This window comes from Symphalangus syndactylus, chromosome 2, assembly GCF_028878055.3.
Source record: "Symphalangus syndactylus isolate Jambi chromosome 2, NHGRI_mSymSyn1-v2.1_pri, whole genome shotgun sequence".
NCBI lineage: Eukaryota > Metazoa > Chordata > Mammalia > Primates > Hylobatidae > Symphalangus > Symphalangus syndactylus.
Genome location: NC_072424.2, coordinates 132,494,881 through 133,648,313, shown reverse-complemented (window position 1 = coordinate 133,648,313; position 1,153,433 = coordinate 132,494,881). Strand labels below are relative to the sequence as shown.

General features: G+C 40.4%; 4 protein-coding genes, 1 long non-coding RNA gene, 2 other non-coding genes and 3 pseudogenes across 14 annotated transcripts; 5 read left to right on the top strand and 5 right to left on the bottom strand.

Annotated features, from left to right (window-relative positions):
* Window positions 1-172,362: 172,362 nt before the first annotated feature.
* On the top strand, window positions 172,363-172,426 carry LOC129478075 (U7 small nuclear RNA). The gene has a single exon (XR_008656241.1). It is a non-coding gene; the product is annotated as a U7 small nuclear RNA (small nuclear RNA).
* A 202,630-nt stretch (window positions 172,427-375,056) lies between these two features.
* Window positions 375,057-435,930, top strand: NOX3 (NADPH oxidase 3). Its single transcript, XM_055267840.2, has 14 exons — window positions 375,057-375,143; window positions 375,765-375,860; window positions 375,973-376,083; window positions 377,414-377,498; window positions 387,176-387,321; window positions 390,476-390,657; window positions 394,054-394,183; window positions 399,893-399,985; window positions 401,777-402,030; window positions 407,927-408,089; window positions 419,402-419,548; window positions 423,562-423,686; window positions 433,848-434,001; window positions 435,235-435,930. The coding sequence occupies exons 1-13, from the start codon at window positions 375,096-375,098 to the stop codon at window positions 433,972-433,974; spliced, it is 1,707 nt and encodes a 568-aa protein (XP_055123815.2). The 5' UTR covers window positions 375,057-375,095; the 3' UTR covers window positions 433,975-434,001; window positions 435,235-435,930.
* Window positions 435,931-531,448: 95,518 nt separating this feature from the next.
* On the top strand, window positions 531,449-594,419 carry TFB1M (transcription factor B1, mitochondrial). 8 transcript variants are annotated; one of them, XR_010119191.1, is made up of 9 exons: window positions 531,481-531,692; window positions 534,651-534,802; window positions 547,386-547,494; window positions 548,864-549,015; window positions 561,717-561,836; window positions 587,177-587,304; window positions 589,477-589,783; window positions 589,864-589,895; window positions 593,795-594,419. XR_010119191.1 is itself a non-coding variant. In XM_055267852.2 (7 exons), exons 1-7 carry the CDS (start codon window positions 531,560-531,562, stop codon window positions 589,721-589,723), a joined length of 1,041 nt encoding a protein of 346 aa, XP_055123827.1. In that variant the 5' UTR covers window positions 531,449-531,559; the 3' UTR covers window positions 589,724-594,419. The 8 variants fall into 8 exon arrangements, 4 of the variants coding, with proteins under 4 accessions (XP_055123827.1, XP_055123853.1, XP_055123842.1 ...); XR_010119189.1 differs by having other exon boundaries at window positions 589,864-593,294; XR_008654836.2 differs by lacking the exon at window positions 589,864-589,895.
* On the bottom strand, window positions 571,644-576,206 carry CLDN20 (claudin 20). Its single transcript, XM_055267899.2, has 2 exons — window positions 576,119-576,206; window positions 571,644-572,698 (listed from the first exon to the last, which is right to left on the bottom strand). The coding sequence occupies exon 2, from the start codon at window positions 572,592-572,594 to the stop codon at window positions 571,938-571,940; it is 657 nt and encodes a 218-aa protein (XP_055123874.2). The 5' UTR covers window positions 572,595-572,698; window positions 576,119-576,206; the 3' UTR covers window positions 571,644-571,937.
* Window positions 589,897-1,120,119, bottom strand: TIAM2 (TIAM Rac1 associated GEF 2). Its single transcript, XM_055267826.2, is given in 46 exon segments — window positions 589,897-591,066; window positions 592,978-593,132; window positions 593,499-593,586; window positions 594,505-594,610; window positions 595,554-595,612; window positions 596,835-596,943; window positions 597,877-597,995; window positions 599,941-600,120; window positions 602,396-602,504; window positions 603,322-603,447; window positions 604,028-604,096; window positions 607,376-607,555; window positions 637,402-637,505; window positions 665,581-665,844; window positions 666,754-666,846; window positions 669,549-669,627; window positions 669,865-669,969; window positions 672,056-672,217; window positions 683,948-684,094; window positions 684,772-684,957; window positions 701,235-701,459; window positions 704,741-704,913; window positions 712,151-712,586; window positions 719,274-720,473; window positions 722,100-722,143; window positions 1,018,469-1,019,935; window positions 1,020,713-1,020,931; window positions 1,024,926-1,024,994; window positions 1,027,785-1,027,929; window positions 1,029,753-1,029,886; window positions 1,031,807-1,031,963; window positions 1,033,605-1,033,718; window positions 1,036,416-1,036,516; window positions 1,042,023-1,042,216; window positions 1,043,427-1,043,539; window positions 1,044,032-1,044,163; window positions 1,046,735-1,046,852; window positions 1,048,590-1,048,669; window positions 1,050,071-1,050,247; window positions 1,056,992-1,057,122; window positions 1,058,993-1,059,146; window positions 1,063,929-1,064,090; window positions 1,074,190-1,074,234; window positions 1,078,127-1,078,210; window positions 1,111,279-1,111,341; window positions 1,119,573-1,120,119. Coding segments are annotated over 46 exon segments (9,045 nt in total). The 5' UTR covers window positions 1,119,603-1,120,119; the 3' UTR covers window positions 589,897-590,428.
* LOC129475667 (ribosomal RNA small subunit methyltransferase NEP1-like) lies at window positions 845,586-847,248 on the bottom strand (annotated as a pseudogene).
* On the top strand, window positions 939,577-939,719 carry LOC129478119 (uncharacterized; annotated as a pseudogene).
* LOC129477712 (U6 spliceosomal RNA) lies at window positions 1,026,884-1,026,987 on the top strand. The gene has a single exon (XR_008655904.1). It is a non-coding gene; the product is annotated as a U6 spliceosomal RNA (small nuclear RNA).
* On the bottom strand, window positions 1,085,381-1,111,266 carry LOC134735764 (uncharacterized). The gene is made up of 2 exons (XR_010119206.1): window positions 1,105,796-1,111,266; window positions 1,085,381-1,089,354 (listed from the first exon to the last, which is right to left on the bottom strand). It is a non-coding gene; the product is annotated as an uncharacterized lncRNA (long non-coding RNA).
* Window positions 1,120,120-1,140,554: 20,435 nt separating the features above from the next.
* On the bottom strand, window positions 1,140,555-1,141,958 carry LOC129462446 (stathmin-2-like; annotated as a pseudogene).
* Window positions 1,141,959-1,153,433: the final 11,475 nt, after the last annotated feature.

Below are 1,153,433 nucleotides of genomic sequence, written 5' to 3'. Positions count from 1 at the left end.
TAAGCGTGTATGGAGCCTGTTCATCTCACCTGCAGTCAGCAACAGGGTTGGCCAAGAGGATGGAGGTAGGGCCCTGACGTCTCTACTACATGAAGCTGTTACATGTTTAAAGTTGCAAGACAATGATAAATTGTCTTCTTAAGTGGTTGGCTTTGTTTAAATTTTCATCAATAGAGAATAAAAGGTCCCTTTGCCCAGCATCGTCATTAAATTGTGAAAGTTTTAAACTTTTGCCAATCTATTACATGGTATTTTTAAACATTTATTGTATTTCTCCAATTGCTAATGAGACAGAAAGCATGTTTATATAAACTTGTTAACCATTTGCATTTTCCCTCCTCCTTAGGTCCATCTATTTTAAACGATTATTTTATTTTGGACACTAAATTTGAGATATCTGTGTGTCAAAAAGTTCTTAATTCAACAAAGTTCTTAATTCAACAAAGCTGAATTTACCAATTTTTTATGGATACCGCTTTTCAAATTAAATCTCTACCATGGGAATATAAAGATATGTTTCTATACTATACTTACAACTTTGAATATTTTGCTCTTCACATATAGATATATAATTTTTCTGGAATTTAGCTTCATGCATGTTGCAAAGAAGGATCCAATTTTGTTTGTTTACTTAGGAATAAGCACCATTTATGAGATGATCCATCTTTAGCCACTTATCTCCAATGCCATGTCTGTATTATGTTGTCACCTTATACCCATATATGTGACTCTGTTTTTCCTACATAAATACCTCATTGCCTTATATATCACTGCCTTATATATAGTTTTGATATCTTCTAAGCCAAATTCCCTTACCTTTTTCTTCCCAAGAGTATTTTTTACTATTATTGGTCCTTTTGCCCTTCCCCGTGTATGTTAGAATCTGCTTTTGAAGCATGAAAAACTTTGTTGGGGTTTTCACTGCAATTACATTGAATCCAGATACCAATTGAGGGCAACGGACACATTAACAAAACTGAGTCCCACTGTGTGAACAAAGATGATCTCTCTCTTTATGTTTTATTGACTGTCTTTAAATAAAGCTTTATATATGCTACACTTTATTTTTCTTCTAGGTAAACTATATCAGCTTAAGAAGATTCCTTTCTATCCTACTTTGATAGAAGTCTTTTATCATGAATGGATGTTAAATTGTACCTAATGTTCTTTATGCATCTAAAGCAATAATCATATGGTTTTTCTCTTTTATACATTAATGTGGTGAATTAATTACATTAATACACTTTCCAATGTGAAACAACTATTAAGCTCTTGTGATGAACATAACTTGTTCATGATATTCTGCTTTTCTGGGCAATAAGTTTATACAGTGAATTAAACAAACAGTCAATGTCTGTACTCATAAAGTTACATTCCAGTGTGGGGTAGGGAGAGAAAATGATAAACAGATAAATAGCTTAATGTATTATGTAATATCCGGCACTGATATTCGGGGAAAGACCTATATTTTAACCATTCCCCTTGCCACAAAACCAAAAAGATATCTGCTAATCAACTGAAATTGCAAAAACATATCATCTTCCACATGTACCTGAATATGACATTGTGCAAGAAATCATTGTATATGACATGCTGACCCCAGGGACCAACACAAATGCGGATAGGCCAAAAAAACAGAGAAACAACACTGCAAAAGTACATCAGTTAAAGAAATAATAAGAGTAGAAAGGGTTGCACATGTATGTACTATAAAATGGTAGCCAAACTGAATTAGAATTCCTTAAGTTGCTTTTTGGCTTCATGCTTCTTAAAGGTGTTCTTTGGACATTTTTCTTTCTAGTTTACAGTATGAGCATAATCATTATTAAAGGGAATGTGTTGCATTAATTTCCTGATATCACTATAAAATAAAAAAATCTAGAGGGTGGTGATGCAGTCTTTTTTAGAGTACCCAGTAATAGGACATCAGTATCCATCCATATTTATAAACAAGTTTATCCTCCTAGCATTAGCTATGAAATAAATACGCCCCAGGCTCCTCTGGCTGTGGTAGATATCTTTCTGTGCTATGGCCTGGGATTCTGGGACTGCATACAGAGTGAAAGAAAGAGCGGAAGTCCGCAGTAGAATACAGCCAAGCAGTCCCACTGAAGATCACATAACACACGCATGGCAGAAAGGAGAGAGAATTTCCAGCCAGCAGTTGTAAAAGTGGGAGGAAATAAGGAACAACTACAGTGTATCTAGCTGGTAAATGAATACAAGAATTATGGGGACCAAAAATTAATTCCATTCACACCTGCCTGTCTCATCAAAAGGAAGTGAATTGCAGAGTAACTCAAAGGAGGGGCTCCTGCCTCAGAAAGCATTAAAATGACTCCAAAGACCTACACAGAGGCTCTGTGAAAGGTGTTGCCGAAGGCTGGTTTGGAGGTATGTTGAAACTTCTAAGACAGAGAGGTTGCTCTGGGAGAAGGGACAAAGGTGCAGCATTGAGTGCCCTATTAGTCAGGGTTCTGTGGTGAAACAGAACCAAGATAGATAGATAGATTGATGATAGATATAGATAGATAGATAGATGATAGATAGATAGATAGATAGATGATAGATAGATAGGATAAGTGATACATAGGTAGATAGAAATGCAGATAGATAGATGATAGATAGATTAGATAGATAGATGATAGATACAGATACATACATACATATGATAGGTGACAGGTAGAAGATAGACAAATGATAAAGAGAGATGATAGATATAGATAGATAGATGATTGATAGATAGACAGATAGGATAAGTGATACATAGGTAGATAGAAATGCAGATAGATGAGATAGATTGATAGATATAGATACACACATATGATAGGTGATAGGTAGAAGAAAGACAGATAAATGATAAAGAGAAAGAGATGATAGATGCTAGATATAGATAGATAGATAGATAGATAGATAGATAGATAGATGATAGATAGATGATAGATAGGTAATAGAAATGATAGATAAGTTTATTATGGGAATTTACTCATGCAATTATGGAGGCCGAGAAGTCATCATATGCTGCCTTTGAGACGGAGAACCAGGAAAGCTGACAGTGTAATTCAGCCTGAGAACCAGGAGCTCCCACACTCAAGGGCAGGAGAAGATGAATGTCTCAGTTTAAACAGAGAGAAGGAAAACATTCACCCTTCCTCTGCCTTTTTGTTGTATTAGTGCCCTCAATGGATTGGACTGGATGGTGCCCAACCACAGTGATGAGGGTGGATCTTCTTTATTGTCTACTGATTCAAATGCTAACCTCTTCTGGAAACACCCTTACAGGCACCCCCAGAAATTGTGTTTCACCATCTATCTGGGCACCCCTTGGCCCAGTAAAGTGGACACATAAAGTTGACCATGAACTCTATCACTAGCCCATGAGCCTGAGCTTCAAGTGCCTCTCAGAGAGACTATGATTTGGACAACTGTGGATACTTCTGGTGGCTGGGGATTAGAAGGAACACATTTGTCGGGGACACTTGGAGTCCACTGAGGACAGGGGCAAGAAGGGTGGCAATGTAGCAAGAAGGAGAATCAGGGGCTGGGACAGAGGGGAGGCCAGAAAGGGATCTGGATGGAGTAGAGAAGCAGGCAGAGACGTAGTCTCTGAAAATGTTGTTGCCCATGAAAATCCTGACATTTCATCAGCCACTGTGCCATATTATTATATACTTTACTTCTTTGAAGTCAGACTTACCTGAGTTTAAATTTTGCCTTTGCTGGTACTAGTTGTGTGGCCTTAGGCACATTATTGAACTTTTATTAGCCTTGGTTTTCTGAATGTTTCAATCCTAACTTTTCGGGTTGTTTTGGGAATATGAGGTGAAGCAATTCTCATCAAGTATTTACCATAATGCTTAGCCAAAAAATAATCATTCAGAAATTGTTTAATAAATGGCAGCTCATGTTTATCTCAGATGGTGGAAGAAGGAAGAGAAGTATTCTTCACAGGTGCATAGCCAGATGAATAGGAGTAAATGAAAGGGGTAAGAGATGGCATGGTGCCTTGGGAAGAGGTTTTTGAGTCTGGATTCCAAGGGTAAGCAATGTGGAACATCAAGCCAAACAAAGCATTCATCTACACACTTTACCTTCCCCTAGCCCTTGATTTCTTAGCAGCAGATGAGACCTAAGAGAAATAAGGTACATTTATACTTGGGAAAATGGTCAAAGGTTACCTAGTGCAACTTCTAACTCATTGGTGACATCCACATGCAATGCTGTTTTCTATCTTCAGCTTAGGTGTCCTTCATGAAAGGGAGTTTAGTCACCTCCTATTGATGCCCATCTTTAATGATTAGAAAGTTCTTCCTTAGCTGAGCTGAATTCACTTTCTTGTTACTTAGCTCAGCTACCCTGGGGCAACACAAAACAAATATCTTTCTGCTTCTACACATACGCCCCTATCGTACTAGTCTCTTCTCCTCTAGTGTCAGGAATCGTGAGTAATTGGCTTACAATACAAAGGAAAAAAGAAAACCTTGGGGGGATACTCTTATTACTAGAACTGTTTAAATGGATTTATAGGGGACATTTAATGAGAGCAGAAATTGAAATTGCACCTGACTGAATTTCAGGGCAGCAGATTTTTATTTAGCAGCCAGAAGGGGTGCAAGATACGTTAAAGAATAACGAAAAAATGTAAACCTGCCCGTAGGGAGCTTAAAATCTGATTAATTTAGCCACGCTAATGATAGAGCAAGAAAAGCTAGCTGAGCAAAGAACACTGTTTAGATGCCACCGGGAAAAATATAAGACTATCAAAAAGTCTACATTTGTTACAGCTAAAAGGTAAATGTTTAAATTAAAATGATTATTTCATTATAAATGCAATGTATGGCCATTGTAGAAAAAAATGATAAAATTAACAAAAAGGAAAAAAACGTACAGAAGTATATAACTCCACTACCCAGATATAACCAGATATAATTTGTCATCTGTATGCTATGGAAATCTTTTATTTAGCTGTAGATGAATTTCTATATGGCCTTATACTATACATGCTATCTCATAAACTGCCTTTTTAGGACATTCATCATATTTTTAAAAATAAATATTCATGTGTAATGTCTTTAATAGCTAGTTAGCATTTCATTCAAAGACTATATCATCCTTTGTTACCAAATTTGCCCCTAGTTGGACCTTTTGGTTGTTTCCAAATTTCACTACTATGAACAGAATTCTTATAGCTAAATCTTTGCATATTAATTCTTTCCTTAAAATACGTTTCCGGGTGTGGAATTTCTGGGTCAAAGCATGTGCATATTTCTAAGCCTTTTGATAAGTAATGTCACACTGAATTCCAGGAAGATTGTTCTGTAACAGGGTACAAGTGATAATTTCTCCATCATTTACTGATAATGTGAGTATTGTTATTTCGTTAACATCTGCCAATTTAACAGTTGACAAATCATATGTCATCATTTCTTTGATTACTAAAATAAAAATAGTCTTTGAAAATAATGATTTGCAGTCACTTTCCTCCTGCATGAAATGCTTATTTTTATACAAGGTATTAATATGTTTCATTCAGCAAATACTTCTTGAACATACTATGTGCCACACACTGTTTGAAGTGTCGGGAATACATTAATGAACAAAACAAACAGAAATCTCTTCTCTCCTGGAGCTTATGTTCTAGTATGAGTCTATATTCTAACAGTTTTTAATTTAATTTAATTTAATTAAGTTCCGGGATACATGTGCATGATGTGCAGGTTTGTTACATAGGTAAATGTGTGCCATGGTGGTTTGCTGAACCTATCAACCCATCACCTAGGTATTAAGCCCAGCAGGCATTAGCTGTTTTCCCTGATGCTCTTCCCCCTCCGCCTGCCAATAGGCCCTGGTACGTGTGTTGTTCCCCCACTGGGTCCACACGTGCTCATTGTTCAGCTCCCACTTGTAAGTGAGAACATGCAGTTTTGGTTTTTGGTTCTTGCATTAATTTGCTAAGGATAATGACTTCTAGCTCCATCCATGTCCCTGCAAAGGACATGATCTCCTTTTTATGGCTGCATAGTGTTCCATGGTGTATATGGACCACATTTTCTTTACCCAGCCTATCATTGATGTGCATTTAGGTTGATTCTATGTCTTTGCTCTAGTATATCATGCTGCAGTAAATATACAGGAGCATGTATCTTTGTAATTATTCTCACAGTTTTAACACAGAAAGGTTGCCGACACTTTCATCATATTATGCAACTTTGCTGTCCTCAGTTTGCCATTTGGAAGCAATGTATATCTTTAGGAGAGGAATAAGTGGGATCAGAGTGTGGTAGAATGTTAAAGGTGGACTAGGCCTTATAAACCATACAGCGTAACCCCTTCATTTTATAGATGAAGCACCAGAGGAGACCTATAGAGAAAAAAATAACATTTGTTCAGGCTCACACTGAGTTGGTGACCCAGAAGGATTCCACATCCAAGGGCCGTATTTCATTTGGAAAATGAGAAAAAAAAAGTGCTCCTTCATGAACTGTATTTATTTTGCTTTTTGATTCCTGCATTATGCAAATAACAGTGAACATTTGCAGGGTCTTTCTATGTGCTAAGCACTCTATGGGCATAAGTTCCTCCAACTTCCCCCATAAGACAGACCCAAGCATGAAACAAACAGATGGGCAAACGGGGGTTGGAGTGCTTAAGTACAGTGGCAACTAATCATTTTCAAAGACTTTTTACATCTTAGTAATCAAAGAACTCCAGTTAAAACAGTGACATATGATTTGTCACCTGTTAAATTGGCATCTGTTTAAAAAATAACAGTACTCATATCATAACTAGTAATTGACAAAGCTTTTACTCAAGTCTAGGTCTGTCAGTCTCCAAAGGCCACCACTGTTCTACCCCCATCCCTAGTGTACTGTTGAGCATCTGTCAATGTGAGAAGTGTGTAGAAAAAGGAGAGATTTAAGGACAAGGAAAAGCAAGGCCGCCCCAGTCTGGAATGCCGCAGGGGGTGGCTGCTGGTGCGGCATGGGCAGTGCTGGTGAGGAGGAGGTGTGGATGTTGAGGGGATGATGCTGAGCCCTGGCAGGGGAAATAAGGAGGGGACTCTTTGGGTGACCTCGTCCTGCCCATTTCATTCTGTTCCTCCTCTGCTCACCGTTCCACTTTCCAGTGACCCCAATTCTTTCTCCGTCCTCTACAAAAACTGTCTTTCTGATTCCTCTGCCGTAGTAAAGTGCAAATGACGTGACAACAAAGTGAAGAGTTATTCAACCAACCAGCAGGTGCCATTTTCATTCTTAAACAAGTCAGGGTCTCATACGCAAGGGATATCACACTAATTGCAGTTCCAGACATCCACTTACTTTCATAATAAGAGAATTTTCTCTTCCTTATTTCTTTGTCTCTTCCATCTCCTTCTCCTTCTCTCTTCCTCCTCCTCCTTCCTCTTGCTTTCTCTGGTTTTAGAGTGGAGCCTGTAACTGAGACCCAGTATCCCACCACCTCAACAGCCTTACTCTTAGGACTAGTCCTTTTGCCAGAATTTTGACATTATATCAAAGTGCATGTCCAAATGTGGACAAGGCTAAGACCAGAAGAGGAGTCTCTGGGCATTGGAGGCTCCAGGGATTCATCTTTTCCTCCTCAAGGGATGGATGAGCCCTTCTATTGGCCTTTCCCACCAATGTCTTCTCATGCCAGGCCCAGAGAACAGGAGTGCCGTCAGCTCTCTTAGCCACCCAGCCTTTGACCTATGCGGGTGTCTCCTCAAATGGTAGAACCCAGAGCGGTGGGAGGTGGTCAGTGACATGCAGGCAGAGTGGCCCATCCCAGCTGTGTGTCAGCTGAAGTCTACAGTCAGAATGTTTCCCCAGTGAGACCCAGACATCACAAAGGCCTCAACGCAGAGATATGGGGCTGCAGTTAACATTGACTTTGTTTGTAGCCGAAGGGACGAATGAACTGTAAGGTAACAGAAATGCAGATTGGGAGAGAGCAAGCAAATAGATTTGTTAGGTTTTACCCCAGTCTAATAGGAAGCTATTATTTATTTAACCTAATTATTGGTTTTATTTTTATCATCGTTCATAAAGAACTTTCTGAGCCTATGAAAGCCTAAAGCTGATTAATATTTTAGTATATATTCATCACTATCAACAAGCATTTATTAAGTGCTTAACTACCTGTGATGCTTTTCTCAGTTCTTGCATGTGAGGTGAGTTAAACTGATAACAATTCAGCCACTCAAAAAGAGAAGATTTTGAAATGAACTAACACAAAGGACATTCAAGCAGCTGAGTATGGACAGAAGCGAGGGCGAATGATCGTAAGCACAGACGTAACGTGCGTGCAGTGAGGCAGGAGGGAGCCACCTGTGGTGGAAATGCTGAGAAGCACATGATTTTGCCTGGGAAGGCAGCAGTTTTATGTCTGAGGCAGCTTTTGCTTATGGAGTTCAACCATTTTGTTCCTTGAAAGAAAGACAGTTTTATATAATTTTAAGGGTCATCATGAGAAAAACTTACAGAAAAAAAAATTGCCTCTTTGTTCTTGGAGGACAGTATTCCAGAGAGTAATTATTGTAGAAATTATTCTTCCTACTCAAAAACCTTGAAGCAGTCCTCTACCCTCTCTCGTAGATGTTGGGCAACTTTCTCAATGCATCCTAAGAGCCAGGACAAATCAGAGCCAGTGGCTGGGCTGTCTGAGACCACAAGAGTTAGCTTAGCTCATGGGATAGGAAGATCCAAAGAAAGCTGTGACCAGAGAGAAGTCCACCACACAAATTGACATGAAGGCAGTGGTATGATTCCTAGAACAGGAGGGAGACTGAAACCGGTCCCTGCTGATCAGGTAGCTAATGAAAAAATGGTCTTGAGATTCAAAATCAAGAGAAAAGCAACTGGTATGAGCCAGAAGTCTCAATGAGCACAGGGAAAATAAGTCCAGTGAAACTGAACATGGTGCAACTATAAGGACAGGCATGTGGGACAAGCCACCTGCAGGAGAAGAGTCTCCAGCACAAGTATTCAAGAATTTTGAGGGCTCAGAGGAAGAAAAGAGCTGTAGGGAAAGTCTGAGCTTCTTAGAGAGTATTGATGTGCTCCTGATCAGAATGGTGGTAGAAATATGAGTGCTAAAGCCCGTCCTGACAAGGTCTCAGATGAAAATGCAGAACAAGGAATTGGAAACAAGAGTAAAAGCCATCCTTGTTATGGAGTGGCAGAGAACTTGGCTGAATTGTGTCCCTGCCTGAGATCTTTGTGAAAGGCAGAATTTAGGAGTGATCAATTAGACTATCTGGCAGGAGAAATATCTGTAGGAACTGCATGGCTTCTTTTAACTGCATACAATAAAATGAGAGAAAATAAAAATAATTTAAACACAGAATTTATAATTAAAAGGGACTCAGAATGTAAAAATTTGGAACATCCCTAGCCTGATCATGTGAAGATAAAAAGACATGTTGGGGAGAGTATATCAAGGGGGTAGCCAGGCAACCATTTGATAAGGAGATGAATATGGATAGAAGGGAGGCAGATACTATCCATTAAGACAATGAGAGAATGAGAGCAAAGGCATTTTGGAGAACTTAGATTCTGTCCCCCTTGCCAGAGTCCTAGGAAGGCAGAATGGTGTTGTAGGAAAGGCCTGGGGTACCCTCCACAGGCTTGCTGCCTGGGGCTCCTGGCATTCTCATGCAGTGCTCCTTGGCCACCCCAGCTGTGGCTCAAGTGGCCCTAGATACAGCTCAAGTTGCTGCTGTGGGGGGCACAAGTAGTAAACCTTGACAATGTCCATATAGAATTTAGTTTGCAGTCATGCAGAATGCAAGAGCTGTGGAGGCACGGCTACCTCCACCTAGACTTCAAAAGATGGCACAGACAGCCGGGGGACCCTGGCAGAAATGTGGCATATGGGTGGAGCCGCTGCAGAGAGTCCACACTAGGGCAATGCCCAGTAAAGCCATGGGAGTGGAGCCATCCCCAAGACCCCAGAACTGTAAAGCCACCAGTGTGCAATGCCAGCCTGAGAGAGATGCAGGCATGAGACTCCGGTCTGTGAGAGCTTCTGAGTGGGCTGAGCAAAATCATAAAGGTGGGGCTACTTGAGGCCTTAGGTGCCCAGTGTCCAATGCAGTGTGTCCAAAAGGTGGCACATGGACACGGAAAGATTATTCTGGAGTCTTAAGATGTGATGTTGTTTGCCCTGTTGGCTTTTGGACTTACTTGGGACTAGTTACCCCTTACTTCTTGCCCATTTCTCCCTTTTGGAATGGGAATTCCAATCCTATGCCTGTCCCACCATCTTATTTTGAAAGCACATGACGTGTCTGATTTCACAGGCTTACAGCTGAAGGAGTATTTATCTCCAGATGACTGCCTTGAGTCTCATCCGTATCTGATTTAGGTGAGACTTTGGATTTTTTTTAGTTGATTAAGGAATGAGTTAAGACTTTGAGGTTATTGGGATAGAATGATTATATTTTGAATGGAGAAGAGCACATGTTTTGGGTGCCAGGATTAAAAGTGTCTCGCAAAAAGCATATGTTGAAATTTAATTGCCATTGTAACAGTATTAACAGATGAAAACTTTAAGAGGTAACTAGGCCATGAAGGCTCACCTTTCGTGAATGAATTGATGCCGTAAACTCAGAGGTGGGTCCATTACTGCAGGAATGAGTTCTTTATAAAAGGACAAGTTCAGTCCTCTTTTGCCTCTCTCTCCTACCCTCTCTTGCCCTTCTGTCTTCTCCCATAGTATCACACAGCAAGAAGGCCTTGTAAGATGCCAGCCCCTTGATCTTGGACATCCCAGCCTTTAGAACTATGAGTCAATAAATTTCTGTTCATTATAGATTACCCAGTCTTGGGTATTCTGTTATAGTAGCACAAAGTGGTCTAAGAAGACAATAGCATTATATAACATATAATATAAAAACATAACACAGTATTTAAACTTGTTTAGGCATTAAGCTTATTAAAAAGCATGTTGCTTATTTTGACATCATTATCACGACAAAGAAAATGACTAATTTGGTAATGTCATCCAAGGAGAGGAGAAAGACCAGTAACAGGACAGAGACCTTGCTGCTAAATTGAGCGTACTTAACAATTCTCTCATGGAGTGGTGCCTATTATCAAATTGAGCCATACCCGAATATACATAATGTAATGATAGATGTAAGTTTACTGGGTGGAAAACCCCAAAATATTTTTCCTGTAGTATTATCTTCGTTCTCAATTTTTGTTTACAGGCCCCAAGTTAAAGAACTCCATTCAGCCGGGCGCGGTAGCTCACGCCTGTAATCCCAGCACTTTGGGAGGCCGAGTCGGGTGGATCACCTGAGGTCGGGAGTTCGAGACCAGCCTGACCAACACGGAGAAACCCTGTCTCTACTAAAAATACAAAATTAGCCTGACGTGGTGACACATGCCTGTAACTCCAGCTACTCAGGAAGGCTGAGGTAGGAGAATTGCCTGAATCCGGGAGGCGGAGGTTGCAGTGAGCCAAGATCGCGCCATTGCACTCCAGCCTGGGCAACAAGAGCGAAACTCCACCTCAAAAAACAAAAACAAAAACAAAACTCCATTCAAAAGTAAAGTAGAAACACTATCTTGATGCACCAAAAGACCAACTGCTCACAACTTTTGTACCAAGGCCTGGAGAATTTGCTGAGTCTGTGAGGCTTGGAGTTTCACAGCCAGTATCCAAACAGGGACTATTTCTGATTTATGTGTTGCTAGGTAACTCATAATTATACAAGCAAAGAAGCAAGTTCAATATAATATAACTCACATTGATTTTTTTGGCTATGCTGTAAGAGCTTGATGTTAATATATAGGAAAGAAATTTCCAATATTCCCCAAGTATTTTGTTCCAATAAATACTTCTTAATATTTTGAAATCACCCGGTTGTTCTTATAGATCTAAAAGTATTTGAAACACATTTTTATTAGGAATCATGATTTAGGCTCCTGATAGACAGTTTTGTGAGCATACTGACTTCTCTATAAATATTACCAGCTCATTGAAACGAAGTGGAGCAAGTGAATAGATCTGCGGTCTTTTCTGTACAGACTTAGAAACTTCCTGGTTTTATTTTGGTCTAATTATGGGTTTTGACTTTTTCAAGGTACATAATCAAAGTCTGACCCCTAAAAAAATCCAATAAAGCTATGCTTTAAAGGCCAAATAAATAAACAGATTATTTTAACTGTCATGGAGTTAGTGCAAATCCATGTAGCTTTGCAGGCCAGGGGGTGTTTTCTACCAGATGAGGGCCTAAGGCAATGAGGCAACACAGACATAATAAAAGTCTGATGCAGAGAGGATTTGAATACCAGCTAGAGTAGTGAAAACATGTTGTCAATAAATGTCTCAGGTAAAGAAACACAAAAAAAGGAAGAAATCGTAGCAACCACCTTGCAGTGACAAAAAAAAAAACAATAATTGTCGGCATAATTCTGAGAATAAAGCAGTACTATGATGCTAAAAAGATAGTCTTCCTAAATTGCAGTATGAATGACTGCACATTAGAAAAGCATGTATTTTGGACCAACATTGTGAAACTGAGCTGTCTTGGGACACCAGGCGTGAAGGCAATGGGGCACGTTGGTTATGAGTTCTGGGTTTGGTCAGGGTGCGAATTCCAACTCTCATTGACCTTGAGGATGTTATTTCAATTCTTTGTGGTTTAGTTTTCTCATCTATATCTCACAAGGTTATCAGAAAGATTATATATAATCATGTATAAAGCTTGGCATCTGGCCCATCAAATGCTAAAAAAAAATAAAAAATAAAATAAAAAACCCAACCCAGTAGTGTTATAATTAAAGAAACAGAGTGTTCAGCTTAACAAGACACACTTTCCTTATGCCCTTTCCTTCCTCAAAAGTAGGAGTCATTCACCTCCTTCAGGCCAGTTGCAGGTTGCTTTGAGGCCTTGTGTTTCAGAGGAGTAGTAGCTATTTTATTACCACATCTCTTATTTTCAGTCTTTTGTTCCCCTTTAGTAAGTTTGGCTAGATCTTCCTTTGTTTTTCTCCCACAGGATTGAAATCAGCTACCAGAAGTCACTGTGCCCATCACCCAGATTCTGTAGTTTTGGCCAATTGCTTGCCATCTTCTTCTGTATTTTGATATTAAGCACCTGGTCGAGAATCGCATCTCCCAGGGCTTGTCAGCATTACTGACACTTTCCTGCAGGCACCTTTGGAAATGGGCCAACAGTGTTGTTCTGGACTATCATTTATCTAGCATTTGCCCTCAAAGATACAAACCTAAGTTTAATCTTATGATGTTAACCACGACAGATTGCAATCTCAATAATTTTTATTCTAACAATTAGATCTGCTATTCTTTGGACAGAATGGCTTTCTTCTGGACGATCTTTTGGGCAGTCTTTTAGGTGATAAAGAAGTAAACAAAGTTGTCAGGAAAATTAGAAGACATATACTCAAAACTCTATGGGGGAAGAAAAAAGACACTAGGAAGAGCTCTCTGTCTTCGATCGCAGTAAAGAAAGTAAAGCTACATATTTCTAACAGACATCTTCTGAATCATCGCTTGTTTTACATAATTCATAGACTTGCTCTTTAGCATAGAATTTGTGGCCATGTACAAAGGTCACAGCTAGAAGACTGCAAAAGGTGTACATCTGAGGGCAGAAACTCTTTCTCTCCATTACTTATTTATCAAACAGGTTGATGTCAGATAGAAAGCTTTGGGTGTTTTTTGCCTTTCTTCCTCCCATGCAAATAATCATCTCTGTGTCCTACCTTGTTAACCTTTTCTGTTTATTTCTATTTCCCTGCAACTCCTTATTATAGTTGCCAGTTAATCACAAATATATTAAAAGATTTCTTTTTAATCTAGCAGTCTTCATCGCTTCGTGGTATCTATGTGAACAGTTGTGTCCTCGCTAAGAGAGTGTCCAATTACACGCACGGCAGGGAAAAGCAAGAGATCAGCAGTTGACTATGCTTTTGTCTAAGGTATCAAATGTGAAAGCAAATTAGGTATCTAAAAATAAAAACTAAAATTAAGACTAATAAAATGGAGCTTTGACTTTTCTCATCACAGACTCATTTATACTTAATGACACAGACTGACTGCATAGGTAATTGTTATAATCTCTCTTGAAATGGATTTTAAAAAACGGCTGATCTATTCTTCTTTTCAGGACAGGTAAATGGATGCCAAGACAACAGAGAAATAAGAACCTTTTTGTGTAGTTATGTATTAATTTGTTTGCAATATTAGCTTGCAAATAGAAGGCCAGAGAGAGGAGAGTTAGCCTGTGTTACTTATACATGTAAGCATGTAAATTCAATCAATCATACGTTATTTTCCTCACTGAGCTCAACATGCCAGATCAAATACATGAAACATCAGAAAAACACCACCAGGAATTTCTTTCCAAAAACTCAACCCCTTATGCTTTAAACAAACATAAGAAACACTACTGCAGTAATAGAATTTGTAGAACTCCTCTCTTTAGATGTTTTACGTTTCCTCTGTTTGCCAATATTCTAAGTTTCAGACATACACTTTATTAATATCTCCTACCAGATGAATACTTCCTACCTTTTCCCTCCCCTAATTACACCTGTTCCTTTTTTACCCTTGCACCCTCTGGGCTGGAGGAGTTCCACCAGGTGGATAGGAACTTAGCTCTTAAGGGATAATAGCACCACCTGAAAGCTGGCACAGGAAATGATCTTATCCATTGTCTTCCCCACCATATTCTTCCTAAAAAATTATTTTTGTTCACATTTGCTAGCATATTTTCTAAGCCCTCTCTAATTTACAGTTGTAGTCCTTCCCACTCCTAACTCAGAACCAGGGATACACTTTAACAATCACAAGAAATAACACAATTGTACTCATGGAGTATTTCTTTTTCTTGAGGAAACTCTAAGTGGTTTAAATTGTTCCCTTTTGAGTAATAATAATATGACTTTATTCCCCTTATTAAGTGCTACATCTTCTTGTACTTTACATATATTAATTTAACTCATTTCAGTGGAATGAGTTAAATGAGCAACTTATTTAATTCACATAATCGTCTCGTAAAATTATATAGAGAGACCTGTATTCAATTTGAATCTATTACAAACTGTTGGGGGAAACCAAAGATAGCTAAAATAATTTACAAAAGTGTAAACCAAAAATAAAATTCTAAGCCCCCCACCTAACTGAATGGTCCCCTTTTCTTGGCCTAGGGAATTTCAAAGAAACCTAAAATAAAACTGGTTCAGGCAATGATGGGAAGGGCTGTGGGTGGGACATGCTTCATTGTACTCATACCTTTGGAATTCAGGTACAACTGACCAGTATTAATATTAAAACAGAGATCTTAAAAATAACAAAACAGACTATTTGTAGCAATAAGATACCAAATTCCAACCTGACTCTAGTAGGGGATCACATGACAGATAGAAGGCCCTGAAAACAAATCAAAATGTTTTACCCCAAAATATATTTCTTTGACATATTCTTTAATGGCCCTGCAAAGCTGTCTCTTGTGGAGGAAATTTACATTCTGCAGAGAATCCCCTTCCCTTTCCAGATCTTTTTCTGTTCCTGAAGAGATTAGCTGAGAGTCTAGAGCACCTTTTAAAGGTCTGAATAGAAAACATTTGCCATATATTGTTATTAAAGGTGATCACATATGAGACTCCATCTACATAATAAGAACCTTGTCCTCTACAACCCCTTATCTTAACCCAGACACTCCTTTCTACCGATTGCAGGTCTTTAGATAATAACTTAACTCTCAACCAACTGCCAATCAGAAAATCTTGGAATCTACCTATGACCTGTAAGCCTGCCCCCAATTCCAGTTGTTCTGTCTTTCTAGACCAAACCAAAGGATACCTCACATGTATTGATTGATGTCTTTTGTCTCCTTAAAATGTATAAAACCAAGCTGCAAACCAACCACCTTGGCCACATGTGCTCATGGTATCTTGAGACTGTGCCTCAGGCACAGTTATGGTTACTTATATTTGTCTCAGAATAAACTTCTCTAAATATTTTACGTAGTTTGACTCTTATCGACAAAAGAAAACTAATTCATGCAACAATTCATACACACATACATACACGCACAGAGAAATGGCTACTGTAGTGACACAATTTGAAAGACAACTGTCTTCTGATGCCTAGTCTTACACTAAATAGGTTAACTTGCTGCTGCTTCTCATGAGTGAATCAGTTCTACTAATTTGTCCTTTTATATTCCTCAGATCCAGCACCACGGGGATTCAAATCTCCGTTGACAAGTGTTTATAAATGAATCGCAACCAGAACATATATGTGGAATCAGCACACGAAACTGGCAAGAGCACTGGTTCCACTGCAGAAATGACACACAAGAGGAGCTCTTTCTGTGTACTTTCATGCATCAGTCTAGAGCCAGTTCTTCCTCATTCACATTGAAACGCCAGGTTCGGCCTGAATAATGTTTCCATGTGGGCCTAAAAACTTCTGCAAAAATTCGATGGAAGTAAAAATCACACAAGACCTCATCACACTCCTCCATGTGATCTCAATATTTTTAAAGAAAATATTTATATATGTTTTATTTATAAACCACTATTCTAAGAGTTATAAGTCTATAAAGCTTCCATTTGGGCAAAAATGTAATCTCCCAAGAAATAGCAGCTCTCTAAGCTAAAAATAAGAGAGAATATTTTTGAAGAGAGAGGAGTCTCAGGTTCCTTGTGAGGGAACTCAAAATATTTCACCCCAAAATATGGCAATCTGAGTATTTTAAGTTAAAACTTCATAGAGATCAATAAGCGCTGGAGGAGAGTTTTCCCCTATCAACATAAAGACAGGACTGACTCACCCAGGGGAACAATTGTTCTTGTTCCCCTCCCTGGTATCTCATTATTCACTACAGGAAAGAAGACCAAAAATGTACGCATACTTGAACATACCCTTTTTCAAGATAATGACTGTCTCATTAGTTAAATTCCAGAGAGAACTATTTACAAGTTAATTTCTGTTCCAGTTATTTTTCTTAGTAATCATTTATTGCACATCAATAGAATTCCTCTTCCCGCCCTCCCATAGCCTGTTCTGCCAGGATCCAAGCCTTCATTCTTTCTGTAACCTCAAGATGGTATGTCAACTTTTGTACCTCGTTGGGAAGCTAGGTCTTCATTTTGAAGGCTCCCATATATACACATTAAATAAATTTGTATGTCTTTTCTCCTATTAGTCAATCTTCTTCTTGTCAGTGATTTTCAGTGAACCTTTAAGGGGTCAAGTTTTGGCCCCCACACCTGCCTTCAGTAGCATGTTTCTTTGAAGGTGGATCAACCCAAATCATTCATTATTATTTTTTTCACAGTGTGGGGATTTATCAGGACTAGGGGAAAAGCAGATACATGGGGGAGTCAGGAACATCTTTGGTGTAGAGGAATTTTTACTATTAATTACTATTGACAGCTGTGATATCCAAAATAATCCCTTGGCAGAAAGTATCCTCAAATCAATCCATATATTTTCTGTAGGAATAGGAGGAAAAGGAATTGGTCATGTCAGGATATGTGCCCTTGATTCCAGCAACAGGAGACACTGACTTGAAGGAAGAAGTGATGGAATCTGCTTAGAGGAGTAAAAGCTTGTTTTTTCACATGAAGGCCAACCCTTAGGAGAAGCATCTTACGGGGATTCCTCTCTGACCAATGCCCTACTGGGAAAAGCCACTCATAATTTAATGAATATTCAGTTTTGTTCTTGGGACTTCATCCTTCTTATAATGTGGGTAATCAGTTCATCTAGTTCTGACATTTAGATTTCTTCTGTCCATTCTTTTTTTCTCTAGAATCTACTCCCTGTGAAGAGCACAGTTGGATCTGGTGAGCTGTTCATTGGTGGCCTCCACCCTCACTGCCTGCTGACTCTTTAAACATCTGGCATTTTCTAAAGATGATTTTAAAACACCAGATATCTTTTAACATGGCTAAACCTTTAAAGAACTATGTATTTTCCTTCCATTTAGTCAAACTTGTGTCAAGCTTTTTTCCTCCTTACTCTCTCCATACAGTTGATTTTAACTGAATGAAACTTCTGTTCCAGAAAAGAAAGAGCTCAATACAATTTCCAGTATTTGTTACCCATGCCATCATTAACCAAGAAAATGCACAGATACTAGGACTGGTACTCATGATTTCAGGCCATGTAGCCACAACTTGTATAGCGTTTTTGAAGAATACTGAGCATAATTCTGAGGTAGTTCATGGTTCCCGATGGCCCTGAAATCCACCACAAAGCTGCCTTGGCTTAGGCTCCTATTGCCCGCTGCACTTCCTCAAACCGCAACGATCCTCCAGGAAACAAACCTGCACGTTCATGTTTTCCTTATGTTTTTTTTTTCAGAATTGATACGTAATAATCGTACACATTTATGGGGTACAATATGATGACTATGCTAATTAATTTATTACACAATAAACTTGTATGCTCTGCTTTGTGAAGTATCTATCCAAGTCTTTTCCCCATTTTTCCCCTCGACTTTTAATTTTTTTTTATAATTTCAAGCTTATAAAAAAGTTGCAAGAATAGTACATGGAATTTCCATAGGACCTTTACCCAGATTCAATAATTGTGTACCTGTTGACCCACTTTCCTCTTCCTTTGCTCCCTCCTCTCTTCTTCTTCCCCTTCCTTCACATTCTGGTTCTCTCCTTTTGAAACAGGAAATATCAGGATCTTTTACCACCCCCACCTATACTTTACTTCCTAAGGAAAATGAGATCTCTTCAATAAGGAAAGTACAATTACCAAAATCAGAAAATATAATTTAACGCTGATACAATACATTTTCTAATCCACAGTGCATTTTTAAATTTGTCAATCTTCCCAATAGTGTATTTTGTAGAGTGACATGAATATACATATACATACATATTTATACAATAGATATTATGTATACACATTTCCCAGTCCAGGATCTAACTGAAGAGCATGCATTACATCTACAGTTCCTCAGCCTCTGTCATGACCTTAATCTTTTGAAGTATATCCTACAGATATTGTATAGAATACGTCTCAATCTAGGTTTATTTGATATTTCCTCACTATTACATTATGATTATATCTTTTTCTCAGGACTGCCACTGAAATGTTATGTTCTTCTTATTCAATAATATCAGGGGCCATGTGATGTCTATTTGTCCCCAGATTGTTGACAATAACTTTTATTGGCTGGTTCAAGTGGTAACTGACAAGTTTCTCCTCTATAAAGGTACTGTTTTCCCTTGTTAAGTAGTAAACTATTTATGGGAGATACTTTGAAACTACATAAATATCCCATACTTCATAAACTTCTCACTTAATCGTTTTAGCATTAATTGATCCCCTCACCACTTTGATATTGTATGCTTTCTGTATTAGTCCACTCCCACACTGCTATGAAGAAATATCCAAGACTGTGTAATTTATAAAAGACAGAGGTTTAACTGACTCAGTTCCACATTGTTGAGGAGGCCTTAGGAAACTTACAATCATGGCAGAAGGCAAAGGAGAAGCAGGCACCTTCTTCACAGGGCAGCGAAATGAAGTGAGTGCAAGCAGGGGAAATGCCACACACTTATAAAACCATCAGATCTCATGAGACTCACTCACTATCACAAGAACAGCATGGGGGAAACTGCCCCCATGATCCAATTACCTCCACCTGGTTCTGTCCTTGACATGTGAGGATTATGAGGATTATAATTCAAGATGAGACTTTGGGTGGGGAAACAGCCAAACCATGCCTTTGTGAAATATCTTTCCACATATGGATAGATATTTCACAAAGGAAAGCTATGACTTATGAATCTCTGAACCTATTACCCCTTTGATACTCATAAGTCAGCATTCTACTGTAAGGAGGTTTCCCTGTGCCCTGTTTGTTTGCTTGTCTATTTGTTCATTTATTATTTATATCAGAATGGATTTATACTTTTTTTGTCAATGGATTATAATCCATTACTATCATTATTTACTTAGATTCTTAATTTGTCCTAGGGTAAAGGAGAGCCCCTTTTAAACGGTTCCTAGGTGCTTTTGGTATGGTCTTCATCATTCTTTAAGCCTTTCTTAACTTTGTGGCACAAAAGAAGCTCCAAAAATATTATGTGCTTTCCCTGCTCCATGCCTGGAATTATCCTTTCATTCAAGCAGCTCTGGTACCTTCTAGAACAGAATGGTAGTTTGAAACCAAGATCTCAGCACTGGGTATACTCATTGCCATGTGTGACTCATGAAATTTATGCACACACACACACACACACACACACACACATACACACACACACACACAGCCCTATATTTATCTCTACAAAACTATGAGTTCATAAAGATACCTCCAATTCCAGTTCAACACTACTGGGCACATTCTATATTTTCATGTCATAATTCTACACTCCAGTGAGAAACCTGCCTCTCATTAATATTATTTTTATTTATTTATTTTTTGAGACGGCGTCTCTAGCTCTGTCTCCAGGCTGGAGTGCAATGGTGTGATCTCGACTCACTGCAACTTCTGCCTCCCAGGTTCAAGCAATTCCCCTGCCTCAGCCTCCTGAGTAGCGGGGACTACAGGCATGCAACACCACGCCCAGCTAATTTTTTGTATTTTAGTAGAGACAGGGTTTCCCCATGTTGGCCATGATGGTCTCAATCAATCTCCTGACCTCATGATCCGCCTGCCTTGGCCTCCCAAAGTGCTGGGATTACAGGCATCAGCCACGGCACCCGGCCATTATTTTTAATATGTGCCCTCATTTGTTCAAGTCTAGAAAATACAAAAAAATGTAGTTTCAGAATTGCTAACCCATGATGCAAGGAAAAGTAAATCTACTAACGAGAGTTCAATTTTTCAGTTTGACAGTTTTTAACATAACTTTTACACACATATAATTCAATTTCTTTTTCTATATGGACATACCTCTGTAAACAATACAGGAAATATCCATTTCATAAAATTAACACAAGCTTCCCGGTTAATTCTTTCCACCCAGAAGTAACCACTTTTCTGATTTGTTATAATTAAGGATTCATTTTGCCTAATTTGAACGACTACAAATGGAAAGATACAAAATATACTCTTTTGTGTCTGATTACTTTTGCTCAGCATATTTTTGAGAATCATTCACTTTATTGTCTGTATCAATGGTCAGTCCCTTTTATTAATAATTAGCATTCCATTCTATGAATATACTGCAAATTACTTATCCTTCCATTGATAGACTTTGCGTTTTTGACTACTGTGAATAAAGTATCTATAAATGTTCTTCTGAGAAAAATGCCAGAGTAGAATGCTGAGTCCTAGATATGTGTATTTTTCTCTTTGTAGGAAATTATCAAAATGTTTTTGAAAATAGTTGTACCTTTGCACTCTCCTACCATCTATATGAGAGAGTTCCAATTCCACATCACTGCCATCATTTCATGTTTCCAGTGTTTTTAATTCTAGTAATTCTAAAGAGTTTGTAGTGGTATCTGGTGGTTTCAATTTGCATTTCTCTGAGGGGTAATTTTGATCATTTTCATGTACTTATTGATCATCTGTGTATCTTTTTTTGAGGTGATCGTTTAAAGCTTTTGCTCACTTTAATGATAATTTTGGCTTTTTAATTAAAGTTAAAATTAAAATTAAATTAAAATTGAAGATATTGAAGTTTTATATTTTCTGGATATAAAATAGATGCTTTGCAAATTTAGTTGAGGTCAAATATTTAGTTGTCATCTTGCCTATTCATTTTCCTTAACAGTTTCTTGTGATGAGCAAAGGTTTTAAGTGTGATGAGCTCTAATTTATCATGTTTTTCTTTTAGGTGTATTGCTTTTTTCTATTCTCTCTATGAAGTTATCATCTACTTAAGTTTGAAAACAAATTCTCAAATGTGTTTTTTTAAAAGCATTTACGTTCTTGATTTTATCTAAAATTAATTTTTGTGTATGAAATGAGATAATAATTGAGGTCCATTTATTTCCACGCTGATTCCTTGTTTGTCCAGCACCATTTGTTGAACAGACTGTCCTTTCTCCATTAATTTACCTTTGCATCTTTGTAAAAAATTAATGGCTCCCTTATATGAGGAAAAATTAACAGATCTTCTATGTTTATGTCTGAACCCTATTCTGATCCAGTAATCAATTGGTTATCAATTCACCAAAATCACACTGTCTAAATTACAGTTACTGTACAGTAAGTCTTGAAATGGGATAGTGTAAACTGTACAATTTTGTTATTCTTTCTCAGCATAGTTTTGACTATTCTTGATTGTTTCTGCATATAAATTTTAGAATCAACTTTTCAGCTTCTACCAAAAGACCTGGTGAAAGTATAACTGGCATTATACTTCAATTAGCAAAGAATTCACATCTTATTGAGTCTTCCAGTTCATGAACATGGAAGAACTCTTCATCAACTTACATCTTTTAAAATTTCAGCATTAATTGTAGATTTAGTATAACAGTATTGCATACACACATTGAATATATTTTTAATTATTTTATATTTTTTACACTATTGTAAATGATATTTTAAATTTCATTTTGCAATACTCATTAACTGCTCTGTAGAAATACATTAAAATTTGCCTTTAGGTTTTCTATCCTGTGACCTTGTTAAATTCATATATTTATTAGGATTTTCTTCTCACAAAACAAGTCTGTGAACAAAGACAGTTTTGCTTTTTCCTTTTTGATATACGTGCCTTTTATTTATTTTGTTTCTGCTACATTGCTCAGGTTAGAATCACCAGTTTAATGTTGGATATATCATAATCGGTGGAAATGTACATCCTTGCATTGCTCCTACTCCTGGGGAAAGCTTTCATTGTTTGACCATTATGTTAATGTCAGCTGTAGGCTTTTCACATTTTTAAAATTAAATCGAGGAAGTCACCTTCTATTCTGGTTTGCCGAGGGGTGTTTTTGGCAAGAAAACATCAGATTACTGAGAATTTAATCATGATTTCCAAATGTTCTGGAACTATATGAATGTAGCAAATGCCCCTTAATGCATTGCGTTTAGATACATCTAACCTCTTTCTGTTTAATATGGAAATCTGCATATTTTGTAAGTCCTCACAGATTTAAGAGTAGGGTAACATTTTAATTAATTTCCAGATAAACTTTCTCAAATCCAAAAAAACAAAAGAAGAGAAATCAAAATAGAGAGGGTTTTTTTTAAACATGAAGGGGTATTAAATATTATCAAATACTTCTTTGTCATCTGAGATGATTTTATGACTTTTTAAAATTCTGATAATGTAGCAAATTATATTAATTGATTTTTGAATATTAAATTAACCTTGCTGTCCCTGGATAAATATCAATTTATCATAATATATTATTCTTTTTATTAGAACTACATTTGATTTACTCATGTTTTGTTAAGGACTTTTATATTTGTTTTTATGATGGATGTTGGTCTTGTACTATGTTTATCCTGTTTTATTATCAGGTTTATGCTTATCTCATCCTTTATTTTCTGACTGAGTTTGTGTACGATTGTGATTATTTCTCCCTTAAATGTTTGGCTTGGAATATTCTATGTAGGAAGGTTTTTAATTATGAACTCAACATTTTAACAAATATAGGTGTGTTCAAAGTTTCTCTTTCTTCTTGTGTCAGTTTTGGTAATTTGTTACTCTCAAGGTATTTACCAATTTTTACTAAGTTGTCAATTTATTGGTATAAACTTGTTCACATTCACCTAAATATTCTTTAATCTCTGTGGGCTCCATAGAGACATACCTGTTCGTTCTGATATTGTAATCTTTGGTTCTCCCATTCTCTGTACCCACTCTCTCTTTCTTTCAACCTCTCCCCTCCATTTTCCTCTCCTTCTTTCTCTTTTTCTTGACCGGTTTTGCTATGGGCTTATCATTTGAAAAAATATTTTCCAAGCACTAACTTTTGTTTTTGTTGCTTTTCTCTATTATTTGTCCATTTTCTCGTTCACTGATTTTTGCTAAGAGCAAAATCTTAATTACACCATTCCTTTGCTTCCTTTGTTTCTAATTTGCATTCCTTTTTCTAATTTATCATGTTGATAACTTAGATTGTTAACTTTAAGGTTTTATTCTTTTAGAATGCAAGTCTTTAAAGCTATCAAGGCTCAACTAATCGTTGCTTTAGCTGTATCCCACAAATTTCACTATAATTTAGTATAAAATATTTTCTAAATTATATTGGGATTTACTCCTAGTCCCCTGTGTTATTTAAAATGTGTTTCTTAATCTCCAAATATCTAGGATTTTCCTGATGTATTTTTGTGATTGATTTCTAATTAAATTCTGGTCAAAATAGAAAACATATTGAGGAATATTGAAATCCTTTGGTGTTATTATTTGTATTAGTTTAGTGAATGTTCTATTCGCATTATACTTGGAAAGAATGTGCCTTCTGTAGTTCTTGGGTACAGTGTTCAAAATATGTAAATTATGTTAATTGGTTTATAGTGCTGTTCAAGCCTTTTACGTTGTTTCTAAATGTTATCCATTTGTTCTGTCATTGCCTGGAACAGGAGTATTAACTTCAACTGTAATTGTAGATTTGTTCATTCCTACCTTTTTAATCTCAGTTTTTCTTCCTTTTTGAATCTCTGTTGTTAAGTGCATGTTTTAAGATTGTGATGTCATTATGATAAATTTATTATTTTATTATTTTAAAATTCCTCCTTATCACTGACATTTATGGAATATTTCCCTATTTTTTAAATTCCTGAACATTATAAAATATCTATTTCTGTCACCTATGAAATATTTATGTTTGTCTATAACATTTTTTGATGTGTAATTTATCTGATATTAATATAGGCACTTTAACATTTTTATTATTGGTGTTCTTTTTCTACCCATTTACTTTGTTTGTTTGTTTGTTTTTTGAGACGGCGTCTCGCTCTGTCTCCCAGGCTGAAGTGCAGTGCAAGCTCCGCTTCCTGGGTTCATGCCATTCTCCTGCCTCAGCCTCCCAAGTAGCTGGGACTACAGGCGCCCTCCACCACGCCTGGCTAATTTTTTATATTTTTAGTAGAGACGGGGTTTCACTGTGTTAGCCAGGATGGTCTCTATCTCCTGACCTCGTGATCCACCCACCTCAGCCTCCCAAAGTGCTGGGATTACAGGCGTGAGCCACCGCACCCAGCCTCTATCCATTTACTTTAAGCCATCTTAGTATTAAACGATTCCTCTTATAAATAGCATACAGCTGGATTTTGATTTTTTTAATCCATGCTATCTGTGCCTTTATATCAGTTTATTTATTACATTTACATATAATGTTTGACAGGTTTAAGTCTTCCGTCTTGCTATTTGTTTTCAACTTACCCCTCTGTCTTTAGTTCTTTTGTTACTCTTTTCCTGCCTTCTTTGGGATAATTCATTTATTTTTATTATTTCGTTTAATCTATTATTGACTTTTTAGTTATATATTTTTTCTTTTTTCAAATTTATTTGAATGTTCCTTCAAAATTACAATATATATTTTTAACTTATCATGGTCTATTTTCAAATAATATCATATTCTTTCATAAACTATGTAAAAGAGTTCCTTTATTCCTGTGTAAAAACCTTGCAATTGTGTAATTTTATTGACCCCTCTGCTCTCTGGTATGCTCCTATTGTCATATATATTAATGTTTTACTTCTACATTTGTGGAAAATCCTAAATTCATTATTGTTGTTTATATATTAACAATCAATCATCTTTTAAAGATACGATCAAAATTAAAATAATTATTTTATATTTACCCCAAAATTTGCCATTTCTTGATGCTTTTTATTTAATCTTGCAGTTCTCGGCTTCTATTTAGTATCCTTTCCTTTCAGTCTAAAATTTTTTGTTTACATTTTACATAGTGCAGATCTACCTGTGACATTCACTCAACTTTTGTCTCTCTGAAAGTATCTTTATTTCATTCTCAGTTCTTGAAAAATAGTATTGCTTCATATAGAATTCACAATGACTATTTTTTCCTACCCCTTACCCATTGTCTTCAGGCCTCACTTGTGTGTCGTATACTACTGGCCATTTTTCTGATTGCTGTTCCCCTATATGCTCATTATGGCTTTTTCTCAGACTGCCTTTAAGCGTTTCTCTTTATCTTTGGTTTTAAAAATTTTATTATGATGTGCTTCAGTGCTATTTCCTTTGTGTATTTCCTGCTAAAGATACATTGACTTTCTTAGATTATGGGATTTTGAGGTTTCCTTTAAATTTGGACAAACTTTTATCATTATTTCTTCAAATATTTTTTCCATTCCAATTGCACTTTCTTGTCTTTTAGAATTTTAGTTTCATACAAGTTAGACCACTTTATAATATACTACAGGCCACTAGGTTTCTGTCTATTATGTAAAGTCTTTTTTTTCTCTCTCTCTGAATAATTTGTGTAATTTCAAATTTGTAAAACCTCAACTTGTATAATTTCTATTGCCCTGTTGTTACAGTTATCAATGTATTGGTTCCCAGATTTAAATTTACCTGTTAATACCTGCTTTGTAAAAATAGATGGAAGTCTTGTAAGCATTTCTCACTTAGGATTATATTAAGCTTCTCAGTAGATGGTGCTTAAAGAGCATTGAGAAGTAAGGGGCTGTATTAGTCTGTTTTCACGCTGCTGATAAAGACATACCCGAGCTGGGAAGAAAAAGAGGTTTAACTGGACTTACAGTTCCACATGGCTGGGGAGGTCTCAGAATCATGGTGGGAGGCAAAAGGCTCTTCTTACATGGTGGCACCAAGAAAATATGAGGAAGAAGCAAAAGGGGAATCCCCTGTAAACCCATCAGATTTCATAAGACTTATTCACTATCACAAGAATAGCACCGGGAAGACTGGCCCCCATGATTCAATTACTTCTACTTGGGTCCCTCCCACAACATGTGGGAATTCTGGGAGATACAATTCAAGTTGAGATTTGGGTGGAGACAGAGCCAAACCATATCATGGCCTTCTCTTGTTGGTCTGATTGCTGCATGATTGGTCAGTGGTGCAAATATTGTGCTCTGCCCTAGCCATGTACTCAAAATATGCAATCTGTCAGTAATTTTGCAATCCCAGCTCAGCATGGTTATCACCCTCCCATAGCCTTTCCACTATGCTCCAAACTTTCAACTGCATCAGAACTTGACTCCTTCTGTGTGCCTGCCCCTGTATCCTTCCACAACTTCAGAAGTTTATTTTCTGTGAACTGCTCAATGCAGATACTGCATACTCAAGGCCATCCACCTGCAGCAGCATCCCAACTTCCTCTGTGCACTAGCTCACTGCTACAGCTCACTTATCCTCTAGAGATGCATTTCCCATAGCCCTCCAGATGAAGATGCCAGATTTACTGTTAGCACCTTCTCACCAGCTGTGGGTTGCCTGCATCCCAGATGGTTGCTTCCCAGTTGCTTGGTGACTGTGGACCAGCTTTGGCCTAGGAAACCCAGAAAACTGATCTGCTATCCAGTGGGCTGCACCTCTACCTTTTCCAACAAGGTCTAAACCTCAGCTTCCAGGAAGGCTCTGCCTTTCAAATTTGTCCTTTTTTTCTCTACCTTCCCTCAGTCCTAGGTGACCTTTTAGAATTATTTTACGCTTTATAGTCTTCTATTGATTTCTGTCTTTTCACTAGACTGACTGATACACCTGTTTTCAAGTTCATTAATCTTTCTTCACTGGTATTCAATCTGGTGTTAAATCCACCCAGTACAATTTTTATTTCATATTTTGTATTTTGAAATGCTAAAATTTAAATTGTCATGATTTTTATTTCTTGCTTGAGATTTCCTTCCTATTTACGTCCTATTTTCTTTTACTTATTTCTGCTTCTTTATAAACAACCAGAGATTTTAAGAATGTGGAATATGTGGAATATTGTTGGTGCTATGTATTTAAAGTTCTGCATTATATTGTTTTTCTTAAAGAATGTAGTCTTTTTATGGCATGCTTTATTCTGTTGAATTTTACTTGGAGCCTTTAGTATACTGTATGTAGGGCTAACATAGTCCTACTCTTAAGTTATAACTTTTTGTTGATCTCATTCTCCACTCTGGCTACCCTTTCGGAAGCATTTCTCCGTCAGCATTATCCAAACTCTTTATGGCTTTTTTTCAGTTCATAGCTCCAAATACTTGTTCCCTACTAGACATCGGCATTCCACAACATGCTCAACTTAGTATCTGGCCAAAGACTCAAAAAATTTCATGACATTTTCTTCGGTTCCTTTCTACACAACATCCTTCTCTCTGGGAACTTGCCTTCAACAGCCACCTCATCTGCCTCAATACCACTCTCTACTTCCTCTGTCCAGAGAGACCATTGTTCTCGATTTAGGTTCAATTTCCTGTGCTGGGTTTGCAAAGAGCCCCCAGAAGAAAATCCGTAGTCGATATTGAGCACATCTTTCGCATTTCCGTGTTTTCAAAGATCACAACCAGACTGCCTGAAAATGATTGTTTCATACGTGTTGTTCAGTTTTGTAGAATTTTTAAAATGTAGGTAAGTCCTATTCCAGTGTTTAAATATAGCCAGAACTTGAAGTTATTATCTTCTTTAAAAATGAATTTGTGTTTATGTTTTAGATTTCATACTGCAAAATAAACTGTACATAGTAAAACATTTGGAAAAACAAACAGAGAAGAGGAAATCATTTGTAATTCCAATATTCATAGGTAACTACTGTTAACATTTTTATTTCTGTCTCCTCTCTCTCTCTCTCTCTATATATATAGAAGTATATATACGTAAAACTGGATTTGTATGATATTACATAATACCTACTGTTTTTATAATCTCTTTTCCCACTCCAACCTTATTATGAACACTCCCATGTCGCAAAATAATTTTCCACAACCAATAAGACAACATAATTTTTAGACAACGAAATCTTTCCTGAAATGTGAAAACCACCAATAGAATTATAAATGGCTCCATATCTGACAAAACTCTGAAGTTTTTCTCCAAATTTTAAAGAAATAATTTCAGGTGAATCAATCTATTATTTACATATACCTGTTTTATTTGTTTTTCTTCCCATTAGATCCAGTATTTCCTGTAAGCTTTGCACTCTAATTGCATTTAGAAAATTAAGCTAAAAACATTGTAACTGAGTAATTCCTGATGTCAGATTGATAAAACTGTAAAGGCTTATGGTACACACTTCTACACATCCAACGGCCTGATTGGGTTCATTGCCTGAGTTACCGTAGTTTCTTCCAAAATCATTAAAAAAACCCAGCAACCCTGCAATATAACTGAAGCCTTAAAGAGAGGAAGCTGTCCTCAATTCAGAAGCAATAAAAGGTCAGTCTGCTTCATAGCTGTCTGCTTTACAATTTTTTTAGTGACTGAAAAATATTGGCTTTCTCTCTTTTCATCTTCCTTTTTCTTGCATACATACATACATAGCCTTAGATGTCACAATCTCAGCAAATGGGTTTTTATCTAAATCCACATTTTTTCAGTATTTATAGGAAGACAGAAATGAAAGAGTTCTGATGCTTCACTGTGCAGAAGCCACCTCTGAGCTAATTTCACAGGCAAGACCACAGCTGCTGTTCACCCACCTTTGAATTGGCTCAATATATCCTGTCTATTTGGGTGGATGTTATTGACTTGCCTCATTTGTCTGTGCTAACAGGATCTTCTTGGAGAAAGAAATAGAAGAAGAGAAGTGGGGATGGAAAAAATAAGCAAAATAATAATAATAACTTGAAATTGCTACACAGATCCAGCAGGCTATTCCCCGCTGGGGACTCTGTTTTGATTCTATTATTTTGTTACCATGAATCTGTGTGGCTTTCCTACTTCATAAGTTACTGATTACCTTGAAGAAGAAATTCGGCTTTGCTCATGTGGACACACCCAATACCCCAGTCACCCTATTCTCCCCCACTTCAGTTGAAGTAATCTAACTTCTTTTCAAGAACTTTCTACTCATTCCATTTTTATTAATGGTATTTTTGCTCCTGAGCACATTCTTTCATATAAGGCCTGCATATTTCATCGTTTAATTTTGCTTTGCACAAAGAAAATATTAACCCAAATTAATGAAAATGACATAATGCATCATTCACGTTTAAGGAAGTCTCCATTGACTCAGGCAAAAGACTCATATTTTTGCGGTGAAGATTAAGTTTGTCAGAGATTACTGCCTGCTCAACCATAAATCAGACTATGACAGGCACAGGCTATCAAATCCATGACATCATACTAATTCCCATTTTAAGCTGTGACTGAAACCCAGTATTTTAAAACACATTCTATAGGCTCTGATTAATTCTTGACATAGAATCAAAATTCAATCATTTTACTTATACTGTCTTTTTAAAAAATTTGATATGATTTTTTATTTAATATATTACACACACACACACATATGTTACAAACACAAACACAATAATGACCACATTTGTGTCACCTAGATGTTAGCTAGAATGACCTGCCCTTTAGGATATACATGATATTGATTACAGCGCATATAGAAGAGATTGATTACATGTTACCTTTCATAGGTTATAAGAAAGGTCTGTGTATTTCCTAAGAACTCTGCAAACTCCTAGAAAACTTAGGATTTGGTGGCCACCTCTGTTTTGGCAAATTTGTTCTATTTGACCATTTTCCTGCTCTACACATACAGTGCTGCACATGCAGAAGCCATTTGTGGACAGCTCGGGTCCTCCTTTCCCATTCCTAAGTGTCGGAGACCCAGAGCTCTCCTTCTGACACCTTCCCTCCTCCACCTTCATTTAATCCCTTGGTGACCTTATCTAGTACATGTCTTTAAATATCATCCATGGGCTAATGCATTGGTTTTGTATGCTGCTGTCACAAATTGCCACAAACTTGGTGGCTTAAACCAACAGAAACGTATCCCCTTACAGTTCTGGAGCCCGGAAGTCCAAAGTCAGTATCAACTGGGCTGAAATCGAGGTGTCAGTAGGGCTGCCCTCTCTAAGGAGGCACTAGGGAAGAAGCTGTTTTTCATTCAGCTTCTGGGGTCATCAGCATTCCTTGGCTTATGGCTGCATCACTGCAAGCTCTGCCTCTGGGGTCACGTTGCCTTCTCCTCTTCCGTGAGTGAGAACCTTCCTCTGCCTCTTATAAGAACACTGGTGATGGATTTAATGTCTCCCCAAAATAATCCCAGATAATCTCTTCATCTCCAGATGCTTAATTTATTCACATCTGCAGAAACACTTTTTTTTCCTAGAAAGTAATATTTACTGGCTCCAGGGTTTAAGACCTGCTAGTTCTAGGGAGAAGGCATGTATCTTACTAGAGCTGAGAACTCAGAAATACATACCTACAACCTCATGTCTCAACAGTCAAATTAAACAAAGCCATAGTCCCTCTGGTCTCTTGTGACACTTCTCTGATCTCATTCCCCACCATCCACCCACATGTTCCCATGTCTAGGCAGGCTGAATTCTCTGCTGCTCTATTCTCAGGGACTTAGAATTTGCTTCCTTATTCAGTTCTATGCTCGAATGTCACTCTCACTGAGAAGTTGTCCTAATGACCTCATCTCCCTCTCTGTCTCCCTCCCCATCTCTGTCTTTTCCTCCTCTTCTTCTCCCTCGTCCCCTCACTTTTCCCATCATTAGTCCCCATTCCTTATGTACCTCCTCTTCGTACAAAATCACTTCCCTCTCTAAGAAGAAACAAAACACAATATATGCAAGAGGCATGTGACCGTGATCAGGACAATAGAATATAGTTATTTCTGTCTTATTAATAATCCAATCATCATATAACATTTTATGCAGCCATAAAGGTAAAATATGTATTACAAAAACAAGCCACAGGTAATCATTATGAGAAGTAATATAGTTTTTTCTAGTCTCTTTTTAAATATTTCTGCACTAAAAGAGTTAGCCCTAGACACAACTGAAGTAGATAAAAAAAAAAAAAAAAAGTGTGCTTTAGGTACCTAGTCTCACCCTTTTATGAGCTCTTTCTTCATCCCTTCTCCCACACTTCAAGCCTCCTTCTAAAAAACCTTCTTAATTAAATACTCCTTTATTTTAAAATAAATAAATAAACACAAGAAACTTAATAGCAGTTCCAGCTACATAATTTGTGGGGTCTGGTGCAAAATGCATATGTGGGGTCCCTTGTTAAAAGTCTCAAGAATTTCAAGATGGTGGCAGCGGAGCATTAAACCAACTGCCAAAGCCTTCTAAGCAAGGCCCTATGGGACTGTGCAGGTCACAGGGCCATGAAGTCAGGCCTAGACAACAGGCTGTTTCATGAATATTCCTTAAGTATTCCCTTTTTGTGTTACTTTGTGTTTATTAACTTTTTATTTTGAAATAATTATAGATTCATAAAAACTTAGAAAATGAGCGCAGAGAGGTCTCCCTCTAATCTTTACCTTATTTGTTTTTTCACTAGGATTTGTTTTTAGAGCCATAAGCTCGGGGAATAATTATTCTTCCTGTTGAGTTTCAGGCACCTGAAATCTGGTGAACTGATTCTAGTTCCCATGACACATTCGGCTCTAGAGGCCTTCCTTGACCAACACATAGTGAGTGGTGCTCTTTCCTTATGCTTCTAGAATATCTTGATCTTACTTTTTCAAAGCATATGTCAGACAGCACCCCAATTGCCTACAGGCTTCTCTCTCATCACCCATAAATCACCTGTAAGAGGAGAGAGACCATGTCTGTTCTAAGACAATTCCAAGACTCTGGCAAGTGCTTGGCACATAACAGATGCTCAATAAACATGTGCAGCCACGAACCAGCAAATAACCCAACTAGCTGGCTATTTTGAGAGGCCAAGTGATGACCAAATTCATAGTGTTTACTAAGATTCTTGTTTTATTGCAGCCCAGATTTGTAGGCATTCTTTATATGCAGTCTGTAAATGTTAGATTGAATTTATGTTATTAGCTTGTAATTCACAAATGAAAAGTAGGATGATGTGGCAGCTGTTTAGGAATTTGGATGGTGCAGGGGGCTTTATTGCAAATATCAAGTTGGGCCTTAGTTGCAAAGCTTGTATGGCCTCTTCCCTCAGAAGTTTGCAGTAATGATTTTTAGCACAGACGGAGGCAGATTTAATAATAATATAAAAAGATTGGTGATTTTTTGAGGTTTATCAGTCATCCTAATGCCTGAACAGGAAAGAAGATTGCATCATATAAAGTAGGTTAACTTTCTCTAATTGTAAGAGATAAATAAATAAAGGTTCAGATGAGCTATTTTTATTGTTTCTCAAGGTGAATTTATAACCCTTATCTACTTATCCAAAATAGACCCCTGTCATCTCACTTTTGAACAAGGCCCAGATCAAGAGCACCTGGAACAGGTATTCCCTGACTGATTGGGCACCACTCAAAGCAAAGAGAAAAATCACAATTCCCATTGCTATAGGGAGTCACCGAGGTCTTTTGTCTCTAGGTCAGTGCTGTTTTGGATAATCATGCGGCTATCCTTATATTACTCCAAGCAGGGCAAATCTGGGTTTTAAAGAATTGATTGTTGCTTTGACTTTTTAGAGCTATTCATTTTTAAAACCCAGAGCAAGACCCTGTAGTTACAAACTTAAGTGAATCAGACAGTTGGATAAATATACACACAAAGAACAAGACCCACTGGGAATGAAAACGGCTGCATTTTCTAACACTGTAATTTATAACTTGCGTAGCTACGAAAAGGGCAGTGGATCCTAAATTATCCTTTTAAAAAAAAATAATAGTGCATAAAGTCATCTTTTACACAGAGAAGCCAGTGAGTGGCTGATGTTATTTCTTCCTAGATAAGGAATGGTTTCTGAAGATTGCCCATGACCTGCCACCCCTCATACTGATTTGGGTATTGTTGGTTGTTTGGTTAAGGGCTGTTGCCACTCCCAGTCACTGTGGCTCTTCATTCTTGCTGCATGATCAGCGTGATGCTGTTGTGGGTACTGAGCCACCCTATGGGTGATTGCTGGGCACCAGCACTGCCTGTCCGCTTGGGTTGCCTCCCAGTTAATGACAGCTACTCTGCACTTCTCAGACTGCCTCAAAGTGTCCTTGAAGAACTCTGTTTCCTGCTTCATTTCCCAGTCACAGTGCTCATGCAGGTAGGTGGCCACCTCACAGAAGCACACGACTCACCAGTGGAATATTTTCTCATTTTGAATATTGGGTCATATATTTGCCTCATGTTCTTTGTATAGTTTGGGGTTGGTGAGTACAGAGAGTTTCTAGTTTACGATGGGGCTGTGTTTCAAAGTTAATTTGGAAATCTGTCAGAACTTGGGCAAAATGTTCTTTTAGAAACAAGGCAAAAAATACTGGTTAAGTCCTTAAGTCAGCATATCAAAAACTCAGGTAGTAGAACTATAATATGACAGGTGTACAATGAAAAAATATATGCTGACACAGATACAGATGTCTTTCTAGCTACATGTGATAAATTCTGGGTCTCAGCCTACATAACCCTATTAATGACAGCCAGAGGAGAGAGTCTGGAAGGGTGGAGCCAAAATTCCAATCCACAGGCCCATGAGCCCATGGAGGCTGTAGGCAAAAATCTAGTGATTTTGAGACAATCGAAATCATTTGGGGAAATAAGATCCACAAGGCAGCACCCCAGCTGCTTGTTGAAATCACCACAACCAGGCAGGAAATTCAAGTTGGCATCAACAGCACTAAGTCATGTTGATAGAATGTATCCTCAGTTCACTCTGATAGCACTATGTCTTTGGTCTTCCAAACCCATAGCCCAATCTAATCATGAGAACATCAGACAAATCCAAATTGACGAACATTCTACAAAATAGCTGACCAGTACTCTCAAAACCTTGACAGGTCGCCCAAAGAAAATAAAGTATCATGTGGAACCGAAAAAGAGCCCACATTGCCAAGACAATCCTAAGCCAAAAGAACAAAGCTGGAGGCATCACACTACCTAACATCAAACTATACTACAAGGCTATAGTAACCAAAACAGCATGGTACTGGTACCACAACAGAGATATAGACCAATGGAACAGAACAGAGCCCTCAGAAATAATACCACCCATCTACAACCATCTAATCTTTGACAAACCTGACAAAAACAAGAAATGGGGAAAGGATTCCCTATTTAATAAATGGTGCTGGGAAAACTAGCTAGCCATATGTAGAAAGCTGAAACTGGATGCCTCCCTTACACCTTATACAAAAATTAATTCAAGATGGATTAAAGACTTAAATATTAGACCTAAAGCCATAAAAACACTAGAAGAAAACCTAGGCAATACCATTCAGGACAAAAGCATGGGCAAGGACTTCATGTCTAAAACACCAAAAGGAATGGCAACAAAAGCCAAAATTGACAAATGGGATCTATTTAAACTAAAGAGCTTCTGCACAGCAAAAGAAACTACCGTCAGAGTGAACAGGCAACCTACAGAATGGGAGAAAATTTTTGCAATCTACTCATCTGACAAAGGGCTAATATCCAGAATCTACAATGAGCTCAAACAAATTTACAAGAAAAAAACAAACAACCCCATCAAAAAGTGAGCGAAGGATATGAGGAGACACTTCTCAAAAGATGACATTTATGCAGCCAAAAGACACATGAAAAAATGCTCATCATCACTGGCCATCAGAGAAATGCAAATCAAAACCACAATGAGATACAATCTCACACCAGTTACAATGGCGATCATTAAAAAGTCAGGAAACAACAGATGCTGGAGAGGATGTGGAGAAATAGGAACACTTTTACACTGTTGGTGGGACTGTAAACTAGTTCAACCATTGTGGAAGACAGTGTGGCGATTCCTCAGGGATCTAGAACTAGAAATACCATTTGACCCAGCCATCCTATTACTGGGTATACACCCAAAGAATTATAAATCATGCTGCTATAAAGACACATGCACACGTATGTTTACTGTGGCACTATTCACAATAGCAAAGACTTGGAACCAACCCAAATGTCCATCAATGATAGACTGGATTAAGAAAATGCGGCACATATACACCATGGAATACTGTGCAGCCATAAAAAAGGATGAGTTCATGTCCTTTGTAGGGACATGGATGAAGCTAGAAACCATCATTCTCAGCAAACTATCACAAGGACAAAAAACCAAACACCACATGTTCTCACTCATAGGTGGGAACTGCACAATGAGAACACTTGGACACAGGAAGGGGAACATCACACACTGGGGCCTGTTGTGGGGTTGGGGGAGCAGGGAGGGAAAGCATTAGGAGATATACCTAATGTAAATGATGAGTTAATGGGTGCAGCACACCAACACGGCACATGTATACATATATAACAAACCTGCACGCTGTGCACATGTACCCTAGAACTTAAAGTATAATAATAATAAAAAAAAAAAAAGAAGAAAAGAAAGTCTGAGAAACATGTTTCTTGTAGACAAAATATAGTGGGGTCTTTTTATTCTTTTTATATACTCAAACAATGTCTCTCTTTGTTTTGGTATGTTAAACCATTCACATTTCAAACAATTATTGATATGGATAAATTAATATCTATCATGTTCATAATTTTTCTGTTCATTTATTCTTTTTTCCTTTTTTATTTACTTTCTCTAATTTTCATCAGGCATTTTATGATTCCATTTTGTTTCCTCTGTAGCATATCAGTTACACTTTTAAAAATTTTATTGAGTAGTTGCCCTAGAGTTTACAATACATATTTTTTAACTAATCCAAGTTGACTTCCAAACAACACTATACCACATTCTGGGCAATGCCGGGACCTTATAATAGTATTCCCAATTCCTCCCTCCCATCTTTTGTGACACTTTAGCCATTCATTTCCCTTATATCTATGCTATAATCATCCAATACATTGTTAACTATTACTACTTTAAACAGTTATCTTTTAAATCAATTAAGAATAAGAAAAATTTTTAGAAATTATTCTACCTTCATGTATTCCTTCTCCAACATTCTTCCTTTCTTTATAGTTCTTCCTGAATACCTAACTTCTTTTAACATTTCTGCTAAGCAGTTCTGCTGGTAATGAATTCTCTCAGTTTTCATTTGTCTGGCAAAGTCTTTTTTTTTTTCTCTTTCACTTTGAAAGAATATTTTCACTGGATATAGACCTCTAAATTGATGTTTTGTTTCTCTCAATAGTTTGATTATTTTACTCCACTTTCTTCATTCTTTGACGGTTTCTGACTAGAAATCCGCTGTAATTCATATTTTTTTCCACTATAGGTAAGGTATTTTTTCCTTCTGGCAAAATTCTCTTTGTTGCTTGTTTTTTGCAGATTGAATGTTATATACCTAGATGTAGGTTTGGTGAGGGTTGATTGGTTGTTTGCTTTTTAGGGGAGGCTATTTACCCTGCTTTGTGTTCTCTTAACTTACTGAATCTGTGGTTTGGTGTCTGTCATTAATTTTGCAAAATTATTGACCATTATTATTTAAAATATTTTTCCCTGTTTTCTCTTTGTTTTCCTTCTAGATTCCAATTATGCATCTGATATACCTTTTGAAATTGTCTTGCAGTTCTTGGATGCCTGTTCTGATTTTTTACTCTTTTCTTCTCTTTAAATTTCATTTTTGGAAGTTTATATTAGCCTGTGTCAGATCCTGGGGTTCAGGTCCAGCTCATGCTAAAGTGTGAGAGGAGTGGGTGGATGGGCAGAAAGAACACTTGGGAGACCATAGGCAGGTGAATATGGTTTCAATCAGCATCAGCTCTCTTACACAGCTTTCTCTAATTAGCTTTCTCATGAGCAGCTTTTCTTACACTGTCTACCTTTATCTCGGCTATTGGCTCCTGCCATCCCCATACCTGCAGCGGCATGGCTGACTCTCCCCTGCCTCCAGGGCCAGCAGCTTAGCTATTTCTCTGGGCATGACCAAGTTGAGCTTGTCCTGCCTCCCTCCTGTCCATCTGCAAAATGGACAGCTTTGGCTCTCTATCTTTCTCTGGGCGCCAAAATGCCTGTCATGTCAAGCCATGTTGAGTCGAGCCAAGCCAAGCCCCATGCACAGCATCAGCAGGACAGTTACACATTTTACAGACAACAGTGGCTCCAGGCCAAGGGATGGCCTTCTCATGTTATGGCTACATGGCTGTGATAACAGGTGGAGTTATACACTTGCGCTCTAAACTCGCTGAGTCATGCAGGCCTGGATATCCACCTCAGCCTATTCCTTGACTAAAGCACATCCACGTACCTTACACCCTGTCATCAAGCTCACTGATTCTTTCACTGGGCTGTCCACTGTCTATTCATTAAAATGCACCATTAGGTGCATTTTTTATTTCTGTTAGTTTTTTTTCCCCTATAATTTCATTTTGATTTTTTCTTACAGTTTCCATCTCTCTGCTTGTATTATCCATCTGTTCTTGCATGCTGTTTACTTTTTCCATTAGAGCTCGTATTAATTATACTTATTTTTAATTCCCTATCTGATAATTCAAATATCTGTGTAATATCTGAGTTTAGTTCTGATTATCTGCCTTATCTCTTCAGCCTTTTAGCTTCCTTGTAATTTCTGTTGAAAACCATAAACAATTTGTTGAGTAATAGAAATGGGGGTAAATAGGCCTTTAGTGTGAGATTTTATGTTAACTGGCTCGGAGCTAGGGCTGTGTTGTTTGCTGTAGTTATAGATGCCATGGCTTCAAATTAGTGTCCTTGTTTTTTTGTCTAACCTGTTGCCTTTGGGCTAACCTAAGTATTCCTCTTCAGAGAAAATCTGCACCTTTGACCCTTTTCAGCCATAATCCACTGGGATTATAGAACGGTTCTATTGATGTGGTGGGGAAAGGGAGGTGCTCTATAATCTTCTGACTAAGTCTCAATCTTTTAGTGGGCCTGTTTCCCTGGGCTGTGACCGTCACAAGTGTTCTCCACCCACTCTATCCCTTTTAGATAAAATAGGAAGGCTAAGTGGGGCTGGAGTGGAAGAAATGCTCTTCCTCCAAGTAGTATAAGGCTCTGATAAAACCCTCCTCCAGTAGGTTTTCGATACAGAGAATGCCCCAGGTGCATTTCAGGATCATTACTCTTCCCTTCCTTTGCAAGAACAAGGAGGAAATCTTTGTCTGCTCCTCACCTGGTGGAGCTTGTGAAGAATTTGTGAAAGTCTCTCACCCAAAACCGCAGCCCCGGGAGTGTCTCACTTTCACGCCAGCAATTCATCAAAATTACTATTGAAGCATTTGTCTCAGTCCATTTGTGCTACTATAATAGAATAACTAAGTCTGGGTAACTTACAAGAAACAGATGTATTTCTTACAGTTCTGGAGGCTGGAAAGTTCAAGGTCAAGGGGGTCCACATCTCGTGGAGGCCTTCTTGTTGCATTATTTCAAAGTGGAAGGCATATGGGCAGGACAGTGTGCAAGACAGAGAGAAAGACAAGAGAGGGCTGAACTCACTTTTATAATAAACCCACTCTCATGATAATGAACCCATTCCCAAGATGTTGATATTAATTCATTCTTGAGGGCAGAGCCCTCATGACTTAATCACCTTTTAAAGGTCCTGCCTCTTAACACTGTGGCATTGGGTAGTGAGTTTTCAACACATAAACTGTGGGGACACATTCAAACCATAGCAGCATTCCTGCCAGTTTATGGGCTCCAAGTGCTTCTGCTTCAGGTAAGTGGATCTTAGCTGCAACTCACTGGATTTGCCTGTCTCTCCAGATTTCAGGGTGGTGGTTTGCCCTGTAACCTCGAGCAAGTCATTGACTTTTGGTTTATTCAGATTTTTCTTGCTGTTAAGATTGGAGTGGTTTATCCAAGCTCTTTCCATGTTGGAGCTGAAACCATAAGTTTGCATCAGTTGCTTTTAAAATCTCTCCAGATGATTCTAATATGCAGCCAGAGTTCAAAACCACTAGAGGAAAGTGAAGAAGTTTTGAACTCACCTTGTTTTGAATCCCTGCTCTGACCTTTAGAACCTGTGACAGTGAGCAACTATGAACAAATTATTATTCTTTCTGAAACTCAGTTTCTTCATCTGTCAAATTGGATACTTCCTACTTTACAGCATCCTTGTAAGAATTAGAAACAATGTAATAGGCATAATATTGCCATATACTAGCTTCTCATTCCTTTTGTTACAACTAGCATTTATTGAACAGTTATTTAACATTGAGTATGTTCAAACAGTAAATCTATACTGGCTCATTTTCTCTACATAAATCTCATTGAGAAAAGTAATTCTTTGAAGGTTAAGAAACTGAGGCATAGAGAAATTCAGTAACTTGCCCTGGGTCACACAGGAAGTAAATGGTAGAACTGGCATTTGAATTCCGGTAATGTGGCTCCATAACCTCTACCCATCTTCTACACTCTGCTCCCTGGAAAAGATATCCACAGTGTGTTTAGAAGGCAGTGGCTAAGTTAATTTGTGTTGAGTAAAGATGGAGAAAAACTGACACATATTCACAATAAATTAAATCAAATAATACTGAACATATTCCTAGAAGTAATATCTGTATCTATATAAAAGTATAGTCATTTAAAAACCTGTGCAGATAAGAATTTTAGCCACTAAAATGAATTGACCTTCGAGTGGAAAACTTGTTTGTGCTTGGGTCTTTCCCAGTAAATTCAAGTTGAGATCCAGCGTTCTGTGCAGTTTTTATTATATAATAGTATTTGTTTATTAGAATAAATTATAAATGTTAAATTTGCTTAAAATATTCTGAATTTGATAAAATTCCTTTATATAACACCATTTAATCTGCATACCTGGTTTGCATACATTAATTAAGGAAAAATATTTTAATCCAATCAGCCATTTTTCCCATATGAAAGCAATAAATCATTCTGAATTACCTTCTTAAATGCTTGAACCATGAAGCTATATAGCAAAAGAAAAATGTTGTAACTTAATAAGGCTAATGAGTAATTCTTTTTTTAACTATATATTTTAAAAATCTACTACATCAGATAACTAGTTATATCTATAATTTCAATATTAGCATATGGCAACACATTATTTGCTGCTTATATAACAGAATCATAATCAATTCATTTTTATAACAGTTTTATTGAGATAACTCATCATTATTAGAGTACTCCCTAACAGAATTTGAAACTCAAGACTAAAAGTTCAAGAACTATCTTAAATGCAAAAATTGATTTTTTAAAATATTCTGAACTGAAAGCTATCTGGCAGTACAGCCAATTCCGAAAACTAAAATCCCCTTTCAGTAGCCATTTGTTTTATTCGCCATTCTGCTGCAAATCATGTTAAAGCAGATGCCTAATTAGATGGCAAGGTTTCTATATATTTGGATTATGACAAATATATAAAACTCACATAGATTTCAAAAGCACTCTGAATAATTACTTAAAATCAAAATGCTCTGTGTGCATAATGGAATAATATTCTACTAATAGAATCTTTTGTTGCTTCCTGCTTAGGGAATTCCAAAAAGCTTTCCTATATCCCAAACATTATCAAGTTCTTTCAATGAGACCTAAGATACAATCTGTTCAGATGCCTTCATTGTATGAAACAGTCATCACTGTAAAATGTATGGCTCCATCATAACCTAATACAACACAGTGATTTGCAGTATGGTGATTACCACTGTGATTTGATTCATTAATTCTCAGTAACAGTTGTTAATCAGCTCATTAAGCAAGTATTGTACAGAAGATTTCAACCAGGGGAACCTCTTAAAAACCACTAAATATCTCCTTTTGCAGGGGGGAGGGAAAACGAAATAGGTTTAATGCCAGAGGAGTAGCCTATAAATATGGTTGTTTATCAACTATGGCAAAGTTTTAAATCATTAAGCTTTTATAAAACTATATAAATTCTGAGCATTTTGTGCCTTTTCCAAAAAAGGTGCTCATAGTGAGATAACTCCTCTCCTCGGGACTTCCTGGATTTAGCAACTATTTTGTTAAGCTGTAGAAAGAAACTCTAGGCCGGGCGCAGTGGCTCACGCCTGTAATCCCAGCACTCTGAAAGACTAAGGCAGGGGGATCACCTGAGGTCAGGAGTTCAAGACCAGCCTGACCAATATGGTCAAGCCCCATCTCTACTAAAAATACAAAAATTAACTGAGCATCATGGCGTGTGCCTGTAATCCCAGCTACTCAGGAGGCTGAAACAGGAGAGCTGCTTGAACCCAGGAGGCAGAGGTTGCAGTGAGCCAAGATCATGCCACCGTACTTCAGCCCGGATGACACAGTGAGACTCCATCTCAAAAAAAAAAAAAAAAAGAGAAATGAACTCTAACCCTGCATCTCACATTTCACCAATATGTTGATTCTTTTTCTTGCTTCTATAACATATAATTCAATAATGTGTTCAAGTATTTGAAATATTGAGGGTTACGTTTAAATTTAATTTGGGTATTACATTAGTTGACTTTAAGCAACTTATTTTATCCTGAAGTATGTGATAGGTAAATGTCCATGAGTGATAAGCAAGTTAAAGTGCTTTAACTAACAGTAACAAAAATGTATGACTTACTTCCCAGTTTACAAAAAAAAAAAAAACTTACTTCCCAGTTTACATAAAAAAATTTTATATACATGACTTTAATCCTTACAAAACCTGGAAGAATGTTACCATTAGCCCAAATTTACGCACAAGAAACCTGAAGCTCTAGTTAAGTGACTTGCCTAATTGAAAAGTTTGTATGTTCAGTTCTTACAACCACAAACTTTATGTTCTTTCTACTAAAACACACTGATTTTCTCAGTAACTAATCAGAAGCTGGCAGCCTCACCATGGAAATATGACTTGTTTTTGTTAAAGGAAAAATTATTGGTGACACTTATTAAAGATGGTAAGGAAGACTTTACCCAAGAAGGACTACCACAATGGGGCTTTGTATTATAGTAGGAGAGAGAGAGACTGGGCTCAGCTCCAAAAACTATAAGGAAAAGTGGGGATTTATAGCCAAGGAGCAGGGTAGGGTATCAGAGGATGGAAAATTATTAAGAGGAAGGGCAATTGCTAAAGTGACCTCACAGGATTTTTGCTGAAGGCAGGCCTGGGTGATTCAGTATCAAGGGTGGTCAGACTGAGGGTAGGGGATTTTTGCTAAACTGACTCGGCAGGATTCTTGCTAAAACTGGAATAACTGGACCGAGGGCAGAGCCCAAGATTAGAGCCTTGTCAGAAAGAGGACTGAGAGGGGCCCAGTCTGAGTTAAGTCAAAGAGAAAGAAACTCCATGCTCCTTCTACTAAAACATCAATTTTCTTAGTAACTGATCAGAAGCTAGCAGGCCTCCCATCGTGATGTGTCTTATCATCCATAACCCAGAAGAAGCAGGCTTTAAGCATAAGGGTAAGAGAGATCTAGTTAATGCTTAGGAATGAAGTAGTATAAAATCAAACTGCAAGAAAAGCTTCCATGCAGTGTTATTTACGTTTGGAAGCACAACCATGACCAAAACCTTCCGACACACCATAAGTCATTTATCTCAACTCCAAGGAAACTAAATGATAGATCAGACTCATTGAATTAGAGCCAATCAAGTATGTGACTTGAAATTTTTCCAATGAAATTCTAATACCAGCATCTTCTACCATTCTAGGTGCAATGTCTCATGAAGCATGACAAGCATTTGATGTGCTTTGCTTCTACAATGAAACAGTTTCTCCTAATCGCTTGCCCATGCATACACTCAATGCATGCTTCGCGATTCACATGGCCACTTCCATCTCTTCAGTGGCCTAAGGACAGACACTATAAATAAGCGCATGATTTGTGAGAAAAACATATTGATGAATTCCAAATAACCTTACCCAACTTATATAAACCAGCTCAAGTAGGCATTTTACTAATTTAATTTTAGTCTCTGAGGTATTAATTGATCAGTATTCATTCAGATTTGTCACTGGTTGTGCCTGCTGCGTATTGGTTCTGCTTTTTGTCAGCCTATTAATTTTCAATAAATAATGTCTCGGAAATTGCAGATGAGTAAATTAAAGTGTTAATTGGTAATGTTGTAATGTGTAATATTTCTTTAATGTTTTTTTAAAACAAAATAGACCACTATCACATTTATGAAATTTATTTATACTCAATTTTTTAAAAGAATTTCAGACTGCTTATACAAGGTCAAACTTTTTATGTTTATAAAATGGAAATAGGGACAACACTGTTGGAAAAGTTAGCTTATTAATCTTGATAAGAATTGCGTTTCTATGATCTCTGCTTTTGAAATTATGCTGTGTCTAACACTGTCCTAAAATACAACTTGCAAGGAATAATAAAGCCAAGGCTAAATTTGTGTATTGTCAAATTTCTCAAAGGAAGAAAAGTTATTGTTAAAATTTCTTAAGTGGCTCCTGAGTACCTCCTTTTGTATTTCCTTAGTCCATCTGCTCTGCCGTCCTTCTTTTATTACAAGTTATACTTTGTCCTCTATTTTTTTTTATTTTTTTATTTTTTATGTATCATTCTTCCCTTTCACTCTTGACCAGACCAAAAGCTAATATAACATACAGTGTACTTTGTAAATTTCTGCCTTCGCGGAATAGCCCACCAAGTGTAAAGAAAAATATACTTTACTCTGGGTATGGTGGCTCATGTCTGTAATCCCAGCACTTTGAGAGGCTGAGGTGGGCAGATTGCTTGAGGCCAGGAGTTCAAGGCCAGCCTGGGCACATAGAAAAACCCTGTCTCTACAAAACATTCAAAAAAATTAGCCAGACATGGTGGTGAGCACCTGTAGTCCCAGCCACTAGGGAGGTGGAGGCAGGAGGATCATCTGAGCCCGTGAGGTCAAGGCTACAGTGAGCCACAATCACACCACTGGACTCCAGCCTGGGTGACAGAGTGAGACCCTGTCTCAGAAAAATATACTTTGCATTGAGACCCTCTCCTGGCACATTCCAGAATCTGTGTTTCTTTAGCAAGCAAAGAAACAGTTGATAGTTACCAGGAAGTGCAGTCCCACCTGTTTATCATGTCTAGAAAGATGCTATCCTGTGACCTATCCAGCTAGTATTATAGACTTAGATCATGTAATTATGCATTTATTCCAGTTATTTAAATAATACAATTAAAACTTGCAGGGAAGTTTCACTTGAGATGACAAAGAGCACAACTCACCATTATTTATTATTGAAAAATTTCTAGACCAATCTGCCTGCAAAAGACCAGCCCAGGCTTCAGTGGACAAATGGTATGTTGGCGTTAGAGATACTGCGTTAGAACTTGGGAGATATAGCCTGAGGGTCTCAGCCTTCAGCAAGGAGACAGAAAAACTCACACCACAAATGAGGTTAAAAATACCATCAACTACTCAGATGGAAATTTGGTAGAGTTGCCAGGGGGAACTCATACAGAAGGACCCTCAAAATGGGATGCATACAATTAATGGTTAATCAAAATGCTAGGAAGTTAGGGTTACTGAGCGGATCTAGTTTAATGTAGAATACTTGGGGAGCTCAGAATCAGAGACTTCTCCTGTGTAAACCCTTTATCAAGTGGACTCTCTTTCAGGCTTTGGTGAAACCTGACTTATGTGGGATCATGTAACAATACTTTTCCTAATTTAAGAGAAACGAATAAATATGACTTAAACTTATCTAGGTTATTTGGTCATTTACTGAGACAGTTATACACAGTAAAACTTCTGTCAACTAAAATCAAACCTAAACAAAACCTTTCATCTTAATTCATTGTGCTTCCACTTTTAGGAAAAAATAGGTCAGTTGTAAGAAAACAAGCTGAGATCAAAGATTGAGTTAAAAAACAACTTTTAGGATTCACACTACATTTTTCTAAATCATCAAAAAGGACTTGACTTCATACCTAATTATATTCATTCTCAGCCAACAAAGTTTCCTAACACATATTGAATGATTTTTAGTAAGCAATGAAACAGTATTATATTAGTGAGGACTCTCTTGGAAGCAAGTCACAGAAAACCCAACCAAAATTGGCTCATGTAACTGAATTCCACATGAATCAAAACCAGTTGGATTGAACTCATCAGGACCCGCCCTCCATCTTTTCGTTCAGCGCTTGTCCATTTGACTTGACCCTCAGTCTTTGGGTTGGGACACAATCACTGTCAGCAGCCCCTTAGCCAGCTTCTCCCAGGTTCAAATACAGAGGAAAAAGTGTGTACCTCTTTATCAGCCGTGACAACAACAGCCCCAGTTACATCTGATTGACTTTGAGTCTCTGCGTGCAAGACACTATGACTGTCTGATTGGCCGGAACTGGGACATCAAAACACTAAATGTCCATTGTATTAGTCTGTTCTTGCATTGCAAAAAAGAAATACTTGGGACTGGGTAATTTATAAAGAAAAGAGGTTTAATTCACTCATGGTTCTGAAGGCTGTACAGGAAACATTATTCTGGTATCTGCTAAGCTTCTAGGGAGGCCTCAGGAAACTTAGAATCATCCTGGAAGGTGACAGGGGAGCTGGCACTTCACATGGCTGGGAGCAGAGAAAGAGAAAGAGTGGGAAGGTGCTACACACTTTTAAACAACCAGATCTCATGAGAACTCTATCACAAGAATAGCACTAGGGGGATGGTGCTAAACCACCCTCATGATCCAATCACCTCCCACCAGGCCCCACCTCCAGCACTGGAGATTACATTTCAACATGAGATATGGGTGGGGACACAGATCCAAACCTACCATCCACTAAAGTTCTTAAGGAATCATTAGGCTCCACTAGGAGCTCCTCTATTATATAAATTTAGTTTCTTATGAATAATTTTTATCTCCACTACTTTAGACAATACATGGCAAAAAGTAGATACCCAATAAATGCATCTTTAACTGAAGTGAACTTTTTTCATTATTGAGTAATTTAAAAAATGATAAATCTATTGGAAAAAAAGTTTGAACTTGAGTTGGCATCAGGACACCCAAACAGAAGGAATATAAACAAGGATGACATGGGATCAAAATACTATTTCTAAAATTGTTTTCCATGGAACATTAAGTCCTTGACATGTTCTGTGAGGAAATGGATTTGGGAAATGATGATTGCCGTATGTCCCTCTTGTTGACTCACAGGGATTATCTTAAAAACCCCAAGAATCCCATGAGTAATTAAGACTGCTTTACTTTGTTATTAGTGTTTCCCAAATTTACATGTTGAAGGATTTGTCATAGAAATCATTTTGGTAGGAAATGGGCTGGAGTCTCACAAAGCAGGACTAGAAAAATGGCTGGCTGTGTGGTTGGCTTAGGTGGGGATCCAAGAGTAGTTTCATACACACGATAAGGAAAAGTTTTCAAATGATATAAATGTTCATACAAATGAAATTGTTTAATTACTGATGAATGAAATATAACAAAAATGTAAAAATTATAAATATCTATATTTACTGGCATGAAGCCTGTGGCATATAGTATAATTAACACAGGTTTGAATCAAATATCCATTGTCTCATTGCATTTTTTAATAAAAAATGAATAAGTAGATATTTTTACACAAAGAAAAACTCTCAAATTGTACAGCAAAAACCTAAAGAATGGGAAGATGTTTGTGGTTCATTTTTATTTTCTTCTTTGATCCTCTGTATTTTGGATTCGGGGAACGTGTATTTGTGTGTTTTCTGGCCATGAGCATGTATTGCTTTCATAAAGTTTTTTTAAGTTATTTTAATTTTTCCAAAAATTACATAGTATTAAGTATTATTAATATCTTCCCTTTCTAATTTGAACATAAGTTGATGCACTTTTAACATCATGTACAATTTCAAACTCATATGCATTTATTCTTTTCTCAAAAATAAAACTACTTCTAGGTGCTACAGAAGTCAAAAAGAAAGGCTTGTAGCTAGAGCACTTCAAAAAGTCTTCAACCAATTCATATTTCAGCTACCTCAGTACCAGATTTCAATGAAGCACATGAATCAGAACAACTTGACGTTAACATCAGTCCAATAGAGATGTCAAAAGTATAGGGTGCAATTAGGAGCTGAAAAATAACAAAGTGAAGAGATATCATCGAATCACAGCAGAGATTATAATGGCCCTTGACACTAGCCAACTAATGAAGCTGATTGAACTATTCAATGGCTTTTATTTCAGGAATGAAGAGGTGGGGGTGGAGTAGGACCTTCCTGGGTAGTGGAAAGATGGAATCATTGATAGAATAACCTCAAAGGAAGCTCTTCTCAGACTGCTGAGTTGGAATAATACTGCCACACTCTGGGGTCAGCATAAGCTTATGCCGGGCATGGTGGGGTCACAGATGCAGCAGGCAGAAAGAGTGCATGTTTACATCCAGATCTGAGAAATAAGGTCAGTTCACGATTTGCTCTTATGGAAGGCCTCAGAGACAATGGAAACTTCTTTACCCTGTTCTCAATTTTTTTTCTTTTGTCCAATGTTATACCTGAATAAAGAAAGAATTACTTCTCAGGTATGAGTGATACAGACACATACTGGCCTAGAAATTGTCTTGCATTCTTTCCAAGAGAAAATAAATGACAAAGCCCTGGTAGGAGACAGAATAGCAAAAGTGCATTGGGATCAGTTCTTACCCAGAACCCTGCGAGCTGTTGGATGGGCAAATGCTGAAAGAGATTTTTTCGTTGATATTTTATTACGAAAATTTTCAAACATATAGTAAAATTGAAATAATACGACGAGCATGTATCTACTGATCACCTAGATTCAGCATGTGTTATCATTATCACATATGATTTATTTATGTAGATATCTAATCTCTGTCTGTTTTCCTGAACCAAAAACTCGAAAGTGGATTATAGGAATCATGACATTTCACTTCCAGATTCTTCAGTCTGCATCTCCTTAAAAAAAGCACATTTCTCTATAAAAAATGAACATTATAATACTTGATAACATTTTTAAAAACTCTAACATAATGTAATCTTTTCTATGCAAATTTCATGTTATTGATTGTTTTGCTTTCAAAATTTATTTTAGGAGGAGGGGATAGCTAAAGTTTGGTTAATGGAGACAAAAGCACAGCTAGATAAAAGGAATAAGTTGTAGTGCCCTATAGAGCTATAGAGTGATTATAATTAACAACAATTTATTGTATATTTTAAAATAGCTAAAAGACTAGACACAAAGAAATGATCAATGTTTGGGATGGTGGATATACGAATTACCAGATTTGATCATTAGACATTGTATACATGTACCAAAATATCACATCTTATTCCATCAATATGTATAGCTATTACATGTCAAATAATAATAATAACACCAAAAAAGTTTTTTAAAGCCAGTCTTTTTAGACCAGGATCCAATTAAAGTTCTCAATCTTCATTTGGTTATATCTCTCTGTTTTAATCTAGAAAACTCCCCCGTATTTTTTTAACCTAATGTAATTAACTTTCTGCTGCATCCTGCCCAGTTGTTTTATAGATTGTTCCACATTTTTCATTTATCTTATTGTCTCTTTCCTGGTGTTTTAATTTGCTTCTTTCCTTTATATTTTCTGTTATCTAGCTAAAGATTTGATTAATATCTTTATGAATGTAAATATTCATATTAAATATGTTCACAGAATATTTTAGAAACAAAGTTTTATGCTTGATATCATAGCCAGAATCATAGAATGGAACATTGCTCCTTACCGTTAGTGACACTAGTTTGATCACTTGAGGTATGGGTTAAGATTATTTCACTGTTAAGTACATTTTTCACTTTATAACTAGCAAGTAATTTGTGGGCCTGTATCTGGGACCCATGCAACTATCCAGTTTCAATTGACATATCATTCATTGGTGACTGGCACCTAAATCAATTACTTATGAGGAGTTTTAAGAGGTGATTATCTAATTTTATCATTATTTCTCCACTAATTGCATGATAATCTTTGAAACTGAACAATAACAGAATCCAGAGTTTCTACAATATAGCATGCACAATGTCCAGACTATAGTTCAAAATTAGCTAACATACAAAGAAATAGAAAATGGGACTCATACACAAGAGAAAAGGAAATCATGGAGACCAACATGGAGATGCTGGAATTAGCAGACAAGAGTTTTAAGGCAGTAATATAATTATGCTCAAGAACATAAAGAAAAATACAATCGTGATAAACAAATAGGAAATACCAGGAGAGGAATAGAAGCTATTTTTTGAAAGAATCAAAAAAGAACAAATTTGGAGGACTTTAAGTCCATTCCTGATTATTTTACTAAAAAGTTAAAATAATCAAGAGAGTGGAGTACTTACATGGGAATGAACATCTATGCCAGTGGTATAGAATTGAGCATTCAGGAATAAACCTTTACTTTTATGGTCGATTGACTTTCAACAAATACATGAAAGCAATTCAATGTAGAAAGGATAGTCTATTCAACAAATGATACTGAGACAATTGGATATCTATATGCATGCAAACAAGAAAATATTTTAGAGCCTTACCTAATGCATTACACACAAATTAACTTAAATGGATCATATAACTAAATATGAGAGCTTATACTCTTAGGAAAAAAGAGAGCATAATTCTTCACGACCTAGAGTTAGGAAAAATATCTTAGATATGACACCCTAATTGTAACCAATAAAAGAAAACTATTGCTAAATCACACATTAAAACTTTTGCACTTTATCACAAGCATTCCTATATAACAATAAGACACGCAGAGAGCCAAATCGTGAATGGAATCCCATTCACAATTGCTACAAAGAGAGTAAAATACCTAGGAATACAGCTAACAAGTGATGTGAAGGACCTCTTCAAGGAGAACTACAAACCACTGCTCAAGGAAATAAGAGAGGACACAAACAAATGGAAAAACATTCCATCCTCATGGATAGCAAGAATTGACATCGTGAAAATGGCAATCCTGTTCAAAGTAATTTGTAGATTCAGTGCTATTCCCATCAAACTACCATTGACATTCTTCATAGAATTAGAAAAAAATACTTTCAATTTCATATGGAACCAAAAAAGAGCCTGTATAGCCAAGACAATGCTAAGCAAAAAGAACAAAGCTGGAGGCACCACACTACCTGACTTCAAACTATATTACAAGGCCACAGTAAGCAAAACAGCATGCTATTAGTACCAAAACAGACACATAGACCAATGGAACAGAACAGAGACCTCAGAAATAACACCACACATCTACAACCATCTGATCTTCGGCAAACCTGAAAAAAACAAGCAATGGGGAAAGGATTCCCTTTTTAATAAATGGTGCTGGGAAAACTGGCGAGCCATATGTAGAAAACAGAGACTGGACCCCTTCCTTAGACCTTATACAACAATTAACACAAGATGGATTAAAGACTTAAATATAAAATCCAAAACCATCAAAACCCTGGAATAAAACCTAGGCAATACCATTCAGGACACAGGCATGGGCAAAGACTTCATGACGAAAATGCCAAAAGCAATTGCAACAAAACCAAAATTGACAAATGGGATCTAATTAAACTAAAGAGCTTCTGCACAGCAAAAAAATAACTATCATCAGAGAGCAGGCAGCACACAGAATGGGAGAAAAATTTTTGCAATCTACCCATCTGACAAAGGTCTAATATCCAGAATCCACAAGGAACTTAAACAAATTTACAAGAAAAAAACAAACAATGCCATCAAAAAGTGGGCAAAGGATATGAACAGATACTTTTCAAAGGAAGACATTTATGCAGCCAACAAACATAAAAAAAGCTCAACATCACTGATCATTAGATAAATGCAAATCAAAAGCATATTGAGATACCATCTCATGCCAGTCAGTATGGTGATTATTAAAAAGTCAAGAAACAACAGATGCTGGTGAGGCTGTGGAGAAATAGGAAGACTTTTACACTATTTGTGGGAATGTAAATTAGTGGAAGACAGTGTGATGATTCCTCAAAGATCTAGAATCAGAAATACCATTTGACCCAGCAATCCCATTACTGGGTATGTACCCAAAGGAATATAAATCATTCTACTATAAAGACACATGCACACATATCTTTATTGCAGTGCTATTTACAATAGCAAAGACTTGGAACAAACCCAAATGCCCATCAATGATAGACTGGATAAAGAAAATTTGGTACATATACACCATGGAATACTATGCAGCCATAAAAAGGAATCAGATCATGTCCTTTGCAGGGACATGGATGAAGCTGGAAGCCATCATCCTTGGCAAACTAACATAGGAACAGAAAACCAAATACTGCATGTTCTCACTCATAAGTGGGAGTTGAACAATGAGAACACATGGACACAGGGAGGGGAACAACACACAGCGGGGCCAGTCAGGAGTGGGGGGCAAGGGGAAGGAGAGCATTAGGAGAAATAGCCAATGCATGCGGGGCTTAAAACCTAGATGATGGGTTGATAGGTGCAGCAAACCACCATGGCACAGGTATACCTATGTAACAAATCTACCCATTCTGTCTGGAACTTAAAGTAAAATAAAAATAAAAAAACTTTTGCACTGTAAAAAGTACCATTAAGAAAGAAAAGAAAGCCACAGACTGGGAGAAATATTTGCAAATTATATATCTGAGAAGAGACTTGTATCCAGAATATATAAATAACTCTTACACTTCAATAATAAGACAAATAACCCAACTTAAAATTGGTTAAAAATAAAACATTTAGAATAGAAATTTAACAAAAAAGATTATATGGATGACCAAAAGCACACCAAAAGATGCTCAATATCATTTGTTATTAGGAAAATGCAATCTAAAGCCACAAATAAATACCACTTTACATCCACAATGCTGGGGCAAGTAGAGGAGAGGCTGTCAACCCAAAATAGTAAGCCCCAAAAAGTCCTTTACGAATGAAAGAAAAATAAAGACACTTTAAGATAAATTAGGATTAGGAGAACTCATCAGTGACAGCCTGAACTACAAACAAATGGAAAATAAGTTACTCAGGCTGAAGTGAAAGGAAGGAAAGTTACATTTTGGGGGAAAAAAAAAGAGTGCTAGAAATGATAAACCTATGCGTAAATATTAATTACAATTTTCCTCTTAATCTCTTTAAAATATAGATGACTTATTTAAAAACTTTATCACTGAATTATGATATTCATGCATAAATGTAATAAATGTGAAACAATCTAACAAAAAGGATAGTGACGGGATAAATGAATTTATGCATTTCCAAGTTTCACACATCTGGCATGAAGTACTGCAATACTGACTCTAAAGGTCTGTGAAAAGTTAAGAATGTTTATTATAATCTCTACAGCAAAAACTAAAAGTAATCTAAAGAGGTATAGCCTTTTTAAAAGCTAATTGACAAATTAAAATTCTAAAAAGCACTTATTTAATCCCAAAGATATCAAGAAAGGAACAAAAGAATAACAAAAAGTATATAGGAAAGCAAAAACAAATAGTAAGACGGTAGCCATAAATTCAAGCACATCATCTATTATATGTAATGTTAAATGACAGATTAGTTTGGAAAGAATAGCCATTATAGTTGAATTTCTTTCATGCTTCTTTCTGAAGTTTGACTTGTGCTTCCTTCGCTTTTTTTCTGCTTATCCACTGCATGAAAGCTGACCAGGTGTGCTGGTTGGCCAAGCAGCTGTGTAATTGCATGCAGGCCTGAGAAGCAGCCCTGTGGGAAACCCCCAGCAGACACACAGACATGCTAGTGAAGAAGCCGTGTAGCCGGGTCCCAGGCCTGAGTAATAGCCCTGCCACTTCCCTGGCACCACTACCCAGCAGACATGCCCCCAGATCAGCTGAGAAGTTGTATGCTGGAATTCTGGGTCCAAGAAACAGCCCAGAGCAGGCTGCTCCTGGCAAGCACAGCCCCAGGATGGCCAATTAACCGCATGTTCATGCTCCTGGCCATAGTAATAGACCTATCTTCTTAACCCTAACCTCAAGTTGGCAGACTCATGATGTGCATGCACATGGCCCCAACCTTTGAAATTGCCTAGAAAGCCCAACTACAGCAAAGCTGCAGAAAACTGCCTCAGCCTACGCCACTGGATCACTCATAAACATCGCTAACATGAATTATAGCTAAAGAAACTACACAGAGACTACACTATTGCATTCACCTAGAGCCAAATCCAGCATAGCCCATCAAACTGACATCCAAGATCTATTCATACAAGTAAATCTTTTCCTAGGAAATCTACTTTATAAAATTGAAAGAGGTGATTTTTCCACCTGATGTATAGAAATCATCATAGAGACACATCAAGCATACAAAAGCAAGAAAACATGACACTTCCAAAGGAACACAATTCTAGAACAGACCCTAATCATAAGAAAATATGTGAAATTCCAGAAAAAGAATTCAAAATAATAATCTTAAGTAAACTTGGTAAAATACAAGATAATACAGATAGACAATTAAATGAAATCAGGAAAATAATTCACTATTTAAATGAGAAATTCAGCAAGGAGATAAATATAATTTAAAAGAACCTACCAGAAATCATATAGCTGAGTCAATGAATGAAATAAAAAATATATAATAGAGAGCTTTGATAACAGACTAGACTAAGCAGAAGAAAGAATTTCTGAACTTGAAGACAGGTGATTTGTAATACAGGAAAAGGAAGGGAAGGGAAGGGGAATGGTAAGGGGAGTGGGGAGGGGGGAGAGGGGAGGGGGGAGAGGGAAGGGGAGGGAGGGGGAGGGAAGGGAAGGGGGAGAGAGAAAGGGAATGAGAGAGAGACAGGCAGAAAGGAAAAGAAAAGAAAGAAAAAAGAAAGAAACAAAGAAAGGAAGAAAGAAAGAAAGAAAAAGAGAGAGAGAAAGGAAGAAAGAAAGAAAGAAAAAGAGAGAGAGAAAGAAAGGAAGAAAGAAAGAAAGAAGAAAAAGAAAGGAAAAGAAAGAAAGAAAGAAAGAAAGAAAGAAAGAAAGAAAGAAAGAAAGAAAGAAGAAAATGAAGAGAATCTACAGGATTATGGGACACCATTAAGCAAGTATTTGCTGTATGGACATTCCAGAAGGAGAAGAGAAGAAAAAATGCAGAAAACATGTTGAATAAAATAATAGCTGAAAACTTCAAGTCATGGGAGAGAGATGAACATCCAGGTCCAGTAAGCTCAAAGAACTGCAGGTAGATTCAACCCAAACAAATCTTCTACCAAGCACATTATATTCAAATTGTCAAAAGTCAAAGACATAGAAAGGGATCTCAAAGCAGCAAGAGAAAAGTGTCAAGTCACAAAGAAGGGAATCTTCATAAGACTAACAACAGATTTAGTAGCAGAAACCTTACTGGCCAGAAGAGAAAGGGATGATATATTCAAGAACTGAAAGAAAAAAACTGCCAGCCAGGTATACTACACCTAGCAAAGGTATTCTTCAGAAGTGGAAGAGAAATAACATCTTTTTCCAGCAAACAAAAACTAATAGAATTCATCACCACTAGAATGGTCTTACAAGAAAACTTCAAGGGAGTCTTACATCTGGAAATGAAAAGACAACAACAACCATCGCAAAACCATATGAAACTATAAAACTCACTGGTAGTCTCAGACACAAAGGAGAAAGAAAGGAATCAAATTTTGTCACTACAGAAAACAACCAACCACAAAAATAAACAAGAAAGAAAGTAAGAAACAAAAGATATATAACACAACCAGAAAAAAATCAATGTGACAGGAGTAAGTCCTCACCTATCAATAATAACCCTAGATATAAATAAATTAAATTCCCCATTTAGAAGATATAGACTGGCTGAATGGATTCAAAAAAGATGACCCAACTATATGCTGCCTAAAAGAAACTCACCTAACCTGTAAAGACACACATAGGTAGGTTGAACATGAAGGGATAGAAAAAGATGTTCCATGAAAACTAAAGGAAAAGTGAGCAGGAACAGCTATACTTATATTAGACAAAACAGAATTCAAATCAAAAGCTATAAAAGGAGACAAAGAAGGACATTGTATAATAACAAATGTACTAATTCAGCAAGATAATATAACAACTATTATATATGCACCCAACACCAGAACACACAGATATAAACAGGAAATGTTATTAGATTTAAGGGGAATTTACAGCACATGTAACATTCTCCAGGACTGACCATATGTTAAGGGCACAAAACAAGCCTCAAAACATCTTTTTAAAAACCAGAATCCTAACAAGGGTCTTACCTGATCACAACAGAATAAAACTAGAAATCAATAACAATAGGAATATTCAATAGTATACAAATATATAGAAATTATGCAGTAAACAACATGCTCCTGAATGATGAATGGATAAAGAAATAAATTAAGAATAAAATGTAAATTTTTTGAAAGAAATAAAAACGAAACACAACATATCAAAGCCTATGGGACACAGCAAAAGCAGTATCTAGAGGCAAGTTTACAGCAATAAATGTCTATATTAAAAAAACTAAAAAGATTTTAAATAAATAATGTAACAATGCAACTTAAGAAACTAGAAAAGTAAGAACACGCCAAATCCCAAATTAGTAGAAGAAAAGAAACAATAAATATCAAAACACAAATAAATGAAATTGAGTCTAGTAAAACACAAAAATCAATAAAAAGTTGATTTTTTGAAAAGATAAACAAAATTGATGAACAATTAGCTAGACTAAGAAAAAACAAAGGCCCAAATAAATAAAATGAGAAATAATAAAGCAGATGTCACAACAGATACCACAGAAATACAAAAGATTATTAGAGACTATTATGAACAACTGTACAACAATAACTTCGAAAAACCTAGAGAAAATGTATGAATTTCTGGAGAAATAAAACCCACTAAGATTGATTCCAAAAGAAACATAAAACCTAACCAGACTAATAACAAGTCACTAGATTAAATCATTAATAAAATGTCTCCCAACAAAGGAAAATTCAAGACCAATGGCTTCACTACCGAATTCTATCAAACCTTCAAAAAAGAATTAATACCAATTCTTCTCAGAATATCCCAAAAATTGACATGAAGGAAATTACAGGGCCAGGGTAACACTGATACCAAAATCAGACAAGGACACAACACAAAAAGAAAACTATAAGCAAATATTCCTGATGAACATAGACACACAAATCCTCAACAAATACTAGCAAACCAAATTCAATAGCAATCGAAAAGTTAATATACCAGGATTGAATGGGATTTATCCCAGGAATACCAGAATGATTTGGCACAGGCATATCAACAGACATAATACATTACATCAACAGAATGAAGGACAAAAACCAAATCATCATATCAATAGGTGCAGAAAAAGCATTTGACAAAATTTAATATTCCTTTATAACAACTCTTAATAAATTGGATATAGAAGGAAAGTGCCCCCAGCGCAATAAAGGCTGTTTTTGGGAATGTAAACTAGTAGAGCCACTGTGGACAACAGTATGGAGGTTCCACAAAAATCCGCAAGTAGAACTACCATATGATCCAGCAATTCCACTACTAGGAATTTTTCCAAAAAAAAAGGACATCAATACGTTGAAGAGTCATCTGCACCCCACGTTTGTTGTGGCACTGTTCACAATAGCCAAGATACAGAATCAATTTAGGTGTCTGACAACAAATGAGTGGAAAAAGAAAATTTGGTATATACACAGAATGAAATGCTATTCAGCCATAACAAAAGAATACAGTCCTTTCATTTGCAGCTAAAGAACTTTAAATATAAAGACAGAAAGAGGTTGATGGTAAAATGGTGAAAAACATACACTATGGAATCATTGTGAAGAGGATGCCACGGACATATTAATATGAGATAAAGTATACTTCATGACAAAGACTGTTATCAAAGATAAGAGAAATATTTTAAAACAGATAAAAGACATTTCAAAATGATTCATAAGGAAGGTAAAACAATCATAAGTATGTGTTTAATAACAGAGCTTCAAAGTATATGAAGTAAAAGTTGACAGAATTAAAGAAACAAATAGAAACATTAACAGTCATGCAGGGAGATTTTAAACACCACCTCTCTAGGTAATTGACAACTGAGAAAAAAATTCAGAAGATCTGAAAGTCACTATGAACCACAATGACATAATTGACTTTTACAGCACAATACACCCAATAACTTCATGCTACACTTTATCTACAGATGAACATGTACTTTCACCAAGATAGACCATATGCTGGACTATAAACAAGTTTTAATACATTTCAAGATCTCTAATCATAATAGAATTAAATTAGAAATTGATAATAGAAAATATCTTCAGAAACTTCACATATTTGGAAAATAAACAACACAATTGTATCCCATCAAAATTTTCCTTGAAATTCTTTAAACCAACTTTTGAAATCTATTTACTTATTGACTAGTCTAACTCAAATGTGACTCTCTCCTTAAAGACTTTTCTGACATGCCACTAAGCTCTTGGCATTTATTCTCAAAAACATGAATTCCTTAACCTGTTGTTCTCTTAGAGAAAGTTTATTTCTCTCTTTTGCTGCTTATCACTCGGTGTTTTATTCATTCATGTAATTTTGCTCCCACTGCAGTGTCTTTCATTTCTTTTTGTAATTTTTTTGATACATAATATTTTACATATTTACAGGGTACATGTGATATTTTGTTACATGCATAGAATATGTAACGATCAAGTCCTTGTTTTTGTTTTGTTTTGCTTTGTTTTGAGACAGAGTCTTGCTCTATCACCCAGGCTGGAGTGCAGTGGCGCGATCTTGGCCCACTGCAAATTCCGCCTCCTGGGTTCATGCCATTCTCCTGCCTCAGCCTCCCGAGTAGCTGGGACTACAGGCACCCGCCACCACACCCGGCTAATTTTTTGTATTTTTAGTAGAGACGGGGTTTCACCATGCTAGCCAGGATGGTCTCGATCTCCTGACCTCGTGATCCGCCCGTTTCAGCCTCCCAAAGTGCTGGGATTACAGGCTTGAGCCACCACGCCCGGCCCCTTGTTTGTTTTTATATTCCCAGTTCCTGGTGCAGAGTAGAACCTTGATAAATAGTTGTTTAAAAGAAAGATAATAAGGCCAGGCGCAGTGGCTCACACCTGTAATCCCAATGCTTTGGGAGGCCAAGGAGGGCGGATCACTTGAGGTCAGGAGGTGGAGACTAGCCTGGCCAACATAGTTCTACCAAAATACAAAAATTAGCCATGCGTGGTGCAGCACGCCTCTCATCCCAGCTACTTGGGAGGCTGAGGCACGAGAATCGCTTTAACCTGGGAGGTGAAGGTTGCAGTGAGCCAAGATCATAACACTGCACTCCAGCCTGGGAGACAGAGCCAGACTCCATCTCAAAAAAAAAAAAAAAAAAACTACATATAGATATAGATAGATATATAGATATATATAGATATAGATAGATAGATATATAGATATATATAGATATAGATAGATATATAGATATATATATAGATAGATAGATATATAGATATAGATAGATATAGATATATACACATATGTATATAATTAAAATAAAAGATAATAAAAAATAAATAATTATAAGATAATAAGGAAGAAAAGAGGAGAGGAAGAGAGGATAGGGAAAGGCAGCAAGAAAGGGAGAGAGGGAGGGACAGAGAAAGGAAGGAAAGGGGAGAGGAAGGAAAGAAGAGAGGGAAGGAGGTGGACAGGAAGAGACTGAAGGAGGAAGGGAAGACAACCATGTTTTAACTCAAAGAAGTCAGGCCTTTTTAGCTATAATCACATGATTCTAAGCCCCAAAAGACAAATGTTTTATTTATTGTATCTTCTTTACCTAGAAAGTTATTTGGAATATTTTTCAATAGCTAAAAAATTATCTCTGGTGTGAAGAGAGTAGGGCCTGAAGATACTGTTTATGACACATCCGGGTTTGTAAAAACATTTTTTCCTGTATATCTCATGCATAGAGCTACATAGTTTTACAGCCAACATTTGAGCAAAGTAATTTTGAGGGCATCTAAGTGTCAGCTACCCACACTGGTTTCAGTTATTAAAGGATTAGCTGGTACATATAATGAAAATTTATTCCTCCAAATCCGGATACAGCTTATTGGAAAAAATTGCAGTCTAAATCAAGAGTATATGGAGCCCATAGAGGTTTAGGACGAGGTAATATATTTCTGAACACATTTCACTCTAAATATGATCTCATTGACTTAAAATGCTAAGAGGCATTGGTTTTGCTGAGATTTTATCCTACAAAATTTGGACTGGGAAGATTGCATCATTGTGAGTCATTTCCCCAATTCTAGCTCTCTGAATTTTAAAGGTATATATCTGTTTATATGCAACTATTGCTACAATTATTTGAAAACAATATGTGGGATTATTCTAGGAGGAATGATACTTAAATCTTGAATCAAGATGATAGTATTGTTGATTATTAAATACTTAGCCTTGATTTACTTGCATCCCCAAGAGGGCACTTTTAGACTTCACTGAAAATAATCCTGTATGCTTTAAAATAGGTATCACTCTGTTGACACATAATCTCTCCATACATGCACAACAATTCATTTAACAATTAAATATATGTGGAGAACATTGTGCCAGGCACTGGGTTTCTAACTCCAAACCCAAACTCTGTCGTAGGAAGTGATAAGAAAGAACACAGAGGCAAATAAACATCCATGACAACACGATGTGTAAGAGCTCAGATAGGGGACGTTCTGACTATTAGGGCAGCTAAGAGATTTCTTAGGAAAATAGCACCTAAACTGACGTCAGTCATGGCAGGAATGATCCAGCCAACAGCAACGTGCTGTGGTAAATTAAGTGACTGTTTCACAACTTCTTCTCTTATCCAATCTCCAACATCTCCTACACCTCTCATTTTCGGCTGATGGCTGTATTTCATACTCATGGAAAAAAAGAAACAAACATTTATGATCCCCAATTCCACCAACAGACTTGCATCTTCTGCCAGATCCCCTGCCCTAAATGTGTGCCTGGAATCCATTTCCTTGCACCTCCCCCATGACCTTGCTTCTTGTTTCTCCTGCAACATCAATCAAATCATCTTTACTAGATCCTTCCCCAGGACGCTCAGCCACATCTTCATACTAACCATTTTTTAAAGCAACACTCACCCTGCCCCACATCTCCCTCTAGATTTTTGGATATCATCCCACTTTTCTTTTATGCTCATATAAAATTCCCCAAAAGGACTCACTACACTCACTCCTTTCTCTTCGCTACCTCCCATTCTCTTCAAAAATCTATTTTAATTGGTCCTTTGTCCCCACCACGAAACTGAAACAGCTCTTATCAAGATTGCCAAAAACTGTTTCTCACCAGAGTCAGAGTTTGCTTGACTTCTCAGCATCAGGTGACACGGATGACCACTCCTCGCTTCTCAGGGTTCTCCTGACACCGCATTTCCACCTGTCTTCCTCCTCTTCACCAACCACTCCATCTTCATCTCCTCTGCTGGCTCCTTGTTTCTATACCATATCCATACGTGTAGGAATATCTAAGGTTTGGCCTTTGCATCATCTACCCATCTACACTCTAAGTGATCTCATTAGGTCTTGTGACTTTAACTGTCACCTATAGGTTGGTGACCCTCTAACTTATACCCAGACATCTCCACTGTATGCCAGGCTCTTGTATCCAGCCTCCTGCCTAAATTGTCCACTTGGCCATTTATTCACCCCCTTGATGGACAAACAGATTGTCTGCAGTCCTATTACTGTGTGTAACAATAGGATGAACATCCTTGTATATGCATGTATTTTCGGGACCATTGTGAGAATTCCTGTGGGATGTATCTTCAGGATCAAGATTGTTGGATCATGTGGTATACGTAAATATAATTGAAGTACAGCCAGTTGTTCTCAAGAATGGCTACAAGGGCACTGGTAACCATGACAGCTTTTCTATCTTGGTGGTGCTAAAGCCTGGCTGCATGTTAGGCTCACTTGGGGAGATTTTAAAACTCCAGTCACCTAGGCTATAAGCCAGGCTCATTAAGCCAGACCTTCTGGGAGCAGAATAGACACAGCAGTATTATTTAAAGTTCCCTGGGCGATTCTAATATGCAAATAAGGCTGAGAACCACTGCTCTATTTCCACATGCTTACCAACACTTGGCTTTTTCCAGCTTTCTAATATTGCCAATAGAATAGCTGTTAAGTGTTGTATCATTATTATTTTAATCTGCATTTCTATAGGTATTTTTATTATTCTCAATACAATGAATCAGCTTTCTCAATACTGTCTTCTAAACAATTTGACCTTTTCCCATTATTATGGTCCTGTAGATTGTCAAGCTCTTTGTAGCTAGAATCCAATAAATCCACTTACTTCACAATATCTCATCAAACACAGCTCTGAAAAAGATTTCAGACAAGATGTGTTTGTCATAATTGTTAACATATTGGGCACAGAGTATCTATTGTGTGTGTGTGTGTGTGTGTGTGTGTGTGTGTATTGTGTATATACAGTTTACCCTTGAGCAATATGGGTTTGAACTGCAGAGGTCCACTTATACATGGATTTTCTTCCACCTCTGCCACCCCTGAGACAGCAAGACGAACCCCTTCTCTCACCCCTTCTCTCCTGATTCAACGTGAAGATGACGAGGATGAAGACCTTTATGATGATCCGCTTCCACTTAACCAATGGTAAATATATTTTCTCTTCCTTACAATTTGCTTAATAACATATTCTTTTCTCTAGCTTACTTTCTTATGGGAATACAGAATGTAATACATATAACATACAAAATATGTGTTAATCGACTGTTTTATGGTATGGGTAAGATTTCCGGTCAATATTAGGCAAATAGTAGTTAAGTTTATGGGGAAGTCAAAAGTTATACTGGCGTTTTTCACTGTGTTGAGGAGCAGTGTCCCTAAGCCTCACATTATTCAAGGGTCAACAGTAGATGAGTGTATGCATATGTACACGTATAGTTTGTTTGTGTGCAGTGTAGTTTTGTGTTGAGACCTTTGATTTCAGAAATGGAATAGTCCAGTAATTGAGAACTCAGATTGTGGTGTCAGACAGACCTAGATTTGAATTCCAGCTTTGCCCGTTTACCAGTTTGGAAACCTCAGGCAAGTTCCAAAATCTCTGCCTGAGCCTCAGGTTCTTTGCTGGTCAAGTGACAGTAATAACTTAGGCCACATATGTTTATTGTGGAGATTAAATAAGAAAATGTAGATAAAGCATGAAATGCAATGCCTGATGCACTATATATGCTCCGTAAATGGTGGTTTTTGTCATTACTACACTTTATGTAACTTGCCATGCCAGGTGTTGCATAACTCTGGAATCTGAAGTACTTGTTCATTTATTAAGATTGGTGCAAAAGTAATTGCGGGTTTGCCATTGAAAGGAATGGCAAAAACCGCAATTACTTTTGCACCAACGTAATAGTTGTTGGAATAGATTGATCCTCTTCTCTTCAGAGAAAAATAATGCGTGCATATTTTTCAGGTACCCCTCAACTCACTTTGGTTGACAGTAGCTTAGCATTACACTCAGGTAACAATAAAAGCCTAGTCTTACATTTTTGCAACAGAATGATAACCATGCAACTTGAATGTCTCCGATCTATAAACATAAGTTACTTTTGGAAAACAAGAGTGTTAACACTTGGAGCTCATAGAGAACATATCAATTATGTGAACCCACTCCACAAACACACCACGAATCAACTGGTTATTGTGGGAGACCATCCAGGGTAGTGCTTTCCCAAACCTAGATGACCAAATCATGAAGCAGATTGTTGCTATATGGTTCAGATTTTCCTATTTCCAAAGAAGCCATAAATGTAATTTTAAACAATTAATTGCAGCTCTATTTACAATAGCCAAGTTATGGATTCAACCTAAGTGGCCATCAATAGATGAAGGATAAAGAAAATGTGGTACATATATACATGGGAATATTATTCAGCCATAAAAATGAAGGCAATCTGTAATTGATGACAACACAGAAGGAACTGGAGAACATTATGCTAGTGAAATAAATTAAGCACAGAAAGAAAAATAATACATGTTCTCACTCATATGTGGGATCTAAAATAATCAAACTCATAGAAGCAGGGAGCAGAATGGTGGTTATAGAGGCTGGGGGATGGAAAAATGAGGAGATGATGGGCACATCAGGAAAGGACACAAAATCTCAGATGCAAGGAGTATATATATTTTTTTGAGTTCTATTGCACAGCATGGTGAATATAGTTAATAATAGACTATTGTACACTTCACAATTGCCAAGAGAGTAAATTTCAAATGTTCTCACCACAAAATCATTACGTATTGAAGTTGGTGGATATGTCAACTATCTCTCTTTAATGGTTCCACTTTGTACCCATTATGATGACGTCACTTTCTACCCCATACATTTATACCATAATAAGTTGTTAACTGACAACACAAAAATATTTTTAATGTTCAAACGTGCCAAAAACTATTATATGATTGTGTGAACATAAAAAAGCCACTCTACTGGAGATTGGGCCGACGGATCATAAATTTTTAAGCTCTGCTTTTTTCTCTCGATTTATAATAGTCCTGCCAGCTACTGGGACAAAATGCAACTGGACTGTGTAATTTTATCTCCCATTGAATCTTACCTTAAATAACATCCTAGCACTATGTTCTGAGCTAGGTTCTGTGTTTCTCAATGCCTTGTTCATTTTTTTTGTTATTGTAATTCCACGTTTCAGTACAATGTCTATCTTATGAACTGTGTTTTCACCAATCAAAAAGTTTGTTGAGGACAGGGATTGCACCTAGATCTTAACACCTTACACCTCACACATTTTAGGTACTTAAAAATTTTTGTGGGATAAATAAATGACTAAATCCATAAACATCCTCTATGTCTTTTCAGGAGTTACTTAAGACATGTCCATTTGCAAAATGCATCAAAGTCTTCTGACAAATTACTTGTCAAAGAAACTAACAATTTAGTTTCTTGACTATACATTGTTTCCATAAAAATTTACTTTAAGACTTTACATACCAATTTTTATAGGTTTTATGAGAAATAGAAAATTCATCTTTTCAGGTGAAGTTAAATGTTTTCCCTTTGATTCAAAATCAACCATAAAAACATTTTTTCCTTGGCTGCCAGTAAGCTCAGAGGTACAGTTAGCGCTCAATTGTAATAACTATGGCGTTGCTGAAACTACATCTTTTCTGATCCTTCTTTTTTCCCCCAACATTTTCCATTTTAATTGTCCTGTCTTATGCTTGTTAGTTGTGTCACTCAAGTAAAATATTTTATGGAAGCAGGCAACATAGAAATCATTAGAAAACAATTACGAAGTAAAACATACAGCAATTTGCTTTAGGACAAATCCACTCCAGAGGTTTCATCCATTTAGCAATTAGCATCCAGCAGGTTTTAGCACCCATTTGCCACCTGTTCAGCAGTCTTAACTTTGTACTCCAGAAGACTGCATGGCATTAGTGGTTACAATGAAGGGCTTGGTATCTATTGTAACAGTGAACTAGATGCTTCAGAGAAGCAGCATACAGTATATGGACGCTGCCTTCATGGAGGTTGCCACCTCATTGTGGAAAACAAGATTTTTTACACCAGACTATTAATAATGAATCATGGTTGGTACATTCATTTGCTGTGCTGCTGTAACAAAGTACTGCAAACTGGTGGCTTAAAACAATAGAAATGTCTTGTCTGGCTATTCTGGAGGCTGGAAGATATCTGAAATCAAGGTGTGGGCACAGCCACGCTCTCTCTGAATGAAGTCTCTAGGGAAAAATCTGTTTCATACCTTTCTCTTCGTTTCTTCTGTAGTCCTGGCAATGCTTGATTTCTAGCCACATCAATCTCTGCTTTTATCGACACACGGCGTTCTCCCTGTGTCTCTTCTCTTCTGATAAGAATCCCGCTCAGATTGGATTAAAGGCCTGCACCACTCCAATATGATCCCAGCTTAACAAAGTCTCTATTTCCAAATAAAGTCACATTCACAGGTACTGCGTGTTCAAACCTCAACATATCTTTTAGGGGGACAAGATGAGATCCATACAGTTGGCATATGAAAAAGTGCCAAGAAGTGCTGAACAGACGATTGGGAAGGTTCTTGAATAGAAACGTTGGGGTCCTGCTTAGAGAGGAGGCCCGCCAACGGGCATCTCAGTACTGTTCTAGGAGCGGGCCCCATCACCGACACTGAGATATCTGTTGTCACTGTGTCTTTTTTTCACTAAGGGTATTTCCCTGTTATTCTGCTCACTCACCCCACCTCATCCTTTGTTACAAACTGGCTCTACCCGATATTGTTCTATTTGCAGAGCAATCTCATTTTAGACCTTGGCATTCTTAGTGTGCTCTGCATGTCGAGTTTTTATCAGTTTGGTGTGATGAGAAATTTCTAAGGCACTTTTTTACAGGAAGGCCTTCCTTTACTTGTCTTCTTATCTCTTATTGCTATCACAAGCTCGTGTGATAGATTTTTCCAGCCTTAAACTCATAGAGTTCTCTGAAATAAAGAGAAAACATACACACCTGATTTTTTTTCTTTTTTTTTTTTTTTTGCTGCCAACAGTATGTGTGCAAGTATACAGAGGCAATCAAATTATACTCCCAACTATGAGCCTGACTGCAGTTTATATAGATTTGAAACAAGACTTTGCTTATCTTCCTTTCCTAATGGAATTTTTTAAAGGTTGTCTTGCTGGTTTTCTTTTAGGGATAAAATATTCACTTTCTTTTTATCAGGATTTATCATTATCATCTCCATTCTCTTGGCTGATCAGGCAAAAGTGAACGTTGAAATGTACTTCCTCTCTTCCTATGCAAGGCCTGATGAGCAACATAGATTTGAAACATCTCTCACTTTCCTCCCTCAAATGAAAATTTAAAAATTAGAGTGTTATTAACTTACTACTATTAAGGGGGGTATTTTAGCTCATTTTAATGGTAAGAACCTTATTCGAATGTTTATTTTTGTTAGAGGTAATCACAGTTGTTATCAATTAGCATTTTGTTGAGTGTTAGTTGTGTGGTATTTCGCTAGGCGATAATTGAGCAAATTATAACAAATGGCATTTACATAACATACCAACTGATGAAAAGTCACAAGTTTATGACCTGAAGTATATTTTGAGACTAATAAAGCAGGAAAGATGTTTACCTCATTAGATGAAAACCAGAAGTGAGAATACAGCAGGACCCAATAATTCCAATTTCTATATTTAAGATCTCAGTTTCATCCTGAGTCATTAATAAATGTGGTCCTGGTCCTCATCTGCTTGCACATGAATGCTTTGAACAACCTCCTCACAACCTTTATTTCTGTCAAGACTACTGGCAGCATCATATGAAAACACGAGCATCTTATATGTGAGTACCGATTTCTAGTTCTTCAAATGCAACTGCATTTTTTTTTCACATTGCCCAATGTGGAAGGGTTATGTGGCTGGTCCCGTGGAATCCTGGTCATGAGATGCAGACACTGAGCTCTACCTGGACTCTGGGGATTGAGGGATAAGTTGGGCTGGTTCCCCTATGCTACCCAGCCTCCTCTACCCACTGCAATCCCATTTCCTCCTTGCTCAATATGTCCCAAAGTTGTCTGTTACTTCTCACATTGGATTGGATGGAGGCACTTAGGGCCTTCATCACATTTCTTCTCTAACCTATTAATAGCTCCCCCTGTTCTTCTGCATCAACAAGTCCCACCCCATCACTGCCATTCCAAAAAGCTGTCTAGAAAAGTGCTTTTTTTCCTCATCCTCATCAATTCCAATTTTCCATGCTCCAGGTCCTGAAGAACCTTATCTACATTACATGGTCCATGACAACTGTAGCCCATGCAGACACATCACTTCTTAGCTTTTATGTCCCCCTAGCATTAAACTGTATGCCTATTTCATTATCATTTAGATGTTGGCTATATGTATTCATTTTATTCTCCTAACCAGATTATAATAGCTTTGAAGTAAGAACCTTGTCATCTATTTCTTTACTATTTTGCACAATTACATGCACATTTGATGATTGATATTTGATATTTCTTAATTTCTTAGCTTTTTAGCTCCAAAATGTAGGTGGAGGCCATACAAAACATCTAGCTACAAATCACAATGGTTTTAAGTTAATTAAAATTAACCAAACTTATCATGGTTTTAAAATAATATTTCATCATGCATGCCAAAATTCTGATTGAGGTAAACCTTTAAAAACATGAAATGTTCACATGGTTTTTACTCCATTTTTAAATACCTCTTAAGAAGAGAACATTATAGACTTATGTACAATGTTGTATGAAAGAGAATTGTCATCCTTGAGCTTCCTGCTTTATCTGACTGAACATTTTCCATAATCATTCGTCTTTATGAGACTGTAGTTACAGTTGCTTCAGGAGACTCAAAGTTCTGCTATTTTCTATGTGCTCTTCATGCGTTGTTTATCCAGTGCTCCCATTTGGGACTGGACCATCCTATTGAGGCAAGAAGTTGAGACTTCTATTTTGTTGATTCATTTGAGTAACGAGAAAAAATGCTTTTAAGTGGAGTGACCTTAACTAGATAGTTCTTTGGGCATCAAAAGGAAAAAAAAAAGTTAATTCCTACCAAAGCTTCATTAAACGGACACTTTGTAAGAAAGGCTAATAAGGTACAATGATCCCATTAGTTTCAGGGGAACTCGATGCTGCAACGCCTCAGATAGAGTTGTTGGTCCTGCTTTATCAGTAAAGCATCTTAGATGCCCAGTTAAATGGGACTCCTTTCTCCCACTCTAACTGGTGCTTTAGGGATTTTAGAATATTAGCCAATGGCTGACTAGGTTTATGGGACTTATGCACCACTGCAGCCACAGAATCAAGTTTTATCCTCTGAATGTGTGAAAGGTCCATGATAAATTAAAGTTTCCTCCTTTCCTTGTTCCTAAAGTTTTGAGAATTTGGTCTTTAGATACCAGCATTTGAAAAACCACATTGCACCGATTCACTTGCAAAGAAACAAAGCCACATCTGGGTATTGTAGTGTGGTTTCAGAAAGTTCCCTATAACATTTATTTGACTTGATTTCTTTATTTTCCAGGTGAGATCCGGTTTACATACAGTGCAATCCATAATTCAGGTAGTCTCATGAATGTCCAGCCTCCATCAAGATCTAGAACTTGAAAAGTTTCCTTTTGACATTTCCCAGTTCATGCCACTGCTCTCCCACTTCATGTTGCATAGGTGCATAGCATGGAGTTTCTGGCTTCAGAGAAGCATCTGCAGGCTCAGTTAATTTATATAGTCATCCACAACAACATGTGGATGTCAGAATGTCTCAGCAAATGAGCTTACCGGGAAAACTTCCCAGACATGCACCATAAGTTTATTTTCATCTTTGGGAAAAACATACTACATGTCTGACACCCACCTACCTGTCTTCTCTCTACTAAATGATAGATTGAATTCGCTAAGTACTGCTTCATATTCATCACAATATCTTGAAGCAGTTGAACATATGATGGTTCAGCTTCAGATTTGTATTTCTAACATCTGTATGCCACATGAACTAATTTTAAATAAGTCAACAGACTATGGCATACGAGGTTCTAATTTTTAAACTTCACTCTAATCAGTGTGCTAATTTCATACATGGTATCATCAAGATGATCCTTTGTTTAAAAATCCAAATGCTTATGTGCCTAATGACCAGAAATTTTAAACATCAAAATACATATGCACTTTGATATAAAATATCACATATATTGAAGGGCTAAAGTAAGCATGGTACTTAATTTAGCTAAGAGCCTATACAAAGGCAATGCAAGAGTAGCCTTTTTAAAGGACACCTTTATTGTGATTTAAAAAGAAAAAGGAGAAAGAAGTTAACCCCATTCCTAGATCCCTGCCGTGTGCAGGAAATCAAAGGAAAGAAAATTAACACCACTGGACCAAACGCTGGTAATGGTAGGTATCATCAAATATTTGAAAGACTGTCGGCCGGGTGCTGTGGCTCACGCTTGTAATCCCAGCACTTTGGGAGGCCGAGGCGGGTGGATCCCGAGGTCAGGAGATCGAGACCACAGTGAAACCCCGTCTCTACTAAAAATACAAAAAATTAGCCGGGTGTGGTGGCGGGCGCCTGTAGTCCCAGCTACTCGGAGAGGCTGAGGCAGGAGAATGGCATGAACCCGGGAAGCGGAGCTTGCAGTGAGCCGAGATTGTGCCACTGCACTCCAGCCTGGGTGACAGAGCGAGACTCCGTCTCAAAAAAAAAAAAAACAAAAACAAATATTTGAAAGACTGTCATGTGAAACAGGAGTTAATTAGATGTACTCGGTTAATTCCACAGGACAGCACAAAGAACAATAAAAAGAAGTTCCAGAGGAAGCTAATTTTTTGCCTCAATATAAGGAACTTTCTTAACATTTAGAGTGTTTTGGAAATGGGATGGGCCAGACTGCATTGCTAAATAGTAAATTCCCAATCTCTAGAAGTGGTGAGAGTCAGGGCGACCTCTATTCAAAATAATACAGATGGAATTGGAGCACTAGTGAAAAAAATTGCCTATGTGACCTCATAAACTTATCCCAACTCCAAGATTAAGTTGCTCCTTGTACTTGGTCGATGAGAAGATATCATCTCCCCCAAATCAGCTTGTTTGTTTATTTTGCAAATTCTCCGATGATTAAGAAAGAATTTTACTCTTACTTCCAGCTGTCCTCTGTATTTCCTCCAACAGGAAAAAAATATGAATTTTAGAAGAGCTCTTCAGTATTTTCTGTGATATGATTACCTCGGGCAGTGTTACAAATGTAATTAAAATTCTGTTTGCATTCCTTGAAATACAGATAAGCATGGCAGACTGATTATTCTGAAATATTAGATTTGGGTAGTTATCTAATCGAGGCTGGTAACAGTTAAGATTATCCTGGATCCATATATTTTGAGACTAAGACTGATTCCCTGTCATCATTGTTATACTCTGGGCTATTAGGTTACACATGTTCCAGGACAAGTTTGTGGTCTCTCAGGAGCGGCGAAGCTGAGGAGGCTGTGGCAAGACTTCAGCTATTTACTGTGTATAGATGCTTGTTCTAACAAAGCAATCTGGATTTTATTTTAAAATAAACATTACAAATGTGAGTTCCAAAGCCAGGCAGAGACCCACTTCCATATCAATTGAGTAAAACAGAGCTGCAAAAAAAAAAAAAAAAAAAAATAGAAGCCTACTGCTGCCTTCCAAGATTCAGTAAGAATAATAACTCACATTATCAGAAAGGGCAGTACAAAATTACTCATGCAAAGAACAAGGAAAGACTTCTTGCTTTTCCTTTTTGGCGTTCTTGCTACCAATTTAAGATCAAGATCTTAGAAGGAATTACATTCTATCTTAGGTAGAACTGGCAGAAACACATTTTCAATTACCAGCAGGTGACAATAGAACAACAATGTCAGTGGTTTTTTAAACAAGGTTATTTCTTGCTTTACAAAGGTGACTATTTATAAATGACTGAACAAGATCTCTAACAAATAATATTACTCTTTTCAAAAAATATAAATACTATAGCTTTGGATACTGGTACTTTAATTTACACATTTCTGGTTTTTTAGTGGAGGGGAAAAAAGGCCATGGCAACAGAATTATTTGACTTTAAAAATATTAAATACTAAGTGCAACTCAAGGGGACCTATTATAATAAACATGGTTATTACTTACTTCCATTAAAAGAAAACACAGTTCATAACTTTATTTTTGTTATTGTAGTTTTTGCAATGGTCATACTTCTCAGGACACATTGAAACACTTGCAAACGAATGAATTAATTAATGAATATAAGTCAAAGGATGGATGAAATTAATAACTGTAATTGATGCAAGTGCTATGAGGCAGCCTCATGGCCAAACCCTATAGTTTCATTTCTATATCATTTCCCTCCGTTACTCCAAGGAGCCCCAAATAATATCCAGAGATACATTTCAGTAACTCATATCAAAAACTCACTTTTTTCTCAAGTGATTCTACAAATTATACTTGCAGTCATCTTAACATTAACTGCCATTTTCTTTTTGTAAACTTGAGTTTTCAGTCAAGTTATTTCTAAGTGAAAAGCAGTTTCACCAGAAAAGAATCTCAATGGGCTTCCCATTATCCTTCTAAAAGGAAAATACAATAATCACCTTGGGTCCTTCTTTTTCTTGGAGTATATTCCCTAACAGTCCCCAGTTGTTTGGAGCATTTTGTTGTTGTTGTTGTTTTAATGGAGGAAAGAGGTTTAATTGACTCACAGTTTCACATGCCTGAGGAACCTCAGGAAACTTACAATCATGGCAGAAGCGGAAGCAAACACCTGCTTCTTCACAAGGGGGCAGGAGAGAGAAGAGTGAGGAGAGAACAGGGAAGAGCCCCTTATAAAACCATCAGATCTTGTGAGAACTCACAATCACAAGAACAGCATGAGGGAAACCACCCCCATGATCCAATCACCTCCCACTGGGTTCCTTTCTCTACATGTGTGGATTATGGTGATTACAATTTGAGATGAGATTTGAGTGGGGACATTGCCAAAGTATATCAGTAGGTACACCATGATTTCTTCCTTGAAAAGGTGTTTTACTCTTTAGTAACATGGAGAAATCCTCAAAACATGATAAGTAAAAAGGAAAAAAGATGCCAAGTGAAATCTACTTGTTCACTTATTCATACATTCAACAAATATATTCTAAGATCCCTCTGTATGTTGGCACTGTTCTATGTGCTGCAGATTTAGCAGTGAACAAGTCCAAAGTTCTTCATTTTATGGAACTTGTATCCCAGTGAAGCAAAGACAACAGTAAGCAAATAAACAAGTATATATGTATGTGATATACTGATTGTGAGAAATAATGGTAAATAATAAAACAGGGTTTAAAGTATTGATTCCAAATTATTTTTAAAAACAACCAAGCTCCCTAAAACACAGATGTGGTACACATTTAGCTATTACTTTGTGAAATTTCTCTACTTACACAAGTTGCATTTTTCTTTTGTTTTTTTTTTTAAATTATACTTTAAGTTCTGGGATACATATGCAGAATGTGCAGGTTTGTTACATAGGTATATACGTGCCATGGTAGTTTGCTGCATCCATCAACCCATCACCTACATTAGGTATTTCTTCTAATGCTAACCCTCCCCTGGCCCCCCACCCCACAACAGGCCCCAGTGTGTGGTGTTCTCCTCCCTGTGTCCATGTGTTCAACTCCCACTTATGAATGAGAACATGTGGTGTTTGGTTTTCTGTCCCTGTGTTAGTTTGCTGAGAATGATGATTTCCAGCTTCATCCATGTCCCTGCAAAGGACACGAACTCATCTTTTTTATGGCTGCATAGTATTCCATGGCATATATGTGCCACATTTTCTTTTTCCAGTCTATCACTGATGGACATTTGGGTTGGTTCCAAGTCTTTGCTATTGTGAATAGTGCTGCCATAAACTTGCATGTGCATGTGTCTTTATAGTACAGTGATATATAATACTTTGGGTATATACCCAGTAATAGGATTGCTGTTTCAAATGGTATTTCTGGTCCTAGATCCTTGAGGAATTGCCACACTGTCTTCCACAATGGTTGAACTAATTTACACTCCCACCAACAGTGTAAAAGCATTCCTATTTCTCCACATCCTCTCCAGCATCTGTTGTTTCCTGACTTTTTGATGATCGCCATTCTAACTGGCATGAGATGGTATCTCATTGTGGTTTTGATTTGCATTTCTCTAATGACCAGTAATGATGAGCTTTTTCTCATGTGTTTGTTGGCTGCATAAATATCTTCTTTTGAGAAGTGTCTGTTCATATTCTTTGCCCACTTTGTGATGGGTTTTTTTTTCTTGTAAATTTAAGTTCCTTCTAGATTCTGGATATTAGCCCTTTGTCAGATGGATAGATTGCAAACATTTTCTCCCATTCTGTAGGTTGCCTCTTCACTCTGATGATAGTTTGTTTTGCTGTGCAGAAGCTCTTTAGTTTAATTAGATCCCATTTGTCAATTTTGGCTTTTGTTGCCATTATTTTTGGTGTTTTAGTCATGAAGTCTTTGCCCATGCCTATGTCTTGAATGGTATTGCTTAGGTTTTCTTCAAGAGTTTTTATGGATTTAGGTCTTATGTTTAAGTCTTTAATCCATCTTGAGTTAATTTTTTTACAAAGTTTAAGGAAGGGGTCCAGTTTCAGTTTTCTTCATATGGCTAGCAATTTTTCCCAACACCACTTATTAAATAGGGAACCCTTTCCCTACTGCTTGTTTTTGTCAGGTTTGTCAAAAATCAGATGGTTGTGGATGTGTGGTGTTATTTCTGAGGCCTGTGTTCTGTTCCATTGGTCTATATATCTGTTTTGGTACCAGTACCATGCTGTTTTGGTTACTGTACCCTTGTAGTATAGTTTGAAGTCAAGTGGCGTGGTGCCTCCAGCTTTGTTCTTTTTCCTTAAGATTGTCTTGGCTATATGGGCTTTTTTTGGTTCCATGTGAAATTTCAAGTGTTTTTTTCTAATTCTGTGAAGAAAGTCAATGGTAGCTTGATGAGGACAGCACTGAATCTAGAAATTACTTTGGGCAGTATGGCCATTTTCACAATATTGAGTCTTCTTATCCATGAGCGCGGAGTGTTTTTCCATTTGTTTGTGTCCTCTCTTATTTCCTTGAGCAGTGGTTTGTAGTTCTCCTTGAAGAGGTCCTTCACATCCCGTGTAAGTTGTGTTCCTAGTAATTTTATTTTCTTTGTAGCAATTGTGAATGAAAGTTCACTTATGATTTGGCTTTCTATTTGTCTATTATTGGTGTATAGGAATGCTCGTTATTTTTGCACATTGATTTTGTATCCTGGGACTTTGCTGAAGTTGCTTATTTGCTTAAGGGGTTTTTGGGCTGAGACGATGGGGTTTTCTTTTTTTCTTACTGTTCTACATGTATTTCAGTTTCATTACATATTCATATGCACATAACACATAAACTTAAAAGATATAAGCTCCTACTGTATTTAAATTAAATTTTGTACTTAATGTAAGTACTATATATAACACATTATAGAAAATTATGTTTATATGCTATATATTCTTTATTCTTAATTATAATTAATCAAAAATAAATTATATATTTACATAAATATAAACTAACGTTTATATATATGTATATACATTAAAATTTATACTGTGTATAGTGTGTATAAATTAAAATGTACAAAATTAACATCAAACCCTTTATATAATGATGATGTAACTTGCCTTTTATCCAACACAATACATTTTTATTTCTATTTGTTTCAGTACATCTTGTTTCCCTTCATTCATTCAAACTGCAGTGGAGTTTTCCATTATTGGAATATGTCACAAATAATTTATTATTGTCCTATGATTTGCAAAGTACACTTTTGAAATTTCCTATGACTATAAACAATGCTGCCACACATTCTGTGGCTGTCTTCTTGTGCACACATGCAAGTGATTTTAGGTCTATTAGGTCCACTTGGTCCAGAGCTGAGTTCAAGTCCTGAATATCCTTGTTAATTTTCTGTCTCATTGACCTGTCTAATATTGACAGTGAGGTGTTAAAGTCTCCCACTATTATTGTGGGAGTCTAAGTGTCTTCGTAGGTCTCTAAGAACTTGCCTTATGAATCTGGGTGCTCCTGTTTGGGTGCATTTATATTTAGGATAGTTAGCTCATTAGCTCTTCTTGTTGCGTTGGTTCCTTTACCATTATTTAATGCCCTTCTTTGTCTTGATCTTTGTTGGTTTAAAGTCTGTTTTATCAGAGACTAGGATTGCAACCCCTGCTTTTTTTTTTTTTGCTTTCCATTTGCTTGGTAAATATTCCTCCATCCCTTTATTTTGAGCCTATGTGTGTCTCTGCACATGAGATGGGTCTCCTGAATACACCACACTGATGGGTCTTGACTCTTTATCCAATTTGCCAGTCTGTGTCTTTTAATTGGGACATTTAGCCCATTTACATTTAAGGTTAATATTCTATGTATGAATTTCATCCTATCATTATGATGCTAGCTGGTTATGTTGCCCATTAGTTGATGCAGTTTCTTCATAGTGTCGATGGGCTTTACAATTTGCTATGTTTTTGTAGTGGCTGGTACCAGTTTTTCCTTTCCATATTTAGTGCTTCCTTCAGGAGCTTTTGTAAGTCAGGCCTGGTGGTGACAAAATCTCTCAGCATTTGCTTGTCTGTAAAGGATTTTATTTCTCCTTCGCTTGTGGCTGGATATGATTCACTTAGTTTGTCTGGATATGAAATTCTGGGTTGAAAATTCTTTTCTTTAAGAATGTTGAATATTGGCCCTCTCTCTCTTCTGGCTTGTAGGGTTTCTGCAGAGAGATCCACTGTTAGTCTGATGGGCTTCCCTTTGTGGGTAACCCGACCTTTCTCTCTGGCTGCCCTCACCATTTTTTCCTTCATTTCAACCTTGGTGAATCTGACAATTATGTATCTTGGGGTTGCTCTTCTGGAGGAATATCTTTGTGGTGTTCTCTGCATTTCCCGAATTTGAATGTTAACCTGTCTTGCTAGGTTGGGGAAGCTCTCCTGGATAATATCCTGAAGAGTGTTTTCCAACATAGTCCCATATTTCTTGGAGTCTTTATCATTTCTTTTCATTCTTTTTCTCTAATCTTGCCTTCATGCTTTATTTCATTAAGTTGATCTTCAATCTCTGATATCCTTTCTTCCACGTGATTGATTCATCTATTGATATTTGTGTATGCTTCGTGAAGTTCTCATGCTGTGTTTTTCAGCTCCATCAGGTCATTTATGTTCTTCTCTAAACTGGTTATTCTAGTTAGCAATTCCTCTAACCTTTTTTCAAGGTTCTTAAAGCTTCCTTGCACTGGGTTAGAACATGTTCCTTTAGCTCAGAGGAGTTTGTTATTACTCACCTTCTGAAGCCTACTTCTGTCAATTTGTCAAACTCATTCTCCATCCAGTTTTGTTCCCTTGCTGACAAAGAGTTGTGATCCTTTGGAGGAGAAGAGGTATTCTGGAATTTTGGAATTTTCAGCCTTTTTGCAGTGGTTTTTCCTCATCTTCGTGGATTTATCTACCTTTGGTCTTTGATGTTGGTGACCTTCAGAAGGGGTTTCTGTGTGGACGTCCTTTTGGTTGATGTTGATGCTATTCCTTTCTGTTTGTTAGTTTTCCTTCTAACAGTCAGGCCCCTCTGCTGCAGGTCTGCTGGAGTTTACTGGAGGTCCACTCCAAACCCTATTTGCCTGGGTATAACCAGCAGGGGCTGTAGAACAGCAAAGATTGCTGCCTGTTCCTTCCTCTGGAAGCTTTGTTCCAGAGGGGGACCATGAGATGCCAGCCCGAACTCTCCTGTATGAGGTGTCTGTCGACCCCTGCTGGGAGGTGTCTCTTAGTCAGGAGGCACAGGGGTCAGGGACCCACTTGAGGAGGCAGTCTGTCCCTAAGCAGACCTCGAGTGTGTGCTGGGAGATCGGCTGCTCCCTTCTGAGTTGGTAGGCAGGAACATTTAAGTCTGCTGAAGCTGTGCCCACAGCCGCCCCTTCCCCCAGGTGCTCTGTCCCAGGAAGATGGGAGTTTTATCTATAAGCCCCTGACTGGGGCTGCTGCCTTTCAGAGATGCCCTGCCCAGAGAGGAGGAATCTAGAGAGATAGTCCGGCTACAGCATCTTTGCTGATCTCTGGTGGGCTCTGCCCATTTCAAACTTCCCAGTAGCTTTGTTTACACTGTGAGGGGAAAACCCACCTACTCAAGCTTCAGTAATGGTGGATGCCCCTCCCCCCACCAAGTTCAAGCATCACAGGTGGACTTCAGACTGCTGTGCTGGCAGCGATAATTTCAAGCCAGTGGATCTTAGTTTGCTGGGCTCCGTGGGGGTGGGATCCACTGAGCTAGAACACTTGGCTCCTTGGCTTCAGCCCCCTTTCCAGGAGAATGAACGGTTCTGTCTCACTGGTGTTTCAATCACCACTGGGACATGAAAAAAAAAAAGAAACTCCTGCAGCTAGCTCAGTGTCTGCCCAAACGGCCACCCAGTTTTGTGCTTGAAACCCACGGCCCTGGTGGTGTAGGCACCTGAGGGAATCTCCTGCTCTGTAGGCTGTGAAGACCATGGATAAAGCATAGTATCTGGGCTTGAATGAACCATTCCTTAGGGTACAGTCCCTCATGGCTTCCCTTGGCTAGGGGAGGGAGTTTCTCAACCCCTAGTGCTTCCTGAGTGAGGTGACACCCCACCCTGCTTTGGCTTACCCTCCTTGGGCTGCACCCACTGTCTAACCAGTCCCAGTGAAATGAGCCAGGGAGCCAGGTACCTCATTCGGAAATCCAGAAATCACCCGCCTTCTCCATTGATCTCACTGGGAGCTGCAGACCAGAGCTGCTCCTGTTTGGCCATCTTGCCAGCCCCCACTCTGTTTGGAGCATTTTAAGACATGAGTTAATGTTCACATAGTTAACTTAGATTATCTCCCATCTAAGTTGAAGGTTTTAACCATCCCAAATTATCTCACCACCTTTTTCTTCCCTTGATTCCATTAACCTTAGTATTTCAAAGCAATCTAATTTTGGATAAATTGCTTTCCTGTGTTTTGGCTGCTAGCTTTTGACAAACGTGTTTTAAGTTTCACTCAAAGGCTAATTTTTCTTACTTTAACCACTGAATGCTTTACAAATTATGCTAGCAAGATGTCTTTTATTTCTCAAGTTTTTAGTTACTCAGAAATTATAATTTTCCAAAGCTAAAAAAAGCTTGAAAACTTGATGCTGAGCTAAATATCATTTTCTAGATTAAATCCTTAAGAATTTATTATTAGGAAAATTTGTTTCTAGTTATCTCCTAGCTGATAAGGCTCTGAATTCAAATATAAATGTAATTTACTGGCACATTTAATTACATTCTGCGTATTGATGAGAATTACCAATTTTTAGAAGCATTCTTTTTTTTTTTTTTTCCCACCACAGGAATACAACGTTAGCTGGCACCCCACTCCAGAGATGTTTGCCAGCTAAGCCTATGAGAGTGTACACATACTTTTCCCCCCCTCCCCTGCACATGCACACACGCAAGCTCACAAGTTGGGTGAGAAAAGAGAATGATTGGATATGTTTTTTCTTTTTTCAGTGAATAATCCATTCAAGGTACTCACAGAAGAAACCGTTAATTAAGAATTATTAAGTGCCATGACATTGTATTAGATACTGTGATGGATGAAAGCAAAGAGACATAGATATTTTCTTATCATTATGATCTATCAATAGTTAGGAAAGTACACCTGTACTCTCCCAACTAAAGTAGATGGTTTGCCATGGATGAAATGTGGGTAGTAGTAGAATTATAGCAGTGGCTACAAATCCTGAGCCCTTTCTATGGAACTAACACTGGACCAACCAAGAGTTTTCCCTAAATTATCTCATTTGTTTCTCCCCACAGTTATATGGGCATGTGCCTCCTATATCACAGACAAAAGTCATAAAGTCTGAGAGGTCAGTTTGCACAAGGATATGTAGCCAGTGCTCAGTTATCATTTAAAGCCAGGTCTCACTCTAAACACTGCTTTTCAGAGTATTCTAAATGTGTGCTTCAAAGATGGGAGAGATCTCTTTAGGGAAAACTTCGACAGCGAATCTGGTATTTGTATTGAGAAATGAAAGGCCGGCAGAACAATGTTAGGCATAGATACTGGGGAATAGATTTTAGGCAAAAGGAAAGATTTACCTCAAGAAAAGCCTGAGATTGGGAGTATAGAGATGTTTGAGGACCAACTGCTAGTCCAATTTGGCTGCAGTACAGCGGATTTAAAAAGCTGGATGAGACAAAAGGAAAGACAATGGGTAGTTTTAAATATATAATGTGTGCTCATTTATTAAAAATTTGAGAAACTAGAAGTAGGACATGAGAAATCATTAATAAAAATTTAGTTCTACATAACTGGAGTTCAGAGAAATCTCAAATTATCATCTGAGGCCAATTGTGTTTGTAATGTTCTTTGTTTTTCTTCTCAAGTAAACAGTCATTATTGTAAGGAGAGATCTCCAAAGTAATTTGTATTTCTTTGGAAAGAGAATATAAAAGTTTTAAATGCTTTAGTAAATCAATTAATCCTTTTGTGCTATTTTAGAATACTGAAAAATATAAGTTTAACATACCTAGAAATAGCACACCAAATGAAAGATGGATTGTTTACTCACACAATCTCATTACTTATAATTCTTTAGAGAGAATGTCAACTTTTACTTAATACCATGCTTTGTTATCTGTTACAAAGGTCTTCATAAACACTAGGAGATAGTATTTTATTCAAGGCAAGATTGAGGTCAATTCTTATTAATGGCATGGACCTCTTAAATATCCAAATCCATTTGGAACCATTTGATTGTTTTGTTTTGCCCTTACAAAGACATAGATTTTTTTAAGTGTCAACATAGCTATCCTCAGTACAAGAATCAAAAATATACAAATGGCTGTGTTTATACTTTCTTCATTGGGTTGTTGGTGTTTATTTCAAAATGCTTAATTAAACAGTTTTCAATTCTAGGATTTCAGTTGCTTATAAAAAAGAAAAAAGAAGTCTGCATTTGAAGACGCTTTTTTCTTCCCCTTTTTTTCCCATTTTCAATTACTTAGAAATTATTTTGCAAGAATAAAACTTGTTTGCCATACCACTGAGTCAGAGACAGACCTTAGATTTCAGTCGTTTGATTAGAAAGGAAGAACGTAAACAAGCTCAATCACCCGTGAAAGCTTCTAATGAAATTCAAATATAAATGTAATTTACTAGTGCCAGAAGTGCAACATTTGTATAATTTGCATGGCAAGTGCAGGGTTAATAGACACGAAGGAAAAGGCAAAGAAGCAGCTTTCAGAGACTAGAGATGTAAGCACAAAGCATTTCCCTGAGCTTCTCTGAAATGGGAGCTGATCAAGCAATTAATATAGTTAAAAACACAAAAGCACACTTGGATCTTAATCTACCTTAGGAAAGTGATCCAAACCGAATACGCAAAACTGATTGACCAAGGCGACTTTCCAGTGAGGTGGAAAAGTCTCATAAAAATCCAGAAGTGGAATACAAGGAACAAGGTCATGGTGCCCATCCTGTCTGTCAGCACTGAATTATTTCATAGTGATTAAACTCAGTTCAGTTAACCAGGGAGGTAGTTCATTTTTACTAACGAGTCTACGTTGAAACTCTGTTTGGAGCAATCAACTTCCTAATTTTCATTTTCTTTCCATCCCACTCCCCCTACCACATCCAGGCTAACTTTTTTTTTTTTTTTTTTTTACTGTAAGAGTCAGTATTGAAGATTGGAAAGACCTACTGGACAAGTGGTTTCAGAAAACCCATGTTCTTGCATTTTATGAACTTCTGTTATTAAAAATGCTAAATATATTATGTGATTCCAATGAAATAACAGTAGACTTATCTCAGTCCTTCAAACTGGCCGATACTAGATTATAAGTTTTGAGAGTCTGGGGAGAGTGTCCATATTCACTTGCCCTCATATCCTAAGTTCCCCACAAGTTGCCTGTACATAGTGAGTGCTCAGTCAATATTGGTTGGAAAACATCAAAAATTGAGTGCATCATTTGCATCTAGACTTCACAGATTGCATGAGCATGTCACGTAAAGACACAGGATAAATATCTTCTTTGAGGATCAACTCTTCTGAAAAGTTTGAGAGGCCAGTTAAGTAATTTAACAGAGTTAAAGTAGATCATATTAAAACAAATTTGGATAATTTATGGGTAGAATGCAAAATTTACCGTGAAGTTATAAGATTAAAATTTGAGACTTCAAAGCCAGGCAGCTGCCTCCAGCATTGCCCTCAGACCTGTTCCCCCACTGTTTGAGATTTCGGGAGGAAAGGCTGTGAAACACAGAGGAGATGAACAGTGTATAAATAAGACCTAAGGTATGAGACTCAAAGAAGACACACATCATCATCGGTATAGGCATTTGATAATTCAGCCAGCATTTCAGAGTACCAACACTGACTTGCTCATTTGTGCTCTGGCACTGGCAAATATTTAGTGCAGGAGTGTATTGAAAGGCACTAGGTTAGGTGATTTGGACCAGAGAGAAATGACGATGTGGATAAATTGTTCACACACTTATAGCCCAAGGGAGAGATGTTATAAGAGGTTCCGATGAGCTTAGAGGCCTGTGATATTATGCAATATACAAAATACACCAAATGTCTCCATGTGGGACACTCAAGGACAAGGCTACCCACTCTAACTATTCCACTCTAGGGTGACAGATGACAGAGACCATGAACCTGGTTGGGAAGTGTCCAGATCCACAGGCTTTTTCATCCATGTCAGAGCCTGTGCCTGATCGTGCTGTGTTTACAAAAGCAGCACCACATCCTGTCCTGGACAGGCAAAATGTGGTGAGGTTCTGCAATGCTCAGCTGTGAGGGAGGTGCAGGCTTGCTTCTCTTTGGAGGAGGCAAGTGTAGGGTTACTTGAGGAGTGTTCTTTTTCCTCTTCCCATGGCACCCTCCCTGGCAGGTACTTCCAAAGACAAAAAACCTTAGTTGATTCTTGACAGCTGGATGCTTATAATGCCCACTCTCACTCACATCAGAGCCACTTGAGCAGGATGTAAGTATGTTTAGGAAGGTCTGTTAGGTGACTCTGAGAGCTGCTAGGATTGAGCAGAGAGCCCTGGAAGGCTTCTGTACTAGCAGGGCAGCAGCAGCATCTGCAGAAGGTGCACACCGAGCTCAGAGCTTACAACTGATCTGAAGTCCATGTGTGCTCAGCTCCTGGCACTGCTGGCAGATCCTAGAGATGATGGATGCTGGCTGGCATGAGCAGGCTTCTCTTTGAAACCTGCAAGCCCAGGAGGCTTCATGGGACATGCAACCTCTGCAGTTGCGCAGGGCCAGGGCTCAGTGGATTAATGCTTTGCTGTTGCTGTACTGAAATTAACAATTTTATCTTTGAACTTGTGTGTTGTAAGAGAAGCCCTATGGGATACCACAGCAGTGCATAAGCAGGGGAGACAGGGTGCAGTGTGCGCGCCTGCCATTCCTTGCTGCCACTGACATGTCCTGTGAGCACAGAATTCCAGTGGACCCATGATAGGCAGGTGTTCCACGGGGCTCAATGTAAGTATAAAGTGTGTAATATCTACGACTGAGGAAGTGGAGGTGCTGACAGTCCTGAGCGGCTAGGCTTTCCATTTGAACCAGAGCAGCTTCAAAGGCAGAAGTGTGATGGCGGTCTCTAAGAAACATGAGTGACCAAGATCTCTACCATCTTCTTTCTTCCTCATGTTACTTCTCTACATTACTTATGCATGTATGAGCATGTATGATTTTTGTCATTTCAGTGATTCTGCATCTAGTTAAATGCTTTTATATTTGGATTTTAATCTGGCAACGCACAATATAAAGTTAAAGAATATATGGTAATGACTTGAAATTTTAATTTTTCTTTACTTAGAACAACATTACATAACAAATAAAAAACATCATGACGAGTTGAGAGAAAGACTACGGAAGAAAGGAAAAAGCCGTATATTTTAGTACCTTTAACGGCACTTCTTCCTGCTTTTTGATCAAAGGGCTCCACGTTTTTATTTTGCAAATTCTGCAGCCACCTTGTCCAGAAGAGATCGTAAGAAACCATCTACTTATTCCTTTATGGTTTGATAAATAATATGCCTACGTAAAATATTCTCAGTAGAATGAATTCATTAGTATTCTTTCTTCCCAAACAATAAGCGCCAGCTTCTAAAAGCAGATACGCAGAGCAGATGTAGAAAAACAGGGACTAAAGTTCAAGGCCAGCTCATTCAGTTCCCTTTAATTTTCTTGAGTCTTTACCAGATGATAAATTATTTTGTTCCTATTAAATTTACACATACTTGCACCAAATACTTTTAGATATTAATATTTTAAATAGGACATTTTGGCTATTTCAGCAATGTTCTGCAAAACTTACAGTGTCTGCTAATGGCACCCATGGTATTTATTGGTAACTAATTGTCAGATGCATCACTGCGATCCCAGGGCCTTGGTGGAGAAGATGGCCAGAAGAAGCTCCTGTCACTTAGCTCGTTCTCTGGTCCAGGCTTATATATATATATATATATATATGTCCATAGTCCACAGTTTTTCTGACACCTGGTCTAAAGACATCGATAAATTCCAGAAGAATTTTACGTCTTGGAAAATTTCTTCTCAATCTTTCTTTCTTTCTTTTTTTTTTTTTTTTTTTTTTGAGACAGAGTCTCGCTCTGTCGCCCAGGCTGGAGTGCAGTGGCGCGATCTCGGCTCACTGCAAGCTCCGCCTCCCGGGTTTACGCCATTCTCCTGCCTCAGCTTCCTGAGTAGCTGGGACTACAGGCGCCCGCCACCACGCCCGGCTAATTTTTTGTTTTTTAGTACAGACGGGGTTTCACCATGTTAGCCAGGATGGTCTCGATCTCCTGACCTTATGATCCACCCGCCTCGGCCTCCCAAAGTGCTGGGATTACAGTCGTGAGCCACCATGCCCAGCCTCTTCTCAATCTTTCTTACTCCATCTCTCTTCTTCTTTCTCTATTCACTTTACATGCATTTGTAAAGTGATACAGATAAATGTACAGTATACATACTCCCAGCATTTCCATTCTCAGCTCTGTGGCCTTTGTATTCCAAACACCCTCCCTGGTTGATCTCACCCAAATCTATGGCTTCCATGACCTCCCACTTATCTTCCAAAGGCCAGAGCCATATCTTAAATCTACTTCACATTTATTCCTGGAAGCACCCCAAACTCATTTATTTGGGGATATTTAAAATATAAGCCATTGTCTTTCTCCACATTGAGTAACCTCTAGTTGGCAATTGTGTCATTCAGTTTTTCAATGAGATTTTCCACTCATTACTAAGCCCCAATGACTAAAACATGCCTTCCTTTGTGCTTCTTTCCCTGGCTGGGGTCCTTACTATCTTTAATTTAGTCCTCTGCCTCTTAGATCACCCCCCACCCTGTCACTCCCCACAATCTAGTCTAAATACACCTGCCTAAATGGTCTTTTAGAAATGCTCTTCTGAATATGTGGCTTAAAACCCTTCAGTGGTCACCTATATAACCCCACTCCCACCACACCTTAGAATGGCATATAAGTCTCCTTTATGACACTGGCCTTGCAATGTACAGAGAGAGAGAGACAGACAGACAGACAGACAGACAGGCAGGCATTGTTTTGATTAGGAAACTCGGGAACATTCAAGTTCTGAAATCACAGCAACCACATTCTGAGAGCTTTCCAGGGAGAAATATCTGAACAGACACTCATATAAGGCAAAGGCACATTTTACTACTAGTAGGAACTCTGGCCCCAGTGCATGGAAATTGGTGACCGGGCTAGATTATAGGGAGTCAGGAAGATTCCTTTATTCTGGTTAGGTGGGTCCAAGTCCTTTTCCAAGTCTCCTCTTCTGTTTGCCTTTCCACAAAGCTGAAAGGGGTGTTGAGAGAAGAGGGATGGGGTGGGTAAGGAATGGGTGCATTTCTTTACCAGGGAAATGGAGCCCTGGGTCCATCAAGACCTCTGATCCTGTGAGAAGGGAGCAGTGGAGATGCAGCTAAGCCTCCTGCCAAGGAGAAGCAGTCCCAAGAGCTTGTGCACTGGCCACATGTAGAGAAAGTATCTGCCAAGTGCCAGAATGGGAGAGAAGAATGGAGGAGCCTAAGGAAGAGCAAGGTGGCCCGGCCTTTTGTCTTCTCTGGCCCATAAGAGCCAGAACAGGAGCAACTGCAGCATCTGGAACAGAAACGGTCAAACTTTTCTGCAAACCTTGGCAATTCATTTTCTTCTTCTGGGATGGGGTGAAGAGGAATGAGAATGGGAGCTATGAGCATTCTGTAACCAACTGGTCTCTCTGGCATTATTTGATTTTGTTTGTTTTTGTTTTTTTGTTTTGTTTTGTTTTGTTTTGTTTTGTTTTGAGACAGAGTCTCACTCTGTCAACAGGCTGCAGTGCAAACTCCGCCTCCCGGGTTCAAGCGATTCTCCAACCTCAGCCTCCAGAGTAGCTGGGATTACAGGTGCTCGCCACCACACCCAGCTAATTTTTGTATTTACAGTAGAGATGGGGTTTCACTATGTTGACCAGGATGGTCTCAATCTCTTGACCTCTTGATCCATCCACCTCGGCCTCCCGAAGTGCTGGGGTTACAGGTGTGAGCCACCACACCTGGCTCTGGCATTATTTCTAAACCCCCTTCTAAAAGTAGCTCTTGCCCAGGTCATAAGGAACACCATCTAGTCCTCCCTGCATAGTTCTCCCTCAGGGCTGGACACGATGCTCCAGAGCTTGGGGATCTCTCACCCCTCGTCCACCCAGTGACTAATGCGTCATTTCCTTCCAGCCCAGTGGCCTCCTTCTCTGCAGACCCTTCCTTGGTGCATCCAAACAGAATTTCCTTTTTGCTATAGCCAGGCCCACTGCAACATCTTTAATTACAGTGGTTTTTTTTAAAAAAAAGATTATACTTTAATTATACTATTCAAATTACTTTATAATATGTCTATTTTCCGTAGTAAACCTTAGACTCCTGGACATCAGGAACTTTGTCTTATGAGACTTCCTATCCCCCAAATAAACAGGAATCTGGAACAGTGTTTCCTTAATAGAAATGTTTTAAATAACTGGTGAAGGAGGGAAGGAAGGAAGGAAGGAAAGAAGGAAGGAAGGAAGGAAGGAAGGAAGGAAGGAAGGAAGGAAGGAAGGAAGGAAAGAAGGAAGGAAGGAAGGAAAGAAGGAAGGAAGGAAGGAAGGAAGGAAGGAAGGAAGGAAGGAAGGAAAGAAGGAACAGAGAGGATGGAAAGGAGAGGAAGAGAGGGAAGGAAGGAAAGGACTGTTATTGATTATAAAGGCTTAGGTTAAGAACTCTTAAATTTCAATTTACAATTAAACTAATTTATTTATAAAGAATTAAAAGACTGGTAATTTATATATGAGGACCTACTTATTCTTTTAAAGAATTACTGCAAACACGTTTCACTGCATAAATTTCGGGAGATGTGGAAAGCACAAAGAAGAATCTGGCCAAGATTTTAATAGCATGACAATGGCTTCTGACGCATTGTATATCTTTCTTTCCAGGTAACAGCTTTAAAGTCCTGCGATTTCTTCAATGGTCTGTATGTTGAGAAAAAGGTATTTTCCAAAATGCTGATATGGAAAAGCACTTTGCTTATGCCCTGCTGCCAGGACTCAGCCAGGGTGCTGTGACCTTTAACCTGCCTTCTCTTTCTTAATAATCCGAGAGTGGTGTCACTAACTGGTCACCATCCTGTTGAGATTGTCTGTCTTTATTTATTATGATGTTTTCAACTTTTAATGTTTCACCTGTATTTGTATCTCTGTGTCCCATGTCATCTGCCATTGTAGGGAGCCTTATATTTCTGCAGATTGACTTACACTTGATTTATTTACCTGAGATACAGAAATTCCTGATGTTCTTAAACTCAGACAAATAATAAATAATGGAATAATGACTCCTCATTTCATTTTTTTAGTTTTCTACACTAAATTTTACAATGCGAAATTGATAATCTTTCTAAATATTTGGATATAGGAGATTGCAGTGAAATTATATTGTCATAATGTCATATTCTTTTATTTGAAAGTTTTAAGATTATGTGAACAGAGGTAACTCTTCTTCAATATTTACCTGTGGAATCCATCAATTATTTGTTTATGTATTAGTTTATATTTTTTGCAAACAGAACCTGAAAAATTATGTAGGCAGATACATATTTCTTTAAGATTTTTACTCTTCTACTTTTTGATTGTTTGTTCCCATTACATTTGAATGTTATAGATAATCAATTTTCATGAATATTTTTAAGTCATATTTCTCTTAAGCATCTTTTACTTTTAATGTGTGCATAAATGTAATATGAGAAAACCCAATAAAAATTATCAACTGTCTTGAGAAGCTGAATTTCATTGGTCATTTATTGTGGTAGTTTCAGTCTCTCTCCTGTCATGTATATTTTCATTGTCTATATTTAAAAATCTGTACATAGGCAGATCAAATTAAATTATTTTCTTTATAATTGTTGGTATTAAAATACGAGAGTAATACATGGCCTTTTCTGGTAGTTGATACTCTGTGTTTATTCACACTATCAGCCAAAGATGTATTTTTACTTTGTAACATTGTTGAAGTAGACTTTATAGGTTACACTAAATAAATAAATCTTCTTATGGTAATTATAATTTTGTTTGCTCTTAAATATTTATAGGTAATGTTATTTTACATACTTCCCCAATAATTAACTTACTCATTCTATTAGTCAAAATCTTACTAAATAGGTACTATACCTAACTCAAATAGGCAATACAGGGTTTAAGTGCCTAGGCTCTGGAATCAGATTGAAATCCCTGGTTCTCCACTTTCTAGGTGGATATCTATTAAATGAAGATAAATTGTTCCAGGTGATAATACTTTCATAATTCCATATGATTATTGTGAAGGTTGAATTGGAAATGACGTGTAAAATGTGTACTGCACACTCATAGTGAGTTCTCAGAGCATGTTAGCCATTATCAACATCGCTGGATGCCGGCTGGATGTAATGCATATTAATTTCTTTTTCATCTTCTATGTGTAATCATTCCAGAAATCATCAACTTTTTCCTGTTTAGGTTCAACAGCAAAGCTATTATTTAAAGGCCTTAAAATTGCCACTGTTTAGAAAACAATCAATGAGGCAACATGAGTCCATTCCTATATGACTGGTTTGTAGCCAATATTCTGGCTGCATTAAGCAGCATTTGACATAAAGATCATCTCTACTGCAGCTGCTTCATGGGTTGATGCATTGCTGGCTTGTTATCTGGAGACTTCCTTTAGCTGTCTATATCAGTGTGTGACTTTAAGACTTGGCCTTCGGAAAAAATGATAGGAACATTAACAAAGCCAAGGTTCTTGTTCTTTCAGGGCAGTCATTTCTGCTGTTCACACCCAAGGGATTCAAGAACATGGTTCTGACCCTCATGAGGATTCAGCCAAAATGTGCCAAGCCTGGGTGGCCATTTCAACATGACTTTGTTTCTGTATGATATATTCAGTGCTACAAAAACCTGTTGAGCAGATGCAGCATAGTGATACTTTACACAGTTATTGCCACACTGAGAAGCCTGGTTGCTTTCTAAGTTCTAATCATGCTTTATAAAAATCCTAGAAATAGTGGTTAACCTTTGGAACAAAATGTCTATGCGAGACTCTGTCTCAAAAAAAAAAAAAAAGAATAGGTATCATAATACATTTCAGATGAATTAATGAACTAAACATAAAAAAAGAGAGAAAACATTTAAGCAATCTTAAGTGATCAAAGAGCAAGAAAAAATTATTTGTAAATTGTTTTTTTCATCTGTTGATAGGAAAAGGTTTTCTAAATTCAGATATAATGGAATAAATCCCAAAGGAAAACACGGCCCGATATGACTAACTATAATATGCTTTCTTTAAACTGTAATACTTCGAAAACTTTAAAAATTAGAAGAAAAATTCTAAAAGCTTTTGCCCAAAAATGACAGAGAGCTATGATCATTGTTTTATAAAGTGTCTTTACAAACCAATAATAAAAATATATTTTTCTAATTTATAGATTGCTTGAAACAGATGTGTATGTTTAAGTAGATGTGTGCTTTTGTTTTTTTTTTTTTTTTTTTTTGAGACCGAGCCTCACTCTGTTGCCTAGGGTGGAGTGCAATGGTACAATCTCGTCTCACTATAACCTCCACCTCCCAGGTTCAAGTGATTCTCCTCCCTCAGCCTCCCAAGTAACTGGAACTTCAGGAGCACACCACTGCACCTGGCTAATTTTTTATATTTAGTACAGATGGCGTTTCACCATATTGGCCAGTCTGGTCTTGAACTGCTGACCTCGTGATCCACCTGCCTTGGCCTCCCAAAGTGCTGGGATTACAGGTATGAGCCACCGTACCTGGCCGATGTGTGCTATTTTTAGATATATTGTTATTACCTATTTATTTCACAGAGTTTTCATGAGGAATGAATTTTAAAATACAGGTAAAATATATAGCACTGGGCTGGGTGCAGTGGCTCATGCCTGTAATCCCAGCACTTTGGGAGGCCAAGGTGGGCGGATCATGAGGTCAGGAGATTGAGACCATCCTGGCTAACACAGTGAAACCCTGCCTCTACTATAAATACAAAAAAAATTTAGCCAGGTGTGATGGTGCACACCTGTAGTCCCAACTATTCAGGAGGCTAAGGCAGGAGAATCGCTTGAACCTGGGAGGCAGAGGTTGCAGTGAGCCAAGGTCGCGCCACACCACTATAGCCTGGGTGACAGAGTGAGACTCTGTCTCGAAAAAAAAAAAAGATATATGTATGTGTGTGTGTGTGTGTGTGTGTGTGTGTGTGTGTGTGTGTGTATGTCTAGAGCACTGTGCTAGCACATGACAATACTAGTATTAGATATTATTTTTACATGTTGGAACAAGAGTTGTGGTCACCCTACTAGTAAGAAGAAGGTTGAAAGAAAAGTTGTCTGATGCCTGTGACTCGAGAGTATGCATAAATTTCAGACTTCTAAACTTGAAGGGGTCTGGACTAAGCCATCTGTACCCTACATATAAGCAGCCACTGCAATTTGGAATAAAAAACCACATATAAATAATGTATGAATATATTCTACCTGAAATTCACTCAGGTCTTCACTAACTGAAACACAAATGATTCAGCATCCCAAGAAGCAAACTCTAGCTTTATCAGCCAGTCAAGGCAGGAAACGAACAGCAAGGCAAGCCCGCTTCCCATCTGTAGAGCAATGATAGTGACTTGTCAGTTGTCCCAGCAAGAAGTGGTATAAAAAGAAATCCCCAAGCTTGATTGAAAGCATCCAAGAATATCTCTAATTATATCAAAGAATGACATGCGATTTTCCTTGAAATTTTTAATTTTCATTCAATTTCCTTGAAAATGTAAATATGTTTCATTCAGTACCAGTTAAGAGGGTCTAATGAGGCAAAAGTGGACAAACAAATCCTGGAACCACTATCAGAAGAAGAAATGGAATCACCGGCTCAGTTATAAAGCAAACCTCAGTGGTTCTAACACAAAATTTCTGCCTAATATATTCATTATATTTCTCTACATTTCCATTTTAATTATCGTGAAGAAAAGACAGCCACCCTTTTGCCATGTGCCGTAATTTATATTTGCTCTAGCAAGATAAGTAATACCACTCTAAATACATCATAAACAAAATATTTATTAGGAAAGCCTCATTAGCATGCATTTCATTCTGATAATAAGGTTTAGGAATTTAAATTAATATCAGTGTTATTCGAGAACATGGCTATTAACATTTAATAATATTTAGCATTTATATAGTCCTTTGTGTTTCCAAGATACTTTAGTCATTAATTAATTAAACCTCAAATTATCATGGTGAGAAGGTTCAGCTCATGGTTTCTTCAGTTACAAAATCATATTCATAAGTATTTCAACTTTTTCAACTAGGAATTCTCACAGTCATTTTCTTAGACGTTCTCTCATAGAGTGAGGTTGCTTGTATATACAGGCAAGAATCCCTAAACTGCAATCCGTTAATGGTATTCTCCTTGCTAGTTGTGAGGATCAGAGATGGGCAACCGGCAGGAGAAGGAGAACAGAGCTCTTTAGTTGTTTTGAAATGTCTTTTTTTTTTTTTTTTTTTTTTTGAGACAGAGTCTCACTCTGTTGACTGGCTAGAGTTACAGTGGTGAGATCTCGGCTCACTGCAACCTCTGCCTCCCAGGTTCAGGCGATTCTCCTGCCTCAGCCCCCCAAGTAGCTGGGATTACAGGCGCCTGCCACCACGCCTGGCTAATTTTTGTATTTTTAGTAGAGATGGTGTTTCGCCATGTTGGTCAGGCTGGTCTCAAACTCCTGACCTCAGGTGATCCGCCTGCCTCGGCCTCCCAAAATGCTGGGATTACAGGTGTGAGCCACCATGCCCAGCTGAAATGTCTTGATTCTTACTCTGTCACTGTTGCTTCTGGTCCCCCCAGCCCCTGATATGACCCCCTCAAAAGCTTAAAATAGGCTCCAGACTTAATATCTATCCATTTAAGCTATGTCACAAAAACACTCTTCAAAACAAAATAGTTTCCAGCCAGGAAACATCCACACATAGGGGGTAAAAATACACAATTGAGAACTAAATCCACAATTGAGGCTAAAGTGAAATTTAGACTGAAATCATCACAGTTTGCCTGGTTAGGCCCATCTGGACAGGGTTTAACAGTGCCGACTTGAGGGGTATCCTGACCCTTGGAGAGATTGCTGCCCAGGAAGATTTCTCAGTGGGTGTTGGTTCCCTCCTGGAAACAAGGCCAAGGCAAGCCTCTTTGCTTAAACTCACGTGGGCCATTAGGCTGCAGTGCCCTTGTCTTCCTGGTCCACCCCAGTTCCTTCTCATGCAAGGAATATTGCCATCTGCTTACATTTGGGGTCCTTTACTGTGGCCCGGGGCTATTTGCCTGATACATGAAATGTTCAGCTTTATTAAGAGAGTCACAAGGCTGGTTCTTTGCCTTATACTGTGGGTCCTGCAGAAGCCAGTCCCCAAGGGTCCATTCCTAAGAGGCTAGGACGGAAAGTTCCATCACCTTCCTCTGAAGGATAATTTTATCAAGGCTAAGCTGAGAAAAACTCTGGAAACAGTCACATACTGATAGAAGAAAGCATAAATTTATTATCAGCAGGGAAAAAGAAAATTATTATCATCCATCAGAGTGGCGAAAGAGACAAGAAAAGAGTCTTAATGCAGTCACCCTGTGGGTCTTAGCCCTGCCTTCTCTTGCTGTGTACTGGATTCACAAATGCCTGCTTTTAAAATACAAGCACATTCACTGGAGTTGTCAGGATAAAGGTCTCCATCTTCAGTGGCCCAGAACTACCAGGTAGGAGTCACTGTTTATACCAGATCAAAACAAATAGAACAAAATTCTTTTTAGAAATAAAATGTGCCCAGCATTATATGGCTACATAAATCCTAAACATGCTACAAAATTATCATCCTTGGGGACAGAATTTTCTGGGTTGTAGAGACGGCTCATTTTCTGTGGGTCTTCACTACCCTGTTATGAACTTGAAACTACCCTTGAGATCATCAGTAAACATCTGTTTTATTTACAGAAAGAGAGCCAGAGAGAGAGAGACCAAAACTTACCTTAACCTTAAGATTCTATGCATACATGCTGAAACGATACCCTGACACAAAGCAGATAACCAAATATTCATTTCCAATGAATGAGAGAACCCTCACTCTACAATATTTAATGGCTCCCTGTTACCCATATGTAATAAAAATTCAGACTCCTCAGACGTGATAAATCTTTTATGATGTCATATTTAACTCCACACCCCTTCCCAACCCTCAGCTTCACATGTCCTCTCCAACCCCAGCATATGAACTGTGTTTCAGGTGGCCCACACTACATTTGACTACTCTATGAATATGCTGGCTAATGTACCAATCTCTGGGCTTTTCTTTGATTTTCTTCCAGTACCTGAAATGCTCTTATATTTTTCAGTTGCTGCCAGTACATCGTGAGATCCTTGACGAAATGGACTAGGTATTACTATGTCTTTATTCTCCACAATGCATATAGAGCTTTTTGAACATGCTAGGCATTCACAAAATGCTTTTGTAAAAAGAATTGGATTGAAAAATATAAGCCAGTTTTTTTTTTTTTTTCATGCTTGCTTCTGAGAAGCAGCATTGAACTCCAACACATTTTATCTAAGGAAAGATTTGCAGCATGAAGTTTTTTTTCAAGATTTGTTTTGATGTAGACCCAACGAAAATACGATGGCCTCCGGTCAGAAATAGGATAGATTATAGTCAGAGAGTCAGCAAAGGGTAGGAAAACTAGCTAGAAATAAATGTTATGATTTTAATGAAAAAACTTGCCTACGTTTAGGAAACTTTCTGGGCAAGAAGCTCGCAATTAGAAAAGTTTTGATTAATGTTCATATGTGTTAAGCTCTTTTGTGCTCATGGATAGAAGGAATAATCACATATGTGTGAGGGGGAAGAAGTATCATATTAATTCAGCAACTGTTTGACACACCATAATGAATATACACCTTCCAAATGTGGGAAATCAGATTGGGAACCTTCCCACCTACAAGCTAGATGATCTTTCTGTTTCAATGATGCCACATGTGAGTCCAGCAATTATTGCATCTAAATCAGCATCAAGGTAGTTGAGATACACACACACACACACACACACAAATTTGAATTGCAGATACAGAATAAAGGACTTATGTTTTAAGAATCACTTTAGTTTGACACGTAAGAAACATATCATAGGGCTCTGCCTTGCATAGGGCACTAAGCTAGATGCTGAGGACTTAAGGACAAAAAATGTCTGTCACCGTTTACTAGCAGGAGGGCCAGATACGCAAACAACTAATGATGTGACATGCTCCCTAATAACCGTAGTTATAAAATGCTGCAGGAATGCAGATCAGAGAGCAATGTATTCTGCTTAAAGAGATTTTGAAAATACAAAGCATCACTAAAGAGCTAACTATTGAGCTAGGTAAGGAGAGAATGGAAGAGCTCTTTGCAAGAATAAAAGCAAAACAAGAGAAGTTTGTGGTATTTGGAAAGGCAGACAAGCATTTGTCCTAGGATGGAGGGTAGATTGAGTGGCAGGGATGAAACATTCAAAGGCCAAACAAACAGCATCAATAAGTAAAGCAAGCCTGTGGGGACTCAAGGAAACTGAAGAATGTGTGTCTGTCTGGAGAGGCTGTTAACTGCACAGGTCTGACAAATGCATGCTGATGGTCAAAATGCTGGCCCAGACTCACCAGAATTTGGGAGTTTTTAAAAAGACAGAAATCTAGGTTTATTATGTGAAATCTACTGCTTTTTAACTTTTGAAAACTGATTTAGAAGTTGTAATCCTATATAACAAACAAAACACATGTGTGGGTTGAGTACAACCTGCAGATGGATGTATGAATCCTGTCACGTGGGTGACAAGGATAAGAAGGGGTTGGAGACAGGTTGTAAGGAGGAAAAATGAAATCATAAGTGTGTTTGGCTTTTGGAGTGATGGAGATGCTTATCTTGATTGTGGTGTTGATTTCCTCACCTATACATATGTCCAACTTTACTGTACGATTTGAATATGTACACTTGATTGTAGGTCAATAATACCTTGAAAAAGCTATTTCTAAAAGTTTTTTTTTTAAAAAAAAAAAAAAAAGCTTATGCCTTCCAACATTAAACAACCATAAAATTAAAATAAATGTGTTTTCTACTTACAAAGACTTTCCAGCATCCCTTTTCTCATGTACCTGATTCAAGGTAGCTCAGGACAGGAAGAAGGCATTGTAAGGGACCAAGGCTTTTTGCCAGCAGTCGCGGGAACCTTGAGAGCAATTTGGAACGAAAGGAACAGGGAGGGTGAAAGACATGAAGCCTATTCTTCCATCTCTGAGTTCTGAGTTTCTTTAGCCTCTTATTTCTTAGAAATTAAGAACTAATAGAATCATAAGAGATAGAAGAAAGACAAAACATAGGTAAGGAAAATAACGAGAGGTAGGGACAAAAAAAGGGTACAATTCGATCTGGCTGGTTTTCTGTGCCATCCTTCCGCTGTTCCTATGGTCTTTTCCTGGCAGGAGGCCCTTCTACAGGCCTCTTGAAATCCTTATTTTGGACCCATCATAAAAAGTGTAAGTCATGATGTAAGTAAAAAAAGTGTTGCTGTAAAGCTGAACAGCTTATTGTTAATCAGTTCACCCTCCAGGCTATTATGAATTCAGCAGCAAGATGGCCCACTTAAGATAGGAAGAGGGTCCAGGGCTGATTTGTGGTGGTGAAATTTTCTGATGAGCCTATTTCCCTCCATTTCATATGCTTAATTAATTAATTAATTAATTAGCATACTCTTTTTTCATTTGATGATAGATAATACTATATGCTCTCTCTTGAGAAATATATGCAAGCAAAAGACAGAGAAGCTTATAACTGATATCTCCTAGGAGAGGGATCTTCAGGGATTTCTATCATCTCTTCTTTCAAGTAAAGTTAAATTCCATAAGAGAAGAAATTACACATTATCTTATACACAATGAATTTTTTTCTTCCACTTTTCTTCTTGAGTGAAAAGGCAATGATGGAAAATAAAAAGTAAGATTCAAAATTATGTTAAATCCCTGTAATTTGTGAGCTGTTCTGTTAGTGATGAAATTGTGTCTAGTATAGATTCTCAGCACAATGGATACAGTTCTGCTCCATGACTCACATTAACATTAATAAGAGCTCTGCCATCAAATTCCACAAATCACATAAAGAATTATCTATGCTGGATGTTAAACCATGGGAAAAGATAGCAAATGTTAGGGGACGAGATAGGTCAAGTGGTAGGTCATAGACCATATCAAAGCTAAACTGCTAGGAGGGTTACTAGGGGGTGAGCACTGGTCAAACAATTGTGTTAGTAGAGGCACAGAAGACTGGCTCGAAGCACAGGCTCTAGGGTTAGGTAGAACTGTTTGACCCTGGATCTTCTAGTTAATCACTTCATGATCTTGGAAAAGTCATTGATTTCTCTAAGTCACATCCCATGACGTAAAGTGAGTACAGTGCTTAGTATGTATCAAACACACAATAAAAGACAGCTGCTGCTATTACAGATTCATAGAAAATATCCTTAAAAATCATCTCATCCTATCAGCTCTTTCTATTTCAAGGAGTACATTGAGACTAGAAATATAATGTTACTTGCATAAGTTCACACAACTAGTTAGAACAAATCTGGGAGAATAGAGCAGACAGTCATGAACTTTTATCACCCTATGTTTGTGTCTTACTTTATGGATAATATCTGTCTTTTATTACAGCATTATTGAAGTACAATTGTCATACAATCAACTACAATCACTTAAAGTATACAATTTGATTAGCTTTAACATATAAATATGCCCATGAAACAATCACCACAATCAAGATAAGGACCAGATCCTTCACTCCTAAAAGTTTTTCTCCTCCTGTGTAATCCATTCCTACCTTCTACTACCTCTAGACAACAGCTAATCTGCCTTCTGTCATTAAGATTAGTCTGATATTTCTAGGGTTTTGCATAAATGGAATCATATATGTATATAGTATATAATCTCTTTTTTGGTCTGGCTTCTTTTACTCAGAAAAATTATTTGGGATTTATCTATATTGTTGCAATTTTCCACATTTCATTCCATCATATTTTTCAGTGATATTCCACACCACAATTTCTCCATCCATTAACCTATTGATAGACATATCAGTTGTTTCCAGTTTGGGGCTATGATAAATAAATCTGCTGTGAATATTAGTGTACAAGTCCTTGTTCACAACAAACAAAATAAGTTAGTGTACTATTTATTTAAGATAAATAAGTACATTTTATTTGTGATAAATAAGTACACTAACTTATTTTGTTTGTTGTAAACAAAGACTTGTACACTAACGTTCATAGCAGATTTATTTACCATAGCCCCAAACTGACATGTGGTTTTCACTTCTCTTGGGTAAATATCAAGGAGTAGGTTATCTGTGTCTTATGTTGGGGGTGGGGGGTATTTAGCTTTTTTAAATAAACTGCTAGACTGTTTTTCAAAGTGATAGTGTCATTCGTCATCCCTACGATCAGCGTATGAGAGTTCCAGTTGCTCCACATCTCCAACATTGGATTTTGTCAAAGGCTTTTTCTATATCTATTGTATCATATGATTTTTCTTCCTTTGGCTTGTAATGTGGTAAATTATATTGTTTTAGCCTATTAATGTGATGAATTACATATTAAACCAAACTTGTAATCATGGGATAACCGCTAATTGATCATATGTATTATCTTTTTTATATATTGTTGGAATTGATTCATTAAAATCTGAAGAAATTATGTATTTATATTCATGGGGGATATCAGGCTTTAGTTTTCCTTTTGTATGTTTGTCTGATTTTGTTACAAGAGTAATTATGCCCTCACAAATTGAGATTGAAAGTGTTCTCTTCTCTCCCAGTTTCTGGAAGAGTTTGCATAATTCTTTTCTTCCTAATGTACTTGGTAGGAAAAAATGGAAAAGTTACCTGTACCTGGAGTTTTGCCTTTTGTAAGTTCTTCAAATATAAATTCTTCCTTTAATAAATAAAGAGATGCTCAGGTTGTCTATTTCTTCTTAAAGGTGCTACGGAAGTTTGTGCCTAGAAAGGAACTTCTCAGTTTCATCTAAGTTTTTGATTATTGTCATAAACTTTTTCACACTATTATTATCCTTATGGTTTCTGAAAGATATGTAGAGATATGCCCTGTCTCATTTCTGATATTGGTAATTTGTATTTTTCTGTTTTTATTCTGATCTAATTTGCTTAAATGTCTATCAGTTTTGACACTTTTTTAAAGATCTTGCTTTTCTTCTACTGATTTTGTCATTACTTTTGTAATGTTTATTTATTCGATTTCTGCTCTTCTCTTTATTATTTCCTCCTTTCTGCTTTCTTTGGATTTCATTTACTATTTTTTTAGTTTCCTAAAGTAGAAGGTAAGATAACAGATTTAAGGTATTTATTTTTAATATAAACATTGAATATTATAAAATCGCTCTGGAATCTGAATAGCTAAGTCTCTCACAATTTTTGTGTAACATTTCAATTTTCACTCAATTCAAAATGCTTTCTAATATTCTTTCACTTGTGGGTTATTTGGGAGTGTGTTACATTTTTCATATGCTTGAGAAATTTCGAGATATCTTCCTGTTACTATTTTCTAATTTAATCCTATTATGGTCAGAAAACATACTTTTTATAACTTCAATACTTTACAATTTATTGAGAGATTTTTGTGACTCAGAATATAGCCTATCTTGGTACAATACTTTGCAATTTATTTAGAGTTTTTTGTGACTCAGAATACAGCCTATCTTGGTAAATATTGTCTATACTTGATAATTTTGCTGCTGGTGGTTACAGGGTTCTATAAATATCAATTAGGTGGAGCTGTTGCCAATATTGTTCAAGTCTTTTATATCCTTGGATTTTCTGTTCACTGGCCGATCAATTATTGAGGGAAAAAAATGCTGAAATCTTTGGCTATAACTGTAGATTCATTTATTTTTTCAGTCCTATCAGTTTTGCTTCATGTATTAATATTTTAAAGCTCTGTTACCTGGTACATAAAACATGTACCTCTTAATTAATAAACTCTTGTCATCATGAAATGATCATCAGCAATATTATTTGCTCTGAAATTTACATTGCATGATATGAATAAAGCTACTTCAATTTTCTTTCAATGTTAGCATAGTATATCAGTGTTCATACATTTGCTTTTAACCGATTTTTTTTAAGAATACAATGGGTGTCTTTCAGATATGTCTTTTTAAATCCAATCTGGTCATCTCTACCTTTTAATCTAAGTGTTTAAAGCATACGCCTTGACTGTGAATATTGATTTCTTTATGTATTAATCTACCATTCTGCCATTACTTTCTATTTATTCTTTCTGTTCTTTATACCCTTCCTCTTCTTTACTCCCTTCTTTAGAATGACTTGTGTACTTTTAATGATTCCATTTTAACACCATTATTAGCTACTGTATTTGTTTGTTCTCACACTGCTATAAAGATACTACACAAGACAAGGTAAGTTATAAAGGAAAGAAGTTTCACTGACTTACAGTTCCACATGGCTGAGGAGGCCTCAGGAAACATAATCATGGCAGAAAGGGAAGCAGGCACCTTCTTCACAAGGCAGCGGGAGAGAGTGTCAGCATGCAAAGGAGGAACTTGCCAAACACTTAGAAAACCATCAGATCTCATGAGAACTCTCTCATTATCACAAGAACAGCATGGGAGAAACCACCTCCATGATCCAATCACCTCCTTCCCTGGACACATAAGTATTAAATGTCCCTCCCTCAACACATGGGATTACAGTTCGGGATGAGATTTGGGTGGGGATACAGAGCCAAACCATATCAGCTACTAATCTCAACCAGTACATTTTTTTATTTGAACATGATATTTTTCAAATCTAGTAGTTTAATTTGGGCCTCTTTTTAGCTTCCATATTTCTCCTTAACATACCTCTGCTTTACTCTACCTCTGTGAACATATAGGGTATATTTACAGTTTTTAAAAATGTCTTTGTCTTCTAATCCTATTATATTTTCCATTTCTGTGTCTTTTGTAATGGTTGAGTTTTACCCTTATAGATTTGTTTTTCCTTCCTCCTTGCATGCCTTGTAATTTCCGTATAGATGTCAGACATTATGAATTTATGCTGTTGGAGGCTGAAACTTTTAAATATTTTTGAGCTTTGTTTTTGGATACAGTTAAGGTACAGTACCTAGAAACAGATCAGTCCTTCTGAGGCACTTTGATACACAGGATGAGAGAAATCTTTTATCTAGGGTTAATCTGGTCCCCTTACTGAGGCAATATCCTTCTAAGTACTGATATTGTTACCTATACATTATGAACTTTCCACTCTGGTTACTGAAACAAGAGTAATTCTGTCCTGGTGGGACTCTATTGCTTTCTTGATTCTTTTCCTAACTTTAAGTTTCCTCACAGTGTCAGCTGAGAAGTGCTGAGCTGAGGACTCCAGAGAACTCCTCTGCAGGTCTCTGGGGCTCACTCTCTTGCCACTCTTTTCTCTCTGGTATCCTGCCCTGCTACTTCTAGCCACCTTGTACTCCCCAAATTCTGAGCTCTGTCTCCTCAACCTAGGAATACTCCAAGCTCAATTTGGGCTTCCCTTTTGATACGGTTTAGCTGTGTCCCCACCCAAATCTCATCTTGAATTTTAGCTCCCGTAATTCCCACATGTTGTGGGAGGGACGAAGTGGGAGATAATTGAATCATGGGGGCGGTTCCCCATGCTGTTCTCATGGTAGTGAAGAAGTCTCACAAGATCTGATGATTTTGTAAGGGGTTTTCCCTTTTGCCTGCCTCTCATTTTCCTTTTTGTCTGCCACCGTGTAAGACATGCCTTTTGTCTTCCACCATGGTTGTGAGACCTCCCCAGCTATGTGGAACTGTGAGTCCATTAAACCTCTTTTTCTTTACAAATTACCCAGTCTCGGGTGTGTCTTTATTAACAGTGTGAGAACGGAGTAATACACCTTTCTTATGCTGCTGCCTGGAAACTCACCCTAGACAATAAGCTGAGATCTTGTGAAGCCCATCTCACATTTTTCTTCTCTCAAGGATAACCGTCCTGCACTGCCTGTGGTCCCATATCAGAAAACCATTGGTTCATGTATTTTACCTAGTTTTTCAGTTGTTTAAAGTGGAAAGGGAAATCTGGTCTTTGTTTCTCTATTGTGGCTAGAAGTAGATGTGTTCATTTTTAATAAAAATACAAATCAATAATATAGAAAAGTAAAATAAAAAATAAGGTTGCCTGAAATTTTCTAACCTAGATATAACCTCTGTTAGTAATCTTCCCTAATTTCTTGTATGCACATATATATGGGAAATAAATTATATTATAACCTGCCTTTCAAGTCAATAAAAATGTTTTATCATTAGTTTTAATGATCACATAGCATTCCACTGAATGCATGCAATATAATCTATTTAACTCATCTCCTACTACTGAATAGTTGTGTTTCTAACTTACTGATATTTTTTAAAGTATTCTGATGAACCACAGTAACTCATATCTATATTCTGTTGCTTTTTGCCCTGACACTGAGCTGACTTTAAAACTCTAAAACTTTCCAGGCTACCAAGTTTGTTCTGTGGCTTCACCTCATACATATTCTGCTTGAATTTTTAATAAGGAGAAAAGTGAGAAAAAAGACAATTGATTTTGACAGAGGATATTCTGACCTGAGACTGATAAAATGTGAAAATTTTTTGTCTTCAGCTCAGTGTGAACTCTCTTTGGGGAAATTGAGGCTTGTAAAGCCTCATTTAGACAACAATATATAGGAGGAGACTTAGGCTGCCAGTTTATTGCCTAAGTAACTAAAAATGCACAGTACTTTGGCAAGTTAATTCAGGTTGGTGCTAGAGGCAATCTGAACTGAATACAAAAATTTTTAATCATGAATTGTGGTTAGAATGAGCACTGGTAGGAAACGCACACTACAATTGAGTGGCAGTTGGTTTAGCATGCTGAAATAACTTGATGATCTAATCCGTGTCCGAACAGATGAATATCCCTGAGTTTGGACCTAATAGTTGTGTTTTACAGAGCCTCAGCCAAGAGCTCTGGATTATGGGATAATGAAAAATGAATAATACAGGTAGAAGTGCCATTGAGTTAGAGTTGAGATATGTTAATAGACAGTGAGGTGAATTTGTAAAAGACTAAAGTAAACCACATTACTGTATTTTACATTTGCAAAGCTTAAAAAGACAAATAGCTTGGCATATCTCCTGCAGCAATATAAGAAAAGTAGCCTAATGTTTACACACCAATAAGGAGTATTAATTTTCTATTTGTTTTACTAAAAGGTTATACCTTGATGTCTGGACAGTATAAAGTGTGAAAAAGCTTTCCATTTTTGTAAGTAAGACTGGATTTCACAGTCTTAAGAAAATAAACAAAATTGATATCCTTTTTTTTCTAGTTCTTAGATTTTATGTTCTGAGAAATTATTAACTCGTTTTCCTTTGGGTATTTAAAGCTTTAATGACAGATAAGGAGGAAAAGACAAGCTCTTCAAAAAGAAAAATAAAATTTTAATGAAGGTGTATTACTAGATTAGTATAGTAGTGTCAGGCAATTGAGGAATCATGTTAAGAGAACTTATAGAGAAAGGAGAGGCTGTGGAAAGAGATGTCTGAAAGAAGAAAAGCTGGAACACATCGTCAGACAAAACAAGGTAGCCACTTTGGTGGCAAGTAGTTAAGATTTGGTTTTTAAACGTGTCGTGTTCAAGATTTAGACGAGGAAATTAAAGGAATTCAAAAATAAAATTGGGAACAAAAGTCCATGTTCCACTTAATGACATTAGAATTGTTTTTGTATTTTTGTTGTTGTTGTTTGGAAAACATTCACCTTTCATTTTTTATGGCTTAAAATCAAGATTCTAAAGTTAGTGCAGACAGACATTCATTTTATTTATTTATTCATTGGCTCCAACCTTTATTGAGCACAATGAATTCAATAACACACTAACCTGGGGATACAGTGAAGAGATACAGTAGGTAGAAAACATTTTGAAAAACTATACAAATAGTTAATAGTTATAAATGAGGTAAGAGTTATCAAAAAAATAAAGTTGCCATTTTGTAACTTGTTATTTTGTTTTCATTGTTTCCCATGACTATTCTGAAAGAAGATAGGGCTACCATTCTTTTTTCAGGCCCAAACAACTTATTCGTTGCCTGGCCCAGTAGTGGCCTGGCATACTACTGCATGAGGTAAAGAGAAAGAAATATTCTCTTCTCCATGGGCTGAAATAACAAGACAAAGTTGCATAGCTGACAAAATATGATATATTCCACATCATTTTTTCAGACCTTGAAAATACATTCCCAAACACTATTAATAATAATTAATTATTTTGTGCCAAAATCAGGAAGCATTACTTAAATATTAAGCCTTGGTAATGGAAACTTTCAAATGGTACAGTTAACCCATTTCTTAATTATTCATCTTTCACTTTCCATATTTGTTGGTGCTTAGGTTTTAACCTTGACATTCAGGATGCAGCCAGGGAGTTCCTACACACTCCAGTCATTTACAGTGTCTCCATATTTTTAAATGTTTCTAAAAATTCAATACTAGAAATTCAAAATTCTTAGCTGTTGGTACAGGGCTATGTATGAGCATTTGTTGAGGGTAGATGTTTACTTTTAAAGTAAAGATGAGGAGGGAGAAAAGATGATGATTGTGATCTGGCAAATACAGTCATGTGTCACATCTGATGTTTTGGTCAGCAACTGACTGCATATACTACAGAGATCTCATAAGATCATAATACCCATATTTTTACCGTATCTTTTCTGTGTTTAGATACGTTTCAATACACAAATACTTACCATTGTGTTACAGTTGCCTATAGTATTCAGTACAGTATCATGCTATACAGGCTTGTAGCTTAGGAGCAATAGGCTGTCCCATATAGCCTAGGTGTGGAGTAGGCTGTACCATCCAGGTTTGTGTAAGTGCCCTCTATGATGTTCCCACAATGATGAAATCACCTAACAATGCATTTTTCAGCCTGTATCCTTGTCGTTAAGTGATACACGACTGTAAGACTGGAAGCACATACAGAGCATCTCCTAAATATCAGAACTGTGCTAGAGGTATCTACCAGAAGACACAGTGCACAATGCAAGATCTAAATAAATCCTATATCACAATGTAACGTGTGCCACAATACAACCCAAGCATTATCCAAGTTCTAAAACAGCCCAGAAGAGAAGAGAGAAATAACAAGGGATTTATGTCTGAAGCAAGTATTTGAAAAAAATAAATAAGAATTCATCTGTTGAGGAAAGCTAGGAAATTCAAGTAATAGTGCAATGTGTAAGACCAGCACGTTGAGGAGACCCAAGTAGCTCCAGGGGGCTGAGGGGTGAGCTGTTGGAGGAAGGGCAGTCCCCTGCTCTCATCTATTTTCAATCTTTCTCTGGTTTTTGAAAAGAATGTAGTTGTCTGGTGCAGTACTTTTTTAGGTGCTTATTCTATCATTTACTGAAAGAAATGTGTTAAAAACCTTCTGCTATGATTGGGAATCTGTTTTTCCTTTTGGCTGTATTAATTTTTGCTTTATATATCATGTGGCTTTCCTATACATACAATGTATACATAGCCAGAATTAGGATTGTTTTATCTTCCTGGTGAATTACATTTAGTGTTATTAATAAACCTCCCTTAATCTCTACTAATAACCTTTGCCTTGATATATATGGTAGGTTGTTGCACTAATTACTAATTTTTATTCAGTTACATATTTTTCCTTTTCACTCCTTCCCTCATCCTTGAGTTTCCATCTGTAATCATTCATCGTCTGCCTGAAAAACATTGTTTGGTACTTACATTAGTGTAGATCTGGTGATGATAAATTCCTCTGCTTTTGTTATCTGAAATTTTTTATTCTTAACCTTCATTCTTCAAGGGTATTTTCATTGGTGGTGAAACTCAAGGTCTACTCTGAAGGTATCAGGATTCATTCCACAGTCTTTGGCTTTCATTGTTTCTGTTAAGATATCTCTCCATTGAATGGTTGTTCCTTTCAAGATAATATTTTCCCCCTCTACCTACCTTTTAAGATTTTTCTGTCTTTGGTTTTATTCTGATATTCCTAAATGTGGTAATCATTGCATTTGCCATATTCGGGATTCTTGAGTCTGTGACTTAATGTCGTATGTTAATTTTAGAAAATTCTCAAATATTGGTTTTAACCCATTCTCTCTTTTCTTCCTGAGATTCCAATGATATTAGTTTAAGGCTTCCTTATTTGTATCTTAGATATTTCTTGCCTCTCGTCTGTGGTTTTTTTCTATCCATGCTTTATTTTTCTCTCCATGCTTTGTTTTGGATATTTTCTTGTATCAATATTCTTCATTTTTTGGTGTATTTATGTGTACATCATAATTGTACATATTTATGGGGTACAGTGTGATTTTAAATGCATGTATACATTGTATAATGATAAAATCAGGGTAATTAGAATGTCCATCACCGTAAACATTTATCACTTCTTTTTTTTTTTTTTTTTGAGACGGAGTCTCGCTCTGTCACTCAGGCTGGAGTGCAGTGGCGCGATCTCGGCTCACTGCAAGCTCCACCTCCCGGGTTCACGCCATTCTCCTGCCTCAGCCTCTCCAAGTAGCTGGGACTACAGGCGCCCGCCACCACGCCCGGCTAATTTTTTGTATTTTTAGTAGAGACGGGGTTTCACCGTGGTCTCGATCTCCTGACCTCGTGATCCGCCCACCTAGGCCTCCCAAAGTGCTGGGATTACAAGCGTGAGCCACCGCGCCCGGCCTATCACTTCTTTATGATGATAATAGTCAAGCTATCTTGACTATTTAGAGTTATAATACATTAGAGCTACAATACATTTAGAGCCATAATACATTATTATTAGCTACAGTCACCCTACTGTGTAATGGAACACCAAAACTTATTCTTCCTGTTACTTTGTACTTGTTGTCTAATCTCTCTCCATTCTTCCTTTCCCCCTACTCTTCTCAGCCTCTGGTAACCACTATTCTAACTCTCTACTTCTGTAGAATCAACATATTTAGATTTCACATATGAGTGAGATCATACAGTGTTTATTTTTCTTGGCCTGGTTTATTTCACCTAACGTAATGTTCTCCAGGTTCATCCATGTTGCTACAAATGACAGGATTTCATTCTGTTTTACAGTTGAATAGTACTCCATTTTATATATATATATATATATTCATATATATACACATATATACATACATACATAATTGTATACATAAATGTATATGTGTATATAAATATATACACATATATTAGAGAGAGAAAGAGATGTGTGTGTGTATATACATAAATATACACACACACACACACACACACACACACATACCAAATGTTCTTTGTCCGTTTGTCTATAGATGGGCACTTAGGTTGAAACCATATATTGGCTATTGTGAATACTGCTGAAGTAAACATGGGAGTGCAATATCTCTTCAACATGCTGATTTCATTTCCTTTGACTATACACCTAGTAATGGGATTGCTGGATCATATGACCGTTATGGTTTTTTAGTTTTTTGAAGAACCTCCATACTGTTTTCCATAATAATTGTAGTAATTTACATTCCTACCAACAGTATATAAGAGTTCCTGTTTCTCCGCATCTTCAACAGCATTTGTTATTTTTTTGTCTTTTTTGTAATAGCCATTCTAACTGGGGTGAGATGATATCTCATTGTGATTTTTGATCTGCATTTCCTGGATAGTATGTGATGTTGAGCATTTTTTAATATACCTGTTAGCCATTTGTATGTCTTCTTTTGAGAACTATCTATACAAGTCTTTTGCCTACTTTAAGTCAGATTGTTTGGGGTTTTTTGTTTTGTTTTGGGGTTTTTTTGGCTATTAAGTTGTTTGAGTTTCTTTCATATTCTGGATAGTAACACCTTGTAAGATGCAGAATTTGCAAATACTCTTTCCTATTCTGTAGGCTGTCTCTTCACTCTTACTGTTTCCTTTGCTTTGCAGAAGCTTTTTAGTTTAATATAATCATGTTTTCTATTTTTGCTTTCGTTACCTGTGCTTTTGAGGTTTTATCCCAAAACCCTCACCCAGTTCAATTTTATAAAGCATTTCCCCAATGCTTTCTTCTAGTATTTTCATAGTTTCAGGTCTTACATTTCAGTGCTTAATTCATTTAAAGTTTATTTTTATATATAGTGAGAGATAGTTAACTAGTTTAATTGATCTGCATTTGGCTATTCGATTTTCCCAGTATCATTTATTCAAGAGGATATCCTTTCCCTGAAATCTGTTCTTGGCACCTTTGTTTAAAACCAAAAAAAAATGTAAATGCATGGATTAATTTCTGGATTTTTTATTGTCTATTGCTCTAAGTGCCTTTTTAAGGTCAATACCATGCTGATTTGGTTATTATAGCTTTTTAGTATATTTTGAAGTCAGGTAGTGTGATACCTTCAGCTTTGCTCTTTTTGCTCAAAATTACTTTGGTTATCTAAGGTCCTTTGTATCTCCATATGAATTTTAAGATTATTGTCTCTCTTTTTGTAAAGAAAGTCATTGATATTTTTATAGGAATTGCATTGACTCTCTAGATCTCTTTGGGTGATATTGACATTTTTACAATACACCTCCTTCAATCCACAAACATGAGGTATCTTTGTATATTTGTGTCTTCTTCAATTTTGTTTATCAATGTTTTATAGTTTTTATTGCAGAGATCTTTCACCTCCTTGTTTAAGTTTATTTCTAGTTTTATTTTTGTAGCTATTGTAAATGGTATTGTGTCCGTGATTTCTTCTAGAAGAAATAGATTCCTAGATACATACAGCTTACCAAGATTGAATCCTAAAGAAATAGAAATCCTGAACAGATCAATAATAAGTAATAAGATCAAAGCAATAATTAAAAGTCTCCTGTCAAATAAAAGCTCAGGACATAATGATTTCACTGTGGAATTCTACCAAACATTTAAAGAATAGCAATTCTACCTCCCCCCAAAAGAGGAGGGAATACTTGCAAACTCATTCTACGAGCCCAGCAATGCCCTAATACTTAAACCAAACAAAGATAAAAAAAAAAAGAAAGAAAACTGAAGGTCAATATACCTGATGAAGATAGTTGCAAAAATCTCCAACAAAATACTAGCAAACCTAACTCAACAACACGTTAAAAAGCTTTTTCACCATGATCAAGTGGGATTGCAGTGATGCAAGGATGGTTCAACATATACAAATCAATAACTGTGATACAGCACATCAACAGAATGAAGGACAGAAACCATATGACTATTTCAATAAATGCTGAAAAAGCATTTTATAGAATCCAATGTCACTTCATGATAAATAAAACTCTCCACAAATTGGGTGCAGAAGGAACATACCACAATACAATAAAGGGCATACGATGCAACCAACAACTAACATTGTACTAAATGGGGAAAAGTCAGAACCTTTTCATCTAAGATATGGAATAAGACAAAGATGCCCACTTTCACAATTTTAACACAGTATGAGAAGTTTTAGCCAGAACAATTAGGCAACAGAAAGAAATAAAGAACATTCATATTGAAAAAGGGGAAGTCAAGTTGTCCCTGTTTGCAAACATGATCATATATATAAAATCCTAAAGACTCCACCAAAAACTGTTAGAATCAATACATAAATGTAGTAAAGTTGCAGGATACAATATCAACATACAAAAATCAGGAGGTTTTATTTTTGTTTTTGTTTTGTTTTGTTTTTTGAGACAGAGTCTTGCTTTGTCACCCAGACTGGAGTGCAGTGGCACCATCTCAGCTCACTGCAACCTCTGCCTCCCGGGCTCAAGTGATTCTCCTGCCTCAGCCTCTTGATTACAGGTGTGCACCACCATGCCTGGCTAATTTTTGTATTTTTAGTAGAGATGGGGTTTTGCCATGTTGGTCAGGCTGGTCTGGAACTCCTGACCTCAAGTGATCCGCCTGCCTCGAAAAATCAATCGGTTTCTTTTATCTGTCTTCTGATTTATTAATTCTCTCTTCAGTTGTGTCTAAGATGCTATTGAATTCAATTCATTAACATCTTAACTGTGATTGTTGTATTTTTCAGTTCTAAAATTTCTATTTTTAATTTCTTATTCTCTGTCATAATTCTCAATTCTAATTCTCTTTCTTATTTGTTATGACCTTGAAAATTTAAAGAATATTTTAAAGTCTACCTTTGATTATTCTGTTACGTGATTTTCATGTAATCTCTTGCCCTTACCTGTTTCTTTTGAATTTTGGTCATGTTTTCGTGTCTCTTTGATCATTTATTTTTGACTGAATGCTTGAAATTTTATTTTATAAATAATTTTATGACCAGAATTGTGCTGCTCTTCCTCCAGGGAAAATACAAGTTTATTTCTGGCAGGTGGCTAACAGCATTAGCAATTTAGGATAACACCAGCCAATAAGGGATTTAGAACCAATAGAGATGAATCTAACCAAAAATCTCTTACTTCTAAGATGCTGTTCTTCTCATTCCCTACCCAAAGCCTCATTAATTGCCAGACACCTTGGACTTCTACAGTATTTGGGCTCTATTTCATATAAGCTTAGTTGTAATAGTCTAGCAAAAACTCTTCTCAGCTTCTCAGCCTCTTAATTATATCTCCTGAAATCAGTAGATATCCCTAGTGAAAAACCTGTGATGACTTCTGTAGGTTTCTGTCTTCCATGAGATCCTGGCCTCAGAATTCTTCCTTGCATTGTTAGATCTTTAGGCAGATTATTTCTGGTCTAAGTTTTCTAATTCTCATAAAATGTTAATCTAAATTACCTAACATCTATTACCAAAAGCTAAACTACCCTCTCCTAACTTCTGTACCATAGTCTAGACACATGTTGATAATCGCTCTAACATTAAAATTTTAAAGGAAAAAAAGTCACTCTCATTTTTGTGTCTCCTTAAAACCTGCTCTTTTTCTTAATTTCTCTTTGTAGCCAGGTTATGCAAAATAAAAGGCTATAACTGCTCCACTCACACCTTCATTCCCCATTCACTCTTTAACCCACTGGGGTCTTACATCCATCATAGCTCACAAACTGAAGGTATTGGGCCCACTCCCCATAAAGGATAATCTAACCAAACATCTCTTACTCCTACGAGTAACATTTTAATTTTTAAAACACCCTAAGCAGGAAACCAGTGTCATTTTAATTTTTATGTTTTCTTTTTGTTGAATTTGAGTCTCCTTTCATTTTTTAAGCAATATTTATATTCACTTTGCTTAAATTCCCTACCAGTCGTCCTAGGTTATAAACCCCTAAGGACTTCTAATGTCGCTCTCATTTAAAACCAGATATATGGAGGGGCTTCTATTAGGATTATGCCCCAATTTCATCCCCTAGGGGAACACAAGGGTTCTATTAGAATAATCCTGGAATTTAGTGTTAAATGCAGAGCTGTTTGAATCATGATAACTACTGTTCCACAGCTTGCCCTTGAAATGGTATCTAGCCTTACCTCAAAGGCAGTTCACCTTCAGCCTGTTATACCACCTTTGGCAACATGTGTCAGTGAGCTAAAGTGTGCCACAAAGAACCAGAAGCCAGGAGATTTGGAATCTATTTGTCCACAGAAGAAGGTGGTGCAATCTAAAGGGAAGACAATGACTGTCAAATTAGGAATTTTTCATTTTATGTCCATGTGTTGCCATTTGCTAGTTGTATGATATTAATTAAACTCACCTTTCTGAGTCCTTTTTAAATCACGTAATATGAGAATAATCATTTGGGCCCCAAATAAGTGGTTATAGATTTTTTTTTAACTGTAAACTCTAAAATTCCCTGCTCTCACTCCCATCACCCTGTTCACTTCATATTTGGCAAAACTGTTCATGCTTTCTTTCTGAATGCTGTTTAGGTATAGTATCTTATAAAGTAAAGACACTACATGTGTAAAACAGAATTAAAAATAAATTGATGTGGGAGATGCATGGATATAGTAATAAAACAGGTGAGAGGAATTGAATACCTCAAGTAAATCACAATGTACAAAGTTTGAAAGATATGAAGAAACAAAGAGACCCTGAATGTTTCTGAAATATAATTGAATCTGGGGAGTAGCAGGGTCATATGGGATTCATTTAACATGAGAAAGTTTGGGGTAAAATAAAACAGTAATTCTTTGAGTGCGGGAGTGGGGAGCAACAGAAGGAAAAATAAGGGATTAATGAAGGGTCAAGATAAGTGGAAGAAAGAAAATCACCAATAGGCTAATCCAAATGCTAGTTACTCCATAGCAAAACGTTAAGAAATTGCTACAACACAGGGAAGCTGGACATTAGGGGTCTTACTTGTAAAAAATGAGTAAATGAAAGCAACTTCTTAGACACTAAAGAATCTCTAACACATTAAGATAGTAACTTCTGGGATCATGAATGAAATGGTTAAAGCAAAGAAGAAAATCTTCAATAAAATAAATTTGTTAGAAAGTATAGAAGAGGCTAAGATGGAAATATTTATTATGGTATCTACTTCCTATCTAACTGAAATTTTATATTATAAAAATTAACTAAATATGTTTTAAAAGAAAAATAGTAGCCCAGTAATAATGAGAAAAATCAATTTTAATATGAATTTAAATGCTTTACAATGCCCCAACCTATTTTGTGATTTACGCACTTCTTTTTAATGTAATATGCCCTAGAATGTTATAACTTCTTTTTTTTTTCTTTTTTCTTTTTTGAGATGGAGTTTTGCTCTGTTTCCCAGGCTGGAGTGCAGTGGCGCAATCTCGGTTCACTGCAACCTCTGCCTCCCGGGTTCAAACAATTCTCCTGCCTCCTCGATGCCCAACTAATTTTTTGTATTTTTAGTAGAGAAGGAGTTTCACCATGTTGGCCAGGCTGGTCTTGAACTCCTGACCTCAAGTGATCTGCCTGCCTCGGCCTCCCAAAGTGCTGGAATTACAGGTGTGAGCCACCACACCCGGACGAATGTTATAAATTCTTGTATTTGTGTGGAGTTTCTTTAACAGGCAAGCTTAATATTTTATAATCTCTCTAAGATGTGTCTTTAAAAATATGTTTCTAGAAATCACTTCAATCCCTCTGAGCTGTGCTTTGAAATTCATCACGTGCAGATGCTTTCAATAATCGTAATGGAGAGGGGATAGTGGTGATGAGTAATTGTTTGATGTGCCATGTACATTTGCTTTAAATAGTATTTCAGTATTAATAGATCCTCTGGGATATTGAATATTACTGGCTGGGTGCAGTGGCTCACGCCTGTAATCTCAGCACTTTGGGAGGCCACGAAGGGCTAATCACTTGAGATCAGGAGTTTGAGACTAGCCTGGCCAACATGGTAAAACCCTGTCTCTACTAAAAATACAAAATATTAGCCAGGTGTGGTGGTGGGTGCCTGTAATCCCAGCTACTAGAGAGGCTGAGGCAGCTTGAACCTGGGAGGCAGAAGTTGCAGTGAGCCAAGATCACGCCACTGCAATCCAGCCTGGGTGATGGAGTAAAACTCAAAAAAAAAAAAAAAATGCTTTCAACAGAAAAATTTTAAGATATTTGATTTAGCAGGAAATATACTTAATTCATGGCAGTCAGTTCCCCTGTAGATCAGACACATCTGCTCCACAGGTTGGTCTTTCTGAATTTACAGTTCACATCTGATGTAACGCTCCCTTGCTAAATACATTCATGAATATCCCACAAATCCCCAAGTCCCCACTGGCAACTTCCCTTCTGGGAGGCCCCAGAAACTTGTATTGCTTTCTGGATTATGCCAGATATCATTGTCATTGAATATTTCAAAACCTTTTCTCTGCAAGTTAGTCCAACTTAATACCAACTGTCCTTTACCATCACGTGTATTCTATGATTTCCTTTTTTTTGCCTAGCAAAACAGATTTGCTAGGCAAATACTGTTCATTGTATCACCCTTTATCCATACATAAAAAGTGAATTGTCATAGTTCCAGCGTAATATAGGGAAGTTCTCCCTCTGACATTGTGAAACATTATCCCCAGGTGAAATTAAAGTCATTGGCTGTCCAAATTTCTTTAAACTATGATTAAATAGTTACCTTTAAGTAACCTAGTGTGTTTTGAAATATGAAAACCTGTTGTACTTTTTCTGTTAATAAGTAATTTAGGGTGAACTCAGAATTTCAATTGCCTCTGTAGTCAAGGGTTATAAATAAAATTCTGATTCATGATACAACATTATGCAGAAATAAAAGGTATTCAATTTGGTAATGTGCATCTAATCCAAATTGATTGTGTTCAGCCCCAGCATTTCAACCACTAAATTATCATTTATCTTTGCCTGTTAATAAACATTACAGGTTTTGTCATTGTGCTTTTAAACCTTTTGCGATTACTGTGTCAACCTTATGCGCCTTCAAATGATAACACTGTGTAAATAATAATATTACTTTTAATGCTAATATTGCCTCTCTGCTTTTACTATCCCAGGGATACCCTGTCATTCTGTCACATTGGGTGACAATGTATGTGGGAGGAAGTAATACAGCTAAATATTCAGGGCTCAGCGAATCCTATGAATATGTTGCAGGCCATCTGAAGCAAAGGTGGAGGAGACAACATAGAATAAAATGAATCTGCCCATGAAACATTATTATCCAGCTGTGAGTCACCCCATCAATTCATGGAGAATCCAAGAAAATTGCATTAGAAACAAAACATTTTGGCTGATACAAGCCAATCACCATAGCAGGGCTGCACAGAGAACTCATCAGACAGTAGAAATGAGAACATACATAATGTGCTATTCATGTGAAGTAAAAAAAAAAAAAGTCAAAAGATATAAACATTTGCACAAGAAATGGGCTAATAATCAATCGCCAAATGTCCCATATTGACTAGAGTTAGTTAACTAGACAGAGTTAGTTAAACAGACTAAGTTAAAAACTTGAAGCTTAGAAGGGAGTTGGTGTGAGACTTTTATCAGAAAAATCTGATAAAATATTTAAAAGGCTGAAATAAGTACCCACCAACAGGAGATATCAGAAATGAGATTTAATGAAGATGATGTTGAACTGTGAACGCAGAAGGAATAGCAAAGAAAGAATAAGGATCTGGAGACTTTTCACATAAGAGAAAACAATGTGTATGCTGCAGTTATTGAATTTAGAGAAACTAAGCATGGAGGTGCACATATTCTTTGATCCTTGCTTATGTGTCCAGCACTGCACTCCTAACTGATGTGGACACACACAAAAGCAGAAAACCTATCTCTTGCCAAAACATGCTCAGAAATCTAGAGAAAGAAAGAATACTAACAAGCACAAAGTAGAGAAAGAAACTCAGCAGTGAACAAGCACCAAACTGTGTGTTGCAAACTACAAATGCTATGAATACAACAGAAAATAGAGAATAAAATGGAGTGCATCATTCTTGAAAGATGGCTTCACAAAATTGACTCCATTAATTTTAGATAAAGACTAGATCCAGAGACATGGGCTGGAGAGCTTGGGAGCAGAGGACAGTTGGGTTATGGTACTATATCCCAAAGGAACTCTCTGCTAAATGCATAAATATTACTTTAAGGTCACTAAAAATATTCTTGGAATTATAGGTAAAGCAACAGAACTAGAAAAAAATAGAATTTGTTTTATGCAAAATAAATTGAAACAATAAGATTAAAAAGAACTATAAATATGAATAAAAATAGAATGAAAGATGGATCTACATGGAAAAAAAGAAAAAAGTATGAGAAACTCAGAAAAATAAACATATCAATATGGAAGGCCTCAAATCCCTCCCATCCTTTCATAGATTACCTATTCCAAAAAGGAGAAAGAAAAGTCCTATCTTCTGTATTCACGTGTCACATGAGAAATAGAGACAAAACTCTTTTCACAAAACAAGCAAGAGACAAGTATCCTGGTCTGGTGATGGGGGAACTTGGCTGTTAGGACAACTGTTAGAAAACTCATTCTGTCATTTTTCAGGACTTGTTGAACCAAGGCTGCAAAACACAACAGATGACAATTGGCCCTGTAGCTACCGTGATCATATAATTTATTATCCAAACCAAGACACTCTGGAGATGTGTAATAATTACACCACATAAGCAGGTGCAAACTGGGCTGTCCCCAGAAAACTGGAGTATGAAGTCAACTTTCCTGTGCTCAGCACCACCCATGTGAATCTCTTGGAGGGACTGGTGCTGCAGGAAGTCAAGCCACCTTCTGGGGCTGAGCTGAGAAGCCGAAGTGTGGGCTCCAAGAATATCAGCATTCTCCAGTCACAGTTCAGACAAAACTTTGGAACAGAAATTCACACAACCATGCATTTAAAAGACAAAGGAGAGAGAATGCAATATTAGAGATTATCCTTAGATAATCTAGATAATTAGATAATGTTAGAGATTATCCTTGAGAGCAGGGGTTGTAGCACTGGCCGAAAATTCAAGAAGTGACAAAATCATAAGAAGTCAGGGCTCCAGTGCCCTCAGTGGGGTGGGGTATACACATTTGGCTGAAAGAGAAACTCTGAATGGAAGTCAAAGCCTAACTCAGGAGTGCAAAATGGAGCATGAGATGCAAGGTACACGATTCAGAACACCAGGATAGCCAAGAGTGAGGGACGCGGAGGTTGGGGTTAGAGAGACAAGCTGCTTTAGGGATTGGAGACTGGACAGAGAGGATTTTGGCTTGGGGATGGAGGATGAGGGAGATGAAGGTAATACCCGAAATCATTAACTTCAAGCAGAAATTCAACATACTGGCAATTTCATTTCTTAGAATAATAATCTGCAACAGTGCCTATGTATTAGAGTCACTTGGCAAGTTTTTTAAAAAATTGCTAGGTGGCTGAGCTCCACTAATGCCACTTAATTAGGAAGTCTGAGGGTAAAATCCTGGCACTGATATTTATGATATTAAATACCCCAATGCTCCTGTATTGAAGCTAGAGTTGGAAGACAGCAAAATTCAGGAGAGGAAACATGCCTTTTGACTGATTCAGCTCCAGAAGGAAAAGACAGTTTTAATGCTGTGGGAGAAATAGAGGGAATGGCCACAAAATGACCAGTCCTTCTGTAGTATAGGAATCCAGGAAGAGAAAACAGAATCTGGTCCGACACCTACCCCAGCATTCTGAAAGTATGATTCCAGAAAAAGGAGGCTGTGATATTTTACTCAAAGACAAAGATGAAAGAGCTGTGAGAGAGCTGGACACTTCTGTCAAACTCACCAACCGAAGACCACCACAGACACACCTGGAGTCAAAGGCGGGCTTATATGCTAATACTATGGGGAATGGAGTGGCAGGGGATGAGGGGTCCTTAGAGATTTGGGCTTGTGTTAAGTCTCTTCAGGGCTTAAGGAAGCACAATTTTGCTCTGGAATTGGCACTGTCAGGAAGTAGGGGTAGTTTATTAGTTGGATATTTGAATAATTTTTATCTAGGAGGTAGCAAGAGTGGAGCAGGGCTAAATTTGCAGCAGACAGCCCTGTTAGCTGCGAGGGGGAAAGCTGGTCATTTCTGTTCTGTGTGCAGTGTTCTGATCTGCACTCAGCTTTCACTGCGGAAGATCTCCCTTTGGCCTCAGCTCCTTGGGTCACTGAACACACACATCTGGTTGTGGCGTCCCCTGGCGTGTTCAGCGCCCTGGCTGAGTAGCACGGGCCAGCTCTCAGCTGACGGCGGCCAGGGCTGCTTTTGTCCTTCTCACCTGATGAGACCACCGCCTGTGACCTCCCGAGGAGAATGCTGAGAGGCATGCAAGACCCCAGGGCACATTCACAGGGATTTCTCCCAAAAGCTCAAAGGTAAGAGTGCCATCGTCTCTCAAAGATGGAAATTCAGTGCCAGGGGACCCTCAAGATACAGTAGTCCAACAACACCCTTGTTTTACGAATGAAGACACTGCATCCTACAGGGATGTGGTGACGCGGATGAGGCGGCGCTGACTCGTTCTCAGGCCTCATTCTTTCCAACGTTGTCTCTGCTTTTCCCAAGCCTCACGTTCAAGCCCATGGTGGATGCAGGAAGCCTTAGCCCCAAATGAGCTGAGCCTTTGACGGGGTAAAAAGCGTTTTACAATAACATCTTTCAGAGCTGCTTCTAGCAAGCACGTCACTGATTTTCTCTACGGCTGAGGCAGAGATTCTAATATCAATACAGAGAAGGCAAATCCTTATTTACTGCTTTCATTCCCCTTTTTCCTCACTCATTCAATACTGATTGGTTTTACAGTTCATCAAGGATGGCCTTCATACAGAAAAGGCAAAGTAAGTCCATAGACCAGGAAGCTGTGCTCTACACAAGTAAGAGGGCCTTGGGTACAAGGTAAGGAGGGTGTGCCGCCACATCTGCCACCTGCTGGTTCCAGGGGCCGGGATGGGGAAGGATGCTCCCCTGGGGTCTCAGGGCGCCATTTCACCACTCCCCATGGTGGAATATTCAATCGGGGAGGCGGCCTTTTCCAGGGAGGTGAAGACCATTCCTCAGTCAAGACTAGGGAAACTCAAGGCTTCAGGCCTCTCAAATCACACTATATGCTACTGAAAGAAGTAGCAGCTGCAATCATGAAATCTTTGTGGAGAAACTTCTGTGGGGAACATTCTAAGGTGGACCTACGTAGCAGAACCTTCCAAGGGGAACCTTTGGGAATCACAGATAGTTAGCCATGGACAAACCGCTGGTGAAAGCATATGGTGGGCAGAGTGTGCGGGGTTTTCCTGCCCAGCATCCAATCCCCTCTTCTGAGGACAGCAACCTGATTTCCTTGGGAAACTGTTTCCTCCCACCTTTAATCCATGTGGTTCAGATGAAGCTGACTTGACTCCCTGGCTCTACAGGTGGGTACCTGACTCAGGCCTGACCATGTAGGCAATTCCATCCCCCTGGCTAGAGCAATTGTCTCAAGGGTAGGCAAGAGATCCCAGATATGCCAATTGAAAAGTTCCAGGATATATATATATATATTTTTTTTTTTTTTCAAATTTCTGGCATCAAAGCATTCTTTTGGCACTGTCCTTGACACTGGTAGAATGTTAACCTGGAACTGCTAAGGGTCACCACATGGAGGCAGCCAGTCTGGGCTTGAGGCCCATATGCGTAAAGTAAAGCTGAAAGATTAAATGAATAAATACCAAGTCCTCACATACCATAAACCTAGAGCCAACTATACCTGAAAAAAGTCCCTAGAATATTCAGCTATACAGATTTTTTACATAGCCTTTTTGTTTGTTTGCTTAAGCCGATTTGAGTTCTTTCTAGCTTAAAACAGAAAAATAAAAAAGAAATAAATTGAAAATACAAAGGCAAAAGCGGAAATTATCAAGGGCAAGCCTTCATCTATCCTCAATAAAAATGTACCATCCTATATTTAGACTGGGGCTATGAAACAATTTTTTTAATTTGCTGACAGAGAAAAATTGAAAGATGAGAAATTAACATTTATTAAATTTCTACTGAAGAAGGATTAAAGAAACCCATCTTATACTACATCCTGGTTGTGCAAAGATAAAAAGTTTATCTTATGTGTAGCTATTCTCTTTATGAGCCTCTATCTACTGATAAGTAGATAAAAATTTAACTATGAATGCACTTCTGTTTGAATTTACTCTATTATGTTAATATAAGTAGTCCCATTTAAAGGAAATCCTCTTCCAATTTTGAACCTAAGTTATCTCTAAGTGTAGGGAGAATGTATGGCTAAGACACTTCCATGGCAGCGGGATAATGTCAGTTGTTCTGGGGAGTGACTTCTGTTTCCTCTGGGCTAACACTAGGAGTTGAAACATGATGCTGAAGTGATGTCTGAGCTGGCCTCTCTCCGGTGGTGTCCCTGCTGGCACAAGACCATCTAGGCTTCCTCTTCCTTTGTTCCACATGGGTGTAGGAGAGTTTGTAAGTCAGTCTCCTCTCAACATCCCAGATGAGCAGAAGGAAAAGACCTTATGCCATGGGAGTCTCCCTTCTCTTATTTAAACTATCTTCTCTCTTCTGGGCCAAAGTACAAAGCGGGGAAATCAGGAAACATGTAACTCGCTATCTGATTGTTTCAGGACTGGAAAGAGGACAGGCTTTTTGTTTGTTTGAACTTTATCTATGCCATAATTTCCCTTCTAATTCCAGGTAAGCCCTAATGGTGGACAAGCTCTGTCTCTCCTGCACTATAGGAGAATGCTGTTTATTGAGAATTCCCATAGACTGTAGAAGGAGAAAAAAGCAATGTGGAAGAACAAATCATTTTCTCAGTGCAATAGTTGGCCTGGGAAAATGACTCTCTTGCTGCATAATCTTATTTTGATTGCCTTTTCTCTCTGCCTTTCAGCTGTAACAAATCCCAATATCACTTTAGGCAGACGGATGCTGAGGTGAGCCAGGGCAAAGGTCTGGCACTTGGTAAAACACAAAAGGAAAGCTCATTGGATGTTTAAAACCACACTTCCATTACACTACAGAGTGCCTATTGTGAAGGCATTCTCACATGTTATCTTAATTAATTTTCTCTATGCTCCAACGTTTTCTGAAAATAATGAACAATAGCCCTACGAGATAGATATTATTGCTTTTCTATTAATGAGAAAATTAATCTCAGTAAAGATAAGAAAGTTATACCAAGTCATACTGTGGCAGAGCCACATTTGAATTTAAGTTTACATTTAAATCAAAGTCTGCATTAATAAAGACTGTATACGACTCAAGGCCAGGAGAAAGGGCTAATACATTTTATGAATCAAATTTATACAGTTTCCAACAGGAATATGTCCAAGATTGGAATCAAATCAAATAAAATAGAACAGACATAAATGTACAGTGAGAATTTAGTTTTAAAATTAATTTGCGTATGAGAAGGATGGAGAAGGTGAGGTTTGATAGCAGCTCACATGGAATGGGTGTGGGCAGTGGCGGTTAGTGAACTACAGGCTCCATATGAACCATCAATCTGATAAGAATGCTAAAAAGAATAAGTTGGGGGAGCAGCATTGGAGAAATAAAGATGTCATGAGAGTTTTCTGAGTTTGGGATTTTTTAAAAGTAATTTCAACTTTTACTGTAGATTCAGACAGTACAAGTGCAGGTTTGCTACATGGGTGTCTGCATGACACTGAGGTTTGGGGCACAAATGATCCTGTCATGCAGGTAGTGAGCATAGCACCCAAAAGGTAGTTTTTCAACCCTTGCCCTGCTTCTTCTTTCCCTACTCTAGTAGTCCCCAGTGTCTGTTCCCAACTTTATGTCCATATGTACCCAATGCTTAGTTCCCAGTTATAAGTGAGAATAGGCAGTATTTGGTTTCCTGTTCCTGAATTAAATTGCTTAGGATAACAGTCTCCAGCTGCATCCATGTTGCTGCAGAGGATATGATTTTATTCTTTTTTATAATGGTGTAATATTCCATGGTGTAGATGTACCACGTTTACTTCATCCAATCCACCATTGATGGGCACCTGGGTTGATTCCATGTCTTTGCTATTGTGAATAGCACTGCAGTGAACATACAAATGCATGTGTCTTCTTGGTAGAACAATGTATTTTCCTTTGGGTATATACCTAGCAATGGAATTGTTGGTAGTTCTAAGTTCTTTGAGAAATCTCCAGACTGCTTTCCATAGTGGCTGAACTAATTTACATTCCTACCAGCAGTGCATAAGTGTTTCTTTTCTCCACAGCTTCACCAGCATCTGTTATTTTTTTTACTTTTCTTAATAGCCATTCTGATTGGTGTCAGATGGTATTTCATTGTTATTTTGATTTGCATTTCTCTGATAGCGACGTGGAGCATTTTTTTCATGTGTTTATTGGCTGCTTACACATCTTCTTTTAATAAGTGATTGTTCATGTCTTTGCCCATTTTTAATGGAGTTATTTATTTATTCATTTATTTGTTTTTTTGCTTGTTCAATTGTTTAAGCTTTTTATAGATTCTCTGGATATTAGACCTTTCTTGTATGGCTAGTTTTCAAATATCTTTTCCCATTCTATAGATTGTCTGAATACTCTTGCTAATTTCTTTTTCTTGAGACCTATTTTAATGGAGGAGCTTCATTTAAATAGGTCTCACTTGTCAATTTTTGTTTTTGTTGCAATTGTCTTTGAGGACTTAGTCATAAATTCTTGCCCAAGGCCAAAGTCCAAAATGGTATTTCCTAGGTTTTTTTCTATGATTCTTATACTTTGAGGTCTTATGTTTACATCTTTAGTCTATCTTAAGGTAAGGGTCCACTTTCATTCTTCTGCATATGGCTAACCAGATATCCCAGCACTCATTTATTGAGTTGGGAGTTCTTTCCCCTTGCTTATTTTTGTCAACTTTGTTGAAGATCAGGTGGTTGTAGGTGTGTGGCTTTATTTCTGAGTTCTCTATTCTGTTCCATTGGAACATTCAATTTTGGAATTTGATATTTGTCTGTTCAGTGTTTCAATTTCTTCCTAATTCAATCTTGGAAGGTTGTGTGTTTACATGAATTTATCCATTTCCTCTAGATTTTCTAGTTCGTGTGCATAGAGGTGTTCATAAAAATTTCTGAGGATCTTCTTTCTGTGGGATTGGTTGTAAGCTCACCTTTGTAATTTCTAAGTGTGCTTATAAATAACTCCATTAAAAATCGGCAAAGACATGAACAGAACCATGAAAGAACCAGAACTATGTGTCTGGTTTTGTATCAGTGACATGCTGTTTTGGTTAGTGTAACTTTATAGTACAGTTTTAAGTCAGGTAATGTGATGCCTGTGGCTTTGTTCTTTTTGCTATTTGGGCTCTTTTTTGGGTCCATATGAATTTACAATAGCTTTTTCTAATTCTGTGAAAAATTACATTAGAAGTGTGATAGGATTAGCATTGAACTATAGATTCTTTTGGGCAGTATGGCCATTTTAATGATATTAATTCTTCTAATCCATGAGTATGGAATGTTTTTCAATTTATTTATGTCACCTATGACTTCTTTCAGCAGTATTGTGTAGTTTTCCTTGTAGAGATCTTTTACCTCCTTGGTTACACAGCAAGAGAAAATAGAAAAACAAGAACAAACTAACCCCAAAGCTAGCAGAAAAAAATAAATAACTAAAATTGGAACAAAAATGAATGAAACTGAGAACCCGAAATCCATACAAAGAATCAACAAAACCAAAAATTGGCTCTTTGAAAGGAAAAACAAGATTGATAGACTGCTAGATAGATTAACAAAGAAAAAAGGAGAGAATATCCAAATAAGTACAATTTGAAATTACCAAGGTAACCTTACAACCAATCCCACAGAAAGAAGATTCTCAGACATTTTTATGAACACCTCTATGCACACAAACTAGAAAATCTAGAGGAAATGGATAAATTCATGTAAATACACAACCTTCCAAGATTGAATTACGAAGAAATTGAAACACTGAACAGACAAATATCAAATTCCAAAATTGAATCATTAACAAAAAGCTACCAACCAATATAAGCCCCAGACCAGATGGACTTATAGCTGAACTCCAGAAGTACAAAGAAGAGCCAATACCAATTCTATTAATCTATTCCAAAAAAGTTGAGGAGGAGGACCTCTACCCTAACTGATGGTATGAAACCAGCATCACCCTGATACCAAAATCTGGCAAAGAAACAACGAAAAAGGAAAACTGCCAGCCAATATCCCTGCTGAACATACCTGCAAAAATCCTCAACAAAATATTAGCAAGCCAAATGCAGCAGCACAACAAACAGTTAATTCACCAGGATCAAGTAGGCTTCATTCCTGGGAGGCAAGGTTGGTTCAACATATGCAAGTCAGTAAGTGTAATTCACCACATAAACAGAACTAAAAACAAAAACCATATGATCATCTCAACGACATGGAAAAAGTTTTAATAAAATGCAGTGTCCCTTCATGATAAAAACCTTTAACAAACAAGGCACTGACGAAACACACCTGAAAATAACAAGCCATCTAATTACAAACCACAGCCAACATCACACTGAACATGCAAAAGCTGGAAGCATTGCTTTAAGTGAAACAATACAAGGACACTTGCTCTACCATTTCTATTTAACATGATGCTGGAAGTCCTAGCCAAGAGCATTCAGTCAAGAGAGGGAAATAAAAGGCACCCAAATAGGAAAAGAGAAGTCAAACCATCTCTCTTCACTCGTGATAGGATTCTGTATCTACAAAACACCAAAGACTCTGCCTAAAGGCTCCTAGTACTGATAAATGACTTCAGTTTCAGGATACAAAATCAATGTACAAAATCAGTAGCATTTCTATACACCAATAACACTCAAACAGAATTAAACAAAAATGCAATCTCATTTACAATAGCCACACACACAAAAATACCTAGGAATATGTCTTCTGGATTATGAATGCCCATTTTTTAAAGGGAATTGGAACATGACTGATGACTGCATGTTTTAGGAAGGCAAATTGTAACTCAATGTAAAGAAACACTTAACGCCAAATAGCAAATGGGTACTTGGTAAAGGTGTGAGATTCTCACACAGAAATCAGCTGGGCAGAGGCTAAAGAAACATCTGTGCTTCTATAACACATACACATCACTAAGAGAAACTCAACCAATTCAGTAGAAAAGCAGCATATTGACTGGAAACTTTCATGTTGCCCCTCAGACCCATTCTCCTCCTTTCTCCACCCTGTTCTGGGCCTGTAAGGATCATAGCAGCCTGTTCCCTGGTCCCTGTGGCTCCTGGGGGCAGTCAAACAACGGAAACACTGGCAGGAGATGAGAGGGAAGACAGAGACTGATGTCAGAGAGTTATCTTTCCCATCCCCTTACACCTCTTTCCTGATGGGGCCACTTGAGGTTGACTGTATCCTCCACAGCTCCCATTACAACCTCTGATCCCCTCCCCAGGGATCGAATCAGGGCCGTTACCACTCTCTTCCTTCACACCTTCCAGCCTAAGAGTGTAACGAGGAGCAGCACTGTTACCTGCTTTGGGATCCTGCCTACAACTTTGTACATCATCTTTTTATTAAAATCTCCTCCAATTCCTCAGTGTGGGTGAGCCGCTTGTTTCCTTCTGGAACCCTAACTGATTCAATTCATGACTTTGAGGCCCCTCACATTAGAAGAAATGCAAACGGCATCTCAGCCATCTAGGAAGAGAAAACTCGACAGCATGATTAATCCTGAAAACGCCAAATAAAACCAAAGGGATATCATCTCACACTCGCCAGATTGGCAAAAGTTAAAAAACACTTGATAGTAACACATTTTGGCAAGAATGTAGAATAGTGGGAACTCTCACAAACCAATGGTGGGAGTGTAATTGGATACAAACACTTCAGAAAATAATTTGACATTTCCTAGAAAAGTTGAAAATGTGCATAACTTATGATCCAGCTATTTCACTGGCAGGCATAGACCAGAATGTACATCCTAGCAATTTTTATAACAGCAAAAATCCTGGAAATAAACAACCCAAATGTCCTTGGAGAGAGGAATACATAAATACATCATGGTATGCTCATAAGATGAAATACTCTCTGGAAATGAAAAATAAATAAATAAACTCACCTGTACTCCCAGCACCTTGAAAGGCTGAGGCAGAAGGATCACTTGAGGTCAGGAGCTCGAGACCAGCCTGGCCAACATTATGAAAGCCCGTCTTTACTGAGAAAAAAAAAAAAAAAAAAAAAAAAATTAGCCGGATGTAGTAGCACGTGGCTGTACTCCCAGCTACTTCAGAGGCTGAGACAGGAGAATCACTTGAACCCAAGAGGAGAAGGTTGCAGTGAGCCAATATTGCACCACTGCGCTCCAGCCTGGGCGACAGAGCAAGAATTTGTCAAAAAAAAAAAAAAAAAAAGAAAAATAAATAAATAAGCTAAAGCTACACACGTCAACATAGTTGATGTTCTAAACATAATGGTGAAAAAGAAAAGCAATTTGCAGAACATCTTCCGTATGACTCATTCATAAAATGGTCAAAGGTTTGCAGAGCAGAATGAGTCTGTTTAAAGGATACATACGTATGTGGTACATCTGCAAAACCAAGCATAGGAGTAATGCACACAAAAACATCCAAGATGTCATTTACTTCTGATACTCGGGGGTTTGCGGAGGTATATTCAGGGACTCTTTGAGGATTGGTAAACTCTATCTCATAAGTTGGAGGTATTTGAATTATTGTTTTACTTTATATTTGTGACATACATTTTAAATATTCTTTTTGCATGTATTCCAGTTTTAACAAACTATTAAAGAAGAAGTTAAAAAAGCCCATAACAAAAACTTAAGTATGATATTAACTAACAGATTATAAGAAAACTGTGACACTGTTTGTAGTAGTTTAATGCTGCTGCATGGTAAATTACCACAAACTTACTGGCTTAAAACCTCCCACATATATTATCTCCCATTTTCTGGGCACGTCTCAGCTGGATGTCCTCCCACAAGGCTAAAGCCTGAGAGATTTTCTCAATGTCCCCAATTTTTTCTGGGCTCTGTCTATTATTACCTGCCACTGACTATTTTCTTTACTGTACCTATCAGTGTTTGCAATTATTTGTTCACTTATTAATTATCTTTGCCTTCCCCACCTACCGACTAAAAGCTCCATGAGGACAGGGGTTATGAAAAGGATAGTTTGCTCACCCTAGTATTCCCCAGCACCCCCCGTCAGCCAGGTGGCGGCCATGTGGACTGTGAGCAGACGTGACTTGTGTCACTTCTGGACCAAATAATTAAGAGTCAAGGTGTCTTCTCCATTCCAATTTTCCCCTGCTGCCATGACTGTTTGGAAGCTACCTTTTTCAGATGGTACAACCCCAGGAGAAGGAGGGCTTCCAACCTGCACCAGATTTCCATGAATGAGAAGTACATTTTTTGTCATGTTATGCCAGGGAGATAAAAAGCTCAGTTTGATTCCTACAGTACTCCATATCCTAGTTTGACTTTTTTTTGTTGTTTTCTTCATCATTTTACCTTCAATATCTAGAAGAGTGTCTGGGACATTGTAAACGCTCACTGAGAGTTGTTGAAAGAAAGGAAAGATGGGAAGAATAAAGGAAGGGTGGGAGGGAGGGAAGGAGGAGGAGAGAGAGAGAGGGAAGGAAGGAGGGAGGGAAAAAAGAGAAAGAGAAAAAGAAGAAGGAAGGAAAGAAAAGGGGGGGACGGAGGAAGGGAGAAAGGAATGGAGGAAAGAAAGAAATTGCTAGTGAGGAAATTTAACATGAAAGTAGATACACATGCTTACACAGGGCCTTCTCCTTCCCCATGTGTACTGTGACATACTGCAATTTGTAGCCATTAGACCTGACTACTGGCTCTGCCACTGATTAGGCATGTGACCTTGGCCAAGTCACTCACCTCTCTGATTCTCCTCATCTGTAAAATAGGGATAACAGCACAGGAGTACTGAATTTTTCAAAATAATGCCCTCTTTTTATTTACCCCATTATTAAATGTATCCAGCATTTTAATGTGAGGTGCTATAGCATATTATATATGTATTTTAGTGTCTAGTGCCCATAATTCATTTTTAGGATCTTAAATTTTAAATTGACCTGACTCTGTAACTACTTTGCAAAGTTGTCGGGACAATAAATGTGTAAAAGTTCTCCAAATGCTTTACAAACTGTAATTTAATATATAAATAGGAAGCATCATTGCAGTTCAGCTTCCTTTGGCTTTGCTTTGGGCTAAATCTATTAAACAGAAAATTGTTATACACACTAATATTGGTTAGTAAAGAGATAAAAGAATGAGAAAAAGTCATAATGGGTGTATTTCTATATGGAAATATATATATATAGTCTAATCACAACTAAATCAAGACTATGCTTATGTGGTTATTAGTAATAAAATTATAGGTGTTGATCATCTAAAAATGGCTATAACATGGAAGAAACAATATTATACTTAAGAATAGCTTGTATTTTTTTTCAGGCCCTGTGTTGTCATTCTCGAGAAGGGACGGCAGAGATTGGAGCGATGAGGTGTAAGAGTATTGGCCTAAACAAAGTAATTAGCAGAGCCTGAGCTGGGAGCCCAGAGGGCTGGCACAAGTCCTATGCATGACATCTGATCTCTTCTCCTATTACTAAGGAAATTGGAATCTGAAGAAACCCAGGGACACATTCCATAAAGATTAAAGAACACTTTTCCAGTTGAAAAAAAAACAAAACAGAAGTTCCTCCCATAAATGTGTGGGGAAGCACATCAGAGACACTGTGTTTCAGAAAGAAAGTTTAGTTCTAAAGAGTAGTGCGAACTACACTTCTGAAATTAGTCAATCAGTTCACAAAAACACCTTCATATCTGTCCTGTGTCCAATATGGTAGCATAATAGAAGGGCTGAAACCTTCCTGAATTCCCAATAACACATCTTTTTTTTTTTTTTTCCAGACAATGTCTCACTCTGTCACCCAAGCTGATGTGCAGTGGCACTATCTCGGCTCACTGCAGCCTCAACCTACCTGGGCTTCGGAGATCCTCCTGCCTCAGCCTCCTGAGTAGCTGGGACTATAGGCATACAACACTAAGCCTAATTTGTTTATTTTTTCTATTTTTCATAGAGAGGGGGTCTTGCCATGTTGCCCAGGCTGCATCCTAAATTTTCAGGTTATCAGTGTCAAGGTGAGTAATGAAATGTGTTATATATTAGGTTCACATATTTAAAAATCTTGTTTCATATGTATTTATTCAGCACTCACCGATGAATAAATTAAACACAAATCACATAAATCGACAGAAATCATAGGTTTACACATATTCTGTAAGCTTGATTGTTCATGCAGTGGAGTAACTGGTCCTCTCAGCCATGAGGCACAAACAGTTATTTCTCACAAGGCAAGACAAGCTTTCTTTACACACCATCATCATACACAAACATATTTTGCATTTTTCAGTCAATTGGCCTCTGCTCTTCATTTTATAACTGCCTGATAGAATTCTGGTCCAGGCACAGGGGTACTTAATTTTTCAAAAAAATGCCCTCTTTTTATTTACCTCATTATTAAATGTATTTACCATTTTAATATGAAATGCTACAGCATATTACATATGTATTTTAGTGTCTAGTGCCCATAATTCATTTTTAGGATCTTAAATTTTAAATTGACCTGACCCTGTAACTAAGAACAGTAGAATCCAGTAGTTTTGGCATCTAAATTCATCCATTTTCTGGATGGAATCAAGAAGAGTAGTAAACTTAAAAACAAACAAACAAAAAAAAACTGAATCCACTTCAAAATTATCACATCTAATTTATTTGATGATAAAGCAGAATCTAAATTTGTGGCTCAAACTCAACTGGAGAATTAAGCTGCAAGAACAATAAGTACACTGTTTTTGATGCTTTGATAAAACTTCCTTTGCTGCTTACTAGTCTAAATTAATATCTAGTCTCACTTTTGAAAACACTTCGATAGCCTTGAGTTTGGAGCTATTGCTTCCCTGGGGGATGTAGACATTACCTTCCCATTTCCAATATCCACAAATAGCTCTTTATCTTTTCTTGAATGAAAGGTCACGTACTCTTTTGTGGCTGTCCACCAAAGTCCAGTTTTCTGCCTGTGAAAACAGCTCCAGCTTTCAGCTCATTTACAGATAGAGATGAAAAGTCAGAGATGAGCTCATTAAGCCCTTCTAAATTTGGATGAATTCCCCCACTTCTCTGGGTTCTCTTTGATAATTCAGCTCTTAGGTGCCCCATAAGGAAGTGGCCTTCCTGAATTCTATTACTGCATTTTCACAACATCAGAAAGTTTTTTTTTATATACAAGTAGAATTTGTATCAAGGGAAAATAAGCCATCAAATTGTGAGAAAATGTTATGGAGTTCCAGTTATTATAGCAATAATTTTCAGACACAATAGCCATTATGAACAGGTTTTTTTTGGTTACATTTACAGAGCTATCTTAGTAGTAGTAAAAATATGCTTTAAACTTTAGATTTCAGTAAATAAGTCCACATTTTGAGCTGAGATAAATTGTCCAACCAAGTCCGTGTTTAGGTATGTCCTATAATTTATCATTTACTTGTCAACTTTATTATCCCGCAGTGAATGCCTGCCTCGGGGTGGGGGCCTTTTACTGGGCTCACTGGAGTGTTGTTGGATGGGGAAGGGGAATAAGCACCTTACAATTAAACAACCATCTTCCAGCACTTTGAGGAACCTCTTTTAGATCTAAACTGACATAATGGAATGGTGGTGTTTTCTGTGAAAAGCATGGCTATCTCCAGTTTTCAAACTGGCAAATCTGAGTCTACCCAGCACAAGGTGGAGGAGCTCCTTGGTAATTGCCGGACAACATAGGCAGTAGAGACTATCAAACCAGATTATCATGACTTCAGATTGGAATACGATCAGGGTGTCCACATACTGGGTTTTATTTTTTTCTTTCCTTTCAGAGACAGGGCCTTGCTCCGTCTCCCAGGCTGGAGTGCAATGGCACAGTCACAGCTCACTGCTGCTTCAGCCTCCTGGGCTCAAGCAACCCTCTTATCTCAGCTTCTTAAGTAACTGTGGGTATGACAGTGGGTGATCTGGGTTATTAAAGATTCCACCCCCTGACCCCCGCCACTTACAAAACAAATGAAAACATGAAACTTATAAAGGATGCTACAGACAAAAGGCAATCATGTAGAATGCTGCAAACAGAAAGGCCTGTGGTATGATGCCTATTTTTTTTATTATTATTATTATACTTTAGGTTTTAGGGTACATGTGCACAATGTGCAGGTTTGTTACATATGTATCCATGTGCCATGTTATTTTGCTGCACCCCTTAACTCGTCATTTAGCATTAGGTATATCTCCCAATGCTGTCCCTCCCCCCTCCCCCCACCCCACAACAGTCCCGGGAGTGTGATGTTCCCCTTCCTGTGTCCATGAGTTCTCATTGTTCAGTTCCCACCTATCAGTGAGAATATGTGGTGTTTGGTTTTTTGTCCTTGCGATAGTTTACTGAGAATGATGGTTTCCAGCTTCATCCATGTCCCTACAAAGGACATGAACTCAGCATTTTTTATGGCTGCATAGTATTCCATGGTGTGTATGTGCCACATTTTCTTAATCCAGTCTATCGTTGTTGGACATTTGGGTTGGTTCCAACTCTTTGCTATTGTGAATAGTGCCGCAATAAACATATGTGTGCATGTGTCTTTATAGCAGCATGATTTATAGTCCTTTGGGTATATATCCAGTGATGGGATGGCTGGATCAAATGGTATTTCTAGTTCTAGATCCCTGAGGAATCGCCACACTGACTTCCACAATGGTTGAACTAGTTTACAGTCCCACCAACAGTGTAAAAGTGTTCCTATTTCTCCACATCCTCTCCAGCACCTGTTGTTTCCTGACTTTTTAATGATGGCCATTCTAACTGGTGTGAGATGTTATCTCACTGTGGTTTTGATTTGCATTTCTCTGATGGCCAGTGATGATGAGCATTTTTTCATGTGTTTTTTGGCTGCATAAATGTCTTCTTTTGAGAAGTGTCTGTTCATGTCCTTCGCCCACTTTTTGATGGGGTTGTTTGTTTTTTTCTTGTAAATTTGTTTGAGTTCATTGTCAATTCTGGATATTAGCCCTTTGTCAGATGAGTCAACCCAGAATTTCATATCCAGCCAAACTAAGCTTCATAAGTGAAGGAGAAATAAAATACTTTACAGACAAGCAAATGCTGAGTGATTTTGTCACCACCAGGCCTGCCCTAAAAGAGCTCCTGAAGGAAGCACTAAACATGGAAAGGAACAACCAGTACCAGCCACTGCAAAAACATGCCAAATTGTAAAGACCATCAAGGCTAGGAAGAAACTGCATCAACTAACGAGCAAAATAACCAACTAACATCATAATGACAGGATCAGATTCACACATAACAATATTAACTTTAAATGTAAATGGGCTAAATGCTCCAATTAAAAGACACAGACTGGCAAACTGGATAAGGAGTCAAGACCCATCAGTGTGCTGTATTCAGGAAACCCATCTCACGTGCAGAGACACACATAGACTCAAAATAAAGGGATGGAGGAAGATCTATCAAGCAAATGGAAAACAAAAAAAGGCAGGGGTTGCAATCCTAGTCTCTGATAAAATAGACTTTAAACCAACAAAGATCAAAAGAGACAAAGAAGGCCATTACATAATGGTAAAGGGATCAATTCAACAAGAAGAGCTAACTATCCTAAATATATATGCACCCAACACAGGAGCACCCAGATTCATAAAGCAAGTCCTGAGTGACCTACAAAGGGACTTAAACTCCCACACAATAATAATGGGAGATTTTAACACCCCACTGTCAACATTAGACAGATCAACGAGACAGAAAGTTAACAAGGATATCCAGGAATTGAACTCAGCTCTGCACAAAGTGGACCTAATAGACATCTACGGAATTCTCCACCCCAAATCAACAGAATATACATTTTTTTCAGCACCACACCACGCCTATTCCAAAATTGACCACATAGTTGGAAGTAAAGCTCTCCTCAGCAAATGTAAAAGAACAGAAATTATAACAAACTGTCTCTCAGACCACAGTGCAATCAAACTAGAACTCAGGATTAAGAAACTCACTCAAAACCACTCAACTACATGGAAACTGAACAACCTGCTCCTGAATGACTATTGGGTACATAATGAAATGAAGGCAGAAATAAAGATGTTCTTTGAAACCAATGAGAACAAAGACACAACATACCAGAATCTCTGGGACACATTCAAAGCAGTGTGTAGAGGATATGATGCCTTTTTTAACTTAGCTGTGGGTATGACCACAAGTGCGTGCCACCACACCTGGCTAGTTTTTGTTTTATGTAGAGAAGGGGGTCTTGCTATGTGGCAAAGCCTGGTCTGAAAATCTTGGTCTCAACAGATCCTCCCTCTTTGGCCTCCCAAAGTGCTGGAATTACAGGCATGAGCCACTATGCCTCAGCCTGTGCACACATCTGAAATTAACCAAATTGTCTGCTAGTCTCTACTTGACAGACTTCTGTACACAAAACATCCAAGACCAATTAACAAAGGGCAGCAACAAACCCTTAACATCTGTGACCTTAATTCTATCATCTTAAAACTGGGCTCATGCCAATCTCAAAAGATTTTTTTTTTTTTTGAGATGGAGTTTCACTCTGTCGCCAGGCTGGAGTGCAGTGGTGCAATCTCAGCTCACTGCAACCTCTGCCCCCCAGGTTCAAGTGATTCTCCTCCCTCAGCCTCCCAAGTAGCTGCGATTACAGGTGCATGCCACCACACCCAGCTAATTTTTACATTTTTAGTAGAGACAGGGTTTCACCATGTTGGCCAGTATGGTCTCAATCTCCTGACCTCATGATCCGCCATGTCGGCCTCCCAAAGTACTGGGATTACAGGCATGAGCCACCACGCCTGGCCTCAAAAGGTTATTAAGACAATATTTTGGTGTCACTTTTGCTTACAATAAACACTCAATAAATATATGCTAAATAGATGACCCCAAAGTGCTAGCTTAAAGTTCATTTTTCCAGCTACCAATGAAAACCGAAGTATTTGGGCTCAGAGAAGCCGACATATTAACACTTTGATACAGTCTAGTTCATTTAAATTAGATGACCCACTAAATTGTATTGGAAAGGCCCTGGATATCATGCTCAGGCTAAGAAATGTGAGGTTACTGAGAAGAGAAATTTGTTATAAGGAGCTCTTCAACCAGGGTAGGCAAAAAGCAGCATTATGGTGAAGAGCAAGTTTAAAAAAAAGAACCAAGAGCAAGGCCAAGCTTCTTCCAGATAATGTGGCCTATAGTCAGATTCAAACCATAAAACATTCTCATGGTGAGTGACTTAGTTACAAACATTACAGTTCAAGGGAAAATGCAGATCCTGTGCCCAACAGCAAGTCTTCTTTGTGTTTTTTTATTGTATCCTGCTGGAGAACTCTGCTATATAATTTATTCCATTCCTCCAGAGAGTTAATATGGCGGCTACCTTCTTTAGACTGCATTAAAATTGCCTTAAAGTATATTTTATCATTATAGACATTAGAAACTCCCATTGTTTCTAAATACTAAGTTTACTACTCATAATTTAGAACAAGGACAAAATGCCTTTGTTCATAGTTCCAGTCTGTCCTTCTGCCCTGGACTAACCAGTACCCAATTCCTGGAAAGGAAAGTCAGCCTGTTCTAGTTAATTATTTACTGTGAAGCATTTACATCACATGTCAGATAAAGGTTTATGCTGTCCACATAAATCTCTACAACATTCAGTGTCACATATCATAAAACACGAGACCAATTATTTTACACGCAGAAAGTTGTTCATTTTCCCTATTTCCTCAGTGCTTTGGGATGGGATGGGCAGTCTCTTTAACTCAAGGTTAAACGTGTTGGCACAACTTAGATAAAAATTGAACGTGTTGGCATAACTTAGATAAAAATTGGTGGTGGCCTGGCACATTTCCAGCATCAGAGGTAATCATACCACAGGCCTTTCTGTTTGCCACATTCTACATGATTGCCTTTTGTCTATAGCATCCTTATGTTTTCATTTGTTTTGTAAGTGACGGGGGTCAGGGGGTGGAATCTTTAATAACCTAGATCACCCGAGACTCCAGATGCCTTTTTAACCTTAGCTGTGGGTATGACATACCCACTTGAGCAATGAAAACCATGTAGAGTGTTGGAGACAGTGTCACCTGCAGTGACTGCTGAGAAGCATTGCAGACCCATAAACAGGCCTGGGCAAACCTTTGCCTTCGCACAGCATCTGGAGACAAGAGCACATGTAGGATAACAGAGCTAATGTGTGTCAACGTCAAGAGCAATAAGGTAGATAAAAATCTCATTCTCCCCACAGTGTGATCTTAGCACAATTGGGCTATATTTTACTCTCCAGAATTCAAAGTTTTGTTTTAAATTCTGCACATCACAGCCATACTAAATATCCCCTTAGACAAGACACAGAGCTGCTGAGTAAGACCCCTGCAAATCAGCAATGCTTTTTCATAAGACCAGCATCCATAATTTATATCTGCATACAATTAGCCTGTTTACATTTACACATTTTTTGCTTCCTTTTATGTGAAATATTCCACAGGATAGTTGGTAATGCATTCAGAATAACCTTTTTAAAATAAAGACCCCAGGACCAAACAGTTTATAAAATCCAATACCTAATAAATACTTTATATGAATAAAAAGTGTTTTCTTAGTCAGAAACAGTATATTTTATTTGAGCTAGTCTTTCTTGCCTCCCAGGCCAATGGCCTGGCATCATATGGATCTTTACTTTTTAAATGTATGCAGAAAAAAAATGCTACTGTTTTTCTTGGTGGTTGCTTGCACACAAATATCACAACATTTTTTTTGTTTGTTTGTTTGTTTTTGAGATGGAGTCTCGCTCTGTGGCCCAGGCTGGAGTGCAATGTCATGATCTAGGCTCACTGCAACCTCCATCTCCCGGGTTCAAGTGATTCTCCTGCCTGAGCCACCCAAGTAGCTTGGATTACAGGTGCTTGCCACCACACCCAGCTTATTTTTGTATTTTTAGTAGAGATGGGGTTTCACCATGTTGGCCAGGCTGGTGTTGAACTCCTGACCTCAAGTGAACCACCCGCCTCAGACTCTCAAAGTGCTGGGATTATAGGCATGAGCCACCACACCAGGCCACAACCTTTCTTTTGTCCATCAGGAGATCACTATAAGGATAAGTTTTATGACCATGCTAAGTTGGCCTTGGAAAAGCCAACCCCTTGTACTAATATGATACAGAGAGACCAACAAATTAGTCAGTAGTCCAGAAATTTAGTATTCATGCTACCAAGATTCCCTGAATATATTTAGCCTGGTAAGTGGATTTCACTATTGGGAATGTAGGCAGCAGAGAGGGCACTTCATAAATTCAATAAGTTAGGCATTTGCCTGCAGTGGTCTGGATGGCTAGAGGTTTGGCCAGGTTGGTGTCAGGGGCTGGGCCAATAAGCAAGCCCTTCCTGCTGTCACTTCCAGGATCCCCCCTGTTCTCCTCTTTCCACCAGCCAACTAGAGCAGCATGGACCTGAGTCACCTGAAGCAGGAACCAGGATTTACAGCAGCTTCCATGCCTTTGCAGGGTGAAGTGAGACCCTGGCCTTCCCCAGAGTTGAGCTTGGCCATGTCAAATCCTCCCTGAGCCTTGTGATCCTGGAAAACAGTGACCGTTCAGGGAATCCTGCACCCTATTGTGTTTTGAAAAAGGACTTACTGCAAATAACCACTCTACCTGTAGGACTGAGATTTATAGACACCTGCCCCCTGGTTTACCTAGGACAAGTTAAGACAAGGGAGACACAGACTCCACAAATTCCCTTTCTTGACTCATAAATGAGGAGCTGAACTGCTTTTCTCTGCTGATCAATTGACATAAATCTTGGTCAAGCTTCTCTTCTTCCCCCAGGTCCTTAAACTTTGGCCCTCCCTCAGCGTTAGCCAGCATGGAGCCTCTCCTGAGAACACACTGGCCTCAAAGTCAAACATTCTGTGATCTGCGATCTGACCCAGACCCTTTCATTCCACCACCTAACATCCAGTTCTTTCTAGCTTTGTCTATTTCTCTCTGTAAATGAAAACTCCTTTTTGCAGACCTAATTGTCCCAGCCTTCACTCTAGTGCAATACCCGTCGCCCTGCCCCGCTTAGTGCAATCGTCTCTCTCCCCTCATTCCTTTTACAAAACTCCTTTTGAATGAAAAGAATCCTTTTGGATTTTGAATAAAATCCTAAGTCTAGATTTATTTTTTCCTTGACAAGCTCCTACCTGAACACTAAGCCTGTGTGTGTGTGTGTGTGTGTGTGTGTGTGTGTGTGTGTGTGTGTGTGTGTGTGTTTGCTTGCGCCCACGCGTGCGCATCGTTGGGGGAACCTGAAAGGATATACAGTATTTGTGAGAAGTGTAACATTGGGCTGCAAATTCACACATTTGCACATTTCTCTTATTATTAACAATGATGCTTAGACCTTTGACTTACAAATGGATGAGAATTGTTGGAACAAAGACTTGGTGCTGATTTCCTGATGGACTGACTTTATCAGTCTGCCTCTCTCAAGCCTCACACCTATAGTACTCAGGAACCCTCATGTACAGATACACCCCTCCTGGTCTCTAAGTTATTCTAGAATAGAGTGGAAAGCAGATTAAACCCTCAACTCTTCCACATGGAGTTTGAAATTAGCCTTGCCATTTGGAATTTGGCCCAACATCATAGAGCTGGTGTAGGACAGATCTTAAATCTCCCCTTGGGCGTATTTGCTCCCACCTCCAGACTATGGCCTTCCTCAGATCATGTCATATTAATACAGGTCCAAATAGAGGCTCTAGGATTGATATTTCATCACAAGGCCAGCCTTTCTCTTGCAGCATCCCACGAGGCCTGAATCCAGAGATCACATCACCATCCCATGCTTAATTTTGAGCATCCCAGGCTGCTTCCATTCTTGCTGCAACCCCTATTCCTGCCCAGATTAAGCCTGAGCTCTCCAAGTGCCTTTGGACAAATGCATTGGCCTCCAATTGCTAGCCCCAGAACTTGGTAAATTTCCCCAGACCCTTGTCCCTTCCTGGTTCTGGATTCTTCAGCCACAGGATGTTATAAGAACCTCCAGAATAACGTACAGACTAAACACTGCTTACCAAAATTACCGCACATCAGGAATATTCAGCCAAAAAAAACTGTAACATTTCCCAGTCATTCCACATCTAAATAGAAATAAAATGTTGTAGAGATATTGCCCAAAAGCCTCAGTGCATTCCAGCTATTAACAAGAAGAGGAAAAAAATGGCTCTCGAATAAAAGAATCACTAGAGTACTTAAGTGAGTTTTGAGAACTTGCTATCAGGAAAATGTACATGTATAGAAACTAGTCACTGGAAGTCTTAACTAGTAACATCTCCTAGTACTGTATCTTCATTAATTAACTCATTTATTCAACCATTCATTTAGGTATGCATTCAAATAATTACTACTAAGGTCTCTATACATGCCAGGCACTGCATTAATATCGGGAACTCAACAGTGAACAGGATAGACCAAACACCTGCCCTCACAGAGTTTGAGCAAGGGAGCATATAAAGTGGGTTTTAAATATAAATCAACTTACAGAAATTTGATATGCACATAGATTATAGGGTAAGTTGTACTTGTCCATGCAATGAACTATAGTTACCAACACAATGAGCTAGAAAATACAATTAGTCAGCAGGCTTCCAGTTTGAGATCTTGAGACTTTTTCTTCCTTGTCACTAAAATCCACACATCTATGAGCTTTCTTTCTTAATCTAAAATCTGGAGCTCTCTTCTCTTTGATTTCAGGAAAGAGGAATCAATGCCAACACTCAATATCAGAAAAACAAATGAATGGGCATGCACGACACGTCAGTGAAGGAACGTAAATGTTTTTTCTTTGACACAGTGTTGGTTTCAGTGTACAATACGAGTCAGTAGGAAGGTACTTTAAATTCCTTGACATGTATTGGAGAGTTTTCTTTCTGGATGTTGGAAAACTCATTTTGAGGATGTCAATGGAGTATAAAATTCTGCATAAATAAATACAGTTACCATTGATTATATTTTCCACTGGGAAGAGTGAATTACAAGGAGATGGCTACATCTATTTTTCAGAATGACAAATAAGCACATAAAGGAATCAAAGAGTCTGCTGCACCACCCTGAAGACCTGGGCTACTTTCATCATTGTCATGTTTGCTGTTTGTTTGTTTGTTTGTTTGTTTATACTTACCCTGCCTATTCCAGTAAGATTTAAGGCAGCTGTCTCTCATTTTCCTAGCCTCCAATATACACACACTTTATTTATTTTGTGATCAGTGATTTAAATTATTATATTCCAGACCATAGCATATGATTGTGAAGCCATTTTTAGTCTTGCTTTTTAAATTCATCGGAACTGAGATATTGTGTGTGTGTGTGTGTGTGTGTGTATGTGTGAAAGAAAGAGAGAGATTCTTTATTTACAGGCACAACTACACAAGTAAACCCACTCTGCAAGAGCAGAAATGAAAATCTGCAGAGACTAGGAGATTAGAGAATCCAAAAACAGAGATAAGAGGCAGGATTTCAAGAGAAAACCAGAAGTAAATTTTACATAAAATTCCAAAATATTGCTTCAAACCTGAACTGACTCAAATATAACAGATAAATATGGATGCATCCTGATATTGTCAGGATGCCAACAGCTCCCAAATTCCCGTGACAAAGATTTCATAGACTGTTGGTGTGGGGGCATTGGAATTAAATCCAGTAGTTCTTGACTGTGAGTTTACAGATTTTTTTGAAACTTTAATGCAATCTTTAATTGCAAATGTAAAAAAAAAAAAAACCTCTATACACTACTTTAGGAGACCCCTCAAATCCTTTCATGGACCACAGATTCAGAGAAGATGACCTTATGCCCTTTCTTAACTGACAAGGAAACTAAGATGCACAGTATAAAACTGATGTGACCAGTGTCACCCAGCCATGATTCCATTACTTGAAGATGCTTCTAAAATTTGCCCTACTTTTCCTCTTGGAAGGGAATAAAGTTCCACTTTTTTCAATGGAAGAATAAGAATTTCAAAGATATTACAAAGCAGAAAATATAGTTTCCATACAGATAGATAATAATAGATGAAAAATAGATGCATAGACAATAGATTAGACAGAGATAGAGAGATAGATAGATAATAGATACATAGATACGTAGATATTCTCCTTTTTCTGTAAGTGTTAATTCACCCTGCTCATTTCCTTCATATCTAGTCTCTTTACTTTATATCTAATAATGATATAAAATAATTTTGCAATTTATTTTCTGTTTATTGTCTGTTCTTCTCCACCAAGATGCAAACTTCTTGTGAACGGAGACTTTTTCTGTCTTATTTACTGTCATGCCTAAAAGAGAGCCTAGAATAAACATTTTAATACATATTTATGGATTTAACCAGTAAGTCTATCTGAAGAAGTGACATTGACTGTCTCTGAAGAAATGGGTGGGTGGTAAATGACATCCTATTTGCTGTTTGCTTATTGAAAAAAATCTGATTTTTTTAGTAATGAACATGTGTTTCTTTTAAAAATAAGAATAGGCCGTGCGTGGTGGCTCATGCCTATAATCTCAGCACTTTGGGAGGCTGAGGCAGGCAGATCACCTGAGGTCAGGAGTTGGAGACCAGTCTGGCCAACATGGTGAAACCCCATTTCTACTAAAAATACACAAAAAAAATAATAATAATTAGCTGGGCATGGTGGCGGGTGCCTTTAATCCCAGCTACTCAGGAGGCTGAGGCAGGAGAATTGCTTGAACCCAGGAAGTTGCAGTGAGCCAAGATCCCACCACTGCACTCCAGCCCAGGTAACTAGAGAAAGACTCTGTCAAAGAAGAAAAAGAAAAAGAAAAAAAAAGAATAAAGAGTTATTTTTAAGTAAAAAATTCAGGTAACTTAGTATTCCAGAAATCATTCATCCTTAATTTCCCCTTCTTGGCACAATTGAAGGAATAGTCAACTAGTGACGCTCCCCGCACTTGGGTGGAGGAAATCAATCAACAAACAAAACAAACAAAAGCCTCCATCCATCCATTAAGTTTAAAAAGTCATGGGCTATTTTTTCAGTGTCCTTTTTCTCTCAATGGTCTTCAGTGGATGGATCGTGGAACAAACACAGGAAAGGGTGGAGTAATCACTGACAGAGCCGGAGAATCAGCCAAGGGAGTGACAAATTTCATCCTTTTAGTTCTACTTTTGTAACACAAATCTATACACAGCACTATTAAAGAAAGTTTTTTTATTATAACTTTAGGGAAAAAAACTCATAAGAACATACGCAAAAATGTTCATAGCTGTTAAGAAATACAGATGACTTCTCCCCTTCTCCCCTCTCCCAATACTTTTCAGTATTTTTTAGGTTTTCTGTTGTATAAAATGTTACTTTTTACGTAGAAAAAAATATAAAAATTTAAAAATTAAATGTTATACTTATAATATGAAATGCCAATTCAAAATTCTAGAAAAACTTTTTTAAAAAAGAGAAATATTAAAAAGTAATCAAAATGTCACAATTCACATTTTAATAGGAAATGCTAAGTAGGGAGATCAATTGTTTAACAGAAGAGAAAGATGAAATAGAAAATGTAACCTAAAATGTTAATTGAAACCCAGCAGATGGACTCACATGTCTAACAGAGATATGATGGTAGAGGACTTTAAGATGTTCAAAGAGCCTTAAGAAAAGTTTCTGAAAATCCTGATGCCTTTCTGGCTGTGTGGAATACATTTTATATCTATTTTGGAGACCTCTGGGGTTTAAATGTTTGTTGCTAGAGCTGGGGAAATTGAAAAAGATTTGTTTCTACCTGATGTTACAAAAGAGTAAGATCTGTGGTATGATAAACTATCAAAACCTAAGGCTGTTCAAATTGAGGGGCTGCCTTCTTCATAGAGTTTCAAATCAGCTAGATCAGGAAATGCATTGGTCTGGGAGACAAAATACATTGTTGTAATACATATATGTCCATTATTTATTTCTAGATCTTGCTGAGTAAAGCAGAGATACTTACTTATAGGCCTTGGAAAGAGAGAAGCAGCCACTGCAATTAACTAATCTAATCATGTAAAATATTAGGATTTCACATTGTCTTAAAATTACTTTCTCCCTGTCTCAGTTCATTTCATGCTGCTACAACCAAACAGTAATTTATGAGGACTAGAAATCTATTGGCTCACAGTTCTGGAGGCTGGAAAGTCCAAGATTAAGGGGTTGGCACCTGGTATGGGCCTTCTTGCTGTGTTGTTCCCTGATGGAAGGGTAAAAAGAGACAGTGAGAGAGAACAAGAGCTCAAACTCACAGCCTCAAGCTCTTCTACAATGGACACTAATCCATTAATGAGGGCTCCACTCTAATGACCTAAACACTTCCCAGTAGGCCCTACCTCCCAAAACTGTTGCATTGAGGATTAAGTTGTCAATACATGCTTTTGTAGGGACACATTCAAACCATGGCATATCTCTAGGATGCCATGAGAATTATGGGATGATATGTTCTATCAGCTATGAGTATGCAGTGAGGTCTAACTAGGTTCTTATTTTTGCCCTTGCAAATTAGAATGAATGGTACCTGGAAGTCAAGTGGCAACAATCTGCATCTAAGCAGCTATGACCAAGAAAAAGAAGCACCACTTAACCCCATGAAGTAGGAGATTCCAGACCAAATTGCTCCCCTAGAGCTGTCTCTGTGGAGCCCAGCTGGTCATTTTGATGAAGGCAAAGAGCCTTTCATCTCCCTTTTGATATATCCTTCCCTGTGTAGGAAAAGCCACTTGCTTAATGCTCCTGGCCAACCCATAAACTCCTCCTCAACCCATCTTCAAGGGAAGGAGCAGAGGAGGAGCAATAAGCTGGAAGGATTTAGGGCAATTTTTTCCCCATGAAAACAAAGGGAATGGGGAAGGAGGTCCTCCAAACACTTAACAATAACATTTCTCTCCATAGTTGTAGATTATGGACTTTAACCAAAAAAAAATCATTAATAAAACTCATTTTGTACACATTGAAAATAATTGATTATTGAAACAAATCCTGCAGTGATCATGGCTAGTATTTTCTCCAACCTAGTGTACATTATATTTTCCCCATAATCACAGTTGATTTGCCTGTCCTACCAAAGCCATGTATCAGATTCTTTTTATTACCACCATCTCTAACTCTTCATTTTATTATAGACTATGTTTTAATGGCTAGGTTCTGAAAGAAAATAGCCTTTTGTGAATATTTGAGATTATACAGACCTGTTAGTGCCTGTGCTATAAATTGATAACTGTTATGCCCAAAGCAGCCTATATTTTTCTCAATAATGCATTGTTTCTCCCACATAGGGATCAAGCCAAAAATGATCAAAGCCATTTTGAAAAAGTAGATATAGATACAGTTGATATTTTCACATATTTAAAAATGAAACAGATATTTTGATATTTAGAAAGAAAATGGTAGCTATTGCAAGATGTTTAACATTATGGCCACTGTCTTGTCTTTATATACCCTCCAATATAGCATATTGATTTGAAAATAATGTGTTTAATAAGTATCAATCAAATTTGTTTGTAGAAATATTAAGACAATTCAATGCAAGATGTTTTATAAAAACGCCATTTAGACATGGTAATGTGGAGCTGTGGCACAATATATTCTTTTAAATCACATTTACTGCGGTCTTCCTTTTCTAATAAAAAAGTAACAAATGCTTAATTTATAAAAGTAGGAAACCAGTGTTAAAGTGTAATTTTCAGAAAATGTAGAATCATAACTGTCATATAGATATAAAAGGAACACTTGTCAAATATTTTATTTAGCCTATTTATTATATGTGGGAACCAGAAAAGATGTTTTAAGTAGTTCAAAGTATAAGTCAAAGAAGCACAAATTTATGTGAAGTAGAAGAATATTCAAATGAATTTACAAATGGACATGAACCTGATTTTTCCCACAGAAAGGAGGGCTGACAATTCCACTGAACAGAATAAATTTGCATTTCCAAAGACAAAAAAAAAATTTTTACATTGCTCTCAGCTTTCTACAATTACAGAACTGTAAAGTAACTCAAAGGCAAGGGAAGGCTAAAATCAGATAACTCAGAAAGGTACGCTCAAAACAATACAGTTTTCCACTGAAGATACTCAGAAATATTTTTTGCTTATTTCAAATTTTCTTACAAGAAAGAAGAGTAGAAAGAACGAATGAAATAAAGAGAGAAAGGGAAGGAAAGAGGAGAGGAAGAGACAAAGAAATTTTTAAAAAGATAGAACGAGCTTGCCTGAAATCCACTACACGGATTAAACCACAGATAACATTTTAGTGTTTTTTTCCAGAAATAGATCTCAATAAAGTTGAACAGCATCACACTGAGCATACTGTTCCACAGACTCCCTTTTTTACTTAAAAACGCTCTATGAGAACAGTGAACATTTTCTCATGTCAGACGTTCTTGTACAACATTTTTTTTTACATAATCTATGTGTGCCACAATTTACTTAACTAATCCACTATTATTGAATATTTTTAAAAGCTTTCTTTCTATAGATAACTGCATAAGTAAAATCTCAGGACAAATATCTTTATACATATGTTTAATATTTTCCTTAGTAATTCCTAGGAAATGCTAGATACATTTTACTGTATTTTGACAGATGTTGCTAAATTGCTCTAGAGACATGCTGTACCAATTCTAAAATCCTGCCAGCTGTGTAAAATTATGCCCATTTCTCCACACCCTCGCCAACACAGAGCATTATCATACTTCTTAAGCTTTGCCAATTTGATGGGTTAAAACTGGTGTTTCTTTGTTGTTTTAAATCTGTCTTGTTCAAATTATTGAGGTTAAATTTTTGTGTTAGCTAAAATAAACATTTTTTGAAACTTCATAGGAATATGGATGGAAGGGATAAAAGATAAAATTATTTCTTTCCTCTCTTTGTTCCCAGTTTGGAATAGCCAAAGAACATTGACAACTAAAGCAAACATATACACTCATTTCAAAAAGACTGGACCAGGCTAAAATAGGACACTGAAATCCCATAGAAATTTGTCTTCTAGAAACTTGAAGGAAAAAAAGAAATCAAGCAAATTGAATGTATCCATGAAAAGAATTTCTAAATTGTGGAACTGAAAAGTAGCATCAGCATTTTATTGGGGAGAAATTTGCTTAATAATGAAGCTTTAGCTCTTCTGATTGAATTCTGATTTAGTGAGACAAAAAGCATCTGTGTACTGAATTATACATAAAGAGAACAGTTTGTAGATAATTCTTGCCTGTGTCTACTTGTGTGTACTGTATAATTTAGGCCTTAATATATTTGGAGCCCTTTTTCTTTTATTGTTCAGAGGCTGAGTGGTTACCTTTCGCCCGGTAGCATTTGGTTGATTTTATTTACGTGCGTCAACTAGAATGCAGAGGCTCCAGCTTTGTATCTATAAAAAAGACACAGACATGTTTTTCAGATTTGTCCTTGAAATCCTGAAAAATTTCCACCAAGATGAAGGAGAATGATATGAAAATACATTATTTTATTGTAAAGGGGTCAAGAAAATCTCTAGACCAGATCCAAAAGGAACATTGGCTTGGGTTGAACTGACTTTATTTTCATTACTTCTCCTACCTCTTATATTTTCCTTCCATTTGGCTAAGCAAGGGGTCACGACGAGGGAACAAAACTGTGGGGAGCCTCAGGTCCCTGGGTGACTGGCCGCAGGTGAGATTACAGGTCTGGATGCGCAGGGAAAGACTGTGTTCGCTCAAGGCTCATACTGACACCCAGAATCATTCGATTGATATTTATCGGTGACATTGCACAACTCATTTTACTAATCAGCACCAACCTTGTCTTCTCTGTAAAATGGAGGTCCTAACTTCCAGTTCCAGACTGCTGTGATAATGGAAAGCCAAGTCTTTAGTAAATTGTACACTAATAGAAATCTAAATTATTATGAGAAATCTGCTTGGCATCTCTAAATGAGTCAGGAATGAAGTGAGTCCTCATTTAATTTGCTGAAGACACTGTAATTTCTCTATTAAAATAAAAGAAAATGCAGGCTTAAATGTGTCCTTAATTTGAGAGGAAAAAGGCTAATATTTAAGAATTGATCAAAATGTGGGTTCTTAAACTACATAAAATGAAGATTATATGTTTGTTTCAAAGGGCAATATTAAAGTCTTATGCTGAAAATGAATTCCTAAGAAAAAGAAAAAAAAAATACGGCAATAGGCTCTTAGTTGAAGAAGGCTGAAATATCTCACACTATACTATTATCATTAATTTTATGTTAATAGGGTTTGTTAACTTAAGTTTCTACTATTACATGTGCTTTGTGGATTTTTTAGTTGAAGGATTAGCTCTGGCCTATGGCCCCTAATTGGATATTGTCTAATTATTAATATTCATTTTTCCAGAGGGATTTATTTCACAGAATTAAAAAACTTGATGAGTCGATAGAGTTACTATTCCCCTCTGACTTATGAGCATGAAAGAATATGTAATTCAAACATGACCCTCATAAACAACCCCAATATCCTTATTATAAAGCAGAGCTCAAAGTTCTGCTTCCAGTTCTTGCTTTTCAGAATATTGAGTAAAATAGGAATTACTGACTCAGTAAATCCCACAAATTCTTTTGGTAAATTTGTGACTTACTGTGGATTCAACTGTCGATCAATAGATCTATGTTAAAGCTTTTCTGTGTTAAAATTTGAGTAGGAAAGGAAGGAGCTATGTTTCCATCTCTTGATGGAGGAGACAATTCTACTGAAGAAAAATTATCCCTTTATCACCGAAATACAAATGGCTTATCCTCAGCATTTGAAGACAAAACAATCCCTCAAAAAACAACAGCTCTGTGGAAATTCACAGCCTTTTTTCAGAACTGATAATAAAAGAAGAAGAAAGAAAACATTGGTAGTCTGGGAAGAAACATTCATAAATGCAGTGAGGAAAATCCACCAGGAGAAAATCAAAATAGTCAAGATGAATGATGGACAAAATATTAGTGAGAATTTTAGCTGGGAAAGGCAAATGTGCATGTCTCCATACAACGATATATCTCATTGTCCATGATCAAACAGTGAAAGGAGAAGAAAGAAAGATGTCTCTCATGATAGAAATACTGTGCTTGGTTTTTATTTTCACATGATCTAAGTAAAGGTCTGTGAATTTCTTAGATCAGTCACTTAGAAGAAGAGGGAGCTCACTTCATAAATTCTATCCGGTAAGATGAAAAGATGACAGGTCTTTACAACTTTTTCACGATGGGTTTTAAAATGATTTTTTAAATGGCTTTTCAAAAGCTAGAAGCGATCTCATAATGATGGAAAAAGTCAATTTACATGCTATGCATAGAGAAAATATCAATGAGGCTTTCTATTAATATACGGGTTAAAAATTAACTATTTCTCCTAATTGCTTTAATTTCTGTACATCTTCATTTCTCTGTTGGAAGCCTTATAGAGGCCAAGTCCAAATATATCTGTATTCATTCCTCCAATGTGTACAAAGAACTACCTGTTTTCTGTGAAGGACCATGAACTAGTGACAACAAGCCTGGGATTCAGAGTCTGGGATCATGACTATTACATAACAAAGCGACCTAAGCTTCCCCCAAAGATCTTGGAGAGTTGTGAGAAGGCTTTCAAGAATAAGTCTTTAAACTGTATAGTAACCTATCTCCAGATTTAAGTATTTTAGGAGGCTGTAATGTGTACTGTGGGATCCCATACCTGCACTTGTATGTGTGTCTGTTCACTCAAATTATTGTCCTGGCTTCTTGTTTTGGAATCTGGACCCTTTAGCAACTGAATAATGGAAGTCTAGAAAATGAATCGTCACCCTAGTTAGAAATTTTACCACTGCAAATCTGAATTCGAATTTTATATCTATGGAGCCAAATTATTCTTTTTTTGCAGTTAGAGGAAACTGTCCTCTCTCTGCCTTTGGTGGCAACCAGTCCAGGATCCCAGAATTGCCTGCTGTCATGAATTCATTCTTATTTCATGTTTTACCTGATACATGTCTACTCCTCTGAGGAACAGAGCAGCTCAGAAATTCACTGCTTGATGCCTACTGTGTACTGAATAAATGGAGACAGTCTGCTCATGGTATTTGACAAATAGACCAGGACCAGGAGAGAGAAGTGCGTTTCCTGCACACATGTTGAGGCCATCTATAAAGAGATTTACATCAACCCAAGGTTCAGACCCTCAGAAAATGGGTTTTTCTATTGCATGGCTCCATTTGGCCTGACAGTAGGTATGAACCAGCTGATGGTAAGAGATTTAATTCAACAGATTATGAATGTTGAAGTCACTAAAAATGGAACTTCCTGTTCTTAGCTGGGTGAAGACCACTATCAGCTAATTGTGGTAAATTAGGGCCCATTAATCTCGTAGTAACATTTCATTTTTCTCACTTACACTGACCCCACTCACGTCATGTAGTGAGTGTCCTTTTGTGACAAGGGTGTACTCCATGACTATCAGTTCAAAAATGACAAATCAAACTTCAGCATTCTAGTACTTTCTTTTTAATATTTTTAAAAATGCTTATGAATCCAAAACAAAATAAAAACTAAAAAAAATCCAAAAAATGCATATGAATCTAATATTAGATTAAAATACATTAGAATAATATAATAATATTAGAAGAAAATATGTGTATTGTCTCTCGTTACTTGTTTTGAAATTGCAAATAGCAATTTGCAATTTTAAATACAAATATTAACTAATAAAAGTATTCCTGTTAATACTCTAAAATTGTAGGTAACACATTGTATTTCATTCTATAGAAAACCAAATGGCCATCATGCTTCTAACTAGTGCTTTTGATGAATGTGGTACTATAATGCCAATAAACCAATTTGTTTGCAAATATCTTGAGATATGCAAGTCAAATATTTCAAAAATCATTTTTTGGAGAATTGTTTTTAGTATTTCGCCAGATTCAGAGAAATTTGACTTTTAACCTTTGGATTAATTTGTGTATAAGTACTCAACAGGCTGGTCTACAGGGTAACATTTTTAATCCATGGTTGTGTTCCCAAGCTTCTCCTTCATCACCGATTACTGTTATTTGTGATAAGATTATGTACATATTTACAACAGGGAAACAAAATTGTTCCAGAACCACTTAATCCATCCTCTGGCAGGTCTCTTTAGCTGCACCCTTTGTCCCCTAGCAGACATCCAATGTCCTTTCATGGCATGGTTAAAAGGGTCCTGCACTTCTACCTCCTGCCTTCGTCCTGCAAGGCCAGGTAGCAAAGAGATCCAGAGTAACATCTCTGGAGGCAGTCTGTAATTTCACCACTGGTAAAATGGGGGTAATAATAGAACCTATCTCAAAGAATTGTTTGGAAAATTAAATGAATTAACATAATCAGAAGCTTTGAGTAGTGTCTGGAAAATAGAAAATACTTTGTAATTGTTTCCTAGTGGCAGAGGACCTAAAATTCAGATTGCATTTGCTAAGAAGGTTCAAGCGTCATGGTTAAGAACAAGAACTCTGGAGCTAGATGGTGTTGATTCAAACTCCCCACTTCCTTCCTTATGAGCTGTGTGATCTTAGGGAAGTTACTTAACCTCTCTTAATCCCAGTTTCCCCTTGTATAAAATGAACCTAAATATAATACCTACTTTAAAGAGTTGTTATGAGGGATTTACTCAATTATTACATTATCACATTATGAGAACGCCCATAATGTATAATTACAATGCTCATAACATATAATAAATGTTAAGTAAATGTTACCTGTTATCATTACATAGTACTATCATTAGTACTCTCATTATGAACAATTCATAATCCTTCAGCTCTCACCCAAACTCATCTTTCATAGGGGCAGCCGCAGCTGACCAGATCAACTCTTCTATCTGCTCCCTCTTTCTATCATGCTTGTAATTTTCAGTCTATGATATTTTATAAATGTCTCTCTCATGAAGCTCCATGAAGGCAGGCAGCTGGATCTGGTCTATGCTCACCATTTTTCCCCCGAGCTTTCAGGGTATGGTACATGGTGGGCACACAACAAGTCTTTGTTGAATGAATGAATAATGAATATATGGTATTAAAAGCTCTGATTTCAGTGATTAGTCTTGCTAATTTGAATATAGATTCTGTAAGATAAATGTGGTGGTGCTAGACAGGTCATGGAGTTTATGAAGTTAGAATTTGCCCTGACTCCAATCCAGCAACCATTCCTGCCCCTGCTCCACACCCTATACCCCTCCACAAGGTTGAATCTTTTCCCTCATGCCACAGATTCAGTCCCCTCCAGAATTCCTCTCATTTCTCACTCACACAGCTATGTGATCACTCATGACACCAGCATGCTGCTGTGTTTTAGGATTTCACTGCAGCCAGCAGATGAAGACCAGCAGGTTAGAAAATCCAGCTTAACTGAAATGTGAACCTTGCCAGATTCAAGTAACAGAGCTCAACAACAATGCTAGTCCCTCTCTACCCAGTAAAATAAACCAAGGTTAAATTATTAAGGTAAAAGATATTTTCACAAAACCACAATAGAGAGGAAGGAGAAGAAAATATTTATTGAAAGACTGTTCAGCAGAAAAGCAAGGAGAACAGGAGTCTCATTTTCATGAGCATCCAAAGTGCAGTAGGCATGAAATCATACAGTTAAATTACGGAATACCAACACTTTAAACCATGCATACATACATACAAACAAGATGTTTAAAAAAAATGTAACCTTATTTCAAATCATCAGTGCTTCCCTCCAGAATAAATTTAACAATTTAGTGTGAAATTATATCTCAAAACAGGCTATTGCGATCATGCTTGTGTTGGATTGGCCAGATTTAACATTTCTGATTTAACCATCTCACAAAACTAAGTTTTAAAAAATATTCAGAAAGCTTGAAATTATCTGCAACAACCTGGCCAATTGACACACAAACTAGCTTTTGCCTAATTCTTCCAAGTTATTGTTTAGAAGGTTTTGGATTTTTTTTTTTCATTTTATTGGCACACATTTTTATTCTTGCTTCACTCTGACACCCAATGTTTTGTGATCTTCCATTGCTCTAAGCTATTGGTAATAATCTATAACGTATCAGGATAAGTAACTGATTATAAGAATTGAATGATTAATAGCAGTTAAATATAAAGTTCAAACCGATTACAACTTTTCCTCTTAACAATAATCAATTGAAATAGTTTAAACAGACATTGACATAGAAGAGGAAATGAATTTTGGAGTATGTATTAAAAACATAGATTATTGACTCAGCAGACCATAATGAGCCTTTCATTATCTTCAGGGGCTATTGTATGAAAACACATTTGGAGAGTTTTTTAAATGAATATTATTGACCTGATAGACCACAATAGTTCCAAAGAGGGCATTAGTTTCCATCTTCAAGCAAGTATTTATATTGTTTAAAACCATTATTGGCATTTGTGCATAAAATCTCTTTCAACTTTAGTGCAGAGGTTGCAGAAGAAAGTAGTCTAGTTAATTTAGAAAAAAAGTTAAACTTACTCGTCATTATCTTTTCAAAGCAGTGAAACTATATACTATAATAGATTCATTTCTCATTAGATTGTATTGAACAGATTGGTTGCTTTTATTTAAACATGCTTTTAATGTAATCAAATGCCAAAAATAACGTAAAGTAGTCTTTTTGGTAAGAAAATTAAATTGATCTTCACATTAACTTGTTGAGTGTTTAGGTTGGTCTTTGTGGTAACAAATTATTTCTGCCATCAGTGACTCATAGTGAGAAGAAATCTAAAGTTATCTTTAATATCAGCCCTGACCATTGCTATGTGGATGCATTCATTCTTATTTCATGTTTTACCTGATATATGTCTACTCATCGAAGGAGCAGAGCAGCTCAGAAATTCACTGCTTGATGCCTACTGTGTATTGCATAAATGGAGATAGTCTGCTCCTGGTATTTGACAAATCTGCAATGCTGGTGGCTTGAAAAACAGATTACTGAAAGGAACATAATACCCATTATAATTCAAAAGTATTCTGATATGAAGATGTGTTATATGCTTACTAGACTTTAAGCCTTTTAAAGGCAGAAACTCTGCCTTTATAGTTTGGGTTCTTTGATTGCAAGCATCGGAAATGAATATGGTTAAATTAAGGAAAAGAGAAAAGTTTTTGGAAGAATAAGAAGGAACTCACAGAGTGGACAAAAGAGATGGCAGAAAGAGAAGGTTTGCAGTAGACAGGAATCAAGAAGCACTAACAGATCTCAGAGGCAGGAAATGCTCAAAGGTCCCCACCCCCCAACACTGGGATGAAGTTCTAGTCAATTGGCTGTGGGAATGTCACTCTCTTCAGTTTATCACTCCAAGAGGGAGTGTCTGATTGACCAAGTTCAGGTCTGATGCCTGCACTTTGGATGTGCCAGGGTGGTGATAGAAAAAATATGGAGAACTGAGCTTCTGTGGAGCCCTTTGACTTCTGTATAATAGGAGAGAACTTCTTTGATTTGCCACCCAAACAAGGTTTCAAACAGTGGAGGGAAGTTGATGGCCTAGAAGGAAATCAGGGTCTCCTAGAAGAATTAATATTAAGTGGCCAGAAATGTCCACACATAGTAGATACTCAAATACTTCTCCAGTGAATGAAAGACTAAATGAGTAGGAAAAAGTGAAGGAATGAACAATTGAACTGTTGCAAAGGAGACAGCAAAAAAACATATTTTATTTCCTTCCTTTCAAATGTAAATCATAGAATGGCAACTATAATCACAGTAAGAATTAAAATATTTCTTATCATTGACACAGAGGCATTGCAATAGTTTTCTGTAAAGTAAATTTATGCCAATCGAATCCTATGCTCTAATTTACCTTCTTTGTGAAATAAGGGAAAATGGACAGCTTATTATATTGATTCCTGAAAATCTTAAAAATGAAACAGATTTATAATAATAATATATTTAAAAGAAGGATTATGACTTTTGTTTAAAAGGTTAATAATACCACTCACCATGTTAAGAATTATGTTTTCCAACACATTCGAATAAAGTGAGCTAATATTCTCTCTTTTTTAATAGGGATGGGAATTTATTGGTAATGCTGTTATTAAAATTATGCTACAAAGAATCACATCTTTTAAAATCTTTATATTGCTTTATTGCTGAAATGTCTGAAGTCATTTTCCCATCCTGATGGTGACACCTGGGTATAAGAGTGATAGAAGAAGAAATGGTGCCTACATCACATAAGAAATTGGTAATTCTTTACAAATCACCACCCAACGAGAGAGGTATGCTATAAAATATTAGGACTGTACATTATCAGACAGAAAATTTGTGTCTTAATATGTGAGTTACTTAGGCTCCAATTTATTTTAATAGAATTTCTATTATGCACTAAGTCTTTGTTCCAGAAAACAAAATGTAAGTTAAAATACAAAAGAAGATTGATGGAGTGGGGAGGAAATTGGCCATATCCAGTGGGAAAGGAATAAATATAGAGAGAACAGCTGAATCTTACTGACCTCCAAAGATATCTATCTCCACCGAGGACACCACACCCCAAATAAATGGGGTATGATCCCCTATCCTCTAAGAATGTACTTTTCTGAGATTTTCTTTTATTTGCCTCCTTTTCAATGTGGTACAATTTGGCTTCTGCTGTAAATTTTTCATTCTGCTCCCAGACACAGATATTGTAAGTAGCCATCCATGCAGTTGCTCAAGTGATCCTTGCTTCCACTCTGTCCTCACTGCTAACAACTCCATTGCCAATAAGGTTTAGTTCTGCGATTTTTAAATTTTTCATTTTTCCTCTTTCATTCTTTCCTAGCCCATGCTCTCTGCATCCCTCTTAGCACTGTTCTTGTTTTCAGTCTTGCTCCCTCAAATTCATTCCCAAATACAAATTTGCTTATACCACTCTCCCATTTTAAATGCCTCTGTGCGTTTCCACTGCCCCTAGAATCAAGTCCAAGTTGCCCAGATGCCTGATGCATGGTGTCTCTCCACTGTCCCCACTGAACTCTTCACCAGAGCTCTCAGATATTCACTCCTGCCTGACACTGGTGCCTGTTAGAGCTTTCTTTATTGATTTTTATGGGACGAGGTATTGGTTCAAATAGATGCCATGGCAAGACAGGAAAAAGGAATTATGGAAATTCTTAGGACTCAAGGAATCCATGCACCAGACATTCCTCATTGCTTGGGCACTACCTTTAGCTCAGTCACCCATTTGGCATTACAATGTTTGAACTGATGTAAGGACTGCAAAGTCCCCATTACTTGGTGGTCAATGAGGTACTACTGATTTCCTTAAATCCTAGAACCTGAATCAATGAGTTAGCGGCACCAACGAGCCACTTACTTTTGACTTTTTTTAGATTATCTCAGTTTGTAAATCTTTTGATTCATCTATAAGCAAGCAGGTATGTAGAAAATAAAAGAATTAAAATATCCAGCAAAAGTTCTAAATAGTTTGGCAGGACAAGAAGTATTTCTGTATGTGGGATAAATGGTCATCTCTTTACTACACACCCATATGCAGGGGGGTTAAGAGTGAACTTTAAGAAAACAATTTAAAATCTGAAGATGTATTCCCTTGGTGGAGGATCTAGGTTCTCTTTACTTCATATCTATATCTATATCTATATCTATATCTATATATATATAAAAAATACTTTAAGTTTTAGGGTACATGTGCACAGCGTGCAGGTTAGTTACATATGTATACATGTGCCATGTTGGTGTGCTGCACCCAGTAACTCGTCATTTAACATTAGGTATATCTCCAAATGCTATCCCTCCCCGCTCCCCCTACCCCATAACAGGCCCCAGTATGTGATGTTCTCCTTCCTGTGTCCATGTGTTCTCATTGTTCAGTTCCCACCTATGAGTGAGAACATGTGGTGTTTGGTTTTTTGTCCTTGAGATAGTTTGCTGAGAATGATGGTTTCCAGCTTCTTCCATGTCCCTACAAAGGACATGAACTCATCATTTTTATGGCTGCATAGTATTCCATGGTGTATATGTGCCACATTTTCTTAATCCAGTCTATCATTGTTGGACATTGGGTTGGTTCTCTTTACTTCTAAACAAACAAGCTTTTCAAAAGTACACATAATGTAATTTCTGAGAAATATTACAGAACTTTCCGAACTATATGCAAAAAAAAAAAAAAAAGTAACTAAAAATTCCAACAAATCTATTTGGGTTTAAAAGGTAATAGCAGCTCTTGGCTCAGCTAAACTGTTAAAAGTCCTTATTGCTAGAACTCTTTTTCATGCTGAATAAGTGGATGCATTTTCACAGATTCTCAGGTTTCTCTCAATAAAACTGTTTGAGAACTCAAAAAAAGAGCTTCTTAGTTGTAGTTCAGAATTAATTGTTCACACTAGATTCGGGCTAATCTGCATGAATTTCTTTTTCTTGTGGCCCAGTATAGTTATTGTTTGTTTCCAAAAAAAAATATTCCCTTATCATGTAAAACACAAAGACAGGTTCAATCAGAAACTTCAATTTTTAGAACAATCACAATTTTCATTGATTTATCTCCCCAGAGCTGAGAAAAACAGTTCAGTGTTTTCTGTCAAGGCAGCAAAGCGTGGACTTTGATTGGACATAGAGGGAATAGTTCTGTTTCAAGATCTCATTAAAAGCCACCTGCTGCCTTAATAATGATAGCATAATTAAAATGCTATTTCCAAATTTGGTATTACTTAGACATTGTGGACAGAAAGAGAAAGCTGATTAAAACTATCTAATTTGAGACTAAGGTAGCAATTTGTGGAAAGGGTGTCTTGATTGTGTTTGACAAATGCAATAGGAAAATACTAAATATATATTTTTGATTTGGAAAGGAAATGATACTAGTTATCCAGCCATAAGCCCATGCCATGGTATCACCTACAAAACAGCCCTTTACTTCCCCTGTTTTATTCTTCCTTTGACAGGAAACTTTCCTTAATTTTTTATACTAAACCAACTAATGATTTTCTAGAAATGATTTTTTTTTGGAAGAACTGAATTGGCTGTATCCCAAGATAATTATTTCAATAACAAAGGCGTGGAGTTGTGACACAGGAATAAATTAGGAATTAAGTAGGGGAATCGTGGAAGAACTTGTTGTCCCAAATGAACAATTGCACTAAAACTTCAATGAAGCCAACATTGCTTTTGTATTGATGTGGCAGACCTTATAAATAACACAGAAGCAATAATCAATGGATTGTCAAATCAACTTATGCAATATTTATTAAGTGCAAGGCACTGTTTTAAATACTGTGAGTGGTGCAGAGATTACTCTTTCCATCTATCTCAAAGTTTTATTCCCTCCAAGGTGACATCCAAAGCCACTCAACACCACAGCCTCACATCTGTCTGACCTCCTCAGCCTGGTAAGTTGACCTCCTGTGCCAGCCATCACACAGCCCTCTCATTTCTTCATGATGTTTGTTCACTTCGGTTTTTGTGCAGGTCTGCACTTTTTTGGATTCCAGAAAGTTCCCTCCTGCCCCACCTCCTTCCACACACTATGACTTTCCATTCTTTGGTGACTTAGCACTCCTCGGAGCACACTTCTCCCTCTACCTCTTCCTCTGGATAACACCAATATAATCTTCAAGACCCAACTCAGAGGTCATCTTTTCCAGGGACTCCCTCCAGTTTAGAACAAGTGACTCTCCCCTGTGCTCCCACAGAAGCCTGCCCATAATCCTCTCATTATGGTATTATATTAATAATGACAGAGAATGTTTACTGAGAGCTTATTGTGCGTTAAACACTGCTCTAAGTGATTTACATAGGATAATACATTCAATTCTTACAATAAGCACATGAGTTAAAGAACTATTACTTGCATTTTAGAGAAGAGGAAACTGAGAAATAAGGAGGGTAAGTAATTTGCTCAAGGCCTGTACACAGGTAGCCTGACCCCAGAGCCCACTGTTAGTGACCAGGCTCCACAAAAACATCCATCTAGGCAGAGCAAACCTCTATGACTATGGGACCCTCCTGCTCACTCTCTCGGTCCATATTGCTACAATCTCCTTTAGGGCAGAGACTGTGTGTAATATATCTTTTTATCTCAAGCATCTATGGCACAGCGCTAGTTGGAGTATGTGCTTAATAAACATTTCTTGAAGTTTGAGTGAAAACAAAGCCCCTCAACTCAAGCAAAGGGCAAGGTACACCTATATGAAAAATAGAATACTTATCACATGTTTAATTCTTAGTACAGCTTTTCTTTATCTCCTTTACGACAGTCTCATAAACATGTTAACAAGACATGGTCCAAAATATATCCCAGTGAGGCAAGCACCAAATTGACTAGCCTTTGGTGTTCCTGGAAGCTGCACTTGGCTTTGATAATCTACAGTCATTTTTCAGGTAACTGATGTCAAGTGGGAATGTGTTGGGGTAGAGGTGGTCTTAGCCATTTCAATCACTGTCAGAAGTGAAATTCAGAGCAACTAACAGATATATATCCCTTGTCTTTCACTGGTGCTGTGAAAATTGATCTCTAAAATGCTTTGACTTGAGGTGAAAGTAGCTGTATATCATAAAAGCAGCCTTGCAAATATCCTTTCACCCAAAGTAAGTAACAATTTTCGATGGGCAAATAGGAAAGAAAAACTTATCTTTATTTTACGATCTTTGGCTATTGGAGTAGAAAGCAAGCTGGAGGAACTGTTGTATTTCTGTTTGTGATCGCTTGCTCATCTGGATTACTTCTTCATCTTGTACATTTTTTTTATGATTTCATGCATCATCAATTTACTCATCTTCTCCCCTTCCAGGCTTTAATAAGCTCCACAGAGCTTATATCAGAGATGATGCCCAGGGAAGCCCCTGGCACGCAGCAGGTTCTTAATGCCTACCTAAAAGAATATTGATGGATTTGACCTATTTCCCTAAATAGGTGTCAGTTACCCAGGATCAGCCTGAAGAGCAGACCTAGGGAGTCCATTTTCCTTTAGATAATAAACAGCATTCCCAACATCTGAGATGACAGTGAGAGCAGAAATTGGATTAGGAGTGCTGATAACGAGTCTACAACTTAGAGTAAAATTCACACATTCACATGCCCATGTTCTGGAACTCATTCTCAACTGAATCTAGTAAAGTAGCATTTGATAAGCACATATCAAAAGAAGGCCTTGTGCCAAATTTGAGAATAAGAGGTCGTCCCGGCACCACAGCCAGCTCTAGGGTAGGACAAGTGAAGCCTATCCTTGGGCACAGAATTTAGCAGGATTCCAATAAACCCTCCCTAATCAAGATAAGTAGTCATCTAATGCAAAATTAAAAAAAAAAAAAAAATTAATGCAAAAATCAATGATGAGCAATGTACCAACATTTTAAATAAAGACAGGATCAGAAATAGGACTGTGCCAAGCCATATTGGAGCCTGAAGCAAAAAGAAAATTCAGTAACACTGATCCTGTCTTTACTTAAAATACCGAGATGTTGATCATTACAGATTTTTTTGCATTAATTTTGATTTTTAAGATTTTACATTAAAAGATGACTTCCTTTGCCTAGGGAGGGTTTTTCTTGCCCCTTACATGCACCAGGATACTGCTGCAGCCATCTCACCCTCATCCTGGCCTTGCCCAGAACATGAGGCTCTCACAGGGAAGTCAGACACAGAGCAAATGGCGCTTATTAAAATTAATGATCTTATGGAGGAGTGCTGGGGATGCTGCAACAGCTCAGAGCACCTAGTCCATCAGGGGGAAATGGCAACCTGGGAGTTGCTACAGAGTGAGTTGGGGTTGAGCCAGGGCACCCATGAGACAGCAGCATGGTGGGTGGAAGGGAATGAGTAGAACATGATGAGGCAAGGGGCGCCATCACAGTGAGCTAAGAGAAGCCCTTCATCAGAAGGAAACCTGGCCGGGCAAGGTGGCTCATGCCTGTAATCCCAGCACTTTGGGAGGCCAAGGTGGGTGGATCACCTGAGGTCTGGGAGTTCGGGAACAGTGTGGCCAACATGGTGAAACCCCATCTTTACCAAAAATAGAAAAATTAGCTGGGCTGGTGGCGGGCGCCTGTAATTCCAGCTACTCGGGAGGCTGAAGCAGGAGAATCGCTTGAGCCCAGGAGGCAGAGGTTGCAGTGAGCCAAGATGGTGCCATTACACTCCAGCCTGGGAGACAGAGAAAGACTCTGTCTCAAAAAAATAAATAAATAAAAAAGAAAGAAAAGAAAAGGAAAGGAAAGAAAGAAGGAAAGGAAGGAAGGAAGGAAGAGAGATAGAGAAAGATAGAAAGATAAGAAAGAAAGAAAGAAAGAAAGAAAGAAAGAAAGAAAGAAAGAAAGAAAGAAAGAAAGCAAAAAAAGAAAGAAAGAAAGAAACCTGAACAACATGGCAGCAGGGAGTGGGGAGGCAGAGAAACGAAGGCAGCTTCCAGGTGGCTTAGCTTGCCCCATGGAGGTTTCAAACATCCTGCTCCCTGTTATCTCCTGGTGCCCTGGATTTCTCACTGCCCTTTTGTGGCTTGGGATTCTAGCTGCAAGACAAACCCCAGACCCATCAGAGTTCTGGGTTCTACACCCAGAGAGAGCCAATTCCCATGACAACTAGCTCCATGCTAAGGGAGCTTACATTTGGGCCAGTTACACCCTCTCCCTTTCGATTAGGGAATATATTTTCCCTGCGGTTTTCTAGAAACATCCTTAATCCAGAAATGTTCCAGATGTGGGAAATTTGCTCAATGTTGCAAACTTGAGGGCAGGCGGAGGCTTAGTGTATCCACCGCAAGACACCCAGAGGTCCTATGCAAACAGCCTGTGGCTGGATCCTGTGTTCTAGAGACAGTGGACACCTGAGAGTGAATTCTTTCAAACTATCACTGAATGAGGAGTAAGCACTCAACGCAATGCCACGAGTGAGATGAGAAGAGAAAAGAGATATGCAGGGCAGAACTTTCTCTTCATTTGGGGAGGTGTGAGACACACTAGTGGGATGAGACAGTTTGAGTGACAATATTACTGGTATAGATAATGAGGGCTGTAGCATTTGAGGGATGGTTTAAAAAAAATCAGTGATGATACTCAGTTTATGTTCCTAACACTCAGAGCAGATTATTAAAAGCCTTTCTCATCTGGTTCCCAAGCCCCATCACTAACCTCATTTCTTGATGCCCTACATCGCAGCCTTGCATCTGTCCCTCAGTCTGCTCAATACTCCCCAGTCCCCATGGGTCAGCCATGGCTTCACTCATGCTGTTCCTTCTGCCCCCTGAGCCCTCTGGGAAGCTCTCCAGGCTCCTGCCCTCCAAAGTGACAGAACTCATCCCAGTGCCCTCTAGGACTCTAGGACATGCCCTCAGCATGATTCTTCCTGTCAGGACCATCACACTCATTGATGCTGTTTCCATTTGTTGTTAATATAACTCACCAGTTTCTTACGCTTTTCATATATTGAATGCCTAGGATAGCACCAACTGAAACAAGGTGGTTTGGTTAAATTAATTAATAGACATTAGCAAAGAAAATTAAAATGATTGACATGTTACACTATTAAAAGGATGAAAGGGGTTAAATTTGTTGAATGTTTTCATCTGGAGAAGGCAAGCTAATTTACTAATAACGATTTTCTGAACGTTGAGTGGAAAAAGCTGGATTGGCCTTGAGTCACTTACAAAACCAGCAAACTCTTCACAAATAGTATTACTCTCAAAGCACAAGACAGGTTCGTGGGAGATGTGTCAATATATAGTGTACTACTCAGGGCTCTCTAGAGGGACAGGACTAATAGGATAGATGTATATATGAAGGGGAGTTTATTAAGGAGAACTGACTCACACAGTCACAAGGTGAAGTCCCACAATAGGCCATCTGCAAGCTGAGGAGCAAGGAAGCCAGTCAGAGTCCCAAAACCTCAAATGTAGGGAAGCCGACAGTGCAGTCTGTGGCTGAAAGCCCGAGGACTCCTGGCAAACCACTGGTATGGGTCCAAGAGTCCAAAAGCTGAAGAACTTGGAGTCAGATGTTCAAGGGCAGGAAGCATCCAGCATGGGAGGAAAATGGAGGCAAGAAGACTTAGCCAGTCTAGTCCTTCCACATTCCTCTACCTGCTTTTATCCCAGCTCCACTGGCAGCTGATTAGATGGTGCCCACACAGATTAAGGGTGGGCCTATCTTTCCCAGTCCACTAACTCAAATGTTAATCTCCTTTGGCAACACCCTCACAGACACACCCAGGGATAATACTTTGCATCCTTCAATCCAATCAAGTTGACATTCAATATTAACCATCACCTATAGCCTATTTTTTTTTTCCAAGCATCCACTCAAATCATGAGAAAGTTTAAGGTGGAAAACTAGGTTGTCAGGAATGTTACGATATGAACACCAAAGTCAGGAAACAAACCCAAAAAGAATTAACAGAATTTAAAAACCACATTTTAGGCTACATCTTCTCTTCCTTCTCCCAAATGTCACAAGCCAGGGGCAAAATGGGAGCCTTTACTTGAAATCTTCAGTCATTTGTCACTGCTTTATTACAATATTATCATTGTTTAAAACACTGATGTATTTTTTTTTGGCCGTGAAAATGGATGTGTAAGTGCAGAAAGACCATGCATATGATTAGCATAATAATGGGAAACATGCACAAAGCTCTGGCTCATCTTGACTTCTCTGACCTTCAGCACTTTAGCTGGAGTTAGAAATGGCTCTGGGTGTTTAGCCTTAGTATGCAAAGGTGGGTGGAGATGGCATAATTTCTTGAAATCATTGCCCTCAGAGAGTGACAAGGTGTAAATTTCCGAAATGTTTGAAATTTCCGTCCACTGGCTGAGTTCTGATGTGTTGCAATGCGGAGAGCAAAGCTTTAGTTAAGGATTTATCTCAGGCTCCAAAGCCGCAGGCCAATGAATGCCCAGCGCTGTGAAGGTGAAAGGCACAGTCTCCAAAGCTAAAAAGCCATCCACATCAATTTGCAGCCAGCTAAGTGGCATCAGCGGTGGGAGAGCTATTTACACTCCCTCCTCCGCTGAGAATGATGGGTCTGTAACCAGGAGGGAAGCCAGGGGAATTGACGGGGCTGTTGAGAATATAATGGTCATTTATGGCTAAAGTACCCCCATAACAGTGGGCCCCTCACTCTCATCTGCAGAATACTTGAGGAACTTGCAATAAAATACATGCTCACACCAAACACAGCCCCCTCTAGAGACTTTCTGCAAAATGCCCATTCACATTAAAGCACCTGATGACATTTGCTTTGCTTATCCAATGGGACAAAGCCAAGGGACCTTCCTAAATGTTGTCCTCCCCCCACAGATGCTGATAGGAAGGGTTCAACCCACCACTGACAAGTGGATTCTTATCATCTCACAAGGAAGAGGGAGAGAACTGGGAGGAAAATAATTAGACAACATTTATCATGCAATTCATGAAAGTACTGTATTTTGCAGCAATGTAAATTATAGTATTGCATTATCAAGATAATAATTTGTTTTTGTGACAAGAAATCACACCATTATGTGTTGCATCTGTATTATTTTTTAAATTAGGCTTTTTAATTACAGAGATAAATTATGTATGTAAGAATCCCACTTTGAAAATTTTATACAACATGTCATCTAAAAATCCCATTAACTGTTGGAATCTACTCCTCTCATCTCTAAATGCTCCCTAGTTGCAAGAATTAACTCTTTCCTAGGTGGCCAGGAGCCCTGTGGCACACTCCTGCAGCTTGAATCCACTTCACCTAGGGACAACCCTGTTTATTCAGTTACAGGAATAAGAACACCTCTGGGTCTCCCTGCAGCTCTGCCGCAGGCTCCACCCCAAGTGAAGCTGTTCAAACTTGAAAATGTCTCTGTAGGGTTACCCTTCTGCCTTCATTTTGTATGCCCTGAGAGAAAGCTGCTTTTCTCTCCCAGTTACAATTCCCTGAAGATTTTCAGATGTGACAGAGGTCCAAAAAGTGAAATTAGTATGAAGTAAAGGTTACCATTATAGGTGATTGTCTCAATCTAATATGTTTTGTGGCAGCATAGACTTGGGAACCCATTATACCTGGGTTCAAGTTCTGGTAAATAACCTCCCTGGGTCTCAATTTTTCCATCTGCAAAAGAAGCACAATAATAATAATTTATATAGAAAGTAGGAATTAGATAAAATAATGTCTATAAAGCACCAGGGCAAGGTCTGGCACATAAGTATTTGTTACATGAGAGTAGTTATTCATATTCCTTTGTTTCAAAGCAATGATTTGAGACCAAGTTCAATCCAAAGTTCATCTTTTGGTTTCTTTAATTTCCAAATGGTCCATATCAGTTTCATAACTGTACTTGATGCTCTTGATCAACAGAGGATGAGTTTAATATAGCCACCTTTTTTGAGCCAAAAAAGAGAAAAAGATAATTTGGAAAAGGTATAAGCTTAGCAGCCAATGAAGCACCTTCAGCCATCCTGACCATGATTAATCAGCTGTGGGCACAGATGATGTCAATTCCATCTTCATCTACCATCTTGTCACTGTTTGCCTCTACAGCTTGGGCATCAGTACCTTGCAGTCAGCAAAGAACAGAACAAAAAAAGAGATATCTCCAGAAGATGACTCAAGAGGGGAGAGTTTGTCTGAAAAGACACATTCTAGATCATCCAACTACATACTTGCCTAATTTTTCACATTGTTTTTGCCAATCCTGCTCTTAAAACCATTTCCTGTACTTTCCAAAATGCATGGCCCACTTTGAGGAATAGTGACAAACTGGATAGGCCAGGAGATAATACAATTTACTTCTACCCCTGCCACGTATTCTTCCAGTTAATCAAAATATCAGATTTCCTCCTCAATCCTCTCTTCTCTATGAAACACACTCTCCCCAGGAGTGAGATGAGAAAGGAAATTAGTAAAAGGTAAGTTCAAAATTAGTAAAGTTAAGTTCAATTGCATTGCTAGAAATACGAGCGGGGTGGGGAAGGGGATAAGACAGCACAGGAGAAAAAAAAAAAAAAACATAATCAAAGAAAAACATGCATTTTCAGACATAAAGAGCTGCTTTGGGTCTGAGGATGTATGTATAAAAGAGGGACTTAGAGCACAAGAATTGGCATTCAAACAAATAAAAATGTAATTACATGAAGAAGAGAACAGGCAGAGTGTACAAAAATTCTCATACTTCGTTTTCAAATAAGAAGAAAACCTGAAATGTAATTTTCAGTGAAGAATGGGAAGAGAATGATCTTTGTTTTGCTTCTTATGTTGGAGGTTCATTACTATGAGAGAAGGTAGATTGTCTCATCCTTAAGAAGCAGAATTATTTCAATACAAGAATCAGAGTTAAAATGGAACTGATGCACCCACAGAAAAGGCTTGAAGTATAGGTCAGCCTTAACCACAGATTACAAAACGGAGAGGAAAACATCTGAAGGAAATGAGAAAATGAGGTTGACCAAGTTATGCCTGAGGAGACCCCCTCCCCATTTCCAAGACGATTGCTAAGTTCTCCAAGCTCTAAGAAGTGAGTTTGCAATTAAACAGGTTTGTTCTTATAGGTTCAAGGATGTAAACAAGACAAAGATATTAAAATATAATCTGTGTCACTACAAATGATGAGATAAAGATTCAACCAACAATCATGATATGGACCTGAAAACTTTTTGTTTTTTTTTTTGAGACAGAGTCTCACTCTGTTGCCCAGGCTAAAGTGCAGTGGTGCGATCTCAGCTCACTGCAACCTCTGTCTCCCAGATCCAAGTGATTATCTTGCCTCAGCCTACCAAGTAGCTGGGATCACAGGCACACACTACCACGCCCGGCAGATTTTTGTATTTTTAGTAGAGACAGGGTTTCGCCATGTTGGCCACACTGGTCTCAAACTCCTGACCTCAAGTGTTCCACCAGCCTCAGCCTCCCAAAGTGCTGGGATTACAGGCGTGAGCCGCCATGCCCAGTCTGGACCTGTTAACTTCTGTGGTTTGATACATTTCTGACTTTTTGCCCACCTACCTCTTCTGATGTTTTGCAGCCCACAGGTCAAATCCAGCCTGCCATCTGTTTTTGCACTCCCTGCAAGCAACGGATGGCTTTTATATTTTTAAGTGGTTGGAAAAAGATCAAAACAAGGTAATACTTTGTGACTCAGGAAAATGATATCAAATCATATTTCAGTGAGCACAAATTTAGTTTTATTGGACTCAGCCACACCCATTTACTATGGTCTGGGAATCTTTTTCACCACAAAAGAAGAATTAAGTACGTGCAGCTAAGACCACACGGCTCTTAAAGCCTAAAATATTAATATTTACTATTGTGCCCGTTATAGAAAGTTTGACAATCGGCAACTCAGAAAAAAAAGCACAGGCTTCAGATTCAGAACATCAGATTCCAATTCTGGCTCCATCACTACCATACAGTTGTCAGATTTTGACAAGTTAACTTCTCTGAGCCTCGGTTTCCTGATCTGCAAACTGAGGTTCACACCTGGTTTGTAGGTTTGCTGCATTTATTAGACATAAGGCATTCAGCTCTGGCTCTGTTGCACAGAAGGTGCTCATGAATGGCATCATCGCTTCTCCCTTTCTTCCTGTCCTTCTCCACGTGACTTTATTTCTCCCACTCCCAAAGTTAAGCATTCCTTAAATTTATTCTTTAAACCTCTATCTTGATACTCTGCTCTAGACTTTCTCCCTGGGGCTTCTCATCATTCCTCTTGTCTGTAACTCTGCATTGAGGCAGGCGATTCCCATATCTGCCTCTCCAGTTCTACTTCTCCTCTAAGTTATTTATGGAATGTCTTCCCTGCTCTGGGATATCTCCGCTTGGACATCCCATGAGCACCCCAATTTCAACTTCTAACAAAACAAACATATCTTCTACCCCATGAATTAAACACACATAAAAGAAGATCAACATAATATAAATGTAAGATACTGTCCTACTGTAGTCACCATTCGCTGTCACCAAATTCTAATAGTCACTGAGATGCAAGAATGTTGAAGGCACATTTCACTCCTCACCTTCCCAGCTCTACTTTTTTGGTTCCTAACTGAGCTGGCCCCTCCTGTCCATCACAGCATTCCTGGATTAAGCTGCCTAAAACACAGCTGCAATCACGCCATTCTCCTACTTGAAAACTTTCTAGCGCTCTCCATTAAGTATAAATCCTGTAGACAGGTACAGAAGGCACCCAACAATGTCTCCTGCCCTATTTTTTTCATGCTCATCTCCTTCTACTTTTTTTCATATGCGCCCTACTCCCCACAAATTTGACTATTTGCTTTTCCCAGATGTGTCTTCCCCCTTTCCCCAATGCCTTTTCCTTGCCTAACCTACCCCATCCGCCAGGAGTGCCGTTTATTCCAACATGACCCAAACCTACCTGTCCTTCAAGATTCTGACTAAATGCCACCACTTTGATGAAACTTCCCTGATTATTTGGAGTTATAAATAATCTTCCCCTCCTCTGAAATGTCATGATAACTGATTTGCTGCTCTCTTATGGCATGAGTGACCTTCTTTCTTATATTATGAGAAAACCCTGTGTCTGCATGACTATGTGTAGACAGGAGCAATATGTGACAGCAAGTCAGAGTGACTTCAACCTCATTCCTGCCACTCCCCAGCTGTAAAGTCCTCAGCAAGTTAGTTTACCTTCCTCACCTCAGTTTTCATACCTGTAAAATGGATATAGTAATGCCTAACATATAAATTACTGGGAGAATTAAATAAGATAATGTATAGAAGGCATCTGGCACAGAATCTGCCATAGAAAAATCGAATTTTTATTCTACCTTCCTTAAAAGATAGTGTGTCTTCACTGAGTAGAGAATCAAGCAGCTGATGTATTTTTCATGAAGGAATCTTCTCTGAAAATGGCCTTAAAGTAGGTGGTCAAAAAACATTTGTTCTAATAAACTGAAATAATGATGAGGTTTTAATCAAATGCCAAATGGTATTTATATGAACTCTGGAGTATAGGTTGAAAATAAAATTGAATAACTGTGAATATATAACTTTGAAAATCACTTAGAATAAAGGTAAGGATATTAATTCTTTCTGATTTCTTGAGCTTACTAATTAACAAAGGAAGATACTAGGTAGTGAATTAATGAAATACAATATGACCTTGGCAAAAAAAAATTCATTATTAAATTGATTAAAACAGTTCTTCATCGATAGGACTCAAAAAAGGGTCCAAAGTAAATTGTTGCACTTCCAATGATTATGGTGCACTTTAAAGATCAATGTATTTATTTGATCCAGTGGGGAATCCGGATGGATACTGTCAGGTACAAGACTCCTTTGCCTTTCAGCCTGAAGGGTGTCTTCATAAAATACTGGGGTCACAGCTGGTACGTTTTCTTGGGTTTGTTCTACTCCTTGCCATAACAAAGTGAGGCTGATTCACGAACTTGACACAGACTTACGAAGAAACATTATTTTCTAAATTAAAAAGACAGAAGATGATTTATTTACTTAGGGTTACAGAAGAGCTTCTCATCCAACATTAGCCTGAAGGGCTGTCTAAAGACAGATACATTGGGCACTCAAAGGGCAAAGAATATAATCCAGAGTTCTGAGTATACACTGAGCTGTGCGATTGTACGTTTCTTGCAGTTGATCTTGTAAATTAAAATTTCACACATCCGGGATAGATTTTTCAGATATTTAGGTTCACATCGAATTTGCCACAGTTCAGGTCTTTAACTATTTGCCAACTGATATTCTGCTGCCAACTTACTGCAGATTAGTAAAGTCTAAGGAGGCTGAAGACGGTGTCATTACTACCTTTAGAGAAATATCAAATGGAATGAACTCCCAAAGGGAATCTGTGGTTGCATTTTAAACCTTCAATAATTGTTTAATGTCTAACTGTTAAAAATAAATCAATGTCTTTCAGTTTAGGAAAGGAGAAAAAGGGATGCCTTCTGCTCCTTTCCTAAGGAGAAGGGATGCTTTGGAAATAGCAAGCCTAGGAGTCAGGACACCTGGACTCTTGAGCCAACTCTCAGGCAGATGAATCAAATGACTCCAGGTAAGTTCCTCTTAAGTGCCTTGGAGACTGCTTGGATAGTGTGGGAGAAATGGCATTATTTCCTGAAATATTGAAAAGCAAAAGTGGATGTAATCAAGGAAAAAACAAAACGAAACAAGAATAACTGATCCGTTATGTCTTCTGGGAGGATTCACTAGTTCATTGCACCAAGGAGCCTACCGATATAGAAAACAAAGTCTACGAAATTTGGAATGATGAGAACAAGTGAAGTTAGTAAGGTTAGTAAGGATACACTAAGCCTGGATCCATGCTGAGTGTTTCATATGTAATTTTCAAAGCCTGTAAGGTAGCCCCATTTTACAGACGGAGAAAAAAGACTCCGAGGATTACGTGCTCAAGGTCACAGAGCTTCTAAGAGGCAAAGCGTAGATTCAGATCTAGATGTAATGCTCATACGATATTGCCTCCCTTGTAGCTGAATATGGAACATTTAATAAACACTGTTAGGGACAAACTGCCCCAAAAAGCTTCTTGGTACTACGGACACCCCCCTCCCAAACCTCTCCGTGTCACCTCTCCCCTTCCCCCAAGCCTTTTTACATTTCTAAGCCCTTATCTAGGCGCCACGGTGGAGCCAGCAGACTTACTTATCAGACCTTGCTGCCATGAGCAAACCCCAATTACAAACCATCCAAACCGCACAGGGGGAGGTCGTGGGAAGCATAAACAAACTTCACCTACACCCCCCGTGTACCATAAACGTCACAAAGTGATATGTGGCGAATTAACCAGCAAACAAGCCCAGGTTCTCTCTCCCCCATATAAACCCCTCATTCTGTAAGCTCAGGGCTGCCTCCTCTGTCTGTAGTGGAGCAGCCGCAGGTTCAATAAACTTACTTGCCCGACTTTGCGTCTATTCTTCCTTTCTCTCAGCTGACCTTACAAACACTAAGTTTTTATTTAATTATAAAATAGGAAGCTTTCCTTTCCAATCGCCGAAGCTGTCCACATCCTAGGATTTTACTAGGTGAAAGGTAACTGTGGTAAGAGAGAAGGTAGTTTATATCTGAAGTTCTTTCCTGAGAAATAAAGTCCCAAATGTGGAGAATTGTTAGCAGGTAAAGGAACAAAACATATTTTGGAGATTCGGCTTGTTTTTGTATAACTGAAGACATAATTTATTCAGTTGTATCAAAACATGAAATAGTGATACTAGAGCCAACTCTAGTATCAAAATCATACTCAACTCAAAGAAAAAAAGAAAAGGCAAGTTAAAGAGTAGTTTGAAGTGATTTAACCCAAGAATCATGGTGCTTAACAAACTCTGAAAGTCATCATGCACAGGACTGTCATCTTCACCATGCATCCTTCTGTCTAAAAATACTTGCTGATGGTTCTTAGGACTATTCAAGATGCCTCTTGAAAAAATACTAAGGATGCGTGTTACAAATTCACGTGTCTTAATCAATGCTTAGTCCATTAATACATGTGACTCCTGTTTATCAAAAATGGCCTTCTGAGGGTGTAGATTCTGTCCTTTTTCCTGTTAGAGGCTCTGAAATTATGAGCACTGTTTTCTTCTGTATTTAAAAAGCAGACAAGCAAATGTTTTAAATGCAGCTAAAGTGATCTCCCTTTCCACATTCTATGCAGATAACAATACCTTCATAATTAAAGTACTATTATTACTATTTAATTGTCTGTTTCATTGTTTAATGAATAGGAACTAGTTAATTATGGTGATAAGGAAAGACAAAGGACAGTTTTCCAATGGGGGATGCGAAGCTCTGGTTTTTACAACGTGGGCTGAAAATTGCTTTATTTCTACTTCTGAACATCAGAACCCAGATTCACACATCCTTGTCAAATTATAAATCTCTTTCAGCATGATTTGAAAATGTGCTTAAGGAAGACTTTTTTTCTAATTTTGCATATTTAAATGATAGCAAATTTATTTCTTGATAGGTTAGAACTGGCTATGCTGGATTCATTCATCGAACGATTCTGAGAGTGAAAAAGCCAGAGCATCTTTTTAACAACTCCCCAGCAAGGGCAGTTTTCAGGCACGTGAGGTCAAGAACTCACAAAATACACTGAAAAAATAGACCGATCTAGCACTGATAAAACTCATCCTGGCCAGCTGTCTGCACTAGGGCTTAAAACTCACTGTTGCTAGACAGGATCCGGACCTTGATCCAGAATTCTCATTGTTGCCTCAGGCCACCAATGGCAGAGTTATACTCATGTATTTCCATGTCTGTGGGTACCATGTTGAAAGACACTTTCATGTTTGCACAGGGCTTTGCAGTTTTAAAAACCACTTTTCTGACTATCGTTTTATTTGATCATTATAGCCCATGAAGCATGCAGGTCAGATATTATGTGCATGTTCCAAATTAGGAAACATGGCCAAAGAGGTTGAATGGCCTGTCTTGATCTTGTGGCTAGTAAGTAGTACAGATATCTCTTCAGACCTTCTAGAAAGATGGATAATTACATAAAGGAGTTTTCAACGTGACGTTGATGATTGATGTTGATGTTATGCCAGAGCAACAGAGCAGGGAACAATAGGTAATAGAGTGCCTGCTTCATGAGCCTAATCATCATCATGCAGAAAGATGATGGGAGTCACTCTACATAGTGATATACAAAACTTTGCTAAAATTTGGAAACATATCTCAATGCAAAATTGTTCTCTGATGGAGATTCAATCAGAAATATACATATCTGAGCTGACTTCATTATCTAACAAGGTTTGTGTTCGGACATACGAGGCTACATCTGGATAGGAGATAGGGAGACTAGGTAACACTTCTGAGGACATTAGGGGAAACTATTAATTTTATTATGCAGGGGAAAATAAATCCTATAGGGTGAAATTATGTTTCTCTTTTGTTTTCCTCAGTGGCACACTAGAAATGTTACCAATATATAGACATACTCAAGGCTGCCACCCTCCTTCTATCAAGGCTGCCACCACTGCAGACTTACCTTTTCCTGTTCCTACACCCAGGCTGGAGCTAACACATGTCATACTCGACAGATGTATCATAATCTCCTACATGAGTAAATGCCAAAAAAGGAGGGGAGAGGGTTGGAAAAAATCCAGTACTGGAACATGTACTTATTAAGCTGGAGTTTCTTTAATGAGAAAGTCTTGCACATTGTCAATGTCACTAATACAAATTTCTTTATTTAGCAGCAACATCATAGAGAAAATATGTGAAATTTTTGGTCCCTAATATTGATCTCCACAGGTTTTTCATCTGACATTTTCTTTGGCGCAATACATATTTGTGCACAATATTGATTTTAATACGTTTCTTTGCTGCTAAAAAGTTTGGTATTGTGTTTATATGTGTAAAAGTAAGTATTAAACTAGAGGTTTCATATTGATTGTTCTCCACTCCTGCCAAATACTATGTGTAGAAAATATATTTCTATCCATTTTTGTTTTCTCTGCACTGATTCCATTTTTTTAAACAGTAAGAATTCAGAGGTGATGGTTCCAGGATGGCTTTCTTTAGCAATCTGAGGATTAAAATATGGTTATAGTGATTTATTGGCCAATCTTTATCCTGTATGAAAACCAATTCTAGTGGCATTATTATAACTTTTATTATATGGTACAGCTTATTGTACCCCACAAACAATTTAGGCAAATAAACTAAACACCACAGAAGTATGGTAAGCTTATGGAGATGTTAGGGCATTATTTGATATTTGTTTAATGACACTATTATGTATCTAAAATATCTGTTCCCTAAAAGTTGATGTTTCTGATTCTAACCGTACCTGTAACACAGTCAGATCATCCATTGCCAGGTATGTTCATCTCTGCTGCCTAAAGCATAGGTATATTGACTCTGTCAACTCAAAGTTTAGAAGCAAAGTAGGTATCATTTGTCTGTATTTCCTTAACTAATTTAAAAGTGTTAGGAATCAGCTTGGGGATAAGTGGCCTTTAATAGGTAGCAGCCTATTTGAAATCTATGGGAGGCACAGTGACAAGTAAATTTAGAGAACAGACGTATATGCAGGTATGGAGCAAACTATCAACAGGGAGCCAAGCTCCCATCAAAAGGAGGAGACAAGGAAGATAGGCAACATCAGGGAGAATCAACAGCAAGCCTCCATATGGACAAGAACCACACTGAAAGAAATGAGAAGTACCAGGCCATCAATGAGCTAAATCTGGGACATAAGCATGAGAAAAAAAAGGACACTTTCATTTGCTAAAATCAGGATGCAAAGCAGCATGATACAACGCCAGTAGAGTACTGTTTAGAGCTCCATATATGCTTAGGACATATATGTGCCCTAGTCTCAGGGACAGGATAGATCCTTGAATTTGCCAAAGTGTAAAACATGCAGTTGAGAGTTCAGTGATATCACAAGGCTGCAGGAATATAAAGGCAAACAAGTTCCTGGCAATCCAGGTTGGTGCCTGGTTTTATGAAGGTCCTTTCTCTTTTCTTTTAATGATTTTGTGTAAAAAGGAAAGCATTGGTTCACCTGCTTGAATCTAAGGCACAAAGTCAAGATTAATGAAAGTCAGGCACTTGAAATAAAAGATAGTCTAATTTTAGGTTAAATCTCATGGATTTTTATGACTGAGATATATGCTGTCCAGAAGACCTTATTGTTCTGAAAAGGGTGAAGTCAAAGATAGTGTGAGTAGATTAGGGCTGGAACAGAGAAGAAGCAAAGACAGCCTGCAAGAAGAAAGATCAAATTAGCAAGACGAGCATATTATATTAGTCCATTTTCATGCTGCTAATAAAGACGTATCCGAGACTGGGAAGAAAAAGAGATTTTAATGGACTCACAGTTCAACATGGCTGTGGAGTTCTCACAATTATGGTGGAAGGCAAGGAGGAGCAAGTCATGTCTTACATGGATGGCAGTCAGCAAAGAGAGAGCTTATAAAACCATCAGATCTCATGAGACTTATTCACTATCACAAGAACAGCATGGGAAAGACCTGCCCCCATGAGTCAATTACCTCCCACTGGGTAGCTGCCACAACATGTGGAAATTCAAGATGACATTTGGGTGGGGACACAGCCAAACAATATCACCTATGAACCATGCAAAGTAATGTAAGTGTTAATGTAGATGCTCACAGAGTGATCCTAGGTTTGGCAGAGATGGACTACCAATTAATCAGCAAACTTTTCCTAAATGCCTGATTTATCTGGAATAGTGTATAAAATGATGAAGTATATACAACTACAGGGACATGATCATTGACTATTGGACATTATAGATTAGCTATAAAGAAAGAATATGCATATATATATATATATATATATATACACACGCACATAGCTACCTATATGATATGTATTAATCCAATAGTGCTGAAGGAAGGCATTATTAATAGTATGAGCAAGAAGCAGTATAAGCTTTGGAAGAGGAGAGAGTATGCTAACAATTTGGGATGATGAAGGAGATTTCCTAGAACTATGAGGAAAGTAGCCCTAAACATTTCACTAGATTATTTCCTACAATATTCTGATGTTATGTTCTCTTAGGGTGCAGTTTGATGTTGGGAATGGAAAGAAAGAAAAAGAAAAGAAGACAGAGCTTGAAAATTTCTGGATAACGTTACAAGTGTTGTGGTAAAAAATAAAATAAAATAAAATCCCCATGCTTTTGGCAAACGAGTTGAATATGACATAGCTAGGGTTTTGATATGGACCTAACAATCCCTCTTTCAATCCTCTTCATCTGCAAGTTGGTCCATTGACCTTCCATTAGCCAGCCTTCTCTAGCTAATGATATTTTTAAAATCTAGAGCCAAACAAGTAGTTAAAAATGATCCAGGGCTAGAGATGCCCCAGGGACCTTGCAAAAACAAATACAAAACCTATTAGAGGGAATGCATCCCCAAGGCAAGCCTCAAGTAATTCCCATGAATAAAGGTCTAATTAAAAAGGTTTATTTAAAACAAACAAAAAAAAGCTCTATAATACACATGAATGACACTGGCACATAAGCAAGAACCAGGAGAAATAACAGAAGAATCAAACCTGAAAAGATATTAGATAGTGAACTTAACAGGCACAGAACAAAAAAACACATATATAATGTTTTAAGAAGTATAAGATATGAGTGTTACGGCTCTTTTATAATTTGTCTAGCAGGTTTTCCACTTTTCACCAAAAACTGCCTCTCTCTCCTCTACACATAGAGAAATATAAGACATAATTTAAAATATAACAAAGAAGAGACTATCAATTTACCCAGTGAGTTTGAAAAATAACTTAATAAAATGTTTCAAAGTAAAAAAGATATATAAATGATAACATAGTGAAATGGAAACATAATATACATGAAAATACAACATAAAATATAATACAATGATATGTGTAATTTATGTTATATGAATACAAAAAATGAAATTAAAACATTAATTTTTAAACTATGTTAGATTTTGCTGAAGAGATAATTAGTGAACTGGAAGATAGAGCTGAAGGAATTACTGAGCATAGAGCAGCCCAGAGAAAGAATCAAAATGGAAAATGAAAAAGAAAGGTTAAAAGTCCTAGAGCAAAGAATGAGAGGGTCTAAAACATGCTTACTCAGAATTATAGAAAAAGAACAAAGAAATGGAGTAAAGGCAATATTTTAAAAATAGCTGAGAATTTTCTGTAATTGATGAGAGACATAACATGTATTATTCATTAAGCGCAATAGAAACCAAGTAGGATAAACAAAAGACAAACCCAACCTGGTCACATCATAATAAAATGGAAGACAAAACACAAAGAAAAGATCTTAAGAGCAGTCAAAGAGAAAAACAGATCCCATGTAAGATTATGACAATTACCCCATTTTTAAACAGAAATCGTGAAAGCCATAAGCCAATAGAATAATATTTTTTAAGTGTGAGAGAAAAAAAACTGTCAACTTAAGATTGTAAAATTTCCCCTAAAGACCAAGATGGAAATAAAAAGAAGTTTAGACAACAAAATAAAAATGTGTTCACTCTCAGAACTTCTAAAAGAAGTAGGAAAATGTTTCCAGAAGAAAGGGATGATACAAAAAAATGATGAGCAAATAGATTGGCAAACATATATGTACACTTAAATATATATTCAGTCTTATTTGTGGAGTTATTCAAAACAATATGCAGCTCTCCTGGACAAATATCCTTTTATTATCCTATATTAATAGTGAGGTGGCAGAAAAAGCATTTTGAGCTCCATGTATTGCTCTGCAGATTGGCAAAACTATCCTGATTAGATTTTGTTAGGCTGGGTATGGATTATAAAATTCTAACAATGTTTTTTTTTGTTGTCTAAACTTCTTTTTATTTCCATCTTGGTCTTTAGAGCAAGTTTTACAATCTAAGTTAACAGTTTTTTCTCTCACACTTTAAAAAATATGATTAACCACAAAATAGTAGAAATTGAAATAAGTGAAGAGTAATAATATGATTGAGTACATGAAGCCAATTAATCACAAAAAGTGAAGGAGAGAAAAGAAAGTAAATGACAGTTGTAAAACACAAAATAACGTCCTAGAAGTGAATGTAAATACAGTTCTAATAATCGATATAAAGAGGCATTGATTGTTAGACGCAAAAAGATAGAGAAATATACAGAGATACAAACATAGACATAGATCTCTAACTATATCCTGTTTATAAGGTGTACACTTAAAACATTAAGACACAGCAAAGGTGAAGGTATAAGGATGGAAAATTTTGCACCAGGTAAATACTAACAAAAGAAATCATGTTTATAATGTAATATTAAAAACAGACTTCAAAGAAGAAAGTATTACTAGAGATATAGAAAGATGATGATTTATTCACCAAAGATATATAACACTCAGACAAGATTATAAATTTTACAAACATTAACTATTTCAATCCTCTTAAAACTTGATGAAATACATTTTATCTCCATTTCACAGATGAGGACATAGAAACAGAGTTTTCAGTAAAAGTTGAATTCATCAAAGATATAATCATTTTAAACTTGTAGAAGCCTAATAGAAGAGTTTCAAATTATATAAAGCAGAAATTAACACAATTCGGAGAAATAGAAAAAGTCATCATCACTGTGAGTTTTTTTTTTTTTGAGACGAAGTCTTGCTCTTGTGCCCCAGGTTGGAGTGCAATGGCATGATCTCGGCTCACTGCAACTGCTGTTTCCTGGATTCAAGAGATTCTCCTGCTTCAGCCTCCCAAGTAGCTGAGATTACAGGTGCCTGCCACCACACCCAGCTAATTTTTGTATTTTTGGTAGAGACAGGGTTTCACCATGTTGGCCAGGCTGGTCTCGAACTCCTGACCTCAGGTGATCCACCAGCCTCAGCCTCCCAAAGTGCTGGGATTACAGGCGTGAGCCACTGCACCCGGCCCAGTATGAGGTTTTAATATGCCTCTCTCACTGTCATTAAGCTGAAACAAATATAAAAGATTTGAATGATATAAAAAACAAACTTGATGTAAAGGATATATGACAAACAGTATACTTAAACAAATGGAGAATACACATTCTTTTCAGGCATACTTTAGCCATTTACATCAATTGATCATAAAGTAAGTCTCCACAGATTTTAAGAAATTCATATTATTCAGATCATGTTTTCTGTTCACGATGCAATTAGATTTGAAATGAACAACAAAGCAGATAACTAAAAACAGCAACAAAATATGTTTGTAAATGTAAATATGTATGTTGTATAAATATATAAATATATACATGTATATACACACATACAAACAACTCATGTGTTTAAAAAATTCGAATGCACATTTAAAAACACTGAAATCTGAATTACACACATTTAAAACGCATTCGAATGCACATTTAAAAACACTGAAATCTGAATTACAATTAAAATACTATACGGCAAAGTTTGTGGGATGAATTTGTCCATTAAATGACATGTACAAGAGTTTATAACCAGCTTTATTCATGATAGACAAATAATCCTGGAAAGAACCAAATGTCCACTAACATTAGAATGGATAAAGTATGGTATACTGTGGTATACCGATACCAGTAAAAAAGAATGAATCTCTCACACACACAATAAGGATAAATATGACAAACATTGTTTGGGGCTAAAAAGACAGATACAAAAGACTATATACTATATTATCATATGTGAAGGAGACTCTGTGTATATATAAACAGCTGAATGTACCCAGATCAAAGTATACATGAAGGAGACTCTGTCTATATATAAACACCTGAATGTACCCAGATCAAGGTATGAAACATTTCAAGCACCCAGAAATCTCCTCCATATCCAAACCCAGTCAATAACATTCTACTCTGAGAGAACCCTTATACAGATTTCTATCACCATAGATTAGTTCTTGCTTTTTCTTTACTTTTTAATATTATCATACGGTATATAGTCTCTTGTATCTGTCTTTTTAGCCCCAAACAGGATTTGTGATATTTATTCTTATTGTGTGTGTAAAAGAATCATCTTTTTTACTGGTATCAGTATACTATACTTTATCCATTCTAATGTTAGTGGACATTTGGTTCTTTCCAGAATTATTTTTCTATCATGAATAAAGCTTGTGTGTGTGTGTGTGTGTGTGTGTGTGTGTGTATACATATATTCTTTGTGTGTGTGTGTATATATAGTGTGTATGTGTGTGTATATATATATAAGTATACATATATTCTTTGAACTGTTTGCTTAAGATCAGTGCACTTTATTCACTTTACCATGTGATTTTGTCCTAAATAAATTGGAAAAAATATGGCTGGCTGTAACTAATGAAGTTCTTAAAGGGAAACATGTATCCTCAAAAACATATATTTAGAAAAGACAAAAGCTAAAATTTAATGAGCTAAGCATATTATATAAGAAGATAGAAACATCAGGGATGAGAGAAGCAAAGAAGTATAAATGAAAACCTTTAAAAAATAAAAGCGAAAATTAATGAACTAGAAAAAGAAAAGAAAATGTAGTAGAAGAAATCAACAATTCCAAAATAAAAGTGGTTTTTTGAAAAGACTGATAAAAATCAAGAAAGCTCCAATAAGCTCAAACAAGGAAAGATGGGGCATATTAATATTAGGAATGGAGAATAGAATATAATTACAAATAGAGCAGAGATTTAAAAGGCAATAATATTGATAATAATGCATAACATTTATTGAATATTTGATAAGCCTTAGGCTTGTTCTAAGTCCTTTATATATTTATCACTTCATTTAATCCTCATGACATAAAATACCCTGAGGTGTGCATTTTATTATGCCCATCTTTTTTTACAGATTTATGCCAATATTTTTAAAAATTAATGAAACTTGGCAAATTCCTAGAAAAACATAATTTAGCAAAACTCTCAAGAGGAAATTTAAAAGTCTAAAAAGTTATATAATGAAGTTGAATAGTTAAAATTCTACTATATAGTCAAAAAACAACTCATTCCTTTTTTAAATAATCTGTTCCACATAATAGAAAAATGAAAAACTTCCCAATATATTTTATTAAATACTATGACACCGTAACAAACAAACAGATAAGAAAGAAAAACTAAAGGCTAGTTTCCTTCATAAATACAGTTGCAAAGACTCTAAACAAAATACAATCAAACTGAATCTACCAGTATATTAAAGAATAATGGAACATACCTAAACTGAATTTATACCGTGAAAGAAGGGTTAAAATTTGCAAATCTATTAATGTAATACACTATATTAACAGATTAAAGGTGAAGAAAACCATGTAATAATTTAAATAGATGCAGGAGAAGCATATTATATATATCACTAATCCTACTGAAACCACTGAGAGATAGATATTATCCTCATTTCACTAATAGGTAAATCAATAATAACTAATAATAAAAATAGCCAAATTTATAAAGTGCATGTTTTATACTAAGTACTATGCTAAGTAATTTGCAATAATTATTTTATACTTAATTACAGTCTTAAAAGCTCTGCACTATTATGATTCTTATTTCACAGCCTGATTATTTTTGTCTCAATTTTCACAAATTTGAGTGTGAAGCAATATTATTCTGCATATTCCCTGGCCAATAAGGGAAGATAACTTGAACCACTTAATTAAAATAGTGTGTTTTAGTTATATCTAATACAGAACAACCAACACCACAATTTTTTTTTCATTAGCTATAGGTCCAACTTAAAATTGTTTCTAATTATGAAGAAAAGTTGGACATGTGTATTTCTAATGTGTGTGTATACTATCTGACATTTGAAAGATGATAGATTTTTGCTATTGTTATACTTTAAGCATTTTGGCACACTCCATTGTTGATTTGCTTTTACAAAATAAAAAAGGAGATGCTTTGAATTATACACAGATATTTGTATAAATTTCATCCCCCTACATTTGTATCCCATTATAATTGTTCAATCCCTAAAGTGAATGCTTTCAAATGAATAATGTGAATATATTTTTATAGATTATTGCTTCAGTAATTATACATTAATATGAATTACAAAAAATCAGCTATAAAATATACATCCAGAAAGCTCAGGAAATATTATATCTCAAAGAATTTAGCATTTAGCAAGGTTTGAAATGTAAAACTTTATTTTAAAGCAAAACCGTAAGGATGACTCATATATAGCCAAGAATGTTTGAATTCTTGGTTCAAAAATTTATATGAACCAAGAAACAATGATTCCACCGTATCTTTAGAAATATAACTTAAATAGATATTTTCATATCTGATAACATTCCCAAGTTATACAGAAACCCGATATAAAAAACCTCTTTCAAGTGTTCTAGAGCTCACATATTTTTCTTATAAAAGCAAAGCTGAAACCTTTCTAAAATTGTTTCCTTTTTGTGTGCACATGTACGTGTGTGTGTGCATGCACATATATTCTTTTAAGTGGTGACTAATCTTAATGCATCTAGTCTACCTTCTGTGTCTGGTGAATGCTTTTATGCTTTTCTTGCTCCTGGGATGTTACCAAGCTTTCAAAATCTTACTCAGGTGATGTGAAGAATAAAAAAAAAAATGTTATATATGCCCTTTCATGGCTGCCCTCGTAATGTGCAACACAGAACATCACTTAGGATTTAAAGGCCCATAAAATAGAAAGCTTGCTTAACCCCTTGACTGCTCCATGCATGCAAGTTGCAGCACCCTGTGATATTGGAATTTTATGAGTGTTGAAAGCTGAGGTGTTTTAAGCCTCAGCAGCATATATTCGTTCTGTTATGGTAACCCAGGTCAAAAGCAGCACAGGATTTTTTAGCTCTATTTTCTTTGTCTTTGAAACTGTTCCTAGACATCCTAATTCTGCACAACAAAATGCCTGCAAGCATGTAATAATTCAGTTAATTACTAACAAGAAATGAAAAGTATATATTTTCTTTCATTGAACAAAATAAAAATGAATGTATTTCCAAAGAAGTCAGGAACAGCAAAAATAGTGGCATGTTTCCTCTTTAAAATGGCATAAACAGACTATAACAAGTTAGGAACTTAAAACAGGAACAGAAATCAACACTATCGTATGCCTAGTATTGTCTAATTTTAGAAAGGTATAATCTGCTGGAAGAGAACCCAGTTATGGACATACCAGGAATGTCAGCACTTTAGGACAATGTGGGATATTGTAAAAGAAATGAGGAAGCTAAAATTGGCTGAATGTGTAGACTGGAATCCTAAGGGAGGATGAATCCGGGAATATGAGCCACTCCTGTGACTGGGGCTCCAGGGGCTACCTCTTGGAATATTTTGGCCTTTCTCCCTGACCTTACAATTTGATAACACAAGGGCTTATGTGACCTGAAATCATTGTATTATTATTTCATATGGTTATTTCCATTTAAAAAATCATTGCTTCTACCCTGCACAAACCACTAAGAGAATAAGAGACAGTGATTACCCCAAGAAATTTTTATATTCTTACAGGAGGGATATGAAAACTATAAAAGCAATTATAAGGCAACATTCAAACATGAAAGAGAAATAGTTATAGCTGCATTTGGATAATTCTCATTGATGGTTAATGAAACACTCTAACATGTATCATTTTGTTGTGCTTCACAACATTCCTGAACAGTAGATACAGCAGCAGGGAAAACTGAAACTCATAGAGGTTGAGGGACCTATCTAAGGTCACATAGCTTGTAAGCTGCAGAGCTGGAACTAAACACCATTCTTCTTATTTCAAGACCAGTTTTCGTTCCCTTACAGACTTAGTACATAGTTGGCACTCCAATTTCCCCTAAGCAAAGCCATGCCAGGCAAAGGGAAGAAAGAAAGGGAGAGAGAGAGAGAAGAGGGGGTGGGAGAGGGAGAGAGGGAGAGAGCATGCAGGTGGAGAATGGAAGACCAGTGGGAAGGGTAAGATGCAACAGGAAATCGGAGTACAGGGCAGGAAATATGTTTCTCCCCATTATGCCCCACCCACCAATGTTTCTAGGGCCCCATCAGTTCTATAGCCTTTCTCATTCTGTTTAATTTAATGTTTATTTCCTCCTTCAACAATTCTCCCTCATGGCTGAGATTTCATAGTTTTGAAATGAAACATTCTTTGTCTAAAGTTGTTTGCCTTGGATGATCCTTTCGTCTTATCTCACTTTTCCTTTCCACACATTGAATTCTTTTTCTCCTCCTGAGTTTTATGTCCTGCCTTTAATTAAGTTACTGAGGGAGTTGTGTAAATTCTTTAGGCTTTAAGAATCCATATCCTTGTTCTGAAATTCTAGAGACTCAACTAACTGTCAATGTTTCACAGTCTCATTTCAATACTGAAAAAAATCAATTGTTAAAAAGTTATAATGCCCATAGCCTGTTTATAAGATCAGAAGACTTGGTCACATAATGTAATTGATGGTTATAAAAACTGAGTAATTTACTCATATAAGCCTTTTATTTAATAAATCCGTGACTAAAAGTAGAAACTATGCAATACAATATTAATGCTTGCAACTTTTAAAGATAATCATAAATAAAACACTAAAACCTCATTTTAATTCTTAAACATGTTAATGAAGGGAATATACATGCCCCAGTTTTTATGAAATAGATAACATGCTGTGAAGATGGGAATCCATCTTATAGAAAGTGAATTAAATTCTGGATGATGAGTTCTCTTTTTGGAAGGTTTTGTGTTGGTGTAGGTGTTGTTTTAATTATAGACTACCACAGAGTTAATGGAAGAGGTGGCGTCTGAATGATGACTTTGAGTGAGATATGTTTTGTCCTGATCTCAAATTTAAGGGCCATCTTTATGGGTGATGCGTCACTATTTAGAAGGCATTTTCAGCTTCTTTATCTTGAAGAACAGTACTGAACGGAAATGTCTTCAGTTTCTGGCTCACCTTTTAATAGGAAGTATAGCTAACTTCTGATTGGAATCAATATCTCAACCAGAAAGCTTGAGAAGAGATTAATTAACCTCCATGGTTCCACTTCATGATTTCATAGAGCAGTTCTTTGAAAGTCACGTCAGTGACTATCAGTTTACTGCCTCCGTCAGCATTTTGTGAATTCCGGATTACCATTTAGCAATGGCACATCCTATGCATGTGGCACTCAGGGCTACTGAGAAGACAGTGCTGCCAGAATAGCAGTGCAGACTCTGGTGGACAGACACATTCACACAAGGGATAGATAATATAAAATTGAAAGCCTCTAATTATGGTGTGATCTTGAGGATTGCATTGTTTCAGCTAAAACTTACTTTCTTTTGCAAATGGTGGGTCAACACACAGGCTCTAACTTGGACAGCTGAGATAGAATATGTGAGGACAGAGCTTTCTTCATTTGTTCTCGTGAACTAAAAAGCAGTAGAATTTTCCCCTGTATTTTCCTGTTATTCTTGTTCAGCTAATATGCATGCCAAGCCACTGTTGGAACACAAAGGAACATTGTTCCACTAGATTGAAAATTGAACTAAAAATTTATTTGAAATGATAATTTGTTTTCCTCATATCCAAGATGCGGGAAGCTTTACAACTAGTTTTGCATTTTTTAGGGTTTTGTTTTGTTTTGTTTTGTTTTGTTTTCAGGCAGTATGTCTGAATCCAGCACAAAATCTAAGGCAAGTCTGAACGTTGATGTTACTAGACCAAGAGTAGGTGTGTCCCTAAGTAAACAAAAGAAACTTGAAAACTCATCAATCAATACCAAGGAGAAAAAAGGGATGATTTAGAAATTAAGTTTCCTAATATGATTATATAAATTTGTCTAATAGTAAAATCCTACAAATCAGGATACATTATATCAACATAAGAGAAAGTTAAGTTTTAATTATTATTGTTAATTTGTGTGGCAAGTAAAAAGAAACCAGTCACTATATCTGAAAATTCTGCCAATGTAACTAATAAGCTAAACCTTTTGACAATATGTCAAAAACAAATAAAAAGGAAGCAGTTAAAGCATCTGAAGTTTCATCAGGCATGTTTAAAAAAATCTGAATAAATGGCTGCCCTTTGAATTGTATGAAATGTTTGACACCCTGTATTTGAAACCTTTGTTTCAAGCTTACTGTATTTGTTGTGTGCTCCTCTTCTAGTTGTATGGGTTATTTACTGGATGGATGACTCACAGAAGAAAATATACATGTAGTTTTACCTTCTAGTGTTTCACTTGATTACTAATCTTCCTGTGCTGAGGCAATGTTACAAATGTGAGAAATTTAAGTGCATCAGTTACACATGTAGGCTTGCTGAGCAGAGTGATACAGAACAAAGATCACCAGATGGGTCACAGGGCCACATTCTAAGGAATTGTATTAGGCTGAATCACACTGTTATTGTGCTCTTAGGCTGTTAATAGTCAGCTACTGTTTCAGTAATTTTAAAAAAGCATGAAAAAGAAAGAAAGCAGTTAATTAAAATATCAATATCATAGTCTTATGAATTTGTTATACATAACATAGAAGAATACATTAGACATATCAGACTCAACATCCAGGTATTTTGACAATACTGTTTGGAATGCTCGCTAAAGAATGGGGTGTTGATGGGTACAAAAACACAGTTTGATAGAAGAAATAAGACCTAGTGTTTGATAGAGAGCAGGGGGACCATAGTTTACAGTAATCTATTGTGTATTTCAAAACAGCTAGAAGAGAGGAGACAAATACTTAAGATGATGATATCCCAATTACACTGATTTGATTTTTACAAATTATGCGATTGTATTAAATTATCACATGACCCTGAAATTATGTGCATCTATTATGTATCAATAAAACTGATTAAAAATAAAATTTAATTTAAAAAATAAAAATAAGTCCTTCACAAAAATAAAAGAATGGAGTATTGTCTTAATGATTCATTTTTTTACTTGATTTATCCAGTATTTTCATTGGCCTGACAAGACTCCCAAATCAAAACTGTCCAGAGAGAACAACGGTATGACTATTGCCTCTACAGTTTAAAATCTTGAATTGTCAGATATCAAGAGTATGGGCACTGCCTGCTGTTCTATATGGCTCGTTTTCCCCTTCTGCTCACTCAGAGTGTCTAATTAGCAGCCACACTTATTTCTCATTGCCTTTAGCTCCTCAATCAAGGATTTCTGGTAAAGGAACCCTGCTGTGGGTGCTAGAATTTTTTTAAAAAAGAAAGAAAACATGAAACTCATCTTCATGTAATCAGCCTAAAAACACCACCCCTTCATCACCAAGGGAAAAGAGAACGATTTTCCATTTCCTATTCCAAAAACACTACTAAGACTATTTTTAGTTTACTTTATCTTTTTAGGTCTGATCTTGGTAATTCTTTTGTCAAGATGGACATAAGAAGAGAATAGAAGAAAGAAAAAAAATTGAAAATTCTTAGAATCAAGTGAATTGCTTATGAAACCTGGAAACATAGGCGGATGTCCATCTTGTTGTGAAGAACACCTTCAGTCTACAAATATATAAAATATGACCCAAATAACACAAAGACTTAAAACTTTGAATGAGGCAAGCAAAACTATATCTGTTAGGTATTTAATTGGTTATTTAAGCTAGAGCATTTAAAAAATATGTCAAAGGAATTCATTCATTCAACAATAGTTAGTAATGTCCAATGTCCCAGGCATTTTCTTAGGTACTGGGGATAAGAGTGAGCAGAACATGATCCCTGCATCTAGGAGTTTAGAGCACAGAGATAAGAAACAGGTAATTTAAAATGCAGTGTGTAAACTACAGGGCATTTTAGGAGATCTAGGAGAGACACAAATCTTAAGAGCATAGAAATGTCCTAGTATAATTGACATCTAACCTGTGTCCAAAATGATGAATAAAGCTTAGTAAGGCAAAATAAATAAATAAATAAATAAATAAATAAATATATATATATATATATATATATACTTCTAGAATGGCAGAATGGCAGAGTAAAAACCTCTGAAAATTCATTCTTCCATTAAAGCAAAAGAACACTTGCAAAAATGGTCGACTTTTTCAGAACGCTGAAAATTAACCAATGCCTTGCAACAATGTTAAGAGCATTATTCCAGAAAAACAACTGAATCTCAGTAAGAACAAGTGCTGTGGTGTTTTAATTTGGTTTATTTCCAAATTATGAAAACCAGCAGCCCAACAGCCCCTGGATAGGGCAGAATGGGGTTGAAGCTCTCCAAAAGCCTCATCCCCAGAGAACTGTCTCTATTTGACCTGTCTGCTATCTCCCTGAAAAGCCTTATTCTTAGCATTTATCTTTTTTTTGACCTGACTCAGAGCTCACTCTGTGCAAGCATTTGTAGAAAACAATTAGCAGTGGCCAAGTGCGGTGGCTCACGCCTGTAATCCCAGCACTTTGGGAGGCCAAGGCAGGCAGATCATGAGGTCAGGAGATCGAGACCACCCTGGCTAACACGGTGAAACCCCATCTCTACTAAAAAATACAAAAAATTAGTTGGGCATGGTAGTGGGTGCCTATAGTCCCAGCTACTCAGGAGGCTGAGGCAGGAGAATGGTGTGAACCCGGGAGGCGGAGCTTGCAGTGAGCTGAGATCGTGCCACTGCACTCCAGCCTGGGCAACAGAGCGAGACTCCGTCTCACTAAAAAAAAAAAAAAAAAAAAAAAAAAGAAGAAGAAGAAAAGAAAACAATTAGCAGTAACTGTTTAATAGTACAGCTGCCTGATGCAGTAATTCCAGCTGGAACTAACAAGAAGGTGATCAAAACACATAAAGTAAAAATCTGGGAAATGAAACATCCATAGAGTGCTTTTAAAGGCCCCATATCTGGAAATTTAGAGGGCCGGCCAGGTGCATGTGGAAGACTGTTTACGTACTCAGGAAAGATCTGAGAAGGTCCTTATTTCTCATCTCTGACTGACCATGAGGGCTGTGCAAGCAGGAAGTGAAAGCTAAGGCAGACCTGTGAGTTGCCTGCAAAAGCATTGAAGGCATGCCCCAAAACACACACACACACACACACACACACACACACACGGAGAAAGAGAGAGAGAGAGGAGAACTCCTCTGCAAAGCCTGGGAGACTTATTGATTGCATTCATTAGCTGACCAGTAAGCTAACTGAACACACCAAGCATCAGTGGATGCAAGTGATAAAGAATACAGAGTATACAGATTCAGTCCAGGAAATTCATGAAACAAAAAACAGTCACCAAACAAACACACAAACAAAAAACTCACAGAATGTGGTGCGGAGTGGGGAAATTGGATTTCCACACTTGCTATATTACTTAAAATGTTCAGTTTTAAACAAAAATTTATGAGATGTGCAAAAACAATGGGAAAGGATGATGCATATAAACAAAAAAAAAGAGAAGTCAATAAAAAAGGTACCTGAGGAAGTTCAGATTTTGGACTTACTAAACAAAGTCTAAAACAGCTATAAAAATATGGCTAAATTTTTTTTAATCCATGTGCTAAGAACAATGGAAAGAAGGTATGAGAATTCTATCTTACCAAATATAGAATATCATTAAAGAAATACAGATTAGGCTGCATGCAGTGGCTCACGCCTGTAATCCCAGCACTTTGGTAGGCTGAGGCAGGTGGATCACGAGGTCAGGAGTTTGAGACCAGCCTGGCCAACATAGTGAAACTCTGTCTCTACTAAAAATATAAAAACTAGCCAGGTGTGGTAGCATGTGCCTGCAGTTCTAGCTACCTGGGAGGCTGAGGTGGGAGAATCACTTGAACCCAGGAGGTGGAGGTTGCAGTGAGCTGAGATCACACCATTGCACTCGAGCCTGGGTGACAGAGTGAGACTCCATCTCAAAAAAAAAAAAAGGAAGAAAAAAGAAAGAAATACAAATTGTAAAAAATAAGTAGAAATTCTAGAATTGAAAATTATAATAATTACTGAAAACATTCGCTAGGGAAACTTAATAGCAAATATAAAATACCAGACTATTAGACTGTCAACCAAGAATTCTATGCCCAGCAAAGCTAAAATTAAGAAGGAAATACATTCCCAGGTAGGCAAAAACTGAATTAGTTACTAGCAGGCCTGCACTTTAAGAAACACTAAACAGAATCTTTCAGCCTGAAATTAAAGAACATTAGACAGTAACTAGAATACACACAAAGAAATAAAAATGGGTAAATGTAAAGTCAGTAAAAAATGCATTTTCATTTCTAATTCTTCTACCTCAACTAAAACTGTATAAAACAATAAGAACACTGTGGTGATGGATACAAATGTATAAAGATATAATTTGTATGATAATAAGAGCCCAACAGAGGAAAAAGAGAATGGAGCTATACAGCAAAACAGTTTCTATATACTATTAAAGCAAAGCTCATGTTACTCCAGAATAGATTGTTTTAAATTAAAAGGTTAATTTTGAACCCCAGGGTGACAACTAAGAAAGAAATTAAAGATAATATAGTAAGAGGAACAAAACTAGGCCGGGCGCGGTGGCTCACGCTTGTAATCCCAGCACTTTGGGAGGCCGAGGCGGGCAGATCACGAGGTCAGGAGATCGAGACCACGGTGAAACCCCGTCTCTACTAAAAATACAAAAAAATTAGCCAGCCGTGGTGGCGGGTGCCTGTAGTCCCAGCTACTCGGAGAAGCTGAGGCAGGAGAATGGCGTGAACCCGGGAGGCAGAGCTTGTGGAGAGCCAAGATCGCACCACTGCACTCCAGCCTGGGCGACAGAGCGAGACCGCGTCTCAAAAAAAAAAAAAAAAAAAAGAGAAACAAAAATAAAATAAAATGGAACACAAGAAAATATCTATGTAACACAAAGAAGGTAGTAACAGAGGAATATCTGTATGCATGTTATACAACCATTATGCAATGAAATTACAAAGAAATAACAAATGTAAATTTGGGAAATATACAAATATGAGGAAATTAACCAGCACACATATCCCTAAGGGGAAAATCAAGAACACAGAGGGTGGAGCTGTGATCCCAGAGTGCAGAGTTATGATTCTAGAGAGCAGAGGCATGAACCACAGAAGATTATTCTCAAGCCTTGAAACCTCATGCAGTGTTCCCAGGTACATTGCTAAATTGTTTGAGACTGATAACTCCTTTTTTCCTTCCATTTTTCTTTCATTTAACCTAGATGTCTATAACAGCTATCCTATACCTGTCCCATCATTGTATTTTGGGAGCCGATAATTTTTCACAGGTTCATATTGAAAGAAATTGTGCCTCAGAATGAACTGTACCCAGAACCTCACCTGGACTGAACTTAGAATATTTAGATAATGAGATTTGCAACTTCTGAGTTGATGATTTGTAGATGAGATTTTGGACTTAAGTTGATGCTATAATGGGTTGAGACTTCTAGAGACCTTTAGGTGAAGTGAATGTATTTTGCATGTTGTATGAATATTAATCTTTGGGGGCCAAAGGGAGGGACTGTGGTAGGCAAAATAATGACACCTGAAAGTTATCCATGCCCTAATCCTCCCAACTTGTAAATGTCATCTTACAAGACAAAAGGGACTTTGCAGATGTAATTAAGGATATAGTATATGCCATATTTGCATTTCCTCCTAAACTGCATTTCTATGGGGCTTAGAGAATAATTTTGCTAATAATTGCTAATAAATTGAAGTCCCTAAATTTTACATATTGGTTTTTATTTTGTAACAAATTTTTATAATTTATTTGGGGTTGAATTCTTGATCAAAAACAAAGCTAACAAACTTTTTTGTTTTAGGGGAGACAGAGGGTTATCCTTTTGGTAAATACAATATTCTATATGTTGACTCAATCATGAAAGAAACGTAGCTGAAGATTTAAGAGTTGTCAGTATTGTTACTTGTAAGTTTAAAAGTCTGTTTTAAGAACTTTTTAGAAGTTTAAAATATACATATATCTTTGTATACACACATATATATTTATATACACATATACATATATTAATATATGTACACATATAAATTTACATATGCTTATATATACACACATACATACACCTCTATACACACAAATATATATAAAGATGTATATATGTGTGTGTGTGCTTATATTTACCTATATATGTGTATATATACAATTATATGTGTATACATATACATGGTCGTGATGAAGAATATATACATGGTCTATACCATTTTATATATGTACACATAATTATATACATACACATATATATAAAGGTAAATATATATATACACACACATATGTGGGTGTATATATAGTAGTACATAAACAGATATCTATTATTAGATCACCAGGTCTCAGAGAATTCTGGGTAGTGTGAATAGGATGTACATTGTTTACCTACGGAGTCAAGAGAAAGAATTCTCAATTATAAATGAGAATGTGTGCCTCCACAATTGCTCTTCCTGAAGCCACACTATCAAAAACTTTGAAGAGTCTGGGATTGTATCCTATTTTCAAGCTAACAATTACCCTGCCATAGATGCATGGGTGCTGAAAGAAGCTGAAACACCCCTGGATCATAGAAAACTTTTTTACTCACAGCAAAAGTAGTAGCCAGAATGTCAGCCTCTGCACCAGTCCCCCAAGCCCTAATTCCCCTTTGCTATGTGGCAATTAATTTTAGGTGTCAACTGGATTAAGGAATACCTAGAGAAATGGTAAGGTATTACTTCTGGGTGTGTCCATGAGGGTGTGTTTCAGAGGAGATTGGGCTGTGAGTCAGTGGACTGAGTGGGGAAGATATGGCAGGCACCATCCAATCAGTTGGAGGCCCAGATAGAACAAAAAAAGGACAGAAAAGAATTTACTCTTTCTGTCTTCTGGAGCTAGGACACTCTCTTCTTTCTGCCTTTGGACATGAGAACTCTAGGCTTTCTGTCCTTGGGACTCCAGGGCACACACCAGGGACCCCCTGGCTTTTCAGGCCTTAGGCCTCAGACTGAGAATTACACCATCAACTTCCCTGGTTCTGAGGCTTCCAGACTTGAACTGAGCCAAACTACCAGCATCCCAGAGCGTCCAGCCTGCAAATGGCCAGTTGTACTTCTCAGCATCCATAATTGCATGAGCCAATTCCCCTAATAAATCATGTGTGTCTGTGTGTGTGTGAGTGTGTGTGTGTGTGCGCACAGTGGGGTACTATTGGTTTTGTCTCTCTGGAGAAACTGAATAACCCAGGGTGAAGTGGGGAGATCCAACTGATGCCTGCACACTGTAGGTTGCATTACAGAAGAAGCACCCAGAGATTAGGTAACACAAATCTTTTAAAACAGACAAGCATGCTCGCCTTTTATTTCAAGGTAAATACTCTCTCTACCATCCAAGGTAATAAACAAACCTCCCTGGATCTGAATGGAGACACTATTCTCTATTTTCTGAGACTGTTTTCTATATAAACGTCCTTGAAAAGATAGTTCAAAACCAAAGCAGTCAGGGCCTCTGCTCTCATGACATAGGAGACATGAGAGACCCATGGAGAATTGTTTCCCAGCTCACAATGAGTGAAACTTTGTCTCTGAATTTACATTTATTGTTTTCATCCTAATATTTTGGTATATACCTTTCTATGAAATTAATCATTGTATGGTTTAATAAAACATGTCATTACTTATAAAATTGTTTAATACCAGCAAGTTCTGGATGGCTTCTTCTGAGTCCTTCTTTAAATAAGTCAGTCCTGCTTTAAATAAACCATCATAGGTCAGAATGTTTTCAAGCATGAAGCAATGTTGGGGAGTTTTGGTGACTAGAGGCGACTCCTCCAGGGTTTCTTATAAATGTTGACTCATATGGAGATAATCAGATAAGGGTTAGCTCTTGTATTGATGTATTCCCTCAATTAGAACTTCAAGAGACCCCCTCAGCTATGTATCTCAGTGATGGTCATATAACAGTGTTAAGTTGCTGTTATAAATGTACTTAAGTATTATATAGTTTCCCTCCTTTGGGAAATATTTTCCCTAGAAATCTGGCCAGTCAGAAACTAATATTCCCAGACCTATTAGCTTCCTGTGGCTGCTGTAACAAATTACCACAAACGTGACAGTGTAAAACAACAGAAATTTATTTTCCCATTGTTCTAGAGGAGAGACATTTCAAATTAGCTTCACTAAGCCAAGATTAAGGTGTTCCCAGGGCCATGTTCTCTCTGGAGGCTCTAGGGGAAAATCAGTTCCAGTCTCTTCCAGCTTTTGGGTAGCTGCCAGGATCCCTTGGATTGTGGCCACATCTCCAGGAAAGGTCTTTCATCAGTAGGGCATAAAAGGGGCTTCAGTTCCTTGTTCTATACATGCTAACTGGTTATCAAGTTTGAATTAGAGAATTACATAAGAACATGTACCTTGACAATGGAATTGTCAACAAAATACACACATGATGATTTCCAGGAATGGGTTCCAACAATTAATTAATAAGTAAATAGAGGATATGTAAGATTTTCCATGTATAGTATCTTTTAACTGAATATAATAATCTTAATGACAATGACCCAACATAAAACCCTAGTAAACAAAGAGCTCCACAAAATATATCAGCAAGACATTTTGATGATGTAGACTGCATATCAACATCAATAGGAACAGCTGTGCAGTATTCTCAAAATTTCATGACTATAAAATCACTCAGACAGGAGAGTTTGTTAAAACATAGATTCCTAGGCTTCCCAACAGAAATTCTGGTCCAGCAGGTTAGGGGCAGCATCCATGAATCCATATTTTTAAAGGTCACCCTCCAGTTATTCTGATGCAGACGATCTCACCATGAGTTGAAAATGAATGATAAAGTGTGGACCAATCCTAAGTGAGACTTCCCACACACTGGAGATGATCATCCAGGTTCTAAGTACTCAAGCTATCATAATGCCAAGATTGCTTGGGCAACAGCAACCTACAAATCAAGCTCTTTCTTGCACTGCTATAAGACCTTGGCCACAGCTCTACTGCATTTCATAGATAATAGAAGCACAGGCAAAACATCAAGACTTCATCTTGTATTCATCAATCCTTCAGTATCATTTTTATATTTTCAGTAGTCTGGGCTCTTGAAGCTATTAAGCAAGGTTAGCTTCCCTGAGAAATTCAATAAAGCTGCTCTCTGATGGTAAGGCTGGTTAGGTCAGAGTTTTATGTAGCTCTACTTAAGGAAACAGCAAGAAATCTGATAGCTGGTGAGAAAGCTCTCTTGCACTCTAGGAAAATTCCAACTTCATAGGCTATGAACATCACTAAAAGCCACTAAGTTAACGATAAGGGCCAGCCACAAGTAAAACTGTGAAGTGTCAGGGTGTTGGCGGCGGGGGGGTGGCAGGGGTCAGCATTTCCTTCTCCAGATCTACGTGAACCCTGCCCTGTCCTCTTCAGGAGCCAGGAATGAGCAGCACAGCATTGGGATGGCTTCAAAGTCTTTCAAATGAGACTACAGGCAGAAGGTCTTGCCATTCCACCTCTCTGCTGCACCAGTAAACAGGGCTTTCCCTTGCTGAAAATCCTTCAGCTTTATTTCCATAATAATAAAGTCTAAACTCCTTGGCCTGGCAGACAAGACCCCATAATACCTGGTTCCTATTAACGTTACCAATTTGTTGGTAATCAATTTTTTCTCCTACTACAACTTCGCATTGCCCACCCCCAGCCCTCCATCTGTAGCCCACAGACACAATCCTCCTGGCATCATATTGAGCCTTTGGACATCTAGCTAACATCAACTTCTCCTGCAAACCCATCTCCCCTTATCCTTCTGCAGATTGAGTAGACTATGCCTTAAACATCTCCAGGAAGGGTCATTTACCTACCCTGCAGTGTGAATAGTGCCCCTGGAGGTGGATAGAGTGGCCCCACCTCAATCTGGCACTCTGATGTAGAGGTCTCTCTGTGAGGATTTCCATCTCCCTCAAGGAGCTGAGTTTTCTCCTTACACCTATGACACTGTTATTTTAGTCTTCATCTTATGGGTCTGCCTTCCTCTCTCAACTGTGAGCCTCTTGAACACAAGTCCTATGCATGGTTCTATGATACAGTAAGTATTCTGTAAACTTTTGATGAATGGATGGATGAATGAATGAGTGAATCAATCAATCAATGAATCAATCACAAGGCTTTTAAAGAGACGCTTTTCAAAAGAAACTATCATCAGAGTGAACAGGCAACCTACACAATGGGAGAAAATTTTTGCAACCTACTCATCTGACAAAGGGCTAATATCCAGAATCTACAATGAACTCAAACAAATTTACAAGAAAAAAACAAACAACCCCATCAAAAAGTGGGCAGAGGACATGAACAGACACTTCTCAAAAGAAGACATTTATGCAGCCAAAAAACACATGAAGAAATGCTCCTCATCACTGGCCATCAGAGAAATGCAAATCAAAACCACAGTGAGATACCATCTCACACCAGTTAGAATGGCCATCATTAAAAAATCAGGAAACAACAGGTGCTGGAGAGGATGTGGAGAAATAGGAACACTTTTACACTGTTGGTGGGACTGTAAACTAGTTCAACCATTGTGGAAGTCAGTGTGGCGATTCCTCAGGGATCTAGAACTAGAAATACCATTTGACCCAGCCATCCCATTACTGGGTATATACCCAAAGGACTATAAATCATGCTGCTATAAAGACACATGCACACGTATGTTTATTGCGGCACTATTCACAATAGCAAAGAGTTGGAACCAACCCAAATGTCCAACAATGATAGACTGGATTAAGAAAATGTGGCACATATACACCATGGAATACTATGCAGCCATAAAAAATGATGAGTTCGTGTCCTTTGTAGGGACATGGATGAAACTGGAAAACATCATTCTCAGTAAACTATCGCAAGGACAAAAAACCAAACACCGCATGTTCTCACTCATAGGTGGGAATTGAACAATGAGAACTCATGGACACAGGAAGGGGAACATCATGCTCCTGGGACTGTTGTGGGGTGGGGGGAGGGGGGAGGGACAGCATTAGGAGATACACCTAATGCTAAATGACGAGTTAATGGGTGCAGGAAATCAACATGGCACATGGATACATATGTAACAAACCTGCACATTGTGCACATGTACCCTAAAACCCTAAAGTATAATAAAAAAAAAAAAAAGAAACAGAAAAACAAAAACATAAATATTTAGTTTAATTGAAAACCCTATGGAAGTGTATGTCAAAAACTGCCAACAGCAATTTCTTCATGGAAATAGAGGGGATCCACGTTTGTATATGTGGAGAATGGCGATGTTTGAAGGGAATCTTTTTATTATGTTTCATGTATCCCCGTATGATTTGAAACAACAGTATATTCATGTAATATGATTATAATAAACTAATACAATATCAAAAAAAAATATGTTGAGACCTGAGCCCTCAAGACACTTGGAATGAGTCAAAAAATAGTACTGATAACACGCCTGAAGAAGACTTCCATCATCATGTAAATCTATGCCCCAGGAAAACTTTATACTGAGCCAACTATCTTCATTGGCAAGGAGAAAGGGAAAGCTGTCACTGGACTCCATTCTTGCCAATAATTAACAGAGTTGACTTTCCAGCAATTGGCAAGGTTGAGAACTAGACGAACAAGCCCACTGTGTCCTTCAGGGGTCTGGCAAAGAATGTGACCAAAAACATCAGGCTCAAGAAGATCCCCAGTCTGGCAATGATGTCCTCCTTCACTGTGGCATTGAAACATGGATTTGTCGAGCATGACATGCTTGACTTCACTGCCAGTGTCTTTAAGCTGCTTAACAGGAAGCCGCAGGCAAGGTCACAAGCCCTTTGTCCTTAGACATGCACCATCTAGCAGATTTGGAACTGAGTTTTTGTTGAGTACCTGATTGGATGGATGTCAAGACCACTGACAGCAAACCTAAGAGCTGCAGTATGGTTAGTGCCCACCACAATATCAGCAATTTGCTAAAGGCAGGCTGAGAACATCCCCTGCAAGAATTCCCTGATGGCAGGATACCTAGAAAAAGACCCTCTTTCTGAACAGAGGCCCGTGGGTTGTTCTGTACAACTCTTCACCCTCTGCTCATTCTTTGAAAAGGTGGTGAACTAGACACACGCTCTTCACCTCCCAGAACCTGTTACCGACAAATATTAGGAAATAATTTAATTAAAAAAAAATCTCCATTTTTTAGGCCCTATCTTTCTTCCATTTGACTTTAAAACATGCAAGAATATGCTCTGAAGTATTATATGTAAAAATAGAAGGCTTGAAAACAGCATCGAAATTCACAGTTCAAAGCAGAAGGAGCTAATTAATAAGCTGCCTTCCTTTCTCCTTTTCTGCGTTTTCTTCCCACTGAGCAGCTCTAAATACTTGATGTTGAGTTGGGTTTTTATTTTTATTTTTTTAAAAATAATCGCCTATGCATCACGCAGACCTCTCCCTGAGATATATTGGCCTGGTACATAAACAGCTGGTGTGCTCCAGGGGCAGTGTATATTTTATTCTGGATGGAACCCATGATAAGAAACTGAATTTAGAAAGCATTTTGTAGGAAACTAAAGTCAGCCACTGAATAAAATACAAAGCAAGGGCTTTAAAATGTGTTCTTATTCATTAGAATTTAATGCATCAGAAGTTATTTTATGTCTAAAGTGAGAAGGACAAGAGTAAAAGAATAGGCTGCACAAAACTAAATCCCCTAAAGACATTTATATTTTTCTTTCAGAATAAAGTAAATTCTAAGAGATAAATAATTTCCCATGAAGTAAATGTGCTGCGTGTTCAAAGAATAAACACGACGTGTTCCGTTCTTGCTCTGTCCAACCCACAGCAGTGTGTGTTTACCCTCCTCTTGGAAATAGAGGCCTGCGAAGTTTCACGTTGTGGAGGAAAATTGAACTTTAACTGATTGAAATCGCCGCTTTATTATAGCCATCACCCTGTGGCCCCCTAACAAAGAATACACAACCACACCAATATCTAAGGACATGCTACCCTTCCCTGCCATCAACTCCAGAGATCATGGTGCTTTCTGCCCTGCCCAGCATCCTGAGTCCAGGCTGATTTAATTCATGAAGGTTAAGAGGAGGTGAATCTATAGAGGATAATCCATTATAAAAATATCTGCAGGCTTTTGATTGTGAGGGAAATGTGAGTGAGAAAAGAGGATGCTTTTGACAAAGAAATCTAGCACGTTGCTACTCAAACTGAGGCTTGTGGCAGCAGCAGCGGCAGAAGCTTTACCTTGGAGTTTGTTAGAAATGCAGAATCCAGGGCTGCATCTCTGATTCAGCACTACAGAATCAGAATCTGCATTTCACAGGGTCCCCAGGGATGCATATACACACTAAATTTGAGAAGCAGTGATCTAGAGAGTGTCTTCTCTAAAGGAGCTCACAGACTCATTAAGATGGCGAGGTCAAAGCAGGAGGCAAGGCCCCAGGTGATCCAAAAAGGGTAGCAAGGATTTCAGGTATTTTTGAGATTCAGAGGAAAAAAAGACCACAGTCAAGGACAAGACATGACGAAGGCCTACAGAGGTGAGCCTTAATGCAGAAGTGTCAAGTGGAGAAGACTTGGCAAACCAAAGATACAGAGGGAAGGACATTGCCAGAGAAAAATGAGGCTAGTTTTACACATAAGACACAACAGAAGCAAAGGCATAGAGGGAAACAGGGAATTTCTGATCAGAGAGTTGAGTCTAACAGAAAGGAAGCATTTACTCCTCCTCTATCATTTTAGGGAGGCTCTAGTGTCTGTAAAGTGCTGGGCTTGCACAGAGCTTTCTCTCAACATGCTTAGAATCACATAAAGGGGTTTTGTGATGGACTAAATTGTGTCTCCCTTCTCACTGCCACATAGATATGTTAAAGTCTAATTCTCATTGTGACTGTGTTTGGAGATAGAACCTTCAAAGAGGCAGTTACGGTTAAATGATGTTTTCTTTTATTTGTTTATGTTGTTGTTGTTCATTTTGGGGTGTTTTTTTTGTTTTTAGACGAAGTTTAGGTCTTGTTGCCAAGGCTGGAGTGCAATGGCGCAATCTTGGCTCACTGCAACCTCCTCCTCTCAGGTTCAAGTGTTTCTCCTGCCTCAGCTTCTCAAGTAGCTGAGATTATAGGCATGCACACCACACCCAGCTAGTTTTGTATTTTTAGTACAGACGGGGTTTCACCATTCTGGCAAGGCTGGCTTTGAACTCCCGACCTCAGGTGATCCACCCACCTTGGCCTCCCAAAGTGCTGAGATTACAGGCCTGACCTACCATGCCCAGCAGGTTAAATGATGCTAAAAGGATGGGGATTTAATCCAATAGGACTGGTGTCCTCTTCAGAAGAGGAAGAGACACAAGGGAAGCCCATGCCCAGGGACAAGAGTGTGAGGTATGCCAGCAGGAAAGGTCTCAGGAGAAACCAACTCTGCCCACACCTCGATGTGAGATTGTTAGCTTCCATGACTAAAAGAAACACTAAATTTCTACTGTTTAAGACCCTCAGTCTGTGGGATTGTGTTATGGTGGCCCTAGCAGAACAACAGGGTAAACAATAAGGTTGTAAAGTAATGTTGATGTCTAAATAAAATTTGAACTTGAGCCTTTAGTTCACGAGCAGTGTTTGGAGATAATAATTGTATTAGTCTGTTTTCATGCTGCTGATAAAGACATACCTAAAACTGGATAATTTAAAATAAAAAGAGGTTTAATGGACTCACAGTTCCACATGGCTGGGGAAGCCTCATGATAATGGCAGAAGGAAAAAGGCACGTCTTACATGGCAGCAGACAAGACAGAAAATGACAGCCAAACAAAAGGGGAAACCCCTTATCAAGCCATAAGATCTTGTGAGACTACCATGAGAAAAGTATGGGGGAAACAGCTTCCATAATTCAATTATCTCCCACTGGGTCCCTCCCACAACACACAGGAATTAGGGGAGCTACAATTCAAGGTGAGATTTGGGTGGGGACACAGCTAAACCATATCAATAATCTAAGCAGGATGGACTGGAGAAAAATAAGAGATAGGTAAGAAAAAAAATTACCATCAAGTCTTTGGGTATTACTCCACCAGCAAGATGGAAGGAATAATGGAAGTGATTTAGGAGCTGTTGCAGAGAAAGAAGGCCTAGAATCACTGACAGCCTAGAATTACTGAAGGCCTAGAATCTCCAAAGGCCTAGAATCACTGAATTTTAGAGCACAACAGAATGTCTTAGCAATCACTTAAGTCAACCATCTTCATTTTTAACTGACAGGGATTCAGTGGCCCAGGAAGAGGAACAGAGACAGCTTTACAGGCTTGGGACCGTGAAGCCACACAGGGCACATGATGAGATGAGATGTCCTCACATTTGGTTTAATGCTCTGCCATCACCAACTTAAAATTCTTGATAATTTTTGAAAAAGGGGCTCCGTATTTTCATTTTGCATCAGATCCCGCAAATTATTTCGCTGTTACTGATCAGTAGTTTTGTCACAGTTTTATACAAAGCTTTAATTATTAGAACTCTCTCCAGTATCCTGCCTTCTAGGCCATGGCTTATTCTGCCTCTCATTCTGCCTCAGAAGCTGCTAGAAGGCAGAGGTAGAAGGAGGAGCCAAAAATAGCTCCACCACATTAAGCTAAGGAAACTGAAGGAATTATCAACCACAATACCAAAAATATGTTAACCCAAGGAAGGAGAATAAATTCCATGGAGTTTAGGGGGTTTGTTCTGTTTGCTTTCATTTTGCTCTGCCTTGCGTTTTCATTGGCTTTTTGTTGTTTGTGTTTGTTTGTCTTGCTATGTTTGGTTTTTTGTTGTTGTTTTGGTTTGGTTTTAGTTTTGGTTTGCTTCTTGGAGTAAAAATTGGCCCTTCAGTTAAAATAATTGAAGAAGAAGAAGCAAATTTGAATTGAAGGATGGGAGAGATTAGGGGAAAAAATAATATATGATATATTTCCAGAATAGTGGGTGAATTCCAAAAAGTGAAGCCTTGGTGATAAGGTTTGGCTGTGTTCCCACCCAGATCTCATCTTAAATTGTAGCTCCCATAGATCTCATGTGTCATGGGTGGAACCCAGTGGGAGGTAATTGAATCATGGCGGTAAGTCTTTCCCATGCTGTTCTCATGATAGTGAATAAGTTTCACGAGATCTGATGGTTTTATAAAAGAAAGTTCCCCTGCACAATCTCTTTCTCACCTGCTGCCATGTAAAATGTCCCTTGCTCTTCTGCCATGATTGTGAGGCCTCCCCTACCATGTGGAACTGTGAGTCTGTTAAACCACTTTCCTTTATAAATCACCCAGTCTCAGGTATGTCTTTATTAGCAGCATGAGAGCAGACAAATACACTTGGAAATGAGTGAAATATCTAGGGAAAGAATCTAAAGACACAAGAGCAGAAGGGAGAGGCATTAGTGTTAAGAAATCAAAGCATAAGGGGCCACAAATAAGGGAAGGAAAAATAGAAAGAAAATAAACAAAGCAAGAATTGAGATGAAAATCAATGTAAAGCAAGCCTGAACTCAGAGGTAGAGAGTTTACTTATAAACAGTCAGTAATTGCAAATGGTGAAAATATCAGAATTAGCCATTGAGGGTTACTGGTAAACTTGAATACATATTCAATATTATCATACAGGTTACACTAAGTCATATAGGATTAAAGTCAAAATTTAATTATTGAAAAAAATTAAAAGACATTATTTGGATCAGCTGGAGTAAGCAAAAGAGTCAGGTTAAAAAATATATTTTTTTCTAGATGGAAGCCAGTGTATATTTGAAGGAAGAGAAGAAACAGGCTGTTAAAAGAGAAAATGTAAAAAATGTTGGGAAGGAGAACAGATAAGAAAGAAAGAAAGGGCTCAGAGATACAACAGGCACCAGAAACACAGTCACAGCCAGCATTGTTGTCTTTGCAAAGAAAGAATATTGGCTCTTTCTCTCTGAAAAATAGAAAAGAAGAAAAACAAACAGAGTCATTTTGAAGGACAATGGGGATGTTCATGCCTCAAAGTCTTCACCTGAGAGCAAAACAGAAATGAAAGTCACTTTCTGAAGTGTTTTTGTTATAATCTACAAGTTAATAGTTTTCTACAAATATTGGGGGCTGAATGGACAGTATATGAGTGACACATTATGAAAATGGAATGTTTAATCATGCCACATAAACCTCTTTTCCAGAAACAATGTTATGCAGCACACTTGCCAAGAGAGAATAAACAAACTGCTTATTCAGCGGTATGAAATATAGCATCTTTTGAATATTTCATGGCAAGGCTTCAGGTATAAAATTTCAGGAGTTGAAATCTGTAGAGTAATAAGAAACTGAAAAAAAAAAAAAGAAAAGAAAATTATCAGCAAAAAATATTGTGGAGGGAAGCCAAACTACTGAACTGACCAAATTATGGAAAGAGAAGAGAATTATTTATTCTAAGCCTTGGAGTTAGAGGCTGCAAGGCCATACCCATACGCACCCGTATGCACAGACACACACAAATGCACAGACACACACACAAAGACACACATGCATATGCACAGACACACACACATACGCACAGACACACACAAATGCACAGACACACACACAAAGACACACATGCATATGCACAGACACACACACATACGCACAGACACACACACACAGACACACGCATATGCACAGACACACATCCATATGCACACACACACACACAGACACACACAAATGCACAGACACACACACACAGACACACGCATATGCACAAACACACAGACACACAGACACACATATACAAACACATACAGCTTGGTGTTTCCATTTCCACATAAAATACCTGCTATGGTTTGATTGTGTCCTCCAAAGTTCATGTGTTGGAAATGTACTCCCCAGTGCAATGGTGTTGAAAGGTGGGACCTTTAAGAGGACTCTCTTTTCATAAATAGATTAATGTCATTATTATGGGGGTAGATTCATTATCTTGAGAGTGGGTTTGTTGTAAAAAGAGAATTCAGCCCTCTCTTTTTCTCTTGCTCTAACACTCTCTTGCCTTCCACCTTCTGCCATGGGATGATTCAGCTCAATGTCCCTTAACAGATGCGGTCACTGTGATATGGGACTTCCCAGCTTCAAGAATTGTGAGAAATGAATTTATTTTCTTTATAAATAACCCAGTCTGTGGTATTCTAACAACACAAAGTAAACTAAGACAGTATCATATAAAGTATGTTTGCTTGAAATACACAGATAATCTAACATGACTTAAAAACAATCACTTGCTATTCTTACTGGATGCGAGTGAATTCAGTGTATCCTATCAGAAGTGTGCATTTGGTAAAGTATTATCCTAACTTTTTTTATTCATTTATTTGGTCATCTAAAATGTTTACTCTTTGGAGTAAAAAAGGCACCTGCTTAACAACTTTATTCTATATCACCCTAAAATAGCTACAAATCTACCGAAAAGTTCATGATCACAAAATACCACAGAACATCACGCTCAAAGGAAAACCTGTAGTCAGATTCTGGGAGAAATTCCCAATAATGATGACTAATAGAGCTGGATTCAGAAAATTAATCAATGACCTACATTTCACCACATAAAACCAAGCAGTCCACAAAGGAAGGACTATTCAAATACCCAGGGGCTGTGCTTTTATATGCAGGAAAGTAACATCACATTTAGGTAGAATTACAACCTTGTTATTGTCATTATTTGGAGATTAAGTATGGTTTAAAGAGATGCATATGGGTACCGAGTTGATAAGGGGTAGACTTGTGCTAGTACATTTTATGTGTCAACTTGACTGGGCTAAGACATGCCCAGAGAGCTGGTAAAACATCATTTCTGGATGTGACTGTGAAGGTGTTTCCAGAAGAGATTAGTGTTAGAATCAGGGAGCTGAGTGAAAAAGATTCACCCTCACTAACATGGGCAGGCCTCATCTAATTCACTGAGGGCCTGAAGAGAAAAGGGGAACTCTAAGCTGTCTCACTTCTCTGCCCCATTGCCACCCTGTTCTGTGACTAACCTCTTCAATTCCAAGAAAGGATAGGTCTGATGCACATCACTGGGATTTCAGGGAAACAAGGTGTGAGAACTTAGGGCTTTTAATGGAAGGAGTATAGGGCTTGAAACTGCTTTCCTGAGCATATCTCTTTTCTGTTTGTCTTCCTGTTCAATTGTTTCATGTGTTTTCTCTCCTCCCTTCCTCAATTCTAAAACGCTAAAACATGTGTGTTTGGGGAGCAGGGATGGGGTGTATGCGTAAGAAGCTTCCTAAAAGATCAATGGCAATTTGAGGAGAATTCAAGGGAGAGGAGACATGCAGCAAAGCATTTAAGTTGGCCTTAAATTATAGCCCATTCCTACAAAGGAAAAATGAGGCCAGCTCAAGACATCTCACGTCCGCACCCTTCCTTCCTTCCTTCCTTCTTTCCTTCCTTCCTTCCTTCCTTCCTCCCTCCCTCCCTCCTTCCTTCCTTCTCTTTCTTTGTTTCTAGATAGAGTCTTACTTTATTGCCCAGGCTGGAGTGCAGTGATCCGATCTCAGCTCACTGCAAACTCCACCTCCCGGGTTCAAGTGATTCTCCTGCCTCAGCCTCCTGAGTAGCTGGGATTACAGGCACACACCAACATGCCCAGCTGATTTTTTTTTAATTTTTGTAGAGATGAGGTTTCACCATGCTGGCCAGGCTGGTCTCAAACCCCTGACCTCATTATCCACTCGTCTCAGCCTCCCAAAGTGCTAGGATTACAGGCGTGAGCCACCGTGCCCTGCCCAGGTCTGCACTTTTATTTCTAAGACAGCTTATGAAATTCATTCTCCACTTCCCACACAGCCTCTCCATGAATCCTCTTAACTTCCATTAGATCTTACAATTGAAATTTGTTAGAGATTTGATGATTAACATTAAAAGCAAATGAATTAGTAGCTTTTAAATAAACAATAGCATATGTTCATATGATTATAAAACATATACACAAGTTAATTTCTAGGAGATAATTTTTTTATATTTAGGAATATTACACCAAACTGTACACCTTAACTGTCTTGTTCTCTCTTTTCTGATATCAAACACTGACAAATACACCATTTGTCATTACTTAGAAAAGATGAGTAGAAAGGGTCAGAGTGTCGATGCCTCAATAACCCGAAACCCAGGAAAATGTGAGATGGCTGTGTGGTTGAACTACCGTTTAGCAAAACAGTATGCCACATGAAGAATTGTCTTCTTAGCCTGTTCAGGCTGCTGTAACAAACTACCATGAACAGGATAGCTTATAAGACAACAGAAATTTATTTCTCACAGTTCTGGAGGCTGGAAAGTCCACAAACAAGGCAAAATTGGTGTCTGGGGGATGGCCTGCTTTGTGATTCATTGATGGTGACTTCTTGCTAAGTCTTTAAATCATGGAGGGGCAAGAAGTCTCTTCGCCCTCTTTTATAAGGGTACTAATCTCATTCATGAGGGTTTCGTCATCATGACCTAATCATCTCCCAAAGGTCCTACCTCCTAACACCTTCCCCTAGAGGGTCAATATTTTAGCCTATGAATTTTGGGGAGACACAGATATTCAGACTATAGCAATAATGCTGTATCAAATTCTTTTTTTTTTCCTTTCTACTATAGTCTCTCCATTTTGTTTTTAATGAATTCACTGTAGTCTAGATAAGAGGGAAGAAGTTATACAACTTAAGGTAGCTGTCTGAAGAAAATATCTCTTTTATTATACAGGCAGATGCAACATGCTCATAAACAAGATGTTTTATTTCATTTGAACATGAAAGCTCATATTTCATGGTATCCTCAACCAATATAATTACAAATGAGGTTCAGAAATGTCAGTCTAACTGTATAATGTTTTTTCTCTTTTTTTTTTTTGAGATGGAGTCTCACTCTGTCACCCAGGCTGGATTTCAGTGGCACAATCTTGGCTCACTGCAACCATTGTCTCCCAGGTTCAAGTGATTCTCCTTCCTCAACCTCTTGAGTAGCTTGGATTACAGGCGCCTGCCATCACACCCAGCTAGTTTTTGTATTTTTAGTAAAGATGGGGTTTCACCATGTTGGCCAGGCTGGTCTCAAACTTCTGACCTCAGGCGATCTGCCTGCCTCGGCCTCCCAAAGTGCTGGGATTACAGGCGTAAGCCACCGCACCTGAACTAACTGTATAAGAAATTTATTTTAACATGGTATCTAGATATATTATGCCACAAATGAGCCCCATCCCCAAAGATTAAAGAAGGCTGGAGATGGTCTTGGGCAGATTCAGGACAAGAATAAAATCGTAATCTTTAATGTCAAACAGACTTGGATTTGAGGCTTGGTTGTGCCATTCATGAGTTGTGTAATCTTGGAGAAATTATATATTTTTCCTAATCCTGTTTCCTAATGTGTCAAATGGTGCTAATAGCAATTCCCTCTTAGTGTGGATATGATAATTAAATAGAAAAATGAGTGCATAGCCAGTACCTGGTACAGAGTGGGTTCTTGGTAAATGTTGATCATGACCCGTTGGCTTCTTTTAGAAGGATGTGTTATACTTTAGCAGATGGAGGAGATAGAGGATTTATGAAGCAGACTCATTCACAAACCTCAGGTCAAACAGTAGCCACACTTGTCATGTGACCCACTTAGGAAGAGCAGAGCCCTGGGGAAAGGAGAGAAACTGGCCTCCACATGAAGAACATGCACATTCCAGAGATTCTGGAGAAATGGCATAGATTGGTTCTGAACCAGCATTCATGCAAAGGGGGAATCTGATTGCATCCTTTAATTTGCAAAAGCCACTGCTTCTTTTGAGGTCAGATTTCCAAAAGAAAGATACCATTGCCCTGCACTGCTGAATACACAGGTACTTGTAAACTGTGCTACAACCAGCACTGAAAATGTGGAATATTTGTGTGCTTCTCTTCAGGAAACTATTATAATGCTTTAATTGTGATCAGAAAATGTCACCAAAAAGGGCAGCTGTATATCAACAGCATAGTGCCACCTAGGTTTTTATTGAGGCCTCCTTCCCAATCCAATCACAACCATCTGTCTAGATATTTCAACCACTCCCAGAAACAATGCAGTAAATGGGGGTTGCGCAGGGGAGGTAATGACAAGTGATTGTGTCTTGGAATATATAGAGCTCAAATCATATGGGCTGGGTAACATGGAGCCAGCAATACATGGCTGGGGAGTATAGAGCTAGAAAGAGCCCTGTGACAGCTGGGCACCATGGATCACACCTGTAATCCTAGCACTTTGGGAGGCCAAGGCAGGCGGATCATGAGGTCAGGAGTTTGAGACCAGCCTGGCCAAAATGGAGAAACCCCTTCTCTACTAAAAATACAAAAATTAGCCAGCCATGGGGGTGGGCTCCTGTAATCCCAGCTACTCGGGAGGCTGAGGTAGGAGAATCACTTGAACCTGGGGGGCAGAGGTTGCAGTGAGCCAAGATCACGCCACTGCACTCCAGTCTGGATGAAAGAGCAAAACTCTGTCTGAAAAAGAAAAAAAAAAAGAAAAAAGAAAAAAAAAAGAGCCCTGTGAGAAGAATATGCAGGATGTTGTGGTATTGCATGAACTCTTTCAGTTCAGAAGGAGATTTTAAGGAAATGCTGAGATGTAAAAAGTTGTGGCTTTGGGGCACGGGGAGCAGGACACTATAAAGAAGATTATGATGAGAAAAGATGGAAAAAGATCAAGATGAAAAGGAAGGGTAGGCAAAAGAGGAAATTTATTGAAACTAATGATGAGTATGTGAAAGGAAAATAAAATCTTGGGACCCCAAACTCACTATGTCTAATGAATGAAATGTTCAAATGAAATGTTATGAATAACATTGGGAGAAAAATCTGTAGATTTTGCTATGTAAAAACTTTAAACTTTTGTATCTCGAAATATAATACCAGGGTCCTACTTCCAGCAAATAGCTAAACACATATGCAGAGATTCTGCTCTGAGTTCTGATCATTGCAAAGGTGATCAAAGCATAAGAAGGGAAAAGTTAAGCTTGGGAACTGAGTCATGCAAAAAAACTGCCTTTCTTTGTTCCCAAACAGATAACTGTAATTTCACATGCTTACATTATCTTATGTAAAATGTAGATTTACTGAGCATGTGAGGGAATAATTGACTTCCTCCCCATTCCTTTCTTTTCACATGTAAAATGTAGATTCATTGAGCTAATCAAAAGTTTACAAGTAACCATTTGCCTCATTGCCTACCCTCCCCGGCCTTTCTTTCCATTCTTTGTTCCCCTCCTGCTTGCTCTTTCTCCTTTCAATATTGAAGTGCTTAAAACCCTCTTTGGAAAAAGCACAGGCCACAGATCCTACTGTAACTTGTGTTTCTTTTTCCCAGGTGTATCTTCAACATTGGCAAAATAAACCTCTAAATCAATTGCAATCTGCCTGAGTCACTTTAGTACAGTAAAAGTCCCAAAATTCAACCACATAAAATACAGAGTTGTGTTATTACAAGCGATCACACTGCACCATCCAAATCTATGTTGCTCTTGGCCACTGTTTGGCACCACTAGGTAATGACTGTTTATGCCACTTCAATGTTGAGGGGCAATTCTAGGCCCTGTGGCTGCTGGGGGCTCCCAGGATCATGGCAGCAATTCCAGGAGTCTCCCAAGTGGATGATGCTTATTTATCAGCCCAAGTTGTCAAATTTGGACTGAAACCACGCTGAGAAGAGGGAACTATCCCTCTCCCTCTGTGCTTCCTAAAAAGGCTATTATTTCTTTGTTGGCTTCGCCTTCCCAGTCAAACCCTGTTCTCCAAGAGGATAAGAAATTTAACTTTCTCTGCTTTAGAATTTGGCTATGCAAAGGAAGGCAGTCAATTGTTATATGAGAATTAGCATTATTATAGAGCAAATTGTTGTGGGATTTACAGTGTTTCTATTCAAATTACAACAGTAAATAGAAGGATCAAACTACAGAAAACTGAATTAGTAATGTTGAATAAGTTCCAAAATTCCCCCAAGTTTGAAACAGAGGAAAAGAACGAAGCAACAAGACCAGGGAAATAAAAGACAATATAAAAATTAATATTATCGATAAAATTGCACAGAATAAAAAATTAAATCATAGAATTATAGTTGTTTATGAGGACTATGGAACAATTAGAACAGACAAGAAAGTCAGACATAATTCAGATAATTTTTGTTAGCCAAATAAACACCTTAGCACACAGATTGAAATAATTCACCATACTCAAGACAAAAATCAAATAATTCCAATGTTATAGGCAGAATGGAAAAAAATTAAATTAAATTGGTAGGAAAAATATCCTACCAATATTCAGCCAGTGAAAAAAATTTAGAAAGGTTCTACATTATGCACAAATTATCTAAAATTAGGCATGCTTCAATCATTTCTGCATTACTATATTTTAGAAAAATGGAAGAGTGATAGAGTTTTGAAAGAAAAATGTGAAGGCTCAAGAATGTTATACTTAATCAAGATTTTGATGTTTGGGTACATTTGTATGTGAAAACAATAGGACTCCATTTCAGATATGTATGGCTCATAGAGTATGCCAACCATTTATCCCTCCAGAAAAAAATTTAGAAGTGTTTTCCATCTGGCCACAATTCAATATACAAAAATGAGAAAGTCACTATATATAAAGACTGCCAGAAAAAAAGCTGATAACCAGCTAAATATAATTTCATGTCTAGAAAATTATAGCAACACTATTTTATATTCTCATTAAAAAGAGATAAAAGATATCTACTAGCATTATGATTATTTGTCATTGGTCTAGCCAATTCAATTGGATATAAGATATAGGAGATATCTCATCAGAAAAGAGTGGAGAGGGTTGTCATTGTTTGTACACTTTTTTTGTTTGTTTGTTTACCTAGAAAGTACAAGAGAATCAAATGAAAACCATTAGAACCAATATAAAATAAGTTAATTGGGCAGCTGAAAATGAAACAAATATATTTAAAAATCAATAACTGTCCTACATGCTAGCAATAGCATGTTAGAAAATATAATGTAAAATTAGAGCTCATTCATAATAAATACATAGTAAATTCACACCATAATGAAGTGTGTCAACATTACTGACAGACATAAAAGGATATTTGGAAAATAGAAAAATGAGCCATATTCTTTTATTGGCTGGCTATTTTAAATCTATTTAAATATATTTATAGAATTCATGTACTTCTACTTAATATTCTAATGGAATATTGGGGTGGGGTATAGCTCTAGTGTTCTAATTTTCACCTGTAAAAAAAATAAAACAAATGTTAGGAATAACTAAATAAATTTTCTAAAGAAATGCAGGGAATAATAAGGTGGGACTTGCCTTAACATATATTAAAAAGTACATAATATAAAGCCATGATAATCAAAATAGAAGAACAGACAGAGCAATGTACTGGTGCTTGAACAAACAATAAAGTGGAGAGAATGCTATAACCCAGAAATACCATATAAATAAACTATTCTGGAATAATCAATCAACTGAAAGTCACAGTACATGAACTAAACCAAAACAAACCTCAGAAAGTGTATTTACACTAAACCTAGAAAACATTATAGAGACACGGCTGTCTGATTTTCTTCAAATGAAATGGCAAGAATAACATTGGGAGAAAATCAGTAGATTTTGCTATGTAAAATTTAAAACTTTTGTATCTCAAAATATAATACCAGGGTTCTACTTCCAGCAAATAGCTAACCATGTATGCAGAGATTCTGTTCTGAGTTCTGATCATCAAAAAGGTGATCAAAGCATAAGAAAGAACTCTTTTGTCTTGTCTGTGGGCCATGTTTAAATGGAGTGCTGCAGTGTGCACTCTTACATGTGGCTGCCTTCACTCAATATGATGTCACTTAGATTAGTGATACTGTGGACGGTCGTTGTCACTTAAGCCCATTGCTCTGACCTATCCAGTCATGAGTGGGAAGAGGCACAAGAGCAGACTCTGAAAAGCTGGTAATAATCTCTCTCTTGATCGGGTGCTGACAAGGATATGTTCAGTTTGTAAAAAGGCATCATACTATGTACACTTACAACTTGTGCACTTGTTTGTATTTTATTTTTTAATTAAAAAATACACAAATAATTTTTAAAGTGACTATTTGAAAGCAAGGTTAAGCTAGTAATAAAGGAAAGTAGACCACTGGCAGCCATTAATGATGAGTAGGAATAATTCCACAGGGATAAGGTGACTCTGGAGATGCCATACGGCATTTGGCATTTGCCAATCTCTGATGGCCCAGTGCCTGGGTTTTAAAAGGTTGCACCAGCAAAAGGGACAAGAGACAAAGTCCTGGGCACTAATAGGGTGAGAGGTCTGGATCAGAAACTATATAAATCTAGCACTCTCTGAAAAGTAATACCTTCAATTAATGAACTCGGGAAAAACCAATCCACAGAAGTAGGCTTGCCTATTTCACCCTTAGCTCAGGATAAGGGTTGGGAAAGAATACATATCCCCTAAGAATTTCTGACTGTAAGCTTGTGTTTGTGGCTAGAATTTATACTACCTATGTGGCCTGAAAAATCCATATCAAAAATTTATCTTAAGCTGGTCTCTAGGCACCTGACAGAACACATGTAAATCATTTCTAGTGCAATACTCTTTAAATTCAGTTTTCCAAAAATTCTATGGAAAAGCACCAAGGGCCGTAATCAGCTCACAACCAAAAAGCATAAATAAATGAGGTACCATATTATCATTATTAAGAGTCAGTTTTTAAAAATCCTACAGAATCAGATCCACAAAGGCAGCAAATATGAGAATTATCAGAAACAGAAGGTGAGTGTATTAACATATTTAAAGAAATCAGAGAAGGGTTGGACAGTATAGTTAAGGAAGAAGAGACTAATCACCAAACTTTATAATACCAAGAGGTATTACAAAGACACAAACAGAAAACCTTGTGAAAAAAAAAATGCTTATTGAAATTAGAAATACAATGAATTTTTTTTTTGAGACATAGTCTTGCTCCGTCACCCAGGCTGGAGTGCAGTAGTGCAATCTCAGCTCACTACAACCTCTGCTCCTGGGTTCAAGCAGTTCTACTGCCTGAGCCTCCCGAGTAGCTGGGACTTAGAGGCATGCATCACCATGCCCAGCTAATTTTTGTATTTTTAGAAGAGACAGGGTTTCTCCATGTTGCCCAGGTTGGTCTCAAACTCCTGACCTCAAGTGATCCACCTGCCTTGGCCTCCCAAAGTGCTGGGATTACAGGCATGAGCCACCAGGCCTGACCACAATGAATAAATTAAATAGCACATTAAATTCAGCTGATAAAGCAATAAAGGTACTGGGAGAGAAAGAAACATCTATAATGCAGCACAGAGTCAAAGTGTTAAAAAAATATATAAAAGAGAGATCAATTTAATATGAATAGAACAAGACAGTCGAAAACACATTATTTCTTCCAAGAGGAAAACAATAAAGGAAATAATGGAAAGATGAAATTCAAAAATATAGTGGGCTAAGAATATTCCAGTAAAAAACAGCAACTCTTAAATTCAGAACTCCTGGTGAAACCTGAACAAAATAAATAAAAACAAAGTTGTACCTCGAAATATCTTCATGAAACTACAAAACTCCAAAGAAAAAGGAAAAAATATTAAACCATTATTTATGCCAAGGAAAATGCAGATTACAACTACTTTAAGATACTATTTCTCTTATATCAGACTAGCAAAATCCAAATGTTTGAAAAAATACTTTGTTGGGGAGGTTGTGTGGAGACAGGAATTCTCAGATACTGCTGGAGAGGATGAAAAGTTATATGGCCTTCCACATCAAACTAAATTATGAATGCACATGTTCGTTGATCTAACAATCTTATTCCAAGTGACAATCATCAAAGACACACTTGCAAAAGCATTAAAGATTTTATAGAAAGTTATTAATTAAAACAATTGTAACAGAAAAAAAAAGAAGTAATTCAAATATCCCCCTATAGGAGACTAGTTAAATTAACTATGGTTCACAACATAATGGAACATTGTACAACTGTTTAAGACAACGACGAGCATCCCTATCTGCTACTATAGAGTGATCTCCAGGATGTTTTCTTAGAGAAAAAACCAAAGTGTAGAAAAGTGAATATTGTATGTTATCATTTATCTGATAATGTAAGAATAATTATTTTTTAATATAAGGATAAACTGAAAGCCATATATGTGGGTAGAAAGACATTAGGTTTCTCTAAATATTCAGTGTTTTGGAGATTTGACCTTGGCCCTATGTATACATTTTAAACAAATATAAAACAAAAAATAAATGTAGAAGCAATTCTGAAAAATTGGAAGCATTATTTGTAGATAGTATAATAAAAACATCCCAGCATAGCCTACATAATAAAGTTAATAAGAATGTTTAAGTTTGCCAATTGTGAGATCAATAGACATAAGCAACAAACAGAAAACAATGTTTAAAAACTGATAATATTTATGGTAGCAACAAAATAATATATGCCACCTAGAAATAAATCTAACCAAAGATGTGCAAGACCTTACATACAAAGTAGGAAACATATTAAAAGGCCTTAAAGAAAACATAAATAAATGAAGAGGAACATAATGTTCACAGGAAGAGATTATTATTATTATTATTATTATTATTGAGACACAGTCTCACTCTGTCACCAAGGTTGGAGAGCAGTGGTGTGATCACAACTCACTGCAACCTTGACCTCCTGTGCTCAGGTGATCCTCCCACTTCAGCCTCCTGAGTAGATGGGAATACATGCCACCATACCTGGCTAATTTTTTGTAGAGATGGGGTTTCACCATGTTGCCTAGGCTAGAAAAAGTTATTATTGTAGAGTCAGTTTTTCCTAAATTGCTCCAAAGATTTAAGCAATTCTAATTAAAATAACTATAGGGTGCTTTTTTTTTTTTTTTTTTTGGCTTTGGGTTTCTTTTCCTGAAACTTGACAAGATGATTTATAAACTGATGTAAAAGCATAAAAAAGGCCAAGCCAAGAAAATGCAATTTGTCCTACCAGATAGCAAGACTGATTATATAAAAAAAAAAAAAAAAAGAAAGAAAAAGGTGGACCATGTGGTATTGCAAGAGAGATGGACAAATAGACAACAAGAGCAGAACGTAGCACCCAGAAGTAGACATATACATATGGAAATTCAAAATATGCCAGAGGCAAAATTGTGGCTCAGTAGAGAAAAAAGAAGTAAATGGTACTGGAGCAAATGTTCATCCATATGGAAATATTTTAAATAGATCCCTTCCTCAAACCATACACAAAAATAATTTTTAGGTGAGTTAAAGACTTAAATGTGATGATCAAAACTGCAATATTTTCAGAAGATGATATAGGAAGATATATTTAAAACCCTGAAACAGAGAAAGATTCCCTAAGCCAGACACAACAAGCACAAACCATACAGCAAAGATTGAGGGACTCAACTATATTCAAATCAAGGTTTTTCTGTTCAGAGAAGGCATATAAAGACAAAAAAGACACACAAAAAAGACAAGCCATAAACTGAAAGAAGATTATTGCATAACATGTAATAATCAAATAGTTATTTTTCAGAATATATAAAGATCTGAGTCAATAAGAGAAGGTACACAATTAAAAAACAGCCAAAGGACACAAATGAAGAAGAGGAAAGAGGAGTGGCCAACAGATACAAATCAAAATCACAATAAAATAAAACTTCAAAACCATTATGTTGGCAAAAATTAGTTTGACAATACTACGTAGCAAAAATGTGGAGCAATTACAATTCTTATACGTTGCCAAAGGTATTATAAATGAGTACAGTTAGATTGAAAAGCAACTTTGTATTACCAGATAAAGCTGTGTATAAGCATATATGGAAGCCTGAGCAGTTCCACTTTTAGTGATATCCCTGGAAAAACCCCAGAGCATGTCTACCAGGTGATAGCCATCTACTCCACATGGATGGCATGTGTTGACAGCATTGCTTATAAAAACATAACAGTGTAAACATTCCAAATGTTTGCCAATGAAATAACATAAAGCAATGGAAGTGAATGACCTACAACTTCATGCATTAGCGTGAATGAATCTTAAAATCAAAATCCTGCAAAAATACATAAATAAGCCATAGTACAGTATGTACCATATTATCTCATAAAGTGCAAAAGCAGGCAAAATTGAACATAGATACTTTTAAACTATAAAAAGGAAGGCGGCCGGGCGCGGTGGCTCACGCTTGTAATCCCAGCACTTTGGGAGGCCGAGGCGGGCGGATCACGAGGTCAGGAGATCGAGACCACGGTGAAACCCCGTCTCTACTAAAAAATACAAAAAATTAGCCGGGCGCGGTGGCGGGCGCCTGTAGTCCCAGCTACTCAGAGGCTGAGGCAGGAGAACGGCGTGAACCCGGGAGGCGGAGCTTGCAGTGAGCCGAGATTGCGCCACTGCACTCCAGCCCGGGCGACAGAGCGAGACTCTGTCTCAAAAAAAAAAAAAAAAAAAAAAAAAAGGAAGGCAACAATTTATACAAATTTCAAGATCATGGTTACCTTTGAGGTGGGGAGAGAGGAAAAGTGGTAAGTAAGGAATGAACATACAAGAGGGCTTAAGGTGCTGGTAATCTTCTATTTCTCAAGGCTGTTTTGGAATCATGGGTATCTACTATATTATTTTTCTTTAAATTGCATATATATATATTCATGCATATGTATATATACATGCTGTTTTAAGCATAATATACACAATAATAAATGATAAAACTATGTGTAGGACAAATTAATATCTTCAGCACATTTACCCATATGAATCATTAAGAAAAACTCTAAACTGACATTAGAAAAACATGAAGAGAATTCATCTCTTTTACTTTTCTAAAATTGAAATTAAAAGTAATAATAAGGTAGTATTTTTCATCTATAAAATTAAAAATTTTATTTTTTTAGGAAATTGCCTATGGTTGTAATAGAGGCAGGAGACAGTCAAATGCTGCCCAGGTCATTGTGCACAGGCAGCTTGACTAAACATGCCCACGGTGAGAGAAATCCCATCCCTTAACACATCCACAGTAAGGAAAATAAATCAATGTGGAGTGGCTCAGACTAAGGACCGGCACGCGCACTGGAAGAATGGGGTGGACCCACCAGGAATGCGTACCTTATGCAAGGGAGGAGTCAGGCCTCTTCAGCTCATGTGTGGTGGCCTGGTATTCAATTTTTGTAAAGTGGAAAACCTGCATACGGGACCCCTCTTTTTGTTGAGAGCTTTCCTTTCACTTAGTAAATTCCGCCCTCCTCACCTTTCAATACGTCTGTGTGCCTAATTTTTCCTGATTGTGAGACAAGAACCCAGATTTAGCTGAACTAAGGAGCAAAAAATCCTGCATCATTGTGGTAGCCCATACAGGGACGTGAGGAAGGGTGAGTAAAATGCAGACCCAAAAATCTCCTTCCCTTTTGTTACTGAGCTTTCTCATCCTCAGATATTTTCTGAGGGCATGGCAAACTGGACCCCCTGCAAGGGGTTGGGAACGTCAGCTTCAGTTCAACCGAGTCTTTCTATGGATTTTCCTTTTTTTGCAGGGGGACTGTAATAGCACCTATCTTTTCTCTTACAATATTTGAGGTGTTCCAACCCCACCCCAATGGCCACAGGTGTATGTGCAGGATGGATGGGCAAACAGCTGCTCCCTGCATCCTCATCTCCCCCCCCTGCTAGGGCTCATGACTGTGTCTGCTGCCTGTGCATGTGGCATCCCATGGCCATGCAGGACAGGACTGAGCCACAGCCACTGCCCAGGTCCCAGGGCGGTCTCAGGGGCCCAGGCCCCACATAGCTGGCTGGTCAGTATCCCCCACCATATGTCCACAGAGTCTTCCCCTCCCCCCAGCTGAGGGGTCCAGCTTGTTCTGACATCAGTTAAAAGTTTCTCTGCCTATTGGAGAAATCCATTTGCATAAAATAAGAGATTCTTCCCCCAGGCATCTTCTGTGCCCCATACTTAAGCTGTTTTTTCTTTTCTCCACCTTGTCAGTAGTTAACACAGCCCTGCATTTAATCTGTTCTTTTGTTTGTTTGTTTGTTTGTTTGTTTTCTTTTCTCCACCAGGTCAAAAGTTGGTGGGTTAGTGTGAAAGTAGTTGTGGTTTTTGTCATTACTTAGAATGGTGGGGACCATGATTGCTTTTGCACCAACTTAATAACACATCTCTGTGAGTAGTGGGAGCTTCTATAGCTATGCCAGAGGATTTTTCCTGTTGGAAGGCATCTTACTAGACCAGGACCCCAATTACAGGACACCCTTTTCCCCTCCCTTGCTTGAGAAGGACTCAATTCCACTCAATGCTAAGTTTCACCTTAGCATTCAGCTTAGGATAAGGAGGCAACAGCCAAGCTGTCAAAGGGAACTTGGGGCTTGATGAGTCTGTGCTCCCCCACTGAGGCAGTTCTTTTGTCCCAAACTCAATTCCAAGCTTCAGGTTGAAGCCCTAGGAAAGAAAAATGGATCTGAGGGATCCACAGGCAAATGACAACAGAATTTAAAAGACGCAGCACATGTGAGCCTGACTAATTCCTGTCTATTAAGCCAGGCCTCCCATTTCATGAATAAAGGTCATGCTAGTATCCACGGCATAAATGAGGTCTAGGGAATTTGAAGGCTACCAATGGCAGAGAGAAAGGCAGTGTGTGAGGAAGAGTGGATATTCCCACTCCCAGACCCCCTGTTAGCATGGGTGAAAGCCGCATTAACATCCATGGGCGGCACCCTGTCAAGGTTACTGGGACTTGGGGATATAAGGACAGAAGAAGGAAAGAGAATACTTTTTCCTTCTTTCTCTCACATACCCAGGGTATTTGCTAGGAAGAGAAAGGAAACAGATGCCTGGCTCCCCTCTTTCTAGATGAGTAGCCATTCATCTTCAGTCTGTCCCCATTTCAAATGCATCCTGAAACCTTCAGGATCCTTTGGAAAAAAAAAAAAAAAAAAAAGCCTTGTTTTTTTCCTTTTTCCTCCTCTGTTTACTCTTCACAAATGGGTAATTGTGTCTTCACACTACAGGACACTCACCTCAGATGCATCCTCCAAACTGAGAAAAGTTAATGTCCCAAACCTAAACTGGCTGGTTTAGAACTGAGCTTGGGGGAAGGGAACCCAGAAGCCTGACATACCAGCAAAAGGGTAAAACCTTTTTTTTGCCAGTTGGACTTTTGACCTCTCTTTCCCTCTGCAAACTGGTAAAAGGAATGATGAGGATCACTGTTTACATTCTCTATAAAGTTATGATTAATGAAAAAGAATTTATGAAGTTGGTCTTAAGCTGTATCCAACCTGGTGTCTTAATTGAGGCTTGTTGGTTTCAGCTGTGAGGTGAGTTTTGGTAAAGCTCAAGAGCCAGAAATAATGGCCACTATACTGTGGCCAAAATTGGGTAATAAGGCATTTAAAAGGATTTTCTTAAAGAGCGCTCAGCTTAATTAAAAGTGGACATCTAAGTTATAGGTACACTTAAAAGGCCTTTATGTGTTTCTCTTCTTGGATCTTGTTTTGCTGAAAAAAGATTTTTTTCTCAGTCAACTGAATTACTCTTCCCCACATTGTCTTGCCACTATTAATGCATGCATGAGATGCCCTAAGATAACTTTTGATGCCCTGGGACTCTTTGAGAAAAACAGAAAAGTTGGCATGGATTCCATTTTGGCAGAAACCTCTGTTTTCCTCATGGAACCCCAGGAATTGGAGGTGGATAAATACCTCTCAAAATCCCTTTTTGTCTTCCAGCTATACCTGTTTATTAGACCCCAGAAACAGCATGTTTTCCTAGTCCTGTTCTTAAAGGGCCCCATCCAAAGACCAATAATACAATTAGAAGATTGGCAAATGAAAAATCTTATAACTACTGGATCTTCTCCTGTTTGTCTGTGTAGCTATATATGTGTTGTGTGTGATGTCTATAAAAAAAGAGCTCTAATTAATTGGCTCAAAGGAAAATAAGTACTTAGATCAAATATTTTTTGAAGGAAAGATAAAAGCTGTAATACCTTTCAGTTCATGTGACTTCAATCTTTGACAAATAAAAACTGTCTTAAAGATTATGGGTAAAACACAAATGTCATTAAATTATAAATAGGTGGTCTAAATTATGCAAGTAAGATCCTAGATTTGCTAAATGTTTTAAGGTTGTAAACTGCTTCTTCGGCCTTTGAAAACTGTTTGACTTGTCAGCTTTACAACTTGGCAAGGCCTGGGGATATACGGAATTAACCACACCCTTAACTATGCTGGAAGGAATCAAACTTTATTGGCACCTAGTGCATAATTAAAACAACTTACCAGGTTTTATGCTAAAACTAAAATTTGCTAAGAGTTGCCATTATAACATGTAATTGAGACCACTGAAAATGGATTTCCATGCAAGGTGTGTAAGAACAGTAAAATTTGTTTTTATTAAAAGACTATAAGAAGGCATGGGAAGGTAAAATTTTTGCCTAGGGTTAAAGGATTGTTTTAAATTACATAAGATAAAGCTAAATGTTTAAACAAGTTGTGCAAGGTTTCTAAAAATTAATCTTGCCAAAGAAATTCCGTGTGTGAACATTGACTAAATTCCAAAGGGTATTATATGGTTTTTCTGTAAGTTGAGCATTGAAATAAAAGCACAACAAGGTTATCTTAAGGCATAAATGTGCTCTTTAGCAGGATTTGTAAAGTGTTATAAAAGGTTTATAAGAATCTTACCTCATGGTCAAACTGGTTAGGGTTGGATAGAATTGTCTGTAAGATTTCATTTAAAAACTTGGGGTTGACATGAATAGCAAGCTAATATAAGGGTAAAATTTGGCTTTCCCTCCCTTTTACAAGATTTTCATGTAATAGTAAAGGATAATGAAAGATTTCTGTTTGCCTTGCAGATAGACTGCCAAGTGAAACAAAGAGAAGGCAGAAGACAAATTGTTTGGAAAGCTAAGTCTTCCCTTTTAATGAGTAAAATCTTTTGCCTTGTTTTAAAATTGTTGAGTCATCATTTTGGCAAAATAAATAACTTATGGTAATCTGAATTCTATTTCATACCATCAAGTGTTTTAAACCTCAAACATATTTAGCAGGCTTCCCAAAATCTAATTTCAGCTTCAAGCTTGTTTTTCCTGTCTGCCAGCTTTTGGATACTACAGAGGGCCCCTGGAGCATCCAGATGAGAGGTAAACAGAATTACCTGACATGTTTATGTACATGGGATTGCCAAAATGATGTTTAATCTTATTCAAGTTATATTTTAGTGAATAATATTAAGTTCCAAAATTGTCTGTGATTTCTCAAGTACTAATGTCTAATTTTATGCTATTAATCACAATGAAGAGTGTTATGTTAAATTATTGTAAACCACAGAGATAACCAAATGTTTTTGTCAATCATGTTTTAGACTGTAGTTACCATGGGCATTTTGTTATTCACAGACAATTGGTGTCTTGTTTTGACCATCCTCAAAAGATGGTTTATAATCAGCTATAGAACTTTGTCAGGTGCTCTCAAATGCAGTTAGTTGATAACTTTGGAGACTGTGACATTGGAATAAAGAAAAAATGTACTGGACTCATGAAAAGCTGAAATGTTCACAAATATCAAGCAGAACAAGAGTTAACTGAATGGAGTGAACTAATAGAAAACTGAAGTAATCTTTTTTTAACTTTTGCTTAAAACATTGCTGGTCTTTGTTTTGTTTTTTTCAGAGTCAAGGAAACTTTCATTTTGAGATATTTACAGTCTTTGATAATTGAGTAAGGTAGACTCCTGTGAACAAAATTTGGAGCACGTTTGTCTCTCTCTCCCTGTTTCCTCTAGAATTTAGAAACTGTCTGTGAGTATTCTTAACTTATGGCAACATGGTTGTTTGCATCAGTGCAATAAGAATCCATTTTCTTTTGCAAGAGGATGCAACTGGAGAAACTGGTTGTATTAGTTCATTTTCATACTGCTGATAAAGACATACCCAAATTTAGATTTAATTTATAAATAAAGAGGTTTCATGGACTCACAGCTCCATGTGGCTGGAGAGGCCTCACAATCATGGTGAAAGGTGAAAGGGACATCTTATATAGTGGCAGGCAAGAGAATGAGAACCAAGTGAAAGGGATTTCCCCTTATAAAACCGTCAGATCTCATGAGACTTATTCACTACCATGAGAACAGTATGGGGGAAACCGCCTCCATGATTCAATTATCTCCCACTGAGTCCCTCCCATAACACTTGGTAATTATATGATCTACAACTTGAAATGAGATTTGGGTGAGGACACAGCCAAGCCATATCACCAGTTGTTTTACCAAGGCTTTGACTGGAAGGGCATGCTTTACTCCAAAGAATCAAGCTCGACTTGCAGAGCCAATAAAAGCCCCTTAGGAAAATTGGCCTCATACCTTGTCTACACAGTCCCTGTACAGGGTTCCTAAACTGTGGTGAGTAAATAATGTCACTTTCTAACAGGCCCAGGAAACTCATATTCTTGGGACCTCAAGAAGAGAGGAATTCACCCAACTCATAGGTGTTTGAGGACACAAACCCATGGCTGGGCTCAGCTTTAAAAAGTCCTATGTGAGATTCCTTGTGGAACAAAGTTCCATCAAAGCCAATTTAAGAAGCCTATGTAAAAATAATTATCCTTGCTGCACTTGATGCAAATAATCAGGCAAAGAATAAGACCAAGTTTATTTTGCAAACAACTTAGTCCTATCGTGATTTGTTTTCAACAAAAATGAGGACTGGAGAGAGAAATTATGTTTCAAGACTTATCATACATTTGTCATTAAATTCTAGATTCATCAGTCGTTTTTAAGTTTTTCACCTGCATTTTAAAGTAACCCTGCTTATTTCTGTGAACCAACTACTGATCTCCAACTGCCACTCCAGAAGAAACAAAAAAGGATGGGTAATATAAAAAATCTACATCAAATTCTAGTTCTGGGAAATTATCCTGCAAATCCTGCTAGGTGACAGGAGTAAATAGGGGGCCCATAACCTGGAGATTTCTTTTTTGGGAAAATAAGACCAAGGGAGCCAACCAAAGCCAAGCCCCATGCACCCAAATCTTAGCATTCATAACTATAGCCACCAGTTATCTGGATGTGCTGGCAGCCTCAGGATTTTTGAGCTGTCCATACCCCCCATTTTTTGTTTCATTTGATATATATCTTCTAATAACCCAGTTTGTCTCTTCTTACCTTCAGGCCATCAAACTCCATATGATCATGCAACAGGAGCCTCAAATCACGGCACCCTTTTACTGAGGACCCTTAGATAGGCCTCTGAGGGAGATCTGGCTGCTGTTTGCTCAAAACAGTGCCTCCTGTCAGTAGGAAGCAGTTAAGATTAGTCATTTTCCTTATCATTATTCTAACAGCAGTTAGATGTACTTCGTTAGAGAGGGGAATGATAGAGGCAGGAGACAGCCAAATGCCACCCAGGTCATTGTGCACCAGGGGCTTGCCTAAACATCCCCACAGTGAAAAATTCTGTCCATTAACACATATGCAGTAAGGGAAATAGATCAATAAATCAACACGGACTGGCTCAGACTAAGGACCCACATGGACACTGGAAGGACAGGTTGGAACCACTAGGAATTTGCACCTTATGCAGGGGAGGCGCTGGGCCTCTTCAGCTTCTATGTAGTGGCCTGCTATTCAATTTTTGTAAAGTGGAAAACCTGCATGCAAGACCCCTTTTTTTGTTGAGAGCTTTCCTTTTGCTTAATAAATTTCACCCACCTCACCTTTCAATGTGCCCATGTGTTTTTTTGTTTTTTTTTTTGGTGTTGAGACTCAAACCTGGATTTAGCTGAACTAAGGAGCAAAAAATCCTGCATCAGTTGTTGAGGGGATTGTAGAATAGCTGCTCTTACTATTCATAACAAAATAAATTGGTACAAACTTTCCAAAAATAATGTATTTCTATAGTTTTATTCATTTACTTCTAGGACTGTATATGTATAAAAATGTTTATTATAGGATTATTTATAATGTTTATAAGAGCAAAATATTGGAAACAATCTAAAAGTCCAGTAGTATGGAGAGGACGTAATAAATTATGACATAGCAATGTGAAAGAATATTGAATAACATATAAAAGTCATGACTTAGTAGAATAAAGCAATGGGAACTTCTAATGATATATTAAATTTTAGAAGTCAGATACCAAATTCTTTTTACAATAAGATACAGCTTAAAAAAGAACTCCTCAATAATTAAATGTGTTTGTGTATATATATTAAATTTACATAGAAAAAATGATATAAGGACCTATCCTAAAACGTTAACAAGGGTAATCTCTGGGTGATTAGATCTTGGCTAATTTTATTACAGTTTGCTAAATGTTTCTGCAATTTCTCTTTTTCTACAAGAGTATGTACTATTTTATGATCAGAAAAAAATAAATTCACTAAGTCTTAAAGGTTTATGAGTAACTCCAATGTGCAAAGGGCTTTGAAAAATGTGGTGAGGGATATAAATACGTCTCCGATTGTCTCAAAATTCCACTGGCTCAGGGAAAGAGTAAGCCTAGTTGAGAACATGCCGAGTGCCAAGTTAAACCTATCAGGTGCCACCATGGAAACCCTGGTAAGAGAGAAAGCCTTCATCTGGTTGAGGAGGATGAAGAAGGGGTAGAAAGACCCTGCTTTGTATAAATTTAAGCATGTAGCATTTACAAGTGGAGAAAACATATGCTTTAATCCATTCTGTGTTGTGGACATCTAGGCCTGTGTGTGTGCATACATGCATGTAGGTGGGCTTTCATTTAAACAGAGAATGAGGTTTCCTGGAAAAAGTAAATAATTATACTAAAGCATTCACTTTCCATTATTTATGGGCCTCATTTCATACATCTAGATTACCTAATTTTAAATTAATCCTTCATTCAGAAGTCTGTATTTTTTTTAAATTGATAACCTAAACAAACCTTTCTTTTTCTTGAAAATAACTGAACGTTGTTCCTTAATGGCAACATGAGAATGATATTTAAAGTTACAAATATTATATGCAGTATTTCTCTGTGTTAACTATGAAAATCATATATTAATTAAATGAGCTACCCAGTTCTTGGTGACTCGAAGAAATATAACATATTTTTACAATTTATATTATAGGGCAAAACAACTCTGAGGTGAAAAATACCCTTAGGTTGAGAACAGAATCTCCCTCTTACAACTGATTAAAGTGCAGCCATGTTTGTTTTTATGAATGCAGTGGAATAATTAATACATGGAAGACAGCCCCATAGTAATGCTTGCTACACAAACAAATGATAGTATACATCACTATATTGACTATCTACTGTAGGTTGGTTCACAGCCAATTTCCAATCAATGAACATTTATCTATCTGCTATATTGAGCAACATGTGCTAGACTCTGGGGCTGGGGAAAAGTTGGGGGTTAGGTGTTTTGGGTATAAGCATGGGGAAGGTTAGTTTCTGAGAACAGGACTGATGTGGGAAGCAGTGCAAATTTCAGGCAAAGTCTCAGAGAGGAATAGATTCTGCCTAATCCTCAGAGGAGCCCTGGAATGTAAAGGATTATCCCAATCTGAGGCAAGGGTTCCTATCAGTCAGCCACTGGCTAAAACCACCCCCCAGGGAAGGTAAACTCCCTGGCACTCCTTGAATTCTGTCTTTGGGATCCAGCTGCTATAGTAGCTTGAGTCTAAGGAAAAAGAGGATTTGCAGGGGACCATTGAACAAAAAAGGACACTGACCTAGGACTCTAAGTGGCATTCCAGCAGTGTCTGCTCCAGACAGTATAGAGGAGAGAAGAGGAAAGAGACGGGCTCAGACACAGCCTTCACCCCAGGTTGATTACAGCTAACGGTGGGAGTGAGAGAAAGAGAAATAATTAAGGCTGGAGGGTGGTGAGATGACCCCAGCTTGGGCAAAAGACTAAGGCTGTGCTCTGACCCCTGAGTCACTGAGCTTCTCCCTGAGATGTTCTTCCTCTTCTGCCCATCAAGGACCACAGGATATGTACAGGTTAGTTTGACCACCAAGAAGATACCTGGGTGTGTAAGTACTTAATAGGCTGTAAAATTCTAGATAGCAAGTCATACTAATTATGATACTAGATGGAATAGGAGTCACATGCTCACTGAAAGCACATGCTATATGCTGTGAGAACCCGGAGGGTGGACAGTGGGAGCAGAATTCAAGTTGTTGTTGTTGTTTTGAGCCAGGCTTTCACTCTGTCACTGAGACTGGAGTGCAGTGGTGCAATCACAGTTCACTACAGACTCGACATCCTAGGCTCAAGCGATACTCTCACCTCAGCCTCCCAAGTAGCTGGGACCACAGGTGCATGCTACTAAACCTGGCTACTTTTTGTGCTTTTGTAGAGATGGAGTCCTGCTAGGTTGCCCAGGCTGGTCTTGAACTCCTGGGCTCAAGAGATTCACCTGCCTCAGCCTCCCAAAGTGTTAGGATTACAAGCATGAATCACTACTCCCAGCCTGGAGTTGGTTCTTAAAGGATGAATAACATGTTGAGAGCAAATCAAAGAGAAAAGAAGGAATTCCAAGTGATATGGTTTGGCTCTGTGTCCCCACCCAAATCTCATCTTGAATTGCAATCCCCACATGTCAAGGGAGGGACCTGTAATCCCCACATGTTCAGGTAGGGAAGTGATTGGATCATGGGGAGGTTTCCGGCATGCTATTCTCATAGTGAGTGAGTTCTCATATCCGATAGTTTTATGAGACAGTTTCCCCAGCTCTTACTGGCTCTCTCTCACCTGCCACCAAGTAAGATGTGCCTGCTTCTCTCTCCACCATGATTGTAAGTTTCCTGAGGCCTCCCCAGCCATGCAGAACTGCAAGTCAATTAAATCTCTTTCCTTTACAAATTGCCCAGTCTTGGGTATTTCTTTATAGCAGTGTGAGAACAGACTAATACACCAAGTGAAGAGAACATTATCAGAAAGACCCAGAGATATGCGGGCCCAGGGCCCTGACTTTCCTTCAGTGCTCTCTTCTGCTTGGTGGGTCCTACGTGGACACGAGAATCCTCCTCCCTGTCCCTTTTTGCTTCCTGTTTCTTTTCAAACTTGGTGAAATGGGTCCCACATCAGGGCCTCTGCTCTTGCTCTTACCTTTATCTTGAACACTGTTCTCCCTGGTCTTGGCACAGCTCCTTCCTTTATTTCTTTCAGGTCTTTCCTCAAAATTCACTCCCCTGAGGGCTCTGCCCAACAATGTAGCAAATGCGTGAGCAAAATTGAATCTAAAATCCAGCCACTGAGGACTGGATTAGACCTGCAATTGGAAACCTCTGGGGGGACACAATAACTACTATCTCAGTTTAAAGTCTACTCACATTTCCCCTCTGGCTAAGAGCTGAGGATTTAGACCAGCTTCCAGGAAATTCAGGAGTTTGAGTTTCTCGTGATAGCTTCCCTTTGTCTTTGTTTAGAGTAAAATCGTGTCCTTTGTGATTTTTTATATAAAATAATCTAAATTTAGTAAAGGCATTACCATTAAGCTTATTTTAAAATATTTGTACTTTTAAAAATAAAATGACACCATTCAAAGGAAACTGTATTTAGTGTAACCAGGTATATTTTCAAATAAAATTTTAAATATAGTAGATAGATAACACATACACTATTAATTAAGTTTTATGATGATTTTATGATCCCAAATGACAAGTGTTACAGAAATGTAAAGAATATTATACATAAAATTTTTCAATTACAAAGTTATTTAATTATGGTAATAACTGACACTTGAATATTTGAATGATGAACATCTGAATAGCACCTTACAACGGGCTTTTCTTATTATTTAATCCCTGGTACAACACTGAAGGTAGTTATTAACATAAGGATACTGAAGTTTAGAGCTCTCAGGTAAAGTGTCAAGGGTTGTACAGCTAGTATGTGCCTAAATCAGAACATAAAGCCAATCATTCAACTCCCCACCTGTACTTAAGTCAGGTTATACTGTCTCATATAGAAATTACTTTTAAATACATATTATATACATATATGAATATATATATATTTTTCTAGCAGGCTTATAGTTTATAACCTCAAACATATATAACCTCTGGCTCATAGAGTTCATAACCTCACACACAGAAGGCAAAGACCATAGCAAAATGTGGGAGACAGTAATTCTCATTGTCTCATACTCTGTTGGAGAGGGAATGCTTTATTTGATAGCATCCTTTATCATTGACCTTCTGACTCAACATTCTTCATTAGACCAGTCATGGACTTCAGACACAGGCCTTCTCGGCTTTTACAGTGCACTGGTGGGGTATGCCTCATATCATAGCACTACTTGAGATTGTCATTTGTTTGCTCTTTGACAATTTGCCTAGAATTTACAAGAACTGGCATGGGTTTCATCCCTAGTGATCCACTAGCAAAAATTTTTCTTCCTGCTCCTGTGACATTGTGTTCTGCTGGCCTAGAGATCTTAGTTCCAGAGGAAGGAACACTGACACCAGGAGACACAACAAGGATTCCATTAAACTGGAGGTTAAGATTGCCACCTGTACACTTTGGGTTCCTCCTACCTTTAAGTCAACAGGCTAAGAAGGGAGTTACAGTGTCAGCTGGGGTGACTGACCTAGACTATCAAAACGAAATCAGTCTACTACTCCATAACGGAGGTAAGGAAGAGTATGCACGGAATACAGGAGATCCGTTAGGGCATCTCTTAGTATTACCATGCCCTGTGATTAAGGTCAATGGGAAACTACAACAGCCCAATCCAGGCAGGACTACAAATAGTCCAGACCCCTCAGGAATGAAGGTTTGGGTCACTCCACCAGGAAAAAATCACGGCCTGCTAAGGTGCTTGCTGAAGGCAAAGGGAATACAGAATGGGTAGTAGAAGAAGGTAGTCATCAATACCAGCTAAAACCACGTGACCAACTGCAGAAATGAGGACTGTAGCTATCATGAGTATTTCCTCCTCCTTTTGTTAAAAACATGTTTGTGCAGGTATACACTTGTACTAAGAATATATCTTCATTTTATTTCCTTTTCTTTTATCCTGTGACATAAAATTTATTGACTTCATATCAGCATTTAAGTTTTCTTAGCTTTATGTAATAGTATTTGGGTTGGAGATTGGTGTGCTTCCAGCTGTACAAAGGATAGTTGTATTAGGTGGAAATATGACCTTATTACTGTCTTTAGTTGAGAATTATCTATGATCTCAGGAGATGTGTATGGGTTCAAGTTGACAAAGCGTGGACTTGTCATGGTTAATACTGAGTGTCAACTTGATTGGATTGAAGGATGCAAAGTATAGATCCTGGGTGTGTCTGTGAGGGTGCAGCCAAAGGAGATTAACATTTGAATCAGTGGGCTGGGAAAGGCAGACCCACCCTTAATTTGGTGGGCATAATCTAATCAGCTGCCAGCAAATATAAAGCAGGCAGAAAAACATGGAAAGGCTAGAATGGCCTACGCTCCCAGCCTACATCTTTCTCCCATGCTGGATACTTTCTACACTCAAACATCAGACTCCAAGTTCTTCAACTTTGAGACTTGGACTGGCTCTCCTTGGTCCTCAAGCTTGCAGACAGCCTATTGTGAGAACTTGTGATCATGTAAGTTAATACTTAATAATATAAATCCTATTACCTTATATATGTGTGTGTGTGTATACAGGAATGTGTGTATGTGCGTATATATATATATATATATATATATATATATCTCCTATTACTTCTGTCCATCTAGGGAACCCTGACTAATACAGTGTCTCAGGACTCTTGTTATCACTCACTATGGCTCTAACTCCGCCAAGTATTTGCATCTTGAGTCTAGATAAAAGGTAAACATCTCCCTCTTTTCCACCTTCAAATACATACAAGTCTCAAGGCAGGGGAGGGGATGGGGAAGCAAATTCAAGTAATTATTAGTTATTGATTACTTCCTCTATGTCAGTATATATTCACTGGTTCTTTTATCTACATTATCTCATTTTAATTCTCAAATAACCCCATGTGTTATCTATTTTACAGATAAAGAAATTGGTAACAAAAATCTGAACCTAGGCCTATCCAATGCCAATATTAATTATCTTTTCACTAGAATACACCTGGACTTTAAGTTTAGAGTTCAAAGGTTGCTCATTCGTCTCTTTCTCCATTCCTTAGTAAATATTAAGTACCAATGGTAAGCGATACTAGCACCAAAATCATAATAACTAGGAAGTGATATTGACCTCTGAGGATTAAAAAATATATCAGGAAAAAAACAGGTAGAGTCACCTTAAAGAAACAGACAGAATATCAGACCTGCAAAACTTAGTTTAACATAATTAAATATATGAACACATAAAAAATGTGTCAACCAAAAGGGGAAGTGTCTGCAATGTAAGCCTGGAAAAGAAGAGTGCTTTCTGTATATCTGAGTCCAATCCAGGGAAAGAGTTGCTTGGCCAAAAACAAACATCTGGCATCATTCCAACCTCACTGGCAATAATGTTCCCATGTTGGAGATGAATGTGCCAATCTAACTTAACCTTGTGCTATGAAACATTTGAATTCTGATTTCTTGTTCACGTAGCAAACATTTGATTACAATTTAGCTTTTAAGTTGATGTGTTTACACAAACAGAATGTGCTGGTCATGCCAATGCAAGGATTTTAACACCCATGATAGGTATATTTCAAGTCATGTGAGCTCTGTTAATATAGGTCTTATCTTAAAAGGTAGAATGCCTCTCAAGTTGTTGACAAAAATTAGATTTCTAAGCCTTGTGGGATGAAGGTGAGAACTAGTGTAGGGCTGAACTGAGCAAGATTGTCTCTTCAAACACAGTCTTCTGGCAAACCTCAAGACCTGTTATGATGGTTAATTGTATGTGTCCATTTGGCTAGGCTGTGATGCCCAGATACTTGGTCTAACAACAGTCAGTGTGGCTGGCTTAGATCTCTGGCCTCTTAGTCTGGAGCTCCTGTAATGATTTTCTCTCTTAATCAATTATCTCCAGCCATATTTTTGTTGTTCCTCAGTAAACTGTTTGTTAATATTGACATTTTCACGTAGTAGGGTTTGCTAGCTAATCTGCTAATTGGATTGGATGAAAACTTGAAGTGTTCTTCAAGTTTTATAGTAGTATTTTATAAAGGATTCAAGTAGGGAAGGTTTTTCTCTGACCTCTATTTAGATATCTATAGTTAGTCATGCCTCCATAATTAGATTGCTATGTTTTAAAAATTTCTACTTAAAAAAATCAAATGTAGCTTTGTCTTCCTGAATATTTACTGCTTTGTTTATAGAGTTACCACACTCCTGTGGAGTCCAGACTTATTGGTTTTTGAGCATGACTTATGAGTCAAAACTAGATTTTGAAATAATTTAATTGGTCAGTAATAATTTGAAATAATTTAATTTGTTAGTAATACGTTTATTTGAAAGGAAAGAGGAAAGAAAAATAGCGACTCTTGCCTAGAACCAGGATCTCACAATTACTTGCCAAGTCCACATCCTAATCCCAATTGTTGATTTCAAAAACGAAAACATTGTGTAAGTCAACCAAGCCCACTGTGGTCTGGGAGTCACTCAGCTTTATTGACATTCAATGGCTATGAACAAGTGACCCTGGACTTTTTCTCCCTACTCTCATAAAATCTTTATCTACCAGCTATAGTGGGTTTAGTTTGAAGTCTGGTAATATGCATGAGGAATTTGAGCCTTTGTTAATTTATTCATTCACTCATCAGACCTTTAGTAATTATACCAGGCAGTCTATGTGAGTTGGATAAAAGCTAACCTCATAGAGCTACAATTTTTCAGATGCTAGTGATGGAATTCTGTCTGAGAGATATAAAGAACTGAAGTTAAAATGTATACCTGTCAATGACTGACAGACATTTTCACGTGGATAGAGATTAAATTTCTAAAGAAGCAGAGGAAATTCAGGATAGGCTTATCACTGACTACTCCTTAATTGTTTGAGACTATATGTCTTTGTTTTAGAAAAATATAGTCTCCTGCCTGTGGTCAGTGAGGTCTGACCTAAACTTAATTCTCAATGGAAAATAGTCCCTTCCTTGCAAACTACCACCCTGTGCTCAGTGAACTTTTATGAGTAACTAATCATGCGTCTAATTATTTGGGTATAACATTTATTATGTATTGCTACATAGAAAGCATCACATGGACTATATTACCCTCTCAAGAGAGCTCGCAATCAAAATCCCATTTGAATATACAGCCTAGGCCCCACTTGTGTAGGAGAAAATAAAAAATTGACTAAATGCATTCCCAGAAGCCATCTCTGAGATACATCTGACACAAGACAGTTCTTACAACCAAAGAATTCCCTAGTCGTTTTCCTAGATTTAGCGGGGGCTGCTCCTATAGTTCACTTGTGTTTACAGGAGAGTTAACCTGAATTCACAATTTTCTCCATGTCTTCTATAGACAGAGCACCAGGGCAAACTTGAGAGCTTTAGCGGTCAAGGCTTACCAATACAATAGGGGCTCATTAGAGCTGTATGAAAAATGTTGGCTTGCACGAGAATCTTCACTCAGGTCTAATTCTAATCTATATGTTTAACAGCTGGTGAATCCAGACTGCTGGAGCCTCTTTATCCCAATACAGGAAAAATCAGCTTCTTGCCAGACACATGTAAGTTGTTGGCAGTATTACAAGGAGAACATAGACAGGCTCTTTTACCAAGGAAATTAGAAGAGCTTCAGTCAAAAAAATCTCCTTGGAGATGTTGCCATAAGTGACTCTTCTTACCCCTTAGGATAGAGAGAGCTGGGTACAGATCTCCTTCCCTTAGATGATCCCAGCTGAGTTTTAGGGAGATGTGGTAATTAGTGGGGTGGAGCAGGAAGTCCCATTTCAAAAATGAATAAGCCATATTAAAATAACAAGTTATTTGGAAAATAAATATTAATACAAATAATACATCTCTTCCAAAAAAAAATCCTTAGGGCAGTGCTTAGTAAAATCACAATATATTTCAAAGTCCAATAGTGAAGTTATTGAAATTATTTAATGTATACCGAACCAGCAATAGTATTTTCAGTGCTGTATAGGTAAAAGAGCGGCATCTTTATCAATCTTATATTTAACCATCAATTTCTGTATTAACTGCTATGAGAAGTCTCACTCCCACCCAACTTTATTGTGTCTTGGTGTTAAGAGGGGAATGAAATACATGTACACACACCGCTTCAGGTCATGTAAGTATTTCCATTTTATTTGGAATGCAATGGATAAATACCAGGGGAGCATATTTCTCTGTTTTTCACGGGTATGCTATGCTGTACCTAAGAGCCTTATTCTGAGCATAAATGGACAGGATTTTCCCCCACACCTTCCAAAGTCTTTTAATTCTATCTCTAAAATTGTATCCTCATGGATGAAAAGGAAGTTTGTTATCTTTTACATTATTTATCTGAAGATAATTTAACCATGGAATTTCCGATGAGACCATCACAACATTTTTGCTTATGACTGTGCCAGGTAATACAAAAAAATAATGACACAATGCAAGCTTTCAATCCAATAAAATTACAAAACTTCCTCTGAAAGCTTTAAGAGATAACCTTTTTCCAGATTAGTAAGATATTCTTTCAAGATAAGGGAGTTAACCGAAAAGGAAGAGAATTTTATCTCAGTAATATTTATCTCAGTGGTACAAATCTTAGTGACAAGGAGTCTCAGTAAGTCTTAAAGTATAAGTCAACAAAACGGTGATTCGAATGAAGCCAGGGTGCAGAGTTTTAGCACTCCAGGCTATAAATTGTTGTCACTGGGACAATAGGGAAGGTCTCTGGGGCGGGACAGTCTTACTATGCCCTTGGAGATCACTAGAATGTTAACAAGATCTCTATTGTCCTGTTTTCAATGAATGTTCCAGTGTTTTGTGTGTTGGGACCAGAAATCCCATGACATTTCTTGAAGGTTGCAGGGGAGGGGAAAGGGGGGATGTTGTGTGTGTGTGTGTTTGTGTTTGTGTTCATTCACTGCTGACTTTATTTAGACAGGTGACTGCAATGATCTCTAGAGGCTATAGGAACGTGTTGGAATTTAGGAGAGCTGTCCCTCAAATAATAAAATTTCCTGTAAATTTAAAAAGAAATTAACTTCAAACATCAAAAAAAAATTTTGAAATTTGAATACAAATTGTCACCCCTTTTCCAAGTACTGTTCCCAAGTCAGTTTACAATTGCTTTTAGACACCGGGCTTCTCTCATCAGTTATCTGTTTAATGAGCTCCTGTTAGGTGATGACACTGCTTCCTCCTCTCTTTCTTTGCCTCCTCCCTTCATATAACTACTTTTGCATTGTATTTTTCCTTAAAATATCTTCCTAACCCATTTCCCACTGTACATTTTGATGTTTGCCTTCTCATTCATTCAGTCTTATTTGTAGTATATGGATAGGTCCCAAATGCTCCTATGGAGGAAAAATGTCTGCTTCACAAATATTACAGCAACATTTGCTAGAGGTAGAAAAATTAACATTAAGTAAATATCTAGATAGGGGGAAACTGTAGTTTTTTTGAAATGTTGCTTTATGTTTAATGTTTGCATTTGAATCTTCACAAGATCAGCAATGAGTTCATTCCAATCCTCTATTTTAGTCTCTCTATTGCCTGATACAGATCAAGTCAGGGGTCAGAATGAGACATCGAACTGTTGATATATGATGTTTTGAAAAACACTAGAACTTTCTCTACTGATTATGGACTTTGTAGTATAACATGAATTAGGAATGATGTGGGCTTATGTAAAATAGGAAGGCTGGATTTTTGGCCCTCTGGTAATTGGTAATCAAAAAGGAAATGCAGGGATTTTAAAAAAAGATTTTAAAAAAGGGGAATAGTAGGTAAACTGGCAAATATTTTCTATAAATATTCATAAAATGACTTATAATGAAATATTAAAACTTGTATATGAGTTTTTTTAAAGTAAGACTGATATGAACGTGTATGAGAAAGTGCGAGTGTATGTGTGTGTGTGTGTGTGTGCATACATGAGTGAGTCAGCTTAGATTGTTGGTTATCTGAATTTATTTTATTTCACGGCCGATTGTACTGCAGTTACTTGAACACACTTTGAGTTTCATAATTTTGTAGGTGTGCTCTAGTGGAATAACCTTGCATCAAAGGGAATATCAATAAAGCCTGAATCAATGGAGTAAAATATAGAGATTTTACCGTAAATTGAGAAGAAAGGAACATGAAGTCAACTTTGTAAAGTTTCTTTGAACTTCCTATGCATCTGAGAAGCAATGAAATATGTTATATATAAAATGTCCAAACTCTGTCCCCTCTTCCTAAAATCCTCCCACTAAGCCACATTATTTTTTGTAGGAGCTCAGTTGAGATTTGAAGGCCAAGCCACGTATATGCTATATACATTAAAATCAATCTCAATCTATCTTAGAAAATTAGAGCCATCACTATGGTATTATAAATGTCCAGTGTAACTCTCTTCTCATGGTTTGGCCAGTGTGTTCCTCAATTTAGCTATTGCTATTGCTCCATACATGCAAACCAGCAAGCTTCAGATAGAGATGACAAATACCAGCTGCCCTCTGTATATGTGTGAGTTATATTAGCTCTCTAATTAAGAGCTGGTAATCTGGAGTCAAATATATGCTGACCAACGTGTCTCTTCATCCCTCCCCTGAATTAGAGGCTGCCATAGCCTTGCTACCACCTGACTTTAAAAGATAACGTCTAGTGAAATTCTGCCTTTTCTGCTCTATTGGCATGCTTTGCTCTCTTTTCCTCAGTTGATAGTTAGACATCATAATTTCCTAACAGATAACATTTATATACAACAACAATAACACTAAAACATTTAGGAGTAAATGAAGCAAAAGACCTTCGTGATGAAAGTTGTGAGACTTTCTAGAAAGTCCACATAGGAAATATAAAAGAGAAAAATGGGAAGAATAAATATTATAAAAGCTATCAATTCTCCCAAGATTAGTCTATAAATTAAATTAATCTCAATTAAAATCCTAAGAAGGATATCATGAAAATTGATAAACTGATTTTAAAATTCATGTAATAGAATAAAATCTAAAGAATATCCAGCACAGTCCCAGCTACTCGGAGAGGCTGAGGCAGGAGAATGGCATGAACCCGGGAGGCGGAGCTTGCAGTGAGCCGAGACTGCGCCACTGCACTCCAGCCTGGGCGACAGAGTGAGACTCCGTCTCAAAAAAAAAAAAAAAAAAAAAAAAGAATATCCAGCACAATTTTCAAGAAGAACAAAAATGGAGACTCTATTTTGTATCAAAATCTTCTATAAAATTATAATAATTAAAACAAGGAGGAATTAGTATAGAAATAGACAAAACTTTCCACAGATACAGAAAACACATCATGGAAACATATAGATGAAATCTTAATATATGGCAGAGATGGCAATACAAATCAGTGGAGAAAGCATGATTTATTCAATAAATGTCAAAGGGCAGTTGATCGTGCATACAGAAAAAGACAAAAGTTGATCTCTACCTCACACCATACACAGAAATTTATCCCAAAAAGATTAAGACCTAAGTATGCATTGAATTTTTATTAAATACACAGTTTACTAAGAAAGACTTTTAATAAAAAAATAAAGGTATAAAATATTTAGAATAGCTTCATGGCATTAGGATAGGAAACAATTTCTCAAATACGACATGAAATAAAATCTAATAAAGAAAAATTCATTAAATAGGACTCCATTGAAATAAAAAGTTTGAACTTACAAAAGATGACTCAAGAAAAAGAAAGTCATTTAGAAGGAAAGGTATTTGTGATCAATATACCAAGGACACCATTTGAGTATAGAAGATATAAAGAATACCTACAAATCAGTAAGAAAAATGCAAAGAACCTATAGAAAAATTAGCAAAGGATATTACCACACAATTCACACAGCAAGAAACCTGAGTGGAAATTAAAAATACATGAGCAAAATTTAAAACGGCATCACCAAATGCTGATGAAAGTGTAGTACAGTGGGAATTGCTAGTGGGAGTGTAAACCAATAAAAAGTTTTGCAGAACATTTAGCACTATTGAGTGAAGTTTAATTTGGAAATATTCTATTATCAAGCAATTTTGTTTTTAAATAGCCTTTTTAGAGAATGTCTGTACATCTGCATAAAAAACATATGAAAAGATCATATAATATGGAAAAACAAATTCAGAAATAACCTGTCTTAGAGTAAAAGATACAGAGATTTACTCAGAAAGTTTCAGTGCTACAGAGCAGTTTAAGTGAAAAAACTAGATCTGTGAACATCAACATATATCATGAATCTAAAAATATTATTATCAAGCAAAAAATGCACAAAATGATGTTTACTATATGGCAAAACTTCGGAAATTAAAACCACAAAATAATAGTACATATTGATTTTAAATTCATAAATGTATTTAAAAAGAAATGGAATGAGACACATCTACCCTCTTAAGCAAGAGAAAAATGAAAGAAAACAGGTGAGTTCTAGCTTTACCTACTGTTTCATTTATTTTAAAAGTTAAAAATGAAATGAAGAGAATATGGCAAAACTTTGGTATCTATTGGTACTTAATCTTTTTGTAGGAAAGATGTCATGTATTTTAAAGTTAAAAACATATATATGAAAAGCCAATCCCTGGCAAATCTAAACAGGAAAAAAAGAATGAAGGCCCAAGTTAAAAAAATAATAAAACATAAAACAGTGGAAGTGAGAAAAGAGATATAACAAAAGATATGGGGGAGATTTTCTTCCAATATAAAATTCAACTTAAAAAGTTGTAAAATAATTAAATTGGATCAAGAGAAAGATAATCCTCACATTCCAGAGCACGAAAAAATGTACTACATGTTCCACAGCCTCTAGAGAATGTAGCACATAACTCCATTACCAAAACTTGCAGTGAGCCGTCATACACTCACACACAAAAGTATAAAGCCAATCTCAGTAATACAGAAGCAAAATCCTAATATAAACAAAATATATTCAGCAATGTATTAAAATAAATTTTATATCATGGCCAGTACAATGTATACCAGGACATGAGTGCAGAGATCATTTTCCTGTTCTGCTCTGCATGGGAAAGGAACTTAATCTGAATACCTCATGTCTTTGGTTTCCTTAAGCATTGGCTTCTGGTGAGGTTTAGCCAATGGGAGGTATTACAGGAAACTGGAGGGCAGAAGTTGCAGAAAATCTGTGGTTAGTTCTCCAACCTTACAACTTCTGGTGGCATCACCAGCAGTGGCTGTCCATCCTCAGAGGTCCCACCTCCTGCTGGTCTGGGTAAACTCCTCTCCAGTGGCTTAGCGACCTAACGCTTCTGCTTGTCTCTCCAGCCCCAGGGATGGTAGTGGCTCCTGCTATCACAATCTGTGGGTTAATTTAGCGTCCCCAGCCATCCCCTTTAGCTAATCTCCTAACACATCTGTAACTAGTTCCCTACATTTAATTCCCACTTTTGAACCACCAGGCAGGGTATCCATCTTCCTGACCCTACCATGACTGATACGAAAAGAATGGTTCAATCAGGTCATTTTTATTAGTGTAATGCATTTGCTAACTGAGTATGGGAGTAAATCATGATAATCTCAATGAAAGAGGCTGAAAATTCTTGGACAAAATCTAACACTTGCTTATGATGAAATAAAAATGAAACCCACACTCCAAAATAAAGTCTAAAGAAGGGAAAAGAAGGCTAAAACTATAGATATTTTAAGATGATATCACTGCCCTGTGCAGTTGTACAAATTTACACTCTCACCAGCAATGAATGAAGAGGCCAAATCCTTAGTCTCAGCAATAGAATATACTATCGAATTTAGGTATCCAGATTAATACAAAAAACAAAACACTTTAGCTTTATTTTTAGATCCTTACTATGATGAAAACATCTTGCCATATGTTGATAAAGCCTTTTTCTCAACTGTCTGCTTCTATGTATTTTGCTTTTTTTATTGATTTATGAGAATTCTAAATATCTGCTCTTCATCTATTACATAAGTTGAAAATGTACTTTCCCTGTTGGTCATTTGTCTTTTGACTTTACATATGCCCTTTTTACAGCACGCATAACATCATTATTTTTATTGAAGTTTATCAGTCCTTTATAGCATCTGAATTAAGAGTTATGATTAGAAAGACATTCTAGTTTCAAGAAATTACTCCATGTTTTCTTCTAGAACTTCCATAGTTTTATTTTCCACATCTAATTCATTCATTCATTTAAAATTTATCCTAGCAAGAAATACAAAATATGGAATCAGTGTCATCTTTCCCCAGATGACCATTCAGTGGTCACAACACCATAAGTTAAACAATCTGTCTGTACCACCGATTTGCGAGGCCATTTTGTCCTAAGTCCTACATTCTTATGTATTTGGTGTTTATTTCCAGACTTTTTTCTATTCTACTCTATTCCATTCTTCTTTCTATTTTACATATTAGTTGCTGAGGCATTATAATAGCTTTTATGATTTTGTACTGCTACTCCAATCTAGAATCAAATGTTACTGTGAAGAAATCTGAAGCCAGGGTGATACTTTCCTCTTGCAACCTGGTTGTACAAAGATTTCTTTTTCATTTTTCTTTAAAGACCAATAATTTTGTTAGGCTACACCTCAGTGTTGACCACGCTGATGTTCTTTCCCTCAGCATGGGATATGACTTTTAAATATATTTGTAAATATTCTATTTTTGAAAATGTTTGAATTGTATTTTTAAAGATATTTCCCCTATTTTTCTTGCTTTTCTTTTTACATTGCAATTATATATATGCGGTACCACTTTTGCTTTATACTATATTGGAAGTTTCCCTCTAATCTTTTAAAATAAATTCATAATTTTTCATCTTATTTTGATCACTATTCTTGGCTCCACCCTTTAAATCTCTGTCTTTGCTTACTACAGTGTATGTGTTTATTTGTGCAATTTGCTATTTCTTTTCTGAATTTTTTTATTCTACTTTTTTTTCCTAAGTTCTGCCAGGGTCTTGTTTCAATTCTCCCTATTTTCTCATTATCTTTTATTTATGTTCTTGTATTTCTGTATGGTGCGTCTTCAGTCCATTTATTAGGGTATTTTTACGGTAAATCTCAATCTTTTAATCAGAGGTAGGTTGTGATGTCTTTTCCTGCCTACTTTCCTAAGGCATCTTTGAATCAATTTTATGATAACTCCTTTTTTTGAATCTTGGCCCAGACTTATGCTACTATTTTCTTTTTTTTTTTTCTTTTTTCTTTTTTTTTTCTTTTGAGACGGAGTCTTGCTCAGTCGCCCGGGCTGGAGTGCAGTGGCATGATCTCAGCTCACTGCAGGCTCTGCCTCCCGGGTTCATGCCATTCTCCTGCCTCAGCCTCCCCAGCAGCTGAGACTACAGGTGCCCGCCATCACGCCTGGCTAATTTTTTTGTATTCTTAGTAGAGACAGGGTTTCACTGTGTTAGCCAGGATGGTCTCAATCTCCCGACCTCGTGATCCGCCTGCCTCGGCCTCCCAAAGTGCTGGGATTACAGACGTGAGCCACCTCACCCGGCCAATGCTATTATTTTCTTAGATCTGCTATGTCATCATGCTCTAAACTTTCTCCCCCATGTACCTTCCACTCTATCTCCTTGTGGTTCTGAAGCTTTTGTTGCGTAGCAGTGTTATTGGCTTATTGCTTTACAGTAACACCTCCTCTCACTAATAGTAAATACACATTTCTTGATTTTTTTGAGATCTGCCACCATTATGTCAATCACATTTTACTTTTTCTAGTATGTCAGAAAGAGAGAAATTGGTGCTTCGAGCTGCTAAGCCCATATAGAAGGTTAGTCAGGATTGTGAGGCCAGACTACATGGTTTGAATCCAAGCTCTGCCATTTATCAGCTGTGTGATCCCCAGCAAGTTACTAGTTCCCTCTCTGTCCCAGTGTTCTCCTTTGTAAAATGATGATAATAATAATACTGTGTACCTCTTCAAGGTTTGTGGTAGATTAGCAATTGTAGATAACATCATCCACTATCGCTAGTTTAAGGAGAAATGGATTGATCAGTCACAAGTGTCAGTTCCTACACTAGTAACACACAGACACATGTCTGCCATGGTCTGATGGAGGCACTGGGTATCTTCCTACTCTCTGACTTTGAGTTTGGTCATTTGACTTGCTTTGGTGAATAAGACAATAGTGACATGACAGAGCAGAGACTTGGGATGTGACTGTACCCATTTGGGTTTTCTCTATTGAGCTTCTACCATTTCCATGAGAATATACATCAGGTAGCCAATAGTCTTCCAGCCTGAGCCTCAGAGTGAAGCATATCCAAAGGAAACTTACAGCATGGCATTAACCTAGCCAATGGGCAGACCTGCATCCTGAAGCCGACTCCTCCAGCCAGTTGAGAGGAAGAGAGAAAGTATGAGTTTTTATTATTTTAAGTCCTTACGCACAAAGATTACATGGAATGTCAGAACGTGAGATAGATAATTTAGCATACCTCTCCTATTGCTAAAATGTTGTGTTTTATGATAAAGTTTGAAGATCTATAATCCATTAAAAGACTGTTCATGTTTCAAAAGTCAGATTCATGATGAATTCGAAGTAATTTGAAAACTATTGTCAATTAGTTCTGATTTATATTTAGAGACAAAATTAATTCACTTTTATAATTCTGGAGACTAAAAAATGAATCATAAAGATAAATCAAAGGGAATCCTCTAAAGATAAAATTTAGGAGCTGAGGATGAAACCATCTGAAATATCTCTGAGTTCTTCCTTCACCTTTTATAACCACAAAAAGTGTGTGGGGGGCAGAGAGTCAGATTTCTGAAGGAATTGATAATATGAAGCAATGAATAACATTCTTAGAACTTCTCTCTGACAACTGCCTGATTTGTCATCTATCTCCTTATCTCAACCTTTTGGATATTATAAAACTATACAAAAAAGACATCCATATCCTACAATGAAAGTTTAGATCTATTCAATAAATTTTCACGTTTTATGGGTTGCATTGTTTAGAATATGATAACTTTCTAGTTTAAGGAAACCAAAAAGATGTCAAATCAGAAATTTTAGAATTTACAAATCTGAAGTTTCAGAATTGAAACAACACTGTTCTCTTCAATGAAGTGTACTATTACATCTATAAAACATAGATGAAGTTTATACACGCACAGTGCAAGGAAGCCCATTGGCACCCACATGGGCATTGCTCATTATCAATATTGCCAGCTTGGAATAAAAAGTACAACTTAAAAAGGACAAAAAAAATGACCTGTCACTTGCAGCAACATGGATGGAACTGGAGGTTATTATGTTAAGTGAAATAAGACAGGAACAGAAAGACAAACATCACATATTGTCACTCGTATGTGGGAGCTAAAAAATTGGATCTCATGGAATTAGAGAGTAGAATGATAGATACTGAGGCTGGGAAGGGAAGAGGTGGGAATGAAGAGAAGTTGGTTAATGAGTCTAAAAATGCAGTTAGATGAAAGTTCTAATATTCAATAGTACAGTAGGGAAATTATAGTTAATAACAATTTATTGTATATTTTAAAATAGCTAGAAGAGAAGAATTGAAATGTTCTCCCTCCCCAACCAAAAAAGGTGAATATTTGAGGCAATAAATTTCCCAATTACCCTGATTTGCTCATTATACATTGTGTACATGTATCAAAATATCACATTTATCCCAAAAATATGTACAACTATTATATATCAATAAAAACAAAAACAACAACAATTTGACAAGGCATCAAAACAGATAAGCATGTTTAAATTTTAGAAAGTTTATTGCAGTGTGAATATAGAATACTTAGTTGGCTGTATCTTGTTTTAAAAGAACACAGTTGTCAACCCTAGTTGGTAGACTCCACAAAGTAGTGCTGCCTTGTAGCAATTTTATTTCACGTAGCAAAAAGCTTAGACATACTTGCCAAATTAGGATCGGATTCTGCCATCACACAGCAACACCAAAATCCACTGGCATCAAATAAAAGTTTCACATTTGGAACAATGGTGGTTCGAGACAATGCAGTGAGTATAATACGCTTCCTATAAAAAGCACGCAACCTCTTATTCTCTGTCAGCACCCAGGGCTACACTAAAGGTTATGTTTGCCGCTGCTCTCTGTTGTCCTTAACCACTGACATTTTAAAAAGTCTAAACGCACTGTGCCGTGGGACTCCTTTGTAAAGGGGGTTTTGTAAGTGTAAATGGTTATTGGTACAACCTCTATTTGACTTCTGACTATCACCTCCTGTTCCAAGTGGAGCACGTTTTTGCTGCCTTTGCAGAGTCCTTAGCAGTCCCCACATTTCCTTGGGGAGTCCATATTCCATCTGGCAAAACCATCATCGTAATTTGTCAAGGCAGGAAGAATTGTGCCCCAAAAGCACATGGGCTAAAGAAATAGTATTGTCTGCCTGGCTTCTCTAGCATAACACATTCCAAAGCCTTCAATAAATGAATGATCAACTAGACGCAGACAATGGTTTGGTGTAAATATGAGCTTATGCTGTAAGCATATATTGCAAGAGGATCTGTTAGAATGGAAAATGGATGGGGCTTTTGCTATGCACGAGACGTGTTCCATGAAGTAACATTAATGCAGATACTAGAGCCTGTCTTAACTCTGGATGGAACTCCACTGATAAAGCAAGGGTCAAGGAACTTCATCTGCATCATTAATTTGAACCTTTTCTTTGTAATAACCCCCTCAAAGGAGCAGCCAAAAAAGGTACCAGAATATGCTGCATAAACACTGCTCTGTACATATACACACAGTAGATAGAATCCAGCAAATTAACTTCTTTCCAAAGAGATATGTTGTTGATCCCTTTTTGGAGTTGAAAATAAAATGAATACCTGAGGACATTATATCTGAAGATGTCCCAGCTAGCAACCCTCTGCCACTAACATCACTGTACTGTCAACTTCGATGACAGATGAGCCCAGATGTTAGTTCTGGCTCTGCCACTTACAGAAACTCTGAGCCTTAGGCAAGCTACATGTCCTTTCCAAGTCTACATCCCCTCATCTGTAAACTACTCCCTGCCTCATAGGACTGTAACACACATCAACACTTAGCACTTAGTGTGCTTGTAATAAATGTTAATGATTGCTAGATTCATTGACACCCCTTGAAAGAATCGGAGGTCATTTATAATGAAAAGCAAATATATGATAAGAATAAAAGAATACAAATATTATCAGGCAGAAGGAATAAATAATTGTACCAGAAATATAGTGAAAACATAGCTTTTGGCAGCCAAGGGCAAAGCAAAGTGGGAGAAATAATTCAGTACTCCTATCCCTCCAGGATAGCACAGAGCATTGCATCAGCTCTGAGAGCCCTGCCACTGCCTCCTCCTGGCTGTTCTCACTCCCATTCTAGCAGCTAGAGCAGCCTCATGGCACCTGGCCATTAATACTTCTCCAGATATCAAAAAATTAACTGATCGCCCAGTATCAGATGTAGCACAAAGATGTCATTTGTTTTCTAAGAAAGTTTGAAAAAAAATACACATTGGAGTAAATGAAATGATGTTAATGTTTTCCTTTGCACATATAGCCTTAAAAGAAAGGAAAACAGGGGCTGGGCGCCGTGGCTCACGAATGTAATCCCAGCACTTTGGGAGGCCGAGGTGGGGGGATCACGAGGTCAGGAGACCAAGACCATCCTGGCTAACATGGTGAAACCCCGTCTCTACTAAAAATACAAAAAATTAGCTGGGCGTGGTAATGGGTGCCTGTAGTCCCAGCTACTCAGGAGGCTGAGGCAGGAGAATGGTGTGAACCCAGGAGGTGGAGGTTGCAGTGAGCTGAGATCGTGCCACTGCACTCCAGCCTGGGCGACACAGCAAGACTCTGTCTCAAAAAAAAAAAAAAAAAAAAGAAAGGAAAGCAGGAATTCTTACAGAAAAATTCCAGTAAAATTTGTATAGTAGACCTGACATTCAAATCACAGCAATTCTCAGTCTATGTGTAATGCTTCAAAACGCAAACTTTAGAGTCTCTTGCCTTTATGTCATAATAGCTCTACCTCTAGCTCCTTCTTTCAATTTAGTCATTGGATGAAGACCTGCAACTCCTGAGTTTACCATTATATAACTCTCCTCCAAGAATACAAAGAACTCTATTATATCTGTGTGGCAAAGTCTTCTCTCTGCATGTATTGGATAGGCAGAAAGAGTTTATAGATGTCTGATGGATTCTAGAAGTAACCTTACTGCAAAAATTCTGCTCAGCAAATTTTTATATATTGCATGTGCCTCTATCTTCAGTGAACAAAATTTTCTGTCTGTCATTGAGTATTCATTTATATAATTCCATACAAAGATGATACATTAACTAAATTAAATGGTCATGGAAGATAACAGATCAAAAGTTCATTTCATAAGACAGTCATGTTAGACCGTACCATGCGCAGTAAGCATAGCGTAGATCACAACAAATGATTAAGTTCCGCATTTAGAAATAATATATTTCTTACTTCCCTTCCCTGTATTAGTCTACTGGCATATCAAAATATCATAGGTGGCTTAAATAGAAATGTATTTTCTCACAGTTCTGGAGGCTGGGAAGTGCAAGATCAAAGTGCTAGTCAGTTCAATTCCAGGTAAGGGCTCTCCTCCTAGCTTGCAGATAGCTGCTTTCTTGCTGTGTTCTCATGTGGCAGGGACAGAGAGTTCTCTGGTGTCTCTTCTTGTAAGTACACTAATCTCACTGGGTCAGGGCCCCATCCTTATGATCTCATTTCAGCTTAATCACCTGCTTGGCCCTATCTCCAAACAGTCACACTGGGGGTTCAGGCTTCTATGTATAGATTTTGGGGGGATACAATCCAGTCCATAGCACTCCCAAAATAGATAATTATCTCATTGGATCTGATCCCCTTTCCCTCCTGGTAGGTAAGTAAGTAAGCTGAATTACAAGCTGACCCAGGTGAAAAGTCAACATACTAAGAGAAAGTTGGAGGGCTCAGAGCCAGGAATCTCTCACGTGAAGTTCAAATGCCAGCCAGTCAATATTAGATGGTGCCCCAAATGGAATTCCTGGCTTAGGGTGTCCATCATACTTGTGGAAATCCATGGACACTCAAAATAAACATTTTAGTCAAGTTACAATGTGAAATGGAAGCCCAAGGCTCCTGAAAGAGACGTGGGAGTGGGGAATGGGGCAACAGTGTAGTCCTAAGAGATAAAATTGGTAGTGATCTGAATGGATTCCAAAGACTCTGGGCAATACCCTCAGCAGCTCGAATTGTGCATGTTTCTCTATGTGAGGGCAGCTTAAAGGCACTGGATGCAAGTAGGCAATTAGATTGCCATCATTTTCATTGTTAAAGTAAACTCCAGAATCAAACAGCAATTCTATGGAATCATCCTTAAACTGTCTTAGGTAAATAAGGAGATTATGTGCATTTAAAACAGAAGTCGCCTGACTTCTCTATTTGAGTGGAGAGTATATTTATATTTATATATATGGGTAAAGTACATTGCCCTTTAAATAGCTGGGGCAAAATAAGTTCTGAACTGCATTAAATGTGATAAAGTCTTCAAATAATCAGAGTTGACAGTAATAACAAAGCAAATATATTTGGACAAAATACAATTTCTACAGCATCAACTACATTTTGATAATGTAACATTTAACTTTCACCCAATCAGAAGAATTGCAAGAAAGGGATTAATTTCTAAGAAAAATTAAAATTTTTTAAAATTACATATTTCCCATCCTTTTAATTCACTCTTTGCTATCTTAGTGGTTCAATAAGTGCATATTTACGGAAATAAATCCCTTTCAAAATTTCTGTTTAGTACATTTCTTCCTCATTTGTTTTTTCCCTTCAAGTTTTCTGTATTTATTTTTAATGTTGCTCTCTTCTATACAAATATCGGTGGAGGAGTTTTATACTAAGACCATGCCTAAAATTTGCCAGTGCCATCTATGAAAGTTAAAACTGCCACCTTTGGTGATTAATCAAATTTGCTCTAAATGGGATTAATTCGGGTGTAAGTATGAAGAAGACTGTCAGGGTGCATGTCCCTTTTCTCATCTGTCCCCGGGTCTTTTTCTCCCCCTTTGCTGAATTGAAAATGAAGCTGAGCTATAATCTTGCTTGGCAGATACTGGATCTTTCCTTTGATAAACATCTAAAATGCTAATGAATGTGGGCTGCAGTTCTGAAAGAGCGAGCATAGGATTTGACAAGAATCTGGAGGGTAAAAAAGAAGAACTTTCTGACTTAAAAGAACTCTTTTTGTTCACATTTGGTATTGTTTCCTGAAGAAAAAATTTTGCTCCACAGAAAAACAGAAAAAATTCTGCTACATCAAAATGCAGAAGCATGAAAAACTGATGAGCTTTCAGATTGTCCTCTTTTGCATGCAAATCATATCAGAAGTTCTCATTAGCATAAATGCATGAGCAACTCTAAATGCTTTTAATTTCCAATCTCAGCCAGCAGAGGAGTAATTTGTCACTGTCAGGGTGGAAATCTAAAAAGAAAAAAAAGAGAGAGAGAGAAGGACTCCATGCTAAATTGGAATCATATAAATTTTTGATTTGCTAATTGACTGATGTTGCAGTTCAATCAGCTGCCTTGAAGGTGTAAATAATTCAATGTACAGTCAGAAATGAAATCATAACGTGCCTCTACCAAAGGCGCTTTAGTATTCAGTGTAATGGGACATACCTGACCATGTCTTTTTTATGGATACCCTCTTTAGTCAAATTATAAGTCTTCTGCAAACAGACTCATATAAACCAATAAAAACACCTCTCATATACCCCAAGTTCTGCAAGTAAGAGTCATTAGAACCCAGGAAACAGAACTCTGCAATCTTTAACTGCGAGCCTCCCAGCAGGTTACAACCAAGGCTTCATGAACCACCTTCTGATGGTAGCCCACTAATGCAATCATAAAAAGAAACTACTGAAATAAAAATCTTATTCCTACTCCTGCTAAGTTTCAATCTTTCCTTTCCTTTAATCAACTGCTTTAAATGTCATATGCAAAATGCATTTATCACAAAACTATCTCATTAGGGCGAGCACGATATGGATATTTTAAAAGCTACTCCATGTGGCTTCTTTTTATCATGTAGTTCTATCATATTATTATCTTTACCTCGAAACATTTTAATTTGCATCATACAAAAGTTAGTTTATAAATAATTTAAAAATATTGCTTAATTCAAAGTCAAGCAGAATAAATATGACTAAAGTCCCAACTTACTGGAACTCTATTTTATCTAGTAATTGGTATTTTCTTTAGTAATAATTTTAAATAGGAAAATTGAAGAGAAATGCTAAAATCATGTTCAGGCACTTTCATTATGAAAAGTGAGCCTGATGCTCAAGTGAAAATACCAGTGCCCTGTGAGAGACGCAAACCAATTAAATTCAAATAAATTCATTTGAACTGTTTTTCAGTTATATAATACAGACTCTACCTCTAATTAATGTATGCACCTAAAGAGCTATAATCAAAACCACAACCTATTGGAAAACTGACCTGTACATACTGACATTTGTGCCTAGAAAGAAAAGAAATACCAGACTAAGTTCTGTAAACTTAATTCAGCAATCAGTGTGTTAAAAGAAAAACTTAGACAAAACAACTTGATTTGCCTTATTTGAGCATGGTGTGATGAGGCCTATGCCTTATGTGGACATGGTCCAATCAGTTGGCAGTCTGTGATTGGCTGAGGTTGGGCTGCTGTGATTGGCTGAGACTCAGCTATTTGTTACAATAATATACTCTGGTTGCAGTTTACATACTAAGTTAGGTGGCAGCTCACTAGGTACAGAGGCAGATTTAGGCCAAATTTAATTTAACAAATGTATCATATTAAAAAAAGAAAGATGGCTTCCCTCCACCTAACCTGAGTTATCACAAGGCCACATGGTAGGTTCTGCCTTCTGTCCTGTCTCTAAAGCCTTGCCCTCCAATAATTTTTCCATCATTCTAAGGTTGTTTGGAAGTCTCAGGGAGAGCAACTCCATATCACATATGGCAAGTACAATAAGTCTTATGAGGTATGTGTAATGGGCTGGGTAATTTTTTAAATGTCCTTCCTCATCATTGTCTCTGGGAAAGGTTAGTGCAACAGAACGAAGAGAACAAAAACATGCCATTCCTAGCTTTTGAATTTTAAGGGTCAAGTCTCAAGAACCTGAACTTCTGAGCAACAAAATCTTTAGCCCCTTATCTCATAAAATGTATGTTAGAAACAATCGCTTCGAATGAATGTATGATCAATGAAAGCCAGTTTTTTTCCTGCCCCAGACAAGAGAAAACAACCAGAAGTTAGAAAGGAAGAGATAAACGGAAGGAAAGCGAAAGCAAAGCAAGAGGCCAAATCTGAACATACAAACAACAGCTGGACCTATGTAAAGATAGAACTTGGACCCACCCCTGCAGCAACCTGCCCAAGAAGGCAACCTGGTTTCTATTAGACACCCAGAGAGCCAGATTGCTATCTTTAAGAACAACCCAGGAAACTAAACAATAACTTCTCTAACAATCGGCCCCAAACGGCCAGGCATTGATTAATATAAATGACAACTTCACTCATTTTTGTCTCTACTTCCAACTCAGGGCCCACCAGAGAAATCCAAATGTGCCCCCTAAACCCATCCCACAGGCTGCCAGCTGCTGACACCTGGAGCCGGCCCTTTGCCCACTTTCAGACTCCTTTGCCTATCTGAGCCTCTGCCAAAACACAAGTGACTGCGGCCAACCCACTTGCTATAGCACGTTCTCAAAAAATAGCCTTTGCCTTTCTCATGTGGTTTGTTTTCATCTACTTCCAGAAAAAGGAACCAAAATGTACAAGGCAGAGCTCACCCCCTCCTTGGCAGGGTGCAGTTGAACCTCTGAGTCAGGCTGTGGGCTCCCAGAGCGTGGAGAACCTCTGCCTTGATTTCTGCATGGCTCCTCCCAGAGGTGAGCAGCCTTACTGGGACCTGGCCCAGAATGGGGGACAACAGAGTAACAGCATCAACATCAACAAGCATTTATTGAGTGCCTTCTATGCACCAGCATAAGAAGGCCTTAAAGGACTAAAAAAATTCCACCACCTATCCAGCAACTCCTCCCCCATTTCAAGGACCCTTTTTGAGCAAATATTTCCCAAACTAGCTGAGCTTCAGCTGAACCCTCTTTGCTAAAGTCCTGTAAAAACTCTATCCTCAGCCAGGCGTAGTGGCTCACACCTGTAATCCCAGAATTTTGGGAGCCCAAGGCTGGCGGATCGCCTGAGGTCGGGAGTTCGAGACCAGCCTGACCAACATGGAGAAATCCCATCTCTACTAAAAATACAAAATTAGCCAGGTGTGGTGGCACATGCCTGTAATTTCAGCTACTTGGGAGGCTGAGGCAGGAGAATCTCTTGAACCTGGGAGGCGGAGGTTGCAGTGAGCCGAGATTGAGCCATTGCACTCCAGCCTGGGCAACAAAAGTGAAACTCTGTCTAAAAACAAAAACAAAACCAAAAACCTCCATCCTCCTTCCCCATGGCAGAACATCCCTCCAGCACCTCCTCCAGCTGTGGCATTCTGCGTGAAGGTTCACTCTTTCCCATGCCTCCACCGATTTTCTTCCCCACTGGTCTAAATGTTGCGCATGTTTTATTTTATTTAATTGTCATAACAACCCTATGAGGTGGGTCCTGTTATTATCCTCATTTTATAAAGGGGGAAATTCCGGCTTGAAAAATTTTCTTGGAAATAATTTACAGGACATAAGATATGCAGAGAGATACACTGACTATGTCAATATAAGGCCAAGTTTCTTAACCTGGTCACTGTTGACATTCTGGGTGGAGAATTCTTTGTTGGGGGGAAGAGGGGCCAAGAACTAGAAAGGAAAAGAGGTTAGTATTTCCTTTTTACATGTTTTTAAACTTTTGTTTTGGCTTCACGTTTTAAAACCAGCATTTATTATTTTGTAATTTGAAAAAAACATCACGGAAGGAAAATTTCACGAAAAAAAGAAAGATCACCTTTTGTTTTCTCAGCAGCCACATCACATTACTGGTTTATACTGAGCTCATGATTAATTAAACTTTACAAGCCTTCTTTTACATAAATCATTTTGTCTCCTCCAACCTGTACTCATAAAATTGATTTTTCCAACAAAATCCAGAGTCTTATATTTAATCTGTGATAAATTTCACATTCTTTGTTTTGGCCTTTCATTGTAAACTGGCAATGGCTTTCTTTAATTTTGACTCTTTCATCCAATTTGCAGGCTATCTCTTTCAGTTATTTATCATCTGAAATTTAGGTCACCGCATTTCAATGCCAAAGTAGTGCTGCCGGGGAGGACAGAACTGTGGAGCCCTGAGTTACCTCACTAGAGACCTCCTGCCAGGAAGTGGTAACACATTGATAAACATTATTTTAAGTTGTTCCTCCAGCCAACTGTCACTGAACCTAATTATGTCATGTGTGGAGCCCCAGCACCACTGTGACTGGTACCCTCTGGGGCTGTGCACACTTTACATGGCCATAGGTGGTAGCCATGATCACCCAGCTCACAATCCTCCAAGTATGTCGCACTGGAATGAGTAAGAGTCAAAAGGCCATTCCACCCTCAGAATCTAGAACCAAATGTGGGAGAATTGGAGGGGCTGCATAATTGGGACCTCTTCCTTCTTCATCAACAACACCCATGCATGAAGTATAGGCCTCTCTTTCACTGTTAGGTGTCTGGTACAAAGAGCATTAAATTGGATCTGTACATGCGAGTAAAACAGTTAAAATTTGGAGAAACAGGAGCTGTTCTATATGACCCCGTTTTTGAAAATCAAGTTGTTATCATCCCCAGTCTTCTGGAATCTCTTCCGTCTACCACGGTGTCTCAAAAACTGCCAACAGTGGATGTGTGATCACATAGGCAGATGCCCTCAATAGCACACGGTGTGATTTTGGGCCCTTGAACAAGCATTTTCTTCTACCAGAAGTGTCCTTCTGCAACTCTACTCTTCAATTCCTACCTTGTAGAATCCTACCCATTCTTCAGGACTCTGAGAAGTCTGTGAGCTCAAATATTCCCTTCTCCACACTAGGCTAGGCCTCCGTTGAATCCTACACATGACCCTAACATGGAATACTAGCATACGAAGTATCCCAGAGAACTTCATTTGCTCATTTCCTTTCCTGACTCCTCCACTAGAGGATGAAATCCTCGAATGTGGGAGCTGAGAATGACTGTTTCTCCCTTGTTCAGTGCGGTGTATGGCCTATGGTAAACACTCAGTTAATGCCTGATGGATGAATGCATGAACAAACAGATGACACTGACTTTTGAATTCATTTAAAACAGGGGCTTTATGACTCCTTCACTTCCTTGGGCTTCCATGTCTTTAAACATATTTGTTCTAAAATATCTTTCCCATTGGGACACAATTTTCCCTGAGGATTAGGCTTAGCAGAATTGAAGCTAAAGAGCTGTGCTCTTTCTGTCATCTGCTAGCATGACATCATCTGCTCCCAGCAGAGGGCCTCTCTTCTTTGTTTCTTTCTTGCTCCAAATACAACTTCAAAGAATCTTTTTGTTGCCATTGCCATTTTTTGCAAGCCTCAGCTCACTCTCTGTGTCACCCTCCAGAAATCAGTTTTATAAATTTGAACATTTATCTTTATATTCAACTACTCTCATGTCTTGCACATGCCATTTTCCAACAAGAGCTCAATAGTACAATGAGAGAATATGATTTTATCTTATTTTATTTTTTAAAATGTAGGGGAAATGCAGAGTTTCTTATCTGATTAATAATACAGATACATACTTTCTTACTCTCCATACACACAACATTAACCTAATCAAATAAAACCTTGATTATCTAACACCATGAGAAATTGGCTTAATTTTTTGTTATAATAAAGGTTAATTCAGAGGGCTCTTTTACTTCAGTATCTCTAAACTTTTAAACATTTTTAAATATTAAAGCTAAAATAACACTTAGAAATATTAAAGTTCACTCATCACCTTGATTTCACAAATGTCTACATACATTTTACGTGTCATTCCCTTATAAATAGAATTTAACTAACATAATGTGGATGTGGTGACTTTGTGCCATGTAAACTTAGTGCAATGCCCTGAATTCTCTTCTCTTTATGTTTGTGGGTAAAGAATGATCATAAAAGAAACACCTGTGAGATCTGGAAGGCAGAGGTAAACAGTAGCCATTATGTTCTGAAGGTTGATGAAGGCCACCGGCACTGTTGCATTTCATGCACATTGCTGGAGACCTCTAGCCACCTCATTGGCAGGAGTCAGCAGTGGAGCAGTTCAGCTCCTTGAGCACCTGCTGCATCTCTAGTCTGGGGCAAGGTACTCTGTTCCACCTTCTCACAAAGACCACCCATTTCTTCTGCAGATCACCTTCGTTGTAGAGGTTGGAAGCAGTGAGAAACAAGAACAGGTTCCAGTTTGTCCTCAGGGATTCCAGAGTGTTCCTGAAGGTTCTGACTTCCTCTCACTCACTCCCACTTCACGGGCAGCTTTCCTTCCTGACTACCACACCTGCTAAGCTATAGCAAGCTCGGGCCCTCAACCAGACACAGAAGCAACTGTCTTCCATAGACTTCTCCAACAGATCCCTATTCCCTGTCATTCATGGTGGTTCTTCTTTCCTGTTGAACTCTGATAAAATGTATTTACAAGGTTACTTTTTCATAGATGTTATTGCCCTCTGAAATATAGCAATATATACCTGTGAGTACACTGCCCATATCCCTTCATCCCATCTCAGAGCTAACCTACATTTGCTTCTTGTATACGCCATGGCTCCATGCATTGGCTTTTCAGAATGATTTCTTTGGTTATAGGGGAATGCTCAGCTCCTGTCTGGGGGAAGGTAGAAGTGTTAGGAACTTAGCACTACAGGAATGATCCTCAGACAATTAGAGATAGGAATCAGTGGATAAACACTCAAACTTCCTCATCCCGTTTGAGGACAATTCTGAATGGGGTTTCACACGGTTTTTATGAGAATCCTTATGTGGCTTGAGCCCCTGTTACCCACTGCAATGATCTCCTTAAAACACATTTTATTGTCTGTCTTCTTATCCCTACCTCCCTTCTCCACTATCACAGGGCATTTTTTGAGAACACTTCTGAAACTACTTACACCCAAATCCTTCTTCAAGGATCTGCTTTTGGTAAAACTCAAACTAATAGAAACTCTTTATATTCTTCTTTTAAAAAGATCATTCCCTTGTGAAATGCAGAAAGGTAATAATAGTCATCTTACCATGTTTTGAGGTCATTTTATTATAGCTCTTTGTAGAAAATTTAAGATTCCCAACATTTTCCAAAGACCTAATTTTTTTCTCTTCAAAGGCTCATAGTCTACTTATTGCTCTCTTGTGCTGACTCTAGAGTTTCAGGGAGTAAAGATATAGGCACCACATCTTCTTCCAGGTGTGGAATGGTCAAGCCAAAACTACCAGCTGAAAACCAGTACTTGACAAGGTGGTAAAAGGCATTTGAAAAATGAAGCATATGGCTGTGTCCAGATCTCCTGCTGCATCATAACCAAATTTGTGGAAGAGCTGAGTAGATAAAATCAGCCTGAATTTTTTATTTCCCCATGATACACCTTATACAATGCTTTATAAATACATTTGCTTGCCTTTCTTACAGTTTTTCTAGGAAAGTTTCTGTGTATCACAGACATTTATAGTTTCCACAGAGCTAAGTTCGTGCTGTTCCAAATATATAATAAAAGTCAGAATTATTTCAACTAGTTCTTTCAAATATGAAATATTACCAGGAAAACTATCACCATGCAGAAGTCCAAGGTGAAGGTTGGGTTTGAGAGGAATACTTAAGACAAACAAAGATACAAGCTTAAATGATCATAAGAAATAAATACCTTATTTTCTTCCTTCTCTTTTTAAATGAGTGATAATCCTACCACTTGTATTAGGGCAATAGAGGGTGACAGAGAGGGAAGCAGCTACAACAGCGGCTGATGGTTCAGAAAATATGGGTGGGACAGATCAGTGAGGCCAGTACTAAAGGCTCTTCTGCCTGGGAGTTCACATGACATTATGTCCCCAATGAGATAAGGATTCTACAGGAGTCAATGCCCCAAATACCCAAAGATTGACATCATCATTCAATAATCCAGCATATTCCAAATATTTTCCATGTAAGTAGGAGGAAAGTATTTTTTCTTTCCATTCCAGCAAAGTCAATTAGGAAACTTGGATTTGAAAACAGAACTTGACAAACAAACAATGTAAGTATGCTTATTTACTTTGATTTTTTAAAAAAGTGATTGTAAAAGTTTGGTTCTACTTCCCAAGACAGAAATGCCCCTGTGGGTGAATAATTCAACAGAAAAGCTCAGAATAAATACACTTTAATCATTAGAGGGATATGTGCCACATTAGTTACCCATGAAAATTAGAGGAAGCAAACATAGGTTAAAATTGATGGTGAACAGTCATCCAAATGTAAGTAGATTAAAGCAACAAAATGTTTTTTTCCCTTTGGCTAACTAAAACAGCTGTTTCATATGCTTCTGGCTTCTTTTCATCAAAGGCTATTACCTCTTTCTCCTCCATGAAATACAGTAATACTTACTAACCACAATAATAGGAATAATATAAATGTTGTAATGAGTATGATTTTGAGTGCATCACTGGGAATCATTTGAATGTAGAAAAAGAGTTTTGATAATAAGAGAATTTCAACTTTATTATATTATATTGTCCAGTATTAGAAATAATCAGATTCTCTATTTTCCAAAGGCCTTGGAGTCTTAACAGCCTGTTATAATCATGTACATCAAAAATATTTTCCTTAATTCGGAGAGTGAAATTTGTTTTGCAAATCAGAAAAAGAGCTTCCAAAACAACTAGAACATGGTGAATGGAGAAAAATTATTTGGGGGATGCACTTTGTAGTTGCTCCAGTTTTAATTTGTAGCATCCATTTATTATTTTCACAGTTTTGTTTCTAATGAAAGTTTTATGCTCTGTAGAAATTCAGGGCAATGAGGCAAGACTAGTATTGTTTTTTGTTGTGCAGTTACAATCCAATCTTTTTTTAAAATTTATGCCAAGCTATTGTTTAAATGATTCTTAGTTTTTGTACAATACTATGGCTCACTCCTGAAAAAATGTATGCAAATATTTTTATTTTGTGAAAAAATCAAGGTAAAATCGTGCATTATACCGCTTTTGAAAAATAAAAAAATATTATTAGCTCTTGCCGAAAGCAAAATAGCTGATCTTTTGCCATGCTATCGTATATAGTTACTAATTTCCTATTAAGCATTGTCCTGTGATAAACAGACTGGTCCTTCACAACACCAAAAGGCAGATGATTCTTTGATAACTCAGCAAGGCTTCTTCTAACTATTTCCCAAAAGGGTCTTTTCAAGGAAATCACATCTATGGCTTTTTCAGAAATGCCAGGATATAACCATACCTCAGGCAGATTTAACTGTAACATTAATTAAAAGATTCTCTCATTCACTAATTAATAATAGACTCATACAATGATAGGGTTGAAAGAGTCCTTGAGAGGTCAACAGAGTCAGTGCCTACATCCTCTGTGGGGACCACAGATAAACTATTCTAGATCCACGAAAAATGATCTTATATTCAAATCTTAGCATGGAAATGCATCTACATCCACCTTTCATGATGTAATTCATGAATTGTCATGCTGCTAATAAAAACATACCTGAGACTAGGTAATTTATAAAGAAAAGAAGTTTAATTGACTCACAGTTCAGCATAGCTGGAGAGGCCTCAGGAAACTTATAATCATGGCAGAAGGGGAAGCAAACACGTCCTTCTTCACATGGTGGCAGGAAGGAGAAGTGCTGAGCAAAAGGAGGAAAAGCCCGTTATAAAACCATCAGATCTCATGAAAACTCTCTCACTATCATAAGAACAGCAGCATGTGGGTAACTGCCCCCATGAGTCAATTACCTCCCACTGGGTCCTTCCCAAGACACATAGGGATTATGGCAACTACGAGTCAAGATAAGATTTGGGTAGGGACACAGCCAAACCATGTCAGGAATGAGAACACAGAACATGAGAAAATTCTTCCAGTAAACTCTTCAGTGGCCTTTTTCAGAGTAGCTTGAGAACATCTGTTGTCCAAACTCTAGGTCAGCCCCTATTGTTTAGTTTCTCTCATAAACTGTTCTCCATCCAAGTTAAATATGCCCACTGCTTTCAACTTATAAGCAGTAGCTTTAGTTGTCTTCTTAGTTGTCATTGGTTACTCTAAATGTTCTTAAAATTGTCCATATTTTGCTTTATTTCTAAAATTTATATATGGAAAATGTAAAGATATGACCAATGTAAAGTGAAAAAAATCACCCCTGACAAAACTCACCAAATTATGCAGCAGAAGAGGTTTGCTTTAATGGTCCATCCTGCCAACCACCACCAGCCCGGAAGTTAGCTCTACTTACCAATTCCTTTCCTAATTTGTTTTAATTGCATACCTTATCAGTATACATGCTTTATAATTTCACTATGAGTTATATATTAGAATCTCATGAATTTATCCATGCACAAACAAGTAAATGTACCTAATTTTAGGTAGAACTTTAAGAACCTGGCTCATATTCTGTTGTTTCCATTGATAGTGATCATGATAATAGTAATAAATAAAGTGAATGTATTTATACTGACTTTTATTTGCATCAGTAATTATATTATTCCCATAAAAATCAAAGCATTACATTACATCACAACTATCCCCCTGAATCCCTGTATTATGCTTGGAAAATGTCAAACTGGAGGTAACCTGGCACATTCAAGGAAGAGTAAAAATGGTATGGCTGAAGGGTAAGAAGAAACAAGAGAGACTATAGGAGAATATGAGAGAAGAAAGGCAGCCAAACAGTATAAGTCCCTATAGGACAATGCAAGGACTTTGGCTTTTATTTCAAGTAAGATGGGAGGCATTGGAGGTATTTGAGCAAAGAATGACATGATTAAAAAAGGAACATTCTTGCTGCTATTTTTAGAATATAACATGAACAAAAATGGAAGCAAGATCAATTAGGAAGTTATTGCAAATAAACAGGTAAGAGATAATGGTGGAATGGACCAGAGTATCAACATTGGGGGTATTCAGAAAGTCATATTTCTTTTTATATAGTATGAAAATAAAGCAAACAGGATTTCCTGATGGGCTATATATGAGATGTGAGAGAATAAAAGTAAGTCAAAAGAGGACACAGAGTTTGGGGCTAATGGAATTGGAAGCATTAAATTACGATCATTAAAGTGAGTAAGACTGTGAAGGAGCACATCTGGCAGAAAGATGAGGGTTTTTTTTCTTGTGTGTTATGTTTGAGATACCTTCTAAAATTCAAGTTTAGTAGTTGACTGGATATATGAGTCCAGAATTCAGAGGAGAGAACAGGCCAGGATTTGGTACTTAATGCCACAAGATCAGATGAGATAGTTAATAGAATCAGTATAATTACAGAATAGGCACAAAAAGTGGGCACAACATTCCAAGGACAGGGAGATCAAAATGAGAGAAAATTAAGGAAAAACTACTGCGGAGATAGGGAGATAAACCAAGGAAGTTAACCCTCCTGGAGACGAATTAAAAATTTTTTCAAGGAGAAGGAATTGATTGCCTCTGTCAAATGCTGCTAAGAGGTTGAGTAATTTGATACTGAAAATTAACCATTAGACTTAATAACATGGAAGTCATCAGTGACCTTGACAAGAATAAGTTCCGTGATTTGGTGGAAGTGAAGACCTGATTAGAGAGAGTTCTAGAAAGAATAAAAGGAGAGGAATTGAAAATACTACATAGGCTGTTTTAAGTTTCCAATAATGGAGAGAAGAGATATGGGATGGAAACTAGAAAAAAATATGGAATCAACAAGTTTTTTACTTTTTAATGAGTGATATTATAACACATAAGTGAGATCAATCTAGAAGAAAGAGGAGAAAATACAATTATCCAGGAGAGAGAGACAGAGAGATAATGAATTGCTGGAGCTATTAATGAACTAATATAGTATTTGAGCTAGATCTCAAGAAAAAGACAACATCTACATAGCCAAAGATATAGTGAGGGAATTCTATTTAAAATCAACAAACCATGGACAGATGCATAGAAAAGACATATACAAGGCATACGTGGTTCAACTAAGATGAGGTTGTAGGAACAGAAGTTCAGAAAGTAAATAACAGTTGTGGATGGCTGAAAATTTAAGATTTTCTTTTCAGAAATGAAATTCTCAAGGAAAACACTAATGGAGGAGTGAGTTAAGTAGGTACTTATTAAAACTTCATAGGTTGTATTTAAAATATATAATGAGAGTTTGAACAAATGAACAAAAATTGATAATTTGAACAGATTTTATGCTATCCTCACACCTTGTGAACTTGGCAGAGATGTGATCACTATTCCTATTTTAAGGATGAAACATTTGCAGCTTATAAATATTTACTGACTTACCCAAGGCCACAAAACAAGATAAATAGTAAAATCTTATCTAGAAGACTATAACCCATATTTAAATTCATAATTCTGATTCATGCCCCAATTTTCAAATTTTTTATTATGGATAGCTAAAGTGTTCTTTTGAAAAACACCTTAATTTGGAAATTCAACTTCTAATATCGTAGAATATTCTCCCTACAAAACAATCTTCCTGCTGAAAACAACTGTAAATGCTATATAAAATACAGTAGACAATTGTCTGAGGATTCTGAAATGTAAAGAAAAGCAGGTAACCAGTATGAGAGTGGGCTTCCCATTTTTTCTTTTCTTTTGTGAAAAAAAGCAGTTCCATAAAGCAATATGATACAAGTAGTTAAAATTCCGATAGAAACCCAATGTCTTTTTGGGCTAGAGCGATCAGGAAACGGATGTTAAGCAACTCCTGGAGAGTGAGTGGGATTATACTAGAAAGAATACAGCCAAGGATGTAGACCCCTCATTCTGTGTATTACCCCCACCCCCAACAAGACTCTGGCTGGCCTCTCAACACATATGAAACCAGCTCAAGACTACGCATTAAAGAATAAGAGAACTGAGATGAAAATTAAACAATCATCCAAAGAAAGCAAGACACTCCTTAAGTTTGAGTCTAACTACATTGATAGCCCAATAAAACAATAGCATCAACATTCTCCATAACAATCTCAGAGTCCACAGAACATAACATTCACCATGTGCAGTAAACAATGCAAAATTACTCAATATATTGGAAAAATACGACCTATTCTCAAGAGAAAGACAATGAACAGATGACAACCAAATAAGGGTCAATAAAGAGTTAAACCACATATTAGAATATTATTAAATGAGTTTTATAGCAGCTATTATAACTATGCTCCATGAGGTTAAAAAAAGTACTCAAGTGAAAAGATAAGGAATATCAACAAACAGAAAATATTTTACAGGATGAACTTAATAGCAGAAGAAAGATGAAGGATGCAAAATTCTACGTATTTGAAGACAGCTGAAGAGAAATTATCCAATATGAAAAACAAATAGAAAACAATTGATCCTCAGGGAGCTTTGTGAAATATCAAAGGGTCTAATAAGTGTGTAATTAGAATCCCAGAAGGAGAAAGGGAGAAACACAGAGAAAAACGTTTAAGTTTAAAATTGCCAAAAAGTTTTCCAAGTTATGTGAAAGTCATAAATTTGTTTATTTTAAAAGTTCAGAAAACCCCCAAAAGGAATACCTTCAGAGATAATCATTCCTAAATACATCACAGTTCAAACTGTAAAACACTAAAGATATGGAGAAAAACTTGAAAGTAGTCAGAATAAAAAGAAAAAAGAGTGCAATACATACAGTGAAATCACAATGCATATAATCACAGATTTCTCATTAGAAACCATGGAGGCTAGAGACAGTGGAACAATATTTTTAAAATATTGAAATTAAAATTTTGTCAATGCAGAATTCTATACCAACTGAAAAATAGTCTTAGAATGAAGGTGAAATGAAGGCATTTTAAAACAAACAAACAAAAAGTCACCAGCAGACCATTACTGTAAGAAATGGTTAATAAATTTCATCTGGCTGAAGAGAAATGTTTTCAGAGAAAAATTTAAATCCTCAGGAAGGAATGAAAAGTATTAGAAATGATAAATATCTTGCTAAATATATTTTCTCTAGCTCTGTAGAATACCTATGACTGATTAAAATAAAAATTACAACATTGTCTTGTGAGGTTTTTTAATGTATATAATTGTAATACATATGACAGTGTATATACGGTAAAATAAGTATTATGGAGACCTATATGATCACAAGTTTTCTAATTTTACATAAAATATTATAAGCAGTTTAAGGAAGATATTGTTCCTACAGCAACCATTTAAAATGCAAATATGCATAACTAAAATAACAATAAGTATAGCAACATAAAAATAAAATATAATGCTAAAAATATGTTCTAATAACATAGTAAGGGGGAACATTAAAAAAAGAGGTAATAAGCAGAAAGCAAATAATGAAAAGGATCACATAATGCTAAGTTACTTATATATTTAGCATATAGGTAATTATACTAAATGTTAATGATATAAACAGCATAATTAAAAATGAAATTGCGAAAGAGAAAGGAATTTTTAAAAAATGCACAAAGCCTCCAAGAAGTTTTGAATTATGTTAAACAACCAAACTTAAGAATAATTGGTGTTCCAAGGAAAAAGAGAAATCCAAATGTTTGGAAAGCATGTTTGATGGAATAATCAAGGAAAATTTCCCCAGCCTTGCTAGAGATCTAGACATCCAAATGCAGGAAGCTCAAAGAACATCTGGGAAATTCATCACAAAAAGATCGTCACCTCAGTACATAGCCATCAGATTATCTGAAGTCAAGAAAAAAGAATGAATCTTAATAGCTGTGAGACAAAAGCATCAGGTAAACCATAAAGGAAAACCTATCAGATTTCTCAGCAGAAACCCTACAAGCTAGAAGGGATTGGGGTCCTATCTTTAACTTCCTTAAACAAAACAATTATCAGCCAAGAGTTTTGTATCCAGTGAAGCTAAGCCTCATAAATGAAGGAAAGATACAGTCTTTTTCAGACAAACAAATGCTGAGAAAATTCACCACTACCAAGCCAGCACTGTAAGAACTGCTAAGAGGAGCTCTAAATCTTGAAACATATCCTCAAAATACACCAAAATAGAATCACTTTAAAGCATAAATCTCACAGGACCTATAAAACAATAACACAAGGAAAAACAACCACCACAAGGTATTCAGGCAGCAAATAGCACAATGAGTAGAATAGTGCCTCATATCTCAATACTAATATTGAATGTAAATGGTCTAAATGCTCCACTTAAAAGATACAGCATGGCAGAATGGATAAGAATTCACCAACCAAGTATCTGCGGTCTTCAAGAGACTCACCTGACACACAAGGACCCACATAAACTTAAGGTAAAGGGGTTGAAAAAGATATTCCAAGCAAAAGGACATCAAAAGTGATCATATGTAGCTATTCTTATAACAGACAAAACAAACCTTAAAGCGATAGTTTTAAAAGTCATAGAGGGACATGACATTATATAATGATAAAAGAACTAGCCCAACAGGAAAACATCAGTCTTAAATATATATATGCACCTAACACTGGAGCTCCCAAATTTATAAAGCAATTACTACTAGACCTAAGAAAGGAGATAGACAGCAACATAATAATAGCCAGAGACTTCAATACTCCAGTGACAGCACTAAACAGGACATGAAGACAGAAAGTCAACAAAGAAACAGTGGACATAAACTATACCCTACAACAAATGGACTTAGCAGATGTTTACAGAACATTCTACCCAACAACTGCAGAATGTACATTCTATTCACCAGCACGTGATGAATAGATAGACCATATGATAGGCTATATGGTAGGCTACAAAACAAGTCTCAACAAATTTAAGAAAATTGAAATTATGTCAAGTAATCTTCTTAAACCAAAGCAGAATAAAACTGGAAATTATATCCAAAAGGAACCCTCAAAATCATGCAAATACATGAAAATTAAATAACTTTCTTTTGAATGATCATTTGGTCAACAATGGAATCAAGATGAAAATTTAAAAATTCTTTGAACTGAATGAAATAGTGACACAACTTATCAAACCTCTGAGATACAGCAAAATCTGTGTTAAGAAGAAAGCTCATACTCTTAAATGCCTATATCAATCTAAGGTCACACCTCAAGGAACTAGAGAAACAAGAACAAAACAAACACAAACCCAGCAGATGAAAAGAAATAACCAAGACCAGAGCAGAACTAAATGAAATTGAAACAAAAAAAATACAAAATACCAATGAAATAAAACCTGTGTTTTTTAAAAGATAAATAAAATCAATAGACCATTAACAAGAATAACCAAGAAAAGAAGAGAGAAGATCCAAATAAGCCCAATTAGAAATGAAATGACAGAGATTACAACCAATACTACAGAAATACAAAAGATCATTCAAGGCTACAATGATCACCTTTGTGTACATAAACTAGAAAACCTAAAGGAGACAGATAAATTCCTGGAAATATGGAAACTTCCTAGATTAAAACAGGAAGAAATAGAAACTCTGAACAGACCAATAACAAGCAGTGAGATTGAAATGGTCATTAAAAGGTTACCAACAAAAAAAAGTCCAGGACCAGACAGATTCACAGCTGAATTCTATCAGACATTCAAAGAATTGGTAACCAATCCTATTCCAAAAGATAGAGAAAGAGGGAATCCTCCCTAAATCATTCTATGAAGCGAGTATTACCCTAATACCAACTCTAGAAAACGACATAACAAAAAAAAAAAAAAATGAAACTACAGACCAATGTCCCTGATGAAAACGTCCTCAACAAAATACTAGCTAACTGAACCCAACAGCATATGGATAAGATAATCCACCATGATCAAGTGTGTTTTATACCAAGGATGCAGGGATGGTTTAACATATCCAAGTCAATAAATGTGTTATACCACATAAACAATTAAAAACAAAAATTACATGATCATCTCAATAGAGGCAGAAAAAGCATTTGACAAAATCCAGCATGACTTTATGATTAAAATCTTCAGCAAAATAGGCATAGAAGGCACTTACCTTAAGGTAATACAAGCCATCTATGACAAACCCACATCCAACATCACACTGAACAGGGAAAAATTAAAAGCATTTCCCCTGAGAACTGGAACAAGACAAGGATGACCACTCTCACCACTTCTGTTCAACATAATACTGGAAGTCCGAGCCAGAACAATCAGACAAGAGAAAGAAATAAAGGGCATACAAATTGGTAAAGAGGAAGTCAAACTGTCACTGTTTGTTGATGACATGATTGTATACCTAGAAAACCCTAAAGATTTATCCAAAAAGCTCCTAGAACTGGTAAATGAGTTCAGCAAAGTTTCAGGATAAAAAATTAATGTACAAAAATCAGTAGCTCTGCTATACACCAACATCAACAAAGCTGAGAATCAAATCAAGAACTCAACACCTTATACAGTATCTGCAAAAAACTAAAATACTTAGGAATATACCTAACCAAGAAAGTGAAAGACTTGTACAAAGAAAACTACAAAACACTGCAGAAATAAATCATAGATGACACTAACAAATGGAAACACATTCCTTGCTCGTGGATGGGTAGAAGCAATATTGTAAAAATGACCATACTCCCAAATGCAGTCTACAAAATCAATACAATTCCCATCAAAATACCATCATCATTCTTCACAGAACTAGAAAAAACAATTCTAAAATTCATGTGGAACCAAAAAAGAGCCTGCATAGCCAAAGTAAGACTAAGCAAAAAGAACAAATCTGGAAGTATCACATTACCAGACCTCAAACTATACTACAAGGCCAAAGTCACCAAAACAGCATGGTATTGGTATAAATATAGGTATGTAAACCAATGGAACAGAATCAAGAACCCAGAAATAAAGCCAAATACTTACAGCCAACCAATCGTTGACAAAGTAAACAAAAACATAGAGTGGGGAAAGAACACCCTATTCAACAAATAATGCTGAGATAATTGGGAAGCCACATGTAGAAGAATGAAACTGGATCCTCATCTCTCACCTTATATAAAAATTAACTCACAATGAATCAAAGACTTAAATCTAAGACCTAAAACCATAAAAACTCTAGAAGATAACATTGGAAAAACACGTCTAGACACTGGCTTAGGCAAAGACTTCATGACCAAGAAACCAAAAGCAAATGCAATAAAAACAAAGATAAATAGATGGGACTCAAACTAAAACGTTTCTGCACACCAAAAGAAATAATCAGCAGAGGAAACAGAAAACCCACAGAGTGGGAGAAAATCTTTGCAGTCTATACTTCCAGCAAGGGACTAATATCCAGAATCTACAAGGAACTCAAACAAATCACCAAGAAAAAAAAAATTCCATCAAAAAATTGGACTAGGGACATGAATAGATAATTCCAAAAAGAAGATATACAAATGGCCAACAAACATATGAAAAGATGCTCAACATCACTAATTATCAGGGAAATGCAAATCAAAACCACAATATGATACCACCTTACTCCTACAAGAATGTCGATAATCAAAACTTTAAAAAAAAAAGATGTTGGCATGGATGTGGTGAAAAAGGAATACTTTTACACTGTTGGTGGGAATGCAAACTAGTACAACCAATGTGGAAAATGATATGGAGATTCCTTAAAGAACTAAAAGTAGATCTACCATTTTGTCCAGCAATGCCACTCCTGGGTATCTACCCAGAGGAAAATAAGTCATTGTATGAAAAAGATACTTTCACACACATGTTTATAGCAGCAAAATCGCAATTGCAAAAATATGGAACCAGCCCAGACGCCCATCAATCAATGAGAAGATAAAGAAAATGTGGTTTTATATATATACATACACACCATGGAATACTACTCAGCCATAAAAAGGAATGAAATAATGGCATTTGCAGCAACCTGGATGGAATTGGAGACCATTATTCTAAGTGAAGTAACTCAGGATTGGAAAACCAAACATCATGTGTTCTCACTCATAAGTGGATGCTAAGCTATGAAGACGCAAAGGTATGAGAACAATACAATGGACTTTGGGAACTCGGGGGAAAGGGTGGCAGGGGGTAAGGGATAAAAGACTATATATTGGGTACAGTATACACTGCTTGGGAGATGGGTGCACCAAAAACTCAGAAATCACTGCTAAAGAGCTTAATCATTCACAAACATAAATAATCAGAAAAGAAAAAAATTGAAAAAAATTAAAGATTGTCAGAATGGATAAAAAAGCAAAACAATCATAAAATGCTGCCTAGGACAGAAGCATTTTAAATATATAAACAGATTTTGGGAAAGAAAATGGATGGAACAATGAAAATTTTAAGCAAATGAAGATTGGAGGAGCAGTGTTTACAGCAGATAAAATAGACTTTAAGACAGAGTATTTCCTGTTATAAAGATAGACATTTTATAATGATAAGTGAAGACAATTCATCAGGATGACATAATAACCATGAATACGTATGTATCTAACAATGAATAATCAATATGAAGGCAGGAAAATTGGCAAAATAAAAGAAACAAAAATGAGACAACTCCACAATCACAGTAGGAGATTTTAGCATCCCTCTTTCAGCAATAGATGGAATATTTACAGAAGAAAAATCAGGAAATACATAGAAGATTTAAATAATCATATCAATCATCTTGACCTAATTGACATTTATAGAACAATTTATCCAAAATTCTATAGAAAAATACAACCTTTTCAAGTGCACATGACACATTTACGAAGAATGACTATAAAAAAAACTCTGAAAAATTTTTAAAAATTGACATAATATACTGGATATTCCCTGGACACATGGAATTAAATTAGAAATTAATAACAGAAAGATACCTTGGAGAACCCCAAATATTTAGCAGGCTAAAATGCTTCTAAATAACTCATGGGTTGAAGAAACAAATCACAAATGAAATTTTAATATATGTTGAACTAAATAACAAAAATATAGTATATCAAAATATGTGGGATGCAACAAAATAATATTTAGAGAGAAACTTACTGTTTTAAATGTTTTCATCAGAATAAAAAAAATCTAAACTTCATGACTTAGAGTTCTAACAAAAAGTTTAGAAAAATAAGAACAAGTCAAAAGAAGTAGAAATAATAAAATAATAAACGTAAGACTAGACATCAACACAATAGAAAAAGGCAATAGAGGAAATGAACCAAGAAAAAAGTAGTTTCTCAACAGATCCACAAAACTGACAACCCCTAGACTGATCAAGAAAAGAAGAAAAAAAAAACACAAATCACTAATACCAGAAATGAGAATGGGATAGTCAACACAAATCTTACAGATATTAAAAGGAAAATAAGAATATTTTGGGAAAAGGTCAATAAATTTAGCAAACTTACATGAAATGAAAAATGCCTTTAAAATACCACTTTAAAATAATAAAAAATAGAGCAGAAATTTTGGATATTCCTGTATAAATTAAAGAAATTGAATTTGTTATTGTATATTTGAAATTTTAACAACAGCAAAAGAAAATCAAGCATGAATCATTTTACAGATGAATCCTATTAAAATTTCAGGAAAAAAATAAAATCAATCTTACAGAAATGTCTTCAGAAAAATGAAAAGGTGGAAGGACTTACAACTCATTTTCTGAGTATAAACCAAATCAAATATCCTTCATGAACATACATATAAAAACTTCTTGCAAAATACTAGCAAATGGAATCCAACAATGTATATAAATAAACACTATTGCCAAGTAAGTTTTATCCCAGCAAAGCAGATTGGTTGAACATTTTTTAAAACTCAAACAATGTAATTTACCATATTAAAATAATGAAGAAGAAAATTTTTAACATCACTCCAGTAGATGCAGAAAAAGCAGTTGGCAGAATCCAGCACATATTCACATTTACATTTTTAGCAAACTAAGAATAGGAAGGTACTTCCTCAATCCAATTGAAAAAAATAGCTAACATCAAATGGCAAAAGTATTGAACTCTTTTTTTGAAAATCATTAACAAGGCAAGAATGCTCCCCTTCACCACTTCTACTTGACATTATAATTGAAGTATCAGCCATTGCAGTAAGGCAAAAAAAGAAAAAAAAAACAGATGTATAAGTCATAAAGATCATAGAAAAAGAAATAAAACTGTTTCTATTTTTCAAAATCTCAATTAATCTATAAAGCACTTAAAGACCTAAGTAAGTAGAAATTTATAACATATTCATGGATTAGAAAAGCCAATATCAGTAAGATATATGAATTTAACACAATTTCAATCAAAGCTTTTTTGGTAGAAATTATCTTGCTATTTAAAAATATATATAAAAGTAAAAGAATATAGAATAGCCTAAGAAATTATTTAAAAGAACAAATTTGCAAGACTTACCTGATGAAAAAGTGTTTAAATTCAAAATACACAAAGAATGCTTAAAACTTAACAATAAAAACACAAAGAACCCAACTGAAAAATGGGCCAAAGATCTGAACAGACACCTCACCAAAGAAGATATGCAGTTAGCAAATAAGCATATGAAAAGATGGTTCACAACAGATGTCATCAGGAAAATGCAAAGTAAACAATAAGATACCACCACACATCTATTACAATACCAAAATTAAGAACTCTGACATCACCAAATGCTGGTGAGGATGTAAAGCAATAGGAACTCTCATTCATTGCTTGTGGGAATGCGAAATGATATAGTCACTTTGGAAGTCAGTTTGGCAATTTCATATAAAACCAAACATACTCTTACTATATGATCCAGCAATCACACTTCTTTTTTACATAAAAGAGTTGAAATTTTGTGTCCACATAAAAACCTGCACACAAGATGTTTATAGCCACTTTGTTCATAATTGCCAAAACTTGGAAGTAACCAAGATGTCCTTCAATAGGTAAATGGATAAATAAACTGTGGAAGATCCAGACAATGGAATATTGCTCTGCACTAACAAGAAATGAGCTATTAGGCTATGAAAACACATGAAGGTAATTAAGTGCATATTAATAAATGAAAAACACTATATTAGCTCATTTTGTGCTATTATAACAGAATACTTGTGACTGGGTAATTTAGAATGAACAGAAATTTGTTGACTCACAGTTCTGGAGGCTGGAAAGTCCATTAGCATGATGCTAGTGTCTTATAAGGGCCTTCTTGCTGTGTCATCACATGGTGGAGGGCAAGAGGTCAAGAGAGCAAGACAGGGCTGAGCTTGGCATTTTATAACACCACAAATCCCACCCATAAAGGTGGAACCCTGATGGCCTAATCACCTCATAAAGGTCCTACATCTTAATACTATTACAATGCCAATTAAATTTTAACATGAGTTTTGAAAGGGACAAACATTCAAACCATAGCAAAAGTCAATCTGAAGTCTACATACTGTATGGCATTCTAAAACAGGCAAACTATAAATACAGTAAAAAAAATAGGGGTTGGGGTGAAAGGAGAGATTAATACGTAGAGCACACAGGATTTTATGGCAGTGAAACTACTCTGTATGATATGTGAATATATGTCATTATATATTTTTCCAAACCTGTAGAACGTCCAACACCAAGAGTGAATCCTAAGGTAAACTATGGACTCTGGTTGATAATGACATGTCAGTGTAGGTTCATTAATTGTAACAAATGTACAACTCTGGTAGGGGATATTAATAATGGGGGAGTGTCTTAGTCAGTTCAGGCTGCTATAACAGACTAGGTGGCTTATGCACAACAGAAATTTATTTCTCACAGTTCTGGGGACTGGGAAGTCCAAGAAAAAGGCACAAGCAGATTAGTTGTCTTGTGAGGACTCACTTCCTGGTTCATCTTTTGATATGGTTTGGCAGTGAACCCACCAAAATCTCATCTTGAATTGTAACTCCCACAATTCCCACATGTCATGGGAGGAACCTCAGGTAATCGAATAATGGGGATGGGTCTTTCCCATGCTGTTCTCATAATAGTGAATAAATCTCACAAGATCTGATGGTTTTAAAAACTGGAGTTTCCCTGCACAAGCTCTCTCTCTTTGCCTGCTGCCATCCATGTAAGATGTGACTTGCTCCTGCTTGCCTTCTGCCATGATTGTGAGGCCTCCCCAGCCATGTGGAACTGTAAGTCCATTAAACCTCTTTTTCTTCCCAGACTTAGGTGTCTTTATCAGCAGCGTGAAAATGGACTAATACATCTATAGTTGTCTTTTCTCTGTGTCCTCACATGGGGAAAGAAGTAAGGGCCTCTGAGTCTTTTTTATAAGGACACTAATCCCATTCATGATGACCTAATCAACTCTCAAAGGCCCCATCTCCAAATACTACCACATTGGGGATTAGGTTTCAATATCTGAATTTTATGGGAACACAAACATTCATTCAATAACACAGAGGTTATGCATGTTTGGGGTGGGAGTATATAGAAAATCTCAGTACCTTCTATTCAGTTTTGTTATGAATCTAATCTAATCTGAAACTGCTCCAAAAAATATTTTTTGTAAAAGTTTATAAAGCTACAGTAATCAAGTTAAATTGGAATTAGCTAACAGAAAAACACAGAGACAATCAAATGCAATAGATAGTATATAAATACACACACACATATATAATGCATAATGTATTTAAATATATATTTTATGTATATGTATGTAATTAATTATTGTTAAAGGTGCCAAGGCAATGAGAAGGGTCTTTTTATTAAATGGTGTTGGAACAACTGGATAATCTATATATTTTAAAAAGCGAACATTAAACTTTATCTCCCACAATGCATAAAAATGAATTAAAATAGATCATAGACTTAAATCTTAAACCTAATAGTATGAAATTTCTAGGAGAAACATAAGATTGTTGTGACCTTGAGTGAAGCAAATATTTCTTAGGTCACGAAATCCACAATTTCTACAAAGTTTTGAAAAAATTAAAACCTCATCAGAATGAAAAGCTCTTGATCTTTGAATGACTGACACCATCAAGATACAAAAGAAAACTTACAGTTTTGGAGAAAATATTTACCAAACATTCTTCAAACAAAGGACTCTATTTAAAACACCGCATATAAAGAATGCTTGTATTCAATAATAAGTCAAATAGCTCAATTTTTAAATAAGCAAAAGATTTGAAAAAAAAAACTTACCAGAGAAAATATAGGAATAAACACATGAAAAGGGCCTCAATATGAATACCCCCATTACATGCCTAAAACTAAAAGACGGACAATGCAAAGGACAAGCATGTGGAGTGACTGAGACTCGCATATTCTGCTGGTGGGAACATAAGACGGTACAACCACTTTGCAAAACGGCTTGCCAATTTTTTAAAAAGTTAAACATATACCTACCATATGGCCCAACCATTCCTTTCCTGGATATTTACTGAAAGAAATGAAAACATATGGCCATACACAACGACTTGCACATGAATGTTCATAGCAGCTTTATTCTTAATAGCCAAAAACTAGATAAAAAACAAATGTCCACAAAACTAAAAGAAAAAAATATGATATGTCTAAACAATGGAATACTACCCAGCTAAAAAAGGAATGAAATATTGATACACACAACAAATGAATGAATCTCAAAATAATCATGCTGAGTGGAAAAAGACAAAATATTCATATATGGTTCCATTTATAAAATTCTAGAAAATGCAAGCTAACCAGTCATTTCCCAGAGACAGGGGTGCAGGAAGGGATGGATCGCAAAAGGGCATGGGAAAACATTTTGGGTGATGGAAATGTTTGTTATCCTGTTGGGTGTTCATTTATGGGTGTCTACATATGTCCAAACTCATCAAATTGTGCAATTTAAATATGTGCAGTTTATTGCAGATGAATTCTCTTTCAATAAAGTTGGGAAATCCCTGTAAGCTGCCTCATCCTAAAAATAATCCAGTATAGTCAAGATTATAATAATATATATTACAAATATGAAAAAATAACCAGAGCAAATAATTGTGAGGTATTTGAACTTTGCTCAGCTATGCAAACAAAATAAAGCCACATGGCCAAAACATTCCACATCAGTGGTTTACTGTTTTGGCTCAGCTTTTACTCCGAAGGTCTATTCAGTTTATATTTCCAATAGGAGCACTGCAACCGTGATTCATTCTTCCATTAGAACCATCAGTGTGAGTATAGCAAAGCTAAAGAACTTGGCATCAATTTCCTGCATGGGAAAAAAAAATGTCTGACAATAACAGCACTTCTATTTAGTGTACAGATGTCAACTTTATTAAACTGAAAACATTCTCCTCCTTCTCCTCCCTCTTCACATTTTCTGGGCAATACTTCAGCTCTAATAAATGATCTATTTCATACTTGCAACTACACAATTAAATGTATCAAACATTTGTAATAAAATACAAATTACAAGGGTGAATTCCAGCTCCCTTTGAATTTTTTAAAATAATTTTTGAAATTTTCTTTTTCTGTCACAGATATACAGAATTGTTTATATAAATAAATTATATTTACATAAAATTTTGTTATATTAATTAAGACAGTGGGTCTCTTGAGAAAACAGTGGCCAAGGATCAAGCAACTTGAAATTTATTTCAATTTGTATTGTACTGGAAAAGGCAAAAAAAAAAAAAAAAAAAAAAAAAAAAAAAAAAAAAAAAAAGATTTTCTCATATCCATAACAGGATTCAGTATTCACTGGTCAGACAAACAAATTACTTTATATTGATATGCTAATCAAGTCTCTAGTGCATATTACTCCTACCTAGTGTATTATATAAATCTTGTTAATGAAGAGGACAAAAATAGCTTAAAGATTGAGAATAAGGTGGCTTTAAAAATATTGTGACAGTGAGCATGAATGACACAGAAGAATAGATCATTGTGGATCTAAGGCTGTTAGCCATTTTCCTACCTCTAATGTCATCTAAGAATTATACCAATAATCAATAAAATATCTGTACTCTATGACTCCATTTATATGATGTTCAAAAGCAGGCAAAAGTAATGCTGAGAGAAGTCAGAGTAGCAGTTAGGTTTAGGGGCTAAGAATAATCAACTCTGAAGGAACACAGGAAATCCTCTTACGCAATAGAAATATTCTATGTAACCTAATCTCAGCAGGTGGCGCTGTCCTTATGTAAAAATCCCTCAAGTTCTATCTTTAATATTAGCATACTTTATGAAAAATATGCCTCAATAAATTTATTTTTAATGAACTAATAAATGGAGAATAAGAATGGCACCAAGCTTCTTGACAACATCAATGAAAACTATTAGGTAATGAAGCAACGCATTCAAAGTCCTGAGGGAAAGTGATGTTTCAACCTAGAATTCTACACTCATCGAAACTATCAATTAATACAAAACATGGAAAACTTCAAGTTTTACTTCCCATGAGCCCTCACTTAGGAAAATACAGGAGGATGTGCTTCACAAAAGTAAGCCAAAAAAGAGAAAGATTCAGGATCCAAGAAATGGGATCAACATAACAGAAGAAAGTTAAAAGATTTCTCAAAATAGTAGGAAAATGAAGTGTCAAAATGATAGCTATGTTGCAAGTGTAGGCTCTGCTACCATCCTAATTGGAATAGGAGCGGAGGAGAAGTAGCCTGAAAAATGAAGTTGAAGAGATAATTTTTCTAATACCTTGATCATGGAGCATTGGAGAATAATTGGCAATAAATAAATAAAAAACTAAGCAAAAAATTGCTTTAATGAGGTAATTATTCCCCTTCCCTCCTCACAAGAACTTGGAAAGAAAAAGGGAAAAATACCATAGTATACAACTTAGATCAAGAACAAAAAATATTTTGTCATAATATAAATATTGAATATTGATTTATATGAAAACAGATATAAAATATATTAGTAAGGTAGCCAATGAGAAAGTGTGTGAAGCTAAATTCTCATCTGCCATTATAGGCAGTCAATAGGTAGTAACAAAATTGATGAATGTAAATGGATGTTTAAGCATATTATTTTGAATTTTAACGTTAAAAAGCAAAAAAAAAAAAAAAAAATTGAAAGTAGTTGCCTTTCGGTAGTATGCCTAAAGAGTTAGGGAAAAGAATTGCTATTGTTGGTTGTTGGTCTTCTAGTACTATTTCACTTTTAAATCATGTTAATATAATCCTTAATTGTTAGAAAATAAAAATAAAAACTGAAAAGTTAAAAACAATATTTTGAAAGGGTTAGTTTTACTACATGGTCCTATGGGTGAGTATGTAACACATACTTGGAACAAAGACTTCTTTTGTTATTTAAAGTATTGTAAAGTATAGGAAAATACAGTAAGTTTTCAAATTTGTCACAATAGTACAATCTTCAAGAGAAAATTTTAGTTATGAATAAAGATGCAAATTTGAAATAAACTATTACCAAATTAAATAGAGAATTATACAGCAAAAGGATTTATTCCAAAATGATTCAACACCAGCATTTGGTGTTGCTAATTATACTTAAAACATTAAAAAAAATTAATATAACCACATGAAGAAAATGTGATAGCCCCTTATTAACAAAAACAAGTAAAACAAAAATCCAAGAATATTTGTCTATACAAAATAAAGTACATTTTTCAGAAACTAATAGCCAATGTATATTTAATGGGAAGTGTGACAATATACCCATAAGCTCAGTGCACTGCTGTGACATAAGAAATCAGAACAGGGGTACCCATTACTCGCATTATTATTTAACATTGTTTTAGAGGTGCTAGCTGATTCAAAAAGGCTGAGAAACAAAGTCATATAAATATAGAAAAGTAAGAGAGAATAAATCATTATTTGCAGCTGACACTGTATACCCAGACAATCTAAAAGAATCAAAATCATTATTAACAATGTGGTTAATAAGATGGTGTCAGGAGACAATTCATGGGTCTCTCCCGTTAATGTGGGTCTTGCAAGCAGAGGTACTGACTGTAAGCAGAGCTTTTATTCCCAATTATCTTTACATGGATGGGGGTATAGCAAACCCCCATGGAAGACAGAGATGGTATCTCTCTCTGGAGCAGACAGCAGGTTTGCTAACTATCAAGTAAAATAAAGATGATGTCTCGGCCGGGCGCAGTGGCTCACGCTTGTAATCCCAGCACTTTGGGAGGCCGAGGCGGGCGGATCACGAGGTCAGGAGATCAAGACCACTGTGAAACACCGTCTCTACTAAAACTACAAAAAATTAGCCAGGCGTGGTGGCGGGCGCCTGTAGTCCCAGCTACTAGGAGAGGCTGAGGCAGGAGAATGGCGTGAACCCGGGAGGCGGAGCTTGCAGTGAGCCAAGATTGCGCCACTGCACTCCAGCCTGGGCGACAGAGCGAGACTCCGTCTCAAAAAAAAAAAAAAAAAAAAAAAAAGATGATGTCTCTCTATAGCAAATTTCATTCAGGTTTGCTAACTATCAAGTAAAATAAAGATGATGTCTCTCTATAGTAAATTTCATGCAGGTTTGCTTGCTGCTTGTTATAAAAATTTGGGTTCCCTACCCTCTGAGTTTCTCATCCATGATGCAAACCCACTGTGTGCTCAGCATTCACCTGGGCCAGTCAGATGTCTCCTACAGGACTTGGGGACAAAGGAGAACTGACATGAACAGGAAGCTCATGCTGCTTGCTGTGGTGTGAATAGTAAAGGCCTTTGCCTGTGACCCAGGAACAGTGAACTGGGGAGCTAAGTTTGCAGGGACAAGGTAGTGTGAGTGTCTGGGGACACCTGGAAGATACAGAGACCACCCATGCCCAGGAGACACCCAGCTGGGCATCTCTTTCTCTACTCTTTCTGAAGGTGTCCCTGTAAGCCTCCGTCAAGTAGTCTGCCCCTGCCTAACCAGCAGGGTGTGAAAACAGATTAAACAGTGCTCTGACAGAGTATCTCAAGCTAAAAGGTGAGTAATTAGCATGGAACACCAAACAATGTATAAAAACTCATTCCATTATAGAGGATAACCATTTCAAGAAAATGAAAGATGTACATGCAGAAAGAATTTATAGACAAACAGAACAAGAGTTTAGAACAAATATACTGAAGAGTCTCATATTTGTGAGACTATTATTTTAAAATTAAGTAAAACACATTAAATTTAGAGGCTCAATAGTTAAGTGATCAGTTGAAGAGAAAAATATTGATTTGGAAGACTGAGCCAACAAATTATTTCAGAGTGCCAATAAAAAGACTAAGAGATTAAAATTATAAAATAAGACACAAGAGACATGAAAGCCTGGTCTAGAATTCCAAATACATATTTCGGAGGATTTCTGACTGGGAAGAATAGAAATAATGGAGTTTAAAACTATTCTAAGAAATAATAGAGAAAATGCTCCAATTACTGAAGGAAAAAATTAATTCTCAGATTAAATTGACTCATCTAGTCTTGAGTAGAAGTAACTGAAATACACACACACACACACACACACACATCCTAGACACATTCTTGTCAAATTTCAGATAGTTATGAATGAATAGAGCATCTTAAGTGCTTTAAGAAAAACAAAAAATACAAACAAAAATCAGAGTGACAAGATCTTCTCATCAGCAATGTGAGAAAACAATAAAAAAATTTTCAGATCTCCTAGGAAAAACAATTTAGAACCCAATAATCTACACTAGACAAGCCATTAATCATGTATAAATAATGATTTTTAGGTGTTCAAGGACTCATAAAATATATACTCATACATTCTGGGATAAGTACTTGGTGTTACATTCTAGACAGAGACTATTCCAGAAGGCAGATATAGTATAATTATACTGGGAGGAGGTCACATCAACATAGCAACATCGACATAGGAGAAGGAAAATAGAGTTTGTGTATTGAACTAAGGATAACAACTAGAAAAAGAAATGAAATATGTAACTTTTAAACTAGTAAGCACACACAATGGAACAAAGAAAATGCAATCAATTCAACATAGAACCCTAGAAAGAACGGAAAGAATAAATAGAAAGTAAGACGACGGGTGATTGGTGCAGGTCTAAACTTACAAGAAAGCCTATCTGTGAATGGGTTAAGTTCATCTATTAAAAGACAGAGACTCTATAATGTTTAACATTTAGCTGTCTGCTTTTTATGAGGTACACCTAAATCAACATGGTGAAAATAATAGTAAAATAAAGGAAATATCAGACAAATGTCTTAAAAGAGAGAAAGAATAAATGAAAGAATATGAAAGAAGGCAGATGTGGCAAGAGTAAATAAAAGGGTCAGAAAGTGAAAAGAGACAAAAGGGATACTTCATATTGAAAAAGGGAAAACTTTGCTTAGAAAATGGGACAGTCATAACATCTATAAACTTGTCAATATTTCTTTAAATATGCAAAGCAAAAATGATAAAACTATCAAGAAGAAATTGACAAAATTACAGCCACATTCATGATGAATTATCTTACCTCCCTCAGCCACATTAATGATGGATTATTTTATTCGAGAAGAGAAAAAAAGAAATAGAGAATTTGAATTATACAATTAACAAGCCAGATATAAAAGTTTATAAAGAACTTTCTATCTAACATACAAAGAATATACGTTTTTGTCAAACACCCATAGAACACTCACAAAAACTAATCGTACAGTAGGCTACAAAAGAAAGGACAAATTCTAAAAGTTTACTGTTATATAAGCATTTATATAACATTATTTTTAATTATATAACATGTATTGATCACAATAAAAGAAAATGAAAAACAAGCAGAACTGAACTAATACGATAAAACAAGAACACAAAGTATCAAAATTTAAGGAATATATATCAAAAGTAGTGCTCAGGGGAAAAAACAGTTTTTAAAGGAATTTATTAGGAATTAAGAAGCAAATGATTATAAGTGACTATAACAAAATGACTATAAGCTTTTAATTGAAGAATCCAGGTAAATTCCCCAAAAAGCAGAAAGAAAGGATCATTAAAGGCAAAGACAGAAATTCAAAATGTAGGAAAAAAATGAGTTGATCAATGAAATGCAACACTGGATGGAAAATATGGCATTAGGATTAGGCCTGTCTTTTGATCTCCCAAAATCACCACAAAAATAGAGCAGAACCAAAGACACACAGTGCTAGGTGACAAGCTGTCTGACGAACCCCCAAAATGCCTAGGGACAAATCACTGACAGTTACGAGACTGCAAGGCGTCTGGGTGGGCGGGAGTAGTGAGAACATAACTGGGCTTCTCTCTCACAAGCTTCCAAAGCCAAGAGACACACAGCCAAGCTCAGCATGGACACCTAAGGCAGCCGCCAAAGCCAGGAAAGAGAGCTCCTGGACCCAACTCACAGGGGTGTACAAGGGCACACATTGAAAAAGGTCTGAAGTGTTGGGCCCATTTAGACCTTAAAACACACAAAACTAGCTAACCGAAGCTCCATGCCGAGACAAAGCCTTACACTGAAGAGAAATTGCTGGGAGTAAAATCCAAATTGAGCAGGACAAGGACAATAGAAGCAGGGAAGGGAAGGTCCATGTGAAAGTTGGGAAGGAAAGCCGCGAAGGCGGATCCCAGAAAGGATGAGGGTAGGGTTTTTTCCCCATCATTTTTAGAAGGTAAAAGACTTCCAAAACTATGAAGCTAAAAAAAGAAGAAAAAAAAAAGCTTCCTTTGCTCACTGCTCCACTGCTTCTTCATTTCTATAAGTAAAAGATTACCAGTGTTACTTAAAATATGAAGAACAAGAAAGAATTTCAGTCAAATGCCACATAAAGTTATTCTAAGCAAAAAGGGAGCAGGGTGGTGTCTTTACCGGCAACAAAAACATGTCAGAAAGACAAGCCCAGCAGGTAAAACTGTAACCTCCTATTTTAACACAAAGCACCGCCAGAAGCTATGAAAGAACAATATCATCCAAGTTGGAAAAACTCGGCAATGAAGAGATTTTAGAAAATGAAGTGTTACAAAGAGGTGGCAACATTTATGAAAGACAAATTTTTAAAAAATCATACCAAAAATAAAGATAAACTAGAAAGAACACAAGAGCTAGTAAACGTAAAGGATAATGCCTTAAAAGAAACAGAAGATGGAAAGGAGAAAATTTTTAATGATATGGAGATATAAACAAATAGATAAAATATAAAAGATATGATGAAAGAGAGAAATAGGAGTTGAAAGAAATGAAGAGATTTGGATTATGTGCAAAGAAAAGCTAACATATGTATAATGAGGGTACCCAAAGACAATGTGACAAGTACAAAACTTGTAATTCTAGAGTTTTCTGAAATAAAAGATGACTTCAAACTATATATTAAAGAGCCACCATATGTCTTTGGAGCCTAGCCTAAAATGGTCAAAACTAAGACAGGATATAGTCAAACATTAGACATTTTAAAAAGGAAAAAAAGCTCTTTGGGCAACCAGGCAAAAAAAGCCACATCACTTATCTGAAAAGACATCAGACTTTGGCAATATCTATTTATCTGTAGAACTAAGGCTAAAAAATAGTTATAGAGAAGATGGTTTAATACAAAATGGCTTTGCTACTTCTTTTAATATATTCTCCTTTTTCTTAGTTTTGGTTTTGGAACCAGATAAAATTTAAAATTTAACTTGAAGGTATCATTACAAACTTATGACCAATTTATTTAAAAACATATTTTCTAGCTCTTTCTACTGAAAAGGCTTAGCAATAATGACCAACTCAGTAGCAAAAAAATCCCTAACGCCAAACCGTCTTCCTTAAATTTATTTTTCACTAATAAACAGACAGACAAAAACCAAAACAGAGTTACTTGGACAAATATGGCTGATATCAGGCCGGGGACAGCAAATATATAAAATGCACCATACTTATACTAGAAAAATAAAGTTCCCAAAGTCCACAAGGCCCATGTCAAAAAGATTTAGAATCCAACCTGAATATGCTCCCACAGGCTAATGGTGAGACAATCAGACTCTCAATAATAATTGCAATTAATCGAAACACTCAAATATGTTTGTAAACTTATGATATGTTTTAAAACTCATTGTTCACTTTCACAAACTCATTATTTTGAAAACTGGTAAGTAAAGTGAAAGAATCAAATATTTATCCTGCCTTCCCTATAGGATCTAACCTCAGGGTAATCATAGAGGATCCCCAATCATTATCAGCAGCTGGTAACATCATACAACAAGGAGAGCCAGGTTCTTCCCCATTACACGGTAATTTTGCCAAAGTTTAAAAAAATAAAACTGAGTCTAGTCAAACCCTTAAATCTTACTCCAATTTACAGGGTATAGAAGGGACAGAGGAAAATGTTAAATGGGAATACAATGGGCAAAATCCCAAATGTGAGAAACTCTATAGGACAAACCATGCAAATTGTTTAATAGGTGATTTGCAGCAAAAGAGAGAGAAGGAGAGCTAGTACCCATAGATTAAAGAAGATTTAAGATACACATCAAGCAATGGCAATGGTGAGTTTATTTGGTTTCTCATTCAAACGTGTATGTGACAGCATGTGCATATGTGCATGCACACACGTTAGATCATCTGAAAATCTGAACACTGTAAAGATTTGACAGTAAAAATTATTATTATCCATATTTAGATGTGATGTTATTGTTGGGATGTATTTTTAAAGTGTTAGCTATTGTGTAGAGATACAAACTACAAGATATGCATTAAATATTTGTATTTGCAATGATATGTCTGTAGAGGTATAAATGAAACAAGATAGTTCATGTTGATAACTGTTGAAGTTAGATGACGGATACACTGGATTCAGTAGCTATTCTCTCTGTATTTGCATATGTTTGAAATTTTCCCCAATAAAAGTGCTTTTTTGGAAAAACAGGTAAGCACAATCAGGACAAAACTTTTTTCAAAAGGACAAAGAAAAATTAGGAATGAAAAGGGAAACTATATAAGGGCGATGTTTAAAACTGTAAGTACAAGTGTATTAATAAACTTACAGGTAATTTCAATTAGTAAATTTCTCAAAGTTGGCTCAAGAATAATATCTTGGTTAGACCATTCCTACTGAAGGAATTAAAACCATAAAGCTATAACTTCCTGGGAGAACTACTAGACATGGCTATCTTTATGGTAGAATTCTAACAAACTTTCAAGGAACGGAAATTTCCCATCTTACAGAATATTTTCTAAATCAAAGAAAAGTATGGACAACTTCCCTAATCAATAACTTTTCTACCATTAATGTACTACATTAAATAATATTAAGACTCAAATTAAATTTTTTAAAAGACTGACGTACCCACTGTCAATGATACTATTCAGATATTCCAAAAAAATGCAAAGGCATAAATATCAGAAAGGAAGAAGACTTATCATGATTTGAAAATAATTTTAAAATTCAAGAAAATCAACTAACAATTAGAATAAGAATTCAGAAATGTAGGCAACTGAAAATTTTCACAGCCAAATCAATTTCTCCCATCTACCAAGAGGTAAATTTGAGATGTGAAAGAGAAATAATTAATTACTTTCAATACTTCAAATTCATTGAATTATTTCACTGAGTATGTATTTCTAACTAATACAAATAACTGAATTTTTTTTTTTTTTTTTTGAGACGGAGTCTGGCCCTGTCGCCCAGGCTGGAGTGCAGTGGCGCGATCTCGGCTCACTGCAATCTCCACCTCCCGGGTTCACGCCATTCTCCTGCCTCAGCCTCTCTGAGTAGCTGGGACTACAGGCGCCTGCCACCACGCCCGTCTAATTTTTTTGTATTTTTAGTAGAGACGGGGTTTCACCGTGGTCTGGATCTCCTGACCTCGTGACCCGCCCGCCTCGGCCTCCCAAAGTGCTGGGATTACAAGCGTGTGCCACCGCTCCCGGCCTGAATTTCTTATTTAAAACCAAAGCATTTAGTGATGTTAAAAAATGAAAACTAAAAAATCCGAAGCTGGAAAAATGAAAAGAAATAAACAGGCAGCACTGATGATGATATCACGGGTATACATTTTATGGAACGTGCTTTGATCCCTTTTTGAAAATCAACTATATTCAGCCATTTTTCCTCTTCCTGTCATCTTAACCATTCTCCTTCCAGCACTTAAACTGTAAGCAATAGTTGATGCTGCCTAAACTGTGCCTATAGACATTCTATAACTAGCTTTTCTCTTTATTCTCCATATATAGTAATTTTTAAACTCTTCTACCAAGATGTCCAGTAACCAAATATTCCCAAGAGACTGAGAGTAAGGTTTTAAAATTTAGCCACAATGACAAAATATCCTTCAGTAGCATATCTTATCTTAAAATGTATTTAAATTTTGTATTATAAAACCTATAACTATCTATTTTAATATAAAATTATTTAAATTACCTAAACTACTCAACACCTCCCCATCCCCCGACACACAAATCTGTAATATAAAGTACCACTAAGAAAACTGGCCACATTCATCCTATAGCTTCCTGTATCCACACTGCCAACCCCAGGGTGAGAAGCTCTACTTCTATCCTCAGAGCTGAAGCTCTTTTATCAAACAGCATATCCTGTTTTCTCCCAATCTCTTTCTTTTTCCTATCTCCTCTTTCTAAATGTTTTTTAAATTGGCCTTAAATAAATGTTTGTTGGATTTAATTGAGCGGAATTTTTTTCCTTTGCTTTTAGTACTCCCAACAGCCCGATTATCCCAGCCTGTAAGACACTAAGAAGGTATATTTAGTCAGATTTTTAACATTTGGAGTTTTTTTGTTTTTGTTTTTTTCCCCAGAAACAGCCTCATCTGCAACTAATTAAGTGGTAAGCCAAGGCTAGAATGCAGAACTCCTCACTTGCAGTTAATTTGCAAAGGTGTGGAGAAGGCATGTATCATAGAAAGGAGTCATAAACTTGATCACCTTTGGATAACTTGAGCATAAAAGATTTATTAAAAGGATATTAAGAGCTCGTAGAATTGACAGGAAGGCTGAGGACACAGGCTTGAAAACAAGAAGGAAGGAGGAAGCACCAAGGTGCTGTGGTAAGAGCTCCAAGGGTGTGGCACTGTCCGGCACCGGTGGTTTGTCAGGATGCTGCCTGAATGAATGAATGTGTGTGCCAACTGCATCCTGTCTGCTCACCCCCAGGAACGAGCCGAGCTGGCCTGGAGGGGTCACTTCTCTACTCCTTGGCTAGGAGAGCACTGCACACCTGCTTAAGGATTCTAAAAAAAATGCTGCTAATGAGTGGGGTTAGATGCCGTGAGGCAAAATAAATAAATAAAAACAACCCCACCCCACCCATTTCGCAGAGGTATTGTGATGAGGGAATTGGGAAACATCTGTAAAAATGCTTCGTAAACTATAACAAGCTCTACAGAGGCATTACGATTGTTATCTCTTCTTCAAGGTAGCATTTTAGCAACTCCATTTAAGACCTTCTCTCTAAAGGTGAAATTTTCAGGCAGGCTAATGAAAGAAATGTTTTTTCACAGAGGAGGAAAACTCTATTTGGCTCTTGTTAGATCATACCAAAGAAATATTTTAATCCATGATCATCTTACTGGTGAGATAGGCTTTGAATATGCAGCCTTACGTCTAGCCCCACCCACTGGGAGGTGAGGAGACACTGCTTCGGGCCAACTTAACAGGGAAGACCGCTCATCACCATGCTTTTACACTTTACAATCAGGACTAAAATATAAATACAGTCCTGTTTAATATGCTTAGACCTAACGTACACGGGAGCCTTGCCACAAATATTGCATTAAAAATCTTTCTCTAATGGTGAAATTTCCATCAAACACATTTTAATTTGCTAAACTCTTTCTAAATGACATTAAAAATTTACTTGACTTACAAACCAAATGTCATTCTCTAACAAAGCTTATTAAAGCAAACCCTACCGTGTATTGGTCATCCAGAGAACATTGTGAATTGCAGGATGGTGCTTGAAGGAGCTGCCTCCAGTATCAAATGTGTTAAAGTTTCCACAAAAGAAAGGAAGGGATCAAACAACCTTAGTTTGTCTTTGATATGTGTGTTAATATCCTATTGCTTCTATAACAAATTACCTCAAAATTAGCAACTGTTTCAGTTCTGCAGTTTGAAGTCCAAGTTGTCATGACTGGTTTCTCTACCTCAGGGTTCACAAGGCCAAAGTTGGGATGTCAGCTGGCCATGCCTTCACTGGGAGGCTCTGGGAAGAATCTGCTTCCACGCTGAATCATGCAATAGATACTGTCCAGTTCCTTGCGGTTGTAGAACTGAAGCTCCATTTCCCTGCGGGCTGTCAGCTGGGAGTCACTCTGAGCTCCTGAAGGCCTCTCTCCAGCCCTCGCACATGGTTCCTGCATCTCAGAAGAAAAACGTGTAGAATCCTTTTCATGTTTGGGATCTCTGTGGGTTTATCTTCTGCCGTATCTCACTGACTCATTCTCTCTTCTGTAATCCTCTTCTACTTCCAAAGGCTCGTGTGATTACATTGGGCCCACCTGGAGAAGCTTTATCTTAAGCTCAGCTAATTAGTCATATTAAATACATCTGGAAGGTCCCTTCACAGCAGTGCCAACACTGGTGTTTGGTAGGATAGCCAGGGAACAAGAATCTTGGGAGAACATGTTCAGAATTCTACCTACTACAATATGTCTTTAGGCAGTGACCAGGAACTCTAAAAACTAGAGCGTTGGAAACCATTAAATTGCTACAAAATATCACAAGTCAGCAATTCAGAATGATTGTTTTACAGATTAAAATCAGAAATGACCCAAGAATTTTTACAATTTTTAGAGACCATCATGAGAGCAGTATCAGGCTTTAAAGTCCCTAGTTGTATCAGGAATATAAGGCATTCCTTAAAAATTTCAAATGTACATTTTCAGTCATAGCTCATATCTATTCCTTAGATACTAGTTTAAATTCTCTTTCTATTAGGTTTTATGGAATATTGTTTCCAAGGATTTGAGTATATTCAAAATCTTAAATTTGATTATATTTTACTTTATAGTCCTAAACAACAATTAGTGCATAGGGCGGAATCCAGACTCCTCGTTTTTTTCCCACATGGAATTCTCAATACGGTCACAAACCCACGTGTTAATCAGTAAAATCAGCTAATAGGTATTGAAGACCCACGAGGCAAACAGCCCCATTTGTAAGCATCCGGGATTATACAGTATATAGAAATCGAGAATCTGTTCCTGCCTTAAAGAATTCAGAAACCAGGAAAATATGTGATCCACAGGAAGAGTGCATTCAAATAAGCATCATAATATTAAAATGTATTAAGAAGGATGTTAGATGTTGGGAATGTTACAGCGGGTTGCAAAAGAAAAAAAATAGGACAAAGTTTCCTTAAGTAGGTAAGTCCACAGCTGATTCTGGGACAGAGAAATTCTCGTACTGTTACTAAGAGATTGCTTTTTGTATGCTGAGGGCTCCTTAAGGAGAGGAGAGCCACCATAACTGACGTGCAACTCGAAGAGCTGGCTGGAAGAAGGAGCCTGTTTGATGGAAAACTTTCAAGTCTATTATTAGAAGATTGTATTTGATTCTGAAGACTGTGGGATTCTCTGGCAGACTTAGGAAAAACAGGGGGATATAATCAAGGCAGCAGGCCTGAAATAGAGATTTATCACACAGTGCAAAATAACTTTAAAAAAAAAAAAAACAGACTCTGAAAGCAAGCAAGGAGGAAGATAGGATAATCTAGTAACAATTTTCCAGTGGTCAAGAGATTCTGCTGGGGTGATGGTGGCAAGTAATTTGACGGTTCTGAGCGGAAATAGTGATAGCAAATGGACTTAGAAAAATTGAGATGGAATTAGAACGCAATGCTAGAAAAATATTAGTGCGTACCCTGTGGTTTCAAGGATGTTTATCTTATAAGATGTTCAATTACTCTTACTAACTCTGAGGTAAATACTGGTTTTTTTATTCAATAGGTCTAACATACAAAGGACTTTATCTTTGTAATTTTTTCTATATAAAATCCACAACTCCATGTTTTAAAAAAACATGCTCTATGTATAATTTCCACTGTTTATATCTAACCCACACGGAACCAGACAACATTTCTCAAAGTGATTGGCTGCTAAACTGAGTCTGAAGGCTGGATAGGAGGGAACACCTCTTGGAGGAATGACATGGGCAGATCTGAGTTGTATAATAATCCTCCAGGGTGAACAGCGTACAGGAATGTGGGGCCTAGATTGCAGCTGGGTGGCTGATTAGGTACAATCAAGGAAAAGCGTGATGGCAGCTGGGACTATGGTAGCATCAGTGACAATGGAGGAAGAGGATTAAATTGAGAGATGTCCAGGAGAGAGAATAAATTAAATAGAGCTTGGTGATTGGCTGGAAATGGGGGAATAGTGAGGAAAAGGGAGCCATCCAGAATAAGCCTTAGGTTTCTGGATTTAACTACTGAGATCAATTTTATGGGAGGATAAGTTTGGGGGCAAAATAATGAGTCTGAGAAATGTTCAATGTGAGACACCCTATGATATATGCAGGTGGAACTATCTTAGTTAGAAACCTGGTGGGCAGTTGGCTCCATGGGGTTGGAATTTCATGGAGAGGCCCAGAGTCTCGGGCATAGAGGTGTGACTGAGGTGAAAGGAGTGGATGTAATCACACTGAGAGACCATGGTGAGCGAAAAGACACACAAACCCAGGCAGAAACCCAAGGGACATTAGCACTTAAATATGCCATCTCTGCTGTGGTCAAGTGGAACAGCAGGAAAGATAGTGGGTATCTCAGACAGGAGTCATTGGCTTCTCAGGATCACTTTTCCCTGAAGTTCTCAGGAAATGAAGCAGAGTGAGTTAATGCATTTATCTAACACCTACTTTTGTCCCAGACACCATACAAGGCCCTAAGAAACATGATCAGAATCCCTAAACTGGATATTAACCTCCAGAATGTTGCTCTCAAGATCCATTTTATGAAGCTGTAAGTTAATCACACAGTCAATCTCAAATCAAAAGTTCTGTTTGGGGCCAGATGCAGTGACTCACACCTATAATTCCAACACTTTGGAAGGCTGAGGCAGGAGGATTGCTTCAGGCCAGGAGTTCGGGACCAGCCTGGGCCACATAGTGAGACACCGTCTCTCCAAAACATTTTTAAAAAATTATCTGGGCACGGTGGCATGCACCTGTGGTCCCAGCTACTAGGGATGCTGAGTCAGGAGGATCCCTTGAGCCCAGGAGATCGAGGCTGCAGTGAGCTGTGATTGCACCACTGCACTCTAGCCTGGGTGACAGAATGAGACCCTGTCTCAAAAAATAAATAAATAAATAAACGAATAAATAAATAAATAAAAAGTTCTATTTGGGACAGATACTCTCAAAGGTCATTCTTAATCATAAGGAACTTCTATCATGAGCATAAATTTGCTACGTAGTTCAGGATGTCTTTTGTAGGTAAATTTTCAGGAGTATTATTTAAAATTCACATTTTTGGGTGGTTCTTTTTGGATTTGATAATTGATTAATAATATTTGCTCTTAAAAATATCTAGGTCATTTTAACTCTTCTACTTTGTGGTTGTGAGCTTTGGAGTCTCAGCCAGGCATCCAGGCAGGCATTTCCCTTTTGAGAACATTTGGACACTAAGCCTAGATACCCCTACAGTCTACCTAGGAACAACTGGATTACCACTATTGTGGCCAGCAAATATGAGTTTATCTTTTTCATAATTAAATGCCCGTCTTGTTACACACCTTTTAAACATGAAAAGCATGTGCAGATCGCTTCCCTCATAGTAACATCTCAAATGTGTCTAATGTCTTCACAAAACATTTTCCCATACAAAGGCGCTTGTAATCATCACAGTAACATGTTAATGCTGCCTCTGTTTTACAGAGGAGAAGGTTGGGATTCCAGAAGAGTGATGGCCATCACCCAGCGAGCAGGTGGCAGAGTGAGAGTCTGATTCTAGATATTTAGCTCACAAATTAATTATTGTTCAAACTAAACCAATATTCGAAGCACCCAACATATGGCACCCAACAATATTCACTCTCCACAGTAGCTGTATTATTTTAACTTTTGATGTCGTTTTCCCCTTTTATGTGTTTCTAATCCTTCTTCTTGGCCTTTTTTATTAATCTTTCATGTGATTTAATTATGTTTGCTTTAAATCATTTTTTCAGAAAGGTGGATAATCATAAATAAATTAGTAAACAGACAGACACATACATAGATAATAAATCTGAGCCTTGCTGATTCCTCTGGCAATAACGAAATTCAAATCATGTTTAGGTGACAAAGGAAGAAAGTGAAAAATATAGACATGAACCAGATTTTCACACATCCTCAGTAAGGCACTTACTCATTTCGGCTAGTGAAGACAATTCCCCAATTAAAATTAATCCTAATCAAGAAAATAATCCCTACTGCTCCTGCTGGCAAACCCAAGCCCAGGGGATCCTCCCATCTCCTCTCTATATTCAGAAACACGTAGCGAAGAAATTTGGAAGGCCTGGTGAATCTGTAATTTCAAAAGAGAAGAAGGGAAGAAGCTATGATCACAGAGGCAAGATAGGGAATTGCTCCAAATATTAACACCCACCCACCCTCTGCCCATCAATAAAACCAATTTTTCGTTCACTTGTCCAAAATTATTCCTCTTACCTATGCTATTTGCCTTGCTCCTTTCTCATTTCACTTATTTTCATTATCCAAAATTCTACCACTTACAGATTATCACTAATAGTTAATATTTCTTTCATATAAGTGTAAATGGTCCTGGGATTCATTCATTCAACAGATACTTACTGACATCTACTACACACTAGGCACTATGCTAATAACTGACAATACAGCAACAAAAAAGACATTCAGGATGATGATATGTGATCAGCCGTTCACAATTAGCAAAAAAAAATTATTTACATTAATTTGCTTTTTCTTTACTGGCATTCCTGTGAAATTGTTTTCACTGAGGGAGAAGACTATTGTATCTATAAAAAGAAAAATAGGCGGTTTGGGAACACGATTGGTCAAATCTGACCGTCCTTCCCTGATTAGAAGTGGGCTAGTTGCCCATTTGTTTTCCCCTAGCCCCACATTCACCCCTCAGTCCCTGTGCTAGGATAAAGAACTAGACTCTAAGCATTTCTCTTTTATGGAGCCTGTCGTTAAGCTCTGTCAGTAGAAGGCACTGGAGGGACATTGCAGGAGAAAGGGGCTCCCCGCGCTGGCTCTATGTCCTGGGTTTTTTGTTTGGTTGGTTGGTTGGTTGGATTTTTGCTGCTTCTATAGTGTTGCAGGTATTTGCAGGACACTTGATGCTGCTCTGCCTGAGAGTTCATGGTACCTTGGTGAACTCACAGCCCTGGCCTGAGTCCAGTGATCACTTCCTTTCAATCCATCCAGTGCAAGCACCACACACTCCCAACCTCCTGCTTTCAACAGCACTTCATCTTCCTCTGTATACCTGCCCGCCAGCCCTGGCTCACCCACACTCCAGACAGTTAGAGCATCCTTGACATGCCTGTACCGCAGAAGGTTGCTTCCTGTTTTCCCAGGGACGACTGAACCAGCTCAGGCTTGGGCCATCCAGAGAACTTCTCCACCGTCCAGTGGCTGCAACCACACCTTTTGCAATGAGGTCTCAACTCCAGCTTTGGGGAAGGGGTGTTCCTAACTTTGTCCTTTCTGAGGTACTCTTCTTCAGCCCTAGGGTGCCCTTTAGAGTTCTCTTTACGCCGTTACAGTTAGTCTCTTATCATAGCTTAATAATTCATTACATTAAATTTCTACTCTTTAATCTAGTGTGTGGTTTCTCTCTCCCAACTGGATTCGAACTGATACAAGGGCCTTTTGAGACAAGACACCAGGAGAGTGGTCAATGGTGAAAGAAGGAATAGAAAAAGATGCCAACTGAAAAACTTCAGCAATTGCAACAGTTTACACAGAGCTAATCCCAACCTTAGGAAATGAATCCTCTTCCTTCTCCCCATCCACATTGTCCTCTCCCAATTGTGTCTTAATTTTAAGACCCAAACTAGAGGTTAGGAAAGAGTTAGCCTTGAAATCTCACCACATTTTTTAATCACTGTTTTGTTTTGTTTGCAAAACCTGTTTCAAGTTCCAAGTAATTGACTTATAAACTTTTAGCAAAGAGGGGCATTAGGAATGTGGATATTCCCTGTTATGGTTACCACATTTTGAAAATCGTATTTAAATATTAAATTCTTAAAAGTCAGAAGAAAAGAAAACTGACAAGACAGTATGGGTCAGTAGAAGTGTGGCCTTCTGCATCATGTAAAAAGATTTTTATCCCAATTCCTCCGCTTACCAGCTGGTGATCTTGAACACATTATCCCTTGGGAATCTGTGTCCTCAACTATGAAATGGAAAGAATGGCATCCACCTCCCTGGTTTTCCATGGGAATTACATATTATCATGTAGTAGGTGCTAGTCAATAAACATTGTTTGCCTTCCCCCTTTCCCTTTTTATTTTAAGTGAATTCATTGTTTTCAATCCCAGAGAAGGTATTTCTTTTCCTGGGATCTACTGAAACACAGGGGCTGCTTGAGGCATTATTTCTGCCTTTACAAGTTTGCCCTGTGAAATTCATTCTTGAGGAAGAGCAAGTTAAAAGAGTTCCACGTCTTTGATGTGGCCTCTTCATTGGCAGCCTGAGCCAGCTGGAACCGCCAGTGCTGGTTCACCGAGCATCTAAAAAGCTAGTATCAAGGAAGTCCCTCTTCACAAAAGGGGTTTAGGCTAGATATTATTTCAATGCTCCAAACACAATGTTATACATATTTTCCTTAGTTGCTTTGAGTTCAATAAAAATTTTTGTTGCATATGAGACTATATGGCTTATAAGGGAGAAAGAAATTCCAATCTTTCCTACAGGAAATCTGTTGGAGGCACAGCTCATTCATCTCTTAGGGTAGACAGAAAGGCTGGGAGGAGTTACAATGAAGTGGCAATGAAAAATATGTCAGAAATGTTATTCAAGAAATGCTCAGAGACTTGGCTCACAGCCCAATTAGGATAGAACAAAGATATATATAACCTACTTAAGCTAAAGAATTCTTAATTAAGCTACTGGAAAGCCAAGGGTTTTAAAGTTCAAAGGATATGTAGACTTCTGCAAATTCCTTTCAGAGAAGGGGACAGGAGAAGGAATTCATAGGAGTGACAGACATAAATAAAATCCCAATGAAATGTTCACATAATTGAAGCCCCCCCAAAAAGAGGAATTGAGTTTTGTATAATTTTCTTCTTTGTTTGTATGTTGGCTTATCTTTTATGATGGAGGTTGCATTGAGTATTTCTTCCTAGAAGAGCACACACACATAGTATTTATTAATAATTAAGCTTGGGTTTGAGAAGTTGTAAATAATTACATTTCTGAGTGACAATAGTTCGTAATTGATTTGAATTCTTTCAAGAAATCTGCATGTCTTGGAATATCCAAGTGCCAAGACTGCTCTGATGTGACAAAATCTACCCCTGGTTTCCAACATGCATATTCAGATTTTCCTTGGTGGGGCTTGGTAGCATTCTTATGAGTTTTCACTTTTTTTTTTTTTTTACAAAGAATAAATAGTAATGACAATAGAAATAATAAAATAACCTCCTGCATCTTTTGGTCACCAAGGTCTACATCTGCTGCCCTCTCCTGATCCTTGAGTCCAATTCCTCTTCATCCCCACAACCAGTGGCTTATTTCAGATTCAGCTCCTGGACTGTTTTAAAAGCCTCCTGTAGAATTTCCCTGCCTCCAGTCCCCTCCTAGACAGAGCCATCGTATTGAATACAACACTACTCACATTATCCCCAGCTTATAGTCCATCAATAGTTATCCATTGCTAAAGGATTGAGCCTAAACTCTTTCATGTGTGTCTAGGGCCCTTCACCCCGTGGCACCATCTGTCTTCCCATCATCACCTCCTGACACTCTTGCAGATGCTTTCTATACCCCATACACAGGCTCTTGCCTGTGTGGGATAACCACATAACCTTGCTTCAAGGCACGCTAGCAATTGGCACTGTGTCAAATTAATATTAATCCAGAGAAAAGACTGAAAGCTTTGTGGGGTAAGAGCTGGTAATAACCATCTAGCAGTTAAGTAGACCCGTCTCCTAGGAAGCCATTTAGTGGCCATCTGTTGTTACACGAGCATTGCCCTTGGGAGTCTTACTCTTCTTCCCAGTCAGCTTTTCATAGCATTCCTTATGACTACAATCAGTGTTCTCCCTGGGAGGAGTTCTAATAAATACAATCTTTTAATTGTTAAGTGATGCGTTAGCATCCCATATAGAATGGCACCCTTGAAAGCTGCCCATCTGATCAACCTCCTTATCTACAATGACAAATTCTCACCCATCCTTCAAGATTCAATTAACATGTCACCTCTGTGAAGATTTCCTTACCTAACCCCCAACTCTTTCACAAAATTAATTAATTTAATAGACACTTTAAAAGTACTATATTCCAGGGCTTTATGATTTCTACTCTTAAGTGCTTTTCAAATGTTATCTCATTTTTTCATTACCGCAACAACTCTACAAGCTACATGCTATTATTATCTGTGCCTCATGTATAGGCATGAGCCCTGTCAGAAGGCTAGTAAACAGAAGAGGTGAGACCCAAACCCAGCAGACAGCTCTAACCCTGTCTGCTTAACTGTGTGTTTAGCTTATTTTCCACTCTTCCGCCAGAGCCTCTGATGATTACCTCTCTTATATAGCTCATCTCATCATATACTATGAATGTTTATGTATTGCCTTTCCTGTAGATTTTGAGGTCCATTAAAGTAGGGCTTTTATTTACCCAGATGCATAACTTCAAGAACTTGCTTGGTCTCAGTACGTAAATATTTGTTGGATCCTTGATTAATTAGTTATCATCATTGTGTTTGGATCTCTATCTTAAGAATCTATGTGTATTAGACAGCTCTTGAGTTACAATAAAGGAATACCTGAGACTGGGTAATTTATAAAGAAAAGAGGTTTAATTGGCTCACAACTCTGAAGGCTGTACAAACATGGCTCCAACATCTGCTCAGCTTCTGGCAAGGGCCTTAGGAATCTTACAATCATGGTGGAAAAGTGGGAGCAGGTATTTCACACAGCAAGAGGGGAAGCAAGCGGAATGAGGGGGGGTCCTATACTCTTTGCAACAATCACATCTCATGTGAAATAACTGAGAGAGAACTCACTTATCAAGGGGATAGTGCTAAAACTATTCACAAGGGATCCACCCCCATGATCCAGTCACCTCCCACGAGAGTCCACCTCCAACACTGAGACTCACATTTCAACATGAGATTTAGAGAGGACACACCTCCAAACCATATCACCAAGAAAGGATTTCCCGCATATACACACACTAAACGAGTTGCATTTCACATGGGGTAATTGAGAAAAACAGAGTATTTGGTCACTTAAGTCTTCAAAATTGAAGCAAATGGCTAAATTACAGTTGCTAATGTGAAATTCAATTACTATGTTGCTTATGCAATAAAAGGATATTTTCCAAAGCAACATTCATAATGCAGAATATAAAAACATATTTCCAGTGTCATCAATATGATTTTTAAAATTAAAGTGATTTTCTGATTGTGCCTTATGAAAGAATTATTACAATGCAAGGATAATTAAGGACAACCAGGGATATGAAAACCTTCCAATTCAAGATTTGAAGAAATGTCAGAGGGTGTGAAACAATTGTTTTAATTTTTCTCATTTGTAAATTCATTTTATGCCTTCAAGTGCAATATAAATTATTTACCAAAATTAGCTGCAATCATTTACAGGGACAAATACAAGCAGATTCACACATAAACCTGTATAGTTGCTTTATTTGCATGTAAACTGTGCTAATGTCTAATTAGAAAGGTAACCGTAGAAGTAAACAATGCTTAATGTTGTAAAAAAAAAAAAAAAAATCTTCACTCCCTCCCTTCTGATTTAAGGAAGAAGCAAGGAGTATAAAAGTGCCAGAGGCACAAGGGAAAAATAACATTCTTATTTGAAAACATGTTCAGAAACCATGTTTCAACATGGAATTATGTGTGACTTTATCCAGTTTCTAATTCTATGCATTTTAGACTTGAAATAAGCACTCATCATGCAAAGTCTGCCCCCAGAGGCCCACACACTGTAACCTAGGAGGCTGAGCTCTTCCCCTTCCCTCTGTCTATGCTGTTCGTTCCGTGTCTTTCTTCAGACTTGAGTCATGGTCTCAGTCTTTCCATGATTCTCATGCAAAAAGACAAGGACAACTTGCTAACTAGCTGATAAAGTACCATGAAACACGTGTTTCATCCAAACACAATGAAAGGTGTTTCAAACTAACCAGCCAGGCACTCCAGTCTGTTATTTGCTAATTTGACTTTCCTGTTCTATGGGATTTCGGGTGACCTTTCCTCTTTTTTCAACCCAGAGTAGGTAGAAACAGTACCTTGTCTGGGCCTGCGTATCCATACGCATTCTTTATGTCATTGTTAGTACACGTTTTATGTGACTGCACATGCAAAGGACTTGGAATGATGGGGAATCATCCATCTGGTATTGGGGGCAGATCGAAGAAGAGATGAAGATCTCTTCTAAAGTCAAACTGTCATTTAGTCACATTACTGCATGACCACATCTAAAAATGACACTGGGAAATAAGCCCCACTGCACTGCGGTCAAACTCTGGAAATCTCTTGTTATAATAACAGCAATTGCCTTGTCTGTTTTTCAGGGCAATGCCCCACTTTTAAGGAAGTCAATGAAGATGACATTGGAGAGATTGTTTGGAGATGAGAAACTGAAGGTGTCCGATATGTTCTCGGCAAAGCCTAATTTCCAATCTCAGATACAAATATAGAATTCTAACCCTTATCCTAAATTACGTATGCCTTACTCACATGGAACTTGATTTGATGAAGATTCTGTGTTGAGTTGATAAAAAATAACTATTATTATTATTCATTCTTGCCCTTGGACCTCCACTTTCGAGAGCCATTATGTCTTTGTGTGTATGCATGAGTAGACAAACACATCCGCATAGACTCAAAATGTATAAACATGCATAGTTGATGTTGATGATGGGGTGGAAATCTTTTTGGTTGTTAAGCTCTTCCTGGTGAATGTCATTCTCAGTATAATCTCAAGTTCAGCAAGCCCCATACCTACAAGGATGGTAGGCACGCCATGGAGCCAGTGTTAAAAGCTAAGTCAATTTATAAGCACTGCCATGCCTGTGTCTTTAACTGTGCCTGTAGCTGTAGGCTAGACTGCATTTCAATCAGTTCGAGTTCAGCTGTCTGTTTTATTACACCCAGGCCAGTAACACTTTGGGGATTTTTAGTCCCTTCAATGACAAATGTATATTCAACCACTGCTGGGAGCAGCAGCCCACAATGCAGGTCACCAAAGGACAACAAACTGAGCAGGTATGTCAGAGAAATGTTCAGAAAAATATCTCCATAGGTGTCTGCAATTGCCTCTACCTTCAATCTTTTCTGTCTTTAAGAAGCATGTTAAAGTTGGGTGTTTTTTAAGCCTTGTAAAAGATACAATCCGTGTCTCTTAAGAAGAAATATCTAGAGTGCCTAAGACATTTCTAGCAAAACCTTATACAAATTTAACTCATTCAGATGACAGACAAAGACAGGATTTTTACACTTCCTAATGTGGTGGTTGGTTGGATGTAATGTGTTTTAATACAAATCAAGGAAGTCTATTCACAGATGCCACTCTGAGATCCTTATTTCACAAAGCTGAAATAAATGTCCTTATATTATACAATGCATCAGCTATGTTTAGTGTGACACCTCCATTGTGTTGTCACTTAGCCAACACATTGGGAGAAAGAGAAAAACACCTTCCAATGAGAGCAGTGTCAGGTGATTCAGAAAAGACATTGAAGGGGCCCTTAATGTATTTTACTCTGGCGCCTGTGCCTGTTGTCAAGGCCCGAGCTACACTGATGTACCCAAATTATCTCTGTGAAATTCTTGTGTTTTATAAAGGAGGTAGGAAATTTTCATCAAGTTTCATCAATCAACTGAAAACTCTTTCTGCTGACCCCAGATCCGGCTCCATCTGTTAAAAAATTCCAATTAATTTGTGCAGGATGCAAATTTTATTGAACTGAAAGAAAGTCTGTGAAATTTTAATTATTGGGTTTCACTTGTGGCCCTCCTACCACGGAATTCCACCTTCAAATACATCTTGTTAGAGAGTTTAGTGCAACAGTAACTTTTGATTTGCTTTTCTCAGTTCTTATGCCTATAACATCGGGAGCTAGTCACTTGACAACTAATGTCAGAACATCAAGAGAATAAATGCTTTTAATGTCTGAAGTCTTTTTTCCCCCAGTAGCTTGTGACAGACATACATTTTCCTATTCTGTCCTATCTCTTGAGCCTAAAAAATAAAGCAGGGTACTTTCTGTATCAAGGTTTATCTAAAGGACCACATGGAAAAAGTCATGTAATCAGACTTGTCTTAATCAAACTTGGGTAAGGATCAGCCTCCTAGGAGAACAAAGATGGTTTGATTTGCTAATATAAAATTCACAATGGACAGGAAGACTATCTCCAAATCAATACTCACTTAATATCACATTTGTTCCCAGCAATAAGCACTAGAAGGAGGCATTGAGTGTTAATATGTCAGAGTCCAAAATGAGCGTGTGTGTGTGTGTATATATATATAGAAGTGTTATAAATATGTATACTGTGTATGTTATTCAGTATTTTCCTTTCATGCTCTTTTTGCCAGGAACCTGGCAACACTTCAAACAATTAGGGAAAGAAAAAAATTATCTTTAGGGAATATTCTTCAATAATATTTTTGTTTGAAGGTGCATGCAATTCTGTGATACAGTTTTCCCTTTTTAAAACCTTTGCAGTGACACAGTCCTCAAAGCACCTGTTACTGGAGAAGAGTGTGTCTCTATTTTCATGTATCACTATATTATTAAAAATATCATTCTTTGTTGTAAATTCAGTTTGTTTGTTAAAGAAAACTGTGGAGCTACTGCTTTAGAAGAGTGATTGAATCCCTGAAAGCTCAGTAACACCCCATTTCAGGGTAGGATACCCCAAAAAGCATTTTTCATGAAGAAGATATGCAGAGGCTCAATTATACTACACTTTGACTTTTTGGCCCTGTATTGCCCCTTATTGTTAAATCTTCCTAAAGCCACCACCTTATTCCTTAGAAAATTCTTCTCTCCCTTACTATTATCATTTTTTTGTACGGAAAAAATCTAATAAATTAATTTGTTTCATATACTAGCGATTAATATGCCAGAGGAGTCAAGGATGCTTGCTTCGTGTGCAGTTTTTCAACAAGTCTTATTGCAGCACCCACTCTGCCAGGGATTGTGCTACTCACGGAACACAGCCACAGGCAAGATCCACACAGTGTTTATCGCCTAACAAAGCTATTGTCACATGCCCTTTGTCACTCCTAATATTTTTTTGTTTTGTTTTTTTGCCTGTTCTTTATTCTCCCTTGATCATCCTTGCCTGGGGGTCTTCTAAGCTGTTAGTCTTTTTAAAGGGAACAGTGTTTACCTCCATCGATGCTATCCATTAAACTTTGTCTTGTATTTTATTAAGCTTTGAACTTGTTTATTATTTTCTCTTCTTTCTGCTTTCTTTACATAACCTACTTTTCCTCTAACTCCTTGAGTTGACTGCCTGATCCTTCACATTTAATCTTTCTAATAGACATAGTCGTAGGCTGAACATTTCCTCCTAAGAAATGATTGATTTGCAGTCCGCAAGTTCTAATATGTAACTGCTTTGTTTTGTGAGTCATTTAGAAGGGCATGTTTAGTATTTGACCACTTTGATTTCAATTTCTAACTATATCGGTCAGAAAACGTCATTTGTATGATACTGATTCTTTGGTATTTGATGGTACAATTTTATGGCATAGTAGGTGATATTTTTGAACATGCTCCATGTGTGTTTGGAAGTCCATTCTTTAACTATAGTCTGCAAAATACCATATGTGTCCATTAGCTGAAGCTTGCTTATAGTTTTTATTTTAATCTCTATGGTTTTAGTAAGCTTTTACCTTACATGTTAAAATATCCCAGACACGTGTCAAAATATTCCTGTATGACTGTAGATGCAAATTTCTTCTTGAAATTCTGACTTCACTTCATAATATTTGTGGCTAGCTATGTACAATTGCAGAATGGTTGTGTTTTGCACAAGAATTATTCTTCTATTATGTAATAATCATCATTATTTCTAATGTTTTTGCTTTAATGTGATATTAATATAGGTATACTACATTTCTCCCAGTGTTTTTCTTGTATATATGTGTAACCTCCTTTACTCTCATTCTTTTAACTATGTGTTTGAACTGCTACTTGTAACAGCACATAGGCAACTCTTTGAGAGATTCTCTGTGCTCTAACTGGTGAGTTTTGTCTGTTTACACTTATTGTGATAGCTTTTACACTAAGGGATATGGTTGGCTGTAAGAACATCAATATTATATGACAGCATAGATGTAGCACAATAAAGAGAAAATGGGAGAAAAAGGGGAAGAAAGTGAATATAAAATAAGCTTGGTAACTGCTTTGTCATATTGTCTACTAAAATGGCTGAGGAGAATGGTAGCAAGAGTAGTGATGATCTTCCTTGTGGATCAGCTTATGATCTTTAATATAATTCAAGACTAAAAGGAACACGGGTCCTTGCAGGGAAATGGCTGCATGGAGGTCTGAGTAAATAAGTTATAATGTGAGACTGGAGTATCTTGTGTGCTAGAATACTTCCAAGATACATGGGGTCTGTGAAAAGGACATGATTCCATTTGAAGGGGTTCTTGAATGGCCAGAATTGTGTCAATTTAAGCATTGAAAAGAATAATGATTGTAGTTGTATGAACCCCTTGGCATCTATGAAAATCCATGTCTTTACAATGACACTCAAAAAAGAGTAAGTCAAAAAATGCATTTGTTATCAATTGAGGTCACTCAAAGTAACTCCTTACTTTAAAAATGTGTTAAATAAAAAGAAAAAACTAAGCATTTACTCTGCTTTTCAAGCAAGAACTTTAAGATAACCAAACAGTCTCAATTGATGAAGCAAAAAGTGCTACTTTTTAGAAGAATGCCAAATAATATATTTAGAAGGAATTATTGGATTAGAAACCATCACTTCTAAAATGAAGCTTTTTATTCAGGCAAAGATTATCAATTATTATTAAATGAATGGTTAGTGGGGAACTAAACAGATTTTTGATACCAAAGGAGCACTACACAGTCACAGGGAAAAATATATTTGTAAAACGAAGAGGTTGTCACCTTTAAACCATTGCTAAGGTGGACCAACAAGTTATTAATATGCTTATTAGTTTAATAAATATAAAATATATGACATCATTGATAACATAGTCTAGGCAAAAAAAAAGATTTATCTTAAATTCACCAGTCCTTTATCTAGCTTCCAGTTTGCAGTAAATACATGCAAAAAGGAACAAGATCATCAGAACCCATAAGGTTGCAGTAAGCAAATCGATGCGGGGAGATTGGCCTGGTTTCCTCAAGAAATCAGTGTCAAGGACAAAGGGGCCATTGTGGATGAAAAGAAACTTTAGGAAAAAATAACTAGGTATCATGTAAGGACTGGATTCTACCTAGGAAAAATAAAATCAGCTCCAAAGAACATTTTTGTAACAGGTAAGCAAAATTTCATTATATAACAGGTATGAAGAGATATAATGGAATGATTACTAAATGTAATAATGTTATTTTGCATACATAGGGAAATGTTTCCATTTTTAAGATGCAATCTGAAACGTAAAAATAAAATTTAAAAAATGTAAAAATGGTCGTATAAACAGAATGCAACATGTCACTTTTCTATTATATCAGCTTGTTTTTTTATAGGAGTAGCTCTCAATTCTTTAGGAGGAAAAATGGTTATTTTATGCAAATACACACAAGCACACATACGTACATTCTATTTCTTTTCTCTTATTGATCGACCTTAAAATTTTAACATGTATGGTAATCATCACATAATCATCATCACCCTCTTAAGATTTCACTCATGTTTACATTTTGCTGACTTATCATTGCCATATCTTCCTTTTGAATATGCAATTCTTCTTTCTATATTTCCATTCTTTGATATACTTTTCTTTTTTTTTTTTTTTTTTTTTGAGTCGGAGTCTCGCTCTGTCACCCAGCTTGGAGTGCAGTAGTGCGATCTTGGCTCACTGCACGCTCCGCCTCCCAGGTTCATGCCATTCTCCTGCCTCAGCCTCCCGTGTAGCTGGGACTACAGGCACCCGCCACCACGCCCAGCTAATTTTTTGTATTTTTAGTAGGGACAGGGTTTCATCATGTTAGCCAGGATGGTCTCGATCTCCTGACCTCGTAATCCACCCGCCTTGGCCTCCCAAAGTGCTGGGATTACAGGCGTGAGCCACCATGCCCAGCCCGATATTTCTTTCAGTCTTTTTCCAAGTCTAAATTCTCCTAGTCTTTTTTGTCTGAAAAATTTTTTTAATCTCACACTTAAACCATAATTTAGCTGGGTATAGAAATGTAGTTGAAAGCTATTTCTCAGAGTTCTTTGAAATCCTATTTCTTTTGTTTCTGCTTGCTTTTGTTGCCAATTGGAAGTGTGAAGACAATCTAATTGATATGGAATTTGTAGGGGTTTTTTTTTGGTGTTCTGCTTTTTTAAATAAACTATTTCTAGATATGAAATTCCTTTTATCCTGCTAGAAACTCACTATATGCTTTAAATCTGAAGATTGATGTCTCTCATCAATGCTGGAAAATCTTCAACCAGGAAAGTCTTTAAACTTTGAATATTACCTCTCTGCCATTCTCAATAATTTCTCCTTCTGCATCTCCTATTTACCGTGTTGAAACTTGCCATTCTGTTCTCCACGTCTCTTCTCTTTTGTATTTTTCATCTCTTTATCTTTGTGCTTAACATTGAACACTTCCTTCAAATATATCTTATAGTTTATTAATGTTATGTTCAGCTGGGTAACCTATTAGATTTTTTATTTCAAATAGTATATTTTTAATTTCATGAAAATCTATTAATTTCCTTTTCTAACATTTTTAACACCTTTATATACACTAAGCATAATTATTTGATACTTTATATTGCAATCCTTTTATCTCAAAGTCTCAATGTACAATATTCTTTATTTTATATGCTGACTTTTGCACATGGTGGACTATTTTATCTTGAGTTTTGAAATACTGTATTGTGAGCTCATTATCTGGATGATTGATAGGATCTTTATCAATGAAATATCTATCTTATCATCTGGATTTTTAAAGTATTCCTTGTGATTTTTTTTCTCTGCAAGGAGTCCCAGGACTATCAGCAGCCTAAAGTCGTTTTGTGTTTGTCTCTTAACTTGAGGTTTCCAGACAATACAGACAATATAAATTCAGTCCCCAAATCACTGTGAAGCTATGCCTAAGTTTATTAATTCCCAGGGTTGAGTCTGAGACACACAATCATCTTCATCATCTTTCGGAGCTGATATGTAGAACTTTTCTAAGATTACATTTCACTAAGCACATAGCCCTTTAAGGGTCTTGGCTTTATGACGCTATAATCTATATCAATTCCACCTCTCTTCCCTGCTAAGCCCCAATTTTTCTTACCTCTATACAAGTGCGTCTGTGACAGTCAAATACTCCAGGGTTACACAGTTTCAGCTCACAGTTACTAGAGTGATTTTCATTTCCTTCTTACTTTGTGGCCACTATATCATGTTTTCTTTCAAATTCAGCTCTATATTTCAAATAACTTTTGTTATATTTTATCCTACATGTCTGGATGTTAGTTGCAGGTAAGTTTTCAAAGCATCTAGTCTGCCATATTGCCATAAATGAAAGCATTCATTTTTTTCTTTTAAACATATATGATAAAGATAAATTTTCCTCACTGCCTTTACCATTTTTACTTTTATTCCAGCACGAAAAAAAAATGAATTTACATATACTAACATTGAGTTTTCTTTCATGAATTTCTCCCAAGATAAGTTATGTTCCTTTTAAGTTCTTGGTGTACAAACCTTTAAAATCTGTTACTAGTATTTTATTGACCTATGTTTGGAAAATAAATTTATTCCTGAAACAGGATATAAGGCAGGGAAAGAACTCTCTCCTTTCATTTGAAATGATCCCGGTTTTCACATGGTAAACTTTATTATTGTCAGCCTTAGTATCTTTAATATTGCTGTCTTCCCTATATCTTGAGAATTACACTTGATTTGTCTCTTATTTCTCAGATATCTTTTTCTGGGCCTATATGTTCTCCTATTCCCACCAAAAGCTAAGCCTTCTAGTCTCTTTTTATGTCAATGAACTAGGAAGCTCTTTTCTTCTCCTGATTTCACTGGTGAACCTAAATGACCGTGTCTCTTATTATAGCTTTAGCTACTCTTCCTAATCCATTTCTATTGGGCTTGCTGCCTCAGACTTGATGTTTTTATCTTTTACAGCACACATTGCACTTTATGTTCATCACAATATGTTCAAAATCCTGCAATTTCTTTCTATAGAACAGTATTGTGTTTCGCTGTTCCACTTTATAGTACCAATAAATTCTTTTTTGGAGACAAATAATCTTTTGATGCTTGAGCTTCTGATGTCCCTCTTCTCCTCTCTTCAATCTCTGCCTCATGGATACATCAATACATGTGATTTATTACTTTCTAGATTAAATTTCCAGAGTTCTAAATTCGGAATTCTGAATTCATCATTAATTACAACGTCCTCCCTTCAAATTTAGGCTTATTGAACACCCTAACACAATGATGACATTTAAATTTCCAAACAAATAATTTAAAGGCTATTTATTATTACTATATTTAAAAGATGTCTCCAATACCAATCATTAGCACCATTTTGGGCCAGATAGAGAGAAAAAAAGTATATATCATCATCTCTTCTTCCTTATGCCTCATCATAATTACAAGTGCAGGATTTTTCTTCATTATCTCCATCATATGTGTAGAATCATTTTTATTACCTTTTAACTTTATCAGATAAGCATTGTATAGGATAAAAACAATTCCTATATCCTTGTTTGTGCCAGGAGAGTATCTGTGAGAGCCTTAGCAGAAGGAGATCCAGAAGACAAATCAATTAATAAGTGTAAATTACACTTAATATTTGACAAGCACTATGGTACCAAAGTCAGAGTTCTTGTCCTAGAGGGCCCTACAACTCATTTAATGACAGGAATATGAGATGAGAAAAGGGAACTGAATAACTGCAGGAGTGTGTGTGTGTGTGTGTGTGTGTGTGTGTGTGTGTGTATGTGATGAAGCAAATATAACTATACATGACAATCAAAAACATTTTCAGATATTTAAAATATAGAAAGATAGTTTTGTTTTGATTCAAGGATCTTGAAAGTTTCTAAACAATTTTTTGTATCTCCTTTTTATTTTCCATGATACTTTAAAGAGGTAAAGGAAGACATTGGGCAAATTTTTTAAATTATTGTTATAGAAATGAAGCCAAACAGGAGCCAACTATGATTTTTTTTTTTCAAAAACTCATTGTTACTGAATTCAGATAGTTGCCCATCCTTTATCAGCCATTCAAGTCAATCAAAAATAAAAGATTGTTTATTTTTTGAAGATTGATTTTTAATGTGTGGATATTCTTTGAAGCCCTCTGGCCATAATTCATGCAAACACATTCAAAACGTATAACTGAAAGGCAAATGTGACTCTGCTCTCCAGACTTCATGGCTTGTCACTGAGCACACATTCACAAAACCTGAGCATGTCCCAGCATCCAGAATCCACAAGATGGCATTAGTGTTCACTTTTTTTCCCCCGTTTTAAAGCAGTTAATTTTATGACTGTCACTAAATTGTCTTTTTTTTTTAAGAAAAAGATAAATATTTTTCCTCTCCTGAGATATTTCTTAATATGATTAACAATGATTAATTTGATATCTTTGGAAAGACTTCAAGTAAAAGAAAATGACTTGCCTATTCTTCGTATCTGTGTTTTGAAAGTTGATCACCTCATTCCTCCAATTTCTATATCTCTCCTCTTTTATAAGACCCAGAGGCTGCACTGTCCAATACAGTCACCAGAAGCCATATGTGCTATTTAAATTTATTAAACTTAATTTTTAAAATTCAGACCTTCAGGCCAGGCGCAGTGGCTCATCCTGTAATCCCAGCACTTTGGGAGGCCAAGGCGGGTGGATCACTTGAGATCAGGAGTCGGAGACTAGCCTGGTCAACATGATGAAACCCTGTCTCTATTAAAAATACAAAAATTAGCTGGGCATGGTGGCAGGCGCCTGTGGTCCCAGCTACTTGGGAGGCTGAGGCAGGACAATCACTTGAACCCAGGAAGCGGAGGTTTCAGTGAGCCGAGATCGTGCCACTGCACTCCATCCTGGGTAACAGAGCGAGACAAGACTCCATCTCAAAATAAATAAATAAATAAATAAAAATAAATAAACAAATAATAAAATGCAGATCTTTGGTTGCACTAGCCACATTTCATGTGCTCAATAGCCGCACGAGGCTCGTGGCCACCATACTGTACAGAGCAGATATTAAACATTTGCAGGACCCCAGAAAGCTCTATTGGACAGCACTAACTAAAGAATAATAACTCAGGGACCTGAATCTATATCCAGAAACTGATACATACAAACAATATCCCCCTGTTGATGATATCTGTCTTCGTGACATTTACATTCTGATATAAAAATAGAGGTGAACAGAACGTTGAAATCTAAATGCAAACTTTCACCCACCTCTGTGTACAGAGTGTTCTGGGAGCATTGCTGCATCCTTCAAAATATTCACATGTGGGCTGTGTGTTTAGGATGCAAACTACTTTACACAATATTGGGCATCTTCACAGCAGCAATTGACATCTTTAATTATTTTTAACTCCACTTATATTATTGAGCTCAGTGTAGTCATGGCTTTCAGAAGCACAAAAACAAAATAGTAGGGCTGGAAAGGGAGCTGCAGATCATCTGATCCTGCCTTCTTGTATGATTCATTAGGCTGCAAGGCCATAGAATGAGGCATGTGATGTAACAGGAAGTCCTTTGGTCCAGGAGACCAGAAACAAAATCTATTCTGGGAGATCTTGGTTGAACTTTTCTGTACCCAAGTTTCATTACACAGGAAATGAATGGATTGGGAAAGGTTATTTGCAGGTTTACTTTCAGCTCTCAATGTCTCTCTTGTGTTACATTTAGTGTCAGGAATCAAAGGAGTTTCAAAGTCACAAGATAAAAATAGTACCTCTACCTTGAGTATTAATTTTACTCAAAGATTTAAAAAGGAAAAGGTAAGTATGTTGACTGATAAGTAATTTAAAAATTATCTTTTTATCTCTAAAAAATGCAGATGTGTTTTTGGAAGAGATAAAACATGAAACTACAAAGAAATATTATGCCAGCACTGAGCTACTTGAGATACACTCCCAAACCCCTTCAGGATTTTTATTCATTCTTTCTGCCTTTAGGGACAGTTTTCAAACGTTTGAGAAATGCTTCAATAGGCAATAGCACAAGAGTGAAAAGCCTTCCAATGACAAATTTGGAGACTTCCCTGCTGTTTGAGAAGGAATACAAGTTCAGAAATTACAGTTAAATCCATAACGGGATTAAAGTTCATTCACAAAGAAATACAAAGCAATGATGTAATGCTTAATAGTGATGATGTTGGTAATTATACCAGAAATCTGGGCTAAATAATTATTAATTTCATATAAACATAGACTCTGGATTTCCTAGAGGCTAAGTAAAGAGAAAACAGAATGGGTGATATCATTCTCATTTTATAACAAATGAGGAATATAGTCACATAAGAAAAATAGATAAACATTCCCAAACTAAAAAATAAAAAATAAAAAAAATCAGAGGGATTGAATGCAATTGTGTTTTACAAGAAACATAAATTAACATTGCGTTTAATAGCAATTTTACAAATGATAGAGAGGTATTCTTCATAGAGCCATTTCTTAGATTGACCCTGGATAAAGGTCAAAAACATATTAATGTATTGGGAATTTGTCAAACCACCTCTACAGAAAGGGAAACACTAATATTTTCCAGGGGTATAGCATTTGGGTGACCTAACTTGGAAGAAGGGTAGAGCTTAGAGAATTTGAAGAAATGGATGACTAGAGTGCTCATTTCTTATTTTTAAATAACTAATGCCTTATTATCTATTTTGCCCATCAAAATACCACCAATGCCAAAAGAAAGCCATATCATACCAAAAGGAATGAGTTTAGATACACCATCAAATATCAGTTGTTTGAAAGAGAGATGATAGAGGAGAAGCATTTATAAAGATGTTTCTCTTCCCTAAAAATAAACCACCAACGAATATTAATTATCCAAGATCCTACTGTCAACTAAGATAAAAATGTATTGCTAATTCTTGTCTTGGATTTTCAAGTGGCAATGGTGATTATGTACCAATCAGTAGATAACCTTTCTTTCTTGAATATTTTTTGTTGCGGTAAAAAGCACATGCGATTACATTTACCATCTTAACCATTTTAAGTGTATAGTTCTGTGGTCTTAAGTACATTCCCATTGTTGTGCAATATATCTGTAGCACTTTTTCATCTTGCAAAACTGAAACTTTACCCATTAAATACCTTTTCCCTCAACCCTTGGCAACCACCTTTCTACTTTCTTTCTATGCTTTTGACTATGTTAAATGCCTCATATGAGTGGAATTATACCGTATTTGGGCTTTTTAAATTTTCTCCTTTTAACACTGAATAATAGTCCATTTTGTGTATGTACCACATTTTATTTGCCCATTCATCCATTGACGAACATTTGGATTGCTTCTACCTCTTGGCTATTGTAAATGGTGCTGCAATGAACATGTTGCTCAAATATCTCTGTGAAATCATTCTTTGAATTTCTTTGGATATATACCTAGAAGTAAGATTGCTGGATCATATGATAATTCTATTTTTGATTTGTTTGAGGAAGTTTCACACTGCTTTCCATAATGGCTGCACCATTTTACATTTTCACCCACAGTACATAAGAGTTTCGATTTCTCTACATCCTTGTGAACACTTATTATTTTCTGTCCTTTTGAAGGTAGCCTTCCTAATGGACAATGGTTGTTTCTATGCTGCTCTATCAACTTTGCCAGCCAGACTTTTGGCAGGGATATTGTGCAGCAAGCAATCCAAGATGGAGGATGCTTGGATGATCTCAATTATAGGTTAATAACAGAATTGCAAGGGTTGCAAAAGTCATAAATCTGTACATTCATTTAATTTGAAATGGTTTAATAATGGTGAGATAGTGAGTTGTTAAATAGTGGTGCCTTCTGTGTACAGTAGCAGTCATCATTGACCTGACAGCAGCAGCAGCTATGTTGTGAGAAGGAGATAATTTGGGTCTCCCAGTCCTTTCATAACACTGTCAAGTCATGGGATGGGGAAAATACTTAACCACTCTGAGCTCATTTTCCACATTTGTGAATTAGGGATAACAATATCTACTGCACCACACATTGTTGGTATGAGGATTAAATGAAAGTATGTACATAAAGAGTATGGCACATTATATGCTTTCAACAAATGTTAGCTTCTTTACCATTAATCCCCAAATCCATCTCTCATGCAAGTTAATATATTGAGAGATCAAGACCTGAATTTTTTAATAAAATGCTGATACGAAGTTTCAAGAGACATTTAGCAGCTACTGTAATTTTTAAGAAGGCTTTTCTACGGTAGTCTGTACCAGCCATTCAGCCTGCAGAGATCCTGCATGAAGAGGGGTGTACTCAAGTAAGATTTCAGGAATGCTTTGGGAGAAGAGTTTCCTCCATCATTGGGTTTATTATAAGATGTTCAGTCAAAAGTGTTTTTTGAGTGAACCATTCTAAAGTCTTAAGCAACTAGGTCTGAGACGCTGTACTCTTAAGCTCAAATGGACAGAAGGAAGGCCTCACTCTGATGTCTTTGATAGTCCACCAGTCCATTCTATTTAATAAATGCAATCCATTTTCAACACAGCAGATAGAGAGGTTTTCCTAAAACATAAACCAAGTTACATCACACCTCTACTCAAAACTTTCCAGGGTTTCCTACTAGAATTTGTAAAGCTGCAGAGGCAGGGACTTTTTACTTTTTTTTTTTTTTCATTGCTATAAACACAGTACATAGAACAGTGCCTGACAGAAAACAGGCCCTTAATACCTATTTATTCAATAAATACACACATGAGTAAAGGAATAAGTAAAGTATTCAAATTGAAAGACTTTCTGCATAGTATCCCTGGGTTCTGCTTGAATGTTGTCTTGCATATTCTTCTAGGCTTTCTTGACTTCGAATCAAGCATTCCGAAAACTTGTCACTTCCTCACTGATGTTTGGATCCATAATCAGTGCAGACATCTCTCCCAAAAGGCAGTTGGGCCTGAACATTGTGAACACCTTTTAACTCTTCCCCCAGAGCAAAGAGTTGCTCCAGTTCAGCCCCCAAGTCAGGGTACAGACTCAGGGCCTCAGTGTTGGGGATGAGCAAGTCTAGGATATAATTAGTACTCTCAACGCATCAAAGATGCTCCTTTCACAGATGGAGGCAAACAAGGGTAAGTTAAATAGTCAATTATCTATAATGTTTTGCTCCTTTTTTATAAATAAGTTTACCCCAAGACTTTGAAGGTTACACTTAACTGTATTGAGTTGTTGTAAGTTTGATCAGTCATTTCGCTCTTTGGATAAGATATCCTTGCAAGAGTAATGGCCTATCAGGAAACAATTTTCCTAAACCAAGTAATCTAGCAATAGAATTTTATAGGAACCAATTATATTCTTGACAGCCAGCACCCCTAAAATTACTGAATCAATAAGTGTGCTTCAAACCTATAATGTTTAACCAACTCTCTACTTGTGACCAGAAAACTAGACTTTTACACACCCACTGGCAGGCTGTGTGTGTGTGTGAGAGAGAGAGAGAGAGAAAGAGCTCTGAACTGGCTTACCCATTAAGTCAGGAATTAGGGATTCTCACTGGTTGCCTTCAGATAGTTGAAAAATGATCTAATATTAGCTCTAATCATTGCAACCAAGAAGTCTTAAACTCTACACATGTATGTAGGTGAGTGATCCAAAATTGTTAAAAATAAATTTGTTCTCTAAAAAATATATAAGGAGAGTAGAAAGGCTACTAGAGTATAGAATCAATGAATGAAATGGGGAAAAATGAATTCGATGCCTTTGAAATTTAAAATGCACATATATCGCCTGAGAATCTTGTTAAAAACACAAGTGTTCATCCACCAGCCCTGAATTGGGACTGGGATTCTACACTTCTTACACTGTTGCCTGGGCTGGAGTGCAATGGCACGATCTCGGCTCACTGCAACCTCCGCCCCCCAGGTTCAAGCAATTCTCCTGCCTCAGCCTCCCAAGTAGCTGGGATTACAGGTGCCCACCAACATGCCCAGCTATTTTTTTTGTATTTTTTAGTAGAGAGGGGATTTCATCATATTAGCCAAGATGGTCTTGAACTCCTGACTTTGTGATCTGCCCGCTTCAGCCTCTCAAAGTGCTAGGATTACAGGCATCAGCCACTGCACCCGGCCAAGATTCTACACTTCTAACAGGTTCCAGGAGATGCTGACGCCGCTGGACCACAGACCACACTTTGAGTAATAGCATTTTAGAACATGAGGACACAAAAGGCCTAGTTTCACAAGTTGAGAAAGAAGCCATCCACACAATTTAGGTTAAGGCCAAAAGTGATTTTAGAAAGTGCATGAATCGTTGTTAGTTCATTGTCATGACCATGATTGCGCTGTGGGAAAGGATAATTATTTGATTAGTGCACTATAATTCAAGCTCCCTTCCTCTCACAAGTGTGAATCATTGAAACTTAGTCTGGGATTGTTGCCTTGAGTCTTCACTACTTGAGTTCAAGAGCTACAGGATGAGTCTTTTCTCTTTTTTTCTCACTGCTTTTGTGGACACTGAGGGGATGAGTCTTTTCTTACACTATTTTCACATTTATAGGAAAAAGAAACTGATGAGTACGCAGAAACACTGTATAGTTAAAACTGAGTGCCCCGAATGATTGACATAAATAGGGAGAAGCTGTGACTCATTGGAACAACAAAAGCTTTGTTAGAAGTTTGTCTGTGGACAGGATTTGAACTCGAGGAAAAGCTACAGAGTGTGATGAAGCCCCATAGGAAGGCCTGGAGAAGCTCTGCCCCACTTGCAGCCCTGCAGCTTGGTGCTAACTTGCCTCCTCACACATCGAGTGCCAAGACCCATGCTGGGCCATTGTGATCATCCATGTCTCTCCCCCGGGCATGTTCAGCATCAGAGGCCATGCATTTGATAACAGGGAACAAGAGAAAGGAGACGATTATGTGAGAAAGTTCTGGTGAAAATACCAAATAAAACCACTGAAAAGGAGTTCTTTGGCTTGCTGAAAATTCAGTACTTGAATAAAATTCATTTAATTTTGAGCCTTCCCTACAGAGTTCTCTTGGCATGCCCTGTTGTGCTGCAGCAAAAAAACAAGGCAAAGTCAGAGTTATTTTACTCACTGCAGACTGAATAGAAGTTGGAATAAATGTGAGTATATCCAGAAACAGCAAATTCACCCAGCTACAGTAAGGAGAAGACTCACAGACCTTTGAATTTGGTGGCTTCAGGGGTTGAAGCTCTGCAATAACAAAATATGGATAGTGTGTTTAAATAACAACACATAAATACTATGACCCATCATATAGTTCTAGACACATTTATTTAGGTCATGACATATCAAATTGAATACTAAGTTAAAAAAATAACTTATTCTTTATTCAACAAGTGTTGAAATCAGTGTGGCTTGCCTGAATATTGCAGAATATGTTCTATGGGCAGGGTAGAAACTTTGTAATAGGTTGGGCTGAAGCACTGTAAGTATTGGAATGAAATGGGTGGGAAAAATGAAGGGCAAAGGAATGCAGTTATGGAAGAAAGTATAAAGAAAGCAAGACAGAGGGCCAATGATTTACCTTTAGGAAATTTTACACTTAGGGGCAGGTGGAGAGAGAAGAACCACACAAGATGTAGAAAAGGAGCAGTTGGAAAAAATAGAGGAACCACTAGAATATATGGGCACAGAAGCCAAAACAAGAGAACGGCTCAAGAAAGGAAGAGAGGTGTCCAACAGCTTTAAATATTCAATAAAGCTGAAGAAGTATGAGCACTAATAAAGGTTGTCAGATTTCACAGTGGCTGGTCATTACCGTATGAGCTCAATTAGATCCAATGAAAATGAGATTAGAAAGGTCCTAAGGTTTGGATCTGTGCCCCAACCCAATCATGTCTTATTGTAATCCACAGTGTTAGAGGTAGGGCATGGTGCAAGGTGGTTCGATCATGGGGGTGGTTCGATCATGGGGGTGGTTCCTTCATGAATGGTTTAGCACCATCCCCTTGCTGCTGTTCTAGTGGCAGAGTTCTCATGAGATCTTTTGGTTTAAAAGTGTGTGGCACCACCCCTCCAACCCCTCCTCCTGCTCCAGTCATGAGAAGGGCCTGCTTCCCCTTCACCTTCCACCATGATTTTAACTTTCTGAGGCCTCCCCAGAAGCTGAGCAGATGTGCCATGCTTCCTCTACAGCCGGCAGAGCCGTGAGCCAATTAAACCTCTTTTCTTTATGAATTACCCAGTCTCAGATATTTCTTTATAGCAATGCAAGAATATACTAATGCAAAAGGGTTAAACTTAAGGGATGATTTGTTGGCGAGGAAATAGAGAAGTTTGGCTTTGTATGAAAGAAGGTTAAGCAGAAACAACAAAATTAGGGGTTTTGAGAGCAGAATAGAGAGAACAGGTTTATGTTAACATGACACGGAGGGGATCCATGCCAGGTGGCTTTGGCCTCCTCCTCGCAGTAGATGGTGGCAGTGCCATTTCTGAGAGGGAAAAGTGGGATAGGGCTGTAGTGCTGAAACAGTTGGGAAATTAGCAAGGAAGAAATACAAAGACTGCTGAGCAAAAACATAGGTAACCTTGGAGGTGGTATAATTGAATACTGAAATTATCTTAAAAACATATTTTATTTTAAAATACTGTCAATTTCTTTATTACTTTAGTTTTAGCCCTCAAAGAATATCTTTAGAGAATAATGTTTATAGAAAACCCTTCCTAAACAAATTTATTATATTCATCTTTCTGTACATAGCTCTGCTCAGTCAGAATCAGAACAGTAAACATAGAAGAAGACACAGCAGGAAAGAGGCCTGAAGTTCTGCTCCAGCCAATGAGCCCATTCCTTGACTCAGTGAATATGCAACACTATAATTATCACTCCCAGTCACAACCCACTAGCTTCCCTACTCTACCCTTCAGAGGACAAAAAACACATAAAGATCCTACAATCCTCTTAGCATTACATAACCAACCAACAATAGATAAAAATTCCCAGATCTCTTGTTCTGAGGCCTAGTCCTTGTCTGTAACTCAAGCATATCTCTTTTTAGCTAGAACTCTCAACAGAGACCTGAATTCACTCAACATTTGATCTATTTGGCAACTGGTCCACTTAATAGTTAAATCTACTAGGATTTACCAAAGGGATGTGTCATCATTTTTAAATGTTTAGTCTATTCCATAGTTGTGCTACACAAAATAACTCTCAAAAAATGATTCTATTGATTATTTTATGAAGTATAGTTATTCCAAACGGACTCTCTGATTATCAATTCTACATTGTCTTAGTCCATTTTGGCTGCTATAACAAAATACCATAGATTAGGTGGCTTGTAAATAACAGAAATTTATTTCTCGCAGTTCTAGAGAACTAGAACTTCAAGGACAAAGTAGAATCAGTATCTGATTAGGATCCTCTTATGGCTTACAAATGGTGCCTTCTTGTTGTGTCCTCATATGGTGGAAGGGGCAGTGAGTTCTTCTGTAAGGGCACTAGTCCCCTTCATGAGGCTCCACTGCCATGACCTTATCACCTCTCAATGGCCCCATCTCCTAATACCAACACCTTTGGGGGTTAAGATTTCAACATATGAATTAGGAAGAAGAGAGAACAGAAACTTTCAGATCACAAGTATTCACTAGCTAATTCTTGGGTTTTCTTCATAGGTAAGTTACCTATGTGTTCATATTATCTTCATATAAAGATTTCCTCCTGCCCTGTAGTCACTCAGATGTGCGTGTGTGTGTGTCTGTGTGTGTGTGTGTGTGTGAGAGAGAGAGAGAGAGAGAATTTTAGCTATCATTGGCACTGGGCCACCAACACTCTTTTGCTTAGAATCCTTTGTGATAGGGTGTGAATTCATGCAATGTTTGACCTATTTAAAAGTATAGTCTAAATGAAACCATTATTTCTTTTGTATAAAGCTAGTTGCTGATAATGGGATTAAGCCTACAACTTTGGACTCATTACTGCCACATTCAAACTGTCTTAGTAACTCCCAGGGGGCATTATTACTCTGAAATACATTTGGTTATAACTCAGAATACAATCTCATAATAATATATCAGTATTGTTGGAATGCGAAATGCTCTAGCAGTATGTCATAAAGCAAGGATACAGGAGCAGAGATTACAAAACAGAGGGACATAAAAGCATGCACCAAATGTGTGCAGTGGTAAACAACCAGAATGTTGGCTGCTTCTCATAAAGCTGAGGGTCAAAAACTGGTGGAGTAGTCCAAGGTAATTTATGCTGGTTGACCACTCAGAGCAAAGCAAGAAGGAGATACACAGGCAAGAAGGTAAGACAACAAGAGTTAGAGAAGCAGGAAGGAGAACCTCTTGCTGAGGTCAAGCTCCACCAGCGAAGCTCCTCCTAGGGAGAGGATCAGTTTTTGCTGCAAACCCAACACACTAGAAATTAATGGCATAAAACAACATCCACTCATTATTTCTCATGAGTCTATGGATCCACTGGGCAATTATCTCTGATGACCTGGGTCAGGCTCCGCTGATCTCAGCTAAGCTCTCCTTATGTGTCTGTCTGTGATCAGCTGGTGTGTTGGTCAGGAGCTGTCTGGTCTTGGATGGCCTCACAGTGGAAGACTCAGTTTTTCTCTAGGTTGCTCTCTTATCTTTCCAGCAAATTGGCCTGGGCAAGTTATCACGGTGAAGTAAAGAAAAGAGGCAGAAATATTCAAGAGTTTCTTCAAGCCTTTGCTTGCGCCTAATTTGCAATTGTTCCATCGACCAAAGCAAGTCATGTGGTTAAGCCCAGAGCCAGTGTGGGAAGGCACTACCAAAGGATGCTAGTGCAAACTGAAACCATTAACACAATCAATATTCCACAGGAAGGAGCTAATATCAGGGCACTGGTAGTTCAGACCCAAATGATGAAGACAACTCAATGCACATACATTCAGATAAAGGATAGTTTGGGACCTGATGCGTGGAAAGAAAGTATTTAGCTCGTAAATACTTGTTCACTTGCTCAAAAGTAATTAAAGAAATAAAGACCATTCAAATCCTGGTTGCAAATTTCTACCTGCTAAGGTTTAAAAATGCAACGTGAGACATTTAGGCTAGATATAAAGAAAATCTTGCTGACAATGAGAGTTGTTAAACACTGGAATGGATTACTAAAGGAAACTGTAATTTTCTTTTCTTTCCAAGTACTTAAAATCAGACTAGCTACCTAGTTATCTGGTGTGTGTTCTTGGACAGAGGCAAAAAGATGAACTAATTGACCTTTCAGTTTCCCTCCAGACCTATTATTGTCATGCTGAACCTATTCACACAGTGGAAGAAAGAGTTTAACAGCCTGCCTTTTATTCCTACCACTTAACACACATTTATTACAGGCCCTCTCTGTGCTTGGCACTTTGCTTGGTGTTAGGGATGCAATCCCAACCTTTAAGGAGATCATAGTCTTTGGTCAAAAGGTGGAGCAAAAAATGCCCTGTCTACATTAGTGTTAACACATAGGGGTGATAGAAGATACTATTTAAAACAGTGAATGTTTTCAAAGGACAAAGGATACTGTGAAAGGAAAATTTTCTTACCCTGGGTCTCTGCCTATCTTTTGTGCTGGCCAGAGAAGCAGAAGACTCTTTTGTTCGACTGAGCCCATTGATGGGTTTGAGACAGACCAAAGGGCTTAGGGCAGAGTTATAGGTTAGGGGCTAGAGAGATCAGAGTTCTGTGCATAATCAAGTGTGAATTTCTGGCTCTCTAGAAAACCTTAGTGAGAACAGGGGAGAATTAGAGATGAAATTGGAAAGGCGAGAATACAGGCATTATATGGGACAATTTAGCCAGTGAGAAATCCTTTGTTTTGTGGTGACTAAAGGATATTTAAGAATTGAACAATCTAAATTTTTAAAATTCGAACAAAAGGGATTTCTATTCAAACAAGATGACTGGTGTAGACTAGGTCTCCTTGCTTCTCCCTGCTAAGTACGATGATAAACCGTGGATAGAAGGCAGGAGAAAATCAAAGGAGACGTGGTAAGAGGAAGGCAAACTGATTTGGGACCTCAAGAGGACTGAAGAGTTATATCATGAACAACGCAACCTCAGGGTATCTTGCAACCCCTGCGTAACAGAAGGCAACACAGGCCTAGCATTTCACACTCCCAAAACACGACAGAAGGTGGCCTAGGTACCTAACAACATTGGAATCTAATGGAAGTTCCGCACACAATATCCCAGGAGCCAGGCAGAACCACGGGAACGGAGCTGAAGCCCCAGGGCTAATAGGTGCCAAGGTAAGTTCTTCCACACTGTGGTTCTTCCCTCTTCCACCTAGAGACACTGTCTGGTGGGGGCATCGGGCACTGTCAAGGTGGCCTCCACCACAGCACCCAGCTGAGGAAGCTCTCTTTGTCTCCCTAGGCCAGAGGTGTCATTCCCTTACCTAGAGGCAATGTGAGGTGACAGTCCTGGTGGCCTTCCTTTAGCCACCTTAAGCAGTGCCAGCTGGGAGCTGTACTCCAGCAGCCTACCTTCAAGATGGCTGAGGGATGCTCTTCAGACAGAAATGCAACAAAAATGAAGGTTGTGTTTGTTTGTTTGTTTGTTTGTTTTTAGACGGAGTCCCACTTTGTCACCCAGGCTGGAGTTCAGTGGTGCAATCTTGGCTCACTGCAACCATTGCCTCCCGGAGGGATTCTCCTGCCTCAGCATCCTGAGTAGCTGGGATTACAGGCATGCACCACTACACCCAGCTAATTTTTGTATTTTTAGTAGAGACGGGGTTTCACCATGTTGGCCAGGCTAGTCTCGAACTCCTGACCTCAAGTGATGCGCCACCGCCTCAGCTTCCCAAAATGCTGGGATTATAGGCATGAGCCACCGTGCCCAGCCAAATGAAGGTATTTCTGAGCATTAAGAAGGAAGGAAACACAGTGAGGAACGCAATACCATAGGCTGTCCTCATGAGCTTCCTAACATCCATGCTATAATTGAAACAAAAATTATAACCCCAGCTAATACTTAAGACAATGACGTTTAAAAACGGGAAAGGTAGAGGGTAAATGGACATAAAGCTTCCACACTTAACTTGAAAGTGCAACACGTTGATACTAGTAGTCTGTGATAAATCATAGATGTAAATTGTCATACCCAGAGAAACCACTAAGAAAACTATACAGTGATGCACTCAAAAGTCCTAGAGACGCTGCTGGAGGGCTTAGGTGGGTCTACAGATGCCAGTGAGACCCAGCCCTAGCTGGTTCTTGACACCATTGTAACAAAGAATTCAGGGAGGAGTCAGAATGAAATGAAAAGACAAGAAGCTTTGACTGGAAAGTGAAAGTACGCACCCAAGGGCGGGGCTGCCGGCGTGCTCAGGACAGAGTCATGCACGATGGAGTTTGGGTTACTAATTTTATAGGCTCTTCTAATTAGGGGATAGAATAATCTGGAGATTTTCTAGGAAAAAGGCAGAAATTTCTGAGAACTGAGGGCCTACCCATTTTTACGCTAAATATGGCTATGCTCGAATCTGACATGGCAATGGTGGTTGTGTGATTTAGTATGGTAATGAGCATATAATTAGGACTGTGGTAGGGCATGGATCAAATCCAGTGCCTTGTTGGACCCAGCTGGTGTCAGCCAGCTTAGCCTCAGTCCTGTTTCTTAGGGTCTTCTCAGCCCAGGCTCGCCCTTATCCTTATAGCTAATTTTTAATAGCTCCTTCCTTGCTGTTACATGAAATTGTTCCTTGATATTTTTCCATTTTTCCGGGGGCCACCCAGCATTCCTATTTTATGGATATTTCTTTAATTAGGGGGTGCAGTAATCACTAGGTCTCCTGGAAAAGGAGAGGAATTCAGGGACCCCTCCCCCAGTTACCACCCACCTTCTCCCTCATTTGGGTTTACCTGGAACAGTCATGGACAAGTCACCTTGACCAGAGTTTTGGCCATTTTCTTTCCCTTGTTTTGGATTTTCTGTTATTGTGTGGTTTCTTTGCCTGATTCTTGTTTTAGTTGTTGTTTGGGGTTTTTCCATCCCCCTGAAACCACTCAGTGCTATTCCTATCTCAAAAATGCATCAAGGTAGAATTTTTTTTAAATGTTCAATAACCCAGAGGAAGGGAAGAAAAAAGAAAGAATAAGAACAGAGGAAACAAACAGCAATCAAAAAAATAAAATGTCAGACTTAAGCACTAACATGTCAAAAATTAGTTTAAGGATGAATGGTTTAAATACAACAATTAAAAGGCAGAAATTGGCAAAGTGGATAAAATAAAAAAATGACCCAACTATATGCTGTTCACAATAAATATACCTAAAATTTAATGACATAAGTAGGTTGAAAGTAAATGGATGGAAAAAAAATAAATCATGAAATGTTATTTTAAAAAAAACAGGAGTGGATATATTAATGTCAGACAAGGTAGATTTAAGAGCAAGGAAAATTATATAGACAAAGACATTACATTATGATAAAAGGACAAATGCATCAAGAAGACATAATGATCCCAAATATTAATACAGTAAACAACAAAACATCTAAATACATGAAACAAAACTGATAGAACAGAAAAGAGAAATAGATAAATCCACAATTATAGTTGGGGCCATCAACACCCCCCTCTCAGCAACTGATAGAACTACTAGACAGCAAATCAACAAGGCTGTAGAATACCTAAACAATACAATCTAACTGGCCTATTTAGAACACCTCATCCAAAAACACACATCTTTTTATGTGCCAATGGAATGTTCACTAAGATAGACCACATCTTGAGCTACAAAACAAAAGTTCCACCAACATATAAAAATTATACAGAGTATATTCTCTAATCATCATAGAATCAAGCTAAAAATCAATACCAAAAATAAATAATGGAAAAATATCTAAACATTGGGCACGTGCCTGTAGTCCCAGCTACTCAGGAGGCTGAGGCAGGAGGATCATTTGAGCCTAGGAGTTCAGGGCCAGTACGAGGAACATAGCAAGACCCTGTCTCTTAAAAAAAAAAATTGTTTCAGTTAGGCACTATGACTCACGCCTGTAATCCCAGCACTTTGGGAGGCCAAGGCAGGTGGATTGCTTGAATTCAGATGTTCAAGATCAGCCTGGGCAACATGGCAAAACGCCCTCTCTACCAAAAATACAAAAAATTAGCCAGGTGTAGTGGTGCACACCTGTGGTCCCAGATACTTGGGAGGCTGAGGTAGGAGGATCATTTGAGCCTAGGAGGTGGAGGTTACAGTGAACCAAGGTCATGCCACTGGCACTCCAACCTGGGCAACAAAGTGAGCCCCAGTCTCAATAAATAAGTAAATAAATAGAAAAAACACTTTAATAAATCATTTTAAATAAAAAATATTAAAACACTTGGAATGTAATAATACACTATAAATAATTTATGGGTCAAAGAGGAAGTATCAAATAAAAATTTTAAAAACACATAAAACTAAATGAAAATGAAAATACAATATTTCAAAATACATGGTATGCCCCTAACACAGTACTGAGAGGAAAATGTATAGCACTAAATACTTATGTGAGAAAAGAGGAAGATCTCAAGTCAATAAATTGCACCTCTAGAAACTAGGGAAAAAAAGAGTGAAATAAACTCAAATCCAGCAGAAAGAAAGAAATCATAAAGATAAGGGAAAAAGTCAGTGAAATTGGAAAGAGGAAAACAATAAAACAAAAAGCTTGTTCTTCAAAAAAAAATTAATAAATCTCTAGCAAAATTGACAAAAATAACAAAAGAGAAGACAAAAATCTCCAATATTAAGAATGAAATAGAAGATAACAATATAGACACTATACTTATTAAAAAGATATTAGGAAAATACTGCAAAACAATACACTTCTGAAAAAATATAAATCTGAAAGAGCCAATTCCTCAAGATGGATCCCGAGTGGCTAACTGGATATAAACTCAAAATAGACTCAAGCAGCCATTTGCTGATTGGCAGTCACACAAATATGCTGAGTTACACCCAAAATTCAACTTTTTTATCATTGGAACTTTCAGAGCTCACCTGAACCAACCAATCAGAACTTAGCTGCATTGACCAATCAGCACTAATCAAGTTTCAATCCTTCATTTGCATAAATAGACCTGATTGGGAACCTGGGTTGGGACTTTATAAATACATAAGCGTTTCCTTTGTTCTCTGGAATGCTCCTTTGTTTTATACTAAAGGCTGCATCTCCCTCATTTGCAAACTGTTCACTGGAATAAAATCGTTTCCCTCCAAATTCCTTTTCAGAAAACTTCTGTTCACATACTCATAAATTCAACAGCTTAGAAGACATGGGACTATTCCTCAAAAACCACAAACTACCAACTCAATCAAATAAAAGAGATAGCCATATTATAGTGCTATAAACCATTAAAGAAATGGAATTTGCAACTGAAAAGCATCCAGTAAAGAGATCCTCAGGCCCAGATTGGTTCACAGGAGAATTCTTAGAAATATTAAAATAATTAATACAAACTTTATACAATCTCTTCCAGAAAATAAAAGAGTAGGGAACATTTCCCAGTGAATATTGTTACTATGATACCAAAAACAAAGATAATACACACACAAAAAAAGAAATTTACAGACCAGTATCTCTTAAAACCTACAAGCAAAAATTCTCAACAAAATAACAAATCAGACACTAAAGTGGATAAGAATTATGGGTTATATCTAATTAGAATTTATTTCAGTTATGTGAGATGGTTCAACATTTGATAATCAATCAACATAATCTACCATAGTAACAGATTAAAGAAGAAAATTTGTATGATCATATCAATCACGCAGAAAAAGTATTTTTTAAAAAAAGTCAAAAACTCATTTATGATTTAAAAAAAAACTTTTATAATTTAGGGAAAATAAAAGGCAAACTAATTCAGAAATAGGCCCAACAGACATGCTCAGAAGCTTTTTGACAAAGGTGCAAAATCAATTCATGGAGGACAGCTAATGTTTTTAACAAATAGTGATGGAGCAATTGACCATCTATAAGAAAAGAAAGAAAGAGAAGAAAGAAAGAAAGAAAGAAAGAAAGAAAGAAAGAAAGAAAGAAAGAAAGAAAGAAAGAATTTTAACCTAAAACTCACACTTCATATAAAATTTATTTTAAAATTAACCACAGACTTAAATGTAAACCATAGATTTACAAATCTTTTAGAATAAAACATAGGAGAAAATACGTATCTACGCCATAAGGCTAGGCAAAATTTCTTTGACTCCAAAAAACAGAATATTCAACTACCTATGACCCAGTAATTGTACTCTTTGACATTTACCCCAGAAAAATGAAGACATATTTACAAAAAATATGTACATAAATCTTTATAAAACTTTATTAATAAAATTTTAAAAACTGTTAGCAGCTCAGATGTTTTCCAGTAGGGAATAGTTCAATAAACTTTGGTACACCCATACCATTGAATGCTACTCACTAATACCAAGGAACAAACTATTGATACATACAGCAGCTTGGATGAATCTCTAGGAAATCAGGCTGAGTGAAAAAAGCTGTTCCTCAATGGTTACATCATGTTTGAGTCTATTCTTGAAATGACATTCTTGAAATGACAAAATTATAGAAATGGAACAACAAATTAGTGCTTCTTGGGGAGTAGGAATAGAAGATAGAGTAGGAAGTCGTGTGACTACAAAAGAGTTTTTCCCAGCATCCTGTGGTGATGAAAATGTTCTAAATCTTCACGGTGTCAATTTGATTATCCTGGTTGTAAGATTGTATTACAAGATCTTTGACAAACCTGACAAAAACGAGAAATGTGGAAAGGATTCCCTATTTAATAAATGGTGCTGGGAAAACTGGCTAGCCATATGTAGAAAGCTGAAACTGGATCACTTCCTTACACCTTATACAAAAATTAATTCAAGATGGATTAAAGACTTAAATGTTAGACCTAAAACCATTAAAATCCTACAAGAAAACCTAGGCAATACCATTCAGGACATAGGCGTGGGCAAGGACTTCATGTCTAAAACACTAAAAGCAATGGCAACAAAAGCCAAAATTGACAAATGGGATCTCATTAAACTAAAGAGCTTCTGCACAGCAAAAGAAACTACCATCAGAGTGAACAGGCAACCTACAGAATGGGAGAAAATTTTTGCAACCTACTCATCTGACAAAGGGCTAATATCCAGAATCTACAATGAACTCAAACAAATTTACAAGAAAAAAACAAACAACCCCATCAAAAAGTGGGCAAAGGACATGAACAGACACTTCACAAAAGAAGACATTTATGCAGCCAAAAAACACATGAAGAAATGCTCATCATCACTGGCCATCAGAGAAATGCAAATCAAAACCACAGTGAGATACCATCTCACACCAGTTAGAATGGCCATCATTAAAAAATCAGGAAACAACAGGTGCTGGAGAGGATGTGGAGAAATAGGAACACTTTTACACTGTTGGTGGGACTGTAAACTAGTTCAACCATTGTGGAAGTCAGTGTGGCGATTCCTCAGGGATCTCGAACTAGAAATACCATTTGACCCAGCCATCCCATTACTGGGTATATACCCAAAGGACTATAAATCATGCTGTTATAAAGACACATGCACATGTATGTTTATTGCGGCACTATTCACAATAGTAAAGAGTTGGAACCAACCCAAATGTCCAACAACGATAGACTGGATTAAGAAAATGTGGCACATATACACCATGGAATACTATGCAGCCATAAAAAATGATGAGTTTGTGTCCTTTGTAGGGACATGGATGAAACTGGAAAACATCATTCTCAGTAAACGATCGCAAGGACAAAAAACCAAACACCGCATGTTCTCACTCATAGGTGGGAAGTGAACAATGAGAACTCATGGACACAGGAAGGGGAACATCACATTCAGCGGACTATTGTGGGGTGGGGGGAGGGGGGAGGGACAGCATTAGGAGATATACCTAATGCTAAATGACGAGTTAATGGGTGCAGGAAATCAACATGGCACATGGATACATATGTAACAAACCTGCACATTGTGCACATGTACCCTAAAACCTAAAGTATAATAAAAAAAAAAAAAAGAAAAATATTACATAATGATAAAGGGTCAATACTCCAAGAAAAAAAAAAAAAAAAAAAGATTGTATTACAAGATGATGACACTGGAGGAAAACTGAGTAAAGTTTGGGATCTCACAGGATTATTTCTTACAACTGGATGAATCTACAAATTATGTCAAAATTTAAAGTTTAATTTTAAAAAGTCTAATGAGAAATGAACAGAGTTAAAAACACAGAAAATTTAAAATCTACTAAAAGGCATAAAATAAGACAAACACATTGCAAGCCACTCTGGTTTCCACAGTAAGATACAATCATAAAATATTATTTTCCCTAACATTTAATAAATTCAATGTGATCCAAACAAAACTACGAATGAGATCTTGAGGATGATGGAACCAGACAAGTTGATTCTAAAAGAGAACAATTTAGCCATATGTCTTAAATTAAATATCCAAATACCTGTTAATCCAAAAAAAATTCACTTATAAAAATTTATCCAGGGCTGGGTGCAGTGGTTCATCCCTGTAATCCCAGAACTTTCAGAGGCCGTGGTGGGAGGATCACTTGAGCCCAGGAGTTCCAGACCAGGCTAAGCAACAAGTGAGACTTTATCTCTACAAAATATTTAAAACTTAGCCTGGCATGGTGGTGTGAGCCTGTAGTCCCAGCCATCAGAGAGTCTGAGGCAGGAGAATATCTTGAGCCTGGGAGGTCGAGGCTGCAGTGAGCTATTATCACACTGCTGCACTCCAGCCTGGGTGACAGAACAAGACCCTGTCTCAAAAAAATAAATAAATTTATCCCACCAAACCTTCAATTATGAGCACATGTAAGCATATTAAAATAGCAACAAACTGGGCCGGGTGCGGTGACACACGCCTGTAATCCCAGCACTTTGGGAGGCCGAGGCGGTCGGATCACGAGGTCAGGAGATTGAGACCATCCTGGCTAACATGGTGAAACCCCGTCTCTACTAAAAAAAAAAAAAAAAAATACAAAAAAATTAGCCGGGCGTGGTTGTGAGCACCTGTAGTCCCAGCTACTCTGGGGGCTGAGGCAGGAGAATGGCGTGAATCTGGGAGGCGGAGCTTGCAGTGAGCCGAGATCGCACCACTGCACTCCAGCCTGGGCAGCAGAGCGAGACTCCATCTCAAAAACAAACAAACAAAAAAAAATAGCAACAAACTGGAAACATCTTGAATATCTGTAAAGAGCTGGCTGGTTAACAAATTATAGTATATCTGATTCTATTAATAGTTGGTGTTTGAAAACAAAAAGAAAAAAGAAATACTAAATTACTGAAAGTCTCATACATTGAAATATTATTATGCAGCTACTCAAAGAATAAAACAGGTCTTTAGATACTGATATCAGATTACTCAAAAATATTTTCTCATGCAAAGTGGTACAAAATATTAAGTATAGTGTGATATCGTTTTGTTTGCAAAGAAGGATTGAGACATATACATTTAAAAATATTATAGGAGAATATAAATTATTAACCGTAGTCACCTCTGAGCGGGCTAATTGGCGATATCATGTAAGAATATTTTTTGCAGGCGAGAGTACCCTTCCATGCTGTTGAAAATTTTTAGCACATGTACTAATTAGGTTTTTTTAAAAAAATTTATGCAAAACAAACTGAAGGAAAACCAACTTTGGTTTATAAACGGCCAGGATTTTCTAACGTACAATTTCATGTTGTTTACAATTGTTGAACAATGATGGGCCCCCTCACTAATGAAACTTTATGCAATCGACCTGCATTAATGTTGCTCCAGGGTGAAAAGAGTATCAAAAAAAACAATCGCTGACCAAACCCTTTGTGTCAACACCAGGATTGAGATGTAGGGACAGCCTCAAGGTGAAGAATGAAGAATACTTCATCAGATGCACAAACAGAGCCAAAGGTGATCATGAAAATATAAGCTCCGGCCTCCCCATCCCAGAGAGTCACAGAACTCTGGATGAGGGCATTGGACTTCTACAAGGCCACACATGGTAGTACAAACTTATTTTACTTCAATCTCATACAGCAGCATTCCTTAGCTGACAACTAGGTTACAGCATCCTGACCTACATCTTGGCCTATGCCACTTTCATCCATAAGACAGGGTTGACTGATTAGACCGAAATTACAGAGTTTCAAAAACTTTCTATGATGATGCCCGTTGACATGTTTTATTATTTTAATTACTTAATTTTATTTCTAAATTATGATTTTAAAAATCATGTTCCTTAGATACAAGATACTTAAAAGCACCTGGACCATTATTTGCAAAAATCTACAGCCATTTTCAAATTCAGAAAGGGACTTCCCCATGAGCTGAACCATTAATGACAAATTCTGTTCCTTCTCTCATGACAGTAGCAGTGGGTGAGACAGATGACTCGGAGCTTTCATACATTAAGATTTTCCCCATTAGCTATTTATAGGGAGATCTTTTAAAAATGTATATGCTTAAAAGTTTAAAGTGTGCTACTCAGGACGTTACATTGACAAATGGATATGTTGTAGGTTACTCAGTTCTTTCACTTCAGATTTAATTTTATTGCCAAAGGTAACAGAAAATGTATAATGTTTCAAGTTCCTGGTCCAAACTTAAGTAAAAAGAGAAATTCTTTCTAGGTAAAAGATAGTAGTGTTCAAAAATTCTTAAATAAAAAGGTTTTTTTTTTCCTTTTCCCCAGAAAAATACAACAATACCAAAAAATACACTTGTTAAGGATGATTCAGACCTAGCAAAGGAGTGATATTTAGAGAAACAGAAAGAATATTTAGATTAAATGGGAGCCATGATAAGGAAAACACCAAAAAAAAAAAAAAAACTGGTTGATATGGGGCCCATTCATTATCCTTGTTTCCTGGTCTCTTTTTCAAGTGGCCAAAAATAGTGGAAAAAAAAAAAATTCCACTTTTAGAAGGGGCAAAATAGTGAAGAAACTATAATAGTGGGTGCCATACTGGATTCTATCTACCCCATTATTAAGTGAAATTCATCTGATTTCTGCAGCTAGTTAAGGTGTGTAAATCAGTACACTGAGATAGAATGGGGTTCTCTATATAATCAACTGACTCAGTTGTTAAATCATCCTGGTCGAAGGACTTCCAGCCTATGCGTGGCTAATAGTAAGAAAAAACATACTAGGTCTTGCAGTTCCATGAACCAGCAGCCTTGGAATCCACTCCGTTTTCTGGAAGCCAAGAGCACAATATACCACTTGGCCCTCAACCAGGAAAGCCAAAACTCTGGCCAATGCAGCAATTTATTTTGAGTGACAGTCATCTTCTTGTTCCATGTTTACATTCCTGTACCAAAATAGATGCAGGACACAACTGAGAATAATCCTTCAACTTTTGTGGGTCATATTGTTTAATTACTCCAAGAACAAAATGCCCTATATGAGTTACATTTGGCATGGAAATACTTTACCTAATAAGACTGGCTGTTCACCATACAGTCTTGTTTTGAAACTATGGTACTATAGTATGGAGATTTTGTTTTGTAAAAAACAAATAGTCATCTGAGAGTAATAGAGGAAGGTGCCAATGTCAGCTAACACTGAGTGACCTTGGGCAAGTCACCTTGTATGTCTTCATTTCCTCATCTATACAATGAAGGCCATGGACTAGAATTATTTCTAAGCTCTATACAATAGAAAATATGCATTTTAAGTAGAAGTCAAACATTTTAAAATGTATTTTTTGAAAAGAGTAGTACATTGACTAAAGATTGTTGCCTTTGGAAATATATTTTTTACATTAAATACTTTGCAAAAATAATTTTTGTAAAAAAAAGAGAGAGACATCAGACGGGCAAGGTGGCTCACGCCTATAATCCCAGCTCTTTGGGATACTGAGGCAGGCAGATTACCTGAGGTCAGGAGTTCAAGACCAGCCTGACCAATGTGGAGAAACCCCATCTCTACTAAAAATACAAAATTAGCTGGGTGTAGTGACACACGCCTGTAATCCCAGCTACTCGGGAGGCTGAGGCAGGAGAATCCTTTGAACCTGGGAGGCGGAGGTTGCAGTGAGCCGAGGTTGCACCGTTGCACTCTAGCCGGGTCAACGAGAGCGAAACTCCATCAAAAAAAAAAAAAAAAAAAGAGAGACATCTATAATTTTTTCTAAAGGATTTTGTGTTATTAAAATTAGGGAAGATAGGCAAGACTTCAAGTGTCTCTGAATAATGACTATCTTTAAGAATTTTTTAAAATTATCCAGTCTTCAAACAAGGTGACGATAATTTATTTCAAAAATATCTTCAGATGTTGTATCAGAAGACATAACACCGTGAAAAATCTTTTGTCAACTATAAGGCAATACAAAGTAAATATCACCATGATTATTTCTTGTGTTAGAAGAGTTCACATATGCTGTCATTGAGTTCTTAGGTTGATGATGTATGTCTCTTCATTTTAAGTGACAATAAAATCTAGATGTTAAATTCAAACAAGTTTCGAAGATAAACATTTCATGTGGATATTCTTCCTCTTTGCTTTTAGAAAATTTGGTAGATCTAGATATTATCTAAGATTATTCAATGGTGTGATTCAAATACAATCCTGGTACTGATTTTAACTGAAGAAGCTATCCATCGTCACTCATGTAGCGCTGGATGAATGAGTTTTAATTTGACCCTCAGAAGTCAGTCTAGCCAAATAATAACAATGAAAATGCATGAGAACAGCAATTTCAACCTGGTTATTTCACAGACAAGCTTATTTTATGCATCAATAGCAAATAAATCAAGAAATTGGATGGACTTGCTGAATGTCTTTCACTGCCCTAAGTAAATCCATCTAGCTAGCTTAACAAGCAGTTCTGAAGATTGGAGTGTAAGCAGAGAAGAAATATTGATTGATTGCTTTATTTAGAGTAGAACTGTAACACCACCTATGCAAGGAATGTAGCATATATAGCCAGGCAGTACCATCTTGTTGCTATACACTTAACTGCAAGATAGATTAGACATTGGTGTGTGGAGTCTGATCCCATAACTTTAAGCCCTCTCTAGTAGCAAAACATCTCCTACTAAAGGCATTAACTTTTGGGAGATGCAAGTGACTGCTGGCTGGCACATTACATTTCCATAATGCCACACCACCGGGTAACTGAGCATCTGAGGGAATGTCAAAATTTACATGTACGACTGAGCTGTTTCAATCAACCCTGTAAACATTTTAAAGAGGAAGAACATCTTACATCAAGCAACTAAGTTCCAAATTTATGCTTCATTTTGGAGGCTTGGATATTGTAATGTGCATATAACAACAAAGGACCCTCTAGAACAACCTTCTGCTTCCCTATCAGCAATTCTTCCTCTTACTGCTGTAATTTTTATTTCCCGAATAGTAATAATACGAATAAACCTGAGCCCATACTCTGAGACCTAATAGACATCTTCCTGAGACCAACACATGCACACGTACATTTATTGCGGCACTATTCACAATAGCAAAGACTTGGAACCAACCCAAATGTCCAACAACGATAGAATGGATTAAGAAAATGTGGCACATATACACCATGGAATACTATGCAGCCATAAAAAATGATGAGTTCATGTCCTTTGTAGGGACATGGATGAAACTGGAAAACGTCATTCTCAGTAAACTATCTCAAGGACAAAAAAACCAAACACCACATGTTCTCACTCATAGGTGGGAATTGAACAATGAGAACTCATGGACACAGGAAGGGGAACATCACACTCCGGGGACTGTTGTGGGGTGGGGGGAGGGGGGAGGGACAGCATTAGGAGATATACCTAATGCTAAATGACGAGTTAATGGGTGCAGCAAAACAACATGGCACATGGATACATATGTAATAAACCTGCACATTGTGCACATGTACCCTAAAACCTAAAGTATAATAATAATAAAAAAAAAAGAAAAGGAAATACTTGTATTAGCAATAGAACTGCCCTGGTAGAGAACTAGTGGAAGTTGTCATTGCAGTCATGACATATTAAAACATCAGCCATGTTTTAATAACAATTCCAGGTCTACGCAAAACTGGAGAAAACATTTACCATCCTCATGAATTTCTAGACTAGCCTACAAGATCATCCAGATCATCCAGATTTCCATACAATGTTTCTCTGGGAACTCTTCATCCACTTTAAAGCCTCACTTGACCAACTTCCAGCTGGCACTCAACTCATGGGCACTTGCAATGTGACCCACCCCTGGCACCAGTGATTTCAACACACTGCTCATGCACCAAGCACCATTCCTCACATGTACATTGTTGGTTTTTTGTTTTTGTTTTTTTGATACGGAGTCTTGCTCTGTCACCCAGGCTGGAGTGTCGTGGCACGATCTTGGCTCACTGCAGCCTCTGCCTCGCAGGTTCAAGTAATTCTCTGCCTCAGCCTCCCGAGTAGCTGGGATTACAGGTGCCCACCACCACACCTGGCTAATTTTTGTATTTCTAGTAGAGATGGGGTTTCACCATCTTGGCCAGACTGGTCTTGAACTCCTGACCTCGTGATCCACCCACCTCAGCCTCCCAAAGTGTTGGGATTACAGGCGTGAGCCCCCACGCCCAGTCATATATACATTGTTGATGCAGACACTTCTCAGTGAATTTAAGATTTGGGAGACAAACTTCAAATGGAGAGAATTAAAAATTTAAGCAATTGGGCCAGGCATGGTGGCTCATGCCTGTAATCACAGCACTTTGGGAAGCCAAGATAGATGGATTGCTTGAGCCCAGGATTTCAAGACCAGCCTGGGTAACAAAGTGAAAGAAATTTTTTTCTTCAAAAAAAAATGTTCAATATTAGCCTGGCTTGGTGGTGCATGCCTGTAGTCCCAGCAACTAGGGAGGCTGAAGCGAGAGGATCCCTTGAGCCCAGGAGTTTGAGGCCGTAGGGAGTTATGATCCGACCACTGCACTCCAGCCTGGGCAATGAAGGAAAACCTTGCCTCAAACAAACAAAAAAACAAAAATTAAGAAATTGGTTACCTAATGCTGAAAAAACAATTTGTCCTAAATAATACAGTAATTCTTGGTATTCAGAGAGGACCAAATTCTAATCTACAAATTCATAAACAGCACTATAGATTATAAATTATTCTATATAGTGAAGTGAATTTTAGCTGAAAAAATCAACTCAAATGGCTTTCTCAGTCCCTTTAAAGAAAACTACTTTGACTATAAGAACCAGTGAAGAAAAGCAAAGTAGTATTCAGGTTTGGGGTGGCCAGCTAGACTCACTCCCAAGCAAGGTTACCTGCCCTGCAACAGCACTCTTACTGAGGATGGAATTCAAACTGCTCCTCTAGAAATATGACACATTACTACAGATCCCAGGTTTTAAGAAAAGTCACCTGTAAATGTGGCTGGTCAAATTTATTTTATTACTGTGCAAAACCTTATGGGCATTTTTTACTAGAAAGAGTTGTCCGTTTTCACAAATAATTTGATCTAATCAGTTGTGATGTGATTCGGAAGTAGGATCGTTGGTTATATTTGAAACAAAAATCAAGGGAAAGTATTTGTATTACAATCCAATTAAGAATAGCACCTTGATAACTTCAAAAAATATGGGTGTAATTATTTGTAAAGTCTTAGTTTACAAGTATCTGGCTCCAATGTCCTTCAGAGACCTCTCCTATGAGACCAGTGCTTGTCTACCTCTCACTCTGTAGTAACAGTGCCACTGCAAGCCCATCACTGGATGACTTCTTTAAACACCACAATTTCCACACTGAAGGACTGCAGACACAGGTAGCACGTTCTACTCCTGATTTTTACAGCTTTCACTCAGTTGCAGTGATATCAAAGAATGTGAAAACTAGTTTTCTGGCTATTTAGTAGCCGTCAAGTACGTCTCCTAGCTCGGTCAGATTCTGCCTTTCCTCTATATTCTTGCGGTTCCCTCCACCTTCATCTTGGCATATAACCCACTGATCTTATCTGGGTGTCATGTCGCTAGACTAGCAGCTCCTCAAGAACAGGGCTTTCTGTTGTTCATCTTCATTTCCCCAACCTCGAGCAATAGTGCATGTCACACAGAAGGTCACACAGCTTGAGTTTACTATTTAAGCTGAATAATGAAGCAACCAGGCATTTGACTCAGTTAACTTTCTTTTTTTTTTTTTTTTTAATTTTTTTTTTTTTTTTTTTTTTTATACTTTAGGGTTTTAGGGTACATGTGCACAATGTGCAGGTTTGTTACATATGTATCCATGTGCCATGTTGATTTCCTGCACCCATTAACTCGTCATTTAGCATTAGGTGTATCTCCTAATGCTGTCCCTCTCCCCTCCCCCCACCCCACAACAGTCCCAGGAGCGTGATGTTCCCCTTCCTGTGTCCATGAGTTCTCATTGTTCAATTCCCACCTATGAGTGAGAACATGCGGTGTTTGGTTTTTTGTCCTTGCGATAGTTTACTGAGAATGATGTTTTCCAGTTTCATCCATGTCCCTACAAAGGACACGAACTCATCATTTTTTATGGCTGCATAGTATTCCATGGTGTATATGTGCCACATTTTCTTAATCCAGTCTATCGTTGTTGGACATTTGGGTTGGTTCCAACTCTTTGCTATTGTGAATAGTGCCGCAATAAACATACGTGTGCATGTGTCTTTATAGCAGCATGATTTATAGTCCTTTGGGTATATACCCAGTAATGGGATGGCTGGGTCAAATGGTATTTCTAGTTCTAGATCCCTGAGGAATCGCCACACTGACTTCCACAATGGTTGAACTAGTTTACAGTCCCACCAACAGTGTAAAAGTGTTCCTATTTCTCCACATCCTCTCCAGCACCTGTTGTTTCCTGATTTTTTAATGATGGCCATTCTAACTGGTGTGAGATGGTATCTCACTGTGGTTTTGATTTGCATTTCTCTGATGGCCAGTGATGATGAGCATTTCTTCATGTGTTTTTTGGCTGCATAAATGACTCAGTTAACTTTCTAACAACGTAGGCTCTCCCACATTTTTTCTCATCGGAAGCCCCAGGAAGCATAACCAACCCCTTGGCAGCAGCTCATAAGATTTTTTTAATCTCATGTGACAGGAAAAAAAGCCACTATAGAAGGTTTGAGCAGGCAGCTAGCACAGCTCTACCCAGCAATGCCTAAGGGCAATCTAAATGCATCTCTGTAAGACACGGAAATGGGAACAGTTTATCACCTAGTAAAAAAAACAGAAAAATGAGCACAATTACTCTGGTTTCTTACAGTACAGTATGAAAAGAAATTGAATAAATACCTATGATGCCAAAATTACTAGGCTTCATACCTGAAATGATTGAGTGAAAAGTAAGAGCCTCAGAAAAGGTTTTTCTAAAATGGGCCTGTTTAAGTAGCTTGTTTCCTCAAGCAAAACTACAAATTTTGATTTATAAAGTGTGAGTAGTTGTGGAAGTACCGCTGAAAAAGCTATTTATACTCTTCCAGGCAGGAATCTGATAAGACCAGCTGGTTCTTTTTCTAGAGAGAATGCTGTATCCAACAAGCTGGGCTTGCATAGTTACCACTTTTCTCCCATCATTAAGGTTCTCTCCCCAAGTGAAAAGGAAAGAAAATTAGATTCTCGTAAGCTTTCCTTCTTCCCATGTCAGAGAAGAAATATTCAGAAGGTTGCACAAGGCTCATGTGCCAAGAGTCGAGCAGCAACAACATGAGAAATCAAAGTCACCATCTCTCCCAGTGGTCATGGGGGTGTTGGGTTTAGCTCAAAGTGTCACACTCTCAGTACTTTTAACCCATGATTTCTGTCTTCTGCCACAGATGAGGACAGACTCTGTGTGTCTGTTCTAGATTTCTCTAGCAGTGTTTCTGTTCCTATGTGGATTGCCAACTCTTCTCACAGAATGTCATAGGTTCATGTCCAAGGCCAAAGAGAAGCATAAGCTGCTTACAGTAAAGGGTGATATTGATAATTAAATAATTTTCCCCATTTCACGCTCCCACTCTATTTTACATATTTTGCAGTTCCTATAAAGGACCAATAAAGCATTTTTAGTTATTCAACCATATTTCGTAAATAAAAAAAAAATGGTTTTAAAGTCTATTCTGAAGTTGGCAGGAATGAAACAATAAAAGTCCGTTTTAGATAGCAAAATCAACTTGACGAACACATTAATGAAAATTCAGAAAATCTTTTTCTATTTTTTAAGCAGCTGCAGCTAAGAAAAACATAAATTCAAGTCTATACCCTATGAAATTGAAGTCATTTAGCCTATGACAGTTCCTCATTAAAAATAATGAAGGGTTGGAAAGCAAAGTTTAGAAAAGGAAGAGGAGGTACTTTTCCACAGTGGGGACTAATTCCTAAGGTTGAACATCATTCACTCACATACAACATGGTGCTGCAAATTTATTCAGACAATTTCCGCAAGTGTAGAATAAAGAAAGCATTATCAAATACTCCACCCATGAAAGATTAATGCTATAGGAATTGCCACCTGCTATACACAACTAGAAACCTAGAAAACATATATGAAACAAATGATTGCAGACAGTGGACATAGGTGATGTATGTCAGTTATACCTGCTAGAGGGGGAAAAGATGAGATAAACTCTACAACTGCCCCAGCTTACTGCCCGGAAACAATTTTGTTTTTTTGCTGTTGTTAAGACAGAGTCTCACTCTGTCACCAGGCTGGAGTGCAGTGGTGCGGTCTCAGCTCACTGCAACCTCCGCCTCCCGGGTTCAAGCGATTCTCCTGCCTCAGCCTCCCAAGTAGCTGGGACTTACAGGCATGTGCCACCACGCCCAACTAATTTTTGTATTTTTAGTAGGAACGGGGTTTCACCACGTTGGCCAGGATGGTCTCAATCTCTTGATCTCGTGATCTGCCCCCCTCGGCCTCCCAAAGTGCTGGGGTTACAGGCATGAGCCACCACACCCAGCCACAGTTTTTAGGATCAAAAGCAGTGAGGCAGAAGACTAAGAGGGGCTAGAGAGTCAATGAGTGGAAGAGGTAAGGTTTAGAGTTTGAAGAAATCAGAGTGTATAAAATTTGTGGGACAGAACAGTGAAGAGGGAGCTTCAGAGATCTGCAGAAGTTGCCACTCAAATCCGTGTTTAAATACTGATCTGCACATGTGTAAAGTAAAACTCTAAAATGCTGAGGAAAAGACTGGAAAGCAGTCAGATAAAAAACAAACTAAGAGAAGGCAAGAAAAGTGGGGCAGGAGGAGGGACACAGAAAAAACAAATAGATAATAAGTAGAAAGATGGTAGATTTAAATCAAAGTAAATCAATAATTACACTTATATAAATAGTCTAAAAGTTTTGATTTTATTGAATCTGAAATAGTCAGATTTAATAAAAAATCAAAATCCAGCGATATACTGTCTCCAGAAAACCAACATTAAAAATAAATACTTTTAAAATAAGTTAAATATAGGCCAGGCACAGTGGCTCACACGTGTAAAACCAGCACTTTGGGAAGCCAAGGCGAGCCGATCACTTGAGGTCAGCAGTTCGAGACCAGACCGATCAACGTGGTGAAACCCCATCTCTGCTAAAAATACAAAAATTAGCCAGGTGTGGTGGCAGGCACCTGTAATCCCAGCTACTTGGGAGGCTGAGGCAGGAGAATCACTTGAACCCAGGAGGCAGAGGTTGCAGTGAGCAGAGATTGTGCCACTGCACTCCAGCCTTGGTGACAGAGCAAGACCCTGTCTCAAAAATAATAATAATAAAAATAAAAATAAGTTAAACATAAAAGAATGGAAAAAATATGGACTACATATAACATGAAAAACAATCAAAAGAAAGCTGGACTGGCTGTATTAACACCAGAAATAAATAGACTGCAGAATAAGGAATATTCGTGGGAATTGCAAAGAAAGAACAGAAGAAAATTTTTGTGACCATGGGCTAGGCAAATATTTCCTAGGACCCCAAAAGCACCAACTAAGGGAAAAATGATAAATTAGACTTCATAATATTTTTTAAATTGCTCTTCAGAAAATACTGTTAAGAGAATAAAAAGATAAGCAGCCACAGACTTGGAAGAAATATTTTCAAAACATATAATTGATACAGGATTTGTGACAAGAATTTCTGAAGAGCTCATAATTTGATAATAAGACAACTCAATAAAAACTGGATGAAAATATGTGAACACTACTTAAAAGAAAATATACGAATGGCATACAGGCACATAATAGGTGCTCAGTATCATTAGTCATTAAGGAAATACAAATACTACTACATATCCACTAAATTGGCTAAAATTAAAAAGACTAACTCTACCAAGTGTTGGTGAGGACAGGGATTAACTAAAGTTTCATATGTTGTTGCAAGGTACAAATAAAATTAAATTTGATACAGGCACTTTGGGAAACAGCTTGCCAGCTGCTTCTTAGGCTAAAAGGACACCTATCACAGTACCCAGAAATCCCACTCCTCCATATTTACACAAGAAAAAATGAGAATATATGTCATGTAAAGACTGAAAGTTCATAGTCATTTTATTCAGAATAGCTCAAAATGGAAACAAGCCAAATGTGCCTAAAGTGGTAAATGAATAAACAAATGGTATATCTATAAGAGGGGATACTACTTAGTCATAAAAAGAAATACAGTGTTGATAGAGCCAACAGCATAGATGATTCTCAAATGAATTACTCAAGTGAAAGAAGGCAGACACAGAGAATTACATGCACTGTGATAAAAACAACACTATAGTAACAAAAAGATCAGTAGTTGCCAGAGGCTGGGGGGCAAAGAGAAGAACTGAATGCAAAAAAGCACAGGGATGCTTTTAGAGATAATAAAAATGTTTTATATTTTGATTGTGGTGACACTTACACAACTTTATACACTTGTCAAAGCTAATTGAATTATACAATTCAATTTAAATTGATTTATTATATAATTAATTATACTCGATGAAACTGATTTTTTTAAAGATCAGAAGAAAATATAATAAAAAAGAAACTGTCATCATTTATTAGAACATACGTTCCTCTAAATGAGACTAAAAAAAGAAAGAACATCTGTATTAAAAGAAATTGCTCTTGTTTCTTATTACTGTGTGTCCTGTTGTGCATTTTATATCTTATCAGGCAGGGAAAAAAATCAAACTTTTTTTTTTTTTGAGACGGAGTCTCGCTCTGTCGCCCAGGCTGGAGTGCAGTGGCGCAGTATCTCGGCTCACTGCAAGCTCCGCCTCCCGGGTTCACGCCATTCTCCTGCCTCAGCCTCTCCAAGTAGCTGGGACTACAGGTGCCCGCCACCACGCCTGGCTAATTTTTTGTATTTTTTAGTAGAGACGGGGTTTCACCGTGGTCTCGATCTCCTGACCTTGTGATCTGCCCCCCTCGGCCTCCCAAAGTGCTGGGATTACAAGCATGAGCCACCACGCCCGGCCTCAAAATCAAACTATTTAAGGCTGAGGTTAACTATGTGGAAAGACCTACAAATGGTATAAAATTAATTTACATTAAAATGAAAGTACTTTTTGGTAACTAATTGATCACTTTTAAGGTATATTTTATAAGTGCAAAGATTACACATGGATGCTTATCCTTATTGTGAATTATTAAAAGGTTTGACATACCTGCACATTTCCTCATCAATATGAAAAATTAAGCTTCAGGAACTGACCTTATAAATAGATCAGAGGAAGCAGAAGGACAGTGAGAATAAGTTAATGACATTTCCAGATAATCAAGCCCAATAAAAATGTAGAATTTGAATATGAAATGTGCAGAATAAATCAAATCCAAAATATATTCCAAGACTTTAAATAGCCCGTGCTAAATAAGAAAAGAATAACCTAGTAAATCTAAATCTTGGTCACATTAAGGTAGTACTTCCTGAAGTGCTAGATACACACACACACACACATACACACACAGAGAGAGAGAGAGTTCATTATCAAATTAATTAAGACAATTGTGAATTAAAATAAAACCAATTTCCTCATGTCAAGACTTCTCAGAATCTTTAATATGCTAAATTGCATTGTGATTCTTATTGGAGAAAAGGCTGTTATAAAGCATGTCCTCAAATTATTAGAATATGAATTGTTTTCTCAAGGATTAGCTATAGGAAATTGTACTTGAATATCAAACTTTGGGAAAGCTAGCTTAGAGCAGTGTTTCTTTTCCCAGAGAAGCCCTTTCTTAAATATGTAAGCACAGTTCTTTAAACCATGTCTCAATCTTTTAATTGCTAGGTTGTTTCATTTGTTCTGCTTAGTAAATGTTAGCAATAAATATTTTGTTGCTTGTTTAGTAGTAGTCTCTTGGAAAGTGTTTATTTGTATATGTGTATGTATATGCAATTTTTTCAATCAATAATTAATTATAAAGTATGTGTATATAATTTAACTAATTTTAAATGGTTCTAACATCATTTAAATCTAGGCAAAGCTAGTCTGGTTTATATCAGACAGGCATGCTCTCTTATCTGCAAAGGGACACTTTTTAAACAAGAAGCAGTTGCAAGACAATTCCTCATGGATCTCTTGCATTTCTGCATGTCTTCTGACCAGAGGAATTGGCAGCTTTTTACAGCACAGTCTTTTGGAGGATATTTGTATAGCAACAGCCTTGGAAGACATAGTACCTTTCTCTAGGGCACAAGGCTGATTTGTCTGCAATCAGGATAATAAAATGTCTCTTTTCAAGCCAAGGTTGGGCAGATTTTCTGGCAGCCCCCTTTAAAAGAGTGGTTTCTGAGATCCCTTTAAAAGCTCAGGGTTTCTCAGCATGAGGCAAACCCAATGCATGTGGAGTATCCACCTAGGCTGCTCCACATCATGCCCCTGGGTATCAGCGTGCAAGGGAAACATTGTGAACATTTTGACGTTCCTTCTTCTTGAGTGCCATGAGTAATAATATCCTTTGTCTCTAGCCCAGGAGTCTCGTATCTTCTGCAAGCATCCATGAAACTGTGACAGGTAAACTTATTAGCTTGCAAATAGGATAAAATCTCAGGCACTTCATAGTTTTGACAGCTGTAACATTTACTTTGAGGTGACATTTCCAGATGAATATCTTTTCACATAATAACAGGAAAGGCTTGAAGATGTCAGTGGAAGATTAAATGACACAAGATGGGGAAGTTATAAAGAGGTTTAGTCTTGTTGAAAGAACCAAATACATAATATTGGTTCCCAGGGGCTGCCAATGTAAGGTATAATGTAAAAGTCAGAAAGAATACGATAGAGGCAGAATTTCAGAACACACTGGTTTGATTTCATGATCTAGCTATATCGTCTACATAATTTGTACAAACAGAAGAGGGTGACAGGAAGTCAGAATCTGGGACAAGTATATTCTGTAAGTCTGCAAATAAAATAATATTCAGAAAGCTAAAATAGTTCTATAGTACCTCTTTCTTTTGGGCCTCCTGGCATGATCATCATATACACTACATGCTTGCAATTTTAGATGGAGGGAAGGATTGAAAAGGTGTGTTGTAGGAACAAGTTGCAAATCACAACATTCCAGAAAAATAAATGCTCTGGAATTACAGAAATAAGATGATACTGTCTACACTCATGTTTATCACCTAACAGAGGATATTTGTGCATCGTTTTTTCTTTTTATTTGTTTTATTCTTCTTACACAAAAAACAAAAATCTCAAGGCTTTGGATTATAAAAACTGCCTTGTTATTCAATAGGTGGTATAATAGCTCCATAAAATGCTCATGTATAAGCCCTAGATCCTGAAGTATGTTGCAAAACACAGCAAAAGGGACCCCATGATGTAATTAGGTGACAAACTGTAAAATGGAGGGATTATTTTGGATTATCTGAATGGACTTAATCTAATCACATAAACCTTTAAAACTGAGCAGAGAGGCTGGGCACAGTGGCTTACACCTGTAATTCCAGCACTTTGGGAGACCAAAGCCGGCAGATCACCTGAGGTCAGGAGTTCAAGACCAGCCAGGCCAACGTAGTGAAACCGTGTCTCTACTAAAAATACAAAAATTAGCCAGGAGTGGTGGTGGGAGCCTGTAATCCCAGCTACTCGGGAGGCTGAGGGAGGAGAATTTCTTGAACCCAGGAGGCAGAGGTTGCAGTGAGCCAAGGTTGTGACACTGCACTCCAGCATGGGTGACAGAGCGAGACTCTGTCTCAAAATATATATATAAATAAATAAGAAATTTTTTAAAAATTAAGCAGAGAATATTTTTCCAACTGGAGGCAGCAGAGGTGTATCAGAAAAGAAGCCAGAGGGATTTGAAGCACAAAAGTGATTCACCCTATTGTTCCTGGAGGGGCCTCGCATGATTGCATAAGAAGCAATATGGACAGACTAGGAGCAAAGACTGGCTCCCAAGTGACAGTCAGCAACAAAATAGAGACCTCAGTCCTATAACCACATAGAACTGAGTTCAGCCAACAAACTGTATGAGCCTAGAAGTGGATTCATCTCTCAGTGTCCAGAAAGAATCAGCCTTCTGGACTCTAAGCAGATGATCTAGCTGGGCTAAACTCTACCCAGACCTCAGACCTTCAGAGCTATGAGATCATACATGCGTATTGTTTAAGTGCTAAATTCATGGTAATTTGTTATAGCAGAAATAGAAAACTAATATATATACCAAACTCCCTCTGTAACCACTGATAGACAGTTTGTATGAAGCTTTTATATTTGAGGATTCAAGCAATGATAACCCAATAAGCAAACCTGTAGAGATGTTGCCAGTTTTTAATTCAAGTATCAGTTATTTGCCTATAGACATTTGTCTAGTAAATGAAGTAACTTGATGAATAATTGAAACTTTGCTATTTGATACCTTTTCAATTATTCACTAACAAAAGAGAATAACAGTAACATTGCCAGAGAGTTTAGATAAATATTTCTCTCTTGAATTTATTTAACTCTTATACCATGACTACAATGTCAAAGCTATCACAACTGAGAGTGAATATTGGAAAACTTCCTTTGAATTATTCTTTTAGGCATTGAACACGAGGTCCACTGTGGGTTAGTGGAGCACACAGGTTAGTATTTGCATCTTGCCAGGAAATAACCTCATCCTTCTAAAAGGGGCTTTCTTGTTACTTTTGAACTATCCTTCCCAGCTAGCTTCCTAGCTAACTTTTCTTTGAGAATAAAATGTTTTGAAATGTCTAAACAGCAGTATTGAAGTATTATCATCTGTGCTTTGGGGAGATGATAATATAACTGATTATTAGTTAATGCATAGCAGATTAGTAACAAACTTTAAGAATGATACTAAAGAACTGCAAAGAGAGGAAACGTCTCTCTAAGGTACAGTGAGTGATTTGGAATGATCACAATTACTTATTTGCTAGCTCTGAGTCAATACTCCAGAGGAGGAGCCTCATCTCAGGATTATTAACATAAGTGAAGAGTTAAGACCTGTTAATATCACAGGACAGTGGCTAGTGATATAAATCACCAATTATATCCTCCCAAATGCACATATTTCAGAAGCAGAAGATTCTGCCTTTTTTTTTTTTCTTTTTGAGACAGGGTCTCACTCTGTCACCCAGGCTGGATTGCAGTGGTGTGATCACAGCCTCTATCTCCCTGGCTCAAGTGATCACCTCAGCCTCCTAGGTAGCTAGGACTACAGGTGCATGCCAACAAATCCAGCTAATATTTTATTATTATTATTATTACTTGTCATAGAGATACAGTCTGGCTATGTTGCCCAAGGTGGTCTCGAACTCCTGGACTCAAGCAATCCTCCTACCTGTGCAACATAAAGAGATCTCATCTGTACTAAAAATCAAAAAATAAAATAGTCAAGCACGGTAATGCACACCTGTAGTCCCAGCCACGCAGAAGGAAACAACCTAAATGTCGGCCATTGGACAGCCTGTGGTCTACCATGATGCACCTAGAACACAATGGTGCTCTTACAGACCTGTAGAACTACATACCGTGGGCAGAGGGTGATGTTTCAAAGACAAATATTTTCCATGATTACAACCTGCAGTATCAGAAACACATCACTGCCAGGTATTCACATGGCCAAGAGGAAGACAGCCAAGTCTACACCTTTGGTGATGCCTGACTCCTGAGGAAAGAAGGCCCTAGGAAGGCAGGGTGGGGTTTATTCAGCCAGGGAGCATGGAGCTACCTACACCAGCCCAAGCCCTCTATATTAGTAGCTTGGGCTACCATAGCAATGAACCACAGACTGAATGACTGAAACAATAGAAATCCATTTTCTCACAGTTCTGGGTGGCTTGTGGATTGCAGTAGGCATCAGTACTTCATTCCTTTGTATGCTTCTCTGTGTCTTCACATGGTCTTCCCTCTGTACATGTTTGTGTCCAAATTTCTTGTTCTTAGAAGGACACCAGTTATACTGGATTAGGGCCCACCCTAATGATCTCATTTTAACTTAATTACCTCTTTAAAGGCCCTGTTTCCAAATACAGCCACAGTCTGAGATACTGGGGGTTAGGCTTTCAACATCAATTTGGGAGACAGGACACCAATTTAGCCTATAATACCTGCTATCAGAGAAAGTCCAGAAGCACCTAAGTCTAAAACTAAGTCCCCTTTTTCCTTTCATCCACCTGTCCTGATCTTGTACTGCCCGCTTCCATTCCCATGGCCATAGGACATGGATTTCTTCTGCCCCTTGTCTACCAAAGAATAGATAAACCTCCTAGCTTCCCTCAGATTTCTTTAGCCCTCAAAGAATGCTCACGGCCTTCTGAACACTTCTATAGGTTTAAAGTATGGGGCAGTAAACATCCTTTCCCTCTTTTAGAACTTAGATCTTGTTAGGAGAGACAAGGTCCCACTAGGAGAGGTTATTGTATATACAACAGGCCGAAGAAAGATGTACCCAGTTTACTGGGAACAACAGTAACATAGAACTTTACCACCAAAACTACATATACATATATCATCACTTTTGATCCCCATGGTAATCTGTGAAAAACACAGGACATCTGCAGTTTATGAATAAAGAATCTGAGCTTTAGAGTGTTTCCATGATTTGCCCATGGTTGTAAGCTAGGTTACACAGTGAGAAAGACCCAGGGCTCTGACTCAGACCCAGAGGTTCTTGGCTCCTAATATTGCTCAGATATATTGAGCTGCTGCCTCCCTATTTTAAACAAAAGTGAAGATGTGGCATTTTTGATTCAGAAAAGTCAAGTGAGCCGGCGAGTGTACTTGCCAGAGAAGTGAAGAACAGATCTGGCCCCGGGAAAGGGGAGGGAAAAACAAAGCGAGTGAGCTGCAATAATCGGGAAACACCGAGCTCCAACCGTGAGGGGAAAAGGCAGGCTTCTCCTCTCCCCACCTCTGCTGGCCTGAGGGTCACCAGACAAAAATTGGAAATAGTAGCTTAAGGGGAAAGGAGAGAGGAACGGCACACAGAGGGGCCTAGGCTTCCTCTAAACCAAGTTTCCAAAAGTAAAGAGGGCAGAAACTATCCGAAGACATGGCTGCTGTCTTGCTAACCCCATGACCACAAGGGAGCAGGCTTGGAGCGCTGTTTCAGGCATTCCCCCAGGATTCTTCTTAATTTGCAGCCTCTGTATGTCAAGCCTGGGTCTGCCTGCAGCCTGTTTACAGAAGAAATGGTCTGAGGAAGATAAACCTAAGGAGAAATCCTCACATCAAAATATTTTGTGTTGAAAGAAATTGTACAACCCTTCCCCCTGTCCTCCAGAAAGGCTTTTTATTTTCTAAAGGGCATGTTGCTTAAATCGCTCCAACCAAGGCTGCACAGAGCTCTTCAAAGGCCTTCTGTGGCTGCCCTTGGGAGACGGTGCCAAAACACATTAGATTTTGAAGCTCTAATTTGAAAAAATGTTTCTAATTCAGATCTCAGTTTCCTTTAGTAAATTTCATAGTATTATTTCTCATTACACCTCCTCTTGGCACTATATATAATCCTATCCTTCTTTTTACCCTTCAGCTGGCAGTCAAGAGGTATTGCATCTATCCAATTCATCACTTAGCCAAGACATGTAAAGCATATTGAGTTATTTCAGCCACTTTCTTCAGGCTTAAGTTCTTAATATGATCACTTTATCGTCCTCGGCACCTTTCTGGCAAACAATCTCAAAATTGGGAGGAATTTTAAAGATCGCTTTAGTCCAGCCACCCAATTGATATCTAAATCCCATCTACCCAGCGGACCAGTGAAACAAACTCCACATAGTTACTCAGCCTTCAGGTAACTCAGTGCTTTGTGAACTGACCCTTTATTTATTTGAGCAGCAGAAATATATTTTCTTATACTTCTTTCTTCTGGTGGGGAAAAAAACGTTACTTCCAACCATTGTTCCGTGCTCTGAAGGTGAAACAGAAGTCTATGGTTTACAGATATAGCCAATCAAATATTAAAAACAACATTCAAACTCATTGAATATCCCAAGATGCTAGCTAAAATTAGGTAGTAAGTATGTGCATTAGTTTTAACTATGAATTAAGCCATTTGTTTACTTATCTACTCATCAACTTTACTGGAAAACACAAAGAAAACATCAAAGTGTTATCTCCTGAAAGTACTCCATTCTCCCCAGTGCCTTCTTTTGGTCACTGTCTTACTTGTTCTAGGAGAGCCCTTACTTTCTCTATCATTTACCTATAATATTTTTTTAAATCCCTCTATCATTTACCTATAATATTTTTTTTAAATCCCTTCTAGGTGGTTGGTAAGAAATATAATGTGAATTTGGACTAATAAGTGAATATGGACTAATTTGGACTAATAAGTGAATATAACAGAGTGACTTAGCCCTTTCTGATATTATTATATTTTATCAGAGACCTTCAATATTCAACATAAGTACATGATGCTGCAAGCATCAGGTGACCTAGAAGTTTGAAAGGAGTGAGACTTTGAGTCTGGAAAGTGCTTTTGACCTTTTTAAAAGTAAACTTTATTTGTCTAGCCTAGAGCCAATGCTGGAAAATACTAGTAATATGTCTCTGGTCCTAGAATAAATCCACATTTCAATGTTGAAAGAACTGCTTACATTATTTGCTTGGGGAGATGACTCAAGACGTCTGGCATAAGCCGCAAAACAGCTCAGGCGAATTGAATTTGCATCTGGGAAGTAAGAGGCTTACCATAAGCATTCTTCTGTGATTACTCACATAGTCATGGGAAGAAAACTCCTGACTAAATTTTTGCACTCATTTCTAGAAATCCCTTTATTATAAGGATGGAGAGACCCACTAGCTCAGTTGTCTCTCTATGAAGGGAGGACACTTAAACCTCCCTTGACTGGTAAGAGGTTAAGGATCTCCCAGGAAGGAAATGCCACTGCTTCTTGTGATTGTCTTTGCCAATGTGCCATTAAAAATAAGACTGTATGTCTCCTTGCCCCTCTTGCCCTGATTCCAACCCCTCTGAGTCTCCCTTTTTCTCTTCTTTTCAGAATGCCATTTTCACTCTCCTGACCCTCCTCCCCTCATCCACCCCCCACCCCAGATTAATCTTTGCCAAGTGTGTTAGTCCATTTTCATACTACTGTGAAGAAATACCCAAGACTGGGTAATTTGTAAAGAAAAGAGGTTTAATGTAGTCACAGAGAGAAGGCCTCACAATCATGGTGGAAGGTGAAGGAGGAGCAAAGTCACGTCTTACAAGGTGGCAGGCAAGAGAGCACGTGCAGGGGAACTGCGCTTTCTAAAACCATCAGATCTTATGAGATTTATTCACTATCATGAGTACAGCATGGGAAAAACCTGCCCCCATGATTCAATTACCTCCCACCAGTCCCTTCTACGACACCTGGGGATTATGAGAGCTATTTAATACAATTAAATAGGAGCTCTGGGTGGGGACACAGCCAAACCATATCACCAAGCTCAGAGAATTCCAGTGACTCTATTTGCTTCCAGAATAAAAACCAAACTTACCTGGTGCTCCAGATTCTTCATCAGCCACCTTAATCCTACTGTTTTAGGCTGACATCCCACACTCTTTTCAGAAATCCTCTGACTTCAACAAAGCTAACCATTGTGCCTACCCGCAGTGATGCAAACCTTTTCACACCAGCTCCTAGTGTCCTGTCAGCCTGAGTGTTCTTTGCTACTTGCTTCCACGTGAGTGTGCTCTACCTGCCTTTAGCACGAATGCGTCCATGAAGATTTATTTGCTACTGCTCATGATTTCTCCTCCTAAACCCTTGGGGAATTGTGCTTTTTCCTTTCTTGTGATAGGTACATGGTCTAACTTGCACTATTTTACCATCTTCCTCCCTGACTACATGCTCTCCTATAGCAGAGCCTAGTACCATGTCTTGCATCCAGTAGTGCTCAATAAGTGCTTATCAGATAGCATCAAACATTTGCCAGTAACCTGAGTTTATTCACAAACTCAGATGCCAATGAAAAAGAAATCAAGAAGGACTAAATGGCATATGTGCATGTTCATTTTAGCTTTTCAGAATATTGACCTTGATCACTTAATTCAAGGGAATTTTGTGGTTATATCACTGAGTCCTTTGTTATGTACATATGTGGTGATTAGAAGAAAAGGAAAAAAGTTCATAACTTGCCTTCATCAAGTTTTAGTGCTGATAAACCATGCTAGAAACTATTCACATTTCCCTTGCTTCTGGCTCCCTCACCACTTTTTATTCCATTGGTGCTATTGTGTCCCTCTTAACATTTTTGTGCTGTTCTCTTGAAGTCTTTGGAGTTCTTGCAGAGTATCATAATGCCTTATAATCAGTGAGAAAAATGGAACAATTCAATTTCCCACCAACATAACTCTGGGTAATCCTCCTTTGCTGCTAATTCTAAAAAGGACTGGAAAACACACACAAAAAAATCAAAATGCTATTTCCTGAAATAATTCCATTCTCCCTGATGCCTCCTCCAAAGTGGCGGCAGAAGCAGAAGAAACAAAGTGAGCTTCCAGGAGCTAATGATAGTGCCACCATCCAGGACTGCAATAATTGAGTTTTAATGTCCTGAGCTGTTGCTTGTCATAAATCCTCTATATGTAAAACTGGAGCCTCTGCTACACAAGATTAATGGTTAGCAGTGTATATAATATTTATTAAACCTCTTTTTATGTTGCTTGGCAATCTGTGCTACCATCAAACAAGTCGAAATAATTGACATTTAGCACATCAACCTGCTTTTGACTGAGAAGTCTGACATTCATGTAGATAGTAAACATTTGGCAATTGCTGTAAATGTCTCCAAATTTAACGTCATGACCTTTTCTCAGGTAAATGTTTTTGGATAAAATGTAAATAATGATTCACTGTATGTCAAATACCACAGTATGTCAAATACTGTGCAATGTCAGGTTTACTGTCTTGTTACCCTCCAGGGGTTCATAGATTGGTTGACCTGTTGCATCTTTCAGTAAGTTTTATATGAAAACTCACTGTTATTTATTATAATTCATTGGCTTTCCCTACTTTGCCCTCACAATATTTCTGATTAAGAAGAAGTGTGGCTTGGTTTCACCGTATAATTAAATGAAACTTGGCATTTTAAAAATCCATAATCCAGCATGAAAAAATTAATTCTATTGCAGTGGCCTCAAAGCACAAGGAGGCATAACATGCCATAGGATCTCTGGAATCAGTCACTTTGAATGGTCAAGTAGAAGGTAGCGCTAACAGATTCAAGGGGCCCATCCTTTCGCCTTCCAAGATCTCTGGGCTCTTCTCCAATCATATAACGAATGCTAATGTTATGAAAGCATAATGTAGCTACATCTGATTGTGCTACTCTACAAAAATTCATCTTCATTGATTAATGTGAAAGGATTGCTCTAAATAATAGTCCAATAGTTCCTTCCAACTGACTACTACATTTAAGTGGTTTCCCTAAGAGGAACTAGACTTTTCCATGATGCTCACTTAGTACACACCAAGTATAAATGGAATTTTTTATGCATCTTCCATTCTTTTAGTTTAATAAAGTAACCTAGACAGAGTATTTTGCAACTGTTGAAGTGATTCAATTACAGTCTTTTAATATAGCAATAGAAATAGATATGTGTTGATGAGCTAACAATAAAATCAAATCTATTTAAATGTTTTTTCTATGTTCAAAGATAAGATAGGCATTTAGGCCTAATTCCTAGAAAGATTTCTGGAAACTCATATAATCAGTTAAAAAAAAAAAAGGTATGAAGACCCACTGTGTACCTGATATTCGCTTTGCATTTTGAGTATCGTTTTTTTTTTAACATTCCTTTGACAGAATTTTCCTGAGTCCCTACTATGAGAAAAAGGCATACTCTAGACATTGCTACTTCAGTTCTGAAGAAGACATCAAGGTGTCCTCCATCTTAAAGCCTACACTATTGGGAAAACTTTATATTTGTCTTCTTTTTATTTCCACAACACTAACTGGGAGTTAAAGCTGTTGATACTTTAGAGACCATTTCTTCCAATACCCTCATTTCAGACACGGTGAATTTTAGTCTCAGAATTTATATGTGACTTGTCCAAAGTCGCATACTTCCAGTGGCAGATTAAAGTAAGAACTAAGTTCTCCTGCTTCCTGGGGAACTTCACACTCTACCTACTTCATTCTCGAATCCACTTACAATTGGATTGCAGCTGGTGGAAGAGTTTGAAAAACATTATCCAAATTCTCATGTAATTGCCACTACTTGAAGACACAACAAACTCTGTCTGTGCATTTTAATATCTCTTAGGAGCAATGTTAGATTGTGGGTAAAAATAATAATGATGACAATAATCTTATCAAAAATTTTTATAATGCCTATTAGCTTCTAGATCTATTTCTGAGTCTTTTACATACGTAAATACATTGAATCCTCACAACAACCTTATAAGGTACGTATTGCTATTACCCCCACTTTACAGATGAAAAATTTATTAGGCACAGAGAGGTAAAGAAACATGCTCTTAAAATGTTCGTCAAGTTAATGAGTCAGTGCAGCCATTAAAAAGAATGAGTACAATGCGCACCGATGTTGTAAGATTTCTACAGTACATTGTAAAGTGAAAAATTATGTATTTATCTATGCGTGTAAATATATATACATACATATATACACATAGGTGTATGCCACTGTTGTTTATTTTAATCACCAGAGAAGTTTGTCAAAATATACTATCCAGAACTCTAAAAAATCAGAATGTCCCTGCATGGAGGTTATACTCGCAGATTCATAAATAGATTCTAACAAGTACTACTGGTTAAGATTGCCACCCTGGTACAACTCAACTCAGCAGAGAAATGGGGTTCTAGTTAACTAAGTAGAATAAATCATATTAAGTTAAAAAGTCCAATACTCTTAAAATTCTCAAGATATATTTATTTTTAAAGCTACAAATATATCTCACATCATGTGCAAAAAATATACACACAACCAGAAGCAAAAGTTGGTACCCCTTGCTGACCCTGGACATCCACGAAATCTCTCATGTCACCAGTATGCCAGAAAAACAGGCATTTAATTGTTAATCCCTGATTTAGACCATTGAACTGCAATGCCCTTTAAGGCTAAGCTAAATTTTAAATTCAATTCACTTGAAGGAGTTCATTGGTGACCTTTGAGAAATCAATTTCACAGTATCCCAGAAAAAAAATGATCTCACTTCCCTGTAAATTGATGACCTGAAAAGACATGTGCTTTTCCTACCAAATAGATTGGGAGAGCGCGTTCACGTTTAAAGTTTAGTGACAGTCTGTTATGTCCTAATGGGAAACTTTTAGTCCCCACAAAAAGAGAGAGTGAAGGGATGAACGGTGAGAGGCAGCTCTGGATGGAGTACTTTTTGCAGAAACATTTAGCAATTTTGATGGGCACTTTTGGGGCCTTATCCACTCATTATTTTGACTACTTAAATAAAAATTAAAATCTTTTTTTGTTAAAATCTTTAAAATCAGAAACTGTTTTTTGTTGTTGAAGTGAAAGTAGTTTACACGGAGACAAAACTTCAGAGGTAGTTATGGAAATACAATGTTCAGAATGGAGAGACAGAAAATAGTAGACATCACAATGAATTCTCCTAACTGTCCAATGAATACACCTCCCATGAGTGACCTTAGTCTGACTGTGTGCTCTCTCTGTCAGGGGCCCAGGATCCCTAAACATCTAGATTCAGGATTCCCTGTGGCTGAACTTTGTTTCCTTTACCTTTCTTATCAATGCCAATGGACCCTCCCAAATGGCATACAACCTCCCTCTGTTGAGAGTCCTGATATCCCAACCATAGCTACTCCTGGGGAAGTCCCAAATCGGCTCCACTATCTTAGCTAAAGAGACAGCAGCAGTCCTTTCAGAGAGCTCTATGATCGACTTCAACCACCAGTTCCTAATTTTGATGACAATTATTCAATTAATAAATCTATCTATGAGGCCTGGCATGGTGGCTCATGCCTGTAATCCCAGCACTTCGGGAGGCCAATAAGGGCAGATTACATGCCTGTAATCCCAGCACTTTGGGAGGCCAGTGAGGGCAGATTGCTTGAGCTAAGCAGTTAGAGACCAGCCTGGGCAACATGCTGAAACCCTGCCTCTACAAAATATACAAAAAATTAGCCCAGTGTAGTGGTGTGCACCTGTGGCCCTAGCTGCTCAGGAGACTGAGTTGGGAGGATCACCTGAGCCTGGGAGGTAGAGGCTGCAGTGAGCTGAGATCACACCACTGCACTCCAGCCTGAGCAATGGGAGTGATACCCTTCTCAAAAAATGATTAATTAATAATAAACCCATCAGTGAGGTAAACAACTGAGTACAAAATTTAGACAAAACAATGAGACAATTCTTGTTTTGTCAGCTCAGTATAAGCTTGTAAGAAAACCGAGAGTTGGTCCAGGATATAATGACAGACAGGTTAAGAAGTCCCAAGTTTCATCTCTTTTCAAGGAGTATTTATGGATTACCCTCTGACTTAGCAAACAATGACTCAAGTCCCACCTCCTATCTGCGTACCCAGCAGAGTTAAACACTGCTACTCCGGACAGCCTTATATAAATAAGTTATGGACAATATATTGCCAGCTTCCACCACCTAATAACATCATGTATTTTTTATGTATTGTTGGGATTCATAAGTTGGAGGCATATCCATTGAGATGGATAATGGTCGTCTCTTTTATTTTATGCACTTAGCCTTCTTATTGAGAACTGCATTAATCTTGTGTTTTATAATGCTGAATGCCAAAGAGGTGTCTGTCTATTCCTCTCTGTCTGTTACAACAAAAAACAAAGAGTCCTGTTTTGGCTTCTAATATACTTGCTCCTCTGGCCTCTTCTCTGCTTAGACATTTTTATTAGTATAATTGTTTTTAGAAGAATAAGCCAAAAGCTAGAATCTAAGGAAACAAAACTTCCTATGGGGTTGATTTATGATCCAATATAATAAAAATCCTTGTACTTTGAAATTCAGTCCCCAAAGTCAAGAAGGATTTGATGTCAGAATGTTTTTAAATCATTTTCTAGAGGAGATCTAATACAAGTGCCTTGAGACACTAAGGTTCCTACAGATGGAGTTAAACTTCGTATTGATTTGTATTGGTATCAAGCAGTATTAGGTGATTTAACCATCATTAGTTTCAAATTGTTATATGGATTGAATAGCTATTTTATTCTAAATGCAAACACAATAGCACAATACAGAGCTATTATTTAAATATTTTAAATAGACTGTAATTTTGAATATTTCTAGGATGACGGTTTTCCCCCACTCCTCTGCAATAAGCCATGCTGCAAATGTGAGAACAAGAACAAGTCAGTGTAAACACACACCATTACACCACCAAAGAGAGGCTTGGACCTTAAGTAGATAAGGGTTTTTTGCAACTGCAAATCTGTATTGACATCCTAATAATTTCCTTGCTTACAGAACATCAGAGATAGACGGGACCTTCAAAGAGAATTTGCTCTAGCACCTTTATTGTACATTGGACAACCTGAGTGGGTCACTAGATTATCACATAGCTATTTAGAGGAAAAGATTAGGTAAGAATGGAGGGCTGCTGTCTTCTACTCTAATGTTCTCTCCACCAGACCGTATCATGTCTGTGACCTTAGAAAACCAAAGCAGTTATGCATACATGAAATTATTTGCCAACCTTGAATGAAAATGGGAAGGACCCCATGATCAATACAAAGGAATCTAATGTTGATATTTTACAAAATGAAACTAGGTAAAACTCAATTTTTTTGTCCATTACAAAGAATACTAGCTACTTTATATTTCCTATGTTCATCGTTTCATTTTTATTGGCGGTTCGTAGGACTTGTTTTTACTGCATCTCTAACCTTGAAGATGCTGTTTTGAAAGCGATGTTTTCTAACCTTTGTCTCTTGTTTTCACCTACGGGGCAATTATTGTGAATACTTTGTTAAAATTTGAAAAGGAATATCTGTGTCATTTTGCTAGTGCTATTCAGAGCTATCACATATCTACCACCAATTACTCTATTAGATGTACACATTTTCACACTAAGTCTAAGAATGTGACTAAGATCACCAGAATAAGGATCTGAGAGGACAAATCTAATTGACATGTTTATATCAATCTTAAAAATTGAAATGTATGAGTCTCACAATAGCTGACATTTGTTGAGCACTTACTGTGTTCTAGACCCCTGTCAAGTGTCATATATATACACATACTTTCTCAACTTTATCCTCTGCACAAAACTAAAAGGTGGATTCAATTATTGCTCTAGTGCTGAAGAAAGAGAAGTTCAGAGAGAACTTGTTCAAGAACACATTGCTAGCAAGTGATAGACTAGGTTCTCATCCCTGGCAATCGGACTCCAGGGCCCTTACCTTTGACCTCTGTGATCTAAAGGGCTAGGGCATACTGTCTCAGCTAGATTCTGCTGCCCTTAATTGGCTTGCCAAGCCAGATCAAAATAAGAACCTTGCAAATCTGACTCAGAAAATAGCATAAAGTAACAGAAAGCCAAGTTGGTTTCACTGATCGTGAGGCCAAGTCAGGGTCCAAGGACAACTCATTAAGAGCCTCACTGGGAGCAGATTTAGGACCATGCCATCTTCAACGATGCAGATAACAACTTCATGAGATTTGAAGGTCCTTGTTCCAATAGCCTTCATCAATTGCTTTCAATTTCTTATGTAAATAAATTTATAGATATGGAAATGCCAACTCACTGCAGAAAGAAAAGCCTGATAAACGCTTAATGGATGTAACCCTTATTAACAGTTTATGGTACCAGTGAGAACTCTGCCTATAATTTAAAGCAGCAGCATAATTATTCCATTTTCCATAAATGGCTACTGTAATAAAACCAAGTTTATAGTTTGTCACAGGGGTTGGCAGCACAAATACATACGTAGCTGTTAACTTTTAATAAGTCAGATACATTGGTGATATTCTCTAGCATTAGGAATATGGGATACATTTATGAATACGTGGAGACATTTACTTAATGATATGAATTAACACATTAAAGAAGAAGTAAGCACAGCACACAATGAAATACAGCATACAAATAAACAAAAATGTTTTCACACATGTTGTAACCTTTGCCTTGCTACTTCTATAACTTTCCATTTACACCATGTTTTCAGTTAATCTCAGGGTGAAAAATGTCACTACAATCACACTATGTTCTATCAATGTATAAGAAATCATTTCTGTTATAAAATGAAGGATGATAAACTAAAAATCAATCAGCATACGCACATCTGGAAATACTCTGGAGTCCTGTTTCTGAAATATTAGTATTAAATACGAAAGAATTGCTTAATTATTTGATGCTGTTGCTTTAAGTAAACTTTTTATTATTTCACTTCAAAGTCTAGAATATTGATAGTGAGATGATTCATAGATAGTGATGACAGTAACCTTTTACCTTTGTTATATCTTGAAAAGTCACTTGGTTTTATGGACTTTTATAGGCACTCATTTCCAGTAATTGTGTACCATATTTCAGTGAAATCAGATGTATAATGTCACAGGAGAAAAAGATGCTCCAGCCTAATTTTGCCCTACATCTTCTAGATTGAAGGTCACAATGATGCGTTTTTTACATTAACTTAGTACTCTAAGAGACTTACATCTTGAATACATCTAAGATGACAGAAAATGATGTAATGAATCTTCAGTTAGTGGTCCTTATATTTGCCTCATAACATTGTGTTTTCTTCTATTATATTGCTCTGTAATTGTCTATTTACTGGTCTGTGCCCTACCCCAAATTATAAGCTTCTTGAGCTGGTGATTGTATCTTGCTCCTTTTAATCTTCATGTTCTTCTTTGGGTCCTCAGTGCTGGTACAGTGCTTTGCACATGGTAGACCTGTGCTATACATTTGTGAAATGGAGAAGAAAGGACAAAAGGGAGAGAGAGAAGCAGAAACCAGAGGGAGAGAGGAAGGGAGGAATTCTGTTACATCCTCTTGACAAACCAAGGAAGTCTATCCTTCAAGTCCTAACCAAGGCAAACATATGAAAGACATATCAATTTCTAGATGAAGATATTCACACTGATGATAATGATACCAAGAAAAGGCATCAGCATCAGCAGAATGTTCTGCTGCTATGAAACTTAGAGAAAATTCCTTTGGTTACAATGTATTTGGAGTTCCATTCAGTTAGGTTAATCAGGCATAAGATCATGCTCATCATTTTTTTTAATAATAATTTTAAAACACTCAAGTAGTGTTTATTAGTGTCTAGTATGAGTCCAATATTATGCTAGCCCCTGAATGAAATGCAAAAGAAGTTGTGCAATCATCCATTCATTCAGCACTTATTGAGTGTTTAGTCATTTGCCAGATGTGCTGAGCGCTTTCCCTGCCCTTGAGATAATTACATTGTTCCTGGGAAGCCAAAGCATGCAAGTACAAAACAGAACACTATGAGAACACTGAGATACACAACAACATTTCCTAAGAAAGGTGGTAGTAGCCAACATTTAGAAAGTGCTGTGTCAGGCAAGGTGCTAAGCATTTTATACACTTCATTTTAAGTTCACTATACTTCATACTCATTGTCATTGATATCCCCATTGCACAGCTAAGAAAAGCTCAGCTCAAAGCAGTTAGTTAGCTTGCCTGTGTTAGTCCACTCAGGACTATAACAAAATACCATAAATGGAGTAGCTTATAGACAACAGAAATGTATTTCTCACAGGTCTGGAGGCAGGGAAGTCCAAGGTCACATGCCAACAGATTCAGAATCTGGTGAGGGTCCACTTCCTTACCAACAGTCACCTTCTTACTCCAACTTCATATGGCAGAAGGAGGAAGGGGCCTCCCTAGGGTCTCCTTTGTAAGGGTATTAATCCCATGCATGAGGGTTCAGGCTCTACCTCTGTGATCTAATTACCTTCTAAAGTCTCCACCTCCTAATACCATCACCTTGTGGTGAATTCTAACATATAAATTTGGGGGAGACATAAACATTCCAAACATAGCATTGCCCAAGTCACCAGGTAACAACTTGAGCCAATAGTCTTTCTGGTTCTGAAGTTTATGTACTTAAACACTATGAGCTACAACTTCGGATCACCTGCCTAAATTTTTGGATGTATATAATACATCCTAAGGAATAGAGAGAGAGTCTGTATTGACTAAAATTATAAGAAAGATTTCATGGAAGAGATAATACTTGAAATACAGGTCTTGAAGTGTTGACACAATTTACATAATGTGAACACATGGAAGAAAACAGTGATAATTTCAAGGTGGAGGCAGGGAACAGTAAGTCCCTAAATGTCAATGGAAACTTATTTAAAATGATGAGTTCTATCTAGAAGCAGATAATTTAGTGGGGCCAAAGCTTTCAGTTGTTAAACCTACCAAGATTAATGGACATGCTCAGGATGGCAACCTCGAGCTCCTGAACCACCACCATATCAACCCCCTAGCCTCACTGTTGCCCCATCCTTTATGATGCCAAGTTCTGTTCCTTTAACCTTTGAATCCGATTTTCCTTTCCCTCCTCTACCACCCAAACCTTTAGTTCAAGGCTTCACAATTTCTTCCTGGCGTTAGTGCTCCAGTATTAACCTGCTTTGTGACCCCATGCAAGTTACTAAATCTCTCTAATCCTTAGTCTTCCTCCTAGCGAATGGGGCATGATAATAAAACCTTTCTCGCAGGCTAGTGTGTGCATTAAGTGAAACAATCCATGTAAAGTCCATACCTCAGTGCCTGGAAAATAGTATGGAATGATAGGAGAAGAAAAACTTTTTTTCCTCTACCCTCTTAGGTTCAGTTACTGGTGGCTGGCAAATTAAACTGATGAAAGACTTATTAACAAGAGGAGAAAAAATATTTAGTTCCATACATATTTATGTTCTTAGAGCCTTTCCTGTGTCTGCTATTCTTCAGTTGCTGCAAAATGAGTGCTCAAAATGATCCTTATGCCAAAGTGACATATTTGGGGGGTAGAATATTTTAGTCCCCTTCAAACTAAATAAATATTAGCTTTGCCATATTTTTATCTTGTCTCTTTATGATCTGTCTCCCTATTATCCATCTCTTAAACTCTGGTTCGAGTTATCTTTCCAAAAATACGTCTATAATTCATCTCAGTCTGCTGCTTTAAAATTTACCAATGATTTTTAATTGCCTCTAAGATCAAACCCAAACTGTTTGGTCTGATATTAGCTTTGTGACCATTTGTCTATTGGTAGATTCACTTAATTCAAAACAAATAAGTAAGCCCCTTTAGGAACTATCCCAGATACACAACAACAATCAATAATGACAACAATAAACTTGGTAATTCAAAAGCTAGTGCTCAAGGTGAAGTTCTGGACTAGAAATTGAGATTTGGACTCATCATCATGTGAACTCAATTTCAAGTTCAGAAATGACTATTATATTGTCATTTCTATTAGAATATTCAGGAGTATCAGCATGTGAGTGATCCGTGGGCATGGCTGAGATTACTGATGGAGAACATGTAGCATAAGACAAAAAAGGGTCTAGAATAAAACCTTTGGAACCCCAACATTTAAGGGACAGACAAAGGCAGGAGAGTCCATGAAGGAAACTGATAAGGAACAATTTAGAGAAATTGAATGGGAACCAGATGAAGCTGCCATTAAAGTCAAGGGAGGAGGAAGCAAAGAAGAGAGTGATCAACCCCACAGGTCAATAGATTCTGTAACTAGAAAGCCATCTGTGAAGTGTGCCATGGCAGGGGTGGAAACAACTGCAGTCACTTGAAAGAGAATGGTAAGTGAGAAAATGAAAGCAGGGATCATAGGTTATTTTTCTAGGTGCTTCTCAGTGAAGTGAAAGACATACATATCCCACCCCCACCCCTGCATCTCCAAAAGTCACAGCCAAAAATTTAGTTTTCTTTAAAGGAATGTCTTTATTTGCTAGTAGCTTTCGACACTGGCTGCCCATTAGAATCACTTCAAGATGCTTTAAGAAAGAGACACCCTAGCCAAATGCCAGAAATTCTGATCTAATGAATTTTTAAGTCTACCTGGCATCTTTACATTTTTCAAAAACTTCAAAAGTGATTCAAATTTGCAGCCGGGTTTGAGGATTCTTGCCACAGGCTGCAGGGAAGGACTCCACCACCAAGCCTCCCGGCCATCTCACCAAGGAAACATGGGGGTTTCTGTTGTATGTATAGAGGAGGAAAAAGATCTTTCATTCAACCCTTCTAAGTTCTCAGCTGGGGCCCCGGTAACAAAGAGAGATTCACAAGAGAACAACAAAGAGATGCTTATTAACATGTATATCTCATATATGTGTGGGAGAAACTCTGGGAATGAGCAAAGATGTGGCTTGGAACAGTGGCTTATGCAGCATCTTCAACAAAGAACAGTAAGTTTGTAGACAAATGAAAAGACAAAGGAAAGTGGTTTTAGGCTTCCAATGGCAGCACATGTGGGCTGGTAAATGTATGAGAAACTAATGGTAGATAAGGACTAGTTAGTAGAGTTTATTACATAGATTCCTCTGGTGTCAACTTCCGGCAGATAAGTTGTCACTGGTGATTAACTCTTGTCCTTCCTAGTAGAAAGGAGAGAAAAGACAACTTTGAAAATTTATGTCCTGCTTTTAGGCAAATAAGGGGAGAGAAAGAAGCTCTTATATCTGCCTTTTCTGGATTGCCTTCAGCTCAAAATAATCCTTATGTCCAAGTGGCATGTTTTGGAGTGATTATTCTGGTTTCCTTCACGTGAGAGGAATTTTCAGTCGCAATAATTGATGTGTTTTATGTACCTCTGCTGCACTATGCCCAGGGATTGTTGTATATCATTTCAGTGTATCCTCACAGTCAACCTGTAAGGTATGTATTTTAATTATCCCCTCTATCCCAGCTACGGAAACTGAGGCCTGGGAAGATTCATACTTTAGCTGAATTTAGCCAGCTAAACTTAGAGCCAGGATTCACAAGAAGCCAAGCTGTGGACTACAGCTGACTGTGTGCCTAAATGTGCTGTCTCCCACCTTTAAATTATCAATCCCACCACAAAAGCATTATGGCTGGCAATACAGAATAACCAAATAATCTAGCTCTACGGTTATTCAAACAAAAGAAAATGCCAGACATAAAGATTTAATACTAAATAACAACACAAAACTAACTACATTGTCATTTTTACTAGAATATTCAGGAGTATCTTGTTGTAAATTTCCAAAATTATTCTTGGCTAACATCATTTACTTGGCTAACTGTATACTCCTGAAATTTAATTAGCAATCCAGCATAATCCAGATAAACCACCAGACAGAAAATTAATTTTGCTTAAACTAACCCTGAACCTGAATGGCACTTCTATCCTACCTTCTTAAGTGACCCCAAACTGAATGGACACAATGACATAAACCTAAATAATGATTTACTAGAGCAATTACCAACAGTTTAACATTTTCTCATAAATTAGCTGCATAATAAAGCACCCTAAGTTCACATATAAATGAAAGTTCATAAATTATTGAAGACAGGTGAGCAGAAGAGTATCACCAGCTGCCCTGAATTGTAACTTATTGTAACCAAAATTCATGTCCTTGGGCATGCACTTGGGAGCATGCATACATACAAACAGTGCCTGTCCTCAAGGAGTAGACATAAATATGTTAGCATATATGTGCATGTATTAGTTCATTTTCACATTGCTATAAAGACATACTCAAGACTGGGCAATTTATAGAGAAAAAAAGGTTTATTTGACTCACAGTTCCTCATGGCTGGGGAGGCCTCAGGAAACTTACAATCATGGTGGAAGGCGAAGAGGAAGCAAGGACCTTAAGTGCAAGCAGGAGAAATTCCAGACTCTTATAAAACGGTCAGATCTCATGAGAACTCACTCACTACCACCAGAACAGCATGACGGAAACCCACTCCCATGATCCAATCGCCTCCCTCCCTCCACAAGTGGGGATTACAATTCGAGATGCAATTTGGGTGGGGACACAGAGCCAATTCGTATCAGTGCATGTGTGCAACAAATGTTCACATGCTCCTTAACATTGAAGAGCTTAGATCAATCACCACACCTGTGGTTGCACCGATAGCCATGGCATTATAGGAAGGAATAAACAATGGATACTTTTTTAATTTGTAAGTGACAGGATGAAGAATATTGTGGATTTTCCCCACCAGACTGTAACAATATTAAGGTAAATCAAATTTTGCACCTCATTTATTTAACAATGTTGTTTTTCAGTTGCTACAGGGTTTTTTTTTAGCCTCTCAGAATACAAGGCTGCACAAATTTCCTAGTACTTATTTTTGAAAACAGAAAAAAATTGTTAGCTCTTGAACACTTAATTATAATTGGCTATGCTTCTTTTCTTTTATTAAGTGATAATTTATGAAAGACTACTTCAAGATCATCTGAAACACTGCCTTTGGAAAGACTGAAGCAAGGGAATATGTAATCACAATGTAATGTAATCAGAATATTTAATTAACATGTCATCATCAAAGAAGAAAATAGCCTCCTAGCATTTGCGCCCAAAAGTCAACAACAGGGCCCTATTTAAAAGGCTATATATGCTTTTAAAATATATTTAATGGAGACGACATGTCCATTTATAAAGTGTTTGCTCAATCATCCTTACATTTCAAGTAAAAAATAAAACCTGGCCTAGAACTTCGTACTAAAGGGCTACTGCCTCTGGTCTTCAAATCAATTCACACACCCCTCTACCTCCCCAGCTCCCAACAGCTTCGCATTACTCTCCAGCTCAATACTTCTCCATTCACATCCTCCTCCATCTACTCCATACATTTCTCCTTTCAGCTGAGTCTTGGACTCCTATTTAGGGCTGTCCCCCAAAATCACATCTTTGTTATTTTTAATTTCTGATTAATTTTTTCCTTTTTAAGGATCCATAAGAACATATAGAAATACAATCACAGAAATTCACTGGGAAAATGGGGAGAACATTATTTTATACACAAAATCAACGGCAAAACCCAGGTTAAGAGATTAATTTGAAAATCAGCCTGGCGTGATACTGTATGCCTGTAATCCAAGCTACTCAGAAGGCTGAGACACGAGAATCGCTTGAACCTCAGAGGCGAGGTTGCAGTGAGCTGAGAGCTGAGATCACACCACTGCACTTCAACCTGGGTGACAGAGTGAGCCCCTGTCTCAAGAAGAAGAAAAAAGAGATGAATTTGATTAAGAATCATGAAGATAATATTAAGAATTCTAATAGAAAACAGAATTAAGTACCTTTTATACATACTCCTATTCATGGACATGAAGTGCTTTAAAATTTATTACTGTTTTTAAAAGCTGCAATATACCTTTTGTGTGTATCTCCTTGGATACATGTGTGAGTTTCATTAAAGCAGGTGACTAGCAGAACTGCTAGGTGGTAGGGTTCACAAATATCCCAATCAACTGCATTCTACTAAATGGCTCTCCAAAGTGGTTACAGCAACTCTCCCACCAGCAGAAAATAAGAGTTTTTTTTTTTTCCTTTCTGCCTGACAACTCAGTATAGTCTGGCATTTTAATTTTCACCAAATTAGTAAGAAAAGGTGGTACTCTGTTCTTCAGCTTTATTTCTCTGATTATTAATAAAGTTAAATTTCCTTTTACACGTGTTGACCAATTTGATTTTCTCTTCTCTAAGTTGCCCAGTTTTATTTTTCTAGTTTTCTAGAAGGTTCTTTGTATCTTTCTTATAGATTTCTAGAATTTCTTTATATCTCCTTTATATTAAAGATACTAATCCCATGCCAGTTAAATATGGTAAATTTTTTTTCTTTCAATTTTCACATTATTTTAACTACATATGGTATTTATTAGTGTATATATTAGAACTTTAATTTCCATATGGTCAAATTTATGTATCTTATCTATTTTATAAATCTTCTTTAGAGTTGTGCTTTTTGTATCTTGCTTAAGACATCTTTTTCTATTTTCAGACAAATCTATCTTCTGTATTTTAATCCAATAATTTCAAAATTTTGATTTTTAACTTAAGACATTTAATCCCACAGAACTGATTTGTACATGGTGTGAGGAAGGGACCTAAGGATATTTTTTCCCATAATGAAAGTCATTTATTTTTTAATGTGGGTTGAACAGTCCCTTTTCTGCCCTCTGTGCTGCAATCTCTCATATAATTTCTTACATACAATGAATCTGCTTCTAGACGTTATATTCTGTACTATTCCGCAATTTATTTGTGTCCCAAAACCACATAGTTTTATATTATATATGTGTATTTTTTATATAAAGCTTTATATCAAGTCTTGGTACCTGATCCAACAATTATTCCTTCTTTGCTTTTGTCTGTTTCTCCTGTTTAATTTTGTTTTTGGAATTGTCACAGATATTTTTGGACTTTTACCTTTTCATACTCATTTTTTAATCTGTTTCTGAAATTTCAAAAACATAGTGGTGGGATTTTGATTGCAATTGTATTGAATCTAAAGATTGATGTGGGGAAAATTGGTTTTTATGGTTGTTAGTCTTCCCATTCATAAAAATGGTTTATCTCTTGATTACTTTAATTCTACCTCGATGTTCTTCAACAAAATTTTCCATGAGTCTAACACATCTTTTTTTGTTTTGTTTTGATTTTTTAGAGACAGGGTCTCACTATGTTGCCTAGGTCTGTGTCCAACTCTTGGCCTCAAGCAATCCTTCTGCCTCAGCCTTTCAAAGGTATTGGTACTATGGGGGTGAGTCACCATGCCTGGCCTCATCTTTTAATTTTGTTCCTGGGTACCTCAGAAATTTTATTGCCATTGTAAATGGGAAATACTAATTGAATATATTTTAGAAATAGAAAACCTATTAATTTGTCTACATTATTCTTTTATGTAGTAACTGTCCTAAAATTTCGTAGTAGTTATAATATTTTGTCAGTTGATTCTCTTAGATTATATATTTTGATAATCATCTGCAGTCTATCTTTTTCTTTACAATTCTATACATTGAGGTTTTATTTCTTGTCTCATCTTGCTGGTCAGGTTCATGAGAACAAGGTTGAATGATTACAGTGAACATCCATGCCTTATGCAGTGCTTTAATGGGAATGTTTTTAAATTTTATCATCAAGTATAAGGTTTAATATACGTTTTATTAGATGATTTTCTTTAGTTTAAGGGCTTGACTCTATTCCTACTTTATTAAGAATTTTTATCATAAATAAGTATTGGTTTTATACAATGATTTTTCTCCATCTATTGAGATAAACGTATGGATTTTGATCTGAATTTACTAATGTAGTGCATAATATTAGAGAGTTTTCTTTCTTGTTTGTTCACTTTTTAAAAAAATTTTAACTTCCATGGTATGCGCGCAGGATTTGCAGGTTTTTTACATAGGTAAACGTGTGCCATGGTGGTTTGCTATACCTATCAATCCATCACCTAGGTATTAAGCCTGGCGTGCTTTAGCTATTTTTCCGAATGCTCTCCCCACCACCCCCCTGCCATGCCCCGACAGGCCCCAGTGTGTGTTGTTCCCCTCCCTGTGTCTATGTCTTCTCATTGTTCAGCTCCCACTTATAAGTGAGAACATGCGGTGTTTGGTTTTCTGTTCCTGTGTTAGTTTGCTGAGGGTAACAGCTTCCAGCTCCATCCATGTCCCTACAGAGGACATGACTTTGTTCCTTTTTATGGCTGCAAAAATCCTTGCATTCCTCAAATAAACACTGGTTGGCCCTAACAGATTTTGCTATGTACCCTTATATTCAGTTTGTTAATATCTTAATTAGGAATTTTACATCGTTTCAAAATGAAATTGTCTGTGATTTCCTTTTTTGTATTTCCTTTATCTAGTTTGATTATCAAGATTATACTAGCATGGAATTACTTTTATGAGGGAAACCTCTTCTAAAGGTTCCATAAACCTCTTTTAAAACTACCTGGACCTGTTGTCTGATCACTGAATTAGGAAAGAACAGGGTAGACTTTTGATTATCAATGCGTGTCTTTATTCATTACTGTTCTACTCACATCTTCTATTTCTCCTTGAATACACTGCACTAATCCCTATTTTTTTGGAAAATAACATATTTTATCTAGCGCTCTAAATTTTATAGAGTTGTTTGTAGTATACTCTGACGCTTTAAAAATATCTATGTTTTTGGGTTAGTTGCTTTTGTTTTATCTTTATTATTTTGTCTTACTTATCTTTCATTATTTCATGCTCTTATTTAATGACCATCTTCCTCTTATAACTCTATTTTAAACATGTTTATCTTAAAATCTCTTTCATATCTCTCTATTATTTGTTTTTCTAGAATTTTTTACTGTGGAAAATATTAGCAAGGATAATATTATGAATCCCTATGCTCCTGTCCCAGATTCAAAAGTAATTAAATTCTACTCCAATCTGTATTCATTTGTTACCCCTACCTATTTCCTCTTACCCCTTGATTATTTTGAAGTAAATCTCAGACATTGTGTCATTGCATCTCTGCATATTTCCATACATATCTCTAAAAGATAAGGACTCTTTCTAAAATATAACCTCAGTAACGTTGCCATCCCCGAAGATATTTTTTAAATTATTTAATGTTAGCAGATTCACTCAGTGTCCAATTTTCTTTACTCTTTCATAATTTTTTATGACTTTATTTTCCAGTTAGATTTTTATTAAATCCATACACTGAAACTATTAATGTCTCTTCTTTCTTCTAATCTAGAGATTTCCTCCAACTTTTGAATTGTGATTTGTTGCTTGAAGAAATTAAGTAGGCTGTCCTATAAAGCATTTCATCGACTAGACTTTTCTAAGTGCATCTGGATATTATTTTAAAAATCCTTTATACCCAATATTTTCTGCAAATTTATGGTTAGATATAGAAGCCCAATCAAATGAAGATTTAATATTTTATTTAGCAAAATACTTCAAAATATTATACACAATGAAAAATTCATAATGTCTGATTGAATTTCTGTTTATGGCGTTAGCAGCCAATGATGATAAATTTCCTAGGTCTGCTGAAGTTGGGATTAGTGTTAGGGTTAGGGTTAGGGGTTGCAAAGTGATCATTCTTAATTATTTCCTTTGAGATCATAAGCTTGACTACAGTACACCTAAAAAGAGAATTCTCTTTGCCAATTATCTGCTTACCCTAGGTACAGTTCAAACAGCAAGATAAAACAAAAATGTTAAAATGTTTGATTTTTTCCTTTTATTTATCAGTTTCCAAAATAAGTTGGTGCCCCAACAGCTTCCAAAAGTGGCAAATGAAGTGCTTGTTTTTTACTATCTTTATGAACTCACGCATTTTAACTTATTTGATATGTTATTATTTTTATTGGTCCTCAAATTATCCTATATCTGGCCAGTGGTAACTATTTCAATTTGATCTTCAGGATCCTTGACATGTTACTTGGGGTCTTTGCCAGCTTCCTTGCTTTCTGATGTGACTAAATATTCTAGGCTCTTATAAACTTCCTGCTGCAATCTTAAACTCAGCCATTTCTCTGTGGATTTGTGGTTTCTTTTACCGATAAATGGCATTTAGAAACCACAACGTGAGCCAAGGGATACTCGTTGCTCTTCAGCACTTGGTTGTTCTTATTTTTTCTGGACGTTTTCAGTGAACATAGATAGAAAATAATCTTTGGGGGGGAGGGAGAGCTTCAGGATAATAGCTAATGCATGTGGGGCTTAATGCCTGGGTGATGGGTTGATAGATGCAGCAAACCACCATGGCACACATTTACCTATGTAACAAACCTGCACCTCCTGCACATGTATCCCGGAACTTAAAATTAAATTAAATTAAATTTTAAAAAAGAAAATAATATTTTAAATAAAATATATCTTTTTTTTTACTGATACTTCTCATTTAAACCCATAATTATAGAATTTCTACTTGGCCTCATTGATCTCACTTCTGCATCTTTTTTCCCCCCACGCAGAAAACCTTAGTTCTCAAGGACACCAGTGTAAACATTCATTTTTCTTTATCCTTCAATACACACAACCATTTTGAAAAAAATATATATTTCCACTAAAATTATATTTTACTTCTTTTATTCTTATAGCATATGCCTCAAAATGTAGGCAAATTACTTTTTAAAAAATAACTTGCAATAATTCCTCTCTGTGTAGCTATTGCTGTATTATTCCTGATCATTTAGACAATACCCTATGTATTGTCTATGGACTATCTTGCTTTGTACTGACCTGTATGTATTAAAATTTCTATATGTAAGGTCATTTCTGTCTTAAGGGAAACTCAACAGTAGAGCTCTACGTTGCATAATATATTTACCAGTGCTTCTGCCAAGCCCCTAGAAGTTTCACTACTTAGGAACCACTTTTACATAAATTTGTGGCTCTATGTTTCATCACCTTTTAGATAAGTTTAGGGTTACCATTCTCAAGATAATTCTGTTTCCTCCCACAATAAAGAATGAAACATTCTCTCCCAGGCTTACGAGCAAAGACATTTTTGTTCCTATTAATAGAAAGGGCAGTGATTTCACAGCTTCTTCCAATAGGCTGGAAACCCGGTACCATGTCGTGGGTATGCCTGGGGTATGTTCTCTAACCCGTGGTTCCTAAGGTGGATTTCCATCCTGGAACCCCAAACCATCCCTACTGCTTTGTGTACACTCTGCATTTGGGAACCTAGAGTTTTCCATTCTCGTCATAAACGTGGTTATGTATTTCTTAATATTTAGAAATATTATAGCTGGCATTTCTATGTATTTTAAGCAGTAGTGGAGCTCCTTGCACCCATGAAGGTCACAGCCATGACCAGAAGTCTCAAAAAGTAAACTTCCACAGATGGGTTCACACAGTTCAGAAAATCCAGGTAACATCTGGAGGCTTTCTTCATCCACATATTTTGGTATTTGCAGATATCTGAATATTTGCCTCAATTTTTCACCTACAAACTGGAGTTCATGTAGATGTATATCCGGTTTAATTTTTGGTCATTCTTTCAAATGATTTTTAAACATTTAATGTATGTTCTGTAATATTTCTACCTTTAACATGACAGTTAAATTATCAGTGACTCAATGAGAATGCTTTATTGCATTCTAGGTAATGTGACTTCACCTAATGCATAATATACCCTTTAAAGCCTACTAGAAGCTACAGGCCTGAAAGCTTTTTCTCTAGGTGTGCATCAAGCACTTCTTAGGGGCACTGTCTTGCCGGATCATTATTTAGTAAACTGTTCTGAAGGAGACTTTGAGTCTCTTCCAGTGCCTTTTCATTTAAGTTACCAGATTCCTCAAATTTAACCCCCATCCAATTTTTAAAGTTCACTTTTTTAAAAGAGAAAGAATTGTGTTTTTTTCAACATTGCCTTCTATGTCTTGTTTAAAGACGTATGTTATAACTTAATACGATTTAAAGAAGATATTTTAAAATTAAATTTATCACTTGGCGATTTGATTTGTAGGCTAAGGAGAGCAAAGTTTTACAAATGAAATACTTTTAAATAATCATAATTAATTAACTATGCAAACATATCAAATAAATTTGGATACATAGTTAGATGACTAATTACAGTTCAGAAAGGTTAGAAATTGTAATACTATTTTTTAGCTTGGTTAATATAATATTATAATTGGGGTTGCTTTGATCATTGGGAATGTCAGAGACAATAATTTTTCAAGCTTGGATGATTTTGAAATCATATGGTTATGAGTATTAGCAGCTTAATATAAAATGTGGTGCTGTCCACAAAGTTAAAAGAAATTATTTTTGTCATAATAAGCTATATTAATTTAATTATTTGTGTATATGGTTAATTTTTTATTTGAAAATGAAAGAGTGATAGTTGATAAATGTAGTTCCTGAAAGAGAAAAAGGAGCTCTTTGATATTTGAAATAATCTACAGGAAAAAAACTTCTGCCTCCATAGATTTTATTATTTCATATAGTAGATTTTTTAAGCCTCCCTTAATTCATGCTTTCATTCTGTAAGCCTTCATATGGGGCTCAACAATGTGTTAGGGGCTACCATTTCCTTCGTTAACTTTCACACACTGATATGGTTTGACTGTGTCTCCACCCAAATCTCATCTTGAATTGTAGCCCCCATAATCCCCATCTGTCATGGGAGGGACCCAGTGGGAGGTAATTTAATCACGGAGGCAGGTTTTCTCATGTTGTTCTTGTGACAGTGAATAAGTCTCATGAGATCTCATGGTTTTATAAGGGGCAGTTCCCTTGCACGTACTCTCTTGCCTGCTGCCATGTAAGATGTGCCTTTGCTCCTCCTTCACCTTCCACCATGATTGTGAGGCCTCCTCAGCCATGTGGAACTGTGAGTCCATTAAATCTCTTATTGTTTATAAATTACCCAGTCTCGGGTATTTCTTCACGGCAGTATGAAAATGGACTAATCCACATGCCCTCCCCGATCTACTGCGAGGGCTTCCTACTTTGCCTTCCAGCTCCCAGGCTCACTCTCTTCAGTCTATCCTCCACCCTGACACCCAGGGCACCCTCTGATACAGCAGTCTGGGGCCAGTACCCCTGTGTTTCATGCTCTTTCAGGGCTTATCATCCCCTACAGTGGAAGTCCCAAACGGGGGAGGGGGGCAGTTGCGGGAGGGGGCTCCATGAGCCATTTCCAGCCAATAGATGTGTTTCTTGGGTTTATATTGTGATTTTAGTCTTATTTTTGTTTTAATTTGAGGTTGTTTCCAAATTAAAGAGTTTCATGTAAAATTCTAGAAATCTGACTTTCCTTTAAAAATTGAAAAGATATAATAAGGTTGGCCCACATTCCTTCCAGAGCCAAGCAGAGGCTGTCCCCTTTAGATGAAGTCATCACTCTGGTCAGCTGGGGGGCTTCAGGCACCTCTGCCCCTCTTGACTCATTAACAGAGGCTGCCTGGAATCTGGATCTTTGGTCCCTGAATGCAGGCTCAGATCCAAATTTATTATTTTTCCTAGAAGGCTGTGGTGAGTTGATTCATGACACCCAAAAGATATGCCCACCAGGAACCTCAGAACGTGACTTTATTTGGAATAAGAGTTTTTGTAGCTATAATTAAAGGAAGTATCTTGAAGAAAGAGCTTCCTGCATTAGGGCAGGACTCCAATATGATGGCAAGTGTCCTTATCAGACACAGAAAAGGAAATTCAGAGACACACAGAGAAAAGCAATGCATGTGAAGACAGAGCATGGAGGCAGAGACTGGAATAAGGAGGCAGCCCCAAGCCAATGAACGCCAGGGGTTGCCAGCAGCAATCAGAAGCTGCCAGCAGCCATCAGAAGCTACCAGACAGGAACAGAGGGGATTCTCACTCAGAGTCTCCCAAAGGAACCAGCCCTGCACATACCTCGATTTTGGACTTCTGACCTCCAGAACTGTGAGTGAATAAAATCTGTTGTTTGCAGCTCCAACTTTGGGAACTTTGTGATGGCACCATGAGGAAACAAATAGGACCCTGAGTGACCTGGCCCTGGCTACCATTCCCATCTCCTCTTGTCTGCCCTGTCTTCACCATTGACCTCTGTTTCCATCCTGGCAGTTCCCTCACACTCATCTGGTTTTGTGACTCTGTTTTTGCAACTGCTTCTCCCCCTGCCTAGAAGACTTTTCACATCTCTTTCTTCCTGGTGAAATTCCAAATTGTGAAGACGCCTATCCTCCTTATCCCCAGGCTGAGCACACTGCTGCCCTAGGTGCGTTGCTGTTCCTTGAGATACCACACAGCTTTTTAACATTTTCCACACAAGGCTGAGGAAGAAACCTTGCAAAGGAGGTCATATTTGACCCAGCTCTTGAAGGGGGTTACATTTATGAGGCATAGGATTGTTAATTTTATGTGTCAACTTGGCTAAGCTACGCTGCCCAGTTCTTTGGTCAACCCACAGTCTGGATGCTGCCGTGAAGGTATTTTTAGATGTGATTGAAATTTAAGTCAGCCAATTTTGAGTAAAGTACATTACCCTTTGATATGGTTTGGCTGTGTCCCCACCCAAATCTCAACTTGTCCCCAACCAAATCTTGTCCCCAACAAAATCAACTTGTCCCCCCAACAAAATCTCACCCAGAATTTCCAAGTGTTGTGGGAGGGACCCAGGGGGAGGCAATTGAATCACAGAGGCCAGTCTTTCCCGTGTTATTCTCATGATAATGAAGAAGTCTCACAAGGTCTGATGGGTTTATCAGGGGCTTCCACTTTTGCTTCTCTCTCATTTTCTCTTGCTGCCACCATGTAAGAAGTGCCTTTCACCTCCCACCATGATTCTGAGGCCTCCCCAGCCATGTGGAGTTGTAAGTCCAATTAAATCTCTTTTTCTTCCCTGTCTCAGGTATGACTTTATCAGCAGCATGAAAACAGACTTATACAACCTCCATAATGTGAGTGATTCTCACAATCAGGTGAAGGCCTTAAGAGCAAAGACTGAGGTCTCTCCAAGAATACAGATTCTCCTCAAGACTGCAAAGCAGAAACCCTGTCCATGCTTGCATCCTGCTGCCCAGCGGAATTTAGATTCAAGATGACAGTATCCACCCACCTGACTTTCCAGCCTGCTGGCCTGTCCTGCAAATTTCAAACTTGCCAGATTTCATACAGTCATGTGTGGCAATTAGTTATGACAAGCAAACAAAGGTGTGTGTGTGTGTTTGTGTGTGTGTGTGTGTGTATGTTCTATTAGTTCTGTTTCACTGGAGAACTCTAATACATGGCAGAAAAAAGAAAGAAGAGCATTTCAGAAAGAAGGAACAAAACACAAAATACAGACCTCCTGGTTGGCTCTGGAGTAGCTGGCTTGTAGGATGTGCTGGGACACAGAAAAACAAAGCTGGAGTGGGAGCTCAGAACCAGTCTCTCGTGGGAGTATTTCAGACATATAAGCGGAGTTACAGCATGATTCATTCTGTGCTTTGGAGTAACTACTCCAATGGCAGAGGTGGGGTCAAAGTAAAATAACTGCAGGCAGATATGTCAATTAGGGGTAATTGAAAAAAATGCAAGTCAGATGTAATAAGGGCACATAGCGGGGCACCTGGAATGGATGGGAGGGGATCTGTTGAGATACAGGACAGAATCAAGCAATGTGATATGGTGGCTGGCTTGCTGCACTGTGGGTGCTGAGCCTATGCCTCATGCATCTGGCACCCAAGGTCCTAGCATGCCTGGGACATGGCACTCAATGATGTTTGTTAAATTAAGGAATAAATGGAAGACTACCCAGGAGGAGAAAGAGAAAGGATCAAAGATAACCTTGATGCTTGTATATCAGAATGGCCATTTTTTTCCTTTCTATAGCTTTTTTAAGTTCTACATCTCCTTGCCCATCCATAAATTTGGATAGTCTAGGAAGAATCTGGAACCAGGTGAGTGTAGCTGCCCAGAAAACTTATTCTCCCTTGGCCTGATTTCCAATTTTGTAGTGCATCCAATCTCATCCTTTTTTCTTTCTTCACTTCTCCTTTGTATCATTTTGAGCCAGGAATGTATGAGATATGATCAATGAATGCAAGGACAGGTTGTCTCGGCAAGAAGATCAAGTTTAATGAGGGGGGAAGGAAATCAAGGTTGGTTAGAAAAATAAAATATTAAGTTTTCAAACTTAGGAAAAAAGACCTACCTAAACAGTGTGGAGAAGCAGAGAAATAGAAAACAGCAAGAGCACTGTTGAGTATTTTGCAATCACATGATTGCAAGGACGAAGCCATAGTTTGACCAAATGCTTTTGCCAAAAGCCAGATTGTACATTGCACCACCTCAATCACCTTGTCAAGAAATCTTCTCCCTTTTGACAATAATATCATACCAAGACAAAAAGCCCTTGCAAATTAAGTAAGTACTAATTATAGGCAGAGTAATATAGTAGTTTATGGCCAGGCTAGCTCCATCTAGGGAAACATGCAGGAAGGTATCTGACAGAATGTCATACCACTAATACAGTATGAGGTAAGAGGTAAAATTGAAGTTAAGTATAAAACCCTGAAGTGCCAAGTACAAATTGGTTTATTCACAACCAGTACCAATTAATCAAATGATGGGTAGCCATGATGCCTCACCTATTGGGTCCAATGGCCTTACCTCCTCAAAGAGAGTTTGAACTAAAAAATGACAGAGCTACAGTTAGGGACTGCAGCACCTGGAGCTTCAAATGACACAAATTGGCTGGAAGGGTTGAGACCACATAAAGAGGAATGTAGAACTAGACATCAAAAGCAACTATATGATGATTTTCAACATACGTACAGGACTTCATTGCTCTTGTTGAAGATCTATCTTCTAAAAAGCACTCTATAAACAGACAAAATAGAATGGGAGAATATATTTGCAAACTATGCATCTGACAAAGTTCTAATATTTGGCATGTACAAGGAACTTAAATTTACAAGCAAAAAACAATCCCATTAAAAATGGGCAAAGTACATGAACAGACACTTCTCAAAGGAAGACATATACACAGCCAACAAGCATATGAAAAAATGCTGAACATCACTAATCATTAGAGAAACACAAATTAAACCAGAGGTCCCCCCATCCAGGCCACAGGGCAGTACCCATCCATAGCCTGTAAGGAAGCAGGCCATACAGCAGGAGGTGAACAAGAATTACCACCTGAGCTCCACCTCCTATCAGCTGAGTGGCAGCATTAGATCCTCATGGGAGCATGAACCCTATTGTGAACTGTGTGTGTGAGGGGTCTAGGTTGCGTGCTCCCTATAAGAATCTAATGCCTGATGATCTGAAGTGGAACAGCTTCATCCCAAAACCATCCCCTACCTTCAGTCTGTGGAAAAACTGTCCTCCACAATAACAGTTCCTGATGCCAAAAAGGTTGGGGACCACTAAATTAAACCACAATGAGATAACATCTCATACCAGTCCAAATGGCTATTATTAAAAAGTCAAAAAATAACAGATGCTGGCAATGTTGCAGAGAAAAGGGAATGTTTATATGCTGTTGGTGGAGATACAAATTAGTTCAGCCACTGTGAAGGCAGTTTGAAGATTTCTCAAAGAACTTAAAACGAAGCTACTATTCAACCCAGCAATCCTATTACTGGGTATGTACCCAAAAGAAAATCATTCTACCAAAAAGACACACACACTCATATGTTCATTGCTGTGCTATTCACAATAATAAAGACATGGAATCAACCTAAATGCCTGTCAACAGTGGACTGGATAATGGTACATATGCACCATGGATTACTACGAAGCCATAAAAAAGAATGAAATCATGCACTTTGCAGCAACATGGATGGCACTGGAGGCCACTATTCTAAGCAAATTAATGCAGGAACAGAAAACCAAATACCACATGTTCTCACTTAAGTGGGAGCTGAACATTCAGTACACATGGACACAAAGAAGGGACCAATAAACACCCAAGGCATACTTGAGGGTGGAAGGTGGAAGAGGATGAGGATCAAGAAACTACCTATCAAGTACTAAGCTTATTATCTGAGTGACAAAATAATTCATCCAATAAACCCCTACGACATGCAATTTACCCACGTAACAAATCTGCACATGTGGGCCGGGCGCAGTGGCTCACGCCTGTAATCCCAGCACTTTGGGAGGCCGAGGCAGGCGGATCACAAGGTCAGGAGACCGAGACCATCCTGGCTAACACGGTGAAACCCCGTCTCTACTAAAAATACAAAAAATTAGCCGGGCGAGGTGGCAGGCGCCTGTAGTCCCAGCTACAAGGGAGGCTGAGGCAGGAGAATGGCGTGAACCCTGGGGGGCGGAGCCTGCAGTGAGCCGAGATCGCGCCACTGCACTCCAGCCTGGGTGAAAGAGCGAGACTCCGTCTCAAAAAAAAAAAAAAAAAAAAACTGCACATGTACCCCCAAAACTAAAATAAAAGTTGGGGGAAAAAAGAATCTTCTTCCAATAAATTTTTCTCAATATAGGCTTAAAAATTCCTTTTTGTGTTCAATTCTTCCATTCACTGAAAGAAAACAGTTAATATTAAGTCATACTAAAAGCAAGTTTCTATTTACTTTTAGGATTTGATTTCTCTATGGGCATGTGTGGCAGAAAGAAACTTCTTCCATTACCACCTTCTCAATGTGTGCTAACAAATTCTTTATTTTGTTAAACTCTTCCATTTTATGAATAAAAACAATTAATGATGAGCCATTCATTAAAAATAAACATAAATTTAAAAATAAAAATAAAAAGCACTCTAATATAGGTTCTGAGCAATTAATTTGTTTCCTCCTGTCGGCCAAAAGAATTGCTAAAAATAGGGCAATGGGAAAAATTAATTCCAATTTTAAATTATCTACCAGTAATAGGCATTTCTTCAGGACCACTGTCCTATTAAATTTTATTCTTCCATTGGGAAAATTCACACTTTAAGTATAAACTTGTAAACATTTGACATAAAACCTACTTTCGCTCAAGAGTTACATCCTCAGTGAAGGTGGGCAGAGTAGCACCAGATGACTGATCCTCTCTTTTCTTGGAACTGCAACACAGCCTCATGGCCCCAGTCATTCTGAATAACACTTTTTCTTTATTGGTTCAAGTCAATCAGCCAGGCCACAATAAAATGTCTCTAGCTCTGGATGCCAATCAAAACAGAAGCATTCATGCAGATAAAGGAAGTTGCCATCCGTAGTTGTCATCATATATCTGTGCATCTGTCTTAAAAGTAACATGGTCAAGCAGGAAGACCGCAGGACTAGGGCATCACACACAATGGGCTTGCAATTCAGCCTGGCCTTCACTAACTAGGTGATCTTAGGAGAGTACTTAGCCTGTTTGCATCTCCACATCCTTCTCATCTATAAAACAGGCTTTATCATACCATCCTAATAGGTCTGCAAGAATTATATTTAATAACATAAAATGCCTGGCACCTGGGTGGCCCTCTAGAAATAGCCACACTCCAGACTTTTGGAGAGTGGTTACATTTTTCCAATTAGCATTTCCCAGGCAACATTGTCTAGGACTCGGGCTCCCGGAGTGAGTGCTCAGGATATGCTTTTTGTTAATTCTTTCATCCCTGTCCACTGTACACTGCAAAGTCGTGAAAATAGAAGTGGAGCGAGTGATAAAATGAAATAGCCAGTGGATCTGAACACCAGCTCTAGTCTCGTTTCTCCACTAACCAGCAATGGGACCTAAGCCTAGTCCCTTATCTTCTTGGTCTCTATTTTCTCCTTTGTAACATGAGAACATTGGTCTACAGGATCCCCATGATCTCCTTCCATTCTCGAGGGTCATGATTCTAGGGGAAATTTTCATTCAAAATATGGGACTCTGCAAACCATATCTAAAAAAATATTACTGAGTCTTTTTGTGTGTATGTGTTCTGGGTTATTGGGTGACGGTTATAATGATGGCAGTGGACAGGTTTGCTTTACTCCATTTTGCCAGTTTCTTGTGAAGTGCTTATGGAAAATTCATAGAAATCTCATTATAGTACTAAGCAAACATAATTCTTTTACGTGCTTACATTCTTTCTTCTATTTTCCATGTTTTAAATTTCCATATTGTTCAGTCTGACTTCCCAATGGCCCTTTGACAATAAAATGAATATTTAAGACTGTAATAATGCAAACATTGACAACTGAGTAGAATAATAAAAAATTGTGCATAAGATGACAAATGAACTGCAAGTCCCATCATCCTGGAAGAGAGATATTACCGAACCTGCTGAGTGACATTGGCATCCTTCAGAACAAATGTGCAGTGCTTTCTCCAGCTGCTATTTTCATATCTGATGGCATTAAACAAAAAATACTAAACCTTTGTCAGATGTTCCTGTTCTTTTCTGAACTCTGATCAAATAGTCCCAAGTTTGGCAAACTGGCTTATAAGGTACTAGGAGGATAAAAAGTAAACTTTCCAGCTTGCCTAAATGGATCGTGAAAATGGAATATGTCAATAGCTGTTTATTTGCTTTCTTATTTGCTACTGGAAAATTCATGGCTGTTAAAAGAAATATGTATTTGGAGGAGGCTTCTTTTATGTGATTTCGCCTATCCCCTGTCTATTAAATCAACTGGAGGTAACTCATTGTGTGAGTGCTGGGAGCCTTCCCCTGCGGCATGCAGTGATGGGGCGCTGGGGGAGGGGGTGAGCACGCAGCCTGAAAGAGCAACAGGAAAAGATGGTTGGAAGTGCGCTCCTCGTCACAAATATGTGTCTTCAATATTTAGTTGTTGTGGCAGGAAAACGCCAACAAATACATGAACTGTAAACCATCTGGCTTGAAATATGTTCAAATATGACTGTTCATCTTGAAAAATGAAATCTATGGAATTCTGGCATCCACTTTGACTTTTGAGAGATGAACAGCTTGGATATGCAAAGAAGGGATTTCTAGACTAGCCTTCTTAAACTTTAAATTTTCCTGAACTCAGAAGTTAAATGATTCACTGCCTAGAAAGGAAAACTTCCCTTTCACTTTTACGCTTTCATGAAAACCACTGACTCCTTGAAAATCCCTGGGACTGTATCTGTGTCTTGTGTGTCAAAAAGCAGAGAAGTAAATGTGTTTCTATATGGATTATTAAATGTTTGTTAAGTTCTAATATGTGCTAGATGCAATATAAAACACTTAAAGAGCATGATAATCCTGACTTTCACCAAATTTCAAAATTGAACATTTAAAACCTGCAGAACTGGAGACTGAATTGTGCCACTTAATTTGGGGTAAGAAATGACGAATTAGTCTGTTCTCTTATGAACTGAGATCCTCAGGTAACCTAGCATCAATGCCCTACCAGAAGCAGCTATCCCATCAACTTTAAGAAAGGTTTCAGGTGACTTGATAAATGGAGAGAAGAAATGCATTGCAAACATATGTGAGCGATGACGAAGATGAGGGCGGGAGAATGGGAAGGGAACCAAACATAGACATTCTGGGCTTAGACCAGACCAAAAGCGACCGCAAGAAGAGGAATGGAGGCAGGGATGTTTTTCCCCTGCTGTTTGATGTTTTAGGAGCATAAACAAGACTCTGAGAGAACTTAGAGATTCAAACTTACTTTCCTCCTTCTCTTCTTCACATTATTTTCTTTTATAAAAGCCACCTCAATCCACCGTGTCTGAAGGATTCTCCCTGGAGGCTGTTACCTAGGTCTCTTCCTGCGTCAGGAGCCCCAGCTGTGCAATTTCTACCACTTGAGGATAGCCTCACCTTTAAATGATTATTCAGCCATTGCACGTGTACCTGGGGCCTCCCCAGCTGCGTTGTAAGCTTCCAAATAGAGAAGCCAGACCTCTAATACCCGCTGTGCCTAGGATTGTGTGATGCAGGCAGCGGACTCAGAGTATTTGTTTGAGACTGTGAGAGTTGGATAAAGGAAAGAATCATGCCACAAATACGGGGGAAAGCTTCAGTGGTTAATATAAACTAAGTTTGTGACACAAGCCACTTTTAAATGATATTAAGAGAATACAGTGTTTTCTGAAATAAAAGCCTAATATACTTAATTCAGCAAAGGTAAAATACTAATTTAAATTAATTAAATTTTGTTTAAAAATCAGATGTATGTTAATGTATGGATTTTTTTCTTTTGTTCTTCTTTTCCTTTAAAAATGAAATTTATCCAACATAAAATTTATCTAATATAATTACATAATTATCACAATAAACACTCCTCAAAATAGCCATGTAAGGATCTGGGATTATATGTGTTTGCATTTTTTCTTTTGTTGCCATTAATGTACACCTTAGTACTTAAATGTTTATAAATGCTTTAGGAAAAGGCAAAAACGTATTTAATGCTTAAGAGAGAATAATTCTGCACTGCTATTTTTTATACGTTATGAATTCTGCTACATCCACAGGGAAACTAGATCACAGGAGGCAGCAACAAAATATACTAGGTGATCAATCTTGCTCTTGAAAATCAAAGTATTTCTTTGTTAGGTCAATTGATCAACTAAGGAACTAAAAATAACTAAAATATAATAGAGCAAAACCAGTCAAGGAATGTAGCATCGTTAGTGTACAGTTTGCATTCACATACACAAGCAATTAACCTGCTTTTTGTAAATGTATTTGTTCTGTTTCTCTCCTACTTTTTCCATTATAGTAGGTTTGTTACTGGTGAGATTTACAAGGGAAAAAGCCCACATCATCTTTTGTGGTGAGCTGGAAAAGTCAATGAATATACCCACTTAATTAGAAAGCCAGTAGCCACCTCAGAAACAAGGCAAATTTCACTTCGTTTGTTCTGAGAAAATTCTGAGAAATGAAGTGAGCACTACCTATTAGTAATGGAAACAATTAGGTGAAAACAGATCAAATTCTGAACATTTATATTGTTTCTGTAGATTTTTGTACAATTCCCTTTCTTTTTAAACACAACCCCATTAACTTGGGAATCATTTCTTAGAAAGTGATTGAGAATCTTGATTTCAACTGTGATCTGTACAGATTCCTTCAGTGAAGTAAAAACTGAGGTTGACCTCTGGGCATGATGTGCCTCCCAGAATTTTCACCAGGTAAATTAACAAATAATGAGAGCAACCTAATACCTTATTTATAAAAACTGAGTGCTTGTGTAAAGGAGCCCGCAGGTGGAACTGAGTTGGACTTTCGTGTGTGATAGAAGACATGGTATCATGAGTCTTAGGAAGTCTGATCTCAGTATTGCAAAACAATCATTGGTGTCATCAGGTTACTCTTAAAAGTATTAATAAAAATAGAAAAGTTGAAAAAATATATTCATAAATTATACAAAACTGTTGAGCTCTGAATGAATTTGAATATAATTTGAAATCCACATATGATTCTTCGATACAAATGAACTGAACATCATTGCACATTTTATAAAAATAAAATCTATGAAGAAAAATGCCCAAGTTAAATCATGAGCTGTATTTCCATAATACAATTGCTAACCATCTTTGTATACTGTAAATGAATAATAGCTACACTTTAACATAACATAATGTTCTTTACATATTCAAAATGAGGAATAAAGAAATCACATTTAGAAATAAGGATGGAGCATGTAAAGATTAATTTTTAAAACTAAACTTCAAGTTTTATTTTTACCGTGATACTAGAAATATTCTAAGCAATTAACAAAAAAGTGTGACCATACTTTTTTTTTTTTTTTTTTTTTTTTTGAGATGGAGTCTCACTCTGTCGCCCAGGCTGGAGTGCAGTAGCGTAATCTCGGCTCACTTGCAACCTCCACCTCCCAGGTTCAAGTGATTCTCCTGCCTCAGCCTCCCAAGTAGCTGGGATTACAGGCATGTGCCACCAAGTCCGGCTAATTTTTTTGTGTGTATTTTTAGTAGAGACGAGGTTTCACCATGTTAGCCAGGATGGTCTCAATCTCCTGACCTCGTGATCTGCCCGCCTCGACCTCCCAAAGTGCTGGGATTACAGGCGTGAGCCACCGCGCCTGGCCAACCATACATTATTATTCAGCAATATAAGTCTCTCCTTTGTAACACTGTGTAAAGAACACAGAAGGCAAGAACATTTCAACTCTTCCTCACACTCATTGAATCTAAAATAGAAGAGATAGTATAAAATTCTAGATGTATTCTCTCTGAATTAATTTTTATAACCCAACTGAATAATGCTTCTAAGATATGTAAATCCTAAACACTTCAGAAATAACAAATCATTTTATCATGGAAGATTATTGGCTTAAAGAAATGAATATAAAGACTTTACATCTTTATATTGCTCACGGTTAAAGAAGCTACTAAAGATATCTTACTAACTGCACTCTAATCTCAGGTCAATGCTGCCAAAAATGCCTGTGCTTTCATATATTTCTACAGTGAAAAAATCCCTTAAAAATGATGTCTTTCCAAGAAGTAAATTTACTATATTTTTTGTGGGCCAGTCCAAGACTTCTCCAAAAGAAGCATCATCTTGTTTAATTGTGAGTGTGTTTATGAGTGTGTGTACGTATTAGGCAGATTGGGAGTGAAGGGGGAATGGGAATGACCCTACAAGGTAGGTGTTATTAGTCCCATTAAACTAATGTGGAAAATGAGAATCAAAAGAGGTAACACATCAGAGCTGGGCGACAAGTAGAAAACTCACCTCTTTGTCAAAATATTTAACCAGGATGAATGAGGAGGCAGAAGGTTCAAGGGGAGAACACAGGGCAGAGCCTTATTTGTGGCTTTCACGGGAAGAAAAGGGCAAGTTTGTATAATCAGGGGAGCAGGTTTAAGATTGGATAGTTTGAATAGATTCCGCAGGCCCTGGGCTACAGGTGTGATTGGTCCCTCGTTGTCCAGTACCTGGCTCTGAGGTGATCAAGGGCAGGGGAAAGGTTGACTCTATGTATGAGAGTTTAATGAAAGAGAGGGTTAGGGGTTTGGACTATGTTTGGTTTGCATATCAAAGACATGTTCCCAAACCAGTTGTTTGCTATCACTAGGAATGAGCTAACCCTAACTTAAGCAGTTTCTCCCCAAGACTGCAAGACCCTGAGACGTCAATGCACCCCAAAATGCAGAAAATAAAAATTATTATTAATATAATAGAATAACATCCATTTTTCTGTAATTCATTGGCATTATGTAGAAATAGTGTACTTAATCACACATGGCAACATTTATTTGTAATTAAATTCCTATAAGTTAAATGTCCTATTTACAGCACTGCAATTTATATCTGTATATTCAGTGTGCTTTGGTGCACAGGTCCATGTATTAATATTTCATAAAACAGAGAGTATAAGGTAATGGTTAGAAATGAAGATGTTAAAGTCAAAGAGAACTCAATTCAAATTCCAACCACCTACCTACTGCAAGTTACTTCATTTAAGCTTGTTTCCACATTTCTGTAATGGGTCTCATGATAATATCGATCTGACAGAGTCCACGTATGATTTAACTGACAATACTTGAAAAGTCCTTAACCTAATAGTACCTGGGTAAATAAAGATAAATGAATATTCACAATTCTTACTCTTACCAGGTTTTTAACAGGAGAGATTTGATTGTCCAAAATTGATTCTCCTCCTATTTTCATCTTGTCTAAAAAATTTAAAGGAACTATTTGGGCCAAAACCAGCCAGAAAATTGCTTCAGTTGGGACAATTTTGCCTACCAGAGTAGAATTATGGTCACTATATTGAACAACTATGACTTACACAAAATCAGAGACAGACGAGGCTCCCGTGCAGCCACTCCTGGGGTGACTGGAGTATGAAAGGATATTTGCACTTGCCGCATGGGTGCACCAAGTGTGATTAATGACACGTATTACATCAGTCCCACAAAAAAGTTCATTTTTTATAGTCACACTTTTAGATTTATATGAGAGTTTTCTATCTGATGTTTTTTAGAATCTCTTTTCACCATCTTCTGAAAGACGGTTTAATTCATATTCATTTAGCCCACACTCTTTGTCTTCTACAGAGAGATTTTTTGAAAGAGGGGCAAAGGAATTAAAGAAGTGGAAAAAATATGGCTGGTCACGGTGGCTCACGCCTGTAATCCCAGCACTTTGGGAGGTCAAGGCAGGTGGAGCACCTGAGGTCAGGAGTTTGAGACCAGCCTGGCCAACATGGCAAAACCCGGTTACTACTAAAAATTCAAAAATTAGCCGGGCGTGATGGTGCACGCCTGTAATCCCAACTACCCAGGAGGCTGAGGCAGGAGAATCCCTTAAACCCAGGGGGCAGAGGTTGCAGTGAGCCCAGATCGTACCACTTCACTCCAGCCTGGGTGAAACAACAAGACTCTGTCTCAAAAAAAAAAAAAAAAAAAAAAAAAAAAAGGTGGAAAAAAATAACAAATAGAGAAAGAGCTTTGCTATATGCAGCCTTCAGCACTTAGGTTATTTCTCAAATTTACATCAAGACTTATTATCATCTTGACTGCAATCATGTAGAAAATGAATGAGTATAAAGTACATGAGGACAATTTAATAAAACCAGCTTTCTTTTCTTATAAAATCTCTGACGAAAGGAATCATTCATTAGACAGAGACTTGCCTTGTATTTACCCAGGTCATGAGGCATGTCAGTGTGGTGATGTGCCCTTGGCAAGAAGTCCTTAATTAGAAATTCCTCGAGAGCTGCTCCCTGTAGGTGCTTCCTATGACAAAAAGACAAAATAATTTACTAGGGAAGCCCTTACTAAGGACCCAACATCCAGACACAGGTGAGGGAAAAGAAATTTGCTGACAGCCAAAGAGCAACAAGTATCATGATGGGGTGCTGGATTTTGAATGAGGGTCTCTCCACCATATTAGTAGTAAGTATCATTTTTGTTATTCAACTTTAAATATATAGATTGAATAGTCTTTGATTTTTAGGAAAACTTGTATAGGAACACTAAATAGCTTGAAGTATTACTCTAGTTAAAAGACTAAAACTTGTTAGAAAACATTCAGTAGATATATTTAATTTCCCTTTATAGAACCATGCAAAGTTGTTTTCCGATTGAGCTCATTTTTAATTATTTTTAAAGTCAAGTAGTTTGTTTTTGCATAATGTATGAGTGTTTCTCTAAATCAAATGAAGTCTGAATTAGACTATGAAATTGGCATTTTTCTAGAGAACTCTCGGAGTTGTTTTTAAAGATTTCCTCTTTCTTGACATCATTGTCAAGCAACGTTGATTGAGAAGGTTTTGTAGTTTCATTAAATCACTTAAAGTTGACTCATATGTGTTTAAAATCTTTTTAATAAAGGTAATAATGTATTACCATTATAATCCTATTAAAAACTAATCTATGAGAAATAAATATGTGGAGTAATTCTGATTAATATTGAGAAGCTTTTCATTCCACTTTAAAAGAGGAACCCCAAGTGATTTTGAATAGAGAAAAAGCTTGAAGGTAGTAGTCATTGGTTCTCTTTCCTTTCTACTCTAGCTCTCATGGCTGGGAATAAATTTTTATCTGTTTATTGACACGTTCTACTGGTATGAAGAGGAGGAGTCTTTCCATTACACACGAGTTATTTTGGGTGTAAGTACAGTTTATGGTTAAACATTATTTTTTCAGAAAACAAAATGCATTTTATTTTCCCTGGATCCTTGTTTTCCCTGAATCTTTTTTTTATGTCTTTACATGTGGACAGTCAACACTGGCTTGGGCACGAGCATCCGCACTGTGCCTGAATTTTAACTGCATGCTAATTCTAATACCTGTCAGTCGAAACCTTATTTCATTCATAAGAGGAACAAGTATTGTAAGTACTAAAATATTTGAAATAGTCTCAGCTGTTATGACTTCCTCATGTAAGTGCCATTGAAAACAAAAAATGTACTTTATTATGAAATTCTCAGTAATTCTGTTTAAACTTGGGTTTCTTTGTTAGAGATAACAGAAAGGCTAAGACAGAAAAACAGTAATCAGTACATCTATCTGATTTGGCTTTGGCTATTGCCATTGATTTCCTACATGACACTCAACTCATTGCTCAACAGTTTCCTGATATATTTGCCCCATGAAGATGGAAGCATTATAATAGCTGGAACCATCATTGTTTCTGATTGAAAGAAAACAAATAAGCTTTTGAGACAAACACCACCAGGAAACATCTCTCTTGGTTCTCACCCACAAAAGCATAATCACAGTACATAGATTTTATTATGTAGATTTTAACCTCTCCCAAACATAATGGGGTATTTCTCAATTATATTGATTTCACTGTGTTAGGAAATTATCTGTGCTTCCTGTCAAACAAAATGGCATGCAAGGAACGAGACCTTCAAAAATTTTACCAGGTAAAATACTGTATTATGCAGGCATCCCTCATTTTATTGCACTTCCCCTTATTGTACTTCTCAGATACTATGGTTTTTACAAATTGAAGACTTCTGGCAACCCTGTGTGGAGCGTGTATACTAGCGCCATTTTTTCCAATACCACGTGCTCACTTTGTGTCTCTGTGTCAGCATTTTTTAGCAATAAAGTATTTTTTAATTAAAGCATGTACTTTTTTTTAGACATAATGCTATTGCACACTTAATAGACTACAGGGTGTATAAATATAACTTTTATATGCACTGGGAAATCAAAACTTTTGTGTGACTTGCTTTATTGCAATATGTGCTTTATTGCAGTGGTCTGAAATCAAACCCACAATATCTCCGACATATACCTGTATAATCATCATCAAGATTTTATGAATATTTACATATAGATGCATATTTGCCTTTGTATATGTAGGACTAATTTGCAGACTACCTAAAACACATGAATGAGGATGATGGCTATCACCTTAAATTTTTAAACAAAGAAGCTGAGTGAGGCGTGTATTTTGGCAGGCTTATTCAAGAGTTTTGAATTATAACCAGAGAACTAATAAGTCAATCATTTTTGGGTTGAGAGTTCAGCAAAGCAACTAATAACCTTTTGAGTTGCCTGTTTGGCTAATGGCCATTAACTTTTTTGTCACATAGCCCCACTTTAAGCAGTTTAGAGGCAAAGCCTGATTCCTACTCTCTTAACTTTCATGACATTGTTTTCATTGTAATTTTTCCATAAATCAGGCATATTTTTTTTTGTTACTCTAGTGCTGCAGAGGACCATGGAGGAGGCAATTAGACAAAAACCTCAAATTTCACAAACTGGTCGCCTATGGGATAGCTGTTAATGCAAGTAAGTACTTATTAATTGCTCAGTGGATTTTACAATATCTGATGCCTAACTTCATAGTTTTGTTTTAACTCTGCCTTCCCCAAGTCTCACCCTCAGGTAAAAGAAAACTTTGCCCTTTATCTGACGCTGTAAACCTTACACAAATGGGTTTTTACATTTTCAATTTATACTTACCTATGAGTTTTCCCCTACCAAGATCTCAACTGGTCAAAGAAAAGTTGGTGAAACTTCATTTGTGAATAGTTCAGCTTGTTAGTAATACAATAATAAATACTTACTTGAAAAAGGAACACTTTGTTATTCAATATAATTCACTTTGGAAATAAAATTGACCTCTGTTCAAAATCTCATTCACAGTCGTAGAAAAATGACTGTCCAATAGTATCACAGGCATTAAAAAAGAAAAAAGAAAAGAAAGATCATGTGAGCAAAGTTCTGAATCGTATTGAGGTAATGGACATAAAAGGGTCTTGAAAAGACATGAAGCTTTATCAGCATATAAAGTGTTATTGCTATTATTATATTTCTAATTCAAGAGGAAGGCACTAGAAATTAGCATCCAAGGCCAAGGGTAAACTCCAATGAGGAAGAAAGGAGGAGGAGCAGTCATCAACCAGCTTGTGGTTTTGCTGGAAAACAAAGACACTGAAATAAAAGGCTATCTGAGCGATAAAGAGTTATGATTCAGGACTGTTTCTCTCAAACTAATTTAACTATAAAATATTTTCCTCATTTGTTTTTATCCTCTCATGCACAAAAAAAAAAAGCAGAGTAAAAGGAACACTCAAAACAAATGTGAATTTAATTAAGCAACAAGACATGACAGACGATGCCCGAGTGCCAATTAACACAACTTTGGGTGTGCAGTGAGACACGAGGGGAAGATGCTCCCACTGATTGTCTTCAACGCTGGATTAAACCAGCCCGAGAACTGCTTTGTAAAAGGTCTTTGTGGTTTGTTAGGAAATAAGAGTAAAAAGACATCGTGTCCTAGAGAAAACCAGCTCAGGGATAAAGGGGAAAAAATAAGGCTCGTTCATCTTTGTATTCCAAGGCCCACAATAGTGCTGAGAATGCGTAGGCACCAATGACTTTTCATGAATGAGCGAATGCGTGAAGGAATAAAGACTCAGGGAAACAGATTTTGGCTCAGGAATGGAATTCTTTTCCGGACCTTGAAAATTATCTAAAATTAGAATGAAGTTCCCCTAAGAATACTGAATTCCCCATCATGGGTGATGTCCAAACAGAGACCAGATCGCTCCTTGATAGGCTCATCACAGAAGGAATTCAAGAAATCTCCAGGCTTCCTTTAAAATCTTAAATAGCTTGATTTCTGCATAACAGAGTAAAATGGCAACAATATTACTACAATACGATAGCTTTAAGACAGACTTGAACTCTAAGAGAAAGTTTTAAAGATATTACAGAGAGAAGGGGGGAAAAAACAGCCAGCATCAAAGTACATCAGAAAAGAGGCCGGGCATGGTGGTTCATGCCTATAATCCCAGCACTTTGGGAGGTTGAGGCAGGTGAATTGCTTGAGCTCAGAAGTTCAAGACCAGCCTGGGCAATATGGTGAAAGCCCGTCTCTACCAAAAATACAAAAAAAATTAGCTGGGCGTGGTGGTGCATGCCTGTGGTCCCAGCTACTTGGGAGGCTTTGGTGGAAGGATCACTTGAGCCCAGGAGGTGAAGGTTGCAGGGAGCTAAAATTGTGCCACTGCACTCCAGCCTGGGCAGCACAGTAAGACCCCATCTCAAAAAGAAAAAAAAATACAACAGAAAAGAAAGCAAAGAATAATAAAAATGTGTGTTATGAAATAGTTTTCTCCTTAAAATTTTGGGCATGTACATTTCTTTATATGTAATCGTGTATCAATAATACCAATGCATGAGAAACATATAATGAATATCCCCCATGTTAAAGATACCATGAAAGCGCTATAACTTTCTGAAACTTGTGTGGTAAGGGCTGTTTTAGGATGGAGTATAATTTAGTATAAGCAGCAGTTGACTAAAATCAGGTAACCAAATTATTTTATACCCCTGCTACTGATTGGTAGTGTGATAGCTGATAAGTTCCTCATGCTCTTTCTTCTGTGGAGTTAAAAGAATACTAATACAGGCCAGGCGTGGTGGCTCACACCTGTAATCCCAGCACTTTGGGAGGCCAGAGTGGGTGGATCATCTGAGGTCAGGAGTTGGAGGCCAGCCTGACCAACATGGTGAACCCCGTCTCTACTAAAAATGCAAAAATTAGCCAGGTATGGTGGTCACGCCTGTAATCCCAACTACTTGGGAGGCTGAGGAAGGAGAATCGCCTGAACCCAGGAGGTGGAGTTTGCAGTGAGCCAAGAATGCCCCATTGTACTCCAGCCTAGGCAATAAGAGCAAAACTCTGTCTCAAAAAAAAAAAAAAAAAAATTTCAATGAGATGTGCAGATTATTGTCAGGACCAGAGTTAGTTGGAAATTTGCAGAATACAGGGTTATTCACTTGCTGCTATTGCAAATAAAATCAAGTCCAAAGGCCTTAGCCTGACCAAGGGCTCCAATGACCTTGCATGTGCCCCCTGCCTGTGCCCCCGCCGCAGTCTTATCTCCTGCCACATCCCCCTGGCTTTTCCCCTTGGGCACACCCAGCTCCTGGGAGTTCCTAAGCATTCTGTGCCTTTGCTCCAGGGATCGCCTTTGCCTGAAATGCTCCTCCCTCCTCATGGTGCTAAATGGGTGAGACATGGCCATGCCCAGGACTCATATCCTGGCCCATCTCCCCCAACGCAGCCACTTCACCGAGGGCTCTAAGGTCATACTTTCTACCACAGAGTGAAATTCATTCCCCAGAGGCTGATCACCTCCAGGGCTGAGCCTGTGCCTTACGCATCTTGGCTGCCCTGGTCCCTGGCACACAAGAGGTCCTCAACAAATTTGGTGAAAACTGAGGATGAGTAGGAGTCAGTCAGCAGGCAAGAGGGGTTGAAGGAATCACTGGGAATGGTACAGGACACATGTGCATGAGTTGTTCAGGGAGTCATGAGCAGTCTGGGGTGGGCTGAACAGAGTGTGGGGAGGGAAAGGATTCAAATGATGCCAATTGTCCAAGATAATACATTCACATTCTGCTGCAACCAGAGAAAGCAGGGTGCCCTTTCTCCCTCTTTCCCTCACACGACCCTGGAGAGAATCAAGTGTTCTCTCCGGCCCCCTTCCTCCTGAACCCCACTGCTTTGCCAGGCTCCCAGATGTCTCCTGGGGCTCCCCCAGCAGGGTCAGAACTGCGACCCAGAGCAAAGTGCCCCTCATCCCATTCCTCCATGGTAACCAGCAGAGCTGCGGTGTTTCCACTCCCTGCAAATGCAGGAGGCTGGGGAGAAAGCTCTTCGCTTCTCCCAAACCCTGACAAAGCAATTATTACATTTCACATGAACGAAGAAATGCGTCTGGCAACTGCGCTTTTAGGAGGAAAAAAAAATGCTAAGCCTTGGTTTCATGGAAACACCTCTGCTTTTCACATTTTGTTCTTCTGGTAGATTCACTTGGGAGCAGCTGAAAATGTCCCTGCGCTTATTTTATTAGCATCACCCATTATGCTGCATTTCAAATAGCCGGCTGGCTTAATAGAGGTGTGTAACCTTGGAAAAAGTGCGACCACATCGAAGTTTGCGTGCCAACCTCTAATTTCTCATCCGTTCCCCTATAAGCTGAACTGCAGGCTTTAATTGGTCAAATCATTAAAGGATGTAATTAGAGACTGGTGGAAGAAGGCGAGGGAGGAGGAGGGAAGAGGCAAAACAATGGTATCTGTAATCAAGGACGTCGCGGAAAATGCAGTGACAGGAACTCTTCTTTTGGCTTCCTGCCTTCCTGGTCGTCTGCCTGTGATAAGAGCTGCCGGAGCATTCTTCAACCACTAATAAATCATTTTCAGGGACCTATAACCCCACGGGTATAAAAATCATAGTTTCACAGCCTCTTCGTTCTTATTAATGCAGATCTTTCTGGAGTCCCAGGTCCACAGCAGACCTTGAAGACCCTTCCAATTGAAAAGTAGTACTTTGAGCTCCAGCTTCCATCAAGGGGTGTCTAAATAGTGACCCAGGCAGCTCTCCCTGGCAGAGTCGGCAGCTTGCTTCTGCCAGGTTCCAGGAGTGAACAATTAGCCGAGTGCAGCTCCTGATGAGTTGCTAAAATTAGTCTACAAACATCAATAAACATAACAAGGGCAGGGTGAGAGGAGAGAGCACAGAATAAGGGTGCCCAGAAAATAAAGATTTGGAGACGCAGCCTTGAGAATAGCCCTAAAGGCACAAACTCTTCAGTCTTGACCCCTCAAGGATTGCTCCTAACCGGTTCCCCCTGAGGCTCTGGGAGCTTAAGGGAAGCTCCATCCCCAGTCCTGCCTGACAGGATTTAATGTGATTTACAAATGCGTGGCACACACAGGGTGCCAGAGTCAACGAATCCTTCTACAGAAATCAGACCACAGGTTTAAAAGTTTGCAGCCAAATTCTGGCTGCAGAAGCACAGCCAGAGTCTGTCCCTGGGTCCTTGTTTCTGAAGGCTGCTTAATTGGGAGGTGACTAACTCCAAAATGACTGTTATCACTGACAGGCAGGCGGAAAGACACCAAGGACAGACCACACTTCCAAGATTCCCCCCAATTATGCTCACTTTGATCTCCTGAAAAATAAAATGAAAGAAGGAAAGTAAAAGAGCTTTTTCAGGGCAACTGGCTCTAATAGTAGCCTTTATGATTTTTTTTGTTGTTGTTCACTGTTCAATGGAAAGCTCCTTATTTGAACTCAGAAGTTCACATACCAATTAAATGCGCATGTGTAGTGTTTCCAAAATTGCTGCTCTTTAAAAGTACTTCAGGGAGAACACAAAATTATAGAAAGATCCAGCTATAGCACCTTTTAGCCTGGCACGATTGAGTGGGTTATGGGAATATGTGTCTTGCGGTCCTCCAAGGGCACAGAAGTGCGTACTGTAGAAAGTCCACAGAGGCCCAGGAGGAGCTCCCCCACATAGCTAATGGCGTTGGATTTACTGCAAGACTGAAGAGCCCATTTAGGCCAGAGTTGGCTTTGGAAACATGAAAACATGAGCTTCGTGTTTGCATTACTTCCATATTGGTCTACAAATCCCTTTTAGATGATAAATATGTTCCCAGTTAACTTCAGAGAAAGACACAGGAGCCACACAGCTGGAAGGGGGCTTAGATAACCTTGTTTAGTACAATCTACCCATTTCACAGATGGGAAAAAAAGGGTCTGAAAGAAGTTAAGTGACTGAGAAGTATCCTCTTCAGTATTCTTTCTGTTACATACTAATATCAAATCTAATAACATGAAATTATATTGATGACTAAGAGAGAGAGAAATCAAACCATATCACTGTTTTATCCCATTTCTGTAGCCCTTGTCCTTGTAACGTAAACAGCATGGCTACTTATATTTTTAAAAACCTAAAATGTAGAAAGGAAGGAATAGAAAACATAATGTCTAAAAAAGAACAAAAATAGTATCTCCCCTGGTGTCTATCAAGTCACAACAATTCTGAATTTAGCGGTTGGTATATCTTTAGTTCCAAGCCAAGATTGCTGTAAAATTAGGATCAGATCTAAGAGGAAAATAAAATGTTTAGACAGACAAAATCGGCATAAGCAGTTTTCTCTCTGAGAATGCCTGAGATAAATAAATAAAATATTCCACTTTGTATGTTCTACCTTGTGAAAGAAAACAAAATGGAGGTAGCGAGAGCAAGGGAACATGTAAGACATGAACTTTAAAGTGTGTGACAAATACTGGAGAGAATAGTTTTTACACATTCCCTCAGAAGCTGCCTCTTGAAAACCATCTGGGGCTTTCTTGTACTCCTTCATTAGTTTCCTCAGCTCTGTTACGGGAGACCTGGCAATAAGAATAAATAAATAGTTGAATATCTTTGTTCATTCAATCAACATACTTAAATTTAGTTTAACAGTGTCAAATTCTCATGTGGAAATCAATCTAACAGAAAACAAATTGCAATCAACAACTCATTACAGGGGAGAAGAACGTTATAAAATATAAGGCAAGGTGTGGTGGCTCACGCCTGTAATCCCAGCACTTTGGGAGGCCAAGGAAGGCAGATTGCCTGAGCTCAGGAGTTTGAGACCAGCCTGGGCAGCGTGATGAAACCCCATCTCTACTAAAAATTAGCTGGGCATGGTGGCGCATGCCTGTAATCCCAGCTACTCAGAGGCTGAGGCAGGAGAATTGCTTGAACCCGAGAGGCAGAGTTTGCAGTTAGCTGAGATCATGCCATTGCACTCTGGCCTGGGTGACAGAGTGAGACTCTGTCTCAAAAAAAAAAAAAAAAAAAAAAAAGTTATAAAATATAAAAAACTTATCCTGCAAAAAAAAAGTTATAAAATACAAAAAACTTATCCTGCCTTCTCTTTCTGACTATCACATATGGATTATGCAATGGTAAACACATCAGTTAACTTGGTCCGAAGCTCAGTTTGTATTTCTGTAAATTGGGAACAGCTTCACTCCCTGTCTGGAGTGCCCTAGTCTATGGAGAGAGAATTAAAGAAAACTAGGAGGAGAGGAGTGAGGGTCAAGGGGAAGAATATAAAAGGAGCATTCACACCAGCCTACAATGAGGACTCCAAATGTTGTGATCAGCCAGAAGCCTTAGAAACGGTTGGACTCTAGATTAAAGACACCAGGTAAACCATTGAGAGTTTTATCTAAGCCCATAGAAAAAACTAGTTTTCAATTAAAAATCAGGTATGATAATTTCTCATTAGTCAAACAAAGCAATACAGCTTGATGGTCAAAAGATGGGGCACCAAGTCACGCAAACCACTAAACCACTTTCATCACGAATCAACAACAAATTCCTTAACTCTTTGAATACTGGTCTGTGAAATGAGAAGAAGGTTGATACCTGAGGAGGGTTAAATCAGATAATATGCCTACAGCATTTACAACAGTGTCTGTTGTATAGTAAACATTCAATATGTTTGCTATGAGACGTACTACCTGCTTTTTAAACACTTAGAGATAATTATCAGAAAACAGCAATTAGGAATACTGGACAATGTTTGTGTTCAATTTAGCAAATAGTTTCCATTTTGCATGCAGCATATTGGAAAGGACTCCTGCTAGATAAGCCTTTCCAGCTTTGTGGATGCTAAGGCTAAACAAGGCAGCCCCTTCATAGACATGGCTGTATATTTTGACAAAGCACCTCGGGAGGAAATATAGTACCTCGTGAGTGCTAAGCTCTCTGAAGCCATAAGGAGGCAGTAAACATCATGATGCAGAAACACTATCACGTGCCTTGTTTTCTTGGGTGAGCCTCAACCTGAAGTATATTTGACTTGATTTTCAATTTAAAAGCTAAAGAAAAATCTGCAATATATTATATATATATATATATATATATCGCACATATATATGTATATATCAGCAGAGAAAACACTACTCCAACAAGGTTGTATTTATAGATTGATTTTCCAACCCTTTCATTACCTCTTCTACCTTTCTTTAATCCCATTGTCACTAAGCAAATAATTGTCAAATACAAACTGGTGCTGAGGTTTCAAGGATGAATAAAGTCCATCCTTAAGAAGTCAAAGTTCATCAGGGGGTACAGGGATAAATAGATACTGCAACAGTAATATCTGAGAAATGCTATGGTCATGCTATCATTTGTGCTGGTGAAATTGAAGAATGTGTGATAGAAGTCAACTTTTGAAGTGAGTTGTAAGGCACGAGTAGAAAATTTTGCAAATCAGAAAAGGGAGTGATAGCAGGAACTCAGGTAACAAAGAAAAGAGGTTGCATAGAAGATAGCATTTCTAAATAAATCTGCTCCTAGGACCACAGGGACCAAAATGGCACGAATATTCTCAGAAGTTCTTGCTGTTTTCTTTTTCCCCATCACATCTTCTTCCACACCTCAACCCACAATGTACAGCCACGGAGGATCCCGTAACTCACTCACAACCTGTATGTACTGTATGATAGTCATAGGCCCTGCTACTTCTCACTGTGGGTGCAGAAGAAAAGAAAGTATCAACTGGGAAATTATCTATACCCTGGGCAATGAATTCTCATTCACACACGAATCTGATCCCAATGGCAGTTATCAACTGGCCACCCAGCGGGAGTTTCATTTGCAGGAAAAGCATCAGTATGTCGTTGTCTAGCTGTGACTGCTGGCTTCCCAAAAGATTTGGAAAGAGCAGCATCAGACACAGAATCCTCAGGCCAGACGATGCTGTGTTCTTAAGCTTGTTCTCTTCATTTAGAATTTAGACATCACCAAGTCCCAGGATTAGAAAGCTCCATTTACTTCTTAAGAATATACAGAAGGTATGTTTAGTTCCATAAATAATGGCTTATTTCAATCCACCAGGAATAACACATGCAAATTTATGTGCGAATGTGTATGTGCAGGGGTATATATACATATAGAGTAGTCCCTCCTTGTCTGCGGGATATGCATTCCAAGACCCACAGCAGATGCCTGAAACAGTGGATAGTACTGACCCCGACTGCCATCCATCGGAACATGTTCCGTTTCAGGTCTTCCACCCACAAATGTAAAGCTTTTTTCATCATAAATAAGCACTTATCATGCATTGTGGCTGTAACTTTTGCAGTTTGAGGTGTGATAGCGAAACTAGCACAAATGTCTTTTTTCTTCTTCACAATTTCAGATAGAAGATTTGTTTTTACCGTAGATCTTAGCAACTTCCACATGCAGTTTTTTTCCTTTCCTTATTAAGTAGAGAACTTTCCCCTTTTCACTCAAAGGAAGCACTTGATGGCTTCTCTTTGGCGTAGCCGAATTGCCAGCATCACTACTTTTCCACTTGGAGGCCATTTTTAAGTAAAATAAGGATGACTCGCACACAAACACTGGGATACCGTGACAGTTGATCTGATAACCAAGAGGACTACTGGATATGCTGGACAAAGGGATGATTCACATCCCAGGTGGGACAGAGCGGGATGGCATGAGATTTCATCATGCTACTCAGAATGGCATGCAGTGTAAAACACGAATTGCTTATTCCTGGAATTTTCCATTCGATATTTTCTGACTGTGGTTCACCTCAGGTAACTGAAACCGGGGAAAGTGAAACTTCAGACTGGGGGGACTACTGTATACTAAAATGTGTACAGGAATAAACAGAAAATACAGTGTCTGAAAGAGAACAAAAACAATATCTCTCCTGGCATTTATCATTTACATCACATACATACATATCAGCATGTATAGTGTACAGTATTCTAGAATAATGCTTTCCGATTTCTTAAGAAGTTATACATAATTATTTCTTTTAGAATTATATCATATATAATTACACTGAGCTATCATAACATTTATTCCACTTCCATGATAACTATATACTTTAAATTATGATGAACTGAGATTTACTTTATTTATTAATATAACTTAAATAAATGTGGAGATTTTTGTACAGTACCTTTGGAAGTATTCAATCCACTCCACTCAAAGCACTGGGAAAGATGTGTAAATAAATCACTTTTCCTTGGGGATTACAAAAACCAGAACAGAGAAACTTGAGCACAGAGACATTGCATTTTTTAGTAACTAGGGAGAAAGCAAGCCACAGGGTGCATGTTTGGTGTCGTCTCCTCTTCCTAGCCATCCACAGCGTGGCGCATTTCTTCAACCTGGAACGCTACCACTGGAGCCAGTCCGAGGAGGCCCAGGGACTTCCGGCTGCACTTTCCAAGCTGGGCAACACCCCTAATGAGAGCTACCTCAACCCTGTCCGGACCTTCCCCACAGTGAGTTCCTGCATGCTAACAAGCTTCTCCCCTGAAAAATCTGTCCTTTTCCAGTCCTCTAATCAGGAACGCTATATTGAAAAGCTTTTAATAAAAGAGCTGGAGAATGAATTTACATGTGAATTTGTTTTTAATTTCACATTTTCTAAAAAGTTATTTTTTTATCATTAATGTTGCTGGGAAGTTATGAGCAAGGAGAAAAAGATATGTCACCTAATTAATTTATATATATATATATATATATATATACACACACACACTAGAAATGCAGTAACCTGTTAAATTCCTAATATTTTAAAATTTAACATTTTAACAGCAGTTCATGATTAGATATTTTTCACTGACGTTAGACTCGTAAAGAAGGTGAAGTGCCATCTAAACACAGAGATTATAAACTGGATGTCTTCATTTTCAATCTGCAGATTGTTTTCCGGATCTCTTCTCCGAATGCCTCATACACTGGCACATATGTGAATAGCTGCTTTGCCAAATCAGATACTGGGCAAAGCCGCTAATTTCATAATGAGAGCTGCATGGCCAGTGACATCATTAATGCTAATTACCTGTGTGCACAGACTGTCAGCAGCCATGGGGAACAGAAAGAAAACCAAAAATGTCACCACAGCAATCTATGTTCTGAGATGAAGACAGTCGTCTCCCTTAATTCACCCCTACCTCTTTCTTTGTGGATGATCTCAATTTTTTTTCCATGTACCACCATATTGGCACATGTGTGCAGCACGTTGACCAAACTAAAAATATCTTTATTGCCCAAGAAAAGCCCTAAGGCAATACACTTCAGCAATGAAAATCCCTCCATTCTTATCCAGGCCATCTCTTTAAGTGACCATTTCCCCATGCAGCCTTATTTAAAGAACAAAAACTCAAAATCTGGTTTTGGGACACTTGTTCCCTGTCATGTCCCCTAATTAGCCTAAGATGATTTTCAGTATCAGGCCATTGATCAGGTTTAGTTAAGCTACCTTTTCTTTTATTTTTTATTTTTATTTATTTATTTTTTTTGAGACAGAGTCTCGCTCTGTTGCCCAGGCTGGAGTGCAGTGGTGAGATCTCGGCTCACTGCAAGCTCCGCCTCCCGGGTTCACGCCATTCTCCTGCCTCAGCCTCCCAAGTAGCTGGGACTACAGGTGCCTGCCACCACGCCCGGCTAATTTTTTGTTATTTTTAGTAGAGACGGGGTTTCACCCTGTTAGCCAGGATGGTCTTGATCTCTTGACCTCATGATCGGCCCTCCTCGGCCTCCCAAAGTGCTGAGATTACAGGCGTGAGCCACCGAGCCTGGCTTGAGCTACCTTGTCTTAGCTGACAGCTATTGGAAGCAAAAATTTCACACTTCCGAATCAGAACTACAGCTGCCCTAAACGAGTGGGGATGCCTTTGTGTCAGTCCATTGAATCACAGCATTTGTCTGGGCACCTACTGAGGTTACTGTTTTTCCCCACTAAGACGCTGGAAAATCCATTGCTACACACACTCAAGAATAAATCTCAACATTTTGCATAGTCTATATAATAAATAGTATTTATTAAAAATACTTTTCAAGCAATGTGATTATATATTTTACTAGCAAAATAATTAAGCTACTTCCAATGCAGTAATTTCAAAATTTTAGAAGCAATATACTATGTAAGTACTAATTAAGCTCAGGAAACCCTCTAGTTTAGGGTATTTGGAGAGAGATGAGTATCAATAACACAGAGTGTACATTATAGAGCATTTTTAGAGATGCAGTGGGATTGTTTTGGAGGATAAATTGCAACTCTAACCAGTCTATAAATGTGTTGCAAGAACAGAGACATGGCGATTTGCCTTAATAGGCAAGAAAGAATGATGTGAAATTAGCACATCATATGATGTAAATGGATTTCTAAAATGCCTGAATGTACTTGAAAAGAAAATATTTTAAATGTTTGAGACATACCCCTTTCAATTTTATTTCCACTCTTTGCTCTATGAAGAAAAAATAAACAATGAAGAAGTCCCTGTCCAAATTACCTCCAGATCTCAAAGCCGCCCAAATTAATGAGATTTTACTGACAAAAGATATAGTGAGTTTATTGAGCTCGTGGCCGTCTCAACGATAGTAACACAATGTATGAATACTAATGACTTGGCAAGAACATGGGAAACTCACAATGAAAATAAACTGCTGTGTGATGCATATTCTAAAAGGCTATTTTACTGTCCCTTGCACTCACAGGTCAGAATTCTGGCCATTTAGCGGTGTCCACCAGATAAGAATAGCTGCACCTTTATTGATCACCTAGGATTTACCAAGCCTTTTTCCAGGCCCCCGAAGATGGCGTGAAAGAAATGCAAGTCATGGTCTTTCCAATTAAAAAGCAAGAGCAAGGAACAACTACCAGGGGAACTGAGTGTGCAGCTGCTTTATTAGGAACGCCCCAAGGGACCTCTCAAAAAAATGTGTTTATTAATGTTAAAATGCAATTAAGCATGGTGATCAGCATAGTTATTTTAAAGATGAAAAACTTAAAACTCAGATTTATTTTGCAATATTTTATCTTAAAATGCTCTTTTCATGCTGCCCTAATTTCAATTCAACATAATAACTTTGTTGTTTTTTTTTTTCTTTTTTCCCATTTTGTTATTGTTGCTGTTGTTTTAGACACAGGGTCTCACTCTGTCTCCCAGAATGGAATGCAGAGGCAGCATCACGGCTCATTGCAGCCTCACACTCCTGGGACCAAGTGATCCTCCCATCTCAGCCTACTGAGTAGCTGAGACTATAGATAGGCTCAAGCCACCATGCCCAGCTTTTTTTTTTAAATTTATTTATGCAGGGTTTTTTCCAGTATAATAACTTTGATGTGAAATGATTTATACAAATAAAAAAATGCGATTGATGAAATGGTATTTTATGAAATTTTAGCAAAGCAAGTAACCACCGTAAGCTGGTGGGAAGGGGCAGGAAGAGGAAGCTCACCTCTTGAGCTGCACCTGCATCCTCGCTGAGGCTAACATGCTTCTGAGTGAAACACTGTGAATGGCTCCCTGCTTGAAATCTCAAGTACTGGTCCTAAAAATGAAAAAAATATATATATATATGCCAGGATATTTAATGTCACGGTGTTTTTTGTTTGTTTCTTTCTTTTTTTTTTTTTTATTTTTTTAGAACACAACCACTGAATTGCTAAGGACAATAGCGGGCGTCACCGGCCTGGTGATCTCTCTGGCTTTAGTCTTGATCATGACCTCGTCAACCGAGTTCATCAGACAGGCCTCCTATGAGTTGTTCTGGTACACACACCATGTTTTCATCATCTTCTTTCTCAGCCTGGCCATCCATGGGATGGGGTAAGTCCACACTGTGCTCCTCTGCAAGGATTTTATCTCTGAGAGTCCCAAAATAATCTTAGAAAGTCCTTTAGACGAAGGAGTCCGGCGTGCGATGACTAAAGGACTCATACAATGTGTGAAAAGCACATTGACTGTAGCAAATTCTTTTTCAGTAACACTGAAAATAAGCTACATAGATGGTGAAGTATTATATTTATTTTTCCTCGCTGACTTTGTTAGTGAGTCTTGGCATGTTTATAAAATTCAGGAATCCTGATGAATGCAGGATGACAGTAGATCTGTGTTTCATTCAGTACCTGTTCTGCAATCCAATTTATGTGACATTACTCAGGATATATATTTTTGACACCAAGATTTCACTTCTGTTTAACCAAAACCATCAACTAGGAAACCCAGTGTTCGGGCAGGGACAATGTGTGGCATGGGCAGTCCGGTGTGGGGTCCAGATCCAGCTCTGACACCAGTTATCAGAGTAGGTCCTTCAGGTCCTCTGGGCCTCAGTTTCCCCATTTGACCTCTAGGACTCCATTTTGCTCGGACATCCCGTAAAACACTGTTACAGCATTCAACACCTGCCTGATATGGTTCATCTCTTCATCAGGAAGCTAGCATAGCCCCTGATGTGTTCACCCTCAAATATAATGCTTTTCAATACTTTAAATATTAATAAATGGCCCTGGACTAATGAATCAATTGCTGTCTGTGAACTAGCTTGTCCCTTTTCATTATTTCAAAAACTGATTGCCTTTTTTTCCATTTTACAATTTTCAAAGCACATTCATACACATGATCAACTTGACCCTCACAACAGTCCTGTCATGTAGAGAAGGTGCTGTTGTCCCCATTTCATAAAGAGGAAAAAGGTGTTCTGAGGGTTAAGTGATGCCCTCAAGGTCCCATGATGAATAAACGGCAGAGTCAGATCTAGGACACCAGTCTTTGGACTATCAAACCTTTACTCTGATTTAGCAAGCCCTGGAAGAACAAGTCTTCCGTTTTATGGATTAAACCTTCCTCAACACCAGCAAGAATGTGGCCAGCAATGTTGCTAACGCCCTTTTTGGCTTGCCAGCAGCAACTCCTCTGTTCCTGCACTGCAGAATACCTTCTTCCGCCCCTCATTCTCCCACCATTGCCGCTGCTGAGCGCAGAGGGTCCTGTCCCGGAGGTGGCCTCCATCTCTGCACGGACCTGGAAGAGCAAGCGCATAGCTGCAGAGTGGCATGGCCTAGGAAGTCACACATGCCTTGGTGACTCTGGATCCCATGTAGGGCCCACAGACAACGCTTTGGGATTTGCTGCTCCGCAAGTCAACAACCCCTCCAGTCTCCCTCCTCACCTTCTCAGTCCCCTACTTCTAGATGGGGGTGGCTGGTCTGCCGCTGCCACTGCCTGTGCCTAAGACTTCTCCCGTGGTCCCTCAGCTGGTGGACAGAAACACATCTTCCAAGGAAGAAGTGCCCCTGAGGGTGCATTTTACCCTAAAAGACCGCCTGTGCCTCTGCTGAGCCTTAGTAACCGGGTCAGTGCAAGTTCACCCGTACTCTTCTGCCTGGCTAGAGGCTTTCCATTCTCTTTCAGCTAGAGGTCTCTGGGACTGGCTTTTCTGAATGTGGAAATCTCAACACTCCTTTTTGTACTTGAGGGGGGCAAGGTGGATGTGTATAGTCCTAGTGTGCTCCAACTCAGAGACTGTCAGTCCTCCCTTTCTACTGCTGATTCTGCCCCCGACGACGGGGTTGTTAACCCCTGAAGCACATTTATGAGGCTATCTATAACCCAGGGGAGTCTAGAAGCCCTATTCACAGACATAATGTGCTTACCCCCCTAAACATACATCCCCTGCATCGACACCCTGGTGCATTGTAGAAGCACAAGAGAATTTCAATGGGCAGTGTTTTTCATTGGAGATATTTTTGATATCCAAATAACATCTCATAAGATGAAGTTTTTTAGTCATTTTAACCTAGTTGAAAAGCTTATTTTAGGATAAGGGCCTCATTTAATCTTCTCAGTGTGAAGTATTCTACAGCTACTGTTTACAGCGAAAGCAATTTGCAAATCTACACAAAGTGCCAAGTGAAAGTAGGATTATTGGAATGTGTTAAGGCCCACTAATCTTCCTATTATGGGATGGCATAGAGGAAGACATTTCAAAAGTTTAAAATTTTTAAAAGATACAGCATTTGCGGAATGACATGAGGCTTCTTTGAGACACTATGGGGAATGCTGCCTACAGCCTGGGAATGAAAGTGTTTAAGTGTCTGCAATCTTTCCTCTGACTCTCACTTACTATTCACCCTGCCTATGTCTGGGCATCATTTGTACATTGGAGATTTACAGATAGTTTTTCTCATCTAACTCAGAGGGATGTTATCAAGTTTGGATGGCTTCCATAAAACAGACTGGGACAAAGGCCAAGATGTCAGTTCTAGCTGACACCAGGCTGTTTCCAAGGGCGTATTACTGCTCCCTCCCCCATGCCCTGTGATATGACAGGGGCCACACCACTCCACAGGCTGTCCAGGACATAAGTCTGTGTGATGCTAAGGTTTCTCAGTCTAGAGTAACATGTTTCTCAAAACAGATCAATGCATTTTATTCATAAACATCTAGGAACTGAACAATTCCCAGATTCCCTGACCTTGACGTCTTGGGCTTTGCTGTCTGTGCACCAAGGAGGAACCCTAGGAGCTTGTACCAAAGCTCCTTGTCAAAGGTCAGTCAGGAGTGCACTCATGGCAAATATCATATAGCAGGATTATAGGACTCTTGGTCCAGTGCTCCGTTCATTAAGACTGCCTTCTCTTTCCATTCCTAAATCTATCAATACCATTTTGAAGACACACTCCATTGTGACCTATGTTGACCGAGTCAAACACTGGCTTGCTGGTGGTCACTAGGGGAAAAAATACCATTATTCCGGGCACTTCTTTTGACTTCTTCACTTGAAGACTTCTAAGCACTCAGAAACAACCCAAGGAGGGTAGAAGTTAAATAAATCTGCAAAAGAACCAAATAGTACAAAGTTAGCCAATTAGCCCAAATCAGCAATCAGGACAAGATGAAACCTAATTAAATTCAACAGTCTACAAAAGGATGTGTTCAAACAATTTCCCTTCATTATGAATTCTCTAATAGAGACACTTTCAATTTAACACAGGATACCACAGAGGGGCACTTCTTTTCTGGGATCTTCAAAGTTACTCGAAGCTTCTTAAATGCTTATTTTTAAAGAAGCTGGGGGAAATGAATGACAGCCCGAGTTTCAAGAACTGGAAGTGGTATTTCAGAGCTCACTGTAGAATGTATATCTGTGGGAGAACAAGACTGCTCAAAATCAGTTTGACGTTTTTGGTTTTTTGTTTTGTTTTGCTTTTCTTAAATAACAAGTCGGATTGTTCGAGGCCAAACCCAAGACAGTCTCTCTCTGCACAACATCACCTTCTGTAGAGACCGCTATGCAGAATGGCAGACAGTGGCCCAATGCCCCGTGCCTCAATTTTCTGGCAAGGAACCTTCGGTAAGAATGAACCCAGAAGCTTTTAAAAATAAATGTCACCACAGTTAAAATATAGAGCTTTTATAGGCTTGAAAAAAAGAAAGCACATTTCACCACTAGACAAAGCCAACTCTTTATTAAGTGTGCTAATGGAGAAATCAAGTTACAGATAATTTTTAAAGAGGTTTACTGCCAAAAGCACTATGTTCAGCTTTGAAATGTATTCTTCCACTTACCTTTAAATTCTAGTGTCTGATATTGTGGGAATTCATAACAGCACAATGATGTCCCTGGAGGAGTCAGCCCTGGGCCTTACCACTCTTCTCTGTGCTCCCTGCATCCTTGGCCACCTGTCCTCTGCACAACTGCCGCCCCAGTCTGAGAATTACTGGCACCCCTGCTCAAACCTAGGTCAATGAACAGCCAAACGAGGCTCAGGCCTTCTTTATAAGCTTGCCTTCTTTCTTTCGACAACTTTAGGGATCAAAAACTTAGTGTGTCAAACGCATTTACTTCTTGTTCTAATTAAGCTCCTGTAACTGAAATAATAATGATGTTAGCCAAGAAGATACTTAATTAATTTGTGTAGATGATAATGTCCACAGATCTGAAAAGTCCGATTTCCTGGGTAGGTGGTAACCATTATAGTTGGTAGCATAGGGAAAGAGAAATAATATTCCTCTCTTTCAAGTGATGCTTGAAAGAAAATAAATGCAGGCCGGGCGCGGTGGCTCACGCTTGTAATCCCAGCACTTTGGGAGGCCGAGGCGGGCGGATCACGAGGTCAGGAGATCGAGACCACGGTGAAACCCCGTCTCTACTAAAAATACAAAAAATTAGCCGGGCATGGTGGTGGGCGCCTGTAGTCCCAGCTACTCGGAGAGGCTGAGGCAGGAGAATGGCATGAACCCGGGAGGCGGAGCTTGCAGTGAGCCGAGATCGCACCACTGCACTCCAGCCTGGGCGACAGAGCGAGACTCTGTCTCAAAAAAAAAAAAAAAAGGAAAGAAATGCATCTGGCAGATAAACAGTAGGAGGAAATAAGTGTCCAAAAATACATAACTTAAAACATGGAATAACAGGGTATAATAGTATATAAATGGTGAAGTTTTAGGAAATTAAGTCATCAACATATGAAGAATATAAGTGATTGCATTATTTAAAAAACAAACCCTCAAATATATTAAATTAAACACTGGATTTTAAGGGTGAAAGTACTAGGAGGAATGTTTAAAACCGAGAGAACCGGAATAGATGTGCCCATTAGACTGTGGTTCTTTTAATGGCCGGTATAGATTGTCTCTGTCTCAAACTCAACTCTCAGTAGCCACTATCCAACCTGCATATTAATGAGGAACATGAATACCTCTCTAAAATTTTCAGCTACAGCGTCTCCATAAAAAAATCAATACTCCCCCACACCTCATGAATACAGACCAGGGCCTGCTCCCAGCAGCGTTTGCTGGCATTAATTATCATTAAGAGGGGGCCTTACTCGTCTCTCTAACTCTCCCTTGCTCCACGTCCTTGCACACCCAAACTCAGGGTGTCACTCTCTCCCATTATTTGTAATGGATCCTGATTCAAAGCGTGTGTGGGCTATGCAATTACCGCTTAGCTGAACTGTACGATATTCTCTCTGATGTCTTATAGACACTGAATCCGAAAGGCATCCCAAGGACAAGGAAGGGTTCCTGCGCTCCACTGCACCACACCTACTCAGTCTCTGCAAAGCTCCATTTCTCCTCCCTTGCCTCTCTTAACTAAGGGTGTTTTCACGGTGCTCTGATCAATAGAATATGTATCATTTCTCCTTCAGTGGTTCACTGTTCCCAGTGTTAGGACAGAGAATGCTTTGTACCTCACCTCGTGTAAATGGAACTGATTAAAGAAACCAGCTATACCCGGCAGTCCCTCCTCCCCTACTTGTCTCACGTGCAAAATATCAGAGACCATGTCTGATTTGACATCACCAAAATGAAGTGTGTGATGCCCCAAACTTTCTAAAATGTGTGGGGAAGATTTTTTTTAAAAATATATGAAGACAGTGTCTTTGCAAATATCTCTTTTAGCCCATTTAGAAAGAATGCATTCTTGCTCTCATTTCTGTAAACATCCAAAGCAATTCTCAAAAAGCTTTCTGGCTCATTCAAGCATAACAGACCTAAGGATTCCTTTGCTCGGTCCAACCCCATCCTTCCCAGGGACGCTTCCTAGATTTCCCTTACTCTGTTCATCTTCACAACTTGTCTCAGTCTCTCTTTCCAGCCCAAATGCACTGACAAATGTAGGACTCCAGATTTCTGGTTTGCTGCTGATGCAATCCAGTCTCAAAACATGCCTGGTCATCCTAGGCCTAAGAAGCACTTTATGTCATTTAACTACAGCATCAACTCATCATAACCATGAGGCTGACACTTTGTAATTATTAGGGAAAGCTGTGAGTGGTAAAGGAGAAAGCCCTGACGGAGGTAGAGTCAATTCAGCAAACTTTCACCGAGTGCCTAAGTACATTGCTTGGCAATGCAGTAGACAGGAGTCAGAGACGTGGCACCTGCCCCAGGAGATCTGATTGTCTAGAAAAAGAGGCTATTCATAAACACACACATAAAATAAAATCAAAGCCAGCATGTTCTTATTCTCTGAAAGGAATGAAAAACCAGGAGTGAAAGTGAAGGAAACAAGTTTCATTATTGCTGCTTTTGAATCAACATCGTTTTATTTCTATCATAAAATATTCACTGTAGCGTGACTTTTTGAGCATTTTTTGGAGAAGAAGAAAATAAAGCCAAGAAGCCACGGAGTATTTTAGCATTAAGGAAACTTAGATACTAAATAGTTCTTCCCCGTTATTTAATAGCTGAGGAAATTGAGGTCCAAGCAGTTTCAGTGTCTTACCTATGGTCACAAAAAGCATTCCCAGTAAAGCCACATCAAAGAACCAGAGCCCCTAACTCTGTGGCCATGAAATTTCTCCTCCACACCCCACAGCATTCACTCTAAATCTCTGGCTTCCATAACCCCCATTTTGTCAGCACTCTGCTGCTAGTTACAAGTACATAGCCCCAACGTTCTACTTATCTCTGTGAATAAAGCCAAAGTGTTTAAGAGCTTGGAGGGAACCAAATAATAATTTTCTCCAGCTAGTTCCCATTTTACAAAACAGGAAATTATGAACATAATAAATCTCAAGATGTGCCTAGAGGCACAGAGTGAGGGGTGGTGGCCCCAAGGCCAGAATCCAGGTGTTCAGACACCCAGCCCAGCATCTACCTTGACACCCGGCCCTCTTGCTCTGAATCAAGGCCTCCTTGTCTTGATTCACTCTTGTCTGTCCCGGGTACCACTGCAAGGACAGTTCCCTAATATTCATCCCTACCCATCTCTCCCTCAGGCCCTGACTTCCAGGGGCTCCAGGCACAACACAGGTAACTACACTGGCTACCTCCTCCTGGAGCAAAGGATAGACTAAGATTGAGATGGAGTCAGGGATTAATGGCTTATATTCTCCTACCCGAACCATGGAAAGAAAAATAATCCATCACATTTTATCAACGTGGAAAATATCAGAGAACATGTCTGATTTGACATCACCAAAATGAAGTGTGTGATGCCCCAAACTCTCTAAAATGGGTGGGGAAGATTATTTGTAAAAACATATGAAGACTGAGTGTCTTTGCAAATATCTCTTTTAGCCCATTTAGAAAGAACTGCATTCTTGCTCTCATTTCTGTAAACATCCAAAGCAATTCTCAAAAAGCTTTCTGGTTCATTCAAGCATAAGAGACCTAAGGATTCCTTTGCTCGGTCCAACCCCATCCTTCCCAGGGACGCTTTCTAGATTTCCCTTACTCTGTTCATCTTCACCACCTCATCCACAGCATAGGGGGACAAAAGGTTTATTCTCTTTGCTGTTCTGAACACATTGCTGGGCTCCACTGCGGCAGAAAAAAATAAGTGGGTCAAATTGCCTTGTGTTGCCCCCATAGATCTAGCTTTTATGAGGCGAAGAGCCCCCCAGGAAAAAAAGCAGAGGGTTGATGTAGGTGAGAAGAGGGACCGCGCAAAGAGACCCAGAAATCAACAAAAAGCAGTAGACAAAACGAGAAAGGTGACTCAAAGGAAGTAAAAATAATGCTAAAAGGCTTGCGACCCATCAACAGAAGAGACGGAGCCAGATGACTGGTGAGGGAGCACTGAGTAATGGGTCAATCGGTGAGGGGTGGTGAACGTCTGAATTCTGAAGACCGAGACATCCTTCCTGCCCCCCCAGATACTATTCAAGGAGTAAGGTGGTGGATTTAGAAAACCTAAGAGGAAGTGTAGGGACATATGAAAAGGCTTGAGTTCTAGCCCTGGCTCTCTCTGGTCCACCTCGGACTCTCCAGGCAAGTCAGACCCATGTCCAGAATGTCAGGATTTTCCTTCTTTTAATTCTAAAAGAATTAGAGGATATTGAATGTTCCCAATACAAAGAAATAATCAGTGTTTGAGATGATGGATAGAGTAATTTACCCTGACCTTATCATGATACACTGTATGTATCAAAACATCATAATGTACCTCACGAATATATACAATTATTATTTGTCTATTGAAAACAATAAAAATTTTAAAAAGAAAAAAAGAATTAGAGTAGATTTCCAAGAGCATGCAATATCCTAAAATTCAATGAGTTCGTGAGTTTCTAATGTTTTGGAAAACAAGCCTCAGTATCAATTTAGCGCTGGACAGAAAGGACCACGATAATATGGCAATGCACATGGGAGGTAGCCTGGGGTCCTGGTAAGAGCTCAGGCTGGGTAGTCAGGCATATCTGCGTTCACATCTCTACCAGACACCTTCGTCCCTTTATGACCTTGGACAATTTGGTTGATCTGACTGAGTCTTAACTCCTTCCTCTGTAAATTCAAGATAATACATGTGCCTCATGGGATTGTTCAGTACAAATAGAACTCTTCAAAAATTGTAACTTCCCATTTCTTCCCTTTCACTGAGGAAGACACCTTATGTTGTACAGAGTGCCTGATACAATAGCCTACTGGTAAACTGATCATCAGTAATGCACATTATACTCATCAAAAGTTAACATGGCATCTGATTTATTTAAAATGGACACTTTCACCATCACAATTCTCTAGACAATTATTCAGCCTTTTGCTGTGATTAGATAAACTTAAATTTAAGGTGCCAGGAAACTGACTTTATATTTTACTCCAAATAACTGCGTGTGTGTGTGTGTGTGTGTGTATTTCTGTGTTTATTCAGGCAGACCCTGTAGTTGTGATGCATTCTTGGCCCAAAAAATTACTATTTGAGATTTTAAAATGTAATTTTAAATGTCCTGTGTTGGGTGAGTAATGTAGCTTTGACTTTGGCTTGAGTTTGGGAGCATTTATGACCCTATCATATGTAACATAAACATCAATCTGCTTTTTTATTTCTTTGCAAATTCAATTATTTCTAATTACATAAAGGCATCATTGATCAAGTAAGCATAAAAACCAATATAGAAGAGTTTAATCTCTTAAATAAGCTTGTGAACTTCAAGAAATAATTGAATGTTATAGTATATAATACAAGGAGACATCTTTGTTGTTGATAACTGGCTCAAAATTAAAGGAAAAATATCTAAACCCCATCATGTTGTATATTGATTTGGTTCAAACTGAAAATATTTGGATTCTATTTTCATTTCCTTTTTCTCTCTCTCTCTGCTACTCTCTTCAGGCTTGGAAATGGATTTTAGGCCCTGTGGTCTTGTATGCATGTGAAAGAATAATTAGGTTCTGGCGATTTCAACAAGAAGTTGTCATTACCAAGGTATGCATGTAGCTTTATGTCTGAATAAATGCCTGAGTGTAGATGAAATTTTTTTATTAGCCCGAGTTTTTAATTTGCCATTTTTATTGCAGAACTGTCTGTAATTTAGAGGCTCATCTTCTGTTCTAATAATTGCTTGTATCCTGAGCATCTTTTAGTGTGACTAATTTTGCTGAAGACAGGGATCAGGGCTCCAGACGGTACACAAAATTCTGATAAAGGTTTATTGTACAGCACTGGAATGATCCGCTTTGTCTTTATTTTGCTTTCTCTCTAGGGGGAAATGCAAGGGGAGTGAGTGTGCTTTACATGGGTCATAGTGACTTGAAGGATAATCACTTCTTCACCACGTAAAGGCACAAATTTTGCAAACAAATAACATTTTCAAATCTATACACTCTCACTGGGGACTACCAAGCAGAGGAAAGAGAAACAGTCACCATAAGTTTCAGAGCAAGAGGGACCACTGTGGGGAAGAAAAACGGAGAGGAAGGATGAAGACGGAGTTCTACCCTCATGAGCAGCATGCTCCTGATAGCATTTTTCAGTCTTGCTCCCCATCCTCACATCTCTACATCCTCACAATGTTTACCTCTTGCTGGAGGAAGATGGGAAGGGGTAGACCAAGACCAAAAAAATGCATGCCTAGGAGAGTGAAAAGGTGCCAAATACTCTCCCCCAGCTTTTGAAATGTCCAAGAAGAAACTCTCTGTTAGCCAAGCCTATCCCACTTTGCTAATACAATTTTAACAGAATCCTGTATCTCTGTAGCCACCTTCATGAAAGCAGATGTATAGAAATTGCTTCCTATTTCTGCTTTAAGCTGTTTCTATGTTGCTGTTTTTAAGTTAAGCACCAAAGGATGTCAGGCTGTATCAAAAGCTAGACTGTAAAACTTCTGGAAACCTACTCGAGCTGTTACTAGGGAGACGGTTTAACAGCAGTGTCAGAACAGATACCAGTAGGGAGAGGGAAAACTTAGAACCAATGATTAAAATGCTGTGAAATTCTCTTTTGAACGGAAAAATACTGCCACAGTATCTAGATGCTAGATTTTGTTCCCTTATACCTCTTGTCACAAAAGAAGATAGGAGGGCCTGGAGAGATTTTTCAGGAAACAAGATGGAAATCTAAGAAGGGAAATTAGCTCTTTCCCTCTGATAAGCAGCAAGTCATAAAGCTTTTATAAACACTGCTAGAAACCTTGCCCAATGCTTCCCGACATCTAAAACTCAGAGCAGAGTCAGGACACAAGATGAGACTCAACTAAAAAGAAAACAAAACAAGGAAAGAGTTTGAAGTGAGTCTGAAGATTGTTTTTCACTTAGCCTGAAGAAATAAGAGGGTTAATTCACAAGACACTGAGAAAAGATGCAGTTCATTGAAAAAGGTAACAAAATGTTCCTAGATGTTAAAAACACAGAGATAATGTGGTGACTTATTTTAATAACCCTAAGCATAATAATATGCAAGCTTCTACTCTCTTGGGTCTGGTTGACTGTGCTGTGGAAAGCCTGGCCATTTGACACATGGACTCACATGCTGGGCACCAATTGCACCTGGGTGCAGCTATTTCAAACGCTTCCCTCTGAAGGAGAGGAGCATCATTCTTGCTGGAGTTGCAAACACAGATTTGAAAGTGGTGGCACATATCTTTGGGAGCTAATAGCAGATAGGATATGTAAATTACACCTGAAACAAGCTGATCTAAAATTTTGAACATCTTTGATGGAATGAAAAGTGTTTATTATTTTGAGGACAAAGGCAAACAACTCTCTTGCTCTCACATAGGTGGTAAGCCACCCCTCTGGAGTCCTGGAACTTCACATGAAAAAGCGTGGCTTTAAAATGGCACCAGGGCAGTACATCTTGGTGCAGTGCCCAGCCGTATCTTCGCTGGAGTGGCACCCCTTCACCCTTACCTCTGCCCCCCAGGAAGACTTCTTCAGCGTGCACATCCGGGCATCAGGAGACTGGACGGCAGCGCTACTGGAAGCCTTTGGGGCAGAGGGACAGGCCCTCCAGGAGCCCTGGAGCCTGCCAAGGTTCGTGCCCATTTCTCTCATGTATAAATCACAGTATTATAAAAAGTAAGGTATCTTAATGCATCAACATGCTACCTGATTCAGCAATATCTTTATTAGATGGTGCGTTTGAGACTGTGTTTAAATTTGAGAATGTGTGTAAAAAGTGTAATTTTGTAGACTTCTAGGAGACACACATCTATTCCTGTAAAAAAAAAAAAAGAAAAAAAAGACTAATGTTCAGCCAAGAGAGGGTGACCCAGGAAGGAGTTTCTCGCCCAGGTCCTAAAGCATCACCTGGTTACTTCTATGCAGCCTGCAACTCTGGGCATTTTTTTCTATCACAGTCTGAATTTTTTTTTTTTTATTATATTTGTAAAGTCGGGTCTTCATAACAAGGATGCTATGTTTCTGTGTCCTCTTCTTATAAATACCCTAGTCATATTGGATATAAGGGCCCATACCACTCCAGTATGATCTCAGCTTAGCTTTATTCATTATGTCTGCAACCCTATTTCTAAATAAGGTCATGTTCTAAGTACTGAGGTTAGGACTTTAACATATCAATGGGGTACACAACTCAACCCACAGCGTCACTCTATTCAGAAAAGTCTGGGCTCATGCCTGTTATCTCAGCACTTTGGGAAGCCAAGGCGGGCAGATCACTTGAGGTCAGGAGTTTGAGACCAGCCTGGCCAACATGGCGAAACCCCATCTCTACTAAAAATACAAAAATTAGCTGGGTGTGGTGGCATGTGCCTGTAATCCCAGCTTTTTGGGTGGCTGAAGCAGGAGAATTGCTTGAACCTGGGAGGCAGAGGTTGCAGTGAGCCGAGATCACGCCACTGCACTCCAGCCTGGGCGACAGAGTGAGACCTTGTTTCAAAAAAAAAAAGAAAGAGGAGGAGGAGGAGGAAAGAAAAAGAAAAAGCCTGGGCACATGACAGAAGTCCCAATGTAAATGACCACTCCTTGGCTCTGTTCAGTAAACAATGGCTTCAGGTCAATTCCCACTCTTCATGCAGGGTTACCCAAAAGCATACAAAGCACACATTTGGGGCTCTGGAAGAACAGGGACGCCAAAAAAAAAAATGAGAAAAACATTTTTGGAAGAATTTCATATTTGAAAAGAAGCATCAAGAGATTCCTACTTCTGCCATCCTTGGAGGGTATCAGGAACTACCAAGGAGCAGCCACTGCCGTGAGCACTTTGGTAGGGAGCTCGGTAGAGACACTTCGAATGGAAGTTCCTGAGGGCAGAACATTGTCTTTCCTCCTCGGAATCTCCAGTGCCTACAACAGTGTCTGACATGCAGTGCATACAGAGGAAAGAATTCACGAAAGAATTAATGAAGCCCTGGAGCCAATATGGATTCTTTATCTCATTTAGTTTGACAAATATTTATTGGTGACAAACAAGGCACCACAATAAATTTGAGACACAAAATGTAGTCAGCTTATTGTCCTGCTTTCCCTGTTTTCATAGGCTACTGAGCTGTAACTGCACCCCTGGGCTTGGCTGTATTTGGTGGGTAGGAAGAGCCACAGGCCTCCTTTCAAACACTCGTCCCTGAAAAATGGTATGATGCCAAGCCAAGTAGAAACATCATCTGCTCAAGCCAGAGCCCCAAATCAGATGAGAACACCCGACTATTTTCTTTTTTATAATGGAAAGGAAGCAATGTAATAAAATTTTAAGGTTCAGAGTGCAGTGCAAATGCCTAAAATCAGAAATAAAAGTAGATGCACTGCACAGCACCCCCACTCTCACCAATCCCCCCAGCACACACACACACACACACACGCACACACACACACACATACGGCACAGTGTCTAACTGCTTTCTCGGTCCCTGCTCTCCCTTTGCCATCGCCAAGGCAAAAGCTTTCATCCTTTTTGCTACCTGGCTTCTGCCCTGTGTGTATACACTTATCTGCTCTATCAACCACCCTTCCCCTTCACAAACCAGATAGCATTTCAGCCAGTCCCCCAAGAAGAACTCGGTACTGGTTACTCAGTAGCTGATATGCTTTCTGCCTGTGGAGTGCATCTCCAGCTGCAAGTTCCAACAGGATCCCCAGGGCCTCCCTGGGCTCATCTGTTACACCTCCTGCTCCCTCATGGGCTTAGCTCTTCCAGCTTTCTTGTTGTTCACACACACTGAAAATGTAGTCCTCAGTGCCTTTGCCATTGCTGTTCCCTCCTCCTGGAATGCTGTCCCCCACATCTCTGCTGAGCAGCTCCTTCTCTTCCTTCAGGTCTCTGTTCAAATGTCTCCTTCTAGTGAGGCCTTTCCTTCCCACTGCACATGAAACAACCCCCAGCAGTCACTCAATCGCCATGATGCCACATGCTGACTTGCCACCACCTGACGTGCTAAATGTTTTCTTGATTGTTTGTTTACTGTCTATCTCTCCACACTAGAATGGAAGCTCTATGAGAAAAGGGGCTTTGTTTGGTTCACTTTACCATCCCCAGGGCCTAGAACAGGCCCTGACTCTCAGTGACTCAGTAAGTCATTATTGGCTCGATAAAAATGAGTTGTCATAAACAGAGCTGCTTCCCTCCATTCACTAATTTGTTTCGCCCTCTGCCTCTGTGTGTGTGTAGGCATATGTATTAGTGGCAAAGCCTTCCAAAAAACTAGAATTTGTTTAAATCTTCAACATACAAAGAATCAGGATGTTATTGGACTTCCTTGGATGATTTTACAGTTCGCCACTGTTTTAATTTTGAATTACATTTACGATATTGGGGAGAGCACTATATCTTTTCACAGCTTTGGATCCCAGACAAATTTAATCCAGCCCCTGGAAGTCATGAGTGAGAAGCCCAGGAGGAGAAGCAAGCCCAAAAAAAGAACAGGGAAACCTCTTCCTCTAAGCCCAAGAAAAGGGGAGAGAATGTGAGCTCTTTCGAAAGACTAGACCTTCTGAAGGAAAACAGAGGAATTTCTCAGAGTTGATGGAGTTTTCAGCAAGTTATCCTTCGCCCAGAGCTGGGGGCCACAATGTGAGAGGAGCTGGGTTCAAAGACCAACTTTGTGTATGATCTTGGAGAATGTGTGCAACACTGCCTCGGTTTCCTCCTCTGTACAATGAAGATGACAGTAATAGTACTCATGGCTTTGTTTAGGATCAAACATAACAGTCCATAAAAACACTTAACATAATACCTAGCACATGGTAAGTGCTCAAAGAGTTAGCTACTATTATTATGAGCAAGATAAGAATGGTCACCTAGCACAGAGACTGCAATGGGGGTGTTTGTTAGAGGAGTAAATGCAGTCGGTTCAGAAAGATGAGACTGGAACTTAACGGGGTAGGGTGGGGTGCTGCTGAACTACCCAATAAGATCTCACAGGACATGGATGCAGGCAAGACAAATCATTTTCTGAGCCTCATTATTAGAAATGCTGTGTCTAAATCAAGGCAGGGATAGCTCATAAACGTGACAAACAAGAATTTGTGCAAAGGAAGCTGATTCAGATTTTAAAAATCTGGAGAAATGGAGAAATTCGGGCCCAAAAAAGAACAACTGGGATGTCGTGATAGCTATGTTCAACTATTTAAAGGCCTGAGATGTAAAAAAGGAAAAAGATCTGGAATGTGCTTCTCAGAAAGGCAAAAGATGAGAGTTGTCAGAAGACAGATTTCAGTAAGACATGAGAACAAATTGTCTAATACTTAGAATTGCCCCTAAGTGGAACAAGGTGCCCCGCAGTTTAACATTGGAATATGATCATCTCTCAGGAATGTGGCAGGAGGATTACTGCATTAGCAGGGAACTTAGACTAAATATTTTCTCCTGTAGCTTTGAGTTTCAATTCTAAAGATGGAGAAATTTGTTTATTGTATATTTCTGTGAATTAATTACAAAATTCTTCTTTGGATTTAATTGATATCTTTTTAAATCAGTGTCAAATAAATTCCCAATACGACTGATTATTTTTAATAAATGAACAATAAGACGTTTGAATCTATGGACAGGTTTTTTTTTTCTCTCTTTCTCTCAATTTCCTTTATGTAATTATTTATGGAATAATCTACAGTGGGCTAAGATACTAACCATTTCTGGTTAATGACCTTTTATTTTTATTCTTCCATTTCCATATATCAATATGTAATAAAGCCTTATTAATTAAGATTAACTTGAGGAGAGTTCATTTGAATTATTAGGAAGTCTGGCATATAGAATAATTTAAAATAAACCCAATTGAACTTTCATGAACACGTAGTAAAGCTCAAATGGGCCAACCTCCGGTGTCTTCAACAGACACCCCTTAGGGAATGGTTATGAATAACTCAGAACCCTTTTAATTAGCATATCTTTGTTCGTATGTAAATGTGCGCTTTTGGAATAGTTGAGGTTATTTAATACATTCTGCTGACTGAAATATTTTAAACATTCCCTTTACAATTTATTCAACCAATTGTTATTGAACAACTTCATGTCAGGGAGCGCTGGGATTACAGCAGTGAGCAAAGACAGCCCTGACTCCTACTTTCCTAGACCTCACAGCTCTAGACAGACATCAGTCAGATCACGCACACACACCAATAAATTGTAAAATTACAGCTGTGGTGAGGACTGTAGAGGAGGGAAACGTGGAGCTATAAATTATCTAAGAGGGGATTTAACCTAATCTGAGGGGTTCGAGAAGGCTTCCACAGGAAAACAATGATTGGGATAAGACCTACTAGAGGAAAACTACTAATCAACTAAGGAGAGAGGGAAGAAACTGGAGAAGATGCCAGGCACAGTGGCTCATGCCTATAATCCCAGCACTTTGGGAGGTCGAGGCGGGCAGCTTACGAGGTCAAGAGATTGAGACCATCCTGGCCAACATGGTCAAACCCCGCTTCTACTAAAAATACAAAAAAATTAGCTGGGCATAGTGGTGCGTGCCTATAGTCCCAGCTACTTGGGAGGCTGAGGCAGGAGAATCACTTGAACCCAGGAGGCAAAGGTTGCAGTAAGTGGAGATTGCATCAGTGCACTCCAGCCTGGTGACAGAGCAAGACTCCGTCTCAAAAAAAAAAAAAAGAAAAGAAACTGGAGAAGATTATTCCAAGGGTAAAGGGTATTGCATGCAAAGGCCCAGTGGCAGTAGGGAGTACTGTGTATTTAATATTTTAGAAATATTAACATCTCACCAGTGTGAGAACCAGTGATGAGAGACGGAAAAGAATTCAGAGGCCAGTCTACATAGGACCATGCTAAGGACTCTCTTATTTATTCAGTGAATATATTTTATCCTTATTAAGAAAAATTTGCTAAGCAAAGAAAAATACCAGTGCTACCCAAGGCCTAATTACCACAGATTTTGAGTCAGTATAATCTAAAATAATGGGTTTTAGAAGTTCCACATAACTGACAAATGACTTCACAATTGTATTTATTCCAAATGAATAGCTTCCATTAGACTAAAATTACATAAACCTACTAAGATGTGTGACCAAATGTAAACAGGGAAGAATGACATTAGGAAGAAGAAATAGAAGCCCGCTAAGCTACCTTGATGCTTCCAGATTTTTCCCTCTGATGGCAGCTGGGGTGGAAAGGGAAACAACTCTTCCAGCAGCCTCAATGATACTTGGAGCCAAAACAAGCTTCTAAGAACTTTAAGGAGAGCATGCCACACAGAAGAGGCCTGAGCTATAGCGAGAGATGTCAGGCTTTGGCCTTACATGAACAGTGCCTGGGCCCAGACAACCTGGTTGTCTGCCAATAAGGCAGAGCTGAAAATCCTCATGCTAACCCCAGGCTCTCCAAATAGGGCATTTTCAGGCATAGAGTCAACCTCTGCAAGCACTGGCAAACACGTCCTATAAAAAGCACCAGCTCTGGATGGTTTTCGGTTCACGAGCAAGGTGTTCTGAAGGTCAAATAAGCTGCATTCTTCTGTGATTCCAGGCTGGCAGTGGACGGGCCCTTTGGAACTGCCCTGACGGATGTATTTCACTACCCAGTGAGTGTGTGCGTTGCCGCGGGGATCGGAGTCACTCCCTTCGCTGCTCTTCTGAAATCTATATGGTACAAATGCAGTGAGGCACAGACTCCGCTGAAGCTGAGCAAGGTATGGAAAAATCATTAGTTCACCCTTCCATGGATTGAAAGGTTCAATGTCCTTATATCTATCATCTGCCGATTCTTGGGGAGGATTTTAATTAACTATGAGGGATAAACTCAAGGATCCTTAACTATACTTACGTTCTTAAAAATCTCCACTCAGTATTACATTTATGAGTAGGGTTATGTCTAATCTTGTTAAAGATGACAAGACATAAATTTTATTGCTTCATTGCCATTACAGGACATGTAATTGCTCATCTCAATAAAATATGGACAGGCTGCAAATGGCTATGTGGCTGGGTGGCAGTTCGCAATATTAACAGGCAACCTCTCCTTAGTCTCTTTAGCTTCAGACTATGGTTGCAAGTGTGCAATTCGATGTCTTCCTCTTGTGGACTCAGTCCTAACAAGAAACCACAGTTGGGATTTATTGGCTGGCTTGCTGTGGGGTGGCCATCCCGCTCTGAATCTCCCTTTTGTCATTTCTTGTATGTTTTACAACTAGATGCCTCTAGAATTTCTTTCCCTCCTTTGTCGCATCTAGACACTCCGTCCGATACTTTGACTCTCTTAGGACCAGCAGCAGGCACTAGAGCAATGGTAGTCAAGCAGCCCTGATAACCTAAAGCCGTATGAATGCAGGAGGAGTGAGGATGGCAGGCGAGCTTGGTGCTGGGCCTAGTCCTGCATATCTTCTCTGCTTAACCCTTTGTCCACAGTGTCCTCATCTATCAAAGGGAGATGCTTGACTTAAACACCAGGTCTCAATGTGTAAACCATGGGACATTTATCACCTGACATGATCCACTAAAGAGAATCCTGTAGTCAAAGGAACTTAAGCAACGCTCCTGCAACATTGCACTCTAGAAGACATTTTCCACTAGCCATTAAATAAGTTCTGCGGGGGTGGGGAGCAGTGGCTCATGCCTGTAATCCCAGCACTTTGGGAGACTGAAGTGGGAGAATCACTTGAGGCCAGGAGTTAGACACTAGACCAGCCTGGGCCGCATAGTGAGACATCATCTCTACAACAAAAATTAGTGAGTTCAGGGCAGTGAGCCATGATCGCACCACTGCACGCCAGCCTGGGCAACAGAGCGAGACTCTGTCTCTAAAAAAAAGTTCCACAGAAAAGAGCCTCATTCAGTTTTGTTTCAGCTATCTTTCCCAAGCTTATTTAGCCACAGAACCTTTCTTCACCTAACACCTATCAAGAAATTGTATTCTGTGAAGCATCCCAGGTGATGCAGGCTAGAAGATCTCTAAACTCGGGTCTCTGCCAACTAAGAAATAGGAGTTAGCTATTTCATGAGTTTCCAAGTGACAGGTTCTTGACATACATTTTCTCATTTGAATTTTTTAATCTCCCAACCACCTTATAAAGTAAGTAACACAAGGCCTGTTTTCCAGGTAAGGAACCTGAAGCTTAGAGGGATTAAATTGATTTTCCTGAAAAGACATGGGTAATCAAAGGCAGAATCAGGATTCAAACTCAGGTTCATCTGGCTCTTTCCATGACAAAACCAACACATGGTAGACGTGACCCCCAGCTCCTCCTGCAACCCTAGAGCAATATTGTGGGAAGACCGTGGGATTCCTGCTCATAGAATCAGCACCTGAATTTTGCTGTCGTCAAAGAACATGCCTGATTCAACCCTGACTGAAATACTGCCGGCAGTTCACCTGTGTGAGCTGAGTTTCCTGATCCACATAATGGAGAAATAAGAATCCATATCCAACAGGGAGTTTAAATGCTAAATAAGACAAATAATATGGAAATATTACTATAGAAATGTGTATACAGAAATGTAGATGATTATCTAAATGCTGATTATATCAACCAGAGATATACATAGGTTACCAGTACTACTACTGTTGACCTAGATTTATCAAGCACTGACTACCTCACAGGAAGGGAACTGGGCCTTTTACGTGCACTATCTCATGCCATCTTTTCATCGCACTTATCATTTTCATCCCCATTTTACAGATGAGAAAACTGAAGCCTGATCACAAAGTTAATAGAAATGATCGAGTCATTTTACTAAATGCTCATCATAGCTCATTGAGATAGGTAATATTCTCAATACTGATGAGGACCCTGACACACAGACGGCTAAATAATACTAGAACTAGAGTTTGAATCTAGATCCTTCTGGCACCAAAGCTCATCTTCTTTCCTCTACACCATAATATATTTAACAAGGCAAGCAAAACAGTGACTGGGATTATTTGGACCTCACAGTGATGCTTTGTTTTGGTTCGTGATGATTTTTCAGCCACCCTAAGTTCTTCCTTCCTTCTTGCTGCCTACCAAGTAAATCCCACTTAGAGAGGTGGCTCACTGCTTCATGGTTTCCATGACACTAAAAGTCACTTTGTGCTTCACAGGAAGATGGTGGTGGATAGCGTGTCTCACTTTCATTCACTCACTAATCCAACTAATATTTCAAGTCCTGCTCAGAGACATGCAAAGTCTCACTCTCATCATATCCGACTCACAATCACCTCCCCCTTCTCTTAACCTCCACCACTCCTTTGCTGCCCTCCTGTTATGTCACATATCTTTCCTGTATTAAGATTCGTGAAATAATCTTATTTTCTCTAACAGACTGTGAGTTCCTTGAACATAGCTTCTCTGGATATCTTCATACATATATATATATATATACACATAGATAATATGTGATAACTATATGTAGTAAAAATATTGAATAAATCAATGAGTGAATAAACGTCTACATGTCCAAAAAGAATGAGCAATGGCTTCTGTAAACAATTTTCTTTAAAATTTAAGGATGTTAAGATATTGTTTATGTAACCAAAAAAATTATTCAATGATTTTTACTAAATTCCAATTATTTTACTAGGAATATAGAGGAAAAATCTTATAACAACCCCCCAAAATTTTAAATTCATACAGGAGCCCACAAAATCTTACTTCTGCGTCCTTTCCCAGCATTCCGTTGTCATTCCTGGGCTCTGCTTGTGGCGTTTCTCAAGGCTTTCAGCACTGCAGTCACCACAAAACCATAAAATAGGGACACTGATCTCTATTCCAAGAAACAGAAATCGTAGAGTAAAAAATATAAAAGCAATGTTTTCATCGCTTATAAAACTGTGAGGGACTATTTGGACATGAGTCAGCTGAAAATAAGGGCAGAAATCATGTCATATGGGAGAAAGGAAGCTAAAGTGTGGAATCATAAAATAACTGAAAGGTCCTAATCTCCTAGCTTTGCACAGGACCATGAAAGTCAGTATCTGTACTTCCAGCCGAGATGATTTCACCGAAGTCACCCAGCTGGTTCACCACTGAGTCAGGACCTGAGCACACGTTTCTGATTTCTGCTTCAAAGTTCTTTCACGGAAGAAGTGAGATTTTCATGCTATTGAAAGTTTAGGCTGAAAATTACACTTCAGATCCAATTCCTTAGCGTCTGCAGGCGTGAGAACAGGTTTAGGAAGTTTCTCTCTTTTAAAGCAACTTTGTGTTGGTTTGAGTACAGCTACCATTAGGCTTATGTAACTAATATTTGTCAGGGCTAGCCACACGCTTTTCAGATATAAAGACTACTCCCTCCACTAAACTGTCAGCATCTATATAATTTTTGAAGTGCCGCAGAGCAAAGCAGTACGTATTTATCTAACGGTGTCTTCACAATTTTAAGTCTGGACTATAGTTTTCAGATTGTCCTCTTTTGTAATAAGGAATGAAAGGACAACTCGCATAGGCGCTGAGAGCTGGAATTTTAAGCTTGAATGGTTAACTGCGATTAGGTGGGATTTTTTTTTCCTCCATGTGTAAAAACACTGGTTGGCATAAGGCATACATTTTTACACACAAAACTCAAGTTGCAAGTCTACAGGAAAAAAATGTGCACCAAAGTTTTCTCAATTGTCACCATTGCAAACTAGAACTTCTTTACCCTTCTCCTCTGCTGCATTATTCTAGAAAACTTCTAAGTAAAATGCAGGAGCATAACCAATAAGACGCCTGCCACTTCCTTAGTGGGAAGCGTCATAAGTAGTACTTTCCATTTGGAAGCTGATGTCTTAAAATCTCTTTGTTTCTAAGTACCTTTTATTTTGAAAGATCTGGGAGGGGGCGGGGAGTGGAAGGAGAGTGGGAAGAATGGGCAGGAGTGGATTTCCCAAGAAGGCAAAATAACAAGAAGTACAGTGATGGCTTGCTGTGATGAAAATGGAAAAAAGTTGTAATACATGAAAGAAATATTTTCAATGCAGAAGTAAGAGCCAAACTTCACTGAGTTGAAGGCAGCTGACAATGCTGTGCCCCTGTGGAATGAGGGAAGGCTGAGGGTGGTTGAGAATTCTCTGTGATGCAATATGGAGGAAGCTGAATGCTGGGGGGGAAAAATGCCCTCTAGCGATAAAGTTCTCCACCTCCTGCCTAACGGGTATGATTAATTCTACATCACACTCAATTTGTGAAAAGAGCTCTTGAAAAAAAATTAGGACGGTTTGCTTGTGCAAACTGTCAAAATGATGAATGAAATAGGTGTGTATGAATGGGGAGGGAGGGGGAAGATTGCTGACATAAATAGATTGGCTTACACATTTTAGTTCTCCCTAATATCACAGCTGTGCAGTCAGAACTGAGAGAACTGCCAACTGCAAGACGCAGTTCGTTTTCTTAACTGCATATGTAATCTTCAGACTACAATACAATAGATTATACAAAAACTGAGATAATCTCATTTCTTCATAAATTGTCTTCCTTCATCAGCTCCATAATATATAACCATGATAATGGGTATTTATAGTGTGTCCCATGCAAAATGGCCTTTGGGTTCTTAACCTAATATAATAAACAGATAATTCAAATAAAAAGACAGCACGGGCCAGTGGGAACAAGGGAAAGAGGCCAAAAAAGACAAAAAATCCATACTCTACTAAAATACATTAATAAAACAAAGGAGGGCCTGCTCTCTTTTCCAGTGAATGAAAAATACATTTAATTTAATGTTTTCTTTGAGAAATTACTTACTTTCACTTTCCCTCACACTGGAGCTCTGGTGACTCCTGGAATTGATCATCTCTACTAACCACCAAGATTCCTGCCATCAGTTGGCCTCTTTAGGAGGGGCCATTCATGCCTCTCCTGAAGAAACGTATGCTTCTTGTCTTTCCTTGGAGGGCCTCAGAAGGCCTCAGCACCCCATCAGCCCTCACCATTGCTCTGTGTGGAAGTGACCAGTATTAATATGTTTAATATCTTGGTCTATTAACCACAGATTGCGTGACTACAGTCTTCTTGTAAAAGAGTCCAATGAAATACACAAACATTTTAAAATCTCCCTTCACCTCCCTCCCCAAACTAAACACCTCCCCAACTTTGATCCCTAAGAAACTCACCATTAAACGGTTGAATATGTCTCATTCCATTCCTTTTCCATGCATTTATATGCATATACCTATACACATTCATGCATAAATAGGGGTGTGTGTGTGTGTAGAAGGAAGAGGAAGTGCAATGTGTTCTGTTTTTTAATTAAAGCGTCACTTGGGGCACCTTCAGTGTCAATACCTGATGATCTATTTCATTTTGTTTGCTGTCTTTAGAGTATTCCATAGTATGGATAAGCCACAATTTATGGAATCATTCTGCTATTAAATAATGTTTCAGGCCAGGTGTGGTGGCTCACACCTGTAATCTCAGCATTTTGGGAGGCCGAGGTGGGCAGATCACCTGAGGCCAGCAGTTGGAGACCAGCCTGACCAACATGGCAAAACCCCATCTCTACTAAACATACAAAAATTAGTCAAGCGTCGTGTCAGGTGCCTGTAATCCCAGCTACTCGGGAGGCTGAGGCATAAGAATTGCTTGAACCTGGGAGGCAGAAGTTGCAGTGAACTGAGATTGCACCACTGCACTCCAGCCTGGGGGATAGCGCAAGACTCTGTCTCAAAAAAAAGAAAAAAAAAGAATGTTTCAGTTGTCCAACAAGGATTATTAACTGTAATTAGACCAAACGGAGGCCCAAAATAGATCAGTCCTCAGCCACAGAGCAAAGTAGCAATATAGTCATGAAATAGTTAACATTGAGGATAATGACATTCAGAAAATGTCTTAAGGATGAAAAATTATTGACAAAGCCTGGTCTTGGCCTTATAATGGTTCACCAGAAAAACAATTTTATAACTGTATCACTTTAAACTAGAAGTTTTACACATTAGATAGGCTTATCATGAAGAAGAAATATTTCTTCTTTTATTCTTCTTATTTGCTATTGTATTAATCCAGGATTCCCTTAACAAAAACAAAATAAAAACCAGGAAAATAAGAGTGATCATTTATTGAGGAGGTAATATATTTTCTAAACACCAATCTTTATCATTTCACAGACAGAAATTCTCCTTTTGGAAAATGATCCTGATTCCCCTCTATGCAGAGTTTCTGTCATCCTGCTGGTTTCAAGCTTCTGTCTGTTCTGTTCTTTCTTTTGCACAGTGTGGGGTACAGAGGCCTGCTGCCCAGCAGGAGGCAGGTGGCACTGCAAGCCACTGCCCTTCTCCTTGAGGAGGCGATGGTCAAGGTGGGCCCCTGGCTCCCTGTAAAATGCCTCTAGGTGAGTTTAGCACACACTGAGTCTGGTGAGGGACTTCCCCTTCATGGAGCACGTCTTCATGATGAATGCTGAGCTTCTGGTTCTGACACTGGTGCTAGAGGTCAAGTTTGGCTTCCCTTCTCAGTGACCAGGAGTGACCAATGGGAATACATGCCAAGCAAGGTGCATGTCCCTCTTTGCTCTATAATATATTGTCTTCATTCTTCATTCTCTAAGCTCCTCCAAATGATAAACAAGGATAGTAACAATAGCAGCTAACATCTTCTGAGCACTTACTGTGTCTGCCAGACATTGCGTTAAATGCTTCAGTAAAACATATCCTTTCATCCTCACAATAACCTCAGGAGATATTGTTCTGTGTTTACTGCCATTTTACCTATGCAGTAATCTAGGTTCGAGTTAAATAACTTTTGCCCAGTTGCACAAGTTATTTGCAACTTCTACCTGCATGGTGAAGCCAGCAGCAGTCTACGACAGTGGATGGGCCTCACAGGCTCACAACGCTGAGTTGTTGTACCATGCTACACTATATCCTAAACCTGTATTCTTGTGTACACTTTCCTTGTTTAGAGGGGTTCTGGGCCATAAATGAATACATAGGTAAATAATTTTTTTTCTGCCTCATCCTCTGGAAATTTATTTTGGATATAAAGACATACACATTGTATTTGTGAAAGTGCCCTCTGCCCGTGTTCATAGATATCTATTCAAGATATGGCACAAGCTTTGGAAATGTAATCACCTGAAAGCATCCAAGTTTGACTGGAGAGTCGGAGCTCTCGTAGTAACACAGATTGGTAGTGCTTCTCAATTCATGTTCTGAAATTGTTTACCAAAATTTAGCACAGTTCCATTTCCTACTGGCCCCAGACCTCTTTGACCTGGTCCCTATGTGCTGCTGAAGAATTCTTAAAGAGAAGCCTTGGCTTGGGAAAACATGAAAATGAGAAGGGACACACAGAGAGCCCAAACTTGTGACTGTCACTCAGACCCAAGCCCTTTGCAAATGGACATGGCTGAGTTTAGGCTGATCGTTAGTGCTTGGGAATGATGTGAAACTAAGGTCTATGACAGGCCACATGCACACAGAACCCCTCAACCCCACGATAGTCCCAGAGTGGTCTCCCAAAACATCTAGGCATCCACTATATCTACAAGAATGTGGCTGGGCACAATGGCTCATGCTCGTAATCCCAGCACTTTGGGAGGCCAAGGTGGGTGGGTCACTTGAGGTCAAGAGTTCGAGATCAGCGTGGCCAACATGGTGAAATCCCATCTCTACTAAAAATACAAACTTAGTCGTGCATGGTGGCGCATGCCTGTAATCCCAGCTACTTGGGAGGCTGAGGCAGGAGAATCACTTGAATCCAGGAGGTGGAGGTTGCAGTGAGCCAAGATCCCACCATTGCACTCCAGCCTGGGCAACAGAGAAAGACTCCCTCTCAAAAAAAAAAAAAAAGAAAAGAAAAGAAAAAAAAAAGTGTTGGATGAGGCCTGTAAAAAAAAATAATTTTATTACTATGAAAGTTCAGAACTTTTGTTATTTTACTGAGAATGACTTTCTATTTAATAAAATCTTTTAAAGTAAACTCAGGCATTTTGGGTCTCTGAGATCAGCTACGGAATTCTGAAAAGGCATGCTTTCTACAGGTAGCTGATTTCAGGGTTGTTTTATTTTTGGAGACTAAGGTGGGGTGAGCACTGGAAAGCACAGATCACAGAGTTGTGGCCTATTGTTTGGGATACTTGGTCTCTCATTGACCAGGTCCTTTCTTATGGGCGAAATGCAGACATGGAACTCTTATGTCCCTTCCCAGTGAGCATCCCCCACCATTAGAAAGATGAAAGAAAGTCAAAGTAAATACCTTTTTCTTCTGTTCAAAGTCCTTTTCTTTCTTTTTCTGCCTGAAACACTTCTACTGAGCCTATCCATTTTTCCTCCATAGCCTCTTACACCAAAGCTGCCCAGTGTCACTTACAAGTCAATTACGGAGGGAAAAACACACAAAGCCATTACGAGGAAGCAAAAAGTGTAAAAGGCTTGACAAACCCTGAGAACACTGACACGCAGCTAGGCCACGAGAAAGTAAGGAAGGATTTCTATTTGAAAGGTTAAAGTTTCATGTACAGAGGAAGCTAAGATGGGGATAGTTTTCAAGAAAGGATGACTGGGACTGGATTTGAAATTGGAGGATTTTTTTATAAAGAAAATGTTCTGGTTTATTATCCAGTTATGAATGTGTTTTAAGCATGTTCCTTAAAGAGTGGGAAAGAGAGAAAATAAATCAATGATATTTGCTCTATGCCCAATGCCATACTCTGAGATGAAACAGGCTACCAAGGCCAGGGAGGAGGGGGTCGTGCATAGGTGAGCACCACATTAATTCGGCCAGTAGATTTTTCATTTCCACCCAGAGCAAAGCAAGGCAAAATGAGAGCTAAGGTTTTCAAAGAGTAATTTGGATTAGGCACCATACAAAGCAAAAAGAAAGCAGATAGCAGTATTCATCACCAACCTCGAATATAAAATCCGCCCCTAACTGGCCTCCTTTCCTCCTCCCTCACCCTCAGTACCCTGGGTCTATTCTCAATACAGCAGCCGGAGTGATCCTGCCGTGGGCCATGGAACTCCCTGCCCACCAACTCCCTGTGCTTTCCTGTCTCTCGGAGGGAAAGTCAACGACGGCCCCAAAGCCCCACAAGGCCATGGCTCCCCCAGCCCTCCCCTCAACCATCTCCTTGTTCTCCCCGCCCTCTCTGGGCTCCAGCCACACAGGCCTCCAGGCTCTTCCTGGAAAGGTCTCACTCAGGACCTCTGCACTTCCCACCATCTGCAGAGCTCTTCCCCTAAGCATTTGACTCCCTCAACCTTTCCAGGTCTTTGCTCCAATGTCCCCTTCTCATGAAGAAGGGACATGAATCTCCACGAATTGAGGGTTTGTGTCCATCCATTACTGATTCAACAAATATGTATTGAATGCCTCCTATGTCTCTAGACTGTTCTACACCCTGGAACTATAAAAGTGAACACAAGAGACCAAAAACAAGAGAGGGCTCATTAAGCCCCCGTTTGACCATTCAACTTAATATTGCAACACTTCTTAGCCCGCCTGGAGTTTCTGCATGCACTTCTCACCATCTGACATAGCCTATATTCTACTTATCTATCATCTTCCTTCTCCCTCTAAGATGCAAACTGTAAGAGGACAGCAATTTTTTTTTTTTTTTTTTTTGGCCCTGTCTTGTTCACTTTTATAGTTCCAGAGCATAGAAGAGTCTGGACAGGTAGGAAGCACTCAATACATATTTGTTGAATCCGTGAACGGTTGGATGAACATGAGCCCCTTGCTCATGGGGATTCAGAGGGCGTCACAAAGGGAACCCCCACTTAGCTCTGCCTGGAGAGGCTGTGCACAGATCATCCCTAGGAAGAAATAAGTGTCAGGAAAAGAAAGGCAACCCTCTCTCTTCCTGAGAAAAGAAGGTCATTGCGCTTAGAGACTGAGGGATTATTTGTCCTGAAATTAGTGTCTTATGTCCCCTTGTGAACAGGAGCTGTCCAACAAATATGTGGGCCTAATTCTTGAAAGAAGAGGCCTTATTCTCAGCAACTTTTACTCTTACAAATAATTAATATTATAAAGTCCTGCCTAAACATGAAGAGAATAGACAAGATGTTTAGCTTTGAAATAAACTTTTTGATTTTTGTCTCATGAATTTGATCTATTAATTAAATCTCATTTATATCTCTGATTATATGATTGTGAGCTTACAAGCTGGCTGGCAGACAGGGAGAGAAGAGAACATTGATCACTGGATGAGGTATTTCCAGGTGGGGATTTACCAGGCAACAGCTGGAATCAAGACCAGCCCTCACGGATATTATTAAGCCATAGAGGTATCTCTTTGGGGAGAAGGCACAAGAGAGAGAGGTGTGGGCAGCAAGGGGTGGGAGTGTGAGAAAAATTGGGAGAATTAATAGATTGATCTCCTGTGGTTTCTTCTAGATGCAATTATTTGAAACTTGAAGCACAAAAACTAAGCTTTTATTTTAGCAAACCCAAACTACTTTTTGTCACATGCCATTTGCTTAACACCCAGAGTTAAAAAAATAATTCTTCCTAGTCATAATTTCATTATAGCAGTTGACACACAGGCACAGCCACCACCCACCAGCTTCCTTGGACACTGATATGTTTCACTGAGAGGAAATTTCTGGCCTGTGTGACTTGATTCTGAAATTACCATAATCTCCACTCTCCAGAGGTCGTAGCTAGTGAAGTGGATTAGTGTCCAAGCCTTTGGGGTCTCTGGAGAAGAAAGTTCAAATCCAGAGCTTAGGTCATAAGTAAAGATGAAGGGGTTGGTCTAACGGTTTATCCCCCTTTGGGAGCAGTGAAAGGCACAGCTAGTTATGATTATTAATCTTGTTCAGAAGCAGCACAGCCAGAAACGTGGTGAGTTGATCCTCATCCAGAGAAACTGGCACGGCCACAGGCTCCTGACTCTGAATTCACTCTGGGCTTTTTCAAACACATTGTGAATTTTTTCAAAAGAAATCACAGTGTGACTGTTTGTTCACTGACAGAAAAAAAAAAACGGCATGTTATTTTGCAGAAGTGCCCATTTGGGCTCAAATAATTTAATGGAGATAAAGTAGTCTGTGATTATCAGCACATATGAAAAGAGAATAGATCCGTTCACTTGCCTTCTCTCTTGACAGGTGTATTTCTACTGGATCTGCCGGGATGCAAGAGCTTTTGAGTGGTTTGCTGATCTCTTACTCTCACTGGAAACACGGATGAGTGAGCAGGGGAAAACTCACTTTCTGAGTTATCATATATTTCTTACTGGCTGGGATGAAAATCAGGTACTGATAAGACTCTGAGAATAAGCAATACTGCTGAACTCATCTAATAGCAATGAGGAACAATTTCAATAATGAGCTGTGTAGCACTCTGATAGCATGACAGAATTATTTTTATGTTCTTAAAAAGGAAAGGAGAATAAAATAAAACCAGATTAGCAAGAGTGATTCAAGTTGTAACAATCAAAGAACCAAAAAAAGAAGCTATGGTTAACTTGCTGAGGAATAGAAAGTGTCAGACAGTGGAAGACAATCCAGGGGCTGGAAATCCCAAATAAATTTGCATTTGTCCCTTTAAAAGTGACATCGAATGAATATTACTGATTAGCTGTATCATCTTGTTGAGTTTCTGACTGGTTCTATTTCTGTGCCTTGAGCTGTTCAGAGTTAAGCAAAAAAGATTCCTAGGTGTTTACATTCAACATTTTGTATTGTAAAGTATGTGAGCAACTATAGAAAATTATTATTATGAATACATGATTTGTCCAGAGTTTGTTCTCTAAAGGTGTTCTTAGAAATTGTGTGCACGTATGTTTATTTACCTAAGATTAAGGTGATCTTTTGTTTTGGCAGGTGTTCTGCAGTATATTGTATTAATGAAATATTAAGATTGAATTTACCAAAAATAATGTATACCAAAATATTGACGATGGTAGTATTTCAATGTTGATACTATTGAATGGTAACTATTACATTGTAATCCATTTTAACTCCTCAAATATGGGAATTAACAATGAAATGATTACGAGGTTACACAATATATATTCTAATTAGCACCTATTATTGATATATACTTTTAAGGAAAGCGTATTTGAGCCTGGGAGATTGGCATTAATCACTACATTTACAAATGAATGCTCTGTGTGTGTACATCACACATACACACACACACACACACACACACACACACGGGCCTTATAGAACATCGCTGTAATTTGACTCTGCTTCTGCAAATGAATAAGACTCTGCTAGAAATTCAGTAGCTTAATGAATTTTTATGGACTTATTTGCAGTCCTTCTTAAATATTTAATCCTTTGGGATAATTTGAAATGTAGCTTTCTTGGGAACTAGGCTTGAAACATCTTAATGAATTATATAGTGTTAATTATGTTTTCCAAACAAACACTTTCCTTATTCAAGTGGGATTTTTGATTGATGAACAGTTTGGTGAAGTAGAGACAGCTTCTGTCTTCTGATTTCAAGTACTGTGCCTGCTATTCTACCCTAAGGTGCATTGATCCCTGTGTGCACCTAGGTATTCCCTGCCAACTGGGAGCTCCATAGCTCCCATACTGAGGTTCTCAAGTCCCAAGTTATGGGACTCATAACTCAGTCCCATACTGAGGTTCTCATAACCAAGAACTGAAATTGATTTGGGGACAACACAATCCTGCCCCCTCCCGTCTCTACTACTTCCAAGAATATGCTATAAAATATACATTTTTTTCTAAATACAAATAAATTAAAATAAATGTCTTACATTTTTGCCATGACATGTTGAAAATTATTTCGACTCCTAAATTTCAGGCAGAAAAATCACTAATTTCAACATTTAAAGGAAAAATAATTGGTGCATTCTGTCGGGAAAGAATCAAGAGGCTGTTTTAGAAATACCCAATTGTTAAACTGAATTCAACAACCTCAAAGTGGCAAAATGACAAGAACAGAAGGGACAGATGGAAGAGGTATTGTGAAGGGCAAATCAACAGAGTTTGGAGACTAATTGAACATTGGGCTGAGAAATGTGGAATAAATATCATTCCAAATGTTTGAATATCAGTGATTGGCGGTACCACAAGTGTAAGCAGGGAAGGCCCTTTTTGTGTGTGAAATGATTCCTGAACTTCTCAGCAAGGACTTTAAGGCCCTTCCCAGCCTGACTCCCACTCACTAGTTGTGTCCCACCCACATCGGTTTCCTCTGGCACCAGAGCCACCAAAGGATGCGTGTTCACCCATCACACTATGCACGGTCACACCCATGGCTTTGCTCCTTCTCTCCCCGCACCTGGCGTGTCACTTAACACCCTCTGCCGCTGTTCCCCACCTTCTTCTTGCTCGGAGTCCTATACCCCAACTGTTTTCCAGCAGTAGCTCTGCCACCTGGGGTCAGACTTGCCTGCTCACAACTTCCTACGACCTGGATTTCTTTTTATATTTTCTTTATTTTTTAGATTCAGAGGGTGTGTGTGCCCATTTGTTACAGGGGTATAGTGCATACTAGTGGGGTTTGGGCTTCTAGTGTACCCATTACCCAAATAGTGGATATCATACCCAGTAGGTTCTTTGTCAACCCTCACTCCCTTCTCACCATCCCCCCCTTTTAGAGCCCCCAGTGCCTATTATTTCCATCTTTATGTCCATGTGTGCCCATTGTTGAGCTGCTGCTTATAAGTGAGAATATAGAGTATTTCGTTTTTTGTTTCTGAGTTAGTTCACTTAGGATAATGGCCTCCAGCTCCACCCATGTTGCTGCAAAGAACATGATTTCATTCTTTTTATGGCTGCATAGTATTCCACAGTATGTATATAACACATTTTCTTTGTCCAGTCAACTGTTGATGGACACTTAGGTTAGTTCCATGATTTTGCTATTGTGAATACTGCTGTGATGAACGTATGAGTTCAGGTGTCTTTTTATATAATTGGCCTGGATTTCTCAGATCCAACCTGCCATTGTCTCCTGACCTGTTGGGACGCTTCCACTATTTTCAGCTGAACCTCCCTAGATTCAACTACTTTTTTAGACTAAAGAGAAGGTCAGCCAGGAAAGTCAGGCTTACAGTGGGAACCTGGGGCATGAGTTGCACCCAGCAGGGTTGTTGCCCAAACTGGTCAGGGTCAGGATGAGTCAGAGGGTGAGAATGAATAGAGCACCGCATAGGGGTTTAAGGGAGGAGCACTGGGAACACAGATCCCCAGAAGTGAGAAGCAAGGTAGCTACCAGAATGCAGAAAGGGATAAAATAAATGACAGCAACTTAAAACATGATCATGGCCAGGCGCGGTGGCTGACGCCTCTAATCCCAACACTTTGGGAGGCCAAGGCGGGTGGATCATGAGGTCAGGAGATCGAGACCATCCTGGCTAACACAGTGAAACCCCATCTCCAATAAAAATACAAAAAAAAAAAAAAAATTAGCCGGGCGTGGTGGCACGCACTTGTAGTCCCAGCTACTCGAGAGGCTGAGGCAGGAGAATCGCTTGAATTCAGGAGGCGGAGATTGCAGTGAACCTAGATCACGCCACTGCACTCCAGCCTGGGTGACAGAGCAAGACTCTCTCTCAAAAAAAACAAAAACATACAAACAAACAAAAATGATCACAAGGGATTATGCTGTGGGCTCTCATTTATTGACCACTAGCTACATGATGCCTGGATGGAGTCGCTTAATTCCAAGGCAAATGATTAGGCACAGAGCACCAGCCAAGCCGCCTACTAGGGTCTGGCCACCGTGTTCCACCTGCCAGGCTCCACATCCTCCCAGCACTTGAAACCGGACAGTATACATCACACCGTTTCAACCCACTAGGCAGGTCTGATTGTAAGATGCAGTTTCTTCCCAGACATTTCATAGCACTTTAATCTGGCAATGCCTTTCTCAACTCCCCAGGAGCCAATGTTAAGTGAAAGGGGATAGCAGGTACATATTAATTGTTGAAAAGTTTGGCAGGAAAAGAAGGAAGTCGTTTAGTGCTTGCTTTCTCTTAACCACATTTACTATATGACTTTCATCCTTTTAAAGGAAAATATTCTTTCTAGGTTAACGTTATTGCACACCTACTAGGTATAAAGAGGCACTTGGTTCCAACGAGGCCTGATTCAGACATAAATGAGATATGATGCTTGCCCTAAAGTGCAGCATTGGCGACATCTGCAAATAGTGATAAGCATTGCCAGCCCTGTACACATTTTTTAATTAAATCTACAAATGAACATGATTACTTTATTCTTTATTTATAGAAGGCTTATATATTTTTTTCTAAATGTCATCTAATGCCACGAATTTACTTTAGGCTGTTCACATAGCTTTACATTGGGATGAAAATACTGACGTGATTACAGGCTTAAAGCAGAAGACCTTCTATGGGAGGCCCAACTGGAACAACGAGTTCAAGCAGATCGCCTACAATCACCCCAGGTAAAGCAAGCTCTTGCCTGTCTCCCTGCCGGGCTCTTCTCTGGAGAAATGCAAGGGCTGCTGGAGTGAAAAGTTAGTCTGCAGTACTGTGAGTCTCCGTTAGAGACAAAACATCTACCTTAGAAAAGGTGGTCAACGGTATATTTCAGGGGCCACAAGCCTCTCCGGAACTGGCTTACAACCTCTGACAGTTATTGATTATGTTGCAATTTTTCAACACTTAACCTCCATCTAAAGATGGTATTTCTTCAACTACATATACTTTCAAGACATCTTTGGTGGGTACAGTTGATCTCTAATTACCCAACTGGAGAATTCACTCCTGTCCAACTGTACACTATAGAGCATGTCTAGCAAAAGCAGAGAGAAAATGTTAGAAGACAAAGCAGGGATTTCGGGTGGTGGTTAAGGATCCAGCATCTGGCTGTAAATCCTGGTTCTGCCTTTACTGCTGGTTGACCTTGGACAGGTTGTCTACCCTGGTACTGACTCTGTCTCCTCCTCTGCAAACTGCAGAAAATAATAGTGCTTTCCTCCTAAGAGTCTGCAAGGATAAAATTAATGAATGCATGTAAGAGGCTTAAAATAGTGCTTTCTATGGAGTTCGCAAGAAGCACTAGCTGCTATCACTGCTATTATTATTTTTATTATCATTTCCATTATTACTATTATTATTATCATTATATAATAAATTTCGATATAGAAAAGCAAGAGTACTTGTTCTGGGGTCACAAAACTGAAGTGAAGCCTGTACTTCCTGGTTCTAGAAGTTACTGGCTATGTGACCTTGGACGAGGCAGCTTATTTGAGCCTTTGAACCCCATTGAAAAATATGGATAATACTATCCATTCACAGTGTTGTTTTCATAATGTAAATATACTTGTAGTATGGAGCACTAATGCAAACAGTTATCATTGTTATGATGTCTCCTAAGTCAGTCTTTGCTTTGAACCTTCGTTGTCTATGGCTCTTAAAAGTCAGCATATCCTAATATTGTCTTCATTAAAGAAAAGTTTCCATATTTGAGGAAAGATCTGAAGGCAGTGAAGGAGTGTGCCATGTGGGCAACCGGAGCATGTGCCAAGGCCCTGAGGCAGGAGACACCATTCCTGGCATGATCCCAGAAAATAGGAAGTGAGAGGGAGAGCAGCAGGAGCCAGGCTGTAGGAGAGGTAACAAAGACAGCTGTGAGTCATTGTAAAGCTTTGGATTTTATTCACAGAGGGGAAGGCACTTACAGATTTGAGCAGTAGAGTGACATGGGATCACTCTGCAAGAGAATGGAACGTGAGGGGCCTGGGACAGAGGTGAAGAGGCCAGAGAGGATCAGCAGTGGTGGCGGTTTGGATTAGGGAGCAGCAGAGGAGGTGATGAGAAATGGTTAGATTCTGGAGTCTTTGCAGTTTGAGCTGAATTGACTATGGATGGGATGTGAGGTGTGACCCAAGCTATTCAATAGAATGGAATCCCCACTTACCATATGGCGATGACTTTAAGAGGAGCAGCTGGTTGGCAGACATGGGGTGTCAGGAGTTCAGTTTGTGACGTATTTAGCTTGTGATGCCTGTCATACATCCACGTGGAATTATGGAGTGGGCAGAAGAATATAAGAAGCAAACGTTCAGGGGAGAAGTTCAGCCAGAGGTGTGAGCACATGGACTGTTTGGAGCCATGAAACTGAATGAGATGACCAGACGGGCAGATATAGATGGACAACATTTCCAAGAACTGCACTGTTGGAGGGTCAGGAAATAGACTCTCTATTGACGGGTCACAGAGTTTAATACATGACACTCATATCTGCCTTAATAATCATGCTCCTTGGGTCTTCTATACCCTGACCTTCTTTCCATCCACTTTCTCTGTATTGCACCAGTAAGAGTACATTAAAGCCCACTAAGGTACCTCTGACTGCTTCCATATCCCCGGCGATTTTCCCATTGTCTTGCGTCCTTCAAAGCCTCAGTCCTTGCATTTCTGCCTTGTGGGTTTCCTGCACAGACAGCATGCTTCAATAAACTCTTTGTACTTCCTTCGTATTTGTTCTGCTTCACAGAGTACTTCTCCGGTGAATATTATTTATCTTTTGGTCATTTTGGCTGCTCCTATTTTACATTTTTTTCACACTCTCTCTGTACCAGAAAGATGCCATTTTCTTTGTTATCAGTTGTCATGGAATTCGTTAGACTCCCGAGACCAGCTATTTGAAGGAGGTTAACGAGGAGGGAGATGTGGAAGGAATGATCGGGTAGCCGTCCAAGATTCATAACTCTCTGATTCCAGTCACCTTCTTCCCTGTGAAGTCACTCAGACCTCAACTGCCCTGTGCTCTGTGAGGCCCCTGCTGACCCTCTCCGCACCCTGCACCCAGCAACCTGCAGAGAAGCAGGAACCTGCAGAGAAGCAGAGAACCTGCAAAGAAGCATGTTCCCAGGGAAGAGACGGTTTGAAGGCGTGCTTGTGGGGATTACTCCTGACCCACATTCAGCCCAGGAGTAAAGGCTTTCCCAGCAGGACATCCCAAGAAAAGCGTCACTTTGAGCATAGGGTTGGGGAGGGAGGGCGTGGACAAGCTGCGCAACCTTGCAATCTTGCTCTTGCCCCACGGGGCTCATTCTGATGCCCCATAAGCTGTGGCAGTGGCCTTGGAGACTTTTCCAGGTGTCACTTCCTGACACCTCCTTGCTCCATTTTGCTTCTTGTCCTGACTCTTGCTGATATATGGCCTAGAATCCAGTTCTGGTTCTACCTTCTCTCCAAATGCGGTGCTTCCAACCCATCCTGGCTTCTGCGGCCACAGAATCCAGTTCCTCTGAGCTCCTGCTCCACACCCAGCCCTGGATCACAGGCCCCCAGTTCTTCTGAGTCTAAGTCACCACCCCTGCCTCACACCCACCCAGAGGAGAGACAAGATCATTTCATCTGCCATTTCCTTGAAAAGATTGTAGGTAGAAACTAACAAAATATTACAAACTCATATGAGAAAACTCAGGGGGTTTTTGTTGCTATTTTCTCCTTTTGGGAAAAAAAACATATATATTCACTGATAAATGTTTTACATTTGGTTTTCAGTCATCATGGAATAAATGTTCTCATTTCACAGGCTTTTGACATGGACATCTATATCTTGGTTTTCAGTTCTTCTAGATAGTCTCAGTTTTTATTAGGATTGTCCCTTTTTGACATCTCGCATGGTGTTTGTTTATTTATTTATTTATTTATTTTTACACACAAAGCTTGCAGCCCAGTGGGGAACGCCTTTAAAACCAAACTATTTAATTATCTCCCTTCCCTCAAAAAGGCATGAGCCAGGAACATGGACCATCAAGAGACCAAGGGTAAAACTGGGTTTGCACAAACTCTGCCCAGAAAATTATGTTACTCAGTGCTGAGAAGTGGGCCTGTCCAATTTTTTTGCAAGGAGTAAAGAGTAATCAGTTTTAAGGTGGCAAAACTGTATTACCATCACTTTCCCTGTTGCTCGTACCTTTCTAGAAGCCATAATCAAAGTTAAGTGCAGAAATGTACTTAATGCTCAATTGTATTTTGCAGCACAGTAGCTATGCAAACTCTCTCTCCTTGATGGATGATTTCATCTCTTTCCGAGTAGACGAGGCCCCCAAGGCTTGGAATCACTGAATCAAACCTCTACAGCATACTTCCCTGTCCCCAATTTTTTGATATCGTATTTGTAATAGCCTTAGACTCTAGAACATGGTAACTTGTTACATAGCTTCAAGCATCCATGTCATTAATATTAAACACATGAAGGCAAAGTCAATCATTTTATCCCTGGAATGCCAGATCCCTGGGAAAAGACAAGCCTTCGGTCAAAAGCTTAGCACCACCCTTTAAAAAGACTTTTAAAATGACCTCCTTAAAATAATTTTGTTTTCTGCTGTGTAAAAGGAGATTTATGCTTAATGAAGCTTTTAATGAAGAAATCTCGGAAAGAGAATGCCAATAAAATCTAATTTTTAAACAAGAAAATCTAATATTGAGAAGTATTTCAATATCCTGGCCTTTGTCCAGATATAAATGAAACACACAATCCAATTACTGTTCTGCACAAAGAACAAAGTAACATTAATTTTCCTCAGGATGGTTATTAAAGAGATAAACAGTATGTTTTCCCCTTATTATGTCAAGGATATGTTTGTTCCCAAGCCTGCCTGGCTACTCTTATAAGACAGTTCTGTCCTGTCGTTAGCTCATATCTTTTGGCAAAGATGGGCAGAAGAAATTGGTGGATTTGTTAGTGGCCTCAGAAAAGGTTCTTTGTTCTTGAGGGCCTTTGAAGTAGGCTCTCAACCATTTCTATTCATCAGCTCGAAGCCGAGGATTCTCCGGACTTACTCTTTCAAAAATATTTACCTGTTCACTCAAAGCTGGAGTTCGTTCTTGTTCTAAGAAGGAGTTAAATCAAAAGAATAAAGTGAACAGGGGCAAAAAGATTTTTTATAGAACATGAAAAACAGGACCAAAAATAAAGCTTGAAGGGAAGCAGATCAAAGAGAGTAGTACAAACTATAAAGGAACCAGAAAATTGCAAAAATAACAGTAATAGAGAAACAAATTGATGGGCATCAAAATGAATACAAATAAGGAAGAGAGAAGAAAAATTAAAAATAGATCAAAGGCTGACAGTAGAAAATAGAAAAATGTGTTCTATTGTTTTTATTTGTAATTAATTTTGGTAATTATATTAGCTATATTACAAAAACACCAGTATAGTTTTGAAAGACAATCAACAAATATTAAGTGGATGCATTATAAGCCTTTTACCAATATATTCGAATTCACATGCATGTGAAAATTGTATATTATTTCAGTTAGACAAACACAGAAAAGTACTATAAAGCAAAAACATTAAAAATTATTCTCCCAATTAAAATATAGTAGGCTAATTAAATGCTTTCATTGACATCTATGTCTTACTAATCTAGAGAAAGGTATCTTTTTCAAAAATGGAAACTGTATTGCATTTTTTGTAAACATTGTCAATACGTTCCCAAGCTTTAGGTAAATGTTCAGAAAATCAGGAAAATATTTCCAAGAAGGTAGACAGAATGAAAATAAAAATACCCTTGTCACATCTAGTTACTTTTTTGATAAACACACACTGTACAGATACTCAGCTTTCTGAATTTGTGGATCAGTTGCTTTTTATTAATTGAACAAAATAATTTTCCACAGGCCTTAAATCTTTGATCTTACCCTTCAGATAATGTTTATAGTTTTCTACTTTTGACCTATCTGCTAATAACATGCCTTTTAGGTGTAAATTTGATGTAACTAATTACCATAAAAACTTTAAAGTTTGGTCATTTTTTTTTTTTGTAATTTCAGTAGACGTGTTTCTTTTAACTTTGAAGAAAAAAACAAAAAATAGAAGAGTACTACCATTTGTTAAAACAGTTTAACCCAACCTAACGATGAAGGAAGGTGTCAACTTTACCATGCGATTGGGGGCTTCTAATCCATATTGCATGAATGTATTTTAGACCATCCATTGTTTTCAGAAACGTGAAAATACCTTTATACTAAATTGAGTAAATGTGTCCATCTGGACCCACATTTGCTTGTGTGTGCACCCTTCAATTCTCATTTGTACGTGCATATGTGCAAAATGTTTTAAAATGATATTTTTAAGAAATTAGCATTCTGATTATAGCATACAGGGCCCTTTATCTAACAGGATATCCTAAACGTTCATTATATGACTCAAATGTTCAGAATACTCAAAGAAATAGACTTATGGGGAAATACAACACATGATAAATTACAGCTTCATGGGAAAAATAAAGATACCATAAACTTATGATGAGGAAATTGTCAGCATATTCCCATAGTTCCTTCCCACGAGAAGGCATCAGTCTCTCTGGTTAGACCCAAGTAAAGATTCGATGAAAATTGCTGAAATTGCTCCATTTGTGATAGCGGGGATTGGAGAGATGGGTGAATACAGGGTGGATTTATCATTATGCTGCAAAATTTCTTCAATGGCATTACCTATCTATCAAATTATTAGTTTGGCAAAATATTTGGTTACTTATGCATGAAGGCATATATTTGTTACCATTTTATTGGGGTGGGGGAGGGTTGGCAAAAATGGCTCTACCATTCCCTGGGATCTGCTGCTACAAGTCAGCTGCTTTCATTTTTCTTCCCCATTTGACCGTGAGCTTCTCAAAGGCTTATAGCTATAAGCAACTTTATCTATGCACCTCAGAGCCTAGCAAAATGGCCAGTATGTGCAAGTGGCAGCACCATGAGACCAATGAGGGAGCGGGGACAAGAGTCCGAACGGCACAGTTCTGGCTGCCAAAGAAAACAGAGCCTGTGGAGTGTGGGCAGGAGCAGAATCACAACAGTGAGCCTGGTTAGGGACATCTGCAGCAACTCATGAGCAACTGAGTAATTAGGACACAGAGAAAAGCAATGTCGTCGGCTGCTACAAATTAACTAGGAGATAGGTTAAAAAAAAAAAAAAAGCTGGCCAGCCCAATTATCATCTGCGGTTCTGAAAAAAGAAGGTGTTGTACAAAATATAATTATGTGATGAATCATTTGGAGGCATTTCTAATGAAAAACACTCACTAGAAAGGATTAACCAGAAGTTGTGTCCATTGTCTGATACAGAGTTTGTAGCTCTCATCTTCTTTCTAAGCTCCATAAATCCACGGGACCCTTCTGTTTATCGATTTTATTTGCGGAATGCACTCAGGGTATAAAGTAATTTGATTTTTTTAAAATAGGGTTTAGGGTCTGCCCCTACAGGGTTATAACTTACAAGCATAAAAGCCAACACATAAAAACAAACATACAATTTAAGGAGAGAAAGGCTCACAGCAGCAGAACCTGGGAATTCAGCGAGGTGGTGGGATTACTCCCGGGCGCACCCACATGCCCATATATCTGCTGGGCTGAAATCTCCTGGTGGGTGATATTTTGGATGCCTTTCATGCATGGCATCGCTGAACTGTTTTTGAAAAATGCACCAACCCCACAGAGAAGAGCACAATAGTTATTTAGCAGACATAGAGAGGGAAAGGAGAATTTTCTTTATTATCAGAGCTAAAAATAATGCTGTGAATGTTAGCCATCTTTGCAGCTTGTGTAAAATTTGTCCTTTTCTCATCAAAGTCAGCAGCCCAGACTGATCAATGCCGTTAACGTTGTCCCCAATCCAGCTCCCCCATGCGTGTGCGGCTTGCAGGCTGTAAACTGAAGAATAGCACCTTGCGTTTTTATACTTCTTTTGCAGAGAATCTCTATTTAGTTCCAAGCGATTGTGGGTAATTCAATTTTATAGAAGAATCTTTTCTTTACCAACCCCATTAGGGTTCTGTTGCACTTGTCCGTTGCCTCATAAAAGAAAAAAAAAGGGAAGCTGCCACATCTGTCCCTTAACCACTTTGCGTGGATTCTCTGCCCTGTGATTCACAGTATGCATTTGTGACAAGAACTTCTACATACTTGGAGTCACAAATGCCGAGAAGAGTAAGCCAGGCAAGCAGAAGAATGCTGTATGTGGGGACAGTGATGCACAGAGAGCCAGTGAAGGGCTGACCTTTCCACCTTAGCAGAAGGTAGATAATAAGTGGCCTTTGTGAGACTTTTTGGTGATTGCATCACCATGGCGGTTATGGCCCCTGAGTAAAGTGTGGACTTAGCTGTGCAGTGTAATAGCCACAACTTCAAAAGAGGCAGGGGAGCTATGAACTGCTGGGGACACCAGTAGAACACCAGGCAGCAGCAATCAGAATCCTTTGAAATGGAGTCTTAAAGGCAGAGCATCAAAGGGCACCATCAGGTCTGTAGTTACTGTCGCTGCAAACGAAAGGGCAGTCTTAGCCTGTTGGAGTGGGCCAGTGGGCAATCTCTTTGGTGACATCTACACTAATGGAAAAATATCACCACCCATAACAGCATCTTTGAAAATAGATGCAAGGACACCTCTGGGCATCAGACACAAAGCAAAGCTGTGACTCCTCACTGGGAAGGGTCTCACCTGGCCCATCTACCATTCAAAATGTTTCAGTCCAGAGCTCAAAAATCTAGTGCTGATCTCAGTAAGCCTACATAATCATGTCTGTGTTAACACCCTGCACCACATCTTCTGTTCAGCTTCACCGCGTGGGAAAATAACATCGGGAAGCTAGCCGTTCCTGAGAGCGCACCACGTGCCAAGCACAGGACCAGCGGCCAGACCTGCAATGTCTTGCTTAATCCTCACAGAGATTCTAGGAGCTAGATTCTATAATTCTCCCCATTTTATAGATGAGAAACTGGGGGCTTTGTGAAGGTAATTAACATGCCCAAAGTTACCCAGCAACGAAGTGGTGGAGCCAAGAGCACTCTTAACCATTGCCTTTTATTTCCATAAACACCTCAAAATCTCTTCATTAAGCCATAAACTTATACTTTTCCATGGGAAATATTTTCTGAAAAATTACTTTCTCAAATTTAGCCATGGGAATGATTTATTTGAAAGTAGTACTGCTACATTTCAAACATATTGTCATTTGTAAATTAAGCCATTGATAAGTTCCTTTGAAGCTGTAGTTTGAAATGCAGTGGAACCATCAATTTCTACTGTGGATGTGATGGTCCTGAAACACACAATTAAAATGTGGCTATGATACATGGCAGAGAACCATGTTAACATATGAGCTAAGAAGAGCTAGGCTATATAGGCACTTCCCAGCAAGATCCATGTCTGAAGAAACAGAGATGGTATAGTGAGCTGGTCCTGAAGCCCAAAGAATGTCTTGATGACAGTGTTTCTCAAAGTGTGGCTCACAGGGCGATCTGCCTCAACACCACCCGAGATCCTTACTAAACTTGCATTCCTTGCATTCCAGCCTAGGAATCTACATTTTAACAATCTGCCTAGATGATTTTATGCACAGTAAAGCTTGAGAACTTTTGATCCACACTAGAGTAACTAATTCAGCTTATACTAGAGATTGGAAAAAATGCTACAAAGAATAGTAATATTCAAGACAAGAGAAAAAAGACACGGTCTCTAAAAATCTCTGTAGAGACTGATACACTCCAACTTCCAGAAACAACTTTGAAACCCTGTGCAGATGTGGTATTTATACATAAGCTAAGTCACAAGGCATTTTAGCAGCTCTGGGATAGTCACTATATGCAAAAAGTATCTCTCTGGCATAGTTTTCTGAAATGTCAAGATTAGAGATGACAACGTTTGGGTGACTATATTTTCAGCAATGTCTTTTTCTTTTACAGCTCTCCCTTCTGGCCTTCTTTGAAAATTAAAGTAATTCCAACAGGAGAAATTAATTAAATTGCTATTACTTTAGCATAAATTTTATTATCTATAAAAAGGCAGGGCTGAACAGAATATTAGTAATAACCAACCTTTTTAAAACCCTTTTGAATGTATTATCTCATCTTGCTTTTGATAAAACATACAACTTAGTCCTTATCGTCTGTTATACATGCAGAAACTGAGGTCTAGTGACTTGCCCAAGACCACGCAGATAATACTCAGCAAAGCCATTTAGTCATTCATTCAGCAAATGTGTGCTGATTGTCCACTGCATGTCGGGCACTGTTGCAGGTGCTGGAATAAAACAGACCGGGTTTATGTTCTCAGGAAGTTTACATCTGGTCGCGTATCCAAGAAGACATGAATCAAGGTCACTTGGCCAAAAAGGAGGCCAAGTCCAGGCATTGTGTAAGTGGCTGCAATCATGTAGGTCAGGGATTAGGAAACTCTTCCCGTAAGGGGCCAAACAGTAATCATTTTAGGCTGTATGGATTGTATGGTCCCACTCTCAACTACTGAACTCTGCCATTGTAAAGTGCCAGCATTTCCAGGTGTTGTATCAAAACCCCTCAACAATCTCATGGCCCCTTTCCTGCCTGAGTCTTCTTGGCTCCACCTCCCTGATTAATTCAGGGGAGGATGCTGGGAACCTGGGAGAGAGCACGGTGCTGAAAGTAGGTAGAAAAAAAGAATCTAAGAAAAAAGGACACAGAGGGAGAAAAATAAATAAGTAACCTCACAGCCACAACCACTAATCTTTTCATTGTCTTGGCTTATCACTAATCTTATCATTGTCTTGGCTTCTGGCTGGCCTTGCCTCCTGGTGACATTTTCTTTCCTTTTCTTACCCTTACTGCAGCAGCAGCATTGGTGTGTTCTTCTGTGGACCTAAAGCTCTCTCGAGGACACTTCAAAAGATGTGCCACTTGTATTCATCAGCTGACCCCAGGGGTGTTCATTTCTATTACAACAAGGAGAGCTTCTAGACTTTGGAGGTCAAGTCCAGGCATTGTGTAAGTGGCTGCAATCATATAAGTCAGGGATTGGGAAACTCTTCCCATAAGGGTCAAATAGTAATCATTTTAGGCTCTATGCACCGTATGGTCCCACTCTCAACTACCGAACTGTGCCATTGTAAAGTGCCAAAATTGCCACAAACAATAACGTCAATGAATGGGCATAGTTGTGTTCCAATAATATTTTACTGATAGACACTGAAGTCACATTTCATATAATTTTCTTATATCACAAAATTTTTAAAAATTGTAAAAGTCACTTTTCGCACATCGACCATCCACACACTCAGGGGGCGGGCTGGATTTGGCCTGTGGGCCAGAGCTTGCTGACCCCTGGCATAGGCTGTCTTTCCCAAACTTGTTTCCATGCCCAACGTTACATCCAACATGGAGACTCATGCTGCTGCTTGGCCTAAAGTCTCCTTTAGAAATCATTTCAAATTTTCATTTCCCTGATGGCAGAGACACCTGCCTTATATCCAAACCTGATCTTTTCTGCTTTAAACTTAAGGTCCTTTTGTGCTTTTGTTCATCCTCTGTAGACCGGAGAAATCACCAATGGAGGTTATCTTTCACAAAAATCCTTTAGATACTTGAAAATGATAATCAAATCATCCCTTTCCGATCCCTTTTCTGGTCCAAACAATACTAAATTCGTAACATTTTGGCCTAGGATATATATTCAAGCCCTTCCATCATCTTGTTGCTCTTTTTCAAATTCACTTCCATTTCTTCACATCCTTTTAAAATGCATTGAGAAGCGTGACTAGTATTGAGCAGAAGAGGGACTTTCCTAGAGCTTATATGCGATATATTTACAAATAAATTCTGTGTTTTCTTTTCTTCCTTCTTTCTGCCTTCCTTCCTTTCCATCTTCCTTTCATATTTCTTTCTCAATCTCTTTTAACAATACTTGTTATTCTACCACATTTTGGTCTGTGGTCTTCTTAACACTTATACTCCTACTCAACTTCTGCCCTACAAAATAACTGAGATTTTTTTTTAATTCCCATTGCGCCAGTCTTTCTATACTATGCAGCTATTTTACTCCCAAGATGTTTGCAAAGTATTCCTCACATCTTATAATTCTTGCTACTAATATTGATTAATTTTTTAGAATTTTTCTAATATTTCAAGATTGTTTTGAAGTTTAGCCCCAGACACTACTACTGGTATGTAGCTTGTAATATCTACATATTTCATTGATAATATCTCAAATCTTTTGTTTAGGTTTTCAATCAAGTTATTGATTCCAAAGAACTCCACCAGGAATTCCTGTGACAGCCTGTTGATATGAGCTCCCAGTTGGGAACTGGTGAATAATAATTAACTATTGCAAACAGTACACCATACCATACTTCCTTAGCTTATAAATAACATGTCATATAAAACAGAACAAAAACATTTACTGAAATTAAAATATATTATGTTTCTCAAAGCCTTCTTATCTTTGTGGACTGTCATTCTGCCATAAAAGAGAATTAAATTGATCTGACATGATGTGTTTTGACAAAGGCAGCCTCTTAAGCTCTTCTAAGTATTTCTAAATTATAAATTGATCACTTCTTTTTCTTTATCCTCAGATTTTTATGTTGACCTGATGATTTCTATGATAATATTGATTTTATAAGTTAGGAATATTCCATTCATGTCTAAAAAAAATTATTTCTACTGTCTCTGCATTGGAATTTCTCAGTAACTTGAGGTATTGCTTGATGCATGTAATTCAAACTCTACTAATTTGAATAGAACCAGTCTTTCTGTGTAATCATTTCCCCATTTAAGTTTAATTCAGCCTTTGCAACCAGAAATTTCTATAGTCAAATCTAATCTTTACTTTATCAGGATATTAAATATATTAAAATTTTTTCTCTTGGTCATGTTTAATTATTACTTTTCTTTCTCTGTCTACTTGAAAATAAAAGTACTTTTTGATCATCTAATTTTGTCTAGTAAATTAGAATACACTTGCCCTTAAACACAGATTTTGCCACTTTTTTTAAGCTCCGGGGATGCTGTTTGCACCCCCTTTTGTGTTTTGACCTTTATGCTACTTCCCTGCATACTATGTAGAATCAAACCTATCTAGACACAAAAAATACAGAAGTCAATAGGTTTCTTTAATGCAGCAATGACCAAATAGAAAATGTGGAATTTAAAAAATGAAATAGTCCTTCAAAACAGAAACAAAAATCCGGCAAACCTGTAAGTTCATTTAACAAGAATTATACAAAACGATTTGATAAATAAACATGCAATTCATAGGCAGACATTTTTAAATGGATAGAAATAGCACGTTTCTAAATAGGAATATTAAACATACTAAAGTTACAAATTTGTCCCAAATTAATTAATAGTCAAGTGAAATTCCAGTCAAATTTTAAATTCTCTTTAGATTTTTTGGAAGGATAAATATCCTAAAGCTTATCTAGAAGAATATCTGAGAAAGAGAGATGCCAAAAAAAAAAAATGTGGAAAAGAAAAGAAGAAGAGAAGAGAGGAGAGAAAGAAGAGAAAACAAAAAGAACAGAAAGGAAAAGAAAGGAAGCAAGGCGGGTGGGGGGTGGGAAGGGGGAGGAAGGAAAATTTCAAATCTGGAAGCATCATTGTTAAATAAAAGACCTTAAAGCAACCAGAGAGGAAAAGATCAAATACCTGCAAATAAACAGAAGTACATCTGGCAGCTGCCTTCTCGAAAGCATCCACAGAAACCAGATGATACTGAAATAATATCTTCAAAGTGCTGGGGGACCATAACTATCCATTGAGAATTTTGTCCGTAGTGAAATTATTATTGAAAGGTGAAGGCAAAATACAGATATCACCAAACAAAAGAAAACTGAAATATAACTACCTCACCAAAATAACTACTGAAGGATATATTTAAGGAAGGAGGAAAGACAATTAGTGGAATGCAATATGCAATGATGAGCAAAGAAATTGAAAAACATTTTGGCAAAATCTCTAAGCACTGACTGTAAAAGAAAATTAATGAGTATTTCAGAGGGAATGTTCTTTTAAAAACAAAACTACTTTGTAGGGACATGGACGAAGCTGGAAACCATCATTCTCAGCAAACTATTGCAAGAATAAAAAACCAAACACCGCATGTTCTCACTCATAGGTGGGAACTGAACAACGAGAACACTTAGACACAGGAAGGGGAACATCACACACCGGGGCCTGTTGTGGGGTGGGGGGAAGGGGGAGGGATAGCATTAGGAGATATGCCTAATGTAAATGATGAGTTAATGGGTGCAGCATACCAATATGGCACATGTATACATATGTACCAAACCTGCACGTTGTGCACATGTATGCTAAAACTTAAAAGTATAATAAAAATAAAATAAATAAATAAATAAATAAAAACAAAAAATAAAAATAAAAATAAAAACAAAATTAAGGATACGGACAACAACAATATGAAAGATGGGGAGATGACACCGGAATTAAGTCATTCCAAGATCCATGGATTGTTCAGGAGGGTGAAAGCAATGTTGATTAAATGTAGCCTTTGTTAAGCTTTATAAGTAAACTAGGAGGGGTAACCTCACATGGATTCAATGCCCACCACTATTCCTTTTAACATAACTTCTCTATTCTTGAGTTTGTATTGAGCCTAAGCTACTAGTTTGTTTGACTGTCAAGCAATATGTTTTAAGAAGGGCTAACAACTGTTATATTTCCTGATTTAATTCATACTGATATTTGGCTGAATTTTGTGTTCTTAGACCATATTTTCTTCCCTTTAGAAGTTTGAAGATAGGACTCTAGAATTTTCTGTCATTTAATATTGCTGTGGTGAAGTAAGAGGCCAAATTCATCCTCTCCCCTTTGTAAGTAAGTTACTTTTTTTGCTGGATGCCTAAATAATTTTATCTTTGAACGTCGTAACAATTTGATATTGATATTTCACACGAATTTTTCCTGTATTGCAGTGGTTTTTTTGTTTTTGTTTTTGTTTTTGTTTTTTTTTGAGATGCTCTGTCACCCAGGCTGGGGTGCAGTGGCATGATCTTGGCTCACTGCAACCTCCACCTCCCGGGTTCAAGCAATTCTCCTGCCTCAGCCTCCCGAGTAGCTGGGACTACAGGTACACGCCACCACGTCTGGCTAATTTTTTGTATTTTTAGTAGAGACGGGGTTTCACCATGTTAGCCAGGATGTTCTCAATCTCGTGACCTCGTGATCCACCCACTTCGGCCTCACAAAATGCTGGGATTATGCGCCCAGCCCGGTGTGTTTTTTGAACACTTTTTTCTTCACTTCAGAAATTTTTTTTTATTAGGTCTTTAAATATACTTCTATTGCTTTTGTTTGCCTCATTTCAAAAGCATCAATTATCCTTATACTGGATCTTTTTTTTCTATTTTCCATTCTTTTAGTGTTTCTAATTAATTTAATCTCTTTGTTTCTTTTATTTACATATAATTTCCCCTATTTTATTACTGGCCTACCATCTCTTTCTGAAACCTTTGAAGCCAGATATGTTTTGGAATTCAAAATGATTTCATATTTTAGAAAATAACAAATGTATATCCCATATATTGTATGATGCTCTCAGTAGAGTCTGGGAAGCACCCAGTATTCAAAAGCATTAATGTTTTATTTTTTCAAATAGAACTATAAATATAGATAATCAACTTGCATAAGAAAGATTATAAATAGCCTCACATCTGTTCAGGACACAGTATGACATTATGCTGCCAAGTGGGGTTACAAAAAAAAATACTCTCACTTTTCATAATTTTTTATATTTTTTTGAATTTCAGATTAGGGAGAGATTATAGTCTTGAAACCAGCTTTCAGTGATATTTATTCTGTTCCTGTTTAAAAAAAAACTTAATTTGTTCCATAAAGATGTTGCTTTGAGCCTTGATTTGTTACCTTAGACCTGCAATACCCCTTGTGCTCTCATTCTTTTTTATAATTTTGTCTTTTATCTCTCTTATTAAACTAATATTCTCATTAAGTTCTCCATACATAAACAAATAGTGAAGAATTACCTGAGTTATGATTTCTACCGGACTGAGTTGTTTTTTCTTCTACTACATGGTATTTTCCCTTTTTGCCTGTAGTATCTCCACACTTGCTATATACGTGATGTATTTTTTTTCACCTTCTCATGTTAGTTGACCCTGCCTAGATATGTTATTGGTTCTTCTATATTGTGATAAATTTTTGGTTGTTTCCCTCCACCCCACCATCTCCAAGACCATGTTTCTCCCCTCCCCCATAGCTTTATTGAGATATAATACACATACCATAAATTAACCCACTCTAAATGCATCATTTCATCATTTTTAGTATATTTATAGAGTTGTGTAACCATTCCCACAGTAAATTTTAGAACATTTTTATTTATGCATAATAGATGTACATAGTTCCAGGGTACATGTGGTAATTTAATACATACATATAATTTGCAAAGATCAAATAAGTGTGTTCGGGATATCCATCATCTTAAATACTTGCCTATTCCTTTTGATAGAACCATTAGAATTCTTCTCCTCTATTTCAAAGTGTACAATACATTACTGTAAACTATAGTTACCCTACTGATCTGTCTAACATTAGGTCTTGTTTAGTCTATCAAACCATATATTTGTACCCATTAATCAACTTCTCTTCATTCCCCCTCCCCGCTACCCTTCCCCAGCCTCTGGCAGCCACCAATCTACTCTCTACTTTCATTAGACCCACTTTTTTTACCTCCCCCATATGAGTGAGAACATGTGGCTTATTTCACTTACCATAATGACCTCCAGTTCCATTGATGCTGCTGCAAATGACAGGATTTCATTCATTTTTATGGTGAGTAAGATTCCATTATGTATATGTACCACATTTTCTTTATCCAATCATCTGTTGATGAACACTTGGGTTGATTTCATATTTTCACTGTTGTGAAGAACATTTTTTTTTTTTTTTGAGATGGAGTCTCACTCTGTTGCTCTGTTGCCCAGGCTGGATTGCAGTGGTGCGATCTCAGCTCACTGCAACCTCTGCCTCCCAGATTCAAGTGATTCTCCTGCCTCAGCCACCCGAGTAGCTGGGACTACAGGCAAACGCCACCACGCCTGGCTAATTTTTTGTATTTTAGTGGAGACGGGGTTTCCCCGTGTTGCCCAAGCTGGTCTCAAACTCCTGAGCTCAGGCAATCCGCCTGCCTCAGCCTCCCAAAGTGTGGGATTACAGGCGTGAGCCGTGAAGAACATTTTTATCATTCCAAAAAGAAAGCCCATATCCATTAGCGGTCAGTCTCCATTTCTCCTCAACTGCTGCCCGCCCTAGGCAACCACTAACCTTCTTTCTGTCTCTATGGATTTAACTATTCTGGACATTTTACGTAAATGAAAACATACAATAAGTGGTCTTTTGTGTTTGGCTTCTTTCACCTAGCATAATGTTTCCAATAATCATCCATGTTGTAGCAAGTATTAGTACTTCATTATTTTTCCCAAACTAATATATTTCATTGTATGGTTATGCTGTACTGTATTAATCCATTCATCAGTTGATGAACATTAAGTTCTTTCCACTTTGGGGCCATTATGAATAATGCTTTTATAAACACTCATGTACAGGTTTTTGTGAACCATGTTTTCTCTTCTAAAGCCAGGAATTTCGGTTTTAATCCACTTTTTTGTAGTCTGAGAGAACAGCAGCTGGCATGGAGTGTTGTGCAGAAGAGCACAGAAGCTCAGCCTGAGTGGTGTGGAGACTACGTTTGATTTTTCGGTTCCTTTCTATCTTCTGAGATGACATGGACTGTCCTGAATCTGAGTTCATTCCAACAAATGGAGTAGAGGAGAGAGCATATAATGTATTTCCACAATGAGGTATTCCCAGGCTTTGAACCCTTTCCCCCAACTGAGTGTGAATTTTGGATTCTTCTCTTTCAACAGAGAAAGTTGGCTCTCTTGATTTTTTTCTTTATTGATCCATTTAATTCATACTTTCCCAACATCATATATTCTCTTTACATTCCACAAGCAAGAGTTTCAATGAAATTTCTTGGGACTTTTTAACCACCAGTGGGGCTTCAGAGGAGTAAATAAGGTAGAAGCCAAACCATGTAGCTGCTCTCCATTTTCTTCCAGAATCCTCTGTTCTTTCTCTTGCGCACAAGTTTTTGAATGTATTAGATTACATTTTTCCTTTATCTTGTCTATTGGTGGATGTGTGTGTGTGTGTGTGCACGTATGTAGAGCAATAACTGTCCAGAGTTGAATGTCCACAACATTCTCTCTTACTACACTCAACTGGATTATCTCTACAACTATAACTATTTTCAAGGCTCACCATAACCTCCGTGGTGTGAAATTCAACTTCATTTTATTTTTAGCAGCAACTGAAATGGATGACCAATTCTTCCATCTTGAAACACTTCCTTCTTTTGACTTCTGTCAAAACAATCTCTTTGCTTTTGTCTCAGACTCCTCTATCCAATTTCACAATGTTGGCATGTCTTTGAATTGGTCATAGTCCCTCTTCTCTTTTTCTGTCTATTCTCCTCCCTTGACTAATATTATACGATCCTGTGGCTTCAAACACCATCTGTTTGCTGATGAGGCCCAAAATTTAAACTCTAGTGTAGACTTCTCCCCTGGATTCCAGTCTGATATATCCAACTGCCTACTCCATCATTGGAAGTATAATAAGCATCTCAAATGTAACATATCCAAAGCCAAATTTTTTATTTTTTCTCTTCATAATGCCGTTCTTCCTCCAGCTTTTCTTATTTTAGTGAATGGCACCATCATCTACCAAAATGCCTAAGCTAAAATCACTAAAAACCTATGAGTCATCTTTGGTTCCTCTTTCCTTCGTCACTCATTCCAAACCCTATCCCAAACCACAGTTTTATAATCTTACTTGTTTCATCTTTTCCTATAAACCTTTCAGGAAAGTATAAATTGTACTTTCGTGGCCTCCAATATGTACAATGCAAATTTCCAAGTTAATACTATTGCTTAAGCCTAATCCCACTTTAGGCAAGCTATACAAACTTACAGGCAAAGTTCCTGCATGCTACTGTCAAGAATAAAGCCCTGCTCACCATGCTTCATTAACCAGTCATTCCCTGGTTGGTAAATGAAGTGGAACATGTTTCTATCAACATAGGTGACCTCACTACCAAATGATTTAAAGTGTCTTCTTATACATCTACCAGCTATTGTCATGTTGGGATTTTTTTCTCTTTTTTTCTTCAATTTTTAAATTGTTTTTCCTATTATTTTTATAAGAATATCTACAGCCCTCTAAGTTACTTTCTCCCAGGCTCTTCTCAGAAGCTGAACAGAAGAAAAACTGTTTTAAGAATCCTTTATCAATTTCAAACACCTTCAAATTATTATAAAAATTCCTTAAAAATATAAATAAATAAGTAATTAAAAATAAAAATTCCTGATTGGTCTTTTTTCTTTCTTTCTTTTTTTAAAAAAAGAAAATATATGCTTTTATTTTTCCGTGATTACAAACACAACAATATCAAATGCACAAAGTAAGAATTATACGGGGAAAAAAAATCAGATACGTTCATATATATATCACCTTTTCAAGGCTATTTCCATCCAGAATAACCTTGGTTTGCCAGGACCAATAGAAAGAAGTCACAAAATCGCCTTTAGTCAAATTTGTGTGTTTGCTTTCTTCTATAATTCCAATACCTCCACCATCAACGACTTCAAATAGCTGCCAAGGTGTTATATAATCAGTGCCAGTGTCTTCATTCATTCTACAACGAAGGCTGTTACTTCACACTTGGAAGGTCGCACAGTGGCCAGGCAGAGGCGCTCCTCACATCCCAGATGACAGGTGGCCAGGCAGAGGCACTCCTCACTTCCCAGATGGGGCGGCCGGGCAGAGGCGCTCCTCATTTCCCAGATGGGGTGGCAGCCGGGCAGAGGCGCTCCTCACTTCCCAGACGATGGGCGGCCTGGTAGAGACGCTCCTTACTTCCTAGACGCGGCAGCCGGGCAGAGGCGCTCCTCACTTCCCAGACGGGGCGGCCGGGCAGAGGCGCTCCTCAGTTCCCAGACAGGGCGGCCGGGCAGAGGTGCTCCTCACTTGCTAGAGGGGGTGGCGGCTGGGCAGAGGCGCTCCTCACATCCCAGACAGGGCGGCCAGGCAGAGGTGCTCCTCACATCCCAGATGGAGTGGCCAGGCAGAGGCGCTCCTCACTTCCCAGACGGGCGGCCAGGCAGAGAGGCTCCTCACTTCCTAGACGGGGCGGCCGGGTAGAGGCGCTCCTCACATCCCAGAAGATGGGCGGCCGGGCAGAGGCGCTCCTCACCTCCCAGACGATGGGCGGCCGGGCAGAAGCGCTCCTCACATCCCAGACGGGGTGGCCGGGCAGAGACGCTCCTCACTTCCCAGATGGGGTGGCCGGGCAGAGATGCTCCTCACTTCCCAGATGGGGCAGCAGCTGGGCAGAGGCGCTCCTCACTTCCCAGACGGCGGGGCCGAGCAGAGGCACTCCTCACATCCCAGATGATGGGCGGCCAGGCAGAGGCGCTCCTCGCACCCCAGATGGGGCGGCCGGGCAGAGGTGCTCCTCACATCCCAGACGATGGGCGGCTGGGCAGAGGAGCTCCTCACTTCCCAGATGGGCCGGCCGGGCAGAGGCGCTCCGCACATCCCAGACGATGGGGAGCCAGGCAGAGACGCTCCTCACTTCCCAGACGGGGTGGCAGGGCAGAGGTGCTCCTCACATCCCAGACGATGAGTGGCCAGGCAGAGACACTCCTCACTTCCTAGATGGGGTGGCGGCCAGGCAGAGGCTGTAATCTTAGCACTTTGGGAGGCCAAGGCAGGCGGCTGGGAGGTGGAAGTTGTAGCAAGCCGAGATCACGCCACTGCACTCCAGCCTGGGCAATATTGAGCATTGAGTGAGCGAGACTCCGTCTGTAATCCCAGCACTTTGGGAGGCCGAGGCAGGCAGATCACTCGAGGTCAGGAGTTGGAGACCAGCCTGGCCAACACGGCGAAACCCCATCTTCACCAAAAAATACAAAAACCAGCCAGGCATGGTGGTATGCGTCTGCAATCCCAGGTATTCGGCAGGCCGAGGCAGGAGAATCACCGGAGCCCGAGGCAGAGAGGCTGCAGTGAGTCAAGATCATGCCACTGCACTCCAGCCTGGGCAACAGAGGGAGACCGTCAAAGAAAGAAAGGAAGAAAGAAAGAAAGGAAAGAAGGAAGGAAGAAAGGAAGAAAGGAAGGAAGGAAGGAAGGAAGGAAGGAAGGAAGGAAGGAAGGAAGGAAGGAAGGAAAAGGGAAGGAAGGAAGGAAAAGAGAAGGAAGGAAGGAAAGAAGAGAGGGAGGGAGGGAGTCCTGATTGGTCTTAAAGACAACAGCTCAATCATGATCAAATCTCCATTTGGAAATTCAATTAAGTAATCTCCTAAGGAAAGGAACATCATCATGACATATTCATATCATAATCTTGTGCCATACTCTTCAAATCTCCAACTTACCTCAAAAGTCAAACTTACTTTTTAAAAATGTTAGGCATCACGCGCTACATGACTTCAAACTATACTACAAGGCTACAGTAACCAAAACAGCATGGTATTGGTACCAAAACAGAGATGTAGATCAATGGAACAGAACAGAGCCCTCAGAAATAATGCCACATATCTACAACTATCTGATCTTTGACAAACCTGACAAAAACAAGCAATGGGGAAAGGATTCCCTATTTAATAAATGGTACTGGGAAAACTGGCTAGCCATAGGTAGAAAGCTGAAACTGGATCCCTTCCTTACACCTTACACAAAAATTAATTCAAGATGGATTAAGGACTTACATGTTAGACCTAAAACCAGAAAAACCCTAGAAGAAAACCTAGGCAATACCATTCAGGACATAGGCATGGGCAAGGACTTCATGTCTAAAACATCAAAAGAAATGGCAATAAAAGCCAAAACTGACAAATGGGATCTAATTAAACTAAAGAGCTTCTGCACAGCAAAAGAAACTACCATCAGAGTGAACAGGCAACCTATGAAATGGGAGAAAATTTTCACAACCTACTCATCTGATAAAGGGCTAACATCCAGAATCTACAATGAACTCAAACAAATTTACAAGAAAAAAACAAACAACCCTGTCAAAAAGTGGGCGAAGGACACGAACAGACACTTCTCAAAAGAAGACATTTATGCAGCCAAAAAACACATGAAAAAATGCTCATCGTCACTGGCCATCAGAGAAATGCAAATCAAAACCACAATGAGATACCATCTCACACCAGTTAGAACGGCAATCATTAAAAAGTCAGGAAACAACAGGTGCTGGAGAGGATGTGGAGAAATAGGAACACTTTTACACTGTTGGTGGGACTGTAAACTAGTTCAACCATTGTGGAAGTCAGTGTGGCGATTCCTCAGGGATCTAGAACAAGAAATACCATTTGACCCAGCCATCCCATTACTGAGTATGTACCCAAAGGATTATAAATCATGCTGCTATAAAGACACATGCACACGTATGTTTATTGCAGCACTATTCACAATAGCAAAGACTTGGAACCAACCCAAATGTCCAACAACGATAGACTGGATTAAGAAAATGTGGTACCTATACACCATGGAATACTATGCAGCCATAAAAAATGATGAGTTCACGTCCTTTGTAGGGACATGGATGAAACTGGAAAACATCATTCTCAGTAAACTATCGCAAGGACAAAAAACCAAACACCATATGTTCTCTCTCATAGGTGGGAATTGAACAATGAGAACACATGGACACAGGAAGGGGAACATCACACTCCAGGGACTGTTGTGGGGTGGGGGGAGGGGGGAGGGACAGCATTGGGAGATATACCTAATGCTAAATGACGAGTTAATGGGTGCAGCACACCAACATGGCACATGGATACATATGTAACAAACCTGCACGTTGTGCACATGTACCCTAAAACTTGAAGTATAATAATAATAAAAAAAAGTTTGGAAGTATAAGAACAGCATCAAATAATACAAGGTGCCAATAAATAATTCTAACAAAATATTTGAAACTTTTACCAAAAAAAGAAACTCTATTAATCAACCATATCTGCCCTGTGCTAACATGAAAATATGACAGAAGTGTTACTCCTTCACCTTCACCCCAATTCCCACACCCTGCCTCCAACCCCAACCTGAGACTGTAAGGGGGAGACCTGTCAATCATTCCTGCCCTGCACTAAGTACCTAGCAGAGGCTAGAGAGTGTGTGTTGGGGATGGGGGAATCACAGAGAGAAGGGAGCTGAAGGAAAGAGTTCTTAAATCTGTGCATGAAATCTTGGATGGTTTCCCAAGAGGCCAGTGTGTGAAACCAACCATAATCAACACAGCCAGTGAGTTGAGAATTGAACCCTGGTGAGGAATACTGCCCAGGTTTTAGATTGGCTTCTGGATTACACATAAGTGGGGCATACCAAAATAGCATGGCAACGCCTTTGAAAACTAAGTTGATATTTGAACCACAAACCACCAAAGTAGGCCAGGATGTGTGTTTCTGAACCTAAACCTGCTAACTGCCAACTAAAATAGAAGATCTAAATAAGAACCAGAGTGTCATAACATTATCCTCAAAATGTACAGGATACAATCCAAAATTTTTGTCATATGAAGAACTAGGAAAACTCAACCCAAATGAGAAAAATCAACAGATGCCAACACCAAGATGACACAAATGTTGGAATTATCTAACAAGAATTTTAAAGCAGCTATCATAAAAACATTCCAACAGGCAATTAAAATCACTCGTGAAACAAATGAAAAAATAGTCTCAGCAAGGAAATAAAAGATATAAAAAGAACCAAATGCAAGTTTTGAAATTTAAAAATATACTAACTGAAAGAAAAAACTCACTAGATAGGCTTCTGGTAGGTAGACTAATCCCTCTCCTCCGACCAAAATGCCCACATCCTAATCCCTAGAACCTGTGACATGTGAGATTTTATGGCAAAGGGGAATTAAGGTTCCAGATGAAATTATGGTTGCTTTGAGATGGTTGCATTGAGATGGAAAGATTATCCTAGATTATCTGGCTGGGCTCAGTGTTATCACAAGGATCTTAAAAAATGAACGAGAGAGGCAGAAAAGTCCAACAGAGTCAGAGAAGATGTGACCAGAGTCAGAAGCAAAGGTTGGAGTGATAGTTTCAATGGCTTTGAAGGTAAAAGATGCCGTAAGCCAAGGAACATGGGCAGCCCCTAGAAGCTGGGAAGGGCAAGGGAATGCATCCTCCCCTAGAGGCTCCCAAAAGGCCCATGGTCCTGCAAACATTTTTATTTTAGTCCAGTGAGATTCATGTTGGAGACTGACCTAAAATAAATAGATATAAGATAATAAATTTGTATTGTTTCAAGCTGACACATTTTTGGTAATTTGTTATAGCAGCAACAGATAACTAATACAGATCAAAAGGTCCAATGCCATATATATGTCAGTTCTCTTCAAAATGATCTATAAATTCAAAGTAATTTCAACAAAATCAAAAAGAGGCTTTCCATGAAACTTGACAGGCTAATTTTTTCAATGTTTGTATAGAAGAATCAAGAGATAAGAATAACCCAACAGAACTAACAAAAAGGAGCCATTAAACTTTTTCCGTAAAGGGGCAGATCATAAATATTTTAGGTCGTTGTGGCCACATATGGCCTCTGTCATGTCTACTTCTTTGATTTTCTTTATCATTTAATTCTTTAAAAATTTTCTTAGCTCAAGGGGTGTATAAAACCAAACAACCAGCTGGATTTGGCCCAAGGGCCAGTTTGCTGATCCCAGAATTTAGAACAACATGGATAAGCTTTACGATCATATTGAGAAAAAAAAATTGTAGAAGAATACATGTTGAGTGGAACCACTAAATAAGATTGTAAATCCTACAAAACAGTATTCCTTATACACAAACATACACACATATAACCACATGCATATTATAGGTTTAAAGAATTGTACAGAAAATAAATTACAAGCCCCAGATTCAGAACACTGTTTCTGATGAGAGGGAAGACAGAATGGGAACAGATGAAATAAAAGAGGGCTTCAATAGTCTCAATAATATCTCAATAATATTTATTTCTCAAATTGTTTTTTTAATTTGTATTACATAAGCTGTAATTCTGTATACACCTGATATATCTCATAATAACTAAAATATTCTTGGCAGACTTTTGCTGTGTTAGGCAAGGGATGATTCCCCACGTTACTGGGACATGGGTTTTCTTTAGTAGATGGTGTTTCCCAAGCTCATCCTTGCCGAGGCTCTGTACTCCTGTTTTACAAATTAAAGGTGAAAGTTTGGACATTTGGTTTTCAAGAACCAAGAAGAGCATGTCCAATTCATCATTTTATCTGTGACAAGGAAAGCCTGGCTTTTCTCTCAACAACAGATGTCTAGAAACTTCCCAGAAACCTGTAGTGAAAGATACCTGGGCTCTCTTAGCCTCTCCCACAGCACACACACACACTTGTCTCAATCGTTTGAGGATTCAGATTTTTAGGACTTTGCACCAAGATACTCCAATCCACTAAAATGTCCTTCGAGTGCCAGTTGTCTTTGCCACAGCCCCACCGTCTTGAGTTCCTGGAACCTCCACTCCACTTCTCCTCATTTATTTCCTTCCAACTTGAGAGTGAAGGTCAGAGGATGATAGAAACACAGTCGGAAAACACGAGAAGCAGTCTGCCACAAACCTCCCAAACTACAGCAGAATGGGGCGGGGAGGCAGGCCCAGTCTGGGGTGCAAAAGCAGCTGGGCATGCAGCGAGAGTGCAGTGCCCAAGGAAGAGTCGTGGGCCAGGCCACAGTGGACACTAAGACTTCCTGGAGGAGCTAGGCCCTTCCCAGGAAAGGGAAGCGCAGGATAGTGGATACCCCATGCGGGCAGCACGTTGGACTGAAGATGGCTAGTGTCATTATCAGGAAAATGAAACACAGGAGGCCGGGTGCTAGTCACAGGCCTGGGTGTCAGGAGTAGAGATTCCTAAACTCACAGGAGAACAACAAGGTAGTCAGAACCAAAGCAGGGCTCAGTTCTCAGAAGCAGGAACCCAGGGACATCACCCAGGTCATCAAAGGTGACCCAGGATCTGGGAAAGATCACAAGGGGAGAAAGGAGAAGGCAGCCATGGCCCCTCTTCTGCCCACACTTGTCTGTTTCCTCGTGCTTCTCCCTCCTGTCCCCCACCCGGGCATTAATTATTTGTACTAACATCTGCAGCACATTTTTCAGATTCACTGCTGGTACAAAGAAAGAATCACAAAATAAAGTTATATTATTGTATTTGTAAAATGGTGCATCTTTGTTTTAAAATTGCTTAAGTTTTTGAAACGTCTACCCATCCAGCATGATTAATGCGATATATACAGGGGAGCAGCAGAGTGAGTGGAGAATTAGAGTCGGTGCCAATTCACCTAGAGGCATTTATCTTTTCTTTTTTCCCTGGTGCCTGCGCTGAGTCTGAGGGTAAGCTGACACTTCTTTTTTTTTTTAAATAAATTAAGCTTCATTTTCTGTTTTGCGTGTGTGCTAAGAACCTTGAAGGGAATGAGCAATGTCTGCAGCCTCCAATACCAGCTGCCATGGCAGGAAAGAAAGAGGTGACAATTTCCCGCAGATTCAGAATGATTGTTTTAATGGGGCTGTGGCGGAGGCAACGAGCACAAAGATATTGTGCTGCCAGGAAAAAGCAGGCTCTCTCTTCCCCAGCCTCACACTACATGATGTAACATTTAGCTTCTGGGTTAACGTGGCATCTCTTCCCTGCATTGATTTATTCCCACTTTTGCAAATCACAGAGGTATGTTACAGGAGATGCATTTACAGCCGTTGTTATAGTTCATTGAGGAGCAAGGCTGTTATCCCCACCAGAGGACAATCTCATGCGTATCAGGGTGAGTGACCTAGAATAAAAGGAAAGAATTTTTTTGAAAAAAAGAGAGAGAGAGCAGGAATATAGCTGCTATGCTAGGACGAAATTGTATTTACCTTGATTGAAAACTCTTTTATTATGAACATAATTTAGATCAGAATGGAAAAGAGAACTATTGGGCTGCCTGCCTGGCTGCGAGTGTTGCTGAGCACACAGCGCTACAATAATGTAAGTGCATATGTAATGACTGCGTTATTGTGTTTATATACGAAAGCATTATGCTCCATCAAAGGAAATGAAAAATATCTTCATGGGTTTGCTCAGTCAGCTTCTTTAGCAGAAAATGCTTGGAGGTGTAGAATAGTAACTGGTGACCAAAATACAGAGTAATAAAAGAACTATGCAGGCTTAATCTTATGTGGAAGCAGATACCATCTGAAACAGTAAAATGCTGACCAGACTCTGGCATCCTCAGAATAGTTAATGTGGGGCCTTTATTGTGATTCTGGCATAAGTGTTCCTTGAGCACAAATTATGCCCACAGTATTGTGTTGAGTAAAATTTATAAAACAACAGGGCTGTCTGCAAGGAGCTTACAGTCCAAACTGGACAGACAAAACAAATACACATAGAGAGATCATTAGAAATATAAAGGGAAAATTTCAAATGAGTTGATGTAATTAATCAAATTCTAATGAGAATATTCTGAAAATTTAGTCACTCTCTCTAGAATGTGTGTGTCTGTGTGTTTACAAATACATTATATATATACATATATATATATATATATATTTTTTTTTTTCTAAGAGACAAGTCTCACTCTGTCACTCAGGCTGGAGTACAGTGGCAGGATCACAGCTCACTGCAGCCTCCAACTCCTGGGCTCAAGCAGTCCTCCTGCATCTGCCTCCCAAAGCACTGGGATTACAGGCGTGAGCCATAGCACCCAGCCTATACACATACACTTAGATATAAGCATTTTTATTTTTATACATGTTTTTACATTTCTAACATGCTTAATTAAGAAGTTTCTGTTTCTGGCTGGGCGCGGTGGCTCACACCTGTAATCCTAGCACTTTGGGAGGCTGAGGCGGGAGGATCACAAGGTCAGGAGATCCAGACCATCCTGGCTAACAGGGTGAAACCCTGTCTCTACTAAAAATACAAAAATTAGCCAGGCGTGGTGGTGGGTGCCTGTAGCCCCAGCTACTCGGGAGGCTGAGGCAGGAGAATGGCGTGAACCCGGGAGGCAGAGCTTGCAGTGAGCCGAGATCGCGCCACTGCACTCCAGCCTGGGCAACAGAGCGAGACTCCATCTCAAAAACAAAAAAAGAAGAAGTTCCTGTTTCCTTGTTTCTAAGACTTTCTCCATGTCAAAGCTACTCTAAGAACCAAGAACCAAGACAGAGCAAAAGTATTTGTTTCGTGTTCTACTCATTGCCCACGTATATGAGCCTGCAGGCATTTTTGCTGTCAGTCAAGTTGTTACGGACTTTCTACCACACAGTGCAGACCAGTGCTGAACACTAACTGAGGAGGAAAGAGCTCAAAGATTGACTCCTTGGCTCATGGTCACGTGATAAATATAATCAATTTCCCCTGAGTAGTCTTGAATAGGGTAATTGTACATATTTATCTTCCCACATAAACATTGTTTCTAAAAGACAAAAACCAAGCCTGCCTTCAGAGGGTTTACAGTCGTGTAGGGAAATAACATTGGGCATACAAAAAAAAAAAAAAAACCAAGAACGAATGGTCCAAGGCAGTATATGATTAAGAGAAAAAAGAATGTGCACAGTGGGTGTGTTGACATCTGTTTTTTCTGACCCACCTGACACTTTCCAAGTCTTTCACCAGCAGCAGCTACTCACTCCCACATCTACCTCATTAGGGTAGGAATGTGGCTACTAACCCACTTGGTTTTGTGTAACCATATTTTTTTGCAGGCCAAAATAGCCTAAGAGTGAAAATGTAAACAGAGAACATTTTTATTTATAATACCAGTTTACCAAAAAAAAAAAAAAAATCTGACTCTGTCCTCATAAATTTATAGCTAGTGATTCTGAGAATACCCAGAACAGTTCTCTGTCATTCTCCTCTTTTCTTGTACCGGCTCACGGTGGTGAAATGTATCACTCATCAAAGGTCAGCCATGGTTCTGACACGGATTAAAGACACTGCTAACAGAGGTCAGAAGAAGGAAGCGCCTAAGAATTTGGGGTCAGATGCTGCAGTTCTAATCCCAGTGAAATGTGCATGATAGCCACAGCACTGAGGCTTGGATGACCTAATACCACAGTGGGAGGTCAGGCTGTCACCACCTTAAGATCATGATCAATTTCAGTATCACTAATGGTGAGACAACCAGAAAGTAGATACTTCTCCCAACGTGATGCTACTTAACACATACAGCAACACGTATGAAGGATTCTTGCTCAAATGTTTTACTTGAATCTAATTGAGCCTTTAAATACAAAAGATAGAGGAATGGGTTAAATGACACCACAAGGAAACAATGAGACAAATACAGAAGGAGGAACATTACAAAGGACAACAGTTCTGGTCCCTTCAAAAGCCAATGTGATGATTTTTTTTTTGAAAAAAAAAAAAGGATATATTGTACTATTTTAAAAAGAAAGGAAGGAGGACTTTTCTATATTAAAAGATAGTTAAGAGACATCATAATCAAATGCGACATTTAATTTGATTCTGGTTAAAGCCAATGAGCTATAAAAGACATTCATGGTGGGGAATTGGGGAGATTTGAATACAGCTGAATATTAGATGATATTGGAGAGCTGCTGTTAATTTTGACAAGGGTGATAATGATGGTATGATTATGTAGTAAGTGTCCTTATTTTTCAGAGGTGTATATTGAAATATTTAGGAGTGAACTGTCATCGTATTATCTGTAACTTAGTTTAAAATACTTCCACCAAAAACCTACTCAAATACAGCAAAACGTATATAATTATTGGATGTGGATGATGAATCCGTGGGTAATTCTTATTCAGACACTTTACTTTTCAACATGTAAATTTTCATAATAAGAAAATTTAAAGGGATGATGTAATGCATGTGAATTATTTAACAGAATTCCTGGCACACAATAAATGCTTATTAATATTGGCTTTTATCATTATTGTTGTTTTTGTCATTTCCAAGCTGTCAGTGCTGCTGCTGGTGCCTGCTGACGTTACCATGAAGGCTGCTGCCACCCAAAGGTGAGAGCATAGATGTAGATTCGGAGCATCATCTCCAGTTCCTGTCTAAGCTGCAAAAGCCAATGCTGGTGAGGCCTTGTGCTCTCAATAACCCAGCATTTCTCTTTTTCCTCTTTTAGCTTTTCATCACTCTTAATGTAGTCTGTTCCACAGAAACTGAACAGAATGATAGCACTGAGCTCCACTCAGGAACACAGCTCCTAAGATATTGACGAGCAAGCTGTGCCGCAGTGGGGTGAGTGTTGGAAGCGGGAAGGCTCCAGAGCCCGGGCTTCATTCTCTCACACGAAGAAACAACAGGGAGAGGACACTCTTTGAAACTCTCCACCTCCCTCACTCTTCTCTAAGAAAGAGAGTTGCTTTATCTCGCTGACAAATTTGGAAGCAAACACTGGGCATGAGCAACTCAGCTCCTGCCCATACAGGACTCAAGCTCTGGTGTATTCTCCACATGCCAAAGCTTAATGGCACAGACTCTGTCCCTGCAGCGGGAACCTATGGCACTGCCTGTGATTGGGGGTGTGGTTGTCTATTCTGAGATTCAAGATGGAAGCCTCCATTGCCCCTCCTAAGCCATGCTTTCCAGCATTGTAATAAAACTGGATTTTTTTCCCTCTATCTCCTTTATTCCACCTTATCATTTGGGTTAGCATTCAGAAGGAGGGAAAGAGGCTATTATGTGTCAACCTTCTCAAACCCCAACATCCTGGATCAAACATGTGAGCCTCTAACTTTTCTACTGAGATAAATTCTTTTCCAGGTCCTTCATGTAAATAGATACACATTCTGCTTTGTGAGTCCTGTAGAAATGCCCAAATATGCCTGCATTTTAGAAAAACACAGTTGACTTGTGATTTCTGTTCTGTGCATGTGTTGTTGTTGTTTTCATAGAGATAGAGTCTCACTGTGTTGCCCAGTTTGGTCTTGAAGTCCTGGGCTTTAGCAATTCTCCCACCTTGGCCTCCTAAAGTGCTGGGATTATAGGCATGAGCCACCACACCCAGCCTGTTCTCTGTGTTTTTAAAAAGCTCAATAAACTAGCTATCTACATATCAAAATCTTAGAACTGGGCAAATGGGTTGTATATCCATCTTATATTTAGGAAATGTTCAAGTTGAACATTCTGAGTGAAGCTGAGTGAAGTATGAAATTGCCACCATCTCTCCAGCTATTCTAATTTTTCAAATTAAAAAGAGGAAAAGAACAAAGCTCTACGTGCTGCAAGTGTGGAATTAGTTAGTAATCAATTTTTGCTATGGCTTGGGGGAATGCTAAAGTAAATCTTGGAGTTGAAGTGGAAGCCCTCCCAGTAACCATCTTGACCTCTTCCTTCCCTAATAATTTCAACTATCAGCAGATATATTTCCTATGAGGGTATGTCACCAAATTAATAATGCAAATCAACTAATACCTTGGATTTTGATGAGTGCAGAAAACACCTACACATGAACCAAATAAAGACAATTATTTTTACATTGTGGTAAAATATACATAACATAAAATTTACCATCTTAATAATTTTAAAGGTACAGTTGAGTGCCATTAAGCCCATTCACATTATTGTACAACGATCACTACCATCCAAATCCAGAACTCTTTTCATCTTACAAAATGAAATTTCATACCCATTAAACAAAAACTCCTCATTCTCCCGCCCCTAGACCCTTATGGGTACCACCCTTTCTGTCTTTATGAATCTGACTAATCTAGGTTCCTCATACAAATGGAATCATACAGTATCTTTTGGTAACTAAAGACAATTATTTTTAGGTGGCTTCTCTATATCCTCTGCATGTCACTTATATATGCCTTGCCATGGATTTATCTGCTTGATAATCCACGCAGGAATTGTACCAAAACATAATCCAGGCTAGTTGACATTCAGAAGATCATCTTTCTACTTGATTTTTGTATCTAGAAATCACCATGTCAACAAAAGCCACCAAGTCATAGACTGTTTACTTTGTTTGAAGTTAAATTCACAAAGTCAGAACACTCCCAAATTTGCCTTGTGCAAAGAGCCCCCTCTACACCAATTTCTGGAAGCCTCCTACATGCGGTATTACCCTAGGCTACAGGCAGCAGACACCAAGAAGAGAGGCCAAAAGCTAGACTCAGAGAGCCAAAATAAGCAGCCAGAAGTCTAGAGGGAAGGCTACCAAAAGAAGGTGAATATCAACAGGCAATATCACAGACAAAGTAGTCAAAACTGAAGTAACGCTCACTGTGAATGTTCAATAGTGCCACTGGAGTACAACTTACCACATGTGACAGATGCCGACCCCCACCAGCAAAATGTATCTAATATAGGAAAAACACAGTAGGAAAATACTCTCTTATCCATTTTTATTATTTAATATTGAAATGAATTACTTTAATTCTATCTCTCAATTCAGTCATCTCATTTCTACCCACAGAGATACCAAATCCGAAATCTGAATGGTGTCTCACCATTTAATTCAATTTCTTCTACATAAATAGCTTGCTTTATTTAAAAATTTAAAAAAAAAGGCTTGGTCTGAGGACCCAGAGGAAAGAGAGATCTTTTGCCTTGGATAGTCATTACTCTTACAAAAAGTCATTTTGAGAATAAAAAATCAAAACTAGTTTGAACTTTTGACTTGAAAGAGCATACACTAAATATCATGAAACTATGATTAGAAATAGTTTTGAGGAACCAATGATAATGTTTTCCTCTAACTGAAACTGCTACAGGTTGAGTATCACTTATCCAAAATGCTTAGGACCAAAAGTGTTTGGATTTCAGACTTTTTTTGAGTATTTGCATTTTACTTATTGGTTTAGCATCCCTAATACAAAAATTTGAAATTCTAAATGCTCCAATGGACCTTTCCTTTGATCATCATTTCTGTTCTCAAAAAGTTTCAGATTTTGAAGCATTTCAGATTTTCAGATTAGGGACACTCAACCAGTATTTATAAAACTTGGTAACTAATTCTGAGACCTGGTACTTTTTTCTCATTTTGAACAAATTCTACCTTTCTGTGTGCCTTTAATTCTTCATATGCATAGTCAAGATAGTGAGGTCCTGACAAACAGGTATTTTCGTCATCACTGAAACATATTAAAGAAATAAGCAATTAAAACTTAAGACTTACCTTAGTCCGTTTTGAGCTCCTATAACAAAATACCACAGATTGGATAATTTATAATAAAGAGACATTTATTGGCTCATAGTTCTGGAGGCTGGGAAGTCTGAGATCAAGGGGCTGGCCTCTGGCAAGGGCCATCTTGCTGTGTCAGAGGCAGAAAGCAAAAGGATAAGAGAACAAGAGCAGGATGAACTTGCCCTTTTGTAATGGCACCAATCCCACATATTCGGATGATGTCCTTCTGGGCCTAATCACCTCTTAAACTTTCCGCCTCTTAATACTGTTACAATGGCAATTAAACTTCAAAATGGGTCTTAGAGGAGACAGACATCCAAACTATAGCAAGACTTTAACTCACATGAAAGTGTCATGGTCCTAGAAATGACATCTCCATATGCCAAATATCAGACCACTTGGGTATATCATTGCTCCTAACATACAATCTACTATATAGTCTTAGACTGTTAGAGGTAGAGTCTGGGAAGCCAACTATAGAAAATTATTCGTTTTTCAGTAGAAGAAACTTAGGTCTAGACTGGTTTAACTTATTTGGTTAAGTCTTGTAACCGGAATAAAAATTCAAACCTCTTGAATCTAATTTCAATGCTGTCTTCATTACACCAAAGAAAAATACCTAAATAGTGAATAAAGTAATGAATCTTAGTTTGGAATCCACCTCCTAGGAGATTCTCCGAGTCCTCTCATCCTAACCAAACATCTCCAAGACAAGGGATGCTACTGAACAGAAAAAAGCTGGATCCATGAGGTTAGATAAACTGGCTCATAAATAGACTGTGTTGGCCATGATCCATGTGCATAATGGCCTGCTGTAATACCTACAGCAACCTTCATAAAACAGGCTGCTAATGTTGGGGAAAACAAATGGTTAACAATTGTAGGGGCTCAGTTTGAATCACTCCTGGGCCAAATTTAAGTTATAAGTGACTTCAGTCCAAGCTCCAAGTAAAGTAGATTCTATGAAGAATTTTAAAGATAAGCAGATTTCCAGTGTCTGAATATGTAGAGGAGATAATGATATAAGGAAGAGAATTGTAGAACCAGCATATCTTTTGGGATAAGTAGAACCTATATAGAAAAAGTAGGCTGCCATCTGAGGTAACAGCACAAGGCTGTTAAGGTATTTTGCAAGTTTCAGAAAGTTTAAAAGTAAGGAATGGGAAAGAAAATGGATGGAAATATAATATCTGAGTCATCTAAGATTCAAATACAGCAATCAAGGAGAAGGTTGAGGGTATATCAGAAAAAAAATAAGGATAATAAAATAAAGATGCTCTAATCTAAGAACTAGTGGATGAAAGAGGTAGTGAAAGACCAATTCAGCATGCAAAACTGCTTCAAATAAACATTAAAGACTTACCAGACCAAATGGCCATATGGGAACTCTTGGCAACAAATGAGGACTATGATATAATTAGCAGGTATGGAACCAGCTAGTCTCTTGCTGCCAAACAAAAACTCCTTATAGGAAGGATATGGTGTAGGCACACAGGAGAAGATGTGACTTTGTATTTTAAGACATTGTAAACCAGGGATGTCCAAACTTTTGGCTTCCCTGGGCCACATTGAAAGAAGAAAAATTGTCTTTGGCCACACATAAAATACACTAACACCAATGATTGATGAGCTAAACAAAAAAAAAAAAATCACAAAAATATCTCATAATGTTTTAAGAAAGTTTATGAATTTGTATTGGGCTGCATTCAAAGCCATCCTGGGCCACATGCAGACCACAGGCTGCAAGTTGGACAAACTTGTCTTCAACAAAAACAAGTTGCAAAACTGTATAAGAAAAGGAAATATGATAGAATCACTGTGGATAGAAATGCTATACTTAAATATCTAGATTAGGGGTTGGCAAAGTACAGCCTACAGGTCAAATCTGGCCCCACTGCTTATTTCTCTATAATTTTCAAGTTCTCATTTTTAAATGGTTGAAACAACCAAAAGAAGAATAATACTTCATGACACATCGAAATGGTGGGAAATTCTCATTTCAGTCCATAAACAAAGTTTTATTGGAACACAGCCATGCTCATTTGTTTACATAGTGTCTATAGATGCGGTTACACTGCATCTGCAGATTTGAGTTGCTGCGATGGAGACCATATGGCCCACAAAGCCTAAAATTTTATGATCTGGCCTTTTATAGAAAAGTTTGCCAGGCCCAATCTAAATAATACAACAGAGCCTGAAATAGTAGAGGGTAGTAAAGTTGCAAAATTATCTCTAGTATTCATAAATGAGGAACTTCAGTTATCTACACATTAATCTGTGGAAATGTAAAGTTAAGGTTTTGATTAAGACAACTACTTCCTATGACAGGCCATTTTAAAACTTACAGGGAAAGGACCCTGTATCCAAAGCTCCATGTAATGGGTATGAGCTGGATAGAAGGTGCCTGTTGGAAACATCCATACAAGCATGATTCCTGACTGACTGAGTCTGCCTGAAAAAAAATCAGTGACATGGGGCCCTAGTTTGAGAAGGAAATTATTTTTTAAAAGTGATGTTAATAAGAAAAGCTTAAAAGGTTCTCGAGATAACAACCCAAAGAAAATTAAAAATTATTTTAAAATCTATTCTGGAAGGCCATGAAAAATGTAAGCCATAGAGCAAAAGATGAGAATTTCAACAGTAAGAACAACAACAACAGAACTCCATATACTTTATCAGTGAAGTTTAGGAAGAAAAGATACTGTTGAAAAATGCATCATATTAAAAATTAGTGTGCCCAAGTGGAAAAAAACATAAGGAATATCAAATATAGCAGAATATATTTTTAAAAAGTTTTAAAAGCTAAAAAATAATTAGCCAAAATTTCTGAGGGACCAACCTCAGTAATAAAATCTTTGTTAGAAACATGGGCAGCAGAAATCAATGAAACCAATTGATTGATGACCATGATATGAAAAGTCCATTCAGGTCTGAAAAGGAGATAGCAGAATGAATAAGTGTATAAAGGAAGGCATTAGTGACATTCTCACTCCTAAATTAACTTTTGAAGCAGATCAGTCACAGGTACAAAAATCAAACAGCAATAAATAAACTAGATGTTCTTGGCTGAATCAATAATGCATTTGGTCACAATTTTCTCTCCTGAAATTGAGTAATCACTGGAACTAAACGGGCTCCACCCAAGAGTTTAGAAGAAACTCAAGGGTGAAATTTTGGATCCATTCAAACTTGTGTAGACAAATCAATTTAATGGAGGACTGGCAAACTAGTAATGTGACAGGCATTCACGAGTAAAGACCAAAGAATATGGCTCCCTGTACACCTAAGTGTGACATAATCTACAGCTAGAAAGGCAAAAGAGTTTCTGAAGGGGAGGTCATACCTCCCCAATATTTCTAAGGAAGCATATGAAAAAAAAGAATCCAGTAGGTGTCTTCTATTTAAATACTTAGTAAAACTTTGATAAAAGTCCATGAAAAATCATGTAGATTTGATAATATGCCTTATTATAAAAGTAATATATGTTCTTTGTAAATATGGAAAATATAGAGATGCAAAGAGAATAAAATTAAAATCATTCACAATCCGACTAGAGCAGTGACCAGAGATGTCCACTGCTAATGTTTTGCCATACATTATTTGGGAACAAACGTGGAATTTCATTAACTGTTTTATCTTGGAAGATAGCTGACGATGGCTCCAAAAAACGAGAGAAGGGCAAGAAAAAATATTTTTTTAAATTGTTCCAATTCACAAATGGATGATATGACATAACAAGAGACTATTTCCAATGAAATTCTCAGATTTGCACATGACGCTAAGTTGTTTTTAATAGTGAAATAGTATGCCGTTTATGCAGAGGAAACTGAAAACTTCACCATACTGCATATGCACACAGAAAACTGGCAGATGAAATTCCTTATAGGCAAGCATAAGAGAATACATTCAAGGGAGTATAATGCCAATTATCCTGGAAAATGATAGATTCCCATCTACAATACTATGCAGCATGCCATCATTACAAACTATACCCTAAGGGCAATATACCGATTTCACTAAAATATCAAAACTGATGCAGAAACCAATATTCTACTCTCAAAAATAATGGTATATCCACAGCTAGAATACTCTGTGCATTTAAAGTCCTTCTACCTTAACAAGGGCCAAGATGTTTCAAAGAAGCAATCAAAGAGATCAAAGAAGTGAAAACACTTGCCTATGAGAATCAGTGTTAATAATTGGCATTCGCCAATCTATAAAATATAAATGTAATAGCTGAAATATAAATGAAATAAAGGATATAAAACAGTGATATTTCTAGAGTAGGTGATGTCCCTTAGCCCAGGGCCCACGGACTTTAGGTTTACAAACTTATTTAAAGGGCATGCACATTTTTTCATATTTATATGTGTGTGTACATAAATATATACTTATATTACCTATATATATTTCTCCTGTTCAGTGGATGTGTAGTGATCATCAGATTCTTAATGAGGTTCATAAAAAATCTCAAGAACTAGTGGTCTAGATGGTAGGGGTGTGGCTTCGGTGAATAATTCCTGGCAGCACATCTTGAGGCTTGAATGAGAAAGCTTTAGTACCAATTTACCCCATGAAATATAAACATATGGAACTCATTTCCCTGACGATTGCTATAGACTAAGAAGGCACGAGTGTCTTGGAATGTTTGAGGGAGGTGTTTGAGGTGGATCTCTAAGCTTCTGATGTTGGGGCTCCATAAGGACAGAGACTGAGGTCTGCTTTGCTCACCACTCTATCCCTAGTGCTTAGAACAGGGCCTGGCACATAATAGACACTCAATAAATACTTGTTGAATGGATTAATTTATGTGCTGAAGGATAGCCATACCCCCGCTTCCAAAAGAGAGAGAGAAAGAGAGAGAAGAAAGAGAGAGGGAGGGAGAAAAGGAGGGAGGATGGATACACTGGAGTGGAAGGGGAAACATGGCTGTTCTTCAGCACATTAATTTATCAATTTAACAAGTATTTACTGAGTCTTCAGCACATTAATTTATCAATTTAACAAGTATTTACTGAGTGCCTGATATGCACCAGGCACTGTGTTCTAAGGTTCTGTTTTTAAACACTCGATCTTGGTGGCGTGTCAGAGGCAGTTCCCGCGTGAGCTCCAGGTCTGCCTCTATGTGGCATTTCTGATATTTACAAGGATGAGGCTGTTTCTTTCCTGCCCTCCTTCCCATGTCCCCATCTCATTTTTTTGTTTGTGCATCTACCACAATGAAGACACCTAGACTGCGGAGGCAGGAGTGGCATCATGTCAGCAAAGAATTATGTGAATTTGGTCTACAGGGAAGAAATCAGAAATGAAATATCAAAGCAATGAAGAGTTTATAAGAGTTTACCAACATAAAATGTGCACAACTGTTAAATGGAACACTGTCAAGCAGATTAATTAGTTAACATTTGGAAAGTGCATTAAAGATGAAAATTGCCAAATAAGGGCTTCATCTTGACCTAATTTCTCATCCATTATAATTTGGTGGCATAAGAAACCCACTAACAGCTGAGACAATTATTGTGCCCAAAATGGGATATAGAGGATCTGTTGCCCTTGGGAGGCTGAGCCCAGCATAGCCCTCCTCTAGGATTTGGGGTGAAGCCTGTTTCCCCAGGCATCTGTATTTACAGTGGTGGAGTTCCACTTCCTCAAAGTTCTCCGCTTTTGTCAGCCAATTCCCCCACCCTCCAGGTCCTGAAGACGGCTAGAGAGCCCTTGTGGGATACCTCTTAGTTCCAAGCGAAGACATGGTAAACAAGCCTTGTTAGAATCTTCCAACCCTAATTTAGACTTTGTTAAAACAGGTATTTTAACTAACATTCCCTGGATAGAATGGTATTCCATTCCTTAACAGCACTGAACTATCCAGACATTCTTGAAATACAGCATGACAAGACCCACAGCTACCTCCAGCCCAGCCAGAACAGAGATGCTCTCCCTGGAAGCAGCAGTCAATGATGAGAGAATTCTGAATCAGAAACCATCCAAACACCCAAAATGTAAAGCCAGCATTTTTATTTTAACCAACATTTGTTTTGATTTCCAAGTTTTATGATCTCTTCTACCTCCAAAAGAAACTGAAGCAACTTATAGATTAAAACAAAGTATAAAGAACTAAAGCATTTGGATGGTGGAGCCAAGATGGCCGAATAGGAACAGCTCCGGTCTCCAGCTCCCAGCCCCAGCGACACAGAAGACGGGTGATTTCTGCATTTCTGCTTGAGGTACCGGTTTCATCTCACTAGGGAGTGCCTAACAGTGGGTGCAGGACAGTCGGTGAAGCGCACTGTGCGCGAGCCGAAACAGGGCGAGGCATTGCCTCACTCGGGAAGCGCAAGGGGTCAGGGAGTTCCCTTTCCTAGTCAAAGAAAGGGAAAACAGACGGCACCTGGAATATCGGGTCAGTCCCGTCCTAATACTGCGCTTTTCCAACGGGCCTGGAAAACGGCACACTAGGAGATTGTGTCCCGCACCTGGCTCGGAGGGTCCTATGCCCACAGAGTCTTGCTGATTGCTAGCACAGCAGTCTGAGATCACGCTGCAAGGCGGCAACGAGGCTGGGGGAGGGGCGCCCGCCATTGCCCAGGCTTGCTTAGGTAAACAAAGCAGCCAGGAAGCTCGAACTGGGTGGAGCCCACCACAGCTCAAGGAGGCCCGCCTGCCTCTGTAGGCTCCACCTCTGGGGGCAGGGCACAGACAACCAAAAACTCAGCGAGAACCTCCACAGCCTTAAATGTCCCTGTCTGACTGACAGCTTTGAAGAGAGTAGTGGTTCTCCCAGCACGCAGCTGGAGATCTGAGAATGGACAGACTGCCTCCTAAAGTGGGTCCCTCACCCCTGAGCCGCCTAACTGGGAGGCACCCCCCCAGTGGGACAGACTGACACCTCATTCAACCGGGTACTCCTCTGAGACAAAACTTTCAGAGGAACTATCAGACAGCTGAATTTGTGGTCTCACGAAAATCCGCTGTTCTGCAGCCACCGCTGCTGACACCCAGCCAAACAGGGTCTGGAGTGGACCTCTAGTAAACTCCAACAGACCTGCAGCTGAGGGTCTTGTCTGGTAGAAGGAAAATTAACAAACAGAAAGGACATCCACACCAAAAACCCATCTGTACATCACCATCATCGAAGACAAAAAGTAGACAAAACCACAAAGATGGGGAAAAAACAGACCAAAAAAACTGGAAACTCTAAAAAACAGAGCACCTCTCCTCCTCCAAAGGAATGCAGTTCCTCACCAGCAACGGAACAAAGCTGGATGGAGGATGACTTTGATGAGTTGGGAGAAGAAGGCTTCAGACGATCAAACTACTCTGAGCTACGAGAGGAAATTCAAAACAATAGCAAAGAAGTTAAAAACTTTGAAAAAAAATTAGAAGAATGGATAACTAGAATAACCAATGGAGAGAAGGGCTTAAAGGAGATGATGGAGCTGAAAGCCAAGTTTCGAGAACTACGCGAAGAATGCAGAAGCCTCAGTAGCAGATGCGATCAACTGGAAGAAAGGGTATCGCTGATAGAAGATGAAATGAATGAAATGAAGAGAGAAGGGAAGTTTAGAGAAAAAAGAATAAAAAGAAATGAACAAAGCCTCCAAGAAATTTGGGACTATGTGAAAAGACCAAACCTACGTCTGATTGGTGTACCTGAAAATGATGGGGAGAATGGAACCAAGTTGGAAAACACTCTGCAAGATATTATCCAGGAGAACTTCCCCAATCTAGCAAGGCAGGCCAGCATTCAGATTCAGGAAATACAGAGAACGCCACAAAGATACTCCTCGAGAAGGGCAACTCCAAGACACATAATTGTCAGATTCACCAAAGTGGAAATGAAGGAAAAAATGTTAAGGGCAGCCAGAGAGAAAGGTCGGGTTACCCACAAAGGGAAGCCCATCAGACTAACAGCTGATCTCTCAGCAGAAACTCTACAAGCCAGAAGAGAGTGGGGGCCGATATTCAACATTCTTAAAGAAAAGAATTTTCAACCCAGAATTTCCTATCCCGCCAAACTAAGCTTCATAAGTCAAGGAGAAATAAAATACTTTACAGACAAGCAAACGCTGAGTGATTTTGTCACCACCAGGCCTGCCCTAAAAGAGCTCCTGAAGGAAGCACTAAACATGGAAAGGAACAACCGGTACCAGCCCCTGCAAAAACATGCCAAATTGTAAAGACCATCGAGGCTAGGAAGAAACTATAGCAACTAAGGAGCAAAATAACCAACTAACATCATAATGACAGGATCAGATTCACACATAACAATATTCACGTTAAATGTAAATGGGCTAAATGCTCCAATCAAAAGACACAGACTGGCAAACTGGATAAGGAGTCAGGACCCATCAGTGTGCTGTATTCAGGAAACCCATCTCACGTGCAGAGACACACATAGACTCAAAATAAAGGGATGGAGGAAGATCTATCAAGCAACTGGAAAACAAAAAAAGGCAGGGGTTGCAATCCTAGTCTCTGATAAAATAGACTTTAAACCAACAAAGATCAAAAGAGACAAAGAAGGCCATTACATAATGGTAAAGGGATCAATTCAACAAGAAGAGCTAACTATCCTAAATATATATGCACCCAACACAGGAGCACCCAGATTCATAAAGCAAGTCCTCAGTGACCTACAAAGGGACTTAAACTCCCACACAATAATAATGGGAGATTTTAACACCCCACTGTCAGCATTAGACAGATCAACGAGACAGAAAGTTAACAAGGATATCCAGGAATTGAACTCAGCTCTACATAAAGTGGACCTAATAGACATCTACAGAACTCTGCACCCCAAATCAACAGAATATACATTTTTTTCAGCACCACACCACACCTATTCCAAAATTGACCACATAGTTGGAAGTAAAGCTCTTCTCAGCAAATGTAAAAGAACAGAGATTATAACAAACTGTCTCTCAGACCACAGTGCAATCAAACTAGAACTCAGGATTAAGAAACTCAGTCAAAACCGCTCAACTACATGGAAACTGAACAACCTGCTCCTGAATGACTATTGGGTACATAATGAAATGAAGGCAGAAATAAAGATGTTCTTTGAAACCAACGAGAACAAAGACACAACATACCAGAATCTCTGGGACACGTTCAAAGCAGTGTGTAGAGGGAAATTTGTAGCACTAAATGCCCACAACAGAAAGCAGGAAAGATCCAAAATTGACACCCTAACATCACAATTAAAAGAACTAGAAAAGCAAGAGCAAACACATTCAAAAGCTAGCAGAAGGCTAGAAATAACTAAAATCAGAGCAGAACTGAAGGAAATAGAGACACAAAAAACCCTTCAAAAAATTAATGAATCCAGGAGCTGGTTTTTTGAAAAGATCAACAAAATTGATGGACCGCTAGCAAGACTAATAAAGAAGAAAAGAGAGAAGAATCAAATAGATGCAATAAAAAACGAAAAAGGGGATATCACCACCGATCCCACAGAAATACAATCTACCATCAGAGAATACTACAAACACCTCTATGCAAATAAACTAGAAAATCTGGAAGAAATGGATAAATTCCTCGACAAATACACCCTCCCAAGACTAAACCAGGAAGAAGTTGAATCTCTGAATAGACCAATAACAGGTTCTGAAATTGTGGCAATAATCAATAGCTTACCAACCAAAAAGAGTCCAGGACCTGATGGATTCACAGCTGAATTCTACCAGAGGTACAAGGAGGAACTGGTACCATTCCTTCTGAAACTATTCCAATCGATAGAAAAAGAGGGAATCCTCCCTAACACATTTTACGAAGCCAGCATCGTCCTGATACCAAAACCTGGAAGAGACATAACCAAAAAAGAGAATTTCAGACCAATATCCTTGATGAACATTGATGCAAAAATCCTCAATAAAATACTGGCAAACCGAATCCAGCAGCACATCAAAAAGCTTATCCACCATGATCAAGTGGGCTTCATCCCTGGGATGCAAGGCTGGTTCAACATACGCAAATCAATAAATGTAATCCAGCATATAAACAGAACCAAAGACAAAAACCACATGATTATCTCAATAGATGCAGAAAAGGCCTTTGACAAAATTCAACAACCCTTCATGCTAAAAACTCTCAATAAATTAGGTATTGATGGGACGTATCTCAAAATAATAAGAGCTATCTACAACAAACCCACAGCCAATATCATACTGAATGGGCAAAAACTGGAAGCATTCCCTCTGAAAACTGGCACAAGACAGGGATGCCCTCTCTCACCGCTACTATTCAACATAGTGCTGGAAGTTCTGGCCAGAGCAATCAGGCAGGAGAAGGAAATAAAGGGTATTCAATTAGGAAAAGAGGAAGTCAAATTGTCCCTGTTTGCAGATGACATGATTGTATATCTAGAAAACCCCATTGTCTCAGCCCAAAATCTCCTTAAGCTGATTAGCAACTTCAGCAAAGTCTCAGGATACAAAATTAATGTACAAAAATCACAAGCATTCTTGTACACCAATAACAGACAAACAGAGAGCCAAATCATGAGTGAACTCCCATTCACAATTGCTTCAAAGAGAATAAAATACCTAGGAATCCAACTTACAAGGGATGTGAAGGACCTCTTCAAGGAGAACTACAAACCACTGCTCAATGAAATAAAAGAGGATACAAACAAATGGAAGAACATTCCATGCTCATGGGTTGGAAGAATCAATATCATGAAAATGGCCATACTGCCCAAGGTAATTTATAGATTCAATGCCATCCCCATCAAGCTACCAATGACTTTCTTCACAGAATTGGAAAAAACTACTTTAAAGTTCATATGGAACCAAAAAAGAGCCCGCATCGCCAAGTCAATCCTAAGCCAAAAGAACAAAGCTGGAGGCATCACGCTACCTGACTTTAAACTCTACTACAAGGCTACAGTAACCAAAACAGCATGGTACTGGTACCACAACAGAGACATAGATCAATGGAACAGAACAGAGCCCTCAGAAATGATGCCGCATAGCTACAACTATCTGATCTTTGACAAACCTGACAAAAACAAGAAATGGGGAAAGGATTCCCTATTTAATAAATGGTGCTGGGAAAACTGGCTAGCCATATGTAGAAAGCTGCAACTGGATCCCTTCCTTACACCTTATACAAAAATTAATTCAAGATGGATTAAAGACTTATATGTTAGACCTAAAACCATTAAAATCCTACAAGAAAACCTAGGCAATACCATTCAGGACATAGGCGTGGGCAAGGACTTCATGTCTAAAACACCAAAAGCAATGGCAACAAAAGCCAAAATCGACAAATGGGATCTCATTAAACTAAAGAGCTTCTGCACAGCAAAAGAAACTATCATCAGAGTGAACAGGCAACCTACACAATGGGAGAAAATTTTTGCCACCTACTCATCTGACAAAGGGCTAATATCCAGAATCTACAATGAACTCAAACAAATTTACAAGAAAAAAACAAACAACCCCATCAAAAAGTGGGCAGAGGACATGAACAGACACTTCTCAAAAGAAGACATTTATGCAGCCAAAAAACACATGAAGAAATGCTCCTCATCACTGGCCATCAGAGAAATGCAAATCAAAACCACAGTGAGATACCATCTCACACCAGTTAGAATGGCCATCATTAAAAAATCAGGAAACAACAGGTGCTGGAGAGGATGTGGAGAAATAGGAACACTTTTACACTGTTGGTGGGACTGTAAACTAGTTCAACCATTGTGGAAGTCAGTGTGGCGATTCCTCAGGGATCTCGAACTAGAAATACCATTTGACCCAGCCATCCCATTACTGGGTATATATCCAAAGGACTATAAATCATGCTGCTATAAAGACACATGCACACGTATGTTTATTGCGGCACTATTCACAATAGCAAAGAGTTGGAACCAACCCAAATGTCCAACAACGATAGACTGGATTAAGAAAATGTGGCACATATACACCATGGAATACTATGCAGCCATAAAAAATGATGAGTTCGCGTCCTTTGTAGGGACATGGATGAAACTGGAAAACATCATTCTCAGTAAACTATCGCAAGGACAAAAAACCAAACACCGCATGTTCTCACTCATAGGTGGGAATTGAACAATGAGAACTCACGGACACAGGAAGGGGAACATCACGCTCCGGGGACTGTTGTGGGGTGGGGGGAGGGGGGAGGGACAGCATTAGGAGATACACCTAATGCTAAATGACGAATTAATGGGTGCAGGAAATCAACATGGCACATGGATACATATGTAACAAACCTGCACATTGTGCACATGTACCCTAAAACCCTAAAGTATAATAAAAAAAAAAAAAATAAAGATTTTAAAAGTAAAAAAAAAAAAAAAAAAAAAAAAAAGAACTAAAGCATTTAGAGATAAAATAGGACAAATAATGTATCCCTGTGCTGGAATTTATAAGACACAGTATGCTTTAGTAGAAAAAGTGTTAGAGTTGAAGCACAAAAAAATCCCGGGTTCTAGCCTTAAGTCTGTGTGGTCTTGTGTAATCTTTATTCTACTGGCAAAACGAAGTCTCTAAAACTTTTTCAATGTGGTTTTTTAATATATTTAAAAATAATATGCTAGCATTTGTACGTCAGGCAAAATGCGGTGGTTGAGGTTGTAGAGGAACCAGTTAAGAGATTAAAGAACGATTAGGTATGGAGGATTAACAGTAGGAATAGAAAGAAAAGGAGGGGGGAAATCTTTTAAGGAAATGTTTGACAGAACTTGGAAGTTGATTGGAAATGAGAATGAGCAAGATGAGTCCGAGATGACTTTGAGTGTGTGTCGTGGGGAGCATGTTATCACTGCAAACAGAAACAGGGAAATGTTTCTAGGAGAGGAAGCTAAGCTGGGACGGAGCAGAGTGAGCTCAGCCTTGCCAGGTGGAGTTTGTCCTGATGGGAAAACATCCAAGTGAAAATATGGCATAGACTTGTCTGGTATGAGCTGAACCTGAGGCAAGAAAATAAAGCGGGAGATAAAAGCACAGAAGTCATTGGTGTTTCAGCAAATGAGCAGAGATGGAAACATAGAAACACAGGAAGGGTAAGGAGGAATGGAACTGAGGGCTCAGTCTTGAGTTAACCAGGACCAGGCAGCCAAAAATAGCCCCCGAGACCAGGTTGTTCAGTACCAAGCATTTGTTTCTGTAATTACATGGTCTTCACTTCTGCTCTTCTCAGTTGTCTCTAATCCCATTCAAGCATTCTCAAAGAGAATGCCTGCTGGAGAGGACCAGCACACAGGTGAGAGGCAGAGTTTTTGATGGGGGTATAGCCGAGCCTGTGGACTCCATTGCATCTTTCTACTATTCATTCTCTTCATTGGATGGACCCACTTAGTTGCATATCCTCTGCTGAATGTATGTTGATCACAGAGAACCTGGGATTTCCAGAACAAATTCGTTTGACTCAGTGTGTCTCATCCAACTGAGTTTTATTTACATTTCCCCAAACCTGCCCCTGTTCCTTCTAAGTTTCCCACTTCTAAAGGTCATCTTCCTTGCCATGCTCACTGCAAACCTTTTCCAGAAACCTTGAACAAGTTAGTCATGAGTTTGCTAAGGTCTCTTTCCTACTCTTCACCAAGAACAGTGGCACAGATCCTGTGTTCAACTCCGTGAATCCTCCTGATCCCTTTCCCTAGAATTGAACCCAACTTTGTTAACCCTCAGATGCAGGTAAATAGACCTAGGGTTTCCCACTTTATCATAATTGCTACTTGCCACATAATTAATTATGGACTGATATGCTAAACTACCAAAATACTTATTTAAAAAGAAAAGCATTTTTCTTCTTGTTTTTGTCTTTCCCCTTCTAATCTCAGAAACAAAGATTCATTAGTTGGTAAAATAGAGGTTAATGTGACTTGAGAGAATTAGCTTCTATGAAATATGAATTTGGATATCTTTTAGTATAACATATACATATATATTACATTACACGGCATAATATATTATAAATAAGAACATCCTATGACTGAGTACTTTCTAGTGGGGTGTGTTGCAACACGTAAGTCTTAGCAATTACAAGACTGGATGTCACTCAAACCTAAAACATCTTTTCCATAACAGAGTTATAAATGATATTAGCAATGTAGTTCATGGCAAATCAGCTTTTCTAATGATATTCATTTATGGCACAAATACAGCAATAATAAGACCAGGTGCAGGAAGAAATGAGATATGAAAGATAAAGGAAAGGGGGAACAAAAGCTGTAAATTTTGATTCTGGCTTCCTTGGAGAACTATTGATGGAGAACGTTACTCCCTGGTAGCCCTGGTGCTCTGTGAGAAGAAAGATTCTCTCTTCCCTTCCCCTCCATGGCTCCTGGCTACACTGAACTTAAGTCAGTCTTAGATTGAACCAAGGAAGCCCTCAGGCACAAATGAAGTACAGAACAGCCACAGCAAAATAGTTCTTCCCTCTGCACACAAGGAAGCCAAAATCAGATGTACGAGTCTAGGGACAGAAGGGGATGGTTGGAACACCACTGGCAAGGTAAAAGTAAAAGATAGAAAGTATGTGTTTGAGAGGAGAAAAGAACAGTTGTAGAGGTGTCCCACAGGGGAAGCACTAATCTGAGGAAGAATGAGATGCCTGTATTCCCCACTGCTAGAAATTATTTACACCACCTCTGCCCTGAGATATCACTAAATATGTATTTGGAAGGTAAGTGGAGAGGTCTGAAGGCATAATAGGAAAACTGCCAGAATTAGAACCAAAGGATTGGATTATCACTATGCCACTTCCTAGCTGTGTGGTATTAAACAAGTAATTTGACCTGAGTTTTTTTTTATCATTAAAATGGGAATGGTAATAATAATGTATTCCTCACAAAGCTGTTGTAGGGATTAATAAGAAAATCCAGCTAAAAAGAGTTTTGTGAAATTTTAGTGCTGTTCAAATGCCAGTTATTAGCAATTCTCTAAAACCAATTATTTAACTATCTATTTTTTATTATTGAAATTGAGTTCAGTTCACTTAGAGGTGAGCAAGCTCAGAGGGCACTCTGGCAGATGTGGAGGTGATTTAAGAAGAGCTGTCCCAGAGTTTGGGAAGACAGAGTATATGGAAAGTAGCAACGTGCTTGCAGGGGCCACCATGAGGGGTCTCCTCCACAGAGACCAGCAGACCCTGGGGGCCACTGGCCTTCTTTCTCAGTGCCTTTTTGCCCTTCCGTGTTTCTACTTATTACAAGCTCTCTTCTTGCCTTTCTACTTCCCTCCTTCTTTCACCCTTTTATATCATCCTTTTCATTTTCCCTTTAAATGGTCATAATATCATTTAAGTGAAAAAAATAACATTTTGGATTTTCTACTCCTAAAAACACATATACTAAAATAATTTACAAGTCTATCTTAGAAAAACAACAACGAAAATAAAATTAGATTAGTTTATTTAATGTAATGGTAAATTTTATGCTTTTCTTTCTCAGAGACCTTTGATAGAAATTTGAATTTGAAGTAGTCTTCAGTGTAGGTAGTCCACAATTGTTGCAACAATGAGTTCTTGAGAAACTCCATCATAAAATATATCATTGTAAAGCAGATTGTATTTTCCCATAAGAACCAGTTCATAGTTAGGGGTTGTGTTCTTGATCAAGGACTCAGAATCCAATAAATCATATGTATCACCAACAATATGTCACAAAGGAAAAGAAACAACTATAAAATTTTATAGTCATTTGAAACGGTAAAATTAGGCCCCAGGTCTTAAAAAACGAGCAAAAACAGAACATGCACAGGAATTATGTAAGGGCCCTAACCTACTGTTAAATACATTGATCATATAAAAATACAACTCTACCTTATTGTAAGTTTGACTAAAAATTAATATATTATCTATAATGAATATTAAACATTTAATTAACAATAACTTTATTTGCTGTCCTTGACTTTAGAAAAACTTTCTAGGGAGGCTTTGGGTGAGTTTAGCCTCCTTACAAATTCATCTGCTGCGCAGGGACCAGAGCAGAGAGCCATGGTTAGCCCTGGACTGAGTTTTTTTTTTTTTTTTTAAATTATACTTTAGGTTTTAGGGTACATGTGCACAATGTGCAGGTTTGTTACATATGTATCCATGTGCCATGTTGTTTTGCTGCACCCATTAACTCGTCATTTAGCATTAGGTATATCTCTTAATGCTGTCCCTCCCCCTTCCCCCCACCCCACAACAGTCCCCGGAGTGTGATGTTCCCCTTCCTGTGTCCATGTGTTCTCATTGTTCAATTCCCACCTATGAGAGAGAACATATGGTGTTTGGTTTTTTGTCCTTGCGATAGTTTACTGAGAATGATGTTTTCCAGTTTCATCCATGTCCCTACAAAGGACATGAACTCACCATTTTTTATGGCTGCATAGTATTCCATGGTGTATATGTGCCACATTTTCTTAATCCAGTCTATCGTTGTTGGACATTTGGGTTGGTTCCAACTCTTTGCTATTGTGAATAGTGCCGCAATAAACATACGTGTGCATGTGTCTTTATAGCAGCATGATTTATAGTCCTTTGGGTATATACCCAGTAATGGGATGGTTGGGTCAAATGGTATTTCTAGTTCTAGATCCCTGAGGAATCGCCACACTGACTTCCACAATGGTTGAACTAGTTTACAGTCCCACCAACAATGTAAAAGTGTTCCTATTTCTCCACATCCTCTCCAGCACCTGTTGTTTCCTGACTTTTTAATGATGGCCATTCTAACTGGTGTGAGATGGTATCTCATTGTGGTTTTGCTTTGCATTTCTCTGATGGCCAGTGATGATGAGCATTTTTTCATGTGTTTTTTGGCTGCATAAATGTCTTCTTTTGAGAAGTGTCTGTTCATGTCCTTTGCCCACTTTTTGATGGGGTTGTTTGTTTTTTTCTTGTAAATTTGTTTGAGTTCATTGTAGATTCTGGATATTAGCCCTTTGTCAGATGAGTAGTTTGCAAAAATTTTCTCCCATTCTGTAGGTTGTCTGTTCACTCTGATGGTAGTTTCTTTTGCTGTGCAGAAGCTCTTTAGTTTAATTAGATCCCACTTGTCAATTTTGGCTTTTGTTGCCATTGCTTTTGGTGTTTTAGACATGAAGTCCTTACTCATGCCTATGTCCTGAATGGTATTGCCTAGGTTTTCTTGTAGGATTTTAATGGTTTTAGGTCTAACATTTAAGTCTTAAATCCATCTTGAATTAATTTTTGTATAAGGTGTAAGGAAGGGATCCAGTTTCAGCTTTCTACATATGGCTAGCCAGTTTTCCCAGCACCATTTATTAAATAGGGAATCCTTTCCCCATTTCTTGTTTTTGTCAGGTTTGTCAAAGATCAGATAGTTGTAGATATGCGGCATTATTTCTGAAGGCCTGGACTGAGTTCTATTCAACATTTTTTATTAGCTACTTAGATACATGAACTGGAAACATGCTAAATAAATAGTAGTCCACAACGTTAAGTTCTTGGTTAAAATCAATAAGAATCACAAGTTGGAGAAGTAGGCAGACCTAAAACACAACCAAACTTGATAGGGATTTATGATAAGAACACACGGCACCCGGATGGAAAAACTGTATATCATTCTCATCAAAGCACACTCATACACACACACACACACACACACACCCACACATATTTACTGTGTACCTGCCAAGCTAGGGGAGGTGTAACTGTGGTTTAAGAGGTCTAAAAGTGGAAGAAGGGCTGATCATCGTGGAGAAATACAAGCTAAATTTAATACCTTAGGTTAAAAGCAAACAAGATACCCATAAATAGACATAAAATAGGCACATTTTGTAAGTATAGCAGATAGACGTAAACAAAGAGTAAATAAAAGCAGAAACTGTAAAGTTTATGGGTTCCCATAACCCCTCTGCCCACTCTAGCAGGATGCATGGCACCCGTGATGGCACTCTCTGTTGAGTGATTTTGCCATCTTCCTACTTGGCTGTGCGTTTCTTGTATCGTCATCCCGTTTTCCATCTATCTGACCCATAATAGGCAACCAATAAATATTTGTTGAATGAAAGAATAAATTAATATTCTGTTTTCTAATGGGAAGCACTCAAGTAGGAGTCAAAAGTCCTGAGTTCTAGTCCCACATTAACCACTCCCTGCATTTGGATCTGGAGTGTATTCTGATGAGGAGTCCCTTACCTTTTGAACAAAAAGGACCACATTTATTACTTCTCCCCCATGTTGAGCCCATATCTTGGGAAAATTTTGGACTGCCAAATCACCTTCATTAGGCAATAATTTTTTTTAATTTTTCCCTTAAGACAACACCACTGCTAACATACTATGTTGATATAATTATTGCTAGGAGCTGGAAAGTTCCATTTTTATAATCTGTCATTTGTAAGCATTCTCTTTTTTTTTTAATGAAAATAGACCATTGCTACCCTTATGTTACTACTTTCAGAGTCTGGCCTCCAACTTGAAAGCAAGTCTTCATAGCATCTGTGAGGGCTTTTTCTTCTAACACCCTTGAAATCTACATTATTTCAGGTTAAGACCTAGCAAAGAAAAGGCTGGCACTTCATAACAGCCTATATTCAAATATATGTGATTATGGATAGTTATTTGTGAAGTACAGGAAAAACAGAGCCAGAAAATATGAAATGAATTATGTATTTAAAAACATTTTTTTTAGAGAAAGTGTCTTGCTCTGTCACTCAGGCTGGAGTGCAGTAGCTTGATCCTAGCTCACTGTAGCCTCCAACTCTTGGCCTCAAATGATCCTCCTGCCTCAGTCTCCCAAAGCACTGGAATTACAGGCATGAGTCACCATGCCCAACCTGGAATTACCTATTTAAATAGAAGCAAGAGGAATGCAAGCTTTTCTTTTCGAAAACAACAAGCATTTCTGTGTTCACCACAGATTTACCAAGGAGACATTGGTAATTCACATGGTGCTCTAGAAAGAGCTTCAAAAAGGAATGGTCCTTCCTCACTAGCCTGAGCCAGGAATCCGTTTCTCAGCATTCCTAACTGGGGAGTTAAGCAGGTGAGTGAGAAAAACCTAGTACAATGCCTCCCAAACCAAACGCTGTACAGATGGCAAAGCTAGAGGACTTGTTAACCATGTTCCCAGAGAATGAAGGGCAAAGGGGATGAGGAGGGGAAGAGGAGGGGAGAAGAGCTGAGAGCAGCAGAGCGCAAACACTGCCTCCCTGGGAGAGAGACAAGAGCCATCCTGAGAATGCCCCTCTGACTCTGGAGGAAAAGGCCCAGGACAATGGTTTAAAAGAGAAAAAAAAAAAAAAAAGAGTTTCCAAATCCTTCTTCCACATAAAGAGAATAAGAAAAGAATGAGAGAAAGGAAAAGATTAAGAGAAAGAAAAGATTTATTGAGAAGAAGAAAAAAGAAAGAAACTAAGTGCTGATACAGGCCAACTTGAAAAGAAATGGTGGAATGTGTAAAAAAAGAAAAACTGACTTCAGTGAGCATAAGAATAAAAAAGAATGCCAAATAAAAGGCAAAAGAAGAAAGCACTAAAGTGAAAGCACTTCCAGAAAAGAAATAATGTCATGTAGAGATAAACAAGATTTTTTTAAATGGGGGAAAATGTCCTCCAAGCATTTTTATTTAGTTAGCCAAGGAAGAATATGAATTCAAGAGGAAAGAGGTGATTAAAAAACAAAAGACATTCTATTTTTTATTTATTTATAAAAATTAAATATTACTAAAGAAAATAACAAGGAACAAAGGAGAAAAATGATTTTGGAAAAGGAAAAATAATCTTACATAGGAAATTTTCAGCAGCTAAATTAGGTTAAAAGTCTTGTTATAAACATCATTCTCAATGAAAAACATGCATTGAACTTACCCTGAGCCTGGAAAAACACAGGTAAGGGAGAATACAGAGCCACTAGAAAGAGGAACCAAGACACACCAGAAAGCAGAGCTAGTTAACCTGGAATAAGAGCTCCAGGGCACACGAATGTCTTTCATCTTGCCACCTGACACAGAGGAGGCATTCTGAAAATACAAATATTCTGAAAAATATTTGTGGAACGAATGAATGAATGAATGAATGAACAATTAAGTCCATGGAGTTTCAGCAGCCTCTGGTATACCTTCAGCTCCTAATGACACAGAAATCTCTATTCCCCAACACCTGCTCCTACCCCACTGTGGAGCTGCCTCTTCCTTCTCCTGTTCTGCCAGCAGAAATGACAAAATCCCTGTGGTCCTTGGTCTACTCACTAGGGAGTCATCCCAGCCCCATTTCTCATTAGCAAGAAAGAAGGGGAATGGTGAAAATTTTCAATTTTTCCAAGCATTTATTTAAAAAAAAAAGAACACTTGTTTTACCCCTGGCAAGTTAAATAAGAGCATAATTATCTTCAAGTAAAATCAACATTGAGAAGTTCAGTGGTCATTTGAAGGACCCCAAAAAAGTTGAACAATACAGGTCATGAGGAAGGATAACGCAATACTAAGATCCCCGACATCTGTTTAAGAGAGATTATGGAACTACTGTGGATGGAGACAATTTAGCTTCCTTCATCCAGGATTTATTTGAAGAAGTGAGACATTAGCTAGGTTTTAAAATTTGAAAATATAAGACTTGAGGAAATTAAACTAGGAAATGGGACACACACACAGACACACACACACACGCACGCACTACACATAAAGCAGTCAAAATCAACATTGAGAATTCTAAGGGTCACTTAAGTGGCCCTGAAGGAGGAACCAAAAACTCTTATTTCTTTCAATTATTTTTATAATAAAACCTACTTCTTATCTACCAAAGCCTATTGCTAAATTTAAGACATTTTTCCTTTAAGGGGTACCCCTTTTTTAAGTTATTGTGACAAACCTAAGGAGACACTGGGCAATAATTTTAAAAGATTAAATATGTATTAATCTCGGGCTTGAAAGTATGCAACTACAAAGGATGGCCTCAGAATACAGTTTGAATTACAGAAAGTGATCTTAAGACCTCAGAAATTTTTCAGCAGTTCCCTGAGAGCCAGAGAATCCAGACTAAGAAGTATGACCAGGCTTCAGAAGAGCAAATCAGAGATAGACAAGTATGTTTTCACGTCAGTCCCAAAATTTCAAGTATCTTATTAAGTATGGCATATTTAAATAAATACATTTTAAATCATGGCATAGTAAGCCATGCTTAATATCAAGTTGTCAAGAAACTCAGTATATAAATAACATACATTTGTCCTTTAAAAACATATAGTTAGCTGGAAAACATATTTGAGATAGGATTTTGAGGAGCCACTCAAATTAATGGAATTCTTGAAAGTCGCCATGTGTAGTATCAAGTTTCATCTCTATTTGGGAATAACCAGATTTTCTTTCATATCTTCTGTCTTTAGCTCTGAGGTAAGTAATTCAAGTGTTAAAAGAGCTAGTGAGATATTATTACTACCTTTAACTTTAAAAAATCAAAATATTAATCTGTTTCTAAAGTGAATACAAATTATTTAATTTACTTAACATGATTCATTGTTTTCTTAGCTTGTGCTACCAGAAATGGATATTACTATTCTCTTCAATTGAGCAGAGTTTAAACTCAGACTCAAATGTAAATCGGAGTCACAGAATCAGAAATTAATATGGTTTATATATGAAGAGAATAATGAAATTTTCTCAAAATTAGAGGGAACCTTGGCAATCATTATAGGCATTTAATAAATACGTGTCAATTTGAAAATCTTACCAATAATGAAATAACTGGATCTTGAAAAGCAGTGTCAGTTATATATGAATCCTAATAAGTGACTATTGTCAGCAATTTCTATTTAAATAGGAATATTTTTGTTTGCAGTAGAAGATAAAGAAGAATTGAATGATAACAATCATGAGCCAGAATTAATTTTTGCTATTGAATTCATTGCCAGAAATCACTCCTTTGTTATTATATATTGACAAATTATAGCTGTATATATTTATGGGATACAGAGTGGATTGTGGTTTTTTAATACAATGTGGAATGATTAAATTAAGCTAATTAACATATATATCACCTTAAATATTTAACATTTTTGTGATGAGAACATTAGAAATTTACTCTCAGTGATACTGAAATGTACAGTACTCAATTATTATCTATATTCAGCATGCTGTGCTATTGATCTCAAGAAAAAAAGCAATCAAAGTTATTTCTCCTATGTGAGGCTTTTTACCCACCATCTCCCCATGCCCCTAACCCCCCACTCTCTGGTAACCACCAGTCAGTCTACTTTGCTTCTGAGTTCAATTGCTTTAGATTCCACATAAAAGTGAGAACATGTAGTATTTGCCTTTCAGTATTTGGCTTATTTCACTTAGCATAAGGCTGTCCAATTTTATCCATGTTGTCACAAACATGTTGTCCATGCTGTCACAAATGAAAAAATTTCATCTTTTTAAGGCTGAATAGTATTCTATCTTATACACATATCACATTTCCTTTATCCATTTATCCCTTGATAGAGATTTAGGTTGATTCCACAACTTGGCTATTGTGAATAGTACTTCACTGAACAAGGGAGTACAGATACCTCTTTCATATACTGATTTCATATCATTCAGGTACTATCCAGAAGTGGAATTGCTAGATCTTATGTTAATTCTACTTTTAATTTTTTGAGGAACTTCCATATTTTTTTCCATAATGGTTGTACTAATTTAAATTCCCACCAACAGCATAAAGTGTTCTCTTTTCTCTATATCCTTGCCAACACTTCTTTTTTGTCTTTTTGATAATAGCCATTCTAACAGGCATGTGGTGATATTGCATATTAGTTTTAATTTATATCACTTGAATGATTACTAATGTTGGACATTGTTTTCATTTATCTGTTAGCCATTTGTATGTCTTCAGTTGAGAAATATCTATTCAGGTCCCTTTCCCATTTCTTAACCAGATTATTTGTTTTGTTTCTATAGAGAGGAGTTCCTTATGTATTTTGTATATTAATCCCTGATCAGATATATGGCTTGCAAATATTTTCTTCTATCCATAGGTTGTCTCTTCACCCTATTGTTTCCTTTGATATGCAGAAGATTTTTATTTTGAGGTAATCCCACTTGTCTGTCTTTGCTTTTGTTGACTGCACTTTTGAGGTCAAATTGAAAAAATTATTGCCCAGACCAATGTTGTATAGTTTTTCCTCTATGTTTTTTTCTAGTAGTTTTAAAGTGTCAAGTCTTATGTTTAAGTCTTTAACCCATTTTGAGTTGATTTTTTGTATATGGTGTGAGATAAGGTTCAATTTCAGTCTTTTGCATATAGATATCCAATTTTCCCAACACCATTTATTGAAAAGACTGTCCTTTTCACATTGTACATTGTGAATTGGAAGATCAATTAACAAGAGATGTGTGGGTTCTTTTCTGAGTCCTCTATTCTATTCTATTGGTTGTTGTGTCTATTTTTATGCCAGTGACATGCTGTTTTCATTACTATCACTTCATAGTATAGTTTGAAATCTGGTAGTGTGCTGCCTCTTGCTTTGTTCTTTTTGCTCATGATTGCCTTGGCTATTCAGAGATTTTTATGGTTCCATATGAATGTTAGGATTTTCTTATAAGAAATGACATTGGAATTTTTATAGGTATTGCATTGAATCTTGAGATACCTTTGGATAGTATGGAATTTTTAATAATATTAATTTTTCCAACCCATGAGCATGAAATACCTTTCCATTTATTTGTGTCTTCTTCAATTTATTACTGTTCTATAGCTTTTAGTGTATAGATCTTTTATTAGTGTTTTTATAGCTTTTAGTGTATAGATCTTTTGCCTCCTTGGTTAAATGTAGTCATAAGAGGTTTTTTGGTTTTTTTTTAGCTATTGTAAATGGGATGGTACTCAATTTCTTTTTTGGAAAGTTTATTGTTAGTGTAGAGAAACAATACTAATTTTTGCATGTTGATTTTGTACCCTGCAAATTTACCAAATTTATCAATTCTAACAGGTTTTTGGTGGAAATTTTAGGGTTATCTATATATAAGATCATGTTGTCTGCATACAGAGACAATTTAAATTCTTCCTTTCCAATTTGGATTCCCTGTATTTATTTTTCCTGCCTAATTGCTCTGGCTAAGATCTCCAGTACTATATTGAATAGAAGTGGCAAAAGTAAACATCTTTGTCTTGTCCCAGATCTTGGAGAAAAAGCTTTCAACTTTTCCCCATTCGGTATGATATTAGCTGTGGGTTTGTCATATATAGCCTTTATTGTGTTGAGGTAGATTCCTTCTACACCTAATTTATTTAGAGTTTGTATCACAAGGGGATATTGGATTTTGTCAAGTGTATTTTCTGCATCTATCAAGATGATCATATGAACCTTATTCTTCATTCTGTTAATGTGGTGTATTACATTTATTGATTTCCTTGTGTTAAACTATCTTTGGATCCCAGGTATAAATCCCACTTGATTGTGGTAAATGATACTTTTAATGTGTTGTTGAATTCAGTTGTTAGTATTTTGTTGAGGATTTTTGCATCTATGTTCATCAAGGATATTTGTCTGTAGTTTGTTTTATTCTTGTGATGTTCTTGTCTGGCTTTGGTATTAGGGTAATGCTAGCTTTGTAAAAAGAGGTTGGAAGTATTCCTTCCTCTTTGATTTTTTGGAATAGTTTGTAAAGAATTGGTATTCGTGTTTCTTTCAATGTTTGGAAGAATTCAGCAGTGAATTCTTCAGGTCCTGGAATTTTCTTTGATGGTAGATGTTTTATTATTCTTTTGATCTCCTCTCCCCTTATTGGCCTGTTCAGATTTTCTATTTCTTCCAAGTTTAGTCTTGGTAGGTTGCATATGTCTAGGATTTTGTTCATTTCTTCTAGAGTATCCAATTTGTTGATATATAACTATTCATGATGTTCTTTTATGATCCTTTGTATTTCTCTGATGTCATTGTGATGTCTTCTCTTTCATTTCTGATTTTACCTATTGGAATCTTTTCTCTTTTTCTCTTAGTCTAACCAAAGGTCTATCAATGTTGTTTATCACTTTAAAAAACCAACTTTCAGTTTTCTTGATCTTTTATATTTCATTTATTTCTACTCTGATCTTTGTTATTTCTTTCCTTTTGCGAACATTGGGCTTAGTTTCTTCTTTTTCTATTTTCTTAAGGTGCAACATTAAGTTGTTTATTTGTGACTTTTCTTCTTTTTTGATTTGGCATTTATTTCTATAAACTTTCCTCTTAGAACTGTTTTTTCAGTATCCTATACATTTTGATTTATGTTTCCAATTGCATTTATCTCAAGATATTTTCAAATTTCCTTCTTTACTGATGCATAATAGATGTACATATTTTTAGGGTCTCTGTGCCCATGTAATACATTCATATAACTTGTAAAGATCAAATCAGTGTACTTGGGATATATATCACCTTAAATGTTTGTCCTTTCTTTATGCTAGGAACATTGAATTATCATCTTGGTACTATTTTAAATTATATAATAAATTACTGTAAACTACAGTCACCCTGTTGATCTATGTAACACTAGGTCTTATTTACTCTCTCAAACTCTCACTACACAGATATATGAGACAGGGTATCACTCTGTTGCATAGGCTGGAGAGCAGCAGCATAATCGTAGCTCACTGCATCCTCAATCTCCCAGGCTCAAGCAATTCTCCTACCTCATCCTCCCAAGTAGCTAGGACTATAGGCACCTCCCACCATGCCTGAATTTTTTTATTCAGAGACAAAGTCTCAATGTATTGCCTAGGCTTGTCTTGAACTCCACAGCTCAAGGAATCTTCCTGTCTTGGCCTTTCAAAGTGCTAGGATTACAGGTTGCCCACACCCGGCCCAAGCCGTATATTTGTATCCAATAATGAACTTCTCTTCATGCCTCTTCCCCAGTTACCTTCCTGGCCTCTCGTAACCAGCAATCTACTCTATCTTCATGACATCCACAATTCACTTTTTTAGCTGTCACATGAATGAGAACATGCAATATTTGTCTTTCTGTGCTTGAATTCTTTTACTTAACCTCCAGTTCCAACTGTGTTGCTGCAAATGATATAATTTCATTCTTTTTTATAGCTCCATAATATTCCATTGTGTGTATTTGCCACATTTTCTTTATCCATTTATCTGTTGATGAGAAATTAGGTTGATTCCATATTTCAACTATTGTGAATGGTGCTGCAATAAACATGATGTACACATGTCTTTTCAATATAATGATATCCTTTCTTGTAGATATATATACAAGAGTGGAATTGTTGGATCATATGGTGCTTCTATTCTTAGTTTTGTGAGGGCCTCTATACTACTTTCCATAGTAGATGTACTTATAGTCTCACCAATAGTATACAAGGCTTTTCCTTTTTCCACATCCTTGCCAGCATCCATTATTGCCTATCTTTTAGATGAATGCCATTTTAACTGGGTTGAGATTATATTTCATTGTAGTTTTGACTTGCATTTCTCTAATGATTAGTGATGTTGGTCATTTTTTCATATACCTGTTTGCCCTTTGTTTATCTTCTTTTGAGAAATGTCTATTCAGGTCTTTTGCCCATTATTAATCAGATTATTTAGTGTTTTGCTATTGAGTTGAGCATTATAGACTAGTTATTAATCCCTTGTCACATGAGTAGTTTCCAAATATTTTCTCCCATTCTGTGGGTTGTCTTTGCACTTTGTTGATTGTTTTCTTTGCTGTGCAGAAGCTTTTTAACTTCATGTAATCCCATTTGTCCATTTTTGCTTTGATTACCTGTGCTTTTGAGGTCTTACACAAAATATCTTTGCCATATCGGTGTCCTGGAGAATTTCCCCCAGGTTTTCTTTCTGTAGTTTCAAGTATTAAAGTCTTTAATCTATTTTTATTTGATTTTTGTATATTGTGAGAGATAGAGTTCTAGTTTCACTCTTTATATAGTTATCAAGTTTCCCAGCACCATTTATTGAAGAGACTGTTCTTTCCCCTATTGTATGTTCTTGGCACCTTTGTCCAAGATGAGTTGGCTGTAAATGTGTGAATTTATGTTTGGGTTCTCTATTCTGTTTTCATTGGTCTATGTGCCTGTTTTTCTGCCAGTACAATGCTGATTTGGTTACTCTAGCTTTGTAGTAAACTTTGAAGTCAGGTAGTGTGATGTCTTCAGCTTTGTTCTTTATCCTTGGCATTGCTTTGGCTCTTTGGGGTCTTTTGTGGTTCCACATAAATTTTAGGATTGTTTTTCCTCTTTCCGTGAAGAGCGTCATTTGTATTTTGATAGCGATTGCAGTGAACCTCTAAATAACAAGTTTGGGTAGTATTGTCATTTTAACAATATTAATTCTTCTAATCCATGAACATAAAATATCCATCTTTGTTTCCTATTCAATTTCTTTCATAAGCCTTTTACCATTTTCCTTATATAAATCTTTCATTTCTTTGGTTAAATTGATTCCTAGGTATTTTATATTCTTTTTTTAATTATACTTTAAGTTTTAGGGTATTATACTTTAAGTTTTTTTATTATTATTATACTTTAAGTTTCAGGGTACATGTGCACAACATGCAGGTTTGTTACATATGTATACACGTGCCATGTTGGTGTGCCGCACCCATTAACTTGTCATTTAGCATTAGGTGTATCTCTAATGCTATCTCTCCCTCTTCTGCCCACCCCAAAACAGGCCCCGGTGTGTGATGTTCCCCTTCCTGTGTCCAAGTGTTCTCATTGTTCAATTCCCACCTGTGAGTGAGAACATGCAGTGTTTGGTTTTTTGTCCTTGAGATAGTTTGCTAAGAATGATGGTTTCCAGCTTCATCCATGTCCCTACAAAGGACATGAACTCATCATTTTTTATGGCTGCATAGTATTCCATGGTGTATATGTGCCACATTTTCTTAATCCAGTCTATCATTGTTAGACATTTGGGTTGGCTCCAAGTCTTTGCTATTGTGAATAGTGCCACAATAAACATACGTGTGCATGTGTCTTTAAAGCAGCATGATTTATAATCCTTTGGATATATACCCAGTAATGGGATGGCTGGGTCAAATGGTATTTCTAGTTCTAGATCCCTGAAGAATCGCCACACTGTCTTCCACAATGGTTGAACTAGTTTACAGTCCCACCAACAGTGTAAAAGTGTTCCTATTTCTCCACATCCTCTCCAGCACCTGTTGTTTCCTGACATTTTAATGATCGCCATTCTAACTGGTGTGAGATGGTATCTCATTCTGGTTTTGATTTGCATTTCTCTGATGGCCAGTGATGATGAGCATTTTTTCATGTGTCTTTTGGCTGCATAAATGTCTTCTTTTGAGAAGTGTCTGTTCATATCCTTCACCCACTTTTTGATGGGGTTGTTTTTTTCTTGTAAATTTGCTTGAGTTCCTTGTATATTCTGGATATTAGCCCTTTGTCAGATGAGTAGATTGCAAAAATTTTCTCTCATTCTGTAGGTTGCCTGTTCACTCTGATGGTGGTTCCTTTTGCTGGGCAGAAGCTCTTTAGTTTAGGATTGACTTGGCAATGCAGGCTCTTTTTTGGTTCACATGAACTTTAGTTTTTTCCAATTCTATGAAGAAAGTCATTGGTAGCTTGATGGGGATGGCATTGAATCTATAAATTACCTTGGGCAGTATGGCCATTTTCATGATATTGATTCTTCCTATCCATGAGCATTGAATGTTCTTCCATTTGTTTGTGTCCTCTTTTATTTTGTTGAGCAGTGGTTATCTAACTATTGAGGGAATCATCTCTGGTTATATGATTAGTGTTTGTACCAATCATATAACCATCAGTTCCTCAATCAAAGAAAGCTTTTGAATGAAAGGAAATAAAATTTCTAACATGCATTGGTCAATTTTTGTTCATTGTTATGCAAGACTTCCAATGATAGAATGATTCCAAATTAATATCTGATAACAACTTAACTTTAATTGCATACAACTGTATACCTTTCCTCCCTCTACCCCCACACATTTTATATTTTTGATGTCTGAATCTATATCATTTTGTAATATGTATCCCTTGACAGTTTACTTTAGCTATAGTTGTTGTTAATAATTTTGTCCTTTAACCCTAGTACTAGGAATAAAATTACTTTACACATTACCATTACAGTCCTGGAGTATTTTAAATACAACTCAATATTAGTTATACCACTGGGTTTTGTGCTTTTATAAGTTTTATGTTATTAACAGCCTTTTGTTTCAATTTAAAGAAATCCCTTTAGCAATTCCTGTAAGGCCAGCCTAATGGTGAGGAAATCCCTCAGCTTTTGTTCATCTGGGAAAGTTTTTATTTATTCCTCATTTCTGAAAGACAGCTTTGCTAGGTAAAGTGTTCTTGGTGGCAATTTTTTTCTTTAACACTTTGAATATATTATCCCACTTCCTCCTGGCCTGCAAGATTTATTCTGAGAAATATGCTAATTGTTGCATTTGGACTCCTTTGTATGTCATGTATTTCTTATCTCATGCTGCTCTCAGAATTTTTCTTTGTCTTTGATTTTTGTCATAGTGACCTCTTCTTTGAGTTGAATATGTTTCAAGATCTCTTTTTTCCTGTACCTGGATGTTGGCTTCTTTCTTCAAATAAGGGGGGTTTTCATCAATTATTTCTTTAAATACGTTTTCTGGCCCTTTTTTTCCTTCTTTTCCTTTAATTCCTATATGCATAGCTTAGGTATCTCAATGGTGTCACATAATCCCCATAGGCTTTCTTAGTTCTTTTTTTTCTTTTTGCTCCTCTGATTCAATAATTTCAAATATTCTGCCTTGAGCTAATTCTTTTTTTCAGCTTGATCCAGCGGGCTGCTGAAGCTTTCTATTACATTTTTCAGTGCAATCATTGTGTTGTTCATTTCTAGGATTTCTATGTGGGATTTAAAAAACTATTTGTATTTCTTTGTCAGACTTCTTAATTTGTTCATGTATTGTTTTTCAAATTTTTAAAATTTTTATCCATATATTCTTAGAATTTATGAACTTTTTAACCTAATTATTCTGAATTCTTTTTCTGTCATTTCATAGAGCTCCCTTTCTTTAGGGTCCATTGTTGGAGCTGTTTCTTTTGGAGATGTCATGATTTTCTGAGTCTTTGTAATATTTGTATCCTTGCATTGGTATTTATGCATTTGTGGAGACTGCCACCTTTTCCAGCTTTCACAAGTGTTCTTTGGAAGGAATAGACCTTCACTGTTTATTCTAGCCTATGTTTCTAGATTGACCAGCTGGTAATGACTCTGGGCAGGCAGAGCTTGCTCTCAGGTTCTCTAGATGACTGGGCTGCTACCTTTGCTCTGAATTTGTGTGGGGCAACTGGCTTGGTTCTGCTATCCAAAAAGACCACTGGCTTAATTCTGAAGTCAGGCTGAGCTGTGGAATCAGAATTGCAATTGCCTGTGATCTGGCTGAAACAGGAGTATTCTCTGATCAGGTGGTATCACTCTTTGAATTCAGCAGTTGAACAGGGCTGCAAGAAGAGTCTTGAGGTAATGTGGATTGGGACAGATGAACCAACTGCTGTACTCAGTACAAATGTACAGTTGAGATTTGCCTCTGTCTCTGAGAAGGGTCTGAGGTGGGCTTTAAACTCCCTGATGTAGCAGAACTAGTGACTGCTTGTTGTCAAAATTCACTCAGGATCTGCTGTGGAACAGAGGCTGGCAAGACTGTCCTGGTGGTTCAGACTGGCTAGTAGTTCTGTGTAGACAGAATTACTCCCAGGCTGTGGCAGAGAGGGGCTGGAGCCAAGACAGGGTCCCTTCAGGATGTGTTGTGCAACAGAGGCTGGCAAGCCTGTCCAAGTGGCTCAGATAGGTGTGTCTCCCAGCAATTCCATGCAAAGGCAGGATCATTTCCCGACTGCAGTGAGAGGAATTGGAACTGAGACTGAGCCCCTTCATGATTTTCTGTGGGACAGAGACTTAAAAAGCTGTCACAAAGGTTTGGACAGTTAAATCTCCCAACAGTTTCCTGTGTGGAAAGAGTATCTCCCAGGCTGGGGCAGAGAAGTACTAGCACCAAGACTGGGCCCCTTCAAAATCTGTGAAGACAGAGGCCAGTAAGTCTGTCTCAGTAACTCAGATGGGTGAGTCTCCCTCTGCATCCTGTGTGAGCAGTACTAAGCTGGGAACACAGCTGAAAGGGACTAGAGCCAAGTTGCAGGATAACTTTCAAGTCTACTACTGAAACTGATGTCAGCAAGCAGATGAGCCTTTCTGCTGAGGCAATAGTGTGCATGATTCCTCCTGGACCCCTTGGAAAATTGTTTTGTTTGTAGGTTCAAGGACAAATGGAACTGTAGGCAAGCCTTTAGGGAATGGGGCTGGTTTGAGGTTTGAACTCAGAAGCACAATCAGCCAGTCTGACACCTAGGTGCAGGTCTGCACTCTCAAAACCACTATCCTAGGTCTTGCGCTCCACCAGGTTTCACAGCCTCCTACCTGAATCTCAGGGTCCCAGAAGGAGACATTTTTCTGTGGATGGGATTCTTACTGAGGGAAGATAAGAGCAAGTGACCCCCAATCCTCCAACTGGCTAACATCACTCCATCCAGAAATAACTTTTTAGGATCAGGGTCCCTTTGAGGTGAAGCCCTTTAAGCTTAATGAGACCTAAAAGAAAAAGTGATTAGGAGATGACCATTTAAAAAACTACTTGAAACAGAAAGCAGTTAGGCTGAAATGAACCAGAAACACTGATTCACTGACCTTCCTGAAATGTAAAACACTTTCTGGAACCAAGTGGATCTTTCTCATTGATTTTTTTAAAGCTCCTTAGGGCATCTTTAGTGCCATATAAAAAGTATTTGCCAAAGGAACCATGTGGCTTGTACTAGAGGCTGTTAAGTGAAGAGTTAATTCTCAAAATAGATTTTGGTTGTCTCAGATCGCCACAGGATCAAGTGAAGAATCCCACAGATCTGGCTGTGGTGGCTCATGCCTATAATACCAGCACTTTGGGAGGCTGAGGCAGGCAGATAACCTGAGGTCGGGAGTTCAAGAACAGCCTGACCAACATGGAGAAACCCCATCTCTATTAAAAATACAAAATTAGCCAGGCGTGGTGGTGCATGACTGTAATCCCAGCTACTCAGGAGGCTGAGGCAGGAGAATGACTTGAGCCCGGGAGGCGGAGGTTCTAGTGAGCCGAGATCACGCCATTGCACTCCAGCCTGGGCAACAAGACTGAAACTCCATCTCAAGAAGAAAGAAGGAAGGGAAGGGAAAGGAAGGGGAGGGGAGGGGAGGGGAGGGGAGGGGAGGGGAGGGGAGGGGAGAAGAGGGAAGGGGAGGGTCCCACAGATCTCACAATCTTTTTTCTGTCAAATTTTAGTCATTCACTCATTCATTCAGCTAATGTAGCACATATTAATTGAGGTTCCAATTAACTTGTTAGGCAATACTTACGCCTTCATGAGTGTTCTATCACTTTTTAAAATTGAAACAGAAATAAGAAGATAAAAGTAGATTAGAACATGTATCCATTCATCCACATTATCCATGCTGAGATACTTTAAAGCCAAAATTGGAGTTTTTAATTTTATTATTTATTTATTTATTTTGCCTACATGGTCATGTCTGATACCTGTTTGGGTAATGATTGGAACATAGTGACAGATGTAGAAATATGACTCAAAACTAAACTGGGGCAGCTTTCCCAAAAAAGTAACTGAAGACTGTGTTCAAGCCTTGCATATACATAGACACCTGCTATATTTGCATAGCCCAGGCTTGCAGGAAACTCTAATCAATCATTTTCTGTGTGTAGAATTATTCAACCAGAAAACCATTACTTATTTCACCAGAAAAATTTTGTTTTTCATTACTGCTAGATTAGTTACATCCCATCTCCCCACTTCCCTCTCTTCATTAGCAAACAAAGTTTACACCAAATTATATGGATCAATGTCTCAGCCTATAAGCAATTTTGGTTTATTTTTAAATCTTCAAAAAGGTGGATTCTTTCATTTCTTTTGTTAATGTGCAATAAAAATTCTATCTTCTCTTACATATTTCTTTAATTATATTTATTGAGTGTTCTTCACTGGGCCAGGTGCTAGGAAATTTGCAAACAAAAGGAGAGAAATATTGATTAAATAATCATTAAAAAGTAAGCAATTACAAATCATAATGACTGATAAGAAGAAAAAGTAGAAGTTGCTACCTGGAAAGATAAAAAGGGGGAACCTGATAGAGTTGTGGGATTGTGGGGAGTGTGGGTCAATAAAGAAGCAATGATTGAGCTGAGATTTTAATAAATAGACATTAACTTAGAGGAAGTTCAGAGAGGGAGATCAAGAGAGAGATGAGAAAGTTGCAGACAAGGAAAAATAAAGCATGTGCCAAGGCCCTGAGGCAGGAGGGACACTGCGCATTGAAGGATTGAAAGGTTCAAGAGAATATAGGAAATACCTGAGAAAATGGCCAACTAGAAGTAGCTAGTGTGCGCTGCTCTCACAGAAAGGAAGGGAAGGGGTGCATAAATACAGCACTTTCAACTGATACATCCAGGTAAATGCATTGGGTCTAATCAAAGAAACAACTCATCTCACAGAGAATCGAGAAAAGCAAGGCAGGTTGATAGGCCACCCAGGAGTAACACAGAGCCAGGGGAACCTCCCCTACCCAGGGAGGTGGTGAGTGAATGTGTGACCCCAGGAACCCATGCTTCCCTCATGGATCTTTGCAACTCTTAGGTCAGGAGATCCCCTTGTGAACCCATGCTACCAGGGCCTTCAGTCTGACACACAGCTATGGAGCCTTGGCAGAGCAGCCACTCAGGCACATGCAGAGACCTGGGAGCCTTAGATACCCAGGCTTTCTGGGCTTCCCGACAAAAGCAGCTGCAACTCCAACAAAGTGGGAGTTAGACGCCTGAATATATCCCTAGGAAGGGGACTGAATCAGGAGGGCTGAGCAGCAACAGCCTACAGACCCCACTTCCATGGCCCCTCGCAGGATAAGACCCACTGGCTTGGAACTCCAGCCAGCCACCGGTAGCAGTGTTATACCTCCCTGAGATGGAGCTCCCAGAAGGAGGGGCATGCCACCGTCTCTGCTGTTCGGCCAACTAAGCCATTCCAGGTTTCTAGCTTTGGAGAGTCTGAGGTAACCGGGGGCTGAAGTGGGTCCCCAGCACAGCACAGCAGCTCTATGAAAACATGGCCAGACTGTTTTTTTAAAGTGGGTCTCCGATCTCATTCCTCCTCACTGGGTGGGACCTCCCAACCACCATCCCTAGCTATCCCCACCAGTGTTCTCCAGCTGACAAGATGTTTCAAACCTCCCTGGGATGGAAATCCTGGCAGGGGGGCAGGCCACCATCTTTGCTGTTTGGCCAATTTAGCCGTTCTGGCCTTTGGGCTTTGGAGAGTTTGAGGCAACTAGGGACTGAAGCAGATCCCCAGCATAGCACAGCTGCTCTTCAAAAATGTGGCCAGACTACTTCTTAAAGTGGGTCCCCGATCTTTTTCCTCCTCACTGGGCAGGACCTTCCAACCAGGGCCTTTGGCTACCCCTACCAGTGTTCTCCAGCCAACCGAGGTTTTAAACTTCCCTGGAATGGAGCACTCAGAGGGAGGCACAAGCTGCCATCTTTGCTATTTGGATGACTTAGCCATTCTGACCTTTGAGCTCTGAAAGTCCAAGGTGACCAGGGGCTAAAGCAGATCCCCAGCACATCAGAGCTGCTCTACAAACGTGTAGCCAGACTGCTTTAAGCAGGTCCCCAACCCATTCTTCCTCACTGGGCAGGACTTCTCAACTGGGGTCTTCAGCTATGCCAAGCAGTGTTCTCCAACTGACAGTGGTTTCAAACCTCCCTAGGACAGAGCTCCCAGTGGGAGGGGCAGGTGACCATCTCTGCTATTTAGGTGACTCAGCCATTCCAGCCTTTGGGCTTTAGAGCGTCCAAGGCAACAACTAGCTGGAGCAGATTCCCAGCATAGCACAGCTGCTCTGTGAAAATGTGACCAGACTGTTTTTTAAAGAATATCCCCAATCCCATTTCTCCTTACTGGGCAGAACCTCCCAACTGGGGTCTCCGGGTACCTCCTACAGGTGCGTTCAGGCTGGCAACAGATCTTTCCCTGGGACACAGCTCCCAGAGGGAGAGGCAGGCCACCATCTTTGCTGTTTCACAGCCTTTACTGTTTACACCTCTAAATTTGAGAAAATCTGAGGTATCTAGAAAGTGGAGCAGGGCCCCAGTATACCACAGCAGCCCTATGCAAAACTGGTCAGACTGTCACATGAGTGCTGGTTCCCATATCTCCTTACCAGGCAGGTCCTCCAGGCCTGGGCCTCCAGCCACCCCCTTCTAAGACTATTAAGCCAGTAGCATCTCTGCAACTCAACTCCCTGAACAGATCTCCCAGTAACAACTAAAAGCCTCTCTGCCACTGCCACTGCAGTGGGACTGCCTTTGCTACCCTCAGACTAACGAAGGAGCAAAGACCCTAAGGTCTTTGTAGATAAGGATAAAGACCCTTATCCACACCTCCAACAAGCTATCTCAACCCAAGCAGAAGAGGCCAGTCTCCTATGGGTCTTGTGCCTCCTATTCATCATCAGACAGGAAACCCTGGGCTTGGGTCCATAGCACAGACCCTCCATCCTGGGCTGATTGCATTGAGCAATTGCTGACCTGCATCGGAGGTGGAGTCCCCAAGAAATAAGCAGAAGACCTTTGGCCACAACCACTACTAAGGTCCCTTTCTTTGCTGCCTCCAGGTTGGAGAAGGAACATAAACTCTGAGATCATCCCAGAGCTGCAGTGGGCATCCCAGGAGTGCCAAGCTGTGATCTACAGCCAGCACTCAAGGGGAAAAGGAACCCACACTTTCAGGGCATTGAGAGGGAACATGGCTGCAACTGTGAGGAAACATATGGAGGCCATACAACCTACCCACTGACCAATACATCTAAGCACCACCTACTGGATCACACCCCAAAGCTTCAACACCAAAATTACCTTGCTAACATACCCCCCTATGAAACCAAAGACAGGAAGTCAGCTTCAAATAAAAACTCTGCACTCTGCACAAATCTTTGGCTCTGTGAAAACATCCAGAAAAGAAATCTATTCACTGTACTCAATTGACAGTGCAGTTAAAGGAACACCCACACACAGAGATGAGAAAGAATCAACACAAAAACTTTGGTGATTCAAATGGCCAGGGTATCTCCTGTCCTCCAAATGATACACCAGTTCTCCAACTGTTCTTAACCAGGCTGAGCTGCTTGAAATGATAGAAATAGAATTTAAGAATAAGAATCGGAATGAAGAATATTGAAATTCAGGAGAATGGCAAAACCCAATCCAAGGGAACTAAGAATCACAATAAAATGAGGCAGGAGCTGAAGGACACAATAGCTGGTACAAAAAGGAACCTAACAGATCTGACAGAATTAAAAAACATAATATAAGAATTTCACAATGCAAACACACATATCGATAGCAGAATAGACCAAGCTAAGGAAAGAATTTCAGAACTTGAAAACTGGCTCCCGCTCCAGCTCCCAGCCCCAGCGACACAGAAGACGGGTGATTTCTGCATTTCTGCTTGAGGTACCGGTTTCATCTCACTAGGGAGTGCCTAACAGTGGGTGCAGGACAGTCGGTGAAGCGCACTGTGCGCGAGCCGAAGCAGGGCAAGGCATTGCCTCACTCGGGAAGCACAAGGGGTCAGGGAGTTCCCTTTCCTAGTCAAAGAAAGGGGAAACAGACGGCACCTGGAATATCGGGTCAGTCCCATCCTAATACTGCGCTTTTCCAACGGGCCTGGAAAACGGCACACTAGGAGATTGTGTCCCGCACCTGGCTCGGAGGGTCCTATGCCCACGGAGTCTGGCTGATTGCTAGCACAGCAGTCTGAGATAAAGCTGCAAGGCGGCAGCCAGGCTGGGGGAGGGGCACCCGCCATTGCCCAGGCTTCCTTAGGTAAACAAAGCAGCCAGGAAGCTCGAACTGGGTGGAGCCCACCACAGCTCAAGGAGGCCTGCCTGCCTCTGTAGGCTCCACCTCTGGGGGCAGGGCACAGACAAACAAAAACTCAGCAAGAACCTCCACAGACTTAAATGTCCCTGTCTGACTGACAGCTTTGAAGAGAGTAGTGGTTCTCCCAGCACGCAGCTGGAGATCTGAGAACGGACAGACTGCCTCCTAAAGTGGGTCCCTCACCCCTGAGCAGCCTAACTGGGAGGCACCCCCCCAGTAGGGACAGACTGACACCTCATTCAGCCGGGTACTCCTCTGAGACAAAACTTTCAGAGGAACTATCAGACAGCTGAATTTGTGGTCTCACAAAAATCCGCTGTTCTGCAGCCACCGCTGCTGACACCCAGCCAAACAGGGTCTGGAGTGGACCTCTAGTAAACTCCAACAGACCTGCAGCTGAGGGTGCTGTCTGGTAGAAGGTAAACTAACAAACAGAAAGGACATCCACACCAAAAACCCATCTGTACATCACCATCATCAAAGACAAAAAGTAGATAAAACCACAAAGATGGGGAAAAAACAGAGCAAAAAAACTGGAAACTCTAAAAAACAGAGCACCTCTCCTCCTCCAAAGGAATGCAGTTCCTCACCAGCAACGGAACAAAGCTGGATGGAGGATGACTTTGACGAGTTGAGAGAAGAAGGCTTCAGACGATCAAACTACTCTGAGCTACGAGAGGAAATTCAAAACAATAGCAAAGAAGTCAAAAACTTTGAAAAAAAATTAGAAGAATGGATAACTAGAATAACCAATGGAGAGAAGGGCTTAAAGGAGATGATGGAGCTGAAAACCAAGTTTCGAGAACTACGCGAAGATTGCAGAAGCCTCAGTAGCAGATGCGATCAACTGGAAGAAAGGGTATCGCTGATGGAAGATGAAATGAATGAAATGAAGAGAGAAGGGAAGTTTAGAGAAAAAAGAATAAAAAGAAATGAACAAAGCCTCCAAGAAATTTGGGACTATGTGAAAAGACCAAACCTACGTCTGATTGGTGTACCTGAAAATGATGGGGAGAATGGAACCAAGTTGGAAAACACTCTGCAAGATATTATCCAGGAGAACTTCCCCAATCTAGCAAGGCAGGCCAGCATTCAGATTCAGGAAATACAGAGAATGCCACAAAGATACTCCTCGAGAAGGGCAACTCCAAGACACATAATTGTCAGATTCACCAAAGTTGAAATGAAGGAAAAAATGTTAAGGGCAGCCAGAGAGAAAGGTCGGGTTACCAACAAAGGGAAGCCCATCAGACTAACAGCTGATCTCTCAGCAGAAACTCTACAAGCCAGAAGAGAGTGGGGGCCGATATTCAACATTCTTAAAGAAAAGAATTTTCAACCCAGAATTTCCTATCCCACCAAACTAAGCTTCATAAGTGAAGGAGAAATAAAATACTTTACAGTCAAGCAAACGCTGAGTGATTTTGTCACCACCAGGCCTGCCCTAAAAGAGCTCCTGAAGGAAGCACTAAACATGGAAAGGAACAACCGGTACCAGCCACTGCAAAAACACGCCAAATTGTAAAGACCCTCGAGGCTAGGAAGAAACTATAGCAACTAACGAGCAAAATAACCAACTAACATCACAATGACAGGATCAGATTCACACATAACAATATTAACATTAAATGTAAATGGGCTAAATGCTCCAATCAAAAGACACAGACTGGCAAACTGGATAAGGAGTCAGGACCCATTAGTGTGCTGTATTCAGGAAACCCATCTCATGTGCAGAGACACACATAGACTCAAAATAAAGGGATGGAATAAGATCTATCAAGCAACTGGAAAACAAAAAAAGGCAGGGGTTGCAATCCTAGTCTCTGATAAAATAGACTTTAAACCAACAAAGATCAAAAGAGACAAAGAAGGCCATTACATAATGGTAAAGGGATCAATTCAACAAGAAGAGCTAACTATCCTAAATATATATGCACCCAACACAGGAGCACCCAGATTCATAAAGCAAGTCCTCAGTGACCTACAAAGGGACTTAAACTCCCACACAATAATAATGGGAGATTTTAACACCCCACTGTCAACATTAGACAGATCAACGAGACAGAAAGTTAACAAGGATATCCAGGAATTGAACTCAGCTCTACATAAAGTGGACTTAATAGACATCTACAGAACTCTCCACCCCAAGTCAACAGAATATACATTTTTTTCAGCACCACACCACACCTATTCCAAAATTGACCACATAGTTGGAAGTAAAGCTCTCCTCAGCAAATGTAAAAGAACAGAAATTATAACAAACTGTCTCTCAGACCACAGTGCAATCAAACTAGAACTCAGGATTAAGAAACTCACTCAAAACCGCTCAACTACATGGAAACTGAACAACCTGCTCCTGAATGACTATTGGGTACATAATGAAATGAAGGCAGAAATAAAGATGTTCTTTGAAACCAATGAGAACAAAGACACAACATACCAGAATCTCTGGGACACATTCAAAGCAGTGTGTAGAGGGAAATTTATAGCACTAAATGCCCACAAGAGAAAGCAGGAAAGATCCAAAATTGACACCCTAACATCACAATTAAAAGAACTAGAAAAGCAAGAGCAAACACATTCAAAAGCTAGCAGAAGGCTAGAAATAACTAAAATCAGAGCAGAACTGAAGGAAATAGAGACACAAAAAACCCTTCAAAAAATTAATGAATCCAGGAGCTGGTTTTTTGAAAAGATCAACAAAATTGATAGACCGCTAGCAAGACTAATAAAGAAGAAAAGAGAGAAGAATCAAATAGATGCAATAAAAAACGAAAAAGGGGATATCACCACCGATCCCACAGAAATACAATCTACCATCAGAGAATACTACAAACACCTCTATACAAATAAACTAGAAAATCTAGAAGAAATGGATAAATTCCTCGACAAATACACCCTCCCAAGACTAAACCAGGAAGAAGTTGAATCTCTGAATAGACCAATAACAGGTTCTGAAATTGTGGCAATAATCAATAGCTTACCAACCAAAAAGAGTCCAGGACCTGATGGATTCACAGCTGAATTCTACCAGAGGTACAAGGAGGAACTGGTACCATTCCTTTTGAAACTATTTCAATCGATAGAAAAAGAGGGAATCCTCCCTAACACATTTTACGAAGCCAGCATCGTCCTGATACCAAAGCCTGGCAAAGACATAACCAAAAAAGAGAATTTCAGACCAATATCCTTGATGAACATTGACGCAAAAATCCTCAATAAAATACTGGCAAACCGAATCCAGCAGCACATCAAAAAGCTTATCCACCATAATCAAGTGGGCTTCATTCCTGGGATGCAAGGCTGGTTCAACATACACAAATCAATAAATGTAATCCAGCATATAAACAGAACCAAAGACAAAAACCACATGATTATCTCAATAGATGCAGAAAAGGCCTTTGACAAAATTCAACAACCCTTCATGCTAAAAACTCTCAATAAATTAGGTATTGATGGGACGTATCTCAAAATAATAAGAGCTATCTACGACAAACCCACAGCCAATATCATACTGAATGGGCAAAAACTGGAAGCATTCCCTCTGAAAACTGGCACAAGACAGGGATGCCGTCTCTCACCGCTCCTATTCAACATAGTGCTGGAAGTTCTGGCCAGAGCAATCAGGCAGGAGAAGGAAATAAAGGGTATTCAATTAGGAAAAGAGGAAGTCAAATTGTCCCTGTTTGCAGATGACATGATTGTATATCTAGAAAACCCAATTGTCTCAGCCCAAAATCTCCTTAAGCTGATTAGCAACTTCAGCAAAGTCTCAGGATACAAAATTAATGTACAAAAATCACAAGCATTCTTGTACACCAATAACAGACAAACAGAGAGCCAAATCATGAGTGAACTCCCATTCACAATTGCTTCAAACAGAATAAAATACCTAGGAATCCAACTTACAAGGGATGTGAAGGACCTCTTCAAGGAGAACTACAAACCACTGCTCAATGAAATAAAAGAGGATACAAACAAATGGAAGAACATTCCATGCTCATGGGTTGGAAGAATCAATATCGTGAAAATGGCCATACTGCCCCAGGTAATTTATAGATTCAATGCCATCCCCATCAAGCTACCAATGACTTTCTTCACAGAATTGGAAAAAACTACTTTAAAGTTCATATGGAACCAAAAAGGAGCCCGCATCGCCAAGTCAATCCTAAGCCAAAAGAACAAAGTTGGAGGCATCACGCTACCTGACTTTAAACTATACTACAAGGCTACAGTAACCAAAACAGCATGGTACTGGTACCACAACAGAGACATAGATCAATGGAACAGAACAGAGCCCTCAGAAATGATGCCGCATATCTACAACTATCTGATCTTTGACAAACCTGACAAAAACAAGAAATGGGGAAAGGATTCCCTATTTAATAAATGGTGCTGGGAAAACTGGCTAGCCATATGTAGAAAGCTGAAACTGGATCCCTTCCTTACACCTTATACAAAAATTAATTCAAGATGGATTAAAGACTTATATGTTAGACCTAAAACCATTAAAATCCTACAAGAAAACCTAGGCAATACCATTCAGGACATAGGCGTGGAAAAGGACTTCATGTCTAAAACACCAAAAGCAATGGCAACAAAAGCCAAAATTGACAAATGGGATCTCATTAAACTAAAGAGCTTCTGCACAGCAAAAGAAACTACCATCAGAGTGAACAGGCAACCTACAGAATGGGAGAAAATTTTTGCAACCTACTCATCTGACAAAGGGCTAATATCCAGAATCTACAATGAACTCAAACAAATTTACAAGAAAAAAACAAACAACCCCATCAAAAAGTGGGCAAAGGACATGAACAGACACTTCTCAAAAGAAGACATTTATGCAGCCAAAAAACACATGAAGAAATGCTCATCATCACTGGCCATCAGAGAAATGCAAATCAAAACCACAGTGAGATACCATCTCACACCAGTTAGAATGGCCATCATTAAAAAATCAGGAAACAACAGGTGCTGGAGAGGATGTGGAGAAATAGGAACACTTTTACACTGTTGGTGGGACTGTAAACTAGTTCAACCATTGTGGAAGTCAGTGTGGCGATTCCTCAGGGATCTAGAACTAGAAATACCATTTGACCCAGCCATCCCATTACTGGGTATATACCCAAAGGACTATAAATCATGCTGCTATAAAGACACATGCACACGTATGTTTATTGTGGCACTATTCACAATAGCAAAGAGTTGGAACCAACCCAAATGTCCAACAACAATAGACTGGATTAAGAAAATGTGGCACATATACACCATGGAATACTATGCAGCCATAAATAATGATGAGTTCACGTCCTTTGTAGGGACATGGATGAAACTGGAAAACATCATTCTCAGTAAACTATCGCAAGGACAAAAAACCAAACACCGCATGTTCTCACTCATAGGTGGGAATTGAACAATGAGAACTCATGGACACAGGAAGGGGAACATCACACTCCGGGGACTGTTGTGGGGTGGGGGGAGCGGGGAGGGACAGCATTAGGAGATACACCTAATGCTAAATGACAAGTTAATGGGTACAGGAAATCAACATGGCATATGCATACATATGTAACAAACCTGCACATTGTGCACATGTACCCTAAAACCCTAAAGTATAATAAAAAAATAAAAATAAAAAAAAAAATGCTTCACATAAAAAAAAAAAAGAAAAGAAAACTGGCTCCCTCAACTAAGATAGTCAGAAAAAAACGCATGAACAAACCTTCTGTGAAGTATGGGATTATGTAAAGAGGCCAGATGTACAAATTACCGGCATCTCTGAATGGGAGGGGAAGAAAGAAAACAAATTGGAAAACATATTTCAGGATATCATTCATGAAAACTTCCCCAATCTTGCTAGAGAGGCCAACAGTCAAATTCAGGAAATACAGGGAATCCCTGCAAGATTCTACACAAGAAGATCACCCCCAAGATACACAATCATCAGATTTTCCAAGGTTGAAATGAAAGAAAGAATGTTAAGGGCAGCTAAAGAGAAAGGGCAGGTAACTTACCAAGGGAATCCCATCAGACTAACAGTGGATCTCTCAGCTAAAACTCTACAAGCCAGAAGAGAGTATGAGGCATATAGTCAACAATCTTAAAGAAAAAAACTTCAAACAAGAATTTCATATCCAGCCAAACTAAGCTTCTTAAGGAAAGGAGAAAAGAGATCCTTTTCAGATAAGCAAATGTTGACAGAGTTTGTTACCACTAGACCTGGCTTACAAGAGATCTTGAAAGGAGCACTAAATAAAGGAAAGACTGCTACCAGCTAATAGAAAAACACATTTAAATATACAGACCAGTGACACTACAAAGCAACCACAAAAACAAGCCAGCACAATAACCAGCTAACAACACAATCACAAGATGAAATCTACACATATCAATGCTGACATTAAATGTAAATGGGCTAAATGCCCCTACTTAAAAGGCACAGAGTGGCAAGCTGGGAAAAAAAAAACAAGACCCACTCAATCGTATGCTGTCTTCAAGAGACTCATCTCACATGTGATGACACCTATAGGCTCAAAATAAAGGGATGGAGAAAAAATCTACCAAACAAATGAAAAACAGAAAAAGCAGGAGTTGCAATCCTAATTTCAGACAAAACAGACTTTAAACCAACAAAGATAAAAAAGACAAGCCAGTCGTGGTGGCTTATGCCTGTAATCCTAACACTTTGGGAGGCCAAGGCAGGCAGATCACTTGAGGTCAGGAGTTCGGGACCAGCCTGGCCAACATGATGAAACCCCATCTCTACTAAAAATACAAAAATTAGCCAGGCATGGTGGTGCACACCTGTAATCCCAGCTACTCAGGAAGCTGAGGCAGGAGAATCACTTCGACCCGGGTGGCAGAGGTTGCAATGAACCAAAATCACACCACTGCACTCCAGCCTAGGGGACAAGAGCGAAACTCCATCTCAAAAAAAAAAAAAAAAACATGATTCTATATCTAGAAAACTCCACAGTCTCTAGGCACAAAAGTTCCTTCAGCTGATAAACAACTTCAGCAAAGTTTCAGGACACAAAATCAATATACAAAAATCACTAGCATTCCTATACACCAGCAACAGCCAAGCTAAGAGGCAAATCAGGAAGGCAATCCCATTCACAACTGTCACAAAAATAATAAAATACTTAAGAATACAGCTAACCAGGGAGGTTAACGATCTCTACAATGAGAATTACAAAGCACTGCTCAAGGAAATCAGAGAACACACAAACAAATGGAAAAACATCCCATGCTCATGGATAGGAAGAATCAATATCGTTAAAATGGCCACACTGCCCAAAGCAATTTACAGATTCAATGCTATTCCTATCAAACTACAAATGACATTTTCCACAGAACTCGAAAAAAACTATTTTAAAATTTATATGGCACCAAAACAGAGCATGAATAACCAAGGCAATCTTAAGCCAAAAGAACAAAGCTGGAGGCATAACATTACCTGACTTCAAACTATACTACAAAGCTACAGTAACCAAAATAGCATGGTACTGGTACAAAAACAGACACATAGGCCAATGGAACAGAAGAGAGAGCCCAGAAACAGAGCCACACACTATGACCATCTGATCTTTGACAAAGTTGACAAAAAACAAGAAATGGGGAGAAGACTCCCTATTCAATAAATAGTGCTGGGATACCTGGCTAGTTAATATGCAGAAGATTGAAGCTGGACCCCTTCCTTACACCATATATAAAAATTAGCTCAAGATGGATTAAAGATTTAAATGTAAAACCCAAAACTACAAAAAGCCTCGAAGACAACCTATGCAATACCATCCTGGACACAGGAACAGGTAAAGATTTCATGACAAAGACACCAAAAGCAATCATGACAAAAGCAAAAATTGACAAATGGGATCTAATTAAACTTAAAAGCTTCTGCACCACAAAAGAAACTATCAACAGAATAAACAGACAACCTACAGAATGAGAGAAAATATTTGCAAACTACGCATATGACAAAGGTCTAATATCCAGCATCTATAAGAAACTTAAACAAAATTACAAGAGAAAAACAAACAACCCCATTAAAAAGTGGTAAAAAGACATGAACAGACACTTTTCAAAAGAAAACTTGTGGCCAAAAAGCACATTGAAAAAAAAGCTTAGTATCACGGATCATTAGAGAAAACTTGTGGCCAAAAAGCACATTGAAAAAAAACCTTAATATCACGGATCATTAGAGAAATGCAAATCAAAACCACAATGAGATACCATTTTACAGCAGTCAGAATGGCTATTATAAAAAGTCAAAAAATAACAGATGCTGGTGAGGCTGCAGAGAAAAGAGAAAACTTATACACTGTTGGTGGGAGTGTAAATTAGTTCAACCATTGTGGAAAGCAGTATGGCGATTCTTCAAAGATCTAAAGATCTACCATTCAACCCAGCAGTCCCATTGCTGGGTATATACCCAGAGGAATATAAATTATTTGACCATAAAGACACATGCATGAGAATGTTCACCGCAGCACTATTCACAGTAGCAAAGACATAGAATCAACCTAAATGTCCATCAATGACAGATTGGATAAAGAAAATGTGGTACATATATACCGAGGAGTACTATGCAGCCATAAAAAGAATGAGATCATGTCTTTTGTGGGAACATGGATGGAGCTGGAGGTAAACTAACACAGAAACTAACATAGATTCTTAGCAAACTTACACAGAAATCCAAATACTGCATATTCTCACTTATAAGTGGGAGGTAAATGATGAGAACTCATGAACAAAAAGAAGGGAACAACAGACACTGAGGTCCACCTGAGAGTGGAGGAAATAACTATTGGGTGCTAGGTTTAATACCTGGGTGATGAAATAATCTGTACAACAAACAGCTGCGACAGAACTTTACTTGTATAACAAACCTTCACATGAACCCTGAACCCAAAATAACAGTTTTTTTTAATTAGATGAGGCTGGAGACAGAGCTGGCCAAGATCACATGAGGCTTTGCAGATATCATAAGGAGTTTGGTCTTTAAGAGCAATTGGAAGACATTCCAAGCTTTCAAGAAACATGATCAGATTTTCATTTTCTAAAGCTCCTCTGGATACAGTATAAGAAATGTATTACAGTTGGGAGGTGCTTCAGTCAACCTGAGATAGATGACAGTGGTGCCACTATAGGGAGCCAGTGAGTTAGAGAGGAGTGTATGCATACTAGGGATATTTACAAGGTAAAATCCACAGGACTTGGCTGTGTTAAAGAAATACACGAATATATTAGTGAATCGGTCTTCAAAACAGTCCATATTTACTTAATCTTCCCACTTGCCATAATGACTAAATTTTAGAAAATTTCTTTATGCAAATGGTAATTTTTTAAAAACAGAAAATATAAAGCTCCATCTAATATTAGTGTTTTACAAAAAAAGGCATATGAGCTTTTATACCTTATGGGCCTTATTCCAGATAGAAGATGAAGAGTCTTGAATTCAGTTATTTTTTCCCTGTGAATATATTTGTATGAGACTCTTCTAGGCCTCTGATTCATTTCCTATATTTATTAATATGTAAATGTTAATAGCCTCCTTTAATTTACAGCCAAGCTACAGATCACCATTTCTCAAAGTGTGTTCCCCAGAACCAGCCCTTTTTTTCTTCAATAATGGTTAAATATATAACAATTTCATTACTGGAGGCTTTCAAAGCCTTTAATATGCTAACATGTATTGTGAATTTCCAAAGCAGAAATCTGAAGCACATCTCAACTCGTGTGTCATGGAATGTGTTCCACTGAACACATCAGTGGTCTGGTATTCCATAAGATCTCTTAAGTAACAAGACATGCGCATCTTGGCTTAGCACCTTGAGCAAAGTTTTGCATATAACATGTCTGTATAATTTGTTAAATGAATGATGATATGGATTAAGAGTTGCAAACTTTAAGACCAAGTCTGTTAGCTAAGTGACATGAAAAGGATTGACAAATGCCCTATGCCTCTAATGAGGGCATCAATAGAAGGACAGTCAGCTAACTTGTTGATATGTAAAAAATTTTTAAAGAGAAGCCAAAAATCCATATTTCTATATGGAATTTCATACTATTTCTTAGTGCCTCAGGCCAAACAGAACATATAGGCTACAAGTTTGAACTTCTAACACATTCTAACACACATTACATTTCACTACTTAAAAAAAAAAAAATGAACAGTCAGGCCAAGTTGCTTAGTGGAGTAACCAAGAATCCTCCAGTGAGATCCATAAAGCTTTTCTTCCTTTTAAGGAACTCACACTTTTAATTTTCCATTATGAAAATTTCCATTTCTACTTTTTAATTTTCTTCTTGAGGAAAAGTAACTCCTTCATTGCCTGGAGGCATCATTAGAGACCCTAAAAGAGATAACTTAGCAAATAATACTGACAAACCTTGAAAGAAATCATTATTTCATTATAAAGCACATTTTCTCCCTGGTTCAGGAAAGATCAGGTCATTCAGGAATAAAGAGCAATAGAAAAGCAATCCTATTTGAGAAAGCACATTATTACACCAGAGGCAAACACTTAGATATAGCAATGCAATCAGACCAGAGTTTAATTACAGATGTGATCGTTTATCTGTTTTGCTAAAAAGAAGTAATGTGACTGCTTAAACTACAGTAAACTCTCAGTTATTTAGGACCTTATTTATCAACTTATTGGTTACCCACCCCAATTTTTTTCCTTTCTTGCTAAGCATATTTGTCTATTTCAATACTAACAGGTACAGGAAAATGCACACTTACTAAGTTTGTATTTCTTAAATTTCATTAAAACTACACACAAACATACACACCATACATACAGGGTTAGGTAGTCTACGTTTTGTTTCTTATTTATGCTGTTTCTATAATGGGTGCTTTATTGTCTACCATGTGATTAAAATTCTATTTATACATCTTTTTCCTTTTTTATCATTTAGAAGTCCAGCATGAATAGTGGGGAAAAAAATATAGTAGTAATATGGTTCTATTTTGTAAAAATCAACTGTATTTTTAAATGAAGTGTTTACTTGAAAAAATGAGATTTTTTACTGCTAATGAAACCGTATATATAATAACACCTCTTGAGTCTAAAGATAACTTGTTTCCTGACCTCAACAGCCTAAAAAATATCCAATAACCAAGAAAACGGAATTTGAACTAATAGGTCTGCATGAGCCAAAATAGGTAATAACAACAACAAATAATGCCATCACCTCATGCAGCCAGGGCAGGCTGTCTTCAAATCTCTTTAAAAGACTTTCATAAACATAATCTCATTTGAGCTGCTAAATAGCATTATAGTAGTTTCCCCTTATCCATGGGGGACATGTTCCAGAGCCCCAGTGTGTGCCTGAAACCATAAATAGTATGAAATCCTATATATACTACTTTTTCCATACATACATATGATAAAGTTTAATTTATATATTAGGCACAGTAAGGGATTAACATTATCAAATAATAAAATAGAACAATTACAAAAATATACTACAATAAGTTATGTGGATGTGCTTGCTCTCTTTATCTCTCTCTCAAAATATCTTATTGCACTGTACTCATTGTTCTTCTGATAATTTGAGATGATACATGCCTACATGATACATGAAATGAGGTGAATGAAGTAGACATTGTGATGCCGCATTAGGCTACTATTTGACTTTCTGATGACACTTCAGAAGGAAGAGTGTCTGCTTTAGGTGATCCTGGATCATCAAGCCATGACTATGTCAATGGTTGGATGTCAGAAGCACATGATGTCAGTGGCTAATCAGGTAGGTAGTGTAATGGGCAGGTGGATACACAGGACAAAGGGATGATTAAGGACCTGGGTGGGACAGAGCAGGATGGCATGGGAGATCATTGTGCTTCTCAAAATGGCATTTGATTTAAAATTTATGACTTATTTATTTCTGAAATTTTCCATTTACTATTTTTGGACTGCATTTGACCATGAGTAACTGAAACCACAGAAAGCAAAACCACAGATAAGGAGGAACTACTGTGTAATTTTTAAAGGGTTGGCAATCTTATTCCCATTATTCAGATGAAAATTGTAGGGTTACCATATTTCATCCAAATGAGGACAATGACTGGAGCACTATTAATAATTATGCCTGGACAACAAACATAAACTTGAAATGGTCACAGGCAAACCAGAACATATAGTCACCCTAGAAATACTATGTCACAAAGTCATGCTTTTGCTTAGGCAAGCTCCTCAGGCCATGTCTAAGAGCTTATTTGCTCCTGCTAATAGGTGATGTACCTCCCCCATGAGGCAAGATGTTATTTGTAGCTGAGGGGAGCAAAGTCAATCTAGAAGGGTAGGGTTGACCTGGGAGTCTAAAACAGATGAATTAGGCTAATGGTACAAATCACAATGACCAGGGCACTTAGTGAACTTGTGGCCAACAACAGATCCCAAAGGGACCCAGCCTCAGCTCCAGCCCATACTGTTGTAACAAGGAAGAACGTTGCTTTTCAAAGACTTGCTGTGTGATGCATGCCGGAGTCAATGAGACAGGCCCGCCAGTCTCCTTCTCACAGCAGATCCCAAGGGGACCCAGTCTCAAATCCAGCCCCTCTAGCTGCAGTCAGGGACCTGTATCACCTGTGCAGAGACCTGCTGGGAGGCATACCCATCTGAGCCATCAGGACAGTCTTCTGGATTTACTGGCCAGTATTCCCACTCAGCCCCAGTACCCTCCTTGGGTCTTCACCAGGCTCATCTGCGCCAGAAGGCCACACGAACTTTGGAATCCTCACAAGACCTGGAGTAAGCCTGAGCTTATAGTGTCCTCTAGTGCTGAGACAGCTACAGTGGTCACAGGCTCAGGAAAACCAAGACAGTCGGCTTAAAATCCCTAGAAGGCCCTCTGACAGGGACAGGCACAAACAAGGCCAATTTGTGAAGGCTAAAATGAATACCTAATCCCTCAATGCTCAGACATGGTCACATGTCACAAGCATCAAGAACACTCAAGGAAATATGACCTCAGCAAACAGACAAAATAAGACCCTAAAAGTGATGGAAATGTGTAATCTCTCAGACAAAGAATTTTAAATAGCTGTTTTAAGGAAGCTCAAAAAACTTCAAGAAAACACAGAGAATCAATTCAGAAATTTATCAGAGAAATTTAAGGGAGAGATTGAAATAACTTTTTTAAAATCAAACAGAAATCCTGGAGGTAAAAAATACAATTAATGAGATTAAAAAATGCAATAGAGAGCATCAACAGCAGAATTGGTCAATTGGAAGAAAGAAATAGTAAGCTCAAAGACAGACTATTTGAAAGTACAGTCAGAGGGCTCACGCTTGTAATCTCAGCACTTTGGGAGGCCAAGGTGGGTGTATCACTTGAGATTGGGAGTTCGAGACTAGTCTGACCAACATGGAGAAACCCCATCTCTACTAAAAATACAAAATTAGCTGGGCGTGGTGGCACATGCCTGTAATCCCAACCACTCGGGAGGCTGAGGCAGAAGAATTGCTTGAACCCGGGAGGCAGAGGTTGTGGTGAGCCAAGATCACACCATTGCACTCCAGCCTGGGCAACAAAAGTGAAACTCTGTTTAAAAAAAAAAAAAAAAAAAAAAAAAAACTTTGCCTAGACATATTGTCATTAGGTTATCCAAAGTTAAGACAAAGGAAAGAATTTTAAGAGCTGTGAGACAGAAGCACCAGGCAGCCTATAAAGGAAAACCTATCAGATTAACAGCAGATTTCTCAGCAGAAACTCTATAAACTAGAAGGGACTATCTTCAGCCTCCTCAAACAAAACAATTATCAGCCAAGAATTTTGTATCCAAGCAAAACTTAGCATCATATCTGAAGGAAAGATAAAGTCATTTTCTGACAAACAAATGCTGAGAGAATTTGCCATTACCAAGCCAACCATTATAAGAACTGCCAAAAGGAGCTCTAAGTCTTGAAACAAATCCTGGAAACACATCAAAACAGAACCTCTTTAAACTATAAATCACACAGGACCTATAAAACAAAAATACAAGTTAAAAAGCAAAAACAAAAACCAAAAAAACCAAAATACACAAGCAACAAAGCATGATGAATGCAACAGTACCTTCAATACTAACATTAAATGTAAATGGCCTAAATGCTCCACTTAAAAGGTACAGAACTGCAGAATGGATAAGAACTCACTAATCAACTATCTGCTGCCTTCAGGAGACTCACCTAAGTATTCACATAAACTTAAAGGGGTGGAAAAAGGCATTTCATGCAAATGGAAACCAAAAGCGAGCAGGTGTAGCTATTCTTATATCACAGAAAACAAACTTTAAAGCAACAGTGGTTAAAACAGACAAAGAGGGACATTACATAATGGTAAAAGGCCTTGTTCAACAGGAAAATATCACAATCCTAAACATATATGCACCTAACACTGGAGCTCCCAAATTTATAAAACAATTACTAACAGACCTAACAAACAAGAGAGACAGCAACACAATAATAGTAGGGACTCCAATACTCCACTGACAGCACTAGACAAGTCATCAAGACAGAAAGTCAGCAAAGAAACAATAGACTTAAACTATACCTTAAAACAAATGGACTTCACAGACTTCCATCCAACAACCACAAAATACACATTCTATTCAACAGCACATAGAACTTTCTCCAAGGTAGACCATATGATAGGTAATAAAACAAAGCTTAATAAACGTAAGAAAATTGAAATTATATCAAGCACTGTCTCAGACTACAGTGGAATAAAACTGGAAATCAACTCCAAAAGGAACCTTCAAAACAATGAAAAATACATGGATATTAAATAATCTGTTCGTGAATGAGCACTGGGTCAAAAGCGAAATCAAGATGGAAATTTAAAAACTATTTGAACTTAATGACAATAATGACATCACCTATCAAAACCTCTGGGATATAGCTAAGGTGGTGCTAAGACGAAAGATCATAGCCCTAAATGCCTACATCAAAAAGTCTGAAAGAGCACAAACAGATAATCTAAGGTCACACCTCAAGGAACTAGAGAAACAAGATCAAACCAAACCCAAACCCAGCAGAAGAAAGGAAGTAACCAAGATCAGAGCAGAACTAAATGAAATTGAAACAAAAAAAACCACAAAAGATAAATGAAACAAAAAGCTGGTTCTTTGAAAAGACAAATAAAATTGATAGACCATTAGCAAGATTAACCAAGAAGAGAAAAGACATAAATAACCTCACATTATTACAACTGATACCACCAAAAAGAAAAAGATCATTCAAGGCTACTATGAACACCTTTACACACATAAACTAGAAAACCTAGAAGAGATGGATAAATTCCTGGAAAAAAACAACCCTCTTAGGTTAAATCGGAAGAATTAGACACCCTGAACAGACTGAAATGGTAATTTAAAAGTTATCAACAAAAAAATGTCCAGGATCAGGTGGAGTCACAGCAGAATTCTACCAGACATTCAAAGAAGAATTGGTACCAATCCTTTTTTTTTTCTTTTTTTTTTTTTGAGACGGAGTCTCCCTCTGTCACCCACGCTGGAGTGTACTGGCGCGATCTCGGCTCACTGCAAGCTCCACCTTCCGGGTTCATGCCATTCCGCTGCCTCGGCCTCCCAAGTAGCTGGGACTACATGCGCCCACCACCATGCCTGGCTAATTTTTTGTATTTTTAGTAGAGACGGGGTTTCACCGTGTTAGCCAGGATGGTCTCAATCTCCTGACCTTGTGATCTGCCTGCCTTGGCCTCCCAAAGTGCTGGGATTACAGGCGTGAGCAACCACACCTGGCCGGTACCAAACCTTTTGACAGAGATCCTTTTCACAAGATAGAGAAACAAGCAACCCTCCCTAATTCATTGTATGAAGCCAGCATCACCCTAATACCAAAATCAGGAAAGGACATAACCAAAAAAGAAAACTACAGACCTATATCCTTGATGAACATGGATGCTAAAATCCTTAAAATACTAGCTAACTGAATCCAACAACATATCAAAAAGATAGTCCATCATGATCAACTGGGTTTCATACCAGGGATGCAGGGATGGTTTAACACACACAAGTCAATAAATGTGATACACCATATAAACAGAATTAAAAACAAAAATCACATGATCATCTCAATAGATGCAGAAAAGGCATTTGACAAAATCCAGCATCCCTTTATGATTAAAACTCTCAGCAAAATCAGTATACAAGAGACATACTTTAATGTAATAAAAGCCATCTATGACAAACCCGCAGCCAACATAATACTGAATGGGGAAAAGTTGAAAGCATTCCCTCTGAGAACTGGAACAAGACAAGGATGCCCACTTTTACCACTTCTCTTCAACATAGTACTGGAAGTCCTAGCCAGAGCAATCAGACAAGAGAAAGAAATAAAGGGCATCCAAATTGGTAAAGAGGAAGTCAAATTGTCACTGTTTGCTGATGATATGATCGTTTACCTTGAAAACCCTGAGGATTCCTCCAGAAAGCTCCTAGAACTGATAAGAGAATTCAGCAAAGTTTCCAGATACAAGATTAATGTACACAAATCAGTAGCTCTTCCGTACATCAACAGCAACCAAGTGGAGAATCAAATCAAAACCTCAACCCCTTTTACAACAGCTGCAAAAAAATAAAATAAAATAAAATACTTTGGAATATATCTAACAAAAGAGTCGAACTACCTCTACAAGGAAAACTACAAAACACTGCTGAAAGAAATCACAGACAACACAAACAAATGGAAACACATCCCATGTTCATGGATGGGTAGAATCAATATTGTGAAAATGACCATACTGCTAAAAGCAATCTACAAATTCAATGCAATCCCCATCAAAATACCACCATCATTCTTCACAGAATTAGAAAAAACAATTCTAAAATTCATATGGAACCAAAAAAGAGCCCACATAGTCAAAGCAAGACTAAGCAAAAAGAACAAATCTGAAGGCATCACACTATCTAATTTCAAACAGTACTATAACGCCATAGTCACCAAAACAGCATGGTACTGGTATAATAATAGGCACACAGAGCAATGGAACAGAATAGAGAACCCAGAAATAAACCCAAATACTTACAGCTAACTGATCTTTGGCAAAGCAAACAAAAACATAGAGTGGGGAAAGGATACCCTTTTCAACAAATGGTGTTGGGATAATTGGCTACCCACCTGCAGGATCCTCATCTCTCACCTTATACAAAAATCAACTCAAGATGGATTAAGGACTTAAACCTAAGACATGAAACTATAAAAATTCTAGAAGATAACATTGGAAAAACCCTTTATAGCAGCACAACTGCAAAATCATGGAACCAATCCAAATGTCCATCAATCAATGAGTAAATAAAGAAACTGTGGTGTATATATATATACAATGGAATACTACACAGCCATAAAAATGAACTAACAGCATTTACAGTGATCTGGATGAGATTGGAGACTATTATTCTAAGTCAAGTAACTCAGAAATGGACAAACAAACATCACATGTTCTCGTTGATATGTGAGAGCTAAGCTATGAGGATGCAAAGGCATAAGAATGATATGATGGACTCTGGGGACCTGGGGGGAACGTGGGAGGGGGCGAGGTATAAAAGACTACAAATACGGTGCAGTGTGTACTGCTTAGGTTTGGGTGCACCAAAATCTTACAAATCACCACTAAAGAACTTACTCATGTAACCAAATACCACCTGTACCCCAATAACTTATGGAAAAATCAAATAGATGTTATTAAATAAATGCCAAAGAAATAAAATAAAAGGCATGACCATATGTAATAGATCTTAGAAAGATGACCCATCCAAAATAATTGACGTGGATGGCTTCGTTGCTTCATGAATAAGCCCCCTGAGCTACTCAGAAGCCTTGATTATCTAGAGTGAAGCCTTCAGAAGGTGTCTGAGAGCACAAATTACAGTTCATGTTATTTTGCTTAAAAAGATCTGTATCTCTCCAAGTTCAGAATGTATAACTAAACACATCTTATTCTCCAACTTTTGCTTCCCACTACTGAGTGGTGATGCTCTGGATAGCTTAATGAAATACTCTGGAACTCATATTTTCATCTGGAAATGAGAAGATTAAATCCCTTAGATCAGGGGTCAGCAAACTTATAACCCACAGGCCTGCATCTGTTTTTGTAAATAAAGTTTGATTGAAACACAGCTACCCTAATTCCTTTATACGTTGTCCATGGCTGCTCTCACTGAACAATGGAAGAACTGAATCCTTGTGTCAAAGATAATCTAGACTTCAGGGCCTAAAATATTTACTACTTTTCAGGACAAGTTTGCTGATATCTGACTTAGATTATTGTTTATTTTTTAAGTGGAGAGAGATATAAAAGAATGGCAATCCATATATATTGGCCAGGCGCAGTGACTCATGCCTGTAATCTCAGCACTTTAGGAGGCCGAGGCAGGCAAATCACCTGAGGTCAGAAGTTTGAGACCGGCTTGGCCAACATGGTGAAACCCTATCCTTACTAAAAATACAAAAATTAGCCAGGTGTCGTGACACGCCCCTGTAATCCCAGCTACTAGGGAGGCTGAGGCAGGCTGAACCCTTGAGGTGGAGGTTGCAGTGAGCTGAGATCCAGCCACTGCACTCCAGCCTGGGTGACAGAGCAAGACTCCGTAAAACCATATATATATGGTTTTATATATAGATTATATGTATATGAAATGGGAAAACATTCTGATTACTGATTTCCCTTCCTCAGAGCTTAGGTATCTTTTTTTTTGCCATCTCTGCTTCTCATTGGTAGTTTTCTTACTCATCACAGAGCCACCCTTCCCCTTCCTTTCAAGGTTTTCCCTATTGCTTTGTTTTGTGTCTATACTCTCTCTGTGTGTCTATTTCCTTATGTTCATCTTTCTTAGAAACATTTGTCCAGAATTAACCCCAGATAACTAACTAATAATACTTTGAATGCATATGGTATTTTTCTTTACAACGGCCTTTGAAAATACTGTGGCATGGATCTTAAAAACAAAATGACTTTCTAAAAATAAAACAACAAATACAAATTAAGGAACTTGGTCTCTCCTCAGCTAGGTATCTTTTCTTTTGACTTTTTCTGCAGAAAATTGCTAGTGGGCTCCTAGAGCTGTGCTGTACTCACCTCGAGGTATGGAAACATCAGGCTTGGCTTCAGTGACTGAGCTGTTTCTCTGCTTTTGATCTCATTCTAATGCCTTCAACCTTAAATTTCAACTTTCAGTTTTCACCTTTCTCTGCATGCTGCTTATCAACCTTCCCCTGACCTTTTCCACATGGCTTCCCACTGCTTCCTTTTGCTCATGTTTTCTTAGTCTTCTGATCATTCTGCAAGCATTTTCGCTAAATACTATCTTCTCGTCTCTGAAAACCTCTCTCATCCTCTCTGACTCTTTTTCCTTCTAAATAACTTTAAACAGCACACAAACTTCTATTTTTACTTTTTCTTTAAATATGCTTACCTCTGAGCATTAAATTATTCTCATTTCTTTCCCATGAATATCCCACTACAGAATACACACTGGGCTACATTATTTGTATTTTAGCGAGCAGCCTTGGGGCTCCTTTCCCAGGCTGTTGTCATTAAAAGGACTAAAGCAAAACATTGAAACAAATAATAACATGGACTGTTCTCTATAGTGAATCTGAGAACAAGCAATCAATTTCAACTAAAAACGAGGTACTGTATGTCCCATTATTACCTGCTGTAGTTTGGTTCTGGTGAAGAGAAGAGATGGAGTTAATTGAGAAAGTTTCTCTGCCATTTAGTGTAAAGCATCTCTCTTTATTTATTTATTTATTTATTTAGAGATGGGGTCTCACTCTGCCACCCAGAGTAGAGTGCAGTGGCATGATCTCAGCTCACTGCAACCTCTGCCTCAAGTGATCCTCCTGCCTCAGCCTCCTGAGTAGCTGAAAGTACAAGTGCCCGCCATCACACCAGGCAAATTTTTGTGTTTTCAGTAGAGATGGGGTTTCACCATGTTGGCCAAGCTGGTATCGAACTCCTGACCTCAAGTGACCCACCTGCCTCGGCCTCCCAAAGTGCTAGAATTACAGGCATGAGCCACCGCGCCCAGCCGAGCATCTCTCTTTAAACTACTTTATCCACACTGACAATTTACATTCAGTACTAATCAAAAAGGAAACTAGAGGCCGGACACGGTGGCTCACGCCTGTAAATCCAGCACTTTGGGAGGCCGAGGCGGGTAGATCACCTGAGGTCAGGAGTTTGAGACCAGCCTGGCCAACACAGTGAAACCCCGTCTCTAACAAAAATACAAAAAATTAGCTGGTGTGGTGGCAGGTGACCGTAATCCCAGCTACTCAGGAGGCTGAGGTAGGAGAATCACTTGAACCCAGGAGGCAGAGGTTGCAGTGAGCTGAGATCATGCCATTGCACTCCAGTCGGGGCAACAAGAGCGAAATTTTGTCTCCAAAAAAAAAAGGAAACTAGGACTTGAGCTAGGGCATTTTAAAACACCACAATTACAACATAGGTTTAATAATAAAAAATAAAACACTAACATCCAGTGATCACTCAGTGTATGATAGTCCTTACACATATAAAGTACTTTATAGAATTATCTCTTGTAATCCTTCCCAGCACCAATGCATACAATGGTTTAGGTTGGACATTGCATGAGGGTAGCACAACTAAAAAGACTGTCACATCATAGCCCTCTTTATCATTTTGAAGATTGTTCATATTTTTATCATAACTTGGCTAACTTTAAAGATGATGGAGCTATATATGTATCAAGATAGTTTGCTGACAGAGGGCAGTAAAATGTCTTACTTAATAGGGTTGATATATATTACATTTTGCTTGGACTTACAAAGGAAGAATATATTTGATTATTAAAAGATCTTGATGATCTAACAACATTCAAAATAACCTACATTTCTAAATAAGTTTTTCTCACTGAAGTACTAACTGATTAGTATCTTAAATTTTTTTCAAATCTCTGTAGTTCATATATTCTGGCACTTGTCTTCTGTACTCAAGTAAGATAGCAGAGTTCTATTTTAAGTATACAGGCATTTTTATTATGATACAAATAACTAGGTAATAGCTAATATAATTTAGCATCAATAATATACAAAGTATGTATTAAATTGACATAAATTAGAGATTACTACATAACCATCTGCTGATTATATTAGAGCACTTATTTATTTGTTGCTATGGAAATTTTATAATTAACTGCTGTTAAAATTTTTGACTTGTTATCTATAAATTTGATTTTCTAATTATTGTAATTAAAAATTCAAATTGAATATTATATTGTTTAATCATCTGATATATAGTATTTATTCAGAATGACTTTATGTTTGTATAATTGTAATTAATGATAATATATAATATACTAACTTCAAAAGTTCTTTTTTCACTTGAGGAATGAGAACCTTTCTCTAATTCACACAAAGGTGTCCTGTGGGCTAGCAGCAGCCTTGATCTTTCAGCCAATTTCATGATGGAGAAGATACTGTTATTATCTCCTTTTTACAGAAAGGGAGGCTTAGAAATGTTAAACAGTATGCCCACATCACAGAGACAGCAAGTCATGGGGCAAGATTCAAACCCTAGCAGTTTGAGCCAGAGCTCAACGTAGGCAGCATAACTCTCACTGCTGAATAGCAAGGATTGAGGAATTACAGGTATCACCTCCCAAAAAGGACCTCCCGTACCTTCCTGTCTGGATGGTCATTTCTCCCACTGATGTCACTCATTGATTATGCAACAAAAGTGAATGCATTTCTTACAGAAGATCACAGTGGTGACAACAGAAGCTGATCAGAACTAGCAAGATGGAAGACTCATTCAGTGTGGATTTCCAAAAATATGTGTATGTTTCAGGAATCGATGAGAAGCACATTTTGATGCAAAACAGACCTAGATTCAAATTATTCCTCTGCCACCTATTCAAAAACCCTTCCTCTCAAGCTCCTGGTCCCCCTCCAGCATACAAAAGCACATCCTATATATATCTCCAACCATTCACCTGTCCAAACCAGGAACCTTGGAATCAGCCTTGACACCTTCCTTTCTCTCCCCACCCCACCTCTTCCCACCCATCGCCAAGACCTGTCCATTTGACTTTGCAAATATCTCACACACACGTTTCTCACCATGTGTACCATTGCCACCCTGGCCTCACCATTATTTCACCCCAGAATTACTATAACACCCTCTTAACCACTTTCCCTTCTCACCCTCTGACTCCTCTCCCATTTGCTCTCCCCACTGTACCCAGATTGACTATTCATCTCATCAAGGAATGCATTCCCTTAAAACCTGTGAATGCAATGCCTATCATTTCTAAATATCAAGCTCTATCCTAGCCTACACAATCTTACAAGATGTGCCACCTCTCCTTCTCCAGTCATCTCCTGTGTACAGCAGATCTGCCTGCTGATTCTCAGATACTCCCAGCTCCCACCTACACCAGGGCCTTTGCACATGCTTTCTCTTTGGACTACTTAACACCCATGTACCTTTCATTACTCAGCCTCACCATCAGAACCTCCAGGTACGTGCTCCCTGACCTTGGCCTTTCCCTCATATCTCTCCTCATGTCTACTGGCCCATGGTCAGATCTGGTCACCCTGTGCTAGCTTCTCCTATACCGCATGTTTTGTTTTTTCCTTCACAGACTTTATTACAGGTTTTAATTATACATTGATATATGATTATTATCGGTTAATGTCTGTCTTCTGTCATGGGGAGCGTCCACATTTGCTGTGCTCCCCATTTGGATCTCAGTGCTTAGCACAAAGCAAAGTCACCAAATTCTTGTTCAATAGCACACAGAACTATGTAGCTGTGAGCAAATTACTTAAACTTTCCCAAAAAACACACAGTGTGGGGGAACAATACTGCCTCCAAGGTTTTTTCCAGGCTTAACTAGAATCAGCTATGTAAAGCACTAAACAGAATAGGCTCATTTACTCGATACATGGTAGCTATTCCTGCTATTATTCCCTACAATATGCTGTGGGCCATCAGAATTTGTCCTCATTTTAAAATTGTTTCTAGTCCTGTAAAAACGGAAAACATTCACACAAATAATTAAAACACTATAGGACAAGAGTCTATCACATTAGCCAACAGAAGGCCTGACCTAACAGGCTTTGGCCTTCACAAATGTGAAGTCGCCGACATTCAGGATACCTTCTATCATCTCTCCTTTAGGGACCGTCAGGGTCCTGCTGCTTGGATCACAAGCATGGCATTATCAAGAGATTGGCTCAAACACCATCTCCTCAGTATAGACTTTCATGATGCTGCCAAGAAGAATTAACACCTTTTTCATCCCATGTCCTCCAGCAGTGTGTGTCTGTGTGTGTGTGTGTGTGTGTGTGTGTGTGTGTGTGTGTGTATCCCTATTAAGAAATTAAAGTTCCTCAAAGGCAAGAATCATGTTTTTCATTTCTATATTCCTAACCAAATCAACAATAAATGCCCAAATAAGTTTCATTGAATGAATGAATGAATGAAAAGGAAATTAAAATTACACACACGACAGTGGATATGTAGAAAAGACAAGCACAGCAAGAGCAACTAGGCTGCCCAGGGAGGCAGTATGCAAGTCCAGAATCTAGCTTATGTTCAGAGGGCTTTCAAAAGACAGATCAAAGGAAGTGGAGCCTGGGTAAGAGGCAGCCCTAGTCTGTTTACTCTTCAGTCACTTTGCAACTTACCTGCTGCCCCCACCCCAGGTCTGCTTTGACATGAGATCTTTAAATGTTGAGGTGGGAAGGGGGGAATCACTTAACTGCTATCTGATTCTTCATCTGTAAAATAGAGCTACTGACACTGACCTTCCTCACAGAGCTATTGTGTGGGATAATTAATTAATAATTGCAGAATCCTTTGAGAGTATAAAGTGCAACATAAATGCTAAGCATAATTTTCACACAGTCTCTGCTGGCTCTTCTCAAGCACATTCCGGCCGGCCTCGGTGCCTTTGATCTGCTGTTACCACCCGCAATAGAGCAAACAATGCCTTTGTATCATTAAGCAAATGCATAATGAATGGTATTCATTGTTAAAGGTTACTTAGCAATATAACTTTTTTTTGCCTTTTGAATGGGAACATCCACCGGTGAGAGGATTATGTAAGCTAATAGCTAATGTATCAAAGGAAAGGAGAGAAAAGAAACAGCCATGGCAACCAGAGCAATAGGGCCCAGGCTTTGGCCTTCAGAAGAAACCTGTATCCACCTAGGAAAAGGAGGATAAGGACTAACTGGGAGAAAACCAGAGGGGATGGTGAACAGAAAAGTCAACAATGGGAAATGGCAGACTGTGCCCTAGGCATCCTCTGGCTGTCAGATCTCGGCTTATTGCACGAGACATAATCTGCCATCTTCAGGAGTGTGAACCTGGTCTGTCATTGTCCTCTTCAAGTCTCTGGGTTCTTCCCTTAATGCCCACTGGTGCTGTGGTGGGAAGATTGTGTTTTTCTTTGAATATAACCTTTTCTAGAGATAGAGGTGGGCGGCACTATGATCAGAGAACCTTTATCCTCCTCTGCATTCCTCCCGATGCTCAGCTCTTCCCAGAGAAATGGCCCTCAACCCAATGCCGGGGCAATCGCTAGCCCCAGGAACAATCGTCCCAAGATTCTCAAGGTAAATGAGACAGCCTGAGAAAGATCACCTCCTCCCATAAAATGCGAAAAAGCTCACAACTTGTTCATTGGCTCATTTGATTTAATATCAAAAGATTGGAGCAGTATTACAACTCCCTTAAGTGTTCCTTTGAGATTTAGACAAATAACAAATGTTTACTGATTTGGTTTAGATTTTTAAAGTTCAGACTTCAGTACGCTAGCACAGTCTTAAGGTATTTGGTAATTCTACAAGTTTAATTTTTAAATGTTAGAGTTAACTTTTATGTCATGTTTTTCAAAAACTATATGAATTTACAATGTACTCCTCTCTCTATATTCCTTTAAATAATACCCAAAACACAACTCTCATATACCCCTCTATGTTTTACTGCCTTGGCTACAGGGATTTTATGTCTCTTATTTGGCATTGCTGTTTATTGTCACTTCCCCCATAATTCTGGTTTTTGCTGGCCTGTTTTTTTATTTTATCCTTTTGAAAGTCTTTCTTCACTATGCTTAGTTAAGTCAAACTTTGAAACTCTTGGTAAACGCCATAAAATTTTTCTTAACATGGAACAAGATCGCCACCCAGTGGCCATGCTGAGCTTCACGCTATGCATTTTTCCCGATTTTTCCCCTCACATTTTTATTTATCTGGACTGCAGAACAGAGGTGTCCTTAAAGAATAGCCCAGCCCCTTCATTTTTCTGAGGAGAAAACTGAAGGTCAGAAGGGTTAACATTTGGTCAAGTCCACAATACCACAATAAGACCCATGCCTTAGGACAGGCTTCAGTCCTCATGTTTTCAACGACTACCTCAGAACTGGAGGTGACCTTCAGGATCAGCCAATCCAAGCCCTCTAACATACAGATGAGGACACTGAGGCACAGAGAAGAAAAATGGCTTCTCAAGATTTATGGAGTTGACTAAATGGGACAAAACCCAGCTTTATTAACACTTAGCCTGATGTTCATTCTCCTACTTAGACCAATCTCATTTTAAATATTTTATTTTCCCCCTTGGATTATCATAATTCCAGTCTTTAATAGGTGATCATAGTAGATGAGCATAAAATGGTCAGCCCTTGCCTTCCTCAAAATGAATAAAGTTACACAATGGGAACCCTCAGAAAGGTAAAATTCATTCTCATTAATGTACTGTTCATTGTTGGTATATCCAAAAATATTTCACCACTTTTGTTTATACTTAGGAGGTGATAGATTTAATTAAAGGCAATTAGAAATTCTAACTATGCCTTCTTTCAGTTTAAAGAGAATACTCGGCCAGGCGTGGTGGATCACTCCTGTAATCCCAGTACTTTGGGAGGCAGAGGCAGGCGGATCACCAGGTCAGGAGATCGAGACCATCCTGGATGACACAGTGAAACCCCGTCTCTACTGAAAATACAAAAAATTAGCCAGGCATGGTGGCGGGCGCCTGTAGTCCCAGCTACTCAGGAGGCTGAGGCAGGAGAATGGCGTGAACCTGGTAGGCAGAGCTTGCAGTGAGCCGAGATTGGGCCACTGCACTCCAGCCTGGGCGACAGAGGGAGACTCCGTCTCAAAAAAAAAAAAAAGAATACTCATCTCTGGTTCAAAATGTCTTGATTCTAGAATTTCAATACTTGGATTTGAACACTTCCTCTGACAAGTTAGGGATGACTTCACATTGTCCACTAACTTCAAAGTCCTCTTAATGACATGAGAAAGATCCACAACATTGAAGACTCCTTATCACTCTAAACAATTTTGAGTTCCTAAACTCAGGTGAATAAGATTCACAGAGAGTAGCAGATGCTGCCTGGCTTTGCCCCACCCCAGATCCGCATGATCCTCCTGAGTTCATCTGCAGCTGTGATCCAGGCAAACTGACAGCTCCCTACCTCCTCTGCTGTCTTCCACGCCTGGGGGCTTTGGAGCCTCCCCAACTTCTGGTGGGACAATGCTGAGTTGGGCTGCATACGGTTTTTCAAAAGATCCCCTGGGACTGAGCCCCAGTTGCCCTGAAGCCCTAACTTGAAACTACTCCCTAACCCCTGGAATTGGCCTTTCTCCTTTTCCCATGGCATTTTCCCCACTTCCTCACTTGTGTTTCCTGGAATCACCTCTCCAGGAGTAGTAATTGAACAAACAAACAACCTGCATCCACACCCTTGCCTCAGGGCCTGATTTTCAGGGGATACAAACAACTGACTCTGCATTGTAGAGAAGCCCTGTTTTGCCTTGATGACACAACTAGTCTCTAATAATGGCGTCCCAAGAGGTTGTTCAGTCTGGCCTTTCTCCCTGTATACAAGCAGATTAACTAGGAAGCATGAGAAGTTGAAATGTCAGGGCCTTTCATTTGAACAAGCCATTTTTGAGCCTTGGGAAGGGCTCTAGAAATCTACTCACATGGTATGTTTTTATAAAATTTACAAAAGCAAGACATTTTAACCCTAGTCAGTCAAGACCACTGTCTCTTTTCAGGTTGTATTCTGGTGATGTAGAGCACTTTGGGAATCTAGATAAAGGGGAAATTGAGTTAGAAATACACATTTTAACTGAAATTTGGCAAGATGTTTCAGAACATTTCAGTAAAATAAATGTAAAATTACAGACTCCTGTTGGGAGAATATGGAGTGTTCTTTCTGTTATCTTTAAATCAAGAAGTTAAAGAACTGAGAGAAAATGTCAATAAAAAAGTAATAAGAGTAAGACAGAAAAGCAACAGAGTGAGCAATAAAATCAACAGAAATTATTTCAATATCAAGAAGTAAATTGCAACAAAAACATTCAGCATATCAAATGCAGTCAGAAGAATAGAGTAAAAATAATGATAGGCTTATGGATTATTTGATAACCCAATTAATAAACACAAGTGAATCATATGAATACACTGGAAAAAAATTAAATACCCCAATTTTTTTACACCAAATATTGATATCAATGAATAAAATATAAACTCACAATACATCACCACAATGAGTATACCTATGACAAATTGGTTAATGAGTGTCATTAATTCAAGTGCTTAACATAGGATAGTGCACTAGAAAGCTTGAAATGCCTTGAAAACAGACAGATCATATGTGCAAAAAACTTAATAGAGGTTTTCCAAATTTGAGAACAATCCTAACAATTTATATGACATTGCCAACTATGAATTGTTAAAGCTATAAGAAATGTTTCTAAATTATCAAAAATAAAAAACAAACTGTAATCAATCATGGTAGAAGAAAGATGAAATTATCTTTCTATTCTCTCTGGGATATATTCCTAAAATATTATCATATGAAGATGAAACTGAAGAGTTTGCTTTCAAAAATGGAAGGGAAAAATCATCAAAGAAGCCTGAAAGTAGGAAATTTGATTAAATACTAGGCTAAATAAAATAAAATAAAATGTATTTGTTTACTTTTAAAATAAAAAATATTCTATTACTTTTCAGGATGTTGTTGTTTGTGCTCTTTGTCATTAAGTATCTGTCATTTCTTGTCAATCCTTTTCTTATTCCAAATAAATGGTTTTGATACTTAATTTTACATTTATAATGTGGTATTCTTTTTTTAAAGAAAGCCTCCCAAATTATATAAGCTTCCAGGACCGCTTCTTCCCAAAGCTTCCTCTAACAGTGAAGGGCCTTTTTCCTGCAACAAAAAAAAGAAGCAAAATGCTCTATGTTCCACTTAATACACAAGAAAAGGACATATATCACAAGACTCCCAAAAAGCCAATGCATATAATAGAGTGGGAAAATAGTATACGACCTTTCTCACAGGACACGAATCATTATATTTTACAATAAACTAAGCTGAGAGTATATACATTTAAATTACATGCCTACCACATTTGTTAGTGACCTGTACTGCTAGTGGTGCCCAAACTTAAAAAGCAAACAAAAAAAGTCTGTCATCTGAGTTACAAAGATAGTCATGGCAAGTGAATGAAGGAAAACTGACAGAGATAATGGATCAGTATACCATGTTACACTTTTTAGGCTTAGGGACTAATAAGAAAGTAAGACAGTGTTTCACAAACGGCAGGTCATAACCTATTATTGAGCAGTAATAATTATTATAATAAATTTTGTAACAATTACTTTTTTAAAGGCAAATAGTTTAGAAAATGGTTGGTAAAAGATTGCATCACACATATAGAATGTTTTGTCAAACTTTTAAGTGTGTGTATATATAGGGTGTGTGTATATATAGGGTTACAATGTAAAAGGCATTTCTTACTGTGGGTAATGGTCTAAAAAGTTTGAATAATACATATGAGAAATAAAGGGTTGGGGCCAGGCATGGTGGCTCACGCCTGTAATCCCAGCACTTTGGGAGGCTGAGATGAGTGGATCACTTGAGGTCAGGAGTTTTCAAGACCAGCCTGGCCAACAGGGTGAAACCCTATCTCTACTAAAAACACAGAAATAGCTAGGCGTGGTGGCACATGTCTGTAATACCAACTACTGGGGAGGCTGAGGCAGGAGAATTGCTTGAACCTGGGAGGCAGAGATTGCAGTGAGCTGAGATCACACCATTGCACTCCAGACTGAGTGAAGAAGCGAGACTCTGTCTCAAAAACAAAAAACCAAAAAAACGGTTGGCTGCAGATTGAAGCACAAGAGAATAAGAATAACAGGGACAGTTACAAAAACTTGGTTTGGCAATCTGCAACAAATCATTCTAAATTCATTGGAATTTGGTAGGCATTTTTCCTATAGATATAGGAAGTCATTAAAATATGCTTTTGTAGTTTCACCTAGGAATCCACCATGACTTAAACATAGTTTAAATTAAAAATAAACTAAACTTTAAACTAAAAACAGTTTAAGCCATAATTGGATTCCTAGGTGAAACTACAAAAGCCTATTTAACTCATAAGTAATATATAAATTATAATATGATATGCTATGATAAGATGTGATGTTAATATATTATGACATGATATAATAAAACATAATGCAAGATAAATGAACTATTGTAGTTATTATAGTCCTAAGCCAGCACTCTTCTTTCCTTCCCCATAGTCCCTACCATTTATAAGACTCTTAAGCAAACTGTTTTGAAGATAATCTAAAATTACAGGATTTCCATCACAACATAATGTATACAATTTCACAACACAATTTAACATTTTATTATGATCATTCAAGATTTTATATTTTGCACCTCCACTTGATTTGGTATAACTGTTACCTAAACCTTTCTGCTGAATTAGAACCACTGACCCTTCCTCACTCCCATCCCCAAAAAGAACAAGAAAGGTGCCAAATAGGCCTAAAATGAATAGTTTCAAAGTGGACAATGGTAAGATCAAATGATGCACTAGTGTTAAGGTATAACATTTGTAATTCTGTCCTGAAGATAACTCTCCAGTGTTAAAATTGTCAGTGCCTCTAAATAATGAAGCAAAAGAATAAAGAGTTAATATGAAACAGCCAAGCTCAATAAAAATCTACGGAAGGAAAAATCAACTTTCATGAAAGCTACAGAATAATAAATGAGCTGTAATCTTCCGAGCTTACTTTGTCATATGTTACAACAACAATAAGGGAACTATATCCTGATGGTTATTTCATTTCAATACCATAAGAACATTTATTTTAATACCATACAATTTGTATGTTGATTATATATAGCTAGATCTATGTCTACTAGATGAGTGTATTCACACAGGAAGAGGAAGGAGAAGAGAATTAATGAATTTATGAAACAACTTCAGTGTGTTAGGCACTATATTTAGTCCATTACATGCATTGTCTTATGAAGTATAATGAGACGTAATACATATTTTGTAATGCTATAAGGCATGTTACTATTCTTATGTTACAGTCAAAGCAGCTACATTGGTTTTCTGTGGCTAAGGTAACAAATTACCATAGACTTAGTGGCTCAAAACAACACAAGTGTATTATCCTACCATTCAGTCATTTAGAAGTCTGAAATGGCTCTCACTGAGCTCAAATCAAGATGTCAGCAGGGCTGCCCTCCTTTCTGGAGGCTCTAGGGGAGAATCAATTTCCTTTCCTTTTCCAGCTTCCAGAGGATGCTCAACCTTCTTGCCTCTTGAACCTCCTCCACCTTCTTCCTCCATCTGCAAAGCCAGCAACATCAGGCCAAGTCCTTCTCACACTGTCATCTCTCTGGCTCTCTCTTCCAATTCTCTTTTCCACTTTTGAGGACTCATGATTGCAATGGGCTCACCCGCATAATCCAGGATCATTTCCCTGTCTTAAAGTTAGCTGACTGGCAACCTATACTCCATTTGCAACCTAAATTCCCCTTTGCCACGTAACCTCACATATTGACATTTTCCAGAGATTAGAATGTGAACATCTTTGGGGGCCATTTTTCTGCTTACCACAAAAACTAAGTTCCAAAAAGATTAGGTACCTTGCCCAAGGTCACATAAGTAAAAGGAGGATGGAGCCTGGATTTTTACCCAAGTTTTGTTAACTACAGCACCCCTGCTCTATTCAATACAGTTTGCTGTACAGTTTGTGTCTAAAACTGGCAACAATCTCCATGGTTTGGGTCTCATCAGGAAACATATCTTGGTGCCCCTTGTGTGCCAGGCACCCTGCTACTGCTGCATACACAAAGACGAATAAAATACAGTTTTCTTTGAAGAGCTGAGAGTCTGACAAACGAGGCCCTGAAATTATATTATGTTACAATGCAGTATATGATGATGCAAGTTACTATATTGCAAAATGCAACATGGATTCTGCTGGGTCTATGAATGTAGCACAACAGGACCTCAGAGGGGAAGGGATCAGGACCAGAGTGGAGAGCGTGACAAGAAGGTGGTCAATAAATATCAAAAAGTTTCTCACAAGGAGTCACACTTGTGTTGGGCCCAGAAAAATGAATAGGATTTCACCCCACAAAGCAGATAAAGTTGCAGAGGCATTCTTGTGGAGTAGCAGGTCTCAGGATATACTAAGGAAATAAAGGGAGGTGTGACAGAAATGCAACTAGAAAGGAATTTAGACCCAGATTGTGTCAGACCTTGAGTGGCACAGTAAGAGGTCTGAACATTCTCCCTGTAAGTGGAAAAAAAGGAACCAGGAAAAAATTTAAGCTAAAGAGGAGCATGAGGTGGAGAGAGAGATCTGACTTACAAACATAAACTTCTTGGAAAGGCTACTGTGATGGCTTCACGATAGGGGTTCTTGGGAAGAAATGTAAGACAGTCTACAAAAAGATCTACCTAGGACTTTTAAAAGTTTGAAAACAGCTATAATTTTTGGAGTTACATATTCTTATAGAAAATAAAATGTACCCTAACTAATCAGAGGAAGTCATTTTCATTCGTTCATTTAGCAAATATGCATTAAATATCCACTGTGTATCAGAATCTCTTCTAGATGAACAATTGGTTCACTTTAGTGAACAAATAGATACTGCCCTGTTTTCATGGATCCTACATTTTAGTAGGACATGTACACAGAAAAACAAATAAGCAACAAAAATAATAATGAAAATAAAGGGTAGTTGTACCAAAGAGGGCAAACAAGACTGAGATGAAGAGTCACAGAACAGGTAGTGAGACCCTTGCATAGAAACAGGACTGACTGATACTTAGTCTGAATATACCAGAATATTATACTTGTTACAATATTGAATTAGGACACAGCCACACCTGCCAAAAATAAGATACTCCCAGGCTCCCCAAAATACCTGCCACTGGTTCCTGAGCCACACTGGATTCTCCCTTAAGACTTCCTAGAAGTCCTCATAAACCACCAACCAGAGTTAATGCTTGGCCTGAGGTCACATACAGAGCTCCGTGACCTCTGGCATTTTTTCTGATTGTTAGACATTGACTGTCACCTTTTGGTAGGTCAGTTAGCAAAGATACTGATAGAGAAAAAGAAGAGCAGTTGTGTACTCTGAACCTGAACCTGTTCTACCAAGATGGAACCTTTGGAGGAAATGTGTTGATGTGACACTTAAGACTATGCTAAAAAAAAAAAAAATTGAAGGAAGCAATAATAAAGCAAAATCTTAAGGAGAACTTATCAAAGGTCAAATTAGGTTCTTCTCTTGTTAGAATTTGTCAAGAAAAGTTCTAGCTGAAGAGGTCACCTTGAAGTTGAGACAGAAAAAGAAAAGGCGATAGCCAGCTGAAGAGTAGGAGGTGATCATCCCAGGCAGAGAAAACTGCATATGCAAGAAAAGAGAGGAAGTAAGCACTTGGCATGTTTGAAGAACTGAAAGAGGACCAGCATGGCCACAGCTTATCTTCAGGAAGGTGGATCTAAATGAGGTTGGACATAGGTTTTTTAGCCCATAGCGAGCGATTAGATTTTTATTTTAAATGCAATGGGAGGCCCCTGAAGGGCTGTATGCAGATAAGTGAAGTGATCCAATTTCCACTTTTAAAGATCATTTTGCTGCTGAATATAAACGTATTGTAGAACAAGACTGTAGAACAAGACTGAAAGCTGTTGCGGGAATGAACGTGAAAGATGCTGGCAGCAGAACTGGAGAGAAGTCAAGTGTGAGATCTGTTGTGGAGATAGGATTTTGGGAATCGATGATGGTATGGGATACAGGTGTTGAGGGGATGAAGAGGTCATTCATGAATGTGGTGATATCAAATAATAGGTTTTCAATATAGACAAAACAGCCTTATATTGGAAGAACATGCCATTTAGGACTTTCATAGCTAGAGAAGACAATTCGATGCCTGACTTCAAAGCCGCAAACAACAGGCTAACACTTATTAGGGGCTAATGAAGCTGGTGACTTTAAGTTGAAACCAATGCTTATTTATCATATTAAAAATTCTAGGGCAAGTAGGAATTATGCTAAATCTACTCTACTTGTGCTCGAGAAATGAAACAACAAAACCTGGATGACTGTACATCTGTTTACAGCATGGTTATTGAATATTTTAAGTCATTGTTGAGACCTACTGCTCAGGAAAAAAAATAAAAAGAGTCTTTAGATTCTTTAAAATATTACTGTTCACTGATAACTCACCTGGCCACCCAAGAGCTCTGATGGAGACATACAAGGAGATTAATATTGTTTTCATGCTTGCTAAGATAACATCCATTCTGCAGCCCATGAATCAGAGTAATTTTTACTTTCAAGTCTTATTATGTAAGAAACCCATGTTGTAATGGTATAGCTGCCCTAGATTGTAATTCCTTTGATGGATCTGGGCAAAGTAAATTGAAAACCTTCTACAAAGGAGTCACCATTCTAGATGACTTTAAGAACATTCATGATTCACGGAGGAGGCCAAAATATCAACATTAACAGAAGTTTGAAAGAAGTGGTTTCTAACCCTCATGGATGACTTTGGGGGGTTCAAGACTTCAGTAGAGGAAGTAATGGCAGATGTGGTAGAAGTAGCAAGAGAAATGGATTTAGAAGTGAAGCCTAAAGATATGACTGAATTTCTGCAATCTCGTGTTAAAACTTGAACGAATTAGGAGTTGCTTCTTAGGAATTAACAAAGAAAGTGGTTTCCTGAGATGGAATCTACTCCTGGTGAAGATACTGTGAACACCGTTGAAATGCCAACAAAAGATTTAGAATATTACATAAACTTAGTCGATAAAGCAGTGGCAGGATTTGAAAGGACTCATTCCAGTTTTGAAAGAAGTTCTACCATGGGTAAAATGCATTCTCTGCTACAGAGAAATCTTTCACAAAAAGAGTTAAAAGATGCAACAAACTTCACTGTCTTATTTTAAGAAACCACCACCCTGATCAGTTAGCAACCATCAAGTCAAGGCAAGACCCTCTACCAGCAAAAAGGTTAACATTCACTAAAGGCTCAGATGACCGTTAGCACTTTTTTAGCTATAAGGTATTTTAAATTAGGGATGTACATATTTTTTGCAGCCATAATGCTATTGCACACTTAATAGACAACAATAGAATGTAATCATAACTTTCATATGCACTGGGAAACCAAAAACTTCATCTGTCTCACTTTATGGAGATATTCACTTTATTTTGGTGGTCTGGTGCTGAACCCATAGTATCTCAAAGGTTTGCCTATATAATAAAGGCTAGTTTATAATGCTGTTAGCATATTTTCTTCATTCACAAAAAGGTTTGCTTACGGTATAGGAAAAAGCCCTACCCATAGCTCCCTGAGTCGAACGAGTTGCCCATCCTCAACATCTCATTAGGATACTTGACAATAATTCACAGACCTTTCGGGACAATGAGCAGGCTTTCAAACACTGCTTGAAATAGGGATAAATGCTATATTTTCAAAAATAGTGTAAGTGTTCCATGGTTCCCTCAGGCAATTAGCTCGTGTTGTTGCCATAAGTTGCCCTACTTCTACCCCCACAGAATAAGCATTTGGTCCGTCTGCTCAGAGTTATCACGTTTTTCCTTCTTCCCTCTAGGTAGGTCACTAGATTCCTTTGTGAATGAACAGCGGGCATCAAAGAGCCATTAAAACAAAAAAAAACACTAAATATGTGTGAAATGCAGCTCTTAGTATTTCTCTGGAGCATTGAATCACATTATATGTAATTATAAAATACTATCAGAAAAGGGCACTTTACATACCATAATAGTCATTTTATAAAGTTCAATTCGGCAATTCCAAGCCACATTTAATTTTCTCTCAAAATTCCCACATGGCAGGAAGATATTGCTCTCTGAAGCTTTCAAGTCTCTTTCAGGGAATGGTAAAATGACAACCTTTTAGAATTAGCACTTTTTCTGTAAATAGACACTAAATCACTTATACCAAATAAAGTCACATATGCATTTTTATTAAAATAAATACTAAAATAGTAAGTAATTTTCCTACATAATCATTTTGGAATTTTACGCAATTTAGAATACTGCAATATAGTTTAGTATGAATCATTTGTAGTTCTTCATCTTCACTGACAGGTGGGGCTAGTGATTTCTGTATTAATTATAATATTTTAGCATATTAAAATCTGTATCTAGATGAAGCAGACACTTCAAAGCTTCAAAACTGATGAAACTGCATACCTCTCTTTTAAGGGATAAAACCATTTGCATTAATATGTGAAATACACTACTAAAACACCCCCTGCTGATTTCTTAGGCTTTTGCGGGGAGTTATGCATAATTTTCTGAAAATTAAAAACTGAGGATTATTTATGATAAAAATTGGATCTCAAGAACTATTAAAAACTTGGAAGATTCTCCTAAGCTAGAATTTTTAACTCAGTTAAAAAATTATTTAACACATATCAAAGGTTAGTAAAAAGCACAGTGCAGTCAGAAGATCTAAACTCAGTTCCACCACTTACTAGCAAAGCACTGTCCCATGGTCTGAATGTCCCCCAAAATTCATGTGCTGAAACTAAATCACCAGTGTGGTAGTATATTGACAGGGACGCCCTAAGTGGGTGATTAATTGATTGAGGTAGAGCTCTCATAAATGGGATTAGCAACCTTATGAAGAGCTAGAGGGAATTAGCTAATCCCTTTTTGCCCTTCTGCCTTTGGACATGCAAGGACATGACATTCCTCTTTTCTGGGGGATGTAGCAACAAGATGCTATCTCGAGGTAAACAGAGCAGCCTTCACAAGGCACCAAAGTTGCCAGCTTCTTGATCTTGGACTTTCAGCCTCCAGAACCGTGAGAAGTACATTTCTGTTCTTTATAAATTACCCAGTCTCAGATATTTTGTTATAGCAGCAGGTATGAACTAAGACACATGTTTGTGAACCTACATCACAGAATTGAAATGAGAATTAAGTAACAAAGGAAGCTGCTTTATAAATAGGTCATAATCTAACAAATGTCAGTTATTGAAGATGGCATGGTATAAACCATCCATAAATTCTTATTTAGATCTGGGGACAAATTATCAGGAATCTACAAATTCTCCACGCAAAGGTGTTTTACTCATTTAGATTTTAGTTTATTTTTATGTTGATGTTAACCTTTTAAAAAGTTCATGTGATTATATTTGGGGTCATCTGAATATCCTCTTTATACTTGTTACACAACGTGTGTGTTCATGGTAGCATTAGTGCCAAATAATTCAAATTCACTTGTTTCCAAGCTACTGAAAACAGATGCAGGCAGACTTAATATGTAGCTTCCATGTTCTTCCAAAAGAAAGACAAGCGACAATGGAAAAAAATTTGAACAAAGGTTTGGTAATAGTTTGACTCCAGAAAACTAATGAGAACATTCAGATATTACATGGCACACTGTAACACTGGTAGGCTGAAACTTAAAAAAAAAAAAAAAAAAAAAGGAATCCTGCCAGTTAGCACCAAGTGTAGTGATTTAAAAGTGTTCATCATTGTCAATTAATAAGACCATTTGTATTGGTTTTGTATATATTTATTGCAATTGTTTTAAATAGTCATATGAAAACTGCAAGCTTATGTTTACACCTAGATTTGTATTTCTATATATTTAAATGTTACAAAATTAACATATATTAACTTAAAAATAATAAGCTGATACTTAAGTATGGCCAGTGAGATCAGAACTCAGAAAAAACACAACTCAGGTTGTCTTCTCTCTGTACTTTGCTGTCTGACTCTGGGCATTGTCAAATGACTTCACCTCCCCTATTTCTTCACAGCAAACTAAGAATGATAATCTCATTCACATGGGACCATTGTGAGGAGTACAGGAAATAATGATATAACCGTGAAATAATGCTTTGTCAGGTATAGTGTGTTTTGGACAATAAGATATCTAAATCAAGAGTTTGTACTTTCAGTCTACATTTTGATGCCATGTTGGGCAAATCTCCTTACCTCTATGGTAGTCATCACTGTTTTTTAAAGCTAGGAGATTATCTCAGTTCCTTTTAAAATAGCTTTTATAGAAGGTGGTTGAGTTTTCCACTGGAATTTCAAAGTACTCCTCATTTCTATATCCATACCCATAGTTATTTCGTTTTCCATTAGCTTTCTTAAAAACTTACTAATTGAGGAACAAAAACTTTAAGATTCATTTGTGATCAGTGCAGCAATATCCAAATATAAGCAGGGTTAAAACAGCAAAATTCTCCCACCTATCAGAGAAACTTTAATATTTTTTTTTGCTTCTTTGTTTTATCTGGTATAACGGAAAGACAGAACTCATATTTCAGTCTTCTCTCTGTTCTTAGCTGTAATCCTAGCAAACCGAATGACCTCTTTACACTGGCCAATTATTCATCTGCTAAATAATTATAACAGCCACCACTGATCACGTGCGAGCTTACCCAATGCCATGCGTGCACTACGTTCTGAATGCGCACACCAGGAGATCTCTCTCATTTAGTGCTCACAATTTTGAGGTAGACATTAGGTCTATTTAACTGATGAAAAAACTGAGGCTGAACGAAGTTAAAAACCCGTCATGCAGCATCTGCAGAGCAGCGATTCTAAAAACACCTCACTGTAAGAAAGAATTGCTAACAAACAATAGCTTTGCCTCTAAGCACCCGCTTTTCCTCTAATATTCACAGACGGGTATTTAGAACTTCAAAGGGCCGAAGTCCTTGGGAACTTCAGGGCGGGAGTAAACCAGCTGCACCATATCTCAGAACAACTCCTCCGAAAAACCCCACCCTGTCCAGGCCCCGCCTCGTCCCGCCCTCCTGGGCGTTCTCCCCATAGCCCGCCCCGGAGAAGCCTCGCCCACCTGGCTCCTCCTTCGCTCTCACATGAGGAAGCCGCCGAGCACCCGGTCTGCCCTGCTCTCGGCGGGACGTAGCGCATGCGCTCTCAGCACGCCGGGATTTCCTGTCCGCGGTCATCCCTTCCGGTGTGGTAGATCTGACCAATGGGGCTGGCTCCGAGGCGGGCCTTAGGTCTCCCAGGTTCGTCTCCTGCGCGTTTCTTTCGGAGCGGTGGTGAAGGGCCCGGGTGAGGTAGGGGTGCTTGTTGGGTCTCATGGCTGCCTCCGGGAAGCTCAGCACTTCCCGTCTCCCGCCGTTGCCCACGATTCGAGAAATCATTAAGTTGTTCAGACTGCAAGCAGCGAAGCAGCTATCACAGAATTTCCTCCTGGACTTGAGGCTGACAGGTGGATGGCTTAGCAGTGCGCCCCGAATGTCTCCCCAGTGTCCGTGGGGGCTTGGGCCGGGGGGTCTTGCGCGTCCCCGCGGGCGGGTGTCCAGGCACTGGCCTGCGACGGGCTTTTGGTCAGGTTCTTCGACCTCTTTGTATCAGAAAAACTCCGGTCCCACCGCCCAGGAGACACGTGAAGTGCGTTGATTACTCACAAAACTCCGCGTTCAGGGGGGTGTAGCCTGCAGGCAGGCTGCATAGATGCCGAGCTCACTAGGGGAGGAAGGGTTCATGTGTCGTGAAAGGCGCTGGTGAATGTTGGAATCTGGGTCACTGTGAAATCAATCACTCTGAAATGGTACAGCACATGCTGACTGCACTTGCTTTACATGCAGTTTAAAGTTACCAGAATTTAAATTGAAGCGAGGATTTTATCAATAACTTGGTGAAAAGAGTATCCCTCGTATGATTCGTTATTTAAACGTTTACCTGTTCAGTCTAAGAAAGCCTCGGGGGCGCTAATATTCATTCATAAGTACATATTACACAAGCAATATTGTGCCAGTGCCGGGGGTAGGATACGGGCGTGAACAAGGCGGTGTTTCCTCAAGGAGCTTACTTTTAGCAAGTTTACATTCCCACACCTAATTGTTTAGAGTCACTTTTTATGAGATATAATTTATATGCAATAAAATTAACCAGTTTGAAGTGCTCGATTTGATGAGTTTTGAGGAGTGTATTAATATATATTCGTTTAACCACCATCACCATTGCTTAGTGATGTTCTATGAGATGAGGTTGCAAAAATATATTACAAATATGTCTGCTAAGTAATGGCTGGAGTACTTAGGTTTTGAGATTTTCATATTTCATTCTATTTAGTCCCACTTCAGAAGGTGAAAAGAGCAGTAAATCACACCTAAAAAGTTCATTTTCACTTAAATGAAGCACACTCCAGAAAACATAAAATGTTTTATTTCTTGGACATGTACTCTTTATTCTGCCTGTAGCAATATGACTTTGGATAAAACAATTTAACTCTTAAGTTTTCTCTTTTTTTTTTTTTTTTTAAGATGGAGTTTCGCTCTTGTTGCCCAAGCTGGAGTGCAATGGCATGATCTCGGCTCACTGCAACCTCCACCTCCCCGGTTCAAGTGATTTTCGTGCCTCAGCCTCCCAGGTAGCTAGGATTACAGGCGTGAGCCACCATGCCCAGCTAATTTTGTATTTTTAGTAGAGATGGGGTTTCACTATGTTGGTCAGGCTGATCTCGAACTCCTGATCTCAAGTGATCCACCCGCCTCGGCCTTCCAAAATGTTGAGATTACAGGCGTGAGCCACCGTGTCCAGTAGTTTCCTCATCTTTTAATTGGAAGAAGGGCCTACTACTTTAAAAGATTACCCACTCTAAAATTCTTTGGTTCTAGTAATAGCTAGTACCAGCCTTTTCTGCTTGTTATTAGCTACATTCTAAATATAAATCACCATTCTCAGGGCAGAAGTTATAGGTCTGTCTATATTTTCAAATACATTTTCTCATGAGCCTTTGTCTTCAGGAGTAAGTTTCAAATTCTAAATATTATCCACTCTTTCTATGGGAACCAGAGTTAAAGGAGATTAGGGTACTTCCCTGAGGTTAGAAGCTCAGGCAGAAGAGAGCAGGATTGAAATCCAAGCTCATTGATTTGATAGTGCTTCTTTAATATTCATTTGTATTTCAATGTGCCTGAAAAGTTTGAGAGCAGAGACCTGCCTACTGTTGTAGCTCTCCATTTTAAAGAAGGAGAATATTAAATGTATTCCATAATGTATCATTCCTGTTCCCTCTGAGAGGCACTGGCTTTAGGATTTATACCTGTGTTGAAGCCCATGACCTTGTACAAATAAAACAATAGTCAAGAAAACTGAAAAGTTAAGAGAAATGAAATTGGGATAGGAGTCCTTGGTTAACATGTAAGGATTAGGTGAGAATGTGTGTACATCGATCATAATAGGTAAGATTATAATAGGTCAGTGGATGCTAATTCCCTCCCTGTTAAAAGACTAAACCATTTTTGGATTGTTGAGAAACTAGTTTCCACATTTTAGCTGACAAAGGTATGTTGTTGAAAACAAGCAAAAATAGGACTGTGAACACTTAAAAGAAGTGCTGGTATGTTTTTAGTGACTAAATTTCCACTATCCTAGGAAGACCAGTTCCTTGGATTTCTATATCTCAAAGTCACTAAGACCAGCCCATTGCATGTTTTTCCAGATGTGATGACTGGTTGCACAGAGTCAATACTCTACTTTTTTATGATGTCTTAAGGGCTGCTAACTTGAATTTGATTAATTAAAAAATTAATTTTTCTGTATTAACATGCATGTGTGCAAAGCTTTAAAAACCCTCAACTGCTCAATTTAACTTTTTCCTGAAAATGACTAAGAATTCAAATTTCTGAAAATCTTACGATCTAAGAACTTATTGCCATTGCCATATTGGCCACCACCAAGATGTCTCTAGATAAAAATGAGACTTCAGCACTTTTTGCTTTTGGATTTCACTAGCAACACTGAAGATTCTGAATATGAAACTAGTATTGCTTATTCAGATATTCAATGTTCAATAACTATAGAAAAGTGCTGCATTCTTATCCAGTCTGTTCTTAGGAGTTGGTTGGTTTCAAATCAATTTGAAAGGAATTTGCATGGGACAGATAGAAACTACAATACTAGCTAAATTTAAGCTAAGAAACTTTTTCATGAGAATCCTGTTTTTGTTAAGGAACTGGTACAGTTCAAGGTGATGTGGTAGCGTATTCAATTGCCACTTTCATGTTTTTAGGTAGAGAGTTAAACAGTCAAATAAATATTGTACGTGAAGGATCAATTGATTGGGTAATGGCTGAATTTTTATAGAAGATTTTTCTCTCTAAATTTCATACGTTGAAATTTGCCAAGTTAATCGAGATAACTAAAACTCTTTCTCCTCTAGATAAAATTGTAAGGAAAGCTGGCAATCTGACAAATGCTTATGTTTACGAAGTGGGCCCTGGGCCAGGGGGAATCACAAGATCTATTCTCAATGCTGATGTCACCGAACTTCTGGTGGTTGAAAAGGACACTCGATTTATTCCTGGATTACAGGTGAGATGCTTAAAGTGTCTTCTTTAAGAGGCAAAAGCTGAATTTAAATCTTTATGCCATGATGCTTGAACCCCAAGATATCCAAAGATTATGTAGGTTTTTCCTCAACTATAGATCCCCAAGGCCCCATTCCAGAGATTTTGATTCCATAGTCTGGAGAAATCTGTAAATCTCCATTTTTAACAAGCACTCTCAGATGGTCTGTTGACTACACCTTGAAAAAACCTGCTTTATGCATTTATGCTAAACAAATTAATTGTCATGTGTGATTTTTTTATTAAGTCTACAAATTAATTGTCTTGTGTGTTTTTTTTTTTTTAAGTCTGCTAATAGCTGTGCATGTCGTGGCCCATTCCTTCAAAAATAAATAAAAATAAATAATGGCCAGTAATGACTCATTGGTATGACTTTTGAGAACTTCATTTAGGTTCAAAAAGCATTTCCACAAACAGAAGATGAGTAAGACATATGCATGCTTTTCATCATGAGAGATAATTCTGAAGCTTAAGCATTCTTTTATAAGATAAATTTTTTAAGTGAAAGAAGGAAGTTGTACTTTTATAGATTTAAGATGAGGTTTAAATGAAATGATACATGCATCTTTAAAATACAGGCACTGTTATTGTATGAGAAATGAGAGTTGAAGGAACTGGGCATGTTTCAACTGGAGAAAAGAGGCCCTGGGTAAAAGTGTTATACAGCTGCACATCCAAGGCTGGCAGTACACAGGATAAGCTTGTTTTGATCTTTTCTAAGAAAGAACTAAAACAAATAGATGGAAATTGAGGGAGGCAGGATTGAGGATTTGAACTAAGGAGGAACTTACTTTTTTAAAAATGCTGGCAAACAGTGAAATACATTGTATCAGGGATCTTGTAAAGGGATTTCCTCATAGGGGAACACTTACTGTCTTAAAGGCCTTTGTTTGATTCCTCCATAATTCTAAAACTTTAAAAGAGCCCTGAACCTTTGGCTCAGAAGAGAAGCAATTTATCATGCGACTATAATAGAATAATGTAGTTATCTACGTTATTACTTCCATAAAAAAGGACAAATTGATTTTAAATGAGTACATTCTAATACTAACTTGTGTATATATTAATGGAAAAATGTTAATTTCTGTCAGAACAGTTTGAGAAATTGTTTTTGAAAACCTAGAACTTTGTGTGCATGTATCTGATTTTTTTAAGAAACCTAGCAGTTTTTCCCTAATTTTGCTTTATCTAGTTTTTATGCTTAAAACAATTACCTAATATTTCCTTTTATCTAGTTTTACCAGTCTGTACTAACAGAATTGGTTTCAGATACTAAACTTTATGTTGAGATAGTCACATGGCACATATTCCTTGATCAAATGTGGAATTTAATAGTGATTTTTGTTTTGAACTGTGTTCTTATTTTAAGAATTACATATCAGTTGGAGGTGGACATCGGAATATTATTATTTTTGGTGAGATCATGAGATTATAAAAAGAAACTGAATAACTGTATAATCCCCTTCGGGCTTATTCGTGTAGCTCTTTTTGGGCATAGGGAATACTCACCTGACTTTTTTGCTCTTAAAAGGACTTCTTGTCCCTCATGTCTCCCCATTCGTTGGGTCTATTCTTATTAGGCTAGGGGGTGAACCAGATTTCCATTCATTCCCACATATTCTCCTCTTTGATATGAACAAAAGATCTTTGAAGGCAGACAGTTGAAAAGAGCGACTGCCGCCCTTCTCTTCTCAGTTTCCCCCAAACCCGTAAGTCGCTGTGTTCCTAACTCCAGCCTTGTTTTATCTCATTCAATTTATCATCATCTGACATACTGTATATATGTTCTTTCCATTTGTTTGTTAACTGACTCACCTGTCTGGAATGTAAGTGGGGTATGAGGGTAGAAATGTGTGTCTGTTTTGTTCCCTGCTGTACCTCTATCTCACATAACAGTGCCTGGCACATAGCAGGTGTTCAGTAAATGTCTCACATGAGAAACAAAAAGGTTGACCACTATTTCTGCATCTGTGTATATATATACACAGATGTAAATGTATCTCTCATATTAGATAATTAAATGTATCATTAAATAGTGAAAGTAAATATTCGTGTAGCATTGATAATGAAAAAGTTTTATGCTCTTTTTTCTAAATGTGAAGGCTGATTTCAAGTTAAATTACTCTATGGGAAATGTATATTTGACTTCTCATTTGTTTTTAGTAGAAACAAAATTAATTCTTAGTATCTTATATGCAGGAAAGGAATTTGCCTTAAAAAGAAATGTTGGGTACTAAAATATTAAATAGGCCTGTTTTTCCCCAGTAAGGAATGTTTCAATACGTAAAACTACTTTCTTTTAGAAGTACTAAATTAATCATAAAACTGAGTAAAAGCAGAAAGAAAGTGATCTATTTTAAGGATTCCCTTTTAGTGATTTCTAAGCTAATAGAATTACTTTTTAAAGAAATTGTAATAATTTATAAAATATCTTCTGGCTGAAAGCCTGTCGTTTGTAGCTTAATTCACTTCCTACGGTATTTTCATGAGGCAGTTTAGGGGAAAGAAAAACTGGTGCTAACATACAGGATTCATGCTCAGCATGTTATAAAGGTAAGAAAAACATGTCTAGTATGTTTAGTATAGTATAGTTTTGTGGTAAAGACACAGACTTCAGCATCAGACTGCCTGGGTTTAACTTCAGATTCTACTACTAGTTGGGTGACTTTGGGTAGGTAATTTTGTCCTCTGTGCCTCAGTTTGCTCGTAGGACTCATATGAGGATTCAGTGTATGCCTGATACTTAGAAAGCACTGAATAATATCTTAGTTATAAGTAATCAATTAAATTATTATCCCTATGCCTTGATTACCTCTGGTGATTAATGACTGATCAGGAGACTGCTAATCTGGAAAGAGGTATAGGAGGAAGTCATGTTATTCCATTGGAGCACTAGAAAATTCTCCAGTGCTATGGAAACACGGGCGTTTTTCAACTCATCAAACTTGCATTGGACACCTAGGGTTTCTTTTCTTAATGTGGTCACATTCTGATTGTGCATGTCTAGGTTTTTAAGTTTTTCGTTGTTTCTTGTTACATTTTTATGACTGACTGGATTCTCTGTGCTGTGGATAGGAGTGAGGATATTTCCTGAATCTCAAGGAGCTTGAGGCCTTAATAGGTTTTTCGTCTTTCTGAACTGGAAATAACTTAGATTTCCTGACATCTCGGAGAATTTGAAGCTTTGATAGGTTCTTCTCCATTTGTGAACTGGAGATAAATTCATAAATCACTTGTACCCCTTCAGAGAAGTGGTACAGATTTCCCCTCATTTTTTTTTTCTGTTTATTTTAAAGCAAACCTGTGCAACACACGGCCCATGGGCTGCCTGCAGCCCAACACAAATTCTTAAACTTTCTTAAAACATTATAAGATTTGTTTTGCATTTTCTTTTTGAGCTCATCTGCTATCGTTAGTGTATTTTATTTTATGTGTGGCCCAGGACAGTTCTTCTTCCAGTGTGGCCAAGAGAAGCCAAAAGATTGCAGCAATCTTTTCATATATTAAAAATAATAATTAAATTAAATTTCAATAATTAAAAATAATAATAGCTAATATTTATGGAGAGTTTATCACAGTAAATACTTTGTGATATGGTTTGGCTCTGTGTCCTCACCCAAATCTCCTCTTGTAGCTCCCATAATTCCCATGTGTTGCAGGAGTGACTCAGTGGGAGATGATTGAATCATGGGGATGGGTCTTTCCTGTGCTGTTCTCATGATAGTGGATGGGTCTCACAAGATCTGATGGTTTTAAAAATGGGAGTTTACCTGCACAAGCTCTCTCTTTTCCTGTTGCCATTCACGTAGGATGTGACTTGCTCCTCTTTGCCTTCCGCCATGATTGTGAGGCACCCCCAGCCATGTGGAGCTGTGAGTCTAAACCTGTTTTGTAAATTGCCCAGTCACGGGAATGTCTTTATGAGCAGCATGAAAATGAACAAATACACTTTGTTTTACAGCTTTGAGATACAACTGATGCTCAGTAAACTGCACATATTTAAAGTGTACAAATTACTGAGGATTTGTGTGTGTATGTGTGTGTATTTGAGACGTGGTCTCACTCTGTCACCCAGGCTGGAGTGCAGTGACACGAGCACAACTCAACAACTCACTGCAGCCTTGACCTCCTGGGCTCAAGCAGTCCTCCCACCTCAGCCTCTTGAGTAGGTGGAACTACAGGTGCACATCACCATGCCTGGCTGATTTTTGTATTTTTTTGTAGAAGTGGGATTTCACCATTTCTACATGGTGGTCTCAAACTCCCGGGCTCAAGCAATCTGCCCACCTCGGTCTCCCAAGATGCTGGGATTACAGGCAAGAGCCGCCGCGCCCAGTTAACTGAGTGTTGACGTATGTGTGATTGCATGAAACCATCATCACAATCAAGAAAATAAACACTCATCCTCATCAGGATTCCTCATGTTTCTTTGCAATCTATCCCTTCCTTCCCCCTTTACCTATCTCAGACAACCACTAATCTGCTGTCACTATAGATTATTTTTTATTTTTCAGAATTTTGTATAAATGGAATCATACAATATGTACTTTTTTTTTTTTGGTCTGATGTCTTTTACTTAGCATAATAATTTTGCAATTCATCCATGTTGAGGTGTTTATCAGTAGTTTGCTCCTTTTTATTGCTGAATAGCATTCCATTTTATGAATACACCAAATTTGTGAATCTATTCACCTGTTGATAGACTTTGGGTTTTTCCATTTTTTGGCTCTTATACTGTAATAAAGCTTTTATGAACATTCATATGCAAGTGTTTGTGTGGATACACACTTCCATTTCTCTTGAGTAAAGACCTAGGAGTAGAATATCTGGGTCCTGTGTAGAATATCCGGGTCCTGCGGTAGACATATATTATACTTTTTACAGAAATACCAAATTGTTTTATAAGATGACTGTGCCGTATGACATACCAGTTGTACTTCAGAGTTCCCGTTGCTCCACATGCTTGCTCAGATTTGGCATTGTCAGTCTTTTTAATTTTAGCCATCCTAGTGAATATGTAATGGTATCCTCTTGTGGTTTTTATTTGCATTTCCCTAATAGATGATAATACTGGACATATGATGTGCTTATTTGCCATCTTTGTATCTTTGGGGAATTATTTGTTCAAATATTTTTAGTACTTTTACTTTTTTTTGTCTTACTGAATTTTAAGAGATATTTATATAGTTCAGATGTGAGGCTTTGTCAGGTACAGATTTTACAAATGTTTTCTCAGCTGTGGCTTACCTTTTTATTTTCTTAACAATGTCTTTTGAAGAGCAGAAATTTCATGTTTATGAAGTACAGTTTATCAGTTTTTTCTTCTAGATTTTATGCTTTTTATGTCTTATTTTTAAAATATTTGCCAAACCAAGATCACTAAAAATTTCTGTTTTAATTACATATAATTAAATATATAATTATATATTAATATATAAATAAATACATATTATATATAAATAATATAAAATTATTTTATAATCTTAGCTTTTACATTTAAGTCTTTGACACATTTTGAGCTAATTCTTGCATATAGTGTGAGGTAAGGTTTAGGTTCTTTTTTAATACCATTTTTTGAAAATACAGTCTTTTCCTCATTGAATTGCCTTAGTACTATTGTCAAAAATCAGTTGATTTTATGTGTGTCAGTTTATTTCTGAACTTCCAATCCTGTTCTATTTATCTATAGGTCTGTTGTTTCACCAACGGCCACCTGTATTTATTACTATAGACTGAAGACTGAAAAAGCCTTCATTTTGCCTTCATTTTTAGAAAATATTTTGGCAGTATTTTGTTTTATTACTCTAAAAAAGTTGCTCTGCCATCTTCTTACTTGCATTGTTTCTGACAAATCTTTTTTCATCCTTGTCTTTGTTCTTTTTTCTCTGGCTGCTTTTGATATTTTCTACTGTTTTTTGAGCAGTTTCATCATGATGTGCTTACAGTAGCTGTCTTCCTGTTTCTTGTGTGTAGAATTCATTGAGCTTCTTGGATCTGTAGGTTTTCCTGTGCTTTTTGTTGTCTAATGTCTGAAAATTGTTGTTTCATCTATTTTCTCTGTTTTTTTAAATTGGTTTAAGGCAGGAGAATATGCCTGGTCCCTTAGACTCCATCTTTGTCGGAGTAGGAAGTTTCAGGATTCTTCTTAACCATTAAATTATGTGGTGGTTTTGAGGAATTTTTGGAGAGAGAAAGTAAGTCATTGTATTGTTAGTATTGCCTTTGGTTTTTTTTTTTGTTTGTTTCTTTGTTTTTTGAGACAGAGTTTCGCTCCTGTTGCCCAGGCTGGAGTGCAGTGGTGTGATCTCGGCTCTCTGCAAGCTCCACCTCCCAGGCTCAAGCGATTCTCCTGCCTCAGCCTCACGAGTAGCTGGGATTACAGGTGTCCACCGCCACGCCCAGCTAATTTTTTGTATTTTTAATAGAAACTGGGTTCCATCATGTTGGCCAGGCTGGTCTCGAACTCGTGAACTCAGGTGATTCACCTGCCTCGGCCTCCTAACCTTTGGGTTTTATAGGTAAACACGATTATTTCCACTTCATTGGCATAATGGAAAATTCATGGGATTGAGCATCAAATAGTCTAGTGACCAAATCTCAGATATGCCACCTACTATCTTTGTGACCTTAAGCTTGCTGTTAAGCCTTTTTTAGCTTCAACTTTCTCATCTGCAGCATGGGAATAATAGCTCTCTTCTGTGGATATTGAAAGGATGGATAGAAATGGATGTAAAGAGCCTGGCATAATCCCAGTAGCCAGTAATAGTTGCTATTTTAATTATTCCCCTTCCAGTCATCTTATTAAGAGACGTATGAGGTAATGTCAGCATCCAGGCAGAAAGAGCTATTTTTAATTAGAGATAATGAAGTTTTGAAATTCTTTAATCTCTAACAATTTTTTTAAAAAGGAAGATTGCCTACCTTGCTGTTGTGACACAGCTATTTACTTTACACATGTAACTTCCTTATTTTACCATAGTTAATCATAACATAGACAAAACTCAACAAATAAGCAAAAAGTGGCTTACAGCCAAAGTGACTTTTTAGTCCATACAAAGTAGAAGTACAGAGATCAGTGGTAGAAGCAGGCCCACTGACAACTGTAAGAAATAACAGTTGTTACAGTGACAGAAAGCTATAAAAGACAAATGTAAACACAGAAGAAACAGTAATAATAATAGGGTAGCAAAAACACCTTCATAACTACTGAGGCTGTTATTCTAAAGATAACAGTAACCCTAGGTCATCAAGAAAAGGGTGAAATTTGCTTCAGTGTTCTTGGCCTAAGGAAGAGGATTCTGCAATATAGTTTAGAAAGATTTTCTTCTATATGTTTCTTATTTTAAAATATTAACACTTAGGAATAAACATTTATTGAATAGAAAATTTACTAAATCAAACATCTAATTCCTTGAGGAGGCTGAGTAAATGAGTCTGTACTATACCTAGGTGTTCAGGTCCTGCTTAAAAAGCAAGCAAGGGAGGTGGGGATAGAGAGGTTGGTCAACAAGTACAAAGTTATCATTAGATGGGAGGAATAAGTTCTGTGCAATACCGTTCCATTGCACAATAGGGTGACTAAGTTAATGACAGTATATTGTGTATTTCAAAATAGCTAGAAGAGAGAATTTTAAATGTTCTCACTACAAAGAAATGATGAGTTTGAAGTGGATATGCTAATTATCCTAATTTTATCATATCATTGTACACATGTGTACAAGCATATCATAATTAACATCTGTCATTATTCTAAAGGCAACAATGACCCCAGGTCATCAAGAAAAGGGTGAAATTTGGTTTAGCGTTCTTGGCCTAAGGAAGAGGATTTTGCCATATAGCATCCCTATACATTGGCCTAAGGAAGAAGGTTGTAGAGTTAGCATACCTATACATTGTGTACAATGTAAAATGATAAAATTAGGATAATAAGCATATCCACCTCAAACATTTGTCATTTATTTGTGGTGAGAACACACAATTATTATGTGTCAATTAAAAATAAAACAAACAAATAGAATAAAATCCGATATGGTTTGGCTATGTCCCTACTCAAATCTCATCTTGAATTGTAGTTCCCATAATCCCCATGTGTTGTGGAGGGACCCAGTGGGAGGTAATTGAATCATGGAGGCAGTTACCCTGATGCTGCTGTTCTTGCGATAGTGAGTAAGTTTTCATGAGATCTGATGGTTTTATAAGGGGCGTTTCTCCCTTTTGCTCGGCACTTTTCCTTGCTGCCGTCATATGAAAAAGGATGTGTTTGCTTCCCCTTCCACCATGACTGTAAGTTTCCTGAGGCCTCCCCAGCCATGCTGAACTGTGAGTCAATTAAACTTCCCTCCTTTATAAATTATCCAGTCTCGGGTATGTCTTTATTAGCAGCATGAGAATGGACTAATACAAATCTAATATCAAATTTAAAAAAGAGAGTGAAAGATTTGATAATGACATTGAAATGTCCAACAAACTTAAAATTCCTATAAAAATAATTTTAGATATTTGTAGTATCATTTAAGATACTAGTGGTTATGTGATTTGTTTGTTTTTGCTCTGTTCATAAATTTAAAATACCGAGAAAGTCTGAAAATGGACATTTTCAATACAATTCAAGTTATTTTACATACTAAAAAAAAATAAAGCAAGCTAATTGACATTTTGACATCATGCTGTACTCCGTCTAAAAGTCTGAAAAGTCTGTCGTAACATCTTAATTTTTTAATAAATAAATAGTAGTAGTCTTCTATATGTGTTATATATAAGAATACAAATTTTATCTTTCAGCTACTATATTTTATACTATAGATTCTTATCTTCTCATACAGTTTGCTTAACAGTTTTGCCCAGCCCTGTTACAAATGTTTATTCAACAGCATTTGGGCCCTACTGTGTGGCAAATCAGGAAGAAGATAATTAATGCAACTACAGTGTTGGCTGCCATAAACCCCTTAAATGAGAAGGTGACATAAAATACACAAAATAGCTGTTCATTGTAGTATTTCATCTTTCTTAAGGAATTGATAATTTTGTGTAAGTTCTAAGAATTGCATAAATTCTTTCCTCATCCAGTAAAATCAACAAAAAGCTGCCTAGCCGAACCACAATTACTTGCCCCCTGCAGAGGAGCTTTCACTAAGACTTTGGTTAGAGGAGAGATTTTTTTAAATGGCCACAGAAAGAATGCGTCTACATTTGTGTTGTAACTTTTGTTAAAGGCATTGTTTATTACATTGTTTCATGTACCCTTTACAAAGCATAATACCAGGGAAAAAAAATTATCTCTTGGAGTCTTGGTACAACTACTATTGAAAAGCAAAAATTATATGTTTCATTATATAAATCACGAGAGCTAGCCGTCACGATCGTTAGGATTGTTAGCTCTTGTGTTTTACATACATGCTTTCCCTCTTCATGGTTTGGTTTTCGGTTTCTTCTTTTATAGCCTTATGTAATGATGCCTTTTACTCTAGACTGGCATACATCTCATTTTGGAAGAATATAGAATTGAACACTAAAATAAAAATGAAAGAACAGTTTGAGAGTGTCTGTAAAAATACTCATTTGGCTGTAATCTGGTGCCTGCATTTGTGATTGGCTGTGCCTTTAAGCACATTCTGTGATAACACCTCCAGGGTTTTGAAGTATAATGTTCCATTGTTATTCTTGAATGCATATAATAGTGATTTTTCCCACCCTTCCACCATACCCCATGTATCATTATGGTAGTGAAAACATTTCTGCTATTGGTTGGCTAGAAGGTCTTCATGTGTTATTGCCTAATACCATTTGAAGTGTTTAAAAGGGTACTGTCTAGAATCATAATATCAATTTAGTCTGTCTAGCACTTTTTCCCCATAATTGCTTTAAGGACTTCACATAAATCTGTTAACATCAGCCTTCATTCATTCTGCGGTGGGGAGTTGCAAAGTAGATCAAGCTACAAATTGTCAAGAAGGAGGTGCACCTTTTAAAGTGTGGGGAGGATTTGCTTTGTCATTGACTGAGATCGAAAAGTGAATGGGAATCCAAAAGAAATGTAGTTTGAAACCTAGGAAAGGAGCTGGGTATGGTGGCTCACACCTGTAATCCCAGCACTTTGGGAGGCCAAGGCGGGCAGATCACTTGAGGTCAGGTGTTAGAGACCAGCCTGGCCAACGTGGTGAAACCTCGTCTCTACTAAAAATACAAGAATTAGCCAGGCATGGTAGCGCACACCTGCAAACCCAGCTCTTAGGGAGGCTGAGGCAAGAGAATTGCCTGAATCCCAGGAGCAGAGGTTGCAGTGAGCCAAGATTGTGCCACTGCACTCCAGCCTGGGCAACAGAGCAAGACTCTATCTCAAAAAACAAACAAAAAAGAAAACCTAGGAAAGGAAGGTAAATTTATTTGTATTATATTAGCTTTTAGATATGCAGTTGTACCTGTCAGTGTGGGAAAAGTTAACGTTTCAAATTAAGTTAATGTCAAGCAGCCAAATTTCCATTGTTTTCTTGTGTTTTAGTCCTAACTACTAATTATTAAATACTTTCTATATATTGACATCATGAGACATAAGCTATTCGTTCTGCCTCTTTGTTTTTGGCGTGCTAATTTGTTTTAACTTTGTGAAACATAATTATAGAAAAAATTTTAGCGTTTTCCATTGACGATAAGTGCTATGATTAAATATGTGGTTTTATACATTAAGAGCATGCTGCATAGAGAGCTGTCTCTTTTTAAATTTTTAGTATATTGAAATCGTTATATTTTCCAAGATTTGTTGCCTGGAACTCACCAGATCAAGTTTTAGTAACTAGTGGTAATTTAAAATAATCCATAAGTACATTAATATCAGAGGCATGCAATTATTTTTGCGAAACTCGTGGCTAAACATATCAAACTAGATGATTTCCAGACTTGGTATGTTTAGCCTTTTACCAATAGAGGCATTTCAGCTATTTATTTCTGAAAGATTATTTGTATAAATCTGCCTGATTGACTTGTGAAGTAAATCTTTGCAAGTTTCTAGACCCTACAAATTTGGGAAGCCAACATCTCCCAGGCTAAAAGAGACAGTTTCCAACTTTACAGAGACCTGAATGCCATTTGGTCATTCACTTATTCATGCACTTCTTAAATATGTATTAAACACTCACCATGCATTGCTGTAGCTACAGGGGCTATAAAGGTAGATAGGAAATGGGTCCTGCCCTTAAGGAGCATATGTCGTTGCAGGGGAAATTGAGATACAGTTTGTAAGTGCTGTAAAGAGGCAGATGCACAGCACAGTGTTGACACAAAGGTGGACTAATCCACAAGCCATGTTTCTTGGTCCAATGTCTCCTCTCTGACTTCTGTGATCATCTTGTTTATCCTCCCTCTTGGTTGTATGAGTTGGGCAAGGAGAGGTGTTAGGAGAAAAAAAATCAGCTTTAATGGACCCAGAGAATTAGGACCAAGGTAGACTCAAGGCAAATGTTCCCTCTGAGCCTGTTCAGCATCTCTATAAAGTGCTGGGCACATTCTAGAATCTTGGCAACTGAGTTAAAGCCAAGGTTTTCCGAGCTCTGACTTAATGTGGGAATAGAGTCCCTTCTTCCCTTGAAATCTACCTTAACAGTGATGTTTCTTCTCATTGATACATTCACTCCTTCCTTTTAAATAAATTTATAAGCTCAGAGACTTTTTTAATATTTAACTAAGGACTTCAAGAATCAGTTTTGTGTTGGGCATGGGGCACTTAACACAATATGAATTTATAGATGACTTAGCTGTAAAGTTTTTTGAAGTAAGTGCCAACTCTTTGGTACTGTAAGAGTGTGGTAGTAGAGTAGGTGGAATGAAGAAGAAAAAGATTACAAAGGAAAAAGTGCTTTTTTTCCCCTTTTTGCTCACAAAGACAGAAGGAAAAGGAAAGAAAGCAAACGGTTAGTAGGTGGAAGTAGATTGGGAAGTAGCTATTGTTAAACATCCAGGGTAATTCATTAGGTCGATAAGGGCTATGGATCAACAAATATTAAGATTAGGGATCCTCTGGTCAGAGGAGTATCTCGGAGTGCCAAGTGGAGACTGGCATCGACAGGTGACTTTCTACTTGGCTGAATCTACCCATATATTAAGTTAAAGATCTTGATGATATATAGAATCCTTTGTATATATATTTAGACCATAAAGATTTAGTTAAATTAAGCTTATCTTTCATATGGTTGACTCCTGATTAATTCTCTGTATTTCATGGTAATGTCCTTAGTCTCTAATTTAAAAACTTATTGATAGGAATGAGTTTATGCTAAATCTATATAGAAATAGAAGTCATCCTGAAGGTCAAAATTACACTAATATATTTGTAAAATTGTAAGCTAGCGTTGTACTGTCTGTTACTATCCCTAATCATTCATATGTGTTAAAATGAAAGGCCATCATTGTTGCAATAGACGTGATGTAGTATTTGTTCATTAATGATCACCCCTAGTCTCTGACTTTTTTAACTGATTTTTTAAACGCACAGGTTTAAAAAGTTTAGTTTTGTTACTCTCATTTGAGCTCATTTTACTGATCTTTTTATAAACTAGATGCTTTCTGATGCAGCACCTGGGAAACTGAGAATTGTTCATGGAGATGTCTTGACATTTAAGGTAGAAAAGGCTTTTTCAGAAAGTCTTAAAAGACCCTGGGAAGATGGTAAGTGCTTTTGGGTAGTTATAAAACATGTCTTTTATGATTATTCATATCACAAATGTTCATTTTATGATACATTTATTACAAATGTCGTATATGTTTATATTTTAAATTATCTGGACAGAATTAAATAATGTGTATTATAATTTTCTCTTGCTACTTGCTTCCAAATTATAAAATCTAGTTACTTTTTTTAGTTCTAATTCATTTGTCTCAAATTTCCAAATGTTTTGTATTCTGTGCAAATAAACTTATCGTTTTTTGTGATACCATATAAGGATAGGGTAAACTATGAATTGTTATTGTTCCAAATAGTGGAAAAAAGAAGTGCTTTAGTAAACTAAGCCATGCTCAAGCCTTTGTTTTAACTTTTTCTATTATTTTTCACATTCAATGACCAACCAAGGCAGTCTTCATTCACAGACAGTGTTTATTGGGTACCTGCTATGTGCAGCCCTTCAGAATGCATAGATAAATAGGGTATGTTTCTTCCTGTAACAGACTGTCAGAACAAATGGAGGAGGGCTTAGAGTGCCTCCACATCTGGCTGTCCCCATCTCTCTGGCCTCCCCCATGACCAGACTCCTTCAGATGGGCCGCACTTGCAGTCTCCACCAGCTGACAGGCCCTCCTGTTCTTAGCATGCAGCCTTCAGGTTTCTGCCCCAGCCTAGCCACACTGGAACCACAATGCCTTCCTCATTACCTGTTTGAAACCTTACCTTAATGAGTTCTCCCACATTCATTTGACTGTAATCCATAGTCTTCCGGAGGATTTCTCTGCTCTTTTTCTCCCTGATACCAGCCCCTCCTGTTTTTCCTTTTACTTTTGTGAACTGTTTCTAACTATTCTTAGCTGGTGGTTGTTTTTCTACCCACTTTGTACATATTGTTGTTTCTGGGGTTTTTCTTTTTGGGCAAATTTGCCAGATTACTCCATTCCTATGGTTTCACTTACCACCTATGTATTGCAGACATTCACATCTTTATATGCTGCCTGTACCCCCTTTCTGGGCATCTGACCTCTGAGAGCTTCATCTAGGTGTCCCATAGGCACTTTAACCTCATCATGTCCAAAATAAATTTTCTTTTTCCTCAAGCCAACTCTTTTTCATGTATTTCCTAGGCCAGAAATTCAAGGACTTTCTCTGAGTAACTGAGCAGTAATTAAGTATAATTTTTTCCTCAATAATCCAAAGCTGATAGTGAAAAAACATTGCTTTTGAATAATAAGTGAAATGAAAAATATTTAGCCATGTCTATATATTTTTGTTTCATGCTATTAATATCCAGTCTGATTTTACTCGTCACTGAAATTGTACTCAGAATATATTGATGGAATCATTTCAGGTTGTTTTTTCCTCTGCCACCAGATCCTCCAAATGTACATATTATTGGAAATCTGCCTTTCAGTGTTTCAACTCCACTGATTATCAAGTGGCTTGAAAATATTTCCTGTAGAGATGGACCTTTTGTTTATGGCAGAACTCAGATGACTTTGACTTTTCAAAAGGAAGTGGCAGAGGTAAGTTTTAACTTTTTGTGACTATTTTATCACATGTTCAAATTCCAAAGCAAAATAATAATACTGCATTTTTACCACAGTTTGTGCTTTCTAAGTTAATATCTCATTACACACACAAAAACCCAGCAGCAGCTCAGCCAAAGGTTAAGACTGTGATGATGATGACAGATGGAACTGCTGTGAGCTTCTGAGAAAACATGAATGATGTGTGTCAGCCAAGGAGGTAATGTGGTAAACACAGGGATGCAACAGCCATGGATGCCATTGGCGAAAGACAAAAGCGATGCCCTGCTGGCCATACCCAGGATTGGCACATGGTACCTTAAAATTGATCCTTTAGGCTTAATGGCATGGCAGTTAAAGAATATGATAATTGGCTGGGCATGGTGACTCATGCCTGTAATTCCAGCACTTTGGGAGGCCGGGACAGGCAGATCACGAGGTCAGGAGTTTGAAACCAGCCTGGCCAACATGGTGAAACCCCATCTCTACTAAAAATACAAGAAAAAAAAAAACTAGCTGGGTGTGGTGGTGGCCGCCTGTAATCCCAGCTACTAGGGAGGCTGAGCCAGGAGAATTGCTTGAACCCAGGAGGCAGAGGTTGCAGTGAGCCAAGATCATGCCACTGCACTCCAGCTTGGGTGACAGAGCAAAACTCTGTCTCGGGGGAAATAGTGAGAATAATGATAAGGGACAAATCTGTACGTGTTCAGTACAGATACAACCATTCTTTTTTTATTCCCTGAATATTTTTGATCTGGGGTTGGTTGGATCCATGGATATGGAACTCACAGACACCGAGGGATGACTGTATAATGTACATGGATGGCTTAATAAAGGGCACTCCTGAATCCCCACCCCCCACATGGGTAATTGAATCACTGGTACCTTTGATACCCCATTGTATCCCTCACTCTGATTGCATCTCCTTTCCATCCCAGGCTACTAAGGTGATCACTACTGTGAATTTTGGATTTATTCCCTTGCATAGTCTTATCACATAGATTTATATTCCTATGATGAATACACTTTAGTTTTTGTCTTTTTTTTTTTTTTTTTTCTTGAGACAGAGTCTTGCTCTGTCTCCTAGGCTGGAGTATAGTGGCACGATCTTGGCTCACTGCAACCTCTATCTACATATAGCTTAAAAATTATAATCCTTACTTTTATATCACAATACTACAACTTAGTCCATAAATATTTGTTTATATCATAACAATAACAACTACTTTGACTGGCAGCATTCTCTGCCAGATACTCATATTAGGCACTCTGCATTGATTATTTCTGTTCCTCACAAATGTCCTTAAAGGGCGGTATTATTGGCCAAATCTGGATGTAGTAAACTCAGCCTATTAACCTGACCAAGCTCTCAAAACTAGCAGTACTGGAATTCCACTAGGTCTAGCTTACTTGGAAGTCTACTGCCTCTACTAGTGTCAATAAAAAGGAACCTGTTACAACTCTCATAATATAACTAAGTTATTTTTCTACTAAGTCAGAGTAGAGAATAGTGTTGAGAACTGGCTGGGTGTGGTGGCTCACGCCTGTAATCCCAGCATTTTGGGAGGTTGAGGAGGATGATCACCTGAGGTCAGGAGTTCGAGACCAGCTTGGCCAACATGGTGAAACCTCGTCTGTACTAAAAATACAAAAATTGGCCGGGCATGATGGCGGGCACCTGTAATCCCAGCTACTCGGAAGGCTGAGGCGGGAGAATCATTTGAACCCAGAAGGTGGAGGTTGCAGTGAGCCGAGATTGTGCCACTGCACTCCAGCCTGGGCGACAGAGTGAGACTCTGTCTCAAAAAAAAAAAAAAGAGTAGTGTTGAGAACTAAAAAGCCTGTCCACTCCTTCTGAACTATGTTAGATTATGAAGCCTATCACCATAATTCATAAAAAGACAGAATTTTGAGGAGCTAGCTAATAGCTCAGTATTTCCCAAACTTGAGAAATGTGCAGACTAGCTGAAAAAAAAGATTAAGCGCGGAACCCCAGAAATATGTGGATTCTCAGGGATCTACAGAGGCTAATAGAGAAAAGCTAGCTTGAGAAACTTAAGAAACAGGTTGTATTCTGTTGTGAAAACAATTTTAGTTCTGAATTTGCATTGCAAAAGACATTGTCTTGTAAATGTAAATAATTTCATTAACAGTGAAATGAAAACACAAAATTAAAAAAATTCTAACTTAAAAGCTACATACTACAGACTCTAATAGTTTAAGAGACACTAAAGTAGACCAATTAATTAGCCTAATTTTAAGAACCTCAGAGGTTGTCTGTTTTGCAGACAGAAAGTATTTTGGGTTCAAATTTTGGGAACTACGCCAGAGAGCTTAATAAGAGTAAAGTTCAGCAGTAATTCAGTTCAACTAGTCAGAACAGGATTGTAATAGTTCAATGGTAGTGAAAGTTCTGCCATTAAAGCTTGACTGAGTTAGTTAAAGGATTGAGAAACAGAAGGGATAGCAGATTCTCACAGGAAAAAATCCCAGAAGTGGTTGTAAGTAAGCCCCTCGTTGTATCACAAAAGAAATTCTCTATATCTGATTCTTGGAGTTTTGATTGAGAATAAGTAATGAATGTTAGTAAATTTCTTCTGAGCATTAATCTCCCTCTCTGAACCACCCAGGAACCTGCCCAACCTCTATTTTTAGCACTTAGCTTATCTTACCTTGTGTTGCAATTTTGTGCATCCAGGACTTTCTCTTCTTGCATGCAGAAGGTTTAGTTAGAGTACTAGCCTTGAATTAGTAGTTTATCATCTCATCTCTGTAAAAACTCTTCCTCTTTCTTATTTGAGAAAATGGAATTTTTTTTTTTTTTTTTTTTACATGGAGTCTTGCTCTGTAACCCAGGAGTGCAGTGGCATGATCTCGGCTCACTGCAAGCTCCGCCTCCCGGGTTCATGCCATTCTCCTGCCTCAGCCTCCCAAGTAGCTGGGACTACAGGCGCCCGCCACCACGCCCGGCTAATTTTTTGTATTTTTATTAGAGACGGGGTTTCACCATGTTAGCCAGGATGGTCTCTATCTCCTGACCTTGTGATCCGCCCGCCTTGGCCTCCCAAAGTGCTGGGATTACAGGCTTGAGCCACCGTGCCCAGCCTAGTTTTGTCCACTTTTGACAACTGGGTTCATATAATATGTATTCTGTACGTATTCATATAGTATGTGTTCTTTTTATCCTGAACGTTATTTGTAGGATTCACTGATGTTGCTCATGGCTGTGGTTTATTTAGGTAGCTATATATACTACCCACTATTTGACTGTGTAAGATCCTTATCTATTCATTCTCATGTTCGCGGACCATGAATTAGTTTCAGTGTTCTGTTTTTACAAACAAAACTGTCAAAAACATTCCATACTGTGTCAGTTGGGGCACATGGGCGACATTTCTCTAGGGTATTTACCTGGGAGTGGAGCTGCAAATCTTCACCCCTGCATGCTGAATTCATCTCTGAAATCATCATGCCTGTTTATATTCCCACCAGCAGTGTGTATGAGTTCATTTTGCTCCATATTCTTGCCAGTACTCACTATTGCCAGACTTGTACATTTTTATTAATATCAGGGTAATGGAATGTCATTGTGTTTTATTTTGTCCTTGCTGGTTTGTAGCAAAATTGGGCATTATTGTGTGTTTACTGACCTTTTTGGGTTCCTTGTTTTTAGTGCTTGCTTTTTGCTCACCTTTCTTTTGGGTTGCTTATCTTTTTCTTACTGATTTGGAGGAATTCTCACATACTCTTTAATACTCTTCATACTAGTCCTTAGTTAAATGTGTTGAGCATTTCTTCTACTCTATGGCATGTCGTTATTTTCTTTTTATGGTGTCTTTTGAAGAGCAGGCATTCTTAATTTTAAATTTATGTCTAGTGCTTTTTGTGTTTTGTTGAGGAAACCCTTTTTATATCTTGAGTTCATGAAGATATTCTTCTGTTATCTTCTAGAAGCTTTATGTTTACCTTTCACATTTATATCTATAGTCCACTTGGGGTTGATCTCTCTGTATAGTGAAGTAGAAGCCAATTTTACTATTTTTAACATATGGGTCCCAATTAACCAAGCTCCATTTACTCACAAGTCAGCCTTCGTTGAATCCTGTCAGCACCTCTGTCAGCATTGGTCTGGTTAGAGACATCATGTAAGCATTGGTCTGATTAGAGACATCAAGAAAAAAATGACATGAAATCCAGGAAGCAGAGGGCCCCCTACAGGACAGAGAGAAACGAGTCCTCAGGAAGAACAGCCAGTCCAGATTGGAGCCAATTAAAAGGGGAATTTGATAAAACTACTGTCAAGTTTGCATAGAATCAAAAAAAAGTTACAAAAACTCAGGAGAGTTTAAGATTGAATTCATGATAAATAAATAGAAAACTAAATATAACGGAGTGAATCAAGGGAAATATACCATTATTGGAATGAGAAATACAAAAATACTATTTGGAGATAATTATTTTGAAAACCTAAGAAAAAATGAGAGATATATATAAAAATAACTACAAAACCTAACTGAGAATCTCAAGGTCACTAAGATAAATCCAGAGAAATATCATGGCCCCAGAAGGAAAAATGATTATTGTAAAGATGCTAATTTTTCCAAGAATTCTGTATATCTAATTATAATCCTCAAAGAATTTATCTTGAAATATGCTGTTCTAAGGATCATCTGGAGGAATAGACCTGCAACAATACATAAGAAGTGTTGAAAAGGGAGAGTGATGAGAGAAGACTTCCTTGTCATATGCTAAAATGTATGGTGAAGCTTTAATAATTAAAGCAGTATGAGAAGCAGCACGTGACACAGCAATTACTAGACTAGAAGGCCCAGTGCAGACACCTTAGCAGTATCTGATAATGGTCAGATCAAAAATCAGCAGTAAAGGAAAGAATTAAGTAAATGCATGGATATTTGGTTAACTATTATTAAAAAAAATTATCTCTTAAGTTCCATTTGGGTCTTTGGATCTTCTCTTTCTGTCCTCATTATGTTCATGCCTTCCTTGGCATTTTTGTATGAATGTATGATATTTAAAGTAGATGTTTTGGCCAGGCGTGCTGGCTCACATCTGTAATCTCAACACTTTGGGAGGCTAAGGTGGGAGGATTGCTTGAGCCAGAGTTTGAGACCAGCCTGGGTAACCTAGCTCACTATGTTACCTTGTCTCTACAAAAAATAAATAAAAAATTAGCCAGGTCCAGTGCTGCATGCCTGTGGTCTCGGATACTCAGAAGGCTGAGGTGGGAAGATCAGCCCAGGAGATCAAATTGCAGTGAGCCATGATCATGTCACTGCACTCCAGCCTGGGCGACAGAGCAAGACCCTGTCTCAAAAAATTGAACAAATAAATAAAGTAGCTGTTTTAAGATCCTTGCCTGCTAATTTCATTACCTCTATCATTTCTGTACTCTTTTAGTGATTGATTTCCCCTTCCTTGCTATAGATTGCATTTTTCTGTTTCTTTGAAAGCCTGGTAATTTCTGACAAAACATCAGGTATTGTGAGAGTTTTATTTTTTTTAATGTTGATGAGGGCTGGATTTTGTGATATTGGGTTGAGTGTTGGGTTTGTTGTGACACATAGATAAGATTGCTTGAGGCTTTTATTGTTCTGGTGGATCCAGGGTAGCTTTTAATGTGGGGCTAGTTGAGCCCCAGTACTATGTCATGACCTTTCTGAGGAAGGCACCCAACGCCCTGCATGTTTCAGGGCCTCTTGAGCCATGTGAGCCCCAGTTGCTCCTGCCTTCCCCTGGTTCTAGTTCAGGTTCCCAAGCCTCAGGCAGCTGCAGATCAGTGCTCAGCAGGGGACCTAGGGGGCCCTTTTGCTACCTCAGGAGCTCTGCCTCACATTCTCTCTCCCTCTCCCGTTCCTGTCTCCCCCACCCCCTGCTCCTGCACACATGTGAGCACCGCGTGTGTGTGTTTTCCATATCTCTGGTAGTCTACCCCAAAAATTCTGCCTGCTGAGGCCTCCCAGATCTCCAGCTCTGGCTCCCCAAGGCCAGGAGACCTCTAGGCTCAGTTTAAGCTGCCCCCTGCCTCTGCTACAGCCCGAGAAGGACCTCCAGTCCTCTGCAGGCTGGGCATCTAAGGCTCGTCTCCTTTCCATTTCAGTGATGACTGAAATTTCCTGCTCTGCCTGTTGTCCTGTTTATGCAAACTCTCGTTTCCTATGACTTATTCAGCTTTATTGTTGTTTCAGAACAAAACTTTTTAATACCAGAATTTGTTTGAAATCGATACACTCTACTACTACTGTATAAGCTTAATTCTTTAAATGCATTCCTCTCAGATAATGAGTGTATCACAAAAATTTCATTTCTCAGATCTCTCTCTCTCTCTTTTTATCCTTGTTCCTGTTTAGAGGAATCATTTCCAAGGAGGGCACTTTTGCCTTATCTGCTCCTCAGGGGCATTTGGCAATGTCTGACGTGTTTTTGGTTGTCATATCCAGGAGGGGGCTTCTGGTCTCTAGTGGATAGAAGGTTAGGGATGCTGGGAAGCATCCTTCAGTGCACAGCAGAGCCTCCCACAGTGAAGAACCACCCAACATTAATTAGCCCAAGATGTCAGTCATGCTAAGGTTAAAAAACTTTCCTATAGATGATTTGGCCATAAAATCTTTCTCTCAGGACTCTTGGAACTTCCCATCATAAAAATGTAGGACCCTTTCCTGTTTGTTAGGAACCCTGAGGCGGTATCACCACTTTTCTTAAGGTCTTTGTCATTTCCCCTTCATGAACCTGCTAAGTCTCTTGGGTTGGATTGAATTGGGCCCATGCTGAGTTTTCTTTGTCATTTTTCTCAACCTTTGGATATGTTGGTTCTGACAGAAAACATTCTTGTTTCCTCTGCACTTACACAACTTCTGACACCAGATGTGTGGGTTTTTTCCACACCAAGCAATCTCCAGTTCTCCAGACACCAGCTGGGCATCCTGCAGTTTCATTCAATTCCGACACTGTCCACTTGTTCTTAGTGTTAGATCCCACAAGTTAAGGACCAAGTCCCACAAGACTGCCCCTCACTTCAGATGACAGTTACAAATCTGGGCCTCTAGGAGTTCTGAGCGACCAGCTATAAAATAAATGAGAGGTTCCCATGACCCCCTCCTCAGATTGAATCATTTGTCAGAATGGCTCAAAAACTCAGGGAAACACTTTACCTACGCTTAAGTAACGGGTAATCGTTGGTCTCAGTGACTAGCCCCATCTTGAGCTACCTAGAGGCCTCATCCTAAGTTATCTCATGACTGTAAACTCTGGGGGACTTGTGAATTTAAAGCAAGACATGCCTATCACTCAGAAAATTTCAAGGGCTTTAGGAGGTGTGCAAAGAACCAGAGACAAAGTCCAAATATATTTCTTATTATACCACATCTGTGGATTTATTTTTCTCAGCTGACATGATTATTTTGGTATTTCTGCTCTTGAATAATACAATAGAGATACCAAATACTATGTACTCTATTTGTGTGGGGGGAAACACAAAGAAACAGAGGCTTAAGAAGAGGTGGAGTAATATTTTCGGTGACTTAGAACGTCAGTTGTGGTTATTAATAATAGTGTTGCTTCGATTTCACCATATGCAATTCTTTTTCTTTAACAAAAAAGTTGATTTTAGTTCAATTTTAGCATGAATACTGAGAAGAGTTTATATCGAGTCTATAACTTATGGAATGCCTTGGAAGTCTAGGTAACACTGGTCCTCTGATTTTCACATGTTGCAAGTGAAAGTTTCAGTGGGAGAATATATACTATATTAGTCCATTCTTTTCTTTTTTTTTTTTTGAGACCGAGTCTCGCTCTGTCACCCAGGCTGGAGTGCAGTGGCCCGATCTTGCTCACTTCAAGCCCCACCTCCCAGGTTCACGCCATTCTCCTGCCTCAGCCTCCGGAGTAGCTGGGACTACAGACGCCTGCCACCACGCCTGGCTAATTTTTTTGTATTTTTTTAGTAGAGACGGGGTTTCACCGTGTTAGCCAGGATGGTCTCAATCTCCTGACCTCGTGATCCACTCACCTCGGCCTCCCAAAGTGCTGGGATTACAGGCGTGAGCCACCGTGCCTGGTCCCTTTATTAGTCCATTCTATGCACTGCTATAAAGAGATACCTGAGACTGGATAATTTATTTAAAAAAAAAAAAGGTTTAATTGGCTCACATGTCTGCAACTCTACAGGAAGCATGGCTGGGAAGGCCTCAGGAAACTTACAATCATGGCGGAAGGCAAAGGGGAAGCAGGCACGGTTTATGTGGCTGGAGCAGGGGGAAGAGAGAGTGGGGGGAGGTGCTACACACTTTACAACAACCAGTTCTCGTGAGAACTCACTGTCGTGAGAACAGCAAGAGGGAAATCTGCCCCTTTGATCCAATCACCTTTCACCAGGACCCTCCTCCAACGTTGGGGATTACAATTTGACAAGAGATTTGGGCAGGGACACTAATTCACACCATTTCATATAGCAGCTTTTTCTTATATGCCATTTGCTCTTGACATGGTTGTATATGTAATTTTGTATTTTAGCCACAGAAAGCTCTTTTTAACATTTACTTTGTTTGTGAATTACAAAACAATAAATGAGCACCGTTGTCTTATTCCTGTCTCTAGCACTACAGGATCTAAGTGTAAGAATTCAGCTCATATGCATTAAGGGACATATAGACAATATAAAGTTACAGCTCATATAATATAATCAGACTGTTAAGCAGTAAGTGAGAACTAATCCCATCTAACCTCATTTTATTAATATAAATGATGAACTGAGTCTCAAAAGGGTTTAATGCCTTCCAGAAGGTCATGGAGTAGTTACAGGGAAGGCTGAACTTGAGTACAGGTAGTGTGTTTTCTGCTAAAGTCATGATGTGCAAGTTCTCGATGTTGCTGGCCCTGTGTTCTTTTCTTTCTGGGTCCAGCATCAGCCTCTTTTTCTCCTACCATCTCCAGAGGACCCTGGCTGTTTATGGGCACATCCCAAGCAGGGAGGGAGTCACCCTCTCCATTAATTACATTGCATAGTTCTCATTGTCCCTGATATATGGCTGTGTAGCTTCTGAAGTGTAAGCCTAATTTTTCTCCTTGTACTTAAAATTATTTTAGATTAATAAGAAAAAAAAAAACCACTGTCCTTGTAAATTCTTTGACCCCTTGTTTTTCTCATACTCCATCAAAATGCTTTTTAAAAGCTCAAGGTTTAGAGGTTTCCTTTTAAAGAAAAATTAACTGGTTTGGTTTCCTGACCTTTTGTTGCTAAAATCATCTATCTTGTAATGGATGTTGAATTTTCATAGCTTTCCCGATAGTATATCTATCACAGAAACAGTAATGTATATTTGAGGTTGATAGACCATTTCAGTTTTATGCTAGCTTTGAATGAAATCTTTTGTAGAGCTTTCTGGTCTGTGATTTGAATTTTTCCTTAAAGAGTTAGGGACAGCTATGTGTGCTGCTTTTTTCTAAATTGAAATATATGATTCCCATGTTTTCATCTCTACAGCCTGGGGATATATGCTACAAAGATTGAATTGAATGGGTCAGGTTAATGGATTGGACACACATTCCCCTGACGTTTCTGGATGTGTTCTAAGTGAAATGTACTTAAATAAGATCTTTTTTGAATTGTGCCAGTTGGATATTTGCAATGCATTTTGAATTTTTGAATTTTCTGCCAGTAGTAAGATTAAGCTCCTTTTTTACTTTATGAAGAACTAGAAATATTTTTGACCACTTGATCCATAAGCTTATTCTTTAACTTAAATCTCTACTTCTGTCATTTTTTGTAGCTGTATGAGAGTATATGTGTCTTGGTTTTACATTTTAGTAAGAAAGATTATATTTTATCTTACATGCTATAGTAACTCATCACTTATCTTGAGTACGGCAGCCCAATAATTTCAACTCTCCAAACAGACAAGAGCCAGACAGTTTAAAATAAAAAGGTCAGGGGGAAGGGGTATGAGATGAAAGGTTGGCTTTGTGTACAATCTATAACTTGGCCCATAGGAAGTTTCTTCCATACCTCACACAGAACCTATTTTTTAATCTTCCTTAAGGCAAAGCTCTAATAAGGTAAATTATATGGTTTTCATGTCCACAGCAGGCTACAAGCAGCAAAGGAAAAGAAGTGATTAGACTATGTGTGTGCATTGCAGTGAAGCAGGAAAGAGCAAACCCAACAGCTGCAAACCAGCTCAGAAAGCACTGTGTCTTTTACTGTTGAGCAGTGGGGCCCCCTGCCTGCCTACCTAGCCCCAGGATTGTTCCAGTAATCATTGGTGTTTGTAATGTTGCCCATGAATCATTCAGAAGAGGGTTAGAATGTCCTTTGAGCTCTTAAGAACACAGAGAAGCAAGATACATTTTAGAAAGATAAGCATCCCTAAATTTTTTTACTCACCACTCAGCTCTGTTCAATTTTAATATATTGCCATATTTTTTATATCTTTTTTAAAGAAATAAAATATTGTTGATATGTTTGGAGCCCTCTTCTATCCCCTTTCTTTCCCTCCTATGAGTTGTACTATCTTAAACTTCATCATCATTATTTCCATACATATTTTATCCTTGCACTGCAGATAAATACACCACACACACATACACACACACACACACTCAGAGAGAGAGTAAATGATAGGCGTAATCTTTTCAAGATTTTATACAAATAGCATTATACTGTACAAATTTTCTGTGACCGGATTATTTTTTATTCCATTTTGGGATTCAATCTCGTATTCCATTATCAAAATTATCACAGTCTATTTTTTCTTTCACCTGTTGATTTGTATTATTTTTTCATTTCTTGACATTACACATAATGCCATAATGAACATTTTTATACCTATCGCCTGTGTAAGTATGCATGCCGTGCTCTAGGATATGTTCTTAGAGACCTAAAGGGTCATGAGGTTTTACACAGCTTCAGCTCTACTGTGTATTACCAAATTATACTACAAATGCTTGTACAGATTTCCTCTCTCACTAGCAGTATCTGAAAGTTCCTGTAGCTGCAGATATTCTCCAGTATCAGGTTCGGTTAGGTTTTTTTTTTTAATTGTTCATTTCATGTGTATGAAATTATATCTGATGTTCTAATTTGCATATTCCTATGGTGGTGGAGCATAGTTTATATTATGGTTTATTTGGATTTCTCTTATGTGAGTTGCCTTATATATTCTGTTAGCTGTTTATCTTATGATTATTGATGTATAGGAATTTCATCTGTATTCTGAACACTAAGTTTCCAATACTTTCTCTTAGTCTGTGCCTTATAAACATTTATAATGTTCTTATTATACAGAAATTAAGAATTTTAGTAAAGTACAGTAGTTTTTGTTGTTGTTATTGAGGAGGGCGTCTTGCTGTGTTGCCCAGGCTGGTCTTGAACTCCTGGCGTCTGGCAGTCCTCGTGTTTTGGCTTCTCAAAGCACTGGAATTACAGGCATGAGCCACTGTTCCCAGCCAAGAGCAAAAAAAAAAAAAAAAAGACATATATATATATTTTGTCCCCAAAGCAGAGCTATATAAGAAAAGATATACATACATACATATATTTTAGAAAGATGTATATACATATATATATATGTGTGTGTGTGTGTGTGTGTGTATGTCTGTCTTTTCTTATATAGCCTTGCTTTTGCATCTTTAGGAAATTCTTCCCTACCACGGAGGTCATAGATATTTACTTATAAAAATTTTAAAGTTTTGCTTTTCACTTACTGTTAATTTGCTTAGAGTTTATTTTTGGTTATGGCATGAGATAAGGACCTACTGTTTTCTCCTATGGACATCTAATTATACCGGTGTCACTTATTGAATGATCCTTCCTTTTCTGTTAGCAGTTGCTACATCGCATCTATCGTGTTAAATGTCTGCATGTGCTTGGGTCTGTTTCTAAGGCATTTGTTTTATTGATCTGTCTGGGCCTGCATCAATTTTGATGTCTGGTAGGGTGAGCTCCCCTATCATTGTTGGTATTCTTCAGGAGTGTCCTGGCCATTCTTGGCCTTATATAAATTGTACATGGAATTTAATTTTAAATATATATATAATACATATGGAAATTAATTTTTTAAATCCTGTTGGACTTTTAATTGAAATTGCATTGCATTTATGAATTAATTTAAATATACCTAATTAATTGCAAAACAAAAATGTTTGAGTGCTTAAAAAATAAATTACTAGGTTTTTACAAAAATTATTTGTCAAGAACAGCCAATTCCCCAAGGGTTCTGAATACTCAAGGTTTTATTATATTAAGTGAATTTGAAAAGCACATCATTTAAAATGTTCATTCATATATTGGAGTGATTCAGAAAATTAAGTGATTAAGCATCTTTCATTTTTCATTATGCTTGCTAATTTCTTCATCAAGTATTTATCGATTGCTTGTTTTATGTAGGACCTTCTGCTATAGAATATAACAGTGGTTCGAAAATCTCAACAGCCAATGGTAGAGCAAATGTTCTTATTTTTGCAGTGCATTATATTTGACATAATTCACACTTCTTAGGTGTACCTCAGTTGATGTTGGAGGAAAATATTCCCCATGTTTGCTGTGTGTCATGTGTCAGATAGCCCACCCTTTTCAAATTTGCCTCATAAAGTCCACCTAGTGTTCAGAAATAATGGAATGTTGACTCTTTTTCATCTAATCAGGCTGGACTAATTTGCTAAAATTCATTTTTGTCTCTCGCTAGAGACTTGCGGCCAATACAGGAAGCAAACAGCGTAGTCGCCTCTCTGTTATGGCTCAGTACCTCTGCAATGTTCGACACATCTTTACAATTCCAGGACAAGCTTTTGTCCCCAAACCAGAGGTAAGTTTCTGCTTATTTGTTGTAGTATATCAGAATTAGGACATTTGTTCCCCTGAGGATGTGTCATAGGAAATAACCTCTAGGATCTAACATTTGTTTATGTGCAAACTGACACTATACTTTACTTCTCCTGAATAAGAACCACAAAAATCGTAGTATGAATAGCTAGTTCTTACTATAATTGTTCCCCTTAGATAGGGTGACTAAATGTTTAGGTTCATGCATGTTACCCTGGTGGCAGTATCATTCATCATCTATGTCTTCATGATGTTACTCTTGAAGTATCCCTGTACGGAAGGTAAGTTACACGGTCACCCAATATTTAAGAAAAGAAAGAAAATACTTTTGTGATTTCTGTTAGAGACTTCTAACTAAAGCTACATCAAACATTATTTACTTAACACTTTTTTGGGAGAACTTATTATGGTAGCATTATTTGTGGTAAATCATCTGTGGAAAAAACAGTTGGATATTAAACTAGGCTTTGACTATTATATGCTAGTTATGTGAGTAAGTGCTAGTTACAGAAACAGAGTTTCTCTGCCAAAAATTAAAATTAAAAAAACTGGTGTCTATTTTAGCAAAACCACTGCTTGGTGAGTTACTACAAGATGTGTACTATTAAAAACTCATCTTTTTCTTCAGTGAATGTATATTGAGCATTTACTGCTTGAAAATGGGGTTAGGTAGCAAGGGGAGTCAACAGGGATATGAACCTAATCTGATGCAGAGTCTGCCTTCAGGGAGTTCACACCGTCATGAGGAATAGAAATTTCTCACTGATCCCTAAAACTCTCAAATATAAGGTCTTGCAGAGTTTCCCTTGCATCATGTATCCTTCATAAATAACAAGAGATAGCATGGAAAAAAATGCAATATGTGACTATAGATTTAGATTTAGATTCTAGATTTAGAATGGAGACCCTAACCAATAGTGTTAGATCTACTTGTCTGTCTTGAAGATGCCTAAGCGATCTCCATGCTCTTTGCTGCCATCTTCATACTTTTTTGCCATTTGGCCAGTTAGCTGAGCGTTCAGGTGACTAGGAAGTCAGGCCATCTTCCGCTTACGTAACAGACATAAATGTCAGCTTTTTCTAAATCGAGCTCAGGGAGCTTGCTATCGGTGCCACCGCCCTTCAGCATCTCAGACTTCAGAGACATTGCGAATGACTTCTCCCAGAATAATTAGATCCAAGACAGAATTTGATGACTGGAGATATCTTATAGGTTATCTTTAAATTTATTTATTTTATTTTTTTATTCATTAATTTTATAATATTTATTGAGCTATTAGTATATTCTTTTTTTTTTATTATTATACTTTAGGTTTTAGGGTACATGTGCACAATGTGCAGGTTTGTTACATATGTATCCATGTGCCATGTTGTTTTGCTGCACCCATTAACTCGTCATTTAGCATTAGGTATATCTCCTAATGCTGTCCCTCCCCCCTCCCCCCACCCCACAACAGTCCCCGGAGTGTGATGTTCCCCTTCCTGTGTCCGTGAGTTCTCATTGTTCAATTCCCACCTATGAGTGAGAACATGCGGTGTTTGGTTTTTTGTCCTTGGGATAGTTTACTGAGAATGATGTTTTCCAGTTTCATCCATGTCCCTACAAAGGACATGAACTCATCATTTTTTATGGCTGCATAGTATTCCATGGTGTATATGTGCCACATTTTCTTAATCCAGTCTATCGTTGTTGGACATTTGGGTTGGTTCCAACTCTTTGCTATTGTGAATAGTGCCACAATAAACATACATGTGCATGTGTCTTTATAGCAGCATGATTTATAGTCCTTTGGGTATATACCCAGTAATGGGATGGCTGGGTCAAATGGTATTTCTAGTTCGAGATCCCTGAGGAATCGCCACACTGACTTCCACAATGGTTGAACTAGTTTACAGTCCCACCAACAGTGTAAAAGTGTTCCTATTTCTCCACATCCTCTCCAGCACCTGTTGTTTCCTGACTTTTTAATGATGGCCATTCTAACTGGTGTGAGATGGTATCTCATTGTGGTTTTGCTTTGCATTTCTCTGATGGCCAGTGATGATGAACATTTTTTCATGTGTTTTTTGGCTGCATAAATGTCTTCTTTTGAGAAGTGTCTGTTCATGTCCTTCGCCCGCTTTTTGATGGGGTTGTTTGTTTTTTTCTTGTAAATTTGTTTGAGTTCATTGTAGATTCTGGATATTAGCCCTTTGTCAGATGAGTAGGTTGCAAAAATTTTCTCCCATTCTGTAGGTTGCCTGTTCACTCTGATGGTAGTTTCTTTTGCTGTACAGAAGCTCTTTAGTTTGATTAGATCCCATTTGTCAATTTTGGCTTTTGTTGCCATTGCTTTTGGTGTTTTAGACATGAAGTCCTTGCCCATGCCTATGTCCTGAATGGTATTGCCTAGGTTTTCTTGTAGGATTTTAATGGTTTTAGGTCTAACATTTAAGTCTTTAATCCATCTTGAATTAATTTTTGTATAAGGTGTAAGGAAGGGATCCAGTTTCAGCTTTCTACATTTGTGCTTTCAGGGACTTTCTCTCCTAGTACAGGTGGCCATTATAATGAAAAAAATAAAAAAATAAAAAAACCAGTGACCATGTAGCTTGCTTTCTTCTTGTCATGCACATGTGTGTGCATATAACATTTTAAATAGCGTAAGACTCATTATATCAAAAACCAAGATTCTTACTCATAGGCCTCTATAGTTATGGTTATGACCATTATCCAGAATCTCCAGGCTATTTAAGTTTTACTAACGGGTTCTTAGGAAGATATTAGAATATTTTTAGTGGAAGCTTTCTAACTCTGTTTTAGTTACCTAGTTGAGATTATTTGATGGTGTTTCGAAGTTAGTATCCACTTTATCTTTGATTTAGGGGTAAGGTACATATGTAGTTTATCAATTAAAATTTACCTTCTCTGGGATTAAGGCCACAAGAAAATATTTATTATTTGGAAAAAAGCTAGCTATGTCTTTGATTCCTTTTTTTATTGAGGGATGTTTACATTTTGGCAAATTAAACATTTTCATAGCAATTTACTTCACATTTTTTATTATGTTGTAACTATTACATACAGGGGATTTATTTGTAATCCGGAAAAGCACTTATCAAGGACTTATAGGTGTGCACCACCACACCGGCTAGTTTTTGTATTTTTTCATAGTCACAGGATTTCGCCATATTGGCCAGGCTGGTCTTGAACTCATGGCCTCAAGTGACCTACCCACTTCAGCCTCCCAAAGTGCCAGGATTACAGGCTAAATTTTAGTTGTAAAAGAATTATCTGCTGCCCTGAAGTAGTTTTACCATATTAGGGCAAAGCAGAAATGTTCTGAAGAAAGCCAGAAAATATTTTGCTGATAGTTATATTGAGCAAATGTTTTAAAAATTCATTTTCTTGGGCTGGGCGCGGTGGCTCATGCCTGTAATCCCAGCACTTTGAGAGGCCGAGGCAGGTGGATCACGAGGTCAGGAGATAGAGACCATCCTGGCTAACATGGTGAAACCCTGTCTCTAATAAAAATACAAAAAATTAGCCAGGCATGGTGGCAGGTGCCTGTAGTCCCAGCTACTCGGGAGGCTGAGGCAGGAGAATGGCATGAACCCGGGAGGCGGAGTTTGCAGTGAGCCGAGATCACGCCACTGCACTCCAGCCTGGGTTACAGAGCGAGACTCCATGTAAAAAAAAAAAAAGAAAGAAAAAAATTTTCTCAAATAAGAAAGAGGAAGAGTTTTTACAGAGATGATAAACTACTAATTCAAGGCTAGTACTCTAACTAAACCTTCTGCATGCAAGAAGAGAAAGTCTTGGATGCACAAAATTGCAACACAAGGTAAAATAAGCTAAGTGCTCAAAATGGAGGTTGGGCAGGTTCCTGGGTGGTTCAGAGAGGGAGATTAATGCTCAGAAGAAATTTACTAACATTCATTACTTATTCTCAATCAAAACTCCAAGAATCAGATATAGAGAATTTCTTTTGTGATACAACGAGGGGCTTACTTACAACCACTTCTGGGATTTTTTCCTGTGAGAATCTGCTATCCCTTCTGTTTCTCAATCCTTTAACTAACTCAATCAAGCTTTAATGGCAGAACTTTCACTACCATTGAACTATTACAATCCTGTTCTGACTAGTTGAACTGAATTACTGCTGAACTTTACTCTTATTAAGCTCTCTAGCGTAGTTCCCAAAATTTGAACCCAAAATACTTTCTGTCTGCAAAACAGACAACCTCTGATGTTCTTAAAATTAGGCTAATTAATTGGTCTACTTTAGCGTATCTTAAACTATTAGAGTCTGTAGTATGTAGCTTTTAAGTTAGAATTTTTTTAATTTTGTGTTTTCATTTCACTGTTAATGAAATTATTTACATTTACAAGACAATGTCTTTTGCAATGCAAATTCAGAACCAAAATTGTTTTCACGACAGAATACAACCTGTTTCTTAAGTTTCTCAAGCTAGCTTTTCTCTATTAGCCTCTGTAGATCCCTGAGAATCCACATATTTCTGGGGTTCCGCGCTTAATCTTTTTTTTCAGCTAGTCTGCACATTTCTCAAGTTTGGGAAATACTGAGCTATTAGCTAGCTCCTCAAAATTCTGTCTTTTTTATGAATTATGGTGATAGGCTTCATAATCTAACATAGTTCATAAGGAGTGGACAGGCTTTTTAGTCCTCAACACTATTCTTTTTTTTTTCTCTTTTTTTTTGAGACAGAGTCTCACTCTGTCACCCAGGCTGGAGTGCAGTGGCACAATCTCGGCTCACTGCAACCTCCACCTTCTGGGTTCAAATGATTCTCCTGCCTCAGCCTTCCGAGTAGCTGGGATTACAGGCGCCCGCCATCATGCCCGGCCAATTTTTGTATTTTTAGTAGAGACAAGGTTTCACCATGTTGGCCAAGCTGGTCTCGAACTCCTGACCTCAGGTGATCCATCCGCCTCGGCCTCCCAAAGTGCTGGGATTACAGGCGTGAGCCACCACGCCCAGCCAGTTCTCAACACTATTCTCTCCTCTGACTTAGTAGAAAAATCATTTAGTTATATTATGAGAGTTGTAACAGGTTCTTTTTTATTGACACTAGTAGAGGCAGTAGACTTCCAAGTAAGCTAGACCTAGTGGAATTCCAGTACTGCTACTTTTGAGAGCTTGGTCAGGTTAATAGGCTGAGTTTACTACATCCAGATTTGGCCAATAATACCGCCCTTGAAGGACATTTGTGAGGAATAGAAATAATCAATGCAGAGTGCCTAATATGAGTATCTGGCAGTGAATGCTGCCAGTCAAAGTAGTTGTTATTGTTATGATATAAACAAATATTTATGGACTAAGTTGTAGTATTGTGATATAAAAGTAAGGATTGTAATTTTTAAGCTATATATAGAATTTATATTTAATTTTACCTGTTTGGAAGTGTGGTATATAGAACAAGTTACCTCAAACATGGTACAAATTTAAAGCATAAATAGTGTTCATTAAATGGTTGATGAATTAATGATATATCCATGACATATAAAGAAAAGATTGGAACTTGAGGCATCCACTCTTGACCTTTGAAGAGCATTTTAGAGGCTTCCAACCCTGCTTGTTCACAGCTATTGAGGCCTTGACCTCTGTGGGAGATAGTCCTGAGTTTGGTGGGTGGATGGGTCCACAGAAGAGACAGCTGTTTTTCATGCTTTTGTGTTTTTTGAAATCTGACATCAAGGATGTTATTTCTGCTGTATATTTACCTTGTATTCAAGAATCATTTTTATATAAGGTCAGAACACTAGTATTTTCCTGCTTAACTAAGACTCTTCTGTCTTTGGTTTGTATTCTCCTCCTAGAATCAGATTGAGATGGGATTTTCATAAAGGCGATGTATTGACAAGGGCCCTCAGGAGAAGGGGCGTGAGGGTAGTGGGAAAGGGCAGGGGAAGACCTAAGTAAGCATATTGTTCCTCCTGGAGGAGCTTCAGCCTAGAACCACGGCGGGAGGAGGAGCTGTGTAGCACAAATTGCCTCACGCGTCTGTGTTCTCTTGAGGCAAGGGACCGGCTTATTGGAACCTGTGCCAGCCAGTCTTTGCAGGGAGCAGTGGGGCAGTCACTTCCCAGTAGAGGCAGCTCCATCTGTGGGAGCCATTAGCACCCATCAGTGCCAGCAGCTGGGGGATGGCTGCCCTGGCCCAGTGGAAGGAGCTTGGCCAAGACACAGCATCCTGTCTAGCTTCCTACCAGTAGACAAAGCTGTAAGATTACTTACATGGCCACCTCTCTGCCGCAGTTGCTTGGAAGTTCTAAACTAAGTTTCATGTTTAATTGCTTTAGCATGCTTCAACCAGGAACATTTAATAGCATTTTTTCTCTCTTCTTTTTGTTTGTAACTTTAGTCTTTCATCTTTATCAGTTGTTTTTATACTTATTATACCTGCAATTTTATACGTTGCCTCAAATTCTTTTTTAAAGCCCTTGAGTCCAAAATAAAAATAAATATAAACCAAAAGCCATTTTTATAATTAAAGTAGTACCAGAGTCATCCTCCTTAAAAATCAGGTAAAATACATGTTGAATAGAGATAAGAGTATTTGCTATTACAATTTTAATTCAGTACTAGGCATGCTTCCATAAACTGCTCAAGAATAAATGGTAAGTATTCTAAATCCAAAGAGGGAAAAAACAAAATTGCATTTTTGCAGACAATACTTTTATGTATGTGTAAAATGCAATGAAATTAATACAAAAGTAACTGGAGATGATGATAATAATGTGATAGTGTTCTGCAGAATTATAGGCTAGGCTAAAAATCCTCAAAAGTCAAGTAAGTTAGTATTTGCTACAGTCACGTAGCTGACAATATAGTGATGAAAGACATATGAGAAAACATTGTCCACGTCCAAAACTGAACTTCTGTCTAACTACCCTAGGCCTGCCCTCCCCGTACCTCTTATTCACTATGCTGACTAATGACATCATCCGCCCAGGTCATCCAAGCCTAAACCTTGGAGGTCATCTTAAGCACCACTTCCCCAGACCTTTACAACTGCTGACCCTCAGAACTAGTCAGTCATTAACCAGCTTCTGACATTATCTAAATTTCTCCCAGACCCATCCCAATTTCGTACCCAATTCTTCTGACTTAATTTAAGTCTATCATTTTTGTCAGAATTACTAGATGAATTCTTCAGTCATATGTATAGATATACACATGCTCCACAGGTTAAAAAAAAAAAGTATGATATTTTTGGTCTTTTGGGTTTTGTTTTGGTAACTTTTTATCAATGAAAAATGAATAAGTATATTCGACAAATTAGACTATGATTTCTCAAACTCAGAACTGTTGACATTTGGGGCCAGATAATTCTTTGTTGCCAGAGTCTGTCCTGTGCATTGTAAGATACATAAAGGCATCCCTGGCCTCTTCCTACTAGATTCCAGTAGCACTACCTCAGTTGAGATAACCAAAAATGTGTCCCAGCATTGCCAGATGTCCCCTGCAGGCTAAACTCACCCTAGGGAAAGCCACTGGATTAGACAAAGAACCATTGAGTAGCACTAGTCATATGCTTTCTGTGCACCAACTGCTTTCTATGTATCATCTCATTTAATCCCCACAAGAACTCTGTGGGCAGATGCCATTCTTAAGCAAACCAAGACCATAGTTAAGTAACGCATGCTGTGTAACTATGCACCCACACCAGGGCTTGCAACCAGGTGGTTTGACTCCAGAACCTGAGTCCCTCAGGTTGGAACCATCTCCCCACTTACTAGTTGTGTGACCTTGGGCAAGTTAGGGAACTTGTGTCACCTCTGTCTCCCTCAGTGTCCTGTAAGATCCTGAGAATAGTGCCTACCTGGTAGAGCTGTTAGGTTTAAGCCAGTAGGCAAAGGATTTAGACCAGGACTGGCATGTGTTAGGAAGCACTTGCCATGACATGTCACTGAGAATGCAGAGGTAAAAATGACACCACACCTCCCAGTCTAGTTGGAGATGCAATCATGTAAACTCATAATTTCATGACTTCTTAAATAGAGTGTTTTTACACAGTACACATTACTTAAGTCTTGGTGTGCTCATGTGAGCTATTGTGAGGATTAAATGAGAGCATTTATTAAATTCATAGTTTGTTAAATAGAGCATTTTCTGCGAGCGCAGATGCGGGCTTGAACTTCTAGGCTGTCAGGATTGAGTTTACAGGAGAGGTCCATGTGAAACCTAAAGGGTGAGCAGGAGCTTTGGTAGCGAGGGAGTGAGGCTGGGAGGGGTGCAGGTGGAGGAATGAACGCAGCAGGATAGGAATTCCTGTAGAAATAGAGAGACTTCACATCATTTATTGCAGGATTGCCACTCCAAACAATACATTGGGACATTATTTCATATAAAATGGCTGGTTTTCTGAGAGTTTGAAACATTCCTGTTTCTACTTAGGAAGAAAATATTCCAGAGCTAAATAAAAATTATTTTTTGAAGTATATATAGAATGATATAGCAGATATAAAGAGAACTTTTACTATAGGACTAAAGGCTACATAGACTATATAAACCCAGCCACATTCAGCAAAGTGAGAGAACTATTAATGGGGTCAAAGCAGTTCTAGCACATTAATTTGCATGAAATCATTCTTTGTGTCAGAATTCTTTTTAATATGACACTTGTGTATAAAATAACATTTTGACCACTCAAAAGGAATACATACTTTAAACAATCATTTAACCTTCTGCAAAATGATCCCCTTCCTAATTCCCGTATGTGATAATACCTTTTTGTTTTAGCTATTCCATTAATAGCTAACGACAATGCTGCAGAAGAGAATGTCTACACAGTAAAATAGGTATAAGATATGTTAGTCTATTTCTGTATGCACAAATGAAAGTTATTTATTTACATAAAAGATACTCTTCCCACTTCCTGAGTTATTAATGTACAAAGAAATAGTCTTTTTTCCCCCTTTACCATTGAATCATTGACAATGACTAAGCTTCAATTAACAAATAAATTGTTAGAAACAATAGTGGATAAACTATTCTAACAAATAGTTTCTAACAAATAAGTTGTTAGAAACAGTAGTTTCCTACATTTTTATTTACTTGCTAAAATATTTGAATCACATATCATAATTTACATTTTAAAAGCATTCTTTAAAGTATATTTTGACATTCATTAATTGAAACAGCTTATTTGTAAGAATGTTTTTGTTAACATGAATGAAATTTGAGAGAAAAAGTGACAACTTAAAGGTAACTTTTATCATCCAAATATGAATAAATGAGAGAGGAAGTGGGATGGTAGTAAATCCAGAATGTTATAGGATAAATGAACTTAATCCGTGGAGAATCCTTTTGCTAGAAGCAGAAGAAGGGAGTTCTTAAACATTTTAAAACAAACTTTTGTTCTTATCACTTAGCTTGTACTTAATGCTTTAGGAGTCCTAGAGATTTTAGTTTGGTTTGGCTTTGCTTTACTGTGGTAGCATTTACCAGTTTCTTCAGTTCTGCCTAATCTTAGTTTGCATATAATATTGTCAGCTCTTACAAATATATGTAAATAGTTTTCTAAAATGAAAAAGAAATGGGCTGGTCACAGGAGGTGGGGACTTGGGATGGATGGTTTTAGCAGCATCTGAATGGAGTAGGCAGCTCTTGTATTCCTAATGTACTTTCACACACTGTAGCTTTAAAACAGAAGCAAGTTGCTGTGTTGTTGCCAACCAGATAGCAAAGTGGATAATATTCTTGGTTAACACCAGGGCAAGGTACTTTTTATACTTGGCAGTTTAGTTCTTTTATAAAATCCAGTTTGAAAGGTATATCAGCAAATTATCTTAAAAAAGAAAAAGTTATCAATTAATTGCCTTATGAATGTAATCAGAACCTCTTTCAATTATAAATCTTTAAGTAAAACATGGAAACAATAATGGAAAAAATAAAGAACTCTTCAGACAGATGTAATTGTATATGATAGTTTTATTGGCATTTTAAACTACCTTGTAGTTGTTATTTTACATTCTGCTTTCTTTGTAGGGAAAGTTAAGCATAATTCTGATTTTTTTTTAATCTGAAAGTCCCATTTGGCACCCAAAAGTTCCATTTCATATGCATTACTCAGTTATTTACACATAATCCTTCAGATTGTGTGTGGAATTGTTCTCGAGCTGTGTGTTAGAGATAGGCTGCGTGGGTGGGTCGAGCGTAGCTTCTGGATTCCTTTTTATACAGGAGGTGCAGAAGATCATGCCAGAGATAAACAACAGCATTGCGGAAATGAATCCGATATAGATAGCTCCTCCAGGTTCATGTTTGTTGCTTTCTGGAACTGTTAGATCCAGAAAGTTTGCTATGATCTCCTTTGTGTACCACACTGTCGGGATTAAACTAGAGATTCCTGCAGACATGAAACAGACTCCTCCAGCAAAGGAAGCATGGCTCTTGGTTTCTCTGTCCCCTCCTAAGCGAGTACATTTCATTCCTACTGAGGAAGCGCAGATCCCCAAAGCAGACAGAACACACGCCAGGACCATGGTGGCTCTCGCAGCCTGCACGTGGATGGGGAGGGACAGAATGGAGTGTTTCAGGGCACAGCTGAACATCCCGGTGCTGTACCACGTACAGTCCATCCAGAGCCCGTGCAGCTGCACAATGGCTGTTATGATGTTGGAGCCCACATCCACATTCACCTTCCAGTTGGGCAGCAGAGTGGCTGTGAGTACTCCAGAGACCCCAGATAAGGCCAGGATGAAAGCAAGGAGCTGGAGTCCTGCTGAGGCCATGATGTTACTGTTAAGTCTGTCCTCTTAGAAAATCCTGATGCTTAACAATGATGCCTGTCAGAATTCTATCTATTTCTGTGCAGTAGAGAACCAAATAACAAAGCCTAAGGAAAGAAGGCAAAATCAGGATTGAGGGAAAGAAAGTAAGTAAACAAAAGGCTTCCCTTTAGAGTAGGAGCCAAGAACACACCTGAGTACCCCCCTACTCCAGCCCCCAAGCAGATGAGGATGCTGTAGGCCCGAGGAGAAAAGCTCCCACCAGGCCTTGAAGACTGGTCTGAGTGATATGCATGGGTCGTGTTGATACAGGGCATAAAGAAAGCAGTTGCCCACTTAATTCTTTTTAAAACTCAACATATACTGAAACTGTAGCGTGGATGTGTACCTTGTTAGGAGATTTAGACATTTGAATTCCAGCTATAGTATCTGATGAAGAATTTTAATAGCATTATAGGTTTTTCAAATGATTTTATTTTATTTATTTATTTTTTTTGAGACGGAGTCTCACTCTGTCACCCAGGCTGGAGTGCAGTGGCACGATCTCAGCTCACTGTAAGCTCTGCCTCCCAGGTTCACGCCATTCTCCTGCCTCAGCCTCCCGAGTAGCTGGGACTACAGGCGCCCGCCACCATGCCTGGCTAATTTTTTTTTTTTTTTGTATTTTTAGTAGAGACGGGGTTTCACTGTGTTAGCCAGGATGGTCTCGATCTCCTGACCTCGTGATCCACCCACCTCAGCCTCCCAAAGTGCTGGGATTACAGGCATGAGCCACTGTGCCCGGCCCAAATGATTTTATTTTTAATGAAAATACTCAGTAGGTAATAAGGAAGAAAATAAATTCAGGCCACCTTTTAAAGATGGTTTATAAATACATTTTAGAAAAGTGTTTAAGAAGTGGCTTTCATAAACAGATCTTTATGACACACCCACAGTGCCAGGCACATAGCCCAAGTGAACCATTTGAGGAGGAAGGACAGTAGCAGAAAGAAGTCTAAGTCACTGGCATAGTTATCCCTAAGTTCTAGTTAATACCTGTTTGCAAAATCCTGACTGAGGTTAGTACTTGTTTTACTTCAGGTGCCTAGTACTCAAAACAATTAAGCCACTGTTTTTTGTATATAAGAACATGAGGTCCTTTCTAACTGGGACCAGAATCATTTCCTGGCCCAAGTGAAGCCAGCTGTTCTGAACAATTCAGAAGTAGTGATGGCAGATCTCAAAAATACATACCAGAAATGACCACATCATTAGTTGTATGTGAAAGGATACCAGAAATAAATTAACCCTTTATTTTCTTTGTTTATTTTTAAGAGGAAGGAAAACACTACACCTACTTTGTGGCTTGGCTGTGTTTTAAGAAACAAAAAGGCTTTCGATGCCGTCTTTCTATACCTGTTCCCCCATCTAGCCCATCTGGCACTGCTTATTGCCTTATTTGAGAAAAATATAATGGTTTCTGAAATACTGCAGTACTGACTTTCTTTGTCATTCTGAATTAATTTTGAATGGTATGCTAAAGTGGCTCTATCGTGATTCATATGTATTTTACAAAAGGTGATACAGGCTCTTGAGTCAAAAACACCTGGGCCAGTTCTTAGCTTTATACCTCTCTGTGCCTCAGTATCCTCTTCTGGAAAATGGGGAGAATTGGAATACTTCTTTCATAGGGTTAAATAAGTTAATACATTTTAAGGGCTTAGAACAATATTTAAGCCACAGAAAGTCCTCAGTAATTTAAAATTGACATCATTATTAGTATTTTTATTTCTTGCGTATTGTGATAATTGATGTTTAAAATTATTTGGATCTTTTCCCTTTTTCTCTTCCTTCCTTGGGCTGATTTATTTTCATAGAATCTTGGAGCTGAAAGAAACCTCAGACAGACAATCTCAAGCATCCTTGTTTTTTCAGATCAGGATGTTCAGATAGGATATCACCCCATGCCATACAGTCTTCGGCAGCCAACCTGCAGTGTCCAGATCTCTCTCCACCCCTCCTACCTCACGGGATCATCCCGCATCCTTTCCCCTTTTACCACAACACTTCCTGCTGAAATTCTTTCTCCCCCTGTGTGTTTCCCATGGGAACCAGGGAAAACACTACATCTGGAGGCAAAAAGCACCATTAACTGTCTACTTCACCCACTCCCCTCCCCACCAGGGAAAAAAAGGACTGTAGAGGATGTTAATAGGGCACATGGCTCAGCTTCTGATGACTCAGCAAGGAGATTGACGCCTGGCTTTGGTTAAATATTTGAAATAGTACTAATCCATTGCCTATATTTAAAGTACAAACTTTGCATAGCTACAAACATTGATTCTCTAAGACGTTAGATCCTGGACTATCTGGATTGTGCTGTTCTGTTTTTGTTCATAATCCGAAAATGTAAATCTTACCATTTTAGAAAAGGATTTCCCTAGGATTTTAAGTTCTTAAGAGTCAGACTTATCTGTAAACATCAGTGTGCCTAGGATTCGCCTGCTATCATACAGTTTGTTTCTTTTCTGTTTTCCAGACTTAGACCAAAATAGAACAAAAGTTAAAGTTTCTGGAAAAAAAATCAAGCACATGTTTACAGTTTTATAATAGCTGTTTTCAAGTTTAGGTTTTAGCATTTCGGACTCCAGCCAGCTTGCTAAATTACTGCCTCTGGACCATTTTCAGCTTAGGGATTCTTCAAGTGTGGGGTTGCTGGAACATTTTCTAACAGCATCTACTTGCTCACTTTTCTCTCTCCCTCTCTCTTTCTTTCTGCTTTGACTGAATAACCTTCGTTGTCAACCTATGTTCAGCTTACCAATTATAATCCTTTTCTTCCCATTAACCGATACATTTTATAACTTTCAGCATATTTCAGACATGAAGACAGTTTGTTCATCATGATTAACAAGTACTGGCAGTGATCAATTACAGACAGCCAAAATCAGTGTAAACAATATGACATTGCATTTAATTAGCATAGTGCTTGCTTACTGTTGAATATTGGATTCAGATGCTTTTTTTTCTGCAAAGAGAACTTATGTAGAAAGAATTTGTTCTCCAAATGAAGGTCACTTTCTGCTCATACAAATATACTGGCATTTTAGCTGTATTGCAATTTACCCTCCAGCCACAAGCATAATACCGTTTGTGGCCCGTTCTCTCAAAATTTCTATCTTGTAGAGAATAAAGACACTTTGTTCCAGCGGCTGTGGTGGTGGTAGAGAAATACTGTGAAGGCAAGCAGAAGCAGAGGGGTGGGGTCGCATGTAAACACTTACATGGTCTACAGTGAAAATTCTCTCATGGTCCCAAAACACAGTGCACACAGAACAGAACCCAAGCACGTTCAGTGTATGAACTATTCACCAACAGAAAGTCTATTGTAGATGTTACTAAAATGTAAAGTCAGCTTTCCAGACAAGATTTATTTGTATCAAAAATAATATTTAAAAGCAGATTTACTACTTATAATTCAAACTAAATAATACCGAAAGATCTATTCTTAGATCTCTAAGCATTAAGACATGTTTTATTTACCATACCTTTTGTCAGTAGCCTTCACTGTCTTAACTCCTTTGGTCAGTTGTCTTCAAATTAACCTCAGTTAGTTATGGTGAAGAAAAACCATATACGTGAGGCTTATTTCAGAAATTCTGGATATGTTTATAAAGCTCCAGTAAGTTAACTTGAAAAAAGCAAATAAAGGACAACGTAGAAATCTGAGATGTAAAAACTGCTGATAGTGTTAGAAGATAAATACCAGGTTCTCCATCTCATTTTTTGAGATGTGGGAGAATTAAGAAAGGAGAGGCGGGGAAGGGAGGGAGTTGTTGTTACAACAGGATTTGTTGAAACCTGAAAGCTAAAAATGCTTTTGTGTCACTGTGTACAGAGGAGGAATTATTTGGGTGCTCACAAAAAGGCCTTCTTTTCTTTTAATATTATGTTTTAGTCACATAGTTATAATTTATTTTTGAAATTTTCTCTATGTTGAAAGATATAATGTATTATTTTATGTCCTCAGTTCAAGAATGTGGTCTGGAATATTTTTAACTATGTCGTGCTTTGCAAATGAGAGTTGAGACTCCCTTTTTTCCCTGGTATTCTTGACCTGTCTGGAACCTGAATTCATAAAATTGTTAACTTTCAAAATAATCATTCAGAAGAAAGATTTTTAACATATGTATTTTTTTCAATAATAAAAAAAAAAACCCAGCAACAACTTTTGACTAGAATCTGATCACTAAACCTACAGGTATTTTTGTGTGTGTAGTGCCCTGAGTTTTCTTGTTATTGCTTACACTTAGATTTGTGGAGTATAACTATAGAGATTCAGGAAATGTTATGAATAAATTACCCAAAATGATGTGATGAGACACATCAGATAAGACTATGATCAGATACTGAGGTTGTAGCCCATGAATAATGGTACAGATGGATTTCACTGCCATCCTTTTGGGTTCTCATTTTTTTCTTCCTCAGTAAGTTTTATTCTACAAGCTATAAATGCATAGCCATTATACAGAAAGAAGATAATTTTATTATTGGATTTTTAAATTTAACAACTGTTAATAACCATGTTAGACTTTAATCATTTCTTTAAAAGTAGTAAATAAACAAACACGTTTCAGTTATCTGGATTTTTTGGTTTTGTTTGTTTTAATCCTAAGTTTGGCATTTAGCAAGATAAAGTTTTCCTCTTTTTTAAATCTAACATCTGTGGGTTTGCTTTTCAGCCATAGTATTGATTACATGTTAAGTCTTAACTCTCTAAGTCATTGTAAGCTTTATGTGTACTGACTTTGTTCTTTTATTTTATTTCATGAGAAATATAAACAATTCAGTGCATAAATAAATGCTGGAAGAAGTTGAGTTGAATTGCAGACACTAATAGTCACAGCAGTGTCATTAGTGCTGCATCAGAAGACACCTTACCAGGGCCCTCCAGCATCCTGGCTTGTTTTGCTGGTCGCCATGGTTGTTAGTGCAGACATAAGCTTTGTGAGGCTGACTGATGGCGGGTGGAGGGACCTGGCTGCTCCCCACTCTAACCTCTAGCATAAGGAAGCTCGCTGGAGGATAAATGGGTTAAGCATGCTTTAATGTACATTTCTATTCTCAAAACATTTTTATTATGTTTTTGCCTTGATGAAAACAATAATCCTGTAAAATATTAATTGCCTGCTTTAGAAGGAAAATCTTCTGAAATGGTAGCAGCTTTCATTAGCTATAGACCTTTAATTAAGGCAGAGTTTTTTATATAAAAAAAGGAGCTAGGAAAGTAGAAGTGTAAATAGAAATATAGTTTATCAACATTACTATCTACTTCTGATGTGGACATTAAAGGGATGTTAATCTTTTAAGTCCAGAGACTCTCCTAGGTAAGTCTTATGACCCCTCGGCTTAAATCTCTTGCCCAGCGCTCTCCCCTGAACTCCCAAGTTGTGTTTCTGTCTGCTGACTTGGCGTCACTGATGGATAGCTCAGACCTCTCATGGCACAAAACTGAATTCCTGACCATCACCAAACTGTTCTCCCCCTGGTTTTCCCAGGTTCATTAATGGCAAATCCTTCCATCCATTTGGCCAGCCTGAGATCTTAAAAGTCATCCCTGATTCCATACCCAACATCCCCTGAGTCAACAAGTTGTTTTGTTTCTGACTTCAGACTAGAACAAGAATCTTCCACCTCTGAGCCCCTCTTGTCTTTCCACTGTGACACAAGACCTCTGAGGTAGAAGGTCAGCCCCACAGGGCAAGGACTTCTCTCTGTTTTGTTCATCACTGATTCTCCTGTGCCGGGAGCAGTGCCTGGCACATAGTAGGGATACAATAAATATTTCCTCAATGAATGAATTCAGAAACTGACTTTAAGTATATAATGTTAAACTATAAATTGCACTTGAATGATTAAAAATGCAATTTTATTTCTAAACAGGGCTAGAATTTTAAGTAATTTTGAAACTCTAGTTTGTCATCTTGCTAATAATAATATCTACCATTTATAACCTGCTTTCCATATGCCAGATACTGTTTAAGGTGCTATAATACTTAATTCTCAAGACAAACCTACGAGATAAGAAGAATTTTATAGATAAGAAAACTGGCCGGGCGTGGTGGCTCACACCTGTAATCCCAACACTTTGGGAGGCTGAGGCAGGCGGATCACCTGAGGTCAGGAATTCAAGAGCAGCCTGGCCAACATGGTGAAACCTTGTCTCTACTAAAAATACAAAAATTAGCCAGCCATGGTGGCACACGCCATTAGTCCCAGCTACTCAGGAGGCTGAGGCAGGAGAATCGCTTGAACCCAGCAGACGGAAGTTGCAGTGAGCCAAGATTGTGTCATAGCACTCCAGCCTGGGCAACAAAGCGAGACTCCGTCTCAAAAAAAAAAGAAAAGAAACCTAAGCTACAGAGAAGTAACTTTTGACTAAGGCCATAAAATGAGTAAATTGCAGGAATGGTGTTGAGTCCCAAAACAGTGATTTTTGAAACCCTGACATACTACATAGCATTGCCCCACCTCTAATTAGAAAAGAGCATATTTGTAAGTCCTACCTCTCTGTGGTAGTTTATAAGCTATGGAAACAAAGTAACCCAGAAATCTCTGTAGCTTTACATATCAGCATTTACTTCTCAGTCCTGCAAAGTCCACTGTGGGTTGAGTGACTGCAGTCCGTCTTTCTTCTTTAGAATGTTTTCATTTGTCTTTAAGCAGAAATTACTTTAGCTTCCCTTAGTGTGTGGTGTTGCTTAGTGATGTTAATCTGGATGTTCCGGCAGGCTTTTATTGTCTTCCTGAAAGAATCAGTAATTTAACTGAGTATTTTGGAAATAACAATACCACACCTTTTTATAGAGCTTAACAGTTGATAAAGCATTGCACTGCATCTTCTCATCACTGGATCCCAGTAACAGGCTTATGAGAGAGACCTCTACCCTAATCAGAGAAGCCTAGGGATCAGGGTTGAGGGGAAACACTTTGGTGGCTGCCATTTTCTTCAAGAAAGAGTTTGAAGGCCACCACTAGAGGCAGTGTGAACCATCACAGTGTTTTTTTGTGGTGGAATTTGTGGCTTAAGAGCACTTGGCTATGGTGTGGAGGATTTAAAGAGATCAGAATTGGAGACAGATGGACTCTGGGAGGCTGTGGTAATGGGAGCGATTAAATGGAAGTAACTAGATGAGTAGAGATATTGCATACGAAATGGATTCAAGATAAAGGGTGTTCATAAATTCTGGAAATATAATTAAATATATATAATGTAGTCAAGGGCATCTTCAGTCTGTAAAAAGAACCCAAAATTTCCCGTCTACATTTTGAAAACAAATTTATAGAAGGGGCTTTGGGCTTGTATTGGTTTCACATGTTTCAGTGGACAAATTACAGAAAAATCTAACAGTAGGCTAAACTATAAGGACCCATTGCTTGAAAGTCAGTACTGTTCAAGGTTAGTTCTGCAATTTAAAACTCTTCTTAAGGATTCCAGCTCATTCTGTTTTTCTGTTCCTTCAAACTGAACTTTTCTTGGCTATGTGAAAGTTGATTATACAAATTAGGTCATTCTTGTCTTATCCAACTAAATCAGAGTCAAGGGGCCAGGGGGAAAAAGCACTCAGGGCACATAGCACTGTAGCACCTGCTCCAAAATTTACACTTTCTATAAGCCTAGCTGCTGAAATGGCCTGCTGTAACAACACCAAGACCAGTTTTACCTAGTAGCTGCTGGGACTACCTACTGTGACTCTAAGACTGGTTTTACCTGCTGTCGCCACTCACCAATCAAAGCTTGCCCACACCCAAAAGCTTCTCTAGTGCCAATGAGCTTTCTTTCAAAACAACACATAACAATTCTCTAATAAAACTCCCAACCTTCCCTTCGTTCTTTGGACATACTGAAGACCACCTGGTCTGTGTGTAGGCCCTGATTTACAATTCTTGCTTCTCAAATAAAACATTGAATTTGGAGATTTGTCTCTATATTTTATTTTTACTTCAACAGCTATGAGATGGCTGCCTCAGCTGACCCTTTCATCAAGAATCACCGTATTCTGCGGCCAGGTGTGGTGGCTCACGCCCATAATCCCAACACTTTGGGAGGCCAAGGCAGGTGGATCGCTTGAGGCCAGAAGTTTGAGACCAGCCTGGCCAACATGGTGAAACCCCGTCTCTATTAAAAATACAAAAATTGGCCGGGCGTGGTGCCACCCACCTGTAGTCCCAGCTACTCAGTAGGCTGAGACATGAGGTGGAGGTTGCAGTGAGCCAAGATCACGCCACTGCACTCCAGCCTGGGCAACAGAGTGAGACTCTGTCTCAAAAAAAAAAAAAAAAAAAAAAAAAAAAAAAAAGGCAGCAAAGTATTCTAGAGTTCTCTTCCCCTCTCCCACCACCACCCCAGACTTTGTTTAACATCTCATTTTCCAGAACTGGCTCATTTGGTCATTCTTAACTGTGAGCCAGACTGGGGAAGTTTGTGTCTGGCTTTTCATCCCCCTGGTGAGCCGTATCCAGCAGGGACTCAGGCTGGCTTTGGGGGTGTCACAGGGCTGTAGCTGTTCTTCTAGTCAATTTAATCTCCAGGATTTGAGTTGACTGTGTGATACTTTCCCAAGCAACTGGGATTGTTCCCCAAACCTGTGATTCTCACTTCTGCCCACATGAGGGCTTTGGAAAAGCCGCGAGAGGCTCAGGCCCAACCCAGTGGCTCTTATTTAATTTTCTGGGATGGAGCCCCATCCTCGTATTTTTCAAATGCTGTCCACTTAAGTCTAGTGAAAAGTTGGGGTTCTGAATTAAAAAAAAAAAAAAACCTTGTGATGGTTAATACTGAGTGTCAACTTGATTGGATTGAAGGATACAAAGTATTGATCCTGGGTGTATCTGTGAGGGTGTTGCCAAAGGAGATTAACATTTGAGTCTGTGAGCTGGGGAAGGCACACCCACCCTCAATCTGGGTGGGCACCATCTAATCAGCTGCCGGCTCAGCTAGAATATAAGCGGGCAGAAATATGTGAAAAGAGAGACTGGCTTAGCCTCCCAGCCCACATCTTTCTCCCGTGCTGGATGCTTCCTGCCCTCAAACATCGGACTCCAAGTTCTTCAGTTTTGGAACTTGGACTGGCTCTCCTTGCTTCTCAGCCTGCAGATGGCCTATTGTGGGACCTTGTGATCGTGTGAGTTAATACTTAATAAACTCTTCTTTATATATATTTATATATTTAATATTTATATATTTTATATATAATATATTATATATTATAATTATATATAATTATATAAAAATATATAATTATATGAATATATTTAATATTTATATTTAATAAACTCATATATATATTCCATTAGTTCTGTCCCTCTAGAGAACCCTAATACAAATGTTTTTTCTTCTTTGCTTTCCATTCCATCTTGAAAATAATGACAGTTCAGAGTAAGATAAAATAGTTACCTGTTCCAGCCCCACAAATTTAAAGTGATTTGACCTAATCCTAAAATAATGTTTTTCTTCTGTCCCAGCCTTAGGAAATTAACAGTATCAGCTATGAATATACGAATGTACTGACCAAGCATCTTCAGTGCGATGTCTAGTCCGTTTGACAATTATGGCTTATTATGAATTACTATATTTGTATGCATGTTTTATTTCTCAGTCTTTTAATAATATTACTAGCAGCATTTATCAAGTGCCTTCTGAGTTTGTTTAGATTGCGAGCCTCTCTGAGGTCCTGGCTTCGCTCTGAGGGACGGGAGTTGCTCAGGACCTGCAGCGCTGGGGTCCAGACCCTGGCAGTTGCCAATGTGCTGCCACACCCATGGCCGGGCTGGGCAGCCTCAAAGCTGCCTCAGGCAACTCCTGCCACATCCACAAACCCAAGCGGGAACACAGCCCGGGACAGGAAACACAGGGCATCTCCAGATGCTGCTGCTTCACAGACACCAAGGGCATGGTTTGTGGAAAAGGCCTGGTTTTAGGAAGGTCTTTTCCCTCTGATCGTCCAGGAACTCCAGATTAAATATAACAGAAAATCTTTATACAACAATTATCAGTTCTTGTTTCATTTCTTGAGGATTACACGTGCATTTCCCTGAAATTGTTTAATCTCTTGGGACCAAGAGACACTGACTCATCTTGTTGTTATTACTAATAGGTGTAATTTACATACATACATATGTACATTTACATAATTTACACAGTAAAAAAACTCTTCATCCCCCTCACCACATTTCTTAGTCCTATTTCTCTTGTGATCTGAGTTCGCTGTCATTCTCTTGGCCTCAGTTCATCCTACCACATCTGCTCTGAGAGGAAACACTATGTGACTGTTTAAAATCTGTTCTTTTTTTATGATCCCAAGAAGAAAGAGAAAAAAACAAAGATCTGTAGGAAGAAAAAAGGGTGAGGACAGAACTTCTGCAGAAATAAATATTGTTACAGTAACGCAAATTATAAACTTTAGGATAGGTACTGACCGTGTAGTTGATCTTTATTGAACCAGTTGGTTTGAAATACTTAGAATGCTGTCAGCTTTAAGATTTTACAGTGGAAATTCTTTCCTTAAATTGGCTTTGGGACATAGATCACAGTTAGAGTGAACCAATTCCAGGAAATTTGATCTACATTCACATTTGTCAGTATTTTCTTTTTCTATGACATGCATAATTATCATATCATAGGCATCAGTGACTTGCTGCCTCTACCTGGGATTCTCCTTACCTGGGAAAGTTGTAACCTGGAGGCCTGTGATGTCCTAAAGTGGACTGTCATTAGCTTGGTGGAGGTACTTGAAGAGCAAGCAGACACTGGAGGGTGGGGAAGCCAAGCATCGAGAGGCACTCATCTCGCTCTGTTGTTTTACCCGACACTGAAGTGGCTCTCCCAAGCCCCTGTCCTCCTGCGTTCCATCTTGTGGTGCCTGTAGCCTGCAAGACGCCATATGCTTCCTGTTCCCAGCCACCCAGGTCTGCCCATGATCATCCCACTTTGAACTTTGAATCCTTCTTATATGTTGTTCTTTAAAGTCTTATGGATTTATTCCCTGTGGTCTTTTTTTTTTTTCCACTAGCCGTTCTGTTGTCTTAAGTTATGGCTGTGTCTTGGCTAATTACATAGTAACTTCCTCATCATTTGTCATCTCCACTATCTTGTCCTCTAATGGTCTTGAACACCGTGAGAGTGTTGAATGAAGACCCTTTCATAGACAGTGGCCAGCATTGTTTCTGTGTCTGTGCATGTGGTCGTGACTTAGCTTTTGGGCATATGATAATCATCAGGAACTGAGTTGTACATTCTTCAGTGTCCTCCGTATATCATGTTGATTACAGTTCTCAGTTGTAATATCTAATATCTAAGATTTAAGGTGTAATATCTCCTTAGCCCAGGTCCCTTGTGAGTTCCAAGTGCTGCTCTGAGCTGATAACCAGTCACGTCCTAGACACCCCGGCCAGGAAACTAGGACATCTGCCTCAGGCCTGTTATGGCCAAGGCTGCTAACACTGAGAAACAGTCTTAGCTTGTTACAGCGTTGACGTATAGGGTTAGAAAGGCAAATATTTAAATTCATTTTAAATCCTTTCATTTGACATTTTAGTAAGTCATTTTGGTATACTGATAGACTGAGTTTGGAAAAGAGCTGGCAGCATTAAACTAGAATATTTTAAGTACTTCTAATGCCTTTGTACTGATTTCGTTTTTGTAATCAAACCCATTAATAGACTTAAAACTCAAGGAAGAAAAAATAATAGTTGTAATTTTAAATAAGCATTCAATTATAAGTAAAAAGCATTTTTGTATTCGTTACCATAGTTACCGAGCGGCTTTCCTATAGTTCTAGAAAAAATGGGCTCCATCATTCAGAGTAATTCTAAAAGGTGCCTTTGGGGGAAAGGGAGAGGAAGGGGTCGTACAGGAGAGGTCCTCGCCGTCCCAGAATCAGGAGACATAACTGGAAGAGCTTTGTTGACACTGAGTTTTACAGAATCTCCAATAGTAACTGCTGCATTTCTGAGGGGAATTCTCTTTTAGCTGTGACATAATGTAAGCCAACTTAACAGGGTATTGGAATTGTATTCAAACTTTGGAAGTCGATGCTATAGTTTACATGGAGTACTGCTATATTTGTTCAGGGTTTTAACATTTTATTTAAATCAAGCAAAAGTTAGACACTTCCTGTATTTGCAAATACCAACTATATCTCAAAGGAATGAAATCAGGCAAATAAAGATGAGGCCAAAATTTAAAATCTAAGGAAGCTGGAAGTGGCAGTTTCTGTACTGGAAGAGAGTGCATCTATCTCTGTATTTGTGCTTTTGGTCTTAATAGTTTTTAAGCCTTATGTAGAGTTTTGATAATATTTCATGGCTTTAGGCCTAGGCAGGGATTCGATTTTATCTCAGATTTTGCTAAGAGTATTTTTTCTGGAGACTAGCAGGCTGCTAGTAAGAATTGATAGAATTGGCTCTGTGTCACTGGGAGAACTGGAGTTGAAAGGTTACAGGAGATGAGTCCTGGAGAATGGGAGGCAGGGACGAGGGTGCCAGGAAGCTCAGGGGATGAAAGGGGAATGCAGAGTCCAGTGAGAGAAGGCTGGCGAGGTGTAGAGAGTGGTCAGACACGTGCCTGACAGTTGGGACCACTTCTCTGTACAAATCACGAGGAGGCAAGGTAGGCAGGATAGTTCAGAGTTTGTGGGAAGGAACCTGACATCTGAAGTCAGTGGAGTGTGTCTTGGGCTGCTGCCTGCACTCCGCCATTCATAGATGAGGTCTTCTTTTTCCTTCCCCAGAACTGCCCTGAGCTGAAACACCTTTCTTCTCTCCCTATAGCAGTACATCCACCCCACCTAAACCCTGCATCCACTCCACAGCCCCTCGTCTTCTTCAGTCCCTCTTTCCCTGATGACCACAGACCTCTCCAAGCTGCACACTGTTCCATGGTGCGTTTTGTTAATGTCTAAGGGAAGTCCTGTAGGAAGAGGTAGTTGTTACTAAACTTGAGGAAACAGATAAAACAACATATAGCACACAATTCAAAAAACTTACTCAAATTTATTAAGAGCATTTGACATCTTAGTTAAGTCACTGTTCATAACTACTGTTCCACCATAGAATCTTCACAAGAACACCCTGCTGGACTTCACAAGAAGGCTGATGGATGTTGGGGGTGGGCATTTGGGGTGTGGAAAGGCCGCTTGGCACATTCTCAGCGTGTGCCAGCCCACACTGCCCCTTACCACTAAAGCCTTCTATTTCCCATTCCATCCAGTAGGAGCAGCTGTAGCTGACCTGAAACCTTCGGGGACAGGCTCATTGATTGTTTAAATAGGGAGGTGTAAAGTCTCGGGGGTCTAGGGCCTTGATGACACAGCTCAGGCACCACAGGCTCCTCCCACAGCGCATCAGGCTGTGTGAGGCTGAGCACAGCTTATTTTCACTTTCTTGTCCATAAAGTCTCACATCATGTTCAGTTGTTTTCCTTCTACCCTAAAAGAAACACAACCAGAAAAGCCAGTCTCCCATTTTCATCTGTTTAAGGAATTGTGTAGCCACAAGGATCTTTAGAAGCAAGTCCTCTTAGGAGAAAATGACAACCTCTATGGGATTTCAACAATGGAGTTCCTTTTGAAAAGCAGTGGTACAGCCCACACCTCCTAAATTGCCGTACTTTCTTCGCCTTTTGTTGAGTCTGTATGAGATCCTCATTAACAAGTTTAACAATTCCTGGAGACTGAGGCTTTTGTCAGTTATGACGAGACTTCCCATTTCCTAGACCATGGTCTCTGTCAGCGTTTTTGTGCGTGTAGTTACTGTTTTGACTCCATTTCCCTCTGTCTTTAAATGTTTTTCTTTGGTATTTGAATGTGTCCTTGTGAATCACCATGAGTCCATTTTTGGAACAAATCAGGGTATAAATCTCTTATCAGATATGCCTGAAAGGTTTTATCTTCTAACAATTAAAGAATCTCCACAGCTGGCAGTAGCTTAAACACTATCAAACAGTGACATTTTTTGATGGTTTCCATTTTCAATTTCAGTCCTGCCTGTGCCTTTCAGGGCATTTAAAGTTGCTACTAGAAAGTTCTGTGGCTTTTCAGACTACACTCATGAATTCAGTCCAGCTGATTAATCAGTGTCTACCAAAAATAAGTGGTGTTTCTATCTGGGAAGTTTAGCACTGAGTGGTCCCTGGGGGCCTATCGGCCATCTCTCTGTGTCTTGAAGCTGCTGCTGCAGCTTATTTTTTTACTCATTCAAAAACTAAAATATTCTAATACCACCTATTATCTGCTGACTGACTTTAATGATTTGGATTGATTTTTAAGCCATTGTGAAACTGCGTTTTAAAATTAAGTGACCATCAAGCACAGGTCTGGTGGATGTCATTAGAGAACAGGTGCAGCCAGCTGATTTCTCCATGTCATTTGCAAATCCAGAATGTACCATCTTCCATGCCTAGAGATGAAACTGAAGTACATGGAAAGGTCTGTTTATGAAAACAGGCTGTCGACAGCCCATCCTCCTGTTATACAAGAATGAGTGGATTGATCACACTATGCCACATATCATGCCACAGAATGATAATATGTTTGCTTACAATGAAGGTGGACGTGGGCGTGGTGCACTTCACTCCCTTGGTACAGCCCAAGATAGAGCAGCCCTTCAAGCTGGTGGAAAAAGTGGTTCAGAATGTATTTCAGTTCCGAAGGAAATACTGCCATCGAGGGCTCGGGTAAGAATGCCTTTTCTTCTCTTCAGTTGCAGTCTTTATAAAATCCTCAGGCACTTTTTAAGAGTAAGAACCTTGATTGCGCTATTCTTAAAGCTCTGAGTATTACACTTAGTTCAGTCCTGTGACGGACAAGACTTCACTGCCAATGAGGAGAGAGCAAAGACTTGCTAGACCTCAGGTGGCCTCTCTCAGGGTGGCTTTGCCATAAGCACAGCCTGGAATTGGTGACTGCACAGCTCACAGTGGCTCTGTACCGGGGAGCTCGTGGTTCCCCGGTACAGGGACTCGAGACAGTGAGGACTCGAGACAGATAATAATGGGTTTTTTAAATGCTTGCTTTCTACCGAGTTGGCCTTTAAAGACACACTTGAGAACCAGGAAGCAAATATGACTTCCGAGCAGCCAAAATCGTATCACGAAGTCCTCACGCAAGCACGTTTCCATCTCACAGAAAGCTGCTGCTCCCAAGAGGCTCTCAGGAACCACTGGGAAAACCCGACAGGGTGCAGTGGTCTAGAGGCCGCCCACCTCCATGGGCTCTGAAGGACCACAGCCTTGTTGCAGATCCAGAAAGAGCCAAGAAGCTGTTTAGTTAGGCCCAGTGATAGTCTGCTTAAGAAGTCAGGAAAGTGTATATTTGTAAAAGATTTCCATCTACGATAATCTATCCATATTCTGCTGTTTAAAGGGGCTCGGCGTGAGAGGCACATATTTCTCATTTTCTAAAACCTCCTCACATGGCTCCATTGTAATGCTCTCTTTCGCAGGGTCCAAAGTGTCCCTTTAGCACATGAAATGACAGCAGATTATTTTAGGGGCTGGCTGGGCATCAGCTCCTAAGAGCGTTGCAGTCCACAAAGCCCATTGCTGAGGATGCCAGAGGGCAGAAGTTAGAGCCTCAGCCTGCCACTTGTTGCCTCTAATTAAGCCAGGATTCCCACCTTACCAAATAGTTCCTGCTTCTCTAACAGAGACTTAAGGTGCAGAGCTGGTGACAGAGATGCCATTGGCCAGCCATTTTGGCTGCAGCCCCCAGCTACCATGCACTGCTGGTGAGTGAAACAGAAGCTGGATTTTGGCTCACACCCCTCACGCAGAGCAGGACCCACACAGCTGTACCTGATAGCCCTGATTCATGGGGGGGAGCACAAAACTGTGTCCTTTTATGTGCTTTTGGAAATCCTGGAATTGGTCTGAGCCTAGAGCTGGCACTAGCACTTCCAAGGCAACCCCCCAGCTAAGTGAAGGGCCCTATTCATTTCAGATACACCATCCTCAGGACAGACATGGACCAGATACTGTGCCACCTGGGGTAACTGGTCAAAGTCCTTTGACCTGTTGGTGTTCTTCAGATATTAGAAACCATCATCAGGCCCTCTTTGCCATGAAACTGAACTCAAAGATCTGTCACCTCACCTTGAAAGTGTGGGGGACATGCAATTCCTTGTTGAAAGGACCATCAGCCTATAAGCAACATGCTATCTCCCCTGGCCATGACACCTTCCAAGCCCTTTGGGATGAGCTCTGTAAGAGCCCTGAGACTTGAAGAAAACTGCAATCCAGGCCTAACTCTGCAGCATTTCAAGCAGTTCTGCTATTCATTTTAAAACAATGGTTCAAGTTGGATAGATGAAATTTAAAATATATCCTCTGCATCAAATCAGTTTTAAAGATGCTTGAAAAATAACAAGAGGAATAATTATTTGTATTTTCCTATCAGCTATTTTCAAACTTTTAGCAAAAAAAAGTAACTCTTTTAGCGTGAAGAGTTCTAAAGGCTGATAAATTCAAATTCTAGAGAATCAAAACTGATGATTTGTCACACAAGAAATAATACAACTTTCACATCAAAACATGAGGCACATCAAGCTTATGTTTCTACAAGAATGCAACTGAGCAGATGTTACTTTAAACTTACCTTAAAAAAGTGCATGTACTGATTGAGCTTTGGAGAGTGCGTTCCCATTGTGGGCTTGCCTGGCGCATCAGGTTAGAGCTGCCTCAGTGGCGGGCGGTGCCTCTTATCTGGTGCTATATAATCCAAGAGGCTCCTGCCACTCCCTCCAGCTGTCAGTAGTCAGCAACTGTGTTGTTTGTTTTCAAATGAGGGTTAAAAAGTGTCATGATTTGCAGAATTTAAGTAAAATTCTGATTTTTCTCTCTTTCCCTCAGAATGTTATTCCCTGAAGCGCAGCGCTTGGAAAGCACGGGCAGGCTGTTAGAGTTGGCAGATGTAGACCCTACTCTTCGGCCCAGCCAGCTCTCCATCTCACACTTTAAGAGCCTCTGTGATGTATACAGAAAAATGTGTGATGAAGACCCACAACTCTTTGCGTATAATTTCAGAGAAGAACTCAAGCGAAGAAAAAGCAAAAATGAAGAAAAAGAAGAGGATGACGCAGAGAATTACAGACTCTAGCTGCTGCCTGGGCGCGAGCAGCCTACCAGATGTCGATTTGCACTACGTGGAGCTTCTTTTGTAGGTACTCTTTTGTCTTTACAGAATGACAATAAAAATGCCAATGACTAGATGTGACTTATTTTCCTTTTACTATGCAGCTTGGCAGAGAAAATAAATATCATCAAATAAGGTACAGTACAAGCTTTCTTTTAATATATACTGTATAGATATGACATGTTTGTTTAGTATAAACAGCATCTATTACAATCTTACAAAAATGAAGTATCTGCACATTTTGCCCCTAAACCACATTAAAATAACTTAAATATGCTTTAAATAAAGCAAAAACTAACAAACAGCTGAAAGAAAATGCCCAGAGGATTTAAAAAAATGGCCCTTTGAAAACTATTAATCACAACTTCCCCAGCCTTACTTTTTCCACATAACTTAAAATAATTAGAATGTAATTTTAAGGATTCTAAATCATTTGATACCTGCTCAGAGTGGATATAAACTAAGTAATTTACAGATTCTGACCAGTTTCATCTAGGTTTCTGATCCACAATAAATTAAAATAACTTAAATCTTTACAACCATTTTGTGGGAAAATGTATACTGCACAAAACCCAGGAATGAAGTTTTTTTTTTTTTTTTGCAATTTCCACTTTACCACCAGTTTAAAAGTAAAATGAGGAATTTAACCCATATCTGGATTGAATCGTACTATGATTTTCCGTGGCTCTCTGTTTCATAAAAACACTCCTCATTGACAACAGATGTTAAACTCTGGACACTGAATTCTCGCTCTAGAACAGAATTTAGGTCGATGGTGGCATCTTCAGATTGACTGTCAAGGGACTGGTGACGGATCTGCGCCTTGAGCAAAGTTCCTCTGTCCCTCTTGGTGCTGTTGGCTTTTCGTTTGATGGGGCAGAAGTGCCCCCGGACCAGTTTAGGCTGCTCTCTTCCTTTCTGACCCTCACCCGACTCCGGGCCAGGCTGCTGCTCAGCCTCGGGGTGAACGTCTGGGTCCTCGGAAATTCTCAGTCTCTGGAACTGAATTTCGATGTCTTTAGTAGGGCTGCCCCGCTTCACATTCTGATGGTGGTCATCATCTTCATCGCTCAGGATGTCACTCTCTTTGATGAGATTGTCAGCAAAATCTGCCAAGCCGGGGTGTGGGTATTTCCCGGGAGAAGCGCTCTTGGAGTCCTGCCTGCCCTCGGCCGTGGGGCAGCCGCCGCTCTGGGTGCTGCTGCTCAAGCTGCCCTCGTCGGAGTCCAGCAAGGTTCCTTTGCCAGTCTCACCGGTCCACTCGTTGCTGGAGGAATTCTTCAGGACTTTTAAAGACCTGGATGAAGCTGCAGTGAGAAAAACACATTTCGCTGTGATACAGAAACAGGTTACACAATGTGTAATGTTTGCCTCAAAGCTTGTGTAAGATTTAACATTAAGATTTTATTTTATGATATGACTTCAGTTAGCAACTATCCCGGTAATTAGGCAAAAATGTAGCTACTGAAAACATGGAAATTTTTGACTTAGGTTTACAGTTGTAAGTTGGGCAATTCAGCATTTTTAGATTACCAGAGCTCAATTATTTAGACAGAACTAGACACTAGAAACTACTATATGGGCTAAGATTCTTATTTTGCCAATGAGTAAATTGAAAAGTTAATTGCTAATAAATCTAGGCTCCTTTCTTTCACTAAGGTGCTTTGTAATTTGATCACAAAGATCACACCATATTCCTATGCATCTTCTCACCTTGTGGATTTCCCTTGCTGCTCAATTAAAAGTAGAAAATGTCCCTCCCCCCCACTTTTTAAAGACAGTGTCTTGCTCTGCCACCCAGGCTGGAGTGCAGTGGTGTGATCTCTGATCACTGCAACCTCCGCCTCCTGGGCTCAAGTGATCCTCCCATCTCAGCCTCCTGAGTAGCTGGGACTATAGGTGCGCATGATCACGCCTGGTTAATTTTTATATTTTTTTGTAGAGATGGGGTTTTGCCATGTTGCCCAGGTTGGTCTCAAACTCCTGTTCTCAAGAGCTCAAGGGATCCACCTGCCTTGGCCTCCCAAAGTGCTGGGATTACAGGCATGAGCCACCATGCCCAGCCTAGAAAATGCTCTTTATCTCTCATATGAGAATTGTCTCTGCTGGAATTTCAAACCAACTTTCTGAAATGTTATTTTATAGGGGTGTGTGTGTGTGTGTGTGTGTGTGTGTGTGTGTAGTTCTCTTGGATTGAAAGAAGGAAGGCAGTTCTCAGTTTTGGTGTTTCTATAAATAATAACAGCATGTTATTTTGATGGCCAGTTTATTTTGACAATGGAGAAAATAGTAAATATGTGGTAAATCTGAAGAGGTCACACTGATTTGACATGAAAAAGAGAAGTTTTACATTTTCTAAGCCTAAAAACAACAAAGATAATAACAAAATAGTTAATGTAGAAATAAGGTTCTGAAAACTTAAGCTGAAATTTTAGAAACAAGCAGAAAGAACAGTGTGATTTGAAATGCTTACTTGGTGCCTTATCGATTAAGAATGAGTATAAGAGGCCCCTTAACTTAGATGGCATTACGTCCCAATCAACCCATTGTTAAGTTGATAATATGGAAAGTCGAGAATGCATTTAATGTACCTACTAACCATTGCAGCTTAGCCTAGCCTGCCTTCAGTGTGCTCAGAACACTTACATTAGCCTATGGTTGGGCAGAGCACAAGGCCTGTTTTATAATTAAGTGTTGAATATCTCATGAAATGTATTGAATGCTGCACTAGAAGCGAAAAACAGAATGGTTGTCTGGATACTCGCAGTACGGTTTCTACTGAATGTGTGTCACTTTCACACCATGGTAAAGTCAAAAAATTGTAGGTTAAACCATCAGAAGGTGGAGACCCTCTGTGTAAGGTTCTTGATCTTCATTCAGCATTGACCTTCAGGATGCCTGGCACTGTTCTGAGCACTGGAAATACAGCAGTGAGGAAAACAAAGTCCCTGGACCCATGCACATCTTAGTGGAAGAAACAAAATCGTATCTTTGGACTATGTTAGCGGGTAGGAAGACAAGGGATCGGGGTTGGAGGTAGCTGTATTTTACAGTAGAATGTTTGGGAGCAAGAGGCATGTTTAGGTTTCTTAAAAGGAGATAAAGGTACCTCGATGACTTACAAAGTGAAAACTCACAGCTATATTACAAGAGCATATATCCTTTTCAGAAGCTCATAATATTTTCTTGAATAAACACAAGGCTAGCAAAATTCTCACCTAATTTGGCCGAAACAGGAACTCGGTTCTTAAGAGGTACCAGGCGATCCTTACACGTTTTCTCCAGTGGTAATTCACACTTTATGTGACGCCTGAAGTTTTCCCTCAGAATAGAACGAATCACCTTAACAATGTTGGTTTTGCTTTCACTGTCACTGGGTGGGGGCGGGGGGGGAGAGAAAACAGCAGAAGTGTCCAGAGTGTTCATCATGCTTCCATTCCACGCCCGCCTGTGTTCCTGTGCCTTGCACCTGCTGGACCAGGCTGCCAGCCAGCCACCCAACAGCAGTGCCATGTGGCCTCCCGTACAAAAGGAGGTGAGAATTGATCACTCTTAAGATTTTGATATTTATTTAATCAACATATTCTCATACTAGCAGCCTCAGTTGCCTTTTTCAGAGGGTGGGGAGTGTGACCCTGATGTCATCAAAATTCAGGAGGGCACTAAATATAAACTCCCTTCCTTAAGAGACATAATTCTGTTATTTCTCTTGGTTTTAATCTTTGGAAGTCAGTCATACCTGCAACACAACTGAAAGATGGTTTCTGGCCGTCCTTCTATTTCTGACTTCGTATGGATCAGTTCCCATATGGAATTATTTTCTGTCCCTGTGTAAAAGGAAATGGAAACAAGAGTCTACAACTTTGCCCAAAATGCTGTGGTTAAGAACACTTGTAAAGTTTAAATCTCATGAGTTAAGAAAGTCTAATATTCCCAGTCCTGGCTCATTTTCTTCTGTGGCTTGTTCTATGTATGATTTTCACAGTTACAAGAACTGAAATGCCTTTTGGTTACTTTTTACATTTCCTGCTGCAGATTTTCCTCCATCTGAACCACCTTCACCCTCTCTCTGGAGCCCCTCTCTGCGGAAGAGGAGATTCAGTGGATCCTATTCTTCAACCCTCCTTTGCAGTTTTGCCCTTTCCTTGGAAGGAACAGGAGCTGGGGTACTTGAGGTAAAAGAGGCCAGCCCCAAATGTGGTCATGTTCTAGAAAACATAAGCACTTCTGACAAAAGTTAAACAGAAGCCCAGCAGGCCACTGCATGACTCAGCCTGCTGGCCTCTTCTGTCACCAGAGACCTGTCACCAAAACAAGGTTACTCTGGAAGAATCTCTGAACATTTTCCAGAGTCAAAGATTTTTTTCTTTTTATATCACCTACAGTACTACCTAACCTTAAGGAATTTTCTGCTATATTCTAAATTTGTAAAAACAAATTTGTGGATCTTTGTTTTTCTAACACATTTTAGGGTATCAAGGCAGAAAGGAAAATGTTGAAAACTATTGATAGGGAAAATAAGGAAACAATGAAAGGCATTTGGCAAAGAAAAAGCTATCCACCAGCTTTTAGTTTCTCCCAGAAATCTGCTAAGGAACATCAAAACAACCTCTCTTGTCCTCGTTTTCCTTGTCTATAAAATAAAAGGCACCAAAAATTATCCCCAAGGTCCTTTCTTAATTTACATTCCACAGTTAAGTCTACTAAAATGCTTTTTCTGGCATCGTACTGCATGAAACAGTTACCTGCTGGATTCCCCAGTCTGACTTGAAGCGCGGAGATGGGGATCAACCAGCGGAATTTAAATGGGTCCAAGTCAGCAGAGTTGTGTGCAGGCCGGGAATTCGAGGGCTGTAACATGAAGGCCCACCAAGAAAAGTGTTAGGGAAGCTCTCACTGGGGGAGGATGTGTGCACGGTGAACAGGAATTTATGTTCTCCCTGTGGGCAAGTCCGCAAGCAGCTATGTGGGTGTTCAGGGCACAGAAATTAATCAGCTACGCACCCAGTTCTCAAAGACCTCACATGCTGGGGAAGGTGGGGAGGCAGAGTTGTGGTTCAGAAGCAGTTACAGGTCTCAAAGCAAGAACAGCAGCCAAGGCTTCCACACCCTGACGCTACCTCTGAATGGTAAACTGATGGCGTATGGTATCCGCAGCTAGGCTTTGTTTTTGTTTTTCTGAGTCAAGGTAAAAGGCATTTGAAAATAAAGTTTCACAGACTATGTTTATGGAACAAACATGGGCCATTTTCAGGGATATAAAAGTCGATGTTCTATGTAGGCCCCCATATGAGTATTTATCTACTTTATTTACTTATTTATTTATTTATTGGCAGGGTCTCACTCTGTCGCACAGGCTGGAATGCAGTGGCATGATCAAGGCTCACTGCAGCTTCCACCTCCTGGGCTCAATTGATCCTCCTGCCTCAGCCTCCCGAGTAGCTGGGACTACAGGCACGTGCTACCACACCCAGCTACTTCTTCTATTTTTGGTAGAGGCAGGGTTTCACCATGTTGGCCAGGCTGGTCTTAAATTCCTGGGCTCAAGCCTCAGCCTCCCAAAGTGCTGGGATTACAGGCATGAGCCACCGTGCCCAGCTGTACATCTTTTAACACCGACATCTTTCACAGGGAGACTCAGAAATGCTCTCAGTATGTGATGGGGTTAGTTACCCTCAGAGTAAGCAGTATCAGCCAGCCCAGCCTGGGTGCTCAGTGGGCTTTTCAGTTCAATGTTAATAGGAAGAGACAGCCATGAAAAGGTAGCTTAAATTAAAATGAATTTTTGCCTTACCAATTTCTTTTTCAGTTTGCAGTTTTCTTTATAAACCAGTATGACGGCTCTCTTAAAAACTAAAGAAAGGAAAAGAGAAAGGAAGTCTTTATTTTATGCAAACTCTTCCAAGGTTAAACTAGAGCTGAATGTCTTAACAGAATAATGCTCGTCAAATGTATGAGTCTCTAAGCCCTCACTCTGCCAACATGAGTGAATAAATGGTACTTCCCTTTCACTCATATTTGAACTATGCAGAAGCACCTGCTTATTTAAAAGCTACTATTAGAAGTTGATCTTGGCTTTTTTAAACTCTTTGTTTTATTGAAAGCTGAGGACACTGTGTTCATCTCAGTGACAATATACTGTCACTTGCTCTCCCAACTCTCAGAGAGAATTAAAACATCTTGAAATACAGCGGACTATTAAGATAGCAGTTTTCTGCTGGGCGTGGTGGCTCACGCTTGTAATCCCAGCACTTTGGGAGGCCGAGGCGGGCGGATCATGAGGTCAGGAGATCAAGACCACGGTGAAACCCCGTCTCTACTAAAAATACAAAAAATTAGCCGGGCATGGTGGCGGGCGCCTGTAGTCCCAGCTACTCGGAGAGGCTGAGGCAGGAGAATGGCGTGAACCCGGGAGGCAGAGCTTGCAGTGAGCCGAGATTGCGCCACTGCACTCCAGCCTGGGTGACAGAGCGAGACTCCGTCTCCAAAAAAAAAAAAAAAAAGATAGTTTTCTGGCCAGGCATGGTGGCTAATGCCTGTAATCCCAGCACCCTGGGAGGCTGAGACAGGATCACCTGAGGTCAGGAGTTCGAGACCAGCCTGGCCAGCATGGTGAAACCCCATCTCTACTAAAAATAAAAAAATCAGCCAGGCGTGGTGGTGAGCACCTGTAATCCCAGCTACTCAGGAGGCTTAGGCAGGAGAATTGCTTGAACCCGGGAGGTAGAGGTTGCAGTGAGCAGAGATCACACCATTGCACTCCAGCCTGGGCAACAAGAGCAAAACCTCGTCTCAAAAAACGAAAAAGAAAAGATAGCAAGTTTCAAAATAGCCTCAGGGATCTGTTCCTGTAACACTTGGCCTGAGCCAAGCAGCAGAAGGGAGAACAAGATAATGAGGATGCAGAGCGATGCTGGAGTTTCAAATAGTTGGGGGCTGGCCCTGTTAAGTCCCCAACCATTATAGCAATTCTGACTCCTAGAGCTCAGGAGTGAGCTGGACTGGTGCGGCTAGTGAAGTTCTTCCGTAATCCCAGCCTCTGTTCAGTCTGCATTCTTCTGAATGGAATACTAACCAAATACTGTGAGCTCAAGGTCCTTTCTAGCTTTTCCTAGAGACAGAAATGGATTCAACCAGGAAACCGTAGAGTGCATCAGAAGCTCTCCCATCGAAAGTTCTGTTACCTAGATTGTAAAAACAGGAGGTAAGGAAGATATGGAAATCTCAGGCTAGATCATCTCTTGTTGGATAGTGATGTACACACAGTCACTGCTAAAATGCAAGCACAGCTGGTTTAATTTTTATGATACCTGTAAACGTGGGGCCTTAAACAGTGGAGGTTTTGAAAATATGAGCTAAGCACCCAAGTGTCTGATCAATAACATAAAGGTGAAGGCATTTTTGCTCCAGTGCACACATATGTAGGTGAGACATGCCTTGCGACCAACTCAGTTTCCATAAGATGAACTCTACCAGTGTGTGTGGTTCTTCCAGAGTGCCTTTTGTAAGCCTTCCCCTGGGATCTAGTACATCCATCACCCCTGAGCTCCATTTGGGCTGCTGATAAAAGCACCAGCATTGAAACTGGCCAGAGTGAAGGACTGATCTCCAGTTCTTTCCTGTTCCTGCCATTTTCTACCTAAACTATGCTACTTCCTGCATGCCGGCTTTAGAAGCACAAGATTCTAAATTAAGCAATCAGATAAAAAGGAAAAATACAGAAAATGTCAAATCCTGCTCAGACTAATTTTATAAATAAGCAGGTAACCACCAATATTTGATGTTAAAAAAAAAAAAAAGGCAAAATCAAAAAGGAAAAGCCCCAGACTTCACACGCCAGTTCCCACGTCCTTTCGCCACCCCACCCTCTGCCAGCTCACCCTCCACGGATGTTCTGGCCAATGTGAACGTGACATAGGTTATATTTTAAACCTGTGTAATGAATTTTATGATATGTCTATATGTAAATTGTATAGTTCATTAGACACATTGTTAGCAAGAAAATCTTGGGCATTTTCTCCTCCAGGAAAGTCCTAACAGGGCAGCCTATCTAGAAGGTCACCTACAGACCCCACACCACATGCACCAGGCTCCCAGAGTGCAGATGCCTCACGGACCTCCTTCTCTGTTCCGCTCTGCTCAGCTACTAGCTGGTCAAACACTGTCCCATAATCCTCATAGATCTTCTGCATCTCATTGATGTGGCTCGCTACTTTCTCCATTGCCTTTAGTGCTTCTGCAAGATATGAAATCATATTTATTTCATAACTGTTATTTGTTTTAGATTCTATCCAACAGTAATAATGAATGGAGTCAAGATTCAACTCAGGATTCCAGACCAGTTCCCACTAGCAGAAGCATTACATTCAGAATAAGTCACAACAGCCCACTGTAGCCCAGCCCTTAGAATGAAGAACAGCAAAATTATCTACTACTTCAAATTCTTTTTGAAATGAGACAGAGTAGCAGTGAAAAGTATCACTAATAGGCTGGGCGCGGTGGCTCATGCTTGTAATCCCAGCACTTTGGGAGGCCGAGGCGGGCGGATCACGAGGTCAGGAGATCAAGACCACGGTGAAACCCCGTCTCTACTAAAAAATACAAAAAAATTAGCCGGGCGTGGTGGCGGGCGCCTGTAGTCCCAGCTACTCGGAGAGGCTGAGACAGGAGAATGGCGTGAACCCGGGAGGTGGAGCTTGCAGTGAGCCGAGATTGCGCCACTGCACTCCAGCCTGGGCGACAGAGTGAGACTCCGTCTCAAAAAAAAAAAAAAAGTGTCACTAATAACAACTGACATTTCTGGAGCACTTTCTACTTAGCAAGGATCACGACAGGTGATTTCTGTGAATCATCTCATTTAGTGCCCACAATAACTCAAAGACTAATCAATCCCATTTTACAGATGAGAAAAGTGAGTGCAGGATATTCTGCCAGAGTTCCAGAGAGGAAAACACAAGAATGGAGCCAGGCTTCAAACCCAAGACTGGCTGGGCTTAGGGCACCAGCTCTCGAGTTTGGCTTCCCCTTCTGGGAACTGGGATCTAGGTTTAAATGGAACTTTAAAACACCCCCGTACATGACTGACAGAACAATTGTTTGCATTTATATATGGTATATGTTCATAACTTTCCATGAGGGAATATGAGGGATACATTATTTTATGAAAACCAAAAGGCAAAATTTTAGGTCACTTTTAAATTCAGTATTCTTTATACTTTTTTTCTCCCAATTCAACATTTTAATTCTATCTGGAGGGAAGTTTGGAAGGAAGGTTTTTAAAATCAAACCCTTCTAAAGATCATCTTAATACAAAATGAAGTTTTTACACAGGATGAATGCTGAACATAATTTGTATTATTTACTTATAGAATTTAAGTGTCATACAAAAGTGCTTTCCTCTTGTTGATTTTGATACCAAAGTATGCTTGTCATGGAAAAAGAGCCAGTTTAATTTACGCTCTTCTCAGTATTTATTATTCAGTAATACTAAAGTGTTAATAAGTCTCTTTCTCTCCCCATAAATTTTATTATATATGGTTTAACTGGACCTCCTAGTTTCAACATATGAACAAATCACTATCTCCAACCCAAATAAAGCCCCTCTTTAAGGATCCTCTATTTACTATCAAACTGCAAGGCTTTGTGTTTTTGACAAATTGTGTCTCAGGCCAGTAATTTCAGAGGTTCAAAAAGTAACACACCAGCAGCGACTTGAAAGCATAACCCATCACTGGGAGTTTGGTTTCGAAGCCGAGCTCTGCTCAGAGATCTCCACAAGGTGGAGCCTCACCCAACAAATCCGACCAGCAGCTCGGGCGGCGAACCCCACAAAACTTAACCAAGTGGTAGGAAAATAGGCCTGATTTTCAGTTCCAGCGGCACTGTTTCACAGCCACGTGACCTAAGGTAATTTACTTATTTTGAGAGTGAAGACAGAATCATCCCTGCAAAGGAGGAGTATGCGGCTACCCGGATGAGATCATTTTTACCCAAGTATTTTGTAAGCTCTAAAGGAGTGACCAGACACCTAGCTACGTTCACATATTCACATGAAACCTAAGATTAACCATCACAGAACTGAAAAGTGATTTAGGACGTGCCACTAGGCGGGGAAGAGGTGAGCTGGCAGCCTCTTGCCGCCCTGTGCAGGCCCTCGCCCGGAGGTGCCGCCGCCTCCTCACCCGTCAGGTGGTAGTGCTCCTCGCTCTCCTGGTCCGTCAGGGACACCAGCTCCTTGAGCAGCAGCGGGTACTTGAGCACTCTCTGAACAGGCTTGATGAGGTAGGACTCCAGCGTGGAGGAATGCTGCTTGGTGGGATTCCGGGCGTCCAGAAAAGCCTTGAAGGCTTTGTCAGTTTTAGCTACAAGCAGATGGATAAAAGACCTTAGAAGAGCACAGTGGGGTGAATTCTTCATTTCTCTTTTAATATTTATAGATCATCCATTTCTATAGTCCTCCTAATGCCATTCTTTAATAAAAACCCCAACACATCAGCGGGTCAGGCACCCAGCTGTCAGCGTGGGATTCCGCCTCACAGCCCTGACAGAGCCCTGGAGTGCTGGGAGCTTCGGAGGATGGAATGCAGCCTGCACGCCAAAGAGTAACACCGACTCAAAATGCAGGAATGTCTGACTTTAAAGACATTTCATGCATACCCATGAGAAGTATTGTTATAGGTGGCCTAAAAAGTGAGTTTCAAACAATTCATTAAAAGCTATGAAGCATGGCCAGGTGCGGTGGCTCACACCTGTAATCCCAGCACTTTGGGAGGCTGAGGTGGGCAGATCACCTGAGGTCAGGAGTTCGAGACCAGCCTGGGTAACATGGTGAAACCCGTCTCTACTAAAAATACAAAAATTAGCCGGGCATGATGGTGGGCGCCTGTAATCCCAGCTACTCAGGAGGCTGAGGCAGGAGAATCACCTGAACTCCTGAGGTGGAGGTTGCAGTGAGCCAAGATCGCGCCACTGCACTCTAGCCTAGGCAACAAAGTGACACTCCATCTCAAAAAAAACAACATCAAAAAAGCCATTAAGCAATGTTATCCAGACCCTACAACATACCCACAAAAATTTCTTAAAGGAAAATAAACCAGTGTTTTTCCCACTGGCCTCACTCTAGTTGTTTCTTATTCCTATTCTGTACACTTAAGGGCTATCTGGAAAGCAGTATCTTTTCTCCTGTAAAGTAAGGTGACAGGCATTGCAGCCTACAGCCTTCACGCCACAGCTCCAAGCAGATTCACCTTTCACATACCTACAGCCACAGCTCCCTTCTACCAGGCATGGCAGTAGGACCCTCTCTGGCAGTGAAAACTGCCCCTTTGTCTGAGTGCCATGAAGGATGTATATAGGAATCCAGGTGCATTTGGTTTGAGTACCAGCAGATACACGAGTGCTACTTGGATTCCACCAGTTGGCATTGGATGACCAGTTGCTTGGAATGTAGCTACTCTGAAGGAAGATACACCCTTATTTGGGATTGTGTTGTAAGATCAAAATCTACAACATTCTAGAAGATGTAATGCCATTTTGAATGTGATTACCAGGCCAAGTAGGTGGTGAGAGGACCTCTCTTTATGACAAAGGAGGAATGGAGCAAGCCATTGGTATGCTTTCATAGTACTGCATTGACTGTCAATATGTATTGACAAGTACATTGGTATGCTTTCATTGTACTATAGATTGTCAATACAAAGGTGCTTGTGGGCCAGGCGTGGTGGCCCATGCCTATAATCCCAGCACTTTGGGAGGCCTAGATGGGAGGATTACTTGAGGCCAGGAGTTCGAGACCAGCCTGGGCAACACAGTGAGACCCATTTCTACAAATATTTTTACATTTTTAAAATTAATTAATTAAATTTAATTAAAAAGAGGGTGTTTGTGGGAGGAAATGGCAACAGACTTCAGACAACTGTCTAAAGCAACTGGAGAAGATGGATTTGGGCTGGGTCTTGCTCATTTGAAGCACTCTAAGACCCCAGTTTTTAAACATGGGGCTTTTCTTCTGGGATACCATGATTTCTGGATTAAAATCCAATGGCAGAGCTGCATCCGTGGACATGAATGAGCACTAAGGGCATCAGGATAAACTTCCAGGTGCCCTCCAGGCCCGCGCAGAGGGAAACACCGAAGAGCAACCTTTGGGAAATGTGAGCTCTTTCCGGTTGCACCAGAGAGACTTTACTTTCAGCTGACACACTTCTTGTGAGTTTGGTAGTAGGTTGTTGTGGCTCCTCAGGCTTAAGAAGATTAACAAGGAGAACAAACAAACAAACAAAAAACACCATAGCATGCATTTCTTTCTACTCCCATCTAGGGTTTGGGGTTGCAAGTTTTTAGAGAAAGGAATTTGGCAAGAAAAAAATCCAGATGTAACTGACAGCAAAGTGACACTTGGCAAAGCAACATCTCTGCTCTTAGGCACACTTGTTCCCGGCTACCAATAAACTGACAGAAACAGAAACCTTTCCCTTTAATATTTGTCACTATCAAGGTCAAGGATGGACCTTAATACATCAAAATTGCACTTACTCTCTACTTGTTAAATGCAGATTTACCCTTTACTAACAGTTAAAAATGCAAAAAAAAAAAAAAAGAAAGAAAAAAAACCTATAAAAGGCGTAAGCAACTTACCTCGCTCCAGAACCTTCTGTACTTTGATATGGTTAGCACAGAATCCACTGTACAGTTTAAAGTGGTCCGCATAATAAAGGAAAGAGCCTCCAAGGGAAAACAGTAGTTTCTAGAAGGGCAGAGGGGAAAGTCAAATCAGACATGGTTTAATCAATGCGTGCTGGCTTATGGCATTTGATGGCCCTGTGGCTTCTGTCAGATTCCATAGCACTAATGCCTTAGAGCAGTTCAGACCTGCTCCACACACAGGAGGTGGGGAACAACCCAGGCACTCCCCTGGCAGGTCTCTGGCTTGACTGCAAAGTTTCCAGCAGCAGAGCCTACTGACAGTGTGCAATCCAAGGACAAGAAACAAAGAAAGTTCTATAAAAATACAGCTGACAAGGTGGGATGTAAACAATCTGAGAGGTTCATTAATAAAGCCGACTCTGCATTGCTTGGGGAGAGTGATGCTGTCTGTATGGTTCCAGGTCCCCTTGGAGGGGCTTCCTGCCACACTGCAGCTTACACGGATGCTATGGAGCACTGGTGCTTCACAGAAGAGAGGGCTTGAGCCCAGCAATTAGAAACCTATTCTCTTAATCCCAGATCCACATGACCAGAGGGAAGCAGGATTGGGCGCAGGGTAGGAGCTCTGGTTTCAGAAGCAACCACCCTGCATATCCTTCACAGCAGCTGGGAAAAGAGCACGTGTGTGGTCAACAACCAGGCGGGAGGTGCTGCCGGACTTCTGACTACCAAAAGCACGTGCACCAGGAAAAAAAATAACAGCCTTCCTTTACCACCTGCCAGAGGAAAACAGTGCAAGGAAATAGTCACAGGACAATAAACAGTCAATAGTCACAGGACAAGAAATTATTTCTCATGAGAGAATTGTGCAGCACAGCCACGTATTTTTACTTTAAGCCTAAATCTGAGATACTTACTCTAAACTGTGAGGGGGTTTCTAGGGTGTTAAAGTCAGATGATGCTGAAATCCCATCCTCCAGGGTTTCCAGAAACACCTTCTGAAACTCCAGCATCTCTGGCAAACTTCCAAAAAGTGACTCCATCTATGTGAAGATCAGGATTTGAAATGAGGGGATTAGCCATGAAGTTCAGGACACCACGCTAACTCTTAGGCCCACAAATAAATCACAAGGAAATTCTTCACAGAAAAGCAGACAGAAAGTGAATCCTTTAAGAAGACAGCACGTTCATTATGGGATATGGCTTATACATAGAAAGTTTCACAGCTCCATCCCCCATAATTCTCTATTTCTACAGTAAATTTTTAAGTGGATGTAAAATGCTCAGAATTCAAATCAAGAAAAATGTAAGTCAGCAGAAAAGAACTAATTATGTGGTTTCACATTACAAAGGTATGTATTGAAAAGGAATTTCTGATCACACTCTCTTCTACCTCAAAAAGACCATAACCGTCCCTCTGCCTTTGTAAACGCTCTGCCACCGGGTCATGCAGCCGAGGCCACAGCAGTGGTTTAGGAGGAGGCTATGCCTGGGACTGTCAGAAGACCCTTAAGTCTTGGGATGTTCTTTTGGGATCAGTAGAGATACTCATAGGAGTTCTGCTAAAAGGCAAACAGAGACTAACCGTGGATCACTGGACAGAAGGAAGGTGATGTTATTTACCTCATCTTGGGTAAGAAAGGTCTCATTCTGAAGTGGCTCCAAGTATAATTCAAAGAGGCAGCTCAGATCCTGAAAGGAAATAGAAGAAAGTGTCTTCAACGCTTTAGTCTCCAAAATACCCATGAGATTTGGGTAGCAGCAACCTGGCAGCAGCTCCCCAAGGCTCCCATCAGGATAATAAAGTTTATGCCTTGTTGAAATTCTTTTTTTTTTTTTTTTCGAGACAGAGTCTTGCTCTGTCACCCAGGCTGGAGTGCAGTGGCGCGATCTCAGCTCACTGTAACCTCTGCCTCCTGGGTTCAAGAGATTCTCCTGCCTCAGCCTCCCACATAGCTGGGACTACAGGTGTGCTCCACCACACTCATCTAATTTTTGTATTTTTAGTAGGGGCAGGGTTTCACCGTGTTGGTCAGGCTGGTCTTGAACTCCTGACCTCAGATGATCCTCCTGCCTTGGCCTCCCAAAGTGCTAGCATTACAGGCGTGAGCCACCACACCCAGCCTTTGTTGAAATTCCTGACCCCAAAAGTAGTGATTGTTGCTCACCTAATTCAAAGAGGTTAATATCACAATACAGGCAACAGCTGGATTCCACACCTTTACAGCTCAATCATTCCCTCTGCTTAGGTAAGTGTCTTGGTGATAGAAACACCCTTTCTTTGGGCCACTGCAGCAGGGGCACTCACTTCCCTGCAGAGGAAGGGGGTCTGGGTGGCACTGATGTCAAGTGCACCCCAGGTCCTGGCTTCTGCCTCAGGGAGCACAGTGAGAGGTCCAGCGTGGAGCTGGGAGGGTCAAGATCTGGGGAGCCCTTCAACTTTGGGGTTGACTGATTCAAAGAATCTCAAACTCACATATTCAAAGGCAATAAAAAAAATTCCCACAGAGCTGCAGCTCTAATGGCTAAACTCTAAGCCATATTTGGGTCTCTTGCAAACAAGGTTCCAGCAGGACAGTATAGTGGGAGTAGACTGCAGTTACAAAACCCATGAACGAAAGATTTCGTTTAATAATTTGAAGCAAAGCCGGGCGTGGTGGCTCATGCCTGTAATCCCAGCACTTTGGGAGGCAGAGGCAGGTGGATCACCTGAGGTCAGGAGTTCAAGACCAGCCAAGCCAACATGGTGAAAGCTTGTTTCTACTAAAAAAAAAAAAAAAAAAAAAAAAATAGCTGGGTGTGGTGGCCTGTGCCTGTAGTCCCAGCTACTCAGGAGATTGGGGCAGGAGAATCACTTGAACTCAGAAGATGGAGGTTGCAGTGAGCCAAGATCGTGCCACTGCACTCCAGCCTGGGTGACAGAGCAAGACTCCATCTCCAAAATAATAATAATAATAATTTGAAGGCAAGACCAGGATATAGTTTAGTGATAGAAAAGATTTTTATTCTGAAGAATTTTGAGTCCTAAAATACTAGAGGCAGTTGACTGCAAAGTCAGCTATAATAACTCCCTCACTTCCCCAGAGGGGAATCTAAGACCCAGAGCTTTATAAAGCCCAAAGCGCCCCCAGAACTTTCTGGCCTTAGTTCGGAGAGCAAAAGGCAAGGCCTGTGACACGGATGCTTTCACCATAAAAACCTCCCTGGCCTTCCCTCACCATATTCCACGCCAGACCGCTCAGAGAAGGGAGATGACAGAAGTTACTGAATCATATCTCAGGGAACACACAGATGTCAAAAACTTCAAGGAGCATGCAGGGGATCCAGGTTAAAAAATGACAAGATTCTGTGTTAAACGTCAGCAACAAAAAAGAAATTAAGAAACGGTGGTGTGTGTGTGAATCACAACAGGCGCCAAGTGTGGGTTATTTTGCCCGAGGGTGTTGGGGCCTGGCAGTCATTCCTCACAGGCTGGTGCTGCCCAGGAGGACTTACTGGGCAGCAAGGTCAGGTCTGCGCGGAGCTGCGGGGGGCAAAGGGCTGCAACCCAGGGGGCCCTAAGAAAACAAAGTGCAGGTTTCTTGCAGAGAGAAGGGAGAGTCGGTCCTTGTCTGCTTCACACATGACACCATCTGAGTACCCTGCCAGCCTGTCACTGAAGTGACCCTCCCGGTGCAGCGTGGCCTAATAGGAAAACTCTAACAACACTATTAACAAAAAGGGACATCGATTCTCCTGTCAACTCTGCCCTTGACTCTGGGGGCAAGAGCTCCATGACTATTCTCAAGATGTCAGAAGGGCTCTGAAGCTTCCAAAATATCTACACCACCACACAGCGACTTGGAAAAAGGTGACTGTGGAGACGGGATTATTCAGAACGAACAGCCTAGCTGTTCACTTCATTTCCACACCCTAGATGCAGGACAAGACATAATGGAAAATGAAACTAAACTGTCATCTCTCCTAACTTTTCTTTCTCCCCTTTGAGACCAAAAGAAGGGGCTTTGGGAAACTACCTGTGAATAAGGCCTTAGGTGAAGTCCAGGTAAAACAGTGACATCAACAAAAGGGGAAGCTGAGATCTGTCTTGCAGAAAAAGGTAATAGCCGCATGTGTGTGCCAAGCCGTAATTCATGGACTCAGCACATCAGAGTTGGAAGACATTTAGAGAAGAAGGGGGACCGAGTGTCTCAGACCCCAAATAAGGGAGTTGAAGGGGGCTGTCCACCATGCAGCCAGACGGAGGCAAAGCCAGGCCTGGACCCTCAGCCCACCGCACCGTGCCGCGCTGCTTCAGTAACTGACAAACGAAGCGAGCTTCAAATGGTCCCAAAGCTCCAGGAAACAAAGCAAAAGAACTCTGCTCCCCAGACTCCTGTATTCCCCATAACATCCTTCTCAAACCACTGACTGGGGGCGTATGAGATGGAGAAATGAATTCTTCGGGTACTCAAGATACTCGGCAACTGACCCTTCATAATGGTGCAAGGATATTCCCACGTGCTGACCACTCCCCAGTGCGTGCGTCCCAGTTCCACCCGATGACAACCACCAGGCAGGGCTGGCCCGGGCCACCACCGGGACTGTAGGGCCTGGATCAGCCGTCAGTATGTACAGATTGTTCCCAAGTTCCTCATCACCTAAAATGATCTCTCTCCCCTTATACTAAACCAGTACAGACTCCCTTCCCGCAGATTGCAAATGACAAACCAGAACATCTGTTTCCATAGTGAAAGCTACCTTGGTAACAAAATAAGCCAAGGATCTAATTTTTTTCTGAGTCTCCTCAGCTCTTCCACCCTCTCACTCCTCCCCTCCCTTCCTTGAGCAATTCACTGATTTAAGGAACAAGTGTCCCCCCCCGGGGAGTGGCAGGTGTCCTGGGCAGAGGTGATCTGGGGACCTCTGCCAGCATACCACTCGCCATCAGCAAAGAGGCACGAATGCACAAATGCCCAGCTCTTCCCTTACCTTCACGTAGGACTTCTCTGTGTCCACAAGCTCCTGGATGACTTTGCGGAGGCGGTCTGCATCAGAGAGGTGGTGGGCCAGAGGCCTTGGAGGAGGATCCTGACTCTCCCGCGGTCCTTCCATGCCGTTGGCCTGACTGTCGTTAAAACTCCTGCACAGTGCAGTGATCTGCTCAGCACTCTGAGAGAGGACAAGAGGTGGAAAATAATGCACGGGCCCCTCCCTGTTAGTATCTGCTGCCCCCAAGGGCACCAAGTGTCTCCGTCTGTGCTCAGCAGGAATCTCAGAGGGGACTCTGTGTAGGGCAAAGGGTTTCATTCACCTCAAACCCCTCTGGCTATCATTTCAGATCTGAGTAAGGAAGATGTGCGCCCACACTCATGTTCAGTGTTAACACACGAGGCTCTCCATTGTCACATCAGCTGTTAGATGTGTCTTTGGACCTGAAATTACAGTCATTGCCTAGGGCTAACCCTCTGCAGGAAAGGTGAGGTAGCTCTGAAATCAAGAAGTTATGGCTTTCTAGGGAGCAACAAGAGCAGATGGCCTCAACAGGCCCACCCGGTCCCCTCAATAGTTGGCCTAATCCAGTTTTCCATCTCCCACACAGAACAGCCCGGAGAGACACAGGAGAGGCACAGCCCAAGAGCAATTTCAGGACAACCTGGCCACAGTGGGCCTGGAGTTCTGCCCTCCAATCTAACCGCTCAGCTCCACAGTCTTGTGGCAAGTAGAATTATGAGTGAGAAAGTCTTGAGCTGGTGCACATGCTAGTAATGGCGTAGAAGATGGTAACACCCTCGCCCTAAAGGGATGCAGAGCCCTGCAGAGTGCACAGGCAGGGAGCAGAGGACACATAAGGCCTGGCGAGGATGAGAGGCCAGGGATCAACCAGCCCCAGGGGAAACCTCTGTGAGGAGGGAGCTAAGCTGGTCTTAGCAGGGAGCCAGGGCCAGGCCTAGGGAGTGTGGGCTCAGAGGAAATACTCGCTCCCAGTCATGGGAAAGGAATCACATAGATGAAGAGACAAGACGGAACATGACCGTCTGGGGGGACCGCTGGCCTTTGGCACAAGCTCCTATTCAGACAGAAGCACCATGTGCTGCCGCCTTCTCAAGGACAGCCTATCTGTATCCACCTGCCTTTGGCTGGAAAGCCTCACAGGTGTCTACCCTGAAACGCTTCCACAGTTGCTGGAGCAGGGTCAGATTACAAAGTGTCCTTTTACTTCTCATTCTTTCCATTCCACCCTCACATCTCCACCCCACCTCACCACCTCCCCGTCTGGAAGCCCAGTGAGGGCAGGGTGGCTTCTTTCTTTCACGTCTCCACCAGCAGCCAGCTCACTGGCCGGCACAGGAAGTACTGGGCCCACCTCTGCTGCACTGAAATTCTTACTGAACAACACAGCTGAGTCCCAACACAAATGACTGGCATCCATTAACAGCCAGCAACTTTCCGACTGTCAACTAAAAAAACTCTCCTTTTCTCAGCTTAAATGCCTTCATGCCTGACCTCTATCCATCTCTGTCTTGGGTAAGAAGCTGAACTTCTCAGAAGCATCACTTAATATTCACGTAATTCATTTTCTTTCCTTGGATATTACAGAACACAGCTTACACAAGCATGTTGGTCAAACTTGGTAGCCCAATGCATGCTTTTTATACAGTCTCTTGACAAACTGAAGCACCCCAAAATAAAAAGAGGCCACTCTCAACTGCCCTGTTCTATGCCCCAAGCCCCGCCAACACAGTGTTGTCATATGATGGAAATATACAATCCACATTAAAACTCAACATTGATATCTGGCTAGTCTTTCAGTTCAATTCAGTGGGCATCAACTGAGGGCCTGCTCATCTCCAAAGTAGAAGACAGTTCCTACACAAAGAGGTAAGACTCACGAAGGCTGGAAACCCCAAAACATAGCCTAAGGCAGTCTGGAATCAACAGACTTCTGTGGAACAAATGAAGAGTTATAATAAACATTAAATGAATAGAGGCAGCATTTTGGAATCGGTTGTCCAGGAAGGCGTCAGTGAAAGGGTTGTAACATGTCCTAGAGGGAGCGTGCTCCAAGGGAGAACCAGAGAATGTGCCAAAGGTGCAGTGGGAAAAGGAGCCCAGTAATGTTCCAGGCCTACCTCAAGGGGCAGGTAAGGGTGAGACCCTAACAGATGTCTGCCATGGGAACTCCCAGATGGCTGAGCTCCTTCAGTGGAATCGCTTCTCTTTTGAGTGGGGCACTGCTGAAAAGATAACTGAAAATGTGGAGGCAACTTCAGAGCTGGGTAACAGGCAGAGGCTGGAACAGTTTGGAGGGCTCAGAAGAAGACAGGAAAATGTGGAAAAGTTTGGAACTTCCTAGAGACTTGTTGAATGGCTTTGACAAAAATGCTGATAGTGATATGAATGATAAGGTCCAGGCTGAGGTGGTCTCAGATAGAGATGAGGAACTTGTTGGGAACTGGAGCAAAGGTGACTCTTGTTATGTTTTAGCCAACAGATTGGTGGCATTTTGCCCCTGCCCTAGAGATTTGTGGAACTTTGAACTTGAGAGATGATTTAAGGTATCTGGCAGAAGAAATTTCTAAGCAGCAAAGAATTCAAGATGTGACTTGAGTGCTGGTAAAGGCATTCAGCCTTATAGAGGAGGCAGAGCATAAAACTTTGGAATATTTGTAGCCTGACAATGCAATAGAAAAGAAAATCCCATTTTCTAAGGAGAAATCTAAGCTGGCTGCAGAAATTTGCATAAGCAAAGAGGAACTGAATGTTAACCCCCAAGACAATGACGAAAATGTCTCCAGGGCATGTCAGAGGTCTTGGCAGCCCTTCCCATCACAGGCCCGGAGGCCTAGGAGGAAAAAGTGGTTTCCTGGGCCAAGCCCAGGATCCCCATGCTGTGTGCAGCCTAGGGAATTGGTGCCCTGAGTCCCAGCCACTCCAACCATGGCTGAGAGGAGCCAACACAGAGCTTGGGCCATGGCTTCAGAGGGTGCAAGTCTCAAGCCCTCATAGCTTCCATGTGGTGTTGAGCCTGCCAACGCACGTAAGTCAAGAATTGGGGTTTCAGAACCTCCACCTAGATTTCAGAGAATGTATGGAAATGCCTGGATGTCCAGGCAGAAGTTTGCTGCAGGGGCAGGGCTCTCATGGGGAACCTCCACTAGGGCAGTGCAGAAGGGAAATGTGGGGTTGGAGCCCCACACAGAGTCCCTACTGGGACACCGCCTAGTGGAGCTGTGACAAGAGGGCCACCATCCTCCAGAGCCCAGATCCACTGACATCTTGCACCCTGTGCCTGGCAAAGCTGTAGATACTCAACACCAGCCTGTGAAGGCAGCCAGGAGGGAGGCTGTATCCTATAAAGCCACAGGGACAGAGCTACCCAAGACCATGAGAACCCACCTCTTGCATCTGCGTGACCTGGATGTGAGACATGGAGTCAAAGGAGATCATTTTGGAGCTTTAAGATTTCACTGTCCTGCTGGATTTTGGAATTGCATGGGGCCTGTAGCCCCTTTGTTTTGGCCAATTTCTCCCATTTGGAGTGGCTATATTTACCCAATGCCTGTACCCCCATTGTATCTAGGAAGTAACTAACTTGTTTTTGATTTTACAGGCTCATAGGTGGAAGGGACTTGCCTTCTCTGGGATGAGATTTTAGACTGTAGACTTTTGGGTTAATGCTGAAATGAGTTAAGACTTTGGGGGACTGTTGGGAAGGCATGATTGGTTTTCAAATGTGAAGATATGAGATTTGGGAGGGGCCAGGGCAAAATGATATGGTTTGGCTGTGTCCCCACCCAAATCCCATCGTGTAGCTCCCATAATTCTCATGTATTGTGGGAGCGGCCCAGTGGGAGATGATTGAATCATGGGGGTGGGCCTTTCCCGTGCTGTTCTTGTAATAGTGAATAGATCTCACAAGATCTGATGATTTTTAACAACAGGAGTTTCTCTGCACAAGCCCTCTCTTTGCCTGCTGCCATCCATGTAAGATGTGACTTGCTCTTTTATTTTTTTGAGACAGAGTCTTGCTCTGTCACCCAGGCTAGAGTGCAGTGGCACAGTCTCAGCTCACTGCAACCTCCACCTCCCAGGTGCAAGCAATTCTCCTGCCTCAGCCTCCCAAGTAGCTGGGATTACAAGTGCCCACCACCACACCTGGCTACTTTTTGTATTTTTAGTGGAGACAGGGTTTTGCCATGTTGGCCAGGCTGGTCTTAAACCCCTGACCTCAGATGATCTGCCCACCTCAGCCTCCCAAAGTGCTGGGATTACAGGCGTGAGCCACCATGCCTGGCTGTCATGGGTGTTTCTTAAAAAACTCCCCCAAGTGTTGCTAATGTGTGGCCCGCATGAGAACTGCTGGTCTACTCTTCATACAGCTTGCATTCTGCTTGGATTTCTGGGAGTGGTGCTGGCTCCAGTGGGATCACCTGTCCCAGGGTCCCCACTGAGGTATGTGGACTGAGCTCACGGGCTAGAGGAAATCGATGGAATCACAGCCATGACTCTGGTGTTCTGGGTGTGGCCTCCTATGAACTGAGCTAAAACGTTCATGATGATAATACTCAGACTCCAAGACTCACTGATTTGAAATCTCTATACTGGGATTTGCGCCACAAGCTCAGACAATATAATTCTGCAGTCCTGAAAACTAACAGTTCCCAGGGCTATAGAATCTATATTAAGATTGAATATACTGTATAAAATAAGATCTGATAAAATGCATCATAAGTTAAATGGCATCTGGTGAGATTATGGCTTTGCTTTACTGGGATGTCAAAAATCACACCTAACAATGCAGTGTTAAAGTAACAAGATCTTACAAATAAAGTATCTTGCCATTTTAGAAAACCAGAATTCATTTTATGAACTTTTCTGGTAAGATTAACTCCCAAAAAGTGAATGTTAGCTGAGATTTTTCATAGCAAATCTACTTCTTAAAGTACCACAATTAAGTGTTCAAGTGCTAGAAAGCCAACTTTTGTACACTTAACATTTTAGCTGTTGTCTAAAGGAGTTGGTGAGCATTACTTGGGACCAAAAGGAGGCAGGGCCTCCAAAAGAAGAAGAGTAATTATAAGTGTGTCTTTTCAGATTGTATCTGAAGGAGTCACTCGGGTGATTACATTTCAGTTCATCCATTGTTCATGATGTTTATAAACATTAGAGGGACATTCTGGGTGGACCTGATCAGCACTTTATAGGAATAGTGATTATCCGGGCTGGGATATCTTCACATGCATATGTGGTGATAGGCCTGAAAAGCACAGATGAGAGTCAGAAGGCCCGGGCTGCAGTCCAGGCTCAACCCCCAGCCTTCCGTGCACTCCTGGGCAAGTCTCAATTCTAAGTCTTCAGTGTCCTTCCTGATGAAAAGGCAGCAGGAATGCCTATTCAATCAAGTAACTGCTACAATTGCCATTTGGGTCAAGAAGAAAAGGAAACTCGTGTTTGCTGAGCAGCTGCTGTGCACCAGGCACAGTCGGGAGGTTTCCAACAGAACATGCCAGCATTGTAGCTTTACCATGACTCTCCAGGGCTTTCCAGCTGAGGGGCAAGGAGGCTTCAGCGAGACCTTAAATGGCACAGGGCCTGTTCCCCTCTCTAGCTCTGCTCCTCTCTGTAGCTCCAGTCCCCTCTCTAGCTCTGCTCCATCTCTAGCTCTGCTCCATCTCTAGCTCTGCTCCATCTCTAGCTCTGCTCCATCTCTAGCTCTGTTCCCCTCTCTAGCTGTCCGCACAGCCCCTGCCACTCCCAGGTATTTAGCAGAGCCCAGGCAAAGCAATCTAGTTCCTCACGCCTCCTGCTGCCTCTGCCTCCCATGTGGTCAGGGCTGTCCTAGCCCCAGGTGTTCTAGGGATGCAGCCACCTGCCTCTGGAGACCACGTCTGCTTAGAGAGGCAAACACAGCTCATATGCAGACAACTAGGACATCTATTGAGCCTATTCCACCCCCACCCCAGGAATGCTGCTTTAAAAGCAAAAGACTAGCCTGGCACAATGGCTCATGCCTGTAATCCCAACACTTTAGGAGAATGAGGCAGGTGGATCACTTGAGCCCAGGAGTTCAAGACCAGCTGAACAACATAAGGGAAACCCATTGCTACAAAAGATAAAAAAAATTAGCCAGCCATGGTGGCACATGCCTATGGTCCCAGCTACTCAGAAGGCTAAGGCAGGAGGATCGCTTGAGCCCAGGAGGTCAAGACCATCCTGGACAACATAGGGAAACCCATCTTTACAAAAGATAAAAAGATTAGCCGGCTGTGGTGGCACATGCCTGTGGTCCCAGCCACTCAGGATGCTGAGGCAGGAGTTCAAGGTTACAGTGAGTTATGATGACACCACTGAGTGACAGAGCAAGTCCCTGTCTCTAAAAGTAAATAAATAAAAGCAAAAGACAGATGATCACAAGTTAGGGCAGGGAGTGTGTGAGGATTCAGTGGCCTAACAGGATGTGCGTACGCAGAATAAAAAACATGGGCACTTGAAATGGGGGCCTCAGATTGTTTTTTTCCAGTTTGTAGCAATCAATGCTACAAACTTGGGTCCATCATGGGCCTCAGCTTTCATAAAAGAGCATGAAACCAGTATTTTCCTTAAGAAGTCATAAAAAGATTAAATGAAAACATTTTTTCCAAAAATTATGCTATCTGGAAAGGCAATGATATTGAACCCCACCCCCAAAAAAAATTTTCTTTCAAATTGTTTTTGTTTTGTTTCTTTGAGACAGTCTCACTCTGCCACCCAGGCTGGAGTGCTGTGGTACAATCATAGCTCACTGCAGCCTCAAACTCCTGAAATTAAGCGACCCTCCCACCTCAGCCTCCCAAGCAGCTGTAACTCCAGGCACATGCCACCACACCCAGCTAATTCTTTTGATTTTTAGTAGAGAAGGGGGGTCTCACTATGTTGCCCAGGCTGGTCTCAAACTCCTGAACTCAAGCGATCCTCCCACCAAACTGCTGGGATTATAGGCGTGAGCCACCATGCCAGGCCTTTAGGTCAGGTTTTTAAGGTTATACTAAGGTTGATCCCTGCTTGAAAATGATTTTATCAGGTGGGGGGAGGGGGGAGGGACAGCATTAGGAGATATACCTAATGCTAAATGACGAGTTAATGGGTGCAGCACACCAACATGGCACATAGATACATATGTAACGAACCTGCACATTGTGCACATGTACCCTAAAACTTAAAGTATAATAATAATAAAAAATAAAAAAATAAAAATAAATACATTAATTAAAAAAAATTATTTTATCTTATTTATAGATGAGGAGCATCCCACTCAAGAGCTTTGAATTCAGGCAGACGTCTAAGCAGTTATTTTTGTTTTAATGCATGGATAAGGACATCTTCCTGTCTATTTTCAAGGAGCCCATAAACCCATTTCTTAGGAGTGGCAAGAAAACTGCTTAGGACGATCAAGCAGCTCGCCCAGACCCTCTTTGAAGGGACGCAGGGACAGAGTCTTTGTCAAACCAAGCTCTGAGTCACTCAGATGAACCTTCTAACCTGGGCTCAGCACAATACTTTTCATTAGAAAAATACCATGACGGCCTCCTCTTGATGAGAGTTTGTGAAATCTATTCCCTTGATCACAACAACTTTGATATTCTCTTTTGTCTTATTCAGAGACATCACAGCCTGAGGCCTTTCAAGTTTCCTGTGAGTTTTGGAATCTTTAAACTACTATGGGATAGGCACATCACCTCACCCAGAACTATTTCAAGACCATGCATGAAATTTCATAGCTACTGCATGAAATATGTGGCAGGAGTCCACTGCATCAGAAGCTGCGCTACGTGCCTGCCTTTCCTGGCTCAGGGTGCAGCTGTGGCCTCATTTAGGGATTCTGGGTACTGCAAACTCTTGTCAAAAGCACCTGTTTGTATTGCTTGGGCTCAGAAAACTTTCAGTCTAAGAAAAAAGGTTTAAAAGTGCTGCATAATTTGGGGTAATGTGGCATACAGAAACAAGGATGAAGGACAGCATTTGCAGTGTGTACTACATTTCAATTCCTGCTTTAGAGGAAAAGCATTTTGGGAGGATCCGTAACAGACGTAACCAACAGAGAAAGCTACAAGGAAAGAGACTGCCATGCTGTTCGGTGAGCTGGTCCCGTCACTTTGCAGTATGTTCTTTTGGCAGATCCCTGGCTGCCCCCCACGGCCCCCTCTCCCTCTGCATGCTGACCCACTCTGTGTTGAGCCATAGGCCTGGACTGAATCCTGACCCACTCTGTGCTGAGCCATCAGCCTGGACTGAATCCAAGTCTAATGTCCTCAGAGTTTCCCCAAACCAGGACATCAGTCAGAAGAACTAGGGTTCTGCTGCTCCTCCTGCACCGAAATAGAATGCTAGAAAAAATACAAAATACATTTAGGCCTGGGATAAACGGTCAATTATCCCTAAGGAAAGTCAAGCCCCAGAAAGGGTGTGGTTTATATGGTTTGTGTTCTCATACACTGAGCACTTACAATATTCCCAGTTCATTGTCTGGAAGGCATGAGGAGGCTGCACTACTAAATAATCTCAGAGCGCAACGGACACTGTCAGCTGTCACATTCGAGCAAATTCATTAAGTCAGAAAAGTTCCCTTTAGGAAAATGGGAAAAAAAAAAAGACTAAAAATTGCACAAAGGACTTTTTCTGAACTCACTCTGAACTTCGTAAAAGTCACTGTCTAACTTACAGAAAGATCTAGTATTATCCCCAAATATCACTGGCAGGGATGGAATCTGGAAGGACCACAGAGGGCTGAATGATGACTTCCCCAGTTTTTTTTTTTTTTTTTTTGAGACGGAGTCTCACTCTGTCACCCAGGTGGGAGTGCAGTGGCACTATCTCGGCTCAGTGCAACGTCTGCCTCCCAGGTTCAAGCAATTCTCCTGCCTCAGCCTCCCACGTAGCTGGGATTACAGGCGCATGCCACCAAGCCTGGCTAATCTTTGTATTTTTAGTAGAAACGGGGTTTGAGTTTCATCATGTTGGTCAGGCTGATCTCAAACTCCTGACCTCAGGTGATGCACCTGCCCTGTCCTCCCAAAGTGCTGCGATTGATTACAGGTGCAAACCACCGTGCCTGACACAGACGATGCTCTTGAGTGGAGGTGGATCCTGCACACCTGGACTGCACAGTGGGAACAAGGGGCCCCTGGTCTGCACATCCAGCTGCAGCTACCCTGGGCCACCCCACTGCAGCCAGGTCAGGATTTCAGGGCTTAACTCTGTTAAGTGCTTGGGGGGAAGCTGGCAGGGCCCACAGGCCAATAGAGGGCAACACCACATCCAGTTTCTCCTGGACTGGCACGCTCCGTGGAGCGGAGGAGGAAAAGGGCAGCACATCAGCCCCTTGGCAGGGTGCGGTGGGAGTTAAAAAACAGGTTCAAGATGACTAGTGACATGTAAAGTTGAGGACAAACCATTCATTTTATAGCGATACACTGAATACTCCAGGGAAATTGTATGAAATTTTATATTTATCAAAATGGTATAAAAAGGATGAAGAAATGCTGCTCCAAAGAGCCCCATATTATTTGTCTTCTAGACTAGACAGTTGCATTTCCAAAGGTTCTATTTCCTGGGCAGAATGAGAACATAAACTGTGAAAGTAAATAGTCACCTAAAGAAATTGTGGTATGAAGAGGAGCCATGTGCAGCAGCTGCCAGTGATGCCAGAGACCAACATCTGCTGACCAGAAGAAAAGGACGTGATTCACTGGTAAGGGAAGAAAGTAGGGCCGGGTGCAGTGGCTCACGCCTATAATCCCAGCACTTTGGGAGGCTGAGGCAGGCAGATCACTTGATGTCAGGAGTTTGAGACCAGCCTGGCCAACATGGCGAAACCCCATCTCTACTAAAAATACAAAAAAAAATTAGCCAGGCTTGGTGGCACACGCCTGTAATCCCAGCTACTCAGGAGGCTGAGTTGGGAGGATTGCTTGAACCTGGGAGGCACAGGTTGCAGCGAGCCAAGATCGTGCCACTGTACTCCAGCTTGGGTGACAGAGCAAGACTCCATCTCAAAAAAAAAAAAAAAGAAAAGTAGGTCTGCCATTTTAAAGTAATTTGAAAGTAATTTTATCTATATTTACTATATATAAATATGTATGCATAGATTTTTATAAAATTGAACTACATGTATAATAAATGCAGTGGTTAACACTGCCTTTCAAGTTATTTTAATCTTTTGGCTTATCTGAGTTTTCTCATTTTTTATAGCAGTTGAATTTTTACAATGTTTAATGGAATCTTTTCCTACCACTTAAAAAAAATTATTTGAGGCAGAAAAGGCCTGATAAGACATTCTGCTTCCATAAAGACACTGTGATGAACAAGACTGGCATAATCGCTCCTTGAGTCTGGCTGGGAAGACAAGCTTTGAGCAAGTCATTCAAAGGTGACCAGTGCCTAAAGTGAGGGGTCCTACGGAAACACAACAGAGAGAGCAACTCTGGTTGGAGCAAGGACAGGAATAGCTAACACTGGAGCCAGCGTTAAAGTCAGCTAAACTATGCACAGCTTGGGGCTGGGGGAAGCACAGAGTGTGTCAGGAACTGAAGGCTAGTGTAACTGTGGCCCAAGGCAGGAGAGAGAGGCAGGGTCTGGCAGGTGCGAGTTAGGAACTGTGGACACCTCAAAGACAAGAGGGGCATGAGGTGGTGAACTTTCTGTGAAGGAGACGAGCTCAGGGGAGAGCAGGGGTGGGTGGAGGAGACCCACCTGGAGGTGAGTTCAGCAGCGCCTGCTGCCTACTGGACACACAGCTTACAGGTGACAGCATGATGGGCTATGTGGCGGATTTGCACTCTCGGTGGTACAGGTGTCACCTGGTGATATGGTTTGGCTCTGTCCCCACCCAAATCTCACCTTGAATTGTAATGATTCCCATGTGTCATGGGAGGGACTTGGTGGGAGGTAATTGAATCATGGGGGTGGGTTTCTCCCATGCTGTACTCGTGATAGTGAATAAGTCTCATGAGATCTGATGGTTTTATAAAGGGCAGTTCCCCTGCACACGCTCTCTTGCCTGCCGCCATGTAAGATGTGACTTTGCTCCTCCTTCACCTTCCCCCATGATTGTGAGGCCTCCCCAGCCATGTGGAACTGTGAGTCCATTAAGCTTCTTTTTCTTTATAAATTACCCAGTCTCGGGTATTTCTTTGCAGTGGTATGAAAATGAACTAATACACCTGGGCTCTGCCCCTTTTCACGATCCCACTGTAAGTGTGAAACTCACACCAAGGGCCTCAGAATGTGCTTGAGACTAAGCTTTTCTTCAATAATTACTTCTTTCAAGACAGAAGACTTAGGCACACAGGCTCTGGAGTTATAACAAACCTTGGCCATGGCCATGATCAGCTGTGTGATCGTGGCTAACTGCTCCATGACTCAGTTTACTTGCCTATAAAAGCAGGGATCACATTTAAAGGGTGGTCGAGAGCATTCAGTGAGATAAAATATGTAAAAATACTTAGCATAGTACAAGGATTCCATGAAGGCCAGGGCTCAATGAAAGTTATAATTTGCACAGGGCATTCAATGTCTCAGGTTCTTCTATTTTTACAAGTATGGAAGAAAAAATTTTCCGAGTGCCCCAAAGGAAGGGCAAGAACAGTCAAATTCATCTCATCAGCAGTTTCTTACTGGGCACCTCCTGTCTGCCAGGCTCTGTTCTGGGTGTGAGGATAAAAGGCAGAAAAAGGCAACAGGCACAGTGACAACAAAACTCAGTATCTCAATAAAGTGGCAAGGGCTATGGGAAGAGTAACAACGAGGGGAGGTGTGCAGAAGGCCAGGGCTGGAATGAGCAGCTCCAGTCATGGTCAGAGAGGGAGGAGGTGGGGAGTGGCCACCCGCTGTCTGGAGGAAATGCGAACATACTTCCCTGAGAAGGCAGAGGGCATGTGCACATCCCAAGTGGCAAATCCTCAGTGCCTAGGGGGCATGCCCCAGGAAGGCATGTCAGAGCTGCATGCTGGAGAGAGGAAGGGCCATGGTCACTGCTGTGGGGTTTCCCAGACCAGAGTCACAGGCAGGGCCCCTGCTCCCCAGGAGGGAGCAACTGAGCAGCTGGTGGCAGAGCGGTGGGAACAGGAGGAGCGTCGGGCTTGTGTGTCCTCGCTGCCTGCCTTCTGCTCGGTTTCCTTATTTAACAGGAGTTTGGTCGGAATTCAGGAATGAATAAGATGTTCTCTCTGCCAAGGAAGTTTCAAGGGCCGGGCAGCATTTCTACACAACCAGCCACCTCTTTCACATAAAATTCTGGGAGTTTCAATGCTACCCTTAAGGCTAATCTGTCTAATGTATGCCTCCTCTGCCAGGAACTGCATTTTCTCTAACCCATTTTTCACCCGGAAAGAAATATACGGCTTTGCTTCTGATTAACAGCCTCCCCAAGTTTTGGGATAACAGACATGAGCCATCATGCCCAGCCAGGAAAGGTCTTTAGTGTTACATACTCTGAGACTGTATTGAGACTTTTTTCTTTTTATATATTCATGATTGGACAATAAAGCGCCAAAAGATTATCTTTATCACTTTATTTGAAGACAAAATATGTCAATAACAGCAACTATAACCAAATTCTTGACACACTAGAGCTCTGACAAATCTCCGTTAGCCACCAATTTCCTGGGCAGGTCAAGTCTATCCTACAGAAGACTGAGGACAAAATTCAGTTGCATACTGGAAGCGGGAGATCTCACACACTTAGGCTTAACAGTTCAGGCTGTGTCCACCCAGCTTTGCTTAGGACAGCTCTGCCCAACTACCTGAGCCCAGACTGTCCCGTAACTAAGCCCTTCCTCCCTTTCTCTGGCTCCCTAGAAATTGATTTTCTTTCTAGTTGTAATCCATGTAGATTCCCGGCTGCCTTAACCTAGAAAACAAAACAAAAAATAGGGCAGCACCTGGCTCCCAGGTACAGACCAAGCACTCTGCTCTGATAATAGTTCTAAGATGCTCAGAAAATAATTCGGTTGCGCCTATTCCAGTTCCTTGCTGACACTCCTTGGGCATCTTAGATGCGCTTCTAGACTGCTGAGGAGGCTGTATCCTCCGCTGGGTCTCTGCAGCTGTCACAGTCTACCTGCTTTTGGAACATAAGCCTTGGGTCTCTATATCCTCACAGATTCCTCTTGTCGATGGGGGTGTAGCCAACTTTGTAAATTAAGCTAGAGAACCAAAAAGTCGTGTCCGGATTTCTAACATCGTACCTTGCAATTTCACAAATACAGTCGCTCTACCTTTAAATCAATTCAAGAGTGAATACACCCACATGCCATGAGTCTGATATTTAAACACAGTTTTCTCCCCTTTCTTCTACACGCAGTGCCATATTCTCCTTACTAGGCAGTGTGGTGTCATGGGAAGAAGTGCTTTAGAAGCTGGCAGGGCTGGGTGCGATCCGTGGTACAGTCACTGCCTAGGACACACTGGCCTGCTAGTCGACATCTCTGGATTTGAGTTTTCTCATGCTAAATGGGGCTGGTAATATCTGTTCAATAGGGTTGTGGGGAAAATGGGTTTAAATGAAGTGATGTATTTAAAACACATTGTATTCGCCATGGGCTAAGTCTCCGCAGACTGGCTCAGCATCCCTGCAGTTTACAAAGCCCTTCCGCATGCCTAGTCTATTTCACCTCACAGCCATGAAACAGCTGTGGAAATGGAATCCCACTTTCTTAACAAATAAGGATTCAGGGGAGTGAATGATTTTTCCAAAGCCCACTGTGAGTGCATGGAAAGCTCCAGCAATTCTGGTCCAAGTATCTTTTCACTTTGTGCAACAGCAAATTAAGAGACAAACATCTACTTTCCTTTCCAACTTAGTAGAGCAGGAGGGAAAATCCTTCTAGTTAACTCTCCTATTTCTTATGTATCCCACTCTCCGAGCACATACTGCAAATGTACTATTTGGGATGGCCTTTGCCACAGGACAATCAGAGCCAACTCAAGGTGACAGCAACTCAGCAACAGAGACAGGGGTGCAAAACAAACAGCTTGACTTGCCCTGGATTATTCTTCTCCAGAAGAAACCAAGCCACAGTTTCACTGACGGGGACAGATACACAGGGGCACAGGCTCTGACTTGGGGGAATGAAGGGGACTATGTCACCACCTGAATTTGTTGCAGGCAAATTATGAATTCTTAAAGATTTTTTTAAGCATTTAAATTTCACCATCTGCAATCTTTTTTCTTCCCTGCCCTCCACCCCCACCCGAGATGGAGTTCCGCTCTTGTTGCTCAGGCTGCAGGGCAGTGGCACAATCTCTGCTTACTGCAACCTCCGCCTCCTGGGTTCAAGTGATTCTCCTGCCTCAGCCTCCCGAGTAGCTGGGATTACAGGCGTGCACTACCACGCCCAGCTAATTGTTTTTAGTAGAGACAGGGTTTCACCATGTTGGTCAGGCTGGTCTCAAACTCCTGACCTCAAGTGATCTGCCTGCCTCGGCCTCCCAAAGTGCTGGGATTACAGGCGTGAGCCACCACACCCAGCCTACCATCTGCAATCTTTTGTTTCCACTTAAAAGCAGAGCCCACAAAGATGCTCAGCCAGCCAAGGGGGCTACTGAGGCTGGGCAGCCTTGCATCCCATTCCCTATTGGTACATTAGTATCTTATGACACCTTCAGCAGTCACACTTACTTCTACTGATGGCTGCTTTTTCAGGTTTCATGGATCAAAGATGCCTTTCATCGCTTATGAAGAATGTGATGGGGGCAGGGAGACAGGGTCCAGGCACTATGATTTTGTCTGAAATCACATCCTCTTCATGCTTAGAAAGCCCTACACTTTCTCTTCTAATATTGGCTTACAACAATGCATGGAATCTGGTTTCAAAAAAGTTGTAGCTTCTGGGAGGAACGTCATAAGCATATAAAACATCAATTATATGTTAATATCCTGGAAACTTAATTAGGCAGGGGTACTGCCAAGGGCTACTTGCCTTTAAGTGAGCACAGATACCCTGTATACTCCTTTAATTATGGTTTTTGTTCAATGTTTTTTGCTGGATTTGAGTAATGCAGTAGTCACATCTGGCACCCTCATCAACAGGTTCTCAAAATAATGATAATCTCATATGGAACAATACCTATCTTTATTTATATAAGTATTTATCTGAGACTTTACCACTCTATAATCTACACTGACTTCTAACAGAAATGGAGTAAGATTTAAACTAAGACAACTATCATTTTCAATAAATAGCTTGACAGTTTTGATCAAACTTCTTAAAAATAGAAATCAATAAATACACGGGAAGCAAAGCCAGGTATCCCTGGTGGTGAGAAGAAGAGCTGGGGATCTAGGGAAGGCAGCAGAACCAGGACACTCAGGCAAGAAAAAAATGGAAGAGACAGAGTGAGGGCGGCAGAATGTGAACAGAGACTTTCTCTAAAGCCCCACACTTAGAAGTTATCTGTAAGCCTCACGTTGTATTACTGCTTGATCATCCACCTTTCCCCATCTTGGTAACTCATCTGTAAAAGCCCCAAATTCAAGACCTCAGTGCTCAAATGAGAGGAAGGCAAAGTGCCTGCCTGTCCTGATGTGTGTGTCACCCGGGCCCTCAAAGTGCCCTTTATCTATGCCTGAATGAACCAAGAAAGGAATAAATTCTTAAAAATCCCAGCTGGGTGCATTGGCTCATGCCTGTAATCCCAGCACTTTGGGAGGCCGAGGTGGGTGGATCACCTGAGGTCAGGAGTTCAAGACCAGCCTGGACAACATGGCGAAACCCTGTCTCTACCAAAAATACAAAAATACAAAAATTAGCTGGGTGCGGTGGTGCGTGCCTGTAATTCCAGCTATGCGGGAGGCTGAGGTGGGAGAATTGCTTGAACCTGGGAGGCAGAGGTTGCAGTGAGCCAAGATCGCACCATTGCACTCCAGCCTGGGTGACAGAGTGAGACCCATCTCAAACAAATAAACAAACAAATAAATAAATAGAAAATCCCAAAACCAGCTGAGAGCGGCATGCAAGGTAGGAAGATGGCAGGACTCCTCCAGGCATTCGGCATTTGTGGTTTCTGAGCAGTTGGTGATGAAATCCCCGGCTGTGCAGATGCCAGGCCAGAACCTTCTAAGCAACTGCACATCTCAGAGCCTCCTCCTCTGCCAGCTGTTTTCTGAAAACACCAGAGGACTCAGGTGGCAGCAAAGAATGAGAAAGCGCAAAGGCAGGTGAATAGCAGAGGCGGCAGCATGCGCTGGAGGCTGAACAAACACAATCGGGATGTGGAATGGGCAAGAACCAACAAAAGGACGACGGGGGAAAGAGAATTGGGGGCGCCTTTAAAACAAACCTCCATTCTCCTCCTTCCTCCCATACTAATGACACATCCATGTTTTTCTTGCCCTTTTCTTCATGTTATTATCAAGACAGCAGGAGACAGGTTTACAAAACGAATGATCCCATCTTAACCTTCAGCAGTTAGAAGCTGGTGCTTGAGATGGTGAAAATACCGTCATGTGTACCTGGATGAAGCACTTCCAGGCAGTGTTTTTCCATGACCCCTCCTCTCTCAACTCCAGGGTGTGACACACACATCTACTCTTAGCTGAGTCTATAGAGGAAATTGCAAAATGACTCAGAACAATTTCTCACAACTTACTTTTGCAAAAGCAAAAGCAGCTGCCACTGTGGAGCCGGGACTTTATCACAAGGTGAGAATCTGCTATGAGTCATGAAAGGCATAGAAAATGCCTTGAAACTCAAACACATCTTTTATTCAGTACAAGGTTTTCATTGGACTACAATCTCTACGCAAGAATATTTACAGAAGGCATCCAGGTGACGATTTCAGAACTTCGAACAATGGCAAGCATCTGAGAAGGCTTCGGTGAAGGGGATTTAATGAGTGAATGAACAATGCGACACTACACCCACCCCCTTGGTAGATATTAAAGATCGGATGAGATTCCAGGCACCCACACAGTGGCAAGCCAGAATTAGATAGTAATTGTGCCTATTACTTCTTTAAAAGAAAAAGGGCAAACGGCAACAAGGGCTTAGCTAATTTGCTGACGTGAAAAGGGGCAAGGGTGAAATTCACTAGCAACACCCTTGCTGGGGAACACAGGAGCCATGGCTACCTGAGCTTCCCTTAAGCTGAGCATATAAAACACCCCTCCTAGTCCATCAGACAGCTATTTATTTTACTAAAGAGATCCATAAAAGTTTGGTTTGGGATCACAATGTTAAAATTCTTACTCCCAAAAAAAAAAAAAACCATTTTGTTCACTAATGATAGAAAATAAAACTTTCAAAATGCCAAAACACCCCGGCACATAATGCTGCAATTGGTGTTTAACAACCTGGGTTTGCATCCATTGAAGTGCAGAGTAAAAAAAAAAAGAAAAAAAAAATCTGGGTATGTCTAACCACCATCATCAATATAATCTATTCTGGTCTCAACCTAATAATTTATTTGCCATCTAGGGGTTATTTATTTAACATTCCTCAACATCTCTTAGCACATTAAAAAAAAAAGCATTAATAGCTAATATTACCCAAGCAATTAGACTAAGATAAAAACAAAGTTCAAAATATCACTTGACTATATAAACACAGTGCTGTTCATATTGTAGGTACTTGATAACTGATTCTGCAATATCAGTAATATTAAGTCAAGACACAGGCTAAGCTATTCAAATGTTTACTCAAAGTAAGGATCACGAACTGACGGTTCATAAATTCCTAATGGGGAAAGCTGTGAATAAACATCGTAAGACTGGGGAGCTCCCTGGAATTGTCTGCAATTTCTAACGTATGTGCATAAGCAATTTTCTGGGGACCTACAGCTTTCCTCAGATTCTCAAATGGTCTGCTTGAAATAAGTTCCTAAATAACGTAAGTGCATAAAAGAGCGGACAGCATCTGGAAATACGGTATCTAACCATCCTGACCTTCGCATACCATTACCTGAGAAGCCTCCAAAAATCTTAGAGGTTTTAGCTTCAGTGAAATGCGTGAAGGACAATAAATGACCGAAGCAAATTCTAATAGGGTTCTGCTAAGATTCTTCTTCTAAACAGCTCTCCATATTCATGGGGATAAAAAGGGATATCCAGCAGAAAGCTGCTTTGGATCAGGCATTCAGGCAGAAAGACAGACAGGGAGAGACATCAGGGCAGGACAGCTGGTCAGACGGACCCTTGAGTTTCACAGATAGGGAAGTTTGACAACTTACCCAAGGATGAAGAAACAGCTCCTCAGGGTAAGACTTAGGGCAAAAAACCTATGTTTTTTTGTTGTTGTTGTTTTCTGTTGTTTTTTTTTGAAACAGAGTCTTGCTCTGTCATCCAGGTTGGAGTGCAGTGACGCAATCTTGGCTCACTGCAACCTCTGCCTCCTGGGCTTAAGCAGTTCTCGTGCCTCAGCCTCCCGAGTAGCTGGGATTACAGGAATGAGTTACAATGCCTATCTAATTTTTGTATTTTTAGTACAGATATGGTTACACCATGTTGGCCAGGCTGGTCTCTAGCTCCTGGCCTCAAGTGATCCACCCGCCTCAACCTCCCAAAGTGCTGGGACTACAGGTGTGAGCCACCACGCCCAGCCACACATGTGTTCTTACTCCGAGTGTACCCCATGTCAAGGTGGCTTCCCCAAAGAATAGGCACGAACAGGCCGCATGCGATGGCTCACACCTGTAATCCCAACACTTTGGGAGGCTGAAGAGTGTGGATCACTTGAGGTCAGGAGTTTGAGACCAGCCTGGCTAACATAGTGAAACCCCATCTCTACTAAAAATACAAAGATTAGCTGGGCATGGTGGCGTGCACCTGTGGTCCCAGGTACTGAGGAGGCTGAGGCATAAGAATTGCTCGAACCCAGGAGGCAGAGGCTACAGTGAACCAAGATCACGCCACTGCACTCCAGCCTGGGCAACAAAGTGAGACTCCCTCTCAAAAAAACAGAAATAAATAAATAAAACATAATAAGAATAGGCAAGAACCTGCAAATGGTATTTACACCGAGGCTAGTTTGGCCTGAGAAATCACACTTCCTGCTTTCTTCTCCCACAGAAAGCAAAATTCTATCAAGGTCTCCATAGCTCCATCTCTAATTCAGAAGCCCAGAAAGGAAATAAAGATCTAGAAATAGAGGGCTGAGGGGCATGGAGATGGAAGACGGAAGAAAGAGGACGGACATGGGACACTTGCCGTTCAACCCCATCTTCACTGTCATCCAGGTGGACAAAATTAAAGGGGAGACCTCAAGCAGCTCTGGCAAGAGGTCCCTTGCGACCACCTAAGTTGCAGGGAGCTGGCTGATGACTCCTTGAACTTGGCTTTCTGTTTGCCTTGAAAAGGTCAAACATATCCCACTTCAAGTGTCATCTCAGATAGGATGAGAGCAAAACCATGGCACCCGCTGTTTCAATGGAGAGAAAAAGTAAGGAGAAGCCTGTATCAGAAATAAACGTGGCAAATAAAGCATTAGGTGAAGATCAGCATCTCTGCTCAGTCAAGGTCAAATCTTTGTGTGGCCTCAGCTCTGAGTAGTCTCCAAGTCACTTTCCTGTGCATCACTGTCCCAGCAGGATGAGGAAAGGGAGTGTAATTATCTCTTCAGCAAGTTAATTTCAGAGCCAGCATTCCACCTGACAGGCCTTGATCCTCTAGCCCACCCCAGTGATTCACACTGCAGCTCTCACAGCGCTGCTCTCTAGAACTTTTTTTTACTTCTTTATTTTGTGATTCTGAAAATGACTCTTAATAATAACTTGTTTCTTTTTTCCAAAAAAACACAAGATGAAAGAGAAAAGTCTGGAAAAGAAGAAAGCAGGGACAGAGGAAGGCAGGTAGGAAAGTACTGTGGCACAGAAAACAGGAGGGGAAAGAACCAAACACTGCATGTACTCACTCATAAGTGGAAGTTGAACAATGAGAACCATGGACACAGGGAGGGGAACATCACACACCGGGGCCTGTCATGGAGGCGGGTAGCTAGGGGACGGATAGCATCAGGAGAAATACCTTAATGTAGATGATGGGTTGACGGGTGCAGCAAACCAATGTGGCACATGTATACCTAGGTAACAAACCTGCACATTCTGCACATGTATCCCAGAACTTAAAGTATAATAATAATTTTAAAAAGAGGTAAGACACGCTTAATTATTATCTATAACTTCAAGTTTAAAACAATGTCTTCTTTTTGTCCCTAGTTTGTAACGCAAATCCCTATTTTTTCATTAAACTCTTCTCTACAAAAAAAAAAAAAAAAAAAAAAAAAAAAAGAAGCTGGGAAGCCAGTTGTGCTGACGAAAGTGCCACAGTGATCCAAAGACAGAAAGGAAAGGGGAAGAAGGGGCAATCCGTGACCTCCCTGCATCCTTCCAACCTCACTGTGCGCCAGGTGCCATCATCCTTACTTTCCAGATCAGGAGACACAAGCACTGATGGGACCACGCTGGCCCAGGGCTCCTGGGGTTCTTACTGTGCAGCCCGCCAGGCCTCCAGACCAGTCTCGTCAGGCTCAAGTTCCCCTGCCTTGCATGATACTCTGCTCCTAGACATACGTGTATTCCATGTTTAATAGAGAAAACACAGGCCCTCTGCCATAGCTGCATGCAGACTCAGAGCCCCAGCCAAAGTCTCATTCAATAACTCAACACCCCATGTCTGAGTTTTAAAAGCCTCCCTGGCAAAGGCACAGCCAGCTGAGGACTCATCAGGCAACTTCCTGTTGCTGGCAATTTCTCTTTGGCCCCAGTTAGCCCACAGCACAGACCATGCCAACAGCCCCACTGCCCACTTTTTAGTTTGCCTCTGTCCAAGGACCCACTTGGCAGGAGGAATCAGCCCAGCTGACGGGAAGGGCCAGTTGCAAGAAATGGCGAGAAAGGTCACCAGCAAGTTTCTTCCCACTGCCTTCCTGCCATGCTCTGTTGTTCATCCCTCTCTACAGGACAAGCTTTCCATTGCCAAATGGTCTTCCAGGCAGCCACTTGCTTGGAACGCTGTCTTTTGGATTCTCAATATCACTCTTTTTTTTTTTTTCTTGTTTTTCCTGTTGACACATAAGTGACTTTGCCAACCCTGTTGAACGGAGCGTGTAAGTTATCCCTGCCAAAGAAAAGAACAGGTCTCTGTATGCTTTATGCCACAGTAATGTCTTCTATAGCCACCGTCTTCCTGCCACACCCAGCAAGGGGTTGGCATCTGCCTAACACATCCACCCTAATGACCAAGGATAGACCAAGAAGAGCGGGGGCACAAATACTCTGGAGCATGGAAAATAGGAAATTAAAAAAAAAAAAAAATCCAACTCACTACAAAGAGATCAAATGGTCTTTGAGACTCCAACAAAAACTAAGCACAGTCATTTCAAACAAGTCCACAAACTTGCCTCCAAGTCTCTGCCAAGGAAGCGTGGCGTCAGAGAGGCAGAATAAGGCATACGCACTGGCGCCACACTCCGCCCAACTCTGACCCCTGGCAATCTGTGTCCTTGCCGCCTCTCTTCCAGGAGGAGCAAAGTCTGCAAGCCCTCTTCGGCTGGCAGAGCCGCTCAGGCTTCACTAAGCATCTCAGTGTTCACAGCCTACTCCTGCTAAAGAGAAAGGCAGATCTAACATACACTATTTTTATTTGGTCACTTGAAGCAACCCTTTGGAAAAGCTCATCCATTTATGACACTATACATTAAAAAAAAGCAGCTACACGGTGAGCAGACTTTGTCTCCATGCAGACAACAAAGAGGACCCAATTCTTACAGCTTTTGGTTTCTAGTTCGTTTTCATCTCATGGGACGGTTGGGGAGAAGTTGACCACTGACACTAACTTCAAGAACACGGGGTGGGCAGATAAGATGGTCAAGAACACGGGGTGGGCAGCTAAGATGGTCAAGAACACGGGGTGGGAAGCTAAGATGGTCAAGAACAGGTGGGCAGCTAAGATGGTCAAAAACATGGGGTGGGCAGCTAAGACGGTCAAGAACACGGGGTGGGCAGCTAAGATGGTCAAGAACACAGGGTGGGCAGCTAAGATGGTCAAGAACACGGTGGGAAGCTAAGATGGTCAAGAACACGGGGTGGGCAGCTAAGATAGTCAAGAACACGGGGTGGGCAGCTAAGATGGTCAAGAACACGGGGTGGGCAGCTAAGATGGTCAAGAACACGGGGTGGGCAGCTAAGATGGTCAAGAACAGGTGGGCAGCTAAGATGGTCAAGAACACGGGGTGGGCAGCTAAGATGGTCAAGAACACAGGGTGGGCAGCTAAGATGGTCAAGAACACGAGGTGAGCAGCTAAGATGGTCAAGAACGGGGTGGGCAGCTAAGATGGTCAAGAACACGGGTGGGCAGCTAAGATGGTCAGGAACACGGGGTGGACAGCTAACATGGTCAAGAACACGGGGTGGGCAGCTAAGATTGTCAAGGCATGCACATGTCTTACTTTCAACAACACTTTATTGAGGTGCTCATCTATTTGTTCACAGTTTCCTACCTTACATCGAATCTCAGATCAAGAGGCCATTAGGTGAGCAGCAGGGAAAACCTTCATACACATATACATGGGAGACACACCAGGAAGGGGCAGCTTACAGCCTAATCCTCTCTCCCCTGCTGCCAGTGCTCCTAGCTGGACATAATCTCACGTGATCCCTTTGACAACACCGGGTTGGTGGTGGTGTTATGTTTATTTATAGAGGAAGATACACAGGCTTAGAAGTTGGGTAACTTGCCCCAGGTCACATAATGATAAAGCCTGGTGGATGGGAATACAAATTCAGGTTTCCAAGCATCAGGTCGAGTTCTTTCCAACATACCACTGCCTCCAAGAAAGGGCTACCTGGAATTAGGTCTTTGTGACAGATTATTGTCTTCCTGCTATAGAGTGCCACACCCCAAACCATTTTTCAGGGACAAAGCGTTTGCCTTGAGGATGCCATCTCTCTGTGCATTAAAATAGGAATTTAGTCACATAACTTGCATTTAGAAATAGGCATATTTGGTTTTAAGAAAAGGATCATGATTCTATTCATCTATTGAATAGCAACCATGGAGAAAGACTACGATTTATAAATAAGTTATCTTTTAGCTTGACTGCCTAACAAAAACATAACCAAAAAGATCTTGCAATAATGCAGGCAAGTTACACCAAAGGAAGATGAATACTCCAAGAATGCTGGAAAGCAAATCATGTGGTCCAAGAATTTTTTGTTTTCCTTCAGCTTCTTAGATAGGCAAGCTCTTAAAAGCAATTCATGTGAAAAAATACTCAAAAGGTTAAGCTAAGTGGGTGAGCAGAAATTAAATATTAAATGCAAGTTTTGTTCACGCTGTACGCTAAAAGCCATAGCCACTAGTGCACTTTTTTTTTTTTTTTTGCCTAGAAAAAATAAACAGGACAAAATATATCAATTATATCTTAAACATGATTAAATTGCAAAGAGCACAACACACAGTTGTCACGCTGTGTATCTCCAGATTCTCAATGCTCTCTGTTCTGTCAACACAACGCCTACAAACGGCAAAAATAATCCCTGCCAAAGCTACACTAGGTTATTACATAAAATTCTTCCACAAAGCCGAAAAATTATTTCATCAAGAATAACTAAATTAAAAGCTCTGCTTACCTTGTAGAAAACGGGTTTCATGTTTGTGAATTTTCTTTTACAGCATTAAACCCAATATAAGTATTAATATGTGCTATACTCCAAGGAAATTTTACAAGCATACAATTAATTGCTATATTCAAATTATTCCTCCCTCTCTTTTCCAGCATATTTTACAGAGTAAATATTTCTCTAGGCCTTTCTGATATCTTTATATTTCAAAAAGATAGAACTATTTCGGAGATGAAGTTAAAGATTTTGGAATGAGGAAGGAACAGTGACAGCGCCACAGAACGGGTATCCAAAAGAAGTTCTCTTATCCTTAGCTGTAAAAAGCATGTAAAGATCACTGTCAGAATCCCTTCTGGGGAGAAAGGCATCTCTTCTCATCTGCATATCAGTCTTTAGACATTTTTAGAGCAAAATCAACTTTCAATCAAGAAAAGGAAACCATGCAAGCATGCCTCCACTTGGATCAAAATCTTCACCCGTGAAAATCAAAGCCCTTGTTTACTTACACGCTGTACGTAAAAAGGAAAAGTTCAAAGAAACCTGCTCCCTCTGGGAGAACGGATCACATCTCAGTCAGCTGTTGGGAGATGTGTAAGACACGCGCTGTCTCTCCCTCTCATCCCCAGGCAATGAAAAAATCCCAAACTGCTCTTTCAAGTCACATTCACAAGGACGTCCTAGCGCCACCAAGCTCTTCCTCCACAGCAGCACCGGTGATTGGGGGAAGCTGGCCCCCTGCTCTGTTTCCACCCATGCCGGGAGCCTGCCTGCTCTAGAAAGGCACCGGGTTACCACAGATGTGGAGACAACGGGACCACAGAGGGCCACGTCTCCTGAGCCTCAGAGCCAGCTCAGCAGGTGGAATGCAGGCAGCATATCTGTGGGGACTGCTTAACACACCTCAAGTTCCCAGAACAAACCGAAAACTCTTTCAACCTCCTCACCCAAAGGGACATTGTATATTCCTTTCAAACTCCAAACTATTATAATAGCACATGCTAATTGCCAACAATACTGGGGAAAAAAATCCCCCCTTCAGGAGAGGCTGACAGGGTCACACAAAGAGCTATGACAGTAATAGGCACCCTTACAGAGAAGAAGCCAATCAATTAGGAACCATTTGCAGAAATTGCGGGGCTGTCAAAAGCCCTGGGTACAGCTGTGCTTCATCAAACCAGGCTTCATTTGATTTTCAGGGAAATTATTCTTTATTCTAATGTCTCGAATAGTTGTTAGTAAAATACCCCAAACAGCCCAGGTTCAATCAGGGTCTAATCTGAAAAGGAGTTAATGACCCCTGAGAAGACCAGTTGGACTAGGGCAGAAAGCCCAGAAAACAGAGGCAGATCTTCTCCCTGAGGAGAGACCACCTTCTGAGGACATGGCACGGCGGGGCGGAGGGGCGGAGGGGCGGAGGGGCGGGGGGAAGGTGAGGGGGCGGGGGGAGGGTGAGGGGGCGGGGGGAGGGTGAGGGGGCGGGGGGGCGGGGGGGCGAGGGGGCGGGGGGGCGAGGGGGCGGGGGGGCGAGGGGGGCGAGGGGGGCGAGGGGGGCAGATCCCGAAAAATCCACTCCCAGCACACACTGGGCATTCACCAGACACCTCCCACATCACCACTTCAAAAACAGAACAGGGCTGCGTGCATGGTGACTCACACCTGTAATCCTAGCACATTGGGAGGCTGAGGCAGGAGGATTGCTCGAGCCCAGGAGTTTGAGACCAGACTGGGCAACACAGTGAGACCTAATCTCTACAAAAAATAAACAAAATTATCTGGGCATGGTGGCAGGCACCTGTGGTCCCAGCTACTTAGGAGGCTGAGGTGGGAGGATCACTTCAGCCCAGGAGGTCAAGGCAGCAGTGAGTTGAGATCACGCCATCGCACTCCAGGCTGGACAAAAGGGTGCGACCTTGTCTCAAAAAAAAAAATAAACTTTAAAACAATAAAAAAAAAAATCCAGAAGAGGATTGGTTTAGACATAACATGATGTTTCCAAAAAAATTTTTAAATGTTTAAAAAAAAAAAAAAAAAAAAAACAGAAAAAAAAAGTAATCCTTAAATTTGAAATTTTCTTTTTCTTTTCACTAATGTCCACCACAGTTTTTACTTTTGGTGGCCACTGATTCTTCTTTCCCAAGAAACAAAGAACAGGGAAACTGAGTAACTGCTAGATATTTACCGAAGATTTGGAAAAATGTACTGAAATTCATCATAACTTCATATCTAAGAACGGTAAGGTGATAACTACGTTAGACTTGAGAGGAATTTTACAGCAAATGCTTAACATGCTCATTCTTTCAATGAATTTTTTTCTTCTGTGTTCTTTGGTGTTATTTGCTTTCTCCTTCCTCCACTTTTAACAATGAAAATTGAAGCTCAGATGACCCCAGTTTCAACCGGAACTCAGCTTTCTCTCTTCTTCTAAATTTCTGACGTTCCAATGTTCACTTTGTAAACGTTTTGCTTAGTTACGATAGATAGGCATTGTTAAATAACAGAGTTGGCAACGGCCTTAACATGCTAACTTTTTGCATATCTATTTTGCTGAATCTTAAGGTAAACTTTGGGAAAAAATTCAATTTCCTTCTTAAGAGCTCTGATGTGTAACTCAAGCAGATCTTAAGAGAGGAGAAGTCATTATCCCTCATGGTGTTAAGTGAGATTCCCCCAAGCTACCATCCTGTGCCAGTGCCCCCACAGGCACACTTAACTTTTAAATACGTGGCCTTGCTCCATCAGTGTTTCAGGAGGATTTGATTTTCTAAAAATTTTAAGTCAGGCCAGGCACAGTGACTCACACCTGTAATCCCAGTACCTCAGGAGGCCAGGGTAGGAGGATCTCTTGAGCCCAGGAGTTTGAAACCAGCCTCAGCAAAAAAGTGAGACCCCATATCTATTGTATTATTAAAATAAGATTTAAAAATAATTTAAGACAAAGCTATCAAAACACATCTATTTGATGCTCTAGGATCCACTGCTTCATTAAAAAGCTAATGAATATTAGATAAGATATTGGGTTCCCAAAATTAAATAACCCACTAGAGACAGAACAGAGTAGAAGGACTAAAAATGCTTATGAATTTCAGTTTCGTAAAATAACTTGCATCCTGGGACATAACCAGGCCAGCGAAGGCAGCTGAGCATTTGCTTTGCATGAGGAATGAGGAGGAGAGGGAGGAGAAATTTGGAAGAAGGTGCATGGAAAACGGGAGAAGAGAGCAGGGAGTGAGGAAGGGAAAGGGAGAAGAGAGGGGAGGCGGAGAGCCCACAGCTGCTTCATCAAACCAGCTACTTCAGAACCAGACGTATCCGTTCTGAAGCTGGCAGGCTCTAACCTGGTCCCTCACACACAGGGGATGTCACCAACCCCCAAAAGGTATGCCATGGCTCCTCCAATGGGTGTGCCATGCTCCTGGCTCCTGGTGGTCTTGATGGCAGTAGTGGCCCATCTGGAGCAGTCACTCTGATGATGCCGGCTGCAGTGGGGGAGGCACGGCCAGGGCTGTGCGTTCCATGGAGCCAGCAGGAGCTGAGAATGTGGAAGCCCCACCCAATCCTGAAGTGGCAGGGCGGGAGCCTCATGCTCCTTGGGCACAGCTGTGGCTGCCCAGCGTGGTTCCAGACCCAGACATCTCTGTGCTCTTGGGAGACAGGAGCAGAAAGAAGCCCCGCCCTCCCGGGCACTGCTGCAGCCGCCTAACCGCGACTGTGGACCCAGGCATCTCTGCACTCTCAGGGGCCTGGGAAGGACCCCTTGCCCCCACAGGCTTGAAAGTAGCCTGCTCCCACTGCCTGGCTTCTCCCTACTGGCGCCCGCTCTAGTCTTGGAGCAAAATTGAGTCCGAGCCCAGGCACTGCTGCAACCCAGCCATGTGTGGACACGCTCAGGGCAGCACTGACATGCCAGCCCCCAGCTGTACTTTGGGCACCAACGAGTATGGGAGGCAGGCCGAGGAGGGGACTGAGGGCAGCTCGGCCCTGGCCTGCAGGCACCTTTTGGCACAAACAGCCTGGGCACCATGAAGAGCGGCAGGACACAGACAGGCTCCTGGGTGGAAAGGGATGGGTCCCCAGAAAAGCCCCGCCTTCAAGCCAGGGAAGGCCTGAAGTCTGGAGCTGGGCTGCCAGTCCCACAGACCAGAGTGGGAACTTATGGAGCTTTTTCTGGGCCTGCCCATGGCCACTATGGACCAATCAGTACACACTTCCTCCCCTCTGAGCCCTGGACTCAGCCAGACTCAAAGAGACAATAAGACAACCAGCTAAGGAGAGGAGCTACTCCAGGGTCTCCTCTCATCAGTACTACCAGCTGTGGAGAGGAGCTACCCACTCCAGGGTCTGCTCTCTGCTGAGAGGTGAACGCTCTATGGGACAACCAGCCTGCAGAGAGAAGCCATCCACTGTGGGTTTCCTCTGAGCTGTTCTATAGCTCAATAAAGCTCCTCTTCACCTTGCTCACCCTCCCCTTGTCCGCATACTTCATTCTTCCTGGTCATGGGACAAGAATTCAGGACCTGCCTAATGGTAGGCCTGAAAAAGCTACAACACAAACAGGGCCAAAACACGCCCCTTGCTCGCCACATTACAGGTGACAAGGAGAGAAGAGAGGAGGAGAGAAGAGCTGCAGCCCTTCAGGGAACCCAGACCTAGGAGTTCCCAGAACCAGGGCTATGCCACCCTCTTTGGGGCTCAGCAGTTCCTGGCATCTCCAAGCTTCCAGGTACTGGTGCAGGCCATGGAAGCTGCTTGTAGTATGTGTGATCCAGCCATAGCTTCACAGGGAACTGGCACCCGTGCTAGAGCCTGGAGCTGCTGCCTGCCCTACCACAGCCAGCATGCCTGCCTGTGTGGGGTGGCCAGACCCCACACGTGCTCACTGACACACCCCTCACCACTCTGCTCACTCTTGGCAGGCATGGGATGCAGGCCAGTAGTGCAAGTCGAGCACACCCTGCTAGGTCGAGTGGGCCTAGTGGGCCCAAGCAAAACTTGAGCAAAGGCACCCTTGGCCACAGAGGTTTCCGGCTGAAGTGATACCCCAAGAATCTTGTGATAGTCTAAACCCAACCGAGGCATCGTTCCACTTTATAACTTTCATTTAAATGCCTATCATTGCTTCTATTTATTCCATTCTTATTTTGTATTTAAGACAAAAACAAATACGGAACTTATAATTTCAAAATCGATTAGAACTGGACTGGATATTAACACAGATTATGTCAATCAGACCATTTCTGAAAGGGTAGCTGACAACGAACAGTTAAAAACACAGGAAAGGAATGGAATGTAACAAATGCTGCCAAGGATGTGGATGAAGTAGAAGCCTCCTGCATTGCTGCTTGGAATGTCAAATAGTGCAGCATTGTGGGAGACCATGGGCTGTTCCTCAAAAAGCTAAACAGAGAATCACCACATGACCTGGCAATTCCACTCCTTGGCCTGAAAACAAGGATTCACACAGATAACTCTTACAGCAACATTCACCCCAGCATTACCCACAACAGCAGCAATAATCCAAGCATCTATCAACAGATGAATGAATAAACAAAATGTGGTGTATCCGTATAATGGAATATTACTCAGCCATAAAAAAGAATGAAAGTCTGACACATGCCACAACCTGGATTAACCCAGAAGACATAGGTTAAGTCAAACAAGCCAGAAAGAAAAGGACAAATATTGTGATTCCACCAATATATGGGGCACCTAAAAATTGGCAAATAAGACAGAAAGTAGAATAGAAGTTATGAGGGAATTGAAAGCAGGGGAAATAGAGAGTTATTGTTTAAGGGCTACCGAGTTTCTGTCTGGAATAATGAAAAAGTTCTAGATGGTGGTGGTGGTTGCAAACCAATGTGAATATACTTAATGCCACAGAAGCATACACTTGAAAATAGTAAAAAAGGCATATTTTATGTTATATATGTTTTATCACACAAAATGACAACATTCCAAAAATAACTTTTCAGCCAAAAAAAAAAAAAAAAAGTAAGAAAGAGAATAGTAATTAACACCTTTTGACAAGGTTTTCCTTGTCAAAATCGCTAAGCAAAGCCAGCACAATACCTGAATAGCAGAGTGTGCACTGCTCTTTGATGGCATACCAGAAGTCATGGAGGAGTTCTGGCTAAAGTAAATGGTTCCGATTAGTACTTCACTTCAAAAAATTCATAAATAAGGAAGCTGTATCCTTAACATATATATATATGTGTATATATATACATATATATATATGTGTATATATATACATATATATATATGTGTATATATACACATATATATATATATGTATATATATATGTTTGTATCAACTGCTGGACCTAGAGATAGGTAACTCCATCTCCTTTCCCCACCTTGGGTAAAGGTGGGAACCAACACTTGCCTGCCTGGTTCTTGGTTTGCGATTTGGGCCAGTATCTTACCCTGAATGTCTGCTCCATTTTCTCCCTGTGGGAAACCTGATCCAGAGTGCCATCTGTCTGACTCCTTTTCAGACCTGTTGTGATATCAGGGACGTTGCTGAAATCTGCATGAAAAATGACAAAAACATACATGAGTTTGGCCATTTGCAGAGAATAATAACACCGTGTTTAAAGGCTCACATGGAGAAAGGAAAGGAGAAAACAATCTAGGAGGCAGTACAGAGCAGTCCTGAATGACACTGAGGTTACAATTATGCACACGGATGGTCTTCTGAAACAGATCTAGGATCTTGCTGATTGAAAAGGTAACATCTGCCTGTTTTGGTCAAAAGAGACCAATCAAAATAATAACTTAAATGCCTTGTCACTCTTCTCATTGTTGTGTGAACTATACTTCCCTAAGCTCCGGTCTTAAGTAATTTATTTGGACCTACAATCAAACAGCAACAACTTCGTTGGCATTTCCCTATTTTTGGCTAAGTGAAGGCAAAATTAGCAGGGAATCTTGGAAATCAATGATGGAATATTACACTTATTACAATCTACAACTTGCCCATCTACAAGCATGTTTCTTTTGCTGGCATCAACCACAATTTCATCCTAACTCGAAAGTCCCAAGAGGATCAGTAAACCCTTATTAACTTCCAGAGTAAAGGCTAAGAAATAATATGGGCCAGGTGTGGTGGCTCATGCCTGTAATCTCAGCCCTGTGGGAGGCCAAGGCGGGAGAATCACTTAAGACCAGGAGTTCGAGACCACCCTGAGCAACATAGTGAGACTACATAGTGTCTCTAAGAGAAATTGAAACAAACAAACAAACAAACAATCAGGCACGGTGGTATGCGGCTATAATCCCAGCTACTTGGAGGGCTGAGGCAGGAGGATTGCTTGAGCCCAGGAGTTTGAGACAGCAGTGAGCAGTAATCGTGCCACTGCACTCCAGCCTGGATGACAGAGACTCTATCAAGAAAGGAAAGAAAAGGAAAGAGGAGGGGAAGGAAGGGGAGGGGGTAATAATTAAAATATAAAAATAATAAAAATTAAAATTTTACATTTAAGTAAGTTAAAAATTAAAACATTAAAAAATTTAAATAATATGAAATAAGTAGAACATATAGCTTTCCAGCCTATAACTGGAAGCACACATCCCATCCTCAGCACTCTTCTCCAATAGAGACAGAAAGACCAGCCTCTATCAAAACATAACACAAGTTTTCATTGTAATTCTTGTATTTGATAGAATGTCCCCTCAACTAGGTGAAACCAGATGGTTTCTGATCCCAGTCAGGTACAACAAGAAATCAATCTGAGCTGATCTAGGCCCAAGAGGCTTGGATAGACTTGCAAACAAAGAAACTGCCCAGCATGATGGGGGCAGGGAAGATGGTTTCTGGAGAACCTTTTTTTTTTTTTTGAGACGGAGTCTCGCTCTGTCGCCCAGGCTGGAGTGCAGTGGCACAATCTCGGCTCACTGCAAGCTCCGCCTCCCGGGTTCACGCCATTCTCCTGCCTCAGCCTCTCGGAGTAGCTGGGACTACAGGCGCCCGCCACCACGCCCGGCTAATTTTTTGTATTTTTAGTAGAGATGGGGTTTAACCTGGTCTTGATCTCCTGACCTCGTGATCCGCCCGCCTCGGCCTCCCAAAGTGCTGGGATTACAAGCGTGAGCCACCGCTCCTGGCTCTGGAGAACCTTTAGAAGCTAGGGGAACCCCTGGAGGTTGGCACAGCTGAGAGACAAGAATGCCAGTAGCTGGTTCATGCTGATATTACCAACCACTACACAGGCACTCACTTCTAAGATAGGGGAAGGCCTCCGGAAAACATATAATGATCTACAGAATTCTGAAGCTCCAATTTTTTTCTTCCATTACCTCTTCCGACACCCTAATCTCATCCAGATAAGGACCAGACAGATCACCTTGGTCATACCTCACTGTTGTTGGTTGCAGAGTTAAGTTAGCCTAGGGAAGGCAGTGCTGACCCGAAAGGCATGAGGTGTCCCTGGGGAAATTTTGAGTAGCAATGACAAGCAAGTAGACTTGGGCCTGCCTCCTCTAGTCCCCTAATGCCACAACACAGAGGCAGTGCCCTCACCAACAAGTTGACTGCACGGGAAGTAAGATGAGACCTTCAACCACAAGTGACCCACCGCTGTCCTTTAAGACTGCCTCCTTTCTCTGATGTGTATACCTTGGCTTAAGGGAGACCAATCTAGGTAAGTCACAAAAGAACAGCAGCCCCCACTCCTACTGTATCCAGCCTAAGTGTATCTCCCCGTTCATGCATTCAACACGTATTTCTTGAGTAGCAGCTGTTTTCCAGGCACTGTGCTAGGAGCTGGGGATGCAAAAATGAGCGAAATGCTCTCACGGGCTGCTTCTAGTCTGGGGAGAGGCAGTTGGTGAGGGAGGGGGAGGCGGAGAGATAAGTGCAACCAAGTGTCACAGATGATATGAGGAAAGCCCACAGGCTGCTGAGTGGGGACACTCAGGAAGGAAGTTAATTCTCCCTGGGCCCTTAAAACATTTCAAAGGTAAGAAGACACTTGAGCAAAGCCTTTATGTCGAAGGAGTATTTATTTGACTTTCAAGCTGAAGATGACAAGGCAAGGTGGGCAGCAGGGAGAGGGGATTCCGGGACTGGAAGTGGCCTGAGTAAAGGCCAATGCTAGGAGGAGCCGGGCACCATCAGGGAACTTGCCTAGTGTGGCTGCACAGAGTGGGGCAGAGATGGAAGAGTGTTCTCGATGGACGGATGGATGGAGGACAAGCAAGTCACAGTGACATCACAGTACAAGGTGTAAGGACCAGAAGACCACAGAAAAGAGCAACAGAAAAAAGTAAGGGATGGTTGAGCATTTGAGGAGGTAGATTCCATGGGTCCCCTCTTTGTCAGTTATTAAATATAAGAAGATACAGAAAAGAGACACATCGAGGGAGATGCCTGGTTTCTATGTCCTAGGTGACTGGGTAGATGGGGAATGCGGCGAGGGGAGTAGTGGGGATAACAAGCTTAGCTTCCACAATGCTGAGTCTGAGACATGTGTGGGCCATGCAGTGGGAGATTTTCAGTGGTCGGGGGTCCAGAGTCCAAAGCCCAGAAAGGCCTTCACAGAGACATGGATTTGGAAGTCATCAGACTATCACTCCATAGCAGTGAAGCCAAGGGGGTGGATGACATCAAGAGGACCGAGGAGAGAACCACGGAAACATCAGTGCATAAGGGTACAGGAGAGGGTGACCCTCAAGAGAGGTACCTTTCTTTTTACAGAGAATTTAAAAAGAAGTATAAGGCCATCAAAAAAGAGTCATGTCACAGAAGCCATACAATGTAAAAGTGCATTACCCAGGTTACAGAATCAAATTAGCATTAGTGCTGCCTTTACCTTGTAAATAAGGAGCCTTGGTATTTCCAAAGAGTTACATCAAGTACAGGAACTAGGACACACGATCCACATGCACATTCACTGATGATGGGGATTTCACAGCCCCTGCTGTACATCAGGCATGTTCTAAGTATTAGGGATACAAAGATGAACAAGACCTTGAGTCCCACCAAGAACTCAGCTGTGACAAGGGCATAAGGAGCTTTGGAGCCCAAGATGCCAGATGGATGCTGGTGAAAATAGCATGGCTGATGTCAAAAGCGAGTGCCGAGTGAATCCTGAGTCATCTGAGTCAATCTCTTCACAAGATTTTGGAACTTAAATACTGAAAACTCCCCGAACCACTGTTCGCCTCTTATAAAAGAGACAAAGAGGTACTCATTCACTTAGGGAGGAAGAGACTCATTTCAGGTAAGCATGAGAAAGGGGGCAACGTGTACCTGGTAAGAGAATATTGACCCCTTCCTGTCAGAACCCTGCTCACTCCAGGCTAAAGGCTTAGCTTTGAATCAGTGAGGCTCCCTTAGGCCCCCTAGAACCCCTTAACTTCAAGGAAACTTTGGATGCCACCGGATTCTCTCTGAGGCACAGGCTTAGACAGGATGGCCCAAAGGAACTAGCTCCCACTGAGGCTGGCCCTGGGGATCTGAGAAGAGAAGGCAGCTGTGGACAGTTCTTGAGATCCACCAAGACTGGAAATCTCAGCGGTGTTCTACCGCCCAAGTTTCCCCCGGGTGGAATGCATCTGCGCACACACAGAGTCCCTGCAGCCACCAGCAATGTGCCAGCACTGTCCTGGACATGACGGAGCACAGGAGAATCCGAGCTGGACAGTGTCCACAGCTGCCATCCCTGGCTCTGGGAGCCTCCAATTTTACCAGGACCTGTATCCCCGTAAAAGGAGGGTGCCCTTAGTGTTCTTTATAGAAGAGACATGAGATAAAAGCACATTCTGGAAGAATAGAAGACTGGCTTTAAAAAGAGTGGAGGCTGGTAAAATCCGAATGCTTATTTACAAAGCTGTTTGAAACAGGCACCCTGTCCTGGGTGCCAAATGCCTATACATAGCCCCCTTATATTCTGCCCACATCCTGAGCACCAGCTGCTAAAGGGAGTAAATATATCCTGCCCTCCCAGGCGAAAATCTGGCTTCCCACCTGGGAGAGCCTCATCAGGACATACAGAGTGCAACATGTTTTAGGGGTTCTTTGTCCTTATCAGAGAGTAATAAGCACTTGCTTCCTGCCTGCCCTGCACTCGGCATTGTACAGTACAGATGTTCAGACGCACTCCAGAAAAAGCCTCTAGCCAATATGACTGCAAATCATGAAAAGAAAACAAATTATAAATTCAAGTCAAGAGTTATCTACTTGTATCTGGTTAATATATCCTTTTGTCTTTCTCATCACATTTCTCATGGAAATTAACCGTTTGGGGCAGAGGTCTAGCAATTTGAAAAAATGTAACATTTGGCACAGCCAACAAGAGCTTCTACTTAGCGGAAGAGCTTCTACTTAGCAGCTGAGCCAGCAGAGCTGCAATGTCCCAAGTTACAGTCTGGCCCCCTCAATTTGGATGTGTCATTTAATTTATTTATAATTCCCATGGGTGCCAGACACTGTGCATCCACCAAGTATAAGGTGCCATGGCCAGAGCAGTCATGGGCCCAGGCTCGGCCATCTTTCTCCTTTAATCAACATGCTGTGGGCTGGGCGCAGTGGCTCACGCCTGTAATCCCAGCACTTTAGGAGGCTGAGGGGGGCGGATCATGAGGTCAGGAGATCGAGACCATCCTGGCTAACATGGTGAAACCCCATCTCTACTAAAAATACAAAAAATTAGCCGGGTGTGGTGGTGGGCACCTGTACCCCAGCTACTCAGGAGCTGAGGCAGGAGAATCACTTGAACCTGGGAGGCGAGGTTGCAGTGAGCTGAGATCGCGCCATTGCACTCCAGCCTGGGCAACAGAGTGAGATTCCGTCTCAAAACAAATAAACAAAAAAACCATGCTGTGGACAAGGATGACACTCCAGGCAGGCTACCACGGAAAATGCCTGCCTCCCTACTCTTCCGCACAGCCTATGGCTCCTTACAGACAACTGGGGAACACATGTGGCTTTAGGTTTGAGACACCTGGTCATTCAGCTTCCTCCTGAACTGTGCGTCAGTACCTGGCCCATTAGCACCACTGTCAGCCAAGTCACTGGCAACCCCAGATCCTTTACAACGAAAGGGCAAAACATTTGTTAAAGGAACATCCTGGGTACCAACTTAAAAACAAATATCAGGAAATGTTGAAGTTAAGGTTGTCTCACCCACACAGCTCGTAATCTGAATTCAAAATATACAGTTACATCATTTCCAAATCCAACCTAGCACAGTTAATATGCAAACATGTGGGTTTTGCCATTTCTTTTTCCTGTTGCCCAGAAAGCACCAATAGATCTACATGCTCACTGTGATAGGCTCAAGGGGGAATTCTTTGGAAACCGGCAGCAATGGGAAGCTTGGGAGAAGGCCTGGCGTGCGTGGTGGTGTCCCTGCCAGCATCCCACCTGCAGCTTAATCCTAAGGAAGCCTGACTCTCCTCAGGCAGCTACATATGGTTCATCTGGCTGATGCCATCCCATAATCCCAGTCTTGCTGGCAGCCTCCTCCCTACTCAACCAGGCAGCAAGAGACTAGGCAACAAAGTTCTTTGTACTCCCTGGACATCCACCAGGTGGCCGCCAGCAGACCCTGGAGACACCAGGCAGCTCTTGATCGTAAGGACAGGTAGGGAAGAGTTCCCCTGCCTTTTCAGCAGCCAGGACGGGGCCTCCTGAGGACAGGCAACTAGTTCCTAGAAAAAGTGATCTAAGAACCACTCCACCCCAAAGTCTGAGAGTGCCTCCCCAGTTCTCAGGAACAGCAATTAAAGAGAAATTAAATTTAAAATTTCAACATGATATTAATCCGTAGCCAAAAACAAGAAATGCAAAGTGACAGGAGAACATTTGTTTTCTCTTCTTGGGTACAAGATGACTTTTTTTTTTTTTTTTTTAGAAATTAATAATGGTAGTTGCTATGGTTTGAATGTGTCCCCCAGAATTCATGTGTTGGAAACTTAATCCTCAATGCAACATGTTGGGAGGTAGACTTAGTGGGAGGTGTTTAGGTCATGAGGGCTCTACCCAGGACTCATGAATATTAATACCATGATAAAAAGGGCTCTCAGGAGTGGCTCTGTTCTCTTCCGCTGTTTACCCTTCCACCTTCAGCCATGTGAGGATGCAGCATTCAAGGTGCCATCTTGGAATCAGAATCACCAAACCTAAGGGCACCTTGATACTGGACTTCCCAGCCTCTAGGACTGTGAGCCTGTAAATTTGTTTTAAAATTACCCAGTGTGCGCTATTCTTTACAGTAGCACAGATGAACTAAGACAGCAGTCACGGCATCGGAAAAAGCCGTGCTTCAATATGCGGACTGAGGATTCATTTGAAATAGACTAAAAGTATCGGGCATAAGAATGAAAACTGTTTTTAAAATATGTTTCTCATGCTTCAAACCATATATTATAGTACAATGATTTTTAATACTCTCATATCCAAAGGGTCCTTTTTGATAATACATACTTTTACTATCCTGAAATAAAAATTATTCTTAATATAATCTACCTCCGTATATAGTTTCTTCAAAAGCAATATATACTACCCTAAAAGTAAGACAAAAAGAAAAATAAATGGAAAGTAATTTATAATTAAAAACTATGTGTTTGAATACTTTGAGTTATACTCCATATGTAAATGGCAGCAGAACCTCTCCAGAAGCCATGAGGAAGCTGTCAGCCACTGGCTCTACAGGCCTTGTCCCAAGCTTCACCACAGACCAGTGCCAGTGTGTCTTGGTGGTATGACCATCAGTGACATGATTTTCCAAAATGGCAAAACTCCTGGCAAAGTTCTGAGCAAAACAAAGGATGTACTTCCCTTATTTATTGGGTTGCCATCTTGCCAGAAAATTCCAAGTACCCTATAGCTGTGGGGAAAAAATAATTTGCATTTCTTTGTAAAATAGAGGTAATTCCTAGCTCAGATAATTATATGCACGTTTTTTCACCTCCATTAAGGTCCAGTCGAACAATGTGCAATGTATGGGATTAACTTGATCACTGCAGGATGCCCAGCAACCATGTCCCCAGCTACCAAATGTCACCATCCCTGGAATCATTATGATAATGATAACCAAAAACACAAACACAAACTTCCAAAATGTCACCTGGTGGTCAGCGCCACCACCTCTGAGAATTGCCTCTGCCCCTCCCCGTGGCCAGGACCTCAACTTTACCTCTAGGAGAATCAAGTGGCATCAGAGGACGCAAAATGCATCCAACCCATAGCATTTTGCACCCTCTGAGTATTAGCCTCCCTCACTTCCCAAAGAAAGATCAAATATACTCACTAAAGCAATTAAAAATATAGCAGCAAGATAACGATGAAGTGTATTTCAGTGGGACTCTCATCTCAGGCTCAAAAAATGTTTTTAGTTGATTAAATCATTAATCCTTAGAAACCCCTTCTGATGTGAAAATTATAGAAGAACAATTTTCTAAGAAGACTGAAAAAAATCTAAAAAATAATGTCAAAGTAGTTACAAGTGAATAATAAATGGTTTAATTAAGTTTTCGACTACATAATCCACTTTGGCATTAGAGTTACACGTCTCTGACATTTAATACTTACATTTTCTACTATCTACTCACATCCAGATAAAATAACGTACTTTATTTGAATTATGCTATTAATCTATTTGATTTATTCAGTTTCTCTATTTTGTTTCTCAGAATTTATCCTATGCAATTCCATAAATGAAAAACTCATAGAGAATCAAAGAATTTTAGATCAGAAAAGAAACTCAGAAATTACCCCATTCGATTCCTTCATTTTATGTATCTTTTGTTTTTTTAAAAAAGTACAAATGTAATTTTAAGAAAAGATTAAAATTTGGGGAAAGCAAAGCTGCCAGCTGAGGCATAATAGCATTATGTAAATAGAAAATTAAGACTTTTTTTCAGTTCTCCAAGCTTCACCCACTATTACAAAACTCTGCATTAATGTTCACAGCCAGTTATCACAGTACAAACAGCACACTGAACATTTGCAAAGAAAATCTTTGCAAATCTCTTTTTTTTATTTTTTTTTTTTGAGACAGAGTTTTGCTGTGTCACCCAGGCTGGAGTGCAGTGGCATGAACTCAGCTCACTGGGACCTCCGCCTCCCAGGTGTGATTCTCGTGCCTCAGCCTCCTGAGTAGCTGGAACTATGGGTGCATGCCACCACACCCGGCTAATTTTTTTTTTTTTTTTGTATTTTTAGTAGAGATGGGGTTTTGCCATGTTGGCCAGGATGGTCTCGAACTCCTAATCTCGAGTGATCCACCCACCTCAGCCTCCCAAAGTGCTGGGATTACAGGCGTGAGCTATGGCACCCAGCCAGAATCTCTCCTTTTAAATTTAACTTTGTGGCCAGTGGGGTGATTCATGCCTATAATCCAAGAACTTTGGGAGGCCAAGGCAGGAGGATTGCTTGCGGTCAGGAGTTCACACCAGCCTGGGCAACATGGAAAGACTCTATCTCTATTAAAAAAAAAAAAAAAAAAGTTATCCAGGTATGGTGGTGCACACCTGTAGTCCCAGCCACTCAGGAGGCTAAGGCAGGAGGATCACTTGAGCCCAGGAGGTAGAGGCTGCAGTGGCTTGTGATTGTGCCATTGCACTCCAGCCTGGGCGACAGAGCAAGATCTTACTTTTAAAACAATTTCTTCTAAATAAATTTAAATTTGTAAACTTTGTATAGCAATGCATATTTTTAAGTAACACAGATTGTCCAAAATTTTACTCATACTTTTACTTTAAAATGCAGTGGTTTGTGCCACCTTTCATTAGTGACATTAGCTGTACTGTGCCATCCAGGCAAATATTTATGATCATCAGTCAGTGAAAGAGAATGAAAACAAAGCATTTAAATGAAATAATAGAAATAACTGAGAGGGGAAAAAAAAAAGTAACTCTTGAGTTGAACATATTCAAAGGTGAGTCAAGTCCCAAACTGCACCATTAACAAAGAGATCACCATTTATTATTACCTACTCTTAATATAGATAAAAATCAGTCTTCTTTTCTGACCATATCTGGGACTTTGCATTTTTTTATTGTTATGACTCGTGTCAGGGAAATTCAAAGCAGCAGTCTGAATGTTATTGTTAAGCTTGCAAAGAAATAAATTCTATTATAGCACAAATACTGTGCTAGAAAGATTCATAAATCCTCCAAGTCCATTTAACCTGAGGTCACATTCCAATTGGTGACGTTTCTGGCAATGTAAGCTAACACTGGCAATAAACAGAGAGCAGTAAAGTAAATGCTGGTAGTAAATGTTTCTTAATAGCAAACTGCCAGGATCTGATTCAATTGTCTTGTGATAAATGTCCTTAGAGTGGGAAAGAATACTTAAAGGAACATGGCAGATGTTCTCACAGTACAAGGGTGCTGCCAGCCACCTCCACACTGACTGCAACATTCCTTCTTAGAACAACGAAAAAGAGTGTTTAGATGTACCCATATCTTCCTTCGCCAGGCAGGCTATGGCAGTGACTGAGGCAGCGTGCTTAACCCAAAGAAAGAAGGTGCAAAGCCTCCCATGGGGTTTTATGAGCCCCAGTGAAAAACACACAGTCAATGACGAGAGAGATCTTCAACCAAGGTCTTGGCACTGCAAGGAAATGGACACCCACTACTTACTTACCTTCAGAGGCATGTGACAGACAATACTGTATTTCAAACACTCAAAGAATTTTAATAAAGTTGAATTTCAGTTCAAAGCCCTTAGGAACTACTTAGCTGGAGTTCTATTTAAAGACTTTGAGAAGAAACCTAGACAAAAGTACACACGAGATTCTATTAGAGAAAGTTGCTACGGAAAAAAGAAAATTTGAGGACACTTTTCAGTAAGTGCTATGGTTCTCTTGGATTAAAAGAAGGTAAAATTGAATATTATTCAGCCATAAAAAGGAATGAAGGATTGATTCATACTACAACATGGATGAACCTTGAAAACATTATGCTAAGTGAAAGGAGCCAGACATTGTATTTTCATTTTTATATGAAATGCCCAGAATAGGCAAATCCATAGAAACAGAAAGTAGATTCATAGTTGCCAGGAGCGGGGATTGGAGGGTGGAGGATGAGGAGTGACTTCTTTTTTTATTTTTATTTTATTTATTTATTTAATTTATTTTATTTTTATTTTATTTATTTTATTTTATTTTTTTTATTTTATTTTTGAGATGGAGTCTCACTCTGTCACCAGGCTGGCATGCAGTAGCACAATCTTGGCTCACTGCAACCTCTGCCTCCTGGGTTCAAGTGATTCTTCTGCCTCAGCCTCCCAAGTAGCTGAGACAACAGATGTGCACCACCATGACCAGCTAATTTTTATATTTTTAGTAGAGACAGGGTTTCACCACATTGGCCAGGATGGTCTTGACCTTGTGATCCGCCCACCTCAGCCTCCCAAAGTGCTGGGATTACAGGCGTGAGGGACTGAGCCGGGCCTGAAGAGTGACTTCTGATGGGTGTGAGGTTTCTTTTTTGAGGGAATAAAAATACTGTGGAATTAGACAGTAGTGATGGTTGCACAATTTTGTGAATATACTAAAAACCACTGAATGGTACACTGTAAAAGGTAAATTGTATAGTATGTTAATTCTATTCAATTTTTAAAAAAGAAGATAAGGAAGTCAGGGTAGATATTACAGGAGAGAAATTAGAATTAACAGCAGAACTCCACCATGAGAGGGTTCCAAAGAAACAAATCACAGGAAATATATGGCCACATGATTGCAAGGTTAATGAAAATCTGTACGAACCATCAAAAAAGGAACAAGAATAGATAGTGAAGCTATGACTGTAAACAACTAACCTTTCCCTGAACTGAGAAGGCCCCAGATGATCACAAAACCTTTCTGATCATCAGTCCCAACCCTCAGATAAGAATCCAGATAAGAAGACAAGGACTATCAGCAATCCGGTCACATCTAAATTTGCTTTACTGCAAGGCAAATTATAACTGGGTTTTACTCTATGTGTATTAATAGATAAATCTTTAAAAGGAAAAAGAGCAGTTAAAATCCAGACATTTTTCCCTACATGGAAGGAAAAACAGGAAGACACAGTTCTATCTGTATGTGCCACTGACTATGACCTTGTCCAAGGTATCAGAGCCTTGATGTGTCTCTATACCTTGATTTACCCAGCTGTGAAAATAAAATGATAATAACACATCTCTGCTCCATCAGGGTGATGTGAGGGATAATTAATGTTTTTAAGGTTCTTTGTGAACTTTATATTGAGACAGCCTGCTATTATTAGGAAGCCTTAACAAACACGTTCTCTACCGCAGTCAAGACCTGACTCTATTTAAGGAGGGAATGAGACTGGCTGCAAAACCAAAATGGAATGTTTGATCCATTACTTTGCTTTTTTCACTTCATAAAATTTTGGAGGAAATGTATACTCCTGTAGTCCTTATATTATCACTTCAATCACATTAAATACAAGAATTTCAGAGAGAGAAGGAAAAAATTGTAAACTATTTTGCCTGATCCCTTGTTTTAAGAGTCAAGAAAATAGTTATAGTAACCTGCCCACGGTCACAGATGAAAAAGCCAGGAACTAGAATCCATTTGAGACCTTATTTGAGACCCATAGTCTTTTACAAATGTTACTATCCCCAAATTAAAACACAACTCGCTGTCACTATTGGCCTATACTGGTGATACAGAAGTTACTGTTCTCAGGCTGGGCACGGTGGCTCACACCTGTAATCCCAGCACTTTGGGAGGCCGAGGTAGGCAGATCACCTGAGGTCAGGAGTTCGAGACCAGCCTGGCCAGCATGGTGAAACCTTGTCTCTATTTAAAAAATACAAAAATTATCTGGGTGTGGTGGTGTGTGCCTGTAGTCCCAGCTACTTAGGAGGCTGAGGCAGGAGAATCGCTTGAACCTGGGAGGCAGAGGTTGCAGTGAACCGAGATCGCACCGTTTGCCTGGGTGACAAAGCGAGACTCCGTCTTAAAACTTTTTTTGTCGTGAACCCGGGAGGCGGAGCTTGCAGTGAGCTGAGATTGCGCCACTGCACTCCAGCCTGGGTGACAGAGCAAGACTCCGTCTCAAAAAAAAAAAAAAAAAAAAAAAAAAAAAAAAAAAAAAAGTAAAGAAGTTACTGTTCTTTTTTAGTTGTGGTTTTGGTTTAGCTGGCAAATTAACTGTCATGGGCACTAATTAGCCCACTAAAATTGCAGAGCAGCACAGACGTGGGCCAGCAGCTAGGCTCCGTGGACTCCCAGGATATGGCAGTAGGACTCCAGAGCTGGGGCATGTGGTTCTCCACCACCACAGCCATGGGCCATCCCAGGGTGCCCTCTACACTTGTGCCAGTGATGGAGACCTCGGCTCAAGAAAGTCTCAGCACCATTCCCTTGCATCAGATTTATAAAGAAGAAATCATGGAAGCCTCAAGATGTGCTCCAAGGATTCCTTTTATCCCCCATAATCCATTCTTAAGAACGTTGCCTTAACTTTCATTAAGAGATTTTCTTTTTTTTTTTTTTTTTTTTGAGATGGAGTTTTGCTCTTGTTGTCTAGGCTGGAGTGCAGTGGCATGATCTCAGCTCATCGCAACCTCTGCCTCCCGGGTTCAAGTGATTCCCCTGTCTCAGCCCTCCGAGTAGCTGGGATTACAGGCATGTGCCACCATGTCTGGCTAATTTTGTATTTTTAGTAAAGATGGGTTTTCTCCATGTTGGTCAGGCTGATCTCGAACTCCCGACCTCAGGTGATCCACCCGCCTTGACTTCCCAAAGTGCTGGGATTACAGGTGTGAGCCACTGCGCCCAGCCTCATTAAGAGATTTCTAACAACCTTCCTTTCACCCAATAGCTATTTACTCAATGCCTGCTATTTTTACCAAGAATTGTGCTGCCTGCTGTGTCTGAAACATCCTTTATACTCTTCAAAGTCCCTGTTTTCAAGGGATTGTCAGTAGTAGGTTAATTAGGACAGGCACACAGAGAGCGATATTGCAAGGCAACTTTCATATCAGGCATACAGACAAAATGCTTTCAGAGTTCAAAAGAGGAAGAGCCCATGATTCCGCCAGTGTAACATGCAAGCAGCCCCATACTTCTCATAGACTACAATTGTAAAAGAGAAGCATGAAAGGTGAGTATTTAGGTTCTGTGAACTTCTACTCCCAGAGATCCCAAAAAATGGTAAAACTTCTATTTGTGCCGCACCTTTTAAATAGACCTAACACATGTATTAATTTTCTCCTCTTTCCCTGGTGAACACATACAGACTTGCTCAGTGATATGGTTTGGCTGTGTTCCCATCCAAAGCTCATCCTGAATTGTAGTTCCCATAATCCCCACCTGTCCTGGGAGGGACCCAGTGGGAGGTAATTTAATCTTGGGCATGGTTACTTCCATGCTGTTCTGGTGATAGCGAGCTCAAACGAGATCTGATGGTTTCACGAGGGGCTTTTCCCCTTTTGGTCGAGACTTCTGCTTGCTGCCGCCACGTGAAGAAGGACATGTTTGCTTCCCCTTCCGCCATGATTGTAAGTTTCCTGAGGCCTCCCCAGACCTGCAGAACTGTGAGTCAATTAAACCTCTTTCTTTTATAAATCAGTCTCGGGTATGTCTGTATTAGCAGCATGAGAACAGACTAATATATTCAAGGTCAAAGAACATCCATATGGAGCTAAAGTCTTGCTGGCTGGACACACCCAGTGACTGGCATTTTGGGGTCATGGGTATTAAGCTTAGGAAAGCTAGGCTTCTTATCAACATTTTCAGCCCCCATTTTTCCTCAATCATTTGTATAAAATAATAATGACAAAATTCAATAAATGTTCAAATAATGTTGCTAATACGGCTATGCAAAGATGCCTAAACTTCACAAAAGAACGGCATGGCCATTCATCAACTGAAACATGAAAGACAGAATTAGATTCACAAATGGCAATTTAGGAGAAAATAACTAGTGTTTGGAAAGAAAAATGTTAAAATGTGGAGGATCACATGTCCTTTCATTCAGCAGTTTCCAAGTGCTTCACTGCGAAGTCCAGATTTGGCAGCAAGCCCACTGGGAGACTTCTGGAAGGAGGGGGCATCCTGCTGCTCTAGAAACTGTGGAATAGCACCTGCTCACTCCCCAGGGCAGCTGGCCAGAGCTAACAGAAGATACGCAATAATTTTGCTAACAATTTCATGTGCTTTTTTCCAAATAACCTTTTCCAGAGCTACCAACAAGTAACAAAATGGGATAATTTGAACTTTGTCACATTTTCCCATGACATGTTAAATATGTTAACAGCCAAATGCAAGAAAGGATAAAAGATAAATGGATTTATATGAGATTGGATAATTTATAAATAATCATAGATGAGTATGGTAGGGCAGAAATATATAAGATACAACAGATCAGAACTAAATTGTCTGAAATGAAAGGAATTGATGTGCTACAATTTGTATTTCAAAGCCTATTGATTTATTCTCCTATAAACAAATATGTGTATGCCTTACACTATGAGTGGACATCTTTAAAGGGGTAACGTGTCATTCAAATTTCCTCCCTTTCTCTTTATGTTGCTAATTTTGATGAATTTAATGTAATTTTATAGATACGTTTTCATTGTACTTTCATTTACCATTTAGAGCATCTTCTAGATAAGATTATTAAGATTCCCAATCATAGAGTAACTCCCGCTTCCCAACACCATCCAATCTAGAGAAAAGACCAATATGCCTTTTAAAATTTCCCCCTTTCTCTTTTTTTGCTAATTTTGGTGCCTCTTATGGAGCTTTACAGATGGGTTTTCATTTCAAAACGGTTTTGAAAGCAGGTGAAATATTCAACAGGAACAGAGGTTAACCACAAGGAGCTCCCAAAACAATTCCTCATCTTTCCCCAAAGCTGCTCCACACCCATCTTCCTATTTTAACTGATGGAAATTCCAATCTTCTGGATGCTCTGGCCAAAACCTGGGGGTCACCCCGACCCCTCTCCTTCCAGTCTCTGGGCAAGCTCTGTTGGCTGTACTGCCACTGCCACCACCCCAAGCAGACCCCACTCTCTCACCTCTCACCTGGGTGACAGCAAAGCCTCTGTTCCGCCACTTCAGTCTATTTTCAACAACACTCAGTGATCCTTACCAGTCACTCAGCAGATCATGTCACTACTTCTCTGCTCCTCCTTCTCTGCAATGGCTCCTCCCTTCCCTCCAATAAATGGACCTCACAATGGTCTTTGAGGCCAGCCTGATCTGGCCTCACACTTCCTCTGGGCCTCACCTCTCACTGCTCTGCTCTTCCCTTGCCCTTCCAGGCACACCTGCCAAAAAACAGCCCACACCGGGGCACATGTGATTGCTCCCTCAGCCTGGAAGACTTTGCCCCCTGACGGCCACGTGGCCCCATCCCTTACCTCCCACAAGCCTGTGCTCCTAGGTGTCCAATGTTCCCTGAGCACTACTGGCCTGCCCTGTGCACAACTGCAACCAGCCTGGTCCCTACTCCCCATCCCTCCCACCCTGATCAATTTTCGTTCCATCACATTTATCATCCGTTGAGTACATTATATAACTTATTGTGAGGTTCCTGCTTACTCTGTATGTCCACACACTAAAATACAAGTAAGCTCCACGTGGGCAAAGATGCTTTTTTACCTGCTGTGTTCACTGTTTATCTCTAGCACTCCTAGATCAATGCCTGACACAACAGGCAGTAACTAAATACTTGTTAAACCAGAGAAAAGTAAAATGAGAGAAAAATATTTTTCTCCAGAGATCACTGGTTTCTCAGCTTGGCCTCACTGTGTTCTTCACAGGTGATAGGTACCTACCATGGGGTAAAAAAATGCAAATCTCATGTCATGAACCTAATTTATGTGCCTGAATTCAGGATTAAGTATGGAAGTTCATTTCTCACCTTGAAGGCAAAAAATTCTCAAATTATTTGCACCCAGATTCAATCTCAAGGTATAAACAAAGCCACAGCTCCCTTCTTAGCTACAAGTTTTATTTTGTACACCTTAAATAAGCCACATTTTATATATAACATAAGCCTTAGAATCTTGTTGAAAAATAAAGTTAATGTTTGTATTAATCCATTCTCACGCTGCTAATAAAGACATCCCTGAGACTGGGTAATATATAAAATAAAGAGGTTTAATTGACTCACAGTTCCGCAGGGCTGGGGAGGCCTCAGGAAACTTACAATCATGGTGGAAGGAGATGCAAACATGTCTTTCTTCACATGATGGCAGCAAGAAGAATCAGTGCCCAGCAAAGGGGGAAACCCCTTATAAAATGATCAGATCTAATGAGACCTCACTCACTATCACGAGAACAGCATGGGGGAAACTGCCCCCATAATTCAATTATCTCTACCTGGTCCCTCCCATGACACGTGGGGATTAAGGGAACTACAATTCAAGATGAGATTTGGGTGGGGGACACAGCCAAATCATGTCAATGTTGAAATGTTTAAAGTGGAAGACCTGGGGTTTTCTTCTTTCTCATATTCTGAGTCCTGTTGTTCCTATATCCTCTACTCATTTGTTCAAATGTTCAAACAAATATTTGTTGAATGACTCTACTTATGTGCCCAGTGATTTATTGGTGACAAATACAAGACAGAGTCCCTGTAAAAAAAGGAAAACAGAGTATCTCCTCCTACCTATGTGCTCTGAGGGAGGAAAGGGCAGGGACTGCCTGCCACACTGTGCCACCCACCTCTCAGCTCACTGCTGCCCGGCCACGCTTCGTCATCTCTTAGGGGACTAGAAGCAGCTGCAATGCCCTTCCCTGGCTGGCACTGGGGCTGCCTTTCTTTCTAACCTACAAATCTGACCCACCATACTCTGATCATCTTTTCCCTGTGGATCTTTACATCCAGACTTCTCACAGCAACCTGGACCCTTTGTCACCTGGCCCTGCTCACCTGTCTCACCCTACCTTCCCCTCTTCCCCATTTGCACCTGAGTCTCCAACCGTCTAAGTTACTCACACACCTCCCCACAGCTAGGCAGCCCTGGCCTCCTCCCGGCTTCTCTGCACCTGGAACGCTCTATGCCCCCTCATCTACCTTCTTATTCCCTAGGGGTTAACACAGTTGAGACCCTCCCTGGAGAGTGGCCCTGATTAACCTGGAACATGAGTTGTCTGCTCCTCTGTGTTGCGGCTCCGTATGTATCGGAACAGCCCTTCTCCAGGTGTGGTCTGTAGACTCCGGGGGTCACCGAGACCCTTCCAAGGAGTCCACAAGTTGAAAATTATTTTCTGAAAAATGTCAAATGCCATTTGCCTTTTGCTCTCTGAGGACATGTGCACTGATAGTGCAAAGCATCTGCTGCTGTCTCAGCACAAATCAGGCAGGAACACCAAACTGCGCTCAGCACCACTGCGCTCTTCATTGCCACACTCTTACATTTAAAAACGCGCCAGCTTCACTTACGAATGTCCTCAATGGAGCAGCAAAAATTGGTAATTTTCCTAAATCTCCACCCTTGGAACATGTTCAGGAAGCACACATACAACTCGTCAGCTGCACACCCAAGCACAATCGTAGCATTGAGGAAAAACATATGTACAACTGTGTTGGGAGCAGAACTAACTGCTTTTTTTCAAGAACCACAATTTTTACTTGGAAAATAAAGGTGAGAAAAAAACATTTTCTTTAAAATGAACAAAATGAGCCTGACAGTATTGGTAGATATAATTCAAACTGTCCAACAAAAATCAGAATCTTGGAAAATTTGTATCTGCCACCGTGAGCTTCCCAATGCTTTTCCAATGAGATCTGAGTGTGACATTTTTTTTTTAAGACAAGGTCTCACTCTGTCACCCAGGCTGAGTGCAATGGCACAAGCACAGCTCACTGAAGCCTCAACCTCCCAGACTCAAGCAATTCTCCCACCTCAGCCTCCTGAGTAGCTGGGACTACAGGCACAAGCCACCATGCCCGGCTAATTTTTTATTTTTTGTAGAGATAGGATCTCACTACGTTGCCCAGGCTGGTCTCAATCTCCTGGCCTCAAGCCATCCTCCCGCCTCGGCCTCCCAAAATCCTGGGATTACAGGTGTGAGCCACCATGACTGGCCTGAAAGTGATTTTTAATACTGTGAAATGAAATGTCCACATTTGGAAGATCTATATAACTTAGTGACCCCATATTTCCAAATAAACAATGCATGTTATGAAATCATGCTTGAGTAAAAGATCTATTTCAAGTGCAAGATAGGCCAATGAATTGTAATGTTACCAAATAAGAGAAGTCCACCAGTAATGCCTCAGGTTTCACATTGCAGCCAACCTCGAAGAAATGGCCACTTGCTGAGTTTGGGAGCACATGAAAGAATATCCACAGTTGTCTGAAAGGAGTATCAAAATACTCCTCCCTTTTCCAACTACATTTATCTGTATAAGAATGAATTTTCTTTAAATAACTTCCACCAAAGCAATACACTGCAACAGACTGAATGTAGATGCTGATATGAGAATCTAGCTTTCTTCTATTAAGAAGCACATTAAAGAAATTTGCAAAAATGTAAAATAAGGCTACTCTTCTAAGTTTTTTTTTTGGTTTAAGGAGACATTGCATTAAAAGTATGTTTATTGTGTTTACATAAAAATGGATCCACTATTGTTATGTTAAAATAAATTAATAAACATTTTGGACATTTCTCAGTTTAAATTTCTAATATAGCCAATATCAGTAGATACAGATGTAGCCCACATAACTAAAGCTCTTTGGGGCCCTCAATAATTTTTAACAGTAAAGCATCCAGAAAGAGACCGACAAGTCTGTAAAGAGAACTGTAAAACTAGAGTAATGACAATGGTGGATTATGATTGCTGTCTGTACACACGTCTGCCTCCAGACCAGAGCACCCCAAATACCAGAACTGTGTTGCTGTTTTTTCATGTTTGTATCTCTGCCATCAAACACGGTGCTTGACATGTAAACCCAGTTTATTACCTTACAGTTCTGAAAATCAGAAGACTAAGGCCACAGGGCTGTGTTCTATCTGGAGGCTCTAAGGGAGGACTCCTTACATCCCTTTTCCAAATTCTAGAGGCCACCTGCATTCCTTGGCTCGTGGCTGTCACCTCTCTCCCTCCCTCATCACATTTACTTCTCTGATTCTGACCCTTCTCCCTCCCTCTAATAAGGACCCTTGTGATTACACTGGGCCCCCTACATAATCCATGAAAATCCACCCCCCATCTCAAGATAATTAACTTAATCACATCTTCAAAGTCTTTTGAAATTTAAAATCCCTTTTGCCATATTCACAGGTTCTGGGGATTCGAATGTGGACATATTTGGGGTGGGCCATTGTTCTGTCCACCATAGCCATGTACTAAGACAATGGACTAAAAACAAGGCAGAAAAATACCCGACTATTTTCCCCAATTTTTGTTGTCGTTGTTTTTTATGAGACAGAGTCTCGCTCTGTCATCCAGGCTGGAATGCAGTGGCCCAATCTTGGCTCACTACAACCTCCACCTCCTGGGTTCAAGCGATTCTCCTGCCTCAGCCTCCCGAGTGATAGCTTGAGCTACAGGTGTGTGCCACAACACCTGGCTAATTTTTGTATTTTTAGTAAAGACAGGGTTTCACCGTGTTGCGCAGGATAGCCTTGAACTGCTGAGCTCAAATGATCGGCCTGCCTCTGCCTCCCAAAGTCCTGGGATTACAGGCATAAGCCACCGTGCCCAGCCAATTTTCCCCAATATTTAGAATTCTCCAGGCCAGGATGAGAAAGAAACTGAGAACAATGACGACCTCTGGAAGGGACACTGCATGGCTAAGAACAGCGTAGGAGGAATGCACCTACATATTCAACAAACACTTACATGGCCTTTACTATGTGCCAGGCAGTATCCAGTGCTTTCCAAATACTAGTCCGTTGCTCCCACAAAAATCCCAGACCATTTTACAGTTGCGAAAACTAAGCTTTCAGGTTAAGTGACTTGCCCAAGGTCACACAGGTAGTGAGTAGGAGAGGCTGGCGCTAGGACCTGAACCAGGTCATCAGATGGTGTCCATGCTCTTCACCACTGCCCGATGTAGCTTAGGGGGACTTAGCTGTCACCGTTTACCCTTCTACACTGCTGGCATTTTGTACCATGCAAATGTATTACCAATCTGAAAAAGTGAAGATAGTGTCACGATACAGTTATCTCTAAACATGAGAGCTAGAAAGATTATCATACTTGGTCCTTCCCAATGATCTCACTTCCTTCATAGGCAGGAATAAAGTGAGAAATATAATTCATTTTCAAGCCCCTTACAAAAGAAGGGGGAAAAAAATAGAAACACAAACAAGCACCATTTGGCAGCCAGTACTCATAACACCGACAGGAAAGTGAGATCTTTTTTTTTTTTTTTTCCTTTTCCTTATGTAACAGGCTGTAAAGTTTCCTCTTCTCAGCAGTCAATAGTTTCACAGAACTACTGCTTCATAGAGAGCTGGCTCACTCTACCTTCACAGGAGACCTGCCTGGCATCCCAAACTCTCAAATGTCTATCAAAAGTGGCAGAGCCAACAGATATTTCACACAGTGCGCTTCAGAGAACTTCTGCAGATTTTTATCTGAAAGTTGTATTTATAGTTAATGTTCGGAGACAAACGCCAAGACTGATTTTTACTCAAAATGCTGGGAACGTTTATTTAACATCTCTCCTCCTGACCCTCATACTGCCTGGTCCTCTTTGCCATGGGGTGTCCCCTCCCCACCAGCTGTCCCTCTCACAGGCCAGCAGGATGTTAATCCATCTACCTCACCCCTAAAGGGGACCAGTGAGGACCACACTTTAGTGGAGACAGCTTCCGAATGCTGAGGAAGACTTAGGTTTTACAGAGAACATATATGGGTTCCTTTATTCACTCTTTCCTCTAAAACATTTGAGTATTTATTTTATAAGGGACTTCTGATCATTCAACACAACAATAAGATCCAACGGAATGAAGCTAAAGTGGTGGGATGAGAGAGGCAACAGGCAGGAGCAAGCTTTTCAAGTCACACACACACTCCAGTGGCCATCAAATAGGCAGACAAGTTCTCTGTATTTTATAGAAGGCAGGGGGAAGTAGTAATACAATACTCATTAGTTAGTTAATTAGCTAGTTGGTTTTTCAGATACTGCAATGATATGTTATAAATTCCTGGAATTCAGGGTTTTCTACAATCTGGCCCCAATAGACTTTCCAATCTTTCTTCCCGTGACCTCTACATGCAGCCTGTGTCTTCCAGCTTGCTTGCTCTATGTGAAATGCCCTTCCCTCCACCAAGTCCCCCCACCACACACCTCCAGGTCCACAGCCTGTCCATCTGCAGTGCTGAGATCAAACACAAACCCTTCCAGAAACTGTCCTCTGACGCTGATGCTGAGAGCCCTGTGCCTTGCTTCTGGGTGCCTTTGCTCTTGTAAAACAGAAAAATTAGTGGGAATCCCACCTCTGACCTCTAATTCTCTTCATTGCAACTGTATTTTTTTTCCTTTGGAGCCAGGAATTATTTACAAGTGTTTTACAATTCAACTATGAGCTTCTTGAGAGTATGAAATAATGTGTAATTCACCTTTATGTACCTTCAACATTTAACAAAAGGTTATCTGTTAAATATACAAGTGAATAAATAAATGAGAATAAGAAAAAGAGAATCAAACAAAACTTTTATAAGGAAATTAGTATCCAAGGATCTTAATTTTTTCCACTACGAACAGAAAGCCACACGCTCACTTCCACATGGATGGAAATGAAACCGATCTTCAGCACAGACAAAACAAACTCGTAATTCTGAGACCGAAGTTCTGTGTCCTGGTAAAACCAGTATTTCCCAATCAGATTGTTTTCTGATTAAAAAAAAAAAAAAAGTACCACTCATCTTTAGGAACACTAATATGTTTTTACATCTGGAAATCTGGGGTGTCAGCCAGCCAGACTCAGTAATAGCAGTTTTACACACAAACAGAGCATTCTCTGAGCTAAATGCTGTTAGTCATTCTAAACAGGCAATGGAAGCCAAAATGCCCTCACTCTCATCAACAGGAAATAAGTGGGTTTGCCACTTCAGAGCTGGCTCTGTAATTCTTTTCCCTGGTGAGAAGCTATATAATGGACACATACATTCCCAAGAGCAATTCATTCCAAAGAGCAAATTTACATCTAAGTGGCTCCTGGTAGCTTGAGACTCAACGCTGCTCACAGCAATTTAAAAAAAGAATGATTCAAAGGGGGCGTGGAGGCTAAAATAGAAGCTCAGGCTGCAATTATCTTCATCATCTGGTAAGCATGTGTTGGATTTATATCGTCTAAATGGAAGGAGGAACATAGGTCTTTTCTATTTTGTTCCCTATTAAATATACCTCCAATCCTAACAAGGTAGGATTAATGGCTGTTTATAGATGGAGAATTCATTAATGCGACAAATTCAGTGTTTACATAAAGACTGTGTTTGGAAACTCTATGCCCAATGAGACTTTCTTAAAGGCTGCTGGAATGTTTCAAAAGACGGCAAACACTAGAAAAGGGATTTTCATACATAAATCACAAATACGGCATTAACAGGATCCCAGTATAAACAGGTCTGGCCCGTCCAATCCCTTCAATGGTCGCCTTGTTGGCTCTAAAATAACACTGGCCTCTTTGGGGAATTCCAGTGGTAAAATTAATTCTCTCTATAAAAAGTTTTTACAGACGATATTTCCGCTCAAGTCAAATACAGCCTATGGACATTTCCCCTCTCCACTGTGAATAACTAGAACAGAAATTTAAGCCCTTCAAGGCAAAATCAAACGGTCATTCATTTCTTAGGGAACAGAGGAACTTCATACTGAACCCTCATCAACTCTCCATATATTCCTGTCTCTTCCGCTCCTCACAGAGAATCACAGGCATAGTGGAGTGAAGCTGGTGAATGCTGGAAGTTCTTTGCTTCCTAGTGTAAGCGATTTGCCAAAAGGAACATGGTGTCTTCCAAGCATGGGCTGAGCAACAAATGAGGTGAGCTAAGAGTCAACTGCCTGCATTCTGAGTGCACGAGGAAAGACAATGGTGGAGGTTTGGGACACACAATTCCTAAGAACACACATGCGCGACAGCGATCATGTGCTGGGAACTTTACGCATATTATCTCATTCCATCCTCAAAACCTCGGCATAGAAGGCCTCAGGAAACAGTAAGTCCTACTGCCTCAGTTCAGGCCACCTCTTTTAGACTAATGGCCAAGGGGCAGCGGGAGTGCTCAAGCCAGCCCCGGGGCTGCTCTCCAGTCAGTGCAGGCTCGAGAGGCTGGCTCTCCAGGGCCGCCTTCCACACCTGTGCAAGTTAAAAATGGGGCTTGCGGCGGGGCACAGTGACTCACATGTGTAATCCCAGCACTTTGGGAGGTCGAGGCGGGCAGATCACCTGAGGTTGGGAGTTCGAGACCAGCCTGACCAACATGGAGAAACCTCGTCTCTACCAAAAAAACAAAATTAGCCAGGCGTGGTGGTGTGTGCCTGTAATCCCAGCTACTCGGGAGGCTGAGGCAGGAGAATCGCTTGAACCAGGAGGTGGAGGTTGCGGTGAGCCGAGATTGCACCATTGCACTCCAGCCTGGGCAACAAGAGCAAAACTCCATCTCAAAAAAAAAAAAAAAAAAAAAAATGGTGGGTGGGGTGGGGGAGGAGAGGTTGCACTGCCCCGAGCCTCCTGCAGGGGGTGCACCGACAGCAAAACCCTGGAGTGCATTTTCATTAAGCTTAGCAGGTGAGTCTTGGGCACTAGGAAGTTTGAGACCCATTTTCCTAAACATTATTCATATCAATGAATGTCAAATACTGCAAGGATGCTTCTTTTCTAGAAAAGCAGAACCTTAATAGCAACCCACAAGCAACCCCCTAGCTTCCTGGGACCTGCTACTGTGACTAACACTTCTTTCAGTCGAAGATTCATTAGATATAGAGCTATAGACAGAGACAGAATTTTTTCCCACTTAAAACTGATCAAGAGACAAAAGTCAAGCAAAATAAACTTCAGGATATGACTGAAAGCCCTGAACTCTGTGTAGCTTGTTCCCAGGGCCCCCCACACATTTTAAGTGCTCGACAGGGGGCTATAAATATTCCGCTTAGATGGTCAACATAAGCCCAAACAAGTGCTTAAGGCTTTCCTTTTCGTCTTTCTGATATTCTTCTAATTTCTATTTTTAAAAAACAGGTCTTCTTTCCCAGAGAGGCAGCCATTTGGTTTTTATAGCAAGCAAAGGATTGGCTTCTCTGGAAAAGCAAACAGAACTTTCCTTCTTTTCAAGTACATGGTTGCCTTCTAGCAATGCCAAGGGAAAGTGAAATTTAGGGAAACGCAGGCTCTGAAATGGCCGGCCACTGCTAAGTTATAATTCAAAGTATTAAAAACTGTTTTTCAAAGTCATTTAAATTTTTGATTTCCATAAATTTTAACTTTTTTAGTTAAAAAACGGGATTACTGTTTTCTAATCCATTGCAAAAGCAAATCAAGGTAATTTTTAATAAAATAGGAAGCAAAGGAGAGGGAGGAGGAGGAGAAGCACGTTTTCAGAATTCCTGCCAAGTAAAACACTGGGCTGAACATGCCACAGACAGGAACGCCCCCAAACTCACAGGGTCCACAGGGGCAGGGGAGAAACATTATCCTCTGGATGAGAAAAGTGAGGCTAAGCATCTTCATTCAGGCTCCCCTAAAAGCAGAGTCTGAGTCGAGGACTTGGGTATGGAAGTTTATTTAGAAGGTGACCCCGAGATTCCCAAAGGAGGGGTTAGGGACAGTGAGGCAGGAAGGGCAGGAAGCCCATGGGAGGTGTGAAAGCGAGGCTGCTGTGTACAGCTGGAGCTCATTCCAGGGCCCATCTGCAGAGCTGTGTGGACTGCACACCTCAGAACTGTTTCCACCAGGGTAAAGAGGCTGGGGTAGCATCCGCCAAAGCCCAGAACTCCCTGGGTGAGTCAAAAAACCCGTATAGGGCAGCCCAGGACCTGAACCCACGTCTGACTCAAAACCTGTATGCTTGTTACCATGCCACCTCTCAGAGTTTCCACAAACACAGGCTTCTCTTGTCATTCAGATGTTGCATATGAATGAGAGACCTGGTCTTTTTTCACTTTTATCTTTTAAACCACCCACCTACCCTTATTTTCTTTTCCCCTCAACCTTCACAATGGAAGACTTCCTTCTCAGATGTTTGCCCACAGGCATGTAACTTCCTTCACAAGCAACGCAACTACCTCAAAAAGAAAAAGAAAAGTCTGTTTGTGGTGTCTGGGGAAGGAGTCTGCTGGGGCTGTTTTTTCCAGCCCAAGCAACATCACTATGGAACAGCCACCTGGAGCTTAGGAGAGGGGAGGAATGGTAAAGCTCAGGGCAGAGGCGGGCGGGGCGCTGCCTGGGAGACTGTCACACCCACAGAGCACAGTCTTGCCAGGACACCAGGAAAGGGTTAGTGGCTCCCACTAGGCTGGTAGTGGAAGAACCTGCAAGGTTCCATCAGGAGGACGTGATGTGGACAAGCACCGTGCCTGCCTGGCTAACTAAGCTCTCTGTCCACACACACACAGGCTGTAAAGGATTAGACAGTCCGAATGGCTGCCTAAGATGAGTAATAGAATAGCTGTTTAACAGATCCAGGACTGCCTCTTTATTCTGTTTCCTTGCAAATAAATAAATAAATACATAAAAGTGGCTTAACTCACCTGCCTGATCCTTACTATTTAAAAAAAAATTAAAAAGAAAAGAAAAACGACTGGGTGCGGTTGCTTACACCTGTAATCCCAGCACTTTGGGAGGCTGAGGGGGGTGGATCGCTTGAGGTCCGAAGTTCAAGACCAGCCTGGCCAACATGGTGAAACCCCGTCTCTATTAAAAATGCAAAAACTAGCCAGGCGTGGTGGCACGTTCCTGTAGTCCCAGCTACTTCAGAGGCTGAGGCAAGGGAATCACTTGAAACCGGGAGGTGGATGTTGCACTAAGCCAAGATTGCACCACTGCACTCCAGCCTGGGTGACAGAGCAAGACTGTCTCAAAAAAAAAAAAAAAAAAAAAAAAAGGTAAATTTGCCCCTTTCTCTGCTTTCTATAGGAATTCACTCCCGCAAGTACCAAAAGTATTATAGCCTCTGTGGTAATTTCTTATTATGATAAAATACATAGAGACATAACACAGGTAGTGAATGTATCCCTCAAGAGTAATGAATCCAACAAATGGACACATGTATGTATTATATGGAATACTCAGGCCCATAACAGCAGCCCAGGGTAGCTGAATGATGGCCCTAATATACCCAAGTAATTAATAAGTTCCATCATAATTTTTGTTTTATGACATTCACTTTTATATGCCAATAATCCATTTAATGGCATTTTAAATTAGAGGAAAGCCCCAAGAGAGGAGGAGAAAGCACGAGATACCTTATTGAATCACAAATCTTACCATCTGATTTTTTAATTCCAAAAATGACCTAATAAACTTCCTTTATAATTAAATCAATCCTAACAACTTCTCTTTGGTGTTTTTCATTCATTTTTGGTAATCATGCAGAGATTTCAATTGGAAATCCATTATCATCATAATTAAGTATAAAAATTGCTCTGTGCTCTCCCAGGAAAAAGACCCCACACTTGGTCTCCCATGGAGCTTGACCCAGGCTCTCCAGAGGTATAAAGTGAAACTACTGGTTTTCAGTACTCACTGGAGCCTCTAATTTACTTGACTGCAGTACATGAAATACACATGAATGATAAACTCAAAACTTCAGACCTTCAAATGATTTCCTCATATGGAAGTCTTACCGTGAGAAAAATATACTGGCACACAGTTTTTCATTTTTAGGCCTTCACAAAGTTTTTAAATTCATGACCTACATTAAAAGTTTGCTGTTTACTGGCCAGGCACAGTGGCTCATGCCTGTAATCCCAGCGCTCCGGGAGACCAAGGCAGGTAGATCACCAGAGGTTAGGAGTTTGAGACCAGTCTGGGCAACATGGTGAAACCCCACCTCTACTAAAAATACACAAATTAGCCAGGCATGATGGTACACGTCTGTAATCTCAGCTACTCAGGAGGCTGAGGCACGAGAATCTCTTGAACCCGGGAGACAGAGGTTGCAGTGAGCCGAGACTGTGCCACTGCACTCCAGCCTGGGCAACAGAGTGAGACTCTGTCTCAAAAAAAAAAAATAAAAATAAATTTTAAAAAAGAAAGTTTGCTGTTTATTAAGAAAGTAGTACTCAACAAAAGATATAACTGAACTGAAATGCATGAGCTGTTCTAAGAACCCAACAGAAGACTGCAAGATGGTTGTGCCTTAGATTCAACTAAATAAGAAAAATCTTTCCACTTTGGCATTTATGCAGGCTTTCATCTGCCTTCAATCACAGAGGAACTACAAGACTAAACATTATGGGTGATTTTTAAAGAGTCCGTGATTTTTTTTTAAATGTTATTTTGTGCAAAAATAATTATTTTCTATTTTCATGAAAGCGCTATAATTACTAAAATGCATGAAATTTTGATAAAATCTACTCCAGTTGGCATCTGTGTTCTTCTAATAAATTAGAAAACATTCTTTGAACAGCTTAAATAATCTGAGTTTGCAAGCAAAATTACAGCCTAAAAATATTGGCTGTTGATCCCAGCAGTTAAGAAGGAAGACAGAACAAAGCCTTACCATTGGCTGTATTCTTTTTAAAGTTATCCAGGAATTCCTCCAGCAGTTGGGACTGGTTAGGAGGGGGCAGCAGACTCTTCTGGTCCCTGGAGAACAGGTCACTGTCTGACCAGGATGTACACAGGGTTGCTTTTGTGTCCGGAGGCCGGGCAATCAGAGTGAGTCCCACGCTCTTCTCAGAAAACAGGGCCTCCATCTGCTTCAGGTCAAGATCAGACACAGCTTCCCCATTTAAGGTCATGATCTCGTTGCCCTTCCTCAGCCCTGAGAAAAAGGAAGGAGAAACAGAAAAAAGAGAGAGGGATTACTGTGAGAAATATTTTCAGATGAAAGAAGGCTGCAAACTCAAACCATGTACTCATAGGGACTGTTTTGTTTGTTGCTTTCTTCAAAGAAAGTGCCAGCCGGGCACAGTGGCAGGCTCCTGCAGTCCCTGCTAATCAGGAGGCAGAGATGGGAAGATCACTTGAGCCCAGGAGTTTGAGGCCAGCCTGAGGCTATATAGCAAGACTCCGTCTTTTAAATAAGAAAAACAAAAAAGAATTAAAGGGCCAAAATGTATAGTATTTAGATGCCACTAAGAGCAAAACAAATGTTAGCTCTCTCACAGTTACTATTAGAAGAAACAGTTTGAAAGATCTCAGCTCACTGCAACCTCTGTATCCCAGGTTCAAGAGATTCTTGTGCCTCAGCCTCCTGAGAACCACTCATTCGTTGTTTTTTCTAGTATTCCCATGTTAACTTTGTTCCACCCGTGTCTGCCTGTCTGTCTCACACTCTCTTCCTCCTTCCCTCTGTCTATACATATGTTTACACTTTCTCTCTTTTAAACACACACACACATGTTCTCTCTATATATAGGCATATGCATTTTCTTTCTTTTCTCTCTCTCTGTCCTTTTCTATGGAGGCAGGAGTCTCACTCTATCTCCCAGGCTGGTCTTGGGCTCCTGGGCTCAAGCAATCCTCCCATCCTCCCACCTCAGCCTCCTGAGCAGCTGGGTTTATGGGAGCGAGCCGCTGTGTTTGGTCTCATTTCCAATTAAACTCTTATGTTTACTTTCTTTAAAATTCCAGGAGAAACCTTTTTCTGACAAAACTGTAAGAAGAAACATTCACTGGCCAGACTGTATTCTACAGTTTCAAATTAAGAGGCACGGTGTGCCACACGGACCTTCCCCATATGCCAGGCCATCGGGAAGAACGTCGCTTATAAATATCCGGCTGAGATGCTGATGCTCATCCACCTGCGCTGTCACTGCAAACCCTAGAAATGAAAATAAAAGGAAAAAGCAAGTCTCAACCCACCACACTCAATTTCTCCAACCACATCGGCAGTATCTCCTTGAACATCTTTTCTCATAAGTACAGTATGTTGAGAAAGTCTAAATTACAACTATTTTGAAAGTACAAATATCTTGCAGGGTCAGAAAAAGAAAAATGTCAGGCGAGAGGCTTAAGAAACATAAAAACATAACTTTTATTCAAAAGGTGAGACCATGCACCCATGTGCATAACAGCATAATTCACGATAGCCAAGAGGTGGGAATAACCCAACTGTCCGTCAATAGATGGATGGATAAGCAAAATGTGATCTATGCATACAGTGGAGTATCATTCAGTGTTAACAAGGAAAAATATCTTGGCATATGCTACAATTTGGGTGAACTTTGAGGAGAATATGCTAAGTAAAATAAGCCAGTCACAAATAGACAACACAGTATGATACTATTTATATGAGTAGCTAGAGCAGTCAACTTCAGAGAGGTAGAAAGTATTAATAGAAAGGTGGTTGCTAGGGGAATTCCGAGAGATACAAACTATTAACAAACTGGTGGTTGCCAGGGGCTGGGGGAAGGATAGTATGAGGATTTGGTGTTAAATGGGTACAGAGTTCAGTTTTACAAGACGAAAAGATTTCTACAGATAGATGATGGTAGCACAATATTGCGAATGTATTTAACATCACAAAACTGTACCACTAAAAGTGGTCAAGATGATAAATTTTATGTTATATGCCTATTACCACAATTAAAAATTTAGGCGAATTTAACAGCAAAAAATACTCTTACTGAAATACATGAAATTCAGTTCAATACAACAAATAATTGTTGAGAAACAACTATGTTTGGGGTTGAGTATTTTAAAAAGGTGAAAAAATGCTTGGGTGAATACAGTGCTTGCCCTAAATACATAAGACTACATCCAAATCCTAGGCAGACCTTCCCTCTTCTGAATGCATGGCTCCTGACTTAGTGTCCCCCTCTGTGATGCCACAGTGAGGAGCGCAGGTTTCTATGTCTTGCGCTCTAATACGGTCCCCTAATACGGAGAGTTCTTTGAGGACAGCAAGAATGTCCTGCTCCCCAGGTCTCTCTGTGACCCCAGCAGAGCCTGGCAGATTATGGTCTCACCAGAGAGTATCTTTGCAATGTCTTCATTCATCCATTCCAATACAAAGATGAACACAAATGGCAACCACAAAAAGCACAGTGAAGGCCAACAGGAGGAGAAAAAAGGCCAAGAGGGCTTCAAAGGAAAAACCAACATAACATGGGATCCGGGCACAGTGGCCCACACCTGTAATCCCAGCACTTTGGGAGGCTGAGGTGGGTGGATCACTTGAGTCCAGGAGTTCAAGAGCAGCCTGGCCAACATGGTGAAACCCCATCTCTACTAAAAATACAAAAATTAGCCAGGCGTGGTGGCAGGCAAGGCGCCTGTAATCCCAGCTACTTGGGAGGCTGAGGCAGGGAGAATTGCTTGAACCCAGGAGGCAGAGGTTGCAGTGAGCCAAGATCATGCCACTGCACTCCAAGCTGGGCAACAGAGCAAGACTCTGTCTCAAAAAAAATAAAAAATAAAAAAATAACGTGGGGGTCAGAAAAGATTATACAAATTTTTATCAAAAGAAGGCATCCTAAAAAGGACATTTTAACATCTTATAAACTTTTATTATTAGCTTGAATCATTTTAAGGAAAATAATCATGTATCAATATATTTAACAAGGTAAGAAATAGTGTTTCTATGGAGGTATTTACCAATCATTATCTAATCAAAGAGAAATGTAGGAAATGATGCTATGAAGTGACTTCAGAAGCACTGATCCTTAACTTTTTTTGTTTTGTTTTGTTTTGAGACGGAGTTTCGCTCTTGTCACCCAGGCTAGAGTGCAGTGGCGCGATCTCGGCTTACGGCTCACTGCAACCTCTGCCTCCCAGGTTCAAGTGATTCTCCTGCCTCAGCCTCCTGAGAAGCTGGGATTACAGGCATGTACCACCATGCTTGGCTAATTTTGTATTTTTAGTAGAGACGGGGTTTCTCCATGTTGGTCAGGCTGGTCTCAAGCTCCCGACCTCAGGTGATCTGCCCACCTTGGCCTCCCAAAGTGCTGGGATTACAGGTGTGAGCCACGGTGCCCAGCTGACCCTTAACTGTTAAACTCAGGGAAGAAAAAAGGAAGTAAAGCTAAAGCAATCAGATATGGCTTCTTCAAGAAAGACCTTGAGTTAGTTCTTGAAGGACAGTAGGATTCATGTCATTAGAGAGGAGGGATGGGGGAAGAAAGAGGAAAGAAGGGGAGCATTCCAGGTGGGAAGAGAAAACTAAGAGCAAAGACACTAGAGATGAAAGCAACTGTCATATGAATCATGAGTTGATCTGCTCAGAGCAGCACCAGCACACAGTACATTCATCGTGTTATTAATCTATATTTTCAAATTCCCATCAATTTTATATTCATTCCATTTAATTCCTTTGGCATTTCCCTCTAATACTGATACCTATTTGTGTCGCCTGCTAATATCAATAAATAGAAACGAAGGAAGAGAAAGGAAGTTCAGAAACTATTGTCATATATTCTGAAAATGTGAATGTAAGGGGAAAAAAAATTAAGTCCAAAGATACTGGGGCAAAGTAGGCAAAGACGAACAACACAATTCCCTGAAAGGGGCATTCCTTACACTTACCAAAGTCACACACACTCCCAGTCTTCGTGAGCTGCACATCATAAACATTTAGTGGAAAGACTTCTATTTCATCATAAACCTGCAAAAGGTGAAAACAACAAAATCAGAGGATTTCATGTTATGATACCTTGAAAAATTACTTTGACACTATTTTTCATAATAAAACAAGAAAGCTATTAAGATACAGTTTATATAGAAACTGTTTCCAAACTAGATGCCAAATTTAAACAGAATTTTCCCCAAAAATGACATTTTTCAAAATCAAAGGGCCATAGATGTGGTTCAGTTTCCCTTCCTAAAGCTAGTGCACACTTACCTGTTCTTGCATATATTCATATGGTGCAGGGATGCAATACTCAACATTGTCATCTACTAATTTTCGAAGTTGTAGGCCATAATGGCTGGGTTCCAACTGCCTCATCTATAAAGAAAAAGACAGTTACTCAGATTTTAAATGCCCTTTCTAAATCCATCATTGATTAGCAGACTCATTAAAAATCAAAGTAGAAATCTCTAAAAGAATACTGCATATAATTTGCTGAATTTAAACCTATATAAGAGCTCTAATTTAAATACTCGTATGCAGGCCAAGCGCAGCGGCTCACACCTGTAATCCCAGCACTTTGGGAGGCCAAGGCAGGTGGATCACTTGAGGTCAGGAGTTGGAGACCAGCCTAGCCAATACAGCAAAACGTCGACTATAGTAAAAATACAAAAATTTGCCAGGTGTAATGGCACACACCTATAATACCAGCTACTCAGGAGGCTGAGGCAGAAGAATCGATTGAACCCAGGAGGTGGAGGTTGCAGTGAGCTGAGATAGCACCACTGCACTCCAGCCTGGGTGACACATCAAGACTCCATCTCAAATAAATAAATAAATAAATACATACATACATACATACATACATACTTGTATGCAAAAAAGTAAAAGGTGACAATTATTTTTAAGAAGGTTTTCTCTGAACAATATTGCTTATGATTAAAGGCAAGAGATGCATTTTTAAGAGATTACAGTAGAACATATCTGATAGTAGAATAAATCTTACCAGCTCAGCAAATGCCATCTCTTTAGTTAGGTTGAGCCTAACCTTGTTTCTCATTACTAAAGTACAGAAATTTGTAAAATGTCAACAAATCTACAGACTTCAGAATTAAGAATGTCCTACTCCAAAAATTTTCAAAAGGAAAATGTGTACACACACACACTCATATTTTCTCTCGCATGCATATTTTCAACAGTGAGAAATTTATCTCAGGCCTATGCTCTAACTGGGTCAAATTGACCCACTACTTCTTCTTTTTTTTTTTTTTTAATTTGAGACAGAGTCTTGCTCTGTTGCCCAGGCTGGAGTGCAGTGGAGCGATCTTGGCTTAAGGCAAGCTCCGCCTCCCAGGTTCACGCCATTCTCCTGCCTGCGCCTCCCGAGTAGCTGGGACTACAGGCGCCTGCCACCATGCCCGGCTAATTTTTTGTATTTTTAGTAGAGATGGGGTTTCACCATGTTAGCCAGGATGGTCTCGATCTCCAGACCTCATCGGCCTCCCAAAGTGCTGGGATTACAGTCATGAGCCGCTGCTCCCGGCCGACCCACTACTTCTGATACCCTTTATTACTCAGAAAATTATCAGTTTAATAGAGGATATCATTGGTATAGAACATTGTTGGTTTTCTGAATAAAAACGTTACATATGGGAGCAAAAGGAAATTAAGTTCATAAGGATATAAACTACATATAAATGTAGAGAATCCTAACGTTTCAAGTCAAAGTGAAAAGGGGGGACTAAAATTAAACATTTTTCACATTCATTAAGTGCACATGATTAAGCGTTACCAAACTCTATATGCCTTTTTCACCATTTCAACATATTTGATTGTATTTTCTCTGGAAACTTAAAACTATTTAAGCTCTACTACACCACCTGGTGGTCTAAAAGCTTCTGGTCTGATGTTGCTGAATATATTCATTCTCTCTCAGAGGGCTCTCTTTAAGCCTTACCATAAACTCCCTTTTCAGATCAGGAATTAAACCCAGTTTGAAAAATGAATAAAACATCATCTTATATGAATCTCCATAAAGCAACTGTGAATATATCAAGTTTCGTGTTTAATCTGGAGAAATCCGATAAAACTATTCAGGATTAAATTAAATTACCTCAAAGTTTATGCCGCCTTCTTATAACACACCATCTCTAAGTAACTTAAATAGCAACGGATTTCATAATTATTCTAGATATCAAAGTATACATAGAATTTCAGTAGATTAGCTCAGGTTCTTCATGAAAGTGTGGGATCATGACCTAATAACTCATTCTTCTAAAGAGATCAAGGAATAGAATGCAAATTAATCAATATGCTAGTAAATATATCAACTAATAAATATGCTAATATGTTCCCTGGCGTGGAAACTGGGCCCTTGAATACCACACGAATTTAGAAGGCATGAGATTGCAACATTAATGATTATTTCTATTCAGAAGTATATTTCTGCAGCGAAATCCATTACCTTGCATGCCAAAGTCAAAATATCTTCTACTCTGTGCTCTGGCTTGATTCCCACAGTAACTCCGTGATTATCCTGGAAGTGGACATATGTCTGGATTTCCCATGTGTTGTCTCGGGGAGCACTGTCTACTGTTGAACCATATATGTGCAGAAGTTCGTCGACCTGTTTGTAGATGCCAAAGAAAATGCAGACAAATTTGATTAACAAATGAAGGAAACCACCGGCCAAATGTCCTGTTCATTTATGGAGTATTTAGAGTAAACGCTCACACGCTTCACATCCCTGGCTTCTCACAGCCCTCTGAGGCCGACAATGTTTCCTCACTCATTTTATCAGATGAAACTGCAGCCATGGGAAGTGGAGTGAAAGTCAGTGACTGCCTGTCCTGTGTTCTTTCTACTGTGTCGATTGGCCGCTTATGCCAAGTTAGAACAGCACAATCCAGCTGGGAACGGTGGCTCACTCCTGTAATCCCAACACTTTGGGAGGCCAAGGCAGGCGGATCACCTGAGGTCAGGAGTTCGAGACCAGCCTGGCCAACATGGTGAAACAGCATCTCTACTAAAATACAAAAATTAGCCAGGGGTGGTGACGTGCACCTGTAGTCCCAGCTTCTTGGGAAGCTGAGGCAGGAGAATCACTTGAACCTGGCAGGCAGAGGTTGTGAGCCAAGATCACACCACTGCACTCCAGCCTGGGCAACAGAGTAAGAGTCTATCTCAAAAAATAAAAAAAGAACATCGCAATCCATGTAAGGGCTGCTGAGTATCCACGCTTACTGCTCTGGGATCATGGTGGAGAAGGGCCACGTGAAGCCTGCATCTAAGCCATAATCCCTCTCCGACCTCCCACTGAATTCCAGACACACCTTGTCCATGGCCACTGACATCTGCCTGCCATCCTGACCCTGAACTGCACTTAATCCAAGCACGAGCTTTCTCTTCTAAGTCTACCTGGTTTTTTTGTCTTTGTTTCTTCTTTTTAATTTTAGCCTGACTCATCACTGACAGAAATCTATTTGTTCCTTAAAATTAACCCATAGTCCTGGGAAATCTTTTCTCTATCCTTCAGCTATCTCACACATAGACACTGTTGGAAAATCATCTCAAAGAATACCACCTTCAAGAAGCCTTTCCCAAAAAAGTTTAGATTGCCAAAGTACATCATCACAACAACTGCTGACTTCATGCTAATATGTCCTTTTGTAATTCACAACAAAAATAGCATACATTTCTTAAGCAATGTAGACATGTTTCTCTCTGGCTAGGTTCTTATATTCACATAGCAGTAAAGAAAAGATTTGGGGCTTTGAAATAAAAAATCACAGACTCTACCAGCAAAGTGTGGCCTAGGACAAGATTTACCTTGCTATGATTCAGCTCCTATTTTGTAAAAGAGGATATTATTAATATAATTCATATTGAAAAAATTACTTGTTACTTAAGTTTTGTGAGCAAAAGAGGTCACTTATGTGAAACACCTTACATACCAGAAAATGTCACCTGTAGATTCAGTACTATCCCATTATTATATATCATTCACCATACTTTAAAGTTATCATTAATGGGTGGTTTTACTTTGAATTCCATGCATTTTTAAATACAAAGTAAAAGATCCTCCTACGTAGGATTTAAAAACTAGAAGAGACATCGTAAAGAAATTTAACAGAACGAAGCAAGGGAAAAATCCGTCTCTCTGTGTCATCTTTTTGAAAACACGGTGCTCAATTTTGAAGTGACATTTCCAGATCTGTCATGGATCTGTCGCTTTCAGTACATTTTTCTGGAAGTATGATCACAGCCAGAATGCACATCCCCACACATGCCAACGCCAAAGGAAAAGACAGGACCAGATGCAAGGAGCCAGGGATGCCAGGAACCAGCCCGGACGCTCTCTCCTAAAGGCTCTTGTCTTACACAGGTACATTTTTTTCTCTGGTTCATTCTCTCGGGTACTTTTCTTCTGGGCAATGATTTCAACCCGGTGCTTAGCAACAAACAGATGCTGCCTTAAAGGTGCAGGCCCCACCTCTCAAACCAGGCTTGTTGAGAAGCAAACTAAAACCCAGCAGAGGTCACTGTGGAGTAAGAAACTTCACAAAGAACAGGGCCCGGAGGAAGTCACAGGCTCCCACTGAGGGTGGCAGAGCAATTTACTGCTGCATTTTTGGAGATCAGGAAAAACATAATTACGGATAAACAGGTGGGGGAAGGACATGAGCAGTACAAATTAACACTGTGCCTTCACCCCCTCTTGTTCTCACCGTTACTGACAATCAGAGAAAGACTGTATCACTGGCTGGGCGCCGTGGCTCACATCTGTAATTCCAGCACTTTGGGAGGTCGAGGCCAGTGGATCACCTAAGGTTACAAGTTCAAGACCAGCCTGGCCAACATGGTAAAACCCTATCTCTACTAAAAATAAAAATTATGCGGGCATGGTGGCACGTGTCTGTAGCCCCTGGGGTTACTCAGGAGGCTGAGGCAGGAGAATAGCTTGAACCTGGGAGGCAGAGGTTGCAGTGAGCCAAGATAGTGCCACTGCAATCCAGCCTGGGTGACAGAGGGAGGCTCCATCTCAAAAAAAAAAAAAAAAAAAAAAAAGACTGCATCTGGTGAGGCCAAATGAAACAAGCTCTTGATGTGCCATGAGTTCACTCACCACTCACAACCAGCCCTCTCAGGAAGGCACCATCATCACTTCCTATGGAACAGGCAAGAAAAATATGGCTCAGGAAATTCTAGAAAGTTGCCCAAGTTTACACAACTAGTGCCTATGGTACTCCAGGGATCTGAAGGGTGGAAGTCTGGCTTGAGCTGGTTCACACCACCACTATACTACACAGAATGCCCGCCTGGCAGTTAACTCCCTTTACATAAAATGGGTGCAACCTAAATTTCCTGATTACTTTCCATTATTCTATGCCACACACCATGTTCCCATTGAACCGAATGGCTCAGGGAACATTCCCCAAAAGGGAGTGGCATGCTTCTGCTCCACACGGGTGCTCACTTCCATCTCCTCTCTCTGCTGTACCATCCTTACAGAGTCAGTGCTGAAACATAGAAACCCTCCGACTGGGTTTAAAATGCCCCCTCTTATGAATTCTCTCCTGTCTCTCCTTTCTCTGCCCTCAAGTCCTCTCACTTCAATGAGTTTACTCTCCTATGTCCCTGGTACAGCATTTGGCAAAGCCCAGCTCACAGGGGGGTCACTTCTAAGTCCCGCACCAGGAGAAGATGAATACCAGCAGAGGCTTTGCCTTCTGCATCCTCATTCTCCCTTAGCCATTAACACAGTGCGTCCCACACCCAGGACACACTCAGAACTTGAGTGCTGAGCTGGATACAACTAGAAATTCACAGTCTTATTACAGGCATGAAAGGTAAACGCTGTCTGTTTTCAGTATCTTACTCAAATCTGTTGACATAGCGTCAAGTTCTTAATGCTCTCTGGAAGCTTCGAGAAGAGAAATTAACAGATTATTGAAGGAGAGTAAGTTCTGGACAAGAGAAAAGTGTGCAGATAGATGGAAGGATGGAAGGACCAAAGAAATAATCCTATTAAAATCCATTAAACAAGGTGCTGTGCTACAACTGCTCTGAGCAATGGTTTTCTGATCTATACTGCCGACCCAAGATCTAGTGAACCACAGAAGAGAAGACGCCTATCAAAGCCAAGGCCATCAAAGAGTAAGACCCTCTCAAGAGATCCCCTCAATGAAAAGTTAAATGTAATTTTTGGTGTGTGTTAGGCAGACAGACAGACAGACACACACACACACACACACACACACACACACATAACCCTCACAAATGTATACAGTTCAAGAAAAGTAAAACCTGGTTATTCAAAGGAAGCACCAAGAATTTAAAATTAATTTATTAGAACTAGAAAAAGAAAAAGCTACTTGGTGCTTATAGATCTCTTAGGTTGTTGTAAGCTTTGCCCATTTGGAGGGAAAGTTGGATTAATTCTCTGAAGGAAGGTCAATGCTATCCAAGTTGAAAATACACATGCTTTAGTTTCAGGAAGCCAGATGAAATATTCTCCAATATTCTTTTCATAAAAAGAACAGAGAATCCTAAAAATAAGCATCAAAAATGGAGCCATCTGGAAAACTCTTTTTCCAGGCTCCCCATTTCAAAGATGCTACTATGTTAAATTAATCTTTTTAACCACCCAGAATTCCATGGTTGGCTACCTTTGTCAGGACTGTTACACACCTACCATGCCTCCTACTCTACTTCCTCCCCTCAAAGAAAAACAAAACAAACAAACAAACAAAAAATATATATATATATATATTTCCAACTAGCCTCTTCAAGGTTTCCTGGTCCTAAGAATGCAAATGGAGACAGAAAAAATACAATAATAGAAAGGCAATCCAGGTCAAATCTCAGCCTTGTTAGGGGCTGTTATCTAGTGCCTCTGCACTTCTGTTCCTTCACCTTCAAAAGAGGTTAAAAACACCAGCCTCGTGGGGTAGTTAGGAGACTGAGGGGAGGAATTGCATTTGAAAGACATAAATTGTAAAGATTTTTTTGGAAGTTGAGCCTGGATCAGGGCATTATACTGTACTGGGCGTAATTAACTGCATTTCAGCAATGGCCACTATAAAGAACTTCCTGAGAATCACCCTTTGTTCCAAAGCCCCGGGGCATTGTAGTGGCCACTGCTGCTCAGATCACCTTGCAGTCAGCTCCAACTGGCCATCACGACACGGGAACATCACTGGGCTGCAGCCACAGTCACTCCAGACTGACTAGTGAATGTCTGCAGATCACTTTAGCTCTCCTTGGAGGGCATTCCGCAGAAGTATTTTTTATTATTATTATTACATCAATGGTCCTGAAACCACATGCCAAATTACTTATGCTCAGTATGCAGCAAGGAGAAAAAATTGAAACTCCGTGTGTTCTCACAGCAGATGCTTTTGGATCAAATGGCTCGTAATTACTACTTGGATCACTGAAGGGAAGTGAGTAGCAAAATCACAATCTGGCTGTCACAAATGGGCCCACACCACCACAGTGGCTGATAAAAGGAAAGTCTATTTGCAAGGGAGATGAGGAGAAAACACAAAAGGGAGTTGCACACTCCCAGTTTTCTTAACAACAGTAAAATGTCATAGAAGAGAAAGTGTTTATTTCCTTCTTGGACTGAGGCCCACACATCGGTTGATATGAAAGAAAAACAAAGATGGATCTAGCTAGCTCGCTAGCTGTATGCATATATGTATACATATATATGCTATGTAGGGTTGCGTATTAATATTCTGTCTAAACAGATTACCATACTGTGGTGAAGAATAAGCTGTTTCATTCATAGTTTCCATTTAGGAAAACAATATTAGGGGGTTTGTTTTGGTTTGGGGGTTTTTTGGGGTTTTTTAGCTTTTTTTTCAGTTTACAGCTCATGACTAACATGACAATACTGCATTCACTCACTGCCACAGAAAGTTGGAACACCCCAAGCCAATTTTCCAGGAGAAGGGGCCAAGGCCCAGGGGCTGTCACAATTTCTGCAATGAAGCTTCCGGGGTTGCCGCCATCTGAGCCTTAGTGGGGACTTTGTTGTCACAATCTCCATGACAAACACCTCCCTTCAGAGGCCGTGTAAGACTCACTATTACTCATCCAGACGTTCACTATGAAAAGCTTTCATTTTTGGCAAGCCAAAGTGTCCTCTAAAAAAATGTTCAAGTAAGACTGGCTTTATTCCAGCCTTAACAGATTTTGAATTCGGGTGACTCACTGTTGGGCTGTTATATGATGCATCAATTAGAGTGAAATAGTTTAAAATGCACACGGCCCCTCCCTCACAACAGCCTTTCTGTGTTATAGAAATGGGCAAAATGTACTTATTGTATAAAAATAGGTTTGTGCAGGTTACAAGTATTCTCCAAGAATGATTAGCAGATGAAAAGTAGCAAAATGAAATATTAATTATTTAGGCAACTCAGGCAGAATTTTAAGTCCCAGAGATATAAAAAAACAAATTACACCCTTAGTTCTATCTGCCATTCTATCTGAATCTAGTTATCTGGATACGACAGCACAGAAATTATAGAGGCTGCATTAAAATAGTCCTATAAATGAAAGGAATTTCTTCAGTATCCCTACATCACATGTAATGCTTAGCTAAAATAAATAGGAGTAACTGTTTAGATACACATGCTTAAAAAAACAAACGCAGAAATCATAGTTTTTCTCACTCCTTAGAGCATCGATGGGACCTGTTTATTTGAGCCCATCTTAAGCACTAAGCTTAATTCTCACTGTAAGTGGCTACATGAGCAAAATTTATTTTCAAAGTCCAACATAAACTCTGTTAATAGGAAGTGTACTGATGCTACAGTTTCATAACTTTCTTTTTTCAGGGATGGTGTCTTACTCTGTCACCCAGGTCAGAGTGCAGTGGCATGATCTTGGCTCACTGCAACCTCTGCCTCCCAGGCTCAAGCAATCCTCCCACCTCAGCCTCCCAGGAGCAAGCCACTACACTCGGCTAATTTTTTGCATTTTTCGTAGAGACAGGGTTTCACCATGTTGCCCAGGCTAGTCTCAAATGATCCACCTGACTCAGCCTCCCAAAATTCTGGGATTACAGGCACAAGCCACAATGCCAGGCCTCTTCACTTTCAAAGTAAGAATTTTACATTGTTATATAATGCTGGAAGAGATATGACCCTAAAATTATGGGCCTTTATTACAAATAAGTCATCTTCAGCCATTAAATGACTACATCTAATAGAAATAATTAATCATCAAATTTATTAAGCGAGTACTATATCCTTCGCAGTGTGCTATAGATTGAGAATATACTGATAATCATAGGGCATATATAAACTATATCGATTACAAGCTTTCCTGGGAGCCATGACATATGCACTTGACAGAGTAGCTAACAGTAAGAGACGGTAAGTGCAGAGTAAGAACTGGCTGGGCGCGGTGGCTCACGCCTGTAATCTCGGCACTTTGGGAGACTGAGGTGGGTGGATCGTGATGTCAGGAGTTCAAGACCAGCCTGGCCAACATAGTGAAACCCCATCTCTACTAAAAATACAAAAATTAGCCAGCCTTGGTGGCAGGTGCCTGTAATCCCAGCTACTCGGGGGGCTGAGGCAGGAGAACTGCTTCAACCTAGGAAGCGGAGGTTGCAGTGAGCCAAGATCACGCCACTGCACTCCAGCCTGGGCAATAGAGTGACATTCCATCTCAAAAAAAAAAAAAAAAAAAAAATTATTTGGTGGAGGAGAAATTAGAGAAATAACACAGCTTCATGGGGATGTTGTGGGTTTGAAAAAGGCACTAGGAAGAGGCATAGGTATGTCCGGGATTTCATACTCTAGGATTTCATTCAGAAATCATTCTGAGGATTTGTTTGGTCAGAAGCAATTTTAGGGATGAGGAGACATTACTCAGGCTCCCCTTGACGGCACCTGGAGAGACACAGCATAGAATGTACTATCTATGTGAAGATCCCTGACAACCCTGAGAGGAAAATGCAATTTTGTATTCAATGAACTCTCAAATGAAGGTAAGTACTGCTGAGGAACAGAGATGTATAAATCAAAGATATTATTATGACTTCAGTCTAGTCATGTCACTAATTTTAAAATGGAGTTATCATGAGGTTAGATACCCCCAAAACGCTTGGCATTCAAGACTATCTTTTTAGAGAATACCTACTGGGACCATTTTAATTATAAATCTATTTTCAAGGAGTTCATGTAAAGATTCTGAACCAGCATTCCTCGCTTAAGTTAGCATTTGTGGCCGGGTGCTGTGGCTCACTCACCCTGTAATCCCAGCACTTTGGGAGGCCGAGGTGGGTGGATCACGAGGTCAGGAGATAGAGACCATCCTGGCTAACACAGTGAAACCCCATCTCTACTAAAAACACAAAAGATTAGCCGGGCGTGATGGCGGGCACCTGCAGTCCCAGCTACTCAGGAGGCTGAGGCAGGAGAATGGCGTGAACCGGGAGGCAGAGCTTGCAGTGAACCAAGATCACGCCACTGCACTCCAGCCTGGGCAACAGAGTGAGACTCTGTCTCAAAAAAAAAACAAAGTTAGCATTTGTGTCATTCATGTAAAACAAGATGACAGCCATCTATAGCAAAGTTTACCTCACTGGAGTTACTGGAGTTTTGAGGTAGCTGAGTTCCAGAAAATCCATGGCTGCCACTTGAATCAAATATCTGACAGATGGGGGAGGAAAAACACTAATGAAATGGCCCTGTAATATTCATTTGCCAGCTACTCTTTTTCATTATTTAAAAACTAAAGTTTTATAACATTTTAGAAGAGCTTCATATCACAATCTGTACTATTATTCTAATACACTTAAAGTTTTAATTTCCCACATAGTTACGTTTTACTTTTTTATGTCATCTATTATTTAAGTTGGCCTGTAATCCCAGCACTTTGGGAAGCTGAGGTGGGCAGGTCACCTGAGGTCAGGAGTTGAAGACCCGCCTGGCCAAAATAGTGAAACCCCATCTCCATTAAAAATACAAAAATTAGCCAGGCGTGGTGGCACCCACCTGTGGTCCCAGCTACTCAGGAAGCTGAGGCAGAGAACTGCTTGAACCCGGGAGGTGGAGGTTGCAGTAAGCTGAGATCATGCCACTGCACTGCAGCCTGGGCAACAGCGCGAGACTGTCTCAAATAAATAAATAAATAAAATTCTTGATATTGCTTTTAATCAAAAAGTACATGTTTCTGAAGGTGTGAAACAGAACCACCAAAATCAAGCTCATACCTACTTTTTTTAATATGCACAGAATAAATCTTGGAAGAAAATACAGCTAAATGTTAAAAGTGGTTTGTTTGGGTAGAAGAACTAAAAACAATTGCCTTTTCCAAATTTCACCTTCTAAATTTTGTAGTGGCATAATAACATTAAAAACAATATAAACATTTAGAAATACCTACTAAATCAACTTCGTTCAGTTATATAAATACCGACACTGTAATTAGTTTCATATCTTTTTAAAACAAAAAATGTTCAACCAAATGCTTTTGTTTATCAAAAAAATCTATGTTGAGAACAAATTACCACACACGCTGGGTAAAAACCATATTAGGCTCATATCTAATTAGCAGAATATCTGCATCTAAGAAAAATAAGCAAGTTATTTATCAAGTTATTGTTTAATTATATAGAATATACTGTCTTGATTAAAATACCTTAAGGACATTAGTTAACCATCAAAGAAGCTCAGTTCACAAAGCATAAGCATTCGGCTTTATGGCTCAGGCCTGTAATCCCAGCACTTTGGGAGTATGAGGTGGGAAGATGGATTGAGGCCAGAAGTCTGAGACTAGCCTGAGCAACACAGGGAGACCGCTCCCACTCCCATTTCTACAAAAACGATTTTTTTAAAAATAAAGCATAGGCCCACCATTAGCAAAGGGTTTGCAGTTGACTACAGTCAATAATGAGGAAATACATTTCCATTACAACCAACAAATAAGATTACTCTTTACAATTAAATTAAATTAAATTACAGGCTGGTCACAGTGGGAGGTAGAGGCAGGCGGATCACATGAAGCCAGAAGTTTGAGACCAGCCTGGCTAACATGGTGAAACCTTGTCTCTACTAAAAATATAAAAATTAGCTGAGTGTGGTGGCTCAAGCCTGTAGTCCCAGCTACTCGGGAGGCTGAGGCACAAGAATTGCTTGAACCCGGGATGTGGAGATTGCAATGAGCCAAGATCGTGCCACTGCACTCCAGCCTGAGTGACAGAGAGACTCTCTGTCTCAAAAAAGAAAAAGAAAATTTAATTACAAGTAGAACCACAATTTTAAAATCTGATATTTTTGTATATGAGTATATAAACATGGTGGCCACATAAAAGAAGTTTCCTGTGATTCTGCTGTCTGTTAATCAACCAACCCACTCTCCACCACCTCTAACTTTATTGTTTCAAGGTTTTAAACACGTCAAAGGAACTGATACTGGCCCTTTTACTTACCTAATTCACAAAAGCGTTATCAAATAAATAGCCATATACAAATTAGAAAACAAAGATCCAATAAAATGTGACTCTTTCCAATGATATTGAAAACATAATCAGAAAAACAGCAGCTCATTGAAAATAAACGCAAAAACTTCAGATTTAATTGCAAACAATTTCCCTATTCACCTGAATGATCAGGTCATCATATAACTTGTTTTTTCAACAGCTTTGAAACAGAATAATCCTAAAACATATCAATCAGCAAGATAAAATCCATTATCACGCACCTGCATCATGAAATACAGGTGCACCATGAAATACACATATTCAAAATGTTCTGAAAACAATGTACGATACTTGGGCCACATTTCACCAACATGTGCTTAGGCTATTTTTCCTTAATGAAAATGTTAGAAGAGGCCAGCCACGCTGGCTCACGCCTGTAATCAGCACTCTGGGAGGCCCAGGTGGGTGGATCACTCACCTGAGGTCAGGAGTTCACAACCAGTCTGGCCAACAGGTGAAACCCTGTCTCTACTAAAAATATAAAAATTAGCCAGGCATGGTGGTGGCACCTGTAGTCTTCAGCTACTCAGGAGTCTGAGGCAGGAGAATCGCTTGAACCCAGGAGGTAGAGGTTGCAGTGAGCCAAGATCACACCACTACACTCCAGTCTGGGTGACAGGGCAAGACCATCTCAAAAAGAAAAAGAAAATGTTACAAGAGCCACCCCTCCCCAAGTGAAAATAAGAACCAGCAATTTTCCAGCGTTTCAAGACCGTGGACTTAGGCAGAAACTAGTTCCAGCCTGCCCTTTGGTGCTGATGAACAGGGTAAGGTAAGTGGTGTAACTAAACTCTTCAAGTGTCAGTCTCCTCGTCTCTAAAATGGGATGACAAAACCCCAAGGCCATGCTCTAAGGATTTAGTGAGCAAAATCCACAGCCCTATCAACAGAACTGAGCTGCCACTCCTCTGATTATTAATTTTCCATTTATTTTAATATAAAATCTATGAGAAAATAAATATTAGTACTAGAAGGAAGGAAAAGTGTGGATTATTTTCTGATTATTCTTATTTTTTCTGTTCTTAAGCACTGCACGCAGTGTGACTACCTCTTCAGGAGTGCCAGGATAGATACCGCAACTTGTGCAGTTTCGTTGGGCAAAAAAAAAAGTGCATGCTAAGAGTTGATTCCTTTGAATCAACTTTTCTTTTCTTTTTTTTTTTTTTTTTTTTTTTTTTTTTGAGATGGAGTCTCGCTGTCGCCCAGGCTGGAGTGCAGTGGCGCGATCTCGGCTCACTGCAGGCTCTGCCCCCCGGGGTTCACGCCATTCTCCTGCCTCAGCCTCCCGCATAGCTGGGACTGCAGGCGCCCGCCACCTCGCCCGGCTAATTTTTTGTATTTTTAGTAGAGACGGGGTTTCGCCGTGTTAGCCAGGATGGTCTCAATCTCCTGACCTCGTGATCTGCCCGCCTCGGCCTCCCAAAGTGCTGGGATTACAGGCGTGAGCCACTGTGCCCAGCCTTCATTTTTATTTTTGAGACAGGGTCTAGCGCTGTCACTCAGGCTGGAGTGCAGTGGCAAAATCATGGCTCATTGCAGCCTCGACCTCCCGGGCTCAAGCAATCTTCCCAATTCAGCCTCCCAAGTAGCTGGGACTATAGGCGCACACCACCACACTCGGCTATTTGTAGAGATGGAGTCTCACTCTGTTGCCCAGGCTGGTCTTGAACTCCTGGGCTTAGGTGATCCTCCTGCCTTGCCCTCCCAATGTGCTAGAATTACAGGCATGAGCCACCCCACCTGGCCTGATTTCATTCTTAACAGAGAATGAACACTGATGATTTATAGCAGGCTGAAAATTAGGGGTTTCAGGAATTTCACTCTAGTCTGCTGTTCCCATGCTGAAGAGCTCACCTGAGTTATAGAAGGTCTCTTCTCCTTCCCTTTTCTGGCCAGTGTGTCCAGCCCTTTTAGCGAAGAAAATATTCCCTTCTTGTTTCTTCCTCGCTGGGTCAGTGACAGTGTCCTTTTCCGGAGAGCAGAGTCATCTCTAGAACATACCTAATGTAAAACAGTTTTAAAAAAACTAAAGGCTTAGTATTTGAGTGGCAGAAAAAATTAATAGTTGCCCTAAGGAAGTGAGCTCTGCTTGCTATAAACGCATTCTGACTATCACCAAAAGCTCCTGCATGTCTGAAATACCAGGAAAGCATCCCCATATAGACCGCTCTCATCTGGATAACACAAGTCATGACATTCAGGTCTCTCCATGGTGGGCAGCAGTGTCAGCAAAACCGCTGCAGACCCCTAAGCTGAGCCAACACAACACACAGAAGCCACCAAAATGGGAATGACTTCAAAAAACCCGACAGGGCGCTCTGCAGGACAGAGAAAACAACCTTTAATCCATCCTTTAATCTTCGCGCCACTGTTGCCCCTTCTCCACGATCCCACTTTCCTGATGGTAGGTGGTGGAACACACAGAAAGGCAGAGATGAACATGCAGTAACCACCCACTAGCTGCTGGACTCTAGAATAAGCAGTAGAGAAACTGGGGGCTCTACAGCACGACGTCTTGTCTCCTTCATCCCCAGGCCCATGGCCTCCGGGTGACCTGGCCTCTAGGTGTCAGTTGTTGGGTCAAGCCCCACAAGCGCCGATGGCAACAAGCCGAAGAAAGGGGAAGCATCCACAGCCCTCCCCGAATGCTGCAAAAACAGCCTTCCTCAGGAACTTACCAGAGCATGGAAAGAGGAAACAGACAAGATGCCCAGCCTGCCGAGGGCCAGCTTGGAGGGGCGGCTGGCAGCTGCAAGGAGACTCTTGGGGTTCGGTAACTCCCCACCTTGTAGGCTGGCCAGATAGCAGCGCATCCTGAACAGATCCATGTGAAATTTCTCAAGATTCTGCTCCCATTGCTGGATCTTAAAGCAAAAGCAGAGGTGATTTAAATAAAAATTAAAAGTTTTCATGGGTTAAAATGAAAATGTGATCCCTTTCGCAAACTTGAAGAAAAAATTAGCTTCAGCTGGTCTGCATGGCTTAAATTAGCCTTTCCTGCTCACCCCATCTCAATCCCTTCCATCAAAATACATGGGGTCCTTTGGGAGGCGAGGCGGGCAGATCACTGAAGGTCAGGCATACGAGACCAGCCTGACCAACATAGTGAAACCCCATCTCTACCAAAAAAAAAAAAAATTAGCCAGGTGTGGTGGCAGACACCTGTAATCTCAGCTACTCTGGAGGCTGAGACAGGAGAATGGATTGAACCTAGGAGGTGGAGGTTGCAGTGAGCCAAGATCATGCCACTGCACTTCAGCCTGGGCAACCAAGCAAGACTCCGTCTCAAAAAAAAAAAAAAAAAAAAAAAATGCATTGGGTCATCCGGCACTTCATTTTATCAGGATAGCCAAACAAAAACAAAAACCAAAAGCTGGTGGTCCCAATACAGTGACATGCCAAAAAGGCATGATGTTTGGAGAATGCCAACACTCTAAACCACCCTGACTGAAAACAGGATGCAATTTGCAAGTCAGCTTTTTCACTTTGCTTCATTTCCCTTCACATTTACAGTCCCTGATCCTAAACTGGATTAACTGAACTGCACACAAACAGACGCCAGATAAATAAAAGCAGTGACTTTATGTTTCTGTTCATTCTGAGTAAATGACTCAAAACAATAAGAAGCAAATGGACTTCAGGGATAAGGACAAATAGAATTTTGTCCTTACTAAGAATACTCCTAAGTAAGTATCTTGGAGAATAACTGCCATCTGTACATCTACATAAAACTAAAGTATATGCAGCTGTTTACACCACAGAAGTTCCTATGAACTTCTTCAAAACTTAAGTCATGAGTTGGTAAAGCCAAACTCTGGGAGCCACTCTCCTTTCTGCCAAAGATGTCAAAATGCATTACCTACAAGTATTACCTTCATGCAAAGATAAGTTATTAATAATAGGTGAAGAGAGGCTCTTGTGACTTGCCAACATAGGGACTCAGCAGAAGAATGAGAAGAACAGAAAGCTGTGATTCAAAAGGTGTTGAGAGCAATCTTAACACTCAAGAGAAGGTCTGTAAGTGAACGCTTGTAATAAAGGATGCAGTGTGAAGAGTTAGGTCATTTCAGGTACACCAGTTGCATCTCTAGTTCTGCCGTGTTGCTGAGCACCCAGACGGATCCCAGCCTTTCACACTAAGCTTTCTAGGTGAATCCTTCATTCTGGATAAATGATACTTTGAAGCATTTCCAACACTGGACACTCTGCCCCCTCCAGTCTCTCCTCATAGAAAAGTATTACAAATTCTGGGCATTCCCCAGACCTTCTCCAAGTTCTCTGTATCTATTTCTTAGGTTGGTCGCTGCACAACTTTTCTGCATGAAAGAAAAACAGTCACAAGGTCTAAACAAAGAATTTCTTAATCATCATCATTTGTCAGCAAGACAGTGACGTTCCAAGGTGCATTGAAACAATGTCAACATCCATAAAGAATTTAACCTCACTTAAGATCCTGTATACCCATATTAGCAACGTGGTGGCCTACTGGTATCAGCCTTGAATGGACAGAATGACCTGCTGGCTTTCAAAAAACGCACATGCCCAGGTCCTATGCCTGAAGATTCTATCCATTAGATCTGAGGCCTAGGAAAGTTTACATTTCATGAGCACCTTCTGGGATTCTGGTGCGTGGCCTTACTGATGACTCCTGTTCTATGCTAACAAGCCAGTTCAAATTGAAACTGCAAGTCTCTTCCTGGTCCTGCCATATTACAGAATTCCAGATTCCAGGGTGATGGATGGGTACAAACCGACACCTTACTTAAGGTTCAGTAAAAACTATAATCTCAGTTCTGTTTCCCAAACATCTTCTCTCCAGATGATTCCTGAAAGTCCACAATTATAGATGGATTCCTTTGTCTTCTAATAATATGTAGATATTTCTAGATTGGATAATGCATTAAAGTTTATCACACTCATTTATGCCTCACTGTAAAACAGTTTATCAGATATTTTCTGAAGGTTGTATGGAGGGTAAAGATATAAGAGGAAAGAAAATGAATGAGTCAGCCAGGCACGGTGGCTCACGCCTGTAATCCCAGCACTTGGGAGAGGCTGAGGTGGGCAGACTGCTTGAGCCCAGGAGTTTGAGACCAGGCTGGGCAACATGGCGAAATCCTGTCTCTACAAAAAATACAGAAATTAACCAGGCATGGTGGTGCATGCCTGTAGTCCCAGCTACTTGAGAGGCTGAGGTGGGAGGATCTCTTGAGCCCAAGAGGTGGAGGCTGCAGTGAATTGAGATCACACCATTGCAGTCCAGACTGGGTGACAGAGCGAGACTGTCTCCAAAAAGAAAAAAAGGAAAGAAAAAGAAAATGAATGAGTCACTGGGTACCAGAAGGTAAAGATGCCCATGCAATCCATGGTGGATTAAAAAGATAAAAAAGGCCGGGAGCAGTGGCTCACGTCTGTAATCCCAGCACTTCGGGAGGCCAAGGTGGGCAGATCATTTGAGGTCAGGAGTTCAAGACCAGCCTGACCAACATGGTGAAACCCCATCTCTACTAAAAATACAAATAAAAAAAAATTAGCCAGGTGTGGTGGCGCACTCCTGTAATCCCAGCTACTCAGGAAGCTGAGGCAAGAGAATCGCTTGAACCCAGGAGGTGGAGGCTGCAGTGAGCTGAGATCGTACCACTGCACTCCAGCCTGGGCAACAGAGTGAGACTCCATCTCAGAAAAAAAAAAAAAAAAGACAAAATAAAATAAAATCCAGGTCTATGCCAATCACCATAGATTGGGGAAGAAGACAATCTCTTGTATTTGCACTGAGTCCTGTAGTTTTAAAAGTATTTTTAACAGCACTATTTAATGTACTTAGGTGACTACACATCAAAGCAGCACTGAGACGTAAAGACAGTTCCATCCCAAATGATACACAGGGAATCGTAAAGTTTTGTCAGAAACACTTTAATAATCTTCAGCACTCATAGACCTCTCCACCCAAATCTTGGGACAAAATACAGGTGAATTCAGAGGAAGAACATGGACCCAGATGCTTAGGTTTGTTGGAAAGTCAACAGGGCTGAGACACCCCAATAGCCCAAAGGAGACCTTATAAAAATCAAGACGTTTGTTGTCTTGATTATATTTTATTAAGTTTCAAGACAACCAGTATCTCAATAAACTGTACATTATAGAGTTCATTTAAAATTTAATTTAGTAGAAAATGCAAAGGAAAAGTAATCTTATGACTTCTTTATTTCAACAATGTTCCTTATCCTTCTTATCCTTATCCTGACTGGAGTGTTTGTTTGTTTGTTTTCGTTTTGAGACACGGTCTCACTCTGGTACCCTGGCTGGGGATGCAGTGGCACATTGTTGGCTCACTGCAACCTCTGCCTCCTGCGCTCAAGTGATCCTCCCAACTCAGCCTCTCAAGACCACAAGTATATGCCACCATGCTTGGCTAATTGTTGCATTTTTTTGTAGAGACAGGGTTTCGCCATGTTGCCCAGGCTGGTCTCAAACTCCTGAGCTCAAAGCGGTCCACCTGTGTAATGGTTAATACTACGTACCAACTTGATTGGGCCATGGGGTGCCCAGATATTTAGTCAAACATTATTCTGGGTATGTCTCCGAGGATGTTTTGGGAGATATTAACATTTAAATGGGTAGACTGAGGAGTGCAGATTGCCTTCCGTAATGCGGGTGGGCCTCATCCAATCTGTTGACCACCTGAAGAGGACAAAAAGGCTGACACCCCCCTCAAGTAACAGAGAGCTCCTCCTGCCTGACAGCCTTCAAACTGGGACACTGGCTTTTTTTCCCCCTTGGCTTTGGACTTGAACGAAACATGGGCTCTTCCTCAATCTTGAGCCTGCCAGTATTCAGCCTAGAACTACACCATTGGCTGTCTTCATTCTCATGCCTTAGACTCAGACTGGAACTATACCATTGGCTCTCCCAGGTCTCTAGCTTACTGACTTACCCTGCAGATCTTGGGACTTGCTCTTCTCCATAACTCTTTCTTATAATAAAATTCTCTCATTCTCTCCCTACACAAACACATACACACACCTCTTCAGGTATACACACCCCTACTGTTTCTGTTTCTCTGGAGACCCCTGATTTACACAGCCTTCATCTCTGTAGATCTCTGTGGCAGAGTAAGCCATCTTTACTCATATATCTATTCCATATTGAAAGATCATAGTCATCTTATTTTTAAGGTCATGGTTCTTTATAGAAAGAATCAGTTCCAGAGCTTAAATGAAGATTCGTGGTTAAATAAGAATCAATATGAAATATTTGACTTTTCTTTCCACAGACTCACCAAAAATGTAGAGAGGAACTTGAAAGAGTATTCAAGTAAAAGTATGGTGAGGCCCCCGATTCAGATGCTTGGGTTCCTTAGAGGGAAGGAAGAGGTACAAGTACTGGACCCAAAGGCTCACAACAGACCTTATAGTATTTAGAAAGGCTGTTAACCTTTGCAATGAAATTGCAAAGGAGTTGATATTACCATACCTTCATTTCTCAGCAGTTGGGACTTAAGTCCAGAAGAGAAGCAATTTGACCAGTCATGTAAAAAGCTCGCCCTACCTGACTAGCAGACCCAAAGCCGATTCTGATGTGAACAACATGTGGGGGACAGGGACACTCTCAAGTAGCTATAACGGGGTCCCTGATTCCCAGGTCTTCTGACTCATAGGAAGATACCTGTGCACTATCCTAATAGTGACCTTAGCAACTTTCATTTACATTTTTACTTGTCAACTTTATTTCTGCCCATAACCCCAGGTATTCTACAGAGAAGGAGGTAAGACTACCACACTCTCACTTAGTGGCCCTATTCATATTGAACACTTTACATTTCAATATCCTACCAGCCTGGACATTCAAAGCCAGCCCAAATTTAAAGTAATGTTAACTTGAAAGAAAAACATTTTATAAGAATTCTTCAGAAAGTGACATAAAAGACAAAGATACACATTTTAAAGGGTAAAGGAATAAAAGACAATCTTTTAGCTATTATATATGTTAGTTTAGAGATTCAGTACAGTTCAATGATAATAATCACCAAAATAGTAATGTATTACCTGACCACATTTATCAAGGTGTTTCTGGAGATATTTTTTTCTAACATCAAAAACTAAAATGCCTAAAATCAGTTCCTTTTAATCCAAGACACCCCACCCCCTTTTCCTAAATTCTTTAAACACTGACAAGTTTGTAGATGTTTCCTTATTATTTAAAGATAAACATCAAGATACGATATAAAAAGAAAAAAAAAAAAACACTTCCAGCCTGGTCAACATGGTGAAACCCCGTCTCTATAAAAAACACAAAACTCAGCTAGGTGTGGTTGGCGCACGCCTGTAGTCCCATCTATGTGGGAGGCAGAGGTGGGAGGATAGCTTGAGCCCAGGAGGTCAGGGCTGCAGTGAGCCGAGACAGGACCACTGCACACTCCAGCCTGGGCAACAGAGTGAGACCCTGTCAAAAAAAAAAAAAAAAAGGAAAAAACGTAACTTCTATATAGATTGAGCTTTTGTTTCTTTTAATGCCCATGCTCAAAACATAAAAATGACAAGAATGAAAAAAACTCACTCTAAGGAGGTTTTCATTATCTTTCATTGTGAAAGGAAGTTACTAATAACAAAATTATGGGGGAACATTCCCATTTTTAAACATTGGCACAAATTCAATGCAAAATTTTCCTCTTTATTGCTAACACAGCTTTACTGATTTAATGAACTCAGACAGGTTATGGTCTCCTGTAGTAAAGTGGGAGGGAGAGGGATGAAGCCTAATGCTAAAAATAACAAATGAATAATGATTTTTTTAAAAAAAGATGACAAGTACATTCCTGCCACACCCAGAAGTCCTAGAAAAATATTTTCTGCCATTTAGTCATTTAATCGCAGTAGTCATTTGCCTATTACTAGGTTTGTCCTATAAGATAATTCATGTTTCTTTCTTGGTGTAAGAAGCTGAAAAACTCCCGTTCCATGCTTTCCAAATACTAAAACCTATCTTCACGGAAGAACCAGCTAGTGACATAGATTACACTCAAGTTTAACAGTAGTTAGAACAACCAGCTAAAGCTGACACATTCGGTTTTGTTCTGTTTTCCTTTGAGATGTAATTCCCATACCCAAAAATTCGCTCAGTTTTTTAATCACTGTAATTCCCATCAAATCAACCTGAAAAATCCATGTAAATCAAGGATTCTAGTCCGTACAAAACAATTCCTCACCTTGTTTAGTTAGCAAGCAAAGCATCATCTGATTTACCCAAGTCTTACGGAGCAGTAGCACCTATGAATTAGGAGCAAAGATTTGTGTCCAAATCCCAGCTCTACCACTTACCAGCTGTGTGACATTAGCAAATGTACTTCTTGGTGCTCCAGTGGCGCAATCAGTTAGTGCATGGTACTTATACAGAAAATGTACTTCTCGTCTGGGTGCAGTGGCTCACTCCTGTAATCCCAGCACTTTGAGAGGCCTAGACAGGAGGATCACTTGAGCCCAGGAGTTCGAGACCAACCTGGGCAACATAGTGAGACCTCATCTCTATTTTTTTTTTAATTTTTTAATTCTAAAAAAAAAAAAAAAAAGAAAGAAAAAGACAAGAAATATACTTCTCCTAAGAGTCTATTTACGCATCCATCAAACTGGTGCTATATCTACATCTTTACCTTGCGGAGTTACCGTGAAATCGCATATGACAATGGCCTAAGGCAGAGGCTCTGATAAAACAAGGAGGGGGAGCACGAGAACAAGGCAGGGCAAAAGGAGGGGTTCTGTTAGCCGGGGGTGAAGCAGGAAGGCCTAGAACACTGGGGAGTGGGGTGGGGGCTGACTCAGAGAAGAACTCTGTTTCCTGCAGTAAAGAGGACAGCATCCCTGGACAAACGAGACGGAGGTGCTTCCACACATTCACTAACTCAAGCAAGGCATGGAGGGTTCAGAGATAAAAAAAAGTCAGTTCCTCTATGAGCACGTATTTGATAGCAGGAGCAATTTTACACATGAAGAAATCATGACAAAGCCACAGATGACAGCAGTGGCACAGACATGGAGAACTGTGGGAGGAGAGCGGGGCTCCCTAACGGAGTGGGCGAGAGGGCGATCAAGGACAGCGCCTTGGAGGAAGCGACCCCTAAACCCTTCATGACAGTCGAGAAGGGGTGAGCCAGATGAACAGGGCGGAGGGGAGCAGGGCACATTTGTGCACAGCACAGGAGTCCTCTCTGCCTGAGGAAAAACCCACAGAAAGGAGCAGAAGGGAGTTGCAGATAAAGGTCAAGGTGGGGAGAGGTTATCACGAACTTTATCTGGCAATCACAGGATCACATGTGCTTTTTATTTACATTTATGTATGTATGTATGTATGTATGTATTTTGAGACATACCACTCTGTTGCCCAGGCTGGAGTGCAATGGTGTGATCTCAGCTCATGGAAACCTCTGCTTCCTGGGTTCAAGCGATTCTCCTGCCTCAGCCTCCCGAGTAGCTGGGATTACAGGTGTGTGCCACCACACCTGGCTAATTCTTTTTGCATTTTTAGTAGAGACGGGGTTTCACCACGTTGGCCAGGCTAGTCTTGAACTCCTGATCTCAAGTGATCCGCCCACCTCGGCCTCCCAAAATGCTGGGATTACAGGCATGAGCCACTGCGTCTGACCCAGATGTGCTTTTCAGATGCAACCCAGTCTGGCTGTTGTATGGAAGATGCATCGGACGAAGGGCGAAACTGGAGGCTTCTGCAGTGGTACCAGGAGGGGAAAGTGACAGACAGTTCTACTTCCCCTGTCTACCTCTCACCACCTACCTATAACCACACTGCATTTGCTCCCACTGTGCCTTGGCCTGGAAGACCTCTCTCTATTCTTCTTCTGGTGAACTCCTCATTTTTCAAGAAGCAACTTGGCATCCCTCCTCCAGGGACTTCCATGTCTACACGTGAGGCTGTATTTCCCATTTCTGTCTTCCACAGCACTGGAATGCCACGTGCACTGAATCACTGTGTTATGCTGAAATTGTATGCTCAACTGTCTGTCACCTGCTAGACTGAGAGCACCCTGAGCGCAGAGACAGTGACTTCTTTGAGTCTCCAGTCTGTGCATATTTGCCTGACCCAGAGTATGCACTGAACAAACGCTCATCGAACTAAACCAAACATTCTTATTCTCCTGACAAAAACATTTCCAGGCTGGGCGTGGTGGCTCATGCCTGTAATCCCAACACTTTGGGAGGCCAAGGCGGGCAGAATGCCTGAAGTCAGGAGTTCGAGACCAGCCTGGCCAACATGGCAAAACCCCATCTCTACAAAAAATACAAAAATTAGCCGGGCGTGGTAGCGTACGCCTGTAATCCCAGCTACCCAGGGGGCTAAGGCAGGAGAATCGCTGGAACCCGGGAGGCAGAGACTGCAGTGAGCCGAGATCACACCACTGCATTCCAGCCTGGGCAACAGAGAAAGACTCCATCTCAAAAAAATAGAAAATAAAAACACTTCCAGCTGGGCGCGTTGGCTCACGCCTGTAATCCCAGCACTTTGGGAGGCTGAGGCAGGTGGATCACTTGAGGTCAGGAGTTTGAGACCAGCATGGCCAACATGACAAAACCCCATCTCTACTAAAATACAAAAATTAAGCAGGACGTAGTGGCACATGCCTGTAATCGCAGCTGCCCAGGAGGCTGAGGGACGAGAATCACTTGAACCCAGGAGGCAGAGGTTGCAGTGAGCCAAGACGTTGCCACTGCACTCCAGCCTGGGCAACAGAGCAAGCCTCTGCCTTAAAAAATAAAAAATAACACTTTCACCATCTCCCTATTGCCTATTGAATAAAGTTCATATCTTCACCCACCACCTCCACAATCTGGCTTTATCTCCCTCAAATCCCCTCACAAATATGCTACTCTCCAGTGGTTTATTCCTCAAACTGCTTCCCCCTGTACACATCCAGAAATACACTATAGTATCCTCTTATTTTCCTCAAAGCTTTGTTCTCATTGTTCTCCTCACCAGTTTCCAATGGTCTAAACGCAATCCATCCTCTTTATGATTTTAAAACTGTATTTAAGTAAATATTTAAAATAAAGCCCACGTTTCACAAAACCCAGAGCAGTCTCAACCCTACTAGCAAGCACTTCCTCCTTCCCCACAGCACCCCCTGGTAGTACAACCACCTCCTCCCTCTCCAGCCTAATTAACCACAGAAGCAGCCCTGTCTCCCCTGGAAATCACACATAATGAGGCAGAATGGGGGATGCCATCTGGGAGAATGCCAAGACTGCCTAATGGTGGTGAGGTTTTGTCCTTGTTTACTTGTTTGAAATAATAAGCAGAAAGGCAAATAAAGTACTAACTGGACTTAATTTACAACTCTTCCTCCCTGGGAACTTCAAAGGCGATCTGGCGTGTGGATGGCGGCTTGATCTGGTCCACATTGGACATGCTCAAATGAAAGCTGCATCATCCTGCCCCAGAAACACCCAAGAGGCCCAGGACACGGCCAGAGCATGTGACCACTGACCGTATGCAGTTCAGCCGGTACATTACAACTGTGATAGTGCCTTTTTATTTCAAAAAGGATCTTCTCCACCCACGTACTTCAAAGAAAACCTGTTCCAGAGAATTTCTGTTGCACGATGTCATCTACATTGTACATTCTATTTTTAGGCTAGAAATGACTACATCTGAGGTTTTCAGGGAAAACCGCTGGGGAGGCAGCTACATAAATAAATGTATATTTATTGACATTTTAAAATGCTAAGTGGATAAAGCACTGCTCTTTTACAGACATTTTTAAAAGGAAGTTTAGAGAAAGCTAAATGCTTAGGGAATATTTTGGAGACCTTGTTCTGATTGGTCTTGATCTGTAAATACCTTTGCCTTTGTACCTTCACATTACATTTTTTTTGTCAAATACCTCATAAAAGCAATTTTAAGCAAGTACTTGTTCCCGCTTAATGTTTCCCAGTCTTTGTGCCTGAAGGCAAAAAGTAAAGCGGGTGGATCATGAGGTCAGGAGATCGAGACCACGGTGAAACCCCGTCTCTACTAAAAATACAAAAAATTAGCCGGGCATGGTGGCGGGCGCCTGTAGTCCCAGCTACTCGGAGAGGCTGAGGCAGGAGAATGGCGTGAACCCGGGAGGCGGAGCTTGCAGTGAGCCGAGATCGTGCCACCGCACTCCAGCCTGGGCGACAGAGCCAGACTCTGTCTCAAAAAAAAAAAAAAAAAAAGTAAACAGCTCTTGGCCGGGCACGGTGGCTTCACGTCTGTAATCCCACCATTTTGGGAGGTCGAGGCAGGCAGATCACCTGAGGTCAGGAGTTTGAGAACAGCCTGGTCAACATGGTGAAACCCCATCTCTACTAAAAATACAAAAATTAGCTGGGCGTGGTGGTGGGTGCCTATAATCTCAGCTACTTGGGATGTTGAGGCAGGAGAATTGCTTGAACCCAGCAGGTGGAGGTTGCAGTGAGCCGAGATTGCGCCACTACCCTCCAGCCTGGGTGACAGAGCGAGACTCTGTCAAAAAAAAAGAGCAAACAGCTCTCTTTACAACCTGCTGACAAAGGACGCAAGGACAGCGGGCACAGCAAACATAACCCAGGCTATGCACTGCAAAGCCCTTCAGGAACATGTGACTAAATCGTAACCTCAAAGAGTGCAACACGGTGAGAATACTTTCAGGTAGAATTTTTTTTTCTTTTTCAGAAATAGGGTCTTGCTATGCTGCTCTGCCTGATCTTGAGCTCCTGGCCTCAAATGAATCTCCAGCCTCAGCCTCCCAAAGTACTGGGATTACGGGCGTGAGTCACCGCGCCTGGCCAAGAATTTCTAAGATCAATTCCAATTGTCTCTTACAGAAACTCACAAGAATAACATGAGAAGGGGAGTGCATGTACGGCAGGGGTTGGGAGAAGGGTGTAGGGGAGAAGGGAGTGTGGGGAGGACACAGGAAGGGGGTAGGGCGTGGGCTACGGGGAGGGGGGAACCAAAAATGAAAAATTAGTAATATTAGAAAGGTGTGCTTAAAATAACTAAAGTGATGATTCTGTCAAAGAATGGATAATGGGCCACAAGTGATAATTACCCTCATTCTTTAAAACAGTTTCTCTTCAGGCCACCTGACCATCCAGACCCCTGGATTTATCTAAGGGTTTATGTTAAAGTAACCTCCCCTCTTAATCAGAGAATAGCACCAACTATGATGTCATCAATTACACATTTACAAACTATGGACAAGGGAATACAATTGCATTTAATGCAAATTTAAATTTTTTTAAAAATGTCTGCTTAGACTCCTTGTGGCCACAGAGAAACCGCCACCCACCGAGAAACCGCCACCCACCGAGAAACCGCCACCCACAGAGAAACCGCCACCCGCCACCGCCACTCACACAACAGGCCAGGAGCCTCTCAGTGTTGCCAAATGTCCCTTTTCTCTCCCTAGCCCTAAACATCTGACCCTACCCAAAGACCTGAAAACTCCAAGCTGGGCATCCCTTCGACAGGACTATGATTACGGTCAGGATGAGATTTTTGACTGGGGTGCTCTGAACACTCTGAGACACTCGAATCCACAAGTCTCATCCCAGGATAGACAGGCTGTGGCTGCTGGATCCTGGGAAATCAGCACCATGGGTGAGACATGATACAAAGAAAACTCTGGGATAACCGTGTCTCCTTCAGGCTCTTTGATCTGTCCCATCACCTCCACATGGCCTCCCAACCTACATTCCACACAGACAGAGAGCCGGGAGGTACGGCTGCACTGGAGCTGAACACCCCCTGGCTGTGAGCAGGGTGAGCCCCTTAAGAGGGGCAGGCAGGGCCTGAGAGGATGCAAGCTGGGCTCGTGGGGGCAGCCTCTCCCTCAGCAATGTCAGCAGCTGTGTTCTTGTCAGATCCCAAAGCCTTCCACCTCCTGCATTCTTCTTGGCAGTTTTGGCTTCCTCGTTAAAACTCTTTTGTACTTTGGAGTTTAAATGGTATTTCCTGGTTGAGCAACAGTTCCACTCAGGGGTATAAGTTACTGTCTTTAAGAGTCTATAAAATTGAGGTTAGGCATGGTGGCCTACGCCTGTAATCCCAGCACTTTGGGAGGCTGAGGCAAGTGGATCAACTAAGGTCAGGAGTTCGAGACCAGCCTGACCAACATGGTGAAACCCCGTCTCTACTAAAAATACAAAATTAGCCGGGCGTGGTGGCGGGCGCCTGTAATCCCAGCTACTCGGGAGGCTGAGGCATGGGAATCACTTGAACCTGGGAGGTGGAGGTTGCAATGAGCCAAGATCACGCCATTGCAATCCAGCCTGGGCAACAAGAACAAAACTCTGTCTCAAAAAGAAAAAAGAAAAAAAAAAGATTCTATAGAATTACAGAAAATTATGCACGCTGTTATACATTTTCCATGTAAACTGTTAAACTTGTGTCACTGGGGACCAGGCCCTTGTATCTACACACCCAGCACAGTGCCACGCCACTGCCTGACACCTTTTGCCCCACTCTGTCCTCCAAGCTGCTGCCTGATTAATCTTCCAAAGACACTACAGTCATCATGCTTTGTCCTCAGCTTAAAAACCTGTATCCCCCCCACTTGAATGCAGAGTATAAAATAAACCTTACCATCTAAGCCTTGCATACAAGACCACTATGGGCTGAATGTGTCCTTCCGAAATATGTATGTTGAAATCTTAACGCTTTAGGTGATGGTATTACGAAGTGGGGCCTTTTTAAAAGGGGCAATGATTAGGTCATTGTTTGGAGTGCAATTTATGGGTGTAGTGTGAATATGTTATCACAGTTAGTTTGTAAGTGCAGATGTCTGCCAGAATGCCCAGAACGCCCACATCTGTTTAGACCAACTGCATTGGGATATTCCAATGTGGGACGACATCACATGCTAGGGTGCACCAACCTTCAAGATCACCAGACACAGGTGGATCCCCAAACAGGGACTATAAAAAGAGAAGCCCTCAGGCAGCTCAACCTGCTCTGCTGAGACACAGACTCGTGAGGATGAGATGCTGCCACTCCGAAAGGGACCCAGAGTCAGGCTTGCCATCTCCTCGACTGAATGCTTCAGCCTCAACATTCCAGCCTTGATACCAGAGAAGCTATTCCCAGATGCCTGAGAACTTCTGTGACCAATCCTGTGCCTATTCATGTAAGATCCCCGACCTGTCCTAACAAGGTGAAAAACAAGAGGTGTGTGTAGCGTGAATGGGGATAAAACACCAATATTTGTTAAGAATTGTTTGCATGCCAATAAACCGTGTGATTCACGCATTAAGTTACGGTGTCTTTCATCCTTTGCTGCTTCATCCACTGCACATGACAGTCATAATGGTGAGCCCTCGCGAATAGGATGAGTGGCCTTATAAAAGGCGGACCAGAAAGATCCCTTGCCCCTCATGTCATGCTAGAATACAGTAAGAAGTTGCTTCTAGAAACCAGAAGGCAGAGCCTCACCAGACACTGAATCTGCCGGCATCTTCATCTTGGACTTCTCAGCCTTCAGAATTCTGAGAAATAAATTGCTCTTGTTTATAAGCCACCCGGTTTACAGTATTTTGTTCCAGACTAAGACGCAGACTGAAAAAGCTGTATTGCCTGTCCAACCTAACTGCCAACTCTCGTCACTTCCCAAACCTTTGACTCCAGCGTGCTCCAGAGCCCCAGGCCACCACTCAGTCACTTCCAATTGTCTCTCCATGCTCACCCAACACTCTTCCAGCCTGGAAATCCTTCACACCTCTTAACAATTTTTTAACACCATATTCTTCCAGGAAGTCTTCATTTCCTCAAGATCACAGTACAACCTCAACCCTCTGATCTCCTATAATTTGATGACTATACCAGCTGTCACCTAACTTCGATCATTTTAGAATGTCCTTTAGTTTCATGTTCATAAGGCTTGTTCTCTAACTAAATTATAATTTCTTAGAAACGGGGTCCATATTTTATAATTATTTTTCTTTAAGCCAGATGCATCTATTAGGTACACCAGTATTTGAAGATGGGAAAATACGCAAGAGAGAAAGAACTGAGATGGGAGAAAGGCAACATGAGATATGAGAAAAGGTAGGCCGGGTGCGGTGGCTCACGCTTGTAATCCCAGGACTTTGGGAGGCCGAGGCGGGCGGATCACGAGGTCAGGAGATCAAGACCACAGTGAAACCCCATCTCTACTAAAAATACAAAAAAAAATTAGCCGGGCGTGGTGGCGGGCGCCTGTAGTCCCAGCTACTCGGAGAGGCTGAGGCAGGAGAATGGCGTGAACCCGGGAGGCGGAGCTTGCAGTGAGCCGAGATTGCGCCACTGCACTCCAGCCTAGGTGACAGAGCGAGACTCCATCTCAAAAAAAAAAAAAAAAAAAAGAGAGAGATGAGAAAAGGAGACGCAAAGGTAGATAGAGTCAGAAGATTAATGAGGGGCAGAGGTCGGAATTATTTGGTTATTTTGCTATTGCCAATAGATACATTATTCCAAATTCTCGGTGTATCAGTGAATGCATGCCTTTAATCAGTTTCCTATTTTTAGACAGAAATTTTTTCCTACTCAGGCTGAATTCTTTTTTTTTTTTAAGACAGAGTCTCACTCTGTCCCCCAGGCTAGAGTGCAGTGCACAATCTCGGCTCACTGCAACCTCTGCCTCCCAGGTTCAAGCGATTCTCCTGCCTCAGCTTCCAGAGTAGCTGGAATTACAGGCGCCCGCTGCCATGCCCAGGTAATTTTTGTATTTTTAGTAGAGATGGGGTTTCACCATGTTGGCCAGGCTGGTCTCAAACTCCTGACCCCAGGTGATCTGCCCACCTCGGCCTCCCAAAGTGCCGGGATTATAGGCGTCAGCCACTGCGCCCAGCCTCATGCTGAATTCTTCATATATACACAGATGAAAAAATTTCCAAACAAGGTTAAACATTCAGACATAAACAGAGGTATGATTTAATTTGCAATTTAAATAAAACACCATATGTAAAATTCCTTTCCAATAAGTCACAGTATGTCTAAATTGTTGTGTTACCATGAAATTTTTTTTTCTAAAGAAACTGGTTTCTCTGTAATAACTTAGCAAGTAACTAAAGGAAGAAAAATGCGAGAACCTGCTCACTATCTATCTTCATCCCATTCCTCATTCAAGTTCCCAGGTCATTTGACAACTGGTTTTAGAGGGGGCTGTAGTGGATTCTATAGTGAATCACCCGGGTTTCCCCTTCAAGACAGAGGCATTGCTTTCCTTTTCCCAGCTCACACACAGATCCCCTCGTGGTAACTGACCTCTGTTGAAGGGAGCTGCCTTGCCCTGCTGGCCTGAGGGGACAAAGGCTGGCCACCTCACCTCCACGCAGAACTCTGAATGGCCCTCCCAGCTCCACAGCTCGCTGTGGGAGAAGCTGCATCACAATGCAACTTATCCCTCTCAGATCCTGCTCCCTCACTCCAGGCTGGCGTTGTCCCTGAGAGCATTCCCAGTAAAACTTTTTACATCTAAATCTCTATCAAAGTCTGTCTCCTAGGAAACCTGACTTAAGATAGGGATGCTCAAAATTCCACTAACACTTGTCTAAGTGTTTAGGTTGTCTGAGCAAAGGGAAATAAAAATTTTCAAACTGTTTCCCCTTCTCTAAAATGCAAATGCCATAGGAACCAGCCATTTATTATATGAATATGGAACCTCAGCAGAGAAAAGAAAGCATTTCGTTAGCTGCTTCTCTGTTATAATCAGAAAAATTACTGTTTTTTTGCAATCTGCAGACACAGAAACAGCTGTTATACCAAACCACGTTTTCCAAAGCCATCGTATTAGAATCTTACCTGTCTAATCTTCTAGTGGTTTTATTGTATGGATTTTGTTCAGAAAATGACAATATATGAGTGTATCATCAAGGCCAGAAGGCATTAATCAAATTAGAAATTAAGTTTGGGTCACACAATATTTCAGTATATACACAGAGCCGCCAAAGGTCATAAAGCATATCCTATTACCCATGTCACAAAATGGCAAACATTAGGTACCTAAAATGAAAAACCACAGAAACTATTTCCCCCAGGCGTAAGAAATACCACCAAGATGTGAGCCAAGAAATACCACCAAGACGAGAGCATGCGTTCAGTCACTGCACAAGTGACATTAGCAATGGAAGAAAACTCAGGCGTAGACAAACAGTACCTGGTTCTCTATGGCTTTCCTGTTCTTTGGGTCGCTCACCACGGACAGCTGCAGCTCTGCCATCTTCTTCATCTTGCTGTCCATGTCTATCTTCTGAAGCAGGTTTTTGGTCTGGTTCTTCAGCAGCCGCAGTGTGTCCTCTTTCCCATGCTTCTTTGCAAAAAGGGATGCACAAGCAGAGTGTACCGCGGTGACCCAGTTTTCTAGATCTGTCTGGCTGGTGGCCTACACACAAGGAGGGAGAAAGCCTGTTTCAAATCATTTTACCACTAAAGTGCTCTCCAAAATGGCAGGCTGGGCTTAGATGTGCAAAACCCAAGAAGTACTTGCACTGCATACAAGCTGCTTAACTTCAAAAACACATTCAACCATTCAACTCAGGTTCAGAGGGACTCAGAGAACATTAGGAGCAGAGCAGAAAGCATCATGGAGCTCTGACTAGGGCAGGAACTAAAACCAGAAACGAGTGCTAGCCAACAACACAGGAGTGATAAGAACAAGAGGGGAGACACACTCATGATACATTACGCCACTCTCTAAAAGGATGCTTGGCCAGGAGCGGTGGCTCACGCCTGTAATCCCAGCACTTTGGGAGGCTGAAGCGGGTGGATCACCTGAGGTCAGGAGTTTGAGACCAACCGGGCCAACATGGTGAAACCACATCTCTACTAAAATACAAAAATTAGCTGGGCGTGGTGGCACATGAATCCCAGCTACTTGGGAGGCTGAGACATGAGAATCACTTCGACCTGGGAGGCGGAGGTTGCAGTGAGCCGAGATCATGCTACTGCATTCCAGCCTGGGTGATAGAGCAAGACTCTGTCTCAAAAATAAATAAATAAATAAAATACAAAAATTAGCCTGGTGTGGTGCACGCCTGAAATCCCAGCTACTCAGGAGGCTGAGACAGGAGAATCACTTGAGTCCAGGAGGTGGAGGTTGCAGTGAGCCGAAATCGTGCTACTGCACGCCAGCCTGGGCAACAGAGCAAGACTCCGTCTCAAAAATAAATAAATAAATAAATAAAGGATGCTTGTCTTCGGAATTTTAACAGAATGAGTAAACATTAGGACTAGAATATGAAATTTTGAAACCTGATATAAAATTACATCTACAGTATGGCCTCAATACAAAAAAAAAAAAAAAAAAAAAAAACAACGTAAATAAAAGTATATTGGGGGAAACAAAATAATGCTATTGTCTTTGAATATATGAAGGTTTTTCCTTTCTCTACTTTTCAGTGACTTCTAACACAAAGACCATATACTATTTTTGTAAAAGAAAAATATTTTATTTTTGGCTGGGCACAGTGGCTCATGCCTGTAATCCCAGGACTTTTGAGCCCAGGAGTTCAAGACCAGCCTGGGGAACACAGTAAGTCCCCATGTCAATTAAAAAATAATAATAGGACAGGCGTGGTGGCTCACGCCTGTAATCCTAGCACTATTTCGAAGGCCAGGGCGAGCAGGTCACTTGAGGTCAGGAGTTCGAAACCAGCCTGGCCAACATGGTGAAACACAGTCTCTATTAAAAATACAAAAAAAAAAAAAAAAATTAGCCAGGCATGGTGGCGGGCACCTGTAATCCCAGCTACTTGGGAAGCTGAGGGAGGAATTCAAGAATTGCTTGAACCTGGGAGGCGGAGGTTGCAGTGAGCTGAGATCGCACCACTGTACTCCAGCCTGGGCAACAGAGCAAGACTCCATCTCAAATAATAATAATAATACATTTTTTAAAAGAAAAATATTTTAAAAACAATAAGCAAAGTTTGAATAAAATGGGCAAATGGGTATGATTCTAAGCAGGCTGAAAAGTACTTTCATTTCTCTTGATGTCTAGAAATAACCACACACATTCGAGTCACAGGGTCAAACCTCAAGTGGCCTCTGGGATCACAAAACAGAACACCTGGGAAAACTTTGTTGTTGTTGTTGTTGTTGTTGCTAAGACAGGGTCTCACTCTGTCACCTGGGCTGGAGTACAGTGGCACAATCATAGCTCATTGCAACCTTGACCCCCTGAGCTCAAATGATCCTCAAGCCTCAGCCTCCCAAGTAGCTGGGACCACCGGTGCGCACCACCATGCCTGGCTAATTTTTTTATTATTCTTTCGTAGAGATGGGGCCTCGCTATGTTGACCAAGCTGATTTCAAACTCCTGGCCTCAAGCCATCCTGCCTCAGCCTCCAAAGTGCTGTGATCACAGGCGGGAAAACTCTCAAAACTAAGGATGTTTTACCTGAATCACAAAACAAAACATTCATTTCACACTTACCCCTAAGAAGTCCATGCAGATTTAACCTAAGGTTTTGTTGTTGTTGTTGTTTGTTTTTTTACCTTCCTTACAATTCAGACTAACATAAATTCATTACTTTGCTTTAAAGCATCATAGAAGGTTTTAAGCAACCTTTCTGTTAAGAAAAGGAAAATCAAATCTCAGGCCCTGGCTCTAGTAAGTTAAGTCAGGTTGGGAATAGCAGTACAACAACCCAACAGTGCTGGGTAAGCGCCCAGGAGGGAGCATTTCAGAGCATTCTAGACTCCCAAAGTCGGCCTAGAGAACACTGTTACTCTGCAGGGCTTCTGAGGGCACCCAGGACCATCTTTATGAGAGATCTAAACCCAGGCTTTACGAGGCTTTCCATGAAACTTCCTGTATCCTACAGCCAACACTGTGTGTATGCCAAGTGCTGGGTTTAGATGAGGGACATTTAAGAAGCACACTTCACTCCCCAGCTCTCACTCTCACCTCTTCTGAGTTAATATTAATCACCAAGTTAGAATTTATTTAGCATTTAACACACACACGGTGTTATTTACTCTTACGGCAATCATGTAAGCCACTATTATCCTACTGGTTGAAGGGCCCAAAGCTCAGAGAAGTCTGGTACGCGCTCCAAGATCACATACAAACTCAACGCTAACAAAGGTGCCAGGATTCAAATCTAAGCCTGACCCCAATACCGATGGCTCAGTAACGCCATGTTCTGCAACATCTCATTGGCTAGGAAGTCACTGAAAATTCTAACGGTAGATAACCCGAATCTTAAGATCCTAATACCACTTCCACAGGGAAATGAGACCTCACAGCACTTGTCTATGAGGGTTTTCCCGAAAACCTTTGACATCCACTGAGATTCGTGGGAAGAACCCAAGCCTCTCCCATCAATATTCTCCAAGCTTCATTTTAAAAGCCCCACATCTGGGAATCTCGACCATTGCACTCGCTAGATCACCAGTTACTCCAAAACAGGGATCATGATTTTTTTCTCTTTGTGTCCCAATGAGCATCTCATGGGCCACAGCCTGGGACTTCAGAGGCACTGAAAAGTGCCCTCTGGATGAATGACTGGATTGGTGATGGCCCAGTGCCCTTGGCAGTTGCTTAAGGCCAAATCCAAAGCCTGACTATTTATTCAATTTCATTTCCAAGTTTTGCCTTTTCTGTTCCTTCTTATTCTAGCAGTACATAAACTATTACCTCCACTTACAAAGTACCAGCAGTACCTGGAAAAGGTAGACATCTCCAAAGGAGTTGCTGAGGCAGAACACATTTTCTTTCTTGGGATGTTCTGGAACAGACTGCACTATGCTGTCTTCTGCAAACAGAGCGCACCGAGGGGCACTGCTCTGATCCATGGAATTCTTCCCATAGGTCTCATAAAACAGCAGCGTGCATCCTGTGAAACAGAGAAGCAAAATAACATCCCGGTCAGACCTGGAGATATAGGAAGAGACTGGGAAGGTAAGTGATACACTTTTTCAAAAACACCTGAGTGAGACAATCGTGCGACAGAAACATGGTAAACAAGGAAAAGTGGCATCTGAAGTATACCTAGTTGTATCAGAATGAACTTAAATGAAAATGCGATGTCTTTGTAAATGTAATATCAGTAATAACAATACCAAATAATAAGTTGTTGCTTAACTCTTCTAAGTACTGCACATGCACTGGCTTATTTAATCCCCACAGAGGCCCTAAGGTGGGCAGGGTTATTTAGCCTATTCTACTGTAACCCAAAAAGTATCTAGGACAGGTCTTGATCCATTGAGAAGTTTATTTTGCCAAAGTTATGGACATGCCCAGAGGACGAGAACACAGAATCACAGAAATAGTCTGTGGTCTGTGCTTTCCTCCAAAGACAATGTTGAGGGCTTCAATGTTTAAAAATTAAAAGTGGGCTGGAGGGGAAAGAGGCAGAGCATGGTAATCCACCTGCTGCAAGGGAAAAGGAGCAGGCAGGGGAACTGTCAAACATGTAATCATCCAGCACTTGATGAATCAGCACTTTACATAAGATAAGGTGAACACAGAGTAGCTGGCTACCTGTGGGGATATTTAACCTTTTATCTGTAGCTCCTGCTTAGAAAGAAAATGAAAGGCAGCTTCTTGCATGACTCAGCTTTCTGCTTAATTTTTTTTTTTCCTTCTGGTGTCAGGAACTGGGGTCTCCAGGTTTTATTTTCCTTTCACACTAAAAATGAGAAAACTGACAGATCGAATTACTTGCAGGGGTCCCACCGCTGCACCGTGGAGCAGCAGGGATGTGAACTCAGGCCCTCTGGCCCCAAAGCCCTCATCCTTAAGCACAACACCACATTATTTAGGGTATCTCAATGTGAGAGACCAAAGAAAATACCACACTCACTCACTCCGTTGACCATCAATGGGAACAAGAAACTGAACATACCTAGGGGACTTTGCCATTTATGAGAAAGTACCCAGTTTGTTCTCCAAATGCCATGTAAAATAACTTAATTTTTAGTATTTCCTTTTGTCTCACAGTAATAGAAAACATTACTTAGGCCAAGGGAGAAAAGTGAAACTAAATGTGCCTGAATTTTCAAACATTACTCTAAAAATACTGCAACATATGCTTTTAAGTACTTATTTTTCCCCTCATAAGCAAATAAAGTATTGCAGGTAGAAATTATGAAGAGTTTGCTTCATTAATTAGAAATCGCATTATAATTATTAGACACAATTTTTAAGCAAATTAATGCTTCTAAAATGCTCACAAATGTGTCCTCTTGTATAGGTTAACTATCCCCTCAAATCTGTATCCAATAAACTTTTTTGACCACTTCTCATGTGGCAACCTCCAGCATACAAATAACAATGACATGACCACCATCTGGGTGCTTCGCAAGTGCCTTTCACATTGACAGGAGAGAAACACCAGCCTGCCTTCACTGTAAATAAGTGCCTGGGGCCCACTTCATGGTACTTTATCCTACTGTGTTTACATCCTCATTCATAAAAGTTCAGATGTTTTGAAAACTATTTCATCTTTCCAATTTCATTACTTCCTTTAAAAATAAGTCTTGATATGAACAAACAAGTTTATACAATAGAACCGATAACAGCACACAGAAGCCAAGAGAGAAAGATGCCTGCTCCAAGCTTGGACTTCAGAAACAGTACTTTCTCCCTCCATGGTACTTTATGATCTCAAGAAACTGTGCGTTTGCTCCTCCCCACAAATAAAACTCATCCAAACTAACAGGCTGACTGAACTCCAACATTACAAACAAGGGAAAATAGCAAGAGGTTTACAGCCAGAGCTGCTTCTTGCAGGCCTGGCCAGTATCTTTTTCCAGCCACTGATGCAGCAGTTAAACAATAAACCAAGTCTTCCCATCGAGTAAGGCCCATCTGATGCTACTGTTGCACATGCTACAAGCCATGACCTGGGGCCCGAGGACCAGGGCAAAGGGGCAGAGCAGTTCCAGCTGCACACACGTCCAAATTCTTTCCGATGGGTTCACGTTCACTTCCCAGCTTCCCTAACACTGGAATCCCAACACCCATGGTTTAAATCGTGGCATCTAAAGGAAATGAATGCAAACCTTGGGCCAATGCCAAAATGTCACCAAACCTAACAACCCATGGACAACAGACTCCCGCTCTAACTTGGAGGCATGAAATCAAAACAGGACATTTCACATTAGAGCCAGGCCAGGAAGTAAAACAATAGGCAGAATTTTGTGGCTATCGAATTTAAAAATCAGGAAATCAATCTTAACTCTATGACATCAAGTTCAACTTCACGGGACTCTGCATCTCTAAGGGGGCACTGGGGCCAGTGGAAACGGGCTGCACCCGTGTCAGTGAAGCCTCTGTCATTCACCCCGGTGCTGGGGGCCACCAGTCCTGCCTCTGCCATTCACCCCGGTGCTGGGGACCACCAGCCCTGCCTCTGCCATTCACCCCGGTGCTGGGGGCCACCAGCCCTGCCTCTGCCATTCACCCCGGTGCTGGGGGTCCCCAGCCCTGCCTCTGCCATTCACCCCGGTGCTGGGGGTCACCAGCCCTGCCTCTGCCATTCACCCCGGTGCTGGGGGTCACCAGCCCTGCCTCTGCCATTCACCCCGGTGCTGGGGGCCACCAGCCCTGCCTCTGCCATTCACCCCGGTGCTGGGGGTCCCCAGCCCTGCCTCTGCCATTCACCCCGGTGCTAGGGGCCCCCAGCCCTGCCTCTGCCATTCACCCCGGTGCTGGGGGCCACCAGCCCTGCCCAGTCCCTACCAAGCGCTGGTCTTGGCTTAGAGGGGTCGTTGACACTAGACGTTCTTGCTATGGTAGCAGAAAGAGAAAACAGATTGGCATAGCAATGGCACTACAGGAACAGAGAGGTAATATTGGTAGAAATCTCACCCAGGGGAAGGAGGGCAATTAGTCTTGGTTTTCCCTCAAATCCACCTCTTCTATGACACCCTCTTGACCTCCCATCCCTGCTGCTGGCCTGTCTCGGGGAAGAATTACCAATACCCTAAAATTAGTTTATGAACTCCTCCCCCGACACTGACTATCACTCAGTCTGTTGCACATTTTGAGGGATATGTTTAATGACCTTGCCAACTCTTCAGCCCAAGAAGTCCCCAGTGAACTGCATGAAAATCCACTCATTGGAAAAGACAAATGGAAAGCAGAATTACTCTTGTTAAAAATTTATTACATCCTCCAAAGCCTTGAAAAACATGTATGTCCCTCGCATACCTATACATTCCAGGTAGGCAGATAACCAGATGGTTTGTTAATAATGGCTCTCTCCAGAAAACTGTCTCCCATTTATTTTCATGGATACTTTAAGGATAATTTAAAAATTAGGTTTAAGTGTGTGTGTGTGTGTGTGTGTGTGTGTGTATACATATATGTGTTTTTAACTAAGATTAAACCAAACAGTTAAGTCCAAACATTACAACTTGGATTCTAAGCCAAGAAATTAGAACTCAACATACTGAATTCCCAGAGGAAAGAGGTGTAGAAAGCCACATGGAAAAGGTTACTCTGGGGGAAAAAAACATCTTTATCGCATGTCTTGCCTTGGCTGCAAAGGAAAGGAAGAAATGAGTGCTTGATAACATTTATACTACAAAGTACCCTTTATCCATGGATCTTGAAGTGTTTTACAAGCAAACACCAGGAAAGCAGGACCTAGCCAAGACTACAAATCTAGCAACGCTCAGTGACAACTCAGGTCCATCACTACTCCTGAAGTTGGCAGCCAGAAGCTCCTGGTCTACCTTGTGGGATAAAATACAGGAAGCTGCCAGTCAGTTCTTCCAGCCCTTAAGTGATATCTGCCTGAGTTTCCCTCAAGAAGCCTGCAACAATTTGGCTCTGGACAAATGTGATCAGTAGCAGAGAAATCAAAAAGGGAGCATCTTTCCACATGCTCATGGCTGTCACTGTTGTTTTTTACATTAATTTAGAATCAGCCTGTCTCCCATCTATCAGTCCCACCCTAACCTCTGCAGGCCCAGAATAAATTCAATGTCTCTTCTACACACAGCTGTTCACTCCCACCCAGTGTTTATTTTCTCCATGCTAAACATCCCTAGATCTTTATGCCCACCTCCATGTGACACGGCTCTAAATCTCCTTGTCGTCACCTATGGCCCTGCTTCTCAAAGTGGTATATTCTCTCTCTCTCTCTCTTTCCCTCTCTCTCACACACACATACATACACACACACACACACACACACACACAGTCACCCTGCCTCCCAGTCTAGCCCCCACCACTAGGGTGATGTATACTGGGGGTTTTCAAATCCATAGACAGGCAGGGAAGAAATTCTCAAAGAATTAATTTTAAGAAACAAATTTTACATTAAAAAAGTAGATACATGACACATGATGGGGTAACATGCATCCGTTCTAAGTATTCATATCATGTGACTAGGAGGCACCTTCAGACTGATTCACAAACAGTCCCAGATGTTCACCCCTTAAGGGAACATGTTCACTCTCTCCCCACTTAGGGATCCTCCGGGAGAACCTTTCAAAGATCAATTTCTCATTTCCTAACAAGTCTCCTGCGATATTGTGCCCACAAGGAGGGAAACGACCAGCTCTGACCAGGGCAAAGAAAGGAGAGACTGTCATCTCTTTTGCAAGAGATACAGCATCTCTAATGAGGTAGCTGATGATCACGTGACATCTCTAATGAGGTAGCTGAAGATCACATTTGCTCTTTGAAATCACATTTACCTTTTCAGCCACATCACCTTGGAAACACATGGCCTGCAAATTAAACCCTTTTTTCACTTTTTCACTCATAATACTTGTTTTGGTTTGTTTGTTTGTTTTTGAGATGGAGTTTCACTCTTGTCGCCTAGGCTGGAGTGCAGTGGCATGATCTCGGCTCTCTGCAACCTCTGCAACCTCCGCCTCCTAGGTTCAAGCGATTCTGCAGCCTCAGCCTCCTGAGTAGCTGGGATTACAGGTACCTGCCATCATGCCAGGCTAATTATTGTATTTTTAGTAGAGATGGGGTTTCACCATGTTGGCCAGGCTGGTCTCAAACTCTTAACCCCAGGTGATCCACCCGCCTCGGCCTCCCAAAGTGCCAGCATTACAGGTGTGAGCCACTGCACCTGGCCTCACTCATAATAGTTTGCAGCCACATTTCCCTATCCTGTCCTTGGGTAGCTATCTGACTTTTAAACCTTAAAGCAGAACTTTCTTATCTCTTTAAATTTTAATCCTGCCAGATTCAATCCATTATTCCGTCTTTCCAAATCATTTCTGTCATTCAATACAGAAAACTGCCTCTCCAGTATGGAAAAACGGGGGACGTTCTTTACCTTCCTCAGCCAGCCACAATGTCTACAAGCATCCAAACCTAGGGATGGAAAAGAAGACTGTAGAATGTGAGGAATGCTGGGCCCCTGGGCTTTGTACACCCGCCGGCCTGCTAGGAGAAGGTATCACTTGGATATGAAATGCCTTTGCAAGTGCCCCTTTACCATAGGACCAGAGGGGCTTGTGGTAACCAAGGCATGATGCCTGCCCTCCACGGCTGGGGGAGCAGGGCTCCAACTGTTCAATAAAAGGCAAAGAAAAGCTAGAAAGTGGTAATTGAAAGGGCACCGGACATTGCACACATAGCATTTGCAGATGTTTCTGCTCTCTCCTGTGACAGGGAAGGGCATCACTTGACGATAAGGTTTGGCTTTTGAACAACACACTCAGCTCCTCTGACAAAGAGTCCCATGGGGCTGTGCAGAATGCCACAGACTGCGAGGCAGCTCTGTGTGCATCTGCATAAATCAATGCTGCTGTACAGATTTGGAGCTTCTTGCTTCCTCATGGCAATTATAGTTTTTAAATGGCAATGCTTATAAAAAACTTTTCTCATTTCAACAAAACAAATTCTTACTTCTATTGCCTTTATGTTTAAAAAAAAAGACAGCTGGTCCATAAATGATAGACTGGATTAAGAAAATGTGGCACACATACACCATGGAATACTATGCAGCCATAAAAGAGGATGAGTTCCTGTGCTTTGCGGGACATGGATGAAGCTGGAAACCATCATTCTCAGCAAACTATCGCAAGGACAGAAAACCAAACACCGCATGTTCTCACTCAGAGGTGGGAATTAAACAATGAGAACACTTGGACACAGGGTGGGGAACATCACAAACCGGGGCCTGTCGGTGGGGTGGGGAGGTGGGGGAGGGATAGCATTAGGAGAAATACCTAATGTAAATGATGAGTTGATGGGTGCAGCAAACCAACATGGCACACGTATACCTATGTAACAAACCTGCATGCACATTGTGCACATGTACCCTAGAACTTAAAGTATATATAAAAAAAAGACAGCTGCACTTGTTAGTGATGACAACAAATAGACTTTGTTCATAAAGCTGGAATGACAAATCAATAATCCAGATGATATTCTTAGTTGCACAAGCTGGAAAGAAAGCTTCTTTGGAGTTCTGAACATGTACAGAATGTGAAATTCAGAAGCTGCCTTCCAAATAAGTAACTACCTTTGGTTATTGACTTTTTTTCTCCAAATCCAGAGAAAGTATCTAAAACGGTATAGGCATACCTATAAAATAAGCGATAAGTATTAAATCCAACCATTATAATAGGCCGGGTGCAGTGGCTCATGCCTGTAATCCCAGCACTTTGGGAGGCCAAGGTAGATGAACTACTTGAGGTCAGGAGTTATGAGAGCAGCCTGGTCAACATGATGAATCCCCGTCTCTACTAAAAATTAGACAAAAATTAGCCAGGTGTGGTGGCACACGCCTGTAATTCCAGCTACTCAGGAGGCTGAGGCACGAAAATTGCTTGAGCCTGGGAGGCAGAGGTTGCAGTGAGCTGAGATTGTGCCATTGCACTCCAGCCTGGGCAACAAAGCAAGACTCTGTCTCAAAAAAATAAAAATAAGTAAAAAATCCAATAATTATTTATTGAACTGCATAATACATGTGAATAGTAGGTAAAGCCTATTTCACAGGTGTGAGAAAGTATCTGCATTAAGGCAGCCCATGGATCCTGTGTCAAACCCCTCATATGAACTCAAATCAATGCTAGACTCTTGGTACTTCCTGGGAAAGGGCATGGCTAGAGGAAACAGTCCCCAGTGGCCTCAGCAGGTGACACTGCACTCACCTTTCAGCGTTACCCAGTACTGTTTCCATTTCCTTCGTGCCACCAGCTCAAGCTTCCTTTCCTTCTGCACAGTGACCAGGGGCTTGAAGAAAAGCCACCCGGCTTTCCGGACCACCCCCTGTTCCTTCTCAAAGAGCAGATCCAGCTGTTCCAGAGAGCTGAGTGACTCGCTGCTGGACTCGGCGGTTTCTGTAGATGTTTCTATGTTCTCAGTGTTGGTCCTGCTCATTTCCAACTCTCGCATGAAATTCTCATAAATGTTCTGCCGGAGGGGATCGCTGCCAATCGCATGAGTGGATTCGCTTCTCTGAAACAGGATCTGAGCAGAGCCCCCTGACCACAGAAAAGCAGATGCCTGAGAGGATCCCTGCACATCTGTATTCAGTCCATCAGAGCGACTGTCAAAGTAGTCACTGCCCTCCTTGGACCTCGGCTCCTGTGAGAAACACACGTGATCACCCATCAGAGCTTACAGCTATCCAAAGCACCCCTTCTTGAACACAGCATAAGTGTAGTACTGGTGGCTGCTAATAATGTAACGCAAAGCAAGATTCTTGTAACAAAAACACATCTTTAACCATCAAGTCTTCATACCAGAAAGAATTTTAAAAATAATGTTGCCCAAGCCAATTTATATCCAGTAGAATTAGCACTTAGAGAGGTAAATAAAATACCAACGGCTCTCCTAAATCTAACCTGCGCTTAGCATTGAGAAATTAACTAGTATGTTTACCACACACTAGTGAAAATTACTAGAATGATATTTCTTTCTTCATTGCTAACCATGAATCAGTATCTTCCAGAAAAGAATTCATATTCTTGCAATTTATTTTTCCCCTGGATCATTTGAAAGGTAAATTAGAAAATTACTAGTACCAGGGTAGAGTGGGGAAGATAGGGACTCAGTATTGTCACGCAAAACCCAAAAACTTCTCCTTCTCTCCCTATAGTCCCCAGCTTCTGGCCAAGTGCCCAGGTCCAGACTTCTAGACTTTGACATCTCTAGTATCTTATTTTCCCAGTTCATATAGTAAAAATAATAGGTGGCGAGGTGACTCATGCTTATAATTCTAGCACTTTGGGAGGCCGAGGCTGGTGGATCACCTGAGGCCAGGAGTTTGAGACCAGCCTGGCCAACATGGTGAAACCCTGTCTCTACTAAAAATACAAAAATTAGCCAGGCATGGCAGTGAGCACCTGTAATCCCAGCTATTCGGGAGGCTGAGGCAGGAGAATCACCTGAACCTGGGAGGCAGAGGTTGCTGTGAACCGCGATCGCACCATTGCACTCTAGCCTGGGCAACAAGAGCGAAACTCCATCTCAAAAATAATAATAATAATAATAATACACTTAGGATTCCTTATCTACGAAGGGTACTGGCTACTAACTATAGCTTTTTTGTTTTTCTTTTTTTTTTTTCCGAGATGGAGTTCTGCTCTCGTTGCCCAGGCTGGAGTGCAATGGCGCAATCTCGGCTCACTGCAACCTCCGCCTCCTAGGTTCAAGTGACTCTCCTGCCTCAGCCTCCCAAGTAGCTGGGATTACACGCATGCGCCACCACACCCGGCTAATTTTGTATTTTTAGTAGCGACAGGGTTTCTTCATGTTGGTCAGGCTGGTCTCAAACTCCCAACCTCAGGTGATCCGCCCACCTCGGCCTCCTAAAGCACTGGGATTACAGGCATGAGCCACCGCACCCAGCCAGTTTTTTTCATAATTAATATTTCTTACTTAGAGAATTACTTTCATGAAAAAATACACTCATTTATTCATTCACATCCTTTCATTTGAGTACCTATTTTATTCTAGGTACTGGAGATATCAAAGACATGATTCTTAACTGCAGTATTTATTCCAACACAAAAATCGAACACAGGCAGCTCTAAATACAATTCATACTTATATAGTAATGTTGCTCCCTGTGAAGACCGGGTGCATTGAACATTGAGCTGGCCACGCACAGAGCTGAAAACATAAAGACATTTCTCTAATATCTGGATTAGAAGTCTAGTCACTGAAGAAAAATAATTTGCATACAGACTTTTCACTGGTAAATGGCAGTAATTAAAATTTTCAGCATAAAGTGAGCTTAACTTCTGACTCAAAAGGCACTGACATTCAACATTTATGGCTTAAACGAAGATAACTGCAGAGACGCCAAGCACACTCAAGACTACTCAGCTGCTAGTGGGCTTTCAATTATATTTTCTTATGCATTAAAATAGAAATGATGGAAAACTGGGTCAAGGACCATTGACTGAAGGCCTTATTTTGAATATCACATTGTGTAGAGAGGTTTCCTTTTCATCCAAAAATCAAGTTGCAATTACTTGCTGTTTTGTAGGAGAATAATCACAGAACTGGAGAGTACTTCCAAACACCAAGGAGCCATGAACAACTGCGCCCCAAGCATATATTACAAATAGAAATATGATTTGCCACTGTTTACACTGCATCTCCAGTCATATTTATTTATACACTGATGCTTATGCATAACAGAGCAAATAAACCAGCTGTTGTGAGTCACTTGCACAGGAAACTTTGGAAATACTTAGAGTTTTTTTTTTAAATTGTCACTTTGTTGCTTTTCAAAAACTCCTGGCTGGGTGCGGTGGCTCACGCCTGTAATCCCAGCACTTTGGGAGGCCAAGGTGGGCGGATCACGAGGTCAGGAGATCGAGACCATCCTGGCTAACACGGTGAAACCCCATCTCTACTAAAAATATGAAAAATTAGCCAGGTGCAGCGGCACATGCCTGTAGTCCCAGCTACTTGGGATGCTGAGGCAGGAGAATCGCTTGAACCCGGGAGGCGGAGGTTGCAGTGAGTAGAGATCACGCCACTGCACTCCAGCCTGGGTGACAGAGCAAGACTCTGTCTCAAAAGAAAAACAAAACAAAAAACTCCTAAAAGGTGAAGAAACACTTCTCATCTAGCTAGTATTAACATTATCTCAGTTATAAATATGTCCCTCTGACTCATAACCCAAAAACACTGGAATTACCTCTGATAGCCTGCAAGGGCCATGATGGAATGCTTCAAAACAAGCACAACTCTGCCAGAGAAAGGCACAGAAGTCCCAAAATTAAGTGTGACCTACACACACTCTTGACACTGCTTCTCAAGTTACAGTGCCAACTTTTAAATGTTTAACCGTAGCAAAGCAAGGATTTTCCTTTTTCAGAAATGGGGCGGGGGGTGGAATGCATTTTAGCATTTATAACTTATTCTTATACATAGGTATGAACTCTCCCAGTCTCTAATAAATTTCTAAATCTTTTTATCTAGAATCCTAATAGCCAGTGACTAATTTGCAGGCTAACAAAAAAGAGCCTTTAAAAAATATAGAATGTCTTTAAATAGGTTCGGCTAGAATTCTTAATCACTGTGTTATGCGGATGAAACTAAGGTGCCTGCTATATACATACACAAATCATATGATTTCCATTTCCATACAAATTACTTCACTTCCACCAAATCAAATAATCAGAAACAAGGGCTAATGTAACTTGATGACTAGGGCAATACAGCAGAGTGGAGATGAGTAAAGACTCAAGAGTAAAAACAGGCCAAGTGTGGTGGCTCACGCCTGTTATCCCAGCACTTTGGGAGGCCGAGGCGGGTGCATCACCTGAGGTCGGGAGTTCGAGACCAGCCTGACCAACATGGAAAAACCCCATCTCTACTAAAAATACAAAATTAGCTGGGTGTGGTGGCGCACGCCTATAATCCCAGCTACTCGGACGCTGAGGCAGGAGAATCGCTTGAGTGAGCCAACATGGCACCATTGCATTACAGCCTGGGCAACAAGAGCGAGACACCATCTCAAAAAAAAAAAAAAAAAAAGAGTAAAAACTCAAGAGATGTCACTCTACAGAAAGACATGTACTGCAAGATTCCACTTACAGGTGGAATCTGAAATAGTCCAACTCATTGAAGCAGAGAGTACAATGGTGGTTGCCAGGGGCAGGAGAGGGAAATGGGAAGATGCTGCTCAAAGGGTACAAAGCCTCAGTTTTGCAGGAGGAATGAGTTCCTGTGCTCTAAGGTAAATAACGGTGACTACAGTTGATAATACTATATTCTATGCTTAAGATCTGCTAAGAAGATACTTTTTTTTTTTAACAGAGCAAGACTCCGTCTCAAAAAATAAATAAATATAAATAAAATAAATAATAAAATTCTAATTCTTTGATTCTAACCAGTTTTTGTTGTTGTTGTTGTTGTTGAGATGGAGTCTCACTCTGTTGCCCAGGCTGGAGTGCACTGGCGTGATCTCAGCTCACTGCAACCTCCACCTCCCAGATTCAAGCGATTCTCCTGCCTCTGCCTCACAAGTAGTGGGACTAACAGGCACATGCCAGCATGCCCAGCTAATTTTTATTAGAGATGGGGTTTCACCAAGTTGGCCAGGTTGGTCTCAAACTCCTGACCTCCAGTGATCCACCTGCCTCAGCCTCCCAAAATGCTGGGATGACAGGTGTGAGCCACCACGCCCGGCCCTAACCAGTTTGTTTTTAACTCTACAGGCACACAATTCAGAGTTAAGTTTTTGGACAATGCAGAATTGAAGGAGACTCAGTTTCTGTAGGCAGGAGAAGCAAGGAGGGTCACTCTGCCCGTGATAGAATGACTCATACACAGCAGCCACTGGTCTGCTTCTGAACCGCGTGGGAACTGACACTGAATGCAGCTCACTAGAGCCGCGTGTAAGCCAGGCCACACACACAGATGAGCAACACGCTCACTGCACATAAGAGATGCAGAATCATTGGCTCGATGCCACTACCAATAAGGGGACACAGTGGATGACAGCTGAACACAGGTCGGCACCATAACACTTGAATCAAAAAGGCGTGGACGTTGTCCACCTGGGACTGCAGACCTCGAGCAAGAAGAAGCTGCGTCTCCCATTATGCTCAGCGAGGATCAGTTGTTTAGGAAAGGGAGCTGAGAGAAAAAAGTCAAGGAAATCTCTACGATTTCGTGGTTTAGTCTGAAAAAGTGATGATCCAGGAGTGAAATCACTATACAAATTACTACAATATATTCAGGGATATGAAGAGGTCCTGAAAACAGTATGCTGATCGTCTGTTCTTCGTCTCTGTGTGAAGGAGAAGGAGGGAGAACCGAAGCCCAGCACAGGAGGGGGTGGTGGAGGCAGACACGCTATGCATCAGAAGGAAGTAACAAAAGTCAAACTTCACAAATCGGAAGCAATCTACTCAAAAAAGTTATATTAATTTCCACCCCTAAATCTCTATACAATTTTATAATTTTGTGTCTATCTAGGATGCAATTCTGCTAGAGACTAACTGCCCACACAAATTCCCTTCAACTCCATGACTTATACAGAGTAATTTAAAAAAAAGCTTCTCCCCTCTATAATCAAAAATAAAAACAAATAACAAAACAACAACAAACTGAAAATCTAGCAATTGCCACTAGTTACCTAAAAAGGCAAACTATCGCTTTTCTTCCTAGTGGATAAGCCACTTTGCTCCCTCAGTAAAACTTTACATCCCATGAAATAGAAGTATATTCATCATTCCTATTTTATCAGTTTTATCAGTATATATATTTTTCTATTGCATGTATTCAGGTACAAAATATTTTCAGGATGCCATTAGCTATCTCCATGAGGAGGTTAAGATTACACATATAGGCCAGACGTGGTAGCTCCTGCCTGTAATCCCAGCATGTTGGGAGGCCAAGGCAGGTGGATCACCTGAGCTCAGGAGTTCCAGACCAGCCTGGCCAACATGGTGAAACCCCGTCTCTACTAAAATACAAAAATTAGCCAGGCATGGTGGTGTACGCCTGTAATGCCAGCTACTCAGGAGGCTGAGGCAGCAGAATTGCTTGGACACAGGAGGCAGAGGTTGCAGTGAGCCAAGATCTCACCACTGCACTCCAGCCTGGGCAACAGAGCAATACTCTGTCTCAAAAAAAAAAAAAAAAAAAAATTACACATGTAGATATATCATCAACTTTTTTTTTTTGATGTACCAACTTAAGCATAGAAATTTTAATTTCATCAGAGTAATATCAAGTTCAACAAGCCTATTCAACCAAAAATAATGACAATCTCATCTGTTTTGTTTGGACTGTAAGAATGAGGTCTAGTAAAATTCTCAGATAACCAATTCTTTCAGGAATTCTCTTCAACTCTGCACTTACTTTTTTTTTTTCTTTTTAAAGACAGAGTCTCTCTCTATTGCTCAGGTGTGATCTCAGCTCACTGCAACCTCCACCTCCCGGGTTCAAGTGGTTCTCCTGCCTCAGCCTCTCAAGTAGCTGGGATTACAGGCACCTGCCACCACGCCAGGCTAATTTTTGTATTTTGGATAGAGACAGGGTTTCTCCATGTTGGCCAGGCTGGTCTCAAACTCCTGGCCTCAGGTGATCTGCCCGCTTTGGCATCCCCAAGTGCTGGGATGACAGGCGTGAGCTGCCGCACCGGCTATGGCCAAGTCTTAAGACTAGACCTGTGGAGTGCATGGAAGAGTGGAGGCACATGCACAGAACCCAAATGCTATTGACTGAACATTTGTTTCCTCCCTCCCCAAAATCCATGTTGAGGCCTTAACTACCAGTGGGTGGTATTTAACTGACATCTTTGACAGGTAATTGGTTTAGAGGGGGTCATGAAGGTAGAGTCCCCATGATGGGATTAGGGTCCTTATAAGAAGAGGAAAAGAGCCTAGACCTCCTGCTCTGCCGCGTGAGGACACAGCAAGAAGGTGGCCGTCTGCAGCCAGGAAGAGAGCCCTCCCCAGAATCGGACCACACTAGCACTCTGACCTCTGACTTCCAGCCTCCAGAATTATAAGAAATAGATGTCTGTTGATTAAACCAAGTCTGTGGTATTTTGTTTGCAGCCCAAGCTGACTAAGACACAGGAAGATTAAAGTTGTGGGCTAAAAGTGAAAATATCTGAAACAAAAGAGAAAACAAACCCACACCTGAAAATGAGATGAGCCAGGCTTTCCACCAAACTCTTCACTTTTGCCAGATCATTTAAGCACCCCGATAACACTCTATGGTGGCTTCTACTAACCTTCCCCTCCTCCGGGTGGGGAAACTGTGGGGACCCTTCCCCCTGCTCTAAGGTACGCTCACCTGGAGTTTCCTTTTCTTCCTTGAGAGGCTTCCCGTCCAGTCACTGATCCGTCGCATCCTGGCTTTGAGGGAGTCCTTCTTCGCAGTATCCTCAACTAAGGCTTTGGGCTTCCGACAGGGGAGAGTGAAGGAACTGTACTGGACGGGGTCCCTGTGTGCCACCCTGGAGGGCACATCAATGTCGGAAGCAAAAGAGACACGGTTGCTCAGGCTAGCATGTGTGCCCATGTATTCATCAGAAAGGCGGATACCTGACGGGGAGAAGCTCCCCAGGTTGGCATCTTTGTACAGTTCCCGGAGGGAGGAGAGGGAAGAGCTTTGGTTGAAAGGCTTTTTGGCATCACCAGGTGGGAAGCTGGCATGGAGGCTGGGGTCAGGCATGCCAGGGGCCAGGAAGGAGCCCTCAGCCTCGCTCAGCTCTCCCACGTTGCCCCAAGGGGAGTCATACCAGGACGACTCAGAACTCAGGGAGCTGCCTTTGCTGGACCGCAGGCGAGAGTCCGTGGGAGACGGGCGATGGCTGGGCAGGGAATCAGCGCTGGACCCCCTCCTGGCTTCAGGCACAGGGGAGGTTTCCGATGCTAAGGTAGGTGAGTACCTCAGCAGCTGCACGGGCTCACTGGAGTCCTCTGCAGGCACTTTGCTGGGGTTGCCACCGTTGTGGAACTCGACCCTTAAACACCCATCCAGCTTCCCCAGCGTTTTGATGAGCACTCTGGGGCTCTTGCGGTCTTCGCCCGGTGGGGTGGAGGCAATGCTCTCATTCCTCCCGTAGCAGTTGAGAAGGTGTCCGTTGCAGTCTCTGGAGGTGATGTGGTTATCTGCTGGCTCGTGGCCAACAGAGTGGAAGCCGTTCTCAGTTGAGAAAGCAGCACTGATGCCCTGGAAATCCTTCCCTGGGGCATTTGTCCTGTGCGTGGAGTAGGCAACACCTCTGGAGACCTTGCATGTGGGGCCACCGGGTCTTGATGCGTAAGGCTGGTTACTCTTAAAGTGAGAAAGGCAGCTTCGGGCCAGGGACCTGGACTTGTAACCTGCTCCGCTGCTTCCGTGACCCCATCCATGCAATGACTTTTCCTCTTTTGTATGAATGCCACGTATTTTCAGGGAGCAAGGAATTTGCTTAGCACCAGTAATAGTATTGCTATGATTTTTAGATCCTTGAAGGGTGTACTGACTCTCGGAGTTGCCCATTTTAACCTAAATTAAGAACAGTTGCATCAGTAAGACCGTGGCCTAAATTATGTTCCATTATGACAGAACTTTCTAAAAAGAATGCCCTGCATATTACACAGCAACTTCAGTGCCTGGAAGGACTCAGAGGAGTAGGGATAAGAGTCAGTCAGGAAAACAGGCTCTCCTTATTTTGCAAGGCTGCTCATTAGCTAGAAAGACAGCACTGCACACCTGTCTGCTAGTTATTTTAAAGATATTATTCATTATACAATATTAATTTAGAAGGTGAACAGGCATAAAAATCAGCTTATGAGAAAGATCTGCTTCAGGCTTGGTGTTGGGAGACTTTGAATGAGTTTTTTTTGCTTTTTTTTTGAGACAGGGTCTCACTGTTATCATCCAGGCTGGAGTACAGTGCCGCAGTCACAGCTCACTGCAGCCTCGACTTCCTAGGCTCAAGTGATCCTCCTGCCTTAGCTTCCCAAGTAGCTGGGACTATAGGCACATGCTACCACTCTCAAGCTCGGGCTTTTTTTTTTTTTTTTTTTTTTTAAAGATACGGGGTCTCACTCTGTTGCTCCAGGCTGGTCTTGAACTCCTGGGCTCAAGAGATTGTCTTGCCTCGGCCTCGCAAAGTGCTAGCATCACAGGTGTGAGCCACCACACTTGACCAAACTAATGATTCTTGAAGAGGAAAATCAGGGAAAGTATCTTTATTCTGTCAGTCTAAATACATAGATTTCAGTGATCAGAGAGATACATTTTCATTATACATAAACTACTCGTAGAGCTAACATCTCTCCATAGTATTTTGAGAGATTTTTGCTCAAAAACTACCACATTTTTATAACATGACACCAGGTACCAGGCTCTGTTGGGGCTCTAGGAATACCACAAAAGAAAAAGGCCTGGAAGTCCTCAAAAATGAGGCTGAGATGAAAAATGGGGGAAAAAATAAGAGCTCTCATTTGGGAAAGAAAAACATTTTAGTAAAACTAATCTCTAGAGCTTTTCTAAAGATTTCAGGTGTCTTCACTTTAGAATACGATGAGAGAAATAAGTATGAAGCTGACTTAGAATAAGGGCATCAGAAAAATTTAATATTAGACTCTTACTTCCTTGTAAAAACCCCAGTTTGCTCAAGGAGTCTATTAGTTAAGCCAAACTCAAAGTGAAAAGGGGGAGAGGGAGGGAGGGAGGAAGGGAGGAAAGAAGAAACCATCTCTTTTAATTCTGAAATAATTTTTTTGAGGTGGGATCTTGCTATGTTGCCCAGGCTGGTTTCAAACCCCTGGGCTCAAAGGATTCTCCTGCCTCAGCCTCCCAAGTAGCTGGAACTACAGGAACATGCTACCATGTCCACCTAGTTTCTCACTCAAACCAGTATATCACTATCTTAGGTCAGATGGAGGTGATGCTCTTCTGGTGAGGTCTCCACATATATTTAGTAGGCTTTTTATTTTTAATTCTTTTATATCTAAGAATGTGTAGCCACAAAACAGAAGTTAAATGGATTGACTTTTCTTTGGTGGTAATTATCAGATATTTTAAAACCAAAATCACTAGCCCAAATAATTAAACCTTTACTTATTACCTTAATCACAGTCATGCAACTTGACGTGACCCCCAAGGCACAAGGGTTGGGTTTACCTGAAGTCTAGTTTCTGCTCTGAGGGAGGTTAGTGGTCAATAGGCTTTACATGGTCTTGGGAGCAACACAGCACATTTAACAAGCACGCAAAGTGAGTCCATGAAGTGAGCCTGAAAAACAGAAACGCAAGAAAACTCTGTGAAGTGTTTTACTCCAAGCTCCCACAAAGTCAAAAGGAAGCTTTAATGCAAATTATATGAAGAAACAACTGGTGTCCAGGGTCACTGTCAAGGTAATAAATGAAATGTCTGTGGACCGTGTGATTCATCAGGGTCATTTGAAGCCAGAACTGCCCACCCAGTCTTGCAAAGGCCACCAACTCAACACCCAGTCCGCTGTCAAATGCATGCCTTTGTTTCAGGGGAGACCGCTTCAGTGACTCATGTGTGGCTCATCTGTCACCACGACCAGGAAAATGACTCTCAGTCTCACAGGGCTGCAGGAGCGTCGGGCTGGCGTGACGAGAGGTGGCCCAAGCAGTAAAAACAAAGCTCAAAATGTAACATCACAGTGAACAGTCCTCGGTTAAAATAACTTAGCTTGTAGAGGCTGACCCCATAAATGAGATTAAAAGCTTTCTCAAGCACATGTTAGCAGGGGCAAGAGGTCCCCCTCTGAGGGATAAGGCATGGCTTCTGAAAGGGAGGAGGACTAGCTGAGATGGGGAGGCTCCCCTCTGGCGGTGCTCACTGCTGGACACGAAGCCACAGACACGGGAAGCAGAGGGGTGAGGCCTTAATAGTGACTTTTTGTTCCTTTTTTAAAAAAAAAATGTTTACTTATAATTGTGGTCAAACATGGATAACATAACATTTTCCATCTTACCATTTATTTATTTATTTATTTATTTATTTATTTATTTATTTATTTATTTATTGGAGAAAGAGTTTTGTTCTTCTTGCCCAGGCGGGAGTGCAGTGGCACAATCTCAGCTCACTGCAACCTCCGCCTCCTGGGTTCAAGCAATTCTCCTGCCTCAGCCTCCTGAGTAACTGGGATTACAGGCATGCGCCACCAGGCCCAGCTAATTTTGTAGAGACAGGGTTTCTCCATGTTGGTCAGACTGGTCTCGAACTCCCGACCTCAGGTGATCTGCCCACCTCAGCCTCCCAAAGTGCTGGGATTATAGGCGTGAGCCACCACGCCCGGCCCATCTTACCCATTTTTAAATGTACAGGGAAGCAGTAAGTACACTGTTGTACAACCATCACCGACATCCATCTTCAGAATTTCCAACTTGCAGAACAGAAACTCTGCACCCATTAAACAGCAACTCCCCAGTCCCACAGCCCCTGGCAACCGTCATTCTACTTTCTGTCTCTATGAATTTGAGGACTCTAGATACCACATATAAGTGAAAGTATTTGTCTTTTTGCAACTGGCTTATTTCACTTAATATAATGCCCTCAAGTTTCATCCACGTGGTAGCAGGTGTCAGAATTTCCTTCCTTGTTAAGGCTGAATAGCATTCTATTATATGTGCATGCCACATTTTGTTTACTCATTCATCCCACGGAGAGACACTTGGGTCGCTTCCACCTCTTGGCTATTATGAATAATGCTGCTATGAACATGGGTGTTTAACCATCTCTTCCAGACCCTGCTTTCAATTCTTTGGGATATATACCCAGAAGTGGAAATGCAATAGCATTAGGTTATTCTATTTTTAATTCCTTTTTTTTTTGTTTGGAGACAGAGTCTTGCTCTGTCATCCAGGCTGGAGTGCAGTGGCACAATCTCGGCTCACTGCAACCTCCACCTCCCAGGTCCAAGTGATTCTCCTGCCTCAGCCTCTCGAGTAGCTGTGATTACAGGTGCGCACCATTACGCTAGATAATTTTTGTATTTTTATAGAGACAGAGCTTCACCATGTTGGTCAGGCTGGTCTCGAACTTTCGGCCTCAAGTGATCCACCCACCTCGGCCTCCCAAAGTACTGGGATAACAGGCGTGAGCCACCGCGCCCAGCCCTATTTTTAATTCTTTACGGAGCCGCCATACTGTTTTCCACAACAGCTGCACCATTTTACACGCTCACCAACAGTGCAGCAGAGTTCCAATTCCTCCAAATCCTCACCCATGCTTGTTATTTTCTGTTTTTTGACAGTAGTCATCCTAATGGACATAGGCGGTATCTCATTATGGGTTTCATTTGCATTTCTCTAATGATAAGTGATATTGAGCCATCTTTTTCATGTGCTTATTGGCTATTGTATATCTTCTTAGGAGGGTTCAATGGCAACTTTCTTTTTTTTTTTTTTTTTTTTTTTTTTTTTGAGACAGTCTCACTCTGTTACCCAGCCTGGAGTGCAGCGGTACAATCTCGACTCACTGCAACCTCTGCCTCCCGGGTTCAAGTGATTCCCCTGCCTTAGCTTCCTGAGCATCTGGGATTACAGGTGCCTGCCACCACACCCAGCTAATTTTTGTATTTTTAGTAGAGACGGGATTTCACCATGTTAGCCAGGCTGGTCTCGAACTCTCAGGTGGTCCACCCGCCTCGGCCTCCCAAAGTGCTGGGATTACAGGCATGAGGCACTGCACCCGGCCTCAGTGGTAACTTTTACAGTTAGTGGGAAGAGAAGCAAGACACTGGAGCTAGGTTCCACTAACAAAGACAAAGACAAATCTCCTGCCTGAGTCTATCCACGCAGATACATTTTAAATTAAAAAAAAAAAAAAGGCAAATAGATTTTCCACTTGGCCATCGGCAGGAAATCCAATAGCTCAGCCTCTAATTAATAACAACTGAGAAGGTGCCGGCTATGCTGCCGGTACCCTACCTTTTAGTAGGCAGCTGTGCCACACATCTAAAAAGGGGATAGCAACTGCTAGACTTGCCACTAGAACCTGGCCCCATCTCACACATGGGGCTGGACCACAAGAACCCCACCTTTTAAAAGTCCAAAACCAGCTGGGTGTGGTGGCTTACGCCTGTAATCCCAGCACTTTGGGAGGCCAAGGCGGGGTGGATCACCTGAGGTCGGGAGTTCGAGACCAGCCTGATCAACATGGAGAAACCCCGCCTCTACCAAAAATATAAAATTAGCCAGGCATGGTGGCGCATGCCTGTAATCCCAGCTACTCAGGAGGCTGAGGCAAGAGAATCGCTTAAACGCCAGAGGCAGAGGTTGTGGTGAGCTGAGACTGCACCATTGCACTCCAGCCTGGGCAACAAGAGCGAAACTCAGTCTCAAAAGAAAAAAAAAAGTTCAAAACCTGGCTGGGCATGGTGGCTCAAGCCTGTAATCCCAGCACTTTGGGAAGCCGAGGCAGATGGAGCACTCGAGCCCAGGAGTTCAAGACCAGCTTGGCCAAAATGGTGAAACTCCATCTCTACTAAAACTACAAAAAAATCAGCTGAGTGTGGTGGCACACACCTGTAATCCCAGCTACTTGGGAGGCTGAGGTGGAAGAATTGCTTGAATCGGGAGGCAGAGGTTGCAGTGAGCTGAGATCAAGCCACTGGACTCCAGCCTGGGCGACAGACACAGCAAGACTGTCGACTCTGTCTCAAAAATGATGATGATAATAATAAATAAACAAATAAATAAAGTTCAAAGCCTGAGCTGTTGCTCTACCTTAGCTACCCTTTTATTTTTTAACTGAGGGAACTATAAATGGCCAGAGAAGCTCCTGGCTGCTGCCACTCAGACTGTCACGATCAAAGTGAGCCTTCATTTGTTTCCTTTCATAAAGACCAAGGTCCAGCGATGACACTGGAGGCGAAAGGCTCCCGGCCGCTCACTCCTCAGCCACCTCTGTCAGCCCTCCTGAGCTGCAGCACACACTGCACAGGCCCTGAGCTCGCCAAAACCAGCGGACAAAACTGCGACTGAGTGGCTGTGTCAGCTGCTCACGGACACACAAAGAGGCCAGAATTCAAAGCCACTGCATCGCTCCCAGGTGGAAGTTTCTGCCCCAGCGGAAGGTTAGAACCTAAGCTCATCTTACTACTTTTGCAATTAAATAGCTTAATTTTTTTATGTCCTGGGATATTTCTAAAAACACAGGAGACCCCATCCTCTACTAGATGCTGTGCGCTCAAGGCCTAGCACCTGGAGGCTCACATAAGCACCCAATGACACCTGTGGTACCAAATGACAGCAATTCATGTGCTACACAGTTGATGCGGACCCCAGACCAAGGGCGGGAATCCTCCTTACTGGGTATGACAGAAAGACTGGTGTATCAACTCATGAGGATACATTTCCATAATTAAGATAGAGAAAAGCAAACAAGGAGTGACAGAAATATAGAACAATGTGCATTTTCACATATGCACTCTAATGCTGACCAAATGTGCAATGTTGGGTCAATCCTGGCAGGGAAGAAAAAAAAAAAAAAAAAAGACAGCCTTAAACTGTAGAAGGAAGAATTTATCCAATATTTATGAGAAATTTATTGACAGGAAGGATAATCCCTGAGGGAAGCTAAGTAATTATTGTCCCTGAGGAGTTTGACAAATTGAACAGATATTTATCTGTCATGCTTCAGCTATGATTTTTGTCCGGAAGCAAGGGAATATTTAAGGCAAATGTTCAGTAACCTCTGGCCCCCTGACTCCTTTACTAAAGGAATTTTATGATATTCAAGTTTAAAAACTATTTTAGTTAATAGAAAGGGGGCTGAAAAAAATTTAAAAAACAACAGATTTCATGTAAACTCTTAAAAACAAAAGTACTTTAAAAGGGCCTGGTGTTTACAAATAGCAAAAGTATGTATAGGTATAGTCACCCGCAGCAGCCCCTGTGAAGGTGTTCTAACCTGCAGGAAGAGGTATGAAGTATAACAATGTGTGGCAAGGCCCAGGGCTGGTAGAGACATAATTTAAGTGAAGTCACTTTGGAATAACGTGGCACCAAGAGTGTGTATACTTAGCAAACATTTTATGCTGTGTACAGACTTTTTTATAATTATTTTTTATTTATGGGACAATTGTAATAAATATTGGAATTTTTAAAAAATGATCACAATGACATGGACCTAGAACAAAAAAAAATCCTATCTTCCATTCTCCATTCCCTCCCAATCCCCAAAATCCTACCTCCCATTCTGCATTCCCTCCCAATCCCCAAAATCCTACCCTCCATTCTGTATTCCCTCTCCAATCCCCATTCACATGAGTATGCTGTGTAGCTTTTCAAGCTAAAATTACAAAGAGTGGAAGTTTTTCTTTTTTAAAAGTGTGACCAGTAACCACACCAGAAGTGTGCAGCAATGTGGAGGAATGTCCTAAGTATGCCATCACAATCCCAAGAGCCACTGTCATCTACTGAGTCCCGGCAAAAAATAGCTTTCAGGAGGAAATTCGAGATTTACCTTTTCTTCATTTGCCTTTAGCCTGGGCTTGATTGGATGAGTCAGATTCCCAAATTCTCTAGTTCCATGTAGTGTGGCATTTATAGCAAAGAAAACTAGAATCGTCCGCCTCTGCTTTGTCTCTGGACTGAGGCCCTGAGCTGGCTACCCACATGGAGCAACTGAAGGGGAACAGCAGGAAACCCTCCGGGTGGGCAGATGGTGCTGAGCAGAGGCCTGCGAGGAGGGCGGGGGCTGGATCGGGGACAGCAAACAGAACGGAGCCACTGCGAAAAAGCAGATCTACAGCTGGCCGAGACTGTGAGAGGAAGCGCAAGTGCTACTACCAGGAGATACCAACAGGCTTCACATTGCTCCACACAAATTTTTATACTAAACTAGGACCCTCATCCTAGTCCCAGGCAAATACTTCAGATAGTGACAAGAGCCAGATAACAAAAGGGCTAGCCATCACTAACCATAACAGTATCTACTTGGTTTTCTTTATGTGGGGAGGGTCGGGGACAGCTTTAACCACTAAGGAGAGGGGTCTCTGTAAATTCTAGTCTGGTTTGTGTCAGCGAACTGGGGTTAAGCCCCACTTCTGTCTCTCAAACAGCATGTGAGACTTTGGGCAAACTGCTCAAGCTTTCTGAATTTCATTTTCCTCATTTGCAACTTGAGGATAAAAATATCTGCCCTACTACCTCACAGACTGAGAATCAAGTGTGGAAATATATGTGAAACCACCTAAAATATTGTGAAATGCAACAGAGTACTATCATTAATTTGCAGTTATAAGTCTAATTTTATATGTTATGATATCAGATCTCATTATAACTGCTGTTTCAGGTCTGTCATTACCTACTCGTTATTCAATAATGCAACACAAAGTATTATTAAATTTTAGTTTTAAGTCTGATTTTGTATATTATGATATTAGATCTTATTAAAACTGTCATTTCAGATCTTTCATTACCTATTATTAAATTAAATATTATATACAGATATAGATAAATTAAGAATCTTCTAGGTTTTAGCATTTGATTTTGATCAATTCCCCCGAATTATTACAGCATATAAAACTACCTAATTTGCAAGCAGTCTATCAAATGTAAAGAAAACCAGTGAAACAAGCCATACGCTCTCATTAGTAGATACTCATGTTAGAAAATGTAAGAAAATAACCTGAATGCACATTGAACTGGTACAACCTTAAAGCAGTCATTCTCAACTATGGTGATTTTGTCCCCCAAGGGATATTTGGCATGTCTGGGAGTATTTTGGGTTGTCACAACTGGGGTCTGCTACTGTCACCTAGTGGGTTAAGGCTAAGGGGATACTACTGAACCCCATACAATATACAGGACAGTTCAACACAACAAATAATTAATTATCTGGCCTAATATGTCAATAGTTCCAAAGCTGAGAAATCCTGCCCTGAAGTTTTATTATTGTCTCTATCACTGAAAATATTAAAACTCAGGACAAATGTGCCTAAAAATCTAAAACAAAAGCATTCAACTCTGCCAGGGATCCAAACTTAGTAATAAACTCTGTAAATACTGCCAGAATCTGTTTCTCTCATCCTGAGTCAACGAACTACACTCAGAATGCATGAAGTGAATACCAAGACATGAAGGTGCTCATTTCTAATCACAAGAAGACTTGAACTCAATTTATATAAAGAGGCAGGCAAAGGGAACATCTGGTCTCCATAGGAATAATGCTTAGGAAGAGTAATCCTTACAAATAAAGTGAGCAGAAAGCAAGCTGCTGTGAAGGGCCCCAGAAGCTAAGCTTCCATTGTTGGGCCTCACTGGTTGTCTTTGAATTCAGCAGGACTCCTTCCAAATGCATATTAACAGATGAATGGATAGACCCATCTGCAGCAAGGAATGCCCTCCGAGCAGGATCTCCGCTGACAAGCATGGCTGGTATTCAACAAGGGGGAAAGTCATAAATTCCACAGAGACAATAGCTCAGCTTTTTGTCCAGTTCATCACCTTAGTAAGTCAATTTATCACAAGGAGGATCTCGGCACTCACACTTGTTTTAGAAAACATCCCAACATCTGCAGCATGGCTTACAGAAGGCTGATCAAGCCGTGGGTCGGCCCATTGTTGGGTCATGAAATCCATTCGATGAATTGATACCAGTATTTTTAAATGAATAGAAGAGAACAAAATAGAGCAGAAGAGAGAATAAGCAGAACAGAAAATAGACGAGTGAATCCCAGTAAGAGTAAAATTTGTTTCATGAAATTAAATTCTTATGTGTGCTTGTGTGTTTGTCCATACACTGGGTTGTGAAGTAAAATTATATCTTCTTGAGTCATGATTTAAAAAAAATGTTTTAAAAACTGACTTATAAAACCACAAGAGGTAGTTTTGTCAGAATGGTACATCCATTCTAAGAAAATCAAGGAGAGCCAAGCTCTGAAGAGTCCCAAAACATTCGAAAAGTCCCAAAACATTCGAAAAGTCATCGTTGGCCAGGCACGGTGGCTCACGCCTGTAATCCCAGCTATTCAGGAGGCTGAGACATGAGAATCACTTGAACCCGGGAGGCGGAGGTTACGGTGAGTGGAGATTGCACCACTGCACTCCAGCCTGAGTGACGAAGAGACTCTCACTCGAAAAAAAAAAAAAAAAAGAACAGAAAAGAAAAGTCAGGGCCAGGTGCAGTGGCTTACGCTTGTAATCCCAGCACTTTGGGAGGCCAAGGCCGGTGGATCACATGAGGTCAGGAGTCTGAGACCAGCCTGGCCAACACGGCGAAACCCTGTCTCTACTAAAAATACAAAAATTAGCCAGGCGTGGTGGCAGGCACCTGTAATCCCAGCTACTCAGGAGGCTGAGGCAGGAGAATCTCTTAAACCCAGGAGGCGGAGGTTGTAATGAGCTGAGATTGCGTCACTGCACTCCAGCCTGAGCAACTGAGCAAGACTCTGTCAAAAAAAAAAAAAAAAAAAGGGAAAGAGAAAGGGAGAGGAAAAGGAATGGAAGGGAAGGGAAGTCATTGTCCAAGGCAAACAGTTCAGATAGAGACAGTAAGTGCCAGATTTTTTTTTTTTTTTAAAGATGGCCCATCATTAATGTGCAATCTGGACACCACAGATTAGGCCCATGGGCTTCATCCTTTTGCACTGCACAAATTTAAAAAAAAAAAAAACATTCACTGGACACTCAACTTCTTCGTAGGAAAGTTAGGAACAACCCAATAAGGAAGATAACCCAACAAGTGGGTCTTGGAGGAGGAGTGGGATTCCATTAGATGAAGAAAGGAAAGAGAAGGCCGCGCACGGTGGCTCACGCCTGTAATCGCAACACGCTGAGAGGCCAAGGCAGGCGGATCACCTGAGGTCAGGAGTTTGAGACCAGCCTGGCCAACATGGTGAAACCCCTTCTCCACTAAAAAAATAAAAAAATTAGCTGGGTGTGGTGGCAGGTGCCTGTGATTCCAGCTACTCGGGAGGCTGAGACAGGAGAATCACTCGAATCCAGGAGGCGAAGGTTGCAGTGAGTCGAGATCACGCCATTGCACTCCATCCCGGGCAACAGAGCAAGACTCTGTCTCAAAAAAAAACAAAAAAAGGAAAAAGAAAAAGAAAGGAAAGGAAAGAAAGGAACTCTAGGGAACAGAAAATGGCTTGTGCAAAGACACGGTGTTCCACAACCACTTGCTGGATCCCTGAAGGACCGAATCCACAAGAGAATACATGGAGAAAGACCCCAGCTCCTTCAGGGAAAGGTGTGAAGGGGGTGCAGGTCCCGAGCACCAGGGACAGGGACAAAGTTTGGAGAGAGGAGGAGGTAAGAGGGAAAAGGCAGGCTGAGGGAGGAGAAGCTAAGGGAACCTTGGACAGGCACCTGCCCATCCCCTTACACCCTCCCCTACCCACTGTTCCCAGAAACACCACGGCATGACCATCAACCTCAGGACACTTTGGAACACCCTCTGGAAAAGGAGTCCACGGTAGGCAACAGCTCAACCTCAGTGTGGGAGGCAGTGTTGGCCCAGGAAGAAAATGTTCAAAGTATTGGCAGAAACTTGGGAAAATGAAGTGAAATTTAAAAGTTCCACTCAACAATTCGACATGAATGTTTGGAGACTCTCCTATATACGGAGCACTGTGCTGGACACCATGAGGGACAGAAGTGTGAGAGATGACACCATCCCTTCCCAAAGGAGCTCATCAGCTTGTGCCTGGAGGGAGAGAGATTATAAACCATGAAACATGTGGAGAATCAGTAAGAGAGAATATGAAAGGCCAGGCACGGTGGCTCATGCCTGTAATCCCAGCACTTTGGAAGGCCGAGGTGGGTGGATCACCTGAGGTCAGGAGTTCAAGACCAGCCCGATCAACATGGTAAAACCCCGTCTTTACTATAAATATAAAAATTAGCCAGGCATGGTGGCACACGACTGTAGTTCCAGCTACTCGGGAGGCTGAGACAGGAGAATTGCTTGAGCCCAGGAGGCGGAGGTTGCAGAGAGCTGAGATGGCGCCACTGCATTCCAGCCTGGGCGACAAAGCATGACTCCATCTGCAGGGGGAAGAGACAGAATATGACAACTTTAACAGCATTAAGTTTATGAGAGAGATGGTGAAACCAGCAATCCCACAAATATTACTGGTATGTTTTTGGAATGTCAAGTAAATTCAGTGGCCCGGCTATACGTGAGCCATTGCAGAAACTGAAAATATTTCAGGGAATTTAAACACGCACACATTTTCAAGCAAAATTACAAAATCAAGGAGCTTCTCTGAACCTATTCTGGCTCAGGGGCTGCCCAATAAAAATTTTGGTTTTTAATTTTTTTAATTACAGAATCAATATTGTCTAAAATAAAATAATCCTGGATAAGACAAAATATTTTCTTTATTTTTCTTTTAGAAATTATTCAAATGCATTTTACACATTCTCACCGTGGTTCTTTGAAGCATATATTTTTTTTAATATATCAAATGTTCAGTCCCACTCTGCCCTTTCTCCCCCGTCTACTTCAAGTCTCAGCTAAAACTTGTCCAACATCCTGGCCTCTATAAACTTCGTGGTCCTGTTCTGGTGACTACCAGAACGAAGATTCAAAAGACCTAAAGCTGTTAGCATGTCTTTTAAATGGCCCTCTTTTATAACTTTTATAAACACGAGATTCAAAATTGTGGGTGTGACTTTTAAATAACCTCTCGTTTTTAACCTTTCTGAGCTTGAGCCACTCCACAAAGAGCAAGCTTAGGCCTGGGTAAGCACTTCCCAAGGTTTACATCAAAACTTAAACAGAATCATGCGCTGGAATCTCAGACCGCAACCACACAGCTTCTCGCTAACTATGGAAACCTGCGCGGATGTAAAAGGCATGAGCTTCAGTAAATCAGAAGCAGATACCGTCCTCCTAAACCCCAATCACATTCTGTAACCAAAATCGACCACGGTCATTGTACCAAGTTATTTTTGGCAAAACATTTCTTCATTATGCACTGTTTCATTTAAGTTAAAAAATGAACAGGGCTTAAACCACACATTTTTTCCCCTCATCTAAATGGGTGCTTTCCCTACCTTCATAAAATGTATAACTATTCTACTTCGACGAGGGTTTTTGCCTTTTTTGAGAGTCAATTTTAGAAATGTATGTCTTAAGGCTACAATGTAGATTGTCCCTGAGGGCTGCAGGTAAATTAACCAATCATTGCTGAAATTTTCCTTAATTCATATGAGTATTCACAACAAACCTGATAAGATTTTAGCTAACAACTTTATAGAAACTTTCAGGAAAAAAAAAATATATATATATATACTAGTTGGTATAGTTTAAATTTGCTAATTTATAGAAAATTAACATTTTTTCATATCCAAAGTAGATGAAACATGGATGGAGGGGGAAGGGTCTAATCCATTCTTTTTTTCTGAGATGGCAGTCTCTCTCTGTCACCCAGGCTGGAGTGCACTGGTGCAATCTCAGCTCACTGCAACCTCTGCCTGCCAGGTTCAAGCAATTCTCAGGCCTCAGCTTCTGGGATTACAGGCACACACCACCACATCCAGCTAATTTTTGTATTTTTAGTAGAGATAGGGTTTCACCATGTTGGCCAGGCTGGTCTCAAACTCCTGATCTCAGGTGACCCGCCCACCTCGGCCTCCCATAGATAATAGGCGTGAGCCACCATACCTGACCAACCCGTTCTTAATGCTGCTGTGTGCCGGGATACCCCAGGCACAAGAATCCTCATAGGTTGCATAATCATCCCTGTTTTACGGAAAATAACTTCAGCCTCCAGGGGATAAATAATTTGGCCAAGATCACTAAGAGGCAAAGGTAGGAATCAAACCTGGATATTTTCGATCATTTTTTAAAATCGACTGATTGATCAACTGATTGCCAGGGTCTTGCTCTATCATGCAGGCTGGAGTACAGTGGTGTGATCATGGCTCACTGCAACCTCAAATGCCAGGGCTCAAGTGATCCTCCTGTCTCAGCTTCCCAAGTAGCTGGGACTATAGGCTTGCACCACCATGCCTGCTAATTTTTTTATTTTACTGTTTGTAAAGACAGGGTCTCACTATGTTGCCCAGGCTGATTTTCAACTCCTGGGCTCAAGGAGTTGAATCCTCCTGCCTTGGCCTCCCAAAGCGCTGGGATTATAAGTGCGAGCCACCACACCAGGCCATTTTAATGCAGTGGCTCATGCCTGTATTCGGAGCACTTTGGGAGGCCAAGGTGGGAGGATCCCTTGAGCCCAGGAGTTTGAGACCAGCCTGGGCAATACAGCAAGATGTTGTCTCTTTAAAAAATAAAATAGGCCGGGCGCGGTGGCTCACGCCTGTAATCCCAGCACTTTGGGAGGCCGAGGCGGGTGGATCATGAGGTCAGGAGATCGAGACCATCCTGGCTAACATGGTGAAACCCCGTCTCTACTAAAAAATACAAAAAATTAGCCGGGCGGGGTGGCACGCGCCTGTAGTCCCAGCTACTCGGAAGGCTGAGGCAGGAGAATGGCGTGAACCCAGGAGCGGAGCTTGCAGTGAGCCGAGATCATGCCACTGCACTCCAGCCTGGGGGACAGAGCGAGACTCTGTCTCAAAATAATAACAATAATAATAATAATAATTTTAAATTATTTTGTACTTCTTAACCTGAAATTATTCCTTTCTTTTTTTTTTTTTTTAGTACAATTTAACTTTCAAGATTCCCTTTCAAAAGAGTGGTTTGGCCAGGCACGGTGGCTCACGCCTGTAATCCCAGCAATTTGGGAGGCTGAGACAGGTGGATCACCTGAGGTCAGGAGTTTGCAACCAGCCTGGCCAACATGGTGAAACCCCGTCTCTACTAAAAATACAAAAATTAGCCAGGCGTGGTGGCAGGCACCTGTAGTCCCAGGTACTTGGGAGGCTGAGACAGGAGAACTGCGTGAACCTGGAAGGCGCAGGTTATAGTGAGATGAGATGGCGCCACTGCACTCCAGCCAGGGTGACAGTGCGAGACTCCATCTCAAAAAAATTAAAATTAAAATTAAATAAACAAAGGGTGGTTGTGGTTCTGATCAATCTATGCCCCTTTCACAAATCAAACATCTTAAACATCCTTCTCTAAGGGTATTTTTTTTCTCCAGGTAACAAAGGTTTCCATGGCTGGGGATGAAGAGGTAAGAATAAAATGAAAAACTAAACTTTTAAGTTAACCAAGGAGCTTTACGGTTAAAATTTAGTTATCCCTGTCTACTGCCTTACAAAGAACATTATGCAAATGAGAATTTTGTTTTCTTGATACTTTAAGCTTCATGGTAATTGTCTTCAATAATAATTGTAACTTAGAGTGTGCCTCCCAATGGCTATAGGGGTGGGGCATGGCCACCAAGACAAAGGGAGAGCAGAGGAGACACTCAAGGCCACAGAATAACCAAGGGGCATCTTCCGGAAGCTCTGATTTCATTTAATGCTAAGTAATTTAAATATTACATCCATAATAAAGAAATATGTATCATGGCAGGGCACGGCGGCTCACGTCTGTAATCCCAACACTTTGGGAGGCTGAGGCAGGTGGATCACTTGAGATTAGGAGTTTGAGACCAGCCTGGCCAACACAGTGAAACCCCATCTCTACAGAAAAATACAAATATTAGCTGGGTGTGGTGGCACACACCTGTAATCCCAGCTACTCAGGAGCCTGAGGCACAAGAATCGCTTGAACCTGGGAGGCAGAGGTTGCAGTGAGCCGAGAAGGCACCACTGCACTCCAGCCTGGGTGACACAGCAAGACTCCATTTCAAAACAAACAACAACAACAAAAAAATATATATATAACATACATAATATATATAGAAGTATAAAATTTACGTTTTTAAGATAAAGTATAGGAGTTCAATGATATTTAGCATTTACATTAGGTTGCTTCTGCTACATCATCAGGCTTCCCAAGGAGGATACATTTTCACTGATTAAGGCAATAAATGTTTACTGAATAACAACTCTTTGCTAGACACTGTTCTAAGCCCTGGGGATACAGCAATAAACAAAATAGACCCCATCCAAAGAAGTATCCCTGCTCTCATGGAGCTTATACTAAAGTGGAGAGAGATGAACAATAAACAACGAAAATAAATTTTTTTAAGACGGAGCCTTGCTTTGTTGCCCAGGCTGGAGTGCAGTGGTACGATCTCGGCTCACTACAACCTCCACTTCCTGGGTTCATGCGATTCTCCTGCTGCAGCCTCCCAAGTAGCTGGGACTACAGGAGCCCACCATAACGCCCCGCTAAGTTTTGTATTTTTTTTAGTAGAGATGGGGTTTCACAGTGTTGGCCAGGCTGGTCTCGAACTCCTGACCTCAAGTGATCCGCCGGCCTCCGCCTCCCAAAGTGCTAAGATGACAGACGTGAGCCACCACGCCCGGCCGGAAAATAAATTTTCTTTTAGGAGGTGATAAGCACTTTGACAAAATAGTAAAGAAGGAAATGGGGGAGGAGGCAATGTGGAGGGGGAGGAGGCAATGTGGAGGCGAAGGATGCTGCAATTTTTAAAAGGCGAGGAAGCGTCTCTGAATGGTGACACTTCAGCAGAGACTTGCAAGGAGGAGACACCAAGTGAGTTCCGGGGAAAGGGCACCGTGGGCAGGGGCAACAGAAAGTGCAAGTGCCGGAGAGGCAGGGACCAGCGTGGCCTCAGCAGAGAAAGCAAGGGGAAGAGGGGCAGGAGAGGTCAGAGAGGGGCCGCAGAGCCAGTGAAGGCAGCCTTGAGGGACAGTTTAAGGACTTTGGCTTTCACATTGAGAAAAAAAGTCATAATTAGAAGGTGTGATAGAGAAGGCTCATCGTGGGACATTTTAAAAGGATCTGTGTGGCCGCTGTGTGGATCTGGATTGTCAGCGACACAGTGGAAGCAGCACGGGGACCTGCTAGGCTACTGGAACGATGCAGGGGAGAGGCGATGCGCCCCAGCTTCAGTGGGGGTGGTAAGGGAGGGGGGTGGTAGGGGAGGAGGCTGCCTCCAGACACAGCTGAAGCTCTGGAGGGCTGAAGGGAGAGCCAGCAGGACTCGAGGGCAGGTGGAAGTAAGTGGGAGTAACACCAAGGACGACTCCACGCTGTTCCATTAAAGCGCAGAGCAGGCTTCCGGGGGCAAGATGAGGAGTTCAGTTTTGGACAAGCTGGGTTTGAGGTGTCCACGGGATACTTAAGTGGTAATACCAGTTTGGAGTTCAGGAGCAAAGTGGGCTGCTCACCCACACAAAGAAGATATTTAAAACACAAACTGGATGAGTTCTCCATAAGTAAACAAAGGAAAGACACGGGGTCCAAGGAGGCCCTGGGGCACCTCGACATTAAGAGGTCAAGGAAATGAGGAGAAACCCATAAAGGAGACAGAAGGGGCAGTCAGTGAACTGAATTAAGAGGAACCAAGAGACCTGGCACGGTGGCTCACACCTGTAATCCCAGCACTTTGGGAGGCCGAGGCAGGCAGATCACCTGAGGTCAGGAGTTCAAGACCAGCCTGGCCAACATGGTGAAACCCTGTCTCTACTAAAAAAAATACAAAAATCAGCCGGGCTTGGTGGCGCATGCCTGTAATCCCAGCTGCTTGGGAGGCTGAGGCAGGAGAATCACTTGAACCTGGGAGGCGGAGGTTGCAGTAAGCCAAGATCTTGTCATTGCAGTCCAGCCTGGGCAACAGAGTGAGACTCCATCTCAAAAAAAAAAGAGGAAACCAAGAGAGTATGTGGCATCTAAAGCCAATTGAGAAAAGGATTTCAGGGAGAAGACTGAGCAACCATGTCAAATGTTTCTGATTCAAATAACAAAACCGAGAACAAGCACTGCATTTAGTAGATCTGGCATTAGACAGGTCCCTGTGAACAGGACAAGGGCAGAATGGGGTGGAGAAAGACGAACTGGACTGAGTTTGAGGATGAGGTCAATGAAACTGAAGGGAGTGAACTGAGACAGCTCATTCAAAGAGTTTTACTATAAAGGGGAGCAGAGAGGAATCAGTTGCTACCAGGAAGGACAGAGGGATCAAAAGAGCTTCATTTGTTGTCTATGTGTGTATCTTCAGGAAAAGATATGTGTGTATCTTCAGGAAAAATTCCAGCACGCTAATGAGAATTAAAGGGAAAATGTGATGTGGTTAGAGAGAGGGGCCACTCCTAAAATGTCCTAGAATGGGTCAAAGGGAGAGGAATCGCACGCACAAGAGGAGGTGGCTCTAGAGCAACTGCCCCTCCAATCACAGAAACTTCAGAAACGTTTGAGAAGCACCAACATCACATGCATGCAGTAGGGCGTCAGGATACAAGAGCTCCAGTGAGAAACTCCTTGATTACCTGCATGTCACTGTGTTGTCTTGTAATTTCTATTTTTTCCCACTGTGACACTTTTTAAAAAGGTAAGTGATGGTTATTGTTAGTTTCCTGTTATTTCAGGGGTCTTGTTGTTGTTGTCTTATAGTTAACTTGTCTGGCTGTTTGGACACATTTGTGATCATCCTATCCATTTTCAATGGAGTGTGTGTGTGTGTGTGTGTGTGTGTGTGTGTGTGTGTGTGTGTTCCAAGAATATACGGACACTTTCCATGAAGCGCTTTACTCTCCATGCCTCCTAATGTCATGAGTTTCCTCGGTTCACTACTGTGTCTGTGTATAAAGCTTCCTTTCACTTGTCTTTAAGATGCCTTTTTCCACCTTCCAGGGGTGGCCAAGGGCAACTTGAAAACAAGCCTATCTTTATTCTCTCCACTTGGTTTCTTCTCATTGCCTTTAATCATATGGATTCTAGCTTTTGTCTTTAAAAGCTTGCAAACTCCGTCTCTCCTTAGCCCTTCCTCACATCTCCATTCTAGAAATCTGACTCTAGCAATTCTGTGACTATAGAGATGGGCCAGGGTCAAGTACAAAGGCAGGATAAGGATTATTCTCACTTTCCAGTGCTTGAACAATACCCAGGATTTTTTAACCTTTATTCAAGTCCTAGGAACACCCTGAATCAACTTCATCCCGACATTATCTGTGGGGCCCACCGCATCCCTTTCCTTAAGTATAAATGATAACTTGGTCTATCACTTTTTGTGTAAGGTTTACTTTTCCAAAAGTGCCTTACATCACCTTGGCACTAAAGCCAGGCCTCATCTGCTGTGTTTCTGTTCTCTTCCAGGGCTTCTTTTTTGTAAGGCACAGAAGTAACAAAACCTAAACAGTCCTCTATTGGAATGTGACTATAAACCAAACAAAACCAATCTAAGACTGAAACAGGAAGAGACTGACAGATGAAGTCTAATCAAACCTGTCTTATCACATAGGTTAGGGTAACATGTGTGCACCTAAAATTCTCTCTGACAACAGTCAGAGAGCTGATGGTCACAGATTGAACGTACAGCTTTGAATTTGACTAGGCTATGGGAAAAGCAAAAGCCCTTCACTCCACTAAAGCTTTAAACAGACAGGTAAACCAAACCAACAGACAGGTTACCAAACACGTTTGGTAAACAGGTAAGTAAACAGATGAAAGAAAGAACCAAAAAAAAAAAAAAAAAAGAAAGAAAGAGGAAAGGAAGAAGGAAGGATGGACAAAGGAAGGAAGGGAAATGTATGTGCATGTAGGCTGGGCGTGGTGGCTCATGCCTGTAATCCTAACACTTTGGGAGTTCAAGGCGGGCGGATCACTTGAGGTCAGGAGTTCAAGACCAGCCTGGCCAACATGGTGAAACCCCATCTCTACTAAAAATACAAAAAAAATTAGCCGGGTGTTGTGGCAGGTGCCTGTAATCCCAGCTACTGGGGAGGCTGAGGCAGGAGAGTCGCTTGAACCCAGAGGTGGAGGTTGCAGTGAGCCGAGATTACACCACTGCACTCCAGCCTGGGTAACAGAGTGAGACTCTGTCTTAAAAAAAAGAAAAAAAAAAAAAAAAAGTCTGTGCATTTATTTGTCTGTATATATTTGCACCCATGTGTATGCATACACAAGTCTCTATCAATTATCTAAGATACATCAGGATGTGCCAAAGATTCCTCAATTAAGGAACAGGTAGAGTAAGAAAAAGACTAACAGGATACCTGGAATTTCTTTCCAGCTGGGTAACTAACCATCTCTATGGCTTCAGACAAGTTGCTTCAGTTCTGTGGTTCTTCAATTGTCTCCTTTGAAAAACTTGCCTAAGGTCCATTTTCAGCTCTAATGTTCTATCTCTACAACACTATGGACTATAAAGACTTGAAAAATGAGTGTTCAATATGTTTCCTGAGACAATGATGTTGAAGCCTCCTGATATTTGTGAGCCTGTTTTAAGTAGAACTGAGTAAGAAAAAGACATTCCACCCTGTTAATAGAATTCAACAGTCAGACATTCAGGTTTATCTACTACCATTATTATTACTTTTTACTGTCTTTAATACTGCTATTTCTTTCTATTCCATACCTTTATCTTTTTTCTAGCCCCTCTAGTAAGGCTGTTATTACCTTCACGTAGAAGGCACACTTAATTTCAAAAAAAAAAAAAAAGATGCGAATTATTCCTTTAAAAAATGTCCAAATAGACCTTGTTCTTCACGGCCCATATTTTTTTAAATCTAAAAGTTGAAGACTGGGAGCAGTGGCTCACACCTGTAATCCCAGCACTTTGGGAGGCCGAGGCGGGCGGATCACAAGGTCAGGAGATAGAGACCATCCTGGCTAACACGGTGAAACCCCGTCTCTACTAAAAATACAAAAAATTTAGCCAGGTGTGGCGGTGGGCGCCTGTAGTCCCAGCTACTCAGGAGGCTGAGGCAGGAGAATGGTGTGAACCCAGGAGGCTGAGCTTGCAGTGAGCCGAGATCGCACCACTGCACTCCAGCCTGGGTGACAGAGCAAGACTCTGTTTCAAAAAAAAAAAAAAAAAACAACAAAAAACAAAAAGTTGAACGAAGGGATCTCACTAACCTGATTTATTATAATCACATAAGTGAATCTTACCAAGTGAGTCAAACCTAGAGGCATATACACATATAGTAAAGTGCCCCATCAGATATTTAAGCTCTGTGGTTTTTTATTCAATACTTCTGGTGGGAAGAAGCTGCAAAGACCCTTAACTAATTTTGCGAAAGAAAGCATGGCTCTGCTGAAACACAATCTCAGACCACCAAGATAGAATCATCTGTTTTACTTAGTGGGTAAGTGAAGGACCCACTTACCCACTGGAAAACTAATCTCTTCACAAGGAGCCTAACGCTTATCTTGCACTTCCAGGCATCCTTCCTGCAGGTCTGATCTAATGAGAGGGCTTTGCAAAGTCACTCCCTCTGCACTAAAGTATTGAAAAAAGGTGTTATCTATTTGTATTCAAAACACTATTTACGGTCTGGTCAGTATGAATTTGAGTCATTAAGTTCTTCAACAGACTTCACTTTCTGTCCACAAGCTCTGGCAAAAATCAAAGTAGGTGACAAGTGTTAATGTGACCGGAGAAGGCGGCGGTCAGTGCTCTGTTCCTGCTCTCAATGCTTGCTGGCTCTGTCAGAGCAGCATTTTTTTAGATTAAAGGGAAAAGTCATCAATAAAATGTGACCAATCTTTCTATGAAGTGTAACCTGCCTGAACCACACTCACATTCCTCCATCGCTAAAGACGTGTCTGTAAAGGAAGGCAACACATGGGAGATGCCCAATACACCAATGGAGATGATGGCCCTGACCCAGCACAGCTGAAACGAATCCACATAGCCTGCCTGAAAATAATTCATAACTTCATAATGCTGAAAGTATAAAACTTTAGAATCCCTAAGTGTGACGAAAGGCCACAACAAAATGTTTAAACATGTTAGGAAAAACTCTAGCAGCTGTTCACCCATACCCTTACTTTCCAGAAATTCTATAAATAATCCTGTAAGTTACAATGACTTCAATAAAGCTTCCTATTTCTGTCTCTCCACCTACCAATTTTCTGCGAATTACATGCTTGGCCAAATTAATGTAAAGCCAAGGAAGAACTACACCAAAGCCAGGGCTCCTCGGCCCCTGCTGATGAGCACACACTAGACGTTCAGCAGTACTTGTGCTTCTGGTGTTTCAAACACCCTAATGAATGAGCAGCCTCTAATGAACTAGAATATGAATCAATCACTCCTCTTAAACAAGTATCTCCCTCCCAAGATTACAAGGGATTCCATTTCTTTTTCATAAAGTTCTAGACAAAAAGATAAATGATACTAAACAGCGAAAGTCAGATTACAAGTTTGAAAAGAAACTCTGAAAGCCAAATAGCCCAGTCAGCTAAAAACTAAGCCTTGATGAGATTATATAATAACCCCAAAACTGCAAAATACAATCTCTGCCACATTTTAATTTCCCTTTCTACTCTGAAAAAATTAACTGGTAAAGTAATAGTCATCAATGCTTTAACATGATCACACTGAGAAGTGGTACTTTCTTGAGACTATCAGGAAAAATAAATCCATACAATACGTACAAATTTTGGAGAGTTAATTAGTAAAACGGGGCAGGCAACTGCAATAAATCACCAATAGGTGTTTGAAAGCATATAGACACTCAAATTTAAAGGTAACAATTCGCTTATGCACAGCAACGTGTGCTGCCTAAGTACAAAATAATGTCAGACAAAAATAAGTCAGCACTTATATACTGCCGGTGGGAGCATTTTGAGAAACATTTTTATCTCACATATAAAATTACATCTCAACTCCAGAAGAGGGGAAGTAAACATTTATAACCTTACCTTTGCCAGAACTTTGGATGTAGCCAGTATTTCTCAGGGTCTTTTCGTTAATAAGAAAAGTTTCACAAAGCTAGAGTCTATATACACATCCACAAACTCACTCTTCCTTCTGCTCATGGCAAGCCAGGAAACAGTGTCTAACACTTCAAATGCTCAGCCGTTGAGAGCTAAAAACAGATCCTGTGCAATGCTGGATATATTTTTGTCTGCTAGCTACACACCCTCATCATGTTCAATTTTTTCCATTGGTGGAACAGTATGATGCAGACTTAACCAGAAAGTGGTTTTCCATGGGCTGCCTGAAGCCATTAGCCGGGACAGCCTGCCATCATGCCTCGGAGAGGCCAGGCTCGCCCATGACTGGGCTGTTGTTGGGCCTGCATTCCATAATTACCACCGAAGTTCCATAGGAACACGGCTCCCAAGTCAGCCGAATAAAGGTTTACTCACTTGAAGGGAGCCTCAGCTTCTTTTTTAAGCCCTTTAGCAGTAAGAATACACACCTACCATCCTTGCATTTAGAGCAGTAGTAAACATTCTGCCTCCAAAACCACAGTTGGAATGTTATGATCATAAAAACCCTGCCTCAAGAGAGGCCCTTGAAAATAATATCATGATTTGCAAAATATCGGGTATAAACTTACTTGTGTTCCTTGCTAGAGTTCTTTCATTTTTAAGTTAGCTGAACTACAGTCTTGTACATTGGAAGTCCTTGTTACCCCAACATGGTGCTTTTTTATTAAAAATGAACCATTAAATTAACTTAAATAAAAGTTCTACACAGCAGAGGTTCAGAGTATTTTGGGGTCTTGCTATATCCTTTGATGAAAGACCTTACATTTTTAAAATACCCCAAAAAGGCTGGGCATGGTGGCTTACGCCTGTAATCCCAGCACTTTGGGAGGCCGAAGAGGGTAGATCACCTGAGGTCAGGAGTTCGGAACCAGCCTGACCAATATGGTGAAACCCTGTCTCTGCTAAAACTACAAAAATTAGCCAGGTGTGGTGACACACGCCTGTAATCCCAGCTACTCAGGAGGCTGAGACAGGAGAATTGCTTGAACCCAGGGGGCAGAGGTTGCAGTGAGCCGAGATCATGCCACTGCACTCCAGCCTGGGAGACAGACTCTCTCTCAAAAAAAAAAGAAAAATAAAACAAAATAAATAAAAATACCCAAAAGATAAAGCAGCATTTTTAGATCTTTTATGTTATTGTGGAGGCGGGATGATGAATAGGAGAACAGGATCACAAACCTTCTATATTTTATAGAAGAAAACCACTTAATCAAAGGTTTTCAAAATGTACATATTCTAAGTAGGTGAATACACAAATTATCCTGGACAAACATGTGGCAAGAGATTTTTAAGGTAATATCTTCATCATTTAAAAAATAACAGAGGCTGGGCACAGTGGCTCATTCCTGTGATTCCAACACTTTGGGAGGCTGAGGTGGGAGGATCACTTGAGCCTGGGAGACCAGCCTGGGCAACATAGGGAGACTGTCTCCACCAGAAAAAAATTAAACAATTAGCTAACAGAAAAAAAAAAAAAAAATTAGCCAAGCCTGAGAGTGCACACCCGTGGTCCAAGCTACAAGGGAGGCTGATGTGGGCAGATCACTTGAGCCCAGGAGTTGAAGACCACCGTGGACAACATAGGGAGACCCTGTCTCTACAAAAAATAAAAATAAAAAAATTAGCCAGGGCCAGGGGCGATGGCTCACGCCTGTAATTCCAGCCTTTGGGAGGCCAAGGCGGGCGGATCACTTGAGGCCAGGAGTTTGAGATCAGCCTGGCTGACATGGTGAAACCTCGTCTCTACTAAAAATACAAAAATTAGCCAGGCATGGTGGCATGCGCCTATAGTCTCAGCTACTCGTGAGGCTGAGGTGGGAGAACTCGGGAGACAGAGGCTGCAGTGAGCCAAGACTGTGCCACTGCACTACAGCCTGGGCGACAGAGCAAGATAGGAGATTGAGACCATCCTGGCTAACATGGTGGAAACCCGTCTCTACCAAAAATACAAAAAATTAGCTGGGCGTTGTGGCGGGCACCTGTAGTCCCAGCTACTCGGGAGGCTGAGGCAGGAGAATGGCGTGAACCCGGGAGAAGGAGCTTGCAGTGAACCGAGATGGCGCCACCGCACTCCAGTCTGGGTGACAGAGCGAGACTCTGTCTCAAAAAAAAAAAAAAAAAAAAAAAATTAGCCAGGTGTGGTAGCGCATGCCAGTAGTCCCAGTTACTTGGGAGCTGAGGTGGGAGGATCTATTGAGCCTGGGGAGGTCAAGGCTGCAGTGAGCCATGACTGCACCACTGCACTCCAGCCTGGACAGCAGAGTGAGACCCTATCTCAAAACAAAAAGGATCTACATATCCAACAGAAAGACTTTTACCTAATATTATAGACCAGACTCTACCATAGACAGATAAGCCTTTAATTCTTCATCTGGATGAAAACTGTATCTTTACATACACATGCATCCATCTACCCATATAGGCGCACACACAATCTTTTTCCATATGAAGTTATTACACACTTGAAGGTATGCTTTCTAATTTTTTTTTTTTTTTTTTTTTTGAGACGGAGTCTCTCTCTGTCACCCAGGCTGGAGTGCAGAGGCACGATCTCAGCTCACTGCAACCTCTGCCTCCCGGGTTCAAGCGATTCCCCTGCCTCAGCCTCCCTGGTAGCTGGGACTACAGGTGCCCGCCATCACGCCCAGCTAATTTTTTGTATTTTTTTTTTTTTTTTTTTTTGAGACGGAGTCTCGCTCTGTCGCCCAGGCTGGAGTGCAGTGGCGCAATCTCGGCTCACTGCAAGCTCCGCCTCCCGGGTTCACACCATTCTCCTGACTCAGCCTCTCCAAGTAGCTGGGACTACAGGCACCCGCCACCACGCCCGGCTAATTTTTTGTATTTTTTAGTAGAGACGGGGTTTCACCGTGGTCTCGATCTCCTGACCTCGTGATCCGCCCGCCTCGGCCTCCCAAAGTGCTGGGATTACAAGCGTGAGCCACCACGCCCGGCCAATTTTTTGTATTTTTAGTAGAGATGGGGTTTCACCGTATTAGCCAGGATGGTCTTGATCTCCTGACCTCATGATCTGTCCACCTCGGCCTCCCAAAGTGCTGGGATTACAGGCGTGAGCCACCGCACCCAGCCATGCTTTCTAATCTTAATTGGCCAATAATAAGAGCCATTATTTAAGACCATCAGTGTAATAGTTATTAAAAATTAGCCTGACCACAAAACATTTAAGTCAGGGCAGGGGCAGGGGAGAAGTGCAGGGAGGAGGAAAAAAATGTTAATGTGAACACAGAACAGGGAATTTTTAGTGCTGGTGGGATAAACCTGCAAAATTCCCTATTCCAACCCTCTCGAATTACAGATAAAGAAACAGAGACCTTAAGTGACTTGCAAAAGGTCACAGAGCTGGCCAGCAACAGGCGGCAGCACAAGGACGTACCACCCAAGTAACCACAAGCCCAGGGACTGAAGTCAGAGGTTGCCACGGAGGCCAAGTCACATAACACAAAACATGGGAATTCCCAAAATGTTAACTTCGTGTGTGGGTGTGTGTGTGTGTGGGTGTGTGTTAGGTAAATACAGAAGAAAAATGAATGCTATTAAATCATGAGCTCTGCTTCCTTCAGAGCCAGCAGCCTCATTTCTGTTACTAAAATAGGTAAAATAAAATAACAGCCAGTGTAAAAGAAAGCCTTCCACATTAAGACAGAAAAGGGACTCTGTGATACAAAGGGAAGAAAAATTATGCAGAAGAAGGAAATTCAAAGATACGTATCAGAGAGCAAAAAAAAAAAAAATATCAGAAGAACAATTAATTGCATGGAAATACTTGCATGCCGCTACTCTAATTCCTTTTTTTTTTTTTTTTTTTTTTTTTTTGAGACGGAGTCTCACTCTGTTGCCCAGGCTGGAGTGCAATAGCGAGATCTCGGCTCACCACAACCTCTGCCTCCTGGGTTCAAGTGATTCTCCTCCCTCAGCCTCCCGAGTAGCTGGGAACACAGGCATGCACCACCACACCCTGCTAATTTTTGTATTTTTAGAAGAGACAGGGTTTCACCATGTTGGCCAGGCTGGTCTTGAACTCCTGATCTCAGGTGATCCACCCGCCTCAGCCTCCCAAAGTGCTAGGATTACAGGTGTAAGCCACTGCGCCCAGCCACTAATTCCTGCTTCTAGGTTTTCTTAAAACAATTCTGACCTTTTGATCCATTTTATATGTAGATCCCTCTCTGCCAGAACCTCCTGTACACATGAATTATCTCCGACATTCCTCAGATATTTCCAATGGGTTTGCATTGTCTGATTTCATTTTTTATTACTGAGGTCACCCAAATGACTTTAGTTCTACGAATTTATAAAGTCACTTGGGGTTTCAAATTATGTAAGGTTTCTCAAGTTCTTCAGACTGCCCAACTACAGTCAAATAGTCAATTTAGTTCTCCATCCAAATATTACAATAACCAGAGAGTTCCAAATCATAAAACTAGACTTTATCTTTCTAATGCTTTATTCTGAGATAATAATATAACAGGACATATGTGTTAACAGGCATCTAAAATTAAATTCCTTGGCAAAGATCTCTGAGAAAAATGTAAATTACCACTTACGAAGTATTCTATTCTGAAGGATACAATGTAAAATGACCCATGGAAAAGCAAAAATGGCAAACTATTAACAATTATAGAATCAAGTGGGGGGTTTATGGGTGTTCACTGTACAATTCTTTTGATTTTTCTATATTCTTCCAAATTTTCTTAATAAAATGTTGGGAGGAAATATATTTATACACGCACACAAACACACACGCAATAAATTAATCCATAAAAAACACCATGTTTTACTACATGCCTAGTCAAAAATTATGCAAAAATTGTTGCAAACCTGACTGTAATAAAAAACCTGAATATCCTAGACTGCATGTGCACACATGCATGCAAAGATATGTTCTTGAGGGTCTCTGTTCCTATCCAGGGAAGAGCTGGGGAATATAAAATAAGATGGGGCATAGGAACACCTCCAGAATGAAAAGTTTGAGAGCCACTATCACATGACAAATTATTATTAATAAAAATAAGGGAATAGTGGAAACATCTCAGGCTTCAAAACCAGTAGATCTGGGCTAGCAAGTCATCTCTCCAAAACTTAGAGGCTTCCTGAATCCCATTTCCTTCATCATAAAGTGGGGCTGACAATCATAACGCCTATCACAAATAAGAAATGTAAATAACATGTTCTAATCTGTAAATAGTTATAAGAAAAACTGACATTAAAAATATAAATTCTAGGCCAGATGCAGTGATTCACACCTGCAATCCCAGCACTTTGGGAGGCCAAGACAGGCAGACCACTTGAGGTCAGGAGTTCAAGACCCAGCCTGGCCAACACAGTGATACCCCATTTCTGCCCAAAAATTAGCCAGGCATGGTGGCACACACCTGTGGCCCTAGCTATTCAGGAGGCTGAGGTGGGAGAATCACTTGACCCCGGGAGGCAGAGGTTGCAATGAGCTGAGATAGCGCCACTGCACTTGCTCCAGCCTGGGCAACAAAGTGAGACCGTGTCTCAAAAAACTAAAGGCCGGCGCAGTCGCTCATGCCTGTAATCCCAGCACTTTGAGAGGCCAAGGCAGGCAGATCACGAGGTCAGGAGATCAAGACCATCCTAGCCAACATGGTGAAACCCCATCTCTACTAAAAAAAATACAAAAAATAGCCAGGCGTGGCAGCGTCCACCTGTAGTCTCGGCTACTCGGGAGGCTGAGGCAGGAGGACTGCTTGAACCCAAGAGGCAGAAGCTGCAGTGAGCCAAGATTGCACCACTGTACTCCAGCCTGGGCAACAGAGCAAGACTCTGTCTCTAAATAAATAAATAAATGTTCTAACGTAATGTGAACTATCAGAAATAACCTCTCTGCTTAGAATTCAAAGAAGAAAACAATAAAAACTCCTTCCACATTCTTTACTTTTCAGGTCAAACACAGAATGCTTCTGACAGAACATCCAACCAAGCACCACTCCTTACTGCTTATCTATAGTCAAGGAAGAAAAGTAAAAATAAAAGAATAACAATAATAAGTAGAGATTAAAGATATAAATTACTTATACCCAACCAGGATTACAAAAGATTAAATAATCCCTCACAAATGTAAACGTGCACCTTGGATGTAATTACATTAATGGGCAAAAAACCTCGGCAATATTCATGTGCTGAAGAGGGCTTCCCCACACTGTTTCTGATGAAAAAGCAATACTTTGAATAATGTAGGCTGAAGGAACACAGACCTTGAGAAATGTGGTAGCAAAAATGTCCCAGATGAAGGCAATACTAGAAGAAAATGAGGCACGCCAAGTATCGGCCTGAGAATCCTGAGATCCTCAGAAACATTACTGGGGGAGCTGATCTTTCTCCCCATTTGATCAAAAGGCCCAAATTTAGGAAGTCTGTTTCTAAAACCAAAGGTTTCCAAATTTGCCCAGAGAATACAGTGAGGGCGGGTATGACTGGCCTTCATATCTAAAACAGGGGTGGTGTGAAGGTTTACCTCCCACGTGTGATGCTGAAAACCCACGCAAATGTACAACTGACGTGAAATTCATTGGCCACTCAGACATTGTTCCTAAGAGGCTAGCAAAACAGCTCAGGGCCCACAATTTAGAGTCCTTCTGGCTTGACATCAGATCCAGCTGTGTGACACTGGACACATCATTTAATTTCTCTGAGCCTCAGTTTCTTTTTTTTTTTTTTTTTTTGAGACGGAGTCTCGCTCTGTCGCCCAGGCTGGAGTGCAGTGGCGCAATCTCGGCTCACTGCAAGCTCCGACTCCCGGGTTCACGCCATTCTCCTGCCTCAGCCTCTCCGAGTAGCTGGGACTACAGGCGCCCGCCACCACGCCCGGCTAATTTTTTTTTGTATTTTTAGTAGAGACGGGGTTTCACCGTGATCTCGATCTCCTGACCTGGTGATCCGCCCGCCTCGGCCTCCCAAAGTGCTGGGATTACAAGTGTGAGCCACCGCACCCGGCCGAGCCTCAGTTTCTTAATCTGTAAAATGGGGATAATTTTGTCTGCCTCCCAGGCTTATTGTAAGGATCATGTAAAATAATAGATGTAAATTGTTTAACATAAGGTCTGCCTCTTAGAATGTTAATTCCACAAGGCAGGAAGGCAGGGATTTTGTTTAAATTGTTTACTGTTGAAAGTCCAGGACTTTAGGAAGTGCCTGGCACATGGTGAATACCCAATAAATATATGTTAAGTAACTGCACGCATGAATGAACGAATTAATGAATGGGAGATGACAGTGATGGTGGCAGTGGTGGTAAATGTGAAAGGAAGAACAGTGTTTGTTGCACTCTACATCTCTGTGTCAGAAGCCAAGCAATCCCTTTATTTCAAATAAGTCACTCCACATGCGATCACTGCCCATCAAGCAAAATTTTCACAGAGTTTCCGCTTAAAGATCCCCCGCCATTCTCCGTTAGCATTTCATATTCCAAGCTGGCATCTTCAACAAGGCAACACTGCAGTGCCGCTGTGCTGGCGGCTGGCCACATGCTCCTGCCTCCTGCTCTATGCTCCACACTATGGGGGAAGCGCCAGCACCTGCTACTGTGAGTCAAGGTCTCACAGCCACAAAATCAGATCACCCAAACTTCTGCTCTGCCTGTCTCATAATGATTGTATGCAGTCAAAAGACAGCATTTCTCACAAATGCTGATGAAGAGAACCCACCAGTCTCAGTTAAAAAACTTAATACAGTCATGTGCAGCATAACAATGTCATAGCCGACGACAGACTGCATATACGGTGGTTCCATATGATTACACCACCAGATTTTTACTGTACCTTTTCTCTGTTTAGATATGTTTAGATACACAAATACTTCCCATTGTGTTACAACTGCCTACAGTATTCACTACAGTCACATGCCATACAGGTTTGCAGCCTAGGAGAATAGGCTATGCCATATAGCCTAGGTGTGTAGTAGGCTGTACCATCTAGGTTCATGTAAGTACACTCTATGATGTTCGCACAATGAAGAAATCATCTGACACTTTTCTCAGAACTTTCCCCATTGTCAAGTGATACATGACTATACTGCATATTAACTGATTCAGATAAACCCAGACAAATCCTAACTATAACAAACAAATGAACAAAAAACACTGGTAGACGCAGCGTTAATAACTTCAATGCTATCACCTCACAACAGTGTAATGAAGAAATGTTACTGGGCCTAAAAGTTCTGGTAATTTTCCTCTCCTACAATTATTATGCATCATGTTTGTGAGCCTTATACCACACCATCACTAATTACTCAATGGCTATGTATTAAATGAAAACAAAATGAAGAACAAGATAAATTTTTAACATTTTTAAAAGCAAACTAGAAATGTCTTCAAAATCAATAGTCAATTTTGAGAAAATTCAAAACGCAATACTAGCATGGTATGTATTGCTTTAAAGCCATTGCAAATCTAAATTCCCTAATATAAACTTTTTCTAAGTGTTTCAAAGGCATTAAATGCACAAATAAATTTTAATGCAGTCAATTACCTTGGAAATGAGATATTTTATGATACACACACATATGTGTGTGTATGTACATAGATAGATAGATAGATAGATAGATAGATAGATAGATAGATAGATAGATGAGAGAGACAGAGAGAGAGACACGGAGTTTCACTCTGGTTGCCCAGGCTGGAGTGCAGTGGCGTGATCTTGGCTCACCACAACCTCCGACTCCTGGGTTCAAGCGATCCTCCTGCCTCAGCCTTCCAAGTAGCTGGGATTACAGGCATGTGCCACCACGCCCAACTAATTTTGTATTTTTAGTAGAGACGGAGTTTCTCCATGTTGGTCAGGCTGGTCTCAAACTCCTGACATCAGGTGATCAGCCCACCTCAGCCTCCCAAAGTGCTGGGATTACAGGCGTGAGCCACTGCGCCTGGCCTTATGGTATATTTATAAACTCCAAGTGTTACTTACATAACAAGCAAGCCCCAATAATATCACCAAATGACCAATTAATTACTTTCACAAGAGTGCAAATATTAAGTGACATAAAAATGAGGATTTAAAACTAATTCTTCATAAAAGTTGTTCTTTTCCATTTTTACCACTTTTATTCAACATAGTACTGGAAATCCTGGCCAGGGCAATTAGGCAAGAGAAAGAAAGAAAAAGCATCCAAATTGGAAAGGAAGAAGTCAAATTACCCTTTTGTTCAAAGTAGCCTTTGTTCACACATGACATGATTTTATATTTAGAAAAACCTAGACTCCACCAAAAACTGTTGGAACTGATAAATGAATCCAGCAAAATTGCAGGATACAAAATAAACATACAACATAAGTAGCATTTATATACGCCAACAGCGAACAATATGAAAATGAAATCAAGTAGGCAATCCCATTTACAACAGCTACAATGAATGTAAAATATCTAGGAAGCAATTTAACCAAATAAGTAAAAGATCCATGCAATAAAAACCATAACACACTGATAAAATAAACCAAAGAGGACACATTAGAAAATGGAAAGATATTCCATGCTCACGGCTTGGAAGAATTAATATTGTTAAAATGGCAATACTACCCAAAGCAATTTATAGATTCAATGCAATCCCTATCAAAATACCAATGACATTGCTCACAAAAACAGAAAAAAAAAGTGTTCTAAACTTTATGTAAAACCACAAAAGACCCTGAATAGCCAAAGGTATAGATCAATAAGAACAAAGTTGGAGGCATCAAACTATACCTGACTTCAAAATTGACTGCAAAGCTCTAATAACCAAATGATCATGGTACTGGCTTAAGAAAGAAAGAAAAAAAAAAAAAAAACACATACACCAGCAGAAAAGAACAGAGAATCCAGATATAAATCCATACATTTATAGCCAACTCATCTTTGACAAAGGCACCAAGAATATACAATGGGGAAAGGACAGTCTCTTCAATAAATGGTGCTGGGAAAACTGTTAACTATAGGCAGAAGAATAAAATTAGATTCCATCTCTCACTATACACAATAAATCAAGTCAAAATGGATTAAAGACTTAAATCTAAGACCTGAAAATATGAAACGGCCAGAAGAAAACATTTGGGAAATGCTCCAGGACATTGGTCTGGGCGATGATTTTCTGTCTAAGACCTCAAAAGCACAGGCATCAAAGCAGAAATCAATACATGGAATTACATCAAGCTAAAAAGCTCCTACAGGCTAGGCATGGTGGCTCACACTTGTAATCCCAGCACTTTGTGGGGCCGAGGCAGGAGGATCACTTGAGGTCAGGTGTGTGAGAGGCCAGCCTGGGCAACAGAGTGGGACCTCTCTCTACAAAAAATTTAAAAAGTGGCTAGCTATGATGGTGAGTGCCTGTATTCTCAGCTACTTGGGAGATTGAGATGGGAGGATGGCTTGAGCCTGGGAGTTTGAGGCTGCAGTGAGCTGTGATCGCACCAATGCACTCCAGTCGGGGTGACAGAAGAAGACCCTGTTTCAAAAAAATAAAAATAAAAAGCTCTGCACAGAAAAGGGAACAATCAACAAACTAAAGAGACAACCCACAAAATGGGAGAAAATATCTGCAAACTACCTATCTAACAAGGGATTAGTAACCATGATATATAAAGAGCTCAAACAACTCAACAGCAAAAAACAAATAATTCAATTAAAAATGGGCAAAAGATCTGAATTGGTATTTCTCAAAGGAAGACATACAAATGGCCAACAGGTACATGAAAAAATGCTCAGCATCACTAATCATCAGAGAGATGCAAATCAAAACTACAATAAGATATCATCTCACCCCAGTGAAAATGGCTTTTATAAAAATGACAGGCAATGACAGATGCTAGAGAGGATGTAGAGCAAGGGAAACCCTTGTACACTCTTGGAAGGAATGTGAATTAGTACAATCACTATGGAGAACGGTTTGGAGTTTCCTCAAAAAACTAAAAATAGAACTACCATATGATCCAGCAATCCCACTAGAGGGTACAGATCCAAAAGAAAGAAAACCAATATATCAAAGAGGTATTTGCACTCCCATGTTTATTACTGCACTATTCGAAATAGCCAAAATATATCAACCTAAGTACCCATCAAGAGATGAATGGGTCAAGAAAATGTGGTATATATACATAATGGATTATTATTCAGCCATAAAAAGAATGAAATCCTGTCATTTGCAGCAACGTGGGTGAAACTGGAGGTCATTAAGTGAAATAAGCCAAGCACAGAAAGACAGATATCACATGTTCTCACTTATAAGTGGGAGATTAAAAAAAAAAAAAAAGTAAGTCTAATGAAAGTAGAGAGTAGATTGGTGGTTACCAGAGGCTGGGAAGGGTAGGAAGGAAAGAATGAAGACAGGTTGATTAATGGGTTCAAATATACTGTTGGATAGAAGAAATAAAACCTAGTGTTAGATCAGGAGAGTGACTCTGGTTTACAATAATGTATTATAAGTTCCAAATTAGCCATAAAAGAATAGTTGTAATGTTTCTAACATGAAGAAAACACAAATATTTAGGGTAATGGGTATCCCAGTTATACTGATGTGATCTTTACAAACTATATGAATGTGCTAAATTACCATTCATACTCCAAAACTATGGACAACTATTATGCATAATTTAAAATCATTTTTAAAAAGTTTTTCTTTAAAGTGACCTTTTTCTGTAGGTCATTATATCCAAATTAAATACACCTTAACAAACAACAATGAATGATAATGTATAAAATCCTAAGTTTTGAAATTAAAGAGAATGCTTTATAAAGAGTAACAGATAATACTTTTATGTAAATGATAACATCTGTATTATTATGCTACCCAAAAAGAAACCTACAAAATGAGTTTTGGCTAAGGTAAAACAAAGTTTTTGGTAGAAAAAAAATCCTTTAGGAAATATGCTTGTAAAATCCCAGCTTATAAATCCTAGCTACTGGGTACATCTGTTTACAACATTTTTGAAGGATTATATTGGAACATTGAAGAAAGTGCAAGTAATCTGCCCAGATCTAATTGTAGTTAAAGTTATAATGTTATATTCAGCCTCTCAGTCAACTCATAATATTTTCTCTTTATGGACTGAAGTAAAATTGGTCAAGCTGGAAGATTCCTAATAAGTTTAATTCAGAGAATAACTGAATTTGAGTTCCAAAGAGACCAGAGAGGTCATCTATCTAGCCCAACCTTCCCTCTAATTTAGGAATCTCCTACAGCATCCTGACAGATGGGGCCACTCTCATTTACCTAAATGCACTGAGTGATGGAAAGTTCACAGATCTGTTAGGGGGCACATTCCATCGGTAAATAACCAGTTGATAGATGAGAACTCCTTCCAGCAACTTTAAATCAGCCATTCTAAAAATTCCACTAATCAGTCTTTCCATCATTATCAACACACATCCTACTCCTCTCTTCTACCCAACCACCCTACAAAAACTGAAGTTAATTACCATGGATCTTCCCTGCTCTCTCTCCAGCCAAGTTCTTCACAATGAAGCCAGAATCACTCTCGTAAAGCAAAACAAAGCCAGATTCTGTTCATACTAAACATCAAAATGCACAAAGAACAGAGTCCTAAAACTTCAATCTGTGCCTTAATAGGCACTGAGCCCACTCTCTCAGTTATATCACTCGGAGTCAGCGAGGTTACAGGCTCCATCTGTTTGGGGCCATGAAGTCTAGGGCGGACTGGGGATCCACTGGAAAAAGCAGAATGGAACTTAGTTCCATAGATCACAGACGTGTGCAAATTACACACTGTCCCCATTTCACCAAGCCAGGAGGCCACAGTGGATGTTACGGAAGGCAAAAAAGATATGCTGCCAGGCAACTCCTTCTCCCTGTCCATGGAGAACTGAAGAAGAGGGAGGAAATGAGTCACATCTGAAGACAGAGGGAAAATTTAACTGTCCAGATTAGGGGTCACACACAGATACCTTCAGAGCTATTTAAATGTATGAGCGAAGCCAGGCACGGTGGCTCATGCCTGTAATCCCAGCACTTTGGGAGGCTGACACGGGCGGATCACTTAAGCTCAGGAATTCAAGCCCAGCCTGGGCAACATCGTGAAACCTCATCTCTACAAAAAAAAAAAAAAAAAAAGAAACAAAGAAAAACAAAGAAAAACAAAAAGAAACACAGATATAGCTAGGTATGGTGGGGCATGCCTGTAGTCCCAGCTGCTCAGGAGGCTGAGGTGGGCAGATCGCTTGGGTCCAGGAGGTTGAAGCTGCAGTGAGCTGAGATAGCACCACTGCACCCCAGCCTGGGTAACAGTGAGATGCTGTCTCAAAAAAAAAAGAAAAAAAAAAGTCTGAGTGAAGCAGGCCTGACTGAGTCACGTAGTCTAAAGGCACAGAAACCACTTGTTTGCAAGTTAGACTTCTACAAGTATACTTCGGCACACATACAAGATATACCCTCTTCTATTTTTTTTTGAAGTTTGAAACATCTTTAGTTTTTCCACTACTACTATGGACATTGAAAAAAATAACTGTTTCAGTTTTCTCCTAATTCTACTAAAAGAAAACAACTTAAGTAAATGAAAAATGACAACTGACATTTGATGATGGGAAGACTGTGTGGAGTGGTGGGGACTGTGGCAAACCAGCCAACGCATGACCTAACCAAAAGGCCACCATCTACACAGCTTCAGCTATCTACCTCCAGCTGAGAAGGTAGAACCCAATGTTGCCAGATAATCCCACATTTTGAAGAAACACTAAAAATTTGGCCTTTTGTAAAATTCTTAGCTTTTAAATGCAGGCAATCAATTTAAATTTAGTTAACACAGTGATCAGGGATACATTTTCTAGGCCAAACAAAGTTATCCACAGCCCAGAACCAGCCCAAAACTCACCAGTTTGCAGCCTCTGCTGCAAATGACAAAATACAAACACAAAAATTTTCAATCCTAAAAAATATTTTAAATTAAAACAATAAGCAGTCCCAACTCCCTGACTTCAGAAAGCTAAATCCTAGGTTTCTGGGGGCATACAACCAACTTGGCCCAGGCAAGCAGATAATCAGGCATGAATTTGGAAAGGGGGTCTCTGACATACAAGCATTGAAAAGGACTGCAGAGGCCATGTCGTCTGCCTTCCTGGTGCATGGAGGAATCCTCTCTACAGAGCTCTTGATCTGCAGCCAACCAGTCTTCAGACACCATATCTGGCCCTGAGACGCTTATTATTGCAAAGAGGCACCATCTCATCTTTCCACAGCTCTATAGGAAAGTCTTCCTCACGTGAAACCCAACGTGGCCTTTCACTACTGATACCTGCCGGTCCTAGTGCTTCCTGCAGAGGCAGATCAGACATAGCATCCCTGCTTCCCCTTACACATGACATCTGCTCAGACACTTCAAGGTCGGAATTGGGTTCCCTGCTAAGCTTACCACTTGCTAAGCTAAGCCCACTCCCTTCATTATTACATACAGGATGCCATTTCCACACTCTCCCCAATGGCAATCACCTTCCTCTGGCCATCAACGTGCATCTTACATCTACGGTCTGGAGAAAGGGAAAGAAGGACACTCAGGATTATTAAGCACCTACACTGTGAGGTAAGCACCATGCCAGGAGTGTGACATACATTTTCATATTTAATTCTCACGGCAATCCTCTTTGAACTGTATTATTATCATTATTTTACAGATGAGGAAACTGAGGCCAAGCAAAGTTTAGCAATTTACTGAAGGCCACAAAACAAGCACAACTGGAAAACTCAAACCAGGTCTGATACCAAAAAGACAATTATATTGTTATATACACAGAAAATGGCATGTTTGCAAACAGTTTTATTGTCACTGTTACTTATTAAAAGTATAACTTATTATAAGCAAGTCTATTCTTTCTAGTGATCTCATGGACTGTTGTTTTCAATGCAAAACAAATTCTCCATGCAAACAAAACAAATTTCAAACTTGTGTTACCATTTAATGACCAGTACCCAAATATATATATATATACACACATATATATATGTGTATATATATATATACACATATATATATGTGTGTGTATATATATATATACACATATATATGTGTGTATATATATATATACACACATATATATGTGTGTATATATATATATACACACATATATATGTGTGTATATATATATATATACACATATATATGTGTGTATATATATATATACACACACATATATATATGTGTGTGTATATATATATATAATTTTTTTTTGAGACAGAGTTTCTTTCTTGTTGCCCAGGCTGGAGTGCAATGGTGTGATCTCGGCTCACCACAATCTCTGCCTCCCAGGTTCAAGTGATTCTCCTGCCTCAGCCTCCCCAGTAGCTGGGATTACAGACATGGACCACCACACCCGGCTAATTTTGTATTTTTAGTAGAGACGGGGTTTCTCCACGTTGGTCAGACTCGTCTTGAACTCCCGACCTCAGGTGATCCGCCTGCCTCGGCCTCCCAAAGTGCTGGGATTACAGGCATGAGCAAATATATTATTTTTAAACCTAATTTGTATATTGAATATATAAAAATCTGAGTATATACTAAATAAAACAGCAGAAATTCATGTAACCCCTATACTCACATACTTAATCATAATCATTCTACAAGGAAAATTTTATTACTCCCATTTTACATAAGAAGAAAGTGAAGCATCAAGAGGTTAAATAACCTACCCAGCTTGCATAGTGGCTCATGCCTGTAATCCCAGCACTTTGGGAAGCTGAGGCGGGCAGATCTCTTGAGCCCAGGAGATTGAGACCAGCCTGAGCAACATAGCAAGACCTCGTCTCTACAAATTATTAAAAAATTAGCCGGGCCCAGTGGCACGGGCCTGTGGTCCCAGCTACTCAGGAGTCTGAGGTGGGAGGATTGCTTGATCCTGGGTGGTCAAGGTTGCAGTCAGCCAAGGTCACATCACTGCACTCCAGCCTGGACAACAGAGCAAGACCCTGTCTCAAAAAAATAGCAATAATAACCTACTCCACGTCACTAGCAAGAAAATGTCAGAGACAGGATTCAGAGAACTCAGGCAGTCTGACTCCAAATAACTGTAGACCTTAGACTTCCCAAACAGTGTATTTCAGCCGCAGTTTTGAACATCGTTAAAGCATAAACACCTCTCCAAGGCTAATTAGATACTATTTTTGGATATGCCAATGTAGATGATAAAAAAAAGAAAAAGGTCAACACAAACAAAGCTTACCAATTAGGATCAAAATTTCTAGCTTTTATATTATATTTATAAATAAACCCAGAGATATTAGACAACTTCCTGTTTGCATGTAATCTAATGTTAAATTTGATCATAATGTGAAGGAAGAATTCACATTTCAAAAAAATGTTTAAACAGACAAACCTTTTAAATATCCTCCAGTGTGAATATCTCACCATGTGACATTGAGCAGTTTATACAATGAGCCTCATTTAACTGTTCAACTCATACATTCAGACAAAACATATCTGTTGTGCAACAGACCCTGTTGTGGGCTCTGGAGACAGGTGAGGAACCAGGCAGAGAAGGTTCCTGCCCTTGTGGAGCTTCTGCTCTAAGGAAGGCAGAGACAGACAACAAGCTGATACATAAATATGCAAAGGAGAAAACGATCAGTGAGGGACAAGGACTTTGCGGGGAACTAAGAGACTTTGCGTGGTAGCAGTGGCTGGGTGTCCTTTAGATTGGGTGGTCAGGGGTCCTTCAGAGGGAGTACTCTGAGCTGAAACCCAAAAAGCATGAAGCAATCAGCCAAGGAAAGCTGGGGCAATCTAAATCAAACAGCAGAAGGTTATGCCTGGGAAGGTTATGTTTATCTGAGTGTGCTTCAGCTAAGCACACATGAACTCCAGACACAGCAAACAGTCCGGGGAACTACCTGCCACCATTTCAAATGCCACTGGGGAACTGTTCAGCTTTCCTGCTTTAGTACTTAACCTGCGACACCAACACATCCAATTAGTAAAACACCTCAGTCGGAATGCAACAGCCTTAAGGTCACAGTTGGAATCTGACCTTTCTTCAGTGGCTTCCTAAAATCCACATCCCCCGAGGTTACCTGATCTTACAACTCCAATAAGAAATTATATGCTCTCTGTGTTCTCAAGCAAGAGGTGCTATTTGGTCTGGAGTTTAAGTGTGTGCTCTATCAGTATGTAGCACATAAAAGGATGGAAACAAGCTTCCCAGGATGCATCCTCTCCACCTAAGGTCCCAGAGTGGCCTGGCATACCCGTTTTCCACATTGAGTGGATCATCCAGCATACCCAATTAAATTGCTTTTGTAATAATCCACTGAGCTCTGGAGCCCTGTTGCTTGCAGGAACCTCAATTATCAGCATTCGGCAAACCTACTTTGGCTTTCCCCACTCAACTTCTCATACAAAGTGCAATTAACAGAGCTACGTGAGAATGTGGTGATTAAGCAAAGACATACAGACTGACATATACTTTTAAAGTCTTTGAGATATATAAGTGCCTCAAACTTACCCACAGAGGAGTGTGGAGGACACTTAGTGTAATCATTCATTCATCCAGAATGAGCTGGCTGAAGGTATCCTTGTCATTCATACACATAGCCCTGGCAAAATAAAACAAAAACACAGAGGCAGTGAGAAATAATTTTTCAAAATCAGATTTTTATAATTAAAGCTCAGTTTCTCAGCATTCTGTTTTATCTTGGGCTTGATACAAGAAGGGAGAATCTGAAAAAGAAATCAAGAGTTAAGTGATTAACTATAAAGGAAATAAGGTCTTCCCATATCCTAACTGGAGAAGCAGATTTACTGTAGATTTACTGCTTCATTCCATAATGTCATGACTGAACCATTTGAAGATAGAATGCATGGAGGGAGGGGAGAGAGAAATAAATATAGATGATAAGTAGACAGGAGATGGATAGATGGATGGATGGACAGACGGACTGACGGACAGACTGATGGATGGATGGATGATTGACTGATAGACAGAGCAAGCCTACTATGACCAAGCCACTACTCCAGACGCTAGAAATAAAGCAGTGAATAAGAGAGAAAATCTCGCTCTCACTGAGCTCCATTCAAATAGAAATATACAGTTCAATAAATAAATAAGAAAAATATCCTAGAGTGATATAGGCAATGCAGAGTCAATAGGGCAATGAGATAGTGAGTGACAAGTGGCTAAATAAAATGGAAAGATTAGGAATTGGCTCTCTGAAATGACAACTAGCTTGAAATCTGAATGGTATTTGAACTTAGGGAAATGATCCCCCAGGCAGAGGGATCAGCTAAGAAACACCATGTCTTGAGCCATTATTATGGATTCTGGAGCAGAATCAGAATTTCATAACTTATTAAACAGATGAGGCCAGACATGGTAGCTCATGTCTATAATCCCAGCACTTTGGGAGGCTGAGGTGGGTGGATCACTTGAGGTCAGGAGTTTGAGACCACTCTGGCCAACACGGCAAAACCCCATTTCTACTAAAAACACATAAATTAGCTGAGTGTGGTGGCTTGTGCCTGTAGTCCCCACTACTTGGGAGGCTGAGGCAGGAGAATCGCTTGAACCCAGGAGGCGGCGGTTGCAATGAGCTGAGACAGTGCCACTGTACTCCAGCCTGGGTGACAGAGAGACTCCATCCCCCCACACACCAACCCCTCCCCCCCCCCAAAAAAAAAACAGGTGGTTTCTGGATCCTCTCCTATTATAGAGAATAATACTTTCTTCCTGTATTTGATATGCTACCTGGTTATATATTAAAATTCATGGTCCATTAGTCAACAATCAGAAAGTACCTCTTTTTTTCATTGTTTAAAATGTGAAACAGACTGCTTTCAGAGTGAGACTTACCTTTTTAGAAGGCATGATATTAACTCTGTGATGTACACAAGATACTGTATTATGGCAATAACCATGTGTCCTTAACCCAGAATGCAGTCCTTGATAAAGAATGCAGACTTTAGGGCAGGGCTGTCCAATCTTTTGGCTTCCCTGAGTCCCACTGGAAGAGAAACTGTCCTGGGTGCCACCTAAAATATATCAACACTAATGATAGCCAATGAGCTTTTAAAAAAAATCGCAAAAAACGTCTAATAATGTTTAAAGAAATTTTATGAATTTGTGTTGGGCTGCATTCAAAGCCATCCTGGGCTGCAGGTGGCCCACAGGCCATGGGTTAGACAAGCTTGCCTTAGAGCAAGGGGATTAAGATTGGAGTTCAAACCCCAGCCACTCCATGACCACCTCAGTGAGCTCAGCCCAGTTCTTTAGATAGTCTGAGCCTCTGGTTTCTTCAACTATAAAATGGAAATATGATCTACACTACAGGGTTATTCTAACTAAGTATTTAATGAAATAATGCACATAAAATACTTAATAAATTGCTTGAAACATGTGACATACTCAAAGCAGCAAAAAACCACAACTAGACTTTCACTGTAAATAGTCACTATTGAGAAAGGTTTAACTATCATAATGACTCATGCTATAGAAATACACCTACATGGGGTCCAGGTGCGGTGGCTCATGTCTGTAATCCCAGCATTTTCAGAGGCCGAGGTGGGTGGATCACCTGAGGTCGTGAGTTCGAGACCAGCCTGATCAACATGGAGAAACCCCATCTCTACTAAAAATACAAAAAATTAGCCAGGCGTGGTGGCACATGCCTGTAATCCCAGCTACTCCAGAGGCTGAGGCAAGAGAATCGCTTGAACCTGGGAGGCGGAAGTTGCAGTGAGCGAGATCATGCCATTGCACTCCAACCTGGGCAACAAGAGCGAAACTACATCTCAAAAAAAAAAAAAAAAAAAAAAAAAAAGAAAAGAAAAAGAAAAACACCTAATACACCTATATAACCTGGCATAGTAAAAAGAACAATTTTCATTTATAGGATATCAGGATTGGGGTGGACCTTTTAAAACCCACCCATTTCCCTCATTCTACAGGTGAGAATTTAAAACTCAAAGAGGTAGTGTGATTTGCCCAAGGTGACATAATTAGCTCAGAGAACATTTTCAGAAATTTGTTATATCTGGTCAAGAATGCCTACCTCATAGAATACATTCCATATTTATTTAAAACTTTTAAATTCACTTTGTCATTAACCCAGTATGGACAAATTTTTTATTTTATTTTATTTATTTAATTTTTTAGATAGAGTCTCACTCTGTCATCCGGGCTGGAGTGTAATGGCGTGATCTCAGCTCACTGCAACCTCTGTTTCCTGAGTTCAAGCAATTCTCCTGCCTCTGCCTCCCAAGCAGCTGGGATTACAGGCACCCACCACCATGCCTGGCTAATTTTTGTATTTGTAGTAGAGACAGGGTTTCACCATGTTGGCCAGGCTGGTCTCAAACTCCTGAGCTCAAGTGATCCACCCGCTTCAGCCTCCCAAAGTGCTGGAATTACAGGCGTGAGCCACTGCACTCAGCCGAAAAAAATATTTTCAAATGATAATAGAAAACTGAATCAAGCTTCACTAGACTCTGTCTAAATACATCATACTGACAATCTTTAAAAACCAAGACTTGTAATATTTTACTGATGGCTTCATAAATGATTTACTAACTGAAAACTATAAAATATAAGATCTGCCATATTTTAATGTTTCCAATGATAATAATGTTGGATCTCGAGCATCTGTTACATGACAGAACTTTCCACATATTCATTCCAAATGCCATGTTATTTCATGTTTTTTGGTTTCTATGCCTTTGCATATTCTGTTCTCTACAGGAACATCTCCCTGGAGAACTCCTCATTACCCTTCAGACCCGGCTTAACTGTCTCTTCCTCTGATCACCTACCGTCATACCCCAAAACTCACAGGGTTATCGCTCCCTCCTTCACCTCACCACTCTTTCTGATACAGGCAATTGCCTCGCAATTATTTCTTTTTCACTCATCTGTCTCCTTTACTAGAATTCACTTATCTTTCCCCTTTACCAGAAATGCTTTGAAAGTGAAGTACTTTGTTTCCCTGGTACCTGACACAATTCCTTACTCATGGGTGCTTAATAAATGTGTTCATGAAATAACTGATTCATCAAATTGCTAATACAACGTGATTAAGATGTGGCTTGGCTTGCTTTTCCATCATATCGCCATAACTTGAGTTAAAGAGGAAGCTGCAGCTTAACTACTGGTCATTTTGGTGGTTTTTGTTGGTTTTTTTTTTTTTTTTTTTCCCAAGATGGAGCCTCACTCTGTTGCCCAAGCTGGAGTGCAGTGGCGCGATCTCAGCTCACTGCAACCTCTGCCTCCCAGGTTCAAGCAATTCTCCTGCCTCAGCCTCCTGAGTAGCTGGGATTACAGGTGCCCGCCACCACACTTGTCTAATTTTCGTATTTTTAGTAGAGATGGGGTTTTGCCATGTTGGTCAGGCTGGTCTCGAACTCCTGACCTCAGGTGATCCACCCGCCTCAGCCTTCCAAAGTGCTGGGATTACAGGCGTAAATCGCCACACCCGGCCAACTACAGGTTATTTTGGATGGAAATGATTTTAAGCAGGATTATAGAATATTTAAGCTTAGATCACACTGACTTCATCCCTGTTCACTTTGCAGATGAAGAAAGTGAAGTCCAGTAACGATCAAGCAGACCTCTCATGCAGACAGCGGGAAAGAGCTAAGACTAGAACTTTCCAACAGCTACATCAGCTCTGTTTCCAGCATGACAAGTTACTGGTTCCAAGAATGCTCTTCCTTGGATCTCAGCGCCTTCCTCACGACCCTCTCTGCTTCCCTCATGTGCTCCAGTGCCACGTGAACAATAAAGCTTCATTGAGCTGGACTGCAATCCAGCAAGTGGCTATTCTTTCAACAGTGGAGACTGGGCTTCGCTGCCAGGGAAGGTCCCATTTTAAGGGAGAATTCGCAGTGGGCCGGGACTGCAATATCTTGTGACCACAGAAAAATCAAACAGGGCACCTTGAGTACGTGAGTCTATGAGATCCAAGGTGGTGCTAGGTAAACTATATCTATAATAAAACTCAAGCAATGCTATGCTTTTGCTTACACAAAGAGTGCTTGTATCTCTCACAGCACATAGGTGCCATGTGTGGACAGAGTCATCAATCAACAGATTGATGGCTCATGCTTTTATCAGCATGAAAACCAGCCAGTCCCGCAGCCTTGGAGCTGCCTGCTTGCACCATGACATCAGTGTAATTTTAATTTAACGTGAACACACCTTACATTCTTTTCCCTTGAGCTTTGTGATGAAAAGTGGTTATATTTTTACAGTGCTAGGGATTCTGCCCCATGCCCTACTCGAAAGCTGAATATAATCCAGACCTTCAACTGCATCACAAAGTCTTTTTTTTTTTTAATGGCCACATATAAGAAATACTACATGATTAGTCAATCTAGAAGCCTACTGCCAAGGACTGGGTGAAGTTCAGAGTGCCCAGAGTTTATAAAACTTTCATTGCCAGGTGAACCAGTGTGCAAGCCCACAGTGCTCAGCACAACTGTCCATGCAGGTCAACGAGAAACGGTGGGGAAGGAAAGAGAAAGTTACTACTTACCCTGTGCCCTTCAAACGTGCCTCCCACCTCCACCCTAACTACGTAAGTAGAATGCATTTGTTACTAAAAATTTTCTCTCGAATTCATGCCTTCTTCAAATTATATCTTCTTTGTAGCCACCATCTCCGTGAATTTAAAACATGTTTTAAAGTTGCTGGTTTTACTTTAGCCTCGTTATCAGCTAGGCAGCTTATCAATTCAGAGATTCGACTCAATGTTTGTAAGAAAACAATACAGAAAGTGGGATGTTTTCCAGGACTGGGAGTGAGAAATGTAACTCCCATCTCCCTTAACCCCTCCTGTGACCCAGGTTTGTAGGATGTAACTGGGCCCTCCAGAGTCTCCATTTACAGGTGGATTACTTATTATCTCATCACTCAGGGCCCGTAGAGATTTCAGACATAATGAACAAACCATTCTGTGACTCTTATTCCAAAGCATTAGGTAAGACTACATCATAATGTGGTATGCCTTAAATAACAATTTTCGCCAGCCTCCCACGTCCACACTAATGCACTGTTCCTGCACAAAGAACTAATGGAATCAGATGCTGCCCTCAACAAAGGAAAATTGTAGAGGTACCCAGTAGACTATAGAATGGGAGAGAAGCTGCCATTCATGACAAAGGGATGACTAATTACAATGAAAACAGCAAGTTTCAGTCTATCCTCCCCAAAGGACAGACTTCTATACACATGGAGTACAGTATTTACTGTGTACTATAAGCCAAGTTACAAAAAGACCATTGTTATTTATAAAACAGCCCATGTGAAACACCAAAAAAAAAAAAAAATCAATGACCAGCTAGAAGGAGAACAAGGTATATCCATTTTGTTCACTGCTCTCCCAAGGCTGGTGGTCACATCAGCCAATCTGGCTTCTGTTTAGAGTAAGTCTTTCCTGGGAGTCCCACAAGGGTTCACGTATCCAGTGACAAAACTCAAGGATACAAAAGTTAGCACTATTTTTTAGTTAATGACATTCAATTCAAGAAGTATTTGTTGAATATCTATTCTGCTCAAGTCACTATGCGAAGTGCTGGAAATACGATGGTGACACAGCTTGCTTCTGATCTTGCCTGTACACAAGCCGTTAGTCCCAACACGTGTGGTGGGGAACATGGTTGGGGGCAGGGGTAAGAGGCTGTGAAGTGGCTCCTACCCCACCAGAGTGGCCCCTATCCCTGTCTTCAAGTAAGACTCGAATACAAGAATAGTAACACTCACAGCACAAAAATTACCCACATGCAGTGCCCCAGGTAGATCAGAATGGATCTTTCTCCACTAGGATCCTATTCATGTTTTAAAACAGGTCAGTAAGTTCTCTGACACTCCTCTTAGGAAGGGGAAGTGGGCAGCCCTATGCCCCCTTCACCTCGATTCTGCTTCAACCTATATAGTACAGCCAACGTGACACTAGGATTTCCATGGCTGGGCCAGAAAATGCCAGGAGGTTTACGCCTGGTTCTCTTGGTGCATTTGCCCTGAAGCCCTAAGGCTACATATATCTGGTTTTGTATGTCATCTGTTGCCACATTGTCCAGCATATATGACTTTACTTCTGGAAATACTATGCCATCCCTTGCCAAGACAAAAGAAATTGACTTAGCATTGGTATCTAAAAGCTGCCACTGAATTCTGGCTTCCAGACAGAGGGATGATCCTTATCCAGTTGACAGACAAAACTCACTGTGCAAAGTGACTTTCTTCATTAGGGAACAGCAATATAATAATCCCTCATCACTTCCAAATGAACCACACCATCCATGCCCCAAGAATTACACATATTTAGTATCTGGGAAGGCTTGTGCAATATTTACAACATGCACCATGTTTATGGCAGCAGGCTAGTCCGGTGGACAACAGGGGCAGACAATCACGTTGCACATTAGCAATAAAGCTGCACGGGGCCAGGAGACCAGCTGCGCGGCTGCGGCAGTAAATGCCTGCTTCCCTCTTCCTCCTTCCTATGAAATAAGTGCCTTGCCCATCTCTCTCTCTCTCTTTTTTTTTTTTTTTTTTTTTTTTGAGACAGTCTCACTCTGTTGCCCAGACTGGAGTGCACTGGCACGATCTCAGCTCACTGCAACCTCTGCCTCCAGGGTTCAAGTGATTTTCCTGCCTCAGCCTCCTGAGTAGCTGGCATTTCAGGTACGTGCCACCATCCCCAGCTAATTTTTGTACTTTTAGTAGAGACGGGGTTTTGCCATGTTCACCGAGCTGGTCTTGAACTCCTGACCTCAGGTGATCCACCTGTCTTGGCCTCCCAAAGTGCTGGGATTACAGGCGTGAGCCACTGTGCCCAGCCTCATCTCTACTTCTTTTCCAGCCCTGTCAATCAATACTCAGAACCATCTCATCATCAGTCCTGGCATCTGTTCAAAGAGAGATGAGGCAAGAGAAGAAAGAAGGAATAAGACTCATAAACAAATAGAAGAGAATGACTTTGGGGAGGGAGTGTTACAAAGTAGCAGGGTCTCTGAATTATCCCTTCCATATCCCTCACCATCTGTCAGAACCTCCCACCTAGTTAGCTTCACCAATACGAGCTCCAAGTATAGTAAGCCTCTCTCTCTACAACAGGCAAAATACTCTACTTTTAAACAGCTAAAGGAACTACCAAAAGACGTGATATCTATCCATTCACTAAAGGAACAGCTTGCACTTCTACGATATTTTTTTTTATTGGGGTTTTTTTGGGTTTTCTGAGATGGAGTTTTACTCTTGTTGCCCAGGCTGGAGTGCAATGGCTCAATCTTGGCTCACTGCAACCTCCGCCTTCTAGGTTCAAGTGATTCTCCTGCCTTAGCCTCCCAAGTAGCTGAGATTACAAGCGTATGCCACCACACCCGGCTAATTTTGTATTTTTAGTAGAGACAGGATTTCTCCACGTTGGTCAGGCTGGTCTCGAACTCCTGACCTCAGGTAATCCACCCACCTCAGCCTCCCAAAGTATTGGGATTACAGGTGTGAGCCAGAGTGCCGGGCCTATTTTATTTAGTTAGTTAGTTTTTAGAGACAGGGTCTTGCTCTGCTGCCCAGGCTGGAGTGCAGTGGCATGATCATGGCTCACTGCAGCCTCTCCTTCCCAGACTTAATCAATCCTCCTGCTTCAGCCTCCTGAGTAGCTGAGACTATACATATGCACCACCAAGCCAGGCTATTTTTTTATTTTGTGTAGGGACAAGGTCTCACTATGTCACCCAGGCTGGTCTCGAATGTTTGGTCTCAAGTGATCCCCCCACCTCGGCCTCCCAAAGTGCTGGGATTACAGGTGTGAGCCACTGCGCCTGGCCTATTAGTACAATATTATCCTTTTCTTTACCCCATCCTTAGATTGAGCAAAGTGCTTCTTTTCAGTACTGAGGCAGGATAGGGATGAAAGAGGTGAATAAATAAAACCAAATGGGGGACCACTGAATAACTACTGAGGCAGAAGACTGGCATAACAGCTGATGAAAAAGGTGGCTTGAGCGAGAATAAAAATGCAAGCAGCAGCTACCCTACAAGAGGGATTCAAGTGCTCCTTAAGGGAGAGTCAGGGGGAAAAAAATGAGAGATTTACTGACCTGACAACAAGAAAGAAACATTCACACATCATTTGAAAGGGCAAGCACCAAACAAATTCCTCAACCACTTTTGTATCAAGCAGTGTGTTCAAACCTTTCACGGAGGCTGAGCCATCTCTATGGAACTGTGGGTTAAACAGCCCTCAACAAGTACCTGTGGAATAAGTGGCTTTCGGGGAGCCTCTGCCTACCTGGGCTCTGTGTGAATGGTTCCCAGAAGTTAACCAAGGCTGGACAGGGACTCCTAGCTTTATCTCAGGGCTCAGTTGACTGAGCCAGGTGCATTTCCCAAAGGGTAACTTTACCTCATTCCAAGACTAGACATAATTTCTGAAAAGTGGCACGTTATGGGAAAAATACATTATGGCTTTTTTTTTTTTTTTTTTCTCAGAAGACTCATTTATAATAAAGACAGTGTGACCAATGATCCCTTTCACAATGCCTTGAAAGTAGATAATTGTTGAATGACTGTAAGTACATGCGGGGGGAGGGGAATGAGTGAATCAATGAAGGAAGAAACAAACAAATGTATGGGCAGATGGAGATGCCAGTCATTTCTGTGGTCACAGAATCCCTGGACTTCAGCAGAATCTGGAAAGATCTGTTCTCAAAGGCTCTAATGCTACAGGCTGCCACAAACGACACCAAGGGTGGTTAAAATATTTTACCCTCCTGATTTTTCAAAGCTGTCACACTTTTCCTTCCTGTAGACAAAGCAAAAGCTAACGATCCACTAAACAAAGAAATATTTCCTGACTGGCCCCCTCACTGTGGACCTCCAGGAAACAATGATTTCAGAGGCATGAGCTTAGCTGAGAAAGTGAGTGCTACAGACCTCGCCAGAGAAGACTCGAGCTCATCCCAGACAATGTACATTTCAAGATCTACTTCAACTGTCATCCTGCCCTCTCGGGACATCTCACAGGTTCATCCCAAGACTGGGGATATTGGTCAGGATGGGAAGTATTATTTCCAAAGCTACTTTATAGCAACATACTAACTGTACTTTCTGGGTAACTTAAAAGGCACCATCCTTGACCTGGCACTTGAATATGCCATGTTGCGGCTGGGCACAGTAGCTCACGTCTATAATCCCAGCACTCTGGGAGGCTGAGGTGGGCGGATCACGAGGTCAGGAGTTCGAGACCAGCCAACATGGTGAAACCCCGTCTCCACTATAAATACAAAAATTAGCTGGGCATGGTGGTGCACACTTGTAATCCTAGCTACTCAGGAGGCTGAGGCAGGGGAATCGCTTGAACCTAGGAGGCGGAAGTTGCAGTGAGCAGAGATTGTGCCACTGCACTCCAGCCTGGGGGACAGAGCAAGACTCTGTCTCTCAGAACAAAAAAAAAAAAAAAAAAAAAAGATGCCACGTTGCTTTACCTAAACTTCTGTCCAAAGCCAAATATCTCAGAAAAAGAAAAGCTGTGGTTATATACCTTGCCCACGAAATGTAGTTTTGTAATAAATTCTCTCTTAAGCACTCTCCGTAAGTGTTTTCATTTCCTCCCACTGACAACCAGTCCAAGGGAGATAAAGAGGCACCAGCCCACTGAGAAGGCCCTTGTGATACCTGTGTCAGCAGTATGGACATCAGAGATAAGGTTTTGAACAATGCTAACGAGGATAAAGCTGACAGCCACAGGGTGGATAACGTGCCTCTCTGGAAAGCGAGAAAAACACTTGACAGAGGGCTACTTTGGGTTTCGATTCATCAATGAATTTTGTTGAAAGGAACACATGAGAGTTTCCAGGGGTCAGAGAGCTGTTCCTGTTTCATTCTACCATTATCAGAACGATCCAAGCAGCAAATCCAAATAAGAAACTTTTGGGGTTTTTTCATGTTTTTTGTTTTTTGTTTCTGAGACAAAGTCTTGCTCTATTAACCAGGCTGGAGTGCAGTGGCGCAATCTCGGCTCACTGCAACCTCTGCCTCCCAGTTTCAAGCGACTCTCCTGCCTCAGACTCCTGAGAAGCTGGGATTACAGACACGCGCCACCATGCCCAGCTGATTTTTTGTATTTTTAATAGAAATGAGATTTCACCATGTTAGCTAGGCTAGTCTCGAACTCCTGACCTCAAGTGATCCACCCGCCTAGGCCTCCCAAAGTGCTGGGATTACAGGCGTGAGCCACTGCGCCTGGCCTCTATCAGAAATTGTTTGAACAAAGCAAATGCTAGGACCCATAAAGAGTCAGCTCCAAGTTTCACAAGATGAACATCTGAACCCCCAGCTGTACTGACTATAGCTGACAAGTCACTCATTTCACATGCAGTAACATTTGTCCCAATTTCTAGCAAGGTTGCTGTGCTAGGCACTGTGCATTAATTACACAAGGAGGAATCAGGCACAGCACCAGTTATCAAAGGACCTAGAGCCAAAGGGGAAAAAAAGACAGCAAAGACATCTGACAAATGCCAGAAAGAGGCAAGATCAACTGGCCATCTGGGTCCAGGTGAGGTGGCTCACGCCTGTAATCCCAGCACTTTGGGAGGCCAAGGCAGGAGGATCACCTGAGGTCAGGAGTTTGAGATCAGCCTGGCCAACATGGTGAAACCCAGTCTCTACTAAAAATACAAAAATTAGCTGGGCATAGTGGCGGGTGTCTGTAATCCCTGCTACTCGGGAGGCTGAGGCAGGAGAATCACTTGAACCCAGGAGGCGGAGGTTGTAGTGAGCCGAGATTGCGCCACTGCACTCCAGCCTGGGAAACAGAGTCAGACTCTGTCTCAAAAAGACAAAAACAAAAAAACAAAGATAAACTGGTCATCTGGAATGTGGGAAAGAAACTACCCTTGGTTTACAAAAAAAAAAAAAAAAAAGACAAACACAACAAAATCCATTAAATGTATCTGAAACAGGATTTCAGGCAGCAATAACCACTAAGATCATCAAGTCAAACTAGAGGAAGACATATTTGGGATCCAGCTTAAAGGGAGAAGCAAACAAAACACACCTAATGGAAAACATCAACTTCTGTAATGAAACAAACTTCAGAACTTTAAAAAGGATTTGGAGAGTGTGTGGAATCTACTTCCAGAGAGATAAAGGCAGATGCTGCACCCATTAAATGAGAGGAGGCTGGGATCAGGAAAGATTGCCTGCCAGAGGCTGTTAGATCACCGAGCATGAGAGCACCTCTCCTGGGTGGGGGTTCAGACAGAGGAGGGATGATGTCAGGGCAGAGCTGGAAAGCCTTGCTGGCTGGCCTGGCCTTGAAGAATGTGTCCAAGTTGGACGTGAGGAACCAGGGAGGCCCAGCATCCCCATAAGGAGGACAGGATGGGTAAAGTGACAGAGAAACCAGGAAGCCTGAAGCCACAAAAGATACAGAGAAGCACCAAGTCTGATGGTCCCATGCGTGACGTGAGTACAAGGAGAAAAGCAGATCAGGATGCCTAATGCTGGCAGCTACTAAAGTCCAAGCTGTCACTTGTGCTTTTTTCATTAAAGTGAACTCGAGGCTGGGCGCAGTGGCTCACACCTGTAATCCCAGCACTTTTGGAGGCCTAGGCGGACAGATCGCTTGAGTCCAGGAGTTCATGACCAGCCTGAGCAACATGACAAAAGCCCATTTCCACAAAAAATAAAAAAAATTAGCCAAACATGGTGGCATATGCCTGTAGTCCTAGCTACTTGGGAGGCTGAGGTAGGAAGATCACTTGAGCCCAGGAGGAGCCATGACTGCACCACTGCACTCCAGCCTGAGTGACACAGTGACACCCTGTCTCAAAATAAAAAAAGTCAAGGTGGAAAGCAGAAGTCAGACGTCGACAATCAGTGAGCCCCTCCCACAGCACTACACTGTCACCATTAATCAATATTGAGCAAGGATTAATTGCAAAGCAGTTACATGTTACATCATTACTTGTTAAATCCTAAAGTGTGTTTTCAAAGTAGAAAGAGCTCATTCATAAGAATGCCAGCCACATGAATCAACAGGCCAGTGAGGCGCTACAGGCAAACCCCAGGTCTGCCACTTGGTAGGGTTTGGGTCACTTACCTGTCTCTCTACAACTAATCTCCCCCCTGCAAAATGAAAACAATTACGCCCACCCTCCAGGACTTCTGTGAAAACAAAATGAGAAAATATCTTTCAATTACCTGACACAGTGCCCTATGACAAGTTAAGAAAGTTAAATAATAAATGTTAGTTCTCTCCTCCCATCCTGGTTTCTCTAATCGTTGCCATGAAATGCAGGCTTTCTTCCATAGTAAGCAGCACTAATAAAACCTTCGAAATATTTTTAACAAGCGCAAGGCTAACAAGATGACTCTGTAATACCAAGGCCAGGCCTAAACGTCCGTTACTAACAAATACTGAAACCCTTTTTAAAAAATATTTCTCTAGGAACTGAGTAAGTGAGTAAATTGTACGTCAAGGGAAAATTGAGAAGGCAGCACAATGGGACTTAGAGATTGCTGTGCTTCAGTATCTATAGTAATATTCTAAAAGTATTTTCTCAATATTCTCAAATCAATAGCAATTACATTATTTAGGGCACTGAGGCTTCCTCCAACCCCAGGCTAGCATGGAAGCCTTCTGAATGGTCAAGTTATTATAGATCCTTTTCTGAATTGAGCCTAAGGCTAAGCCTATAGGGTTCCTGTTCTTTAAAAAAAAAAAAAATTACCTATCACTAAAAAGAGTAGTGAACATGCTTTAGGAGTTTATAGAATAAACAGCTTCCTGTTTTTCAAGCCCAATGTACAATAAACTATGGGAATTATTGATAAATTAGCATGAGTTATGACAAATGTATTCATAAACTTTACGTATGTGAAATAAAAGGAATTTGTAGAAAAGGATATGAATTTCGACCAGGCGCTATGGCTCATGCCTGTAATCCCAGCACTTTGGGAGGCCAAGGAGGGTGGATCACCTGAGGTCAGGAGTTCGAGACCAGCCTGGACAACATGGCAGAACTCCATCTCTACTAAAAATACAAAAATTAGCCAGGCATGGCGGTACACGCACGTAATCCCAGCTACTCACTTGAACATGGGAGGTGGAGGTTGCAGTGAGCCACAATCACGTGCCACTGCACTGCACCATCAGCCTAGGCGACACAGCAAGACTCTGTCTAAAAAAAAAAAAAAAGAAAAGGATGTGAATTTCAAACATTGAGTAGCAGGGATGTGACTAAGGGTTTGACCTACGTTATATTTTCAGGATTTTGCTGTTCTTGTAGTTGTCCACCCAGCAACCAATCCCCACCTCTCTCAGTAAACAAATTAGAAAGTCCATACCAATTAGCATCAAATTACAATTACTAGGCCTAAATTCTTTGTACTTCCCCCTAAGCCATAATTGCAGAATTTCCTTCTACTGAAAGCATTTCAGACCTTTAATTTTAATTACTTCGGCATGGAATCAGCAACATATTTCCCACAGGCATTTTATTACCTATTATTTCATAAGGATGAATAACTAAGACCTCAATGAGAAAATGACTGTAGATGGTGCAGGGTGGGAGGAGGATGACACCCACATTTATTGATTTTTGGAATGCCACAGAGGAATATCATTTGAGCCGAGATGTCAGGTCCCTGAGCGAATGCTCCACCCACTCCCACCTCTCAAGCCACCCCAGGAAGCTCCGTCCCCCATGCCTCACGCCCCAACCCAATTATTATGAAGGATCTGAAACTTTTTGAGCACCAACATGACACCACAAGTGGAAAATTCTGCACCTGACCTCGTGAGACAGGTCGCAGTCAAAACGCAGACGCTTCTAGTCAAAACACAGCGTCGCAGGTGGAGACTGAAAACCTGCCGTCTGTTGTTGGTTTAACAGCTGATGTGGGTATTCGGGGGATGCTACACTGTTGCTTCGCTACACCTTATTTTTTCAGTGTATTGATTGTATGTCGTATGAATAAGTGTAAGAAAATGATCACTTATCAGTAATCATACGAATTAAGGAATAATGGTGATAGTATACAACCACAGATTGTTCACATGGATGGCAGAAATAGTGACACCTTTGCTTTCTGGCAGCAGTTCAATGTACATTAACTTTGTTTCATGCACAAAATTCTTTCAAATATAAAATTACCCTCAGGCTATGCGTATAAGGTATCTATGAAACATAAACAAATTTCATGTCTAGATTTGGGTAACATCCCCAAGCTATCTCATTATGTACATGCAAATATTCAAAAATCTGAATAATTCAAAATCCAAAACACTTCTGGTCCCAAGCATTTCAGATAAGGAATCTTCAACCTTTATTCTCTCCTTCTGTGTTATTACACACTAATTCTTTTTGTCAAATCTTGTTTTCACCTCATTCAAAATCCTAGGGACTCCCCCAGTGGGATCGGGGGAGGAAAGCTATGGTAGGGTCACTGTGGCCCAACCCTTAAGAAAAGTAAAATAAAAACACAAGGATGACAGCTGTCTTGAAGAGTTGGTTGTTGGTTATGTTTGGTTTTCATTCCCAAGTAACAACACAAAGGCCAATATTCCATTTAGCTTATCGTCATCTAGCTACAACAGACCACAGCTACATTAAAAATGTTCCTATGATCACTAGCACGGTTTTGAAAACACTCTGTACTATTAATAATTATGCAGAGAATTTTTCTTTTTACTTTGTCCAACTTGAACATTTAATCCAACCCAGCCTCCCCTCGCCTCCTACATTTAGTCCCTTCCCACCATGAGAGAGTAACCTGGAGTAGCCAGGATTGCATTCCCAGCCCACTGCCCTCTGGCCCGTACCACGCCTTGCCACCCTGGTCCAGAGCCGCAGCTGCACCCACTGTCCTTATCCAGAATTGCATCAAGATCCATTCACCACTCACCATTTGACCAGCTGCCCCTCCACCCTCTGACTCCCCAACGCTGTGGTCAGAGGCCCCATCTCCACCTCTACTGACAATCCTCAGAGGTTCTGTTTTTTTTTTTTTTTTTGAGACGGAGTCTCCACCCAGGCTGAATCCTCAGAGGTTCTAACGCTATTTCAAAGACCACTGGGATCAGCTCAGAAGACTAAAGTGCATCAGTGACTTTGGGAACTAACAGCCTCTTAGTCCCTTGGAAAGAACATAATAAACATACAAGAAAAAGCCTTCTTGATAATAATTTGGAAGAACGTTTGAAATAAGCTTATCATTACAGGCTAAGTGCGGTGGCTCACGCCTGTAATCCCAGCACTTTGGGAGGCCAAGGCAGGCGGATCACCTGAGGTTAGGAATTCAAGACCCACCTAGCCAACATGGCGAAACCCCGACTCTACTAAAAATACAAAAATTAGCCAGGTGCGGTGACGGACATCTGTAGTCCCAGCCACTCAGGAGGCTGAGGCAGGAGAATTGCTTGAACCCAGGAGGCAGAGGTTGCAGTGAGCCAAGATCACGCCATTGCACTCCAGTCTGGGCGACAGAGCAAGACTCCATCTCAAAAAAAAAAAAAAAAAAAAAAAAAAAAGCTTATCATTACTTTAAATTAATTAAGTAAAATTAATATTCTTAAACCTTATACAGATATTTTAAAGTCATGGTGCGCTATTTTACAAAGGACAACTTTAGAACTTAACTCTGATATGGAGAAGTCAAAATTAAGTTTGTCATTAAGAATTTTCTTTTCATTAGATCCCTTGTATCCATATCAACAAATCAATAATAATATCAGGTATTGCTGAGGCATGACAGTGCATGATTGAAGTAGGACATGGTATCATAATGGTGTCATCAGTACAGGATAGCAACTGTGGTGCATCTGGGTTGAGATCACAAATCAGTATCTTGGCTCAAGTGTTGAGCTCCCAACAAGTTGCTCTGGGGCAGGCACCCTTACGTCTCTCCCCCCATCCAGAACATTGTATTTTCCACCTACCAGCCTCAAAGGGATTTTGTGAGGATTACCAATGTCTGAAAGATCTTTCATCTTTGAGATGAAAGGTCCTAATGAGTATTTTGTTGAGAAGCACTCCCACTCTGCCCTGTAGGAAGGTTCCAAACTCCTCTTCTAAGGGTATCTACTGCAGGTAGGAAAACACTACGTTTGAAGTAGAAATCATAATAGACTTTTAATTATAAGCAAGTGGGGTAGCTCGCTGTTAAGCAGAGACCAGAGACTCCTCAATTCTTTTTTTTTTTTCTCAGCTGCTCTGGTGGGTGTGGCCTGGAGCCTCACTTTCGTGCTCCGTAAGTCCAGGTTAGGCACTCAAAGCCACTATGAGAAGCAGGGTTTATAATGAGAGGAAATGGAACCGAAGTGGAAACACCTGTATAATATCACAATTATATAAAGTAGGACTTGGCTATGGACGCAGGCCCTTCTATAAAAGTACTCAGCGTATCCGGCCGGGCACAGTGGCTCACGCCTATAATCCCAGCACTTTGGGAGGCCAAGGCGGGTGGATCACTTGAGGTCAGGAGTCCGAGACCAGCCTGGCCAACATGGTGAAACCCCATCTCTACTAAAAATACAAAAATTAGCCAGGTGCGGTGGTGCACGCCTGTAATCCCAGCTACTTGGGAGGCTGAGGCACAAGAATCGCTTGAACCCGGGAGGCAGAGGTTGCAGTGAGCCGAGATCACGCCACTGCACTCCAGTCTGGGCAGCAGAGCGAGACTCAGTCTCAAAAAAAAAAAAAAAAAAAAAGTACTTAATCAATCTGAAGCAAGAAAAGCACCAGGCACAGCAAATAATGGATAATTCTTTATAAAGTCCTTTAATCTCTAACCTTTAGTAACAGATCCTAGGCATGAAAAACACCAATTTATAAATAGTCTCTAAAAGTAGACTAACTTCATTCTTAATAGCAAATGTGGATTTTAATTGTGCTAACTATAGACTACAGTTCTTCTTTAGTAACACTTTTCATTCATCACGCAATGCAAAATAAGGACAAACCCTCGATGCAACTTCTTGAGGCTCCGTCCTCTGTTGGCTTCCGTGGCTCCCTGACGACGGGTGATTCCCTGCCCCACAACTGACCCAGCCTCCTTCCTGAACTCCTCCCTCTGCACCCACCTCCTGGGATGGCCAGCGTTTCTCAGTGCTCCAGGCTTGGTCCTCATCTCTGTGTCTTCAATATTCTCTTCCAGGGTGACTTCACGGCTTTCACTATCATTGACAACAACCAAGATTCTATTTCTTCTGAGTTCCAGATCCACTTACCCACCTACCAGACGTGCCACCTCAAAAATCAACATGACACAAATTCGTTATTCTTTTTCAACCCTACCCTAACCCCTTATCACCTGGCCCCACTTTCTGCGCACCCAAACCAGGATAATGGTGCCTCTGTCCAGCCGCTCTGGAAAGACAGGAACCCATCAATTACCCTAGGCTTGCTTCTCCTTTGCCTCATCATGCACACCAAAACGGCCATCAAATCCTCTGGCAGGTACTTCCTAAGTAACTCCTTAATGTATGCCTCCCTCTCCTTTGCTATACTGAGTTCATTCAGCCCTCATAGGCTGATCCTAGCCTGATGCCTCGGTTGTTTCCTACTGGAGGATTTCCAGTCCTTTCTCTCTCCACAAATCTCTCCTCCACACAGCAGCCAGGGGAAAATTCTAAAACACCAATTTGATCCTGTTATGCTCGAGTTTGAAACCTTTCAATGTCATCCATCCCTCACAATTAATACTTCTCTGCATGACATACAAAACTCTACTGACCTTTCCAGCTCCTGTCCTCCCAGCCACCAATGTAAATTCCTTGTAGCCCACATCATACCATGTGTTCCAAATGCCTCCATGCCTTTGATCCTAGCTGACGCGCTCCCCTCTGCTTTAGAAGCTTGACAAATTTCTCCTCATTCTTAAGAGCAACTTAAGCAGTTCATTCTAAAACGTCTTCCCTAACAACACATAACAGGGATAATAATACTTTTATTTTATTACTTTTTTTTTTTTTTTGAGACAGAGTTTCCCTCTGTTGCCCAGCCTGGAGTGCAGTGACGCAATCTCGGCTCACTGTAACCTCCGCCTCCCAGGTTCAAGTGATTCGCCTGCCTCAGCCTCCCAAGTAGCTGGGATTACAGGCACATGCCACCACCACATCCAGCTAATTTTTGTAGTTTTTGGTAGCCACGGGGTTTCACCATGTTGGCCAGGCTGGTCTCGAACACCTGACCTCAGGTGATCGGCCTCCAAAAGTGCTGGGATTACAGGCGTGAGCCACCGCGCCCAGCCCATAATTCTTTACTTTCAGGTGTATCACTGCACCTTGCACAAATCTCTGTTCAAGCACTTACCATGCTATGCAGGAAGTATTCGCTTGCATGCCCATCCGTTTCACTAGGGCCTGAGCTCTGTTCAATGAGTCTTTGCTCAGCCCTGCCTGATGCAGGGCATAGTAAACAATATATGAGCACTGAGTGCTGAATAACAACTTAATAAACAAATACAAGTTCTGGCATATGGTCATCTTAACGTTTAATAAATCCAGTCTAAAATGCTGCTTCCACTTTCTTCCCATCATCCAGAAATCCCAAGTTATGTCAAGTTCAGGTGTTCTCTGGATCTTGATGAAGATCCATGGAGACATGCTCCAAAGCTGTCTGCAAAGCCAACACATAACCATTCATTTCTATAACACATAAACATACCTGTCTATAAATATGTGTCATTTTTTTCTTTTTTTGACACTGAGTCTCATTTCTGTTGCCTAAGCTGGAGTGCAGTGGTGTGATCGTGGCTCACTGCAACCTCTGCCTCTCGGGCACGAGCCATCCTTCCCCACTCAGCCTCTCAAGCTGCTGGGACTACAGGCATGCACCACCATGTCCCATGAATTTTTTTCATTCGTAATAGAGACAGGGTTTTGCCATGTTGCCCAGGCTGGTCTCGACCTCTTGGGCTCAAGTGAACGACCCACCTTGACTTCCCAAAGAGCTGGGATTACAGGCGTGAGCTACCATGCCGGCCCTAAAAAATATTTCTTACAGTACATTCAAAACCCAAGCTGAGCCACTGGGCTCTGTCATGGAGACACACATAAATAAAGGAGCTTTTTGGGAACTAAGTCTCTACCACCACCTCAGGGTATCACCATCCTACCATAAATTTCCACTTAAAGGATTACGATGATCAGTTTACAGCAATATTTTTAAGGCCTTTTGCCCTGAGTTATTAATCATTACTATGTTTAATTCATCATAAGGAAAATTCCTGAGGAACTGCCTTCAAATCAGGAAAGATGCTTACTAGAAAAATTTTTAAATGAATACTGACTACATGGTATAGGATTAAAAGCAAACGCCAAAGTAAATCAAATTTCAGCTTCAAAAAGAAATGTCTGGCTCATGCCTGTAATCCCAGCCCTTTGGGAGGCCAAGGTGGATGGATCACCTGAGGTGAGAAGTTTGAGACCGGCCTGGCCAACATGGTGAAACCCCATCTCTACTAAAAATACAAAAATTAGCCAGTAATCCCAGCTACTGTAATCCCAGCTACTCAGGAGGCTGAGGCAGGAGAATCGTTTGAATCCAGGAGGCAGAGGTTGCAGTGAGCCGAGATTGCCCCACTGCACTCCAGCCTGGGCGATAGAGTGAGACTCCATCTCAAAAAAAAAAAAAAGTCTGGCCAGGCGTGGTGGCTCACATTTGTAATCTCAGCACTTTGGGAGGTGGGGCAGGCAGATCACCTGAGGTCAGGAGTTCAAGACCAGCCTGGCCAACATAGTGAAACCCTGTCTCTACTAAAAATACAAAAATTAGCTGGGCGTGGTGGCAGACGCCTGTAATCCCAGCTACTCAAGAGGCTGAGGCACAGGAATTGCTTGACTGCCAGACATTGCAGTGAGCCGAGATCAAGCCACTACACTCCAGCCTGGGTCACACAAAAAGACCTTGTCTCAAAAAAAAAAGAAAGAAATGTCTATCCAGATAGCACATTCCAAAGCTACACAATACCCAGAGAGGCAGAACTATGGCACAGTTAGAGAACAGCATGACAACTTATTTCTTCAATATCTCCACTGTTTCCATTTTCTTTACGTAAAGAGTAGGAAGCTACATACTGACTCAAATCTGATGACAAAGCAAATCATCTGAATTTGTTGTCATTTTTCTAATATATTTTAGCTGCTATGCAAAATATTAGTGTAATGTTAGATACTATACTAAAATTACTGTATACAATGATCAACCTTTTCCTATTATTTTACAGTATAATTCCTTATGTCTACTTCTTATTTTGGTGCCCACCTTCGAACAGATACAGATGATTATATCTCATCAAGATTACATGCAAATGTATGCTGCTTTATAGAATCTTTATAGAATAACAGTTTCTCCAAAGGCATGCCATGAATGAAACCCTGGTCGTTCTTTCATTCGGCTTGAATCTAACGATGGAAAATCAACTATAAAGTTTACTAACAGGCTGGGCGTGGTGGCTTACCCCTGTAATCTCAGCACTTTGGGAGGCTGAGGTGGGAGGATCGCTCGAGCCCTGGAGTTCAAGACCAGCCTGGGAAACATGGCAAAACCTCATCTCTACTAAAATACAAAAATTAGCCAGGTGTGGTGGCACATACCTGTAATCCCAGCTACTTGGGTGGCTGAAGCAGGAGAATCACTAGAACCTGGGAGGTGGAGGTTGTAGTGAGTCGAGATTGGAGTCACTGCACTCCAGCCTGGGTGACAGAGCAAGACTCTGTCTTAAATAAATAAATAAAATAAAAAATAAAAAAGCCAGGTGTGGTGGTGCATACCTGTGGTCCTAGCTATTTGAGAGGCTGAGGTGGGAGAATCACTTGAGCCCAGGAGGTCAAGGCTGCAGTGAGCTGTGATTTACATCACTGTACTCCAGCCTGGGCGATGGAGCAAGACCCTGTCTCAACAACAACAAAATTTACTAACAGCTACCAGGGGCTATGAAGGGTTATAAGATACTAAGCAGCTTCTCCTCACTCAGAATTTCCTGAAGAAGGAAATGGATCTAAAATAGAATACCTAGCCTGGGCAACATGGCGAGATCCCATCTCAAAAAAATAAAAAATAAACAATGACAGAATGAAAAGTAAAATGTTATTTAAAACCAAAACTAACAGCATTTTGGGAGGCCGAGGCGGGCAGATCACCTGAGGTCAGGAGTTCCAGACCAGCCTGGCCAACATGGTGAAACCCCATCTCTACAAACACACAAAAATTAGCCAGGCATGATGTTGGCGGCGGGGGGTGCCTGTAATCCCAGCTACTTGGGAGGCTGAGATGGAAGAATCGCGTGAACCCAGGAGGCAGAGGTTGCAGTGAGCTGGAGGTTGCAGTGGGACGAGATCGTGCCATTGCACTCTAGCCTGGGCAACAGAAGAGACTCTACCTCAAAAAAAAAAAAAAAAAAAAAAAATTAACTGTAACCACTTCTGTCTCCTGAAGAGGAAGCACAATTTACAGTGTGGAGAGAGAATCTGTATACTTCTCCTTTTCATCTATAGAGGTTGATAAAAGACGGAGAAAGGAAAAGGCAGAAATTTCAAAACCACTCCCAGATATTCCAGGCACATAAAGGGTGGGTAGAGAGTTTTTTGTCTTTAGCATTCATTGATGCGGAGGGGCTCCAGAAAGGCAGAAAGCCAGGAGACACACACGTCAAATGTGAAGGGAGAGAGGCCCAGCAATAGGGCAAGAGGCTGGAAACTCTGGCGCCTGTGGCAGTGACATTCCCAGCACTGCAACAGCCACAGGTCTTTAACAACTGACGGGTGTAACTGTCTATACTAAGATGTTACACTGCTGCATATCACCCCTTCTCCCAATTCTTAGCCTGAAACTTGACTAAGTGTAATAAAAATAGCAACACTTGTATGTGTGGTTGGGTGGAAAAGAAAAACGTAAATTAAAAAACAAGGAAAAGGCTGGGCTTGGTCACGCTTGCCTGTAGTCCCAGCACTTTAGGAGACCAAGACGGGTGGATCACTTGACCCCAGGAGTTCGAGACCAGCCTGGGCAACGTGGGAAAAGCCTGTCACTACAAAAAATACAAACATTAGCCAGGCATAGTGGTGCATGCCTGTAGTCCCAGTACTTGGGAGGCTGAGAGGTGGGAGGACCACCTGAGCCAGGGAGGTGGAGCTGCAGTGAGCCATGATGACGCCACTGCATTCCAGCCTGAGCGACAAAGTGAGACCCTGTCTCAAAATAATCATCATCATCATCATCATCCCTAACCGTCATCTAACTGGGTTAGCACAGAGCAGACAACAGGGGCAAGAGAAGCTTAGGAGGGAGTGGAAATGAGAGTCGGGAGGGGCAAGAACTCAGAGCCAGAGCCGAATATAAGAACATGCATCTCCCTGTGGGAACTTTCCAGATTTCTTGGAGACATGGACCTCTTCCAGAGACGGGGACAGAGGAGAAGGAGCCCTCAGCAGACATGTGAGTTCTGACTCTAATAAAAGGCTGAATGTGGTAACTTAAGTATAACCAACATATTATGGGACTTGGGTGGAGAGAGAGGCCACTTGGGGTGAGAACGGTTCTAGGTAGGAGGAACAGTCACAAAAGCTTCCCCTCCACAGCCCACCAATGAAGAGAAAACTAATATGCTCTGTGCCATCCCAGAATGAGCTCCCCCACAGCCAGACTAGGTCTTCAGGATCCTGCTGAGTCTGGGGTCCTACGATCCTGCGGCTGTACCATAAAGACCCTCTTCCAGGTCTTTACTGTAACCCTGTAAATCCAGCAGGCTGGGAAGACCGCAAATAGAAATATTTGTAAAGAACTTGTCATCATCTCAGCTCTCTGGAAGGCTGAAGCGGGCAGATCACTAGAGGTCAGGAGTTTGAGACCAGTCTGGCTAATATGGCAAAACCCTGTCTCTACCAAAAATACAAAAAATTAGCCAGGCATGATGGTAGGTGCCTGTAATCCCAGCCACTCAGGAGGCTGAGGCAGGAGAATCGCTTGAACCTGAGAGGCAGAGGTTGCAGTGAGCCAAGATAGCACCACTGCACTCCAGCCTGGGCGACAGAGTGAGACTCAGTCTCAAAAAAAAAAAAAAAAAAAACTTGTAATCAACAAATCTTTCCTTCAACATAGCAGTTAGATATCAGGAACGTATGCCAAAAAAATTATATATATACACACACCAAAAGAATTTTAAGTTTGTTGTTAAAATCTGGGCTTGCTTCCCAGTTCTAAGGATGAAAACTAAAGGAAAGTCAGAGCCAAACAGGAAAGACACACCAGAAATAAGATGCAGAAAGACCATAAAATTGTTGAAGTCCATCCACCAAAAGCGGCTTCCGGCTGGCCCCTCTGAAAGTTTGCACGAATACACATAACCTCCACGTGCTAGAAGCAACTCTTCCCAGTGGTGACACGGTACAGGGAGAACCACACAGATGTGTGTCTGTCCACGCTCCAGGACTTCACAGACTCACATGTAATGTGATATAGACAATGAACAAGGAAACAAAAGGTAAATACACAAAAGCCTGACAGAGATGAGCAAAATTAGAAATGGTGAAGAGTCTTCATTGTGAGGCTAAAAGTGGAGATGGAAGTGGAGGCTTCCATGGGGAACAGGAAAATTGAGAAGGGGACAAGAGTGGCCATCTCAGTGGAGAAGGCCCAGGACCATTTTAGCTGGCGGAGAAACAGCCCATTTCTCCGGGAAGGCTTCAGAGTGGAGTTAGAGTTTCAAAAGTTAAATGCTACTCATTCTAACAAACAAAAGCAGACCCTTCGGGTATGCATCAAATACCTTTATACCTCCAAATACTAATACTGGATCAGCGTACAACTCGGGAGTTATTAACAGAAATCAGCAGCACAACCGGCTGCCCAGCAGGCTTGAACAGTACTCCTGCCCAGATTTCCAACCAAGGACACCATGTTGAAAAGAAGCGGTTTCTCCTGTGCACTGTCATTATTTTTATTCACACATAAAATCACTTTTTTGGTGGGGAGAGACCGTCTTATTCTGTTGCCCAAGCTGGAGTGCCCTCTGGGCTCCCTGCAACCTCCACTTCCCAGGTTCAGGCTCATGCCTCAGCCTACCATGTAGCTGGCACTACAGTCACCACCACACCTGGCTAATTTTCGTATTTTTAGTAGAGATGGGTGGGGTTTTGCCACGTTGGCCAGGCTGGTCTCAAACTCCTGAGCTCAGGCAATCCACCCACCTCGGCCTCCCAAAGTGCTAGGATTACAGGCGTGAGCCACTGCGCTAGGCCTAAAATCATATTTTTTAAAACTTGAAATCCTTGTATTTAATAAAATCACACTTGAAATTACAAAAAGGAAGTTACCCTTTTGTATTAAGAGAAACAGTTATTTTTCATTTAGAAATAAAATGATCACATGGGGCAAGAAGAAAGGAAATGCACAATGACTTCCACAGGCTTATTTTTAGTCGAATTTGCATTACTTAAATATAAGCACAACTAGAAATCAATGGTTTTACACTGTATATATGTCCAGGTGCGGTGGCTCACGCCTGTAATCCCAGCACTTTGGGAGGCCGAGGTGGGCGGATCACCCGAGGTTAGGAGTTTGAGACCAGCCTGGCCAACATGGTGAAACCCCATCTCTACTAAGAGTACAAAAATTAGCCGGGCGTGGTGTCGGGTGCCTATAGTCCCAGCTACTCAGGAAGCTGAGGCAGGAGAACCTTGAACCCGGGAGGCGGAGGTTGCAGGGAGGCGGACGTTGCAGTGAGCCGAGATCACACCACTGCACTCCAGCCTGGGCAACAAAAGCAAGACTCTATCTCAACACTGACGACAAAAAATACTGTATATATAGGAACAAACTTAATTTTGCCAATATCCTCCTCTGGGGAAGAGAGGAGAGGAGAGAGGAGGGGAGAACAGAGGAGGAGAAAGGAAGGGAAAAGGGTGGAAAAAAAGGAGTTGGGAGAAAACTAGAGGGGATGAAGAGGGAAGGGAAAGGGAGAGAGATGAGATGTTTGTCCTCAATGCAGCAGTAACTAGAGCTGGGAATAAATATGCAGCCTGAAAGAAGGATGCCTTGTTCTTTTCAATATGCATGCACACAAGTTATTAGTCAAACAAGCCATGAAGCATAATTATGTAACCCAGCTTTAAAGTTCCAACCTTGTCAACCCTCCACCTGGAATTACTCAAAAGCATTTTGCCCTCACTGAGAAACCAAGTCTCTGCCACAGCCATAAAATCCCACAGCAAGACACCTCCTGTGGTGCCAGGCGCTTCTCACACTTCACATGCTTTTGGGCCAAACCAAAAAGTTCTGGGAAGGCGAAATTCCAGCTCAAACTATATTCACAATTCACAATTAAGGCATAAGCAAGCTGGATACATAAACCCAGATACACCAGGGTTTTGATTTTTAGCCACATTTATGAGATTGTGTGCTTTTCTTTGAGTGATGTCATTTTTCATGTTCTAGCGCTGTAAAAGCTAGGCTCCAAGTTTCACGTTTAGTTCTGAAATCTAAGATACTGTATTATTTTATTCTAATGCTCACCAACAACATCCAAATTCCTACACTGGCATAGGAAATCTGGTAGGTAATCAACAAATCAGCAAAGGGTAAAAACAAGCCAAATAGGATTTTACAGGTAAATGTGTAGATTGTCAATAAAACTCTATAATCAACTTAATCATGCAAAATTATCAAGAGAAAACTATCAGTTTTCGAAGCTATAAGACATCTAGCCTTTACATATGATGCATATGCTGGTCTATCCTCTGTCCTAAGCGTCCCCGTGGTCTTCCATGGGATAGTCATACGGGATTCCATATAAATATTTGGCTACATTTATCCATCCTTTCATGCTTTCTTCTATTTTTTTAATCCAAGGCTGTTATTGAGCTTCACTATCTTATATCCACATGCACATTGTTTATTTTTTAATTCAGTTATAATATACATGGGATAAAGTGCACAAGTCTTAACAGTTCCATAACTTTTTTTTTTTTTTTTTTTTGAGACAGAGTCTCACTCTGTCGCCCAGACTGGAGTACGGTGACGCAATCTCAGCTCACTTAAACCTCCGCCTCCTGGGTTCAAGCAATTCTCCTGCCTCAGCCTCCCGAATTGCTGGGACAGCAGGCGTGTACCACCACACCCAGCTAATTTTTGTATTTTTAGTAGAGACGGGGTTTCACCATGTTGGCCAGGATGGTCTTGATCTCTTGACCTCGTGATCCACCCACCTCAGCCTTCCAAAGTACTGGGATTACAGACATGAGCCACCATGCCCGGCCAACTTTTTACAAATGTGTATATACTCATGTAACTATCACCCAGATAAAGCTATATTGCAGGAAATATACACACATAATTGTACGTGTTCATATTTACACGGACACACATACCCACACACGTACAACATGTACTCTCCATCCCTGGGATTGCATTAAAGCTGTGGTATACAAACACACAGGGAAGAGGTCTACCACAATACGATCAACTGCTAAAACATTGCTTTCTAGCTGATTGTGGAAAAAAACAAAGTATTTAAAGTATCATTTAAAATTTGTTGCAGAGATCTTGTTACTGCATTTCTAAGTCTTGAATCACTACCCTGTTTGTGAAATCATGTTGCCTTGCCACTAAATCTGAACCAGTTATTTTCTTAAAAAAAAATTACAAGTCACATACTCGGATAAAATATCTGCAAATCACACATCCAGTAAAGAACTTATTTCCAAAACATATGTAAAGAATAGTTGTTAAACCTCAACAATAAGGAAACCAACAACCCAGTTTTTTAATTGGCAAAAGATCTGAACAGACACTTCACCAAAGAAGACATACTGTTGGCAAATAAGCACACGAAAAGGTGCTCAACATCATTAGTCATTAAGGAAATGCAAATTAAAACCACAAGGAGAGGCCAGGCATGGTGGCTCACACCCGTAATCCCAGCACTTTGGGAGGCTGAGGCGGGTGGATCACATGAAGTCAGGAGTTCAAGACCAGCCTGACCAACATGGTGAAACGCTGTCTCAACTAAAAACACAAAATTAGCCGGGCATGGTGGGTGCCTGTAATCCCAGCTACCTGGGAGGCTGAGGCAGGAGAATCGCGTGAACTCAGGTGGAGGAGGTTGCAGTGGGCCGAGATCACGCCATTGCACTCTAGCCTGGGCAACAAGAGCAAGACTCCGTCTCAAAAAAAAAAAAAAAAAAAAAAAAGAAACGAAACCATTAGGAGATATTACTATACACTTACTAGAATGATAAAACAAAAATAATAAAATAAAATAAACTGGTAACTCCAAAAGCTGGTGAGGATATGGAGCAACAGATGGGAATACAAAATAATACAGTCACTTTGGAAAACAGTTTAGCAGTGTCTTATAAAGTTAAAACATACTCCTACCATACAACCTAACAATTCTACTCCTAGGTATTTACCCAAGTGAATTAAAAACAGATTATACTTGGGCAAAAACCTGCACACAATTGTTTATAGCAGCTTTATTCATAGTTGCCAAAAATTGGAAGCAACCGAAATGATCTTCAGCAATCAAACGGTTAACAAAGAGTAACTGCATACATACAATGGAACACTAGTCAGCAATGAAAGAGCGCAATCTACTGATTCACCCGGTAACCCAGATAAATCTTCAATCCCTTTTCCTAAGCGGGTGCGGTGCGCCAGGGCAGTGGGGCGGGGTAAGCTAGACCAGAAAAAGGCTACATACTTTATAACTCCATTTAAGAGACATTCCAGAAAAAGGCTGGGCGCAGTGGCTCACGCTTGTAATCCCAGCACTTTGGGAGGCCGAGGCGGGCGGATCACGAGGTCAGGAGATCGAGACCACGGTGAAACCCCGTCTCTACTAAAAATACAAAAAATTAGCCGGGCGTGGTGGCGGGCGCCTGTAGTCCCAGCTACTCAGAGAGGCTGAGGCAGGAGAATGGCGTGAACCCGGGAGGCGGAGCTTGCAGTGAGCCGAGATTGCGCCACTGCACTCCAGCCTGGGCGACAGCAAGACTCTGTCTCAAAAAAAAAAAAAAAAGAGACATTCCAGAAAAGACACAATTCTAGAGACAAAAATCAGTGAGGGAACTACACAAAGGAATTTTTTGAAGGATAGAACTGTTCAGTACAGCACTGTGGTGGTGGCTATACGACTCCATGCATTTGTGAAAAACCCATAAAACTGGACACCACAAAAAGTGAACTAAACCGTCATGCAAATTTTTTAAAAAAATCAATCATAGACTCTCTGGGATGTCAGGGACCCTCAGGATAGATGCAAACTGTCAGCATGGCAAGTAACTTCACTGGAAATATATGACACAACTTCACTACAGTAGGCAGGGAAAAGGAGCTGATCTAAGTAACTCTGGAACCCACTATTCAGACTGGACACTGTAAGCTAAAAATGAAAAAACACAAACTACAAAAACACTGCCCTGTAGATGGTAAATTTATTGCATCACAGGTACAAGATGGAAATTCCAAAGCTGCTTTACATGTATAGTAGGGATGAACACATTTATAATAAATCGTAGACAATGAGACTCAAGATTTTTACTGTCAGAAAAAGAAGTTATAAATATGAAAAGGGGGAAGGCTAAACTAACTCTGGTGCTGGATTCAAGTTGCAGACATAAGTAGAAGCTCACGTTGGTTTTAATATATATAGGTAAACGGATACAAAAAATACAGATACATGTGTGGATTTAGAGATAGCAGTATGAACTCATGTTTAATATATATATATATGTACAGATAGATACAGAAATATAAAGTCTAGTCAGGGATATCATTATGAACATGTTTATTTTGATTGAGAGATAGACACACAGATATAAATGTATGTACACATGGATCAGTATGCATATAAATACTTCCTAGCTCTATTCATTGAGGGCCTAGAAGAAGTAGTAACACTCCAATAGCAACGGGCACACCCAGCACCCAGAACTTGGTTTCTAAATATCATTCTCCAGTGAAAGGAACCAGGGCTCTTTGGAGAAATGGCTGATTCTGGAGCCGGATAGAGAAAATTGAAGATGAACCAGGTACCTGTAGTACCAGGACACTAAAAGAACACAAGAGCTAGACCAAAAGGGCTTTTGTGGGATTTTGTTTTGTTTTGGTTTAGTTTTTGAGACAGAGTTTTGCACTTGTCACCCATGCTGGAATGCAACGGCACGATCTTGGCTCACTGCAACCTCCTCCTCCTGGGCTCAAGTGATTCTCCTACCTCAGCCTCCCAAGTAGCTGGGGTTACAGGCACGTGCCACCATGCCCAGCTAATTTTGTATTTTTAGTAGAGACAGGGTTTCACCATGTTGGTCAGGCTGGTCTCGAACTCCTGACCTCATGTGATCCACCCGCCTCGACCTCCCAAAGTACTGGGATTACAGGCATGAGCCACTGCACCTAGCTCCCCAAAAGGGCTTTCAATCACCAAAGCTGGAGTAACTGGAGCAACATAATAATGATAGTATTGAGTTCTAACTCAAAGAATAAAATAATGGCTATGACTCCATACTTACATAATAGCTGAATCAAAAAGTAATTGAGGGAAAAGAAACAATCTTTATGGCAAAAGAATTCCAATTATTAAATGGTTTTTTGTTTGTTTGTTTGTTTTTTGAGACAGAGTTTCGCTCTTGTTGCCTAGACTGGAGTGCAATGGCACGATCTTGGCTCACTGCAAACTCCGCCTCCCAGATTCAGGCGACTCTCCTGCCTCAGCCTCCTGAGTAGCTGGAATTACAGGCATGTGCCACCACGCCGGCTAATTTTGTATTTTCAGTAGAGATGGGGTTTCTCCACGTTGGTCAGGCTGGTCTTGAACTCCCAACCTCAGGTGATTTGCCCGCCTCAGCCTCCCAAAGTGCTGGGATTACAGGCGTAAGCACCGCACCCAGCCTATTAAATGTATTAATAGAAGGAATGGAGGAAAGAGAAAGTCATCATTAAAACAGCACAGCCATAATTACCGCAGCCTAATGAATAATAAAGGTAGTAGGCAGCGGGTGAAACTTTAAGGAGAAACAAGATATTTACAATGCAGTATATCTGTATATCTCCCCAAATCTGCTAGATACTATGTTAGTTTTCAGATATGACCACAAATTATTTCACACTGCTCCCTCCAGAATTTGGAGCTAAATACTCTCCACTTGAGTGTGAGCTGGACTTGGCAACTTGCTTCTAATGAATAGAGAAAACAAAAAATAATGACTTGACTATGGCTGACATCACACTAACCAACTGATCAAGGTTAATGTCACCAGTAGTAAGTCGTGTTAATATCATGTGCTCCTACCATGTGCAAGGAGAGGGGCTTATCACCTTTATGATATTCTGTCCAAAATCCATAACCTTAATTTAATCTGATAAAACATCAAACACAAATAGAGGCTGGGTGTGGTGGCTCTCGTCTGTAATCCCAACACTTTGCGAGGCTGAAGTAGGTGGATCACCTGAGGTCAGGAGTTCAAGACTACCCTGGCCAACATGGCAAAACCCGATCTCTGCTAAAAATAAAAAATTTGCTGGGTGTGGTGGCACCTGTAATCCCAGCAACTTGGGAGGCTGAGGCAGGAGAATTGTTTGAACCTGGGAGGCAGAGGTCCCAGTGAGCTGCGATCATGCCACCCCACTCCAGCCTGGGTGACAGAGTGAGACTCTGTCTCAAAAACATACACACACACACACACACACACACACACACACACACACACAGAAAGGGACATTCCACTAAATTCCCGATCATTACTCATCAAAAGTGTCAAGGTCATGAAAGACAAAAGATAAACAAGAAATGGTCACAGGAGGATACTAAGGAAATACAATTAACTGCGATGTAGAATCACAGACTGAATCTTAGAATAGAAAACCTATATTAGTGGAAAAACTGGGGAAAGTCCAAACAGTGTATGGTTTAGTTAATATTATTGTATCAATGTTAATTTCCTAGTGTTGATGCCTGAAACATCTTCTCCCTTTCCATGTTGCATAGTTAATTCCTAATAATCTTTCAAATTACAGGGCAGATGCCTTCTCCTATGGGAAGCTGTCCATGATCACCCCCTCCTCTCCAGTTTACGTTAGATACCATTCCTCTGTACTTGTATCATAGCATTTATCACTCAGTATCGTATTGTACATTCCTAACTATCAGCCTACAGGGGTTTCTAGAACAAAATGTATCTCATCCTAACATAATTACCTATTGAGACCCCTGAGAAACACAGTATAGTGGGTAATGATCATCGTGAGCTTTGGAGACTCACAGATGTGAGTTCAAGTCCCAGCTCCAAGACTTAGTGATCACAGGTAAATTACTTAAATCTTTCAGAACCTCAATTTTGCTCACTGGCGAAATAGACTTAAGGTGAAGAGTTGTTTGAGGATTTAATAAAATACCGTTACATAATTAGCTCAGTGCTTACATATAGTATGTTGTCAAAAACGATAATGACTGTTACTCTTCATTTTTATTAACGTCAAGGGCTATTTCAGTGCTTTGTATAGCACCTGGCAAGTGATGGGGACTCAAAAAATGCTTTTGCTAAATTAATTAATTATTAAGATGAACACTGACAAACATTTATCCAATATTTACTTCCCTTTACCCTCAAGAGTTTTACAGGCTGGAATTGCTTCTCTGGATGCAGGTTAAAATCACCTGGGGGAACTAACCATATACTAATGCCCAATCCCATTCTCTGAAATTCTGATTTAATTGGCCAGAGATGGAGTCACTTGACACTCACACATCTAATCAGAAGAACAGGAAATACACATTAAAATACATGTACACAGAAATACCAACATCCAATTAGCAATGATTACACCTTACAGCCAGTTCTTGGTTTCTGATAGCATTCTAACACCAAAGAACCAGGGCTCCTTGCAGAAATGGCTTATTTTGGCACTGGGGCAGGAAAAACCACAATGATAGTGCATGTCAAAGAGATTCAAGAGCCACCTGAAAGAGTTCCAATGGTCAAAACAGGAACAACTGGAGCAAAAGTAGTATTGGATTATAACCTAAAGTATAAAATAAATAGCCATGAATCCATCTTGATATTAAGGATTGAACAGATAAGTAAATGGAGAACAGACACTCTCCATGTAGAATTATAGGTAACTTATGTGGACTGTGCAGAGTGACTTTCTTCCAAAAAGAAAGGGGCCGGGCACGGTGGCTCATGCCTGTAATCCCAGCATTTTGGGAGTCCGAGGTGGGTGGATCACTGGAGGCCAGGGGTTCCAGACCAGCCTGGCGAACACAGTGGAACCCCATCTCTACTAAAAATGCAAGTTAGCCAGGCATGGTGGTATGCATCTGTAATCCCAGCTACTCAGGAGGCTGAGGCAGAAGAATCACCTGAACCTGGGAAGCAGAGGTTGCAGTGAGCAAGATCACGTCACTGCACTCCAGCCTGGGCAACAGAGCGAGACTCTGTCTCAAAAAAAAAAAAAAAAAAAAAAAAAAAAAGTACATAATGGAAAGAAAAAGAGTAACTTTACAGTAGAAAAAAGGTGACAAATACTACCTTAAATCAAATGATCAAGATTAACATCAGCAGTGACAAATCATATTAATAGTATGTACTTCTGATATCACGTGATAACAATGGCACTTTGCCACTGTGGTCTTCTCAAAAACATATTAGCCCAGTTTAATCAGAAAATTGAGGTGGCCAGCTGCAGTGGGTCATGCCTGTAATCCCAGCACTTTGCAGGGCCAAGGCAGGCTGATCACTTGAGACCAGGAGTTCATGACCAGCCTGTCCAACATGGTGAAACCCCGTCTCTACTAAAAATACAAAAATTAGCCGGGCATGGTGGTAGGCACCGATAGTCCCAGCTACTTGGGAGGCTGAGGCAGGAGAATCGCTTGAACCCAGCACACGGAGGTTGCAGTGAGCCGATATCGTGCCACTGCACTCCAGCCTGGATGACAGAACGAGACTCTGTCAAAAAAAAAAAAAAAAAAAGAAGAACAATAAGATCCATTAGAACCAATTAGCATCATAGAGCATACAGAAAAAAATTTAAAAATTAAAGAAAATTAAAAGGTAGTTTTAATAAACTATTTGTAAAGTAGAAACACTCTGGTAGAACATGGTTAATTCTGAATAGATTTTTCTGGCCATAGAGGCTCAACTCTTTTGTTGTTGTTGTTTTGCTTTTTGAGTCAGGGTTTCTCTGTCACCCAGGCTGGAGTGCAGTGGCGTGGAGTAGTTTGAGGCTACATCTCAATACAGCCTCAAAATCCTGGGCTCAAGGGATCCTCCCACTTCAGACTCCCAAGTAGCTAGGATACAGGCACGCACCGCTATGCCTGAAAATGAGTTTTATTTTTAAGAGAGACCAAGCTCTTGCTATGTTGCCCAGGCTGGTCTCAAACTCCTCACCTCAAGCGATCCTCCCGCCTTGGCCTCCCAAAGCAGTGGGATTACAGACGTGACCCACCACACCTGGCCTGATGCTCAACTTGTTATCAAACACTTCTTTCTCTCTCTCTAATACCTTCATTCATTAACACTCACCAATTTTTGTCCCCTTATAGAAAAGATCTTTACAGTTTAAATATGTGCATTAAGGGAGCACAGGCACAAAAATCTCATGTACGAAACCAAAAGTCATTTCCTATTTCCAAAGACAAACCCTCAAACTTATACCAAGAAGTCAATATTTTAATGATTTTGTTTTAGTGACTGAAGACATAACTTGATAATAGAATATATTTATTCAATCTTCTATAACCTTGCTTTCTAAAACGGATTCCTCAGGAACTTCACAAGTAATCGGCATGTCCTTATTAGTTTTCTCTGGAGAACTTTTGTACAGCAACACGATAATATTTGTGACATGTGAGAGGACGCTGGAATGTTTAAACTGCTGTTATAGTACGGTACTTTGATTTCAGCAAGTGCCACAAAAGGAGTAAGACAAAAGCTTAGAAAATATACATGGCCCAGAAAGACACCCACGCTTCTTGTTTTAATGAATTACGTTCTGCAATGAACAGTGATCCAGACAAATCTCTTATAACACAAAACACACCCAAACAGTGACTCCCCAAGTGAAGGAAATGGCTCCAGATCGCAGTTCCACAGCCAAAAATCATGCCCCAGGGCTTCCTGCAGGCACAGCATGTTCCCATCCATCACACACACAAACTAGGAAAAATAACATTCCAGATCATTTCCTCAATATGTATGTCGACCACAGAAAGTAACCCAGTGTCCATAATTCAATCACAGACCTTAAGCTGTGCATCCCTGCCTTCTCTTTCACCAATGTCATAAAAACTCAAATATTGTCTCTCCTGGAACATTCCAAAATGACACTTTACAACAAACTGACACAACCTTAAGCACTTTATTGACCAATATCACAGCAGATCCTTGAGGTCACGATTCTATTCTTGTAGTTTTTAAAACTGTACTTCTAGGAGGCTGAGGCAGGAGAATCACTTGAACCCAGGGGGCGGAGGTTGCAGTGAGCCAAGATTGCGCCACTGCACTCCAGCCTGGCGACAGAGTGAGACTCCATCCCAAAAAAAAAAAAAAAAAAAAAAACTCTGTACTTCTGTAGAATAGAAACCCCTTTCATACCTGTAAATACTCATGGCATGCCTCTACCAAATAATTTCCCAATTCCCTTTCTTCTTTCTCACATACTAATTTCCTTCTTCCCCCTCACCTAACTTCTATATCTGAGATTGTCGCTGAGTATTACTTAGTGCCAAGAGACAGTAATTGCTTTAAAAAGCAGCTTTCATCAAAGAGGCTTCATTGGACGCCATCATCCTAGTGAATTCCCCACCAACCAGAGCATGGCTGTCACCTGTAAGGTGAGAAGGATTAGAGGACAAATGACATCAGTGCACAGAGTATGAGTGCCTCTCAGGGAGGATGCACACAACCAAGCTCACAGAGACCAACAGTGGCTTTTGTTTTGTTTGTGAGATGTAGTCTCGCTCTGTCACCCAAGGCTGTAGTGCAGTGGTGCCATCTCAGCTTACTGCCACTTCCGCCTCCCAGGTTCAAACGAGTCTCCGGCCTCAGCCTCCCAAGCAGCTGGGACTACAGGTGCCTGCCACCATGCCTGGCTAGATTTTGTATTTTTAGTAGAGACGGGGATTCACCATGTTGGCTGGTCTCAAACTCCTGATCTCAGGTGATCCGCCCACCTCAGCCTCCCAAAGTGCTGGGATTACAGGCAAGAGTCACCACACCTGACCCCAACAGTGTTTTAATGCTGACTATAAAAAGTGTAACCCTCTAGCAGGCAAGATTATTTGCACCAGTGTGAGTTGCACAGCAGATAAACATGGATGACAAATCATAATCAAGAGGGTGTTTGCTAGGCCAGGTGCAGTGGCTCATTCCTGTAATCCCAGTACTTTGGGAGGCTGAGGTAGGCAGATCACTTGAGGTCAGGAGTTTGAGACCAGCCTGGCCAACATGGCAAAACTCCATCCCTACTAAAAATACAAAAATTAGCTGGGCGTGGTGGCACATGCCTGTAATCCCAGCTACTCGGGAGGCTGAGGCAGGAGAATCTCTTGAACCCTGGAGAGGCAGGTTGAGTGAGCTGAGACTGTGCCACTGCACTCCAGCCTGGATGACAGGGCAAGACTCCATCTAAACAAACAAACAAACAAAAAAAGCTGCAACAATAGGCTGGGAGCGGTGGCTCACGCCTATAATCCCAAGTCTGGGAGGCCAAAGCAGGAGGATCGCATGAGATCAAGAGTTCGAGAGCAGCCTAGGCAACGTGATGAGACAAAAGCAGAAAAGAGGTGGCAAGAAGAGCTTAAAGAGCTTCCACATACCCCCTTATCCAGAAATCCAATTCCTCCAAATGCCACCATCTTACCTATCTGTTGCCTTCCTCCTTTGCTCTTTCTGCAAATATATACTTTACTGTAATGTCTTGAAAAATACTTCTATTCTTATCATCTAAACTTTCTAAATATTAATATTTCCTTAATGTTTCAGTACTTTGGATGCTCAAAGTCATAATAATCCATTTTTATCCTATTATATCATAAGAAGTACAAAATATTGGAATGAACCTGCAATAATACTAAGGTATACTCTGCACGTTGCTTTAAGAAACAAATTTGATTTATTCACACACATTCATTCAACGAATACTTGTTAATAACACAATTCTCCTAGATTCTAAATTAATAGCAGTCAACAAAACAAACATGGTCCTAGCATTTATGGAACTTACGGAATATTTTCCTAAGATTTACTTCTACCATAAAACATATGGCTAATCACATCGCAGAGAAGAGATATTTTCCTATGTTACATATCAGGCTATCAATTTCTTTCTTTCTTTTTTTTTTCTTTTTTTTTGAGATGGAGTTTTTCTCTTGTCTCCCAGGCTAGAGTGCACTGGCGCCATCTTGGCTTACTGCAACCTCCACCTCCTGGGTTCAAGTGATTCCCCTGCCTCAGCCTCCCGAGTCGCTGGGATTACAGGCACACACCACCACGCCCGACTAATTTTTGTACTTTTAGTAGAGACAGGGTTTCACTATGTTGGCCAGGCTGGTCTTGAGCTCCTGACCGCAAATGATCAGCCTGCCTTGGCCTCCCAAAGTGCTAGGATTACAGGCATGAGCCACAGTGACAGCCCAGGCTATCAATTTCTTAATCCTTTGGTTATTCAGAGTTTATTAAGCATAATCAGGAGATAATCAGGATATCAAAGAGTTCTGCCTATAACTAAAACTAATATATCAAGTAACTTGTATATAATTTCAAATTGTATGTTAATATGAAATATTATTTTGCCACCTAAAATACAAATAAATCATTGATATTATGCTAATGGTACAAGTAAAGGTAAAATCACAATAGATAACTCCTTGGTGGTTTTATTAGATTCTGCATTTTTGTTTTGCATCTTCATGAAGTATGTATAGCAGCACTAAATAGTTAACACATTCTTCTCCCACTGACCTTCTCTTCTCTTCCCACCTACCTCTTCTTCCTTCCCAGAGACCACAGGTAACAAGTGCTAAAGGAGATCAACTTTCCATGGTGGTAACTGCTAGGTGAGTTTTGGAAGCCATCTCTAAATTGAACAGGCTTGGGGAAACTGCTACCTCATTTTAAACGTTTGCTAAGGTATTTAAAAGAGGGGAGATTTCAGAAATCATTTGTTAGAAAAAAGCCACAGCCGGCCAGGCACAGTGGCTCACGCCTGTAATCCCAGCACTTTGGGAGGCCTAGACGGGCAGATAGCCTGAAGTCAGGAGTTCGAGACCATCCTGGCCAACATGGTGAAACCCCGTCTCTAATAAAAAAAAAATTAGCTGGGCGTGGTGGCGTGCGCCTGTAATCCCAGCTACTTAGGAGGGTGGAGCAGGAGAATTGCTTGAACCTGAGAGGCGGAAGTTGCAGTGAGCCGAGGTTGCGACATTGCACTCCAGCCTGGGCGACAAGAGCGAAACTCCATCTCAAAAAAAAACAGTAAGAGCCACAGCCAAACAACAGGGCATTTTAGACCAAAAATATCTTGCAAGTAGACTTACAGGAAACACAGTGGCTTAGAAGAAAGAATGAAGGTTTTGGAACCCGGTGGATTTGGGTCTCCGTCCTGGCCTACTCATTATTAACAGTGCATTTTTACCCTTGGGCAAGTTACTAAGATTCTTCCCTTCTCTAAGGAAAATAAATGTGGAGAATAAAACCTACCTTGAAATGTTGAAAAGACTCAAAGTAACAAATGTATTGGGCCTGCAACTGCACCCAGCACGTGTGACACGCTCAAATCACGGGCACCCACGGATGGGAGTGAGTGGGCTCTGCTCCCGGGGCACAAGCTCCACACAAAGCTCTCCCTTTCCATCATGCACTGCGCCTTCCGGACTTGGCCTCTGAGACCCACCGTCTCCGTTCTTCTCATTCTCCACTGGAGACCAAGTGCTTCCGTTTCCATGTTTGCTTTCCACCTACTCTCAGACTTGCCATGTCAAACCTTCCCCTACTTCCCAGCTCGTCCTCAATCGGAACCAAAAAACCAGCTTTTCTTTGCTCCAGACCCACTAGGTACAAGTCAGGACCACCTTCTTTCCAATCCCTTTGCTCTGTGTCAAACTTTAATTATTTAACTCAGGATGCAGAAAAAGAAATGAAGAGAATGGAAGTTGATAAAATTCTGTTACATCTTGAGAACAACTATGGTGATTAGATAGGCCAATGAATAAAACAATGCCCAGGAGAGATGGGGGACTCTAAGGAATAGGTCCAGGCAGCAAGACTGACTAGAATGGGACATCTGGGTAAGGAACAAAATAGATGCCTACACTAATTCAATTAAGAACCAAGTTGTACATTTAGAAAAAGACACCACTGTAAAAGCAGAAAGGCTCACCCACGGACACTCACTCACTGAAGACCTAATCACAGACGGGGTGGAACAGTGTTTGAGGATCTCCGGCCAGTGGGGCTGACCACGAAGCTTCTTAGGTCACTGCAAGGAAATCAGAGGCTAGGAAAGCACGCGGCCTCCCAGCCTCTTGCTCAGCTGCAGGTGTGCCCCCTCCAATAAGCAGACAGGAGCTCAGGCTCCTGATGCCGTGTTTATTTCTTTTCAAAAGGGTTATCTCAGTCTATATCCAGACCATGACTAATTTTTTGAGATGGCGACATGATCCATAAATGAAAGAAGTCAGCAGCAGGACATGGTTTGACACCTATAGCTTAGAATACTGTTCTTCACAAGACCTTGCCTCAAAAAGTTAGGCCAGCACCAGCTCCAAAGTCATTGTTTTGATTTTAAATATATTGAGGCCAGGTGCAGTGACTCACACCTGTAATCCCAGCACTTTGGGAGGCTAAAGCAGGTGGATCACTTGTGGTCACGAGACCAGCCTGGCCAACATGGTGAAACCCAGTCTCTACTAAAAATACAAAAATTAGTCAGGCATGGTGGCAGGCACCAGTAATCCCAGCTACTCGGAAGGTTAAGGCACGAGAATCACTTAAACCTGCAAGGCAGAGGGTGCAGTGAAATGAAATTGTGTCACTGCACTCCAGCCTGGGTAACAGAGTGAGACTCTGTCTCAAAAATAAATACAACAAAATAGATAAATATCTTGAAACCTCAAATATTAAAATCAACAAAGGTCATCTTGCCAATACTGTCTAAATTCTAATGTCAAAATCAATTACTGAAAAAACAAAAATAAATATTGTTGAGATAAATTATTACCAGGAGGATCCATTTTATGTGATGAAAAAAAATGAAATTTCTTACCTTCTGAGAATTTTAGTTTCAGCCTCACTTACTCTGAACCTAAAGCAATAATATTTGTACTCTCTTAACTTTCAGAGAGAGGGTAAGTGGTGAGCTGCAGAAGTCCTATTGCTAAGACCATCAATAACTACTCAGCTTTTATCCAACTCAAACTTTCATCATGGTGCTATTTCTTTTATCATGACGTGTATTTCAGATACATTTTTGCCTATAACTACCACATTATTTTTCTGGAAAAAAAAAGTTATTTTTGTAATTTAAAAGGAAAGTTTTAAATGAAAGTATCTTGCTTGCCCTGAAGTCAACTACCCTATTTTCCTTTCTAACTAACCATTTACACCAAGTTTTTCTTAATTAAGGACTGCTATTATTTCAAATTAGAACCATTTTAACAATTATGAAACACGGGGTTAGAATGGACTGGTAAAATGTACCCTCAGAATAAGGTTAGCCGCTGTTAATGCAACAGGCATGCCAAGACTTAGCTGCAAGTAAAGTCAGACAAACTTTCCAGAACCAGCCAAGTCACACAGTTACTACAGCACTAATGACCCATTGCTAATGAGCAAGCTTGGTAACTCAGTGGGCAAAAATTAGGAAAAGAGAGACTAAACAGAGCCAATTTCCATTATCTAATTTTATTTTAAGACTGCAATAAAGTCCAGGTATGAATGACCTGCAGAACCAGGCTTCTGTGAAAACACACTCCCTCCTGGCCACCACGGAGGCCATCGACCATCGAACCCTCTCACGCAGGAAGGTGACAAGCAGCAATGGCTCTCACTGTGCTCTGCATCCATGGCAAGAGTTCCTGGAGGTCACATGATAAAAGGCCCCAGCCCACTTCCACATGTGCATTTGGTAGCTAGGTTCGAATCAAAGCACAGCCTCTGACTTTGTGTTTAAACAGAGGCCATGCTCCCTTTCAAAGAGTGGATTAAGGCTGGGTATGGTGGCTCACATCTGTAATCTCAGCACTTTGGGAGTCCGAGGCGGGCAGATCACTTGAGGTCCGGAGTTCGAGACCAGCTTGACCAATATGGTGAAACCCCGTCTCTACTAAAAATACAAAAATTATCCGGGCATGGTGGCATGCACCTATAGTCCCAGCTACTCAGGAGGCTGAGGCAGGAGAATTGCTTGAAGCCGGGAGGCAAATGTTGCAGTGAGCCGATTGCACCACTGCACTCCAGCCAGGGAAACAGAGTGAGACTCCATCTCAAAATAAAAAAAAAAAAAAAAAAGAGTGGATTGAGGATTTCAAGATCTCCTTCTGCTCAAACATGCACTGAGTTGGTTTCTTTGTTGCACCATTGACCACACTATGAAAATATTATTCTGGAATATTTCAAACCAAATTCTCCCACAGTCCTAATGCTGCCTCCCGAGTCTCCTTCACTCCACCTTCCTCATCCTGGAGCCACCAGGCCTGCCACTCTAGGCTGAATCCTGACTTCTTTATCCCAGGACACCCCTGACCCCCATTCTCGCTTCTCTTGCTCTGTCCTCTTCCTTCCATGGCCACACTTGTCCTTGCAGCCTTGTTTACTCGTTTGCTGTTTTCTTCTGTGTATGTTCTGCTCCAAATAATATCTTGTTACCAAGGACAGTGGCAAAACATACAATCCAAAGTTTAAAATGACCCTTGGCCAGGCGTGGTGGCTCACGCCTGTCATTTCAACATTTTGGGAGGCCAAGGTGGGAGGATTGCTGAAGATCAGCCTGGGCAACATAGTGAGATCTCATCTCTACAAAATAAAAATAAATTTTAAAAATTAAAAAAAATAGGGCAGGAACAGTGGCTCACACCTGTAATCCCACCACTTTAGGAGTCCAAGTTGGGCAGATCACTTGAAGTCAGGCGTTCGAAACCAGCCTGGCCAATACAGTGAAACCCTCTCTCTACAAAAAATATAAATATTAGGCGGCTATGGTGGCACATGCCTGTAGTCCCAGCTACTTGGGAGGCTGAAGCAGGAGAATCACTTGAACCCAGGAAGTAGAGGTTGCAGTGGGTGGAGATCGCGCCACTGCACTCCAGCCTGGGCGACAGCAAGACTCTGTCTCAAAAAAATAAATAAATAAAATAACCCTTGCTGAGGCCCACTGACATCAGTGCTTGCCGTTCAGCTCTACAGGACCCAGTGGTCAGAATTGGCAGAGCCCATACCCTTTTGCATTCACTTGCAAGGTCCCCTTTTGTTCCTTTTGTTTCCCTCCCTGAAGTGAAGGAAAAGTAGTGGGAGCACCTGAGAGTCCTCACTCAAGTCTTCTGTGCACGCTCTCTCTCTCCTTCTCTCTGCCTGAGAAAGGAAAGTGCTTTCTGTCCTCTTTAAACACGGTGTTTCAAGACATCAATGGGCTTTTCTGAAGGTTTGTGAGAAGAAAGAAGAGGTGGTGTGGCGATAGGATTTCTCCTCCTCACTAAGGCATGTTTAAGGCTTAAAGAACTTCAGGTGATGGCCAAGCACAGTGGCTCACACACGTAATCCCAGCCCTTTGGGAGGCCAAGGCGGGTGGATCACTTGAGGTCAGGAGTCAAGACCAGCCTGGCCAACATAGTAAAACCCCATCTTTACTAAAAATATAAAAATTAGCCGGGTGTGGTGGCGCACGGCCTGTAATCCCAGCTACTTGGGAGGTTGAGGCAGGAGAAGCGCCTGGAGGTTGCAGTGAGCTAAGATCATGCCACTGCACTACATACAGCCTGGGTGACAGAGTGAGACCCCACCTCAAAAAAGTAAAATAAAAAAAAAGGAACTTCAGGTGCTGGACAATCAGAGACTGCTGCCTTCTGGATGAGTATGGGACAAGGAAATGCTCAGGGGAACAAACACTGCATAGAGGGGATTAAAAAAGCACAAGCGAAGCCGTTTTCTGTCCTGGCCCCAGACCAAACCTGAAACTTGGGAATCCTCAACTCTTTCCCTCTCATTTCCTTACCCCAAACACATATCTTCACAAATCTGAATAAAAGACATCTCCATAGATGTATTTGCAAACTTCTCCAATTCCGACCTGCATCTCTCATCTCACACTGAGCTTCCAACAATAAACGACAGCAGCAAATCAAAACCCAAGGGGCAGTGGCAAGTCTGGGAGGGGCGGCTTTCACACAGGTGGCCTCTCCTGCAGGTAGTAAGGTCTCTCGGTCTCCCCAAGAGAGGCACAGAGGGATCAGGAGGGAGTTCCCAGAGAAGCACAGAAGCTTTCGGAAGCCAAACCCCAGAACGGTATGTGAGCAGGTTCTTTGCGATCCAATTCTCCCTGTCTGTTAAGATACAGCAAAGAGCCAGGCGCGGTAGCTCACGCCTGTAATCCCAGCGCTTTGGGAGGCCAAGGTGGATGGATCACCTGAGGTCAGGAGTTCGAGACCAGCCTGGCTAACATGGCGAAAGCTGTCTCTACTAAAAGTACAAAAATCAGCCCGGTGTGGTGGCACACGCCTGTAGTCCCAGCTACTCAGGAGGCTGAGACAGGAGAATCACTTGAACCTGGGAGGCGGAGGCTGCAGTGAGCCGAGATCACGCCACTGCACTCCACCTGAGCGGTGCAGTGCGACTCCATCTCAAAAAAAAAAAGACAGAACCAAGAACTGCCCTTCCTCTCAGGCTAGCCATAAAATTACAAGGAAAACAATTACCTTAAAGAAAGAAAATAAAACAAACAGCAATGCTGGAAACAGGAAGAGAAGCCAGCAGTGAACCAGAAAGTTTGAGGAAATCCTAGAAAAGAGGGGGCAGATAAAATCATACCGACAGCAAAGACAAGACAGGGAAAATCACAGCCCAAACCTCGGGAGGTGGGAAGCCTCCTTCCACGGGAGTGTGGGTGTCAAACTCGGAGTCAAAGGCAAGGGTGTGGGAGCAGGCAGTGGGGCAGTCACAGGGTGATGGACAATAACTACACGCAGGAGGGCTGAGCCCTGCCCTGCAATGCTCTCCCCTACTACCTCCCGCCCGCCCCTCCTCTTCCTCATTAAAACAGAACCCTTAAAGCTGGGCACCACAGCAGCAGGTTGTACCCACTGGCTATGGCTAAAACAAACAAAAACAAACAAAAAAAAGAGGGCACTATATCCAAGCAAAAAATGTAAGTGAGAAAGTTGGAGAAGAGTTAAGGGTAGTTCTGAACCTCCACGCAAAGGGCGGCTCCCCACAGGGGTAAAAGCACTGTGGCACCACCCGCTGTCTTCAACCACTGCAGAGGCAAGGAGGGCCTGCCTGCTACCCACACAGCCCTATTTTGGAAACTCTACAACTACAGAGAAGATCAAAGGGAACTCTCCCAATTTATCTGTGGAGTTCTTAATTCATTAAAACAAACCAACCACCTAAAATCACAACTTATTTGAGGAAAACCCATTTCTTTCATGTTCAAAAGAAAATGGCCATAATGAACAAACAGAACAAAGGAAACAATTTATGGGACAGAAGACAACTCAAAAAAAAAATTCTAATAAGTATTTTAAGAAAGACTCGAGAAAAATGTGGCCATAAAGTAAGAGCAAGCTGTTCTGAAGAAAATAGCATAGAAAAAGGGCTTTCTGCCGGGCATGGTGGCTCATGCCTGTAATCCCAGCACTTTGGGAGGCCGAGACGGGCGGATCACGAGGTCAGGAGTTTGAGACCAATCTGGCCAACATAGTGAAACCCCATCTCTACTAAAACTACAAAAAGCCGGGTGTGGTGGTGTGCACCTGCAATCCCAGCTACTACGGAGGCTGAGGCAGGAGAATCGTGTGAACGTGGAAGGCAGAGGTTGCAGTGAGCCGAGATTGCGCCACTGCACCCCAGCCCAGGCAAGTGCAAGACTCCGTCTCAAAAAAAGAAAAAGGGCTTTCAATAAGAGAAAAAGAAAAAAGAAATCCAAAACAATTGCTGAAAAGAAACACCAGTGGATTGGAGAAATAAAATGCACCATGCTAAATATCAAAGCTGTGATTTGAAAGGTAACACTGAAAAACAGAGAGCAAAACACAAAGTTAATAGAGAGGGATAATATATTTGGAGATACAAGATGAGTTTCTTTTTTTTTTTTTGAGACACAGTCTTGCTCTGTTGCCCAGGCTGGGGTGCACCACGGCTGGAGTGCGGTGTTGCGATCTCGGATCACAGCAACCTCCGCCTCCCGGGTTCAAACAATTCTGCCTCAGCCTCCCAAGTAGCTGGGATTACAGGCACCTGCCACCACGCTCAGCTAATTTTTGTATTTTTAGTAGAGACGGGGTTTCACCATGTTGGCCAGGCTGGTCTCTAATTCCTGACCTCGTGATCCACCCACCTCTGCTTCCCAAAGTGCTGGGATTACAGGCGTAAGCCACTGCACCTGGCCACAAGATGCGTTTCAAAAGCAGCTAACTAAGACAATAGGAAGAGAAGAAAAGTTATACATGAAGAAAGTTTCCCCAGCTGACCAAAGATGTTCAGACAGGGTTCAGCTAAACGAATAAAAAACAGTCCAGTAGTATGAACGCAGCACCCTCAATGGTCATCTCTACACCCAAAAGGACTCTGCAGTATGGTCCTATCACGTGCCTTAGAAATCAAAGATAGCTGTGTGGGCCCATACAAGAGAACCAAATCATGAATGAGAACACCTGGCTTCTAGTCTTGGCTCCAGGAACCACCTGTGTGACTGGGCAGGACGAGTAACCTCTTGTATTTATCTTCTGTGAAAAACAGTGAAACTTTCCCCGGCTATGTTGATGATGACAGATATGTGAACAAACTAGCAGGTAGGAAGAGTCATACAAACTACTATTACATTTGTGAACATATATAGGGATATAATCTAAGGCATGCTTCACATTTACTGTAACATTCATGTTTTGGCCAATATCCACAAGATCATATTACAACCATCTCATTTTCTGCAATCCTTCAAAACTGTGCTACGGCCCTCAGGTACCCAGTGGCATGTGTACACTATGGGGTAAGAAGCCTCTCGGATGAAGTTTCCTGTATCTAGACTTGATTGTCAGGAATAAGAAGAGACCAAGGGAGCTGTCAGAAGATTTAGGGTCAAGTCCCTGCTTGTAATTAAGTAGCTGATTAACCTGGAAGAAATTGATGGACTTCAGATTCTTCTGAAAACTGAAAGATTGGGGCCAGACCACACTGGGTGCATGGCAGAATCACTGGAGGTGGGGGTGTGGGGGGGCTCCTAAAACATTGCAGGGCCTGGATCCTTACCTTAGAGATTCTTTTTACTTATTTATTTTTTTTTGAGACAGGGTCTCACTCTGTCACCCAGGCTGGAGTGCAGTGGCACAATCGCTGCTTACTGCAGCCTCAAACTCCCGGGCTCAAGCAATCCTCCTGCCTCAGCCTCTTGAGTGGACAGCACTACAGGTAGGCACCACCATGCCTGGCTAAGTTTGTTTTGTTTCTGGTAGAGACAGGGACTCGCTAGGTTGCCCAGGCTAGTCTCGAACTCCTGGACTCAAGTGATCCCTCCCACCTTGGCCTCCCAAAAGTGCTGGCATTACAGACATGAGCCACTGCGCCTGGCCCCTCTAGAGATTGATTAACTGGCCTGGAAGGAGGCCAAAGGCATCTTTGTTTTAAACTCCACAGACGATTCTCATGTGTAGCCAGTGCTGAGAGCCACTGGATGAGATGATCTCTAAAAGCCCCCTGGCTCCGTGGAAGGCACAGAGGGCAGCAGGTGAGTGCACAGTCAGCAGAACCTGATTTAAATCTACTTCCAGCCTTTTCCCATCTATGTAACTCTGAGTAAGTTTCTTATCCTTTTGGAATCTCATCTTCCTCACCTGCATCACAGAGGTCATAATGCATCCCCCCCAGTGTCATAATAAAATTATGCAAATGAAGAACTTGAAAACAGCAACTGGCACTCAGCAGGTGCTCACACAAAGTAATTATCATGACGATTACTACTACTATTCTATAAGTAAAGTAACTGAGGGAGGCTGGAGGGTGGAAAGATTGAGGAGATGTTGCTCAAAGAATAGAAAAGTCCAATTAGACGGGAGGAGTAAGTTCAAGAGCTCTATTGTACAACATGGAAACTATAGTTACTAACAATGTGTTGTATACTTGAAAAATGCTGAGAGTAGAATTTAAGTGTTCTCACCGCAAAAAATAAGTATTTGAGGTAATGCATATATTATTTAGCCACTCCACAATGTGTGTGTGTAGGTATGTATATATATAAACAGTACACTGTACACCATAAAATATATACAATTTTCATCTCCTTAAGTTCCCTGACAGAATGGGCTGACCAATGGATCCTGCTTGCTATTATTTATTTGAGACAGAGTCTCGCTCTGTCACCGAGGCTGGACTGCAGCGGCACGATCCCAGCTCACTGCAACCTCCCCCTCCGGGGTTCAAGTGATTCTCCAGCCTTAGCCTCCCGAGTAAGCTGGGACTACAGGTCCCACCATGCCTGGCTAATTTTTGTATTTTTAGTAGAGATGGAGTTTCGCCATGTTGCCCAGGCTGGTCTCAAACTCCCGACCTCAAGTGATCCACCCGCCTCAGCCTTACAGGCAAGAGCCACCGTGCCCAGCCCCTGCTTGCAATTTAAACTAAGGGAAGTTAGTTTAGAACTATGGTAGTTGCATAGACCGAACGCACCAAGCCCTGGAAGACAGGTTTCTAGTCTCAGCTCCAAGAACAACCTGTGTTGTTCCTGGGAGCGGGGCGGGTCTGCGGTGGTGTGACGGAAGGAGGATTATGACACCTGAGGCAGCCGCCTGAAAGGGACCGGGTGCAACAGTCCACAACCCCTACAACAGGACCAGAGCACACCAGCCAGGAGGCCACAGGAAAAGGCTTTCCTCTCCCATAAAGAACAAACACTCAAAAGATTTAAAAAAAAAAAAAAAGAAAAAAAGTCTGGTCAGAGGATGGGAAGTAGAGTAAAACTGTAACGCTGGCTTTGAGCCAGCCTGCCACAGTGAGGGAACAGATTTCGATACAAAACTGTTTCAACTAAGACTATTTGTTAATTTATCTGAAAGCAAGTAGGTGCCAGCAGACCACTTATTTTCCTCTCATGCTAAAAATAAAAGTTTCCAAACTGACCTAACTGGGTCTACATCGCACTGGAACGTGAACACCTCAGATGAAGAGGGAAAACAGCTACAGAGAAGCTCATTGTAAAACAAATCTTATTTTTCGCATTTTAACTAAAGTGTTTTAAGAACTTAGCGCTAAAGAGTGTTTACCAAGTATTCACGGGTAATAAAGTTCATGAATTTTAGGCATCTGTCTAAAAACAGCTGTGATCAAATCAAAGCTGTGACATGAACATGACAACTATTTTTTGTAAGGCTTTCTTCTTTTTTTAATTCCTTTTTCTTTTGCTGATCACACTCAGAAATTCAGAACAATACAGAATTCTTCCCTGTTTTACTCGTTCTCAATATTGCTTTTTCCACTACACCGTTTTTCTTTGGAGTGAGTATGAAGCCAGCCAAAAATAATTTGGCAAAATTCAAACCCATGGAAATGACTGTCACACTTAGAAAAACACAGTTTGAACCCCCATTTAATCTCATTTCTCCAAGGACTAAAATAAGTAGAGGAACTTTCAATTCACCACAAACATGAACAAGTTTTATGAAGTTTTCCCCCAACCCCTGGGGGAAAAAAACAAAAATTTTTCAATCATTTTCTATAACTCAAGTGGTCAGAAACTGTATAAAAGCCCTACTTGAATGGTAATGGAGCTTAATGAGTTTAGAGACTTGTTTTTCACCTTTAATTTAGGATCCAAATTCTGGCTTTGTCCAAGAAGCCAGTGAGTTTGGCAAACATATCCAAGAGCCCCTGGCACTTAGAACAATGGGCAGTGTGGACACTGAAATCTACATCCAAAACAAAATAGGGAACTTGCCTGAGCTGAAAACCCTGAATGGTGGCTGCCCTCCTCCATCAGGCATTACAAGTACCTGGCTCCCTCATTATAATAAGTTCTGCTATGACAAAGAATGACACTCATTCTTTGACTTTTGCCATCATTTTCATGATATGAAGACCTGTTATTTTACTTCCAAAGGCTCTATTTTTTCCTACCAAAACAAAGAACTGTGCTCTTGGCCAGGCAGGGTGGCTTACACCTGTAATTCCAGCACTTTGGGAGGCCAAGGCAGGTGGATCACCTGAGGCCAGGAGTTCGAGACCAGCCTGGCCAACATAGTGAAACCCCATTTCTGCTAAAAATGCAAAAATTAGCCGGGTGTGGTGGCGCACGCCTGTAGTCCAAGCTACCCGGGAGGCTGAGGCACGAGAATCGCATGAACCTGGGAGGCAGAGGTTGCAGCGAGCCGAGATGGTGCCACTGCACTCCAGCCTAGGAGACAGAGTGAGACTCTCTCTCAAAAAAAAAAAAAAAAAAAAAAAGCAGAATTGTTCTCTTGCTGAAGATAAAACAAAGCACCACCATCACCAAAACCAGGATTCCACTCTTGCCTACTCAGCTTGTGTTAGGCTGTTAGGCCTCATTAAATGTCTTCTTCCCTGACATTCGGCAAGTTGCTTCCAATGGGGCCATCTGGTCACTAAGTGGTGCTTTCAATGATAATGGCTCCCCTAACAGCTCCATTACAGCCCTGGGCCACACGGAAGAATTCCCATAAGTCATGAGATTATTCTAATCCCTGATTGATGAAGTATTTATCTGAATAGGGAAACAGCTATGAAGACTAATCAGAGAGGGGGGAAAGATGAGAAAGTAATTGCCAAAGAAGAGAAGATTATGCATCTTCTTTGACACAAGGATACCTCAAGGTCCTAATTAACATGGAAATTTAATATAATCTCTCAGAAAATGCCTCTAAAACTTTATAATGTAACAGTCTAGGCAAGAAATTCCAAGTTAATTGGTTTTGGTCAAGGGTCACTTTGTAATAACAAATTACAGTACAAATTATTGCCAAATTGAAGTGTGGAAAAAATGGTTACATTAAACCGGAACTATAGTTGAGTTTCAACTGCATAAACCATTTTCCATGCCTAGGCGCTTCCTAGCTCCTTGTCAAGTCTTCTGAATGTAACACACTTTTCCAACTCTTTTTGCTTCTGAGCATAAAGCTTAGAGGAAGTAAGCAGTTTGCCACAGGCACACCCTGCTTTATTCTGCCTCTTATTTAGGAAGAGACAAGTTACATTAAACTCACGAAGCTTAAGCTTCAGGGCCCCTCCTAGGGTTCTGGGAAGAGCCCCAACAATGCAGTCAGAAGAAAGATCTTTTTGTATTTTTTTAAGAGCCCTCCACCAACCACCCCCCAGCCCCCAACGCCCATTCCCATTCAAATTGTATGAGCGTGAGGTTCAACAAAACCTAATCCCCTCGGACCTATACCCCACTTCTGGCAACTTTTACCTAGCTATCCAAACTTCTGGGAAATTTCAGTGCAGACAAAGAAACTTCTCGTACTCCTCAGGAGGCCACCTCCTCCCCACCATGGCCATCAGCATTTTGTCTTCCAGACAAGACCCATGCAAGATCTCAAGAAATTTTTTACATCTCAGACTCAGGAAGACAGAGAAAGGGGTGGAGTGGGCTTGATTACTGCTAAAAGGGGATGAAAGCACAATTCTGGTCATCAAAACTTCCTCATGGGACCAAAACATTTTTTTTTCTTTTTAAGAGATAAGTTCTGGCACAGTGGCTCACATCTGTAATCCCAACATTTTGAGAGGCCAAGGCGGGAGGATCGCTTGAACCCAGGAGTTCAAGACCAGCCTTGACAACATGGCAAACCCCATCTCCACAAAAAAAAAAAAAAATGAAAGTTAGCCAGGTGTGGTGGCGCACACCTGTAGTCCCAGCTACTCAGGGGACTGAAGTAGGAGGACCACCTGAGCCTGGCAGGTCAAGGCTGCAGTAAGCCGAAATCATGCCGCTACACTCCAGCCTGGGTGACAGAGTAAGACCCTATTTCCAAAAAAAAAAAAAAGACAGGCTTACAGGCTCTCGCTCTGTCACCCAGGCTGGAGTGCAGTGGTGTGGAGTGTGGTGGCACAATCACAGCTCACTGCAGCCTCAAACTCCTGGGCTCAGGGATCTTCTCACCTCAGCCTCCTGAGTTGCTGGGACTACAGGTGTGCACCACAATACCTAGCTAATATTTTTACTTTGGTAGAGATGGGGTCTCACTATGTTGCCCAGGCTGGTCTCGAATTTCTGGCCTCAAGCAATTCTCCTGCCTTGGCCTCCCAAAATACTGCAATTACAGGCATGAGCCACTGCACCCGGCCAGGCCTACCCTTCATTTTTAAAAGTCAAAGTCTAGTATTTTCATCTTAATCAAAAACACAGTGCTTTTTCATACCAGCTTCTGATATCAGCATTGTCTTAGTTTCAATACTTTGTTGAACAGAGACCGAAAGCAAAGGGAGCACGCACACAGTCAGTGTTTCGTGCAGCATCTACTCTGCATCATGTATCCCACCTCCAACTAGCCCCAAGGGAAGATCGTTTAAGAGTGAGTGGAAATACAGCATCCTGTGTCTCTCTTCTTACCATCTAATGAAATGCAGGCGGCACTGGGAACAAAGAGCCAGTCTCTCTAACCCCAAGCATCCCATCTGGGGGAAGGGGCGGGAGAGCACGGCGGGCCAACCAGACCCTACAGAACTAGCTGGCAGATGGTGGGTCAGAAGGCACCAGGGGCTGAAATGCTTCTCACAACAGGTGGGTCATCTGAAGGATAACAGGGGTGAGAAAGCTTAGGAAAGCTCGGGCTGTCAGAGACTTTTCTTAAACTTATTACCATCCTCATTACATGGTGTGTTCACTTTGGGAAAATTAAGTTCCACACCACGATTTGTGCCCTTCAACAAAAGGTTTGTTTTAATGCTCCTTATTTAACAACTCAGCAAGAAGGAAAATCTTAAACTGTTTTCTCCTACAACTGGAGAAAGAAACTGCCTCTTTTGATCCTAAAAGTGAAAACAGAGAAACAAAAGAATTCCTTAGAGTCGACCAGGTACTCCAAAAACAGAATGGAGAGCAAAGGCCCGACCAATAGCAACTTCAGGGAAAGATGCAGAACAGCAACGGACACAGAAGAAGTAAGGACTCAGAAACAAGCCCTGAGGGCTGGACGCGGTGGCTCACACCTGCAATCCCAGCACTTTGGGAGGTGGAGGTGGGCAGATCACTTGAGGTCAGGAGTTCAAGACCAGCCTGGCCTACATGTCAAAACCCCGTCTCTACTAAAAATACAAAAATTAGGCAGGTGTCATGGCACGTGCCTGTAATCCCAGCTACTCAGGAGGCTGAGGCAGGAGAACTGCCTGAACCCGGGAGGCGGAGGTTGCAGTGAGCAGAGATCGCGCCACTGCACTCCAGCCTGGGCGACAGAGCAAGACTCCGTCTCAAAAAAATAAGAAAAGAAAAGAAACAAGCCCGGAGGACCACACTGAAAACTATCCATGCTGATCTGCAAATTTAAGGGAAAAGTGCATTTAGTTCCAGGTGATGAGAGGGAGTGGGGATTTTTTTTTCAGAACAGAAATACAGAAAAACTTTAAAGCCTTAATCATTCAAAACAGAAAACTGCAGAGCTATTGAACTCAAGGGAAAGGAAAGATGTCACCTTCGGAGTTTACTTAGGACCTTCTATACGCTAGTTATGCTGCCAACTTCTTTATGTCATTGAAGCCTCACAACTCTGTTCGAGGTCGGTATTTTACTGCCCCCATTTTACAGATGAGAAAATTGAAGATCAGAAAATTTACCTACACTGAACATTTACAAGCAATAGTTCAAGAAGAAAAGAATGGAATCAGAGCTAACGCCAAAGATGTTCCTCCTAGGACACTACAAGTTGCCAAGGCAGCTTGGAAGAATGTTCTTGAACTACAGGACAGGAAACCATGAAGTAACAATTAGGCAAAGGGAAACTGAAAAAGTTATAGAGAGCGGTGCCTAAGGACAAAGGCGAATTCCCTAGGCCCTGACTCTAACAGTAATTTTAAATGTCTGAACCTTAAGAATGTCTCCGGGCCAGGCGCGGTGGCTCATGCCTGTAATCCCAGCACTTTGGGAGGCCAAAGCAGGCAGATCGCCTCAGGTCAGGAGTTCGAGACCAGCCTAACCAACATGGAGAAACCCCATCTCTACTAAAAATAAAAAAATTAGCCGGGTGTGGTGGTGTATGCCTGTAATCCCAGCTGCTCAGGAGGATGAGGCAGGAGAATCGCTTGAACCTGGGAGGTGGAGGGTACAGTGAGCCGAGGTCATGCCATTGTACTCCAGCCTGGGCAACAAGAGTGAAACTCCATCTCAAAAAAAAAAAAAAAAATTTCTCCAAACTTTAGAGCCAACAAGGACCTTTGAGGTCAACACACTTTTTTTTTTCCTTTTTTGAGACTGGGGTGCAGTGGTGCAATCTCAGCTCACTGAAACCTCTGTCTCCCGGGTTCAAGTGATTCTTCTGCCTCAGCCTCCCAAGTAGCTGGGACTACAGGCATGTGCCTCTATGCGTGGTTAATTTTTTTGTATTTTTGGTAGAGACGGGGTTTTAGCATATTGCCCAGGCTGGTCTCAAATTCCTGACCTCAAATGATCCTCCCGCCTTGGCCTCCCAAAGTGCTGGGATTACAGGCATGAGCCACCACACCTGGCCTCAACACACTTTTTAAAGAAAGAAACCAAGAACAAATGACACATTTCAGCACAGGACATTACTGCCCTCCTCCCTTCCTTTATTCATGAGACATTCTTTTAACACACAATTGCTGGATGGCCACTCTGTTTAGGGTATCTTTTAGAGTCTAATTAATATCTCCCTTAACTTTCCACCTCAAAAGCCTAAATGATACATACTCCATAGACAGGGTTTTTCTTTCTTTGCCTAATCTGCCCAGAAAGATTTACCCAAAAAGCGATCAACGATTGTTAATGAAGCATTAAACACAAGCTCCAAGTCCAGGGAAAATTAAAAATTATATGTATAGAGACGTTCATGTTTCAAAAAATAAAGAGATACAAGTTACAGTCTTTGTACCATTCGCAGCCTTCCAAAGGCCATTTACATCAACCCAGCAAGGGCTGTGTGTATGACTCTGTCCCAGAATTAATCACCATCTACCGAGTAATCGTTTGCATTCATGAGAATCGAATGTTTTCATTAACATACAAGTCTGAAAAGTACAAGAACCTTCGGCCTTTTCCAGAAGCCTCTACTGGATCTCAATCAGGTTTAATTTTCCTAATTATGGAAAAAAAGAGGCTAAGTTACATTCCAAATTGCTTAGACCTTACAGTTTCAATGATGATGATCAGCACACATACACACAGGGATAACATGGTGTTTGCAAAACTCCAACATTAGTCTGAGTCTCCTGAACTAACAGGAAAAGGCTGGGTACAGTCTCACACCTGTTAATCCCAAACTTTGGGAGGCTAAAATGGGTGGATCCTCTGACGTCAAGAGTTTGAGACCAGCCTGATCAACATAGCAAAACCACATTTCTACTAAAAATACAAAAATTAGCCGGGTGTGGTGGCACCCACCTGTAGTTCCAGCTACTCGGGAAGCTGAGGCAGGAGGATCCCTTGAACCCGGGAGGTGGAAATGCAGTGAGCCGAGATCATGCCACTGCACTCCAGCCTGGGTGACACAGCAAGACTCCGTTTCAAAAAAAAAATAGGAAAATACATTTAAGGCGAAGAATAAAAAAACAGCAAAACAAAACTTACATCACTTGCGCATCCATTCAGCAAATAAAGAATCAGTGCATACGATGGATCAAACGAACTATAATAATCAATTCATTCCCTCCAAACCATATTTCTACCTTTTCCTCTTTAACTGTGAAAGCTTCGTGGACCCATATAGGTTTTACTGAAATACAATTTTAAATTTCCTTAGATTTATTATGGTGGGTTTTGGTTTCTGTTGCTTTTAATAGGGAGCCTGTAAACATTAAAAAATATTAATTCATAATCAGCTAATGAAAAATATTTTTCAACTCTATTTTTAAAAACTTCATAATAAACAGGATCTTTGAAAACATCTGCGGCTAGCATCATACTTAATGGTGAAAATTGAATGCGTTCTATTAAGACCAGGAATGAGCCAACCTTGTGTGGGAGGTCCCAGCCAATGTGATAAGGCAGGAAAAAGAGGTTAACTAGCCTAGCCAGGAATCAAACATGGGCTCTCAGACTCCAAAGCACATGCCCTGAGGCAGGAGCTCCATGGAGAGATGCAACTCTGAGGTGAAAAGGCTTCATTCACTTCTGAAGCACTCAGTTGCAGGAGGGCAGCAAACATCTAGATGAAGACATCCAGTTGAAGGTTAAAATACTGGACCCAGCCAGGCACGTTGGCTCACGCCTGTAATCCCAGCACTTTGGGAGGCTAAGGTGGGCAGATCACCTAAGGTCAGAACTTCGAGATCAGCCTGGCCAATATGGTGAAACCCCATCTCTACTCAAAATACAAAAATTAGCCGGGCGTGGTGGTGGGTGCCTATAATCAATCCCAGCTACTTGGGAGGCTGAGGCAGGAGAATCGCTTGAACCTGGTAGGCAGAGGTTGCAGTGAGCCGAGACCGTGCCATTGCACTCCAGCCTGGGCAATGGAGAAAGACTCTATCTCAAACAAACAACAAAACAAAACAAACAAAAAAACAATGGACCCCAGAAGAGAGGTCTCAACTAGAGTTATATTGACTGGGCAGAAACTGGCATGTATTCTGGTAGATGAAGGCAGGGGCAAAGCAAAAAATTATCCACTGAAGAGAACCCAGGTTGGCACCCTAGGGAGAACCTCACTGTTTGACAGTGGGATAAGGAAGGAGACTACAAAGGGAGACAGGAAAAAAAAAAAAAGATAAGCAACAGAGAAGAAAGCCAAGAGAGGCCAGGTGCGGTGGCTCACGCCTGTAATCCCAACACTTTGGGAGGCTGAGGTGGGCGGATAACCTGAGGTCAGGAGTTCGAGACCAGCCTGGCTAAGATAATGAAACCCCGTCTCTACTAAAAATGCGAAAATTAGCCGGGTGTGGTGGCACGCACCTGTAATCCTGGCTACTCAGAAGGCTGAGGCAGGAGAATCGCTTGAACCCGGGAGGGGGAGGTTGCAGTGAGCCGAGATGGCACCACTGCACTCCAGCCTGGGCGACAGAGCAAGACTCCGGATCAAAAAAAAAAAAGAAAGAAAGAAAAGAAAGCCAAGAGAAAGGAGCTGGCCCAGGAGCAGAAGTGACTTCAAGGAGGAGACAAGAGTCTTCTAGGAAACAGACAGGGCGGCTCTGAAGAAGACACTGCGTGTGAAATATTTCTGGGGCAAACTTTTTTTTTTCTGAGCATAACTCATACCTGGCATGGCTTCCTTTCTTAGCTAAGAAACTAAACCTTTCTATTCTTGAGTTTTATCTTTAAATCTGAGAAACCTGCTGTGCTTCTACTCTAAATTTCAGAGCCAAAGTGCTATATCAACTACAAGATTAGGGAATTTTCATAAAATAAAACAAACATTGGAGACCACAGATAAAGTTGCTCAAAAGCAAAACAGGACTATGTCTTATTTTTCTAACAGTTGTTTTGGGGAGACAAGCCAGCTCCCTTAAGAAATTAATGTAAACTAAAACGTAACCATGTCCCTGAGAGATCACAGAAGTAGCCCAGTGGTCACATCACCAAAGTAGTATTTTTGGGCCGCATTTAAGTAGCGCATAGGCAGGGCTGCAGAGGGCCTGGGGCCGTCATGGCTGCATGAATACATATGTACTCAAAATGAGATCCAGGTGTACTAGCCTTCTCCAAATGTTCAGGAAGGCAATGAGAAGACCTGGGAACAAGGAAAATCTAGACCAGTTTGACCAGATGTGTTTAAGATACAATCTGACAGGCACATAGGCAAGAGCACCGACATGGACAACAGAAGGAAACTTAAATGAGCTGTGGTCACAGAATTAACACATAGCTGTTTTCAACTAAAGGCAGAAAATATCGGGGGAATGATTCTTTCATATACCCCAAATTCCTTTGGAGTATTCCTTTGCTCTATATACAACACAAATGTTCAAAAGAAGAGAAAAACAGGCCAGGCGTGGTGGCCCAGGCCTGTAATCCCAGCACTTTGGGAGGCCGAGATGGGTGGATCACCTGAGGTCAGGAGTTCGAGACCAGCCTGGCCAACACGGCGAAACCCGTCTCTACTAAAAATACAAAAAATTAGCTGCGCGTGGGGGCGGGCGCCCGTAATCTCAGCTACTTGGGAGACTGAAGCAGGAGAATTGCTTGAACCCGGGAGATAGAGGTTGCAGTGAGCCGAGATCGCGCCACTGCACTCCAGCCTGGGTGGCAGAGCGAGACTCTGTCTCAAAAAAGAAAAAAACAAAAATCCCTGCAACCTAAAGAGGGTTGGAGTGCAGCAGAGATGAAGAACACAAACCCTGCTCATCTTCAAACGATTCCTACTGCATTCTTTTGACAGATGCCTCAGTTCCCCGTTTGATGACGCTTGTGTGGACAGGGATTTAGTGATTAATGCCACGCGTGACATAGATTGCTATCAGCATCGTCATGCTCCAAGTGTAGGTCCACTGAACGTTGCGTTCCATGAACCACACTGTGAGTGGCAAGTGGAAGCTTTCCAAACTTTAATTCCTGTTCACAGACAAGCAGGCAGGTTCGCACAGGCTTAAGACATGTGTATGCACCAGGAGAAAACACACAGGAACACTGAGGAGAACATTTTGGCAAGTGGCTTAGTTTGTTCAACCTCAACATAATTTCCTTTCTCACAGTAGCATAACCTCTCCCACTGAGTCAAAACCTTTCTTCCCTCACAGATCTTCCATTGTATAAAATGCACGCTATACTTTGAGAGGTTCTGCTATGCCAAAGCAGTACTTACAGGAACTGTAAATTTCTTACCTTTTCAAGCCCCTAGTCTCACTCGATATACATCTTCAAAATATGAATTAAAATAGCTTTCATAGATACCTCGAATTAAATAGACGATGTGCTTTCTGTTCCCAAGAATTTTCCTTACTTTTGATTTTACCCAAAAGTAAGAAGAGCAAGTAAGATAATTCAAATTAATATGTTACGTTTTCATCTTTAAGCCCATCATATGGAAGTATCTCCTAATATATTTAGCTCCATTTATTTAAATGTAAGTTCTGCAATTTGTTTAGTCTTAAAAGGCCAGAGACACACACTCTGTACCCAGGCTGGAGTGCAATGGTGTGATCTCAGCTCACTGCAGCATCCTCCTCCCAGACTCAGGTGATCCTCCCACCTCAGCCTCCCGAGTAGCTGGGACTATAGGTGCATGCCACCACACCCAGCTAATTTTTTGTATTTTTTGTAGAGATGGGGTTTAGCCATGTTACCCAGGCTGGTCTCAAACTCCTGGGTTCAAGTAATCTGCCCACCTTGGCCTTCCACAGTGTTGAGATTACAGGCGTGAGCCACCACTCCCAGCCTCATCTCTTAACTTTTAAAACAAAAACTCTTTTGCAATTTGAGACAGCTACTAAAAAAATTACAGATAAATCATAAAATAATAGCAAAAATTATCTGAAGTATCAGCAACGGTGCCTGAGTCATTTAGAAAGACTCACCTGGATTTATACTGACTCATTCTAAAATATGCATAACATATACAGAGAGGCACATATGTATTTAGTCTTTTAAAAACAAAGAAATTGACCAGAAGTGAATAGGTATGACACCTTTAAGGAGCTAATTTAACACTGAGAAGTATTTATGACCATGCATGTTCACACTGGAATTTTCAGAATACTGTCAAAGGGTTAAATAAGTCACAAAGTGTCTTGTGAATACCAATTCCACAGAATTTCATAAAAACTCTTAGCCACACACAACAAAGAGAACAGCAGTCAGGGAGGGCAAAGAGCCTCACAGGAACTTATTTCACCAAAACTATGAACACATTCTCAAATTATTAAATCTTTTGGCACCATTACTATGCCAGAGGAATCCTTACATTTTATTTCCCCAAGTCTTCTAACGAGAGACCGTTGAGATCCTGATTTAAACACAGGAGGATCACTAAAATGAAAGATTTTATCTCATTGTCTGGAAGGCTATGGAATCTCCCTGGTTGAGCTCAGGGCCACACTTACCAAAAAATTTCCATAGTGAAAAGCAGAATCCAAAATATAATTTCCATCATGATAGAACAGCAGCTTTCCTCCAAAATTTACCAGTTAGTATTATTCCACAGGAGCAAGATGGAGAAAGTAGCTAACATTCTTCCACAATCACATGAGGAATCCAATCAAATCATGGGTTGGCAAGCATTCCCCACAGAATGGAATTTCTAAGCAGACACCCCTTGAGCAGTGGGGTGAACAATACCAGGAGGCTTGTGGTTTGGACGCAGGTTAAAAGCAGAGATCAACAGCTTGTTCCTCCTAACAACCAGACAAGGTCAAATCCCTGGTTATCGCTCCTTCTCGACCTTAATCTCTTCAGGAGATCATAGGAACAAAATGTGAGCAGCTATCACAGGACTGTTAAAATCAACTTCTCACCAACAGAAGGCAGTTCAATTTTAACAACCTACGTCATTTCCTTGTTTTCTAGGAAAAAGGCACTAAGATTGATCACAGCTTGGTTGTGAAGTTCTCTTCCCAAGATGTTCAACTCTCCATCTGCATCTTGCCTCCCTCTCCTCCCTCCCCAAACTCCGTGATTTCAAGAAGTTATCACAAGGTAATATAAAAATCATTTCAAGCCCACTTGCTTTACAAGTGATAACTATGAAACTTTCAAAGAACAACAAAGGCACAGTTGCTCACACCTGTAATCCCAGCACTCTGGGAGGCCAAGGTGGGAGGATGGCTTGAGCCCAGGGTTCAAGACCAGCCTGGGCAACATGGTGAGACCTCCATCTCTACAAAACATACGAAAATTAGCCAGGCATAGTGGCGCATGCCTGTGGTCCCAGCTACTCGGGAGCCTGAGACGGGAGGATGGCTTGTGTCTGGGAGGCGGAGGTTGCAGTGAGCCGCGATCGTACCACTGCACTCTGCCTGGGCAACAGACTGAGACCCTGTCTCAGAAAAAAAAAAAAAAAAAAAACACAAAAAGTCTTTAGGTTTTATATATATATATATATATAGTTCCTGAGTATAATAAAAGATGGAAAGTTTACCAATTCATTTTATGAACCCTCATGCAGTAAGACAAGAAAAGAAATGAGGAACAAATATCGTTCTACTTTTACGGATGATATGACATCTGCTTAGAAAGTCAAACATAGCTGAAAATTTACTAGAATTATTAACTTCAGTAAGGAAACCGATAATGACTATACAAAATCAGTAAGCTTCTCTATATTAGTAATAACCAATTAAAAATTAATTGAGGGAAAAAATCCTGGGCTGGGCGCAGTGGCTGACATTTGTAATCCCAAAACTTTGGGAGGCCAAGATGGAAGGACTCCTTGAGCTTAGGATTTTGTGACCAGCCTGAGCAACAAAGTGAGATCCCATCTTTACAAAAAAAAAAAAATCAAAAAATTAGCCAGGTGTGGCGGCACACAACTGTAGTTCCAGCTCCTGATGAGGCAGGAGAATCAGTTGAGCCCAGGAAGTTGAGGCTACAGTGAGCCATGTTTGCACCACTGCATACCAGATTGGGTGACAGAGCAAGACCCTGTCTGAAAAAAGAAAAATGAATCCTCTATCACCAGCAAATATTACTAAGAAGAAATTAATAATAATGTGTAATATCAATGTTTTTAGAGGTATAAAAAATTTACTAAAGGGCACAAGGACCTAGGAAATTCTGAGACAGTCTACGTTGCTTGACAGGAAGATTCAAATCAATGAGAACAATTTTCCTTAAATTACTATACATTTGGTGCAATCCCAAATAGATTTTTATTTTTTTTTGAGACAGGGTCTCACTCTGTTTCCCAGGCTGGAGTGCAGTGGTGCGATCTCAGCTCACTGCAGCCTCCGTCTCCCAGGTTCAAGTGATTCTCATGCCTCACCCTCCCAAGTAGCTGGGATTACAGGCACACACCACCACGCCTGGCTAATTTCTGTATTTTTAGCAGAGATAGGGTTTCACCATGTTGGCCAGGCTGGTCTCAAACTCCTGACCTCAGGTGATCCACCTGCCTTGGCCTCCCAAAGTGCTGAGATTACGGGCGTTTGAGCCACTGCACCCTGCCCCAAATAGATGTTAAACATGAGATCAGGAGATCGAGACCATCCTGGCTAACATGGTGAAACCCTGTCGCTACTAAAAATACAAAAAAATTAGCCGGGCGTGGTGGAGGGTGCCTGTAGTCCCAGCTACTCAGGAGGCTGAGGCAGGAGAATGGCGTGAACCTGGGAGGCGGAGCTTGCAGTGAGCCCAGATCACGCGACAGAGCAAGACTGTGTCTCAAAAAAAACAAAAAACAAACAAAAAAAAATGACAGGCAAATTCTAAAGTTCATCTGGAAGAATAACCTTGTAAACAATAGTCAAGAAAGAGTACAGTGAGGAAAAAGAGAGTAACAAGGAGGTATTTGCCTTATCAGATAACAAAATCGTTTATACGATCAGTCGTTTTAATATTTAATAGTTCGGGCCAGGCGCGGCGGCTCACGCCTGTAATCCCAACACTTTGGGAGGCCCAGGCAAGTGGATCACCTGAGATCAGGAGTAAGAGACCAGCCTGGCCAACATGGTGAAACCCCTTCTCTATTAAAACAGAAAAATTAGCTGGGCATGGTGGCCATGTCACAGCTATTCAGGAGGCTGAGGCAGGAGAATCGTTTGAACCCAGGAGGCAGAGGTTGTAGTGAGCCAAGATCGCTCCACTGCACTCCAGCCTGGGTGACAGAGCAAGACTCCATCTCAAAAAAAAAAAAAAAGTAAAACAAAAATATTTAATAGTTTGCTAATGAACAGAAATATTCAAAGTCCAGAAATAGACACAAATTATATGGACATGCAGAATATCATAAAGGTGGCATTTCAAGTAGGTAAAGATGTGCACTATAACAAACGAACAGTTTTTCTCTTCCCAACCAGTTGCTCCGTTACACGGTCTCACCACGTGTAAAACCAGCAGTAGCCCAGTCTCCCCTAACTACATACAAAAACCAAAAGGTGTGTGCATTTCTTCTAGCTTCTCACCAAGTCCCTAACCAAAGGTGAGCGCCACTCCAATCAAACCAGAAGCCTCACCATATATTTTAACTCTCAAGTTCTCATGGGAGAGGTGAGCACCAGCTCCAAACTTCCAGAGGCTGGCACCAGGGCCAAGGGGCCACCCAGGCTGCCACGTGAGTCATGGATGAGTCAGACCCTCAACGCCTGCCAGCCCCCACTGGGATGCATCTGCCTCGAGCATGCAGCCTCTTTGTTACGAAAACATTTCCAGCCCTCCCCCAGTGTTCTGTAGTTGTCCATGCCCTTCGAAACATGATGATAAACCACAGTGAGTTTTGCAAAGAAAATTAACTGCTTAGCATTGAAACAGTCTACCCCCACCGGGAGGGAAAAAAAAGTGAGAAACTCAATCCTCATTGCAAAAAGATGATTCTTAATGGTAACCTTGGGAAGCACCCGGGGGAAGCATTCAGAAAGAACGCCAAGATCGTCTGTATTTGCTGAGGAATCAACAGAGATTTTGAACATTTGAAATTCTGAACGGATCCCTAAGGGGAATACTGTTTAGCATTTTATGGTGTGACAGCTTACCCAGGTCTTAAATATTCTTCTCATTAGAAGTTCTTTTTTTATCTAGTACCTAGCCAGAGCTATGTGGCAATTTAAGAAGACAAAGCTGAATGCCTGGATTTTAGCTGTTTCATGTTTCCATATAGAAATCCAGCCTATCATTATCAGAGCTCTGGCTGGGCTGCAAAGTGCCTCTGAGCAAGAAAGAACCATTAAAGAAGCCCATTCTATTTGTGAGATGTATAGACTAGTGGATGTTCCACATGTTCTGAGACCCCACAACTGCTCAAGGAGGCTTTTGTCCCACTGCTCAACAGCACCTTTCCGAAGCAGTGTTTCCTTCCCTTCTTTCTTTTCTGTGTGTGTGTGTGTGTGTTTATGTGTGTGTCGGGGGGTGCTCACATGTGTTTTTATGTATGGGTATTAAAAAGTCTATTTTTTTAATGTGATCGGTAAAATTGGCGGGTACTACCCAAACCTCAGCAGTCAAAGACACATGAATTTTCAAGGAAATTAATTTCAACTTTGATGAAAAAATGTTACAATGTATATGAGCGCACACTAAATAAAAATAACCTCCTCTTTGCAGGACACAGTGCCTCACACCTGTAATCCCAGCACTTTGGGAGGCTGAGGTGGGCGGGTCACTTGAGGTCAGGGGTTCAAGACCAGGCTGGCCAACGTGGTGAAACCCCGACTCTACTAAAAAAATACAAAAATTAGGCCAGGCATGGTGGCTCACGCCTGTAATCCCAGCACCTTGGGAGGCCGAGGCGGGCAGATCACGAGGTCAGGAGATCGAGACCACAGTGAAACCCCGTCTCTACTAAAAATACAAAAAATTAGCCAGGCGTGGTGGCAGGCGCCTGTAGTCCCAGCTACTCGGGAGGCTGAGGCAGGAGAATGGCGTGAACCCGGGAGGCGGAGCTTGCAGCGAGCTGAGATCACGCCACTGCACTACAGCACGGGTAACAGAGCCAGACTCCGTCTCAAAAAAAAAAAAAAAAAAATACAAAAATTAGCCAGACGTGGTGCCTGTAATCCCAGCTTCGGGAGGCAGAGGTTGCAGTGAGCCGAGATCATGCCATTGTATGCCAGCCTGGGTGACAGAGCCAGACTCCGTCTCTAAAAATAAAATAAAAATAAAAAATAACCTCGTCTTTAAATAAAGTCAAATAAAACCAGGTTCTATGGAATGCTAAATAACTAAAATGACATTTAACAAATTACAAGCTGAGTGTCTGTTTTCTGGATTTCTCCCTTCTGGATCTGTCACTTCATCTATGGCAGGAGTGCTGACAGGGACAAATGCCAACACTCAACCACCTGTAAATAAAAGCTGTGATCCTAATTTCGAAACATTTGCATTCCCCACTCTGTCACTGCAGGACACAAAAGGGAAAAGAAAGTCAGGGACATTTGCTCAGTAAAATGAAGTCCTTTCTTGGCTCTCCTATGATTTCATTTACTTTTTATAGCTTGGCTTTCAAACATAGTAATCGCTTTCCTTTTTTTTTTTTTTTTAAACACATGGATTTATACCACATTTGAGTGTCCCTATATATAGATTTCAGTCTACAATAATAGCAAATTCACAAGATCCCACCCCTAAAGACCTAAATATAACAGCGATTTAGGAATAGGATCTTTTTCTCCTACAAAGACAAACTATTAAAGAAGGCAAAGATAACTTACCCCATCTGCCACCAAATGGCTTTTATGACACTCTCAGGGAAAAAAAAAAAATGCACAATTTCTTCCAGGAAATTTGTTGTCTGAAAACCCTCTGAATTTTTAAAAATTGTGTTGTTTTATTTCTGTTAATACTTATAATCTCTGGTTCATCCATTAGTAATTAAATCTTACAGTAAGAAAGGCAATTATTCCAGCCTCTTTCAGTTCTCCTAAAGCAGATATAGAATTCATTTTTGTTCTTCAATTACCTGTTTCTTACCAAAGAAACGTGGCCGTAAGTACTTTTCCCAGAATCATAAAGCTGTAGAGGCCAGCAAGACTCAGTCTGAAGAACAAGTGCTTTGGAGTCAGACAAGGTCAAAACCCAGCTCAGCCGCTTAATTCCTCACCCACCCTCTCTAAGCCCATGTCCTCTGCAGATTGGGAGGGAATCTGTCCTGGAGAGCCGCATGCAGAGTATTAAGTGAGATGCTGATAAAGTGTCTGGTACAGCCTCTGATCAACAGGTCCCTATGATGTCAAGAAGATGGTGATGTTGCTGATGATAAAATAGAGTCTTGGAAATACTCTCTCCAGTGCCTTCATTTTGCAGGCAAAGAAGAGTAAGGACCCGAGAAATTAAGTAATGTACAAACCAACCATCTGCGGCTCAACAAGTGGTTTACAGAGCGCACAATTTAAGGTTTCAATTAGTACTTCTATATAGGATGAACAAAAGCACAAAAATACTCAAGTTCAATGAGTATTTCCTTGGAGGCTCCGCCTGCAAGGAAAGCTGGCTAAATCTCATTATTGCTGACCTTTTCCCGCAAGAGAAGACCTCCAGAGGATAACGGGTAAAATCTGCCTTTATCCAACTGCAAATAACTCATCATTGCTTGGTTACTTGCAGCTGGTTCCAGGCCAGGACGCTACCCAACCTGTCACGGCCGCAAAATCAAGAGCAAACACACAGACATGGTACAATTCGGTCGGGCACTATATCCCATTCCCATTCACAAAACACACAAATTTAGACGCAGCCGAAAAGGACCAGGGTTCAATATGCAAAGACAAACTCTGTTATTAAACTGCAAAGTTTAATAAGAACGCTTTTTGCCCCGAATCACAAAGGTCTCTCACATTGACCCAACAACAACTGCCCTCATGGCAGAGTTTTGTCTGTCTAGACTTAACTTCATCCTGAGACTTGGCCTAAAGGGAGCCAGGTGCCAGGTACCTGCAGCTTCTAGAGCAGAGATTCCCACCTGGCTCAGATTTTCCTTCAAAGTCAATTTCCTGAAGTGGCTGTAAGTAAATCCAAGTCAAACGCAGATATCTTGAACAAAGAGGAAGGGATTGCAGATTTCAAAATGAAATAAATTCATTTGCCAAGAAAAAAGATGAAATAAATTCATTTGCCAAGGAAAAAAAAAAAAAAACAGAAGAAAAAATGAGTCCCTCCTTCTCTCTCAGTGCCCTAGTTTAAAAAACCTCTCTACAAAAACAGAAGCCGGAAAGAAGAAACCTAAGATGGTTACAAAAAGGAATTCACTTTATCCACGTCCATGGCTGCCAAGCCCAGCGCCGTGACACAAGCAAGCCCTCGAAATGCTTTACTAAGAAACCATCGTTAGCCCTCTTCCCTACTAACTCAAACATATATTTAAGTAGCAACCATATCGTAACCTGAGTACGCTTTAACTTCTCATAACGCAAGGGACTTGTCAACAATAAGCATTGCATTGCTTCTGCAAGGTGGACACAGGCAATGTTCCCTACAAGGTGACAGTTGAACACAACTCAGGCCCCCTGTTACTTAGGCCCCCTCTGCCTAAGGAGACCTTAGTATTAAATAACCATAACAGAGATGAGCTCTTCAAGAATCAGACAGACAGGCCAGGCGCAGTGGCTCATGCCTGTAATCCCAGTACCTTATGAGACCGAGGCAGGTGGATCACCTGGGGTCAGGAGTTCGAGACCAGCTGGCCAACACGCTGAAACCCTGTCTCTACTAAAAACATAAAAAATTAGCCAGGCATGGTAGCACACGCCTGTAGTCCCAGGTACTCGGGAGGCTGAGGCAGGAGAATTGCTTGAACCCAGGAGGTGGAGGTTGCAGTGGGCCAAGACTGCGCCACTGCACTCCAGCCTGGGCAACAGAGTGAGAGAAAAAAAAAAAAAAAAATCAGGCACACATGGACACAAGCAGGCCCTGCAGTGGTTAATCACTTTTAAATATAGCTCCACTTTCTACAGCCGTTGGTACAGAGCTCGGTGTCTCTGTACCCTTCCCCTCTTATCTCGTTTTTATTAATATTTTCTTCTCAAATGATTTTATAGAAAATTATCAAGTTGTGAGAGCTATATCAGGACAAGTGAGTTCATTTTCCTAAGCTCCTTTGGACTGAAAACAGAGGAGGGAAGTAAAAAGCAAATTATTTAATACCAAGTACGATGCTGCAGATGCTACTAGGTGGCGATTAAACTGAGAGGTAAACTGCGAGGTAAACAGCACAAAACAGCTTTGGGAAAGCGGCAGAAAGAGGCAGGAGGTCAGGATAGGGGCTTTATCTGAACCATCTTTGTAAGCTCCTGCACCTCAAACAGCACTGATGTGTGCACTGTGTGTTGAGTAAAGAAATAAATGCATGACCAGACTGCATCTCACATGCAACAGAGAAAGCAGGGAGACTTGAGTTTTAGTCCTACCTTTGACAGTAACGAGCTAGGTGGTCAAGTCACTTAACCTATCGGGAATGAAGTTTCCTTATCTGTTTAAATGAGGCAACTTAGGGGATGGTCTGAAAAAACCCTAGCACTTTGTAGAGGTAAAGAAACCGGAACCCTTGTACACTGTTGATTGGAATGTAAAATGGTGCAGGGGCTGTGAAAAACAACATAGTGGTTTTTCAAAGAATTAAAAATAGAATTCTGGCCGGGCGCAGTGGCTCGTGCCTGTAATCCCAGCACTTTAGGAGGCTGCAGCGGGAGGATCACATGAGATTAGGAGTTTGAGACCAGCCTGACCAACATGGCAAAACCCTGTCTCTACTAAAGATATAAAAACTAGCTGGGCACGGTGGCAGGTGTCCGTAATCCCAGCTACTCGGGAGGCTGAGGCAGCAGAATTGATTTAACCTGGGAGGCAGAGGTTGCGGTGAGCCAAGATCGTGCCATTGCACTCCTGCCTGGGGGACGAGAGCGAAATTCTGTCTCAAAAAAAGAAAAAAGACATAGAATTCCACTTCTCAGTTTATATCCCCAAAGACTTGAAAGCAGGGTCTTGAAGAAATATTTGTACAGCCATGTTCATAGCTACCATATTGACAGTAGCCAAAAAGTAGAAAAACCCAAATGTCTGTGGACCAATGGGCAGACAAACAAAAGATGACATACAGAGACAAGGGAATATTATTTCGCTTTAAAAAGGAAAGACATTCTGATACATACTACAACATAGATAAACCTTGAGGACATCATGCTAAGCAAAATAAGCCAGTCACAAAAGAACAAATACTGTATGATTCCACTTATATGAGGTACCTAGAACAGTCAAATTCATAGAGACAGAAGTAGAAGGGTGGTTGCAGGGGTGGAAGAAGAAATGGGGAGGTATTGTTTAATGGGGTACAGAATTTCAGTTTTGCAAGATGAAACAAGTTCTGAAGATGGATAGTGGTGAGGGTTGCACAACAATGTGAATGTACTAAACTATATACTTAAAATTGGCTAATATGGCCGGGCACAGTGGCTCATGCCTGTAATCCCAGCACTTTGGGAGGCTGAGGCGGGCAGATCACTTGAGGTCAGGAGTTCGAGACCAACCTGGCCAACATGACGAAACCCCGTCTCTACTAAAAATACAAAAAATTAGCCTGGTGTGGTGATGCACCCCTGTAATCCCAGTTACTCAAGAGACTGAGGCAGGAGAATCATGTGAACCCAGGGGGCGGAGGTTTCAGTGAGCTGAGATTGCGCCACTGCACTCCAGCCTGGGAGACAGAGCAAGACTCCATCACAACAACAACAACAACAATAAAAGGCAAATACAGTAATTTTACCACAATAATTTTACCATATTTTTTAAAGTAGGTGAAAACAGGGGGACAATGTTTATAGCATATAAATTATACCTCAACGTGCCTAGTTTTGGGGAAAAAAATCTTTCAGAAGTTCCCCCTGACAGTTATCCTTTCATTCTTCAAGTCAACAGATATTTATCAATCACTCTGTGACGTGGATCTAATTTCCACGGGTTTCTTTAGTGGGTCCTCTGGCAGGAACAGGAAACTCCTTGTTCACTCCCACTCTGGAAAGTGTGGGAGAAGTTCAGGACTTAGGCAAGGCTGCACAGCCGGGAAGTGACGATAGCCGGGTGGAGAACCTGAAGAACCCAGTCTGACTCCCAGGGACATGGCTACCACCTACCTCGCTGCCTTATTTTTTTTTTTTCAGACGGAGTCTCACTCTGTTGCCAGGCTGGAGTGCAGTGGCGCAATCTCAGCTCACTGCAACCTCCGCCTTCCAGGTTCATGTGATTCTCCTGCCTCAGCCTCCCGAGTAGCTGGGACTACAGGCGCCCAGCACCGCGCCTGGCTAATTTTTGTATTTTTAGTAGAGATGGGGTTTCACCATGTTGGCCAGGATGGTCCCAATCTCTTGACCTCGTGATCCGCCCACCTCGGCCTCCCAAAGTGCTGGGATTACAGGGATGAGCCACCATGCCCGGCCCCTAGCTGCCTTTTCTAATCTGCACCACTAATTCTGCAAACGAGGAAGCAAAAGCTCAGAAAGGTTAAGAAAATCCTCCAAGATTAGCCAGCTGGCCGGTAGGCCCACGAGCAAGAAGTCAGGCCAACCATCAGTCCAGTGTTCCTTCCATTCTACAACAAAAAGCCATATTTGGGGAGAAAAGGAACCACAGGGGTCCCACTGGAATTTCCAAAGCAGCCCACCCCCACCATTTGCAACCTTCTCCCCAAAACTAAGAGTTTCATTTAATCATTCGTTTAACAAATCATTTACAATACCTTAATTTTTCTTTTTAAAATAATCCTCTGGACACAAGTCTCCCCTTACTGTTACCCATTCATTATTCGATCAGCTGATATCTACTAATCACCTAATTTGGATCCTTTTTTATTTTTTTCTTTTCTTTTTTTAGATGGAGTCTAGCTCTGTTGCCCAGGCTGGAGTACAGTGGCCCAATCTCAGCTCACTGCAGCCTCCACCTCCCCGGTTCAAACGATTCTCCTGTCTCAGCCTCCCAAGTAGCTGGGATTACAGGTATCTGCCACCACGCCTAATTTTTTTGTATTTTTAGTAGAGATGGGGTTTCACCGCATTGGCTAGGCTGGTCTTGAATTCCTGATCTCAAGTGATCTGCCTGCCTCAGCCTTCCAAAGTGCTGGGATTATAAGCATGAGCCACTGTGCCCAGCTTATTTTTTTTTTTTAGACAGAGTCTCACTCTGTCACCCAGGCTGCAGTGCACTAGCACAATCTCAGCTCACTGTAACCTCTGCCTCCCAGGTTCAAGCGATTTTCCTGCCTCGGCCTCCCAAGTAGCTGGGATTACAGGTGCCTGCCACCACACCCAGCTAATTTTTTGTATTTTTAGTAGAGACGGGGTTACACCATGCTGGCCAGGCTGATGTCGAACTCGTGACCTCAGGTGATCTGCCTGCCTTGGCCTCCCCGTCAAAAAAAAAAAAAAAGTGATGGGAAGGGGAGGGAAGAGGAGGGGAGGGGAAGGGGAGGGAAGAGGAGGGGAGGGGAAGGGGAGGGAAGAGGAGGGGAGGGGAAGGGGAGGGAAGAGGAGGGGAGGGGAAGGGAGGGGAGGGAAGGGGAGGGGAGGGGAGAGGAGGGGAGGGGAAGGGAGGGGAGGGGAGGGGAGGGGAGAGGAGGGGAGGGGAGGGAAGGGAAAGGAAGGGAGAAATGTGAGTTATGTATGTAATTTTTTTTTTCTTGAGACAGTCTCCCTTTGCCACCCAGGCTGCAGTGCAATGGCACAACCTTGGCTCACTAAAAGTTCCGCCTCCCTGGTTCAAGCGATTCTCGTGCCTCAGCCTCCAGAGTAGCTGGGATGACAGGAGCTTGCCACCATGCCTGGCTAATTTTTGAATTATTAGTGACACGGGGTTTCACTGTGTTGGGCAGGCTAGTCTCAAACTCCTGACCTCAAGTGATCCACCTGGCCACTGTAATCTGCAGTAAGCCACTGCACCTGGCCTGTAATTTAATTTTCTAGTGACCATATTGAAAAAAATAAGAAGCAAGTGAAATTAATTTATATATACATACATATATATCTATATACACACACATACATACACTTTTTTTTTTTCGAGACAGTCTCACTCTGTTGCCCAGGCTGGAGTGCAGTGGCAGGAGCACAGCTCACTATAGCCTTGAACTAATGGGCTCAAGTGATCCGCCTGCCTCGGCCCTCCAAAGTGCTAGGATTACAGGCGTGAGCCACTGTGCCCGGCCCATAATGTATTTTAATCCAATACATCCAAAATATCATTGTTTTAACATGTAAACAATATAAAAATCATATTGGGATATTTTACATTTGGTTTTTCATATTAAGTCTGCAAAGCTTCCTGTGTATGTTACACTCACAGCACACCTCAGTGGTGGTGACCACATTTCAAAGTGCTCGACAGCCCCGCGGGGCTGGTGGCTACAGATCTGGAGACATGGGTCTTTCAGAGGGGTAGAGAAGACTTACAACGTCAGGCTAAGTTTGGACTTTATCTACAAAAAGACAAAAGGGAGAGTCAGGCATGGTGGCTCACACCTGTAATCCCAGCACTTTGGGAGGCTGAGGTGGGTGGATCACGAGGTCAGGAGATCGAGACCATCCTGGCTAACACAGTGAAACCCTGTCTCTACTAAAAATACAAAAAATTAGCCAGGCGTGGTGGCAGGTGCCTGTAGTCCCAGCTACTCGGGAGGCTGAGGCAGGAGAATAGCTTGAACCCAGGAGGTGGAGGTTGCAATGAGCCAAGATTGCACTACTGCACTCCAGCCTGGTGACAGAGCGAGACTCCATCTCAAAAAAAAAAAAAAAAAAGAAAAAGACAAAAGGGAGTAGGTGATCTTCTAGAAGCAGTAGTGACAGGAAGCAAGGTCTTATATCAACCACTGAAGCTGCTGCCCCACCCAAGCTCTCAGCTCTCAGGGACCACAGCGTCTCAGGGACCCTAGACCCCATGTCATCTGCCCTGGTCTCCCCAGCCCCTTTCACAGGGGCCCTTCTGAGACAACGTGTCTCCCTCTACCAGCTGCAACCCATTTATCCCCACTCATTTCCACAATCACATCATTACCAACCTGAAGCCCCTTGCCCCTCAGTTTTCCTGGATAAGCCTTATTAGCCTATAGAAAGTAAACTGCCAAAGTCCCATCATTCCATCCCTGCTCCTGGACCAGCCAGATCCCCCGGGAGATTGCCTTTCAATATCACCGAATGGGGTGGGCAAGGAGGGAAAACTAGGAATTCTAGTTCTCGAACTTTCCCACAGCCCTGCCTGTGAGTTCCTGCTCTGTTCACTGACATATTAATTCTCTGTCATCTACATCAGATCAACTTTTTGCATCTACTCAAGTATCCGAAGCCACTCCAAGGCCCCTTCATGCTCAGGTGACATCCCTGCCTCCCAAATTATTTTATTTTATTTATTTTTATTTATTTATTTTTATTTTGAGACGGAGTCTCGCTCTATCACCAAGGCTGGAGTGCAGTGGCATGATCTTGGCTCACTGCGACTTCCGCTGCCCAGGTTCAAGCGATTTTCGTGCCTCAGCTTCCCGAGTAGCTGGGATTACAGGCACGCATCACCAAACCTGGCTAATTTTTTTGTATTTTTAGTAGAGACGGGTTTCACCATGTTGGCCAGGCTGGTCTTGAACTCCTGACCTCAGCCGATCCACCCGCCTAGGCCTCTAAAGTTCTGGGATTACAAGCGTGAGCCACTGAGCCCAGCCGAGCAGTCTGGTTTTTTTAATTTACCATTTAAATGTGAATACCATTTAAATTTAAATTTACCATTTAAACGTAAATACCATTTAAATTTAAATTTAAATATAGTATTCCCATACTACCAATCTCTCTCCTCCCAAGCACCATTAACATCTACACAATAATTTTTTTATCCTTTTACGTTCTACAAAAATGGGATTATAGTATACATGGTTCTTGCCTCTTCTTTTCTCATGGGAATCCTTCCAGGTCAAGTGCAGAAATCCAAGGCATGGACGTGTGACATCTTATCCAACCGTTCCTCTGTCGAAAGCATCCACTTAGTTTCTAATTCTTTGCCACTACAAACAATGCTGCAATAAATATTCTTGTGCAAACAAATTACATACAGCTGCTTTTATTTCTATGGGAGAGAGTCCCAGGGGAGGAACTGCTGGGTCAAAGGCTATGTGTGTTTGAAATTTTAATAGACTCTGCCAGAACTCTTTCCAGAATGGTTATTCCCACCAGCAACGCTTGAAGATCCCCTGCCAGCAAGTATTGTTGCCTTTTAAAATTTTTGCCAGTCTTGACGGTCTGATGAACGTTATATAAAGGTTTGTTTGTGGTTTTTTTTTTTTTTTTTTTTTTTTGGTGTTTTGAAACAGGGTCTTGCTCTGTGGCCCAGGCTAGAGTGTAGTGGTGCCATCTTGGCTTACTACAACCCCCGCCTCCTGGGTTCAAGAGATTCTCCTGCCTCAGCCTCCCAAGTATCTGCAACTACAGGTGCCTGCCACCATGCCCAGCTAATTCTTGTGTTTTTAGTAGAGACAGGATTTCACCATGTTGGCCAGGCTGGTCTCAAACTCCTGACCTCAAGTGATCCATCTGCCTAGGCCTCCCAAAGTGCTGGGATTACAGGCATGAGCCACCGCACCCGGCCTAAAGTTTAAAAACTCTCCCTCACCTCCCATCCTGCTCAAAAAATTATTTAATAATTCTCTTTTTTTGACAATTCTGAGTCCCCTTCTCTGCCTCCTATTCCTCTTCCACCTCCAAAATTTAAGCAGAAAACAAGGCTCTTGCCTGTCTTTTTTGCCTCTCTTTGCACATCCTTCTTTGACAATTTCATTATTTCTCATGGTTTCAGTCATCCCCTCTAAGAGATGAATCTGAATCTACATACGCAGCCCAGACCTGTCTCTCACGAGCTCCAGATCTCTAACTGCTCACAAGACACTTCCCATAGAGCCTGCTGACACCTCAGAAATCAGAAGAATCAAACCCAAACTCTCCTTGACTTGACCCAAATTTAATCTTCCCCAACTCCATTAGTAGAGTAGCATCATCCTTATCACAGGTACGCAGGCTTGAATATCCAGTGTCATTTTTTACCCCTCCCTATGCTTTGCCCCCATATCCAGCCAGTTGCCTCATCTGGACGGTTCTCTCTCCTCTCTCTTATCCACCCTGTGCGGACTCTCTGCACAGATCACCAGGACTCCTGCAGTAGCCCAGCTGGAACCCCCAGCTCCAGCATGCACACCTTACTCTGCCAGTCCAACCCTCCAACACCTCCCCACTTGCAGACCAAGTTAAACCCAGACATCCTAACCACACTTTCAAGCCCTTACCAGCTCTTGTTCCAGTCTGCCTCTCCAGCCTCCTGACAGACGACTCATACTCCAAACTCAACATGATCCTGCCCCATTGCGTGTAGCCTAAAGGAGATTCTTTTCTCATAGGAGAAGAATTTGCAAAGAAGGAATAAGAAAGGTAAACAGATGCTTACTGCAATTCCCTTTGCTGCTCTGGCCCTATCTCTGCCAAGGAAATGTCTTTCTCATACTTTTAAAAAGGAAAAATGTTTGGCAGGAAAAATTAAATAAGTCAATGAACCACATAATATAAAATGACAAGAACTCACAATTGAGTATATGTAGACACTCACGAAAAGACCAAAAACTAAAGACAAAAGAACAGGAAAACCATCCACCAGAGTCAAAAGCATCCTATATTGATACAAATAGCAAAGAATCATTTTACAATCACATCTGTCTTGTGATTGAGTTTCATGTATCAGATATTCATAAATAACTAGCATTAAAATTCAGCAAGATTTACATTATAATAGAAAAAGCAGCACTACAGTGAACTAAACAAAACTTAAAGAGACAAAACACAAAAACTACTTAACATAATACTGTAGTAATTTGAGAAAGAAACAATAAAAATGACTACTTTATAGACATTTATTTGATGCCTATGAATTAAACCCTATCCTGCATAATGAGGGAAGATAAAGACATAAGAATAAGGTCAATGACCTCAAATAGTATAAACACTAGCTGAACAGATGAAACTGTTCCACCAAATAAGAATAGACAAAGAAAAATATATTTTCAAGGACAAAGAGTTAATTAAAAATGGAATACAAATGAGTAGCATGAGATTAGACAAAATAGATTTACTGGAGTAAGGTACACAGAAAAGGTCCACATATTTTTTGTGTCAAAGCAAAGAGAATAACAAAATGACTTTAAATGATGGAAGATCTCCACTAAAAATACACATCACCTTAGTTTTTCCTTCCTTTTCTTGCTGGTAGACACACAAATACAATGATCTACCCCATCTCAGGGGTGTGTGTGTGTGTGTGTGTGTAGACAGATACATAGAGATATATCTGCCTAACAGTATCTTCAATGCTTTCTAACCCAGCAATAATAATTAGAATCCAAGTTTCAATTATACTTACTCAGCACTTAGGAAAGACCCTGTGAGTGCTCCTCCACGGACTGGGACTCCAGCCTCTTCTGATAGAGACTGTCAACAATCCATCATCCCTGCTAATGGTGGGATGCGGTGTCACAGATAATTTAAACAGCTGTCAGAGCTGAGCAGCTCTTCAGACTTCCATATGGCTCATAAAACGCACATGTGCTCTGTGCCCTTCCCCCTCCCAAGAAAGAGTTGGGAGGAAGGATATGAAGTCAGACAAACTGGGATTGAATCCCAGCTCTGTGCTTCAATATCCTCGTGTACAATATGGCTTTCCAATATCCCTTTTGTGTAGCAGAGAGGAGCAAGCACTTGGAAGTACCTAGCACAGCGCCAGATGCAGAAAAGGTATGTAGTAAATGTTGGTAACCATGCCTTTCTTCTCTTCCCTTGAGTTCCTCCACCTCTCCCAGCAAGCCGTCTCCCAAATATCGAGTTCTCCAAAGCAAAAGAGACAAAACTCCACATCAAACTCGGAATACAGAGAATTTACAGAGTATCAAACACAGAAATAAGCAGACAGGGATTTTTTTACCTGCTTTCTGGATCGTCTATGGCACACACACCTGCAGGAGCACAGACTAAGCCAGCTGTAGACCCCAAACCTCAGCTGTACTACCGGAGCCGCAGGGACTGGTAAGCATCTATGTGCAGAGAAAGCCTGGGTCCTCCAGCCCCAGTTAGGAGCAGCAACAACGTGCCACAGATAGGGGACAGGTGAGGAGCAGGAGAAGCAGTGAGAGGACACTCAGAAGCCCGAGCATAACGGCCAGACTTACGAGATGGGAGAAACTGGGCAGGTTAGTTAAACTCTCTCACCTCCATCTTCTGAAGTGAGTCTGAACTCACTCTAAGGTCTCTCCCAGTATTTTATGATTTTAATATGATTCTAATGCTACATTGTAAGATTTTAAGATGTGCGTTTTTAGTATTTCTAAAATAGCATCAGAGGAATGGGCATAGTGGCTCACGCCTGTAATCCCAGCACTTTGGGAGCCCAAGCAGGGTGGATCACTTGAGGTCAGGGGTTCAATACCAGCCTGGCCAATATGGTGAAACCCCGTCTCTACTAAAACTACAAAAATTATCCAGGCATGGTGGCAGGAGCCTGTAGTCCCAGCTACTTGGGAGGCTGAAACAGGAGAATCGCTTGAATCCGGAAGATAGAGGTTGCAGTGAGCCCAGATCCCACCACTGCATTCCAGCCTGGCCTACAGAGTGAGACTCCGTCTCAAAAACATAAAATAAAATAAATTTAAAAAAATAAAATAGCATCAGAAATTGCCCTGTGATTAATTCTGTAAGATATCCTATATCTTACAGAATTAGGAATTAATGGGGTTTGGTAAGTTGGTTGGTTGATTTTTGTTTTTAAACCTCACTCCACCCAACACAAAAGTAGCAAATGTGCTTTCTGTAAGACTACATTGAGTCAAAAGCTCAAAAGTGAGAAAAATCAAAATACTGTTAAGGATTATCATTCCCTTCCTGCTCTGTGGACTTACTTTTGCTCAGTGAACTCTCATAGTAAAGAACAGGATAAGAAATGTGGGCTGTACAGTACAAAGTGAAATATGACAATGCAAGGGGCGGAGAAAAACAGGGCTTGAACATAAAATGTTTGTAATAAACTGGCCACAAGGAAAGATGAACTCTTTGAAATTGTGGGCTCTATTCAAACCCTGTATGCTATTTATTAACTACTCCTTTTTTTCTTTCTATAAAGAAATTCAGTACAGTATCAGCTTTGATATATTTACAATACTTCTCTTGGAGGAAATCCAGAGTCTACATTTGGTCTTAAAAGAAGGTTCTTCCTACATGGAAGCTATCTCAAAAAGCCAAAACACACACTCAGAAAAGCTGAGCCTCTCGTTAACATTTTCCAAGTATACAGTAGCTACGCACCATTGGGCACTCACCAAAACCCCTCCAAAAGTATCAAAAGGCTGCCAAGGTCTCTTTGCATTTACAAGAAGAATTCCTGAAAAAGTGTCTGTTTGCAGAAGAATTTCACTTCTAGTGATATGCTGATCAAAAGTTTACTGTCTCCCAGTAGAGAGTTGACTGGTTTTAGTGACTTGGCCAAATATCAAAATAGCTGTAATTAAATGGAATTGTGAGAGCCAGATGAGGTATAAAAACTGAGGGTGATCCCAAAGGAACTAAAATTATGCTTAGCACATGTTTAAATTATATACCAGTCACAGGGCAAACCGTTGTCAGACACTCCTCTCAGGAGAAACATAGATCAATATGACCGAAAGAAGTGTGCATTGAGACAAGCTGTTTCATTGTTCAGAACTAAGACTGACTAAAGTGATTGTCTAAGTTTTTCAAAATAAATATCTCACACTCAGTTAGTTATTTTGCTATGATATGAAAAATTGAGAAGCCACAGGATCTCAGTGCTGTTCATTAGGATTATAAATGGAAACAAACTCATGGAAGGCAGCAGCTATGTAGGTCAGGTCCAAGGGATAAATTTTCTAATTCAAAAGATAAGCACGGATTAAACGATCGCCTGTCCAAAAGGTGTCCTAACCAGTGTCAATTCCATAACTACTCCTCCACTCCTGAAAGTGAGGAGTTGTAAAGACCCCTAGAGTCTTACAAATTGCATAACCACCTGAAATATCCTAAGAATCCTTTTGGTTTGGTTTGGTTTTGGTTTTGGTTTTGGTCATTCCATGATAAAGAGGACTCACTCAACATTACCAACAACTGAAAAGAACAGCTCCTAAATTTAATTTTTTTTTTTTTTTTTGAGACAGAGTTTCACTCTTGTCACCAAGGCTGGAGTGCAATGGCTCGATCTCAGCTCACTGCAACTTCCACCTCCCAGGTTCAAGCGATTCTCTTGCCTCAGCCTCCCGAGTAGCTAGGATTACAGGTGCATGACACCACATTTGGCTAATTTTTGTATTTTTAGTAGAGACAGGTTTCACCATGTTGGCCAGGCCCAGCACTTTGGAAGGCCGAGGCGGGCGGATCACTTGAGGTCAGGAGTTCGAGACCAGCCTGGCCAACATGAGCCACCACGCCCGGCCTAAATTTAGTTTTTGTAAGCTGGGCACGGTGGCTCATGCCTGTAATCCCAGCACTTTGGGAGGCCGAGGTGGGCGGATCACCTGAGGTCAGGAGGTACCAGCCTGACCAACATGGAGAAATCCCATCTCTACTAAAAATACAAGATTTGCCGGGCGTGGTGGCGCATGCCTGTAATCCCAGCTACTCGGGAGGCTGAGGCAGGAGAATGGCTTGAACCCAGGAGGCGCAGGTTGCAGTGAGCCGAGATCGTGCCATTGCACTCCAGCCTGGGCAACAAGAGCAAAACTCCATCTCAAAAAAATAAATAAATGAAAATTAAAATGGGTTAAATTATTTCAATTCAATTACACATACCAGCTGCACACAAAGATCGCAGGCACATCAGTGTTACCCAAATCCTCTACCCCATTTCTTTTCTTGCTAGAATTTCCCCAGTTCTACTAGAAATGAGCTGTGGATCTTTTATGAGCTGTTGCTACCATGAAAATCTCAAGCTAATTTATTGCCTATTTATATATCCTAAACATAGCTTCTTATATCAAAAGGCACAACCTCAAAGTCATAAGTCTCCCACTTAGATTCTTTCCACTCTCTAACAGTCTACAGTTTCAAGAGTATACAGAATCTGGCCTGCCGTAGTGGCTCACGCCTGTAGTCCTAGGACTTCGGGAGGCTGAGGCATGCAAATCACTTGAGGCCAGGAGTTCAAGACCAAAACCCCATCTCTACTAAAAATACAAAAATTAGCCAGGTGTGGTGGCGGGCGCCTGTAGTCCCAGCTACTCAGGAGGCTGAGACACGAGAATCACTTGAACCCAGGAGGTGGAGGCTGCAGTGAGCCGAGATCGCACCACTGCATTCCAGCCTGGGTGACAGAGTGAGACTCAGCCTGGAAAAAAAAAAAAAAAAAAGAGTATACGGAATCAGAGAAAGCTACGGGTGCAAGGGACCTTAGAAATCCTCTCTTCCACTGGATTCACAACTGTATTAGGTCCTTCAGAGGGGCCCGAGGGGCCTTCTGTCCCTTACAACTGCATAATTAATATAATTTCCATTTCATCCCTTTTGTATATTATATATTTGGGTCTTGGTTTCACATAAGTTGTAGTTTGGAACAAAGGATTCCTCTGATTTTCAAGAAAATCATGAATACTGCCTGGACCAAGAGGTATATACAAACCCAGACCCTGAGAAGCTGAATGACGTCCACAGATCCACATCTCCACTCAGTACAGACCAACACTGAGCCTCCAGAACCTAGTCTTTCCAAATGTGGCCCCAGATCAGCCACAGTGGCAGCATCACCTAGAAACATCATAGAGATGCAAATTATCAGGCCGAACTCAGATCTTCTGTCAGGGCCGGGCATGGTGGCTCACACCTGTAATCCTAGAACTTTGGGACGCCAAGCCAGATGGACCACCTGAGTTCAGGAGTTCAAGACCAGACTGGGCAACATGGTAAAACTATCTCTACTAAAAATACAAAACCTAGCCAGGCATGGTGGCTCACGCCTGTAGTCTCAGCTACTTAGCAGGCTGAGGTACAAGAATCGCCCGAACCCTGGAGGTGGAGGCTGCAGGGAGCCAAGATTACACCACTACACTCCAGCCTCGGCGACAGAGCGAGACCCTGTCTCAAAAAAAAAAAAAAAAAAAAGATCTTCTGAGTCAGAAACAGAGGACAGGACCCCCAGCAATTTATGCGTTAGCAAGCCCTCCAGGTGATTGCGCTGCCCTGAAGTTTGAGAACCTCTGTTCTGGAACAATATCCAGTGTGCTTTCCATTATTCTCTTCCTCTTCCTATTTCAATCCTACAACTCCAAGGCAGTACACACTAAGCAACTGCCCCCAAAACACTGAACCTAACTACAGATTCACCCACTGAAAACATGAAAACATCACAATAAGGTTTCCAAACACTGCTACAGTACAGTCAGCGCATTTTTCTCTTCTCACAATACAAACATCCACATCCAAAAGGGCCAAATAAAAGTTTGAGTTTCAAGGAATAATTCAAGAGAGTGGAATTTATGTACATTTCAGACACTGAGCCTCAGAAGAACTGAGTGATGCTAAGAAATTTACTTCCAGCTTCTCTGGGCACACTGCCTGTGGGGTAGCCCTACTCTGCAAGGAGCAGGTTAAAAAAAATATATATATATATATTATTTCCAGAAAAGGAAGAGTACCTTAGACTGTCAGTGACCAACAGCGAGTATCAAAGAGACAAAACTTAGGAAGATTACTAAATGGAGACACCTCCTTCCAGGAAAACCTGGTTCAGAGACCTGGAAATAAGTAGGAAAGTGACTGTGTTTCACCCCTAGCCTGAGGCAATTGATTTCTCTGTGCCTTATATTTCGTGAGGTTTGAGGTATATATTCGTCATCTGCACAGGTGATATTGCTGACTTTCCGCATAATAAACACGTAAGAGGCACTATCCAGACTAACCACTAATTGAAAGCCACATCTCAGTGTCATGCTATTTTAACACATTTTAAGGATGCCAAATGAGAAATTACAACAAACGTAGTTTTCAAAAGTTTGTCATATTATCATCTACCACACACAGAAATATAAATGTACTTTTATATCTTGAAATTATTCAAGAATTTTCAATGTACTCTATAAATGTTTAGAGATTTTCCTTTAGACAATGGAAAAACACGTATGATGTATTACCTAAGGTTGACAATTACATATGTATGTGTCCATCTATTTCGGAACAACCCATTTGTTGGTTTGCTGAAAATTCCAACTGTTGGCTGCCAACTCTGTACACTCCATGCCTCAGTGAATTTTCTAACGTGATTTATCAAGCTATCAAAATTTAGCTTCAGTGACAGACAGCTTTTCAGAAAATGCCACGCTGCAGTGACATTCTCTTCTCAACACACACACCAAGACTTCTGCAATGGCAACCATCCGATGGGCTCAATTTCCTCACACATTTAGACTAATGGCCAGGGTGAAACTTATGACAGTCTGACTTAGTGACATCCCTAGATTTTTAAAGACAGGTCATTTTAAAATTCCAATTGCATGGTAAACTGAAATAGAACTAAGCAAAGTCCTGCCTGTTGGCATCCCTCAGGAAATGGCCTTTATTGAAGAGACGGAAGTGCTTTTTCACTAATATTCATTACAAAATGATGTTTTTAAGTAACCTGACATTTTACCTAATCGTTTTCACTGTCAATATGCTTATAACTAATATATTCAACAAACCTTTTCTTTAGAAACCACGTTTTCCTTAAAAATGGTTCCTGTCGAGAATGGCGTGAACCCAGGAGGCGGAGCTTGCAGTGAGCCGAGATTGTGCCACTGTACCCCAGCCTGGGCGACAGAGCGAGACTCCCTCTCAAAAAAAAAAAAAAAAAAAAAAAAAAAAAGAAAGAAAGAAAAAGAAAAATGGTTCCTGTCAAACCATACACCGTGGATCACCCTGAAATAAGAAAACCTGTGCCGCATTTATATGTGAATGGCCTACAAATCTCTTGCCCAATCTCTGGCAAAATAACTAACATGGTTAGATCCTCACAGTCCTATGCAAACCTATGCAAAGGGGCATCGTGCAGGGAAGAGAGACCTTGATTCCACTCCCCCACACCCTCCACACACTGAATGCCCTACAAGCGCACGTCTTGCCTCATTTAGGGCAGTTTCTCAAAGTACGATCAAAAAGCCAGTAGCAGACCAGGTGCAGTGGCTTACACCTGTAATCCTAGTAGACCAGCCTGAGCAACATGGCAAGACCCTTTCTCCACAAAAAATACAAAAATTGGCCAGGCATAGTGGCTCACGCCTGTAATCCCAACACTTTGGGAGGCCAAGGCAGGTGGATCACTTGAGGTCAAGAGTTTGAGGCCAGCCTGGCCAACATGGTGAAACCTCATCTCTACTAAAAATACAAAAAAATTAGCTGGGTGTGGTGGTGGGCACTTGTAATCCCAGCTACTCAGGAGGCTGAGGCAGGAGAATCGCTTGAACCTGGGAGGTGGAGGTTGTGGTGAGCCGAGATCACGCCACTGCACTCCAGCCTGGGCAACAGAGTAAGACTCTGTCTTTTTTTTTTTTGGTGGGGGGAGGTGGGGGGGACAGTCTCTAAAAATGTCACCCAGGCTGATGTGCAATGGCACGATCTCAGCTCACTGCAACCTCCGCCTCCGCGATTCAAGCGATTTTCCCACCTCAGCCTCCTGTGTAGTTGGGATTACAAGCACGCACCACCACACCGGGTAATTTTTGTATTTTTAGTAGAGACAGGGTTTCACCATGTTGGCTAGGCTGGTCTCGAACTCCTGAACTTGTGATCCACCCACCTCGGCCTCCCAAAGTGCTAGGATTACAGGCATGAGCCACCGTGCCCGGTCAAGACTCCGATTTGAAAAAAAGCGCCTTGAGCCCTGGGTGTTACCGCAGCTTTGCCACTGGACTTATGTCCTCTGCTGCCCTGATTATAAACATCTTCGTTTACTTGTTTGTCCCTACCACTAGAGTGTGGGCAGCATTAGAGTGTGTCTGGTTCCCCACTGACCTCAACATCAGGCACGTGGTAGGCACTCGGCCACTGATCACCAGCTCTGCCCTGGGTCGGCCTCCCATCTGTAAAACTAATCAGGCAGCGCTGCCTCCAGGACCCCCGGGGGCTACACGTGGGAGCCTCCCTGCACTCCACTCCTCCAGGCTCGAGGACCCAGAGGCAGGTGGCGCGATCCAAGAACTAGTCAGTCGGTGGCTCCTCCTCACCCACCCTTTTCTCCAGTGACTTTTTCAAATGATTCAAGTTCCTTGAAAGTAAAGAATTTGGCCAGGTGCAGTGGCTTACACCTGTGACGCCAGCACTTTGGGATGCCGAGGCAGGCAGATCACCTGAGGTCGGGAGTTCGAGACCAGCCTGACCAACATGGTGAAACCCCATTTCTACTAAAAATAGAAAAATTAGCTGGGCATGGTGGCAGGCGTCTGCAATCCCTCAGGAGGCTGAGGCAGGAGAATCACCTGAACTCGGGAGGCAGAGGTTGCAGTGAGCCGAGATCACACCATTGCATTCCAACCTAGGCAATAAGAGCAAAACTCCATCTCAAAAAAAAAAAAAAAAAAAGAATTCTCACAGTGCCAGGTGGGGTGGCTCACCCCTGTAATCCCAGCACTTTGAGAGGCCAAGGTGGGCAGATCACTTGAGGTCAGAAGTTCAAGACCAGCCTGGTCAACATGGTGAAATCCCGTCTCTAGTAAAAATACAAAAATTAGCCAGGCATGGTGGTGCACACGTATAGTCCTAGCTATTCAGGAGGCTGAGGCAAGAGGATTGCTTTAACCTGGGAAGCGGAGGTTGCAGTGAGCCGAGATCGCACCACTGCACTCCAGCCTGGGCAATAGAGCTAGACTCCGTCTCAAAAATAAAAAATAAAAAACAAAAACAAAAAACTCTCTCAGGGTCCCTCCAAGATTCCTGGCCCTCTGGCATAGCCTGTACTCAGGATGCCTGGCCTGCTTCCAGATGGAATTCCTCATTTTTATTGTGGAAAGACAGGCAGGCCTCCAGGGTGGAGGTGAAAGCAGAAATGAGGGACAAGCTGCTGATGAGCTACTCCTCCCTCCTCAGGCTGCCAAGCTAATTGGAGAGAGCCTTGCCCTTGGGCAACCTGACCTCTGTTACCATCCTCCAAGCCTTCTACTCTGGTGCAACAGACCATCCACTGGCTCATCATGGGTTACTCCATGACTGCCTTCTGCCTCTTCACATGGGGCAAATGGCTGAAGGTAAGTGAAGGCCTGCTTGGGAAGCTGAGAGGGACTCACTGCAACCTCTGGCAGTGAAGGATGCTCCAGGACGTGTGTCTACCTCAGCGGCCTCTCCCCACTCTATAAATCCATCTATTTTCTTGGCCACATCTTCTTTTGGAGCCTACTATATTCACAAAGCAATGGTACCAAAGAAAGAGGAGTTAAAGGTGATGCAATAATCTATTTCCCTGGTAAGTAAATGTCCTACAGCTAAGCTCAAAATACCAGGTGACATAATAAGAGTAACAGACTTGGAAAAAAAGATGGTATTGGAGGCCGGGCGCGGTGGCTCATGCCTGTAATCCCAGCACTTTGGGAGACCAAGGCGGGCAGATCACAAGGTCAGGAGATTGAGGCCATCCTCGCTAACATGGTGAAACCCCGTCTCTACTAAAAATACAAAAAATTAGCTGGGCGTGGTGGCGAGCGCCCGTAACAAGTCCCAGCTACTCGGGAGGCTGAGGCAGGAGAATCGCGTGAACCCAGGAGATGGGGGTTGCAGTGAGCCAAGATCGTGCCATTGCACTCCAGCCGGGGTGACAGAGCAAGACTCCGTCTAAAAAAAAAACAAAAACAAAAAGATGGTATTGGAAACTTGGGGTGAACTCCAAGGATTAGCCTGGCTACTACATACAGAGTATGGGCCCTGACTACTCTGACTTACTGAGGCACACTAGGAAGACTCTGGAAGGACTACAGACCAGGAGCTAGAAGTGACTCTGACCAGCCTTCCAATCAAACATCTTGTCTTGCAGGTAGCCTACAGCAGGACTGGTACAGAAATTACTTATCACAGCCAGGCACGGTGGCTCACGCCTGTAATCCCAGTACTTTCGGAGGCCGAGGCAGGCAGATCACCTGAGGTCAGGAGTTCAAGACAGCCTGGCCAACAGGGCAAAACCCCATCTCTACTAAAAATACAAAAATTAGCCAGGTGTAGTGGTGCGCGCCTGTAATCCAAGCTACTCAAGAGGCTGAGGCACAAGAATTACTTGAACCCGGGAGGCAGAGGTTGCAGTGAGCCGAGATCGCACCACTGCACTTCAGCCTGGGCAACAGAGTGAGACTCTGTCTCAAAATTACTTGTCCCCCTTTTCACAGCCTCCCTGGCCCCAGAGAACAGAAGTCAGAGAGGTGGAAGACTCCACACTCCCAGCTGTGCCTCCGCTGCGGGCCAAGTCTCCACTGGGGCCAAAGGGGAAACTTGTTGGGGGAGCAGAGGGGCCCACATCTCCCCTCTCGTCTCCCCCGTGCACACCGCCTTATCTCTCCCCCTCTAGCCAGGAATCAGTTGTGTGTTTCCTCTGCCAATTTACTATGATTGTGTATGTGCTGCTACCACCACGGCTGCCATGGTGGGGCAGGGAGGAGGGCAAGGCCCTGCCTGCTCCACTTTTTCTACCCTGGAACTGTAGCAGATAAAATCACTTGTTTGTTCAGTTTTTCACCACTAGCATTCATGACTGCTTTCTTTCCCAGTTCTTCTCCAGACTTTCGATGGCTGAAATAATCAGGTTTCTCTCCTTCAGAGCACAGGAAGCTGGAAATGCGACGCTAAAGCCTGCCTTAAAGCCTGGAACCAAACTGCTAACTCTGTAACCTCACATCTGACCCTGAGGTCCAAGCGGAAAAAACTGTTTACACCAGTACATACTGCTAAGTTTTGGGACCCCCAAAACAACCAGATATAAAAGAAGAGTATTCATAGGATAAACAAAGAGCAAATGTGTAGCCCTGGCTTCCCCACACTCCACAGTCTCAGGGCAGGAAGGTCATCTTCCAGCAGTCAGCTCAGAGCCATCGAGGGATGCAATGACAACAGTTCCTGGTTTCAGAATGGGTTCTACTACTGTCAAATGACTCCCCCATACTTCTTCAAAAGCTGTGGTAGGTTCTGCACAGGGGAGGGCAGCAGAAAGGGGATACCAGCTGATGGACACCATTTTCTCTGTATATTCCACACTGGCATTGTTGTGGGCAAAGGCCCCTATCTCAAAAATAATAGTATCACTGCTGGGCACCTCTCACATATCGCTGGCGACTGGGATGGATAAAAAAGCGTCAATTTTCGGCCAGGCACAGTGGCTCATGCCTGTAATCCCAGCACTTTGGGAGGCTGAGGCTAGCGGATCACTTGAGGTCAGGAGTTCGAGACCAGCCTAACCAACGTGGTGAAACCCTGTCTCTATTAAAAATACAAAATTTAGTCAGGCATGGTGGCGGGCACCTGTAGTCCCAGCTACTTGGGAGGCTGAGGCTGGAGAATGCTTGAGCCCAGGAGGCAGAGGTTGCAGTGAGCCAAGATTGTGCCACTGTACTCCAGCCTGGACGACAGAGCGAGACTCCATCTCAAAAAAACGAAAAAAAAGTGCCAATTTTCATATATCCAATTGGATATATGAAAGAGAAGGTAAATAAGAATCCAGGCCAGGCGCAGTGGCTCATGCCTGTAATCCCAACACTTTGGGAGGCCAAGGCAGGCAGATCATCTGAGGTCAGGAGTTCAAGACCAGCCTGACCAACGTGGTGAAACCCCGTCTCTACTAAAAGTACAAAATTAAGGTGAGGCGTGGTGGCTCATATCTGTAATCCCAGCACTTTGGGAGGCCAAGGCAGGTGGATCACCTGAGGTCAGGAGTTCAAGACCAGCCTGGCCAACATGGTGAAACCCTGTCTCTACTAAAAATATAAAAATTAGGCATTGTAGTGTGTGCCTGTAATCCCAGCTACTCAGGAGGCTGAGGCGGTAGAATGGCTTGAACCTGGGAAGGGGAGGTTGCAATGAGCCGAGATTGTGCCACCGCACTCCAGCCTGGGCAACAGAACGAGACTCCATCAAAAAAATAAAATAAGATAAAATAGTAAAAATAAAAATAAAATATTTTATTTCTAACAATAATAATTCACTTTCCAACGAAAGTGATCTGACACTGATTCTTAATTACCTTCAAGAGCTTCTGGGGGCCATCAGCTGCTCCAACACTGAGCTTGTGTAAAAGCTGAAAAATGAGGCCACAAAAGTGGTCAAAGGTTCTGGGAATTCAGGTCTGGGGGCTCACTTCAATCAGAACCTTCTTCTGCGCGTAGGTAGAAACCTGCAGCATGCCAGCGTGGCTCAGGGGACTCTCCAGCAGTGTCAGGGCACTCTGCTGGGCTGTGTCTGAGCGCACCTCCCCAGGGTCACGTCCATTCTTCAACAACATAGACTTGCGCTTGTCACAGCTGAGCAGCTCTTATGTCTTCCCTACCTGGACTGTCTCCAGACTGGCCTCCTCCAGCACCACAAGGAGCCTATGGCCTCCAAACTTGTTTCCTGCCCCAGGTCAGGGCCTCTTGGGCGCCACAGCATCCCAGTTCTGTTCCTGCTCCCCATCATTCCGGTCGCGAGGTTGGACTCCAACACTGAGTGTGGCCATGTTGCAACCCTACTTTTTTTTTTTTTTTTTTTGAGATGGAGTCTCGCTCTGTCACCCAGGCTGGAGTGCAGTGGCACGATCTCTGCTCATTGCAAGCTCTGCCTCCCGGGTTCACACCATTCTCCTGCCTCAACCTCCCGAGTAGCTGGTACTACAGGTGTGTGCCACCATACCCAGCTGTTTTTTTTTTTTTTTTTTTTGTATTTTTAGTAGAGACAGGGTTTCACCATGTTGGCCAGGATGGTCTTGATCTCCTGACCTTGTGATCTGCCCGCCTTGGCCTCCAAAGTGCTGGGATTACAAATGTGAGCCACCGTGCCCGGCCTGTGCAACCCTACTTTTAAATTTTTATAGAATGTTTTCTTTTCCTTTCTCATACTGTGTAGCTACATAGAAACATTGAGTTTTATAGTGGAAAGGACCTCAAAAATTCATTTAGTCCAATGCAACTCCCAAAGTTACAAATAAAGAAATGGTAACCCAGAGAGAATATACTATTTTGTTCAAGATCATGCAGCTATTTTTGGCAAAACTACCCAAAACCCAGGGATCCGGTCTTCTTTTCAGTAACATATGCTGACTGCCTGGATTACCTCTGACTGGACAAACACCAACAACAATTCAATGAAACACAAGTTCTTTCAAATAGCTCATCTTCTGTCACCCATCAAAATGGAGAAAAGCAAAAGCACTGATAAAAGTCACGTAAGTCCCAAAACATCTCACACAACAGACTCAACAGAATGCACTTTTTTGGGGGGAGTGGGGGGAGATGGAGTCTCGCTCCGTAGCCCAGGCTGGAGTGCAGTGGTACAATCTTGGCTCACTGCAACCTCCACCTCCCAGGTTCAGGTGATTCTCCTGCCTCAGCGTCCTGAGTAGCTGGGATTACAGGCAGCTGCCACTACACCCAGCTAATTTTTATATTTTTAATAGAGACAGGGTTTCACCATGTTGGCCAGGCTGGTCTCAAACTCCTGATCTAAAGTGATCCACCCATCTTAGCCTCCCAAAATGCTGGGATTACAGGTGTGAGCCACCACACCTGGCCAGAAGGATCACTTGTATATCATTAATAAGGAACCCAACAGCGAGAGAAAGCAGGACACAGAGACACATACAACCATCGTACACACAAGGTTATAATCACCGTACACGGAAGTTGGCCACATGGAGGATGGCCCCTGAGGGTGGTGAGGACAGAGTGATTACTTCTCAAGAGGAAATGAAGGGTCAGAAAATGAGAAAAGCTTTAGAAGGAATGCTTGAGATGAGCCTGGAAGGCTGGGGAAGCCAGTGCTCTCGATTTATTAAGTTGATGCAAAAGTGATTGTGGTTTTTGCCATTACTTTCAATGGCAAAAACCACAGAAACTTTTGTGCCAACCTAATACAAAAACAAAATTCCAATACAGAAGAAGATGCAGGCAAGTGGGACCTGCTAGGAGGGGGTGAGTGTATCCACAACAAATGGATCCAATGAGTGAGGTTTCTGATTTTCTTTTAAATCTTGTGTAACCTCAAGGTATTTGCCCATATTACACACAGCGGCTTCCCATCAAGCAGTTCAGTAGATGGTTGTCAAGGGAGGGTTACTACGGCTAACTCCAGTTTCACAGAATGACTAACATTTCCCGGAGGGAAAGTTCAAAATGGACACGTGAAATGGGAAAATATGTTGGTTTCTGATTCGGCAAACGTTCATTGAGGCTTCATGTATTCATGCAGTAGATATTGATCCCAGAAGTTTCAAATGCCACCAACAGAAAAGATAACTTAATTCGTTTTGATGGATTCCAGATGTGTTCTTCCTTCGTTTCTGCTCATACACACCAATGCGCTTTTGAGAGCCCTCATTTTCATCCAGCTTCATGGTTATACAGAGTGATGAGAAGTATGACTATTATTCTGCCAATCATAACCTTAGTACAAGGCCTGAAGAAGAAGGTTAATGAGAAGGATTCAGGGCTCCATTGCCAGGAGACACTGGGAATCATTAGAAAACAATTTTATGGCCGGGCACAGTGGCTCACACCTGTAATCCCAGCACTTTGGGAGGCCGAGGCAGGTGGATTACCTGGGGTCAGGAGTTTGTGACCAGCCTGGCCAACATGGTGAAACTCCGTGTCTACTAAAAATACAAAAATTAGCTGGGCATGGTGGCGCATGCCTGTAATTCCAGCTACTCAGGAGGCAGAGACAGTAGAATTGCTTGAACCTGGGATGCGGAGGTTGCAGTGAGCCGAGATCACACCACTGCACTCCAGCTTAGGCAGCAGAACGAGACTCCATCTCCAAAAAAAAAAAAAAAAAATATATATATATATATATATATTTTTTATTCTCTCCTTGAGGAAGCTAAGTCCCTCAAATGTTTAGGTGACCTGCCAAATGGGTAAAAGGTGTATTCCACACCAGAATCTAGAGCTGTTAATATCCAATACAACAACCTTGCCACAATTCCACGCTTGGGAAAAAAACGGATCAACCTTTATGTATTTTAACTTTCAGCACATTATTGTTGATAAAGTCCATTTAGAGAGTCAAATATTTGGCAAAGGGTCTCTCAATCTCATAATCATATTATAATACTTTTAAAAACAATTTCAATGAACACTTCACACATTCTGTCAACCACCATTTAAGAGTGTTCACTAAAGCACCAGGCTGGATATAAAAGCGGTACAAAAATAAAACAAGCATGGCTGGGCTCAGTGGCTCACACCTATAATCCCAACACTTTGGGAGGCCAAGGAGGGCAAATCACTTGAGGTCAAGAGTTCGAGACCAGCCCGGTCAACATGGTGAAACCCTGTCTCTACTTAAAAAAACAAACAACAACAACAACAACAAAACACAAAACTTAGCTGGGTGTGGTGGCAGGTGCCTGTAATCCCAACTACTTGGGAGGCTAAGCCAGGAGAATTGCTTGAACCCAGGAGGCAGAGTTTGCAGTGAGCTGAGATCACACCACTGCACTCCAGCCTGGGCAACAGAACAAAACTCCGTCTCAAAAATAAATAAATAAATAAAACAAGCAAAGTACTCCCTGTGTGATGGAGAAGTCATCAAAAATTAAATATTATATGATGAATGCAACAATTGATATGGACCACACAAGTGCCTAAGAAGCAACTCAGAGGCAAGGCTTCTCTGGGTCTCCGTGGATGACTGGGGGTTAACCAGACAGGGAATAATGCAAGGAAAAAAATGACAGAAAGAAATAGAAAACACTTAGTGAACTTTCTCATTGCGTCACGCCAGGTTCTAAGCATATTATGCTAATTTTATTTTATTTTGAGACGAGGTCTTGCTCTGTCACCCAGGCTGGAGTGCAGTGGCGTGATCACGGCTCACTGTTGCCTTGACCTCCTGGGTTCAAACAATCCTCCCATCTCAGCCTCCTTAGTAGCTGGGACTACAGGCATACGCCACTATGCCCAGCTAATTTTTGTATTTTTTTACAGAGACAGGGTCTTACTATGTTGCCTAGGCTGGTCTCAAATACCTGGCCTCAAGTGATCATCCCGCCTCAGCCTACCAAAGTGCTGGGATTATGGGCGTGAGCCACTACATCCAGCCATATTATGTTAATTAATTCATTAATTTCTCAATTATCAAAACAATATTCTAAGGCACTGCTGTCATCCTTCTTTTAGAGATGCAAATCTTAAGGCACAGAATGCTCTTTACTAGACAACAATATAATTTTTTGAATTTTAAAATAACACAAAATATTGCACTAAAATTCATCACTATATTTGAAAAGCAATGAGAATCCTTCACTTTCACCAGCATAAGGAAAGATTTGCAAGCTTATTTGTTAAGCCATTTCCCAAACTACTGACAAAAGAAGCTTCAAAATTCGAGTTTTACATACTGTTCCCAATGCAAAGAAATCACTTAGTAATGGGAACTCATGAAGAACTAGGTCCAAAAGGCACATTCAGAAACCTAACCATGAATTTAAAAGAAAGCTTGTAATCCAACACCATGAAAACACAATGAACACTGCAGCCCAGATTCTGTTACTCAATCTACAAACCTCATAAATGAAAACAAAGCAGACCAATTTCCAGCTAGATGGAATGCCTGGAGAGGAGTGGGCCAGAGCCCAGGCCATATAACATCCAGGAGAGGAAATACATTATACGCTTCTGGCAGGGAACCTTCTCAGGGCACCAGCCTATGTCTGCTGGCGGTAACCATCTGTGGGCATTTTTTTTCCTTAATGTTATGAAAAAACATTTCATAAAAATAAAAGCTTTCAAATGCCAGACGATTTTTATTAAGAGCCTTTATTTGTTTACAATTAAGGGCATGCTAACCATTGGGTCAGGATAGAAGAGTGGAAGGATCATGTGGTCAGACAGACCTGGATTCAAATCTCAGCTGTGCAATTTCAAACTACGTGAACTTGGGTAAAGGATCCCACAGGTCGCCAACCTTCTCCTTCTGGGTTGTCATATGGGTGGGCAATCTGGGTGTCATCCTTTACTGGATGTGATTCTCCCTGCCCTCCATTTTCCCAGTCACCAAGTCCATCGAACTTCCTTTATATTTCTGGAATCTTCCTCCATGTCTGTCCCCACTATTCTACTGCCACCGCCTTTGATGATCTACACTGTTACCACTGACTTTCTTCCTTCCAGGCTTGCTTCCCTAAATCTACTCACAACAATCTAAAAAGAAACTGGTTTCTTTTTTTGTTTGTTTGAGACGGGGTCTCGCTCTATCACCCAGGCTGGAGTGCAGTGGCGCAATCCTGGTTTACTGCAACCTCCACCTCTCGGATTCAAGCAATTCTCGTGCCCCAGCCTCCCGAGTAGCTGGGACTACAGATGTGCACCACCACACCCAGCTAGTTTTTGTAATTTTTGTAGAGACAGGGTTTCACCATGTTGGCCAGGCTGGTCTTGAACTCCCAACCTCAAGTGATCCCCAGCCTCGGCTTCCCAGAGTACTGGGATTACAGGCATAAGCCAAAGTGCCTGAACGGGACTGGTTTTAAATGCAAATCTGACCTATCACTCTTCCACCTAAAACTTAAGGAATTTGCTTTTGTGTCACTTAATGTCACTTACTGTTCTCCACTTAAAGTAAGTTCTCGGCCGGGCGCGGTGGCTCACGCTTGTAATCCCAGCACTTTGGGAGGCCGAGGCGGGCGGATCACGAGGTCAGGAGATCGAGACCACGGTGAAACCCCGTCTCTACTAAAAATACAAAAAATTAGCCGGCCGCGGTGGCGGGCGCCTGTAGTCCCAGCTACTCGGAGAGGCTGAGGCAGGAGAATGGCGTGAACCCGGGAGGCGGAGCTTGCAGTGAGCCGAGATCGCGCCACTGCACTCTAGCCTGGGCGACAGAGCGAGACTCCGTCTCAAAAAAAAAAAAAAAAAAAAAAAAAAAAAAAAAAAGTAAGTTCTCTTACTGACCATTGTGTTCACAGCGTAACAGTTTTTTGGAATTTTTTTTTTTTTTTTTTTTTTTTTTGCTACAGAGTTTCCCTCTTGTTGCCCAGGCTGGAGTGCAATGGCGCAATCTCAGCTCACCACAACCTCTGCCTCCCGGGTTCAAGTGATTCTCCTGCCTCAGTTTCCCAAGTAGCTGGGATTACAGGCATGTGTCACCACACCTGCTAATTTTTGTATTTTTAGTAGAGATGGGGTTTCTCCATGTTGGTCAGCTGGTCTTGAACTCCCAACCTCAGGTGATCCGCCCCTTGGCCTCCCAAAGTGCTGACATTATAGGCACGAGCCACCGCACCTAGCCCAGCTTAACAGTTCTTAACACATCATAGTGGGCTCACTCAATACATGTTTAACATTGAGGGAGCTGTTTAAGTATGAATTTCTTCCTTATTCCACAAAAATCTACTTTTTTTAAATTCAGAGGAATAAATGAGATGATGTATGCACAGGCCAAGCAGTTACTGCCACAGCTTCTAACTCCTCTTACTGTTCATTGTTCCAAAGTTTGCAAAGTGCTTTCATGCACTTCAGCTCATTTGATGCTTGTAACAACTCTAAGATTTAAGGAGTTACAAGAGGTCGGGCACGGTGGCTCACACCTGTAATCCCAGCACTTTGGGAGGCCGAGGCGGGAGGATCACAAGGTCAGGAGTTCAAGACCAACCTGGCCAACATGGAGAAACCCCGTCTGTACTAAAAATGCAAAAATTAGCTGGGCATGGGGGCACACACCTGTAATCCCAGCTACTCGGGAGGCTGAGGCAGGAGAATTGCTTGAACCAGGACCTGGGAGGCAGAGGTTGCAGTGAGCTGAGATGGCACCACAGCACTCCAGCCTGGGCTACAGAGTGAGACTCCGTCTCAAAAAAAATAAAAAAAGAAGTTACAAGAAACTGAGGCCAGTGACATTTATGGTCTGCAGAAGCAAAGCTAGTTTTCAGACAAACTTAGTGATTCCAAATCCTGAGCTTTTTCATTATGCTTTTCTGTCAGGAGTTCTAACTTCTCCTACAGAAAATAATAAAGAAATAAAAATTATTTTTCCTGGCCGGGCACGGTGGCTCACGCCTGTAATCCCAGCAGTTTGGGAGTCCGAGGCAGGTGGATCACCTGAGGTCAGGAGTTCGAGACCAGCCTGGCCAACATGGCAAAACCCCATCTCTACTAAAAATACAAAAATTAGCCAGGTGTGGTGGTGGGTGCAATCCCAGCTACTCAGGAAGCTGAGGCAGGAGAATCGCTTGAACCCAGGAAATGGAGGTTGCAGTGAGCTGAGATCGCCACTGCACTCCAGCCTGGGTGACAGAGCAAGACTCTGTCTCAAAAAAAAAAAAAAAAATTATTTTTCCTATAGCATATCAAATGTCTTTGAACATATAATAGAGATGCCCATCTTTTCCATAAAGTTTAACCAATACTTTTTATGGCATTTAAGAAATACAAACACATGGGCCAAATTCCACTCCAAATGGACTTTGCATCATTTCTTATCAATTACTTTAAATAAGGAAGCTGTCATCTGGTTTGTTCATTCATTCCTCCATTCAGCAAATATTTATCACATGCCTACTTTACCCAGGGCATTGTGTTTGGCACTGAAAATCTTTTCTTTCCCTGAGATCTTAAAATTAAGCCTATACCTTCAAGATTTCCCAAGTGAGGCCAACGATGGAACATACAGAGGGCTGTTCTTATAGGTACTTGAATATGAAGTCGAAGCCAGGAAATCTGAAAGCTCGTCCTGGCTATGCCTCTACACAAGCTCAGTGACCCTGGATAAGTTCCTGGGACTCAGTTTCCTTACCCATAAAATGGGAGAATTGATCCATGTTATCCTTAAAGTTATTCCAATGCTATGAATTCTAGAGATTCCAAGATTCCATATAACTAGCAAACACTTTTGACATCTACAAGTATATAATTTTATATCACAATCTTATAAATGTTTGTATGATAATTCACATATTTATTATAGCTTGAAAAATACCACCAGATCACCCCACAAATTGTTAATTTTTAACTACATACAAAATTTGGAGCATTTTTACAACTCTTGCAGCCAATTCAGCTTGCAAATGGCCCCTTCCCAATGAAAACTGCATTTTTCATGCGTAAAACTGTGATATTAAATACTGATCTCATTGGAGATCCTAAATAAATCAGACTCAAACCCTTCTTACTTTCTTAGTTTAATTCTGTGACATCTCACTTTAGGATGACTTAAATTCTTATGTACAAAACGGCACTTTAATGCAATTTATTAGCACATGTTTATGTGAGCAAAGCTCTTTTGGGCCTTACTTGCAAGTTTCTTGCCCCCTTATCTCTCTTAGCAAATCATGATTAGACACGTAAACCTGAGTGGCTTGAAAAGTCGTCAGCTGAGGAAGCACCACATGTTGACACAAATCCCTGACGCCCACCCATGAATTCACACTCGCAGATTCTTCCCTGTAATCAAGGAGAAGACATCTGTCTAAGCATCATTTGAACAGCCCAGACATAAGATAGAGCAAACTGAAGCATATTTCTGTATACTGACTTATACAAAAAAATCTGCCCGCAAACTCTTACTTCTTTCTAGAGTTCGTGAGAAGTAATCTTTTCTGGTTGGACATGGTGGCTCATGCCTACAATCCCAGCACTTTGGGAGGCCCGAGGAGGGTGGATCATTGAGCTCAGGTGCTCGAGACCAGCCTGGGGAACGTGGCGAAACCCCGTCTCTACAAAATTTTTTTAATTAGCCAGGTGTGCTGGCACGCGTCTGTAGTCCAGCTGCTTGGAGTGAAGGCTGAGAAGGGAAGATCAATTGAGCTGGGGAGGCTGAGGCTGTGGTGAGCTGAGATCATATCACTGCACTCCAGCCTGGGCGACAAAGGGAGATCCTGTCTCAAAAAAAAAAAAATCCCTTCTTCACTCATTCAGGGAAACTAGGAACCTTAACTGAGCTCCTATGCTAAGTACAGTAGTGGGGATAGGCTTAGGGTCACTACTAACCCATACTGTACTTTTGGTTAAATTGCCAAATGTATCCTCTCCAATGGAGAGGAGTGCACTAGAGGCTTGGCAAGTGGAGTGTGAATCGGATTTCAGCCTCCAACTGCCTGTTGGACAAGATGACCTTGTGTGGTGAACAGCCTGAACAACTGTGCAAGGTGGCACTGCCAGACATACAAACAAAAATGTGTTCTAGTAGAAGCACTGACTACTGGAGGAAGAGGAGCTTAACTTTGCCTAACGAATAAAGAAGAAAAGCTTCCTAGAGAAGGTATTTGACTGACACATTAAGAATGTGTGGGTAATTGACAGATGGGCAAGAGGAGTAAGAACAGTGTAAGCAGAATTTCATTCATTCCAAACAACGGTCTGGAAATAACAACTTTTGAGTAGCTTGATGTGTCTAGAGCAGGCAGTGTGCAAGCGGGGGAGAGCCAGGAGTTCTGGGGAAAGTCAGTAGATGGAACTGGAAAGGCAGGCAGGTGCCACATTATGAAGCATCTTAGTATGGTATGTGAAGGTATTGAAAGCTGATTCTGAGGTCATTAGGGGCGTGTTTTGCCACTGTAAATAATAAACTCTTCTTCAGTTATACCTTGCCATGTTCTTTTACATTTACCCAACACAAAAACCTCTGACACCCTAAAGCAACAAGTTTTATTTTCCTATAAAGTGAGCAGGTAAAATCCGGTGAAACAAAAGTTTGCTTACAAAACTGCACCAATCATGATACTACATTTTTAAAACATAACAATCTTAAGAACATCAGGAAATACTTCTAAGAGTGTATACACACAAGTTCTACTGGCTAAGCCCAAATTATAAAACCATGGACACTTTTTTATCCAGAGCCTAGGACGGAAACATTTATAGCATATGATCTGCACCTGTACGAAACTTGGTAAGATTTTAGAGACACTCTGGCTTAAATCTATTGGAAAGAGAACTGGAGATAGCCGGTGTTGTCTGTTAAAATAAGGTCGTCAGCATCATTTGGGGAGCAAAAGGTAGAATGTGTGAATAACCATGAGAAGAGAATCCCAGGCCCTTCATCGCATAGTAAATAAAGGTCTCACCATTACCTAAGGAGGCTGAGGAGTGTCACCAAGTGGCCTCTTGCCTGAATTCTGCAGAGAAAAGCAGGAAAACCTCCCCCTGAATGAAATTATCTTTGGAATCAAGCAGCCTTCTCCCTCTTTAAATAAAGTTAACCTATTTGTCTATTTAAACAAAAAAAAGGCATGCAAGCTCATCAATATTAAATTTCACCGCTCCTTAAACATAGAAATACCTCGTGCAATGTTACTCCCGGACCTTTCCAGCGGCTGTCAGCAACGAATGGCTGGAAGAATGGACTCTTTTCTTTCTGAACTGTTTTTGGTAAATAGGATCCATTAGGGGCACAACGTGTCGGCTTTCACAGAAACTTGGCACCTCAGCCCCGCTAGGAGCCGCGCCCGTCCGGGATGGCTCCCGCGCTCGGAAAGGCCGGAGGGGCTGAGCAGGGACCGCACGGTCTACACTCGCTGAGCCGACCGCCTGGGACCCTGCTTCGCCGCAGCGCTAGAAAGGCTCCGAGGTCGCCGGGCGGGCGTGCGCGCAGCGGGCGCTCCCCTCTGGGCACCCACGGCTCGGCTTTGGGCGAGAACCTTGGTATCTGGAGGCCGGGACGCCGCCTCCTCCCATCCGGGATGGGACCGGGGCTGAAAGTGGGTCCTGGCGTGTCGCGCAGCGCGAGAGGACCAGGGAACCTGGTTTTAGAGCCTTCTAGAAAGTGCTTCGTTCCCCGTGCCAGGCTGTGCCCGGACGCTGCCGCCCTCCGGGGAGAGGGTGCCAGGCCGCGCCCCGCAGCCGCGACCTTCCGCGGGACTCCCAGAAAAGCGGGGGCAGAGACGGGCGGCCAACAAAGGGGAAGGGAGGGGACCGCCGGTCGCGCGCCGCCCCGCCCGCAGGGGACCCGGAGCCGCCGCCGACCAGCGCCGTCCTCGCCCTCCTGCGCCCTCACCCGGGCGCCCCTTACCTCGGGTCGCGCGCCGGGCTCCGTGGGGCCGGTCGCGCGCCACCGTCCGCCACCCTCGGCGCGTTGCCCTCGCGGGAACGCCGGGAGGAGTTGGAGAAGTTTTGGGGGTCACTTTGTTCTCCAGTTGGACGCGCGCTGTGCGCCTGCGGCGGCCGCGGCCACGGTTACGGTTACGGCTGCCCCAGCCCCGAGCCCAGCGCCTGCGAGGCCCGAGCCGCGACCGCACCTCCCGCCCCGCCCCGGACACGCCCCAGCCCCGCCCAGCGTCAGGCCCAGGACCCCCGCGCCAGCTCCGGGCTGGTCCCGGACCGTGTCCCTCGCACTTTCTTTGGAACAACACAAATAATGAAAACAACAATTCAAGAAACATCGAGCACGCGCTCACTGTGAGCTGGGGGCTCTGCCCGCTACCGGGGATGCGATGCGCGAATGCGACCGCGTCCCTTTCCCCAAATAGTTTAAAGACGGCTCTTCCCGGGTCCCGCCGAGGAAAGGCAGGCAAAGCCGAGGTCAGCGGCCGCAGAGACTTCCCATCTCCTTCCCCTTCTGAGAGGAGATGGCTTCGCAGCGGAGATGGCAATCGAGTCCGCACTCCAAGACCCAGTCGAATTGGGACTTTCCAGGTGGAGAAGCTGCGATTTTTATTATTTTTTTTTTCAGACTGAGTTTCGCTCTTGTTGCCCAGGCTGGAGTGCAATGGCGTGATCTCGGCTCACCGCAACCTCTGCCTCCCGGGTTGAAGCGATTCTCCTGCCTCAGCCACCTGAGTAGCTGGGACTACAGGCACGCGCCACCACGCTCGGCTAATTTTGTATTTTTAGTAGAGATGGGGGTTTCGTCATGTTGGTCAGGCTGGTCTCGAACTCCCGACCTCAGGTGATCCACCCGCCTCGGCCTCCCAAAGTGCTGGGATTACAGGCGTGAGCCACGACACCGGGCCAAAGCTGCGATTTTTGTTAGCAAAGCCTGAGTGGCCCAGTGGGCCCGGATGCTGAGAAGGGCGAGGGAGCTAAGGAGACCCAGGAATGAAAGCTGCCTGGAATCACTCTCCTCGCCTTGAAAAAGGCTCCACCCTGGAGAGGAGAGGGAAGGGAAGGTAGATGCAGGCCATGTGTTAGGGTGGGTCCTCTGAGAAGCCGCGCCCACTCAGGACTAGATGCGGAGGGTTTTCTTGGGGGAAATGGCCGTGGAACTAAATGAGGACGGAGCTGTGAGAGCTGGAGAGGGCCGGACATTCTGCAAATCAGCGCCCAAGTGAAGGAGGGAGGGAAGCAGCCATCCCGGCCTCCCTGCAGTCTAAGAAAAGCTCAGCGAGATCATCCGTGAGGCCTTCAGCCAAAATTACGCATCATGGGGATCCTGATTCTCCCCGGAACCTGCCTGCCTTCGTGTCCATGCCGCCACCAGTCCTTGGCTGGGAGCGGCCAGATGGGAAGGGTGGCGTTGGGTACAATCCCAGTGCTGGAGTTCAGAGCACAGCAGCCAGGGCCCTGGTCAGTTAGGTGCAGTGCGTGAATACGACCCAGTCTCCATAACGGGAGATCGGTGGAGAACTGTGAGTCAAAAAGACAAATGGAATCAGCTTTCCCACAACACACCCGGTTTCAAAATGAAGCCTCCAGGCTTTGCAGGGATCGGACAGACCTGCTCTCCACCCGCAACCACCACAGGCTCTGTACACACTGAACTAGTAGTGACTGGCCCCTCCCACTCTGTAGGCTCTCCCCTGGTCTTGTCAGCATCTTTGCGCACTTGGCTCTGCCTAGGAAAGCATCTTCCCACTCCACTCACCCTTCCATGCTCAATTCAAGCATCACCTCCAAAGACCTTTTCTTCCTTGACGCTTATTTACTGTTTTGTGGGCGGGGCGGGGGGGGGTAGGTGCTTGTTTTGTTTTGAGATGGAGTCTGTCTCTGTCGCCCAGGCTGGAGTGCAGCGGCACGATCTCAGCTCACTCAACCTCCACCTCCCGGGTTCAAGTGATTCTCCTGCCTCGGCCTCCCAAGTAGCTGGGATTACAGGCATGCACCACCACACCCAGATAATTTCTGTACTGTTAGTAGACATGGAGTTTCACCATGTTGGCCAGGCTGGTCTCAAACCCCTGACCTCTAGTGATCTGACCACCTTAGCCTCCCAAAGTGTTGGGATTACGGGTGTGAGCCATGGCGCCCGGCCAACACTTATTTACTTCTTACTTCTGACTCACACCTACCACACAGAGACGGGGGGTGGGGGGGGTGCTGGTATGCGTTAATTTATTTTTCTTGCTTTTTTTATTGCATTTTTCACATTATTTTAAAATATTTTTCTGATTATAAAAATAACATGTTTGTTGTACAAACTTGAAAAAATATATAGAACCCAGATGGCTCTAATTCCTCTCCTCTTGTAAGACACCGTCCCTCAACAGCCAAGTAACCAGAGTCTGAGCTCCCATCCCACCCACGTGTGTACATATGGGTCCAACCAAGAGAGAGGCCACACAATGATTTCAACAGTGAAAGTTTAATACAAAGAATTATTAACTATAACGGGACTTGGAGTAGTGGGGGATTGACTAGGTTAGTAAGAAAGACAAAAGAAAATGGGAAGAGCCGGCCAGGCTTGGTGGCTCATGCCTGTAATCCCAGCATTTTGGGAGGCCGAGGCGGGTAGATCACCTGAGGTCGGGAGTTAGAGACCAGCCTGACCAACATGAAGAAACCCTGTCTCTACCAAAAATACAAAAATCAGCCAGGGATAGTGGCATATCCCTGTAATCCCAGCTACTTGGGAGGCTGAGGCAGGAGAATCGCTTGAACCCGGGAGGTGGAGGTTGCGGTGAGCCAAGGTCACGCCATTGCACTCCAATAGCGAAACTGTCACAATCACAGCTCACTGCAATCTCGAATTCCTGGGCTCAAGCCATCCTCTCCTTTTGGCATCCCAAAGTGTTGGGATTACAGGTGTGAGCCATCATGCCTGAACTGAATGCGTTTTCATGAACTGATCCCTTACTTCATACTGACAACATAGCTCTGAACACTGTGGAAAAACATAATTAGCATGAAACTGCCACTACACGGAGAAGCTCACTGTGTATTAACAAAAGGAGAGAACATTCACTAACATTTATTGAGGGTTTGTTCCATGCCAAGCACTGGGCTCAATTCTTTAGATAATTTATCTCGTTTGCATCTCATAACCTCCTAATGAGATAGGTAATATTATTATCCCATTTCACAGTGAAAAGTACTCCGAGGCTTGAAAAAGAGAAGCACGTATACAGCGACCGCAGCTCATCACAGAGTACATGCGCCTGACCTCCAGTCCTATGGGAAAGATAAGACTCTTCATTGTATTAATGAACTCCTTTCTATTTTGAAATTAAAGCTGAAGATTTCCAAGTTAATTATCACTGTTGCTACATGGATGTTTATTAAATCTTGGCTGTTGATGATTACGATGGCCTAGTCCTCGGCCACGTTGGGAAGTTGGTGCGGTCTCCCTTTACATCTTCAGCATCTCCGCCAGGTCCCAGGATAGAATCCCCATGGTAAACAACTGTTGGCTGTTGCTAAGAGCTTAAGCTGTGAACTTTCTCGGGGGATATTTGTGCTTTAATTGAAAAACTGACAATGCCTTTGAGAACCAAAGGAATGATGACGCATGCTATAATCTCAGACACTCTTAGAAGCAGAGAAGGCAAGTTAATCAAGGAGGAGGGCCCAGAGCCCCTCCATCGCGCAGAAGATCAGCACTGATGATACACATTTATAGGAGAAAATATTGTAATTGCATAAAGTACTTTCAGCAATTCCCTTCCTGGTGAGACCTTGGCCTGAGTTATTTTTCACTGCAAAGCACACATGGTTGTGAGCTGTATCGAATTCCTTGGCCCCTGTAAATTCTGACTCCAGCCAGCTTCAGCTTGCTTAATGAAATAGAACCAGAAGAGCAAACGCCTCCTAACACTTCCTGTATTAATGTACACAAGGCAGCTGGTACCTGTGCATATCGAAACTTGGGGAATTCCCAGGTGGAGAGAGGCAAGTCAGCACACTGCGGACAAGGTCACATGAATCCAAAGGTGATACGAAAAGAAAATATATCGGCCGGGTGCGGTGGCTCACGCTTGTAATCCCAGCACTTTGGGAGGCCGAGGCGGGCGGATCACGAGGTCAGGAGATCGAGACCACGGTGAAACCCCGTCTCTACTAAAAATACAAAAAATTAGCCGGGCGTGGTGGCGGGCGCCTGTAGTCCCAGCTACTCGGAGAGGCTGAGGCAGGAGAATGGCGTGAACCCGGGAGGCGGAGCTTGCAGTGAGCCGAGATCGTGCCACTGCACTCCAGCCTGGGTGACAGAGCGAGACTCCATCTCAAAAAAAAGAAAAGAAAAGAAAAGAAAAGAAAGAAAAGAAAAGAAAAGAAAAGAAAGAAAAGAAAAGAAAAGAAAAGAAAAGAAAAGAAAATATATGTTCAAAGCCAGAGTTTAATATGTGGGGACAAACACAGAAGTGTGATTGTCTTGCTTTTTCCATAACTGAAAATTGAGTTCCCCAGCCTCCATTTCCAGTTAGGAGTTGTATGAGTTTGCTAGGGGTGCTGCAATAAATTATAGCAAACTGGGTGGCATAGAACAACAGCAATGTACTGTCGCACCGTTCTGCAGGCCAGAAGTCTGAAATCAAAGTGTCGGTAGGGCCATGTGTTCTCCAAAGGCTCTTGAGAAGAACCCGTTCCAGACCTTTCTCCTGGCTTCCAGTGGTTGCTAACTGTCGGTGTTCCTCGGTTTGTGACGTGCCACTGCAACCCCTGTCTCTGTAGTCACACGGCATTCTGCTGTCCATGTGTCTGTAATTCTGTGTCTGTTTGTTTGTTTGTTTGTTTGAGACAGGGTCTTGCTCTGTCATCCAGGCTGGAGTGCAATGGTATAGTCATAGCTCACTGCAGATTCCAAAGCCTGGGCTCAAGTGATCCTCCTGCCTCAGCCTCCTGAGTAGCTGGAACTGCAGGTGGGCACCACTGCACCCAGCTAGTTTCTGTGTTTGTTGTAGAGAGGGGGTCTCGCTATGTTGCCCAGGCTGGTCTCAAATTCTTGGCCTCCAGTGATCCTCCTACCTCAGCCTCCCAAAGTTCTGAGATTACAGGCGTGACAAGGAGATTGAGATTACAGACAAGGTCACATGAATCCAAAGGTGATATGAAAAGAAAATATAGGTTCAAAGCCAGAGTTTAATATGTGAGGACAGGCACAGAAGTGTGATTGTCTTTCTTTTTCCATAACTGAACTCAACTGAGTTCAGCAGCCTCCATTTCCAGTTAGGAGTTGTATGAGCTTGCTAGGGGTGCTGCAATAAATTATAGCAAACTGGGTGGCATAGAACAACAGCAATGTACTGTCACACCGTTCTGCAGGCCAGAAGTCTGAAATCAAAGTGTCGGTAGGGCCTCTTCTCTTCTTACAAAGACACTGGTTATTTTGGATCGGGGCTCACCCTAATGACCTCATCCTAACTTGATTACATCTTCAAAGACCCTATTTCCACATAAGGACACATTCACAGGTATGGGGGTTAGGGCTTCTCTTTATATTTTGGGGTGACACAGTTCAACCTATCACCAGTGGTAGAATACTAAATACTCACTCCCAAAGAATCACAGTCCCTTTCCCTTAAAAACTCTAGTCTTTTTTTTTTTTTTTTTTTGAGATGTAGTCTCACTCTGTGGCCCAGGCTAGAGTGCAGTGGGGTGATCTTGGCTCACTGCAACCTCCGCCTCCCAGGTTCAAGCAACCCTCCTGCCTCGGCCTCCCAAGTAGCTGGGATTACAAGCGTGTGCCACCACACCTGGCTAATTTTTATATTTTTAGTACAGACGGGGTTTCACCATGTTGGCCAGGCTTCTGGTCTCTTTTAGATACTCATCCTGTCAATCCAGGATTCTCCCCAGTTCCTTGATCGTTCTCTTCTTCTCTCTAGGAGGAGGTTGTGTATGGAGTGGGTGAAAGTGTTAAGAACCAGGGTGGCTGGGCGTGGTGGCTCAAGTCTGTAATACCAGCACTTTGGGAGGCTGAGGTGGGTGGATCGCCTAAGGTCAGGAGTTCAAGACCAGCCTGACCAATATAATGAAACCCTCTCTCTACTAAAAAACACAAAAATTAGCTGGGCATGGTGGTGCACACCTGTAGTCCTAGCTACTCGGGAGGCTGAGACAAGAGAATCGCTTGAACCCGGAAGGCAGAAGTTGCAGTGAGCTGAGGTTGCACCACCACTGCACTCCAGCCTGGGGTGACAGAGCAAGACTCTGTCTCAAAAAAAAAAAAAAAAAAAAAAAAGGCCGGGCGCGGTGGCTCAAGCCTGTAATCCCAGCACTTTGGGAGGCCGAGGCAGGTGGATCACGAGGTCAGGAGATGGAGACCATGGTGAAACCCCATGTCTACTAAAAATACAAAAAATTAGCCGGGCGTGGTGGCAGGCACCTGTAGTCCCAGCTACTCGGGAGGCTGAGGCAGGAGGATGGCGTGAACCTAGGAGGCACAGCTTGCAGCGAGCAGAGATCGCGCCACTGCACTCCAGCCTGGGTGACAGAGCAAGATTCCGTCTCAAAAAAATAAAAATAAAAAAGAACCAAGGCAAAGCTGGGCGCAGTGGCTCACGCCTGTAATCCCAGCAGTCTGGGAGGCCAAGGCAGGCAGATCACTTGAGGTCAGGAGTTCGAGACCAGCCTGGCCAACATGGCAAAACCCTGTCTGTACTAAAAATACCAAAAATAGCCGGGCATGGTGGCACACGCCGGTGGTTCCAGCTACTAAGGAGGCTGAGGCAAAAGAATTGCTTGAACCCAGGAGGCGGAGGTTGCAGTGAGCCGAGATCACGCCACCACACTCATGCCTGGGTGACAGAGTACGACTCCATGTTAAAAAAAAAAAAAAAAAAAAAGCTAGCTGGGCGTGGTGCCACATGCCTATAATCCCAGCTACTCAGGAGGCTGAGACATGAAAATTGCTTGAACTCAGGAGGTGGGGGTTGCAGTGAACGGAGATTGTGCCACTGCACTCCAGCCTGGGTGACACAGCGAGACTCCATCTCAAAAACAAACAAACAAAGAACCAGGGCAAAGCCAGCCTGGTGTGAGGGATATCTGATTGGCATACTTGCCTCCCTCCTCCCTGTCCGGACTGCCTGGACGTGGCATCTACTACCAGCCCACCATGGGCTCCCATCAATAGGCCCCTAAAGGCTCAGTCCTCCTATCCCAACCTGGAGGCTTCTTCCAGGCTCTCAGGCCATTTTCAGCCTAGCTCTGTGGCTTGCTTTAGGGGACAGACTGGTTCTGGAAGCTCCCCTTCCACAGGAACAAGACTTGAGAGGTAGCCTCTGGCTCTTAGTCTAGCACTGGCTTTTTTTGTTTTCTTTTTTTTACTTCACCATTCTACTAGATGGGGCGTCTCAAAGAGGCCCACAGTCTTACAGGACTGACCTTGGGATATTGCTTTGGGATCTTCAAATTTTTCTCTAGTTATATTATCTCCATCCCCGTGGACAAGGCCCAGGGTCACAGGACAGAACCCCACATAGCGATTGTCTAAACTCTTCTTATTTTTTTTATTTTTTTTTTTTTTTGAGACGGAGTCTCGCTCTGTCGCCCAGGCTGGAGTGCAGTGGCGCGATCTCGGCTCACTGCAAGCTCCGCCTCCCGGGTTCACGCCATTCTCCTGCCTCAGCCTCTCCGAGTAGCTGGGACTACCGGCGCCCGCCACCGCGCCCGGCTAATTTTTTTTTTGTTATTTTTAGTAGAGACAGGGTTTCACCGTGGTCTCCATCTCCTGACCTCGTGATCCGCCCACCTCGGCCTCCCAAAGTGCTGGGATTACAAGCGTGAGCCACCGCGCCCGGCCTAAACTCTTCTTGTCCTCTCCTATTCCAGCTCTCATCCTTCAGTCCAGCCCAGAAAAAGAGTTTACCTCTGTGCGTGCCCAGCATACCCTTAGGATATCACACGTGCTTCTCCATTCTATGACTTTCCTTTGAATTGTCCCATCCATGAAATTATGCTTCATGAATTACGCTATTATGGAGATGGAGGAAATGCTTATATTAGACCAACTCTTATGATGCAGAAAACAGAGGAAATCTCGATAAAATATTAAGCATACACGATTCGGGCCGAGCACGGTGACTCATGCCTGTAATCTCAGCACTTTGTGGGGGCCAAGGTAGATGGATCACTTGAGGTCAGGAGCTTGAGACTAGCCTGGCCAACATGGTGAAACCCTGTCTCTACTAAAAATACAAAAATTAGCCGGGCATGGTGGCACACACCTGTAATCCCAGCTACTCGGGAGGCTGAGGCAGGAGAATCACTTGAACCCGGGTGGTGGAGGTTGCAGTGAGCCGAGATCACACCACTGCACTCCAGCCTGGGTGACAGAGCGAGACCCTGTCTCAAAAAAAAAAAAACCACACAATTCATATGTTTGGGAGTCATTAAAGAGCTTACTCAGACACTGTGATCTTGGACTAAAATCCCTGGGAAAAGGGAAGTCTGGCGAGGGGACCCCAATGCTCAACCTCTGTTTCCTCTGGAGGCTTTTCCCAACCACTAAGCTGCCAAGACAGCCAGAGAGAAGATATCTCAATAATTATACCCAGTAAAGGTCTGGCATCTAGAATATGTATAGAAATGAGACAAATCAATTAATTTAAAAATCCATCATTGCAATTTTAAAAGATTGGAACAGTTACTATTGAAAAGAAGATGCCACTAAACATGTGAAAAGATGCTCAACCACAATAGCTACCAAGGAAATCAAAACTAAGACCACAGGCCAGACGCAGTGGCTCACACCTGTAATCCCAGCAGTTTGGGAGCCAAGGTGAGAGGATTGCTTAGAGCTAGGAGTTTAAGTCAGGCTTAGCAATATCATGAGACCCTGTGTCTACAACAAATACTTAAAAATTAAAAAACTAAGGCCACAAAGAGACCCCACAGCATGCCCTCCAAATGGCTAAAACTAACAAAGGACAACATAAAGTGTTGGCAAGGGGCCAGGCATGGTGGCTCATGCCTGTAATCCAAACACTTTGGGAGGCCAAGGTGGGCAGATCACTCGAGGTCAGGAGTTCAAAACCAGCCTGGTCAACATGGTGAAACCCCGTCTCTACTGAAAATACAAAAATTAGCCGGGCATGGTGGTGCACACCTGTAATCAAAGCTACTCGGGAGGCTGAGGCAGGAGAATTGCTTGAACCCGGGAGGTGGAGCTTGCAGTGAGCCAAGATCATGCCAGTGCACTCCAGCCTGGGAGACAAAGTGAGGCTCCATCTCAATAAATAGATAAATAAATAAAGTGTTGTCAAGGATGTGTGTAAGGCTCATAAATTGCTGGTGGGAGTATAAATTTGTACAAGCAATTTGGAAAAACAGTAACCACTAAAATGGAACAAATGCACTCTCCATCACCCAGCAATTCTACTCCAGTTACACGCCCAGCAGAAGCAGAGGTAAATGCACACTGAGAATGTAGAAGGATGTTGGACAACATCATTATTTGCAATAGCCCAAACAAGGAACAACCCAAATGGCCCTCGACAGTAGAATAAATGTATAAACTGTGGTATATTCACATCGTGGATCAGTATACAGCATAGAAAATAGACAAACTCCTGTATGAATCTTACAAACATAATGGTGAGAGAATGAAGCTAGAGATAAAATAGGACGTACTAGGTGATACCATTTAGATAAGTTCAAAAACAAGTGAGATTCATCTATGTGGTAGGTGTCAGGATTGCCTTTGGCACAAGAGTGGGTTCTTGTAATGCTCTTTTTCTTTTTCTTTTTTTTTTTTGAGACAGTGTCTTGCTCTGTTGCCCAGGCTGGAGTGCAGTGGCGCGATCTCGGCTCACTGCAACCTCCACCTCCTGGGTTCAAGCTATTCTCCTGCCTCAGCCTCCCGAGTAGCTGGGACTACAGGTGCCTGCCACCAGGCCCGGCTAATTTTTTGTATTTTCAGTAGAGATGGGGTTTCACCATGTTAGCCAGGATGGTCTCGATCTCCTGACCTCGTGATCCACCCGCCTCAGCCTCCTGAAGTGCTGGGATTACAGGCGTGAGCCACCGTGCCCGGCCATGCTCTTTTTCTTGAACTGGAAAGTGGTCATGCAGGTGTGTCCATCTGTGTCAATCCACAGAGCTGTATCTGACCAGGGCACTTTTCTGTATTTTGTAAGTGTAATAAAAAGATTAAAACAAACATCTATCATACAGATTTTTTTTTTTTTTTTTTTTGAGACGGTGTCTTGACCTGTTGCCCAGGCTGGAGTGCCCAGTGATGCTATCATGGCTCACTGGTGTCTCAACCTCCTGGGCTCAAGCAACCCTCCTGCCTTAGCCTCCTAAGTAGCTGGGACTACAGACACACACCAATATGCCTGGCTAACTTTTGCATGTTTTTATTTTTGCAGAGACAGGGTCTCACTGTGTTGACCAGGCTGGTCTTGAACTCCTGGGCTCAAGTGATCCGCCCACCTCGGCCTCCCAAAGTGCTGGGATTACAGATGTGAGCCACTATGCTCAACTTAACACAGACTCTTGACACGGAAAGCTACAACTATGCTTTTACTGCATCTATTCTTTGTATAAAACAGGGTATAAAAATCAGAAGAAGGAAATTGCTTTTTAGGTCTAATAATGAGATCAGATAATAGTTGCCTCTGGATGACCTTTAGACTGAAGGTCTCTGAGATACAATTTGTAAATCACCGCACTTTCCTGAGTCAACCTCCCTCCAGGTGTTGCTCCTTTTACTTAGATATGAATCTTCTGTAATTCCTACTGTAGTCAAACCAACAAAGGAATTACTCAAACACACACACACACACACACACATTAGAATTCAGTGTCCATATAAAACACAAAGCTGGCCAATTCATCTTCAGGGTCGTCCTCAAGGCCAAGGGTCATCACTCCCAGACCCTGACCCCTCCAGCCACCTTGATCTCTCCCTTCTCTTAATACCATTTTCCTCTGTACCACTCAGTTGCCACTTAGAAACCTCCTGGTGCTGTCAGCTGCCTTTTAATCCCCACGTCCCATCTTAACAACCATGCAGAGTCCTTACAGGCAGGGATCATGCTTGGCTTTTTTTTTTTAAACACTTCTTTTTATTTTATTATTTATTTATTTATTATTTATTATTATGATTATTGTTGCCCAGGCTGGAGTGCAGTGGCGTGATCTTGACTCACTGCAACCTTCACCTCCAGGGTTCAAGTGATTCTTGTGCCTCAGCCTCCCAAGCAGCCAGGGCTGCAAGCGCACCACTATGCCCGACTAATGTTTGTGCTTTTAGTAGAAACAGGTTTCACTATGTTGGCCAGGATGGTCTCGAACTCCTGACCGCAGGTGATCTGCCCACCTCAGCCCCCCCAAGTGCCAAGTGCTGGGATTACAGGCATGAACCACCATGCCCAGCCAACACTTCTTTTTAAATGCTGCATCCTTGGCATAGTATCTTGAGCAAAGTAATAGCTCATAAATATTTGCTGTTGGATGGCTGATACATTTTTCCTTCCTGGCTTCCTGAGGGGGTGAGGGTGGGGAAGGAATGAAAGGAGCAGCCTGAAGTTACGGTTTAATCTTTTTAATGTAAGAATTTGTCATGTTCGGGCCGGGCGCGGTGGCTCACGCTTGTAATCCCAGCACTTTGGGAGGCCGAGGTGGGCGGATCACGAGGTCAGGAGATCGAGACCACGGTGAAACCCCGTCTCTACTAAAAATACAAAAAAATTAGCCGGGCGTGGTGGCGGGCGCCTGTAGTCCCAGCTACTCCGAGAGGCTGAGGCAGGAGAATGGCGTGAACCCAGGAGGCGGAGCTTGCAGTGAGCCGAGATTGTGCCACTGCACTCCAGCCTGGGCGACAGAGCGAGACTCCATCTCAAAAAAAAAAAAAAAAAAAAAAAAAAAAGAATTTGTCATGTTCAAATTACTCAATGGTTCTTTACACAAACCTATCAGCAAGTTGCACTGGCTCCACAACATGGAACAGCGACAAGGCAGCACTGCAGAATTTCTCCCTACGAGGAAAAATGTAGGATCAAATCCCCGTCCCACTCAAGAGCATCATTCCTGATAATGTTAGACTTTATTTATCCGCTGTCACGGTGGGCCAGGCCTCATACTCAAGATTTGACACGCGCTATCTCACTTGATCCTCAAATCAACCCAAGGAGGTAGAAACTGTTATTCTTATTTTGCAACTAATGCTAAGGGAGATAAAATAACTTGTCAAAGTTTTCATGGCTACCAGAAGTAGTAAAGCCAGGATTCAGATCCAAGTCTCCTGACCTCTAAAGCAAGGGCTCCAGGAAACACACACATAAAGAATGAGCAAATACCAAACACGGTCTTAGATGATGAGCTGTGGACGCAAATGATTATTTTACCAGAGAGTCTGTGCTAAGCTCCACGGAAGAGAACAGGCAGGGTGGCGTGATCCCCACTGGCAGCAGGAGATTCTGCCAATAGTAATCAGGTAAAAAGTTCATCTCTACATTATCATGTTATGAAAGTCACTCAGAAATTTCAAATTGGAGACCTCCTCTATAATGACACGTTAGAGCTGGGCTGAGAGCAAACACTTTCAGAATTCCTCCTTCAAGAGGAAAGATCTTGGATGTAGATGTCAATGGATCACAGTCCAAAAGTTGGAGCTGGCCCTAGGAAGTCCCCTCCTGACTCTGCCCTCATGGTGTGATCATTAAATGCCTCATGGACCATGATGGGTTCTTTTTCTCATCTCTTCCCCCTCCCCTCCCCTCCCCTCCCCTCCCCTCCCCTCCCCTCCCGTCCCCTCTCCTCTGCTCTCCCCTTCTCTTTCTTTTTTAGATGGAATCTGGCTCTGTTGCCCAGGCTGGAGTGCAGTGGCATGATCTTGGCTCACTGCAACCTCTGCCTCCCGAGTTCAAGCAATTCTCCTGCCTCAGCCTCCTGAGTAGCTGGGATTACAGGCATGTGCCACCATGCCTGGCTAATTTTTGTAGTTTTAGTAGAGATAAGGTTTCACCATGTTGGCCAGGATGGTCTTGAACTCCTGACCTCAGGTGATCCGCCTCCCTCGGCCTCCCAAAGTGCTGAGATTACAATGATGGTTTCTTTCATTTTAGAGATGAGGTTTTGCTATGGTGCCCAGGCTGGTCTCAAACTCCTCGGCTCAAGCGATCCACCTGCCTCAACCTCCTGAGTAGCTGGGACTGTAAGTGTGTGCCACTGCACCCTGCCTTTATAAATTTTCATCGCCAAAAAAAAAAAAAAAAAAACCACAAATACATTTTCATTGCAGCATAGACAATATCCATCATGCAAAGATCCATCACACCACTTACCCACTTGCCATGTTTGAAGGAAAAGCAAATGACAGGCACCACTTTGACAAATGATTATGAGGTATGTTATTACTCACAGTAAAACAGTAATTTTCTTCTTATACCAAAAAATGGCTTCAACGTTATTACCAACTGTCATACACCATTTTTTGAAGTTGCTACACATTGTCCCAGTATATTTTGATATTTATTTCAGACATATTTATGTACAGCTACTATGGTTTACTTAATGTGGCCCACAACTCCGCATGGCTTTTGGGGTTGGAAATTCTACAGACTAGAGTCCACTTAAAGTACCAGGAATTTGGTACCTGGGGGAACACAAGAAAGACTACTGTTCAAGCAATGTTTTCAATTTATTTGTGCAGAGAAATCTTTCTTGGAAACCTCCTAAGTTTCACATGCTTTTATTGAGGCTCTGTTTCAAAGTTTGGCTCATGAGTTCCAAACCTATGAACTGAAACATTCTTCTACTGCAAGATTTCCATGAAAATAGTGTGAGATTGAGAATCATGGCATCTGCCATGTGCTTCGACAGCACACATTCCTTAATTCCTTCATGCACCGACTCCTAAGTGTGTACTCTGGGCTGGGCACAGTGCACGTCCCTGAAAATACAAAGACACAGTTCCTGCCTTAGAGAAAGTTCCAGTCTAAAGCATGATCCCTATGAGGCTGATCCCACCCCAGACACTTCGGGGGCCAGGCTGAGGAGTGGCTAAACCTGATACTTAGCATCCTATCATCCAAGAGGAAAGCAAACAAGCCCAGCCTAGGGGTCTGGAGTCATCCAGTCCCTTTTCCGTCAGCCGGGTGGCTCTCAGACAGCTACAGTCATTAGGAAGGACTCACGGATACTTTGTAAAATATCACCTTGTGTCAGGGCCTCCATCAAAAAGAAAACAGAAAATTATGTCGAATTTGAAAGCTTAACTCTGCAATGCAATTTCCATCATAATACCTTATTTAGCCGGGCAAGGTGCCTCATGCTTGTAATCCCAGCACTTTGGGAGGCTGAGGAGGGCAGATCACCTGAGGTCAGGAGTTCAAGACCAGCCTGACCAACATGGTGAAACTCTCTCTCTGCTAAAAATACAAAAATTAGCCAGGCATGATGGTGCATGCCTGTAATCCCAGCTACTCAGGAGGCTGGGGCAGGAGAATCGCATGAACCTGGGAGGTGGAGGTTGCAGTGAGCCGAGATTGTACCATTGCACTCCAGCTTGGGCAACAAGAGTGAAACCCTGTCTCAAAATAATAATAATAAGAATACCTTCTTTATGTTCTCTTACTTCATGCAGCTTTGTTTTCTGATTACCCCAAAAACGTACAGCCATTATTTAAATGAAAGGGACAAATATGGCTGTTGATTCAATGATTGTGGGAAGGCAGTCACAAGGAAATGAGATGCTAGGGACCAACATGAGGAGCAGAGAATTCCAGGGAATAACAGGACAAGCAAACAGCCTTCCTTTAGCTTCTCTGCACATGTCCTGCTAAGGAAACTCCAAAGTGTTTGGATAAGGTTCCATATAAGAGCTAATCAAAATAAATACATGGACCCTATTATGTGAAACCTGCCCTCAGATGCATAGTCCGTCATTAATTAAGGTAGCTGTTTTTATAATTTATAGTGAGGCCACACAGCACAAGCTCAGTGAGACTATGAGCTCTGGAATCACAATGAAAGGGTGGGAATCCTGCTTCCATTACTCTCTAGCTGTTTGATTCTGGACAACTATTAGCATTCTGGTGGCCACAGCTTCCTCATGTGTAAAGGGGATAGTAGCTACCTCATGGGGTTGTTGTAAAGAGGTATTGGTCTGTCACAGAGGCTCATGCTGTAATCCCAGCACTTGGGAGGCCAAGGTTGGTGGATTGCTTTAGCCCAGGAGTTCAACACCAGCCTGGGCAACATAGTGGGACCCAGTCTGTATACAAAAATTAAGTAATTAATTAATTAATTTTTATTTTGAGATGGAGTCTCACTCTGTCACCCAGGCTGGAGTGCAGTGGCATGATCTCGGCTCAGTGCAACCTCCGCCTACCAGGTTCAAGTGCTTCTCCTGCCTTGGCCTCCCAAGTAGCTGGGATTACAGGTGTGTGCCACCACACCCGGCTAATTTTTTATACTTTTGGTAGAGATGGGGTTTTACCGTGTTCGCCAGGCTGGTCTCGAACTCCTGACCTCAAGTGATTCGCCCGCCTCAGCCTCCCAAAGTGCTAGGATTACAGGTGTGAGCCGCCATGCCCAGATGTATAAAAATTAAAAAAATAATTATCCAGGCATGGTGGCACATGCCTGTAGTCACAGCTACTCGGGAGGCTGAGGTGGGAGGATCACCGGAGCCCAGGGAGGTTAAGGCTGCAGTAAGCTGTGATCACACCACTGCACTCCAGGCTGGGTGACAGATGGGTGACAGAGCGAGACCCTGTCTCAAAAAAAACCAAAAAAAACCAAAACAGAGTTACTAAGATAATACACGTAAGGCATTTACTAGATTCCCCAGGCCTATAACAAGTACATCTTTTAAAAATGTTAACATCATTAATGTTTGAGTATCAAATTTTTCAGATTTTCCAAACTTATAAGTAGGCTTTATATGTAATTTACTGTATATATAAAACTCTGAGAATTCACGAGGGTTTTGAAGGAGGTGATTTTTCAATTTTAAAATAAACTGGCCTGTATGGGCTTTCAAAAATTGCACTGCATATTAAAAATAAATAAAGTCCCTAAAATGGCCTATTAAAAAAATTGCACTGTATCATGCTGTGTCCTGGAATTCCTGAATTTCTCTGTGGAAATTGGAACCATTTATAAAAATTAAATGCAACTGTGCCCTAAATACCAATATATCTCCCACACATAGGTGTTTATACTTTCTCAGCCATCTAGTTAGTCTCTTTGTGAAAAGCTTTCTTAATTACGTGAAATTAGCCACTTACCATGTGAAGAATGCACCAGAAAAAAAGCAGTCAGGATTTCAATTTCACAGGAAATTTTCTGAAAGGCCTGAGATCAGAACCAGGAAATAAGTGCAATAAAGAAAGCCAAGACATACTGAGAGGTGACAGCGTGCTGGCAGCCCTCGCAGCCCTGCTTGCTCTGGGAACCTCCTCTGCCTGGGCTCCCACTTTGGCGGCACTTGAGGAGCCCTTCAGCCTGCCACTGCACGGTGGGAGCCCCTTTCTGGGCTGGCCAAGGTCGGAGCTGGCTCCCTTAGCTTGCAGGCAGGTGTGGAGAGAGAGGCGCGAGCGGGAACCGGGGCTGCGCTTGTGGGCCTGCTGGAGTTCCAGGTAGGCGTGGGCTCGGAGGGCCCTGCACTCGGAGTGGCCAGCCGGTCCCCGGCAGTGAGGGACTTAGCACCTGGGCCAGCAGCTGCTGTGCTTTTCTCACCGGGCCTTAGCTGCCTCCCCGCGGGGCAGGGCACGGGACCTGCAGCCCGCCATGCCTGAGCCTCCCCCCAGCCCCGCCGTGGGCTCCTGTGGGGCCCAAGCCTCCCAGACAAGCACAGCCTCCTACTCGACTGCGCCCAGTCCAATCGACCACCCAAGGGCTGAGGAGTGCAGGCACATGGCGCGGGACTGGCAGGCAGCTCCACCTGTGACCCCAGTGTGGGATCCACTGGGTGAAGCCAGCTGGACTTCTGAGTCTGGTGGGGACTTGGAGAACCTTTATGTCTAGCTAGGGGATTGTAAATACACCAGTTGGCACTCTGTATCTAGCTCAAGGTTTGTAAACACATCAATCAGCACCCTGTGTCTAGCTCAGGGTTTGCGAATGCACCAATCCACACTCTGTATCTAGCTACTCTGGTGGGGACTTGGAGAACTTTTCTGTCTAGCTCAGGGATTGTAAATGCACCAATCAGCGCCCTGTCAAAACAGACCACTCGGCTCTCTGTAAAATGGACCAATCAGCAGGATGTGGGTGGGGCCAGATAAGAGAATAAAAGCAGGCTGCCGGAGCCAGCAGTGGCAAGCCGCTGGGGTCCCCTTCCACACCGTGGAAGCTTTGTTCTTTCGCTCTTTGCGATAAATCTTGCTGCTGCTCACTCTTTGGGTCCACACTGCCTTTATGAGCTGTAACACTCACGGCGAAGGTCTGCAGCTTCACTCCTGATGCCAGTGAGACCACGAACCCACTGGGAGGAAGGAACAACTCCAGACGCGCCACCTTAAGAGCTGTAACACTCACTGCAAAGGTCTGCAGCTTCACTCCTGAGTCAGCGAGACCAGGAACCCCACCAGAAGGAAGAAACTCCAAACACATCTGAACATCAGAAGGAACAAACTCTGGACACACCGCCTTTAAGAACTGTAACATTCACCATGAGGGTCCACGGCTTCATTCTTGAAGTCAGTGAGACCAAGAACCCACCAATTCTGGACACAATACCATGAGGAGGCTCTTGTGTTGCTCCTAGTCTCTCCACAGCCAGAGAGGCTGCATGCTGCAGTGCGTTCTAGCACTGGTATTTCCTCCTCACAGACACAACAGTTTGTCTTACGAAGTAATTATTAGTTCACATTTCTGCCGACCATCTGTGAAAAATGTTTCAAGCTGCCCCTTTGGACAGGAGACATTCCCTCCTCCTAGCATCACACGTGTGGTTTAGCTCACTGTTAAACTTGCCCTCCAAATTCTTTGAGTGGTACTCTATGCAAATAATGAAATAAAAAACAGTTTTGTTGTGTGTTATTCTAACTTAGTGATGACCACATGGAAGGTTCTAGTGATGGAGAAATGCATGTAGAAGACCAGACAGATCCTTTCAGACATAAGGAAGAGAAATAGCCGGGTGTGGTGGCTCACGCCTGTAATTCCAGCTACTGGGGAGGCTGAGGCAGGAGAATCGCTTGAACCTGGAAGGTGGAGGTTGTAGTGAGCTGAGATTGCGCCACTGCACTCCAGCCTGGGTGACAGAGCGAGACTTTGTTTAAAAAAAAAAAAAAAAAAAAAAAAAACAAGCATTCCCCCCTGTCATTCTTGTACAAAATAAGTTTAAAAACATTATTTTTAGAGCGTTCTTGTCAAAATCAGCGCAAAGACAATCCATCAGTTGGTCAAACCAACGAAACCTGATCCAATGTTTGGGGCTGAGAGGCTGGTATCAGGCAGGTCTATGGTTAATTTTACTTTGCAACACAGTCTCTGCCCCTAAAAGGCAATAAACAATGATATGATATACCTGTTCAATGTTCAGCTGGTTGTGCCAAGGACCTTCCTCAGGTCATTGGACTGTTCTAATTTCTGCTTTCCTCATATGCAAAATGAAGGGTTGGACTCAATGATCTGTAAGTAGCTTCTCAGCTTAAAAAAAATCATGCAACTTGGCTGGGCGCGGTGGTTCATGCCTGTAATCCCAGCACTTTGGGAGGCCGAGGTGGGTGGATCACCTTAGGTCAGGAGACCAGCCTGGCAAACATGGTGAAAACCTGTCTATACTAAAAATACAAAAATTAGCTGGGCATGGTGGCGGGCACCTGTAATCCCAGCTACTCAGGAGGCTGAGGCAGGGGAATCACTTGAACCCAGGAGGCAGAGGTTGCAGTGAGCCGAGATCACACCATTGTACTACAGCCTGGGCGACGAGAACGAAACTCTGTCTTAAAAAAAAAAAAAAAAAAAAAAAGCTGGGCGCGGTGGCTCACGCTTGTAATCCCAGCACTTTGGGAGGCCGAGGCGGACAGATCACGAGGTTAGGAGATCAAGACCACGGTGAAACCCCGTCTCTACTAAAAAATACAAAAAATTAGCCGGGTGTGGTGGCGGGCGCCTGTAGTCCCAGCTACTGGGAGAGGCTGAGGCAGGAGAATGGCGTGAACCCGGGAGGCGGAGCTTGCAGTGAGCCGAGATTGCGCCACTGCACTCCAGCCTGGGCGACAGAGCGAGACCCCGTCTCAAAAGAAAAAAAAAAAAATCATGCAACTCGTACCACCTAACTTTGTTGGCATAGATATATGTTAAGCAGGTACCTGCAGTGCTGGCCAGTACTTTTATTCTTTCTTGTCTGTGCCACCCTCCCAAATATTACACAAACATTGTCCACCAGTTTAGAGGCAGAAGGAAAGAAGAAATAAGAGTAGCAAAACAGAAACATGTCTGAGGTAAATTATGTCTTTAAACTCTAGTTTTAATTATTTTTTCTCATCTTCTTCCTTCTGTTGAATAATGTTCTTCTTTCTTCTGTTACATAGTGATCGAGTCCATCATCTTTAAGGCATTTGTTTCTTTCTTTATTTTTATGTATTTATTTGAGATGGACTTCTCACTCTGTCACCTGGGGGGAGTGCACTGGTGTGATCTCGGCTCACTGCAACCTCTGTCTTCTGGGTTCAAGTGATTCTCTTGCCTCAGCCTCCCAAGTACTGGGACTACAGGTGCACACCACCATGCCCGTCTAATTTTTGTATTTTTGGTAGAGACGGGGTTTCACCATGTTGGCCAGGCTGGTCTCGAACTACTGACCTCAGGTGATCTGCCTGCCTCAGCCTCCCAAAGTGCTGGGATTACAGGCATGAGCCACCACACTCGGCCATTTGTTTATTAATTCATTTATTCAACACTTAGGAGTGTGCAGTATATTTTGGGAAAGGGCTGAGTGTTGAGACTGTGGAAATGTGCAAACGCCCTGACCACATGTGGTTTTCCCTCTACTAAAATCTACATTTTACCCGAAATAGTTCATTCACAGCATTTTCTAGGCTCCTCCTCCTGAAAGGATGATGTAGAAAACATTTTAAAAACATAAAAGCCAAAAAAAAAGCCGTATCTGATTGCTAAATCTCAAACCTAAATTTTGAAAGGCAAATTTTACCCAAAGAATATTTCAGGCTATGCTCAGTGGCTCACACTTGTAATGCCAACACTTTGGGAAGACTAGGCAGAAGGACCACTTGAGCCCAAGAGTTTGAGACCAGCCTAGGCAACATAGCGAGACCTTGTTTCTACAATTTTTTTTTTTTTTTTTGAGATGGAGTCTCACTCTCTCATCTAGGCTGGAGTGCAGTGGCGTGATCTCAGCTCACTGCAACCTCCGCCTCCTGGGCTCAAGCGATTCTCCTGCCTCAGCCTCCCCAGTAGCTAGACTTACAGGCACGCACTACCATGACCAGCTAATTTTTCTACTCTTTTTAGTAGAGACGGGGTTTCACCATGTTGGCCAGCCTGGTTTCAAACTCCTGACCTCAAGTGATCAGGCTGCCTTGGCCTCCCAAAGTGCTGGGATTACAGGCATGAGCCACTGCACCCAGCCTTCGTTTCTACAAAATATTTTTTTAAATAAAAAATAAAATTTTTAAAAAGAACATTTCAAACTAATTTTTCCCCTAATCATACTGGAGGGTTTTTAATAACAACATTAATGAAAGGATTATTATATTTTCAAAAATTCTTCTAGTTCCATTGATATGGCTTAAATATTTTAAAGTGATTACCTGGATGTGTCAGCTTCCACCTATATCTTGGATTTTAGCATTTGGATTTGTCTTCGGGATCAAATTTATATTCAGGAAAGAGCTCTAACATAAGGTTGCTTTGCCAAACAATTGTTCATCTCACATGATTTGAGTGGATTTTTAGTTAAGAGTTGAAGATGAATCTCCATAAAAATGATGCAGACATCTTTTCCCCAAAGAAGAGCTCATCAGACTGTGCGCTCGTTTTATATGGCGAGACCTTTAGTTAGTACTGGAAGGCCTCCCTTCGCTACACTTAGGTGTGAGACAGGCTTTGTATGCTGTTTGTCTTCTTTATGTCTTTTTTTTTTTTTTTTTTTTTGACAGAGTCTCACTCTGTCGGCCAGGCTGGAGTGCAGTGGCACAATCTCGGCTCACTGCAAACTCTGCCTCTTGGGTTCAAGTGATTCTCCTGCCTCAGCCTCCCAATTAGCTGGGATAACAGGCATCCGCCACCGTACCCAGCTAATTTTTGTATTTTTAGTAGAGAAGGGGTTTCACCATATTGGCCAGGCTGGTCTCGAACTCCTGACCTCAAGTGATCCGCCTGCCTCGGGCTCCCAAAGTGCTGGGATTACAGGTGTGAGCCACCGTGCCCAGCCAGAATGGTTGTTAAAAATGCATAATTCTGGCTGGGTGTGGTGGTGGGCGTGTGTAATCCCAGCTACTTAGGATGCTGAGGCATAAAAATCGCTTAAACCTGGGAGGCAGAGGTTGCAGTGAGCCCAGATTGCGCCACTGCACTCTAGCCTGGGCGACAGAGCAAGACTTTGTCTCAAACAAGCAGAAGATGCATATTTCTGGCCCCACCTCCTGAGATTCTAATTCTGTGGATCTGAAGCAAGGGTAAAGAATCTGAATTTTGACAAACACATCCAGGTGATTTGGATGCGAAACCGAACACTGAGAAACAGGGTCTTAAAGCGTCTCTCCTCCACCCAGACCCACCTCCCAGGAACAGGATGGAAAGCACCACTGACGGATAGGTGGAGCTGCTGAAATGAAGTCTGACACGTGTGAGTATCATGCGTGTATCATGCTTTGAAGAACACTTCTGCATCGTCGCTATTAGAATAACATATACATGACTATAAATAATGGCATGCAGGTGACAAGTGCTATATTCAAATCATTTATTTTTCTTAACTATTTCTTTTTTTTTTTTTTTTTTTTGAGACAGGGTTTCGCTCTTGTTGCCCAGGCTGGAGTGCAGTGGCATGATCTCAGCTCACCGCAACCTCCACCTCTCGGGTTCAAGCGATTCTCCTGCCTCAGCCTCCCAAGTAACTGGGATTACAGGCATGCACCACCATGCCCAGCTAATTTTGCATTTTTAGTAGAGACAGGGTTTCTCCATGTTGGTAAGGCTGGTCTTGAACTCCCGACCTCAGGTGATCCGCCCGCCTCGGCCTCCCAAAGTGCTGGGATTACAGGCATGAGCCACCGTGCCCGGCCTTTCTTAACTATTTCATGCTTTGTTAAAGTCAAGTTCACTTCTTAAGACCAAGCTAAATGCCACACTCTTAACATGACGCTAGAGGCTGGGTATGGTGGCTCACGCCTGTAATCCCAGCACTTTGGGAGGCTGAGGCAGGTGGATCACTTGAGGTCAAGAGTTGGAGAACAACATGTCAAAACCTCATTTCTACTAAAAATCAAAAATTAGCGGGGTGTAGTGGTGTGCACCTGTAATCCCAGCTACTCAGAAGGCTGAGGCGGGTGAATCGCTTGAACCCCGGCAGCGGAGGTTGCAGTGAGCAGAGACTGGGCCACTGCACTCCAGCCTGGGTGACAGAGTGAGACTTATCTCTAAATAAATAAATAAACAAATAAAATAAAGGCCGGGCATGGTGGCTCACACCTGTAATCCCAGCACTTTGGGAGGCTGAGGCACGTGGATCACGAGGTCAGGAGATCGAGACCATACTGGCTAACACGGTGAAACTCTCTCTCTACTAAAAATACAAAAAATTATCTGGGCATGGTGGCATGTGCCTATAGTCCCAGCTACTTGGGAGGCTGAGGCAGGGGAATCACTTGAACCCAGGAGGCGGAGGTTGCAGTTGATCTAGTTTTGCTCACAACTGTATCCCTAGCACCCACACTTGGTTTGCACATAATCGGTCTAGGATAAATATGTTTATAAATGAATTCAATACAAAGAAATATGAAATAGTGTGAACATTTGGGTAATGCTTCTGTGGAGGTAAATGTCAAATTCTTGGCATTATAACATTGATCAATCCTTTATTGGAAAAGTGATCACTTGTATGTTTAAGAATGAGTCAATTACAAGTCTACACAGAAATGGAAGGCAAGAAGTCCAATGCTTTAGAGGAAATTTGGCCTTTCTGCCTAGGATCAGTCTATACTTCTGAATTCCCAATTTTCCATTACTTGAAACCACAAGTTTCTGCAAGGCTCAGTGTATTTTAATTAAACTCCAATGACAAGCACAGGCTTTCCAAACTTCTTACTGGTTTACACCATTATGCTTCAATGCAGGGTTTAAAGAAAACAGGGAGGAGGGAATAATATTAACCAACTCATTAGAAGTTCACATTATACTTACGCAAAACAGAACCACAGAAGAGCGAGGTTGAGAGTTATCCTGAGTTCATTCAATGGCACTTAGCAATGATCATGTCACTGCCCTTCAGGATTGGTGTTTTGTTCCTTTATTTCCCTGTTTTGTATTCACAAAGTAAAGCTCTATGTAACTCAGCCTATGAAAATGCTTAGCTTGGCAACCAACAGGGGTATTCCCCACACAGGCCTTAGCAAAAGTCCAGGAGAAACAAGAAGGCCAGCACTTGCACCACCTTTGCCATTGCCCTCTGTGGTGATCCCAACAGCCCCTGCTGATGGCCACAGTGGGAGGTGGGGGCTGGAAGAGAAGGTTGTGCTGAGCTAAGCCTTGCTTAGAGAAGCCGCTAGAAAACCAGACAGGATTTTCTGGAAGACGGACTTTTCTTCCCTTCCTTTCTCCTCTTTCTTTCTTTCCTTTCTTTCCTTTCTTCCTTTCTCTTTCTTCCTTTTGTTTTGTGTGGTTTTTGGTTGGTTTGTTTGTTTTGTTTTTTTTTTTTGAGTTAGAGTCTTGCTGTGTCACCCAGGCTGGAATGCAATGGCTTCATCTTGGCTCACTGCAACCTCTGCCTCCCAGGTTCAAGCGATTCTCCTGCCTCGGCCTTCCGAGTAACTGGAATTACAGGCGTGCGCCACCACGCCTGGCTAAGTTTTGTATTTTTAGTAGAGACGGGGGTTTCACTATGTTGGCCAGGCTGGTCTCGAACTCCTGACCTCGTGATCCGCCTGCCTCGGCCTCCCAAAGTGCTGGGATTACAGGCGTGAGCTACCGCGCCCGGCCTTCTTTTTTTTCTTCCTCCCTCTCTCCTTCTACCCTGCCCTCCCTCCTTTCTTCCTTTTCTTTCCTTCTTTCTTCCTTTTTCTGTGGGCCTCTTGAAAGAATCACAGGATCGACAATCTCAAAGAAATATTTAGCTAGCAAAGCTTTCTGTGGATAGCTTTGGTCTTCTCTCAAGTCTGTCACTGTCTCAAACTTGGCCCTTTGCAATCAATGTAAGAGATGCAGGTAAGTTATTTTAAAAAGCATAAAGAAACAAAGAGAAACTTCAATAATGAACCCTCGCTAAGATAGCTGCACTTAACCGTTAATCTGAAAAGCATCACCCGACCCGATGGGAACCTGCAGAGAGTGTGACCTGCCACCCACAGTATCAAGTATTAGCCTCAGCCACCAAGATAGTCTTGGTTCAGGACATTGAGCCATCATTATACTTGAAATATATGCTATGGAATGACTTTTGGACTCTGAACACAATTATAACATTCACCAAGTCTGCCAAGTTTACCACAAGAAAAACATGTAGTTTAAATATTAAACAACTCAGGCCAGGCACAGTGGCTCATGCCTATAATCCCAGCACTTTGGGAGGCCAAGGCAGGTGGATCACCTGAGGTCAGGAGTTCAAGACCAGCCTGACAAACATGGTGAAACCCCATCTCTACTAAAAATACAAAACTTAGCCAGGCGTGGTGGCTAATACCTGTAATCCCAGCTACTCGGGAGGCTGAGGCAGGAGAATCACTTGAACCTGGGAGGCAGAGGTTGCAGTGAGCCGAGATGGTGCCATTGCACTCCAGCCTGGGCGAAAACAATGAAACTCTGTCTCAAAAAAAAAAAAAAAAAAAGAAAGAAAAAATTAAACAACTCAATTTCTTGGACAATCCCCCCCTAAAGTATACCAAGAAATTCACTTGCAATCTGCAACCATTTATTTCACAAACAAGAGTGTGTTTCTGTTAAGGGGTCTCAAAGGTTATTCACCCCAGTAATAATATGGTCCTGTGGAAGCACCTTGAAGAACTGGATGGCTGCATTCCAGCCACAGAGCCATAAAGTTTAAAGTCCAGGAAGTGAGTTGATAACTCCATTTTAGTGTGCTGTTTTCAAATTCCCAGGTCAGCATTTGCTGGTGAGTTTCAACGGAGAATTCAAGAAGATTTGGAAGAAGCTCCAGGCTTGCTGCCTCTTGACTGTTTCAGAGTCATTCTGCTCCTGAGTGTCCAACATCTCCAATTATCCTCAGTGTCCCCACGCTGCCATCTGTGAATAAGCGCATTGATTTGTGGTAGGTAAATGCCAAGCACTCAATCCAGGAAATTGTCATCTGAATGATTTACACACATGCCCTGAGCCTCCTTGGGCACTAAAGAGATGGATGCTTTGCGAGTAAATCTTGCATGCATTAACATTAATTTAAAATAATCCGAGTTGGCAGTCAAAAGCATACTTTTCAATAAGCAGCCAACTTTTCTTCTATTAAATCTTTAGGAGAATATATTACCAAGTTCTGGGAAATAGTATTTGCAAGAAGCTGAGCTTGAGTAGGTTTAAGACTTTAGCAGTGTTAAGCTGCCTGCCACAAACGTGTGACGTCCACGTGTATATGTGTGATCAGCACATCAGACTGTGTCAGAGCTTCTGTGGCCCCCACAGCTGTCTCTGTCCAAACACAACCACCAAGAGGGCTCAGGCCGCTCTGATGATGGTGCTGTCCTGCGAGGGGGACTGAGGAGCACCGCAGGGACAGAGGACAGGTTCAAAGTCTAAGGAGAAGGAACCTGGACTGTGTGATCTTAGAGATCGGAATCCAGTGAGGCGATTAGATGGCGTGAGTGAGAGTGTCAAGTGACAGCGGGTGGTCAGGTGCCAAAAGATTGGACAGAGCTGTGAGGAAGGAGAGGGCAACATGATGGCGTGAACAGGGAAGGTGGGACGGAGGTGACCTAGGCTCACCCTGAGCCAGGCAGAGGCCCAGGACCTGGAGAGGACAGGCGGGGCGTTTGAAGGGAGCAAAGGCTGGAACAGAAGTCATGATGGAATGTGGAGCTCCCTGAAGGTCAGCCGGGACTGCCTGTTCTCTACTGGAAAGCCCGGAGGCCAGAGGTCTCAGAAGAAGGGAGGAGAAGCAGCTAATGTTTTATAGGGATGAGCACAGAGGCTGGGCTCTGCAGGAAGGAGGAGCGCCAGCCTGGCAGTGGACAAAGCCTTCAGGATGCTGCTGACCTCTGGGTCCCTGGGCTCACTGATGGGTGGGTCCTCCCAGCTCTGCTCAAGGTCACCCATGGGGATATGAGAAGAAGATATCAGAATTTTGATCTGGGCCAGGTGTGGTGGCTCATGCCTCTAATCCCAGCACTTTGGGAGGCCGAGGTGGGCAGATCACTTGAGGTCAGGAGTTCGAGACCAGCCTGGCCAACATGGTAAAACCCTGTCTCTACTAAAAATAGAAAAATTAGCTAGGTGTGGTGGCATAAGCCTGTAGCCACAGCTACTCGGGAGGCTGAGGCAGGAGAATCACTTGAGCCTCGGAGGCGGAGGTTGCAGTAAGCTGAGATTGCACCACTGTACTCTAGCCTTGGTGACAGAGAGAGGCTCCGTCTCAAAAAAAAAAAAAAAAAGAATTTTGATTTGTTTTTACTTTTAAAAATCTCAACTTTTTGAGTTTCTATTTTACATATTTATTAGATGGATGTAAAAGTGATTGCCATTTTTGCCATTACTTTCAATGGTAAAAACTGCAATTACTCTTGGAGCACCCTAATAAATGGGACACATTAGTTTAACAGAAAGAGTATGTGAGGCTGGGTATGGTGGCTCACGCCTGTAATCCCAGCACTTTTGGGGGCCGAGGTGGGCAGATCACTTGAGGTCAGGAGTTCGAGACCAGCCTGGCCAACATGGTGAAACCCTGTCTCTACTAAAAATACAAACAAACAAACAAATTAGCTGGGCGTGGTGGTGTGTGCTTGTAGTCCCAGCTACTCAGGAGGCTGAGACTGGAGAATTGCTTGAACCCAGGAGGCGGAGGTTGCAGTGAGCTGAGATCATGCCACCGCACTCCAGCCTAGGCGATAGAACTAGATTCCGTCTCAAAAAAAAAAAAAAAAAGAGTATATAATATGTAAACAATCGAAAATTGGGAGAGTGGAATATCTCTCAAATAAACTTTAAAAACTGGGGGAGCACATGCAAACACATTTAGTTAATGTGCATGAACAGAAGAGTCTGGGGGAAAATACTCTGCATGTAGGCGCCTGAACTAACAAAGCTGGCCAGTGGAGGGGTGAGAGCTACGAGAGGAAAAAGAAACTCCGTGAGCCCGGGGGTGCAGGAAATGGAAGGAAGCGTGGTATGAACCCCATCTCTCAGGTGTTTCATCTGGGAAATCAGATGAGGATGGCAGGAGTTGATCCCACAAGATGGGTCGGAGACCCCAGGACCAATGACCCCTGTGGAGGGCCCTCCAAACCAGAAGGGAAAGCGCCAGAGAGGTGAAAGAAAAATGGGAAATTCAGTGTCTCAGAGGTCGAGGGAAGAGAGACCTTCAAGGGGACAGGGTGGGCAGCAGGACAAAGGAGCTCAGAGGGAACGATCCCGAGAAACGCCTCTTGGAATTCCACAAGAAAGTCACTGAAGACTTCATAAACGGCTTCAGCAGAGGGAAGAGTGTGGAGGCTGGACCGCAGGGGGTTAAGAAGGGAACGAGTGGAGAGGAAATCAAGGTACAAGGCTGTGTTTAGTTTTCAGCTGTTAAAATGTCAGTGTCAAAGTCAGAACTGTAGGTGTGGGAGGGTGTAATGTGAAGCTTTTTCTTTCATCTGGGACCCCAGAGGAATTCCCCATTACTATTTTAACAGTGGTAAGTGGTAGCTGTGGCTAGGGCAGTGGGACACGGTGTGGGAAATGGTGAGGCCATAAAGTGCCCCGTCCTGTTCCAGAACCCTCCAGACGGCTCAGGTTTGCTCTGTGAGTTTGTGTAGTAGAGAATATACGAGAGCTCGTGCCAGGCATGGTGGCTCATGCTCGTAATCCCAGCATTTTGGGAGGCTGAGGCAGGTGGATCACAAGGTCAGGAGTTAAAGATCAGCCTGGCCAACATGATGAAACCCCGTCTCTACCAAAAGTATAAAAAATTAGCCGGGTGTGGTGGCATGCACCTGTAATCCTACCCACTCAGGAGGCTGAGGCAGAAGAATTGCTTGAACCTGGGAGGCGGAGGTTGCAGTGAGCCAAGATCGTGCCACTGCACTCCAGCCTGGGTGACAGAGTGAGACTTAATCTAATAATAATAATAATAATAATAAGAAGAAGAAGAAGAAGAAGAAGAGTTCTAATTTTATAAAGGCAGAAGGGATACTTAATTCTCAAATCCATAGGTGATTAGAAGTCTGAAAACTTTCCCAAATATCATATCCTATTTGATATTTTAATGTCAGAAGATCTGAACAGAAATAAGTGGTAGGAAGAAGTGTTAATTATTTGACATCAGTATCAGACTCTCATTCACAAGCAGCTGGACATCTGGTCCCTCTCAGGTGAGATGTCTGCAGAAGTGACCGAGGTTTCTGACTCTTCTGATGGGTCTCTGGAAACCTGGGAGACACCACTCCAGTATTTTGGCTTTACCCAGGTACGAAATTGTTTACTATCCATTTGACGGTGTGAAAATAGGTTCAAAGCAACATGTGAGAACTAATTAATGCTTATAAAATTATTTGAGAGCCACAGATGAAAGGAGTGATTTAAGTGCAGAATATTATCATCTGCTAACGATGGAGTGCATTGAACTAACCAGATTCTCCCAGAGAATAACCTATATCCTACAAATAAAATCAGGAATTTGTTTGTTTGGTTGGGTGTTTTTTTGTTGTTGTTTCTTTTTTTTTTTTTTTTCCAGGTAGAGTCTCGCTCTGTCACCTAGGCTGGAATGCAGTGGCACGATCATAGCTCACTGTAGTCTCTGCCTCTTGGGTTTACAAGATGCTCCTGCCTCAGCTTTCCAAGCAGCTGGGACTACAGGTACGTGCCACCATGCTTGGCTAATTTTTGTATTTTTTGTAGAGACAAGTTCCCACTATGATGCCCAGGCTGGTCTCAAACTCCTAAGCTCAAGCGACCTGCCCATCTCAGCCTTCTAAAGTGCTGGGATTACACATGCGAGCCACTGTGCTCAGCCAGAAGTCAGTAATTTTGGAAGCTGCATTACACATTTTAGGTGAAAAGCAATAATTACTGATAATTGGCCGGGCGCGGTGGCTCACGCTTGTAATCCCAGCACTTTGGGAGGCTGAGGCGGGCGGATCACGAGGTCAGGAGATCGAGACCACGGTGAAACCCCATCTCTACTAAAAATATTAAAAAAATTAGTCGGGCGTGGTGGCGGGTGCCTGTAGTCCCAGCTACTCGGAGAGGCTGAGGCAGGAGAATGGCGTGAACCCGGGAGGCGGAGCTTGCAGTGAGCCGAGATCGCGCCACTGCACTCCAGCCTGGGTGACAGAGCGAGACTCCGTCTCAAAAAAAAAAATAATAATAATAATTACTGATAATTATCCAGTAGCTGTTCTTTCCATTTCATATGAACTATCATAATACTTCACATCCTTGGACACCCATGGGCCTCCTAGACTCACAGACTCTCAGGGCTGGAAGGTTCTGGTGCTTTGATCCTTCAAATCCCTTCAGGAGTCTTCCTCCGCGGCTGCCCAGGCACATGTGATACCTCCAGCAGGGGTCTCATTACCACCCATTCCCCTTTTCCTCTGTCTAAATCAGCTTTAAAAGTCTCATTTACCCTCTTCTGCATCTCTGCAAGCAGAGGCACATTTTAGGCTACTGCGCCCTAAATCTCCTCTCATATCCATCCCTGGTCATTCACGCCTCTTTTGCTAGATTTTTTGCACATCCTTTAAAAATCTTATTCCACTGCAAGGCTCCAGATTTTCTGCAATAATAACTTAAAACATTTTTTTTTGCCACTGAGTGCTAGACTGACGAGGTCCTTTTTTGATCAATGGAATCTGATGTTATAATATCATTATTGACTCAGGCAAATCATGAACTGCTAGTACCAGTGAGTGCAACTGGTAAGAATAAAGTAATGATCGGGCGGAGTGTTGTGGCTCAGGCCTGTAATCCCAGTACTTTGGGAGGCCGAGGCCGGTGGATCACCTGAGGTCAGGAGTTCGAGATCAGGCTGGCCAACATGGCGAAACCCCATCTCTGCTAAAAATATAAAAATTAGCCAGGCATGGTAGCAAGAGCCTATAGTCCCAGCTACTCGGGAGGCTGGGGCAGGAGAATCACTTGTACCTGGGAGGGGGAGATTGCAGTGAGTCAAGACTGCGACACTGCCTGGGTGACAGAGTGAGACTCTGTATCAAAAAAAAAAGGAATGATGGGGCCCACGGCTGGCTGCTTGTCCAGGCCTTGGCTCTCTCCTGCCAGATGGTCCTAAAGACTTGCCTGTGCCTTGGGTTATGAGGAAAGGAGCATAGTGTGGTTGGCTCAGCATAATCACAACATGGACCCCTGGAAAAACAGCAGCATCCACAAGAGGGATACCTGAGGCTGGAGCTCTGCCAGGGAGAAAAGATGATGACAAAGAAAGATAGGAGAGCTGGGTGTGGTGACCCATGCCTGTAATCCCAATACTTTGGGAGGCTGAGGCAGGAGGATCACTTCAGCCCAGGAGTTCAAGACCAGCCTGGGCAACATAGCAAGACCCCATCTCTAAAAAAAAATAAAAAATTAGCCAGGCATGGTGGCTCATGCCTGTAGTCTCAGCCACTTGGGAGGCTGAGGCTGCAGTGAGCTAAGATCTTGTGACTGCACTCCAGCTTGGGTGACAGAGTGAGACCCCGTCTCAACAACAACAAAAGAAGAAAGGGGCCATAAGAAATAGGGCTTCATGGAAATACGTCTTGCCAAAGGGAGAAGAGGGAAAGTAAAGTGCAAAGACAAAGGAGAGAGGCCAGGCACGGCAGCTCACGCGTGGAATCCTAGCACTTTGGGAGGCCAATGCGGGTGGATCACCTGAGGTCGGGAGTTTGAAACCAGCCTGACTAACATGGAGAAACCCCGTCTCCACTAAAAATACAACATTAGCCGGGCATGGTGGCGCATGTCTGTAATCCCAGCTACCCGGGAGGCTCAGGCAGGAGAATCACTTGAACCTGGGAGGCGGAGGTTGCAGTGAGCCCAGATCACACCATTGCACTCCAGCCTGGGCAACAAGAGCGAAACTCCATTTAAAAACAAAACATTAAAAAAACGAAGGAGAGAATGCTGTTTGGGAATTACTCAAGGCAGCTCTTTCCCTCCTTTTTTTTTTTTTTTTTTTTGAGACCGGTTCTTGCTCTGTCACCCACCCAGGCTGGAGTGCAGTGGTGTAACCATGGCTTACTGCTGCCTCAACCTCCCCAGGCTCAACTGATCCTCCCATCTCAATCTCCCACGTAGCTAGGACTACAGGCATGCACTGCCACTCCCGACTAATTTTTGTATTTTTTGTACAGACGGGTTTTGTCATGCTGCCCAGGCTGGTCTTTAATTCCTGGGCTCAAGTGATCTTCCCACCTCGACCTCCCAAAGTGCTGGGATAACAGGCATGAGTGACTGCTCCCAGCACCCTTCCCATCCTTGATCTCTCCATGCAGATGCTCAATGCGCTTTGAGGGGAGCCCCAATGTGCTCTGCAAACCCTTAAGTCTGTGAGTGCATGTGTGGCTATGGAGTAGGGGTTGCAGGTGAGTTTGCACACCTCAGGGCAAGAAGGGGCTGGCACTTACCTGCTTATTCTCCCTGGGCTCAGATGCTCAGGTAAGGGAGAAAACCCCGGGCGGGCTGCTGTGGGGTTTGTGCCTAATACTAAGGGGTCTACCCCAGGGGCACACTCACAAAAATCTCATTCAGAGTTCAAAGAGGTAACAAAAGGAATGTGTGTGTGTACCGCATGCGCGCCCACAGTGTGAGTTTGGCACACATGAAGACATATGCCCATATGTTTACCCTCTCAAATTTTACAGTGCAAATTAGGAGGCTGGTTCTAATAACACGGCAATAAAACATCAAGCGTTTGTACTACAGTCTCTCACCAGGCATGGGAAAATGGTTTATCTTGGATCCTGGGGCAGCCACTAATATAATGAGAAAGTAATAGATGGAGGAACCATCCAGAAACAGTTTCAAGGCCACAGAATTTTTCTTCTTATCCACAACAAAGTCTCAAGAATGCAAGACCACGGGCACAGGCTGGAAAATTGCACAGAAGTGGAGTTCTCCTGATGGGAGAGATTCACACGGCAGCCTCGGTTCACAGAGGTTTCCTCTGGAATTTCTGTGTGTAGGGTTGTACAGGAAGCAGCTGAGTGGAGCTCTTGAAATGAGAGCACGTTACAGAAAGACTCCAAAACTATGCCTCTCATCTCACCTGAAGACAACCGCTCCTTTTTCATGCATTTGACAAGACCATTTTCATATTAGTCAGGCACTTAACTTTTATGTTCATATAAAAATTCAGTACTTTTACCAATAAAGTTTTGGTTTTGGGGTTGTTTATTGTTTTTGGTATAGTTGGGGGTTTTGCTGTGTTGTCCAGACTGGTCTCAAACTCTTGACTTCACACGATCCTCTAACCTTGGCCTCCCAAAATGCTGTGATTATAGGCAGGAGCCACATCGATCCTAACAAGAAGTGTTTTTGTGGGGCTTTTTTGTTTGTTTGTTTTTTAAGACAGAATCTTGCTCTGTTACCCACTGCGGAGTGCAGTGGTGCTATCATAGCTCACTCCAACCTCGATCTCCTGGGCTCAAGCGATCCTCCCACCCTTAGCCTCCAAGTAGCTGGGACCACAGGCATACACCATCACGCCCATCTAATTTTTCTTATTTTTAGCAGAGACAAGGACTTGCTTTGTTGCCCAGGCTGGTCCTGAACTCCTGAGCTCAAGCAGCCCTCCTGCATTGGCCTCCCAAAGTGTTGCGATTACAGGCATGAGTCACGGTGCCCGGTCTAACAAGATGTTTTAAAAGAGCTTTGGCCGGGCGCAGTGGCTCACGCTTGTAATCCCAGCACTTTGGGAGGCCGAGGCGGGCGGATCACGAGGTCAGGAGATCGAGACCACGGTGAAACCCTGTCTCTACTAAAAATACAAAAAATTAGCCGGGCATGGTGGCGGGTGCCTGTAGTCCCAGCTACTCGGAGAGGCTGAGGCAGGAGAACGGCGTGAACCCGGGAGGCGGAGCTTGCAGTGAGCCGAGATCGTGCCACTGCACTCCAGCCTGGGCGACAGAGCAAGACTCCATCTCAAAAAAAAGAATAAAAATAAAAAAAAAAATAAATAAATAAAAGAGCTTTTTCAAAAGTATAGAAATTCAGGCAAATTGTTACCCCCCCACCCCCGCAAATTAATGAAAAGGAGGCACCCTTTTCAACTTACCTCAAAAATCAAACTGTTTTGGGGTCGGGTGCAGTGGCTCATGCCTGCAATCCCAGCACTTTGGTGGATCACCTGAGGCCAGGAGTTTGAGACCAGCCTGGCCAGCGTGGTGAAACCCCATCTGTATTAAAAATACAAGAATTAGCCAGGCGTGGTGGTGTGCGCCTGTAATCCCAGCTACTCGGGTGGCTGAGGCAAGAGAATCGCTTGAACCTGGGAGGCAGATTGCAGTGAGCTGAGATCGCACTACTGCACTCCAACCTGGGCGACAAAGCAGGACTCCATCTCAAAAAAAAGAAAAAAAAAGAAAAAAAATCAAACTGTTTTGAGAAAAGTAGTTTTTTTTTTTACTAAAAAATTTGTTTTGAATAATTTGGTACATTGTCACAAGAATTCGTTGGATGTGTTGTGAACAAAATGGCTTAAGAAACACAGTTATGTTTCATGTTGATAGGCTGTCACAAGCCACACATATGATATGTCTGAACTAATGGTACTCTTCTCTCTGCTCCCATGTCACATGACCTGCCTGTGACAATGCCACTTACATTGTCATTAGAGTTCCTGTGCCTAGCTACATGCCCCACCTCCAGCTTCCACCTCACTGAAAAGGTCTTGAAGGAGAAGACCAGGCTTCCTCCTCCTTGATTCCCCTAGAACCTGGGCCAGTGCCTTGAAGAGCTGTTCCATGAATGTCTGGGGAGGGTGTGGGAAATATGGTTGGACATGGGTAGGTTGGTGTCAGGTTACATGGGGATTTAGAACCTGGACTTGACCCATCCTGGACCAGAAGGAGCCACTTAAGGTTTTTGAGCAGAAGGTGATATGAAAACAAATTGTGGGGTGGGTGTGGTGGCTCATGCCTGTAATCCCAGCACTTTGGGAGGCTGAGGTGGGTGGATCACGAGGTCAGGAGTTCAAGACCAGCCTGGCCAATATGGTGAAACCCCATCTCTACTAAAAGATACAAAAATTAGTGGGGCGTTGTGGCACAAGCCTGTAGTCCCAGGCTGAGGCAGGAGAATCGCTTAAACCTAGGAGGCGGAGGTTGCAGTGAGCTGAGATCGCACCACTGCACTCTAGCCTGGGTGACAGAGTGAGACTTGGTCTCAAAAAAAAAAAAAAAAAAGGAAAAGAAAACAAACTGTGTTGAAGTCCAGAAATGGGGCACTGGAGTGGGAGCCCAGAGCAGAAGCTATTGCCAGAGGTCACAAGGACAGAGACTAGAGGCAAATCCAAAGGATTTTCAAAAAAAAAGCAGAACTTGGTGTCCCTTTCCAGGGGAAGAAGGATATGGAAGGGTCAAAGTTGGCTCTAGAGGTTGGAGGGCTGAAAGAGGTGCCCTCCTAACAGATACTAGGGCGAGGATTTGGGGCAGGGCAGAAGGTGGGGAAGATAAGTTCACTGTTGGTCATGTTCAGTTTGAATAGATCCCCCAGGGTGCAATGTCCAGGCAGTAATTATAACTCAGAAGAGGAGTCAGGGCTGAAGATTCAAATCAGCAAGTCACCCTTGCTTGCAGTGACTTCTCTGAAAAGAGAAAATGCTTCACCAGAAGAACAGGGGAGAGCTCTTAGGTATGTCCCCAAAATCTGCTTGCTAGGGTGGGATGAGTCACCCGGAAGGCCTGCCCAGGTGCTAAGGAAACTGGGAAGGTCTAGGTCAGGTAAGCCTGAGGGAGCAGTTTCCTGAAGAGGGGTGGAAGAGGAGGCAGTAGGATGTCCACAGTGACAACTTCGGAAGGAAGGAAAAGTAGAAGGACCAAGGAAAGACAAGGCGGTGTTTTTAAAGGAAGTCATTCATGCATGGAGGGTAGACAAGACTGCAGCAGAGCAGCTGGGGCAGATGCCAAACCACAGAGCACAGACGAAGAAGAAAGAAAATGTGAAAGAGCAGGAAGCAGTGGCTGGAGGTGACACTTCTGAGGAGGCGGTTTGGAAGCTACAGGAAGCAGTGGCTGGAGGTGACGCTTCTGAGGAGGCAGTTTGGAAGCTACAGGAAGCAGTGGGATAAAGGAGGGGGTGATCGTCATCCTGAGCATCCTTGCCAAACACACTCATGCCCATTGCACACGCTGAGATGTGCACCCAGCTCTCTTCTCCAGAGAGAGGTCCACATGGCACACATCTGAATGGCCCAGACTTCTGGACATGTGGTCCTCTGTGCCCAAGGCCTCCGGGGTACCTAGGGAAACAGGCTGGCTGCCTTATGAGCATGTGAAAGAAGCCAGGGTGCCAGGCCTGAGCACTGGGCATTTCTTGGCATTCGTGCTGCTCACGGGGATTGTGTACAGAGAGCAGACTGGGCTGGAGGACCAGCAGGTGCACACAGAGGCCACCTCAAAGGGACATGGCAGCAGTACTGTGAGTCCCTTGCTCTCCTCATGAGTGAATGCAGCTTTGGGCAGCATGATTGAGTCCACCCAAATCTAAGCACATCTGTTGAGACTGCTGGGGAGCCAGTCATGGGACACAGACTCTGACGTCTCCTGAGTCCAAAGAGATTCGGGCTCAGAAGCTTCATCCTCAGCACCCCCTTCACATTCTGGAGGAAGCTGGGGGGAATCCTCTCCCACTGCTATCTTCATGTGGCATGGATACTGTAGAGGAATAGGAATGGGGGTCCCTTAAGGAAACTATTCTATAGCCAGAGCTTTGGAAGCCTTCAAATGGCCTACAAGCTTAGAGGCATCTGGAATCAAAGCAGTAGTGACACCTTCCTGCCCTGTTGATTCTATTTAATGAAGAATAACTATAAAGAGAGCAAGATGGCCAAATAGAACCCTCCAGCTATCATCCCACCCTGTCCCCCCCAACCCCACGCCTCAAGAACACCAAATTGAACAATTATCCACACAAGACAGCACCTTCAGAAGAACCAAAAAATAAGGTGGGCAATCACAGTACCTGGTTTTAACATCATATCAAGGAAGAGGCACTGAAGAGGGTGGGAAAGACAGCCTTGAATTGCCTACACTACCCTTCCCCCTTCCCCTAGGAGCGCAGCATGATGCAGAGAATCTGTGTCCTTGGAAGAGGGAGAGGGAAGTGATTATGGAGCTTTGCATTGCAACTCAGTGCTGCCCTGATACAGTGGAAAGTAACACAGGGCAGAATTAGGCTGGTGCCCATGTAGGGAGCATTTAGACCAGTCCTAGCTGGAGGAGAAGGGTTCATCTCGATAGTCAGAACCGGAGTTCCAGCAAGCCCTGCCGCTGCAGGCTCAAGTGCTCTGGGGTACTAAATAAACTTGAAAGACAGTTTAGGCCACAAGGACTGCAATTCCTGGGCAAGTCCTGGTACTGGGCCGACCTTGGAGCCAGTAGGCTTGGTGTGCATGCAACCCCGTGAAACACTAGCTGATGTGGCCAAGGCCCGTCCCCCAACCCCAGGCAGCACAGCTCACAATTCCAAGAGGAGAGGAAAGAGTAAAGAGGACTTAAAGAGGACTTTATCTTGCAACTCGAATACCAACTTAGCCACAGTAAGACAAAGCACTAAAGTCCTGAAGCCCCCATTCGAGGCCATAGCTCCTGGGTGACATTTCTAGACCCACCCTGGGCCAGAAGGGAACCCACTGCCCTGAAGCAAAAGACAGTCCAAGAGGAATTCACCACCAGCCAACTAAAAAGCTCTTGGGCATTGAATAAATATCAGGTCCCCACAGGCCTTGGGTGAGACCCAGTATTGTGTTGGCTTCAGGTGTGAGGTGCTGGCTTAAGGTGTGACCCAGCACACTCTCAGTAGTGATGGCCATGGAAGTGCTTGTGTCACCCCTCGCCCAAATCTAGACAGCTCAGCATGGAGAGAGTGATCCCATTTGTTTGGTGTAAATTAAGAGAAGGGTACAAGAGACTCTGCCTGGTAATCCAGGGAATTCTCTTGGATCTTATCCAGGATCACCAAGGCAGTACCTCTACGGGTCTGCAAAAGTTACACCGTTATTGCGCTTGGGTTGCCTTGTAATACACATATGACTGCAAGACCAAAGACTTAGATCACAACACTCAATTCCCTTTGAATATTTGGAAAGCCTTCTCAAGAAGGACGGGTACAAGGAAGTCCAAACTGTGAAGATTAGAATAAATACCTAAATCTTTAATATCTAGACATCAACAAACATCCACAAGTATCAGGACCATCCAGAAAGACATGACCTCACCAAATAAACTAAATAAGACACCAGTGACCAATTCCAGAATGATAGAGATCTATGACCTTTCAGACAGAGGATTCAAAATAGCTATTTTGAGGAAACAGCAAAATCCAAGATAACACAGAGAAGGAATTCAGAATCCTATCAGATAAATTTAACAAAGAGATTGAAATAATTACAAAGAACCAAGCAGGAATTCTGGAGCTAAAAATTCAATTGACAATCCGAAGAATGCATCAGTCTCTCAACAGCAGAACTGATCAAGCAGAAGAAAGAATTAGTGAGCTTGAAAACAGACTATTTGAAAATACACAGAGGAGTCAAAAGAAAAAAGAATAAAAAATAATGAAGCACACCTACAGGATCTAGAAAATAGCCTCAAATGGGCAAATCAAAGACTTATCGGCCTTAAAGAGGAGGTAGAAGAGAAAGACTGGGGTAGAAAGTTTACTGAGCAGGGTGTGGTGACTCATGCCTGTAATCCCAGCACTTTGGGAGGACGAGGTGGGTAGATCATCTGAGGTTAGCAGTTCAAGACCAGTCTGACCAACATGGTGAAACTTCATCTCTACAAAAATTAGCCAGGCAAGATGGCGTGTGCCTGTAATCCCAGCTACTCAGGAGGCTGAGGTGGGAGAATGACTTGAACCCGGGAGGTGGAGGTTGCAGTGAGCCGAGATGGTGCCATTGCACTCCAGCCTGGGTGACAGAGTGACAGTCTCAAAAAAAAAAAAAAAAAGAAAGTGGGGCTAGGTGCGGTGGCTCACGCCTGTAATCCCAGCACTTTGGGAAGCTGAGGCGGGAGGATCGCCTGAGGTCAGAAGTTGGAGCCAGCCTGACCAACATGGAGAAACCCCTTCTCTACTAAAAACACAAAATTAGCCGAGTGTGGTGGCACATGCCTGTAATCTCAGCTACTCGGGAGGCTGAGGCAGCAGAATCACTTGAACCCAGAAGGCAGAGGTCACGGTGAGCCGAGATTGCACCATTGCACTCCAGCCTGGGCAACAAGAGCAAAACTCTGTCTCAAAAAAAAAAGAAAAAAGAAAGAAAGTTTATTCAAAGAGATAATAACAAAGAACTTTCCAAACGTGGTGAAAGATATCAATATTCAAGTACCAGATTACAGAACACCAAGCAGATTTAACCCAAAAAAGACGACCTCAAGACACTTAATAATAAAACTCCTAAAGGTCAAAGATAAAACAAAGTTCCTAAAAACAGCAAAAACAAACAAACAAAAAAAACAAAACAAAAAAGAACTATAAGGGAGCTCTAACATGTCTGGTAGCAGATTTCTTGGTGGAAACCTTACGAGCCAGGAGAGAGTAGCATGACACATTTAAAGTATTGAAGGAGAAAACTTTTATCCTAGCATATTATATCCAGTGAAAATATCTTTCTTTTCTTTTCTTTCTTTTTTTTTTTTTTTTTTTGAGACAGGGTCTCACTCTATTGCCCAGACTGGAGTACAGTGGCGCAATCTCAGCTCACTGCAACTTCCACTCCCAACTTCCACCTCCCAGCCTCAGCCTCCCGAGTAGCTGTGATTACAGGCGCGCGCCACTACCACCCGGCTAATTGTTGTATTTTTAGTAGAGACAGGCTTTCACCATGTTGGCTAGGCTGGTCTTGAACTCCTGACCTCAAATGATCCACCTGCCTTGGCCTCCCAAAGTGCTGGGATTACAGGTGTGGGCCACAGTGCCCTGCCAAAACTATCTTTCAAACATGAAGGAGAAATAAAGACTTTGCCAAACAAAAGCAGAGAGATTTCATCAACGCCAGATCTGTCCTGCAAAACATGCTAACGTGAGTTCTTCAATCTAAAGGGGGTGTTAACAAGCAGTGGGAAATCATCTGAAGGTATAAAACTCACTGGTAACAGTGAGTACACAGACAAATACAGAATATTATAACACAGTTATAACGTAATTGTGGGATGTAAACCACTCATCTCTTGAAAAGGAAGACTAAAAGATGAACCTATCAAAAATAACAACTACAACAACTTTTTAAGACATAGAAAGTATAATAAGATATAAACAGAAACAACAAAAAGTTGACTGGGCATGGTGGTTCACGCCTGTAATCCTAGCACTTTGGGAGGCCAAGGCAGGTGGATCACTTGAGGTCAGGAGTTTGAGACCAGCCTGGCCAACATGGTGAAACCCCATCTCTACTAAAAAAATACAAAAATTAGTGGGGTGTGGTGGCATGAGCCTGTAATCCCAGCTACTTGGGAGGCAGGGGCACAAGAATCGCTTGAACCCAAGAGGCGGAGGTTGCTGCCAGCCCAGATCACGCCACTGCACTCCAGCCTGGGTGACAGAGCAAGACTCAGTCTCTAAACAAATAAATAAGAAACAACAAAAAATTTAAAAGTTGGGGAATAAAGTGTAGAGTTTTTATTACTTTTCTCTTTGCTTGCTTGTTTTTGTGATCAGAGTTAAGTTGTCATCAGTCTAAAATAATGGGTTATAAGATGTTATTTGCAATCCTCATGGTAACCTCAAATCAAAAAACCTACAATAGGTAGGCAAAACAAGAAATTAAAATATGCTTCCAGAGAAAAACACTTTAAAAAAAAAAAAAAAGGAGAGAGGTTTGGGTGGTCGAGGTAGGCAGATCAACTTAAGGTCAGGAGTTCAAGACCAGCCTAGCTAACATGGTGAAACCCTGTCTCTACTAAAAATGCAAAAAATTAGCCACGTGTAGTGGCACACGCCTGCAATCCCAGCTACTCGGGAGGCTGACACTCAAGAATTGCTTGAGCCTGAGCAGTGGAGGTTGCAGTGAGCCGAGATTACACCACTGCACTCCAGCCTGGGCGACAGAGCAAGATGGTCTCAAAAAAAAAGAAGAAGAAGAAGACAGGAAGGAAAGAAGAAAGAGAAGATCCCAACACAACCAGAAAACAAATGACAAAATGACAAAATTGTAGTAGTAAGTCCCTACTTATCAACAATATTCAGTGTAAATGGATGAAACTCTCCAATCAAAAAAAAAAGAAAAACAAAAGAAAGAAAAATAAATCAAAAGAAAAACAAAAACAAAAAAGAGAGAGTAGAATGTTGCTTACCAGAGGCTGGGAGTGGGGAAGGGGAGGCTGGAAGGATTTGGGGATGCTTAATGGGTACAAAAATAGAGTTAGATACAATGAATAAGATCTAGTATTTGATAGCACAATACGGTGACTACAGTCGGCAACAACTTGTACATTTTAGAATAACTGAGGAGTACAATTGGAATATTTGTAACACAAAGAAATGATGAATGCTTGAGGTGATACTCCATTTACCCTGATGTAATCATTATTGTATGCCTCTACCAAAATATCTCATGTGCCTTGTAAACATATACACCTACTATGTACCTATTTAAATTTAAAATATTTTAAATTTTAAAAAGTAAGCATAGAAACCCTTAAGATGTCACAAAATAGTACAGTTGCATTCAACTTCCTTCAGCAAAACTGTCTAAAAGTTCGAGAAGATGTCCATGAGAACAATCATTGTTGCAATTTGCATGGCTCTGATCTTCAAGGAAAAAATGCAGTTTCATTCAACTTAATCTTCGGTATGATGAGCACTAATGAGGCAATAGTTATACAGCCTTTTCCTAGCTCTGGCCCTAGGGCTCCATACACATCACTCAACAGGCATGGAACCCAACATGAGAGGTATTTTCCTTACCTCCATTTTATAGATGAGGAAAGCAAGCTAGGAAGAGATACAGTCCAAGAGCTGACAGTCAGTAAGTCACAGAGCCAGGGTTTGAACCCTGCCCCAAGGATGAGGAAGTCCCTGACCTAGAAGGGTGCCTAGTGCAGCGAAAGGGAGGAGAAAGCAAAAATGTCACGTCGCCATGGTGAGTGTGGGGACCAGGTGTGTTCAGGCACTCTGGGTACAGGGAGGCATGCAGCCCGGGGCAATGAGTCCCAGAAAGGCTGGCTGGAGGGGCTGACACATGAGCTGGGTCCTGCGTGGTAGACCGGGGATGGAGGGGCTGGTGGTTGTGCCAGACAGAAAGGACAGCAAGAGTGAAGACATAGAGGGACCCAAGAGAGGATAAGTCCAAGGATGACGAAGGAGCATCAAGCAATGGGGCTGAGGGGACTGTGGGATTGGAGCCCAGGCTAGGACACCAGATTTTTTCCCTGAGGGAGACAGAGACCCATTCAGAGTATTCCCAGGGGAGTGACATGGTTGGATGTGAGTTTTATTTTAGGTGGAAGATGGTGAAACTGGAGAAGGGAATGGAAACCTAAAACAAGGTTAACGCAATGGGCAAAGATGAGCAATGGAGAGTAAGTGACTTAGAAGGCGGTTTCTTTATTTTTTTATTTTTTATTTTGAGACGAGAGTCTCACTTTGTCGCCCACGCTGCAGTGCAGTGGCTCTATCTTGGTTCGCTGCAACCTCCGCCTCCTGGGGTCAAGCAATTCTCCTACCTTAGCCTCCTGAGTAGCTGCAATTACAGGTGCCCACCACCACACCCAGCTAATTTTTGTATTTTTAGTAAAGACGGGGTTTTGCCATCAACTTGGGGCTGGGGTTTCACCATGTTGGCCAGGCTGGTCTTGAAAGCCCTGACCTCAGGTGATCCGCCCGCCTCGGCCTCCCAAAAAAGTGCTGAGATTACAAGCATGAGCCACCACACCCAGCCTAGAAGGCAGTTTCTTACAGCGAACTTATTTTCTCTCTATACAAGCAATGATGTAAGAGCCCCTGCATTGTACAGAAGCTGTGAACATTTTGAAACAACAGAGGGAAGGGAGTCCCTTTTGAAATCTTTTCAAGGGAGCTCAGCCTTTCAAGTTAAACCACTTATTATCTAATTTTCTTTTCCACAGAATCTCTGTGGGGGCGATGCCGAGAAGGAGCAGATGAGCAGCTTCCACATCGTGAAGCTGGTGGTGGAGAGCTTCACTGTGAACCTCACCACACCAAGCATCTCACTTCTCACATCTGAGAAAACCTCGGCATTAAGGCCAAGGTAGCTAGAGGAGTCTGATGCAGGTGAGATGTTCCTGATCTCCCTGCTAACCTCAGGACAGCCTGCTCATTAGAACTTCCAAAGACATGGGTACAAATGGAATTCACCACTGACCTGCTTAAACTTAACCCAGGTAGCTGAAGACGAAAGACTTCATATTCCGCTAGAAGCTTCAACGCTCCGTTATCTTCCGAGTTATTCTGTCCTAGAAGAAAACAACAAATAGGCTCGTTAAATTACCCACAGGTAAGCGATCAATCGACACAACATTAAATGAAAAGCTCGCATTACATGGACAAGACGTGGTGTAATTCAGAGCGAATTACTATGATACTTCATGCAAAACCTTGGTTTTTGAGATTTTATTTACACAAGTAACAGCTAACCTGACTCTTCACTGGCTCTAAGGCCGGCTAAAGCATCATTTAATCTTTCTACATGATAGGAGCAAGAAATGATTACAGAGAAAATGCTGTAGACATTGCATTTGGTTAGACTCTGCAACTGAGATGCATTCATTGAAATATTACCTCCTCATTGGTTAATACATTACAGTGAATTGTAAAACAAAGGACTCTAAGGTTCATATTTGGGGTCACAGAACTTTGGAGATGAATGGGATACTCCTCCTCAAAGATGAAGAAATGAGATCCAGGGAGGCTGTCCCACCCACAATCTAGCAGCCAGTTAATGACCAAGTCAGAAGTTCATCAGCCAGGGCTCTGTCTACTACATCAGACTTAACTTAGGGTCACAATTTTGAAATAACAGCTCTTATGAAGGCTTTTGATTCAGAAAACATTCCAAATTTCACGCTGACTTTAAACTTTTTTTTATTTCTTATTTTTATTTTTTTGAGACAGAGTCTCACCTTATTGCCCAGGCTAGAGGGCAATGGTGCAATCTCGGCTCACTGCAACCTCTGCCTCCCGGGTTCAAGCGATTCTCCTGACTCAGCCTCCCGAGTAGCTGGGATTACAGGTGCCCGCCACCATGCCCAGCTAATTTTTTTTGTATTTTTAGTAGAGATGGGGTTTCACCATGTTGGCTAGACTGGTCTCGAACTCCTGACTTCAAGTGATCTGCCCACCTTGGCCTCCCAAAGTGCTCAGATTACAGGCGTGAGCCACTGCACCTGGCCTAAGCTTAATAATCTTTCTAGATGTGGAAGTAATTTACATTTTTGCAATAAAATGCTAATAATCAGCTCAAGTCACATTTTTTCATGGAGAAATGAACGGACTCTGCCCCATGATCTCTCACATTTTTGGCCAGAGCCTGACCTGTGTGTGCTGAGTTTCACGAAGAAATTGCTGTCCCTGAAGGGCAATTTGCCTCCGGGCTCCATAGCATCCTGGAAAACCTTAGCGCGCCTAAGCGAGTTGGGATCTGAGGCTAATAGAGTTCAAACCTCTCATTACACTTAAAAAAAACTGCAGTGGAGTCAAGCAGTCAATCCAAGAAAGAGCTAGGTGTAGAAATCCTGAAAGAAATGTGAGTTCATCAAGCAGCTATTAGCACTAGGCTCTGTGCCTGCTGCTGTAGGTGCATGATCTCATTCTTCTCACAACTGCCCCCTGAGTGCACATGACCACTTCTCCATTTTACAAATGGGGGCACAAAGACCCAGAGAGGCTGAGTTCTTTGGTTCAGTTAATATTTATCTGTGCATCTCCTACGTGCCAGGCACCAAGGTAGGTGCTGAGTATATAAAAGAGAAATAGACACACTGTCTGCCCTCAGTGAGCTTACAGTCTAGCAGGGAGGAGAGAAGGAGATTCAGGCATTTTAATCCAAACTCAGTTTTCTTTTCTTTTTTTTTTTTGAGCAAATTCTTCTAGATCCTGAATCAGAACTAGAACTGTGTTGTTCAAAGTGCAGCTTTCAACGTATTAAAAGGTCTTGAGATTCATTTAGTGGGTCCTGATTACCATTAAAAATACATGTATACCTATATATACATGTAGATATGTATATATATATATTTTTTTTTGAGACAGAGTCTTGCTCTGTTGGCCAGGCCACACCACGCCCGGCTAATTTTTGTGTGTTTAGTAGAAACAGGGTTTCACCATGTTGGCCAGGCTGGTCTCAAACTCCTGACCTCAGGTGATTCGCCCACCTCGGTCTCCCAAAGTGCTGGGATTACAGGCGTGAGCCACCATGCCTGGCTTGATTAGCATTAAAAATATATAAATGAACAAACAAAGCAGAACAGAATAGCATAGGCTAGAAAACAGTGCGTATGTAGTAAAGGTAAGGAAGCTCACAAAGGCATATGTCTATGTATCTGTATCAATCACATAAACCTCTGTGTGTACTGGTTTGTGATGTAAACGATATTTCCTTTTGTAGGCCATGGTGGAAAAAAGTGTGAAAGCTCTTGAGTTAGAGGCTCATACAAAATGGTGAGGGCCAAGAGGAGCGAGTGTCTGCCTAGGGACTAACTAGAATCTAGCTGCAGTGAACTGGTACAATTTTGGTTTGTCACCAAGAGAAGCTTTTTAAAGGTGAGATGCCCAAATTGAACACCCAAAGATAGGAAGAGCTGGAGAAGGATTGTTAGGCAGTTCTAGGGATGAGAGAGGAAAACAGAGTCAGGGCTCCTTTCTCTTGTAGCCTGGGACGGGGGTGGGCACCTATCAGGCCATGAGGAGGCACCATGACACCAGTTCTGCGTTTGCATGAGAGCCCCAGACTCAACAAGATGGGCCCCCAATTCTAGCCCTAATTGCTAGAACTGTGGGAGCTGATGGAAGTCTACAAAACTGGCTAGGTCTGGAAGGAACTTCCTACCATCCCACTGCCAGAAGAGGACAGGAGAGCATCAGAGTCCGGAAGGCCAGGAGGTTAAGGAGTCAGACTCAGGACCCTTCCAACTATCTTTTTTTTTTTTTTTTTTTTTTGAGACGGAGTCTCTGTCGCCAGGCTGGAGTGCACTGGCATGATCTCAGCTCACTGCAACCTCTGCCACCCGGGTTCAAGTAATTCTCCTGCCTCAGCCTCCCGAGTAGCTGGGATTATAGGTGCCTGCCACCACGCCTGGCTAATTTTTGTAGTTTTTTAGTAGAGACGGGGTTTCACCATCTTGGCCAGCCTGGTCTTGAACTCCTGACCTCGTGATCCACCTACCTCGGCGTCCCAAAGTGCTGGGATTACAGGCATGAGCCACCGCGCCTGGCCCCTTCAAACCATCTTAATCCCCAGAACGGAGCCTCCTTTGGGATGGCAGGTTATTGTGATCTCCCTTATCAGGATATAGTTATTAAATTTTCTGTTACTTTAATAAAACTTCCTTCAGACATCTTTTGGGTACCACGTTAGTAAGTTGAGGATTCAGGGCAATCCACTAGACTGACACATGGACACATTTTCTCAGGTTTCTGAGTACGGATTCAAGGCAAGAGAAAAAAGGTCCACCCACAGAGTAACCTGTGTCACTCATTCGTACTGTAAGGCTCTCTGACGTGCGGTATGCAATGACGCAGCCATATCGGGGCAGTCATATTTTGGTGCCTTGATTATTGAATATTTATCTGTTAACAAGCAGTAATATGAAATGACATCAAGAAAAATTATCTTATCTATGATTTCATCCATATTTTCCCCATACAGGATTAGGATGATGATGACAAGAACTGGATGTTATACAAAATAATCAGCCCCAGAAACATATGGAAAAATAACAACCAGATATTTATGTTTTATGTTTCTTCACCCATCATGTGTGTCAGACTGTAAAAATAACAAGGTCTTTAACAAGTTCTCCTTCACTGTAGGTTACAGCCAAGGAGAAAACACTAGTGTATGTTGAAATAGAATAATTAGGCTGGGCGCGGTGGCTCATGCCTGTATCCCAGCACTTTGGGAGGCCAAGGAGGGGAGATCGTGAGGTCAGGAGATGGAGATCATCCTGGCTAACATGGTGAAACCCCATCTCTACTAAAATACAAAAAATTAGCTGGGCGTGGTGGCGCACACCTGTATCGCCAGCTACTCAAGAGGCTGAGGCAGGGGAATCACTTGAACCCGGGAGGCGGAGGTTGCAGTGAGCCAAGATCGCACCACTGCACTCCAGCCTGGGTGACAGAGCAAGACTGGAGTGCAGTGGTTCAATCATGGCTCACTGCAGCCTCTGTCTCCTGGGTTCCAGTGATCCTCCCACCTCAGTCTCCGGAGTAGTTGGGACTACAGGCATGTGCCACCATGCCTGGCCAATTTGTGTAATTTTTTTGTAGAGACGGAGTTTTGCCATATTGCCCAGGCTGGCCTCAAACTCCTGAGCTCAAGCAATCCACCTGCCTTGGCCTCCTGAAGTGTTAGGATTACAGGTATGAGCCACGGCACCTGGCCAGGGCATGATTTTTTATCTCATTTAGAAACAAATGTAATAGTTCATGAGAAACTGCTTCATGAACCAAAAGGTATCCTGTAAGTATTCACCATTTTCATTATTATCAATGCTAATACATTATTTTCAAGTAAAATACTAAAAGTAACACACCTGTAACCCTAGCACTTTGGGAGGCCAAGGTGAGAGGACTGCTTGAGTCCAGGAGTTTGAGACCAGCCTGGGCAACACAGCAAGTCCCCATCTCAATTATTTTTACAAAAAAAAAATTAAAATAAATAAATCAAAAGTAAATGAATGTGTACTCAATGTTTCCTGATTATGTGGTTTTGCACACATCTTAATTTCAAACCAAGGACTCAGGTTTAACTAACATGTTCAAGGATCAACATTCATAATAAAGCAGAGAGTTTAATCACAATTGTTCTTCATAACAGAAGTGCAGGTGGACTCTGGTTACTAAGTAGGTCCTATTGTCTTCATCTGATGGATGAAGTAAGAGGAGCAGAGAAGCTAAATGACTTGCCCAGGGTCACACAGTAGCAGAACCAGAGCAGGAAATCAGACCCTCCTGCCACTAGAGCCCTCGCTTTTTATTCTAAGCTTGCTCACAGTTTGGGTTGTTGGTTTGCTCTGTCTTACAAAGTCATAAGCTAGGCCTGGTGTGGGGGCTCACACCTGTAACCCTAGCACTTCGGGAGGCTGAGGAGGGTGGATCACCTGAGGCCAGGAGTTCAAGACCAGCCTGGTCAATATGGTGAAACCCCATCTCTACTAAAAACACAAAAATGTAGGCATTGTGGCGGGCACCTATAATCCCAGCTACTCAGGAGGCTGAGGTAGGAGAATCGCTTGAACACGGGAGGCAGAGGTTGTACTGAGCCGAGATCGCACCAGTGCACTCCAGCCTGGGAGACAGAGCCAGACTCCATCTCAAATAAATAAATAAATAATAAAACAATAAAATAGGCCGGGTGCGGTGGCTCATGCCTGTAATCCCAGCACTTTGGGAGGCTGAGGCGGGCGGATCACCTGAGGTCAGTAGTTGGAGACCAGCCTGACCAACATAGAGAAGCCCCGTCTCTACCACAAATACAAAATTAGATGGACGTGGTGGCGGATGCCTCTAATCACAGCTACTCAGGAGGCTGAGGCAGGAGAATTGCTTGAACCCCGGAGGCGGAGGTTGCGGTGAACCGAGATCGCTCCATTGCACTCCAGCCAGGCCAACAAGAGCGAAACTCCATCTCAAAAATAAATAAATAAATAAAAATAAAATAAAACGTTTCATATCCAAAATGCACAAGTTTTTCAGCTTTGTTTCTTACTTTTAGGTTTTAATGAAGTTCAGAGCAACTCAAAATGTCCTTTACCAGCAGGAGTGGTCAAGATAAACCCCAGGTAAATTCTACCAAACGGCGAAGCAGAGCCAGCAGTGCCATTCACTGCAGAATACCTGAGTCTGGGCTCCCAGCCAGCACTGGCGAACGCCCCTACTGTACCTTCTGGCTTCACTCCAGAGGCAAGAAAAGAAGGCACGCCGCCGAGCACACAAGCCAGGGCTATGCGATTCCAGCTCTCCAGAGTCTAACTTCACTCCTTCTTCTGTAGCTGAATAAAAAACGTTGCCCTTTTCTGTTTATTTGCACAGAGGGCCGTTTAACATAGGAGCACAAAGAGTGGGGGAACACCACAGCCATGTGGACTAGAATGATTTCCAATCACAATAAACACTCCCAAAGAGGGAGGAAGATGGTAAGCAATATATTTCCTCTCTAACATTCTTTAAAATAAATGCACAGCCTTGGAGGAGGAGGCCTGACATGTTTCCACTAGACGAATGTGTGGGGAGAAAAACAGATCTTTGTACACTACCTGCGCTGTGCCCAGGCCCCATTCCAGACCACAGTTTGGCAACTGGATCTCAAGGGGCTGAGTATCTGGAGATTGTCTACGATGCAGTTCGTCTGGGCTGCTCTGAAATCAACAAGTCTTCATTCCTTTCCATTATCTCTCAGCAGAGTAATATCCAGGAGGGCGCTGTGCTCTGACACATTGCGCAGAGCCTTCTGCATCCTCCAGGCTGAGTCTCGGGCCGCTGAGAACTGCTGTGATGGTTCAGAAACCCCAGTCACAGCGGGCCACAGGCAGGAGCCAGCCAAACCTAAATTCTGGGCTGTCACATTTTGGAGCTGTTCCCCCTGAAGCATGTGAGCAAAATCCACAAAAATTTTAAAGCAACATATGATTGTTGTGAAAGAATATCAGGGATCCTATTTTCTTCATCCACTTTTGTGAATCCATTCCTTCTAATGGCTGAGTCCACGTGTCATTCTGCATTACTCACTTTGAACAAGACACAGAAACACTGAGCATCATGGCATGGGGCACGCTACACACTAGGAAGCCTTAAAACATCACCACCAACAAAAACGCTTGATTCGGCCACTGTCATCAGAAGAGGGTAGAAGAGGCCAGGCACAGTGGCTCATGCCTGTAATCCCAGCACTTTGAGGCCAAGGCAGGCACATCACCTGAGGTCAGGAGTTCAAGACCAGCCTGGTCAACATGGCAAAACCCCATTTCTACTAAAAAATTAGCCAAGCACCATGGCGCATGCCTGTAGTCCCATGTATTCAGGAGGTTGAGACACCAGAATCGCTTGAACCCAGAAGGCAGAGGTTGCAGTGAGCTAGGATCGCACCACGTTACTCCAGCCTGGGCAACAGAGCAAGAGTCCGTCCTTTATGGCCGGGCACAGTGGCTCAAGCCTGTAATCCCAGCACTTTGAGAGGCTGAGGCAGGTGGATCACCTGAGGTCAGGAGTTCGAGACCAGCCTGGCCAACATGGTAAAAACCCGTCTCTACTAAAAATACAAAAAATTAGCCAGGAGTGGTGGTGGGCTCCTGTAATCCCAGTTACTTGGGAGGCTTAGGCAGAAGGATTTCTAGAACCCGGGAGATGGAGGTTACAGTGAGCCAAGATCACGCCACTGCACTCTAGCCTGGAAGACAGAGTAAGATTCCGCCTTTTTTTTTTTTAAGTCTTTTAGAAGGAGAAAATCTTCTCTCATTTTTTAAAGACGTCCTCTACTCCTACTCAACACACACCTAACACTAATGACCTGACCATAGAAGGTTTCTATCAGATGATTAATCCTCGCAAGGCTATCAAATTCCCATCCTAAACATCTTTATTTATTACTCAAAGCAGCAGTCCATGAACTTGTTCAGTTGAAGGATAAAAGGGACATATGGGGTGCAGGTGACCTATTGCTATTATTAATGCTGTGCCGTAGAGTTGTGCAGTGCACAACCTGTGAGACCACATGCAGCAGCCCTGATAATACTTATTACATCAGTATATACTTTTCACTCATGTATTTATAAAGCATGTATATTATAAAAGCAATATGCATATTCTGTTTCCTGTAAACATCAGTTCTTTCGCATGTCCATGTAAATCTTATTGGTCACCCAATGCTTATTTACTAAGTGTCATTATTCTAAATGAACATCAATCAGTTATGTTTAGTGTCCAATTGCTAGGATCTCTTTTCCTTTTCCTCTTTGAATATAAATATACTTGAAAATCATACTTAATTTCACTTGAGGCATCAGTGATCTTTTGATCTTTTTTTTTTTTTTTTTGAGACAGGTCTCACTGTCACCCAGGCTGGAGTACAGTGGCATGATCATGGCTCATTGAAGCCTCAACTTCTTGGGCTCAGATGATCCTCCCACCTCAACCTCTCGAGTAGCTAGAACTACAGGTGCACATCACCACACCCAGCTAATTTTTTTTTTAAATTTTCTCTAGAGACAGGGTTTCACCATGTTGCCCAGAGTGGTCTCAAACTCCTTGGCTTAAGCAATCCTCCCACCTTGGCCTCCCAAAGTGTTGGGATTACAAGCATGAGCCACCACACCCGGCCAACAATGATCTTTGATTTCACCAAAAGTTGGGGCTGGACTCTAATACGGCCTTATAAATGTTTTTTATTTTATTTTATTTTATTTTATTTTATATTTTTGAGACACAGTCTCACTCTGTTGTCCAGGCTGGAGTGCAGTGGCCCCATCTCGGCTCACTGCAGCCTCCACCTCCTGGGTTCAAGCGATTCTCGTGCCTCAACCTCCCAAGTGGCTGGGACTACAGGTGCGTGCCACCATGCCCGGCTAATTTTTGTATTTTTAGTAGAGGTTTTGCCATGATGGCCAGGCTGTCTCAAACTCCTGACCTCAAGTTATCCACCTGCCTCGGCCTCCCAAAGTGCTGGGCTGACAGGCCTGAGCCACCGTGCCTGGCCAAATTCTGCCTTATACATGTCTCTCTCAAGTCTCTATTCTCTCGGGCCTTCTCTTACCTCCTCTGAGCCATTATATTAGTTTCTTAACCATTGTTAAAACTTCTAGTCTCTCACAAACCAATCTGTCACATTATAGCCAGAATTACTTCCTAAAACACTGATAGGTTTAGGTCACTCCTCTGTTTTAGAAACGTTAATGAATATGTATTGCCTAGGATATAAAGTCCAAACAAATCACCATGGTATATGACCCATTTAGAGTCCACTCAGCTTGTCAGTCTGAGCTAACTTGACTTCCAATACTAATCAATACCCACTCAGGCATCCATTCAAGAAAAATCTACTGGGCCCTTGTAAAAACACAATGGAATTGAGGAATTACTGGAAAAAGTCAGTAAGACCCATTCCTAGATATCAGGGTGCAAACAAGCGGGAGATACAGACACGTAAATATATCATGATAATTGACCATGGTGAGTGCAAGTTGGTCCCGATCTGGCGCACCAGCCTTATAGCCAGTAAATTCCCACTCATCCCTTTTTCCTACATTCCAACAATGGTAAACTTTTTGTTATCCAACAATGTGTCATGTTCTTAGACACCCGCACATGTTTACTTCCTCTCCAGTGCTTAGAATGCCCTTCCCTATGTTACTGTCTGGCATTCTCTTGGCACATGAGTGGGTTAGGAACCCAATGGCAAAGTGGTAAAGGTCAGCAAGAGGGAAGTCAGACCCTGGAGCAAGAGGCCCGAGCCACACCGCATATAAAGCAGCCAGTCTCCTCATGCTGATCAAGCCCGTCTCACCCCCATGCACCTGTCCCCTTTCCCAATGTGAGGGAAGATGGTCTCTGTGTGGCTGAGTTTAGCCCAGACCCCAGAAAACTGTGGTCTCAACAAGGGAGGTGGCAGATGGCAAAGTGGGCACAGGATGGTGGTACTCTATGTATAACATGACTTCTTTGGGGTGCCTTGTACAGCAAAAGATCCCCTGCAGCTAAATCCAGTATCTCCTGCTTCTTTGGGGCTTGATAACTGAGTACTGGGACTCCGTAAAAGTGGCTTCTAGAAGTATTTAATTTTGCTTGGGATCAATACGTTAAGGCCACTGGTGTAAATACCAAAGAAGAAATGAGGAATTCCTATCTGAAATGAAGTACAAATGACTTTCCTCCTTCTAACTTCCTTTTATCCTTCCATCCTTCCTTTCTTCTGAAACAGGGAGAAACTTACTTGTATGACTGGTAGATGTCATTATTGTATATATCTGAACACATTAAGCAATCCATTAAAAAATCCATTTCAACAAAGTGAAATTAACTTTAGAGTTATTCATTTAGTCTTTACTTACCCAGCAAAAGAGGGTAAGATGTGGAAGCTGCCCCCAAGAAATTCATAATTAGAGGCTATGTTTTAGCTAGTTAGTCCTGCCACTTCCCTCAAAGTAAGATATTCCAACCTATAGATATTTATTAGGGAGAAATGTAAATAAATAATTATTTAATCAGATAGATCATAAGTCCACAACTCCCTCTAGGCTAAAACTGGTGACTTTCTCAAGGAAAAATGACTTAGCCAAAGCCCAAACGACAGAGAAGTAGACTAGAGTGTGTATGTCTGCAGATTTATTTCTGTACATGAATATTTACTGAGAGAGGTGGATGAGCATGGATTTAGATGCTTGTCACTGCTGCGGCCACATCTAGGTGAGCCAAGAGGCTGCAGAGGAGGTGGAAACTGCTAATGAAGTTTCCTGACCAAAGATGATGTTGGGGTGGGTCTGTTGTCTTCCCCCACACCTGGGATCCACTGGCTCACCCACTCTGTGACTGGGGCTCCCAGGAGGCCCAGGCTCCTTCTCCCTGGAGCCCCTGCTGGCCCCTACAATAAGCTTCCTGGCACACCCATCCCCGTCCTGGAGATGGCCTGCTGTGATGACAGGACTGGCTCTAGAAAGCAGGGCTCGTTCCACGTCCTTCTTACACTAACTCCATCTTTTCCCTGGGACATGCTCGCAGGCTTTGCAGTTTGGTCAGGTTTTGTGTCTTGAAGTCTTCAAACTTCTTTAGGCAAAAACCTCATGAAGTAAGCGCTGGGGGATGTTATCTTCATTTCACAAAAGAGAAAGCTGAGATGCAGGGCGGCTCACCAAAAAGATATTTAGTCAGTAAAAGCCATTCCAGTAAGTTATGAGAAAAACCAAAGATATGCCGTGAAAGTTTGAGGAAAGCACATTCCAGAGTGGCGGCTTCCCCCTCTGCAAAAGGCAAAGGCCCATCCACGCTCCCACAAGGGCCATCGCCATTTCAAAATCCGAAACAAAATGTGCTTCCCAACTCTTTTCTTGCATAAAATAAACAGCACCACTTTTGAAATCATTATGTAAAATTAACTTCAAGGAAACAAGAAACACAGCCTAATAAAGGTGGGGGGGAGTTTTAGAAGTACCATTTTCAGAAGTACCATTCTCCTACATCCAACCCCCATCACTTTTCCAACTGAACGCGATTTTTGCCCAGAGAGCAACTTTGTCTGCAGAGACTGCCCTATACTTGGGAAGGAAGAATGTAAGTAACAAGGTGCAAGCATCAGCATAAGTTTCAACTTCAAAAGGAATATAATCACCGTTTCTGTAAACTCTCCCCTTCCAGATAAACAACTGTGTTCCCAGGTTGAAGATGAGTCAAGTCCCATCCCCAGAGTCCTCCAAACCACACATTCCTCTTCCTGTCCCTGGCAGTCATTTGCATACATCCTAAGCTAAACCAGGGCCACTTATAAAAGGGCTTGTGTTGAACTTTCTTCGATTTAATTCCAGTGCTTTCTTCCAGCTACCCAATCTGTATGTAATTAAAATCATATTGCAGCAAACGTTGAATGGTATGAAAAGTTTTACCATATGTATACAATTGACTAGTTGTAGAATTTGGCACGTCTGCAACGATCCCATTAACGAGGATCGAGCCTGGCTTATTTTGGAGTCTACGTTATATGCTTTGGATAGGTTCTGTTTTTAACTTGTACTAACGCCGTCCGTGATGTTTAACCCTTTGTTAGCGGTCACCAAGAAGTGTTCCTGCATTTCAACAATGAGGACCACTGTACCTTAATCAAAACCTCAGGTCAAAAACGATTTGTCTAGTGGAGGAAGTTTCCTTTGAAAAATTTCCATTTTCTAAACCAAAATTAGCCTGCTCAGTCTCGACAAAGGCTGAGCAGATACCATCAGAGCCTCTGGGATCAAGTTGAACCAAATGGAGAAAATACAGATGTAATCATCGCTTCCAAATACTGAGACCCAGGGTGCTCCTTGAAGCTTGAAAGAAATGATTTTAGGACAAAAAGAGGAAGTACTGTACTACTGCAGATAATAAACATTTGAAACCTATGTCCCAAGAGGTAGCAGATAAAATATAAATAAATTCAAGAAGGAGTTAGCAAAGGTCATGCTGACAGATCTACCTTTGAGGAACATTCCTGACATTCTGTGACTGACACAAGGGAGGGAAAACATCTTTCCGCCTCATCACCCTCCCACCCCACCCACTTTTCCCACACAACAATTGAAAAAACTGGGGCCTTTGTCAGAGGAAGAATATAACATCAGATAGGCCTTTGGTCCAACTCTCTGGGTCAAGACTTGATATAATTTGTAGATAATAGAGCTGACCAGTTGCAATTTTGCTTTAAAGACATTCTTCAGTAAAGACTGCAGAATGAGTTGAAGTCTTTCTCAACATGTGCCATGGAAACACATGTTCTTAATCTGTGGGTTTAAAATTGTTTTAGAATTACATCAATGAGACATATCCTTAAAAGAAAAATCAGGCCACCAACCCCAAACACAAGAGTATGAGAGCAGTGTAGGATAATACTTCTTTCTAGCTTAATGTCTTACAACAAATCTGTTGTAAAAGTTCTTTAAAAAGGAACGCTCATCTGGAGCTTAAAAATATGCATATAGGCGCTTTGACAGAGGGTATTAGTTTCTCGCTAGAGGCAGGAGCCCCACTAAGCTGATCTGAGGATACAATAAAGGCAAAGGTACCTAGCACCTCCAGGAAAGGGAGGTAGAGAAAGAAATGCCTTCATTTCATTCATCAGATCAAGTTCTCAAACCAGAATTCAAATCCTCAGTTCTCAGTGCTGAATGTTAAGCCACAGAATGTTAAGATTAGAAAATCACCAAATGAACCTAAACGATTCATCCCTTAAAAAGGAGATGGTATTGTGACCAAAATTTCTTCTTTAAAGTTGGGTACCTGGGTCAGGTATGGTGGCTCATGCCTGTAATCCCAGCACTTTGGGAGGTCGAGGCGGGCGGATCACTTGAGGTCAGGAGTTTGAGACCAGCCTGGCCAACATGGTGAAACCCCAACCCTACTAAAAATACCAAAATTAAAAGAAAAAAAAAAAATTAGCCTGGCGTGGCGGTGCATGTCTGTAATCCTAGCTACTTGGGAGGCTGAGGCAGGAGAATGGCTTGTATCCAGGAGGTGGAGGTTGCAGTGAGCCGAGATCATCCCACTGTACTTCAGCCTGGGCGACAGAGCGAGACCCTGTCTCAAAAACAAAAGGAATTGCTCTGAGACCAGTCCAGACAGCGCTGCCTCCATCACCACGCATGGCTTAACTGACACAGAAACACAAGATGCTTTCACCTAAACACGGCCTCTGTGTTACCCGGACAGAGCGTTCACAATGTTCGAAGCCCCCATTTTCTCAGCTCTGGAAATCTGTTAAATCCTATCAGTGCAGGAAATTGAAAAATTCGCTTCTCAAGAGATGGTTAGGCTGAGAACTGATAAGTGGTGGGGTGAGGGGAATCTGCCTGGAGCTAGGAGGATGAGGCTGGTCCTTGTGTTTCCATAATCCTATTAAGCAGCTCCTAGCCAAACTTAATCTGGTCCTGAAGTGGATGGCTGGAAGATAATAGGTCTTGGACTTTAAGTGTCACTTAACTATATAGGTAAAACTCTAATCTCTGCGCTCAAGGGCCCATCAGTGTAATCAAACTGAGGACTCTCAGAGGAACCTGTTTCCCCGGCAGCCTGGGGTTGTAGCAAATGGTAGTTACAAAGTGCTCCTTGGAGATAGGTGCCTTATTTGGGTGGAAGCAACTTACTCTGTTCACTAGGAACTCATCCTGTCTAGATGACAGGGTTGATCTCAAGTGTTGGAGTAAAGAGGAAATCCTCCATAACTTGCTTGCCAAGGTAAAGACTCAGGTTCACCCTTGGAGTAACTGTAATCAATCTCAAGACGTCCTCTGGGTAACAAAGGATGCTGAGACAGCTGCTTCTTCATTAGCCAGGAACACGAAGTAGAAACCGTCGTGAGCAGAGCACCCATTAGCTGACTGCAGCTCAGCCCCCACCACGGATGGCCAATTTAGAGGAATAAATGTGCTTTTGTCTAGTTGTTCTATCAATTACTAACAAAGGGATGTTAAAATCGCCAACTGTGATGGTGGATTTATCTATTACTCCTGTAAATTCTGTCAATCTTTTGTTTTCTTTCCTTTTTTTTTTTTTTTTTTCTGAGACAGATTCTCACTCTGTTGCCCAGGCTGGAGTGCAGTGGCACAGTCATAGATCACTACAGCCTCAACCTCCTGGGCTCGAGAGATCCTCCTGCCCCAGCCTTCTGAATAGCTGGGACTACCAAAGTGTGTTGCCACGCCCAGCTAGTTTTTAGTTTTTTGTAGCGACAGGGTCTCGCTATGTTGCCCAGGCTGATCTTAAACTCCTAGCCTTAAGCGATCCTCCCGCCTTGACTTCTCAAAGTGCCGGGATTATAGATGAGAACCATGGTGCCTGGCCTGTCAGTATTTCTTCACGTATTTTAAGCTCTATTACTGGACATACACAGTTTTATGCCTTATATGTTCCTGGAGAATTGTCCCTTTTACGTCTGGTAATATCATCCTGAAGTCTATTTTATTGTATATTAATATGGCCATTCGAGCTTTCTAAAGCACCCCTACTGTCTGTGTGACATACTCCATCTTTTTTCTTTCAACTTATCTGTATTTATATTTAAAGGCAGCATATAGTTGGGTTTTTACTTCTGCAGCCTTTAATTTCTGTCTTTAAATTGGACCGTTTGGTCAATTTTTATTTAATATTAACTATGGACGTGATTGCATTTAAGTCTGCTGCTCGAATTTATTTTTAGTTTCTCCCATCTGTTTTTTAAATTCCTCTGCTCCTTTCTTACCTTCTTGTGGATTAATTAAACATTATTTAGAATTCCATTCTTATTTCTCTATTGCCTTTTAGCTGTGCCCCTTTGTATTACTTTTTTAGAAGAATTAATATGATATTTATTTATTTATTTTTTGGAGACGGAGTTTCACTCTTGTTGCCCAGGCTGGAGTGCAATGGCGTGATCTCAGCTCACTGCAACCTCCACATCCCAGGTTCAAGCGATTCTCCTACCTTCAGCCTCCCAAGTAGCTGGGATTACAGGAATGCACCACCACACCCGGCTAATTTTTATATTATTAGTAGACACAGGGTTTCACCATGTTGGCCAAGCTGGTCTTGAACTCCTGACCTCAGGTGATCCACCCACCTCGGCCTCTCAAAGTGCTGGGATTACAGGCATGAGCCACCTCACCTGGCCCTAACATGATTTTTAAAAGAACAAAAACAAATACCCTAATACCATCTGCCTCAGGATATCAAATCAATATATTAAATGATGTAATTGGTTATCTAGAAGAGCTGAGAATTCTCCCACCGTCACTCCTACCAAGTCCTTAAAAATAGAGAAAAGCAATTCTTCTAGCCCTTCTATGATTCTATACAGGAGAAGAATTGAGAGGTTTTTCTTTAAGTAATCTTTATAAAAATTGAAATCCCTGGACCTTCACAACTTCCATCCTAAAAACTCAGATTTCTGCACTTCTGTTGTTTCCTCATGGCTCTTCCATGAATTTCCTCTGTACTCATGCAGGATTGCAATGCATTCTTTGAAAATACTTTACAAAATCAAGTGTCAGGCCTGGAGAGAACTAAACAAGTCTACGGCTTGCAAGGAGCGCCCTCTTGAGGTAGCCTTTATACAAACGTTGAAATCTGTATGCTTTGTCTGAATTCACACTTCCAGCATCGCGGGGTAATAAAATCAATCAATCCAGAAGATATACCCGCTAAATTAGGAACGTAAATATCTTCTTATTAGAAGTGAGTTCTAACTCCTGAAAGTCAAGATAATCTCTAGCAGAAAAAAAGCAAAAGCAAAAACAAAAAACAAAAGTGTTTCACTAAATGTATTCCTAAAATATAAAGTAATACAAAGCTAGAAATACACTAACAATCAGAAAGATAATATGATTCCAGCAGTCTGGTGCTCCTGTTCATTTTAGATATTGTTCCTTATCTTGAACACGAAAAAGTAAGCTTTCCCCAGAGACACAGCTGGTGGATGTGGATGTGTCACACAGTGGTCAAGAGAAAGACTCCTGATCAGAGGCACCAGAGCTTAGAGACTGATTCTGACGCTTCCCAGTTTGTGTGAACCTGGGGAAGGTTTTTGTTTGTTTGTTTTGAGAGTGCAGTGGCACAATCATAGCTCACTGCAGCCTTGACCTCTTGGGCTCAAGTGATCCTCCCACCTCAGCCTCCCAAGTAGCTGGGACCACAGGCACACACCACCACACCAGGCTAATTTTTCAATTTTTTGTGTGTGGAAATGGAGGTTTCCGCCATATTGCCCAGGCTGGTCTCGAACTCCTGGGCTCAAGTGATTCACCTGCCTAGGCCTCCCAAAGTGCTGGGATTACAGGTATAAGCCACCACCCCTGGCCTTAGGAAGTTTTTTAATCCCCTTAAGCCATGTACAAAATTAGGGTGATAAAAGAATCTACTTCAGAGGGTTATGAAGAGAATTAAGTAATAAAATGCACATAGAGCCTTGAGCACAGGACCCAGTGCAGAAGGAGCCTTTGTGGGTGCTGGTGCTACTGATACTATCTATGCTTATAAGACTCTAATGGGGCCAGGTGCAGTGGCTCACACCTGTAATCCCAGCTCTTTGGGAGGCCCAGCCGGCAGATCACGAGATCAAAAGTTCGAGATCAGCCTGGCCAACATGGTGAACCCTTTTCTCTATCAAGAACACAAAAATTAGCTGGGCATGGGGTCGCGCACCTGTAATCCCAGCCACTCGGGAGGCTGAGGCAGGAGAATCACTTGAACCCGGGTGGCGGAGGTTGCAGTGGGCTGAGATTGCGCCACTGCACTCCAGCCTGGGCAACAACAACAACAAAAAAAGACTCTAATGAAGAGCAGGACACCAATAAAAAAAAAAACAAAACACTAAGTCTGCTTCTTGTGTCCCTGATTATTACACTCTTTTAACTTTAGAAAGAAAATTCATTTTTTTGTTTTTTTTTAAAACCATCATTCAGGACGTTGTCTGCTAACTTAAAACAACAGCAAATTTAAGGTGTTGTGCATATGATACTTGAATGAGCACAGTCCAGAGGATGAGTTGATTAAGTCACTTGCCCGATTTTCATGGTTCAGCCAAAGCTACCGGCACAGTTCCCATGCCCGCTCTCCGCCCTAAGCTATGGTGAGGCTGCCTCTCTGACTTGATGCTGGAAATGTGGAAGGACCATGTTCTGTTGAGATTGGTGATCTTGTTCCAGACTTCCCCTAACTACCAGCCTGGCATCAGAACAGAGGTCATGCTTACTCCTTTGAACCTGCAGCCCCCGAGGTAATGCTGTTGCAAACCTCTCTGGTCAGCTCTGAGTCTTCTATTTGTTTTTGTTTGTTTACTTGTTGGGCTTAGGTCTCCACCCCTGTCCAGAACACTGAAACGGCAAACAAAGCTGGGAAACTGGCAGGAAAGTCTGCAAGACTTGAACAACATTGGAGAAAGACGAAGGAATAAGAGGCAGAGAGCTAATGACCTCGTTTTCCAACAGATGCAATGGTGCTAGTAGGAAACCACCCAAAAGGAAACACCCACGTGGGAGGATGGAGATAATGACAAGACTGGAGAAAGTCGTGGAAGGTCAAACACCATCGGGCAGTCAGGAGTTGCCTGGAAGTTCCAGCAGGGCACGGCAGAAACAACTTTGCCCAGCACCCTGTGCACTCGGGCAGGGCAGGCCCAGGGGAGAGCTCAGGGCCACCACTGATGCTTCTTCCCCAAGTGTGAGCTGAGGAACATCAGGTCACACAGCGCCGTAGGGCAAATCCCAAGCATCCTCCCATAGCCTCAATTTTATTTAAAAATTCCTAGGAGGTGCAGTCGGAGAGTTAAGTAGTTTGATATAGTACAAATCATGACTTGTATATTAAAACAAACCTGTATGTAGGAGTAAAGGGTAAAGTTCACACATAGTTTTATGGCCACACAGGAGTTTGTGATAAAACAAGCTATTTCATGCTTTTGGCAAATCTCTGCTGTGCCCTTGGCCCGGAGGACAGGGGATTTATTTTTCTCCTTTGCCAGTAAGAGTAACTGGGTGGGGGCCGGGTGCAGTGGCTCACGCCCGTAATCCCAACACTTTGAGAAGTCAAGGTGGGAAGATCACTTGAGGCCAGGAGTTCGAGAGTAGCTGGGCAACATAGGGAGACCCTGTATCTACAAAAAATTTTAAAACTTAGCCAGGCATGGTGGCATGCACCTGTGGTCCTAGCTGAGGTGGAAGGATCGCTTGAACTCAGGAGTTTGAAGCTGCAGTGCGCTATCACCGAGCCACTGCACGCCAGCCTGGGTGACAGAGCGAGACCCTGTCTCAAAAAAGAAGGAAAAGAAAAGAAGAGAAAAGAAAAGAAAAGAGTACCTGGGTGGGGAAAACGTCAGAACTGCTGCTCTAAAACATCAGAAAGCCCCCCATCTTAGATGTGTGGTTTTGTGAAACCTCTTTGAGGCTTACCTATTGACCATTCCAAGTGCTTCTGTAACCTGAACCCAGTTCAACTGATTAACCATTACAGGTGTAACATTAACCGTGTTACAGTGATGCAGAGCCAGAATTGCCCAGGCATGGGCAAAGGGAAAAGCTTTAACCTCCTGACTGTTCCCACCACAAGCCTGGCAGACCCACTGCCATGGCATCACCTGGGACTAGCTAGAAAGGCCACAAAGGCTCGCGCCACCCCAGATCGGGGAACAGACTGCTGGCTGTCCCCTGGCCAGTCAACTCACAATAAAATTTTATCTTTTCTTATCATTTTGTACCATCGCATTGGCTTCTGTGCGAGAAGCAAGCTCCGTGCTGGGTAACGATTCTGACATGTCTTGGGGGACATGTAGAAGCTTCCAGAGAGTACCAGATGTTGTCCCGTGTGGGGAATCCAGACTCCCCCCATGTCCTTGCTACAGAGCAGGCCACTAGCCCCTCTACTGAGAGTGGCTCAGCCAGCTTTAAAGGTGAGCAGACTTGGAGGCACGGCGGGCTTACAGGGTAGAGAGGAGTGGTGTGCTGGGGACCAACTGGACTTCTCTCTCCTGCTGACAATGAACTACAGCAGGAGACTGCATTATCCCACCTTCCTCTTGGGACCTGGGAAGGCCTGGGAAGGTCCCAGAGGTGAAAACAGAAGCTATGCATAGCATTTCCCAGTGGTCTCACCACGACATCTTTTCAGATCTTGATCTGCCCTGGATAGGAAACTTAAAAGGGAAGGTGAAAAGCCAGAAGCTTCTAAAATTAGGAACGTGTTACTCAAAGCCCCCCTTGGCTTTTGTCTTGGTGGATGTCACAGCCACCTTGAGGCATTTTCATTGGGATTGCTACTGAGGCTTGTGGAAATGCTGTCTGTAGCCTCCTGAGGAAAGGAGGGCTATGTGTGTGTATGTGCATGAGAGAGAGAGACAGAAGAGGTAGTCTGAAGTTCAAAAGCACTGGCAGGAAAGATCAAGTTCTATTTTTAAAAAATTAACTTTCAGTAATTACAGCTGACATCCTATGAAATAGGTAAATATAATTATCCCTTTTCTGATCAGAAAACTGGCACTGTAGAGTTCTTTCTCTTTTCTTTTCTTTTCTTTTTTTTTTTTTGAGACAGAGTCCCACTATGTCACCCAGGCTGGAGTGCAGTAGCATGATCTCAGCTCACTGCAACCTCTACCTCCTGGGTTCAAGCGATTCTCCTGCCTCAGCCTCCTGAGTAGCTGGAATTACAGGCATGCGCCACTACCCCCGGCTAATGTTTGTATTTTTAGTAGAGACGGGGTTTCACCATGTTGGCCTGGCTGGTCTCGAACTCCTGACCTCTGGTGATCCATCTGCCTCGGCCTCCCCAAGTGCTGGGATTACAGGCGTGAGCCACCGCACCTGGCCTCAGATATCTAATATTAGTGCCCTTCCCCATGATAAAGTGTCTGACTCCATAGAGCTCATCTGGGTCCGACTCCTATTTAAAGTCAATAGAAATCTATTTTGAGAGCAAAGATTTTAGATCAAGGTCTTCTTTCAGTTTATAAGTTTTAAAAAGCAAATGTTTTTAAATTGCATGTGTATTTTGATACAGGAACAATTGAAATGATGGAAAACCTTTTGGCCTCAGCAGGTCACATTGTGTGCTGTGTTGTCACTATCCTGAGCCTGAGGGGTTGGGGGAGCTGAACAAAGGGAGGGGGAAGGGGGATCAAACAGGAGGAGAAACGGCAGACGTCCCGGGGAAGGAATCTTCTGGAGAAAATCTCCTCCATGGAAAGGAGCTTAACACAGATGAGGGGAACTGCTCCCTGGCTTGCTAATGCTGAGGACAGCAAGACCCAGCCCCCCACTGTGCTCAAATGCTGCTGGAGTAGCTGCAGGCGAGAGTCAGATCCAGAAGCTTCCAGCCCGTGCCTCCAGCCTGGAGAACACATGTGCCTCCCAACGCAGAGGGACGCCTACGTCCCACTGCAGGTGTTCAGGGATGGAAACCCCACTCCATCCTGATCCTGCTTTCTAGTTTTCCCTTGGTGATCCTCAGAGGACACACAGCACTTGCAGGGGAGACCCAGGTTGCCTGGCATGCCTCATCCTGTCCTTTCCTATTCTGTCTATTCCGCCCTGGCTCTTATCAGGAGTCTGGCCCGTTCCTAAAAAGAGAGCAGCTATCATGTATTGAGTCATCACCATGCTCCTAGCACTGTGCTGAGGGCTTTACCTAACAAACCTCATTGGCTTAACTCTTGGCAGAGCTTCCATCTCTGCATTTCCCTACATCACCCCTGACCAGTGCATCCAAGGGATACCATTGTTCATCCCCCTGGCTCTTCAAGACCCCCCAGATGACCACCACAAGGCCCCTTTGCTTTGATGACTACTTCCTTGTCTCAGAAAATGGTGCCATGCCCAGCCCGTAGGAAACCGGGGAGTCATCTTTGACTCTTCCCTCTACGTAATCTCCATACCTGGCCCTCCAGGAAGTCCTACTGAAGCTCTCTCCAAAAATATGCACCCTCCTTGCTCATTTCTACCTCCGTCTTCTTCCTCTTTGGGCAGCTCCCTTGGCCTATGGGAAGAACCTCCTAGCTGATCTCCTTGGCTGCCTTCCACCTTTCACCCACGGCAGCAGAAGTGACGCAATCAGAAAGACGACATTCTCTCACTTAAAATTCCTCAGGCCTTCAGCCTCTTGTTTGTTTTCATCATTGCACTTATTAAAACTTGAAATTATTTTACCATTCTTTCTTTTTTTTTTTTTTTGATACAGAGTATCACGCTTGTCATCCAGCCAGGAGTGCAATGGCACGATCTCGGCTCACTGCAACTTCCACCTCCCAGGTTCAAGTGATTCTCCTGCCTCAGCCCCCCGAGTAGCTGGGGTTACAGGCACTTGCCACCATGCCGAGCAAATTTTTTGTATTTTTGTAGAGACAGGGTTTCACCATGTTGGCCAAGCTGGTCTCGACCTCCTGACCTCAGGTGATCCACCTGCCTCGGCCTCCCAAAGTGCTGGGATTACAGGCATGAGCCACAGTGCCCAGCCAATCATTCTTTTTTTTTGAGACAGGGACTTGCTCTGTGGCCCAGGCTGGAGTGCAGTGGTACAATCTAGGTTCACTGCAATGTCCACTTCCCAGGCTCTGAAGATCCTCCTGCCTCAGCCTCCTGAGTAGCTGGGATTACAGACATGCACCACCACATTCAGCTGATTTTTTAAAACAAAATTTTCATAGAGACAAGGTTTTGCTATGTTGCTCATGCTAGTCTTGAACTCCTGGACTCAAGCAATCTACCTCCATGGCCTCCCAAAGTGCCGAGATTACAGGCATAAGCCACTGTGCCTGGCCCTATTTTATGCATTTCTTGGTCACTTTTCCTATTAGAATATACAAAACATGCATGTTGCTCATACATTAGAACGTATGTCCCATGAGTAACAGTCTGTGCTTGTTCATGATCTATATTCCAGTGCCTCAGTCAATATTTGTTGAAGGTTGAACAAATGACCCATCTGGTACTCGGATTTTGTCCTGCCCCCTCTTCCCCTCTCCGACCTCATTCAACTCTCAACTCTTCAGCTCTCTTGGTTTTAGTGGAAACACTCCCACCAATGGACTTCCTGCCAGAGGAGATCAGACATCCCTACAGAGACCTTTGGTCTCGTCCCCAGTTCCCTGACACCTCCCTGAGAACTGCGGCACCTGGAGCCCGAGGTGGAATTCCTGGGCTACATTTTTGTCTAGTCAATGCAGCCCAAGAATGAGAAAGAGCATCTGAGATTCCCTGGGTTTGACCATTTTTTATCAACAACTCATTCATCATTTCCTCTTCCAGACTGCCCAGATACCTGGCGTCTCAGAAGAGGAAGTGAGTTAGTCTTGGCTGGGAACTTCTTCCAGCATGTGAAGGCCTTCCCCTTTCACCCAACTCCTGGCCTATTCTGGCTCTGAGCCTCGGATGCTCACACCTCCAGTTGTTGACCTGTCCTTCCCTCAGGTTCTGCCTGGGTGATCCCAGGCTGGAAGGTCTGCAGGTGCACAGACATGGGGCTCAGCTCCAGTCCCCCCAGCTTCCACCAGCCGAGACACTGCACAAGTTACCCTCCCTCTCTAAATCCCACCAGCCTATAAGAGAGAACCCTTCACAGATCTGTTTTAAGGAGTGAGGAAACATATCTAAAATGCTATTAATATCTAAAAGGAATAAGAGCTATTCTTTCTGTGTGTTTGTGCCACTAGCTGGGTATGTGTGAGGGGGAGGGGAGACACGGTGCCTTCTTTCACAGAAAAAGCCCCAGTCCTGGTGCCCTCTATCCTGAGCCTACTTTTGTAGAAGGCTGGTCTCTGTTGAGGTCAGTTACCCCCAAGTGGCCCCGCATCCCACACTCACCAGTTACTTTCCCCATTCTCTTCCCCAGTGGGGAGGGAAGGAGGAATTGTTTCAGAGACCAATCATCTGGCATTTAACCCAAGAAATTCCATTCTGTTTTTGTGGGCACATTTTATAAATGAGTCAAGGCCGTTTGCATTTTTTATTAAGGTCTTCTGAGGGATCGGCCAGCTCCCTGAACCAGGGACCCTGTGAATTTCACGAGTAAGTCATGCTTTCCATACCCAGACTGTTGATAAGGACAGAGAGGAGGGGAGGGCTGGTCCTGAGTTCTGGGTGAGTGACGTTGTGAGCAGATGACTTCCATAAAAATAAAAATTTAATTGAATTCCATTAAATGAGCACGCATCTTTCTTCAGGTCTGACACGGTAACTGCACCATCTTCCCCACACATGAATGTGGATTCTCTAAGGATGGTGGAAATCCCAAACCTAAAGCTGTCAGGAAGCAAGTGCAGGCAGCCCAGCCGACGTGAAGGAGAAGCTGAGGACACAGCTGATCTGATTACTCCCAGGTGTGTGGCCCAGGGCCATCTATTTCCCCTTCTCTCATCCCACTTTCCACTTTCCAAACATTTCTCTGCACTAGGATGAACAGATACAAGAGGAAAATGTGACATGTAAATCAGTTAAAAAAAAATTATATTGACTCAAGGCAAGCTTTTCAGCATCCTCTAAGGATTCGAAATCCCTGTGTTCTCCCTGGGTCCCTAATATACAAGGAGGCTTTGTTCTGTGAAAGGAGAGGAAAAACCAGGGTTTCTTGAGGGTAAGAAGAGCTCCCCAGATGCAAACTGATGCCGGGTGCCTCCTGACAGCCATGCTGAGAAATGGAAGCCCGCTGCAGAAACGGCAAGAAAGTGCAGAACGCTGCCTTTGCTCCACGCTTGGTGCAAACATGCCAATGGCTGGGTCTAAAATGAGCATTAGTTCCCTAACCATCAGTCCAAGACTTGTCACAGTCCTGGTAACAAATGCCTGAAATGGATCTGGCTTGAATGACATCTTTTCACTGGCATGATCCTGAGACAGTCAGGCAGTGTCTTGCCAGTCCCGCAGGTTCCCTGCAGCCTGTCCTCGACAGGCACGCTGGGCATCATGTCTGGGAAATCAGGGTCCCCTCCCCACCGTGCTTCAAGCCAGGGGTCCTTGTAATGCTAGGCAGCTTCTGTCTCCTTAAGGCCAATATCCTCTGGGGCTTTTAAAAACCAGAACAAGGTACTTGGAGCTCCCACACCACTTTTCATCTCAGCATCTCAAAGTTCCTTGTATGTGTGGCTCACGCCTGTAATCCCAGCATTTTGGGAGGCAGAGGCAGGAGGATGGCTTGAGCCCAGTAGTTTAAGGCCAGTCTGGGCAACAAAGTGCGACTCTGTCTCTACAAAAAATAAAGAAATTAGCGGGCCATGGTGGTGCACACCTACAGTCCCTGTTGCTTGGGAGGCTGAGGTAGGAGGATTGCTTGAGGCCAGGAGGTCAAGGCTCTAGTGATCTGTGTTTGTGCCACTGCACTCCAGCCTGGGCGACAAGCGAGAACGGTCTCAAAAAAAAAAAAAAAATTAAAAAAGTTTTTAAAAGTTCCTTGTATGCAAGTGGAAATTATTAAAACCAAGCCTCAGTAACTTTTTTTTTTTTTTTTTTTTTTTGAGACGGAGTCTCGCTCTGTCGCCCAGGCTGGAGTGCAGTGGCGCGATCTTGGCTCACTGCAAGCTCCGCCTCCCGGGTTCACGCCATTCTCCTGCCTCAGCCTCTCCGAGTAGCTGGGACTACAGGCGCCCGCCACCACGCCCGGCTAATTTTTTACCGTGGTCTCGATCTCCTGACCTCGTGATCCGCCCGCCTCGGCCTCCCAAATTGCTGGGATTACAAGCGTGAGCCACCGCGCCCGGCCAAGCCTCAGTAACTTAATTAACCCTGGTTGTCATTTAGGAGGAGGCAGTTTGTCACTTGCCTCTGTGATTCTGCCACAAGGTGTCTTTTGGTTAAACGTACCAGCTAATTATTTTGTATTTTTTGTAGAGATGAGGACTCGCTTTTCGCCCAGGTTGGTCTCAAACTCCTGGCTTGAAGCAATCCCCCTGACTCGGGAGACTGAGACAAGAGGATTGCCTGAGCCCAGGAGGTCAAGGCTATAGTGAGCTGTGATTGCACCACTGCACTCAGGCCCATGCAACAGAGTAAGACCCTGTCTCAAAATATAGACATATATTAGGGACCATATACTAGGCACATTTTACCTCTGAAATTCAAAGCTACTATAAAAAAAAAATGGGCTATTGCTGATCCTTACTTTAAAAAAATTTAATTTATTTTTATTTTCTTGTTTTTAAAATTTTTTGAGACAATGTTTCACTCTGTCACCCAGGCTGGAGTACAGTGGCACAATCACGGCTCACCGCAGCCTCGACCTCCTGGGCTCAGGATCCTCCCGCTTCAGCCTCCTGAGTAGCTAGAACTACAGGCATCTACCACCATGCCTGACTAATTTTTGCATTTTTTGTACTGACAGGGTTTTGACATGTTGCCCAGGCTGGTCTTGAACTCCTGGGCTCAAGTGATCCGCTCGCCTTGGCCTCTCAAAGTGCTAGGATTACAGGCATGAGCCACTGTGCCCGGCCCTTACTTCTTTTTAATGCAACTGTCATTATTGTAAAAATGGAATTTGAAAACAATGATTAAAATACGTTAGGGAGGCCAGGCACGGTGGCTCACGCCTGTAATCCCAGCACTTTGGAAGGCCGAGGCAGGTGGATCACCTGAGGTCAGGAGTTCGAGACCAGCCTGGCCAACATTGTGAAACCCCGTCTCTACTAAAAAAATTCAAATTCAAAATTAGCCAGGCATTGTGGCCCACGCCGGTAGTCGCAGCTACTCAGGAGACTAAGGCACAAGAATCACTTGAATCCAGGAAGCAGAGGTTGCAGTGAGCCGAGATCACGCCACCACACTCCAGCCTGGGTGACAAGAGCGAAACTCTGTCTCAAAAAAAAAAAAAAACTTTAGGGAAACATTAAATAAAAAGCAATTCATTTCCTGAGACTTTAATAAGACATTTTCCTCTATCAGAAAACTTTCTCCACTTTGGCTCTTTCCCAGATGAATTTTAGTCAATAATTCACTTCTCCATCAAATGCTTCTCTATCCCTTACCACATGTAAAGAGCACTTCACGGAACACAAAGATTAAACTCATCTTTTGTCCTTACAAGTACCACAGTCATGGACTCTCCAGTGGCCACCGATGGACTGCGGGAGGTGAGTGAGTTCTGAACAAAACCCGAGAGCTGGACACACCTTTGGGCCACACCCTCACTGCACCGTTCCTGCTGCCGCTGCAATGACTACTAACATTTACTGAAGATGCCTTTTGTCACAGGCAATGAGCTGAGACTTCAAACGTATCCATCTGATATAATTCTCCCAACAAACTGTGAGGGAGGCATTATCATTCTCTTCATTTTAGAGATGTGTAAAGAATTAAAATAACATGCTGGCCGGGCACGCTGGCTCACGCCTGTAATCTCACCATCTGGGGAGGCTGAGGGCAGATCGTCTGAACTCAGGAGTTTTGAGATCAGCCTGGGCAACATGGTAAGACCCCATCTCAACTAAAAATACAAAAATTAGCTGGGCATGGTGGTAGGCGCCTGTAGTCCCAGCTACTTGGGAGGCTGAGGCACAGAATCCTTTGAACCTGGGAGGTGGGGGTTGCAGTGAGCCAAGATGGCGCCACTGCACTCTGGCCTGGGCGACAGAGCCAGACTTCATCTGAAAAAAATAAAATAAAATAAAATAACATGCCATGGTCACAGAGGTCGTGATGGGAGAGGTGGATGTGAGACCCACTTTCATGTGGTGACTCCAAAGCCAGTCCTATTCCTGCTTATAGACACCCACATAGCACCAGCCCTCCCAGCAATGCATGGAACTCACGATAGTGCTGCTCCCACCAACTCAGCACAGACTCCTTGCAAAGCTGAACTCTAAGTGGTCTTTAAAATGTCTTGGGGCCAGGCACGGTGGCTCACACATGTAATCGCAGCACTTTGGGAGGTCGAGGGGGGCGGATCACCTGAGGTCAGGAGTACGAGACCAGCCTGACCAACATGGTGAAACCCCATCTCTACTAAAACTACAAAAAAATTAGCTGGGCATGGTGGTGGGGGCGTGGTGGTACGTGCCTGTAATTCCAACTACTCGGGAGGCTGAGGCAGGAGAATCGCTTGAATGTGGGAGGCGGAGGTTGCAGTGAGCTGAGATCGTGCCACTGCACTCCAGCCTGGGCAACAAGAGTGAAACTCTGTCTCAAACAAACAAACAAAAAAACAACCCACAAATGTTCTTGGGACAATGAGAAAGAAAACCAGTGTACCATAAACCACTGAACCTGACCCAGTTGTGCCAAACAGCCGACTGAACTCATACTCCCTTTCATTTTTTCAGTGATCAACCATGGCTTCCTTCCTGTATCCTTCTGATCTCTATGCACACAGACCTCCCCAGTGAGGTCTTCCCTGACCATCACATATAAAATATTAGCCATGGCCTCCCCACTGCTGTCCATTTCATCCTCCTTGCCCTGCTCTGTTCTTCAAGGCACTCACATTCAACCAAAATATTACATGAATGCCATTGTCCTTCTCTTCCCACGAGATGAAAACCTCTATGAAAGCAGAGGCTTTGTTTTGTACATTGGTGTATTTCTGGTACCAGACAGTGTCTGCCACAAATTAGATGCGATCTATTAAATAAATGGATACATTTTATTTGTTTTTTTTTTTTTTTTTTTTTGAGACGGAGTCTTGCTCTGTCCCCCAGGCTGGAGTGCAGTGGCGCAATCTCGGCTCACTGCAAGCTCTGCCTCCTGGGTTCACGCCATTCTCCTGCGTCAGCCTCCTGAGTAGCTGGGACTACAGGCGCCCGCCAACACGCCCGGCTAATTTTTTGTATTTTTAGTAGAGACGGGGTTTCACCGTGTTAGCCAGGATGGTCTCGATCTCCTGACCTCGTGATCCGCCCACCTCGGCCTCCCAAAGTGCTGGGATTACAGGCTTGAGCCACCGCGCCCGGCCAAATGGATACATTTTAAATGAACATAATTAAAATACCACGGATCCCAAAAATGTTGTAGAGCTCAGGGTTTAAAAGAGTCCTGCGGATGGTTGTAAAGTTCCTTCATTCTGCCAAAACTTTACGTACCTCTTGAGCCTACATAAAAATTACAGTAAAGAAAGAAAAAGGAAATACAAACTATCCTTGTTCTTTTTTAGGCCTTTGCCTACTTTGTACTTACGAGTTTATTTTGTTTATTTTGTTTATTTATTTTTTTTTTTGAGATGGAGTCTCACTCTGTTGCCGAGGCTGGAGTGCAGTGGTGCGATTTCCGCTCACTGCAAGCTCTGCCTCCTGGGTTCATGCCATTCTCCTGCCTCAGCCTCCTGAGTAGCTGGGACTATAGGTGCCGGCCACCACGCCTGGCTAATTATTTTCCTTTTTTTTTTTTTTTGTATTTTTAGTAGAGACGGGGTTTCACCGTGTTAGCCAGGATGGTCTTGATTTCCTGACTTCATGATCCTCCCACCTCAGCCTCCCAAAGTGTTGGGATTACAGGCATGAGCCACCGCGCCTGGCCTGTTTGTTTTTTGAGACGGAGTTTCGCTCTTGTTGCTCAGGCTGGAGTGCAATGACGCGATCTCGGCTCACTGCAACCTCCACCTCTGGGGTTCAAGCGATTCTCCTGCCTCAGCCTCCCGAGTAGCTGGGATTACAGGTATGCACCACCCACACCCAGCTAATTTTGTATTTTTAGTAGAGACGGGGTTTCTCCATTTTGGTCAGGCTGGTCTCGAACTCCTGACCTCAGGTGATCTGCCTGCCCCAGCCTTCCAAAGTGCTAGGATTACAGGCATGAACCACTGAACCTGGACTGCACTTGCGGTTTAAATTCCTTTATGTCTGTCCAGATTCATCTTAGCCCCCAAAATTCTGACTGATGTTTCACTGTAGGTTAAAATAATGAGAATTTCCAAATAGCGACAGAAGTTCTACCTTCTTCCTAGGACCTTCAGGAGACATAATGTCCTTAGCTAAAGAAAAATGGAAACCTCATTTGGTAGCATGCCAGCACTGTCTGCTTGGGGCTGTGATTATCCAGTGAATTAGCTGAACCTGTGGCTTAAACAGTCCCTTGCCACAGTTAATGCTTAAGACTTGCTATAAAACTGAGGGAGTGGAGGTTGGGGAAAAATGTGGTCACCTGAGTTCTAGTCCTGTTTTGCTTCTAACTGCCCACGTGGCTTTGAACAGTTCCTTTGACTCTGTTTCCTTATTCATAAACTTGAGTCTTCGGTATTGGAGGGCTAGCAAGCTCTTCTTGAATCAGACGAGAAGCCATGGCCCTCATCAAAGAAAATGTTAAATATGTGGAAGGTGTTTCCTATAATCTCAGAGTGTTCACCGCGAAGAACTCCTGGGGCTCAGGTGATGGTCTGAGTTCCTTTCAGCTCTGACATCATCTCTCTGATTCTAACACACCACCAACCTCCCCTTATTATGCCACCATAAGAGACCGCTCACCAAGGACAAAATGAGATAGACTTTCTATCCTTCCCCAAGTCTGAGTATAGAAGTCACATTCACCCCAGTGAAGTGTGATCAGCCATGTGCCCACCAAACTCATGAAGTCAATCAGCCCTTGTCAAAGAGTCCACTTCCCATTACACCTCGGATTTATCTACCAGGCAGATCCTGTTCACAAAGCCCTGCGCAGACCCACCCCACTCTGGAAAAACAGATGAACACAATAGCCTTATCTCTGAGTATAAGGTGGTATCATTCTTTCCAACAAGCTAGAAATACATGAACAATTCAATTGTCTCAGGGAAAGAAACCACATCCCATGTGACAGTGAGCCTGGTTGTCACCTACTTGTTTTCTTTTCCATTAAACTGACCTCACTTAATCATCCACAGTGTTTCCTTGCCTTTATTTTACCTTAGGGATACAGGATGGCTATCATTTCCCGAGTGCCCAGCCTGTGCCAAACCCATTACATGTGCTATTACTGACCACCTAATGTAAACATGATTTTCATTATGCAGATGGGAAAACTGCCGGCACAACTATCTTCATCGTACAGAGAAACCAAGGCTGGGTGGCGTTAAATGACTTGCTGCAAATCACACAACTCACAGGAGGCCCAGGCCTTCGAAAACTTTCCTTTCTTCCCTGTAGCCCAGGGATTCCCAAACTTGTCTGCATATTAGAATCCACCTGGAGAGCTTCTAAAACTCCCAATACCCAGGGCACACTCTAGCAATCATAATCTTTGCGGAAGGGACACGGGATTCAGGATTGTTGAAGCTTCTCAGGTGATTCTAATATGCAGACATGTTTGAGACCAACCATGGAAGCGACAGCAAGCATCTTCAGCTGGACACATTTACCCACTAATCCAAGTGGAAACCAAGGGCAAGGAATAAAAAAGAAGCAAACCAAAGACTGAGCTAAGAGGAGCTGAGGAGACACACCTGAGTGAAGGAATGTGCTTTCTTTACGGGTGATGTAAGAAATCTGGTAAGAGAAGAAACTTCCTTGATGTAAGCCTAGACAAATCCAATGGGATGCCGGTGTTTAGTGACTGTTTAAGGGATGAACTAAAATACACTAAGCACATCTGTTTTATTAAGTGGGTTTCCTTTTTGCTCTGTCCTTGGGAGGAGAGTGACTGTCATTAATGTCAATTTATGTTAGAAGCTGGTGCTTTATGAACTGAGCTCTGTGCCTGGTGCTGCTGCGGTCCCCAGTCCAGCATGGTGAACCCCATGGGCACTAACCCAGACCCAGAGCACCTCAAGGTACTGATGGCCTTTGCAACAGCAAATACTGTTAGGATTACATCCAGTAGAGCATTTATGTCAGTGCATTTAAAACATGTGTTCAAATTCCTGAAAAACTGGAGATCCATTGGAAAAACCTCAAGCCCTAACTATGCTAGAAAATAGTCTGTTGCTGTATTATCTTGGGGATCCTCAGCTTGAAGATTTTGATGGTCTGGTTGAGCATAATGAGGAATTACTACTTTTACTTGGAATGTAAGTAGGATTTTAGTTGAATGGAAGGAACATCATTACTTATGTCTTGGCTGAAGTCCAAGAAACAATGATTAGCAAATGATTTGGGGGTGGTCATGCTTGTACTCATTCGAGTTAGTAAGCTGCTTTAAGCAACATGTATTCTCTATAGTCTTCACCTCTGGACAGAGATGTTTGGATTTCCAAAGGAAACCTACATATCATAAGTCTTATATTCCATTTAGTTAAATTCCTGTACTTAGATCTGATGTATCCTTCTGCCTGAGAAAAAGATAGAAGCTAATGCTGAATTAAATCCACAATTCTCTGATTATCTATTGGTTTTGGTTTCCCCCTTTGCATTTAATGGTAACATCTTTCTAAGTCAGATACAACTAGACTGAAAACATTCAGTCAACCCTACTTCTATGCAACCATTCATTGTGATGGGGATCTGGGAAAACCAACCTTGCTTCTGCATACTGCTAAGACGGCCCCAGGAAAATCAAACCAACTTCAGAAAAGAATAACTTTCTATCTTTCTATCCCACTCTCTTGCCATAGTCTATCCTTATTCCATGAAATACACTTTTTTTTTTAAATAAGAGACATCTCTTAAGAAACTGAATTCTTTTGGATTGATAGAAATAGTTTCTTGTGTTCTGTAATTTTCCAAACGTTGTAAAGCCAAAGTCCTTGTGTTTGAAAGTATTTTGAGTTCCACCACCCCGTTTACAGGTGAAATGGGTCACTTCTCATGTTGAATTAAACGGCAGCATTCATGGATGGTGGGACCTGCATCCTTGCTAGAGTTTCAGGGTTTAGAAAAGAGGTGTTCACTAGTATAAGTCAATATAATCTCTAGGTTCTCAAATCCAAATAAAACTATAAATGTGTTACTGGCTAGGAAACAGCAAAAGACTAAACAGTAAGAACTGTTTTCTTTTTTACGATAGTGGACAGTTGAGCTAATAAAGAACAAGTCATTTTTAGGGAAACTACTGATTTGCATCTGCCTCTGTGAGCTTCTTTTGCATTCATCTTGTGCTTAAGATGCAATACACACCCGTATTCCTATTGAACATGCACATTCTACTGATGTGCTCAAGCATAATTTTAATGCACTGTTCCATCTCTGATCTCAAGCACAGCACTGTGTATTTAGTAAGCACTAGATACATACATTTTGGATGAATGAAGGAATATTGGTATTTGGAGACAAATTTGCAAGATTCTAATTAAAAAAACCAAGCACAGGACCTGGAGTCAGTATGAAGAAGGCGGGGCTTCGGTTGTGGCCACACCTGCCGTACATGAGGTGAGAATCTGGGAATCACTTTCTGGGGCACTGGAGCCCCAGCAATTGTTGCAGAACCCAGAGCTCGCCTCTTGGCCCCTGCGCTCTCCTGGCAGTCCCCAGTCAGGCCTCACCTTTGAGAGTTTTGCTTTTTTGTGGCCTAAGAAGATTCTGGTCACTCTGCTTATGGCCTCCAGTTCCATGATGTGTGTGCTTGTGAGTGCACTCACATTACACAGGCTAAAGAAAGCCCTTGGGCTGAACGCAGTGGCTCATGCCTGTAATCCCAGCACTTTGGGAGGTTGAGGCGGGTGGATCACCTGAGGTCAGGAGTTCAAGACCAGCCTGGCCAACATGGTGAAACTCCGTCTCTACTAAAAATACAAAAATTAGCCAGGCATGGTGGCGGGCGCCTATAATCCCAGCTACTTTGGAGGCTGAGGCAGGAGAATTGCTTGAACCTGGGAGGTGGAGGTTGTAGTGAGCCGAGATCGCACCATTGCACTCCAGTCTGGGCGATAGAGTGAGACTCCATCTAAAGAAAAAAGAAAGCCCTCTAGTGCATGGACATTTCTGTACTCACATTACACAGGGAAAAGAAAGCCCTCAATTGCATGGACATTTCTGGCAAAAGTTATTTCCTTTTCCTCGTTAGCTTTTGTCTTTTCTGTTGTAACGAAAGGATGGGAATGATGCAGTAAGAAGCAGGGAGGTCCCCCTTCCATTTCTGACTGCTGTGGCTCTTGGCCTGTGTGACACCGTGTGTGGGAACTTTTAAATATCAGTGCAACTCTCCATACAGGGTCCTTTAAGATACAAAATAATATTTGCCACAGTCTCCATAAAGCTTTGCAAAAAATCTTTGGAGTAGCAATTACTTCCACTCAATAATATCATTCCCATCCCATGATCAAGTGGACAAAATTAAAAAGAGGCATACTCAGGCTCTTTCCCAGTTGTGCAAGCTGAGAGTCACAGCCATCTGAAAGCCACATTTATTTCTAGCACTATGGATCCTTTAGTGGATTTTAAAATTTGCATTAATTTTATGAATGATATCTTTTTAGAAAATATATCTGAATACAGTACTTGTATTTTTAAAAGTTTGGACTAAAAATGCATGCATATTTTTTCTAGTTTACAATCTTCTTTCCTAAGTCATCTACAATAATAGGCAATAGATTTGTATCTTTTATGATTGAGAAATGATTTAGTTTTGTAATAATATAAGAATGGATGAAAATGAGCATCATTTTATTTCCTTATAGCTCACAGGTAGTCTATGTTTCTAAGATATTAAAAAAAGTTTTGAAAGAGATGTGTGCCTCAGAAGAAATAAAAGGAATAAATATTTTTCACAGATACTAAAAGGTACAGTAAACATCTATAAAACAATAACTATGAGCTAATCTACACACTGTGCCAAGCTGCCTCTCTCTGTAACCTTTCAAGAGTCCTTCAAGAGAAAGCCCCACTATAAAAATGATTGGATTTGATGCCACCGCCATAGTCTGGAATGTTCTTCAATTTTCATACATAGATGCAGAAATAGTGGATTTGGAGAAATCACTAATAATGAATGAAAGGAGGCTTTCTTCTGAAGCATCAAACTTCATGACTTTCTTAACTGCTTATACTTTTAAATCATTTAAAACACAAATTACTCTGGATAAAAGTAATCATCTATGTGTAATTCCTTTGAGGAGGCCATTCTGAAATAGTTTTTTCCCCCTCTATGAGGAATTTATTAACCACAAAGAAACTGCATAAGACCACCCATCTCATTTGAATGAGATCTCTGTATTGGAATTTAAGTGAGAGGCCAGCATTTACTCACAAAGCCAAACAACCCCCATGGGGGATTCTTTCTAATTGTGCAAGTACCAAATAGCTTCAGTTTGTCAAAGTCACTTAATACTGTTTTAAAAACCAGCTCGAAACGCTTAAAGTCCCTGGAGAAAGGTGACTTTTGAAAGCTTTCCTTTGCCATGGACTGAAGCAGGGATGGAGTGTGGACTGTTCAATATTCATGCCAATTCACACAGAGAGCCTGTCCAGATGCTCAGGTCGAGGGGAGCAGGAGCTTCTGAAGAGGGAATTCATCCAGGGAACAAAAGCATCAACCTCTGCCCCTATTATGCTGCCTTGGGATTTTAAAAAGATTACTCTTCCAACAGATGGGCCTTCGTGTGCACCTGGTCACTGGAAAAGCACCTCCAGCTAAGTGCTGACTGCATATGCACCCAGTGCTGAAGGAATGATCCTCTTTTACCTTCATTTGCTATTCTGTTTCTCCTCTCACCCTATCTACCGGAAAGAACCTCAGAAACTTCTATTTGTTTTTTTTTTCCAATTTAATTTCCCAAATCATTTGCTCATATGTGCACAAGAATGGTGAGGTTAGTCACAAATCCATACTGTTCCTTTGTGGGAGGCGGGGGCTTGAGGTGGTGGGAAGTGGGAGCTAGATGGATATTTGCCAATTGCAGGTTTAGTTACAAAAGAATAGAAGGAATCTTTCCTCATTGCCGTATCCAGTTTGGTAGAGGCGCCAAGCAAGACCTAAGTTTTCTACATAGGTTCACATGTCTGTGTGTCTTTGGAGCTGTTTTCTTTCTTACTGCAGTAGGAAGGGATACACGAAACAATACTCCAACACTACCGGGCAGAGTCAAACAAAAAAGATCCTATTGAAAAGCCGAGAATTGCCACTGTACTACCTATAGCCTTCTATAGCTTTCTACTTACTACTTAATAGAAAATATAATCGATTTAATAGAAAATCTGCTGTAAGGAGAAACTCAAGAAAGCTTAGGTTTAATACTCAGGAATTAATTTTAATCCGTGTTATAGAACGCATATTCAAAAAGGCCTTGGCATTCAAAAATCTCTTGGCCTTTCAATAAATAAAAAGAGTGGTTGTTCAAATATAGAAAACAACAGTGAAAGGCTTGAACTATGAATGTATCTCTGCATCTCTATACATACAAACTGCTCAGTTACTAGGCACAGACAGACCACAAAAGATGCACTAAGCTACACAGCAAAATAAATGACTAACACCCAAAATTAGTTTCAATTTTTATTATGAATGTCCAAAGTGACAGCATACTGTGAAAATGCTAGGTTCTCATTGATTAAATTTCAAGAGACCACAGACTACAGCATTCCAAGCACTTTAATTTTTGACAGAGCCAAAAACAAATAAAAGAATGATAAAAATATTCTTTTGGGTGTAAAGAGTATTCATATTTGAGTTTTTGTATTTTTTTCTTCCCTGCAGGTATTGTGAACACTGGTAATTTCCAAAACACAAATTCTGGTCTGGATACTTGCAGCAAACTTTTATAATCTCTGCCTGAATAAGAAGCTAATAAGAAATGTACTTATAAAGTATGTTTACGATACAATGTGATATGTTTGTTCATCTTCATTTCCTTATCTATCTCGCAAGGCTTCTTGTCTACCACCCGGGAACCTGCCGTTGGTAATAACAGGACAGGGAGGCTGAAGTGAAACACTTGGAAGACTGTACTGAATCCTGGAGTTTCTGAAAGCTGCATTTACTTTTTTTTTTTAATGAAAGCTTAAGACTTTCAGTGTTTGAGAACGTTCAAGGAGATACCTAATGATAATGGATTAAAGCCACCAATCAAGAACTACACAGTCTACACAGATTGTGTTCAAGAAAAAAAGCCTTGGTTTACTAAAGCTATGTTTCTAGTAATCTGTAGGTCCAACACAATATGACTTTCTTTATCCCCCCCGAAGGGTTTCCTTGCCATCTGTCCTTTCCATCACTGGTACTGGATGAGCTACAGATGGAGTCTGTTGCCACTGATATTCCAATCAAATCTGGTCCTGTGAAGTGGGTATCTCTTACAGATGCAATACTGTTCATCTGAGTGGATCCCCAAAAAGAACAATTATGAACTAGAAACTCATAGAGTTTGTGTTTAAAATTTATAAAATTAAACCTGCTCCAACAGGTAATACAGGAAGGCATGCTTGCAACCTCTGGATTCAATCAGAAACAATGCCTGAGAGCACAGAGCCTTCTCAATAGGTAACGGCGGGTTCCTTTTAACGCTTCCTTAAACAAGATCCGATGTGATGCACATTAGAACTTTGAAGCACGTCTGTCTCATTTATTTCTACAAGGCCTGGGACACAGGAAGCTGCCAGGACTTCATTCATCATCATCTTGCCTGTTGACAAAAGGAACAATAACTGGTCATCACTGGTCAATGGAATAACTTTTCCTAGTTTTTTCCAAGATCATTCCTTAAGAAAAGATGGTGTCAATACAACAGCAAATGTTTCAATGTTTGATGAATTTCTGGGCTCTAAAATGCCATGCCTTCTTCCAACAGAGCAGGAAGAACCACATCATGCAGTGTTCATTGCTCTCCAAATGCTGGAATGGTTCAGGAGACAGCCCTGTCCTGTCCTGGAAGTCAGCTGACCCAGGTTCCACACATGATTCTGCCAATGACTAACACAGTCACCTAAACTTGTTGGGCCTGGTTCCTTCACATGTAGACTAAAAGGCTTCAGTGGAGCATGTCTAAAAAGAAGGCCATTGAGTGCTACCTTTTAATAGGATCGTGTGGTCCTGCCTTCTTAGCTCCTTCAGAGCATAACCAGGTACGACCATCTCAAGCTGTGGCTTACAAAATACCTACACCTGGGTGTCCGTGGTCCTCATTCAGCTTGGAGTTGAGAACCAGGTGAACTTCCAGAGAATTTTCAAAATATCTATTAGCATCTTGAAGTCCATTAAAACCTTAAATGATAGAGTGATGGGTACAGAATTCTGAAAATACACATCTCCATGTTTTCACATCTTTTGCTGTATTAAGGTCAAAGAAGTGTCTTTTTTTGTCCCTGCTGGCTTTCTTAAATTAAGGAATAATCGCATAAAAGCTGAAAAATACATTCATAAGTATAACGACATGGAAGCATTCTGTAAGAGCCTACTATCTAGTTATATAATTCAACTAGTTGGACTAGTTTAAGTAACTCTGCCAAGTAACTTTACCAAGACACATGTCTGGTAGCAGAGATGGGCCCTAAACATAGTAAGTCTCACCCTAAAATGAATACTTTTTTTTTTTCCTTTGAGATGGAGTCTTGCTCTGTCGCCCAGGCTGGAGTGTAGTGGCACAATCTTGGCTCCCCGCAACCTCCGCCTCCCGGGTTCAAGCGATTCTCTTGCTTCAGCCCCGAGTAGCAGGGACTACAGGCAGGCGCCACCACGCCCGGCTAATTGTTTTGTATTTTTTTAATAGAAACAGGGTTTCACCATTTTGGCCAGGCTGATCTCGAACTCCTGACCTCAGGTGATCCACCCACCTTGGACTTCCAAACTGCTGGGATTACAGGTGTAAGCCATCGCGCCCAGCATCATTTATTTTTAAGGCATCCTGTCATGTGTGACAAGAAAAGTGGCTGAAACATTTGTCATCTTTCTACTGTGCTTTTGGGATCGAGGGAAACGTGTGAATGATCCACACAAAACAAAACTGGTGCCAAAATATCATCTATTACTTTGGATTATTCTAAGTGTTTGCTAATGAGTTTATTCTTCAAACTTAAAAGCTACTTAAACAAAAAAGTTGACTTAAAAGCTACCCAAGAAAGAAAAAGGCAATGAAGATAAGCTCAGTCATTTGACTCTCAATAGCAGCAAGACTAAAGTTACAGAGTCATTTTCTTAAATCTGGGTAAGATTTGCCAGGTTGTAACTGGATCGGGCAGTTGTCCATAGCAAATCGGTATTATGTGGTAAAGGCACAGAGATCACACTGGTGAACAAAAAGAAAATGATACAAATTCACTCAAATTGTGGAGTGGGGACCTGTAAAATGATCTGTAAACACAGGCACATATACTAACACAGACTAAATGTGTGTTTCTTTGTTGCCAAATAAGAAAAATAAATGTTTCTGTCTCGACAAATGAACTTAAAATGTTAAGTAAAATTTATTATGGGATTCTGGCAAGTATTTTTATGACCATGACTTTCTGGGATGATTTTTTGTTGTTGTTGTTTTTGAGACAGGGTCTCATTCTGATGCCCAGGCCGGAGTGCAAAGGTACGATCTCGGCTCACTGCCAACTTCTGCCCTCTGGGTTCAAGTGATTCTTGTGCCTCAGCCTCCTGAGTAGCTGGGATTACAGGCACGCTCTACCATGCCTGGCTAATTTTTGTAGTTTTAGTACAGAAATGTTGGCCAGGCTAGTCTGGAACTCCTGACCTCGAGTGATCTGCCCGTCTCAGCCTCCCAAAGTGCTGGGATTACAGGTGTGAGCCACCACGCCTGGCCTCTGGGATGATTTAGTATATATCGTAAGTGCCTAATGGCATCGCTATAAGTACACGTGAAATGATTCCTCGCTGAAGAAGGTGGGTATTGAAAAGCAGAAATGCAAGGAACAGTGCAGAGGCGTGGAGATGATGGGCTTGACAATGTCTCTTGGAGACTGCTTTAGTTTGCAAAGGCTTCTCATGTTTGTGCTCTGGTCCTTACAACAAGGGAGCCAGCTTCCGCCCGGGGGGGCAGCTGAGATGAGCGAGCTCAGGTGACCTGCCCAAGGCTGGTGCTCACTTAAAAAACAACAACAACAACAACAAAAAAACACTCTCTTGCTCCCAACACTGAATACCGATGAATTTATTATTTCCTATGTTCTTCATCTCTTCTGCATAGTGTTATTACTACTACTGGCACTCATATATTAAGTGCTTTATAATGAATTCTTGGAAAATGGATTTAACAGAACATGATGACTGGAGCTTGCATGATATGTGATTAATGTCTCTGCATAATCAGGACTTGCAAAATAGATATAACTATCTCCACAAAGAAAGAAACTGAGGGTCAGAGATGTGCTTTGCCCAGTGTCTCATAGCAAATAGCAGAGCTAGAATTCTGAGCCTATTAGCTTTCAATCCCCAGTTCCTGCTTTCTCCACTGTGCATGGTGTTTTGGTGTATGCTGAGCCATTAAGCAGACACCCACTATATATGCTATGCAGCTCCATTTTTAGGTGTCAAACCCAACATGAGCTGCTGCATTCAAAGCCTACTCAAGTGGCTCATGCCTATAATCCCAGCACTTTGGGAAGCCGAGGCAGAAGGACTGCTTGAGGCCAAGAGTTCAAGACCAACCTGGCAACATAGAGGGACCCTATCTCCACAAAAAAAACAAATAAAGCCTAGTCTCTCATATACACTCAGCTACTCCAGAGATCTGTGAAGTATCTGGATCAGAGATCCATGCTGAGGGGACATGACAAACAGGTGGGCTTATTTCAAACTCCATAAATAGCTATAGTTCTTGTGAAGAAGTGCATTCTCACAGAGTCAAGGATCACCCTTTGTAAGCAGTTACCAGTGTGCACTGAGCTCCCATAATACTAGCTCTAATTTCATAGTAAATAAACAGTTGGAGGTCCAAATCCCTACTTTTCAATGGGAATATGGTGCAAAGGATAAGACCTCTTTGAAATAAATTTGAGAAGTGGTAGAGTCTAGAGGTAGAAGTAATACCTGGAGGAAAATGAAAAATTTTAGAACCAGTTTTCTGCAGCACAAATTGCCATAAACAATGTATTTGCTGTAACTGTCCTTGGTTTCTAAATGCATAGTACAGTGATTCTTTCATAAAATGGACGGCAATGAAGGCAAATGGAAATGAAGGTGCTGCTCAAACAGATGTGACTGGCTGGGAGTCCACTGGTGTCAGGTAACTTACATCGCTTATTTAATCCAGCCAAACAGCCCTGAAAAGTATTAGGTTGGTGCAAACGTAATTGCGGTTTCTGCCATTGAAAGTAATGGCAGCTGGGCATGGTGGCTCACGCCTGTATCTCAGCGCTTTGGGAGGCCGAAGTGGGCAGATCACGAGGTCAGGAGTTCGAGACCAGCCTGGCCAACATGGTGAAACCCTGCCTCTACTAAAAATACAAAAATTAGCTGGGCATGGTGGTGCATGCCTGTAATCCCAGCTACTTGGGAGGCTGAGGCAGAAGAATCGCTTGAACCCAAGAGGCAGAGGTTGCAGTGAGCCGAAATGGCACCACTGCACTCCAGCCTGGGTGACAGAGCAAGACTCCGTCTCAGAAAAAAAAAAAAAAAAAGGGGAAGTAATGGCAAAACCGCGATTACTTTTGCACCAACCTAGATGTATTCATTAATCTCACACTGCAAATGAAAAAACTGAGGTTCAAAGGGGTTAAATAACTTAGCCAAGATGACACACCTAGAAAGTGGCAGAGACTAGATTTCAAGCTAAGTATGCCTGACCCCAAAATTATATGCCTTTTCTTTAAAGGCTGCTTCCCTTACATACCTCAACAACCAGACATCTGGGCAGTCACCCTACACTGCAGCCCACGAGACTGTTTCTTTTTTTTTTGAGATGGAGTCTCACTCTGTGACCCAGGCAGGAGTGCAGTGGTGTGATCTCGGCTCACTGCAACCTCCACCTCCCGGGTTCAAGTGATTCTTGTGCCTCAGCCTCCCAAGTAGCTGGGATTACAGATGTGTACTACCACGCCCGGCTAATTTTTGTATTTTTAGTAGAGATGGAGTTTCACCATGTCGGCCAGGCTGGTCTTGAACTCCTGACCTCAGGTGATCCGCCCACCTCGGCCTCCCAGAGTGCTGGGATTACAGGCGTGAGCCACCATGCCCAGTTGAGACTTTCTTGATGAGGGCCCAGCAGTGCTCAGGATTGCAGGGAGGCCCAGCTGCTTCCAAAACAGCGACATCCCCTCTCACCTACAGAAATCCAACTAAGGGACAGTGGCCAGGCTTCCAGGTCAATTTCATGAGGTCATAGAAGAGGGACAGAGGGAAAGGACCTGGCAGAGTGGCTCCGCAGAGAAACAACCACAAGGGGCCAACTGCATGAAGAAACATTGAGTTACCTTCAGTTTTTGTTTTTTAGAGTCAGGGTCTTGCTCTGTCACTCAGGATGCAGCAGAGTGGTGCAATCACAGCTCACTGTACCCTGGAACTCCTGGGCTCAAGCGATCTCTCACCTCAGCCTCTTGAGTAGCTGGGACTACAATAGTGCACCACCACACACTGCTAACTTTTTTTTTTTTTTTTTTTTGGAGACAGAGTCTCTGTCACCCAGGCTGGAGTGCAGTGGCGCAATCTCGGCTCACTGCAACCTCTGCCTCCCAGGTTCAAGTGATTCTCCTGCCTCTGCCTCCCAAGTAGCTGCAATTACAGGTGCGTGCCACCATGCCTGGGTAATTTTTGTACTGTTAGTAGAGACAGGGTTTCACCACGTTGGCCAGGCAGGTGTCGAACTCCTGACCTCAGGTGATCCGCTGGGCCCAGCCAACTTCAGTTATAATGTAAAGGTTCCTGTGATCTAGTTATCATCTGCCCCTCTTAGCTGATTTCCAAATGACCTATTAGCAGCCTGTAAACTGCGTACAGCCTGAAGAATCATCTATAAATTACAGCTGAGAAAGAGAAGGCTAGGAGGACAATATAGAGATACTATCTACAGAGAGGCTCTGACCCTTTTAAAATTAATCTTCATTTTCCCCCGGTGAAGGTTTTATCAGAGCTGCCCTGCCAGTAATCAGCAAAGCTGGCAACTGGCATCTGACGTCCTCCTCTTCCTTTGCGCTCCACAAAAGATGAAGGCATGTGATTAAGAAGCCAGGAGACAGAAAATCCACATGAGTGATTTGTCCCAGCACTAATGACATTGGATTAATAACCAGTGGGCTAAAAACATGATGGAGCAGTACCAAGGAAACTCGGTTTGAATGAGGGCCTCTCCCAACCCCATTCAGCTCCAAGCCTCAGCCAGCCTGCCCTGCCATGTGGAAGGGAAGGTGCCAGAGTTGCTCATGGATGCCAGAACCCAAGCTGCCTCCTCCAGCTGATCCGTTTGGTCAGCCCATATGGGCGCAGAATGGCTGGCACCGAGCTGAAAGTATCAGTGTGTGCAGACACGTTTGAACATAATTTGCTAAATGTTTTATTGTTCTGTAGTTAAAAACCTACTTAAAATGTGTGGAGCTATGTCCTATTAGATTAGAACAATATGAAGTCATGTCTTTTCAAGTACCCAGTGTTAAGAATAATTACAATAACATCAAGGCAATCATTTCCTATTAGGGAAGTTTATTCCTGTGATGGGGGATACCCAGGACACCTCTGTTAACTGAGATCATGTTTCCTGCCTCCTATCCATACGTGCATCACTCACACGATCCTTGAGAGTTCCCAAAGAAGCGACCTAAGTCTACCATCATGGAAAGAGGGATCCTATGAGCACTAAATCAGACCTTAGGAATTGCCAGGCACAAGGCTCTCATTTTAATACCAGAAAACAAGCTCAGAGGTTCTACACTTGCCCAGGAACATACGATTGAGAATCCAAGTGATGCTCTGACTCTAGGTCCTACAATGCCCCTTGTTCATTTTGTTCAAATATCTCAGATATTGTATCTTGAAAAATTATGTCATTTGGCGTGAATAATCCAAATATTACGTGAACTTTGGGACCATGATGGATTGAGCCATTTCCATAAGTGTTTTCTGTTTTTGTTTTTAGACACTTACGGCGGCAAGTTTCCATAGGTATTGGGAGTCCAGTGTCGTGAGCTGGTGAGAGGGAGGCATGGGGTCCCACAGCATAGGCGCTCAGGGCATGGCAGAACCCCTCCAGCAGGCCCATGCATGGGGAGGCGGGTGCGCACACAGGGGAGAAGTGTGCACTGGGGATCTGGAATCAGAGGCGCTGGGCTTGCATCTTTGGTTTTGTTCTTTACTAGGCGTGCACTCCTTGGGCAAGTTCCTTAGCTACTCCCACTTTCCTCAGTTGTTAAATGGAGATAAACACCGCCCCTGAGGCTAACTGTGGGGTTGAGTGAGAAGCTGGAAGGGTACCCATTCTTCCTTCTGCCAGCCGCATTCTCAGGCAGCCCTGGGGACCAAGGGGACAGCAGAGATGTTCAATGACACCTGCAGTTACAGGAGCAAGGCCGGGGTTTCCCATTTCCTCCGCCTAGGATACTCTGCCCTCTCTGCTCTACCTTGAGGGGGCTCAGCCAGCCGCACCTCTCTACCTAATGCTGCCTCCTCTGCCAGGCCTTCCCAGTAGGTAAGGCTGCCCAGTCATGAGCCTCCCTTGGTCATGTCTCCGGGGAGAGCCCTGTTCAGATCCCCATCTTCCCCCTCTTTCCTTGACTGGGAGCTCCTCTGTTATTGATTTAAAAGGTGATGAAAGAGGCCACCACCTTCTCATAGGTCCAGTGGCAGTGAGCGTGCTGACCACACACTCTCCACCTCCCTGGCCACTAGGGAATCAGGATATGCACTTTCTCCAACCTGCTCCCCAGCCCCAGAAACTAAACGGGCTGCCTCTTTTCCCCTCCACCTCCCAACACTCTCCCTTTCTCTCTGGGCCATTCCTACTTGGATGAGAGAATCACCACAAGTAACTAGGAATCAAGACACCTGTGTTCAAAAAGAAAGTCAATGCCCATGCTTCTGTTGAGGTACAAGAAAAAAATCCAAGGAATTTCTGCTAACAGCACACAGAGAACCACACCTGATTGTTTTTGACTATGTATGACCTGACAATTCTGCACTTTGACACCCTGACACACTGGCCTTCAGGGCGGGGGTTGGGAGATAGGACAAGAAGCTGCAAGAGAAAGAGGACAAAAATAGGTTGTTCAAGGCACCAACCACTCTGTCACCTGACAGCAGACTGCCATGTTGACAGGCTAGGAAAGCGAGAATGTAGACTCCCCACAGCCAGGGCCAACATGTGAATTCATCTTGGTAAGATTAGACTCCCGGGCATGGGGCTTAACGGCCATTCAACATTCAATGAAATGGAATAACACTAAATAGCTATCCTGGAAGAGGAAAGTCTACCTGCTCAGCACGTAATCATTTTAGGCCATTTGTACAAGGCAGCTTCATGACACTCATTCCATTGGCAGTACAATCACCTAGACTGCTTGGAGGCCTTCAGACTGCAGGCTGATGCTGAGAACTGATGCATTTTACATGACAGCTGACTTCAGATCCTTCTCCTTCTAGCTTACAGGTGAAAAGGTTTGACTTTAAGTTTCCAAGAACAAATACTGTAAGATTAATGCATGGCAGGTCACATGATGTGCTGCTCTCACTTTAAAATCTGGCATGTTCAAAATTTTTTTAATTTAATTCAATTTAATTTAATTTTATTTAAGATACAGTCTCATTCTGTCACCCAGGCTAGAATGCAGTGGCGCGATCTCAGCTCACTACAACCTCCGCCTCCTGGGTTCAAGTGATTCTCCTGCCTCAGCCTCCTGAGTAGCTGGGACTACAGGCACATACCACCACGCCCAGGTAATTTTTGTATTTTAGTAGAGATAGGGTTTCACCATGTTGACCAGGCTGGTCTCGAACTCCTGACCTCAGGCAATCCTCCTGCGTTGGCCTCCCAAAGTGCTGGGGATGACTCAAAGTGGTGGCATGAGCCACCGCACCCAGCCTCAAACTATCATTTAGTAGGATGTATTCTTCCACCTTGAAGACTAGAGTGAGAACTATCAATATTTTTTTTTTAGAATTGAACCCATCAGATGAAAATTTTTAATAATTTTAAATGTTAACTTTAAAAAACTTTCAATATTTCTTACAGGCATGCCACATTTATGCATAAAGTATGCTCTAGAAACTCAAGGCATTAATTAAATCTTATTTTTAGTGTGCTGGAAGAAGTCAATGTTCGAAGAAATCCTATTGTTAATCTTTTTGTAGGCAAAGAAACCTTTCAAAAAGTGAACAATCACCCATTTAAAAAAATCTTCGATTTTCATATATCCAGTTTGCCGAAACAAACTCAATCTGGTGTCCTCAGCTGTCTCCACAACTGAATTGGAGAGACTATATGGCCGCCCATTTGAGCAGATGCTATTTTTTTTTTTTTTTAATAGTGAAGAAACTCATTTGCAAACTGAATTAGTGGCAGAGAATTGACATGACTTAGTCAAGGAAATGACAAGCCACTCACTTTTCTGGGATGCCAGAAAACGCAGCCCAAGGGACAAGTGGAATATCTAGGACAGGAACACCTACCCACAGCCCTGGGTGGTGCAAGGTTAGGAGGGGACAAACGGCCAGAAACAGTTCTTGCAGGGACCATGCCCAGCTGCCCTCGATGGGAGGACTCAGCTATGCCTTCACTAGATCTTTACTTGTATGCATATACTTACAGAAACCAGGGCTTCATGTCTGTAAAGTGGGCACAAGGTAGCAAATACAATAATTAGGGTTATTTTTACGCTTAAAACCACAGAGCAAGGACGACTCAGCTAAGGTTCCTGCTATCTCTAACATACCTAACAATCATGTTAGTGAAAGACTATACTTGAATTGCATGTCTCTCTATTTTTTCTTTAGTGGAATTAATAGTTTTTAGAAAGGCACAGTGTTGGCCAGGCGCGGTAGCTCACGCCTGTAATCCCAGCACTTTGGGAAGCCAAGGTGGGTGGATCACCTGAGGTCAGGAGTTCAAGACCAGCCTGACCAAATGGCGAAACCCCGTCTCTACTAAAAATACAAAATTAGCCAGGTGTGGTGACGCATGCCTGTAATCCCAGCGACTCAGGAGGCTGAGGCAGGACAATCGCCTGAATGGAGGCAGGTGGAGGTTGCAGTGAGCCGAGATCACACCATTGCACTCCAGCCTGGGCAACAAGAGTGAAACTCTGTCTGGAAAAAAAAAAAAAAGAAAGGAACAGTATCTTATTTTAACAAGCTCACTGAGAACTCCAAACATGATCCAAATTAATGAACCACTAATAGATACTCTTTTTCTACAAACAGCAGATTCACGAACAGTTGTCTTGGGCAGATCCAAAAGGAAAGAATAGAACGAGACATGATTTTTTTAAAAAAATGAGTGGCTTTCCATAATCATATTCCTCAGAGGCCTCGGCCAGGATTTGGGGCAAGAAAATCGAGGCCCGGGTGCAGTGGCTCATGGCTGTCATCCCAACCCTTTGGGAAGCCGAGGTGGGCAGATCACCTGATGTCAGGAGTTTGAGACCACCCTGTCCAACATGGTGAAACCCAGTCTCTACTAAAAATACAAAAAAATTAGCTGGATGTGGTGGCGGGCGCCTGTAATTCCAGCTACTCAGAAGGCTGAGGAAGGAGAATTGCTTGAACCCAGGAGGTGGAGGTTGCAGTGAGCCAAGACTGTACCATTATACTCCAGCCTGGGCAATAAGAGCAAAAATCCGTTTCAAAAAGAAAATCTCTTCCTTTGAAGTGTTTGAGAGCTGAGGTATGCTGAATCTGCAACCCACAGAGAATTCCCTTGCATGCTCAGAGGTGAAGAGCATGCAACATCTGCAAACACACCTCATACACAACACCCCCGGCAGGGTGTGTGCACTCCATCACTGTCCAGGCCTGTACCTCTTCACAGAAGCCCTTGACATTTTCGAGGGACACATCTCAGAAATTAGCAAATCCCCAAATTACAAATCCCATCATAGTATGTAATACCCCCCTCTTAAAATAGGTATGCAGTGATGATTAAAAAAGGCTGTGGTGGCCAGGCGCGGTGGATCACGCCTGTAATCCCAGCCCTTTGGGAGGCCGAGGCGGGTGGATCACTTGAGGTCAGGAGCTCGAGACCAGCCTGGCCAACAAGGTGAAACCCCATCTCTACTAAAAATACAAAAGTTAGTTGGGCATGGTGGTGGCACGCCTGTAATCCCAGCTACTCAGGAGGCTGAGGCAGGAGAGTCACTTGAGCCCGGCAGGCAGAGGTTGCAGTGAGCTGAGATCGCGCCACTGCACTCCAGCCTGGCGACAGAGCGAGACTTCATCTCAAAAAAAAAAAAAAAAAAAAAGGCTGCGTGGGGTGTGGATGGCAGCAATCAACAAGGCTGATTCACCCACCTGAGTGACACATGGCCACCCACCCACCTTGCAGTTAATGCTGTTCACATTTGTGCCTTAGCAAAATTAGAGTATTATGTTATGTGTTGGTTTGTAATAGCTGAAGCCATAAATGTTAGTGCCAGGAATGCCAAGGTGCTCAGGCATTAGTTTGCAATTAGTTTCCTATTTTTCAAGCTAAGAGTCCAACGTGTAAAACATGAGTAGCCAGCAGCTTGGGTGGAAGCTGAGTTGGCCCAGTCCCTTAGAGGGCCCTATATGTTCCTGCGTCACAGCCTCTGCGATACGGGTTGAAAGCCACTCATCTAATATATAACGTATAATTGTTTGGAAAGGTTCGTTCCGAAATGATTTTAAGCACTACCGATGAATCTGTTCAATCAGGGAGCAATACAGATGCAACATGCCCCTGGATCCACACAAGAAATCCCAGAGATTCCCTAGGATGACACTCTCTTCTTGTGAACTATGGGACATTTTCTTGATTGAAGTGTAATGCCCTTCAGGACTGCTTGTTGCTTTTTGGAGCCAGATCCCTGTCAACATCAGGCACCACATTCTGGGAGACTGAAATGTTTCCCTGGGCATGAAATTGTAATGTGTATTGTAGGACAGCTCGATCCACTTTACAAATAATAAGTCAAGATGAAATGACCGCCTCCATTCAGTGTCAGGTGTTGTAAAAATGTCAAAAACAAAAGTTGGCTCTTTCTCTCCCTTCATCATATATACACTGAGAAATGGCCCACAAAAAAATTTTAAGTTGTAAGTACAGTTATCATTTGTATGCAAGTGCTAAACAAACTGTATAGTAAATAGACTCCTTTGTGTGCCAGTGGAAAGGCTGACCCTTTACCCGGCACTCCAACCACCACAAGGGACTGCAAAACTGGGTGACACTGGATTGCAAGGAAGGACAGGGTTTGGCCGGGCATGGTGGCTCATGCTTGTAATCCGAGCACTTTGGGAGGCTGAAGTGAGCGGATCACTTGAGGTCAAGAGATCGAGACCATCCTGGCTAACATGGTGAAACCCCGTCTCTACTAAAAATACAAAAAATTAGCCGGGCGCGGTGGCGGGCGCCTGTGGTCCCAGCTACTCGGGAGGCTGAGGCAGGAGAATGGCATGAACCCCGGAGGCAGAGCTTGCAGTGAGCTGAGATAGTGCCACTGCAGTCTGGCCTGGGCAAAAGAGCGAGACTCCGTTTCAAAAAAAAAAAAAAAATTAGCTGGGCATGGTAGTGCACATCTGTAATCCCAGCTACTCGAGAGGCTGAGGCAGGAGAATCGCTTGAATCCGGGAGGCGGAGGTTGCAGTGAGCTGAGATCGTGCCATTGCACTCCAGTCTGGGCAACAAAGTGAGACCCCGTCTCAAGGGGGAAAAAAAAAGGGACAGGGTTAGGTGTTCTTCCCTTAAGTGGCTGGCTCAGCTGGGAGACAGAGGACTAAGAAAATATTCCAACAGGTCCCAGGACAACTTCAGCACAGCCCTGACTGCAAACTGTTTATAAGAAAGTATTACACAACCAGAAAATCATGGCCATTTTCTTTCTTGTGATGTTTCCTTAACAGAGAACTATTTATCCCCCAACAAGGGGCTCCATCCTAGTGTGGCTATAGCTGTTTGTGGTCTTCTCATTGCAGGTCAGATGGGAGGAACCGTCTGCAAGGGGGTAAGATGAACTCAACCCGGCAAAGGGCTCCTTTGCATCCATGACCCACAGTTGGGTTTGAGCTGTCAGCAAAGCTCATGTGGGGAAATCATCTCGAAAGGGCCTCATGGCCAAAACCTTTGTCAAAATTTTTGGCTAGAATTTTTTCCCCTTCTGTAGCTCATTCTTTGGAACACCTCCCAGGATGCTCAGTAGGTACTGCTTTGGAGAAGGTGGACATAGCAGGAGCTGGACTTTGGCAGACACAACACAGGGCAACAAGGGTACACAAAGCGATGAGACAAGAAAGAGGAAGCCCACTGCTAGGAGTCACAGAATAAAACGAGGAAGGCCCAGGGAACCGGAAGTGGGCATTCGTGTGCCACAATTTCATCTGCATTATTTATCTATTTATTTATTTATTGAGACAGAATCTCAATCTGTCACCCAGCCTGGAGTGCAGTGGCACAGTCTCGGCTCACTGCAACCTCCACCTCCCGGGTTCAAGGGATTCTCCCGCCTCAGCCTCCCACGTAGCTGGGACTACAGTAGCACACCACCACACCTGGCTAATTTTTGTATTTTTAGTAGAGACAGGGTTTCACTATGTTGGCCAGGCTGGTCTCGAACTCCTGACCTTGGGTGATCTGCCTGCCTTGGCCTCCCGAAGTGCCGGGATTACAGGCATGAGCTACCATGCCAGGTGTTATTTATTTTTTGAGACAGTCTCACTCTGTCGCTGAGGCTGGAGCGCAGGGGCATGATCTCAGCTCATTGCAGCCTCCACCTCCCGGGTTCAAGGATTCTCCTGCCTCAGCTTCCCAAGTAGCTGGGATTACAGGCACGCACCACCACATCTGGCTAATTTTTGTATTTTTCTGTAGAGATGGGGTTTCACTATGTTGGCCAGGCTGGTCTCAAACTCCTGGCCTCAGGTGATCCACCCGCCTCGGCCTCTCAAAGTGCTGGGATGACAGGCATGAGCGACCGCGCCCAGCCTCGTCTGCATTATTCTTAACATCATGTGTAGCATGCTTCAGGAGTCTCAAAACTGCTGGCAATAAGTTCTTGAGTGGAACCAAGGGATTCATATAAATATTATGTCTATTCATTTATTTATTACTTAAGAAAAGGAAATTAAATTCGAGGTATAATTTAGATGGGGCAGTATGTTAGCGTTTGTCTTTTAAAAATTTATATCAAATCCTCAATTACATTTCAAAGTAATCATTTAAAGATTATCTCAGTGGATTTATTTTTGGTTTATTTTGTGACTCAGGCCTCTAATGTCTCTGGCATTTCTCAAACTGCCTAGGCAATTTTTAGAGCAAACTAACAATAAAAACATGGTGGTGAATGTTAACTCTGAAAAGACAGACTCATTTCTCATTTTGTACTTTCAAAAAGATTTTCACTACAACTATTTTTTTTCACTACAACTTTTTTTTTTTTTTTTTAAATCCAGGACATGTTCTCATCTGGTCACTACAACCACTTAAATGGCTCTCTCAGTGGAGCTAAATTTTACTTTTGCTTTGTTACATGTAAAAATGAGACTGTTAACCCACTCTTAATAATATACATGTTTTGGGTTGTTTTTCTAGTAATGAGGTGGGCTTTTACTGAGCCATCTCTATCTCTTTAGAAAAGTCCTCTTTGGGTTCAAGATATTTTTTCCCTTGCAAAGAAAGCAACACATCTCTTATGTAAAATAAAATCCACAATCCTCATTTTCTAGCACTAAATTCTAAGCCACCCACCCTCAACTTCCACATGCATCTGCAGGGTAATGCCAGACCATCTGAGAGGGGTGTCTCGAGTCATTCGCCAAGCTTAGTTGCAATGATAAAGTCTGAACCTGCAAATAATTTGTTTCAAATAATAAATCAGAAGGGCTCAAGGTTATTCCTGTAATAGTCATTCTTATTTATATTTAATGTTTTCTTGGGAGGGAAAAAAAGAGGTGGAGTTTAGGGGAGAGTTGTGTATACAAATGCAACTCTCCTCTAAAGAGTTCATGATATGAATTTCGTATGTATTTCAGTCAAAAAAAGTTCTGAATGAACCTCGGCTCTAATCAGCGGTACTGTATTGCCAGGGGCAAGGCTGACATTAGAGCTCAGATTTCTTTTAGGAAAACTGTAGAGAACATTAAAAGGTCCTTGCATATGGCCAATGTAAGGAAACTAGGGGGTATGGTTGCCAAATGTAGCAAGTTAAAAATATGAGAAGTAATTTTCAGCATACATGTATTCCAAATATTGTGTGGGATATGCTTATACTAAAAATTACCTGTTGTATATCTGCAGTTTAAACTTAACTGGGTATCCTGCATATTATCTAGCACCCTACCAGGGAGTCGAGGACCGGATACCTCAAGGACACTGAACTAGCATAATAGGTTGTGTTCATTTCTACAGCAAGATGGGGGTGCTCCAGAACTGAAGACGGTTTTCAGAAGTTTATCCTTTACCATTTACCCCTGACTGTAAAAATATGCCCTTTACATGTTCTCTCCTTTTTTCCACCAGATAATAATCGTGAGCTTACGATACACATGCCCGGGACTGTCCTAGAAGCTGGAAACAAAAGGTGAATAAAGCCCCACCTCTGACCTCTGGAGTGGACACACTGGTGGACAGACAGAGTGACACCAAGTGAGCAGAACCACGCTGTAAGAAAAAACTGATTCGGGGAAAAGAAGGGATGGGGGCATGGGATGGGTCTGATTTGAGGTAGGATGCTCTTTAGGGCTTTCTCTAAGAGAAAACGTGCAAGCGCTTGAGGAGTGTGAAAAAGTGAGAGGAGAGGAGAGAGAAGGGAGGAGAAGAAGAGGAAGAAGGAGAAGTGGTGGCTGACCTGTGCAAAGTGAAACACTCTGGAGCCATCTAGTATCGAAAACCAAGGGCCTTCAGGCCAATGCCATAACGCATAAAATAAGCATCCTAGGCAGTGGAGATGGGTGTCTCCATTTAGGAAAGAAAGCCTGGCCTAGGGTGTAGTTTTGGAAAGTCAGCAGTTAACACTGCTTTCAAATTGTGTTAAGAAGGTAAACCTGTGACCTGGAAAAATACTCCCTGATTTCCTACAAGCATTCCCATTTTGGGTGGGAAGGAATGTGTGTACAATGACTAGTCCAACATGTCCCCATCAGAGTAATCAGCGGATCCCTGTCTCTCCCTGAGAATATGTCAGAAACAAAGTTCCCATGGCTCTTAAATCCCTTCCCCTGTTCAAAAGGACAAGGACAAATACCTGACCGTAGGTTGTGGTCACAGCAGCACTGATAAGTACCAGGAAGGCTGCCATTATTTATCAGTTATAGTTAATGACACTGCACTTCTGGCTTGTACCGAAGTTCTAAGGAAGGACTTTGGTATTTACAATAATTGGCTGGGCACAGTGGCTCATGCTTGTAATCCCAGCACTCTGGGAGGCTGAGGCGGGCGGATCACCTGAGGCCAGGAGCTCCAGACCAGCCAGGCCAACATGGTGGAACCCAGTTTCCACTAAAAATACAAAAAAAAAAAAAAAAAAAATAGCTGGGCATGGAGGCGGGTGCCTGTAGTCCCAGCTACTCGGGAAGTTGAGGCACGAGAACTGCTTGAATCCAGGAGGCAGAGGTTGCTGTGAGCCGAGAACAAGCCGCTGTACTCCAGCCTGGGTAACAGAGCAAGACTCTGTCACAAACAAACAATCAATCGATATTTAAAACAATAAACAAATCCTTAAAAACTTAAAAAATATTAAAATGTCTATCCTTATCACCTTATCTGAAAAGAAAAACATTTTAAAAGCTTTAAGGAAAAAATACAGCTCACTTTAACCTATAAAAATGTGCTCTGGGCTGGGTGTGGTGGCTCACGCCTATAATCCCAGTACTCTGGGAGGCTGAGGCAGGCAGATCACAAGGTCAGGAGATCTAGACCATTCTCAACATGGTGAAACCCCGTCTCTACTAAAACACAAAAAATTAGCTGGGCATGGTGGTGCACGCCTGTAGTCCCAGCTACTCAGGAGGTTGAGGCAGGGGAATCTCTTGAGCCCAGGAGGAGGAGGTTGCAGTGAGCCGAGATCGCGCCACTGCACTCCAGCTTGGTAACAGGGCAAGACCTTGTCTCAAAACAAACAAACAAACAAAAAACCCTGCTCTGCTCTCTGGCACCCAGGAATGTGAGCATGCAAATTAGGCCTATGGTCTCCTTGTGCTGCCTCTCTTCCTGGGGCCTCTCATTTCAATCGAGTTCCTCCCTGAAGGATTAGAATGGGTCTCATGGAAGAAACTAGGTTGAAATTGATACCTTCATCATACAAGATAACCCAAACTTTCCAGTTCAAATCATACCCCTAACAAGGAGACAATCTCAAATAGCACAGCTTTTATACCACCAATGCAGAAGGAGCATGTGATGATTTCAGTACCCACACTACACGAACATATAAATGACAGAATGAGGACCACATAACCTCAGCTCCAAAGGGGCCTAGGTGTCTTCAGATTGACGTCTCCTCAGATACCTCAGTTGTCTCTCTAACTTCCCTGAAGGTGACCTTTGTCCAGGGGGTGTCTCCAGGGTCAGGGTCTCTCTCCCAAGGCCTCTATTTTTTTTTTTTTTTTTGAGACGGAGTCTCACTCTGTTGCCCAGGCTGGAATGCAGTGGTGCCATCTCAGCTCACTGCAATCTCCGCCTCCCAGGTTCAAGCGATTCTCCTGCCTCAGCCTCCTGAGTAGCTGGGACTGTAGGCATGAGCCACCACACTCGGCTAATTTTTGTATTTTTAGAAGAGACAGGGTTTCACCATGTTGACCAGGCTGGTCTCGAATCCTGAGCTCAAATGATCCATCCGCCTCAGCCTCCCAACGTGCTGGAATTACAGAAATGAGCCACCACGCCCAGTCCAAAGCCTCCATTTTCTTTTCAGACAGCGCCAAAGGCTAAGAAGCTCAAACCTATGCCCTCTGGTGTTACCAAAGATACATCCAATCCCTCAGGTGCACGTCGCTTATTTCAAGCCAGTGGCCTTAAAATCCCTCAAATGCGAAAAAGAGTATTGTCTAAGTTGGCACCAGAGTTGGGGAGTTTTAAAAGGTTTAGAAGCCTGGCTGCCAATACCTACAGCAGTTATGGAAGCAACGGAAACAGGCCCTTGAGTGCTACATAATTGGTTTTTAAAAAGTGCTTGTCGGGGTGGAGCCAAGATGGCCCAATAGGAACAGCTCCGGTCTCCAGCTCCCAGCCCCAGCGACACAGAAGACGGGTGATTTCTGCATTTCTGCTTGAGGTACCGGTTTCATCTCACTAGGGAGTGCCTAACAGTGGGTACAGGACAGTCGGTGAAGCGCACTGTGCGCGAGCCGAAGCAGGGCGAGGCATTGCCTCACTCGGGAAGCGCAAGGGGTCAGGGAGTTCCCTTTCCTAGTCAAAGAAAGGGGAAACAGACGGCACCTGGAATCCTAATACTGCGCTTTTCCAACGGGCCTGGAAAACGGCACACCAGGAGATTGTGTCCCGCACCTGGCTCGGAGGGTCCTATGCCCACGGAGTCTCGCTGATTGCTAGCACAGCAGTCTGAGATCACGCTGCAAGGCGGCAACGAGGCTGGGGGAGGGGCGCCCGCTATTGCCCAGGCTTGCTTAGGTAAACAAAGCAGCCAGGAAGCTCGAACTGGGTGGAGCCCACCACAGCTCAAGGAGGCCTGCCTGCCTCTGTAGGCTCCACCTCTGGGGGCAGGGCACAGACAACCAAAAACTCAGCGAGAACCTCCACAGCCTTAAATGTCCCTGTCTGACTGACAGCTTTGAAGAGAGTAGTGGTTCTCCCAGCACGCAGCTGGAGATCTGAGAACGGACAGACTGCCTCCTAAAGTGGGTCCCTCACCCCTGAGCAGCCTAACTGGGAGGCACCCCCCCAAGTAGGGACAGTCTGACACCTCATTCAACCGGGTGCTCCTCTGAGACAAAACTTTCAGAGGAACTATCAGACAGCTGAATTTGTGGTCTCACGAAAATCCGCTGTTCTGCAGCCACCACTGCTGACACCCAGCCAAACAGGGTCTGGAGTGGACCTCTAGTAAACTCCAACAGACCTGCAGCTGAGGGTCCTGTCTGGTAGAAGGAAAACTAGCAAACAGAAAGGACATCCACACCAAAAACCCATCTGTACATCACCATAATCAAAGACAAAAAGTAGATAAAACCACAAAGATGGGGAAAAAACAGAGCAAAAAAACTGGAAACTCTAAAAAACAGAGCACCTCTCCTCCTCCAAAGGAACGCAGTTCCTCACCAGCAATGGAACAAAGCTGGATGGAGGATGACTTTGATGAGTTGACAGAAGAAGGCTTCAGACGATCAAACTACTCTGAGCTACGAGAGGAAATTCAAAACAATAGCAAGGAAGTTAAAAACTTTGAAAAAAAATTAGAAGAATGGATAACTAGAATAACCAATGGAGAGAAGGGCTTAAAGGAGCTGATGGAGCTGAAAGCCAAGTTTCGAGAACTACACGAAGATTGCAGAAGCCTCAGTAGCAGATGCGATCAACTGGAAGAAAGGGTATCGCTGATGGAAGATGAAATGAATGGAATGAAGAGAGAAGGGAAGTTTAGAGAAAAAAGAATAAAAAGAAATGAACAAAGCCTCCAAGAAATTTGGGACTATGTGAAAAGACCAAACCTACGTCTGATTGGTGTACCTGAAAATGATGGGGAGAATGGAACCAAGTTGGAAAACACTCTGCAAGATATTATCCAGGAGAACTTCCCCAATCTAGCAAGGCAGGCCAGCATTCAGATTCAGGAAATACAGAGAACGCCACAAAGATACTCCTCGAGAAGGGCAACTCCAAGACACATAATTGTCAGATTCACCAAAGTTGAAATGAAGGAAAAAATGTTAAGGGCAGCCAGAGAGAAGGGTCGGGTTACCCACAAAGGGAAGCCCATCAGACTAACAGCTGATCTCTCAGCAGAAACTCTACAAGCCAGAAGAGAGTGGGGGCCGATATTCAACATTCTTAAAGAAAAGAATTTTCAACCCAGAATTTCCTATCCCACCAAACTAAGCTTCATAAGTGAAGGAGAAATAAAATACTTTACAGAGAAGCAAACGCTGAGTGATTTTGTCACCACCAGGCCTGCCCTAAAAGAGCTCCTGAAGGAAGCACTAAACATGGAAAGGAACAACCGGTACCAGCCCCTGCAAAAACATGCCAAATTGTAAAGACCATCGAGGCTAGGAAGAAACTATAGCAACTAACGAGCAAAATAACCAACTAACATCATAATGACAGGATCAGATTCACACATAACAATATTAATGTTAAATGTAAATGGGCTAAATGCTCCAATCAAAAGACACAGACTGGCAAACTGGATAAGGAGTCAGGACCCATCAGTGTGCTGTATTCAGGAAACCCATCTCATGTACAGAGACACACATAGACTCAAAATAAAGGGATGGAGGAAGATCTATCAAGCAACTGGAAAACAAAAAGGCAGGGGTTGCAATCCTAGTCTCTGATAAAATAGACTTTAAACCAACAAAGATCAAAAGAGACAAAGAAGGCCATTACATAATGGTAAAGGGATCAATTCAACAAGAAGAGCTAACTATCCTAAATATGTATGCACCCAACACAGGAGCACCCAGATTCATAAAGCAAGTCCTCAGTGACCTACAAAGGGACTTAAACTCCCACACAATAATAATGGGATATTTTAACACCCCACTGCCAGCATTAGACAGATCAACGAGACAGAAAGTTAACAAGGATATCCAGGAATTGAACTCAGCTCTACATAAAGTGGACCTAATAGACATCTACAGAACTCTCCACCCCAAGTCAACAGAATATACATTTTTTTCAGCACCACACCACACCTATTCCAAAATTGACCACATAGTTGAAAGTAAAGCTCTCCTCAGCAAATGTAAAAGAACAGAAATTATAACAAACTGTCTCTCAGGCCACAGTGCAATCAAACTAGAACTCAGGATTAAGAAACTCACTCAAAACCGCTCAACTACATGGAAACTGAACAACCTGCTCCTGAATGACTATTGGGTACATAATGAAATGAAGGCAGAAATAAAGATGTTCTTTGAAACCATCGAGAACAAAGACACAACATACCAGAATCTCTGGGACACATTCAAAGCAGTGTGTAGAGGGAAATTTATAGCACTAAATGCCCACAACAGAAAGCAGGAAAGATCCAAAATTGACACCCTAACATCACAATTAAAAGAACTAGAAAAGCAAGAGCAAACACATTCAAAAGCTAGCAGAAGGCTAGAAATAACTAAAATCAGAGCAGAACTGAAGGAAATAGAGACACAAAAAACCCTTCAAAAAATTAATGAATCCAGGAGCTGGTTTTTTGAAAAGATCAACAAAATTGATGGACCGCTAGCAAGACTAATAAAGAAGAAAAGAGAGAAGAATCAAATAGATGCAATAAAAAACGAAAAAGGGGATATCACCACCGATCCCACAGAAATACAATCTACCATCAGAGAATACTACAAACACCTCTATGCAAATAAACTAGAAAATCTAGAAGAAATGGATAAATTCCTCGACAAATACACCCTCCCAAGACTAAATCAGGAAGAAGTTGAATCTCTGAATAGACCAATAACAGGTTCTGAAATTGTGGCAATAATCAATAGCTTACCAACCAAAAAGAGTCCAGGACCTGATGGATTCACAGCCGAATTCTACCAGAGGTACAAGGAGGAACTGGTACCATTCCTTCTGAAACTATTCCAATCAATAGAAAAAGAGGGAATTCTCCCTAACACATTTTATGAAGCCAGCATCGTCCTGATACCAAAACCTGGCAGAGACATAACCAAAAAAGAGAATTTCAGACCAATATCCTTGATGAACATTGATGCAAAAATCCTCAATAAAATACTGGCAAACCGAATCCAGCAGCACATCAAAAAGCTTATCCACCATGATCAAGTGGGCTTCATCCCTGGGATGCAAGGCTGGTTCAACATACGCAAATCAATAAATGTAATCCAGCATATAAACAGAACCAAAGACAAAAACCACATGATTATCTCAATAGATGCAGAAAAGGCCTTTGACAAAATTCAACAACCCTTCATGCTAAAAACTCTCAATAAATTAAGTATTGATGGGACATATCTCAAAATAATAAGAGCTATCTACAACAAACCCACAGCCAATATCATACTGAATGGGCAAAAACTGGAAGCATTCCCTCTGAAAACTGGCACAAGACAGGGATGCCCTCTCTCACCGCTCCTATTCAACATAGTCCTGGAAGTTCTGGCCAGAGCAATCAGGCAGGAGAAGGAAATAAAGGGTATTCAATTAGGAAAAGAGGAAGTCAAATTGTCCCTGTTTGCAGATGACATGATTGTATATCTAGAAAACCCCATTGTCTCAGCCCAAAATCTCCTTAAGCTGATTAGCAACTTCAGCAAAGTCTCAGGATACAAAATTAATGTACAAAAATCACAAGCATTCTTGTACACCAATAACAGACAAACAGAGAGCCAAATCATGAGTGAACTCCCATTCACAATTGCTTCAAAGAGAATCAAATACCTAGGAATCCAACTTACAAGGGATGTGAAGGACCTCTTCAAGGAGAACTACAAACCACTGCTCAATGAAATAAAAGAGGATACAAACAAATGGAAGAACATTCCATGCTCATGGGTTGGAAGAATCAATATCGTGAAAATGGCCATACTGCCCAAGGTAATTTATAGATTCAATGCCATCCCCATCAAGCTACCAATGACTTTCTTCACAGAATTGGAAAAAACTACTTTAAAGTTCATATGGAACCAAAAAAGAGCCCGCATCGCCAAGTCAATCCTAAGCCAAAAGAACAAAGCTGGAGGCATCATGCTACCTGACTTTAAACTATACTACAAGGCTACAGTAACCAAAACAGCATGGTACTGGTACCACAACAGAGACATAGATCAATGGAACAGAACAGAGCCCTCAGAAATGATGCTGCATATCTACAACTATCTGATCTTTGACAAACCTGACAAAAACAAGAAATGGGGAAAGGATTCCCTATTTAATAAATGGTGCTGGGAAAACTGGCTAGCCATATGTAGAAAGCTGAAACTGGATCCCTTCCTTACACCTTATACAAAAATTAATTCAAGATGGATTAAAGACTTATATGTTAGACCTAAAACCATTAAAATCCTACAAGAAAACCTAGGCAATACCATTCAGGACATAGGCGTGGGCAAGGACTTCATGTCTAAAACACCAAAGGCAATGGCAACAAAAGCCAAAATCGACAAATGGGATCTCATTAAACTAAAGAGCTTCTGCACAGCAAAAGAAACTATCATCAGAGTGAACAAGCAACCTACAGAATGGGAGAAAATTTTTGCAACCTACTCATCTGACAAAGGGCTAATATCCAGAATCTACAATGAACTCAAACAAATTTACAAGAAAAAAACAAACAACCCCATCAAAAAGTGGGCAGAGGACACGAACAGACACTTCTCAAAAGAAGACATTTATGCAGCCAAAAAACACATGAAGAAATGCTCATCATCACTGGCCATCAGAGAAATGCAAATCAAAACCACAGTGAGATACCATCTCACACCAGTTAGAATGGCCATCATTAAAAAATCAGGAAACAACAGGTGCTGGAGAGGATGTGGAGAAATAGGAACACTTTTACACTGTTGGTGGGACTGTAAACTAGTTCAACCATTGTGGAAGTCAGTGTGGCGATTCCTCAGGGATCTCGAACTAGAAATACCATTTGACCCAGCCATCCCATTACTGGGTATATACCCAAAGGACTATAAATCATGCTGCTATAAAGACACATGCACACGTATGTTTATTGCGGCACTATTCACAATAGCAAAGAGTTGGAACCAACCCAAATGTCCAACAACGATAGACTGGATTAAGAAAATGTGGCACATATACACCATGGAATACTATGCAGCCATAAAAAATGATGAGATCGTGTCCTTTGTAGGGACATGGATGAAACTGGAAAACATCATTCTCAGTAAACTATCACAAGGACAAAAAACCAAACACCGCACGTTCTCACTCATAGGTGGGAATTGAACAATGAGAACTCATGGACACAGGAAGTGGAACATCACACTCCGGGGACTGTTGTGGGGTGGGGGGAGGGGGGAGGGACAGCATTAGGAGATACACCTAATGCTAAATGACGAGTTAATGGGTGCAGGAAATCAACATGGCACATGGATACATATGTAACAAACCTGCACATTGTGCACATGTACCCTAAAACCCTAAAGCATAATAAAAAAAAAAAATAAATAAATAAAAACTAAAAAAAAAAAAAAAAAATCCCTCAAATGCTCTCCAGGGTGAGCATATTAATCCATATATATGGATTATATATATAATTATATATTAATATTATATATATATATATATATGAATGAAATCTCAAAGTATCTATGGCATTCTCCAATGGATATACTCAAGATTTGCCCTTTAGTGTATGGAAACTGGAGCTGATTTTAAAATTTCAGATGTAGTCCGATTTGTGTGGGACAGAGTAATATTGTTAAGATAAGGATTGTTACCCATCTCATCTTCTGCTACAGAGGTCTAAGCCTTCCTTAGGCTTTTGTAGCCATGTTAAACTGTACTGACTCTCCAGCCTCTACCTCTTCCTCATGGGTCACGACTAAATAGCATTTTATCACACACTCAGAACAACTGAGTTTTTTGGACCTAGGTACAGAAGTCATCCAATGTTTTAGTTCTTTCTTCCACCTTCACATCACCTGCAGGCTTAATGAACATGTCTTATATCCATGTCCTCATTCACACTGGTAATAAATAAGTTGAAGAGGGCAGGTCTGAGGTTACAAATCTCTGTCTCCTTTCAGCCCTTTTAAATGGATCTGTGACAATCTCAAGAGTGCACTGAGAATGACAAACCTGCACAAGCGATGGCGCCCCGCCTTTGAAACCCACCTGCCTGCCTCCCCAAGGCAGACCTGCAGCCCCTGGTTCTCAGCTGTCCTCAGCGTCCCTTACTCCCCACCCCCCATTTTGTCTCCATACTCCTTTTTTTCATCCAGCTGGGCTTGTTTCCTTTCCTCTGACCAAGGCTGTGGCTTCTGATCTCTGCTCTACAACTCTTAAGCCATGGCCAGGTAAGGGGGTGTCTCACCTCACTCTCTACCTCATTGAGATTGGGGTCTGAGACCCACCCTTGCAGCCCTCCACCCCAGGTTGACATAGGTCCATTAATTGGTAGTTTGAGTAGCACGGTGGGTATGAGCCTGTGGGGCTGCACTGCCATCCAAGCCCTGTTTCTCCTGCCTTTTCACAAAGAAATGTAGTGCCTTTCTCAAATACCTTACCAAAATCCTGATACAGCATCTACAACACTTTCTCATTCATCATTGAAGTAACCCTCTTTTTCAAAGCTGCAATCATTTTTTTGGCAGGAACTGTTATTAGGGATCCTCTGCCAGTTCCGCTGGGGCAGAGGATCCCTTTTTAACAGCTGAAAAATCATTTAATTAATTCTTTTCAGCACTCTCTGGGAATGATGACAAGTTCACTGGCCTGTAATTCTAGGAAGCTAGCTTTTTCTTTGCTTGAAAATCAAAACATTCGCCCACTTCCAAGCATCAGAATCCTCTCCGGCTTGCCACAGTTCCTGTTTGGCAGCAAGTTTGAGGCCAACCTACATGTTCTGGTTCCCAGGGAAGTCATTTTTCAAGGCAACAGCAACTTTGAGAACAACTAGGGACAATCTCATCATCTTCCCACCTATTTTAGGCTTTAGCTCCTTCTGACATGGAGTTCTGGCTTTGTCATTTATTAACATAATGCCACAGGCACTTGCTTTTACATAAGCTTCATCCTCAAACTAACTTCCAGCCTCCTGATTTGCCTTTACAGTTCTGTACCTCTCTTCCACATTCTTCTTGAATTAGGTAAGAGTCTGCCTCTCCTGTGCTGGTCCTTTCAGATTTGGCCCATCAGAGAGTAGACTATGGGCACAAGAACCTCCTTTCTTTTTCATTAGGATTATATGTCACCTTACACATATTAGCAAGATTATACTGTGAGTTTATTATCCCTCTTGTGTCAGCTTTTGCAATGATTGGAATGTCCACCCATCTGAAACTCATGCTGAAACTTAATCCCCAACATGGCGCCATTGAGAGGTTGGGCCTTTAAGAGGTGATTTGGTCATGAAGGCTCTGCCCTCATGAATGGGCTAATCCATTCATGGATGACTGGATTAATAAGTAATCATGAGAATGGGACTGGTAGTTTTACAAAAGGGGGAAGAGAGACCTGCGCTAGCACACTCAGCCCCCTTGCCCTGTGATGCCCTGGACCACCTTAGGACTCTGCAGGGTCCCCATCAGCAAGAAGGCCCTCACCAGATGCAGCCCCTTGACCCTGGACTTCTCAGCCTCCATAATTGTAGGAAATAAATTCCTTTTATTTATAAATTACTGTTTTAGGTATTCTATTAAAAGCAACAGTAAGCAAACTAAAACAGCTTTCCTCTTCAAAACTCTGTCCACTGAATTCATCTCAGAACCCTTTGAAATCTGTCTTCCAAAAAATGTTCTAGTAACAGCAGCACTTTAGGTATATGTGATCAATGACAGGTATTATGCACAGCCGTATACTTGGTAACACCCACCCATTTGCTTTACACTCACTCTGCCTCTGCCATGGATTCCCATCAGCACGCTGGACAGACAGGCATCATTATCCCATTTTCGAAGAGAGTAGGCCTGTGGCTCAAGGCAACGTATTGTGTAAGTGGCAAAACCAGGCTGAAAGCCCAGCTCTGGGGACTCCAGAACGAATGATGCCTCCTCTACTTTACACTGTCTGGTACTCTTTAAAACAATTTTCTTTTTGCAGTGTTTTATTCTGTATGGCAAACAGAATTATCCTGTATTTTTAAGAATAAAAAATGCTCGGACTTAGAATCATGTGATTTATTTTTTCCATACTTACCTCTATCTTATACTATTTTCTATAGTATGCATTATTTGTATGATTTAAAAAATAGGATCCTAATGAAAAAAATAAATAGGAATATTCTGAGACCCAATTTTATCTATATAAAGGGACAGATAAAGACTTAAAATTTAACAAAAGTTTAAAAAATTACAAAAGGAAAAATTTGCAAAATTGAGAAGCTTCATAAGTGGAATTTTATTATAAAAATGGGAGAGAGATACACTTGCTTATTTTTTAAAGAGGCATCTAGTTGGGTGGACTGGGTGGGTGTGTGGACAGGACTGGCTAAACTTAGGTCTCCGTCTCATACCACGCGGCCACAGGTCCAGGGAGTCTGGGCTGACAACTCTCTTGTGTGCACCCATTTTAAACAAACCCCCAAATAGATGGGGTTTAGAGTTGACAGGCAGGTATGTCCAGGACTGGAGTCTAGCTTCTAAAGTGAACAGGAGCGATGTTCTGTTTACCACTCCTCTGCTATTCAACTCCTTCACGGGAGCAAGTATGACTAATGTATGTGGGCACACAGTTGACATGGGCCCATGTGCTTTAGTAAATTCATTACCTAATTAATGTGAACACGTGGGGAGTTTTTCTAAATATATTCTAACAACATATACTGATTATATGTGCATTGTATAAATCTCATATGTACAAACTGGAAACATGGTTTTAAAGGAATGTGGAAAATTCTCAGGCATGCTGAGACCTGTCCAATGTTAGTTAGTTAAAGGAGAGCATCAGGACTAAGACCTAAACCCTACTCTAAAAAACTTAATCTAAATTGTTTTTAGACTACTGAGTTAATTTAAGTAGCTTAGTTCTAGTCAAGGCAAGTCTCAGTTTGGAAATCAAGTGTTCATGGTATACACTACAAACAGGAACATTTGTCAATTGAACAGTTATATAGATTCATATGTATATTTCATATTTAAAAAAGTTATATAGATCAATGATTTGGCAGCTGGCTGAAATAATTCCATATTTAAAAATCTGCTGGGTGCATCTGTTAGCAGTTTTGAGTTTCTAATGCAGACTAACAATTTGGTGATAGCAAGCTGTCTTCTTATTAATGTTCCAAAAAACATTGTATTTCAAGATTTTTAGAAAGGGAGCCAAGATTTTCTGGGATTTAGTTAAGTGAAGCATCATTATATCTTTTGCCTTTGATAAGTCTCTCATGTCTAGGATTAATAAGCAGTATGTCTTGAAAAGTGTTATCTGACTTTCTAAAAAAGATGAACTGGTACTCATAAATAGGTGGCTGACCTACATTTACTCTTTCCCAGCCTAAAAGATAAAGTCATTTAAAAGATGGAAAACTACCCTCACACTATATTTACGTCATTCCCTTTCTCAAAATTATGGGATTTCCCTTGTCCTTTGCCCTTAGCCAAGTTTGAATCAAAGACTTAGGAAACATTCACCCTCCCAAAGAGGTCTATTTAGTTTCCTTGGCTTGCTTCCCCATCCCTCACAGCCATCTTTTTGTAAAATCACATCCCCCACCATCTTCAAAAGCCTTGAGACTAACCTTCCTGATGAAGCTTTTTAGCTGGATCCCTCTTAGCCACCAGATGGGGCCCAGGGAGTCGCAGACAGTATACCACGCACATGCGGTTTCCATGCCTTCCCGCCTCCTGGATCATTGCACCCGAGCTTTCAAGTGAAGGAGGGCAAGGTCTTTTCCTTAACTTCTCATCCAATACAATGCCTGCCACTCAATTATTTGCTGGCTTAACAAATAAATGAACAAAGCCTACAGCCCAACTGATGACCAACCATGTGCTCATTTTTTAGTTTCAACACTTCCTTTTTCTACACTATATCAAATAATAGTGTAGAACATCTGAAATTCTACACGAATGCATTTTTAATTTGAAAATGAAAAAAAGGAGTAGAAAAAGTCTCTTGTAGTCTGACACATTTTCTACTTCATCTTACAGTTTTTAGTTTATAAATTGTCATGTCTGTGAGAGTACAAGCTTTATGAATGTAGAACTAATGTCATATACAAACTTTATCGACTATAAAACCAGTGTAGTGTCATGCACAGGCAGCCGACAATTATTGAAGGAATGCCTAGAAGGCTGGGCAGGATGTTCTTTACCTTCCTTTGGTGAGAAAGAAAGAAGAGGCAGATAATAAAAGAGAATATGTACATATGCAAAAGGCTATCCTTGGGTGAGAAAGAAGATGCAGATAGTTAAAGAGATTATGTGTATGTACAAAAGGCTATTACTAGAATTACTATCAGAACAAGCAGTGAAAAAGAGGAAATGAGGAACATAAAGTGGACATTAACCTCTTGGGAAGAAAACACGGGAAGTGAAGTATCTTTTTTACATGCTGATCTAGGTAGGTCCCCACGCAGGCCACCATATGACAGCATAGTGGCTTTAGGGAGGACTGGGTGAAGAAACAGTAGTAGGTCAGCGATTATTCGGTCTCTGGGACAGTCAATAGACAGACGTTTACAGCTCCAAGTGCTAAACTGCTACTGTGTGAAGCCAAATATAGGCAGTTTAAAAAACTAATCGTTTTTGCCAGTTTTGCTGATGTTAAAATTGTTGTCTGATACCAACCATGCCAGTACAAAAAGAGCATTAGGTGAATTTTACTTTTTTCTGTATGTTTTTGTCACTTCAGTAGAACTAGAATCTCTACTGAAATATTTTATTTATTTATTTTTTGAGACGGAGTCTCTTTGACCAAGGCTGGAGTGCAGTGGCGTGATCTCGGCTCACTGCAACCTCTGCCCCCCAGGTTCAAGCCATCCTCCTGCCTCAGCCTCCCAAGTAGATGGGATTACAAGTGTGAGCCAACATGCCCGGCTCACTTTCCTGTTTTCAGTAGACAGGGTTTCACCATGTTGGCCAGGCTGGTCTCAAGCCCCTGGCCTCAAGTGATCCACCCTCCTCAGCCTTCCAAAGTGCTGGGATTACAGGCATGAGCCACTGTGCCTGGCCTCATCTACTAAAATACTTTAAGTATACGGTGGGTACCCAAGATCTATTTGCTGAATGAATGAATGGTTTCTCACCAAGTCCTTAATATTTATAATATTCTAGAACTACGTCGGGTTGCCACGGTGGAAGTATTCTTGCATTCTGCTGCCAAAGATGTTCTGCCCTTGTACCCGGATTATAAAAAGCAGGGTTTAGTGCTGACATGCTGGCTATAATTCAAAACCTTATGAGAGTGGTCTCGTCACAGGTGATACTATTGATCAAACATTTATAGAGCATATGCTAGAACTGTCTCCCGAACAAGGTACCCTTTTATCTTCCCATTTTTGCAAGACAGATATTAAGGCTGCCTTGAGTATGAGAAACTGATTCAGGGGGGACAGTAGTCTAAGGCAATATGGCACAGCCAAAATCTGATCCCCAATTTTCCAATTCCCGCTTCCTTTGAAACCCAGCTGTGACATCTGTATAGAAGAATGCTAATTCCTCATCTTTAACAGTTAAGTAACAATTCAATCAAAATTATACACTACCGCTTTGCTCCAAACTAGAGAAATCCTGGCTAAATTTTTTTTTTCTTTTTTTCTTTTTTTTTAAGACAGAGTTTCACTCTTGTTCCCCTGGCTGGAGTGCAATGGAGTGATCTCGGCTCACTGCAACCTCTACCTCCCGGGTTCAAGCAATTCTCCTGCCTCAGCCTCCCAAGTAGCTGGGCTTACAGGCATGTGCCACGACGCCCAGCTAATTTTTGTATTTTTAGTAGAGACCGGGTTTCTCCATGTTGGTCAGGCTGGTCTCGAACTCCAGACCTGAGGTGATCCACCCGCCTTGGCCTCCCAAAGTGCTGGGATTACAGGTGTGAGCCACCACGCCTGGCCTGAAATGCTATTATTGAGAAGGCAGACAGAGTACTGAGAATCCCACAGTCAGTTCATTACCTTAACTTCCTCCTCCTCGAGTGGCTCTTTCCCTCTAGAAGATTATAAAGGTAATATTGCCACCAACATTAAACGAACCCATAACCTGTGTCCCAGTCATTCTTCAAGCCCTCTCTCTCAAGGCTTTACTTACTGTGCGCTCACACTAAATCCACACATCTACACCTTGGTCAGTCCTCACCCAACTGGGTCCTCACCTTCCCCTGAGGGTGCACTAGGAGTGGCTGAGCCAAGTCTCTCCTGGCCTCACCTACCGCCACCTGCCCTTTGCTTAATCACACTCATTATTATCCCCAGCTGAGTCTTGCTCCCAGCCCCACTGAGCTCTGGTTTCTGGATTCTACAAGGACATGCAATATCCTTTAAAAAAAGAAAAAAAGAAAGAAAAAATTTCCCACCCCAAACACAAACATACACAATCCTTCCAACATTTTCCTTGTGCCATTGAGTGGTTTTCCTCATAAAGACAGGCGTACGATTACTAAGTGCTCCCTTATACTTAACGCAAATGTGTCTGTGCCTAAGTTTTACTGTATAGAGATATTCAACCTAATTGAGTACTTATGATTATATGTGATGAGTATTTTCAGCTTAGTATAATAAAGAGTGGTAATTATAGACAGGATTTCCTTGAGGAATATCGGGAATGTTCCAGATTTTCCCCAAAAGTAGCTTTTATAACCTGCTTGCTGCCAAGTGTTTTTGCTGTGAAAGGAATGCTGTGGCAGCTGCATGGAAGGGTGCTGGTGGTCACCAGCCGCCTGCTTAGCAGAGCACAGGTATCTGGACTTTGAAAACAAGTCAGAACACAGCCACATGCATTCCTCATTCAGATTCTTGCAGAACCTTCAAGTCTAATATACAGGAGATGCTTTCAGTCTGTTCCTCAGATAGGAATATCAACACTATATACATACACACTATAAGGCTGATATAAAATGAAAAATGAAATATCCACCCAAATAATTGTAGTCTAGAGTTGTGTGAGACCTACTGTAGGAAAAGAGATTGCTTCCAGACAGGGCTATTGGAGGTCAGCAGTGATCTTTTATTATTTTTTATTTTTTTGAGACAGGGTCTTGCTCTGTGACCCAGGCTGGAGTGCAGTGGTGTGATCACAGCTCACTGCAGCCTCAAACTCCTGGGCTCAAGCGATCCTCGCACCTCAGCCTCCCAAAGTGCTGGGATTACAGGCCTAAGGCATAGTGCCTGGCCAGCTGTGATCTTTTAAGGAAAATTAAAGCTTGCTATCGTGTATGTCATTATTCAAAGTAAAATCCAAGCCCTTTTCCTTTAATAGCTACTGTTGAGTGTACATTTTCCCTATCACCCATTCATCTCTCCTGAATACTCTGCGGCATTTCCCTGTAGGCCCAGATCCCTACGTCCTCGGGCAGCACAGTGATCCTCCTCCTTTCCTCCCTCAAGTCCGGGCCAGCTTGTGGATTGGCAACAGCTGTGGACTGGCAGGAGCGCAGGGTCAGGGAGCGCAGAGTGGCTCATAAGACAATCTTTAAAGAGATGACTAAGCCTAGAGTATACCTGGTCCTTCGAAACAAATACAATAATGACAGTCATGACTACTCAATGCATAGCAGATGCTGTGCTGGGAACTGATGTGAATTACCTTATGCAACCCCCAAACAGCCCTATGAGGGATGCACTGGTATTAGCATTCCTGTTTTACAACAGGGAGTTTAAGTTTAGACAATTTAAGTAAGTAACTCACCTGAAGTATCATGCTGTTGTGTGGCAGAAAGTGGATTTTAATCAGATCAACTTCAAAGGCTCATACTTGCACCTGACATCAGACTGCCTCTTTCTTTTTTGTTTTTTTTTTTTTTTTGAGACGGAGTCTCACTCTGTCACCCAAGCTGGAGTGCAGTGGCGCAATCTCGGCTCACTGCAACCTCCGCCTCCAGGGTTCAAGCGATTCTCCTGCCTCAGCCTCCCATGTAGCTGGGACTACAGGCATGCGCCACCATGCCCAGCTAATTTTTTTGTATTTTGAGTAGAGATGGGGTTTCACCACGTTGACCAGACTGGTGTCGAACTCCTGACCTTAGGTGATCCGCCCACCTTGGCCTCCCAAAGTGCTGGGATTACAGGTGTGAGCCACCGCACCTGGCCTGCCTCTTTCTTTTTTTATTTGAGATAAGAGTCTCACTCTGTTCAGCTTAGGCTGGTATGCAGTGGTGCAATCTCAGCTCACTGCAACCTCCACCTCCTGGGTTCAAGTGATTCTTGTGCCTCAGCTTTCCAAGTAGCTGGGACCACAGGCGCGTGCCACCACGCCCGGCTAATTTTTGTATTTTTAGTAGAGACAGGGTTTCACTATGTTGGCCAGGCTAGTCTTGAACTCCTGACCTCAAGTGATCCACCAACCTCAGCCTCCAAAAGTGCCGGGATTACAGGCATGAGCCACCGCGCCCAGCCCATACTGCCTCTTTTATGTGAAAGAATCTCTGCACTTAATTGCAATAAAAACAGACTTGCCACTGTTTTTATTCAACAAAAATAAACTTTCTTAATTGCACTGCAAACACTCCAAAGTATTTTTAAATGAAAAGATAATTAAGTGGTGAACATTCAGAAAGCCATTTGGTGTTGAAAGGAAAAAAAAATGGTACTCAATGTTCTATTAGGTTGTTGCAAAAGTAATTGTGGTTTTTTTTGTTTGTTTGTTTGTTTGTTTTTTGGTGAGACGAAGTTTCACTCTGTTGCCCAGGCTGGAGTGCAATGATGCAATCTCAGCTCACTGCAACCTCCACCTCCCAGGTTCAAGCGACTCCTCTGCCTCTGCCTCAGCCTCCCAAGCAGCTGGGACCACAGGCACGTGCCACCACGCCTGGCTAATTTTTGTATTTTTAGTAGAGATGGGGTTTCACCATATTGGCCAGGCTGATCTCAAACTCCTGACCTTGTGATCCGTCTGCCTTGGCCTCCCAAAGTGCTGGGATTACAGGCGTGAGCCACCGCGCCCAGCCATAATTGTGATTTTTGTCATTACTTTTAAATGGCAAAAGCTGCAATTACTTTTGCACCAACTTGTTTGCAACAAAAAAGTCAAGGCCATAGCCATATCCCTCATATTTCTAAAACATAAAAAAGATAAGTTGGTTCCTTGAAAATCAACCAGAAAAAAAAAAGGCAGGCTTCAGCACTCAAAGTGAATTTCTGGTTGTGTTTACACATAAAACTAACTTGGAAATTAGATAATTTGTCTACAATAAGCATTAAATTTCAGTTTTTGGCAATGTTTGGTAATGAGATATTCCTCATAATTCTTCAGAACTTCAATTACAACTGCAATACAAATCCAACTCAGTCTGCAGTGGCAAATTTGGACATGGTAAGATACCAGGCCTTGGCTTGTCCTTGGTCTTTATCTGTTAAGAGTTTTTGGTCTTATTTCACAATGTAAAGCTGTTATTGCTTGCTGCTGTCAGCTCTGCACTAGATGCTGGTGTAGTCACTGGACTACATAGTGGAGTTTCTTGGTCTATGGGACACACTGTCAGCCTCATCTCTGTAATTACTGTGAACTAGAAAAATCAAATGGGCTGGGTGTGGTGGCTCTCGCCTGTAATCCCACCACTTTGGGAGGCCAAGGTGGGAGGATCACCTAAGCCCAGGAAATCGAGACCAGCCTGGGCAACACGGCGAGACCTTGTCTCTATTAAAAATAATAAATATCAGAAGGCTGAGGCAGGAGAATTGCTTGAATCCAGGAGGCGGAGGTTGCAGTGAGCCAAGCTCGCACCACCGCGCTCCAGCCTGGCAACAGAATGAGACTCTGTCTCAAAAAAATTAAAATAATAAAATACAAAATAATAAATAGGCAGGCATGGTGGCTCATGCTTGTAATCACAGCACTTTGGGAAGCCGAGGCAGGTGGATCACCTGAGGTTAGGAGTTCAAGACCAGCCTGGCCAACATGGTGAAACCCTGTCTCTACTAAAAATACAAAAAATAGCCAGGCATGGTGGTGCATGCCTGTAATCCCAGCTACTCAGGAGGCTGAGGCAGGAGAATCGCTTGAACCTGGAAGGTGGAGGTTGCAGTGAGCTGAGATCGTGCCACTGCACTCCAGTCTGGGTGACAGAGTGAGACTATGTCCCCCCTGCCCAAAAATAAGTAAAAAATAAATAGAAATAAAATAAAATGACTAAGATTCCTAAAAAGGTGTCTGAGAGATAAAGCTGAGTTCATTCTCGAGTGCATACATTGCACTGGACTTCATACGTGGGCTTCGGAAGAAACCTGTCTGCAATCACGCTGACCAGGAGGAAGCCGGCCCTGCTGACCCTGTCCGTCTATCTGCCTGTCAATACCCGGGAGCTCTTGCCCACTCACACATCCCACCAACACTCAGAAGGCCTGACACACCCTAACAAGCCCCTGGACCTGGTTGCTCACACCCTCCTTGACTGATTCCCCAGGCCATGATCGCCTGGCTTCCCCAAAAGGCCTGCCTCTTTTAATCCTCTATTTGCTCCTCCAAAACCCATCTTGTCACAACGTCTTGGCTGTGTAGGAGCCTCTGGTACTCACTTTCTGGTTTTTACCAGCCATGTTTAGGAATAAAGGAAAGTCCTGGGCAAGTGACTTTAAATAAGTACCTGACTGTTTGAATGGTTCTGGAACCAAACCATCGGTTTGTTTTGTTCTCAAGTGCTCATCGCAATGAACATTCTGATGGTCTCTTAGAAGGCTACGATACTAGCAGAGTAGGCATCAGCCATTCCAAATGCATAACTGACTCAGTGGATCACAACTCCCAAGCTGTTTCCTCACACAGAAGCACCACACTGAATTTAATGGTCCAATAAAGAGGTGTGTTAAGGATATGAGGTTGGAGAGAATATAACTTAGTCTGCACACTGTACATGTGCAGCCTATGCCTCTGGTTTAAAAGTAAAATTAAAGTTTTACAGTGACCTGTTTATGTAGTTTGGACAAGGCCGATCAACTCCATGAGAGCAGGGCCACATCTCCTCCATCCACTGTTGTATCTACTGTTCCCCATGGCACCAGGTACCTACAGGCACTCAACAAATGTTTGTTGAAATAGATGTCTAACTCAAGGTTAAGAGCCATTCTGGGGCATCAGCTACCTATCAATCCTCCTCAAAGAAACCAGAAAGTTGCTACATCTGACTTCCACTTCAGAGTTGGTTGATACCCATGCCATACCTATGTATACAGGGACACGCGTCTGCCAAATTCTGACAACTCCGGTCTCCTTTCTAAACGGTTCAAATTTCATGTGTTGTTGTATGACTCGTGACTACTGTATTGTATTCATCTGATTTCACTAGTTAGAAGTGTGATGACCACACCATGTATTGTGCATGCTAGAGTGACAGGCATGCTAGAGTGAGGCAACCTGGGGCATTCAGTCATGCTAATTTTAAGTAATGTGATAAAGAATCTCTGCTTGACCAAAGTGAATTTCACCTATGTATCTTGGGCCTAAAATAAGAATAGATAAATTTTGAGTAAAAGTTCAACACAACAAAGGCACAGCAGTGACTCTGTTCTATTTCAGGTTATACCATCAGAGGCACAGATGCTAATGGGAGGAAGGCTGGCAGATTCCAAAGGCACCACTAAGAGATTGCTTAAAGATAAAACAATTTACCTTCATTGGAAGCAGAAAATGTGGGTTGGAGAATTACAGGATTTTTTCCATATAACTTTAAACTTTTCTCAGTAACCAGGCAAGATTCCCGAGCCAGAATCTTTTAGCCAAAAATGTCCCTGTACAGTACTCCCACGGAAGTCAAATTAACAGGAAGATAAAAAGCCAGGACAACCGGACTCAACACTGTTAGTTACTGTAAAAAAACTTCTATACCCATGTAACAAAACTGCACATGTACCCCATGAACCTAAAAGCTGAAATTTTAAATGCTAGTAACAGACACTCAATAAATAGTTATTAAACAAACTACTGAGTATAAACACATTTTCCAAAATGCTTTGCTGTTTATATTCAGTGGGTCTATTCTTTGAGATACGTTGCTCTGTAGATATAACTCTTACTGTAGGGGAACATATTCTAGTAAAATTCACTACACCTCAAATTTTATTTTATTTTTTCTCACTGATTTCAATTATAAAAGTGGGATTTCCCCTATTGGAAAAATACAGTGGAAGAAGATGGCTGTGCCAAAATATCTCTCTAATATCGAGTTGGATGTAAAGTTTTATTATGTCATTTTATAGAAACAGGATCTCACTATGTTGCCCACGCTGCTCTCAAAACTCCTGGCCTCAATCTATCTTCTTACCTAGGCCTCCTAAAGGGCCGAAATTACAAACGTGGGACACTGTGCCTGGCCCCACCGAAATATTTCAGAATCTCAAATTTTCTATTCCTACATTTCTTAAGGAGGACATGTAAAGTGAAAAGAAGTACCTTTTTATTTCCCTTTTAAATTATAAGGAATAGGAACACTCCCATCAGGCCATTTAATTTCAATTCAACAATATTCACTGAGAGCTAGGCACGGTCAGGCATTTTGCTAAGCACTGGGGATATCAAGTTTCTACCAGTAATATCTAAAAATTAGCTCATGGATATACACAGCCAAACTGGCAAAACTGGCTTCATAGTTCCCAAACTGATAAAGGACTCTACAATAATCAGTGCATAAAAATGATCTAGCAAAGCAACAGCAAATACCTCTGACCATGACAATAGTTTCAAACATTAAGACAAAATTATTTATACATGTGTGGAATTCCTTCACTTGCCCTGCTGTCATTAATTTGCAAACTTTCTCTCCTGATCATTCTCCAATGAATGATTTATTATTATTACTACTATTACTTAACCTAATTCTACTTAAGAACCTACATATAAATGGGTTCTGCAAAAATGGCACCAAACGTATCTTTAATTTCCTAGATTTCACAATTTAGCTAATTCAGATTTACAGCTGTCACTGTTTATATTTTGAGTTTATATTGGAGAATTGTATTGAACTGCATTGGAATATTTCTCAGGCCCTTTACCAAAATGTTATCAAAAGATACTAAACAAAATTGGATCCTTTTGTCCTTGCTCATTCATTTCATTCCTTGTTTAAAAGATATGGTTTTCTTATATATTTAAATTGGCTACTAAACCCTAAATGCCAGATTTTGAAAGCAATTTCCCAAATGTCACATGCAGCTGTCAAGTGTAGGTTTAAAAATGAACAAGATGACAAAGACAAAGCCTTGCAGAGAGCACACAGGAGCTCTCAGGAGCTTTGAACTTGGTCCAAGCGACACAATTATTTGGGGAGAAGAAGGCTCACGTGGTGAAAGCTGGTCAAGATACACATGAGTTTTAACATGAGTTTTAGTTATACTAAAAATCTCTCTAGAAATTCAATCCAGCTGAAATCTAAGCTATAATCACTAGGAAAACTAAAAATGTTCCAGACTGAAAGAACTTACTGGGTAGACACTGGCCATACAAATGAGTAGAACATTACATTCTTTTAGTTTGTCAAACTTAAATCGATGATCTTGAATACAAATAGATTCTGTGTTTTATAGTCAACCAACTGTCCCCTTTTTTTAAAATCTTCGAGAACACGGCAGAAGTGAAATCAGATGGAGAAGTTAGTTACATGTCAGTGAGCTGAAAGAACATAAAAATAGCTTTAAACATAATTTGGTTGATAAAATATTTTTCAACAAGGATTTCCATTCTTTAATTTGATATAACTCATTACAAAATCTGTGTATAGTCAATAGATAAATGCTGGATCCAGACCCACATAGGATTTCGTAGGTCCCTACATACTTTTCCAGGTTATTAAGAATGCATCTCATGCTGAAATCTACAGGCTTCATTAGCAAGGTGAGGTATTATTTCAGGCAAACAAAGGGAAATAACTCAAAATCTGAAAAGACAAATGGCAGAGCATGGGATCTGAACACACAGTCTGTGGTTACGAAGAGAAATTCACATCACAGATCGTGAAGAAAAAGGACACAAGCCCTCAATAAATTTCCATCATAGGGTCAGCTACAAACTGTCTTAATACAAACCATGTAGAACGGATGTTAAGAACATAGGAGTTCCCATCAGACACTCCTCAGTTAGAACTCACCTTTTGCCCAAATTAGCTGTGTAACTTGGGCTAAACTGTCTGTTTCCTCATCTGTGAAGTGAAATAATAGTGCCTATTCTCATGTGGTTGTTATACGGATAAATTAATTTACGTAAAGCATCCAGTATAGCAAGTACTCAATACGTAGAAATTATTACAATTATTATACAATATCACTGACACCACCACAATGATCAGTAACGCCTTCAAACCTTTTGTAGCCACACTCTACAGAACTGGGATGAGGAGAAAGAGAGCAAGCCGCCACTTGTAGATATCTAGAAAAGTCCAGCGAGGCCCAGGGCACAGGTGAAATCCATACACAGTCTAGGACATCGAGCCATCAGTCCGTGTCCTGGCTCTGCTGTGATTTTAGGTTTCTAATTGGGATGCAAGATAAAATACAGGATGCCCAGTTAAGATGAAATTTCAGACATATTTATATTTAAAAAATTATTCATTATTTATCTGAAATTCAAAAGTAACTGGGTGTCCTGTATTTTCATTTGTGAAACCTGGCAACTCAATCTCTAATGCCCCTTTTCTCTCGCTCATTCACTTAAAAAGAACCCGAGGGAATTCTGTGTTATCTTCAACTCCCTGACACTGAGAATGTGATTTCTAGCAACAAAACAAACAGCACCATTCATTTGCAAAAGCTGTATTAAGTTTCCCCAAATTTCCAAGGAATTTTTGCCCTACCATGTCATTTGATGCTTACTGTAAACAGCTATCTTCACTCCTGCTTTATAGATGGACGAAACCATGCAGTCGAGCTGTCATCATTTCACAACTGTTGCTAACCTAAGTCCCCTACAATCATTTGCCACATTGTCAGATTCCACATATCTTCCCTCAACCATGAGGATTTTAAAAAGCTTTATTTTGCATTATGAAACAAAGAACGTTAAACGTGCTTTTCAAATTCCCTCCTCTTCTCCCCAGTTTGACATACTGAGTTCTTATTCATGGGCTGGAAAATCTTTCAACTGCCTTCTGGCTCTAATTTTCTTTGATCTATGACCCACAAAGCTGCTAAATCCCAAGGCCAATTCATTCAAGAATCTCCGACAGACTTTGTGCCTCCAGACTCAGCCTCACAGCCTGCTATTATTTGCCCTTCCTCTTGCAAGACAAACTCTACTATAATAAAAGAATGTGAAGGTTCCACGGAGCTCGGAGCCTCTCACTACAACCATGTTGTTCATCACCTGCAGCACAGGTGTGATGCATTCAGCATCACACTCAAGGGTAGCCACGGCTGCATTCAGCAACATGCTCAAGGGTATCCAGGGCTGCGGGGAGCTGCTTCAGTTCATTTACCTCCAAGTCACCTCCCTCCCTAGCATGAGCCACTTCTTCGAGGGCAATCTTGGCTTCTCTCAGCACAAGGCACCCTCCTTTTCCTCCACAAAGACTTGTCTCTACCTCTGCCTCTTCCAGCACAGTAAAAAGAGCACATGAACTCTTGAGTAGTAACACCCTCAAATATCCCTACACAAATATGTTCACCCGGTCCTTGCTACTGGTTTATTTCTTGAATGGCTACTTTTTTTCCCTCCTTACTTTTCTACATGTTTATGCACAACAATGCTATCTGGTTTTCTTCCTTTCTTTCTTTTTTGAGACAGAGTCTCACTTTGTCACCCAGGCTGGAATGCAGTGATGCAACCTCGGCTCACTGCAACCTCCACCTCCTGGGTTCAAGCGATTCTTTGCCTCAGCTTCCCAAGTAGCTGGGATCACAGGCATGTGCCACCATGCCCTGATAATTTTTGCATTTTTAGTAGAGACAGGGTTTTGCTATGTTGGCCAGGTTGGTCTCAAACTCCTGGTCTCAGGTGATCTGCCCGCCTCAGCCTCCCAAAGTGCTGGGATTACAGGCAAGAGCCACGGTGCCTGGACAGAAAATTAGAACCATGTTTCTACCTGGTTTTGGATCAGTTATTTTGCTTATTTTTCTTAGAGATGGGGTCTTGCTCTGTCACTGGGCTGGAGTGCAGTGGGGCAATCATAGCTCACTGTAGCCTCAAATTCCTGAGCTCCAGAGATCCTCCCATCTCAGCCAACTGAGTAGCTGGAACTACAGGTGTGCACCACCGCACCCAGCCAAGTTTTATATGTATTTTTAAAAGATGGGGTCTTGCTATGTCTTCCTTGCAGGTCTTCCTGCCTCGGCCTCCCAAAATGCTGGAATAACATGCATGAGCTACTGCGCCCAGCTGCTGTCTGATTTTGAATAAATAATGCAAGACGGCAAAGGTGTGGCTTTCATTAGTTTTATCCCATATCCAGCCCATTAGCAATACACATATATTGTGAAATGTATGCTTTCCTGAAATTCAAGTACTGCTAAAAAGAGAGGGAGACTTTAAATGTAAAGCTGCCCTCCCCAATTCCATTTCTATTTATCTTCTAGGATACTCAAATCTTCAGAATGAATATTAACAACAAGAAAGGTCTGATACTCCTAAAGTCTGTAGTCTTAATTTTTCTCTAGAATCTAGATCATGAAAAAAAATAGTTACCATGTATTAAAATGCTTACCGTGTGCCAGTTCTATTCTAAGTATCATCACACTATTATGTGACGTTATAATCTTCTGAAATAGATGTAAAACTGAGGCACAGGGCAACTGAGTAACTTGCCTGATGCTGTAAGACCAGGGAGAGACAGAAGTTAGGCTCCAAAGATACGCTCTTTACCCACACAGCATCTGAATGCCCTAAATTAAAATGCTGTAGCTAAAATTTCACATGTGGAACAGGTCTGGGCAGAAGGAAGGGGATGTTCGTGTAAAATAAAAAAGGTAAGGTAAAATCATTCTTTCTCCCTTTGACCTTGCATATGATCCTTTCTGATCAAGGCTGGGGAGGTGATAAAGGCTCTGGTGATTAAGGAGATGATGTTTCAAAATGCAGAAAGGGGTGCCGGGACCCAAAATAGAGGGGGAATTGAAAGACAATTTCTGGCTTTCTCAGCCTTTTTCCTGAGACCACTCCTGTTTCACATGACTCTACTAGTTAAGGAGGTAAGAATGTATCTGTAATCTGAACCAGGGCGCCTGCTGCTGACAGACTTCTACTGCCTACAAGAGAAACTGTAAGCTCTTAGCTGGGCAGTGAGGGCCCCTCACAACCGGAGGGGCCAAGCAGAGCTACTCCCTGCCCTCCATTCACTCCATACCCTTTCACGCCTTCGAGTAACCCCTGCAAATGCACTTCACTTCCAGCAAGCTGCAGGACGCCGGTCAAGTGCCAATTTCTCTAATCGCCTTCCCTACTCCACCCCTTTCCACAGTTCATGGATGCATTTCCACAGCACGCTGCTCACATCTCTGCCATGACGCCAATCACTCTGTCCAGTAATTACCTTCCTGACTGCATTGTGGATTCCTCAAGGGCAGAGACCTTGTTTTCTTTTAGCGTGTGCCTGGTGCCCGTGTGTTTGCTGAATAAATGAATGCATCCAACATAGGGATGATACATTCATTCAAGTCTTAATCAGGTTAAAAGATTAGAATTTTAAAATTATACAGCATATTTTCCAAGCTTAGAGCTTCCATATACCCAGAAGAAATGCCAGTCATCCACAAGCATAAATTTAAGAAATTAATTTTTGCCTTCAAATACTTCTATTAATATGCAATAAAATTACTGTATTAAGCATTTTAAAGAAGGAAAACATTCAATAAAAATATTCCAGCCAGGCATAGTGGCTCAAACCTGCAATCCCACCATTTTGGGAGGACGAAGCAGGTGGATCACTTGAGGTCAGGAGTTTGAGACCAGCCTGGCCAACATGGTAAAACCCCAACTCTACCAAAAATATAAAAATTAGCCAGGCGTGGTGGTGCATGCCTGTAATCCCAGCTACTCGGGAGGCAGAGGCAGGAGAATCACTTGAACTCGGGAGGCGGAGGTTGTAGTGAGCCAAGATCACACCACTGCACTCCTCCCTGGGCGACAGAGAAAGACCCTGTCTGAAACAACAACAACAACAAAAAATCTTAATATTCCAAAAGTTACAAGAGTTTATCATAGTGGAAAAAAGTTACTGAAAAGTGACCTAAATAGTGTTCTATTTCCTGAGCCTCTATACACAAATTATTTGCAAAATATATCTCAATACAATGTCACTCTGTTAACTAAAATAAGTTCAGAAACTGATATTTTCTCTCCAATAGTCTTATTTATTAAACTTATAAAATACCTGGAAAGCAGTGAAAAGTAATTATTCTTTTTTTGCGGGGGACGGAGTCTCACTCTGTAGCCCAGGCTGGAGTGCAGTGGCACGATCTCGGCTCACTGCAACCTCCGCTTCCCAGGTTCAAGCGATTTTCTTGCCTCAGCCTCCAGAGTACCTGGGATTCCAGGCGCGTGCCACCACGCCTGGCTAATTTTTTGTATTTTTAGTAGAGACAGGGTTTCGCCGTGTTGCCCAGGCTGGTTTCATGCTCCAGAGCTCAAGCAATCCACCCACCTCGGCCTCCCAAAGTGCTGAGAGTACAGGCGTGAGCCACCTGCCCAGCCAATTTTTTTTTATCTTGTAAAAAAACCAACCTGTAACTTAGATTTATAAAATAGGTGGTGATGCCATATATTCCAGGAGAAGTTCCTTCTGTCTCCTAGCCATTAAGACCACCTGGATTATTGGACATAATTTCAGCATTCTGGACTCACTACACATAATAGACCCTAATATAGCTGGAGGAAACATACAAAAAAGAGGCCTACTTCTATCTTTGATAGCTGATTTATAGAAGTTAAAATACAATCACGTTTAAGAAATAGCTGGTATCATATTGTACTATGGAATGTTCTATTTCAGGCTGTTTCACCTTTGTGTGTGTGTGTTTTGGGGTGGCGGGGGGTGAGTGGGAGTATTCACACATGTGACTCGTTTAAAAATCTGAGCACAGGCCAGGCGTGGTGTGGCCTACAATCATCATGTCAATACTTCTCGCACTATTCCTCCTCATCCAACTAAAAACACTAAACACACACTATCACCCACCCGCTTCCCCAAAACTTATCAACATTAAACCCTATAACAACCCCTGAGAACACAAATGAACGAAAATCTATTCACTTCATTCGCTACCCCTACAATCCTAGGGCTCACGCCTGTAATCCCAGTACTTTGGGAGGCCAAGGCAGGTGGATCTCCTGAGGTTAGGAGTTTGAGACCAGCCTGGCCAACATGGCAAAACCCCATCTCTACTAAAAATACAAAAATTAGCCGGGCATGGTGGCACATGCCTGAATCCCAGCTACTGGGGAGGCTGAGACAGAATTGTTTGAACCCAAGAGGCGGAGGTTGCGGTAAGCCGAGATCACACCACTGCACTCCAGCTGGGCGACAGAGCAAGACTCCATCTTTAAAAAAATAAAAAAATCTGAGCATGGGTTTTTGGGTATTATGGAAATATGGCATATAATTTCAAGGAGTATCATGGTCAACCTTATTCTTAACACCCTTCACCTAAGAAATATATGGCTCTTAAGTTAATCAGAAAGATGGTGTAGTTCATGGCCTTCCATCTAGTCTAGGGAAACTCTACCATCCCTAAAGAAAGGCCAGATGTTTATGAGACATCACATTTGGGTAATTTTTCTGCCAGTTCACCTACCTATAATAGATGATAGCAAGTTGGAACCAAAATGTCTCACTACAGTTGGTTTATCCCACCTACATAGAGGCAGTGACTATGTAGATAATTGCTTAGGGATACAGGGTTTAAAAGTATATAGTAAACATAAAAATTTTAACTAATATCAGTCTCACCTTTCAAGACCAAATTTATACCTATAAAAATGTGTCTACATATTTCTGTGCCAGATACTGGTTTCCCTCACTCCGAATTGGTATGTGGGTAATAAACTTTGATTACATAGAATTTGAAAGTGAAGCCAGGCATGGTGGCTCACACCTGTAATCCTAGCACTTTGGGAGGCAGGGGCAGGTGGATTGTCTGAGCTCAGGAGTTTGAGACCAGCCTGGGCAACATGGTGAAACCCTGTCTCTATTAAAAAAATACAAAAACTTAGCCAGGCATGGTGGTGCATGGCTGTAGTCCCAGCTACTCAGGAGGCTGAGGTACAATAATCGCTTGAACCTGGGAGGTGGAGGTTGCAAGCTGGAGCGCACTGCACTCCAGCTGGAGTGACAGAGCAAGACTGTGTCCCCCCACCACCCCCACCAAAAAAAAAAAAGAAAGTTAATAAAGTTAATAGAGAGTCCAAATACAAATAATCAAATTACTGCTTTAAAATTTTTAATTGGGTCTGTTGAAGACAAATGCACAAATGCCTTATAAATGACCTAACAGATTTCTAATGTGAAAAAATACTATAAAAATTGGAATGCTATAGAGAAATACTGAAAAAAATACTGTATTTTGTGACTTTCACTGAAACTAGGACATTTAATCGCAAAAAAAAGCATCAATACGAGTCACTAAAAACAGCAACTAAAAATATGATTACGTACTCCATAGAAAAAAATTCCAGATTTAAAAAAAAGCTCATTGTATGGAATGAGCACAGGAAGAGCTTTAAATAAAAAAAGGTAGAAAAATTTAAATCATTAAAGATTCTATACACATCTGGTTCCTCGACATAGATGTTATTCATTGAGAGTTAGTGAAAACACAGAATATACTCTGTTTTGATCCTCAGAGAGCAGTCAATAGAGTGAGGTTTAAGAATTCAGCTACCATATCCCAGCATGAGTTCTATTTAGGAAAAAAATGGGTATGTAATTATAGCAGATTGAGTATTTACTACATTCTATGTACTACTCTAAGTACTTTACCTATATAACTCAATGACTGCATACCACAATGCTATGATGCAGGTACTAGTATCAAGCCCATTTTACAGACGTCAAAACAGGTGCAGAAAGGATAACTATAAGAAAACCTCATGACTACTAAGTGACAGAGTCATAACTCAAATCCAGGCACTCTTTCCAGGACCCATGTTGCTAACCACTGCAATGTGCCCTCTGCACTGAAGATTAGAGTGTTAGAGCTGAAGGGACCCATGAAAGCACCTACATTGTATTCTCCTTCTGTAAACTGAGGCCCAATCACATTGGTCTATGATTCCCCGCTGCTTGCTCCATTCCGACATTTCTTTATCACCTTTTACAGCCACCTTCACAGGAAGCTGGGTCATTGCACAAGGCTGATTGGAGATTTACACATTTGCTTTGACTATCTGGTAAGGACACCATTGTAGTTTTATAACAAACCAGCATTTTGTTCAGTTCTCACATACTCCTCTGTTATCAGAAACCTCTGTGGCGATAATCATATAAAACAATATTCTATGAATATTTTGTTGGACACTCAGAGAATCAAACACTATGTAGCATGGACACTATAATAGTGTAAACGTCTAAACAGTTTTAATAAGTAAAATCTCATTCTTAAATAGATGACAGTACTGAAAAGAATACCTTTGAAATGATTTTGGATTTGCAAATTAAATGTTAAGAATAGATGAAAAAGTCTCCAACCCCACCTCAGATGCTGAATCTGATGAATGTTAAAGTTCTTTCAAACTCTGAAACTGAGAGTTTGAATGGCTGCTTCTGTGAAATCATACTTTCTGGTGCTTCGGCTGATTCACCTAAGTATACTATGAGACTCAACCTCATCAGAATATGCTCCCATTATGTGGACAGACAGTAACAGGTGACTCTCAGGTGATGACAGGCACGTGATTTTGTTAAGAGGTGAGGTGGGAGTGGGGTGGGAATTTGGTTAAGTTCCCAGAAATATCAATGATTGTTATTAGTTATAACATTCTAGGATAACTAGCTCATCCCTAGAAGCAAGCACTGGGTTTCCTTTTATAGGTGCACAGTGACCTCTACTGGTACAAGTATAGAATCCCAAAGTGCAATTTTCTCCATAAGTGATTTTCGGAGGCACAACTAAGAATATTTATTCTTTTAAAATGACACCAAAAAGAAAAGATATAATTTAAAAAATACTTATTTTTTGAAACGTTTTATAATTTTCAATTAATGAGATCTCCAACTCTACCAGAATTAGACATTTCAATTAAAGTTGTCCATACACATAATACCACAGAATGCAAAGAACTAAACAGTACTTTAATTTAAAAATCCTGCTGCTAAGTGTTATGGTGTCAAAACTGCTATAAAATATAATTATTTTGGAATAACTCCAATTTACCCAAAAAGTACCAAAGGCACCAATTATAGAAGAATTATAGCTTATATTTAAAATTTGCAAAATGCTTTGAAACTTTGCATTGTCGAATGCTAAGTAGCTCACCTTCCCGCGGATATTTTGCTTCCTTGATTTTAAAACAACAATTAAAGCATTGGTTTTCTCTCTTAAATCCCAAAGGCTATCAGAAATAAACTGTAGGTAGGTTTATTACATTTATAGAAACTTCCAATAGGCAAGTTTTACCTACATGTGCAACAATGCCAAGTGAGATGCTGACGTCAAAGACAGCCTCCATATGTGTCATTATTTGTCATGCACATCAAAATACTGTACATGAGTTCAAAGGAAAATGAGTTTTTAAAAACCCATGGCAATATTTTTAATTATTGTAGGCTGAAATTATTTCCTTCAAACTGTACTTCCGTAACTTTCCACTGTAGAAAATGAAGTAGAAAAGAATTTAAAATGATACGTTTCAGTGAGGAACACTCAAACCAAATTTCATTCCAACAGCGGGAGAACACAGCATCCTTAATCTTGCCCGTTTTGTTTGTTTTAACAAAGTATAATAAAAATAGCTGTGAACTAGTGAGTTAGCCAGTTTTTGCCCAGAATACATATAACAGAGTTCCTTTTCAAGAAATTATTCATTGCTTAGATAAGAGTAATGAATTAGGAAAAATGAAGACATTTTTATTTAACTTTGATAACCAGGACTTGCATATCTGTATGGCACATTTCCTTTTCACTATTTCTATTTATTAATTAATCAGCCCATATTTGCTGTACTACACGCAAGGCACTGCTGGGGATACAAGGGTGACAAGGCATTGTCCTTGCTCCTGAGGAACCAGCACTTAGGGAAAATATGACTGCTATATAAGTAACAATAAGAACATATTTTATTTTATTTTATTTTGAGATGGAGTCTTGCTCTGGCACCCAGGCAGGAGTGCAGTGGTGCGATCTCAGCTGACCGCAACCTCTGCCTCCCAGGTTCAAGCGATTCTCGTACCTCAGCCTCCCAAGTAGCTGGGATTACAGGCGTGCACCATCAGGCCCAGCTAATTTTTGTATTTTTAATAGAGACAGGGTTTCGCCACGTTGGTCAGGCTGGTCTCGAACTCCTGACCTCAGGTGATCTGCCCACCTTGGCCTCCCAAAGTGCTGGGATTACAGGCATAAGCCACCGCGCCCAGCCTATAAGGACATATTTTAAATAATTAACCCTTAAAAGATAGAGTTTTTACTAAAAAATGATCTGAACTTTTCATACAACTCCCTACCGCCTCCCCTACCCCTGCCCCACATAACAGTACCTGTAGCCACCTTGTGGGGCCCTGCTTCTGCAGACCTGTAAATGTCTTCTCTTTCCTTTCATATTTTGGGCATCAGATGGGGAAAATTATGCTTCTGGCTCAAGGAATATCCATATTAACCACTGTTACAGCGATTGCTGGGCCGGACACAGTGGCTCATACCTGTAATCTCAGCAGTTTAGGAGGCCAAAGTGGGAGGATCGCCTGGGCCCAGTAGTTTGAGACCAGCCCGGGCAATATAGCAGGACCTCCCCTCTACAAATAATTTTTAAAATTAGCTGGGCATGGTGGTTCCTTTCTGTGCTCCCAGCTACCAAGGAGGCTGAGGCAAGAGAATTGCGTGAGCTCAGGCAGCCAAAGCTACAGTGAGCTGAGATGCCACTGCACTCCAGACCCTGTCTCAACCCCCTACCGCGGCCCCGCCAAAAAAAACAACTCACAATTGCCACCACACAACTCCTACTCAAATAATCATATCAGTAAAATATGTCCTAGGATCACATAGTGAATAGACACATACTAACGGCTTTCAGTAGTGAATGGTGAAGAGAAAGAGTGAAGCCCCATGGTGAATCCATCAGGGCCTGGCCTCTGTTTTGTACTCTCTACTCTCGGCCTACAGGATAATGCTTTACTCACATAAGGATAACACGGGACACTACGAAAGCAATTTTCTAAAAGTTAACTCTAATTCTCTGAAAACATTCATGGGTTTTTAATCCCAGCACTTTGGGAGGCCGAGGTGGGTGGATCACTTGAGGTCAGGAGTTCGAGACCAGCCTGGCCAACATGGCAAAACCCCCTCTCTACTAAAAATACAAAATTAGCCAGGTGTGGTGGTGGGCACCTGTAATCCCAGCTACCTGAGAAGCTGAGGCAGGAGAATCGTTTGAACCCAGGAGGCAGAGGTTGCAGTGAGCCGAGATTACACCACTGCAATCCAGCCTGGGTGACATGAGTGAAACTCTATCTCAAAACAAAACAAAACATTACATCAAGAAATTCCATGTAACTACTGAATCCCTGAGAGTGCTCTAAAATAACATGTCTAAGAAAAGAAAAACATCCTTCCAAACTCTGTCAAGACTGGGTAGAACAGAGAGAAGAACAGGAAACAGCTGAAATGCTCCTCAGTAGAGGACTGGAGCACCATGGGAAACTGCAGATACTGGGTACAACAGAAAAACAGGAAACGTGTTTCTCAGGAGAAAATTGGTTAACTAGGGCCAGGCGCGGTGGCTCATGCCTGTAATCCCAGTACTGTGGGAGGCCGAGGTGGGCGGATGACCTGAGGTCAGGAGTTCGAGACCAGCATGGCCAACATGGTGAAACCCTATCTCTACTAAAAAAAAAAAAAAAAAAAAAAATGCAAACATTAGCTGGGCATGGTGTCAAACGCCTGTAATCCCAGCTAGTCGGGAGGCTGACGCAGGAGAATCGCATGAACCTGGGAGGCAGAGGTTGCAGTGAGCTGAGATTGTGCCATTGCACTCCAGGCTGGGAGATAAGAGCAAGGATTCATCTCAAAAAAAAAAAAAAAAAAAAAAAAAAAAAAAAAGAAAGAAAGAAAGAAAATTGGTTAACTAAATTATGGTTAAGCAAATAGCACAATATTATGCAGGCATTACAAATGATGTGCAGTTTATATGCTCGGGAAGCATCTAGAAGAACACATGAGGAACTAACAATGGTTGCCTCTGCAGAAGAAGAATTAGGCTGGCTGGCTAATTATGAATTTTTTACTTCATCTCCTTTGTTATTGGTTGAATAAGTTATGATAAACATGTATTATTTTAAAATAAAACAGACAAAAATATGAAATAAGCACCATTTTGAATGACAAGAAGAAAAAGGAAAAACGACTGTGCTGTGGATGGTAGAAAGAAAACAGGTATTATGAAAGCAGTGTGAGAGATGTTCAAGACAAAAAAATAGGACAGAGTACCGAACTTTAAAAATTTTTGGTCAGATCAACAATCTGAGAAGCTCATTTGTCAAAACAAAGTAATATTAATTTGAAAAAATAAAAAATCACTGAATTGAGTAAAGTGACAGCATTCCTGAAAGGAAATAAACCTTTACATGAAAGTCACTCAGTGTGAGAATGTTAAAATTTTTATATTTTCTATTTCCACAGCTATCCTCACATATTTTCTTGTCTGCTCTTGTCAAGGTATCCCCTCCAAACAATGTTAACCACTCCAGGAATTAGCAGTGAACAAAACTACATTGTCCTTCACCAGTGGAAGCTTTTGTTGCACAAATTTCAAAAGCCTTGTCAAAGGCAGAAACCAGTTAGCACAAACAATTGATGTCACAGGATAAACAATTTGTACAAATCCTCAAGATACTCGAATGACAAGTTCTGTGCTTAGGACAACATTCTCCATGAGGACAAAGAAGGCAGTAAAACAGCTTCAAGAACCACAATTCAAACATGTAACACTGCTTTTAAATGCTGATCAAATGTTAAGGCTCCAAAATGCTATAATTAAGAGATTCGGTTTTTTCCTTTATTTTTTGAAAGCATTGTTCAAAAAACAAGAAAAGTAACTATGTTATCCAATATGAAATTCCACAATATGAATTTTCAGCTTAGCAACTAGTCTAGGCAATGATTAACTGGAATAAGGCAATGACAGGAAGAAAACCCAAACCAGGAGCTGTGGCTACAAACTACAGAATGCTCACCTGCCTAAGGGGGACACAGAAGGGAGAGTCTGGGACTGAAGAGCAAGAATTCCATGTGGACTTGGAGTTCCTGATCATTCAGCAGTCATTCATTTCAGTTAAGGGTAGACCTTGCTCTCGTGAAAATGTGCATGTGATAGAGTGAGAGTATATGAAGAACCTCAAGAAAGAGAGAAGGATAACTTTTTAAAAATTCCCTGGAAGATACTGGGTATTGGGGTAGGCTAATTTAAAAATCAATAAAAAGAAGCAGAAAAGAAAGCCAGGACAATGAAAACTCCACTTATTTTACAGTATCATCTGAGACTGGCAACATATTTTACAGATTACATTCCCAAAGTGTGTCTCTGTGTGTGTGTGTGTGTGTGTGTGTGTGTGTGTGTGTGAATGCATTCACGCATGTATGCAACTATGCATTTAAAGACTCAATTTTATCAGCAATGAGAACAATTTTACAATTCTGCTGTCCTTGTGGCTGTAACCTTTACTGAGTCAATTCTCCCTGTCCACTTTCAAAGACTTAATCATCTTGGGAAACTAAAATAGTAATATTCCTAATCTTCTGGCAAAGCTAACCATCAAATGATCAGTAAAGAATTTGCCCCTCATAAATATATAACAAAGTCAAATTCCTGCACTAGTTAAATTATCTGGCAATGGCAAAATTCGGTTGGGGATTACAAAATGAGAGGAATGTTAATAACATTCCAAATAAGTCCTTTAAAATTAAAACTACAAGGAACTTTAAATTAACAATTAAGAGTATGCTCCAAGGGAGATGCATCTAATACCACATAACTAATAAAATGAATTGACAGTCCTGAAGGTATGAGCGTTTATCCTTTAAAGGTGTCAAAATGTTTTATATTCAGCTAAAAGATTTCATGCTACTATGACCAAATTTAATGGAGACATCTTCATTTCTGAAGCAGAGCATCTATAGCAGTCTCCAGATGCTCTGTTTCAATAAAAGCACAAAGCAATCTAACAGCAGATTTGAAAATTAAATGATTTCCAGAAAACTGGTAACCGGAAAAACTGAAAACTGATTTTTGCTATAGCTAATGAATTTTTTAATTTTTTCACTTGGTAGTAAAGCTGTGCCAGAAACATTTTGTCTTTTGGCAGCTAGGAGGAATTTCAAAATCCCACTTTCTCTTTGGAAACGTATTGATCAGGTCTTTTTTTTTTTTTTTTTTTTTTTAAGAGGGAGTTTCGCTCCTGTTGCCCAGGCTGGAGTGCAATGGCGTGATCTTGGATCACCGCAACCTCCGCCTCCTGGTTCAAGAGATTCTCCTGCCTCAGCTGGGATTACAGGCATGCACCATCACGCCTGGCTAATTTTGTATTTTTAGTAGAGACGGGGTTTCTCCATGTTGGTCAGGCTGGTCCCGAACTCCTGACCTCAGGTGATCCACCTGCCTCGGCCTCCCAAAGTGCTGGGATTATAGGCATGAGCCACTGCACCCGGCCTGATTAAGTCTTTTATGGCTGAGGCTGTACCTAACACCCACCTTGATGGGATCCAGTTAGTCACTTGTTTCTCATTTAAATATACAACTAAGTTGCAAACTACAAAGCTACACAGTCTACATCAAGCTAACTACACTATATATAGTTTGATGTATAATCAATGTACATTATGATGGAATCTTGAAATACTACTAGCTATAAAATGCTTTCTCCTTTCTTTGAGAAAGACTTACATTTTTAAAACCAGTGGAAAACAATCCAAATTAAAAATCAACACAACAGATATACAGAAAAAAAAGAAGAGCTAGGAACAAATCTGCCTTGTTAAAATGCTTTTCTTAGAAAGATGGTAGCTTGCACATTTGCAACTAATCCACCTGATGCACAGAGCATTACTGCTGCTTCTGTCTCTTCTTGAACAAATACAGGCCTTGCGCTTTACAGACTAATTCAAATGTGTATAAATCAACTGCTTCCTTCCTGCTGTTGCTCTTTTCAGATAGCAGACAAGAGGCTCTAGTTTAAGGATGGCAGTCAGGATGGACACATTAGAAAGAAACATTTTAGGCCAGGCGCGGTGGCTTATGCCTGTAATCCCAGCACTTTGGGAAGCCGAGGCGGGCGGATCACGAGGTCAGGAGATCGAGACCATCCTGGCTAACACAGTGAAACCCCGTCTCTACTAAAAATACGAAAAATTACCCGGGCGTGGTGGTGGGTGCCTGTAGTCCCAGCTACTCGGGAGGCTGAGGCAGGAGAATGGCGTGAACCCGGGAGGCGGAGCTTGCAGTGAGCCAAGATTGCGCCACTGCACTCCGGCCTGGGCAACAGAGTGAGACTCTGTCTCAAAAAAAAAAAAAAAAAAGAAAGAAACATTTTAGTTTCAATGTTACCATAAAACCAGAACAAAAAGCAGCATGCTGTATTATATGTTACAATTTACGTTCCATTTCTAACTCCACCTAAAAATGAGTATGAACAAACTCATTTTTAAGTGTTTGTCAGTCAAATAAAATAACAGTCTAAATTTATTCACATATGTACCAACCAAAGGCCAATAAAGCTAAAAGGAAGCCAAGTGTAATAAAAAGGCAGCTATAAGGTCTTGTGTTTGAATTTTTACCCAGCAAGAAATAAATGATACTTAGTAATCCATCTCCCCCCCCCCCACCCCCAACTGCCATCCCTGCACACATCTGAAACAGGCTAACCACCTATTCTAACTTCTGAGATTGTTTTGGAATTCTTGTTTTAATTTTTTTTTTTAAGACTGGATGGTTAAATTACTAGAATTTTTAGATACAGGTTCAATGGTCATTATACTCTAAGGAGGGGTCTAATTATAGGGGATTTCAAATTTGCAGTCCAACAGGCAGAGTAGAAATCATTCAATTCTAGAAATCGGTATCATTAGCATTCTTACAGAAGAAAAATTTAATGAGATTTGACAGATTAAGCACATACACCACAGGCTGGGCTGCTATGTGAGTAATATTCAACCCTTCAAAGGGGGAACCGTTTTACTAGGTAACAAGAATTGCTTGCACTGTAAGAAATAGTGCAAAACTAACCCCCAAACACCAGCAGATTATTTAATGTTCTTTTGGCTTCCACCTAATAAGATACCATAAATAATATGGTCTACTGGGAAATGTCCCATGTAGAAATAACCTAATATATAAGAAATGAGAAGGTTCCTTGCTAGAGTAACTCTATAGAAAATTAGAATTCTTTCATTAGTGGGTCTCAAACTGTAGTATGCATATAAATTACCTGGATTGCTGGGTAAAGATGCAGGTTTCCTCCACCTACTCCCAAAGCTTTTAGCTCTATTAGGTCTTGGGAAGGGCTCAGCCTGAATTTTAAACAAATCCTTTGGGTATTCTAATACAGGTATCCATGGTCCACACATTGAGAAACACTGATCTTAAAGGTGTGAGACATCCTTTATAGCTGGCCTCTTCTGTAGGGTGATTCCACGGGGGCGGTGTGCTCTGTCCAAAAGTGTGAATTACCTGCCATTTCATCATTAACCTATAATGAAAATTTGACAAGGAAAGCTCTTGGTTTACAAAAGTCACTTATTAAAGTGAGAATTTGTGTTTTTAAAAAAAGAGATTATCCCCCAAATCACAAACTCACTGAATAACAGCTGATTGTCTAGAATCTATTATGATAGCTAGACAATCTATTACAATATTAGGGTCTACGGGGACAATGAAGAGAGACACGGGGGAAAACAGTGGGGAAAAAAAGGCAAAAGGCAATAATCTACTTATAATTCTGCCTAGACCCAGCCTTATGCGTCATATAAAAGTGTACACCCGGCCGGGCACAGAGGCTCACACCTGTAATCCCAGTACTTTGGGAGGCCGAGGTGGGTGGATCAAGTGAGGTCAGGAGTTTGAGACCAGCCTGGCCAACATGGTGAAACCCCATCTCTACTAAAACTACAAAAAATTAGCGGAGTGTGGTGACAGGCACCTGTAGTCCCAGCTACTCGGGAGGCTGAGGCAGGAGAATCACTTGAGCCTGGGAGGCAGAGGTTGCAGTGAGCTGGGATTGTGCCACTGCACTGTGCCTCAAAGAAAAAAAAAGCGTATACCCCACACAAGGGCACTATGGAGCAAACCCATTAATTAGTCTCTCCAACCCCATTTTCGCACCATATACAAAACTACCAAATTAATCTCTCCTTAAACATCAATTCATTTTTCAGTTAGAGAACCTATACTAAGTACCCTGACTACTCCTCTCGAAATCTACGTGAACTATGAACTACTCCGCTTCTGACACTGAAGATTCTGTATAACCCCATCTCACTTAATCAATCCAACCATAAGTCTGTCACTTTCTCCTAAAGTGTATTTCCCAGCTCCAATCAGATGGAGCTCACATTTCATTAACTTTCGAGGGGCTGACTCTCAGGCTTTATACCTTTGCTCTAGTTGGTCTCATAACTGATCAGTATCCTTACATGGAAATACCTTTCACCCTGTCTCAGCCTTTAAGATAGTCCTTCGAGGCCAACCCCAAATCCCATTTCCGCCATGAATCTAGTCACCACTGCATTCTTTTCTCTTCATATGGAGCATTTCGCACCTTCACCAAGTACTGAAGCACTTGGCTATATTCAATCTTGCATTTTTTACACCATTCTTTAGTATCTTCCCCATCACCCACCACCTTTCTAAGTTCCTTGAAGGCGGTAACACTTACAGAATTTCCTGGTATCTCCATCCCCACCTAATCTCTCACTCAAACAAAATGTTAGCATATAAAATTGGCTTGATAAATAGCTATCACAGTTTATGCATTTAATTATCATCAAATTGCATCCCAATGAATACCTGCAAATTAATTAAACAAATATCTGAGCAACCATCATACATCAAGAGCCATTCATAGGCACTGGGGCTATCCTTAGTGAATTCTTTGTCCTCAACTGTCTTATGTAAGCCCTTAAAACAATTTGTCCTCGACTACCTTATGTAAGCCCTTAAAACAAAAGCTATATTTTTTCTGCTACTAGCATCACACGAAGATCTATAGTAGCCCTTTATTACAGATTCTGAGAGTTAACCAGAGCATTTTCTACTCTATAAGTTATTGGCACCACTATAACAGCTGAGAAGAGAAGCTAAAACATCACTTTCCCCCAGACCAACAACACTGAGTGTTCTATTTTATCACACTAACAACATGAGATTAATTTAAGGTATGGAATTTACTTCCTGTGGGTGCCCTATTCAGTACCTAGTAGATACGTATATTAGATATCAGCTGTAATAATTTCCATTTTAAAAGCCGCAAACTAAAGATACACATAAACTGCCATCATTAAAGATTTCTATCACTATGATTACCTTTTTCTGAAATAATAAAAAGGACAGGACTATACACATAAGAACGCTTCTCAAGGATTAAAAGCTCTTACAAGACTTAGTATTTATTATTTTAAAAAATCATGGTTAAATGTACACAACATAAAATTTGCCATTTTAATGGCTTATATATTTATATTAAGAAAAATATTGAAATAGTACTGTAATACTGACTAAAACATGGGATTCTTTCTTGCAAAAAACTCGCTATGATTAATACCTGAATTTGGAAACTAGTGTTAGTAAATACCTTTTTTACATTCTACTGCTGAAAAAGTAATTAAAATATGCCATTAGTGGTTAAATTATTTGTATTTCAGGTAGCAAAATAAAATACAATACTAAATATTATACTTTCCAGTTTTTCTTTTTTCTTTTTTTTTTTTTTTTGAGACTGAGTCTTACTCTTGTTTCCCAGGCCAGAGTGCAATGGTGCGATCTCAGGTCACCACAACCTCCGACTCCCGGGTTCAAGCGATTCTTCTGCCTCACTCTCCCGAGTAGCTGGGATTATAAGGCGCCTGCCACCATGCCCAGCTAATTTTTCTATCTGTAGTAGAGATGGGGTTTCACCATGATGGCCAGGCTGGTCTCGAACTCCTGACCTTCGGTGATCCACCTACCTCGGCCTCCCAAACTGCTGGGATTACAGGCGTGAGCCACCCTGCCCAGCCTATACTTCCTAGTTTTTCTGCATTATTTTCTTAAAATTCACACGTTTCCTAATAACTGTAGCCAAAAATCTTTATAAAGACAGCTTATTGAGACAGCCTGGCCAACATGGTGAAAGCCCGTCTCTACTAAAAATACAAAAGTTAGCTGGGCACGGTGGCGCATGCCTGTAGTCCCAACTACTTGGGAGGCTGAGGTGGGAGGATTGTTTGAACCTGGGAGGCGGAGGTTGCAGTGAGCTGAGATTGCGCCACCACACTCCAGCCTGAGTGACAGAACGAGACTCCGTCCCAAAAAAAAAAAAAAAAAGCTCATTATGTAACAGGTACCTGATAAGTACTTTACATGCATTACTGCTTCTTTCTTGGTGAGGTATCAATTCGCATATGATAAATTTCACCTTTTTCAAGTGTACAACTCAGTAGTTCTAAGTATATTGACAAAGATGTATAACCACCACCACCACGAATTTCAGAACATCTTCATCATGCTGAAGGGAAACTGTACCCATCAGCAGTCACTCTCCATTCTTTCCCAACCCCTCACCCCTAAGCCGCTGGTAACCACTTATCTATTTTCTATCTCTACTGACTTGGCTTTTCTGGACATTTCATATAAATAAATCGTAATATGTGATCTTTTGTGTCTGGCTTTTTTTTGTGTGTGTGTGTGATGGAGTTTCGCTCTTGTCGCCCAGGCTGCAGTGCAATGGCACGATCTCGGCTCACTGCAACCTCTGCCTCCTGAGTTCAAGCGATTCTCTTGTTTCAGCCTCCCGAGTAGCCGGGATTACAGGCGCACACCACCACGCCCAGCTAATTTTTTTGTAGCTTTAGTAGAGACAGGGTTTCACCATGTTGGTCAGGCTGGTCTCAAACTCCTGACCTCAGGTGATCCACCCACCTCGGCCTCCCAAAGTGCTGGGATTACAGGCGTGAGCCACTGCATCCGGCCTGTGTCTGGCTTCTTTTACTTAGCACAGTATCGTCAAGATTCAACCATGCTGTGGCATGTGTTAGTACCATGCATTACTCTTTAGGTCTTCAAAACAAACACTTAAGCTCAACATAATAATTGGCCCATTTTACATTAAAAAGAAAAACTGAGACAATGAGACATGAAGTAACTGGCCCTCTTTGAGTCTCTCTGAATTCAAATTTGTTCACTGCATTTCTATAGAGATGTGTAAACTGTAAACATCTAATTATATACCAACTTACAAGGAATAAAGTATATATTAAAAAAGAAAACTGCTACGTAGGCCCATGACTGTAAGTCACAATTTCTTTTAAATTTTTTCTTTTCTAAAAAATACAGCCAGTGATCTCTATGGTGTTTTCAAACTCCAAGATATTGTTAAAACATTAAAGTCTTATTCACTTTCTCTTCAACTCTGATCTGGTGCCCAATCTTTCAGAATAAAAGATTAATTACTAAAGATCATTGATATCGTGATATATTGTTGAGAATATGGCTTCATAAAGTATACAGTGAACTCAACAGGTCAACATGGCAATAACGTAGTTCACAGCATGAAAAGGAACTCAGTATTTACTTATATTGTCTGTAAATATTATCTGTTTATATTGCAACAAATCAGAAAGTAGCAAACATCATTTTTAGGGTTACAGAATTTTTTGAAAAGTCTCTCTGGAAAGATCCTGACAGCTACACATGAGGACACTTCCAGGAAGAATTATGGATGAGTTCGTCAAGAACTCATCCAGAATGTTATACATAACTGAACACTTCAAACTCAGTGTAAAATCTGCCCAGCAACAGTCAGTAGATAATCTTTCTGGTCTTTTGGTAATCTTAAGGACGGACTGACTGACTTAAAATTGTCAACACGTGTAGGTGTCTGCCATAGGTAATAACATAGATGTAAATGGCAGCTGGTGTATGAAACACCCTAACTGAATACTGTCTGTATTTGGAAAAAGCAAGCTGAGTTGCTCAGAAAAGGCAAATATTAATACATAAAAGACTGAAGAAGAAAGAAGGGATTAAAGCAGTCTATATATTTATTGTAAAGTAGAATACATATTTATCGCAACATTATGTTACGTTATCTTTAATCAGAAATCGCATTTTAAAGATGTGACTTAAAAAAGAGTCTGAAAACTTCACTGAATTATATTTGAAAAAAACACCCCAAGACATTTTAATAAGTCTTAAAACACAAACTGAAATACCAATGTAGAGTTTATATTTATAAAAATAAGAATAAGCATTGCCAAGCATCGTAACTCCTTAATGGGAACTAACCAGAAGTAAGAATTTAAAAAAAAATTAAAATATAGTTTGGGACAGAGAATTCTGACTGATATAATTTTAATTAAAGTAAACAGCCTATGTTATCAGCAATTGCTCTTCTAGAGTAACACTATAAAACAGGACTTCCTGGAAATGTTCTGTATTTGTGCTGCTCAATTTGGTAGGCACTAGCTAATGTGGCTGTTGAGCATTTAAGTGTGACTGGTGTGACTGAGGAACTGAATTTTTAAATTTTATAAATTTAAATAGCAATATGTGACTGAAGGCTACCATACTGGACAGTACAAGTCTTGAATAACACGTGACATCATGCTGTAAAAGGACCCTACCATTACTGTTCTGGAAACTTTCAAAAGTTAAAGAGGAGACTAGGGTTACTCATGTTGGGTGGGCAGGGAAGGGACAACAGGAGAAAAAAAATGTCCAAAGAAACCTAAATTTGACGTCCATGATTTTAGCAATGTTTCCTTCAAATCCATGGACTAGGGCTACGAATATTAAAGAAAAAAAAAAAGAAGAAGGAAGGGAGAGAGAAAGGGAAGCAGAAATCACAAAGACAGAAGGAAAGATTCCCTAAGTAATGGCCACTAAGTATTAGCAGCAGTCAACATTTATTATGCAGTCTGTTTTATGTATTGTACTAAGCACTGCACATGTATTTTCATTTGACCCTCAAAATGAGTCTTCCAAGTACTTTTTATTTCTAGTTTTATAGATGAGGATATTGAGACTTAGGAAGTTAATTTGCTGAAACAAAAATGCATCTTCTAATAAAAATCTAGCAACTAGCATCCTTTCTCTATGTTCTAGCTGTATCTTACGTACCCATCTGTTACAGCAATTCATACATAATATTGAAATAGAGTTTACTGGCTGTTTCTCACTAAAAGGTAAACTCCTTGAAGGCAGGAACTGTGTTCTGTCAATACCGTAATATCTTTCTCAATTACCTACTGTCACCAAATTTTATCTATCAAGGCATCTGAAATACATATATTCTTCAATAAGTATTTGCTGAATTGAGTATGAATTTGTTTCTACATTCCAATGATAAACATGTGGTAACACTCTTTCTCTCTCAACCCTCAGGCATCTATATTTGAGTTTTGAAACGGGTTGAAAGTCTGTTTAAAATAGCATTTTGTAAACTATTTCAAATAATCTAGAAAGAAACTTGGAACTCTTATAATCCGATAAAAACATTTAACTTTAAGCTATATTTTTCAGGCCCATTAATTTAAAATACATTTCCCATATTTTTAGAAATATTTTAATAGAAACTTTAATACTGTGACTGAAACATTTACTACACAAAAGTTGTGCCACATAACAACATTAACCTCTGTATGTTGATGTGTAAGCACGGAAGACATACCTCTTAAGGTACTTGAGCTGAACATAGTGCCTACATTAACTTTTAAGTAATAAAGCTTTGATGGTTTCCAATCTTTTCATCTATCAATGACACTTTTTAAAAACCTTTACATTTTACTAAATTCTATTCTCTCCTAATGGGCACATTGCCAGTATCTACTAAGGTAGAGTGAGGCCTAGGACAAACTTAGGGAAGCCTGTCAAAAAATGAGAAAGAACCAAAGAAGGTATTCCCTCAGTCCTAATCCACAGACTTCCACCTCAACATTCATGAAATTCAATCTATAGGCAAAACAAAAATATTCATATGAGACATGCTCTCAAGGCTCTAATATTACCAGAGATGGTATCAAATAAAACTCTTAAATACACCATGGAGCAGCTCTAGTTAAAAAATGATCTCGCCTTCAGAAACAACTGTACATATGGCTTCTGCTAACTGTTGTCTTATGAGGAAAAAAAAATCATTATTCAGTTTAACTGCTATTTTAAAATTTGTTTTACTTTTCTTGTCCCTAAGCTTATTTATAAAATTCTTTTAATCTATAGTAACATCAAAAATAAGACTTCAAATATATGAAAACCTGTGTTTGTTGGGGAAAAGACAAATGAACTACAACTAAATTTTATCACACCTATGAATCACTTGAGGATCTTTTAAAAATGCAGATCCTGATTCGGTGACTCTGGGATGGAGCCTAAGATTCTGAGCATCATAAGCTTCCAAGTGATGCTGAAGTTGCTGGTGCAAGGCTTTTTGCAGCAAATAAGTAATTTTTCCAGATTTCAATGGTTTAATTTTTCTAGGTTTTGTTTTGAAGACAGGGTCTTGGCTGGGTGCAGTGGCTCACGCCTGTAATCCTGGCACTTTGGGAGGCCAAGGCAGGTCAGGAGTTCAAGACCAGTCTGGCCAACATGGTGAAACCCCGTCTTAAAAAAAAAAAAAAAATTAGCCAGGCATGGTGGCAAGCACCTGTGGTCCCAGCTACTTGGTACTGAGGCGGAGGTTGCAGTGAAGTGAGATCATGCTACTGCACTCCAGCTTGGGCAACAGAGCGAGACTCTGTCTCAAAAAAAAAAAAAAAAAAAAAGACAGGGTCTCGTTTTGTCGCCCAGGCTGGAGCGCAGAGGTGTGAACACAGCTCACTGAAGCCTTGACCTCCTGGGTTCAACTGATCTTCCAGTGATCTGCCTACTTCAGCTTCCCAAGTAGATGGAACCACCGGCACACACCACCATACCTGGCTAATATTTTTAGGTTTTTTGTAGAGATGGAGTCTTACGTTGTTGTTCAGGCTGGTCTCAACCTCCTGGGCTCAAGCAATCTTCCTACCTCAGCCTCCCAAAGTGCTGGGACTGTACTGTACACAGTCTCTTCTCATTTTTTAAATGTTCATTTACGCTTTCAACAAATTTTTACTAAATGTGTACTATGAGTCAGACATTATAAGCATTAATACGATCTCTGTCCTCAAAGAGCTCATTTGTTTAAAATAAAAAAAGCAAACAGGCCAACAAGTAGGAGTCTACACGGTGGAGATGGGGACAGCATTTCAGGGAGAAGAAACAGTCAAGCAGTAAGAGCACTCTGGAGGAACTGCTAAGAGTATCAAATTGCTGAAACACATGGTATTTACAGCAGAGATCAGAGAAGAAACTGGAAAAGTAAACAGAGCTGGGTCATGATGAGTCCAGCAGGTCAGAATAAGCAGTTTAAATTTTATTTGGTAGGTTATCACAGAAACGAAGAACTTTTGGTAGGTGTGTTCAGATGTGTATTACAACATTAATGATCGTATAAATAGCAGCTAACATCATTTACCCAGAAACTGTTTCAAGAGCTTTACATGTACTCAGTCACTTAACTCTATATCAACCCTATAAAATTGGTACTAACATGTTCATTCCCACTGAGAATTCTGAAGCACCAAAAAGAAAAATGATTTGCCCTCAATTCAAACCCTGGCAACATAGCTCCAGATGCTACGCTCTCTCTTTACCTAGGAAAATTCTGGAAAAATTACTCTGGTAAGCATTGCAAAAGTTGTTTTTGTCAGTGTTGAGCCTGGAAGATAGTTTTGAAGCCACTGGAACTGTCAACGAAGGACTGAATCAAGGCCGGGCGCGGTGGCTCACGCCTGTAATCCAACACTTCGGGAGGCCAAGGTGGGCAGATCATGAGGTCAGGAGTTCGAGACCAGCCTGGCCAACATGGTGAAACCCCATCTCTACTAAAAATACAAAAATTAGCTGGGCATGGTGGCATGCGCCTGTAATCTCAGCTACTTGGGAGGCTGAGGCAGGAGAATCGTTTGAAACTGGAAGGCGAGGATTGCAGTGAGCCAAGAGCATGCCACTGCACTCTAGCCTGGGCAACAAGAGCGAAATTCCGTCTCAAAAAAAAAAAAGGACTGAACCAAGGCAAAGGCAATGGAAATGCAAATTTCAGTTATGTTTAGTGAGTAAAAATCCTAACCACTTTGTTACTAAGGGATGTTATGAGAGCAAAAGAGAATAGTTTCCTAGTCTCTAACTTGGTAGATGGAAAGAACGGGAATGTCAACCATTGGGAAAAGAGAAAACATTTTTGGTGGGAATTAGGAAGAGAAAATACAGAGATTAAGCTTGAGATACTTATAAGGTATCTAGGTAGAAAGTCAGGCAGACCTGAGTATCAATGGTGTACTCACTGGTATGTTGGTCCTAAGTGAGCTCACGTGCTCATGAACATGTGTGAATAGACGGAACCACATGGGAAGCTGTAGAATTCAAAGAAGAAACACTGATGATGCGTACAGGAGAGTGGTCTGCAAAGTCAAGGGAGTAGTTTCAAGAAAGTAGTCACTAACATTAAATCTGTGGTGCCATCAAGTAAGATAAGCAATGAAAATGGCTGCTAGATTTGGTCAGTAGATCCTGGTGACTTTGGAAAGAAATTTCAATGGATTGGTGGGGTCAAAAGTCAACGACAGTGCACTAAGGAATAAAAAAGATGAAGAGACTGAGATAAATGAAAACATCCCAAAGATCATTCTACAAAAGAATAAAAAGACCAGTAACTAGAAAAGAGAGAGGTTTTACTCTTTTGTATAAGTGAGAGATTTGAGCACATTAATAGGAACACCTGGTGTCAGTGAAGAAGGAGAGGTTTAAAAAAAATACAGGAAGGCTGGGCGCGGTGGCTCACGCCTGTAATCCCAGCACTTTGGAAGGCCGAGGCAGGTGGATCACCTGAGGTCGGGAGTTCAAGACCAGCCTGACCAACATGGAGAAACCCTGTCTCTACTAAAAATACAAAATTAGCCAGGCATGGTGGCGCATGCCTGTAATCCAAGCTACTCGAGAGGCTGAGGCAGGAGAATCACTTGAACCCGGGAGGCGGAGGTTGCGGTGAGCTGAGATGCACCATTGCACTCCAGCCTGGGCAACAAGAGTGAAACTCCATCTAAAAAATAAAAATAAAAAATAAAAAAATACAGGAAAGAGAAGATATTTGATTAAGCAGTGTTCTGAGTCAACCAGGATAAAAATTTGCTTAGGACCTATAGCGTGATATGTCTAAAACTAGAGCAAGGTTTCCCAGCCTGGGCACTCCGGACATTTGGGGACAGTTCTTTGTTATGGGGTGGTGCCACACTATGTGCTGTAGAATATTTAGCAGCACCCTAATCTCTAATATTCACTGGATGCCAGCAGTACCCCACACCAAGTTGTGACAACCAGAAAGTGTCTCCAAAAACTGGTAACTGTCCCCTGGGTGGAGAAAAAGCAAAATCAACTCTAGCTGAGAACCACTGGTCTTGAGGCAGAGACCAGATTATTTAAATGAGCTGAGAGGTTACTGAAACAAATTACTATAGTCCCATCTACTAGTTACATAGGGAAAAGAGGCAAGCTTCTCTGCTGGGAGGGGAATAAGATGGTAAAGGTGGCATGTGTTGTGGCGAGTAGAAAAGTTTTGAAATAACTTGGTGAAATTCACCTACAGGAAGGCAAAACTGGGTATCAGAAATACTTTTCCTCCTCCTAGACTTAAAAGGCAAGTGTATGTCTCGTCTCTTTATGGGCTCTCCGGAAAACACTACCCAAAAGGAAACTGAGGCATGAAGAAGGAAATGAAGGACCTTATCAAAATATTATTTCCAACAACTTAAGAAATGGGGTCATCCTGAAAAGTGTTCTGACCCTAAGAGGACCCACCTTTTTGTTTGCCCAAACAAGAGTTTTAAGGTTAGAAATGGAATGTATCTTTTTTTAACCAAAGTATACAATTTGATCATAATTTTGTAAAGTCTTCAATAGGAAGGCTTCTATATTTTATTTATCCCCAACCCTATCCATTACAATCAACTTTGATTTTTAAGACACAAAAATAATCTGGTGTTTAAAATTAGGCATCATCTTTGAAAAACTGTCACATGAACTTTCCTATACTGCTGTGCTCAGTATACGGAAATACTAGTATTTGTACCTTGTGTCCTGAAAGCTTAATTCCTGCACACTGTAAGAAACAACTGATCCAAAGATGTTGTAACTAATTGAATCTCCCTTCAACTTTATCTTCTAAATACAGTCTTTACTTCTTAAAAATCTGTTTTAACAATCTTAAACTTCCTGACAAGGTTGAAAATACACTTGCTCACAATACAGCTTATGAGTTCCATGGCACTCATAAAAGTGAAGAGACCAGATGTAAGATAGCAACTCCTAGCATTTGTCAGCATTATTAACAAGGAAAGTGATCTGCAGAGAAACTTATGTCTAAATATCTCCCAGCCGGCACAGTGGCCCCCACCTGTAATCCCAGCTACTTGGGAGGCTGAGGTGGGAGGATCACTCGAACCCGGGAGTTCAAGGCTGAAGTGAGCTATGATTTACCACTGCACTCCAGCCTGGGTGACAGAGCGGAATCATTAAAAACAGTAACAACAAACCAAAAACCTCCGAAGATATAAAACTATAAAACTGTGCCCTAGAAAGTTCTATTTTTCCTACAATCACAAAGTAACTGAAGCACCTTTATGTGCAGCTCACAGAACTGAATTTGCACTTAGCAATATTTTCCTTGAGAGATCTAATGCATCTCAACATATCACTCTAAAATATGCTGAAACAACAATCTCAGATACAACAGATTCTCACCTGTGATAAACCTCAAAATCTGCACATATTCGAAAATATAACATTTGTTATTAGAAGCCAACTGTTGGTCATAATCAGTTTCACTATGGCTAAATAAAACCCCTGTAGGCTCTACAACCATTTGAAGTTGAGTATGAAAAGAGAAGTGCTTTGGATACATTACCAATTCTCTTCCAAACAGAGAAAATTCAAGCTGAATTCTCTTTCAGATCTGCTACATGTACTAATGAAAGGACAAAAAAAAAAAAAAAAAAAAAAGATTCCATATTCCAAAGACCACCGTGGGCGACACCATTCAAATGTATCTCTAACTGCAACTTGACCTGCACACTTGACGCCTCATTTGATGGTCTAAGATAGGGAGCATTTTAGAAAAAGTCCATGAGCTTTACCCAAAATCTGACTACAAAAATAATATGCAGTCCTATATCCAAGTAGGCAAACACATTTACTGAAGGCAAACATGTTCACACAGCAATCACTGTCATCTCTACAGCTGTTATGTCTCTATTCTCCCAAAGGAAATAAAAATGATTTGGAAACATGCCAAAGAGCAGTCTAGACACAAATAATTCAATTATAGTTAGCAAATCTAAGGCTTTCAATACCCAGCTCACTTCTTAAGCTACAGACAGAAAAACAACTCTGTATCTATTGTTACAAGTTATTAAGTCAAATTACTTCAGAGCCAACATTAAGCAAATCAGATTTTATTACACTAGACACTTCAATTAATTGAAAATACTAGGTTTGAACTCACTGACTGGGTCAAATCCCAAAGTGAAAATATTTATGAGACTGTTCTATTTTGTTGTGTTTTGAGACAGGGTCTCACTCTGTCACCCAGGCTGGAGCCCAGTGGTGCCATCACAGCTCACTGCAGCCTTGAACTCCTGTGCTTAAGCAATCCTCCCACCTCAGCCTCCCAAACAGCTGGTACTATAGGTGCACACTACCACTCCTGGCTAATTTTAAAGTTGCTTTTAGTAGAGACAGGGTCTCACTATGTTGCCTAACCTGATCTTGAACTCCTGGCCTCAAGTGATCTGCCTGCCTTGGCCTCTCAAAGTGTTAGGATTACAGGCGTGAGCCGCTGTGCCCAGGCTGTTTTTACATTTCTTAACAATATGGATCCAATCTTCGAAAGTGCTCAATATTAAAAAGTCAGAAAGGCCATATGCATTATTTCCATGTTCACAGGATATTTTAGTCCAATATGTTTGGATCACATTGGATATTCATCTCTGGGCCCATTATTTCATAAACACGAAAACCTGATTTCAGAAAGAATCTGGATATATTAAGGTGGCAAACAATGCTTGTGCTTTTCTAAAACAATCTTTTTACTGGGTTCTCACTAGTTTTGTTTTCTTTTGGAAATAATACAAATTATGAGTCTTTTTCTTTTTCTGACTTCGATTCTGTTCCCTTATAAAATTTCTTCCTTCAAAGCAGTTCAATAAAAATAAACTGCCCCTTTAACATTTTTTTAATAATAAAGTTTTAACATCTGAAAAAAATTAACTGGGTTCAAAGGCCATGTCTTAGTATGTTTTTAACAATGATTTAAAACAATTTTGACAAGGTCAAACCTAAAACAATTGGCAAAAGTTGCAGTTATTCCATTTAACAACTCCATTAAGGATTCCTTTCCCTATACAGAGGTAAAAAGAAGGCTAAAATATCATTAGGGCATTATGACATCTATAAAATTTAGAGCTAATAAATGTTATCTGTATTCCTCTATTTGTTTAAAAATACTAACTCAGGAACATAAATATGTGAATGATTAAATTGTGCAAGATGTGATTTTGCATCTCAAGGCAAGTGAAGACAAAGAATGGTATTGGTATGGTGTTAATCAAGGGGCAGTAACATGTAACAATTCACAAATCATCCTAAGTACTAAATTGTATAGTACAAACTAAAAAGACACTGCAAACTAACATTAACGACTGTTAATAAAGGCATACAATTTTATGTGGTAAATTGCTCCATGGCCAGGCATGAAGAATAGGTTTCAGATCTAATGCTAAAACTGTGACTTACAGTGGCTGCCTGGAGAAATGTGAAAAATATTGGGTAAGCAGTAGAGTCCTGGGATAGATTAATGGTATATGCCACAGCTGTGAGATAGAGCACATGTCTCTTGGGAGAGGGAGAGAAATGTTGGTGCAACTTTTACATTTTTTTTTTTTTTTTCAAGGATCTAGACAAAAACTAGAGTGTGGTAGCACAAGAAGGTAAGTTCCAATACTGATGGACATTACAATGTTAACTTTCCCCAGGCTCAACGTTTTTTCTATCGTTCAAGTTGTGGGAAAGGAAGTATGTGAGTCTGTCCTCTGGGACTTGACAGATTCTTAATTACAAATGAAAACTAAGAACAGAAGGATTTGGGAAAGCCAGAAGCAAAGGTGTTAGGGTCTCAATAGTCCTGTTACAGAGGTAAATTACAGATTGTACTGTCTTTTGAAAGCAGAAGGGTAGAGCAATCATTAGGGTGGCACGAGGGCACTGAGAGTGCTACGCATTGTCATTTACTCAATAAGTTGTAGTATTAAAGAGGGCCCAAGGGTGTGCATCAGGCTATATGGGTAGGAGTATCCTAGAGGTTTTTCTTTCCTGGGCTTAATTCCCCAACCAGATAAAATACTTGATGTTTAAAATTTGGGGTTTTTAAAAAAATCACCCCAAGAAACCTTCTGTTTAACATGTCCCTATATGTACTCTTAATATACAATTAGCCGAATGTTATTTTTATTCCAATGAATCAATCCTGAACACGCACACTGACTCACTGAAAAAAAGCACTTCACTTTGCATTCATCAGTATGATATAAAGGAGTTTAGAATAGTGGTTAACAAACCATCATATCCAATATTAAGTCCATAAAATAGCTTTCTTTAAAAAGTCACAAAAAAGCACAATAGAAGAAAGGTTTCTCCTTGCTTAAAAAGGTCAAAGGCCAATAGCGGACACATGCCTGTCCACTGCTGTATCACTCTCAGCCATGGGTACATCTGCTCTCTCTCGGAAGCCTGGTACAGTCTCAATTAACTTTTGGCAGCTGGTCTCAACAAAGTAGCTAAAGCAAATCCACAAAATGAACCACAGAACCCAAGTGACTAAGAGCACTGGGTACTAATTTGAAAGAGCACTGTTAGGCTATAATAAATCAGAATATGAATCAATGACTCAAAAATGACTGAAGGTTAGTATATTTTTCAGCCAGCGCTCAGTAATATTACTGCTTTGAAAATTATAGGTGGTTCTCTTGCTTACTCTCCTCTACCCTGAGTATACATTTAGTATTAATCTCTGGTTACTGGAGAATTTACAGATATCATTATTCTATATTTTATTTATTGAGACAGGGTCTCCCTCTGTTGCCTAGGCTAGAGTGTAGTGGCACGAACATGGCTCACTGCAGGCTCAACTTCCTGGGTTCAAGTGATCCTCCCACCTCAGCCTCCCGAGTACTTGGAACTACAGGTGCACACCACCATGACTGGCTAATTTTCGTATTTTTTTGTAGAGATGGGGTTTCGTCATGTTGCCCAGGCTGGTCTCAAACTTTTAAGCTCAAGTGATCTGCCCACTTCAGCCTCCCAAAGTCCTGGGATTACAGGCATGAGCCACCGCCCCGCCCAGATGTCATTATACTAATGAAGACTGAGTTGTTCCTGATGAGAAAACGTATCAGTCTTCAACGATCTACTTCTTGCTCTCCCTGTAAGTGGACTGAGGGAAAAATGATTTGATAGTCTCTTGACCCAGAAAATGCCACAAAACCATGCAAATCGAGAGGTTCAAGTTGTTATGTTCACTCAAGAACACTTGTGAAAATGCCCAGGCCATTAAAGGTAGGCATATACAAAAAGATCACCAAGTTATCCAAAAGATGTCACTTTACAGAAACAATGTGTACCATTTTGACATTACAGGGTGGAGTTGGTAGGTGTATCCAGGCCAAACAGTGGGCTAGACACAGGGTTGGTAGCCCAAAAGAATGCTAAATTCTTCCTCAACATGTTTAAATACACAGGGAGTAACGCTGAACTGAAGGTTTAGATGTAAATTCTCTGGTCACTGAGCAAATCCAGGTGAATCAAACACCCAAGATGTGTTAGCCAGTCCTTTCAGAGCTCGTGGTCAGATTAATTTGTATGTGAGCTCCCTCGGCTACATGTAGATGATCCTCGCTGGAAAGATATTATTCCTAAACCACAATTGTTCTGTGGCTGCACAGAAAAAAAAGATATCCCAGAAGAAACAAAACTTATGACACGGGCATAAATTCAGAATATATGCATACATAAGATAAAAAAAAAAACCTAAATGCTAAGAATTTGGTAAACAGATGTGAGACTTATGCAGAGAAAGATGATACTGGTTTTAAGTTGTCTAATTCCTGAGAGAATACTCAAGGTACCGTAATAATAAAAAAAAAGATCAAAAGAAAATCTACAAGGCTTACTTGAAGGTTCTTTTAAGGATGAGGTATAGAATACGCACATGCACGCATGCATATATGTGTGTGTGTCTACACACACATGTATTTCCAACTATGAGCTGTATTAGAATATTAGAAATTAATTTGAAATGTTAAGCTAAAAATGTAAATAGCCGAGAGAAACAAAAGTAAAGTCAGAGTACTCATTGAGCAATTAAAAGTCCTTATCATGAAAAATTAACCTGGCTCAGGCCAGGCATGGTGGTTCACACCTATAATACCAGCACTTTGGGAGACCAAGGTAGGCAGAAGACTTGAGGTCAGGAGTTCAAGACCAGCCTGGCGAACATGCTGAAACTCTGTCTCTACTGAAAATACAAAAATTAGCTGGGCATGGTGGTGCACGCTTGTAATCCCAGCTACTCAACAGGCTGAGGCACAAGAATCACTTGAACCCGGGAGCCAAGATTGCACCACTGCACTCCAGCCTCGGTGACAGTGTGAGACTCCATCTCAAAAAATAAAAATAAAAAGAAATAACCCTGCTCACCCATTCCCAGCTGGAATAGATGCTGTTGTTCAGTGTGCCTAGGTAGGTATTTTACAACCAACTAGACAAAAGGCAGTGTTCCATAATTATTTTCTTTTTCCACCAGGTCACCAACCACTTGAAGCTACAAAAAGGAATGAAGAGCTATCGTAACTGCTTAGAACAAAGGGAAAAGTAGCAAAGTAGAAAAGCAAAAAAAAAAAAAAAAAAACACCACAAAATACCTGAAAGGACTCAATGACTAACCACAAAGTGTTAGCCTCATTCAATTATCTGAATGCAGATATGACTGTGCAAGATACAGCTACACTATTCCTATATGTCCTCTTAAAATCACTTCCATCTGATGTTTGGTGGCTTAGAAAAAAACTAAGGTCATACTCTTGTTTACAGTCACAGGGTAACTACAATACTAACACAGCTAAAGAGGTTGGTTGGGACAAAATTATTTCTATAACTTGTAATGAACCCTCCCCCGCATCAGAATTTCTCCTTCATCCATTAACACACACACCCTATTAAGTGAAATCTGAGGGCAACAATATTATCCCCTAAAAAGTCCACCTGTTATGTTTTTAAGCTCTGATAAGAAATTATATGACTGCTTTACATTTAAAAGTTCAGATAAGTATCACCGTTGTGGCGCTCGTGGTTCCCACTGGGGCCAAGATCCCTACTGTTTTCCTAAACCGGCTATTATGAATGACTAGATTCCAGAATTAGAATATACATATCTAGAATCCCTACATTCCATAACTGCACAGATTTTGCTATCGGTGCTAGTTAAGTAAGTTCATTTCTCTCCCCAGATACTTCTTTTAAGGTCTCAAATTTTATTCGACAGACTTTGGGATAAAATGGCTTTAAATATGCTTTTCAAATTCTCTGTATCATATGGAGAAGTATAACAATCTTTAAAAATTGTCTAAATATGGTGTTTCACACAATGGACTAAGTCAGACACAATTTAAGGAAATGGTTAATTTATTTCAGTGATAACTTTTTTATCATGAATATATTCACAGGAAAAAGATATCTAACTCTTTTTCCCATTTCAAAAGAATCGGCCTCTTTCAAGTCCCATGGAAAAAATCCACCCTCAAAACTTTCCTACTTAATTAAGAAAATCAGCTACACTGTCTTTAACCAGTAAATTATTACTATCTCGACATATTTAGACAATTAACAAAAGGAAGGAAACTTTCTAATCATTTTTCCTGAAATTAGATCACAGTCATCTCTCTGTGACAGACCCACCATCTGGGACAACAGGAAGCATGCCAATAGCCTAGTGAATTAGACAGCTTTGTTTAAAGGTTGGTACTAAGTACCAGAAACACAAATAGAGCTCAAAAAGTTGATGCTTTGGAGATAGAACTATACAACTCCATTTTTCCCCAAACTTTGGGTTGTATACTCAAATTTGCAAAAATAATTCCTTAATTGGTTGCAATTAATCTACAACACTGACTTAGATGTCCCAGTCTCCATTAGCCATTATTGACAATTAAAGCAACAGTGAATACCTATATAGTTCCACATGCCAAACAGTGTTTTAATTGCTTTGGTGCTCTTCAAAAACAAAACAAAAACCAGAATTCTCCATTCAGATTTCTATATAAGTTATAGGGGGCCGGGCGCGGTGACTCACACCTATAATCCCAGCACTTTGGGAGGATGAGGTGGGCAGATCACAAGGTCAGGAGTTCGAGACCAGCCTGGCCAACATGGTGAAACTTCATCCCTAGTAAAAATACGAAAATTAGTGGGGCATGGTGGCGTGCACCTGTAGTCCCAGCTACTTGGGAAGCTGAGGCAGAAGAATTGCTTGAACTCAGGAGGCGGAGGTTGCAGCGAACCGAGATCGTGCCATTGCACTTCAGCCTGGGTGACAGAGCAAGACCATCTCAAAACAAAACAAAAAAAAACTTTTGGGGTCCTTGTTAAAAGGCACCTACTTAGTAAGGGCCTATATACTTATATAAGTTGGATTTCAGTCAGACCCAAAGCTGTTTTTTACTTAATCAAATAGATTTTGCTAGTTAATACTGTGAGAAAATTTTAAAAAGTATTAAACTTCTAATAATATATAAAATACTGAACGAATTGGTTAATTTATTTGGTAAATAAAACAACCATTTCTAATATGACACTGAAATGGCAAAATGATAGTCACATCACACTAGGGAGAAAATTTTAATAAGCAGACAAAACAAAATGATAACATTGTCCATCTTTCAAAGCACTGACATACAGAGGTGAAAAGATACAACAGTGCACATTTTCAGGGTAGCTATGTTTACTGAAGTCTAAAAACTCCTCCACCTTTAAAAGTCAGCATTATTTCTTGATGGAAGAAAAACCCACAGTAATTGCTTTTTATGTAATACTAATATTATTGAGTTTTCTTTGCAAATTCCTTTAGTTCAAGTATTACTAAAGAAACATAAACATATGGACATTACAAATTCAGCTAAAAAACTAGGTAGTGCTGACCTTCCTGTTTAATGGTAATACATGTATTAGGTATTTAAATTTGATTATTATAACACACAAAATAATTTTAACATGGAATTTCTATAAAGATGTATTTTGTCACTCTACAGTGTGCCTGCCTCTTCCACTGTGTGTTTTTTTTAAGATGTTTGTCAATTTACCCAATTTTGTCATAGCTGTTATCAACTGAATTGTGTCCTCTCAACCCCAAAAATATACGTTAAAGTCTTAACTACCATGTTTGAAAATGTAACCTTATTTGGAAATAAGGTCATGGTAGATGTAATTAAGATGAGATCACACCGGAATAGGGTAGGCTCCTAAACGAATATAACTGATGTCCTCATAAGCAGAAGAAAACTTGAACACAGACATGTGCAGAGGTAAGATGATGCAAAAACATATGAGGAAAGACAGCTGGGGGGTGATGGAGGCAGATATTGGAGTGATGCATCTACAAGCCAAGAACACCAAGGATTGCTGAGAACTGCCACAAGTTTGGAAGAGGTAAGGAAGGCTTCTCCTCTAGAGCCTTCAGAGAGCACCGCCCTGCTGACACCTTGATTTTGGACTTCTGGCCTCTGGAATTGTGAGAGAATAAATGTTTACGTTACCCATTATTTTCTGTGTTGTTACAGGAGGCCCAGGAAACTAATTACACAGACCATCTATTAAAATCTACCATTCTAAAAAGCATCTTTTAAGCTAAAGCACTGAAGTCAGCAAAACCTGGGTTCAAATACCCATGCGAATCAAAAGCTGTGTAACCAACCATAGGCATCTTTTGAGTTCGCCTCTTTACTTGTAAAGAAAAGATAATAAAGCCTACCACATAGGGTATTTCTGAAAATATATTTTGTAGAATGCCTGCCACACTACAGGTTCAAGTCTCTCCACCCTCAAAACCCTTCTCTCCTTGTAGTGAGAGTGCATTAAACCTATGGTCAAAGACTATTTTGCTAGCAAAAATATATGAAAACAGAGGGCTGTAATTAAAATATTCAATAAATTTTATTAAAAATACCCTTCTAAATGGAGTCCTCGGTGGTTTTGCCAACTAAAAACCTCTATATCCTGACCCTTGGTATGACCGCAGCGATATAAATGCAACCCTAAAGCAATTTTTATCACCACAGAATATCACCTCTTAAATAGTAGTTATCATTTACACTTTTGAAGATTATTTAACACAAATCTTATTTTACTGAAACCCTTGCTAACATATAAACTTAGTTCAGTATTAAAACAGACTCATTATTAAAAAATGCTTGTTCACGTGCAAGAACATTTATTTCATGTAATAATAAGCAAGATAATTACTTTTATGAAGATTAGTGGAAATATAACTCATCAACTTGATAAACACGTTCTCCAACGTGTGGATTAGGTAAGAATATGGCCACAATGGTCAGAGTCATCTGTCTAAAGACTCGAAAAAAGTTATCAAAGGCCAGCATCATGACATGCTGTGGATTAAACCTTATATGAATATAAAGTTTAGTGACTTGAAGACTTGAAAAAAATAAAACAAAATCAGGTTATATATTCTGATAAGGTAAAAGAACTGTAAATTATCCACTGCCACTAAGGACAAAGACTAGTTTCTGAACTCTTCATATGAATGGAAGTGGTGAGTAAACACTAGCACTAAATGCTTACTATGTGTAAAAATAACTTTACACATTTTGTTTAATTCAAGCCATGGAATATTCCTAAAATAGGAGTTTTATGCACAAGAAAATGGTACTAAGTTTTAGTTATACATGCAGTGTATAAATGTTAAATTTTGGAAAGAAGCTGCCAAAACCAAATCCTAAAATGTAAATTTGTAAGCAATCACTGGCTCTGCTTTACAAAGCATTTTAAAAGATATAAGGAGTTTTAAATTTTATTTAATTTGCAGGAAAAAGTGTATTCAAAAAGAAATCTTAACATAAATGATGCCTCCAAAATAGCCAGTTATTAAGAAATTTAAAAATATTATACCATGGTATAACCTTAAGGAAAAAAAAAACCAATCATGAAAATAGGGGCCAGGTGCCTATAGGGGCTCACACCTATAATCACAGGATGTTGGGAGGTGGAGGCGGAGGCAGAGGCAGAAGGCACCACTTGAGCCCGGGAAGAGTGCAAGGCTGCTGTGAGCTATGATCGCACCACTGCACTCCAGCCTGGATGACAGAGCGAGACAACATCTCAAGAAAGAAAACAAAAAAGGAAAAGAAAAAGAAGGAAGGGCGATCTAAGAAAATCAAACTTAATTATTTAGCTATAGGAAAAGGAAATAGCCCGATATATGTTTGTAACAATGAAAACAATTTAGTGGTTAACTGTGGCTGTAAACATATGGCTGGTTGGGTTATGTTTTTCTGCATATACATTGCCTAATATCTGGTGAGCCTCTATCATGTCAGGCCCCTTATCTGATGGTACACACTAATTTTGAATCTGGTACACAGTGTTTAAATCTTCACTACAGTGAGTCTGCAAAGTAACTTAAATCTGTCTTGGGTTTTTCTTCAGAAAAACAGTGAATAACTACCTTATAGGATTGTCGTAAGGATTATATTGGGCAGGTAATACAATTATTCCAGTCCCTGTCACAGAGCATGTGTCCATTTGGTATTAGCTAATATTATCTTTAATAGTGAAAACTAGTCCTTCAGATTAGCTAATAACAAACGATGTTTAGAGGCTCAGTAACTTGTCCAAAGCCACACATCTAGCTATTGTTAAAGGCACTTTTAAAAACCCAAGGGCAATAAAATTTGTGCTATTTTTAAAAGTGTTCCAATAATGTTAAGTCTTTCCATTCCTCTTAGTTTTCTTCCTCAATTGGTCATTTACAGAACAGAAAGCTTATTTCATAGACTTGAGGTAATTAAATGCTAGAAATGATGTCAGAAGTGAAGGGGCAGCAAATGACTTTCAATGCAAACAACAAATCCAATCGATGGTCCTTGTCTGGAATGATGGGGGTCAAAAAGGAGCCTGGAGTGCTCTATGTGAAGGATTTGGAGGCTAATTCTGAGAAAGGCAGAAAAATAAAACAAAACAATGATAGCTGCCCACAGGGGTGGGGATGGAAGTGGGGGGAGAGGGTAGGGAACAAAGAACACAGGACAACCAGGTACTATATTTCCACCATTGCTATTCAAATACAATATACTTGAACTATATCTATTGAGCTCCACACAAAAACACCCTCAATAACTGAGGCATCTAATGTCTCCCATACAATATGAAATTAGCCCATTAGCACAATTCTACCCCTTGATATACAACATATATTTTACAAATTACTTAGAATATTTGTTCTGTATCTTGAATAAACTTTAGAACAAGAAGCCCGAGTCTAAGTGTACATATGGGAGCAAAAGAGCCTGATGAAAAAGGAGGAACTTAAGTGCAGGGGATGAAAAATGCCTAAGTAAAGCTCATGCCCAAATAATTCACTGATTTGCATTAGTTTTGACATGCACATCTAAGTAGTCTTACTAATAACATTGCTTCTAGACCCTGAACACCTACAATATTGTTCCAAAGGGATTATTTCTATAATCAAATCATTTAATTACATGTATGAAGTAAATTTTCCTTGAGGTATTCCATTAAAAATTTTCACTTGCGTAAAAAAAAAATATTTCCCTACAAAACCATCTCAAATGCTTCCTGCCATCCCTTTCTTCCTATAACTCATCTTTAGATTAATGCTAAGCTGTGATAACTGACTTCTCTACTTTTGAATCATCCTCCAACACCGACTGCCACAGTTAACTGTATGCTTTGTTGAAACACTAATTTCATGTAACTAAAATATTTGGATTTTTTAAAATGTTAAGAATCCAAGTGTATGGTATAATAAAGATGTACATATTTTAATATATCTAAAATGGTGGTAGGTGGGGATTTAAAAAACCATATATACACAGGAAGGTGCATGTATGCATGTATTTTATATATATATTTATCACCCTCAGGAGATTCTGTATTAGTAAGTCTGTGGTGATCACCCTCTACTCCCCATCCCCCCCACCAATATATTTTCAGAGGGCTCCACAGGTGCTTCTGTTACACATTTCCTGCCTGAGGACCAGACAGAGAGGACATCTCAAACTGCTTTCAATATTTATGTGCCCATATTTAAAGTATGCCTTTCCACCAAAAAAAAAAAAAAAAAAACAATCTGGGCCCTTAATTTTAAGTTCTAGTTTTAGAAAGTTTTGCTGGATATCAAGATATCTTGTTTTTAAATATTCCATTAAAAATTATAATAACATTTCTCTTCAGAAGTAACAAATTTTCAGTGTCTACAATTTGTTAGTTTAAAAGATACCATATATAAAACCACAGCATGAACAATATTCAGATTTATAATTCTCTGCCACACCGTAGTATGACTACTTAAAATAATTTAGACCTTTATTTTGCCTAATTTAAAAATGAATATAAAGATACTTGCCTTTCTATATATTATGTAAGTAAAATATTTCTAGAGAAATATGTTAAAGTTTTCTTTCTAAGTTAAAAGCCAAGTATTTTATTAATATAGCACCCAATAAAGTAATGATGATGAAGGCACATAAGGTATAACAAAGTTTTAATATTAGAATCTTCTTGTTCATTAAAGGTTGTGCCCATCATATATATTTATATATATATATATATAATCTGTTAGATATATATTTATGTTAGATATCTAATATATATACACAGAACAGAAAGCTTATTAGATACCTAAAGCTTATTAGATATCATATATATTAGATATAATAGTGAGGAAAAACATTCTCTAAATCACTTGAGGTGATGTGTGTGTGTGTGTGTGTGTGTGTGTGTATGAAAGTTTAGACTGGGACGGGTGCGGTGGCTCACACCTGTAATCTAGCACTTTGGGAGGCTGAGGCGGGCAGATCACGAGGTCAGGAGATAGAGACCATCCTGACCAACACGGTGAAACACCATCTCTACTAAAAATACAAAATAAATTAGCCAGGGCGTGGTGGCAGGTGCCTGTAGTCCCAGCTACTTGGGAGGCTGAGGCAGGAGAATGGCCTGAACCTGGGAGGTGGAGCTTGCAGTGAGCGAAGATCACGCCACTGCACTCCAGCCTAGGCAACAGAGCAAGACTCCATCTCAAAAAAAAAGTTTAGACTGGTAGAAAATTTATTCAAATTAACTGAGTAACAGTAATGTTCATATATTCTCACTAAACTGAAAGTCCATTTCAATAATAAATACTGTATTTATTTGATACTAAGAAACTTCACATTTATCTCTGAATTAGGCATGTATCTATAATCACTAGCATGTCATATTAGAAGTATTTTCTATTTCTGAATGGTGTTTCTTACAATCAATGGCACCTTATATCCCACAAAATACAGTGTTTATTTAAAAAGCACTTTTTCAAATTAAAAAGATGACTTCTCATTTTTAAATTTACAAAATGTCCCCTAACCCCCAAACAACCCTAAATGTGTGGCTCCTTAAACTATAATCTTTTATATGAGTGAAAAATGGCAAATAAATTTAATGAAGAAACTGCACTCTCAGGACAAGAGGAACTGGTCTGGTAAGAATGCAATAGAGTAAATAATGAATGCATTTTTATCTATTAAATATTATATGGAGTTACTTCCAGAGTTTTAATTTCACACTTCTAGTATTTTCATCTTCCGATACTTTCAAATTATTTGTCTACCCTTTATTGAAATAAAATTAAAATAAAGGAACATATGATGCAGATTACTCTGCTGTAAAATAAGTTTCTATCAGTGTATGCATTTATGCTAAGAACACAAGCTAATGTTTAATGAAATGTTTAAATACAGATAAAAATTTAAGAATTAGTGGTTCTGTTCACTAATACTGCAGAAAGGCATATCATTCTAACATGTCACAAATTAAAACACTACGTGATTTGGTGTCTAGTTATCACTGCTTGCAACACTTCAAACCAATGTATTAAAGTGGTTAGGTTACTCCTTGCACATTTCTAATTGCTAGTATTCTAGTGACAGAATTGTGACCAAAAGCATAAAAAATGTGATAGGTCCTATGCCAAATTTATCAAAGTAAGATAATTAACTTTTCTCTCCATCATTTAAAAAATGGCAAATGCAATTATGAGTTTTGAAAATTCTGAATGAGGATAATCTCCTTTCACTTCAATTCTATATAACAAAAAACAAGGACAAAACACAAGCACATAATCATTTCTTTTAACTATTTTAAAAGAGTGTCATCACACATTTCCAAGACTGGTTTCTAGATACAGTACTGATAACTGGTTAGGTAACTTTCACCACTAGAATCTTCAAACCAGTGCAATGCTTGTACATTTTTTTTTCAAGTACACATATGAAGGCTCAACAGTGATAAGAAGCTCAGCATCAAAAATCACTAGAAAGTCTCATGCTTTTTATTGCTACTTAATCCAAGTGGCTGTCACTTAATTTTAATAATGGTAAACACAACTGAACTAGTTTGAGAGAAATCTCAGCCAATATAATTTCCTTAAGGGCAAGGCCAATATTTCCTGAACATTAAAACTTTGTACCCATGTAATAGTTTTTCCTCATTACCCTAAGGAAAAAAGAGCTGAAACCAACTCAAATTATTGATTGAATTGAATTACCTTGGAAGTAAATACCATTGAAATATTTTTACTCTTTACTTTTCTAAATAACAAAATAAATATTGTACTATCTCTGTTCAGAACTTGTAAGAAGTCTTTCATTTTTGACCAGGAACCTTAAAGTTCTTATAGCTCTCTAGGTCATCAGAGGTAGGCAAGACCAATCCAATTTTAAATGTCTGGTATGTTCTATCATTTTTTGGAGCTATCTTTGCTTAGAAATTTTAGATAAACAGAGCAAATGATGAATTGCTGGTAAGACACTGGAAACAAAATGACTACTCATAGAACCAAATAAAAGCCTTCCATTAGAAACTTAAAAACACCAATGGTTTTATATCTGTGTATATAAGTAAAACCTAAAAGAGAACAAACAGCAAATAAAAATTAAAAGCAAAAGCAAAAACAAACAGGAAGCCAACCCCCACTTTTTTTCTTACTCAGTTTACCTTGGAGGCTACAGTGTTACCCAGAGCCCTACAAAACACATGATGGGTATTATGTTCCTGGTATACATATTAATGTCTTTAAGTCCACCAGCACCACTACACATTTTGTGCAATTAAGAAATTAACTTCAGGCACGTGACCAGTGAGTACTTTAGTGTCAGTACTATCTATGCAGAATAGCAAATATAGTGTGAAACAAACCAATGCAAGCATTTATGTGAAATTTGGCTCCATGCTAACTCTGGCTTCATGCTTACCTATATTAAAAATAGAACTGCCAAACTACCAATGTATCTCTTTATAATATCTCTTATTTTACCTTCATCAAGACTAAGAGCTTTAACTATAACCCTTGTTAATTAGCCACATTTCTCCAATATTCTACCAGATTTAAAAGAATATTTTATTATCTAAACTTTTTCAACTTTCTATTTTCTCTGTATGTGCATGAAGACGGACATACAGAGAAACAGAAAAAAGCTACACGACTTCCACAATAAACATACACAGATATTATACACATACTGAGGAGGCTGCATGATTTTTATATCAAAGTACATGCTTTTTCCACCACATAGTTCATTGCTGTTATGATAGAAACCTTTTGCAAAAAATAAGCACATGCTAATAATAATTCAAGGTTTTAAGAATTTATAGATTAAAAAAATACAATTCCTAGAACACTGTTATCAAACAAATAAGTTTTATTGGCATCTAAAAACAAAATTCACCCAACATTGAAACGTACTTTAATATTTATGTTGTTGTTTTCTTGTATCTTTTTTACTCACTGCAGTATGAGGAACAAATCACAAACACTTACTTTGGAGAAACAGAGACCATAGTGTAGATTTTACAAAATCACTTTTTAAAATCTCTGTATTGTGCTCCTCAAATACCTAGAGCCAGTCTTTGCATAAAATATCACAGCTTTATCTATAACCTTAAAATTCTGCAGCAGCCTAAAGATATGGATAAGATATACCACCACTTGCTATTCTGAAATATATCTATTACCATATCCCACCTAATGATAGTTATCTAAAAAATTCTTTCTTCCATAGGAAGTCTCTGACAAGCTGTTACTCATTTCCTTGACGTTAAAAGAATCTGGGGCCAACATTTATATTTTATCAGAAAAAAATAAAAAAAAAGTTTACCTACCATGTTCATATTAAGAACAATGTCTATACAAGTCAGTTGTACAATTATTTTAAGAGAAAGGTGAACATGAACATCAGATTAACTTAATTCTGGCAGACAAAAGTGAACAACTATGGTCCAGTCAGCCATTATCTATTACAGAGAGATGACAACTTTACAAAAGGTATCTTTTACCTACTGAGTGATGATTATGTCCCCTCAGTTTCTGTGCTTTCTACCACTGGTTCACTTTCTATATCAGCAACTGTGTCACTCTTCTCCTTGTTTATTTCATTTGAAGATGTCAGTTTTTCATAAAGTTCAGGATCATTCTGTACTGGTATAGGTGGTGGCTGAGCATGTCTCTCTGTATTTTCACCATTAACCTGAGGCACATTATCACCTTTTCGTTGAGAAGTGGCCCCTTCAAAATAATCAAAAACCCGAGCATGAGGAGGGGGAACCCAAGTGTTTTGAATTCTGTCTCGTCCAAGACGATTTCCATTCATTTCTCTGCAGAAATCAAAATCTCTGTCATCCCTATCCCTTTGCCTCTCCCAGGGTCTTCTGCGGTCATCAAAATCTCTGTGAACTTCTTGTCCAAATCCTCGGTTCCAAGGACCACTTCTAGGATCAAATCGAAAGTTTCCAGACCGAAATCTACCTCTTTCTTCATGTAAGCCTTTTGGACCACCATAGACCGGTAGAACCCGATGCTCTCTCTCATCAAAATCTCCTCTATGCCCCCAGGGCTTCTCTGGATTAAAGCCAAAGTGGTCTCTTCGACCAAGATGATCTATACCTGGCCTCACAAGATTCTCTCTTATATCTACAGGAGGTCTTCCAAAATGATCCCTACCATCTAGCGGAGGCCGTCCAGGACCTTCTCTTGGATCTATAGGCCGCCCAACCACATCTCTAACATCCACAGGGGGAGGTCTACTAATGCTTTCCCTGGTTTCTATAGGAGGAAACCGGTAATCTCTATCTCCTTCCTGTTGAATGTTATCATTCCCAAGTGGTATCCTTTTTTCTGGGTTAGTAACATTGTCTACGCTTTGTCTTCCAGGAGCTAAAAAAGGTCTTTCTGGTTGACTAAAAATATCTCCTGGAGGAAAAGGTCCACGGGGTGGTGGATGAAGAGCTGAATCAAGTACCGATGGGGGTGGGATTCCCCGTTGGGGTGGAATTCCAGGCTGTATTAAAGGGAATCTTGGCCCAGGTGCCTGTGGTATTAGTCCTGGACGAATGTCTAACATTGGCATTGTGGGCATCCTTTGATTAGGGATACTTAAAGGCGGTAAGTTTTGAGGTCCAGCTGGTGGCTGTGTTCCCAGAAGTCCAGAAGTATTTGGAACATTTGGTGGCTGCACTCCTACAAGTCCAGAATTGTTAGGTATATGTGGGGGTAGCACTCCCAAAAGTCCAGAACTATTTGACACACTGGGTGGCTGTATTCCCAATATTCCAGAGTTATTTAGAATATTTGGTGGTTGGGCTGCAATAATCCCAGAACTACTGGAAACATTAGATGGCCGGACCCCAAGAATTTCAGAATTACTTGATACATTTGGTCTTTGGACTCCCAGAATTCCAGAATTGCTTGTCACATTTGGCGGCTGTCCTCCTAAAATTGCAGCATTACTTGAAATATCATTTGGAATCACTAAAAAAAAAAAAAAAGAGAGAAAAAACTCAAAATAACAGTCAAAAGTTTCCAATAATTTTAGCTTAATCAGCTACTTGTATCCCCCAATAATCAAGGTACAATAGCTACTACATGAAATCTTTTTAAGTTAAACAGAAATGTCAGGTATTATACTGATTTTCCACCTTTAATAAAAGCCTTTCTAAACCATAATTCTTTTTTTTTTTTTTTTTTTGAAGAACAGGAGTGGAGGTTTAAAAGGCTTTAGGACAGGAGAGAAAGGAAAGTACGCTTGGAAGAGACCCAAACAGGCATTAAGGTCAAGTGCCTCTAAACCGTAATTCTTAATGTACCAACAGTGGGACCATAGAAAAAGGACTTACTGCTTTCAAACACCATATTTATCTTCTAGAGCTAGCTGGATAATACCTATTAGAAGTAAGTTCCCAACAGAAGTTATTCACACCCAATACTTCTTCATTTTTATCTTCCTATAAGTATACAGATTTTGTGCAATATTATTTTGACAACACACTGAAGTAGTCCCAACAGGACAAAAAAAAAGGAGTGGTGGTGTGAGGGTCTTAATGGCAACATATTGAAATCTAGATTACCCTGAACAGAAGGCCACTTTTTCAAATAGAAATTTTAGGACATAGTGATCTCTTTTAAAAAAAAAAGTGCGACATTTCAGCATTTGTAGATTGAAGTGGTTACAAACGCATGCCACCCCAGAATTAAACACCAAATACAGAGAGGCAACCTCTTTTTTTAAATTTTATTATTATTATTTACCTGATCTGGTGTTTTCACCAGAAGAAATCTGGTGGTCTATAAGATGAGGTACTTTTTCTTCAGGCTCTGCCTGTTTAGTTGGAGCATTAAAAACATTTCCAGCTGGCAGAGCGGAAGTAGCAAGATTGCTGGCAACAGAACCGCCTGGTATAACAAGGCTACCAAATCCAACGTCTTTCACAGTTTCCGGTGTCATGGATAATGACGGCTGCACTAAAGCTGTTTGAAGAGGAGAAAAATATATTTCAGATTTAATGAGTCAATTCATGTGCTAAGTTTTCTGGCAGTTTGAGTATTTAATTTAATGGCATCTCTGTATTACTAAGCACATTATATAATAACCAATGCTCAAATGACAAAATGAGTCATCATGAATAGGCTAAATTACATTTAGAAAGCTTTATCCAAAAATAGGGAAAACTAACAATTTTCAGAAATATTTCACCCAAAATGTTAAGACCAGCACTCAAAAAAAGTAAATTCTAGTAACAAAAAAATTAATAATTTTCTAGGAATGCCAGACTAAGTGAATCTCTAAACATACAGAAATGACTAGTGCAGACTGAAATGTGTAAGTATGAAAATCTGCCCAATCCCCCTGCAATTACAATGTACTAGGGTCCTAACATTCATTTAACATTACCTTTTGTCAGATGAAGTTAGAAACTCATCAGATGAGAATACATAAGGTGGACTACAAATATGAAGCTATAAACTTTCCATCTTAAAGAATGGGTAGAAATATCCCTGAGTGCATTTGTCACATATATTAAAAAACACAACCAGAGGAATACAAAATAATTACACAATTAAAATTTTTAGTCCAATATGTCACTTAGAATACCATAAAATCATACTCGGAGAACTGAGGAAATGTTTTATCTTCATATGTAACCCTAGATTACCTGAACAAACTGTTAGCATACAACAGAGCTACAAAAATAAAAACACCTGTGGTCATGCACAAGCATTAAGAGAATTAAATGAGACAGCAAAGGCAATTTGGATAGCATCTGGCACACAATTATTTCTCTTTTTCCATTAATTGACTGCAGATTTTCCAAAATTAGTGAACTAGGAAAAAATTGGGAGGTTGGCTCTAGGGTAAGCCTCTGTGAACAGTGAATTCAGAAAAGACTTCTGAACACTTTGTCTAATTTTCAGAAAGAATAAACAATTCTTCCTAATGAACCAACAATAACAAAAAGAAAGACTTTTAAATCTATCTTTTTTTTGAGACAGAGTCTTGCTCGGTTGCCAGGCTAGAGTGCAGTAGCGTGATCTCGGCTCGCTGCAACCTCCACCTCCTGGGTTCAAGTGATTCTCCTGCCTCAGCCTCCCAAGTAGCTGGGATTACAGCGTGCGCCACCACACCTGGCTAATTTTTGTATTTTTAGTGGAGACGGGGTTTCACCATGTTGGCCAGGCTGGTCTGAAACTCCTGACCTCGAGTGATCCACCCACCTCAGCCTCCCAAAGTACTGACATTACAGGCATGAGCCACCATGCCTGGCCAAATTTTAAAGCTATGTAAACACTGAAAGGGAGAAAAAGTTTAAGAATACAAGGAAAATGAATGAGATAATCAAAAGTTAAAATCTTTATATATCACATACACTCTTCAGGTCTAATTTTTGAGCTAGGCTTGCCTGAATTACTAAAGGTTTTTTCAGAAGGTTGGAGAATTACTGCAGATAAAGAGTAGACTAGAATGAAAAAATTATTAAAAGGGTATATTTAGCATTTCTGTAATGTCCAATGATAGGAAAAAGGAAATGAATAAATGTCTATATTTACTGTTGTGCTGCATTACTTTTGAAATGTCTATTCTAGTAAAGAAAATACAGATATCAAAACCAAGTAAGCTAGAGTGTATTTCCCATAAAAATGTAAAAAAAAAAAAAAAATCACTTATGAAACTGGCACCACAACTACAAAGAAAAGATTTCAGGTAACCCTGATAAACAGTAATTTGATTATACATTTTTAATTAAACTTTTAGGTTCAAGGGTACATGTGCACATTCGTTATACAGGTAAACTTGTGTTTGTTATAGAGGTTACTCATGTAACAAACAAATATTTATAGATACCTGCACATGTACCCCTAGTTATGATTATACACCTTTGGGATAAAAAAAAGTGGCAGAAAAATCTTAGTTTCATCTGGTAGCCTTGTTGGCAGTAACACTACTTTCAAACTACTACGTGTATGTCTATTTTGTACGAAAATGAAAAGCAATCATGTTACTGTTTTCAGTATATGAGAACACAAACAAATATAAAAATCAAAGTAGCTAATTTGTTTAATAATAGTTCATATTCATTTTCTGTTCAAAATGCACATTTTCTAGTTTTGTCCACTAAAAATTCCTAGACTCAATGAAAACTCAAGAGCAAAATGAGAATCTAGTACCCAGATTGAATTCTCTAGATACCATACCCCAATTGGAAAAATGGCTGATTCTCAGATTGGAGGGAGGAAAATACAAGATTTGTCTGGGATATACTGGGCCAAAAAGCTAAGTAGCTCTCAAAACTAATGTGACAGGGAGGCAACACAGGTCTCCCACCGTCCAAAGATGAAACAATTTGCACTTCAAAAAAAAAAAAAATGCAACTCACTAGAAGTAAAAATCCATTAATCCATAAATACTAAAGAAACTGAAGGAGGAAAAAAAAAAGGGAGAGAGGGACAAGGGAGGAGAAGATGAGAAATAAGAGAAATCTCTCTTCGGTCACTGGGTATCACTGGAAATACCTATAGATCTCATGACGCTGAGAAATGGCAATTAAAGAAAAAATAGCATCTACCCTGACTTTCCTGTACAAACCACACTTCAAGGTAACTAAGTACCATTACCTGATTAAGGAAAACTTTTTCTTCATTTAAGAAACATGGAAGGAATTATACATTTAGAAAGATCACCACTCTGCAACTAATAAAAAGTAGATCTAAGAAACAATGATCAATGGATGAAAGGAAATGTTTTTAATGACCAGGTTCCACTGTTCCACTGAATGTTCTGATCAATCTTAATAACATCATTAAAAGAGGAACAAAACACCAAGAGTGAATCAAAATGCAAACTAAGGACTTGGGTGATAATGATTTGTCAATATAGGCTGGCTAATTGTAACATATGTACCACTCTGGTGGAGGATGTTGATCATGAGAGCCTGTGCATGTGTGGTGGGTGGGGGCTTAGGGGAATCCTCTGCACTTTTGGCTCCATTTTGCTGTGAACCTAAAAAACTGCTCTAAAAAATAAACTTTTACACCGCCCACCCGGGCCCCAAAAATGATGTGGGGCAAGAGGACAAAAAGGCACTGCAAGACTTCTGATGTGATATATAATACCAATCCTACAGCATTTTGCTTCTCAAGTATTCTTGCTAAAACAGGTGAACCGGAATCTAAGCAAGCCTTTGGCGCTAACTTCCATTTTACAGGAAATGCAAAGACAGTAATTTCAGTACCACAAAGAAGCAAAAAACCAAATCCATTATTTAAGCTCTTATACACAGAACTGAACTGTTTCTTCAACAAGTCATGAGCATTAAGAAAAGGAAGGGAGGACTGGGGCAGGACTGCACTAACATTAAGACATTTAATACACATAGCAAAACAAAAAAAACACAAATAGGATGAGAGGACCTTCTCTGAATTTTGACTAAAATAAAATCAATCATAAGAGTTTAAGGCCGAGTGCGGTGGCTCACGCCTGTAATCCCAGCACTTTGGGAGGCCGAGGCAGGCGGATCATGAGGTCAGGAGATCGAGATCATCCTGGCTAACACAGTGAAACCCCGTCCCTACTAAAAATACAAAAAACTAGCCGGGCGAGGTGGCGGGTGCCTGTAGTCCCAGCTACTCAGGAGGCTGAGGCAGGAGAATGGCGTTAACCCAAGGGGGTGGAGCCTGCAGTGAGCCGAGATCACACCACTGCACTCCAGCCTGGGCAACAGCAAGACTCTGTCTCAAAAACAAAAACAAACAAACAAAAAACAACAACAAAAAAAGAGTTTAAGACAACTAAGCAAATTTAAATAAGAACTGTCATCTACCGTTAGTATTTTAGAAATTATCTAACATGCATTTGTCTTAAAGCTTTCATAATAAAAATATTAACAGTAATTCACAAGAATGAGAACTGACACACTAAAATTAACACTACCATGAATAAAGAAAACTCTAAAAGTAGAAAACTTACATGTTGGTACTACTGGTGGAATCGTAGGGGGTGGCACAACAGGTGGGGGAACTGGAGGCGGCATGAAACCTACACGAAAAAAAAAACCCAAAAAATAGCACAAGAAAAATTACTTATTTTAAATGAAAGATTCCAATAGCTACAAATGAAACTTCATATTCTTAAAATGGACTACAACCTCATATTTATATATATATTTTCTATTTTAAAAATGGCTTTTATATACACTGCCTTATTTGATCCCTAATAAGCTAGGTAAAGCAGAGATCCTGATTTATGAGAATATCCTATTTATTTACTCATTCAAGTCCCGTAGCATGCTCTATGGTGCTGTAAAATCAAAGACTAATAGGAGCCAGGTAAATTGTTTATATATGCCATTTTATTTATTCGATACATGTGTTTACTCAGATCAAAATATTTGTTAACTTTGGATAACACAATTTATGTTTTAAGCACTGAAGTAAATCTTCAATTTAATATTGGCTTTTTAATGGTTTCAATAAATTATTAATTTTAGATACCAAGTCTATGTTTCCCAGGCTGGTCTCAAACTCCTGGGCTCAAACAATCCTGCTACTTCAGCCTCCCAAGTAGCTGGGACCAGAAGCACACACCATGGTGCTCAGCTTCTTAATCATTTTAAATATCACACTATAAATTTGCTTCTTTGCATTTTTTGAAATATAAAGCTACCATTACATTCAACTAGAAAACAGTGACTAAAATAATTTTAAACTATAAAATCTACTTTGGTATTCAAGGTTTATTCCTCCTCTCACAATCCTGATTGTAACTAAATTTTGCGGTAAATTATATGATATACATATTTAATTTTATTTTTAATAAAATATACCTTTTGTACATTTTAAAAAGTGGCTAAAAATAAGAATAAAAATACATGATTTTTCAACAAATTAATAAGGAACAATGACTTTATAAAGCCTATATCGTTATGATTTTTGAAATAATCACTTAAAAATATCTTCTGAAATATTTAATTTTGAAATCACAAACAGAAAATTAACAAACTTTTCAATATTTAAAATAAAGTTATTAAAATCTGTATCAATTTCCAATTACACATTAAACTGTAATTTAGAACATTTACATGACCTATAAATTACCATTCTCAGACAATTTTTTAGTCTTGCTAAAAACTCTACCCAACATCTAAGAACTTAAGTTACAGAAGTCAACATACTGTATTTCTTCTAATATGCAAATAATTCATGAATTCAAATACATTTTGTTTAATTTGGAAAAACTATATATATATTGTTTTGACCTAATAAACTTTGATAACAAAATTCTTGAATTAGAGTTTCTAGGTAAAAACTATAACTTAAATGCATATCTCATCAATATGTGTATGTAATTGCTTATATAGTTTAAGATGGAGCTTTTAGGCTGGGCGTGGTGGCTCATACCTGTAATCCCAGCACTTTGGGAGGTTGAGGTGGGAAGATCACTTGCTTCCAGGAGTTCACAAGTATCTCTCCATCATTTTTCTAACCTAACCTCCCATGGTCTAATAATAAAAGATTTTTTTTTTTTTTTTTTTTTTTTTTTTTTTTTTTGAGACAGGGTCTCACTCTGTCACCCATGCTGGAGTGTAGTGGTGCGAACACAGTTCACTGTAGCCTCCACCTCCTGGGCTCAAGCCTCCTGAGTAGCTGGGACTACAGGTGTGTACCACCTCACCTGGCTACTTTCTTATTTTTTGTACAGACAGGGTGTCACTCTGTTCCTGGGCTGGTCTTGCACTCCTGCACCCAAGCGATCCTCCTACCTCAACCTCCCAAAGTGCTGGGATTACAGGTGTGAGCTACCACGCCCGGCCTAAAAGCTCTATCTTAAACTATATATTTAAGTTGTGTTTAAGTAATCTATAGTTTTCACCTGGAAAATCTAATTCAAGAAACTTTTTTTTTGTTTATCAGTAATTTATTAGGTCAGTACTTGCTTTGGCAGCACATACCCTAAAATTGGAATGATACAGAGATTAGCATGGCTCTTGTGCAAGGATGACACACAAATTTGTGAAGTGTTCCATATTTAAAGAATAAAAGTAATTTATTAGGTCAAAACGAAGTATTAAAAATTCAGTTATCCTTTTAAATATAATTTCTAATGTCAAAATGGAGCCTACTGATTCTTAGGAGGGACAATGCAAATTTTCTGGTGAAATGCTGATAATTATTAGAGAACTTTCATATAAAAACTGCAACAGAAATTTTACAGTATTTTAAGAGTAATAATTCTTTTTTTTTTTTTCACCTTTTTTTCTTTTTGAGACAAAGTAATTGCTCTGTTACCCATGCTGGAGCGCAGTGGTACGATCTCGGCTCACTGCAACCTCTGCCTACCAGGTTCAAACCATTCTCCTGCCTCAGCCTCCCGAGTAGCTGGAATTACAGACCTGCGCCACCACGTCTAGCTAATTTTTGTATTTTTAGTACAGATGGGATTTCACCATGTTGGCCAGGCTGGTCTCAAACTCCTGACCTCAAGTGATCTGCCCACATTGGCCTCCCTAAGTGCTGGGATTACAGACGTGAGATACCATGCCCGGCCATGGTTTTCAATTATTCTAAAGAAATTCCATTTTTCTCTGTCAGTGCTGCTTCTCCCCGCAATCTGCATCCTGAGAACAAGTTAGAAAATAAGATTATCTGGCCCCTACCACAGACCGAGTAAAGCAAAAACAGTGGAGGCTGGGCCCAGCCATTTGTGCTTTAACAAGCCCATGCATGCTACGGTCTCAGAACCACTGCTCTATGGTATTTAAATATGGAAGAAGAAGAACTTAAATGATAATCTAAACAGAGTTCAAATATTAAAACAAAAATTCCTTACCAGGTGGTGGTTGTGAAGGGTTAAAACTTGCTCTTAAAAAAGGAGGTGGAGGGATTGGACTGAATCCAGGAGGAGGAACCGGCATCGACACAGGAAATGCTGGTGGGACTAAACTAACTGTAGGCACGGCTGGCGCCACTGGAATCTTTTGTGGATAGACAAAAAAGTTTACTCATCAGTTTATTCACCTGCATCTTGGAACAACTAAAGGCAAATTATTCTATTTCTCTTTCAGGATAGTAACAAATACTATAAAAAGGGTTTTATGCCCCCTTTTTGTATACTTGCAAGCGAACCTACTTAGGGTAAAAACAAGGCAACGTTATTCAACAGAGAGTTTTTACTTGGAGATTATGAATTTGATCTTACATTCAAGTGATGTAAACTAATGGTCACCTAGTTCAACACTGAATATTATGCTCCATTTTAAAGTGCCATCTCCCACTCAGTAATACCTGTTATGCAACCTAACCACCATTAGGAAGCATGTCAATAACAGCTTTAGAATGGCTTAAATTTCTCATAAATTTATTTTCTAATCCTAGCATAAGTACCTTTTACTCACTCTAGGTAAAAGTCGCAAGTATTCATCTGCACCACAGCTTTACCTCTCTTGTAAATTTCACATTACATCAAGTGTCTATTCAACATCCCAATTGTGCTGACTGAAAGATACTTCTACCTAACAACATGTATGAAACAACTGATTTTCCAGTCGTCCTTCCCAAAAGAACTCTTCTCAGTCTTTCCCAGTCTCAGATAATGGTAACTCTATCTTTCCAATTTCTTGGACCAAAAACCTTGCCTCTGCTTTTGCTCATAATAACCCCAAATCCAATCATACTAGTAAAAGTCCTGTTGGTTACAACACCTTCAAAAGACACCTAGTATCTGACCATTTCTCATTACCTCCACTATTTTCTCATTACCTCCAGTGCAATAGACACTCCAGAAGTCTATTCTGAGCCACCACCAGCTCTCATTTGGATTGCTACAACTGTCTTTTAACTGGTCTCCCTGCTCAAAGCTCACTACAGCCTATTCTCAAAATAGTAACCAGTGCAATCCTTTAAAACTGTAAACCAGATCAAGTCACTCCTCTGCTCAAAATCCTCCAATGACTCCTCATCTTTCTCTCTCTCTTTTTGTCACATGTAAAGACCCACCATCCATCTCATTCCAAGTGAAAGCCAAAGTCCTTAGAGAGGACTGGCTTTATTCTAGCCCACTTAACACTCCTAGACCACACCAATCATATTCCTGGTGTGGGACCTTTGCACTGGTTGTTGCCTCTGAACAGAATGTTCTTCATCAGATATCCACATGGTTAACTCCCTTAGTGCTTTTAAGTCATTGCTCAAATTTCTCATTCTCAATTAGGTCTATCCTCACCATTCTATTTAAAATAGATCAGCCTTACGCTACCTTTTTCCTTCCACAGGATCTCATAATCGTATTTATTTTACATTTTTTGTCACCACTATTGAGAATAAAAGCTCCAAAAGGGCAGAGATTTGTGGGAGTTTTTCACTGATACCTAGAAGAGTGAGTGTCACAGAGCCAGTACTCAATAAATATTTGTTCAATAAACAAACATATTTAAACATGAACGACATCATTTCTAAAAATAATTTTTCAAAAAGTATTTGATCAAACTCATTAAAATAACTTACTGTTCTATCAATTTGACTCCTCAGAAAAACATGAACCTAAAAAAACCTCTGTTTTCAGAAACAATATTTCCATATTTACCTTTATTTTAAACCTAAGGTGTTTAGCACAATGATACCACAGCATTAGCAGACTTTTTTTTTCCTTAAAGAGATTTAAAAGAAATATTCTTTTCCCTAACACTACTGACATTTATTCTGATATGGAGATTTTCATTCTAGTTTTATAAAGTAAATACATGATTAAAAACAGAAATGTAAAACAACACAAGAAAAAAAAACCCACTTCAACACTAACCTGCAACATAGCAACAGGAGGAGGGAAAACCTCTGCCTGGGTTGTGACCACTGTCTCCTTTTCAACTGGAGTTGGGCTCTGAGTTGTCTGGACCGTCTCTTTAACAGGTTCTGAGCTTTTCACAGTTTCCCACTCTAAACAAAATATTTGAAATTGATTTCCTTTGCATAGGTGCAACTTTTCATTTTCTTCTTTGTATTCATTTATTTCACATCTAAATCCTTCATCTACCTTGGCACATCTTTAAGATATATCCACAACTGTAGGTGCCACTCTAGATTTCTGCCCAGATTAATCTGATTAGGATACTATGGAGTTCAAAAAACCATGACACATGAGACACAAAGGAAAGACACTAAAATATTTCATCTAAAGAAAACGCTTAGAAGGGATACAATAGATATGTATCTCAATGGCTGGCTGATATAAGAGGAACTAACCGTACTCAATTTTTTATCACAAAATACAACAAAGGAAGACCAACTAGGAGAGTATTAATCCAATACAATAAAATCCTTCCAAAAATACAGCTATGCAAAAAGAGAACAAAGAAGCTCTAATGGTTCCTCTCTCACCCTTCTCCATCTCATTCAAAGTAAAGATCAAGTAAGACAAAATAAGATTTACATGACTTTGCCCCTCTGTACCTATCTGCCTTGATCTCCTACTACTCATTCCTCACTCACTCTGTGCAAGCTATAATGGTCTTATTTCTGAACACAAACATGGCACTTGCTGTTCCCTCCATATAGAATGCTCTTTCCCCAGATGGCTGCATGCCTTACCCTTTCGAATATCACATTCTCCATTAGATCTTCTACAACCACATAAAAACTGCAATACCTCCACATCCACACTGCCCATCTCCCTTCCCTGATTTTTTTCTTAGAACTTACTGACACTAAAGTACTATATAGTTTATCTATTTTGTTTATTATCTGTTTTTTCACAGATAATAAATGTGTGAAACATGGGCTAGTAAACTTTATAGCATTTGAGGCTTTATGGGCCATGTGTTCTCTGCTGCAAGTGTTCAACTCTTATTGCAAAAAAAAAAGGAATATAAAATAGGTAAACAAGTGAGCATGGCTATGTTTCAATAAAACTTTATTTACAGAACAGGCTACCAACAGGATTTGGACCATGGGTATTAGGTTGCTGACCTCTGCGCTACACTCCACAAGAGGAAGAATTTTTGTCTATTTGTCTCACTGCTATAATTCCAGTTCCTAAAATTAGGCCTGACACACAGTAGAAACTAAAATATTTATTAAGTGAATACACTGGAATAAGCAGCCATTGGCAAGGGTGGGGTGAGGAGTAGGCCTGACAGGAAGAAAACAATAGAAAAAAAAATGGTTCAAAATTTTACATTGGTCTGAGAAACAAATATTCTGAAAATTAGCTAATTCTGATAAAAGGCTAAGGTGTGAAGAAAAAAGGTGTGTATATATATTTCAGTTCTTTTTCAAATGTTTAGATTTCCTATTGGTTACAACTGCAAATCATTTTGTCAATTTTTAACTGAAATCTTTTAAAATAAAAAGACAATTTTGGGAAAAAAAAAAAAAAGCAGGCTGATGATTATTTGGTATCGTAAAAGGCATCCCAGAAAATATATAACATTGTATGAATCTGAACTCCCTAAACCACGATTCTATTGCTGCTATTTTCAACATGGATACTATTCAAATTAATCTGCAAAATGTTTCAAAAAAACTTCTCAAGTTCCCACTTAAACTGAAGCAATTAGAAATATTTAGTTTTAAAAATCCCTCCCACACATCTCTCGAGTATCAAAATGAAAAAAAAAAAAAAAAACCATATATTTAAAAATGCTACATTTATATAGAGTTCTATACTTTCTAATCTATACTTTGACATCTATAAAATAGGTCCCATTAAGAACGTACACTAGGGCATAGTAATGTATCTTTTCTTTTTTGGGAGATGAATCCAGGACACACAGTTAACACTGTCATCCCAAACTCATTTCAGCTACAACCTTCTAAGCATACTTTCTTTTAACAATAAAAAGACCTTAGAATTCTTACCAGTATTTACAGTCTCCTGATCAATCATGCCTCCTTCTGCAAAACCTTCCAAGTCATCCACTTTAACTTTTTCCCATGGTATGTATGTAACTCCAAGATCCACATCCCAGAATTGTTTGTATTCTGTTTTTACACCTTTGTTTAAAGCCCAAGCGATCTATTGTAAATGGGAAGAGGAAAAAAGAAAGGTTTTATATATATATATTATAAAAACAAGGTAAAAAGTTCAAAATTTTATTTAAACAATGTAAACACAATAAAATTGGTTTTAGAAAACAGCTGGAAAAGCAAAGCTGAAAAACTAATAGTAGCCAAAAAAATTTTTTTCCAGTTGCTTCTCTTTGTCTGAGACAGGGTCTCACTCAGTCGCCCAGGCTGGAGCGCAGTGGCATTGTCATGGTTCACTGCCTTGACCTTCCGGGCTCAAGCGATATTCCTGCCTTAGCCCTGCAGCAGCAGGGACTGTAGGCAGGCAACACCATGCCCAACTAATTTTTGTATTTTTTAGTAGAGATAGGGGTTTCATCATGTTGCCTAGGCTGTCGCAAACTCCTGAGTTCAAGCGATCCACCCACCTCGGCCTCCTTAAGTGCTGGACAGGTGTGAGCCACTGTGCCTCGCCAGTTTTGTTTTTTAAAATAAAACTTATATTAGACATAGTATTTACAATAAAGGATTTCCACTTCTTATTTAACTCTAATAGCGCAATGCATTTCCAAAGAAAATCCAAATCCACTTTTCACCATAAAAATGTCAACCTACATGAGGGGTGATTAGAATAGCATTTTCTTCACTTTTTGAGACAGGGTCTCACTCTGTCGCCCAGGCTAGAGTGCAGCAGCATGATCGTGGCTCACTACAACCTTGACTTCATGGGCTCAAAAGATCCTCCCACCTCAGCCTCCCAAGGAGCTGGGACCATAGATGCATACCATCACACTCAGCTAATTTTTAAGTTGTTTTGTAGAGATGAAGTCTCACCATGTTGCCCAGGCTGCTCTTAGACTCCTGGGCTCAAGTGATCCTCCCACCTCAGCCTCCCAAAGTGCTGGGACTGCAGGTGTGAGCTGCCACACCTGGCCTGTTATTTTAAAACAAATCTTTTATTCCAGAGGAGACTAGGGACACTTTAGTTAACACAAGAAACTCAGTCATGAATGAAAAAAGATCAGCATATATTAACTTTAATGAAAGTAGTTATTTTAAAGTTTTTAATTCAGTTGCAGAAACTGATGAGATAAATAAACTTCAAATAACAGAAATCAAACAAGTTAATCATAGAAAGTAATGGAAAGATATTCAAAAAATTCTCAGTATAAAGATTAGGAAGAAAATAAAAATATTCTGATAGATAATCTCTCCACAAGGGCCTGGTTTATATTTTAAAAAGATGTCAAGAAAAAAGAAGAAATCAGGAATATAATTAGAAGGTATAGTTAAGGAGTATTGGGAGGAAAAGTGAATGAAAGACAATACTATAAAATGAACACGTTCTGCTCATAGAATGGTGCCCTAGTTGACTCAGAAAGCTGTGCAAGTGTAATTTCAAGGAAGTAATTGACTAAAGTTCTCGTTATTGGACTTATTTTTACCTATATCTAATTCTGTAACTCAACAAACTGAAACAATAAGTTTCTGATAAGGTTTCTCCGTAACATTTAAAAAGAATATAATACAGAGACATTCTAATAATCCAATAAAAGAGCTTGTGACCCTTTTGTGAAAAACTCAGACTTTAACACAACAGACATCAAAAATACTGCCCCCCTACCCCAAGTTCCAATCCACCAAATCTCACCTTAATGACCTTGGACCCAATTTTATATGATCCAGAACTGAGTTTCTGAAGAGCTCGAAATGCATCTTGTCGATGAACCATGCAGACATAAGCACAGCCCCGGGGAGGAATCATCTAATAAAAAAAAATTGTTTTAAGAAAAGATATAAGAACAGAAATTCATTCTGGTATTTTATGGTTTAAATGACACAAAACATTGACTACTTACTAATATTTCAATTCAATTTTGATAGATTACTGACTTATTTTCCCCTTTCTTCCTCCAGCTGTTTATTAGTAGGTACAATTCATGTACAATTAATAACTCAATTTTTAAAATCCCAAAATTCAAAATTCAATTAGGTATCATAAGCCATGATAAATGTGAAATCTTAAATATCACATGGCAATATTTTCTGAATACAGAAAAAGAACTATTAAAAACAAAATGTATAACTTCATATATATAATACCACCAGATAAAAGGAAAGTAATATTATATGGCCAAAATATTTGAAGGCAACAATTTATTCCTAATATTACTTCAATTTTTCCAAATGTTATACTGAGTAATGCAAAGAGGATTTTTCTTTTGGGGAATTATCTTATCTTTAATATGAAATCCATAATCTGAAACAATTGATGATAAAAATTTTCAGTCTTATAAAACTTTATTTTGTTCAAGTGCTTCTGGCAAAAGTTTTAACATAAAGAAAATAGCCTCAGTGTTAAGATCTGAGACTGATTTATAAAGCATTTAACTATTCTACACCAGATCATAATATTATCCTTAATGTATTAACTCAGAAAACTATTCACAGCATTTGTTTCTTTCTGAGAAACTCAAAAGGCATTCTATCATTTTATTTTCACTCAATACCTAATAAGCTATATGTTATTAAAGCTTACATAGAAACCTTTTCCTCAGCCTTGCTAACACTTCAAGCTACTGCCTCTTTAATATTAGTATCAAACTTCTTAAAAGAGAAATCTAAACCTTGACATTCTTCTTTATCTATTGCAATCTAGCTCTAATTCCTCACCAACCCACTGGAAAATACTCTACTCTCTTCAAGCTCACCAATGACCTACTAAATGCCAAACTGAATGGACTTTGTCTGTGAAGTCCCCAAAATTAAATGAGTGGATTATGAATCTTCATTTCACAAAACAACTTAGTGCTTATTATTTATAAGTACTATGCTCTCAAAAAGTAATACAATAGAGGAGAGAGATAAGGCAAACAGATGCTCAAGGAACCATGACACAAGAAAGATTACAAATAACGACCATCAAACAGGAAAATACAAAATGCTACTTGGACACAGGTCTGTTCAGAGCAATGATTCCTGCTGTGCATCAGAATCACCTATGCAGCTGTGATACTTTGCTAAAAATTTGAAGACATTGAGCATGGGCATCCCTAATTTTTCAAATGTCAAGACATATTACTGATATGCAGCTAGAACTGAGAATCACTAGTTTAAAGGTAGAGGTAAATCAGAAAGAAACTTCAGAGAAAGCATATGATTATAGACTCTGAAAGACAGTGATGTTTTGACAGGTAAAATCTAAAAAGACAAAAGAATAAGAGAGGTCGACAGCACTCTTGTGGTATAGAAAGAGAAATCTGAAGTACCCAAGTTGAAATCCGTAACCAATCATCTTTTTATCACCTGTGTAACTCAAGCAAATCACTTAGTTTCCTCATTAGAAAACAACAGTATTTGAATTACTTAACCAGCTTCTTATGAGGCTCCAAAGAGATCATACACAGTCAAAAGTAAGATGCAAAATGGTTCAACTCAACTCAAATAATTGTTACTATTACAAATAATTGTTCCAATTGTAACAAATAATTGTTACAATTACTATTACTATTGGCCATTTAAGGAAGACTGGGAATTAAGACTAGAAAGAAAAACTGGGCAATTTCCTGACAAATAATGATAAAAAGATCCCACAGACATAAAACTGTAACCACAGGGAATGAAATCAGATGCCCGATGAATTAAGTCTCCTCATACTTCCTGTTTACCAGGATGGATGGATGGATAAATGTCTCCCCAAACAAATGACTACAAAACATTTCATCACACAGCAGGAGGAAGAAAGAGAGCACATAATTTTTAAATAAAAGAACAATTAAAATAGCTAACCAAAGATGTCTGACCTTCAGGGAAAAGCATCAGGCCTCATGAAGAACAAAACACAGACTCAAAGGAGAAGACTGAGTGGTGCAAAACTAGTGCAAGAATCAAGAGTGAAAGAGCTATGCTCAACTTACTAGCAATTCGCTGGCCATACTGATTTTCTTACCTAACATTTACTCTGTTTGATAAAAAAGAGAGTAAAAGAGCACGAGAGAGTGAGAGAGTGGGAAGAAAAAGGCAAAAGAAACTGGGATCCTAAGTCCAGCTGTGTCTCCATGACTGCTTCTGTGGCCATGTGCAAGTGACTACAATTCTGTGGAACTCTCCATTTCCTCAGTGCTGGACAGGTGTCCTCAGACGTATTTTTTAAAAAAAGGAATTAAACCAGAGCACATACATAGGGTTCCTGCTAATTCAAACATTTGATGATGTTAGGAATAAAGCATGCTACACTGCTATAAAACTCGAGTATTTTGTTAAGAATTCCACTAAAAAATAAAAATAATTGAGAGAAACAGCACCAAAATAAACACAGACATTATCAAAGTAAAGCAATCCTTTTAAAGATGTGTATTATTTAAGGCAGACATTACTGGGCTAATTAGGAACAGAAGTGATTCTTTGTATTAATAAAAACCTCCTTTTTTAAAACCTTAAATTATTAAGAACTGATACTTGCATTAATGGATTCAATCTGTCCAAACTCTTCAAATAGGTTGGTTAAGTCTTGCTGTGTTGCCTTCTTGTCCACTTGCCCAACCCAGAGAGTAGTACTACATACTGTCAAGACATAAGAGACAAATGACCTAAATAATATAGACACAGTTACTTCTTTCAAAAGTAGTTGAGGAAAAAGCAGTAATAAACATAATAATTAAGTTTAAGATAATATATTTTAAAATAATTGTCAATAAACACATGCATCTGTTATGTTTAAAATCAACTAAAATCACAAGTATTAATTCACATCTCTGCCAAGTCAACCACTTACATGTCACCTGTTTTCAAGCTTGGCTGCACACCTGAACCATCTGTGGATGCCAGGGTCCCACTCTAAGAGGATGAGTGGCATGCAGTGTCAAAGAAAGGGAACTGAGTTGTAAAATTCCCTAGGTGATTCTAATGTGCAACAAAGTTTCAAACCCACTTCTCACCGTAATCCCATTAGTGAACCTTTTTTTTTTTTTTTTTGAGACGGAGTCTCAGTCTGTCGCCCAGGCTGGAGTGCAGTGGCGCGACCTCGGCTCACTGCAAGCTCCGCCTCCCAGGTTCACGCTATTCTCCTACCTCAGCCTCCCGAGTAGCTAGGACTACAGGCACCCGCCACCACACCGGGCTAATTTTTTGTATTTTTAATAGAGACGGGGTTTCACCGTGTTAGCCAGGACGGTCTCGATCTCCTGACCTCATGATCTGCCCGCCTTGGCCTCCCAAAGCGCTGGGATTACAGGCATGAGCCACCGCGCCCAGCCTGTGAACCTTTTAAGTGTCTTTCTGTGCTGGAAGGATTAAGTGAATGTGTCTCCCTAATCAAGAGATAAATCTAAAAACAGCATCTTATCCTTAAGGAAATAATCCTTTCTGGGAAGATACAAAGAGAAAATGGCCAAATCAGAACCCCTTAACCCCTTAAAAGACTTAAAGGTACTTAAATGTTGAAAGCCACATCCCCTTAACAAATATTAAACATGAGACACCTTGCCTACTTTCAGCTGTACTGTTCATGCCTCCACGAATGCCTCCTTTTACAGAAGACATTTATTTAGAAAATATTTATAGTTGACACCTTTGCAGAATTTTCATACGTTGTATTTGGATTTATGTCAATGTCCACATTTCTGGCTACCTTTGATCTATAATAAGGCAGGTTTTACTCTATGGCTAATTTAGCCCCACATGAAGGTACCCTTGGCAAGATCACTACTGAGTGCCCTAGGCTTTTCAACCAGGTCTCTCCACTCTGGCTAGTCAGAACTCTAACATCTTCTAGACCTGTGTAAGCTTTAGGAATCACTTAGCTCACACAGAGTCCCTGGTCATTGTTCTTTCCCTGCAAGCTATTTATCTCCTGTAAGTCTTACCCTACGCATATTCAATTTAATCTTCAACCAAAGTCTCAAGGAGCTCTGCATTAGGTTTTTTTTCATTTGTTTGTTTCTGAGACAGGTCTCACTCCGTTGCCCAGGCTGGAGCGCAGTGATGCGATCTCGGCTCTCTGCAACTTCCACCTCCTGGGCTCAAGTGATCCTCAGCCTCGCGCGTAACTGGGACTACAGGTGTGCGTCATCATGCTCAGCTAATTTTTGTTGTATCTTTAGCAGAGATGTGGTTGCACCACATTGCCCAGGCTGGTCTCAAACTCCTGGTCTCAAGTAATTTCAAAGTGCTGGAATTACAGAGGCAAGCCACCATGCCTAGCCTTGTAACAGTTTTTTATTGCTGCTATAACAAAATCACATGAAGTTAGAATAAAACAAATACATTCTCTTATAGTTTTGAAGATCTACAATGGGTCAGCAGGTATGCATTCCCTCTAGGGGGCTCTAGAGGAGAATCTGTTTCCCTACCTCTGCTAGGTTCTACAAGCTACCTGCCTTCCTTGGCTCATGGTCCCATCCTCCATCTTCAAAACCACCTCCACAACATTTCCCAAATTCTCCTTTCATTATCACATCACCTTTTCTCTTCAATGTACTTGCTTCCCTCTTATGTACCCATGTAATTAAACTGGGCCTTCTGGATAATCCAGGTTCATCTCCCCACCTCATGATCCCTAATTTAAAAGGGCCTGAAAAGTCCCTTTTGCCATACAATGTAACATATTTAAAAATCCCAATGATTTAAATGTAGATACCTTTTAGGGGGCCATTATTCAATCTACCACAAACCCTTAACAGTAGTCTGGGGCTCTGTCATGGAAAAGATGCCCCCGCCCCTTTATTTTTGGAGACGAGGTCTTGCTCTGTCACCCAGGCTGAGACTGGAGTCCAATGTCCTAATTATAGCTCACTGCAGCCTCCTACTCCTGGGTTTAAGGCATCCTCCTGTCTCAGCCTCCACAGAAGCTGAAACTATAGGCACACCATCACCATGCTTGGTTAAGTTTTTATTTTTAGTACAGACATGGTCTTGCTCTTTCCCAGGCTGGTCTCAAATTCCTGGCCTCAAGCAATCCTCCTGCCTTGGCCTTCCAAAGTACTGGGATTATAGGTTTGAGCCAGTATACTCAGCCTTAAGGATTCTTTTGTTTTTTTTGTTTTGTTTTGATATAGGGTCTTGCTCTGTTCCTCAGGCTGGAGCGCAGTGGCACAATCATATCCCACTGCAGCTTCTCAACCTCCTAGGCACAAGTGATTCTCCCACCTCTTGCTTGAGTAGCTAGGACTACAGAGGTGTGAACCACCTTACCCAACTAATTTTTTTTTTTTTTTTTTTTGGTAGAGATGGTATCTCACTTTGTTGCTCAGGCTGGTCTTAAACTCCTGGCCTCAAACAATCTGCTGGCCTGTGCCTCCCAAAGTAGCTTGGATTACAGTTGTGAGCCGCTGCACCTGGCATTCACTTTTTCCTCTTTATTACTGGTTCTGCATATTTCAGCTGCCTTAATCTCCCTGAACTCTGTTCTATATTTCCCATCTCTTTCAATATTATCTCTCTACACATTTTTCCCATAGGAAACTCCATTTTTTTCCCCAGAAAGCAATAATGGTTCTTGCCATCCCATGCAGAAGGGACACTTGATTCCTGGAATGTTATTATTCACTGGTGCTATATATCCCCTAGACTATTCACGAAAACCTTGTGTTCTAAAATCCATGATAAAGATCAATAAATCGTATGAAAACACTACTATATGTTTAAAATGTGTTAAGAAAGAATACAAACCACAGGAAATTGATACTGCTTTTGAATAAGGAGAGTTGTGAGGTAAACAATCAGATATTATTTTTCACTGTACAGGCATACCTTGGAGCTACTGCAACTTTGGTTCCAGACCACCACAATAAAGCAGATATCGCAATAAGGTGAGTCACATAAATTGTTCTTCCCAGTGCATACAAAAGATATGTTTACACTACACTGTAACCTATTAAGTGTGCAATAGCATTATGTCTAAAAAAAAAAAAAGTACATACCCTAATTTTAAAATACTTTATTGCTTAAAAAAAAAAATGCTGACATAGAGACAAAGTAGGCACCTGCTATTGGAAAAATAGTGCCAACAGATGTACTCAACACAAGGTGGTCACAACCCTTCAATCTATAAAAAAAAAAAAAAAAATTAAAAAAAGGCAGTATCTTCAAAGCACAATGGAGTGAAGTGCAATAAAACGAGGTATGCCTGTATTTGGTTATGCGTTTTTTATTCACGTGCTTTTTATTTTGTTTTTTGCTGTTTGTTGTACCCATGAAAATAAAACAGAAATAAAAAATAAATTCCATGGTTAAAAACTATGTAAACAGCACACATATGTTTACTGCGGCACTATTCACAATAGCAAAGACTTGGAACCAACCCAAATGTCCATCAACGATAGACTGGATTAAGAAAATGTGGCACATATACACTATGGAATACTATGCAGCCATAAAAAAGGATGAGTTCATGTCCTTTGCAGGGACATGGATGAAGCTGGAAACCACCATTCTCAGCAAACTATCACAAGGACAGAAAACCAAACACTACATGTTCTCACTCACAGGTGGGAACTGAACAATGAGAACACTTGGACACAGGGCGGGGAACATCACACACCGGGGTCTGTCGGCGGGGGTGGGGGGGTGGGGTGAGGTGGGGGGCTGAGGGAAGGATAGCATTAGGAGAAATACCTAATATAAATGACAAGTTGATGTGTGCAGCAAACCAACATGGTACAAGTATACCTATGTAACAAACCTGCACGTTGTACACAAGTACCATAGAACTTAAAGTATAATTTAAAAAAAAAAGAAAAAACTTAGATGACGGGTTGTTGGGTGCAGCAAACCACCATGGCACCTGTGTACCTACGTAACAAACCTGCACGTTCAGCACATGTATCCCAGAACTTAAAGGAAAATAAAATAGAAAATTAAATAAATGTTTTTAAAAAAAAAAAACTATGTAAACAGTGACATCAACAACATGACAAATTAAGTGAGAAATTAAATGAGAGCGACTCCACATAAAATCCTTACTCTAATATTGGCAAATAAATAGATAATTCTGAACATCTTAATGGTAATCATGCGAGAAAGCACAGTAGAGATTTTTGTGGTCAAACGTTTGACATTATTTCTTTTATCAGCCAGCACTAAAATGTTTAGATGTATACCCTCACCCTAAGGGACAAACAAACTTCTGGAGCAAGGATAATATTATCAGGTTGACACTAGCTCTCACAACCGGATAAAATTCATGCAAGATAGCCAAGGCCTACAAAAACTCCCAAAACAGTAAGAAGATGGCTATTGCCCTTTATTACAGGCCTGGGTTTCCAAGACGCTCTAGTAGCATAAATTATACCAATTATTTTTCTAACTCCCCGGCAGAGGGAATTTATGTGGAAGTCTTCAGAAATTAGATAACACAATCAATGTTTAGCTCTTTGGAAAGAATGATAATTTGCTCGATTTTATGTACTTCTTTGCCCATATGTAAACTCTTAGTTCATCTTAAAAGTCATAACCCACCAAGAACACCCTAGGCAGAATTTGGCACTAATTAAAACTTATTTTGCTGTGCTTAACATTCCTACCAAGTGAACCCTCCCCACGCCTGCTCCAAAACCAAACCCCACCACTACCGAATCTGTTCTAATCATACGTAATTGACTAACATGTAACTGTGCAAAGTTTGTACAGCAGTAATTATCCTGTAGTGCTAACCCATAACATTATAATTACTTTAAAAATTAGACATAGCAAAGTATATGCTTCTTTTAATTATTATTCCTACAGACCTAGTGGCCATAATTGGTAAGAATACTACAGACAGAAGTCACTGTGTCCATGCTACCAATACCAGCCTAGTCTGCTTTTTCAGTCAATACGTTATTTTCTAACTTGCGTTTGAAAAACAAACAAACAAAAAATCAACCCTCAATGACCTTGGTATTTGAATGGAATCTTTCTTCCCTTTTCTTCTCTTCTCTATCATGTTACAAAAACCAGAGACAACATTACTCATTTACCAAACCACTTTTAAACTTAATCTGAAAATAAAATTTGGCTGAGAGACTTGTAGCAGATAACTATTTTTTAAATATTAATTGAAACCAAAGCATTGCAGATATATGTTACTTACCACTTAGTGTTTTAGATCTAATTGGAGGTAATCCCTTTTTCTGTCGTTCTTTCTCCCTTTCTCTGGCTCTCCTTTCACTTGAATACGACCGTGATGATTTCCTCTTTCTTTCTCTTGAGCGGGAGCGTGATCGCTTTCTGTGTTTACGCTTTCTAGAGCCAGACCGTGACCTAGACCTTCGTTTTCTTGGTGATCTACAAAAAATTTTCATTTTACTTCTAATGACAATGTTTTCTATCAAATCTGTCACTTCTAAGTGAGGGAAAAAACAGTAACAAAAAAGTTGTCTTATATTTAGTGACAATATATTAAAATATTCTGCAGTACAATCAAGTCTCAAAAATGCATTTTACTTAAATCCGTGCACTGCTTAGGCCCATATTAGTTGGTAATGATTCTGAGTATGGGTGACTATTCACAATGAAGACGAAAAAGATTCTAGAAAGGGCCTCACTTTCTCTTAGTGTATTCCAACTCATTTTTCAAACAGAAGAACAGGAATGAAAGACCAAAGAAAATTAAAAGACCATTTAAGTGTCAGAGCATTAGGCCACTACATAATTCTGCTTAGTAGTTTCCAACTTTTAAAATTTTATGGTGCTTGTAGAAGGTGACACTGAAACACTTTCTTTTTTGCCTGTCAACCACATGCCATTGAGCTCTCTTCAAAATGCTTAGTAAGATGCTGCTAATGACAAATGAAGATATCTTCAGCATTAAGATTGTTACTGCTTCAGGAAAATAATTCAGTGATACGAGGTGGGTTTAAAGAAAGGTGAACTGACAGGCTCTCATTTGCAATAGATAAATATAAAGAACTTTGTGACAAGAAAAAGAAATGACTAAAAATTTCATCAAACGTACTGCCCCTCTTCCAGCATTTACTGTTCAGATTTTCAGGGGCATTCATATGCAAAAAATAGGATACAAAAATGTTAAAGACTGATGCCTTTAAGTTAAGCTCATGAAGAAAACTATGTTTCCTAACGGTTTAGTATTACAGTTAATGTTTATAAAAATAAATTTCGTAGTTTCATTTTTATAACCATTTTTGGTATCATTGTGAGACGAAATGGAATCCAGGAAATATGGCCTGACTTAATTGTTAAGGGGCAACAATATTCTAAATTGAGTGTCACAATATTAACTAAAATAAAATATAATTCAAAATCCCTGTCTCATGATATGGCTGCCAATCTTACGTAAATTTCTGAAATAAATGGCCACAGATATACCAATTAAAACAGAACAAAGGTTATCTTGTTTTTGGAATAACTTTTTTTCCGAGAAACTGTGAAAAAATATGTCATCCCAAGGAAAACATTTCCTTTCATCCTGATGCAAAGAAATAAAGCCAACATTTTAAAGTTCACACACAGCTATTATTAAATATCATTGTAGAACCTTGAACGAGATCGCGAATGTGTTCTTGATCTTGAGCGAACCGCCACTTTCTTAGCTTCTTGTTCAAAGACCTCCTCTTCCACTCCATCTTGCCCTTCATCTATATCCATATCCTTGAAAGTCAAAATAACAGCAAACAAACAGAAAGGCTGGTTGAGACAGACGTATGCACTGACAATTCTGTTTTTAAAAATACTCACAATAGGAGCATTAATGCCTAATACAGGGGTGTCCAATCTTTTGGTTTCCCTGGGCCCCGTTAGAAGAAGTAATGTCTTTGGCCACACGTAAAATATACTAACACTAATGACAGCTGATGAGCTTAAAAAAAAAAAAAAAAAAATCGCAACAACAAATCTCATATTGTTTTAAGAAAAGTTGACAAATTTGTGTTGGGCTGCATTCAAAGCAGTTCTCGGCCATGTGCTTGGCCTAGGGGCCATGCTTAGGCCTTGGACAAGCTTGGCCTAATAGGTGAAACAATTACAAAGTGGAGCTTTAAGTGTGGGAAAAATATATTCAGGGCACTGCTAGTATAAAATATTTTATATGATTTCTTTAGCTACTTTTAGAAATTTATGACCCAGAAAAACATTTACTTTTACCTGTTGCTGAATATCTATGGAATCATCCAAATTGACTTCAGGTTCAAGAAAATGCTGCTGACTACTCCCTTGTGATGGCGATGCTGAATGCTCTGATCCAAATGTTCCTTCCTGACTATCCTGAGGAGTGGCCTATTGAGAACATATACAAACACACAAAGATTGGGAGATACTTTTTGTTATGAATGAAAATGTAAACACAGCAAACATCACAATTATGTGTTTAAAAACAAGAGCCATACATAAAAGAAATTCCACGTTAAATCATTTATAAAGTAATCAATCCAAAATTAAACATTTGTATAAACTCAAGTTTACATAAAAGCAGAGAAGAGCTCCATAAAAGGGACTAAAATACTAAAATGGCAAAATCAAGTAAATTTTCAATTGTGAAAATATAAACTACAGAGGACTAATAAAGAAATTATAGCATGAAAAATATATAATGGCAGTCAGTTAAATGAATCTAGATTTTCACTGATAATTGGCATTAACAAAAAATGCCATAAAGAAAAAACAGGCCAGGCACAGTGGCTCAAGCCAGTAATCCCAGTACTTTGGGAGGCTGAGGAGGGTGGATCACGAGGTCAGAAGTTCAAGACCAGCCTGGCCAAGATGGTGAAACCTTATCTCTACTAAAAGTACAAAAATTAGCAGGGCACGGTGGTGGATGCCTATAATCTCAGCTACTCAGGAGGCTGAGGCAGAGAACTGCTTGAACCTGAGAGGCGGAGGTAGCAGTGAGCCGAGATCTGCATTCTAAATCTCATAGGTTTTATACTATCTACCTTATAAAAACAGTTCTAGTTTTCCTTACCACTCTCTTTTCTTCATTAGATTCATTTTTGAACAATGAGGTTTTTCAGAACTTATATTCTTTTCAAAGGGATCTTATTATTCTAAGCGGTGAAATTTTGGAACTAATATATAGAGTAATTAACTAAGCCGAGTTCTCTCTTTTTGGTAGGTGAGATTCTTACGACAGACTCTCTCTCTCTCAGGTTTATTTTTACTTCAATAACATGGTGTTAATTACAAGCTGGTGAAGACTACTTGATTCTGCTGAGAGAGAGACCATTAAAAAAAATAAAGTACTACCAGGATTACAGTGCTTCTGCTAAAATGAAACTATGAAAGCAATTCACAAAGCGTTACATTTATAGCTCAACAAATCTGTTGTTTGGATAAATTCTTCCATCACGACTACCTCCTGCCTCTCTTAACAGTTCTGTGATTTTTGTATTATTATATCACTGATGACCTGTTTGTTTTCTTTGCGTTACAACTTTGTTTTTTCTTTAAACAACATCTAAATGTTCTTAATTGTGTTCTATCTTCAGCTTCTGGGTTCTCAGGCAGATATATTTGCTTGACATAAAATGCTGCCCCTATTCTGGCCACTTATATCAGAATTGTTTCCTCAAAAAAAGATATGAAATTCCATTCTCATAATTCTAGGCATGAGTTCCAATGCAGCAAATATCATTAACATCCATTTTATATTACTGTTTGCGTTAAAAAGTCAAGTTCAGACCCCAATGTCTCAAGTTTGCTGTCTCTTCCATCTAAAATAACTGTTCCCTCCTCCATGTTCCTAGAATCCTTCAGTTGTACCTCTATGACAAAAATAAAGAATTCTGCCACGTGTTCATACAGATGTATGTGCTCCGTTAGAGAAGAGGTTACCTGATGCCACAACCTCATTTCTGTTCATCTTTGTATGTATCACTTGCCTAACAAGTGACACATACTTAAAAATATTTTGTGATATTTTTGTTAAACTCATTAATGCCAAAACTTTTTTAATATTAGGAAGTATGCTGGGGAGGGAGAGGGGGTTTCCTAATACTTTTATTCTGAACAGTTTACATGCGTAACCATTTCTCACATACAGCAGAAAAAGGCTTTGTAATAAATTTAATCCTAGCTCTACAACTTAACATATTTTATCAATTCTAAGGTGCAATATTTTGTCAAAGATTATCAAATTTGTAAGATGAACTTAAAGGATCCTTACAACTCAAAAGGATGTTACATTTAGTTATCAGTGTTTTAAAATTCTTAGCTATGCGTAAAATAACCGCACATCTTAAGTCAGATAATATATAACATTAGCTGTACACTGCTGCATGAGATGTTTAATCTCACCAAGCTTCAACTTCCTCTGGGATAAAATGGGAGTCTTAATGCCCATCTCCTGAGGGTTAAATGTATCTACGCCTACCACATACCTAATAAAGCCCCTGCTACATGCTAACAGCAATTACATTTTAAAAATTAAAGATAGCAATCTACATGGCCATCATCATTGTCACCAATAACATAATCATCAACTTGCTTGATAGGGAACACAGAGAAAAACACGTTTAGTTTTAAGAGGTAATTCTGTTACCCCCTCCATCCTGTTCTCTACTTCCAGTATACTGAAATTAATTTCTACAATGTGGATTCAAAAGTTACCAGAACACAATTCGATTACAGAAAAAACCATAAAGGTCCTGAAAAAAATGGATCTTACTAATAATAGTTGAAAAAATATCACCATAACAAACTTTACAAAGAAATAAAGTAGATGGTAAAAGCTAAATAGTTGAGAAAATATTCTATTAAGACCAATTTAAAAAAAAAGCCAACCCACAAAAATGCCAATTTATAGAATATAAATAGTAATAACTCTAAAGACCACAAGATGGGGTTATAAACCTTTTGAGGCTGTTGCTGCTCCAAGAGCTGCTGTCTGAGATGTTCTAGGTTTTGCTGTTGTAGTTGTTCTGCTATCTGATGAAAAATCGAATTGTTCACAGATTCTGAAACGTGAGAACTAAAAAGAAAAACAGGTGGAAACATATTTTAAAACCCACTAAAGGTACTATGAAAATAACTGAGTATTCAAAGAAAACAAAAAAGTCAATTTAATAAAACATATTCTACTGCATGTTTTCTTTTGCAATTTTAATACTAAAAGTAGAATACTTGAGAACATTAATATATTAAAAGAAAAATACATTCTCCAATTGTACATCAATAGATGGATAACGTGTCAGAGATGCTCTGCTGAAGATCTGATATTACCATCTCATGCTATTAAATACATATAAATTACTTTTTCATTAGAGCATATTAAGAAAATCTCAGTATTTATAAAAAGTTTAAATATTTAAACATTGTTACTTTAACTCCTCTTACTATGAGACAGAAAAATAGTCTATCAATCAGTATGTGTGAAATCTACCATTGTAATTGACCATAAAATTTATAAAACTAATATTCTTCCTTTAGAAAATCATATACATTATTAGGTATGTTAACAGAGGCAGATACTGTTTAAATAAGAAAAAATAATAGTTTAACTATATTCTTGGAAATTCACACCTGAAATACACCTGGGATTCTGGGTGCCACAAGGTAAGACATTAACAATAAAAAGGGCATCCCAAAAGAGCCAAACAGGATGGTGAGAAGTCTTGAAACAGCGGGAAAAAAGTGTACTTCATCTGAAGCAATTAAACCTAAGGGGAAGAATGATACCTATCTTCAAATAATGAAAAGCTACATCTCTAAAGACAGCGGAGTAAATTTGCTTCCCTGCTTCAGAAAGCAAAACGTGGGTCAGTGTGTACTAATAGAAAATAAAGGAAACAGGATTCAGCTCAACAAAAGAACACACAATAATAACAATTAGTTAACTTCTCATCACAGAAAGCATTAAAATACTGGATAAATACACTATCATCAGGACTGTTAAAGGAGATTCTTACATTGTTTAGGACAGTGATCAACGTCATTTCAAATGCTGCTTGAAAGTTTGCAATTCATAATCTAAAATACTAGTTTTTAAATTTTGTCAAGAGGAATCATTTTACTAAAATGATACATTTGTATTTAACATATTCTAAAATTACGTTTTTATTACCCCAATATATACAACTAATAACTTCTGTTTGAAACAAGAGATCCACGGAGTTTCACCATTCATCCTTCTTCCATTCTACCTACTTCTACCCCTGCCTCCTCCAATATCTTCCCCCTACTAGTCCATTCGCATACCCTCACAGAACCTTGGGCACTGCAGAATTGTTTAGGGAAAAAAAAGTAACTGATTTAATAGAAACATACAACACATTTCTTTACAAAAAAAAAAAAAAAAAATCCTTGTAACTCCAATCCTTAATACTGATTAGGTTGATGTGTTTCCACAATTTCATATGCTTTCTACAAGTGGCCTTTAGCACTAGAAGCAAGCTTCATTCATAGTATTCCAACCACTCTTACAATTAAGTTAAATAACTTAAAGCCTAATACGGAAAATATTACAACCAGATTTACCAATATGTATCAATGTTCTTACAGGGAACGTTGATATAGTCTATTTGCAAAGATCTGAGAAAAGACTCAAAATAATACAAAGAGACAAGACATATCTCTACCACCTTTGTATAATGTTAGAGGTTCAACAGCTTGAAATAATAACCCCAACTTACTAAGTATACTTAGTAATTCAGATGGCAACATCCAACCCAATATAAAAAAACTATGGCTATAAAGAAAAAATTCTTACAGTTGTGAAGCTGGAAGTTCCTTTTTGGGTTCTTCACTATGCTCAGAATCTTCCCCAAAATCAAACCTATCCATCAACTTCTGGGGGAAAGAAGGAGAAACAGACATATTAAAAAGTGCTTCACACAAATATAAGTTACAAATGCTATTTTAAATGTCAATGGCATTCTGTTATCTCTATCATTTAATGTGTAAATAAACGTTTTGTATCACTTTATACTATTATAAAGTGTTTTCAGTAGATCTTTAAAGTATTTTGATATGTATTATCTTACATAACAAAACAAATTATGATAGAGGCAGGATAAACACTAATACTCAAATTTTACAGAAGACTAAGAATTAAAATAATTAGGTGGTTTTTCCATGGTAATAAGCTTGATAAAACATCTAGGGCCATAATCAATGGATCTATTCCTAGTATGGTTCTCATCTTAGAATGCTGTTATTCTTCTGAATGCTCAATTTAAAGGCTTTTTATGTGGTCTAGCTATTTAGTGTTAAGACTATATTAGACTTAGAAGCTGCTGGCCAAAACAGTCTAAGTAATAATCCAATAAATCAGTTATCTACTTTCCTATAAAAATGAAAGTACAAATTTTGAAAATATGAATACCACTTCCAAGTAATATGATACTCCCATAATTAATAAGCAAACTAAGAATATCGCACACTAAATTGTACATGAAAGATTTTAAGTTTTAGAAACACTTTAATTATTAATAATTTAGGCATCAACTTATTATACTTACAGTATAGTGACTAGTTATAGAGAAGTTTTCCTTTAAACATTTTACATATTGATTAAAGAATTTTAATTTTTGCAGGTCCAAATTACAGAACCCAGAGCATCATAGTAAAATGTGGCACCCATGAAAGAAATCAGACAAGCTCAGAAAATAATCACTTGCCTCAGTGGTGAATATAAGATTTTACTGACTAGTTATTTTTAGTCAAATGAAAATATTTTAAATGTTTCAAGAAAATTTTTTTTTTTTTTTTTTTTTTTTTTTTTTTTTGAGTCAAGAGTCTTGCTCTGTCACCCAGGCTGGAGTACAGTGGCTCAATCTTGGCTCACTAAAACCTCTACCTTCCAGGTTCAAGCAATTATCCTGCCTCAGCCACCCCAGTAGCTGGGATTACAGGCACGCACCATCTGGCTAATTTTTGTATTTTTAATAGAGATGGGGTTTCACCATGTTTGCCAGGCTGGTCTCAAACTCCTGGCCTTAAGTGATCTGCCTGCCTTGCCCTCCCCCAAAGTGCTGGGGATTATAGGTTCTGAGCCACTGTGCCTGGCCTAAGAAGAAATTTTTTAACTACTTTTTTTCAGAAGTTTGAACCTTTTGTAAAATTCAGACTGTCTTATACAGCGTACAGGAGACATTAAAAGTCTACAATAAAATTTACAGAATTAAAACCCATGATAGTATATAATATTTAATAATTCATACAGACTTGATCCGATGGTTTAATTTCTACCTTGTTAAAGGAGACTCCCTGTTCTAAGGGAGTAAGAGTGTTGGCAGCTGCAGCTGCAGCTGTAAGTTGTGCTGTAAGCGCTTGCAACTGAACAACAAGACCAGCATCTAGGGCTTGCAGAATGGAAGGCTGGGGCTTCTGTTGTTGTATCTGTAAGGTTTGTATTAATTGTTGAAGCTGGAGAGAAAAAAAATATATATTACAAAACAGGTGTTGGGTTTTTTTCTGTAACAGTGGCCACCTAAAACTTTTAGTCAGTAAAATTAATCATTCCACACTCTCTTTGAAAAAAATACACACTATTAATAAGTTAATTTTGTTGAAGTTTTTCTGTGTACCTTATATAACACAGTCCTTAATAAGTTTGTCTTACTTCTGGAAAGTCAGCGAACTTTAAACAAAATAAAGTGATCTGTGACAACCAGATAAAGGACTCATGACAAACTGACACACTTTTCACTAAGTTTCCCAACCTTGTTCAATTAACTCTTTAAACTCAGTAAAAGGACGAGTACTGAAAATAGCAGCACCTTTTGCTATTATTCAGAATTACTATCTGAGCACATACTTTCTGAAGGTTGGAGAGTCATTAAGAAATGTTGTTTCTCAGAGTAGAATCTGGCAACTGGTTATTAATAATAGTGTCATCTCGAGTTGAAGGCAACTCTTGTTCCCACTATGTACCCACCCCTGTTAAAAAACAGACACAACAGTGAGATCTTTAAGAGATTCTATAAGAAAATCCTATATACATCCCAGAAGTAAATGATAATCAATCTGGTTATAAGCCTGAGTTAAATCCAAAAATTATTAGTTTAAAAGAGAAAAACAAAGACAGCAAAGCTACTGATAACCAAGACAACTGTACTCTTGAAGTTCAACTTCTAGGAGGAGAGGACACAAAAACTATGTAAGATGACAGTAAAGTAATTTCATGACTACTTAAAACAGTAACACTAGGAAACAAACTAGAGTCACTTCACTATCAACTAAACATTTTCTATAGAACTATTAAAATGATAGAAACACCGTATTTCCCCTTTACACTTTTTAACTGCTCCTTTTGGCATCTCCATTTTTCCCAATGGCACTGTTATTCTTTTGGTCACCCAGGTAAAAAACCACTGGAGCAGCCAATTTTCTTTCTCTACTCTGACTTCGCAGTCTATCGATTACTGTCTTACTGACTCTGTTTGTAATATTCCTTTCAAAGTTTCTTCTCCTGTCAAAAATATTTATTTTAATAGGCATCTTTTGAAATAAGAACACTTGCTTTATGAATTGTTTCCAAAATATTACCACAAAATAAAATTACTAATTCTATAATTTCATCTAATATACAGTTAATATTCAGTTCCCCAACTGTCTCAAAAATGTAGAAAATAGATTCAACCTAAGAGTACACATCGGTTTTTTTAAATATTTTTAAGTCTAGAATGGCCGCATGTTTTTGAGATTATATTTCAGAAAGTATACAACCTTACTATTTTTCATAATCATTACCCTCCTTTCCAAAACCACTATTACCAAAAGAAAGATATTCTGTCTCCAGACTTCTCCTCTCTAAAAGAAAGATATTCTGTCTCCAGACTTCTCCTCTCTCTAATCCATGTAAAGTACTGTTAAGATCATGTGACTTCAACATAAAAAGTCCCTGGTGATTCCCCATTGCTTAGCAAATGAATCCTTTATTTCTGAGCCCACCATTTATTGTTTTCACAGCCCAGGTCACACTTCAGTCTGCCATTTAACTTTGTCATGAATAGCTTACACAGACTATCTTTTCCTTCAAACAACTCAACTCTACAATATCCTTTGTATATCCAACACTGTAATGCTTCTGTACATCATTCATTCATTCCACAAAAACACTGAACACTATCTACAACCTAGACATTGGACAGGCAGCAGTCAACAACCACAAAAAATTCTTGCCCTAGCTTAGCATACATACCAGTGGGAAGAGGTAGAAAAAAAAACAAGTAATTATATAACATAACAGAAGGTAGTAAGTGCTAAGGAAGGAAGTAAGCAGAGGCGAGAGAGAACGAGAGTGTAAAGAATGACAGGTAGAGTTTACAGTTTTAAATAGCAGTCACGGCCGGGCACGGTGGCTCATGTCTATAATCCCAGTACTTTGGAAGGCCGAGGCGGGCGGATCACTTAAAGTCAGGAGTTTGAGACCAGCCTGGCCAACAAGGTGAAACCTCGTCTCTACTAAAAATACAAAAACTAGCTCGGTGTGGTAGCAGAAGGCTGTAATCCCAGCTACTCAGGAGGCTGAGGCAAGAAAATTGCTTAAACCCAGGAGGCCAAGGTTGCAATGAGCCGAGATTGCGCCATTACACTCCAGCCTGGGTGACAGAGCAAGACCCTGTCTCTAAATAAATAAATAAATAAACAGCAGTCACTGATGGCCTTATTAAAGTGACATTTAAACAAAGACAAGAGATGAAACCTTATGAATATATGAGGAAAGTGGGTTTTCAGTATAAAAAACTTCAAATGCAGAGATCTTGGGGCAGGATTATAAGTAGTTTATGTAAGAAACAACAAAAAGGATGGAACAAGTCACAGGAGAAAGAGGTAAGAAAGCGAAGCAAAGGATAATATAAAACCAGGGTGGGGGGTGGGCAACATAGCAAGTCTTATCATTAGTTAGAGAAGTCTATGAACTGGTGATAGAAAATGTTGGGAAGGGAACAATAGATCAAACTGAGAACATACAAGGACCAATGAAGTGATTACTGAAACTTGGGCTTTTAGTGCAGGCGCGATGGCTCTTGCCTGTAACTCCATTGACTTGGGAGGCGCAGGTGAAAGGACTCCTGAGGCCAGGAGTCCGAGACCAACCTGGGCAACATAGTGACATCCTGTCTCTATATAAAAATAAAAAATTGGCCAGGCACAGTGGCTCATGCCTGTAATTCCAGCACTTTGGGAGGCCAAGGTGGGGGGATCGCCTGAGGTCTGGAGTTTAACAACAGCCTGGCAAACATGGTGAAACCCCGTATCTACTAAAAATACAAAAATTAGCTGGGCGTGGTGGCGGGTGCCTGTAATCTCAGCTACTCGGGAGGCTGAGGTAGGAGAATCACTCCGGGAGGTGGAGGTTGCAGTGAGCCGAGATAGCGCCATTTCACTCCAGCCTGGGTGACAGGGTAAGACTCCATCTCAAAAAATAGTAATAAAATAAAATAAAAATAAAAAATTAACCAGGCATGCTGGCTACAGGCGTAGTCCTAGCTACTTGGGAGGCTGAGATGGGAGGATTGCTTCAGCCCAAGAGTTCAAAGATGCAGTGAAATACAACTACACCACTGCACTCCGAGTGACAAAGCAAAACCCTGTCTCAAAAACAAACAAAAAAACAAACAAACAAAACATCTTGGGCTTTTACTCTGAGTGAGACAGGGAGCCACTGGAGGATTCTGAGCAGAGGAGTTGCATGAACTCTCAGGTATTAAAAGGGTCATGCTACCTGCAGTATTGAGAATAGACTGTTGTGGGGTAAGGGTAGAAGACCCATTAAGTGGTTTCTGCAATAAACTAGGTAAGAAATGATGGTGGCTTGATTCTAGGAACTAGTGATAGAGGTAGTGAGTTAGTGATTCAGAATATATTCTGAAGGCAGAGGATTTCTTAACAGATTGGATCTGAAGAACAAAGGGAAGAAAGGAATCAAGGATGACTCAAGCTTTTGGGTATGAGCAAATGGAAAAATAGCATTTCCATTAACAGATTAAGATGCAGGTGGATCAGGTTTTGTTTGAAAGACTCAGAATTCATTGTTTACTCTCAATTGTCTCTATGTAGCTCATCCTTAGCATCCAATTTCTTACTCATCCTTTAAAAAACAAATTTAATTGTCATCTGTACGACAGAACTTTCCTGAACCGATTGTTCAAGCCAAAGTATTATCTCTAGTTCTGAATTTCCAAAGCCCTTCTTTTCTAAACTTCTCCCATGATTCTTAAACACTGCATGTCAAAGTAAATGTTTGCTGAAGGCTGAGTGAATGAAAAACAACCAATGAAGTGATACAGTATCACTGGACTTCAGACACCAAACTCTAAAAAATGTTAGTTTGATTTGAATAGTGAAGGGTGAGACGTACGAAAATTGGAGAAGTAGATGATAAAGTAAAAGGGAGTGCAACACAAGCAAAGAGAATAATTACATTAATTTAGAGAAATCTATGAAACTTTGTAATCTAATGAAAAATGTTAGAAAACTAAAACAGGTTACATTGAGAATAACTCTAAATACCACAAAGTTGGATTTTATTCTATGTATAATATGTAATTATTGCATGTTCCTGAGCTTAAGTTTAAAACATACAAGATCATTGATAGGCTGGGCACGGTGGATCACGCCTGTAATCCCAGCACTTTGGGAGGCAGAGGTGGGCAGATCACCAGGTCAGGAGATCGAGATCATCCTGGCTAACATGGTGAAACTCTGTCTCTACTGAAAATACAAAAATCAGCTGGGCATGGTGGCAGGCGCCTATAGTCCCAGCTACTCATGAGGCTGAGGCAGGAGAACCACTTGAACCTGGGAGGCAGAGGTTGCAGTAAGCCAAGATCGTGCCACCGTACTACAGCCTGGGTGACACAGCAAGACTCTGTCTCAAAAGAAAAAAAAAACATCACTGATAAAGATTAATCTTGCAAAGAATTAAAATGATGGATCAAAAAGGGAAGAGAAGCAGCAAAGGGATCAAAAACTATTTAGAGGAGTACATCAACAGTCCAAAAATGAAGAACTAGGGTAGTAACAGAAAGAAATAAAAAGCATAAACTTCAATAAACCTAAATTTAGAGCAAAAAACAACACAAAGTCAGATGTGCATGCCAAAGTTAGTTTTTAAAAAAATCACGTACAACTATGAAAAACAGATTGTTTCTAATCATAAATATTTATTAATAAAGTTTATGCAGGAAAGGTAGCATAAGTGAATACAAATAACCCAAAAAAAATTGAAAAATGTTATCGAACATTAATCTCCCAGAACACACCAAATCCTAGAGGAGTTTGTGGGTTTTCCGTTTTTTTTGTTTTTTTTTGTTGTTTTTTTTTTTTTTTTGAGTCTCACTCTGTCACCCAGGCTACAGTGCAATGGCGTGATCTTGGCTCTCTGTAACCTCCACTTCTCAGGTTCAAGTGATTCTCCTGCTTCAGCCTCCTAAGTAGCTGGGATTACAGGCATGTGCCAACATGCCCAGCTAATTTTTGTGTTTTTAATAGAGACAGGTTTCACCATGTTGGCCCGGCTAGTCTTCAACTCCTGGCCTCAAGTGATCCACCTACATGGGCCTCCCAAAGTACTGGGATTACAAGTGTGAGCCACTGTGCCTGGCCCCTAGAGGTGTTTTGATTAAGTTCATCCAAACCTTCCAGAGGCAGGAAGCACTCAGGTTGTACTGCACAGAATACAGAAAAAGGTAACCATTTCTAAATTGATCTCACAAAGCAAGCAATAATCCTGATTTAAAAATAGAGTAAGGTGATAAAAACTAGGAACCCATCTCAGTAGAGTTGCAAAATTGTTGCAAATATAAACTAGTTGTGAAACAGTTTACACTTCAAAGCAAAACAAAAATTACAGAATATTTAAATGTACTGCCTCAAACGATAGCGTTAATTTGAGAGTCAGAAAAAGAGAGAGAGAGAGACAGAGTGTGTGTGTGTGTGTACAGGATTGCAATGCTGAATCATTATAATAAAGTCTAGTAATCAAAAAACCATACTATTATCTTCACTAATAAAATTTTAAATCAAAACCCCATAAAACACTATCATCTAGAAAAAGGAGAATATGCCCCTCATAAAGAACACGTCTCGAAACAAAACCAACATCACAGTGGGAGAAAAATGAGGTATTTCTATTTGAGTCTGAAAAAAGTAACAATGAGTATACTATCATTATTTCTATTTTGATCTCTTCGATAACTTAGTGTAATACATTAAGAAAACTATATATAAGTACTTAAACTGAGGACAGAGAATTACCACTAGTTACAAATAATATAACTGGAAAATGAAAGAAAATCAGCTGAAAACTAAGAGAAACTGATATTGACTATAAAAATCCAATCTGTTCAAATATATTCACGGAAATAAATCTAAGAAATTTGAAGAATCTACATTTAAAGAGCTACAAAGCTTAATTAAGAGACATAAAAGATTTGAACAATAAAAGTATATGTATAGATACAATGGAAAAACTTGATATTATAAAGACAGCAATCTTTCCCGTTCCTCAAATCAATTCGTACATGTTGTGTGATTCCCCTCTATTCCTGAAGTTCTAGCCACAGAAGCCTTCTTCTATTCCTACAATACACCACACTGCTTCCCACCTGAGGACCTCTATACTTGCAATTCTATTTCCTATCCTCCTGTCCTGCCATGACTAGTCCATTTCAAGTCTCGATTCAAATGTCACTTCCTCAAATACGCCTCCTGTTGGCTATCCCCTCTAATCCTGACCCCTTCCCCCAAATCTAGTCCCTATAGATTTACCCTTTCTTATTGTCATTAATCACTACCTACGATAATTTTTGTCATACTTTTTTTTTTTACCATCTGTCCCCCTTAAGATAGGAGGAGGTCTTCTCTAAGATAGGACTCCTGTCTTATTACTGGAGTGTGATAGCACCTAATAATATTTGGCAAAACCATGTGCTAATTCCGTATTTTGGTACAGAATAAATTTTTATAAAGTAATTTTTAATGACATGAAAGCATTCATGATGCACTATTAAATGACTTAAGCAAGTAACAAAGTATACATAATGGTCCCATTTTTATAAAACTAAAAAAAGCACATATTCTCTAGGTGGTATGTTACAAAGTAATACATTAGGAAAATATTAAATTCTAAATTATTCTTGACATAACGGAAAAACTGCTCACCTGCTGGCCTTGAGGACTTTGCAAGATCTGAGCCACAGCCGCAAGTGTATCTGTATTTGTTATCTGAGATACCCACGGATCAGGTAAGCCTTGGACCACATTGGCCGGAGTAACAGGTGTCACAGGAGTTCCTTTTAAAAAGAACATCACACCCCCCAAATAAATATGTAAGTAAATAACTAAGACTTGAAAAAGCAGAATAATTTGTTTTATTACTTTTATAAAACACATGCACACATACTGTTTTTATTTTATTGTGTCCACTTTGAAAAAATCACTTAAAATCCCTTACAGAATTAGGTACGTTAAACACACACACACACCCCAAAAGGATCTGTCCAAATTTGTCCTCCTCAATTAACTAAGTTACTATAGTGTGCCTACTTAAGCTTCGGAGATGTGTTCCAAGAACTCCAGTGGATGCCTGAAACTGGAGCTAGCACCAAACCCTACATATGCTATGTTTTTTTCTGTATGTACACATTTACCTATGACAAAAGTTAACTTATAAATTAGGTACAGTAAGAGATTAACAACACTAATAATAAACTACACTGTGAAAAAAGTTATGTGAATATGGTCTCTCCTTCTTTTTCCCTGTCAAAATATCTTATTGTACTATACTCACCTATTTTCAGACTGTGGTTGACTGCAAATAATTGGAATCATGGAAAGCAAAACCGGGGATGTGGGGAGACTACTGTACTTTTAAAGCCTACAATACTTAACAGCCATTAAAAATCTTACTTTAGAGACAAAAATTCAGTAACATGAGGAAATACTCAAAATGCAATCTTCAATAAAAAAATTTTATAGTAAGTATACACAATAAAAAACCATGTTTGGGCCAAGTACGGTGGTTCATGCCTGTAATCCCAACACTTTCAGAGCCCAAGGCAGGACAACTGCTTGAGCCCTGGAGTTCGAGACCAGCCTGGGCAACACAGCAAGACTCCGTCTCCAACAACAACAACAAAAAATTAGCCAGGCATGGTAGTGTATGCCTGTAGTCCCACCTCCTTAGGAGGCTGAGATGGGAGGATCGCTAGAACCCAGGAAGTTGAGGCTGCAGTGAGCTATGATGACACCACTGCACACCAGCCTGGGTGACAGAGCAAGGTCTCAACAAACATCAATTTTTGTTCATATACACACACACACACACACACACACACACACACACACACACACAATACATACGAAATGCTAACCAATTTAATTCTTGGAACTATGATTTAAAAAAAAATTTTTTTTTTGGTTTTGTTTTTTGAGACAGAGTTTTGCTCTTGTTGCCCAGGCTGGAGTGCAACGGTGCGATCTCGCCTCACTGCAACCTTCACCTCCTAGGTTCAAGCGATTCTCCTGCCTCAGCCGCCCCAGTAGTTGGGATTACAGGCGCCCACTACCACACCCAGCTAATTTTTTTATTTTTAATATAGACAGGGTTTCACTATATTGGCCAGGCTGGTCTCCAACTCCTGACCTCAGGCGATCTGCCTGCCTCGGCCTCCCAAAGTGCTAGGATTACAGGTGTTAGTCACTGCACAGGGCTGGAACTATGATAAAAAATTTTTTATCATAGTCATTTAAATGCCTCAAGAGAACATGATTTTGGAATTTTGGTTTTGTTAAATAATTGTTTCAGGGTTTCTTAAAAAATATTAAGTCCCCCTAGTATCCTATAAATACCAAGTTGATACAAATGCAAGTGTAAGAAGTTACAGACAACCTAAATCAGGAAAAACCTAATTGACACACCAAATTTCTAAGGTTCATTATATTTATGTTTCTGTGGATTAAAAGAAAATCAGTTTTCTACATTTGAGAAATAATTACATACAAATATAATATCTCATTTTATTTTTCTCTACAAATATTTTCTTTCAATTATCTAATGCTGGACAAATTTTCCTGCACTGTCGAATTATTTTTTATATGAACAGTCATCCAAAAAGTATGAGTAGAATATTTAGACAACAAATCTATATTAAAGCAACATACCTGGAGTATTGCTCATAGCAGTGGTAGTGCTGGCCAAAACAGGTGTGACAACTGGAGGTGGAATCCCGGCTGCCATATCCAAAAGAGGCTGAATAATCTCACTCTTAAATACATTATTCTTCTGCCATAAGTTTAGTACTCTCACTATTTTACTCTAGAGAAAAAAAGGAAGATGACATTTTGGTTTTTGCTCTCAAAACCTTAGTACAGTCATTTCATAGAGGTTATCTGGGCCCTGGATGGAAAGGAGAAATTAAAATACTTCAATGGTACTTTCTAGCCCTAAAATTCTGTTTCTATCATTTTTGCATTTGCTACCCTTAACGTGCTTGAAAACATGTTAATTTGGATAGATGTACAAAGTAAATGAAAGCTCCATTTAGCTGAAGGCAGAGATGACATCTAGGCTTCCTCTCTTATGTCACTTCTAATGATATGGATGGTAAGGCTGGCTGGAGATCTGTCTTAAGGATTCAGAGGATAGGCCAGGATTCATCTCAGTACTAACGTTATATTTATAGTTGATTTTAACTTTGTCTCATACAATGTCTATCTTTTGAACCAATACGTAACTTGTAGGACAAAGTCCTTATCTAATGTGACTTTTTAAAACTTTCATTTTACAATCTACTTGAGGAGAGGGCATTTCCTCATGTAAGAATTTAATCAAATTACTTCATTTTTTGAGCATCCTGCCATGAATGCTAATTCCCTACTGACACTTTGAACCAGAGATGGACAAACTTCTGTACAGACAGAATCTGAAGCGTAACCATTTCTTCTCTCCTCATTCCATCTTTTCTTTATTCTTTCCTATTCCCTTTTCCCTTGTAGAATGTCAATGTCATACAGGCATTACTTAATCGGGCCCTCAGAATGATGAAATATCCTCTGTATGAATAATGTTCTACATTATTTCATTTCCTAAAATGAGTCCTTTACCATTTTGTAAATTAAAAAAATAAAATAAAAATAAAAAACCTGCTTGCTACTGGCAGGCAGACTTTGACATCTGTGAACCATCTCATTTTCTCTTCTTGATATGCCCCTGAACTGCAGCACTGCATCCAATTTTATATTCCTCATAAAGAGTCTCAACATTGCCCATCCCAACCCACACTCTAATTATTTTAACACCAAATAAATCACATTTTTGTTTTAGTCTCACCCTCTTTCTGGATTACTCAAATAGTCAGAGTTCTTTGTATTTTTTGAAAGGTTCCAGTCAGTCATATGGCAGCTGCTATAAAATTCATGAAATATTTACGATCTATATAACGTTGCTGCTGATCTTGGTCTCAGGCCAACTATGTCAATACATTTTTTAAAAAAACAAAAAAACTTTAGTATCCTCATTTATAAAATAAGACCGTACACCAGAAGGATTCTCAGGTCCCTTTTCTCAATCTCCAAACTGTATCAGACTGTTTAAGCTGGCTAGTATTTTAAATGTCTAGCCACTCTCAAATTTTGAGCATCTTGGGAGGGAGATATATGCCTTGTTAGTTACAGCTCTTCTTATAGCAATACTATAACGTACTTCTATTTAATTACTTATAACCTAATCTCAGTCATTTCATATGAAAATCTATTTAGCTGGGAAATTCTATTTAACTATGCCTGTCTCTTGTTATATTCTGTGTATTATAAACTTGAAAAGACTAGTTATTAATGACTTCTATTTCTTGGGTAATTCTGAAATCTAGTAACATAATTAGCAGTATTTAGAGAAAACTTGGTAACTAGAAAAACTCCTATTATATGTCTCCCTTGGTTGTATTAAAGTTTTACAGATCCTGAAAGCTTCAAACTTACAGGCAGAAAAATATGCCCAATGAAGAATAACGTCTCAAGATGTCCTACAGTATTTTCTAAGAAGCATCAGCAGTTCCATCTATTATACCTTGCTTCTTGAAATAAACATTTCACCCAGAGAACACTAATGTCAGAGTAACAATATCCTGAATTCATATTATCACTAATAAAAGCAGAGTGATTATGTAATAACTATTTTGTTGATACTATCACCAAGCAATCTGATTCGCAACTGTTTAGCACATAACTATTCTGCAAACAAGTACTAAGTCCTAGTTACTACTATCGTGATGCCACTTACTCCATTAGGAAAAAAAAAAGACAGAGGCTAAAATCAAGTACAAAAAAAGAGGCCGGGCACCGGTGGCTCACACCTGTAATCCCAGCACTGTGGGAAGCCAAGGCGGGCAGATCACGAGGTTAGGAGATCGAGACCATCTTGGCTAACACGGTGAAACCCAGTCTCTACTAAAAACACAAAACATTAGCCAAGCGTAGTGGTGGGCGCCTGTAGTCCCAGCTACTTGGGAGGCTGAGGCAAGAGAATGGCATGAACCCAGGAGGCGGAGCTTACAGTGAGCCGAGATCGTGCCACTGCACTCCAGCCTGGGCAACAGAGCGAGACTCCGTCTCAAAAAAAAAAAAAAAAAAAAAAGAACATTCTGCTAAATGTATATGTTTTACAAAGTAAAATGGCAATTTTCAGAATAAAAATCTGGTTCATCTTTAAATCCCTCATAATATTACAGTGATTTATTTTTAAACTATGTCCAAACTACATTAATGTGCAAATTTGTGTATTTCAAATGAAGCACAAGAAAATTAGAGACTGCTTCATACTTTCTGATTTGACTATTTCTCCACTCTAAAACATGAGCACTTGGAAAATGCCTTATATTCTTCTGCTTTATATAAAAATCTTTCAGTTTCCAAGCCACCCATCATATACTTTAAAATTGGCCAGCACCTAACAACTATCATTCCATATATCTACATACGATGTCCCTCATTTATGATTGAGATTACAATGCTAATCTACTCTCTCCTCCTATGGTTAAAAGAAAGTCCTATTCCATAAGCCCTAGTATGAGATATTATATTATGAAATCTACACATTCAAGAAAGATTTAATCATCAAAACTGACAGAAATCTAAGTCCAAACTAGTGAAATTTCTAAATCAAAGTAAAGTGACTTCTAAAAAATATATGTATAAAATTTCAGATTAGTACATTACTTCAAGTGGGAGTCTAAGGAACCTATTTTAAAAATCAATTATGACAGGCCATTTAAAAGAAGCATTCTAGGCAGGGCGCAGTGGCTCACGCCTGTAATCCCAGCACTTTGGGAGGCCGAGGCAGGCGGATCACGAGGTCAGGAGATCGAGACCATCTTGGCTAATATGGTGAAACCCCATCTCCAATAAAAACACAAAAAATTAGCTGGGTGGGGTGGCATACGCCTGTAGTCCCAGCTACTCAGGAGGCTGAGGCAGGAGAATGGTGTGAACCCGGGAGGCGGAGTTTGCAGTGAGCCAAGATCGCACCACTGCACTCCAGCCTGGGTGACAGGGTGAGACTCCGTCTCAAAAAAAAAAATTAGAAGTATTCTTTTGCCTGCACAGAATTATTAAAGTACTAAGGTAACTAAAAACAAAAATCAAAAACTTTCTGTCTCAAGGACTATATCCAAGAATAGTTCACAAAGAATATAGCATAATAAATTTATCTCAGGCTGGGCACGGTGGCTCACACTTGTAATTCCAACATTTTGGGAGGCCATGGTGGGCGGATCACAAGGTCAGGAGTTTGAGACCAGCCTGGCCAACATGGCAAAACTCCATATCTACTAAAAATACAAAAAAAAATTAGCCGAGTGTGGTGGCAGGCGCCTGTAATCCCAGCTACTCCGGAGGCTGAGGCAGGAGAATCACTTGAACCCAGGAGGCAGAGGTAGCAGTGAGCCAACATCATGCCACTGCACTCCAGCCTGGGCGACAAGAGCAAGACTCCGTCTCAAAAAATAAGTAAGTTTATCTCCATAGCTATACATTACAACAAGATTTTCTTCTGATTCAAGACTATATAATAGTTATGAAAAACAACTACTTAATCTTGTTATACTCAATATAAAGGTGAACAATTTGTGGTGAGGTTTCAAGTTTTGTGGTTCTTCCATAAAACAAACATGAATCTTCATCTATTCTCATCTTTTCATACATAACACTGCAATCAACTCTGTCAGAAAAAGCACACCTAAATTTCCAACATCCAAAATAAATAAGCTAACCTCTCAGAGCAAATAAAAGGATAAGCAACGCCTTTTTATGCTCGCTCATGATCCAAAGCTTTCTTTTCACTTGCTACTTATAGAATATTTACACATTTAGATCTTACACACACCAGACTTAGTAGTGTGATTAATAAAATTCTACCATAATAGAAGAATTTTAATATGCAGTTAAATATCAACTCATGTCAAATAATCACAATTCTGAATTGACTGTGTGTGTGAATAAGTTTCATGTAATTCCAAAGGCTTATTTTAGCCATTTTATTTAACACCAATTGCTTCAACAAATTAAAAAGTAGCAAATCTGCTACATCTTTCTATACTTTTAAGAAATCCAAAGAACAAAATGGAACATGGATACCGTAATAATATTCAAATTTGAAATAACTAAGAGCAAATGAGAATATACATTCCTGTGCCACTTAATGACAAGGGTATATTCTGAGAAATGGCGTCATTAGAAGATTTCATCATTGTGTGATGTGTACTTACACAAACCTAAACAGTATAGCCTACTACACACCTAGACTATATGGCATATTTTATTGCTCCTAGACTACAAACATGTACAGCACGTCACTGTACTGCATACTGTACGCAATTTTATCACAATGGTATTTCTGTACATAAATGAGAAATGGTAAAATAAAAATACGGTATTATAATCTTAGGAGACCACCATTGTATATGCGGTCTGTCACTGAAACATCATTATGTGGCACATGACTGTACTAAGATAATCTGAAGACTAATTAAGACCAAGAGGGTACTGTATCTACTTTAAAAAAAACAAAAAAACAAAAAAACAAAAACAAAAAACAGCAGCATACCTTGTCATCCCCAGGGCAACGATATAAATTCTGGAAAGTGCTAATGATGTTATTACTAAATCTGGGTGCAAACACATCCTTTTCTTGACCAAACTGATGTCGGGATTGTCGCACAATGGAGTCAATAACATAAAGTCCAGGTACTTTGTATTCTGGTTTACACTGATGAAAAAAAGAAGAATGAAAAGGGAAGGAAACGGAAAGGTAAAATTCTTGATAGACAAAAATCATCAAAAATCCTGTGTAAATACAAAGACACTGCCTATGCTGAGGTAATGAATATTCATACATTGACTACTCCAATATCATCAGTTTCTGGAATGGCATTTTAAAGAATCTACTTTGGCTACTCTATACAATCAGAAGTTCTAAAATAGTACTACGTAACTGGCTTCAATGACATAAAACAAAGTGATAAATAAGGTACCATTATAATTTTTAAAATTTCTTTAATCATCGTGAAAAGCTACATGGAAGAAAGAAGCAAATTCAGGAAAGAAGGGCTCTAGCAAACACACTGCCAACATGCCTCAGACTTCACCTGGAACACACCAACAAAAGGGTTCCTATACAAATGAAAAGAACAATGCCAAATGGCAAATTATAACATTGTTAAATACAGAGGCCAGAGTTTCCATTTTTTTCTCAAATATAACATCTATAATTCTGGGGATCTATCCTATGTCATCCGGCCTGGAGTGCAGTGGTGCCATCATGGCTCACTGCAACCCCGACCTCCCAGGCTCAAATGATCTTCCATCTCAGCCTTCCAAATAACTGGGACCACAGGTGCACAGCACCATGCCCAGCTAATTCCTGCATGTTTTTTTGGAAGAGACGTGGTTTCGCCATGTTGCCCAGGCTAGTCTCAAACTCCTGGGCTCAAGCAATCTTCCTGCCTAGATCTCCCAAAGTTCTGGGAATACAGGCACAAGCCATCGTGCCCTGCCTCCCCTACTTTCTGAACACAAGCTTTTTTAGCCTATGTAGTTAGGCAAGCACAATAAAGAATCCTTTTACTTGCAAGCTTACTGCACAGTATCTTTAGATACACATACATTAACATTTTGTGGGACAGAATTTCCTTCACTGGTAGATTAGCATTTTTGCTACATAAAATGGCAAAAAATTCTTTAGTATGATTTAATGTTTTAAATAATTTTAATACTTGGAAAACTTGGCTAAGTCATCAACTAGAAACCTGAGAGAAGAATCAACACAAAGAAATCTGAAATACTTTAAAATTTTCCTCTTTAAGTACCATTAGACTCAAAACAAGAACTCCTAAGACTCTCTAATTGAAACTGCCTTTGCAAAAATTATAACTGAGGAAGTTATGGCAGTGAAAGTGAGCAGACCTAACCAACTCCATCTTGCTTCTAACCTTTAAGCTGTCCTTGTCATTCCTGGGCCTGGGCCAAACTAACCTTGGGAGGGAATTTAGTTTATGGTTTGACTCAGAAACAAAATATTTAATAATAATAGCCCTTTCCCAAAAAGACCCTCTTCTTGCCTGGTACCAGTCTGCCTTTGTAAGACTACCAAATTAGCTACAAGATTGGATATTACAGTTTAGGGTCACACAGCCTCTGGCTGCAAGAGTCTGAACCTCCCCCAAATTGCTCCTGAGTATAACATCACTATGATAAAAGAACAGTGCTTGAGATATTTTGCAGACCTTTTACTGGATGGATCAGCTGATGTCACCCAGGCTGGTAATCTGGCTCAACCAGTTCTACAATCCCACCCAGGAAGAGAAGACAGCAAAAAAACCTCACTTCGATCTCCCTATGATTCCATCTCCAACCTGACCAACAGCACTCCCCACTTCCCGAGCCCCTACCCACCAAATTATCTTTAAAAACTCCGATCCCCTATCCCCGAATGCTCTTGGAGACTGATTTGAGTAATAATAAAACTCCAGTCTCCTGCACAGCCGGCTTTGCGTGAATTACTCATTCTCCATTGCAATTCTCCTGTCTTGATAAATTGGCTCTGTCTAGGCAGCAGGCAAGGTGAACCCACTGGGCAGTTACACAATGGCATACAGTATTTTTACTCTAAATAATTTCCTAAAGCATATCACATTAAGTTTTTATAGATATACCATTTTTCAACTATATTCTAGTAATTTCCAATTTCTTATTTGGAAAAAGGTAAGAACGAATAGGGAGAGTGCACCTTTAAGTATATTTGCATGATTTTTCATTTTGTCATCCAAGCTGTCATCTGCAGGTTATCATCAGTTACGGTTATTTGTCAAAGAACCTTCTAGGTAAGTTGGACCATATATTTTGCAATATACAAATACATCTTAAATAATTATCCTATTTTTAGAATTTGTGCTCCCACCTGCAGCTACTAAAAAGTGATATTAATTTAAAGACAACAAAGCTAGAGTGGTAGAAACAGAATCATGTGGCTGTACCTGCAAAGCACTGAATAATACTAATGGTGGCATGTAAGAAAGATGGCTCGACAGATTAGAAAAACTTAAATCTAACAATACCAAGTGCTGACAAAAATGGGGAGCAACACAAACCCATGCATTGCGAGGAGGAGGGTAAATCAGTACAATCATTACAAAACTAATTTAGTATTACCTAGCTATGGTGAAGAAATGTATATCCTGTAACCAGCAATTCCACTCCTACAGAAATGCAAGCTGTATCAGGATACTTATTATCTTACATATATAAATATTACATTGTTCACAGCAATACTGTTCAGAATTGCAAAAACTAGAAAACACACACAATGTCAACAGAAGTGGGCAAGCTGCTGTCTATTCACATAATGGAAAACATATAGCAAGAGATAGTAATAAATACTGCTCACACCACAAAAATGAATCCTAGACACATGATGTTGAGTAGGAGAACTGTATAAAAAGAATACATACCATAGGATTACACTAAAAAATTTAAAATACATCAAACCACTTTAAGAATTCATTTTATACAAAGTAAAACTATAACGTCAAGCAAGGATGTGCCACAAAAGTCAAACTGGTTACTTGGGTAGGAGGTGTGCAAGACCTGATTAGGAAGAGGCACTTGGGGCTTGTGGGCTTCAAAGTTCTACTTCTTGAAATGAGTGGGAGCTACATAGGTCTTCTCTTTATAAAAATTTGGCTGTATATATTGTTTTCTGTACTTTTCTACAGATGTACATAGAAATTTCACAATAAAAAGAAATACAGTTGTCCTTCAGTAGCCCTGGGGGATTCGTTCCAAGACCCCTGCAGATACCAAAATCCAAGGATGCTCACGTCCCTTATATAAAATGGGCAGTATTTGCATATAACCTACGGACATCATCCCATCTACTTTAAATCAGCTCTAGATTACTCTGAATACCTAATACAATGCCTACACATCACTTCATTCACATTGTACTCAGTGTATAGGAAATTCAAGTTTTGCTTTCTGGAATTTCATGGAATATTTTTTCCCCAAATTTTGATCCCAATAGGCTGAACCCATGGGTTGGAACCCACAGAAACGGAAGAGTGACTGTAATTATATAAACATCCCTGGTTTCTTAAATAAAGCAAGAGGCAAAAGTTTCTCTAATCATAATGATTAAGAATGACTGATAAGCTTAAGATATATTTGAAATGTAAATTTAAAAAGTGTAGAACTTATGTTGATCTAAAATATCCTAGGGAAGAGGAACTTTAATAAAAATACATATGAAAAGTGAGAATCTGAAAATATACTCCTTTCAAACTATTTGTGCCCATGTACAAAAATCTCTTTGTAGCCCTCCAAGCGTAAAGGTATACTTATGATAAAAGTCCAGTTACGGAATACTGCACCCTACATGAAAAAAAAAAAAAAAAAATATATATATATATATATATACACATATATATATCTCAAGACACCAGAGGTAAGTAAATACAACAGCCATCTTTCTAATTTTTTTGAGACAGAGTCTCGCTCTGTCACCCAGGCTGGAGTGCAGTGGCATGATCTCGGCTCACTGCAACCTCTGCTTTGTGGGTTCAAGCAATTCTCCTGCCTCAGCCTCCTGACTAGCTGGGATTACAGGCATGTGCTACCATGCCTGCCTAATTTTTGTATTACTAGAGACAGGATTTCACCATTTTGGCCAGGCTGGTCTCAAACTCCTGACCTCTCAAGTGATCTGCCCACCTCGGCCTCCCAAAGTGCTGAGACTACAGGCGTGAGCCACCGCGCCTAGCTAACAGCCATCTTTCAATGTGAACTCAATCCTTCCTCTGGAAAATGATCAAACAGCAGAAGAATAAATGTTTTGCTTCATTGAAAAATATTTACATATCCACTGCAAAATATCAACCACCATAACAACCATGTACATAAAGCTACCAGATCAACTTTTGAGAAAACAAAAAACTTTCATGATGATAATCTCTAGACGGTTTAGCACCATCTTTTCATTTATTATTTACAAAGTAAATGTAACTTGAAAATCACCACAAATAAGCCCCATTTCCTGCTCTTACTAAATATGCAGCAGGAAATTTGAAGAAGGTAATCATAGCCAAAAACTTACAGATTAAGGCAATAGTAACTCATCCACAGACCATTTTCAGAGCCAGAAAGATGAAATTTATTCTTGACTTCACCGTATCTAAGAGTAGCCACAGTACCATAGAATGTATTTCACTGTAACAAAGCACCTAGATTTTATCAAAATAAATAGTCCTGAATGATAATGTTCAATCTTATTCTGAATCTAGTGGACAGATTTGCTTGTAGTACTCATGCAAAAAAAGGCAAGGGATTTCATACAAACAAAAAGAGTTGGGTAAACTCTACATATTTTGGAACAGAGCTGAGGATTTCATTTTCGCATTTCAAACTAGCAAATGAGAACAGAATCATTAGCTATGGATGGTAGAAAAGTCACCAAATCATGAGGTCTCTGGCTCAAAAATAAAATTTATTGCCTTTAGGATTCAGGATAACTAAGTAGTTGTTTATAATGCAAATATAGGGATCTATGATGGTTAATACTGAGTGTCAACTTGACTGGATTGAAGGATATAAAGTATTGATCTTGGATGTGTCTGTGAGGGTGCTGCCAAAGGAGATTAACATTTGAGAGGCCGGGCGCGGTGGCTCACGCTTGTAATCCCAGCACTTTGGGAGGCCGAGGCGGGCGGGTCACGAGGTCAAGAGATCGAGACCATGGTGAAACCCCGTCTCTACTAAAAATACAAAAAATTAGCCGGGCGTGGTGGCGGGCGCCTGTAGTCCCAGCTACTCGGAGAGGCTGAGGCAGGAGAATGGCATGAACCCGGGAGGCAGAGCTTGCAGTGAGCCGAGATTGCACCACTGCACTCCAGCCTGGGCGACAGAGCCAGACCCCGTCGCAAACAAAAAACAAAAAAAACATTTGAGTAAGTGAGCTGGGGAAGGTAGGTAGACCCACCTTTAATGTGAGTGGGCACCATCTAATCAGCTGCCAGCAAGTATAGAGTAGGTAGAAAAATATGAAAAGGAGAGATTGGCCTAGCCTCCGAGCCTACATCTTTCTCTCATGCTGGACACTTCCTGCCCTCGAACATTGGACTCCAAGTTCTTCAGTTTTGAGATTCAGACTGGCCGTCCTTGCTCCTCAAGCTTGCAGACAGCCTGCTGTGGGACCTTGTGATCGTGTAAGTTAATACTTAGGTTAATACTTAATAAACTCCCCTGTATATATGTATACCCTAAATATGTGTATATATACACACATATCGTATTAGTTCTATCCCTCTAGAGAACCCTGACACAGGATCAAAACAGAAGTTCTAAAACCTATCTTCTGAGGTTTCCGTATCTGTTTGTAACTCCTGCCTCTGCTGCTGCTGCCGCCCCCGTTTTTTCTGTTTGTTTGGTTTTGTTTTTTTGAGACAAGCTCTTGCTTTGTTGCCCAAGCTAGAGTGCAGTGGCACAATGATGGTTCACTACAGCCTCAACCTCCTCCTGAACTCAAGCCTCAAGCACTCCCTCCACCTCACCCACATAAGCAGCTGGGAACACGGGCACTTGCCACTTTGCCCAGTTAATTTTTGTAGTTTTTAGGCTGGGACAGGGTTTTGCCATGTTTGCCCAGGCTGGTCTCAAATGCCTGAGCCTAGCCCTGGCCCCTCCCAAACTGCTAGACTGTAGGCATGAGCCAGAGTGCCCAGGTGCTTCTGTCTTACAAAGCTAAGACACAATCAGCATATGAACTGATTTTTGGCAAAATCAATTAGGACACGGCTAGAGGCCAGAGTATTCTTTAGAGTAGTTTTCTTGGCCTAAAGGAAATCATATTTACTGTTAATTTTTCATTTACCATCATTTATTACTCCATAAATCTTTCATGACTAAAACATGGGTTCACGGATAACATATGACCAAACTGCAGCCACACTTCTCCCTCACACAATTTATGGTATATGAAGAGAATATAAAATGGTACGGCCATCTTGGAAAACAGTTTGGTAGTTTCTTATAAAATGGAAACATGTACTTACTATCCCAAAGAAATGAAAACTTACATTCACACAAAAACACTCTGGGTATACAAGTGTTCCTAGCAGCTTTATTCATAATAACCAAAAACTAGAAACAACCCAGATGAACCCCAAAGAGTGAATGATTAAACTGTGGTAAATTCATACCCTGAAATACTACTCAGAAATAAAAAGGAAGGGAACTACATGTCTCTTCTGGTTACTGTAGCCTTGTAGTATAGTTTGAAGGCAGGTAGTGCGATGCCTCCAGCTTTGTTCTTTTTGCTTAAGACTGTCTTCCCTATACGGGCCCTTTTCCTATCCCATGTGAAATTTAAAGTAGTTTTTTCTACTGTCAGTGGTAGTTGATGGGAATAGCATTTAATCTATAAATTACTTTGGGCAGTATGGTCATTTTCACGATATTGATTCTTCCTATCCATGAGGACAGAATGTTTTTCCATTTGTTTGTGTCCTCTCTGATTTCCTTGAGCAGTGGTTTGTAGATCTCCTTGAAGAGGTCCTTCACACTCCTTGTTAGCTATATTCCTAGGTATTTTATTCTCTTTGTAGCAACTGTGAATGGGAGTTCATTCATAATGTGGCTCTCTGCTTGGTGTATATTGTTGGTGTATAGGAATGCTTGTGATTTTTGCACATTGATTTTGTATCCTGAGACTTTGCTGAGGTTGCTTATCAGTTTAAGGAGTTTTTGGGGCAAAACAACGAGATAAAGTCTCGCACCAGTCAGAATGGTGACTACTTAAAAGTCAAGAAACAACTGATGCTGGCGAGGCTGTGGAGAAATAGGAACACTTTTATACTCTTGGTGGGAATGTAAATTAGTTAAACCATTGTGGAAGACAGTGTGGCAATTCCTCAAGGATCTAGAACCAGAAAAACCATCTGACCCAAAAATGCCATTACCGCGTATATACCCAAAGGAATATAAATCATTCTACCATAAAGACGCATGTACACGTATGTTTACTGCAGCACTATTCACAATAGCAAAGACATGGAATCAACCCAAATGCCCATCAATGATAGACTGGATAAAGAAAATGTGGTACATATACACCATGGAATACTATGCAGACATAAAAAGGAATGAGATCATGTACTTTGCAGTGACATGGATGAAGCTGGAAGCTATCATCCTCAGCAAACTAACATAGGAACAGAAAACCAAAGATCCCATGTTCTCACTCATAAGTGGGAGTTGAACAATGAGAACACATGGACACAGGGAGGGGAACAAAACACATGAGGGCCAGTCGGGAGTGGGGGGGTGAGGGGAGGGAGAGCATTAGGACAAATAGCTAATGTATGTGGGGCTTAAAACCTAGATGACAAGTTGATAGGTACAGCAAACCACCATGGCACAGGTATACCTATGTAAAAAACCTGTATGTTTTGCACTTGTATACCAGAACTTAAAGTAAAATTAAAAATAAAAATAAAAAGGAAGGAACTATTTGATACATGCAACAACTTGGTTAGATCTCAAAAGAATTATGCTGGGCAAAATAAGCCAATCTCAAAAAGCTACATTTTGTATGATTCCATTTATATAACATTTTGAAATGCAAAACAGAGAAAGAGAACAGGTTAATGACTGCCAGGTATTAGGGATTAGGGATGGGGAGGAGGAGGTGAGTCGAGTATGACTACAGAGTATATAAAAGGGAAACACAAGGCATCCTAGTGGTGAAGGAACTGTTCTGTATCTTGACTATGGTGATGTTTATATGAATCTATATAAGTGATTAAACTGCATGGAACTAGATGCATACATATACAAATGAGTGCATGTAAGACAAAATCTGAATAAGGTTAGTGTGTCAATAGGTGACTATATCAATGTCCTGATCGTAATATTTTACTACAATTCTACAGAACATTACCACAGGGGGAAACTGAGTGAGGGGCACATGGGATCTTTACATCATTTAGTCCTACTGATTTAATGACACGTGAATCTACAATTAGCCCAAAAGTAAAAGTATAAAAAAAAGTGTATATACACACAGACAGACACACACAGACACAGACACACACACACACACACACCCCTTATTTTAACCATTACACAAATCTGTTGCTGGATCTCTGATTTAAACAGGGTAATAGCAAAGCATTTAAGTTTTTCCCCATACACTGACTGGCTTCTTCAGATTGACTGTAATTATCTCACGATAGAGTAACTTTGCTCATTCCAGGTCTTCCTAAGATTCTGACATGTTTTATTCAAAGTACCCTACCCCAAATCAAATCAGTAAACAAGCATTTATCCATAAATTCACTTTTACCTTTTAAACCTTTACTACTCAAATTGTGGTTTGTGAAGAAACATCATCTAGGAGTTGTTACAAATGCAGAATCTCAGGTTCCTCTCCACACTCAGTGAATTAGAATCCACATTTTTAACAAGAATCCTAGGTAAATTCCTATTCATCACGTTTATGAGGCACAGTGTAAGACATTAAAACTTTTTGGCTGGGCGCCGTGGCTCAAGCCTGTAATCCCAGCACTTTTGAGAGGCCGAGACGGATGGATCATTTTAGGTCAGGAGTTCAAGACCAGCCTGGCCAACATGGTGAAACCCCGTCTCTACTAAAAATACAAAAAAATTAGCTGGGCATGGTGGCCCATGTCTGTAATCCCAGCTATAGGGGAGGCTGAGGCAAGAGAATAGCTTGAACTCGGGAGACAGAGGTTGCAGTGAGCCGAAATCGCGCTACTGCACTCCAGCCTGGGCGACAGAGTGAGACTCTGTCTCAAAAACAAACAAAACAAAACAACAACAACAACAACAAAAAACCAGACATTAAAACTTTTAAAGAAAGATCTTTAATCAGAAGAACAATCTCTGAGAAATGCTTTTAAAAGCGTTAGACCAAATAAAATTTTCTAATCACTAACATTTTTAAACTTTAAGTGAAACAGACAGCATACTTGTTATTCAACCCTTTATCTTGGCTTCAAGTTACCTAAACTACTTAATCCCCAAGTATGTTTTATCGATACTACACACACACACACACACACACACACACACACATTTTTTGAGACAGGGTCTCACTCTGTTCCCCAGGCTGGAGTGCAGTGATGTGATCTCAGTTCACTACAACCTCTGCCTCCTGGGTTCAAGCAATTCTTGTGCCTCAGCCTCCCAAGTAGCTGGGATTACAGGCATGCACCACCACGTCAGCTAATTTTTGTACTTTTAGTAAAGACACAGTTTTGTCATCTTGGTCAGGCTAGTCTCGAACTCCTGGCCTCAAGTGATCCACCCACCTTGGCCTCCCAAAGTGCTGGGATTACAGGTGTGGGCCATTGTGCCCAGCCTATCAATACTATATTTTAAATATTGAGAAAACAAGAATTTTAAAAAAGAAAGAAGAACTCAATCACATAAAGGCTAACTGACTTTGTTCAAAGTTACCTAGCCAGTTGAATGACTGAAATCTCACTTCAAATCCTGCACCCTTCTCCCAGGTGAAGAACATAAACACACTGCAACCTTGCTGAATCCTTAATGCCACATGACACCGATTCTCAAGCTGGCTCTGCTTATATTTAGGCACATGAACATAGGCAGAATACAAACCTAAGTAAAATTATGTGAAAGGCACTTTCATTTTATTTCTTGATTAGAAAAGAACTGGAATCACTTTTTAACAGTCCATCGAAACAACTTAAACTTGGGTATTTGATCTAAAGGAGAAGAGTACAGGCATTAACCTACAATTATAGCACATGTATGGAAAATTATATACTTACTTTCTGAATAAACTTCTCAACACTCTGTACCACATGTTTATAGAACTAAAAGAGGAAAAAAATGAAGTATGGTTTTAAAATCAGTTTGAGGAGATTGAAATTTCCTGCTAACCATAGGTTTTACATGCTCCAAAGGTCTATCAAAACAATTATCTTAACCAAGAATTTTGAGACAAACATTCTTGTCACTCACCTTCATATGCAACTAGCTGGGCTATATAATTAGTAAAGGGCTTCTCTAAAGTAGATGTATGATCAGTATGTCCAAAGTGCATTACCTTACCATAGATATAAAATAATGCTATTGAAGACTTTCTGAAAGCATACTTTAACAAACAGTTGTGTTGACTGCAAAATACTTGTAATGAGTACTGGTGGGTGTATATTCTTGAAAGGAAAAGTACAGTTTTCATATAGTATAATTTTATCAGTTAAATCAAGGGAAATTTGAAAAATCAAATAACTACAATTAACATTAATAAATGTATGTAAGGTAGTTGTTTTCAACTTCATTTATCTCCTTCTGCCTCTCCTGGAAAATGAACTGCAAGAATACAAAATAAAACATAGAAATGTGTAATATCCTAATGGATCAGACAAAATGAATCAGCGGAAGTGAACATGTAGATTAAAAATTAGTAATGGGCCACTATCAATTTTGAGAAAAGTTAGAAGATTTAAGTTTCATAAAATATAACACTATGAATAAACTTGAAATAAATTATAAATTTAGCATAAAGTATATAAATTTGTGCCTAATAAATTTTAATGCCACAATAACAATACCATATTGGCGTATTATTTCTGTTTAAAGAACTTGAATTGTGCTTCTCTTTATACTTTTTTTTTTCCCTTGGAGACACAGTCTCACTCTGTCACCCAGGCTGTTGTGCAGCGGCACAATCTCAGCTCACTGCAACCCTCGCCTGTCGGGTTCAAGCGATTCTCCTGCCTCAGCCTCCCAAGTAGCTGGGACTACAGACGCATGCCAGCCACCACACCTGACTAATTTTTGTATTTTTAGTAGAGACGGGGTTTCGCCATGTTGGCCAAGCTGGTCTCCAACTCTTGACCTCAAGTGATCCGCCCACCTCGGCCTCCCAAAGTGCTGGAAGTATAGGCGAAAGCCACTGCGCCCAGCCCTCTTTATACTTTTCTTCTCATGAATTATGCTTTTTAAGGAAATTCCCTTAGACTGAAGAACTATGAACATTCAACTAAACCTCAGCACTAAATCCAGTATTTATAATAATAAAAATAAAAGAAAACATCATGAACTCATATTCACCAAATCAAAACCTACAAGTTTAAGTCTGGCTGAAGTTACCTACAATAAAGTAAGTTTACTCAATGGTTTAAGTTATTTAAGTAAAAAGCCAAAACAACTACTTAAAGTTATTAGGCACTTTATAGGCCCCTAAACATTTAAAAATCAATATGCAAAATATTAAATAACTACACACTGAAGGAACAATTCTTCTGGAAGACACCTTGACAGCGTCCTTTGCTTCTAGTTACTATACATAATTAAAATAAAACTACTTCCTAAATCTTAACTGAAAGTTTATTAATTCTCATAGGCCTTCTTCCCCAATAGGTTTTCTGGGAGGTTTTGTTGACAGTGCAATGTTAACCATCACTCATTAATCATTTCTATATAAAAAACAATGACTTACCTCAATACGAAACACAGTATCATTTAAATCTGATTAATAAAATGTAGTGTGTGTGTGTGTAAGTGTGTATATATATATACACTAAATGCAGTTTAAAGTAATAAAGTAGTGAAAAACAACTGGTCTAGACTCTTCAAAAATGTCAATGTCACAAAAAAACAAAACTGCTGGGTGACAGGACAAATAAGTATAATGTGTGATCTTGACTGGATTCTGAAAAAGCAGGTTGACAGCAACAGCTACTAGTCAACAATGCAACAACGTTAAAATGTAAGGATGAACTGTATATTAGATAATTATATCAAAGTGAAATTTTTTGCATGTGATTGGTATATTATGGTTCCCTAGGAAAATGTCTTTATTCTCAGGAGTTTCAAATTCAAGTATGTATCAAGGATTAAGTGTTATTATGAATGAAGTCTGAAACTAACTTCCATATGTAGCAAAATGTTAACCAGCAAATCTAAGGGAAGAATATGTCCTGCTCACTATAATAATTTGCAACTTAGGTTTAAATTTTTTCAAAATTCAAAACATTAAAAACAGTAAGTCAAAATAGTAAAATATATCATAATAATAAAGATTAGACTCTTTTTAAAAAACATTACTTCTTTTTTAAAAAAACTTTAAGAGCCAAGATCTTACTACGTTGCCCAGGCTGGCCTCAAATTCCTGGGTTCAAGCGATCCTCCTGCCTCAGCCTACCCAGTAGCTAGGACTAACAATGTGTGCCACTGTGTCCAAAGAGTTAGACTCTTGACTGACAGAATTTTGGATTAAAATTCTAGCTATATTTACTCCTACTACTGCAAATTACTTAATTTCTCTCAGACCCGTCTGACATCTGAAAATAGAAAATACTGTTTGCACCTATACGTCATTAACTCTATTAAGAAAGTACTCTGCTCAACAAGTTATGAAAAGTGCATCAATTACTAATTTTCACAGAAAAAAATACATGTTTCCATACTTTCAAATGATCATGATCATAAAAATCAGATAATGTATAATAATCCACAGTGAGCCTATCAAATCCTCTAAAAAATCATGTCTTTGAAACATTTTCTGGCTTCAATGTATTTATAGTTACTGTCGTTCTCTCTGATTTTCTGCCATGTAAGTACATGGATTTTAACTACTGATGTAAGATACTAACAAGTCTGAAAACTAAGCTTTAGCCACTAGAAAACTGCAAAATCAATGAATCATCTGAATTTTCACCCAGTAGTAATTACTAGTAAATAGGAATCTGTTAAATCTAATACACTGCTGTTATTTAAAAGATAACAAATAGTTGGTGCTTTTGGTTACGGTTAATATTTTAATTCAGGGCAGGAAAACGTATCACTGAATATTCATAGGTTAGTACCTACTTAATTAGAAATAAGTACTCATTCATTCTCAATTTTAAGAGGCCTACTAATTCAGGGAATCTTAGCCTGGGGACAAGAACTTCTTGGGGAAAAATCTATGGCTGAGCTTGAAAAGATCCTTTTGCCAAAAAGTTTCTATAAAATTTTGCACATATGTGTATTTCTCCAGAGGATCCAACCTTTTCCTGAGATTTTCAGGAGTATTCATGAGTTAACATAGGTTTAAAACCTACTTTATGAGAGCAAAGGTTAAATGTCTATGGCCTTTTCCCACAGTTCAAATACCTGATACAATGAGTCACAACTGTTTTCCTTAATGGCCTATTTTCAAATCTATAATATTAATAGAATCAATAAGAAAAAATGAACATATCAATATATAGAAACCTTTTACCAACTCAAATTTCAAGGTTCTGCCAAGTCAGTGTGGCAAAAGACAGTGTTAAACACATTCTCCATAATGTGGATGTATGCAAAATATTATCTGTCTAAGAAAGGTGAGGAAAAAATGACTGCTTCAAAAAATTTATGGAAGAATGTTTAAGGAAGAACATTTATCAAAATGTTAAATGTTCAGGAGGCTGAGGGAAGAGGATCACCTGAGCCCAGGAGGTCGAGGACACAGTGAGCTATGATCGTGGCACTGCAGTCCAGACTGGGTGACAGAATAAGACATTGTCTCTAAAAAAGAGTAATAATAAACATTAAATGTTTATATCTAGGTGGGAGAGTCTACGGGTGACAGATTTTCTTTTTTGTGTTTTTCCACAATATGTGTTAACATTGTAAAGTGAAAAAGAACATATAACCCATAAAAAATTATCCCACATCCAAACTATTAATACAGTTTTTTCTTTTGAAAATAGAAGAGTAAAATGTATTACTCACCTTAATAGCTTTGATGGCTGCCTTAGTAATTTGGGTCATTTTCGCTTTCGAAATGGGTGGTTTATAGTCATTCAGGGAATACAACTGATGAAAAAAGAACAAATTTACATACAGCAAAACTCTCCAAGCAATTACATGAAACTACCAAACATGTTCATTTTTATATTCTCAATGAAACCAACATACTGCTTTTCTTTTACAAATCAAGCTCAACATCACTGCCCATAAGGCAAATGCAAATCAAAACTATAATGAGCTACCACTTCACACTTACTTGCTTATAATCAAAAAGACAGTAACAAGTGTAAGCAAGGATGTGGAGAAACTGGAACCCTGATACAATACTGGTGGGAACATAAAATGTTGCAGCAGCTTTGGAAAACAGCTTGACAGTTCCTCAAAAGATTAAACACAGTTAACATAAGACCCAGCCAATTCCACTTCTAGGTATGTACCCAAGAGAACTGAGAACATGTATTCACAAAGAACTTGTACATGATACTTTTTCCCGTCTGAGGGTTGAAAAAGAAAGAAAAAATAATAACCTGTACACATGTGGTCATTGTAGCCTTATTCATATAAAATTCATTTAAAATTCATAAAAAAGCAGACACCCAAATATCTGTCAGCTAATGAGTAAACAAATATATCTATTCAACGAAACATGAGCCATAAAAAGAAAAAAAGCACTGATACATGTTACAACCTGAATGAACCTTGAAAACATTATGCTAAACTAAAGAAGCCAGGTGAAACAGGCAGCATATTATATAATTCCATTTATATGTAATATCCAGAAAGGGCAATCTATTGGTGGTTGTCTAGGGCTGAAAGAGTTGGAGATAAATGAGGAATCATTGCTGATGAGTAGAGTGTTTCTTGTTGGGATGATGAAAATAGTTTAAAATGGAATGTGATGATGGTTGCACAGAACCACTGAATTGTATACTTTAAGTTGACTGATTTTACGGTATGTATCTCAATAAAACTTTTTAAATATCAAGGGCTCTGGCCGGGCAAGGTGGCTCATGCCTGTAATTCCAGCACTTTGGGAGGCCCAGACAGGTAGATCACCTGAGATCAGGAGTTCAAGACCAGCCTGGCCAACATGGTGAAACCCTGTTGCTACTAAAAATACAAAAATTAGCTTGGCGTGGTGGCAGGCACCTGTAATCCCAGCTACTCGGGAGGCTGAGGCAGGAGAACTGCTTGAACCCAGGAGGCACAGGTTGCAGTGAGCAGAGATTCCACCACTACACTCCAGCCTGGGAACCTCCAGAGGGAGACTCTGTCTCAAAAAGAAAAAACAAAAAAAGGGCTCTGATGTTTAACAATAATCCCACCCCATCCCCCAATCTATTTATTTATTTATTTATTTATTTATTGAGACAGGGTCTCACTGTGCCACCCAGGCTGGAGTTCAAGGGCATGATCACGGCTCACTGCAGCCTCTACCTCCTGGGTTCAAACAGTACTCCCACCTCAGCCTCCCAAGTAGCTGGGACTACAGGCGCACGCCACCACATGGGCTAATTTTTATATGTTTTGTAGAGGTGGTGTTTCACCATGTTGCCTGGGCTGGTCTCGAACTCCTGGGCTCAAGCAATCTGCCTAGTTCAGCCTCTCAAAGTGGTGAGGTTACAAGCATGAGCCACGGTGCCTGGCCTACCTCCAAATCTTTGTTCTGAAATTTCTCATATAAGCAAAGGGAAAGAATCCTACTTCAGTGTGAGGGAATCAGGCAACAGACAATTACTGATTAAAACTTCTCTTATATGCACAGATGCTGATTTTTAAGTTTAACACTGTAAGATATTAACTAGAAGTCGAAACTAAACTTTAGCCATCAGAATACTGCAAAAACTTCAACAGATTTTAAACGCAATTCAAACAGAATTTCTTGGTTAATTAACTACAAACTTAGGGAATCCTGCATAGCTTTTACTTCAGCACCCCTTATAGCATTCAATTCTACTCATTTTTGCCTTCCATATCTCAGAAATCTGCCCAGTTTTCCCCCATATTTGTCTCCTCTCCCTCTACCAACTCGTATTTCAAAATTCTAACCACCATACCATGACCACAGTCCAATTTACCTTAATCGCTCACCTGAAGAACAACGTGTAAATACATGCAGTATGTTCTCCCTATCATGTTTAGAGCTATCTTTTCTTTCTTCCCCCCCAACTTCTATTTTAGAATTTGGGGGTACATGTGCAGGTTACTGGGTATATTTTGTGATGCTGAAGTTTGCGGTACAAAAAATTCCCATCACACAGGTACTCAGCTTAGTGCCCAACAGTTTTTCAACCCCTTCCTCCCTCCCTCCTCTAGCAGACCCCAGTATCTACTGTTGCCATCTTTATGTCCATGAGTACCCAATGCCTAACTCTCACTTGTGAGAACATGCAGCATTTGGTTTTCTGTTCCTGCATTAATTCACTTAAAATACAGCTATCTTTTCAAAAACTAATCTGATCAGGTAACTTGACACTCACCCACTCCTACTACCCACCCCCCTTAAAATGGTCGATGACTTCCTACTCATTGGATAAAAACAAAAAAATCTGTATATTTAAGGCCCTGTCCATTCTAACTCCTGTCTACCTTTCCAGCCTCATCTTACAATATTGTCCCAGCCTTCTATTCCAGACACACAGTGGTCTTTTTTCAGTTCCCTGCCACCGGGCCTTTAAAATAGGCTTGTTTCCTCTATTTGGAATACTCTCTACCAGGGTCTCTCCAATAGTTAATGCATACCCGTTCATCTTAAAGCATCACCTAATGAGGAAAGGCTTCCCGACCTCCCCAACCAGATCAATACTCCCTCTTTTATGCTTTCTTTGTGCTATCATTTATAATACCTGTGAAGCATTCATTGCTGTAATCTGACGTTTACTTGTATGATTATTTAACTAATACTTGATTTTTTAAAAGATATGCCACAGGGTGTTGCCGACTGACAGTAAGAGACAAAGGACACAAGTTCCTTTAATGAAATTTAACTTAACAAGAGTTTAACCAAGGTCAGGCACAGTGGCTCACACCTGTAATCCCAGCACTTTGGGAGGCCAAGGCAGATGGACCACTTGAGGCCAGTGGTTTGAGACCAGCCTGGCCAACACGGCGAAACCCCATCTCTACTAAAAGTGCAAAAATTACCCAGGTGTAGAGGTAAACGCCCGTAATCCCAGTTACTCAGGAGGCAGAAGCATGAGAATTGCTTGAACCTGGAAGATGGAGGTTGCGGTGGGCCTAGATTATGCCAACGCACTCCAACATGGGTGACAGAGCGAGGCTTTGTGTCACAACAACAACAACAAAAAAAACAGTTTAACCAAAGACCAACTGCTGCCCAAATGGAAATGAATCCTGGTAGAAGTGCAAACATGCTTCCCCTTTAAGTTCTCATAAAGGCACCCATATGTTCATGACAATGGTCGACAAGAATTAGGATCCCATCACATACTTTCTAAGAACTTTTTTTTTGTTGTTTTCTTCTTCAGATAGGGTCTTGCTTTGTCACCCAGCCTGGTGTGATACAGTGGCATAAGTACCGATCACTGCAGCCTTGACCTCCCAGGCTCAACTGGTCCTCCTACCTCAACCTCTCAAGTAGCTGGGACTACAGGCACAGACCACCACACTCAACTAGTGTGTGTGTGTGTGTGTGTGTGTACCTCAACCTCTCAAGTAGCTAGGACTACAGGCACGGATCACCACACTCAACGTGTGTGTGTGTTTTCTTTTTTTGTAAAGACAGGGTTTTGTTATGTTGCCTAGGCGAGTCTTACACTCCTGGGCTCAAGTCATCTGCCCGCCTCGGCCTCCCATATCTCCCTGCTGAGATTACAGGTGTGAGCCACCACACCCAGCCTACTTTCTAAGAATTCTTAAGCTAAGATCCTTAAACTATTAAACTCTTAAAGTTAAGATCTGTGTCAAATTCACAGGGAATTTTAATATATTCATGCCCTTTATTCCTACCTGCTTTAGAAAATCTACCGGTATGCCAGTCTTCTCACCAGGTTCAAAATAATGTTAACACATTACTACAGTGCTTACAGCAAATTATGTAAAGTAAAGGTCAATTTCCCAAAATTTCCCAGCAGGCCCATTTGAAATCCATTCCTGTCCTCTCGTACTGGAGAATAAGGTCTAAGAACAGAGAGCCTGCATTTTTTGTTTAGTTTTTTTTATTTGCATTGTATCCTCAGTGTCTGGGAGAGAATAGATATTTGTTAAGAATGAAGAAAAATAAAGACATACAGGACATAACACCAAACAAGCTTTGCACAGAAAGATCTAAATTTTAATTCTAATTATGTCCCCTTATTAAAAGTTGTTAAACCAATTAACCTTAGTTTTCTATTTACAAAACAGAAATAATAGTTTTCACAGAAACATCGTATAGAAAACTTTCAGAGCACACTAGAACAGCTCAATAAGGGTTAGCTATTATCGAAATTAAAAGCTTTCTCTTTGATAGGCATTCTCCATTACAGAGAATAATAGTAAAGGACCAATCAAATCATATTCACTCAGCCATGTGAAAGCACATCCTACTACTGTTTATATTACTAGGGTAATGAAGAGGCATCAGCTTACTCTATGCTTGACAACACATTACTTCTTTCATTTTCTGTGGTAAAGTATGGAAGTTTCAATCAAGCACTAGCCCACATTGTAGCAGACCAAAGCTTTGTTTTCTTTTGGGAGGTGGCGAAGGTGGGATGGAGCAAAAAATATAATTTAGACTTCTAAAACATTTTCAACAGTCTTAAAAGCTCTTATCTAAGACTCTTCCTTAAAAATGTACCCACTGCAGACACTCAAGTTACTACTCAGGGAAATACTGGGTAATACATTACGTTTCAAATGCTCACTTAATACAGTCCATTCTTTAACAAGATGGGTTTGAACTGTGCAGGTCTACTTATATGTGATTTTTTTTTTTTTTTTTGAGACACTGTCTCACTCTGTCACCCAGGCTGGAGTGCAGTGGCGTGTTCTCAGCTCACTGTAACCTCTGTCTCCTGGGTTCAACTGATTCTTCTGCCTCAGCCTCCTGAGTAGCTAGGACTTTGGGTGCACACCACCACACTGGGCCAATGTTTTTTTTTTTTTGAGACAGAGTCTTGCTGTCGCCCAGGCTGGAGTGCAATGGCGCGATCTCGGCTCATTGCAGGCTCCGCCCCCCAGGGTTCATGCCATTCTCCTGCCTCAGCCTCCCGAGTAGCTGAGACTACAGGCGCCCGCCACCTCGCCCAGCTAATTCTTTGTATTTTTAGTAGAGACGGGGGTTTCACTGTGTTAGCCAGGATGGTCTCGATCTCCTGACCCTGTGATCCGCCTGCCTCGGCCTCCCAAAGTGTTGGGATTACAGGCGTGAGCCACTGCGCCCGGCCACACTGGGCCAATTTTTGTATTTTTAGTAGAGACAGGGTTTCACCATGTTGGCTAGGCTGGTCTCAAACACCTGGGCTCAAGCAATCCACCCGCCTTGGCTTCCCAAAGTGCTGGGATTACAGGTGTGAGTCACTGCGCCTGGCTTACTTTTATGTGAATTTTTCCAATAAATATTAGAAAAATTTTTAGAGATTTTTGACAATTTAAAAATACATGCAGAGGAACTGCATAGCCTAGCAATATTGAAAAAACAAAAAAGGCATGTCATGAATGCATACAATATATGTAGATACTAGTTTATTTTAGTTTATCATTTACAAACATAACATACATAGCACCATTCACAGGAGAGACAAACATAAACAATGTTAAAGATGTAGTATTAATCATAGCCACAAAAACCTCTAGTATAATAATTTCATAGCCACCTTCTCTTGCTATTGCAGTGAACTCATGTGAGTATCCACTTAAAATGCCACGTGATGTTAACCATTTCTGCATGAGCAGTTCATCTCTCTAATAAACTGCATATCATAGTAAAAAAATGATATCTTGCATTTCTCGAAGATTTTTCATTTTTAGTGCAATAACATGAACCTTGAATACCACCACAGACCCATGGGAAGTGGCACTAGTGATGCTGAAGGTGCTCTCAAGAAGCAAAGTCATGACATTAAAAGAAAAGCACTGACTTGCTTGATATGTACAGTAGGCTGAGGTCTTCAGCTGCAGTTGCCCACCTTTTCAAGACAAATGAATCCGGCCTATAAGGACCATTGTCAAAAAAGAAAAGGAAATTCATAAAGCTGTCACTGCAGCTATCTCAAAAGGCCAAAAACCTCGAACTTTTTATGAAATACCTTTTTATCTTGTATTGAAAATGCAGCCTCTGTGTGGGTACAGAATTGTTATAAGAAAGGCATACCTACAGACTCTAATATAATTAGAGAAAAAGCTAAGTCATTATGTGATCACTAAAGCAAAAGAAACGTGACAGATCTAAAGCTGGACAATTTAATGCCAGCAAAGGATCACTTGATCATTTTAGAAAGAGGTATGGCTTAAAAAATGTCAAGATACCAGGGGAAGGTCAGGCATGGTGGCTCATGCCTATAATCCCAGCACTTTGGGAGGCCAAGGCAGGCAACTCACTTGATTCCAGGAGTTCAGGACCAGCCTGGGCAACATGGCAAGACCCTGTTTCTCTAAAACATACAAAAAAAAATTAGCCAGGCATGGTGGCCTGCGCCTGTAGTCCCAACTACAGGCTGAGGTGTGAGGATCACTTGAGCCTAGGAGGCAGAGGTTGTGGTGAGCTATGACTGTGCCACTGTACTCCAGCCTGGGTGACACAGTGAGACTGCCATCTCAAAAAAAAAAAAAAAAAAAAGATAACAGAAGAAGCAGCTTCTGCCAAACAAGAGGCAACACATGACTTCCCAGGTATCATTAAGAATTTAAGGCCGGGCGCGGTGGCTGGCCGGGCGCGGTGGCTCACGCTTGTAATCCCAGCACTTTGGGAGGCCGAGGCGGGCGGATCACGAGGTCAGGAGATAGAGACCACGGTGAAACCCCGTCTCTACTAAAAATACAAAAAATTAGCTGGGCATCGTGGCGGGCGCCTGTAGTCCCAGCTACTCGGGGGGCTGAGGCAGGAGAATGGCGTGAACCCAGGAGGCGGAGCTTGCAGTGAGCCGAGATCGCGCCACTGCACTCCAGCCTGGGCGACAGAGCGAGACTCCGTCTCAAAAAAAAAAAAAAAAAAGAATTTAAGAATATCGTTAAGGAGAATGAGTATCTCTCTGAACAGGTTTTTGCAGATGAAAGTACCTTATTCTGGAGAAAAAAAAAAAAAAATACCACAAAGAACAATTATTGGTAAGGAAGAGAGGCAAACATCAGGATTTAAAGCAGGAAGGTATAGACTAACTCTACTGTTTTGTGCAAATGCAGTCAGGCTTATAATCAGGACTGCCCTTTCTATAAAGCTGCCAACCTGAGCCTTGATAGGAAAAGACAGAAGACACTGGCTGGCTACCAGTCTTTTGGTTGTACAGAAGGAAGGCCTGGGCTTTTTTTGGACTGGTTCCATCAATGCTTTGTCCCTGAAGTCAGGAAGTACCCTTGCCAGTAAGGGACTGCCTTTTAAAATTCTTTTCATACTGGACAATGTCCCTGGCCACCCATAACTCCATGCAACAATGAAGGCGTCAAAGTAGTCTACATGTCCCCAAATGAGACATCTCTTAATTCAGTCTCTAGATCGGGGGTCATAAGGACCTTTAAGGCTCATTATACATTGTAGTCTATAAAAAGGATTGTCAATGCTGTGGAAGAGAACCCCAACAGAACATCATAGAAGTCTGGAAGTATTATACCACTGAAGATGCCACCACTGCCACAAAAAAAGCTTTGAAAGCCATGAAGCACAAAACAATCAATTCCTGGTGGACAAAACTGTGTCCAGATGTTGCACGTGACTTCATAGGATTTATAACAGAACCAGGCCGGGCGCAGTGGCTCACGCTTGTAATCTCAGCACTTTGGGAGGCCGAGGCGGGCGGATCACGAGGTCAGGAGATCGAGACCACGGTGAAACCCCATCTCTACTAAAAATACAAAAAATTAGCCAGGCATGGTAGCGGGCACCTGTAGTCCCAACTACTCGGAGAGGCTGAGGCAGGAGAATGGCGTGAACCCGGGAGGCGGAGCTTGCAGTGAGCCGAGATTGTGCCACTGCACTCCAGCCTGGGCAACAGAGCAAGACTCCCTCTCAAAAAACAAAAACAAAAACAAAACAGAAGCAATGAAGGAAATCATAAAATTGTGGATATAGCAAAAAAAAAAAAAAGGGGGGGTGCTGCTGGAGGGAGGTGAAGGGTTTCAGGATATGAATCTTGGAGAAATTCAAGAGCTAATGGAAACCACATCAGAGGAATTAACAGAAGACAACTTGCTGAAGAAGAGTGCTTCCAAACCAGTGCCAGACGGTCAGGAAGAAGCAGACGAAGCAGTGCCAGAAAACAAGTCTACTTTAGACAATCTGGCAGAAGGGTTACAATTATCCAAGACTGCTTTTGATTTATTTTTAGGACACAAACCCTCCTATGACACAGGCACTAAAATTAAAGCCAACAGTGGAAGAAGAATTGGTGCCATGGTATAGAAACATTTTTAGAGAAATGAAAAAGCAAAAAAGTTGGACAGAAATTATATTTTCTGTAAAGTTACACTGAGTGTGCCTGCCTCTCCTGCCTCCCCTTCCATCTCCTCCACATCTTCTGCCTCTGCCATCCCTGAGACAGCAAGACCAATCACTCCTCTTTCCCTTCCTCAGCCTACTCAACATGAAGACAAGGGTAAAGATTTTTATGATGACCTACTTCTACTTAATGAATAGTAAATATATTTTCTCTTCCTGATAATTTTCTTAATAACATTTTCTTTTCTCTTATTTTAAGAATACAGTATATAATATATATAACATATAAAATATGTGTTAATCAACTGTTTATGTTATTGTTAAGGTTTCTGGTCAACAGTAGTCTATTATTAGTTGCGGAAGAGTCAAAAGTTATATGATTTTCAGCTACACAGGGGGTTGGCGCCCTTAAACTTCCCGCTGTTCAAGGGTCAGCTGTACATATGCCTCCAACTATTTCTCTAGAGTCTCTAAAATCTAATTTGGTAAATCTGATCATCAGAAAACATCATTTCATCTAATTCTTCACTGAATTCCTTTATTATTAAGTTCTCAACTTTAAAGAAGGTTGATAAAAATTTCCCCTAGAACAGTGTCATTTACTGATCCAATTAAAGAAATAATCTACTTAAATCCAGAAATTAGAGAGTGATTCAGTTAGCTTGGTGCTTACTTTTTATCAAAGATATGTGATTTAACAAGTTTCCTGCTTCTTTCCTTGGCTTCTAGGGATCTTGCTGATACGTTTATTCTACTAATCTGAACACACATTTCAAATGTCTACTGACATCTATTTCTCTGCTATATTTAACTAGTTTCATTGGATACAAAAATAAACTGTTTTCTATTGTGTTTAATTTTGTTAACTAAGCTGTTTCATGGTTCTTTATAAATCGGTTAAAGTTTATTCAACATTTACTGAACTAATGTGAACCCAGCACATGACTTCAGAAGCACTCTGTCATCATGTAGTTTCCAAATAAATTTGTCCAAAATTTAGGTGTTCTATACAGTTCACTACCGCTCAATCCCAAGCATCAAACTTAATCCTCCAAAGACCTCCATCTGACGGTGCTGGTGGTATAGTGGTGAGCATAGCTGCCTTCCAAGGACCTCCATCAAAGACCATTTGTTGAGAATTTTATGAATGACACTATAACTAACAATCAGTACTTTAGAAAAATATGATGATGCTGGCCCATTAGAAGCTTTTAATAAACTTCCTTAAATAATGTACATAAAGAGACTATATTTAATTTATTTACATCTACAAGACATGACAATGCCTGGTACACAGCAAGCATTCAATAATAAACCTTCATTATCCAATGGATAATTTATTAATATTGCTGTAACACACTGCTATTAGGAACTACCAAGCTTCATTCCAATTCTCATTCTAATCAGATAATGTTAACCTGCCTCCAAGAATTGGGAATGTTATTCTCTTCATATTCTCAAAATCTGATCCAGGATAGAAAATCATGGTTTTACACTGAAAAACACTGAAAAAGAATGACAGCTGATTCTGAGACCTTACTTTTCCTTTGCCTGCTGATTCCATCTCTGTGCTTGGGTGAGAAGACCATGGCTACACGCTCCGTAGGCTTGGGCTCTCCAGCTACCCAGTGTTCTCTATAGGTTTCCATCTTATCAGTCTACTTCTTGGGATCTGGCTCCCTGCTGCCATGTTTTCCAAAATCTTAAGTGACTGCTGACCCCAGTTAGTTTGTTCCATCAAATTCTACCTTTTCTAGGGCTACTGGTACCTGCTGTGCTATTACTCTCTCTGAACTTCCTAAATGCTTTCTAAATGAAAAGTTTATTCCCCACATATGCCATGTTCTAATATTATCTAATGTCAAATGACCAAACCCTTTACTTGTGCAAATTCTCTATGCTCATCTGACCTCAGGGATTGAAATAACCTACCAGTCTTCACCTGTCCTTTCCTTTGGCCACTCGAGACTTATCATTTCAATGAAAATATACTAAACAACAGAGCGAGACTCCATCCCCCACCCCCCAAAAAAGGAAAGAAAATGTACTAAACAAGAGCCTTGGTTTTCAGTCTAATTAATTCATTCTTTATGTTTCAACTCCCATCATGTACATTAAAGAACGTTCCTTAAACTTGTACAATTTTAAGTTTCTATACTACCACTTGTAGGCACCACAGCCTACAAATGCATATTTTTAATCTGAAGACTTCTGTAAGTCAAATCAATTTCTAATTCCTCAAGGTTTGGGGAATCTTTTACCTAAACTGAGATGGCTACTCCATCACAAAACTTATCTCTAATCAAGATCTTAAAAGCACTCATCAATTAGGTCCAGCATCAGCAAACTTTTTCTTCAAAGGGCCATACAGTAACCATTTTAGCCTTTGCAGGTCATACTGTCTCTATCACAACTCCTCAGCTCTGCCCTTTGTAGCAGGAAAACAACCATAAACAATTTGTATATGAATCAGCACAGTGTGTTCCAATAGAACTTACTTACAAAACCAGGCCAGCCCCTGGATTTGGGCAACATTCTCCATCCTACAGATGTGTTTGTTTTTTTTTTTTTTTTTTTTTTTTTTTTTTTTTTTTTTTTTTTTTTTTTTTTTTTTTTGCTTTTTTGATAAACACTGCAATCTCACACCCCTGGAGAGCATATTTATGTCCTCCCCTCCTCTATGCATTAAATGAAACCCATTACCCAAAACCCAAAATTTAACAAAATGTTGTACCTCCATGCTTGTTTTTTCAAGTGTCTTCACTTCAAACATTTTCGTGCCTTTCCCAATTTCAGCAATATGAAATGAATTCTACTATGACCTTAAAGGGCCCAACAAACAGCTTATTATCAGTTACATCCCAAAGAACCATCAACATTTTGCTCATGTACAAGGTTGCTGGTTCTATGATCAAAGGAATTAACCTTAAGAGTGAACCTAAAATAACTAAATGTAATCGATCCAGTCCATCTTTCTTAAGAATGGTCCTTTAAGCCCTTGAGAGTACTGATTAGAATCCCCCAAATCTCCAAAGAAATCAGAAACTTCATAAAAGTTTCTGCAGCCAACACAATCTTGATACTTTGAATCCAAGACAGCAGGCTAACCAGATATTTTTCTTTTCTTCCTCTTACTGGGAGGACAATAAAGAACTCAAGAAAGAAAAAGGTATAAAAATTCACGATGAAAAGCAGAATGACGAGGGAAGAAGAATCAGCAGAGATGTTACAAACTTCCAGAAAATGGAAATGTGATAAAAAGATTGGTAAATGATGAAATAAGAAGAAAACCATAAGCTGTAATACACACAAGAAAATACAACCAAGGAGGAAAATACTTTGTCATGGAGAATTCCAAAGTCTCACCACCCCAAATAAAGGTATTAGATGGCAGGAAGGACACAAGTGAACTGGTACATCACCTGCTGCTGCAAAAAATCAATAAATAATGTCTACAACTGACCATTCCAGAAACAGCAATATAAAATTATTATTTTGGGATATGACGGTAACCACCACAACTAAAATGTTAAGAATTAAAACTACACTACAGATACTTGAACTCTCAAAATCCCTTATTTTATAATAAGAAATAATACGGCTATATTTATAAGTGATAGTAATGAAACTTCCAAAGCCTCAAGGTAAAATATCTGTATTATAAATAAAAATGTAGCTCACAAAAAAAAAATATTAAAAGGAAATACTACAAAATGATCATTGGTTTTGTTAGAATAGCTCTGGTAGGCAGAATTCTAAGATGACCCCCAAGACTTCTACCCTGTACACGCCCTATATAATCCCCTCTATCTAATGACCCATCCTTCAGTATGGGTGGGACCTATGAATACGGCGGGACAGTCACTCTGAAGATAACTATTGTAGTAGACCAGAAATGGGACCAATGGCTACTAGGACACGAGGGTAGCCACTAGAAACTGAGAGTAACCCCTAACCCACAGCCAGTAAACAAAAAAAAGAGACCTCAGTCCTACAACCATAAGGACCTGAATTCAGCCAAAAGCCTGAATGAATTTGGAAGAGGGCCCTAAGTTTCAAATGGGAGCCAAGCCCTGGATAACACCTCCATCACCCAAGTGAAACCATTAGCAAAAGACCCAGCTAACCAATGCCTAGATCCTGACCTATGGAAATTGTGAAACAAACATATGCTGTTTTTAGCCACAAGCTAAGTTTGTGACAATTTGTTACACAGCAATAGAAAACTAATACAGTAGAAAAAATAAGTGAATGCTTTTATTTTCTAATATGTGTATAAACTTCAAAGTTTTCATATTTTTGTGAAACTTTTTATTAATAACTCCAAGTAGAAATTAAATTTAAAAACAATATCTGCTTCTTCCTAAGTTTACAAGTGAAAATAAAAATTCAGTATTTTGCATACAGGAGTAAAAGGTAAATAACAGATATTTTTCACTAATAAATTGATTTCGCTGATAAAATGGGACCAAAGAACAGAAACTTTAGAAATAACGGCAGCAAATTCCATATTAAGAAAAGCATGTTCTAAAATAATATGACAAATAGTGACTTTTATAGTCCCTTAAAATAAAAACTCCTTTCAAAACTTTTTCTAAGGTTTTCAAATTTATTTATAAAAATATTTAAAATAAAACTTTAAATATAAGCTTTGGTTAACTTCTAATGACACAGCAATATTCTTGAGTGATCAGAATTTTTAAAGATAAACAGCACAGGCCAAAAGGAGATGTTACAGACATACTGAGGGAATCCTCCCAGATCAGGTTTTTGATAAAGGCAAAACTCCTCCCTTTTATACTAAAATAAGGACCAGTCTGAAAACTTCCAAAGTGATTTTTTGTTTTTGTTTTGTTTTGTTTTGTTTGGAGAAGGAGTCTGTCTCTATTGCCCAGGCTGGAGTATGGACTGCACTGGTGCGATCTCAGCTCACTGTAACCTCCACCTCCAGGGTTCAAGCAATTTTCCTGCCTCAGCCTCCCGAGCAGCTGGGATTATGGGCACCCGCCACTATGCCCAGCAAATTTTTGTATTTTTAGTAGAGATGGGGTTTCACCACGTTGCCCAGTCGGTCTCGAACTCCCAACCTCATGTGATCTGCCTGGCTCAACCTCCCAACAAACAAAATGTTTCAAAAGCATCTTTGAAAAAAACAGACCACATGTAACTGCAAACAAAGCACATAAAATCTAAAATGTTATACCTAATAACTCACTATCAAATGTAAGAAATAATCTTTTAAGAAAAATGCTTAGAGCCAAGCACAATGGCTCACACCTATAAATCCCAACACCACTCTGGGAGGCCAAGATGAGAGGATCACTTGAGGCCAGGAGTTCAAGACCAGCCTGCACAGCACAGCAAGACCCCGCCTCTACAAAAAAAAAAAAAAAAAAAATCAATGGGACATGGGGGTGCATGCCTGTAGTCCCAGCTACCTGCGAGGCTGAGGTAGGAGGATCATTTGAGCCCAAGAGTCCAAGGATGCAGTGAGCCTTTATCACACCACTGCACTCCAGCCTGGGTGACAGAGCAAGACGGTCTCTAAAAAAAATTTTAATAAATAAAAAATTCCTAGAAGTTTTTTGTGGCATAAAGTATTTTAATACGAAAAAATTGGAAAATACAAAAAAAAACAAAAAATGTAAACTATCTATAATCCCACAATTCATCACTCATTCAAAATATATTCATTAGCACTAGGCCTCTGTCATGAAACTTAATCTGCTTTTAGAGACAGATAATATTCTAATAAACTAATAGACACAGTTAGCAAAGTGTATTTAAGTATACAATAATGTGGTGAAGAGTGCGATACTGTATGTACTTCTCAGAATTTCAAATCCAGAACCCTTTTTTAAAAAAAAGTGTAAGACATTACAAAGGGAAGTGATGTTTATTTTCCTAGAATTCTAAGTCTGAAATATGCAAACATCTGTCTAGCAAGATTAAATCTATCTAATCTTTGTAAAGGAGAAAAATGAAATCCTCTTTAATTAAAAAAAAAAAGAAGAAAGAAAAGAAAATGAGCCAGAATTTTATTTTATCTATTTAGAGACAGTCTTGCTCTGCTGCCCAGGTTGGAGTGCAGTGGCACCATCTTGGCTCACTGCAGCCTCCACCACCCGAGTTAAAGTGATTCTCTCACCTCAGCCTCCCAACTAGCTGGGATTACAGGCATGCACTACCACACCTGGCTAATTTTTTACATTTTTTGGTAAAGACAGGTTTTTCACCACGTTGGCCAGGCTGGTCTTGAACTCCTGACTTCAAGTGATCTGCCCACCTCAGCCTCCAAAGTACTGGGATTACAGGCATAAGCCACTATGCCCAGCCCAGAATTTGATTTTTTAAAGTGCTTATAAAATTATTATGATGGCCAGACACGGTGGCTCACGCCTGTAATCCCAACACTTCAGGAGGCCGAGGCAGGAGGATCACAAGATCAGGAGATCAAGACTGTTCTGGCTTGATTACGGTGAAACCCCGTCTCTACTAAAAAATACAAAAAAATTAGCCAGGCATGGTGGCGGGCACCTGTAGTCCCAGCTACTCAGGAGGCTGAGACAGGAGAATGGCGTGAACCTGGGAGGCGGAGCCTGCAGTAAGCCAAGATCACACCACTTCACTCCAGCCCAGGCGACAAAAAAAAAAAAAAAATTATTATGACATCTGGAGATTCTAATATCCAGATGTCATATTAGTATGAATAAAAATAAATATTTTTTTAAAGATTATAATGACAAATACAAATGCTCATATGCTTTCTAATTATCTTTGCCTATGGGATACAACTGTTTTCACATAAGTAATTAACATTTGTATTATTAAGCATGATAAACCATTTTTCAAGCATGACAACTGTCTAGGATTAACATTACAGTTTTGAATACTGTTAAAAAAGAAGAGATCTATTTCTGAAACTAAGTTAGTTTAAAACTGCTTTGAAACAAAGAAAAATTGTAATCAACTCTCCCGTAAAACCAAAACCTCATCTGCCTAAGTCCTTTAATTCAACACACAAATTTGCACATCCTTTCTAAACCCTTGGAATAAAGGGAATTAAAAAATACTTTAAAAAAGGTACATAGGCTTTACAGTGCCAGCCAAGATAGAGTAAACCAAACTACCAGGCCTTGCTTTCGCACTGATGACAACTCAAAATCCCCAACTCAAGACAAAAAGCAACTACCTGAGTAATCCGGAAGCAAAACAGCAGGCAAACTGGAAACCATAGTCAAACCTGAAAAATGACCAGTGAAAGCTAAGGGGACGGGGTGGGTGGCTGTGCATGGGAGCTGAGGTAATTTCGTAGTGTTTGGTATGATCTATGATCTCCTAGCTTTGATCTCAGTGCTAGGAGAATACAGAAAGGTGTAGCCAATACTAGTGGGAAAAACACTAGGAGAAACCCCATTCAGCCAGAATACTAGGAAAAAGGACTCCTCCATGCTGTAGAGGAGGAGGGAAGGAAAAAAGAAAAAATTTTCCCCTTCTCCCTTCTAGCCTTGCCAAGGGTTCGAAGGCAGACCCTGTTACCACACTGGTACCTAAATCTCGAGAAGATCCATCTGTGGCTAACAGAAGAGGAAACAGGGGTCTCTATTATTCAAAGAAGAGGGGTGGGAGTTCCTATTTTTCTTTTTCACTACTTCACTCTGAAGGCTGAGCTTGGAAAGAAACATGACTTTTTGGCCAGAGAAACAGGGAAAAAAGAACACTGGCATCTGGAGAATGAATGGGAATCCTAGAAAGAGAAAGAGAAGAGGATCCCCTAGTTTTGTATATGAACTACATCCTGGGCTCATACTAGAATTACGCCTGCATGAAACAGACCCAAAGAAGCACAGCAAAGGCTCTAAGAACTACAATCCATGTAAACCACTGCCCAATTCCTAGACTAACTGGAGCGGAAAGTACGCTGTACGCACCTCGAAAGAAATGCTTTGAGAACTGAACTGACACTGGAACCACCACAAAAAGGCAAGACAGAACTCACATCCTGAAGTTAACCAAACTGACTGCCTGATATACAAAAATCAACATCCTTCAGAGGATTTTGATGAAGTCTTACAACATAATATTAAAAATGTCGCCAGCATATAAGTGAAACTTGGCCGGGAACAGTGGCTCAAACCTGTATTCCCAGCACTTTGGGAGGCCAAGGCAGGCAGACTGCTTGAGACCAGGATTACAAGACCAGCCTGGGTAACATGGTCTTTACCCTGTCTTTACCAAAAATACAAAAAACTAGCTGGGAGTGGTGGCACACACCTGTGGTCTTAGCTGCTGAGGAGGCTGAAGTGGGAGAATCACTTGAGCCTGGGAGGCAGAGGTTGCAGTGAGCCAAGATTGCACCACTGTACTCCAGCCTGGATGACAGAGTGAGACTCCATCTCAAAAAAAAAAAAAAAAAAAGTGAAACTTACTTCACATACCCCAGGGAATCTGTCCACTGCTCGAGGGGAAAAGCAATCAACAAATGCCAATCCCAAGATGACACAGATGATGGAGTTATCAAACATCTTAAAGCAGTTATGATCATCCAGTGGCATATGTACATGTATATGTCTGTGTGTGCACACATATGCAGATACACAGATCTATCCATCTTTCCATCTATCCATCCTATCTTTCCATCAATCCACCCATTTTGGAAAACTTTAACTGATAATCTTCCCAATAAAAGTATTTTTTTCATGTCTTCCACAATGTGTTACATATTAGGTATCCAAGCATGTGATGATTTGACTTTCATACAGTAGTTTAATATAACGTTTCAAAGGTAATCAGGCAACCAAATACGAGCTAGCAAAAGCAGTTTATCCAGCTTTCTCACACCTAAATTCACTTGAACAGAGGAGATTAATTTTACTCAAAAAAGTAGAATGCCAAAGCCATGGCTGATGATATAAATTTCTCTTAATTTTTCCCTCAGAACTTTACTTTTGACAAGTTTTGCAATCCTGTACCTATAATCCTATGCCAGTATTCATAAGTACAAAAAGTATATTTATTGGCTGGGCACGGTGGCTCATGCCTATAATCCCAGCACTTTGGGAGGCCAAGGCAGGCAGATCACTTGAGGCCAGGAGTTTGAGACCAGACTGGCAAACATGGCAAAACCCCATCTCTAGTAAAAATAAAAATTAGCTGGGCGTAGTGGCGCGCACCTGTTGTCCTAGCTGCTCAGGAGGATTGCTTGAACCCAGAAGACAGAGGTTGCACCACTGCACTCCAGCCTGGGCAACAGAGTGAGACTCAAAAAAAGAGAACTTATTTATTTATTGAGACAGGGCCTCACTCTGTCACCCAGGCTGGAGTGCAGTGGTGCAACCTCAGCTCACTGCAACCTCCGTCTCCCAGGCTCAAGCGATCCACCTCAGCCTCCCGAGTAGCTGGGACCACAGGAATGCACCAACATGTCCAGCTAATTTTTGTATTTCTTGTAGAGACGGGTTTCGCTATGTTGTCCAGGTTGGTCTTAAACTCCTGAGGCTCAAGCGATCCACCCTCTTCCGCTTCCCAAAATGCTGGGATTACAGGCGTGAGCCACCGCACCCAGCCTAAAGAATGTATTTCAATGCAACAGAATGTTTCACTCTGAAATAATCCCCAACATCATTTGTTACAGTATAAAATAATCATCCTTGTATACAATGTATAAATTTGAGAGTTAATCATCATGTTCTAACTCAAACAGTTTTATTATCAAGGTATAATCAACTAAAAACAACTAGACAATTGGGGAATACAAAACCAAATTCAACTGATTAACAGTTCAAAGCTAAATGGTAAACAGGCCAAGCCAACATTTCGTCTAACTACTGAACACCAGCACTATATTCCGCCCTTTAGAAAACAAAAAATAACATTTAGACCCTCACCTCCATTTATCTAACAATCTACTGAGGTAGAGGGGGAGAGTGATATACATATCATTATTATAATATAGTGGGTTCTCAGCCTCCTGAGATTTTTGACAATTCAATAATGATCTCAAAGATCTCTAAAATGTAATCACAGGTTATTCTGCAGAGACACTAATTCAAAATATATGTATTAAACTTAACTAGCAGTGATGGAGCATCTTTGTTATTCTCTCCTCACACTCCCATATGCATTTAACAGAGAAATAATACTGTATACAAAAGTGGTATTTAGGACCTCAAACTTTTCCTCATTAACACAAGATCTAATGACATAATTCAGTGTCAAAATAAAAATACTGGGGGAGGGATGTATAAGTGAAATAAACATCCAGTTAGAAACCACAAGCACAAAGTTTAATAAGAAATTGTAAGTGAAATAGACTGGGAAAAGAGCATTCCAGTTACAGCTATGATTCCGCTTCCACACTATTTTCATTTATAACATACTCATCAATAAATCTCTCTTTACAGTGATTTACAAAAAGGTAAGAAGTGGCTATTTCCCAATGGAAATGCATTAGAATCTCAACAGAAGTCTATGCTTTCCTACTACAAAATCACTGAGTTCCTAAACCAACAAGACACACAAATGGGAATATACAGTGCATAGCTCTGCACACAGTAAATCTTCCTGTTTCACGGCATCTTTATGTGCAATGTACATAATAAGCATATTCCTATTTATAGTCTTACAAAATAATCTTATGTAAAGTCTCAAATCCATAGCTCAGGAACCTGTACAGCTGAAGGCAAGGGGAAACTGAAAGGTTTTTAGAAATACAAAATGATTCAAGCAAAATCACGATTAAAACTAATAATAATAAAAATTAATCTAATAATCTGGTCCAGGCATCCCAGCACTTTGGGAGGCCGAGGCGGGAGGGTCACTTGAGGTCAGGAGTTCGAGACCAGACTGGACATGACAAAACCCCATCTCTACTAAAAATAAAAAAATTAGCCGGGCATGGTGGTGTACATCTGTAATCCCAGCTACTCGGGAGGCTGAGGCACGAGAATCGCTTGGCCCCAGGAGATGGAGGTTGCAGTGAGCCAAGATTACACCACTGCATTCCAGCCTGGGCGACAGAGCAAGACTCTGTCTAAAAAAAATAATAACAATAATAATAATCTAAAATATCTAGTTCCACTATATGAACTAGAGAAAAAGAGCATAGTAAATTAGGAGCCAATTTAAAACTGACTGCAACAAACCACAGGAGAAGTGACGAGGATAAGAGCTGAAGCGTTAACACGGAGAATAAAAAGAATGAGAAGGATGCAAAATATACATTTTAAAAAAAATAATTCATTAGATTTCATGACTGACAAAAGTATGGATGAAAGAGTGGCATCTAAAATAATTCCAAGTTTTCAACTCTGAGTATTTATGAACATGATTTTACTACTGATATAAACAGAAGTCTAAAAGTAAGTTTGTGGAGGAAAGGCAAGTTTAGACATGAGGTGACAACAATGATTTCAAATGCGCATGTACACAAAATACCTTGAAGATATGAGACTGAATCCCAAAAGAGAAAATTAAAAAATACAAGTAATTTCTGAAGAGATAATAGTTGAAAAGATAAGGAATAAATACTGAAAACTAAATAACAAAGGGAGAATAAGTAGAAGAGCCTACAAGACCTAAGGATAAAACCATTTCAGAAATGAGACTAACCAACACAAAAATTTGAAAGAGACAGGGAGCTGCATGGGAAAAACGATAAAGACTGTAATATACTTTTCATCTGTGAGGTCCACTGTCAATTATTAAACACTATCACAACTGTTTTTGCTTTCAGAATGGCCTGATAAGAGTGTATTTACTATTCTCGTTTTATAAACGTATAAAATTAGGTTAAGTGACTTAACTAAAATCAAACTGCTTGTAAATTATGGAACTGTGTCTCAAACCCGGTTCTTCTCACTACCTAGGCACTCAGATGTAGTCCAGTTTCCAAAAACAAAACAAAAAGTTCACTAGCTAGCAACGTCACTGAATCAGATGATGGATGACTGTGGTGACACACCATTTAATAGCACCAACCGAATAACCAAGACTTTAAAAACAAAAGATTTATAAAGCTTTTGAGTCTACTGATCAAATAACAGCTAAATAAACTACATTTAAACATAAATTTTAAGCATGAATTAAATAAGCATGATCAAATAACAGCTAAATAAATTGCATCTAGACATGAATTTTAAGTCTTCAATAGGGCTTAAGGATCTTCAAACTCAAGCTCCCTTTCTCTAAGTGATTTAATTCAAGCAGTATTAAAATAGACTAACTCCACCTTTCTCCTAATGGCTAAGACACATACTGTTTGGTTTTGGAGAAAATATTACAAAAACAATATGGAGACCAGTCACAGTGGCTCACGCCTATAATTCCAACACTTTGGGAGGCTGAGGAGGGAGGATCGCTTGAGCCCAGGAGTTCAAGGCTATGGTAAGCTATGATCATGCCACTGCACTCCAGCCTGTGTGACAGAGCAAGAGTTTGACTCAAACTCGTAATAGTAATAAAGTAATAAATGCTCACTGTGAAAAAAATCAAACTATTAAAAGGTCTCATTCCTGCACCCTATCTACCTACTGCTTTCTTCAGAAATAACCACTGTTAAACGGCTGGTAGGCCACCTTCCAGAGTATTCTATATGCATCCTTCTTCATAAATATGTATAAATATTATAAATATGTACATTGCATACATGTATATATGTAAAATAGACACTTTATACATTCATTTATTTATTTTTGAGGCAGAGTCGCGATCTTGGCTCACTGCAACCTCTGCCCCCTGGGTTCAAGTGATTCTCCTGCCTCAGCCTCCCGAGTAGCTGGCATTACAGGCGCCCACCACTATGCCCAGCTAATTTTTTTTTTAATTTATTTTTCTGAGACAAAGTTTTGCTCTGTCGCCCAGGCTGGAGTGCAATGGCACGATCTTGGCTCACTGCAACCTCCGCCTCCCAGGTTCAAGCAATTCTCCTGCCTCAGCCTCCCGAGTTAACTGGGATTACACGTGTGCGCCACCACACTTGGCTAATTTTTATATTTTTTAGTAGAGATAGGGTTTCACCGTATCAACCAGGCTGGTCCCAAACTCCCAAGCTCAGGTGATTCACCTGCTTTGGCCTCCCAAAGTGCTGGGATTATAAGCATGAGCCACCACACCAGGCCTTAATTTTTGTATTTTTAGTAGAGACAGGGTTTCACCATGTTGGCCAGGCTGGTCTCGAACTCCTGACCTCAGGTGATCTGCCCACCTCAGCCTCCCAAAGTGCTGGGATTACAGGAGTGAGCCACCGTGCCCGGCCCACTTTATACCTTCTGGTAAATTAAAAAAAAAAAAAAAAACCGTACTCGTTTTTACTGCTTAAAACTGATATTCTTAAAAGCCTTGCTGGATTTAATAAAACAATGAAATTATTTTACATGATGACCAGTAATAGTATTAGTCTAAAATACTGGCCGGCCATGGTGGCAAGTGCCTATAATCTCAGCTACTCTGGGGGCTGAGGCAGGAGAATCGCTTGAACCTAGGAGACGGAGGATGCAGCAAGACATGATTGCACCACTGCATGCTGGCCTGGGCGACAGAGTGAGACTCCATCTCAAAAAAACAAACAAGCAAAATACATTATAGTCTGTATTTTGTAACTGTCTGCTGTTTGTTCAACTATTTCCCCAACTTGAAACATATGCTGAACATAATCTAGCACATTCTTTACAACTCAGTCTCTATAACTTTTACCCACTATTAAATTATGTTATAATATGAAGATACTTTCCAGGGCAACAGAGATATCCACAATGACACTACATGTTCCCCAGTTGCAGCCTCTTAAAAAAAAAAAAAATTAAAATTCCTAGTATCCCCTAGTAGTAGAGAATAAAAGTTGTTTAGCTTTCCAAATACTTTATAAAATTATTAGATTTTTAAATATTCAAACCAACTGAGATGTAGTCAGGAAATACACCATTATCTCTATTTTTTAAATGAGGCTAAGAAAAGATTAATTAGAAAACTTGCTCATCAGGATTAGTACGTAAGGGATCCTAAAGGTCATCTTATCTAATCTCATTTTATAAATGATAAAACCACCATCTCCTCCCTGGCAGCCAACTGTCATCTGTTACATGTTACTTTACAGCAACCATATTAATTTTGAAGCCTTTTCAGGCTTTAAAAGGCCTCTGGAGACTAGGAACCTTCTAAACAGTAGTTTGCAAAAATCTAAATGTAGTAGTCACAAAGTAGACATCATTGTTAAAATGTGAAAATTAGAAATATACTACAGATACATTAAGGATATAGACTTAATAACCACACTCCTCTCTTTAAAAGAGGGCACAAAATACATGAGCTTTGGACTCAAGACTTTTTAGTTTTCTGCAGAGTGAGTTGCTGGAGAACTGCTGGCCAAGTGGGTGTTACTGTGCAATACTTCCTTGCCAAGGAAAGCGTATTTTCTGTGGCATCCTATTCTACGAGCAGGAGAGGAGCGGCACAGTAGTATGCTCCTTATTCTGTCCCAGAGTTAACATGAAATATTAATAATCTATTAAGAATCACCAATTCCCACTTCTCTCTTCGCTCCACCAAACATAAATACTACCAAGATCACTCAAAAAATCCATAGTAAAAATAATGAAAACAGCAGTAAACAAAGAGGATATAAATGTGTTCTAATTAGGCCACTAACTATGTGCACCTAGTAAAGGTATGGCTGAACAAGTTTAATCATTTCTGAATCTTGATTCCTCATCTGTAAAACCAGTCTTTCAGATATGTCTTTCGGGTCTAAAATTTGTAGTTTTGGCCAGGCGCGATGGCTCATGCCTGTAATCTCAGCACTTTGGCAGGCCAAGGCGGGTGGATCACCTGAGGTCGGGAGTTTGAGACCAGCCTGACCAATGTGGAGAAACCCATCTCAACAAAAAAATACAAAATTAGCCAGGCAGGGTGGCGCATGCCTGTAATCCCAGCTACTCGGGAGTTTGAGGCAGAAGAATCACTTAAACTCGGGAGGCGGAGGTTGCAGCGAGCGGAGATCACGCCATTGCACTCCAGCCTAGGCAACAAGAGCAAAACTCCGTCTCAAAAAAAAAAAAAAAAAAAAAAATGTGGTTTTTAGATATCAGGTTTAAGCAAGAAAGTTAACAGGGAACCCAGTTATAGAACCATAACTAGCTAACATGTTTGTGATGGCCTTTAGCCACCCTATTCTAAGAAAACAGAAACAATTCTCCATGGGAGAAAACAAAACACAAAAACACACGGGTGTATATATGAAAATAACTTCATTTTAATTTTCCTGGGATCCACACAGTCCACCTTCCTTTAATTTCAATTCATTCCCATGTCTTTTGTAAACATCAAAATGAAAACGTAAGTTACCTTTTAATATAGTACTATTAACAATGAAATGGCCAAAATGAGAACAAGAAAAAGAATAATTCATTTATAAAGCTTTTTCGCAAAAAAATACCAGAATTGTATTAGCTGGAATTTCTCAAATAAATATGGGTTCTATATCTAATGATACAGTCTTTAAATGCACAATTCCATGTGCACAATAAATTGCTTACAGTAGACTTAAGGCAAAGAATTATGTAACTAAGAGTAAATAAAATGCTGAATAATATGAGTGAGCTTAATGTTAAGAAATTCTAATAAAATCTCATTAAACAAAATTTGAATCCTTAATTTTATTCACAGGCCATTCAATTTACTACTTAAGTTTTAATTACACACAAGAACATCTGGTTGTATAGGCAGAATTTGAAATCAAGCATACTTCACGCAGAGTTACTTTTAAATGTCTTATACTCACAAACCCAACATGATAGGGATGGGGGAAAGGGAGGGAGGGAGGACAAACCTGAGGATGAAAAGATTCTACGAGATTTTCCTCTAGGCTGGCTTCTCTTCTTTCCCTACATTATCACCCTAAACAACTATACTGTCCCCTCAATCTTCATTTCTAGCCTGTTTTCTCCAGGTGCCCAACCCATATATTTAGCTAGGTATCTCCACCTTGATGTTCCACAGGCAACAAATATTCAAGATGTACAAACTACTGTACTTAACAAAACAGTAACCATAATAGTCTTTGGGTGGTTGAGATAAAGGTGATTTTAAGCCTCCTTCCACAGTGAAGATCTTTCTTTTATTCTTGGTGAGAAGAAAAATCCCCCATCCACCCTATCCCCCCCCGCCAAATTATCGTTCTCCTCAATCTTCTTTCTCTCCCTGATTTGCCCATCTTAGTGACTGGTACCATACCCTTAAATCAACCTAGTTACTTAAACCAAAGCCCTGGCAACACCCATCTTCCTCATATCCAGCTCCCTATTATTACTAAACTTCTACTGCAGTCATCCCTTCCTCTTCTCCCTATTAGTATTACTTTAATTGAGCCCCTCATCTTCTCTAGACTAATTTAACCTTCCTATCCCAAACTCATCCCACCACTGCCATTCCCTGCTCCACAAAGATGCTAGTCATTTTTCTAAAACAAATTTAAAACTTGTGCTTTCATTTAAAGCCCTTCAGACTCTCAATTCCCTTTTGATTTAGAAGGAGGTCCTATGCATGCTATATAAAGGCCCTTCATCAGAAAACCCAGGCTTAATTCTCCAATCACGCCTCCCTACCCTATCCCCTACCCAAAGCTGCAATTTCCTTGAAAATGAGCTTTTACATTTTGCACACAATGCCTCCACCCTTTCTACTGTATACATCACAGTGTACACAGTAGAAGGTACACAAAGTATACATAGGTGACATCACTACTCTTCATATCATAATGCTCATCACATTACTTTTCATCATATTCCCAGCCCCACCCCAACAGAAAGAGCTTTCTGAGGAAAAGGCTGTGAAGGTATCTAATGCTGCGGACTACCCTGCAGAATGGCTGACAGATGGCAAGTATGTAACAAAGCTCAAACAACCAGCAACTTTCCGTGCACTCTTTCCAACCACCAGATGCTATTACTATTAAAACCTTCATAGGCTATTATTGTATTACAGCAATCTGAAAACTGTTTTGTAATTAAAATGAAAAAATCGACAACTGTGTAGGACTAGCAAAATAAGAGATTTTAGGCCCGGTGTGGTGGCTCATGCCTGTAATCCCACCACTTTTGGGAGGCTAAAGTGGGCGGATCACTGAGGTTGGGAGTTCGAGACCAGCCTAATCAACCAGGAGAAACCCCATCTCTACCAAAAATACAAAATTAGCCAAGCATGGTGGCGCCATGCCTGTAATCCCAGCTACTCGGGAGGCTAAGGCAGGAGAATCACTTGAACCCAGGAGGCAGAGGTTGCAGTGAGCCAAGATGGCGCCACTGCACTCCAGCCTGGGCGACACAGCAAAACTGCGTCTCAAAAAAAAAAGACATTTTATTCATAGGCCTTCACCCATAGGATTATTTGGAATTAATAAACTGTTACAGCTCTAAGAGGACTCAGACATCTAATTCTTTGCTTTTGCAAATAAATCAAAGTACTGATTAGTAAATTTTGCACAAGAATGATGCTGCAGCCTCTAACCAACTCCTTTAGGATTTTACTACTCTTCAGCTAAGTTGCTCACAACTTTCATTCTTGAAATTACCACCAAAACAGAGACAGGCTTCTAAAAACTTCTGTGTTATCTCATAAAATGAGAATAAGGATTTGGAATTTCTTGTTCAACAGAAATTGCTATAAAAATTAAAACCTTGTTTCTTGATGTTAAAAAAAGCCAAAGATATTAATAATCTTTACAAAGGCAAATTTAAAAACCACTCATAGAAGTCATTTCAGCAAAAAAAAAAAAAAAGTAACATGGTAAAAATTCATCTTGACAATTTTTATTCAAAGGTGCTGATGTTCAGCCAGAGACAAGATGGATAATCTGCAAACAGTTCTTGAGCTTTTATTAACATTTAGTAAATAAATACTAGTCCTATTAGTAAACTTTGTCCCTATTTTAAGAAAACCACAAAAGCAACTATATCCACAGCGGCTCTCAATTTTGGATAGTAATCATTCTCGTTCTCATTTATGCATTAAAGCCTTTTTATGTATGTGAGTAATATTTTTTAAAAATTCTGTAATGCACATGTGCTTATCACTAAATTAGGTCTGGGTTGTTTGTGCCAATTAGTGCAGTTTTATTTTATTGTCTTCCTTTAGTGAGTGCAGTAACACATTGAAATCTTAAGGACTAAGAATCACTTTCAAATAACATTACACTTCACAAAAAATGAAGAGATAGAAAGCAATGAGCTAACCTTTTAAAATTTTGCCCCCTGGCCGGGCGCGGTGGCTCACGCTTGTAATCCCAGCACTTTAGGAGGCCGAGGCGGGCGGATCACGAGGTCAGGAGATCGAGGCCACGGTGAAACCCCGTCTCTACTAAAAATACAAAAAATTAGCCGGGCATGGTGGCGGGCGCCTGTAGTCCCAGCTACTCGGAGAGGCTGAGGCAGGAGAATGGCGTGAACCCGGGAGGCGGAGCTTGCAGTGAGCCGAGATTGCACCACTGCACTCCAGCCTGGGCGACAGAGAGAGACTCCGTCTCAAAAAAAAAAAAAAAAAATTTGCCCCCTTTGCTTAACCTTTTAAATCAACTTTCCCAACAAGAATCCTCTCTGCAATTAAAATGTAAACAACTTTCAGTAAATAAAATGGCACTAAATGAGGAAAAACAAACATGCATTTCTAGTACACACGCACACACACATACAAGCACACACACAGAGAAATGAATGTAAACTCCATGAAGGCAGAGGTTTGTTTTGGTTTTTCATTTGGTCTGTTTTGTACACTGTTGAATCCTAGTGCCTAAAATAGTATCTGCACGTGGTCAATGCAAAAAAAAAAAATGTGTTAAATGAATATTTCCACCAGGCAGCTTTTCAAGTTGTTTTGCTCTGTTTTTGATGTTAAAATAAGCACTATAAGGCCTTTATGAGCTATACTGTTCTGCTCAATTATAATTCTTTTTTACAAGTGGCAAGTTATTAATCAAGATCTTGGGTTTCTAAGTTTACTACTTGGCCCAGCAAAGTATAGCCTTTGGCCTGTTTTGATAGATCCTCAAACTAAGGATGGTATATGTATACATATATGGGGGTTTTTTTTTGTTTTGAGACAGGGTCTTGCTCTGTCACCCAGGCTGGATTAAAGTGGCAATATCTCAACTCACTGCAACCTCCACCTCCCTGGATTAAGCAATCTTCCCAAGTAGCTGGGACTATAGACATGCATCACCATGCCTAGCTAATTTTTTTGTATTAATATTTTTTGTAGAGATATATTGTTTCACAATATTGCCCAGGCTGGTCTGGAACTCCTGAGCTCAAGCCATCAGCCCGCCTCAGCCTCCCAAAGTGCTGAGATTACAGGCCTAACCACCACACTCAGCCGAACGGTTCTATATTTTAAGCTTTGTAAAAGACGAAGAATATACAAAGAGGCCCACAGCACGTAAAATATTTACTAATACTCTACAGACAAAGTTTGCTGCCCCTGGACTGGAGATTCCACTCATAAGAGAATAAATTTTCTCTAAATATATACTTTATTTCACCCATCAGTAGAATCTGCACTATTGGATCTCTTACCTAAATCCTTCTCCATATCTAAGCCCCTGAATTTTAGAATGTTATCTGAAGAATGTTAAATAAATGCTTTGCTGTTTTGGTTTTTTATCAGAGCATAGGTAGTTATGACGCTGAAGCTAGGAAAAAGTAAATGATTAAAGTTAATTTATCCTTAATGTTTCACATACTAAAAAGATAGCAAACAAGGATGAAAGATGAAAAAATGGAATATAAACAGAAAAACTTGAATCTAACTGTATTTCAAATTAATAGCAAAACCACTTGAAGTGGGGGAGAAAACTAACCAAGTTATGTTTGTACATAGTATTTTAACTACATGCCCTTAGGCAAAAACAAAAAATGAATTATAAACAAATAAACTCTAATAGGTTTGTTTACAGATACATGCTTTAGCAATTCTGAAACTACTTTCTATGTATTTCAGGAATGAACAAATAAGAAGTAAATATATTGTAGATAACAAAAGCCAGGGTTCTTGCTGTCAAAGACAGACTTGGAAAGAGGGAAAGCTAGAATGAACCCTACTGTATTTGACTTGAATTGAAGATACTATGATGAATTCATGGCTTTTTAGATAAACAGATACAAAACAGATGAGAAAGAGAGAATGTATGTATATATATAATTTACAGTTCTATCTATTGATAGATATACACACACTAAAAGAAACTAGAGAAATGGCTGATTCCCAGGCCGGGATGGGAGTATTTTATTACACTAGAGAATAAGACAACTCAAAAAATAATGAGGACTTGTCAAAAGGACAAAGGAGCCAGCTTGCCTAGTCAAAACTGAGACAATCAGAGTATAAAGATAACTCAGTGAATTAAAAAAAAATCCATGAGTTTAGCTAGGTGCAGTGGCTTAAGCCTGTAATCCCAGCACTTTGGGAGGCCAAGGCAGATGGATCACTTGAGGCCAGGAGTTCAAGACCAGCCTGGCCAACATGGCAAAACCTCGACTCTACTAAAAATACAAAAATTATCCAGGCATGGTGTTGCGTGCCTGTAGCCCCAGCTAGTCAGGAAGCTGAGGCACGAGAATCGCTTGAACCTGGGAGATGGAGGCTGCAGTGAGCTGAGATCAAGCCACTGCACTCTAGACTGGGTGACAATGACAGAGTGAGACTCTGTCGCCAAAAAAAAAAAAAAAAAACCATGAGTTCATACTAATATGCATATACACCTACATATATAAATGGGAAAGCTTGTAGAGAATGCGAACTAATAAATACAAAAATGATAGACTCAGAAAATCACCATTTGGCAATCACCATTAGTTCTGATTCAGATAAGAAGACGCTAAAACAAGTGAAAATTTGACCAGTAGCAAGATATTCGCATCGAAGTATCTCCCCAGAAGATACTATTACTAGTTACAAAGAAAACACAGTAACTATGCAGTAGGGAAACCCTGCAGATAAAAATTAACACCCCAGCCTGAGCAACATGGCCTGACCTCCTCTCTACCAAAAATCTAAAAAATCAGGCAGGCATGGTGGCTTGCACCTATAGTCCCAGCTACTCAGAAGGCTGAGGTCAAAGGACTGCTTAAGCCCAGAAGTTCGAGACTGCAGTGAGCCATGATCACACCACTGCACTCAAACCTGGGCAACAGAGCAAGATCCCTGTCTCTTTAAAAAAATAATAATAATAAAGCTCTACATCTCTATTAATGGAATATATGGACAACATGATTCCTGATATGGTGTGCTGACAGGAATACAATATTAATCCTGGAGTGTTCCTGCCAAAAATATAGAACCCAAACCTAATCGTGAAGCAGCAGCAAATCAATATTAAAGCAATTCTAAAAATACTGGCCTATTTTTATCAAATATCATCTCAAAGGTCATGCAAGAAAAGAGGAGTAACCAACTGATTCACATTAAGGGAGACTAAGACAAGTGAATGTAAGGTGTGATGTAGAATTTACTCTAGTAAGGACATTATTGGTATGATTAGTGAAATCTGAATACGATCTACAGACAACAGTTTCTTGATTTTGATCGTTGTACTATAGTTAAATAAAATGTGCTTGTTTTTAAAATATACACAGAGTTATTTAGAGGTAAAGGGTACCACGAATTGCAATTTATTCTCAAAATGTTCAGAAAAGAAATTATGTGTTCATTTGTATGTGAAGAAGATAGTAAGAAAGCAAACATGGTTACCGGAGGTAGAGAAATCCGGATGAAGTATACACAAAAATTCTTCATCATTCTTACTATTTTTCTATGAATGTGAACTTATAAAAAGAATGAGGAAAAAATAAATTTGTATTTGGACATTATACCAGTAAAAACAAAACAACCAACCAAAAAAACTTATGAAAAATTGAATGATGGTTCCCCTTTACACCTAGCACCAGCGGTTGAGAACTAGGTCCTTCTAATCCCTGCTCTAATGCTTACAGAACTGCATTTCCTTGGAAAAATCACAACCGTTGGGCCTCGGTTTCCTTGTCTGTACAATGGGATGACACCTATCCAACCATTCTCACAAAGTTAAAACTAAAGATCCACGGAAACATGATAATGACTGCAGAAAAAGAGGGCAGAGTATAAAACACTACATATTATCAAGTGGTTCACTTTTTTCTAATACCTACTTTTTTTTCTTTTTAATTTTTGTGAGTACACAGTAGGTACATATACTTGTGTACATAAGATGTTTTGATTAAGTGGTTAACTTCCCCCCTGCCAACCCCCACCCACACCCGGCCAGAGTCTTGCTCTGTTGCCCAGGCTGCAGTGCAGTGGTGCAATCTCAGCTCACTGCCACCTCTCCCTCCCCAGTTCAAGCGATTCTCCTGCCTCAGCCTCCTGAGTAGCTGGGATTACAGGTGCACGCCACCACGCCTGGCTAATTTTTATATTTTTAGTAGAGACAGGGTTTCAACATTTGGCCAGGCTGGTCTCAAACTCCTGACCTCGTGATCCACCCACCTCGGCCTCCCAAAGTGCTGAGATTACAGGCGTGAGCCACCGTGCCCAGCAAAGTGGTTAACTTCTAATAAATGTTTGGTAAATTAAAAGTACTTCAAAAATATGTAAGACAGATTTTTTTCATCATAGTGAGCAGCTGTTACAAAAAGTAGACATTTGCTACATCACGTTTTGATTTGTAAAAAACAAAATTACTTATTCAAAACTCACTTGAAGGGCAAAAAAGATTAAAAAAAATTTTTTTACTCCAGAGGATTTTATTTATATATTTAAAATATTTCAACAAACTCAAACACTTACGTCTATTTTTTCTTAACCATAAAACTTTATGGTATCAAAAACATTGCTAGATCAAAGAAAGCCATTAACTAGGATTTGGTCCACCTTTGAGACATTGATCACTGTATAGAAATCTTTATTTCCCAAGTTCTACACACTAAAGTACATGGCAAACTATTTCATCTTTCACTGATAAGCTACTCAAATGAACCCTGAGGAATCACATCAAATTCAGAAAATATTTATAAAAAGGACATCAAATTTCTCGGGTACTTAAAAGTTTGCTTTAAAAATGAAAATAGTTATTAGTTTATTCTTCTAAATTCATAAGGTTTGGTCTCCACTTATGAATAGTTGCTTTTTAAAATCATATGCATGTGGAGACTAATGATTCTCACTGACAAAAGAAAACATCCTTAAAGCTGTATTTTATAAGAAATAGTTAAGATTCCAAAATATCAAATGGAGATTTTAAAACATATATAACAGACAATTTTGTATAAAACTTAATGTAGCTAGTCATATTTTCCCACTGTTTGAAAAATCATTTAACTAAGTCTCCCTGCTCAGTCTCTATTTTGAACAGTGGACAGGCAATCTGGACTCTAAGAGGCAAAATGCTAAGAACGGATTAGGCTGCAACCAACACAGTCCCCAGCAAAGAAGCAATGCTGGAGTCAGTAGTGCCTGCACAGCCTCCCCAGCTCTGCAGCAAGTTCAATACACAAACTGCTAATGAGACAAAAGGAAAAGTATCACAACAACATAGGCTCCAAGAAGGCATGGTTTTTGCTTGTCTGGTTTACCACTATAACCCAGGAGATGGAAAAAAATCCCTAGGCCACGATACGTGTTCATTATATATTAGTTACATGCATGAACAAATTAATGAAAGAATGAAATCCTACATCTTTCAAGTCAATCTATATAAATTATATTAAGTTGCAGAATTATTTTAAAAACAAATTTGGCATACATCAACTTAATAGTCAAAATTGTCTTTAGAGAACATGAGCAACCTAGTCCCCATTCTGACTAAATAAAGGTCAAAGTTACTGAGATTTTTCCTGACCTATAGTAGGTATTTTAATACATTTACATAGCCTTCCTTAAGTTTAAAGGATGGCTGTATCAGAAACTCTTATAAAACAAAATTAGAAAAACAAAACAAATGCATAAAATCAAAATCAGAAAAAGCAAATGCATCATGTTTACCATCAAATATGAGATAGAATCCATTTAGGTAAGAAATCACAAACTATAGAAACATTTCTCATCAGCATTTATTTCTCATAACCAATAGTACCTCTACCACAATCTGCTGCCTCTATAATTAGAAAATCAAAAATTCAATTTAGTCTTTATTCCTATAGCATATATGTCAATAATTTGTCACAGTTCAAAAAAATTCTTCAAAAGGTGTATTTTATTATTAAGAGGTCTGCAATTCACTCAAATAGTTCTATTTCTTTTGCAAAATCACATGGAGCAGAATACAAGTAAACACAACAAAAGTTTGTATGACTTATGTTCACTATTGAGCACAAAACTTTTTTCTCCAATTAACCTTTTTTTTTGTGAAACAATTCAACTTATTCCCTAGACACTCTCTTTTAAGACTACCAATCTATTCTAAGTGACAAACTTCATTCTGCTTCCCAAGTACTAACCATATAATCAAATACGCTATTCCACTACCAAATGAAACCTAACACATTCCAAAGGGCCTGCCTTATGTGGGTTATCATCATCTTACTATGCTTCTTGTGTCCATGCTGCTGGAAAAGCAGTCTGTACAAGCAGGAGTAGAGGCACAATCCTGAGAGAGAGGAGTAGAGAAAGATGTTGAGAACACAAAACCAGACAAAATGAGCTCACTTAAAAGTTCAGGAGCTCAGCCAGTGTTCAAGGTCAAGGTTGATTACATTCTTTCACACCATTATGAATTAGAAGTTGTCCAAAACAGCATAACTGATCTTAGAGATATCTGAAATTGTATGTACAACTAGTAACATTATCACTAATTCTAAGCCACCGATACCCCTTCTGAAAAAGAAGCAAATGGGCAGGGCGCGGTGGCTCACACCTGTAATCCCAGCACTTTGGGAGGCCGAGGCGGGCGGATCACTTGAGGTCCGGAGTTCGAGATCAGCCTGGCCAACATGGTGAAACCCCGTCTCTACTAAAATTACAAAAATTAGCCGGGTGTGCTGGTACATGCCTGTAATTCCGGCTACTGGGGAGGCTGAGGCAGAAGAATTGCTTGAACCCGGGAGGCGGAGGCTGCAGTGAGCCGAGATCACGCCTCTGCACTCCAGCCTGGGCGAAGAAGCAAGACTCCATCACAAAAAAAAAAAAAGCAGCAAATGATCACAGAATATGACTCTTTAGGACACTGGGGCTATAAAGTCCCCTAAATGTTAATCAAAATTACTATAACAAATTAAATGCTAGTCTAGAATGAAATAATTGAACTCCACGAAACATGCATTTCAATCATGCCTAAAATTTTTTTATATTTAATGATGTGTGAGTAACACTCTCAAATCATGCAGTCTCTCAAAACCACTATCAGTTTCAATTATCCTTGTATTCTATTTTTAATGTAGAAAAAAAACTTCTATATGTCATTTCAAACAGAAAAACAGCAAAATCAGACTTGAAAATAACTTAATTACTAGACAACATAAAACTCATGATGGATTTAACCTAACTGAAATCTTAATGGACTAGTCCCCTCTCCAACTCTCCTCCCCAAAGTAATAACCAGATGTTCAGAAATGTTAACGACCTTGGCCAAGGTCACTTAGCTACCCGGGATTGCATCCATTCATTCAAGAAATCTTTACTTAGTGGCCAGGCATGGTGGCACACGCCTGTAATTCCAGCACTTTGAGAGGTCAAGATGGGCAGATCTCTTGAGACCAGGAGTTCTATACTAGCCTGGGCAATATGGCAAGACCCCATCTCTATTCAAAACACAAAAATTACCCAGGCATGGAGGTGCATGCCTGTGGTCCCAGCTACTCAGGAGGCTGAGGTGGGAGAATTGCTTGAGGCAGGGAGGCAGAGGTTGCAGTGAGCCCTGATGGCACCACTGCCCTCGAGCTTGGACGACAGAGCAAGACCCAGCCTCAAAAAAAAAAAAAAGGCCGGACCCAGCCTCAAAAAAAAAAAAAGGCCGGGCGCGGTGGCTCACGCTTGTAATCCCAGCACTTTCGGAGGGCGAGGCGGGCGGATCACGAGGTCAGGAGATCGAGACCACGCTGAAACCCCGTCTCTACTAAAAATACAAAAAAATTAGCCGGGCGTGGTGGCGGGCGCCTGTAGCCCCAGCTACTCGGAGAGGCTGAGGCAGGAGAATGGCGTGAACCCGGGAGGCGGAGCTTGCAGTGAGCCGAGATTGCGCCACTGCACTCCAGCCTGGGTGACAGAGCGAGACTCCGTCTCAAAAAAAAAAAAAAAAAATCTTTACTTCACATATATACTGTGTATTAAGATACTGTGCTATGAACCAAGGACATGAAACAAAGGAAATATAGTCACTGTCCTCATAGAGCTTATTATCTAGTGGTAAAGACTATTAAAATTACTTAAAATTGCTATCATCACTGGAAGAAAAAGTACAGTGTTTTAAGACAGTTTAACAGGAGACCTAAATTAGTGATTCTGAACCAGGGTCACTGTGCCCCCAAAGAAACATTTAATAATGTCTGGAAACATTTTTGGCTGTCATAATTGTGGAGGGTGCTAGTGGCATCCAATGCATAGAGGCCAGGGATGCTGTGAACATCCTGGAATGCATAGGACTGCTCCCCAAGCAAACAAGTATCCAGCCCAAAATATCAATAGTTCCCAAGATACTTAGATCTTGGGTTCTCATATGAGCAGAAAGGGGTTAGTGAAAGACTTCCTTCCTTTATAACACCAATGTGCTACATCTTTAAAGGACTTTCACAAGATAAAAAGAAAAAAATATAGCCTGACTGACAGAATTAACCAGAACTCCCTCTAGAAAATGATAACAGGAAAGGAAAAGCAGAGACAGATTCCCTGGTAGATGAAAATAAAAGACAAATGCAGTGTTTTAGAGCTGCTTCCCATAAATTCCCCATCCTGAACCACTGACAAAGGAAAAACATACAAACTAAAAACAAATTTCACATGTTTGTATTATTCCCTTTACCTTTTCCACTTTTCTCTACCAACCCATGTCTACTACTAGATGTTGGTGAGATTATAAAAAGTCCTGTAGTTAGACAAAATACCCACCCTGGATACAAATTTGGAAGTAAAATAAAATGGAGATGGGAGTTCACTTTATAGAACAGAAAAATGTAGTGGATATTAAATTGATTCTGGAAAGCCTGCATCCTGGAACAGTTTAATCTATCCGAAAGGATCCAAAGACAAAAAATACTAAGAATTTAGGTAGCCTAAATATAATTAAAGGTAAAAGAATCCTCTCAATTTATGAACTATGGTAAATCCAGAAATTAAACTGAAATTATTCTTCTGACATATCTCAAACCTACATATCCGGTCCTACATCTTCCCACTCAGCCTATTCAGAGCAGCAAGAGAAACAGATCATGGGGAAAGGCTACACTGTAATACACTAGCTATACAAAGGACCTGAAAAAAACAGATCACTGATTGGTATTTTATTATATTAAAGATTTACTGTTAACTTTTTTGAAGTGTGATTAATGGTAAAGGGATTACGTTTGTTTTTTGTTTAAGTACTTTAAAATTTAAAAGAATCTGGCCAGGGGCAGTGGCCCACGCCTGTAATCCCAGTACTTTGGGAGGTCAACACAGCAGGATCATTAAAGGCCGGGAGTTCAAGAAAAACCTGGACAACATATTGACACTCCCCACCCATCCCTACAAAAAATTTAAAAATTAGATGTGCATAGTGGCACATGCCTGTATTCCTAGTTACTTAGGAGGCTGAAGCAGGAAGATCGCTTGAGCCCAGGAGTTCGAGGTTACAGTAAGCTATGATCCTGTCCTTGCACTCTAGCCTGGCCAAGAGAGACTCAGTCTTAAACAATAACAACAATCTGCTGTATTTTAAAATGCCCTCTCGAACTAAAGGAAAGAATGGGTCATGCACTGCCACTGTCTCACGACCCCTTTTCAAAGAAACAAAAGAGGAAACAAACAAAAAATAGAACAAGATACTACCAGAATGACCTCCATATAGTGATCATTCTTAAGTACAGAGTAGAGATAGGCAGCTCACATAAAACTGCTGCATTCCAGCAATCAATGCAGTCCCAAAGTAATCCACAGATTTAGGCAGTTCAATCTGCGACCCTTTCACTAGGAAGAAATGCTAAATCATTACAAGTGCCACCATCTTAGAGCAGCAGCAACTGCAATAGCTTGCACTCATAATTCTCTTATGGTTAACTGCTCACCCAGTGACTCTGAGGAAATATTGTATTCTAATCTGAACTTAAGTCTTTCATCATTTCAGAATTGAAAGTAGTGGTCATGGGATTAAACTTTCATCACAGTGATGACGTTTAAATAGAAATTATTTTTCTCCCACAAAATTAGCACGGGGCACTTAAAAAATAAATTATTGAGCCTAAATCTCATTTAACTCGAGAAGAGAAATTTACCACATAATTCCTGCACAATTAAAGGATCTTCTGACATAGTAATTTTTTAACACAGAAGTGAAAGGTCAACTCCTTTGAGAAATTATGGTAGGGAGGGTAGACATAACAAAAACAACTCATACATATCTTGCATAAAGTCTGGGATTTTCATAGCTGAAACTCATCCACAGTTTGCAGATTAAAAATCTATATTATTGGGTGGTTTTTTTGTTGTTTTTTTTTTTAAGCAGTCTCACACTGTTGCCCAGGCTAGAGTGCAGTGGCTATTCACAGGTGCAGTAATTGCACTCTATAGCCTCGAACTCCTGGGCTCAACAGACCCTCCCGCCTCAGCCTCCCAAGCAGCTAGGACTACAGACACACACCCACAATTCACAAAAATCTATATTCCTAAAGTCTCTGGCATCTTCCTGGTTTTCAAACCAATGATCTCCACAAAATTAAAAGATGGGGGTGATAAAATTCAGTCTGGAAAAACCTGAGCCTTAGGAAGCCATAAAAGGTAAGTATTTTGTATTTTAAACATTTCATTTGGGGCAGGCACCATGGCTTAGGCCTGTAATCCCAGCACTCTGGGAGGGGAGGTGGGCAGATCACCTGAGCTCAGGAGTTCAAGACCAGCCAGGGCAACATGGCAAAACCCCATCTCTACAAAACAAAACAAACAATTAGCCTGGCGTGGTGACCTGTCAACAGTGAGTACCTGTCTCAATTTTTCTGATTCAGGGTGGCACTGTTGCCCGGGCCAGAGTGTAGTGGTGCAGCTCACTGCAGCCTCCACCTTCCTGGGTCACGAGATCCTCCCACCTCAGCATCTGCCCCCTCCTTTACACCCCTTCACCCAAGTTGGGACTACAGGCATGTGCCACCGTGACCAGCTAATTTGTGTTGTTGTTGTTGTTGTTGTTTTGTAGAGATGGGGGTTTCGCCATGCTGGCCAGGCTAGCGTGGAACTCCTGAGCTCAAGTCATCTGCCCGCCTTGGCCTCCCAAAGGGATGGGATTACAGGCATGACCCATCGAGCCCAGCCTATTTTCAATATTTTAAGGTGAAGTATCAAAATATCTTGTTGACAAACATTCCTGATTATTCGTAGAGCTAAATTTTGATTCCTTACAAAGCAAATGGAATTGACAATTCAATGTTTCAAAGATATCTTTAAATTTAGCAGAGAAAGTTGTGATGGATTAAGCCCAAAGATAAACACCTTTAAAAGCCAAACTGACTATGAGCATCGAAAACACCCTTTTCTCCTAATCCTGCAACTAGAATTCCTTTTTAATTTTTGTAATTTGTAACACATAATTTAATGGAAAACAATCATTGAACTACTTCTCAGTACATACTTATTTGCAATAACAATGTTTACTACACATCAGCAAATATTACAACATTCACAGAAACTGCATTCAAAATAAAAAACAGTATTATGTATTGTTTTGTGTTTAAACAAAAAAAAAGTATTTTTCTGAATCTTCTTCAAATATATTTCCCTTCCTCAACTCTCTGATTCTGTACTGCTATTTTTAAGCTAACCCTACTTTGAAATATGGTGAAGTTAGAGCATATAAATAAATAAGGAAGTTACAAGACTTAAGTTCTTTGAAATCCATAAGGGGAAATGAGGGAGTGCTACATACACTAAAATGGGACTACCACAAACCTCAAGTTCCTGTAAAATGAGAAAACAGGTGAAATACCTCTCTAAACATGTAAATGTTAGGCCCCCCTTATCCTTAATTAATATTAAAACGAAAAACTAGAATTAACATTTTTTTCCCTACTGTGACCAACCACAGTGCACTAACCACTTGTTTACATCTAATATTTGGGAGCTACTGTTTAAAACGTCATGGATGGGCCAGGCGCAGCGGCTCATGCCTGTAATCCCAGCACTTTGGGAGGCCGAGGCGGGTGGATCACCTGAGGACAGGAGTTCGAGACCAGTCTAGCCAACATGATGAAACCCCATCTCTACTAAAAATACAAAAAATTAGCTGGGCGTGGCGGTGGGCGCCTGTAATCCCAGCTACTCTGGAGGCTGAAGCAGGAGAATCGCTTGAACCCAGGAGGTGGAGGTTGCATTGAGCCAAGATCTCGCCATTGCACTCCAGCCTGGGCAACAAGAGCAAAACTCCGTCTCAAAAAAAAAAAAAAAATGTCTTGGATGGCCCTTTGAGGGGGAGGACCACATTTTGAGGAACCCCCCCCGAAGACAGACACCCATCAAACTGTGTGTGGGGAGGGGGGTGGCAGGGGGAATTAAATCCAATGAGGGCAAAAAAAAACCAAAAAACAAAAACACAACACCCCAGGCATGGTGGCTTACATCTGTCATCCCAGCACTTGGGATGCCAAGGTGAAAGGAGTTCAAGACCAGCCTGGGCAACATAACAAGACCTCCTCTCTATAAAAAATAAAAGTGGCGGGCGTGGTGACTCTGGCCTGTAATCTCAGCTACTTGGGGGGCTGAGGTGAGAGGAGGACCCCTTGGACCCAGGAGGCAAAGGATGCAGTGAGCCAAGATCACACCACTGCACTCCAGCCTGGGTGACAGAATGACACTCCTCAAAAAAAGATAGCTATGAAAAAAAATGAAACACCAGGCGCAGTGGCTCATGCCCATAATCTCAGCACTTTGGGAGACCAAGGCGGGCGGATCACTTGAGGTCAGGAGTTTGAGAACAGCCTGGCCAACATGGTGAAACCCCGTCTCTACTAAAAATACAAAAATTAGCCGGGCGTGATGATGCGCGCCTGTAATCCCAGCTAGTCAGGAGGCTGAGACAGGAGAATCGCTTGAAACCGGGAGGTGGAGGCTACAGTGAGCTGAGATGGTGCCACTCCAGCCTGGGTAACAAAAGCGAAACTCTGTCTCAAAAAAAAAAAAAAAAAGAAGAAGAAGATTCCCAAGTCTATTGCTCTAATTTATCAATGTTAAAAATAAAAAATGTAGTATTAAAAAAATGCTTTCCAAAAAAAGTTATATATCACCGCTATTCAAAATAGCCCAAATATTATCTACCGTTTAGCCTCTTGGCTAAGATTCTCAAATACTGTTTTTCTTTTTAAAGAAATTAAAACAAGATAAATTATGCAACGGCATTTAAAAGTACTGTCCTATTTGGGCCGTCACAGCAAAAAGCCTCGTATTTTAAGACGTAAATATTAAAGATACTCTAACAATCATAGTATTGAATAAAGTATTAGCACTTCAAGAGTTCATAAAATTTATGCTAATTTAGTTACCAGCATAATTACACTTTTTCTTTTTGGAGACAGTCTCACTCTGTCACTGGGCTGGATTGCAGTGGCGCCGATCTCGGCTGACTGCAACCTCAGCCTCCTGAGTAGCTGGGATTACAGGTGCCTGCCACTACGCCCAGCTAATTTTTTGTATTTTTAGTAGAAACAGGGTTTCACCATGTTGGCCAGGCTTGTCTTGAACTCCTGACCTCGTGACCTCAAGTGCTGGGATTACAGGCGTGAGCCACTGTTCCCGGCCATAATTACACTTTCTAAGGCGTACGGGTAGGGATACTAATGCTGACTGTGCAGATGTGTACTTGCTATGTTTCATGTTTACATTAAGGCCTATTGAAGTCGGAGTTTAAAAAGAAATTAAATACATCAAAACCTGTCTTCTTCCAGACTAGTAAATTCAACTACACAGTGAAAATGGAATCTGCTTTTTAAAATCTCGTTTGACACGTGAATGAGCCAGCGAGAAATGTTTCCCCCAGAATCTTCCATCTCTCGATGCACAGATCTCTCCCTACCATTTGTCTTTATGTCGTGATGGATTAGAAGAGCAGATAGTAAAAATAGAAGATATCGCAGAATAACCTTTGCCTGCCTACCAACAATCCAATTAGCTGAAGTCCCTAGCTGGCAAATTACCTAGTCAACAATGCCTCAATTATAAACACTACGTGTAACGTGACCACAGATCAACACCCCGTAGGTTCATTTCCCCCACCACCCCCAATCGGTGTTAGCCTCAGTGAGGACCCGGGAAGGTCTGGAGAGTGATGTCCAGCGTCCACTTAAATCCTCAAAGGCCCAAGAAGGAGGTGGGCGGGACAGGCCTCGGCGGAACTGACCTCGAGAGACCCGTCGGGAGTCTCCGGGGGAGGGCCCAACCGGGTCTTTCCCTCCAAGCCCGCAGCCATTCCATAGGGCGCCGGAGACGCCAGAACCTCCCTCCGCCCCAGGGCGGCCCTCCCCCAACCCTCCTCCCGAACAAGGGGGAGGGGCACCCAGAGGAGAAACACCCCTCCCCCACGGGCACTGCTAGGCCACCCGTCACCCCACCCTTAAAAAACCCGCTGGCCCGCGCCCACCCTCCGAGCCCCGGCCTCGACCAGGGGTGGGGGCGGTGCGGGCAGGGGCAGGGGAACCCGGCTGCCGTACCAACCTCGCTATTGAAGGTCTTCACGGCCTCCATGTTGTCGCTGCGGAGGCCCCGAGCCCGGCGGCGGAAGAGGCGGCGGCCACTGCACTGGGTGGGGAGAGCGAGACGCGGGCTGCTGCGTGGCCGCGAGGAGGGGGCGCTGGCGGGAGAGCGGGCCGCTGCGACCTCGGGGCGGAGTGGAAGGGCACGCGCTGGCGGGGAAGGGCTCCCTCAGCGGCAGCACGGCCCCGGCATGGCCGCTAGGGCGGGGGGAGCGCCGTTCTAGGGAACAGAGGCGCTGCCGGGGCGGGTCGGCGGCGGGCGGGGGAGGGGCTGGGCCGCGGCGCCTTCTGTTCTCCGCCCCGCTGCGTTTCGGTCCCCCTCCCTCTAGCCCCGTCCCCTACACTCTCCACCCCCTTCTTTCCCTTCCTCCGACGGGCTCCTGTTTCACCTCCCCACCGCTCGGGCCGCAGGAACCAGCCCCGCTCGGCGAAGACAGAGGAGGAAGCGCTGGCAGCAGCGGCTGCGGCATCCAATATGGCGGACTCGAGTCGGGCCGCGCAGCTCGGGGATCCGCGGCGCCGGCCAGCGCGCCCCCTGGCGACTGGACCGTGCGGGCCCCGCGGCCGCGCGGAAACCATCGAGCGCGCTGGGGCCAGAGCGTCACCGCTCGGAGGCCCGGCTGGGCTCAGCTGCGCTCGCCTTGGCCCCGGGGCCGCCCGCGCCTCGCCCCCTCCCCGCGCCCCGCGGACGCGGGAGCGAGCGCTGCGGCATCCTGGGGAACGCCACGGCGGGTTTGTACAGCAGTAGGAGGCAGCTCCAAAGCGCGGCTCTAAGAAGAGCCTAAACGTGCCCAAGAAGCGGCAAGTTTAGGAAATGTGCGCGTTTCGCTTGTTTCCCGGTGGATTGGTCCTTTTGCACAAGCGGCAAGGGTTAGTTGCTTTTCAGAACTTTACTCGACAATGCCCTAAACATCCGCAGCCCCCGCCAAGAAAAAGTTCCTGGTAATCTATTTAGTAACTGAACTCAATTGTTTTAACTGCACAGGGAGGGAACATTAGAAACCAAAGCCTTGGATGCGGGTTGGGACAGGCGGCGAGGGAAGCAGGCATGCAGCAGCTCCTTGCAGGAGATGCCCGCTGCATAGGATCCAGGGACTGGAGTGGCACAATGAGTGCATTTGTCTGCAAGGCGGGAAGGGGACCCTAGAATGCACAACACTTCAATAGGTGAAAAGGGAACCCGTCTGTTTCGGAAGATGAATTGTTCTAAAGGAATTTTGCCCTAGGATACTTAGAGTAACGGTAAATACAGTATTTCTTAGATGGATTAGGAGATGCTGCTAGTAAAAAGCCTTTTCTCTCGTGCAGCGCAAAATAAGGTACCAATTTAAAAATATTTATTGATGTTAAAAGATAGGGATGTATCGTGGAACCCCGAACACTGCTGTCCTCTTGTTGAAAGTCATTTTTCAACAATCACTCCCGAATTCACTCAAAGGAAGAGAGGAACATGAGGGCAGGATCGTACGTTTGGAGAGTTTTGGAATCAAGGTATTTCCTAAGAGCTGTGCGCAGAGCCCCGTGAAACTGGGAAAGTAAGGCCCTTTTTGAGGTTTCAGAGCCTTCATTCTACTTCATTGGCAGCTTTAGTATAGGGGCTGGCTACTGAGAAGGTAACAGCGATAACTCACTAAGTGCTTTTATATTTACTTTCAAAATCTCAGATTCTGTCACAGATTTCTCCACCGCCTCCCATCTTCAGGCCTAGCCACGATGATCTTTTACCGACACTTGCAGTAGCCTCTTAACTGGTCCCTTGCTTGTCTTCCTACAGTTCATTTCCAGACAGTAGCCGACGGATGTTTATCTTAGATAAATCAGATCAGGTCACTCCCTTACTTAAATCCCTTAAATACTTTGCTATTGCCCATCTGATATCATCATAACCTCTCACCATGGCCTGAAGGCCCAGTCCAGCCTGCTGCAGCTCACACCACCTTCTCTTGCTCTCTGGCTCTCCTCCTGCCACCCTGGCCTTTCTGTTACTTGACAACAAGCAGTGTTTTCACTGTCTCTTCACACAGGGTGCTGTTGCTCTTGTCCTTTCCATAGCTGACTCCTCCTCCTTCACTCTTCCTGAAAGAGGTCTCCTAATCACTCCATCTAAAGGAGCATTTACTGTGGCTTGAGAAAGTACTGCACTCAGTTCTGTGCATGCCAGGTTCTCAACAATCAGAAGTCACTGCTTTGAGGCCGGGTGTGGTGGCTCTCGCATGTAACGCCAGCACTTTGGGAGACCGAGGCAGGTGGATCACCTGAGGTTAGGAGTTCGAGACCAGCCTGGCCAACATGGTGAAAACCCATCTGTACTAAAAATACAAAAAAAGTACCTGGGAAACAAATAATCTAAAGTAGCTTTGATCGTTATTATTATTATTTGAGACAGAGTCTTGTTCTGTGGCCCAGGCTGGAGTGCTGTGGCCTGATCTTAGTTCCCTATAACCTCTGCCTCCTGGGCTCAAGCGATTCTTGTACCTCAGCCTCCCAGCTGTAAGTAGCTGAGATTACAGGTGCGGGCCACCACACCTGGCTAATTTTTTAAAATTTTTGTAGAGACAGGAGTCTTGCCATGTTGCACAGGCTGATCTCAAACTCCCGGGCTCAAGTGATCCTACCTTAGCCTCCCAGAGTGCTGTGATTACGGCCATAAGTGACCACACCTGGCCTGGATTTCTTTTTGAGAGTAAATTACTCTTCCCTATGTGTGTGTGTGTGTGTGTGTGTGTGTGTGTGTGTGTGGAGGGGAGCTATTTTTGTTTATAAGGGTAAACATACAATTTTATTCTGAAATAAAGATCAATAATATGAAGCATTGTTCCACTGCACTGTAAAAAATTTAAACTGTGTCTGCATTTTAGACAAAATAATTAAGTCAACTTGAAGTTGGGATAAAATTTTGGCATGAGGATAAAATAGATTTTCACCTGTTTCTGAGCCTAGAGAGGATTGTAGTGTCTTGACTTGGCAAAGGGAAGACATAGTCAAATGCTCTCCCATTGTTCAGAGGTAACCTGAACCCTGTAGTCTAGTATTTGGCTGGGGAACTACTAGAATTCTTGCCATTCTGTTAGTCTGGCACAGTGAAAGACAAAGTTTTGCAGGCAAGTAAAGTGGAGGCTAAGAATAATGGTATTTGTACCTTAAAGGAAATAAAGTCATCTTGGTTGCATGGTATAAGGTCATGGCAGTCAAAAGTATCAGCTGTTGCCTTAAACTACCTATGGTTTAAGGTTTAGGAGTTTGCATTAGATTTAGTAAAGGGGCTTCATTGGTGACTTTAGTGATAACAGCATCAGCGTAATGATAGGGGAAATCAAATTGCTTTGGGATGAGAGTGATTTAAACTTTTTTTTCTTTTTTTTAGACAGAGTCACTCAGTCGCCCAGGCTGGAGTGCAGTGGCGCGATGTCTGCTCACTGCAAGCTCTGCCTCCCGGGTTCACACCATTCTCCTGCCTCAGCCTCCCGAGTAGCTGGGACTACAGGCTCCTGCCACCACACCCGGCTGATTTTTTGCATTTTTAGTAAAGATGGGGTTTCATCGTGTTAGCCAGGATGGTCTCGATTTCCTGACCTCGTGATCCGCCCGCCTCGGCCTCCCAAAGTGCTAGAATTACAGGTGTGAGCCACCACGCCCAGCCTTAAACTCTTTTCAAGAGTTATAGAGAGGAGATTAAAAAAAAAAGTTGTAGAGAAGAGAAAGAGAAAATAGTAGTTAAAAGGGCTAAAGGGTTAAGAGCATAGTTGCTAAACTATGCTCCAGTGTGTCCTGAGGCACAGCAACAAATTCAAAGGAATGAACCATAGAAGGAACAGAGAAGATGTCCAGGGAAACATACCAATGCTTCAGACACCACAGGAACTACTAGCTCAAGGGAATTCACAATTTCAACATCAGATTATACTATGTTCCCTTCTTTGTGAAGTTGGGTTTCTGACAGTTGTTGGGATAAAAGGGAACTACTGAGTGAAAATTGATGTGTGCAGAAAAAAGAGTGGAATTGTTCAATCTGATTTCAAGGCTTTGAGAGTTGTGAAGTGCTGGACAGGCATACACACTCCATTGTTAGGTCATTGTGCTTATTTAAAAATGAAAAAAATAGGCCAGATGCAGTGGCTCATGCCTGTAATCCCAGCACTTTGGGAGGCTGAGGCAGGAGGATCATGAGGTCAGGAGTTCAAGACCAGGCTGGCCAATATGGTGAAACCCTGTCTCTACAAAAAAAAAAAAAAAAAAAACCACACACACAAATTAACCGGACATGGTGGCACGTGCCTGTAGTCCCAGCTACTGGGGAGGCTGAGGCAGGAGAATTGCTGGAACCCGGGAGGTGGAGGTTGCAGTGAGCTGAGATGGCACCACTCCACTCCAGCCTGGGCGACACAGAGAGACTCTGTCTCAAAAAAAAAAAAAAAAAGGAAAGAAAAAAAATTATTTTCTTAGGCCGGGCGCGGTGGCTCACGCCTGTAATCCCTGCACTTTGGGAGGCCGAGGCGGGCGGATCACGAGGTCAGGAGATCGAGACCATCCTGGCTAACACAGTGAAACCCCGTCTCTACTAAAAAATACAAAAAATTAGCCGGGCGCGGTGGCGGGCGCCTGTAGTCCCAGCTACTCGGGAGGCTGAGGCAGGAGAATGGCGTGAACCCGGGAGGCAGAGCTTGCAGTGAGCCGAGATCGCACCACTGCACTCTGGCCTGGGTGAAAGAGCAAGACTCCGTCTCAAAAAAAAAAAAAAAAAAAAAAAAATTATTTTCTTCTATTTACGTGTATTACTTTTTTCAAGTGGTTACTAAGTTGCTAGGACATAAGTACTTGTTAAATTGTTTGGACCTTGGCAGGCATCATTTTTAAAAATGGTTTGGGACCAGGTGCCATGGCTCACGCCTGTAATCCCAGCTCTTTCGGAGGCCAAGGTGGGCAGATCACAAGGTCAGGAGTTCGAGACCAGCCTGGCCAACATAGTGAAACCCCATCTCTACTAAAAATACAAAAAATAAGCCAGGTGTGGTGGTGAGCACCTGGAATCTCAGCTATTTGGGAGGCTGAGGCAGGAGAACTGCTTGAACCTGGGAGGCGGAGGTTGCAGTGAGAAGAGATGGCGCCACTGCACTGCACTCCATTCCAGCCTGGGCAACAAGAATGACTCCATCTCAAAAAAAAAAAAAAAAAAAAACATACATCTTACCACCTTGCCATTTTTGTTTTGATTTGTTTTAAAAGATTTGTAGAGAAGAATGGATTAGTAATCACGAAGAGTTATAAAAGAGAATTGAGTGTGGACATTGAAAAATTAGCATTTGAAGCACAAAATGATGGTGAAATGGAACCTAATCTTATCTGTGGGGTCAGGACACCCTGCATAGTCTTTAGGATCTACAATCATGGCCCTCTTAACTCCCGGGGACAGTTGACACCTTAAAATGATAGATTTCTGGAAGAATGGCAGACCAGAGTTCCTAAATACTTGTGTTGTCTAACTATCAATACTAATTAAAATACTTACTTTTTTTTTGTACTTTTTCTGTTTTGTTTGTTTGGCTGTTTTTTTTTTTCTTTCATGTCCATCCTAGTGGATGAGAAGGGGCATCTCATTGAGTTTTGTTTTGCTTTGAGACAGGGTCTTGCCCTGTCACCCAGTTGGAGTGCAGTGATGTGATCATGGCTTACTGCAGCCTTGACCTCCTGGGATCAAGCAATCCTCCTGCCTTAGCCTCCTGAGTAGCTGGGACTACAGGTTTGTGCCACTACACCTGGCTAATTTTTTTTTTTTTTTTTTTTTTTTTGGTAGAGACAAGGTCGCACTATGTTGCTCAAGCTGGTCCCAAACTCCTGGGCTCAAGCAATTCTCCCTCCTTGGCCTCCCAAAGTGCTGAGATTACACGTGTGAGCCACTGCGCTTGGCCACATTTTCTCTTTTGTTAGAGACACGGTCTGACTCTATCAAACAGGCTGGAATGTAGTGGCATGGTCATACCTCACTGTAGCCTCAAACTCCTAGGCTCAAGCAATCCTCCCACCTTGACCTCTGGAAGTGCTGGGATTACAGATGTTCACCACCATGCCTGGCCAAATTTTCTCTTTAAATTCATCTTTCATTTGATAGAAATTAACAAGAATCCTCAAAGGCCAAGCAAGTGGAAGCAGGAATCCAGAGATATAAGGAAGACCTGAAATGGCAGAATACTGTGAACATCTACCAGTCCCTGATGTCACCAAGCTTTGATTCTGATAGCCGTGGAAGACAAGTATACAGGACATGAGATGACCAACTTATGGAGGACAATACACAAAGCTTGTCTGCAGGTGTGGGTGGGGAGCAGCAAAAAAATGTGCCTGTCTCAACATTGGAACTAGTGAAGAGAGAGGGGAAAAAAATTCCTCTGAACCACAAGTCATACCTCATGCAAGTTTGTGGTCCGATTCATAATTCTTGGGTGACGCGAGAAACCTCAAGCAAAGAAAGTCATTTGGTACTGGGTTGGCATGCCTCCAGGCAATTGACAGAGGATCTGCAAATTCTCTCAGAGGAAAGCACCTTTAGATGGGGCACAGTAGCTCATGCCTGTAATCCCAGCACTTTGGGAGGCAAAGGTGGGCAGATTACCTGAGGTCAGGAGTTCGAGACCAGCCTGACCATTGTGGCAAAACCCCGTCCCTACTAAAAATACAAAAATTAACTGGGCATGGTGACGCACGCCTGTAATCCCAGCTACTTGGGAGGCTGAGGCAAGAGAATCACTTGAACCTGGGAGGTGGAAGTTGCATTGAGCTGAGATCGCACCACTGCACTTCAGCCTGGGCAACAGAGTGAGACTCCATCTCAAAAAAAAAAAAAAGAAAAAAAGAAGGAAAGCAAATAAGATTACAATTAACCATTTAATAGGAAAACAAAGCATCATGAGTAAAAGCCAACAGAAGCAAAAGACAGCAGAATCAGACCAGCAAAAAGTTCAGCTGGTGGAACTGACAGATTTGGAATATAAAATTTTCAATAGATTTCCTGGAATATGGTGGACTAGGTTATTCAGACCAGCCCCATTACTGAGAAAAACAACAAATGCTGGCTAAAAGGAAAAAAATCTGGCCAGGCAAGGTGGCTCCCACCCATAATCCCAGTGCTCTGGGAGTCCCAGGCAGGAGGATCACTGAAGCCCAGGAGTTCGAGGTGCTGTGGGCTCTGATCACATCAGTGTACTCCAGCATGGGTGACAGAGAAAGACTTCATCTCCAAAACAAAAACAGAAAGAAAGAATAAAGGCCAGGTGATTGGCTCATGCCTGTAATCCCAGTACTTTGGGAGGCTGAGGTGGGTGGATCACCTGAGGTCAGGAGTTCGTGACCAGCTTGAACAACATGGTGAAAACCCATCTCTACTAAAAATACATAAATTAGCCAGGAGTGGTGGTTCACACCTGTAGTCCCAGCTACTTGGGAGGCTGAGGCAGGAGAATCGCTTAAACCCAGGAGGCAGAGGTTGCCGTGAACGGAGATCACGCCACTGCACTCCAGCCTGGGCAAGAAGAACGAAACTCCAAAAAAACGAAAAAGAGAGAGAGAGGAAGGAAGCCAGGAAGAAAGGGAGGGAGGGAGAGGGAGGGAGGGAGGAAGGAAGAAGGGAGGGAGGAAGGAAGAAAGGAAGGAAAGAAATCTTAAAAACTTTGAAATCACTAAAAGCAGGACAAAGTAGAACTTGAAACTGATTTTTCCTCGAGAGCATTTTAGACAAACTTGAACTTTGGGTTTTGATAGTCTCCTGGGGTAAAGGGGGCAAGAGTCAAAGCCTGGGGGAATGCATGTTGGGAAGGCTGATTTAGGAGTCTCTTCATATCAAGCTGGCCCCCTCAAAGGGCTACAGCCCAGGATTAGGGCAAAAACAGAAGTAAATTCATTCCTTTCTCTACCCTAGGGGACTCTGAGAAAAATTCGTTTGTCTAAAGAGAGCAAAGACGGGACAGTGCTGAGAAGTGTAACATAACCTAGCCTCTGCATGGATTTGCAGCTCAAAAGTATATTACCTGGCCAGATGTGGTGGCTCATGCATGTAATCCCAGTACTTTGGAAGGCCAAACAGGAGAATCTTGAGCCCCAGAGTTCAAGATTAGCCTGGGCAACACAGGGGGACCTCATCTCCATAAAAAATACAAAAAATAGCCGGGCTTCGTGGCCCCCATCTGTGGTCCCAGTTGCTGGGGAGGCTGAGGTGGAAGGACAGCTTGAGACCAGCAGGTGGAGGCGGCAGTAAGCTGAGATTGCACCACCACACTCAGCTTGGGTGCAGAGCGAGACCCTGTCTCAAAAAAAAAAAGAAAAAAGAAAAAAAAAGAAAGTGCGTTACCTTAAGCCCTAAATGTAGTTTAAAGTGTTCTCAGAATAGTGCCCAAAGGCACCTAGGATAATTCAATGCAAGACCTCTCTGCAGGACTGCTCCTTCACCTAAGGCTATAAGGAAATCCTGCAAATAAACTCTCAAGGATAATGAGTGTATTAATTTCCCATTGTTGCTATAACAACTTACCATAAACTTGGTGACTTAAAATAACACACATTTTTTATCTTACAGCTTTTTTGCCTTTTTTTTTTTTTTTTTTTTTGAAACAGAGTTTCACTCTTGTCACCCAGGCTGAAGGGTTGCGTGATCTCGGCTCACTGCAACCTCTGCTTCCCAGGTTCAAGTGATTCTCCTGCCTCAGCCTCCCGATTAGCTGAGATTACAGGCGCCCGTCACCATGCCCAGCTAATTTTTTTTGTATTTTTAGTAGAGACAGGGTTTCACCATGTTGGCCAGGCTGGTCTCAAACTCCTGACCTAAGGTGATCCACCTGCCTCGGCCTCCCAAAGTACTGGAATTACAGGCATGAGCTGCTGCGCCTGGCCTATTATCTTACAGCTCTTGAAGTCAGGAGTCCATACTTGTCTCATTGGACTAAAATCCAGATGTCATCAGGGCTGCTTTTCTTCTGACAGGAGCTTCTAGGGCAGAGTCCACTACCTTGCCCTTTTCCAGTTTCTAAGAGCTGCTTGCATTGCTTGGCTAGTGGTCCCTTAGTGAATCTTTAAAGCCAGTAAGGATGGCTCAAGTCCTTCTCACATCAAGTCTCTCTGCCATAACTTCCCTAGTCACACTTCTTTCTCTCACATCTCCTGCCTCCCTCTTTCATTTATAAAGACTTATTTATGTGATTACATTGGGTTCACACAGGTAATCCAGGATAATCTCTGCAACTCAAGACCCTGAGTTTAATTACATCTGCAAATTCTCTTTTGCCATTCATGCAGATTAGGATGTGGACATCTTGTGGGGAGGGCATTATTCTCCCTACCGAAATGAGTATTACATATTACATAGTAAAAAATAATTAAGCTGATGAGGAAGTCATATACCATGAATGAAAATCAGCAGAAAAGACAGATGAAACATACATACATACACATATAGATCATGAGCCAGTTGGACTTAATGTAGGAATGTAGAATTGCTTTGACATTAGAAAAATCCATTGATATAATTCACATTAAGAAATTAAGAGGCCGGGCGTGGTGGCTCACGCTTGTAATCCCAGCACTTTGGGAGGCCGAGGCGGGCAGATCACGAGGTCAGGAGATCGAGACCACAGTGAAACCCCGTCTCTACTAAAAATACAAAAAATTAGCCAGGCGTGGTGGCGGGCGCCTGTAGTCCCAGCTACTCGGGAGGCTGAGGCAGGAGAATGGCGTGAACCCGGGAGGCGGAGCTTGCAGTGAGCCGAGATTGCGCCACTGCACTCCAGCCTGGGCAACAGAGCAAGACTCCGTCTCAAAAAAAAAAAAAAAAAAATTAAAAGAGAAAAATTATATGAGTAGATGCAAAAAATGCATCTGATGTTGTATTAGTCTGTTCTCACACTGCTAATAAAGACATACCCAAGACTGGGTAATTTATAGAAGAAGAGGTTTAATTGACTTACAGTTCTGCAGGGCTGGGGAGGCCTCAGGAAACTTACAATCATGGCAGAAGGAGAAGCAAACATGTCCTTCTTCACATGGCAGCAGGAAGGAGAATTGCTGAGCAAAAGAGGGAAAAGCCCCTGATAAAACTGTCAGATCTTGGGAGAACTCACTTACTATGAAGAGAACAGCATGAGGGTAACCACCCCCGTGATTAAATTACTTCCTGCTGTGTCCCTCCCATGACACATGGAGATTATGGGAACTACAATTTAAGGTGATATTTGGGTGGAGATACAGAGCCAAACCATATCAGATGTGATTAAGCATCATTTATTGAATCAAAATATTAGTTGTCAGTGGCTGCTGTAACAAATTACTATAAATTTGGCAATTAAACAGAATTTATTTTCTCAAAGTTCTGAAGGCTAGAAGTCCAAAATCAAGGTGTTGGCAGGGTCAACCTCCCTTCAGAAGCTCTATGGGAGAATCTGTTCCTTGCCTTTCTCAGCTTCTGGAACATTCCTTGGCTTGTGGCCACATCACTCTAATCTCTGACTCTGTCTTAACATGGCCTTCTCCTCCATGTCTGTCTGTGTAAAATCTTGCTCTGCCTCTGTTTTAAAAGAATTTGTGGCTGGGCTCACATCTGTAATTTCAGCACTTTGGGAGGCCAAGGCAGGTACATCACTTGGGGCCAGGAGTTTGAGACCAGCCTGGCCAACATGGTGAAACCCTGCCTCTACTAAAGATACAAAAATTAACTGGGTTTGGTGGTGCATACCTGTAATTCTAGCTACTCGGGAGGCTGAGGCACAAGAAATGCTTGAACCCAGGAAACTGAGGTTTTGGTGAGCTGAGATCACGCCATTGCACTCCAGCCTGGGCAATAGACTGAGACTCCATCTCAAAAAAACAGAAAAGAAAAGAATTTGTGTGACCATATTTAGGGCCCACCCAAATAATCCCGGATAAACTCTTCCTCTGAAAACCCTTAACTTTGTCATATCTTTTACCACATAAAGCACTATTATAGGGTTTTTGTTTTGTTTTGTTTTTGAGACAGAGTCTCGCTCTGTCACCCAGGCTGGAGTGCAGTGGCACGATCTCAGCTCACTACAACCTCTGCCTCCTGGGTTCAAGTGATTCTTCTGCCTCAGCCTCCCGAGTAGCTGGGATTACAGGCACATGGCACCATACCTGGCTAATTTTTGTATTTTTAGTGGAGACAGGGTTTCACCATGTTGGCCAGGCTGGTCTCGAACTCCTGACCTCAGGTGATCTGCCCACCTCAGCCTCCCAAAATGGTAGGATTATAGGCTTGAGCCACCACATCTGGCCAACAATGCTGTAGTTTGAATATGTGACTTTCCAAACCTCCTGTTGAAATTTGATCCTTCATGTTGGAGGTGGGGCCTAGTGGGAGGTGTTTGGTCATGGGGACAGATCCTTCATGAATAGGTTAATGTCCTCCCTGAAGGGGAGGGGAGGAAGTGAGTGAGTTCTCGTTCTACTAGTTCCCATAGGAGCTGGTTGTTAAAAAGAGCCTGGCACCTCCCGCCTTGCTCTGGTTTTGTTTTGTTTTTTTTTAATTGAGACAGAGTCTCACCCTGTGGCCCAGGCTGGAGTGCAGTGGCACAATCTTGGCTCACTGCAACCTCCGACTCCCGCGTTCAAGCGATCCTCTTGCCTCAGCCTTCCCAGCAGCTGGGATTACAGGCACCCGTCACCATGCCTGGCTAATTTTTTTTGTATTTTTAGTAGACAGGGTTTTGCCACGTTGGCCAGGCTGGTCTCAAACTCCTGACATCAGGTGATCCACCCGCCTCGTCCTCCCAAAGTGCTGGGATTACAGGCGTGAGCCATCACTCCCAGCCCCAACTTGCTCTCTTGCTTCCTCTTTCACCATGTGATCTCTGCACATGATGCTCCCCTGTGCCTTCTGCCATGAATGGAAGCAGCCGAAGGCCAACCAGAAGCCGAGCAGATGCCAGCACCATGCTTCTTGTACAGCCGCAGAACAGCAAGCCAAATAAACCTATTTTCTTTATAAATTTCCCAGCCTCAGGTTTTGTTTTAAATAGTATGTTTATTTTTTCCTACCAGGAACCTCAGGTATTTTTCTTATAGCAACACAAAATAACTAAGACAAGTAATTTTGCTCTATTTGCCATATAAGATAATATTCACAGGCTCTAGAGATTAGAAACTAAACATTGGGCTGGGCATGGTGGTTCATGCCTGTAGTCCCAGCACTTGGGAGGCAGAGGCAGGAATATCATTTGAGCCCAGGAGTTTGAGACCATCCTAGGCACCATGGTGAAACCCCATCTCTACACGAAATGCAAAAAAGGCCAGGTGTGGTGGCTCACACCTGTAATTTCAACACTTTGGGAGGCCAAGGCAGGTGGATCACTTGAGGTCAAGAGTTCGAGACCAGCCTGGCCAACATGGTGAAACCCTGTCTCTACTAAAAATACAAAAATTAGCCGGGTGTGGTGTCATTTGCCTGTAATCCCAGCTACTCGGGAGGCTGAGGCAGGAGAATTGCTTAAACCCAGGAGGCAGAAGTTGCAGTGAGCCAAGATTACATCACTGCACTCCAGCCTAGGTGACAGAGCAAGACTCTGTCTCAAAAAAAAAAAAAAAAAAAAAAGCAAAAAAAATTAACTGGATGTGGTGGTGCATGCCTGTGGTCCCAGCTACTTGGGAGGCTGAAGTGAGAGAATCGCTTGACCCCAGGGATCAAGGCTGCTGTAAGCTGTGATACCATCACTGTACTCCAGCCTGGGTGACAGAGCAAAAAAAAAAAAAATTAGAAAAAAGAAAGTAAACATAACTGGAAGGAGGGGGATTTTTTTTTTTCAGTTTACCACAAAAATAACCCGTGAACTAATTTTAAAAGACAACTTATTTAATCTATTTCATTGGGATCTAAAAAAGAGCTATAGCAAACATCATGCTTGATATTAATGCTTAAAACATTCCTTTAAAAAGCAGGAATAAGAAAGAATATTCACTATTACCACTACTATTCTACATTATTGTGGAAACCCAAGCCAATACAGCAAGAAAAAAATTAAAATTCCAAAGCCAAAAAGAAAAAATATTATTTTTGACACAAATGTCTATACAGAAAACTTACAAAATGCCTACAGATAAATTATAGAATTAATAAGAGTTCAAGACAATTACATTTCCATATGCCCACATATGGAAGTTATATTTGAAAATGTAATTAATTTTGGAAAATACCATGTGAAATAGCAACCAAAACAGTAGAGGGTGTTATACTTCCTGCCATAACAGAATACCTGGAACTATATTTGCCCTGTCTTAATCCGTTTTCTGTTGCTACAACAGACCATAGACTAGGTAATTTATAAAGAAAAGAAGTTTATTTGGCTCATGGTTCTAGAGGCTGGGAAGTCCAAGAACATGGCACTGGCATCTGGTGAGGGCCCTCTTGCTGTGTCAGAACATGGCAAAGAGCATCATATGGGGAGAGAGCAAGAGTGCATATATAAGCTCAAATCTTGCTTCCTCTTTTTTTATTTTTATTTTTATTTTTTGAGATGGAGTCTCACTCTGTCACCGAGGCTGGAGTGCAGTGGCACAATCTCGGCTCACTGCAACCTCTGCCTCCCAGGTTCAAGCGATTCTCCTGCCTCAGCCTCCTGAGTAGCTGGGACTACAGGCATGCGCCACCACACCCAGCTAACATTTGTATTTTTAGTATAGATGGGGTTTCACCATGTCGACTGGGCTGGTCTTGAACTCCTGACCTCAGGTGATCCACCTTCCTTGGCCTCCCAAAGTGCTAGGATTACAGGCGTGAGCCACCATGGCTGACCATTGCTTCCTCTTCTTATAAAGCCATCAGTTGCATCATGGGGCCCTCACCCTGATGACCTTATCTAATCTTCATTACTTTCTGAAGATACCACCTCAACATATGGATTTGAGGATTAAGTTTCCAACGCATGAAATTTGGAGGACACATTCAAACCATAGCACCCTCTTGTACAAATAACCAGAAAATGTACACACTATATGGAACAACTAGACATTGGACAATTGGACATTGAAGAATAGAGCAGGAAAACAAAGATGTTATCACAACAATACCTCTGCTTTCTGCCTAGTAGCTCTTTCTGAATCACATTATAGGAAGGGAGAACCCAAACAAAGCATAGAAGTCTTGCTGAATTAAGGAGACAGATCAGACTTTGGAAAGGTTAAGGTGGCTGGGATTTGCAGAGCAGAGTAGTAGAGAGGAGTTAGTTATGCAGAGAAAGGGCTCTGGAAATCTGCACAGAGGCCACCTTGAGTTTCCGGCTGAATATAAAGCAGCACATACATAGCATGAAACACCACAAGGTCAGGCAAAGAAAACTAGTTAAGAGCTGCTGAAAGCTGAACAATTCCCAGAGCCAAAAGATGTTTGAGAGTTGTGATTAGCCACAACAGAGAAACCTTGTTGAATACTTGAGGTCCCATTTAGCCCTTGAACAACAGACCTATGCTAACAAAGCAAGTAACTCAACTGCCTGTCAAAACATAATTCAACATTCTTTAAAAAAAAATACAAAAATCCAGACACTTATCAAAGTAACTTTCAAAATAACTAGCATTCAATAAATAATCACCAAATATACAAAATTAAGAGTCGGTGAATGTTGGAGGTCCCCTCAAACCACTCTTGGGGTTAACTATTAGCCAGAAAGACTCACAGAATTCAGAAAAGCCACCATGCTCACAGTTATGATTTGTTACGGGAAAAATAGATGTAAAATCAGCAAAGGCAAAAGGCACATAGAGGAAAGTCCGGGAATGATCTTCCAGTTGTCCATTCCCACTGGGGCCATGTGGACAACACTACATTCTCCCAGCAACAATATATCACAACAAGCACAAAATATTGCTAGCCAGGCAAGCTTACTTGAGCCTTAATATCCAAGGTTTTTTGAGGGAGGTATGGGTGGTCATGTAGGCATGGAGTGTCCAATAGCTGACCTTAGTTATTCTTGCCCTAGCCCCTCCAAAGGTCAGACTTTAAAAGCCTGGCCTAAGGCACCCCCTATAAATTATATTATTAACAATGCTAACAATGCCTGGGTTGCCCCAAAGCCCTAGGTAAAGGATTTTGCATATTTCAAGGCCTTAGAAGTCGTCCTCCAGGATCCCATCAAGGGCCAGAACTTTCTTTGGAATGTGCAAGGTTTTTTGTTTGTTTGTTTCTGAGTTGGAGTCTTGCTCTGTTGCCCAGGCTGGAGTGCAGTGGTGTAATCTCAGCTCACTGCAACCCTCACTTCCTGGGTTCAAGCAAATCTCCTGCCTCAGCATCCTGAGTAGCTAGGATTACAGGCACCCGCCAACATGCCCAGCTAATTTTTGTACTTTTAGTAGAGATGGGGTTTCACCATGTTAGCCAGGCTGGTCTCGAACTCCTGACCTCAAGTGATCTGCCCGCCTTAGCCTCCCAAAGTGCTGGGGTTACAGGTGTGAGACATCATGCCCGGCCAGAATGTGTAAGGTTTGAACACCCAAAACTTAAGTAAGTCAGCCCTTCACTTCACAGTGACATGAAGTGGGAGAAATATAAATCAATAGAAACAAGCCCAAGCCTGGGCAACATAACAAGATCCTGTCTCAAAAAAAAAAAAAAAAAAGAAAGAAAGAAAGAAGGCCAGAAATGACAGGCATAATTATAACAGCTATTCTAAATACATACATGGATTTAAAGAAAAACCTGAAAATAGGCCGGGCGCGGTGGCTCACGCCTGAAATCCCAGCACTTTGGGAGGCTGAGGTGGGCGGATCACGAGGTCAGGAGATCAAGACCATCCTGGCTAACACAACTAAAAATACAAAAAATTAGCCAGGCGGGGTGGCGGGCGCCGGTAGTCCCAGCTACTCGGGAGGCTGAGGCAGGAGAATGGCGTGAACCTGGGAGGCGGAGCTTGCAGTGAGCCGAGATTGCGCCACTGCACTCCAGCCTGGGCGACAGAGCCAGACTCCATCTCAAAAAAAAAAAAAAAAAAAGAAAAACCTGAAAATAATGAAGAGGAATGAATGGAAACTATAAAAAAGCAAGAGCTGGGTGCAGTGGCTCACGCCTGTAATCCCAACACTTTGGGAGGCCGAGGTGGGAGGATCACTTGAGCCCAGGAGTTTGAGACCAGCCTGAGCAACACAATGATACCCCATCTCCACAAAAAGTAAAAATATTTGCTGGGCGTGGTGGCACACACCTGTAGTCCCAGCTACCTAGGAGGCTGAGAAGGGAAGATCACTTGAGCCCAGAAGGTCAAGGCTACAGTGAGCTATGATTGCACTACTGCACTCCAGCCTGGGTGACAGTGAGACTCTTGACACACACACACACACACACACACACACACACGAATAAAATGAAACTTCTAGAGCTAAGGAATAAAATATCCAAATTACTTCAAAAATTCAATTACTTTGGAAAATTAAGTAAATGGAGGATGCGGGTAGCCAGGTTTCTCACTGGTGGAGCGGGAGTTTACACATAAGCAAGTGGAAGGAATACAGTAATATGTATATTTCCTTCCAAGGGCCTATTTCCTTAAGATGACCTAGAAGCAAAGATACCCCAGTATACTCAATAAGCACACCTAATGCCCAGATCTTGGTTTCTAAAACTACCGTCCAGTGAAAGAAACCAGGTTTCCTTGGAGAAATGACTGATTCTAGGACTGGGACACAGAAAATATAAGATGAACCTGGAACATCTTGTAGTGCCAGAAAAACAACGAGGGGCTAAACACACATATAAGCACGCAATGAAGGATATGTCAAAGCAACACAGGCACCAACTGAAAGTGCTCCCAGCGGCCAAAGCAGAAACAATGTAAGAAATAAAAGTGGTTTTTGTTTTGAGACAGGGTCTCACTCTGTTGCCCAGGCTGGAGTACAGTGGCACAATCTTGGCTCACTGCAGCCTTGACCTCCTGGGCTCAAGCAATCCTCCCATCTTAGCCTCCTGAGTAGCTGGAACTACAGGCACACATCACCATGCCCAGCTAATTTTTTGATGTTTTGTTGAGACGGGGTCTCACTATGTGACCCAGGCTGTTCTCAAACTCTTGAGCTCAAGTGATCCTCCCTCCTTGGCCTCCCAAAGTGCTGGGATTACAGGCATGAGCCATCATGCCTGGTAGTTTTGAATTATAATCAAAATGATAATCACATTCACAGAATGAAGAATCAGTATTGTTAAGATGTCAGTTTTTTCCAAAATGACTTAAAGTTTCAATGCAATCTTTAAAAAAAGCAGTTCCTTTCCCCTAGTAATTGATTGGCTGATTCCAAAGTTTGTATGAAAATGAAAAGGATTTAGAATATCTAAAACAATTTTAAACAAAATTCAGAGGATTTTACTACCTGATCTAACAGATTATTATAAAGGTAAAGCATCAAGACAATGTGGTATTACAGTATGAACAAACCTATATATCAATGTAGGAGATTGGAAAATCCAGAAACAGATACAGCCAGAAATATATCCCATAAATATAGATACAACCATACATGTGTAGTTAATTTATTTTCTACAAAGGTAATAAGGTAATTCAATGGGGAAAGGATAGTCTTCAGTAAATGGAAATAGAAAAAACAGCTCTCCATATAAGGAAAAAAATGTGCCTCAATCCTTACAATACACAAAATCAACAGGCACACAAGCAGGTACAGGGAAGGAGGATGGGGCTGGGAACCAAGAGGACCATCTCATGGAGACCACAACCATTGCCACTTCTGACTACAGTAGTCGCCCCTTATCTGCAGTTTCACTTACCTGCCATCAACTGGAGTCAGAAAATACTAAATAGAAAATTCCAGAAATAATTCACAAGTTTTAAATTGTGCGTTACTCTGTTGTAGTATAATGAAATTTCACGCCCTCCAACTCTGCCCTGCCACCACCACCACAGTGATCATCCCTTTGTCCAGCTATCCACACTGTATATGCTACCTGCCTGTCAGTCAACTTAAGTAGCTATCTCGGTTAACAGATTGACTGTCAAGGTATTGCAGTGCTTTTGTTCAAGGAAACCTTTTGTTTTGTTTTGTTTGTTTTATTTTGTTTTTTGAGATGAAGTTTCGCTCTTGTTGCCCAGGCTAGGAGTGCAATGGTGCAGTCTCAGCTCACTGCCACCTCTGCCTCCCGGGTTCAAGCAATTCTCCTGCCTCAGCCTCCCAAGTAGCTGGGGTTACACGCATGCACCACCACACCAGGCTAATTTTGTACTTTTTTTTTTTTTTTAGTAGAGACAGGGTTTCTCCATGTTGGTCAGGCTGGTCTCAAACTCCTGACCTCAGGTGGTCTGCCTGCCTCAGCCTCCCAAAGTGCTGAGATTACAGGCATGAGCCACCACACCCAGCCAAGGAACCCTTATTTGACTTAATTATAGACCCAAATCACAAGAGTAGTGATGTTGTCATATTGCTATATTTGTTCTATTTTATTATTGTTGTTAATCTCTTACTGTGCCTAATTTATTATTATTATTATTATTATTATTATTCGAGACAGAGTTTTGCTCTTGTTGCCCAAGCTGGAGTGCAATGGCACGATCTTGGCTCATTGCAACCTCCACCTCCCAGGTTCAAGTGATTCTCCTGCTTCAGCCTCCTGAGTAGCTGGGGTTACAGGCATACACCACCATGCCTGGCTAGTTTTTCGTATTTTTAGTAGAGATGGGGTTTCTCCATGTTGGTCAGACTGGTCTTGAACTCCCGACCTCAGGTGATCCACCTGCCTCGGCCTCCCAAAGTGTTGGGATTACAGGCGTGAGCCACCGCGCCTGGCCTATAAATTATAATTTATCATAGGTATGTACGTATAGGGAGAAAATGTAGTATATATAGGTACTATCTGAGGTTTCAGGCATCCACTGGGGGTCTTGGAAAGTATCACCTGTGAATAACAGGGGACGACTGTACTTCTCTGGTTTCACCATTCCTTCTCATTCCCCTGTTCACTTTCAGTTCTCTTAATGTGATTGTCTTTGGTTGGATTCTAGACATTGCTATACTATTTCTTTTTGTTGTTGTTGTTCACAGAACTTCAATTCTCTATTAATCACAGCTTGCTCACAAGAACATACAGGAAAATTGCACTAAGAGTAAATACGCAGGTGGCTACCTTCAGGAGTTGGGAGTTGGGTACTTTTAGTGGGTAATTGGTAATTCCCTTAGTTGGCATGATGTCCTACCTAGGCCCTTAACTGCTCGGCCCTCACAGATAATTTTTTTCAACACTTTTCCTGTTTGCTCCGAGAATACTCACTGGCAGCGCTTGTTGCTTCAGCATTTATCCTGAGATAACTTTGCCAGGAAATGTCTCATTTTTATTATTTTCACACCATTCTTTAGAAACAAAAGCCATCATTCTATTCATAGCATTCTGTTTTTAGTAGTGGTATTTCCATTTACAAAATATAATAATTCACCATCACTGAAAATGTCAAATCCTAGGAAACATACTGTTCCTATGAATGAGGTTCACATCTCTGGAACAGTTGTTGGACAAAGATTCATTTAGTGAATCCGATTTTTCTGAAATAGATGATTCTGATGATTCAGACAACTGTAATGTTAGTTTTGCTTAGAAATAACTCTAAGAACAGTTTTTATATTTTATTTTTACATTGAACATCAGTTAGATTTGCTCCAGCCTCAAAGAGCATGTTTAGGTAAAATTAAATGAGGACTGGCAGCGAGTTGCACTTTTTTCTCTAAACAGGAAAAGGGTTAAAAGGCAGGACTGCTTCACACTGGGGAAGAAAGACCAGCTTGAGTAAAAGTCTGCAGTGTTTTTTATCTTGTTTGTGTGTGTATTTAATGCAACAACCAACTCACAGTTTCAAAGTGGGAAAATATTCAGTCGCATCACGTACTTGTACTATTGGTAAGAACTTAAAATGAACATCATCAATCATGGAATCCACAAATAAGCTACCTCACACCATAAGTAATTCATTCCATCAGAAGAATGTAAACAAGAGAATTCAGCTCAGTTGATAAAGAGCAATTTCATAGATGCTTGAAACATTGAGATTTGGATTTGTGTTCAGCACTTTTAAGGTTCACCTCTTTGCTTCTACCCAGACTGATTTAGATCAGTCTTTTTGTCCATCCCCTTCTAAAGCCAAAGCACACTGGTTGCACATAATCCAGTAGAAGCAGAAGTGCTATGGTTGGTGGTTTTATTATTATTATTATTATTTTTTTTTTGAGATGGAGTCTCGCTCTGTCACCTAGGCTGGAGTGCAGTGGCACAATCTCGGTTCACTGCAAGCTCTGCCCCCCGGGCTCATGCCATTCTCCTGCCTCAGCCTCCCGAGTAGCTGGGACTACAGGCACCCGCCACCATGCCCGGCTAATTTTTTTGTATTTTTAGTAGAGACGGGGTTTCACCGTGTTAGCCAGGATGGTGTCGATCTCCTGACCTCGTGATCGCCCGCCTCAGCCTCCCAAAGTGCTGGGATTACAGGTGTGAGCCACTGCACCCAGCCTTGTTTTGTTTTTTTGTTTGTTTGTTTTTGTTTTTGTTTTGAGATAGTCTTGCTCTGTTGCTGAGGTTGGAGTGCGGTGGCATGATTTCTGCTCACTGATACTCTGCCTTCTGGGTTCAAGTGATTCTCGTGCCTCAGCCTCCTGGGTAGCTAGGATTACAGATGTGCACCACTTTGACTGGCTAATTTTTGTATTTATAGTAGATACGGGTTTTCGCCATGTTGTCCAGGCTGGTCTCGAACTCCTGACCTCAAGTGATCCGCCTACCTTGGCCTCACAAAGTGCTGGGATTACAGGTGTGAGTCACTGCATCTGGCTCCACATTTTTTTTTTTTTAATTTTAATTCTGCTTTTTTAATGAGTCCTTTTTAAACTATGTCATACATTTCCCATACCGATATTGCGTGACTCATTATAATATAGGCAGTGGGGTTTACTGATGGTGCAGCATGCTGTACCCTCCTCCACTTCAGCCAGACTGTTGAGCCTGCACGTCCTTGTTCCTGCGCACCTCCGCGGCATGCCTTCTTTTCCTTCAGACATAGTAGCAGCTAGATTAGCCTCCTCATTTTCCTTAATTTTTTCCACTTTCAGGATCAGCTTTTCCTGCACCATCCTGCTGAAGGTGTCCTTTTCCAAAGCCTTCTCAAAGACTTCTTGCTTGTGTTCCCTCCTCTCTGCCAATGGCTTCAGCACCTGGACATCCTCAGACTTCCTTCTTTCCTCTGCAGCCTCCAGTTTCTTCTGGATCTCCTTCAGGGACAGGTCTTTCTCCTTAGTACAAGCTAAAGTTCAAGGGGCTTCCTAGAATGGAGGTGGTGGCCTTAAAATCAGCTTAAAAGCCTGGCCAAAGGCACATTTGTTGACTTGCTTCACCTTCTTTCTTTCTTTTTTTTTTTTTTAGATGGATTCTCTCTCTGTCACCCAGGCTGGAGTGCAGTGTCCCGATCTCGGCTCACTGCAACCTCTGCCTTCCGGGTTTAAGCGACGCTCCTGCCTGTGCCTCCCGAGTGCTGGAATTATAGGTGTCTGCTAACATGCTTGGCTAATTTTTGTATTTTTAGTAGAGATGGGGGTTTCACCATGTTGGCCAGGCTGGTCTTGAACTCCTTACCTCAACTGATCTGCCCACCTCGGCCTCCCAAAGTGCTGGGATTACAGGCGTGAGCCACTGTGCCCAGCCTGATTTGCTTCTCTTTCATTTCATCATAAGTATAGATGTTGATGTTGCAAGATTCCATGTAAAAACAAGAGCAGGGCCAGACCTGGTGGCTCACACCTATAATTCTAGTGCATTGAGAGGCTGAGGTGGGAGGATCACTTCAGGCCAAGAGTTTGCAACCAGCCTGGGCCAAATAGTGAGACCCTGTCTCTACAAAACATTAAAAAAAATTAGGCGGGCAGATCACGAGGTCAGGAGATTGAGACCATCCTGGCTAACACGGTGAAACCCCATCTCTACTAAAAATAAAAAAAATTAGCCAGGTGTGGTGGCGGGTGCCTGTAGTCCCAGCTACTTGGGAGGCTGAGGCAGGAGAATGGCGTCAACCTGGGAGACGGAGCTTGCAGTGAGCTGAGATCGTGCCACTGCACTCCAGCCTGGGCGACAGAGCAAGACTCTGTCTCAAAAAAAAAAAAAAAAAAAAATTAGCTAGACATGGTGGCACACATCTGTCATCCTAGCTACTCAAGGGGCTGAAGCAGAAGGATTATTTGAGCCCAGGAGTTAGACGCCGCAGTGAGCTATGATCACGCCACTGCATTCCAGCTTGGGCAACAGAGCAAGACCCTGTCTCTTAAAAAAATAGAAATAAAAGCAGATCACTGATAAGATGGACAGCTTCTTTAGTTTGCTTTGTAGGCTAGACCTCATCTTACCCTTAATTCCAGTTAAAGCCCCTGCTGTGTTTAATGAGAATTCCACTATATCATGCAGATCATGTCCTTATTTTCTTTCCCTCATTGCTGTTTTAGCCATTGTAGGGATGTGCAGATGCTGGTGGTGCAGATGGTGCTGAAGGCAACAGATCTGCCTTTAGCAGCCGTTGCTATGTCCACATTCTACTGGACTACATTTCTACACAACTATATCCTGTCTTTATTTGGGTACCTCCTATTCATTTTTCCTTTTGTCTTCTTTTTGGTTAACTGGTAAATACATACAACAAAGAATTTACCAGATATAATAGGTATTTTTTTTTTTTTGAGATGGAGTCTCATTCTGTCGCCCAGGCTGGAGTGCAGTGGTGCAATCTCGGCTCACTGCAACTTCTGCCTCCCGGGTTCAAGCGATTCTCCTGCCTCAGCCTCCCAAGTAGCTGGGATTACAGGAGCCCACCATCATGCCCGAATAATTTTTGTATTTTTAGTGGAGACGGGGTTTCACTATGTTGGCCAGGTTGGTCTCGAACTCCTTACCTCAGGTGATCCACCCGCCTTGGCCTCCCAAAGTGCTAGGATTACAGGCATGAGCCACCGTGCCCAGCAAAAATGTTTAAAAGAACAACTATATAACCCACTTGAAGGGGATCCCTAAGATCCACCCCTTAGGTTCAATACAGTCTTCACTAGGAGGACTCACAGGACTCAGCAACTGAGCACTTGGCTGTATTCACAGCTAGGATTGATAACAGTGAAAGGATACAGAGGAAAATCAGCAAGGGAAAAGGCACACGGGCAAAGTTTGGAGGAATCCAGGGATAACACTTCCAAAATTCCTCTCCCAGCGGAGTTACAGGGAATGAACCTAATTCCCCCAGTACCCAGTTTTAAAAACACGTGTGAAATGTTGCCTATCAGGGAAGCTCATTAGAAATTCAGTGCCCATGGTTTTTAGACGGGGCTGGTCACATAGCACCCCCTGCCTTGTACATAAAAATTCAAGACTCTCAGGACAGATGTTCAGCATCCACCACAGTGCCTGTACAAATAGTTCAGGCACAGTGAGACACTCTTATTAGGCAATGGTGGAAATCCTCCCAAAATTCAATTTCCCAGACACCAGCCAAGATCCAACCTTGAGAGCAAGGCTTTCTAAGGATAGCAGTCTCAGGCCTTCTGTTAATTTGCTCTGCTACCCACTTAACATTTATGTCCCTCCCAAATCCTATCACCCTCCATCCCAAACACCTCCCTTATATCTCCCAAGGAACCGCACTATTAAATGCATACTTATTATCTTCTTGCTTTTTTCTACAGGCTAATTACACACATATACATATTTTCACACATGCATACTGTATGTATGCCTATATAATGTATGTTTGGTTTTGCAATGCTTTTAATCACATAACTGCAATAATGTTTAATTTTTATTTTATTTTATTTTTTATTTTATTAATTTTTAATATAATGCTTACAGATTAAGCCAGTGTGATACCTTTGTATTTAGCTATGTATGTATACATATTATGTGTATTTATGTATTGAAAATAGGATATAATCTTTAACTCAGAAAAGTATTATCTTAAAATTTATTCAATGATGTATTTTTTACACAAGTGAAAAGGATCTGAATTCCATCAGTAAAATATTGAAAAATTAAATTCTAAGTCAGAATATAAATATTATGCTTTATCGAATTGAAGATAATATTCTGTCTTCAACAAACATGTATAGAGAACCCATTATGTTCTAGGGAGGGATGAACATGAATGTAGGTAAATTTGCCTGTTCACATGTTAAGTCCACAGTTTTTGATTACCATAGATTTACATTAAGTTTTAATATCTGATAGTATTAGTTTCTTCCATTAGTAGTATACTTTTCCAAATTTCTTGGCAATTCTAACTCATCTAATTTTCTATTTGGAATGTAGAAGCATATTGGATAGCTCGAATCCAACAAAATTGTCTTTTGGGATTTTCATTGGAATTGTTGCAAATTTACATATTGCCTTGGAATTGACTCTACTTTTTTTTCCAGATGGCTACTGAATTGTCTCTGAATCATTTATTGAAAAGTTTACACTTTTTTCCCCAAAGATTTGAGATATAACTTTCTCATATGCAAAATTCCCATATGTTGTTCTATTCTGATCCACTGATTTGTCTACTAATATTCCCATACAATAATGCTATTTTAATGTTTGAGTAATTTTTTTTTTTTTTTTTGAGACAGGGTCTTGCTCTGTCACCTGGGCTGGAGTGCAGTGGTGTGATCATGGCTCACTGCAGCCTCGAACCCCTGGGCTCAAGAGATCTTTCCACCTCAGTCAGCCTCCCGAGCGGCTGGGACTACAGGTGTCCACCACTATGCTCAGCTAATGTAAAACAATTTTTTGTAGAGACAGGGTCTCACCATGTTGCGCAGGCTGATCTCAAATTCCTGGGCTCAAGTAATCATCCCACCTTGGCCTCCCAAGTACTGAGATTACAGGTATGAGCCACCACACCCAGCCATGACTGAGGATTTTAAAATATTTTATTATATAGTATGGTTGGTTCCACCATATTGCTCTTCTATTTCAGAGATTTCCTGGCTATTATTTTCTTGATTATTTTTTCATATGAAACTTCAGAATCCACTTGCCTACCACTAGAAATATCTGTAGACATAGATGGAGTTATGTCCAGATAAGCCTACTGTAGCTTGAGGAGCAACTGCATGTGTATCACTTTTTCACCTTCGTAAAGCTGAAAAACCTTAAGCCCAGAAAGAAGGAATGGCAAGGACAAAGGCCCTCAAGGGTGGGCCTTTGCTAGAAGCAGAAAGAGTTCATCCACGTAACAGGAGAATAGGCAGAGTGGATGGCAGAGATGCAGGTCGATGGGGAGATATGAAGATAATCTAGTGTAAATGGTCCCCTGCTTTCTCAGTGCCACAGGAAGCCAAGCAAGGATCTGGGAGGGAGTGTTAAGTAGAAAAGCCATGCATTGGTTTCAATGAGAATATGAGAATGAATCTGCTAGGGGACCGTGGTATTTAAAGTAGGCAGCATTGGCCGGGTGCGGTGGCTCAAGCCTGTAATCCTAGCACTTTGGGAGGCCGAGGTGGGCAGATCATGAGGTCAGGAGTTCGAGACCATCCTGGCCAACATAGTGAAACCCTGTCTCTACTAAAAATACAAAAAAAATTAGCAGGGCATGGTGGCGGGCACCTGTAGTCCCAGCTACTCGGGAGGCTGAGGCAGGAGAATGGCGTGAACCCGGGAGGCGGAGCTTGCAGTGAGCCGAGATGGTGCCACTGCACTCCAGCCTGGGGGACAGAGCCAGACTCTGTCTCAAAAAAATAATAATAATAATAATAATAATAAAGTAGGCAGCATTAAGGGTCTATTCAAGATTAGTGCCTGGGAATTCAAAGTGAGAACAGTCAGCATGCTGTGTGCTTTTCTCTCGTCCCATTCAGTCATGTGGGGAGAGGCACAGAGAGGGCAGGGAGTTGGATGAACTTGGTGTTATAAGCTGAATCGTGTCCCCTGCAAATTCATACCTAACCCCTGGGACCTCAGACTGGGACTGCATTTTGAGAAAGGGTCTCTAAAGAGGTAATTAAGGTTAAGTGAAGTAATCGGGGTAGATCCCAGCAGAACACATTGATGTCTTTTAAGAAAAGGAGATTAGGAGGCCGGGCGCAGTGGCTCCTGCCTGTAATCCCAGCACTTTGGGAGGCTGAGGCGGGCGGATCACCTGAGGTCAGGAGTTTGAGACCACCCTGACCAACATGGTGAAACTCCATCTCTGCTAAAAATACAAAAATTAGCCAGGCATGGTGGTGGACACCTGTAATCCCAACTACTCAGGTGGCTAAGGCAGGAGAATCGCTTGAACCCAGGAGGTAGAGGTTGCAGTGAACTGAGATCGCGCCATTGCATTCCAGCCTGGGTGGCAGAGCGAGCGAGACTCTCTCAAAAAAAAAAAAAAAAAAAGAAAAAAGAAAAGGAGATTAGGACATAGACATACACAGAGGGAAGACCTAGCAGGTAAGAAACAAACAAACAAACTAGAAGACAAAGTAGGACAGAACTGTGTTGATGGCTGAGATGGAGCTCAAACTGCAATGATACGATGGGGTAGCAGCATGGTCAGGAGCCAGCGGAGTTTACAAATCAAAGAGAGTGGGAGTGCAAAGTGGCTGAGAATGCAGGACAGTTGGGCTAGTCTGCTCCCAACTTTCCTACCTACCTAACTGCATCACAAAAAAGCACAAATAAAAAAGCCTGATTTTGAAAGAAATTAAACAGTTTAAAGACGTGTTCTCCAAGGTGAGTACTGGGTTTGACTCCTCGCTTCTAACGACAAAGCTCACCAAGCCGATTACCGTTCCTCCCGCATGTAAAGGCTTCCCATTTGGAAAGAAGCTCCTCTGGAGGCAAGTGTACTTATGTAGTAGAAGGAGAAATCCATCCTAGCTACATAAAATAACCCACCAGGTCTGTTATTTTCAAAAATGAAGGTGCACAGTACAGAAATTACAGTTAACACTAATTTCTTGTGTATTTCAAAATAGCTAGAAGAAAATAATTGTAATGTTCACAACACAAAGATAAATGTTTGCGGTGATGGATATCCTAATTACCCTGACTTGATCATTACACATTGTATACATGTATCAAAATATCACAGGTACCCCCTACATATGTACAACTATGATACTCACATTTTTTAAAATGAAGATACTATCAAGGACCAGCATATGTGTAAGAAAAAAAGGAGGAACATGAGAGAGCTAGACCAAGATACAAACACACAAAAATAATCCCAGAGGGGGAAAAGAAGAATTCAAGAAACAGAAGAGAGCTTAAAATAAAACTAATTAGTCTAAAAAAATACAGTACATAAAGAAATAAAATTTTCTGAAAAAGAAACAGTACCAGAATGGGCTACTAGAAACTAAAAATACGAATGCCACAACAAAATTTCAATAGAAATGGAAAGTGAAGTTGAAAAAAATCCAATAGTACCTCTTAGACTTTAATGTGTATAAGAATCCTGGGGGTCTTGATCTCGTTAAACTGAGGAATCTAATCATGTTTGAGGTGAGGGCTAAAGTTCTACAGTTCTAACAACAAGCTACCAGGTGATGCCAATGCTGACAGTCCACAGACACTTTGTGTAGAAAGGCCATGGAGACAGGAGAAATAAAAGAGAATCCAGAAGTATAAAACATAAAATAGGAGAGAAAGACGATCCAGGAAAACCAACATGTGCAACTAACTGGATTCTCAAGAAGAGAAAACAAAAAACTTGGAGACAATATTGCTAAAGAAACAATAGGAAAAAATGTCCTAGAATTGGAAAGGGATTCAAATCTTCAAAGGGCTCATTGAGTGCTGAGTAAGATGAATGTAAAAAAGACCCATTCCTAGACACATTCACATGCAGCTTCAGAGCGTAAAAACAAGTGGAAGAGCTTAAGTTTCCAAGAGTAAACATTAGGACAACTACAAGGTAACTTGGAAAAGGATAGCATAAAACCTCTCTTAGAGGCAAGGAAGGCAATGCCTTCCAAATTTCGAGTGTAAAAAAATGGAGCTTGAACTGTTAGATCCAGTTGTTCTTGGCCGTTCAAGTAAGGGCACGACAAAGACATAGCCATGATGTGGCCGACATTGGACGTTGGCTAACCCAAAATCAATCCCAGCATCCTTTTCCCTTGCTTGTCTCTGAAATAGGGGCTGGGAAACTAAAATATTTACAAGCTTTTTGCAGCTACTAGTGGCAGTTAGATACACTTCTGGTCAGTGAGATGAAGGCAAAAGCCAGCCGAAGGTGTTTCTAGGAAGTTTTTGTTCAAGTTCCATGAATGCTTCATAAGAATATACGGTTTGGGGACCAGGCGTGGTGGCTCACGCCTGTAATCCCAGCACTTTGGGAGGCTGAGAGGAGTGGGTCACGAGGTCAGGCATTCTAGGCCAGCCTGGCCAATATAGTGAAACCCTGTCTCTACTAAAAATACAAAAAAGTAGCCGGGCGTGGTGGCAGGTGCCTATAATCCCAGCTACTCAGGAGGCTGAAGCAGGAGAATTACCTGAACCTGAACCTCAACCTGGGAGGAGGAGGTTGCCGTGAGCCGCGATTGCGCCTCTGCACTCCAGCCTGGGCAAAAGTGTGAGACTCCGTCTCAAAAAAAAAAAGAAGAATATGTAGTTTGTCGGTTATGTAGCTATATATTTGAGTTTATTAATCATGTTACTTAAAGCATCCATATCTTTGCTTATTTTTAGTAGGTTTTATCAATACATTTCTGAGAGGGTCTATAACAATCTCCAGCTGGACTTGTCAGTTAATCTCTCCTTGCAATTTTACTAGTTACTGCTTTATATTGCTTAAGTCATTAGGTTGCATCTTGATTATATTGTTAACTCCTAGTGCTCTGCTTTCCTTTAGAATTCAAGGTGAAAAATATTATATTTTGTCGTATTAAAATTACTCTCAGCCAGGCACGGTGGCTCACACTTGTAATCCCAACACTTTGGGAGGCTGAGGCGGGTGGATCACCTGAGGTCAGGAGTTTGAGACCAGCCTGGACAACATGGTGAAACCCCGTCTCTACTAAAAATACAAAAATTAGCCATGCATGGTGGTGGGCGCCCATAATCCCAGCTACTCGGGAGGCTGAGGCAAGAGATTTGCTTGAATCCGGGAGGTAGAGGTTGCAGTGAGCTGAGATCGTGACAATGCACTCCAGCGTGGGTGACAGGAGGAGACTCCGTCTCAAAAAAAAAAAAAAAAAATTACTCTCCTGGCTTTGTTTCTTTATTGTCCAATGTGTATCTACTTCCATATCCTTATTTTCAAACTTTCTGCACACGTCTTTTTTGTGGGCAGTTTACTTTTTTATCCAATTTTAGGAATGTTTTAATTTGAGGCTTTAAACTCATTTACATTTAGACTTTCTGTGCTAAAGCCAGGAAGGCCTGGCAAACTCAGACTTGGTCACCCTATCAAGAAGATAAGAAATCTCTCAGAAGGCATCGGGAAGAAATAAGTTAGAAACGTTTTGAAGTTACAAAAGCTAGAAGTAAAACTGTCAACACTCATATAATAGACCCAGGAGGAGGAAATATGTTAGGAAATAATAACTGAAGCCGGGCGCTGGGCATGGTGACTCACGCCTGTAAACTCAACATTTTAGGAGGCTGAGGCAGGAGAATCACTTGAAGGAGTTCGAGACTAGCCTAGCAAGACAATGTCTCTTAAAAGAAAAAGGTAGCCATGTATGATGGTGTGAACTTGTAGTCCCAGCTACTCATGAGGCTAAGGCAGGAGGATCACTTGAGCTCAGGAATTGGAGGCTACGGTGAACTAAGATTGCACCATGGCACTCCAGCATGGGTGACACAGCAAGACCCTGTTTCTAAATATACATATATATATATATGTACACACACACACACACATATGTACATGTACATATACATATATACGTGTATATTAAAATATAACTGCATAATTTTTCCAGAATTAAAGTTGGAAGATATAAGATCGAAAGGCTCCTAAATTGCCATAGAGGATGACAAGTTTATTTTAATCACCCAAGACAGAGAGAAAATTATAAAAGCATCCAGTCAGGGAGTAAAGGCCTACAGAGGAACAGGCATCAGATTACTGTCATGTTTCTCAAAAGCAACACTGGATACAGAAAACACAGTGGGCAAATATTGTCAAAGTATTACAAAGAAACAAACTTTAAACCTGTAATTCTGTATTTTGCTAAACTGTCACGGATGTGTAAATGTACAATAAAGATACACTCAGGTATAGAAAGTCTCGGGAACTTTGTTACAAAAAAAAAAAAACAAAAACCTCTTTCAACACACTCTTGGAGGAAGTGTTTCACCAAGGAGAAAAATAAATACAGGACAATGCCGGAACATATATGGAAGTACAGGTGAGCAATTCACTTAGTAACATAGTCCATATTCTAAAAGAGAAAGAATCCCAGCACTTTGGGAGGCCGAGGCGGGCGGATCACCTGAAGTCAGGAGTTCGAGACCAGCCTGGCCTTCTCTACTAAAAATACAAAAATTAGCCAGGAGTGGTGGCACATGTAGTCCCAGCTACTCGGAGAGGCTGAGGCAGGAGAATGTCGTGAACCCGGGAGGCGGAGCTTGCAGTGAGCCGAGATTGCGCCACTGCACTCCAGCCTGGGCGACAGAGCGAGACTCCGTCTCAAAAAAAAAAAAAAAAAAAACTTAGCCGGGTGTAGTGGTGCATGCCTGTAATCCCAGCTACTCGGGAAGCTGAGGCACAAGAATTGCTTGAACCTAGGAGGTGGAGGTTGCAGTGAGCCGAGATCACGCCATTGCACTCCAGCCTGGGTGACAGAGCAAGACTCCGTTTCAAAAAAAAAAAAAAAGATGTATGTGTGCACAGATATATCTCAGGCCTCTGGTGCCATAGTTTATGCTTAACCACTGCCTTGGGCCCCTTTCCCCACTCCTCACCTTAGGCAAGCATGTTCAAAGGAACTCTCCTGATGTCTGCCCAGGCTCTGCTCCTTTTCTTTCTGTTTTTTTTCAAGATAGGGTCTCACTCTGTCACCCAAGTTGGAATGCAGTGTCACAATCTCAGCTCACTACAGCTGTGACCTCCTGGGCTCAAGTGATCCTCCCATCTCAGTTTCCCGAGTAGCTGGGACCCCAGGCACCTGGCTAAGTATTTTTTGTAGAGATGGGGGTCTTGCCATGTTGGCCAGGCTGGTCTTGAACTCCTGAGCTCAAGTGATCCGCCTGCCTTGGCCTCCTGAAATGCTGGGATTATAGGTGTGAGCCACCACACCCAGCCTTCTCCTTTCGAGAGTATTTCTCTCAGATCATATCCCTGTACACCACATGTGAGGGCAAGCTCACCATGCGGAGGCAAGAGGGGACGTTCAAGGGCCACAGGTTGGCCACCCAGGGCTTTTGAACTTTTTTCCTCAGAGGCCCCCACTGTAATGTCACCCTACCACGCTGGCCAGTACAGGCATCTTCCACTCCTTCCTTGCTTTGTAGAGAGATGCCATGGTCAGGAGCATTCTAGGGCAACGCAGAGAGGACAGAGTTCATGTCAAACTGTACCCCACTCCTCCCTGACCCCGCGCTCAGCCTGCCTCTGTCAAGAGCTGCTACTTTCTCTCAGACGGAATCACAGCTGACTTCTACCTCCCTAAGGGTTTCTTATAATTTTACTTCATTTTCTCAGACCCAACAATTCTTTCTTCCTTCCAAGTTATGTTTTGGGTTGAGTTTGAGAAGATAAATTAGCAGCCTATGCTAGGCTGCCATCTTTCTGGAACTGGAATTTTGGTTTACACAGTGAAATTTTTTTTTTTTTTTTTTTTTTTACATCAGCACATCGATCATTTGAGAGTTTCTTTATGTATAATACAGAACTTTTTTTTCTTTAAGAGACAGGGCCTCACTCTGTTACCCAGGCTGTAATGCAATAGTGCAACCTTGGCTCACTGCAATCTCAAACGTCTCAGGCCCAAGCCGTCCTCCCACCTCAGTCTCTCGAGTAGCTGAGATCACAGGCTTGTGCCCCTATACCTGGCTAATCTTTAAATTTTTTTTTTGTAGAGAGACGGTCTCACTATGTTACTCAGGCTGGTCTCAAACTCCTGGGCTCAAGGGAACCCCCTGCCTCAGCCTCCCAAAGTGCTGGGATTATAGGCAAAAGCAACCAGGCCAGAACATTTTAGATTAATAAATATTTCAAAGATTTTCAAATTTGCTATTGGAGGGTCATTGCTCCTTTAAATTCATCTATATGCTTCTTTCCAGACATCCTTTATCCTTGTTTATTTTTTGCCCATCAGTTACTGGAGAGGGCAGTTTGCATGTGCCAGTCTTTACAGCTTTTGTAGCCATTATTGTGATAAGTATTCTGATTCAATGCTACTTAGGAAAGGTTCATGGAAATTATAACTTATTATGAAATATACCTTTACTGGTCTAACATTTCTTTTTTTTTTTTGCCTGAAGTCTATATTTCATGATATAATTTATTAAAATAATATCATTTAATAGTATATCCATTTAGAAAATAATTGTTATTTATGTTGTCTCATATTAATGTAATGGTAACAACTTTTCTTTTGTTTTTGTTTTTTTCCTTATTAAATGAGACGGAGTCTCGCTCTGTCGCCCAGGCTGAAGTGCAATGGTGCAATCTGAGCTCACTGCAGCCTCTGCCTTCGGGTTTAAGCTGTTCTCTTGCCTCAGCCTCCCAAGTAGCCAGCATTACAGGCACAGAACACCATGCGCAACTAATTTTTGTATTTTTTGTAGAGACGGGATTTCACCATGTTGGCCAGGCTGGTTTTGAACTCCTGACCTCAGGTGATCTGCCCGCCTCAGCCTCCCGAAGTGCTGGGATTATAGGCATGAGCCACCGCGCCCAGCCATATAATGGTAACAACTTTATCTTTGTATTTGACTAATATTTTTTCTTTATCTTTTGACTTTAATCATTTTGTGTCATTTTCATTCTTTGTGTTTTTTCTTCTTTAATCCCATAACAGATTTTTTTTTTTTTTTTTTTTTTTAAACAGAGTCTCCTTCTGTCCCCCAGGCTGGAGTGCAGTGGCACGATCTTGGCTCACCGCAATCTCCACCTCCCAGGTTCAAGTGTTTCTCGTGTCTCAGCCTCCCAAGTCACTAATTTTTGTATTTTTAGTAGAGACGGGGTTTTGCCATGCTCTCCAGGCTGGTCTTGAACTCCTAGACTCAAGCGATCTGCCTGCCTTGGCCTCCCAACGTGCTGGGATTACAGGCGTGAGCCACCATGCCCAGCCCAGATTATCATTTTTTGTGTTTATTAAAAAATAGCATTTAGACTGTTTTAGAACCCAATATGACATTTTCTTAACATGGAAATTCCACTCAAATATATTCATTAAAATAAATTATATATCTCTTCCTTTTGTAATTTTGTTCTGTTTTCTATTATTTTGTACGTGAATTATGTGTTCTTTTTTTGAGACAGAGTCTCACTCTGTCACCCAGGCTGGAGTGCAGTGGTGCGATCTCAGCACACTGCAACCTCCACCTCCTGGGTTCAAGAGATTCTCCTGTCTCGAGTAGCTGGGATTACAGGCGCCCACCACCACGCCTGGCTAATTTCTGTATTTTTAGTAGAGACAGAGTTTTGCCATGTTGGCCAGGCTGGTCTCAAACTCCTGACCTCAGGTGATCCCCCTGCCTTGGCCTCCCAAAGTGCTGGGATTACAGGCAGGAGCCACCACGCCCAGCCATGAATTATATTTTCTTTGCAGTATCCTCACGAATGTTTTGATAGGGAGTAAGATATAACCATTAAGAGTTCATGGTCTGGAATCAGACAGGCCTGGCTTTTAATTTCTGTTCCCCAAATAATTTGCTGTATCAATTTGTATACGTGCCACACACTCTTTAAGTTGA

Coding starts and splice junctions, on each gene's coding strand:
- TFB1M (XM_055267852.2), top strand. CDS start 531,560: ATGGCTGCCTCCGGGAAGCTCAGCACTTCCCGTCTCCCGCCGTTGCCC. Junction 531,693..534,650: donor CCTGGACTTGAGGCTGACAG/GTGGATGGCTTA, acceptor TTTCTCCTCTAG/ATAAAATTGTAAGGAAAGCT. Junction 534,803..547,385: donor GATTTATTCCTGGATTACAG/GTGAGATGCTTA, acceptor TTTATAAACTAG/ATGCTTTCTGATGCAGCACC.
- NOX3 (XM_055267840.2), top strand. CDS start 375,096: ATGATGGGGTGCTGGATTTTGAATGAGGGTCTCTCCACCATATTAGTA. Junction 375,144..375,764: donor GTCTCTCCACCATATTAGTA/GTAAGTATCATT, acceptor TTTCTACTCTAG/CTCTCATGGCTGGGAATAAA. Junction 423,687..433,847: donor ATCGCCTACAATCACCCCAG/GTAAAGCAAGCT, acceptor CCCTTACTGCAG/CAGCAGCATTGGTGTGTTCT.
- CLDN20 (XM_055267899.2), bottom strand. CDS start 572,594: ATGGCCTCAGCAGGACTCCAGCTCCTTGCTTTCATCCTGGCCTTATCT.